General features: G+C 43.4%; 1 protein-coding gene and 1 pseudogene across 1 annotated transcript; one reads left to right on the top strand and one right to left on the bottom strand.

The window, feature by feature from the left end:
* The first annotated feature begins 89,807 nt into the window (after positions 1-89,807).
* Positions 89,808-90,757, top strand: LOC142290379 (ubiquitin-like-conjugating enzyme ATG10 pseudogene; annotated as a pseudogene).
* Positions 90,758-330,397: 239,640 nt separating this feature from the next.
* On the bottom strand, positions 330,398-1,097,821 carry NALF1 (NALCN channel auxiliary factor 1). Its single transcript, XM_075336680.1, has 3 exons — positions 1,096,880-1,097,821; positions 360,387-360,558; positions 330,398-335,647 (listed from the first exon to the last, which is right to left on the bottom strand). The coding sequence occupies exons 1-3, from the start codon at positions 1,097,612-1,097,614 to the stop codon at positions 335,349-335,351; spliced, it is 1,206 nt and encodes a 401-aa protein (XP_075192795.1). The 5' UTR covers positions 1,097,615-1,097,821; the 3' UTR covers positions 330,398-335,348.
* Positions 1,097,822-1,153,433: the final 55,612 nt, after the last annotated feature.

The following is a 1,153,433-nucleotide window of genomic DNA, read 5'->3' as shown; positions in this document are numbered from 1 at the left end:
TGTTGTCCTATGGACAGACTCTCCCACCTCACCTGTAGATCTCTGAAGTTCATCCAGAGTGATATATGAGTATAATTTATACAATGTGATTTTTTTCTGGATGTTATTTTTGACATTCTATCTCTCACTGTTAAAATTAACCTACCTTTAAAATTATAGACTGTTCATTTCTTTGTCAGTGGGCAAATTTACAAAATCAGCAAGGGATTAAATAATTATTTCCTTCACTGTATGTGCCAGGATGTGCCCAGGATGGGCAACATATATAACCAGGATGGGCCACATATATCCCAGGAAGGGTGACATATACACTCGGATGGGCGACATACATACACAGATGGGACCAAGATGGAGAACATACTGTATATACTAAGAAGGGCCACATATATACCAGGAAGGGTAACATATACACTACGATGGGTTACATATATACCAAGATTAGGGGCATATATACCAGGAAAGAGCCCAGGTTTGGGGAAATTAATACAGAATTGGAGGACATTACCCCCATAACTGTGTCAGCAGCAGATCTTATCCAGTGCATCTTATTGTTACCTATCTATCTAGAAAAGAATATGCACATTTTTTTTGGAGTGCTGCCTACTTTTTTCTCTAAAGTGGACTTTTGATTAGCCTATCTGGCATGGTGACATTTTGATTACTTTTAACCTTTGTCAGGCAGCAAACTAGTGCAGACAGGAAGCATACAAAGCAATGTGATGTCAGCATACAATTACAATATCATCAGTAAAAATACAAAAAAATTATCTTATCATAACATGTGCAAACTAAGTAATAGTGCAATGCTACAGTCCAAGCCATGACAGTAACTTTCACTTTCCGCAGCTCCCCGTCTCTTCTCCTCGTAGAGAACGGTGTAAGAAGGTTTGCCACCATGGCCAGAGTAGAGCCTTGCGCTCTCAGATGCTTGAGAATCCACATCTCTTCTCCACATATTGGAGGAGGGGACAGGTACAACCAGTAGTGCCAAAGTAGAGATTTGCACGCTCAGAGACTTGTGGAGACTCCGCCCAGACAAACCAACTTGGCTCATGTACCTGTCTGTCCTGACCTTTTAGGTTTGGAGCATTGTTGCTAAAGTCTCGTCCTCGGGACCTTCCTGTATGGGTCCACTCCATTTGAAGACCGGTCCCTAGTCTCAGTGTTGTCTCATGTTCTCTGTTTTGGCCAGTACTCTAGGATCACCCTGTCTCCGTTCCAGCCTCCTCTCTCGTTCTGCCAAAAATCACACAATGTATGCCGCCTTCCCAATCTACAGACTCTTAAGGCTGCTTTAAACACTGCGACATCGCTAGCTTACAAAGGACGCAGAACACAATTCACATAACACTGCATGACAATACAACAACGAGGTCAGTGTCTTCAGGGAAGGAATGTGACAGCAATCAGTGCACCTCCTTACAGAAGTATAAATTCTACAAACTTTCTGAAGGTGTCCAGTGATATCTCTGGCATCACAACATTATTAAGCACAAAATAATTTTAGGCCTGTAAATTGCAAGGTGGGCACTCCGTGAGTCCATCAAATCTTTCAGATTGAAATCTGGGATATTTGGAGGCAAAGTTAAAACCATAAATTCTTTGTCATGCTCAATGAATAGAGATGAGCGAGCCGCTAAAGCCTCGAGTTCGGTTCGGTTCGTCGAACGGAGGCCGCATTCACCATCACTTCTAATTCGGACAATGCGAGGGTCATTTTGTATGTAGTGCAGCAAGAAGGCGCTCATGTGTCTTGCGCATCCATTCGGACCAAGTCCTCACTGTGTTTGTGACGGCAAGGTGATAACCGTGCTTATTTCCTCTGACATCTCCCCCCAACCTCGTTCAACCGAAATTTGACCAAGGTCTCCCTCATCTGCTGAGTCTTCCATGTCCATCAAGAGTTCGTCCTCCATTTCTTCCTGGGCTCCTGCACCTTCCTCAACATTTTGGCTGCTACCATGTGCCCTTGTTAATCTCTCTCCCCCACCATCCCATGCCTGCCGCCTTGGTGATGCTGAACATCTGGACCTTGTAGATGTTGGTATCACTTGCGCATATGAATCCTCCTGTACTTCCTCCCCTTCCTCTTGTGCCACCACCTGACTCCGAATAGTGTTTAGCGTGTGCTCCAGCATGTAAATGACTGGAATTGTCATGCTGATAATGGCATTTTGAGCGCTAAACATATTCGTCACCATGTCGAAACTGTGCAGAAGGGTGCATAGGTCCTTGATCTGAGACCACTCCAGCAGCGTAATCTTCCCCACCTCTGCATCTCGTTGGCCCAGGCTATACGTCATAACGTATTGCACCAGGGCTCGGCAGTGCTGCCACAGTCGCTGCAACATGTAGAGAGTCAAATTCCAGCGTGTCGGCACAACGCATTTCAGGCGATGAACCGGCAGGCCGAAAGATTTCTGGAGTGATGCAAGTCGGTCAGCTGCGGCGGTTGAACGGCGGAAGTGAGCAGAGAGTGACCGTGCCCTGTGCAGAAACCTATCTAGGCTGGGATAGTGGGTTAAAAATTGTTGAACAACAAGGTTCAATATGTGAGCCATACAAGGCACCTGTGTCACCTTGCCCCGACGAAGGGCCACACCCAGGTTTGCAGCATTGTCGCACACCGCCTTCCCTGGCTGCAGGTTGAGTGGAGACAGCCATTTACGAAACTCGCTTGCAAGAGCTGACCACAACTCCTCAGCTGTGTGACTCTTATTTCCAAAACATTTCAAGGTAAAGACCGCCTGATGCCGTTGAGCTCTGCTGCCAGCATAGTAGTGAGGTTTGCGGGATTCTTTGTGTGCAGTTACAACGCGGGTGGCCTGACCAGGCAAACTTGGGGCGGAGGTGGGACCCAGACGAGGTTGAGGAGGCAGAAGCAGTGGAGGAACTTCTACATACAGAGGATTGACGCACAAGTCGTGGGGACGGCAAGACTTGTTCAGCAGACACTTCTCCATCTCTCACCATAGTTACCCAGTGCCCAGTCAGCGACATGTAACGCCATTTCCATGCTTACTGGTCCAAGTATCGGTGGTGAAATGCACCCTGTTACACACTGAGTTTCTCAAGGAAGCGGTGATGTTCTGTGTGACATGCTAGTGTAGCGCAGGCACACCTTTCTTGGAGAAGTAGTGGCGACTGGGCATCTGGTACTGGGGCACTGCGACTGACATAAGGTCTCGAAAATCCTCTGTTTCCACCAGGCCGAAAGGCAGCATTTCGGTAGCCAAGAGCTACCAACCTCTTAGCTTTGTCATGGCTCAGAGGAAATGGCCTTTTATTTGTCCACATCTGAAGGACCGAGATCTAGCTGGTGTTTGGAGACGGTGTGTAGTAGGGTGTCCCTGGAAAACTGCAGGTCTGTGAGGAAAGTGCAGGCGGAGACATGATGTTGCCTTCATCCAAAGTTGGTGCTCTTGATGTCTGAGAGAGCTGTATACCAGCACTTGTTTCACCTTCCAAACCAACTGACGACCTGCCAAGTAAACTGCCTGTTGCGGTTAAAGAGGTGGAAGGTCTGCGTGGAAAAACATGTGTGACAGCTGTCCCCACAGTCATAGAGGATAAAGAGCGTGCGGATGCACTTGAAGGGGCAGACGGTGGTTGGCCTGCTCCGCTAGGCCACGTTGCATCACGGTGAGCTTCCCACTGGGACTTATGCTTGTTATTCTTGTGACGATTCATGGAAGAAGTTGTCAAACGGGTGAGGTTTTGGCCTCTACTTATAGATTGGCAACAAATCTTACAGATCACATGATTTGGGAGATCCTTTGCGATGTCAAAAGAGGACCAGGCTAGGCAAGGCTTAGAGCCCATGCGACCTGCAGAGCCACCCCGACTTGTGCTCAGAGGCAGAGTTGTGGCTGAGGATGCACTTGTTGACGTGCTTCCAGTACTCAGACTCTGTCCAGCAAGGCGCAAGGTAACTTCGTCTTCAGTCGCATCCTCCTCCACCGCCTCTGCTGACCTCCTTGAGTGCCTGACTGTGGGTTGACAGTAAATGGGATCTAGAACCTCATCATGAAGCGTTGTGTTTGCACTCCCCTTGCCCTCAGACCTAATCTCTTCCTGCCCTGACTGAATAGTTAAGTTGTCATCCCAATCAGGTATCTGCGTCTTATTGTCATCAGTATGTTCCTCATTGTCTCCACCAACAGGTGTTACAGTTTGGGAATGAGGGTCTACATTATGCTCAGAAACTTGGTCATCAGGGCCTAAATCTGAGTCACAAAGCTTCTGGGCATCACTGCAGACCATTTCCTGGTCTGTACTCACTGTAGCTGGGGAGCAGACCTCTGATAGTGTGACTGAATAGCTCTGCAGACTCAGCCATCTCTGTTACACCATACTCTGCAGGGAGGCTGGAGATGAGAGCTGGGAAAAAGCAAGTGCGATTGGGGTGACAACTCAGAGGACTGTTGTTTTTTGGATGTTGAAGTTGAGGTGGGGGAGAGGCCACTTGTTGGAGCACTTGAGATTCATTCTAGCATGTTCTTTTTTGTGCATCATCTACCTTTGTTCCAGTTGTTCGTGTCCGTAAAAAAGGTAGCACATTCAATTGTCCACGGAAAGTTGTAGACCTCTTACTTTTGCTGGAAGATGGCCTTTCTTCAGCAGATGTTAATGTAGCTTTCCCACCTACCCCACGGACACAAACTTTTTTTCCTTTTCCAACACACCTGTTCCCCTTTCCACCAGCATCTGTCCTTTTACCACTCATTTTGTTAGCAACAAGCATTGGACACTTAAAATGTGGTAGCAAAAAAGGAGAGGTGGTGTACAATGCAGAGGTGGTCTAGGTTTATTGACAGCTGAAGAACCAACACTGACTATCCCAGTCAATTTTAGTATGCCCCTAACAGTGTCAGCACAGTTTGCAATTAGAAATACGTAGCAAAAATGGACAGGTGTGTACCATGCACAGGTGCTGTACCGTGATTGCCAGCAAAGGAACACTAAGGTAGTATCCCAGTCAATTGTAGTATGCCCCTAACAGTGGCAGCACAGTTTGCAATAAGAATTGCGTAGCAAAAATGGACAGGTGTGTACCATGCACAGGTGCTATACCATGATTGCCAGCAAAGGAACACTAAGGTAGTATCCCAGTCAATTTAAGTATGCCCCTAACAGTGACAGCACAGTTTGCAATTAGAATTGCGTAGCAAAAATGGACAGGTGTGTACCATGCACAGGTGCTGTACCGTGATTGCCAGCAAAGGAACACTAAGGTAGTATCCCAGTCAATTGTAGTATGCCCCTAACAGTGGCAGCACAGTTTGCAATAAGAATTGCGTAGCAAAAATGGACAGGTGTGTACCATGCACAGGTGCTATACCATGATTGCCAGCAAAGGAACACTAAGGTAGTATCCCAGTCAATTTTAGTATGCCCCTAACAGTGGCAGCACAGTTTGCAATTAGAATTGCATAGCAAAAATGGACAGGTGCGTACCATGCACAGGTACTGTACCGTGATTGCCAGCAAATGAACACTAAGGTAGTATCCCAGTCAATTTTAGTATGCCCCTAAGGTGTAGTTTGCACACTACGACATCGCAGGTGCGATGTCGGTGGGGTCATGTCGAAAGTGACGCACTTCCTATATTGCTCTCGACATTGTAGTGTGTAAATCCTAGATGAAACGATTAACGAGCGCAAAATCATTGTAATCGTATCATCGGTGTAGCGTCGGCGAATTCCATAATTACGCTGACACGACGGTCCGATGTTGTTCCTCGCTCCTGCGGCAGCACACATCGCTGTGTGTGAAGTCGCAGGAGTGAGGAACACCACCTTACCTGCGTCCCGGTTGCAATGCGGAAGAAAGGAGGTGGGCGGGATGTTTACATCCCACTCATCTCCACCCCTCCGCTCCTATTGGCCCCCTGCCGTGTGACATTGCAGTGACACCGCACGACCCGTTCCCTTAATAAGGAGGTGGTTCGCCGGCCAGAGCGACGTCGCAGGGCAGGTAAGTGCATGTGAAGCAGCCGTAGCGATAATATTCACTATGGCAGCTATCACAATGATATCGCAGCTGCAACAGGAATGGGGACTATCGCGCTCGGCATCGCAGCATCGGCCTGCGATGTTGTAGTGTGCAAAGTACCCCTAACAGTGGCAGCACAGTTTGCAATTAGAATTGCGTAGCAAAAATGGACAGGTGTGTACCATGCACAGGTGCTGTACTGTGATTGCCAGCAAAGGAACACTAAGGTAGTATCCCAGTCAATTTTAGTATGCCCCTAACAGTGGCAGCACAGGTTGCAATTAGAATTGCATAGCAAAAATGGACAGGTGTGTACCATGCACAGGTGCTGTACCGTGATTGCCAGCAAAGGAACACAAAGGTAGTATTCCAGACACTTTTAGGATGGCAGAAAAAGTGTCAGCTCTTTGGGCAAATAAAATAGCGTGGCATCAATGGGCAGGTGGGTACAATGCCCGGGTGCTGTGGGTCAGTGGACAGCAAAGGAACACTAAATTAGTATTCCTGACACTTTTAGGATGGCACAAAAAGTGTCAGCTCTTTGGGCAAATAAAATAGCGTGGCAAAAATGGGCAGGTGGATAGAATACACGGGTGCTGTGGGTCACTGGACCGTAAAGGAACACTAAGTTAGTATTCCAGACACTTTTAGGATGGCACAAAAAATGTCAGCTCTTTGGGCAAATAAAATAGCGTGGCAAAAATGGACATGTGGGTACAATGCCCAGGTGCTGTGGGTCAGTAGACAGCAAAGGAAGCCTCACTTTATATCCCTGCTAATGAAAAAATGCAGCAAGGAATTGCCTGAGCTGAGGTAGGCAGACGCTGTTATCTAAAGCCCTACACAGCGTTTGCACGGACCTGCCTAGAAATCAGCCCTGAAAAGGGCTGAAATAACCAGTAGTCCCTAATCCCTAAAGGGCTGTGTAGATTACACTGTATCTCTGTAGCTCACACAGCAGGAGCAGCAGCAGCGTGAGCGGTGACTGTCACCCACACGCAGAAGACAGATAATGGTGGTGAAGGGGAAAATGGCCGTATTTTATAAGGCAAGGACATGTGACATGCACAGCCTATGTCACATGCACTTGCTTGTCTGGCAAAAATCCACTTAGTTGTGTGTGTGTCTGTGATTAGCTGGCATCCTGGCCCGCTCCACTGTACGCGCGGTTAGGGAAAAAAAAAATGGCGATCGGCAGTATCTCAGCATTCAGCAGCAGCACAGATCTAAACTCCGTCCCCCCCGCACACTATAAGCTGAAATTTGGTAATAGCGTGATTCACAGTGACTCACACTATTACAGTGAAAAGCCAGCTAGTAACTAGCTAGGCTTTTTGTTGATCGAACCGTTCTCGAACGTAATTCGAACTGTCGAGCTTTTAGCAAAAAGCTCGAGCTCGAACACCCCCCAAAATCACTCGAACATGAAATTGGCGAACCTCGAGCCTCGAACATCGCTCAACTCTATCCATGAACATGTTCCTAAACATTTTTTATAATGTGGCAAGGCACATTATCTTAATTAAAGAGGCCAATTCTATTAGCCAGATAAGTAACCTCCAAGAACTTAAAAGAAAATGTCATGAATCACATTATGCATTCTTCTTTTGTCCACCATGAGAATGTTTCCCTGTCTCTCAATTCATGCTGCCAAAACCACATGCATCATGAATCAGATTCTGGATGCATGATTGCAGCCAGGTATGTTTCACACTGAAATGCGCTGGAATTTCAGGTGAAAAACAGAGTTTGAGGAGACAGCCAGGTAGAATAAGGACAGACTATGGCCACCCTCAGACGACTTTCTTTTACTGCCTGTGGTTTTAATCACCTGACTTGTTCTCTTAACATTATTGAAAGTATTTTACTCTTACCACAAGTTTGGTAGTTACCTTTATTTATATAGTACCTAAACTCCTAGTTGACTTGCGGGTTTTAATAACATCACACAGAAAATGGGAAAGGAAGGACTGCTATGGTCTTTTAGTAATGAAGTGTGACCTATGTAATTCTGCTGTTAACACTGATATCAAATTAATATTCTGTGAAGGGACCTGGGTTAACATGCTCAAGATTTCCTCTTTTTACAACTGTGTAGCAAATGTACCATGTCACTCAGTATAATTTGATTTATAATAACTTTTTCATTGTACAAAATTATTTTAAAGGTTATTTGATTTATTTTTTTAATTTCTATAAAGTGATGCCATGGGTAGAATAACAATTGAAAAAAAATTCTATGCAATAAAAAGAAATTGAATCAGGAATTGCTATTTCATGTTATAATATTTGCAAAATAACAATAATCAAATTGTGAAGTATTTTTATTATAATCTTATTTATCAACTTTCCTTAAATGAAGAAGGGAAATAATCCTTGCCTCAAAGTGACTAAAACTGCTCATGAACATTAAAAGTAGGCTGTGGCGTTTTTTTATTTTTGTATTAATAATAGTGATTGTGAAATCAAGTATTTTTAATACAAAATTAAACTCACTATTTAGTTTTTATTTAATTCTAGTTTTACGGAAGCATTGGTGGCTTCCATTTTGGATTTGCTGTGAGTAACGACAGTTACAACAGTCAGTTGTCGGACTGCAACCCTATTCTCTAACACTGACACTGCTTCTTCTGTGAGCTTGCCACGCCCACTGAGCTGTCCAGATCACAGCAGAGGGAGGAGATTACCACCATCTTTGTGGAGCTCACAGCATATACTGTATGCTGCACTTTCCCCCTGTCACCCATTCGGGATGTGTGAGTACCAGTGCCGAGCCGCCGTAAACCACCCTCCTCCCCCCACCTCCGTCGCCACTCCCCCCCACTTCTCCCTCCCCCCACTGCTACTAAATTTCTGCCTCCTGCCACTCACGCCACCACCACTCCTCCAAGCCGCTCCCCCCGACGCTAGTGTGCTCAACTTGGGCCTCCACTCCTTAGCTCAGCAGAGCACAGTATACTGAGGAGTGCAGTATACAGCGGAATACAGCGACGCATGTAATACAGTGGAGTGCGGATTACAGTGGAGCACGGTATACTAAGGAGCACAGAATACAGCAGAACAGGGTAAACAGTGGGGCACGAAATACAGCCGAGTACAGAATACAGCAGAGCGTGGAATACAGCAGGGCACGGTATATGACGGGGCACAGTATACAGCGGGGCATGGTGTACTGAGGAGTTCAGTATACAGTGGGGCGGTGTACACAGGCGTGCGTGCGGCAGAGCATTGTGGGCGTACAGGTGGCAGAGCATTGTGCGCGTACAGGTGGCAGAGTATTGCAAGCGTGCAGAAGAGCATTGTGGGCGTGCATGCAGTGGAGCATTGCAGGCATGTGTACGGCAGAGCCTTGTAGGCAGGCGGGCGGTAGAGCATTGCATGCGGGTATGCGGTAGAACATTATAGGCGTGCGTGCGGCATAGTATCGCGGGCGGGTGTGCATGCAGCAAAGCATTGTGGGTGTGCATACAGCAGAGAATTGTGGGTGGGACGTGCAGTGGAGCATTGCGGGCGTGCGTGCAGCAGAGCATTGAGGGCAGGCATGCATGCAGCAGAGCATTATGGGCGGGCGTGCGTATGGCAGAGCATTGCAAGTGGGCGTGCATGCTGCAGAGAATTGCAAGCAGGCGTGCGTGTGGCAGAGCATTGAGGGCATGCGTGCATGCGGCAGAGCAATGCTGGCACGGGGCGTGCAGAGCGCTATGTGGTGAGCACTATGTAGCTGTCCTTGGTGACACTTTAGACATAAGGATCACTTTGCGGTAACCAACAAAATGGCTCCACATTGTGTTCCTAAATTTCATCTTCACTTATCTTTTTGGAAACACCCAGACCAGGAGGGGGAAGTGTGACATCACACACATATGAGAACAGATTCCACCCACTTTTACTGCAGTTGTAGTGTGAGATAGTTCTACAGTAGTTTTACAGTAGGATTTCAGCAGCTGCTCCCTCTAATTTTTAAGAGTGGAAAATATCAAACTTTTTTTTTTTTGTTATATTTTGCTCAATTAAAAACAAATAATAATATTTAAACAAAACTTTAAAACATTAAGGCTATGTGTCCACGGTAGAATGTACCTGCGGATTTTTCTGCCTGAAAATCCGCGACTTTCGCGGCAAATCCGTACCCGCGGATTTGCCGCGGATTTACCGCGGATTTACAGCGGATTTGCCGCGGATTTTGATGCAGATTTTTTTTTTTCCCCATTCTATACCCAAATCCGCACCAAAATCCGCAACAAAGAATTGACATGCTGCAGATTTTTCCGCACCAAAATCCGCGGCAAATCCGCAGCGGAAAAATCCGCAGCATGGACACAGCATTTCCAAAATGCCATTGAAATGGCTTGGAAGTGCCGCTGCTGCAGATTTTTGGGAAATCCGCGGCAAATCCGTGGCAAAATCCGCGGTAAATCCGCAGCGTGGGCACATAGCCTAATACTTTACATTTTTTAAGTTATTGAATTTTTTTTTTTGGATGACACCTTCCCTTTAACTGACGTTAGCCAAACCTATCTAATGTGTATACGGGATACATGATTTTCAGGGGGATAAGGATCCAGCATGGCTAATTTCAGACTGCTGATATTTTTGATCCATAGAGATAGGCTACTAGAGATATATGGCAACGACTTTCCAAGATAACATAGGAGTATTCAGCAAAGCGAATACTCCAGTGTATGAGGCAGTCAAACAAGCTAGCTGCCAGCTGAACAATCAGCCAAACCGTTATTTGGCTGACATCTAATGTGTATAGGAAGCTTAAAATCAGAGATGAGCAATCCTGTAAGGATCAGATTGGATTGGTTCAGGATCACCGAGCCCGCCTGAGATCGCCGATTGGATTGTCGATCCTAGCCGATCCGATCATAGATCCTAACCTATTAAGTTCAATGGCAGGCAAAAGTGATATGTAATAAAATGGTTTGGGGGGGTTGGAAAAGAAAGAAAATAAAAAAAGAGTTAAAGCAGTACATGCTTATCAAGTCCCTACGACTGCACTGCTACTGCCGGGTCTGATAATTACTCCTAATGCATATTCACTGTTTTCCCTTTCCACTGGTGTCTCTGGTTGCCGTTGGACTATGCCCCCATCACCTCAGACAGCATTTGGGATTGGTTGGAATCACACATGCTGTCTGTGTCCTTATACTGGTGATAGATAAATAAATAAATAAATAAATAAATAAATATATTAAACAATTTGCATAGGATCCCCCCCATATTGATACCAGCACAGATAAAGCCACAGCTACAGGCTGCAGCCCCCAACCATGTGCTGATCTTGGCTGTGCATCAAAATAAGAGGAGCTGCATGTGACTTTTTTTAAATTATTTAAATAAATAATTAAAAAAAACAGCGTGCGGTTCCCCCTAATTTTGATACCCAGCCAAAATAAAGCCCGACAGCTGGGGGCTGATATTCTCAGGCTAGATAGACCCATGCTTATTGACCTCCCTCAGCCTAAAAATAGCAGCCTGCATACGCCCAAGATTGTCGCATCGATTACATGTAACAATTCCAGCCCTTTACCCATCTCAGCCCGATTGCCCTGGTGTGATGGCAATCTGGATAATAAGGGGTTGCTGGGTATCAAAATGGGGGGGACCACACACTGTTTTTTTTTAACTAATCAATTATTTATCTAAATAATAATAATAATAATAATAATAATTATTAAAAAAAAAGTCGCATAAGGTTCCTCTTATTTTGATACACAACCAAGATAAGTGCACGTTTGGGGGCTGCAGCCTGTAGCCGTGGCTTTATCTGTGCTGGTATCCATACAGAAGGAACCCTACACCAATTGTTTAATTATTTATTTATCACCAGTATAAGGACACAGACAGTGTGTGTGATTCCATTAAATTACAGATGCTGTCTCAGGCCCCCTTCACACGCACGTGTCTCCGGTTCGTGCTAGGTCCGTGCCCACTTGTACCGGCGACACGGGCACATGTACACCCATTAAAAATCAATGGATTTATGTGCACACACGTGTGCAGCCATTGGCCCGTGCCTCCATGTGGAGCAGACGTGAGCCCATGTGCTCCACATGGATGCATGTCCATTATTCTCCGGCAGCCCGGGTGTCACACAGCCCGTATACGGACCACACGGATGTAGTGTGGATGCGGTCCCATGTGACACGCGCCGGAGAAACGTGTCAAAGAAAAAAATAACAAATCTTTACTCACCTTCTCCAGCCCTCCTGTTTCTGCCACTGCTGTCACTTGCTGCCGACAGCCGCTCATTATACTCATTTAATATTCACTTCACTGAGGCCGGAAGCAGCAGCAGTAGGGAGTGGGCAGGGCTGGAGACCGAAGTTCAGCACCACGGACAGCAAAGCCAGGGACAGGTGAGTTGAAAGTTCTCGTTCTCCGTGTGTTATCACGGATAACACACGGAGAACACACGTAGTGCCATAAACACGGCACACGAAGAGGAAAACGCACCTTTGACACGTCCGTGAAACACGTGCGTGATTTTCACGGACGTGTGAAGGGGGCCTCAGAGAGTGAGGGCATGGTCCAATGGCAGCCAATCAGAGACGCCATTGGAAGGGAAAAGCAGTGAATATGCATTACTTACTCGGTAAGTATGTACTGCTTTAACACATTTTCTTCCATTTTTTTATACAGTAGCCAATCACAGCTATGCCAATACTTGACATGGCTGTGATGAGCTGGGAGAAAATGGCTTTTGCCTTCTGAACACTTACCGATTCTTGGCAAAATTGCCAACTTTTGCAGTAAATGATCAGATGTCTGATCCTAATCCAATCTAGCAAAAGATCGTACGATTTTAACATATTCCAATCTTTGCCGATCAGGATCGCTCGTCTCTACTTAACACTTTCTTGCAGTTTAAGGCTATGTGCCCACGTAGCGTATTTTCATGCATTTACGCTGCGTTCTGCACCGCAGTGTTACTGCATGTGTCCTGCGTCCCCAGCACAATCTATGAAGATTGTGCCTAATCCATGCCCACGTTGCGTATTAGAACGCAGCACTTCGGCTGCTGCTGAAGCGCTGCGTTCTAAAAAGCAACATGTCACTTCTTTCATGCACTTTGGATGCAGCCCCTGCTCTGTCTATGGGAGGGGCTGCACCCAGAGCGCATGAAATCGGCTTTTCATTACGGACTGTTTCTGCAACGATTTGAAGCGCACGTGTGCAGTTCAAATCGCTGCAGAAATTTCTGCAGGGACAGAACGCAACGTAGGCACATAGCTTAATGAGTTTTAAACAACTTTTGCATAATTAAAGCATAACTTTTCTGTGTCCCAATTCCAAGAGCCATTACTATTTTAATTACTCATTGACAGAGCATTATAAGGAATTGTTCATTTGGACCATTTTGGGGAGCATTGAACTTATTGATTAATTCGTTTTCCTTTTTTTTGTATCAAGATCATAAAAAATGTAATTGTAATAATTTTAAAAGCGGTCATGTTGTGGCATAAATAACATGTTTGTTTTATAATTTGAGTCATTATAGTTGCGTGGATATCTATTATGTGTATTTTTTAATGGTTATAAAATAAAGCAAGTAGGGGATGAGCGAACCGGCCGTGGTTCGGCTCGAGTTTGGTTCGTCGAACGGGGGCCCGTTCGAGTTCGGTTCGTCGAACGTTCGACGAACCAAACTCCAACCGCATAGGAAACAATGGCAGGCAATCACAAACACATAAAAACACCTAGAAAACACCCTCAAAGGTCTCCAAAAGGTGACAAACAACTCACAACTAGAGATGAGCGAACCAGCCGTGGTTCGGCTCGAGTTCAGTTCATCGAACGGAGGTCTCGTTCGAGTTCGGTTCGGCGAACGTTTGACGAACCGAACTCGAACCAATAGGAAATAATGGGAGGCAATCACAAACACATAAAAACGCATTATAAATGTACACAAACAGTTAATAAACATTGCCATAACACTTACCGGTCCCCGCGATCCCCCCTGCACTCTGTCTTCTGCCGCTATTCCATCCGATGATCGCTGAATCCTCCCGGTAACCAGCACTGCGAGCAGTGATGCAGGACCTATCGTGACGTCAAAATAGCCATGTGACCAGTCACGTGCCTGTTATCTCATTGGCTACAGACTGGTCACATGACTACGACGCGTCATGTAGGACCTGTCATTGCACTCTCCGGTACACGGTGCACATTTGTGTATCGCCGTGTACCGGCGACATGCTCTAGCACACGGTCGACTCCCCGTTCCGTTAGGGACCGGCTGACACAGCCGGTCATTAACGGAGATCCCCGTTGCCATAGCAACGCAGTTAGCGGTGATGTCACCGCTAACCGCGGCTCTGGGAATCACATGATTGAAGCACCATTGCTATGGTAACGCGTCTGTCAGCGTTACCGCTGTTACGGCTAACAGCAAGCAGCACTGATCTCTCACGGAGTGAAAGCTGCACGGGAAGCAGCGTCTTCCCCCATGCAGTGCTGCTGATGTAGTAGAGCTGCATGTGTTGAACGAGAAAGACAGAAGACTATGGATCGTGGAGGGCTGACAGGGGGTAATAAAGATGGAGTCTCTAATGTGTCTGTGTATTTATTTCTATTAAAGTATTTTTTCTCTGTGTGGTGTTTTTTTTGAACCCTTTATTGGAGATTCTTAATGGCCGGGTCAAACGTGCCTGACATTAAGAATCTCTGGCTTAATACTGGCTAGTAAAACAAAGCCAGTATTAACTCATGATTACCCAACAAGCCACCCGGCTCCAGGGCTGTTGGAAAAGTTGGATACAGCGCCAGATGATGGTGCTTCTATGAGAGCGCCATTTTCTGGGGCGGCTGCAGACTGCAATTCGCAGCAGAGGCGCCCAGAAACCTCGGGCTAACCTGTGCTGCAGATTCCAATCCCCAGCTGCCTAGTTGCACCTGGCTGGACACAAAAATGGGGCGAAGCCCACGTCATTTGTTTTTTAATTATTTCATGAAATAAGTGAAATAATTAAAAAAAAACGGGCTTCCCTATATTTTTGGTTCCCAGCCGGGTACAAATAGGCAACTGGGGGTTGGAGGCAGCCCGTGGCTGCCTGCTGTACCTGGCTAGCATACAAAAATATGGCGAAGCCCACGTCATATTTTTGGTGGGCAAAAAACTTCTGCATACAGTCCTGGATGGAGTATGCTGAGCCTTGTAGTTCTGCAGCTGCTGTCTGCTCTTCTCCATACAGACAGACAGCAGCTGCAGAACTACAAGGCTCAGCATACTCCATCCAGGACTGTATGCAGAAGTTTTTTGCCCCCTGAAAAAATTATGTGGGCTTCGCCATATTTTTGTATGCTAGCCAGGTACAGCAGGCAGGTACGGCTGCCCCCAACCCCCAGTTGCCTATTTGTACCCGGCTGGGAACCAAAAATAAAGGGAAGCCCTTGTTTTATTATTTCATGAATTTCATGAAATAATTAGAAAACAAATGACGTAGGCTTCTCCCCATTTTTGTGTCCAGCCAGGTACAACTAGGCAGCTGGGGATTGGAATCCGCAGCACAGGTTGGCCTGAGCTTTCTGGGCCCCACTGCTGCGAATTGCAGTCTGCAGCCGCCTCAGAAAATGGCACTTTCATAGAAGCACCATCTTCTGGCGCTGTATCCAACTCTTCCAGCACCTGCCTGCTATACCTGGCTAGCATACAAAAATATGGCGAAGCTCACGTCCTTTTTTTGTAGTTTTTTGGCAAAAAAAAATAAAAAATGCTTTCCTGGATTTTCCATTGCCAGTGAAAGTAACACCAAGCAGTGGGGGTTAGCAGCCAGTAGCTGCTTGGATTACCCTTAGCTAGCAATACAAAAAATGCAGCGGGAGCCCATATATATTTTTTTTAATTATTTATTTAAATAACTAAAAACAAAATGGGCTTCCCTGTATTTTGATTGCTGGACATCACAGTGCTGTAAAAATAAATCTTTAAAAAAAATGACGTAGCGCTCCGCGGTATTTTTGATTCTCAGCGCAGATAAAGCAGACAGCTATGAGTTGCCACCCCCATCTGCCTGCCGTTACCTTGGTTGGCAATCAAAATACAGGGAAACCCATTAATTTTTTCTGTTTAAAAAATAGTTAAAAAAGCCAGCTAGGGTAAAGCAGACGGCTGTAGCCTGAAAACCACAGCTGGCAGCTTTACCGTGGTTGGGGATCCAATGTTGAGGTCCCCCCAGGCTCTTTTTTTATAATTATTTTATAAATATTAATAATTACACAAAAAAAGTAAGGTCCCCCCCAAATTGGATCACCAGCCAAGGTAAAGCGGACAGCTGTGGTCTGGTATTCTCAGGGTGGGAAGGTCCATAGTTATTGGGCCTTCACAGCCTAAAAATAGCAGGCCGCAGGCACCCCAGACATGGCGCATCCACTAGATGCGCCAATCCTGGCGCTTCACCCCAGCTCATCCCGTGCCCTGGTGCAGTGGCAAACGGGATAATAAATTGGGTTGATACTAGCTGTAAAGTCACCTGAGATAAAGCCCAGCAGTTTGTGATGTCATGGCATCTATTAGATACCCAACATCATAAACTGTCAGTACTAACAAAAAAACAAATCGACAAAAGAAATTTATTTGAAAAAACAGTCCCCAAAACATTTCCTCTTTCACCAATTTATTGTAAGAAAAAAAATAAAGGGGTCCCACGACGACTCTGGACTGTCTAGAATATGGGGGGAGACACTCAGGGAACATATCCCCCATTTTCTAGGAGTGCAGACCCTTCAATGAATCTGCACTCACTCTCCCCGGGTCCACAGCAGCAGAGTCCATGTCGTAATGGTTGCTACCAAAGTTGCAGTGCCCTGCTCATGAGGTAAGGGCATGCCTAATCAGGAGAACTATTTTACATTTCCAAATATTGGTATTTGCTGATATTATTGCTATTCCACCTACTATATATTGGGGATAGGATCTTGGAGATGGAATACCCCTTTAAGTCCAGTTACCCAGCTGAATGAATACTTAACAACAGAGCTCGCTATTTAGATGTGTTTTCTTGTGGCGTATAACGGACTCTTATGTTTGGTAGTCGTTCAGCAGGGAAACTATAAAAGCAAATCCCTCCATTTGGAAATGTAGTATAGAGCTCTCCTGATCAATTATGTTCCTTACCTCAGGAGCAGGGCATTGCAGTAATAATAATAATTTATTCATTTATATAGCATTATTAATTCCATAGCACTGTATGTCTTTGGAGCGTGGGAGGAAACTGGAGTACCCGGAGGAAACCCACGCAAACACGGGGAGAACATACAAACTGCTTGCAGATGGTGCCCTTGGTGAGAATTGAACCCAGGACCTCAGCGCTGCAAGACTGCAGTGCTAACCACTGAGCCACCGTGCCGCCCATTTAGCTGACAGATGCATAACCACCACTCACTGTGTCTGAACACAGGAAGCTGAGCTGACAGCCGCTCTGTGCATGCGGCAGCGTCTATTGTGAAGGAGAGGGCCGTGGGGGGATCAACGCTGCACAGGTACCGTGGGACACCAGGGATCACCGGTGGGGTTATAGGGGGTGATCTCGCAGGGCCTGGGGAGGAGTTTTCTGTCACATGTGTCATGGCACATGTGACAGAATTCAGAGGAGTAGGGTGAATGCGGCCGGCGCGCTGCTGTGCGCGCGGCCATCTTGGATTTCTGGGAGGGCAACAGGGGGGGCACTTTGGCGATACCAGGGGACCGGAGGGGACCGGGGAGGAGATTTATCATGTTTGTTTATGCCAGATGGGAGATAAATAATTTTTTACCGGTGCTTTCATTTACTGTAACGTGATCATCGGTATACGGTGTATACCTGTGATCACGTGAGCGGGGACCGGAAAAAACATCCTGAATCATGATCTCCAGGGTCTCAGCTAGCCCTGAAACCCCGGAGATTTTCTGACTCTGGGGGGCGTTATTCACTTATTTCTGCCTGCTATTTATAAACGGCAGATCAGAATAAGGCTACATTCACACGACCGATCCATTTTTGCATCTTGGATCATTTTTAAAAACAATGTAAGCAAGGGTTACTCCAAGCGGAGTCTCCCTTTTTTCCAAAAATTGGGCCACACAGACACCCCATCAGTGGCAGCACTTGTGCCCCAGTTGTACACTTCACAGCTAGATTTGCATCAAGCACATTCAAAAATACGCCATACTTAACCGTCCCCAGCATGACACCGGGGTAGGTAGCAAAGTCTTTCCTGATCCCAGCGCTGTGCATCTTGGATCATTTTTAAAAACACAGCAAGCAAGGGTTACTCCAAGCAGAGTCTCCCTTTTTTCCAAAAATTGGGCCACACAGACACCCCATCAGTGGCAGCACTTGTGCCCAAGTTGCAAACAGGATGTTTTGATTTGCATCAAGCACATTCCAAATCCACAAGCATTTACTCTCCCCAGGATGACACAGGGGTAGTAAATTCCTTGTGGATCCATGACTTGTTCATTTTGATGAATGTTAGTCTGTCCACATTGTCACTAGACAGACGCGTGCGCTTATCTGTCAGCACACACCCAGCAGCACTGAAGACACGTTCAGAGACAACGCTGGCAGCTGGACACGACAAAATCTCCAAGGCGTAAGTTGAGAGCTCTGGCCATTTTTCAAGATTTGAAGCCCAAAATGAGCAAGGCTCCATTTGCAAAGTCATGGCATCAATGTTCATTTGGAGATACTCCTGTATCATCCTCTTGAGCCGTTGACTATGTGTCAGACTTGTTGTCTCTGGTGGCCTTGCAAACGACGGTCTAAAAAAATTATGAAAAGATTCAATAAAATTGCTGTTACCAGCACCAGATACGGTGCTACTGGTACGGGTAGACTGTTGAAGATGACGAGACCGTCCAATGTTTGTCAAGTTACAACTGGGAGATTCACTCCCTGCACTTGCACGGTTGTTTGGTGGAAAAGCCGAGCTAAGATCGAGTAACAGCTTCTGCTGATTCTCCTGCATACGTGCGTCCCTTTCTATGGCTGGAATTATGTCACAAAATTTGGACTTGTACCGGGGATCTAATAGTGTGGCAAGCCAGTAGTCATCATCACTTCTAATTTTGACAATACGAGGGTCATGTTGGAGGTAGTGCAGCAAGAAGGCGCTCATGTGTCTTGCGCAGCCATGCGGACCAAGTCCACGCTGTGTTTGTGGCATAGAGGTGCTAACCGTTGTTTCTTCCTCTGACATCTCCCCCCAACCTCTTTCAACTGAAATTTGACCAAGGTCTCCCTCATCCGCTGAGTCTTCCATGTCCATGGACAGTTCGTCCTCCATTTCTTCATGTTCTCCTGCACCTTCCTCAACATTTCGCCTGCTACCATGCGCCCTTGTTGATCCCTGTCCCCCATGGTCCCATGCCTGCCGCGTTGGTGATGATGAACGTCAGGACCTTGGTGATGTTGTTGTGTCTTGCGCATATGAATCCTCCTGTAGTTCCTCTCCTTCCTGTTGTCCCACCCTCTGACTCCGAATCGTGTTTAGCGTGTGCTCCAGCATGTAAATGACTGGAATTGTCATGCTGATAATGGCATTGTCAGCGCTAAACATATTCGTCGCCATGTCGAAACTGTGCAGAAGGGTGCATAGGTCCTTGATCTGAGACCACTCCATCAGGGTGATCTGCCCCACCTCTGCATCTCGTTGGCCCAGGCTATACGTCATGACGTATTGCACCAGGGCTCGGCGGTACTGCCACAGTCGCTGTAACATGTGGAGAGTCGAATTCCAGCGTGTCGGCACATCGCATTTCAGGCGATGAACCGGCAGGCCGAAAGACTTCTGGAGCGATGCAAGTCGCTCAGCTGCGGCGGTTGAACGGCGGAAATGAGCAGACAGTTTTCGTGCCCTGGTCAGAAGGCCATCTAGGCCGGGATAGTGTGTTAAAAATTGCTGGACAACAAGGTTCAACACGTGAGCCATACAAGGCACGTGTGTCACCTTGCCCAGGCGAAGGGCCGCACCCAGGTTTGCAGCATTGTCGCACACGGCCTTACCAGGCTGCAGGTTGAGTGGAGACAACCATTTATTAAACTCAGTCTCCAGAGCTGCCCACAACTCAGCCGCTGTGTGACTCCTATTTCCAAGACATGTCAAGCTAAAGACCGCCTGATGCCGTTGTGCTCTGCTGCCAGCATAGTAATGAGGGGTGTGTGATTCCTTCTGCGTAGTGAGAACGCTGGTGGCCTGACCAGGCAGGCTTGGGGCGGAGATGGAGGACCCAGATGAGGTGGAGGAGGCAGAAGCAGTGGCGGAACTCGGACAGACAGAGGATTGACACACAAGTCGTGGGGATGGCAAGATATGTGCAGCAGACCCTTCACCATCTATCACCATAGTTACCCAGTGCCCAGTCAGCGACATGTAGCGTCCCTGTTAATGCTTACTGGTCCAAGTATCGGTGGTGAAATGCACCCGTTGACACACAGAGTTTCTCAAGGAAGCGGTGATGTTGTGTGCGACATGCTGGTGTGGCGCGGGCACAACTTTCTTAGAGAAGTAGTGGTGACTGGGCATCTGGTACTGGGGCACTGCGACTGACATAAGGTCTCGAAAATCCTCTGTTTCCACCAGGCCGAAAGGCAGCATTTCGGTAGCCACGAGCTTAGAGAGGGTGAAAGTCAACCTCTTAGCTTTGTCATGGGTCGCAGGAAATGGCCTTTTATTTGTCCACATCTGAGGGACAGAGATCTGGCTGCTGTGTGTTGACGGTGTTGAGTAGGGTGTCCCTGGAAAAATGCAGCTTTGTGAGGAAAGTGCAGGCAGAGACATGATGTTGCCGTTATCCAACGTTGGTGCTATCGATGTCTGAGAGAGCTGTACACACGCACTTGTTTCCCCTTCCAAACCAACTGACGACCTACAAGCAAACTGCCTGTTGCGGTTACAGTGGTGGAAGTTGTGCGTGGAAAACCAGGTGTTACAGCTGTCCCCACAGTCCTAGAAGATGAAGAGCACGCGGATGCACTGGAAGGGGCAGGCGGTTGATGGTTCTCTCCGCTAGGCCACATTGCAGCACGGTGAGCTTCCCACTGGGACATATGATATTTATTCATGTGACGATTCATGGAAGAAGTTGTCAAACTGCTGAGGTTTTGCCCTCTACTAACAGAATCACGACAAATTTTACAGATCACATGATTTGGGCGATCTTTTGCTATGTCAAAAATGGACCAGGCTAGGCAAGGCTTAGAGGGCATGCAACCTGCTGAGCCCATCCGACTAGTGCTCAGAGGCAGAGTGGTGGCTGAGGATGCAGTTGTAGACGTGCTACCAGTGGTCCGACTCTGTCCAGGAAGGCGCAAGGTAACTTCGTTGTCGGTTGCATCCTCCTCCACCTCCTCTGTTGACCTCCTCGAGTGCCTGACTGTGGGTTGACAGTAGGTGGGATCTACAACTTCCTCATCAATTGTTGTGTTTGCACTCCCCTCACCCTCAGACCGAGCCTCTTCTTGCCCTGACCGAATATTTAAGTTATCATCCCAATCTGGTATCTGCGTCTCATCATCATCAGTATGTTCCTCATTGTCTATAACAACAGGTGTTACAGTTTGTGAAAAAGGGTCAACATTATGCTCAGAAACTTGGTCCTCATGGCCTGAATCAGAGTCACAAAGGTTCTGGGCATCACTGCAGACCAATTTCTGGTCTGTACTCACTGTAGCTTGAGAGCAGACTTCTGATTCCCAGGCTATAGTGTGACTGAACAGCTCTGCAGACTCAGCCATCTCAGTTCCACCATACTGTGCAGGGCGGATGGAGACTTCAGAGCTGGGAGAAAGCAAGTTTGATTGTCCAACAGCCACGTTTAGGATGCCACTAAGTTTCCTCAGTGTTTGCTAGTATAATGGCTTAGTAACAATGAGTTTGAGTGTGCAATGCAGGCAGACGTGCTGCAAATATCTTTGCACTAGTGAGACAATACAGAAGTCCAACAGCCACGTTTAGGATGCCACTAAGTTTCCTCAGTGTTTGCTATTATAATGGCTTAGTAACAATGAGTTTGAGTGTGCAATGCAGGCAGACGTGCTGCAAATATCTTTGCACTAGTGGGACAATACAGAAGTCCAACAGCCACTTTTAAGATGCCACTAAGTTTCCTCAGTGTTTGCTAGTATAATGGCTTAGTATGAGTTTGAGTGTGCAATGCAGGCAGACGTGCTGCAAATATCTTTGCACTAGTGGGACAATACAGAAGTCCAACAGCCACGTTTAGGATGCCACTAAGTTTCCTCAGTGTTTGCTAGTCCACTTAGCTGTGTGTGTGTCTGGGATCTGCTGACATGCTGGCCCGCCCCACTACACGCGCGCGCTTAGGGAAGGAAGACAAGGAAAAAAAAAAAAATGGCGATCGCCATTATACAAACAGCAGTGAACTCAATGCGCTGTTCCCGCACACTATACACTGAAGTTTCATAATAGTGTGAGTCACAGAGTGACTTACACTATTACAGCGGAAAGCCAGCTAGTAATTAGCTTGTCTTTTTGCTGCTAGAACCGTTCTCGAACGAATCTAGAACTATCGAGCTTTAGCAAAAAGCTCGAATTCTAGTTCGATCTAGAACAGCCCCCAAAATCACTCGAGCCGCGAACTGGAGAACCTCGAACCGCGAACCGCGCTCAACTCTAAAAGCAAGTTGTAAGAAAGAAAAACTTTTCGTTTTTTCCATTGCATGAATATTTTTAAATGTTTGAACATTTTATTTACATTTGTCATATTTTTAGTCCCACTAGGGGACTAGTGCATGCTATTGCTCGAGCCCTTCATTAATACACTGTGCTGTACTTCAGTATATAATGCCTAATAAGCATACATATGGCAGACCTGGAGATCTTATTTATACCCCCAAATACCATAAAAACCCATTAACTCCATACTAGAACATTGTGGGTGTTCCAATGGCTTTCAGGCTGAACACCCTTCTTCAATTTGCAAAAGTGCACTAAAAATGTTACCAAAAACTGGAAATGTCAATTCAGCTTAAACAAACTCTGTCACAATATTTTACAGTGCAAACCTCTTACATTACATAGATCACTCATGATATGGATTTTCATACCTTAAAAATCCATGTCACAATTCTGATGTTAACCCTTGTGAGGTAGTGACCGGTTATATGGTAAATGATCACTATGTATCGCAGAGGCAGAGATCCTCTGTGATGTAAACTTAGAATGTTGACTATGGGACTTGTAGCTGCACAAGTTTTGTTAATGTATTAAAGGGAACCTTTCACCACTTTTTTGGCGTATAAGCGGCGGCCGCCAGCATCGGGCTCTTATATACAGCATTCTAACGTGCTGCATATAAGAGCCCAGGTCAGGGGTATAACATAAAAAACACTTTATAATACTTACCTAACGGTCGCACTGTGGGCCTTATGGGTGCCTCCGTTCTTCGACCATCTTTGTCCTCTTTCTGAAGCCTGGGTGCATGACGCAGCTACGTCAGACACACTCGCCGGTCCTGCGCAGGCACAATACAATACTTTGATCTGCCCTGCTCAGGGCAGATCAAAGTGCGCCTGCTCAGGACCTGAATGCCGGCGAGTGTGTATGACGTCGGACCCATCATGGACCGCGGCTAGAGAAGAAGGAACACAAAGATGGCCAAAAGAGGTGGCGCCGGCACCGGACAACGGAGACACTTATAAGGCCCACAGCGCGACTGTTAGCTAAGTATTATAAAGTGTTTTTTTATGATATACCCCCAGCCTGGGTTCTTATATAAAGCATGTTAGAATGCTGTATAAAAGAGCCCGGTGGTGGTGGCCACAACTTATTGGCCAAAAACGTGGTGACAGGTTCCCTTTAAGGGCCAGGTGTACGAATTGTCAGAGTGCTTGCTGGATGGGTCTGGCTATTCACGTAACTCCACCCATGGGTGTGTTTGGTGTTTTATATGAGATTGTTTGTTTGTCACATGGTCTCTCTCTGTTTGTAAACAGTTTACTTACTGGAGGCACCCTGCGATGGGACCGTGTGTAGAGCTTAATACAGGCTATCTGGAGACACTCTGGCAAGGAGGTCCAGGTGTGTGTAAACCTGGCTCAAGCATCCTGACAGGTAACCTTACAAAAGTTGGGTTGTATACTGACCGAGGTTAGTGTGTGACGGTTGCAATACCTTCACTCTGATACTTCTGTAGGGTTGTATCCAAAACTGTGAACGGGTACCCTCGGATAAAATGGACTGTATGTCATTTATGTTTTTGTGAAGCCAAAGGAGGCTCATGTTTTGTTTCTTGAAGATGGTTTATGCGTCTGTTAATAAAACTAACTGGACTGTTAGAAATCGTTCCTGTGTGTACCTCAATCTTGCATCCAAGCTAGTATCCATTATCTCATTCAGTGAGCGCAGGCTCACACCCCTTACCGGCATTGCATGGTGCAAGTTCATAGCAGATATATGGAGGCGGGCTCACGGGGTGAGCTTGCCCCATACCTGACAGGTAATGGCTATGAGTTAGAGCCAGGACCTGCCTCTAGCAATCAATTGTTAACCTATTAAGTGCTGCTGTCAAACTCTGACAGCATCATTAACATAGCACTGGCTTGGGACACGCCATTCTATGAGCCCATGGGTGCCCCTATGACATGATGACAGGTTGCCAATGTATTGCTATGATAGCTAGTGGTCTGCTGAACACCTCCTGCTTGTCATAATGGAGCTTCCTTGAAACCTTCCTGTGGGCTGGCTTCAAAGGAGACCATGTTTTTTGCAATATATTGTAATACTGTGGTATAGCACAAGTGATCAGATGACCGCAGGTTCACGTACCGCATGGGATCTAATAAAAACAGAAAAAAGTAAACAACATGTTTAAAGAAATGTGAAAAAAAAAATAAAAAAAACCATAAAAGTTCAAATCAACACCTTTTTACCACATTAAATTAAAGATAATAAAATAAAAAATACACACGTTATATTTATCCTAAAAAAGTATAAATAAAAACATTGTCTGGTTCTGCAAAATATAAGCCCTCTCACAGCTCTAATGATTAAAAAATCAAAACATAGCGGGTTTCAGAAAATAGTGACACAGCCCCAAAAATGTTTTCAAAATGCTGATTTTTTTCAGAACTAAAATAATAGAAACACTTAACATTTTTTGTTTCTCAAAATCACTGATGAGAGAATCATATTGACAGTTAAACAAAATTCCCAAAATAACAATTTTAGAATTGCATTTTTTTCACAATTTCACCCCACTTGGAATTTGTCCCCCATTTTCCAGTACACTATGTGATAAAATAAATATTATTATTCAAAAGTATGATTCATCCCAGAAAATATAAACACTCACACAGCTAATTAACAGAAAACTAAAAATCTTATGACTCTGGGAAGAAGAGGAGGAAAAAACGAAAATACAATAACCGAAATTGGTCATTTTGGGAGTGGGTTAAGTTGAGCTTTTCATGTGAGTTAGTAATTTTCAAAAACAGTTAAACAGCCATTGTGATATAAGTTTTCAAAGTAACTACACCGCTTCAACAGGTCTAAAGGCCACGTCTCACTAAGCAACATCGCTAGCAACATCGCTGCTGAGGCACGACTTTTGTGATGCAACAGCGATGTTGCTAGCGATGTTGCTGTGTGTGACATCCAGCAACAACCTGGCCCCTGCTGTGAGGTCACCGGTTGTTGCTGAATGTCCTGGACCATTTTTTAGTTGTTGCTCTCCCGCTGTGAAGCGTACATCGCTGTGTGTGACAGCGATAGAGCAACAACTGAATGTGCAGGAAGCAGGGAGCCGGCTTCTGCGGATGCTGGTAACCAATGTAAATATCGGGTAACCAAGAAGCCCTTTCCTCAGTTACCCGATATTTACATTCGTTACCAGCGTCCGCTCTCACGCTGTCAGTGCCGGCTCCCTGCTCCCTGCACACAAAGCCAGACTACACATCAGGTAATTAACCCGATGTATACTCTGGATAGGAGTGCAGGGAGCCAGCGCTAAGCGGTGTGCGCTGGTAACCAAGGTAAATATCGGATTGGTTACCCGATATTTACCTTAGTTACCAAGCGCAGCATGCTTCCACGCGTCGCTGCTGGCTGGGGGCTGGTCACTGGTTGCTGGTGAGATCTGCCTGTGTGACAGCTCACCAGCAACCCGTGTAGCGACGCTCCAGTGATCCCTGCCAGGTCAGGTTGCTGGTGGGATCGCTGGAGCGTCGCTAAGTGTGATGGTACCTTAAGAGACTTTTTTTTTAGAGCTTCTATGATCAGGAACAGAGTTGCTCCAGTAATATCATTAATATATTATTTTTGTATCCATATTAAATATTCAAAAAGCATGCAACAATCCTGGGCAGCTGCAGGCTGCTATTTTTACGCTGGGGGGCCGAATAAGCATGGGTCTCCCTACCCTGAGAATAGCTCCAAGCTGTCGACTTTATCATGGCTAGGTATCAAAATTGGGGGGACCGAATAGCAGTTTTTTAATATTATTTATTTAAATTATAAGAAAAAAAAGCCATATATGGTTCCTCTTATTTTGATACCCAGCCAAGATAAGTGCACGGATGGGGGCTGAAGCCTGTAGTTTTATGTATTATTTGTGCTTTATACCACTATAGTGACCCACAGACAGGGTCTGTGATTGCAAGCAGTCAGACGCTGTCACACAGGCTGGGGGCATATCTGACTGCAACCAATCACAGACATCAAGATTGCCGGTGGGTGGTGGAAGCTGTGAATTTTCATGAAGGCAAATAAGTGGCCCCAGAAGAAGAGTGAGCGGCCTCCAAGCAGACAGACTCAATAAGTATAGTGTGTTTGCTCTAATCTCCCTATCCCAACTACCACCATTTTTAATCACCGGATTCTGGTCCCCATAGACTTATAAGAGGACCAGCGTCCTCTCAGATATCCGGGAGCAATTCTGAGCCAGAACTGATTTTTATCTTAAGTCCGGTTAGTCCCGCCGATCCCAGATATCTGCGAGTTTGCCCATCTCTAATCAGTTCTTGCATCTGATTCTCTCACGTGTTATACATTCATGTGAACACGGCCTTAAAAGGAATCTATCAGATCATGTTTCTGTACCATACTAACAGTATTCTGAAAGAGGGCTTGAGCAGCACATTCAGGATATGTAACTATTATTCCTGTACGTTGCCCCATTCGTTGCTGTAAGCCCTTGAAAATTTGTAGTCGCGCGCTGGTTAGTCAAGTTTTTGTAAAAGTTTAATGCATACTCACTCACTCCTTCTCTAGGCCATAATTCCACCCACCCCTCTGTGCATTGTCAGTGATTGGTTCAGTCAGACTGTTAGTATTACTCCATTGTGCTGTATGTGCTTCATCTGCAGTGTTCAGCATATCCAGGCTCCTGTTAGTGGCTGTCAGCTCAGATTTCATGTCAGTCACCTCCCGGCTCGCAGACTGGATGGCCTGGGGAGAAGGGAGACAGCATAGCATGTTGAGTAGAGCACACACACTGGGAACTGTTCACATCACTGCCTCCTCCACTAAAGGACTGCACAGCATGGCAGGAAACATGGCACTGACCCTCCACTGAAGGACCGCGTAGCACTGCAGGAGACATGGCACCGACCCTCCACAGAAGGGCCACATAGGACTGCAGGAGACATGGCACCAACCCTTCACTGAAGGCCCCCATAGCACTGCAGGAGATATAGCAGCAACCCTCCACTGAAGGGCCACACAGGACTGCAGGAGACATGGCACCAACCCTCCACTGAAGCACTGCACAGTGATGCAGGAGACATGGCACCGACCCTCCACTGAAGGACAGCACAGCAGAAGACATGGCATCTCTGTCTATCTGGAAAGTTTTTTTGTCTTGCAGTGCTGCACGTTCTTCTCACCTGTGATCCGATTCTTACATGAGAGAGAATTGGAGTACAGTAGATGACGCTCGACTCACACTAACAGCAGACTTTGAACTAAGTGTAATTAGCATATTTCATCCGATTCTCTTGCATCGAATGCTATACGCTTGTGTGACGACGATCTAAAGTTTAGTAACACCTCCATGGTTTACATTGGTATTGTAACTGACTGCTACAAAGCATTTCAAGTCTAAAGGCCGCTTTACACGCTGCGATATCGCTATCGATATCGCTAGCATGCGTACCCACTCCCGTCGGTTGTGCAAATCGCTGCCCGTGGCGCACAACATCGCTCGGACCCGTCACACTTCTTACCTGCCTAGCAACATCGTGGTTCGTTCGGCGTCACAGCGACGTCACTAAGCGGCTGCCCAATCAAAGTGTAGGGGCCGCTTAGGGGGACGAAAATCCCGCCAACCTCCTTCCTTCCTCATTGCGGGCAACCGCATGTAAGGTGAGGTTCCTCGTTCCTGCGGTGTCACACATAGCGATGTGTGCTGCCACAGGAACGATGAAAAACCTGCGTCCTGCAACAGCAACGATATTTGGGAATGGAGCACCGTGTCAACGAGCAACGATAAGTTGAGTATTTTTGGTCGTTAGCGGTCGCTCGTATGTTTCACACGCAACGACGTCTAATGAGGCCGGATGTGCGTCACGAATTCCGTGACCCCAACGGCATTGCTTTAGCGATGTCGCTGCGTGTAAAGCAGCCTTAAGGTAAAATGTTTTTTCAAGCTAAATAAAATTGTGGCCAAGAGCAGGGAATGTTATAGAGTAAAGGCTACTTTACACACTGCGATATCGGTCCCGATATCGCTAGTGTGGGTACCCGCCCCCATCTGTTGCGCGACACGGGCATATCGCTGCCCGTGCCGCACAACATCGCCCACAGCCGTCACACATACTTACCTGTCCAGCGACGTCGCTGTGACCGGCGAACCGCCTCCTTTCTAAGGGGGCGGTCCGTGCGGCGTCACAGCGACGTCACTGAAACGCCACTGAACCGCCACCCAATAGCAGCGGAGGGGCGGAGCTGAGCGGGACGTAACATCCCGCCCACCTCCTTCCTTCCGCATAGCAGCCGGGAGGCAGGTAAGGGGAGCTTCCTCATTCCTGCGGCGTCACACGCAGCGATGTGTGCTGCCGCAGGAACGAGGAACAACCTCGTTACTGCTGCAGTAACGATATTTGAGAATGGACCCCCGTGTCGCCGATTAGCGATTTTGCACGTTTTTGCAACGATGCAAAATCGCTTATCGATGTCACACGCAATGGCATCGCTAATGCGGCCGGATGTGCGTCACGAATTCCGTGACCCCAACGACTCCGCATTAGCGATGTCGTAGCGTGTAAAGCCCGCTTAACAAAATAAAAAAATTTCACTGGTTCAATTCCCTTATCACTCCACAGCTGCCACTTCAATCCCCTCAAAGGCCTCTGTTTATTTGGCTGCAGCAATGTCATGATGTATACTTTTATGTGATCACTGATACCAAACAGTAGTGACTGGCTGCATGGTAATATAGCACATCACTAAATGCGGCCAAACTAACAGAACCTGGATGGGATGAACACAGGATTGTAGTGAGAAGTGATGCGTATACTTTCCTTTGAGATTTTAGTGCATTCCTGCATTTGGTACCATTTTTGCTTAAAGATGTTGTTCACCCATTTTCATTACATTCATTGGCCACATCGATATTACGTTGAGAAACAAGGCAAGGTATCTCTCAAATACCTTGTGTTGCCAATAGTCCCTGTGAGCGGCGCCATTGCGGTCACCTAACCCCTTTCGTGTGATCTCCAGGACTCCGTGACATCTGATGTCATGTCAAGTGAGGTGGGCCATGGCCTTCTTGAGTGGATGGGCTGTGGGTGGCGTTCCACCGCTCATCACAGCCCAGCGTCACTCCTGCTTGCAGTGCTCTGCAGTGAAGGAGAGAGCACGCAAGACACTAGTGCTATGACGAGAGGTGAAACGCTGCCCACAGCCCAGTCACTGGAAGACTGTGGCCTGCCTCAGTTGACATGACATCACTGGACATCAGAGCTCACAGAGCCCGGAGGTCATGCAAAAGGGGCACTATTGGCAACACTAGGTATTAAAGAGAAACCTTGTTTTTCAATATAATATCGATGTGGCCAGTAATGAAAATGGATGAACGATCCCTTTAATTTAAATTAAAGCACCTGAATCTTCCATCTGGAGACTCTAGCACTTCACTTTTGTTTTCCCGTTTTCTTGATTGCTTAGTTACAAAGCCACCACAGTATTGTACGATAGTCTGTCCTTGCTCCCAAATAACGTATTAATAATGTAATGCAATTACAATGAAAGTTCCCCTAGCATTTAAAGACAGTTCTCTTTCTAACTTTAACCTATAGCAACTGAGAAAATACATTTAGCCAATTAAACCTTATGTGGACAGGAAGGTTAAAGAATTCACCTCAAACCAATTTACCTGAGATCTTACTTAGAGATTAATCTACTGCTTGCTATTCAGTGCACCGGTGGTCATTGCCTCAGCCATCTAAGAGCACAATTAGTAGCAATTCCATCTACTGATAAATGTATTGCTATGAATAAAAGTGACACTGAACTGCGCTGCTAATAATATTATCATTAAAATGGTCAGCAAGGATTTTTACTATGATGATAGCAGTTCTCTATTGCGACTTCATTCCATTTGCAGTATTGATTTTGGCTAAAGAATGGAGGTTTGGGCTCTGTTTGCTCCACAGCATTTTGGAGAGGAAAAGTGTATTCAAAAGAATGATAAACAGAAGTCACGCACAGCGGAGAATTAATCAATATGATCAAAAGGCACATGTTTCAGAATAAAGAAAACTTGTGCAGAAAGGTCTGTGCTAAGAAGTGATGGGCACGATAAGGAAGCAGTCAGACAATGTCCTTGATATGCTTTTCAGATATGTCCTTAAACTTGGCATGACGTCACTCTCATCGGCTTCATCCTCTCTTCTTACATTTTTATGTTTCAAAGTAAACTGTGAATAGAAGATGCTTTGATTTATAATATAATAATGTGTAGGAGTAATTAATTACCTCTTAAACTTTTCCAAACTAATTACCAGCCTTAACTCACTGTAATCTTTAAATGATTTTTTTTTGTGCACAAAGTCTAAAGCTGGGTTCACACTAAGCGACAGCGACAACGACGTCGCTGTTACGTCACCATTTTCTGTGACGTAACAGCGACCTTGTAAGTCGCTGTTATGATCGCTGCTTAGCTGTCAAACACAGCGACGCAGCAGCGATCATAACGTCGCTGTGCTACATGTGCAGAGAGCAGGGAGCCGCGCTTAGCGCTGGCTCCTTGCTCTCCTAGGTACAGTACACATCGGGTTAATTAACCCGATGTGTACTGCAGCTACATGTCACAGTGCAAAGAGCAGGGAGCCGCGCACACTGCCTAGCGCTGGCTCCTTGCTCTCCTTGCTACAGTATACATCAGGTTAATTACCCGATGTGTACTGCAGCCACATGTGCACAGAGCAGGAGCCGGCACTGGCAGCAAGGGCGGAGGCTGGTAACGAAGGTAAATATCGGGTAACCAGGGAAAGGTCGTCCCTTGGTTACCCGATGTTTACGCTGGTTACAGCTTACCGCAGCTGCCAGACTCCGGCTCCTGCTCCCTGCTCGCTTCATTTCGTCGCTCTCTCGCTGTCACACACAGCGATGTGTGTGTCACAGCGGGAGAGTGACAACCAAAAAATGAAGCTGGACATTCAGCAACGACCGGCGACCTCACAGCAGGGGCCAGGTCGTTGCTGGATGTCACATGCAGTGACAGCGACGGGACGTCGCTGCAACGTCACAGAAAATGGTGACGTAGCAGCGACGTCGTTGTCGTTGTCGCTGTGTGTGACACCAGCTTAAGGTTGGCCATTAGATTTGTATTTTAATAAATGAGTTTGGACAAGATTTCTTGCTTCTTATTAATATATATGCAAATGGCCTCTTAAGAGAGGATGAGGACTCAAACTGTCATGCCACCTATGGAAGGTAGCAATCTTAAAAGTCAATAATGACCCTTTATTGAGCCTTGTCATGTGACTTAGGAAAAAAGTCAAGCCAGAATCTCAATTTGCAGAGACACGTTTTAGGGTGTTGCACATTGTCAGTCCAAAACATGAGATCTGCCTTGGCTGTAGGAGAGGCTACCAATTCGAGTCTAAACTGTAATGTTTCTTCTTGTGGAGACCACGGGGAAGACTATTCTCTTTGTGGAGACCTGACAAACCAGTCTGGCTGTCAGTGACAGGACTTATAGCTACAATGCCCCTCTGGGAATTATTTAAACTGTCTCTCCAGGAAGGAGACAAACTCTAGCGCCACCCATTGGAAGTAGCAATCCTAAAAGTCAAAAGTTGCTTTCCTTGTGGAGAGTGACATGCCTGTGTAAGGAGGCTAATAAAAACAATACAATGAACCTTTGGGAAATTAAATATGCAAATTGTCTCTTCAGAGAGAAAGAGAGCATAAACTGTAGTGACACCAATTGGAAGTAGCAATCCTAAGGGCCCGCTCACATGCACATGTAACTCAGTCAAGTGCTCACTGATGTTTTATCTGCTAACCCTCAAACCAATGTTATACTATGGGGAAATGCCGACCAGACAAATTGCAGCGCTCTGTGATTGGCAGTGCAAATCAGATGACACACACTCATTCAACTCTATGGGTGTGTGTAAAACATCAGACTGTACTCAGATGTTATCATATCTTGGTTTCAGGATTTGATCCGGTGACCTTTTGCACCCTGGTTGGTTCCCCAGTCTGCTATGCTGTGGTCCTTTTTAACTTTGTCCTAATGCTGGTGGTTACAAGTACGTTTGTTTTTCCTTTTTGGGCTTTATCCTCTTCAGGTGTTTTTAATTGCCTTATCACAGCCTAGGAGGGGATATATATGTTCTCCCTTCACTGCCTTTCCTTGCTGGCTATATTTCTATGTGAACTTCTTCCTAGGATTTCCAGCTCTTCATATTTGGGGTTTACCATGGAAGATAACACCAGTTGAGTGTCTGTTGTTTATCTGTGTGTTTTCTTTCCTAGACCCTTATCCTCTAACCTTATTTGAATTTATTTCAGTTTACCTCACACTTGCCTTCTATTTGCTCCAGCACGCGTTCCTTCCCCCTTGTAGTTAGTGAATGTGGCTCCCCCTCTGGTTCCAAACGAGGCACGAGAAACCCCTTGAAAGCCTTTCTGGGAGTCAGGTCTGAGGTGGTGCTGTTAATTGTGCGGCTATGGTCTAGTCTTTACAGGGACCAGATGGTGCGACTGCACCTTCCTATTTTCTGTTACCCATGTGAGTGAGGAATGTGCATTACAGATGTCATCCGAGTAAAGTCTGATTCATGCAGACACAGACAATGGAGAAGATGGAGAAATTAAGTTCCCCTTCTTCTTCTCACCTGTGCTCTGATTCTTGCATGCGAGAGAGAATGAGATCACAGTAAATGACACTCGGCTCAAACTCTGATCAAAATTTGAGCTGAGTATCATTACCATAATCAATTCAACTCTTTTTGAAGAGAGAATCATTGCATCTCTGAACGAGCGCTGAGAATCAATATCAACACTTTAACGAGCCTTGCCATATGACTCTTCATGCAATTGTTACTAAAGCCTTTGACTCACCCACCCCAGGGCTATGGGACACCCGGTGCCGGGCCGGACTAGTCCGGGGGTTGTCAGTGGTGGCGGGGCCCGGCTCCGTGGCCCTGGTGGGTGTCAATTAAAGATGGCTGATGAATAAAGTTTGTGTTCGTGACGTCACCTGTGGTATGCGGCTATTAAGCCGCTGCTGCTGTAGGAGGCCTCCGGGGTGATGGAATGGCGGCAAAGATGGTACTGCTCACCACAGGTGGAGCGGTGCCCCGGGGACACTGTTGGTGCTCGTGAGAGTCTATGGTGTGGTGGAAGTCTATGCAGGCGACAATAACTGAGACAACACCAGAGGGTGCAATTCCAAGATCTTTACTCACACTTCCTGGGCTTAAGCACACTGGTGCCTCCGGACTGCTGAGACTCACTGTCAGGGACCTCCGCTGATCCTGGGTAATTTCTGGAAGGAAAGCCGGTACCCTTCTCTCTAAAGTGTCTCTGTCTTCAGCTGTCTCCTTAAGCCTAGCTCTTTTAGGATGAACCTGCTCGGCCTCCACTACAGCCTCCAGGCTGGGAGCTCGCCTGTCGGTTGATTGCCCCCTTTCTAGAGGTTCTGCTGTGGGCTTTGGCCCGGGGAGTTTGCAACTTTCCCTGGGCCTCGGTTTTTACTGTTAGAGATGATTTTTCACTCCTTCTGTTTCTAGGGACCGTCCCCTGTTGCAGCTTGATCCCTCCACCGATGTTCTTGTGGAACAGGCCACCACAGCTCAAAAGCTATCCGTGGCCCTGGAATCCCTTCGTTCCCTGCTTGGTGTCACCTGGACCCTCTGAGTCCCAGGGTCTTCACCAGGAAGCGTCACTTTCTTCTCTTAGCTCCTGTCTGACTAGAGCTTTCTTTCTGCTTCTCCTTCTCGTCTGCCTCCCACAGACCTCCTCCTCCTTCTCCCCTCTCTCTCTCTCTGACTAAACTTGACCTTCCTTTCCCTGTCTACTCTCTGGTGGCTCCTCCCACCTCCCCAGTTGCTAAGGTCTACCCTATAGGAGCAGGGATGGGTGTTACGGCCCCTCCCAGCATGCAGCATGGGAGGGTTACTGCCACTGTCCCTGGTCCCAGTGTGTACCTAACAATGGGTGTAGTGTAGATTTGTCTGGGGACCGGCGTTCACTCCTTTTCTTACCCAGAATGGGACATCACACCGCTGGATGGGGTGCAATGTTCCTGTGGCGACGGAAGCCTCAGGGGTGCCACACCTTCTTCACACACTGAATAGCTCTCCCATTCACAAAATGGCCACTGATGGTGCATAATGTGACCAATCATATCCATCAGCCTCCTGCAATATAACAACAGGTTTTTCATATACTGTATTTTACAGCTGGAGGAGGCTGAGGGACAGGTCTGGTCATTTTGAGAATATTATTATTATTATTATTGTTTATTTATAGAGCACCATTGATTCCATGGTGCTGTACATGAGGGGGTTACATACAGAATACATGTACACGTTACAATAGACAGACTAGCACAGGGGGAAGAGGGCCCTGCCCTTGCGGGCTTACATCCTAAAGGATTTTGGGGAGGAGACAGTAGGTGGGGTGTAGGTGGGGCGGCAGCTCCGCACGGTGGTGGGGCGGCAGCTCCGCACGGTGGTGGGGCGGCAGCTCCGCACGGTGGTGGGGCGGCAGCTCCGCACGGTGGTGGGGCGGCAGCTCCGCACGGTGGTGGGGCGGCAGCTCCGCACGGTGGTGGGGCGGCAGCTCCGCACGGTGGTGGGGCGGCAGCTCCGCACGGTGGTGGGGCGGCAGCTCCGCACGGTGGTGGGGCGGCAGCTCCGCACGGTGGTGGGGCGGCAGCTCCGCACGGTGGTGAAGCAGTGAGGTCATTGAAGGTTATAGGCATTTCTGAACAGATGAGTCTTTAGGTTCCGTTTGAAGCTTGCGAGTGTAGTAGATAGTCTGACGTGTTGAGGCAGTGAGTTCCAGGAGACTGGGGATGCTCGGGAGAAGTCTTGGAGTCGGTTGCATGAGGAGCGAATGAGAGAGGAGGATAGAAGGAGATCTTGGGAGGACCGGAGGTTACGTTTTGGAGTGTAGCGAGAGATTAGTTCAGAGATATATGGAGGAGACAGATTATGGATAGCTTTGTAGGTCAGTGTTAGTAATTTGAATTGGATACGGTGGAAGATTGGGAGCCAGTGGAGGGACTTGCAGAGAGGAGAAGCGGGGTGGTATTGAGGAGAGAGGTGGATCAGTCGGGCAGCAGAGTTAAGGATGGACTGGAGAGGGGCGAGTGTGTTAGCAGGGAGACCACAGAGGAGGATGTTGCAGTAGTCGATGCGGGAGATTATGAGGGCGTGCACTAGAATTTTTGTAGATTGGGGATTGAGAAAAGGGCGGATTCTGGAGATATTTTTGAGTTGAAAACGGCAGGAGGTGGTGAGGGATTGGATGTGCGGTATGAAGGACAGGGCAGAGTCAAAGGTCACTCCGAGGCACCGAACTTTGGGTGCTGGGGAGAGCGTGATGTTATTAATTGTAATGGATAGATCAGGTGGAGAGTGCAGGGGAGATGGAGGAAAGATGATCAGTTCAGTTTTGGCCATATTGAGCTTTAGGAAGCGAGAGGAAAAGAAGGAAGATATAGCAGATAGGCACTCTGGGATTCTGGACAGCAGAGATGTGACATCTGGACCAGAGAGGTAGATCTGAGTGTCATCAGCATATAGGTGGTACTGGAAGCCATGGGACTTTATGAGTTGTCCCAGGCCAAATGTATAGATAGAAAAAAGTAAGGGTCCCAGGACAGAGCCTTGAGGGACACCAACAGAGAGAGAACGGGATGAAGAGGTTGTGTGGGAATGGGAGACACTAAAAGTGCGGTTGGAGAGGTATGAAGAGATCCAAGAGAGAGCGAGGTCTCTGACACCAAGGGAAGAGAGGATCTGTAGTAGCAGGGAGTGGTCAACAGTGTCAAAGGCTGAGGATAGGTCTAGAAGTAGGAGTACAGAGAAGTGGTTGTTGGCTTTGGCGGTAAGTAAGTCATTTGTGATTTTAGTCAGGGCAGTTTCAGTGGAATGATGTGGACGGAAGCCGGACTGTAGGTTGTCAAAGAGAGAGTTAGAGGAGAGGTGGGAGGAAAGTTCAGCATGGACATGCTGTTCCAGGAGTTTTGAGGCAAGTGGGAGTAGCGATATGGGTCGATAGCTGGTAGTAGAGGTTGGGTCGAGGGAAGGTTTCTTTAGGATAGGTGTGACTGTTGCATGCTTAAAGGCAGAAGGGAAGGTACCAGTTGTTAGAGATAGGTTGAAGAGATGGGATAAGGCGGGAATAAGGATAGTGGTGAGGTTGGGGAGGAGGTGGGATGGGATGGGGTCAAGTGCGCATGTAGTGAGGTGCGCTTTTGAGAGAAGATGTGCAAGCTCTCCTTCGGTGATAGTGGGGAGGAAGTTTATGGGGGAGGGGCAGTGGTCTGTTATATAAAGGGGTTGTGGTGGTTCAGCAGAAAAGACTTGTCTGGTTTGGTCGATCTTTTCTTTGAAATATGTGGCAAATTCTTCTGCGGAGATGAGGGAGGTTGGAGGGGGCAGCGGTGGGCGAAGGAGGGAGGTAAAAGTGTTAAATAGCTGTTTGGGGTTGTGTGTTAAAGAGGATATGAGGTTTTTGAAGTAATTCTGTTTAGCCGAGGTAAGGGCCAAGCGAAATGTGTGAATTGCATTTTTGAATGTGGTGAAGTCTTCCTGGGAGTGCGTTTTCTTCCAGCGCCGCTCTGCGGCTCTAGACACTTGCCGTAGTTTTTTAGTGAGGCTGTTGTGCCAGGGTTGTCTATTGATTCGTCTTGCTCTGCCGTTCACAAGAGGAGCGACTGAATCAATAGCTGATGTGAGAGTGGCGTTGTAGAAAATGGTGGCACTGTTTGTGTCGTGGAGTGAAGATATGGAGGACAGCGGTAGGATAGAGTCAGAAAGGGTGTGTATGTTGATGTGTGCAAGGTTTCTGCGGGGGTGTGATATGTGCTGGACAGGGGGGGCAGGTGAGGAGGACAGGGCTGAAAAGGTCAGCAGATGGTGGTCAGATAAGGGGAGAGGGGAGGTAGTGAGGTTAGATAGAGAGCAGAGACGGGTGAAGATAAGGTCTAGTGTGTGGCCATCTTTGTGGGTGGCAGAGGCGGACAACTGAGTTAGACCAAAAGATGAGGCGAGGGAGAGGAGTTTGGAGGCCGCTGACTGGCGGGTGTCAGTGGGGATGTTGAAGTCACCCATGATGATAGTGGGGATGTCAGCAGAGAGAAAGTGTAGAAGCCAGGCGGAGAACTGGTCGATAAAGGCAGTGGTTGGGCCCGGGGGTCTGTATATGACGGCCACTTGGAGGTTGGAGGGAGAGTAGATGCGGACAGAGTGCACTTCAAAGGAAGGCAGGACAAGGGAGGGTAGAGGTGGCATTGGGGTGAAGCTGCAGTTGTTAGAAAGGAGGAGGCCCACTCCTCCACCCTGTCTATTGCCAGGGCGAGGGGTGTGGGTGAAGTGGAGGCCGCCGTAGCACAGCGCAGCAGGGGAGGCAGTGTTGGATGGTGTCAGCCATGTTTCGGTGAGGGCCAGAAAGGATAGATTGCTAGAGATAAAGAGGTCGTGAATGAAGTGCAGTTTATTACAGATGGAACGGGCATTCCAGAGCGCTCCAGAGAGAGGGGGCTGCGGAGTGGCAGAGAGGGGAATGGATTTTATGTTGGAGAGGTTGCGGTAGTTACTACTAGATGGGGAGCGGTAGGGGGGTGATAAAGAGGAGTGTCCCATCTGTGGGGGTCCAGGATTGGGAGATATGTCGCCAGCAGCGAGGAGAAGTAGAGAAAGGGAGAGCAGGTGGGAGAAGGAGAGTGGACGGCCTGGTCTGCGCGATACTAGAAGCGATCTGCGGTTTAGGAGCAGGTCAGCAGATGAGGACAGGTGGGGAGGTAAGAGGGAAGGGGAGATGAATATTTGTTTGGAGAGTGCTGGGGTTTGGGGATAGCGAAGGAGAGTGAGGAGGAGTGGAGCAAAGACTGTGAGGGCGTAAGTGAACATGGTGTGAATTGGGTTTTCAAGTGGGAATAAGGGGGAAGGAGCAAAATGCAAGTGAAAGACACACAGTTAAAGAAGTAGAGTTCACCTTCTGGTCACTTCTGGGACATTTCTGGTATATTTCTGAGCACTTATGAAGCACTTGTAGAAGTACACAGACCAAGGTGCACAGACCTAATGGCCTAAATTTATACCAGTCTCATTACACAAGATGAACAGCAGGTGAGCAAGAGAAAAGGAAGCAGATCAAAGAGTTACACCATGTATGGAAACAACTCACAGGAGAGAAGACAACACATAACTAATTACACAGCAGAGATAGGTCAGTTTAACATACCAATATCAGAAACAGCTTTAAGTGTGAAGACAGAGCATGAGAATAGATTAGGATCTGTGCAGGTAATTCAGAGGGTCAATTCAAATGAACAGTGTTCATACCAATATCAGAAACAGCTTTAAGTGTGAAGACAGAGCATGAGAATAGATTAGGATCTGTGCAGGAAATTCAGAGGGTCAATTCAAATGAACAGTGTTCATACCAATATCAGAAACAGCTTTAAGTGTGAAGACAGAGCATGAGAATAGATTAGGATCTGTGCAGGAAATTCAGAGGGTCAATTCAAATGAACAGTGTTCATACCTGTGAATGAGACAGATGGATTGTCAATATCATAGATGAATGATGACCATGGAGAAGTCACTCCACAGAATTACATCTCTGCTTTCTGGTATATTTCTGAGCACTTATGAAGCACTTGTAGAAGTACACAGACCAAGGATAGGAGAGCTTTGAAATCTTTGAGGATGGCTCCACTAACAAGTTAATAGCCATTCTCAAAAGAGAACCTGTAATACTATTATATTGGTAGGTGCCACAAAAATTATACTGCCAACACTTTTGCTGTATAACAAACAAATATTAAATAGGCAACTCTTTAATAGGGGTTCCCTCTTCAGGGTCCTCATTTATTTAGGATAATAACTACAAGGAATGTCCTTTATTCTGGATGACTTGGCACATCTTGCATTATATGGACATTTTGAATGTAATAGAATCACAAAATACTTACAAGGGATTTCCAAGTAATGTCAGGTCTTGATATAGCTGTAAATCTGTTTAGAGTTGGCAGATCCTCTGGCATCATTGCCGCAGTGTGGGTAAAACTTCACACATTGTCTAATCAAAAAACAGGTTTGACGTCTGAGGGCACCTTGAACAAAAGTTATATAGTACAAACATTTGTGACTTAATTTAGTAACTAATACCTGTATCTATGTCTAATTGTGTGCTTAAAAATGTTTAGTTTTGGCAAGATGTGAACTTCTCTTAGATGTAATATCAATAATGTATCACCAACCTTATTACATTTTGCTGAACATGAAGATTGTAAAAAAGCAATCATATCAAAGCTAAGTTGTCTGAAAAGGAAGAAGGGGGCATATCCTATGTAGCCAAGAAGAAGAAGATTGGAGAACAAAGGCTAATTTCTATTATTGTAATGGAATTCTGAAAAGCTGTCACTGATTGGCTGTAGCAGTCACATGACCTACAGTTAGGTCCAGAAATATTTGGACAGTGACACAATTTTCGCGAGTTGGGCTCTGCATGCCACCACATTGGATTTGAAATGAAATCTCGACAACAGAATTCAAGTGCAGATTGTAACGTTTAATTTGAAGGTTTGAACAAAAATATCTGATAGAAATTGTAGGAATTGTACACATTTCTTTACAAACACTCCACATTTTAGGAGGTCAAAAGTAATTGGACAAATAAACCAAACCCAAACAAAATATTTTTATTTTCAATATTTTGTTGCGAATCCTTTGGAGGCAATCACTGCCTTAAGTCTGGAACCCATGGACATCACCAAACGCTGGGTTTCCTCCTTCCTAATGCTTTGCCAGGCCTTTACAGCCGCAGCCTTCAGGTCTTGCTTGTTTGTGGGTCTTTCCGTCTTAAGTCTGGATTTGAGCAAGTGAAATGCATGCTCAATTGGGTTAAGATCTGGTGATTGACTTGGCCATTGCAGAAGGTTCCACTTTTTTGCACTCATGAACTCCTGGGTAGCTTTGGCTGTATGCTTGGGGTCATTGTCCATCTGTACTATGAAGCGCCGTCCGATTAACTTTGCAGCATTTGGCTGAATCTGGGCTGAAAGTATATCCCGGTACACTTCAGAATTCATCCGGCTACTCTTGTCTGCTGTTATGTCATCAATAAACACTAGTGACCCAGTGCCATTGAAAGCCATGCATGCCCATGCCATCACGTTGCCTCCACCATGTTTTACAGAGGATGTGGTGTGCCTTGGATCATGTGCCGTTCCCTTTCTTCTCCAAACTTTTTTCTTCCCATCATTCTGGTACAGGTTGATCTTTGTCTCATCTGTCCATAGAATACTTTTCCAGAACTGAGCTGGCTTCATGAGGTGTTTTTCAGCAAATTGAACTCTGGCCTGTCTATTTTTGGAATTGATGAATGGTTTGCATCTAGATGTGAACCCTTTGTATTTACTTTCATGGAGTCTTCTCTTTACTGTTGACTTAGAGACAGATACACCTACCTCACTGAGAGTGTTCTGGACTTCAGTTGATGTTGTGAACGGGTTCTTCTTCACCAAAGAAAGTATGCAGCGATCATCCACCACTGTTGTCATCCGTGGACGCCCAGGCCTTTTTGAGTTCCCAAGCTCACCAGTCAATTCCTTTTTTCTCAGAATGTACCCGACTGTTGATTTTGCTACTCCAAGCATGTCTGCTATCTCTCTGATGGTTTTTTTCTTTTTTTTCAGCCTCAGGATGTTCTGCTTCACCTCAATTGAGAGTTCCTTAGACCGCATGTTGTCTGGTCACAGCAACAGCTTCCAAATGCAAAACCACACACCTGTAATCAACCCCAGACCTTTTAACTACTTCATTGATTACAGGTTAACGAGGGAGACGCCTTCAGAGTTAATTGCAGCCCTTAGAGTCCCTTGTCCAATTACTTTTGGTCCCTTGAAAAAGAGGAGGCTATGCATTACAGAGCTATGATTCCTAAACCCCTTCTCCGATTTGGATGTGAAAACTCTCATATTGCAGCTGGGAGTGTGCACTTTCAGCCCATATTATATATATAATTGTATTTCTGAACATGTTTTTGTAAACAGCTAAAATAACAAAACTTGTGTCACTGTCCAAATATTTCTGGACCTAACTGTAACAAAATTACATGGCCAGTGCCATTCACAGTGTCAAAATTGCAGGTCTACTTGCTGAACATAGGTATATATGTTTATTGTATGTGGGACATTTAAGCAATTATGAATTTGTTGACCAGTAGTGCAAAACCGATTTAACAAATTAACAACTTACCACAATAGGGTTTACAGTTCCGTCGTATTGTGGCTCCATGATTTTGATGTGGGATCATAAGCTAAGATGGCATCTTTCAAAGCAGATGATGGCTGTAATGTTCAGCCATGATTTGCCTCTGCTGGTAACCTGTTAAATGCTGCTGTCAGTCTTTAACAGCAGTATTTACAGCACAAAGGTACAGAGAAGCACTGTTCTAACAGCCAATCGGCGTATCTGGGACACAAACACAGAGTGGTGAAAGGTTTCCATGATGGCCAGAGGTCTGCTGAGGATCATCAAGGATGTCATCACAGTTCTCCAACACCAAATCTGGATGGCAATCATAGGAGACCGTGATTTATACTATACACAACAGTACTGTTGTATTGCTGTGTATAGTACAAGAAATAAGACAATTGCAGATTCAAGTCCCTTACCAGACAAACAAATACATAGAAAAATGAAATAAAAAAATATTAAAAATATGCAGAAAATATTTATATGTAACGGTTCCAATCACCACCGTTTTATCCATTAAAAATAAAGAATAAAAATACAAAATAATACACATATGGGGTATCATTCTGTTCATAATAGTCTATTCTCTCAAAATATGAAATTAATTAACCTGATCTATAATCTCTATCTACAAAAAAATTAAAACAACAGAATTCCATTTTTTGGCCATCACAAGCCATAAAAAATACAATAAGAGGCAAACACCCAATCTATCTGAAATGGTATCAATAAAAATCTCAGTTCAGGGTGCAAGAAACAAGCCCTGACAAGGCCACATTGACTGAAAATTGGAAACCTTATGAGTCTCGGAACATGGTGACACAAGCAAATTTTGTTTTATTTTACAAATTTTCCATTTTTATTTTCACTACTTAAAAAACTAAGTATGTTTGGTATACCTGTGATAGTACTGAACTTTTACTGTGTAATGAATACTGTAGATAAATACATCCCAAAACTATTGTGGAACTGTGCTTTTTATGCAGTTTTGCTGCACTTGAATTTTTTTTCCTGCTTTCCAGTATATCACATAATAAAATGAATGAATCTATATATATAATTGCCTTATTCTGTCTGTCTGTCTGTCATGCTCCAAAATTGTGTCACGGTGACATTGTGTCACCGTGACATGTCCTTACGGTGACACAAAGCTGATTGGCCGCTGGGTTCGCCATGGCCCCGCCCCCCCACACGGATTGGCCTCTCGCCCCGGCTGCGCCCCCACACGGATTGGCCAGCCGCTCGCCCAGGCTCTGCCCCCCCCCACAGATTGGCCTCTCGCCCCGGCACCCTGCAGGCATTGGCAACTCGCCCACGCCACGCCCCGCCCCCCTCACGCAATAGACGTTAGCTCTCGAACCCCCCCCCCCCGCATTGCCCGAACTGACACGGTCACGGAGCCACGAATCCCAGGTGAGTACTGTACCCCCCCCTTTCCCCCCTCACCAACGGGAGCCCACATCAGCGTACGCCGCCGCCGTATGCTGGTGTTGGCTCCCGTGCGAGCGGGGGACGTGTTGCGCTGGTAACCATGCTTGCATAGTTACCAGTAAATCAAGGTCCTGCAGCGGCGCGACTTCCACACGCACAAACATAACAGCACACACACACGCATACACACACATCAGATCGCACTCACTCTCACAAACACCTCACACACACCTCACACACACCTCACACACACATCGCATCCACACACTCACAGCATCTGGAGATATCGCTTGCTTCTCGGCCTCGATACTGTGCTGTTGTGATCTTCCAGGACCTGACGGAGGATCACATGGCCAGAGGCATGTGGTATGTCCGGATGTTGTGAGTATCAGCGCGTATGTGCGATATCGTCAGTGTCTGTGAGTGGATGCGATCGGGTGTGTGTGAGTGGATGCGATCGGGTGTGTGTGAGTGGATGCGATCGGGTGTGTGTGAGTGGATGCGATCGGGTGTGTGTGAGTGGATGCGATCGGGTGTGTGTGAGTGGATGCGATCGGGTGTGTGTGAGTGGATGCGATCGGGTGTGTGTGAGTGGATGCGATCGGGTGTGTGTGAGTGGATGCGAGGGGCTGAGGCTGGGGACAGAGAGGGGCTGAGGCTGGGGACAGAGAGGGGCTGAGGCTGGGGACAGAGAGGGGCTGAGGCTGGGGACAGAGAGGGGCTGAGGCTGGGGACAGAGAGGGGCTGAGGCTGGGGACAGAGAGGGGCTGAGGCTGGGGACAGAGAGGGGCTGGGGACAGAGAGGGGCTGAGGCTGGGGACAGAGAGGGGCTGAGGCTGGGGACAGAGAGGGGCTGATGCTGGGGACAGAGAGGCTGATGCTGCGGGTAGAGAGGCTGATGCTGGTGCAGCATGGGGGATGGAGCACAATGGGGGGTGCGCAGCATGGGGGATGGAGCACATTTGGGAGTGCGCAGCATGGGGGATGGAGCACGTTTGGGAGTGCGCAGCATGGCGGATGGAGCACGTTTGGGAGTGCGCAGCATGGCGGATGGAGCACGTTTGGGAGTGCGCAGCATGGCGGATGGAGCACGTTTGGGAGTGCGCAGCATGGCGGATGGAGCACGTTTGGGAGTGCGCAGCATGGCGGATGGAGCACGTTTGGGAGTGCGCAGCATGGCGGATGGAGCACGTTTGGGAGTGCGCAGCATGGCGGATGGAGCACGTTTGGGAGTGCGCAGCATGGCGGATGGAGCACGTTTGGGAGTGCGCAGCATGGCGGATGGAGCACGTTTGGGAGTGCGCAGCATGGCGGATGGAGCACGTTTGGGAGTGCGCAGCATGGCGGATGGAGCACGTTTGGGAGTGCGCAGCATGGCGGATGGAGCACGTTTGGGAGTGCGCAGCATGGCGGATGGAGCACGTTTGGGAGTGCGCAGCATCGCGGATGGAGCACGTTTGGGAGTGCACAGCATGGCGGATGGTGCACGTTTAAGAGTGCGCAGCATGGCGGATGGTGCACGTTTGGGAGTGCGCAGAATGGCGGATGGTGCACGTTTGGGAGTGCGCAGCATGGCGGATGGAGCACGATGGGAAGTGCGCAGCATGGGAGATGGAGCACGATGGGGAGTGCGCTGCATGGGGGATGGAGCACAATGGGAAGTGCACACCTCCCCCCCAACACACACGCGCGCACTGCACTGCACAACACACCACACACACACACACACACACACACACTGGGAACCACAAACAACTGCCCTACACAGACACCTACACACACAGACAACGCTGCACACACACAACACCCAACACACAAACACCGCGGCACACACAAATATACGCACATACCGCACAACACACACATTGCACAAAACATACCTCCCCCCAAAACACACCACACACACACAAACCGCGCAACACACAACGCTACAGACACACAGCGCTCCACAAACAACGCAACACACATACAACACCGCTCTCACCCCCGTCACACCCAGACAACACCCAGAACATGTACAGCGCCTACACAAACACTTGGTAACTACACACAACATATATATATATATATATATATATATAACAAAAATCATACATGAACTACACAATACGTAAATTCTAGAATACCCGATGCGTAGAATCGGGCCACCTTCTAGTGTTATATAAAAGTAAAATTTATCCCATAAAAAACAATCCCTCATATGGATATGTCTGGGGGAAATAGTAACGTTTTGGCTGTTGGAAGAAGAGGAAAAACTAAAAATAGCCATGATGCTAAAGGGCATCAAAAATGTAAACTCATAGTTACTTTGTCATTGTGTCACAGATGCTAAAGGACTGATGGAACAAGCCCATAGGGAGTCCTCTGTCAAACTGTTTAGATACAGCTGGGATGACATGAGCGTTTATAAAAAATGACTGATGGAACAACCCCAGAGGAAGCCCTATGTCAAAATGCTTAGATACAGCTAGGGTCACACCAGTGTATAAAAAAGGACTGATGAAATGAGCACACAGGAAGCCCTCTGTCAAATTGGTTACATACAGCCAGGATGTCACAAGCATAATAAAGAGGACTGATGGAACAAGCCCAAAGGATGCCCTCTGTCAAACTGTTTAGATACAGCTGGGGTCTTATGAGTGTATAAAAAAGGACTGATGAAACAAGCATAGAGCAAGCCCTCTGTCAAACTGCTGAGATACAACCGGATGACATAAGCGTATAAAAAATGGCTGATGGAACAAGCCAAGTGAAAGCCCTATGTCATAATCCTATAGAATGTAAGCCCGCAAGGGTAGGGCCCTCTTCCCTCTGTACTAGTCTGTCTACTGTAACTTGTATACGTATTTTGTATGTAACCCCCTTATGTACAGCACCATGGAATTAATGGTGCTCTATAAATAAATAATAATAATAATAATAATAATATGTCAAACTGCTGAGATACAGCTGGATGACATTAGCGTATGAAAAAAGACTGATGAAACGAGCCCAGAGGAAACCCTCTGTCAAACTGCTGAGATATAGCCAGATGACACCAGGGTATAAAAAAGGACTGATGGAACAGCCTAGAGGAAGTCGTCTATCAAACTTCTGAGATACAGCCAGATGACACAAGCATATAAAAAAGGACTGATGGAACGAGCCCAGAGGAAGTCAAACTGCTGAGATACAACTGGATGACATGAGCGTATAAAAAAGGACTGATGATATGAGCCCAGAGGAAGCCCTCTGCCAAACTGCTTAGATACTGCCAGGTTCATACAATTGTACAAAAAGTGAATGATGAAACGAGCCCAAAGAAGCCCTCTGTCAAACTGCTTAGATACAGCTGGGGTCATACAAGTGTATAAAAAAGGAATGATAGAATGAGCCCAGAGGAAGCCCTCTGTCAAACTGCTGAGATACAGCCGGATGACACGAGTATATTAAAAAGGACTGATGGAACAAGCCCTGAGGAAGTCCTCTGTCAAACTGCTTAGCTACAGTCAGGGTGACACCAGGGTATAAACAAATTGGATGGATTTTCATTCAGCAGAGTAGGATAAGTGAAATCCGTTTGATATTTGATTTGTTATGTGAGTGTGCGATATTCTTCCCACCTGGTATCTGTATGACTTGTATGTCCACTGTATGCAGCACATCTTTTTCTCAGCAGCTATTATTCTACAATCATTTAAAGGACCATTTACAGTGTCCTATGCTACAAAATCGTAATTTATCAATAAAAAATGTATACCACTAGAATGGTCCCTGTGCCGTCAATTTTTTTGCTCGCAGCTATAGACATAAGCGGGCTTTACACGCAACGACATCGCTAACGAGATGTCGTTGGGGTCACGGAATTCATGACGCACATCCGGCCTCGTTAGCGACGTTGTTGCGTGTGAAGCGCAGGAACAACAGATAACGATCAAAATTACTCACCTAATCGCTGATCGTTGACACGTCGTTCCTTTCCCGATTATTGTTGCTGTTGCAGGACACAGGTTGTTCGTCGTTCCTGCAGCAGGTAAATCCGAGGTAAATCCACAGCATGCGTACAGGGCCTTAAGGGGTCTTCGGACATGAAAGAGACAAATGCATATATGGAAACAGTCTCACAGGCGTCATAGACATTTGGCTGTCCTAAAGGGCACTTTACACGCTGTGATATTGTGAAGCCCCGCTAGTATGTGTCGGTGCAGTACCTTCAGGGACTCCACGTGGATGGAATAGTCTGGTCACAGGTAGGGAACCTTCTTTTAGGATTGTCGTGACGCCACTCTCAGTATTGCGGTCAGCGGGGACCGCCACTGCAGATTAAGGGATGCCTGGGGCTGATGGTGGGTGCAGTCAGTATATTAGCCCCCTGAGAGTGAGGCAAGCCCCAGGCCCCGGTGTATGTGTGTGGGACCACAGGTCGCAGAATGACTCAAACACAGTCCAAGAAGTCTTTCAACGTGTTTACTCACTGTTTGGAGGTCACGGTGAGATGCCCGGGCGACACTGTGATAACCAGGTTGAACCAGGAATTCCAGGAGGCCGTTCTGAGGGTAGCTGTCCACTCGCCTTCCTTGCACTCTTTCTGTTTTAGGAGGATCCTTTGCTTGAAGCGTGGTAGGACCCCTCCAGGGAAGCTGTTACCACCCTGCTCCCCTCTCTCTGGCTCGTCTGCCGGCAGCGTGGCCTTGGTGGGATGGCTTCTGGCCCTGTCCCCTTATGGGCCTGGTGATTGCTGCTTGGCTCAAGCTCTGTGTAGTCGTGGTGAGGGCATGAAGTACCCCCCCCACCTGTAGGTTAAGCAGCTCTGGATGATCTGCTGCCTGTACTGGGGACCTAGTTCCCCTTGTGTGCTCGGATACCGGGATCTCCGTACTCAGCCACCCTTCTCTCTGGATGATTTTCAGGCCGACCCACGGTACTCCTTTCTCCCCCGCTTTCAGCTACTGCACTCCTCAGGACCTGTCTCACACGAGAGCCCCTCTGCTCCCTTCCACACACTTCAACTTCTTCCTCCAGACTCTCCTCTTCCTCTCTCTCTCTCTGCCCTGCTTCCTAGCAACCAGCCCCTGAACACACCCCCAGCTGGGAATTGAAAGTTAACTCCTTCTGGCTACTCAAGGGTCCCCTCTGGTGATGTGGGAAGCCTGATCACTATATGTTTGTGTGTGCACCTCATCCTGGCCTTTGGAGATTACCTGGAAGCATTGCTCCCGCATGGGTGCAATACTCTGTGGTGCCTGACCGGGTCAGGGGCGCCACAATATCGCTATTGATATCGCTAGCGAGCGTACCTGCCCCCGTCGGTTGTGCGTCATGGACAAATTGCTGCCCATGGCGCACAACATCGCTTACACCACCCTTTTCTCCTTTTCATTGTGACATCGCTTACACTCGTCACATGGACTTACCTTCCCTGTGATGTCACTGTACCCGGCGAACCGCCTCCTTTCTAAGGGAGCGGTTCGTGCGGCATCACAGCGACGTCACACGGCAATCGTCCAATAGAAGTGGAGGGGCGGAGATGAGCGGGCGGAATATCCCACCCACCTCCTTCCTTCCTCATTGCCGGTTGACTCAGGTAAGGAGATGTTCGTCGTTCCTGCGGTGTCACACATAGCGATATGAAAAGGAGCGACGTGTCAACGATCAACGATTTTTGACGTTTTTGCGATCATTGATCATCGCTCCTAGCTGTCACACGCTGCAATGTTGCTAACGACACCGGATGTGCGTCACAAATACCGACGATATATTGTTAGCGATGTCACAGCATGTAAAGCATCCTTTAGACTCTTGAACGCAAAGTGATCTGTCAGCAGAAATGAAACATATTATCTAAAGAATTAAAATAAGATATACATTTATCTAAACATTCATAATTTAATTCTCAAATATAATAATACAAGAAGTAACTCAACATTAGCTGAATAGTTAATTATAAGCCTAGAATTCTGTCAGCAGGAGCAGAAATATGGCTCGCCATTCAGAACTGCAGAAAAATATGTCAAGAATGTGCCTATTTAAGTCTTCAAAATAAAGGCTATTTATTTTTTTTATGCACGGCCAAACATTCCAGCAAGATATAGAAGGCACTGACACAGGCAGGGAAAATTGTAAAGAATTTCACAGGCTAAAAGCCTTCTGAAATAAGAGCTCTCGCATTATCATATTCCTCACATTCCTTATCACCTTGTGCTAGACATCTGCGCACAAACAGGTCACAGAGGATCGCACACACTTTTAGAAATTAAACAGAAGGGTCAATTGTGTGATTCTTTTTTTTCACATTTTGAGAACCATAAATTGAGCATCGCATTGTTAAATGTAACCTCTTCACAAATACAACTGAATTGTAGTTTTCAAGCATTGGAAAGTGGGAAATATTTTCTCCTGATTCAAACAACTTGGAAGAAAACTAATTTTAATTTTTTATATTTGTAACATAAATAAATTACTTGTATCACGTGAACTATAATTTTTTTGGGGCAGTATTAGATATGCTTGTATTTGTGATGCATTATGGGTGTATCTTAAAAAAATTATTGATTTTGCATTAAAGTAAGGCTACTTTCACACTACATTTTTTTAACATGCGTCCTGAACGTTTTTTTAACTCAAAAATTGATCCTGTACAAATGCGTTTTCATCTCAATGCATTTGCAATGGACTCGCGTCAACATGCGTTCACATGCGGTTGCGTGCGGTACAGTCAGAATCCACTGACCTCAAGTATTTAACTTTTTTCAAAAACGCTACTTGTAGCGTTTTTGACCTGCGTCCAAATACTGCATGTCACCGGATCCTGACTGTACTGCACGCAACCGCATGTGAAAGGTGGTATGCTGATAGAAAGGATCCTATTTGCTCTACTGAGCATGCCCAGAAACCAGCTTAGCGTGATCACAGAGAGTCTCTCTCTCTCTTCTCTCTCCCCTCTCTCCTCTCTCCCTCTCTTCTCTCTCCCCTCTCTCCTCCCTCTCTCCCCCCTCTCTCCCTTGGCTCTCTCTATCTCTGTCTCCTCTCTCTCTCCTCTCTCTCCTCTCTCTCTCTCTCCTCTCTCTCTCTCTCCTCTCTCCTTACTCTCTCCTCTCTCCCTCCCCCCTCTCCCTTCCACAGCAGCGTGTGCATTTGCAGGCTGTCAGGTCGAGTTCCACTGACTCCCGATCACATGACTTCAATGCCTGACCATAAAGTGCAAGTGGACGGATCCTGTAAAATAACACTTGCGTTTGCATGCATTCAATAGGATCCAGTCATATGCGGTTTGCATTTTTTTGACGTCCGTCAAAAGCATGTTAAATAAACGTAGTGTGAAAGTACCCTTAAGGGATTTGCTTAGCGACAACCGAGGAAATTAATGCTATCGTCAGTGTAATTACCATGCATTTTAGGGTTTTTTTTGCCCTTTCTACTATGCGTTACACCAAACAGAGAACCAGTATGATTGACAGATGTATCATAGACACAGACTGACCTGATGTGAGGCTCATGGCAACAAATGTTCCATTTCAAATTGGTCTTTGTGAATCTACACAGAGCTCCATTTTTGCCTGAAGCACTGGAGTAATAACAAATAAGATGGAACAATCAGTATCAGGGTCTAAACACCAATCTCTAATATAGAGTTATCTAGTGGTGGGACATGTCATGAATGTTTTATCACAAAAGCTGCTATAAAAACATATACATTACCCTGTCTGGAAATTCTGCAGTAAAAGAGGGGGTGCTCTGTTCAGAATATTGCACTAATGAAGAAAGGTTATAAAGGGTGTCTCTGGTCTAGGGGTACTAAGCTGTCCTAGAATACTGTACGGGCACATGCGCACATTGCGTACCACATGCATTTGTGCTGCATATTGCACTGCAGCGTAAATGCATGCGTCTTGCGTCCCTGCACAATCTATGTAGATTGTGCATGACACGTGCGCACAATGCTTTTATGAACGCAGCGATTTGGGTGCTAAACTTTTGACCCAAATCCGTGCGTTCATAAAAGCAGCATGTCAATTATTCCGTGCGCTATGGATGCAGCTCCCACTCTGTCTATGTTGGGGGCAGCAGCCAGAGCGCAGGAAATCGGCTTTTTTTTAACAAAAAAACTGCATTCATTATGCAGTCTTTCAGCAGCGATTTGACCTAACACTGGAGAGTGTGGACCCACTGCACCAACAAAAAAAAAAAATTATAATAAGTAAAGTTTGGAATTTTTAGTGCTGATGTAACACCCTGGCAAAACCAGGTTGTCACAGAGACTGCACAAATCTTCCAGGTGCAAGACTCCATCCTCCTTGGCATACCAACAAAAACCCACACCAGCAACCACACATAACACCAGCCAGCAAAGCCTAGTCACCCCCATGACAATAGGGACACACCAGTGGGCAGGACCAGGCAGATGGGAGTGCCCACCTAGGGGTCCTGAGGTGTTCTGGGAAGGAACACAAAAGAAGTGTACTGACAGTTGAAGAGAGAGGAGTGTGGAGTGACAGCGGAGTCAGGGTTTGGGGACTACCGGACTACTGACTAGGTGGCAGACAGGGCCACAGGCGACGGAGATCCAGTCGCGGGAGACCTTAAGTGGACCGGGGCAGAATTGTAGCCCACCGGTGCTGACAGTAGTAATCTGTTCCGGAGGCCATGCACAGTCGGGGTGCCTGGACCCTAGGGCGAGGAAGGTTTCAAGCCGCTTGTCAATTAGCCAGCCGGGGACAAGATTCCACGTCTTGTCCCACCAGCAAGCCCAGAGAGCGAAACGGAAGCCCAATGCGGGGGATAGGGTGTCCGCCAGAACCCACAGAGATCCCACGGGTCAGATTTCACGGGCCACAGATCCCAACATACAAAGTTACTGGGAGTGGACTTCCCCGTTTCAAGTGGAGTTGTCGTGTTGAAGACATAAACACTGAGTGCAGGAGGAAGGGACCCCTGTTTGCTGTACCAGGGTGAGGGACCTAATTACACCCGCCGGAGGTTACCGGTCACTGGCAATTTGGTTTACCACTGGACTCTGTGTGAAAATCTTTGGAATTCTGAGTACACCATTCTGGCCTGGTCCAGCCTTGCATGACACTCTCTGCAGCAAACCTCCCCTGCACACCTGAGCCCCGGGACAACACCTCCCCTACCCGTGAAAGGGATACCATCCTGCTGCCCCAATCCATCAGCCCCAGGTGGCCCATATCCAGGCAGCGGCGGTGCTACCAACTCTCACCGCAACCCACGGGTGGCGTCACTGACAAACTTTTCCCCCTGTAAATACACCCTTTCTACGGTTGTGAGGACGGACGGCCGCACAAGCCCGGGTCTGGCTGCCACTCGAGCCACAGTAACGAAACCGGATCCGAGTAGCCCCTGCAGTCCGCTACACTAAAGTGCACATTTAGTGCTGGCTTTTTGTTTTTTCTTCATTGAATTGGTCGGTGGCTGACCCCCAATTTGGGATGTATTCCACCAGTCTAGATTTTGGCGGTTGGTTGTGTGCCGCCCCCGTGCCAGCAGCTGGCGCTGCTCGGATCCGGGCCTTCAGGGGTGGTGGCTCAAGGGTCTACAGACCCGGGGGTCTTGCGGATACACCGAATAAATGGGGGGAATGTATATGTACAGGCTGGGCCGTATTAAGTTCGTGGCACCACCCACGGTGTGTGATGAGTAGAGATGAGCGAACCGGTCCCGGTTCGGCTCGAGTTCGGTTCGCCGAACGGAGGTCTCGTTCGAGTTCGGTTCGTCGAACGTTCGACGAACCGAACTCGAACCGCATAGAAAACAATGGCAGGCAATCACAAACACAGAAAAACACCTAGAAAACACCCTCAAAGGTGTCCAAAAGGTGACAAACAACTCACAACACAACACAAACACATGGGAAAGTGACAAGGACATATACTCATGCGAAAACAAAAGAGCTGGACAAGGAAAAAGAGGAGGAGACACAGATATATGAGTATACGCAAGGAAACATCGATGCCATTACTGTGCAACTTGAGCCCTGCTCATTTTAGGCTTCCAATCTGGATAAATTGCCTAAGCTTGCCACGTACGCCTTGGGGATCTTGTCGTGTCCTGCAGCCAGCATTCTCTCGGAACCTTTCATCAGTGCTGCTGGGGTCTGCTGGCAGATAAGCACACGCGTCTGTCCACTGACAATGTGGACATGGCTCTCAGAGGACTTTTCTTCCCCTGGGTCAGCCAGGGGATGCGAAAGGCACACGTATTTTTGAGAGTGCTTCATGCAAAGCATCTTTTTCATTTTGAAAAGGGGTATCAACTGATGCCAGTAAAGTGGGGTGTGTGTGGCCCAATTAGTGGCAACGAGGGAGACTGTGGTTGGAGTCCCCTCGCTGTGTTTCTAAAAGAACCAAGATGAACAAGTCATGGCTCTCAGAGGACTTTTCTTCCCCTGGGTCATCCAGGGGAGGTGAAAGGCATGCGTATTTTTGAGAGTGCTTCATGCAAAGCATCTTTTTCATTTTGAAAAGGGGGGTCAACTGATGCCAGTCAAGTGGGGTGTGTGTGGCCCAATTAGTGGAAACGAGGGAGACTGTGGTTGGAGTCCCCTCGCTTTTGAAAAAAGAACCAAGATGAACAAGTCATGGCTCTCTGAGGACTTTTCTTCCCCTGGGTCAGCCAGGGGATGCGAAAGGCACACGTATTTTTGAGAGTGCTTCATGCAAAGAATCTTTTTCATTTTGAAAATGGGGATCAACTGAAGCCAGGCAAGTGAGGTGTGTGTGGCCCAATTAGTGGAAACGAGGGAGACTGTGGTTGGAGTCCCCTCGCTGCGTTTCTAAAAGAACCAAGATGAACAAGTCATGGCTCTCAGAGGACTTTTCTTCCCCTGGGTCATCCAGGGGAGGTGAAAGGCATGCATATTTTTGAGAGTGCTTCATGCAAAGCATCTTTTTCATTTTAAAAAGGGGGGTCAACTGATGCCAGTCAAGTGGGGTGTGTGTGGCCCAATTAGTGGAAATGAGGGAGACTGTGGTTGGAGTCCCCTCGCTGTGTCTTACATGATTTTCGAAGGGCATGACATGCCTAAGAGGTTGAGTTTCAGCATCTGCAACTTGTTGGCTACAGAAAGGCTGCCTTTACACCCTTTTGAGATCGAGTATTTTCGAGACCTTATGCCCATTGCAGTGCCCCAAGAGCCGATGGCCAGTCGCCACTCCTTCTCCAAGACAGGCGTGCCTGCGCTACCACAGCAGGTCGCACACAACATCACCGATTCCTTGAGAAACTCTGTGTGTGACAGGGTGCATTTCACCACAGATACTTGGACCAGTAAGCATGGACAGGGGAGTTACATGTTGCTGACTGGGCACTGGGTAACTATGGTGAGAGATGGAGAAGGTTTTGCTGTACAAGTCTTGCCGTCCCCACGAGTTGTGTGTCAATCCTTCCTGTGTATGTACAAGTTCCTCCACTGCTTCTGCCTCCTCAACCTCGTATGGGTCCTCCACCTCGGCCCAAACCCTTTGTGGTCAGGCCACCCTTCCTTGTAACTGCGCCCAAGGAATCCCACACACCTCCTTACTATGCTGGCAGCAGAGCTCAACAGCATGATGCGGTCGACTCTTTACTTAGAAATGTCTGGGAAATGTGAGTCACACCGCTGATGAGTTGTGGACAGTAAGCTCTGGAGAGTGAGACCGAGTTTCATCAATGGTTGTCTCCACTCAACCAGCAGCCAGGGAAGGCCGGGTGCGACAATGATGCAAACCAGTCTGCGACCCTTTTTCAGGGCAATGTGACACACGTGCCTTGTATGGCTCACGTGTTGAACCTGGTTGTCCAGCAATTTTTAAAACACTATCCCGGCCTACATGGCCTTCTGCAGAGGGCACGGTGTAACGCCTGCCTGGATCGACACACTCAGATGGGCTGTAAAGGATAGGCTAGAGGGAAGCCACTCACCAAGCTGGACCCCCAGAACCCTGAAACCCTTTAACCCCTATACAGTGATTTGGAATTACACAGGGCCCAAGTTGATCAATACCTGTGGAAGGCTGCAGTTCCAGAGAATAGTAGTCATGCAGGGTCAAAACATTTATTGAGGAAGAGGAACAGAATGGGATGGCCAGGACTTAATCAGAAAACAAGCAGAGGTGAAATGCGGATCGGCCAACGAGGTACATAAACAGCAAGCAGGAAACGTAGTCAGGTAACAAGCACACAAAATCATAAAACTGAACTGTATGTAACAGTAACAAGAGGTTCATAGCTTTGTCTGGCAGTGGTCTGCAGAAAGGAGGGGCCTAAAAAAGGGTGTGGTGTATTCCCATTGGTTGTAGCTGAATGATGGTACTTCATCTGTGAGATACCCACCACCTACATTCAGCCTGTGGTTCTGCATCTGTCAAGGTAACGCAGCCCAGTGGGTGAGCATAACCTGCGTCCACCAGCGCCGCTGGCATCGACTCCTTTCCCATCATCAGCACTATGCACGAAAGGAACACGTTGTCACCTGGCGACCGGAGTACAAATTGATTGAGTGGACTATGTTGGTGACTTAACAGCCAAGTGCGGCAATGATGCAAACCTGTCTGCTGCCCTTCGTCAGGGCAATGTGACACACGTTAGAAAAACCACAAAGAACTAAATCAAAAAAACACCAAAAAGGAGCCAAGACAAATGATATGTGCACACACAGAATGTGGTGAGCCTTCCTCATAAAGATGGCTGCAGCCGAGGTGAAAGATGCTGATGTCACAGCCACTCAACCTCCACACTAGGGGGGAGGGGCGGCTGCTTAGCATAAGACATGCACACTAATAAGGCTTGCACTGGGAGCCCATCATATAATGAGTGAAATGCACAGTGTCTGAACTGTGACCTATAAATGACGCCAGAAACCCAGGTCAGGCGGGCAAAACAGCACTATATAGGTGCATCTCGCACGGATACACGAGACGCACAGTGTCTGAATAATGGCCTATAAATGACGCACAACACCAGGTCCAGGCGGGTCAGTTAGCACTATGAGTACATAACACATGACAGGCTCACCATTTAACCACCTGAATTCAAAAGGTCCACACACATCCTGCAAAAATGGATAAAATGTGCCATACCTCAAATAGTGAGATATTAGTTTATATTTTGGCCCAAAATATGTAAGCTCGCAATCCGTTCGTCAAGGATTCTCCCACTTGCGAGTCCCTACACTGAATTAGTTAGAAAAACCACAAAGAACTAAATCAAAAAAACACCAAAAAGGAGCCAAGACAAATGATATGTGCACACACAGAATGTGGTGAGCCTTCCTCATAAAGATGGCTGCAGCCGAGGTGAAAGATGCTGATGTCACAGCCACTCAACCTCCACACTAGGGGGGAGGGGCGGCTGCTTAGCATAAGACATGCACACTAATAAGGCTTGCACTGGGAGCCCATCATATAATGAGTGAAATGCACAGTGTCTGAACTGTGACCTATAAATGACGCCAGAAACCCAGGTCAGGCGGGCAAAACAGCACTATATAGGTGCATCTCGCACGGATACACGAGACGCACAGTGTCTGAATAATGGCCTATAAATGACGCACAACACCAGGTCCAGGCGGGTCAGTTAGCACTATGAGTACATAACACATGACAGGCTCACCATTTAACCACCTGAATTCAAAAGGTCCACACACATCCTGCAAAAATGGATAAAATGTGCCATACCTCAAATAGTGAGATATTAGTTTATATTTTGGCCCAAAATATGTAAGCTCGCAATCCGTTCGTCAAGGATTCTCCCACTTGCGAGTCCCTACACTGAATTAGTTAGAAAAACCACAAAGAACTAAATCAAAAAAACACCAAAAAGGAGCCAAGACAAATGATATGTGCACACACAGAATGTGGTGAGCCTTCCTCATAAAGATGGCTGCAGCCGAGGTGAAAGATGCTGATGTCACAGCCACTCAACCTCCACACTAGGGGGGAGGGGCGGCTGCTTAGCATAAGACATGCACACTAATAAGGCTTGCACTGGGAGCCCATCATATAATGAGTGCAAGTGCAAGCCTTATTAGTGTGCATGTCTTATGCTAAGCAGCCGCCCCTCCCCCCTAGTGTGGAGGTTGAGTGGCTGTGACATCAGCATCTTTCACCTCGGCTGCAGCCATCTTTATGAGGAAGGCTCACCACATTCTGTGTGTGCACATATCATTTGTCTTGGCTCCTTTTTGGTGTTTTTTTCAATGTGACACACGTGCCTTGTATGGCTCACGTGTTGAATCTGATTGTCCAGCAATTTTTAAAATACCATCCCGGCCTACATGGCCTTGTGCAGCGGGCATGCTGCTATGTGCTCACTTTCATCCTTCGCACCCAGCAGCTCAACAACTTTCATCACTCCAGAAGTCTTAGGGTCTGGCGGTTAAACGCCTGAAATGCGATGTTCCGACACGCAGGAATTGGAATCTGCACATGTTGCAGCGTCTGTGGCAGCACCGCAGAGCCCTGCTGAAATACGGTATGACGTATACCTTGGGCTCACTTGATCCAGAGGTGGTGCAGATCACGCTGCTGGAGTGGTGTCAGATCAAGGACCTATGCACCCTTCTACACAGTTTACAAATGTCGACGAAGATGTTTAGCACTGGCGATGCCATTCTCAGCATGACAATTCTGGTCATCTACAAGAGGGAGCACACTGTAAGCATTATTCGGAGTCAGGTGTTTGTCCAAGAGGAAGGGGAGGAAGTACAGGAGGAGTCATATGCAGAAGGGATAATAAGATCTACAAGGTCCAGACGGTGAGCGGCACCTAGGCGGAAGTCAAGGGACGGTGGGGGAGAGGGATTAACAAGGGCGCATAGTATCAGCAAAAATTGTTGAGGAAGGTGCAGGAGCCCATGAAGAAATGGAGGACGAACTGGCGATGGGCATAGAAGACTCAGCAGATGAGTGAGAGCTTGCTCACATTTCGGTTGTGCGAGGTTGGGGGGAGAGGGCAGAGGAAGGAGGCACGATTCTCACCTCTCTGCCACCAACACACCAAGGACTTGGTCCTCCTGGATGCACAAGACACATGAGCGCCTTCCTGCTGCACTACCTACAACATGACCCTCGGATTGTACGAATTCGAAGTAATGCTAACTACTGGGTTGCCACACTGTTAGATCCCCGGTACAAGACAAAATTTGGCGAAATAATTCCTGCCATAGAAAGGGACGCACGTATACAGGAGTATCTGCAGAAGGTGGTACGCAATCTTAGATCTGCTTTTCCACTAAACACCAGTGCTGCACAGAGTGAATCTCAATGCTTTGTCTTGGATAGGAGGAAATGGTCTTTTACTTGTCCACATCAGAGGGACCGAGGGCTGTCTGCTGTGCTGATATGGCATTGAGTACGGTGTCCCTGCAGAGTTGCACTTTTGGTCATATACAAAATGAGTTGAAAAAGGACAGATGCTGGTAGAAAGGGGAACAGGTGTGTTGGAAAGGGGAAAAAAGTTTTTGTCCATGGGTTTGGTGGTTAAGCAAAAGTAACATTTGCTGAAAAAACATCATCTGTTACGGTGGGACTGGCAGATTTGGATAAAGTGGTATATACTATGTTACCGCTAAATAACGAAAATTAATAAGAAAAGAAAGAGAAAGGTATATATCCCCATCAGCAGTCAGTGTCCACCGTGCTCCCAGATGGAAAAGGAGAGGTTGGCAACTGGAAGGTTAGGTGGAGGATACAGAGCTGTTTGGCTATGAAACTAATAGTAGCCTGAAGCGAGTTAGACGCCACTCGGATCTGGAGACTGGGAGCCCTGTTAGCGTCACAGGGTCCACAAGCCCACCCAGCCCAGGAACTCCCTTTTAACATCACAGGGGCCATTGATTACGCTGACCGTGTGCATTGGGGCCACACCTGTGGACAGCAGGTGCATCAGCAGCAGCAGGCCTGTTAATGCCACTGGGCTGCACAAGCAGGACTGGTAGGACAGGAGCTGGTCTTAACCGTTCTGCATTACCAACTGTGGTGGCGGCCTGCATCGACGCCCTATCCCTGCCTACCTCTGGCCTAAAGCCGCAATGGGTTCAACACATGGAGGTGTGCTCTTTCGGAGCATAATAGAAGACTGCGCACCTCCTTGTTGGCTCCAGCTCGTTTTGTAACCTGACACGTCATGAGTGGCATAACTAGCGTCCTATTTGGAACCGCAACTTCAATAATGACCTCATGGCTGCCACGACACAAACACCTCACCAGTCATCGTCTGACCATCAATAATGAGGTGACAAGTCATAGGGGCGGGCCTCTGCAAGCCATTTGGGAGTGGCCTGGCCACATCGTCAGGACACCTGATGCCCTGTGGTGTATATGGGACCCCCACATCAGGGGCAGGGAAAAAGAGTTACCGGACCTAGTCTCTGATGCAGTAAGTGTCTGAGCATGCTCAGTAGCATGAAATACAGTCTCTGAAAAAAGACTATCAGCTTTAGCATGGTGTCTAGGCACAAAACAGGACTTAGACCCGGAACGGAGTGCAAGTACCTGTGCAAAGAGGCTTTTCGCACTAAGTGTGGGAGCATGCGCTGTATCCCGAAATGAAGACTTAGCCTCAGGAATGGCACAGTCAGGCTGAGCATACTCACTAGGCGAAACACTGCAGTTAGGCTGCGGCTGGGGTAAATCGGCACACGCATGCGCACTAGCTGCCTCTCCACACTTAGACGTGGAGGAGAAATTGCTCTTCGGGTGTGGACTTGGAGATGCTGTCTATGAACAGAAGAAAAAGCTAAAGGTGTGTGTTACAGCAAGGAGCCACTATGGAAACACTTAGTTCAATTGTGAGGGGAGTCATTTTGGAGTTTGGTGAGGAGTACCGTAACGCCAGTGAGCAGCATCCTGTGCCACAGACCAACATTCTTACGGTGCTGTCTATGCTGCTTACCGTGAGAGGAGCGTAAAGTCTGTATTTCTGCCAACTGGACATCACAGTAGCCGGGTACGGTAGGCTGTGCCCAGACAATAATGCGGGCATGCAACACTTTGTTTAATTAGCAAAACACATATCTGTTCTGGGTAGGCCGACTATTTATAGACAATAAGACTTGCTGCCTCTGCAATGTCAATTTGTCAAGTACACTTTAAATCATAGAGGGACAGCGACACATGTTTGCATTGACTGTTGATTTTCAAGATTTCCATGACTGTGTTGCAGAGCTGTCTGGTTTGCATTCACACTGTTATCATCTGCCTTATCTGTGAGGCTTTAGCTAACAAGGGTATTCAGGGGGGGTAATGTGTTTTGTCTATGTTTACGTAGATAACTGGGAAGCTCTTGTGATGCGCCACTGGTAAGTCGTGTTCGCACACACACACACACACACACAAACACACAATTACTGCTACGCAGAGGGATAAGCAGGTAGTAGGCAACAGAATAGATTGTTCGATTATTTAAATTGTATGCATGGTTCTTATTGTTTGTTTTGGTAAAGTTAAACAATCATTTAAAAACCCAACTGACTAGAGTCCTTTTCCTGTTGCCTGGTTTTGCTGCATACTGGGGAGCCCACCCTGTACACGACTTAAAATGAAGCATAAGTCGCAATGTGAATTTCACTGTGCTACAATGCGGCCTAGCGTGCCTGTGCAACCACCGCCTGCCCCATCAAGTGTATCTGCGTGCTCTTCATCCTCTGTGACTAAGGACAGCAGTCTCACATGGTTTTTCACACTGAACTTCCACCCCTTTACACGCAACAGGGAGTGTGATTGGCAGGTCATCACTTGTTTTGGAAGTGGAAACAGATGGTATTGTTGAGCTGTCAGACATCGAGAAAACCAACATTGGATGCAGGCTACATTATATCCACACCTGCACCTTCGTCACAGATTGGCTGGACTACCTGCAGTTAATAATTGCATTCCAGAAATGGAAAGGAGTGGAGAATGCACATGTGTTGTACCTTGCTTGGCAGCAAAGGAACACTAACTTAGTATTACAGACAATTTTAGGAAGGCAGAAAAAGAGTCAGCTCTTTGGGCAAATTAAATAGCGTGGCAAAAGTGGACAGGTGGGTACAGTGGCTGTGTTCTGTGGATACCAGGACAGTAAAGGAAGCCTCACTTTCTATCCCTCCGAATGATCAAATGCAGCAAGGAATTCCCTAAGTTTGCTATAAAATTAGCGTAGCAAAATGTGCATGAGAGTGTCATGCATAGGTGCTGCAAATAGAATTGCACCAGTGGGACACTAATGAAATACAACAGCCAGTTCTTGTATGCCACTAAATGGCAGCATTTTTTGCTATCATTATAGCTTATTAAAAACAGAGCAGGAGGGTGTCATGCAGAGGTGCTAGAAATAGCTTGGCACCAGTGGGACAGTAATGAAATACAACAGCCAGTTCTTGTATGCCACTAAATGGCAGCATTTTTTGCTACTATTTTAGCTTATTAAAAACAGAGCAGGAGGGTGTCATGCAGAGGTGCTAGAAATAGCTTGGCACCAGTGGGACAATAATGAAATACAACAGCCAGTTCTTGTATGCCACTAAATGGCAGCATTTTTTGTTATTATTATAGCTTATTAAAAACAGAGCAGGAGGGTGTCATGCAGAGGTGCTAGAAATAGCTTGGCACCAGTGGGACAATAATGAAATACAACAGCCAGTTCTTGTATGCCACTAAATGGCAGCATTTTTTGCTATTATTATAGCTTATTAAAAACAGAGCAGGAGGGTGTCATGCAGAGGTGCTAGAAATAGCTTGGCACCAGTGGGACAATAATGAAATACAACAGCCAGTTCATGTATGCCACTAAATGGCAGCATTTTTTGCTATCATTATAGCTTATTAAAAACAGAGCAGGAGGGTGTCATGCAGAGGTGCTAGAAAAAGCTTGGCACCAGTGGGACAATAATGAAATACAACAGCCAGTTCTTGTATGCCACTAAATGGCAGCATTTTTTGCTATTATTATAGCTTATTAAAAACAGAGCAGGAGGGTGTCATGCAGAGGTGCTAGAAATAGCTTGGCACCAGTGGGACAATAATGAAATACAACAGCCAGTTCTTGTATGCCACTAAATGGCAGCATTTTTTGCTATTATTATAGCTTATTAAAAACAGAGCAGGAGGGTGTCATGCAGAGGTGCTGCAAATAGATTTGCACCAGTGGGACAATAATGAAATACAACAGCCAGTTCTTGTATGCCACTAAATGGCAGCATTTTTTGCTATTATTATAGCTTATTAAAAACAGAGCAGGAGGGTGTCATGCAGAGGTGCTAGAAATAGCTTGGCACCAGTGGGACAATAATGAAATACAACAGCCAGTTCTTGTATGCCACTAAATGGCAGCATTTTTTGTTATTATTATAGCTTATTAAAAACAGAGCAGGAGGGTGTCATGCAGAGGCGCTAGAAATAGCTTGGCACCAGTGGGACAATAATGAAATACAACAGCCAGTTCTTGTATGCCACTAAATGGCAGCATTTTTTGCTATTATTATAGCTTATTAAAAACAGAGCAGGAGGGTGCCATGCAGAGGTGCTAGAAATAGCTTGGCACCAGTGGGACAATAATGAAATACAACAGCCAGTTCTTGTATGCCACTAAATGGCAGCATTTTTTGCTATTATTATAGCTTATTAAAAACAGAGCAGGAGGGTGTCATGCAGAGGCGCTAGAAATAGCTTGGCACCAGTGGGACAATAATGAAATACAACAGCCAGATCTTGTATGCCACTAAATGGCAGCATTTTTTGCTATTATTATAGCTTATTAAAAACAGAGCAGGAGGGTGTCATGCATAGGTCCTAGAAATAGCTTGGCACCAGTGGGACAATAATGAAATACAACAGCCAGTTCTTGTATGCCACTAAATGGCAGCATTTTTTGCTATCATTATAGCTTATTAAAAACAGAGCAGGAGGGTGTCATGCAGAGGTGCTAGAAATAACTTGGCACCAGTGGGACAATAATGAAATACAACAGCCAGTTCATGTATGCCACTAAATGGCAGCATTTTTTGCTATCATTATAGCTTATTAAAAACAGAGCAGGAGGGTGTCATGCAGAGGTGCTAGAAAAAGCTTGGCACCAGTGGGACAATAATGAAATACAACAGCCAGTTCTTGTATGCCACTAAATGGCAGCATTTTTTGCTATTATTATAGCTTATTAAAAACAGAGCAGGAGGGTGTCATGCAGAGGTGCTAGAAATAGCTTGGCACCAGTGGGACAATAATGAAATACAACAGCCAGTTCTTGTATGCCACTAAATGGCAGCATTTTTTGCTATCATTATAACTTATTAAAAACAGAGCAGGAGGGTGTCATGCAGATGTGCTAGAAATAGCTTGGCACCAGTGGGACAATAATGAAATACAACAGCCAGTTCTTGTATGCCACTAAATGGCAGCATTTTTTGCTATTATTATAGCTTATTAAAAACAGAGCAGGAGGGTGTCATGCAGAGGTGCTGCAAATAGATTTGCACCAGTGGGACAATAATGAAATACAACAGCCAGTTCTTGTATGCCACTAAATGGCAGCATTTTTTGCTATTATTATAGCTTATTAAAAACAGAGCAGGAGGGTGTCATGCAGAGGTGCTAGAAATAGCTTGGCACCAGTGGGACAATAATGAAATACAACAGCCAGTTCTTGTATGCCACTAAATGGCAGCATTTTTTGTTATTATTATAGCTTATTAAAAACAGAGCAGGAGGGTGTCATGCAGAGGCGCTAGAAATAGCTTGGCACCAGTGGGACAATAATGAAATACAACAGCCAGTTCTTGTATGCCACTAAATGGCAGCATTTTTTGCTATTATTATAGCTTATTAAAAACAGAGCAGGAGGGTGCCATGCAGAGGTGCTAGAAATAGCTTGGCACCAGTGGGACAATAATGAAATACAACAGCCAGTTCATGTATGCCACTAAATGGCAGCATTTTTTGCTATCATTATAGCTTATTAAAAACAGAGCAGGAGGGTGTCATACAGAGGTGCTAGAAATAGCTTGGCACCAGTGGGACAATAATGAAATACAACAGCCAGTTCATGTATGCCACTAAATGGCAGCATTTTTTGCTATCATTATAGCTTATTAAAAACAGAGCAGGAGGGTGTCATGCAGAGGTGCTAGAAATAGCTTGGCACCAGTGGGACAATAATGAAATACAACAGCCAGTTCTTGTATGCCACTAAATGGCAGCATTTTTTGCTATTATTATAGCTTATTAAAAACAGAGCAGGAGGGTGTCATGCAGAGGTGCTAGAAATAGCTTGGCACCAGTGGGATAATAATGAAATACAACAACCAGTTCTTGTATGCCACTAAATGGCAGCAGTTTTTGCTATTATTAGTGCTTATTAAAAACAGAGCAGGAGGGTGTCATGCAGAGGTGCTAGAAATAGCTTGGCACCAGTGGGACAATAATGAAATACAACAGCCAGTTCTTGTATGCCACTAAATGGCAGCATTTTTTGCTATCATTATAGCTTATTAAAAACAGAGCAGGAGGGTGTCATGCAGAGGTGCTAGAAATAACTTGGCACCAGTGGGACAATAATGAAATACAACAGCCAGTTCATGTATGCCACTAAATGGCAGCATTTTTTGCTATCATTATAGCTTATTAAAAACAGAGCAGGAGGGTGTCATGCAGAGGTGCTAGAAAAAGCTTGGCACCAGTGGGACAATAATGAAATACAACAGCCAGTTCTTGTATGCCACTAAATGGCAGCATTTTTTGCTATTATTATAGCTTATTAAAAACAGAGCAGGAGGGTGTCATGCAGAGGTGCTAGAAATAGCTTGCCACCAGTGGGACAATAATGAAATACAACAGCCAGTTCTTGTATGCCACTAAATGGCAGCATTTTTTGCTATCATTATAACTTATTAAAAACAGAGCAGGAGGGTGTCATGCAGATGTGCTAGAAATAGCTTGGCACCAGTGGGACAATAATGAAATACAACAGCCAGTTCTTGTATGCCACTAAATGGCAGCATTTTTTGCTATTATTATAGCTTATTAAAAACAGAGCAGGAGGGTGTCATGCAGAGGTGCTGCAAATAGATTTGCACCAGTGGGACAATAATGAAATACAACAGCCAGTTCTTGTATGCCACTAAATGGCAGCATTTTTTGCTATTATTATAGCTTATTAAAAACAGAGCAGGAGGGTGTCATGCAGAGGTGCTAGAAATAGCTTGGCACCAGTGGGACAATAATGAAATACAACAGCCAGTTCTTGTATGCCACTAAATGGCAGCATTTTTTGTTATTATTATAGCTTATTAAAAACAGAGCAGGAGGGTGTCATGCAGAGGCGCTAGAAATAGCTTGGCACCAGTGGGACAATAATGAAATACAACAGCCAGTTCTTGTATGCCACTAAATGGCAGCATTTTTTGCTATTATTATAGCTTATTAAAAACAGAGCAGGAGGGTGCCATGCAGAGGTGCTAGAAATAGCTTGGCACCAGTGGGACAATAATGAAATACAACAGCCAGTTCATGTATGCCACTAAATGGCAGCATTTTTTGCTATCATTATAGCTTATTAAAAACAGAGCAGGAGGGTGTCATACAGAGGTGCTAGAAATAGCTTGGCACCAGTGGGACAATAATGAAATACAACAGCCAGTTCTTGTATGCCACTAAATGGCAGCATTTTTTGCTATTATTATAGCTTATTAAAAACAGAGCAGGAGGGTGCCATGCAGAGGTGCTAGAAATAGCTTGGCACCAGTGGGACAATAATGAAATACAACAACCAGTTCTTGTATGCCACTAAATGGCAGCATTTTTTGCTATTATTATAGCTTATTAAAAACAGAGCAGGAGGGTGTCATGCAGAGGTGCTAGAAATAGCTTGGCACCAGTGGGACAATAATGAAATACAACAGCCAGTTCTTGTATGCCACTAAATGGCAGCATTTTTTGCTATCATTATAGCTTATTAAAAACAGAGCAGGAGGGTGTCATGCAGAGGTGCTAGAAATAACTTGGCACCAGTGGGACAATAATGAAATACAACAGCCAGTTCTTGTATGCCACTAAATGGCAGCATTTTTTGCTATTATTATAGCTTATTAAAAACAGAGAAGGAGGGTGTCATGCAGAGGTGCTAGAAATAGCTTGGCACCAGTTGGACAATAATGAAATACAACAGCCAGTTCTTGTATGCCACTAAATGGCAGCATTTTTTGCTATCATTATAACTTATTAAAAACAGAGCAGGAGGGTGTCATGCAGAGGTGCTAGAAATAGCTTGGCACCAGTGGGACAATAATGAAATACAACAGCCAGTTCTTGTATGCCACTAAATGGCAGCATTTTTTGCTATTATTATAGCTTATTAAAAACAGAGCAGGAGGGTGTCATGCATAGGTGCTAGAAATAGCTTGGCACCAGTGGGACAATAATGAAATACAACAGCCAGTTCATGTATGCCACTAAATGGCAGCATTTTTTGCTATCATTATAGCTTATTAAACACAGAGCAGGAGGGTGTCATGCAGAGGTGCTAGAAATAGCTTGGCACCAGTGGGACAATAATGAAATACAACAGCCAGTTCTTGTATGCCACTAAATGGCAGCATTTTTTGCTATTATTATAGCTTATTAAAAACAGAGCAGGAGGGTGTCATGCAGAGGCGCTAGAAATAGCTTGGCACCAGTGGGACAATAATGAAATACAACAGCCAGTTCTTGTATGCCACTAAATGGCAGCATTTTTTGCTATTATTATAGCTTATTAAAAACAGAGCAGGAGGGTGTCATGCATAGGTCCTAGAAATAGCTTGGCACCAGTGGGACAATAATGAAATACAACAGCCAGTTCATGTATGCCACTAAATGGCAGCATTTTTTGCTATCATTATAGCTTATTAAAAACAGAGCAGGAGGGTGTCATGCAGAGGTGCTAGAAATAGCTTGGCACCAGTGGGACAATAATGAAATACAACAGCCAGTTCTTGTATGCCACTAAATGGCAGCATTTTTTGCTATTATTATAGCTTATTAAAAACAGAGCAGGAGGGTGTCATGCAGAGGTGCTAGAAATAGCTTGGCACCAGTGGGATAATAATGAAATACAACAACCAGTTCTTGTATGCCACTAAATGGCAGCAGTTTTTGCTATTATTATAGCTTATTAAAAACAGAGCAGGAGGGTGTCATGCAGAGGTGCTAGAAATAGCTTGGCACCAGTGGGACAATAATGAAATACAACAGCCAGTTCTTGTATGCCACTAAATGGCAGCATTTTTTGCTATCATTATAGCTTATTAAAAACAGAGCAGGAGGGTGTCATGCAGAGGTGCTAGAAATAACTTGGCACCAGTGGGACAATAATGAAATACAACAGCCAGTTCTTGTATGCCACTAAATGGCAGCATTTTTTGCTATTATTATAGCTTATTAAAAACAGAGAAGGAGGGTGTCATGCAGAGGTGCTAGAAATAGCTTGGCACCAGTGGGACAATAATGAAATACAACAGCCAGTTCTTGTATGCCACTAAACGGCAGCATTTTTTGCTATCATTATAGCTTATTAAAAGCAGAGCAGGAGGGTATCATGTAGAGGTGCTAGAAATAGCTTGGCACCAGTGGGGCACTAATGGAAGTCCAACAGCCACTTTTAGGATGCCACTAAGTTCACTTAGTGTTTGCTAGTATAATGGCTTAGTAACAATGAGTTTGAGTGTGCAATGCAGGCAGACGTGCTGCAAATATCTTTGCACTAGTGGGACAATACAGAAGTCCAACAGCCACGTTTAGGATGCCACTAAGTTCACTAAGTGTTTGCTAGTATAATGGCTTAGTAACAATGAGTTTGAGTGTGCAATGCAGGCAGACGTGCTGCAAATATCTTTGCACTAGTGGGACAATACAGAAGCCCAACAGCCACGTTTAGGATGCCACTAAGTTCACTCAGTGTTTGCTAGTATAATGGCTTAGTAACAATGAGTTTGAATGTGCAATGCAGGCAGACGTGCTGCAAATATCTTTGCACTAGTGGGACAATACAGAAGTCCAACAGCCACGTTTAGGATGCCACTAAGTTCACTCAGTGTTTGCTAGTATAATGGCTTAGTAACAATGAGTTTGAGTGTGCAATGCAGGCAGACGTGCTGCAAATATCTTTGCACTAGTGGGACAATACAGAAGTCCAACAGCCACTTTTAGGATGCCACTAAGTTCACTCAGTGTTTGCTAGTATAATGGCTTAGTAACAATGAGTTTGAGTGTGCAATGCAGGCAGACGTGCTGCAAATATCTTTGCACTAGTGGGACAATACAGAAGTCCAACAGCCACTTTTAGGATGCCACTAAGTTCACTCAATGTTTGCTAGTATAATGGCTTAGTAAGAATGAGTTTGAGTGTGCAATGCAGGCAGACGGGCTGCAAATATCTTTGCACTAGTGGGACAATACAGAAGTCCAACAGCCACGTTTAGGATGCCACTAAGTTCACTCAGTGTTTGCTAGTATAATGGCTTAGTAACAATGAGTTTGAGTGTGCAATGCAGACAGACGTGCTGCAAATATCTTTGCACTAGTGGGACAATACAGAAGTCCAACAGCCACTTTTAGGATGCCACTAAGTTCACTCAGTGTTTGCTAGTATAATGGCTTAGTAACAATGAGTTTGAGTGTGCAATGCAGGCAGACGTGCTGCAAATATCTTTGCACTAGTGGGACAATACAGAAGTCCAACAGCCACGTTTAGGATGCCACTAAGTTCACTCAGTGTTTGCTAGTATAATGGCTTAGTAACAATGAGTTTGAGTGTGCAATGCAGGCAGACGTGCTGCAAATATCTTTGCACTAGTGGGACAATACAGAAGTCCAACAGCCACGTTTAGGATGCCACTAAGTTCACTCAGTGTTTGCTAGTATAATGGCTTAGTAACAATGAGTTTGAGTGTGCAATGCAGACAGACGTGCTGCAAATATATTTGCACTAGTGGGACAATACAGAAGTCCAACAGCCACGTTTAGGATGCCACTAAGTTCACTCAATGTTTGCTAGTATAATGGCTTTGTAAGAATGAGTTTGAGTGTGCAATGCAGGCAGACGGGCTGCAAATATCTTTGCACTAGTGGGACAATACAGAAGTCCAACAGCCACGTTTAGGATGCCACTAAGTTCACTCAGTGTTTGCTAGTATAATGGCTTAGTAACAATGAGTTTGAGTGTGCAATGCAGACAGACGTGCTGCAAATATCTTTGCACTAGTGGGACAATACAGAAGTCCAACAGCCACTTTTAGGATGCCACTAAGTTCACTCAGTGTTTGCTAGTATAATGGCTTAGTAACAATGAGTTTGAGTGTGCAATGTAGGCAGACGTGCTGCAAATATCTTTGCACTAGTGGGACAATACAGAAGTCCAACAGCCACTTTTAGGATGCCACTAAGTTCACTCCGTGTTTGCTAGTATAATGGCTTAGTAACAATGAGTTTGAGTGTGCAATGCAGGCAGACGTGCTGGAAATATCTTTGCACTAGTGGGACAATACAGAAGTCCAACAGCCACTTTTAGGATGCCACTAAGTTCACTCAGTGTTTTCTAGTATAATGGCTTAGTAACAATGAGTTTGAGTGTGCAATGCAGGCAGACGTGCTGCAAATATCTTTGCACTAGTGGGACAATACAGAAGTCCAACAGCCACGTTTAGGATGCCACTAAGTTCACTCAGTGTTTGCTAGTATAATGGCTTAGTAACAATGAGTTTGAGTGTGCAATGCAGACAGACGTGCTGCAAATATATTTGCACTAGTGGGACAATACAGAAGTCCAACAGCCACGTTTAGGATGCCACTAAGTTCACTCAATGTTTGCTAGTATAATGGCTTAGTAAGAATGAGTTTGAGTGTGCAATGCAGGCAGACGTGCTGCAGATATCTTTGTACTAGTGGGACAATACAGAAGTCCAGCGGAAAACCAGCTAGTAATTAGCTGGTCTTTTTGCTGCTAGAACCGTTCTCGAACGTATCTAGAACTATCGAGCTTTAGCAAAAAGCTCAAGTTCTAGTTCGATCTAGAACAGCCCCCAAAATCACTCGAGCCGCGAACTGGAGAACCTCGAACCGCGAACCGCGCTCAACTCTAGTGATGAGGTGGGACACCACCGCTGCTGTAACAGGGCACCCGGGGGAGATGTTGTGCAGGAAGTTGTTAACCCCTCAGTGGGCAGGGATGGTGGCCCCGGGACCCGGTGTGCGTGGGCAGGTGTGTGGTGAGGTGGTACACCACCGCTGCTGTAACAGGGCACCCGGGGGAGATGTTGTGCAGGAAGTTGTTAACCCCTCAGTGGGCAGGGATGGTGGCCCCGGGACCCGGTTGGCGTGGGCAGGTGTGTGGTGAGGTGGTACACCACCGCTGCTGTTACGGGGCACCTGGGGAGATGTTGTGCAGCATGTTGTTAACCCCTCCATGGGCAGGGATGGTGGCCCCGGGACCCGGTTGGTGTGGGCAGGGGATGGCAACCACAGGGGGTTCTGGTGTACTCACTGTTAGTAAAACACATAAGTCTCTGGTAAACCAAGGTGATGGTGGTCGGTGCCGCGTCCAGTTGAGTTCTGGTCCCCCACCCGGCTGGTGGTCTCTATCCTTGCCCTGCACTGCTGTGTGTGAAAGGTGGACTTTCCTAGTGTGAAACTCAGGAGACCGCTCCCGGCTGGGTGTGGCCTAAGGAGTCGTGCCCGCAGATGGGATTTCCGAACCAAGTGCAGTACATCCCCGGGCTGTAGACTTCCAAGGGGGACGGGGGTTGCGCTACAGGGGGCACTGTTTCTTCCTGGGGCTGAGCTGTCCAGGGCCCCCCAGCCTCATTGTCAATGGGCTCTGTCCCCGAATGGATCAGCGGAACCGGGAGGGTCTGTGTTGCTTTATCCTGATGGGGTGCTGCTGACGAAGCTGGTTTCTCATGGGCCATACCACCACTATCATCCTCTGCATCTCCTCCTTCCAACCCAGCGCCTGCTGCATCGATTCGACCCGCAACTGGACACAGAACTGCGCCAACTTCTGTTTTAACCACGCAGCGGTCCCTGGCGGCAAACGGTTCCACTCTGGCTCCTCCACTCATTCGGTCGGAGCGGGAGCTGCCGCTGCCACATCCACGGGCGCCAATCCCGTCGCAGCCGGGCGGACTGCCAGAGCCAACATCCTTCTTGTGGCAGGCGGGTCACCGCCAGCTGCTACACGGGGAGTCATCACCGGAGTCTCGGGGTCCACCGCTCCTGCGACCGGAGCGGGAGCTGCAGCTTCCTCACCAACTGCTTCATTCGCGGGTGCCTCCGCTCCCGCGGCGGCCGTTGCACCGTCATCCATGTGTGACGCCGACAACTTCCTGCTTCTCCCCCTCAGTATTTTGCCGACACCTCTTTATGCAGTCTGTTAGTTTCGTTTTGCGACTTCCGTCTCGCTTTCCGGTCGCGTTGTCATGGGGCGGGGCTTCGGCTTTCGCGCCCTTTTCTCGGGGAAGAAGACGCTGGACTGTGGTTTTCACACCCAAAATGGCAGCAAGATGGCGACTTCTGAAAATTTTTGCAACGGATCACCGCTGAATGTCCAATACAAGGCGCACTTCCACAAGGTAAGTGGATGGGTAAGTATCCTGTTCGTGGCTCCAAGTTTCCGGGTGTGCCACCCCCGTGCCAGCAGCCGGCGCTGCTCGGATCCAGGCCTTCAGGGGTGGTGGCTCGAGGGTCTCCGGACCCGGGGGTCTCGTGGACACACCGAATAAATGGGGGGATGTATATGTACAGGCTGGGCCGTATTAAGTTCGTGGCGCCACCCACGGTGTGTGATGAGGTAGGACACCACCGCTGCTGTAACAGGGCAGCCAGGGGAGATGTTGTGCAGGAAGTTGTTAACCCCTCAGTGGGCAGGGATTGTGGCCCCGGGACCCGGTTGGCATGTGCAGGGGATGGCGACCGCAGGGGGTGCTGGTGTACTCATTGTTAATAAAACACACAAGTCTCTGGTAAACCAAGGTGATGGTGGCTGGTGCCGCGGCTGGTTGCGTTCTGGTCCCCCACCCGGCTGGTGGTCTCTATCCTTGTCCTGCACTGCTGTGTGAAAGGTGGACTTTCCTAGTGTGAAACTCAAGAGTCCGCTCCCGGCTGGATGTGACCTAAGGAGCCATGCCCGCAGACGCTGGCCCGTGGGATCTATGGCCCCTGGCGATGACCTCTTATCCCTAATCGGTGAGCTGTTGTCTTCTATGAGGGACTTTGGGTGGGACAGGACCTCTAGTCCTGGCCTCAATCAGTTAATTAACCAGCTCCAGTTGGTTCTGGTCCTAGCTTCAGGGTCCGAGTACCCCCTTTGTGCTACGGTTTCTGAGTCGGTTCCCCGTGTCGGTACCAGTGGGCTACAACCCCGTCCAGGTCCACCTCGGTTCCACCAAGCCATCTTCCCATCTTCTGCTGATGGAGACCACCGTCTGCCTCCTAGCCAGTGGCACCAGGGCTCCTACCCTGGCAAAGTTCAACTTGAACTTCACTGCTGGAGCTACCCCTAGTTCCAGCCCACACTCCTCTCCAAACTAAACTTTAAAGCTTAACTGCTCTTTTTTTCCCGTCCTGGGCTGTCTGGACCCCTAGGTGGGCGTGTTCCAACTGCCTGGTCACGCCCACTGGTGTGTCTATCTTTCCCTAAGAGGTGGTGACTAGGTTTTTCTGGTTGGCTGTGTGTTTCCTAATGAGGGAACGGTGTAATGCGGGGGCCTAACTGTGACTACCTGGTTTTGCCAGGCCGTCACAGTGGCTGTTCACATTCAGTCATCAGGCCCTGTCCACAGGCTATTTACATCATGCAGCATTTGCTTAGACCTGTCCCGCCCACAGCCATGACTCAGTCATGGGTACGGGATTGAAAAAGACCAAGTAATTGCTGCTAAGAGCAGTTCTACTTTTCATATGTAAGGCCGTATGACACATTTTATATAAAAATATTTTAGTGTAGGACTGCCCCAAAGAGATTTGCCGTGACGTGGTGGGGTAGCTCAAGAAATTGAAATTTTTTTGCCAAAAATCTCACATTTTTATAATAAGTACAGTGTGAAATTTTTAGTGCTGAAGTGCATATTTAATGCTAGCTTTTTGTTTTTTCTCCACTGCACCATGGGCCTCGCGTAACCTGGAGTGAGCATAACTAAGTTACCACCCGGTGTTCACAAGAGTCTGTGATGGTGAGGATAGGCTGGGCCTCGGATAGTTCCAGGTACCACTCAGAAGGCAGTCCTCTGGTCTGCAGCAGCTGACCAACGGGTCAAGACAGAGGTGCGAGGTATGGTGGATACAGAGAAGCTGTAGCCAGGCAATCCAAGATCAGGGCAGGCAGCACAGGATCATAATACTAACAGAGGTTTGGCGAGAGTAGAGGTCAGCATATACGAGTAAACTAGCTGGGTTAATAAAAGAAGAGACAACACTGAGATACTAGAAGAAAGAGTGCATCAAAAGTAAACTAACCAAGACCTAAGATCAGGCAGAGTGTGGAAGGATGAGATACCTGATAAATCCACAGCTGGCAGGGGATAGGCCAGAGCAGTAAGGGTACCATCACACTTTAGCGACGCTCCAGCGATCCCACCAGCGATCTGACCTGGTCAGGATCGCTGGTGCATCGCTACATGGTTGCTGGTGAGCTGTCAATCAGGCAGATCTCACCAGCGACTAGTGACCAGCCCCCAGCCCCCAGCGAAGCGATGCTGCGCTTGGTAACTAAGGTAAATACCGGGTAACCAAGCGCTTGGTTACCCAATATTTACCTTGGTTACCAGCGCACACCGCTTAGCGCTGGCTCCCTGCACTCGTAGCCAGAGTACACATCGGGTTAATAAGCAAACCGCTTTGCTTATTTACCCGATGTGTACTCCGGCTACGTGTGCAGGTTGCAGGGAGCCGGCACTGTCAGTCTGAGAGCGGCGGACGCTAGTAACCAAGGTAAATATCGGGTAACCAAGCAAAGCACTTCGCTTGGTTACCCGGTATTTACCTTGGTTACAGCTTACCGCAGGCTGCCAGAAGCCGGCTCCCTGCTCCCTGCACATTCAGATTGTTGCTCTCTCGCTGTCAAACACAGCGATGTGTGCTTCACAGCGGGAGAGCAACGTCCAAAAAATGAACCAGAGCAGTGTGTAATGAGCTGCGATTTCACAGCAGGGGCCAGATCGCTGCTCAGTGTCACACACAGCAAAATCGCTAATGAGGTCACTGGTGCGTCACAAAAACCGTGACTCAGCAGTGATCTCGCTAGTGATCTCGCTATGTGAGAAGTACCCCTAACACTCACAGGAGATAGGGGATTAAACTCCTGCAGAGTCTAGCTACAGCTCACTACAGGCAGGTGGAGACTCTCCAGTCACAGGAGGATGTAGCAGTGGTGGATCTATTGTAAGGGGTAGCTTATGAGTGGATTTGATGCTTGGAGGTGCAGAGCAATGCCCATAATGAGCGGGGTGGCATTTACTAGCCGTGTAACAAGTGTGACAAATGCAAAGACATCTTAGTTATAAATAAAGATTCATTTCCCCTGTTGTGGCGCTGCAGGGTTACTAAATACTTAAAATCCCAAAACACATTAGACTAAAGTTGGTCTGACTCACCAATATCAATGAGGTCAAATCACAGTTTAATGTGTATGAGATCTCCTGACTTTCCCATAAGAAATAATGTTGGGGAAGAGAAGTATCAATTCTGTACTATTTCCAAAGTCTGAGCCTTTTTTTTTTCTGGGAGATACATAACTACCAGAGTTCTGTGGCAGAGGCCCTCGTATGGATTATACTTAACCTCTGCCTTGTATGGGAGACTTAGTGTAGTGTCGCGGGCGGGGAGGACACCGTCGCTGCTGCACTCTCACTAACGCTCGGGTCCGGCGCTGCAGCAGCTGCTGCTGCTACTCGGTGGCTCGAGTGGTGGGCCGGATCCAGGGACTCGAGCGGCGCTCCTCGCCCGTGATGAAAGGGGTGGTTGGTTTGGGGGATTTAGTCCGTGACACCACCCACGGGTCGTGGTGAAGATAGACACCACCGCTGCTGATGACTGGGATCCCGGGAGCGATGGTAAGGAACAGCTGGGATGTTGTTTTCCCCCTCCGTGGGTATGGGTCAGTGGTCCCAGGGCCCGGTGATGTTGTGACAGGGAGGCAGAGTTGGTGAGGTGCAGGGTTGCAGGGATAGCTCGGCGCGGTGCCGGATGGCACGGGTGTACTCACTCAGCAAGAACGGTACAAAGTCCTCGGTATACCAAACGGCTGGATGGATGGGTCCCGCAGCCGGCTGCAGTGTCTCTCCCCGGACAGGTGATGGCGGCTGTCTTTCCCTGCACCTTGATTTTCTCCTTCTGACAACTATGGATTCCCAACGGTAGTCCGCTCCCCAGTGTATGGGTACCGGAGGAGCCCGTTTGCCCGCAGGCGCTGGCCCTTGGGTCTCTAGCCTTAGGCGGTAGCTGTATACCCTCATGGTGTGGGCTGTTGCCTTTAATTGGGACTTTTGCTGTTGTGAAACCCCTGGGGTTCCAGTCACATTCGGATCTGACTATTGTCGGCGGCTCCAAGCCTGGTCGGGGTCCGATGGCCCTGCCTGTGTGTGCTGGCTTCACTTTGCTCCCCGGTCGGTACCGGCGGGCCGTCGCCCGACCCCGGTCATATGGTTCCGCGTTGCTCCACCACTCCTGCAGACGGCCACCACCGTCTGCCAACCTTGCTGTCAGTGCCTGGGCCACAAACCCAGACACCCAAGTGCTTGCTCCCCTCACTTCAAACTCCAACTTCTGTCACTTTTCCAGCCTCCAGGCCTGTGAACTCCTCGGTGGGTGGGGCCAACCGCTTGGCTCCGCCCCACCTGGTGTGGACATCAGACACTGGAGGGAGACAACAAGGGTTTTTGTTTGGCTGGTGTCCCTGTCTAATGGGGGTGGGGGGTGTTTGTATGTTATCTGTGACGACCTGGCTAGGCCAGGGCGCCACAGTAGCAGTCGGCCATAAAAATGTTCAACTTACTGCTATCAAATGTGTATCAGGGTATAAAGGGAACCTGTCACATCATTTGTCGATATTAAACTACCTCCATTGTCTTGCAGTGTGCATCATTAACATGGTGTGCGCTGTAAGCAAACTACGTATTCCAGCACGGGTAAAAGGGGAAATAAAGTCTATCTCAAAGTAGCCGCACCTGCACTTTACTGATTCCTGCAAAAACGAGTATCCCTAGTTGCAAAGCCCATAATGGCTCCTGCACAGGCTGTAACTTCCAGAGTTAAGTCATGTTGTTCCTTGTACCTCCTGAGAGACCTGAAGATAGAAAACAAGTGCAAAGATAAGTAGGGATCCAAGGTGAGGTGAGGGATCCAAGGTCAGGAAACATAAAGCATGTGTACCAGTGGAAAAGGTGAAATAGCAAATGCAGGCTAGGGAAGCCTCCTACAAACCTAACAGCAAAGATGTAGGTAAAATAAATGAGAAAGCACAGAGCAAAAAGCACACTAGTCTATGTATAACAGGCAATAATCCCTGGCAGAGGGATAGAACTCCTTAGCAGAATCAACATTGGAATAAAGCCAGCAGAGAAGGCTAATATCAGGAGAGTATAAAAAGCCCCACCTGAGATGAGATATATCGGGAAAATGAGTAAGTGAGAATACCTAATAACTGAAAACCAAATAGACAGAAGCAAAGGTAAAAGACTATCTGCATGTGTGCTGACCAGGGTGTGCCACAGCAGGAAAGGAAACTGACCATGCAGCACAAGGTCCCCAGATGAAGTCCTGAACCCGAGGCATTAAATGGTTAAGCAAAACATCCTAGTTTTTAAGTCAAACAACACTTTTTATTATCAGGCAAGTGCAAAGCAGACCTTGTATTTCAGTCACATGGGTGTGTGGCGCCCTGGACTAGCCAGGTCGTCACAGGTACAACAACATACACCCCCACCCTGAGACAGGCACATCAGCCAGACACAAAATCCTTGTTGCCTCCCTCCAGGGGCTGATGTCCACACCAGGTGGGGTGGAGCCAGGTGTTTGGCCCCACCCACAGAGGAGTTCACAGTCCTGGAGGCGGGAAAAGGAAGTCAGTTCAGATCAGTTAGGGAAGTGGTAGGAGAGGACAAAACTGACAGTGTCCGGGTGTGTGGCCTGGGCACCAAGAGCAAGGTTGGCAGATGGTGGTGGCTGTTTTCAGGAGAGGCAGATCAACGCAGAACCGTAGGACCAGGGACGGGCGGTGGCCTGCCGGTACCAAACCGGGGAGCGAAGTGAAGCCAGCACACACAGGCAGGGCCTACGGACCCCGACCAGGCTTGGAGTCGCCATTAGAGGTCAAATCCGTCAGTGACCAGAACCCCAGGGGTTTCCTAACAGCCAAGACCTGATTGAAGGCAACCGTCCTCCGACCAGCAAAAGGAAATACAGCTACCGCCACAGCTAAAGTTCCAAGGGCCAGAGCCTGCGGGCAAAAGGGCTCCTCCGGCGCATATACACGCTGGGGAGCGGGTTACCGGTGGGAATCCATCAAGACCGAACATACACAAAGGTGCAGGGAAAGGTAGCCACCACTAACCGTCCAGGAGAAGCCACAGCAGCCGGCTGCGGGACCCGTCCATCCAGCCGTTTGGTTTACCAGAGACTTTGCGTACCTTTGTGGCTGAGTGAGTACTCCCATGCCGTCTGGCTGCGCAGTCCAAGCGACCCTGCACCCATCCAACCCTGCCTCCCCGTCATCTCACCGGGCCCCGGGACCACCAACCCCTACCCATGGAGGGGGAAAACAACATCCCAGCTGCTCCCTGCCATCGCTCCCGGGATCCCCGTCAGCAGCAGCGGTGGTGCCCAACCTCACCACAACCCGTGGGTGGCGTCACGGACCAAATCCCCAAACCAAACTACCCCCTTTCACTCAAGGGCGAGGAGCGCCGCTCGAGTCCCCGAATCCGGCCCACTGCTCGAGCCACCGAGCAGCCATCGCAGGAGCGCCGGACCCAAGCGTTAGCGAGTGCAGTGGCATCCTGCCCTGCCCGCGACAGGTGTCGCTATCAATCGTTCCAGTCACGATCTTTTTCATAATAGCCAATCCCACACTGTCTGATTCATGGCTTGACTTGCCACAACATCATGGCAATCACTAAGTAAATCCCGCGACTGCACACTGACAACTAGCTCCCCGCACATGTGCACTGATTCTAGGTGGTGATTTATACAGCGATTGCCGTGATATTGGGACAATCAAGGCCATGAATCAAATGGTGCTGAGTGAGTTTACTATGAAGAAGACCGTGACTGGAATAATCGATAGCGCCTCAAATATGACTGAAAAACAAGGTCTGCTATGCAATCACCTAACGATAAACAGTGCTATTTTTTATGTGATAACGTATTTTTTACACGATAACACCATGTCAGTGATACACATTGTATCACTAAGGCCTGCGACACACATCCGTGCCGCCGGTACGTGTTTGCCATTTTTTGCACGTACCGGCGGCACAGAGACACGTTCAGCAATGCTACCCTATTGTAGCAGGCACACACACGTAAAACCACACGGAACGTGTTTCCGTGTGCGTTTGTACGTGTGTGCGTTTTTCTACACGCTGACATGTCAGTGTTTTCTCCGGCAGCACGGGTGTCACACGGCCCGCACCCGTACCACATGGGTGTAGTGTGGATGCGGTCCCATGTGACACATGTCGGAGAAAACACACGTGTCAGAGAAAAAAAAAAAAACCTTAACTCACCTTCTCCAGCCCGTCTGTCTCTGCCGCTGCTGTCACCGCCGCTCATTATTCTCATTTAATATTCACTTCACTGCGGCCGGAAGAAGCAGCAGCGGGGAGACGGGAGGGCTGAAGACCGAAGATCAGCACCACGGACAGCAGCGCGGACAGCAGGAAGGACCAGGTGAGTATGTAAATAACCTGTTCTCCGTATATTATCACGGATAGCATGCGGAGAACACACATGGCCCGCACATACCAGAGACATGTACTAACTTGCACGCAACACGCAGGGGAAATACGTGTCTCTCGGCACGTGCGTGAGGCCTAAGACATAGGAGACAGTTTAGTATCGACAAATGACGTGACAGGTTCCCTTTAACTGATATGTTTCCCTACAGATTGCTGAGAATTACTAGGGTGCCAGCCAGGAGACATATTGGGACCTACTTTTTTTAAAGCACCCTTCTAACAAATAAAGATTGCCCAAAGCAGTCTACGACTGGACTTTAAGTGAACTACATAGAAATGTATGCTCTTTCATTTATTCTTCTAATATAATCTTTCCTGATTTACCCTTCCTCTTCCTTTCTTCTTCACTTTAATAGTTTTCCCAAATAACAAAAAATCATGAACAAATCCAAACAGGACTGAAGCTACAGAGAGTAAATAGGAAATTTAGATTATGAGCCCCAATGGGGACAGTGATGATGTCTGTAAAGCGCTGTGAAAATTAAAGGCGCAATAAAAGCAAGCTAATTAAAAAAATAATTATCCTGTACTTGATGATCTGACATAAGGTCACTCCACTTTCCACATATTTATCTTAATTTTGTAAATGAACATATTGACAAAAATTATTAAACTACCTTACTTGTATCAATAAATGTTAACATGTTTTCAGACGTTTTTTTTATTTTTTATTAAAGAAACTAGAAAAATATTGGAAAACATCTTGAGACTCCAGCGTAAAAATATCTCATGATGAGGTGTGAATACTAAATTTGACCCAAATTGATCTTTTGTGTAGTTGCATAAAGACCTTCCAAGTCTCTAATGTGAGAAGGAAGTTTACACAATGTCACTTTTTTCTCTCTTTCCTCCCACATTTCCTCTACAATGAATTTAATCCATCATATAGAAGACACAAATGAACCATTCAGTTTGCCAGATGTAATTAAATTATGGAAATGTCATTTTCACAGTCCTGCCATATAAAATTTGCTTCTTAAAGTGTCTGCGCTATGGCATAATGGCAGATCATGGAAGTGTGTGGATGCGTACTGTGTGTGAACTAAGCAAACATCTGGATACAATGCAACATTGTGCTATAATAAAATCATATGAATAAGTTCGGTAATAAGTAATAGAAAACATCCAGTCTTGGTATTAATTTGTATGTCCTATGGTTTCTTCAACATGTTACAGATGACGATTTTTATTTTAACTGAACATTCATTACAGAGTGGTAAAGGAAAGATGAGGATGATGATGACCACTTGATGAAAGAAGAAGAGTGGGTAGGGGGAGACACAGACAGGATAACAATCAGACAGTCTAAATGTCTCAGATTTCCAACAAGAGGATATTGTGTAAAACTGTATACAAATCCATTTGGTTTTCTGGATACATCATATCTAAGATGTATGCTGTCCATGTTATAGTCAAGCTTCTGATTAATATTTAAAAATTAACAAACACTTTGCACCTTCTCTACACTGGGCTTTGCACGCTGCAACATCGTTAACAATGTGTTACCGATGCTGCAGCGATAGTCCCTGCCCCTGTCGCAGGTGCGATATCTTGTGATAGCTGATGTAGCGAACATTATCGCTACGGCAGCTTCACATGCACGCGCCTGCCCTGCGACGTCGCTCTGGCCGGCGACCCGTCTCCTTATTAAGGGGGCGGGTCGTGCGGCGTCTCAACGACGTCACACGGCAGGCGGCCAATAGAAGCGGAGGGGCGGAGATGAGCGGGACGTAAACATCCCGCCCACCTCCTTCCTTCCACATAGCCGGCGTGAGGACGCATGTAGGAGATGTTCCTTGCTCCTGCGGCTTCACACACAGCGATGTGTGCTGCCGCTGGAACGAGGAACAACATCGTAACATCGGTCATTTCCAAATTATGGAAATGACCGACACTACACCGATGATACGATTACGACGATTTTGCGCTCGTTAATCATATCAAAAAGGCTTTACACACTACGATATCGCCTGCGATGCCGGATGTGCGTCACTTGCAATTTGACCCCACCGACATTGCACCTGCGATGTCGTAGTGTGCAAAGTGCCCCTAAATGTTAGTGCAGGCAATTTAGGTGTCATTTGTATCCAATAGCCAACTGGTTTACCTTTATTATTTTTTTAACCATGCTGAAGTAAAGTGAATGCTGTATTTTGATTGGTTGGTGTAAATGAAATTTTATTTTTATAGTTTTTATTGATTTTATATCTTATGCATTCTTTATGTAGAAATCATCTGTCATCTGTATATCCAATAGAAATAAACAGTGGTATAACCATTCCCTGGGACTGAATGCAAAATCTGTAACAAAGCACTCAAGTGTCATACATAATTTAAAAGTTTGTCTCCTGATATGGAACACAGAGAGGGGTTGTCAAGGTTTGGAACGAAAGTCTGCAGTCAAATAGAGTGAATTCTCACAGTTAGCACAGTACGCTCCTGCCAGGAGCAGGTAGTCATGTGACTGTAAGTATGCAATAAGCATACGCCTGACCAAATTTCTACTAGTACGCATATCACATATGTGTGATCACATGACCCCTCAGTCTCATAACAGGCACTGGAGAAACCTGACAGCATGCAATGTGTGCTGTGAGGATTCACAAGTCTGCAGTCACATTATGTTAAAGTGCTTTACTGGCCTAAAAACTGAAAATATAAGAGATGATACAAGTCTCCAATGCTACAAATGTATGGGGCCCATACACAATAGATAGAAGTTAGCTGGACGATGGTTTGGCCAATCATTTAGTCAGCAGCTAACTCATCCATCTCTTCAACACAGAGGAGAGCTCGCTCTACTGATTTCTTCTATGCCCTCTATAAGAGAGCCACTGCCAAACATCTCTGAAGGCAGGTTAAGAAGATTGGCAGTCTGAAATTGGACAAGATGGTGGATCCCTTTTCCCCCAAGACATTATCTGTGGGGGAGAGTCAGAAAACCCCCAGACACATTAGACTGTAGTTGAGTAGCTGATATCAGTGCATTCGGCCAACACTAACCTAAAGGCCAAAAAACTAATGCACTGCCAGGATGCAGCAAGACCTCAATTAAATGGAGACATCACAGGTGCAAAAGGAGCTTGATGGTAAAATTGCACACTTGTAGCTTGCATAGGGCACCTTTCACACATACAGCTTCACAGTATCTGGTAAGCAGCCAATTAGTTTTGCCTCATCCCAATAGATGCAAGCGGGCTGCGCCAGTACTATATATGTGCTCCATGCAAGGACAGTGACCATAGTATGCAAGGCCTAACATAAAGAGGCCTGGCTGCATCCTGTATAAAATGTTCTGTTCAAAAGAATAAATACCGTATTTTTCGCTTTATAAGACGCACCTGATTATAAGACGCACCCCCAAATTTGGTGAAGGAATAGAGAATTTTTTAATAAATGGGGTCCGTCTTATAATGACAGTGTCCGTCTGACAAATCATATAGGGTATATGTCCCTCATAGCCCCCCCATCCTAAAATTAGCCCTCTGAATCTGGATATGGCCCAGTGATGCCACATGTCCCCTATGCCTGGCACTCATCCTCTATGGCTGGCACACAGCCCACTGTGGCTGGCACACGGCCCACTGTGGCGGCACACGGCCCCATGTGGCGGCACACGGCCCACTATTGCTGGCACATGGCCCCATGTGGCGGCACACGGCCCCATGTGGCTGCACATGGCCCACTATTGCTGGCACATGGCCTCATGTGGCTGCACACGGCCCACTATTGCTGGAACATGGCCCCATGTGGCGGCACATGGCCCCATGTGGCGGCACACGGCCCCATGTGGCGGCACACGGCCCCATGTGGCTGCACATGGCCCACTATTGCTGCACATGGCCTCATGTGGCAGCACACGGCCAACTATTGCTGGCACATGGCCCCATGTGGCGGCACACGGCCCCATGTGGCTGCACACAGCCCACTATTGCTGGCACATGGCCCCATGTGGCGGCACACGGCCCCATGTGGCGGCACATGGCCCACTATTGCTGGCACATGGCCCCATGTGGCGGCACACGGCCCACTATTGCTGGCACACAGCTCCCTGTGTTATATATCGCCCCATGCTGCTGCTTTTAGTAAAATAAACTTTCCTTACCTTCTCCAGCATTGTCCTGTCTGTGTCCCCCTCCTCGGGGTTGAGCTCCGGCCTCCTGCATTTCCTGGTTCTCGGCCGGTCATGTGATCGGCACGGCAGAGTGAAATCTCTTGTGCCTTATCACAGCAGCAGGAGGGAGGCCGGGCAGACACGCTGGAGGAGGTGAGTAAAAAGTTTATTATTTTACTGTTTGCAGCAGCATGGGGGCCATAGCTAACACGGGGGAGGGGGCATGTGCAATCAAAGAAGGGCGCAGGCAGATATAATATACACTGCTGCCCCAGCCCATCGCCGCGGTGCACTTTCAGCACCATGGTGGTGGACAGCGGCTGTGCATATTATATGAGCGGGAGCAGGAGATCAAACGCTGCTGCTCCCAGCTTTCACAAGTCCCCCAGCAGAGCTCCAGAGCTGCCCGCACCTCCCCTGGACTCTGTAGTGTGTGTATATATATACACCCCCCCGTATATTCGGATTATAAGACGCACCCCCTACTTTCCCCCAAAATTTGGGGGAACAAAAGTGCGTCTTATAAAGCGAAAAATACGGTAAATATATGAGGTATTGGTAGGTAATATGGCCATAGTACGGAAAGCACACAATCCACGTCACGGATCCTTATTTTTGTGGGTCCCTACACTAATATATCATATATGTATATATATAAAAAACAACAACAAAAAAGAGGAATTAAATCCTCCAAAAGCTAAGTAATTATTCACAGAAAAATGGAAGAAGATGTAAACTGCCCAGGCCAAAAATCTAATGCACTGCCAGGATGCAGCAAGACCTCCATTAAATGGAGACATCACAGGTGCAGGTGCTCCTTTTGCAAAAATGACCCACAAAAATGAGGGTCCGTGACGTGGATTGTGGGCTTCCGTACTATGGCCATATTACCTACCCATACCTCCTATATTTATATATTCTTTTGCACAGAATATTTTATACAGGATGCATCTAGGCCTCTTTTTTATAGGCCTTGCATATTATACTCACTGTCCCTGCATGGTGCACATATATAGTACTGGCGCAGCCCGCTTGCATCTATTGGGATGGGCGTAACCAATAGGCTGATTACCAGATACCTTGAACCTGCATGTGTGAACAGTGACCTATGCAAGCCACAAGTGTGCAATTTTACCATCAAGCTCCTTTTGCACCTGTGATGTCTCCATTTAATGGAGATCTTGCTGCATCCTGGCAGTGCATTAGTTTTTTGGCCTGGGCAGTTTACATCTTCTGCCATTAGTCTGTGAGTATTCCCCGTCACACATAGCGAGATCGCTAGTGAGATCTCTGAAACGTCACAGGTTTTGTGACGTATCAGCGACCTCGCCAGCGAAATAGCTGTGTGTGACAAGCAGCAGCGAGTGGGCCCCTGCTGCGAGGTCGCTGATCGTGACAAAACAATCATGACCATTTTTTGCTTGTTGGTCTCCCGCTGCGCAGCACGCATCAGCGTGTTTGACGGTGGGAGACCAATGAGCGCCGGTTCTGATTGTGCAGGGAGCCGTCGTTACACATGTCGCTGGTGGCTGGTCGCTGTGGAGATCTGCCTGATTGACAGCTCAATAGCGACCATGTAGCGACATACCAGCAATCCCTGTCAGGTCGGATCGCTGGTGGGATCGCTGGTACGTCGCTATGTGTAACGGAACTCTAATGTGTATGGTGGCCTTTTATAATTTGAGGAATTTCAGACATATCTAAACTTCCAAATTTTACTAATGGTCAATGAAGTTACACTGTCACAAGGTGACTGTTAGGATAGCGGGGGACAGGGGCTCTTATGTTGTCCTTCACACTAGGGGACCCTAGGCTATCCCTAACCTCAGGGTTACTCCTAGTGGTGGAGAAGCCTGAGTCCCATTCCTGGTTATGCTCTTGACCAGTCCCACTCTGATACTCCCCTCCCACCAGGGAAGGATGAGGCAAGAGTGTGATGGAAAACAGATAAAGACAGATAGAGACAGAGAAAACCAAAACACTGACACACTGCTCGCACACAGGAATAGACAATAGAGACTCAGGAGAAAAAGAAGAGCGGGAAGGTAACAACTAAAAGGCAACAAGGGTTAACTCCACAACCACACTCAGCAACAAATATAACACCTCCATATAGTCTCGATCCCAACACCCCATGACACAAGCTAAAAAAAAACTATAGCTGGCATAGGTGGAATGATCTAGCCATCATGTATAGGAGGGGAGCAGATATGATTCACTTCCCCACAACATGTGATCAAAGGAAACTAACAAGCAGACTAGCAGAGAATAATGCTTGCTATCCTTTCTATGAATCACCACTTTGTAATTCGATGCCCGAGTTTGCCTGCATTGATCACCGACACTAGAGAAATTATCGGATAGAGTGTCACAGTCTGTAGTCTGAGCAGAACCCGAAGCCACCATGACAGTCAGCAAAGTTTGTAAAAATCTCAGTATGAAATACACTTGCTAAGTGTGTTAAGCACAGGTTTTGTTGTTGAGGTAGCAAAGACACATCAGCAGTGTGTGACTCCCTGCAGTGTAGACCACTAAACATATAGCATAGGGCACTTTTATTAGGGTAGACTTGGGACATGAAAACCTGCCATTGTCACACAGGGGTCATTGTTTGACATCATTGTATTCACATTTGTATTGTACAAAGATTATTTGTGTTAATTACATGAACCCTTAAACTGAATTGCTTGCATAAAGTCATTTCATACTGTACAACTACTGTTTGTTGGGTTTTTTTGCAATGTTTGACAAAGAGGAACTGCAATTCCATTGACTTGTATGGTTGACACGGTACTCTATAAAGTTAAACCTGATTCCCATCACCTTGCATATCTAGTAAATTTGTGGTCTTCCCTGGGAAAGTACAGGATGCTTATTAAATCCATCTGCCAGACCTTGCGCACATATAAAGTGCATGCATGTTCTGTATCAATCTCTTGGCTGCTGCTTGACATGCCTTGAACATAAATGTCAGACTTTGCTGCTAAATCAAATAACAGTTATGTCATAAGTGGGTGGCTCCTTTATAGGTATCTTCTAGCAAGGCACGTTTAAAGTTACTTCTCAGGTTCTCTGATCCATGAGAAAGGGAGTCTTAAGGAATTATAGTAAAATAATTTTCTTATGTCTTTGTATTATTAGCAATGATTTTAAACTAAAATAAAGAAACATTATGCTTTTATGGCTTTACAGTATGGAGGAGATAGAATCAGTATAAATGTGTAGAATATTTGATGTGACATCATCGTGGCCTAAATTAAGTATACTATTTTTTTATTGTAAGTTGTATCAATCTGCCAAAAGAAACTTAAAAAGCTAGCAAACATAGTCAAATGTGCCCCTGGACTATCAGGTCATCACAAGGTATTGCACAACCTGCCCTCCCGTGCAGTATCCACCTCCTTCTTGGTTTTGGGTCCCTAACTATATGGTGTTGCCTACATCAGCTAATTAAACCCTAGGTACACTCTGCACCACACCCACCAAACACACAAGTGGATGGCTTGAGTGGAATAGAGTCGCCCACCTGGGGGATTTGGAGAGAGGGGAGGTTGAGTTTGGAAGTGAAAGAGAGAGGAGGTCAGGAGCAGGGCTCCTAGGAAGCTATCTAGGTGGCAGACGGTGGTCTGGGCCTAGAGGAGCTGGACCCCCGGTCACAGGGGATCATGGAAAGGGGCACGGATATATTGAGGAGGACAGCCGGCGGCCTTGCACCATCACCAGGCTGGGACCAAGGCACGACAGGGTACATAGACCCTTGATCGGGGAGTAGCTTCAGGCAACCCGATAATTTACCCGAGGAGAACGGAGTCTTCAAGAGCCGTTCCCATCCACTCCAAAATCGGGGTACTAGCGCAATGAGGGGGATAGGACTTTTCACTCAAAACGGTCCAGAAAATCCCAAGCGTGAACCCTGAGAGAAAGCTCCCACACTTAGCCATAGTGGAGAGCGGGACCCGGCTGGCTTCATACTACCGGGATCAACAGAGAAGTGAACTTAGTGCCAGAAGGCAGGTCACGGATCAACAGGCAGCACCATTGGGAACGGAACCCGAACTAAGCTCTCCTCAGTGGCACCGGTATCCAGAACTTTGGTTTATCCAGTTGTCGGTGTCTGCTTAATGGACTGAGTGAGTACGCAAGTGACCCCTTTTGCATCCAACGGCGCTCCCCTGCCATCACCGAGCCCCGGGGAGGGTCACAACACCTGGCTGCGCCATTCCCTCATCCCCAGGTACTCCCAGCTTCAGCGGTGGTACTCCTAATTACCACATACCACAGGTGGCGTCATGAACTCTATAACCTCCCTTGTAAATACCCCCCTTCATTTGAGTGGCCACACGACCCCCGGGTCCAGAGACCCTCGAGCCACCATGGATCCGGATCCGAGCAGCTTGGCTGCTGGCATGGGGGCAGCACACCTCAAATTCCTGGCGTCACGAACAGGATACGAGCAGGACCACTTACCTGGGTGACGTGCGCCTTAGAAGTCGAAACCGCGAGTCAAAATTCCCGTTTCCTGCCTTTTCCGCCATCTTCCGCCATCTTTTGGCACCAAAATTCTGTCTTCTCCATGAAAGCGCGCAAAGCCGAAGCCCCGCCCTTCGTCCTGAGAGTCAGCCCAGAACCGGAAGTTCCTAGAGGGCCACAGCACCAAAGTGAGTGGTGGGCAAAAACCGAGGGGGTGTGACGGCATGTAACAGGGGAAGAAAAGCAGGGACGCCAGGGCTCTGCCATAACGTTCCTGGATCCTGCAGAGGAAAGATGGCGGCTGAGCAGAGCTGGTCACCGGAAAGTAGTGTTCCCGGGACCGCGACCGGGATTGAGGAAGAGACGGAGCAGCTTTGCAGAAGAATGCAGACGCAGTTCCTGTTCATATTGGACCACTGGAGGGAATAGATGAGGAGCCTGGCAGTGGCGGTGCAAGCCCGTGAGATCGAAATCCCACGTGAAGAGAGGGTAAGCGGTTACCCAGTCCCTGATGATTACCCTAATCCGGCCGATGTGGCTGTTTTATCCGGACCGCCCCCGCTCCCGGCAAGCACTCCACTGCCACTAACCCTGTCCTCAGCAGATGTCAAGTGCCTGCTCCCACCATGGCAGCAGAACCTTCAGCTCCGTTTATGAAGAAGCAGTTGCGGAATCCCCGGTTCCATCACCCGACCAGGTCACCACAGCGGTCACCCCGACACCGGCCCGACAAGACCCGGCCGCATCACCGGGCCCGTCCTTAGAGGCGGAGCACCCGGAATCTGCAACCCTGGCTGCGGAGCAGTCGATTTCTTTGCCCATGGCAGAGGTGGAGCCTGAAGAGCTGCTGACTCCGCCACCGCGCGGCATCCCAACAGCTGTTGGTGCTACAGGAGTGAAACTAAAGCCTATGCCAGTCAGGTAGCCAAGGCTGGACGCTGACGACCGTACTGGGAATGACACCAACAGAAGCTGCAGATGGAGATGACTGCACGAGACCGGCGATGACGGGAACTTGCCGCTTGCAACTGAGAAGAAAATGAGCAGGTGCTTCCCGAGTCCGAGGCCCGTGGTGCCGTGGTCTGGTGGATCATTTTGACCCTGTTCAGGGATGGTTGTTCATCCGGGAGGCAGTGTTTGTGTCCCGACGGGATGTGGCACAGTACCTCCCCAGGGGACACCCCAAGGGAAATCTGGAGCCAGAGGATATGGTCCCCTACAGCTCATGGATCACCAGGCAGCACCATTGGGGACGGGACCCGAACTAAGCTCCCCTCAGCGGTAGCGGTATCCAGAACTTTGGTTTATCCAGTTGTCGGTGTCAGCTTAATGTCCCGCAATGACCCCTTTTGCATCCAACGGAACTCCCCTACCATCACCGAGCCCTGGGTTATCCCCCCTACCCGTGGAGGGTCACAACACCTGGCTGCCCCATTCCATCATCCCCAGGTACTCCCAACTGCGGTGGTACTCCTAATTATCACATACCACGGGTGGCGTCACAAACGCTATAACTTCCCTTGTAAATACCCCCCTTCATTTGAGTGGCCGCACGACCCCTGGGTCCGGAGACCCTCGAGCCACCGCGAATCCGGATCCGAGCTGCTCTGCTTCTGGCACGGGGGCAGCACACAAATACAACAACCTACAAGTGAACGCAGATAAGTATATTGCTCAATATTGCATTGATTGTATACATTAATGATAGGACAAATTGTACAATACTGTATAATGTATAAAAAACACTAACAGTGATACAAGGCCCAAGAAAATAATCTGCTTTATAAATTCACTAGCTGTAGTACCCGGCATTGCCCGGGATTAGAGATGAGCCACCCCCCTAGAGTTCGAGTTCGGTTCGGTTCGTCGAACGGTTCCCCACAGCAGAGAGGAGCAGGCCTCGTAGCAGAAACAGCGTGGTAATGTGGACGGGCTGCACTATACAGAGCATTATGGTAGGATGAACCGAGGCATGCCGGGAGAAGCAAGGTAGAGCAGGAAGACATATTTCTGCAAAATGGCCACTGAAAGCAAAAATAACTTGATCCTGGGAGAAGACTAATTTAGATACTTCTGCTTTGAATTTTTGAAACACTCTCAAGCTATTGGGGACGGCTGGCAGTGGAGAAATGTTCAGGGAGGTGTGGAAGGATATCTGAGTAAGACTTGCTACCAAACAAGAGTTACTGAATCAAATCATGGGAATAAGCATGAGAAGGAAGAAGAGAAGTCACCCACCATTATTTTGGAGGATTGTCATGAAGAAGAAGATAACTGGGTTGTATCGCAGGGAGCTCTGCAGTCGGAAGTGATTCACTATGAATATCATGTCCTGTACTCCATAAGCTTTCAGGCACCGGTGTTGTACTTTAGAGCAAGCTTCTTGGATGGAACACCCCTAACATTAGACGCAATATGGGAAAAAGTGCATGACAGCTATAAACCTCGGCTTCTACATGGACCATGGGAAATTATCACTCAGCAAGAGCACCCTATTCTTGGACAGCCGTTTTTTCTTCTTCATCCTTGCCGAACCAATGAATTCATGTCATCTATACAAGGGAGCACAGACAGGGAAGGGAATTACATCACCTCCTGGCTCAGTACAGTAGGACCTGTTGTTGGATTGTCTTTATCATTAGGTTATGGAAAAACAGTGTAGAGGATTGCAGGCCAATTTAAAAGTCTGAAAAACCTGCTCATCCATCTACGTGTGGGTCAACTCCAGGGAAATCAGATGTTATACTCAAGAATGCTGTCATCTCCGACGCACGGATCATACTGTACCTCCAGCTTGATTAGTTCCATGTTGATGGAGCGTTGCTGACAAATCCTGAGGATCCAAATAGTGGAAGCCTCTAACTCAACGAATGCAGCTTGGCCAATCACCGAATATTGATGGACAATGGCCGAAACCCAAAAGAGGAGGAACAGATACGGCCTCATGAAGGCTGCCGGGTCCCGAAAACATATTAAATAGAGTTTTTTTCTCATGATTGGTTAATCAAACATTGAAATTAGACCCAAAGGAATGAATGTAAGAGCTGACTGTTTCTGGAAGTTTTCACATAGAAATGCATGTGAGTGCAGTTAAAGCAGACAGCTACGGGTAGAGTTGAGCGCGGTTCGCGGTTCGAGGTTCTCCAGTTCTAGGCTCGAGTGATTTTGGGGCCTGTTCTAGATCGAACTAGAACTCGAGCTTTTTGCAAAAGCTCGATAGTTCTAGAAACGTTCGAGAACGGTTCTAGCAGCAAAAAAACAGCTAATTCCTAGCTGGCTTTCCGCTGTAATAGTGTAAGCCACTCAGTGACTCACACTATTATGACATTTCAGTGTATAGTGTGCGTGAACAGCGCCTTCAGATCACTGCTGTTTGTATAATGGCGATCGCCATTTTTTTTTTTTTTCCTTGTCTTCCTTCCCTAAGCGCGCGCGTCTTGTGGGGCGGGCCAGCATGTCAGCCAATCCCAGACACACACACAGCTAAGTGGACTTTTAGCCAGAGAAGCAACGGCATGTGTGATAGGATGTCCATGTCACATGTCCCTGCATTATAAAAACGAGTATCTGCCCATCCGGACGCCATTATCTCTTCTGCGTCCTTGGTGTCAGACATCACTGGCGCAGCTCCGTCCTTTGTCCTATTGCCGATACTGGATACGCTGGACAGCATAGGGATAGCACTATCTATCAGTCCTTATAAGGGCTCGTACCGGTAGGGTCAGAGCCATAGGTGACAGGTCCTGAAAACAGAGACAGCGTCTGTGTAGCTAAGGTCAGGGATTTCGTCGCTGCATTTCCCCATTAGGAGGGAATAGAAAGGCAGGCTTCCATTCCTCTACCCAGAGCCCCACAATCCTGGCACTGTACCCTCCTGTCCTCTGCACTAGAGATGAGCGAACCGGTCCCGGTTCGGCTCGAGGCGGTTCGCCGAACGGGGGGTCTGGCTCGAGTTCGGCTCGTCGAACGTTCGACGAACCGAACTCGAGCCCATAGGAAACAATGGCAGGCAATCACAAACACAGTAAAACACCTAGAAAACACCCTCAAAGGTGTCCAAAAGGTGACAAACAACTCACAACACAACACAAACACATGGGAAAGTGACAAGGACATGTACTCATGCGAAAACAAAACAGCTGGACAAGGAAAAAGAGGAGGACACACAGATATAGGCATGGCACGCCCTTCTAAAGTCATGTAAAACACCGCAAGGTGACTCCAAGCGGAGTCTCCCTTTTTTCCAAAAATTGGGCCCCACACACCCACCCCTTCAGTGGCAGCAGTTGTGCCCCAGTTGTACACTTCACAGCTAGATTTGCATCAAGCACATTCAAAAATACGCCATTCTTATCCGTCCCCAGGATGACACCGGGGTAGGTAGCAAAGTCTTTCCTGATCCCAGCTCTGTTCATCTTGGCTTCTTTTAAAAACACAGCAAGCAAGGGTTACTCCAAGCGGAGTCTCCCTTTTTTCCAAAAATTGGGCCCCACACACACCCACCCCTTCAGTGGCAGCACTTGGGCCCCAGTTGTACACTTCACAGCTAGATTTGCATCAAGCACATTCAAAAATACGCTATTCTTAACCGTCCCCAGGATGACACCGGGGTAGGTAGCAAAGTCTTTCCTGATCCCAGCTCTGTTCATCTTGGCTTCTTTTAAAAACACAGCAAGCAAGGGTTACTCCAAGCGGAGTCTCCCTTTTTTCCAAAAATTGGGCCACACAGACACCCACCCCATCAGTGGCAGCACTTGGGCCCTAGTTGCAAACAGGATGTTTTGATTTGCATCAAGCACATTCAAAAATACGCTATTCTTAGCCGTCCACAGGATGACACCGGGGTAGGTAGCAAAGTCTTTCCTGATCCCAGCTCTGTTCATCTTGGTTTCTTTTAAAAACACAGCAAGCAAGGGTTACTCCAAGCGGAGTCTCCCTTTTTTCCAAAAATTGGGCCACACAGACACCCACCCCATCAGTGGCAGCACTTGGGCCCTAGTTGCAAACAGGATGTTTTGATTTGCATCAAGCACATTCAAAAATACGCTATTCTTAGCCGTCCCCAGGATGACACCGGGGTAGGTAGCAAAGTCTTTGCTGACCCATGACTTGTTCATCTTGGCTTCTTTTAAAAACAATGTAAGCAAGGGTTACTCCAAGCGGAGTCTCCCTTTTTTCCAAAAATTGGGCCACACAGACACCCACCCCATCAGTGGCAGCACTTGGGCCCTAGTTGCAAACAGGATGTTTTGATTTGCATCAAGCACATTCAAAAATACGCTATTCTTAGCCGTCCCCAGGATGACACCGGGGTAGGTAGCAAAGTCTTTGCTGACCCATGACTTGTTCATCTTGGCTTCTTTTAAAAACAATGTAAGCAAGGGTTACTCCAAGCGGAGTCTCCCTTTTTTCCAAAAATTGGGCCACACAGACACCCACCCCATCAGTGGCAGCACTTGGGCCCTAGTTGCAAACAGGATGTTTTGATTTGCATCAAGCACATTCAAAAATACGCTATTCTTAGCCGTCCACAGGATGACACCGGGGTAGGTAGCAAAGTCTTTCCTGATCCCAGCTCTGTTCATCTTGGCTTCTTTTAAAAACACAGCAAGCAAGGGTTACTCCAAGCGGAGTCTCCCTTTTTTCCAAAAATTGGGCCACACAGACACCCACCCCATCAGTGGCAGCACTTGGGCCCTAGTTGCAAACAGGATGTTTTGATTTGCATCAAGCACATTCAAAAATACGCTATTCTTAGCCGTCCACAGGATGACACCGGGGTAGGTAGCAAAGTCTTTCCTGATCCCAGCTCTGTTCATCTTGGCTTCTTTTAAAAACACAGCAAGCAAGGGTTACTCCAAGCGGAGTCTCCCTTTTTTCCAAAAATTGGGCCACACAGACACCCACCCCATCAGTGGCAGCACTTGGGCCCTAGTTGCAAACAGGATGTTTTGATTTGCATCAAGCACATTCAAAAATACGCTATTCTTAGCCGTCCCCAGGATGACACCGGGGTAGGTAGCAAAGTCTTTCCTGATCCCAGCTCTGTTCATCTTGGCTTCTTTTAAAAACACAGCAAGCAAGGGTTACTCCAAGCGGAGTCTCCCTTTTTTCCAAAAATTGGGCCACACAGACACCCACCCCATCAGTGGCAGCACTTGGGCCCTAGTTGCAAACAGGATGTTTTGATTTGCATCAAGCACATTCAAAAATACGCTATTCTTAGCCGTCCACAGGATGACACCGGGGTAGGTAGCAAAGTCTTTCCTGATCCCAGCTCTGTTCATCTTGGCTTCTTTTAAAAACACAGCAAGCAAGGGTTACTCCAAGCGGAGTCTCCCTTTTTTCCAAAAATTGGGCCACACAGACACCCACCCCATCAGTGGCAGCACTTGGGCCCTAGTTGCAAACAGGATGTTTTGATTTGCATCAAGCACATTCAAAAATACGCTATTCTTAGCCGTCCCCAGGATGACACTGGGGTAGGTAGCAAAGTCTTTGCTGACCCATGACTTGTTCATCTTGGCTTCTTTTAAAAACAATGTAAGCAAGGGTTACTCCAAGCGGAGTCTCCCTTTTTTCCAAAAATTGGGCCACACAGACACCCACCCCATCAGTGGCAGCACTTGGGCCCTAGTTGCAAACAGGATGTTTTGATTTGCATCAAGCACATTCAAAAATACGCTATTCTTAGCCGTCCCCAGGATGACACCGGGGTAGGTAGCAAAGTCTTTGCTGACCCATGACTTGTTCATCTTGGCTTCTTTTAAAAACAATGTAAGCAAGGGTTACTCCAAGCGGAGTCTCCCTTTTTTCCAAAAATTGGGCCACACAGACACCCACCCCATCAGTGGCAGCACTTGGGCCCTAGTTGCAAACAGGATGTTTTGATTTGCATCAAGCACATTCAAAAATACGCTATTCTTAGCCGTCCCCAGGATGACACCGGGGTAGGTAGCAAAGTCTTTGCTGACCCATGACTTGTTCATCTTGGCTTCTTTTAAAAACAATGTAAGCAAGGGTTACTCCAAGCGGAGTCTCCCTTTTTTCCAAAAATTGGGCCACACAGACACCCACCCCATCAGTGGCAGCACTTGGGCCCTAGTTGCAAACAGGATGTTTTGATTTGCATCAAGCACATTCAAAAATACGCTATTCTTAGCCGTCCCCAGGATGACACCGGGGTAGGTAGCAAAGTCTTTCCTGATCCCAGCTCTGTTCATCTTGGCTTCTTTTAAAAACACAGCAAGCAAGGGTTACTCCAAGCGGAGTCTCCCTTTTTTCCAAAAATTGGGCCACACAGACACCCACCCCATCAGTGGCAGCACTTGGGCCCTAGTTGCAAACAGGATGTTTTGATTTGCATCAAGCACATTCAAAAATACGCTATTCTTAGCCGTCCACAGGATGACACCGGGGTAGGTAGCAAAGTCTTTCCTGATCCCAGCTCTGTTCATCTTGGCTTCTTTTAAAAACACAGCAAGCAAGGGTTACTCCAAGCGGAGTCTCCCTTTTTTCCAAAAATTGGGCCACACAGACACCCACCCCATCAGTGGCAGCACTTGGGCCCTAGTTGCAAACAGGATGTTTTGATTTGCATCAAGCACATTCAAAAATACGCTATTCTTAGCCGTCCCCAGGATGACACCGGGGTAGGTAGCAAAGTCTTTCCTGATCCCAGCTCTGTTCATCTTGGCTTCTTTTAAAAACACAGCAAGCAAGGGTTACTCCAAGCGGAGTCTCCCTTTTTTCCAAAAATTGGGCCACACAGACACCCACCCCATCAGTGGCAGCACTTGGGCCCTAGTTGCAAACAGGATGTTTTGATTTGCATCAAGCACATTCAAAAATACGCTATTCTTAGCCGTCCACAGGATGACACCGGGGTAGGTAGCAAAGTCTTTCCTGATCCCAGCTCTGTTCATCTTGGCTTCTTTTAAAAACACAGCAAGCAAGGGTTACTCCAAGCGGAGTCTCCCTTTTTTCCAAAAATTGGGCCACACAGACACCCACCCCATCAGTGGCAGCACTTGGGCCCTAGTTGCAAACAGGATGTTTTGATTTGCATCAAGCACATTCAAAAATACGCTATTCTTAGCCGTCCCCAGGATGACACTGGGGTAGGTAGCAAAGTCTTTGCTGACCCATGACTTGTTCATCTTGGCTTCTTTTAAAAACAATGTAAGCAAGGGTTACTCCAAGCGGAGTCTCCCTTTTTTCCAAAAATTGGGCCACACAGACACCCACCCCATCAGTGGCAGCACTTGGGCCCTAGTTGCAAACAGGATGTTTTGATTTGCATCAAGCACATTCAAAAATACGCTATTCTTAGCCGTCCCCAGGATGACACCGGGGTAGGTAGCAAAGTCTTTGCTGACCCATGACTTGTTCATCTTGGCTTCTTTTAAAAACAATGTAAGCAAGGGTTACTCCAAGCGGAGTCTCCCTTTTTTCCAAAAATTGGGCCACACAGACACCCACCCCATCAGTGGCAGCACTTGGGCCCTAGTTGCAAACAGGATGTTTTGATTTGCATCAAGCACATTCAAAAATACGCTATTCTTAGCCGTCCCCAGGATGACACTGGGGTAGGTAGCAAAGTCTTTGCTGACCCATGACTTGTTCATCTTGGCTTCTTTTAAAAACAATGTAAGCAAGGGTTACTCCAAGCGGAGTCTCCCTTTTTTCCAAAAATTGGGCCACACAGACACCCACCCCATCAGTGGCAGCACTTGGGCCCTAGTTGCAAACAGGATGTTTTGATTTGCATCAAGCACATTCAAAAATACGCTATTCTTAGCCGTCCCCAGGATGACACCGGGGTAGGTAGCAAAGTCTTTCCTGATCCCAGCTCTGTTCATCTTGGCTTCTTTTAAAAACACAGCAAGCAAGGGTTACTCCAAGCGGAGTCTCCCTTTTTTCCAAAAATTGGGCCACACAGACACCCACCCCATCAGTGGCAGCACTTGGGCCCTAGTTGCAAACAGGATGTTTTGATTTGCATCAAGCACATTCAAAAATACGCTATTCTTAGCCGTCCACAGGATGACACCGGGGTAGGTAGCAAAGTCTTTCCTGATCCCAGCTCTGTTCATCTTGGCTTCTTTTAAAAACACAGCAAGCAAGGGTTACTCCAAGCGGAGTCTCCCTTTTTTCCAAAAATTGGGCCACACAGACACCCACCCCATCAGTGGCAGCACTTGGGCCCTAGTTGCAAACAGGATGTTTTGATTTGCATCAAGCACATTCAAAAATACGCTATTCTTAGCCGTCCCCAGGATGACACTGGGGTAGGTAGCAAAGTCTTTGCTGACCCATGACTTGTTCATCTTGGCTTCTTTTAAAAACAATGTAAGCAAGGGTTACTCCAAGCGGAGTCTCCCTTTTTTCCAAAAATTGGGCCACACAGACACCCACCCCATCAGTGGCAGCACTTGGGCCCTAGTTGCAAACAGGATGTTTTGATTTGCATCAAGCACATTCAAAAATACGCTATTCTTAGCCGTCCACAGGATGACACCGGGGTAGGTAGCAAAGTCTTTCCTGATCCCAGCTCTGTTCATCTTGGCTTCTTTTAAAAACACAGCAAGCAAGGGTTACTCCAAGCGGAGTCTCCCTTTTTTCCAAAAATTGGGCCACACAGACACCCACCCCATCAGTGGCAGCACTTGGGCCCTAGTTGCAAACAGGATGTTTTGATTTGCATCAAGCACATTCAAAAATACGCTATTCTTAGCCGTCCCCAGGATGACACTGGGGTAGGTAGCAAAGTCTTTGCTGACCCATGACTTGTTCATCTTGGCTTCTTTTAAAAACAATGTAAGCAAGGGTTACTCCAAGCGGAGTCTCCCTTTTTTCCAAAAATTGGGCCACACAGACACCCACCCCATCAGTGGCAGCACTTGGGCCCTAGTTGCAAACAGGATGTTTTGATTTGCATCAAGCACATTCAAAAATACGCTATTCTTAGCCGTCCCCAGGATGACACCGGGGTAGGTAGCAAAGTCTTTGCTGACCCATGACTTGTTCATCTTGGCTTCTTTTAAAAACAATGTAAGCAAGGGTTACTCCAAGCGGAGTCTCCCTTTTTTCCAAAAATTGGGCCACACAGACACCCACCCCATCAGTGGCAGCACTTGGGCCCTAGTTGCAAACAGGATGTTTTGATTTGCATCAAGCACATTCAAAAATACGCTATTCTTAGCCGTCCCCAGGATGACACTGGGGTAGGTAGCAAAGTCTTTGCTGACCCATGACTTGTTCATCTTGGCTTCTTTTAAAAACAATGTAAGCAAGGGTTACTCCAAGCGGAGTCTCCCTTTTTTCCAAAAATTGGGCCACACAGACACCCACCCCATCAGTGGCAGCACTTGGGCCCTAGTTGCAAACAGGATGTTTTGATTTGCATCAAGCACATTCAAAAATACGCTATTCTTAGCCGTCCCCAGGATGACACCGGGGTAGGTAGCAAAGTCTTTCCTGATCCCAGCTCTGTTCATCTTGGCTTCTTTTAAAAACACAGCAAGCAAGGGTTACTCCAAGCGGAGTCTCCCTTTTTTCCAAAAATTGGGCCACACAGACACCCACCCCATCAGTGGCAGCACTTGGGCCCTAGTTGCAAACAGGATGTTTTGATTTGCATCAAGCACATTCAAAAATACGCTATTCTTAGCCGTCCACAGGATGACACCGGGGTAGGTAGCAAAGTCTTTCCTGATCCCAGCTCTGTTCATCTTGGCTTCTTTTAAAAACACAGCAAGCAAGGGTTACTCCAAGCGGAGTCTCCCTTTTTTCCAAAAATTGGGCCACACAGACACCCACCCCATCAGTGGCAGCACTTGGGCCCTAGTTGCAAACAGGATGTTTTGATTTGCATCAAGCACATTCAAAAATACGCTATTCTTAGCCGTCCCCAGGATGACACCGGGGTAGGTAGCAAAGTCTTTCCTGATCCCAGCTCTGTTCATCTTGGCTTCTTTTAAAAACACAGCAAGCAAGGGTTACTCCAAGCGGAGTCTCCCTTTTTTCCAAAAATTGGGCCACACAGACACCCACCCCATCAGTGGCAGCACTTGGGCCCTAGTTGCAAACAGGATGTTTTGATTTGCATCAAGCACATTCAAAAATACGCTATTCTTAGCCGTTCCCAGGATGACACCGGGGTAGGTAGCAAAGTCTTTGCTGACCCATGACTTGTTCATCTTGGCTTCTTTTAAAAACAATGTAAGCAAGGGTTACTCCAAGCGGAGTCTCCCTTTTTTCCAAAAATTGGGCCACACAGACACCCACCCCATCAGTGGCAGCACTTGGGCCCTAGTTGCAAACAGGATGTTTTGATTTGCATCAAGCACATTCAAAAATACGCTATTCTTAGCCGTCCCCAGGATGACACCGGGGTAGGTAGCAAAGTCTTTCCTGATCCCAGCTCTGTTCATCTTGGCTTCTTTTAAAAAAACAGCAAGCAAGGGTTACTCCAAGCGGAGTCTCCCTTTTTTCCAAAAATTGGGCCACACAGACACCCACCCCATCAGTGGCAGCACTTGGGCCCTAGTTGCAAACAGGATGTTTTGATTTGCATCAAGCACATTCCAAATCCACAAGCATTTACTCTCCCCAGGATGACACAGGGGTAGTAAATTCCTTCTGGATCCATGACTTGTTCATTTTGATGAACGTCAGTCTGTCCACATTGTCACTGGACAGACGCGTGCGCTTATCTGTCAGCACACACCCAGCAGCACTGAATACACGTTCAGAGACAACGCTGGCAGCTGGACACGACAAAATCTCCAAGGCGTAAGTTGCGAGCTCTGGCCATTTTTGTAGGTTTGAAGCCCAAAAGGAGCAAGGCTCCAGTTGCACAGTCATGGCATCGATGTTCATTTGGAGATACTCCTGTATCATCCTCTCCAGCCGTTGACTATGTGTCAGACTTGTTGTCTCTGGTGGCCTTGCAAAAGAGGGTCTAAAAAAATTATGAAAAGATTCCATAAAATTGCTGTTACCGGCACCAGAAAAGGTCCTACTGGTACGGGTAGACTGTTGAAGATGACGAGACCGTCCCATGTTTGTCAAGTTACAACTGGGAGATTCACTCCCTGCACCTGCACGGTTGTTTGGTGGAAAAGCCGAGCTAAGATCTAGTAACAGCTTCTGCTGATACTCCTGCATACGTGCGTCCCTTTCTATGGCTGGAATTATGTCACAAAATTTGGACTTGTACCGGGGATCTAATAGTGTGGCAATCCAGTAGTCATCATCACTTCTAATTTTGACAATACGACTGTCATGTTGGAGGTAGTGCAACAAAAAGGCACTCATGTGTCTTGCGCAGCCATGCGGACCAAGTCCATGCTGTGTTTGTGGCATAGAGGTGCTACCCGTTCTTTCTTCCTCTGACATCTGACCCCAACCTCTTTCAACTGAAATTTGACCAAGGTCTCCCTCATCCGCTGAGTCTTCCATGTCCATGGACAGTTCGTCCTCCATTTCTTCATGTTCTCCTGCACCTTGCTCAACATTTCACCTGCTACTATGCGCCCTTGTCGATCCCTGTCCCCCATGGTCCCATGCCTGCTGCGTTGGTGATGATGAACGTCTGGACCTTCGTGATGTTGTTGTCCCTTGCGCATATGAATCCTCCTGTAGTTCCTCCCCTTCATGTTGTCCCACCCCCTGACTCCGAATAGTGTTTAGCGTGTGCTCCAGCATGTAAATGACTGGAATCGTCATGCTGATAATGGCATTGTCAGCGCTAAACATATTCGTCGCCATGTCGAAACTGTGCAGAAGGGTGCATAGGTCCTTGATCTGAGACCACTCCATCAGGGTGATCTGCCCCACCTCTGCATCTCGTTGGCCCAGGCTATACGTCATGACGTATTGCACCAGGGCTCTGCGGTGCTGCCACAGTCGCTGTAACATGTGGAGAGTTGAATTCCAGCGTGTCGCCACATCGCATTTCAGGCGATGAACCGGCAGGCCGAAAGACTTCTGGAGCGATGCAAGTCGCTCTGCTGCGGCGCTTGAACGGCGGAAGTGAGCTGACAGTTTTCGTGCCCTGTTCAGAAGGCCATCTAGGCCGGGATAGTGTGTTAAAAATTGCTGCACGACAAGGTTCAACACGTGAGCCATACAAGGTACGTGTGTCACCTTGCCCAGGCGAAGTGCCGCACCCAGGTTTGCAGCATTGTCGCACACGGCCTTACCAGGCTGCAGTTTGAGTGGAGACAACCATTTATTAAACTCGGACCGCAAAGCTGACCACAACTCCTCAGCTGTGTGACTCTTATTACCAAGACATGTCAAGCTAAAGACCGCCTGATGCCGTTGCGCTCTGCTGCCAGCATAGTAATGAGGGGTGCGTGATTCCTTCTGCGCAGTGAGAACGCTGGTGGCCTGACCAGGCAGGCTTGGGGCGGAGGTGGAGGACCCAGATGAGGTGGAGGATGCAGAAGCAGTGGCGGAACTTGGACAGACAGAGGATTGACACACAAGTCGTGGGGACGGCAAGACTTGTGCAGCAGACCCTTCACCATCTATCACCATAGTTACCCAGTGCCCAGTCAGCGACATGTAACGTCCCTGTCCATGCTTACTGGTCCAAGTATCGGTGGTGAAATGCACCCGTTCACACACAGAGTTTCTCAAGGAAGCGGTGATGTTGTGTGCGACATGCTGGTGTAGCGCGGGCACACCTTTCTTAGAGAAGTAGTGGCGACTAGGCATCTGGTACTGGGGCACAGCGACAGACATAAGGTCTCTAAAATCCTGTGTGTCCACTAGGCGGAAAGGCAGCATTTCGGTAGCCAACAGCTTACAGAGGGATAGAGTCAACCTCTTAGCTTTGTCATGGGTCGGAGGAAGTGGCCTTTTATTTGACCACATCTGAGGGACAGAGATCTGGCTGCTGTGTGTAGACGGTGTTGAGTAGGGTGTCCCTGGAAAAATGCAGGTTTGTGAGGAAAGTGCAGGCGGAGACATGATGTTGCCTTCATCCAACGTTGGTGCTATCGATGTCTGAGAGAGCTGTACACACTCACTTGTTTCCCCTTCCAAACCAACTGACGACCTTACAAGCAAACTGCCTGTTGCGGTTACAGTGGTGGAAGTTTTGCGTGGAAAAACAGGTGTGGCAGCTGTCCCCACAGTCCTAGAAGATGAAGAGCGCGCGGATGCAGTGGAAGGGGCGGGCGGTGGATGGTTCGCTCCGCTAGGCCGCATTGCAGCACGGTGAGCTTCCCACCGGGACTTATGATATTTATTCATGTGACGATTCATGGAAGAAGTTGTCAAACTGCTGAGCTTTTGACCTCTACTAAGAGAATCATGACAAATGTTACATATCACATGAGTTGGGCGATCTTTTTCGATGTGAAAAAAGGACCAGGCTAGGCAAGGCTTAGAGGCCATGCGACCTGTTGATCCACCCCGAATAATGCTCATAGGCAGAGTGGTGGCTGAGGATGCAGTTGTAGACGTGCTACCAGTGCTCCGACTCTGTCCAGGAAGGCGCAAGGTAACTTCGTCGTCGGTTGCATCCTCCTCCACCGCCTCTGTTGACCTCCTCGAGTGCCTGACTGGGGGTTGACAGTAGGTGGGATCTAGAACGTCATCATCAATTGTTGTGTTTGCACTCCCCTCCCCCTCAGACCGAGCCTCTTCTTGCCCTGACGGAATATTTAAGTTGTCATCCCAATCGGGTATCTGCGTCTCATCTTCATCAGTATGTTCCTCATTGTCTATAACCACAGGTGTTACAGTTTGTGACAAAGGGTCAACATTATGCTCAGAAACTTGGTCCTCACGGCCTGAATCTGAGTCACAAAGGTTCTGGGCATCACTGCAGACCATTTCCTGTTCTGTACTCACTGTAGCTTGGGAGCAGACCTCTGATTCCCAGGCTATAGTGTGACTGAACAGCTCTGCAGACTCAGCCATCTCAGTTCCACCATACTGTGCAGGGCTGATGGAGACTTCAGAGCTGGGAGAAATCAAGTGTGATTGGGATGACAACTCAGAGGACTGGTGTTTTTTGGATGCGGTACTTGAAGTGGCTGAGAGGGCACTTGTTGGACCACTTGAGATCCATTCAAGCATTTTCCTTTTTTGCCCATCATCTACCTTTCTTCCTGTTGTTCGTGTCCGTAAAAAAGGGAGCACATCGGATTGTCCACGGTAAGTAGTAGACATCTTACTTTTGCTGGTAGATGGTCTATCTTCAGCAGATGATAATGGAGCTTTGCCACCTTCCCCACGGACAAAACCCTTTTTGCCTTTTCCACCACGCCTCTTCCCCTTTCCACCAGCATCTGTCATTTTGCCACTCATGTTGATTGCGACAAGATTGTGGACTGAAAATGTGGTAGTAAAAATTGAGAGGTGGTGAAGATTGCAGTGGTGGTCTAGCTTTATTAACAGCAGAATAATAAAGAATAAATATCCCTGACAATGCAACTTAGTTATAATTAGTTGGAGTGTGCAACGCAGGCAGACGTGCTGCAAATGTCTTTGCACTAGTGGGACTATAGCAAAGTCCAATAGCCACGTATAGGATGCCACTAGGTACACTGAGTGTTTGCTAGTATAATGGCTTGGTTAGAATGAGTTGTAGTGTGCAACGCAGGCAGACGCGCTCTGCAAATGTCTTTGCACTAGTGGGACTATAGCAAAGTCCAATAGCCACGTATAGGATGCCACTAGGTACACTGAGTGTTTGCTAGTATAATGGCTTGGTTAGAATGAGTTGTAGTGTGCAACGCAGGCAGACGCGCTCTGCAAATGTCTTTGCACTAGTGGGACTATAGCAAAGTCCAATAGCCACGTATAGGATGCCACTAGGTACACTGAGTGTTTGCTAGTATAATGGCTTGGTTAGAATGAGTTGTAGTGTGCAACGCAGGCAGACGCGCTCTGCAAATGTCTTTGCACTAGTGGGACTATAGCAAAGTCCAATAGCCACGTATAGGATGCCACTAGGTACACTGAGTGTTTGCTAGTATAATGGCTTGGTTAGAATGAGTTGTAGTGTGCAACGCAGGCAGACGCGCTCTGCAAATGTCTTTGCACTAGTGGGACTATAGCAAAGTCCAATAGCCACGTATAGGATGCCACTAGGTACACTGAGTGTTTGCTAGTATAATGGCTTGGTTAGAATGAGTTGTAGTGTGCAACGCAGGCAGACGCGCTCTGCAAATGTCTTTGCACTAGTGGGACTATAGCAAAGTCCAATAGCCACGTATAGGATGCCACTAGGTACACTGAGTGTTTGCTAGTATAATGGCTTGGTTAGAATGAGTTGTAGTGTGCAACGCAGGCAGACGCGCTCTGCAAATGTCTTTGCACTAGTGGGACTATAGCAAAGTCCAATAGCCACGTATAGGATGCCACTAGGTACACTGAGTGTTTGCTAGTATAATGGCTTGGTTAGAATGAGTTGTAGTGTGCAACGCAGGCAGACGCGCTCTGCAAATGTCTTTGCACTAGTGGGACTATAGCAAAGTCCAATAGCCACGTATAGGATGCCACTAGGTACACTGAGTGTTTGCTACTATAATGGCTTGGTTAGAATGAGTTGTAGTGTGCAACGCAGGCAGACGCGCTCTGCAAATGTCTTTGCACTAGTGGGACTATAGCAAAGTCCAATAGCCACGTATAGGATGCCACTAGGTACACTGAGTGTTTGCTAGTATAATGGCTTGGTTAGAATGAGTTGTAGTGTGCAACGCAGGCAGACGCGCTCTGCAAATGTCTTTGCACTAGTGGGACTATAGCAAAGTCCAATAGCCACGTATAGGATGCCACTAGGTACACTGAGTGTTTGCTAGTATAATGGCTTGGTTAGAATGAGTTGTAGTGTGCAACGCAGGCAGACGCGCTCTGCAAATGTCTTTGCACTAGTGGGACTATAGCAAAGTCCAATAGCCACGTATAGGATGCCACTAGGTACACTGAGTGTTTGCTAGTATAATGGCTTGGTTAGAATGAGTTGTAGTGTGCAACGCAGGCAGACGCGCTCTGCAAATGTCTTTGCACTAGTGGGACTATAGCAAAGTCCAATAGCCACGTATAGGATGCCACTAGGTACACTGAGTGTTTGCTAGTATAATGGCTTGGTTAGAATGAGTTGTAGTGTGCAACGCAGGCAGACGCGCTCTGCAAATGTCTTTGCACTAGTGGGACTATAGCAAAGTCCAATAGCCACGTATAGGATGCCACTAGGTACACTGAGTGTTTGCTAGTATAATGGCTTGGTTAGAATGAGTTGTAGTGTGCAACGCAGGCAGACGCGCTCTGCAAATGTCTTTGCACTAGTGGGACTATAGCAAAGTCCAATAGCCACGTATAGGATGCCACTAGGTACACTGAGTGTTTGCTAGTATAATGGCTTGGTTAGAATGAGTTGTAGTGTGCAACGCAGGCAGACGCGCTCTGCAAATGTCTTTGCACTAGTGGGACTATAGCAAAGTCCAATAGCCACGTATAGGATGCCACTAGGTACACTGAGTGTTTGCTAGTATAATGGCTTGGTTAGAATGAGTTGTAGTGTGCAACGCAGGCAGACGCGCTCTGCAAATGTCTTTGCACTAGTGGGACTATAGCAAAGTCCAATAGCCACGTATAGGATGCCACTAGGTACACTGAGTGTTTGCTAGTATAATGGCTTGGTTAGAATGAGTTGTAGTGTGCAACGCAGGCAGACGCGCTCTGCAAATGTCTTTGCACTAGTGGGACTATAGCAAAGTCCAATAGCCACGTATAGGATGCCACTAGGTACACTGAGTGTTTGCTAGTATAATGGCTTGGTTAGAATGAGTTGTAGTGTGCAACGCAGGCAGACGCGCTCTGCAAATGTCTTTGCACTAGTGGGACTATAGCAAAGTCCAATAGCCACGTATAGGATGCCACTAGGTACACTGAGTGTTTGCTAGTATAATGGCTTGGTTAGAATGAGTTGTAGTGTGCAACGCAGGCAGACGCGCTCTGCAAATGTCTTTGCACTAGTGGGACTATAGCAAAGTCCAATAGCCACGTATAGGATGCCACTAGGTACACTGAGTGTTTGCTAGTATAATGGCTTGGTTAGAATGAGTTGTAGTGTGCAACGCAGGCAGACGCGCTCTGCAAATGTCTTTGCACTAGTGGGACTATAGCAAAGTCCAATAGCCACGTATAGGATGCCACTAGGTACACTGAGTGTTTGCTAGTATAAAGGCTTGGTTAGAATGAGTTGTAGTGTGCAACGCAGGCAGACGCGCTCTGCAAATGTCTTTGCACTAGTGGGACTATAGCAAAGTCCAATAGCCACGTATAGGATGCCACTAGGTACACTGAGTGTTTGCTAGTATAATGGCTTGGTTAGAATGAGTTGTAGTGTGCAACGCAGGCAGACGCGCTCTGCAAATGTCTTTGCACTAGTGGGACTATAGCAAAGTCCAATAGCCACGTATAGGATGCCACTAGGTACACTGAGTGTTTGCTAGTATAATGGCTTGGTTAGAATGAGTTGTAGTGTGCAACGCAGGCAGACGCGCTCTGCAAATGTCTTTGCACTAGTGGGACTATAGCAAAGTCCAATAGCCACGTATAGGATGCCACTAGGTACACTGAGTGTTTGCTAGTATAATGGCTTGGTTAGAATGAGTTGTAGTGTGCAACGCAGGCAGACGCGCTCTGCAAATGTCTTTGCACTAGTGGGACTATAGCAAAGTCCAATAGCCACGTATAGGATGCCACTAGGTACACTGAGTGTTTGCTAGTATAATGGCTTGGTTAGAATGAGTTGTAGTGTGCAACGCAGGCAGACGCGCTCTGCAAATGTCTTTGCACTAGTGGGACTATAGCAAAGTCCAATAGCCACGTATAGGATGCCACTAGGTACACTGAGTGTTTGCTAGTATAATGGCTTGGTTAGAATGAGTTGTAGTGTGCAATGCAGGCAGACGCGCTCTGCAAATGTCTTTGCACTAGTGGGACTATAGCAAAGTCCAATAGCCACGTATAGGATGCCACTAGGTACACTGAGTGTTTGCTAGTATAATGGCTTAGTTATCAGTTGGAGTGTGCAGAGGACAAGAGGGTACAGTGGCAGGATTGTGGTGCTCTGGGTAGAGGAATGGAAGACTGCCTTTCTATTCCCTCCTAATGGTGAAATGCAGGTAGGAAATCCCTGACCTGGGCTACACAGACGCTGTTGCTGTTTGCAGGACCTGTCACCTATGGCTCTCTGACCCTGCCGGTTGGAGCCCTTAAAAGGACTGCTATAAAGTGCTCTCCCTAAGCTGTCTAACGCTGTGTATGCAGCGCATACAGCTGTATCGGCTATAGGACTCAGGAAGACGGAGCTGCGACAGTGATGTCTGACACCAAAGACGCAGAAGGCAGATAATGGCGTCCGTGAAGAAAATGTCCGGTTTTATAATGCAGGGACATGTGACATGCAGATCCTATCACACATGCCGTTGCTTCTCTGGCTCAAAGTCCACTTAGCTGTGTGTGTGTCTGGGATTGGCTGACATGCTGGCCCGCCCCACAAGACGCGCGCGCTTAGGGAAGGAAGACAAGAAAAAAAAAAAAAAAAAATGGCGATCGCCATTATAGAAACAGCAGTGATCTGAAGGCGCTGTTCACGCACACTATACACTGAAATGTGATAATAGTTTGATTCACAGAGTGACTTACACTATTACAGCAGAAACCAAGCTATGATTTAGCTGTTTTTTGGCTGCTAGAACCGTTCTCGAACGTTTCTAGAACTACCGAGCTTTTGCAAAAAGCTCGAGTTCTAGTTCGATCTAGAACATGCCCCAAAATCACTCGAGCCGCGAACTGGAGAACCACGAACCACGAACCGCGCTCAACTCTACTCTGCACACTCCAACTCATTATAACTAAGCCATTATACTAGCAAACAGTCAGTGTACCTAGTGGCATCCTAAACGTGGCTATTGGACTTTTGTCTAGTCACACTAGTGCAAAGATATTTGCAGCACGTCTGCCTGCATTGCACACTCAAACTCTTTTTAACTAAGCCATTATACTAGCAAACAGTCAGTGTACCTAGTGGCATCCTAAACGTGGCTACTGTACTTTTGTCTAGTCACACTAGTGCAAAGATATTTGCACCACGTCTGCCTGCATTGCACACTCAAACTCTTTTTAACTAAGCCATTATACTAGCAAACAGTCAGTGTACCTAGTGGCATCCTAAACGTGGCTATTGTACTTTTGTCTAGTCACACTAGTGCAAAGATATTTGCAGCACGTCTGCCTGCATTGCACACTCAAACTCTTTTTAACTAAGCCATTATACTAGCAAACAGTCAGTGTACCTTGTGGCATCCTAAACGTGGCTATTGTACTTTTGTCTAGTCACACTAGTGCAAAGATATTTGCAGCACGTCTGCCTGCATTGCACACTCAAACTCTTTTTAACTAAGCCATTATACTAGCAAACTGTCAGTGTACCTAGTGGCATACTAAACGTGGCTATTGGACTTTTGTGTAGTCACACTAGTGGAAAGATATTTGCAGCACGTCTGCCTGCATTGCACACTCAAACTCTTTTTAACTAAGCCATTATACTAGCAGTCAGTGTACCTAGTGGCATCCTAAACGTGGCTATTGTACTTTTGTCTAGTCACACTAGTGCAAAGATATTTGCAGCACGTCTGCCTGCATTGCACACTCAAACTCTTTTTAACTAAGCCATTATACTAGCAAACAGTCAGTGTACCTAGTGGCATCCTAAACGTGGCTATTGTACTTTTGTCTAGTCACACTAGTGCAAAGATATTTGCAGCACGTCTGCCTGCATTGCACACTCAAACTCTTTTTAACTAAGCCATTATACTAGCAAACAGTCAGTGTACCTAGTGGCATCCTAAACGTGGCTATTGTACTTTTGTCTAGTCACACTAGTGCAAAGATATTTGCAGCACGTCTGCCTGCATTGCACACTCAAACTCTTTTTAACTAAGCCATTATACTAGCAAACAGTCAGTGTACCTAGTGGCATCCTAAACGTGGCTATTGTACTTTTGTCTAGTCACACTAGTGCAAAGATATTTGCAGCACGTCTGCCTGCATTGCACACTCAAACTCTTTTTAACTAAGCCATTATACTAGCAAACAGTCAGTGTACCTAGTGGCATCCTAAACGTGGCTATTGGACTTTTGTGTAGTCACACTAGTGGAAAGATATTTGCAGCACGTCTGCCTGCATTGCACACTCAAACTCTTTTTAACTAAGCCATTATACTAGCAAACAGTCAGTGTACCTAGTGGCATCCTAAACGTGGCTATTGGACTTTTGTCTAGTCACACTAGTGCAAAGATATTTGCAGCACGTCTGCCTGCATTGCACACTCAAACTCTTTTTAACTAAGCCATTATACTAGCAAACAGTCAGTGTACCTAGTGGCATACAAGAAGTGGCTATTGTACTTTTGTCTATTCACACTGACTGCTGATGGGGATATATACCTTTATCTTTCATTTCTTATTAATTTTCGTTATATAGCGGTAACATAGTATATACCACGTTATCCAAATCTGCCAGTCCCACCGTAACAGATGGTGTTTCTTCATCAAATGTTACTTTTGCTTAACCACCAAACCCACGGACCAAAACTTTTTTCCCCTTTCCAACACACCTGTTCCCCTTTTCACCCGCATCTGTCCTTTTTCAACTCATTTTGTATATGACCAAAAGTGCAACTCTGCAGGGACACCGTACTCAATGGCATCTCAGCACAACAGCCACCCCTCGGTCCCTCAGATGTGGACAAGTAAAAGACCATTTCCTCCTATCCATGACAAACCGTTGAGATTCACTCTGTGCAGCACTGGTGATTAGTGGAAAAGCAGATCGAAGATTGCGTAACACCTTCTGAAGATACTCCTGTACACGTGCGTCCCTTTATATGGCAGGAATTATTTCGCCAAATTTTGTCTTGTACCGGGGATCTAACAGTGTGGCAACCCAGTAGTTAGCATTGCTTCGAATTCGTACAATCCGAGGGTCATGTTGTAGGTAGTGCAGCAAGAAGACGCTCATGTGTCTTGTGCATCCAGGAGGACCAAATCCTTGGTGTGTTGGTGGCAGAGAGGTGAGAATCGTGCCTCCTTCCTCTGCCCTCTCCCCCCAACCTCGCACAACCGAAATGTGAGCAAGCTCTCACTCATCTGCTGAGTCTTCCATGCCCATCGCAAGTTCGTCCTCCATTTCTTCATGGCTCCTGCACCTTCCTCAACAATTTTTGCTGATACTATGCGCCCTTGTTAATCCCTATCCCCCACCATAACTGCTGCCTAGGTGCCGCTTACCGTATGGACCTTGTAGATCTTATTATCCCTTCTGCATATGACTCCTCCTGTACTTCCTCACCTTCCTCTTGGACCAATACCTGACTCCGAATAATGCTTACAGTGTGCTCCATCATGTAGGTGACCAGAATTGTCACGCTGAGAATGGCATTGCCAGTGCTAAACATCTTCGTCGACATTTGGAAACTGTGTAGAAGGGTGCATAGGTCCTTGATCTGACACCACTCCAGCAGCCTGATCTGCACCACCTCTGGATCAAGTTAGCCCAGGGTATACGTCATACCGTATTTCAGCAGGGCTCTTTGGTGCTGCCACACACGCTGCAACATGTGCAGATTCCAATTCCTGCGTGTCGGAACATCGCATTTCCGGCGTTTAACTGCCAGACCCTAAGACTTTCGGAGCGATGAAAGTTGTTGAGCTGCTGGGTGCGAAGGATGAAAGTGAACACATAGCAGCGTGCCCGCTGCACAAGGCCATGTAGGCCGGGATGGTATTTTAAAAATTGCTGGAGAATCAGATTCAACACGTGAGCCATACAAGGCCCGTGTGTCACATTGCCCTGACGAAGGGCCGCAGACAGGTTTGCATCATTGCCGCACACGGCTTTTAAGTCACCAACGTAGTCCACTCAATCAATTTGTACTCTGGTCCCAATGGGAAGACACCACACCCTTTTTTAGGCCCCTCCTGTCTGCAGACCACTGCCAGACAAAGCTATGAACCTCTTGTTACTGTTACCGCCAGTTCAGTTTTATGAGTTTGTGTGCTTGTTACCTGACTACGTTTCCTGCTTGCTGTTTATGTACCTCGTTGGCCGATCCGCATTTCACCTCTGCTTGTTTTCTGATTAAGTCCTGGCCATCCCATTCTGTTCCTCAATTAATGTTTTTGAACCTGCATGACTACTATTCTCTGGAACTGCAGCCTTCCACAGGTATTGATCAACGTGGGCCCTGTGTAATTCCAAATCACTGTATAGGGGTTAAAGGGTTTCAGGGTTCTGGGTGTCCAGCTTGGTGAGTGGCTTGCCTCTAGCCTATCCTTTACAGCCCATCTGAGTGTGTCGATCCAGGCAGGCGTTACACCGTGCCCTCTGCAGAAGGCCATGTAGGCCGGGATAGTGTTTTAAAAATTGCTGGACAACCAGGTTCAACACGTGAGCCATACAAGGCACGTGTGTCACATTGCCCTGAAGAAGGGTCGCAGACTGGTTTGCATCATTGTCGCACCCGACCTTCCCTGACTGCTGGTTGACTGTAGACAACCATTGATGAAACTCGGTCTCACTTTCCAGAGCTAACCATCCACAATTCCTCAGCGGTGTCTCACATTTCCCCTACATTTCAAAGTAAACATTTGACCGCATGATGGCCTTGAGCTCTGCTGCCAGCATAGTAAGGAGGTGTGTGGGATTCCTTGGGCGCAGTTACAAGGAAGGGTGGCCTGACCACACATGGTTTGGGCCGAGGTGGAGGACCCACACGAGGTTGAGGAGGCAGAAGCAGTGGAGGAACTTGTACATACAAAGGAAGGATTGACACACAAGTCGTGGGGACGGCAAGACTTGTACAGCAAACCCTTCTCCATCTCTCACCATAGTTACCCAGTGCCCAGTCAGCAACATGTAACTCCCCTGTCCATGTTTACTGGTCCAAGTATCTGTGTTGAAATGCACCCTGTCCCACACAGAGTTTCTCAAGAAATCGGTGAGGTTGTGTGGGACCTACTGTGGTAGCACGGGCACGCCTTTCTTGGAGAAGGAGTGACGACTGGCCATCGGCTCTTGGGGCACTGCAATGGGCATAAGGTCTCGAAAATCCTCGGTCTCAAAAGGGTGTAAAGGCAGCCTTTCTGTTGCCAACAAGTTGCAGATGATGAAACTCAACCTCTTAGGCATGTCATGCCCTTCGAAAATCATGTAAAACATAGCGAGGGGACTCCAACCACAGTCTCCCTCGTTTCCACTAATTGGGCCACACACACCCCACTTGACTGGCATCAGTTGACCCCCATTTTCAAGATGAAAAAGATGCTTTGCATGAAGCACTCTCAAAAATACGCGTGCCTTTGCCGTCCCCTGGCTGACCCAGGGGAAGAAAAGTCCTCTGAGAGCCATGACTTGTTCATCTTGGTTCTTTTAGAAACACAGCGAGGGGACTCCAACCACAGTCTCCCTCGTTTACACTAATTGGGCCACACACACCCCACTTGACTGGCATCAGTTGACCCCCATTTTCAAGATGAAAAAGATGCTTTGCATAAAGCACTCTCAAAAATACGCGTGCCTTTCGCCTCCCCTGGCTGACCCAAGGGAAGAAAAGTCCTCTGAGAGCCATGTCCACATTGTCAGTGGACAGACGTGTGTGCTTATCTGCCAGCAGACCCCCAGCAGCACTGAAGACAGGTTCCGAGAGAACGCTGGCTGCAGGACACGACAAGATCCCCAAGGCGTACGTGGCGAGCTCAGGCAATTTATCCAGATTGGAAGCCTAAAATGAGCAGGGCTCAAGTTGCACAATAATGGAATCGATGTTTCCTTGCATATACTCATATATCTGTGTGTCCTCCTCTTTTTCCTTGTCCAGCTGTTTTGTTTTCGCATGAGTATATGTCCTTGTCACTTTCCCATGTGTTTGTGTTGTGAGTTGTTTGTCACCTTTTGGACACCTTTGAGGGTGTTTTCTAGGTGTTTTTATGTGTTTGTGATTGCCTGCCATTGTTTCCTATGCAGTTCGAGTTCGGTTTGTCGAACGTTCGACGAGCCGAACTCGAACGGGATCTCCGTTCGGCGAACCGACCTCGAGCCGAACCGGGACCGGTTCGCTCATCTCTAGCTACGGGTTGCCACCCCCATCTGCCTGGCGTTACCTTGGCTGGCAATCAAAATACAAGGAAGCCCATTAATTTTTTTTATTTAAAAAAATAGTTAAAAAAAAAATGACGTGGGGTCCCCCCATTTTTGATAGCCAGCTAGGGTAAAGCAGACGGCTGTAGCCTGAAAACCACAGCTGGCAGCTTTACCGTGGTTGGGGATCCAATGTGGAGGTCACCCCAGGCTCTTTTTTATAATTATTTTATAAATAATAATAATTACAAAAAAAAGTAGGGTCCCCCCCAAATTGGATCACCAGCCAAGGTAAAGCGGACAGCTGTGCTCTGGTATTCTCAGGGTGGGAAGGTCCATAGTTATTGGCACTTCACAGCCTAAAAATAGCAGGCCGCAGGTGACCCAGAAGTGGCACATCCACTAGATGCGCCAATCCTGGCGCTTCACCCCAGCTCATCCCGTGCCCTGGTGTAGTGGCAAACAGGGTAATAAATGGGGTTGATACTAGCTGTAAGGTCACCTGACATCAAGCCCAGCAGTTTGTGATGTCATGGCATCTATCAGATACCCGACATCACAAACTGTCAGTACTAACAAAACAAATAGACAAAAAAAAAATGTATTTCAAAAAACACTCCCCAAAACATTCCCTCTTTCACCAATTTATTGTAAGGAAAAAAAATAAGGGGGTCCCACGACGACTTTGGACTGTCAAGAATATGGGGGGACACGCTCAGGGAATGTATCCCCCATTTTCTAGGAGTGCAGACCCTCCATGTCAGGAGTGTAGGTGCAATGAATCTGCATCCACTCTCCCTGGGTCCACAGCAGCAGAGTCCATGTCGTAACTGTTGCTACCAAAGCTGCAATGCCCTGCTCATGAGGTAAGGGCATGCCTAATCAGGAGAACTATTCTACATTTCCAAATATTGGTATTTGCTGAAATATTGCTATTCCACCTACTATATATTGGGGATAGGATCTTGGAGCTGGAATGCCCCTTTAAGTCCAGTTATCCAGCTGAATGAATACTAAACAACAGAGCTCGCTATTTAGATGTGTTTTCTTGTGGCGTATAACGGACTCTCATGTTTGGTAGTCGTTCAGCAGGGCAACTATAAAATAAAATACCTCCATTTGGAAATGTAGTGTAGCTCTCCTGATTAACTATGTTCCTTACCTCATGAGCAGGGCATTGCAGTACCTTACAGATGCATGGTTACCGCCACTCAGTGTGTCTGAACACAGGAAGCTGAGCTGACAGCCACTCTGTGCATGCGGCAGAGTCTATTGTGAAGGAGGGGGCCGCGGGGGATCAACACTGCACAGATACCGTGGGACACTGGGGAACACCGGTGGGGTTATAGGGGGTGACCTGGTAGGGCCTGGGGATGAGTTTTCTGTCGCATATGTCATGGCACATGCGACAGAAATCAGAGGAGTAGGGTGAATGCGGCCGGTGCGTTGCTGTGCGCGCGGCCATCTTGGATTTCCGGGAGGGGATCTGGGGGGGCACTTTTGCGACACCGAGGGACCGGAGGGAACCGGGGAGGAGATTTATCTCTCATCTGACATGTTTGTTCATGCCAGATGGGAGATAAATAATTTTTTACCGGCGCTGTCATTTACTGTAACGTGATCATCGGTATACGGTGTATACCGTTAATCACGGGAGCGGGGACCAGAAAAACCGGCCTGAATCATGATCTCCAGGGTCTCAGCTACCCCGTGAATCCCTAGAGATTTTCTGATGCTGGGGGGTGCTATTCACTTATTTCTGCCTGCTGTTTATAAACGGCAGATCAGAATAAGGCTACATTCACACGACCGATCTGTTTTTGCGGTCCGGCAAAAAACGGTCTGTTTTTTTTTTCACGGGTGCATCCGTGTGGCATCCACTTCCGTTCCGTATACGGTCCGTATGTCATCCGTTTGTCATCCGTATGCCTTCTGTTTTTTGCGTGCTGCAAAAAACTGAAGGAGGGAAAATAAATAAATTTACCCAGGATCCATAGCTTCAACCTACATGATGCGGTCACATGTTCACTCCGGTGCCATTTTCTACTGCTTTTCACAGCGTAGAGCGCTCTGGTGATTTTCCTGTGCTTGTACACTTCATATCAGTCTTTTCTGTCATTATAATGGCAGAAAGACACATAATTTCCCACTCTCCTACATTTTGTAATTTTGCACCCTTTGGTGCCTTTCATGTGGCACTAAGAGGTGCTTAGCCTTGTATTTAGGCTAAAAAATAAATACATTTAAAAAAAAAATGACGTAGGGTTCTCCCTATTTTTGATAGCCAGCCAGGGTAAAGCAGACGGCTGCAGACTGCAGACCACAGCTGGCAGCTTCACCTTGGCTGGTAATCCAAAACTGAGGGCACCCCACGCTGTTATTTTAAATTAAAGAAATATTTTTAAAAAAAAACACGTGGGGTCCCCCCAAAATTGGATCACCAGCCAAGGTAAAGCGGACAGCTGGGGTCTGATATTCTCAGACTAGGGAGGTCCATGGTCATTGGACTCTCCCCAGCCTAAAAATAGCAGGCCGCAGCCGCCCCAGAAGTGGCGCATCCATTAGATGCGCCAATTCTGGTGCTTCGCTCCAGCTCATCACGTGCCCTGGTGCCGTGGCAAACGGGGTAATATATGGGGTTAATAGAAGATGTGTAATGTCACCTGGCATCAAGCCCTGGGGTTCGTGAAGTCAGCCATCTATCAGATACCTGACATCACCAACCCAGTAATAAAAAAAAAAATAGACGACAAATACATTTTTATTTAAAAGAACACTCCCCAACACATTCCCTCTTTCACCAATTTATTAAGAAAGAAAAACAAATCCAAGTCTGCTGTAATCTAAGGGGTTCCCATGACGATCCATACCATAGTCACTGTTCCAGTCAATGAAGAACAGAATGTTTCCCATTGGCTGGGAGAGCAATGCAGTGACCTGAGCTAACATCAATAGGTCAGGCCAGGTCACTGCAGGGCATGACAAGTGCTACTGTCAGGAGCAAGGTACATTACCTGTGGTGACGATCTCCTGCACTGCTGATAGCAGAGCTGTCACTGACTTCAATGACCGCCGCCTTCACAGCCAAGTATCGCGGGAGCCTGTGATGTCCCCTCTAGTCACAGTCTCGGGTCGGCAACGAGAGGAGGACATGTGACAAGTGGCGGCCATGGAGGACAGTGACAGCACTGAGGTAGGGAGGGCAGGACTTCATCACCGCAGGTAAGCCGAGCAGGGTAATGTGTGCAGAGTGCGAGGTGGGTGGAGCCAAGTGAGGTAATGTGTGTGGAGTGCGAGGTGCGTGGAGCCAAGTGGGGTAATGTGTGCGGAGTGCGAGGTGGGTAGAACCTAGCGACGTAATGTGTGCGGAGTGCGAGGTGGGTGGAGTCAAGCGGGGTAATGTGTGCGGAGTGTGAGGTGGGTTGAGCCAAGCAGGGTAATGTATGCAGAGTGCGAGCTGGGGGGAGTTGAGCGGGGCCCTGTGTGTGGAGTGCGAGGTGGGTGGAGCCTAGCGGGGCCATGTGTGCAGGCAGCGGAGTGCGAAGTGGGTGGAGCCTAGTGGGGCCATGTGTGCAGGCGGCGGAGTGTGAGGTGAGTGGAGCTTATCGGGGCCATGTGGCGCTGAGGACGTCAGTGCCAGGGACTGCATGGCTGGGAACAGGTGAGTGTGAGTGTGTGTGTGTGTGTGCATGCTGAGTGTAGGAGGGGGCGAAGCCCAGCGGGAAAGTGTCGGCTCCCTGCACACGTAACTAGGGTAAATATCGGGTTACCAAGCAAAGCACTTTCCTAGGATACCCAATATTTATCTTGGTTACCAGCTTACCGCAGGCTGCCAGCGATGGCTGCCTGCACACTGTAGCTGTAAAAAGCCCTGCTTTTAGTGATCGAACTGTTCTCGAATGTAACTCGACCTGTCGAGCTTTTAGCAAAAAGCTCGAGTTCGAGTTTGATCTCGAGCACCCCCAAAATCACTCGAACACGAAATTGGCGAGCCTCGAAGATCACTCAACTCTACCCGGGATAGTAACTCAGTGTCTTTCTCAGTCTCCCTCTCTGTCTCTGTGTGTGCCTCTGTGAGTGCGTCTCTGTGTGTACGTCTTTGTGTGTGCATCCCTGTGTGTGTCTCTGTGTGTGTGTCTCTATTTCTCTGTGTGTCTTTGTATGTGCGTCTCTGTCTGTGCTTCTATGTATGCGTCTCTGTGTGTTTGTGTCTCTGTGTGTGCTCCCAGCTCCATTTGCTTTAATGTAAACAAGTTTTTTTGGCGAATAACTGTACAGCGCAGGGTTAAATTTTCCCCTCAAAACATAGTCTATGACATTCTCCGAGTCACATGTGGTGTCTGTGCAAAATTTCATGATTGTAAATGTGACGGTGCGGATTCCTTTACCGGACATACATATACACATACATACTGTACATACACACACACACATACACTCAGCTTTATATATCAGATAGGACAATAAACATACAATGCACCCAAAGGGTTATTCCAGAGAAAAGAAGTTATCCTAGATCAAGATTAAAGGGGTTTTTAATATATATATATGTAGGGGGTGGGCAGACCCCTTACAAAGGAGCCCGGAAATGTCAGTGTTGTTAATAAAAATGTTTTTATTATATTGTATGTATAGTGGGTTAGGGAACCCCCTAGTGGCCGGGTGGGACGGCTGTCACAACAGTGGAAAGGAGGAGCCGGCAGGAGAAAGGGGAGGGAAACAGTTGTTGTTGTAGAAAAAGGGGGAGAGGAGAAGGCAGTTGTCTCGGGGACGGGAGCGGAGCAGCAGAGCCGGGGCAGAGTGTGGGAGCTGAAGAACAGGGAAGCCGGAGAGAACAGGAGCGGGCGGAACCTCATAGGGTGAAGCAGTCCGGTGTGGGTCCGGGCTGTGGGTAGCCAGAAGTGGGAGCCGGGTGAAGAAGAGTAGCCAGGCACATCCCCACTGGAGGGGACGCAAGGACAGGCTTTCCCCATCTAAAGGAAGTGTAACATCACCTTTTACTGCCTCGTGTGAAGATTTGTGAAAAATAAAGAATGTCTTTTATTTGCATCGAACCATGCCTGGAAAGTGTTTGTGCGTCGGACAACATCTGCACCACCACACTCTGCCCCACCATGACATCTCCTGTCCCCAAAGTGACGGCGGAACCAGGGGTAAGCCTGATAGCAAGGGCCACGACTACCAGCCCGGAGGCGCCCCTGGCTCCCCGTTACATGTGGCGTAGTCGGCAGGATCCGAATTACATGCAAGGGACCCAAGAAGCCGGAGATCAAGTGGTGCCTAGGGCACAGGATCCGGACTATTGGAGAAGATTTCCGATCCCATGGTGGGAGGAAGAAGCAGTGCCTGCAGCGTTGGACCGGGCACAAGATGGCGGCAAGATGGCCGTCGTCTGTGAAGATGCAGAAAGAGCGCGAAAAGTTGGCGCCAAAAGAAGAGCCTGGGGCTGGCCGGTGCCGAAAAAGAAGTTCGGAGTACTCCGCCCAAAGAGGGGAGGTGCCGGTCCCAGGGCACGTACGAAAATATGCGAAGTGGGCGGTGTTGTAAGAAGAAAGAAGTACCGCCGCGGAGGGGTCGACCTGAAGTGTGAGACTGGGGGTGGAGTATGCCCAAGAGCGGGAAAAGTAAGCCCGCCTCCACTTCCTCCAGCTTCTCCACCGACCCTGACGCCTTTGCCTGAGACTCGTTCCCCAAGCGAGATGGAAAACGCCGAGGGACTACGCTCTACGCTGGCTGTGCCTGGACTGGAGAAGAGCTACCAGAAGCAGAATGCGGCTGCGTCTGCGGAGGGATTTCCCGCTCACCTGCCGGCTGTACCCGGAGGACCGGGACGGGCCACAAAAGTGACTTGGGTTACCACGTGGGACGCTGTGACCGGAGAGACCACGACAGAGGTCCGGGCGACTTACACCGCCCAACTACCGTCGGGGAGCCGGCCCCTGGGAACCCCATACCCATGCCCGGAGATACCCTCGCCAGCCGCGGTGGGACCGTCGACACCGGTTCCAGTTCAAGCTCCGGAAGATCCACACGACCGGAAGCTGGAAAGAGACAACTGGGGTTTTTTCTGGGACCCAGTCCAGCCGTCTCCCCTACCTCAAAGGAAGTCTCCGTCACCAGAACCGGACCCGGTACAGGAGCGACTGCTTGCCGAGACCGTGGCCCGGGAGATGATGGCTGGTTCCCGGAGTGAGGAGTTTGAACACCAGTACACCACTGGAGTTGTGGTGAAATTTAACCAGAAGGAGGGGTACGGCTTCATCCGGGACGGAGAGACCGGTGACGACTATTTTTACAATAGAGTAAACCTGGACATGGAAGGCCTCCCGCAGCGACTACATACCTTGTACCAAGGAGAGAAGGTACGGTTCCTGAGGGAAGTGGGATGCCGGGGCCTGTTTGCAATCGGGGTGACCCGGATGCCCACCGCACAAGAGGCTGCTCAGTGGCAGCAAGAAGTAGAATGGGAGGAGTGTCAGAACCGGCGGCGAGTACAGCGAAGACCGGTAATAGCCGAAACTTCCCACTCGCGAAGTACCTTGGCTGTAGCCCCGGCAGTCATGCCCGGGCAGAGTACTGACCCAGAGAAAGGGACCCCGCCGGTGCTGGCGATTAACCAAAGCATCACCACCCATCCGGTAATTGTTATGGGCAGCCCTCCGCCGTCCCGCGCAGCGACCCCATCACCCCCGTCGGGGACTGAGGGGCCAAAGCTGGAGGCTGAGACAGCGGAGCAACCCATCAGCTACGAGCCCTTCCGGAGGCTGCGCCGGTTGCCCGGGCAGTCTTTGTCGGAGTATGTGCAAGCTCAGAGAGCTGAATGGCAACGGGCCTACCATCCGGAATGAGCACCAAGACCGGAAGATGGCGGGCCTGTTTTTGTGTTAGACACCGGCGTTGTTCCGAGCCGGAAGAAGTTGTACCGTTTAAGTTGCTGAGCCCGGAGAGAGCCTGGTGCTGGACTGAGCCAGGGGCTCCTCCGCGTCGTCCAGAAGATTCTTTTTGCCAAGCTGTGTTCCTGCCGGCCAACATCTAAGACCGGGAGCGCTACAAAAGCCTCCAGGCAGAAACACGACTAAGACCGGGAGCTTCCAGGAGGAACTCCGGGCGCTGGACTGGTGCACCCCTTGCGGTTGCCCCAAAGGTGAACTTGTTTAGTTTTAAATGTGATTTTAGATTTATGCCTTGCCGGGAGGCTCAGGCTTTAAGAGGGGAGGTATGTAGGGGGTGGGCAGACCCTTACAAAGGAGCCCGGAAATGTCAGTGTTGTTAAAAAAAATGTTTTTATTATATTGCATGTATAGTGGGTTAGGGTACCCCCTAGTGGCCGGGTGGGACGGCTGTCACCACAGTGGAAAGGAGGAGCCGGCAGGAGAAAGGGGAGGGAAACAGTTGTTGTTGTAGAAAAAGGGGGAAAGGAGAAGGCAGTTGTCTCGGGGACAGGAGCGGAGCAGCAGAGCTGGGGCAGAGTGTGGGAGCTGAAGAACAGGGAAGCCGGAGAGAACAGGAGCGGGCGGAACCTCATAGGGTGAAGCAGTCCGGTGTGGGTCCGGGCTGTGGGTAGCCAGAAGTGGGAGCCGGGTGAAGAAGAGTAGCCAGGCACATCCCCACTGGAGGGGACGCAAGGACAGGCTTTCCCCAGCTAAAGGAAGCGTAACATCACCTTTTATTGCCTCGTGTGAAGATTTGTGAAAAATAAAGAATGTCTTTTATTTGCATCGAACCATGCCTGGAAAGTGTTTGTGCGTCGGACAACATCTGCACCACCCCACTCTGCCCCACCATGACATCTCCTGTCCCCAAAGTGACGGCGGAACCAGGGGTAAGCCTGATAGCAAGGGCCACGACTACCAGCCCGGAGGCGCCCCTGGCTCCCCGTTACATATATATATATATATATATATATAAATAAATATATATATATATATATATATATATGTATAAAAACCTGCCAGCATTGAAAAACATGTGATGGTGTCTCCGCGGCTTCCTTGTTTTGCATATTTCCCAGGGGGCATTGCTCTAGAATCACTGCGTTGCGAAGACACGTGATGGTGCTCCGCGGTGCTGGATGTTGATCTCCCTAAGTTCAACCATCCTTACCTATATAGTCTTCTACTAGGCATTGCTCCCACTAGCCAGTTTCCTACTCCACACTGATGAGGGGCAAATACCCCAAAACAGCTGTCTGTGGATGGATACCATGTTTTGGCATAGGTGGTTTCCTTGATTGGAGACTGCCCTTCCCGTGGTTTTTCCTTCCCGGTGAAAGACCTGGCTAGTTACCTGCCAGCGTTGAGAAAGATGTGATGGTGTCTCCGCAGCATCCTTACCTGTATATATATATATATATATATATATATATATATATAATATATATATATATATATATATATATACATACATAAAAGCCAGATCTATCAAATTAAAAAATGAGTTTACCTTTAAGGCAAACACCGTAAAGCAAAAAAAATCTATATCCCAGACTTGTCCTGCCCCAAAAAATACAATCCAAATGATAAAAAATGTCTTATTATAGCCAAAATGATACCAACAAAGCTATCCACTCATCAAGCAAAATATAGCTGTTGTACATTTCTTTCAATTGAAAAATGAAAATGTTATGGGTCTCAAAAATGGTGACACAAACCGCTTTCTTTTTTAATTTCTGAATTTTTTAAAAAAAACTGTTCAAATTTGATATCACTGTAATCACACAGACGTAGAAAATCATGATACCAGGTAATTTTTACAATAAAAAGACCATTGAAAACAATTCAAAGCATAAAAAACAATGGAAATGAAATTTTTCACCATTTCAAACAATGCTTTTTTTTTAGTTTTCCTGTTAATTTTATCTTAGAATGAGAGGTATCATTCATAACTACAGCTGATTGAGTAAAAAAATAAACCTTCATATGGCTATGTAAAAAGGGAAAAAAAACATAACTTTTGTAAGAGTAGGGGGAAGAGTTGAGCGCGGTTCTAGGTTCGAGGTTCTCCAGTTCTAGGCTCGAGTGATTTTGGGGCCTGTTCTAGATCGAACTAGAACTCGAGCTTTTTGCAAAAGCTCGATAGTTCTAGAAACGTTCGATAATGGTTCTAGCAGCAAAAAAACAGCTAATTCCTAGCTGGCTTTCCGCTGTAATAGTGTAAGTCTGTGACTCACACTATTATGAAATTTCAGTGTATAGTGTGCGGGAACAGCTCCTTCAGATCACTGCTGTTTGTATAATGGCCATTTTTTTTTTTTTTTTCCTTGTCTTCCTTCCCTAAGCGCGCGCGTCTTGTGGGGCGGGCCAGCATGTCAGCCAATCCCAGACACACACACAGCTAAGTGGACTTTTAGCCAGAGAAGCAACGGCATGTGTGATAGGATGTCCATGTCACATGTCCCTGCATTATAAAACCGGACATTTTCCTCCAGCACGCCATTATCTGCCTTCTGCGTCCTTGGTGTCAGAAATCACTGGCGCAGCTCCGTCCTTTGTCCTATCGCCGATACTGCTGAATGCGCTCCATACACAGCGCTGGACAGCTTAGGGATAGCACTTTCTATAAGTCCTTTTAAGGGCTCGTACCGGCAGGGTTAGAGCCATAGGTGACAGGTCCTGAAAACAGAGACAGCGTCTGTGTAGCTAAGGTCAGGGATTTCGTCGCTGCATTTCCCCATTAGGAGGGAATAGAAAGGCAGGCTTCCTTTCCTCTACCCAGAGCCCCACAATCCTGGCACTGTACCCTCCTGTCCTCTGCACACTCCAACTCATTATAACTAAGCCATTATACTAGCAAACACTCAGTGTACCTAGTGGCATCCTAAACGTGGCTATTGGACTTTGCTATAGTCCCACTAGTGCAAAGACATTTGCAGCACGTCTGCCTGCATTGCACACTCCAACTCATTACAACTAAGCCATTATACTAGCAAACACTCAGTGTACCTAGTGGCATCCTAAACATGGCTATTGGACTTTTGTCTAGTCCCACTAGTGCAAAGACATTTGCAGCATGTCTGCCTGCATTGCACACTCCAACTCATTACAACTAAGCCATTATACTAGCAAACACTTAGTGTACCTAGTGGCATCCTAAACATGGCTATTGGACTTTTGTCTAGTCCCACTAGTGCAAAGACATTTGCAGCACGTCTGCCTGCATTGCACACTCCAACTCATTATAACTAAGCCATTATACTAGCAAACACTCAGTGTACCTAGTGGCATCCTAAACGTGGCTATTGGACTTTTGTCTAGTCCCACTAGTGCAAAGACATTTGCAGCACGTCTGTCTGCATTGCACACTCCAACTCATTATAACTAAGCCATTATACTAGCAAACACTCAGTGTACTTAGTGGCATCCTAAACGTGGCTATTGGACTTTTGTCTAGTCCCACTAGTGCAAAGACATTTGCAGCACGTCTGTCTGCATTGCACACTCCAACTCATTATAACTAAGCCATTATACTAGCAAACAGTCAGTGTACCTAGTGGCATCCTAAACGTGGCTATTGGACTTTTGTCTAGTCCCACTAGTGCAAAGATATTTGCAGCACGTCTGCCTGCATTGCACACTCCAACTCATTATAACTAAGCCATTATACTAGCAAACACTCAGTGTACCTAGTGGCATCCTAAACGTGGCTATTGGACTTTTGTCTAGTCACACTAGTGCAAAGACATTTGCAGCACGTCTGCCTGCATTGCACACTCCAACTCATTATAACTAAGCCATTATACTAGCAAACGCTCAGCGTACCTAGTGGCATCCTAAACGTGGCTATTGGACTTTTGTCTAGTCCCACTAGTGCAAAGATATTTGCAGCACGTCTGCCTGCATTGCACACTCCAACTCATTATAACTAAGCCATTATACTAGCAAACACTCAGTGTACCTAGTGGCATCCTAAACGTGGCTATTGGACTTTTGTCTAGTCCCACTAGTGCAAAGACATTTGCAGCACGTCTGCCTGCATTGCACACTCCAACTCATTATAACTAAGCCATTATACTAGCAAACACTCAGTGTACCTAGTGGCATCCTAAACGTGGCTATTGGACTTTTGTCTAGTCACACTAGTGCAAAGACATTTGCAGCACGTCTGCCTGCATTGCACACTCCAACTCATTATAACTAAGCCATTATACTAGCAAACGCTCAGTGTACCTAGTGGCATCCTAAACGTGGCTATTGGACTTTTGTCTAGTCACACTAGTGCAAAAACATTTGCAGCACGTCTGCCTGCATTGCACACTCCAACTCATTATAACTAAGCCATTATACTAGCAAACACTCAGTGTACCTAGTGGCATCCTAAACGTGGCTATTGGACTTTTGTCTAGTCACACTAGTGCAAAAACATTTGCAGCACGTCTGCCTGCATTGCACACTCCAACTCATTATAACTAAGCCATTATACTAGCAAACACTCAGTGTACCTAGTGGCATCCTAAACGTGGCTATTGGACTTTTGTCTAGTCACACTAGTGCAAAGACATTTGCAGCACGTCTGCCTGCATTGCACACTCCAACTCATTATAACTAAGCCATTATACTAGCAAACACTCAGTGTACCTAGTGGCATCCTAAACGTGGCTATTGGACTTTTGTCTAGTCACACTAGTGCAAAGACATTTGCAGCACGTCTGTCTGCATTGCACACTCCAACTCATTATAACTAAGCCATTATACTAGCAAACACTCAGTGTACCTAGTGGCATCCTAAACGTGGCTATTGGACTTTTGTCTAGTCCCACTAGTGCAAAGACATTTGCAGCACGTCTGTCTGCATTGCACACTTCAACTCATTATAACTAAGCCATTATACTAGCAAACACTCAGTGTACCTAGTGGCATCCTAAACGTGGCTATTGGACTTTTGTCTAGTCCCACTAGTGCAAAGATATTTGCAGCACGTCTGCCTGCATTGCACACTCCAACTCATTATAACTAAGCCATTATACTAGCAAACACTCAGTGTACCTAGTGGCATCCTAAACGTGGCTATTGGACTTTTGTCTAGTCACACTAGTGCAAAGACATTTGCAGCACGTCTGCCTGCATTGCACACTCCAACTCATTATAACTAAGCCATTATACTAGCAAACACTCAGTGTACCTAGTGGCATCCTAAACGTGACTATTGGACTTTTGTCTAGTCCCACTAGTGCAAAGATATTTGCAGCACGTCTGCCTGCATTGCACACTCCAACTCATTATAACTAAGCCATTATACTAGCAAACACTCAGTGTACCTAGTGGCATCCTAAACGTGGCTATTGGACTTTTGTCTAGTCACACTAGTGCAAAGACATTTGCAGCATGTCTGCCTGCATTGCACACTCCAACTCATTATAACTAAGCCATTATACTAGCAAACGCTCAGTGTACCTAGTGGCATCCTAAACGTGGCTATTGGACTTTTGTCTAGTCACACTAGTGCAAAGACATTTGCAGCACGTCTGCCTGCATTGCACACTCCAACTCATTATAACTAAGCCATTATACTAGCAAACGCTCAGTGTACCTAATGGCATCCTAAACGTGGCTATTGGACTTTTGTCTAGTCCCACTAGTGCAAAGATATTTGCAGCACGTCTGCCTGCATTGCACACTCCAACTCATTATAACTAAGCCATTATACTAGCAAATACTCAGTGTACCTAGTGGCATTCTAAACGTGGCTATTGGACTTTTGTCTAGTCACACTAGTGCAAAGACATTTGCAGCACGTCTGCCTGCATTGCACACTCCAACTCATTATAACTAAGCCATTATACTAGCAAACGCTCAGTGTACCTAGTGGCATCCTAAACGTGGCTATTGGACTTTTGTCTAGTCCCACTAGTGCAAAGATATTTGCAGCACGTCTGCCTGCATTGCACACTCCAACTCATAACTAAGCCATTATACTAGCAAACACTCAGTGTACCTAGAGGCATCCTAAACATGGCTATTGGACTTTTGTCTAGTCCCACTAGTGCAAAGACATTTGCAGCACGTCTGCCTGCATTGCACACTCCAACTCATTATAACTAAGCCATTATACTAGCAAACAGTCAGTGTACCTAGTGGCATCCTAAACGTGGCTATTGGACTTTTGTCTAGTCCCACTAGTGCAAAGACATTTGCAGCACGTCTGTCTGCATTGCACACTTCAACTCATTATAACTAAGCCATTATACTAGCAAACACTCAGTGTACCTAGTGGCATCCTAAACGTGGCTATTGGACTTTTGTCTAGTCCCACTAGTGCAAAGATATTTGCAGCACGTCTGCCTGCATTGCACACTCCAACTCATTATAACTAAGCCATTATACTAGCAAACACTCAGTGTACCTAGTGGCATCCTAAACGTGGCTATTGGACTTTTGTCTAGTCACACTAGTGCAAAGACATTTGCAGCACGTCTGCCTGCATTGCACACTCCAACTCATTATAACTAAGCCATTATACTAGCAAACACTCAGTGTACCTAGTGGCATCCTAAACGTGACTATTGGACTTTTGTCTAGTCCCACTAGTGCAAAGATATTTGCAGCACGTCTGCCTGCATTGCACACTCCAACTCATTATAACTAAGCCATTATACTAGCAAACACTCAGTGTACCTAGTGGCATCCTAAACGTGGCTATTGGACTTTTGTCTAGTCACACTAGTGCAAAGACATTTGCAGCATGTCTGCCTGCATTGCACACTCCAACTCATTATAACTAAGCCATTACACTAGCAAACGCTCAGTGTACCTAGTGGCATCCTAAACGTGGCTATTGGACTTTTGTCTAGTCACACTAGTGCAAAGACATTTGCAGCACGTCTGCCTGCATTGCACACTCCAACTCATTATAACTAAGCCATTATACTAGCAAACGCTCAGTGTACCTAATGGCATCCTAAACGTGGCTATTGGACTTTTGTCTAGTCCCACTAGTGCAAAGATATTTGCAGCACGTCTGCCTGCATTGCACACTCCAACTCATTATAACTAAGCCATTATACTAGCAAATACTCAGTGTACCTAGTGGCATTCTAAACGTGGCTATTGGACTTTTGTCTAGTCACACTAGTGCAAAGACATTTGCAGCACGTCTGCCTGCATTGCACACTCCAACTCATTATAACTAAGCCATTATACTAGCAAACGCTCAGTGTACCTAGTGGCATCCTAAACGTGGCTATTGGACTTTTGTCTAGTCCCACTAGTGCAAAGATATTTGCAGCACGTCTGCCTGCATTGCACACTCCAACTCATAACTAAGCCATTATACTAGCAAACACTCAGTGTACCTAGAGGCATCCTAAACATGGCTATTGGACTTTTGTCTAGTCCCACTAGTGCAAAGACATTTGCAGCACGTCTGCCTGCATTGCACACTCCAACTCATTATAACTAAGCCATTATACTAGCAAACAGTCAGTGTACCTAGTGGCATCCTAAACGTGGCTATTGGACTTTTGTCTAGTCACACTAGTGCAAAGACATTTGCAGCACGTCTGCCTGCATTGCACACTCCAACTCATAGTTACTAATCCATTATACTAGCAATTTATGCTGCCAGTTTAAGGGCTGTAGTTGCATTGTCAGGGATATTTATTCTTTATTATTCTGCTGTTAATAAAGCTAGACCACCGCTGCAATCTACACCACCTCTCAATTTTTACTACCACATTTTCAGTGCACAATCTTGTCGCAATCAACATGAGTGGCAAAATGACAGATGCTGGTGGAAAGGGGAAGAGGCGTGGTGGAAAAGGAAAAAAAGGGTTTGTCCGTGGGGAAGGTGGCAAAGCTCCATTATCATCTGCTGAAGATAGACCATCTACCAGCAAAAGTAAGATGTCTACTACTTACCGTGGACAATCCGATGTGCTCCCTTTTTTATGGACACGAACAAAAGGAACAAAGGTAGATGATGGCCAAAAAAGGAAAATGCTTGAATCGATCTCAAGTGGTCCAACAAGTGCCCTCTCAGCCACTTCAAGTACCGCATCCAAAAAACAGCAGTCCTCTGAGTTGTCATCCCAATCAAACTTGCTTTCTCCCAGCTCTGAAGTCTCCATCAGCCCTGCACAGTATGGTGGAACTGAGATGGCTGAGTCTGCAGAGCTGTTCAGTCACACTATAAAGAAACAACAAAGAGCCAGCACCAATGTGCACTAAGGCATCAAATATTCCAAACTGCATTATAAAATTTTTTTTTTTTTTTTTTTGAGATTTTTGGCAAAAAATTGCAATTTCTTGAGCTGCTTCGCCACGTCACGGCAAATCTCATTTGAAGCAGTCCTACACTAAAATATTTTTATAAAATGTGCCATGCGGCCTCACATATAAATAGCAGAACTGCTCTCAGCAGCACTCACCTGGTCTATTGCAGTCCCGTACCCATGACTGAGTCATGGCTGTGGGCGGGACAGGTCCAAGCAAATGCTGCATGAAGTATATATATAGCCTGTGGACAAAGCCTGATGACCCAATGTGAACAGTCACCAAACGCCAAAATCTATACAGATGGAATACATCCCAAATTGGGGTGCATAGCAAGGTGGAGGTCAACCACCGACCAATTCAACAAAGAAACAACAAAGAGCCAGCACCAATGTGCACTAAGGCATCAAATATTCCAAACTGCATTATAAAATTTTTTTTTTTTTTTTTTTGAGATTTTTGGCAAAAAATTGCAATTTCTTGAGCTGCTTCGCCACGTCACGGCAAATCTCATTTGAAGCAGTCCTACACTAAAATATTTTTATAAAATGTGCCATGCGGCCTCACATATAAATAGCAGAACTGCTCTCAGCAGCACTCACCTGGTCTATTGCAGTCCCGTACCCATGACTGAGTCATGGCTGTGGGCGGGACAGGTCCAAGCAAATGCTGCATGAAGTATATATATAGCCTGTGGAAAAAGCCTGATGACCCAATGTGAACAGTCACCAAACGCCAAAATCTATACAGATGGAATACATCCCAAATTGGGGTGCATAGCAAGGTGGAGGTCAACCACCGACCAATTCAACAAAGAAACAACAAAGAGCCAGCACCAATGTGCACTAAGGCATCAAATATTCCAAACTGCATTATAAAATTTTTTTTTTTTTTTTTTTTTTTTTTTTTGAGATTTTTGGCAAAAAATTGCAATTTCTTGAGCTGCTTCGCCACGTCACGGCAAATCTCATTTGAAGCAGTCCTACACTAAAATATTTTTATAAAATGTGCCATGCGGCCTCACATATAAATAGCAGAACTGCTCTCAGCAGCACTCACCTGGTCTATTGCAGTCCCGTACCCATGACTGAGTCATGGCTGTGGGCGGGACAGGTCCAAGCAAATGCTGCATGAAGTATATATATAGCCTGTGGACAAAGCCTGATGACCCAATGTGAACAGTCACCAAACGCCAAAATCTATACAGATGGAATACATCCCAAATTGGGGTGCATAGCAAGGTGGAGGTCAACCACCGACCAATTCAACAAAGAAACAACAAAGAGCCAGCACCAATGTGCACTAAGGCATCAAATATTCCAAACTGCATTATAAAATTTTTTTTTTTTTTTTTGAGATTTTTGGCAAAAAATTGCAATTTCTTGAGCTGCTTCGCCACGTCACGGCAAATCTCATTTGAAGCAGTCCTACACTAAAATATTTTTATAAAATGTGCCATGCGGCCTCACATATAAATAGCAGAACTGCTCTCAGCAGCACTCACCTGGTCTATTGCAGTCCCGTACCCATGACTGAGTCATGGCTGTGGGTGGGACAGGTCCAAGCAAATGCTGCATGAAGTATATATATAGCCTGTGGACAAAGCCTGATGACCCAATGTGAACAGTCACCAAACGCCAAAATCTATACAGATGGAATACATCCCAAATTGGGGTGCATAGCAAGGTGGAGGTCAACCACCGACCAATTCAACAAAGAAACAACAAAGAGCCAGCACCAATGTGCACTAAGGCATCAAATATTCCAAACTGCATTATAAAATTTTTTTTTTTTTTTTTTGAGATTTTTGGCAAAAAATTGCAATTTCTTGAGCTGCTTCGCCACGTCACGGCAAATCTCATTTGAAGCAGTCCTACACTAAAATATTTTTATAAAATGTGCCATGCGGCCTCACATATAAATAGCAGAACTGCTCTCAGCAGCACTCACCTGGTCTATTGCAGTCCCGTACCCATGACTGAGTCATGGCTGTGGGCGGGACAGGTCCAAGCAAATGCTGCATGAAGTATATATATAGCCTGTGGACAAAGCCTGATGACCCAATGTGAACAGTCACCAAACGCCAAAATCTATACAGATGGAATACATCCCAAATTGGGGTGCATAGCAAGGTGGAGGTCAACCACCGACCAATTCAACAAAGAAACAACAAAGAGCCAGCACCAATGTGCACTAAGGCATCAAATATTCCAAACTGCATTATAAAATTTTTTTTTTTTTTTTTGAGATTTTTGGCAAAAAATTGCAATTTCTTGAGCTGCTTCGCCACGTCACGGCAAATCTCATTTGAAGCAGTCCTACACTAAAATATTTTTATAAAATGTGCCATGCGGCCTCACATATAAATAGCAGAACTGCTCTCAGCAGCACTCACCTGGTCTATTGCAGTCCCGTACCCATGACTGAGTCATGGCTGTGGGCGGGACAGGTCCAAGCAAATGCTGCATGAAGTATATATATAGCCTGTGGACAAAGCCTGATGACCCAATGTGAACAGTCACCAAACGCCAAAATCTATACAGATGGAATACATCCCAAATTGGGGTGCATAGCAAGGTGGAGGTCAACCACCGACCAATTCAACAAAGAAACAACAAAGAGCCAGCACCAATGTGCACTAAGGCATCAAATATTCCAAACTGCATTATAAAATTTTTTTTTTTTTTTTTTTGAGATTTTTGGCAAAAAATTGCAATTTCTTGAGCTGCTTCGCCACGTCACGGCAAATCTCATTTGAAGCAGTCCTACACTAAAATATTTTTATAAAATGTGCCATGCGGCCTCACATATAAATAGCAGAACTGCTCTCAGCAGCACTCACCTGGTCTATTGCAGTCCCGTACCCATGACTGAGTCATGGCTGTGGGCGGGACAGGTCCAAGCAAATGCTGCATGAAGTATATATATAGCCTGTGGACAAAGCCTGATGACCCAATGTGAACAGTCACCAAACGCCAAAATCTATACAGATGGAATACATCCCAAATTGGGGTGCATAGCAAGGTGGAGGTCAACCACCGACCAATTCAACAAAGAAACAACAAAGAGCCAGCACCAATGTGCACTAAGGCATCAAATATTCCAAACTGCATTATAAAATTTTTTTTTTTTTTTTTTTTGAGATTTTTGGCAAAAAATTGCAATTTCTTGAGCTGCTTCGCCACGTCACGGCAAATCTCATTTGAAGCAGTCCTACACTAAAATATTTTTATAAAATGTGCCATGCGGCCTCACATATAAATAGCAGAACTGCTCTCAGCAGCACTCACCTGGTCTATTGCAGTCCCGTACCCATGACTGAGTCATGGCTGTGGGCGGGACAGGTCCAAGCAAATGCTGCATGAAGTATATATATAGCCTGTGGACAAAGCCTGATGACCCAATGTGAACAGTCACCAAACGCCAAAATCTATACAGATGGAATACATCCCAAATTGGGGTGCATAGCAAGGTGGAGGTCAACCACCGACCAATTCAACAAAGAAACAACAAAGAGCCAGCACCAATGTGCACTAAGGCATCAAATATTCCAAACTGCATTATAAAATTTTTTTTTTTTTTTTTTTTTTTTTTTATAAAGCTAGACCACTGCTGCAATCTACACCACCTCTCAATTTTTACTACCACATTTTCAGTGGACAATCTTGTCGCAATCAACATGAGTGGCAAAATGACAGATGCTGGTGGAAAGGGGAAGAGGCGTGCTGGAAAAGGAAAAAAAAGGGTTTGTCCGTGGGGAAGGTGGCAAAGCTCCATTATCATCTGCTGAAGATAGACCATCTACCAGCAAAAGTAAGATGTCTACTACTTACCGTGGACAATCCGATGTGCTCCCTTTTTTACGGACACGAACAACTGGAACAAAGGTAGATGATGGCCAAAAAAGGAAAATGCTTGAATGGATCTCAAGTGGTCCAACAAGTGCCCTCTCAGCCACTTCACGTACCGCATCCAAAAAACACCAGTCCTCTGAGTTGTCATCCCAATCAAACTTGCTTTCTCCCAGCTCTGAAGTCTCCATCAGCCCTGCACAGTATGGTGGAACTGAGATGGCTGAGTCTGCAGAGCTGTTCAGTCACACTATAGCCTGGGAATCAGAGGTCTGCTCCCAAGCTACAGTGAGTACAGAACATGAAATGGTCTGCAGTGATGCCCAGAACCTTTGTGACTCTGATTCAGGCCGTGAGGACCAAGTTTCTGAGCATAATGTTGACCCTTTGTCACAAACTGTAACACCTGTGGTTATAGACAATGAGGAACATACTGATGAAGATGAGACGCAGATACCCGATTGGGATGACAACTTAAATATTCGGTCACGGCAAGAAGAGGCTCGGTCTGAGGGGGAGGGGAGTGCAAACACAACAATTGATGATGAAGTTCTAGATCCCACCTACTGTCAACCCACAGTCAGGCACTCGAGGAGGTCAACAGAGGTGGTGGAGGAGGATGCAACTGATGACGAAGTTACCTTGCGCCTTCCTGGACAGAGTCGGAGTACTGGTAGCACGTCTACAACTGCATCCTCAGCCACCACTTTGCCTCTGAGCACTAGTCGGGGTGGATCAACAGGTCGCATGCCCTCTAAGCCTTGCCTAGCCTGGTCCTTTTTTGACATAGCAAAAGATCGCCCAAATTATGTGATCTGTAAAATTTGTCATGGTTATATTAGTGGAGGTCAAAACCTCAGCAGTTTGAAAACTTCTTCCATGAATCGTCACATGAATAAATATCATATGTCCCAGTGGGAAGCTCACCTTGCTGCAATGCGGCCTAGCGGAGCGAACCATCCACCGCCTGCCCCTTCCACTGCATCCGCGCGCTCTTCATCTTCTAGGACTGTGGGGACAGCTGTCACACCTGTTTTTCCACGCAGAACTTCCACCACTGTAACCGCAACAGGCACTTTGCTTGGTAGGTCGTCAGTTGGTTTGGAAGGGGAAACAAGTGAGTGTGTACAGCTCTCTCAGACATCGATAGCACCAACGTTGGATGAAGGCAACATCATGTCTCCGTCTGCACTTTCCTCACAAACCTGCATTTTTCCAGGGACACCCTACTCAACACCGTCTACACACAGCAGCCAGATCTCTGTCCCTCAGATGTGGTCAAATAAAAGGCCACTTCCTGCGACCCATGACAAAGCTAAGAGGTTGACTCTATCCCTCTGTAAGCTCTTGGCTACCGAAATGCTGCCTTTCCGCCTGGTGGACACACAGGATTTTAGAGACCTTATGTCTGTCGCTGTGCCCCAGTACCAGATGCCTAGTCGCCACTACTTCTCTAAGAAAGGTGTGCCCGCGCTACACCAGCATGTCGCACACAACATCACCGCTTCCTTGAGAAACTCTGTGTGTGAACGGGTGCATTTCACCACCGATACTTGGACCAGTAAGCATGGACAGGAACGTTACATGTCGCTGACTGGGCACTGGGTAACTATGGTGATAGATGTTGAAGGGTCTGCTGCACAAGTCTTGCCGTCCCCACGACTTGTGTGTCAATCCTCTGTCTGTCCAAGTTCCGCCACTGCGTCTGCCTCCTCCACCTCATCTGGGTCCTCCACCTCCACCCCAAGCCTGCCTGGTCAGGCCACCAGCGTTCTCACTGCGCAGAAGGAATCACGCACGCCTCATTACTATGCTGGCAGCAGAGCGCAACGGCATCAGGCGGTCTTTAGCTTGACATGTCTTGGGAATAAGAGTCACACAGCTGAGGAGTTGGGGTCAGCTCTGCGGTCCGAGTTTAATAAATGGTTGTCTCCGCTCAACCTGCAGCCTGGTAAGGCCATGTGCGACAATGCTGCAAACCTGGGTGCGGCCCTTCGCCTGGGCAAGGTGACACACGTGCCTTGTATGGCTCACGTGTTGAACCTTGTTGTCCAGCAATTTTTAACACACTATCCCGGCCCAGATGGCCTTCTGAACAGGGCACGAAAACTGTCTGCTCACTTCCACCGTTCAAGCGCCGCAGCTGAGCGACTTGCATTGCTCCAGAAGTCTTTCGGCCTGCCAGTTCATCACCTGAAATGCGATGTGGCGACACGCTGGAATTCAACTCTCCACATGTTACAGCGACTGTGGCAGCACCGCCGAGCCCTGGTGCAATACGTCATGACGTATAGCCTGGGCCAACGAGATGCAGAGGTGGGGCAGATCACCCTGATGGAGTGGTCTCAGATCAAGGACCTATGCACCCTTCTGCACAGTTTCGACATGGTGACGAATATGTTTAGCGCTGACAATGCCATTATCAGCATGACAATTCCAGTCATTTACATGCTGGAGCACACGCTAAACACTATTCGGAGTCAGGGGGTGGGATAACAGGAAGGGGAGGAACTACAGGAGGATTCATATGTGCAAGGGACAACAACATTACCAAGGTCCAGACGTTCATCATCACCAACGCGGCAGGCATGGGACCATGGGGGACAGGGATCAACAAGGGCGCATGGTAGCAGGCTAAATGTTGAGGAAGGTGCAGGACAACATGAAGAAATGGAGGACGAACTGTCCATGGACATGGAAGACTCAGCGGATGAGGGAGACCTTGGTCAAATTTCTGTTGAAAGAGGTTGGGGGGAGTTGTCAGAGGAAGAAAGAACGGTTAGCACCTCTATGCCACAAACACAGCGTGGACTTGGTCCGCATAGCTGCGCAAGATACATGAGTGCCTTCTTGTTGCACTACCTCCAACGTGACCCTCGTATTGTCAAAATTAGAAGTGATGATGACTACTGGATTGCCACACTATTAGATCCCCGGTACAAGTCCAAATTTTGTGACATAATTCCAGCCATAGAAAGGGACGCACGTATGCAGGAGTATCAGCAGAAGCTGTTACTCGATCTTAGCTCGGCTTTTCCACCAAACAACCGTGCAGGTGCAGGGAGTGATTCTCCCAGTTGTAACTTGCCAAACATGGGACGGTCTCGTCATCTTCAACAGTCTACCCGTACCAGTAGGACCATATCTGGTGCTGGTAACAGCAATTTTATGGAATCTTTTCATAATTTTTTTAGACCCTCCTTTGCAAGGCCACCAGAGACAACAAGTCTGACACATAGTCAACGGCTGGAGAGGATGATATAGGAGTATCTCCAAATGAACATCGATGCCATGACTTTGCAAATGGAGCCTTGCTCATTTTGGGCTTCAAATCTAGAAAAATGGCCAGAGCTATCTAGTTACGCCTTGGAGATTTTGTCGTGTCCAGCTGCCAGCGTTGTCTCTGAACGTGTCTTCAGTGCTGCTGGGTGTGTGCTGACAGATAAGCGCACGCGTCTGTCCAGTGACAATGTTGACAGACTGACGTTCATCAAAATGAACAAGTCATGGATCCAGAAGGAATTTACTACCCCTGTGTCATTCTGGGGAGAGTAAATGCTTGTGGATTTGGAATGTGCTTGATGCAAATCAAAACATCCTGTTTGCAACTAGGGCACAAGTGCTGCCACTGAAAGGGGTGGGTGTGTGTGGGGCCCAATTTTTGGAAAAAAGGGAGACTCCGCTTGGAGTAACCCTTGCTTGCTGTGTTTTTTAAAAGGAGCCAAGATGAACAAGTCATGGTTCAGCAAAGACTTTTACCTACCCCGGTGTCATCCTGGGGACGGTTAAGAATGGCGTATTTTTGAATGTGCTCGATGCAAATCTAGCTGTGAAGTGTACAACTGGGGCACAACTGCTGCCACTGAAGGGGTGGGTGTGTGTGGGGCCCAATTTTTGGAAAAAAGGGAGACTCCGCTTGGAGTAACCCTTGCTTGCTGTGTTTTTTAAAAGGAGCCAAGATGAACAAGTCATGGTTCAGCAAAGACTTTTACCTACCCCGGTGTCATCCTGGGGACGGTTAATTATGGCGTATTTTTGAATGTGCTCGATGCAAATCTAGCTGTGAAGTGTACAACTGGGGCACAACTGCTGCCACTGAAGGGGTGGGTGTGTGTGGGGCCCAATTTTTGGAAAAAAGGGAGACTCCGCTTGGAGTAACCCTTGCTTGATGTGTTTTTTAAAAGGAGCCAAGATGAACAGAGCTGGGATCAGGAAAGACTTTGCTACCTACCCCGGTGTCATCCTGGGGACGGTTAATTATGGCGTATTTTTGAATGTGCTTGATGCAAATCTAGCTGTGAAGTGTACAACTGGGGCACAACTGCTGCCACTGAAGGGGTGGGTGTGTGTGGGGCCCAATTTTTGGAAAAAAGGGAGACTCCGCTTGGAGTAACCCTTGCTTGATGTGTTTTTTAAAAGGAGCCAAGATGAACAGAGCTGGGATCAGGAAAGACTTTGCTACCTACCCCGGTGTCATCCTGGGGACGGTTAATTATGGCGTATTTTTGAATGTGCTTGATGCAAATCTAGCTGTGAAGTGTACAACTGGGGCACAACTGCTGCCACTGAAGGGGTGGGTGTGTGTGGGGCCCAATTTTGGGAAAAAAGGGAGACTCTGCTTGGAGTAACCCTTGCTTGATGTGTTTTTTAAAAGGAGCCAAGATGAACAGAGCTGGGATCAGGAAAGACTTTGCTACCTACCCCGGTGTCATCCTGGGGATGGTTAATTATGGCATATTTTTGAATGTGCTTGATGCAAATCTAGCTGTGAAGTGTACAACTGGGGCACAACTGCTGCCACTGAAGGGGTGGGTGTGTGTGGGGCCCAATTTTTGGAAAAAAGGGAGACTCCGCTTGGAGTAACCCTTGCTTGCTGTGTTTTTTAAAAGGAGCCAAGATGAACAAGTCATGGTTCAGCAAAGACTTTTACCTACCCCGGTGTCATCCTGGGGACGGTTAAGAATGGCGTATTTTTGAATGTGCTCGATGCAAATCCAGCTGTGAAGTGTACAACTGGGGCACAACTACTGCCACTGAAGGGGTGGGTGTGTGTGGGGCCCAATTTTTGGAAAAGAGGGAGACTCCGCTTGGAGTAACCCTTGCTTGCTGTGTTTTTTAAAAGGAGCCAAGATGAACAAGTCATGGTTCAGCAAAGACTTTTACCTACCCCGGTGTCATCCTGGGGACGGTTAAGAATGGCGTATTTTTGAATGTGCTCGATGCAAATCTAGCTGTGAAGTGTACAACTGGGGCACAACTGCTGCCACTGAAGGGGTGGGTGTGTGTGGGGCCCAATTTTTGGAAAAAAGGGAGACTCCGCTTGGAGTAACCCTTGCTTGAAGTGTTTTTTAAAAGGAGCCAAGATGAACAGAGCTGGGATCAGGAAAGACTTAGCTACCTACCCTGGTGTCATCCTGGGGACGGTTAATTATGGCGTATTTTTTAATGTGCTTGATGCAAATCTAGCTGTGAAGTGTACAACTGGGGCACAACTGCTGCCACTGAAGGGGTGGGTGTGTGTTGGGCCCAATTTTTGGAAAAAAGGGAGACTCCGCTTGGAGTAACCCTTGCTTGCTGTGTTTTTTAAAAGGAGCCAAGATGAACAAGTCATGGTTCAGCAAAGACTTTTACCTACCCCGGTGTCATCCTGGGGACGGTTAATTATGGCGTATTTTTGAATGTGCTCGATGCAAATCTAGCTGTGAAGTGTACAACTGGGGCACAACTGCTGCCACTGAAGGGGTGGGTGTGTGTGGGGCCCATTTTTTGGAAAAAAGGGAGACTCCGCTTGGAGTAACCCTTGCTTGATGTGTTTTTTAAAAGGAGCCAAGATGAACAAGTCATGGTTCAGCAAAGACTTTTACCTACCCCGGTGTCATCCTGGGGACGGTTAATTATGGCGTGTTTTTGAATGTGCTTGATGCAAATCTAGCTGTGAAGTGTACAACTGGGGCACAAGTGCTGCCACTGAAGGGGTGAGTGTCTGTGTGGCCCAATTTTTGGAAAAAAGGGAGACTCCGCTTGGAGTCACCTTGCGGTGTTTTACATGATTTTAGAAGGGCGTGCCATGCCTATATCTGTGTCTCCTCTTTTTCCTTGTCCTGCTCTTTTGTTTTCGCATGAGTATATGTCCTTGTCACTTTCCCATGTGTTTGTGTTGTGTTGTGAGTTGTTTGTCACCTTTTGGACACCTTTGAGGGTGTTTTTTAGGTGTTTTTTATGTGTTTGTGAATGCCTGCCATTGTTTCCTATGCGGTTCGAGTTCGGTTCGTCGAACATTTGACGAACCGGACTCATACAGGGCCTCCGTTCGGCGAACCGACCTCGAGCCGAACCGGGACCGGTTCGCTCATCTCTAGTAGGGGGACACTTCAAATGCAAGAAGATAGAAAACTAACCAACAATTCTGTCTGTTAGAGCACAAATCTAGTGTGATTATGAAGAATCATAACTTCATTGCAAAAACTCATAGTCTTGTTACCAAAATCCCAGGAAATAAAATTTTATCTGATATGCTGATTAACATCTTTGTTCAACATACCAGAGGTGGTCGGGTGCACTTTCTTTCAATCATTCTGCCCGCTCAGCTTATCTTGCTGTCATTACAGTGAATCTGTCAGCAGGTTTTTGCTACCTCATGTAGGCAAAGAGACTCTGTATCCAATGATATATCAGTTTACTGGATGCAGCTGTTCTGACACAAAGTTTTTAGATTTAGTAATGCAGCAGAGTTGAGAGAGCTGCCCCGCCCACACCAGGCTCTGTATAGATATTGTACAATGACAGTAAGGTGCCAATCAGAGGAGGTGGTGAAGTTGGAAAATATGGCAAGAGACAGCTATGGTAGTCACAGCAATGATAAGGTCTTGCTGCTAAAACAAACATTGCAAATAAACCACACCACAAACTTCACAAGAGAGCCATTACTAAATTCTCTGTGTTTACCCTTACAACATGTTGTCCTCAGATTACATAGCAAAAACTTTTTGACAGATCCTGCTTAACCCCTTCATTTAGAGGCAATTTTCCGCTTTTCATTTTTGTTCTTTGCTCCCCCTCTTCCAAGAGCCGTAACTTTTTTAAATTTTTTTCCATCAATCTTGCCATACGAGGGCCTGTTTTTTGCAGGAAAAGTTGTACTTTCAAAATTCAAATAAAACCATGAGTTTTACCATTTAGTGTCATGAAAAACTGCCAAAAAATTAAAAGTGCGGAAAAATTGCAAAAAAAGTGCGATCACACAATGGTTTGGGGGGTATTTTATTTACTGTGTTCTTTATATGAAAAAACTGATGTGTTGGTGTGATGCCTCAGGTTGGTATGAGTTTGTAGATACCAAACATGTATAGGTTTACTTTTATCTAAGGGGTTAAAAAAATTCAGACGTTTGTCCATAAAAAGTGGCACACTTTTTGCGCCATTTTTCGTGACCCATAGCGTTCTCATTTTTTGGGGCTGAGTGACAGCTTATTTTTTGTGTCATTTATAATGCTAATATTTTTGCCCAGATGCCTGTTTTGATTGCCTATTATTGCATTTTGCGCAAAATTTGCGAAGACCAAAAAACTTAATTTTGATGTTTGGAATTTTTTTGCCGCTAGGCCGTTTACCAATCAGATTAATTGATTTTATATTTTGATAGATCTGGCATTTCTGAATGCAGCAATACCAAATATGTGTACATTTTTTAGTTTTTTTAACCCTTTAATTCTCAATGGGGCAAATAGGGGGTGATTTGAACTAGGGTACTATAAAGGGTACTTTACACGTTGCGACATTGCTACCGAAATATCGTCGGGGTCACGTCGTTAGTGACGCACATCCGGCGCCAGTAGCGACATCGCAACGTGTCAATCCTATGTGCGAAGATGAACGAGCACAGAAGAGTTGAAAATCGCTGATCTGTGTAACGTCGTTCATTTCCATAATGTCGCTCCATCAGGAGATACGATGTTGTTTGTCACTCCTGTGGCATCACACATCGCTGTGTGTGAAGCCGCAGGAGCGACAAACATCTCCTTACCTGCCTCCACCGTTAATGCGGAAGGAAGGAGGTGGGCGGGATGTTATGTCCCGCTCATCTCCGCCCCTCCGCTTCTATTGGCCGGCCGCTTAGTGACGTCGTGTTGACATTGCTGTGACGCCAAACGCACCTCTCCCTTGAAGGAGGGATTGTTCGGCAGTCACAGCGACGTCGCCAACCAGGTATGTGCGTGTGAAGCTACCGTAGCGATCATGTTCGCTGCGGCAGCAATCACAAGATATCGCATGTACGATGGGGGCGGGTGCTATCGCGCTGGACATCGCTAGCAAATGCGTGTCCCTTTGAGGGTATTGTACATTCAACAAATCAGAGGATATCCCCCACCTAGACAAGAGATCTGTGCAGCATATTATATTGGTTGTGGGAACTGGTACAGAGCTTAGGTGAAGGCCCAAGTGTGCCAATGCTGCTGTTCCAATATGTGTAAGGGCTGCCCCAATATTACCCCTGGGAGCTATGACTTCTGCATCCATAACTAGAGAGATTTACAGCTTCTTAAAAGAAGAAACATGTCCCTTGGAGGGTATTGTACAGAAAACCAATCAGAGGATATATCACCCAGTGAGCGTGCAGCGTATTATGCAGGTGATGAGAACTGGTACAAAACTCAGGTGAAGGACTAGGTAGGCTTGAATGTGCTAATGCTGCCGTTCCCCTATTTGTATGGTCAGTGTCACATCCTCACTGGAGTCCGCTACTGCAACTTCTGCTCTGGTAACCAGACCTCGCCATATTCCCGCCTTGAACGGTGCTGGTAATAGGAGAGGAGTCAATGCCAGTGGCTCTGGTGGGTGCAGACTCCGCTCATGCACTAAGATGGGTTTCCTTGGGACCTGTAGTACTACTGGCTGACTGTAGTGGTGTGTGTCTTCCAGCTGAAGTTACCACCATTCAGCTACAGCCAATGGAAAGACACTACACCCTTCTAATCCCCCTCTTGTTTCCTGTTCTGACTATTGATCCCTGTGTTTTGACCTCTGCCTGCTCATTGACTACTCTCCTGCCTGCCGTTTTTGTACCTCGCTGCCATCTCCGGTTTTGATCTCTGCCTGATTTCTTGATTATGCTCCTGCCTGCTAATTTTGTCCCTTTTTGAGCCTCCTAGTTTGGACCCTGCCTGACGACCACTCTTTCCTGGATTGCAGCTTTCCATAGGGAGCAATCTCCTGGACCTTGTGTAATTCCAAAAAATTACCCCGGTATACATACATCATTCATGAGCATCAAGACTTAGTGGAGAAAGAGGAGTAGTATCTGAGAAAAGAACAAAAATCATATTCCCTTGTTTGTATTGGAATCGATGCATGTTAATGCAACTTACAAAAGTGAACCTTTTTGGTGACTTCAGATTTGCTTGGTGTCATCTGGTGGGGTGACAACCTGTGGAAATCCAGTCCCTGTTCAATGTTATAAGAACAAGCCAGTCTGCATTTTCATGGTTACCCGATACACGTAGTTCACCGCTACAGGATTGAGTAGTGACTGACAGAGCAAGGTCCTCCCTGGTCGTGATGGTTACCCAATACACATCCTGTAGCGGTGAACTACGTGTATCGGGTAACCATCGCGATGAGGGAGGAACTTCCTCTGTCAGATGCTACTCAAAGGCAGCTCGCTGGCCAATCAGAGGCAAGCGGCTCCTGCCTTTGACGTCAGCACTCTGGCAGTGGAAGTTCCGGCATCGGTCGCGATGGTTACCTGATACACATCTTGTACCAGTGAACTGTAAGTCCCAGGAGGCCGGCGATGGAACGGAAGGTAAGGTGAGCATAATATGTGTGTGCATGTATGTTTGTATATGTTTGTGTGTGTTTGTGCATGTGTGGAATGGCACAATAGGGGACCAGGATGGGACATTTAGCAAGCTGCGGAAGGAATTGTCTGCATTGCATTGACTTCCTATGGGAAACCTTGCTTTGCTAAACGAGTAACTTGGTTAACAAGCACACTCCCAGAACGGATTGTTCTCGTTAACCAAGGTTCCACTGTATTACCATTGAATCACAGTATTGCTGTGAAAAGCCAGTTATGTTTTTGGTGATCGAACCGTTATCGAACATAACCTAGAACTGTCGAACTTGAAGCTAATTGTTCGCATTCGTCGAACGAATCGAACATCGCCTAAAACAGGTCGAATTTGAGATTGGCGAACAGTTCGATTCCAACACTGCTAATCACTAACTGTGACATCACTGTGTGTATTATCTCTGTACTGTGACATCACTTTGTGTATTATCCCTGTACTGTAACATCCCTGTTTATTACCCCTGTACTATGCCATCGCTGTGTGTATTACCCCTGTACTGTGACATCACTGTGTGTATTATCTCTGTACTGTGATATCACTGTGTACTATCCCTGTACTGTGCAGAGTTTCACTATAGATCCTAAGGCTATGACGGTGGTCATAATCGTTGCTATTATATGGAGGAGACAGTTGTGAAAATGTATATTGTGTGCGGTGAGAGGCATGAAGGAGGACATCATTACTTTAGGCCAAGTTCACACACTGCAGACTTGGGGGGGGATTTGCGGTGTGATCCCACTGGTGCAGTGGACTTTGCTCAGTAACATCACTAGGGTATTGTAAAGTGTCCCCATGCAGAAATAACAACGCAAACGCTGAGTGACGATGGAAATATACGGCCACAGCAGCCTTTTATTAATAACAATTAATACCATATTAAAACTGTTAAACCTTCCTAACTCTAATTTTTTCTTTGAGGAGATCCTGGATGGCCAAAACCACTTAGGAAACAGCACCAGACACCATCCCCAGTCGCACCACACCGACTCGGGGCTGACCAGTGTCACAGTGCTGTCCCTTCCAACTTTTAACCTGTTCCCGGGAACCGCCCCGGCCGGAACTTAACCAAAACCAAAATGAAGGGTCAACATACCTCCGATGTGAGCCCTTACCCCATTAATCAAGGCTATCCCTGACCTCCTCACCTCCACAGCGATCGGACGCGAAACCTTGCACCCGAGAGTCCCGCCACACCTTTACCACTTTTTGTACGCTTTCCTTCAAATCCAAGAGCCACAAGTCCATGCCTAAATCATTTAGGTGGACCCCATCCTCCCGTAGGAAATCCGGATAGGAACCTCCAAATCCCTATGTCGTACGACCACTCCCCCTTGTATTCTCACAAATTGTGAAACCGCTCTGTTGACTCTCCCCCTGGCCCTGTTGAGCCTATCCACCGAGAAAGCATGTCGCCAATTAAGTCGCGCCACTATTTCCGACCAAACGATGACAACCTTAGGACACAACTACCGAATCCGCAAAAGATCTAACTTGATGTCCCTCACCAAGTCCCTCGATGAACGGACACCTAAATCATTGCCCCCTCCATGTAAAATCAAAACATCCGGCGAGCGATCCAACCGCGCATAATGATGAATCTGTGGTAGGACCCCGTTCCATAACATGCCCCTGATTCTGATCCAGCAGACGCTTGCCTCTCCTCTTCCGAAACCCAGAAATCTCCCATCGAGCCGTTTGTCCGCCCCAATTTGACAAACAAGTGCCCCAAGATCCACACTAGGCATGCGCTCGTATCTGTGAAAAAAATTAAATCAGCCATCCCTACGGAACATGCAAGAAATAACATAGAACAAAACAACCAACCTACACTTAGGGGTACTTTGCACACTACGACATCGCAAGCCGATGCTGCGATGTCGAGCGCGATAGTCCCCGCCCCCGTCGCAGCAGCGATATCTTGTGATTGCTGTCGTCGCAAACATCGCTATGGCAGCTTCACATGCACTTACCTGCCCTGCGACGTCGCTCTGGCTGGCGACCCGCCTCCTTCTTAAGGGGGCGGGTCATGCGGCGTCACAGCGACGTCACACGGCAGGTGGCCAATAGAAGCGGAGAGGCGGAGATGAGCGGGACGTAAACATCTCGCCCACCTTCTTCCTTCCGCATTGCAGCCGGGACGCAGGTAAGGTGATGTTCCTTGCTCCTACGGCTTCACACACAGCGATGTGTGCTGCCTGCTGGAACGAGGAACAACATCATACCATTGCTGCTGCAAAATTATGGAGATGTCGGACCCTACACCGATCATACGATAACGATGCTTTTGCGCTCGTTAAAAAGATTCACATACTGCGATGTCGACAGCGACGCCGGATGTGCATCACTTTCGATTTGACCCCACCGACATCGCACCTGCGATGTCGCAACGTACAAAGTACCCCTTAGACACCTTACAGACGTACATATGACTTGTACCTCTTGGATTCCCAACGACCAATTTGCTTGACCACACTCTCAGTCAGTCCCCACCGGGCCGCCTCTGTAGCCACCCCAATTCTGAATGAATGGGACGCAAATTCCGTATGATTCAATTCTAAAACCTTTAACACCTTGCGAAAAACAGCCACAAACTGAAATCTGGAAAGAGCCTTCCCATCTTGATGAATCAAGAAAGATCCTTCCCTCTTATCCGGTCTTCGCGCCAAATACTTACCAACTTGGTGTACCGGACACGCCAGGGATCCCACCACTTCAAACAAGACTACTGTCTTCCCTTTTCCCACTTGATCCAATTTGGACTGTCGCAATGAACAAATCACCCGGTCCCCAAACAAGTCCAAGTCTCCAACTAACAACCCATCCTGTGACTGCACCGTTCTATTGATCAGCTCACTAATTCTAAAAGCCCCAAAAAATGCCAAGGAGAAAGCAACTGTTACGTCACCACCGGAGTCCGCTCCAGCGACTTCTGCTCCGATCGACTGGGCGACGCCGTGTTCCTGCTGTGGATGGTGCTGGTGATGGGAGAGGAGTCGATGCCAGCGGCACTTGTGGGCGCAGGCTCCGATCATCCACTGGTCTGGATTATCTTGGGATCTGCAGTACCACTGGCTGACTGTGGGTGGCGTGTGTCTTCCAGCTGAAGTTGTCTGCGTTCAGCTACAGCCAATGGGAAGACACCACACCCTTCTTAGTTCCCCTCCTGTCTGCTGACCTCTGCCAGAGATAGTTCTGATTTCCTGGCTCCTGATCCGCCCTATTCTGTTTTGTGATTCCTGTGTGCTGACTTCTGCGTGTTTTCTGACTACCCTTCTGCCTGCCGTTTTTGTACCTCGCTGCCCGATCCAGATTTGACCTCTGCTACGTTTTCTGATTATGTCCTTGCCTGCCGATTCTGTCCCTGTTCTACTATTCCTGGTTTGACCCTGCCTGACGACTACTCTCATCGGACTGCAGCCTTCAACAGGTAGTGATCTCCAGGGTCCTGTGTAATTCCAAATCCCTGTATAGGGGTTAAAGGGTTTCAGGGTTCTGGGGGTCCTGCTTGGTGAGTGGCTTCCCTCTAACCTGTCCATTACATCTCATCTGAGTCTGTTGATCCAGGCAGGCGTTACAGCAACCTGAAACAACTGCTTCTCATACTCCTCAACACAAATCTTTTTAAGGGCATCCAACATCAAACCTAACAACTTGAACGACACCGGCTTCCTACGATCCCTACTCAGAAAATGCCTTTTGTAGCCTTTCAAGGCCCGTTGTACCAAAATATTCTTCGAGACATCCTCCATCCATCCCAATCTAAACCAAAACGACAAACCCGCCATCTTTTTTACCATATTGGATCCCGATACCCCTTTACCAAAACAATGGCCAATAAAATACAACAATACCTGCAAAAGATCACCACTCACCCCGTCTCTATCTACCGACCTACAAAACTCCAGCCACTCCTTCCAGATCGCCTCGTAAGCTGCTCTCATCCCTGCTCCTATTGACTGCAACATCAAATCCACAGCTATCTGGATACCAGCTTCCATAGATGATCCGGGCAAGGGTTTGCCCATTGCTCCGCCTCCGGAGCCAACGAACAAAATCGTTCCCACTGAAAATGAGAAATGGCATCCGCTAAGCAATTACGAACACCCGGCACATATTTCGCCGACAACCATGCATTGAGCTCTAAGCCCCTCAACACAAAATGTCTCATAAGGTTCACCACAGGTGGAGACAAAGCTGTCAAACTGTTGATCACCTGCACGACCTCCATATTGTCACAAACAAACTTAACTCTCCTGTTGCGGAATGCCTCCCCCCACACCTCAATGGCGGCGACTATTGGGAACAACTCCAAAAGAGCCAAGTTCCGCACTAAACCACTTTCCTTCCATGCCTCTGGCCATACGCCGGCAAACCACTTTCCCTAAAGCATCCGTAAACAACTCCAACTCTGAACTGTCCACCCACTCCTCCACCCACTCCTCCATTAAGACTGATCAACTTCAAACTGGCCGACAAGCGAACAAAATTACTCGGGTGTCGCACTCCCGCGGTGGCCTCTGACAACCGCCGACAAAATATCCGCCCCATAGGCATAATGCGGCAGGCAAAATTCAATTTGCCTAGTAGCGACTGGATCTGACGCAAACGCAATTTCCTTCTTAACAAAGCAGTCTGAACTTCCGAACTCAAATCCTGAATTTTAGCCTCTGGCAACCGACATTCCATGGCAATTGAATCCAATTCAATTCCCAAAAAACAGATAGTTGTAGCTGGGCCCTCCGTCTTGTTAGGTGCCAACGGAATTCCAAACCTTTCCGTCACCTGTTCAATGGTGTGTAGTATCAACGAACAACACTCCGAGCCCGCCGAGCCCAACCAGAAAAAATCATCAAGGTAGTGTATCACTTCTGACCCGAATCCTCCTTAATCACCCATTCCACGAAAGTACTGAAGCACTCGAATAACGAACACGAGATTGAACACCCTATTGGCAAACAACGATCGACAAAAAATTCGCCGTTGCACTCACAACCTAACAAATGAAAACATTCAGGGTGGACCAGTAACAGCTGAAAAGCTGCCTCTATATCGGTTTTTGCCATTAAGGCACCGGGTCCGCAACTCCGCAGCAACCCCAGAGCTTTGTCAAAGGACACGTAGGAAACTGCACTCACCTCATCACTAATGCCATCCTTTACCGACTGACCCGGTGGGTATGATAAATGATGGATCAGCCTGAACTTATTTGGTTCCTTTTTGGGTACCACCCCTAAAGGAAAAACCCGCAGGTGGGGACATGGGGGCTCCTGAAATGGTCCCACCATCCTCCCCAGGGTCACCTCCTTAAGAAGTTTGTCCGACACCACCTCCGGGTGGAGCCGGGCAGACTTCAGGTTGGCCGAGCGAAAAACTTTAGCATCGGACGCATATGGAATTTTAAAACCAACAGAAAAACCCTTTTCTAACAACTCTGCTGCAGCCCTATCCAGATACTCCTTTAGGCCTGCGACACACATCTGTGCCGCCGGCACGTGTTTGTCATTTTTTGCACGTATCGGCGGCACGGAGACACGTTAAGCAATGCTACCCTATTGTAGCAGGCACACACACGTAAAACCACACGGAACGTGTATCCGTGTGTGTTTGTACGTGTGTGCGTTTTTCTAAACGCTGACATGTCAGTGTTTTCTCAGGCAGCACGGGTGTCACACGGCCCGCACCCGTACCACACGGGTGTAGTGTGGATGCAGTCCCGTGTGACACGCGCCGGAGAAAACACACGTGTCAGTGAAAAAAACCCCAAACATTTCCTCACCTTCTCCAGCCATCCTGTCTCTGCCGCTGCTGCCTTTGGCTGCCGACCGCCGCTCATTATTCTCATTTAATATTCACTTCACTGCCTAGCAACAGCAGCAGCGGGGAGTCGGGAGGGCTGGAGACCGAAGATCAGCACCACGGACAGCAGCGCGGACAGCAGGAAGGACCACGTGAGTATGTAAATTACCGGTTCTACGTGTGCTATCGCGGACACACGAACACACATGGCCCGCACGTACCAGAGACACGTACTTACCTACACGCAACACGCAGGGGAAATACGTGTCTCTTGGCACGTGCGTGATTTTCACGTGAGTGTGGCAGAGGCCTTAGATAAGGTCGCATCGCCTCAATTTTCACTGGCGTCACTCCCTTTTTGGTTAGCATCTCCGGTACGTCCTCTTGCCTTCTTAAAACACTTTGACTGCGCGTGATTTCCACCGCAGAAAGCACATTCATGTTTGAATTGACAGTTTGCACCGTATGTGCATTGACTGTCATTAAACTGCCAGCAACAACCTGGTCGCTGGTGGGCCGAGGACGTTGAACTTGATGCCGACCCCCCGGGCCCAGGCCAAAACGGCTGCAGGTTAGAACGCGGGGCCCCCATAAGGCGCATCCCTAATGCGATGTCCTTATGGTCCCATCGAAGACCTGGTCTAAACGCTTTTCTCTGCCTAAACTGCTCATAACGAATCCAAGCAGTGCCACCATATACCCTATAGGCCTCCCCTATAGAATCCATGTAGCAGAATAATGCCGAACAATTCTGTGGCGCTTTTTCCCCCATCACACTGGCCAAAATGGCAAATGCCTGCAGCCAGTTGGAAAATGTCCGGGTTTCTCTTCCTCCTCTTTTTTGCTCTCATCCGGCTTCACCTTATCTAAATTAAATTTAGCCAACGGGAGTAGTGAAAAAATTTCAACTTACTCATCCTTTCATATTTTTTCGTGCGTATCCTGCTTTAGGTGAGCCCTAAAGGGCCCATCAAAGCAAACGTACACTCCCCCCCGCGCTGCATCGTCCAACCTAATACCCGGATCTGCCGACCCTGAGGGTGAACCCGCCCCTGGCACCATGGCCTGCACCTTTATCTTACCCCCAGATTCCGCCGACCCCACTGATGACCCCATCCCTAACATTGGAGGCCTTACCGCAGAAGACAATGCAGTACTATCCCTGTTACCTGTCCATGCACTAACTGGCGACACCTGCCCAACCCCCTGTGGGGCCAAATTAGCCATAAAACCACACACACCTGCTAAGAACTGACTGACAAAGTCACCGATACCCTGCATCTGTGCTGCACTCCCAGCACCACCCACAACCAGCCTATTCTCATTCAAGCCAGACAACAGAGACGACACAGGAGACAAACGAGACGTGGACAAACATAAAGGGGAGTTCTCACCAGGCTGACTCTGGACTGGTGCCGGAACAGCCGTGACGCTGGATCGTAGCTGGGGACCGTTGTCTGGGATTTCGTCCTCCTCCCCCGTAGTGTCGCCCTCTTCTGCCGATCCTCCCTCCTCGCGACGAAAGTGAACTCTGTGTGAAGTCGATGCCTGCACAGGCTCCAGCCCCCCGGCCGTTGCGGTACCTGTCCTGCTGTTCCCACCGGTGCGAGTTGCCCTGTGCCTTGCCCTGGTGACGTGCAGCAGACCCAGGGCAAGCACTGCTGTTGGCTCCATACACTATATCCATGTTGAAAGGGGGCAGAGCTATGTTGCGGCCTCACAGCCTCTGTCTCCACTCCGCTCTGTAGCTTGTCGGCGCCCCCCAGCAGTCCCGCTGGAGGACCCGTGGGCACCGCTCCGGTCACCTCAGGGGGCCTCAGGGATCTCCTCAGCCGCTCGGGTGCTGCTGCAGCCAGCTCAGGGGGCCTGATCGCCGACCAGCACGGAGGCCCCGCAGGCTCCGCTGCGGACACCTCTGGGGGCCTCACCGCTGCAGCCGCCGGCTCCCCGTGCCCTGCAGCAGCACGCAGAGTCTCCGTCCCCCGCCTGCCATCTCTCAGCGGCCTGGTCCGGGTCCTGGAAGTCCTACCAGATGTGCGACGCTGCTGCTCCCTCGGTGCTGGAGGAGTCACAGACGGGATCCTCATCCTCCTCTGCTGCCTGGGGATCTTGGGGCTCAAGCGCTCTGGCTGCTCCATAACCACACTCCGTCCCAGCAGTGAGTTCAGCTGCTCCTGCAGCCACTCGCGGCCTCTCTCCTCCAACGTTGTCCTCAGCGCCGACTCCATTGCAGGGCTCATCTTCCTCCAGTCCTGGCTCCACACGAAAGGATATTCCAACGCTCCTCCTCTTCATATAAGGTACTCTCTTTTCCTTTCCACACCTCTTCCACAAGCTTCCCTCCAATCCTATCTCAGACCCCTTCACCACGTGACTTATTCAAATCCCTAATCCTCCTCCACTTGTTGCTCAGCCCCAACCCCCCTCCTTGCTAAAACCCTCCCCCTCCTTCTTCTCCAAAGTCCCAATTAGCCCCATACGTGCCTGGCCTCACAAACCCTGTCATGTCCGCTCTTCCGCTAAGGCTGCGCCCTCGCTACAGCCCTTTTCTGGATGATGGTTATATTCAGACTCTATGTGGTGATAATGTTTGGTCATGATGTGGCGGCATTATTTTGCAATGTATAGTAGTGTTATTGGACTTGATATGGTGGGTGCTCTTCAGTAACACTATATAGTATCTGATATTTGATAATTGTATAACTAGTTTGTTGATGCATTACTAAAAAGAAATGTAGATATTTATAGATTTGTAGAATTGAATTATTTTTATGGCGGCAGTAAATGTATCACTAATTACTGGGAGGCACTTGGTAGGACAATTTTTTTATTACTGTTTACTCTGGAGTTCTTTGGTTTGTTGTCTGCAGCTCATTCCACTGTTTTCAGGCCCTGCAGTGCGGAGCGAGCGTCAGGCAGTGCGGTGCCGAGCGAGTGTCAGGCAGAGTGGTGCCGAGCGAGAGTCAGGCAGTGCGATGCCGAGCGAGAGTCAGGCAGTGCGGTAACAAGCGAGAGTCGGACAGTGAGGTGCCGAGCGAGAGGCGGGCAGGGAGGTGCTGAGCGAGAGTCATGCAGTGCGGTGCTGAGCAAGAGTCAGGCACTGTTACTTTGGCTGCTGCTGGTTTGTACTTGAAGGTATTCCAGGGTTGTTCTATTCAAATCAATGCTGCAATGCTGTAATAACGCTATATAGTCGGCCAATAGATCGGTCTACAGATGTGATAATGGCCTGTCCAAAGGATAAGACTTGAAATTGTAAAGGTTAGAACATGCACTTGATGTTGTGCAGTGGACTACTCTGAAATGAAATTTAATTTTGCTCCTAAATCTCAGTCTATCTAAATTCACAATTTTTTTTTTCTAATATACAGTACTATAATTAGAAATTCCCTATCCTTCCTTCACTTCTCTATCTGCTTTAATTTTTATATTTCCTCTTTGCTGTCGCTTTGTTTGAAAATCCCAGTGCATGCTAGGAGGCTCAAACGTGACATCATCAGGGGCAGAGGCTGTGGTCACTGCTGCAGCCTCTGCCCCCTCCCTGAAATGAATTGTCATCAGTGACATCAATTTCAGGGGCTGGGCTCATCCATGCTCTATTGAGTATACAACAGCTGTCAATTACCACAGACGCTAAGAGAATCTTGGAACTGTGCAGAATTCTTCTTAGTGCACAATGGCGGTGCACTCCCTCGCTGGCTCTAATTACAAGTGACAAGCTGGCAGCAGACCGCACTGTCAGTGCACATGTTAAGTGAAGAACGAGAAAGCAGAGACCAGCGCCAATCCCACAAGTGACGTCAATTCTGAACAGAGCCGACAAAGGAGTGCACTATCATTGTGCACTGAGAAGAATTGTGCACAGCGACAAGATTCTACTAAGCATCTGTTGGAATTGACAGCTGGTGCATGCAAAGTAAAACACAGATTAGCCCCTGAAATGGAGGTCACTGATGATGCTCTGTTTCAGCAAGAGGGCAGAGGCTGCAGATTGACCAGAGTCTCTGCCCCTTAATGACGTTTGACTATCCCATGGTGAATTGGGAATTTTCAAACAAAGAGTCATCAGAGAGGAAGTAGTAAAACAATAAAGCAGGGTAATGAGGGAATTTTCATTAATGTATTTTAGAAAAAAAAGATTAGATGATAACAGAGATTTAGAAGTAAAGTAAAATTTAGTTTTGGACAACTGAGGCAAACCAAAGTTCTTGATGCCACTGCAGCAGGGAGGGAGCACGCCTGGATCCCATGCCCACTGGTGTTCCTTGTGACCTTGACCTGGGCACCTCTTTCTGTAGTTGGTCCCTTTTAGCTTTAAACTAAAACGGGTCCCACTCACCCGTATGGCCAACAGAGTGAGCTTGCTCTCAGGGTTCACGCTTGGGACTTTCTGGACTATGCAGTGGGAAAGTCCTATCCCCCTCGCCGCGCCAGTACCCCAATTCTGGAGCGGGTGGAGAACGGATCCTGAAGGCTCCATCCTCGTCGGGTGAATTACCAGGACGCCTGAAGCCACTTCCTGGCTTAGGGTCCACGCACCCCATTGTGCCCTGGCCCCTGCCCGGTGATGGCACAAAGCCGCCGGCTGTCCTCCTCGACAGTCCATGCCCTTTGTCACAATCCCCCGCGACCTGGGTCTAGCTCCTACCAGGCCCAGACCAACGTCTGCCACCTAGTAGTAACAAGGAGCCCAGCTCCCGACCTCTCCTCTCAAGAGTCACTGCTTAACTAACTTGTGACCTCTCCCCTTGAGAGTCACTCCTCAACTCCTGTCTCCTGACACTCCTGACCTCCCATTAACCAACTACCCAAGTGGCCGGCCCTATTCCCTTCAGGGAATCTGCATAACTATTCACATAAATAATTGCAAGTCAAATTTATGTATGAGATAGCAAAGATAATTATCTATAAAGCAAAGGTAATCTCACACTCACACAAAGATGTAGTGGATGGTGAGATGTGGAGCCTGAAATTCAAAAGTTTAAAACATCGTTACCCCTTTGCTTTTCACTGTATACCAGCCTCAATGTCTCGTATGTGATGTACTGTATATGTGCCAGCCACAGTGTCTCCTATGTGATGCCCTCTATATCCTATGTGATCTACGTGCACCAGCCCCATTTTCTCCTTTGTGATGTATATACACCAGTCACAGTAGCCTAATTGTCTTCTCTTCTCTGAGAGGGGTTTTCATTCCCTGCCTCCCATTACTGTAGCCGATAACATTCTCTTAATCCCATATATTTATATATACTGTATATATATATATCAACACACAAGGTGGACCAGCTGTCCTCCGAGCTCTGGATAAGTACCTGTTCACTCTGTGTTGCACGGACCAGGACTGGGAACAAGTCCAACAATGTGGAAAATCAACGTGGATAGGTCCAGCAGCAATGGAGACTTCAGGTAGTAGTTAAAAACCAAAATTTATTGCAAATGGATTATTTTTTTTTTCCAGAGTTCAATAACAAGGTGCAGACATCACGCTGAACAGACTACGCGTTTCAGGAGTGACAATATGCCGCCTTCTTCACGGTCTCAGCCGGGCTTACTCTGATGTGAGAAGGGTTTGACTAAGCGACTACAGCAGGGGTGGGGAACCTCCGGCCCCGGATGACTTTATATGCGGCCCCTGAACACATTCCCGGGGACCGCAGTACTCGGGCGGTAGCCGCAGTATTGTCTGCTGGCCCTTTAAATCATAATGTGTGGTGCACATACTATTACGTCCTCAGCCTGCTGGTCTGTGCCAGCAAGCTGAGGACGTACATTGTGGGCGGGGTAAGCGTGAGATACACTGTGCTCCCGTCCCACTTAAGGAGAGGAGTATCAGGTTTACCAGCCTCCCTTTTGTACATGTCTCCCAGTGCTATGAGCCTCCTGTCTCCCGATGCTGTGAGCCTCCTGGTGCTGTGAGCCTCCTGTCTCCCATGGTGCTGTGAGCCTCCTGCCTCCCATGGTGCTGTGTGCCTCCTACCTCCCGCGGTTCTCTGAGAATCCTGCCTTCCGGTGCTGTGAGCCTCCTGCCTCCCGTGGTGCTGTGAGCCTCCTGCCTCCTGCGGTACTGTGTTACTCCAGCTTCCTGTGGTGCTGTGAGCCTTCTGCCTTTCATGGTGCTGTGAGCCTCCTGCTTCCTGTGGTGCCGTTTGACTCCAGCTTCCTGCGATGCTGTGAGATTCCTGCCTCCTGCTGTGCTATTTGATTTTTGCCTCCAATGGTGCTGTGAGTCTCCTGCCTTCCGTGGTGCTGTGTGACTCCTGCCTCTCATGGTGCTGTGTGACTCCTTGGACTCCCGTGGTTCTGTGAGCCTCCTGCCTCCCGCGGTGCTGTGAGCCTCTTGCCTCCCACGGTGCTGTGAGCCTCCTACCTCCTGCTGCTGTGTAACTCCTGCCTCCCACTCCTGTGAGCCTCCTGCCTCCTGCGGTGCTGTTTGACTCCTGCCTCATGTGGTGCTGTTTGACTCCTGCCTCCTGTGGTGCTGTGAGCCTCCTGTGGTGCTGTGAGCCTTAGACTCCCATGGTGCTGTGAGCCTCCTGCCTCCCGTGGTGCTGTGAGCCTCTTGCCTTCCGCGGTGCTGTGAGCCTCCTTCCTCCCATGGTGAGACTCCTGCCTCCTGCTGTGCCATTTGATTCTTGCCTCCCATGGTGCTGTGAGTCTCCTGCCTTCCGTGGCACTGTGTGACTCCTGCCTCTCGTGGTGCTGTGTGACTCCTGCCTTCCACGGTGCTGTGAGCCTTCTGCCTCCTGCGGTGCTGTGAGCCACCTTCCTCCCACAGTGCTGTGAACCTCCTGCCTCCCGTAGTGCTGTGAGCCTCCTGCCTCCTGCGGTGCTGTTTGACTCCTGCCTCACGTGGTGCTGTTTGACTCCTGCCTCCTATGGTGCTGTGAGCCTCCTGTGGTGCTGTGAGCCTTGGACTCCCTTGGTGCTGTGAGCCTCCTGCCTCCCGTGGTGCTGTGAGCCTCCTGCCTCCCTTGGTGCTGTGAGCCTCTTGCCTCCCACGGTGCTGTGAGCCTCCTGCCTCCCATGGTGCTGTTTGACTCCTGCATCCTGCGGTACTGTTAGCCTCCTGCCTCCCGCGGTGCTGTTTGTCTCCTGCTTCCCGCAGTGCTGTGTGACTCCTGCCTACTGTGGTGCTGGGAGCCTCCTGCCTCCTGCTGCTGTGTAACTCCTGCCTCCCACTGCTGTGAGCCTCTTGCCTCCCGCGGTGCTGTGAGCCTCCTGCCTCCCTCTGTGCTGGGAACATCCTGCCTCCTGCTGCTGTAAGCCCAACACTCAGTGCTGTGTACCCCCCCAGTACTATGAATGCCCACCATTCCTATGTGCCCCCCTCTCAGTGCTGTGTGCCACCCCCACCCAGTGCAGTGTGCCACCCCCAGTGCTGTATGCCACCCCCCAGTGCTGTCTGTGCCCCCTCAATCCTGTCTGTGTCACACAGTTCTGTTCGTTTCACTCTAGTGCTGTCCGTGCCCGGCAGTACTATCTATTCCTCCCAGTGATAACTGAGCCCCGGCCCCTCCTGTGATGTGTATATGTCCCCAGCCCCTCCTGTGATGTATATATGTCCCCAGCCCCTCCTGTGATGTGTATATGTCTCCAGACCCTCCTTTGATGTATATATGTCCCCATCTCCTCCTGTAATGTGTATATGTCCCCACCCATGGGCTACAGAATAGATGCTAGGTGCAACTCCCAGGGCAGTGTTCGGGACTGTTGCAGCTGGCCCCCAAGGTAGGAACAGGCTTAGGTACTGACAAGCAGAGTCTCTAGTGCTGACAAGTGCAGATGGGATGGCTGAAGCAGACAAGATAGCTGGAGAAGGCGGGTACTGAGGGTATAGCAGGTACAGGGAGAAGGTACAGGTTAATGGGCAAGGGTGACGGTAATGGACCGTGGACAAATAAGACCTGACAACTAGCTATCTAGATGGACATTAACTCACTGGCCATGTTGCTCAGGCACCTCCCCTAATGGGAGGATGCCTTAAGTACTTAGTGTCTCTCATCCAATAGGTGCATTGGCCCCTTAAGAGAGCGAGCCTGGGTGCATACCCTAAGTGTGCTCCTGGGAGATATGTGCCGCGTGCACAGGCCCCGACAGCAGGAGGCAAGAGAGACACATGGAGACGACGGTGGGAAAGTGAGGCAGGGCTCAGTCCGTCCATGGAAGTGAGTGAGTCGGTGTCCCTGTTGGGAGAGGCAGAGCAGTGCAGGGATATCGGCGCTGCACCCATTTTGTGCTTTATAACAATTTTGTTTTACTTGTTAGTTTTTTAACAGTACTTTTATACAACTCAAGTTACAGCGGCGTATTTGATGGAGAAATTGGTGATTCAGTGTAGTTGCATACTGGCTTCATGTTTTGCATAACCCTTCAGGACATTTTATCAAGTTTTGTTGCTTGGTTGGTTTATTAAAGTGTAAATCTGTGACCGACTTCCACCTCACTTTTTTGTGTCTTGTGTCATTATTTCATATATGGTGCTGTGATAGGAGAGAAAAAGGCGCAATAGGGTCTTACCCGGTTTACAGGGTGAAACAAGAAAAAGGCAATGCACTCACCTGGCAGGGTTGTGCCAGTCACAACCCCTTTGCAGACGTGGATGAGCGCTTAGGTGGTTCAGCAGCGGCCCCGTTACAGAGCAAATTTTCAGCGTAAAAAAACTGGGGAAAACGGGTTTTATGCCGCGCTAAGAGACCACAAGCATAAATATAATAATTTGTTCTTTTATTTAGGTCATTCCAACGCGTTTCGGAGACTCATCTGCCTCCTTCCTCAGGGAAAAGAATCTTACAGACAATGAGGATTTGCCCTTATGAAGCAGCATACAGAAGAGAAAAAAAAAAAGGTGTGTGCAACCAATCATGACATCATCACTCCATGTGTTCCTGGGTGATGACTCATTGCCACATGGAATAGAACTATATCATGGTATATACATCACAGATTTCAACATACTTCACATTACAAACAACAAACAAAATAAAATAAAAAATGTTTTGTTTAACTGTGTATTTGTCTGTATTTCCCATTTAAAGTAAAAAGAAATATACATACATATATATATATATATACATATATATATATATATATATATATATATATATATATATATATATATATATATAATAGAAACAAATATGTGAAAAAATGAAAAAAGAGTAGTTCCCGTATCCAAGACAGACTTGAACCATTGGATTTGTGTTGTCTGTATTTTCATATGTTGTTTAAACTACCAATGCTCTACTCAGACAGCTTGGTATTGAAGAAACAACCAAATTTTTTTTTTTTTTTCAATTGAAAAAGATAAACAAAGAAAAAAAGAAAAAAGGAAAATGTGTGTTTATGAAAAGCATATATTGATGTGAAGTGATTCAAAATATATGATATGCTAATCAATATATGTAGAGAGAAAGAAAAATTGGTAGTGAATTGCATTACATTCCGGCAAACATATATTTAATATGAAGTGATTCAGATTAATAATGTGATATTTGATATATATAAAGAAAGAAAGGGATATATGGTAGTGTATTGTGGACATACAAAGGAGAAAGAATATAAAGGAAAGAAAATATATATATAAATGACGGAGAAAAATTATATATGGGGACGTCAAAGAAGTGATTTTGTGAAGAAAATGACATGACAGTAGCAAAAGGAAAACGTCCGTGTGTGTCAGCTAGAACATTAATTCAGAATGAAAAGAACAACGAGCAGTGAGAATAGAACGAGAAAGTGCAGTGCGCATGCGTGAGGAAACAGATTCTCTATCTGGAAAGGTGATGTGAGTTCAGACCGTGGGAAAATGTGAACCGCGCATGACTGCGATGTGTATAAGGAGCGAGTTCCTCATCAGAGAAGGCAATGAAAGGTCAGACAGTGGAAAAAAAATCGAGTGTGCAAGTGCAAGTTCATAAGGAAGGATATAAAACACGATATTAGTTACAAGAAAGAAAAGAAATGCAGGAGTATTGGCAGACAATTTAGAATCTGGGAATATGCCCTGATTGAATTACAAAAATATGTGAATGTATTAAAAATGAAAATAAAAATATGGAAATATAATATAAAGTGCGATTTGTGCATGAAAGTGTCTGGGAACAGGGAAGATATATATATATATATATATATATAAAAAAAAAAAAAAATGAATCCGAAAATTATAAAAATATATAAAAGTGTAGGAATATATAAAAAAAAATATATATAAAAATGAAAAATACAAAAATACTGAGGTTCTTAATAGGGATAGGGAAAAAAAAAAATATACATATATATATATACATATACATACATACACATACATATATACATATATATATATATATATATATATATATACATATATATACACATATATATGAATAGAAAAAAAATATATAGGATAAAAGTGGCCACGTTGGAATGTTAAAAAATATATAAATGCTTATAAAACACAATGAAGAACATACTCGATAAAAACAAGATTCAACAAACAATATATATACTCTCTAAGGAGGTAAAATTATCACCATGAATAAAATTTAGAATTAATTAAAAACATTTTTTTTTTTTACTAAAGGAATGTAAATATATATGAATTTAAAAGGAATTATAGCACTAAAACCAAGAGGAGAAGTAAGAATAAAAAAGAGAGTTAGGTATCAGTTGGGAACCTGAGTATGGCATACAGAAATTTCAACTCTCAGGAACAAATTTATGTGAAATTTTGGCGGACCACAAGAATAAAACAGGGGGGGAACAAGGGTAGCAGTTAGTAAAACAAATCAGTCACTTCATTTAAGCCAAAAGGCTTCAGTGTATTAAGCCTATGTATCCAAAACGTTTCTTTCCTACTCAGGACTTCTGCTCTGTCATTCGCACTTATGGGAATCTGTTCTATGGGTGTGATTTTAAAATCTAAACTTTTATTGTGAAAAATTGTACAATGTTTGGATAAACCATGTTGCAAGAAGCCTGTTCTTATATTATAACGATGGGAGTTCAGCCTATTGTGAAGTGCCTGACATGTCCTACCCACATATTGTTTACCGCATGAACAGTCCACCAAATATAAGACGTGGTCGGACTGACATGTTAAACGGTGTTTTATTTTAAAATTTTACGAATTTCCCAGAGAGCAAAAAGTAGTTCTCCCATGGCAGATGCTCCTGCAACATAGGCAATTTTTTGAGCCACATCTATAAGAACCCACCAATGTCATGGGTTCTGGACCCAGTATCTTGGTCCTAAGTCTGCTCGGGGCTACTATAGTTTTAATTGTAGGAGCCCGCCTGAAAGTGACCCCTGGCTTGGAGGGTAAAATTGGCTTTAGAATGGGGTCGTTGAGCAGAATGTCCCAATGTTCTCTTATAATGATATTATCCCCACTATAGGTGGTGATAAAGTTTAGGGCAAAATCCTGTTTGCCTTTTATTATATTAAAAGGTCCTTTATCATTAGATTGCCCTGGAGGGTAGGGGTCGGTACCTTTTTTGATTAAATCAGATTGTTTGAGATTAGAGGTCTCTCGATATGCCCTCCGGACTAACGACTTGGGATACTTGGATACTCTTTTTCTAAAAACCGCTCCCTTAAAATCCCTACTTGTTCCTTAAAATCAATATCATTTGTACAATTCCGCCTGATGCGTTTATATTGATTCGGGGGGATATTGGACAGCCACTTCTCATAGTGCTCACTCCCATAATGAATGTACCCATTGGCGTCAACTTTTTTGAAGAAATTTTTAGTGAGGATTTCATCGTTATTATGGAAAATAGTTAGATCCAAAAAATTAATTTCTTCCTTGTATGTGACTGATGTAAAAGCTAATCCCCAATCGTTATTATTCAAGCTATCTAGAAAAATGTTAATATCCATAAAGTCACAGTCCCAAATTACAAATAAGTCATCGATAAATCTTTTATATAGTACTAGGCTATCAACAAATCTGCCACTCTCTATGAACAAAAATTCAAATAACCCCATGAACAAATTAGCATATGAGCATGCAGCTTTAGACCCCATCGCTGTGCCGACACGCTGATGGTAAAGTTTTTCAAGAAAGGTAAAGTAATTGTTATTGAGTATAAAGCTCATACTTTCTAATAAAAAGTTTTTTTGAGGGGGAAGGATTCTGTTGTCATCCTCTAAGAAAAAAAAGAGAGAAAAAAGCCCCAGATGGTGCTGAATATTCGAATAGAGAGATGTAACATCTATGGTAACAAACATATAGGATTTTTTCCATGTGATCTTTTGCAAGTGTTCTATGAGATGGGATGAGTCTCTGAGGTGGCTGTTGAGGTCCAGTACATGAGGCTGCATCAATAGGTCAACATAATGGGCTAAATTAGCTGTGAGGGAATTGATGCCCGAAATGATAGGTCTACCAGGAGGGTTACTCAGATTTTTATGGGTTTTTGGGAGGTGGTAAAAGAAAGCCATTGCTGGATTTTTTATTTGTAAAAATTTCTTTTCAGTTGAATTGAGTATATTTAAATCAACTGCACTTTGGATCAAGTCTTTATAAGCTGCAATGGCGGCATTGTATTTATCATTGCTCCCTACCTCGTAATATAGAGGATCAGAAAGGAACAAGTTGATTTTAAGGAACAAGTAGGGATTTTAAGGGAGCGGTTTTTAGAAAAAGAGTATCCCAAGTCGTTAGTCCGGAGGGCATATCGAGAGACCTCTAATCTCAAACAATCTGATTTAATCAAAAAAGGTACCGACCCCTACCCTCCAGGGCAATCTAATGATAAAGGACCTTTTAATATAATAAAAGGCAAACAGGATTTTGCCCTAAACTTTATCACCACCTATAGTGGGGATAATGTCATTATAAGAGATACTCTTACCAAACATTGGGACATTCTGCTCAACGACCCCATTCTAAAGCCAATTTTACCCTCCAAGCCAGGGGTCACTTTCAGGCGGGCTCCTACAATTAAAACTATAGTAGCCCCGAGCAGACTTAGGACCAAGATACCGGGTCCAGAACCCATGACATTGGTGGGTTCTTATAGATGTGGCTTAAAAAATTGCCTATGTTGCAGGAGCATCTGCCATGGGAGAACTACTTTTTGCTCTCTGGGAAATTCGGAAAATTTTAAAATAAAACACCGTTTAACATGTCAGTCCGACCACGTCTTATATTTGGTGGACTGTTCATGCGGTAAACAATATGTGGGTAGGACATGTCAGGCACTTCACAATAGGCTGAACTCCCATCGTTATAATATAAGAACAGGCTTCTTGCAACATGGTTTATCCAAACATTGTACAATTTTTCACAATAAAAGTTTAGATTTTAAAATCACACCCATAGAACAGATTCCCATAAGTGCGAATGACAGAGCAGAAGTCCTGAGTAGGAAAGAAACGTTTTGGATACATAGGCTTAATACACTGAAGCCTTTTGGCTTAAATGAAGTGACTGATTTGTTTTACTAACTGCTACCCTTGTTCCCCCCTGTTTTATTCTTGTGGTCCGCCAAAATTTCACATAAATTTGTTCCTGAGAGCTGAAATTTCTGTATGCCATACTCAGGTTCCCAACTGATACCTAACTCTCTTTTTTATTCTTACTTCTCCTCTTGGTTTTAGTGCTATAATTCCTTTTAAATTCATATATATTTACATTCCTTTAGTAAAAAAAAAAAAAAAAAAAAATGTTTTTAATTAATTCTAAATTTTATTCATGGTGATAATTTTACCTCCTTAGAGAGTATATATATTGTTTATTGAATCTTGTTTTTATCGAGTATGTTCTTCATTGTGTTTTATAAGCATTTATATATTTTTTAACATTCCAACGTGGCCACTTTTATCCTATATATTTTTTTCTATTCATATATATGTGTATATATATATATGTATATATATATGTATATATGTATGTGTATGTATGTATATGTATATATATATATATATATATGTATATTTTATTTTTTTCCCTATCCCTATTAAGAACCTCAGTATTTTTGTATTTTTCATTTTTATATATATATTTTTTTATATATTCCTACACTTTTATATATTTTTAGAATTTTCGGATTCATTTTTTTATATATATATATATATATATATATATATATATATCTTCCCTGTTCCCAGACACTTTCATGCACAAATCGCACTTTATATTATATTTCCATATTTTTATTTTCATTTTTAATACATTCAAATATTTTTGTAATTCAATCAGGGCATATTCCCAGATTCTAAATTGTCTGCCAATACTCCTGCATTTCTTTTCTTTCTTGTAACTAATATCGTGTTTTATATCCTTCCTTATGAACTTGCACTTGCACACTCGATTTTTTTTCCACGGTCTGACCTTTCATTGCCTTCTCTGATGAGGAACTCGCTCCTTATACACATCGCAGTCATGCGCGGTTCACATTTTCCCACGGTCTGAACTCACATCACCTTTCCAGATAGAGAATCTGTTTCCTCACGCATGCGCACTGCACTTTCTCGTTCTATTCTCACTGCTCGTTGTTCTTTTCATTCTGAATTAATGTTCTAGCTGACACACACGGACGTTTTCCTTTTGCTACTGTCATGTCATTTTCTTCACGAAATCACTTCTTTGACGTCCCCATATATAATTTTTCTCCGTCATTTATATATATATTTTCTTTCCTTTATATTCTTTCTCCTTTGTATGTCCACAATACACTACCATATATCCCTTTCTTTCTTTATATATATCAAATATCACATTATTAATCTGAATCACTTCATATTAAATATATGTTTGCCGGAATGTAATGCAATTCACTACCAATTTTTCTTTCTCTCTACATATATTGATTAGCATATCATATATTTTGAATCACTTCACATCAATATATGCTTTTTATAAACACACATTTTCCTTTTTTCTTTTTTTCTTTGTTTATCTTTTTCAATGAAAAAAAAAAAAAATTTGGTTGTTTCTTCAATACCAAGCTGTCTGAGTAGAGCATTGGTAGTTTAAACAACATATGAAAATACAGACAACACAAATCCAATGGTTCAAGTCTGTCTTGGATACGGGAACTACTCTTTTTTCATTTTTTCACATATTTGTTTCTATTTGTATATATATATATGTATGTATGTATATATATATATATATGTATGTATATTTCTTTTTACTTTAAAAGGGAAATACAGACAAATACACAGTTAAACAAAAATTTTTTTATTTTATTTTGTTTGTTGTTTGTAATGTGAAGTATGTTGAAATTTGTGATGTATATACCATGATATAGTTCTATTCCATGTGGCAATGAGTCATCACCTAGGAACACATGGAGTGATGATGTCATGATTGGTTGCACACACCTTTTTTTTTTTTCTCTTCTCTTCTGTATGCTGCTTCATAAGGGCAAATCCTCATTGTCTGTAAGATTCTTTTCCCTGAGGAAGGAGGCAGATGAGTCTCCGAAACGCGTTGGAATGACCTAAATAAAAGAACAAATTATTATATTTATGCTTGTGGTCTCTTAGCGCGGCATAAAACCCGTTTTCCCCAGTTTTTTTACGCTGAAAATTATTTCATATATGATATAATTACTATTATATTATGTATCTACAGTCTGCTGTCAGGGCCTGGCTTTTTATACATTGCATGCTCTAAGGGGTACTTTGCACGCTGCGACATCGCAGGCCGATGCTGCGATGCCGAGCGTGATAGTCCCCGCCCCCGTCGCAGCAGCGATATTCTTGTGATAGCTGCCGTAGCGAACATTATCGCTACGGCAGCTTCACATGGACTCACCTGTCCTGCGACCGTCGCTCTGGCCGGTGACCCGCCTCCTTGTTAAGGGGGCGGGTCGTGCGGCGTCACTGCAACGTCACACGGCAGGCGGCCAATCGGAGCGGAGGGGCGGAGATGAGTGGGATGTGAACATCCCGCCCACCTCCTTCCTTCCGCATATCCTACGGAAGCCGCAGTGACGCCGGTAGGAGATGTTCCTCGCTCCTGCGGCTTCACACACAGCGATGTGTGCTGCCACAGGAGCGAGGAACAACATCGGACTGTCGCGTCAGCGTAATTATGGATTATGCCGACGCTGCACCAATGATACGATTACGACGCTTTTGCGCTCGTTAATCGTATCATCAAGCCTTTACACACTACGATGTCGCATGCGATGCCGGAAGTGCGTCATTTTCAATTTGACCCCACCGACATCGCACCTGCGATATCATAGTGTGCAAAGCCCGCCTTAGACTATAAGCTTAATTTACAAGTTTTAAGAATTGATAAATTGAAGAATTTGATGTTTCCTATATGTGCCTGTGTTAGTATCTTTACTTAAAAAGGGAAAACTCAAAATACAACCATACAGGGTGAGTGAGACTTTTTGTAATTTTTCATTTATGAGTTTGACATATTCTCAAGAGCAGTGTTGTGCTTTAAGAAGACAGGCTTTTTATTAATGTTTATACATTTTGAAACCCTCTCAACTAATGATGGGTTTACAATTCCCTCATTAATGTGGATGGACATTTGTACATTGTGATATTTTCATTTAATTTGATATAACCTCATGGCTGAGCAGTTCTAGCAATCGTAATGAGATTTTATTCACAGCATTGATCGTCTTGATGTGTATTAATAACCTTACCCTCTCTCAGCAATCAATAGAACTTTTGAAACATTCATTCAAGCTCCACTTCTTTAATTTCATAATGAACTTAATGATAATAACTTAATAATAAAATCATTTCTTAATGACATCTAGAAAGTGTTTGCATGTTCTACAAAATCTTGTGCCTTTTATTGTACAATAGTGTCTGAGCAGTTCTAAACATTGCAAACATTGGAAATATGAAATATGAACTGCATAAATTGGCAAATTCATAAGAGCCTATATCTAACAATAAAGGCTCAAAGTTTATAACTAGAGATGAACGGACACAGCCGGGCATTCGGGACCCAAACTTGACCTGAAATTGACCCCAGACCCCGAACCCCATATAAGACAATGGACACCCGAAATTCTGTGTTGTAAAATAGCTGTAAAATGGTCATAGTGATGGGCTAGGTGACTGAAAAAAGAAGAAAAATGAGGGCTATTGCCCTGCAAACAAATGTGGATAGGGAATAAATGAATAAAAAAAATGACGTGGGCTCCAGCCTATTTTTGATTACCAGATGCAACCCTCAGTTGTCTACTTTACCTTGGCTGTTTTTTTTTAAAAAAAAAGGGGACACTAAGCTGTTTTTTCTAATTATTTAAATTAATAAATTAAAAAATAGGTGTGGGCTTTGCTTTATTTTTTGCTCTCCCAGCCTGATAATACTAGCCCCCAGCTGTCTGCTTTACCTTGACTGGTTATCAAAAATTGTGGGGGGACCAAACGCAGTTTTTTAAAATGATTTAAATATTTAAAAAACTAGTGTGGGATCCCCTCTATTTTGTATAAACAGCCAAGGTAAAGCTGACAGCTGAAGGCTGAAACCTGCAGTTGTCTGCTTTACCTGCACTGGTTATCAAAAATAGGAGGGAGCCCATGTCATTTTTTATTTTTTTTCAATGTTCACAGCAGCGTACAGGCAATTTATGCATGCTATCAAGCTTATTGATTGGCTGCGCTGAAGCCTTTCAACAAACTTAATAACCATACAAACAGTACGTGAACTCATACACAGACTTTTTTAATAGTCAGTTTTCGAGTACGAGACCCAGACACTCGTTGTCCATCCACGAACCTCGAACTTTACAGTTTGTGTTTGCTTATCCGTATTTATGCCCCAAAAAGTTGTGTTGCACTTTATGGGATAATAAAAAGTCCATCTTTTTTGCACATTAACTTTTGGAGTGCAGCCCCTCTACTTTTTTGGCTAGTTATCTACGAAGTTTTTGTTAAACGTTTGAAGGTGTGCACCTGGTAATACAAGTTTCTCTCAATAAATTAGAACATCAACAAAAAGTTAATTTATTTCAGTAATTCAATACAAAAAGGGAACCACATATATTATATAGAGTCATTACTAACAGAGTGATCTATTTCAAGTGTTTATTTCTGTTAATGTTGATGATTATGGCTTACAGCCAATGAAAACCCCAAAGTCATTACCTCAGAAAATTGGAATAATTACCACAAAACACCTTCAAAGGCTTCCTAAGCATTTAAAATGGTCCCTTAGTCTGGTTCATAAGGCTACACAATCATGGGAAGACTACTGACTTGACAGAAATTGAGTGCTGTATCCAAACATATTAATGGAAGGGGAAGGAAAAAGTGTGGTAAAAAAAGGTGCACAAGTAACCTGGATAACCGCAGCCTTGATAGGATTGTGAAGAAAAAGTAATTCAAAAATTTGGGGGAGATTCACAATGAGTGGACTGTTGTTGAAGTCAGTGCTTCAAGAGCTTCCATACACAGACGTATCCAGGGCATGGGCTACAACTGTCGCATTCCTTGTGTCAAGTCACTCATGACCAATAAGACAATGCCAGAAGTATCTTACCTGGGCCAAGGAAAAAAAGAACGGGTCTGTTGCTCAGTGGTCCAAGGTGCTGTTTTCAGAAAGTTAATTTTGCATTTCATTGGGAATAAAAGATCCCAGACTCTGGAGGAAGAGTGGAGCGGCACACAATCCAAGGTGCTTGAGGTCTAGTGTGAAGTTTGAGGAACCATATCATCTGCTGGTGTAGGTCCACTGTGTGTTATCAAGACCAAAGTCAGTGCAGCCGTCTACCAGGAAATGTTAGAGCATTTATTCTTTTCTCAGCTTTTTGTAGATGGAAATTTAATTTTCCAGCAGGACGTGATATCTGTCCACACTGCCAAAAGTACAATACCTGGTTTAATAACCACAGTATCACTGTGCTTGATTGGCCAGGAAACTCGCCTGACCTAAACCCCATAGAGAATCTATGGGGTATTGTCAAGAGAAAGATGAGAGACACCAGACCCAACAATGCAGATGAGATGAAGGCTGCTATCAAAGCAACCTGGGCTTCCATAACATACCTCAGCAGTGCCACTGGCTGATCGCTTCCATGCCACACCGCATTCATGCAGTAATTCATGCAAAATGAGCCGCAATCAAGTATTGAGTGCATTTACTGTACATACTTTTTAGTAGGCCAACATTTCTGAGTTTGAAATCATTTTTTCAGTTTTTCTTATATAATATTCTAATTTTCTGAGATAATGACTTTTGGATTTTCATTGCCTGTAAGCCATAATTATCAACATTAACAGAAATAAATACTTGAAATAGATCAATCTGTTTGTAATGACTCTATATAATTGTGACACCCTGGCAAAACCAGGTAGTCACAGAGGTTGTACAAATCTCTCAGGTGCAAGACTCCATCCTCCTTGGCATACCAACACAAAACCCACACCCAGGTGCACAACACCAGCCAGCAAAGCCTAGTCACCCCCCCATGACAATAGGGACACACCAATGGGCAGGACCAGGCGGATGGGAGCACCCACCTAGGGGTCCTGAGGTGTAAGGGGAGGGAACACGTCAGTTAGAGTTGGAAAGTGGAACTTGACAGTTGAGGAGAGAGGAGTGTGAAGTGACAGCGGAGTCAGGGGTTGGGGCCCCTGGACTACCAGACTTCTGACTAGGTGGCAAACGGCAAGCAGGACCACAGGCGACGGAGATCCGGTCACGGGAGACCTTAAGTGGACCGGCCAGGGTTGTAGCCCGCCGGAGCCGACAGCGGGAATCCGGTCCAGAGGCCGTGCACAGTCGGGGTGCCTGGACCCTAGGGTGAGGAAGGTTTCAAGCCCCTTGTCAATTGACCAGCCGGGGACAAGGTTCCAAGCCTTGTTCCACAGTAAGCCCAGAGAGCGAAACGGAAGGCCAACGCGGGGGATAGGGTGTTTGCCAGAACCCACAGAGATCCCAAGGGTCAGATTTCGTGGGCCACAGCTCCTAACATACAAAGTACCGGGAGTGGACTTCCCCGTTTCAAGCAGAGTTGGCACATTGAAGACACAAACACTGAGTGCAGGAGGAAGGGACCCCTGTTTGCTACATCAGGGTGTGGGACCCAAATACACCCGCCGGAGGAGATCGGTCACTGGCAATTTGGTTTACCACTGGACTCTGTGTGCAAGTCTTTGGAACTGTGAGTACACCATCCATCCCCGGTCAAACCCTGCATTACACTCTCCGCATTCATTACTCCCGTTCACCTGGGCCCTGGGACTACACCTCCCCTACCCGTGGAGGGGATTCCATCCGGCTGCCCTGCTCCATCAGCCCCAGGCGCCCCATCACCAGGCAGCAGCGGTGCTACCAACTCTCCCTGCAACCCACGGGTGGCGTCACTGACAGACTGTTCCCCTGTAAATATCCCCTTTTATTAGTGTTGTGGGCAACGGACGGCTGCACGAGCCCCGGATCCAGTCGCCACTTGAGCCACAGCCATGATCCCGGATCCGAGCACCTTGAGTAGCCCCCCTGACGCGGTCTGTGCCCCCGCCCGCGACATAATATATGTGGTTCCCTATTTGCATTGAATTACTAAAATAAATTGACTTTTTGATGATATTTAATTTATTCAGATGCATATTGCTATATGTATATTGCTAGTGCGTCTTCATTTTTTCTAGTTTTTATATATTTATCATCATTATCTTAAATATATATAACACATTTATTCATTGATAATGTAAAAATCTTAAATTGTATATCATCAAGGTCGAAGGTCTAAATGTTAACATATGTATTAGATGTTTATTAGAAACCCTTTTTCATTAGTACTGCACTTTACATGGTTGGCTATCAAAGACATTTATGGAAAATCAATTTGATATGCCATAAATCGTGATGTGGAGACATGGAAACAGCCAAGTGTTTCTGTTTCTCCTCTATAGCTCTTGTACTTTCCTCTGCTGGAAGTATTTTCATTCTTTTGATAAAATTGATATGAGATATAAATATTTTAATCCCTAATCATTTGCTTTTTCTTAAATTACCCACTCAGTACTTTTTTAAAACAAAGATCTTTTCGAGTGGTTTTGTCTGATATTTCTGCTCAGCTCCATTCACTTTAATAAAGCTTAAATGCAATGCAAGACACAAATGGTGCTGTTCCAGGAAGAAGGAAGCCACATTTTTCTACCACTGAGACATCCTGTTTAAAAGGTATCAACTGGTTTTTACTATGTCATCAGAGAGTAACATGATATAGGCAAAGACCCTGAATCCAATGAATCCAACGATATGTCACTTAGTTTACTGGGTGCAGCAGTTATGACACAATCAGAGTTTTTAGATTTAGGATGTAGCCGGGCTGAAAAAGCTAACACCACCCATAACAGGTATGTTTGTACAATGTGGAACCATATAGCAGAAAGTCCAGTGGCACACCGAATCTCCGGTAAAAAAAGCTTTTCTTTTTTTTATTGAATTAAGCGGTGCATATTAAAAAGGCAGTGAAGGGACCGGGTGTAGGATCCCTCACGGACAACGGCCGTTTTGCGTTAAACACGCTTCCACAAGTCCAATCGTTTGTGTTGTAACCCCTACAGCATGCTGTCATCAGGTTATATAGCAAAAACCTTCTGAAAAATTCCCTTTAATGTGAATCGCCTTCTTGTATCATATCTATGTATATAAAGCCGAAAATCTGTGGGTGGTAGCCCATTGAATGCAAAACTACAGTTTCTACCCAATTTGTGGGAAATTTTGCATGATCTGTCTTTAACACCAAACTAAAAATACTGAAAACATTAAAACTCAAAATCTACCCCTCCTTCACAAGATTTGTGTAATGCCTGCCTGGATCCACAGTCTCAGACGGGCTGTAATGGACAGGCTAGAGGGAAGCCACTCACCAAGCAGGACCCTTAGAACCCTGAAACCCTTTAAGCCCTATACAGGGATTTGGAATTGCACAGGGCCCTGGAGATCACTATCTGTGGAAAGCAGCAGTCCGAGAGAGTAGTAGTCAGGCAGGGTTGAACCGGGAAAAGCAAAACAGGGACAGAATCGGCAGGCAAGGACGTAATCAGAAAACAAAGCAGAGGTCAAATCCGGATCGGGCAGCGAGGTGCATAAACAGCAGGCAGGAGGATAGTCAGGAAACAAGCAGAAGTCAGAACACCAAAATCACTAAACAGAACAGGGCGGGACAGGAACCAGGAATACAGAACTATCTCTAGCAGTGGTCAGAAGACAGGAGGGGAAATAAAAAGGGTGTGGTGTCTTCCCATTGGTTATATCTGAATGATAGTAACTTCAGCTGGAAGACACACACCACCTACAGTCAGCCACTGGTACTGCAGATCCCAAGGAAACTCAGCCCAGTGGATGAGTAGAGCCTGCGCGCACCAGTGCCACTGGCATCGACTCCGCTCTCATCACCAGCATTATCCATAGCAGGAACACAGTGTCGCCTGGTGATCGAAGTAGAAGTCGCTGGAGCGGACGCCGGTAGGGACGTAACAATTTGACCCCTCGAATTTAGGTTCTCTAGAAATAAAGGAGAAAATAGGTATCTGTGTGTTGAATGCAAAACCACAGTTTTTATGAAGATTGCCTCACAGTAAGATCATTTTGGTTACCTATAGCAACTAGAATGCAGCTTTCAACATTGCAGCTGCTGACACAGTTTTTGCCAAAAGGGTCTTAAAGAATTAAAGCCAAGGAGCTCTTCAAGGGGTAGCAACCATATAGTCGCTAAGGTGTGCCAAACTGATAAGTCGCTCTAAAGTATGTAATTATAGCAACAGCTGTCAACAACCAGTGAAAAAGTAACTGTAGCTTCATTTATAAGACTTGCCTCACAATAACACTGTTCTGGTTGCCTACAGCCACTGCAGAAGTCTGGGGCTTCATTTATGAAAATTACCACACTGTCTGTTCTCTATAAAAACCAGAGTGCAGCTTTCAGCATTGAAGCTGCTGGAGTAAAGTAAAAGCTGAGCTCTGATTGGTTGTTATGAACAACTTGAACAGTCTGATTGTAGGCAGTTTTCATAACTGAAAATGTATCCTTAGCAAGCGTAACCAACAATTTAACATCTCAGTGTCTGTAAACAAAGCCAGGGGTATTTGCTAGTTTATTATATAGATAATTACAAAAGTGGTTAGGGTGTAAAGATAGAGATTTAGGGGTACTTTGCACACTACGACATCGCAGTTGCGATGTCGGTGGGGTCAAATCGAAAGTGACGCACATTCGGCGTCGCTGTCGATATCGTAGTGTGCAAATCCTTTTACATACGATTAACGAGCGCAAAAGCGTCGTTATCGTATGATCGGTGTAGGGTCCGACATTTCCATAATTTCGCAGCAGCGACGGTACGATGCTGTTCCTCGTTCCTGCGGCAGCACACATCGCTGTGTATGAAGCCGCAGGAGCGAGGAATATCTCCTTACCTGCGTCCCGGCTGCGATGCGGAATGAAGGAGGTGGGCGGGATATTTATGTCCCGCTCATCTCTGCCCCTCCGCTCCTATTGGCCGCCTGCCGTGTGACGTCACTGTGATGCCGCACGACCCGCCCCCTTAGGAAGGAGGCGGTTCGCCGGCCAGAGCGACGTCGCAGGGCAGGTGAGTGCATGTGAAGCTGCCGTAGCGATAATGTTCGCTACAGCAGCAATCACAAGATATCGCTGCTGCGATGGGGGCGGGTACTATCACACTCGGCATCGCAATCATCGGCTTGCGATGTCGTAGTGTGCAAAGTACCGTATAAGATGCACTTTTTTTCCCCCAAAATGTTGGGGGAAAGTGGGGGGTGCGTCTAATGGTCTGAATGTAGGACATGGCTGCGGGGAATGAGGGTGCTGCAGTGGAGCGGGTCATCGGGGGCACGAGCAGGCAGCAGCAGTGCCTGCCGTGACCACGTGGGCCCGCTCATTACATATGCATGCCCATCCTCCCGCCCATCTCTCAGCGCTGAAGCCGGGGCTGATAGGTGGGCAGGATGATGGGTGGGGACGCGCGCATAATTAACAGCCGGCTGTGATCACCCCTGGCAACTACAGCCTGGAGTGATCATGCTCGGCTGTATTCACTGCCCCCCGTGCATCATCATCAGCTCGGGGTGCAGTGAATGAATGTACTCACCGTTCCCCTGCAGCATCGTGATGTCCTCCAGTCTGCCGGCAACGGCTGTATGGAAACTAGTGGGGCTCACAGCGATGACGTCATCACTGTGCGCACGTGTGTCTTCACAGCCGCGCCGGCAGACTGGAGGACATCGCAGTGCTGCAGGGAACGTGGCCGGCTCAACACAGCACTGCCGGCACAGAAAGGAGGAGGAGCGACGCTGCGTGGAGCGAGGAAAGGTGAGTGTAAACGTTTATTTTTTGTTTGTGCCGCAGGATGGGGGTATATGAACAGGATGATGGCGTATAGCAGGATGATGGGGGTATATGAACAGGATGATGGCATATAGCAGGATGATGGGGGTATATGAACAGGATGATGGCATATAGCAGGATGATGGGGGTATATGAACAGGATGATGGCATATAGCAGGATGATGGGGTATATGAACAGGATGATGGCATATAGCAGGATGATGGGGGTATATGAACAGGATGATGGCATATAGCAGGATGATGGGGGTATATGAGCAGGATGATGGTGTATATGAGCAGGATGATGACGTATATAGCAGGATGGGAGCACATACCAGGATGCAGTATATAGCAAGATGGGGCTATACCAGGATGAGGGACATAAATATATACACAAGGCAGGAGGATCATTACCAGGATGGGATACCTTAGTAGAGAATTTGGGGATATTACTCCCATAATAGTGTCAGCAGCAGATCCTCGCCCCATAACTGTGTCATGACTACATTTTTTGCTTAAAATTTTATTTTCCTATTTTCCTTCTCTAAAACCAGGGTGCGTCTTATGGTCCGCTGCGTCTTATAGTCCGAAAAATACGGTACCCATTAGAAAAGACATTTTAGATTATATTTTAAAACAGTATTTACCTGCAGATTAGCTCTATGGATGGCAGGTAAATACCATGTTTTTTTGCTAATAGGTTCACTTTAAAAGATACATACTAAGCATACATACAAAGATCTACAGCAGGGGTGGGGATGACCATTTCTGCAGCCCCTGGGCAGATTTCCAAGGATTGCAGTGCTCGGGTGGTAGCTGGGTCTTGCTGGCTACTGGCCCTTCAAACCCCACATGCAGCATTCAATGCTGAACTATGCAATGTATACACTGAAGGATTATGTCCTTATTCTGGCCAGTGGCAGTGCGAGAACGTACTTTATGGGTGGGGTACAAGCATTATGCACTCTCATTCCAAAGAAGAGGAGCAGCTGCAGCAGTGCCACCAGTACTGTTTGTATCACCAGTGTCCCCAGGTCTGTCTGTGCCTCCCAGCTTCCCCAGGGCTGTCTGTGCCCCCAGCATCCCCAGAGCTGTCAGTGCCCCCCCACCTGTGTCCCCAGGGCCATCTTTGCCCACCCTCAGCATCCCCAGGGCTGTCTGTGCCCTCCCAGCATCCCCAGGGATGTTTGTGCCGCCCAGTGATGTTTGTACCCCAAGTGATGTATGTGCTCTCCAGCAATATATATACCCCCCCAGTGATGTCTGTCCCCCCACATGATGTCTGTGCCTCAATGATATCTGTTCCCCACAGTGATGACTGTTCTCCCAGTGATGTTTATGGCCCATCTATGCCTCAGGTTCTCTAGGGATGTATATTCCTCTCAACCCTTCCTAGTGATGTATATGCCCTCAACGTCTCCTGTAATGTCTATGCCCCCAGCCTCCCCAGTCATGTCTATGCCCCCCAGCCTCTCCAGTGATGTATATTTCTCCCAGTCCTCCCCTGTGATGTATATACCCCAGCAACTCCTCTGATGTATATAAATATTTATGTTACAGGTTTATGTTGACAAAATGTAATATACACTGTACAAGCAAAATCAGTATCACAGCAGAATTTGTGGTTATGCTGCCAATTTTGGATAACTGGTTAACTTTCTATCTTTTCCTGTCTTGCGCTTGATGGTTATCTTCTGGCTTGTGTTTTACACTTTAATGTCCTTTGTCCTAGGTAACCCTTTGAGTTCATTATTGCTTGACCTGGAAAGAGATCCGAATCCTTATGAAAATTAGTTTTGAAAATGAAATGTTCATCTAAATTAAAAATTATTAGAGCATCATTTATTATAACCTGCCTCATAACCCGGGCAGAGCTGTTCAGAAAATCATTCGCTATTGAGACACATCATTTCTTTATACAGAAGTGTAAAATAACTTTAGTGGCGACAAATCATACATATCATACAGGAGTCATCATACACATTGCTAAATTACATTTTTTTCCTTAAACAATATGTTCCCTTTTTAGATTTAAAATTCTGTTAATTTCTTAATTTGTTTATAGTGGCTGGATGTTGATCCTCTGTTAAAGGGAACCTGTCACATCTCCAGTCTGATTTTCGAGACTAAGTTGATTGATTGTTCAGGCTACTGAGCATTTTCAGGCACTTAGTGGATTGGAGGCTAAGTCTGGTAAGGACTGGGCATGTCTGTTAGGTGGCAGGCCCTGATAGGTTGGATAGTGTCAGGTGTCCTGATGATGTGGCCACTCCGGACTGGCTCATGGAGGCCCGACCCTATGACTTGCCAACCCACCATTGGTCATCAGACGATGACTGATAGGGTGTTTGGGGCGATGCTGCCATTGTGTCATCAGTGACGTGGCGGTTCAGGATAGGCCACTGGTGATGTCACTGATGATGTGGCAGTCCGCTATTGGCCCCTGGAGGCACCATTGTGACTCACCCTGGGTCTGGGGTGGACCTTAGGTGATAAAAGGGTGGGGAGACTGCATGGAGGTATGCAGTCTTCACATGCTCTTTCTCATATGCACATTACAGAGCCTCATTCTGGCTACAGCCACTATTTCTCGGAGCAGTAGGTAGGGTTAGGCGTCCAGTGCCTGTTACGCCAAGATTCATGGCTCAGCACATTAGGGGCAGGCGGCGCGCTTCCCTCCTATCATTCCAGTAATGTTGTAGCAGCCCAGAGGAGTTAACTGGGCTGTGGCTACTACTGCGCCTACTGTGTGGGTGTGCCCCCTATGCACACGGACAGTGTACCCCAGGACCCCTGTGGTCTTAACAGGGGCGTTCCTATCTGGGGGGTGTGGACCATGTGGCATTCACAGGGTTCACAGTAATCCTGATCTGAGTGACGTTTAACTTGGGTCAGTTTCATATTATTTTGGAGCCACCAAGCTCTGTATTATCCGCCTGACCTACATGTTGCCAGCAGCTTCTTTACACTCTTGGTGCACGGTGGACCCCAACTGGTGATTGGGATGTACACCACCTTATGCTAATCTTCCAGTCCCCCCGAAACAGTAAGATTGCGCCAGAGTCTGGCTGGTATGGCGGAAATATAGCAGCTCCGTCAGTACATACAGCAGTTTGAGGCCAGAGTTAGGTCTCTGTAGCAGTCTGCTCTCGCTGCTGATATGGCTGATGTGGTGGCTCAAGCGGCCGCAATGGTGTCTGCCACCAAGACCCCTCCACCCCTCCCTCACCTCTCGCTGCCCAATAAGTTTTCTGGGGACAGCAAAGCATGTAGGGGATTCGTGAACCAGTTCTCGATCCATCTGGAGCTGCTGGCTGCACGGTTCCCTACAGAGAGGTCGAAGGTGGGGTTTATCACCTCCTTGCTCACAGATAGAGCACTGGAGTGGGCTACATCATTGTGGGAGAGGAACAACCCCATAGCTCAGGACTCTGCTGAGTTCTTGGAGTCCATGCGGCAAGTGTTCCTGGGGCCCGAGGTCGTTCACGACTTGGCCCTACAACTGCGGACTTTGGAGCAGGGGTGTAACCCCTCAAGTCAGTATGCTGTGAGGTTCAGGACGCTTGCTGCAGAACTAGGGTGGCCAGATGTGACCCTCATTCCGCTTTTTTGGAAGGGGTTAGCCTCACACATCAAGGATGTGTGAGCATCCCATGAGGTACCAACCTCCCTTGATGGTCTTATGGCACTGGCTACCCGGATTGACCTGCAACACTTCGAACGTCAGCTGGAGCGCAGGTCAGAGAGTTGTTCAGCCACTGAGGTGGTCTCTTCTACTGCACCTCCCTTAGAGGATGTCTCTGTCCTTATGGACATCTCTAGGGTTTATTCAGCCAGGTCATCGAGTCACAAAGGTACTTCCTGTTTCACTTGTGGGCAGTTCAATCATTATGCCAACCGTTGCCCAAAGTGTCAGGTTAAGCAACCGTGATCGGTGACCATAGCTGGTGGCAGACTGGACCAGGCGTCATCCATTAGGGTGACGTTTCCTGTGTCCGTATCCTTTAAGGGGTTGTGAGGTAGCGACCACAGATTTTGTGAATGGTCACTATGTGTCACCATGGAGAAGGTCCCCTGCGATATTAAACTGAAAGTGTTAATATGGGACCTGTAGTTCCACAGAGTCTTGATACTGCATTTAAGGGTTAGGTTCCCTTTAACAATGGCCAGTGGGTTGTACAAGTCTGGATAGTCTCATACCTTTGTGACTCCCTGGCCTAGCCAGGTAGTCACAGACACAACATCATACACCCCCCCCTTCCCTGGACAGGTCACACCAGTCAAACATTAAATCCTTGTTGCCACCCTCCAGGGTTGATGTCCACACCAGGTGGGGCGGAGCCAGGTGGTTGACCCCGCCCACCGAGGAGTTCATAGGCCTGGAGGCGGGAAAACACAGTAGTCAGTCCAGTTGTGGTTAGTAGAGGAGTGAGGAGTGAAACTGTTGGTGTCTGGGTTGGAGCCCAGGCACTTCCAGCAAGGTAGGCAGATGGTGGTGGCCATCTGCAGGAGTTGGTGATGGTCAGTGGAACTGTAGGACCGGGGTCGGGCGGTGGCCCGCCAGTACCGAACCGGGGAGCCGATTGGAGCCAAGCACCAGGCAGGGTACTCAGACCCCCAACTAGGCTTGAAGCCGACCTTTAGTCAAATTTATTGATTGCGGTCTGGACCTCAGGGGTTCATTCCCACCCAAGTCCCGATTGAAGGCAACAGCCCAACTGTTCCGGATAAGCGCCACCGCCATGGGCCAGAGATCCATAGGGCCAGCGTCTGCGGGCAAACGGGCTCCTCCGACACGTATACGCCAGGGAGCGGACTACCGGTGCCTAGGCATCGGAGTCAAGATACAGAACACAGGTGCAGGGAAACGACAGCCACCATCAACTCATCCAGGGAGAACACTGCAGCCGGCTGCGGGCCCCGTCCATCCAGCCGTTTGGTTTACCAGAGACTCTGTCCATCTGTGTCTGAGTGAGTACACCTGTGCCATCCGGCACCGCGCTGCGTTGCACCGTAACATTGCACCCTGCAAACCCATCCTATGGAACCCTCCCTCCTACCGGGCCCCGGGACCAACAGCCCCCACCCACAGAGGGGTCAACACCTAGCTGCTCCCCACCATCGCTCCCAGGAACTCCGTCACCAGCAGCGGTGGTGCCCACCATCACCACAACCCGTGGGTGGCATCACAAACTCTATATATCCCAAAAATCCAATTCCCCCCCTTTTCACTCATGGGCGAGGAGCGCTGCTCGAGCCCCGGGTCCGGCCCACTCGAGCCACCGAGGAGAAGGCACCGGATCCGAGCATGATCTCCCCGAGCAGCCCCCGCAACGGGAAAACTGGCCCCCGCCCCCGACACCTTCACCTGTGGATGTGTCTGGTGTGATTTAAGAGACTGTTTGATTGGTCGAGTCTCTCTGGGTGCTTGGAAGGACTTCACTTCCTGGAGGCACCCTGGCTTGAGAGACAGACAGGAGTCTGGAGAGTGTCTCTAGAGCAGCCTGTGTAAGGTGCTCTAGTCTGACTGGGTCTGTCTGTATGTGGAGGTATTGTGAAATCTCCAAGAATGAACCCTTGAGTTGGAGTTTGATATACTGACCAGGGGCAGAGGTTAGAAGACTTCTGGTGAAGACTCTCTGTGCTGGGACTTATTGGACAGTTACTGAAGTGTCTTTTGGTAATGTGCCTGTTTTCCTGCATTTAAATGCTGTTTATTTCCTCTACTGGCAGTATGCTTTATGCAGTCTAAATAAAGCAGCATGAAGTTCATGCAAAGCGCCTTCCGTGATTACCTCGATGCGACTGAGACGCAAGCTAAGTGAGTACCCCAGGTTGCGGTCTGCAATCGCCGCAGAGTCAACCTGGTCCACAAAGGCTAGTGTAGACACAGGGGCTAGGGATAATTTTATCTCCTCTTTTGCCCAGGGGCATGCCATCCCGCTGGTGCAAATGCCAAGGCCAGTGAGAATCCGTGTGGTGGATGGGTCCTTTTACCAAAGGTTAGTCACCACCGGACGGTGCCCATTACCTTTGCCATGTCATCTGGGCATAGGGAAAACATTTTGTTCCTGGTTCTCCCTAAGGGTAGGTCTCACAGAAAAGAAAAAATCTAAAACACACATTTTTTATTAATGAAAGTCTAAAAATCTAATAACCTCCTAAATACACACAGATACAAAAACACCTAAAACATCACTAAATCGAAAACCTAAAGATATCCTGTGTAACTTATATACCTGGATCTTCCCTGCTGGAAGAAGAAAGAGTATCCACGCGAAACGCGTGTCGGTGGTTCTTAGATCCCTCTCTGGAGGTCCTGTCATGCCATGTGAATAGGTTCTTACTGTGGTTCCCTTGCACTTTATGTAACTATGGCTTTTTTTGCCCTTCTATTTCTGATACTCTTCCATCTGTAATCTTGTTATATAAGGAGAGAGAGAGAGAGCGAGAGAGAGAGAGGGAGAAAGAGGGAGAGAGAGAGGAGAGAGAGTGAGAGAGAGAGAGAGAGAGAGAGAGAGGGAAAAAGAGAAAAAGAGAGACTGAGAAAAAGAGAGAGAGAGAAAAAGAGAGAAAAAGAGAGAGAGAGAGGAGAGAGGAGAGATAGAGCAAAAGAGAGAAAAAGAGAGAGAAAGAGAGAGAGAGAAAGAGAGAGAAAGAGAGATAGAGAGAAAAGGAGAGCGAGAGAGAGAGAGATTTTTCTCCTCCCCTTTATTTAGAAATCTGGGTATTATGCCATGTGTGGGAGAGGGTGGATACTTATTATACATTCCTAACAGGGGATTGTACCAATCTCCTTCAAATTTATGACATCCCCCATGTCTCCAAGTAGTTGCTTTAATGTATTTGATCACTGTTTTTTAATTTTTCAATAAAATTGTACCCCTTTTTGTACTAATACTCTGGTTCCTCTTGTTTTGATAAGTTATATACCAGTATTACCAAAAATTCTTGGTGATATTGTATTCACAAAACAGAGGTAAGGTGAACCTCTGTCTATGAACCAATATAAACCTAAGATAATCCTTTTTTACTTATTTTGCATATTATTGCACCACATTTGAAGTGTCATTGATCCTGGTAGTCCAATAGTTAGTGAATCCAAAGAAAAACATAACAGTCCAATAGTCAATGAGTCCAAATAAGCATATGGTAATCCAGGTTATAGTCCAGCAGTCAATGAAGGCAATGACACAATTAATAGTCAAATAGAAAAAGGTCACCATCAAAATAATTAAAATAATATTTTTTATTGAAAATTCATCAATATAATAATAAATAAAACAGGAAACAATTTCCTCTAATAGAACAAAAATTAGGGGACAGGCACATAAATCTATATACATAATGAGCAGTTGTGGATGTCCACCTATTCCGGCATGCACCGCACACTTGTCTGCTGCACCAACAGTCTGACGTCCAAAGCTGCAAACAATTTAACTATTCAGTCAGGGCAGGAAGAGGTTAGGTCTGAGGGCGAGGGGAGTGCAAACACAACGGGTGATGATGAAGTTCTAGATCCCACTTACTGTCAAACCCACAGTCAGGCACTCGAGGAGGTCAGCAGAGGCGGTGGAGGAGGATGAGACTGACGACGAGATTAGCTTGCGCCTTCCTGGACAAAGACGGAGTACTGGAAGCTTGTCAACAACTGCATCCTCAGCCACAACTCTGCGTCTGAGCACAAGTCGGGGTGGCTCTGCAGGTCGCATGGGCTCTAATAGTTGCATTGCCTGGTCCTTTTTTGACATTGCAAAGGATCACCCAACTCATGTGATCTGTAGGCTTTGTCGCCAATCTATAAGTAGAGGACAAAAACTCACTAGTTTGACCACTTCGTCCATGAACCGTCACATGACTAACAAGCATAAGTCCCAGTGGGAAGCTCACTGTGCTACAATGCGGCCTAGCGGAGCGGGCCAACCACCGTCTGCCCCTTCAACTGCATTCGCGCGCTCTTCATCCTCTATGACTGTGGGGACAGCTGTCACACATGTTTTTCTACGCAGACCTTCCACCTCTTTAAACGCAACATGCAGTTTGCTTGGCAGGTCATCATCAGTTTTTTTGGGAGGGGAAACAGGTGCTGTTGTAGAGCTCTCTCAGACATCGAGAGCACCAACTTTGGATGAAGGCAATATCATGTCTCCGCCTGCACTTTCCTCACAGACCTGCAGTTTTCCAGGGACACCCTACTCCCCACCATCTCCGCACAGGAGCCAGATCTCGGTCCCTCAGATGTGGACAATTAAAAGGCCATTTCCTCCGAGCCATGACAAAGCTAAGAGGTTGACTTTCACGCTCTGCAAGCTGTTGGCTACAGAAATGCTGCTTTTCTGCCTGGTGGACACAGAGGATTTTTGACACCTTATGTCCGTCGCAGTGCCCCAGTACCAGATGCCCAGTCGCCACTACTTCTCCAAGAAAGGTGTGCCTGCACTACACCAGCATGTCGCACACAACATCACCGCTTCCTTGAGAAACTCTGTGTGTGACAGGGTGCATTTCACCACCGATACTTGGACCAGTAAGCATGGACAGGGGCGTTACATGTTGCTGACTGGGCACTGGGTAACTATGGTGCGAGATGGAGAAGGGTCTGCTGTACAAGTCTTGGCGTCCCCACGACTTGTGCGTCAATCCTCTGTATGTGGAAGTTCCTCCACTGCTTCTACCTCCTCAACCTCGTCTGGGTCCTCCACCTCCGCCCCAAGCCTGCCTAGTCAGGCCACCCGCGTTTTAACTGCACACAAGGAATCCCGCACACTTCCTTATTATGCTGGCAGCAGAGCTCAATGGCATCAGGTGGTCTTTACGCTGAAATGTCTTGGAAATAAGAGTCACACAGCTGAGGAGTTGTGGTCAGCTCTGGAGAGCGAGTTTAGTAAATGGTTGTCTCTACTCAACCTGCAGCCAGAGAAGGCCGTGTGCAACAATGCTGCAAACCTGGGTGCGGCCATTCGCCGGGGCAAGGTGACACACGTGCCTTGTATGGCTCACGTGTTGAACCTTGTTGTCCAGCAATTTTTAACCCACTATCACGGCCTAGATGGGCTTCTGCACAGGGCACGGTCACTCTCTGCTCACTTCCGCCGTTCAACCGGCGCAGCTGACCGACTTGCATCGCTCCAGAAGTCTTTCGGCCTGCCGGTTTACCGCCTGAAATGCGATGTGGCGACACGCTGGAATTCGACTCTACACATGTTGCAGCGACTGTGGCAGCACCGCCGAGCCCTGGTGCAATACGTTATGACGTATAGCCTGGGCCAACGAGATGCAGAGGTGGGGCAGATCACGCTGCTGAAGTGGACTCATATCAAGGACCTATGCACCCTTCTGCACAGTTTCGACATGGCGACGAATATGTTTAGCGCTAACAATGCCATTATCAGCATGAAAATTCCAGTCATTTACATGCTGGAGCACACTCTAGACACTATACGGAGTCAGGGGGTGGGACAAGAGGAAGAGGAGGAAGTACAGGAGGATTCATATGCGGAAGGGATACCAACATCTACAAGGTCCAGACGTTCAGCATCATCAAGGTGGCAGGCATGGGACGGTGGGGGAGAGGGATTAACAAGGGCACATGGTAGCAGCCAAACTGTTAAGGAAGGTGCAGGAGACCAGAAAGAAATGGAGGACGAACTGTCGATTGGCATGGATGACTCAGCAGATGAGGGAGACCTTGGTCAAATTTCAGTTGAATGAGGTTGGGGGGAAATGTCAGAGGAAGGAAGCACGGTTATCACCTCACCGCCACAAACACAGCAAGGACTTGGTCCGCATGGATACGCAAGACACATGAGCGCCTTCTTACTGCACTACCTACAACATGACCCTCGAATTGTCTGAATTAGAAGTATTGATGACTACTGGGTTGCCACACTCTTAGATCCCCGGTACAAGTCCAAATTTGGCGAAATAATTCCAGCCATAGAAAGGGACGCATGTATGCAGGAGTATCAGCAGAAGCTATTACTCAATCTTAGCTCGGCTTTTCCACCAAACACCAGTGGTGCACTGAGTGAATCTCCCCGTTGTAAGTTGCCAAGCATGGGACTGTCTCGTCATTATCAGTCAAACCGTACCAGCAACACCATATCTGTTGCTGGTAACAGAAATTTTATGGAATCGTTTCATAATTTGTTTTAAACCATCCAATGCAAGGCCACAAGAGACAAGAAGTCTGACACATAGTCAACGGCTGAAGAGGATGAAACAGGAGTAGCTCCAAATGAACATCGATGCCATGATTTTGCAACTGGAGCCTTGCTCATTTTGGGCTTCCAATCTTGAAAAATGGCCTGAGCTCGCCACTTACGCCTTGGAGATCATGTCGTGTCCTGCAGCCAGCGTTGTCTCGGAACGTGTCTTCAGTGCTGCTGGGTGTGTGCTGACAGATAAGCGCACACGTCTGTCCAGTGACAGACTAACGTTCATCAAGGTAAACAAATCATGGATCCGCAAGGACTTTACTACACCTGTGTCATCCTGGGGAGCGTAAAGGCTGGTGTATTTTTGAATGTGCTTGATGCAAATCAACATGTCCAGTTTGCAACTGGGGCACAAGTGATGCCACTGAAGTGGTGTGTGTGGCCAAATTTTTGTGAAAAAGGGAGACTCTGCTTGCAGTCCCCTTGCTGTGTTTTACATGATTTTAGAAGGGCATGACATGCCTATATCTGTGTCTCCTCCTCTTTTTACTCATCCATCTCTTTTGTTTTCGCATGGGTATATGTCCTTGTCACTTTCACATGTGTTTGTGGTGTCTTGGGAGTTGTTTGTCACCTTTTGGACACCTTTGAAGGTGTTTTATATGTGTTTTTATGTGTTTGTGTTTGCCTCCCATTGTTTTCAATGGGGTTCGAGTGGTTTGTCGAACATTCGTGGAACGGGGCCTCCGTTCGACGAACCGAGCTGAACTCGAACACCAGGGGGGTGGCTCATCTCTAGTCATTATCCATGAACATATTGACATGAGGAAGCTATCTGCAAAGTGGGTCCCCAAATGTTTACAATAAGATCAGAGAAACATGCGAGTGAAAACTTCCCAATCTATTTTTCAGCGTTTCCGAACTCATAAGAACTTTCTGGAACAACTGGTCACTATGGATGAGATCTGGATTTATTTGTATGACCGTGAAAACAAGGTGCAGTTAACAGAGTGGTGGCAGAGTGGTTCTCCTCCAAAGAAGTTCAGGGTTCAAAAATCAGCCACTAAGGTGACGGCATTTGTGTTCCTGGATAAGGAGGGCATGCTGCTAGTTGACTACCTTCAAAAGGGTTTCTCCATTAATGCAAGGTATTACATTGAAGTTTTGGACCAATTGAAGGCAGCTCTGAAGGCCAAAAGGTATGGCAAGCTGTCCAAAGGAATCTTGTTCCTGCAAGACAACGCCTCCGCTCACATTGCACAAGTGACCACGGCAAAACTGGCAGAACTGGGCTTCCAGCTGGTTGACCACCCACCTTATTTACTACAGTATATCTAGCTCTCTGCAACTATCATCTTTTTCGAAACCTGAAGAAACACCTTAAGGGTACCAAATGTCACACCATTTCTGATGCCATGGCTGCTACGGATGTCTGGTTTGAGGCACAACCAAAAACCTTTTTTTTGCTATGCTTATAGAACTTGGAATACCAATGTAAGAAGTGTGTTGATATTAATGGAGAAATATGTATGGAATAAATGTAAAGTTTCCTCATCCTATCTCGTTTCTTTTTGGTAAAGCCAAAAGACTTATCAGCAGCCCCTCATACAAGATAAGAGATCCAGCGGCGATCATAGGGGTATAGCGCAGGAACCCCTGCGATCGCCATGATATACTGGGCACGTCTTTGGTCAGAATGAACTGACTTTCATGACATACCCAGTACATCCAATGTCAATTAAAGGTTAAAACACTGCTAATTTAGTCATGTTAGGATATAATCACATAGGACTACACAATAACTTAAATATTTAGGAAATTGTGCGCTTTCTGATTTTGATCTCCAGTGTATATAAACTGTATATAACTACACTTTGGGGTTTGGATTGTTTTAAATAATCATACAACTTAATAGAGGAATTACATATACACACACATATACCAAATATATATATATATATATATATATATATATATATATATACATATATATATATATATATATCTTTTAAAATGAAGTGCAGTCTGTTATGTTGTAAAATTATTTAAAAATCATTGCACTGAACTTACCATATTTTGGGCGAGTCACCACTCCACCTGAAGACTGAATAAGAAAAAGTTCACAAAAATATTAGTAATAACTGTAGCTGACCATGCAGAAATGTAAGTTCTCAACAGAAAAAAGATATGATTCTTAAGAAAGTGGAAAAAAAGGAAAAAAACTAAATTAAAATTGTCGGTAACCTTAAGCAGTTAATGGTCTATTTTCCTAGAGCTGTGTATGCCAATTTCTTGACTTTTTTATATACAGAGATCAGCACTACTTTTTTTGCCTATTTAATGATTTTTCTAACCGAGCAATTTGTTTCCCCTATGCAATTCTTCCTATATACATATAACATATACTTAAGTTTACACTAATATGCTAATTCTTGGCATTCAGTTGTATTCATGAACTAATAAAGTTGTTAAAGCTGTGACCCTATGTCACAATAAACCTAGTTTTATCTCTGTCTTAATTATTAAAGAGTTTAATCTTTTAGTAGCTTTGACCCCTTCACCTCTAGGTAATGGGTGATATCTGGTGATTATTACGTTCCGCCAGTTGTACCTCCTTTCCCTTTTAGATGTATGTATTATGGTGGCGATCAAGAATAAGTAAAAACAGACATGTTATGTCTGCAGTTTTCCCTGATCTTGGTGTTAATTTAGTAGCTTTATTTCCCTAGAGAACAGTTCAAATAGTTTGTAGCCACTTTTTGTAAGATGAGAGAAAACCACAAATAAACTGGCCTCTAAAAATACCCAACGTATTTAATTCAGTGTCTTTCCCCCAATAATAATGCCTCGATGCCTCCATTATTTTCTTCTAATAGAGTTAGTGGGTATCTTTACGGTGAGAATATTCAATAGTTGAAATTTAAAATACATTCTCATGGTATCCTGCTGAGTTATATTTTTAGAGCAATGCAGAGCACTTAAGCTTGGAATGAAAAAGCGTTAAGATTGATAGTAGACATTTCTACTAAACGTGAACAGAATATATACATTTAACATATTTCTTTTAGACCTGTGATATGGTGCAATGTATAATCTGAAACATACTAGGAAACAATCCTGTTCCAGTCCACAGCATTTGCAAAGAGATTTCTGAATAAAGTTTAAAACAAAGACATTTCAAGAGAACTTGATCAAAATGGTATTTGATGCAATCAGTGTTAACAGTTCCTTTTTCATTTGCCCAATGTATCTATATTCCTCTGGAGATCTAAGTTGTAGCCGATAATTATCATCTGCATTTCAGCTATTTCATTTGTGAGGGTTTGCAGAAATGCAAATAAGTAGCTGAATTTGGTACGTATGGGACAATACTGCCATCTACTGTTTATCTCGCGGAAATAGTTTCATGATAAGTCTTGTTTTTTACATGCCGCTATTATTCTTAGTCACGCTTGTTCTCTTTGATGCATGTGATGATGAGAACCAAAACATATAATAGATAAATTAACTTTAGGTAATATTCTGAAGGCATTTATATGTATTTCTTTAAGAAAAAAATATTACACTCACCTTTATTTGTCTATCATAAAGAAAACTGCATGTACAAGTGCATCTCAATAAATTAGAATATAATCAAAAACTTAATTTAGTTTACTCATGGAATACAAAAAGGGAAACGCATATATTATATAGTCATTACAAAGAGAGCGATCTATTTCAAGGGTTTATTTCTGTTAATGTTGATGATTATGGCTTAGAGTCAAAGAAAACCCAAAAGTCATTATCTCAGAAAATTACAATAATTACCACAAAACATCTGAAAAGGCTTCCTAAGCACTTTAAATGGTCCCTTAGTCTGGTTCAGTGAGCTACACAATCATGGGGAAGACTGCTAACTTGACAGATGTCCAGAAGGCAGTCATTGACACACTCCACAAGTAGGGTTAGCCACAAAAGGTCATTGCTAATGAAGCTGTATGTTAACAGAGTGCTGTATACAAGCTAATTATTGAGATGCACCTGTACCTGAATATACCAATTTGATAAAACTCAGCAACTTGAATTAAAATTAATTAAAAATTAAATGTGCCCTGAATGCTTATAAGACATTTAAATAATTAAAAATGTTTATTCACCGCACCCTTCAGCTGTCTGGCTGCTGTAGCTCTTCTCTCTATCCTCCAATGGTTTCTTTCCTATGACATTGACTAGGCCTCACATAATGTTATGACTCTTCAGGGTGACGTGTGTCACTAGGTATTATATATTGTCATGACATTACAATGAGTGACTAAAGACAAGGAGATTGGATCCAGTAAGCACTAGTGGTGGATAGGGTGGGGAACTGCAACAATAGGACAGGTGATGGGTCAGATTAATACAACATCTTTCTATCTTTTAATCCTATCATAGCCTTAAAAAGTATCCCACAAAATGACAACCAACTAGCTACAGGTTCCAGAAAAATCACAAGTTCAGATTGGGGCAAAAAACAATAATTTGCAGGGGGCATTTGTGCAGATTATAAACAAGTGCTGATTTTAATAAGTGCACAGCAGTTATTCATGGCATGAATCTAATATTCATTTCTCATCTCTCCATACAGGTATATATGATCATCTCTTCTCCTCTCCTCTGCTGAATTCTAACTCCGCTTTCTGCTTATAGCAATGAAACGGTATATATGATCATCTCATCTCCTCTCATCTGCAGAATTCTAACTCCGCTTTCTGCTTATAGCAATGAACTGGTATATATGATCATCTCATCTCCTCTCATCTGCTGAATTCTAACTCCACTTTCTACTTATAACAATGAAATTGTACTGTATATATGATCATCTCATCTCCTCTCATCTGCTGAATTCTAACTCCACTTTCTACTTATAACAATGAAATTATACTGTATATATGATCATCTCATCTCCTCTCATCTGCTGAATTCTAACTCCGCTTTCTGCTTATAACAATCAAATGATACTGTATATATGATCATCTCATCTCCTCTCATCTGCTGAATTCAACTCCACTTTCTGCTTATAGCAATGAAATGGTATATATGATCTCATCTCCTCTCATCTGCTGAATTCTCACTCCGCTTTCTGCTTATAGCAATGAAATGGTATATATCATTAGTTCTAACTGAGCTTGTTCTTGGATGTTGAAATCTTATCTCACTTGCTCATGAGGTTTATGATCCCACTAGCATGAAAGCATGTTTGTTATTATTGTTATTGCAACTTATTGTCTCTTTTGGTATAAAGTTAGCTGATTCATTAGTGAGCTAAATTGACCCAGGTATAAGCACAAACCTTCCTATATAAGTAAACCTAGCTAAGAGGAAGCATTTGTGCAGGGGCATTTGTGCATATTTTAAACAAGTGCTGATTTTAATAAGTGCACATCAGTTATTCATGGCAGTTGTACAGGGCAGGAGACAGGTAAGGCATGCAAACAAATCAAACAAACTGCTCCAAGTTTTTGTGTATTGCAAAATGTTTCTGTCGCGGGCGGAGGGGCCGCGCTCGCTACGCTCGGGTCCGCGGCTGCTGCTGCTGCTCGGTGGCTCGAGCGGTGTGCCGGACCCGGGGACTCGAGCAGCGCTCCTCGCCCACGAGTGAAAAGGGGGTGGTTTGTTTTGGGAGATAGTTCGTGACGCCACCACCGGTCATGGTGAGGATGGGCACCACCGCTGATGGTGACGGGGATCCCGGGAGCGATGGTAGGGAGCAGCTAGGATGTCGTCCCCTCCTTAGGTAGGGGTTGGTGGTCCCGGGGCCCGGTTGTGGAACGGGGAGGCTGGATGGCGGGAATGCAGGGTTGCAGGGGCAGCACAGCGCGGTGCCGGATGGCACTGTGGTACTCACTCAGGCACAAATTCACAGAGTCTCTGGTAAACCAAACGGCTGGATGGATGGGTCCCACAGCTGGCTGCAGTGTCTTTGCTCTCCCCGGACAGGTTGATGGTGGCTGTCTTTCCCTGCACCTGTGTAGAATGTGTTGACTCCGATGGTTTCCCAACGGTAGTCCGCTCCCCGACATATAGGTACCGAAGGAGCCCGTTTTGCCCGCAGGCGCAGTCCCTTGGATCTCTAGCCTATGGCGGTGGCTGTGTATCCTCACGGTGTGGACTGTTGCTTTCTGTCGGGTCTTGGGTATTAGGAAACCCCTGGGGTTTCGATCACTCTCGGATTTGACCGTTGTCAGCGGCTCCAAGCCTAGTCGGGGTCCGATGGCCCTGCCTTTGTGCTTAGCTTCCCTCCGCTCCCCGGTTTGGTACAGGTGGGCCACCGCCCGACCACGGTCCTACGGTTCCGCAGAGATCCACTAACTCCTGCAGACGGCCACCACCGTCTGCCGACCTTGCTGTTTGTGTCTGGGTCCCCACCCAGGCACCGACAGTTTCTGTCCTCTCACTTTGACCTCCAAACTTAATCTGTCACTTTTCCCGCCTCCAGGCCTGTGAACTCCTCGGTGGGTGGGGCCAACCACCTGGCTCCGCCCCACCTGGTGTGGACATCAGACCCTGGAGGGAGGCAACAAGGGTTTTGTTTGACTGATGTGAACTATCCAGGGGAGGGGGTGTGTGTGGTGTTATGTTTGTGGCTACCTGGCTAGTCCAGGGCGCCACATTCCCCCTTGGTGAAATGCAGACCGTCCGCGGGCTGCCTGTCCATCACCGGCTTTATTTTTCTGCAAAATATAAATTAACATGGAAAACATTTAAACATAAGCATATTTTTCATTCTTCCCTTACGGGAGGCTCGGCACTTTAACGTTACGTAACATATGAAAAAACATTTTTAATAATAACGGACGGGTTCATGTTCCTCCGCTTCCCCACCCAAGAAACCTACACCTTGATGCTGCCCCTAAGAAATGGGCAGCACCCCTCTTCCCCAGTCCGGAAGCAGGAACTCGGTTCCAGGTCACCCAAGCGGGAATGGGTACGGTGTCTCTCACCTGGCTGTCATTTCAGGGGACCCCACGTCCAGGGGGACACCTGACCCCCGGAGGATGGCCACCGGTACTGGTGGTGGCTGGGCCCCAGCCTACTCTGCTTCGGGCCCTTCCTCCAATCCGCCTCTCCGGAGGCAGTAATGGAACACAGCCCAGCAAATTATTTACAAAACCACAAGTTCGTGGTTGGCCTGCAAGTTCTCGGCCTTGTCTCTGAAGGGGCTAGTAGAAACACATAAAGTCCCTACGGGGACAACTTTTCTTCTTCTTCGGACGGTAAAATCAACTTGTTGACAATCAGGTTACAAACTCGGATGATTATTATTCATTAATTCATTCAATTGAAGCAGGGTGCTGAGGGTCCCAACGGGGAAAACTGGGTTGCAACGGTGGACCGCTGCCTTTATTTGAGGTCGCCCTCCTCATACTCTTCCTCCAACTCGACATCCGGATGGTACGGTGGGGGAGGGGACTGGGACCGCATCTGGACACTGCGGCCTTCCCTCTGCTTCACATCTAGGCAAACCAGCCCCTCTCCCCGCAATGTTGGGTGTAGGTCACCAGGTAGCCCGGTTGCAGGTCACGACCCGGGTGGCCCGTTGGTAAATGAGAGTTCACATCCCGGTGTGCCACAAATATCTCGGCCTCCAGGCCCGGTTCATAGACGAAGCCATATCCCCGCTGAGGGTCAAACTGCCTAACCTGGCCCTCGTGGATCGGGCCCCGCACGCGGAAAGTGGCATTGCGCAGGTTGTCCTTTTCTCTTATGGCGCGAGCCAGCACCTCGGACCTCTGCTGCTCTCGGGTGGCAATCTTGCGGCCCAGCGGGTTCGGCTCCCTAACCAAGTAGGGGGAGTTTGCGTGCACCTGCGCACGGGTCGGGCCCCGCTGGACTTCCCCCACACCGGCAACGACCGGTACTCTCTTTGGGGGGTCCTGCGGTGATGCGGCCTGGGTTGCTGCTTTGCAGCGGCGACCCAGCGCAGCCTCAGCCGAGGAATGGAGTTTGGGGACAACAGGCCTCACCTGCTGGGCCTTCCTGCTCACAGCTTCTACTTCTTCCGTAGTTGGACGGACTGCCGGAGCCGGGACTGTCTTGGGTGCGGCCACTTCCGGGGCCGACGGCTTCTTTTCGCAGACGGGCACCTCCCGCGGAATCATCCATGGCAGCGGGAGTGGTGCGGGTCGTTCGCGGGCAACGCCTACAGGCTGGTCCTCCAGGGCTGACGGGCTGAACTTCGCTACCGGTGTCGGGGGCAGCAGGCCCATTTGCGGGGCAGCAACAGCCGGTGCAGATAGCGGGGGAGGCAGCAGGGTGAACGGATGAAGACCGGGCCCCTCAGCCGCAGCGACCGGTCCTTCAAGGACACAGGGGTGTGGGTCGCTTACCCGCTCCTCCGGCACTGTCTCCACCTCGCGTCTCCACACGGCTGCTGCTACTTCCTCCATTTCGGCTCTCCATTAGGAATCGGACTTGGGCCTGCAGGCAGCAGCATATTTGCATGGTCCGGTCCTCCACCCACGCCGCTGTTCCTGGCGTGGGCTCCGGGATCTCAGCATTGCCGGACGGGACGGACATATTGGCACTTGTGCTTCCAGGAACCGGATGTGTAGCAGAGTCCTGGCGTCCCTGCTCTTTATACATTCGGTTACATCAGGTACACCTGCACCCGCCCCCCCTTGGTTCTTTCTAGCACTTACAACACCTAAACTTGAATCCTCTCTCAACCATAAGGGTATCAATCAGTATAAACCATAAGAGCCCCTTATAAAATGTATAAACTTTATTAATATTTTCATAAACAAAAGTGCAAGTTTAAAAATTTTTTGTGCATGGATTATTATTCAGGAGTGGGTCCCTGGGCTCATTCCCTAGTCTCCCCCTTCCTGACCGTGGAGGTCGACACCCTAATGTGGACGCCATGGTGCCCCCACTCAACGTAGACTAGCCCTGGAAGTCCCTTCACTGCAAACAAATTAGTGCTGCTATGCTCAGGTGAGGGGACTTACAAAATGTATGGTGATTCACACACATGCCACTCACAATATGATTCGTATAGACCAGGGATACTGACAGATATAATATCAAATTCCCTCTTTTTTATATATGCATCAATATATATATATATATATATATGTACATGTACACACATATACACATACACATGCATATACTCAGCATAGCAGATATAAAATACAGTTATTCAAATAGGGAGAACTAATCCAGGGCACAGTCTTAGCTCCTATGCATCCTCATCCTGGATGTATCATATGTAATAAATCAGCTCAATAGCCTGTCCTTTGCCGTACTACACGGCTCTCCGCCCAACGCGTTTCCCCTCCAGGACTTCCAATCAAACGGAGGTTCCTCAGGGGCTGTCCATAATGCGGTCATAAACACGATATAATTTCATTTACAACATCAAGAAATACTTTTAGTCCTTCAATGAGGGATTTCTTAATCATAGCCAATAAAGCCTGCAAAAAATACATTTGCTGGGCGTCTGCTAGTGGTGCAGGGGATGATTATCGCCTTCTTGCAGGTCCGGCTGCATAGATGTGTGTGCTCTGGACGTCAGGTGATAAGGTCAGCAGATGATGGACGCCACTGTGGCGTCCATCATCTGCTGACCTGCAGCCGGACCTGCAAGAAGGCGATAATCATCCCCTGCACCACTAGCAGACGCCCAGCAAATGTATTTTTTGCAGGCTTTATTGGCTATGATTAAGAAATCCCTCATTGAAGGACTAAAAGTATTTCTTGATGTTGTAAATGAAATTATATCGTGTTTATGACCCCATTATGGACAGCCCCTGAGGAACCTCCGTTTGATTGGAAGTCCTGGAGGGGAAACGCGTTGGGCGGAGAGCCATGTAGTACGGCAAAGGACAGGCTATTGAGCTGATTTATTACATATGATACATCCAGGATGAGGATGCATAGGAGCTAAGACTGTGCCCTGGATTAGTTCTCCCTATTTGAATAACTGTATTTTATATCTGCTATGCTGAGTATATGCATGTGTATGTGTATATGTGTGTACATGTATATGTATATATATATATTGATGCATATATAAAAAAGAGGGAATTTGATATTATATCTGTCAGTATCCCTGGTCTATACGAATCATATTGTGAGTGGCATGTGTGTGAATCACCATACATTTTGTAAGTCCCCTCACCTGAGCATAGCAGCACTAATTTGTTTGCAGTGAAGGGACTTCCAGGGCTAGTCTACGTTGAGTGGGGGCACCACGGCGTCCACATTAGGGTGTCGACCTCCACGGTTAGGAAGGGGGAGACTAGGGAATGACCCCAGGGACCCACTCCTGAATAATAATCCATGCACAAAAAATTTTTAAACTTGCACTTTTGTTTATGAAAATATTAATAAAGTTTATACATTTTATAAGGGGCTCTTATGGTTTATACTTCTTTCTAGCACTTCCCTCTTCAGGGGGCGGAGCTTCACTTTTGCGCCTTCCCTGCTAGGGGAAGACGCTCGAGCGGGAAATCTTCGCGCCAAAGATGGCGGAACTTCAAATTTTTCGGCGGGGACTGCAAGTCGCACTTCTACCGGTAGGTTGATCGGTTCTATCCTGGTCGTGACGCCAAGTTGTCGTGGGCGGAGGGGCCGCGCTCGCTACGCTCGGGTCCGCGGCTGCTGCTGCTGCTCGGTGGCTCGAGCAGTGGGCCGGACCCGGGGACTCGAGCAGCGCTCCTCGCCCACGAGTGAAAAGGGGGTGGTTTGTTTTGGGAGATAGTTCGTGACGCCACCCACGGGTCGTGGTGATGATGGGCACCACCGCTGGTGGTGACGGGGATCCCGGGAGCGATGGTAGGGAGCAGCTAGGATGTCGTCCCCTCCGTGGGTAGGGGTTGGTGGTCCCGGGGCCCGGTTGTGGAACGGGGAGGCTGGATGGCGGGGATGCAGGGTTGCAGGGGCAGCGCGGTGCCGTGCAGGATGGCACTGTGGTACTCACTCAACCACAAATTCACAGAGTCTCTGGTAAACCAAACGGCTCGATGGACGGATCCCACAGCCGGCTGCAATGTCTTTGCTCCCCCAGGACAGGTTGATGGTGGCTGTCTTTCCCTGCACCTGTGTAGAATGTGTTGACTCCGATGGTTTCCCAACGGTAGTCCGCTCCCCGGCGTATAGGTACCGAAGGAGCACGTTTTGCCCGCAGGTGCTGGCCCTTGGATCTCTAGCCTATGGCGGTGGCTGTGTATCCTCACGGTGTGGACTGTTGCCATCTGTCGGGTCTTGGGTGTTAGAAAACCCCTGGGGTTCCGGTCACTCTCGGATTTGACTGTTGTCGGCGGCACCAAGCCTAGTCGGGGTCCGATGGCCTTGCCTTTGTGCTTAGCTTCCCTCCGCTCCCCGGTTCGGTACCGGCGGGCCACCGCCCGACCCCGGTCCTACGGTTCCGCAGAGATCCACTAACTCCTGCAGATGGCCACCACCGTCTGCCGACCTTGCTGTTTGTGTCTGGGTCCCCACCCAGGCACCGACAGTTTCTGTCCTCTCCCTTTCACCTCCAAACTTAATCTGTCACTTTTCCTGCCTCCAGGCCTGTGAACTCCTCGGTGGGTGGGGCCAACGGCCTGGCTCCGCCCCACCTGGTGTGGACATCAGACCCTGGAGGGAGGCAACAAGGGATTTGTTTGACTGATGTGAGCTATCCAGGGTGTGTGTGGTGTTATGTTTGTGGCTACCTGGCTGTTCCTGGGCGCCACATTTCCACACTATGCATTTGTATCATTTATATGCTAGCTGCTTCAATCCCTCATTTCTACCGCCCTTTCACACACCCGGTGCACTCCATCCATATCAGTCCCTCTCTCCTCCCCTCTATGCTGTACTGTTCTCATGTTCTTTTCAAAATTATAAACCATCCAGATCCATTCACTCCCACCATGCAAAGTAATAGACACTCTCATAAATCTCTTAACTACATGCTCTCTATATTCTCCTTCTCCTTTTAGCAGGAGATATTGCACCTAATCCAGGCCCTTCTTATAATAGTAAGTTCAATTCTTTCCCTGGCATACTCAGAAGACCCCTAAATCTCATGAATATTCCTTGCATGCCTTCTGTCTCTTTTAACTGTGCCCTTTGGAACTCATGCTCAGCGTGTAACAAACTCTCCTTCATCCATGACTTCTTCCTTTCCAATTCCCATAACTGCCTGTCTCTTACTAAGACCTGGATTCAGCAGTCATACACTACCACTGCTGCTGCTCTCTGCATGTCCCTTCACTGGCTCCCAATCTTCCATCGTATCCAATTCAAACTACTAATACTGACTTATAAAGCCATCCACAAATTGTCTCCTCCATATATCTCTGAACTAATCTCTCGCTACACTCCAAAACGTAATCTCCGGTCCTCCCAAGATCTCCTTCTCTCCTCCTCTCTCATTCGCTGCTAATGCAACCGCCTCCAAGACTTCTCCCGAACATCCCCAGTCTTCTGGAACTCGCTGCCTCAACACGTCAGATTATCTACTACACTTGCAAACTTCAAATGGAACCTAAAGACTCATCTGTTCAAAAATGCCTATAACCTTCAATGACCTCACTGCTTCACTACCGTGCGGAGCTGCCGCCCCACCACCGTGCGGAGCTGCCGCCCCACCACCGTGCGGAGCTGCCGCCCGACCACCGTGCGGAGCTGCTGCCCGACCACCGTGCGGAGCTGCCGCCCGACCCCCCCACCCCACCTACTGTCTCCTCCCCAAAATTCTTTAGAATGTAAGCCTGCAAGGGCAGGGCCCTCTTCCCTCTGTACTAGTCTGTCTATTGTAACTTGTATACAGTTAGGTTCAGAAATATTTGGACAGTGACACAATTTTCGCGAGTTGGGCTCTGCATGCCACCACATTGGATTTGAAATGAAACCTCTACAACAGAATTCAAGTGCAGATTGTAACGTTTAATTTGAAGGTTTGAACAAAAATATCTGATAGAAATTGTAGGAATTGTACACATTTCTTTACAAACACTCTACATTTTAGGAGGTCAAAAGTAATTGGACAAATAAACCAAACCCAAACAAAATATTTTTATTTTCAATATTTTGTTGCGAATCCTTTGGAGGCAATCACTGCCTTAAGTCTGGAACCCATGGACATCACCAAACGCTGGGTTTCCTCCTTCTTAATGCTTTGCCAGGCCCTTACAGCCGCAGCCTTCAGGTCTTGCTTGTTTGTGGGTCTTTCCGTCTTAAGTCTGGATTTGAGCAAGTGAAATGCATGCTCAATTGGGTTAAGATCTGGTGATTGACTTGGCCATTGCAGAAGGTTCCACTTTTTTGCACTCATGAACTCCTGGGTAGCTTTGGCTGTATACTTGGGGTCATTGTCCATCTGTACTATGAAGCGCCGTCCGATCAACTTTGCGGCATTTGGCTGAATCTGGGCTGAAAGTATATCCCGGTACACTTCAGAATTCATCCGGCTACTCTTGTCTGCTGTTATGTCATCAATAAACACAAGTGACCCAGTGCCATTCAAAGCCATGCATGCCCAAGCCATCACGTTGCCTCCACCATGTTTTACAGAGGATGTGGTGTGCCTTGGATCATGTGCCGTTCCCTTTCTTCTCCAAACTTTTTTCTTCCCATCATTCTGGTACAGGTTGATCTTTGTCTCATCTGTCCATAGAATACTTTTCCAGAACTGAGCTGGCTTCATGAGGTGTTTTTCAGCAAATTTAACTCTGGCCTGTCTATTTTTGGAATTGATGAATGGTTTGCATCTAGATGTGAACCCTTTGTATTTACTTTCATGGAGTCTTCTCTTTACTGTTGACTTAGAGACAGGTACACCTACTTCACTGAGAGTATTCTGGACTTCAGTTGATGTTGTGAACGGGTTCTTCTTCACCAAAGAAAGTATGCGGCGATCATCCACCACTGTTGTCATCCGTGGACGCCCAGGCCTTTTTGAGTTCCCAAGCTCACCAGTCAATTCCTTTTTTCTCAGAATGTACCCGACTGTTGATTTTGCTACTCCAAGCATGTCTGCTATCTCTCTGATGGATTTTTTCTTTTTTTTCAGCCTCAGGATGTTCTGCTTCACCTCAATTGAGAGTTCCTTAGACCGCATGTTGTCTGGTCACAGCAACAGCTTCCAAATGCAAAACCACACACCTGTAATCAACCCCAGACCTTTTAACTACTTCATTGATTACAGGTTAACGAGGGAGACGCCTTCAGAGTTAATTGTAGCCCTTAGAGTCCCTTGTCCAATTACTTTTGGTCCCTTGAAAAAGAGGAGGCTATGCATTACAGAGCTATGATTCCTAAACCCTTTCTCCGATTTGGATGTGAAAACTCTCATATTGCAGCTGGGAGTTTGCACTTTCAGCCCATATTATATATATAATTGTATTTCTGAACATGTTTTTGTAAACAGCTAAAATAACAAAACTTGTGTCACTGTCCAAATATTTCTGGACCTAACTGTATGTGTTCTGTATGTAACCCCCTTCTCATGTACAGCACCATGGAATCAATGGTGCTCTATAAATAAATAATAATAATAATAATAAATACTATGGTGGCCTACAATTTTTTCATACCCCTAGATTTTACAACAGATCAGGTGGAGATATTTGTCTGGTGCATTCTCCAAACTGCACTTTTCAGGTCATCCCTCCTGTCCCCTCACTTATCTTTCCCTCTTTTGAGGTCCACACTGTCAGGCTTTACAAAACCTTCTCCCTGCAAGTAGCAGTTGTGTATCGCCCTCTAGGCCCAACCAGTAAGCTCTTGGATCATTTTGCCACCTGGCTGCCACAATTCCTAGCCTGTGACCTCCCCACTCTTGTCATGGGGGACTTTAACATCCCTATTGATGATCCCTTCTCCTCAGCTGCAGCATATCTTTTATCTCTAACCTCCTCTCTTGGCCTTTCACAACTAACTAACTCTCCTACACATGAAGGTGGGAATACGCTGGACCCAGTATTTTCCCGCCTCTGCTCAGTGAATGATTTTACTAACTCCCCCCTTCCACTCTCTGACCACAACCTTCTTTCATTCTTTGTCAAGAGCTGTCAACCCACTCAGGACACCACCACTTACCTCCCATATAGGAATATACACACCATTAACACAAAGACATTTCTGAAGACGTTGTAGTCATCATTGGCCCCAATATCCTCCCTCTCATGTTCTGACTGACTCTCCTGTAAAACATTATAATGAAACCATGCAAAGCACCCTGGATGAAGCTGCTCCTGCTATACCAAGAGCAACTCGGTGAAAACTGCATTAAACGGCATCAGCCCTGGCATACGTTGCAAACATGCTTTCTCCAGTGCTGCTCCAGGTGCGCTAAACGTCTGTAGAGAAAATCCAATCTAGCCAACAATCCTAAACAACTCTTTGATACTTTACATACCCTCCTTGGACCAAGTGTTCTGGCCCCAACCACCAACCTCAGAGCGGACGACCTGGCCAATTATTTTAAAGGAAAAATTGACCATATACGCCACGAAATTTCTTCACAGCCTCATAACACCACACATTGTCTGCCCTCCTACACTTCATCTAGCTCACTTTCACTCTTTGATCCAGTCACAGAACAAAAAGTCACCAGGCTCCTTGCATCCACTCGCGCTACTACTAGAGTTGAGCGCGGTTCTAGGTTCGTGGTTCTCCAGTTCGCGGCTCGAGTGATTTTGGGGGCTGTTCTAGATCGAACTAGAACTCGAGCTTTTTTGCAAAAGCTCGATAGTTCTAGATACGTTCGAGAACGGTTCTAGCAGCCAAAAAAACAGCTAATTCATAGCTGGCTTTCCGCTGTAATAGTGTAAGTCACTCTGTGACTCACACTATTATGAAATTTCAGTGTATAGTGTGCGGGAACAGCGCATTCAGATCACTGCTGTATGGATAATGGCGATCGCCATTTTTTTTTTTTTTTTCCTTGTCTTCCTTCCCTAAGCGCGCGCGTGTAGTCTGGAGGGCCAGCATGTCAGCCAATCCCAGACACACACACAGCTAAGTGGACTTTTAGCCAGAGAAGCAACGGCATGTGTGATAGGATGTCCATTTCACATGTCCCTGCAATATAAAAACGAGTATCTGCCCGTCCGGACGCCATTATCTCTTCAGCGTCCTTGGTGTCAGACATCACTGGCGCAGCTCCGTCCTGAGTCCTATCGCCGATACTGCTGTATGCACTCCATACACAGCGCTGGACAGCTTAAGGAGAGCACTTTCTATCAGTCCTTTTAAGGGCTCGTACCGGCAGGGTCAGAGCCATATGTGACAGGTCCTGAAAACAGAGTTTAACAGCTACACAAGATGACAGCGTCTGTGTAGCTAAGGTCAGGGATTTCCTCGCTGCATTTCCCCATTAGGAGGGAATAGAAAGGCAGGCTTCCATTCCTCTACCCAGAGCCCCACAACCCTGGCACTGTACCTTCCTGTCCTCTGCACACTCCAACTCATTGTTACTAAGCCATTATACTAGCAAACACTGAGTGTACCTAGTGTCATCCTAAACGTGGCTATTGGACGTCTGTATAGTCCCAGTAGTGGACAGATATTTGCAGCACGTCTGCCTGCATTGCACACTCAAACTGATAGTTACTTAGCCATTATACTAGCAAACACTGAGTGAACTTAGTGGCATCCTAAACGTGGCTGTTGGACTTCTGTATTGTCCCACTAGTGCAAAGATATTTGCAGCACGTCTGCCTGCATTGCACACTCAAACTCATTGTTACTAAGCCATTATACTAGCAAACACTGAGTGAACCTAGTGGCATCCTAAACGTGGCTGTTGGACTTCTGTATAGTCCCAGTAGTGCAAAGATATTTGCAGCACGTCTGCCTGCATTGAACACTCCAACTCATTATAACTAAGCCATTATACTAGCAAACACTGAGTGAACCTAGTGGCATCCTAAACGTGGCTATTGGACTTCTGTATAGTCCCACTAGTGCAAAGATATTTGCAGCACGTCTGCCTGCATTGCACACTCCAACTCATTATAACCAAGCCATTATACTAGCAAACACTGAGTGTACCTAGTGGCATCCTAAACGTGGCTATTGGACTTCTGTATAGTCCCACTAGTGCAAAGATATTTGCAGCACGTCTGCCTGCATTGCACACTCCAACTCATAATAACTAAGCCATTATACTAGCAAACACTGAGTGTACCTAGTGGCATCCTAAACGTGGCTGTTGGACTTCTGTATAGTCCCAGTAGTGCACAGATATTTGCAGCACGTCTGCCTGCATTGCACACTCCAACTCATTATAACTAAGCCATTATACTAGCAATTTATGCTGCCAGTTTAAGGGCCATAGTTGCATTGTCAGGGATATTTATTCTTTATTATTCTGCTGTTAATAAAGCTAGACCACTGCTGCAATCTACACCACCTCTCAATTTTTACTACCACATTTTCAGTGGACAATCTTGTCGCAATCAACATGAGTGGCAAAATGACAGATTCTGGTGGAAAGGGGAAGAGGCGTGCTGGAAAAGGAAAAAAAAGGGTTTGTCCGTGGGGAAGGTGGCAAAGCTCCATTATCATCTGCTGAAGATAGACCATCTACCAGCAAAAGTAAGATGTCTACTACTTACCGTGGACAATCCGATGTGCTCCCTTTTTTACGGACACGAACAACTGGAACAAAGGTAGATGATGGCCAAAAAAGGAAAATGCTTGAATGGATCTCAAGTGGTCCAACAAGTGCCCTCTCAGCCACTTCACGTACCGCATCCAAAAAACACCAGTCCTCTGAGTTGTCATCCCAATCAAACTTGCTTTCTCCCAGCTCTGAAGTCTCCATCAGCCCTGCACAGTATGGTGGAACTGAGATGGCTGAGTCTGCAGAGCTGTTCAGTCACACTATAGCCTGGGAATCAGAAGTCTGCTCCCAAGCTACAGTGAATACAGACCAGGAAATGGTCTGCAGTGATGCCCAGAACCTTTGTCACTCTGATTCAGGCCGTGAGGACCAAGTTTCTGAGCATAATGTTGACCCTTTGTCACAAACTGTAACACCTGTGGTTATAGACAATGAGGAACATACTGATGAAGATGAGACGCAGATACCCGATTGGGATGACAACTTAAATATTCGGTCAGGGCAAGAAGAGGCTCGGTCTGAGTGGGAGGGGAGTGCAAACACAACAATTGATGATGAAGTTCTAGATCCCACCTACTGTCAACCCCCAGTCAGGCACTCGAGGAGGTCAACAGAGGCGGTGGAGGAGGATGCAACCGACGGCGAAGTTACCTTGCGCCTTCCTGGACAGAGTCGGAGCACTGGTAGCACGTCTACAACTGCATCATCAGCCACCACTCTGCCTCTGAGCACTAGTTGGGGTGGATCAGCAGGTCGCATGCCCTCTAAGCCTTGCCTAGCCTGGTCCTTTTTTGACATAGCAAAAGATCGCCCAAATTATGTGATCTGTAAAATTTGTCGTGATTCTGTTAGTAGAGGTCAAAACCTCAGCAGTTTGACAACTTCTTCCATGAATCGTCACATGAATAAATATCATAGCTCCCGGTGGGAAGCTCACTGTGCTGCAATGCGGCCTAGCGGAGCAAAGCATCCACGGCCTGCCCCTTCCAGTGCATCCGCGCGCTCTTCATCTTCTAGGACTGTGGGGACAGCTGTCACACCTGGTTTTCTACGCACAACTTCCACCACTGTAACCGCAACAGGCACTTTGCTTGGTAGGTCGTCAGTTGGTTTGAAAGGGGAAACAAGTGAGTGTGTACAGCTCTCTCAGACATCGATAGCACCAACGTTGGATGAAGGCAACATCATGTCTCCGCCTGCACTTTCCTCACAAACCTGCATTTTTACAGGGACACCCTACTCAACACCGTCTACACACAGAAGCCAGATCTCTGTCCCTCAGATGTGGTCAAATAAAAGGCCATTTCCTGCGACCCATGACAAAGCTAAGAGGTTGACTCTATCCCTCTGTAAGCTCTTGGCTGCCGAAATGCTGCCTTTCCGCCTAGTGGACACACAGGATTTTAGAGACCTTATGTCTGTCGCTGTGCCCCAGTAACAGATGCCTAGTCGCCACTACTTCTCTAAGAAAGGTGTGCCCACGCTACACCAGCATGTCGCACACAACATCACCGCTTCCTTGAGAAACTCTGTGTGTGAACGGGTGCATTTCACCACCGATACTTGGACCAGTAAGCATGGACAGGGACGTTACATGTCGCTGATTGGGTGGGCACTGGGTAACTATGGTGATAGATGGTGAAGGGTCTGCTGCACAAGTCTTGCCGTCCCCACGACTTGTGTGTCAATCCTCTGTCTGTCCAAGTTCCGCCACTGCTTCTGCCTCCTCCACCTCATCTGGGTCCTCCACCTCCGCCCCAAGCCTGCCTGGTCAGGCCACCAGCGTTCTCACTGCGCAGAAGGAATCACGTACCCCTCATTACTATGCTGGCAGCAGAGCGCAACGGCATCAGGCGGTCTTTAGCTTGACATGTCTTGGGAATAGGAGTCACACAGCTGAGGAGTTGTGGTCAGCTCTGCGGTCAGAGTTTAATAAATGGTTGTCTCCACTCAACCTGCAGCCTGGTAAGGCCGTGTGCGACAATGCTGCAAACCTGGGTGCGGCCCTCCGCCTGGGCAAGGTGACACACGTGCCTTGTATGGCTCACGTGTTGAACCTTGTTGTCCAGCAATTCTTAACACACTATCCCGGCCTAGATGGCCTTCTGACCAGGGCACGAAAACTGTCTGCTCACTTCCGCCGTTCAACCGCCGCAGCTGAGCGACTTGCATCTCTCCAGAAGTCTTCCGGCCTGCCGGTTCATCGCCTGAAATGCGATGTGGCAACACGCTGGAATTCGACTCTCCACATGTTACAGCGACTGTGGCAGCACCGCCGAGCCCTGGTGCAATACGTCATGACGTATAGCCTGGGCCAACGAGATGCAGAGGTGGGGCAGATCACCCTGATGGAGTGGTGTCAGATCAAGGACCTATGCACCCTTCTGCACAGTTTCGACATGGCGACGAATATGTTTAGCGCTGACAATGCCATTATCAGCATGACAATTCCAGTCATTTACATGCTGGAGCACACGCTAAACACTATTCGGAGTCAGGGGGTGGGACAACAGGAAGGGGAGGAACTACAGGAGGATTCATATGCGCAAGGGACAACAACATCACCAAGGTCCAGACGTTCATCATCACCAACGCAGCAGGCATGGGACCATGGGGGACAGGGATCAACAAGGGCGCGTAGTAGCAGGCGAAATGTTGAGGAAGGTGCAGGAGAACATGAAGAAATGGAGGACGAACTGTCCATGGACATGGAAGACTCAGCAGATGAGGGAGACCTTGGTCAAATTTCAGTTGAAAGAGGTTGGGGGGAGATGTCAGAGGAAGAAAGAACGGGTAGCACCTCTATGCCACAAACACAGCGTGGACTTGGTCTGCATGGCTGCACAAGACGCATGAGTGCCTTCTTGTTGCACTACCTCCAACATGACCCTCGTATTGTCAAAATTAGAAGTGATGATGACTACTGGATTGCCACACTATTAGATCCCCGGTACAAGTCCAAATTTTGTGACATAATTCCAGCCATAGAAAGGGACGCACGTATGCAGGAGTATCAGCAGAAGCTGTTACTCGATCTTAGCTCGGCTTTTCCACCAAACAACCGTGCAGGTGCAGGGAGTGATTCTCCCAGTTGTAACTTGCCAAACATGGGACGGTCTCGTCATCTTCAACAGTCTACCCGTACCAGTAGGACTGTATCTGGTGCTGGTAACAGCAATTTTATGGAATCTTTTCATAATTTTTTTAGACCCTCCTTTGCAAGGCCACCAGAGACAACAAGTCTGACACATAGTCAACGGCTGGAGAGGATGATACAGGAGTATCTCCAAATGAACATCGATGCCATGACTTTGCAAATGGAGCCTTGCTCATTTTGGGCTTCAAATCTAGAAAAATGGCCTGAGCTCTCCAGTTACGCCTTGGAGATTTTGTCGTGTCCAGCTGCCAGCGTTGTCTCTGAACGTGTCTTCAGTGCTGCTGGGTGTGTGCTGACAGATAAGCGCACGCGTCTGTCCAGTGACAATGTGGACAGACTAACGTTCATCAAAATGAACAAGTCATGGATCCACCAGGAATTTACTACCCCTGTGTCATCCTGGGAAGAGTAAATGCTTGTGGATTTGGAATGTGCTTGATGCAAATCAAAACATCCTGTTTGCAACTAGGGCACAAGTGCTGCCACTGATGGGGTGGGTGTCTGTGTGGCCCAATTTTTTGAAAAAAGGGAGACTCCGCTTGGAGTAACCCTTGCTTGCTGTGTTTTTTAAAAATGATCCAAGATGAACAGAGCTGGGATCAGGAAAGACTTTGCTACCTACCCCGGTGTCATCCTGGGGACGGTTAAGAATAGCGTATTTTTGAATGTGCTTGATGCAAATCAAAACATCCTGTTTGCAACTAGGGCACAAGTGCTGCCACTGAATGGGTGGGTGTGTGTGGGGCACAATTTTTGGAAAAAAAGGGAGACTCCGCTTGGAGTAACCCTTGCTTGCTGTGTTTTTTAAAAATGATCCAAGATGAACAGAGCTGGGATTAGGAAAGACTTTGCTACCTACCCCGGTGTCGTCCTGGGGACGGTTAAGAATAGCGTATTTTTGAATGTGCTTGATGCAAATCAAAACATCCTGTTTGCAACTAGGGCACAAGTGCTGCCACTGATGGGGTGTCTGTGTGGCCCAATTTTTTGAAAAAAGGGAGACTCCGCTTGGAGTAACCCTTGCTTACATTGTTTTTTAAAAGGAGCCAAGATGAACAAGTCATGGTTCAGCAAAGACTTTGCTACCTACCCCGGTGTCATCCTGGGGACGGTTAAGAATGGCGTATTTTTGAATGTGCTTGATGCAAATCTAGCTGTGAAGTGTACAACTAGGGCACAAGTGCTGCCACTGAATGGGTGGGTGTGTGTGGGGCACAATTTTTGGAAAAAAAGGGAGACTCCGCTTGGAGTAACCCTTGCTTGCTGTGTTTTTTAAAAATGATCCAAGATGAACAGAGCTGGGATCAGGAAAGACTTTGCTACCTACCCAGGTGTCATCCTGGGGACGGTTAAGAATAGCGTATTTTTGAATGTGCTTGATGCAAATCAAAACATCCTGTTTGCAACTAGGGCACAAGTGCTGCCACTGAATGGGTGGGTGTGTGTGAGGCACAATTTTTGTAAAAAAAGGGAGACTCCGCTTGGAGTAACCCTTGCTTGCTGTGTTTTTTAAAAATGATCCAAGATGAACAGAGCTGGGATCAGGAAAGACTTTGCTACCTACCCCGGTGTCATCCTGGGGACGGTTAAGAATAGCGTATTTTTGAATGTGCTTGATGCAAATCAAAACATCCTGTTTGCAACTAGGGTACAAGTGCTGCCACTGATGGGGTGTCTGTGTGGCCCAATTTTTTGAAAAAAGTTAGACTCCGCTTGGAGTAACCCTTGCTTGCTGTGTTTTTTAGAATGAGCCAAGATGAACAGAGCTGGGATCAGGAAAGACTTTGCTACCTACCCCGGTGTCATCCTGGGGACGGTTAAGAATGGCGTATTTTTGAATGTGCTTGATGCAAATCTAGCTGTGAAGTGTACAACTGGGGCACAACTGCTGCCACTGAAGGGGTGGGTGTGTGTGGGGCCCAATTTTTGGAAAAAATGGAGACTCCGCTTGGAGTCACCTTGCGGTGTTTTACATGATTTTAGAAGGGCATGCCATGCCTATATCTGTGTCTCGTCCTCTTTTTCCTCGTAACGCTGTTTTGTTTTCACATGAGAATTTGTCCTTGTCACTTTCCCATGTGTTTGTGTTGTGAGTTGTTTGTCACCTTTTGGACACCTTTGAGGGTGTTTTCTAGGTGTTTTTATGTGTTTGTGATTGCCTGCCATTGTTTCCTATGCAGTTCGAGTTCGGTTCGTCGAACGTTCGTCGAACCGAACTCGAACGGGAGCTCCGTTCGGCGAACCGACCTCGAGCCGAACCGCGACTGGTTCGCTCATCTCTAGCTACTACCTGCACCAGTGACCCTATTCCCTCACATCTCTTTAAGTCTGTCACCCCAGCTGTCACCACTCACCTAACTAAAATATTCAATCTCTCTCCTCTGGTGTCTTTCTTTCCTCCTTCAAACATGCCAGCATACACCCATTACTTAAAAAACCATCCCTTTACCAAAATTGTAATGCTAACTACAGACCTGTCTCTAATCTCCCCTTCATCTCCAAACTATTGGAACGCTTGGTCCACTCCTGTTTAATCCGCTATCTGTCAGATAACTCTCTCCTTGACCCTCTACAATCCAGTTTCCGTGCCTTCCACACTACTGAAACTGCTCTTACTAAAATCTCTAATGATCTACTAACAGCTAAATCTAATGGTCACTACTCCCTGCTGATTCTCCTGGATCTCTCTGCTGCATTTGATACTGTGGATCACCAGCTCCTCCTCACTATACTCCACTCTATCGGGCTCAAGAACACTGTTTTTTCTTGGTTCTCCTCTTACGTCTATGACCGCTCATTCACTGTATCATTTGCCGGCTCCTCTTCCTCTCCTTTTCACCTTATGGTTGAGGTTCCTCAGGGTTCAGTCCTAGGCCCCCACCTTTTCTCTCTATACACTGCCCCTATTGGACAAATGATCAGCAGATTTGGTTTCCAGTACCATCTCTATGCTTTTGACACCCAACCATACACATCTTTTCCTGACATCACCCCTGCATTATTACAAAATACTACCGATTGTCCGCCATGTCCAACATCATGTCCTCCCTCTATCTAAAACTGAACCTGTCAAAAACTGAACTCCTCATGTTTCCTCCCTCCGCCAACTTTTCAAAACCTAATATTACCATTTTTATGTGTGGTTCTACCATTACGCCCCAGCAGCACGCCCGCTGTATTGGAGTTATATTTGACTCCGATCTCTCCTTCACTCCCCATATTCGTTCACTCGCTCGTTCATGTCAATTCCACCTCAAAAACATCTCTAGAATTCGTCCTTTTCTTACCATTGACTCTGCAAAAACTCTTACTTTCGCTCTCATTCATTCTCACCTGGATTATTGTAATCCTTTACTAATTGGTCTCCCTGTTACTAAACTCTCCCCTCTCCAATCTATTCTGAATGCTGCAGCCAGGATCATTTTCCTCTCCAACTGCTTCACTGATGCCTCTGCTCTTTGCCAGTCATTGCACTGGTTGCCTATCCGCTACAAAATCCAACATAAATTTATCACTCTCACTCATAAAGCTCTCCACGGTTCCGCACCACCCTACATCTACTCCCTCATCTCTGTCTATCACCCCACCCATGCGCTCTGCTCTACTAATGACCAAAGACATACATCCTCAACAATTCGAACCTCTCACTCCCGTCTTCAAGATTTCTCACGAGCTGCGCCTATGCTCTGGAACACACTACCAAGAACAATCTGATTAATTCCCAAAATCCACACCTTTAACCCTTTCACGACCGGCCGATTTTTCGCTTTCCGTTTTTTTTTTTCGCCATTCTTTTTCTGAGAGACGTAACTTTTTTATTTTTCAGTCAATATGGTCATGTGAGGGCTCATTTTTTGCGGAACGAGCTGTACTTTTAAATGAAACCATCAGTTTTACCATATTGTGTACTAGAAAATGGCAAAAAAATTCCAAATGCTGAAAAATTGCAAAAAAAGTGCGATAGCACTATGGTTTTTGAGATATTTTATTCACTGTGTTCACTATATGGTAAAACTGATGTGTGGGTGTGATGCCTCAGGTCAGTGCGAGTTCGTAGACACCAAACATGTATAGGTTTACTTTTATATAAGGGGTTAAAAAAAAATCGGAAGTTTGTCCGAAAAAAGTGGCGCACGTTTTACGCCATATTCCGTGACCCGTAGCGTTCTCATTTTTCGGGATCTTAGGCTCAATGACGGCTTATTTTTTGCGTCTCGAGCTGACGTTTTTAACGGTACCATTTTTGCGCAGATGCTACGTTTTGATCGCCTCTTATTGCATTTTGCGCAAAAGTTGTGGCGACAAAAAAACGTCGTTTTGGCGTTTGGAATTTTTTTGCCGCTACGCCGTTTACTGATCAGATTAATTGATTTTATATTTTGATAGATCGGGCGTTTCTGAACGCGGCGATACCAAATGTGTGTATATTTTTTATTTTTTTAACCCTTTAATTTTCAATGGGGCGAATGGGGGGTGATTTGAACTTTTAGGTTTTTTTGTTTTTTTTTAATTTTTTAAAACTTATTTTTTTACTTTTTTTTTTTATTTTACTAGTCCCCCTAGGGGGCTATTGCGATCAGCATTCCGATCGCTCTGCAGTATCTGCTGATCACAGCTGGAAGGCTGTAAACAGCAGATACGCTGTCTTTCTCTTTTGCTGTGCCCCGGGCACAGCGAAAGTGAAACCAATTCATGTGTAGTACAGGAGTCATCACATGACCCTGTACTACCATGACAACTATCGGGAGTCACGTGATCGCGTCACGTGACTTCCGGTTTCGGCGGTAAGTAAAACTTTACCGCGATTGCGCTTATAATGGCGCTGTCATGTATTGACAGCGCCATTATAAGGGGTTAATCGGCACGAGCAGATAACGATTCTGCTCGTGCCTAGCAGGCACACATCTCAGCTGTGAAAATCAGCTGAGATGTGTGCCGATCGCGGCATGCTGCCGCCGGAGGACCGCGGGCAGTAAGATTATGTCATTTAGGACGTAATTTTACGGCCCGCGGTCGTTAAGGGGTTAAGCGGGCCCTAAAAATGCATTTCTATAGATTAGCCTATCACCTCACCACCCTGATCTAATCTAGATTCCTTTCTGCCCTTCATAAAATTTACTTCCAATTCTTGTCCCCTATATCTTCTGATGCCATTCCTTTCCATGTACTTTTTAACACTCTGTACCTGTATAAATTCTGTCTGGCGACAGATCCGCGCAGATGGATTTGAATCCCCTATTAAATCGATGTCTGGACCATATATGACAAGCTTTTCTCTTCCCCAGCTGCCCCCTCCCTCATTCACCTTTTGTGCCTCCTCTATTTCCTCACAGACTGTAAGCATACGAGCAGGGCCCTCACTCATCTTGGTATCTTAATTTTGTTATTTTGTATTGTCTCATATTGTCTGTAGATGTCCTCTCTGAATTGTAAAGTGCTGCGGAAAATGTTGTTGCTATAGAAATAAAAATTATTATTATTATTTGCGAATTTCATAGCAAATTTAATTTCCTTTTAATAGCTTTCCTCATTTTTACTGATAAATTAAGAAATATTTTGAAGGTGCAGCAAACTGCGGAAATAAAAATTCTGTTTATTGAATATTGATGAGCAGATTTGCAACTTGTATCGTCTGAATCAGACTGACTAGAATCATTGTTATGTCATCGCCTTATAGGAGATTTCTGGCCCCACAGATGAATTATTAACCTCTTACCGACATTGGACTTCCTGGGTACATCCTAGATCAGTAATGGTGAACCTATGGCACGCGTGCCACCAGGGGCACGCAGAGGCCATTCTGCTGGCACGCGTGCTGTCGCCTGATCCTGCCGCTTTGATCTGCTGGTGAAGTCGCGCCGGCAGATCAAAGCTGTGTCGGAGCGGAGGAGACATTTCTCCTCACTCTGACACTCCTCCTCCCCCGGCTGCACTTGTGTTGCCTAAGAGACGGAGGAGTGTCAGCAAGCGGCGCCGACGTAATTACGTCTTCTGGCTGCGTGGGAACTGAGGACCCAGCGGCACGCAGCGGGGGAGCGTGTGTAGGAAGGTGAGTTGTGTGTTGCTTTTTTTTTTTTTTTTTTTTTAAAACTCGTGTGCGGCTGTGCCAAGGTGGGGATGGGGGGGGCCAGGGCCAGCGACAGCATGGGGTGGGGGAGAACACACATGCCAGTATGGGGTGGGGGAGGGGGAACACAAATGCCAGCATGGGGTGGGGCAGAGGGAACACACATGCCAGCATGGGGTGGGAGAGAGGGAACACACATGCCAGCATGGAGTGGGGGAGAGGGAACACACATGCCAGCATGGGATGGGGGAGGGGGAACACAAATGCCAGCATGGGGTGGGGGAGGGGGAACACACATGCCAGCATGGGGTTCGGGAGGGGGAACACACATGCCAGCATGGGGTGGGAGAGGGGGAACACACATGCCAGCATGGGGTGGGGGAGGGGGAACACAAATGCCAGCATGGGGTGGGGGAGAGGGAACACACATGCCAGCATGGGGTGGGGGAGAGGGAACACACATGCCAGCATGGAGTGGGGGAGAGGGAACACACATGCCAGCATGGGGTGGGGGAGGGGGAACACACATGCCAGCATGGGGTGGGGGAGGGGGAACACACATGCCAGCATGGGGTGGGGGAGGGGGAACACACATGCCAGCATTGGGTTCGGGAGGGGGAACACACATGCCAGCATGGGGTGGGGGAGAAACACAAATTCCAGTATGGGGGGAACGCACATGCCAGCATGGGGGGGAAACATGCATGCCAGCATGGGGGGGGGGACGACATGCATGCCAGGATGGGGAACAATGCATGCCAGGATGGGGAAAATATACATGCCAAGATGGAGGAAACATGCATGCCAGGATGGAGGAAACATGAATGCCAGGATGGAGGAAACATGCATGGTAGGATGGAGGAAACATGCATGGCAGGATGGAGAAACATGCATGCCAGGATGGAGGAAACATACATGCCAGGATGGAGGAAACATACATGCCAGGATGGAGGAAACATTCATGCCAGGATGGAGGAAACATGCATGCCAGGATGGGGAAAACATGCATGGCAGGATGGAGGAAGCATGCATGGCAGGATGGGGAAAAAATGCATGCCAGGATGGGGAAAACATGCATGCCAGGATGGAGGAAACATGCATGTCAGGATCGAGGAAACATGCATGCCAGGATGGAGGAAACATGCATGCCAGGATGGAGGAAACATGCATGCCAGGATGGAGGAAACATGCATGCCAGGATGGAGGAAACATGCCACGATAGGGTACATTTACCAGGAAGGGGAACTTTTACCAGGAAGGGGAACATTTACCAGGAAGGGGAACATGCCAGGAAGGTGGGCATTTACCAGGATGGGGGTATGTGACGGGGTGTACAGCAGAGCAAGGAGAGACAACAGGCCGAGGAACGATCCAACAGGTTTTTTCACAAGAACACTGGAACAGCACACGATAAGTCCACGTAAAACAGATTCGGGGGCCCTTCCCGACAATCCTCGGACCGGATTACAAAGCAATCATCCTTACAGTAGTCCAAAGAGTTCCACACAATCCCACGGGCCGCCACACAGGCCTAGCTCCGTCCGTGTCCACAGCCACACAGGCTGGAGCTCCTGCTCCCTTCAAGTTTCAGCTCACTCTGCCTGAATCTCCCAGGTAAGCAGAGTTTACACTAGTTGGACTCTAGGCCCACCTCCCCCTACTCCCAGGGATGGAAGTGCCTCAAGAGGATATAACCTTGCATTTTAGGGGGGTGATTACCTACAACAATAGAAATGTACACAGAAGTAGTTCAAATAAGACAATGAACCCAGCTTGAAATAGGAATCTGTACAGCATATACAGTGAGAGGGTAAATTACATCTTCACAATCCCTCCCCCTCCCAACTTGTGTACGTACTAGGGACCTCTACAGGTCACTGGTTAAGTACACACAGGCAGAGCGTTACTTACATGTGGCTTCATGCAGCCACGAATTGGCATCGTAGCTCTCCCACATCATTGCCCAGGAGAACAGCTGCAGGCAGACCACCCATCACCCCAACCACACATCGCCTGACCCCAAAACCAAAGCTCAGATCCACAGTGGCTGTGGGAATAGTCCTCCATTGTCCACCAGCCAGTTCAATGACAATCCCAGGTCCTCTATGGATTGCCTCAGGCCGAACCACTCGGGGATCAGCCAGTGTGAGGAAAGCACCCGAGTCACAAAATCCAACAAGTCTCTGTCCATCCAGCACAACCTCCTGCAAGTGCTTACCTCGATGAGCAGAAGTCGTCATAACTGCAGGTCGCACCCCGTAAACTCCTGGTGGTGCAACATGGGCTGAGTCACTAGGCCAGTCCTCACATAGCGGTGCCACATCTTCCTCCATGGCGCTGGGCTGTAAATAATTAACAATCCGATTGGGCGCAGGATCAGTCCTCATTTGAACAGCTGGGCAGGAGACTTGCCGATGCCCTGGCTGTCCACATTGATAGCATCTGAGCTGGGTCTCCCTCCATCCAAGGCGTCCTCGGGTAAGGGGTAGGGGAACTTGGAGGCCGGCTCCCACCTGAAGGTGCTGTAGGGGTTTGAGGATGATTCCTCCATGGCCTGGCTGGGCATGAGGCCTGCAAATGCCCGGGATGCCTACAAACATAACACCTGCGCTCTGTTACTTCCTCTCCCCAGCGTATTCCAGAAAGTGCAGTAGAAGCAACTGGAGGCACATTAACACGGGTATCAACATGTGGTGGCTTAGAGGAACGGGGAACAATGGGGACAGAATAACTGGGGGCATCCGGTGTTGTGGAGCTGTTAGGCGTCTCTCCATCCTCCAACAGAACCCTCCACTGAGGCTTGATGGTGAGCACCTCATCAGCTAGAGCAGCAGCTTCCTCCACTGTCGCTGGTTTTCTCTCACGCACCCATTCCCGGATCTCAGCGGGGCACTTGAAGTAAAACTGCTCTTTTAGGAGGACCTGGAGGACGGTCTCCAAGGTTAAGGCCTCCTCTGCCTCCAACCAACGATGCCACAGATGTTTGAGTTTGTGGGCATACATCTTGAAGGACACTTCCTCATCACATGCTAGAGTACGGAACTGAGTCCTGTAAGTGTCTGGCGTTACAGCATAATGTTCTAGAATAGTCTGTTTAATATCCGCATACTCACAGTTCCACCGATGGTCCATAGCTCTATAGGCTGCAGCAGCTCCACCCTCTAAGAGCCCAACCAGATGCCGGACGCGCTCCCTTTCTGGGACTTCCATTAATCGACACTGATGCTCAAAGTCCTGGAAGAAGCCCTCAATGTCACCAGCAGCCTCATTAAACTGCTTGAAGTCTTTGCGGGACACTCTGGGAAGTTCCCTCATGATGGGTGCTGGGGTTACAGTCTGTCTGGAACCTCTCGCGGCTTCCACAGCGAGCTGCTTATCCAGCAATGCCATCTCCTCCATCCTGCGCTCCTTCTCTTCAGCTCCACGCATGGCCTCCCTCTTATCTTCTATGGTGGCCTCATCTCCAAGCAGTGCCATCTTTTCCTTGTACCACACAACCCATTGACTTTTTTGGGTATTCACCTCCGGCTCCCGTCTTTGCTCCCCTTGCTGTGGAAATTGTTCCTCGGTGCCATCTTGCAGGCAAGCGTGTTCCAATGCCTCAATTAGTTGCTCCTTAGAGAGTCCTTTGTAGCCGACACCTAATTCACGGGCCTTTGTTTGTAGACTCGCCACAGTCCAGTTCCTGTATCCTGAGGTTCTGGTTTCAGACGTCGATTGGCTGTTGTCCTCCATTTCTTCTGCTCTGATCCCGCCGCTGCCACCAGTTTGTGACGGGGTGTACAGCAGAGCAAGGAGAGACAACAGGCCGAGGAACGATCCAACAGGTTTATTCACAAGAACACTGGAACAGCACACGATAAGTCCACGTAAAACAGATTCGGGGGCCCTTCCCGACAATCCTCGGACCGGATTACAAAGCAATCGTCCTTACAGTAGTCCAAAGAGTTCCACACAATCCCACGGGCCGCCACACAGGCCTAGCTCCGTCCGTGTCCACAGCCACACAGGCTGGAGCTCCTGCTCCCTTCAAGTTTCAGCTCACTCTGCCTGAATCTCCCAGGTAAGCAGAGTTTACACTAGTTGGACTCTAGGCCCACCTCCCCCTACTCCCAGGGATGGAAGTGCCTCAAGAGGATATAACCTTGCATTTTAGGGGGGTGATTACCTACAACAATAGAAATGTACACAGAAGTAGTTCAAATAAGACAATGAACCCAGCTTGAAATAGGAATCTGTACAGCATATACAGTGAGAGGGTAAATTACATCTTCACAGGGTACATGCTAGGAAGGGGGACATTTACCTGGATGGGGGTACATTTACCTGGATGGGGGTAAATTAACCAGGATTGGGAACATTTACCAGGATGGAGGACATTTACCCGGAATGGGGTACATGCCGGGATGGGGGAACATTTACAAGGATGGGCAATATGTCAGGATGGGGTACATTTACCAGGATCAAGGACATTTACCAGGATGAGGTATATTTACCATGATGGGGACAAATATACCAGAATGTAGGAAATATATATCAGGATGGGGGACATGTTTACCAGGAAGTGGCCAGGCAGGGGGACATAACTACACAATGAAAGGGGAGGGGAGCAACTCGTACGTCTTTATGGGATTTCAAGATGTTCAGACTTTGAAATGTAGATGTGGATTTAAGGGTGACATCTGATTGCATTCCATGCTAAAATCTCTGTCTAATATGCTGCAGTTTTTTCCAGAAAGATCAACTGCTGTGTCTGGAAAGGGCTCAGCTTCAATGTGTGGTAAGCATGCATGAGCGTGATGCCCCCTGCTGAAGAGAAGACTGCAAAGGTAAGATTAAAATCAATTATTTACATAATAAGATTGGTTGGCACTTCGGAAAAAAATTGGGTTTAGGGCTACAGTTTGGGCACTCGGCCTGTAAAAGGTTCGCCATGACTGTCCTAGATCATGTCGTTGTAATCACCACCAGCTGCTACATTTTTGGTCATCGCAAATTTTTGCAAAAATGCAATAACAGGCATTCAAAACATAGCATCTGCACAAAAATGGTACCATTTTTTTCGGTGCCTCGCCCTTCCCCTGGCATCGCATTTTTCATTTGTATTGGCTTCAAGGATGATGATACATTGAAGTCATTGATAGTAAAGGAAAGCTGTGAGCTCGAACCTCCATCCTTGTCCACATGAATCTGAGCTCTGACGTCTAGCGCAGTGGACACAATGACATCACAACATCGTGCCCGCTCTGCCAAGCAGTGCAGAGCTGTAGACCACACCTTGCAGAGACCAAAGCAGTGGGGGAAATGGGAGACTTGAGTATCTTTTTTTTTTAAGTCTATGGGGCAATTATAATTTTTTGAGGGTTTGCAGGGCTTTAGGGGGCCATTATACTATTTAGAGGGCTATGTTTCGGCCATATTACAGTTGGCATAGATATATGGAGGCCATTATACAGTTTGCAGGGCTATATGGGGGGCCTTATACTGTTTGGAGGGCTGTGAGGGGCCATTCTACTATTGGGAGGGTTATGTTGGGGGCCATTATACTTTTTCCAGGGATATGTGGGATGCCATTATACAGTCAGCAGGGCTATGTGATGGCTATTATACTATTTGGAGGGCTGTATGGGGCTATTATTCAGTTTTTAAATAAAGCGTGTGTATATTTCAGCATAAAAATATGGCTTATCTCATTTATTGAACCAAACTTCTTACATAATTACTGCTTTTCTTATGCCATTTGTAAAGGTTCAAAGTTTGTGGTGTCTTTTATCATTATATCCATTTTTCTTTTGTGATACCAAGAATTTACCAATGAAATCAAGAGTTGGGTTTAAGATTAGGCTGCACTTGCATTATTTGTAGTAGATTAATAAAACCTTAGTGGTACTGTATGTAGACAATGCAAAAGAAGTGGCAAGCTCAGCAATGAAGCAGGTGCATGGGCTCAAGACAGCATCGCTGATTGCAAACAAGGAAAAAAAACCAGCACTCTTGTGCTATCAAGTAAATTGTAGAAAGAACTTCTTTATTCAAAATTCATAAAAAAAAATCCAGCATCAAGGACAGGAGAATGTGCAATGACGCGTTTTCAGCATGTAGTGTGCTCTTAATGATAGTGCTATGATTAAGAGCACATTATGTGCTCGAAATGCGTCATTGCAAATTCTCCTGTCCTTGATGCTGGATGTTTAAATTGATTTTCAGTAACAAAGTTCTTTCTACAATTTTACTGGCTACCACAAGAGTGCTGGATTTTTTCCCTTGTTTGCAAATTAGTGGTATGTAGTTTTGTTAAAAAAAAAAAAAAGTTAAAAAAAGACAGAAGTCCATCCAATTCAACCTTTCTCCCCCACTTACAATGCCATTTGCTGTAAGAATAGCATTTAGATTTTTTAAAATGCTATTATAATACTTGCCATAGTATCTCCTGTGGTAGGGCATTTCACAGTCTGACTGCTCTAACTGTAAAGAACCTTTTCCTATTTAGCTGCCTGAATCACCTTTCTTTCATACATAGTGTTTTCTGGACCTTTTTATGTGTTGTGGTTGGATCTCCTCTGTGCTTAAGGCCCCGTCACACTAAGCAACATCGCTAGCAACATCACTGCTAACGAACAACTTTTGTGACGTTGCTAGCGATGTTGCTGTGTGTGACATTCAGCAACAACCTGGCCCCTGCTGTGAGGTCGTTGGTTGTTGCTGAATGTCCTGGGCCATTTTTTAGTTGTTGCTGTCCTGGTGTGAAGCACAGATCGCTGTGTGTGACAGCGAGACAGCAACAACTAAATGTGCAGGCAGCAGGAGCCGGTTTCTGCGGAGGCTGGTAACCAATGTAAACATCGGGTAACCAAGAAGCCCTGTCCTTGGTTACCCGATATTTACCTTTGTTACCGCTCTCACTGTCAGTGCCGGCTCCTGCTGTGTGCACATGTAGCTGCAGCACACATCGGGTAATTAACCCGATGTGTGCTGTAACTAGGAGAGCAGGGAGCCAGCGCTAAGCAGTGTGCGCTGCTCGCTGCTCTGTGCACATTTAGCTGCAGCACACATCGGGTAATTAACCCGATGTGTGCTGTAACTAGGAGAGCAGGGAGCCAGCGCTCAGTGGTGCGCTGCTCCCTGTTCTCTGCTCTGTTCTGTAGCTGCGTGCGCTGGTAACCAAGGTAAATATCGGGTTGGTTACCCGATATTTACCTTAGCTACCAAGCGCAGCATCTTCCACGCGGCGCTGGGGGCTGGTCACTGGTTGCTGGTGAGCTCACCAGCAACTCGTGTAGCGACGCTCCAGCGATCCCTGCCAGGTCAGGTTGCTGGTGGGATCGCTGGAGCGTCGCAGTGTGACATCTCACCAGCAACCTCCTAGCAACTTACCAGCGATCCCTATCGTTGTTGGGATCGCTGGTAAGTTGCTTAGTGTGACTGGACCTTTAGTTATTAAAAGAAACAACAAGTCAAGTGTAAATATGGTCAGAGGAAATTAATTGAGATCTTTCATTATGCTGGTCTTAATAAGCAGTCTATAGACAATTTATTTAGTTATGTCTCAATTGGGATCATATCTGCCACCAATATTTTAAATCCACAAATTTCTGGAGTAAAGCTGTTTCACATGTCAAACAATCAGTCTAAATACAGACCTCGATATTTGGGCTGACTGCGGCTGTCTTGACAAAAACTCAAAAGCTTCATAGCCATCTATGAGGTTTAGTTTACGAGACCTGTTTCCCATCCAGACATCCGGACTCATACTTTAAATGTCCTATATTTGTAACCGGTCTAAGGCGGGCTTTGCACGTTGCAACATCGGTAACAATGTGTTACCGATGCTGCAGCGATAGTCCCGCCCCCGTCGCACGTTCGATATATAGTGAAAGCTGCCGTAGCGATTATTATCGCTACGGCAGCTTTACACGCACATACCTGCCGTGCGACGTCCCTCTGGCCGGCGACCCGCCTCCTTCCTTAGGGGGCGGGTCGTGCGGCGTCACAGTGACGTCACACGGCAGGCGGCCAATTGAAGTGGAGGGGCGGAGATGAGCAGGATGTAAACATCCCGCCCACCTCCGTCCTTCTCATTGCAGCCGGGAGGCAGGTAAGGTGAAGTTCCTCGCTCCTGCGGCTTCACACACAGCGATGTGTGCTGCCGCAGGAGCGAGGAACTACATCGTACCTGTCGCTCCCCCGGCATTATGGAAATGTCGGAGGCTTCAGCGATGATACGATGACGACGATTTTGCGCTCATTCATCGTATCATCTAGGATTTACACACTACGACATCGCAAGTGACGCCGGATGTGCGTCACTTTCGATTTGACCCCACCGACATCGCACCTGCGATGTCGTAGTGTGCAAAGCCCGCCTTAGTCATAGTAAATTTGTTGGGCCATGGGAGGCTACACACCCTCTACTAAGCTTTGACAGTTTGTTTTTTTAAAGGGTCATGGGTGGTTGAAATAACAATAAAGTAATACATTTTTGCACAAAGGTTGAGTGCTCCATAATTTATGATTTATTTATTTTTTTCATTAGAAAACAATTGTAGGGGTATAGCCTTAAGGCACTTGCCAAGAAAAGCATTGTAGTGGTTAATATACTACTCAACAAGGCATTGGGAACAGTTTGAGCATATTGAAATTCCAGTCTATTGAACTCAGGATAACCAGCAGCAAAATTCTCTCCTATTGAGTAAGTACATGTGAAGTAAATATCCATTTTGTGGGGGAAAAATCATGGTGACTTCCAGCTATCATCGGAACTCCTCAGGGTACAGTGCCTATTATCCATTCTCAGGATATGAATACCAGTTTTACCAGTACTTTAATAGATGACTGGTTGACTGGAATAACCAATAAAAAAAATCCATAAAAATGGAGATGCCCTTTAAGTGACAACATACATTGAGTGTTTTTTTTATTTGGATAAATAATGTTACTCATATGGTTGATAATGTAAATAGCTTCAAATACAAGACACCCATAGATATACCTGTATTTACCGTATTGAGTAATTCTCATTTTGAATTTTTTTATTCTGCTGCCGTTCTGTCGTTCCCATAGAATGCTGTTAAATTTCTCATATCTCACTGGACAAGAGCAAAGAGTAATTTGTATGAGGTTGAAATGTGTCTCAGCTATGCCAGCACTTATCGATTCAGTTTAAATTGGATCTAATAATGGTTAATATGCCAGCTAATTATAGTTTTAATTTACACAGAATCTAATAAAGCTGATAAGCTTGGGAGATCTGATATCCCAATTATACTCAGTATTTAATAGGATTTCCTCCATTGCATATTGTAACTGATGGACCCACATTCCATACATAGCGGGCAGGATGAATTATTTGGCAAAGAACCAAATGAACAGTTTTAATGCTTATCCATTCTAAACTGAGCTGCTGTTGAGCAAAGGTTCTAATTATCTAAAAATAAAGGTTCAAATTGTGATAAATCTGTCAATTAAATGCTTCTGTAGTGTATATATAGCGTATATATCATATTTTAAATTTTATAAGACGCACCGGATTATAAGACTCACCTCAAATTTATAGATAAAAAAAGGTAAAAAACAAAAAATGGGGTCCGTCTTATACTCCGGTGTTGTCTTACTGGAGTGGGGCGGCAGCGGTGGTAAAGCAGGGTCACAGAAGGCAGAGGCTGTGCTCACAGCAGCGACGGGTCAGGGCTGTCAGCAGCAGCGGGTCAGTGCTGGCAGTGACGGCATCAGCAGGTCAGTGCTAGCAACGGTGGCGGTCAGTGATAACAGCAGAAGCTGCGGTGGTTGTGTGGTAGAGCAGGCTGGTGCGAAGAGTGTCCCAGATGCTCTGTCAGCAGTCCGGGCTTCAAAGAAATTGCGTCTGGATTGGTGCGTGCGCAGATGGAGCTTTCATCCAAGAGCTTTCATCCCCTCCTTGTCTCTCAATGGTAGCGTGACCCTGTGGGGTCGGAGTCTCTGGTCCCGTTCCCCGGTTCTCCCATTGCTACTGTGTCCCGAACTTCAAGGTCAGTGAGGTCCTTGATGGTCCCCTCATGTGCAGATTTTATCAGGTTTGCCTGGAGCGTTTGCCTGACCAAGGATTCTGTTCCCCATTGGTGCTATACTCACCATACTCCATACTCCACCATACTCCATTGGCAACCACACGCTTGGGCCCTCAGGTCACCGTCACACTCCCGTCAGTGCTTCCACTCGATCTCTCTTTCTGTCACCAACTCAGTCTGACTGACTGTCCACTGTCAGCCCCTCCCACCAGGTCGTCTAGTGGACTGGATTGGCTCCACTTCTAGGTGGCCATCCATTAGGTGCAACCCTAGTCTGGCACCAGTCTTTGGGGAAATTGGGGGAAAAAAAGGGATTAACTGGAATGTTTTTGTTGTTACCAGCACTAGTCTTCTGGATACCTGGGGGTAGGCCCTGCACCCTGGTTAGAATGAAGTACCTTGTAGCTCCCTGATGGCTTCAGGGGTGCTACAGAAGTGAAGTGAATAAATTGAAGTCCTAAAAATTTCTGGTGCAAGCAATTACCTTCATAAGTCACATGCTCAATGAAAGGAAGTCCACCTGTGTGCAATCTAAGTGTCACATGGTCTGTCAGTATACACAGTGTGCAGAATTATTAAGCAAGTTGTATTTTAGAGGAGTTTTTATTATCGATCAACAACTATGTTCTCAATCAACCCAAAAGACTCATAAATATGAAAGCTTAATATTTTTGGAAGTTGGAGTGGGTTTTTTTAGATTTGGCTATCTTAGGAGGATATCTGTTTGTGCAGGTAACTATTACTGTGCAGAATTATTAGGCAACTTAATAAAAACCAAATATATTCCCATCTCACATGTTTATTTTCACCAGGTAAACGAATATAATATAAAAATTTAGAAATAAACATTTCTGACATTAAAATCTCTCTTCTGACCCATTTTGCCAAAGGAAAGGAATTTGCCTAATAATTAAGCACACCTTATATAGGCTGTTGATGTCATTACACCACACCCCTCCTCATTACAGAGATGCACATCACCTGATTTACTTAATTGGTAGTTGGCTCTCAAGCCTATACAGCGTGGAGTAGGACAAGATGTATAAAAAGTATATTGTGATCAAAATACTCATTTGCCTAATAATTCTGCACACAGTGTATACTCACCTTTTCTGAAAGGCCACAGAGGCTGCAACACCATTAAGCAAAAGACACTCAGGGCCGCCATCAGGGCATTACTAGTGAGACTGGTGTAGGGGGCCCAGTGAAGATGGGGGGCCCGGCTGAGCCAGGGACAATTACTTGGTTTATTAAGCCCCCGGCAGGACCAGCCCACACCCCTCATCACTACCCCCCCCAGTCACAGCCGCAGCAGAGGACCATATGATACTATGTTGATGCACTGGTCCTGAAGAAGAGGTGTATCCTCGAAACGCGTAGACCGATGGAATAAAAGAATACGTTTATAACATCAACGTGCTACATCTTCATTTTGGCTGATGCGCGGCATTAACCCCCTCTTCACTCTGATTTGTATGCACATCCTTGTGGGGCTGCAGCAGACGCCTTCATCCTATGCTCTATCAGTGGTTGTGACTATCTCACAACCTTTTCAGGTGAGTGTATTTTTCCTGATCTACCTCACTGATCTGTTGGTATTACACTATCAGCGCTCCTTATTTTTCAGTTTAGCAGCAGAGGACCCGGCAGTGTTGCTTTTGCCACTATATACATGGCTAATTTGCATCGCATGCAAATTAGCCACGTGTGCTGGAGATACCGGGTATGCATCTGCATACCCGATATCTAGGGGGGGGCTGGCAGTGCATCTACAACAGGCGCAACTGTGAGGGGGTCACTGTCGTGCTGCCTGATGCGGCAGTGGAAAGTCTCCCCGGGGGCTGCATTTCCAGCCCCGTAGTCGGGGCTGGCTATTCTCTGAGCGCGGCTGTCATGCTGACAGCCGCACTCACAGAATCTGCTGCGCGCGGCTCCCACTGCTCAATTGTCCTTGCATCTGTCAGACGCGAGGACAATTGAAACTGTGAACGCTGGCGCTGACTTCCGGGTCAGACCAACAGCTATCATGTGATCAGGTCAGCTGATCAAACTGCTGACCCGGAAGTCAGGGCCGCAGCATGAAGGCGGGAGAGGACGCTAATAAGTGCTCCAGTGGAGCTGAGGACATGGAAGAGGAACAGCATGGGCTGAGAGGAGGGTATCTATGGAAACAGGGGTGATGCATGGGGGGACAGAGGATGAGGGGTGATGCATGGAGAGAGAGGATGAGAGGTGATGCATGGGGAGAGATGATGAGGGGTGATGCGTGAGAGGAGAGCATTAGGGGTGATGCGTGGGAGGAGAGCATGAGGGGTTATGCATGGGAGGAGAGGATGAGGGGTGATGCGTGGGAGGAGAGGATGAGGGATGATGCATGGGGGGAGGATGAGGGGTGATGCATGGGGAGAGGACGAGGGGTGATGCATGGGGAGAGAGGATGAGGGGTGATGCATGGGGAGAGAGGATGAGGGGTGATGCATGGGGAAAGAGGATGAGGGGTGATGCGTGGGAGGAGAGCATGAGGGGTGATGCATGGGGAGAGAGAGGATGAGGGGTGATGCATGGGGGAGAGAGGATGAGAGGTGCTGTATGGGGAGAAAGGATGAGGGGTGATTTATGGGGAAAGAGAGGATGAGGGGTGATGCATGGGGAGAGAGGATGAGGGGTGATGCATGAGAGGTGATGCGTGGGAGGAGAGAGGATGAGGGGTGATGTGTGGGGGAGAGAGGGGATGAGGGGTGCTGTATGGGAGAGAGGATGAGGAGTGATTTATGGGGAGAGAGGATGAGGGGTGATGCGTGGGGGGAGAGAGGATGAGGGGTGATGCATGAGAGGTGATGCGTGGGGGGAGAGAGGATGAGGGGTGATGCGTGGGGGAGAGAGAGGATGAAGGGTGCTGTATGGGGAGAGAGGATGAGGGGTGATTTATGGGGAGAGAGAGGATGAGGGGTGATGTATGGGGAGAGAGAGGATGTGGAGCGAACTGGAAAGAAATTTTGAGGACACAGAATAAAGAGTGACATGGTATGAGGAGCAAGTGGGCAGGATGGGGAGTGAGGGGAAAAGTATATGGACACGCAGGAGGTAGTGAGGAGACAGTAAGAGATGAGAAGAATGTGAGGGGGCACAGAATAGAGACTGGGTAGTGGAGGGGGCGGTATGGAGAGGGGGCAGAATGGGAGGAGAGTGTGAGGACATAGTGAGGAGGGGGAGTGTGATGAAGGCACAGTATAAAGACTGGACAGTATAAGGGGCACCGTGTAAAGGACAGTGTGAAGAGTATGCTTAGTATGGAAAGAGAGGGAGTATGGAGGGCATGTACCATGAGAGGGACAGTGTGGGGTCATATTGTGTACAGAGAATACCGTGAGGGGCCGTTATTTATTCTGGACAAACACTAACCTCTGATTGTCACACCCGGTCAGCGTAGGGGTAATTGTACAAACACTATTAGCCCAAAGGGCAACAAGAGGTACCCTAACTAAAGGCCTAATCAAATAAACTTTATTAAATTATATAAATGGACAAAGATTAAAATTGGCAGGTGGGAGGCCAATTCCATATTAGATGAGTGCGGCCGTGAACCGACACTGCTCTGGATAAATTCCTAAACGTAATATGGCTGACTATCACGTACACTGCCTGTTAAAAACTACCTAACAGCTAATAGCCTCCCCGACATGTTTCGCCATGACTGGCTTGATCAGGGGGCCTCTAGCCTCAGCCCCCAATGTTTGGGAGTTTTTTATTTCTTTTTGCGGCAAATATGCCAGGAGGGGCTCAAAAAGGTGACAAAAACCAGGTTAAGTACATATACCAGAATGTGCCAAGGATTGGGATATATATATACCTGGGGTTCCCCAGGATGAGCCATATATTCCAGGATGGGGACAAGTAAACCAGGATGGGAACATATATACCAGGAGCATCCCAGGGAGGGGACATATATACCAGGAGGAGAACATATGTGCTAGGAAGGGGACAAAAACCAGAATAGGCCCAGAAGGCAGATATATATACCGGAAGGGGGACATACATACCAGGAAGGGCCCAGAATGGGAACATACTGGTGCATCTCAGTAAATTAGAATATCATATGTAGGCCATAATCATTAACAGAAATAAACACTTGAAATAGATCACTGTGTGTAATGACTGTGTAATACAGTATATGTGTTTCACTTTTTGAATTAAATTACTGAAATAAATTCAACTTTTTGATGATATTCTAGTTTATAGAGATGTACCTGTAAAGGCCAGGATGGGCAGTGTGGGTGTGTGTGTGTGTGTGTGTGTGTGTGTGTGTGTGTGGGAGATTGTGTACAGAGGAGCAGCGTGTATGAGGGTTATTATATCAAGGGGCAGTGTGTGTAGGGGATGTTATATATAGAGGCAATGTGTGTGGGTGAGATATTCTACACAGGGGTAGAGTATGTGTGGGGATATTTGTAAAATAGTGAGTTTATGGAGATTGATTCATAGACTGGATTACATATATTCATAAATATATGTATATTATCGCCCATCCCTTTAAGGATGCCTGTGTGTTGGAAAATGCTAAACCAAGAGTTTGAGATGGTAAGAACCAAGCTCATCTGTTAGTCGTCCATCAAAGCCATCTGACATTGTTTGTCAAAGTTGTCAAAGTAGTGCTATATATTGTTTAGAATGTTGGGCTATGAGCTGAAATAGCTATGAGAAACGTTTTACTGTAAGTTACTGTTACACTGAGGTCAAAGCTCAGCGAGCCTCAAAGGGTTTCTATATATATATATATATAGATTGAAGTAGGTTTTGTTACAGGTCTCTAGTGCGCAAGTACACTTATTTCGCGGGTAAAATGTACCACGTGACATGATGTAATGCTAAACCTAAAATAAGGATAGTTAGTTTTTGTGTTACCATGTAAAGAGATAAGGACAATCCAGAGGAGGGGTTTTGGGTTATAAAAGAAGCCCACACTTCAAAGGTAGTGGAGAAGGAGGGAGGAGAAAGACGGACTCACCAACCCGACCAGACGATCTACAGACAGAGAGACGGCTTACTACATCACAGCTATGTAAGAGATATGAACTGTTATTTTTTCTATCTGTCTCCATCTATTAACTCAAGCCAAGACAGTTATTTTTCTCTAATGACTGTAACCCTCCAATTCTTATCTGAATAAATTCATAATATGTTTTTGACCTATCTTCGCTCCAATCATTATATACTGGCTATGCAGTTGTCGCCGTAAACCCATTATTTAACATTTGGCGAGCACCAGCCTGAATGATTGTGAACCACAGCTGTTTTCTGTGAAAGGTGATTTTTTTCACGCTGCCTATTATTGCAGAAGGACTTTTTTTTTTTTTTTTTTTTCTTTCTTTTTCTCTTTCTCACGTCATTCCCTGCCCTTTGTCCAAGAAGGGGGGTCTGTGAGTTTGGGAGTAATCTTTCTGTCCAAAGTGCTGCAGGCAAAGACGATACACTGTGTCCACATCACGAGCCTAAGAGAGGGTTAACGTGACAAGCTGCAAGGAGGTCGTATGTGTCAAGCCTTGACGGTTGGAGCCATCCGAGGACCATCCATCCAGTCGGTTGAAGCCATTCCAGGACAAGCATCACATATTGGTGAGAAATGGAGTTTATTCATGATTATTTTAGTAACTGTCATGTAGAGTATTTATTTGATCATACACATAGTGACGCACAGTTATGGTCAAATCTGTACCGGCAATGTGAACTTGAGAATCTTAAGCTAGATAAAAAGTTTTTTACTGTAAATCGGTTACAGAAAAAGATACAGAATGTATTGGGTATGGTATACACTTACAACTCCATGGTGGGTGGGGCACAGCCATATGCACACACTATCTGCATGGTGACTGACACACCCATAACAACAGGCACGTCCAATACAACAGACACACACGTCACAGATTCAGAGACAACAGATTGTCCAAATTGTTCGATATTAGCAGAACATATCGAACATCTGGAGGATCAGTTGGAAACAAGAGCAGATTTAATATCAAAACTACGGAAAGATATTAAATATGTATCTGTTAATACGAGACAGAACAAGACAGAAGCTTTAGGTTCAGACGTACCGGACGGGCTGAATACGGCCGAGGACGAGACTCTGAATGAGGAGGAACTTCGGAAAAAGAAGTTACATGATAAGGCTGCCCGTCTTAACATTAAAATCCATGACCAATTAATGAAAATCATTAAAGACATACCGAAATATGATGATAAAATGGACGCCTTCCATAATGCGGACATTTTTGAGTCACATTCGGATAAATATAATCTAACAAATGAACAGAGAAACAAGATTTATAGGGTATGGCTTCCCTCCCACATGGCAAAAAGGTTACAAGCAACACCTAGGACTGACGAACACAATGACCTGATCCATGACACAAAGGAAGATAGGCTGAGACAGTTAATTCTCTTTACCACAGGAGAGACTACCCCAACAGTCGAATTGTTAGAAAACCTTAAGACACACATACAGGAGGATCCATTTGTCTTTGTCGTTAAATTTGAACAGGCCTACAAAATGATAATGGAAATCGGATCTGATCAAGAACCGCCTTCCATGATCAAGGCCTTTGTTAAAAAGTTTAAATATTTGGACCCTGCTTCATTCGAAATAGCTTCTAGGATGGAAAGTCTACAAGAGGTCACGTCATTTATTGATAGAATACGTAGACGAATGAAGCAAAATCAGGTAAAATCAAAAATAGCCATGATAGAAGGGACCACTGACACATTAGTATCCCAGGAAAAACAGATCAAAAACAACAAAAGACCGGTGTTGAATTCTAAAAACAAGAATTCAGGGGGGGGTAACAGGAAAAGCACAATTCATTGCTTTTTTTGCGGCCTACCCGGACACCTGAAGTGGGAATGCAAGAAATTCCTGAGGGCGGGAGTTGAGGAAAGGCTGGGTAAGGAAAATGGACTGATGCCAAACACATCTAGTGCACCTCCCCCATCTTCAGCACCTCCACTTTCATACGCGCCCACTCATACTGACAACAGAAATAACCAATCACCATATGCACCTCTGACCAGACAGATAAGGGAAATGTCCATACAGGGATTGGATGGAAGGGGCAAGACACCTGCTGCTCTTCTCCCTTCTCCATCCTCCTGACTGGCAAAGCCGGTCCCCAGGCTCCATCCACTGGAATTCGTCACTCGAGTTTCAATGGATAGCTGTGGTCGACCATTTTTAAAGGTAAATCTTGAAGGTCAGGAAGTAACATTTCTCCTTGATACAGGTGCGCAATTGAGTGTCACAAATGTTGATTTACATTTAAAGCCAGATTCCCCTGTATGCACAATTGTTGGTTTCAGTGGTAAAAATGGAACAAAGGTGACTTTAGCGCAGGATGTTTCTTTGGAAATACCTGGTTTTTTGAAAACGAAAATGGATATTTGGTGTTGTCAGGATACTGAGAATATAATTGGCACTGATTTTATGGAAAAGCATGGCTGGATTATTGATTTGGGTAACAAAACAGTATGGAAAGATTCTAACGGTTGTAAGGCGGTAGTTATTGATCCAAATGAATATAGTCATGTCGGGACCATTTGTTTGACCGATGTAGTGTCAGCAGATCATTTGTGGCCTGAAACTGGTGGTAATGAAGTATTGACTGAGTTAGTACAGCGGTTTCCTTCTTTATGGGCTCAGTACAGGAATGAGGTTGGAACAATGAAGGATGTAATTGTCAAAATTGAAGGCCGAGACCCACCTCCTCAGCGTCAGTATAAGTTGCCTCCGGAGTCAGTTGCTCCGATGTCGAAGATTATACAGGAATTGTTGGCTCAAGGTGTCATACGTAAGGCAAATTCTGTTTGTAACAATCCATTGTGGTGTGTTCTGAAAAGCGATGGTAGCTATAGGATGTTGTTGGACTTGAGGATGTTCAATAAGTGTACTCCCAATGTAGCACCGATTGTAGCTGATACACATGACATGATGTCGAGATTGGATGCTAAGGCAAGGTATTTCTCAGTATTGGATATCAGTAATGGTTTTTTCAGTATACCGATTGAGCAAAGTTGCCAATATCGATTTGCATTCAACCACCTCGATCAGCAATATGTATGCTGTAGGCTTCCTCAGGGGGCTAGTATGTCGCCAAGCATTTTTCATCAGGCGCTGGCGAACGTTTTGTCGAAATTTTCTCGTCCGGAATGTTTATTGCAATATGTGGACGATATCTTGTTGAGTACGGAGGATGAGAATTTGCATATTTCTCTACTGGCAGAATTGTTTGAGCTGCTGCATGATGCAGGTTTAAAACTGAATACCAAAAAGGTCAAGCTGATGCAGACTGAGGTCAGGTTTTTAGGAGTTCTGCTAAGTCCAGGTACACGGCGACCCCTACAGGACAGAATAGAGGCAATTGCATCTCTTCCAATTCCAACATCACACAAGGCACTAAGACATTTTTTAGGGCTTGTAAATTACTCAAGGGATTTCATTGAAAATTTTGCTGACAAAGCCAGACCTTTGTATGATCTTTTAAAAGGTGACAATGATGATTATTTTGGTCCCTGGAGTGTCGAACAGGAAAAAGCCTTCACACAATTGAAACATGATCTACAACACGCACCTGCGTTAAGTATGGTGGAAAAGAACGCACCTTTTGCGCTTCAAGCACACACTTCAGAGACAAGTATCTCTGTGGTTTTGCTGCAGCTGCAAGGGGGGGAATGGAGAATCTTGGGGTACTTCTCTAAGCTTCTCTCACCTGTTGAGAGGGGGTTTGAGGTGTGCGCAAGACACCTGGTGGGAGTGTATTTTGCAATAAAAATCACTCAACACATCATCGGGTTCCAAAAGGTTATTCTCCAAACGCCACATTCCACACTGAAACTTCTCTTTGAGAAAAACATCCCAGGTGTGTCAAATCAGAGATTTGCCCATTGGTTGCTCTCATTGTCTCCAAATCAAATTGAGGTAGATTATAAGGCCAAGTATGTTCTTCCTCAATTGATGCAGTATGAAGGACAAACCCATGATTGCATAGAAACGTTCCATGAACCAAGTCCATCTCTCTTCAGACGACAGTCGGAAGACGCAGATGAACCTGTGTTTGTAGACGGTTCTAGATTTTTTCTGGAAGGACACTATCACACAGGATATGGAATTTTCTATTCCAAGCGAGGACAAGTGGTAAAACACAAGTTACCGAGTCATTTCTCAGCTCAAAGGGCAGAGATAGAAGCGGTGAGAATGGTCCTACAGCTGAATGAAGCTGATGATCAAACTCCAATGGTAATCTACAGTGATAGCTCCTATGTTGTCAGATCCCTAACCGATTACCTGCCTGTTTGGGAAAGGAGAGGCTATGTGGACTCGTCCAACAAAGCCTTGCTGCACCGCGAAACTCTAGAATCAATTTTTGAGATGGCATCTAGGGCCCCAAATAGATTTGCTATAGTGAAAGTCGCTGCACATCAAAGATCTGATGATGAGTTATCTGTAGGAAATGCAACCGCAGATGCTCTAGCCAAAGAAGCTGCCCTGACAGGAGAGGAAGTGTTTGACTCTGAACCTTCTGAGAATTCAGCGGTTCAGAGAGCAGACACGTACATACCTTCATTTGCAGAAGAACAGAGAAAAGATCCTTCTCTTGTTATTTTTCTGGATGATCCAAAACCTCCTTTCATCTGTGAAAATGGGGTTTTGTGTCACAATTCAAATGAAGAATTGCGTCCAGTTGTACCAAAACATCTACAGGTAGAATTCACTCGATACAACCATGAGAGTTTAGGTCACTTGGGACAACAGAAATTGTTAGTCATTCTCAAGGAGAAATTTTATTGGGAAAAAATGGACGAAACAGTTCAAAGTGTTGTACTATCATGTCTCATTTGTGCCCAAATAAATCCAAGACCTAAAGGACAGAAGCCACCACTTCTACGGATCGCACCTGCAGATGGTCCATGGTCTACACTGCAGATAGACTATATTGGTCCTTTACCCTCAGGTAAACATGGTCTCAGGTATGCATTGATTGTGGTAGATGTGTTCTCAAAATGGGTAGAAATATTACCTGTTAGGAAAGATGATGCTTTGTCCACAGCAAGGGAATTGGTACAACATGTCTTTTGTACTTGGGGGATCCCAAGGATGATTACCTCCGATCGAGGTAGCCACTTCACAGGTAAAATCATGCAAACTGCTTGTGCTATTCTAGGGGCGCGACAGCAATTTCATGTCCCCTATCATCCACAATCTGCGGGAATTGTGGAAAGAATGAATAGGACAATCAAGTCCAGAATTGCAAAGATGCTTTTGGACAAAGGTAACACTTGGGTTGACAAGGTTCCTTTCATACTGATGAGTATAAGAGGTTCAATCTCTTCTACAACTCAATTCACTCCGTTTGAGTTGATGACGGGAAGAAAAATGCCATTGTGGTTTCCACATGAGCCATTTTTATCCACTCCACAAAAAGATGCTATCTCAAGGTCCCAATGGTTGAGATCGCTACAGGAGAACCTGAAAGCGATTCTGCCATATGCGGCATCGAGAATGCAGAAAATGGAGCCACCCTATGAGTCCAAATTCAAGAAAGGTGCTCTAGTGATGATCAAAACCTTTCGCAAGAGTGGACCATGGGAGTGTAATTGGGAAGGTCCTTTTGAAGTCCTTGAGACTATGGGACAAGTCATGATTCTTGTGCACCGAGTGTCAAATGTGGTAAAAAAGACCCGGAAAACACAAAAAGTGTGGGTTCACGTTGACCAGTGCAAAATATTTGTGACAAAATAATGATACTGCATTTCTTTCCAGGAAGAAATGGTTTCCTATACGAACTGGAATAAAGAACTTAAAGACTGTGAAGGAAAGATGACATCAAGCCTTCTGGAGAAAGAACATCTTCCCAAGCTCAAGACAAGCTTCTACGTGATGGGATCTACGTTCCTGCTGCTTTGCTTTATTTTCGTCATTGTTTACATGTTACATCAAGGAACAATCGTCAATGATGTGAATGAACAGACTAGAGAGATTCAACATTCTCGAAGACCAAGAGGATCAGATACACGGAACTTACTGACAGAGGACATCACGGACAATTCTGTGGAGATAACAGGAAATATCTGCATGGGATATGGAACAAAATGTTGCATTGAATTACATTTCATACATGACACAGACATAATATTACATGCGATTGCAGGACCTAAAACTAGATTCACACAATTACAAGGAGAATATGTACACAATAATAAAACGGGTACATGGGAATGTTCTCCTACAGATGTACTATACTGGAACATAGAGATCAGAGGTGATGAACCTGCTGTATGGTCCGGTGATATTACAAATGACATGATTGCAAGGGGAAAGTTTGGAAGATCCAAAACAGAAATTTTGTTAAAAACTCAGGTTTTTGGGAAAATTCTGGATCCTTCTTTACTCTCCATCACAGAAGGAGATAAAGATTGGGTCAAAACATGGAATTTCCAGATAACACGGGAACCTGTGCAAGTTCAGGTATCTGTAGTGTTTACCGCTACTAACACTATAGTTCCGGAAATAAGGGTTTCACCACAGACAGTACATAATAAAGTAAATACATTACCCATAATGTTAAAATGTAACACAAGGTTGAAATTGCCTTCTGAGTCTTTGTTGACATGGACCAAAAATTCATCATTTTTGGGAAGTTTTTTAAACAGTCCAACTAATGTCATTCACAGAGGTCAGATTGGTAATATCAGGTGGATGGATGATACGTTCATTTTTTCCATAGAGAATCCATCTTCCAGGGACTCTGGAATTTACCAGTGTTGCGTTGAAACAAAGGCACATTACAGACATTGTAAAGACGTTAGTGTGAATATTTGGTCAGCAGCAGATAGTGCATGCACAGACATGAGGTTCATGCCGTCTTCTCCTTTCCAAATTAATCAATTTCAGTCCAAGTCCTTATTAAGGGATGGAGAATTTATGACAATGGTGTGGATTTTCAATATGTCTCATTGGAAGATCTCTACCAGGTTTCCTCAGTGTCAATCACATCTCATAAACATGGAGATGGGGATAGAACAATGGTTTGGGAAAAGAACAACTCAGACTAGGAGTAAGAGAGGAGTTTTAGAAGGAATTCTGGGAGGAATTGGGACAGTGGGAAGTCTGACTAATGCCATGAATATACAGACACTTAAGTCAGATTTGGATAATATTGGTTTTATTGGAGGAAAAGGTGTAAAGGTTCAGAAGAGTCTGAATCAACTTCTGGAAAAGATGGTAATGAATACAGCTGCTGTACTAGGCTCTTCCGTGTCACATCTACAGGATGCTACATTAGCTCTCGTGGAAAGCACACACGAAACACAAGTAGCTAAAGCGTGCCTGGAGATACAGGTAGAGTACTCTTCTAATTTAAAGTTGATTGCACAAGCTTTACAGAGTGGAATTACTCCACTGGGAATACTGCGAAATTTACCTGTAGAGTATGATTTTGCATTGAATCATACGGATTTGTGGGTAAATAAGTGGTTAGGATGTGAACGAAACATTTGTGTTGGCACATCGCTAATCCCGGTGATTGGAAGAGAGGGGACTATTGTTCCTGTTACAGTTTTGGGTATACCTGTGAGTAACACACAACAAGTGTTCTATCAACTGCAGTACACAGATTTTGCATTTGATGGAGTGAACACTGAACAAGTAGACATTTCTTCATGTTTGCATTTTGTTTCTAAGGTGATGTGTTTACCTGGACAGGATAAGGTGATTTATCATTCATGTTTTCATAATCATTCTTCTTGTCATGCGAGAATAGAGACTGTACAGACACTACATGATCTGGTGACTCCAGTAAGTCCAACTAAGATATGTTTTCAGGTCATGTCTGAGACAGAGAAGGTTTCTGTTTACTATTCTACTTGTGTACATAAGGAAAACCTACCTATGGGTTTGTATTGTATAGAAGGAGATGTGAGATCTCTTTCAAAGAAGGAAGGAAGTTTTAATATCACTTCTATAGGAAAGAGAAACTTAACGGCATTTCCGATACAATTCAATTTATCACAGATAAATGATTTTCCTTGGGATATGTGGACAAGTGAAATAAAGAAAGACAAGGGTTTGTTAGATTTATTAACGAAACAGTTAAAGGAAGCAGAAATTATATTCAGGCATGAACAAGGTGAATTAAGTGATATTGAACACGAATGGAATGAAATGTCAGGTAGAACTTGGTGGAAGAGTTTTAGTAAATCTGTACATTCCTGGTCTCAGTCATCTTTTCAGTCAGCGGTTGGTAATGTTTTATTTAATCCCATCATAATCATATTTTTATTAGTTTTGATGTGTATTATATATCAAGTTTTTGTGATGTGTAGAATTCAGAAGATATATAGGAACATAAAAATAGAAATGAAAAAGGAAGATAACATTCTTAGAGGAATGTTAAATCGCAAGATGACTTTTTGACAGAAAGTTGCAGATTGGTTTATCAAGTCAAATATTGGTCTAGAATTTCCAACAAGAATGTATGTGATACGAATGATGACACGATTGAGTTAGGGTTTCCCGGGGTTCATCAAACTTCCATATAAGGGGGGACTGTAAAATAGTGAGTTTATGGAGATTGATTCATAGACTGGATTACATATATTCATAAATATATGTATATTATCGCCCATCCCTTTAAGGATGCCTGTGTGTTGGAAAATGCTAAACCAAGAGTTTGAGATGGTAAGAACCAAGCTCATCTGTTAGTCGTCCATCAAAGCCATCTGACATTGTTTGTCAAAGTTGTCAAAGTAGTGCTATATATTGTTTAGAATGTTGGGCTATGAGCTGAAATAGCTATGAGAAACGTTTTACTGTAAGTTACTGTTACACTGAGGTCAAAGCTCAGCGAGCCTCAAAGGGTTTCTATATATATATATATATAGATTGAAGTAGGTTTTGTTACAGGTCTCTAGTGCGCAAGTACACTTATTTCGCGGGTAAAATGTACCACGTGACATGATGTAATGCTAAACCTAAAATAAGGATAGTTAGTTTTTGTGTTACCATGTAAAGAGATAAGGACAATCCAGAGGAGGGGTTTTGGGTTATAAAAGAAGCCCACACTTCAAAGGTAGTGGAGAAGGAGGGAGGAGAAAGACGGACTCACCAACCCGACCAGACGATCTACAGACAGAGAGACGGCTTACTACATCACAGCTATGTAAGAGATATGAACTGTTATTTTTTCTATCTGTCTCCATCTATTAACTCAAGCCAAGACAGTTATTTTTCTCTAATGACTGTAACCCTCCAATTCTTATCTGAATAAATTCATAATATGTTTTTGACCTATCTTCGCTCCAATCATTATATACTGGCTATGCAGTTGTCGCCGTAAACCCATTATTTAACAATATTATACATAGGAGCAGTGTGGGAGAGGAGGTGTAGAGCATGTATTATGGAGCGGAGCGGTGTACAGTTTGTATTATAGAGAGAGGTGGTGTAGAGGGTGTGTTATGGAGAAGGGCAATGTAGAGGGTGCAGAGAGACCCATGTCAGCTCTGCTTCATCGCTGAGCGAGAAGCAGGCTGACAGTGAGGGTATGATTCCACATGCGTCTCGCATTGCATCACCCCACATGGCCTGACGCTCTCAGGACAGGAAAACCTCAGCTGCATGGAAATACATGCAGCCGACCTGATCCTGTCGGGAGAGTTTGCACCGTGTCTGGTCATGCGATGCAACACTCGCACAGTGACAGTCAAAGTTCAGATAACAGGACCTTCGATGACGTCATAGCCATGTGATCAGTCTGTAAGCCAATGTCTGTACAATATTCACACCAGACTGGTCACATGGCTTTGACGTCATGGAAGGTCCTTTAGTCAGTGGTGGTTAATCGGGGGCATAGCAATGATTGGACGCGAAAGCAGAAGCGTCTGAGAGACAGAGTCTGCAGGACACGTCGAGGGACCTCTAAGTATAATGACAATGTTTATTATTAATTATATTCTTTATTTTACAGACCCCCCACGCCCTCCCATAACTGTTAAACCCGAGTTTGGTGTTCGGACGCAAGTTCACGTTATCTCAGAACCCGAACTCGATCTTTACAAAGCGTTCGGGCGAGTTTCCCGATCCCGAACATCGGGGGGTTCGCCCATCACTAAAAGTGAGCTTTAGTAAATTCACAGAACAGAATATGACAGAACATGCAAGGAGATATACAACTGTGTGGTGACAGCTTTGACAGCCCCAGTCAGATATCAATTGCCCGATTGGTCGGTATAATTGGCACAGGAAACACAGAACATAATAGAACAAAATGGACAGGCAGTTATTTGCCATACCCAAATGAATCATTGGCATCAGCTAGAGGTAAATGAAAATCAGCATTGATTCATGCCTGATATGTTTTGACAAACTTAAGATTTTCCACAATTGCAAGAAAGAATCTGTTCTGCTTGGGCCTCACCAAGCTATATGACATGCTGAATCGTCTCTCTGACTGGAGACTCAAGTCTGAACATGACAATACACCAATGGCAAGCTGGACCAGTTATTGCCACTGGTTTAGCCAGAAGTCCGTGCTCAGACTTTGGCTTTCTGCCAGAGAAAGTACACAGCTAAGGTCTACTGAACTTGAGTTTTTAGACTGTACATTACATTTTGCTCATGTGCATCAGGTTGGCACAATGGCAGATAAAACATTTAGTCCATTATGTCATATATACTGTAATCAACGCTGCCTGAGCTAATTGTTGTAGCCCTAGCACCAGCACAAGCTGGTGAACAATGGCTCTATAGAGAGCAAAAAGCATTCTACTGGTCAGACGTACAGGTACTGGCATTTGACTGGTAAAAGTTTTGCATAACATAGAACACACCTTTTCCTACTAATGCACCAATTTTAACTTTGTTTTGAAAGTTGTATAAAATTCACCCATTTTACTTTTATAGCAAAGGTTTAAAAGCATGAATACTCAGTCATCCTTGTACTTAATGTATACAATACACTGTGTGCAGAATTATTAGGCTAATGAGTATTTTTATCACATGAACATTTTTATACATGTTCTCCTATGCCAAGCTGTATAGGCTTGACAACCAACTACCAATTAGGTAAATCAGGTGATGTGCATCTCTGTAATGAGGAGGGTTGTGGTGTAATGACATCAACACCCTATATAAGGTGTGCTTAATTATAAGGCAATTTCCTTTCCTTTGGCAAAATGGATCAGAAGAAAGATTTGACGGGCTCTGAAAAGTCCAAAATTGTGAGATGTCTTGCAGAGGGATGCAGCAGTCTTGAAATTGCCAAACTTTTGAAGCATGATCACCAATCAATCAAGCGTTTCAAGGCAAATAGCCAACAGGGTCGCAAGAAGCGTGTTGGGCAAAAAAGGCCCAACATAAATGCCCATGAATTGAGGACAATTAAGCGTGAAGCCACCAAGATAGCATTTGCCACCAGTTTGACCATATTTCAGAGCTGCAACGTTACTGGAGTATCAAAAAGCACAAGGTGTGCCATACTCAGGGACATGGTCAAGGTAAGGAAGGCTGAAAAACAACCACTTTTGAACAACAAACATAAGATAAAACGTCAAGACTGGGCCAAGAAATATCTTCAGACTGATTTTTCAAAGGTTTTATGGACTGATGAAATGAGAGTGACTCTTGATGGGCCAGATGGATGAGCCAGAGGCTGGATCAGTAAAGGGCAGAGAGCTCCACTCCGACTCAGATACCAGCAAGGTGGAGATGGGGTTCTGGTATGGGCTGGTATCATCAAAGATGAACTTGTGGGACCTTTTCGGGTTGAGGATGGAGTGAAGCTCAACTCCCAGACCTACTACCAGTTTCTGGAAGACAACTTTTTCAAGCAGTGGTACAGGAAGAAGTTAGTATCGTTCAAGAAAAACATGATTTTCATGCAGGATAATGCTCCATCACATGCGTCGAACTACTCCACAGCGTAGTTGGCCAATAAAGGTCTAAAAGATGAAAAAGTAATGACATGGCCCCCTTGTTCACCTGATCTGAATCCCATAGAGAACCTGTGGTCCATCATAAAATGTGAGATGTACAGGGAGGGAAAACAGTACACCTCTCGGAACAGTGTCTGGGAGGCTGTGGTGGCTGCTGCACGCAATGTTGGTAGTAAACAGATCAAGCAACTGACAGAATCTATGGATGGTAGGCTTTTGAGTGTCATCATAAAGAAAGGTGGCTATATTGGTCACAAATTTTTGGGGGTTTTGTTTTTGCATGTCAGAAATGTTTATTTCTAAATTTTGTGTAGTTATATCGGTTTACCTGGTGAAAATGAACAAGTGAGATGGAAATATATTTGGTTTTTATTAAGTTACCTAATAATTCTGCCCAGTAATAGTTACCTGCACAAACAGATATCCTCCTAAGATAGCTAAATCTAAAAAAAACCCAGTCCAACTTCCAAAAATATTAAGCTTTGATATTTGAGTCTTTTGGGTTGATTGCAAACATAATTGTTGATCAATAATAAAAAAAATCCTCTAAAATACAACTTACCTAATAATTCTGCACACGTTGTACGTCTGTCATCCCACAAGCAATCGACAATACAGTTTCTAATTCTCTACATTAAAATTGATGGACTGGTTAGCTCCCTTTCCACAGACTCATGCGATGGTTGCTCATCATAGCCAGGATCTTCAACTTTGTAATCATCAATTTCAGGCTGATTGTCAGCCTCATCCACTGTGTTCTTATAAAATAATTAAATGTCCCCATTCATATACAACGACTGTTGCCTCTATTCAACCTCCCCCACATCTCGATGCAAGTAAAATTGAGTTGGTAAAATGTTCATTTGCCCGATGGCTTAAGGCCGCTTTACACGCAACGACATCGCTAACATGATGTCGTTGGAGTCATAACATGATGTCGTTGGAGTCACGGAATTCGTAATGCACATCCGGCCTCGTTAGCGACGTCGTTGCGTGTGACACGTACGAGCGACCGCTAACAAGCAAAAATACTCACCTTATCGTTGCTTGTTGACACGCTGTCCAGTTCCCAAATATCGTTGCTGCTACAGGTACGATGTTGTTCGCAGTTCCTGCGGCAGCACACATCGCTTTGTGTGACACCGCAGGAACCAGGAACCTCACCTTACCTGCGGCCACCGGCAATGAGGAAGAAGGAAGAAGGTGGGCGGGATGTTACGTCCCGCTCATCTCCGCCCCTCCGCTTCTATTGGGCGGCCACTTAGTGACGTCGCTGTGACGCCGAACAAACCACCCCCTTAGAAAGGAGGCGGGTTCACGGGTCACAGTGACGTCGCTAGGCAGGTAGGTAGTGTGACGGGTCCGAGCGATGTTGTGTGCCACGGGCAGCGATTTGCCCGTGACGCCCAACCGATGGGGGTGGGTACACACGCTAGAGATCTCGCTAGCGAGATTGCACGTGTAAAGCGGCCTTTAGTGTCTTAAAAAAAAAAAAAACAGAGGAGCTAGGCTCACCTCCTGTCCACTTACCAGAATTCAGAGCAGGTCGCTCCTTGGTCTGCATTAACAGCTGCATCAACACCATACAAAGTTTATTTATTCTAATAACATTTTCCTGACATTTTCTTATTGCATTTTACAGCAAAGGCCATGGACCTTAATCATCTTACAAAACAGCAAAGGGATATGATTATAGATGAGCCTTTTCATGGATGTTCGGGTTTGGCTAGTTCTGCCGGACTTTAAAATAAAGTTCAGTTCGGGAACCAGAATCCCATATAAGTCAATGAAGACCTGAACTTTTGGGCTGTAAAATAGCTGTAAAATGGTTGTATTAGGGGCTAAGGGGCTACAAAAGGAAGCACGTAATGGAAACTCCGGCACACTCACTATCACCCTTGGAGACACAGAAAGTCAGAGACATGTAGCTGATATCAAAATCCTTTTCTTTTTATTTTGTGGTGAAAAACGTGTGACAAAAAAGTGCTGTACAATAGTCCGCCAATCTCAACGTTTCGGCCTATCTGGCCTTCTTCAGGTCGGACGGGCTGATGACAATATATACAATAAAGAAAAACAAAACAAAAATACAGGACATCCATCAGTATAGAGTAATAGAACAAAATAAAAGTTGTACTATAGGCATATTGGGATAATAAGAGAACATATTTGAGAGACAAAGACATGGAATCATTAGCATAGTCAGTGAATATATGAACGTAAATGGTCATGGATGGGGGGTTTTTTAAGGGTTGATTCGTGGCCAACTATGGTGGATGTTATCAAGTATCCATCGTGGCAAGTGCGCATTCGTGTAACGTGAATATTACATGACACACATGGTAAAGAGGCTCACCTCAAGGATGAAAGGACTGGAAGTAGATAAATGTGCACAGGACACCGTTGTAAGACCTATGGTGTAATGAGAATAGTCATCCTCTTGAATAGGTGATGTAAAAGCAGCTTACTAGACTATTGAAGAATTAATTATGTGGTCATACCAATGCTAAACTGTAGTGAGGATTATGGACTACAGGGTAATCAATGTCAGGATACTCTATGCGTAGACAATGTCGGATAGTACTAGGAAAAAATAATAAGTCATTAAGTTAAAAGGAAGTCATGACTATATAAGGTTCAATGCGCAATTATTACCTGTTATCAAGGCATATGGGTCTCAACCTTGTGTTGAATAAATGGTATAATGATACCGATTCGTACGCAGAATCTCTGGTTTATCTAAGAGCCATCACCTGTGGTAGATGAAATGTATCCTGATATACGTACTTTATGTTAGAATTCTCACAATGGATGACAAGGGATCATAGATTACCTCAGTATTCCATGATATGTAGATTGGTCTATGACGTGGTCAGACGTCTAGAGTGGTTTATTTGGGTTATGGTGATCCTTATTGAGGACTAAAAAAGGGGGGTGAGAAAAGAGAAGAAAAAGAGAGGAAAAAAGGGGAGAGAGAAAACAAGAAAAAGGAAAAAGGAAGAAAAAGAAAAGAGAGAGAGAGAGAGAGAGAAAAAAAAGGGGAGAGAAAGAGAGAGAGAGAGAAAGAGAGAGAGAGAGAGAGAAAAAAAGGGAGAGAGAGAGAGAGAGAGAGAGAGAGGGCGAGAGAGAGAGAGAGAGAGAGAGAGGGCGAGAGAGAGAGAGAGAGAGAGAGAGAGAGAGAAAAAAAGGGAGAGAAAGAGAGAGAGAGAGAGAGAGAGAGAGAGAGAGAGAAAGAGAGAAAGAGAGAGAGAGAGAGAGAGAGAGAGAGAGAGAGAGAACGAGGGAGCGAGAGAGCGAGAGAGAGAAAAAGAGAGAAAGTAAGAAAGGTTAGAGAGAGAGAAAAAAGGAGAAAGAGAAAAAGAAAAAGAGAGGGGAGAAGATGGAAAAGAAAAGGAGAAAAGAACATGTTACCATCTGTTTTGGGATGATGCCCCAGTAATATATAAACATGGGAAAAGAATTGCAGACTACCTGAAATGGTGCATAAGGATCAGAGGTCGGAAGCCACGGTGCGGTCACATTCGTCAGCATTTAGTGGAAAACATTGTTAGTTTTAAATGACTTACTGGCTGTATAAGAAAACAGAGAGGGTGTTGGAAAGGTACTCCAAGTTATATAGAACAGACAACTATCATGGAGAATAGATCTATACCTGAGACTCCACTCGTATTTTGTTTGGATAGGGGTCCTAGAGATACAGTGGTGGGAGTCCAGGTAACTAGTGTGGTCGCAAATGGGGAAAAAAAGAAGGGATTCATTAAGAGGCAATGTCCCAAAGAGAAAGTATGTCCCCATCGTCAAAATGGGCCACTTACCATGTGCTGGTGTGATGCAGGGGTGAACCGCACGTCCTGTGAGCGTTGGACACTGGCCGAAAGTGATCTATTTATCGGAAGCGATGTCGTAACGTCACTTCCGGTTTCGGAGCTGTCAATTAACATTGAGGCCGGAAGTGAGCTATAGCGCATGCGCAGAGGCGAAAATACACTGGCCAGTTGTTGGTACATAATGGTTGCCTAGCGATGCGTGTCATACCAATGGGTGGAGCGTAAGTGGAAGTGATGACACGCTCATGTGCTTGTGAGGGCGTGCTTCCAGGGCACACAGTGATCCAGGTTGATGGTCTCGGATAAAAGCGGGACATAGGTGCAAGGACGACTGAGGGGTGAATGGTGGCCCAGGATTGTATATGGGATACCCCCGCCACACTGGAGATGTTAATTCTGTAAAGGGATAAAAGAAAAATAAAATTAGGGAACATAAAACACCCTAAACACTGTACATATATGGGATAACAGTATGATGAGTTCATGATTAACTTTCACTATGATTATATTGTTGTTATTGTGAATCTATGGTCTATATTGGCTGTCAATAGATATCTTAATGGTGTAACCCTTGAGTGATAATATCAGTACCATTACCAGAATGTGGACTTCGAGAGATCCTGTACATGCAAATGACTTGTAGATATACATAAAGGAAAAAACATGTTAGTACATTATGACAATGAAAGTTGGATAGACGAGATCACAGGTTTGGAAGACCTTCAACAACCTGATTCATATTTACGATTCAGGCCATGGGGCTCGAGGGTCCCCAGGGTATGAATCCAACGCGCCTCCTTTTCGCGGAGTGATTTAACCCTGTCCCCACCCCTGCGGTGTGTGCACACTTGGTCAATGACCTGGTATCTAAGCTGGGAGATCCTGTGCCCTGCTGAAATAAAATGGGATGGAATAGGCAAAAGAGAGCGTCCACACCTAATGTCGGACTTGTGTTTGTTTATTCGGTCTCGGACATGTTGGGTAGTTTCCCCAACATATCCGAGACCGCAGGGACATTTTATGTAGTACACCACATGGGAACTGTCACATGTGAAAAAATCTCTAATCTGGAAGACTTGGCCTGTTCTGGGGTGAGTGAAGGTGCTACCCTTCGTGACATTTGAACACTGTGCACACCTGAGACAAGGAAAGGTACCAAATTGTGGGTTATGTAGGAATCTCTGTTTTGGAGCCTGTGTTGAGGAGCCTACATCCGCTCGGACAAGTTTGTCCCTGATGTTGGGTGACTTTTTGTGACAGAACAATGGGGTTGTCTGGAATTCACTAATTTGCGGATAGGCAAGGCCTAAAAGTGGCCAATGTTTTAATACTATTTGTTTCACCAATGGAGAGAAAGGATGAAAAGTATTGACCAGAGGAATGCGACTAGATTTTGCTGAGGGATCATGTGGACGGGAAGTCTTGTTATTAGCTATACTGGCAGGATAGCCTCGCTGTATAAATTTGTTGCCCATCTCTCTATGTCTCACTGTACAGACCTCACTACGGCTCACTATGCGGTCAACTCGAGTGTGTTGACTAATCGGAAGGGAAGTTTTGATGTGTTGGGGATGACTACTTGTAAAATGAAGAAGGCTGTTTTTATCTGTTGGTTTTGTGTAAATGTCCGTGGAGATAGTACCATCATTATTCTTAATAATCATACAATCCAGGAAGTTGATCTCCCTGGCATTGTGATGTATGGTGAATGTTAATCCCGGTACAAGTGTGTTGATTTCACTGAAAAACGTCATCAGGGTCTCAAGAGGGCCATCCCAAATAGTAAAAATATCGTCGATAAATCGACGCCATAATAGGGCATGCTGTCTGATTAAGGGATGGGAGTGTATGTATTTGTCCTCGAATGATGCCATAAAGATATTTGCGTAGGGGGGGCGCAACATTGGAACCCATTGCGGTCCCCCTACGCTGCACATAAAATTGATCCTGGAATAGAAAAAAGTTTTTTCCAAGGATAATTTTAAGTAGGTCCATACAGAACTCTTTGTTCTCAGTTGGTAAAGTGGTAAATTGATCCAGGAACCAGTTTACAGCTAATAGGCCCATCTTCGTGATTGATGCTGGTATATAGTGAGTTGACGTCTAATGTGACGAATAGGGCTGTGACTGGGACTTGACGTAAATCGGCGAGTATCTCTAAAAAATGGGATGTATCCTTGAGATAAGATGGTGTTAAAGGAACAAATGGTGATAGGATTTTTTCAACAGTTTTGGCTAGGGGTGAGAGAAACTGAATCAGTGGAAGCCACTATGGGTCTACCGGGGGGTTGGGTTAGGTGTTTGTGGATCTTTGGAAGGGTATAAAAAACAGGGGTAATGGGGTGTGGATTATGTAGGAAGTCTCTTAGTTTCTGGTCTATTGTGCCACGCACAAAGTATTGTTGGGCTAAAGATCTAATCAAGGAGGCAATGTCTGCAGTGGGATTATGAGGAACAGGTTCATAGGTTGATCTATCGGATAATTGTCCCATAATCTCGGTGATATAATATTGTCGGTCAAGAATAACTATGGCGCCCCCCTTTGTCAGCTGGTTTTATTATGATTGACTGGTTGTCTTTGAGGCTCTTCAGGGCTCTGGACTCCTCAATAGACAGATTATTCTTAATATGGAGCTCACCCATCTGAATCCTCTTATTCAGTGTCTCAACATCCTGTGAGACTAATGTAATAAAAGCCTCGACGGGATGATAAGTCCTAGGTGGCATATAGGGACTGACTGTTTTGAGTTGTAGATTTTTGGGTGAAAAAATGAAGGAGGAAGTCAGCGGGGTCCCCACCAACTGGGTCAATGTAGTCGGTATTGCTGAAATGGGCTTTCAGCCGGACCGACCTGTAGAACCTGTCAAGCTCCTGTTGGACAGTAAAGGTGTCATATTGGGGAGTTGGGCTATATGATAGGCCCTTCTGAAGGACTGAGTGTTCAGAGGGAGATAGGTTGTATGAGGAAATGTTATAAACTAAATTGTCCTCACCTGTGATCTCGTCCACACTCTGTTCTCCCGATAGTTGGGGAGAACAGAGTGTGGACGAGATCACAGGTGAGGACAGTTGGTGGGGGACCCGCTGACTTCCTCCTTCATTTTTTCACCCAAAAATCTACAACTCAAAACAGTCAGTCCCTATATGCCACCTAGGACTTATCATCCCGTCGAGGCTTTTATTACATTAGTCTCACAGGATGTTGAGACACTGAATAAGAGGATTCAGATGGGTGAGCTCCATATTAAGAATAATCTGTCTATTGAGGAGTCCAGAGCCCTGAAGAGCCTCAAAGACAACCAGTCAATCATAATAAAACCAGCTGACAAAGGGGGCGCCATAGTTATTCTTGACCGACAATATTATATCACCGAGATTATGGGACAATTATCCGATAGATCAACCTATGAACCTGTTCCTCATAATCCCACTGCAGACATTGCCTCCTTGATTAGATCTTTAGCCCAACAATACTTTGTGCGTGGCACAATAGACCAGAAACTAAGAGACTTCCTACATAATCCACACCCCATTACCCCTGTTTTTTATACCCTTCCAAAGATCCACAAACACCTAACCCAACCCCCCGGTAGACCCATAGTGGCTTCCACTGATTCAGTTCTCTCACCCCTAGCCAAAACTGTTGAAAAAATCCTATCACCATTTGTTCCTTTAACACCATCTTATCTCAAGGATACATCCCATTTTTTAGAGATACTCGCCGATTTACGTCAAGTCCCAGTCACAGCCCTATTCGTCACATTAGACGTCAACTCACTATATACCAGCATCAATCACGAAGATGGCCTATTAGCTGTAAACTGGTTCCTGGATCAATTTACCACTTTACCAACTGAGAACAAAGAGTTCTGTATGGACCTACTTAAAATTATCCTTGGAAAAAACTTTTTTCTATTCCAGGATCAATTTTATGTGCAGCGTAGGGGGACCGCAATGGGTTCCAATGTTGCGCCCCCCTACGCAAATATCTTTATGGCATCATTCGAGGACAAATACATACACTCCCATCCCTTAATCAGACAGCATGCCCTATTATGGCGTCGATTTATCGACGATATTTTTACTATTTGGGATGGCCCTCTTGAGACCCTGATGACGTTTTTCAGTGAAATCAACACACTTGTACCGGGATTAACATTCACCATACATCACAATGCCAGGGAGATCAACTTCCTGGATTGTATGATTATTAAGAATAATGATGGTACTATCTCCACGGACATTTACACAAAACCAACAGATAAAAACAGCCTTCTTCATTTTACAAGTAGTCATCCCCAACACATCAAAACTTCCCTTCCGATTAGTCAACACACTCGAGTTGACCGCATAGTGAGCCGTAGTGAGGTCTGTACAGTGAGACATAGAGAGATGGGCAACAAATTTATACAGCGAGGCTATCCTGCCAGTATAGCTAATAACAAGACTTCCCGTCCACATGATCCCTCAGCAAAATCTAGTCGCATTCCTCTGGTCAATACTTTTCATCCTTTCTCTCCATTGGTGAAACAAATAGTATTAAAACATTGGCCACTTTTAGGCCTTGCCTATCCGCAAATTAGTGAATTCCAGACAACCCCATTGTTCTGTCACAAAAAGTCACCCAACATCAGGGACAAACTTGTCCGAGCGGATGTAGGCTCCTCAACACAGGCTCCAAAACAGAGATTCCTACATAACCCACAATTTGGTACCTTTCCTTGTCTCAGGTGTGCACAGTGTTCAAATGTCACGAAGGGTAGCACCTTCACTCACCCCAGAACAGGCCAAGTCTTCCAGATTAGAGATTTTTTCACATGTGACAGTTCCCATGTGGTGTACTACATAAAATGTCCCTGCGGTCTCGGATATGTTGGGGAAACTACCCAACATGTCCGAGACCGAATAAACAAACACAAGTCCGACATTAGGTGTGGACGCTCTCTTTTGCCTATTCCATCCCATTTTATTTCAGCAGGGCACAGGATCTCCCAGCTTAGATACCAGGTCATTGACCAAGTGTGCACACACCGCAGGGGTGGGGACAGGGTTAAATCACTCCGCGAAAAGGAGGCGCGTTGGATTCATACCCTGGGGACCCTCGAGCCCCATGGCCTGAATCGTAAATATGAATCAGGTTGTTGAAGGTCTTCCAAACCTGTGATCTCGTCTATCCAACTTTCATTGTCATAATGTACTAACATGTTTTTTCCTTTATGTATATCTACAAGTCATTTGCATGTACAGGATCTCTCGAAGTCCACATTCTGGTAATGGTACTGATATTATCACTCAAGGGTTACACCATTAAGATATCTATTGACAGCCAATATAGACCATAGATTCACAATAACAACAATATAATCATAGTGAAAGTTAATCATGAACTCATCATACTGTTATCCCATATATGTACAGTGTTTAGGGTGTTTTATGTTCCCTAATTTTATTTTTCTTTTATCCCTTTACAGAATTAACATCTCCAGTGTGGCGGGGTATCCCATATACAATCCTGGGCCACCATTCACCCCTCACTCGTCCTTGCACCTATGTCCCGCTTTTATCCGAGACCATCAACCTGGATCACTGTGTGCCCTGGAAGCACGCCCTCACAAGCACATGAGCGTGTCATCACTTCCACTTACGCTCCACCCATTGGTATGACACGCATCGCTAGGCAACCATTATGTACCAACAACTGGCCAGTGTATTTTCGCCTCTGCGCATGCGCTATAGCTCACTTCCGGCCTCAATGTTAATTGACAGCTCCGAAACCGGAAGTGACGTTACGACATCGCTTCCGATAAATAGATCACTTTCGGCCAGTGTCCAACGCTCACAGGACGTGCGGTTCACCCCTGCATCACACCAGCACATGGTAAGTGGCCCATTTTGACGATGGGGACATACTTTCTCTTTGGGACATTGCCTCTTAATGAATCCCTTCTTTTTTTCCCCAATTGCGACCACACTAGTTACCTGGACTCCCACCACTGTATCTCTAGGACCCCTATCCAAACAAAATACGAGTGGAGTCTCAGGTATAGATCTATTCTCCATGATAGTTGTCTGTTCTATATAACTTGGAGTACCTTTCCAACACCCTCTCTGTTTTCTTATACAGCCAGTAAGTCATTTAAAACTAACAATGTTTTTCCACTAAATGCTGACGAATGTGACCGCACCGTGGCTTCCGACCTCTGATCCTTATGCACCATTTCAGGTAGTCTGCAATTCTTTTCCCATGTTTATATATTACTGGGGCATCATCCCAAAACAGATGGTAACATGTTCTTTTCTCCTTTTCTTTTCCATCTTCTCCCCTCTCTTTTTCTTTTTCTCTTTCTCCTTTTTTCTCTCTCTCTAACCTTTCTTACTTTCTCTCTTTTTCTCTCTCTCGCTCTCTCGCTCCCTCGTTCTCTCTCTCTCTCTCTCTCTCTCTCTCTCTCTCATCTTTCTCTCTTTCTCTCTCTCTCTCTCTCTCTCTCTCTCTCTCTCTTCTCTCCCTTTTTTTCTCTCTCTCTCTCTCTCTCTCTCGCCCTCTCTCTCTCTCTCTCTCTCTCTCGCCCTCTCTCTCTCTCTCTCTCTCTCTCTCCCTTTTTTTCTCTCTCTCTCTCTCTTTCTCTCTCTCTCTCTTTCTCTCCCCTTTTTTTTCTCTCTCTCTCTCTCTCTCTCTCTTTTCTTTTTCTTCCTTTTTCCTTTTTCTTGTTTTCTCTCTCCCCTTTTTTCCTCTCTTTTTCTTCTCTTTTCTCACCCCCTTTTTTAGTCCTCAATAAGGATCACCATACCCAAATAAACCACTCTAGACGTCTGACCACGTCATAGACCAATCTACATATCATGGAATACTGAGGTAATCTATGATCCCTTGTCATCCATTGTGAGAATTCTAACATAAAGTACGTATATCAGGATACATTTCATCTACCACAGGTGATGGCTCTTAGATAAACCAGAGATTCTGCGTACGAATCGGTATCATTATACCATTTATTCAACACAAGGTTGAGACCCATATGCCTTGATAACAGGTAATAATTGCGCATTGAACCTTATATAGTCATGACTTCCTTTTAACTTAATGACTTATTATTTTTTCCTAGTACTATCCGACATTGTCTACGCATAGAGTATCCTGACATTGATTACCCTGTAGTCCATAATCCTCACTACAGTTTAGCATTGGTATGACCACATAATTAATTCTTCAATAGTCTAGTAAGCTGCTTTTACATCACCTATTCAAGAGGATGACTATTCTCATTACACCATAGGTCTTACAACGGTGTCCTGTGCACATTTATCTACTTCCAGTCCTTTCATCCTTGAGGTGAGCCTCTTTACCATGTGTGTCATGTAATATTCACGTTACACGAATGCGCACTTGCCACGATGGATACTTGATAACATCCACCATAGTTGGCCACGAATCAACCCTTAAAAAACCCCCCATCCATGACCATTTACGTTCATATATTCACTGACTATGCTAATGATTCCATGTCTTTGTCTCTCAAATATGTTCTCTTATTATCCCAATATGCCTATAGTACAACTTTTATTTTGTTCTATTACTCTATACTGATGGATGTCCTGTATTTTTGTTTTGTTTTTCTTTATTGTATATATTGTCATCAGCCCGTCCGACCTGAAGAAGGCCAGATAGGCCGAAACGTTGAGATTGGCGGACTATTGTACAGCACTTTTTTGTCACACGTTTTTCACCACAAAATAAAAAGAAAAGGATTTTGATATCAGCTACATGTCTCTGACTTTCTGTGTCTCCAAGGGTGATAGTGAGTGTGCCGGAGTTTCCATTACTTGACTTATTTTTCTCCAGAGCACCCACGAGAGGTGATGCAAGGTTTTCTTTATAACAAAAGGAAGCACAACGGGAATAAGGGCATGCCAATTACACATAGCGTGTCTCCAGGAAGTTAACACAGCAGTCAGACTCTTTTCTGACCCACTCATTAAACTACATGAATATTCACTGCTTCCCCCACCCAAACTCTGTTCCAGCATCTGTGATTGGTTGTAGTTATGTAGATAAACATTGCCCTTCTGTTGGGGGTGCACAGGTAGAATAATATATAATAATAATAATAATGAAGATTTAAAACTTAGCACTAAAATGGGATGATAAAGTTGATGATTTATTTGTAAAATACAAGAATAGGCCCAGACATTTCGGTCCTCACTGGACCTTCATCAGTGTGCTGATATTGTACAATAACAAAAAAAAACTAAAAATTATGAAAATATAAAACTTAAATGTTGTCATAATGGGGATGGTATTCACATTAGGACTCAAAATCATCAATAAAAAAACACAGGTATACTGTGTTTAATGAGAAAGTGAGGATTGGTTTGGTAAGAGGTGTGTCACAGTCTCCTGGTGACCAGTGTCAAGAACCTAATAAGTGTGCTCACAAGTGTAAATAACTTGCTTCCAAAAGCTTGGTAAAGTGTAACAACAAGAATTTTACTAACCTACCAGTGTATCAAATCCTAGGGAAAGCAGCAGGTGCTGTGAGAAATAGCAGTGTCCCACCGCAGTGTAATGTAGGCGCTCACAGGAATGCAATTGTGTCGAGGTATAAAGGCAGGGGGTGCAGGATAATAGCGCTGTGGTTGCCAATGAGAGAGTATCAGGAGGGAGACAGACACAAGGGCCGGGATAGGAGGAGGAATCCATGGCATAAGTCGTGGGGTGTCTGGGGATCCAGCCAACAGATTGTAATAGCGGTCATAGTGCAATGATGCTCCTGAAGGCAGTCAGGGATATAGAGAAAACAGAGGCTGGGTCGGAGGCAGTGGTAATAAAGAGTGCTGGGCTATATATTGCAGATAGCGTGGTATTCAAGATCATATGCCATTCTGGAAGCAGAGAGAAAGATATTAGTGCAGTATAGGATACAGGGAGTAAGCAAGTTAATGCAGTAGATACATAAAGATTGTAACACAACAACCACTAAGCAAAGGCACAAAAGGTACAACTGTTCTGTAAAGAAACAAAAAGTACATCCTGTAAAATATGAACATTAACCCATGGGTATACAAAAAGGAAAAGATGAAGTAACCATTAACCCCTATATAGTAGGCATTAATAGGGGAACAACATTAATCACTGATATAAATGGTCATGAATGCATGTAGACAATGTATCATATTCTGGTGGTTTACAAAAAGGCTTGGAGACTTGGACATCATATTCTCAAAGACCTTGGGGGTGCAGGAACTGTAACTCATGTATTCAATATGCCTATCTATGTTGTTTCAATAACTGGATACAATCCCCTCCTACGTAAGGGATGTACTTGTTCAAGCACTTGAAATTTCAATTGTCTCCTTATTTTTGATAACTAGCCAGATAATGCAAACAGCTGGAGGCTGCTTTTTTCAGGTTGGGAAGAGCCATCGATATTGGCCTATTTCAGCTAAAAATATTAGCCTGCAGCTGCCCCAGAAGGTAGTGCATCAATTAGATGCACCAATTCTGGTGCTTTACCTCTGCTCATCCCGATTGCCCTGGTGTGGTGGCAATCAGGTTAATATATGGGGTTGATGTTAGATGTGATTTGTCAAAAATCACAGATGCCATCAAGCCTTAGGGGTAGAGATGAGCAATGTTCGAGGTTCCAATTTCATGTTCGAGTGATTTTGGGGGGTGCTCGAGATCGAACTCGAACTCGAGCTTTTTGCTAAAAGCTCGACAGTTCGAGTTACGTTTGAGAACAGCTCGATCACCAAAAGCAGGGCTTTTTACAGCTACAGTGTGCAGGGAGCCATCGCTGGCAGCCTGCGTAAGCTGGTAACCAAGATAAATATCGGGTATGCAAGCAAAGTGCTTTGCTTGGTAAACCGATATTTACCCTGGTTATGTGTGCAGGGAGCCAACACTTCCCTGCTGGGCTCCGCCCCCTCCTGCACGCGGCATGTACATACACTCACACTCACACTCACCTGTCCCCAGCCATGCAGTCTCCGGCACTGACGTCTTCAGCGCCACAGGGCCCCGCTAGGCTCCACCCACTTTGCACTCCGCCGCCAGTACACATGGCCCCACTAGGCTCCACTCATTTTGCACTCCGCCGCCCGCACACATGGCCTCGCTAGGCTCCACCCACTTCGCACTCCGCCGCCCGCACACATGGCCCTGCTAGGCTCCACCCACTTCGCACTCCTCCGCCCGCACACATGGCCCCACTAGTCTCCACCCACCTCGCACTCCGCACACATGGCCCCGCTTGGCTCCTCCCACCTCGCACTCCACACACATTACCCCACTTAGCTCCACCCACCTCGCACTCCGCACACATTATCTTGCTTAGCTCCACCCACCTCGCACTCCGCACACATGGCCCCGCTCGGCTTATCTGCGTTCATGAAGTCCTGCCCTCCCGACCTCAGCGCTGTCACTGTCCTCCATGGCTGCCGCTTCACATTTCCTCTCGCTGCCGACCCAAGACTGTGACTAGTGGTGACATCACAGGCTCTCGCGATACTTGGCTGTGAAGGCGGCGGTCATTGAAGTCAGTGACAGCTCTGCTATCAGCAGTGCAGGAGATTGTCACCGCAGGTAATGTTCCTCGCTCCTGACAGCAGCACTTGTCATGCCTGCAGTGACCTGGGCTGACCTATTGATGTTAGCTCAGGTCACTGCATTGCTCTCCCAGCCAATGGGGAACATTGTGTTCTACATTGACTGAAACAGTGACTATGGTATGGATCATCATGGCAACCCCTTGGATTACAGCAGACCTGGATTTGTTTTTCTTTCTAATAAATTGGTAAAAGAGGGAATGTGTTGGTGAGTGTTTCTTCAAATAAAAATGTGTTTGTCGTCTATTTTTTTTTTTATTACTGACTGGGTTGGTGATGTCGGGTATCTGACAGGCGCCTGACCTCACGAACCCTAGGGCTTGATGCCAGGTGACATTACACATCTGGTACTAACCCCATATATTACTCCATTTGCCACCGCACCAGGGCAACGGGATGAGCTGGGGCGAATCACCAGGATTGGCGCATCTAATGGATGTGCCACTTCTGAGGCGGCTGCAGCCTGCTATTTTTAGGCTGAAGAGAGTCCAATAACCATCCCTAGTCTGAGAATATCAGACCCCAGCTGTCCGCTTTACCTTGGCTGGTGATTCAATTTTGGGGGGAGCCCCACGTGTTTTTTTTTTAAGTATTTATTTAATTTAAAATAAGAGCATGGGGTGCCCTCAGTTTTGGATTACCAGCCAAGGTGAAGCTGCCAGCTGTGGTCTGCAGGCTGCAGCCGTCTGCTTTACACTAGCTGGCTATCAAAAATAGGGGGAACCCTACGTCATTTTTTTTAAAAATTTATTTATTTTTTTGGTAAATGCAAGGCTAAGCACCACTTAGTGCCACATGAAAGACACCAGAGGGTGCAAAATTACAAAATGCAGGAGAGTGGGACATTATGTGTCTTTCTGCCATTATAATGACAGAAAAGACTGATATGGAGTGCACAGGAAAATCACCAGAGTGCTCTATGCTGTGAAAAGCAGTAGAAAATGGCACTGGAGTGAACATGTGACCGTCTCATGTAGGTTGAAGCTATGGATCGTGGGTAAATTTATGTATTTTCTCTTCTTCAGTTTTTTTGCAGTACGCAAAAAAAAACGGAAGGCACACGGAGGACAAACGGATGACATACGGACCGTTTATGGAACGTAAACGGATGCCACACAGATGCACCTGTGAAAAAAAACAAACCGGTTTTTGCGGACCGCAAAAAAGGATCGGTCGTGTGAATGAAGCTTTATTCTGATCTGCCGTTTATAAACAGCAGGCAGAACTAAATGAATAGCGCCCCCTAGCGTCAGAAAATCTCTGGGGTTTCAGGGGGTCGCTGAGACCCTGGAGATCATGATTCAGGCCGGTTTTTCCGGTCCCCCGCTCACGTGATCACCGGTATACACCGTATACCGATGAACACGTTACAGTAAATGACAGCGCCGGTAAAAAATTATTTATCTCCCATCTGGCATGAACAAACATGTCAGATGGGAGATAAATCTCCTCCCCGGTCCCCCGGTGTCGCCAAAGTGCCCTCCCCGACCCCCTCCCGGAAATCCAAGATGGCCACGCGCACAGCAGCGCGCCGGCCGCATTCACCCTACTCCTCTGATTTCTGTCGCTTGTGCCATGACACATGCGACAGAAAACTTCTCCCCAGGCCCTGCCAGGTCACCACCTTTAACCCCACCGGTGTTCCCCAGTGTCCCACGGTACCTGTGCAGCGTTGATCCCCCTCCTTCACAATAGACGCTGCCGCATGCACAGAACAGCTGTCAGCTCAGATTCCTGTGTTCAGACACAGTGAGTGGTGGTAACCATGCATCTGTAAGCTACTGCAATGCCCTGCTCATTAGCTAAAGAACATAGTTGATTCAGGAGAGCTATACTATATTTCCAAATGGAGGTATTTGATTTTATAGTTGCCCTGCTGAACGACTACCAAACATGAGAGTCTGTTATACGCCACAAGAAAACATGTCTAAATAGCGAGCTCTGTTTAGTATTCATTCAGCTGGATAACTGGACTTAAAGGAGTATTCCATCTCCAAGATCCTATCCCCAATATATAGTAGGTGGAATAGCAATAATATCAGCAAATACCAATATTTGGAAATGTAGACTAGTTCTCCTGATTAGGCATACCCTTACCTCATGCGCAGGGCATTGCAGCTTTGGTAGCAACACTTACGACATGGACTCTGCTGCTGTGGACCCGGGGAGAGTGAGTTCAGATTCATTGCACCCACACTCCTCACATGGAGGGTCTGCACTCCTAGAAAATGGGGGATACATTCCCTGAGCGTGTCCCCCCCTATTCTAGATGGTCCAGAGTCATCATGGGACCCCCTTATTTTTTTTCCTTACAATAAATTGGTGAAGCTGTGGGTACCGGCCTTGGTGGACCCAGTAGCTCTTTCCTAACTGCTGTTTATACAGTATCTAGACTGAAATATAGAATCCAGTCTTGTTCAGGAACCAACATAATTCTTTGTATTTTTTTACCTTGTCCTGGTCTTACCCAATGCACCTGGTTTGGTGGTGGGTTTCAGGCCAGTGAAGAACAGGGATAGCAAGGGACAGCCACCCGGAGCAGGGGGTGTTCAAAACATTATAATACCCTCCGCAGTCAGGCAGGAGAAATTGAGGATCATCTAGCTCCTCTAAGATCATCTAACTATCATCCTATTCCTGCTCTTCATTAGACCTCTCACTAATACACTGTTATGTGTTTTATATGTTATTTGACATTGGTGTCGTACATTGTTTTTACTGAATAATATTAAAGGATATTTTTTATAGAGGTTTGTTTAGGTGGTTTCTTTTGAATCTTACCTCGTGTGTTTATCACAGTTGTGGTTCTATCTTACAATAAATTGGTGAAAGAGGGAATGTTTTGGGGACTGTTTTTTCAAATACATTTTTTTTTTGCCTATTTGTTTTGTTAGTACTGACAGTTTGTGATGTCGGTTATGTGATAGACACCATGACATCACAAACTGCTGGGCTTGATGTCAGGTGACCTTACAGCTAGTATCAACCCCATTTATTACCCCGTTTGCCACTACACCAGGGCACGGGATGAGCTGGGGTGAAGCGCCAGGATTGGCGCATCTAGTGGATGCGCCACTTCTGGGGTGCCTGCGGCCTGCTATTTTTAGGCTGTGAAGGGCCAATAACTATGGACCTTTCCACCCTGAGAATACCAGACCACAGCTGTCCGCTTTACCTTGGCTGGTGATCCAATTTGGGGGAGACCCTACTTTTTTTGTAATTATTAATATTTATAAAATAATTATAAAAAAAGAGCCTGGGGTGACCTCCACATTGGATCCCCAACCACAGTAAAGCTGCCAGCTGTGGTTTTCAATTAGATAATGGTATAATGCCTCAAGCATATGGAAAAATATTGGAAAATACAATGAAAAATGCTACTTGCTAACTTGAACATGTGAATAATGAATTGCATACCTGCCATGAATATTAGAAAAAAGGAGATATTTAGCAATCACATTGATCAATGTAACTGAGTCCCAAAACCTCGTCAAGGTATATCTCTATATTGGGGTCCCTAGCTCTGTGACCCTAACTGTGTGTCATCTCATTGCAATTAAAAACTGCTGTGGGTGGAGAGGGGTAACCAAGGACTGTGTTATATAGGAGATGGAAAAAACATGGCCAAAAGGGGTGGAGCTGTGTTCACATTCAGAAAAAAAAATTACATATAACTGAATAGGATAACTGAAGTGAGCACTAATATATATATTTTCTGAGTGCAAGCCAAAAAAATACATACTATATAAGGATAAGGCTGCACATCAAACTTAGATAATGGTATAATGCCTCAAGCATATGGAAAAATATTGGAAAATACAATGAAAAATGCTACTTGCTAACTTGAACATGTGAATAATGAATTGCATACCTGCCATGAATATTAGAAAAAAGGAGATATTTAGCAATCGCATTGATCAATGTAACTGAGCCCCAAAACCTCGTCAAGGTATATCTCTATATTGGGGTCCCTAGCTCTGTGACATTAACTGTGTGTCATCTCATTGCAATTAAAAACTGCTGTGGGTGGAGAGGGGTAACCAAGGACTGTCTTATATAGGAGATGGAAAAAACATGGCCGAAAGGGGCGGAGCTGTGTTCACATTCAGAAAAAAACTTAGAAGCCTTATCCTTATATAGTATGTATTTTTTTGGCTTGCACTCAGAATATATATATTAGTGCTCACTTTAGTTATCCTATTCAGCTGTGGTTTTCAGGCTACAGCCGTCTGCTTTACCCCAGCTGGCTATCAAAAATGGGGGGACCCAACGTCATTTTTTTTTAAACTACTTTTTTAAATAAAAAAAATTAATGGGGCTCCCTGTATTTTGATTGCCAGCCAAGGTATTGCCAGGCAGAAGGGGGTGGCAACCCGTAGCTGTCTGCTTTATTTGAGAATCAAAAATACCGCGGATCGCTATGTCATTTTTTTTAAAGATTTATTTTTACAGCACTGTGATGTCAGGCAATCAAAATACTGGGAAGCCCTTTTTTTTTTAGTTATTTAAATAAATAATTAAAAAAAATATATATGGGTGACGTCACCGCTAACAGGCACGTTGCTATGGCAACAGTGATCTCCGTTATTTACCTGCTGTGTCAGCCAGTCAATAACGGAATGGGGAAGCATAACAGGGAGTCGACCATGTGCCAGAGCATGTCGCCGGTACACGGCAATACACAAACGTGCACCGTGTACCGGAGAGATGCAATGACAGGACCCAGCATGACGTCTAAGCCATGTGACCATTCTGTAGCCAATGAGATAATAGACACGTGACTGGTCACATGCTATTTTGACGTCACGATAGGTCCTGTCATCACTGCTGGTTACCGAGAGGACGCAGCGATTACGGATGGAAAAGCTGCGGGAGACAGAGTGCAGGATGCATCGCGTGGACCAGTAAGTGTTATGGCAATGTTTATTAACTGTATGTGTACATTTATAATGTGTTTATGTGTTTGTGATTGCCTCCCATTGTTTCCTATGGGGTTCGAGAGTTCGACGAACGGTTCGACGAACCGAACTCGAACCCTAGGGGGTGGCTCATCTATACTTAGGGGTACTTTGCACGCTGCGACATTGCTAGCCGATGCTTGCGATGCCGAGCGCGATAGTACCCGACCCCGTCGCACATGCGATATCTTGTGATAGCTGCCGTAGTGAACATTATCACTACGGTAGCTTCACACGCACTTACCTGCCCTGTGACATTGCTCTGGCTGGCGACCCGCCTCCTTCCTAAGGGGGTAGGTCGTGCGGCGTCACAGCGACGTCACACGGCAGGCGGACAATAAAAGCGGATGTGCGGAGATGAGCGGGATGTAAACATCCCGCCCACCTTCTCTCTTCTGCATTGCCGGTGGACGGCGGGCGCAGGTAAGGAGATGTTTTTCGGTCCTGTGGCTTCACACACAGCGATGTGTGGAGCTGCAGGATCGACAAACAACATCGTATCTGCGGACGCACCGACATTATGAAAATGAATGACGTGACACAGATCAGCAATTTTTGACTGTTTCACGCTCGTTTATCTTCTCTCCTAGGCTTTACACGTTGCGACATTGTTACCGGCACCGGATGTGCGTCACTTTCGATTTGACCCCGACGATATCGCAGTAGCGATGTCGCAATGTGCAAAGTACCCCTTAGACTAGTAGTGGAGAGATGTCTATGAGACATCCCCATTGGTAACTTGTAAGTCAAAAGAAATAAACATAAACACAGAAAAATCCTTTACTTGAAAGAAAAACATAGACACCCTTTTTTACCCATTCATTAACCCCACAACAACGTCCCATGATGATCCTCAGCTCTGCTACATCCGGAGGTTGCAGTGCGCAGTGACATTAAAAATTCTGATCAGTCTCTACAAAGTCCTGAACACACTGAGGGCTAAGAAAAAGCGAAGAATGTCAGTCAGGTCAACGGAGTTCAGAGCCAGAGGCTCCCACAGTACGGTCTGTACCGTCTGACAACAGGTGTACTTGCTGCCGAACTACCAGACGGTTGGACTGCATGACAGTATATGGCAGAATAGTATGGCAGCGAGTTCACCTGCAGTCATAGCAGGAGGCTTACACAGATAGTACCATGGGAACCACCAGCTGTGAACTCTAGTGACCTCACTGCTGGACTGCGTGACATGGCATGACAAGAAAGATGAAAATCTTTTCAAGTCTACCAGACAACGCCATTCCCCAACATCATTTGTTAAAGAAGAGTAAAGGTGCCTTTACACACTGAGACTTTCTAGCGATCCCACCAGCGATCCCAACCTGGCCGGGATCGCTACAAAGTATCTGATGAGCTGTCAAACAGGCAGACCTGGCCAACGACGCAACAGCGATCCGGACCTGCAGAACGACCGCGGTAGTCATTGGGGACGTTGTAATGCAGCTTTTTGAAAGGGAAGTCGCTAACGAAGTCACTGTAAAGTCCCCTTTACACACTGAGACTTTGCTGCACAGCGGGAAACAAAGGACCAAAGAATGGTCCTGACCGATTTGTAGTGATCAGCAACTTCACAGCAGGGGCCAGGTCGCTGATGTGTTTCACACACTGCAATGTCGCTGGGGAGGTCGCTATAACGTCACAAAACCGGTGACGTTAGAGCGATGTCGTTTGCGATGTTGCAGTGTGTAAAGCCACCTTTAGGAGACTTCAAAATACAATAGTGTCCAGCAAGTTTGCCATTATAATCATGTTTAACCTATGTTAGTATTGTATTTGATGGTCTTATTCTGACACTGTATACGATACCACTCTCATTAATCTGTCTGTAAGGAGACCAGATAAGATAATGTTTGATCCTTTAACTAAACGCTTAACTCAATAGATCCAATACACAACAGAAAATGGCAGCAATTAAAAGTACTCTGCATCTGTACTCACTTTATTTCAAAAGATTTGACAACTGTCTACTCCTACAAATAGGAAATTGCACAGGTATGAGGTCTTGACCACAAATGCTCTAATGAGCAATTATCCTTTTCTTGGCATTCTTCATAAATAGACATTGGTCCAAACATTTATCATTGCATTAAAAGAAATATGATATATTCATATACAATACTGGTATTTAGATGCAATTAACCACTTTAACTGAAGACACAGGTGAAGCAAAGAATTTGTCTCTGTAATCTTGCCCTATATATACAACAGATTATAGAGGGAATATGGCTGTAATACACAACTCTTTTTATGCTGTAATTGCAGAATCAAGGGAGAGTTGTCCCTATTTCCATTGTAGATATTTGTAGGGGCTATATAGTCAACTGCCATAGTGTGTCCTACATCGGTTTTCCATCAACCAGTTGGTGCAGAGTGTTCTCTTCTTGCCATTTGCTAGCCTCTTTTTGTAACTATTTAAAAAAATGTAAAAAAATAGACATTCTAACCTTCTCAAAATTGTGCTGCTAGAAAAATACACATTTTGCAAAATTTAAGCCTTTATTGGATGTATCCATAGAAAAATAAAATAGTAAAGCTCCTGCATTAAAGTGAAAAAAAAAATCGTCACATGTTCTGTGGTCTTTAATACCAAAATAGGCTCATTCTGCAGTTTCTTCAAACTTCAATTGCATTTCCTATTCCTGATTATTTATCTTGGAATAAATCTAGAGATATTATTAGAACTTCTGTGTTTGTGGTCCTTCTGTCATTGCTTGTTTTTTACTTCCTGTAATTCTCAATGACAAATGTCTCTCCTTCTGTTATTAAGCAATGAATTCTACATATTTTTTAAACACCACAATTTTATAACTGTAGAATGTGAATTTGCATATTTGGCCATTTATGGTTTATGATATCAAATGTAATTAGTTATTTTCTACTGTTTCCTTTGCATGTTTGTACCTAATAAATGCCTGGTACAGGGCTGCCACCAGGAATTTCAGTGCCCCATACTGGCAAAATTTTTAGGCTCCCTTAAGACTCCACCAAGGCTCCACCCTGGTCCCACCTCCACTGCTCAAACCTTTCACAGTCCCACCGACATTCTTGGAAAAACTCAGTGTCTGCACCACATCCTCACCAGTCACACATTAACAGTCCCCATCAAACACCATCCCACATACTGCCCTCTGTATAATATTCACCCCAACACACTGCCCCTCTGTATAATATCTCCACACACACACGCTGCCCCTCTGTGCAATATCCCCCTATACACTGATCCTCTTTATAATATCCACACACAGACACTGCCACTCTGTATAATATCCCCACACAACCCCTGTATAATATTCCCCCACACACTGCCCCTCTGTATAATTTCCACCACACATTGCCCCTCTGTATAATATCCCCCCACACACTGCTCCTCTGTAGAATATCCCTCCACACCCTGCCCCTCTGTATAATATTCTCCCACACATACTATCAGTCTGTCTAATTTCCACCACACATTGCCCCTCTGTATAATATACCCCTATACACACACTGCCCCTCTGTATTATATTCCACACACATACTGCTCCTCGCAACACTCTATTCAGAAGGAAGTAAAAGCAGAGGTGCTAACAAAATCTTTACAAAAATAATAATTGCAACATGAAAGGTAAAAAGCTGCATAGTAAAAAAAAAAAAGTGGACACCGAGCTATTTATATATAAACATAGTTTTTAATGATACAAAACATAAAAGCCATGTTTATATATTAATATACATGTCCCCCTTCTGGTATATATGTCCTCTTCCTGGGCCCCTCCGGGTATATATGTCCTCCTACTGGTATTATATGTATCCTTCTTATTTGTCCCCATCCTGGTATACATGTCCCTTTCCTAGTATATTTGTCCTTATCCTAGTATAAATGTCCCCATCCTGGGAACCTCCTGGTATATATGTCCTCCTCCTGGTATATATGTCCCCTTTCTGGTATATTTGTCCCCATTCTGGTATATATGTGCCATCCTGGGCCCCTCCTGGTATACAGTGCTGGCCAAAATTATTGGCACCCCTGCAATTCTGTCAGATAATACTCTGTTTCTTCTTGATAATTATTGCAATCACAAATTCTTTGGTATTATTATCTTCATTTATTTTGCTTGCAATGAAAAAACACAAAAGAGAATGAAACAAAAATCAAATCATTGATCATTTCACACAAAACTCCAAAAATGGGCCAGACAAAAGTATTCGCACCCTCAGCCTAATACTTGGTTGCACAACCTTTAGCCAAAATAACTTTCTTACAATGCTCAGCAGGAATTTTACACCATTCTTCTTTGGCAAACTGCTCCAGGTCCCTGAGATTTGAAGGGTGGCTTCTCCAAACTGCCATTTTGAGATCTCTCCACAGGTGTTCTATAGGATTCAGGTCTGAACTCATTGCTGGCCACTTTAGTAGTCTCCAGTGCTTTCTCTCAAACCATTTTCTAGTGCTTTTTGAAGTGTGTTTTGGGTCATTGTCCTGCTGGAAGACCCATGAGCTCTGAAGGAGACCCAGCTTTCTCACACTGGGCCCTACATTATGCTGCAAAATATGTTGGTAGTCTTCAGACTTCATAATGCCATGCACACGGTCAAGCAGTCCAGTGCCAGAGGTAGCAAAGCAACCCCCAAAACATCAGGGAACCTCCGCCATGGTTGACTTAAGGGACTGTGTTCTTTTCTTTGAATGTCTCTTTTTTTTTCCTGTAAACTCTATGTTGATGGCTTTTCCCAAAAAGCTCTACTTTTGTCTCATCTGACCAGAGAACATTCTTCCAAAATGTTTTAGGCTTTCTCAGGTATGTTTTGGCAAACTCCAGCCTGGCTTTTTTATGTCTCGGGGTAAGAAGTGGGGTCTTCCTGGGTATCCTACCATACAGTCCCTTTTCACTCAGACACCGACGGATAGAAGGGGTTGACACTGTTGTACCCTCGGACTGCAAGGCAGCTTGAACTTGTTTGGATGTTAGTCGAGGTTCTTTATCCACCATCCGCACAATCTTGCGTTGAAATCTCTCGTCAATTTTTCTTTTCCTTCCACATCTAGGGAGGTTAGCCACAGTGCCATGGGCTTTAAACTTCTTGATGAAACTGTGCACCGTAGACACAGGAACTTTCAGGTGTTTGGAGATGGACTTTTAGCCTTGAGATTGCTCATGCTTCCTCACAATTAGGATTCTCAAGTCCTCAGACAGTTCTTTGGTCTTCTTTCTTTTCTCCATGCTCAGTGTGGTACACACAAGGACACAGGACAGAGGTTGAGTCAACTTTAATCCATGTCAACTGGCTGCAAGTGTGATTTAGTTATTGCCAACACCTGTTAGGTGCCACAGGTAAGTTACAGGTGCTGTTAATTACACAAATTAGAGAAGCATAACATGATTTTTCAAACACTGCCAATACTTTTGTCCTCCCCCTTTTTTATGTTTGGTGTGGAATTATATCCAATTTGGCTTTTTGACATATATTTTTTTTTTTTCATTGAAGGCAAATTAAATGAAGCTAATAATACCAAAGAATTTGTGATTGCAATCATTTTCAGGAAGAAACTGAGCATTCTCTGACAGAATTCCAGGGGTGCCAATACTTTTGGCCAGCACTGTATATGTCCTCCGCCAGGTATATATGTCCCCTTTCTGGTATATTTGTCCCCATCCTGGTATATATCCCTCTCCTGGTATATATGTGCACATCCTGGTTTATTTGTCCCCATCCTGGTATATATGTCCCTATTATGGACCTCTCCTGGTTTATTTGTCCCTATCCTTGTTTATTATTTCCTGGTACATATATCCAGCTCCTAGTATATACATCCCCTGCCTGGTATATCTTTTCTCCTTCTGGGTCCCTCCTGGTGTAAATGTCCCCATCCTGGTTTATATGTGTCTGATCTCTCTCTAACGCAAAAAAACTCCCAAAAAATAATAATTTTGCTCACCCTCCCTGGCTCCTCTCTGCACCGTGATAAATTTCAGTTAGATGTGCACCCTCAGATTCACCTCCAGCTGAAGCAGGGGTTGGGGTTGGCAGGCCCCCACCGCAATCATCACGGCCTCTGCGGTTGTCTCACCAATCTTTTTCTGCAATCTGCAAATACACTACCCTGATGACTCCTCAACAATGAGGTAGAAACGTGTCGGGAATACATTTTTTGGCTGTTATTGCAACGAGGATCACCACTTGGGTATTGTCATTGAAAGATGGGAGCTACAACATGGGGCATGATAGGGATAGGTGGGAACCAAGGTTCTCTTTTTTCCTGCCATTTACATCTACAGTATGATAGACCATATCACTATGACCTCAGAAATAGGTGAGACCATAGATATATTTAATTAAAAGTTATATTTTATGATATTGTCTCCTTGCTGCAATTACACTGTAATTTTGAGAGTTTTTAATCTTGAAATTTACAGTTGGGATCTATTTGCTGCTCATTGAATATGTCTCTCCTTCCACAAGCATTGCAGCATAAACTTTGCCATGCCTGCCAACACAACCAAGAGCCCTGTTGTTTCATTATCGCAACCACGCCAAAAATGTTGGTTGTCATGAACTCATCTCCTGTTTGTGACAAGTCTATGTCCTCCACCTCTTCCATCTCCAAATCTTGCAGCATGTAATATGAACAGAGTCCCAAAAATAAAGAGAATGGCACTGAACAGGTACAAATTGGTTTTCTTCCTCTATCCCTTTGTGCATGCTTGTGAATGTTCTTTTCTAGAAAAAAAACTGTGTAAATTACATTGCTGATTCCACACATGTACATACTCAAATATTGCATGTTCTCCTCAAAGAGAGAGTCAGATTTACACATTTCTACGCCCTAGACGAAAGCTCATAATTCTGTGCCCCCACCTGATGCTGGTATTACTCCACCTCCTTACAACATCTTATGTCACAGTTAGAAGCTGCGGCAGCGATGATACAAGTGACGGACCAATTTTAACATTAAAGACCAAGTATAAACATAGCAACAAAATATCCTCCAAAAATTAAGTATTACAGCAAGATGGGCTGCAGTGTGATCAAGACCAACTTATGAGATTATAACTTTGGGACTCTTCAATGGATCCCAGTGATTCGGAGACTGTTTTTCATGACAGATTGTACTTCATGATAGTGGTAAATTAGTACAACATCCTTTTTTTATTTCTGAAAAAATTGGAAATTTGGAGACAATTTCAAAAATTTCACAATTGTCAAAGTTTGAATTTTTATGCCCTTGAGACTTATGTTTAGAGTTGAGCGATGTTCGAGTCGAACCGTTCGCCAATCTCAAATTCGAGTGATTTTGGGCACTATTCAAGTCGTTCGACAAACTCGAACGATTTGCTTCAAGTTTGACAGTAAGAGTTTCCGTTCGATAACGGTTCGATCACCAAAAGCGTGGCTTTTCACAGTAAGGCTATGTGTGCACGTTGCGTATTTGCATGCGAACTGCGTCCCCAGCTCAGTCCCTCTCTCTTTCCTATGTACCGGTAACGGGCACGGCGCTGCACGGCTATCACAAAGCTCCAGCGGCTTTTCCTCTTTTGAAAATGGCTGCCGCTCATTATTTAATCTGTTATTCCCTGCTTTCCCCGCTCACTGGCGCCCATGATTGGTTGCAATCAGACACGTCCCCAAGCTGAGTGACAGCTGTCTCACTGCAACCAATCACAGCCGCAGGTAGGCGGGTCTATATCATGCAGTAAAATAAATAAATAATAAAAAAACAAAAACTGCGGTTCCCCCCAATTTTGATACCAGCCAAGATAAAGCCACACGGCTGAAGGCTGGTATTGTCAGGATGGAGAGCGCCACGTTATGGGGAGCCCACCACCCTAACAATATCAGCCAGCAGCCACTCGGAATTGCCGCATCCATTAGATGCGACAGTCCCGAGACTCTACCCGGATCATCCCGAATTGCCCTGGTGTGGTGGCAATCGGGGTAATAAGGGGTTAATCATGGCAGGTGTCTCCCCGAGAAACCTTCCATGATTAACCTGAAAGTGAAAGTAAATAAACATACACAGCGAAAAATCCTTTATTTGGAATAAAAGACAAAAAACACCCTCTTTCACCATTTTATTAAAATCCTCAAATACCCCTTCAGGTCCGACATAATCCACAGAGGTCCCACGACGCTATCACCTCTGCTACATGAAGCTGACAGGGAGCGCTGTAGAACATGAGCGCTCTGTGTCAGATCCACACAGCAACTGAAGTGAGCCGCGCTGTCACCGGAGACTTCACTGAGGTAATGCCTGCGTGTGCGGTGATGGGTGCGGTAGTGCCAGTGTTTGCCCTCCCATCCATCCATCCCTTCATCCCTCCCTCCATCCATTCATCCCTCCCTCCCTCCATCCCTCCCTCCATCCCTCCCTCCATCTCTCCATCCATTCATCCCTCCCTTCATCCCTCACTGCATCCCTCCCTCCATCTTTCCATACATTCATCCCTCCCTCCATCCCTCCCTCCATCCATTCATCCCTCCCTTCATCCCTCCATCCATCCCTCCATCCCTCCATCCATCCATTCATCCTTCTATCCATCCATTCATCCCTCTATCCCTCCATCCATCCCTCTATCCATCCATACATCCCTCCATCCATCCCTCCATCCATCCATCCCTCCATCCATCCCTCCCTCCATCTAATCATCCCTCCATACATCCCTCCATCCATTCATCCCTGCATCCATCCATCCATCCCTCCATCCATCACTCCCTCCATCCATCCCTCCTTCCCTCCATCCATCCATCCAACCCTCTCTCCATCCATCCATTCATCCCTCCCTCCATCTCTCCATCCATCCTTCCCTCCATCCATCCCTCAATCCATCCAACCATCCATCCCTCCATCCATCGCTCCCTCCATCCATCCCTCCATCCATCGCTCCCTCCATCCATCCATTCCTCCATACATCCCTCCATCCATTTATCCCTCCATCCATGCCTCCCTCCCTCCATCCCTCCATCCCTCCCTCCATCCCTCCATCCATCCATCCCTCCCTCCATCCATCCCTCACTCAATCCATCCATCCCTCCATCCATTCCGTCATCCCTCCATCACTCCCTCCCTCCATCCATCCATCCATCCCTCCCTCCATCCATCCATCCATCCATCCATCCCTCTCTCCATCTATCCATTCATCCATCCCTCCCTCCATCTCTCCATCCATCTCTCCATCCATCCCTCTATCCATCCCTCCATCCCTCCATCCATCCATCCCTCCATCCATTTATCCCTCCATCCATCCCTCCCTCCATCCAGCCATCCCTCCATCCATCTATCCTTGTAGCTGCATAATCTACTTCTGGATTCTCTCCTGCAATACAAAGGTCAAGATTACCAATTCTTCCTATGCTTTTCATTAGAGGCAGTGGCTCAATGGGTAGAGCTACTGCCTATGGAGAATTAGTTCACGAGTTCGAGTCCTGGCCGTCCCGGTAAAGAATTTAATTTTAAATTATAATTATTATTTATTTACAATTATAATTTAATTTAATTATACACTGAGGGGAGGAGCCGGACATCATCTGTGAGCCGCGGGACACACCTCTAAAAGCGGAGCAGTTCACGGAATGAGGCTGCATTGCTCTCTCCTCTCTCTCTTCTCTCTCTCCTCTTCTCTCTCTCCTCTCGTCTCTCTCTTCTCTCTCTCTTCTCTCTCTATCTCCTCTCTCTCCTCTCTCTCTTCTCTCTCCTCTCTATCTCTCTTCTCTCTCTCTCTTCTCTCTCTCTCTCCTCTCTCTCTCTCCTTTCTCTCTTTCTTTTCTCTCTCTCGCTTTCCCTCTCTTCTCTCCTCTCTATCTCTCCTTTCTCTCTCTCTCTCTCCTCTCTTCTCTCTCTTTTCTCTCTCTCTCCTCTCTCTCCTCTCTCTATGTTCTCTCTGTTCTCTCTCTCCTCTCTCTTCTTTCTCTGTCTTCTCTCTCCTCTCTTCTCTCTCGCTCTCTCTCTCCTCTCTCTCTCGCTCTCTCTCTTCTCTCTATCTCTCTTCTCTCTCTCTTCTCTCTTTCTCTCTCCTCTCTCTCCTCAAATTCAAATTCAATTCAAATATGCTTTATTGGCAGGACCAAAATACAATTAGTGTTGCCAAAGCAAGAGAAATACAGTAAGTGTGGTGGGAGGGGATCAGGGTTATGGGGAGTTGGGGGGCACAATTTGGGCTCTGACAGTCCATTTAGGGGTCTTAGGTTCCCCTCAGCTTATGACATGTGGTGACATATTGGGCGGCGATCTCCACCATTGATTCCTCTTCCCCCAGTAGGAAGCGGAGTTTCATGTCCTCATCCATGGATGGAAAGCCCGGGCTATGGGTGGTAAATTTCTGGAAGTGGGAGCCCCTCACTGCTGAGTATTTGTCACAGTGCAGTAGGAAATGCGTCTCGTCCTCCAGAGCCCCCTGCTGGCAGTGCTGGCACAGTCTGTTCTCTCGCGGCTTGTATGTCTGTCGGTGCCGCCCTGTTTCCACCTCTAGGCTGTGGGCACTCAGTCTGTACAGGCTCAGGGTCTGCCTGTCTTTGGGGTGGCGTAGCCTTTCCAGATATGGGGCCAGAGTGTAGTCCCTCCGCAGTGACCGGTAGATGGTGAGTTTCTGGGAGTTCTCTAATTCACTCTTCCAGTCCTCTATGTATTGCATCTTGCAGCTCTCTGAGATCTCTTTTATTTGGGCTTTTGTCAGGGTGTGTTGCTGACTTTGGCTGCCGCAGTTCTTGGCTTGCTCTGGGCTCCGGCTCAGCAGGGCTTTATGATGGTAGGAGCTCGGGTTGCTGTTCTGTATGTGCGCCTGGTGTGATAGCGCCCTCTTGTGTATAGTGAACCATAAGGGGAATCGGCCCAGCTCTGCCCTACAGGCTATGTTTGAGGTGCTGCGATGGACTTGGAGGAGATATTTACAGAACTCCATGTGGAAGACTTCGGTAGGGCTGGAATCCCACTTTGTGTGGTCTGGGTAGGTCACTGGGCCCCATACCTCGCTGCCATATAGCAGTATAGGGGTGATGACGCTGTCAAATATCTTGAGCCAGACTCTCACAGGTGGTTTGAGGTGGTACAGTTGTCTTCTGATGGCATAGAAGGTTCTGCATGCTTTTCCTTTCAGGGCTTCTGCTGCTTGCTTGAGGCTCCCGTTATTGCTTAGCTCCAGACCGAGGTAGGTGTAGCTGCTGGTGTTCTCCAGCGTGGGGCCATTTAATGTGAAGGAGGGAGTGTTTATTTTGTTCTGGTTCCTCTTCTGAAACACCATGACTTTGGTCTTCTTTTGGTTGATGGGAAGCGCCCATGTGGTGCTGAATGTTTCCAGTACTGCCAGGCTATCTTGGAGGCCTCTTTCAGTTGGGGAGAGTAGCAGGAGGTCATCTGCGTACAGCAGGAACTTCACCTCTTGGTCATGCAGACTGAGGCCTGGAGTGGGGGAGGACTCTAGAGCTGTTGCTAGTCCATTTATATAGATGTTGAATAGAGTTGGACTCAGGCTGCAGCCCTGTCTGACCCCACGGCCCTGTCGGAAGAAAGCCGTCCTCTTTCCGTTCACCTTCACGCTGCACCGGTTCTCAGTGTATGAGCTCTTGATCACGTCGTAGGTCCTGCCACCTATTCCGCTCTCCAGGAGTTTCAGGAACAGGCCTGGATGCCACACTGAGTCAAAGGCCTTTTTGAAGTCCACGAAACATGCAAATATTTTCCCCTGTTTTTTGTCGTGGACGTGGGTCTTGATGAGGCTTTGCAGGGTGTAAATGTGGTCCGTGGTGCGGTGGTTTGGCATGAACTCAGCTTGGCTTCTGCTGAGGACGTCACCCTGGGTGAGGAAGGCGATAATCCTTTTATTAATGATGCTGTTAAACAGTTTTCCCAGAATGCTGTTGACACAGATCCCTCTGTAGTTTGCTGGGTCATATCGGTCTCCATCCTTGTAGATGGGCGTTATGAGACCTTGATTCCAGCTTTGAGGGAAGTAGCCGGCACTCAGGACGTGGGTGAATAGTTTAGCCAGTGCTGCATGAATATCTGGGGAACTGTATTTGATCATCTCTGGCAGGATGCCGTCACTGCCCGCGGCCTTCTTAGATTTTAGCAGTTTGATTCTGTCTTTTATTTCCAGCACACTGATTGGTATGTCCAGAGGATTTTGAAAGTCCTTGATTGTCTCCTCCATGTCCCTCAGTTTAGTCATTATATGCTCTTGTTCTGGGGTTAGGTCGTCTTCTGGGATATTCTTGTAGAGGCCCTTGAAGTAGCTGTGCCAGATGTTGCCATTTTGAATGTGGAGGGTACTTTGCTTGGGACTTGTACCGATATGGCTCCATGTCTCCCAGAATGAGTTATCCTGGAGGGAGTCTTCGAGCTGCTGCAGTTTGTGGGAGATGTGCTTTTGTTTTTTCTCCTTGAGGGTTCGCTTGTATTGCCTCTGTAGGGTGTCATGGACCACTCTTAGCTCCTTGTTGTCCGGGTCTCTGTGTTTTTGATTTGAGGCTATCCTTAGGGAGTTGCGCAGTGTCTTGCATTCTTTATCAAACCATTTTTGGCCTTGTTTATTTGTAGGTCTCTTGGAGTTGGTCCTTCTGAGGCCTGCTAGCTCTGCCATGGTATATAGGATGTTATTAAAGTCGTTTACTGCCAGGTTGACCCCTTGCTGGTTTGATGTATAGGATTTTGTGTGAAAGTTTACAAGCAGCTCTTTAATCTCTGTTCTGTTGGTCGTGTTGGTGTATTCAATGGCTAACTGTTTGGACCACTTGAAGGATGGTGGCAAATTGTGGAGACCGCTCAAGTGGGGCTTTTGTGTGGGTGACTTGTCCGTGGATCTCAGGTACAGCAGTGTCTGGTTGTGGTCTGACATGTGGGTGTCGGGGGTGACTATGAAGGCATTCATGTTTGCTGGGTCCATGTCTGTTATGGCATAATCCACTACACTACTGCCCGTGTGGGAGTTTAGTGTAAATCTCCCTAATGAGTCCCCCCTGGTGCGCCCGTTCAGTATATGCAGCCCCAAGCTCCGGCACAGGTTCAGCAGTTTTCTGCCGCTTTTATTCACCACTCTGTCATAGCTGTTTCTTGTTGTCTGTACTGAGTCTCTGTAGAAGGGCTCATCTCCCAGGACGTATGTCCTCTCTCTTTTTTCTCTCTCTCTTCTCTCTCTCTTCTCTATCTTCTCTCTCCCTCTCTCTCTTCTCTCTCTCTCTTCTCTCTCCTCTCTCTTCTCTCTCTCCTCTCTCTCTTTTCTCTCTCTCTCTCCCTCTCCTCTCTCCTCTCTCTCTCCTTTCTCTCCTCCCTTTCTCTCCTTTCTCCTCTCTCTCTCTCCTTTCTCTCCTCTCTCTCCTTTCTCTCTTCTCTCTCTCCTCTCTCTCTCTCCTTTCTCTCTTTCTTTTCTCTCTCTCTCGATTTCCCTCTCTTCTCTCCTCTCTCCTCTCTCTCTCTCTCTCTTTCTTTCTCTCTCCTCTCTTTTCTCTCTCTCTCCTCTCTCTCCTCTCTCTATGTTCTCTCTGTTCTCTCTCTCCTCTCTCTTCTTTCTCTGTCTTCTCTCTCCTCTCTTCTCTCTCGCTCTCTCTCTCTCCTCTCTCTCTCTCCTCTCTCTCTCGCTCTCTCTCTCTTCTCTCTCTCTTTTCTCTCTCTCTTCTCTCTCTCTTTTCTCTCTCTCAAACCTGGCGATGATCAGCTGATGCCGTCACCTGACGTAATCAGCTGACACTATAAGACGAGCGGTGAGGCCGGCTTTTTAGCGCCCGGTCGGCTAAACTATCAGCTGATGCTGTCGGACAGGAGTCTGCACAGAAGTGTGTAGTTTGGTTTTTTTTTGCACTGATGCATCAGCTGATTGTAAAAAAGCCATTTATACAATCAGCTGTTGTGTCATGTGATTCAGGCCCTTGAACCTGACACATCTTCTGATCGCTTTGCCTTCCAGCAAACTGATCAGATGATATTGGATCCGGATTGGACGGCGCGAGACCCTTGACCCAGGATTACTGCGGAGGGGGATTCTTTATTTCAATAAAGATGGAGTCACTAATTGTGTTGTGTTTTATTTCTAATAAAAATATTTTTCTGTATGTTGTTTTTTTTTATCTGTACTAGAAATTCATGCTGGCCATGTCTAATATTGGCGTGACACCATGAATTTCGGGCTTAAGGCCAGTTGATAATATACAGCTAGCCCTAACCCCATTATTACCGCCACCCATCACCAGGACAGCTGGTAGAGTTGGATACAGCGCCAGAAGATGGCGCTTCTATGAAAGTGCCATTTCCTGGGGCGGCTGCGGACTGCAATTTGCAGCAGAGGGGCCCAGAAAGCTTGGTGACCCTGCACTGTGGATTCCAATCCCCAGCTGCCTAGTTGTACCTGGCTGGACACAAAAATTGGGAGAAGCCCACGTCATTTTTTTTTTTTAATTATTTCATGAAGTTCGGGAAATAATTTAAAAAAAAGGGCTTCCCTATATTTTTGGTTCCCAGCTGGGTACAAATAGGCAGCTGGGGGTTGGGGGCAGCCCGAAGCTGCCTGCTGTACTTGGCTAGCACACAAAAATATGGCGAAGCCCACGTAATTTGGATGGGGTATGCTTAGCCTTGTAGTTCTGCAGCTGCTGTCTGCTCTCCTGCTTACACTAGTGAATGGAGCATGCTGAGCCTTGTAGTTCTGCTCCCCTGCCTCTCCCTCCAGCATACAGCCCTGATGCCGGGTGGCTCGCTGGGTAATAAGGGTTAATACTAGCTGTGTTTTACTAGCTAGTATTAAGCCAGAGATTCTTAATGTCAGGCAAGTTTGATTAAGAATCTCCAATAAAGGGTTAAAAAAAGACACCACACAGAGAAAAAATACTTTAATAGAAATAAATAAACAGACACACTTAGAGACTCCATGTTTATTACTCTCTCTCCTCTCTCCCCTCCACGATCCTGGTCTCCTGTCTTCCTTCTCCTTCAACCCATGCAGCTCTGTTACATCAGACAGCACTGCATGGGAGATGAACTAAAATGGGGAGACAAAAGGGCGCAATAGGGTCTTACCCGATATAACATATGATGTTAGAGAAGGTACAGTAACACTCACCTGGTGGGGTTGTACCAGTCACAACTCCTTCAAAGGCATGTGAGTGTCCGCGTGGTTCAAGCAGCGGCCCCGTAGGCACGATATAAATATAATGGTGGACAAAAGAAAAACGGGTATATGCCGCGCTTAAAAACCACTGGGTTGGAAGTGACATAATATTTCTCTTTTATTTACAGCATTCCTACGCGTTTCAGAGACAACAGACCGTCTCCTTCTTCAGGGAAAAAAAAGAGATTTCTTTTTTTCCCTGAAGAAGGAGACGGTCTGTTGTCTCTGAAACGCGTAGGAATGCTGTAAATAAAAGAGAAATATTATATCACTTCCAACCCAGTGGTTTTTAAGCGCGGCATATACCCGTTTTTCTTTTGTCCACCATTATATTTATAGCACTGCATGGGAGGAAGACGCTGCTGCTCCCCTGTGCAGTCTAATCACTCAGTGAGTGATCAGAGGCTGCGGGTTGTAAGCGGTGATGTCACCGCTGCCATCGTTGCTAAAGTAATCTGACAGGCGGGTTACTATAGCAACGGTGCTCCGATCACCTGATTCCCGGTGCCGCAATTCACCGGCTGTGGCAGCCAGTCCCTGCATGTGGGCTGACTCTGTAAAGAGCCCCGACATGCAGGAACAGGGATGCCGACCATGTGTCAGAGCATCTCGTCGGTACACGGAGATGCTCAAACAAGCACCGCGCACTGGAGAGGTGCACTGACAGGACCTAGCATGACGTCTAGCCATGTGACTAGTCTGTAGCCAATGAGATAATACACACGTGATTGGTCACATGGCTATGACGACGTCACGGAAGGTCCTATCATCAGTGCTGGTTGCCGGGAGGGTGCAGCGATGATCGGAAGGAAAAGCGGCGGGAGACAGAGTGTAGGACGCGTCGCAGGGACCTGTAAGTATAATGGCAATGTTTATTAACTGTATTTGTATATGTATGATGTGTTTCTATGTGTTTGTGTTTGCCTGCCATTGTTTTCAATGGGGTTCGAAGGTGTTCGTCGAACGTTCATCGAACGTTCGACGAACTGAGCCGCCGTTCGACGAACCGAAGCAAACTCGAACACTAGGGGGGTGGCTCAACACTACTTATGTCCCATAAAATAGTTAATAAATAAAATTTCCCACATGTCTACTTTACATCAGCACAATTTTTTAAACCTAATTTTTTTTGTTAGAGGGGTTCAAAATATATCAGCAATTACTCATTTTTCCGACTACATCCCATTTGAAGTTACTTTGACAGGCATAGGTGACAGAAAATAACCAAAAGTGACATCATTTTAAATACCACACTCCTGAAAGTGCTCAAAACCACATTTAAGAAGTTTATTTACCCTTCAGGTGCTTCATAGGAAGTAAGGCAACGTGAAATGAAGATATAAGTACATTTATATTTCACCTGAGCCGGACTGCTCAATTGTGGGGCATGGCCTCACAGCAGTCTGAAAGTTCGACAGTGAGTTCAACTGAGTTCACTGAGGGCACCTGAGAGCTCCAATGACCTAACAGCCAGATTACCAGAGTAATGTGCCACTATATCCTGCAATCGACAGTCCGGCAATTCGGCAGATGTTTTAACTGAGTACACTGAAGGCAGCAGGGAGCCCGCAGTATGAACTCCAGTGACCTGAATGCTGGATTGTAGGATTGTGGGACAGCGGCAGAGCTGTCTGGCAATCTGAGAACAGACTTAACTGAGTTTACTGAGGGCAGCAAGGAGGCCCCAGTGTGAACTCCGGTGACCTGACTGCTGGACTACTGGACTGTCGGATTGCGGGACATGGCAGCACATCAATCCGTCACTCATGTCACTGGAGTTTACCTTGGGGGCTCCATGCTGCCCTCAGTGAACTCAGTTGAACTAGCATTTTTAGACTAGGAGGGGCCAATAATCGTGGCCCTTTCCACCCTGAAAATACCAGCCCAAAGGTATCAGCTTTATCATGGCTGTTTTTTAAAAATGGGGGGTGGAACCCAAGCCTTCTTTTTTATTATTATTTATTTAAATAATTTAAAATAATGTTGTCGGATCCTGTCTATTTGTGATATTCAGTCACAGTAAAGCTGACAGCTGGGGGTTGCAACCTGTAGCCGTCTGTTTTACCCATGCTGGTTATCAAAAATATGGCGGGAGCCCATGCATTTTTTTTAAATTGTTTATTTATTTTATTTTCCATTAACATACATCAAACTGACTGCAACCAATCACAGATGCCGACACAGAGGGTGAAATACATGTATAGTACTCTACAAACAATCATAGATGCTGGCACAGAGGGTAGGTGGGGTAAGCAGTAAATATTCATGAAGCTTACTAAGCGACCCCAGAAAAGAGTCTAACTGCAGTGTTATCCTCTGGGAAACACAGTCTGTATAACTCTCTTGCTCTTACACCTATTTTGCTTCCTTTTGAAGCCCCTTAGCCCTTACTACCACCATTTTACAGTATAGAACTTCTTGTCCCCATTGACTTGTATGGGGTTTGTTGTCCAGGGTCAAGTTTGGGTCAAGTTCGGTTCCTGAACCAAACTTTTTTTCAGTCAATGTGGATTCAGCGAACACTAATATCCATAGGTCCGTTCATCTGTACTCATTTGTTCTGGGAGCAGAGTTAGTGTGTAGTAAAATAAAAAAAATGTACTCACCTTCCTGGAAGGCACCACTCCTCCAAACTCACAGCCTTTTCTGCAAAGCACAGCCAGCTTCAACACCCGATGAGTGATGGCTGCAGACAATCAGCTTTCTCTTTCTCAGTAACGTAAACTGCATTATGTAAAATAGCACATTTTAGCACTGCATTATGTAAAATAGCACATTTTAGCTCAGCATCCTCTGTATTCAGAGTATTTTCTAGTAGTCATAGAAGTGTTTTTCTATGGACTTGATAATGTAGACATACATTTTCTACTTTATACAGATCCAAAGATGTTCTACTTTGAAAATTTCCCCCCTTAAGGATAATTTATTCTCCTTTCCTTGAATGCATAAGGCCTTTGATGAATAGTCACAAGGCTTATACTCTTAACATGCCCACTTTGGCTTAATTGGCACTCCACTCCAAAGAGCAGAATATACTTGGTCAAGAGAGTATTTGGTGTATGTGCTTAAAGAGGATTGGATTGATCTGTGGAGGATCAAGTTCTAGTAGCATTTCCTGAAAGTTGCAGTTTCTTGTGAATTCCTTGTGAATTCGAATAGTATGACAATTGATTAGCACTGACTGCAGCTCTAGAAAAAGCTTGCCTGGTACCATTTCTCAAACTGCTAGAGCATCAAAGAGCAGGCAAACGTTATTTTATGTGGCCTTGTGGGCTTCTGCATATTGCCCTGCAGCTATGTGATCTTACGGATTATCATACTTTGCACAGTGCTGGTCAGTGCATGGGCCATCACAGATCAGTGGTTTCAAGGGGAGCACAGTTTGAATGGCAGTCATTTTCATCTCTTGAGTCACTGGGTAAGTCTCCCTCTTCTGTAAAGTGTAATCTCTTTTGATCAGCAGGATCCTCTCTCTCTCACTTGTTATTGGTCTCTCTCTCTTCAATATTACCACCAATAGTACCAATAGTACCAATAGCACCACCGTCTATCTTTGCATACACAGGTTTTTGGACCTGATTCAAGCTGTACCAATCCCTGCCACTGCAGGTTGATATACAGACATTCCTCTCTCCCCTGATGAACTCTCTTTATTGAGAGGGAAACGCGTTGGGAGGATTTTTCTTTTTGATGAGGTTGCGGGGCAGACAGATCACTAGGGTGCTGCCCTTGTCAGGGCGGAAGCTACACATGGGGCACGACAGGGTTTTTTTTTACATGACAACTTGAGGATATACCCCGGTGTTTCCAGCCCGCCTTTCCTTTCATATGTGATTGGTATCCTTGCCTGTGGAGAAAAATCGGGTGAGATCATTCCATTTTTGTTTCTTTGGCACCTGATATGTATTTTGCACTTGCACTTTATTATCTTTTTAATTGCGAAATAGTAAAAGTTAAGTTTTAGTCCCTGCTATTGTTATTATCTCTCTATCTTCAATATTACATAAAATATTATGGTCAGTGGGGTCTTCTTCCTATGGAGAAATAGAGAGACGCTGGCAAATTCGAAGTTTAAAACATTTGATCATCGCTAATAGGGTTCCTTCTACTGTTATTAATATCCAAATCTGTATCAATAATTGTTAAAAAAATATGAACTATAGCTTATAACTTGGAAATTGACCAGGGCCGGACTGGCCATCTGGCAATGGTTCCCGGTTGTGGGCCACTTGATCTACTGTCACCGCCGCTCTCCTCAGCAGCATGCACGCCAGGCAGCATTAGTTTGCCTTGTGTACATGGCACCATGAGGCAGCGGACTGTGCTGCCCCTTAGCCCTGATGATTTTAGCTGTGAAGTGTGATCGTTTGTGTAAGCTAACCTACTGCTGATGAGAAGAGCAGAGGTGATGCAGCTCCCTCCTTCCTAATCAAATGTACTTGCATCTTTCAGTGTGGAGCCAGAACTGGAGTTCCAACGTGCAGCAGCATGATGAGGTCAGCACCTTGCTGACTTCATCACACTGCTGCTAGTGCCACATATACACATTGGCCACCAATAAACGCTCCATGGAGGAGCTGAAGATGAAATTTTTAATTAATGTGGATGAATGTAGGAGGAAGTTAGGGCACATAATGGGGGAATAATTGGGAAAAGGAGCACTGCTTTGCCAGAGGCAGTGAGGTCGTAAATTGGGATTTAAATTGGAAGTGTGTATGAGCGGGGGCAATATTTTGCAGAGGGACAGTGTGGGGAGGACATTTTGGAGAGGGGCAGCATAAGGGAGATATTTTGCAGAGGGGCAGCATGAGGGGAATGTTATGGAGAGGGACTTTCACAAACTTATCTGACTATCATGGTGGCATCGGGCTCTGCTTACATTGCAGATTCTGACACCATGCCTGATGATTGCTCTGGTGTCTGAACTCAACACAGGCACAATCTGGCATCGACCTGCTGTGTGCTGATTCAGAGGCAGGCTAGCGAGAGTTAATCTCTGCTAGTCTGCTTGTTAGGCCTCCTTTGATCACATGTGGTCAGGAAGCCAATCACATCTGCTACCTTCCTATTTATGGTGGATGAAATCTTCTACCCATGCCAGCTATACATTACTCTGTGTTGGTCTGGGAGCTTTGGTGTCCCAGACTTTCTGGTGAAAGGGGTGCTTTTTGCTTGCTGCAGTTCTTGAGCTTACCTGCACTTATCGTGTTGCTTCCTTTCTTTTCTTTGTTTCCTTCTAATCTTTTATTGTCTGTACCTATGTGTGTGTATGTATGTGTGTGTGCGTGAGTGCATGCGTGAGTGTGTGCATGCGTGCTGAGAGACAGAGTTCTGGTTTCCCCTTGTGTGGTTTTTCCCTTCTATTTGTGTGGTTTTCATCTCACTCCTGTCCCATCCTTCCTTTGGGGAGGGAGAGGGGGTATCAGATCAGAACTCGTCAGTAACAGGTCCAGGAATTAGACTCAGGCATCTCCACCATCAAGACTATCCCTGAGGTTAGGGATATCTTAGGGCCCCCCCCCAGCTTGAGGGTCAGTGTAGGAGTCCTGGTTTCCTGCTATCTCATAGTCACCCTGACAGAGGGGATATTATGCAGTGTGTGGGGAATCATTTTGAGAGGGGCAGCTTAGGGGGAGTCATATTCAGAGGGGCAGTGTGGAGGGTAATATTTTGAAGAGGGGCAGCATGGGGGTAATATTTTAAAGAGGATCAGTGTGGGGTGACTATTATGGAAAGGGGCAGTATGAAGGCAATATTATGGAGAAGGGCAATGTGGGGGATATTATGGAGAGGGGCAGTGTGAGGGGGGATATTATGGAGAGTAGCAGTGGGAGGGGGAAAATTATGGAGTGGAGCAGTGTGAGGACGATATTGTGGAGAGGGGCAGTGAGGTTATTATGGAGAAGGGCAGTGTGGAGGGATATTATGGAGAGGAGCAGTTTGAGTTGTATATGTAACGCCTGACTGGAACCTCTCCCATCACCAGCACTGTCCACGGTGGGAACACGGCGTCGCCTGGTGATCAAAGCAGAAGTCGCAGGAGCAGGCTCTGGTGGTGATGGGACAATATATTTTGGAGAGATGCCACATGGGGGAATATTATGTAGAGTTGCAGTGTGGGAGGATATTATGGAAACAGGCAACATGTTGGGAATATTAAAGAGGAGGGGCAGTATGGGGGGAATAATATGGAGAAGGGCAGTGTGGGGGGGATATCTCATAGTCACCATGACAGGGGGCATACTATGCTGTGTGGGGGCAATAATTTGGAGAGGGGCAACGTGGAGTAATATTTTGAAGAGGGGCAGTGAGGGGGCGATATTATGGAGAGGGGCAGTGTGGGGGGATATTATAGTGAGGGGCAGTGGGGGGATACTATTGAGAGGGGCAGTTTGAGGGGCATATTATGGGGAGGTGCAATCTGGAGAAATATTTTGTAAAGTTGCAGTGTGGGGGGACATTATGGAGACAGGCAGCATGGAGAGAATATTATGGAGGAGGGGCAGTGTGGGGGGAATAATATGGAGAAGGGCAGTGTGGGGGGATATCATGGAGAGAAGCAACATGTTATGAAGAGGGGCAGCATGGGGGATATTATGTAGAGGAGGCAGTGGTGGGGGTATATTATGGAGAGGGGCAGTTTGTGGGAGATATTATGGAAAGGGGAGTGTGGTGGGATATTATGGACAGGGGCAGTGTGGGGGATATTTTGGAGAAGGGCAGTATGTGTGTGGGTGGAGATATTTTGTGAAGGAAGCACAGCAATTATTTTGTCAGGGGCGTAGCATAAGAGATATTTATATTTCTGGGGCAGTATAATGATACTTTTATTTCTCTGCTGAAGAACAGAGAAGAGGGAAGTCTTGATGGGAACGACTGTAATCAGAGAAGATGTCATCTACATGGTACCTGGATGTAAATGTTTATTTGTTATTCTTCCTGAATGATATCAGTACTATGGTTCCTAGATTGTTCACAGTCTGCTAATTATTATTGTTAAGGACAAACTAGGAGTTGTAGGTTCATGCAATATTAATGTACTTGGTGCTATGCTTGGTGATTTACTTATTTACTGATAGAGTTTCTGACTTTTCACACATTTAACAATACAAAACAAGCTTCATGGCTATGTGAAAACATAAAAATCATGAAAACTTTGTTTTGAGATTTTAAGAGTATTGATGAGCAAACACGTGGATATTTGTGTTCCTGGAACCAGAACATGGAAAAAAAAGTCAGGATTGGTGATCGAACATTATGCCGAACAACGAACTTCATACAAGTCAATGGGGATGAAAGGTTCGGGGCTGTAAAATGGCTGTAAAATGGTCGTAGTAAGCACTAGGTGACTGTGGTGGAAGTTAAATAGTAGTAAGAGCAGGATAGTTATACATATCGTGTTTCCCAGTGCTTCCAGGAGGATCACACTGCAATCAGTCTCTCCCACTAATTAAGGTTCATGAATAATTACTATTCAAGTGAGGTCACTCAGTTCAATGAGGTTACCTGAGGTCAAGTTACCTGTAATCACAGGTGGAAGACCGTGGAATCTCCACCTGTGACCGCAAATACCCTGAGTGACGTCATCGCTGTGGCTCTGTCATTCTCTGCATGAAGCTCACAGTGGACCGTCATGTTTTATGACCACACGCTGTGACTTCAGATGTATCACAGCTGGAATCGTCATGGGACTTCGTATGGATTACGTCGGACCTGTGTGTTTTGGGGGTTAATAAACTGGTGAAAGAAGGGGTTTTTTTGTATTTTATTTCAAATGTAGGATTTTATGGGTGTTTGTGTTTATTTCTTTTCATTTATAGATTAGTAATGGGAGGGTCTCATAACTGCCTCCCATTACTAATCTAGAGCTTATTGGCATCTGTGTGCTGTTATTATTACTAGTGATGAGCGAGTACTAAAAAGCTCGGGTGCTCGAAGCTCGGGCCGAGCCTCCCAAGATACTCGTGTACTCGGGCCGAGCAACGAGCCCAATGTTATCCTATGGGAGACCCGAGTATTTTTGTGAAATGACCCCCCGGCAGCATGTAGAAACCCTAAAAATGTCACAAAAGTCTCAGAAGAGTGCTCAAATGACATGGCAACAGCATGGGGAAGACCCCTTGAAGCATTTATCACTCAAAAGTCACAGCTGTGAACAATTTTGTCCGCGTTTCACGCCATTTTTACGGACTCACCAGAAAACCTTCCAAAATGACCCCAAAATGATTTTTCATGGCAGAAATGTTAAGGGCACATACCCAATAGTGAGATAGAGCTGGTGTATGTTACTTTTTGAGATTAATACATGAAAGATTTTACGTGAAAACATTGTATGGCACTCCGATGTCCCTGAGAAGAGACGTACATGAAGGCCTCTTGAGTCTAATGTGCCCATTTTGAGGAAGTGAGTCTTTGTAGTATTTTCCTTTGCCAGGGCAGTCCAAAATTGTGAGGTTCACCAATGCCCCTGCATACAGACGTGCATGAGGGCCTGTAAACCTGAAGTGCCCATTGTAAGGAAGTGGGTCTATTGTAGTATAGCCCTTAGGCAGGGCAGCCGAAAATTGGGAGGCTCCACATTGTCCCTGGATAGAGACGTGCATGATGGCCTGTAAACCTGAAGTGCCCATTGTAAGGAAGTGGGTCTATTGTAGTATAGCCCTTAGGCAGGGCAGCCAAAAATTGGGAGGCTCCACATTGTCCCTGGATAGAGACGTGCATGATGGCCTGTAAACCTGAAGTGCCCATTGTAAGGAAGTGGGTCTATTGTAGTATAGCCCTTAGGCAGGGCAGCCAAAAATTGGGAGGCTCCACGTTGTCCCTGGATAGAGACGTGCATGATGGCCTGTAAACCTGAAGTGCCCATTGTAAGGAAGTGGGTCTATTGTAGTATAGCCCTTAGGCAGGGCAGCCAAAAATTGGGAGGCTCCACGTTGTCCCTGGATAGAGACGTGCATGATGGCCTGTAAACCTGAAGTGCCCATTGTAAGGAAGTGGGTCTATTGTAGTATAGCCCTTAGGCAGGGCAGCCAAAAATTGGGAGGCTCCACGTTGTCCCTGGATAGAGACGTGCATGATGGCCTGTAAACCTGAAGTGCCCATTGTAAGGAAGTGGGTCTATTTTAGTATAGCCCTTTGCCAGGGCAGCCAAAAATTGGGAGGCTCCACGTTGTCCCTGGATAGAGACGTGCATGATGGCCTGTAAACCTGAAGTGCCCATTGTAAGGAAGTGGGTCTATTGTAGTATAGCCCTTAGGCAGGGCAGCCAAAAATTGGGAGGCTCCACATTGTCCCTGGATAGAGACGTGCATGATGGCCTGTAAACCTGAAGTGCCCATTGTAAGGAAGTGGGTCTATTGTAGTATAGCACTTAGGCAGGGCAGCCAAAAATTGGGAGGCTCCACATTGTCCCTGGATAGAGACGTGCATGATGGCCTGTAAACCTGAAGTGCCCATTGTAAGGAAGTGGGTCTATTTTAGTATAGCCCTTAGGCAGGGCAGCCAAAAATTGGGAGGCTCCACGTTGTCCCTGGATAGAGACGGGCATGATGGCCTGTAAACCTGAAGTGCCCATTGTAAGGAAGTGGGTCTATTTTAGTATAGCCCTTTGCCAGGGCAGCCAAAAATTGGGAGGCTCCACGTTGTCCCTGGGTAGAGACGTGCATGAGGGCCTCAAAACATTAAGTGTCCATTGTCAGGAAGTGGGTGTATTATAGTATAGCCCTTAGGCAGGGCAGCCAAAAATTGGGAGGCTCCACGTTGTCCCTGGGTAGAGACGTGCATGAGGGCCTCAAAACATTGTTCCCATTGCAAAGGAGCGGGTCTCCTGTCGTTGTAATGTCCATTCTGCAAAGAATGGGCGAAAAAATTTACCACTGGGGGTATACCTGAAACAAAGGCCTAAGTATTGCAATTTGTAACGGTCATCATCATGGTGGCGCATGAGGAGAAGGAGGAGCAGTCCAGCGATTATCCAAAGTCCAGAAGTGTGTACCCATGGGTGAGTGGAGGTACATGGCAAACTTTAAATTCCGCTCTCATTTGCTGGTGGTGTGGTGAAGTCTGGCCCAATCCAACCCTTGTTCATCTTGATCAGAGTCAGCCTGTCAGCATTTTCAGTTGACAGGCGGGTGCGTTTATCTGTAATGATTCCACCTGCGGCACTAAAAACACGCTCTGACAAAACGCTAGCAGCAGGGCAGGCCAGGACTTCCAAGGCGTAGAGAGCCAATTCATGCCACGTGTCCAGCTTGGATACCCAATAATTGTAAGGCACAGAGGAATGTCGGAGTACAGTTGTTCGATCTGCAAGGTACTCCTTCAGCATCTGGGCAAACTTAGGATTTCTTGTGGCACTACCCCGCACCTCAGGGGCTGTGGTACGTGAGGGGCTGAGAAAACTGTCCCACATCTTAAAGACTGTTCCCCTACCTCTGGCGGATTGGACTTGTGCCTCTCTCGGCTGTACGCCTCGGTTGTCCACTGATTCCTGACCTATGCCGCTAGCGTTTTGTGAGGGGAATGCTTTGCCTACTTCCGTGACTATGGCCTTCCGGAACTGCTGCATTTTGGTTGACCTCTCCTCCACGGGAATAAGAGACAAAAAGTTCTCCTTGTAGCGTGGGTCTAACAGTGTTACCAACCAGTAATGATTGTCGGCCAAGATGTTCTTAACGCGAGGGTCACGAGACAGGCAGCTTACCATAAAGTCAGCCATGTGCGCCAGACTCTTAACAGCCAGGACTTCAGTAGCCTGACCAACAAGATGACTGAACATGCTGTCCTCCTCCTCCTCCTCCTCCTCATCTACCCTGTCCTCTGGCCAGCCACGCTGAACCGAGGATATGACTGGTGTGCATGTCATATCCTCAATTTGGCCGGAGAGTTGCTCCATGTCTTCATCCTCCTCCTCGTCATAGTCCTCCACTGCATGTTGTGATGAGACGAGGCTGGGCTGTGTGTTATCACCCACACCCACTACTGTTTCTTGCTGCAACTCATCGCGCTCCGCCTGCAATGCATCATGTTTGTTTTTCAGCAGAGACCGTTTTAGAAGGCAGAGTAGCGGTATGGTGACGCTAATAATGGCGTCATCACCACTCACCATCTTGGTGGAGTTCTCAAAGTTTTGGAGGATGGTACATAGGTCTGACATCCATCTCCACTCCTCAGGTGTTATGTGTGGAGTTTGACCCATTTCCCGACGGCTTAGGTGATGCAGGTACTCAACAACTGCCCTCTTCTGCTCACATATCCTGACCAACATGTGCAGAGTTGAATTCCAACGCGTGGGGACATCGCACACCAGTCTGTGAGCCGGAAGATGCAAACGGCGCTGAAAGCCGGCAAGGCCGGCTGAAGCAGTAGGTGACTTTCGAAAATGTGCAGACAGGCGGCGAACTTTTACCAGCAGATCAGACAGCTCTGGGTATGACTTTAGAAACCGCTGAACCACGAGGTTGAGCACATGGGCCACGCATGGAACATGTGTCAGCTGGCCTCGCCTCAAAGCCGCCACCCGGTTCCGGCCATTGTCACACACGACCTTTCCTGGCTTTAGGTTCAGAGGTGTGAGCCAGTGATCTGCCTGCTGTTTCAGAGCTGTCCACAGCTCTTCTGCATTGTGGGGTTTGTCACCTATGCAGATTAGCTTCAGCACAGCCTGTTGCCGCTTCGCCGAGGCAGTGCTGCAGTGCTTCCAGCTTGTGACTGGTGTGGAGGGTACAGTGGATGAGGATGCGCAGGAGGAGGAGGAGGCTGAAGAGCATGACATTCCGGAGCTGTAGAGTGTGGGTGAAACACTGACTGAGGTAGGGCCTGCAAACCTTGGTGTGGGAAGGACGTGTTCCGTCCCTCGCTCAGACTGGGTCCCAGCTTACACAATATTAACCCAGTGTGCCGTCAACGAGATGTAGCGGCCTTGCCCACAAGCACTTGTCCACGTGTCTGTGGTTAGGTGGACCTTGGGTGAAACAGCGTTGTTCAGGGCACGTGTGATGTTTTGTGACACGTGGTTATGCAACGCGGGGACGGCACACCGGGAGAAATAGTGGCGGCTGGGGACCGAGTAACGTGGGACAGCTGCCGCCATCAGGTCACGGAATGCTTCTGTCTCCAACAGCCTAAAAGGCAACATTTCCAGCGCAAGCAGTCGCGAAATGTTAGCATTTAGAACTGTGGCATGTGGGGTGTTGGCAGTGTATTTGCGCCTGCGTTCAAAGGTTTGCTGAATGGATAACTGAACGCTGCGCTGGGACAAGGACGTGCTTGATGATGGTGTTCTTTCTGCGTAGGCAACTGCAGGTGCAGGAGTGGAGGAGGCTTGTTCGCAGGCAGCATGGACAGGGGATTGGCTCGCATACACAACCAGCGAAGACGTAGCAGTGACATCAGCAAGCACTGCTCCTCGACTCTGTTGTACTTCCCACAAAGTCGGGTGCTTGGCTGACATGTGCCTGATCATGCTGGTGGTGGTCAGGCTGCTAGTTTTGGTACCCCTGCTGATGCTGGCACGGCAGGTGTTGCAAATGGCCTTTTTTGAATCATCTGGATCCAACTTAAAAAACTGCCAGACTCGGGAAGACCTAATATTTGTACAGGCACCTTGTGTCGTCGTGTTGTTCCAGGGAACGGTTGCCTGACTTCTGCCTGGGGCCACCACCCTGCTTCTTACTGCCTGTTGTGATGCTACGCCTCCCTCCCCCTGTGCACTGCTGTCCTCGCTCTGCATATCCTCCTGCCAGGTTGGGTCAGTTACTGGATCATCCACCACGTCGTCTTCCTCTTCCGCACCCTGCTCCTCCTCCTGACTTCCTGACAATTGTGTCTCATCATCGTCCACCACTTGTTGAGACACGTTGCCAACTTCGTGAGAACGTGGCTGCTCAAATATTTGGCCATCTGTACAGACGATCTCCTCATGACCCACTTCAATATGAGCTGGCGAGAGGCCAGAATGTGTGAATGGAAACGTGAACAGCTCTTCCGAGTGTCCAAGTGTGGGATCATTAATGTCCGAGGAGGACGTGTACTCAGCCTGGTGGTAGGAAGGAGGATCAGGTTCAGAAATGTGCGGTGCAGTATCACGGCTACTGACACTTGACCGTGTGGAAGACAGAGTGTTTGTGGTGGTGCCAATCTGACTGGAAGCATTATCTGCTATCCAACTAACAACCTGTTGACACTGGTCTTGGTTCAAGAGCGGTGTACTGCTGCGGTCCCCAAGAATTTGGGACAGGACGTGCGAGCGACTAGATGTGGCCCTTTGTTGTGGCGAAATTAGAGCTTGCCCACGACCTCGGCCTCTGCCTGCACCACCATCACGTCCACTTCCTTGTTCCTTGCCAATGCCCTTGCGCATTTTGCAATGCTGTGCACTGCTGACGTGTATATTCACTACTTGTGCGTTATATCAAAGTTTCTGGAAATTGCACACAAGTGCACCTGTACGCTGCCACCAACAGGCACACACGTGCGGTTTTAAAAACCAAGCACGGACACAATAAGAACCTAACAGGTTTTTTTGGGGAGCGACAATTACAGACAAGTCAGACACTATCTGGACTGTTTTACACTGTGTACACCAGCCCCAGATATGATGAAGGCTGGTATATGGTCACCACTACCCTGCCTGCCTGCCTGCCTGTATACTGGTACAATAGTCCTGACAAGGACTCTTTTGGTCACTAGCCTGTATTCAGACCTGGCTATACCCTGCCTGTATATAGCAACAATAGTCCTGAGAAGGACTCTGCTACTGTACTCCGACCTGGCTATACCCTGCATGCCTGTATACAACTAGAATAGTCCTGAGAAGGACTTTTGGTCACACTGTTTGCAGCCCTGCAACTGAAAAAGCTATAAAGGGCCGCAAAGCTTTCCCTGAATCAGCGACACTCTCCCTGCACTGACTGTCTGGATAGCTGTGAGCAGAGCACAGCGCGCCGGCCGATATAAAGGCTCGGTCACGCTGTGCAGGCCGGCCAATCACTGCAATTCCACAACTAACAGGGCTGTGGCATTGCAGTGGTCTGCCAGCCAATCCCTGCATGAGGGCTGGCTCTCAAAAGAGCGCCAACATGCAGAAATGAAGACCACGAGTACAGCACGAGTATCGCGAGATTACTTGGTCCCCGCCAAGCAGCCCGAGTACAGCGATACTCGTGCGAGTACCGAGTAGTTACAAGCATGCTCGCTCATCACTAATTATTACCCCAAATGCACCACACTAAGGCAATCAATATGGTAAACTGCCGAGATTGTTGCATCTAATGAATGTGGCAATCCTGGGCGGCTGCAGGCTGCTATTTTTAGGGTGGTGGGGCAACCAATCAGAGACATGGGGGAAGCAGTAGCAGTACATATGTATGAGGGCTAATGAGTGGCCCCAGAAGTAGCGTTAGAGCCATGCTGGAGACTCAATAACTATAATGTGCTTGCTTCAATCCCCCTATCCCTTCTACTACCATTTTAAAGCGCCAGATTCTGTTCACCATAGACTTATATGGGAACCAGTGTCTGGCCAGATTTCCAGGATCAATTCCGGTTCGAACCAGGTTTTTTGTAAAACCCATTTGAACCCACCAATCCCGGGTATCTGCGAGTCCACCCATCACTAGTCACAAGCTCTCAATGTAACAATGTAAAGGCTACTTTACACACTGCGATATCGGTCCCGATATCGCTAGTGTGGGTACCCGCCCCCATCTGTTGCGCGACACGGGCAAATCGCTGCCCGTGCCGCACAACATCGCCCAGAGCCGTCAGACATACTTACCTGTCCGGCGACGTCGCTGTGACCGGCGAACCGCCTCCTTTCTAAGGGGGCGGTCCGTGCGGCATCACAGCGACGTCACTGAAGCGTCACTGAACCGCCACCCAATAGCAGCGGAGGGGCGGAGATGAGCGGGACGTAACATCCCGCCCACCTCCTTCCTTCTGCATAGCAGCTGGGAGGCAGGTAAGGGGAGCTTCCTCGTTCCTGCAGCGTCACACGCAGCGATGTGTGCTGCCGCAGGAACGAGGAACAACTTCGTTACTGCTGCAGTAACGATTTTTAAGAATGGACCCCCATGTCGCTGATTACCGATTTTGCACGTTTTTGCAACGATGCAAAATCGCTTATCGGTGTCACATGCAACGGCATCGCTAATGCGGCCGGATGTGCGTCACAAATTCCGTGACCCCAACGACTCCGCTTTAGCGATGTCGCAGCGTGTAAAGCCCCCTTAAGTCTATGACAGCCTCGTTCTCGTATTGTTTTGCTTCTCAAAGACTTATGCGGGCGTCACACGAGATGATCTATCGTGCGATGTATAGTCGGGGTCACGGTTTACGTGACGCACATCTGGCATCGTTTGCGACGTCGTTTCGTGTGACACCTCCGAGCGACGCTGAATCGGTCACAAATCGTGAGTCGTGTACACGTCGCTTATTTTTAAAAAATCGTTTATTTTTCATGACGCTGGTTGTTCATCGTACCCAGGGCAGCACACATTGCTCCGTGTGACACCCCGGGAATGATGAACACAGCTTACCTGCGTCCCGCGGCACCCGCCGGCTATGCGGAAGGAAGGAGGTGGGCGGGATGTTTATGTCCCGCTCATCTCCGCCCCTCCGCTTCTATTGGCCGGCGGCTGAGTGACATCGCTGTGACGCCGAACGTCCCTCCCCCTTCAGGAAGAGGATGTTCGCCGCCCGCAGCGAGGTCGCTCAGCAGGTAAGTACGTGTGACGGCGGTTTAACGTATTTGTGCGACACGGGCAGCGATTTGCTTGTGACGCCCAAACGATGGGGGCGGGTACGATTGCTCGTGCAATCGCACGATAGATCGTACCGTGTAAAGCCCGCATTACACTGAGTAGTAACCTCCTGCTCACCAAGAAAACATTAGAAAAATCTGGCAGGTCACAAGTGCTGCCGACCGACTGGAGCTGCACCGAGAACAGATGAAGACGGCAGCTGGTAAATATAATACTATGGTCAAGGATTTTTGTTTAATGTGACCACTCTAACAGAGAAACTAAAAAAAAAAACACTGGCAGGGTGCTCAAATTTTCATTGCACCAAACATTATAACTGTTTTTTGCACTGTTGTGCTTTTCAAGTTAACTTATTACATTGTAACGGAATAAAAAGATTTAGTTTTCTGGGGTGGTTTAGATGTAGTCAATTATTATATTTAATTAAATTACTGTGGCCTTCAAAGTGATGATCAAGGACATGAAACTGATCTCTTATCTGTGGAATAGGTCATCAATATTAGTTCAGAGGGTATCTGACGCCTTTCAATCCTGCCTATCATGTATATTTAAGCAGGCTTTACACGCAATGACATCGCTAACGAGATGTCGTTGGGGTCACGAAATTCGTGACGCACATCCGGCCTCGTTAGCGACGTTGTTGAGTGTGAAACGCACGAACGACCGTTAGCGATCAAAATTACTTACCTAATCGTTGATCGTTGACACGTCGTTCCTTTCCCGATTATCGTTGCTGCTGCAGTACGCAGGTTGTTAGTCATTCCTGCGGCAGCACACATCGCTATGTGTGACACCGCAGGAACGAGGAACATCACCGTACCTGCGGCCGCCGGCAATGAGGAAAAGGAAGGGGGCGGAATGTTCGGCCAGCTCATCTCCGCCCCTCCGCTTCTATTGGGCGGCTGCTTAGTGACGCTGCTGTGATACTGAACGAACTGCCCCATTGGAAAGGAGGCGGTTCACCAGCCACAGCGACGTCACTAGGCAGGTAAGTATGTGTGACGGGTCCTAGCAATGTTGCGCACCACGGGCAGCGATTTGCCAGTGACGCACAACCGACGGGGGCGGGTGCTATCGCTCGCGACATCGCTAGCAATGTCGCAGCGTGTAAAGCCCACTTAAGAGTCTGCAGCACTATGGAGGGCACAGCATCCTCTTTATTATCTACAAGAACCAGCACTGTATGTAGACTAGCGACTTTGTCAGGTCCTGCAACTAAGAGCAATAAATAGAACTGAGCTGCAATACTGGATGCAGTGGTGACTATATGTTATGTAGTAGTGTTACACTCACCTCACTTCTTGTAAACTACACGTGCACAAATATATTACACATTCACCAGATGACAAATGGGCCTGTGCCCCTTCAATGCCAGGGCTAAATGTTAGTTCCTGTCTGGCCACAGATTTTGACTAATCAACACTGCAAAATAGTAATCTTACCTTTTGCAAGGTCTTCAGTAATGGAATTGATCTTTGAAGAGATACTGTACATGCAAGTATCAATTTGTAGCACCTATTGTAACATTACCTAAGTATGCAGGTTAGTTTAAGTTATGCTTCTTAAATGAGCGCAGCAGACCATAGAATAGCCTGGAATTTGCTTTGCTGATATTGATCAGGTGTGAATTCCCATTGACAGCACAAATACTTTTGCAGATAACACATCAAAAAATGTTTTGTCTATTTTCACGTAATATATCTGCTCTCACTGCATATGCTTAGGTCTCGCTGTATTTATTATAAATAATGTATGTAATTTTGCTTAGAAATAGTACAGAATTACAAGGTATAGTGCCTTACAATCTGGATAGTTCACAATGTGGAAAATACTATTACTCTTTAATTTTTAATACTTCTCTAAATACAGGAATTTGTACATACGACATTGATGTCATTTTTTATGAAGTAGAATGTTTTTGAAAATTCATGAGTGAATCTGATTTTCTTTTTCTTTAGTGACAAGAGAAATATGAGATATTCAGTGTGTAGAAAATAGAACATAAATGTCATACATATTTCTAATAACCTTTGAGAACAATTTACCGTATAGTCATACATTACATGTAGTCATGAGCGAATTTATTCAACACTATTGATTTCTAGGACGAATAGTACGGTACTTGAGATATTTGTTACTCGACAAGTATTTTGGTCCTAACCTCACAAGATTCAAATCTTCTACCCTGCATGTTTGGTGCTGAGTTTCAGCCACCATACATGCGGGGAATGCTCACCAATCATGGTAATGTCATAGTCATTGTTGCTATATAAGACGCAATGACGCCATCTTAGGTGCATTTGATCTGGAGAGAGAGCATAGGGAGAGCTGCTGCTGTTATAGCATGGCAGGACCTGTTGGAAGACTAAATGGAACTTGTCACCAGATTTGGTGACTATAAACTGTGGCCACTACCACTGAGCTTTTCTATATAATATTCCAGAATGCAGTATTGACATGGTGCTGCATATGTTTCCCTTACCTCCTCCGTTCCAATGCTGTCGCCAACGACGGATACCGTGCACCGACCCAGGTGGAATCTAGACACAGAGACTGGTGAGTTGAATATTATGTATTTTAGTTATTTTTATACAAGAACTCAGTGGTGGTGGCCGCAACTAATAGTCACCAAATCTGGTGACAGGTTCCCTTTAAACAAACAGCCCTTTTCTGGGCTAAATCACAAGACCATTGCTAGCTAAGCCTAGTGCAGAGAGAGTTTCTGGAGTAGTGTGCATCATGTTTAAAAGGAAAGGCATTAATGCAAGGTTCATTGTGCTACATTACCTGCTGCAAGACCAAACTAAATGCCATTTTAAAGGGATAATTATAAAATCACTGCTATCTGTCCTTGGTGGTGCAGGGAGTGTTGTTTCTTAAATACGGTTACAATGGGTTTTTTGGTTTTTTTTTTAAAAAGCCATTTAGGCAGGGTTAATTGCATTAAACTACCTGCTGCAACCAAACAAACCACCAGTGTAGAGGGATAATTCTAATACCACTGCTATCTGTCCTTGTTGGTACTTTCAAAAATTATGGAGTAAGGCGATGTGCGCACGTTGCATTCTATTCCGAAGCATGTAAGTCACTGCCTGTGCATCACAGAACGCAGCGGATAAAACTGCGTTCTGAGACGCATTTGGCAGAACGCAATGTGCGCACATTCCTGGAGAATTCATGCTTTCTGGATGCTTGCTCTGCCATAGACAGAGTGGGAAAAGCATCAAGAACGCACATTTTTCACAGTGAGGTCCCACTCGGCTCTGCAGCATCCCCATAGACTTGCAGCAGAGCCGAGTGGGACCGCACTGTCAAAAAGACCATGGCTGGCTGCGAGACAGTGCCGCGCAATCAGAATGAACTCGGATTGTAGCAGAGCTGAAAGTGTTGTAGAACCTTGACTGGATTACGTCGGACCTGGAGTTGTTTTTGAGGGGTTAATAAAGTGGTGACAGAGTGTTTTTTGTCTTGCATTACAAATAAAGGATTTTTTGGATGTGTGTGTTTATTTTCTTTAACTTACAGGTTAATCATGGAAGGTATCTCGGGGAGACGCCTGCCATGATTAACCTAGGACTTAGTGGCAGCTGTGGGCTGCTGCCATTAACTCCTTATTACCCCATTTGCCACCGCACCAGGTCAATTCAGGATGAGTCGGGTAAAGTCCCGGGACTGTCGCATCTAAAGGATGCAGCAATTCCGGGCGGCTGCTGGCTGATATTGTTAGGCTGGGGGGCTCCCGATAATGTGGAGCTCCCCATCCTGAGAATACCAGCCTTCAGCCGTGTGACTTTAGCCTGGCTTATATCCAAATTGGGGGGACCGCACGTCAGGTTTTTTTTCAGTTATTCATTTGTTTTTTTTACTGCTCGATATAGACCCGTCCACCGGCGGCTGTGATTGGTAGCAGTGAGACAGCTGTCACTCAGCGTGGGGGCATGTCTGACTGCAACCAATCATAGGCGCCGGTGGGCAGAGGAAGCAGGGAATACGAGATGGATTAATGAGCAGCCGGCATTTTTAAAAGAGGAGAAGCCGCTACAGTGTGAACGCCGTGCAGCGCCGCGCCGGTAATCGTGGATCAGTGAGTATGAGAGAGGGGGTGGGAGGTAGAGACTGACATGGACAGAGAGAGAGATAGAGACATAAAGAGAGAGACCGACCGACAGACCGACCGACAGAGAGAGAGAAACAAAAGACCTGCCTTTGTTCTGTTAAAAAAAACCATGCTGATCGCAACAATAATGCAATGCAAACGCACTGCTTCACATTTTGGCAGTGTTTTTCTACAACTCATTGATTTCAATGGGTGTAGAACGCTGACAAAATGGCAAAAACAATTGACATGTTGCTTCTTCAAACGCAGAGATTTTGACAAATTTTAAGCAACTAAAACGCTGCATTTTTAAAAGCATTGTGCGCACAAAGCCCAAATTTCTATTGACTTTGCATGGAAATCAAAACACATGCATTTTTGCATTAAAACGCTGCAGCTCAAAACACTGCGGAAACGCAAAAAAAACGCAACATGCGCACACAGCCTAAGGGCTACAGAATGTTTAAAAAAGCCATTTAGACAGGGTTGATTGTGTTAAATTACGTACTGCAAGACTAAACAAACCGCCATTTTAAAGGGATAATTCTAATACTGCTGCTACCTGTCCTTGTTATTGCATTGAGGGTTTATGGTGTAAGGGCTACAGAGTGTTTAAATAAATCCATTTAAACAGAGTTGATTGTGTTAAATTACCTGCTGCATGATCAAATCGCCATTTTAAAGGGATAATTCTAATATCACTGCTATCTGTCCTTGTTAGTGCCTTCAGAGTTTATGGAATAAGCGCTACAGAGTGTTTAAAAAAAGCCATGTAGGCAGGGTTGAAAGATCTAAATTACATGCTGCATGTTAAAACCGCCATTTTAATATCTTCAAGTTTCTGTTTTTCATTTTAATTTTTTCCTCTCCTTCTTCCAAGAGCTATAACTTTCTTAATTTTCTGTCAATGTAGCCATATGAAGGCTTGTATTTTGCGGAACTTTTGAACACCACCATTAATGTTGCCTCATCTGGTACTGGAAAACTGAAATAAAATTCCAATTGGGGTGAAATTCCAGAAAAACTGCAATTCCACAATTGGTTGTCTTTTTTTTAATTTACCATGTTCAGTATATGGTAAAACTAAACTAACCTAGTAATATGATTCACCAGGTCAGTTCGAGTTCGTACCATATATAGTTTTACTTTTATCTAAGTGGTGAAAACAAATTCAAAAATTTGTCTAAAGGCCGCTTTTCACGCTGCGACATCGCTCAAGCGATCTCGTTGGGGTCACGGAATTTGTGACGCATATCCGGTCGCTTTAGCGATGTCTTTGCGTGTGACACCTATGAGTGATTTTGAATCGTCGCAAAAACGGTCAAAATCGCTCATCGGTGACATGCCCCCCTATTCTCGAATATCGCTGCTGCACGGTGTACGAAGTAGTTCGTCGCTCCTGTGGCAGGACACATCGCTATGTGTGACACCGCAGGAACGAGGAACCTCACCTTACCTGCGGCCGGCCACAAAGAGGAAGGAAAGAGGTGGGCGGGATGTTATATCCCGCTCAATTCCGCCCCTCCGCTTCTATTGGGCGGCGGTTCGGTGACGCTACTGTGACGTCGCTGTGACGCTGAACGAGCCGCCCCCTTAGAAAGGAGGCGGTTTAAGGAGGCGGTTCGCCGGTCACAGCGACGTCGCTAGGCAGGTAAGTAGTGTGATGGGTCCGCACGATGTTGTTCGCAACGGGCAGCGATTTGCCCATGTCGCACAACCGATGGGGGCGGGTACGCACGCTAGCGATATCGGTCACGATATCGCAGTGTGTAAAGCGGCCTTTAGGGTATGTCCAAACTTTGCGTCGTCCTAGTTGCAGTTCTAAACGCATCCTCTGACAGAAATTGCTTGTGCCAAAGTTGCTTTTGTCCACTAAATTGCGATAAATACGCATGCGTTTTTACCGCGTTTTAGACGCGTTTTGAGCTCTTTTTACATGCTTTTCCATTGCGTTTAGACAGATGCGTTTTGAACATAAAACACTACTAAATAAAGTTTAAATAGCCTAACACAATGAAAAAAGGGAAAAAAAAGGAACACATATATACTTATTGAAATAACGAAAATAGTTATATTTCATATAATTATAGCGGTTTTATACTATTTATCGCTAAAATAGCAATAAATTAATATTTTTCATGAATTTAATTGTCGGACTATGGGTGTGTGTAAAGGGACATATTTCATTATTTTGATGTCAGAAAAGCATGTGTTTATGTAGTCCAAAACGCATGTTTTCTGCACCTAAAAAGCAGGTGAAACGCTGGAATTATGATGTTGGTTGCTTTTTTCAACTTCTCATTGATTTCAATGTTATCAAATGGCTGCAGAAATGGCAAAAACAAATGAAATGTTGCTTCTTTGAACGCATGTTTTTTGCTACAAATTATGCAAATTAATCGCAGCATTTGGAAACGCAAAGTACAGAAATCGTCATTTTCCATAGACTATGATGGAAAATCAGAACGCATGCCTTTTTGCATGAAAATGCTGCTGTTCAAAACGCTGCGGAAACGCAGGTGAAAATGGAAAGTGCGGACATAGCCTAAAACAAGAATTGTGCTTTTGTCGTCATATTCCGAGAGCTATTTCTCTCTGGGGCTTAGGCTAAGAACGCACTTTGCATTTTTCCTGCGTTTCCGCAGCGTTTTGAGCTGCAGCATTTTCATGCAAAATGGCATGCGTTTTGGTTTTCCATTATAGTCAATGGTAAAAGCAGATTTCTTGACCGCACTTTGCCTTTTTAAACGCTGCGTTTAATTTGCTTATTTTGTGGCAAAAAACATGCGTTCAAAGAAGCAAGATGTCAATTGTTTTTGCCATTTTGTGTGCGTTTTGCTAACATTAAAGTCAATGAGAAATGGCAAAAACCAAGATTCCAGCAAATTCCTGCGTTCTACATGCTTTTTAGGTGCAGAAAACATGCGTTTTTGACTTCAAAAACGCATGCTTTTTGGACATCAAAATAATGATTTCATATGTCCCTTTACACACACACATAGTCCGACAATTAAAAATAAGAATTTTAATAAATTATTGATATTTTTCCATTAAATATCATATTACCGCTATAATTTCATTAAATTAATCTATTTTCATTATTTTTCACAAAAATATAAATTTGTTTCTTTTTTTCCAATTTTTTCATTGAATTTGACTATTCAAACTTTATTTAGCAGTGTCATGATGTTTAAAATGCATCTATCAAAACGCAGGTGGAAAAGCATGTAAAAAGCGCTGAAAACGCATCTAAAACGCGGTAAATACGCATGCGTTTTCAGCGCTAAATTTTTGAAAAAGGCAACTTTGGTCAAATTAATTGAGCCCAAAACGTGCGTTTAGAACTGCAAGTAGATGAACGCAAAGTGCGTTCGCAGCCTTAGTGACAGCTTATTTTTTGTGTCTTGAGCTAACAGTTTAATTATACCATTGTTAAGTAGATGTGATGTTTTGATCGCCTGTTATTGCAGTTTAATGAAATGTTGCGGCGATCAAAAAATGTAATTCTGATATTCTGAATTTTTTTTGTCGCTACACCCTTTACAATCAGATTAATTGATTTTATATTTTGATAGGGCATTTCTGAAAGCGGCAATACCAAATATGTGTTTTGGGATTTTTTTTTAATATTTTTAATTTGTATTTTTAATGGGGCAAAAGGGGGATGATTTGAATTTTTAGGTTCCTTTTCGTTATTTTTTTTTCTCCACCTACATGCAGCTAGCCATAAACAGACCACTTCTGGGGCCGGAGATTTTCATTTTTTTCTATTTGGGGTTGCACACTACATGTGATCACGCTGTTGTTACCCCACATGAGAGCCATTCAGACACTGCAAGTGGCTCACATTGGGCAGAGCACTGAGCATACCCAAGCACAGCGATGCTCACGCAAGTGGTTTGCATACATAAAGCACCCGAAATCTGAACCCAAATTCTGCATTTTTTTTATTTAAAATCTGATTTTTGGTACGAACACCAAACACCGAACCTCGAGTTCTTTCATCTATAATCCTGACTATATTGAATAAAAAATAGTATAGTAGAAGACAATTACTAAAATATACTTTTACTGTCCCTAATCTAGCCCAAATAACTAATCTATATTGTTATTTTTATTTGATTCCTTTTTACACTTGTTGAAAAAAAAAAAAAAACTGATGCTGATGTGGTGCAAAAGGAGAGAAAAGATGGACAGAAAAAAATAAGTTCAAGACAAAAGCGAGCACAGATGCTGATCAGTGGTATGCATCAGTGATCAGTGGCTCAGTATCTGCAGGAAGCACACACAGGTGTGGTGCAAAAAGGGGGAAACAAATGGACATAGAAAAGTCCTATCCAAAAGTAAGCACAGATTATGATCAGCGATGATCTAAACTTGTATTTTTATTTTATTCTTTTTTTACATTTGCTGAAAAAAATAAAAATAAAAATAAATAAAACAACGACCAGATGCTGATCATTGATGTGCGTCACTGATCAGCACTTGGCGGCTGCAGGACACTCGCACGGATTTGGTGCAAGGGAAAAAACTGCCAAAAAGTGAACGATCAAGTACTGATCAGCGCTCAATAGCAGAAAAGGTGGTAGGGAAGGGGTTAGGGAAAGGGGGCAAGGGAGGAAAGGTGGGAGAAATGGATTAGAGTTAACTGGAAAAATTAGGGGACAGAAACAGGTTAGGAACAGGAAAGGAAGATCTTCTTTCTTCTTGTCTTCAGTCAGCAGCTGAAACAACAGCAGAAGGGGAGGCATAGGCTAAAATAGTCTGTGGCACCATAAGGCCCAGCAGATCCGCAGCAGAATGACACAGTGACTGCTCCCCTCAGATCTCCAAGATAGAATGAGATGGACAAGAGCCGGCATTGTGAGGTCAGACTTTGTCTTTGCTCTCTGATTGGTGTAACCAGGCGTGACTGTGCAATTGCTACAATCAGTGCAGGGACTGGCGATACTGCCATTGCCTAGCTTCAGTCAATGATGTTCTAGCATCAATCATAGCTGGACTTCAATGTTTCAGGCAATTTCATTTGGGAAAACATTGAAATTGTTGTGATTGGCTGTTCAAAATTGAACAGCCAATCACAGCTATCGTACTTGTGGGGGTATGGCAAACTCCCCCACCCTACCGGTGGTGATGAGCATATGTGCACAGGTGCTGACAGATACAGCAAGCACCTACCTATGATCACCATGGCTGAATGGAGGCTCCCATAACGTATGTTTAAGTCATAGGTCATGATGAACCGTATGTGACTGTGACGTAAACTTACGTCAAAGGTCGTGAAGGGGATATGGATTTTCTAAAACTGAACATTCAATCAAATTTTTGTAAAACCCTTCTTCTGGGATTCATTCTGGGCCTTGGAGACTTTATTTTTTTTATTATTATTATTATTATTATTATTATTATTATTATTATTATTGCCCTATAACTGCATTTTAGCTCACAGTTATTAGGGAAATAGACTACTATTACTATCAAGGCTACACGTAGTCTGCCTGTAAAAAGGTATATCAGTAAGTGTTAAAACTAGTAGCTCAGTTTGCTAGGAGCGATGGACAAGTGTGGCGCCCTGGACAAGCCAGGACGTCACAGGTACTACACCAACACACCCCACACCCCGGTCAGGCACACCAAAGCCAAAACACAAAATCCTTGTTGCCTTCCTCCAGGGGCTGATGTCCACACCAGGGGGTGGGCCAGGCGGTTGGCCCCGCCACCGAGGAGTTCACAGTCCTGGAGGCGGGAAAAAGAGTTTAGTTGAGTTTTGGAGTTAGTGAGTGAGGAGAGTGAAGTGGTAAAAGAGCAGACAGAAAGTGGTCCGGGTGTGTGGCCCGGACAGAACAGCAGGGTTGGCGGACGGTGGTGACCGTCTGCAGGAGAGGCCTATTGGAGCTAGCCGTAAGGACCGTGGATGGGCGGTGGCCCGGCGGTACCGGACCGGTACGCAAAGAGAAGCCAGCACCAACCGGCAGGGCTTACAGACTCCGACAAGGCTAGGAGTCGCCGCTGAAATTGTCAAATCCGTTAGCAAAGGGAACCTCCGGGGTTTCCCAGCAGCCAAGTCCCGATAGAAGGCAACAGTCCAACCGTTAGAGGGAAACACAGTCACCGCCAAGGCTAAAGTTCCTAGGGCCAGAGCCTGCAGGCAAAAGGGGCTCCTTCATCACATATCCAAGCTGGGGAGCGGGTTACCGGTGGGAACCCATTGGAACCGTCTACACTACACAGGTGCAGGGAAAGGCAGTCACCATCAACCTGCCGGGAGGAGAAACACCGCAGCCATCTGTGGGACCCGTCCATCCAGCCGTTTGTTTTACCGGAGACTTTGTGTTCATGATTGGCTGAGTGAGTACCACCGTGCCGTGCGGCACAGCGCTGCCCCCGCGACCCTGCACCTCACCAGGCCCTGTAACCCGCCTGCCATCCCTAACCCCTCATCGGGCCCCGGGACAACAAACCCCCCTACCCACGGAGGGGAGGACCAACGTCCAAGCTGCTCCCTGCCATCGCTCCCGGGATCCCTGTCCAGAGCAGTGGTGGTGTCACAACCTCACCACAACCGTGGGTGGCGTCACGGACAATATCCCTAAACCAAACCACCCCCTTTCACTCACGGGCGAGGAGCGCCGCTCGAGTCCCCGGGATCCGGCCCACCGCTCGAGCCACCGACCGAGCGAGCAGCAGCAGCAGCCGGACCCGAGCAGTGGGTGAGCGCAGCGTCCCCTCCTCCGCCCGCGACACAAGCACTTAAATGCTTGGGAATTCGTTAAATGAATCGAGTAAATCGGACTTCTTAGGTTCTTGTCTCGAGTAAGGAGTATAATGGAAGTCTATGGGAAACTCAAGCATTTTTCCGGCAGACTCATTTCAGGATGTCTGGGGGCAGAGAAATTGCTGAAATGGATGGAAAATGTGCTGAAATGGAATGGAAACAGCACAGGGACACATCTCTGACTCCCAGGTCCCTGCAGGAAACAATGTTGACAGTGTATAATGCCACTTTTACGGACTGACAATAAAACATACAAAAATAACATGGATTTTACAGAAAATGTTAGGAAACATTATTTCCTGTATAATGACTTGTATGTAATGCAAATACAACTAGAGATAAAACTATCTTCTCCACCTCAGGCTACAGTATGTTCACGTGTAGCATTTGTGCTCCGTTTTTGCATTCTTATTGCTTTCAATTTTGAAAAAATACTTGAAAAATGCTGCAAAAACGCTGAAAGTATTGACATGTTCCTGTTTAAAAAATGCAGTATTTTTCCATTTCAGTTAGGGAAAAAAGAGGAATCATGTGAATGAGATTTTGCACATTTTTTTCCCATTTGCAATTAGTGGGATGCCTACTTTGGGGCAAAAGCCTATCAATAATTGAACAGAGGGATGCAATACACCCTGAAATTCAAATAGATGATGGCTTCAGAAAACATTTTTTTCCATTTGGAAGGAGTAGCACTCTTAGACTGGAAAAGTGTATGCAGACATGCAAGAGCTGCCAAAAATTATAAGGAGGCACTCCAATACATCTTGGAACACATGTAGAGTGGAGCCTCGGAAAACATTTGCATGTAGAATGAGTCTGACTTCTATGGCCAACAACAAGGAGTCCTGGATACAAGGCCACTACTCAGGGTACCAGTGAAACAGCAAGGACTTTTAGGCATCTGACTCCAATTTTGCTCCAGATAAGAAAGGTGGCAGCTCAGGCAGCCCTGAGGCATCAAATAGATTGAAGCAGTAGTTTCCAAACTTTTTTTTTTTATTTCCTTGTAGACCTTTGCCAATGTAAATTTCTGAACCATGTGGCAGGAACTTCTCCAACCCATCCCGGTTAAAGAACACCACACCTCCTTTGTTGACAAGAGATGCATTTGGGACTTTCTCCCATGTATGAATACATTTTTTTATTACACAGAGTTGATGCAAATCTGAGGCTCGCAGATGGCAGTCACTGATTCCAACAAGCTTAAATTGATTCCATAGGTTTTAAGTGCCACCAGGGGCATAATAACTAATAGGGCCATCCGCCTGTCAATGGAAAATGCTGACAGGATGACTATTATCAAAATGAATAAGACCTGGATTAGCCCCAATTTCTCAACCCCAGAGGATGACAGCAGTGGAACATAAAGCCAATTCAAATGTTTTTATTTTTTTTTCTGCTGTATTCCCATGCACCCCTTCCCACCCAAAAATGGATATACCGTATTTTTCAGACTATAAGACGCACCGGACTATAAGATGCACCCTTTTTTAGAAAAGGAAAAAATAGAAAAAAAATTAAAGTAAAAAAATGTGGTCATGACTAGAGTTGAGCGCAGTTCGCGGTTCGAGGTTCTCCAGTTCTAAGCTCGAGTGATTTTTGGGGCTGTTCGAGATCGAACTAGAACTCGAGCTTTTTGCAAAAGCTCGATAGTTCTAGATACGTTCGAGAACGCTTCTAGCAGCAAAAAGCAGGGCTTTTTACAGCTACAGTGAGCAGGAGCCATCGCTGGCAGCCTGCCAGAAGCTGGTAACCAAGATAAACATCGGGTATCCAAGCAAAGCGCTTTGGTTAGTAACCCGATGTTTATCTTAGTTACGTGCAGGAAGCCCACACTTCCCCGCTCAGCTCGCTCCGCCCCCTCCTGCCCGCGGCATGTACACATACATACACATACACACACACACACACACATACACCCCCCCCCGCTCGGCTTACCTGCGGTGATGAAGTCCCGCCATCCCGACCTCAGCGCTGTCACTGTCCTCCATGGCCGCCGCTTCTCACATCACCTCTCGCTTCCGACCCGAGACTGACTAGCGGTGACGTCACGGGCCTCTCGCGATGCTTGAGGGGAAGGCGCCGGGCGGTCATTGAGCTCAGTGACAGGGGCTGTCAGTGTGCTGGAGATCAGCGCAGGTAATGTACCTCGCTGACAGCAGCACTTGTCATGCCCTGCAGTGACCTGGGCTGACCCATTGATGTTAGCTCAGGTCACTGCACTGCTCTCCCAGCCAATGGGGAACATTCTGCTCTTCATTGACTGGGACAGTGTGGGTCGTCATGGCAACCCCTTGGATTACACCAGACCTGGATTTGTTTTTCATTCTAATAAATTGGTTAAAGAGGGAATGTTTTGGGGAGTGTTTTTTCAAATAAAAATGTGTTTGTCGTCTATTTTTTTTTATTACTGACTGGGTTGGTGATGTCGGGTATCTGATAGACGCCTGACCTCACCAACCCCAGGGCTTGATGCCAGGTGACATTACACATCTGGTATTAACCCCATATATTACCCCGTTTGCCACCGCACCAGGGCGCGGGATGAGCTGGGGCGAAGCACCAGGATTGGCGCATCTAATGGATGCGCCACTTCTGGGGCGGCTGCGGCCTGCTATTTTTAGGCTGGGGAGAGTCCAATAACCATGGACCTCCCTAGTCTGAGAATATCAGGCCCCAGCTGTCTGCTTTACCTTGGCTGGGGATCCAATTTTGGGGGACCCCTACGTGTTTTTTTTTTAAATTATTTATTTAATTTAAAATAACAGCGTGGGGTGCCCTCAGTTTTGGATTACCAGCCAAGGTGAGGTTGCCAGCTGTGGTCTGCAGGCTGCAGCCGTCTGCTTTACCCTAGCTGGCTACAAAACTAGGGGGAACCCTACGTCATTTTTTTTTCATTTTTTTGGCTAAATACAAAGCTAAGCACCCCTTAGTGCCACATGAAAGGCACCAAAGGGTGCTCCACTTTTTCTCCATTTTTTCTCCACTTTTTCTACATTTTTTCTCCACTTTTTCTACATTTTTTTCTCCACTTTTTCTCCACTTTTTCTCCACTTTTTCTCCACTTTTTTCTCCACTTTTTCTCCACTTATTCTCCACTTTTTCTCCACTTTTTCTCCACTTTTTCTCCATTTTTTTCTCCACTTTTTCTCCACTTTTGCTCCACTTTTTTCTCCACTTTTTTCTCCACTTATTCTCCACTTTTTCTCCACTTATTCTCCACTTTTTCTCCACTTATTCTCCACTTTTTCTCCACTTTTTTCTCCACCTATTCTCCACTTATTCTCCACTTTTTCTACACTTATTCTCCACTTTTTCTCCACTTTTTTCTCCACTTATTCTCCACTTTTTCTCCACTTTTTTCTCCACTTATTCTCCACTTTTTCTCCACTTTTTTCTCCACTTATTCTCCACTTTTTTCTCCACTTTTTTTCCACTTATTCTCCACTTTTTCTCCACTTTTTCTCCACTTTTTTCTCCACTTTTTCTCCACTTTTTCTCCACTTTTTCTCCACTTTTTTCTCCACTTTTTTTCCACTTTTACCCTAGCTGGCTACAAAACTAGGGGGAACCCTACGTCATTTTTTTTTCATTTTTTTGGCTAAATACAAAGCTAAGCACCCCTTAGTGCCACATGAAAGGCACCAAAGGGTGCTCCAATTTTTCTCCATTTTTTCTCCACTTTTTCTATATTTTTTCTCCACTTTTTCTACATTTTTTTTCTCCACTTTTTCTCCACTTTTTCTCCACTTTTTTTCCACTTTTTCTCCACTTTTTTCTCCACTTTTTCTCCACTTATTCTCCACTTTTTCTCCACTTTTTCTCCACTTTTTCTCCATTTTTTTCTCCACTTTTTCTCCACTTTTGCTCCACTTTTTCTCCACTTTTTCTCCACTTTTTTCTCCACTTTTTTCTCCACTTATTCTCCACTTTTTCTCCACTTTTTCTCCACTTTTTTCTCCACTTATTCTCCACTTTTTTCTCCACTTTTTTTCCACTTATTCTCCACTTTTTCTCCACTTTTTCTCCACTTTTTTCTCCACTTTTTCTCCACTTTTTCTCCACTTTTTCTCCACTTTTTTCTCCACTTTTTTTCCACTTTTTCTCCACTTTTTCTCCACTTTTTCTCCACTTATTCTCCACTTTTTCTCCACTTTTTTCTCCACTTTTTCTCCACTTTTTTCTCCACTTTTTTCTCCACTTATTCTCCACTTTTTTCTCCACTTTTTTCTCTACTTATTCTCCACTTTTTCTCCACTTATTCTCAACTTTTTCTCCACTTATTCTCCACTTTTTCTCCACTTTTTTCTCCACTTATTCTCCACTTATTCTCCACTTTTTCTCCACTTATTCTCCACTTTTTCTCCACTTTTTTCTCCACTTATTCTCCACTTTTTCTCCACTTTTTTCTCCACTTATTCTCCACTTTTTTCTCCACTTTTTTTCCACTTATTCTCCACTTTTTCTCCACTTTTTCTCCATTTTTTCTCCACTTTTTCTCCACTTTTTCTCCACTTTTTCTCCACTTTTTTCTCCACTTTTTCTCCACTTTTTTCTCCACTTTTTCTCCACTTTTTTCTCCACTTATTCTCCACTTATTCTCCACTTTTTCTCCACTTTTTTCTCCACTTTTTCTCCACTTTTTTCTCCACTTTTTTCTCCACTTATTCTCCACTTTTTTCTCCACTTATTCTCCACTTATTCTCCACTTTTTCTCCACTTTTTCTCCACTTATTCTCCACTTTTCCTCCACTTTTTCTCCACTTTTTCTCCACTTATTCTCCACTTATTCTCCACTTTTTCTCCACTTTTTTCTCCACTTATTCTCCACTTTTTCTCCACTTATTCTCCACTTTTTCTCCATTTTTTTCTCCACTTTTTCTCCACTTTTGCTCCACTTTTTCTCCACTTTTTCTCCACTTTTTTCTCCACTTTTTTCTCCACTTTTTCTCCACTTTTTCTCCACTTTTTCTCCACTTATTCTCCACTTTTTCTCCACTTTTTCTCCACTTATTCTCCACTTTTTTCTCCACTTTTTTCTCTACTTATTCTCCACTTATTCTCCACTTATTCTCCACTTTTTCTCCACTTTTTTCCTCCACTTTTTTTCCACTTATTCTCCACTTTTTCTCCACTTTTTCTCCACTTTTTTCTCCACTTTTTCTCCACTTTTTCTGCACTTTTTCTCCACTTTTTTCTCCACTTTTTCTCCACTTTTTCTCCACTTTTTTCTCCACTTATTCTCCACTTATTCTCCACTTTTTCTCCACTTTTTCTCCACTTTTTTCTCCACTTATTCTCCACTTTTTCTCCACTTGTTCTCCACTTTTTCTCCATTTTTTTCTCCACTTTTTCTCCACTTCTGCTCCACTTTTTCTCCACTTTTTCTCCACTTTTTTCTCCACTTATTCTCCACTTTTTCTCCACTTTTTCTCCACTTATTCTCCACTTATTCTCCACTTTTGCTCCACTTTTTCTCCACTTTTTCTCCACTTTTTTCTCCACTTTTTTCTCCACTTATTCTCCACTTTTTCTCCACTTATTCTCCACTTTTTCTCCACTTTTTTCTCCACTTTTTCTCCACTTTTTTTCCATTTTTTTCTTCACTTTTTCTCCACTTTTTCTCCACTTTTTCTCCACTTTTTTTCCATTTTTTTCTCCACTTTTTCTCCATTTTTTTCTCCACTTTTTCTCCACTTTTTCTCCATTTTTTTCTCCACTTTTTCTCCAATTTTTCTCCACTTTTTCTCCACTTTTTCTCCACTTTTTCTCCATTTTTTCTCCACTTTTTCTCCCTGAGGCATCAAATAGATGGAAGCAGTAGTTTCCAAACTTTTTTTTTTTATTTCCTTGTAGACCTTTGCCAATGTAAATTTCTGAACCATGTGGCAGAAACTTCTCCAACCCATCCCGGTTAAAGAACACCACACCTCCTTTGTTGACAAGAGATGCATTTGGGACTTTCTCCCATGTATGAATACATTTTTTTATTACACAGAGTTGATAAAAATCTGAGGCTCGCAGATGGCAGTCACTGATTCCAACAAGCTTAAATTGATTCCATAGGTTTTAAGTGCCACCAGGGGCATAATAACTAATAGGGCCATCCGCCTGTCAATGGAAAATGCTGACAGGATGACTATTATCAAAAGGGTGCTCCACTTTTTCTCCATTTTTTCTCCACTTTTTCTACATTTTTTCTCCACTTTTTCTACATTTTTTTTCTCCACTTTTTCTCCATTTTTTCTCCACTTTTTCTCCACTTTTTCTCCACTTTTTTCTCCACTTTTTCTCCACTTTTTCTCCACTTTTTTCTCCACTTTTTTCTCCACTTTTTTCTCCACTTTTTTCTCCACTTTTTTCTCCACTTATTCTCCACTTATTCTCCACTTTTTCTCCACTTTTTCTCCACTTTTTTCTCCACTTTTTCTCCACTTTTTCTCCACTTTTTTCTCCACTTTTTTCTCCACTTTTTTCTCCACTTTTTTCTCCACTTTTTTCTCCACTTATTCTCCACTTATTCTCCACTTATTCTCCACTTATTCTCCACTTTTTCTCCACTTATTCTCCACTTTTTCTCCACTTTTTCTCCACTTTTTCTCCACTTATTCTCCACTTTTTCTCCACTTATTCTCCACTTATTCTCCACTTTTTCTCCACTTTTTCTCCACTTATTCTCCACTTTTTCTCCACTTTTCTCCCACTTATTCTCCACTTTTTCTCCACTTTTTTCTCCACTTTTTCTCCACTTTTTTCTCCACTTATTCTCCACTTATTCTCCACTTATTCTCCACTTTTTCTCCACTTATTCTCCACTTTTTCTCCACTTTTTCTCCACTTTTTCTCCACTTATTCTCCACTTTTTCTCCACTTATTCTCCACTTATTCTCCACTTTTTCTCCACTTTTTCTCCACTTATTCTCCACTTTTTCTCCACTTTTTCTCCACTTTTTCTCCACTTTTCTCCACTTATTCTCCACTTTTCTCCACTTTTTCTCCACTTTTTCTCCACTTATTCTCCACTTTTTTCTCCACTTTTTCTCCACTTATTCTCCACTTTTTCTCCACTTATTCTCCACTTTTTCTCCACTTTTTTCCTCCACTTTTTTCCACTTATTCTCCACTTTTTCTCCACTTTTTCTCCACTTTTTTCTCCACTTTTTCTCCACTTTTCTCCACTTTTTCTCCACTTTTTCTCCACTTTTTCTCCACTTATTCTCCACTTATTCTCCACTTTTCTCCACTTTTTCTCCACTTATTCTCCACTTTTTCTCCACTTTTTCTCCACTTATTCTCCACTTTTTCTCCACACTTTTTCCTCCACTTTTTTCCACTTATTCTCCACTTTTTCTCCACTTTTTCTCCACTTTTTCTCCACTTTTTCTCCACTTTTCTCCACTTTTTCTCCACTTTTTTCTCCACTTTTTCTCCACTTATTCTCCACTTATTCTCCACTTTTTCTCCACTTTTTCTCCACTTATTCTCCACTTTTTCTCCACTTATTCTCCACTTTTTCTCCACTTTTTCTCCACTTTTTCTCCACTTTTTCTCCACTTTTTCTCCACTTTTTTCTCCACTTTTTCTCCACTTTTTCTCCACTTTTTCTCCACTTTTTTCTCCACTTTTTCTCCACTTTTTCTCCACTTTTTCTCCACTTATTCTCCACTTTTTCTCCACTTTTTTCTCCACTTATTCTCCACTTATTCTCCACTTTTTCTCCACTTTTTCTCCACTTATTCTCCACTTTTGCTCCACTTTTTCTCCACTTTTTCTCCACTTTTTCTCCACTTTTCTCCACTTTTTCTCCACTTTTTTCTCCACTTATTCTCCACTTTTTCTCCACTTATTCTCCACTTTTTCTCCATTTTTTTCTCCACTTTTTCTCCACTTTTGCTCCACTTTTTCTCCACTTTTTCTCCACTTTTTTCTCCACTTATTCTCCACTTATTCTCCACTTTTTCTCCACTTTTTCTCCACTTTTTCTCCACTTTTTCTCCACTTATTCTCCACTTTTTTCTCCACTTTTTCTCCACTTATTCTCCACTTTTTCTCCACTTATTCTCCACTTTTTCTCCACTTATTCTCCACTTTTTCTCCACTTATTCTCCACTTTTTCTCCACTTTTCTCCACTTTTTCTCCACTTTTTCTCCACTTTTTCTCCACTTTTTTCTCCACTTTTTTCTCCACTTTTTTCTCCACTTTTTTCTCCACTTTTTTCTCCACTTATTCTCCACTTATTCTCCACTTATTCTCCACTTATTCTCCACTTTTTCTCCACTTATTCTCCACTTTTTCTCCACTTTTTCTCCACTTTTTCTCCACTTATTCTCCACTTTTCTCCACTTATTCTCCACTTATTCTCCACTTTTTCTCCACTTTTTCTCCACTTATTCTCCACTTTTTCTCCACTTTTTCTCCACTTTTTCTCCACTTTTTCTCCACTTTTTTCTCCACTTTTTCTCCACTTTTTCTCCACTTTTTTCTCCACTTTTTTCTCCACTTTTTTCTCCACTTTTTTCTCCACTTTTTTCTCCACTTATTCTCCACTTATTCTCCACTTATTCTCCACTTTTCTCCACTTATTCTCCACTTTTTCTCCACTTTTTCTCCACTTTTTCTCCACTTATTCTCCACTTTTTCTCCACTTATTCTCCACTTATTCTCCACTTTTTCTCCACTTTTTCTCCACTTATTCTCCACTTTTTCTCCACTTTTTCTCCACTTTTTCTCCACTTTTTCTCCACTTATTCTCCACTTTTTCTCCACTTTTTCTCCACTTTTTCTCCACTTATTCTCCACTTTTTTCTCCACTTTTTTCTCCACTTATTCTCCACTTTTTCTCCACTTATTCTCCACTTTTTCTCCACTTTTTTCCTCCACTTTTTTTCCACTTATTCTCCACTTTTTCTCCACTTTTTCTCCACTTTTTTCTCCACTTTTTCTCCACTTTTTCTCCACTTTTTCTCCACTTTTTCTCCACTTTTTCTCCACTTATTCTCCACTTATTCTCCACTTTTTCTCCACTTTTTCTCCACTTATTCTCCACTTTTTCTCCACTTTTTCTCCACTTATTCTCCACTTTTTCTCCACTTTTTTCCTCCACTTTTTTTCCACTTATTCTCCACTTTTCTCCACTTTTTCTCCACTTTTTTCTCCACTTTTTCTCCACTTTTTCTCCACTTTTTCTCCACTTTTTTCTCCACTTTTTCTCCACTTATTCTCCACTTATTCTCCACTTTTTCTCCACTTTTTCTCCACTTATTCTCCACTTTTTCTCCACTTATTCTCCACTTTTTCTCCACTTTTTCTCCACTTTTTCTCCACTTTTTCTCCACTTTTTCTCCACTTTTTTCTCCACTTTTTCTCCACTTTTTCTCCACTTTTTCTCCACTTTTTTCTCCACTTTTTCTCCACTTTTTCTCCACTTTTTCTCCACTTATTCTCCACTTTTTCTCCACTTTTTTCTCCACTTATTCTCCACTTATTCTCCACTTTTTCTCCACTTTTTCTCCACTTATTCTCCACTTTTGCTCCACTTTTTCTCCACTTTTTCTCCACTTTTTCTCCACTTTTTCTCCACTTTTTCTCCACTTTTTTCTCCACTTATTCTCCACTTTTTCTCCACTTATTCTCCACTTTTTCTCCATTTTTTTCTCCACTTTTTCTCCACTTTTGCTCCACTTTTTCTCCACTTTTTCTCCACTTTTTTCTCCACTTATTCTCCACTTATTCTCCACTTTTTCTCCACTTTTTCTCCACTTTTTCTCCACTTTTTCTCCACTTATTCTCCACTTTTTTCTCCACTTTTTTCTCCACTTATTCTCCACTTTTTCTCCACTTATTCTCCACTTTTTCTCCACTTATTCTCCACTTTTTCTCCACTTATTCTCCACTTTTTCTCCACTTTTTTCTCCACTTATTCTCCACTTATTCCCCACTTTTTCTCCACTTTTTTCCTCCACTTTTTTTCCACTTATTCTCCACTTTTTCTCCACTTTTTCTCCACTTTTTTCTCCACTTTTTCTCCACTTTTTCTCCACTTTTTCTCCACTTTTTCTCCACTTTTTTCTCCACTTTTTCTCCACTTTTTCTCCACTTTTTCTCCACTTATTCTCCACTTTTTCTCCACTTTTTTCTCCACTTATTCTCCACTTATTCTCCACTTTTGCTCCACTTTTTCTCCACTTTTTCTCCACTTATTCTCCACTTTTTCTCCACTTTTTTCTCCACTTATTCTCCACTTTTTCTCCACTTATTCTCCACTTTTTCTCCATTTTTTTCTCTACTTTTTCTCCACTTTTGCTCCACTTTTTCTCCACTTTTTCTCCACTTTTTTCTCCACTTTTTTCTCCACTTATTCTCCACTTATTCTCCACTTTTTCTCCACTTTTTCTCCACTTTTTCTCCACTTTTTCTCCACTTATTCTCCACTTTTTCTCCATTTTTTTCTCCACTTTTTCTCCACTTTTTTTTCCACTTTTTTCTCCACTTATTCTCCACTTTTTTCTCCATTTATTCTCCACTTATTCTCCACTTTTTCTCCACTTTTTCTCCACTTATTCTCCACTTTTGCTCCACTTTTTCTCCACTTATTCTCCACTTATTCTCCACTTTTTCTCCACTTTTTTCTCCACTTATTCTCCACTTTTTCTCCACTTATTCTCCACTTTTTCTCCATTTTTTTCTCCACTTTTTCTCCACTTTTGCTCCACTTTTTCTCCACTTTTTCTCCACTTTTTTCTCCACTTTTTTCTCCACTTATTCTCCACTTATTCTTCACTTATTCTCCACTTTTTCTCCACTTTTTCTCCACTTTTTCTCCACTTTTTTCTCCACTTATTCTCCACTTATTCTCCACTTTTTCTCCACTTTTTCTCCACTTTTTCTCCACTTTTTCTCCACTTATTCTCCACTTTTTCTCCACTTATTCTCCACTTTTTTCTCCACTTTTTTCTCCACTTATTCTCCACTTATTCTCCACTTATTCTCCACTTTTTCTCCACTTTTTTTCCACTTATTCTCCACTTTTTCTCCACTTTTTCTCCACTTTTTTCTCCACTTTTTCTCCACTTTTTCTGCACTTTTTCTCCACTTTTTTCTCCACTTTTTCTCCACTTTTTCTCCACCTTTTCTCCACTTTTTCTCCACTTTTTTCTCCACTTTTTTTCCACTTTTTCTCCATTTTTTTCTCCACTTTTTCTCCACTTTTTCTCCACTTTTTTCTCCACTTATTCTCCACTTCTGCTCCACTTTTTCTCCACTTTTTCTCCACTTTTTTCTCCACTTTTTTCTCCACTTATTCTCCACTTTTTCTCCACTTTTTCTCCACTTATTCTCCACTTATTCTCCACTTTTGCTCCACTTTTTCTCCACTTTTTCTCCACTTTTTTCTCCACTTTTTTCTCCACTTATTCTCCACTTTTTCTCCACTTATTCTCCACTTTTTCTTCACTTTTTTCTTCACTTTTTCTCCACTTTTTTTCCATTTTTTTCTTCACTTTTTCTCCACTTTTTCTCCACTTTTTCTCCACTTTTTTTCCATTTTTTTCTCCACTTTTTCTCCATTTTTTTCTCCACTTTTTCTCCACTTTTTCTCCATTTTTTTCTCCACTTTTTCTCCAATTTTTCTCCACTTTTTCTCCACTTTTTCTCCACTTTTTCTCCATTTTTTCTCCACTTTTTCTCCACTTTTTTCTCCACTTTTTCTCCACTTTTTCTCCACTTTTTCTCCACTTTTTCTCTGTTCTTTTTCTTCGGTCGGTCTACCCATTAGCTCTGCCATGCATACTGTAGCTCTACACCTACTGCACATGTTACTTTATGATTGACATCTCTTTCATACCAGAGCTGTCTAAGTCTACTCTGACCCCATATTTGTCATTACTATATTGTCCTTGTACTGTATTATGACATTTGTATCATGTGTTTCATTTCTTGCTGTGTTGAAATTTTTTTGCTGCATCCCAATTGTACCTCTACATTGTTCTAGTTTATGTTATTGTTCTCTCACTCTCATGTGATACTGATTATTGTCATTTTTCATGATTACATGCAGATAAGTCCAATCTGACGAAGGCTCAGGCCGAAACGTCATTTGTAACTTGTTTTGGACAAAAACATATATGCTTATGAAAAAAAATTTTTTCTTAATACGGACCAATAAAGAGTGATTTTGCATTACTATCCGTTGTGACTTACTGACTTAGTCTGGGAGATTTAGAGTGCCAAGGTTACTCACTAATTTTATCTATTATTACCTCTGAGCACCTATATACCAGTGAGCAGAGCTTCCTCTACAGTAGTTCTCCTGATTAGGCATGCCCTTACCTCATGAGCAGGGCATTGCAGCTTTGGTAGCAACCATTACGACATGGACTCTGCTGCTGTGGACCCGGGGAGAGTGAGTGCAGATTCATTGCACCCACACTCCTCACATGAAGGGTCCGCACTCCTAGAAAATGGGGGATACGTTCCCTGAGTGTCTGCCCCCCATATTCTAGACGGTCCAGAGTCGTCGTGGGACCCCTTTATTTTTTTTTCTTACAATAAATTGGTGAAAGAGGAAATGTTTTGGGGACTGTTTTTTCAAATAAATTTCTTTTGTCGATTTTTTGTTTTTGTTAGTACTGACAGTTTATGATGTTGGGTATCTAATAGACGCCATGACATCACAAACTGCTGGGCTTGATCTCAGGTGACTTTACAGCTAGTATCAACCCGATTTATTACCCCGTTTGCCACTGCACCAGGGCACGGGATGAGCTGGGGTGAAGCGACAGGATTGGCGCATCTAGTGGATGTGCCACGTCTGGGGTGCCTGCGGCTTGCTATTTTTAGGCTGTGAAGGCCCAATAGCTATGGACCTTTCCACCCTGAGAATACCAGACCACAGCTGTCCGCTTTACCTTGGCTGGTGATCCAATTTGGGGGGGACCCTACTTTTATTGTGTAATTATTAATATTTATAAAATAATTATAAAAAAGAGCCTGAGGGGACCTCCACATTGGATCCCCAACCACGTTAAAGCTGCCAGCTGTGGTTTTCAGGCTACAGCCGTCTGCTTTACCCGAGCTGGCTATCAAAAATGGGGGGACCCAACGTCATTTTTTTTTTTAACTATTTTTTAAATAGAAAAAATTAATAGGCTTCCCTGTATTTTGATTGCCAACCAAGGTAACGGCAGGCAGATGGGGGTGGCAACCCATAGCTGTCTGCTTTATCTGCGCTGAGAATCAAAAATACCGCGGAGCGCTACGTCATTTTTTTAAAGATTTACTTTTACAGCACTGTGATGTCCAGCAATCAAAATACAGGGAAGCCCATTTTATTTTTAGTTATTTAAATAAATAATTAAAAAAAATATATATGGGCTCCCGCTGCATTTTTTGTATTGCTAGCTAAGGGTAATCCAAGCAGCTACTGGCTGCTAACCCCCACTGCTTGGTGTTACCTTCACTGGCAATGGAAAACCCAGGGAAGCATTTTTTATTTTTTTTGCCAAAAAACTACAAAAAAAAGGACGTGAGCTTCGCCATATTTTTGTATGCTAGCCAGGTACAGCAGGCAGCCACGGGCTGCCTCCAACCCCCAGTTGCCTATTTGTACCCGGCTGGGAACCAAAAATATAGGGAAGCCCATTTTTTTTAATTATTTCACTTATTTCATGAAATAATTAAAAAACAAATGACGTGGGCTTCGCCCCATTTTTGTGTCCAGCCGGGTACAACTAGGCAGCTGGGGATTGGAATCCGCAGCACAGGTTAGCCCGAGGTTTCTGGGCGCCTCTGCTGCGAATTTCAGTCCGCAGCCGTCCCAGAAAATGGCGCTCTCATAGAAGCGCCATCATCTGGCGCTGTATCCAACTCTTCCAACAGCCCTGGAGCCGGGTGGCTTGTTGGGTAATCATGAGTTAATACTGGCTTTGTTTTACTAGCCAGTATTAAGCCAGAGATTCCTAATGTCAGGCACGTTTGACCCGGCCATTAAGAATCTCCAATAAAGGGTTAAAAAAAAACACCACACAGAGAAAAAATACTTTAATAGAAATAAATACACAGACACATTAGAGACTCCATCTTTATTATCCCCTGTCAGCCCTCCACGATCCTGCTCTTCTGTCTTCTTTCTTTCTAGTGTAGTAGTAGTGACGATTGTAGTGAGGATGAGATTTACCAGCTCATCACTTGGGGCTGGGGAACCTCCATCCTCACTACAATTATCACTAGTGTAGTAGTAGTGACGATTGTAGTGAGGAAGGATGAGATTCACCAGCTCATCACTTGGGGCTGGGGAACCTCCATCCTCACTACAATCATCACTACAATCGGGAAGCAGCGTGCAGCCTTCACTCCGTGAGTGATCACTGCTGGCTGTCAGCGATAACAGCGGTAACGCTGACAGACGCGTTACCATAGCAACGGTGCTCTCGGAGCCGCGGTTAGCGGTGACATCACCGCTAACTGCGTTGCTATGGCAACGGTGATCTCCGTTAATGACCGGCTGTGTCAGCCGGTCCCTAACGGAACGGGGAGTCGACCGTGTGCTAGAGCATGTCGCCGGTACACGGCGATACACAAATGTGCACCGTGTACCGGAGAGATGCACTCGCAGGTCCTACATGACGTGTCATAGTCATGTGACCAGTCTGTAGCCAATGAGATAATAGCCACGTGACTGGTCACATGGCTATTTTGACGTCACGATAGGTCCTGCATCTCTGCTGGCAGTGCCATCACCGGGAGGATTCAGCGATCATCGGATGGAATAGCGGCAGGAGACAGAGTGGAGAAGGGATCGCGAGGACCGGTAAGTGTTATGGCAATGTTTATTAACTGTTTGTGTACATTTATCATGCATTTTTATGTGTTTGTGATTGCCTCCCATTATAGCCTATACGTTCGAGTTCAGTTCGTCGAACGTTCGACGAGCCGAACTCGAACGGGACCCCCGTTCGGCGAACCGGCCTCGAGCCGAACCGGGACCGGTTCGCTCATCTCTAGTCATGACACACTACTATGAGGGGGGGGGGGTTTGCTGCTGACGCTGTTAATAGCCCCAAATTTTGTACTCATATCCCCCATTCTGGGCCCCTCACAGGTAGATATGGCCCACATTGTGGAATTTGTATGATCCCCATCCTTATGTGTGTGATCTTCCAACCTGGTGTGTGTGTGTGTGTGTGTGTGTGTGTGTGTGTGTGTATGTATGTATATATATATATATATATATATATATATATTGATCCAACCCCGTCCAGGTGTACAGTAATGCCTTTATATACTAAATTTATTTATTGCCTTAATTTTACAAATGTGATGCTCACCTAACTTTGTTTGGTCCTTCCTTTGCACTAGAAGCAAAGTCTCCCATATCTCGAGGACCTGCAGTGATGTAATGAAGAGGCAGGGCACTGTGCTGTTCTGAGTTGCTTTGGCCCACCCCTCTTCATTACATCACTGCAGGTCCTTGTTCAGCTACTGGAGACTTTGTTTCTAGTGCAGAGGCAGGATCAAAATGAAAGCAATGTGAGCCCTCGGTACAGAGACTGCGGGCTGTGCTATGAAGGTATGCCGTGCTCTGGCCCGGACACTGCAGTGATCTGCACTTCCTCTGGGTCAGACATGACTGCAGCGCCACCCTGCTCCAGCCTCCTTCTTAAACAGTGGACACACAGTCTCCCCAGCCACTGCAGGAAGCTGGCTGGAGAACCCACGTGTCTCCGCTGTTTACATTAAACAAGTATTGATTTGATGCTCCTCACACCCGCTTCTAGTCACTGACTGAAGAGAGTGGAGAAAGGTGGGCGGGGAGCAGCTAATGAATATTCCTTTACTTTAAACAGCAGGTACACGTGGTTTCTCCACCCGCCGGCTTCCTGCAGCAGCGACCCTCCATGCCTCCTGTGATCCCAGTCCACAGCTGCTCCCTCCCCACAGCTCCCTACCCTGCAGGTACCCCGCTTTGACATTCAGACCATAAGACGCACCCCACACTTTCATCCCAAATTTGGAGGAAAAAAAGTGCGTCTTATGTTCCGGAAAATACGGTACAATTCATGGTTTATTATATTTCTTGCCCTCCTCCTTCTCCTCCTACATCTTATCAAAAGGGTTATCATATGGACCTAGCTTCAAATTTTTACAGATCGCCCTTACTCATAATTTTACTTGCCACAGACTTTAGTCACATCAGAGTCCCACAGCTTTCTCCACGCTTCAGTTGATTCCATTAGTTTTTAGTGCCACTGGGGACATATTAAGTGATAAGCAGATCTGCCTATCAACTGAAAATGCTGAAAGGCTGACTGTTCTCAAAATAAACAAGACTTGGATTGGCCCCAATTTCTCAACCCCAGCTGATGACTTTAGTAGAATGTAAAACTAATTCAAAGATTCTTTTTTTATGTTGTTTTGCTATGCATCCCTTTCAAAGAAAGGTATATGGTTTATGGTTTATTTTCCTTGTCCTCTTCCTTCTCCTTCTCTACCATATCCACAGAGTCATCGTGCAGCACTCACTCATAATTTTTAGTGGCCAGTAGATGGCCCTCCAATCAATTTTTAGATGGCAAGAAGCCGTCTCTCACTGATAATTTTTAGAGGGCAAGGAGGCAGCCCTCACTTATAATTTTTAGAAGGCTTGTGTAGTGCCCCTGAGACACTCAGGGCACTACAGGGAACTGCATCCTCTAGGGGATGCAGGACCTACCCCCCTGGGACTTGGAGTATTAGTGCCAATACCACCAATGCACAACTAAAATCCTTGTTCTCCACTCCACACCGAGCATAGAGGGTTAACTATGTAAGGGGATAGTTGCCATGGAAAGGAATGAGTCCCTGGGATTAGCCAGACTGGTAGGAAGGGTCAGCAGTCAGTCAGTCAGTAGAGAATCTAGAGAGTGCAGCACACCGGAGAGGTGTGCAGATGTGCCTAAGCTGGGTCCATGCAGCGGTGACCCGGGGGCACAGGAGAGAGGTCACCAGGTCCACTGGGACTGGAGCACACACGGGGCACATGCGCACTAGACCTCTCTGAAGCCGGAACGTGTGCACCCAGCTTCATAGTGCGCATAACAGGAAGTGCGGAGATTTGATCATGCGCAGTGCCCAGCGTCTGAGGATGTAGTAACGGACAGGTACGCACATCACCGCTGGTAATGACGCTGGTAGTGGGCATTGAATAGCATGTTAGCATGCCCTTGTGGGCATGCTACCATGCTAAGAAGGAAGGCAGAATGAGCAGAGGAACTAACGCCATTGCGACTAAAGAAGCACCAGGGATCTTTCCCATGCTGTTCCCATTCCATTTGAGCACTGTTTCCATTTATTTTAGTAATTTTTCTGACCCCTCAGACCTACTGGAAGGGTCTTCAGGAAAAATGTTCAAGGTTGCTTTCCAAAAATTTCTGCGAACTACAGATCTGTCTCAAATCTCTCCTTCAGCTCTAAAATCCTGAAATGCTTCGTATACTCTTGGTTAATTGGCTATCTCTCAGATAACTCTCTTCTAAAGGTCCAGTCACACTAAGCAACTTACCAGCGATCCCAACAACGATAGGGATCGCTGGTAAGTTGCTAGGAGGTTGCTGGTGAGATGTCACACTGCGACGCTCCAGCGATCCCACCAGCAACCTGACATGGCAGGGATCGCTGGAGCGTGGCTACACGAGTTGCTGGTGAGTTCACCAGCAACCAGTGACCAGCCCCCAGCGCCGCGTGGAAGATGCTGCGCTTGGTAACTAAGATAAATATCGGGTAACCAACCCGATATTTACCTTGGTTACCAGCGCACGGAGCTATACGTGCAGAGAGCAGGGAGCAGCGCACACTGAGCGCTGGCTCCCTGCTCTCCTAGTTACAGCACACATCGGGTTAATTACCCGATGTGTACTGCAGCTAAATGTGCACAGAGCAGGGAGCAGCGCACAATGCTTAGCGCTGGCTCCCTGCTCTCCTAGCTACAGCACACATCGGGTTAATTAACCCGATGTGTCCTGCAGCTACATGTGCACAGAGCAGGAGCCGGCACTGACAGTGAGAGCGGCGGAGGCTGGTAACAAAGGTAAATATCGGGTAACCAAGGACAGGGCTTCTTGGTTACCCGATGTTTACTGTGTTTACCAGCCTCCGCAGAAGCCGGCTCCTGCTGCCTGCACATTTAGTTGTTGCTGTCTCGCTGTCACACACAGCGATCTGTGCTTCACAGCGGGACAGCAACAACTAAAAAATGGCCCAGGACATTCAGCAACAACCAACGACCTCACAGCAGGGGCCAGGTTGTTGCTGGATGTCACACACAGCAACATTGCTAGCAACGTCACAAAAGTTGTTCGTTAGCAGCGATGTTGCTAGCGATGTTGCTTAGTGTGACGGGGCCTTTAACCCATTACAATCCATTTTTTGTTCTTTACGCCTTAATACAATAGAACCAATTACAATGGCTCACTCTAAAGTCAGTGTTCTATTTTCTTCATATCCTGCATGTTGACTTCAGGTGTATCTGCTTTTCCATGGAAACATCTTACCTGATCATTTCTTTCCTGGAAGTTGTTTTGTTGCTATTATTTAGAACAAAATTTGGTACATTCTTCAGATATCAAGATGTTTGGAACTGTGCTGCTCAGCTGTACTTGCTCACAAAGATTTCAATTAACGATAATTGCTCCTTTTGAAGGGCACCTGTGCCATGCCAAAGTCAGTATCTGCCTCAGTTTGACCTATTGCCAATCTACTTCTAATGTGTGTAGAAATTAAGTAAAATTTCTCCTGCTAAAACTTTTTATCATTATGCAAGTATCATTTTCATGATATGTTATTTCAAGATTCATTTTTGGTAAATACTAATTGTTCTTATGTCTCTGTGTAAATGTTCTTAGTGATTTCAATCACTGACTTCAGGTGACCTTATTGAATTGAGTGACCTCAGATGAGGTTACCTGCAATCACAGGTGGAGGACCGTGGGAACCTCCATCTTTGACCACAAAGAATCTAACTGACTTCACCACTCAGCATACGGCTCAGTCTATGCTTGAAGCTCAGAGCAGGCTGTCATGTTCCATGGCCACATGCTGTCACTTTAGATGTAGCAGTGCTAAAATCATCAAGGGACCTTGTGTGGATTAAGTCGGACCTGGGTGTTTTGGGGGTTGATAAAGGAGTGAATGAGGGTGGTTTTTTATTTTATTTTATTTCAAATAAAGGATTTTTCGGTGTTTGTATTTATTTCTTTTAATTTACAGATTAGTAATGGGGGGTCTCATAAATATCTCGCATTACTAATGGAAGCTGTGATCTGTTATTAACCCCTTATTGGCCTGATTGCTATCATACCAGGGCAATCGGGATGAGCTGGGTAAAGTGCCGGGATTGTCGCATCTGATGGTTGCAAAAATTCTGGGCAGCTGCTATTTTTATGCTGGGGGGCCCAATAAGCATGGTCCTCCCAGCCTCATAATACCATCTCCCAGCTGTCGGCTTTATCATGGCTGGGTATCAAAATTGAGGGGACCACACATCGATCAATTTTTTAAATTATTTGTTTAAATAATGGAAAAAAAAGATGCATGCATTTCCTATTATCTTGATACACAGCCAAGATAAGCACACGGCTGGCGGTTGCTGCCTGTAGCCATATGCTTTATCTGTGCTGGGAAGCATATCGGGGGACCCTACACCAATTTTATTTATTTATTTTTTTACATCAATAGAGAGGCACACACAGCGCCTCTGATTGTTTGCAGAAAGACACGCTGTTACGCAGGGTGGGGGAATGTCTGACTGCAACCAATCAGAGATGTGGGGACTGCCGGTAGGCGTGCAAAACAGTGAATATGTATGAAGGCCAATAAGCGGCCTTGGAAGTAATTTTAAAGCTGAAGACTTGATAAGTATAATGCATCCTGCCTATACCTGATATAGCAATTTCCATGGGTGGTTCAACCATAACTCCCAAGCAGCATGTTCGCCATCTTAAGGTCATATTTGATATAGAACTTTCCTTTATTCCCTATATCCAATCTCTCATTCACTTTCGTTACCTACATCTAAAAAACATCTCCAGAATCCAAACTTTTCTCTTTCTCATCCTTGAAACCGCAAAAATTCTTACTGTCGCTCTTATTCATTCTCATCCTGACCACTGCAACTCTCTACTGATTGGTTTCCCACTTACCAAACATTCACGTCTCCAATCCATTGTGAATGTGGCGGCCAGGATCTCATTTCTGTCCAGCTGCTACATCGATGCCTCCATCATCATTACACTGGTTGCCCATACACTTCAAAGTACAATATAATCTGATCGTTCTCGCCCACAAAGGTCTCCACTGTTTTGCACCACCATCCATCTCCTTAATTTCTTTCTATCACGCTACTCATCCTCTCCATTCCACAACTGATCTAACATTACCATCCTCCTTAATCCGAACTTCCAACTCCCATCTCCAGCTTTCACTCGTGGTGCACCAGTTTTCTGGAATGCATTATCATGGACAATCTGATTGCTACTTAACCCCAACATTTATAAGTATGATTTAAAAACACAGCTCTTTATATAGGCATTACACCTCATCTCACTTCACTAATCTTACTATCCCCTGTTTCCTGTTCTCATTTTTCCACAGAATCAATTCTTATTTATCTGTCTTCACATCCTCCACACACCTTGATAACTCTTTTTAGACAGATACGGGATGATGACAAGCTTATGCATCATTATATCATAACCCCTATTTCTTATAATGATAGCTGGACCATACATGACAAGTATGTTCAACCTATTATGTCTACCCACTCTTCCCTTATAGAATGCAAGCTTGCGATCAGGACTCTCACTCTTCCTGTAACTGTTGAACTAGGTGTTACTTTGTTATGTCATTATCGTTAGTACACATCCCCCTAAATTGCAAAGTGCTACAGAATATACTGGCACTACATAAATAAAGTGATTATACTATTATTATTATTCTGTGAATGCTCAATTCATGTCATAGGCTGAGCTTTCCATGTATCTGAGCCTTATTAAAATTTAAACCTTTACAACCACTTCCTCTATATTACTTCAGAGTTTATTTTGATTCCTTCCCTACATCTGACAGCTAAAAAAACTCCATCACCCTAATATTTCTTTAATATGGACAGTTAACATAAAGATTTTGTAATCCACTGTTCACTTTTAGAATTAAATAAATATTCCTTCTGATATATTCATAATTAGAGATGATTGAATATCACAAATATTCGACAATATTCGGCTTCGCGAATATCCAACGAATAGGTCGCCGCTATGCGAATATTCGACGCGCAATGTAAGTCTATAGGAAGCCCGAATAGTTGCTATTCGGCAACTATTCGGGTTTCCCATTGACTTACATTGCGCATCGAATATTCACAAATAGTCGAATAGCGGCGACCTATTCGGCGAATATGGGCGTTACCAAATATTTGAGGTATTCGATCAACCCTATTCATAATACAATATGTGTTTCTAGTCTTTTCTGTAAAAGAATTCCTGATTTCATTGTTTTCTTCTGTGTAAATACCTGGGTGAGCACTCTCCACATACGGTTAGAGCGAGACAGCACTGTTTGCCCCAAATCATTTTGTGAGGCATGATGGTCATTTATCTAATTTGCTGCCATGCTTTCACGTGTTTGTTGCACAATTTCTTGCTATCTTTTGAGCCCATTTACACATATATATTTGTTGAAGGAAAAAAAATAAAGTGACGAAATTGAGTACAGTGGGTTATACAGTTGAAATCAGAGGTTTACATACACTGTCTAAAAAGACACATATGTATGTTTTTTTTCTCTATCTGAAATGAAATCCGAATAAACCCTTCCTGTTTTAGGTCAATTAAGAACCAAAATTATTTATATTTGTCTAATGCCAGAATAATGAGAGAGAGAGAATATTTTAAGCAAAATAGAGTATGATCTCCAGCACTTCAAAGAAGGTTAAAAAAATTTATTGAAGTTCTATTAAAAAAGATTAATCGATCATGAAAACTGTTTTCATGATCGATGGATCTTTTTTTAATAAAACTTCAATAAATATTTTTAACCTTCTTTGAAGTGCTGGAGATCATACTCTATTTTGCTTGTCTGTGTTCTGCCTGAGGCCAGGGCAGCTCCGTGCACCAAGACCGATCCTGATCTGGACTTTAGGAAGGGTGAGCTGAACTACTTTTTCTATTTTCTGCATTAGAATATTTTAAGGCATTTATTACTTTCTGCAAAGTCAAAAGTTTACATATACAGTACAGACCAAAAGTTTGGACACACCTTTTCATTCAAAGAGTTTTCTTTATTTTCATGACTCTGAAAATTGTAGACTCATATTGAAGGCATCAAAACTATGAATTAACACATGTGGAATGAAATACTTAACAAAAAAAGTGTGAAACAACTGAAAATATGTCTTATATTCTAGGTTCTTCAAAGTAGCCACTTTTTGCTTTGATTATTGCTTTGCTCACTCTTGGCATTCTCTTGATGAGCTTCAAGAGGTAGTCACCGGAAATGGTTTTCACTTCACAGGTGTGCCCTGTCAGGTTTAATAAGTGGGATTTCTTGCATTATAAATGGGGTTGGGACCATCAGTTGTGTTGTGCAGAAGTCTGGTGGATACACAGCTGATAGTCCTACTGAACAGACTGTTAGAATTTGTATTAAGGCAAGAAAAAAGCAGCTAAGTAAAGAAAAATGAGTGGCCACCATTACTTTAAGAAATGAAGGTCAGTCAGACCGAAAAATTGGGAAAACTTTGAAAGTGTCCCCAAGTTCAGTGGCAAAAACCATCAAATGCTTCAAAGAAAGTGGCTCACATGAGGACCGCTCCATGAAAGGAAGACCAAGAGTCACTTCTGCTGCGGAGGATAAGTTTATCCGAGTCACCAGCCTCAGAAATTGCAGGTTAAGAGCAGCTCAGATTAGAGACCAGGTCAATGCCACACAGAGTTCTAGCAGCAGACACATCTCTAGAACAACTGTTAAGAGGAGACTTTGTGCAGCAGGCCTTCATGGTAAAATAGCTGCTAGGAAACCACTGCTAAGGACAGGCAACAAGCAGAAGAGACTTGTTTGGGCTAAAGAACACAAGGAATGGACATTAGACCAGTGGAAATCTGTGCTTTGGTCTGATGAGTCCAAATTTGAGATCTTTGGATCCAAACACCGTGTCTTTGTGCAACACAGAAAAGGTGAACAGATGGACTCTACATGCCTAGTTCCCAACGTGAAGCATGGAGGAGGAGGTGTGATGGTGTGGGGGTGCTTTGCTGGTGACACTGTTGGTGATTTTTTTCAAAATTGAAGGCATACTGAAGCAGCAAGGCTACCACAGCATCTTGCAGCAGCATGCTATTCCATCTGGTTTGCGTTTAGTTTGACCATCATTTATTTTAAAACAGGACAATAACCCCAAACACACCTCCAGGCTGTGTAAGGGCTATTTGACTAAGAAGGAGAGTGATGAGGTGCTATGCCAGATGACCTGGCCTCCACAGTCACCAGACCTGAACCCAATCGAGATGGTATGCAGTGAGCTGGACCGCAGAGTGAAGGCAAAAGGGGCCACAAGTGCAAAGCATTTCTGGGAACTCCTTCAAGACTGTTGGCAGACCATTTCCGGTGAGTACCTCTTGAAGCTCATCAAGAGAATGCCAAGACTGTGCAAAGCAGTAATCAAAGCAAAAGGTGGCTACTTTGAAGAACCTAGAATATAAAACATATTTTCTGTTGTTTCACACTTTTTTGTTAAGTATTTCATTCCACATGTGTTAATTCATAGTTTTGATGCCTTCAATGTGAATCTACAATTTTCAGAGTAATGAAAATAAAGAAAACTCTTTGAATGAGAAGGTGTCTCCAAACTTTTGGTCTGTACTGTATTAAGAAGAGTACTATGCCTTTAAACAATATGGGACAGCCTATATGATGATGTCATATCTTTGAAAGCTTTTGATAGGTTTATTGGCAACATCTGAGTTAATTAGAGACACATCTGTGGATGCATTTTAATGCACACCTGAAACACACTGCTTCTTTGTGTAGCATCATGGGAAAGTCAAAAGAAATCAGCCAAGATCTCTGGAAGAGAATTGTAGACTTGCACAATTAAACAAGTGCAAATAAGATGGAAATGTCCAGCCATTATACCACTCATGAAGGAGACGGGTTCTACATACCAGAGATGAACGTGCTTTGGATAGACATGTGCATTTCAACCCAAGATCAAAAGCAAAAGACCTTGTGAAAATGCTGGCTGAAGCTGGTAAGATTGTGTCATTATCCACAGTGAAATGAGTATTGTAGCAATCTGGGCTGAAAGGCTACTCTGCCAGGAAGAAGCCATTACTCCAAAAGAAACTTAAAAAAGGCAGATTAATGGTTGCATATGCACACAGGAACAAAGACCTTAATTTTTGGAGACTTGTCCTGTGGTCTGCCGAAATTGTTTGCCCATAATGACAATCATTGCATTTGGAGGAAAAAAGAAGCTTTGAAGCCTAAGAACCCCATCTCAACTGTGAAACACCGGGGTGACAGAATCATGTTGTGGGGTTGTTTTGCTGCAGGAGGGACTGGTGCACTTCACAAAATAGATGGCATTATGAGGAAAGAAGATTATGTGGTAATACTGAAGCAACATCTCAAGACATCATCCAGGAACTTAAAGGGGTATTCCCATCCCCAAGATCATATCCCAAAATATAACAGGTGTAATAATAATAATAATAATAATATTAGCAAATACCTCCAATTAGAAATGTAGTATAATTCTTCAAATTAGCTTTGTCTCTTACCTCATGGACAGAGTTTTGCACCTTCGGTATCCATGGTTACATAGTTATATAGTGACAGTTGCTTGTGGATGTAACCATGGATACCTAAGCTGCAATGCACTGTACATGAGGTATGAGATATGGCTATATCAGGAAAACTATACTACATTTTTAATTGGAGGTATTTGCTAATATTATTTTTATTACACCTACCACATATTGGGATAGGATCTTGGAGAAGGGAATATCCATTTAAAGGTTGGGTGGGAAAGGGTCTTCCAAATGGACAATGACCCAAAGTATAGTGCCAAACTGGTTACAAAGTGGCTTAAGGATAACAAAGTCAATGTTTTGGAGTGGCCATCATAAAACCCTGATCTCAATCCTATTGAAAATTAATGGACAAAGCTGAAAAGGCCGGTGTGAGCAAGGCAACCTACAAACATGGCTCAGTTACACCAGTTCTGTCAGGAGGAATGGGTCCACATTTTATCCAACTATTGTGAGAAGCTTGTGGAAGGATATCCCCAAAACATTTGACCCAAGTCATACAGTTTAAGGGCAATGGTACCAAATACTAATGAAATGGATGTCAATTTTTGACTTTGCAGAAAGTAATAAAACTGCCATAAAACAGTCTCTCTCTTATTATTCAGCATTTTGCAAATATAAATAATTCTGGTAATCTTAATTGCCCTAAAACAGGAAAGGTTTATTCTGATTTCATGTCAGATCATGAGAAAAACATGTAGATGTGTCTTTTTAGATACCGTATGTAAAGTTCTGGTTTCATGTTAAACGTTCCCCTAAATTCATTTGGTAGATATTTTTTTCACCGACCGTGCAAGTGACAATAAACATAATGTAACTAGTCTGCCCAATAAATCAAGATAGTCCTATAATAGCCTGTGAAAGTGGATGTGACATAACATTATATTATATCAGTTGCCACTTAAAGGTGTTGTCCAGGCTTATGATGTTGATGATCTATTCTGCTTACATCTTCCCAGCACAGGAGCTGGAGTCAGCTGATCAGTTGTGGTCTTGTGTTTGAACCTGCACTGATTAGCTGTTTTCAGCTCCGGTGGCAACTAGATGTAAATTGTGAATGGAGCCAGAACAGCACAGCTCCATTCATTGAGTAGAGGCAATTGCTGAAACTGCAACTTAGCTCCTATTCACTTCCATAGAAGCTAAGCTCTAGAACACAGTGAATGGAGTTATGCTATTCGGGCGACATTAACTATTGATATTTAGCTGCTGTCAGAGCTAAAAACGGTTGATCCATGGAGGTGCAAAACCCAGCACCCCTACAGATCAGCTCTGACATTGGGTAGATGTTTACAGTGAATGGAGATGGGATGGCACAAATCCATTCACTGTGTTGTTGCAATCACTGAGGATTGCAGGTTATCATCTATTTGAATGAATAGGAGCTTTGTTGTACTCAACTGCCACCACACTATGAATGGAGTTGTGCTGTTTCAGTTCCATTCACTTTCACATCCAGCTGTGAGAGCCAGAATCAGCTGATCAATGAGGGTACATGATATCAGAGCCCCAACTATCGGATATTAGTGACCTAGCCTGAGGATAGATAATCAATATCATAACCCTGGACAACCCCTTTAAGCACTATTATGTGTGATAATAGACCATGTATCTTGTTTAAAGGGAATCTGTCAGCAGGTTTTTGCTATGTAAGCTGAAGACAGCATACTGCAAGAGTAAAAAATAGAATTTAGGGCTGCCTGTCTTGTCACGGTCTGATGTATTTATTTGCTATGTTTGTTTAAGCAGCAGGACTTATCATTGCAGGACACGTCAGTCCCGCATGCCCCCTCCTGTGATTAACACCTCACTGTCAATGTACAATCTCTACTGAGAGCCTGGTGTGGACGGGGACAGCCCACTGGACTTTGCTACATTACTAAAGTTAATAATTTTGATTGAGTCAGAATGGCTGCAGCCAGTAATCTAAGTGATACATCATTGGATTAACGCTAGAAGTCCCAGAAATTTTGAGCTCCCCCTGAAGTCCCGAAAGAGGGTCAAATGACCCTAAGTCCAAACTGAATAGAACTAACTAGAAACTAAATGGCTAGACTCAATGGAAAACAACAACCTCCTGTGGTGCGACAGTAATGGCCTTAATTACAGAACAAAAGACGTTGATTATAGGATGTTAGCTAAAATCCTTCAAGTCATTCAACCCGTCTCTGGGTTCCAAAGGTAGAAATGTTAAATTACCCCTCTCTGGGACTTCTAGTGTTAAGGATCTCTTTGGCTTCATCACGCTGCTCTCAGATGAAGTAGCAAAAACCTGCTGACAGATACCCTTTAAATGTTCTGTTTTCATTACAAGAAGGACAACCTTCCGGTACCATATTTGAAAAATGAATACTGTCTCTTTAATGAACAAAAAACCCAGTATAATGTAATATCAATGTTAATGCCAGTAAGTAATAATAACATATAGCTCTGATTGTGTAGAATGACATTTGGCTTAGCAGTTTTAACATATTGCACAAAATGTGGATTTTCCCTATTGCTGAAAATAAGACAGAAGAGACATGGCAGTCATCTGTACCACGAGAATACAAAAATAAAAACCATTATTATGATTTCCAGAAATATTGTTTTGTATTTTGTATTTCTTGTTTTTTTTTTTTTTCGTTTTTTTTAACCATTTTAATCATGTATGTATAGGCTTACAGCATGAGGGGTGGTTCGGGAGAGTGGTTACAATGGTGGCAAGATGCAAATTCATTCTGGCAAAGTAAGATGCACACAACACAAGCATGCTCAAATCTGTGCCATACAAATATTACTGATGGCAAAGGGATGGAATGAAATCTGCATCATACATGATTATTATTGTTTCATTTCAAATGCAGGTACTTGTCTGCCGCAGTATTAGAGCAGCCTCCAAAAGGGAGGTGCCGGCGTCACTGCGACACTGGAAGTACTTTGTAAAGGAGAAAACATTATACAGCAGTAGCCATTCCTCAAGTTAAAAAAAAAAAGTAAAAAAAAAATAAAATTTAAACAATATTTAAAGAAAAATGTAAATACAAAAAGGTTATAGCATATCAACAACGTAAAAAGACAACAGAAAAAACACATACAATTCAGGTTTAAGACTTAGTGATACATAAGGAATCAGACATAAAGGCTTTAGGCATAACATATATATTATGACAAATTGCCACTGGTAAATAAGACTTTAGATACTGTTTGCTTCTGCAATATTGAACATGAGACATGTGAGGACCAGCAGAGAAACTATTGTATTGGTGAACGATACTGAATCTCTACTTGTATACTATATTTGGTCATTGCATATACAGTAATTCTTTAATATACCTTTGATATGTGCAAAACCAAGCATATAAAATATATAATATAATATGATATATATATATAAATAATAAATACTATGTATAGCAGGGAAGCAGCAGAAGGTACATATCATTGCCCAGTTAGACTTTTATCTGCTAATAAATGAATAAAACAGCTCGTGCCTACTGATGGACTGTAAGGGGTACTTTACACACTGCGACATCACATCCAGAATATCGTCGGAGTCACGTCGTTAGTGACGCACATCAGGCGCCGGTAACGACATTGCAACGTGTAAAGCCGATAAACGATCGCAAAAGCGTCGAAAATCGGTGATCTGTGTAGCATCGGACATTTTCATAATGTCGGGTCGACCGCAAGTACGATGTTGTTTGTCGCTCCTGCGGCAGCACACATCGCTGTGTGTAAACCCGCAGGAGCGACAAACATCTACTTACCTGCAAGGGAGAAGATGGGCCGGATGTTACGTCCCACTCATCTCCGCCCCTCCACTTCTATTGACCGGCCGATTAGTGACGTTGCGGTGACGTCGCTGTGACGCCGAACGCACCTCCCCCTTGAAGGAGGGATAGTTCGGCAGTCACAGCGACGTTGCCGAGAAGGTATGTGCATGTGACGCTGCTGTAGCGAGAATGTTCGCTACAGCAGCAATCACCACATATCGCATGTGCGACGGGGGCGGGTGCTATCGCGCTCGACATCGCTAGCTGATGCTAGCGATGTTGCAATGTGTAAAGTACCCCTAAGTCTGTGCGGGTAGGGAAGAATGCCCACTATAATTGGTAAAAAGAGAGTCCGCAAGCAGAGGATTTCGTAATCTGAATTGTATTCATTATGATCTCTTAGACCTGATGGGGCTGATGTGCTTGCTTTGAAAATCTTAGAATGATAGTGTAACAGAGATGAGCAAATTTCCCAAAATTTGATTACGGATGAGATTTGATTTGAATCTTTGCATTTGTTATTAAAGTGATCTCTTAGGGGTGCTTTACATGCTGCGACATCGCTAGCATTTGCTGGCGATGTCGAGCGCGATAGCACCCGCCCCCATCGTACAGCCGATATGTGATTGCTGCCGTAGCGAACATTATCGCTACGGCAGCGTCACACGCACATACCTGCTCTGCAACGTTGCTGTGACCAGTGAACCACCTCCTTTCTAAGGGGGCGGTTCGTTCAGCGTCACAGCGACGTCACAGCAGCGTCACTGAACTGCCGCCCAATAGAAAAGGAGGGGAGGAGATGAGCAGCCGGAACATGCCGCCCACATCCTTCCTTTCTCCTTTTACGGTGGACGCAGGTAAGGAGATGTTCGTCGCTCCTGCGGTGTCACACATAGCGATGTGTGCTGCCGCAGGAACGACAAACAACATCGTACCTGCAGCAGCAACGATATTATGGAAATGAACGACGTGTCAACGAACAACGATTTTGCATGTTTTTGCGCTCGTTGATCGTTGCTCATAGGTTTTACACGCTGCGATGTCGCTACCGGCACCGGATGTGCGTCACTAACGACGTGACCCCGATGATATATCGGCAGCGATGTCGCAGCATGTAAAGTACCCCTTAGACCTGATGAGGCTGATGTGCTTACTTTGAAAATCTTAGAATGATAGTGTAACAGAGATGAGCAAATTTCCAAAATTTGATTACGGATGAGATTTGATTTGCATCTCTGCATTTGTTATTAAAATGATCTCTTAGACCTGAAGGGGCTGATGTGCTTGCTTTGAAAATCTTCTAATAACAGTATAATACAGATGAGAACATTTTCCAAAATTTGATTACGGATGAGATTTGATTTGCATCTTTGCATTTGTTATTAAAGTGATCTCTTAGACCTGATGGGGCTGATGTGCTTACTTTGAAAATCTTAGAATGATAGTGTAACAGAGATAAGCAAATTTCCCAAAATTTGATTATGGATGAGATTTGATTTGCATCTTTGCATTTGTTATTAAAGTGATCTTTTAGACCTGATGGGGCTGATGTGCTTACTTTGAAAATATTATAATCATAATGTAACAGAGAAGAACAAATTTTCCAAAATTTGATTACGGATGAGATTTGATTTGCATCAAATAAATACTGTGCGAATTGTATCTGCCAGTAAAAGAGATAAAAAAATATGAAAAAAAGACAAGGAGTGGACATATATGGAGAGTGCATGGTTGTGATGAATATAAGAACTTACTGGCTTCTTATTACCTTTTCCCGGCCCTTAGTATCCAGTTGTGAAAATCAAATCACCCAAAATTTTGATTTCTTAGAATGTGAACCTATGAAATGATATTTTATCATCAAGATTATACATTCCTTTGATATGTATTTTCAAAGAAGGTACACCAGCTTCATCGGGACTAATAGATCTGCTTAATAATGGGATCTAGTGGCACATCGCTAGTAAACGATAATGCTGTACAGCTTATAATGAATTATATAGTTTATATCATATCTGTCACGTGCTCTCAGACAGGTATAGACGCTGAGGTCCATCAGTCAAGGCAGAATTGTGTCTGCTGCTTCATCCTCAGAATAAAGGTTCCTTTCTAGAGGCAGCATCCATTCTGAAGATGGCCGAGACACTACGAAAAGTCTCATTTGAGCAGACGATGGGTGAATATTGCACTTTTTATTATTAATTTATAAGAACTTATATTTTTACTTAACATTAAATTCACAAAAAGGAATACATTTCAATCTCTTGTTTTCTTTCATTTCCATAGTACAAAAAATGCACTTAGTGTTTTGAGAGCAGGATACAATGCCCTGAAAAAGCAATACCAACGCATTGCCAACTGCACTATTAATATATGCAAAAATTTGCACACCCATCCCGAAATATTGCCCCATTTATATATTTAACAATGTAAAGTGCAAAAAAATATATTTCTGAAACTGGAATCTAGTAGGAAACTAAATGAAAGCTAATATATATACTGTATATATATACTGTCTGACCTTACAGTATAAACATCACCTTGTGTATTCCTAAGCAAAATATTTGTAACTAAATCTGCTTCAATATTATCTTTAGTAAGTGATCTACAACTGGAATCCTCCACAAATACTATTTATATACTTTCCATCTAAAGCACCTATTAAACTAGGAAATAAATGAGGGAAAAGCATTAATTTGAATTAAAATTATGAATAAAATAATCTATTACTGCTTTACTTAAAATATAAAAATATTTATCAGGTGACCTCCAGAGAAATTACTACAAATCTATACTTTTACTATAGATCATTGTCAGAACTGCAGATGTAGATAGATATCTATCTATATATCTGTATATATCTTAATGTAGTGTATGCTGTATTGAAATTAATTTCCCATTAGTATAATTTGCACAAGACCCACTAGAAACCTGAATATCCCCTTTTTAGGAAAGGTCTAAATCTTCCCAAGGCTTACTGATGTAAGGACTATAGGAACTGAAGCTTAAAGGTGTGTTCTCTTAAATCAGCAGCACCAGTCTGAATACTCGGGGGTTTTTTCAGTAGCATGAGAATGAGATTTCATGAATTCTCTTTCCAATGCTGCTACTAAAATGTGCAATAAATTTTCCACCTAGAACGTCCACTGTGCATTCACCCTATGTGCGCATATCTCAAAGGTAGCAGCAAAAAGAAGATTGTAACAGTATCATAATGATTGAAAATCATAGTTGCCAAGTCTTGCTTATTACTGTAGTGGACCTGCAAGCAGGAGGGATCAAAGATAGATAGTTGTTAGATAGATAGATGACAGATAGACAGATAAATAGAATCATAGATAGATAGATAGAATCATAGATAGATAGATAATAGATAGATAGATAGATAGATGGATAGATAGATAGATAATAGATAGATAGATAGATAGATAGATGGATAGATAGATAGATAATAGATAGATGGATAGATAGCTAGATGGATAGATAGATAATGGATAGATAGATAGATAGATGCAAGAAAATTAACCAGGACTCCAGAGCTGCTTTATGTAATAAGGTGGAGGACTCCTTATTAGTCCATGTGGCAATGTTTCTGTTCCACATGTACTAATAAGGGGTGATCCACCTTATTACACAAGCAACTGGAGTGCTGGTTCATTTTCTTGTGTTTACTGGAATGGACCTATGGAACCTATATCTGGAAAAACTCCCAGATCCCAGAGACCGCAGGACCCTGAGCAGATATAGACTCAGTGCCCACAGTCTAGCCATCGAATCCGGCCAACACAAGCAGAGCTACAAGCCCAGGGAGGACATACTGTGCCAACACTGTGACCTGGAGGCCCTGGAGGATGAAACGCACTTCCTGCTACACTGCACCAAGTACTCAGCAGTGAGGGACACTCACTTCAGGAGACTCTCCCATCTCTTCTCGGATTTCAGCTCCATGAAGGAGGAAGAGAAAATATATATCCTGCTGGGGGAAGAAGAGAGCGCAGTGGAGATAGCAGCGCGGTATGTGAGCGAATGTCATAGATTTCGAGAAAGAGAACTATGATAAGCCATGGACTTCCATAGCCCCCAACGTCCCCACCCTAGATGTGCCCCATCCATTCTACCTATAGTCCCCACCCTGGATGTGCCCCATCCATCGTACCTACAGTCCCCACCCTGGATGTGCCCCATCCATCCTTACTATGGTCCCTACCCATTATCCCCACAGTTCCTATTGTACACTTGCTTTGGCAAAACTAATTTGTATTTGGTCCTGCCAATAAAGCTTATTTGATTTGATTTGATTTGACCTATGAGTATGTGTACATACAGTATCTTCTATAGATAGATACATAGATATAAATGATCGATAGATAGAGGGATAGACAGATAGATAGAATGGATGGATAGATAGATAGATGATAGATAGATAATAGATAGAGAGATATATAGGTAGACAGATAGATAGACATATAAATAAACAGATGGATAGATAATGATAGAAATAAATGATAGATAAATATATAATGATAGACAAATAAACTGTGAAATATATATATATATATATATATATATATATATATATATATTTGCTCAAAAAAATAAAGGGAACACTTAAACAACTGAATGGCATTTTAGAGTTCCCTTTATTTTTTTGGGCAGTATATATATATATATATATATATATATATAATCTATATAAATGATAGCTAGATAAATAAATAGATAATGACATAAAAAAAGAAAGCTAGACAAATAGATAGTGATCGATAAATATTGATAGCTGAATAGAGAATGATATATATAAATGATTGATTGATAAATAGATAGTGATATATAAATAATGATAGATAAATAGATAATGATAGATAGAGACAAAGTAGTAGATAGATTGATAGATCGATACATAATAGATTTTGTATAGAGATAGATACAATATATGAACCAGTCATATTACCTGGCAGTTGGCAACTATGATAAAATGAAAACATTTGTCCGTATTCCGATAATTAGAATTCTAGCTTTCAATTCCACAACACAATGATAATTCCACATTTTTAAGCAGAAGCCAAACCTAGAAGTCTTATTTACCAGTAATACCATAGAAGAATACAGCAGCTTCAGAGTTTTCAAAAGTATTATTGTATTATTTTGACAATCCAAAGTACCATTTATTGATATGAATTATAAGAACCTTGCTACTGTTATGGTGCAATATGTAAAAAGATGAATGGACATGGACTTGATATGACACATAATACAAACAGCACAACACATAAAGAAAAGACTGTTGATTGGCCTTTGCCCAGCAGAGGTAGATAAAGGTTAGAACAAACTGTTTACTGACCATACATAAAGGTACTTAAACAGTAGATCAGTTGAACAAGAGCTCACCTGCTAAGTGCTTTTTAACATTGCTCCGTCGTTGCTCTTTTCTACTGTACTTACGTACCACCCAGTTATTGCTCCACTATATTTAAATACACTATCTACCTAAAATCTACATTCTACCATTAATTAAGGCTTTTTTTTATATTATTCATTCTACTAGTCTTATTTTTGCAGTATGTAATTGAAGTTACAATGTGCCTGACCAACAAGAAAAGCACCATGTATTCCGGAACATAAAGATGCTACTGAAAGTGATTCCTAAAATCAAAACTATTAGACACATATTGATTTTTTTTCTGATTTTATTCTACTTCTGGTGCAATTCCTGGTAAACGCGCTATAATGTACAAATGAGTCGGGTTTCAGCGCATTTTCTTCATAATTAGAACAAAGGAGAATGTTTCCTCAAAGTGATAAATGCATAGTATTGGTTCTTCCTACGTATCTCAGGTAGTAGATGAAGCAGAGACAAGAAGTAAAAATGGAGTGTATAAAAGGGGAGGCGTCTTAATCAAGACATAGTGTTTGCTTTTAAAGTTTTTTCCTTCATATCCCTGCTACACAGCAAATATGTTTGAAGTGCACTTCCCAAGTGTAGAAAGAGAATAGGAAGGAAACTGAGTTTAATTATTTTAACAGCCCTTATAAATTTTCCTTCCTTTAATGTTACTGCAAAATGTAAAAAAAAAAAAAAAATTAAAAATATCCAAAAATGTGTTTTTAACATAGAGGTAATGCTAATGCACATATAGCACTGTGTAGTCTAGTATCCAATTAAGCACATTGAAATACAATAAAATGTCATAGGCCTATTGTAACAGATTGCAATGAGCTTCATAATCCCATTGCATATTAACATTCATAGATGTGTACAGGGGGTTTAATAACTGGCACTTGCTCACTTACAGGAGATTCAGGCATAGTCTCTACCCTGTAGGGCATCTTATTCTGCAGGATCTCCTGCATGTCTTTTTCTCTATTTTGATGCCTTACACTTGAAAACGTCTAACTGTGGTATAATTATGACTTTAATTCTCTTTAGAATTAGTTTGTCTAAAATTTCTTACCAAACCGGTTTACTCATAATTTTTCTGGTTGTCAAGAGCTTAATTTAATGAGGTTGTTTGAGAAGATGAAAAATTATCTCTTCTTTCCAAAATTGTACAATATTATCAACAGGCTGTGGCCATATTGCAACTTAGCCTCTTTGCATGGTTGACCTTCTATAGAAGACAAAACCCAATGACAAGACCAACGCTGATTTTGGGTAAAAAAATAGACGCTTTTTCTAATCTCAAACAACCACTTTAGTTATATGTACCACAGCCATAAGGCCACATGTAAATGGCTGTCTAATAATTTATTTTTGTACAGAGGTGTAAGGGTGCATGCCCACGATCAGTATTTGCAGCAGTTTGGATGCAGCCTACCTCACCTGCGTCCAAACTGCTGCGTTGTACAGTACAAGCACAGTGGATGTGATTTCTAGAAATCCTGTGCCCACTAGGTTTCTTTTTTCTGCAGCAAACACTGACCTGCGGTGTGTCTTTCCAGACTGCAGCATGTCAATTGTTTGCTGCGGAATCGCATGCGTCCTCCATAGAGAAAACACAAGCAGGAGACCGCAGTGCATGGAACCCTGATCGTGGGTACTGACAGCTGCAATCTCCTGCGTTCTGCTGTGGAGGAGATATGTGGCCCTGCTGGTCAGGACTCGCTGCGTTCTGAACGCAGCAAGTCCTGATCGTGGACACTCTATTGCACCTCCATTTCATATGATAGCATATACATCTTTTAGACCTTTCAGATTGTTTTATAAAGCTTAGCTTTTGTAGGATTAGCTCCCTACTTATGGTAATTTAAGAATAATGTATAGCAGCTTATGCAGAATGCACAGTTCCTTACTAGGGAGACAGAATGACCACTGTGCTCAGCTATATAGGGTTTATTTTCATATCTGTGTAATGGACTCTTAAATTCAAATAATCATGGCTATCAGCTTAAGCTTGCCAATATATAGTATAATATATATATATATATATATATATATATATATATGTACTGTATATAAATATATAAGACTCAACACAAGTTGATTTTCAGGACCTGCCCCATCAGCCATGTCAATGATCATGGACCTCTTGATGGGAAATTAACGAAACACCTTATACCTGACAATATCAAAGGCTTTTCTTTTAATTACCTGAGGTGACATCATTGTTTTGGTGTGATGCATATGGGACATCACACCAGAACGATTAGTGAAAAGATGAGCCTTGAATGCCATCAGATAAGACCTAGTTCTTAGGACTCCCATCCAGCAACCACTGATTGCTAAAGTAGCCAATAGACTGCGTCTTGGAAATCCATTTACACCCGCTGTAATTTATCTAGATACATATATAGGGTAACTAGCCCCCACAATTTAGATTACTGAAGATATATCAATTAGCTCAATTACATATAACTTTTTCCAAAAGAGGGCTAGTTCTCATAACTATTGCTGGTGAGACTCTAGAGAGTATTGACCTTATTCCCCTTATCTCCCTTGTGTGAGCAATGGTTTGAAATAGAGATGAGTGAATAATCAAGAGGAATTGGATTCTACTAGAATTTTACAAAAATCCGCATTCACCAAAATGTTTTATTTTTTCTAATTTTCTTCTGTGCTTATTGAGCAAGATGGCCATTGATGGCATTTTGTAAACCATAAAAAGCCATTAAAATGTTCAAAAATAAAAAAAAACTTATACTCACCTTTCTGGCCACTCCGTTACTCACCTCCACCTGTCCAATCCTCGTCGCATCTTTGGATGGGTATCAACAGCGCTGAAGTCCCCAGGGCACATGCGCAGCACCCTCCTGGGCATAGTAAGCCTGAATTTATCAGCCTAGCGACCAAGCCTCAGTGATTTCAGTGTTGTTGAAGCTAATCCTGAAGATGTGACGAGGATCGGAGGAGTGATGGTGAGGAATGGAGGGGCAGGAGAGGTAATTGGTAAGGGGAGTATAAGGATTTTTATTATTTTTTACGTATTCTGGTTATTATGCTCTTTGGTCTAGTGAGACCCCAGAGCAAAATAAGCAACATTAAATTTGTAGAGAATAATTCCACACAAATTGAAATTTCTGGAGGACTAAAAGCGCAAACAAGCGAATTTGATTGTTGCCTGATCTGCTCATCTCTAGCTATAGACTATCCTGTCTTTATCCCAATATCACCAGTAAATGTTGTTTTACCCCCAAAATGAATTTCTTGTGTTGAACAAATTATTGTGTTGAATACAAAGACTCCATTGCCTTTCTAGTTTAGGAGGAATTTAGCAATTTAAAAAAAGGCTTCCGTGTTCCTCTGGACCTTCCCGTTACAGCCCACATCTCTGCGTGTTCCTAGTATATATACACACATATATCTTTATATTTAATATGAAATACTGTAACTACAGCAGAAATTAAAACAGAATTCACAATGAATGCCAAAACTGTACCTCCAATGTGAAGGCCTTCAACTATATTACTCACTGAGCTTAACTGGATCAACATACAGAATTCTGAAAGGCTGCTCATGTTCAACTGACCAGTGAAAAGACTGGACATTTTCTTCATTGAAATGGGAACTGGAAAAACACAGTTTGCTATAGGTGCACATTAAAAAATGGAATAACTGCCCAACAATCTAAGGAGTGTTATTTTTCACTGTTTTAACCCTCTCACAGCTGTAGTCCACAAGATTGCCCACTCTATCGTCTTGCGTAACACCGACATTCACCCAGCAGCCTGGATGGAAATTTTAGCTATTATCACACAGTTACCACCAAGCAGGTTCTCTTTTTTTTCATAATGTAGTTTGGTTTTTTTTTCATTTGCTTCAAGGAGATGGGTAAAACAATGGATTAAGTGGGCAGAATGGACACTAGTGTTGTTATTGTTTGCTATGCATGTGTTCATAGCACTTCTGCTTCAATAGTAGAAATCGACAGGACATAAAAGATGAATACAGACAATGGCTAGAAATATATAGACAGTGAAAAGACTCAGTATAGCTTTGAGAAACCATCCCAAAAAATAAAATCCTGTATTAACAAGTGCAAAATCAAACAAAAATTCGTACATTAAAACACAGTGTATAAAATGGTGTGAGAAATTTAAGTCACCATACAGCCTTTTACTCAATAAAAAGCTGCTGTCCCATTTTGTCCTTGAAGATTGGAGCCTGGCCCGATTTGCCATGTTGACACAGACTGACGTGTGACTGTCGCGTTTTGCTGGAGTGGGCCAGGGGTGTGTCTTTGAAGTGAAATATTTCCCTTTTTCTATTCCTCATTTGTTGAATGGTCTTCCAAAATTCTTATGTTTTCAAAACCCAGTCCTGTTGAGTTTTGTGCTGCTGAAACTGCTAGAACGGTGTGTAATAGTATCAGTACGAGAACACACAGTTTAAGTCTGCTGTTACACAGTCTGGATGCTGATGAAGCTGTGAGTGACGTCCTGTGACACAACGTTGAGTCCTGTTGTTGTTTCTCAGTCCCTTTGGGTTGGTTATCTCTCGATAAATCCCATCTGACATCACAGCATTCTGGTTCTGCATTGGTTGGATAGTTTTCATACAGCCCTGGAAGACAAAATGAATTCATGTATTCTATCTGAATAAATCATTAGCGACTGCACAAAACAAAGACAATTTCATCAGGCTGTATGAAATATTAATGGTCCTATGCTATGTAAACACAGGGAGCCTCAAACTGTAGGTTCACCGGAAGAAGATAATAAATTAGTAGGAAAACTGAGGAACATCTCAGGAACATCTCAGAAAACATTCAATGAACTAACAACTACTAAATGGAACTTTGGTATACAGGATTAAATACACATTAGCTCAACGCAGGGATTAATTCTGACTTATATAACGTCCTAAGATAGGAAATTGATGAGTAGAATGCCTGAGAGAGGCAGTGAGCAGCAGTCCCAAGGAGAACAAATGGAGCAGTCAGAGAGGCAGTGAGCAGCAGTCCCAAGGAGAACAAATGGAGCAGTCAGAGAGGCAGTGAGCAGCAGTCCCAAGAGAACGAATGGAGCAGTGAGAGAGGCAGTGTGCAGAAGTCCCATGGAAAACGACTGGAGTAGAGAGTAGCACATGCTCACTGCTTCTCCATTGAAAAGGGGATAAAAGTGACCAGTTATGGTGATTTTTCCATGTCACTGCGGTCACACTTCCACAGATCTATAAGATCTCACCTACAAAAAAAATAAAACTAATCAGCTGCTATGGCTGGATAATATAAAAGCTAAAGAATACAGCAGCACTCTGTATAAGCTAAGATGTATGTAACCATAGATAAACAAAGTTTAGTCCCTATTACTGATGTATAAAATACATTAATAAAATGAAGGTACTTTGCAGACAAATGGCCTGCGCAGGCTTCCCCATAATGCTTTGCATCTATCACATCACATGGTCTGGCACAGCCAATCAGGAGAGACTATCTCAGAGGTTATAAAAGGTAAGAGCAAGAAAAGCACCAGTCATTTTAGGATTTTACAACCTGGGATAGGAAGTCAGAGCGCACATCTCATCTTTTCACATAGGGGATATATAGACCTAAAGGGCACTTTACACGCTGTGACATCGCTAATGATGTCGCTAGCGATCGCACCCGCCCCCCTTGTGCGTGCGTCATGGGCAAATCGCTGCCTGTGGCGAATAATATCGCTAGTACATGTCACACACACATACCTTCCTAACGACGTCACTGTGGCCGCCGAACAAACTCTTGTTTAAGGGGGCGGTTCGTGCGGCGTCACAGCGACGTTACACAGTGGGCCACCAATGGAAGAGGAGGGGAGGAGAGCAGCAGCATTAACGACACGCCCACCTCGTTGCTGGAGGACGCTGGAACGCTGTTGTTCATTGTTCCCGGGGTGTCACACGTAGCGATGTGTGCTGCCTTCAGGAACGACGAATAACCTGCGTCCTAAAAGATAAACGATTTTTTGGAAAGGAACGACATGTCAACAATGAACAATTTGTGCCGCTTTTTGGATCGTTAGCAGTCGCTCGTAGGTGTCACACGCAACGTCGCTAACGACGCCGGATGTGCGTCACGAATTCTGTGACCCCAGTGATATCTCGTTAGCGATGTCGTTGCATGTAACAGGGCCTTTAGTCTGATTGTAGTGTATTTGGATAACAGCTGTGCATGGGAGTATGGGTTCTTCGCACATGATCTTATGCATTTCAGTAGCATCTATCTGATACTTGTGCTGCATATTCTATTTTTTAATTCCTATACACTTACCTTCATACATGCACTCAACTTAGCATGTATCATTCATACACAAGTTTCAGGCACCTTTTAGGTTTGGGATATACATTATATATTCATTTACCTCCTCCAATACAATTCTCTTTATGACTAGGAATATGCACACATGATTCTCTTTTTTGGACCTTTTTGTGCATGTCCTTTTATATTTCATTTTATATATGTCACTCTTGCATTTTTATATACTTAATTTAATATGCACTTCAATTACATTCACATGCACCTTAGTTTCTCACTGACATATAATATATTGATAATCAATTTTATTGGATGTATATATTCAATTGCACCTTATATTTATTTCATTATGACTATACACTTACCCTTATTGTGCTTGTATGTATAGATATCTTCATGCACTGTATGGTTACTTATTTGTACAGTTAGGTCCAGAAATATTTGGACAGTGACACAAGTTTTGTTATTTTAGCTGTTTACAAAAACATGTTCAGAAATACAATTATATATATAATATGGGCTGAAAGTGCACACTCCCAGCTGCAATATGAGAGTTTTCACATCCAAATCGGAGAAAGGGTTTAGGAATCATAGCTCTGTAATGCATAGCCTCCTCTTTTTCAAGGGACCAAAAGTAATTGGACAAGGGACTCTAAGGGCTGCAATTAACTCTGAAGGCGTCTCCCTCGTTAACCTGTAATCAATGAAGTAGTTTAAAGGTCTGGGGTTGATTACAGGTGTGTGGTTTTGCATTTGGAAGCTGTTGCTGTGACCAGACAACATGCGGTCTAAGGAACTCTCAATTGAGGTGAAGCAGAACATCCTGAGGCTGAAAAAAAAGAAAAAATCCATCAGAGAGATAGCAGACATGCTTGGAGTAGCAAAATCAACAGTCGGGTACATTCTGAGAAAAAAGGAATTGACTGGTGAGCTTGGGAACTCAAAAAGGCCTGGGCGTCCACGGATGACAACAGTGGTGGATGATCGCCGCATACTTTCTTTGGTGAAGAAGAACCCGTTCACAACATCAACTGAAGTCCAGAACACTCTCAGTGAAGTAGGTGTATCTGTCTCTAAGTCAACAGTAAAGAGAAGACTCCATGAAAGTAAATACAAAGGGTTCACATCTAGATGCAAACCATTCATCAATTCCAAAAATAGAAAGGCCAGAGTTAAATTTGCTGAAAAACACCTCATGAAGCCAGCTCAGTTCTGGAAAAGTATTCTATGGACAGATGAGACAAAGATCAACCTGTACCAGAATGATGGGAAGAAAAAAGTTTGGAGAAGAAAGGGAACGGCACATGATCCAAGGCACACCACATCCTCTGTAAAACATGGTGGAGGCAACGTGATGGCATGGGCATGCATGGCTTTCAATGGCACTGGGTCACTTGTGTTTATTGATGACATAACAGCAGACAAGAGTAGCCGGATGAATTCTGAAGTATACAGGGATATACTTTCAGCCCAGATTCAGCCAAATGCCGCAAAGTTGATCGGACGGCGCTTCATAGTACAGATGGACAATGATCCCAAGCATACAGCCAAAGCTACCCAGGAGTTCATGAGTGCAAAAAAGTGGAACATTCTGCAATGGCCAAGTCAATCACCAGATCTTAACCCAATTGAGCATGCATTTCACTTGCTCAAATCCAGACTTAAGATGGAAAGACCCACAAACAAGCAAGACCTGAAGGCTGCGGCTGTAAAGGCCTGGCAAAGCATTAAGAAGGAGGAAACCCAGCGTTTGGTGATGTCCATAGGTTCCAGACTTAAGGCAGTGATTGCCTCCAAAGGATTCGCAACAAAAGATTGAAAATAAAATTATTTTGTTTGGGTTTGGTTTATTTATCCAATTACTTTTGACCTCCTAAAATGTAGAGTGTTTGTAAAGAAATGTGTACAATTCCTACAATTTCTATCAGATATTTTTGTTCAAACCTTCAAATTAAACGTTACAATCTGCACTTGAATTCTGTTGTAGAGGTTTAATTTCAAATCCAATGTGGTGGCATGCAGAGCCCAACTCGCGAAAATTGTGTCACTGTCCAAATATTTCTGGACCTAACTGTATATCCTAGCACTAATTGTATATTGATTATCTCCATCTATTTCTTTGCTTTTATTGTTGTATGTTTTGTTTATATGTCACCTCTTCTGTCCAAGCACCATCGTGGTACTGCATAATGTATTACTGCTTCTACGCCCATCAAATACCCTCTCAATTGAGAAAGCATGCCTGTGACTGTGCGTATGAGCTTGGTCTCGACCTCTAGGAATGTCTCACGATGCGTCAGTATGCACGCCCAGCCCGGAACATGTGACCAACTGTTGGTGATATGATTTATCTTGTGCCCAGAAGATCGTTCGCATCCTCCTGCCTGGGTTATGGGGGCCCACTCCCTGACGCTATAGTGATGAGTAATACTTGCGCCATGTAACACCGTAGGTTGAGAATTATCTCATCATTCCCATTGGCCAGAGGGAGCTTGTAGGGCACCACCAGCTGATCTGACACCACACCCCTGACGAAGGCTAGAGCCGAAACGAGCGTCAGGTCCTAGAACCATTCAAGAAGTTCAGTACAGGTATTTGCACTCTTGTACCCCCCTTTTTTCCTTATCTGGGTCTGACGGGCACCATTACAAATTGACTGTTTACTCTGTTTTGCACATTATTATTATTATTATTATTATTATACATTGTGCTTGTATACTCTCACTGGTATACCTACCTTAATTACTATTGAGTATTATATCTCTTATATATTTATCTTAAGTGGACAATGTATATATTGTATTTCATCTCCTTCTGCTATGTAATGTCGCCTTCCTCTGTATACCCATATTGTTTTTGTAATTTGATGTGAACTTCTTAATATTAAGTAAAAATATATTACTTGTGTATTATATACTATCTATTATTTGTCTACTACGTATCCCTTTGTGAACAGGCTTTTCTTAAGTTGTTTAGGATATAGTCTGGGTAGAGGAATTAAATGCTAACTATAGTACCATTACAATATAGATGAAATGAACTATAACTATTGTGATATTTAGGCACTTTATGTATGACTTAAAGTTTTCTTTGCTAATTAAGGAGGGAAGTTTAATACCCTTCTGTTCTAATTTTGAGTTTCCGTTTAAAGGCCCCGTCACACACAAAGATAAATCTTTGGCAGATCTGTGGTTGCAGTTAAATCATGGACATATTGTTCCATTTGTACACAGCCACAAACCTGGCACTGATTGTCCACAATTTCACTGCAACCACAGATCTGCCGCAGATTTATCTCTGTGTTTGACAGGGCCTTTAGAGTTCAAAGTGGTCCCAAAAATTTCATAAGAGACCTGATATTGTAATAAAAGTCATTTCTGGGCAATTAGAGCCTTTTCAGAATAGAGAAATTTTACTTTTTTTTTGAAAAAGCGGCAAACTTTCAAGCACCACTTTATATACATGCAGTCATTGTCGAAAGTGCTGACACCCCTGAAATTGTTCCACAAAACTAAGTATTTCTCTTCCCTATATTTTTAGTTCCCAGCCGGGTACAAATAGGCAGCTGGGGGTTACGGGCAGCCCGTACCTGCCTGCTGTACCTGGCTAGCATACAAAAATATGGCGAAGCTCACGTCATTTTTTTTGTAGTTTTTTGGCAAAAAAAATAAAAAATGCTGCCCTGGATTTTCCATTGCCAGTGAAGGTAACACCAAGCAGTGGGGGTTAGCAGCCAGTAGCTGCTTGGATCATCCTTAGCTAGCAATACAAAAAATGCAGCGGGTGTCGATATGTATATTTTTTTTAATTATTTATTTAAATAACTAAAAACAAAAATGGGCTTCCCTGTATTTTGATTGCTGGACATCACAGTGCTGTAAAAATAAATCTTTAAAAAAAAATGACGTAGCGCTCCGTTGTATTTTTGATTCTCAGCGCAGATAAAGCAGACAGCTACGGGTTGCCACCCCTATCTGCCTGGCGTTACCTTGACTGGCAATCAAAATACAGGGAAGCCCATTCATTTTTTTTATTTAAAATAATAGTTAAAAAAAAATGACGTTGGGTCCCCCCATTTTTGATAGCCAGCTAGGGTAAAGCAGAAGGCTGTAGCCTGAAAACTACAGCTGGCAGCTTTACCGTGGTTGGGGATCCAATGTGGAGGTCACCCCAGGCTCTTTTTTTATAATTATTTTATAAATATTAATAATTACAAAAAAAAAGTAGGGTCCCCCCCAAATTTGATCACCAGCCAAGGTAAAGCGGACAGCTGTGGTCTGGTATTCTCAGGGTGGGAAGGTCCATAGCTATTGGCCCTTCACAGCCTAAAAATAGCAGGCCACAGGCGCCCCAGAAGTGGCGCATCCTCTAGATGTGCCAATCCTGGCGTTTCACCGCAGCTCATCCTGTGCCCTGGTGCAGTGGCAAACGGGGTAATAAATGGGGTTGATACTAGCTGTAAGGTCACCTGACATCAAGCCCAGCAGTTTGTGATGTCATGGCGTGACATCACAAACTGTCAGTAATAACAAAAAAATAGACAAAAAAAAATGTATTTGAAAAAACACTCTCCAAAACATTCCCTCTTTCATCAATTTATTGTAAGGAAAAAAAATAAGGGGGTCCCACGATGACTCTGGACCGTCTAGAATATGGGTGGAAACGCTCAGGTATTGTATCCCCCATTTTCTAGGAGTGCAGACCCTCCATGTGAGGAATGTGTGTGCAATGAATCTGCACCCACTCTCCCCGGGTCCACAGCAGCAGAGTCCATGTCGTAAGTGTTGCTACCAAAGCTGCAATGCCCTGCTCATGAGGTAAGGGCATGCCTAATCAGGAGAACTATTCTACATTTCCAACTATTGGTATTTGCTGATATTATTGCTATTCCACCTACTATATATTGAGGATAGGATCTTGGAGATGGAACACCCCTTTAAGTCCAGTTATCCAGCTGAATGAATACTAAACAACAGAGCTCGCTATTTAGACATGTTTGGTAGTCGTTCAGCAGGGCAACTTTAAAATCAAATACCTCCATTTGGAAATGTAGTATAGCTCTCCTGATCAACTATGTTCTTTAGCTAATGAGCAGGGCATTGCAGTAGCTTACAGATGCATGGTTACCACCCCTCACTGTGTCTGAACACAGGAAGCTGAGCTGACAGCCGCTCTGTGCATGCGGCAGCGTCTATTGTGAAGGAGGGGGCCACGGGGGATCAACGCTGCACAGGTACCGTGGGACACCGGGGAACACCTGTGGGGATATAGGGGATGACCTGGCAGGGCCTGGGGAGGAGTTTTCTGTCGCATGTGTCATGGCACATGCGACAGAAATCAGAGGAGTAGGGTGAATGCGGCCAGCGCGCTGCTGTGCGCGTGGCCATCTTGGATTTCCGAGAGGATGTCAGGGGGGGCACTTTGGCGACACCAAGGGACCGGAGGGGACCAGGAAGGAGATTTATCTCCCATCTGACATGTTTGTTCATGCCAGATGGGAGATAAATAATTTTTTCCCGGCACTGTCATTTACTGTAACGTGATCATCAGTATACAGTGTATACCGGTGATCACGTGAGCGGGCACCGGAAAAAACGGTCTGAATCATGATCTCCAGGGTCTCAGCTACCCCTGAAACCCCGGAGATTTTCTGACGCTGGGGGGCGCTATTCACTTAGGGCGGCTTTGTACGTTGCAACATCGCACGTGCGATGTCGGTGGGGTCAAATCGAAAGTGATGCACATACGGCGTCACTTTCGACATCGTTGTGTGTAAATTCTAGATGATACAATTAACGCATAAGCATCGTTATCGTATCATCGGTGCAGCTCCGACTTTTCCATAATTATGCTTCCGTGACAGGTACGATGCTGTTCCTCGTTCCTGCGGCAGCACACATCGCTGTGTGTTACGCTGCAGGAGCGAGGAACTTCACCTTACCTGCCGCCGCCGGCTCTACGGAAGGAAGGAGGTGGGCGGGATGTTTACATCCTGCTCATCTCCGCCCCTCCGCCGCTATTGGCCGCCTGCCGTGTGACGTTGCTATGACGCCGCATGACCCGCCCCCTTAGGAAGGAGGCGGGTCGCAGGCCAGAGCGACGGTCGCAGGGCAGGTGAGTGCATGTGAAGCTGGCATAGCGATAATTTTCGCTACGCCAGCTATCACAAGATATCGTACCTTCGATGGGGCGGGGACTATCGCGTGCGACATCGCAGCATCGGCTTGCGATGTCGCAATGTGCAAAGCCCGCCTTATTTCTGCCTGCTGTTTATAAACGGCAGATCAGAATAAGGCTACATTCACACGAACGATCCGTTTTTGCGGTCCGCAAAAAACGGTCCATTTTTTTCACGGGTGCATCCATGTGGCATCCGTTTCCGTTCCGTATACGATCCGTATGTCATCCGTGTGCCTTCCGTTTCTTTTGCGTACTGTAAAAAAACTGAAGGAGGGAAAATACATAAATTTACCCAGGATCCATAGCTTCAACGTACATGAGGCGGTCACAAGTTTACTCCAGTGACATTTTCTACTGCTTTTCACAGCGTAGAGCGCTCTGGTGATTTTCCTGTGCTTGTACACTTCATATCAGTCTTTTCTGTCATTATAATGGCAGAAAGACACATTATATCCCACTCTCCTGCATTTTGTAATTTTGCACCCTTTGGTGCCTTTCATGTGGCACTAAGGGGTGCTTAGCCTTGTATTTAGCCAAAAAAAAAAATTTAAAAAAAAAAATGACATAGGATTCCCCTTATTTTTGATAGCCAGCTAGGGTAAAGCTGAAGTCTACAATCTGCAGACCAGAGCTGGCAGCTTCACCTTGGCTGGTAATCCAAAAATGAGGGCACCCTATGCTGTTATTTTAAATTAAATAAATAATTTTAAAAAAAAACAAGACATGGGGGTCCCCCCAAAATTGGATCACCAGCCAAGGTAAAGCGGACAGCTGGGGTCTGATATTCTCAGACTAGGGAGGTCAATGGTTATTGGACTCTCCCCAGCCTAAAAATAGCATTAGATGTGCCAATCCTGGTGCTTCACTCCAGCTCATCCCGTTGCCCTTGTGCGGTGGCAAATGGGGTAATATATGGGGTTAATACCAGATGTGTAATGTCACCTGGCATCAAGCCCTGGGGTTCATGATGTCAGGCGTCTATCAGATCCCCGACATCATCAACACAGTCAGTAATAAAAAAAAAATAGACGACAAACACATTTTAATTTGAAGAAACACTCCCCAAAACATTCCCTCTTTCACGAATTTATTAGAAAGAAAAACAAATCCAGGTCTGCTGTAATCCAAGGGGTTGCCATGACGATCCATACCATAGTCAATGTCCCAGTCAATGAAGAACAGAATGTTCCCCATTGGCTGGGAGAGCAATGCAGTGACCTGAGCTAACAGTAATAGGTCAGCCCAGGTCACTGCAGGGCATGACAAGTGCTGCTGTCAGGAGCGAGGTACATTACCTGCGGTGACGATCTCCTGCACTGCTGATAGCAGAGCTGTCACTGACTTCAATGACCGCCGCCTTCACAGCCAAGTATCGCGGGAGCCTGTGACGTCACCGTTAGTCACAGTCTGGGGTCGGCAGGAGGAGATGTGACAAGCGGCAGCCATGGAGAACAGTGACAGCGCTGAGGTCTGGAGGGCAGGACTTCATCACCTCAGGTAAGCCGAGCGGGGTAATGTGTGCGGAGTGCGAGGTGGGTGGAGCCTAGCGGAGTAATATGTGCGGAGTGCGAGGTGGGTGGAGCCAAGCGGGGTAATGTGTGCGGAGTTCAAGGTGGGTGGAGCCGAGCAGGGCCATGTATGCGGAGTGCGAGGTGGGTGGAGCCAAGCGGAGTAATGTGTGCGGAGTGCGAGGTGGGTGGAGCCAAGCGGGGTAATGTGTGCGGAGTGCGAGGTGGGTGGAACCGAGCAGGGCCATGTGTGCGGAGTGCAAGGTGGGTGGAGCCTAGTGGGGCCATGTGTGCAGGAGGCGGAGTGCGAAGTGGGTGGAGCCTAGCGGGGCCATGTAGCGCTGAGGACGTCAGTGGCGGGGACTGCATGGCTGGGGACAGGTGAATGTGAGTGTGTGTGTGGACTGTGTACATGCCGAGTGCAGGAGGGGATGGACCCGAGCGGGGAAGTGTCGGCTCCCTGCACACATAACCAGGGTAAATATCGGGTTACCAAGCAAAGCGCTTTGCTTGGATACCCGATATTTACATTGGTTACCAGCTTACCGCAGGCTGCCAGCGATGGCTCCCTGCACACTGTAGCTGTAAAAAGCCCTGATTTTGGTGATCGAACCGTTCTCGAACGTAACTCGAACTTTTTGCTGAAAGCTCGAGTTCGAGTTCGATCTCGAGCACCCCCCAAAATCACTCGAACATGAAATTGGCGATCCTCGAACCTCGAACATCGCTTAACTCTAGTCATAAGTATTCAAACCCTTTGCTCATACACTCATATTTAGGTCACATGCTGTCCATTTCCTTGTGATCCTCCTTGAGATGGTTCTACTCCTTCATTGTAGTCCAGCTGTGTTAAATTAAACTGATAGGACTTGATTTGGAAAGACACACCTGTCTATATAAGACCTCACAGGTCACAATGCATGTCACACTATATAAGAATCATGAGGTCAAAGGAACTGCCCAAGGAGCTCAGAGACAGAATTGTGGCAAGGCACAGATCTGGCCAAGGTTACAAAAGAATTTCTGCAGTACTCAAGGTCCCTAAGAGCACAGTGGCCTACGTAATCCTTAAATGAAATTAGTTTGGGACCACCAGAACTCTTCCTTGATCTGACCGTCCAGCTAAACTGAGCAATCGTGGGAGACGAGTCTTGGTGAGAGAGGTAAAAAAGAACCCCAAGATCACTGTGGCTGAGATCCAGAGATGCAGTAAGGAGATGGGAGAAAGTTGCACAAAGTCAACTATCACTGCAGCCTTCCACCAGTTGGGCCTTTATAGCAGAGTGGCCGAAGGAAGCCTCTCAGTGCAAGACATATAAAAGCCCGCATAGAGTTTGCAAAAAAACACGTAAAGGACTCCCAAACTATGAGAAATAAGATTCTCTGGTCTGATGAGACAAAGATAGAACTTTTTGGTGATAATTCTAAGCGATATGTTTGGAGAAAACCAGGTACCTCATCACAGTGAAACATAGTGGTGGCAGCATCATGCCAGGGGGGTATTTTTCAGCTACAGAGACAGGACAACTGGTTGCAATTCAAGGAAAGATGAATGTGGCCAAGTACAGAAAACCTCTTCCAGAGTACTCTGGACCTCAGACTTGACCGAAGGTTCACCTTCCAACAAGACAATGACCCTAAGCACAAAGCTAAAATAACAAAGGAGTGGCTTCAGAACAACTCTGTGACCATTTTTAACCGACACAGCCAGAGCCCTGGAGAGACCTGAAAATGACTGGCCACCAACGTTCACCATCCAACCTGATGTAACTGGAGAGGATCTGCAAGGAAGAATGGCAGAGGATCCCCAGATTCAGTGTGAAAAACTTGTTGCATCATTCCCAAGAAGACTCATGGCCGTACTAATTCGAAAGGATGCTTCTACTCAATACTAAGCAAAGAGTCTGAATACTTATGACCACGTGATATTTCAGTTTTCCCTTTTTTTAAATTTTGAAATAATTTCTACATTTCTGTTTTTTTTCTGTCAAGATGGGGCGCAGAGTGAGAGAAATGAGAAATGATAATGAGAAAAAAATGAACTTTTTTGATTATACCAAATGTCCGCAACAAAACAAAGAGTGAAAAATTTAAAGGGGTCTGAATACTTTCCATACCCACTGTATATCCTGTGTCATTATGATGCTAATTTGACATATTGTAATGTGTTTCTATGTAATATGCAATAATATAGTCTGTTATAATGTTTTCATGTATGATGTTGTGTAGTATCCTGCTATGGGGATCAGTTCTGTCCAGAAACAGACAATGAGCAAGATCAGAACTAGTTAGGTTTTGAGACTAGCCCAAAATGAGAGGGGTTAGTTGATAAGAAAAGAGACAGTTACTTCTGGAAGAGTTAGTTAAGACTTAAGGCCCCGTCACACACACAGATAAATCTTTGGCAGATCTGTGGTTGCAGTGAAATCATGGACATATTGTTCCATTTGTACACAGCCACAAACCTGGCACTGATTGTCCACAATTTCACTGCAACCACAGATCTGCCGCAGATATATCTCTGTGTGTGACAGGGCCTATAGTGTGCAATAAATATGGACGGATAGTCTGTAGGATGTGCAGGTCACATGTAGTGGGTAGCTTGTGAGAAAGACTGGACTGCAGTCGAGATAGCGTGATCCTTAACTTCGGATACACACATTTAATGGTAGAAAACGCTGAGGATAGAGACTTGCTTCTATTTGAAGTGGACCCAGATAGAAGGGTTCAGAGGATGGGAGTTTAGTGATTATACCCCAAGTCTAAAAGATACTAGGTCGAAACAGACTGAGAAGTGAGCAGAGTTGGCTTTCTGGGGTGGAGACTCCCCAAGCATTTGAAAGCACAAGGCCCTTCTCTGACAGTACAGGCTACTCCTTACCCCCCTCCTTTAAAAGGAAAAGAGAAGTGGATATGGAAGCATCTGGGGAGTACATGAGTCTACTCTGGCCACAGTGACGGAATCACTGACTGCATTCTCTATAAGGAGACTGGACATGAAGTCATTGGAAGGGAAGATGATGATCATGAATTCAACTTTAGCATTAGGCTGAGTTGTACTGGGACTCACAGGACCAGTAAGATTGGAAACAACCCAGTGGGAACTGCAAATGTGTCTAAATATGATTTGTACAACTGAAATGTACTGGAAATTATGTGCCCGATATCTAATGTGTAAATTTGGTGAAGAGTTGTGGTCTAAAATTAACTGTTCGTCTCCTTGTGGAAGTGAGTCATCTTTTGATCCTGATTAGTTGACGCCAATGGCAAAGTGGCCTACTTGAGCATACAGTCCACATGATGCAAGTCTACACAACTAGCCAGGATCTTATCTCTCATGCAGTGTGCTGTGGCGTCCAGAGTCAATCACTCACCCACGACTACCGCCCTGCACCATTGTACAGTAGGATGAGGGAGCCATCACCATGCGTGCAAGTAAAGCTGCCATAGTGCAGCCATGTGTTGAACAATGAAAGTAAAATAAATTTTATGAACACTTTCTACTTCTTCCTTCCTCCCAAGAAAAATCCTCATACACTGTGTTGGAAAGAGAGAAAGCTGCATGCATCTCTCCTTGCTTGATTCTGCAGTTTTTCATGTCTTTTACCCAATTTGGCCTCTGTTCCATCAGTCCTAGTTTTTTGTCCCCATTACTTACCTTTTCTTTCAGAAAATTCTCCTCCAGCCCTAATGAATCTGTAAATATACTGTAAATTTTGATCTACCAGTATCAGCCACTAGGAGGAGCCTCTAAAACATGTATTGCTATAGATTTCTCTGAGCTCAATAATAACTGTATAAATTTGTATGCAGTGAGTTCCCCCCAAAGCTTTAGCTGCATGTAACAAAAACAATAAAAAGATGGAATTAAAAAAATAACCATAACAATGTACAGTATGTGAGTGATTGTATGTGTTTTTGTGTCTGCATGTATGTATGTGTGTGTTTATGAGTGTATATGTGTGTGTATGTTTATGAGTGTATGTGTGTGTGTTTGTCTGTTTATGAGTGTGTTTGTGTCTATATGAGTGTATGTGTGTCTGTGTGTGTGTCTGTCTGTGTATGTCTGTCTGTGTATGTGTGTGTGTGTGCGTGTGTGTGTGTGCGTGTGTGTGTCTCTGTTTTTGAACATTTAGGAATAAACCTTTAATAAGATCACAAGTAACATTAAGAAACTTAACCAAAAAGCTTTTGCTTGGAGTTTTGATAAAGTCACACAATTTGCAGACTGTTTTTTCCAGGACTGTACTAGCAAAATGAATATAAAAAAACTGTATCAGGGTGGCACACATGTTGAAATGCCTGCCTTGGACAACAAGAGTGCTTGCCTAACCATATACATATTATAAAGTAATAGTAAAAAGTCTTTTTCTGCCATGAATCTTCACTGTTTCTAGTATACACAGCCCAGCACAGCTTATGAATTTTCGTGAACATTGCAACAACATCAATAGCTTTTACTAAATAGGGTTGAAGGACTGCAGGTAATTGACAGGAGTTATAAAAAATGCTATTTATGAAGGAGTGTTAAAAGAACTTTTAAAACTATATTTCCTAGCAATTCACTCATTCAATAACCAAATTAACTGCTATGAACTGCAGAATTTACCAGTAGAGATTTGAAAATGTATTTTGACTGACAGAGTACATTTCCAATATTTTGTTTTTGCACTTTTGAGTTCCATTTCCTGGCAAACATTGTATGTAGTAATGGATAATGTAAATTTAAAGGGAATCTGTCATAAGATACATGCTTACCGAACCACAGGCAGTATGAATAAGCCTGGCTGTTTCTGATTTATAGATCAAATACAATTCAAAATAAAAACTGTGGCATTTGTATATAACTTTATATGAACAATTGCGTTTTTGATTGCGCACCAGGATCTTCATCTGGAATAAGATAAATAGGAGTAGTCTACATTCTCAAGTTTAAATGTCTAATCCCAGTTAATTAAAGGTATTGGGTTTTGAATGTTGGGCACTTAATTTAAGTAGAGCTGTACAATAAAATGGAAAGGAACTATGCAAACATTGTTACTTTTCCACTTTAAATGGTATGGCTAGGGACAGCCTGGATTTAACTGATTTAGCGTGAATTTTATATCACTAGCTATAGTACCCGGGCTTTGCCTGTAATAGTAACTGTCTCTATACTAGTGTCTGTGTGTCTGTCTCTGTCTGTCTCTGTCTGTCTGTCTGTCTCTTGCTGTCTGTCTCTTTCTGTCTCTATCTGTCTCTATCTGTCTGTCTCTTTCCAGATCTGTCTCTTTCCACATCTGTCTCTTTCCATGTCAACCTTTTTCCCCATCTGTCACTTTCCCCGTCTGTCTTCTGTCTCTTTCCCCGTCTCTCTCTTTCCCCGCCTGTCTCTTTCCCCGTCTGTCTCTTTCCCTGTCTGTCTCTTTCCCCATTTGTGCCTGTCTGTGCCTGTCTGTCTGTGTCTGTCTCTTTGATTGTCTCTCTGTCTCTTTTCCTGTTTGTCTCTTTCCCTGTCTCTGTCTCTCTCTTTCCATGTCTGCCTCTTACTCTGTCTGTGCTTATGTCTGTCTGTCTCTTTCTGTCTCTCTCTATCCGTCTCCCCACTGATATCTTATTACCTTACACATAAGCTTCTTATACTAATAATGTCCTTTGTTCCTATAGCAACTAATCACAGCTGTTATTAATAACCGTTAGCTCTCAGCTCCATTGACTTTAATGGAGGCAGGTTTTGGGGTCTTTACAAGTTTTAACTGTAAAGCGCAGGGTTACATTATCCCATCAAAACATAGTATATGACGTTCCCTGAGTCACATGGGGTATCTGTGCAAAATTTCATGATTGTAAATGCGACGGTGCAGATTCCTTGAGCGGACAGTCACACATACACACATATACTCAGCTATATATAATAGACTAGATGTAATACCCAGTATTTCACGTATTCATAGTGTTGTGTCTAAATAATTTTAACTGGGTGTATACCCTTCACATGATTAACTCTAATTAGTCCAACCTCTCTTATGATGTATTTTTGCATATGGTTTAAGTAAATTTCTTCTTGAGACATTGTGCATTCCATGACTAAGACCATAAGGTTGAAACACGTAGGATAGTCCTCTCTTTGTCCTTTCTTTTTTGTGGTCCTTGGTGTGTTGCACATGGTTATATTTTTAAATGGACTTAATAAAATTTGTATTCTTATAATCTTCTCCTGTTCTCCATGAGATGCTGGATTTTCCCCTTTTCGGATGTTGCCAGTTCCCGCCCGGGTCAGGGTGTTTCTGTGCGTTGGCGGTGTATCCAGGAGTTAAGAGGGGTAAGCTGAAATTCTTTTCTTTTTACTGTAGAAAGAGAAATTACTACACCGGTGTGGTCCTCTCATGACTTCTCGAAGCCCCATTCAAGGTGATTGAAAGGTTTTGCCCAATTATATACAGATGGAGAGACGTGTCAATTAACTAAGAGCATTTTAAAGAAAAGCCATCCATGCACCATATCAAAGTAGTCACATTGCTCTCTATAGTCCCTGGTTGGATTTTCAAACTATGTAGTCTCTGGAATGCTACTGCATTAAAGAATTAAACATTCCAAGTTATAATCGGGCAGCCAGACTATGATTTATGTTGCCCGTTGTTCAGCAGCATGAATCTAATGGTAGGTCTCCTTTAAATCTATAATATCCATTACTACATAGAATGTTTACTAATAACAATCTATGTTCCAAAAAAATAAAACACTTTTTTGAATTATAATTAATCAATCTAATGCTTTGAAGTGAACCATAGGTATGAACTAAATTCAGTTTAGTGTTGCATTTCTTAAACTGGCCACTTGGAGATGCTAGAGACTTAGCTAAAGTAATTTCCTTCAAAATCATGAAGATGATTAAGGCCGTAAATGCTTTTGAATTGTGAATATTGAAATTGGTGAAGGTTTGTGACCATTTTATTTACAAATAAATCAAAACCTTGAAAAATTAATCCAAATTTCTACATTTTTGTAAACAAAAAAAAGAAACATGCTTATCGTCATTTTTGTAAAACCCTCAATATTTTTTATATGATATACTTATTGCACCTAAATATATTACATTGATAAAGTGAAATTCAGCTTTGCAAATGATGCACAAAATTAGATTTGGACAGAACAATTTTTCTATAGTAATAATAAAAGCTCAGCAGCTTCTGAAGTGGAAAATGATAAACATTCAATTTTAGTAGATGAACTGATGAGAACAGGTGATAGGGGTACTTTGCACACTACGACATCGCAAGCCGATGGTAGCGATGCCGAGCGCGATAGTCCCCGCCCCCGTCGCAGCTGCGATATTTTGTGATAGCTGCCGTAGCGAACATTATCGCTACAGCAGCTTTACATGCACTCACCTGCCCTGTGACATCGCTCTGGCCGACGAACCATCTCCTTCCTAAGGGGGCGGGTCGTGCGGCGTCACAGCGACGTCCCACGGCAGGCAACCAATAGAAGCAGAGGGGCGGAGATGAGCGGGACGTAAACATCCCGCCCACCTCCGTCCTTCCGCATAGCAGGCGTGAGCTGCGGGACGCAGGTAAGGAGATGTTCCTCGCTCCTGCAGCTTCATACACAGCGATGTGTGCTGCCACAGGAATGAGGAACAACATCGTACCTGTCGCTGCCGCCACATTATGGAAATGACCGACACTACACCGATGATACGATTTCGATGCTTTTGCGCTCGTTAATCGTATCAAAAACATTTTACACACTCCGATGTCGACAGCGACGCCGGATGGGCGTCACTTTCGATTTGATCCCACTGACATCGCAGCTGCGATGTCGTAGTGTGCAAAGTACCCCATAATGTTTCATTAATTGCTTCCAAAAATAAAGTAATAATTCCAAAAAGGTAAATTTTTTAATAATTTTTTCCTGAACTTTTTAAAAAATGTAGCTAATTTTTAATTGTTTAAAGTTTTATCAGCATATGAAAATTATATATTTGCTATTGTGCATTAAAGGAGACGTGTCTCACATGTCCACAGTATAATTGATAATAATAATAATAATAATAAAGTTTATTTATATAGCGCCAACATATTCCGCAGCACTTTACAATCTGGTGGGGGCTTGTATAGACAAAAACAAAACAAAATAGTACATAATTCAACAGCTACAGTAGGAATGAAGGCCCTGCTCGAAAGTTTACAATCTATGGGGACACAAAAGATGAAGCACACTTGTAGATCTAGCCGGCCATCGTTATGCTAGTTTATTGGTTACATATAAAGATGAATGATCTGGTCTTTAGGCAGTAACGTTTTGGGTGCCCTTACATGCTATTGGTGGTATGTAGGATGTGATGACAGAAATAGGAGAGAGAAGGTTACGAGTAGCATTTAGAAGTTGGGACAGGGGAGAGTTAAGTTAGTAAGTTATTATGATAAGCTTGTCTGAAGAGATGTGTTTTTAATGTACGCTTAAAAACTTGGGGGCTGGATATGAGTCGCATTCTTTGGGGTAATGCATTCCAGAAATCTGGTGCGGCACAAGAAAAGTCTTGGAGACAGAGGTGTGAGGTTCGTATTATGGAGGATGTTAGTCTAAGATCATTTGCGGAACAAGGGGGCGGGTGGGATGATAGACAGAGATGAGGGATGAGATATATGGTGGTGCAGAGCTTTGGAGAGATTTGTGGGTGAGGGATATGAGTTTGTATTCTTTGGACAGTTGTGAGCTCACTATGAGGTTCCCCTTCAATCACTAAAGTAGATGGTTGAGTGGATCTTATGACTTGATGGATCTTATGACTTGAACAAAAGAGCATCATAAAGATCTATGACTGTTTTTTCTGTCGAGCCAAAATTTGCAGTCATAGTACAAACACAAAAAAAGCCAAAATGAGACTTTTCATTACTTTGTATGGTAAATATTGCGTGTTCATAAAATTTTCATGAAAGATGAGGTGATAAAGAGCAGCTTCACAAAAGTTAAAATATTGTCTCATCACAGACATTTATGGTAAATTACATGATATGCCATAAACATCTAATAGGAAAAGACTCTATTTCTGAACAGCACCTATCGCCAAAACGTGCATCCCCCATACCTCAATTATGAATGGTGTCATGGCCAATGAGATCCAAGAAGGTCTCTACATTTAATTCTATGGAATATCTGAACACAGCTGGGTGCAATTGCTTGGCGGTATTCAGATGGTTATCATGAATCCGCTGGTTTTGTTCTTGCAATATAATTTACTAATGTAGAGAGGTGTACATGCTCAGATACCTGTACTATCAATATGATACCGATCAGAATGGGAATTTGTGAGCCGTCATTCTGGGGCTAGTTAAGTATCCAGAGATGAGACCCATATCTAAATAGAAGAAAAAAAAATCCAGCAAATTCGTGCAGGTTAGGAAGAATAAAATCAGCAATTTATTATAACTACATTAACATCTTCTGCAGCAGCACCAACAGAGCTGTAAATAGGGAAAAATCCGACACGTTTTGGCAAACAAAACTATACTTTATTCATTTAGAGCACTTCATACTTCCCTCTGCCGATAAGCTTTTTGGAGATGGAAATTTCATTTTCCAGCAGGACTTGGCACCTGTCTACACTGCCAAAAGTACCAATACCTGGTTTAATAACCACAGTATCACTGTGCTTGATTGGCCAGCAAACTCACCTGACCTAAATCCTATAGAGGATCTATGGGGTATTATCAAGAGGAATATGAGAGACACCAGACCCAACAATGCAGATGAGGTGAAGGCTGCTATCCAAGCAAGCTGGGCTTCCATAACACCTCAGCAGTGCCACAGGCTGATCGCCTCCATGCCACGTCACATTGATGCAGTAATTCATGCAAAAGGAGCCCCAACCAAGTACTGAGTGCATTTACTGTACATACTTTTCTGTATGCGCCAACATTTCTGAGTTTAAAATCATTTTTTCAGTTGGTCTTATATAATATTCTAATTTTCTGAGATAACAACTTTTGGATTTTCATTAGCTGTAAGCCATAATCATCAATAAACACTTGAAATATATCACTCTGTTTGTAATGACTCTCTATAATATATGCTTTTCTTTTTTTGTATTGAATTACTGAAATAAATTAACTTTTTGATGATATTCTAATTTATTGAGATGCACTTGTAAATGTAGTATTGCTGCACTTGTACTGACCTGAAAAATAAAGCTATTTTATTACTTTTACAACACGGTGAATCCTAAATTGCTGTTTCTTCTTGATTCTGCCTCACAAAAAGTTGAATAGAAAGCAATAGAAAAATGTTATGTGGCCCAAAAATTACTAATAAAAACTAATAAAAACTCCAACTCATCATGAATAAATCAAACCGTCATATGACACTCAGGAAAGAAATAAAAATAGTATAACCTTCAAAATATGGTGGCGCAAAACACCTTAATTTTGTAAAAAAGCGTTTTTCAGTGTGATAGTAGCCAAACCTCAGAAAACCTACATAAATCTGGTAGCTGTAATCGTACTGACCTCAGTAATAAAGCCACCCCAATCACTTATACAGCATGGTGAATGGCATAAAAATAGTAATAAACCCAATTCTTCAACTGATGTTGATTTGTTTATTTTGCCTCCCAAGGATCGCAGAAAGGTTTGGCTTACATTTATCCTGCACTATATGCTGAGCGCTTACATTGGGGATTGCATGTAAATTTCTGAAAAACATTATTCAGACAAAATTTCCAATGGAAAATTCACTATAGTGAAGCAGAGGGAGTCACTTTGAGCTCCCATCTGGCCTGTGGTCTTACGATGTCCATCTTTTTACATGTCTTTTAGGTGTGCACAGACAGACACCGCTGAAGAGAGGGGAAATAGAGTCTGAAATAATTTTGCTCCCTCATTATAGTGAATGGATCTGTCAGGGGTTTCACCTGAATTACGTATTTCGGAGATGTAGATGGAAATCCTGATGTAAGTGCCCAACATAGAGTACAGAGTAAATGTGAACAGATCCAAAATTGTGTAAGAAATTATGGGGCCTTTTTACCTATTCCCCTTATGAAAATTGGAAATCTGGGGTTAAAACAACATTTTAGTGGTAAAAATTGAATTAATTTATCTTCACCTGCCAATAGTCTAACATTTTGTTACACATCTATAATGCACACCTAGATGGATTTATTGAGGGTGTAGTTTGTAAAATGGGGTCACTTGTGGGGGATTTCTGTTGTTCTGGCACCTCAGGGGCTCTGCCAATGGTTGGCTCTTCAACCATTCCAACTAAATCATCTTCCAATATGGCACTTCTTCCCTTCTTCATTTTGTACTCTGTCTCAAAAGTAGATTTTGACCACATATGAGGTATTGGCGAACTCAGGAGAAATCGCACAACAAGTTTTATTGTACAGTTTCTCCTGTTACACTTGTGAAAATAAAAGAATTGGGGTTAAAGCAACATTTTTGTGGTAAAAATTTATTTTTTCATTTTTATGGCTCAATGTTATAAAATTCTGTGAAGCACCTGTAGGTTCAAGATGCTCACCACACAGCTAGATAAATTCCTTGAGGTTTCTAGTTTCCATAATGGGGTCACCTGTGGGAGGTTCTACTGTTTAGGCACATTAGGGGCTCTCCAAATGCGACATGGCGTCCGCTAGCGATTCCAGCTAATTTTGCGTTCAAATGATGCTCCTTCCCTTCTGAGCCCTGCCATGCGCACAAAAAAGTATTTTTTTGTACCACAAATGGGGTATTGGCATACTCAGGAGAAATTGCAAAACAAACTGTAAAGTGTGTTTTCTCCTGTTACCTCTGTGAAAAGGAAAGATTTGAGGTTAAAACAATATTTTGGGGTAAAAATATATTTTTTCACTTTCACGGCTAAACGGTAAAAAATTCTGTGAAGCACTTAGGGGTTTAATTTGCTCACCAAACATCTAGATAAATTCACTGAGGGCCCTAGGTTCCAAATGGGGTCACTTGTGGTGAAGCTCCAGTGTTTAGGCACATCGGGGGCTCTGCAAATTCAACATGGCATCCTCTATCTATTCCAGACAATTTTGTGCTCTGAAATTCAATTGGCGCTCCTTCCCTTTAGAGCCCTGCCAGTTGCCCAAACAGTAGTTTTCCACCAAATTCAGTATGGGGAGAAATTGCATAACAAATAGTAAGGTATATTTTCTTTTGTTATACTTGTGAAAATGTAAAATTTGCAGTTAAAGTAACATTTTTGTGGCAAAAAGTTACATTTTCATGTTTCCTTCCATATTGGTTTAATTCCTGTGAAGCACCTGAACAGTTAATACATTTTGAGGGGTGCAGTTTTTAAAATGGTGCCACTTTGGGTTATTTTCTGTCATATAGGCCTTTAACATCAAATGTGATGTGGTTCTTAAAAAAATAGTTTTGGAAATTTTGTTGGAAAAATGAGAAATTGCTGATACATTTTTAACCTTACCAACTTCCTAACAAAAAAAAGAAAGATTTTTGCAAACATTAAGCTAAAGTAAAGTAGACATGTAGTAAATGTTATTTATTAACTTTTTTTTGTGTTACACAACGTTGTGGTTTAAGGGCATAAAACGTGTTAATGTTTGAAAATCGCTACATTTTCAAAATTTTTGCCAAATTTACGATATTTTCACAAATAAACACAAAAAATATTGTCATAAATTTACCACTAACGTAAAGTGCAATATATCACGAAAGAACATTCTCAGAATCATTGCAATCCACTGAAGCATTTCAGCGTTATTACATCATAAATTGACACTGGCGAGAATTGAAAAAATTGCCCTGCTCAGGAAGGTGAAAATAGGCTGAGAGAGTGAAGGGGTTAAAAAAAAATCACAGATACACCATTTCCATCAAAGGAAAAAATATTTATTCATTATTTCCATAAATCTCTAAAATTAAAATTAAAATCAGGTGCAGCAGAATAGGCTATGACAGAGGATTACTTGGGTATGTAGCATGGTGGCCAGTGGTCAGCACTGTAGCCTTGCAGCGCTGGAGCCCTAGGCTCAAATTCCACCTTAGAACAATATCTGTAGGAGTTTCTATGTTTTTTTCTGTGTCTGTAGCGTGTAGACAAGCTGAATTGGTAAGTTATATTGTGAGTCATGGTGGGGAAGTGATGGTGATTTCTGTAAAATGCAGCATATAGAGGTGCGATAAGCAAAGCATCATAAAATAAATAGAGATACACACTGCAACCACTGCACAGGAGAGCTGCCACTGCAATAGAGCCCAAATTGTTTTTTTAATTCGGTGATTGTTAGTGTCTGCCCTTTTTTTTGCTAAAACGTAGTTGTTTAGTCACTTAAAGTACACCTCCAGTGTTGTTTTTTATTTTACTGTTGAAGTTCTGCTTTAAGGCCGGTGTCCCACTTGCGATTGCCTTGCATATAACTTGCGCGAATTTCGTAGTGCATCACCCGGCATGGACTCACACTCTGCTCACAGGAGCGGGTTGGCGGCATAGAGATGCATGCAACTGACCCACTCCTGTGAGCAGAGTGTGAGTCCGTGACAGGTGATGTACCACGAAACTCGCGCAAGATACACACGAGGCAATCGCAAGTGGGATACCGGCCTAAATCTAAGTCACCTGCCCCTAGTATTATACTCACCCTTCAGCATCTTCATCTGTTATTCGTGCTATACCTGTTGGTCTCCAGGTGTTTGTGAACTGCCGGCTGCTCCAGTGTTTCATTAAGTGAGTTTGAGGTCACAACTCAATACAGGTTTTCTTGCTTTCATAGACTTGTAATGAGAGCTTGTGATGTAACATCTGACTGGCCAGAAGTCTGAAGTTATGTCACAAGCTCTCATTATAAGTCTATGAGAGCCAGAAGACTTGTATTGAAGTGTGATCACAAGATGACACCGCGGGACCGGAGCAACATCGAAAAAAGAAGAAAATGCCAAAGGTTAAGTATAAGACTGTGAGCAGGGTTTAAAGCACCACTTCAAGCAGTGAGAAACAAAACCACACTGGAGTGGTGGAGTTCCAAACAAAACCACACTGGAGTGGAGTGATGTTCCTCTTTCCTTACAGAGAACTTCAAGCAAGGGGAGACACTGCGGAAATAATAGCGCAAATAGGATCTTATCCGATAACACAAAGTAGGTAAGTGTAACTGAATCCAGTCATCTGGCAGGGTTGTGTAAGTCACAACTCCTGTAACAGCATAGAAGAGGTAATAGCAGCAATACCGGGATTTTCAGAGTAGAGCTAAAAATGAAGGAATCGGGGTTTTGTGCCACGCTGTCACCAGGATCCAATGTTGATTAAATATTCTCTTTATTCATGCATAGGTCAAGTCAATGCGTTTCTGAGGTCGCAGCCTACTTCAACAGGACATTAGAGAAAATCAACAATCCAGAGAACAGAGAACATGTCATGTTTAAACTTCTGACATTTAGTTTATTTGACTGTCTTAATTTTACTGGGCCTCATTTTGGGACAATCTCTGATTGTATAAAGGCTGCTGATCACCCAATGAATGAACAAACTGGGTGAAATGATCTTTTGTGCATTACATAGAGTCAACAGAATTCATGCTGCTGAGAGCTATGGCAATCTATGCGCACGGAACGTTCCATTGCAGATTGTTCAGTGCGCATCACTTACCGGTTTGCCTGTGTAAACATGTAATTAAACAACATAATGTGTGTGCAGATATAGGCAGAGACCTGTCAATCCCAGGGAGCAGGGGAGACGCTACCCAGGACATGTTTGTCTGACAACACTCAAGGTCAAGTCACACATAACGAGATCGTGAACGAGATCGCTACTATGTCACAGTTCCCAGATCGTTGCCGAGTCGTCGGTGATATCGTTCACGATCTCGTTATGTGTGAAGTGGCCTCACTTGCTACTCAGTCCCTGGCAGCTTTAAAAAGATGATTTTATTTGAAATACCGTGGCGCTTCAAAGTGGAACATGTATTGCTGAGATAATACAGCCAATACATGCATAGGATAGCACAAAGGACCATAGGACAATTAAGATGCCTGCTGGCTGTGAATTGGGCAGCATATATCAGCTGTCAGGCTCACTTAAGGTAATAAGAACAATTAAAGCAACCTATCAGTTTAAAAGAGATATTACAGATTATCAAACATGAGGACATCAGTTATTCCATTGTCCGGACTATCAATTGGAGATGATTTCAATCAAATTATAACTTGATTGAACCTCACCTGTCAAAAAAGTTCTCCCCAAAATTAAAACTCAAGATACAAAATCTAAACATTGGTTTTCCTGACTTTTTCCATGTTCTTGTATGGAGATTAGTTATGTGTAACTTACCCAGTACCAAAATTTAAGAAAAACAATATTAAGAAAGTTTTAGCTAAACTTATGAATGAATGGTTACAAATCTCTATTTTCATTAAGGGAAATAATAAAGCATTACCTGTACAGATGAAACTTGATAGCCCACCATAGACTACATCATCGTTATCTGGTAATATAAACGGACACTGCGTTTGTACCTCCAAACAGTATTGCTTGCAAGGGATTTTGCTACTGCATTCAGATTGTGTAACTTCAAAAAATTGGGAACATATCCAGGACTTGTAGACAGTCTGTAAAACAAAGCATAAGGTAATGTTATATAGTCGTTTATTTTATTTCTGAGGACACAAACAAATATAGACAAGTGAGTTCTAAATAGATGATTAACCATTACACCAGGGATTTATAATAATTATTATTTTGACATCTCCACTGTGCAAAATAGGACATGAACTAATTATATTTCTCATCGGGTACATTGGTTAATTTACATGATATATCTATGGGTCTGCATATGGTGCCACTAATATTGCATATCCCAATCACTCATATGGACAAATTATTTTGCATTTTCTCCAAAATCCTGTTTCCCCCTGTTACACAGCCCAAAAGTGACAAAATCCATTTCAACATCTAGTTTAAAAATTACATTATCAACCCCACAATACATCCTGTTTGAGCTAAACAAACGTCTTAGAAATAGATGTAGTCCTAGTCCTAAACAGATCATTAGGTCAGGCTCTAACATAACACTTTAGTATTATTGCCCCAAGAGCTCATACCTACAGCTGTATCATAGGTCTCCCAATATGTTGCATATACACCTCCAAGTGCCTCTAATTTTCTAAATGCAATTTAAACGTATGGGGTGCTTTACACGCTGCTACATCGCTAATGATATATCGTCGGGGTCACGGTGTTTGTGACGCATATCCGGCGTCGTTAGCGACATCGCAGCATGTAACACCTCTGAGCGACCTAAAGCGATCGCAAAAGAGGTAAAAATCATTGGTATTGGAGGGGTCGCTCCAACACCAAAAATCATTGACAGGTGAGTAGCGAGGTTGTTTGTCGTTCCTGCGGCAGCACACATCGCTATGTGTGACACCGCAGGAACGAGGAAACTCCCCGTACCTGCGTCCCGCCGGCAATGAGGAAGGGAGGAGGTGGGCGGGATGTTTGGCCCGCTCATCTCCGCCCCTCCCCTGCTATTGGGTGGCCACTTAGTGATGTCGGTATGACGCCGAACAAACCGCCCCCTTAGAAAGGAGGTGGTTCGCCGGCCAGAGCGACGTCGCTAGGCAGGTAAGTCCGTGTGACGGGTGTTTGCGATATTGTGTGCCACGGGCAGCGATTTGCCCGTGTCGCACAACCGACATGAGCGGGTACACTCGCTAGCGATATTGGTATTGATATCGCAGCGTGTAAAGTACCTTTATGTGTCAAATTCAGTCTAGTGGAAGTTTTTTTACCAAAAAATTATCATTGCAACAAAAAGTGTGTATTGAAATATATCGGCTCTATATGCTTCTATACTTGTTCTGTGGCCTTAAAAGGATGAATTACACAGGTCTACAAAAGAAATTATTTTTTTTCAGGTGCCAAAATGGAATGGATCTAGGGTACTTTGAGGGTGCTGAATTAAAAAATCCCATTACTTTTTCCTAAATTGGTTTTAGCTTTTTGTTTTTAAATAGACATCCATAAAAATAATGTATTTGCAAAATGCGACTTGTGTCTGATAACAAATGTAATAGCTTTTGGTCTGTCTTTTGACTCTTTAACAGTGTCTTAGGTAATGAAATATCCCATATAATTATTTTGTGTTTAAATTTGTAGGCTTACAATGATATAAAAGCGATTTTTTTTTTAAGCCAGAATTCTACTGTGAATTTGGTGAGGAAAGAAGTTGGCTACAGTAAAAGTTTGTCAACCCAGTCTTGGTTTATATCCAAAAAGTTCTGTCTTAAAAAGTATATAAATACATGTAAAAATTATGACTTTATCAAAACAAGCCTGTATCAACAATCCTGATGGATTCTGCTACATATGTGGAGAGTACATGGTTTAAAAACAAAGAGGAAATATCACAGGCTTTGTGCATTGAGTATGCCTGGCTTATTTTGGAGTACAGCTTGGAGACCAGGATAATGCTTTGCAAACATATGATTTGCTAAACATTTGTGCAGCACCTATGGTAATGGACAAATGGTGGAAGAAAAAGTTTACATTTTGGTGTGAAAATGGTATGAAGAGAAGCCAAAAACCACCATTTGATGACTATTTTGGCGTTATTTTTGTGTTACAAAAATTAAAAGCTTTAAATGTTCCAAGAATTATCCTGATTTGGATTTAGCAAGACAGCCTATTCCACACAGCAACAACTTTCCTATACCAATGTTTACCAGACTACCTGACCCTCCATTCTCACAGTCAGGACTATTTGGGGCCTACACCATGAAGCCAAGAAACACTCAATAACGTGATTCAAGACTTAAATCTGTCCAAGTAAGCATCTGAACTTTTAGCATCCAGACTTAATGAACACAATCTCATAAAGGTGGAAGTTAAAATTACAGCCTATTGGATAAGAGAAGAGAAGCTTCTATCATATTTCAACCAAGAGAAAGAACTTGTATACTGCAGAGATATACCAGGAATTATACTTCAAATGGGACTAACGGAATATCAACAAAAAGATTGTCAGCTTTTTATAGACTGCTCCATTAGAAGCTTGAAATGTGTTCTCTTGCCCAATAATAACTATTATTCTCTTCCCATTGCTCACACACAAAACTTAAAGGACTAAAAGGGAAGATATTATTGTTGGCTCTGCAAATATCATGAACAAGCTATCAGTGGACAAGAACAAAATCATTCTCCAACCACTTCATATTAAGCTAGGATTAATGAAGCAATTTCTTAGCGTTTTGGACAATCGTGGTACTTGCTTTAAGTGCATGTGTAGATCATTCCCTAGACTGAGCATGGAAACACTAAAAGCTGGAATCTTTGATGGTCCTCATAGTCATAAACTCATGAATTATTCCAATTTTCCCACATGCATTAATGGCACTGAGGCTTTGGCCTGTAAGGTTTTGTTCTCTGTTGTGAAGAACTACTTGGGTAATCACTTAGCAGACAATTATGAATAATTGGTGCAAGATATGGTCACTAACTTCAGAGATTTGGGAGTTAATAGCAGCATAAAGATGCACTAACAGAATATGGTGACGTTGCAGCGACGTCGTTGTCGTTATGTGTGACACCAGCTTAACTCCATAGCCATTTTAACAGAATTCCAGATAACCTTAAGTCTTCAGCGAAGAACAAGGCGAGAGGTAACACCAAGATATGAAGGTAATGGAGGAGAGATATCAAAGCAGATGGGACATACACAAGATGGCAGACTACTGTAGGAATCCTCAACATGATTGTTCTGATAACACACATAAAAGGAAATCACATAAGCAGCGTTTTTGAAGCATTGACACTAATAACAGTGAATAATTAATATTGTATTAATTAATCAAATTATACATCTTTTTGCTGTCTGTTAGATATGTTTAATTTCTTTTTGTATGGATTTTAGACTGTTTCCTTAATAGTTGTAACAAAAATAATAATAATCTTGCAATTCTGAATGCTTTTTCAACTTAATTAATTAATTAATTCATTCATTAACAATTTAATATCTCAGAAACTATAGCCATTCAGGCAAAACCAAAGACATATTCTTAATCAACAGCATAAACCTAATATAAACCATTCCGACATCATTGGCCCCAAAAACACTGTACAGCAGTGTTATCAATAGTAATACATAAATGCCAAATCAGTTCATTTGTATTTATTTCTTAAAATTAATCTGTTGCTATCTAAAAATTGGTCCAACAAAAACAAAAAATTAAAAGGGGTTGTCCAGGCTTTTCGCGGTTGTCTGCTGTCACCCTGTGTGACTGAATATTGTAACTCCTAACAGCACATACTAGTTAGATATAGCTAGAAAAATGAAACTCATATAAGACCTACCTTCTAGCATATAAATATTCTACAACCACTTCCCATACTTATAATTACTTTATTCAATTTCTATGGAAAATTACCTCTAAATGAACAAATATGATGATTGACAAACCTTCTCCAAGTCCTATACTTAAAAAAATCTATACCAACTAAAGGGATATTACTTTAAAGAGACAATGATTAAGTTATTCATCCTGTAGTATAAACAATGTGAAGCACACCCGGTAATGTTATATAGTGGGTAGGTACAAGATACAAAAAGTTAGGTTCGAATTTGTCAAAGTGTTTACATCAGAAAACTGTCAGAAAACACTTTGGAACAGTCAAACAATTTTTGCGCGTTGTAATTTTCATACCATTTTCTTCTGCTAAAATTGGCAGGGCTTGCGAGAAGCTGGTTGGGATGGGACATGTCTACACCTGCTTATAAAATTCATCAGTAGTTGCAGTTTTTCATATTGGACTGGAGTCACATTTCTTGTCAAGGTGCACGGAGGCACAAAATACTGATAAGGTGCACCAATTTCATTAAATGGCATACAAGGCACATCCTGCATTAAACAGACCTCAAATCTTACTTCTAGTCCATGAAAAATAGGTAAAGTTATAGTTACTTGCTGGCACAATGATCAATTATCATCTAACCAAACCCCTTAATTAAACTCCCTATTGGACATTTTGCAACCCTCATCAGGAGCTACTATTTTAAGGAATCTTAGATTGTTAAATATACTGGACTATGAGAAGTGATGAATGGCACATGCGAGTGGAAATGTATGGCTGAACGCTAATTTGATGTCAAGAAGTACTATCAGCAAGGACATATGGCGCCCTACTTAATTGACTTGCACCCTTTTCCTGACATCTTCAAAAATAACCCAACCTTTCTTCTTACCACATACATGTGAAACCAGTCAAATTACCATGATTTGGTTGATTCATAGTAATCATACGATCCCTACTGTAGTCATAGTACAATTATGTCCATGGTTACAATTAATAGAAAGTACAAAATCTAAAATGGGTAACATTGAGGCTTAGTGGTTAGCACCGTCTCTTTACAGCTCTACGATACTGGGTTCAAATCCCACCAAGGACAACATCTGCAAAGACTTTGTGTGTTCACCCTGTGTTTCTGTAGATTTTTCCCACACTCCAAGGACATATTGATAGGAAATTTATATTGTTCGCCCCAATAGGGACACTTAAGGTACCGTCACACATGAGATCGCTAGCGAGATCGCAGCTAAGTCACGGTTTCCGTGACGCAGTAGTGATCCCGTTAGCGATCTTGTTATGTGTGACACCTACCAGCGATCAGGCCCCCTGCTGTTAGATTTCTAGTCGTTGCAGAATGGTCCAGGCCATTTTCTTCAAAGGCGATGTCCTGCTGGGCAGAACACATCGCTGTGTTTGACACTGTGTGACAGGGTCACAGTGACTGCTGAGATCGTTATACAGGTCGCTACTGCGACCTGTATTGTTCCTGCATCACTGGTAAGATCTGACTGTGTGACATCCCACCTGCGACCTCCCAGTGACTTAAGCTGGGTTCACACATAGCGACAGCGACGTCGCTGTTACATCACCATTTTCTGTGACGCAACAGCGACCTTGTATGTCACTGTTATGATCGCTGCTTAGCTGTCAAACACAGCGACACAGCAGCGATCATAACGTCGCTACATGTGCAGAGAGCAGGGAGCCGCGCACACTGCTTAGCGCTGGCTCCCTGCACTCGTAGCTACAGTACACATCGGGTTAATTAACCCGATGTGTACTGCAGCTACATGTGCAGAGAGCAGGGAGCCGGCACTGGCAGCGTGAGAGCGGCAGAGGCTGGTAACGAAGGTAAATATCGGGTAACCACCCAGAGAAAGTTCTGTTGCGGATTTCTGGGAGCACCTGCGGAATGTCTTGCGGATATATCCGCAGGACAATGTCCCCGTGGGCACATAGCCTAAACCCTGCAATCCATCATGCCATCTTTTGTTATACTACAATACTCACATGCATATTTGCCAAAATCAGGATCCATGATTACTAGATATCATATCATCAGTTATATATAATTACTAATTATGCTGGTCAAAAATAACACATTAAAGTAAATATAACTAATTAGCATAAGAATGTAAATGAACCACTCGCTGCAACCAACTGCCCCAAACCAGTACACACACTCTCAGGCTCAACAACGTAAACATATCCGCACAACTTTCCTAATTAACAATGACAATGGAAATCAACCCTAAAAGTTTTCTTTGCATTGGATTTTTTTGGAGTCTTCTAACATTTGCTGGACATAGGTTTTATAGGTCTTCACCAGCATTGTTTCCTAAATAGTCAATCATGTTCTATAGTAATACAAGTGAAGTTAAAAAAAAATAAAAAAAATCTTTGTAATAGATCTCTTCAGAGAATTCTGTTTTTTCACCATTTATTAGCCAATTCTTCTCCTCCCCCCACTTCCTAAATTCACTATTCATTCTGAATAATAGCTGAAATCCCAAATCCCAAATAGCTGAAATCCCAAAAGCTGAAATCTAGATCAAAGCAATTTGGACATATAACAGTGAGGTGTTAGGTTACATTTTTTGTTGTATATATTTACAGGTGATGGGGAGGAGGAGTGTGGAGCACTCAGCATAGTGAGACACACACAAACTTGTGCTGTACCTTCAACCAACTGTTTTACCTCCCTACAATGCTGGATTCACAGCCACACAGCTCAGTACTGTTGTATAATATCCTCCATGCTGCTGTATATTCATGTTTTTTTCTTGATGCTTCTGCACATGAGCTACACAAAGAAAGAAGAGCAGGAATCACTCTGTTTTTGTGTAATGTGTAAGGAAACATTACAGCACTTTCATGTACTACCAATAGCTCAGAACAGGCTGAAAATAATAGAGACATGAAAGCTGCTGCAACAAGCCAGATACAGGTGTTCCATATACAAACATATGACAGCTTACTTTGAAAAGTTACCTAAAATAAGTATGCTCAAAAACGGGATAGCTTAGTTTTTAAAAAAAATCTCAAAATGGCAAAAAAATATCTTTTTCAAGTCCCAAAATTATCTCGCTTTAAAGTTGAAACAAAATTCTCTAAAAAAAAGTTGTTTTTTTGGGGTGTCTATTTTGAAATCCTTACTCAACTATGGATAGAACCAGTCCTTACAAAATACTGTGTGAACAGAAGTATGTTTCTAATAACACCCAAACCACATAAGATAAAATATCAAAAACATTCTGCTCAATGGAAACTGGTCTCCAAGGGTCCTAGGATGACCCGTGTTAGAAGTTTGATCAATTCATAGGTCAACATTAAACCCAAAATTATAGTACATGTTGTGTGCATTGTTATTACTGTCATCAACGCTAGAGGTATCAACTCTCCTACATTTAATATCAGGCAAGTAATGAAATCAGTTATACAGTTCTATTAACCATTCTAACAAACAAAAAACAATAAAAAGTCCTTGTGATGTTCACTGTAAAACATGCAGGCAATTAATACCTGTTACATTTCCAGAAACATCAATAAAGCAATAATTTAGTCGTGGTCAATCTAAAAGCAATCCACTGCTGCTAACTTTTCTATGGAATGCATAGCCCCTCCATTTCCATACATAACATACATTTTGCATCTCATACAGTCATATGAAAAAGTTTGGGCACCCCTATTAATGTTAACCTTTTTTCTTTATAACAATTTGGGTTTTTGCAAAAGCTATTTCAGTTTCATATATCTAATAACTGATGGACTAAGTAATATTTCTGGATTGAAATGAGGTTTATTGTACTAACAGAAAATGTGCAAGCCGCATTTAAACAAAATTTGACCGATGCAAAAGTATGGGCACCCTTATCAATTTCTTGATTTCAACACTCCTAACTACTTTTAACTGACTTACTAAAGCACTAAATTGGTTTTGTAACCTCATTGATCTTTGAACTTCAGAGGCAGGTGTATCCAATCATGAGAAAAGGTATTTAAGGTGGCCACTTGCAAGTTGTTCTCCTATTTGAATCTCCTATGAAGAGTGGCATCATGGGCTCCTCAAAACAACTCTCAAATGATCTAAAACAAAGATTATTCAACATAGTTGTTCAGGGGAAGGATACAAAAAATTGTCTCAGAGATTTAAACTGTCAGTTTACACTGTGAGGAACATAGTAAGGAAATGGAAGAACACAGGTACAGTTCTTGTTAAGCCCAGAAGTGGCAGGCCAAGAAAAATATCAGAAAGGCAGAGAAGAAGAATGTTGAGAACAGTCAAGGACAATCCACAGACCACCTCCAAAGACCTGCAGCATCATCTTGCTGCAGATGGTGTCAATGTGCATCGGTCAACAATACAGCGCACGTTGCACAAGGAGAAGCTGTATGGGAGAGTGATGCGAAAAAAGCCGTTTCTGCAAGCACGCCAGAAACAGAGTCGCCTGAGGTATGCAAAAGCACATTTGGACAAGCCAGTTACATTTTGGAAGAAGGTCCTGTGGACTGATGAAACAAAGATTGAGTTGTTTGGTCATACAAAAAGGCGTTATGCATGGAGGCAAAAAAACACGGCATTCCAAGAAAAGCACTTGCTACCCACAGTAAAATTTGGTGGAGGTTCCATCATGCTTTGGCGCTGTGTGGCCAATGCGGCACCGGGAATCTTGTTAAAGTTGAGGGTCGCATGGATTCAACTCAGTATCAGCAGATTCTTGACAATAATGTGCAAGAATCAGTGACGAAGTTGAAGTTACGCAGGGGATGGATATTTCAGCAAGACAATGATCCAAAACACTGCTCCAAATCTACTCAGGCATTCATGCAGAGGAACAATTACAATGTTCTGGAATGGCCATCCCAGTCCCCAGACCTGAATATCATTGAAAATCTGTGGGATGATTTGAAGCGGGCTGTCCATGCTCGGCGACCATAAAACTTAACTAAACTGGAATTGTTTTGTAAACAGGAATGGTCAAATATACCTTCATCCAGGATCCAGGAACTCATTAAAAGCTATAGGAAGCGACTAAAGGCTGTTATTTTTGCAAAAGGAGAATCTACAAAATATTAATGTTACTTTTATGTTGAGGTGCCCATACTTTTGCACAGGTCAAATTTTGTTTAAATGCGGATTGCACATTTTCTGTTAGTACAATAAACCTCATTTCAATCCAGAAATATTACTCAGTCCATCAGTTATTAGATATATGAAACTGAAATAGCTGTTGCAAAACCCCAAATTGTTATAAAGAAAAAAGTTTAACATTAATAGGGGTGCCCAAACTTTTTCATATGACTGTATTTTCTACCCAGGTTACAATCCCAAAGTCAGAAAATTTAATATTGAGGAAAAGTCTTATTCAACAAATGTGTGATGAAGAAGCAATAAGGTCTCCTACCACTCAATAAACTCAAGTGATAAATTCCTTGTATGTTTAACTTCCCTATATGTTTAATGATCCTGATAGAGAAGATAGCAGATGTGAAAACACTGAATAACTATTGTAGGTTATTCCCTCTTCAGGAAAATATATATTTTAGCATAGTATCAGCCATTAGTTAAAAAATAAGCAAATTTGAGAGTCCTTAATAGTTGCTACCTTTAATAGTTAACTGGTTTGGAGACTACTCGGGTCCTCTTTATCAGGCATATCTATAGTAACTTCTTAGTAGTCTCGAAAGCTTATTTTTGTTACCATTTCTCAGCCATTAAAAAGAATCAACTACTGAGGACTTTCAATTTTGATTATATTTTAGGTCATTTCTAGACCACTGAGAAGAAAAAAATGTGTGACTTCTTCTGGCAACGTAAAAACATTCATGGCTTTGAAACGGTCATTTAATGCATGGTGCTTAGCATACACATACACATACATGTAACATAAAATCACTGTTTGTAACAAAAAAATCCCACATATTCATGATGCCTAAAACGTTTGGAAAATCTATTCATGTGGTACTGTGTTAAAAACTCTAATTCGTTCATAAAGGATAGACAAGCTGGTCAAGAATAATTAAAAACATTACCTATACCTAAAGAAGTTGTTGCTTTGTACACTAAAGTTTTCTTTCTTTCAGTGCAGATGAGTTGCACTGAACAGCAAAATGGTAACAACGTTTTGGACTTTTGACTTCCAATCTCCCTATCTTACCATCCACTACAGCTTTGGGCATCAGACTACGTTCATTTTATAGACAATAATCTTGGCTATCTCATATATAAATTTGACTATTTATCATATGATTATTTACGCAGATTCATGTCATATTACTGCATAAAATGAAGGTAGTCTCACTGTCAAAGCTGTAGTGCATATTGAGATATGGAGCCTGAAAATCAAAACGTCAAAACATTGTTACCCTTTTTTTTCTTCAGTGTACTTTGGAATTTGGAAAAATGTATCCTCATTTTATCACCCTGCTGTAAGAGTTAATTCTTTTCATCCTCACACAGTTCTCTCTTCTAGTATACATTTTTGATCCCGATGCAGATAATTTGGTCATTATTACAGGGTGTACCCACTGGGGATCAATTTGTTAAAATTAATAGGACTTTTCTTAGCATTAATTTACAAGTAGCAGAATAGGGATGGTTGCCTGATGTGTCTGTTAACAGCTCCGTCATGCTGGAGCATGTGTCCAATATTCTCTCTCTAATTCAAGGAACTTTGCTTAGAGCTCGAGGAGACACTAATGCTTAATACTTCCCAAAAATGAGCAGTCTTTTGGCTACCGTTATAACAATAATGAACATAGAGGTATGTATGTGTACGGAGAAGTTGATTAATAAATTAATTTACAACAGGAAACACTCCAATTTTCCACTGTCCACTTTTCATACTGTTTTGCAAACTCGAGCTGACGCATCTTATGATGAAACTGAAGACAAAAAGACAAAGCTTGATCACTGTTTTTCAGGCCGCCATTCCAGACTTGTGTAACATGTGTTGAACAGTGCTTGCATGGGTATCTGTGATCTCACAATTATAAAGCCTAGAAGCCACCTCTACTGCTGTGTTTGTCATGGCAGAACTGATAGACTTTGAGATGTGCTGAACTTGTTGACTACAATATTTTGTCTGGACGTCAGTCTTTTGGCTTTTAATTGGATGAATGGACTTCATTTTGCATTATTCCCCTGTCATGGCACTCACATAATGCAGTTTGGCAATTTCTTGGGCCAAAGGACGACTATCGATGAGCTGGATGATGCTGTTTCTTTTTTCTTGGGAAATCTTCATGGCTGCTTCGATTTGAACCAATGACTTTTCTTTGGGAATTAACCTAATAACACACTGAGCTATTAGGGAATGTCAGAACAGGTTGTAATTTGTAGTATAAAGGAAGAAAAATATTTTTTCACCACCAGGAGCAAAACAACAAATACAGTGACATGGCAAGAATCTGTATAACTAATCATAAATAGTTGCAATGTTGCAATAGTTGCAATGATAGTCAAGATGATTCTCTATAAAATGAAGATAGTCTCACATTCAAACCTGTAGTGGATGGTGAGATATGGAGCCTGAAAGTCAAATGTTCACAGCAATGTTATCCTTTTGCTCATCAGTGTATTGTGTAGGGATTCAATCACTCTAACAGCACCTTGAGATAGGCACAGGCACAAAGTTGCATGGTTCAAAAAAGGAACATTTGTTATAGTTGATAAATCTCCAATAAATGAACAGAAAAAGAATCCTTTTCTTGGGCAGAAAGGTATAGCAAACAAAATAGTCCATATAGCAGACATAGATTCATAGACAGGCTCACCCATGCAGCCTTAGGCAAAGATTGAGAGACAGACTCATGTTCTTGAGGTCTTTTTCCACCTCTACTCCCAGACAGCATTAACAGAGGTTTTTTCACTTCTGGTCCAAGACATCAAATGAGACAGGTGAATTCCCTTTTATGCCAAATTCTGGAACTGGAGACAAGGGAATGACAAGTTCCTCTAAGATCTAGTGGCTGCTCCTAAAACCCAGACCCAGAATGTGGGCCCATTAAAAAGCCCCACTCAGCATTACAGGTGCTGGAGCCTGCTTTTCTGGGTCTGAAATCACCAAGGCTTGCAACCTTGATGACACACACCTCCCGTCCAGGACCTGTCCTGCTGCTAAACAATATCTTTATGCAGTAGTTATAGAATTTTCTTTTCCAAATTCAGGCCCCCTCCATCTCGGTCAGTACATGGGGACGTGTGGGGATTATATTGAGTCTTTTCTATCTCAGAGAGATCAGGTAGGCACCAGGATATTGCTCGGTGCGCCCAGGCATAATCATTGTCCAGAAAACCTACTGGAACAATACAAATGCATTTAAAAAAACATAAAATTAACGTATACCCCTGCTACTCTATGCTATGTTTATAGACCAAGTACTCTATCTTCACCAATAAAAAATCAGATCTGAAACATTCATAAAGTCAGAGGAAACGTCCTTCTTTACACTCTGTACTTGTAATAACCCTCTTATGAATACTGTATAGGTCCACTGTACAAGTAATTTAATGCCAATGATGTCCCTATCTACCACATAATGTAAATTTGCATTTGAAATAATGCTCTGCTTATACATAGTGCCTGCACCTTTCATCCACGTATCTAGTATATACAATCAACAGGTACTGATACTAAATACTTCATATACAATTTTATTATCATAGACTTCATTGCTATTTTATATTTGTACGGCAGAAGGGGATTACAGTACATATTCATTGTCTTTAGGCTGTAATGGATTTTTTTTACACTGAAGCTGATCGTTCAAGAGCAAAGGTTGCAGCTTTCCCATCTGCTGCATATACACTATGCATATACTGTGCTACATGACCATTTGTGAAAGTCACATTCACATGTAGGAAGGAAGTTTGCTTGTATCTAATATAGGCAGGTTCACACAAGGAGTTTTTCCTAGCAGAGACATACTGTATATCTAGTTATGCAATCAGTTTCCATGTGCCTAAGGGTATGTTTCGAACTATCAAGGAAACATTTCAACTCAAAATATTGTCTGTCATTGAAACAGGCTGACAAGCTGTGGTCTAGAATACTACTCCATTATTTAACAGTCTTAGTATTCTCTGCACTTCCCAAAGACCAGCAAGAAGCTGGTGTGAGCTATCATGAGACCCTACATGGATTAGTAATTTACTTTTACACAACTCAGTTCTGCTTCATGTCTTTGTTGCAACAATTTGTAAAGAATACAATTTCCTTTCGAGATATTGTATGTCTTCTTGCAGAAGCTGAATCATCCCGAGGGACTCTTCACTTGTCAATATTCTCAAATATATTTGGATAGACCGTGTTGTGAAAGGAAAACTTACATTGGAGCCTTAAAATATCAGAAAATAACAGAAATTCAAATCCTCCAATTTAATGTTACTACTGGAATTCATTTCAAATAGTAACCTAGATGGGAGCATGGAATCTAAAAGTATCTACCGCTGTCCTATCAGTAGGATTAACCCACCTAGGCTGTCTATATGGACATGTAGGTCATAGGTTGTAAAAAAAGAAACCTTAATATCTGCAGCCTGATGTCTTGCTCCAGAGAAATCCACATTTTTCTTAAATGCAAATGGGCTGTTAAGATTTATGGCCGGACACTAATTTCACTGAGAATGTGCCTCCAGAGCTTAGTTTAATTGAAAGGGAGAGTTACCAGTGTGAGACATATAATGACTGACAGTCTGCTCTCAAAATCACACACAGCTTTGCAGAGAGATCAGAAGTAACACAGCACAGCAGAGCTGGCACAGTACAGCAGAAGTGAAGTTTGACTCGTTACAAAAACACTTGCAGCTCCATTTGCGCTCTCACAATGCTTTCCCTTCCATCTCACAGGCAACCAGTGTGGAGGAAAGACAGTACAGCGGATCTCACAACTCTGTCAGAAGACAACTTCAAATCCAAGCTTAACAACATATACAGTATATATACACACAGTCATGGCCGATAGCTTTGGCATCTTTGTAATTATTCCAGAAAATGAAATATTTGTCCCAGAAAATTATTGCAGTTACACATTTTGTTATACACATGTTTACTTCCTTTGTGTGTATTGGAACAGCACAAAAAAAACTAGAAAAAAGGCAAATTGGACATAATATCACAAAACAAAATGGACATAATTGTTGGCACACTCAAATTAATATTTGGTTGCTCACTCTTTGGAATAAATAACTGCAATCAATTGCTTCCTATAACCTTCAACAAGCTTCTTAGACTTCTCAACTGGAATTTTGTATTAAATCTGCTCCAGGTCACTCATATTTGAAAAATGCCATTTCCCAACAGCAACTTTAAGATCTCTCCACAGATAATCAATGGGATTTAGTTCCGAACCCATTACTGACCACTTCAGAACTGTCCAGCACTTTGTTTCCATCTACACACATGGTCAAAATTGTTGGTACCCCTTGTGTAATGAAAGAAAAAACCACAATTGTCACAGAAATAACTTGAATCTCACAAAAGTAATAAGAAATAAAAAAAAAAATCTATGAAAATGAACAAATGAAAGTCAGACATTGCTTTTCAACCATGCTTCCACAGAATTTTTAAAAAAATAAAACTCATGAAATAGGCCTGGACAGAAATGATGGCACGCTCCTTAACTTGAATAATATAATATATAGTATTTTGTTGCACAACCTTTTGAGGCAGTCAATTCAATCAAATGATTCCTGTTCCTGTCAAAGAGACTTCTGCGCCTCTCGACAGGTATTTTGGCCACTTCTCAAGAGCAAACTGCTCCAGTTGTCTCATGTTTGAAGGTTGCCTTTTCCAGATGGCATGTTTCAGCTCTTTGCAAAGATGCTCAATAGGGTTTACATCAGGGCTCATAGAAGGCCACTTCAGAATAGTGCAATGTTTTCCTCTAAGCCATTCTTGACTGTTTTTAGCTGTGTGTTTTGGACCATTATCCTTTTGCAAGTCCCATGAAGTGCGACAGAGACCAAGCTTTCTGGCACTTGGAAGCACATTTCTCTCTAGAATCCCTTGATAGTCTTGAGATTTCATTGTACTCTGCACAGATTCAAGACACCCTGTGCTAGATGCAGCAATGCAGTCCCAGAATATAATAGAGCCTCCTCCATGTTTCACAGTAGGGATAGTGTTATTTTCTTGATATGCTTAATTTTTTCGTCTGTGAATATAAAGCTGTTGTGCCTTGCCAAAAAGTTCCAGTTTTGTCTCATCTGTCCATAGGACATTCTCCCAGAAGCTTTGTGGCTTGTCAATATGTAGTTTAGCAAATTCCAATCTGGAACTCACAGACTAATGGCAGAAGATGTAAACTGCCCAAGGCCAAAAAGACTAATGCACTGCCAGGATGCAGCAAGACCTCCCTTAAATGGAGACATCACAGGTGCAAAGGAAGTGGTAAAATTGCACACTTGTGGCTTGCATAGGTCACTGTTCACACATGCAGGTTCACAGTATCTAGTAAGCAGCCTATTAGTTACGCCCATCCCAATAGATGCAAGCGGGCTGCGCCAGTACTATATATGTGCACCATGCAGGGACAGTGAGTATAATATGCAAGGCCTAACATAAAGAGGCCTGGCTGCATCCTGTATAAAATATTCTGTGACATTTTTATTGGTACCATATTTTTTTCCTACAACTTTAGGTCACTGTTTTTGAACACTGTTTGCGTGCATATTATACCAAACAAGCACTTTTTAGTTTTAACTATATGTTAAAAAAAACGTTTTGATGGTAAAAAAAATTCATGCTTTATTCATTTTTGTTTACATTTTATCCCTTTCTTGTAAGTAATATAGTTTTACAATTAGCACTATATAGTAATTTTGGCCAACGTCTGGTAGCAATGTGCCCATCCTGGTCCCCTTCTTGAGGTAGTGTTCCTATCCTTGTCTTCACCTGAAGTAAGGTGCTCTATCCTTGTCCCCATCCTGTATTACTAATGTGTCCATCTTGTAGTAATGTGCCTATCATTGTCCCCTTTTACAAATGTGCTCCATCCTTGTCCCCATCCTGTAGTAATGTGCCCATTCTGTAGTAATGTGCCCCCTCATTGTCCCCATTTTGAAGTAATGTGCCACCTCTTTCTCCCCTTTTACTAATGTGCCCCATCATTGTCCTCATCCTGTAGTAATGTGCCCATCCTTGTCCCCTTTTACTGGTCCTCTTTTTGTAGCAATCTCCCATCCTGGTCCCCTATTGTGCCATTCTACACACACACACACACACACACACACACACATACACACACACCAAAACACTCTTCTCACCTGTCCTCCATTCCATAGGCATCTTCTTAACTGCTTCTTGCAACCAGCAGGCACGAGCCCCCTTGACAATCTTGGTCGTTGTCAGTGCTTCATCTGAAAGTCAGAAGAACGTTTTGCTGCCGCCGCACAGTATCAAGCTTTCTCTGCACTATTCCAAAGGCAGCCGTCGGACAATCAGAGGCAAGCAGGTGATGTCAAACGCATGAGCTGCTTGCCTCTGACTGGCCAGCGGCTGCCATTGGAATAGTGCAGAAAGCGCTTCACTCTGTGCATTGTCAATAAAACGTTCATCCAAAATAAAACAGATTGTCAAGTGGGGCACATGCCTTTGGGCCGCAAAAAGCAGCCTGAGGGGCTGCATGCATCCCGTGGAACCGCATGTTTGAGACCCCTGGCCTAGATAATGTTTAGATATAGTTTAGCAACGTGCTTGTCTATCTGCATTGCATAGTATTCCAGCCCTTCAGCCACTGTGGAGCGGGTACATTTTCAAAAAGCATGTTAGCGTTAGATTGATGAGCACTGCTTGTTCAACTCAGTACATGAATTACTTTGCCTGTGTTTTGGGATTACCTTTGCAATACCACAGCATAATAAATTTAATATAGGGTTTGTTTAATTAAATCTCTTTTAAGTTTAAAAAAAGATACGTTGCCTTTATTCCCCAACCATCTCTATTTCCTACCATCGTAACATGGATCCCTACATAGATATGCATTAGATTTAAATAATTTATTTCTAGAGCACCTGCCATGATGTGAAGGCATCAAAGGCTTTTGTACTTTATTAAAACGCATGATTGTTTGCATGAACAATTCATCCACTGTGAATAGGAGGCAATCTTTTCTTGCTTAAATCAAGGTTTCTGTGAAGAAGGACAGATTGTGCATAGTAGTGAATGTGATTTCAGAGGGTTACTTTGCAATAATGTATCAAACTTGAAGGATAGAATCTCATTACACATTACCGACTCATTTTGCTTTTGAAGAATTGCTAGTGGGACCAGCGCTCTACTCTATAGTAATGATTAGCTTATTCAGAGATGGGCTCTGCCTTATAACACCTTAAAAACAAATCACAAACTGGAAAAATTGAAACTAACAAATATTATCATTCAACAGGATTTCTTTTATTTGTTTTTACTGTTTTAAAACATAAAATGGAAAAACTAAAAGAGGATGTATCCATTTCTCTTAAGACATTCCCCTTAAGCTTCTCATCAACCTGTTAATTTCAGAGGCTTAGCTTAGGTTAAACATACAAGAGTCACAGGAATGAATATATATAATGTATATATATATATATATATATACATACTAGAAGGTGGCCCGATTCTAACGCATCGGGTATTCTAGAATTTACTTATTGTGTTGTTAGTGTATGATTTTTGTTATATATATAAATATATATATATATATATATATATATATATATATATATATATAGATGTTGTTGTGTGTAGTTACCAAGTGCTTGTGTAGGGCGCTGTAAATGTTCTGGGTGTTGTCTGGGTGGGGGGTGGTGAGAGCGGTGTTGTTTGTGCGTTGCATTGTTTGTGGAGTGCTGTGTGTCTGTACCGTTGTGTGTGTGTGGTGCTGTGTGTGTTGCGCGGTTTGTGTGGGTGTGTGTGTGGAGTGTGTGTGTGTGTTTTGGGGGGAGGTATGTTTTGTGCAATGTGTGTGTTGCACGGTATGTGCATATATTTGTGTGTGCCGCGGTGTTTGTGTGTTGTGTTTGTGCAGCATTGTCTGTGTGTGTGTGTGGGTGTCTGTGTAGGGCGGTGTTTGTGGTTCCCAGTGTGTGTGTGTTGTGTTGTGCGGTGCGCGAGTGGCGGTGTGTGTGTGTGTTTTGGGGGGAGGTGTGCACCCCTCATCGTGCTCCAACTCCCATGCTGCGCACCCCTCATTGTGCTCCATCCCCCATGCTGCGCACCTCCCATCGTGTTCCATCCCCCATGCTGCGCACCCCCCATCATGCTCCATCCCCCATGCTGCGCACCCCCCATCGTGCTTCATCCCACATGCTGCGCACCCCCCATCGTGGCCCATCCCCCATGCTGCGTACCCCCTATTGTACTCCGTCCCCCATGCTGCGCACCCCCCATCGTGCTCCATCCCCCATGCTGCACACCCCCCATCGTGCTCCATCCCCCATGCTGCGCACCCCCCATCGTACTCCATCCCCCATGCTGCACACCCCCCATCGTGCTCTATCCTCCATGCTGCGCCCCCCATTGTGCTCCATCCTCCATGCTGCGCACCCCCCATCGTGCTCCATCCGACATGCTGCGCACCCCCCATCATGCTCCATCCCCCATGCTGCACACCCCCCATCAGACTCCATCCCCCATGCTGCACACCCCCCATCGTGCTCCATCCTCCATGCTGCGCACCCCCCATCGTGCTCCATTCCCCATGCTGTGCACCCCTCATCGTGCTCCATCTCCCATGCTGCGCACCCCCCATCGTGCTCCATCTCCCATGCTGCGCACCCCCTATCGTGCTCCATCCCCCATGCTGTGCACCCCCCATCGTGCTACATCTCCCATGCTGCGCACCCCCCATCGTGCTCCATCCTCCATGCTGCACACCCCCCATCGTGCTCCATCCCCCATGCTGGGGCCGCCGGGGGCGGGTCCGAGCGTGGCAACGTGTGTCGGGGGCGGGGCTGAGCGGGCGAGGCGTCAGCGTATGCCGGCTCCCTGCACATGTGTACCGGGAGCCGGTGTATGCTGGTAACCATGATACACATCGGGTAACTAAGGGAAGCGCTTCCTATAGTTACGTGATGTGTATCATGGTTACCAGCGTACACTGGCTCCGTCACGATCCCAGCATCGCAAGGTTATGTCCGCCGGGGGTAGGGCAGAGTGTGCCAATGTGTGGCGGGGGCGAGCAGGCGAGGCGTCAGCGTATGCCGGCTCCCTGCACATGTGTACCGGGAGCCGGCGTACGCTGGAGCGGCGATGCGTGCGGAGGGCCGGGGCAAGCGGCCAATCCATGCGGGGGGCGGGGCCAGGCCGAGGCGAGCGGCCAATCTGTGGGGGGGCGGGGCCAGGCCGAGCCCAGCGGCCAATCCGACAGTTGTCACTGTAACGACACTGTCACGGTGACACAATTTTGGAGCAAGACAGACAGACAGAATAAGGCAATTATATATATAGATATATACGTGTATATATATATATATATATATATATATATATATATATATACAGTGCCTACAAGTAGTATTCAACCCCCTGCAGATTTAGCAGGTTTACACATTCGGAATTAACTTGGCATTGTGACATTTGGACTGTAGATCAGCCTAGAAGTGTGAAATGCACTGCAGCAAAAAAGAATGTTATTTCTTTTTTTTTTTTTTTTTTTTTTTTTAAATTGTGAAAAGTTTATTCAGAGGGTCATTTATTATTCAACCCCTCAAACCACCAGAATTCTGTTTGGTTCCCCTAAAGTATTAAGAAGTATTTCAGGCACAAAGAACAATGAGCTTCACATGTTTGGATTAATTATCTCTTTTTCCAGCCTTTTCTGACTAATTAAGACCCTCCCCAAACTTGTGAACAGCACTCATACTTGGTCAGCATGGGAAAGACAAAGGAGCATTCCAAGGCCATCAGAGACAAGATCGTGGAGGGTCACAAGGCGGGCAAGGGGTGCAAAACCCTTTCCAAGGAGTTGGGCCTACCTGTCTCCACTGTTGGGAGCATCATCCGGAAGTGGAAGGCTTATGGAACTACTGTTAGCCTTCCACGGCCTGGACAGCCTTTGAAAGTTTACACCCGTGCCGAGGCCAGGCTTGTCCGAAGAGTCAAGGCTAACCCAAGGACAACAAGGAAGGAGCTCCGGGAAGATCTCATGGCAGTGGGGACATTGGTTTCAGTCAATACCATAAGTAACGTACTCCACCGCAATGGTCTCCGTTCCAGACAAGCCCGTAAGGTACCTTTACTTTCAAAGCGTCATGTCAAGGCTCGTCTACAGTTTGCTCATGATCACTTGGAGGACTCTGAGACAGACTGATTCAAGGTTCTCTGGTCTGATGAGACCAAGATCGAGATCTTTGGTGCCAACCACACTTGTGACGTTTGGAGACTGGATGGCACTGCATACGACCCCAAGAATACCATCCCTAAAGTCAAGCATGGTGGTGGCAGCACATGCTGTGGGGCTGTTTCTCAGCCAAGGGGCCTGGCCATCTGGTCCGCATCCATGGGAAGATGGATAGCACGGCCTACCTGGAGATTTTGGCCAAGAACCTCCGCTCCTCCATCAAGGATCTTAAGATAGGTCGTCATTTCATCTTCCATCAAGACAACGACCCAAAGCACACAGCCAAGGCCTGGTTCAAGAGGGAAAAAATCAAGGTGTTGCAGTGGCCTAGTCAGTCTCCTGACCTTAACCCAATTGAAAACTTGTGGAAGGAGCTCAAGATTAAAGTCCACATGAGACACCCAAAGAACCTAGATAACTTGGAGAAGATCTACATGGAGGAGTGGGCCAAGATAACTCCAGAGACCTGTGCCGGCCTGATCAGGTCTTATAAAAGACGATTATTAGCTGTAATTGCAAACAAGGGTTATTCCACAAAATATTAAACCTAGGGGTTGAATAATAATTGACCCACACTTTTATGTTGAAAATTTATTAAAATTTAACTGAGCAACATAACTTGTTGGTTTGTAAGATTTATGCATCTGTTAATAAATCCTGCTCTTGTTTGAAGTTTGCAGGCTCTAACTTATTTGCATCTTATCAAACCTGCTAAATCTGCAGGGGGTTGAATACTACTTGTAGGCACTGTATATATATATATATATATATATATATATATATATATATATATATATACAGATACATATATATATATACATATATATATACACAGATATACAGCTGAAGCCAGAAGTTTACATAAACTATTTAAAAATAAAAAACCAACAGAATTAGCCTTTCCCGTTTTAGAGAGGTAAGCACTCGGCCAGTCAGACTTTGGGTGTGCAGTGTGACAGCACATGGTAATGCTACACAGGTAGATCACCGTGCACACCTGGAGGTTGCAGCGACCGCCAGGGATTTGTGTGACATAGGATGTTGGGAGGAAACAGAGGGGCACTGCAGTGACCATAACTACGCTTCTATGGCCGTAATATCGACTGGCTGGGCTGGACTACTCCGAAGAAGCACATGCCTTACGACTGGTCAAACTAATTAGCATATGCTGGAAGAAAAGATTACATGCCGATCCTATTTTTATACATGCATTTTTCCCTTAATATTGCAGTTGCTCGCAATGAACATTTAAAGAAAAACGCAGCGCTGTAATGAGTTAATGGGAGGAATCCTTGCATCAGGATCCCTTTAATAATGTGCTCCCGATACATCTTAAACATATTGTCCTCTACTGGGCAGGCAGCTGACTCTTGGAGAGAGGTATTAAGTGAGGTACTTAACCACAAACCAAGCAGTCCTGTCTCCTGTCCATTGATAATGACAAAAAAAAAATCTAAAAGTGGGGGTTATTATTCTTTTAGGGATAATTCAAATTTTTGTTAAAAATTGTTACCACCTAATTATGATACAATATTGAAAGAGCTAATCAGTGTGAGAGAACAGAATCCATTATGAGTCTGTGGTATCCATCTTATACTTAACTCTGACGTCATGGTGATCAAATAACACTAAACATGGATAAGCTTCACATTTCTATAGACACCCCTACTGCTCTTATTGGTTCATTGTGCAGAGGGGATTTATCCTTTGTCTGTGACCCTATATACACTGGTCACATGTAGTAATAAAGGAGAATTCTTTGAGTGCACCATACTAGTTTGTGTGCTGTATTAATTTCCCGAGTGCTCGTAATACAAATCTTATTAATTTGGGGTTCAAGAGGAGTGTATTTCATTCAGATCAGCAATTGTAAATGATGCTATAATTTTAATACAGTTGTAGAGCTGAGAAAAATAAGGCTGCATTTTCCACACTCATGTCAAAATGACATTTTATAAGTTACTAGCATTTCATTGACATACTGGGCTAGCTGCAATAATTAAGATCTTCCATTAGGTGAACACTGACCACACCATTGCCTATTCTTCTCGTTTTCCTAACACACTAAATGGCAGTTTGTAATCATACTGTGGCATTGTCATTTTCTAACAACAAGAACCTTATATGTAACAGTTCTATTCATAATATCCACAATGGCTGTGATTGGTATGCCGGACTGCTTTGTCTGCCTGTGTGACTTGACACTTGCTAATGATCCTCTTGTGTAAGAGCTTACAACCATCATGGCAGCAACCTCTTTTTTCCTTCTACATTAAATCCGTTGGCGTCAGATTCAGCTTTCACTGACTCTGTTGTACACATTTGTTTTAGAGCTGAATTCTCGTATTAACTCATTCATTGTGCCTGTAATACAAGAGTCATTCTTGCATTTCAAACAGATGCCTTGAATCAATTTACCGCATTTACATTCCGCCGGTGTATCCGTTGTTTTGTCTCTGAAATTCTATTAGTATGCACTACATTACTTTACCACTCCTTCACAGAGATCATCGAATTCAAAATCTTACATGCCAGCACAATGTCATACCCATATTGAGTGAGTATAAAAACGGTCTGTAAACTAGAGTACAGCATTTATATAGTGTAGCTAGAACTCTGACAAGTTTGACAACGCTAAAAGCTGTAACTGGGCTGTTTAGTGTTTTACAACATTTATTACAATGGAATTATCGCCATCAATCTTTTAGATATTCCCAATTTTAATTCTACTTTTCCTCTTTTGCACTTCTTTGCTTTTGAGACATTCTGCCTTAATCTAAAGGCCTAAGAATCTAAAATACATTGGTTGCAGGGGCGTGATTCATTGAAGATTTTGGTTGTTTGTGTGCACAACACCGCTAGGCCCCGTCACGTGGACTTACCTTCCCTGCGACGTCGCTCTGGCCGGCGATCCACCTTCTTTCTAAGAGGGCGGTTCGTGCGGCGTCACAGCGACTTCACACGGCAGCCGTCCAATAGCAGAGGAGGGGCGGAAATGAGCGGCTGGAACATGATACCCACCTCCTTCCTTCCTCATTGCTGGTGAATGCATATAAGGAGATGTTCATCGTTCCTGCGGCGTCACACATAGCGATGTGAGCTACCACAGAACAACGAACAACATCGTATCTGCAGCAGCAATGATATTAAGGAAATGAACGACGTGTCAACGAGCAACAATTTATCATGTTTTTTGCGCTCGTTGATCGTCGCTCATTGGTGTCACACGCTGCGATGTCGCTAACGGCGCCGGATGTGCGTCACTAACGACGTGACCCTGACGATATATCGTTAGCGATATCGCAGCACGTAAAGCACCCTAAAGTGTCTGGTTCCCACATCTTCTCAATCACCAACGGAAGCATCTGGGAACAGAAGCAGACGTTTCAGGAGCAGGTTCTGTAAGTTGTTAAATAAGCCATAGTATACTGTGTCATTAATTAGATTTTACTGCTAATAAATATAGACTGGAAATGTCTTCAAAGAGGACCTTTCCCAAATTTTAGTATTCTAAACTGTACATTCATGAACACAGTAGCAGGAACGTAGATCACATGTTTTTACAGAGTGCCGAAATGGCTGAGGATCATCGTGGGAGCAGTTGAGGACAACAACTGCTACATATTACTCTTAGTGCAGTTAGAGAGATGCTGCCAGAGCAGTTATGTGAAACAGACACATTTAGGCTCTATGACTAAAGGCCCATTTACACACAACAATATCGCTAACGATATGGCGTCGGGTTCACGGAATTCATGACGCACATCCGGCGTCGTTAGCAACATCGTTGCATGTAACAGCTCTGAGCGAGTGTTAACGATCAAAAATACTCACCTAATCATTGATCGTTGACACGTCGTTCTTTTTCAAAATCTCGTTGGTCGTTGTGGATGTAGGTTGTTCGTCGTTCCTGAGGCAGCACACATTGCTATGTGTGACACCCCGGGAACGATGAACAACAGCTTACCTGCGTCCTCTGGCAACGAGGTGGGCGTGTCATTAATGCGGCTGGTCTCCGTCCCTCGGCCGCTGTGTGACGTCGCTGTGACGGCGCATGAACCTCCCCATTAACAAAGAGGTTGTTCGCCGCCCACAGCGACGTTGCTAGGAAGGTAAGTATGTGTGGCAGGTGTTAGCGATATTGTGCGCCATGGGCAGCGATTTGCCTGTGATGCACAAACGACAGGGGCGGGTACGCTCGCTAGTGATATCATAGCGTGTAAATGGGCCTTAAGGACCCTGTGAGGTCTGAAACATGTAAGGGTACTGCCATGTTTTTATTCCACTTTTGCACACTCTTTTTTTAAAATGAAGACATAAAGAAAAGTTTTTTTATTCTTGAGAATTTTGGTGCTGGCTGTTTTTCTCTTTTTTTCTTGCCATTGTCCGGATATGATCTCCGTTTTCAGGCCGTGCATCAGTGGAGCTGTGGACAACTAAAGAGTAGGCTGAATTCAATTTTTTTCACTCCTTGATATCTATTCCTGCCCCTATCTGTCATCCTGCGCTGGAATTAACGTCAAGGGGAGGAAATCCAGGCAGGCAGACAGGGGCAGGAATAGATAGCAAGACCTGACTGACATATTCCTGCCCCTGTTACACCTGTCAATCAAATAGCAGGGCATTGCTGGAACTTTACTTGCACATATTTCTGAAATAAAATATCCATGCTTAGATTCAGCATCCTAACACAAGTAGGATTTACTTTATATCTGAAAATTTTGCTGGTTGGTTCCCTTTAAGTAGAGTTCAGTCCAGATATGTAAATGTATGTTAGATATATAGATAGACAAACAGAGAGATACATAGACAGACAGACAGAGATAGATACATAGATAGATAGATAGATAGATTAGCTTTTATGTTCCATTATTTTGATATACACAAGTGTGAATAATTTCCCATTTTATATGAATATACTGATGTGCATTCAAAGAACTTAATTATTGAACTATGAAATCTCGCAGTACAACCTGTAATTGCTCTTGTCAACCACTGTTTACACTATTTATGCAACTTTTCAGCAGATAATCACCTGGTAATTATATGCATTTCTTATTTGATTTAATTATTGTGCATTCATAAAAGAAACGACACACTACAGGCAACAAATACAGCCAGCAAATGAAAATGGATAATAAGACAAACAGCTCAATTTATTTTTGACATAAACACTGTCAAAGGGAGTCTGGCAGCAGCTCTGACCCTGCAACACTGACTGCTGACAGCCCTATGTAGAAGTGTTGACGTCTTTACACATACTTTTTTATACTGTTTTATCAACAGCCCCAAATACTCTGTGCAGCTCCTGCAAGTGCTCCAAAGGCTGTTGTTAATGTTGACATGACTGACATTGGCTGCAGCAATCACATGAGGGCTAATACTATAATGTTTGTGAAGGTATGGCACATGACCTCTAGCGCAACTGATTGGCTGCAGCAGCCAAGTTTCGACAGCATGTAAGCAACATCAGGGGCACCATTGGAGGGTTATCACTGGATGATTGAGGGAAAGAACATGTGAGTAGTGACTTTGTTACATCGGCAGCTATTTTTAAGAAATTGTCAAATAACTAGACATGAGTGGATCAGTCAAATTCCTAAATTGCCTCTTCAAGCGTTCTTTCACTGTAAAATTGATTTGTGTAGACTTTAATGTTCTTTACTATGCTGTGGGATCTCTCTAGGACATAGCGCATAATAAAGTTGATATGGAAAAAATAAAATCAATATACTCACACTCCACTCACCTCTCCAGCCCCCCTGCTACTCACTGTCTCACACATCCATGTACTTTCTGCTTCTTCTGATTCCTCACCACTTGCATTGGAACCCTTCATCCTCTTACACTTTCGGTCATACAGGTGTAATGGCGACCAAGAGGGTTCTGTGCATCGACGCAGGAGGACAATGGAGTCATGACTTCACAATGTGTGCTGTAACTTTCCGCGTAGATGTATAAAACCCTCCTGAATTCCATGATACCCAGAAGTCCTGAATAGTGCAATGTGCCAGGAGATCCATTGTGAAACACAGAAAATCACAATATGCGGTGGTGCCGAAAAGTGAACCGTGAGGTGAGTATAAGGATTTTTCTTATTTTTCTAATCATTTCATGGCCCGTTATGGTTCACAAAATGGTGGCTAGCAGATGCCATTTTGAAGAATCTGTGTGGAAGCAAATTTCTAAAAAACCCCACATTTTGGCAAATTTGGATTTTTGTAAAATTTGAGTAGATTTCAATTCCAACTTGAATGTATTCACTCATCTGTATCTATAACAACTGTATGACTTCACAATCCTTCCCCTCTGCTCTTGAGTGTGTCCAACCAAAAGTGAAGAGGATGGATTGTGGTGCTCTTAAAGCAAAGAGCTAAGTAGACTTCAGTCTTACGGCACACCTTTCGAGCAGTTGTAGAACATTTTTGCTCTCAAGCTGTGCTAAAACACTACAACAATGTATGTTTAAACCTCTACTAGTCTCCAATCCCACACGGTGAGCAATTTAATAGATTGTGGAAAAAATCTTGCTAAGTAGCTTGTCTAGTAAATCATTTTTTTCTAATGCTAAGGAATATCATACCTTCTCCTTCCCCCAGCTGATTTCCACTTAAGGGTATATGCGCACGCTAAGTATTTGGTGCAGAAATTTTCTGCATCAAATCTGCATCTTCTGCCAGAAAAAGGCAACAAAACTGAGATATGTTTTTGCCTTGCATTTGTGCCATTTTCAGAACAAAGTCAATGGGAGGAAGGGCTGAAAAATGAAGGAAAAATGCTCCAAGGATTGACATGCTGCACATTATTTTCTGCATCAAATCTGCAAAGAAAAGTAAGCAACGTGCGCAAAGAATTCTCATTGACATTGCTGGTATAAGGATAAGCATGCCGTTTTGTGACAAAACTGAACCAAAAAAACGCATAAAAAAAATGCACTGTGTGAACATGGCCTAATTCTGAGCAGCTGATCTTGTGCCATATAACCTTGCGACCACTGCAGCTATTCAATGGCCAAAAGGTACGTGCCCATGATCAGTATTTGTTGCGTTTTGGATGTAGCGTGTTTTTGCTGCATCCAACATTCTGCGTTGTACAGTACAAGCATAGTGGACGGGATTTCTAGAAATCTCGTGTCCACTGTTTTACTGCCCTTTCCAAACTGCGGCATGTCAATTATTTGCTGTGGATTCACATGCATCCTCCATAGGGAGAACACAAGTGAGAGACCGCAGCCGCATGAACCCTGATCGTGGGAACAAGCAGCTGCAGTCTCCTGCGGAGGAATCCCACGGCCTTGCAGGGCAGGACCCGCTGCGTCCAGGATGCAGTGAGTCCTAATCATGGGCACATACCCTTACAGGTGGGGGAAAACCTAGTGGAAAACCTACCTAAAGCTATATTTTAAGATAATAACTGCAGATTTTACATGATGTTAAAGTTGTTTTTTTTTTTTATAATATGCCATTTTCTTGTAGGGGAATGGAGGCTTCATTATAGGTATTTTTTGCTGTTTAGTTTTTTTATAATAAGCAAATATTATGTATGTGTATCTGAAGAGGTAGGCATATAGTAAGAATGCCAAACAATTGTGGATACAGAATTGTAGCTGTCACAATACTGAACAGTGAACTTATTTTAGTCTGGTGAGCTGCTGTTTGTCATTGGAGAACATGTTATACGCATACAATCTGCTTCCACATTGGAACATTTATTTGCCCTCATTTGTTATTTTTCCTGGTGTTATTTCTTTTTCAGTTATTTATGTCTTGTTATAAAATGTAGGAAAAAAGAGTCATTTTGTTCCGGTGTGATAGATTTAATATATCCTACAGTCACGTGTTGAAGTCGTTCTCATAGTACACATACTATGACCTGAATGTTGATGCTGTAGAGCATTTGATTTATATTAAGTCATTGAAGGTTGAAGAGCTCATTATTCAAGAATTATTCAGGAAATTCTTCCTCACTACTCCCACCCAGCTGGGATGTGACAGATTGGATAATATAGCAACTGCTTGTTTATTCCATCATTCTACTCAAGAAGGCAATATATCCCAAGTTATAAGTCTGATTTCAGCTCGAGAAGCTGACTGCACAGACTTTCACATACAGTAAGTAATGTAAGCACAGCTGCTCATCAGTCCATGTAATATGTCAATGAGGTGAAGTAAAGAGCGCATCAAATCAATTTATGTAATTTGTTATGGTTTACTTTTATAGTATCAGCCCTAATTAAATCACACATGTTCACGTAAATATAGGAACTCCGAAACTACCTCCATGTCATAAAATATGCTGCTTATGTGAGCTCTGATTATAAAAATTAACCAGTCGTGTCCTATGGTACGTAATACAATCACAGAATATACAGTTTGAACCATGATGCCATTTCCGACTTACATTATAATGATACAAGGTATCCATAATTATATAATTACACTAGAAGGTGGCCCGATTCTACGCATCGGGTATTCTAGAATTTACGTATTGTGTAGTTCATGTATGATTTTTGTTATATATATATATATATATATATATATATATATATATATATATAGATGTTGTTGTGTGTAGTTACCAAGTGTTTGTGTAGGGCGCTGTACATGTTCTGGGTGTTGTCTGGGTGTGGCGGGGGGTGAGAGCAGTGTTGTTTGTGTGTTGCGTTGTTTGTGGAGCGCTGTGTGTCTGTAGCGTTGTGTGTGTGTTGCGCGGTTTGTGTGTGTGTGGTGTGTTTTGGGGGGAGGTATGTTTTGTGCAATGTGTGTGTTGTGCGGTATGTGCGTATATTTGTGTGTGCAGCGTTGTCTGTGTGTGGGTGTCTGTGTAGGGCAGTTGTTTGTGGTTCCCAGTGTGTGTGTGTGGTGTGTTGTGCAGTGCGCGCGTGTGTGTGTTGGGGGGAGGTGTGCACTTCCCATCGTGCTCCATCCCCCATGCAGCGCACTCCCCATCGTGCTCCATCCCCTATGCTGCGCACCCCCCATCGTGATCCATCTCCCATCCTGCGCACTCGTAAACGTGCTCCATCCGCCATGCAGCGCACTCCCCATCGTGCTCCATCCCCCATGCTGCGCACTCCCAAACGTGCTCCATCCGCCATGCTGCGCACTCCCCATCGTGCTCCATCCCCCATGCTGCGCACTCCCAAACGTGCTCCATCTGCCATGCTGCGCACTCCCAAACGTGCTCCATCCGCCATGCTGCGCACTCCGAAACGTGCTCCATCCGCCATGCTGCGCACTCCGAAACGTGCTCCTTCCGCCATGCTGCGCACTCCCAAACGTGCTCCATCCGCCATACTCCGCACTCCCCATCGTGCTCCATCCGCCATGCAGCGCACTCCCCATCGTGCTCCATCCCCCATGCTGCGCACTCCCAAACGTGCTCCATCCGCCATGCTGCGCACTCCCCATCGTGCTCCATCTCCCATGCTGCGCACTCCCAAACGTGCTCCATCCGCCATGCTGCGCACTCTCAAACATGCTCCATCCGCCATGCTGCGCACTCCCAAACGTGCTCCATCCGCCATGCTGCGCCAGCATCAGCCTCTCTACCCGCAGCATCAGCCTCTCTCCTCCCAGCATCAGCCTCTCTGTCCCCAGCATCAGCCTCTCTGTCCCCAGCATCAACCTCTCTATCCCCAGCATCAGCCTCTCTGTCCCAAGCATCAGCCTCTCTGTCCCCAGCATCAGCCTCTCTGTCCCCAGCATCAGCCTCTCTGTCCCCAGCATCAGCCTCTCTGTCCTCAGCATCAACCTCTCTGTCCCCAGCTTCAGCCTCTCTGTCCCCAACATCAGCCTCTCTGTCCCTAGCATCAGCCTCTCTGTCCCTAGCATCAGCCTCTCTGTCCCCAGTATCAGCCTCTCTGTCCCCAGCATCAGCCTCTCTGTCCCCAGCATCAGCCTCTCTGTCCCCAACATCAGCCTCTCTGTCCCCAGCATCAGCCTCTCTGTCCCCAGCATCAGCCTCTCTGTCCTCAGCATCAACCTCTCTGTCCCCAGCATCAGCCTCTCTGTCCCCAGCATCAGCCTCTCCATCCCAGCCTTCCCCAGGATCAGCCTCTCTCATCCCAGCATCAGCCTCTCTGTCCCCAGCATCAGCCTCTGTCCCCAGCATCAGCCGCTCTGTCCCCAGCATCAGCCTCTCTGTCCCCAGCATCAGCCTCTCTCATCCCAGCATCAGCCTCTCTCATCCCAGCATCAGCCTCTCTGTCCCCAGCATCAGCCTCCCCATCCCAGCATCAGCCTCCCCATCCCAGCCTTCCCCAGGATCAGCCTCTCTCCTCCCAGCCACCTCCAGCACGCCATGCTCCTCTGCCGACACTCACAGATCCGATCGCATACACTCACACACACCGACACACACCCGATCGCATACACTCACACACACACACACACACCCGATCGCATACACTCACGCACACACACACACATTGACTATATTGCACATACGCGCTCATACTCACAACATCCGGAGATACCACATGCTTCTGGCCATGTGATCCTCCGGCAGGTCCTGGAAGGTCACAACAGCACAGTATCGAGGCCGAGAAGCAAGCGATATCGCCGGATGCTGTGAGTATGTGGATGCGATGTGTGTGTGAGGTGTTTGTGAGAGTGAGTGTGATCTGATGTGTGTGTATGTGTATGTGTGTGTGTGCTGTTATGTGTGTGCGTGTGGATCTTCCGCCGCTGCAGGACCTTGATGTGCTGGTAACTATGCTAGGATGGTTACCAGCGCATCACGTCCCCCACTCGCACGGGAGCCCACACCAGCATACGGCGGCAAGGCCAGCAATGCGAGGGTAAGTGTCGGCTGGGTTGGCGGCGTACGCTGATGTGGGCTCCCGTGGGGGGGGGTGTTGTACAGTACTCACCTGGGAGCCGTGACCGTGTCAGTTCGGGGAATGCGCGGGGTGGGGGTGGGGGGGGCAGAGCTAACGTCCATTGCGTGAGGGGGGCGGGGCGGGGCGTGGCGTGGCCGAGTTGCCAATGCCTGCAGGGTGCCGGGGCGAGAGGCCAATCTGTGGGGGGGCGGAGCCTGGGCGAGCGGCTGGCCAATCCGTGTGGGGGCGCAGCCTGGGCGAGCGGCCAATCGGTGTGGGGGGGCGGGGCCATGGCGAGCCCAGCGGCCAATCAGCTTTGTGTCACCGGAAGGACACAATGTCACCGGAAGGACACAATTTTGAAGCATGACAGACAGACAGACAGACAGACAGAATAAGGCAATTATATAGATAGATTATGTGACTTGATTGCCTATGGGAATGTAGAACTATGATTCCTCTAAGGCCCGTTTCACACGTCAGTGAAAAACACAGATGTTTTTCACTGGCGTGTACAACACGCACATGTCCCTGCGTGTGCCGAAAATCACGGCACACGTGGGTTGTCTAAGTGCAATCCGGGCTCCGTTCTCCGTGGCCCGTGATTGTACTTAGAGATTCACTCACCTGCGCCCGCTCTCCATGGTCCTGATCGCTCCCGCGACGCAGCATCCGGCCGGCGGTGACCCCCGCAGGAGCTGCTTCCGGGTCGGCTGTGTCGCGAATAATGAATATGCGCGACAGTAATGAGCCGGCTTAGAAGCAGCAGGGAGGACAGGCTGCAGAGGACATCGCTGGACGCTGGGTGAGTTAAAATGTTTATTATTTTAAATGCACGTTTTTTTCTGGCACGTGTTTCACGGACCACACCACTGCGTGGTCCGTGGAACATCAGTGATGCCAGAAAAAAATGGACATGTCTCCGTGCAGCAATCACGCACACGCGGGTACGCTGCACGGAGACACGTGCAGTGAAAAATCACTGACGTGTGAGCAGACCCATTCATTATAATGGGTCTGCGTATGTCAGTGATTCTGGTACGTTTAAAAAAAAGCACAAACGTACCAGAATCACTGACATGTGAAAGGGGCCTTATAGTGGATGGTGATGATCTTTGACGCGCCTGTTAACTAGTTAAATCCCGATGTCAATTTCTGACAGCACGATTTACTGCGCACTAACGGGGAATGTGATCACGGGGCACCAATAGGTTGTCATGAGAGCCAGGGGTCAGCTAATGACTCCTGTGTATGTCATGGTGATCTTCCTGTGACCATCGGCTGAGTGCCAGTGTTCACAGAGAAACATGATTTGTGCTGTCCTGTACAGCACAAGCAATCTGATGATCGCAGCTTCAAGGCCCTAAGTGCAGTAGTAAAAACAATAAAAAGTGAAAAAAAGTTTTTAAAAATATGAAAGAAAACCCTCAAAAGTTTAAATCACCCCTCTTTTGCCCTACTAAAAATAAAACATAAATATTTTTTTATATATATATATATATATATATATATATATATATATATATATACATACAGACCAAACGTTTGGACACACCTTCTCATTCAAAGAATTTTGCTTATTTTATGGACTCTGAAAATTGTAGATTCACATTGAAGGCATCAAAACTATGAATTAAAGCTTGTGGAATGAAATACTTAAAAAAGTGTGAAACAACTGAAAATATGTCTTATATTCTAGGTTCTTCAAAGTAGCCACCTTTTGCTTTCATTACTGCTTTGCACACTCTTGGCATTCTCTTGATGAGCTTCAAGAGGTAGTCACCGGAAATGATTTTCCAACAGTCTTGAAGGAGTTCCCAGAGATGCTTAGCACTTCTTGGCCCTTTTGCCTTCACTCTGCGGTCCAGCTCACCCTAAACCATCTCGATTGGGTTCAGGTCTGGTGACTGTGGAGGTCAGGTCATCTGGCGTAGCATCCCATCACTCTCCTTCTTAGTCAAATAGCCCTTACACAGTCTGGAGGTGTGTTTGGGATCATTGTCCTGTTGAAAAATAAATGATGGTCCAACTAAACGCAAACCGGATGGAATAGCACGCCGCTGCAAGATGCTGTGGTAGGCATGCTGGTTCTGTATGCCTTCAATTTTGAATAAATCCCCAACAGTGTCAGCAGCAAAGCACCCCCACACCATCACACCTCCTCCTCCATGCTTCATGGTGGGAACCAGCCATGTAGAGTCCATCCATTCACCTTTTCTACAAAGACACGGTGGTTGGATCCAAAGATCTCAAATTTGGACTCATCAGACCAAAGCACAGATTTCCACTGGTCTAATGTCCATTCCTTGTGTTCTTAAGCCCAAACAAGTCTCTTCTGCTTGTTGCCTGTCCTTAGCAGTGGTTTCCTAGCAGCTATTTTACCATGAAGGCCTGCTGCACAACGTCTCCTCTTAACAGTTGTTCTAGAGATGAGAAGGTGTGTCCAAACATTTGGTCTGTACTGTATATATATACTTATAGACACATGCAAATTTGGTATCATCACTTTCAGAAATGGCCATTCTATCAAAATATAAATATAGTAATCCGATTGGTAAAGGGCGTAATGAGAAAAAAGTTTTTTGGGCCACCACAACATTCCAGTAAAATGCAATAAGAGGCAATCAAAACATCACATCTACCGCAAAATAGTATAATTAAAAACATCAGCTTAGGGCACGAAAAAATAAGTCATCATAAAGCCCCAGATCCACAAAAATGAGAACACTACAGATGTATGAATGGCGCCAAAAGCCCAAATTGTGTTTTGGACAAAGTTCTGAATTACCTTTCACCACTTAAATAAAAACTGAACTTGTACTGATTAGGGGAATCGTTCGTATTGCCAGTAGAGAGTAAATGAGCGAACCTGAGGTTCGGTTTTCAAATTGAAAACCGAATTTAAAATCAAGGTTTGCGGTTCGGATGCAACAAAACTCGTGCGAGCAAAGCTGTGCTCGGGTACGCTTGGTGCTCAACCCTGTGTGAGCTGACTGCAGTGTTTGAACACTAGGGGTAACAACAGCGTAATGACATGTAGTGAAAAGATTGATAAAGCCTGCCCACCCTGCCCTGGAAGTGATCTGCTTATGGTTGACTGTATGCGGTCAGAGACTCAAACTGCCAATCAGTGACTTGATCCAGGGTTTGGGTCAAGCTCGAGCCTGTGGAGCTAGACTTGTTTGCTGCTGGAGAACCGAACCTCCAAAGGTACACTCATCTTTAATTGCCAAGTCAGTTTTACCATATAGTAAACACTGTAGATAAAAAAACAAAAAAACATTGTAGAAGTTCACTTTTTTTTCTATTTCACTGCATTTGGAACCTGTTTCCCATTTCCCAGTACACTATATGGTAAAATGAATGATGTCATTCAAAAGTACAACTCTTCCCACAAAAAAAAATCCCTCATATGGCTATATGGATGCAAAAATAAAAAAGTTATATTTCTTGGAAGAAGAGGGGGAAAAATAAAACGAAAAAGGGAAAATTGCCAGGTGGTGAAGGGGTTAAAATTATAAAATGTGAATAAGATATTAACAAATTGAATTTATTTTATTATCCAGATGAAGTGAAACACAGGCTCTGAACATAACTATTGGGTGTATTAATATGCAGTGGTTTTTACTGCTATGATAATGTACTGCAGAGGCCAAAAGCTATTTCATTCTCTCAAGGAGAATATGATGTTTCCCAGAAGTAACCTCACTGGCAAACATACTGGCTATAGTAACACAGGCTAGTCGGAATTCTTTGTAGCACCATTTCAAGTATTACCATGTCTGTAATGTAAAGCAGCCTGAAATTAAGTCGGTAAATGGCAGTACCATTAGGGTATGTGCGCACGTTGCATTGTGCCTTGACAAATAATCTGCCGCATTTTGTCACTGCATGTGTCTTTCAAAATGCATCCAAAACGCTGCATTTTGGATGCATTTTGAATGCATTTTGAATGCAGATTGGATGCATTCTGGATGCTTGCTCTGCCACAGACAGACAGGGAAAAACATCCAAAACGCACAAAAGAAGTGACATGTTGCTTTTTAGAACGCAGCGCGATTTTGTAAAAAATTTGGCATCCAAAACGCTGCGTTTTAAAACGCAACATGTGCATGGAATTCGTTTAATTGTCATAGACTTTGCTGGGGAAGCAGAACGCATGAATTTACGCTGCAGTTTAAAACGCTGCGTAAACGCATGAAAAAATGCAACGTGCGCACAGAGCCTTACATGATGCTACTTACAATGTAACTCATAACTGAATTTCTCATTCGGACATGGTGGCCCTTGACTTTGCTAATATACGTAAATCCGTAGCTACCAACTGTCCCAGATGCATCTATCTAAATTTGAGGGCTCAGTCATGCTGTCTCGGCAGTCACTGATCTTGTTCCAGCTTCTCCTCTGGGTGCAATGCATAAATTAAACTAAACATTCTCCTCTGCTCTTGTTTCTCAGGACTATAACTCATGTACTCTTTGACCATAGGCCACTGCTTTCCCATTGAGCCACTGGCTGGACTGAGAGGTAAAAATAAATAAAAAAAAAGAATGTGGTAATCTTGACTGGTATTGCAGGCAGGGAATCCAGAAGCAGATTTTTCAGTAACATAGAGTAACATTGTAAATATATCTCTTTTTCCTTGGCGGTGAAGAAAAAGTATGATTTTTGTTCCTATAAAATACTGAGAAATAATTACAAAAATTTAATCTATTTGTTTTTTCTTTTTAACCCTCCATGGGACTCAAAACAACAACCTTCAATCCTTATAAAGCCTTTGAACTACAGACACTGGTGATGTACCAGGGAAAATTTAGTATACTTGAAGCTGCATTGCAGCCTCTAACTCTAAAGTCAGATTATACTGCAAATAGAAATCCATTGTAGAGAGCAGTACTTGTATTCTACAGGGAGAAGAAAGAGGGTTTTTTTCTAATAAAATTACTAGAGATAATTTTTAAAAAATTAGAATATTGTCATTTTTAATGTGCTTTTATAAAAAATAATAAACATCACAATTCAGCAAATAACATGGGCTTATCTTCTGACCCTGCAATCATAATGGCCCGCACAACATAGCAATGAGATCATAAATGGAGATTGGTAAATAGCGTACAAACATGGCGTGATTGATTATTTTTCTCTATTAAAGTCGTAAAAAATGTAATAAAAATGTAATGCTGAGGCAGTGATCACACATAGCGTAAATGGCTGTTTTTTTTTCTCTAGGTGTCCACACCACACAACGCAATAATATATTTAATACATGTTTGTTGCAGATATGAAGCCACATTTTTAATGCATTTTAATACTATAGAAAGGTTTTTATTCTGAGTTTAAAAATGCAACAGCATTTTTTTTGCTTGCGTTTTTTTTTCAGGTCCACATAGAAGCCTTTAAAGAAAAAAAGCACCAAAAGTGAACAGTTCAGGAGCATCTTTAGACGCTCAGCAGGTGTAGATTTCATGAAATCACATCATCCACTTTTCCTGGACATTTAGTCCATGTTCACATGTAGTGTAAATGCTGCGCTTTTTCTGCTTTTTGTGCAGATATTCTGCTGCATTTAACTGTCCAAGTAAAGTGGATGTGATTTTATGAAAACTACACCTAGTGTACATCTTAAGATGCCGCTGAACTCTGTGGTTTGAAGCTTTTTTTAATCTAGAGGCTTCCATGTAGAGTTTAACCCTTCATGCCCAAGGACGTAACTATATGTGCTTGGCCGTGTCTGTCCCTTTAACGTGGGCTTGCATGGTGAGCCCACATTATTCTCCGCACATGTCTGTTGATCTGATCAGCAAACATGTGTACCTCACAGTCGCCTGTGGATCTTCGATCCACCTGTGCTAGTTAGCCCTTTAGATCGTGCTGTCAAATTCTGACAGAGTGATCTAATGCGCTCCGGTTGGGATCGTGCTGTTCCCCGCTGCCATCGGTGGCCTTGTGACACGATATAAAATCAAATAATTTGATCAATAAATGGCGTAGAGAGAAAAAAAATCAAAACACTAGAATTTCATTCTTTGGGTCACCTCAACATTGCATTAAAATGAAATAACAGGTGATCCAAGAGACGCAGCTATCAAAAAATGGTATGATTAAAAAAATCAGCTCAAGATGCAAAAAATAAACTGCCATGCAGCTCCTGATTTCAGAACACTAAGAATCTTGAAAAATGGCAACAAAAGCGCAATTGTTTTTTTTTTAGAAATTTCTGATTTTTTTTTCACCACTTAGATAACAGTAAAACTATACATGTTTGGTATCTACAAAATTATATTGACTTGGGGTATCATATTGCCAGCTCAGTTTTACCAAATAGTGAACATGGTAAATAAACAAAAAAATCGTGCAATTGCACTTTTTTTTTGCAATCTCACCTCGCCTGGAATTTTTTTCCTTGCTTTCCAGTACAATATGCGGCAGAATAAATTATGTTGTTCAAAAGTACAACTCATCTTGCAATAAAAACAAGCCCTCATATGGTTATATTGATGGAAAAATAAAAAAAAATTCTGGCTCTTGGAAGAAGGGGAGGAAAAAATGAAAACGAAAAATCGTTCGAGGGTGAAAGGGTTAAAAAAGACGTGTAAAAACTGCAATTACTTTTTTAAGTGCCAAATCAAAGCTTTTCTGTACTATTAAATGATACTTAAAAAGGCGGCTTCCCATCTGCACCAAAAATTCATCAAATAAGGAGGACAAGGCATAAAAAAGGCAGCAACAATGGAATGACCAGAGAACATTGTTATTGTGTAGTTTGGTACTAACACCTGCAGAAAACAAGAAACACAGGATTTATGCTACATGTGAACACGGCTTTACGGACACAAAAAAGCAACATGTCATATAGTGAAGCTACATAAAAATGAGAAAGGTCTGTCTGTTACCACTATAAATCAAAGAACAGTCCTGGGCATCTGCTCAATGTCCCTCATTGTTAAATGGGTGTGGCTTGGGGGTGTGGCCAGGGGCGTGGTCAAAATTAGCCTCTGCGCGCCTGCGTTCTTTGTCTCTCTTTCTGTTCTTCAACAGTTGGGAAGTATGTAAACTGGCTAAAAAGATTTTTGAATTTAATCAGAAGCTTAATATAAGCTTCACCTATTATATATCAGCCCCTGATAATAACAGGGAGTAGAAGTGACTTGGGTTCTGTGGATAAAAGCAATAGAGCACACCTTTTTTCCAGTATAGTAAATATAATAGAACCAATGACACATGTCACTGTACTCTTATTTTATAAAGTAAAGCTATACTAGAACGGTGGCAATTTTTCATACAAACGCTCTGCTCTAATGTTTCTAGTGAATACTCCATAACAAAAAGTCCAAGTGCTCCCATAAAGGTGACAGCAATGGCTAATAAGGGTGACAATTATAGTTTCCAAGTTTGATGTCACTGTGCTGCCATATTGGAAACATTTTCAATAAAAACAATATTGAAACAATTCTGCCATAATGGTGACAGTGCTCCGTAACGCTGTCACACACAGTACCTCCATGACAATAGCATTCTCTAAGCAGAGTAATAACTGTGTTTTTTCAATAATAGTGACATCCACAATGCTTCAATTAGATTTGCAGTATAGTCTAATGTTAACAGTTACAGTAACTCGATAACAATGACAGCCTTATTGCCATATTAAAGTCACAGCGCCTATATGTGATTGTGCAGTCAGTTTATAAAGTCTTTGTATCAGTAACAGACATAGTGTCTCTAAAATAATAACAAGTACAGACCTTCCATGGTAGTAATGAGAACAGGTAAAAATGCTAAAATGTTTGCACCCACAAACAATGAGAAGTGATGGAATACTGTTATGCCATATATTAATTCCCCAATTAGTGAGAGTCAAACTGCCTGCACCTTCCAGATGCTAATAATAAATTAGCACTGTCTCTAGCTAAGGCTCCTTCATATATTATCCATGTACAAAGATGTTCCTGACAACTCCTGTGCAGCGAACTGAGATCTCAACTATATAGACTTTGCTGTGTTCCCTTTAGGCCTAAAACACACTTCTGCATAAAAAACATACGTGTTTCACGTTCCGTTTTTAGGGTCTGTGTTCCGTTTTTTATGGGCGTTTCTCCGGTATGTATGACATCCGTGTGATGGCGTATGCTTGCCGTGTGTGCGTGTGGAATGGCTGTGTATGCGTACGTGTAATGTCCGTGTGAAATGTTCCGTGTGTGATGCACAATGTCGTTGATACATGTCGGCTGACAGCAGACAGAGTTGCGCGATGAGAATGAACTCGGTTGAACTTCACCCGACTTCATTGTCATCCTGCGACTCTGTCTGCGTGTCGCGTACTGATTAGCGGTCACCCGTGCAGTACTCATCAGTGACCGCTAAACCCCTGAGTGACTGAAGTGAGCAGCGCGATTAGCACTGCTGTCACTCAGGTTACCCGCGGCTAGCTGGATCCTGCACCCGTGACCACAACTCACCTGTGACTTCATCGCTGTCACTCGGGCGACTTGCTGTCACAGGTGGAGGATCCAGCGGTGGCCGCGAGTAACCTCAGTGACAGCACAGCTGATCGTGCGGCTCACCTCAGTTGCTGCGTGGAGCTGTCAGGAGTGGCGGTGTTCTTCTGCAGCTCCTGTCACCTTCATGTAGCAGAGCTGGAAGTGACGTGGGACCTCCGTAGATTACGCCGGACATGGATGGGTTTTTGGGGCTTAATAAATTGGTGAACGAGGGTATTTGTTATTATTTTTTATTGCAAATAAAGGAATTTTCGTTGTGTGTGTTTATTAACTTTAAAATACAGGTTAATCATTGGCGGTGTCTCATAACCGTCTGCAATGACTAATCTAGGACTTAGTGGCAGCTATGGGTTGCTGCCATTAACTCCTTATTACCCCAATTGCCAACGCACCAGGGCAAATCGGGAAGAGCCAGGTAGAGTTCCAGAACTATCGCATCTAATGGATGCGGCAATTGTGGGAGGCTGCTGGCTGATATTTTTAGGCTGCGGGGCTCGCCATAACGTGGAGCTCCCCATCCTGAGAATACTAGCCTTCAGTCGTATGGCTTTACCCTGGCTGGTATCAAAATTTGGGGGGACCGCACGTCGTTTTTTTTTTAATTAATTAATTATTTATTTTACTGCACAGTATAGACCCGCCCACCGGTGGCTGTGATTGGTTGAAGTGAGACAGCTGTCACTCAGCGTGTGGGCGTGTCTAACTGCAACCAATCATAGGTGCCTGTGGGCGGGGGAGGCAGGGAATAGTAGATTAATTAATTAGCGGCCGGCATTTTCAAATTAATTGAAGCCGCGTATCTTTGGAACAGCTGTTCTTCGCCACGCTGATGATCGGGTATCGGTGAGTATGCGACAGGGGAAGATACAGACCGAGCGCAAAAGGGATGATGACTGAGAACAGCAGAAAAAAGGTAAGTAGACTGACATTTAACAAAAAAAAAAAAACGACATTGTTCGTTAAAAACGCACACGGACGGTACGTGCTGAACACGGACATGCTACGTGTGCCGTCCGTGCAGGCATGGACCCAATGACTTTAGCGGGTCCGTGCCTGCGTGCTGACCGCCAAAAACGGACATGTCAGCCATGTGGGAAAACGCACACACGTAATAACCACACGGACACACATTCCGTGTGATTTTACGTGTGTGTGCCATCTACCATAGGGCAACATTGGTCAACGTGTCTCTGTGTCTCCGGTACGTGCAAAAACATACCAAACACGTACCAGAGGCACGGATGTGTGTTGCAGGCCTTAAGAAGTGCCTGTATAGATGAAATCTGCATAAATAAAATGCTAAGTATGTTTTAAGTAGGGTATCCAAATTTTGGGAGAACTTTTACTTGTTTCAAAGTCAGGAGGATACACAGAAATTACGGTGCCCCATAGCATAAGTTCTAATTAGGCTCCCTCTCCCCTCAAAAAAATATTAATTAATTTTCGGCTGGGTCACAGCATACCTCACAACTTTGAAGCCCTTACAAAGAAATGTTCCTTCTACTGAAGCCCTAAAATCCCCTTTCATTGCACCAAAAAAGGATGATGCCAACAAAAGTGCCTCACAAACACTGCACAATACCCCACAGTGAATTCCTGCACATACAGCATGATGACCCTACTGCATTCTCCTAAACTACCCCAGCAAAGTATGCTAACCTCAACAAAGTATGATCCCTTAACTGTTTACCCCCAACCAGCCCGCCATGAGTATAATGGCCCCCACACTTCTTCACACTGTATAATGGCCTCTTCTAGCCCTCCAAACAGTATAATGGCCCCCACACAGCCCTCCAAACAGTATGATGGATGCCACACAAACTTTCACACTGTATAATTGCTTGTATACAGTATGATGGCCCTCAAATAGCCTTCCATAAACTAAGGCTCACTCATAGCTCTCCAAATAGTATAAGGGCCCCCACATTGCTTTCCATATAGTATGATGGGCTCTACATAAATCTTGCACCCCATAGGTCTCCATATAATATAATGCATCCCTCTATAGTCTTCCATATGAGATAGTATAATGCCAAAATCCTCCATATAGTATAATGCACCTCCATAGTCTTCCATATAATATAATGCACCCAATAGTACTCCATATAGAATAACACACACCCCATAGTCCCCCATATAGAATAATGGATACCCCATGATCCTACATAGAGTATAATGAATATATGATAGTCAGTCATATAAAATAATGCACCTCATAGTCCTCCATATAGTATAATGCAGACCCCATAATTCTCCCAATAAAATAATGCACACCTCATAATCCTCCATATTGTATAATGCACACCCTCTTAGTCCTCCATGTAATATAATGCACACCCCATAGTCCTCCATATAATATAGTACACTCCATAGTACTCCATATAAAATAATGCACACCCTATAGTCATCCATATAGTATTATGGTCACCAGTGTACCAATTGATTAAAAATAATAAATACTCACCTCTCATTCAGTCGCTCCTGTGTAGCTCCGGTCTCCGTTGTGAGAGGTCAGGAAGCTATGCTCATCTCGCAGCTCCAAAACGTAATATTTCCAGCAGGGACCGAGAACAGCTGATCTGCAGGGCTGCGGGGTGTCAGACCCCAGCACATCCGATATTGATGACCTATCCTAAGGATAGGCCATCAATGTTAAAGTAGTGGCCAATCTCTTTAACTAAAGAGTTAGAGGTAGTTTACACGTTGCGACATCGCTACCGATATATTGTCGGGGTCATGGTTGTTGTGACGCACATCCGGCGCCGTTAGCGACATCGCAATGTGTAAATCCTAGGAGCGATGATGAACGAGCGCAAAACAGTCAAAAATCGCTGATCTGTGTCACTCATTCATTTTCATAAAGTCGCTCCTGCTACAGATACGATGTTGTTTGTCGTTCCTGCATCACCACACATCGCTGTCTGTGAAGCCGCAGGAACGACAAACATCTCCTTACCTGCGTCCACCGTCAATGCGGAAGGAAGGAGATGAGCGGGATGTTACGTCCCGCTCATCTCCGCCCCTCCGCTTCTATTGGCCGGCCGCTTAGTGATATCGCGGTGACGTCGCGGTGACGCCAAACGCACCTCCCCCTTGAAGGAGGGATTGTTCGGCGGTCACCGCGACGTCGCAGACAAGGTATGTGCGTGTGAAGCTGCCGTACCAATAATGTTTGCTACTGCAGCAATCACCAGATATCGCATGTGCAACGGGGGCAGGTACTATCACACTCAACATCGCTAGCTGATGCTAGCGATGTCACAACGTGTAAAGTACCTCAAGTGATTTAATGGTTATGAATAACAAAATTATGTTTAAAGATTCTACTCAATGCAAACACTATATTCTGCAGGCTGATATAATTTTTAAAAACTTATTATTTACAAAAACACTAAACTTTCCCTTAAAAAAAATTTTGGAGCAAATTTACATAAAGAATTGGAAATTTTTTTAATGATTTATCACTGTTATCCTTTAGGGTCATTGACATACCAGTGGTAAATTGGTGAAAACCTAAATATTTGACCTGTATCTTGCATTTTTGCGGAGTGCTCTTGAACGCTACTGAAGCTCACAAAATGTTTGCCCGTTGCACATTGGGAGTTTTCAAAATTGCCTTTGGCAAATGTACACAAGCAGAGATTGTTCAGCACATTTACTCATACGGTATGATATGGGGAAGCCCTTGAATGGGTGCCTTAGGGATTAATCTGATCCGCAATTTATTTTCAGGTCTTTCCAGCAGAGAATTGTTGTCAGTTTATTTTATCCCTGTCTTTTCAAATAAGATTTCTATGTTGCCTTTGTTGATATGACAGGAACACTACGCCAATAAGATTTCTTTTCACATTGATGCCTTAAATTATCCTGATCAGGAAAATCCCCTCATACTTCGCAAATGCTGTTGTGCTGAATTCTTTCCTTTACATACACAAGTAACTTTTAGCTTTATTTCATGTTGTATAAATATAGATAATATATTTGAAGCTAAGTAATGATTTCAGCAGCTAAATATATATTTGTTCATACTCAAAAAAGTAGAAATGGTCTGGAAGCAAGCTAAACCGACTACGATCACTGAAGACACATAGTATGGAGCATACAATAAACCTCCGATTCTACAACCTTAACGAAGATGCTCAGCCAAAAAATACATGAAAATGAATTCATCAATAGTAGAAGAGAGCTGGCATTAACCCTGTATACCTTCCTAAGAGTATGTGCACATGTGTCTTCAAAAAGTAGGGTTTTGGCAGGAAAAAGGCTTTGTACAAAAAATGCAAATTTGCTACATTTCTGCTCCCATTTTATGTGCATTTTTTATGTATTTTTGTTTGTGTCTTTTTCCCCATTCATATGAATAGGTCAAAATTGCTACAAAAACAATGAAAGAACTGATACACTGCTGATTTGAAAAAATGCTTTGATGGTTCAAATGTGTGTAACATGGCGGAGGGTGTGTTCCATGAAAATGGTGTAAGCCTGGATATCTTCTCTAGCACTTGTAGTGCCACAAGGCTTGTTAGGGCATTTCTCGGCCAGGCCTTATGGTTTCCGGAGAGATAGGTGGATCTGGCTATCCACATACCTCTGCACATGGGGGTTACAGGCCACATGGTTTAAAATGGTGTCAGTCTGTTTGGCACATGGTCTGTGTGTGGAGGTGTGGTGAAACCTACAGGAATTAACCCATGAGTGGTTATTTGATATACTGACTGGGGTCAGTGTGCAGAGGTGAGAAGACCTCTTAGGCTATGTGTCCACGGTAGAATGTTGCTGCGGATTTTTCTGCATGAAAATCCGCGACTTTCGCGGCAAATCCGCACCTTATTTTTGCCGCGGATTTACCGCGAATTTACCGCGGAATTGCCGCGGATTTTGATGCGGATTTTTTTTTTTCCCCTCATTCTATACCCAAAATCCGCACCAAAATCCGCCACAATAATTGACATGCTGCAGATTTTTCCGGATCAAAATCCGCGGCAAATCCGCCGCGGAAAAATCCGCAGCATGGACACAGCATTTCCAAAATGCCATTGAAATGGCTTGGAAGTGCCGCTGCTGCAGATTTTCGGAAAATCCGCGGCAAAATCCGCGCAAAATCCGCAGCGTGGGCACATAGCCTTATGAGAAGTCTCTACTGGGACTTATATGCTGGACTGACTGTGAAGGGCCAATGTTTGGAATCTGTTTTCCATATTCCTGCACTTTAAGGGATCATTCACACGTTGCATACTTACATGCATTTACGCTGCGTATTGCACTGCAGCGTAAATGCATGCGTCCTGCGTCCCCTGCACAATCTATGAAGATTGTGCATGAGACATGCGCACGATGCTTTTTTGAACGCAGCGATTTGGGTGCTAAAATTTTGACCTAAATCCATACATTCCTAAAAGCAGCATGTTAATTAATTTGTGCGTTCTGGATGCAGCTTCCACTCTGTCTATGGTGGGGGCAGCAGCCATAGCGCATGAAATCGGCTTTTTTTTAGCAAAAATACTGCATTCATTATGCAGTGTTTCTGCAGCGATTTTAAGCGCACATGTGCTGTCAAATCACTGCAGAATATTCAGCAGATACGTGCGCATGAGCCCTAAGGGTATGTGCGCACGTTGCTTTTTACCTGCTTTTTACCTGCTTTTTTGCTGCTTTTTCTTCTGCGCTGTTTAATGCCAAAATGGATGTGTTCTTCTATTCAAGCAAAGTCTATGGGAATTTGGGTTTCTTGTTCACACTATGTTGTTCAAAATGCTGCCTTTTTGTGGCAGAACCTTGGTCAAAAACTCAGCTTTTCAAAGAAGCAACATGTCAATTGTTTTTGCCATTTGGGTTTTGCACTGCAAAGCTGAGTTTTTGACCAAAGTTCTGCCACAAAAAGGCTGCATTTTGAACAACATAGTGTGAACAAGAAACCCAAATTCCCATAGACTTTGCTTGAATAGAAGAACACATCCATTTTGGCATTAAACAGCGCAGAAGAAAAAGCAGCAAAAAAGCAGGTAAAAAGCAGGTAAAAAGCAACGTGCGCACATACCCTAAGGCTGTTTATTTTCTGTTCTGATGGCATGTTTTATGAGCTGTTAATAAAGCCGCCTGGACGTTTTATTCAAAGATCCTCCAGTGCCTACCTCGATGCAACTGAGACGCAAGCTGAGTGAGTACCAAAGTTACATGTGCAATGAAAAAATAAGCTGCATGTGCATGAGTTTTCAAAAATGCATTCACATTGCTAAAACTGTCAAATATTGTTTTTTTTTTCCACAGCAAAAAAGAGCTAAAAAAACACAACAAACACAGTGTTTAAACAAGCCCAAATACTTGCTTCATATCATAAAAGGCAGCTTTTGTGAGATAACGCTGAGAACAAAAAACAGGCTAAGGACGTTTCGCAATAACTTGTGCTTTATCTGGGGTTGTTCAAAGTATTATGAAAATATACCTGGTGCCTCTATGTATGGTACAAGTGTGTTGTAGAATTTATATACTAAATGTTGTAAGTGAACGATCCTTTAGGCTATGGGCCCACGGGAGCTCGCACCCACGGATATATCCAGGATTCCAGCGAAATAGCTGCGGTAAACCTGTGGACATTCATGCAACTTACCTGCGGAAGTCCCGGCCTCTATCTCCATAGTGGAAAGGTGGGACATCCGCAGATATTTCCGCAGGAATAATTGACATGCAGTTATGTGCGGCTGCGGAAAATCCGCAGCATATTTCGCAGCCGCACATACCGCAGCATGGACACAGACACTCCCCATGTCCCATAGGATAACATGGGGAGTGTCTGTACTTGCTAAAACCTGCAGATTTATCTAGAAAATCCAGATACATCCGCAGGTTTTCCGCAGCAAAATCTGCGGGTACAGAGTCCCGTGGGCACATAGCCTTAAGGGGGCTTTACACGCTACGATATCGTTAATGTTTTATTGTCGGGGTCACGTTGTTAGTGACGCACATACGGCGTCGTTAACGATATTGCAGCGTGTGACACTTACCAGCGACCTTAAACGACCTCAAAAATGGTGAAAATCGTTCACCATGGAGAGGTTGTCCCAAAACCAAAAATCGGTAATGGTTGATTATCGATGTTGTTCGTCGCTCATGCGGCAGCACACATCGCTGTGTGTGACACCACAGGAGCGAGGAATGTCTCCTTACCTGCCGCCGGCCGCAATGTGGAAGGAAGGAGGTGGGCGGGATGTTACGTCCCGCTCATCCCCGCCCCTCGACTTTGATTGGCCGGCCGCTTAGTGACGTCGCTGTGATGCCGAACGTCCCTCCCCTTTGAGGGAGGGATTGTTCGGCAGTTACAGCGACGCCGCCGACCAGGTAAGTGCGTGTGACGCTTCCGTAGCGATATTGTTCGCTACGGCAGCGAACACACGATATCGCACACACGACGGTGGCGGGTTCTTACATGCTCGATATCGCTAGCAATTGCTAGCGATGTCGTAGTGTGTAAAGCCCGCTTTAGAGTGATGAGATATCATCATTTACAATTTATAGTTTTATATTTGGGATTTCATGATTTTAAATAAGTATTTACCGCACATCTAGGCGCTGCTTATATGGAATTTTGTATAGAGTTAGTGATTTAAAATAACTTTAATTAATGTTTTTCATAACTTTTTTGCTTTACATTTTGTTTGCACACACATCCAAGCTCTTTTCATACAAATTTTAATAAAAACTATATTCATGAAAGAGTAATGGAATAAAATTTGTAATAAGCATGTATAAATTGCTTCCAAGCCATTTAATGTAGAAATAGCTTCAACATATTTGTAATTCAATGATGTCTTTGTAACAAAAAAAGTAAGGCAAACAAAACATGAATAATAAATAATATTGTAGATTATGATGCTTTTGCTTTTAAAAATCCATGCAGAGTATAATAAGACAGTGACCTGTTCAGCCGCATACAAGAGCTGTAAACAGCTGTGCCTTGCATTTAATGTCCAGATAACACAAGTTATATATTTGTACTATACTGAGATTAAATTATTGACCTATATAAATATGGAGACGGGTAATGGTAAACACTAATATGAATCCAAACAATAGCGCAATTGAATGGTAAAATACCACCACAATAAAACAAACACAAATTAGAACAGAAGATTATTTACAAAATTCCCATGAGCATGAAATAGAAAAATCTAGGACACTATCTATCTTGTAAAGTATTTTTAGACTGAATGATACAAAGCTATTCCATAAATTGATTTTTGGAGTTCGTATAAGCCCTTTGGTGAACTTGCCAGTTTAATCACCATATATAACATTATCAGTGATGCGTAATATAATTCCCACTTGATTTAGATTTTAGATCTTTGTTGCCAAGTAAAGTATGTTCCACTCTTTGGTGGAAAATTATTATATTGAGCTGAAATATTCATATATCTAGTAAAGCCAAAGTGGTATAAAAGGTGACTACGATGTATACAAGTAATATCAATGATCATGTATTACTTGTGCATGTCAGAAATAAAAGGTTCCCCCTACTACTCTTATGGATTACAGCCGTGGGCAAAGGAGATTAAAATTAAGCTTGAACCTCAGTTTGTGCAGAAAAAAAGCCACTACAGGGCCTGCATTTTAGACAAAATAAGTTTCAAAATTGTCTCTACTTGATTGGATAGCTTCCCACTTTTAATTAGAAATATAAAAAAAAATTTGAAAAATCACACCATCCACACACCACAAAAGAAAATATTCTCACAATTAGGGATATAGAGGCGATCCAGCTCAAGATGGAGCAAAAAGTTCCAGACTTCATTGAAGTGCACTGCAATAAAAACAATAGAAAAAATGCATCGGTCGGTATTTAGTACCTATGCACTATAGCACCTTTAATCATGGTGAACAGCTTTTTATATATATATATATATATATATATATATATATATGTATATATATATATATATATATATATATATATATATATAGCTAAAAGGAAAGCATGAGGAACGCACTTCAGTAAAGTCTGAGATTTTTTTACTCGATCTTGAGCTGGAATCACTGATGTCGCTTAGAAATGAATAATCTCAATTTATGAAATAATATTAAAACTTAACCTTTAATGAATAACAATAAAAATATATTAGACCCGATGTCAACTAAAGCTGAGTGCCTAGTGATTTCCTGAATACCAGGAACTAGTATAAACAAAAGAACAACACAAGCCTAACATCTCAGTAACCTAAATTTTGACAAAAAATGTGTCACGAAATAGAGGTCTCAACGCATTTTATTGCCGTAATTGCAACTCATCAGGAGACACAAAGAATTTATACTTCAAGACAAAAACCCCTAAAAACCACAAGAGTGGGTATCAAAATTGTCTATAACACCCACTAACGTGGCACACACTTCTAATATATGGAAACAGTCTTCTAAAACTTTTTAAGGCATGTAACAGTATTTCCTTATGTGTGACTTAAAATTTCCACTAACCCAGCGCTTGCTAATATCAATGCCGCATATATAAAAATCCTCATACATTTATTAATTCTTGCTAGGAACAGTATGCCAGTATAGGTATATTCATGAGAATTCTTACTATACCTTAACTGTTTGATATCCATGGCAGTGACTATGTTTCATGCTCTAGAGGAAGTAATTGCTGCACTGGTGAGCTGGCATTTACCCTATAGATCATTACAATGCTAGTATGAATAGGGCCTAATGCAGTGGATTTTTCTTGTTGCAACAACACCTAAAATATATACCGTACTTTTTGCTTTATAAGACGCACTTTTGTTCCCCTAAATTTGGGGGGAAAATAGGGGGGGTGTTACGGGACTGCCCACTGATAGGGGATACTAAGCTATCTAGTTGTCAAGGCCCACCGTGCAGAATAATCTGCTGCTGGCGAGAGCAAAGGAAAGGGGTACTGGACCACCTCAGCGGTACTGTCACTGTTGCTTCACAGTGGCACTAGAACCTAAAGCGGTGCTCACTGTTAAGTCACAGAGAAACCGGTTTAGGGCAACCTTAAGGAGAAATGCTAACAGAGCGATAAGGATGGACCTGTATCTCCTGCCCAATTACAGGGACTACAAAACGTAAGCGGATGGGTACCCCAACCGTGGTCCACAGACTAACACCTCTGTTACCTCACAGAAATGTGTAGAATAAGATTGTAGCTAGTGAATTAATGACAATAATATGGTAGGTGCACATGTAGTGCCTGCCCAATTACAGAAACTACAAAACATAAGCGGATGGTTGCCCCAACCACAGTCCACTAACCAACACCAGTGTTACTTCACACTGATAAGGTAGCTAATAATGTCACAGGAGTATAGATGTAAAAACCCTGTGAATGCAGATGGGAAAACTGTTACAGGTCACGGAGATCCCTTATTGCTAGCCTCTATACAGTTCTTAGAGATAGCAGCGTATAGGAAGTGTGTAGGTGCAGACAGTATTATCCGCATTGTCTAGGCTCAGTGAAGCCCCTGTCTGAACTCCTTGTGCTAACCACACCTAAGGAGTCAGTGAGCTCTCTATGCTAGCCGCACAGACGAATCAGAGACACTGAGAGCGGTGCGTGCGATGTCCCTGCCTAACCCGGCTCCACTAAGGTGGATGGAGGCGAGCACTCGGTAAACTATTAGATGCTGAGACCCTGTCTAACCCGTTCCACTGAGGTGCCAGGAAATGGGTAATGGTGTTATGCTAGTGAGTACAGAGTCCCTGCCTAACCCGATCCACTAAAGTGCAAGGATGCGGGTAATATTGGACATCACACATGAGGCGTCTACCCCATGCATGCACCAAGAACGTCTGAGCACCGAGAAGCGTGCTGCAGGGTCCTTTATAGACAAAGCACCTCCCACAAAATGGAGGCACTCCTGGTTCAATCCACCAATCACCAGCGAGTTCGTCATGAATGATGTCAGTCGCGACCAATCAGCAGCCAACATGTCATGGTCATGTGATCCCGTATCATCACTGATGTCAGCCGTGGCCAATTAACAGCCAGCATGTCACAGTCATGTGATCCCGTTTCATCGATGACGTCAGCCACGGCTAATCAGGAAGCGACACGTCATAGTCATGTGATCTCAGATCACGACCAATCGATGATTGTCCCGTGGCGAGCATGCTCAGAAAGAGCAAAAGAGGACTTAGAGCAAAACCCACTTGCAAGCTCGCACATGTGCAGAAGCCCCATTTCAGGACTTAGCCTCACTCGCAAGGGTTTTCCAGATGACCAGAATGTCGTTGCAAGGAAGCAGAGAGGGAGGAAGATGAACGCAAGGCAGCCAACCCACGACCCATAACAGGGTGTGTCGTATCATCTGAATATACGGATTATATACTGCAGGGCCCAGGGGAGGTGGGGACAGCTCTGGAGCGGTGCTGGAGGCTGAGGCAGGCTGGTGGTGGCTAGTGAAGGCTGCAGGAGGCAGTAGGAGATCTCCTGCTCCCCCTCACATAATATGCACTGTCGCTGTCCATCACAGTGGTGCTGAAACCGCACCATGGTGATGGACTGGGGGAGTGGCGCATATTATATGTGTCTGCGCTTCCCTTTGATGGCACATGCCCCTTCCCACGTGTTAGATATTGGTGATGTCAGTTGAATACAGGCCTGTTTATATAACTTATATTCAGTAAGTAAAGCCCTGTAAAGCGGCCCATAAGTACAGGCAGTAAATGAAAAAATGCAGATGATCCTACCGATCATGAATTCCTGTGCTCAGAGTTTACTTTGTCATAACATATGAAAAATCATAAATAGGAATTCGTCCAGCAATGCAAAACCACAATTTCAATTATGTTGCTATCCATTAAAATCCATGGTTTACATAAAAGATTTTAACGGCCATCAATAAAATATAATTTGTGGTCTTTCAATGCTGGATCATTTCTCATTTTTAAAAAGACCAGTCAACACATTGTAACAATTCATCTGCTTACCTAATTTACAAAATGTAAGCAAAATAAAGGGCAAATATTCATTAAAATGATGTTTTTAGGACAATAGAGACACATCTAAATTTACAACAACAGCTTACTATTTATGTGAATTACTTCTGCTTGCACTGTAAAAGGATTGTGTTGAATGATAAAAATGTGTAATTATAACATAGTCATAATGTTTAGGACCAGAATAAAGTCTAGCACTTAAAGAGATTGGCCACTACGTAGACAACCACTTCTCAATCACTATTTTTCCCATGTAAAATACCAGTGCTCATACTCATCTCCTGTCGCATCGCTGTTCCAGCAGTGTCAGCAATAGCTCTCCTGGGGCTTATGTTATCTTGCAAGCCCTGAGACCAATCAGTGTCAGCTTCACTATCCCCGCCTTCAGACTTATCAAACATCAAGAGAAAGTGAGTGGCCAGCAGGAACTCTGACTCCCACCTGATGTCCAATTTGTCCGAAGGCAGGGATAGTGATGTAACAATATCACGTGAGCCCCAGGAGAGACAGTAGTAACACTGCTGGAACAGCGCCGGCCCCAGAGGTGAGTATACGCGTTGTTATTTTAATGGGAGCAAACATGGTAATTGAGAAGGGGTTATCCATGTAATGGACAACCCCTTTAATTGTAGAGCAGGATATGATCCAGTCAAGTTCATCTAAAACAATTTTTACTTTAAAAAAAAAAAGGACCTCCACATAATATGATCAAGCCATTAATTGAACTGAGAGACCACGTGACCACCAGCAGCATTCTGTGAAGAAGTATTAAGGGTTTTTTGGGGTTTTTTCACTTTGTTCTGTGCAGTGGAGGTATTAAGAATTAGTCTATTAATGGACAACTCCTTTAATTAGTGGTCATATTAAATATTAATCTAATGAAATTTCTTGCCAGAATGATTTATTACGGTTAGGTCATAAACACTATGATCATTGGGATCAAGAATAGAACCTTTGGGAGTATCACTAAAACCACCGATTTGTCTGGATTGTGGGATTAGAGTGGTCAGATACATTAGGTTATCTAAAATTTTGGTGATTAAAACACCTAAATGAGTCTTTTTGTAAGTAAATGAAAACGTTTTCAGAAATCTGTCTCATGTTATTAATATATATATATATGTATATATATATATATATATATATATATATATATAGCAAAAAGCAAAACCTAGAGCAGCTCACCTGTTGGAGCTCTGGTAAAACTGAATCGGACTGGCAGACCATCCAATAATATTCGAGAGCTCCTGTCAAATTAAAGGTCAGTACACATGCAGAAACGGAAGACGCGTTTCGGCGGTACTAGTCGACTTCCTCATGGTCCAAGCCAAAACTCAGCTACTGGATTTTATTGCTGGATCCATTTCATTTTAAAAAAAAAAAGGACCTCCACATAATATGATCAAGCCATTAATTGAACTGAGAGACCACGTGACCACCAGCAGCATTCTGTGAAGAAGTATTAAGGGTTTTTTGGGTTTTTTTCACTTTGTTCTGTGCAGTGGAGGTATTAAGAATTAGTCTATTAATGGACAACTCCTTTAATTAGTGGTCATATTAAATATTAATCTAATGAAATTTCTTGCCAGAATGATTTATTACGGTTAGGTCATAAACACTATGATCATTGGGATCAAGAATAGAACCTTTGGGAGTATCACTAAAACCACCGATTTGTCTGGATTGTGGGATTAGAGTGGTCAGATACATTAGGTTATCTAAAATTTTGGTGATTAAAACACCTAAATGAGTCTTTTTGTAAGTAAATGAAAACGTTTTCAGAAATCTGTCTCATGTTATTAATATATATATATATGTATATATATATATATATATATATATATATATATATATATATATATAGCAAAAAGCAAAACCTAGAGCAGCTCACCTGTTGGAGCTCTGGTAAAACTGAATCGGACTGGCAGACCATCCAATAATATTCGAGAGCTCCTGTCAAATTAAAGGTCAGTACACATGCAGAAACGGAAGACGCGTTTCGGCGGTACTAGTCGACTTCCTCATGGTCCAAGCCAAAACTCAGCTACTGGATTTTATTGCTGGATCCATTTCATTTAAAAAAAAAAAAGGACCTCCACATAATATGATCAAGCCATTAATTGAACTGAGAGACCACGTGACCACCAGCAGCATTCTGTGAAGAAGTATTAAGGGTTTTTTGGGGTTTTTTCACTTTGTTCTGTGCAGTGGAGGTATTAAGAATTAGTCTATTAATGGACAACTCCTTTAATTAGTGGTCATATTAAATATTAATCAAATGAAATTTCTTGCCAGAATGATTTATTACGGTTAGGTCATAAACACTATGATCATTGGGATCAAGAATAGAACCTTTGGGAGTATCACTAAAACCACCGATTTGTCTGGATTGTGGGATTAGAGTGGTCAGATACATTAGGTTATCTAAAATTTTGGTGATTAAAACACCTAAATGAGTCTTTTTGTAAGTAAATAAATGAAAACGTTTTCAGAAATCTGTCTCATGTTATTAATATATATATATGTATATATATATATATATATATATATATATATATATAGCAAAAAGCAAAACTTAGAGCAGCTCACCTGTTGGAGCTCTGGTAAAACTGAATCGGACTGGCAGACCATCCAATAATATTCGAGAGCTCCTGTCAAATTAAAGGTCAGTACACATGCAGAAACGGAAGACGCGTTTCGGCGGTACTAGTCGACTTCCTCACGGTCCAAGCCAAAACTCAGGTACTAGTTTTATTGCTGGATCCATTTCATTGTTTGTATATATATATATATATATATATATATATATACAGTGCCTACAAGTAGTATTCAACCCCCTGCAGATTTAGCAGGTTTACACATTCGGAATTAACTTGGCATTGTGACATTTGGACTGTAGATCAGCCTGGAAGTGTGAAATGCACTGCAGCAAAAAAGAATGTTATTTCTTTTTTTTTTTTTTTTTTTTTAAATTGTGAAAAGTTTATTTAGAGGGTCATTTATTATTCAACCCCTCAAACCACCAGAATTCTGTTTGGTTCCCCTAAAGTATTAAGAAGTATTTCAGGCACAAAGAACAATGAGCTTCACATGTTTGGATTAATTATCTCTTTTTCCAGCCTTTTCTGACAAATTAAGACCCTCCCCAAACTTGTGAACAGCACTCATACTTGGTCAACATGGGAAAGACAAAGGAGCATTCCAAGGCCAACAGAGACAAGATCGTGGAGGGTCACAAGGCTGGCAAGGGGTACAAAACCCTTTCCAAGGAGTTGGGCCTACCTGTCTCCACTGTTGGGAGCATCATCCGGAAGTGGAAGGCTTATGGAACTACTGTTAGCCTTCCACGGCCTGGACAGCCTGTGAAAGTTTCCACCAGTGCCGAGGCCAGGCTTGTCCGAAGAGTCAAGGCTAACCCAAGGACAACAAGGAAGGAGCTCCGGGAAGATCTCATGGCAGTGGGAACATTGGTTTCAGTCAATACCATAAGTAACGTACTCCACCGCAATGGTCTCCAATCCAGACGAGCCCGTAAGGTACCTTTACTTTCAAAGCGTCATGTCAAGGCTCGTCTACAGTCTACGTCATGATCACTTGGAGGACTCTGAGACAGACAGGTTCAAGGTTCTCTGGTCTGATGAGACCAAGATCGAGATCTTTGGTGCCAACCACACACGTGACGTTTGGAGACTGGATGGCACTGCATACGACCCCAAGAATACCATCCCTACAGTCAAGCATGGTGGTGGCAGCATCATGCTGTGGGGCTGTTTCTCAGCCAAGGGGCCTGGCCATCTGGTCCGCATCCATGGGAAGATGGATAGCACGGCCTACCTGGAGATTTTGGCCAAGAACCTCCGCTCTTCCATCAAGGATCTTAAGATGGGTCATCATTTCATCTTCCAACAAGACAACGACCCAAAGCACACAGCCAAGAAAACCAAGGCCTGGTTCAAGAGGGAAAAAATCAAGGTGTTGCAGTGGCCTAGTCAGTCTCCTGACCTTAACCCAATTGAAAACTTGTGGAAGGAGCTCAAGATTAAAGTCCACATGAGACACCCAAAGAACCTAGATAACTTGGAGAAGATCTGCATGGAGGAGTGGGCCAAGATAACTCCAGAGACCTGTGCCGGCCTGATCAGGTCTTATAAAAGACGATTATTAGCTGTAATTGCAAACAATGGGTATACCACAAAATATTAAACCGCGGGGTTGAATAATAATTGACCCACACTTTTATGTTGAAAATTTATTAAAATTTAACTGAGCAACATAACTTGTTGGTTTGTAAGATTTATGCACCTGTTAATAAATCCTGCTCTTGTTTGAAGTTTGCAGGCTCTAACTTATTTGCATCTTATCAAACCTGCTAAATCTGCAGGGGGTTGAATACTACTTGTAGGCACTGTATATATATATATATATATATATATATATATACATATATACATATATATATATTAGTGTGTGTATATTTAATAGAATACAACCAGGAGAAAATAAGTATTCCTCGAGTAGGCCAAATTCTAAAGCTGGAATATGAGGATAGTAGACTGCGCATCGGGGTGTCATTTTCCAAAGCTGGCAAGCAGTTACAAACAAGTAAAGAACTTAAGAAGACTTAGAAGAAAATAATTTTTGCCAATGTTTGTTAATGGCACAAATTCCAAATTCCAAGAGGAAAATGCATACTTAATGACAAATTAATATTTCAGCTAATCTTTAAATATCTTTTCCTAAAAATTTCAATTGCACCAATTTGGGTTTTTAAAACTATAAATACATGCAAAACAAAATGTGATCTGTTGATCAATTACGTTTTCCCAACAAAAGTCAAGAATAGTTTGTGTCTTTTCTGTGGAGCATAGAAGGCTCTGTTCAGCCTTGTTAAAGGGGTTTCCAGGTTATTACAAAATCTGACCCCAGCCCCAAATACAGAAACAATAAGTACAAAAAATGTCTGCTCACCCATATAATCTAAGCTGTTCTAACATCACATCCTCATCTTTGCTATTGGTAGTCTGTTTATTTGCAGCATTCAAATCCCTTATACCAAAAGTGTCAGCTTCATTTAACCCCTTCACTCCCCCAGCCAGTTTTGACCTTCCTGACCAGACCAATTTTTTTCACTTTTGACCAGTGTGAATTTATAATGTAATAACTCTGAAACACTTCAAGAGATTCCTGTGATTCTGAAACAGTTTTTCACATGAAATATTGTACTTCATGCTAGTAGTAAAGATAGGACAATTGTTTGCTACTATTTGTGAAAATACTTTCAGCGTCTCCCATTCTCACACCACTTCCTCATCTCGCCCCCTATCTGTCGGTGTCCCCCAAGGCTCAGTTCTTGGACCCCTGCTGGTTTCCATCTACACCTTCGGCCTGGGACAGCGAGTCCCACGGCTTTCAGTATTATCTCTATGCCGATGACACAGATCTATCTCTATGGACCTGACATTACCTCTCTACTAACCAAAATTCCACAATGTCTGTCTGCTATTTCATCCTTCTTCTCTGCGCGATTCCTAAAGCTTAACATGGACAAAACAGAATTCATTGTCTTTCCTCCTCCTCACTCATCCCCTCCAAGAAGCCTCTCCATCAAACTTGATGGTTGCTCACTCTCCCCAGTCTCACAAGCTCGTTGCCTTGGAGTAACCCTCGACTCTGCTTTATCCTTCAAGCCACACATCCAAGCCCTCTTCACCTCATGCAGACTACAACTCAAAAATATCTCCCGGATCCGTGCTTTCCTTAATCAAGATTCAGCAAAAACATTAGTGCATGCCCTCATCATCTCCCGCCTCGACTACTGCAACCTCCTGCTCTCTGGCCTCCCTTCCAACACACTTGCACCCCTCCAATCTATGCTAAACTCTGCGGCCCGCTTAATCCACCTCTCCCCTCGCTATTCCCCAGCCTCGCCACTCTGCCAATCCCTTCACTGGCTTCCCATCGCCCAACGACTCCAGCTCAAAACATTAACCATGACATACAAAGCCATCCGCAACCTGTCTCCTCCTTACATCTGTGACCTAGTCTCCTGGTACCTACCCGCACGCAACCTCAGATCCTTACAAGATCTCCTTCTCTACTCCTCTCTTATCTCCTCTTCCCACAATCGCGTACAAGATTTCTCCCGTGTCTTCCCCATACTCTGGAACGTTCTATCACAGCATATCAGACTCTCCCCTACTGTGGAAAGCTTCAAGAGGAACCTCAAGACCCATCTCTTCCAACAATCCTACAACCTACAATAACCCTCAGTCCAGTACACCACTGCGCAACCAGCTCTGTCTTTACCTATTGTACCATCACCCATTCCCTATAGACTGTGAGCCCTCGCGGGCAGGGTCCTCTCTCCTCCTATACCAGTCTGTTATGTACTGTTAATGATTGTTGTATGTATACCCTCTTTCACGGTAAAGCGCCATGGAATGAATGGCGCTATAAAAATAAATAATAATAAAATATCAGAAAAATTGGCAAACATTTTGAAAATTCCATAATTTTCAAACTGTTAGTTTTTGTGCCCTTAAACCAGAGAGTTATGTCACAAAAAATAGTTAATAAATACCATTTACACAAGTCTACTTTACATCAGCACAATTTATAAAACTTTTTTTTGTTAGGAAGTTAGAAGGGTTAAAGGTTTATCAGTAATTTCTATTTTTAACATCAAACAATACCCTATCACATTTGAAGTAACTATCAGAGACCTATATGACAGAAAATATCCAAAAAGGACACCATTCTAAAAACTGCAACCCTCAAACTGCTCAAAAGCACATGCAAGAAGTTTATTAGCTCTTCAGGAACTAAAGCAATGTGCATTTAATCAAATGAAAATGTAACATTTTTCCACAAAAATGGTATTTTAGCCACAAATTTTGCCCTTTCACAAGGGTAACGATAAAAAGGATCATACAATGTGTTGTGTGATTTCTCCTGCATACACACTACCCCATATATGATGGAAAACTACTGTTTAGGCACACAGAAGGGCTCGGAAGGGAAGGAGCACTATTTGATTTTTGGAACGCAAAATTTAGTGGAAAAGATAGTAGACACCAGGTCACATTTACAGAGACTATGATGTGCCTAAACAGTGGAAATCCCCCACAAGTTACCTCATTTTGTTAAACTACATCCCTCAAGGAATTTATCTAGATGTGTAATGAGCACCTTGAAACCCCTGGTGCTTCACAGAATTTTATAACGTTGTGCCATGTAAATAAAAAATCATGTTTTTTGAACAAAATTGTTGTTTTAGCTCTATATTGTTTCTTTTTTTAAAAGGGGAACAGGAGAAAATGCACCATAACATTTCTCCTTAATATGCAGATAACCCATTAGTGGTGGAAAACATCTGTTTGGGGGAACGGCAAAGCTCAGAAAGGAAAGAGCACCACTTGGCTTTTGGTATGTAAAATTGTCTGGAATCATGTCGAGTTTCAAAAGCTCCTGATGTGCCTAAACAGTAGAATAACCAAACAAGTGACCCAATTTTACAAAATAGACCCCTAAAGGAATTTATTGATATGTGTGGCAAGCGCCTTGAGCCCTCAAGTGTTTTACAGTATTTTTTATAACTTTGAGCCATGAAAATAAAAAATCACGTTTCAGTTTCAAATTTTTTATTTTTACAAGGGTAACAGGAAAAAAATGCACCAAAAAATTAGATATACAATTTCTCCTGAGTATGAAGATACCCTGTCTGTGATAAAAAATTGCTGTTTGGTCATACAGCAGGGTTTGGAAAGGAAGGAGTGCTATGCGGATTGCGGATGCCATGGCACATTTCAAAATCCCATGATATGACAACACAGCAGAAACCCCTCACAAGTGAACACATTCTGTATACTACACCTCTCATGGAATTCATTTTGGGGTTAAGTAATTTTAACCCTCAGGTGATTCACAGAATTGTATAACATTGGGCATTGGAGAAAATATAAAATTACCATTCTTTCCACTAAAATGTTGCTTTGGCCTCAAAGTTTCAATTTTCAAAAAGGGTAATACGAGTAAATGGACCAATTTCTCCTAAGTTCCCCAATACTTTGTATGTGGTCAAAAACTATTTTTGATGTACAAACCAAAAGAAGACAAAAAAATGCAGCTAAAAAAAAACATGAAAAAAATGCTTGTAAAAATAAAAGCAATGTAACCTAATTTAGCTAATAGGTGCCAAAATGCTGCAATAATCTGCAACATTAAAAACTCCCCAAAACACTAATTTCATTCACTTTTCAGATGTAAGTTTCCAATTGTACAGTATACACAAGGGTTTCCTTCTGTTGAAAGATGTAGTCAACGTCACTTTTAATTACAACCAAAACAAAATCACACATTAACCTCCCAAACTTCAGAGGAACTCTCCAAAGAAAGGCATACAGTTAATTAACAATATAAAGATAAAACAGTCATAGAGTGACAAAACGTAATGCTGATTGATAAAGAATTGATCAATTATTAAATGGAGAGATTTTGTTATAAAACTAAAAAGTCTTCTCTGCACTGATATTAAGAAAACGGTTAATAAGAAGGAGGTGGGTGATAGAATCTCCGGGCTCATGAATTAGCTAGACTCCAGGACTCATAGTAACATTTCTTATTACATAATAAAGTCTCTCTTCGTATTTTTACTTGATCTTAACCTTGGAATCTGATCACAACAGAGAACCCTGAACTTCCTGTATCAGGTGAAGGAACCATAGTCATTTCAGGAGAACAGAGTGGAAATTTGTAAAGATAAAAATACTGTACAAGTCTTAAAAGTCTTTTCTTTTAATAATAATATGAATGTAGAAGTTCCACATAGCCAAGGGGTCAGCTATGCCCCACAATTATAGTCTGACGTCTATTCAGCCAGAAAATCAGTAGTAAATCTTGCAGGATGCATTGGATTTCTATATTTAAAGAGGATGATCATTTTATCTATTAACAAATCTTTTGTGACACTTACACATATGTAAGAATTATAGGACTGCACAGCTTTTCTATTTTCAACATGGCTGCTGATGGAGAATCCTGTAACCGGATCTGTCTATTAGCTTCCTCCAATGAAAAAACACTGCTCACTGGAATGCTGATTTTCTATTGGAGGAGACTGATAAACATGTGCCCCTGTCACATTCTCCTAAATAATGGCCATTTTGTGGATCGGAGAGCTGTGCAGTCTGTGAGGAAGGCTACACTAACAAGTGCAGGAGGAGGACCTGTAATTCATATGACATATATAGTCGAGTATAAGCCGACCCAAGTATAAGCCGAGGTACCTAATTTTACCACAAAAAAACTGGAAAAAGTTATTGACTCAAGTATAAGCCTATTTAAAAAATAAAAATAGATGCCAATAAAATGTAATGTGCCCATTCTTGTCCCCTGTTTGTAGTAATGTGCCCCATCCTTGTGCCCTGTAGTAATGTGCCCCGTTCTTATGCCCTGCAGTAATGTGCCCCATCCTTGTGCCCTGTAGTAATGTTACCCATCCTTGTGCCCAGTAGTAATGTGACCCATCCTTGTCCCCCTGTTGTAATGTGCCCTTCATTGTGCCCCATAGAAACGTGCCCCATCCTTATCCCCTGTAGTAATGTGCCTCATCCTTGTGCCTTGTAGTAATGTGTCCCATTATTGTGCCTTGTAGTAATGTGCCCCATTCTTGTGCCGTGTAGTAATGTGCCCCAACCTTCTGCCCTTTAGTATTGTGAACCATCCTTGTCCCCTGTAGTGATGTGCCCATCCTTGTCGCCTTCTTGTAGTAATGTGCCCCATTTATTTCTCCAGTAGTAATGTTCCCTATCCTTGTGCCCTGTAGTAATGTGCCCATCCTTGTGCCGTTGTAGTAATGTGTCCATCCTTTAGTAATGTCCTCCTACTGGTCCCCTATTATGTCGTTGTTCACATATACACACACACAAAATTATTCTCACCTGTCCATGGTTCTCGTGGTGTCCTCTTACCTGCTTCTTGCAAACCGCAGGCACATAAACCCCTCCATGATCTCAGCTGGTACACAGGGCCACCACTGCCATCAGTGCTTTACTTCAGTTTAATGCTTTGTCATCAAATCATTCAACTGAAGTAAATCCTTGATGACAGCGGTGGCCCCGTGTACTGGCTGAGATCATCAAGGGGTCTATGTGTTTGCGGTCCACAGGAAGCAGGTAAGAGGACACTGCAGGAATGGAGGACTTGTGAGAATAATTTCTTGTGGGATCTACACTTGGGTATAATCCAAAGGGGGCATTTTCAACATACGAAATGGGCTGAAAAACTCGGCTTATACTTGAGTATACACGGTATATTAGTAAATGCTGCAAAATCATGTCCCTAACAAAAATGTTATGCTAAAACAACATTTTCTCCCCTCTAACAAACACTAGTACATTATATTTCAGTTGCAGGAATCACTTTGATAAAATCATAGGAATTTAAAACTGTACATTTATAAATAGATATCAATGTTTTCAAGATCTGTATTTATATCCTTCTGCACAGTTAACATACCAGCTGAAAACCTATCCTGTTGCTTGCCCAAAAATATTCTTAGATAAATTAATGTAAAAAAATATGTGGTTTACTCACATCCCTTTCTTCATATCTTCGGCTTTCCTTTGGCTTATCTGTAGAAGCAAATGAAAGTTGCTTCAGTGAACCCTAACTACTCCTATAATATTCTTTTAAGAATTTCATATGTAGAATTAAAACTATGGTTGAAATTAGTTACAAAACCTGTTCAGAGAAGTTATTTAGAAAAAAGCAAAACATACTTGACCCTTTAGCATTTACAATGAAAGTGTATCTTTTAGTGTGCTTTTATTATACAGTATATGAAGTAATTTATTAATATATTCTTACTGTTCATCAAATTTTCTTTTGTGATAAAAAAAAGTTAAAGAAAACCTGTCAGATGTGACCATATTAGCGTTGTAATACTGATTAAAATGATACATGTGCTTCAGGAATCCGTTTTGTGTTTTTTCGTGTAATAAATGTTTGATATTTTCCTGTAATCATATTTCCATGCATCGAAGCGAAAATGTGTGCAGAGTCTTTGCTTGGCGCTCTGGCCCCTGCGTCTCCCTCCTGTGTTTGGATAACAAAGCATTTTTTTTTTACTACACCAGTGGAGTGGTGCTTTAAATGTAAGTCCACTATCTTTTGTGATATACTCACCTTCCAGCGTCTTCATCTGTCTTCACCACCGCTTCGGTCGGTCTACTGTGATTTGTAACCACCCTGCAGCTCCAATGTTCACTGGAGCATGCGGCAGGTCCCAACTCAATACTTCTCTATAAGAACCTAGTTCTTGCTCTCATAGAGTTACACTGAGACCTTATGACTTAACTTCTGACTTCTAGCCAGTCAGAAGTTACGGGCACAAGATAACTGCATGGGGCGGTGTCGATAAAAGGTGAAGCTGCCTGAAAGTGAGTATATGACACAGGGCAGGGGGCTTAGATCTAAAACACCACTCTAGCACTGAAAAATAAATGCTAGCCTGGTGGTTTAAATATCCCGTTGACACAGCTATATCTATAGTTTCAAAAAACATTAGTTCTCCAACAAAGTGACTCCAACTCAGTAGCATCTACAAGTCGTTGATTCGAATTTGTCTGTACAAAAATATTGAGAACTCAAATTAATGACTTGTAGATGGGACTGCGCATGCGCTGCTGTCTATGCTGTTTTGTTGCAGATCTAATGTTTTTTCAGAGATCACAGAAATTACTGCACCGTCATCATATTTCAAATAGGAGGTATGTCACTGATGAATCAATGACTTTGTAATTCAAGCACAGGAGGCAAACAGAATGGCCAAAGCACAAAGAAAAGACTCTACCCACAGTCCCACCCCGATGCATGAAAATTTGATTACAGGAACACTTCAGACACTGATTACACAAAAACCACAAAAACGATTTTTTCAGCACAGGTATCATTTTAATCAGTATTACATCGCCAATATGGCCATGCCTGTACTTTTGTTAGCAAAATCCTGGTGATAGGTTTTCTTTAAACAACAGATTACTGATTGTTTGCAATTGCCATTAGAAAAAGGAGACTGAAGTCTGTTGTATACAGGCTCTTGCGAAGTAAAAAAAACCATGCCTTTTATAAACTCTTCCTAATGGTGGCTCCATGCAGTATGAATTTGCTCACTTAAAGATCCAAACTATTTTGAGCCTTTAATGCTAACTTTCCAACCATTTATTTTATCACAACCTCTTTGCCTACAGACCACTCAGCACAATATGAGCAGCTGTGTCACGTAACCTCTATACTGACCACCAGTCCAGTACATGTTTTCTTTGAAGGCAAGAAATCCATCTCTAATTCATCTAGGCAGCTCTCAGACCATATCTTATCTCACCAAGCCTGCTTTGCACCCCTTGTTATTCTGTAAATTCTCACAGGCAGCGGTGTTATGATCCGGTAACCGTAGAAGATTATAAAAAACTCACATTGGTGAAAAAACACAAAGAAACAGGAGTAGTTGGAACCTAGGCTGACCGTAATCCCCTATAAGATCATTCTAGAAGTAGCCGTTGAGCGTTCCTAAAAACCTAGACGCCTCGTCACAGCCTGAGAAACTAGCTACGCCTCACAGAAAGATATGAGGAAATCTACCTTGCCTCAGAGAAGTCCCCAAAGGAGTAGATAGCCCCCAACATATAAAGATTGCGGTGATGTAGGAAAACACAGTACTCAGATAGGAAAAATTGATTCAGCAAAGGCGAGGCCCAACTAACTTGATATAAAGGAAAGGAAAGGAAACTGATTGTGGTCATTACAAAATCCCAGTAGAAAATACCAATCTCCTGATAGTAAAAATGGCCCTGGAGGTTGAACCTCACCCCCACTATATCAGGTACTCCTGTAAATAATGGGAGAACAAAATAACAAAAAAACCCATAAAAATATAAAAGTGCAAATAATAAAGTTAGACAGGGAAAAACTCCCTTATCCTGCAGGAGAGCTAACAAAGGGAGAACCCCGGTGCTCACACACAAGAGAAACCAAACACCACCTGCAAGAAAACAGATAGAAGGCAAAGAAAAACAAACACCCTAAGGTGTAAATCAGGAAGCAAGGAAAAAACTGACAACTTATCTGCAGAAGCCTTGCTCAGGGAAACAGGGAGGGACAGAACTCCAAGGCAAGAACAGAGACTGAGGAAAATACAATTATAACCGATACCAGCAAGGCAAAAAGTGCTCTCCTATATAGACCAGACTCATCTGCAATATGACTTCCCTAATTCCCAATTAACGTCAACACCTGTCTGAGTCACAGGCTCAGACTCAGCTCCAGTACCATTCCAGGCCACCAGTGGGGGACTCCAAAACAGCACCCACACAGATAACATTCACAACACAGCGGAATATATAATTTTTGACTTGCATAAAAAAGCTGACATACAGTAGGTAAGATCACATAATAATTAGCTGCAGTTAACGAAAGCACCAAACTCACACTATGGATATCTTAAGTATTGTCTTCCGAATTTCTAGAATATTTATGAGATTGAGCTTTATTTTATCTCACCTGTCTACTGCTTCTAAAATCTGACATGAAGAAACTTATCACAAGCTTGAGGCAAAAGAGAGATGAAGATGAATCGCACAGGTTACCTGAGACTCAGGTAATTTTTCCATCTTCTCCACTGCCTCTCTGCATATATTGCACTGCACTCGTAGGTCATTCGAGTGCAGTCCGAAGTTTCAAACGCATCCATAGACTATATGGGTGGGCGTGAGCCGAGATATGCTGCAAAACACAGCATGTTGCAGTTTTTTTCTGATGCTGATTCGGCATGGGAAAAAAAATCACAGAAGAACACTGCCTACTTGTTTAACATTGGTGCGAGTACAATTCTATGTTTTATTAGATTGCACTTGTTCCTATTAAATGCAAGGCCTAATTCAGTTCCTGTTATGCACCGTAAATACTAAAAAGGTTTGAGGATTTTGGAGCTCACGATTCAATAGTGTCCTGTATACAAGACATTATTCTAACTTGTAGCATAATTCAAACTGGGTTCAACTGCATTTGACATAACACAAATGAAGTTTGTAAATAGAAATAGCACACAACATCAGTAAATATGGCAGCCTTGTTGCTTTTATGAAAGCTTATTTGCCGGTAGTGGTAAACCCTTTGTTTCTATATTTTTGCTTTAGCCTTAAGATTACCTATTATTTGAAATTACAAAGCAACAACATGTGTAGTAGGTACATATGTGTTGTGAAAAGCAAATTAATTTTAGTAGCTCAGACAGATAACATTATAGATAATAAACCATTACAAGCACAAAATCTGTCCGATGGATTAATTAGGACAAAACAGTTTGGCCATTAAAATGTTTTGGAATTAAACTGTGGACTTTTAAAGTGAACCTGTCATGTGTAAAAACTCTATTAATCAGCAGATATTGGATTTACTAGCATTTGAATCCTGCCGTAGCGCCTGCACATTGAACCCTGCCACTTGAAGGAAATGATCTTTAATCCCTCCGGTAGCGCTTGGCTTTCAGTCATGGGGGCGGCATCAATGTGGGCTTAGTCACCTCTCTGTGTATGGAGAGCAGCGACTGTAACCACACCCCATGCACGGATTGACATTTAGTTCTAATTCTGAGCATTTGTCAGTGCGGGGAGCATAGTTAGAGCTACTGCTCTCCATACACAATTCAGTGATGGAACCCACTCCGGGGACACCCTTGGGACGGAAACCTGAATGCTGCCAGAAGGATTCAAATGCTATTAACCTGCAGATTAACCCCATATCTACTGGTTAATAGCGTTTTTACACATGACAGGTTCCTTTTAAATCTTAAACATTAAGCACCATTCCCCTGACATTTTCAATCTATTATTTTAAGTAAATGGTGAATAAATTATGCATTCAGTAGACCATAGCTCAAAAGGTAACAATACCGACTAAGGCTGTAATTTGAATTTTGTAAAATACTAAATACATCAATGTAATTTATAATATTCAAAATAATAAATATATAGAAATACTAGAAAATAAGCATTTCCTAATATATACTCATGGTCAAAACTTCCGAGACTGAAATTTGAGTTTTCAAAAAGTTTGTTGCTTTAGTTTTTATAGTGGTAATTTGCAAAATCTCTAGATTGTTATGAAGAATGATCAAAAAATTGCAAAGTCATTTTGTGCCATGAAAATTAACTTTAACAAAAAACTAATTTCCTTTGGTTTTCAGCCCTACCTAAAAATGACCTGTTTAAATCATTTCTGTAATCTTCTGGTTAGCTCAGAAGAAAGTGTTATTGATGACAAGTCATCTGATATCACTCTGTATTGTGATTAAATTATAAGAATAGACTGGTGGCTGACATTTGAATTATTTTTCTTTTGTTAAACAAGGTTATCTCCAAGGAAAAATGTGCAGTTATCATTGCTTTGCATGAAAAGTGCTTTACAGGCAAAGGCATTGCTTACTCCTAAATGAACCGTGTATCAGATCCTAAAGAGCTTGAAAGAGAGAGATTTAATACCTGTGAAGAAGACTTCAGGGTACCAAAGAAAGTCCAGTAAGATCCAGGACTATTTACTAAAGAGGATTTAGCTACAGGATTGGTTCCAGTGCAGAGCTTGCTCAAGAATGGCAGCAGAAAGGGGTGACTGCATCTGCACCCACAGTGAGGCAAAGGTTTTTGGAGGCTGCCCTAGTGTCAAAAAGGGAAGCAAAGAATTATTTTTTTTTTACCAGGAAAACATCAAGGAAAGGACGGACTGACATTTGGCAGAAAGTACAAGGATATTTTTTCTTATGAAGCACATTTCAGACAGTTGGGACATCTGGAAGAATGATTGTCCAGGGGAAAAAAGAGTGACTGCTACTATAAGCTCTATGTCATGCCAGCAGTAAAGCATCCCAGGCCATTCATGGGTGGGTTTGTTTTTCATCCAATGGCTCACTCACAATTATGCATATCTAAATATCCTTCCACAGCAACTTCTCCCAATGATCCAGGAGCAACTTAGCAATGAGCATTGCTTTTTCCAACATAATAGATCACTAACTCACAAGGCAAAAGTGTTATCTAAATGTCTCAGTGAACAATACATTGAAATATTGCTTCTATGGCCAGGAAATTCCCGAAATCTCAAATCCATTAGAACTTGTGGTCAAACCTCAAAAAGTGGTTAGACAAAAAAATGTAGATTGTGATAAACTCCTAGCACTAGTTAGGTAAGAATGGGTTGCCATTAGAGTTGATCAAATCTGCCAAAATCTGGGATTGGCGGATCACTGCCGGATTGAAAAAAAAATCGGGATCCGCTCCGGATTCCGGTGCCCATATAAGTCTATGAGGACCAGAATACAGAGATTAAAAATGTTTGTGGAGGGGATAGGGGGGTAAGAGCACGTGTGGTGTACACACCCAAGGCTGTATCATGGCGGTAAACTCCTTCCGGGTCACACATTTCCCTTCCGGAGCCAACAATTCAATATTCATTGTTTTGCCCGGCCACCGACGCATGTAAATGGTTGCAGTTAGATGCGCCCCCACCCTGAATGGCAGTGTGTCTGCTGACTGCAACCAATCACAGGCGGCAGGATGGCTGGTGTGCGGGGAAAGCAGTGCAAGTGTCTTGTGGGTCAGTATGGTGAACGTGCATGTCTTTCAGAAACACATGCACGTTCCTGTCAGAAGTGTGCGGCTGTGCTGGTGATGCGCTGTCAGACTCATACAAGTCTGACATGACATCAGCCAGCACAGCCTGCACTCTCTGAGCATGAGCGTGCATGTACACAGAAACACATGCACGCTCCTGTCAGAAGTGTGTGCTGCTGTGCCGGTGATGCGATGTCAGACTTGCACAAGTCTGACATGACATTAGCCGACACAGCCTGCACTCACTGAGCATGAGCGTGCATGTACCTAGAAACACATGCACGCTCCTGTCAGAGTGTGCGGCTGTGCCAGTGATGCAGCTTTTTTTTTTATTTAAATACATTTTAAAAAAACGGGCACGTCCCCTCTAATTTCCATAACCAGCCATGATAAATTTGTCTGGGAGCTGGTATTCCAGCCCGCAGCTGCCCGGTATTGCCGCATCTATTAGATATGACAATCCCGCTGCTTTACCAGCTCTTCTCGATTGCCCTGGAGGGGTGGCAATTGGGGCAATAAGGGGTTAATAGCAGCGCAGAGCTGCTACTAAACCCTAGGTTAGTGAGAGAACAGGCATCTATGAGATACCTGCATCACACTAGCCTGTAAATGACAGTATGTAAGTACAAACACAGAGAAAAATCCTTTATTTGGTATAAATGACAAAACACACCCTCCTTCACCTCTTTATTAACCCCCAACAACCCTGCAGGACCGAAGTAATCCACACGAGGTCCCATGCAGCTTCAGCTCTACTACATAACCAGCGGCCATAGAGCACGACCGCGATGACTGCACGGCAGGCAGATACTGTCATTTTCTGGGGGCATGTCCACCTACAATCCATCACAGACGAGAGGACGGCCGGTGGGTAGGGAAAACATGAAAAGCTGTGTGCATATGATGCACAGCACAGGAATTGAATGCGCAACCCGGAAGCAGTGTGCCGCCATGACACCGAGTCTCGGTAAGTATGAAACGCTGTTTTATTCCTGTTTTTCTTTATTTTTCAATTATTTTCACCAGTGCCGGATCTGGATCGTGCATCCGGAATTCCGGATCCGGGTCTGACACCCGGAATTCTTTGAAACAGCGCGGATCTGGACTTTTACAGTTCGGATCTGCTCAGCCCTAATTGCCATCAATCAGAATTTCAGAAGCTTATATCCAAGATGCCATAGCAAATTACAGATGTTTTGGAAAATAAAAGTAAACACAATAAATATGGAGTCCTTGAATAAACCTGATGCATTTGACAATTAAAGTTTATGAAATTCATATAACTATGGAAACAACGGACAAAAGATTAAAAACACTGACGAGGCAAACTTTGTGAAAACCAAAATTTATGTCAGACTCAAAACTTCTGGTTGTAGACTTTAAATTACTTTGTCAGAGTTGAATGTACAGAATATTTACATCCTTAAAAATAGAAAAATTACACCATCAACTCAAATTGAAAAAGTCATTTAAGCTTTATTTAACTATAAAGATGAAACAAATATTATAATTGAGTCAAAATAAATTGACAAACCATTAGAATTAACTAAACTTTGCTTATTTCACCTAAGTTTTCTATTACTGCTGTTCTGTATACTCAGAATACGAAATGTATATAACGCACATACAGTAATACAACACAACATGTGTATGGTCAATCAATTGAAGTGAAATTCAATAGAACATCTTGAAGAAGCCCTCCCATTCATTTTTTCCCCAAAACCTGTGTAATTGTTAAGGCTCCTTTACAAGCAGCGACATCGCTAGCGATGCCGCTAGCGATAGCACCCACCCCCGTTGTTTGTGCATCACGGGCACATCGCTGCCTGTGGCGCACAATATCACTAGTACCCGTCACACATACTTACCTTCCTAGCAACATCGCTGTGGCCGGCGAACAGCTTGTTTTCTAAGGGGGCGGTCTGTGCGGCGTCACAGTGACGTCACACAGCAGGCGTCCAATAGAAGCGGAGGGGCAGAGAGCAGCCGCATGAAAGTCACTCCCACCTCGTTGCCGGAGGACACAGGTACGGTATTGTTCGTCGTTCCTGGGGTGTCCCACATAGCGATGTGTGCTGCCTCAGGAACGACGAACAACCTGCGTCCAAAAGCAGCAACGACATTTTGGAAATGGACGACGTGTCAACAATCAACGATTTGGTAAGTATTTTGCATCATTAGCGGTCGCTTGTACGTGTCACATGCAACGACGTCGCTAACGAGGCCGGATGTGCGTTACAAATTCCGTGACCCCAACGACATCTCGTTAGCGATGTCGTTGCATGTAACGGGGCCTTAAGTGCAGTGTATTGTCAATCTGTTAATATACTTATTTAAAACCTTCCTCTGGTATCCAGCGCTTTCCAATCTTCTTATCAGTCACGTAAAGGCAATTTATAGTCTCCAGATTACATTGCATTTTATGTGTGAGCCGGAAGTCTTTTTTACAATGTGAGCCTATGGTGCTTGGTTCTAGCTCTCCACAAGCATATATGTAAAAATCCACTTCCGGGTCACACTTACAATGGAGAGGCTAAATCACCATCATTCGACTCATAAGAACACCAGACCGGCACTGAACATTACACTAACATTTACTAAGGTGGGCGGGGGGAGTTAACGCGAGTGCGCCTTAAAATGTTTACACAATACGGTTCATTGTATAAAATCAGATATGGATTGTATCAGTATACTTGTAATCACCTTTTTATGACAGTACACTAAACCACTTCAATTAAAGACAGGATTTTAGAAGCTCTTCTGTCCATGCATCACATACCTGGCTTTAATGCCATGACATATCACATACCACTTTGCACACAAGAATCATGCACTATTGGAGAGCCATGAATGAGTTTGTTCATGTACAAATTACCAATGTTGAAGACTGTGCACAAAATGCTAGAGCTTTGAATGCTTCCAGTGCTAAAACAAAACTTGCTTGGATGTGATCAATCTTCTACAAGCCACGAGGGCACACAATATGTAAATGCATAGTTGGCACCTTATAGCATTCTTATCTGTGTGCAATCATAATATTAAGCAGCTAACCCATCATGAAAAGCAGATATAGTAGAGGACATTATCAATTATTTTGCATTGTGCACCTTCTTCTATATAGCCGTCTGGCTTGCATGTATCTAGTTTAAGCTGTGGTCTGAAGGCTTAAGAAATTATAATCTACATACCTATCTATTTATTGCAATAGTAATAAAAATAAATATTTATTCCCTTTTATAGCGCTACTAATTCCACAGCACTTTACATACTGTACATCAGCAACACCGTCTGCATTGGGGCTCACAATCTAAATTCCCTATCAGTATGTCTTTGGTTTACCTTCAGGTACTCCAGTTTCCTCCCACACTCCAATCTAAACTAATTTTTAATACTGTTGCATTAAAAAGTCCCCTACCCTTCCCTGACTACACTATCTAACTTTTATTAATTTTTTTCAGGGGGTGGTAGAGTCCCTGCATGTGCGATTTGCACAGTGGCAGCTCGGTACGTCTTGCCAGCTCAGAGAAGTAGAGCTCGTAACACAGAGTAGTGTGCACTGTCAGTGGACAGTGTCAGAATATCCCGCACCATTCAGTACCCTGCCCCCACAAATGACATCACTGCGGGGGCGGTGCTGGTCTCTGCATGCCGCTGGGTACTCTGAAACCACACCTTGAAAGAGTGCACTGCACTGTGTTACTGTAACGTCCTGGCCTATCAGGTCGTCACAGGGTATTGTGCAATCTGCCCTTCTGTACAATATCCAACTCCTTGGTTACGGGTCCCTGACCTTTGGTGTTGCCAAGAACAAGCTAATCAAATCCTAGGAACACTCTGCACCACACCAACCAGACAAACCAGTGGCTGACCTGAAGGGAATAGGGTCGCCCACTTGGGGATTGGTTAAGGGGAGGTCAGGAGTGTCAGGAGCAGTGCAGTTGAGTAGTGACTCAAGAGGAGAGGTCAGGAGCTGGGCTCCTTGGTACTACTAGGTGGCAGACATTGGTCTGGGCCTGGTAGGAGCTGGACCCCGGTTAAAGGGGATCGTGACAAGGGGCATGGACTGTCGAGGAGGACAGGTGGCGGCCTTGTGCCATCACCGGGCAGGGGCCAGGGCACGACGGGGTACGTGGACCCTAGGTCAGGAAGTAGCTTCAGGCGTTCTGACAATTTACCCGACGAGGACGGAGCCTACAAGATCCATTCTCCACTCACTCCAAAATCGGGGTACTAACGCAATGAGGGGGATAGGACTTTCCCACTACATAGTCCAGAAAATCACAAGCGTGAACCCTGAGAGCAAGCTAACCCAGTTAGCCACACTGGTGAGCGGGACCCGAATAGTTTTATGCTAAAGGGACCAGTTAGAAGAAAAGGTGCCAAGGAAAAGGTCACAGGCTAACAGGCAACACCAACGAGCACAGGATCCAGGCGTGCTCCCTCCAAGCTGCAGTGGTGTCAAGAACTTTGGTTTACCACGGTTGTTGGTGTAAGCGTTATTGGACTGAGTGAGTACTTAAGTAATCCCTGATCGTCCCAACGGCACCTCCCTGTCACCTATACCGAGTCCCTACCCGTGGAGGGGTTAAACATCTGGCTGCCCACACCATCGCCACCGGGTACTCCCCAATGCAGCGGTGGTACTCCATCTTGCCACACACCATGAGTGGCATCACGAACTGTCCATACAATCCCCTGTAAATATCCCCCCTTTATTACGAGTGGCCGTGCGACCCCGACCCCCAGGTCTGGAGACCCCTCGAGCCATCCGGATCCGAGCAGCGGCGGCAGGCTGCTGACGTGGGGGCGGCACATTACCAGCTCTATTAATCTGAGCCGGCAACACAAACCATGCTGTCACTGCGCAAATAGCCTAGCCCTGAAGTGAGCATCACTGATGATCCTTCATTTCAGGGAGGGGACAGGGGTTGTGTCAGTGTCTGCAGCCTCTGCCCACTGATGACGCTTTGCTTTAGTATACTAGCATGTACTCTAAATTCTCAGATGAAACATCATCCGACAGGAAGTCGGGAAAAAAATTCAATAGTAGTTAGATAGTATAGTCAGGGAAGGGTAGGGAATTTTTAATTCAGCCATATTAGAAATTAGTTTAGATTGGGGAAAAAATAGAGATTTAGATTTAAATTTTTAAACCTTCGGAACACCCCTTTAACTTTTATCCAGTACTAAATGAATATCCTGCAAGTTCAAGCTTATAAAAAAAGTTTAACCCTATAACGACGGCTAAACGCCTTAAAACATCAGCATTGCAGGGTACTTATTCTGTTCTGACGCCTTAAGACATTCTGCTAAAAAAAAGCCTGTAGCTCCCCCCAGCGATAGAAAATCTCAGGGGTTTCAGATACTGGAGGTAGCTAAAAACCCCCAGATTATAAATCGGGGTGTTTTTTTTTACCCCGATAATGTGATCACTGGTATACACCGTATACCGCCGATCACATAAAAAAAAAGAAATGACAAGTAAAACTGATTTCTTTCTTATCTGACGTGATCAAACATGTCAGATGAGAAAGAAATATAAGCCCCTAGTGCCCCCAAGGGCCCCGATACCGGAGAAATCCCCCCATCCCCACCCCCCCCTCCGGAAAATCATTTCAGATCAGAGAGAAATGTCCTACCCCTGAGCCCTCCTCCAGTACACCAGAGCTCTCTCTGGTCCCCCGGAGCTTCCTCTGGTTCTCCAGAGCCCTCTCGATCATCCAAGATGGCGGCGCGCACATTAACGCACCGGCCGCATTCGCCCCCTTCCTCTGATTTCTGTCACATGTGCCATGACATGCGACAGAAATCCCCTCCACGGGTCCAGCTAGGTCACCCTCTATACCCCCAGATGTACCTTCCCTGGTGTTCCTGGTACCTTGTGCAGCGTTGATCCCCCGCAATCCTTCCTCCTTCACAAGATGCTGGCCGAATGCGCAGAGAGCGGCTGTCAGCTCAGCTTCCTGCTTTTACAAATGCTGAGCTCACTGCCACTCACACTGCTGCTGTGGTCCCGGGGAGAGTGGGTGCAGTGTCTTTGCACCCATACTCCTCACATGGAGGGTCTGCACTCCTAGGAAATGGGGGGTACATTCTCTGAGTGTGCCCCCCATATTCTAGAAGGTCCAGAGTCCTTGGGGGACCTCCAAAATGGATTACTGTGGATTAGATTTTTTTTTTTCTTTACAATAAATTGGTGAAAGAGGAAATGTGTTGGGGAGTGTTTTTTTCAAAAAAATTTTGTCTATTTTTTTGTTTATTACTTACAGTTATTGATGTCGGGTATCTGATAGATGCCGTGGCATCACTAACTGCTGGGCTTGATGCCAGGTGACATTACTGCTGGTATCAACCCCATTTATTACCCTGCTTGCCACCGCACCAGGGGATTCAGGCTGAGCTAATGGATGCGCCATTTCTGGGGCGGCTGCGGCCTGCTATTTTTAGGCTGGGAAGGGCCAATAACTATGGACTTTCCCATTTTTTTTTTTTTTAATTATTTATTTATAAATCATTATAAAAAAGAGCCTGGGGTGCCTTCCAAATTGGATCACCAACCAAGGTATAGCTGACAGCTGTGGTTTGCAGGCTACAGCTGTCTGCTTTACATAACTGGCTATCAAAAATGGCGGGACTCCACGCTGTTTTTTTCTTTTTTTTTAAATATTTATTTGTTTGGCTAAATACAAGGCTAGGCACCCTTTAGTGCCACATGAAAGTCACTAAAGTGTGCCAGCTTAGAATATGCAGGGGGTGGGACATTATATATGTGTGTTTGACATCTGTCTGTCTCTCTATCTATCTATCCATCCATCCTTCCTAGTTTTTTAGGCTGTGTGCCTGCGATTAGGGTTTGCAGCGATTTGGACACTGTGGTTTTGCTGCGTCCATAATGCTGCGTTCTACAGTACAAGCGCAGTGCAAGGATTTTTAGAAATCTCCTGCCCACTGTGCTTATTTTCTCCAAGTCAAGTGTCTCATGTCAAGTTATGCTGCGGAGACGAGAGTTCTCTGCTGAGAAAAAAGAGCTAAAGTCAGCAGCGGCCTGAACCTAGATCGCAGTCACGGGCAGCTGCGTTCTCCCGCGGACAACACTCACATCTCCACAGACTCAGTGTCAACAGTCACATCTCCTCAGACACACTGTCTCCGGATCGTGGGCACATGATCACAGCCCACACAGGGCACAGCCTAAAAGTGAGAAATTTGCTGCTAGAGCAAAAGTTTTGTGATGCCCCTGGGGGTTCAAAATCCTCACTATACCCCTGAATAAAATCCTTGAGGGGTCTAGTTGCCAAATTGGGGTTACTTGTGGGGGGTTTCTGCTGTATAGGTACCCTAGGGGCTCTGGAAATGCGACATGGGTGCCTGCAATTTATTTTAGCTTTTTCAAAATTCAATTGGTGCTCCTTCCATTCCAAGCCCTTCCGTTTGTCCAAACAGGTTTTTGGCCACATGTAGGGTATTCCTGCGCTCATAAGAAATTGGATAACAAACTGTAGGGTTCACTTTTTGATGTTTCAGCTTGAAAAAGTGAGATATTTAATGCTAAAGTATCATTTTTTGTGAAAAATATGAACATTTTCAATATCACGACCTAAGGTTATCAAATTCTGAGAAGTACCTGTGCTTTCAAAATGCTCACTTTACCACTGGATAAAATCCTTGAGAGGTCTAGTTTCCAAAATGGGATCTCCTGTGGGGGAGCTCCACTGTTTAGGCACTCAGGAGCTCTCCAAACGCGACATGGCATTCGCTAATGATTCCAGCCAATTTTGCAGTCAAATGGTGCTCCTTCCCTTCCGAGCCCTGCCGTGCACCCAAAACAGTTGATTTCCAGCACATATGAGGTATTGGTGAACTCAGGAGGAATTGCACAATATATTTGATGGTGCATTTTTTCCTTATACCCTTGTGGAAAATAATCTGCTTGGTTGAAGTAACAATTTTGGTGTAAAAATGTTTTTTTTTTAATTTCACGGCTCAACGTTATAAAATTCTGTGAAGCCTCCGGGGGTTGAAAGTTCTCACCAAACATCTAAATAAATTCCTTGAGGGGTCTAGTTTCCAAAATAGGGTCAGTTGTGTGGGGATTTCTTCTGTCTAGGTACCCTAGGGGCCCTGCAAATGTGTCATGGTGCCAACAATCTTTTTTAGTCAAATTTGCTGTGCAAAATTCAAGTATTGCTCCTTTCATTCCAAGCCATCCCATTTGCCCAAACAGAAGTTTCTGAACACCAATACCACAATTAGTATGGAAGGCTATATGCAAAAACAATAGCTACACCAATTAACAACAGCAAAGCCAATTTAAAAAAATCAATAATTCTTTATTAAATATTAAAAATTAATGACAGCATAAAACCCGAATGGACCACCCCAGATAACGGATGGTAATGATATGGGGAGCCAGCACCCAAAACACAGTTTAAACAGTTTATAATAGGAGTTAAATGGTTAAATCCAATAAGATTTAGCTATACATGGCAGAGGGAGACATTGTCTGTAATAAAGTTGTAGGTAGTATATATCAAATCTCCCTATATATGGAAAATAGAAAAAAGTAAGTATTCATTCAAATTACAAACAATATTACCAACAGGCAGCCAATCCAATGCCAGAAGCAGTGCGGCGACCACCTCACTAAATAAATTCCTTGAGGGGTCTAGTTTCCAAAATAGGGTCAGTTGCGGGGGGTTTCTGCTGTCTAGGTACCTTAGGGGCCCTGAAAATGTGTCATGGTGCCAACAATCTTTTTTAGTCAAATTTGCTGTCCAAAATTCAAATATTGCTCCTTTTATTCCAAGCCCTCCCATTTGTCCAAACAGAGGTTTCTGACAACATGTGGGATATCACTGTGCTCATAAGAAAGTGGGTAATAAACTTTAAGGTCCAATTTTTGGCGTTTCCTCTTGAAAAAGTGAGAAATTTGGTGCTAAGGCAACATTTTTGTGAAAAAAGTGAAAATTTTCAATATGACGGCCTAATGTTATTAAATTCTGTGAAGTATCTGTGGGTTCAAAATGCTCACTATACCCCTAGATCGAAGCCTTGAGAGGTCTAGTTTCCAGAATGCAGTTACTTGTGGGGGGTTTCTGCTTTTTAGGTACCTTTAGGGCCCTGCAAATGGAAGATGGTACCCGCAATCTATTTCAGCCAAATTTGCTTTCCAAAATTCAAATATTGCTTCTTCTGTTCTGGCCCCTCCCATTTGTCCATTCAGAGGTTTCTGACCATATGTGGGGTATCAGTGCATTCAGGAGAAACTGGGGAACAAATCTTGAGTTTCATTTTGTTGCTTTGCTTCTTCTAAAAGTGAATAAATTGGCGCTAGAGCAATATTTTTAGGTAAAATATATATACATATATTTTTTCATTGCACATTACTTTAGTTCGTGTGAAGCACCTGAAGGGTTAATAAACTTCTTGGATGTGTTTTTCAGTACCTTGAGGGGTGTAGTTTTTAGAATGGGGTCACTTTTGGGTATTTTCTGTCACCTAGGCACCCCAAAGTAACTTCAAATGTGATGTGGTGCCTAAAAAAACAGATTTTGTAAATTTTGTTGAAAAAAATGGGAAATTGCTGATGAACTTTGAATCCTTCTAACTTCCTAACCCCAAATAAAATTTGTTTTCAAAATTGCGCTGATGTAAAGTAAACATGTGGGAAATGTAATTTATTAACTATTTTGTGTGACATGTCACATGACTCTCTGGTTTAAGGGCAGAAAAATTTAAAGTTTAAAAATTGCAAAATTTTCATCAAATTTCCCATTTATTCACAAATAAATGCAAAATATATCGTCCTAAATTTATAACTATCCTGAACTACAATATGTCATGAAAAAAACAATCTTAGAATCACCAGGATCTGTTGAAGCTTTCCAGAGTTATAACCTCATGAAGTGACACTGGTCAGAATTGCAAAAAATGGCCTGGGCATTAGGGACAAAACTGGCTTCGTCATTAAGGCGTTAAATATGAAATTATTATTATTATTATTATTATTATTATATACCAATAAACTGACTAAATTGATATTAAATATAAGAGGTGATCCCTAATATCATAGTATCAATGTGAATATTATACAATTTAGAATGAGGGAACTTTTTTTACACTAGAAAGCATGTTAAGCCCTTTACGACCTAGGACGTACCTATTTGTACTAGGTTGTATCTGTTCCTTCTCCGCACATGTTTGCTGATCTGATCAGCAAACATGTGCAGCTAACAGGGGCAGGTAGGTCAGAGATCCACCTATGCCTGTTAACTAGTTCAATTGTGCTGTCAAACTCTGACAGCATGAACTAATGCCCTGTGGCAGGAAATGCATCATTCCCCGTTAACAATGACGGCCCCATGATGCAATCACGATCCGCCAATGGGTTGTCAGAACAGTGTGGAGTCAACTGATGACCCCTGTCACTGTCATGACTTGCCTCCAGTGAATGAATGTCAGCTGAAGCATCGCTATGAACAGAAGAAGCGATCGGAAAGTACAGGCTTCAAATTCCCTAAGAGAACTAGTAAAATCAATAAAAAGTTTTTAAACAGCGTGATTGGATGTAGTCTGCAGCAAAACAAAATTGAAAAACCACGCTGACCTGCCCCTGGAAGTGATCTGTTTATGTCTGGGTGAACATGGGCGGAGACCCGAACTGCCCAATTAGTGACTTCCATTGGCGTTCAGGTCAAGTCCACTCCCCAAACCAAACTTTATCTAAAGTCTGGCTGAAACCGCAGAACCGAACTTCAAAAAGACGGCTCATCACTAGAAATGAGTGGCATTATTATCCAAAATTCCTGTTAAATTCAATTACAATAACTATATTCCGTAATGTCAACCGATTAGAAAAGGTTGATTTCTGTCCCAGTATTTATCCACTTTTCATCATGTTAAGAACTTGGAGACATATTCAATACACTATTGCTATACTAATAATTAGCTTATTTAATAACAGTTTTCAGACAGGCAAATTTTTCTCAGAGGAGCATATGTAGCATAGTCACTAAATCATGGCAGACACTTCATACCTGTCATTAGCATTCATCTTATTTATATACTCCTAACTCCAAGTCAAATCATTCTTTTAGACTAAATCAGTTTAGAAAATACCATCTTTCCAGGTAAAATCTTTGGAATTATTTTACATGAGTTTGGAATCCTAGAAAACAAGTGAAAATCAGCATAACACAATTATGGGTATGAAACAAACATCAATTCCTTAAAGGGAACCTGTCACATCGCAGATGCATTCCGGTCCGTTGACAGACTGGTATAGAGAAGAAGCTGATCAGAATAAGATGCTGTTTAGCTTGTGGGATAAGATTCAGTACAACTTGTAATTTATTGATCGAAATCCATAGTGGTTGTATGCATATAAGTCCAGTTGGTGGTCCTACTCAGTGATTGACAGCTATCTCTACATGAATAATCATACAGTGCCCATTCACTGGAATCAAATGCAAGGTTTATTGATCCTTTCTTATCAAAAATGTATATCAGTGCAGACTGCTTTTCTTTCTCAATAACATCTTTCCTACATGACAAGTTTATTTTAACCCCTACATCATATGTGACATAAACTTACATCGTATATTGTGTCTTCTGATGCGACCTCAGAATCTGAGCCTCATCTGCCCCGGCAGATGATGGCCAAAATATTTCTATGTTTGCCTAATCTCACCCTCACAGACATTTATAATATATACTGCTGATATTCCATAAATATGTCTATTGCTCATAAGACTTCACTTTATTCATGCAGAGAGTTATACAGTACAATCTATGTGGCCCGTGAAGCAGAAAAGGTTTTGCACCTCTGTTTTTATGAATCCAGAAGGATTTAGTTCCCATATGAAAGTTCTTTAACCTCTTAAAGGGTTTTTCGCACCCATGAAGTTCAATTTAACCAAAAAATCTTTGAATAATAATAATTTTCGAAATTGGATGTGTTTAAAAAAAATGTTTTTATGCTTATAAATGTGTCCCTGCTATGTACTGTGTAATGGCCGTGTCTGACTATGCAAGAAGGTTGTCTGATTACCCCACAGCTCCTTGGTAGGGAAGTAAAAAAGTATTCAAACTTTACAGCATGTGATCGCAAATATTTTTTTCTTTGAGGTAAAATGTTTGAAAAAGGAGCAGGGAAATGTTTTACCTCCTAAAAAGAATCAGCTGTGATCACATGCTGTTCTGTCGTTATACTTGTTTGCATCCTCTCCGGCCCAGGAGCTGTGGTATGATTAGACCATGTACCTGTACGGTCAGACACGGCCATTGCACAGTACATAGCAGGGACACATATATAAGATTATCTCAGTACAGGAATAAAAACTTGTAAACACATCTAAGGGGTACTTTGCACGCTGCGACATCACAAGCCGATGCTGCGATGCCGAGCACGATAGTCCCCGCCCCCGTCGCAGCTGCGATATCCTTGTGATAGCTGCCATAGCGAACATTATCGCTACGGCAGCTTCACATGGACTCACCTGTCCTGGGACGTCGCTCTGGCCGGTGACCCGCCTCCTTATTAAGGGGGTGGGTCGTACGGCGTCACTGTGACATCGCACGGCAGGCGGCCAATAGGTGCGGAGGGGCGGAGATGAGCGGGATGTAAACATCCCGCCCACCCACCTCCTTCCTTCCGCATATCCTACGGAAGCCGCGATGACGCCGGTAGGAGATGTTCCTCGCTCCTGCGGCTTCACACACAGCGATGTGTGCTGCCGCAGGAACGAGGAACGACATCGGACCATCACGTCAGCGTAATTATGGATTACGCCGACGCTATACCGATGATACGATAACGACGCTTTTGCGCTCGTTAATGGTATCATCTAGGCTTTACACACTACGATGTCGCCTGTGATGCCGGATGTGCGTAACTTTCAATTTGACCCCACCGACATCGCACCTGCGATGTCGTAGTGTGCAAAGCCCGCCTTAACTCTGGAAATTATTATTATTATAAGATCTATTGATTAAAACTAACTTTAAAATTAACTTTGATGGGAAAACCCCTTTAATGACCTGTGATGTACATTTTTGTCAGAGGTTAAGTGTGGGGTGTATGACTTGGGACCAAAACAAAAGCTGAGCCCCGACTATACCATGCAGACACTGGCTTCAATACACAGCCAGTATCTACCTGTAACACCAGTGATTGCAGCTTTCGCCAATCTTACTGTTATACCAGTTCAATTACACCGTCAATCACTGTCACTGGTGTCTGCAATTAAATTACTTGTTTCCCGAAGTGCACATGCATCCTTTCCCATGAGCTCACATGCTACACAATTACAGGGAGATGAATAGTTGCAAAGGGGTTTTCGGAAGGCCTCCATGGCTGCCATCTTAGGTTCTACTACAACCTTGGATTGCACTTAATAGGAGAATGTCAGTTTTACTATACACTGCAATACAGTATTGCAGTCAGGCTCAGACTAGCTCACAAGGGGAATGGAAAATCCCCCTGTGGACCCTAAATCGAAGCAGAACAAATGCAATTGCATGGTAAAGGGGGCCCTACTGGTTCCACCACCAATTTTAGCTGGATTGGGACCTGAAGAGCACACTGTTCACATTTGCAATGGTGTTCCAGCAGTCTTTTTGATTGTAACAGGCATTTGCATATACCAAGTAATAACAGTTGGATGTATTATCGCCCTAGGTCAAAATGCAATTAGATGATAAAGATCACACCAAACAAAGCCAAGGACACCCTTTGCATTTGCATATAGCTGTATTGTGGACTCCTAAAGTCAATTCTCTCTGTAGCTCCTAGGCACCCCAGTCCAACAGTGATTGCAGTGTATAGTGTGAGTGATCACAGGTTTGCTCATGATAGATATCTTGAAGAAAAATAAAAAAAAAGTTTGGGCACTTGAAAGAAGGGGAGTTAAAAAATGAAGAAAAAAAAAAGAAAAATTGTCAGGTCTTGAAACGGTTAAGATACGTTTTTATAGAGTCTGTATTGATCATTATAAAAAGATTGGGAATAACCATGATAGAAGTAATGATCTCGTTCCTATTCTAACTTAATAACCAATTTTACAAATTTTCAGCTGCAAGCAATTTCTATTATGCTCACGTTTCCAGTGAAATGAGAAATATATGTATGTAATATATAACAAAAACAATAACCAGTGTGAAATCTTAGATTCTGGTGTACAGAAGAGCTAATTGTAGAAAGGAATATTTTCATTACTCATGGTATTTCCTAAGCACACATTAGCTCCGAAAGTAAAAATAACTCCACATAATATATCAGCTCACTCTGATTTAATTCAAAGTTTTTGACAACATTTGTGATTTAAATTGCAAAACAAGCCGCCGCTGCTTCTCTAATCCCAAAGTATTCTGAAACAGAAACAAAGCGTTTCCATGAAAATGTGTTTTTGAATATTCATCGGCACTTCTGAAGAGATCAGGAAATTCCCCTGTTATAATACTTGTACAGTGCTGTGTATGCTTACCCCGCTATCTCTCAATTACTTACTTATACATTTCAGATCTGACATTTTTTCTTTTATTTCGTAAATAAAACAAATTTGTAAATTATTAGGCAAATATTATTATACACAATATTACAGTAATCACTGTGGGACCTATTTTGAATAGGTGAGGGACACACCGAGTGATATGTAAATTATGTTAAAGAAGGGAATTTTGTTTACTTACCGTAAATTCCTTTTCTTCTAGCTCCAATTGGGAGACCCAGACAATTGGGTGTATAGGCTATGCCTCCGGAGGCCGCACAAAGTATTACACTAAAAGTGTAAAGCCCCTCCCCTTCTGCCTATACACCCCCCGTGCTCCCACGGGCTCCTCAGTTTTGGTGCAAAAGCAAGAAGGAGGAAAAAAATTATAAACTGGTTTAAAGTGAATTCAATCCAAAGGAATATCGGAGAACTGAAACCATTCAACATGAACAACATGTGTACACAAAAAAACAGGGGCGGGTGCTGGGTCTCCCAATTGGAGCTAGAAGAAAAGGAATTTATGGTAAGTAAACAAAATTCCCTTCTTCTTTGTCGCTCCATTGGGAGACCCAGACAATTGGGACGTCCAAAAGCAGTCCCTGGGTGGGTAAATAATACCTCATAATAGAGCCGTAACGGCTCCGTCCTACAGGTGGGCAACCGCCGCCTGAAGGACTCGCCTACCTAGGCTGGCATCCGCCGAAGCATAGGTATGCACCTGATAGTGTTTCGTGAAAGTGTGCAGGCTCGACCAGGTAGCCGCCTGACACACCTGCTGAGCCGTAGCCTGGTGCCTCAAAGCCCAGGACGCACCCACGGCTCTGGTAGAATGGGCCTTCAGCCCTGAGGGAACCGGAAGCCCAGCAGAACGGTAAGCTTCGAGAATTGGTTCCTTGATCCACCGAGCCAGGGTTGATTTGGAAGCCTGTGACCCTTTACGCTGGCCAGCGACAAGGACAAAGAGTGCATCCGAGCGGCGCAGGGGCGCCGTACGAGAAATGTAGAGTCTGAGTGCTCTCACCACATCTAACAAGTGCAAATCCTTTTCACATTGGTGAATTGGATGAGGGCAAAAAGAGGGTAAGGAGATATCCTGATTGAGATGAAAAGGGGATACCACCTTAGGGAGAAATTCCGGAACCGGACGCAGAACCACCTTGTCCTGATGAAACACCAGGAAGGGGGCTTTGCATGACAGAGCTGCCAGCTCAGACACCCTCCGAAGTGAAGTGACTGCTACTAGGAAAACCACTTTCTGCGAAAGGCGTGCGAGAGAAATATCCCTCATTGGCTCGAACGGAGGTTTCTGAAGAACCATCAGCACCCTGTTCAGATCCCAGGGTTCCAACGGACGTTTGTAAGGAGGAACGATGTGACAAACCCCCTGCAGGAACGTGCGTACCTGTGGAAGTCTGGCCAGGCGCTTCTGAAAAAACACAGAGAGCGCAGAGACTTGTCCCTTAAGGGAGCCGAGTGACAAACCCTTTTCCAATCCGGACTGAAGGAAGGACAGAAAAGTGGGCAAGGCAAATGGCCAGGGAGAAAAACCCCGAGCAGAGCACCACGACAGGAATATTTTCCACGTCCTGTGGTAGATCTTGGCGGACGTTGGTTTCCTAGCCTGTCTCATAGTGGCAATGACCTCCTGGGATAATCCTGAAGACGCTAAGATCCAGGACTCAATGGCCACACAGTCAGGTTGAGGGCCGCAGAATTCAGATGGAAAAACGGCCCTTGAGACAGCAAGTCTGGTCGGTCTGGCAGTGCCCACGGTTGGCCGACCGTGAGATGCCACAGATCCGGGTACCACGACCTCCTCGGCCAGTCTGGAGCAACGAGGATGGCGCGGCGGCAGTCAGCCCTGATCTTGCGTAACACTCTGGGCAATAGTGCCAGCGGAGGAAACACATAAGGGAGTTGAAACTGCGACCAATCTTGAACTAAGGCGTCTGCCGCCAGAGCTCTGTGATCGTGAGAACGTGCCATGAATGCCCTGACCTTGTTGTTGTGCCGGGACGCCATTAGGTCGACGTCCGGCATCCCCCAGCGGCAACAGATCTCCTGAAACACGTCCGGGTGAAGGGACCATTCCCCTGCGTCCATGCCCTGGCGACTGAGAAAATCTGCTTCCCAGTTTTCCACGCCTGGGATGTGAACTGCGGAGATGGTGGAGGCCGTGGCTTCCACCCACATCAAAATCCACCGGACTTCCTGAAAGGCTTGCCGACTGCGTGTCCCTCCTTGGTGGCTGATGTAAGCCACCGCGGTGGAGTTGTCCGACTGAATTCGGATCTGCTTGCCTTCCAGCCACTGCTGGAATGCTTTCAGGGCAAGATACACTGCCCTGATCTCCAGAACATTGATCTGAAGTGAGGACTCTTGCTGGGTCCACGTACCCTGAGCCCTGTGGTGGAGAAAGACTGCTCCCCACCCTGACAGACTCGCGTCCATCGTGACCACCGCCCAGGATGGGGGTAGGAAGGATTTCCCCTTCGATAATGAAGTGGGAAGAAGCCACCACCGAAGGGAAGCTTTATTTGCCTGAGAGAGGGAGACATTCCTGTCGAGGGACGTCGGCTTCCTGTCCCATTTGCGTAGGATGTCCCATTGAAGAGGACGCAGGTGAAACTGCGCGAAAGGGACTACCTCCATTGCTGCCACCATCTTCCCCAGGAAGTGCATGAGGCGCCTCAAGTGGTGTGACTGACCTTGAAGGAGAGATTGCACCCCCGTCTGTAGTGAACGCTGCTTGTTCAGCGGAAGCTTCACTATCGCTGAGAGGGTATGAAACTCCATGCCAAGATATGTCAGCGATTGGGCCAGTGTCAGATTTGACTTTGGAAAATTGATGATCCACCCGAAACTCTGGAGAGTCTCCAGAGTAGCGGTGAGGCTGTGCTGGCATGCCTCTTGAGAGGGAGCCTTGACCAGCAGATCGTCTAAGTAAGGGATCACCGAGTGACCCTGAGAGTGGAGGACCGCAACTACTGCAGCCATGACCTTGGTGAAAACCCGTGGGGCTGTCGCCATTCGTCTCCTATGGCGAAGCGCAGGAAGCGCTGATGCTCTGGAGCAATCGGTACGTTGGTAGCGGCACCTCCGGCAGTCTTTTTAGGGCGTGACTTAGACCGCCATAGATCGGAGTTCCTCTGATCCTTCTGAGGCCTTTTGGACGAGGAGAATTGGGACCTGCCCGCACCCCGAAAGGACCGAAACCTCGACTGTCCCCTCCTCTGTTGGGGTAATTTTGGTTTGGCCTGGGGTAAGGATGTTTCCTTTCCCTTGGATTGTTTGATGATTTCATCCAGCCTCTCACCAAACAAACGGTTGCCAGAAAATGGCAAACCGGTTAAGCACTTTTTGGAAGCCGAATCTGCCTTCCATTCCCATAGCCACAAGGCCCTGCGGATTGCCACCGAATTGTCGGCTGCAACCGCCGTACGGCTCGCAGAGTCCAGGACAGCATTAATAGCGTAGGACGCAAATGCCGACGTTTGAGAAATTATGGACGCCACTTGCGGCGCAGACGTACGTGTGAGTGCGTCAATTTGCGCTTGACCCGCTGAAATAGCTTGGAGTGCCCATACGGCTGCGAATGCTGGAGCAAAAGACGCGCCGATAGCTTCATAGATGGATTTCAACCAGAGCTCCATCTGTCTGTCAGTGGCATCCTTGATCGAAGCCCCATCTTCAACTGCAACTATGGATCTAGCCGCCAGTCTGGAGATTGGAGGGTCCACCTTGGGACACTGAGTCCAGCCCTTGACCACGTCAGGGGGGAAGGGATAACGTGTATCCTTAAGGCGCTTGGAAAAACGCTTATCTGGACAAACTCGGTGTTTCTGGACTGCCTCTCTGAAGTCGGAGTGATCCAGAAACATACTCGTTGTACGCTTGGGGAACCTGAAACGGAATTTCTCCTGCTGAGAGGCTGACTCCTCCACTGGAGGAGCCGAGGGAGAAATATCCAACATTTGATTTATGGACGCGATAAGATCATTCACTATGGCGTCACCATCAGGAGTATCAAGGTTGAGAGCGGCCTCAGGATCAGAATCCTGATCAGCTACCTCCGCTTCATCATACAGAGAGTCCTCCCTCTGAGACCCTGAACAATGTGATGAGGTCGAGGGGATTTCCCAGCGAGCTCGCTTAGGCGGTCTGGGGCTGCGGTCCGTGTCAGAGACCTCACCCTGGGATCTATGAGACACCCCGGGGGAACATTGTTGTTCCAACTGAGGGGAACCAGGGGGCAATGATTCCACAGTGCCCATGGTCTGAGATACCGGTCTGGACTGCAAAGCTTCTAGAATCTTAGCCATAGTCTCAGAAAGTCTTTCAGTAAAAACTGTAAACTCAGTCCCTGTCACCTGGACAGTGTTAGCAGGTGGTTCCCCCTGGGCCCCCCTTAGCAGAGGGTCCGGCTGAGTAAGTGCCACAGGGGCCGAGCAGTGCACACAATGAGGGTCAGTGGAACCTGCCGGTAGCGAGGTCGTACATGCGGCGCAGGCAGCATAGTAAGCCTGTGTTTTGGCACCCCTGCTTCTTGTGGGCGCCATGCTGTTGTCTCCCCTGAGCAACACAATAGGGTATATAGCCAGAAATCAACCGTGCACCATACAGTGTAAAGTATAGCCTATAAACATATAATGTATAATTACACTTCTGCACAAGTGGGGCCAGCACCTCAGGTGCTGCTTACCGCCCGCTTAAAGCGGTTGTGTGGCCACCAGAATCCCTGCCTGGGTCTCCCAGAGCTTGTCTCCCCTCTGCAGCGACAGAGGAGCTGACAGGAATGGCTGCCGGCGTCCTGAGGAGAGGAGGGAGCCGTGGGCGTGACCCAGAAAGTGCGGGAACTGGTGTCCCACTGTGCACAGTGAGGGGGGTGGAGTATGCAAAGCATGCTCCAGCCCTCAGTGCTGCCGTCCTGTACAGCGTCCCGCCCTTCCCCTGACTGGCAGGCCTGGGGGCGGGAAGAAAAAGAGACTAGGCCGCAAAAGCCGGGGACTCGAGTTATAAGCGCGGCCGCCGTATAAGCGCGGTCGGCGCGGAAGTCCCCGGCGCACTAAAAGTCCCAGCCGCGCCGTAGTGATAACAATGGCAGCGGCGGTCAGCGCGGTAGTCCCCATACACTAACACACTCAGCGACGCTGCAGTGTGTAATGGCACAAACGCGGTCAGCGCCGCGGTCCCCGGTGCACTAGCACACCCAGCAATGCTGGAGTGTTGCTGTGCACGGTCCCCACGGGGACACAGAGTACCTCAAAGTAGCAGGGCCATGTCCCTGAACGATGCTCGGCTCCTATCCAGCAGAGTCCTCAGGAGTTGTGGATGGAGCACGGTCTCAGTGCCTGGAGACCGATTAGGATCCCACTTCACCCAGAGCCCTAAGGGGGATGGGGAAGGAAAACAGCATGTGGGCTCCAGCCTCCGTACCCGCAATGGATACCTCAACCTTAACAACACCGCCGACAAGAGTGGGGTGAGAAGGGAGCATGCTGGGGGCCCTGTTAAGGGCCCTCTTTTCTTCCATCCGACATAGTCAGCAGCTGCTGCTGACTAAGCTGTGGAGCTATGCGTGCATGTCTGCCTCCTTCCCACAAAGCAAAAAACTGAGGAGCCCGTGGGAGCACGGGGGGTGTATAGGCAGAAGGGGAGGGGCTTTACACTTTTAGTGTAATACTTTGTGCGGCCTCCGGAGGCATAGCCTATACACCCAATTGTCTGGGTCTCCCAATGGAGCGACAAAGAAATTTATATTTCTTATGTGACTTCCCTCCTCTAATTAGGATGTCCAACAGCGTAGATCACTTTGCTATACTTTTCATTTCATTACTGTAACGCCTCTCTGGATCAACAGACTCAGATGGGATGTAATGGACAGGCTAGAGGGAAGCCACTCACCAAACAGGACCCCCAGAACCCTGAAACACTTTAACCCCTATACAGGGATTTGGAATTACACAGGGCCCTGGAGATCACTACCTGTGGAAGGCTGCAATCCGATGAGAGTAGTAGTCAGGCAAGGTCAAACCAGGAATAGCAGAACAGGGACAGAATTGGCAGGCAAGGACGTAAACAGAAAATGTAGCAGAGGTCAAATCCGGATCGGGCAGTGAGGTACAAAAACAGCAGGCAGAAGGGTAGTCAGAAAACACGCAGAAGTCAGCACACAGGAATCACAAAACAGAATAGGGCGGATCAGGAGCCAGGAAATCATAACTATCTCTGGCAGAGGTCAGCAGACAGGAGTGGAACTAAGAAGGGTGTGGTGTCTTCCCATTGGCTGTAGCTGAACGCTGGCAACTTCAGCTGGAAGACACACGCCACCCACAGTCAGCCAGTGGTACTGCAGATCACAAGATAACCCAGCCCAGTGGATGATTGGAGCCTGCGGCCACCGGTGCCACTGGCATCGACTCCTCTCCCATCACTAGCACCATCCATGGCAGGAACATGGCGTCGCCTGGCGATCGGAGCAGAAGTCGCCGGAGCGGACTTCGGTGGTGACGTAACAATTACTCCACATTTATTTATTTAATTCTATGGAAGCTAAAACCGTGTCGAGCAACTGCAAGTGACTTTTTTTAACCCAAACTTAGGTGACCAGAATCAAGAGGTAGCTATATCTATCTTGGCCATGAAAAGAGAGCGATGAGAATAACCATTTTAGGTTTCTGACCCTGAGAGGAAAATCAGTAATATGTTCCTGTCACATTCGTCTCCCTGTTTTTAGAGACCAGTGACAGTCTTTGGACTGAAGCCTCTCATCTAGCTCTCTATATGGGTTTTGTTTCTCTTACTACTGAAATGTCAGTTTTTCTCTTGCAGCTTTTCCAAGCAGTCTCTAGCTGCGTGTTTCAGCTGCACTTACTTTGTAGTCACACCTTTCAGATTTAAATAATGGTGTTACCCAGCAATCCCTGCTGAAGATAAAAAGTAATTTGGTCTCTGGCCGCCTTGGAGAAAGGTTCTGCTGGGGAAGTTTCCTTCTCTCAGGCTTTATCCTTTTGTTGCTTTTCCCCCCTGTTTGTCTTACCTTACCTTGTGTCTCCTTAGTGCAGCAGTGGGTTCTAGTGTACCTCACCTGCCCTCCACTAATCAGGTCACCTATAGGGTCTTCTTAGGGTCTCAAGTTTCTGTTCAGCAAAAGTTGTGGAGACTGTATAGCACTGGCTAGGAGAGTAGCGACAGCTACAGGTGAGGATAGGAGGTGTCCCACCATCTCCTCGCACTAGTTCCAGGGCCCCCCGCTGTTATTGTGTCCCCTTGGTTATTTGTGTTTTGTTGCACATCAGACTCAAGTAGGTCTGAATGCTCCTGTCACGCTTGTCTTACCCGGCAAGCGTGACAGGTCCTCTATGTAACATGTACCATTGATAACACCGATAAAATGTTATATGCACAGCATGCATTGGTTCCCTTTATGCACAAGGTTCAGTATGACTGCAGTGTTTGCACTTATAACTATGTCTCTTTTTGATGCCATTACTGTACTTTGGGCCATTGCATAGAAAAAATGAAGTCTGTCTCTCCCAAAATGATAATTAAATGGTAAATTCAGGTGTGTAGGGGACTTAGCGCCTATGAAAATCATTCCTATAGCATAGATGTTAGTGGTTTATTTACCAGAAGAAAATTAATTTATTTGATATGAAAATGAGGAGGCTTTGGTGGACCTGAACTTGGCCAAGAGCTCAGTTTGCAAATTGAGTCCTGTCTTATGTTGATTGACAGCGCTGAAATGTCTGTCTGAACTCAATCAGTGACTCTCCACCTCAGCGCAGACACTGAAGAAGCTCAGTCATGCTCAGAGTCAGTGGGCACTCTGATCACAAGCTCCTGTCTACAGTACTGTGCTGCAGACAGGAGCCAGCCATGAGAGCCCACAATAACTCTATGTGGACTCTCAGAGTGCTTGTGTAGAGGTGCAAAAATGCTTATGGAGTTCAGACAGCACTCACTTGAGTACTAACGATGAAGATATTACAAAGTCCTCATTTTAGACATTGAAGGGGCGTAACGGTGCACTGAGCCCTTGGGCATGCCAAAATACATTAAGCCCACTCGCTCACATACAAAATAAACTGAATAAATTTGGGCAACTAAATCAGTAAAATATACACTACAGGTATGTTTTTTACCTAAATATTATATTTCTAAATATGTATCTTTGGTTTAATTAGCATTTTGGGGTGACAAACTGCCTTTAAAGGTTGCAGTTGGTGATGTGCGTCACTCTGTATTTTTGTATTATCACTGAATCTTCTTCAGGCTCTTCCCTGCTTTTTGTAGCCAGTGCTAGGCTATTGTTAACAAATCATCTCTGATCTTTTTTTATTCCACACTTGCAGTTTGGATATTTAACCTGATGCCTGTGATATTCGTGGTGCAGTATAAGATACAGTCAGTGTCTTCTTTTTTTCTTAGCTCATGGCTTTTCTGCATCCTGATAAAAAAATGAACAGTTCTATATAACTATGGTTTCTAATATATGTGATGCGGTGACCCCTCACTATGTGATACCTTGGCAAGGCATAATGAGATAAGTAGCTACAAGATTTCAAACCAGCAGACAGTGGTTTGGTATAATATTTAACCCCTTATCGACCAATGACTGGTATATTACATCATAGGCAGATGTCAGTTCCCATTATGGTGTACTATACCCATCATAAACTTGTAGTGTCACTGTGTGTAAACACACGGTTACAGATTTGTGTCAAGAACAGTCACCAACAGCGGTCCAGTGCAAATTAAAGTGGTCTCCACTCTCAGATTGATGTGATTGGCTCATTAATTTGACTAACCAATTACAGGATGTGTTCAACGGGAGGTGCTACTTAGCTGACAGCCAAGCTCTTGAAGTAACAGCCAGGTCCAGTGACAGCACCAACCCTGGCTGACTGACCCTCCAAATGCCACGATTGATAGCATTACAATATAGTGGGACGTACAGTGGCATAATTGCAATTTTCACTCTGCAATATCCACTGTATGCTTTTATCTGGAAAAGACCTATGAAGTAAAAATCATCTTTAAACCCGTAGATGAATTCTTAGATGGGTGTAATTTCCAAAATCTGGTGAATTTAGGGGGTATCTTCTGTTCTGGCACTGGGGCTCTGCATATGGAGTCTGTAAACTATTCTAGGAAATTCTGAGCTACAAAAGTCAAATTGTTTCTGCCATTTTGGCATCTCAGCTGCTCTGCCAATGTCACATGACATCTATTCTCTCAGAAATTGTTCTCCAAAATTCAAATAACGCTCCTTTCCCTCCCCCCAATCCCTGCTGTGTGCCCATAGAAGAGCACCCACATATGGGTATCCTTGTACTCAGAAGATATTGCACAACAAAATATGTTGTCCATGTTCTCCTGTTATCCTTGTGAAAATTAGAAATGTGGGCCTTCAGCAAGATTTTCATGAAAGAAGCAATTTTTCAAACAGTAGATTCTGACCAAATATAGCATATCGTCATTACTCGGGAGAAGTTAAACAACAAATTGTGGCATAAATTTTCTCCTGCTACCCTTGACAAGATGAGAAATTTGGGGCTGAACCAACATTTTCATGGATAAAAAATGCACATATTAATTTTACGGCTCCATGTTTATAAGAGTCTGGAATTTGCTTGCTGGCTTAAGACGTTCATTACACTACTAGATAAATTCCTCAATGCGTGCAGTTCTAAAATAGGGTCACTTGTGGGGGGTTTTGCCACTGCAGGTGCACTCTAAATGAAACACGACGTCCACAATCTGTTCCAGCAAAAACTGCACTCCAAAAGTCAAAAGGTGCTCCTTCCCTTCAGAGCTCTGCTGTATGTCCAAACAGTAGTTTCCAACCCCATATGAGATATTGATGTACTTAGGAGAAAATGGACTCAGCAATCTAATGTGCAATTCCTCTTGCTGGCCTTATGAACATGTGAAATTTGGGGCTAAAGAAACATTTTTTGTGGAAAAAAATCCATATTTAATTTTCAGGACCTAATATTGAAAAATTCTGTGAAGAACCTGTAGGATTAGGATGGTCATCACACCCCTTTGTGAATTCTTTGAGGGGTTTAGTTTCCAAATTGGGGTCACATGTTGGGGGCTTCTGCTGTTTTGCACCTCCGGTTTAACAAATGCAACATGGCTTCCACAAGCTATTCCTAAAAACTGTTTACTCCAAATATTATAAAAATTAAAAAACTGCACATTTTTAAAAATCATAGTCAAATTTTAGATATTTTCATAAATAAACACAAATCCTATCAACCTAAATTGACTGCTATCATGAAGTACAATGTGTCATGAAAAAAAATTCTCAGAATCACAGGAATAGCGTTCAAGGGTTATTACCGCATAAATTGATATGTCAATTTTGAAAAATGAAGCCTGCTGTACACGTTGCAATTTCGCATACAATATCGCATGCGATTTGCAACGCCCCCATCGTATGTGGGCACGTTCAATTTGTTGAACATGCCGCACAGACGATTCACCCCCGTCACACGTACTTACCTACCATACGACCTCGATGTGGGCGGCGAACGTCCACTTCCTGGAGTGGGAGGGACGTTCGGCGTCACATCCACGTCACGCGGCAGCCGGCCAATAGAAGCGGAGGGGCGGAGCTGAGCAGGACGTAAACATCCCGCCCACCTCCTTCTTTCCGCTTTGTCGGCGGGAGCCGCGGACGGAGGTAAGCTGTTGTTCAATGTTCCCGGGGTGTCACACACTGCGATGTGTGCTGCCTCGGGAACATTGCACAACCTCACGTTCATTGTTTGAGGAATGAACGACGTGCATGCGATGAACGGATTTTCGTTCAATCGCAATTGCACGGAGGTTTTACACGCTACAATCATACTTACGATGCCGGATGTGCGTCACTTACGACGTGACCCCGCCGACACATCGTAAGATTTATTGTAGCGTGTAAAGCGGGCTTGAGACTTGGTCATTAACGGTCCTTAAGGAGTTAACGTACTAAAGTGCAGGGATATTTTATTATTGACAAATATAGCGTAATGACTTTTTTCACCTATAGTAAAATCTACACAATGTTTTGCATAGTACACATTGTGGATGTTTATTCTTGCCTTTCACTGCTTTATGTCTTTATGACCTTGGTTGCAATGATCAGCTTTCAAGCATTTTAGGAAATGAAAAAAAAACCTGAAATCCTTATAGGTAGAATTAAATTCTGACAATGCAGCAAATTGTAGAGGTGATCCTCGGAAAGAAGGAAAAGACCACTTGTCATATAAGCTATGAAGCATTGATACAAAACCTGCTGATTGCAAATGTAAGATTTCTCTTCATAAAATGAATTTATTTTAAATAATTCTAGGTTTAAAATATTTCCTTCAGTGATTTTGATTCATAACCCCTCAAACACAGAAGTCTTCATGATTTGTGCATGGTCATGTGAACACATTTCTAGAATATAATGTATACATGTATCCGTGAAAAACATGAATTGAACAAAACAAAAACCTGAGGGAACTAAAAAAGGAAACATACAAACACCAAATAATTTTTTAAACATTTTTTAAAAATTTACAAGTTTTAAAAATTCAACTTGCCTACATGTGTGGCTTCACCATATCTCTAAAAGTCAGGTCTATCAAAATCAAAAATTTAGTAAACTGATTGGTAACCCACCAGGGAGAGAGAAAAAATATTGAAATGCCAAAATTACTGATAGAGTATAAATTGAGTTGTCATGAAAAAATATCAACGGAAAAATAAAAAAATTGTGGGTTTCAGAAAATGGCTAAATAAAACAATTTTTTCCCCAATTCCATTTTTCCCCACCATTTTAGGCCTTATTCAGATGTCTGTAGGTCACATGTGTTTTATTCGTGTTTTTCACATATACCAGACCTACCCATTGTAACCTATGGAACTGCTGACATGTTGTCCATATGTCCCCCCAAAAAAATCAGAGATGTGGCTTGTTTGATCTGACATAGTAGAAAAACTTTGGCAGTGTCTACTACATTTGAACTTTATTTTTACTTCTGAGCACCACTTTTTAGTGAGCCATTCTTCTACTACTTGTTTAATCTGAGTCATGGATCAAAATTAATGAAGGGTGGATACTAAGAACAAAGGGCCACTGTGCAAGAATTGTGTATGAGTCCCTTCCCCAAGGTTAAAAGTCACCTCTGGGACATGCTGAGCGGCGTGTACCTGAGAGTCTGGAGCATGGTGACATCAGTGAGGAGAACGGTGCTGAACACCGGAGAAAGCAGCGTTAGGTGAGTATATTATCACACTCACACTACATCACATGCACAAACACACATTTAATGAAGACAAAATTCAATGGGACACTTCATTAACAATGGTAAGCTTGTTACCAGAAAACATCAGATTTATGGCTCCATATTGTCCACCAATGCTAACACTTCAACATAGTTCACCTACTTCTCCATACTATCCCACCTTTGCTCCCACTTTTCCATAAAATGCCCCTATGCTTTCACATATCCATACTGCCCCACTATGCTACCACTTATCCATACTGTCCTTCCTATACTTCCACTTTTCCATACTGTTCCCCTATGTTCCCACTTATCCATTCTGTCTACTTATGCTCCCACTTATCCATACTGTCCCTCCTATGCTCCCACTTATCCATACTGTCTCCTTATGCTCCCACTGATCCATACTGTCTCCTTATGCTCCCACTTATCCATACTGTCTCCTTATGCTCCCACTTATCTATACTGTCTCCTTATGTTCCCACTTATCCATTCTGTCTCCTTATGCTCCCACCCATCCATACTGTCTCCTTATGCTCCCACTTATCCAAACTGTTCCACTTATACTCCCACTTATCCATACTGTCCCCCTAAGTGATTGTTGATTAAAATAAAGCAGCAGTAAATAAAGTATATACATATATATATATATATTTTATTATTATAGCACCATCAATTCCATGGTGCTTTACATGTGAAAGGGGTATACATAATAGGGACAAGTACAATATTCATAAACAATACAAGACACAGACAGGTACAGGAGGATAGAGGTCCCTGCCCGCAAAGGCTCACAGTGTACAAGGGATAGGTGAGGATACAGTAGATCAGGGTAGAGTTGATTGTGCGGCGCTGTATCAGACTAAGGGTTACGGCAAGTTGTAGGCTTGTCGGAAGAGGAGGGCCTTCAGGTTCCTTTTGAAGCTTGTCAAGGTAGGCGAGAGTCTGATGTGTTGAGGCAGAGCATTCCAGAGTATGGGGGAGGCACGGGATAAATCTTGGATGCGATGGTAGGAAGAGGAGATGAGAGGGGAGTAGAGAAGGAGATCTTGTGAGGATTGAAGGTTACATGCAGGTAAGTACCGGGAGACTAGGTCAGAGATGTAGGGAGGAGACAGGTTGTGGATGGCTTTGTAGGTCATGGTTAGGGTTTTGAACTGGAGTCGTTGGGCAATGGGAAGCCAGTGAAGGGATTGGCAGAGAGGAGAGGTCGGGGAGTAGCGTGGGGACAGGTGGATTAGTCAGGCAGCATAGTTTAGAATAGATTGTAGGGGTGCGAGACTGATAGAAGGGAGGCCACAGAGCAGGAGGTTGCAATAATCCTGGCGGGAGATAATAAGGGCATGTACTAAGGTTTTTGCAGCTTCTTGGGAAAGGGATGTATGGATCCAGGAAATATTATTGAGTTGGAGGCGGCAGGAGGTGAAGAGGGCTTGGATGTGTGGCTTGAAAGAGAGATCAGAGTCTAGGATTACTCCCAGGCAGCGAGCACGTGGCACTGGGGAAAGTGAGCAGCCATTGACATTGATAGATATGTCAGGTGGGGGGTATATCTATATTCTAAATTATATATATTTTAGATATATATATATATAGATAGATATATATATATCTATCTATATATATATATATATATATATATGATATATATATATGATATATATAATATCTTTTTTTTTAGATACTGCTGTTTTACTTTAATTGCACATATCAACAATCACTGACTTTTTTCTGCCTCTTGATTATACGTATATTTTATTGTCATATGTTTATGAGTCAGAAGAGGTAGAGATTGGTCATTAAATAAAATCCAGTGGCACTTAAAATTTGTTATATTTTATGAAAAATGTTAAATTGGTTCTGTAGTGACAGATATACAGATAAAAATGACAATCCAGAAATTAATTCAGGATCTATAAACCTCTGGTATTTACAGCAATACTGCCCCAGTGCTTGACTCTTCAAACAATTTCTTTCAATAATAAGAAAAAGAGAAGGTGGCACAATACTATCATTGTGCTGAATGGGAGATTGTCACTTACTTTTTCTATTGCGAAGGGCTCAATGCATATAGCTAAGCGTGCAGGAAAAAAAATGAAGGGTGAATAGAAAATGATACAGTTTACCGTCCTATTGAAATACTTCCAGCACTTCCATAAGAGGTCTCTTACACCAGTAAATTCAAGCATGCTTCGATAGCATATAACATCACGCTCACGTGGAAATGGAAAATCAATGCTTTGGTTTTCCAAACTGAACCTTTTTCAACAATGGGAAGCAAAGATTTGCTGGTTCACTATATCATATTGTTCTCCTGAAAAATTATAATAAACAGGTTTAGCTACATTCTCATATACAAAATGACGGCATCCCTCCAAAAATATTCAATCTCCTACTGCACTTTGAGCTTGTTCACTGCACTGAATAGCAATGAGGCAGTCTCAAACAACAGTACTTGCAAACATTCTACCATTTTATGAAGCTGATAATTCTATAGTAGCAGACTACAAACCCTGCGTAGTCTGGGTTTACCCTCATACTCCCTGCCATCGTGGTCCCAGGGCCTTACTAATATATTGAATGTATGTTAAGAAGAAATAGAGGTTGTATAATACTTTTTCTTACAATTCGACCTTTTTGCCTAAAGCAACAAACAAACTGCAGTTTTAATTTTTTTAGTGCAGTTAAAGGGGTTGTCCACTGGCTCGCTACACATTTGTCCCTTTCAACTCTAACATTTTATGACTCTATGAGTATTGAAAGAGGAGCAGCTCATTATATTTTTCAATAAGTATCAAATGACGGCCATCTGCATTGGCTTAAAAAACAAAAAAAAAACAAAAAAAAAAAAAAACACTAGTATCCTGTGTCTTTTTACTCATTGAAAATATATATTTTCATTAGTTACATCAAAACTACTAGTGTAGTTTTAAAAAAGAAAATAATATTGTTAGCAAAAAAGGATACAGATACTTGCTTTTCCAAACCACATTAGGAGTATGAATTCCTACTAGGTAGAGATAAGTGAACCCAATTTTTGGGGTTGAGTGTTCGTACCGAACACAGGTTTTACAGAAAAAAACAGAGTTCGGGTGCTTTATGTATGAACTCCACTCATGCACCGCTGTGATCGGGTACGCTCGATGCTCAGCCCAGTGCAAACCGCTTGCAGTGTTTGAATGCCTCGCACTGGGAGTAACAACAGCATGATCAGATGTAGTGTACACCATAAAAAAAGGAAAAGCCCCGCCTACCATCCCTCAGAAGTATTCTGTTTATGGCTGGCTGCATGTAAGCAGAGATCCGAACAGTCCAGGAAGTGACTTCCATTGGGGTTCAAGTCCAGGTCCCAAACCAGACTTTATCTAAAATCCAGATGAACCTGCCAAACCTAACTTCAACGGGATTTGCTTATCTCTTGACCATGGACCCTGAGCCCCACAGAAGTTAATAGGGACCTGAACTTTTGTACTATAAAATGGTTATAGCAAGGGCCAGGGGCAAATGGGATGCAAAATGGGGGTAAGAGCAGAACAATTCCCTACAAAGAAACTTGAATAGGGATTAAATAAATAATTTTAAGAAATAATGTGGGGTTTCCCCTATTTTTGATAACCAGCCAAGGTAAAGCAGACAGCTGTGGGCTGCAGCCCTCACCTGCTAGCTTTACCTTGGATGGTTATCAAAAATAGAGGGGATACCACCCAGTTTATTTTAATTATTTTATTTAAATAAAATAATAAAAAATAAACTGTGCGAAGTCCCTCCTATTTTTGATAACCAGCTAAGGTAAAGCAGACAGCTGAACAGTAGTATTATGAGGCTGTAAAGGCACATGGTTATTTGGCCCTCCCCAGCTTAAAAATAGCAGCTTACAGCTGCCCCAAAAGAGGCGCATCCATTAAATGTCCCAGTTTTGGTGCTTCAGCCTAGCTCTTCTTGATTGACCTTGTGCATTGGAAATCAGGGTAACGGTTTATGGGGTTGATGTCAGCTGTGTAATATCAGCTGGCATCAAGCCTAAAGGTTAGTAATGGAGCAGTATCTTTCAGATATCCCTATCAATAACCCAGTAAGTGTAAAGTAGAAAAAAACACACACACAAAAAAAAGGTTAATTGAGTAAAGATTCCCCCACACTCTCTTGTTCACCAATTTATTAATTTAAAAAAGCCTTAAAGTTTTAATATAATCCATGGGTGTAATGTCCCACAATGTCCATTGAATCCTATGGATAGTTGTCCTTAGAACGACTTTGTAGGCCACTCGTGGTCAGAAGTAGGCATGTAATTTCTCAATTTTCCGTGTCTACCGCAGACCAGGAGTTAATCCACCCTATGGAGGTTCGTCTATAATCAAATAAACTATTTTTTTCTGTGTGTATGTGTGTTTTTCACTTTACACTTAACTGGTTAGTAATGGGGCTGTCTGATAGATGCCTCTCCATTACTAACCCCTAGCTTGATGCCAGCTGTCAATTTACAGCTCGCATCAACTTGAAAAACAATTCCAATTATTGCCACCACAACAGGGCAATCAGGAAATGTCAAGGCAAAGCTCCAGAATTGGCGCATCTAATGGATGTGTCACTCATGGGTTGGCTGTTGGCTGCTATTTTTAGGCTGGTAAGGGTCTTCTCAGCATGATAATATCAGCCCACAGCTCTCAGCTTTACCTTGGATATTTAGCAAAAATGGAGGGATATATATTGTTTTTTAAACTATATATTAGCTAAACAAGCTTAAAAAGATCCTTTAGTGCCCCATATAAAGCACTAAAGAGTGCAACTGTACAGTATGTAGGTGTGTGGCTTACTTTGCTTCTGTCAAGTTCCAGAGGACAGTGTGTGTCGAGCATCACATCACCGGATCCTATATACACCTGATGACGTGATGTGACTGGCCAATTACAGCCATGCCAGTACTCTGAATGGTTGTGATGGCTGTGGAAGTAACCATAGTCGAAAAGTTTGTTGATTGACTGTGCTGCAGCCTTTCAACAAACTTTATGCAGCATTCAAAATGTATCCAAACTCCAAACTTATCTATAGACTACTGTGAGGACTTATGTGACTTCTGTAAGGGTACATGCCCACGCCTGACCTGTGCGGCTGCGAGTCTCCTCCACAGGAGACCACAGGAGACCGCAGCTGCCCATTATCAGGGTTTGGGAAGTTGCGGTCTTTATCTTCTGTTCTCCATGCAAAGAACGCTTGCAAATCTGCAACAAACAATTGACATGCTTACGGCTAGAAGCCGCATCGCAGGTCAGTTTACGCTGCGGGCAGAACACGTACAGTGGGCATGGGATTTCTAGAAATCCCATCCACTGTGCTCATACTGTACAACTCAGTATTTTGGATGCAGCTGAAACATGCTGCGTCCAAAACGCTGTGAACACTGATCATGGGCACGCCCCTCAAGTGTCTAGTACGGACCCCTAACTTTACAGTTCGGGTTCGCTCATCCCTATATCCCACTAATTGCTTCAGAGTACATATATCAAAAAAGAAAAACCTGCCAGAGGTGCCAGACCAGATGATGCATGCACAAACAGAATGTGATAGACTTTCCTCTTGAAGGCGGCCGCAGCCCAGGTGCAAGATGCTGATGTCATAGACACTCATGCCATTCAACCTAGAGGGGAGGGGGGTGGCTGCTTAGCAAAAAACTTGCACACTAATAAGGCTTGCACTGGGAGCACTGCGGCCGCCTTCATTGAGTAAAGTCTACCGCATTCTGTTTGTGCATGCATTATCTGGTCTGGCACCTCTGGTAGGTTTTTCAGAGTACATCTGTAATTGCTTATACAATTATGTATAAATTAGCCCATAAAATATATCTTAAATGTTTCTTATTTTCCAAAAATAAATCCTAGCTGATAATCCTACAGGGCATCTATCGTTAAACTCCTCAAGATTTATAAGAGATTATAACATATACATATTGAGAATTTTTGGTTTAGCCTTTATAGTCTTTCAATTATCCATTTTTAATTTCTAGAAAACTAAATCTTTGATAAGTGAATTATACTTGGAAGAAAATAAGTATCTATTGCAATTTATATAGTTATAAAAATGAGTATACCGTGTATAAAAATGGCAAAAGATTGAAGAAGCCGCAAATTATTATCATCGAGATTAGAGTCATTCTAACATAGATTTTAAAAATATATTCATGAGGTCTAAGATCCATGTAACAATTTCTGCAACTTGCATTTTAAATTTCTACTTACAAATCCTCTATAACGACTGGCCTGAATATATTATTCTGCTATAAACTTGATTATGACTATTTATTACTCTGTGCAATGCACCTCTGTTCAGTATTTACATCCAGTCACCACTGGAGTTAATAACAGTTGATCGGTCAGACTGCGAGGTGTCTGACCTTCACCAATCTGATATTCATGAACTATTCTAAGGACAGGTCATTATTATCCAATGCCCAAAGAACACCCTTAATGAATCCTCCACTGTTATGTCAATGTGTTGAGCCCAAGTTACAATTTCAACTTATAGCTATGCAGATTTTGTATCATCATGATTGTCTCCATACTTAAAGGGGTTGTCCAGTCACAATATATTAAATTACCTATCCATATGTCATCAATATCACATCAGTGGAGGTCTGACACTTGGTACCATCACAGATAAGCTATTTGCTCCATTGGCCAAAGTACATCACATAGACACATTTTCAGGATATTCATTGACTAAAGGATAAGAGTAATCACTAGGAGCAAGAAAAGTATGGGCTAGTAGTTAGACATGAGCGGATCAGGCAAATTTTGAATTTGCCTGTCCACATGGATTTTCTCAGGAAATTTGATTCTGTTATTATATGTTTTTCTCTACGAATTTAAGACTCGAGAACATAATAAAAGTAACGTAAAAATTTTTAATACTTATAGTCACCTTACCACTCACCTATCCGGCGCCTCCACTCTTCACCATCACCTGTCTAATCACCCCTAAATGAGCTAAATTCCCAGGCCTCCTCATGCTAGGCCAGAACTTCCAGCTCTGAGGAGGCCTCAGATAGTTCCGCACAAGCTTGCACAATGTCATAGCATCATGACATCGCGACTTGAACGGTGACATTGTGAGACCATGTACAGAGCCGTCCTGGGCCTCATTAGAGATCTAGCCTAATGTGAAGAGGCCCATAAATCCAAAGCTTGTGGCAGTGACACATACAACCCCTGGCAAAAATTATGGAATCACCTGGCTCTGAGGATGTTCATTCAGTTGTTTACTTTTGTTTAAGAAAGCAGATCACAGACATGGCACAAGACTAAAGTCATTTCAAATGTCAACTTTCTGGCTTTAAGAAACACTAAAAATAATCATGAAAACATAATGTGCTAGCCAGTAACGGTTACTTTACAAGACCAAACAGGGGGAAAAAATTATGGAATCACTCAATTATGAGGAAAAAAATATGGAATTGTATGTAAAATGTGAAAATGTAAATGTAAATGTGAAATGTAAATTTTCATTCCCAAAACTAACACCTGCATTAAATAAGATCTGCTCGTTAGTCTGCATCTAAAAAGCAGTGATCACATCTTGGACAGCTGTTACACCAAGTGGACTGACATGAATCATGGCTCCAACACGAGAGATGTCAATTGAAACAAAGGAGAGGATTATCAAACTCTTAAAAGAGGGTAAATCATCACGTAATGTTGCAAAAGATGTTGGTTGTTCACAGTCAGCTGTGTCTAAAATCTGGACCAAATACAAACAACATTGGAAGGTTGTTAAAGGCAAACATACTGGTAGACCAAGGACGACATCAAAGCATCAAGACAGGAAACTTACACTAATATGTCTCCAAAACAGGAAATGCACAACAAAACAAATGAGGAACGAATGGGAGGAAACTAGAGTTAATGTCTGTTACCAAACTGTAAGAAACCACCTAAAGGAAATGGGATTTACATACAGAAAAGCTAAACAAAAGCCATCATTAAGACATAAACAGAAAAAAACAAGGTTACAATGGGCTAAGGAAAAACAATCATAGACTGTGGATGACTGGATGAAAGTCATATTCAGTGATGAAACACGAATCTGCATTGGGTAAGGTGATGATGCTGGAACTTTTGTTTGGTGTCGTTCCAATGAAATTTATAAAGATGGCTGCTGGAAGAGAACATGTGATTTTCCACAGTCATTGATGATATGGGGCAGCATGTCAGATAAAGGCACTGGGGAGATGGCTGTCATTACATCTTCAATAAATGCCCAAGTTTATATTGAAATGTTGGACACTTTTTTTTCCATCAATTGAAAGGATGTTTGGGGATGATGAAATCATTTATCAAGATGATAATGCATCCTGCCATAGAGCAATAACTGTGAAAACATTCCTTGAAAGAAGGCACATAAGGTCAATAACATGGCCTGCAAATAGTCCGGATCTTAATCCAATCGAAAATCTTTGGTGGAAGTTGAAGAAAATGGTCCATGACAAGGCTCCAACCTGCAAAGCTGATCTGGCAACAGCAATCAGAGAAAGTTGGAGCCAGATTGATGAAGAGTACTTTTTGTCACTCATTAAGTCCATGCCTCAGAGACTGCAAGCTGTTATAAAAGAAAGAGGTGGTGCAACAAAGTACTAGTGATGTACTTGGAGGTCCTTTCTTTTGTTTTTTTTTATGATTCCATAATTTTTTCCTCATAATTGAGTGATTCTATAATTTTTCTCCCTGTTTGTTTTTGAAAAGTAACTGTTACTGGCAAGCACATTATGTTTTTATGATATTTTTTAGTGTTTCTTAAAGCCAGAAAGTTGACATTTGAAATTATTTTAGCTTTGTGCCATGTCTGTGATCTGCTTTTTTTAAACAAAAGTAAACAACTGAATGAACATCCTCAGAGCCAGGTGACTCCATCATTTTTGCCAGGGATTGTAGCTGTGATGAGACCTGTACATGTAAGAAGAGCGTATTTTGCTACGTTATTTAATCTTTTCATTATGTAACCTTTTAATGACTCTTTACACTTCAATAAAATAGCAGCAAGTGCAAGCAAATTATACATTTTTGCAATATTCAAATGTAGTATTCAACCATCTCTAGTAGTGATATTATTTGCATGGGATGCTTTGTAGTGCTAGCCTGAATAGAGGGAATGAATATAGATATATTCAGGAGATGATTACAATCATGCCAAAGATACACCCATTGTTCTTATTATAGAGTCCAATTTACTATTTGAGGATTCAATACTTTGAGAAAATAAAAAATACAGCTCTTGTAAAAATCTACTGACCTAATTTTCCAAGGCTCATCATCAGTGGGCCAGGGACTATGAGATTTTCACTATCAGCGGGAAAAAAAGGGTAGCAGTGACATGAAGGGTGTAGGTTTGTAGATAGAATTAGCAGGTTCAAAATACTTATTCTAGAAAATAAGTGATAACAATAAAGTAGGACAGATGAAATGCATTGAAATAAATGTGTTTGGGCATGTCAAGATAATGTCTGATCTCAGCATGATAGCTGAAGACAGCAAGTGTAAATGAAGGGTAAAGCTGACATGTCATGGCAGGGATATCAAGGAATTATCAGGACAATCTACACATTAGTGCTATCAAATAATTAATAGTTCCAATATTCAGTATTCAAATCACTTTTCCCAAAAAGTGGCTGAAGCTCTATTAAAATGAAAGTCTTGAAGGGTTGCTTAAAGAAAGTTAGTCTTCCTAGCTCGAATTATCTATTCCATTAAAATCTTTTACAATTGTTTTGTTCTCAACTTTAAAAATTTATGTAGATTTCTGCTATAAATAGTATATTGGAAATAAAATTAAAATATCAGTTGCTGCAACACATAAGGCATCTACGGTAGATGTGTTCTTTGTTATTTTTTTCTCTTGGCTCAACAGATCCCAAGATGTGTGGCTCAAGATTACCAGCTTTCATGAAAAACATGATTTCTTAAGTCTGTTATAAGATGGCTATGCTGCTTGTGTTTGGCCACCCAGTGGTTGTAATGCCACTGTCACCCTGTCAAGGATATTGCTAGCATGAAAGCTTTATACAACACATATTTTGCTGAATGAAAAATCGATTTTGTGGTACTATGAAAAGTGTCAGAAAAACAAAATACATTGAAATAGATAATTTTTGCTGCTTGATTGCCTGGAACTTAACAATTGATGAACTATCTGTAGGAAAGGTCAGCAAAATGAGTTTGATGGTAGTAGACCCTAACAATCAGCAGAAATTTGTGGATGAATATTGCGTACTGGCCACTGCTGAGAACTGCACTTTAACAGGAGTATTTGGCCGCTGCCAATAAGCAATGTATGGGGCGGCTGTGTTTTCCCCACACACATAGCATAGATCAGTGCCAGGGCAGATTTTTGTGGATCAGTTGGTGCTCTGGGTGTTGAATCTCCATGACCTGATATTGATAATAAATCCGACAGATTAGTCATCAGTTGTGAAAGACGATGTGTCAGCAATTTTATCCCTTCTTCATCATTATTATGTAGGCAATGTAGAGAAAGTGTAATAAAATACTTTCCGAATGCCATTTTCAATATTTCCTTCATTTATCCATCCTCTTCCAGCCCACATGACTGTGCTTCAGCTTTGCTGGCACACACTGTGTTCAACAGTGCTGCTTTTCCAAGTATATGAGACTCAGAACAAATCTCCATAAAGTTTCATTGAGTAACCAACTTCCTGTCCAACTATAAACTCTTGTGTGATCCAGCTACTCTGTTTTCAGGTCTTGTGGGCCACAAAAGTACCGAAGAGACAGTCAAGAGTGACCATAGTATGGTCAAAGGAAATTAAATCCCCCTTTCATTGGTAAACCAAGTTTGGAAACTATGGAACTATGGAACCCCTGTGCAGTCAAGATTAGACATTAAAGGGACTCTGAAAACAAACTATTACTAAAATATATCCTTTATCGACAATGAAGGGATAATAATATAAAATTCATTAAAAAATAAAACATTTTAAGGCCTAATTTCTGAATATTAAAGGGACTCTGTCAGCAGGTTTCTGCAATGTAATCTGAAGACAGCATGCTGGAAAGGTTAAAACAGTGATTTCCACCCTGTGTCTCTTATCACAGTCTGTTTTTTGTTTATCTGCAATGTTAGTTTAAGCCTTATCTTTATCATTAGTGGGCTCAGCAGCTTGTGAGCTGTAGTCCGACTCCGCCCCCTTCTGTGATTAGCAGCTTCTATCTATGGAAATTTATACTGAAAGCCAGGTGTGAGCGGGGGCAGCACTGCTACATGTAAAATCTAAAATCTTTCACTGTGTCAGAATGGCTGTATCCAGTAATCTAAGTGATAAATCGTTGAGGTCAGGGCCTCTTTGCCTACATCATGCTGCTTTCAGATGAGGTAGCAAAATCTGCTGACAGATTCTCTTTCACAATCAACTGGTTAAAACGCAAAAGAATACCAAAGCCAGATAATAACTGTTCTTCTTATTAGAAAATGAAAAATTAATGATGTATTTTAGAATCAGACATTCTAGTAAGTGCAAACAAATAGCTATACCTAGATTTCTAGGACTATGGATGTCCATGCTCTTCCCCCAAACTTAAAAAATAAAATGAAATACCAATAGAGGAAGACATGAAGTCAGTAAATGTTTAAAAAGTGATTAGGCTTTCCTTCTTCGTAAAGAATTAAAATAATCCAGCAGAGACCAGGAAGGCTGCTGATTGAAAGAATATTAATTAGAATGGTAATTATTGCTAGAATATTTAACAGATTTGCCCACCTGCAAGGTAAAATCAAAAAGTTTTGAGAAAACGTTACAAATTGTTACATGTTGTTTGGGAACTAATACATCATTTTTACCTTAGGTTATAAAAGAAATTGAATGAATATTTAAAACTGGATGAAATTGAAAAATGTATCCATCATCTATCACCTATCTATCTTTATCTAGCAATAATATGTTATAGCTAGTCTAATACGGAGCTTTACGAGGATGTGTTTGTTTTATGTTGTCCAATTTATGTTTATGCTTCTTTAATCTGAGCGACTTAATAACAGTCCCAGATGTGTCTTTATTGACTCTAATGATTGCCTGCAGTTCAAGACGTGAATATTCATACCACTAGAATAGACTTTGTCAGGCATCTCCCTTCTATCTTTCTACTCCCAATTTAATCACTCAAGTGACAAGAAAGGCTAAATATAGAGGGAGAAATGTGATCTGACACATCTTCCATCTAGAACCTGTTTAAATGCAGGTGATCTAAGAAGATTTGATAGCATTTAGTGATAAATCTGTTCTTAGTTGACATTACAAATGCTATAAATACCGCATTACTAATCATGTGAGTTATCTCCTGTTTTCCCATGTTCTTTACTTAGGCAAGGGGAGGGGATCTGCATTGAAAAATTGCTCTACACATGTCAGACAATGAAGGGAAAGTTTCCTTATTTCAGTAGACTGCATTAGAGAGGCCTTCACATAGCGTTCATATGCAGTTTGGCTCCACACTAAGGGGCACTTTGCACACTACGACATGGCAGGACGATGCTGCGATGCCGAGCACGATAGTTCCCGCCCCCCTCGCAGCTGCGAAATCATTGTGATAGCTGTCATAGCGAATATTATCACTACGGCTGCTTCACATACACTCACCTGTTGTGCGACGTCACTCTGGCCGGCGAACCGCCTCCTTATTAAGGGGGCGGGTTGTGCGGCGTCACTGCGACGTCACACGGCAGGCGGCTAATAGGAGCGGAGGGGCGGAGATGAGCAGGATGTAAACATCCCGCCCACCTCCTTCCTTCTGCATTGCAGCCGGGACGCAGGTAAGGTGATGTTCCTCGCTCTTGCGACTTCACACACAGCGATGTGTGCTGCCGCAGGAGCGAGGAACAACATCGGACCGTCGCGTCAGCATAATTATGGAATTCGCCGACGCTACACCAATGATACAATTACGACACTTTTGCGCTCGTTAATCGTATCATCTAGGATTTACACACTACAACGTCAAGAGCGACGCAGGAAGTGCGTCACTTTCGACATGACCCCACCGACATCGCACCTGCGATGTCGTAGTGTGCAAAGTACTCCTAAGGCCTTAAGGCCCCGTCACACACAGAGATAAATCTGCGGCAGATCTGTGGTTGCAGTGAAATTGTGGACAATCAGTGCCAGGTTTGTGGCTGTGTACAAATGGAACAATATGTCCATGATTTCACTGCAACCACAGATCTGCCAAAGATTTATCTGTGTGCGTGGCGGGGCCTTTATTTAGATGTCCGTGTTTCTGGTACATGTTGTATCCATTTTTTTCATGAATAGAATACACACCCATTATAGTCTATAGGGCTGTTCACATGACAGTGTTTTTTCACAGATCGTGTGGCTCTGCAAAACTCATAGAGATATCTCCATTTGTTTCCGGTATCATGGAAGACAAGGGCCAATTCAGGTCTAGGGGGGGGTCTTTGAAAAAGATACAGATCACATGGATGGCTGTCATTTATTTCTTTATCCATCCATGAATAACACTAATAACACACTCATGGTAAAAACGGACACATGGATGACATACTGATGGTAAAAATGGTCTCATGGATGACATACTGATGGTAAAAAACGGACAAACGGATGACACACTGATGGTAAAAATGGTCTCCCGGATGACACACTGATGGTAAAAACGGTCTCACAGATGACACACTGATGGTAAAAATGGACACACGGATGACACCCTTATGGTAAAAATAGACTCACAGATGACACCCTGATGGTAAAAATAGACTCACAGATGACACCTTGATGGTAAAAACGAATACATGGATGATATACTGATGGTAAAAATAGGTTCGCAGATGGCACAATGATGGTAAAAATAGTGTCATGGATGACACACTGATGCAAAACACTGATAATATGGTACCATTATTTACATATGTGTTTAAACACGGACGTGTGACTAAAGCCTTATACAGAGGAACGTAAATTGATTTTAGACCATCAATATAATCTAAATCATCATGGCATGATTCAGCATATACTTCAGTGTGGAGGAATTTGTACCCTAAAAGCATTACTCAGAGGTACAACTTAAGCGCTCCCAGATTGTATGTGGGTTCATATTCCCGAGTGGTGAGAACTCTGTGCTGCGTAGAAGGTCTGTGCTATGCTCATGGGCCATTGATAATGTGTAATTGTAGCTCGCATGTACAGTAGCATTATTAGATATTCAGGTTGAAACTTTAAAACTTTAATGCATGAGCATATTTCCATTTTTATTTCTGCATTTGTTCACTTTCCAAACCCTGAGACCCTTAACTTTTTCATTTTTTTCACTTAATGGAGCTGTATGAGGGCTTGTTGAAGCTCAGCTACTGTTTTAAATGATACCATTTTTGGGCGCAGATGACGTTTTTACCACTTTGCATTTATTGGGGGAAGGGTGAAAACTGGAAAACAGTAAACTTAAAAGTTTTTTTTATGTTTTTGCCATTTAAACTATGGGGGTTTTTTTACTTGTTTTATTTCTCTATTTTTGAACTTTTTATTTACTTATTTACTGTATATTTTTTTAAAATAAACTTTTTCTTATTTTATTTCATGTTTACTAATTGACTTGAGCCTTTATCAGTTGTACTATATACTAAAATACTAGTTTTGTAGTCTAAAGTAGTCTAAATTAATTTTTCTCTGAAGTCCGCCTCAGGCTTGGCTTCACATGAGAACCAAGATGCCAGTGCCAAAGGTGTCTAAGGGTACGTGCCCACGATCAGGACCAGCTGCATCCTGGATGCGGGAGGTCCTGACCTGTGGGGCCTCAAGTCTCTTCCGCAGGAGACCGCAGCTGCTCATGCCCACAATCCGGTCTCGGACAGTTGTGGTCTCTCTCTTCTGTCCTCCCTGCGGGAGACGCTTGCGACTCTGCAGCAAACAATTGACATGCTGCGGCTCGGAAAGTCGAACCGCAGGCCAGTGTTTGCTATGGAAAATACAAGCACAGTGGGCATGGGATTTCTAGAAATCCTATCCACTGCGCTTGCACTGTACATCGCAGCGTTTTGGATGCAGCTGAAGTACGCTGTGTCCAAAATGCTGTGAAGCCCACGATTGCCATAACAATCCATCAGCACTCTGATATTGCATCATATGGAACAAGACCTATGGAAACCAGGACTTTAAATGTCTCTGTCAGTAATTGACAGCACCATTTAAATGGTTAAACACTGGCAATCAGAGCTAGCAGCCGCTGCTCTTACAAGTAGGTGCTGCCTATTTAAAGAGGTTGTCTGCTGAAGAATACTGCAGCAGTCAGAATATTAGAAGAGCACGTCATCAGAGAAATATCTGATGTCAAGCTTGTCTACTAAGCTGACCTCTGCAACCAATCACAAGTTTACTGACAAATGGTACAGACATTGCTTTTGAGGCAAGGATAACCTGCATAGTGGCCTGCAGTGGCTGTGCAGGAAGATGAGTACATCACTATTTTATGCTTTTAGCGCATCCATGCTAGAAAAAAAATTATATTGGACAACCCCTCAAACACTGTGGATGACAGTCCGACATGGAGCAGGCACAGCTTTTGAGAGTGCTAAATACATGCACACTCTGACTTAGATGGACAGTCATGTCAGGGTGTATGAAAGACTTAAACATTATTTGTAGAATGTATCTACATAAAAAGTAACTACTTGCACAAACAGATTGTAGAAGCTTTAGAATGAAAACTTTACAGCAATTTAAAGAAAGTTCACAGCCTTGAGATGTCCCAACAGCTGGAAACTCCAGGAACATTAAAGGCTGCCTTTAAGGCTCCCTTAAAGTTACCAGGTAGACAGCTGTCACAAGCCCTGGTAGCTGGGAACTCCAGTAACATTAAAGTCTACCTCAAAGGCTCCTTTAACACTCGAACTACTGGACTCGTGACACCTATATAGAAATACATGGTGCAAAGTAGTCAAAATGACTACCTCAGTAGTTCTAGTGTTAAGGTTTCACAGCTACCAGACTGACGGACTGCACTGCCATCGTGTCATGCAGTCCAACAGTCCGGTACTGAGCTTACCTGAGGTCATAGCTGGTGGCTCACACAGAGGGTTACCATGAGAACTGCTAGAAGTGACCTCATGGGAACTTAGTGTTGGACTGTCAGACTGTGCCACCACCGCGACACGCAGTCAGACAGTCCGCCACAGAGTTCACCTGAGGTCACTACTGGTAACTCCCACGCTGCTCTCAGTGTGTCCCGGAAGCTGCGGTGAGCGCTCACATATTCTAATGTCATCGCTCACTGTAGCCTCCAGATGCAGCAGAGCTGGAATCATTGTGGGACGTCCTGTGGGTTATGTTGGAGCTAAGGTGGTCTTTTGGGGTTAATAAATTGGTGAAAGAGGGTGTGTTTTTTTAATTTTTATTTAATGTCAAAGATTTTTTGTGTATTTGTGTTTTTTTTCTTTTTACTTACAGGGTAGGCAATAGGGGGATCTCATAGAAGACACCTCTCCATTATTAACCCAGGGCTTGATGGCAGCTATGACTTTTGACAAATCACAGCTGATATCACCATATATTACCCCAATTACCATCGCACCAGGGCAATTGAGATCAGCTGGCTAAAGTGCCACTATTGGTGCATCTAATGGAAGTGCCAATTGTGTGGTGGCTGAGGGCTGACATTTTTAGACTTGGCAGGGCCCAATAACAATGGACATTCCCAGGATGAGAATAACAGTACCCAGCTGTCTGGTTTATCTGTGCTGGCTTTCAAAAATCTGCAAAAGCCCACATCATTTTTTTAATGTTTATTTAAATAGTTTTTTTTAGGCTTGAGGGAGCCTCTGTTATTGATAACCATCCAAGATAAAGCACACAGCTTGAGGCTGCAGACTGCAGCTGTCTACTTTACCTTCACTGGTGATTACAAATAGGCATGCACAAATACAGGGGACAAATTACAGGGGACTGTATATCAGTTTGTTTGTTTTTTTTTCACTGAACCTGCCAATCACAGTAATACCAGTAGCAAAGATGGCTATGGCATTACTGTAATTGGCAAGCAATCCCTGCATGTTTAGTGGCTAAAATCCAGGTGCCAAACATGCGGGGCAGAGACTCAAAACTCATGAGGCGAATTCCAAAATACTTGACAAGTAACAAATATCCAGAATATCTTAATATTCGTGTAAGTAACGAATAGTGCCAAATATATTTGTTCATAACTACTGCACACTCTTTCTCAAAAGGATTTTAAAAAGTTTCTAAAATACAAAATAAATACGGTTCACAGCACACCTATGTGTTATACAAACATTTTGGTGCAGCGTAAGTTATTTTGGTAAATTAAATTTAGTAAATGCCCACTGTTTGCCCAATATGCTTAGGCCATAACATACCTCCACCTCCTTTTTTTTATTATATTTTTCCAAATGCTCTGTGAAAATTGTCCAGATTTTGTGCAGATTTCACACTTGGCTTTGCAATGGATTAAATCCACAGTCAGATCCACAGCAGACAACATGAAATATAATTTATCACACTGCTGCTGTAACATGAAGTCAATATTCTGCATGAAAATCCAAGTGGAAAATTAACTACATACACTACCCAAAGGAATGTATCCTAAAGTAGCAAATACCCTACACATACGCAGACCTTATCCTAGTCTAGGTAACAGTGCTATGCAGTAGTTCCATGTCCAGAATATTCCTGAGTTACATGGAAAAATATTGTTGAAATCAGTGGGTATATGTTACTTTCTATAATGGAAAAACCCTTATAATAACATAGCATAAGTTTACTTTCTTTACTCTTTGTTGTGATGTTCACATGATTTTTTTTATACAATTACAACATGCTTCTTTAAAAAGAGTTTTCCCAAAAATATAACCTCTTTGGACAGTTGAAGATATTCCATTCTAGACCAAATAGATTAAGTGATTTTTGTGAACTTTTGTCAGAAAAGTCTGCTTGCATGAAATGGCATATTGATTTGACCCTATAAATTATCATCCTCCTAGCAAATTAAAGCCTGCTTTACACGTTGCAAATTCACATACGATATCGTATGCGATTTGCCTCGCCCCATCGTATGTGTGGCACGTTCAATTTGTTGAACGTGCCGCACAAACGATTAACCCCCGTCACACGTACTTACCCGTCCATACAACCTCGATGTGGGCGGCGAATGTCTACTTCATGGAGTGGGAGGGACGTTTGGAGTCACATCGACGTCACGCGGCAGCCGGCCAATAGAAGCGGAGGGGCGGAGCTGAGCGGGACGTAAACATCCCGCCCACCTCGTTCCTTCCGCATTACCGGCCGGGAGCCGCAGGACGCAAGTAAGATCTGTTCATCGTTCCCGGGGTGTCACACACTGTGATGTGTGCTACCCCGGGTACGATGAACAATCTGACGTTCAATTCATGAGCAATGGACGACGTGCGTGCGATGAACGTTTTACCATTCAATCGTAATCGCACGTAGCTGTTACACACTGCAATGTACCTTACGATGCCGGATGTGCGTCACTTACGACATGACCCCGCCGACACATTATAAAATACATTGCAGCGTGTAAAGCGGGCTTTAGTTTTTCATAGTCATGATAAAACATCATAAACTAAGTATGACTTTCAATAGATGTTTCAACATAAACTACTTTGATTTTTAAGGAAAATTGTGTATAGCTTTACTTGCAGTATACAGTGGCATGTAAACGTTTGTGCACCCCTGGTCAACATTACTCTTATTGTGAACAGTTAAGCAAGTTGAAGATGATAAAATCTCTAAAAGGCATAATGTTAAAGATGACACATTTCCTTTCTACTTTAGGCAAAAAAATAGCTTCAACCTTTATTTTTTAAAATGAACAAAAAAGGAAAATGGGCTGATGCAAAACTTTGGGCTCCCTGCATGGTTAGCACCTAGTAGCACCACCTTTGGCAAATATCACAGTTTGTAAACACTTTTTGTACATAGCCAGAGTCTTTCAATTCTTGTTTGAGGAATTTGCATACATTCTTCCTTGGAAAAGTCTTCATTTAGCCATATTATATTGACAAAAGATATCCTAGCACATTTCTAGATACCAGTAAAAGTACTACAAAACAATGAAAATCAATTACAATAATCACTAAATACCATGGATAAACTAGGTATTCCTTTAATTGAAACAACCCAATCAATAAAGTGAATAGGGTAATTCTTGTGATCAGTAAATGGCATAAAAATTGGCACAATTCTAAAACAGTGAACAAAAATGTAATGCTTATAGCCTTGTTTGGCAAAATGGCACTCACAAAAAACAAGATCTTATATATTGAAACTTATGTAAAAATGAAAAACTATGAATTAATGAATGAATGAACAAAAAAAGGTAGTTGTGGTGCTAGTCACTACACAGGCAAGCTGTGTGGCAGGATAATCAAGTGTTTTGGGGTACCAGGAGATCACATCAAGATTAAGGTGATAGGCAGATGCATAGTAGGGTCAGAGTCTGGAATCAGAATACCAGGAAAGTAGCAATTCAGAGAAGAGGGAGAAGGCAGAATGAATAGTCAAACAAAGTCAATGATCAGGCAGCAAAAAATCAATTCCCAGAGCACAGACAACTCAGTTCAAGAAGCACCACCAAACAGAAATCTGTGTCACGTTACACTAAGGATCCAAATGGAGAATGGCGAGACAGAAGGGAAGGGGAATACTGTGACTACGGATAGACAGGAAGGGCTCATCCTGACACTTTCCCCAAGTCGCTCCCTGATGTCCCTAGACAAGTTTTTTCACACCATGCAGTGATCACGTTGTTACCCCTGTCTTTCCCTAAGCTTGGCTCTAACTAGTGTGCAAGGCAGCAGGAACACTAGTCCTGCTCTTTTTAAAAACACAAAGGGAATAAGGCGGAATAGGGTAAAAGAAATTTTCAGGTAGCTATCTACAGAAATGAGTCCAAAGTGACTTTTCTTTCCACGGCTCACTCCTCCACACCGATACTAAGGTATAGCAGGCTATCACTGGCAATTATCCCAGCTAAGAGATGGGTACTCTTACCAGAAGGGAGTGCATAAAACAGAACAGCTGAGATAAGCCTGGATGGGAAACCTTAGGAGACAAAAGAACAGCTTTAATCTTGTAGTACCAGCACAAGGTAAATTTGCATGGCTAGCAGGAAAGCAAAGAAGCTCCAACCAATGCAGATGTGCGTGTAGCCACATACTGCAATCTGAACCCTAGAATAGGAGAAGCCACTTTTTGTTATGACAGACTGGCAGTGCTACAAGAAAAACTGCTCAGCTAAATATCTTGTCAATTACCACGACCACGGAACACCTGCAGAAACCCAGCACCTCCTAGTATGAGACTGGACCACTGAGCTGTCACTCAAAACACTGACAGCTCAGCATACCCCAGCTCCATGTTGGATGACTGAGCTGTCACCCACCTAACTGACAGCTCAGCATGCCCTGATCACTGAGAGGAGGAATCGTGACAGTAGTCATCTAAGCAGGTGCATGACAAAAATGTAATTGTGCATATGCATGTTTTATGTGTATGTGAGTATTATATATATACGCTTGCTTACATGATTGTAGAATACTTTAGCATGTGTGAAGATACTTGCCTAATGTAAATATGCATATAATTGTGCCTAAGGGGATTCGGACACATGTGCTTCAAAGGAGCCCTTTACTATAGGTTTCTCCCACTGTTGACATAAGACATGTGAATTTCTATTTTGTTACTGATTTATACATCTTGATATACAAAGGAAAAAGTGTCATGTCCATGGTTAGATCTATCTTTAATAATAGCATGGGAAATACTCAGACTTCCTACAATGATAGTGACAAGAAATAACATGCAACTACCTCAGATTATAATTTTCTCATTTACACTTTAATGAATAAATTAGAATGCTGCATCAGTTCTGGTTAACAGTCGTGATAATACTTGCATTTATGTAAGCCGTAATCAGTTTCAGTGTAGGCACAAGGGAGAGAAATTATTTATTTTAACAACTAAAAATATTCCAGATTTTATTTTTTAGAAATTTTTAATTGTGAATGACTTGTGGCAACCTGTTTTTGATAGTACAGTATAAAATGACTGGTCATAAATGTTTGGGATATGTAACTTGATCTGTCACCAGATATCGCAATGCCAACTGCATACATTAAATAGGTTTCATAGACCGGAAAGGGTGGGTTACTTACTTTGAAAATCAATTGCAGAATTTCAATATACTTCTTAAATTAAAACATCCATTAAATGTCTAAAATTATCTATAAAGTCTAATATGATGAATCCTAAGTCCCCCTTCACACGTCAGTGATTCTGGAACGTATGTTGCAGTTTTTATACGTACCAGAATCACAGACATACACAGACCCATTACAATCAATGAGTCTGCGCACATATCAGTGATTTCTCACTAATGTGTTTCCGTGCTGCGCACATGCATGTCCATGTGCTCCGCACGGAGACAAATCCGTTTTTCTCTGGCATCACTGATATTTCAAAGACCAGCTAATTATACTCATGAATACGCACTGCACCGCGACCCGAAAGTAACAGACGTGGTGAGAGACAGCAGCATGGGACACAGCAGCACGGCAGATATCAGCTCCATGGACAGCAGGAGCATGGACAGGTGAGTAGATCTCCGTGTGCGAATAGCACACAGAGAACACATGTGTGTCCAAATCATGGCCCACGTTGGGCCATAAGCGTCTTTAACATGCCAGTGAGAAACGTGTGTTAAAGACATTGACTGATGTGTGAAGGACGCCTAACTGTGAGTAATGTACTCATTATTAGGCTGTGTGCGCACTTTGCTTTTTTTCATGCGTTTCCGCAGCGTTGTGAACTGCAGCGTTTTAATGCCAAAATGCATGCGTCTTGATTTCCAAGCAAAGTCTATGGGAAAAACAGCTTTCTTGTGTGCACAATGCTGTTAAAAATGCAGCGCTTCAGTTGCAGAAAATTTGTCAAAATCTCTGCGTTTAAAGAAGCAACATATCAATTGTTTTTCCCATTTTGGCAGCATTTTGCTAACATTAGAGTCAATGAGAACTTTCAAAACGCATCCTAAATCAAAATCCTAGCGTTTTACATGCTTTTTTGATGCAGAAATCATGCTTTTTTGACAAAATAAACACATGCGTTTTTTATTTTATATTAAGGGCATGATATGTCCCTTTACACACACACATAGTCCGACAATTAAATTAATGAAAATCCATAATTTAATTATTTTATTCATAAATATTAGATCACAGTTATCATTTTAATACAATTAGCTATTTTGTGTATGATTTTAATCATGATGTTTGTTATCATTTTTTTCTGTTTTTTTTCATAGTGTTTGAATGTTTAAACTTTATTTAGTAGTGTATTTGTATTCAAAATGCATCTGACTTTAAGCAATGAAAAAGCATGTAAAACGCGGTAAAAACGTGGTCAAAGCACGGTAAAAACGCAAGTGTATTTTTATCGTTCCTGTGGTCAAAACCAAATTTGACAAAGACAATTTCTGTCAGAGGATGCGTTTACAACTGCAAGTAACGCAATGCAAAGTGAGCACACAGCCTTAGGACTTTGCTCTGTCACCATATGGAGCATTGATATGGATTTGTACGCTTGCAGTTAACTGCAAAGACCTCTTTCTCTTCTGCTTTTGTCAGTGCAGCACTAAAAGCTGTCGGCATGGGAATGTATGTATGTATGCACAACACATATAAACAGTCACGAAAGTGGAGTCCTAACAGTGTGAACATTACACATTATTATGATACTGCATATTAGATTCCGTGCCAAATTTATTACCTTGCTTGAAATGAAACTTTTGAAGTTAGCTTTTATATATCCAGCTGGAGCTGAATGCACAAAATGCTCATTTCAATATTACAGAGGGACATTTCAAACAGGATTTTATAGGCATTTTACCATAGATTTTCAATGAACAAACCCCAGCCTCATCAGGCGTAAGAGATTTATTTACTAATTAATACAGTTAGGTTTGTGAAATCTGGGGACAGATCTGTTGCTTTAATCAAAACAATATAAAATACAAAAGTTCTGTAACAATTATATAAAGTAAAATGTAACAAATATAGGAAAAACACTTTTTTATAAACATATAATTTTTATTATTTTTTATTAATGTATTTTGACTACATTTTTCAAACTGCTGTAGTGACATGACTTAAAAACCCCTGTTGGATAATTTACAATGGCTTCATAAAGCAATGCAGCATTTCCAAACGTTTATTAGAAAATGGTGCAATTATATTAATCCAACAGTAAATGTTAAAAGAGTTATACTGAAAAATATTGTTTAAACTATTTCTTTCAGCTATTTATAGTTTGATAAATAGTTGTAAAAAATATATATAATAGTTATTACATGCACAGTAAAATAAAACAAGAATTATACTTACTAAGTATTTAAAGAAATTGTTTTAATTTATTTTATTCCGTAAAACATTGTCCATACACTTACTGTTTGCAGCACTTTTACCCTCAGTTTTTTGGTCTAAAGTTTAAAAACACCAATTTTTACAGACAGGTATATCTGTAATTGGGCTTGTTATCTTCATTAGTATGTGTTAATTCTTTCCTTTACAGATCACTCAGCTCAGGGGGAACACTTGTCTCTAGTGGATAGGAAATAATGGCAACCTTCATTGAACATTTTTTTGAAGAAGCCAAATAATGTTAAAAACAATTGACTCACGCAGTGTGACATATCTGGGTAGATTCCTTAGTAAGCTACAGTATTCTATGTTTGTACACATTAATGATATTGTCCTTATTTGTAGCACTGCTTAGAATATATAATTGATTGTAATGAAACTTAAGGTAGTTTAAAGGAACCTGTCAGGTCCAATATGCACCCAGAACCACGAGCAGTTCTGGGTGCATATTGCTAATCCCTGCCTAACCGTCCCTGTATACACTAGCGTAGATAAAGTATTTCTAAAGATCTTTTACCGTATGCTAATGAGCACGGGGACTAGCCCCCTGGGCGTTAGTTCCCCTTGCCGGTCGCCCCCATTAGCATGTTAGTACTCCCCTGTGGGTGTGCTATCATGCTAATGAATATGCAGCATCACAGTATGATCTCACTCACCTCTCCGCTACTAACGCATCCGATGGGGGATTTCGGCTCAGTGTGCATAATCTTGGACTTCCGGTCATGCGCACTACTTCAGTTTGAAGCCACGACTAGTATACCCGGCTTCATAGTGCACATTAGTCAAACTCTTGGGTCATGCGCACTGAGCCGAAATCCCCAAGCACTGTACCATTAAATTTAAAAAGACCACAATCTACTGTCACTTAAGACGTTCATCCTAGTAATTCTGACAGTCGCAGCAATGGAGCTAAGAAAAAAAAAGAAAGAAAGTAACAAAGAAAAATTGATACCTATATGAATGCTTTTATACTTCATTTTCCCTGAACTATAGGGAAATAAATTCCACATTGATAGTGTATCAGCAGCAAAAAAGTTTTTAGGAAAGAAAGACTCCTGAGCACAGTTAATAAGTAGCATGGAACTGAAACAAACACCATGCATGTTGAACATGAAAAAGAAACACTGCACACATATACAATAGACATAAACAATTAAACACCTTCGCGGAGAAGTCAATTTTGAGTTTTACGTTTTTGTTTTTTTCCCCCCCTTCTTCCCAGAGCCATAACTTTTTTATTTTCCTGTCCACAGACATATGAGGGCTCATTTTTTGCAGGATGGATGTACTTTTGAATTAAATCCTTCATTTAACCACACAATGTACTGGAAAATTTGGGAAAAGTCCAAACGAGGAGAAATTGTAAAAAAACCCGCAATTCTGACATGGTTTATTAAGAATTGTTTTAACAGTCTACATTTTGGGGTAAAAATGACCTCTCAATATGATTCTCCTCTTCATAACAATTACAGCGATACCAAACATGTCCAGATTTTTCATTATTTTATTGGTAAAATAAAATCAGTAATTTGCAAAAAAAATTGGGAGTTGTGTTGCCATTTTTTTGGAAGCAAGGCATTGTTTTTATTGATACTATTTTAGGATAAATATGAGATTCTAATAGCTGGATACAGCATTTTTTGTGGTATTGCAGCAGCCAAAAAATAATAATTTTGCCGTTCTTTAATTTTTTTTGTTTATTGTGTTTACCAATCGGGTTCATTATTTTGATATTTTAATAGATTGGACTTTTCTGAACACCCGATATGTACATTCTTTTATTGTTGTATTGTCTTTACTTCTAATGGGGCAAAAGGGAGGGTGAGTTGAACTTGTTTTTCACTTTATTATATTTTTTACAACTTTTTTATTTTTTTTAACTATCACTGTTCTTAATAGTCCCCTTAGGAGACTTGAAGCTACCGTGTTTTTCCAAAAATAAGACCTCCCCCAAAAATAAGCCCTAGCAGGGATTTTCAGCATTTTCGGAGAAAGGCTTAAATATAAGCCCTCCCCTGAAAATAAGCCCTAGTCGCGGATCAATAATGAAGTGTCCAAGCAGCTAAAAAAGTTACAGATACTACAGGACACTTCATTATACACAGCGGCACCCGGCAATTACACTCACCCGACACTGAGCAGCAGGACCTGCAGTGATCACACACCCGCACAGTTCAGCTCTCACACACACACACACACACACACACACACACACACAAAATCAGATCTCTCACACGCACACACAATCAGATCTCTCACACACACACACACACACAATCAGATCTCACACACACAAACATCAGATCGCACACACAGTCAGATCGCACACACAGTCAGATCGCACACACAAACATCGGATCACATGCAAACATCAAATCACACACACTAACATCGGATCGCACACACATCGGATCGCACACACATCGGATCGCATACACACTCACCTCATCCAGCGACACCGATCTCTTCTTGCCGGGAGAATCCTGAGAGGCAGTGCAGTGGAGCGCAACGAACAGGACCTGTGGCCGGACACGTGACTTGCTCTCATTCCCTGCTGCCGTAAGTGCTGGATGTGATGTGATGTGTGTGTGTGATCTGCTGTGTGTGTCTGCGATTGGCTGTGTTTTTCTGTGATCGGCTGTGTGTGTCTGCGTTCGGCTGTGTGTGCCTGTGATCAGATGTGTGTATCTGTGATCGTCTGTGTGTATCTGTGATCGGCTGTGTGTGCCTGCGATCGGATGTGTGTATCTGTGATCGGCTGTGTGTGCCTGTGATCGGCTGTGTATATCTGTGATCGGCTGTGTGTGCCTGCGATCGGATGTGTGTATCTGTGATCGGCTAAGTGTGCCTGTGATCGGCTGTGTGTATCTGTGATCGGCTGTGTGTGCCTGCGATCAGCTGTGTGTGCCTGCGATCGGATGTGTGTGATCTGCTGTGTATATCTGCGATCTGCTGTGTGTATGCTGCGATCGGATGTGTGTACCTGTGATCGGCTGTGTGTGCCTGCGATCTGCTGTGTGTGTCTGCGATCTGTGTGTTATCTGCTGTGTATATCTGCGATCTGCTGTGTGTGATCTCTGTGTGTGTGTGTGTGTGTGTGTGATCTGCTGTGTGTGTGATCTGCTGTGTGTGTGTGATCTGCTGTGTGCCTGTGATCTGCTGTGTGTGTCAGCGTGTCAGCCAGCAGCAGGGGAGAATGGCATGCAGCACCGATCGGAGATCACAGGAGGACCTGGGATGCACGCAGACGTCCTGGTCTGGTGAGTATGAGTCTCCTGGGAAGTGGGGGGGTCTGCTTTTTTGGGGGGTAAACTTACCCCCAACCGTGGTTCTCCAAGAATAAGACCTCCTCCAAAAATAAGCCCTAGTGCTTTTTTGGAGGGCAAAAAAAATATAAGACAGTGCCTTTATTTTTGGAAAAACATGGTATGATTGTCTGATTGCTTGTTCTTATCTCTGTTTGACCTCACAAAAAGTTGCATTAATCGCACATGATACCTATTTTAAAAAGATACAATGTAATCTTTTTAACAATTAAAAGACAGATATTTCTTATATTCCTTTGTAACATAATAATACAATTAAAGTAACAACATACGGGGTTACTCTGATAGTTCCATCTGGGACATCTCCACTGGCAGAAAGGAAGGTGTTCTCCACTTTCAGAATAATGTGCATCCTTTGATACTGTAATATACCGATAGGATGCCTTCACTACACAGAATAATATTAACAGCTATATGGATTACACTATTTAGAATAATTTATCCAGAAGGTAGTATAACTACAATGTGAGGAATTTGGAAGAACTGTTTTCCTCTTCTGAGGCTGATGGCTCTCAGGGGGTTTTGTTTTGCCTTCCTCTGTGAATGAATAACACATTTTCACTTAATAACAGGTTGAACTTGTTGGAGTCATTGGAACCTTAGTAACTATATAACTACATAGCAAAACACATTAAAATAATGAAAATGTGTTATTTTCATTAAGCCCCAAGGCTCCTCAAGCATCTACTTGGGAATTCCAAAATACAACTTGCCTCTCCTGTAAAAGATTATACCAATTCCTACCTCTTCTAAATCTGTTAACACTTTCCAAACCATAGACTGCTGTGCATTCTTAACCCAAAAGATGAAGTAAAAATGTATACCTCTACATATTTTATGATGAGAAGCAATAGGCAATGTATGCCACTGTATGCCTATAAAGCATACATCAGAGCCAGCTTGTGGTGGTATAGATGCGTGAACACTCCCAACATACTCCTCTGACAGAAGACAAAATAGATGTGAACGCATCCTTACTTGTTTATATGCCAACTAAATCTGGAGCAAGCTGTCTACTGCTTTTTCAGAAAACACATATATACGGTACACATTTTCCATGCTCCCTGCTGTGTGACATCATTTTCCTCTATATTGAGGCTTCCTGCTTTTTCCAACCCAATCTCACTATTAAAGACTCTAAAGTCTTCTTAGTCTTCCCTTTCTCCTTGCTACTGTTAAAGTTGTTCTCCTTGGTCACTGGAGCCTGCTGTGTGACATCTCAGACAATACAGATGCAGAATTGATCTCTTTAAGAGAAGTTTGAGAGCTTTTAAGCATATTGTTGAGTAATAGTGCTAAGCAGCCTAATGGTAGCTATTGATATGAACTGACTAATAGGTGAGTTTGTAGCCATTATCCAGTGGTTATGCACATAAATCAGAACACCGGAACAAATACTCCTAGCAGTTATATAAGATGCAAAACGGGGGTTGTCCACTATATAAAATATCCTGTATAAATGGCTACTTTTAAATCCTAATCAATTTTGCAATTTGTTTAATTGAAAATGCTTTACTGTTCTCACTATAATGCTAATCCCTATTTCTGTTTTCTTACTTTGCTTCCTGTGGCATTCTGTGGAGTCCCAGCATCTCTCAGGATTATCAAATGGGACGTCATTAGGAGGATAGCCCTGCAGTCACTTTCCTGCTGTTTCAATCATCCCCCATGAAACAGGACATCATCAGGGAATGGTGATGAGGTCCCTTACCACAACCACCCCCTGATGACATCTGGAATCAATCGCGATTAAAAAAAGTAGGGAGAAGGGATCACAAAGCTGTCTACCAGCTTATGTCACTGCCCTCAAACACATTGCCATTAAATAGCATCAGTGATAGACGCAGAAGAAGTGACCGAAGCTCAGCACCCTAATGCCAATCCATTTCAGGACAGTGACAGAAGCTGTAGGGTGGCACTGCTTCTTTCACTATGATTGATTTGGAACGCCATAGAGGGGTGGTGGTGAAAGAAGCTGTGGTAACTGATGGCTGCAGTACCCCGGGTGACGTCCTTTTTCAGGGAGTTGATCAAAGCTGTGGAAAAGTGACTGCAGTGCCATCATCCTGACGATGTCCCGTTTGAGAATCCCCACTGAATACTGGGATTTGAATTGAATGTCACAGTAAAAAAAGAACACAGATACAGGGATTAACAATTATTTTTCAAATATAGCTAAAAAAGGTTGGAATTTAAAAATAGATATTTATACATGGCATTTTATGTATTGCACAAACCCTATAAGTTATAGTGACTATAAACATTATGTTACTGTAAATGGTTTTGTACTTTTTGTACTTTTGTACAATTATGTAGCACATACATGTCATATGACAGATTTCGATCATTAAGAATTTAACAATTTCTACCAAATGTCCAAATGTATTTGGAAATTGTGGGGGAAATTTATTAAGGTAAATTCACCAGAAATCTGCCTTCATGTGAGCCGTAAAAACCTGCACACATACTATGGTCCAGAATTATTATGTACTTAAATCTCATAATATATTGTCTAGAAAAGGGATGTTATGTCTAGAGATGAGCCACCACCCTAGTGTTTGAGTTCAGTTCGTCGAACGGCGGGTGTGTTCGTTGAACGTTCGTCGAACACTTTCGAACACCATTGAAAACAATGGCAGGCAAACACAAACACATACAAACATGCACAAACACACACGCACACACACATATTATGCTCACCTTACCTTCCATCGCCGGCCTCCTGGGACTTGCAGTTCGCTGGTACAAGATGTGTATTGGGTAACCATCGTGACTGAACTTCCGCTGCCAGAGTGCTGACATCAAAGGCAGGAGCCGCTTGCCTCTGATTGGCCAGCACGCTGCCTTTGAGTAGCGTCTGACAGAGGAAGTTCCTCCCTTGTCGCGATGGTTACCCGATACACATCCTGTAGCGGCGAACTACGTGTATCGTGTAACCATTGCGATGAGGGAGGAACTTCCTCTGTCAGACGCTACTCAAAGGCAGCGCGCTGGCCAATCAGAGGCAAGCGGCTTCTGCCTTTGACGTCAGCGCTCTGGCAGCGGAAGTTCTGGCATCGGTCGCGATGATTAGCCGATACACATCTTGTACTGGCGAACTGCAAGTCCCAGGAGGCCAGCGATGGAACGGAAGGTAAGATGAGCATAATATGTGTGTGTGCGTGTATGTTTGAGTATAATTGTGTGTGTTTGTGTGTGTTTGTGTGTGTTTGTGCATGTGTGGAATGGCACAATAAGGGACCAGGATGGGACATTTAACAAGTTGTGGAAGGAATAGTCTGCATTGCAATGATCTCCTATGGGAAATCTTGCTTTGCTAAACGAGTAACTTGGTTAACAAGCACACTCCCAGAACGGATTGTTCTCGTTAACCAAGGTTCCACTGTATTAACATTGAATGACAGTATTACTGTGAAAAGCCAGTTATGCTTTTGGTGATCGAAATGTTTATCGAACATAACCTCCAACTGTTGAACTTGAAGCTAATTGTTCGTGTTCGTCGAACGACTCGAACATCGCCAAAAACAGGTTGAATTTGAGATTGGCGAACAGTTCGATTTGAACACCGCTCATCTCTAATTATGTCCTGGATAGGAGGGAAGATGCTTGATTTTGTGAAAGTAAGAATTACTTAAAAAGCTTACACTGCACTAACATTTTGGTGCTAAAACATTGTCATAATATAGGCAACAAAGAGATGTTATGAGAAGAACATTCTCAAATCGATTATAAAACACGAGCCACTGTGAGGTCTAGCAAAACCTAAAACAGTATGAATAAATCTGCCCCTTTGTTTTAAAGTAATCCATATAACTTTGACCAAGGATTCCTCTATCCAGAGACACCATTATGGCTATTTCGTTATTACTCAAATTGTTTGGCTAGGTAATCCAAGAAAACATTTCCATGAATTCTAAATGAGAGCTTAGTGACTTCCTAGAAAAATGATCTTACTATATCGGTAATTATTTAAAATAGAGACATAAGACTTAAGAGCCCCCACTTGAGCCTTGAACAAGAGCATTCTATGTAACGCACAACATCATACATTGGTGCTATATGAGTAATAAGTAATACATAAATAAAGCTTTGCATAGTCATTAGCAAGTTGTTTCCTTAATTTCTAGGATGCCGGACAAAAAAAATGAATTATGCAGTTTGGATTCTTCATATATAGTTTTGTTTTCCCTTAAGATGATCAGTAGCTATGTTTGGCAGCTGCTTAGATATTTTGGTGCAATGGAGATTAATGTTTATATATGAAATGAGAATGTACTGATGATGATGATTGACTTCTTTATATATTCTGTATGAAATTATGTCATGTTGAAGAATAGAGAAAACAGTTAAAAAGGCATAGCACTGCAGCATAGGATATATGGAAGTCAGACAAACTGAGCACCCACTGCTTGTAAAACAGGAATGATTATTTGCTCCGAGAAAAGTAATCATCATTATCTCCCATGTGTTTTAAAGTCACCTCGGAGCACACTTGCATTAATTGTTTTTTTGTGTTGTTTATTCTTGTAATTGGAGTCACCAAGGCGAGGGTAACTGTAACTTTTCTAGACAATTTGATGTTGCTTACAGCTATTGCCCTATCAGTGTAAGCAAAATTGTGTCAAACTTTCAGTGGAACTTCCAATCTAATTATAAAATCTCCTAAAACAATTAACCCATACCTTCTGTTTTAAAAAATTATTTTAAAATAAACATTTTGTATATTTTTTTAAAAATACAGTATAATTAGATTGTAATTTCTCTTATTTCAGCTGCAAGTCACAAACAACCAATTATTGCCATAAAGCTAGAGGTTCCTTTATGAGAAGCTTACTGTTTGATAAGTTTATAAGGGCCTTGAGGTTTCCTCTTTGAAGACTTAAGGCCTGATTCTTCAAAGTTTTAACACCAGAATTCTGGTGTAAAACATTGAAAAGTTGTAAAATTTAGATGCAATTCAGTTGTGTTTAAATTTTGTAACTTTTGGCGTCTTCACATCTGTTTCTCATAGCTTATACACAATGTGCGAAAATGGGAGGGATGGAGGCATGGCTGGATGGCCACAACATAGGTCGTCTAATTCATGATGACCTTTGGTGTTTTTTCACTCCAGTACCTGACTGGGTTGAAACTTCTGGGGCAACGCATGGAGGCACACGCCACTCATCGAACAAACCAGTTTCACGAAGAGGAATTCACCTTTTCCTAAATCAGGAGTCCTTGACTGCAGCATGCCTGCCCCATTGTGAAGAATGCATGTTCTAGCCTTCCCCAGGGTTGAACACTTCCACAACTCAATCTTCCTTGCTTCTTCTTCGGGATAATTTCTCTCACAGTATCCAGAAGATTCTTCAAAACTGACTCCTACCACTACTGACAACACACATCCCACATCAAAGACAGCCTTACCAGCTCTTCCCACACCCAGATCTCCCAAACTCACAACACCAAAGTGGAAATGACTCTCTCCCCCCTTTGTTTCCCTTTGACATACTTCAGGTTTTACAAAATGCCTTACCCTATTTGTGTGTGTATGGAGAGAACTTTCAATCTATGGGAGCAAGGCGAGAAGTAACCTAGTCACATTGTGCCTCAAACTTTTTTATAACAATGCTGCCATGTTTCAGAGAAAAACACATATGGCTTCAATGATGGAGCTTGTCTTTTCTGATTTATGTTATATCATCTGATTTAAATTAAAAAAATAAATATTTCTATTTTCACACTAACCAATAAGCCTAATGTTAGGTTTTATACTTTTTTTATTTTAGCGCAAATGTGACGCCTTGGCCTATCAGGTCATTGCAGGATATTATGCAATCTGCCCTTCTGCATGATATCCACCTCCTCCTTGGTTACGGGTCCCTGACCTTTGGTGTTGCTGAGAACAAGCTAATCAAAACCCTAGGAACACTCTGCACCACACCCACCAGACACACCAGTGGACAGCCTGAAGGGAATAGGGTTGGCCACTTGGGGGGTTGGTTAAAGGGAGGTCAGGAGTGTCAGGAAACAGTGAGTTGAGTGGTGACTCTCGAGAGGAGAGGTCAGGAGCTGGGCTCCTTGTTAATACTAGGTGGCAGATGTTGGTCTGGGCCTGTTAGGAGCTGGACCCCGGTCGTAGGTGATCGTGACAAGGGGTACGGACTGTCAAGGAGGACAGCCGGCGGCCCTGTGCCATCACCGGGCAGGGGCCACAGCACAACTGGGTACGTGGACACTAGGCCGGGAAGTAGCTTCAGGCATCCTGGTAATTTAACCAACGAGGACAGAGCCTTCAAGATCCGTTCTCCACCCACTCCAAAATCGGGGTACTAGTGCAACGAGGGGGATAGGACTTTCCCACTGCATAGTCCAGAAAATCCCAAGCGTGAACCCTGAGAGCAAGCTCACTCCGTTAGCCATACGGGTGAGTGGGACCCATTTAGTTTCATAATAAAAGGGACCAACTAGAGAAGAGAGGTGCCAAGGTTAAGGTCACAGGCTAATAAGCAACACCAATGGGCACGGGATCCAGGAGTGCTCCCTCCCTGCTGCAGTGACATCAAGAACTTTGCTTTACCACGGCTGTCAGAATCAGCATTATTGGACTGAGTACGCAATTAACCCTTATCGGCCTGATGGCACCTCCCCAGCACCATCACCGAGACCCGGGGCATTCCCGCCTACCCATGGAGGGGTTAAACACCTGGCTGCCCACACCATCGCCACCAGGTACTCCCAGCCGCAGCGGTGGTACTTCACCCTTACCACACACCATGGGTGAAGTCACAAACTTTCCATACCATCCCCTGTACATAGCCCCCCTTTATTTGAGTGGCTGCACGACCCCCGGGTCTGGCGACTCCTCGAGCCACCGCGGATCTGGATCCGAGCAGCCCGGCTGCTGACGCAGAAGCGGCACACAAACATGGACATTAGAAGTTTTGCATAATAGGGTTTTCTTAGCATGCTCTCATCTGATCAAGTGTCATTGTCAAAGAAGGGGAAAAGGGGGAGCTGTGGCCATTACCAACAGTATTTGTATGGTAGATCCTATCTTAACTACTGTCTTTTGTATTTTTGTTTCCCAAACAATGCAATGAAAACGTTGCATACCTCCAACATGGTATCTCTAAAATCTACATTTCAGCCCAGAAACAACAATCCCTCACACAGCTCTAAAAACAAATTGAAAAAGTTATTTGTTTCACAAAAAGGAGACACAAATAAAAACTTTTGCTTTTCAAAGATCAGAATTTTTTTTACTACTAAAATATACAAAAAAAACTCAAGTATGGTATTATCTCAATTTTACTGACCTAAAAAATTATATTGTCATTGTCACATCATTTTTTCAGCAGAATGAATGTTGTGAAAACTAAACCTAGGATACAATAGCAAAATATAATTTTCTTCATGATTTTGCCTAACTTGGAATTTTCTTTCAATATTTTAGCACATTATATGGTAAAATGAATGCGGCCATTCAAAACATAAGTTGTTCAGCAAAAAAACCCACAAACCTCTCATACGGCTATGTCAACGAAAAACAAAACTGTATGGCTAGTGAATGAACACATAGAAAAAAATGCAAACGGAAAAAAATGAATAATCACCATGTCTTTTTAAAAGTTGAACAATACGGTAGCCTATTTCCTTTAACTGCTATATTACGACGAATGGGGCAGTTAAACACATGCTAAATATCTAGGCACCTGTGTGTATAGTATATAGTATATCATAACTGTCTGCCATTTCTGCAACATTTCTGTTTCCTTGTGGTTTTTAGTTTGAGAGACGCAATCTAATGTAAAAAGAATAACAGTCATTTTGTGGAAGAATTGGCTTTACAAATGTGCTTCTGTATGTAATCACTATCTGCAAACCTAAAGGTGCTATACAACTGCACAGAACTAGAAACACAAGGCAGTAGTCTTTGATAAAATTTCAAGACAGCAATTAAAAATAAAAAAAGTTCAGGATTAGTATTTTTAGTTCTATTGTCTTAATTAAATATATAATCAGAGCATAAAAGCTATAAAATCCTTGGCCCACATCCTTTCCTGAGTACATAATCATTTCCTCCCAGACATACAGCTATTACCTCTTGTCATATCTAATGAGCAGTTCAGCGTTATTAGGATATTATTAATGAAGGGCTGACAAATAAATACGATGCTTCATCCATACACTTCAGTTTATTTCAGATCCTTATTAGACTTCTTCCTTCAAAGCAGTTATCATAGACTGACTTTAACTTCTAATTGCATGGGAACACCTTCCTGACAGCTCCAGGAGAGCATGCAAAATGATAGTGATATACAAAAAGGGATATTCACTAGGTGACTGTCAACTAGCAAAATAACAAATGTGTTATTCTGCCAGACATATTTTGTGAATGGGCATCAATTAAAAATGAGTGAATCAATTTGATACAAATCGAATTTGAGTTGAATTTCAGGAAGTTTGCAGGTCTCGTCAAATTCAAACAATTTGCGATTCTATTCAAACGCCTGAACTGAAAAATGGCTGTCACATTTGTGCTTGTTGCAGAAAATTGCATTAGCAACAGAAGGCTGGCATGACCTCAGGCCCAAACATGCAGGATTCCTCATAATATCTTCCAGCTTTCACATCACATGGTGCAGCGCAGCAAATCAGGAGAGATTACTATAACTTGTATAAAAGTCTAGGCAGCGAATGCAGCAGCCATTTTAGGGTGATATTACAATAGTGAAAGGACATGAGAGATCATAGTTCAGCAATAAAGATAGCAAGAGAAAGCCCTAAAACATTGGACAAATACTCCAATAGTGTTTAGTGTATGACTGCAGAAGTGAAGAAGATAACATAAGTATGAGACTAAAGGAGGTGTCACACGCTACCATATATCGGGCGATATGTCATCGGGGTCACGGATTCCGTGACGCACATCCGGCATCGTTAGACATATCATAGCGTGTGACAGCTACGAACAACTTTGAACGAGCAAAAATACTCCCCTTATCGTTGCTCGTTGACACGTCGTTCATTTTCAAAATGTTGGTCCTTCTTCTGTGCTCCAGTTGTTCATCGTTCCCAAGGCAGCACACATTGCTAAGTGTGACACCCCGGGAACGACGAACACAGCTTACCTGCATCCCGCCGGCAATGCGGAAGGAAGGAGGTGGGCGGGATGTTACGTCCCGCTCATCTCCGCCCCTCCGCTTCTATTGGGCGGCCACTGTGTGATGTCGCTGTGACGCCGAACGTGCCTCCCCCTTCAGGAAGAGGACGTTAGCTGCCCACAGCGACGTCGTCCGGGAGGTAAGTGCGTGTGACAGGGGGTTAACGACTTTGTGCGCCACGGGCAACTAATATCCCATGACGCACAAATGACGGGGGCGGATACGATCGCTCGTGCGATCGCCCGATAGATCGTCCCGTGTGACGCCGCCCTAAGGCCTTGGTACCACCTGCGCATAGCTATGCTAATGACCCTCTACTGCAAGTATCAGCCAAGGGTCATGCGACTGTGATTCAATCTTGCAATCATATCACAGCTACAGAGAAAAGGGAGGGAGCACTTTCTCCCTCTTCTCCACTGCCTGTCTCTGCCTACATTGCACTGCGGTCGCATGACATGAGAGTGCAGTGCGATGTTTCACATGCCCCCATAGACTTGTATGGGTTCATGTGAGCCAAGACTCACTGCGATATGCAGCATGCGGAGATTCTTTTCTCATGCTGATATGGCATGAGAAATCAATTGCAGATGGACATTGCCCCATAGCTTTGCACTGGAGCGAGAGCAATCCGATGTTTTATCGGAATGCACTCGTCTGTGCAAAAATAAGTGGAACTGAGGCCTAATAAGAGAGATTTAACTAATAGATGAAGAGAGATATTGGATTGGTGCCAGCAGATGTAGTGTCAAACTTTAAAAACGCACCAACACTACAGTACAAAAAAGGACCTACAATACATAGGCTGTTTGGATGTTAGCGTCAAGTAAAGTGCAGCAAAAAAATAACCAACATCGCTGGAGTCAATAGAGCATATATGATACATTCACTAGTGTGAAAGCCTATGTAGGCAACTCTAAGGTATCATTCAAAACATAAGTAGTAATATTATTACCAGCATACAATGGTCAAAGCAAATGATTGTGTGGCATCCCCATGCTCTGACGCGCATTTCGCAACAACCGTGCTTCGTCAAGGAGTTAAACGTTTAGGGACTGACCAAAATTCTTAACCCCACTCACCTATGTCAGGATTCCTGATCGTAATAGCAGTGATTTTACAGACAATGATTCCTAACATTGTTCTAGTGATTTAAAAGTACATGGTGCTTTATTAAAATTCTGAAGCATTTTCCAGTATTTCAGACAGACACAGACAACTGAAAGCCAATATGAAAATTCAGCATGTGAGAAACTTACTAAGTTTCATGTTCAAAATACTGATGGTTAAAAACAAAAATAATAAAAAAATGTGTTTTTGTTTCTGAGCAAAACAGAGCAATGTATGCAATCTCACAAAACTGGAAGACTTTTCCAAGGAAGAATGGATGAAAATCCTTCAAACAAGAACTGATAGACTCAATGGATGCCTACAAAAATTATTTACAAGCTTTGATACTTCCAAAAGGGGGGGCACTAGTGGTGCTAACCATGTAGGGTGCCAAAATGTTTTCATAAGCCCAATTTTCTTTTTTGTTAATTTAAAAATATAAAAGATGAAAATAAAATTGATTTTTTTTTTGTACTAAAATACAAAGGAAATGTGTCATTATTAACTTTATGGCTTTTAGAGAGAATTTAATCTTCAACTTGCTTAACTGCTCACAATAACTAATTTTTACAAGGGATGCCAAAACTTTTGCATGCCACTGTACATGGTCAATATTAAACAAGAGATAATAGAGGCCTTGATTAATAAATTCTTAAGATACCGTACTTAGCCAAAAAGAAACTCAATGACCATACAGGCATCATAAATGCAAAGAGTAATAACTTTATTAAACCCCCCAAAAATTACCAAGATGACAAAAATACTCTTAAAAATACACCATTAAAAACCCATTAGGGCAGTGTGGTTGTAAAAGTATGGAAAGAGAAGAAATACCCTCCTGAAGTCTTTGTTTAACCCTTTTACACTATATAAGGCCTCTGACACACATCCGTGCCTCCGGTACGTGTTTGGTACGTTTTTGCATGTACCGGCGGCACGGAGACACGTACACCAATGCTACCCTATGGTAGCAGGCACACACATGTAAAACCACACGTAACGTGTGTCCGTGTCGATTGTACGTGTGTTCGTTTTCCAACACGCTCAACATGTCCTTTTTTCGACGGCATCACGCAGGCACGGACCCGTTAAAGTCAATGGGTCCGTTCCTGAACGGAAGGCACACGTAGCATGTCCGTGTGCTACACGTAAAGTCCATGTGCGTTTTTTAGTGAGCGATGTCGGTCTATTTTTTATGTGGTTGTCAGTTAATCTCCCTTTTTTTCTATGGTTGTCAGTCAATATCCCTTTGTCGGTCGGTCTGTATCTCCCCCTGTCTCATACTTACCGATCCCCGATCACCAGCGCAGCGATGAACAGCTGTGCAAAAGCTACTGCGGCTTTAACTATTCTGAAAATGCTGGCCGCTCATTATTCAATCTACTATTCTCTGCTTCCCTCGCCCACAGGCGGCTATGATTGGTTGCAGTCAGACACGCCCCCACGCTGAGTGACAGCTGTCTCACTGCAAGCAATCACAGCAACTGGTGGGCATGTCTATATTGTGTTGTAAAATAAATAAACAAATAATTTTAAAAAATGGCGTACGTTCCCCCCAATTTTGATACCAGCCATGGTAAAGTCACACAGCTGAAGGCTGGTATTCTCAGGATGGTGAGCCCCACGTTATGGGAAGCCCACCACCCTAACAATATCAGACAGCATCCGCCCAGAAAAGCCGCATCCATTAGATGCGACAGTTCTGAGACTCTACCCGACTCTTCCCGAATTGTCCTGGTGCAGTGGCAATTGGGGTAATAAGGAGTTAATGGCAGCAGCCCATAGCTGCCACTAAGTCCTAGGTTAATCATGGCAGCCATCTCCCCAAGATAACTTCCATGATTAACCTGTTATTAAAAGTAAAAACACACACATTCAAAAAATCCTTTATTTAGAATAATTAAAACAAACAAACACCCTCATTCACCAATTTAATAAAACCAAAAAACCCATCCAGGTCCGCCGTAATCCATGGATGTCCCACGACGCTCTCAGCTCTGCTACATGCAGTTGACAGGAGCGGCCACACACAATGACCGCTCTCTATCGCCTCCAAGCAGCAACTGAAATGAGCCACGCGATCACCGATGACGTCAGTCAAGTTACTCACGGCCACCACTGGATCATCCAACTGTGACAGCGAGTCGCCCAAGTGACTGAAGTGAGCTGCGCGATCAGCGATGAAGTCACAGGTGAGTAGCGGTGTCGGGTGGGTGACTCCAGCTAGCCGCGGGTAACTTGAGTGACGACAGCGCTAATGTCGCCGCTAACTTCAGTTACTCAGGGGATTAGCGGTCACATGTGATTCCATCACGGATGTCTACTAATCAGGACGCCACACACAGACAGAGCCGTGGCATGACAATGAAGTCGGGTGAGGTTCACCCGAGTTCATTCTCTTCGCTCGTCTCTGTCTGTGTCAGCTGTCAGCGAGTATGTAGCAACGACATTTTACAACACACACAGATCAACACATACGACCACCATATGGACATTACATGTACACATACATGGAAATTCCAACACACACACATGGCAAGCATACACCATCACACAGATGTCACACGTACCGGAGAAACGGCCATAAAAAACGGAACACGGACCCGAAAAACGGAACATGAGACGTGTACGTTTTTTATGCGGAAGTGTGTCAGAGGCCTAACATACTATTACATTATGGAGTGTGTCAGTGATTTTGGAGTGTCCATTCCCCACAGACTAGATGCCAGCTATGGTATTTAGTTGACATCTACATCTAACAGCAGTGATCGGAGAGCCTACTGATCACTGCTGTCTACCTCATAAATGCCACTGTCAATTACTAAAAATGGCATTTAATCGCCACTATCCAGCCCAGACATTACTTCAGGTGTTCACTGGCCGTCATGCAGTGTGATTGTAAGGAGCCAGGAACAGTGACTGGCTGAACATCACCATGCCTGTCATGTGATATCCATTGTGATGTCTAGTCTGTGGCTGAGGGAAAGGGGGTTGGATTGGTGCGCACCACTAATCTTAAAAATAATCAAGGTGGGTGCTCCCTGATGCGGTGTGGAGGCAAGCAAGAAGGAAGGAGAAAACAGATACCGCATACAGACCAGGGGCACACCTACAACAATAATGGAGGTTGTAAATAGGCTTTATTCAAAACACACAAGGGTAAAAACATTTAAAAGAACATGTAGGACAGCACACTCTGAGCAAAGCTTAAACCAAATATACATGGCAATAGAAGATCATACATGTACAAAAATGGGATAGAATATATATATATTTAAATACAAATGCACATGTATATACAATCAGAAGTACATAATATGACACCATGTGTACCTATGAGTCTGATGCCATAAAGAAAATAGGCACAATATACCATACAAAGGAGTCAATCCGTCACCTGTGCTATTATATGAATATTGCAAGAGGAGTACCAGAAGACAGTGCTGGAAGGCCCAAAACTGGGGATGGAATATACACAAGCCCTATCAGTGGCAGCTGGTTCTATAGAACCAATATCATGAAAGAGACAGCAATAACCGTAGTAACAAAACATGGACGTATACTGCATTGTAGGAAGTACAAAAAAGTAGCCAGTATGTTGAAAAAACAGTATGACCATGCTGGTGTGCAGAAAGCTGAAAATAAAGAGCTAGGTAGCCTATCTGCTAACGCCACAGTCAGCATGAGACACTTGTAACACCTCTAAAACTAACCACATATGACACGACCAATATGTATAGTGGAGAGGAATCCCATAGTGATGTGATACTTAGTCGTACCAATGATGCAAAATAGAAGATGGAACAATAGCATCACATCCGGCAAAAAAGTTTTTTAGCAACATAATAGTACTGCCCACACATGGATAGAGAATAATCAAATGCTGAAAGGGGAACAAGTGTCCCACAGTGCAGGGCGTCTAGCTAATAGAGTTCACATGGACAGAATATCATGTTAGATCTCAAGCACTAGGGAGCCATGAGGCTGCCATTAGGCATGGGAACAAGAAGCACAGGATGGCTGATGGAAGGAACACAGGGTCCATAGAAAATAGTTACCATGTGGTAAGCGTAAATGGCTCAGAGTGGGTGACCCCACGCGTATCGCCACCTAAAGTGGCTTCATCAGGGAAAAGACAGACATTACATGTACACATACACGGACATTCCAACACACACACATGGCAAGCATACACCATCACACAGATGTCACACGTACCGGAGAAACGGCCATAAAAAATGGAACACGGACCCGAAAAACGGAACATGAGACATGTACGTTTTTTATGCGGAAGTGTGTCAGAGGCCTAACATACTATTACATTATGGAGTGTGTCAGTGAGTTTGGAGTGTCCATTCCCCACAGACTAGATGCCAGCTATGGTATTTAGTTGACATCTACATCTAACAGCAGCGATCGGAGAGCCCACTGATCACTGCTGTCTACCTCATAAATGCCACTGTCAATTACTAAAAATGGCATTTAATCGCCACTATCCAGCCCAGACATTACTTCAGGTGTTCACTGGCCGTCATGCAGCGTGATCGTAAGGAGCCAGGAACAGTGACTGGCTGAACATCACCATGCCTGTCATGTGATATCCATTGTGATGTCTAGTCTGTGGCTGGGCATCATAGGAGACTTTCATTTATCTTACATACAGCAACACGTTGGTATTGTCATTTATAGACTGAAATCAGACAACTACAGGTTTAAGTTCCCTATGGGATAACACATAAAATACAGCAAAGAGAGCAGTTTAATGCCAGCAGCATGAAAAACAATATTGCCCACAAAGTGTCCTATCTTGTCCAGGCTGTGGACCATAAAGAATAGGGTGAGAAGGCTACCAATCTACAGAGAGTTGGCAGCGAGTATGTGGTCTCCTGAACTCCTACGGCATATTGCTATGGGCACTTGCCCCATTCAAGGGCGGCTCTAGAATGCTTAGCTATGCCTAAGGCAGAGTCGTAATAAGTGCTGCTGGATCTACAGCTGAACTGGTTTGCATTCACCAACACCTGTGCAAGGAGACAGCACACAATTATTTATGCGGAATAACTCCTGAAGGAAGCCGAGTAGGAAGGAGGGGTTTACTAAGTTGGCTGGTTTGAATATTGGCCATATTAGTACACTTCCTCTTTAGGCTGGAAGCCAGGTTTGAGTTTGGCAGCAGGAGTTTTTTTAGGCCAGGTAGACCATTGTGTATACATGAGGAAATGTTTGCATGTTACTCATTAAGAGTCTGAAAAGCAGACCTAACCTGAGAAAGACGGATAGGTTAAATATCAGTTTATTTTTGTTTTGTTGCACCTGCTGTGGCCATTCTGTTAGATGAAGGAACTTATTTAGTTGGTATGTTCTATACTCTCAATTATGGACTAACCTGCATACTCTTAGGACTGTATTCCTTCCCCTGTCAAGAAGGACTATGTTTTGCCCCCATTCTGATGGACTGTATTTTTTCACCATGTGCGCATGCACTGTGTCCTTCTGTCACCATCCATAGTATACTGTGTGTGTAAACGAAAAGATGGTGATCTCTTACCATGTTGAAAGAACAGACTGTGTCCTATGGAAGAACTGTGACTTGTCATCAGGAGAAATTACCTTACTTAGATTATTTACAAAGAAATGTAATGCAATGCACAGCTACATTGCTGTTTTTGTTTTCTAGGTCCAGTTGCTGATGAACAGTTAAGTAGGGGGATATGTTAGAGTGTGAAAAGAGAAGACACACTCTCTTGTAGACCTTATAGTGCTGAATTGTGATATTGCTGCATTTCCATTTGTTGATGTTTGATGCAATTGTTTAACACTAGAAGTCCCAGGAATTTCGAGCTCCATAGGGTCCCAATGGTAGAAATGTCAAATGACCCCTCTCTGGGACTTCTAGTGTTAATGCATGACTAATGCCCCTCTAGGCACTTTTGATGGGAAACTGAAAGTTACAGTGTCAATGCAGGGAACAGAAGAGTTAAAGGCAACATGTTACCTGTAAAAATACGATTAACCTGCAGATATGGGGTTAATCTGCAATTTAATAACATCTGAATCCTGCGTGGCACCTTAACATATCCTCTGCCAAGAGGAAATTAACTTCAATTCTCCTGGTAGTGTTCGGGCATGGGTTCAGTCACCACTCTGTGTGTGGAGAGTAGCGGCTATAACCATTACCCCTGAACTGACAGCAGAGTCTAATGATGAGTGATTGTCACTCAGTACGGAGGGCGCAGATACAGCCGCCGCTCTTGATATAGAGAGTGGTGACTGAACCTGCATCAGCACCGCCCCTATGACTGAAACCAAAATGCTGCAGGGAGGATTAAAGTTCAGCGGGGTTCAATGTGCAGGAGCTATGCAGGTGTCAAATGCTATTAACCTGCAGATTAATCCCATATCTGCAAGTTAAAGCGTTTTACAGGTGACAGATTCCTTTTAACAGGAAGCTATGCAGATAGGAGGGCGTTCTTGGACAAAGATGAACATTACTTCCTGGTTAGAGGAGTCAGCAGTGACTAGTGAAGGGAAGAGAATGAAGTCTGACACAATGAATGTGACTGAGTAGACTTCAACCTTGGTGTGAGTTCAAGCAAAAGATTTTCTGAGGTAGCAAGTCCTGTAACTGTACTGGGTAAAGTGGCAGTCTGGATCCTGAAAAGTGGAACAGATAAGGAAGAAGAGATCACCTTCACTGGTTCTAGCAGGGAGCCCAAGTATATATAGCTGTGAGTTGTGAGTAACCCTGAACCAGCACAGGTAAAGTGGAGCAGAAAAGGTGATATGTAGGCCAGAACTGAAAATCTTAGGGGTACTTTGCATGTTGCGACATCGCTACTGCGATCTCGTCGGGGTCAAATCGAAAGTGAGGCACCTCCGGCGCCGGTAACGATGTCGCAACGTGTAAAGCCTAGAAGCACCGATAAACGATCACAAAAGCGTTGAAAATCGGTGATCTGTGTAGTGTCGGTCATTTCCATAATTTCGCTGCAGCGACAGGTACAATGTTGTTCCTCGTTCCTGCGGCAGCACACATCGCTGTGTATGAAACCGCAGGAGCGAGGAACATCTCCTTACCTGCGTCCCGCCTGCAATAAGGAAGGAAGGAGGTGGGCGGGATGTTTATGTCCCGCTCATCTCCGCCCCTCCGCTTCTATTGGCCGCCTGCCGTGTGACGTCGCTGTCATGCCGCATGACCCGCCCCCTTAGGAAGGAGGCGGGTCGCCGGCCAGAGCGACGTCACAGGGCAGGTAAGTGCGTGTGAAGCTGCCGTAGCGATAATGTTCGCTACGGCAGCTATCACAAGATATTGCATCTGCGACGGGGGCGGGGACTACCGCGCTCAGCATCGCTAGCATCGGCTAACGATGTCACACCATGCAAAGTACCCCTTAGTGAAGAAATACTGGATTTGTCAGGCAAGGCAAGGGGACTGTGCAGAAGTTGGCTGTAGTCAGTGAAGGATAGATAGAAAGAATGGACTGTTCCATTCAGGCATAGTGTGTTGAAAAGTTATTTACAAGTGATCTGACTCCACAAGAAACTGATATGTTAGTGCCTATGTGTAAAAAATAAGCTGTGAACCACAACCTTTATACATGCATCCTACTGTATATATGTTACACCAATTCCAACAATAAAATTTTCATTATTTTTATAAAATGGACTAATTCCTTCCTTGTTAATGCACTACATCTAGAATTCTTCATTCATCAAAGGAAGTGGCCTGAGTGGGAAACACCAGCAGCAAATATTATAAACACATCCAGAAAAACCCATGTCACTGGTGTTTAGGGGCACAACAAAACACTTGGCCTGTGCGACCCTCAGATAGGCACATTCTAGAGCAAACCAGTGGTACCATCAAGTCCAATTTGCCTAGTGTTTGGGAAACATGAAGGCTGCACAGAAAATTACAACTTATATGACTGCCTATCCAACAACAGAGTCAGCCCATAGAATAACAGAACCACTTTGCAGATTTATGTCCCAAAAATATCAAATACAATATCCATCAAGCACACATCATACTGCTAAGCCACAGTATACAAACTGTCTAGTAGTGAAGTAATTTATTGCAACATCACTGATGGTCAAGGGTACTAGAAATCTTAATGATAAAATTGCTGATTACACTGTTCTACAGCTAAACTAGTTCAGAGACGAAAACAGTTGAACTTAACTAATTCTGCAGCGTTGAAGATGAATATAATACTTAAATTTGCTGATTGGCTTTAATTTTCAAGATCTAGAGGAGGTTGTAATTACTTATGACACCTTTCATGCAGCCTTATAGAAAAGTTATTATTTTACCATCATTATTGCATTTTTAGAAGCTAGTCTATTATATCATCTGTGTAGTAGTAATGAGCGAGCACTAAAATGCTCAGAAGCTTGTTCCTTGATTCGAGCTGGTCAAACACTCGGACAATCTCGAAGTGAGTAAAGAGCATTATAGAAAGTCAATGATTGGGCAGCCAGCCAGCCATAAACAAAGCATTTCTGGTGGAAGGGAGGGCGGGTTTTTCTATTTGTCACATTACGTCCAAGAAAATTGTTTTGTACCCTGGGAGAGCCATTCAAAGACTGTGAATGGTTCTCTCTGGGGTGCCTGCACACATCATGCAGTGAAGCAAGCCTGTGCATTGTGGATGTTGTTTCATGGACTAAATATCAGAGCAACAGCAATACCCGGCCGAGCTCCACAAGTACCACGATGAGCAGTGTCGAGCATGCTCGCTCATCACTACTATTTAGTTTATTGAGCCTTCAGCGTTCTATCATCTTAAGGTGACCAATCAAAAAATACTATAAAAAAAATATTAGAAAAATGATTAGAAAAAAATCCTTAGTCCAACGTAGTAGTCCACAGGTTGAGTATTGTCAGCTCTGCTTCATCACTCTGTAAAGACAAGCGTCTCTACAGAGCAAGAAGCAGAGAGAGAGCCATGTAAGCTCTGCTTCATCACTCTGTACAGAGCGAGCAGCAGGATGACAGTGAGGGTATGATTCTACTTGAGTCTCACATCGGTATCACCCGGCATGACATGATGCTCTCCGGACAGGAGCACCTCAGCTGCATGGAAATACATGCAGCTGACCCGCTCCTGTCAGAAGATTGTGCGCTCTGCTGGGTGATACCGATGCGAAACTCGCACAGTGACAATTAAAGTTCAATCGAGTCCATGGAATCCATGGACTCGGGTGAACCCTGATGTCACCGCAAACACGGCCGAAAACAGCCGAAGACTGCCGAGTGATGCGCAGTGCAGTAAATACCCTTGGAAGTTAATGATCAGACCCGGAAGCAAAAGTGGCTGGGAGACAACGGCTGCGCAGGTCTGCAGGATGCGTTACGGGACCTGTAAGTATAATGACAATGTTTATTATTAATAGGGATGATCGAATACCTCAAATATTCGACTTCGTGAATATTTGTGGAATAGGTCGCTGGTATTTGACTATTCGTGAATATTCGATGTGCAATGTAAGTCTATGGGAAACCTGAATAACAACTATTTGGAACTATTCGGGCTTCCCATAGACTTACATTGCACATCGAATATTCGCATAGCAGCGACCTATTCGTCGGATATTTGCGAAGCCGGATATTTGATCATCCCTAATTATTAACTATAATCTTTATTTTACAGACCCCCTGCCCCATAACTGTAAAGTTCGAGTTTGGTGTTCGAACGCAAGTTCGCGTTATCTCAGAAACCGAACTTGAACTTGGGGTGGTTTGCAAATCACTACACCTTAGTGGTAACTATTTTTTGGGAAACACAAGAGCAGATAACTTTAAAGAGTTGGTGTAAAATCTACTCAAAACATTTTAGAATCTTGGCTTTAACATGTCATTAAACATAAATTTCTTACATTCACATCTAGACTTTTTGCCACTTTTCCCACCAAACTCTGGCACAGTGAGTGATGAGCAAAGTGACAGATTTCACCAAGATATTGCAGCTATGCATAGAAGATATAAAGAAAAATGGAATCCATCAATGCTTGCAGATTAGACATTGTAATAGATGATCCGAATCAAGAGTCCAAGAGATTAGCAAAAGAGAATTGTCACTAAATGAGCACCAACTTTTGTAGTGCAATTTCTGTAGCTGTCTATAATTAGCAGTACTGTTTAGACATGTTTTAGTTATTTGAATAGTTGCTAATTTTTGGCTAAATAAATGTAAAAAAAATTGAATAACAAAATATTCTGCATCTTTATATTTGCAAAAATAATAGTGTTTCGAAGTACTGAAATTTTGTAGGCATTAATTATTTGTAGCAGTAAAAGGAAAGTCTTTGACATAGAAACAAGAGCCAACTAAAACATTTTCATGGTCAGATTTTAATTCGGGAAGTTAAAATGATTACGAAATGGCTCATTTCATAACAGTAATCTCCTGATGTCTTGTAGACTGAAGGGTAAATAATAACATTTCTAATGGTCTAGTGCAGAGAAGAGGGTGAATTATTTGTGCTGACGGCTGCAGAATTCTTAATTTTGTTCTTCAATATGTGGCTATAGACTGCTCACATAGAGACATGCTGCACTATCATCATTTAGGCAATCACAGAGAGGTTTTAACAATCATGAAGTCTCTGTAATAATCTAACTACTATAAATTAGATAGTTAAAAACATCCTGGATTTCATAGGTCTCTTGTGCTGAAGGGAGGTGGGATTTATGAGAACTCTACCAAAAATGGGTGTTTGGGCGCAGGCAAAAACTGGGAATAATTAGGAGCAATGAATTTTGATGACCGGCTTTTTAAATTATTCTGATTTCCATATTAATAGACATGAAACAATTTGTTTGTCTTATTGTCATATTCCCAGTAAAGGCTTGCTAAATAGCCAAAATCAAACTGGAGAACAGAATTAACCTTTCAGAGAACAAAACTAATAAGTAATTAAAGTAATCTCAAGTCAGGTTAAGTTATTAGAACAATGCATCTGTTCATATTAAGTGGAAATGATATTTAATGAAAATGATGTCACTTATTCTATATCATCTAATGATAATACCCTTCTGTAACCACTAGAGAGCTCATGAAGCCAGATACTTGGTGTTTGAGGTAATAAATCATTTTGTCAGAAGCCATTTTCATAGAGAATTTTATTCAGGCCACATCTGTGTGCGGAAACTAGATGTCTGATTTTTACTGTACTTTATGTCCATATTACATTTAGACATACTTGTCTACACACTGAACATGCTTTTGGATTATTGAATACAAAACAATTCCATATAATGGAAACCTAAAAATCTTTTCAAAGTCATATATATATACAGAACAGACCAAAAGTTTGGACACACCTTCTCATTCAAAGAGTTTTCTTTATTTTCATGACTCTGAAAATTGTAGATTCACACTGAAAGCTTCAAAACTGTGAATTAACACATGTGGAATGAAATACTTAACACAAAATTGTGAAACAACTATATGTCTTATAGTCTAGGTTCTTCAAAGTAGCCATCTTTTGCTTTGATTACTGCTTTGCACACTCTTGGCATTCTCTTGATGAGCTTCAAAAGGTAGTCACCGGAAATGGTCTTCCCAACAGTCTTGAACTTCATAGTTTTGATGCCTTCAATGTGAGTCTACAATTTTCAGAGTCATGAAAATACAGAAAAACTTTTGGTCTGTACTGTGTATATATATATATATATATATATACATACAGAAAAGATTTTCATTTTTCACTGAAGAGGAAAAGGGAACACTACTTTTAACATTTCTCAAAGATTCCAATAAGCAAAAATTTAAGGCTTTTGATCTTAGCAGTTAATGAGTTTGCCCAATTGGGAAAATCTGAGCATGAAGACCTCACTGAGACAGTATCTGGAGTGATATTACTGTGCCACTATTCAGTTTGTAGTAGAATATATACAATCGGCACTTCTGATAGGATGATGCAAAAGTAGGTTCCAAAACCGTCTTCAAACAATTATAGAAAACTTGGCACTCATATGGTGATTGAAAATGTTTAATGGGCGAATTTTTCAAACCAGCAAGACCTTTCGGTCTGTCAGGACCTTTATCAATGTGCGAGGTGCAATACTGCTATAGTGCAGGTGCTTTGGCTGGTGTGGATGGTTAAAGAATCAGCAAACAATACTGAGAGGAGTCCTGTGGTGTCCACCGCTGTGGAGGAATTCAGTGCAGTGAATACCCCCGGAAGTTAATGATTGGACCCGGAAGCAGAAGTGGTGGAGACAGAGTCTGTAGGATGCGTTGTGTTAGTGGTAAATATAATCACAATGTTTATTACTAATTATATTCTGCACCGTGAGGAGCTGCCGCCCCACCACCGTGCGGAGCTGCTGCCCAACCTACACCCCACCTACTGTCTCCTCCCCAAAAACCTATAGAATGCAAGCCCTCTTCCCTCTGTACTAGTCTGTCTATTGTAACTTATATATGTATTCTGTATGTAACCCCCTTCTCATGTACAGCACCATGGAATCAATGGTGCTCTATAAATAAATAATAATAATAATAATAATAATTTTACAGACCCTCCCGCCCTATCCCAAAACTGTAAAGTCCAAGTTTGGCATTAGGACAAAAGTTTGTGTTATCTCAGAACCCGACCTCGAACTTTACAAAAAACTCTGGTGAGTCTCCCGAACCCGAAGATCGGGGGGTTCGGCCATCACTACTTCTAAATTATTTTAATTTATTTTTATATCCCAATAGTGGACTGCACTTTGCCAATGCTTGTTTGCATACATAATACACTTCTCTATAACTCACTGCAATACTTCAGTACTGCAGTGCATTATACCTGTCCGTTTTATCCTGTCTGGAAGTCTAGAAGTTACAGCCAAATTTGCTCTGCACCACGGCATATTTGTGGATGAGTGTTAGGCACCTGTCTGTTATAACAACAAGCAACTTGAAAGGAGAAAACTCCTTTCTCAGTATAACTGTGTAGGTTCTACAACCATTAACAGCCATACATTTGATGGGTTAAATGGACATTTCATTCCAATCCAGGCCATTAAGTCAAAGTGTCACCTGAACATTGTAGCTGACACCCACTGTGGATAATGCGGACACAGCTCCTGAAACTGTGACTTAACTACAATGTAATAGGACAATCTGGTGTGGACATTATCCACTTCCAAACATTTTAGTCTTAATCTAAAGAGGAGTTCCAGATGTACTTGAAACAACTGTCTAAAATGCTATGGTGAAACATCTCACATTGAAATAGAGCTGTACTGTACCTCTTTGTGACTAGGATACATGGTTCACTCAGTACATCATGCACTGTAGAGTCAATATTAGAGATAGGCAGATCGATTTGCAAAACTCTGGTCTATCGCCTAGGTCAGCAGCCATGATGCACAGATGATGTCCAAAACAAAAGCTGCATGGAGATCCCAGAAAGGTAAGATATTTCAAGCCTCTTCTCCACCGGCAAGCGACTGCTGGCCTAACTGATGGAATGGAGTCCTATAATTCAATCTGCCCATCAGTAGTCAATATGCTCGTATTTTGATATACTGGTTAACCTCTTATAATGTATACTACAAAAAAAACAACTTTATACTGTATAGTTTTACTAATTTTATTATTAAAGGAGTTGTCCACTACTAGGACAACCCCTTCTGATTCCATATGTTTTGCCTAGGTAAAATAAAAAAAAAGTTTATACTCACCTCCTGTGATGGTGCTTTCCCAGCAGTGCTGGGACTCATGTTCCTATGGCTCACGTAACATTGTAACGTCGTGCGAACCCCGTGTCCAATCACTGGTGGCTTTCCTATTCCCACTTTAGGACACAGGAGTAATTAACAGGAAGTGAAAGGCAGCTACAGCGCTCACTTCCTGTTGATTAACTCATTTGCCGAAATGCAGGGAGAGAGAAGCTAGCAGTGATTGGAAACGGGTCTCACATGATGTCACATTTATGCACTAGGAATGAGAGTACCGACACCGCTGGAGCGGCGCCGGCATGGGAGGTGAGTATAGGCATTTTTATTTTACAAGGAGGAAACGTGGAATCAGAAGGGGTTGTCTTAGTAGTGGACAACCTTTTTAACCTTCCATTGTTAGTGCGTTTCTAGACAACAGTCTTCATAATGTTATGTGATTTGACAGCTCTTCTTAAAAGGGTGTTTAGATAATAGAGTTATTAAGTCCTTAGTTTAGTAGTGCATTCGCATGTTTGAGAGGAGGAAATGTGGTAAATCCATGTTTGAGTCACATGAATATAAGTGCGCTGCATCTATACATTATTCTCTGGCAAATTTTAATGTAGAAAATTAAAATAATAAATGTATTACACATTTTAAATGTATTTAGGAGATAGGCTTTCATCTCCTCACTGTGGTTACCCATTTCAGGTAATTAAGTTTTACTTTTGGTTCACAAGGGGCATTGAAAAATGAACATACGCAAGAGCTTTACTTTCTCCACCTAGGGTTAGTTTTCATTACGGTAATTAAATGTGAAAATGCATTGACAATATGTCTTTTTCCATCTCATGAATGTAATTATTCGAACCATTATTACCTTTTCTCCATAAAAGATAATACATTCAATTCAAGAAGTACTTCATTTACCCACAACATTTTCACTGGTTAACCACTTGTAAAAATTGGAGTGGAACTGAAAGTGAAAGGGGAGAAAAGTTATGCATCACTAGGAGAACACCAACAACTGGAATATAAAAATCTGAATAAATTAATGGTGCCTTGTTTGTGGGTTCATTGGCTTGTGACTGGGATAATACAACACTTTATGACATTACTATGTGTTATTAATTGTAGATATTTTTCAGCAACTTACATGATATTTTTTTTTGTTTCCCTAACTATCATACTTGATAATCTACTTGTCCACATGATCTGTAAAGTCCATATCTGCTGTAGGATTATTACAGTTTTATTACATGACATTATTGGTTTAGCAGCCAGCGTGTGCAAAGAAACATGGTGTGCTGTAAAAAGCAGCTATATGGATTTATATAACAACTAGTATACATCTATCTTAGGTCCTGGCTGTTTAAACCCTAATAATAATAATAATAATATTTATTTATTTATATAGTGCCATTAATCTCATTGCGCTTTATATACATTGGTAACAGTAAACCCTTAAACATTTCAATAACATTTAGGCTGGGGCCAGACAAGCGTATGGCATCCAACGCAATATACTAATGACCCTTGGCTCCCGCTGTTCTGCGAGTGTGAGCCGAGAGTCATGCCACTGTGATCCAATCCTGCGATCGGATCACAGATGCGGAGGAGAGGGAGCATCGGAGGAGAGGGAGGGATTAATCTCCCTATCTCCTCCACTGACAGCTGATGCGATTATCGCACTGCATTCCAGTGTCATCTGAGTGCAGTGCGATGTTTTAATCGCACCCATAGACTTGTATAGGTGCGAATGAATACGGATCAGATTCCACCTGTAGCATGCTGCAACTGTTTTCTCAGTCCCATTAGGGCTGACGAAATAGTCGCAGAGGTGAACAGTAACATGGGGCCGAGTGGAATGTGATTTTTATATTCCATTCCATTCAGGCCATTTTACTCACCGTGTGTCCTAGCCCTAAATAGGATGTTAAAGAAGCTTCTGTGATTTCACCCTTTCATAGATCCTATACATGTGCCAAGGCCGGTTAGGACACATAATGATAAGAAAAAAAATAAAATAGACATGACTTTAAAAATATATAAAATATATAACTTTACTATATTATATATTATATTATATATTATATTTATATTTTACTCACATATCTAGTGCTATTAATTCCACAGCGCTTTACAGATGTGATCATCAATGCCCTCATTGGGGATCACAATCTAAATTCCCTATCAGTATGTATTTGGGCTGTGTAGAGTAAACTAGAGCACCTGGAGGAAACCCATGCAAACAAAGGGATAACATACAAACTCATTGCAGATGAGCCACCATCAAGGCCTGTTCAGCATGTTTCTAAATTAAATTGAAAGAGGAATGTAAAATACTTCCTCAAAATGTTTGATGATGGTCAATGTTGGTAAAGTTAATGTTATACTCTTTGTAACAATAAATGAATATGCTATACAGTTAGGTCCAGAAATATTTGGACAGTGACACAATTTTCGCGAGTTGGGCTCTCCATGCCACCACATTGGATTTGAAATGAAACCTCTACAACAGAATTCAAGTGCAGATTGTAACGTTTAATTTGAAGGTTTGAACAAAAATATCTGATAGAAATTGTAGGAATTGTACACATTTCTTTACAAACACTCCACATTTTAGGAGGTCAAAAGTAATTGGACAAATAAACCAAACCCAAACAAAATATTTTTATTTTCAATATTTTGTTGCGAATCCTTTGGAGGCAATCACTGCCTTAAGTCTGGAACCCATGGACATCACCAAACGCTGGGTTTCCTCCTTCTTAATGGTTTGCCAGGCCTTTACAGCCGCAGGCTTCAGGTCTTGCTTGTTTGTGGGTCTTTCCGTCTTAAGTCTGGATTTGAGCAAGTGAAATGCATGCTCAATTGGGTTAAGATCTGGTGATTGACTTGGCCATTGTAGAATGTTCCACTTTTTTGCACTCATGAACTCCTGGGTAGCTTTGGCTGTATGCTTGGGGTCATTGTCCATCTGTACTATGAAGCGCCGTTCGATCAACTTTGTGGCATTTGGCTGAATCTGGGCTGAAAGTATATCCCGGTACACTTCAGAATTCATCCGGCTACTCTTGTCTGCTGTTATGTCATCAATAAACACAAGTGACCCAGTGCCATTGAAAGCCATGCATGCTCATGCCATTACGTTGCCTCCACCATGTTTTACAGAGGATGTGGTGTGCCTTGGATCATGTGCCGTTCCCTTTCTTCTCCAAACTTTTTTCTTCCCATCATTTTGGTACAGGTTGATCTTGGTCTCATCTGTCCATAGAATACTTTTCCAGAACTGAGCTGGCTTCATGAGGTGTTTTTCAGCAAATTTAACTCTGGCCTGTCTATTTTTGAAATTGATGAATGGTTTGCATCTAGATGTGAACCCTTTGTATTTACTTTCATGGAGTCTTCTCTTTACTGTTGACTTAGAGACAGATACACCTACTTCACTGAGAGTGTTCTGGACTTCAGTTGATGTTGTGAACGGGTTCTTCTTCACCAAAGAAAGTATGCGGCGATCATCCACCACTGTTGTCATCCGTGGACGCCCAGGCCTTTTTGAGTTCCCAAGCTCACCAGTCAATTCCTTTTTTCTCAGAATGTACCCGACTGTTGATTTTGCTACTCCAAGCATGTCTGCTATCTCTCTGATGGATTTTTTCTTTTTTTTTAGCCTCAGGATGTTCTGCTTCACCTCAATTGAGAGTTCCTTAGACCGCATGTTGTCTGGTCACAGCAACAGCTTCCAAATGCAAAACCACACACCTGTAATCAACCCCAGACCTTTTAACTACTTCATTGATTACAGGTTAATGAGGGAGACGCCTTCAGAGTTAATTGCAGCCCTTAGAGTCCCTTGTCCAATTACTTTTGGTCCCTTGAAAAAGAGGAGGCTATGCATTACAGAGCTATGATTCCTAAACCCTTTCTCTGATTTGGATGTGAAAACTCTCATATTGCAGCTGGGAGTGTGCACTTTCAGCCCATATTATATATATAATTGTATTTCTGAACATGTTTTTGTAAACAGCTAAAATAACAAAACTTGTGTCACTGTCCAAATATTTCTGGACCTAACTGTATATACACTAAATGGAGCACTATCAGGTATCAGGTGAGCCTACAATAAAGAGGAATATTAAAGTAAAAGTAATTCTTGATAGTATGTAATGTTAGTCTAAGGCAGGGGTCAGGAACCTTTTTGGCTAAGAGAGCCGTAAACGCCACATATTTTGAAATATAATTCCGCGAGAGCCGTACAATATGTTTAAAGGGCCATTGACAGATCAATCGCTCCAATGTTCACTTAGTACAGCAAGGAATGCTCCTCCCTGCTGTATAAAGCCACAACTGGACTGAAACAATGGTAATTAGCAGTAAAAAAATCAAATAAATAACTTACATTGTGAACTTGCGATGCATGACATCAGTCCAGCAGTCTGGCTTCTTCTTTTTCCTGCGCATGACTGGAAGCTGGCATTCTTCCCACCTGATGTTGAGAGAATGCCAGCTTTGAGGCATTCGCAGAAGAAAGAAGCTGAAATATTGGACATGTCACACAACGCATTGTCAGTTATGTCAATTATCTATTTTATTATTTTACAGCGAATTATTGTTTAGGTCCAGCGGTGGCTTAGTGCAGCAGAGAGGAACACTCCTTTGTGTACTAAGTGACCGCTGGAGCAATTGTATCTGTCAGTGGCCCTTTTAAAAGTGTTGGTCTTACAGAAAATGAACAAAAAAGAGAGGCTCAGACCCAGGAGATACACACACAAGCCATACACAGCACTCAACATGCCGTATACACAGTACATAAGGAGAAGAAAAAAAGCTCTGCAGGTAAACATATGCACACCAGGAATTAGATATACCAATAAACCTCACAATATGAAACTTTATTAAGTGCCAAACACAACAAACACAGCACACATACACACCATATACACAGCACACACGCCGAATACACAGCACACGCACGCGCCGTATACACAGCACACGCACGCGCCGTATACACAGCACACGCACGCGCCGTATGCACAGCACACACAGATATAAGTACCTGCTGCTTAGTTGCCCTGTAAGATCAGGTGCAGCACAAGTGATGGATGCAGCAGTTCAAGGGCTGGCTTCATTCTCCTCTTTTCTCTCCAAGAAAAGACCTTATAGACCTGAGCAGCAGAGCACAGAACTGGAGGGTGAGAGGCAGAACGCACGGCACTATACAGGCCCCTGCCCCATCACTCTGCTTCTATCTGCAATTTCACAGGGGAGCATGTAGGAGCCGGAGGGAGGAAGTCCCACCCCCAGTGCTGTCTGCCGGCAATAGACAAGATCAGCGGCTGCCCGAGCACTGCAGCCTCCGGGAATCTGCCCCAGTGCCCCGGGGGCCGCAGAAAAGGTCATCGCGGGCTGGATGTTCCCCACCCCTGCCTTAAAGGGACGGCAGGCACAGTTTCCTGCCGAGGACTGCGGTCCCCGGAACTCAGCCCAGGGACAGCAGAACTGAAGGCGAGTGGCCAAAATGCCGCCCCCCTGACATGTGCCGCCCGGGGCGGACTGCCCCCTCCGCCCCCCCTTTGCTACGCCACTGCAGACCTGCGGGAGAGGCGCCCCCCCCACCCCTCCACCGGCCAGCCCACCGGGAGAAGTCCCGCCCAGGGCCGGCTCCAGGTTTTTGTGGGCCCTGGGCGAAAGAGTCTCAGTGGGCCCCATCCACACATAGACATGCACAGATACATACACATACAGGCACACGTACACATACTTAAAGAGAAATTCACAAAAACACATAAATAGACATAAATCTAGACAAAGTCATATACACTGCCATACATAGATACATATCATACATACACACACATTATTTTTATATATTTATCCTGTATATATATTTCTAATATTGGGAAGCCGGCAACAGCCTCATTCACCTCCCGGCTTGTCTAACAGACATGGCCGCACATAGGGCACACTAACACTGCTGTATATACATCCCAAGAGAGGTCTGGGGTGGGGGGGGACATACAGCACCTGGGTGGAGGGGACATACAACTCTGGGGGTATAGTAGTATGCAGCCCCCATATTGTGTTATGAAGCCCCCATTGTCCTCCATATAGTATTATGTAGCCCCCACATGCACTATGCAGCCCCCATATAGCACAATGCAGACCCAGATAGCATTAGGCACCTTCATGTAGTATACAGCACACATATAGCACAATGCAGACCAAGATAGCAATAGGCACCCTCATGTAGTACACAGCCCCTAAATACCACAGTGCAGAGCCAGATAGCATTAGGCACCCTCATGTAGTACACAGCACCTATATAACACAGTGCAGAGCCAGACAGCACAGTGCAGAGCCAGATAGCATTAGGCACCCTCATGTAGTACAAAGCACCTATATAACACAGTGCAGAGCCAGATAGCATTAGGTATCCTCATGTAGTACACAGACCTATATAGTACAGTGCAGACCCAGACAGCACAGTGGAGAGCCAGATAGCATTAGGCACCCTCATGTAGCATACAGCTTGTATATAGCATAGCCTGTATATAGCACAGTGCAGAGCCAGATAGCAGTAGGCACCCTCATGTAGAATACAGTGATTAATACTCAGTGGCGTAACTAGAGTTTGATGGGCCCTGGTGCAAAATTTGGATCGGGGCCCCCCTCCACGTACACCGACACTTAGGGTGCGGGATAATGACACTGACACTCGGGGTACAGGATAATGATGCTGACACTTGGCTCTTACCCTCAGCACCCAGGTTTCCCATGATCTGAAATCCCTCTATCAGTACCCAGCTTTCCCATGTTCTGATATCCATCTTTCCCTCAGCACCCAGCTTTCCCATAACAGAGTAAAGCTGGGTGCTGAGAGATGTATAGCAGAGCATGGGAAAGCTGGGTGCTGAGGGAAAGAGCCTTTTTCCCTCAGCAAAAAACATTCCCATCCCATACTTGTATCTTTGTCCTCCTTGTATATAGATCTCCAAATACTATAATGGCCCCCACATAGCCTTCCGTATAATATAAAGGGTCCCACATAACCCGTCATATATTATAATGCACCGCCATAGTTCTCCATGTATTATAATTCACCCCATAGTACTCCATATATTATACTGCACCACAGTCCTCCATGTTTTATAACGCACACCCATGTGTGACCATGTGTAAGGTAGCCTCCATATTCCTCCATTTATTATAATGTAGCCCCCATAGTGCTATATGTATTATAATGTAGCGCCATAAATGATCATTTTGTATTATGCAGCCCCATACTCCTCCATGTATAATGCACCCCTAGTCCATGTACAAGGTGTCCTTCATGTTTATTATGCAGTCCCATAGACCTCCATGTATCATGGAGCCAGGCCCCTCCAGGCCTCCATGTGTCATGCAGCCAGCAAAATAAAAAACAAGTACCTCTCTTCTCCTTCCAACCCTGCGACTGCAGTAGTTACGCCCCTGCCCCCATATGTCACACACCCTGCACCCCCATATCACACACACTACACCCCCATATCTCACACACCCTGCTTCCCATCCACCCTGCACCCCCATATCACACACACTACACCCCCATATCTCACACCCTGCTTCCCATACAGCCTGCACCCCCCATATCACACACACACACACACTGCTCCCCATACAGCCTGCACCCCCCATATCCCACACACACACACTGCTCCCCATACAGCCTGCACCCCCCATATCCCACACACACACACTGCTCCCCATACAGCCTGCACCCCCTATATCCCACACATACTGCTTCCCATACAGCCTGCACCCCCCATATCCCACACACACACTGCTCCCCATACAGCCTGCACCCCCTATATCCCACACACTGCTCCCCATACAGCCTGCACCCCCCAGATCTCACACACTACACCCCCATATCTCACACACCCTGCTTCCCATACAGCCTGCACCCCCCCATGTCACATACACACTACACCCCCATATCTCTCACACCCTGCTTCCCATACAGCCTGCACCCCCCAGATCTCACACACTACACCCCCATATGTCACATACCCTGCTCCCCATACAGCCTGCACCCCCCATATCACACACAATACACCCCCATATCACACATACCCTGCCCACATATCTCACCCTGCCTGTACCCCAACTTACCCCTCTCAAACACTCTGCACCCCTTCACATGCTTCTGTCACAGTCTGCAGCCCTCATATGCCACTCACCCTGCAGCCCCCCCCCCCACCCTCATGTCCCCTCTTTTCTTATTACCAGTCATCATGTGTCCAAATCGCCTTCAGTATCTTGCTTTCTGCCGGCCTCCTGTGTCTCCTCCCACACAGTCACATGGGCGTGACATCATCGCAGGTCCTGCAGAATGGAGATCCCGTCTGCTGTGCAGGTCAGGAGCACTCCTGCAGCTCAGAAACGGCTGGTGGCCTCTCCAGGTCAGGGGCCCCTCTACTGACACTGGGCTCCCCTGACTCACTGGCCGGCCACTACACAGCGGCACTACACATAGGGGCCCGGCAGCCGGCTCTGCAGAGCGGCTGCCGGGCCCCTATGTGTACTAGTGCCACTGTGTAGTGGCCGGCCTGTGAGTCAGGGGAGCCCAGTGTCAGTAGAGGGGCGGCTCACTTCTCGTTCACCCGCTGATCCGGTCTCCTCGGCGCGTCGTCCATTGCTGTCGCTCGCTCTGACCTCTCAGCAGGCGCGCAGTGATGACGTCACCGCGGTCCTCTGCAGAGCTGTCAGAAGAACGCCGACAGTCACAGCGGGGAGAATGATAAGAGAGAGAGCGCGCCGCTCACTCTCTCATCATTGCTCTCAATTGTATCGGCACCTGTGATGCCGATGCAATTGAAAGCTCGATCCTCGGCGGGGGGCGGTGACAGCGCGGCCACCGGGCCCCCCTGAGTAGCGGTGCGCCACTCCTGCCACCGCGAGTGGGCCCCCCCCGGCAGCTCAGGGCCCCGTCATTTGACCGGGTTTGCCGGGTGCTGGCGCCGGCCCTGGTCCCGCCCCTCCCGCCTGTCAGTCCGGGCCTGATCAGCGTGCACCGCGGCCTGATGGAGCGCGGTGCATGCATCCTTCCCATAGACAGGTAGGAGCCCTGTCTGCGAGCCAGATACGGCCATCAAAAGAGCCATATCTGGCTCGCGAGCCATAGGTTCCCGACCCCTGGTCTAAGGTATCAAATGGAAACTTGTCTTTTATAGTAAAGGGCATGACTTGTAGGCATAAAATTATTATTACTGTTGTTTAGGCACTGTTGTGACTTCATCCTGATTATTCAGTCCAGTTTTGACCATTAGTCTATAAAAAATATCATTCAGATGGAGACAGACTCTGGAAAAGACACTAAGCAAAAGTGTCACCATAATATGCCAATCATTTACCGTATTTTTCAGATTATAAAACTCACCAGACCATAAGACGCACCCTGGTTTTAGAGGAGAAAAATAGGAAAATAAAATTTTAAGCAAAAGGTGTGGTCATGACACACTGTTATGGCGCATGGATCTGCTGCTGATACTGCTATGGGGGAATGTCCCCAAATTCTCTAACTAAGGTACCCCATCTTGGTAATGATCCTCCTGCCTTGTATATGATCCCCGTCCTTGTATATATGTCCCTCATCCTGGTATAGCCCCCATCCTGATAAATACCCCCATCCTGTTAAATACCCCCATCCTGCTAAATACCCCCATCCTGCTAAATACCCCCATCCTGCTATATACCCCCATCCTGCTGTATACCACCATAATGCTATATACTCCTGTCCTGCTATATACCCCCATCCTGATAAATACCCCCATCCTGGTAAATACCCCCATCCTGGTAAATACCCCTATCCTGATAAATACCCTCATCCTACTATATACCCCATCCTGCTATATACTGCCATCCTAGTATACGGCCTGCATCCTGTTGCACACAAAAAAATAAATGTTTATACTCACCTTTCCTCACTCCAGCAACATCGCTCGTCCTCCTGTTTGTGCCAGCAGCAGCACCGCTGACCTGTGTGGAGCCGTCACCATTCCCTGCAGCATCACGATGTCCTCCTGTCTGCCTGCCCGCTGATGTGTGTGGAGCCATGCACACAGCAATAACGTCATCGCTGTGCACACTGTTCTCTACACAGATCAGCAGGCTGGCAGACAGGAGGACATCGCGATGCTGCAGGGAACAGTGAGTATACCGTACTTATTCACTGCCCCCTGCACTGATGATGATGCGCGGGGAGCAGTGAATACAGCCACACATGATCACTCCAGGCGGTAGTTGCCAGGGGTGATCACGCGGGCCATCTGCTAATTATGCGTTCATCCCCCACCCATCATCCCATCCACCTGTTAGCGCCGGCTTCAGCACTGAAAGATGATGGGCAGGAGGATGCATGCATATGAAATGAGTGGGCCCATGTGGTCATGGCAGGTGCTGCTACAGCCTGTGCATGCTGCTGACGACCTGCTCCATCGCAGTACCCTCATTCCCCACAGCCATGCCCTACATTCAGACTATAAGACACACCTCCCACTTTCCCCCAACATTTGGGAGGAAAAAGGGCGTCTTATAGCACGAAAAATATGGTATCTTTCAAGCTTTTGTTTTGTAGAATATACATTTTTTTAAACATAAGGTTTATTAACCAATAATAGTAATATGTATGTATTATTTGTAGCGAAGGGTGCGTTGTGGGGGGGATGCTATTTTTTTGCTTATCTTAATTCCTAATTCTTGCTGTAGTATTAGTCCAACATAACTTTCACGGCATATAATCCTATCTTGAGCAGGACACCACGTAATTGCTTGTCTCCCCTCCAGTTTTATTTAAAACTCATCATTAGTAAGTCCTACCAACACTGCAACACAGCAGATAAAGAAAACATACATAGGTTATATGTAATCCATAGGCTATACTTACTGTATATATGTATGTATATATATGTATATTAATATATATATAAACTAATCATTAAAACACACAAAACCTTACCAAATAAACATAAATTGTTCAACATATACAAAAAACAGAGAGCAGTGACGGTAAAGCAGACAGTACATGTAAAGAATAGTGATGAGCGAGCGTGGTAGGCATTGCTTGTTGCTTAGTCGTGCATCGGTGTGCTCGGGTACTTGTGGAGCTCGGCTGGGTATTGTGGGTTTTTGAATATTTCGTCTCTGAAACAAAGACCACAAGGCACAGGCTTGCTTTACTGCATGATGTGTGCAGGCACCCCAAGGAGAGCCATTCACAGTCTCCGAATAGGTCTCCCGGAAGTTAAAACAATGTTTTCAGACATAGTGTGACAAAAAAAAAACGTACTCCCATCGGAAATGTTGTTTATGGCTGGCTGTATATGGGCGGAAATGAAAACAAGCTAATCATTGACGTTTACCATAATGCTTGTTATCGTGTCGAGCTTGTCCAAGCGTTTGACCAGCTTAAATCGGGTAACGAGCATTTGAGCATTTTAGTGCTTGCACATCACTATTAAAGAACCATGAAAATAATTAATAATAATATAAATCCTTATGAGCTTCACACGTTTAGGCGCCTAACTTTTTTAAGATGTGATTAAAAATTCCCCTTTGCCCCCCCAGCCTAAAAATAGCAGCCTGCAGTTGTCCAAAATTGCCAAATCCATTAGATGCAACAATCCCAGCACTTACCCGGCTCTTCCCGATTGCCCTGGTGCAGTGGCAATGAGGGTAATGAGGGGTTAATCACAGCTCACAGCTGCCACTAAGCCCTAAATTAGTAATGGGAAGCATCTATGAGACTCACCATTACTAATCTGTAAGTGAAAGTAAATAAACACAAACACCAAAAACATCCTTTATTTGGAATAAAATTAAAAAAACACCCTTTTTCACCACTTTATTTACCCCTAAAACACCCCTGCAGGTCCAAAGTAATTCACATGAGGTCCCACAATGATTCCAGCTCTGCTACATCTGAGTCACAGCAAGCAACATAGAACATGACCACCCACTGTGAGCTTCAAGCAGAGACATAGCCGTGTCATTAGCGGTGATGTCACTCAGGTAAGGTGGAGGCACAGCTGGAAGTTCCCACAGTCCTTCACCTATGACCGCAGGTAACTAGACCTCAGGTTACCTAAGTTCACAGGTACTAGCCACCGGTCCAGGTTATCGGCAAGTCAGCCCATCACTAACACTAATATGACTAATAAAGAAATCTACAAGTTTACAGAATATTCAAAGTAGAGGGGTAGAATTTAAAGGAGTTATCCGACATACACTCGAAAAAAAATTGTAAGCTAATCTGTGCTGTATTGTCATATAAATCACCCCTACATTGTTATTTTTTGTTTTCTAACTTTTGTTCCCCTTGAATTATCCCTTTATTCTCTGCAGCACCTTGTTTACATTCAGCTCCAACAAACATGACAATTTCCTGTATTCTTGGTTGCCAAACCTCAGTCAGAGCTGGCACCACCCAGCCTCAGTGTCCAGAAACGCCCCCTGCCCTCCCTCTGCACATTCAATGGCTGTCAGTATTCTGCCCAGCACCTGACCTCTCAGCATGTGACAGAGCAGAGATCCAGCTTCTCTCATCTGTGACACAGCAATCAGCTCACATCCCATCGAAATTTCTGCAGCGATCTGAAGAGCACATGTGCGCTTTAAATCGCTGCAGAAAATGTCCGTAGAGAAAAAAAAAAAAGCAGATTCCATGCGCTCTGCCTGCAGCTCCTGCCATAGACAGAGCAGGGGCTGCCGGCAAAGCGCACGGAAGAAGTGACATGTCACTTCTTAGAACGCGCACTTCGGGCAGCAGCCGAAGCGCTGCGCTCTAAGATGCCACGTGCGCACAGCCCCTGCACAATCTCCATAGACTGTGCAGGGGACGCAGGACGCATGCAGTTACGCTGCACTACAAAGCGCAGCGTAACTGCATGTATTTACGCAACGTGCGCACATAGCCTAAGGCAGACTATATATAGCACCCAATGTGAGTCTATAGTAGATATATACGCCATGTATGTATGGTACATGTGTGTGTGTGCGTGGTTTGTGTCATATAGTTATGTGTATATATATATATATATATATATATATATATATATATATATATATGCACATAGATTCTCCAGGCTTATCCCTCTATGTGTCACTATATGAATTGACACATTGGGCTCCGAATGTGGAGTGTGCAGATTGCATACGAGTGGTCACATGACCATTCATTCTGACTGTCGACAACTGTGTCTGCTGCATGTGATGTGAGAATTCACATATCTACACTGTGTAGCAGCAAGCAAGAAATAGTGCGATAATAATAATAATAATCATCATCTACAATAAAATATAGTTACTGCAGATTTTTGTGAAAAATCTTGACCACTATTTTCTTCAGCGCTCTATTGGGAGACCCAGACGATTGGGGTATAGCTACTGCCCTCTGGAGGCCACACAAAGCACTACATCAAAAGTGCAAGGCCCCTCCCCCTCTGGCTATACCCCCCCGTGGTATCACGGGTTCTCCAGTTTTAGCTTTGTGTGCGAAGGAGGTCAGACATTCCATGCATAGCTCCACAGATTTTAGTCAGCAGTAGCTGCTGACTATTTCGGATGGAAGAAAAGAGGACACATATAGTGTCCCCAGCATGCTCCCTTCTCACCCCTGGATGGTGTTGTAAGGTTGAGGTACCTATTGCTGGTACAGGGCTGGAGCCTGACATGCTGTTTTCCTTCCACATCCCCTGGTAGGGCTCTGTGGAAGTGGGATCCTGCCGGCCTCTCAGCTCTGACGCCGGGCTCCATCCACAGACCCATTAGAACCTGTTGGAGACGGAGCAGGAGTACGATCAGGGACAGGCCCTGCATCATACAGGTACTCTGTGTCCCCGGCAGGCACAGACACACTCCGGGCTGGCTGGGTGTTGTAGTGCGCCGGGGACCGCAACGTTGGAGTTAGTGTCCCTACAGATTACTGGGGGATTTTTTGTGTATGGGAACGCAGCGCCGACCCCCTCTGGACCGGGCGGCGCTGCTGTGACTTGTGGTGCGCCGGGGATCCGCCGTCCGCGCTTTTACGGCGGCGGCGGTTATAAATTGAGTCCCCGGCTTTTTGGGCCTAGGACGCCGGCAGCTCCGATTCGTTCCCGCCCCCACCCTGTCATTCAGGGTAGGGGAGAGACGCTGTTCGCTAGCAGCGACGAGGGCTGGAGCCTGATTTACATGCTCCAGCCCTCACACTAGGCACAGAGGGAAGCAGGCTTCCCGCTCTTGGCCAGGAACGCCCAGGGCCCGCCCCCCTTCTCTCTCAGACGCCGGCAGCCATTACATGCAGTCTGGCTGGAGGAAGGACGCAAGGCTCTGGGAGACCTGGACTAGGGGCTATCTGGCGACCACACACCCGCTTTTTAAGCGGGCGGTAAGCGATTTGTCTGTGCTGGTCCCTCTAGTGCCTCACGGTGTATCGGTGTACTGTACAGATATATAAATATTGTATTTCTTGCACTGTGAGGTCGCTTCTGGCTGCATCTCCCAGATCACTCTGTGGAAGCAGCAACATGCCATCCTCAAAACGCAAGGCTGCCAAGGCCAGGGCTGTGTGTGCTGCGTGTGCTGCATGTGGGGCTAATCTACCAGCAGGCTCCCATTGTGTGCAATGCTCCGACCCGGTGCTGCTTCGCCAGCCGGAGTCAGGAGAGGTAGTGACCCAGGCTGAGACGCTTGTAAGTTCTGCCCCGGTGACAGGGATAGACTTTGCAGTTTTTGCGGATAATATGTCTGTGTCTATGGCAAAAATCCTTGAAACCTTGCAATCTATGCATGGGGCTCAGTCTTTGGACACGGCGAGGCCTCTGTCCTCAGGTCCCCCTCACTTGGATTTAATCCAGCCCACAGGGGGGGTCCCCGGCTTCACAGGCCGAGGATTATGACTCAGATGATAGCCCCAGCCACCCTAAGCGAGCTCGCTGGGAAAGACCCTCGACGTCATCACACTGCTCAGGGTCTCAGCGCAATCAGTCTCCCTGTGATGTGTCTGATGAGAGTGATCAGGAATCCATTCCTGGAATTCCTCTCAACCTGGATACCCCTGATGGGGATGCCATGGTAAACGACCTTATCTCAGCCATCAATAGGCTGTTGGATATTTCTCCCCCAGCCCCTTCAGCAGAAGAGGCGGCTGCGGAGCAGGAGAAGTTTCGTTTCCTTTATCCCAAGCGTAAATTGAGTGCTTTGTTGGATCACTCTGACTTCAGAGAATCAATCCAGAAGCACGACGCTCACCCAGAAAGGCGTTTCTCTAAACGATCTAAAGATACGCGTTTCCCTTTCCCCCCTGAGGTGGTCAAGCGCTGGACACAGTGTCCAAAGGTAGACCCCCCGATTTCCAAACTCGCAGCTAGGTCCATAGTTGCAGTGGAGGATGGCGCTTCACTTAAAGATGCCAATGACAGACAGATGGACCTTTGGTTAAAATCTGTCTATGAAGCTATCGGCGCGTCGTTTGCTCCGGCATTCGCAGCCGTATGGGCACTCCAGGCTATTTCAGCTGGCTTAGCAAAAGTGGATGCTATCATACATCCAGCAGTGCCGCAAGTGGCGCACCTTACCACGCAGATGTCGGCGTTTGCGTCTTACGCTATCAATGCGGTCCTAGAATCTACCAGTCGCACCTCAATGGCGTCCGCCAATTCGGTAGTTTTGCGCAGAGCCTTGTGGTTAAAGGACTGGAAAGCAGATGCTGGTTCCAAAAAATGTTTAACCAGTTTGCCTTTATCTAGAGATAGACTGTTTGGCGAGCCATTGGCTGATATCATTAAGCAGTCCAAGGGTAAAGACTCCTCTTTACCACAACCCAGAACAACCAAACCTCAGCAGAAAAAGTGGCAGCAGAGGTTTCAGTCCTTTCGAGGTTCGGGCAAGACACCATTTACCTCGTCCAAAGGGACTCAGAGGACGCAAAGAAACTCAGATTCGTGGCGGGCTCACACGCGCCCCAAGAAAGCAAATGGAGGTACCGCTTCCAAAGCGGCTACCTCATGACTTCCAGCCCCCTCCCTCCGCATCGCCGGTCGGGGGCAGGCTCTCCCGCTTTTCCGGCATTTGGATGTCACAGGTCAAAGACCGGTGGGTGACGGACATTTTGTCTCGCGGGTACAGAATCGAGTTCAATTCTCGTCCTCCAGCTCGGTTCTTCAGAACCTCCCCACATCCAGACCGAGCAGATGCTCTGTTGCAGGCGGTGGACTCCCTAAGAGCGGAAGGAGTGGTGATCCCAGTCCCTCCTCAGGAACAAGGGCAAGGGTTTTACTCCAATCTCTTTGTGGTTCCAAAAAAGGACGGCTCGTTCCGTCCTGTTCTGGACCTAAAACGGCTCAACAAACATGTGCACGCCAGGAAGTTCCGGATGGAAACCCTGCGTTCTGTCATTGCCTCAATGTCCAGAGGAGACTTCCTTGCCTCAATAGACATCAAAGATGCTTATCTCCACGTGCCAATTGCTACAGAACATCAACGTTTTCTACGTTTTGTGATAGGAGACGACCATTTTCAGTTCGTAGCTCTGCCATTTGGTCTGGCGACAGCCCCACGGGTCTTCACCAAGGTCATGGCGGCGGTGGTAGCAGTCTTGCACTCTCAGGGACACTCGGTGATCCCTTACCTAGACGATTTACTGGTCAAAGCTCCCTCTCAAGAGGCATGTCAGCACAGCCTGAATGCTACGCTGGAGACCCTACAGTCTTTCGGATGGATCATCAACTTTCCAAAGTCGATCCTATCACCGACTCAATCACTAACGTATCTTGGCATGGAGTTTCATACTCTAGCAGCGATAGTGAAGCTTCCGCTGGACAAGCAGCGGTCACTACAGACAGGGGTGCAATCTCTTCTGCAGGGCCAGTTGCATCCCTTGCGGCGCCTCATGCATTTCCTAGGGAAGATGGTGGCAGCCATGGAAGCAGTTCCCTTTGCGCAGTTTCATCTGCGCCCACTTCAATGGGACATTCTCCGCCAATGGGACGGGAAGTCAACGTCCCTGGACAGGAAAGTCTCGCTTTCCCAGACGGCCAAGGACTCCCTACAATGGTGGCTCCTTCCCACCTCATTGTCTCAGGGAAGATCCTTCCTGCCCCCATCCTGGGCAGTAGTCACGACAGATGCGAGTCTGTCAGGGTGGGGAGCAGTATTTCTCCACCACAGGGCTCAGGGGACGTGGACTCCGCAGGAGTCCACCCTTCAGATCAACGTTCTGGAGATCAGAGCAGTGTATCTTGCTCTACTGGCCTTCCAACAGTGGCTGGAAGGAAAGCAGATCCGAATCCAATCGGACAACTCCACAGCGGTGGCGTACATCAACCACCAAGGAGGGACGCGCAGTCGGCAAGCCTTCCAAGAAGTCCGGCGCATTCTAATGTGGGTGGAGGACAGAGCATCCACCATATCCGCGGTTCACATCCCAGGCGTAGAAAACTGGGAAGCAGACTTCCTCAGTCGCCAGGGCATGGACGCAGGGGAATGGTCCCTTCACCCGGACGTGTTTCAGGAAATCTGTCGCCGCTGGGGAGTGCCGGACGTCGACCTAATGGCATCCCGGCACAACAACAAGGTCCCGGCATTCATGGCGAGGTCGCGCGATCAAAGAGCTCTGGCGGCAGACGCCTTGGTTCAAGATTGGTCGCAGTTTCAGCTCCCATACGTGTTTCCGCCTCTGGCGCTCTTGCCCAGAGTGCTACGCAAGATCAGATCCGAGTGCAGCCGCGTCATACTCGTCGCTCCAGACTGGCCGAGGAGGTCGTGGTATCCGGATCTGTGGCATCTCACGATCGGTCGACCGTGGTCACTGCCAGACCGACCAGACTTACTGTCCCAAGGGCCGTTTTTCCATCAGAATTCTGCGGCCCTGAACCTGACTGTGTGGCCATTGAGTCCTGGATCCTAGCATCTGCTGGATTATCTCAGGGAGTCGTTGCCACAATGAGACAAGCTAGAAAGTCGAAATCGGCTAAGATCTACCACAGAACGTGGAAGATTTTCTTATCCTGGTGCTCTGCTCAGGGAGTGTCTCCCTGGCCATTTGCATTGCCCAAGTTTCTTTCCTTCCTGCAATCGGGGTTAGAAAAGGGCTTGTCGCTCAGCTCCCTTAAAGGGCAAGTTTCGGCACTATCCGTGTTTTTTCAGAAGCGTCTAGCACGTCTTCCTAAGGTGCGCACGTTCCTGCAGGGGGTCTGTCATATTGTGCCCCCGTACAAGCGGCCGTTAGATCCATGGGATCTGAACAGGGTACTAGTTGCTCTCCAGAAGCCGCCCTTCGAGCCTCTGAAGGAAGTTTCCTTTTCTCGGCTGTCACAGAAAGTGGCGTTTCTTGTGGCGATCACATCGCTTCGGCGAGTGTCTGAGCTGGCAGCTCTGTCATCCAAGGCTCCCTTCCTGGTGTTCCACCAGGACAAGGTAGTGCTGCGCCCTATTCCGGAGTTTCTCCCTAAGGTCGTATCCTCTTTTCATCTTAATCAGGATATATCCTTGCCTTCTTTTTGTCCTCATCCGGTTCACCGGTATGAAAAGGACTTACGTTTGCTAGATCTGGTGAGAGCACTCAGAATCTACATTTCCCGAACGGCGCCCATGCGCCGTGCCGATGCACTTTTTGTCCTTGTCGCTGGTCCGCGCAAGGGGTTGCAGGCTTCTAAAGCCACCCTGGCTCGATGGATCAAAGAACCAATTCTAGAGGCCTACCGTTCTGCGGGGCTTCCGGTTCCTTCAGGGCTAAAAGCCCACTCAACCAGAGCCGTGGGTGCGTCCTGGGCATTTCGTCACCAGGCTTCGGCTCAACAGGTGTGCCAGGCAGCTACCTGGTCCAGTCTGCACACTTTCACCAAGCATTATCAGGTGCATACCTATGCTTCGGCGGATGCCAGCTTAGGTAGAAGAGTCCTGCAGGCGGCAGTGACACCCCCGTAGGGGAGGGCTGTTTTGCAGCTCTAACATGAGGTATTTCTTTACCCACCCAGGGACAGCTTTTGGACGTCCCAATCGTCTGGGTCTCCCAATAGAGCGCTGAAGAAGAAGGGAATTTTGTTACTTACCGTAAATTCCTTTTCTTCTAGCTCTTATTGGGAGACCCAGCACCCGCCCTGTTGTCCTTCGGGATGTTTTTTTGTTGTTTGCGGGTACACATGTTGTTCATGTTGAACGGTTTTTTTCAGTTCTCCGATGTTATTCGGAGTTAATTTGTTTAAACCAGTTATTGGCTTCCTCCTTCTTGCTTTGGCACTAAAACTGGAGAACCCGTGATACCACGGGGGGGTATAGCCAGAGGGGGAGGGGCCTTGCACTTTTGATGTAGTGCTTTGTGTGGCCTCCAGAGGGCAGTAGCTATACCCCAATCGTCTGGGTCTCCCAATAAGAGCTAGAAGAAAAGGAATTTACGGTAAGTAACAAAATTCCCTTCTTTTCCTTGGGCTCCATGATATTTTGGTCAGGCTGTCATACATCACAGCATGGCTATGTCCCTACTAGCATGATGCAGCTCTGTGAGGTGGCTTTCATTTCCGCACTGTCTCGTTCACCGTCTGTCTCGTTCACCGTCTGTCTCTGTCTGTCTCTAGCTTTCCGTCTCTTTTCTTTCCCTGTCTGTCTCTCTCTATCCGTCTCCCCACTGACATCTTATTACCTCTTATACTAACACTGTCCTTTGTTACTATAGTAACCAATCACAACTGACATTAATAAACTGTAGTTCCAGGCTCCATTCACTTTAATGGAGTCATGTTTTTGGAGAGTAACTATAAAGCGCAGGGTTAAATTTTCCTGTGAAACCGTAGTCTACGACGTTCCCTGGGTCACATGGGTCATCTGTGCAAAAAAAAAGTATTGTAAATGAGATAGTGCGGATTCCTTTAGCGGACATACACACACACACACACACACACACTCCGCTTTATATATTAGATATATATATATATATATATATATATATATGACGCCCTGGGCAAGCCAGGGGTCACAGGTCATGACACCACCACACCCTACACCCCAGATAGGTACACTAAAGCTACACAAAAATCCTTGTTGCCTTCCTCCAGGGGCTGATGTCCACACCAGGGGGTGGGCCAGGCGGTTGGCTCCGCCCACCGAGGAGTTCACAGCCCTGGAGGCGGGAAAACCAGGCAGATTAAGATAGAGTTTGAGGAGTGAAGTCGAAGGAAGTGGTAGAGGAGCAAGTGAGAGTAGTGACAGTAAAGGTGACAGTTGAGAAAGCCTGAAGTTGGTCCGAGTGTGTGCCCCGGACTGAGACAGCAAGGTCAGCAGACGGCGGTGATTGTCTGCAGGAGAGGCTGCTCGGACGTTGCCGAAAGGACCGTGGATGGGTGGTGGCCCGGCGGTACCGGTGGCCCGGCGGTACCGGAGCGGTATACGAAGAGAATCCAGCACCATTGGCAGGGGCCTTTCGGATCCCGGCAAGGCTAGGAGTCGCCGTGAATTTGCCAAATCCATCAGTGAAGGGGACCTCTGGGTCTCCCAACAACCAAGTCCCGATTGAAGGCAACAGTCCAACCGTTAGAGAGAGACACCGCCACCGCCAAGGCACCAGTTTCTCAGGGCCAGCGCCTGCGGGCAAAGAGGGGCTCCTCCGGCACATATCCAAGCCGGGGAGCGGGTTACCGGTGGGAACCCATCGCTACCAACATTTCATTAGGTGCAGGGACAGAGACCGTCACCGTCTACTACCGGGGAAAAACAACAGCAGCCGTCCGTGGGAACCGTCTTTCCAGCCGTGTGTTTTACCAAGAACTGTGTCACCGTCTCAGGCTGAGTGAGTACCACAGTGCCGTGAGGCACAGCGCTGCCCCGGCGTCCCTGCACCCCACCAAGCCCTGCACCGGCCCTGCCATCCAGCATCCCCCACCTCATCACTGGGCCCCGGGACAACCACCCCCTACCCACGGAGGGGAGAACTAACAACTTTGCTGCTCCCTGTCACCGCTCCCGGGATCCCCATACAGAGCAGCGGTGGTGTCCATACAATCACCACAACCGTGGGTGGCGTCACGGACAATAAACTATCCCAAAAACCAAACCCCTTTCACTCACGGGCGAGGAGCGCCGCTCGAGTCCCCGGGATCCGGCCCATCGCTCGAGCCACCGAGCAGCAGCAGGCCGCAGCGGCAGCCGGACCCGAGCAGTGGGAGAGCGCAGCGTCCCCTCCTCCGCCCGCGACATATATATATATATTTATTTAAAATTGAAAGATATATACAGTTGTGTACCGCTCAGACCACGTTGCTACTAAGGGACCTGTGAGTCAGGGGGCCAGTTCCAGGGCCTGCACTGGACCCTCCTCCGTCCTGTATTGCACGTTCAACTGAATGATAAATGCCAATATAATTGAAAGCAATGATCTGACGGCTCCCTCCTCCATTATTCTCCCTGTGCTTATGAGCTTTGATGTCTCAGTGCAGAGGGCACAATGATGTCACTTCAACGCACCCTCTGCAGACCAGTGCCGAACATTCAGGACACCTGCTGCGAAGATTGGAGCAGCGGGAGAATGGGGAGAGATGAGTAATTTTTTTAATCATTAGGTGGGGCAGTCATTATACTGTTTTGATCTGTGTAGGGGCCAAAATATAGTTTGCTGGGCTGTATGAGGGGGACATTATAGTATTTGGATGTCTATGTGAAGCGTATTATACTGTGTATGAGCCATTATAAAATGTGGTGGGTTATGTCGGGGCTATCCTACTGTGTTGATGAAACTGTACTTTGTGGGTTGTTGAAAATGGAGGTTCACGAAACTTTGCGTCATCTTTTCAGAGTAGCTACTGAAAAAACTCGTTCTATCAGTCAGCGTAGGGGTAAACAGCCCTCTTTTCAGAGTATCAGAGGCTATTGTTGGGCAGAACCAGGCCCTGGATTCCGGATGTGTGATCCGGATCAGGCACTTGTGAAATTAAAAATTAATAGTAAAGTAAAAAAAAAAAAGAAGAAAGCGCTTCATACTGACCGAGGCTCCGTTGCAGCTGTACACTGCTCCCGTGGCTTCTCCTTCACTTGCTGGGCCGCTAATTACTGCTCATTCATATGCACTGCTTTCCCCGTCCTCCGGCTGTCCTGTCTCCTGTGATTGGTTGCAGTCAGACGCACCCTTAGCGTATGTGACAGCATCTGCCTACAACCAATCACGGGCGCCAAGACGGTTGATGAGTGGGAAAGCAATTCAACTCTGCGGATCATTATTGTGGTATAAAACGCATACAATTTTTCACTGTGTTTTTCTCCCATATTATGACACCAAGAACAGAAAAAGCATATGGCTACAGTATGCAGCCCCAAGCCGTGCGCTTATCTTGGCTGTGTATCCAAATAAGAGGAACTGCATGCGGCTTTTTTCTTGATTTACAAAAATAATTTAAAAATAAACGAAATTCAGTCCCCCCGAATTTTGGTACCCAGGCATGATAAACCACAAAAGCTGGGGGCTGGTATTGTCAGGCTGGGGAGACCCCTATTTATTGAGCCGCCCCGTGCCTAAAAATAGCAGCCTGCAGCCACTCAGGATTGTCACATCCATTAGATGTGACAATCCCAGCACTTTACCTGGCTCTTCCTGGTTGCTCTGGGGTGGTGGCAATCAGGCTAATATGAAGTTAATCACAGCCCACAGATGCCTCTAAGCCAGATATTAATCGTCAGGGTCTATGAGACACCCACCCCTTAGTAATCTGTAAGTGACAGTAAATAAACACATACACTAAGAAAAAACAGTTTTTTGTAATTAAATACATCACCCTCATAAGCCTCTTGATTAGGCTACATTCACAGGACTGCCCCGTTTTTGCGGTCCGCAAAAAAATGGTCATGTTTTTTCACGGATGCCACTGTGTGGCATCCGTTCCGTATATGGTTCGTGTGTCATCTGCGTACCTTCCTATTTTTTTCATACTGCAAAAAAACGGAAGCAGCTAGATAGATAGAGGGATAGATAGACAGATAGCTAGAGGGATAAATAGAGGGATGGATGAATGAATCAAGGGATAGATAAAGGGATAGATAATAGATGAGAAAGACCAATATAATGTCCTACCCCCCCGCATATTGTAAGCTGGCACCCTTTAGTGCCTTTCATGTGGCACTAAAGGGTGCTTAGCCTTGTATTTAGCCAATAAATAAATAAATAATTAAAAAAAAACGACGTGAGGTCCCCCCTATCTTTTGTAGCCAGCTAGGGTAAAGCAGACGGCTGCAGCCTGCAGACCACAGCTCGCAGCTTCACCTTGGCTGGTAATCCAAAACAGAGGGCACCCCACGCTGTTATTTAAAATTAAATAAATAATTTAAAACAAAAAACGTGGGGTCCCCCCCAAATTGCATCACCAGCCAAGGTAAAGCGGACGGCTGTGGTCTGGTATTCTCAGACTAGGGAGGTCCACCGTTATTGGACACTCCCCAGCCTAAAAATAGCAGGCTACAGCTGCCCCAGAAGTGGCGCATCCATTGGATGTGCCAATCCTGGCGCTTTGCCCCAACTCATCTCGTTGCCCTGGTGCGTTGGCAAATGGGGTAATATATGGGGTTGATGCCAGATGTGTAATGTCACCTAGCATGAAGCCCTGGGGTTGGTGAGGTCAGGCGTCTATCAGATACCCGACATCACCAACCCAGTCAGTAAGAAATAAAAAATAGACAACAAAAAAAGTTTTATTTGAAAAAACACTCCCCACATTCCCTCTTTCAACAATTTATTGACAAGAACAATCAAATCCGGGTCCGGCGTAATCCAATAAGGGGGTCGCAGGGCGATCCATACCATAGTCAATGAGACTCCCAGTCAATGAAGAACAAAATGTTCCCCATTGGCTGGGAGAGCCGTGCAGTGACCTGAGCTAACATCAATAGGTCAGCCCAGGTCACTGCAGGGGATGCCGAGCGCTGTCGTCAGGAGGATAGATGAGATCATTACCTGCTGTAACGATCTCCTGCTCTGCTGACGTCAGCGCTGTCACTGACTCCTATGCTCGCCGCGTTCTACGCAGTATCGCGAGAGCCCGTGATGTCACTGCTAGTGACAGTCTCGGGCCGCCCGCGAGACGGGCAGAGAAGGCAGTGACCGCGGGTGACGTCAGGAGGCAGGAGATCGTCACAGCAGGTAATTATCTCATCTAATCTAACCTGCAGCTACATGTGCAGAGAGCAGGGAGCCGCGCACACTGGGCGCTGGCTCCCTGCTTTCCTAGCTACAGTACACATCGGGTTAATTAACCCGATGTGTACTGCAGCTACATGTCACAGTGCAGAGAGCAGGGAGCCGCGCACACTGCTTAGCGCTGGCTCCTTGCTCTCCTAGCTACAGTACACATCGGGTTAATTAACCCGATGTGTACTGCAGCTACATGTGCAGAGAGCAGGGAGCCGCGCACACTGAGCGCTGGCTCCCTGATCTCCTAGCTACAGTACACATCGGGTTAATTACACGATGTGTACTGTAGCTACATGTGCACAGAGCAGGAGCCGGCGCTGGCAGCGTGAGAGCAGCGGAGGCTGGTAACGAAGGTAAATATCGGGTAACCACCTTGGTTACCCGATGTTTACCTTGGTTACAGCTTACCGCAGCTGCCAGATGCCGGCTCCTGCTCCCTGCTCGCTTCATTTCGTCGCTCTCTCGCTGTCACACACAGCGATCTGTGCGTCACAGCGGGAGAGCGACGACCAAAAAATGAAGCTGGACATTCAGCAACAAGCGGCGACCTCACAGCAGGGGCCAGCTCGTTGCTGGATGTCAAACACAGCAACAGCGACGGGATGTCGCTGCAACGTCACAGAAAATGGTGACGTAGCAGCGATGTCGTTGTCGCTGTGTGTGACACCACCTTTAGCAGTCAGTGTCCCGCTCCCTGCCAGCCCCGCGGCGTGAGAAGCTGCTGATTCTGCGGACAGACACTGACATTGCAGTGCGGGCAGCTGCGGGGCTGGCAGGGAGCGGGACACAGACTGTACGGGCAGTGATGACAAGCAGCGCTCGTCATCCCCGCGGCTGCACGCACTGCAGGGTGAGAAGCAGCTTATACTGCAGAGGGGGGCAAACACTGACACGCTGCAGTGCGGGGGGACGGGGGGGAAACAGTTCCCAGGGCGTCAGGCAGTAAACATGATAAAGCGCTGGGGACACAGCGCTGACAGTGTATCTGACAGCAAGTGAATCGGCTGGAATTCAGGGCGCACGTAGCTGGGCACAGGAGGCGGGAGAGGGAGACTACGGAGTGTGTGGGAGGTTGTGGTGAGAGTACGGGGTGCTGGGCAATGTGTGGGAGGGGGCAGGGAACGAGGGCGGTTACTCCACGCACTGTACAGCCCAGCAGGGCGGTAACATGCTGTTCCAGATTTGCATGTCAACATGGCCCTGCCCATGTAGACATGAAATGACCGGAAGCAGCAAAATCGCGGCAGGAGCGGTCACATGACCACTCTGAGCCGGGGGAGAGGGGCTTACAGCAGGGCAGGTAAGTGGTCTCTATCTACTTACCTGCCCCAATGTAGCCCAATAGTGTAATAATGAAAAAAAGTCAAAAGAAGGATAACCCCTTTAAATCAGGACTTACAGATGAAACCCCTTAAATCAACAAGTAAAAAAGTAACACTTCATTTAAATATATTAAACTCCTCAATTAGTTAAGAAGGGTAAACAGGTCAAAGAGGGATTTGAGCGTAACTTCTGCCCTAAATAATCATAACCCTACCTGACCGCAGAGGTCGGCACCCTAAAGGTGATATAGTGCACCCACTCACCAAAGTCTGACAATGAAACTGTCCCTTGCTCCCTACACTGAACAAAATTAAACCTAAATAATATGAAAAATTAAATAAACTGAAAAAGCCTGCTTAGTACTTAGCTTTTCCGATCACAGTGCAGGCTTAATGATGCTGCTGAATTTATCAGCTCCCATTTCTCTACGTGTTTCCCCCTTAAAAAATAAGTAGATTTGCAGGTGAAAGGTTCAATCGCTCAGCGTTGTTTTGGATATAGATCAATGCTCCAAGTGTTCAGTGTAGGGAGCAAGGGACAGTTACAAGGTCAGTCTTTGGTGAGTGAGGGCGCAATATCGACTTTTGGGGCACAGAAAGTGATGCCCAAATCCCTCTGTGACTGTTGATCCATCTTAATATAAATCTAATTAGCTTCTATTCTCTCACTATGCCCCACTGTTTTGCACTAATCACTTTTTTGAACTAAGATTCACCTTAACTGATTGAGGATTTTAATGTATTTAAATAAAATTTGCTTTTTTTAATTGTTGATTTAAGGAGTTTCATCTGTAAGTCCTAAAAAATAAATCTGTTCAGTCCCATGGTCCCCCATTAATGTCACTATCTTGTCTTCCAGCAATGCTATTTTGTCCCATATGACTTCAACAGCATGTGATGCTAAAACAATACGGACACCAGTGCGGGAGCAAAAGCCATCGGGGAGTTGAGTATCTAAGTTTCTTCTTTTAGCCAGCGTTCTGATAAATTTAGATTAATAAGTCTACCCCGTTATTTTCTTTACATTGTAAGGTACAGTGGTATGAAAAAGGGCCCTGTGTAAAAAAGTGATTTCCCCCCCTCCTTAAAACATAAATTTGGGAAGCTGAGTTAAATTTCCCTAGCCACACCTAGGCCTGATTACTGCCACATCTGTTTTCAATCAAGAAATCACTGGAATAGGACCTGCCTGACAAAGTGAAGTAGACCACAAAATCCTCAAAAGCTAGATATTAAGCTGTGATCTAAAGAAATTCAGGAACAAATAAGAAACAAAATAATTGAGATCTACGTATCAGTCTGGAAATAGTTATAAAGCATTTCTAAAGCTTTGGGACTCAAGCGAACCAGTGTTTCTGCCATAAAACACAAATGGCAGAAACATGCAACAGTAGAGAACCTTCATATCACTGTAACTCAACTTTCAGATTTTGATTACACATTAATAGAAATGTTACAGATTGAAAAGTTTGCACTTCTGGTCAATTTCCACACAATTTCTACAGCAGGTGGTTGGGATTTGATAGAATAGTCTAATCTAATGATATGGTATTCCACTGTTAATACAGTGCCTTGCGAAAGTATTCGGCCCCCTTGATTTTTTCAACCTTTTCCCACATTTCAGGCTTCAAACATAAAGATAAAAATTAAAATTTTATGGTGAAGAATCAATAACAAGTGGGACACAATTGTGAAGTTGAACAAAATGTATTTCTTATTTTAAACTTTTTAAAAAAATAAATAACTTAAAAGTGGGGAGTGCAATATTTTTTGTCCACTTTAAGTTAATACTTTGTAGCGCCACCTTTTGCTGCGATCACAGTTGCAAGTCGGTTGGGGTATGTCTCTGTCAGTTTTTCACATCGAGAGACTGAATTCTTGCCCATTCTTCCTTTGCAAATAGTTTGAGCTGAGTGAGGTTGGATGGAGAGCATTTGTGAACAGCAGTTTTAAGCTCTTTCCACAGATTCTCGATTGGATTCAGGTCTGGACTTTGACTTAGCCATTCTAACACCTGAATACGTTTGTTTGTGAACCATTCCATTGTAGATTTTGCTTTATGTTTTGGATCATTGTTTTGTTGGAAGACAAATCTCCGTCCCAGTCTCAGGTCTTTTGCAGACTCCAACAGGTTGTCTTCAAGAATGGTCCTATATTTGGCATCCATCCATCTTCCCATCAATTTTAGCCATCTTCCCTGTCCCTGCTGAAGAAAAGCAAGCCCAAACCATGATGTTGCCACCACCATGTTTGACAGTGGGGATGGTGTGTTCAGGGTGATGAGCTGTGTTGCTTTTACGCCAAACATATCGTTTGGCATTGTGCCCAAAAAGTTCGATTTCGGTTTCATCTGATCAAAGCACCTTCTTCCACATGTTTGCTGTGTCTCCCAGGTGGCTTGTGGCAAACTTTAAACAACACTTTTTATGGATATCTTTGAGAAATGGCTTTCTTCTTGCCACTGTTCCATAAAGGCCAGATTTGTGCAGTGTACGACTGATTGTTGTCCTATGGACAGACTCTTCCACCTCAGCTGTAGATCTCTGCAGTTCATACAGAGTGATCATGGGCCTCTTGGCTGCAGCTCTGATCAGTCTTCTCCTTGTTTGAGATGAAATTTTTGAGGGAAGGCTGGGTCTTGGTAGATTTGCAGTGGTATGATACTCCTTCCATTTCAATATGATCGCTTGCACAGCGCTTCTTGGGATGTATAAAGTTTTGGAAATCTTTTTGTAACCAAATCCGGCTTTAAACCTCTCCACAACAGTATCACGAACCTGCCTGTTGTGTTCCTTGGTCTTCATGATGCTCTATGTGCTTTAAACAGAACACCGGGACTATCACAGAGCAGGTGCATTTATACTTAGATTTGATTATACACAGATGGATTATATGTATCATCATCAGTCATTTAGGACAACATTGGATCATTCAGAGATCCTCAATGAACGTCTGGAGTGAGTTTGCTGCACTGAAAGTAAAGGGGACGAATAATATTGCACGCCTCAATTATCAGTTTGTTTGTTTTTTTTAAGTTTAAAATAAGCAATACATTTTGTTCAACTTCACAATTGTGTCCCACTTGTTATTGATTCTTCACCATAAAATTTTAATTTTTATCTTTATGTTTGAAGCTTGAAATGTGGGAAAAGGTTGAAAATCAAGGCACTGTATGTGTGAACATTTCTCAGGAGTTTTGGTATTGCTTACTATAGATACAGCAGGGAGGGAGCAAAGTTTCCTGAACAGTCCAGGGCCTATATACACTGTATACTATGGATAGATTTTAATATTTTTGTGAAATTTGATGTATTTTGAAGATTAGTTTCAGAAAAAGTGGTTGTCATTTTTTATACAAAGAGACTTATAAAAGGGCTTCATTTATGATCACTAATATGTACAAAGTGCTTCCAGAGAAATAATAGAAGAGTGGGTGTTGCTGCTAAATTCTTAATACTATTCGATGCTGTATCCATACAATGAAATAATGCTTGCTTTACTGTAACTAATAAGTGAGAAAAGAAGATGGTTAGCCACTCTCGCCCTCACTTAGCTTGTATTTGAGCCTCAGTTTATGTATTTGAACTCCGTCCTCATATCATCTTTCATTCATCCTGTGGTTGCTAGGCAACTGTTACAATGTTGTTGCTGAAATGGATTACATATTAGGCCGGAGCTATTGATGCATTCCCTTTTTTATTTAATTTTATAATCAATATGGGCAAATTGAGGTGAAAACTGTATAATTAATTTGTGGTATTCCAGAAATGAAATTATACGTATAGTTCTACAATGCAGAAAACAGATTTATGATTTCTGCATGCAATATATTAGGAAAAATGAATAAATATAAAAATATGTTAAAATATTTGCAACATTATTTCAATTTATTATTTTTCATTGTAAGTTGGGCCTCAATCTTACAGGCATAATGTACCTGGGTTTTATTTTCTGCACTCTGAATGTAAGACACGGACTCAGTATGGTATTTCTACTGTAAGCTCGACTCAGTAGAACCAGAAAGGTTGTAAAATTCATAATCTACTGCTATCACCATCATATGATACTAAAGGCTATGACTCTGGCTGTACAGAAAAAGCCGATTGGATCAGACAACTTAAGGGTGGTAGAGAGCTACCCTAGTGCTGCTGCCATTTCTTTCTAGCAATCATCTAGGATCACAGATTATTCAGATCTCCGTAACTGTAAACTGTATGTGCCCACGGGAGCTTGCTTCTGCGGATTTTGCCGCGGAAAACCTGCGGATTTAACTGGATTTTCCAGATAAATCCGCAGGTTTCAGCAAGTACAGACACTCCCCATGTTACCCTATGGGACATGTGGAGTGTCTCTGTCCACGCTGCGGAATGTGCGGCTGCAGAATATACTGCAGATGTCCCGCAGCCACACATAACTGCATGTCAATAATTCCTGCGGATTTACCTGCGGAAATCTGCCTTGGTCCCATACTTACCTGCCTTGATAGCAGACACCCGAGTCAGGACGGAAGGAGATAGGAGCAGGAAGGAGGAGGTGAGCGGGGCCTGCACGAGCTCCAGTCATGTGACAGCCAGAGCTAGTTCAGGCCCGCCCACCTTCTCCTGCACAGTGTAGACACAGCCGGAGACAGAGAGTGAAGTGCTGTGTGATGGAGGTAAGTATGAATGCCCTGATCACTCAGCACTTGTTCTGCATTGAGGATGCAGTGCCGAAGCCATGGTACTGTATCCTAAATGCAGAAGGCCTGCAGCATATCCGCAGGACATTCCACAGGAAAACCTCAGCAGTGAAACAGACAAAGTTGTGCTGTGGTTTTCTGGTAGCTCCTGCGGAATGTCCTGCAGATATAACCGCAGGACTCTTTCCCCGTGGGCACATAGCCTAAACATTGCTGACAAAAAAGTGATATGTCCCTAATATTTCTGGTGAGACAATACTTTAAAATGTACCCTAAGGGGTACTTTAAACGTTGCGACATCGCTAGCATTTGCTAGCGATGTCCAGCGCGATAGCACCCGCCCCTGTCATACATGCGATATTGTGTGATTGCTGCCATAGCGAACATAATCGCTATGGCAGCGTCACAAGCACAAACCTGGTCGGCGACGTCGCTGTGACTGCCGAACAATCCCTCCTTCAAGGGGATGGTGCGTTCGGCGTCACAGCGACATCACCGCGACGTCACTATTCGGCTGGCCAGTTGAAACGGAGGGGCGGAGATGAGCGGGACATAACATCCCGCCCACCTTCTCCCTTCTCCCTTCCGCATTGCCGTCGGGACACAGGTAAGGAGATGTTTGTCGCTCCTGCGGGTTTACACACAGCGATGTGTGGAGCTGCAGGAGCGACAAACAACATCGTACCTGCGGTCGATCCGACATTATGAAAATAAACGACGTTACACAGATCAGGGACATTGTATGCTTCTGTGCTCGTTCATTGTTCCACCTAGGATTTACATATTGCGACGTCACTACCGGCGCCGGATGTGCGTCACTAACGGCGTGACCCCGACGATATAGTGGTAGCGATGTCGCAACGTATAAAGTACCCCTAAAAATTATCACAATAAATTAACATCATAAGCAAATCCAATTTGCATAAATTGTATCATGACATTTCATAATATTGCTCTCAGGGGCCCACGTGCCTATAACCAATCAAACCAACGTTTCACAATAGAACCATTGAAGCGCTAGACACAACATAAAATGTCCGTTGTCTGTACGCTCTGCTTGTTCTCTTTAGCACAGCCAATTTAACGGTGTTATGCTAATAAAAGGTGTTTTAGAATGGTGAAATGCTGCTGTTTGTTACTTATTTATTTGAATGTCTGGTCATATTCTTGATGAGATGGCAGATGGTGTCATGGTGGATCTTGTCCTATACCTTGATCAGAACATCAGCGAGCTCCTATGAATTCTGTGGCAGTAATGGGTGGCATTGGATGTAATGATGCATAATGTCCCAGGGTTTTGGGTTTTTTTTAATTTTTTTAAATTTTTTTTTTACTTTTTTTATTTTACTAATCTCCTTAGAGGACTTTTAGGTTCAGCATTGTTATCGCTGATTCATTTCTCCTGATCAGAGCAGCATCACTCAGATCAGGAGAAATTCTGCATTTTTGCTCCAGCTGCTGCTTTGCCGACTGTAACAGGAAGTATGTCATGATAGTGACAGGAGTCATCATATGACCCTGTGCTACCATGGCAACCATCTGCTCCCTGTGATTGCGTCACGGGGCCTCCAATTGCAGCGGGGAAAGGCATGTTCCCAGCTGCAGCACTTCAAATCATGCTGTCACATTTTGACAACGCAATTTAAGTGGTTAATAGGTGCGGGTGGATCGCGGCTCCACCTGCACCTATGAGGCACACATGTCTGCTTTTCAAATCAGCAGACATGTGCGCAGATCACCACTGGCTCACTGCAGCAGCTGGTGGTGATCACCCCTTCCTGATTTAGGCCTTACTGTTATGTCCTAGGTCATGAATGTATATATGTATGTATATGTTAGGGCCAGGTGGACGGGCAGACCCAGGAGGTGGATCCACTGGGCCGAACTCCTTGATGATGGTAAGGGGTCCGGTAGCTGGAGCACTACAGGTAGCAGAGCAGTCCGTGCACAAGAGTATAATGGAGAAGTCCCTGGGACCACGGAGTCACTGATGGTAGTCCGGGTGACGGAGCTCAGGTTCGGAAGCCGAGATGATGTCAGGCGGAGTCCGGAACCTTTGGAGCGAGATGACGGGTCACCGCAGGGATCCGAGATGGTACGGACTGTCAGGATGGCAGATAGACAGCGTTCGGGGTACGGGATTCGGCAGGACCGGATGGCGAGGCAGGATCGGCTCTAGAAGAGAGAGAGGTGAGTATCTCACAGGAACACAAGGAGACCTGACTCCTAGCTTGAGAAACATGAAAATCAGGCCCCGCCCACTTGGACATTAAACCCCTTTATACCCTGTACCTGTGTGCTTCATTTCCTGTCAATGGACGCTGGCCCTTTAAGAAAGGGTCAATGACCGCGCGCCCTAATGCGCATGCGCGCGGCCCGGGTGCCAGAAGCCAGAGCAGGAAGCTGAGAGGAGGAAGCAGCAGAGCCGGGCTGGGGCTGAGACGCCGACGGGCGCCGGGAGCGGGGACCAGGACGCCTGGGAAGCGCCGGCAATGGATGCTGGAGAGCGGGGAGCGGCGGAGACCGGACTGAAGAACCGGGGAGCGAAGCAGGGGAGCCGTGGAGCGTGACAGGTGAGCCGGAGAGCAGCGCAGGGGACCCGGGGAGCGTGACAGTATATATAAACATGCTTTCATTAATGGACAAGAGACCAGCTTTGCCATGCTGCTTTGCAGAAAACAATTTATTATTACAAGTCACATTTCATTTGCTTTCTATGGTACTGTAGATTAAGCAGCACAGGTGGGCAAACCTTCTTGCAAACAGTTCTTGACTTTATCAAAACCCATGTTCTGTGATAATTTGCCTCTTGGCAGATTCTAATTATAGGCATATAACGTATAAAAGTACACTGAAGTATGACCAATTTCATCATGTAAACTAATAAAAATCACAATGCAAAGCAATGTGACAGCACAAAGGGAATACTGAAAAGGATGCAGCTAAATAGTAGATTAATAATTAGGTGCACTTACTATTAATACCTTTTTAACAAAAAAACTTAAAAAACCAGCAAACAAAAAAGTAATAATCCAGAGTTTTAATTGAAATTTAACATGTGAATTGTGCAGCTACAAATGCTAAAAGATTACTCCGTAATACATTTAGCAGTTAAGATGTGATACCCCATAAAACAGTTTATTGTCAGGTTAATGAAGTCCATTTAGTACTATATACAAAAATAGTTACTTTACTAAGGACCGGCAAATGGTGAAGGGACATTGTATACACAAAAGAAGGGGGTGCACAGTCCAAAATAGTGCAATCAATAATCACATTTTAACAGTGAGTAACAATTCTGTTTAATCCACCAGATAAATCAATGCATCACAAGTAAAATGCCCTCATGTGTAGTGATAAAATACCTCAAAATTATGTAAGCATTATCAGAGGAGAGGACACGATACCTGATAGATGGACAGAGGATGCTGGAATGGTGTCCATCCCGATGCGTTTCGATGCTCAGCCTTCATCAGGGGGAGACGAAGGTTACAGCTCTTCACTATGTAGTAATGTGATTATTGATTACACTATTTTGGAATGTGCACCCCCCTTCTTTTATGTAATCAATACCCCCCCATTTGTTGGTCATTAATAAAGTAACTGTTTTTGTATATAGCAGTATATGGACTATTGATTGTTTTTCCGCCTGTTCCTTTATTTCTGCTGCCAAATATATCTGACCCCTTTATTCATTCAAATGGCAGCAGATATTCAATGTTATTTCCTTTACCTATAAGTGGATTTTAAAATAGCATTACTTTTTAGTAACTTTTTATGCTTGGGTGACGCCCTGGCCGGGTCAGGTAGTCACAGATAGGGCCCCGCACTACACCAGTCCCCTAAGAAGGTGACAGCAGCCAAACATTTAAAACCTAGTCACCCCCCTCAGTGCTTGATGGACACACCAGGGGGCGGAGCCAGGCGGTTGGACACGCCCACCGAGGAGTTCGGATGGCCTGGGGCGGGAAAAGTAGTCAGATGAGTTTAGGAGGTGAAGTAAAGTGGAAGCAAGTGTGTCAGGTCTGCAACTAACTGACAGGTGCCAGTGTTGGAGCCCAGGCACCTTTGGCTAGGAGGCATACGGAGGCCTCAGTCTGCAGGAGCCGGGAAACCGGCTTGGTGGAACCGTGGTGGACCGGGACAGGGTAGTGGCCCGCTGGTAACGACCCGGGAAACAGACTCGGAAACCGGAGCACAAAGGGGAATACTCAGACCCTGAAGCTAGGTCCAGAAGCTACTGGGGGCTAGCTAATTAACTGATTGCAGCCAGGACTATAGGTTCTGTCCCACCCAAAGTCCCGACTGAAGACAACAGCCCAACGAGGGGGATAGAAAGCCACCGCCACGGCAGAGAGATCCCACGGGCCAGCGTCTGCGGGCAAAGGGCTACTTAGGCAACCACAAGCCGGGGAGTGGACTCCTGACGTTGCAGGCGCAGGTAGTCCACCATCACACAAACGGTGCAGGAGAAAGGCAGAAACCACCAACTGGGTGGGGGACCAGACTGCAGCCGGCTGCGGGCACCGAACACCATCACCTTGGTTTACCAGAGACTTGTGTGTGTTACTAATCGTGAGTACATCAGTGCCCTCCGGCCGCCCATCACCTTGTACCACCCAACTCTCCCCAATGGGTCGCGGGGCCACCATCCCTACCTACGGAGGGGTTAACAACTTGCTGCGCAATATCTCCCCCGGGAGACCCGTAACTGCAGCGGTGGTGTCCACCTTCACCACAACCCATGGGTGGCGTCACGAACTCAAACACGGCTCCAGCCGTACACCTACGTCCCCCCAAACCGCCAACCGCTTTTAAATCGGAGTGACCGTGGACCCCTGGGTCCATAGATGCTCGAGCCACCCACTGAAGGTCCGGATCCGAGCGGTTCGGCTGCCGCCAAGCACGGGGCGGCACACTTGTATTTCAAAATTCAGAACTTTTATATTTTTTCCTTCAACAGCAATGCTGGCGCTTGTTTTTTGTCCGTCTTTAGAGGCATCCATACGTTGTAGGTTTGGAGGGCATTGTTAGGTCTTTGGCTAACCAAGAATCTCGTGCTCACACTACAGAAGAGACAAGGAGTGACAAAGAGAGCCTCCGTCATTTCCTTTCTTTCAGTGGTTAGCTTCTATGTCCCAGCTCAAGTGACGTAACTGTATAGCAGCTTTTGAGCACTACATAGATCCCCCTGACTCAGGGTGGGAAGGAGCTAATATGTGACCAATCAATTTGTAATAACACATAATCATATAATGTAATGGACGGCAGAGAGAAACGATATCAGGTTAAATTTCTATTATGAGAATAGTTATGATGATCATATCATCACCAATAGATGCCCTTTTTACTGTTCAGGCAAGTTCAACTAGAATTATAGTGGCACATAAGTTTGTTATGCCCAGCTAATCAACATTTTAATATGAAGTCCAACTTTCTCTGAGGTTGCATGTTAATTAAAAATCAAATGAGATTCTTCAATCCAAGAACATGAACTTTCTCAGTAATAATTATTACATTTGATAACAATAAAAAGATCTCTCTAAATTAATTGTAATGTAAAGCAATCCCCCATTCAAACACATTACATTTTAACTAATGAAGTTGAATGCAGACTGCCACCCCAATTGTTATTAGTTCACTTAAAGCGATTGTCCAGACCTAAACAACGGATCTTGTAACTTTGGGATAGGGCATCAATTTGAGATTGCTGGGGATCTGACATATTGGTCCTCCAATGATTAGCTGATATCTGACCCAGTTGCCAGATACAAAAAGTTAGTGGTTGCAGCATCAACGAGATACCACATCTTATACATATTCTGTAATGCTATGTATACATTAGTTCCTGTCACTAATATTGAGTTACAGTCTCATGTCCCTCTCTTATGTACATTATCTCTCCTCCAGAAAAAGTAATACTGCCTCTCTACTGCCTACTTTAAATGGCTATACATTGATTTATATTGGCTTGTGGAATAGCTATCCATATGTTTCGGATTATATGAAGCACTTTTTTCTCCAAATTTGGAAGGAAAGTGGGGGGTGCGTCTGTAACAGGGTGAAAATGTACATAAGATAAACTTGCATGTTTGTTTATATATTTTATATATTTATGCTATAATTTAAATGGCCACTAGGTGTCACTAGAGTGCAGGCACACTGCTAAACAGTGAGGGGTTACATTAGGTTTCCCTGGTAACGTAGATGGAAAGAGATGGTTGTAAATTTCAGTCAGGATCTGAGGGACTGCGCAAGAGAAGAACTGCTGTCATTTTCCCGTGTTTGGATTCATAGTTACATAGTTACATAGTTCCATAGTTACTAAGGTTGAAAAAAGACCTAGGTCCATCTAGTTGAACCTTCCTCCACCAGTTCTACATTTAGTCACTAAGTCATTTATAACCAACAATGTTTTGTGTACTGAGGAAATCATCCAGCCCTTTTTTGAAAGCTGTTATAGTATCTGCCATTACTACCTCTTGTGGTAGGGCATTCCACAGTCTGACTGCTCTAACTGTAAAAAACTCTTTCCTATTTACCTGTTGGAATCGCTTTTCTTCCACTCGCAGTGTATGCCCCCTGGTCCTTAGTATTGTCTTCGGAAGAAATAAGTCATGTGCCAGTCCTTTATATTGACCACACATATATTTATACATATAAATGAGATCTCCTCTGAGACTTCATTTTTCTAAGCTAAACATATCTAACTTTTTCAACCTGTCATCATATGGGAGGCCTTCCATTCCTTGTAATAATCTAGTTGCCCGCCTTTGAACTGACTCTAACTTCTGAATGTCCTTTTTAAAATGTGGAGTCCAAAACTGGATCCCGTATTCCAGATGTGGCCTTACAAGTGATTTATAGAGGGGTAACAATACGTTGGGATCACGGGATCTAATCTCTCTTTTTATACACCCTAGAATCTTGTTTGCTTTTGCAGCTGCTGCTTGACATTGAGTGCTGCTGCTCAGCTTATTTGTAATTAGAATACCCAAGTCCTTCTCCTGTTCTGTAGTCCCGAGTTTACTTCCATTTAATGTATACGCAGTTATAGGATTACTCCGTCCTAGGTGCATTACTTTACATTTATCAACATTAAATCTCATTTGCCAAGTATCTGCCCTTTCTGACATCTTATCCAGATCTTTTTGTAATATTATACTATCAAGGTCAGTTTTTAATATCCTACATAGTTTGGTGTCATCAGCAAAGACTGACACTTTACTATCAATCCCATCCACAAGGTCATTAATAAAGAGAGTAAAAAGAATTGGTCCTAGCACAGATCCCTGCGGCACCCCACTGCTGACTATGGCCCATTTAGAGAATGTTCCATTTATGACTACTCTTTGTTTCCTATCTTTTAGCCAATTCCTTACCCAGTTGCATATAGTTTCCCCCAGTCCTTGCTTCTGGAGCTTTAGTATAAGCCTATTATGTGGTACAGTATCAAATGCCTTTGCAAAGTCCAAATAAATCACATCAGCTGCATTACCAATATCCAGGTTTGCACTTACCCCCTCATAGAACCCCAACAGGTTGGTTAGACACGACTTATCTTTCATGAATCCATGCTGTCTGTCAGTTATTATATTATTTTCTGCAACATATTTTTGCATGTCATCCCTTAAAATGCCCTCAAAAACTTTGCATACTACTGATGTCAGGCTTGCTGGACGGTAGTTGCCTGGATCTACCCTCTTACCTTTCTTAAATATCGGTACCACATCAGCAATCCTCCAATCCTGAGGCACCAACCCTGTTACAAGCGAGTCTAAAAAGATGAGATACAGCGTTCTGTCAATTACGGAGCTCAATTCCCTCAATATTCGTGGAGGAATGCCATCTGGCCCTGGGGATTTGTCAATGTTTAATTTACTCAGACGTAGGCGTACTTCTTCTTGTGTTAAATTAATTATATCGGGTGGTGAACTTTGATTTTTCACTTGTTGAAGGATGCCTGGTACAGTCAGTTCCTTGGTGAACACAGATGAGAAATGCCTATTTAATATCTCAGTCTTTTGTTTGTCCTCTATAACTAACTTGTTATTATATTTTAAGGGGCCAATACTATCCTTTGTTTTCCTTTTGGCATTAATGTATTTATAAAAGATTTTGGGATTTATTTTAATGTCATTGGCGATTTTTGTTTCAGTAGCTAGTTTTGCTTGTTTGATTTCTTTTTTGCATTGCCTATTGATATCTTTATACTCCTGAAATGCCATTTCTGTATTCTCAGCCTTCAAGATTTTAAACGCCCTTTGTTTTTGTTTTATTATACTTTGTACAGTCTTATTTATCCATAGTGGTTTCTTTTTATTCCGGGACGTTTTATTACCAAAGGGTATAAGTTTTTTACAGGACTCTAGCAATATATCCTTAAACTTTCCCCATTTATGTTCAGTATCCCCAGTTACCATGACTTTGTCCCAATCTACACATTTAAGCTCTTCCCTTAATTTGTTGAAATCAGCTTTACTAAAATTCCAGGTTTTAGCATTTCCCCTTTGAAATGTTCTATTGAATATTACGTTGAAGCTTACCATATTATGATCGCTGGTGCCCAAGTGCTCCCGGACCTGTAGATCTGAAATTGTATCTGGTCTATTTGACAGGACCAAATCTAGCAAATTATCTCCCCTCGTCGGTTCATCTACAATCTGAGAGAGGAAATGGTCTTGAATGGTAGATAAGAATTTACAGCTTTTAGCACAACCAGAAGATTCTATGTCCCACTGTATGTCTGGATAGTTGAAATCCCCCATAATAAGAACCTGATTATTATTATTAGCTGCCTTTTCAATTTGTTCCAGCATTTCACCCTCTATTTGTTCAAGTATGTTAGGAGGCTTATAGCAAACTCCAATTAGCATTTTTCCATTATTCTCCTCCCCATGTATATTTACCCATACTGACTCTACATTGTTGCAGTTCCCCCCAATGTCATCATTCAACACAGGTTTTAGGTTAGATTTGATAAATATACACACCCCACCACCTTTTTTGTCTTTGCTGTCCCTCCTAAATGTACTATAACCCTGTATGTTTGTCACCCAGTCATGGCTTTCATCCAGCCAGGTTTCCGTAATGCCCACCACATCATAATCCATGGTTGACATAAGAGTCTCCAATTCATTCATTTTGTTGGCAAGACTTCTTGCATTTGCCAGTAGACATTTAATCCTATTAACACCTTTATTACTCCTAGCCTCCCTACTTTCCTTGCATGTCCCATCCCCCCCTAATCCTTCATTAACCCCTACCATCTCACTGTCTCTATCTGCTCTATCTATCCCCTTTTCTGCTCCACTACCCTCCCTTCCCCCAAATCCTAGTTTAAAAACTCCTCCATCCGTCTGACCATTTTCTTCCCCAGCACAGTTGCACCTTCCCCATTGAGGTGCAGCCCATCCCTACCGTAGAGCCTGTAGCCGACTGAGAAGTCAGCCCAGTTCTCCATGAACCCAAACCCTTCCTTCCTGCACCAATTTCTAAGCCACGTTTTTATCTCCCTAAGCTCCCGCTGTCTTTCTAGTGACGCTCGTGGCACCGGTAGTATTTCTGAAAACACCACCTTGGAGGTCCTGGACTTCAGCTTCTCTCCTAGTTCCCTGTAATCATTTTTAAGGACCTTCCACCTGCCTCTAACTTTGTCATTAGTACCAATGTGCACCATGACCGCTGGGTTTTCCCCAGCCCCACCCAGCAATCTGTCTATCCGATCCACAATATGCCGATCCCGAGCACCCGGCAGACAACACACTGTTCGGCATTCACGGTCTCGGCGACAGATGACCCTGTCTGTCCGCCAAATTATAGAGTCCCCTACCACTAACATCTGACTGGGCTTTGCTGCACTCCTATTTCCCTCCATCCTACAGCAGTTGTTTTCCTGGTTGCTAGGAGGAATGTCCTGCTGTAGTGACCCTAGTCCTGGCCCTTCATTCCTGATATCAGCCAAACAGGCATATTTACTAGGTTGTGCCAGGTCAGGACTAGGCTCCCTGTGTTACGGGGGGACCGGCAGATTAGGACCAGGGGGTATATATCCTAATCGCCAGTCGGGGCCCACCGTGCTCCAGATGACAAAGGAGCTGCTGGCACCTGAGGGTTAGGCGGAGACTATAGAGCTGGATGGCTCTGAGATAACCCAGGAACTCTGGGAACCGGTCACGTGTGTTGGGACACGTCAGACCGGACGACAACCCGATTAGCGTTTTGGTGCACCTAGCGCTACACCAACCACGTGTGCAGGAAACAAGTCAGGCTGGGTAGTAACCAGGTAGCGTTGACCGCAAGACCGCCACGAAAGCGCCCGGTCGGCCACGTGTGTAGGACACGTCAGGCCGAGCGGTCCTTCGATTAGCGTTTCTGGCCACCTCTCGACTGGCCATGTGTGTGTAGGACACGTCAGGCCAGATGGGTACACCAGTAGCGTTGACCGGGAATCTGAGGAGGATAAGGAACACCCTGTTAACTCCACAGAGGTCCTGGGGTACGCTGTCCGTGCGCGTAGGGGGCACAACCGGGCAGGTGGCGCAGCAGGTGCGTTGTCCGTGTGCGTAGGGGGCACAATCGGACAGGTGGCGCAGCAGGTGCGTTGTCTGTGTGCGTAGGGGGCACAATCGGACAGGTGGCGCAGCAGGTGCGTTGTCCGTGTGCGTAGGGAGCACAATCGAACAGGAAGCACAGCAGCCGCAGCCCAGTTAACACCACTGGGCTGCTATAGCAAGACTGGAACGGCAGGAGGGAAGCACGGCGCCTGACCCTGATGTGCCGAGCCACGAATCTTGGCGTGACAGGCACCGTTCGCCTAACCCTACCTACCGCTTCCTACATAGGCTTATGCCGCAATGAGGCTCTAACATGGAGGTGTGCTCTGACTGAGCAAAAGTGAAGACTGCGCACCTCCATGTTGTCTCCAGCCCCTTTTATAACCTGGGTCCGCCCCAAACCCAGGGTGGAACCACCAAGGTCCAATAGCAGAGTGCCATGTCATCAGTGACGTCACATGCGACCTATCCGGAACCACCACGTCATTGATGACCTCATGGCAGCCACGCCCCAAACACTTCACCAGTCATCGTCTGACGACCAATACTGAGGTGCCAGATCATAGGGGCGGGCCTCTGCAAGCCAGTACGGAGTTGCCACGTCATCAGGACACCTGACACCCTCTGCCCTATCAGGGCCTGCCACCTCACGGACATGCTCAGTGAGGCCCTTACCGGACCTAGCCTCTGATGCACTAAGTGCCTGAGCATGCTCAGTAGCCTGAGCCACAGGCTTAGAAAGCAGACTATCAGTTTGAGCATGCTCAGTAGGCACATCCCAGAACTTCGACACAGCACGAAGTCCAAGTACCTGTGCAAAGAGGCTGTTAGGTTTAATTGTGGGAGCATGCTCAGTAGCCTTAACTGAGGACTTAGTCTCAGACATAACACAAACAGGCTGAGCATGCTCACTAGGCAAAACACCGGGCTTAAACTCTGGCTGGGGTAAATCGGCGCACGCATGCGCACTAGCCGCCTCTCCACACTTAGACGTGGTGGAAGGAACAGCCAACTGGACGACCCGAGGCACAGCCAAGAATGGCAGCCGGCGCCTGGGCGCAACAGGAACCGCAGCAGGCTGCTTGCGGCTATGGCGGCGCCGGTTCGTAACAGTACCCCCCCTCTAGCGGCTCTCCCACTCGAATGGTCTATAGTCGCCACAGATACCACTGAGCGACGGGCGGAAGATGGAGACATGCAGTGGGAACTACAAGACTCGCTCCACCGCGTAATCACCCCAGATGACCAGTCGATATGTGGGGAATGTTGCTTCAACCAAGGAATACCCAGCAGAATATCATCTGCACCCTTAGGGAGAACCAGAAATGAAATGGTCTCCCTATGCCCAGATGACATGGCAAGGGTAATGGGCACTGTCCGCTGGTGAATTACCTTGGGCAACAAGGACCCATCCAACACACTGACTCTCACTGGCCTTGGCATTTGCACCAGTGGGATGGCATGCCGCCGGGCAAAAGAGGAGGAGATGAAACTATCCCCAGCACCTGTGTCCACACTTGCCCTTGTGGACCATGTTGACCCCTTAAAGGAAATGGACGCGGGAAACGTCACCCTAATGGATGACGCAGAGTCCAGTCTACCTCCAGCTATGGTCACCAATCGTGGTCGCTTATCCTGAAGCTTTGGGCAACGGTTGGCATAATGACGATACTGCCCACAAGCGAAACAGGAAATGCCCTTGCGACTCGAAGACCTAGCAACACCAACCCTAGAGATGTCCATAGGGACAGAGATGTCCTCTAAAGGAGGTGCAGTAGGAGAGACCACTACAGTGGCTGAACGACCCTCTGACCTGCGCTCCAGCTGACGTTCGGAGGTCCGCAGGTCAATGCGGGTAGCCAGAGTCATGAGGCCCTCAAGGGTAGTTGGTACCTCATGCGACGCTAATGCGTCCTTCACGTGCGAGGCTAATCCCCTCCAGAACAGTGGAATGAGAGTCCTCTCTGACCACCCCAGTTCTGCAGCAAGTGTCTGGAAACTCACAGCATATTGACTTGAGGAGGTACGCCCCTGCTCCAAAGTCAGTAGCTGTAGGGCCGAGTCATGAGTGACCTGAGGCCCCAGGAACACTTGTCGCAAGGACTCCAAAAACTCCTTAGAGTCCTGTACTACGGGGTCATTCCTCTCCCACAATGGTGTAGCCCACTCCAGTGCTCTATCGGAGAGCAAGGAGATGATAAACCCCACCTTCGACCTCTCTGTAGGAAACTGTGCAGCCAACAGCTCTAGATGGACTGAGCACTGGTTCACGAATCCCCTACATGCCTTGCTGTTCCCCGTAAACTTGTTGGGCAGCGAGAGGTGAGGGAGGGTTGGAGTAGGCTTGGTGACGGACACCATTGCAGCCGCTTGAGTCACCACATCATCCATATCAGCAGCAAGAGCAGACTTCTCCAGAGACCTCACTCTGGCATCAAGCTGCAGCATGAACTGATGTAGCTGCTCCATCTCCGCCATGCCAGCCAGACCCTGGCGCAGTCTTACTGTTACGGGGGGACCGGCAGATTAGGACCAGGGGGTATATATCCTAATCGCCAGTCGGGGCCCACCGTGCTCCAGATGACAAAGGAGCTGCTGGCACCTGAGGGTTAGGCGGAGACTATAGAGCTGGATGGCTCTGAGATAACCCAGGAACTCTGGGAACCGGTCACGTGTGTTGGGACACGTCAGACCGGACGACAACCGGATTAGCGTTTTGGTGCACCTAGCGCTACACCAACCACGTGTGCAGGAAACACGTCAGGCCGGGTAGTAACCAGGTAGCGTTGACCGCAAGACCGCCACGAAAGCGCCCGGTCGGCCATGTGTTTAGGACACGTCAGGCCGAGCGGTCCTCCGATTAGCGTTTCTGGCCACCTCTCGACTGGCCATGTGTGTGTAGGACACGTCAGGCCAGATGGGTACACCAGTAGCGTTGACCGGGAAGCCGAGGAGGATAAGGAACACCCTGTTAACTCCACAGAGGTCCTGGGGTACGCTGTCCGTGCGCGTAGGGGGCACAACCGGACAGGTGGCGCAGCAGGTGCATTGTCCGTGTGCGTAGGGGGCACAATCGGACAGGTGGCGCAGCAGGTGCGTTGTCCGTGTGCGTAGGGGGCACAATCGGACAGGTGGCGCAGCAGGTGCGTTGTCCGTGTGCGTAGGGAGCATAATCGGACAGGAAGCACAGCAGCCGCAGCCCAGTTAACACCACTGGGCTGCTATAGCAAGACTGGAACGGCAGGAGGGAAGCACGGCGCCTGACCCTGATGTGCCGAGCCACGAATCTTGGCGTGACAGGCACCATTCGCCTAACCCTACCTACCGCTTCCCAACATAGGCTTATGCCGCAATGAGGCTCTAACATGGAGGTGTGCTCTGACTGAGCAAAAGTGAAGACTGCGCACCTCCATGTTGTCTCCAGCCCCTTTTATAACCTGGGTCCGCCCCAAACCCAGGGTGGAACCACCAAGGTCCAATAGCAGAATGCCATGTCATCAGTGACGTCACATGCGACCTATCCGGAACCGCCACGTCATTGATGACCTCATGGCAGCCATGCCCCAAACACTTCACCAGTCATCGTCTGACGACCAATACTGAGGTGCCAGATCATAGGGGCGGGCCTCTGCGAGCCAGTCCGGAGTTGCCACGTCATCAGGACACCTGACACCCTCTGCCCTATCAGGGCCTGCCACCTCACGGACATGCTCAGTGAGGTCCTTACCGGACCTAGCCTCTGATGCACTAAGTGGCTGAGCATGCTCAGTAGCCTGAGCCACAGGCTTAGAAAGCAGACTATCAGTTTGAGCATGCTCAGTAGGCACATCCCAGAACTTAGACACAGCACGAAGTCCAAGTACCTGTGCAAAGAGGCTGTTAGGGTTAATTGTGGGAGCATGCTCAGTAGCCTTAACTGAGGACTTAGTCTCAGACATAACACAAACAGGCTGAGCATGCTCACTAGGCAAAACACCGGGCTTAAACTCTGGCTGGGGTAAATCGGCGCACGCATGCGCACTAGCCGCCTCTCCACACTTAGACGTGGTGGAAGGAACAGCCAACTGGACGACCCGAGGCACAGCCAAGAATGGCAGCCGGCGCCTGGGCGCAACAGGAACCGCAGCAGGCTGCTTGCGGCTATGGCGGCGCCGGTTCGTAACACCTGACACTTTTTCCCCTACCTCTTCTTCTAACTGTTACCCAACTACCTACCTCTGGGTCCTGATCTTCTCCACCTCCACCCTCCTCCATATCACTGGCCCCAGCCAGAGAAAGCTCAGTGAGCTCCAAACTCCTCTCCAGGTTTGCAATGCCCCTGAGTGTTGCAAGCTGCTTATTTAGATCAGTTACCTTGGCTTCCAAACACGCAACATGCTTGCACCGAGTGCAGACATATTCACCCTCAAACGGCTGCTCAAGGCATGCATACATCTGACAAGATACACACTTGGTAGCATTGTCCATGGAGCACCTATCAAATGGGGATAAACAGTAAAGTAGACAAACAAAGAGAAAGGATAGGAGATCCTGTTTTTTTTTTCTTCTTTTTATGGACTGCTTACTTGTTTTTTTTCTTGGAGCTCTTGCTGCCCCTGACGAGGGGAATTCATCTGAGTGACTTTTTTTCTCCAGAAACTGTTTGGACAAAATCATTTAAAAGTGAATCAGAAGCAGTCTGAGGGGACGGACACCATCTTGAGTGAAAGACTTCAGTGAGTAATAATTGACCTGAGACCGATCGGTGTATAATAGTCAGTCAGGGACAGATAGATAGAAAGGATAAAGAAGAAGGAGGATTATTCTACAGATTATTCACTGAGAAGGAGCTGTGTTTGCTTATCCTGAGGCGTTTGCTCTGAACCGGAAGTTAGTGGAGGTTAAGCTGTGTTGTGCTGATAATAAGACTATTCTGCCTTTGCTTCATCACACTGTCTGGGGGCAGTGAGGTACACAATATTGAATAGAAGTACACAGTAGAGGTAGAGGTACAGGTATAAAGGTACATGTACATATATTTACTTGTTTCTGGCTGTATATGGGGAGGTGGCCGGGTACCCTGATTGAATTGTAAACATAAGGGGAGGTGGTTGTAAGATTATATCCTTGGAGGGATCACGTGCAATTATCTGTAGTAGTGTACCCGGTTAAGCCCCATTAATAGATAAGGGAGGGAGCGATATAGTGGGGGGAAATATAGTCCAGTTCATCCCTACAGACCGACACTTGAAGTCCTCCGAGTTGCATAAACTGTTATTGTTTATTCCGGGCTGTTGTGGCCCATAATTTGTAAGAGAACTGTTTTTTTGTAAAATAATTTTTTGAGACATAAATAAAACTGTTGTTATTCACCATCTTTGTGTCCCTGGGTTTTCCATAGTGCCATCGTATCTTAATAGTCATAACAACTGGCATTCAGTCGTTACACGTCTTATAGTTCTGGCTTGCTGTTGGGAGTGGGTCAGAGGAAGCAAGAGCAGGGTCATCACAACAGGAAGATGGCAGCTGGGGTGAATACATATAACCACTATTAAAGAAAATTAATATTCACTGCTCCCCATGCCCAGGATTATGGACGTGGGAGGAAGTGAATGTTAATTTTTTTTTAATAGCGGACACACATGACCTCCCCAGTCGTTGCAGTAAGCTGGTGGCTGCAGACAACACACTTGCACGCTATTAAATAAAATAAATATTCACTGCTCTCTTCACCCATAATCCTACCCACCTCTTGACACTGAAGCCGGTGACAAGAGGCGGACAAAATTATGGGTGTGTGGAGCAGTGAATATTAATTTTCTTTAATAGCGAACACACTTAACACCTCAGCCGTTGGCTTACTGCAGCGACTGGGGCGATCATGTGTGTCCGCTATTAAAGAAAATTAATATTCATTGCTCCCCACTCCCACAATCCTGGGCATGGGAAGCAGTAGATATTAATTTGTATTAGCTGGCTGCTGATTTTGGCATGTAACTGGAGGCACATGGCATTGATGTCATGCATTGCCCCACTTATACGCTAAAGTCAGTTGCCGACATTAGAATAGGATGCGACACACCAGGGGAGCAGATGGAAGGTGAGAATTGTTTAAATATTAATATGTTGGGCATAATGGGAGGCATATACACCAGGATAGGCCCATGATATATGTATAAATACCAGGATGGGGGACATATATGACAGAATGGGCCCAGGATGGGGATCATATTTTCCTGGATGGGGGACATATATACCAGGATGGGGGACATATAAATCAGGATAAGGAACATATATACCAGGATGGGCACAGGATGGGTGACATATATACCAGAAGGGGGGACATATATACTAGGATGGGCTCAAGATGGGGGATATATATAATAGGATGGGGGCATATATACCAGGATTGGCAACATACACATCAGCATGAGGAACATACATACCAGGATGAGCCCATGATGGGGATCATATATAACAGGATGAGGGACATATATACCAGGATGGGAGTCAAATATACCAGTATGGCAGAAATATATGTATACTAGTACAAAATTGGGGGAAATTGTTCCCATAACAGTGTCAGCAGCAGGTCTCTCCCATAACAGTGCAAGATGACCACGTTTTTTCACTATTTTTTGCCTCTAACACTTAGGTACGTCTTATGGTCCGATGTGTCTTATAATTGGAAAAATATGGTAGCTTTCTTTTTCTTAGAAGAGCTAGTTTACACATATACATATACAGAGATAATATATTATAATGCTTAAGTACTGTAGTATGTTATATGAGTGATTAGAAGATTGGATGTTCAAGTATCCTTCTTTAAAAAAAGGTAAGAAAAGTTGAGTTGGCTGTTTAGAAAAAAAAGCCTACTAAAAGATGATCTTTCACCAAATTTTCCGTATTAGACTGGATACACAGTGTAATGACTGCTTCTCTGAAGCGGATTGTGTCAGTATCACACTTATGCTTGTTGTGCTTAACATGTCATTTCTTTACAGTGAGAGCAAAGTGGGGTATCATTACATCTCACAGAGAAGTCCAGAACAGGCAGGTTATTCCTATGTGAAACATATTGTAAGACATAACAGTCCTGATTTCACTGCAGATAAATATCAAGTTGCCTGAGCACAACAGCATAAGGGGTACTTTGCATGCTGCGACATCGCAGGCCGATGCTGCGATGCCGAGCGCGATAGTCCCCGCCCCCGTCGCAGCAGCGATAGCCTTGTGATAGCTGCCGTAGCGAACATTATCGCTACGGCAGCTTCACATGGACTCACCTGTCCTGTGACCGTCGCTCTGGCCGGCGACCCGCCTCCTTGTTAAGGGGGCGGGTCGTGCGGCGTCACTGCGACGTCACACAGCAGGCGGCCAATAGGAGCGGAGGGGCGGAGATGAGCAGGATGTAAGGATGTAAACATCCCGCCCACCTCCTTCCTTCCGCATATCCTACGGAAGCCGCAGTGACGCCGGTAGGAGATGTTCCTCGCTCCTGCGGCTTCACATACAGCGATGTGTGCTGCCACAGGAGCGAGGAACAACATCGGACTGTCGCGTCAGCGTAATTATGGATTACGCCGACGCTGCACCGATGATACGATTATGACGCTTTTGCGCTCGTTAATCGCATCATCGAGCCTTTACACACTACGATGACGCATGCAATGCCGGAAGTGCGTCATTTTCAATTTGACACCACCGACATCACACCTGCGATGTCGTAGTGTGCAAAGGCCGCTTAAGTCTTATTACTGAGCAATCTCCGGACAGGCTGTGTGGTGAGAGGAACAGTACAGCAGAGGTGACAGTGCTATGAAAGGAGATCTGATAAAAGGTTTTGCAATGTGACACTGCTACACTAAGGTGTACTCTGACTCATTCAGGAGGTTAGACATGGAGATCAGGGCTGCCTGTCACACATCTTACAGACTGAGAAATCTGATCTAAGCTATGGTGTAGTGTGCTCTTCTTTCCTTTGAGTGTTGCCGTCTACTTATATTCGACAACATCATAGCGCGAGGAAAAGTACACCCCTGTGAAAACTCTCCAATAATGCCCACTTGGATTTAATTTAATTTAATTTAATTAAAATGAACTAATTAGATGTCAAATACCTTGATAATATCTCTGAAAGGGAGATGCAAAATAAAAAAAAAAGTTTTGCAGCCACTATAACATCCTGCTTCCAGTTTAACATAACAAATTTGGGAAGAGGTCCTCTTTGAAAAAATATAATCTTTTTCCTTGTATGTGTTATTACAGAATAAATTTTGAGACTAAAATAAATAAAACAACTATACATAAACAACAATGCCAATTTTTTTTCAATTTATTAGTCATTTCTTCAACCAAAAAACATATAATGATCAAAAAGAGATATGTACTATATATATACATATATATATATATATATATATATATATATATATATATATATATATATATACATACCAATAAAAAGTGCAAGTTGTCTCAAAACAACAATAAAAAAATAAGATTTTGTTAGGTAATGTTAAGATTATGTTTAGCAAGTACCCATGCACTATTGCTTTTTACTTATTTCAGTTAGTGTTATGTACATATTATTTTTATCTAGTTTTATTAATAAAAAAAAAATAGGTCTGTTACAGATCTGCTGATGGAAAGTTACGATTTATCTTTATGCAGCATAATAACAAACTACTGAGTAGAAAAATAAAAGTGTTTTTATTGTGTAAAAGTTGAAAAACATTAAAAAACCCGACATTTTTTGTCATTGATCTAGTAACTCACAATGAAATTATGTAATTTGTGCCATATGGTCAAAACCATGGAAAACAAAACTCTAGAATTATGGCAGAATTTTTATACTCAGACCCCTCCTTTGATATAAAGAATGAAAGTGAACTTGTGTGCTTAAAGGCTATCATCCTGCAGATATGTGGCTAAAGGTACCATCACACTAAGCGCCGCTCCAGCAATCCCACCAGCAACCTGACCTGGCAGGGATCGCTGGAGCGTTGCTACACGGGTTGCTGGTGAGCTGTCACACAGGCAGATCTCACCAGCAACCAGTGACCAGCCAGCAGCGTCGTGTGGAAGCGCTGCTGCGCTTGGTAACTAAGGTAAATATCGGGTAACCAACCCGATATTTACCTTGGTTACCAGCGCACACCGCTTAGTGCTGGCTCCCTGCACTCCTAGCCAGAGTACACATCGGGTTAATTACCCGATGTGTAGTCTGGCTATGTGTGCAGGGAGCAGGGAGCCGGCACTCGCCGCGTGAGAGCGGCGGATGCTGGTAACGAAGGTAAATATTGGGTAACCAAAGAAAAGGGCTTCTTGGTTACCCGATATTTACATTGGTTACTAGCATCTGCAGAAGCCGGCTCCTGCTCACTGCACATTCAGTTGTTGCTCTGTCGCTGTCACACACAGCGATGTGTGCTTCACAGCGGGAGAGCAACAACTAAAAAATGGTCCAGGACATTCAGCAACAACCAGCAACCTCACAGCAGGGGCCACGTTGTTGCTGGATGTCACACACAGCAACATCGATAGTAACATCGCTGTTGTGTCACAAAAGTCGTGCCTCAGCAGCGATGTTGCAAGCGATGTTGCTTAGTGAGACATGGCCTTTATATGCAAGGTAACAATGTCACAATGTTGCTTGGCCACCATACTGATAAGAGTGCCTACCAGGAAAATAATTTACTTTATTCCTTCCAGGAGCAGCTGGCTTTCAGTCAGGCACGATTTCAGTCTGTAGGCATGCCCCAGTACTTTGATTGACATCTTTTCTTGTAATTCAAAATGCTAGGACAGCTAAACAGTGGCCACTGAATTTGTACCTTGCTGTGATTGTAGCTGCTTCATGTTCACCTTTATGACTGAAAGCTGGCGAGATCCAGCAGGAATAAAGTTAATTTTCTTCTAGTAGCCATACTTTTAGTAAAGCAGATGGATTTTGTTACAGTTAAAGAAATTACCCACTACTCTAACTCATTTCATTTTTATTCACCAATCGTGCTATTATGTGCCTATAAATGCATGCATAATCTTATTATAGTAATATAAACCTTTTATCATGCAGATAGCATCACTTAATATCTGCCAGCAGCAGCTCTGATGTTTAGATCTATCCCTTCCTCTCCCCAGGCTTACTGTGCTCTTGTTGCTACAAGTTCTATAATGCAATGCAGTGATGCAGCACATAGCACACACTCTCTTCTCCACCTGTGCTGCTAAAGATATTAGGAGATACCAAGTGTTAAAGCAGTCATGGGTAGGTGACAGCCCATCGGTTGATTGCCAGATGGCCAGTATAACCCTGTCACTGTGTTTGTTATGCAAATTGTGGCCTTTTTCAGCTGTCCACATAAGTGTGAATAACCTAAACCCTTTGCTAGTGAAGTGCCGTGATCTGCATTTCAAAAGCAAAGGTGTTGGCCCCTGCTGTTACCACTGAATGAAACAATCAACTGAGCTTGTGTGGCAGCGGTGCAGACTAATTGTGATTCCTTCCAAAACATCTACATCCACCATAAGGAGCCCAGTGACAACTTCCTTTCATTTGGTCTGATTTCTGTACAAGAAAAAGTAATATCAGAGGAGGAAGATGTATCTGCATAGTAATCCACTACTATGTGATCCCTGCTGAGATGCACTCATAGAAGCTATACATCTGATACAAGTATACTACAAAAGGTATTGTTTTGAAGAGCTAAGATATATGCAAGGGGTTGAAAAATTAGTGAAAAACCCCTTTAAATTGTATTTTAGTATTTGGGAACATGACAAGTACCCTTTAATATTAGCTACACAATGCATTTTATTTATTCCAAAATGGTACAACTTGTTCTGCCGAAAAAAAAACTAATTTGTCTATATTGTCATAAGAGTCAAAACTTTAAAATACAGTAATTAAAAATTTCTAAGCTAATTGGCATCATTAAGGGGTTAAAAACAGTTTGTATTACACTGCTAGTAGAACATTTTATCAGCTTCAACTATTATATAAGAAGAAATTGAGGATGTTTATATAGTTACAGTATAATCTAATAAATATAAAGTATGCAAAAGCAAATATAAAAAACCTAATTTAAACCATTATGAAAAGCACATTGTGCTGATAACTGCACAATAAATAATTTAATGCTATGACATTAAACCGTAAAACATTTAGCACTTCAAATGAATGCAATGTATCTCGGAGGACAGCTCATTCTTCCCATCTGCCTGGGGTTCCTACCGATCACATATTCAGGCTTTAGGTCAAGTCAGTTATAGTTTCTCCTAATTTGCACAAGTGTCCTAACGTAACGTGATGGATCCACTGGAGAGTAAACTTTCTGTAATAATTGGTCCCTATGTTGAAGAACCCAACACATGCACACATTTTAGGTATGATGTCTTCAACATTGCTGTCCTTTACACACTAAACTAGTGAATCCTCTGATGTTTGTATATACGGGGTCACTTAGTACATTTTATACCATTACACGTTACCTACTTGATTTCTATTAAATATATCTATTTATTCCAAGTACTGCAACAGTTAAAATAATAGCTGTAGGCAGAGCTTTTTGCATGGCTAAATGAGATATTGGTAATGTTAATAGTAATTACCTAAGTAAGGGAAGCTGTGGGATGAAACGTCTTATTCACTGGATATCAATGATATAAATGGTCCTTACCCTACAGAATCTGTCTGAGATATAGTTTTATATTCACCACATCTAGGACCATCATGATACCTTTGGTTATGCCCACGTTGCTTTTTTGTGTGCTTCTTTTCTGAACACAAAAAAGCATGTTTTGGCAGGAAAAAAAGCTGCTGAAAAAAGTGCATTTTTTTTATTGCGTTTGTGCGTATTTTCCTGCCTTTTTTGGTGCTTTTTTTAGTCACGGTGATTGCGGGGGTTCAGGCACTGCACCTCCACAATCGCCGCCGGGTCTCCAGCTGATGTTACTGCAGGGACCCGGTTCTCACTGCCTGGGTGGCACAATTCTGGGTGGCAGCTGGCTGATATTATTATTAAGGAATAACGTTTGGAACTCCATTCTATGTCTGAACTGGGTGCAAAAAACCTAAAAAACATCACTATGGGGAGATAAGGTATGCACACCAGTGACTATGGAAGGGGAATACATGGAATAGCAGAAACTGCTGTGTGAATACTGACATGAAAAATTCAATAGCTATTTGTAAGAATGAAATGTGAAAAATGGAACCTGCATTACTGCCATGAATATATGAATAAAGAGAAATTTAGCTACTGAATTGATCAATGCAGAAGAGCCCCAACACTACGCCAAAGTATTTCTCTACGTTGGGGTCCCTAGCTTGTGTGTGTCCTCTCATGCAGTTAAAAAACTTACCGTGTATGGGACGCTGAGACCCAGGCTATATATACGATGTGGATTGGCAATAGGTGTGTGTGGGGAGGGTTCACAAACGAAAAACTACTAACATTAAGGAATAACGTTTGGAACTCCATTCTATGTCTGAACTGGGTGCAAAAAACCTAAAAAACATCACTATGGGGAGATAAGGTATGCACACCAGTGACTATGGAAGGGGAATACATGGAATAGCAGAAACTGCTGTGTGAATACTGACATGAAAAATTCAATAGCTATTTGTAAGAATGAAATGTGAAAAATGGAACCTGCATTACTGCCATGAATATATGAATAAAGAGAAATTTAGCTACTGAATTGATCAATGCAGAAGAGCCCCAACACTACGCCAAAGTATTTCTCTACGTTGGGGTCCCTAGCTTGTGTGTGTCCTCTCATGCAGTTAAAAAACTTACCGTGTATGGGACGCTGAGACCCAGGCTATATATACGATGTGGATTGGCAATAGGTGTGTGTGGGGAGGGTTCACAAACGAAAAACTACTAACATTAAGGAATAACGTTTGGAACTCCATTCTATGTCTGAACTGGGTGCAAAAAACCTAAAAAACATCACTATGGGGAGATAAGGTATGCACACCAGTGACTATGGAAGGGGAATACATGGAATAGCAGAAACTGCTGTGTGAATACTGACATGAAAAATTCAATAGCTATTTGTAAGAATGAAATGTGAAAAATGGAACCTGCATTACTGCTATGAATATATGAATAAAGAGAAATTTAGCTACTGAATTGATCAATGCAGAAGAGCCCCAACACTACGCCAAAGTATTTCTCTACGTTGGGGTCCCTAGCTTGTGTGTGTCCTCTCATGCAGTTAAAAAACTTACCGTGTATGGGACGCTGAGACCCAGGCTATATATACGATGTGGATTGGCAATAGGTGTGTGTGGGGAGGGTTCACAAACGAAAAACTACTAACATTAAGGAATAACGTTTGGAACTCCATTCTATGTCTGAACTGGGTGCAAAAAACCTAAAAAACATCACTATGGGGAGATAAGGTATGCACACCAGTGACTATGGAAGGGGAATACATGGAATAGCAGAAACTGCTGTGTGAATACTGACATGAAAAATTCAATAGCTATTTGTAAGAATGAAATGTGAAAAATGGAACCTGCATTACTGCCATGAATATATGAATAAAGAGAAATTTAGCTACTGAATTGATCAATGCAGAAGAGCCCCAACACTACGCCAAAGTATTTCTCTACGTTGGGGTCCTTAGCTTGTGTGTGTCCTCTCATGCAGTTAAAAAACTTACCGTGTATGGGACGCTGAGACCCAGGCTATATATACGATGTGGATTGGCAATAGGTGTGTGTGGGGAGGGTTCACAAACGAAAAACTACTAACATTAAGGAATAACGTTTGGAACTCCATTCTATGTCTGAACTGGGTGCAAAAAACCTAAAAAACATCACTATGGGGAGATAAGGTATGAACACCAGTGACTATGGAAGGGGAATACATGGAATAGCAGAAACTGCTGTGTGAATACTGACATGAAAAATTCAATAGCTATTTGTAAGAATGAAATGTGAAAAATGGAACCTGCATTACTGCCATGAATATATGAATAAAGAGAAATTTAGCTACTGAATTGATCAATGCAGAAGAGCCCCAACACTACGCCAAAGTATTTCTCTACGTTGGGGTCCCTAGCTTGTGTGTGTCCTCTCATGCAGTTAAAAAACTTACCGTGTATGGGACGCTGAGACCCAGGCTATATATACGATGTGGATTGGCAATAGGTGTGTGTGGGGAGGGTTCACAAACGAAAAACTACTAACATTAAGGAATAACGTTTGGAACTCCATTCTATGTCTGAACTGGGTGCAAAAAACCTAAAAAACATCACTATGGGGAGATAAGGTATGCACACCAGTGACTATGGAAGGGGAATACATGGAATAGCAGAAACTGCTGTGTGAATACTGACATGAAAAATTCAATAGCTATTTGTAAGAATGAAATGTGAAAAATGGAACCTGCATTACTGCCATGAATATATGAATAAAGAGAAATTTAGCTACTGAATTGATCAATGCAGAAGAGCCCCAACACTACGCCAAAGTATTTCTCTACGTTGGGGTCCCTAGCTTGTGTGTGTCCTCTCATGCAGTTAAAAAACTTACCGTGTATGGGACGCTGAGACCCAGGCTATATATACGATGTGGATTGGCAATAGGTGTGTGTGGGGAGGGTTCACAAACGAAAAACTACTAACATTAAGGAATAACGTTTGGAACTCCATTCTATGTCTGAACTGGGTGCAAAAAACCTAAAAAACATCACTATGGGGAGATAAGGTATGCACACCAGTGACTATGGAAGGGGAATACATGGAATAGCAGAAACTGCTGTGTGAATACTGACATGAAAAATTCAATAGCTATTTGTAAGAATGAAATGTGAAAAATGGAACCTGCATTACTGCCATGAATATATGAATAAAGAGAAATTTAGCTACTGAATTGATCAATGCAGAAGAGCCCCAACACTACGCCAAAGTATTTCTCTACGTTGGGGTCCCTAGCTTGTGTGTGTCCTCTCATGCAGTTAAAAAACTTACCGTGTATGGGACGCTGAGACCCAGGCTATATATACGATGTGGATTGGCAATAGGTGTGTGTGGGGAGGGTTCACAAACGAAAAACTACTAACATTAAGGAATAACGTTTGGAACTCCATTCTATGTCTGAACTGGGTGCAAAAAACCTAAAAAACATCACTATGGGGAGATAAGGTATGCACACCAGTGACTATGGAAGGGGAATACATGGAATAGCAGAAACTGCTGTGTGAATACTGACATGAAAAATTCAATAGCTATTTGTAAGAATGAAATGTGAAAAATGGAACCTGCATTACTGCTATGAATATATGAATAAAGAGAAATTTAGCTACTGAATTGATCAATGCAGAAGAGCCCCAACACTACGCCAAAGTATTTCTCTACGTTGGGGTCCCTAGCTTGTGTGTGTCCTCTCATGCAGTTAAAAAACTTACCGTGTATGGGACGCTGAGACCCAGGCTATATATACGATGTGGATTGGCAATAGGTGTGTGTGGGGAGGGTTCACAAACGAAAAACTACTAACATTAAGGAATAACGTTTGGAACTCCATTCTATGTCTGAACTGGGTGCAAAAAACCTAAAAAACATCACTATGGGGAGATAAGGTATGCACACCAGTGACTATGGAAGGGGAATACATGGAATAGCAGAAACTGCTGTGTGAATACTGACATGAAAAATTCAATAGCTATTTGTAAGAATGAAATGTGAAAAATGGAACCTGCATTACTGCCATGAATATATGAATAAAGAGAAATTTAGCTACTGAATTGATCAATGCAGAAGAGCCCCAACACTACGCCAAAGTATTTCTCTACGTTGGGGTCCTTAGCTTGTGTGTGTCCTCTCATGCAGTTAAAAAACTTACCGTGTATGGGACGCTGAGACCCAGGCTATATATACGATGTGGATTGGCAATAGGTGTGTGTGGGGAGGGTTCACAAACGAAAAACTACTAACATTAAGGAATAACGTTTGGAACTCCATTCTATGTCTGAACTGGGTGCAAAAAACCTAAAAAACATCACTATGGGGAGATAAGGTATGAACACCAGTGACTATGGAAGGGGAATACATGGAATAGCAGAAACTGCTGTGTGAATACTGACATGAAAAATTCAATAGCTATTTGTAAGAATGAAATGTGAAAAATGGAACCTGCATTACTGCCATGAATATATGAATAAAGAGAAATTTAGCTACTGAATTGATCAATGCAGAAGAGCCCCAACACTACGCCAAAGTATTTCTCTACGTTGGGGTCCCTAGCTTGTGTGTGTCCTCTCATGCAGTTAAAAAACTTACCGTGTATGGGACGCTGAGACCCAGGCTATATATACGATGTGGATTGGCAATAGGTGTGTGTGGGGAGGGTTCACAAACGAAAAACTACTAACATTAAGGAATAACGTTTGGAACTCCATTCTATGTCTGAACTGGGTGCAAAAAACCTAAAAAACATCACTATGGGGAGATAAGGTATGCACACCAGTGACTATGGAAGGGGAATACATGGAATAGCAGAAACTGCTGTGTGAATACTGACATGAAAAATTCAATAGCTATTTGTAAGAATGAAATGTGAAAAATGGAACCTGCATTACTGCCATGAATATATGAATAAAGAGAAATTTAGCTACTGAATTGATCAATGCAGAAGAGCCCCAACACTACGCCAAAGTATTTCTCTACGTTGGGGTCCCTAGCTTGTGTGTGTCCTCTCATGCAGTTAAAAAACTTACCGTGTATGGGACGCTGAGACCCAGGCTATATATACGATGTGGATTGGCAATAGGTGTGTGTGGGGAGGGTTCACAAACGAAAAACTACTAACATTAAGGAATAACGTTTGGAACTCCATTCTATGTCTGAACTGGGTTTCTCTTTATTCATATATTCATGGCAGTAATGCAGGTTCCATTTTTCACATTTCATTCTTACAAATAGCTATTGAATTTTTCATGTCAGTATTCACACAGCAGTTTCTGCTATTCCATGTATTCCCCTTCCATAGTCACTGGTGTGCATACCTTATCTCCCCATAGTGATGTTTTTTAGGTTTTTTGCACCCAGTTCAGACATAGAATGGAGTTCCAAACGTTATTCCTTAATGTTAGTAGTTTTTCGTTTGTGAACCCTCCCCACACACACCTATTGCCAATCCACATCGTATATATAGCCTGGGTCTCAGCGTCCCATACACGGTAAGTTTTTTAACTGCATGAGAGGACACACACAAGCTAGGGACCCCAACGTAGAGAAATACTTTGGCGTAGTGTTGGGGCTCTTCTGCATTGATCAATTCAGTAGCTAAATTTCTCTTTATTCATATATTCATGGCAGTAATGCAGGTTCCATTTTTCACATTTCATTCTTACAAATAGCTATTGAATTTTTCATGTCAGTATTCACACAGCAGTTTCTGCTATTCCATGTATTCCCCTTCCATAGTCACTGGTGTGCATACCTTATCTCCCCATAGTGATGTTTTTTAGGTTTTTTGCACCCAGTTCAGACATAGAATGGAGTTCCAAACGTTATTCCTTAATGTTAGTAGTTTTTCGTTTGTGAACCCTCCCCACACACACCTATTGCCAATCCACATCGTATATATAGCCTGGGTCTCAGCGTCCCATACACGGTAAGTTTTTTAACTGCATGAGAGGACACACACAAGCTAGGGACCCCAACGTAGAGAAATACTTTGGCGTAGTGTTGGGGCTCTTCTGCATTGATCAATTCAGTAGCTAAATTTCTCTTTATTCATATATTCATGGCAGTAATGCAGGTTCCATTTTTCACATTTCATTCTTACAAATAGCTATTGAATTTTTCATGTCAGTATTCACACAGCAGTTTCTGCTATTCCATGTATTCCCCTTCCATAGTCACTGGTGTGCATACCTTATCTCCCCATAGTGATGTTTTTTAGGTTTTTTGCACCCAGTTCAGACATAGAATGGAGTTCCAAACGTTATTCCTTAATGTTAGTAGTTTTTCGTTTGTGAACCCTCCCCACACACACCTATTGCCAATCCACATCGTATATATAGCCTGGGTCTCAGCGTCCCATACACGGTAAGTTTTTTAACTGCATGAGAGGACACACACAAGCTAGGGACCCCAACGTAGAGAAATACTTTGGCGTAGTGTTGGGGCTCTTCTGCATTGATCAATTCAGTAGCTAAATTTCTCTTTATTCATATATTCATGGCAGTAATGCAGGTTCCATTTTTCACATTTCATTCTTACAAATAGCTATTGAATTTTTCATGTCAGTATTCACACAGCAGTTTCTGCTATTCCATGTATTCCCCTTCCATAGTCACTGGTGTGCATACCTTATCTCCCCATAGTGATGTTTTTTAGGTTTTTTGCACCCAGTTCAGACATAGAATGGAGTTCCAAACGTTATTCCTTAATGTTAGTAGTTTTTCGTTTGTGAACCCTCCCCACACACACCTATTGCCAATCCACATCGTATATATAGCCTGGGTCTCAGCGTCCCATACACGGTAAGTTTTTTAACTGCATGAGAGGACACACACAAGCTAGGGACCCCAACGTAGAGAAATACTTTGGCGTAGTGTTGGGGCTCTTCTGCATTGATCAATTCAGTAGCTAAATTTCTCTTTATTCATATATTCATGGCAGTAATGCAGGTTCCATTTTTCACATTTCATTCTTACAAATAGCTATTGAATTTTTCATGTCAGTATTCACACAGCAGTTTCTGCTATTCCATGTATTCCCCTTCCATAGTCACTGGTGTGCATACCTTATCTCCCCATAGTGATGTTTTTTAGGTTTTTTGCACCCAGTTCAGACATAGAATGGAGTTCCAAACGTTATTCCTTAATGTTAGTAGTTTTTCGTTTGTGAACCCTCCCCACACACACCTATTGCCAATCCACATCGTATATATAGCCTGGGTCTCAGCGTCCCATACACGGTAAGTTTTTTAACTGCATGAGAGGACACACACAAGCTAGGGACCCCAACGTAGAGAAATACTTTGGCGTAGTGTTGGGGCTCTTCTGCATTGATCAATTCAGTAGCTAAATTTCTCTTTATTCATATATTCATGGCAGTAATGCAGGTTCCATTTTTCACATTTCATTCTTACAAATAGCTATTGAATTTTTCATGTCAGTATTCACACAGCAGTTTCTGCTATTCCATGTATTCCCCTTCCATAGTCACTGGTGTGCATACCTTATCTCCCCATAGTGATGTTTTTTAGGTTTTTTGCACCCAGTTCAGACATAGAATGGAGTTCCAAACGTTATTCCTTAATGTTAGTAGTTTTTCGTTTGTGAACCCTCCCCACACACACCTATTGCCAATCCACATCGTATATATAGCCTGGGTCTCAGCGTCCCATACACGGTAAGTTTTTTAACTGCATGAGAGGACACACACAAGCTAGGGACCCCAACGTAGAGAAATACTTTGGCGTAGTGTTGGGGCTCTTCTGCATTGATCAATTCAGTAGCTAAATTTCTCTTTATTCATATATTCATGGCAGTAATGCAGGTTCCATTTTTCACATTTCATTCTTACAAATAGCTATTGAATTTTTCATGTCAGTATTCACACAGCAGTTTCTGCTATTCCATGTATTCCCCTTCCATAGTCACTGGTGTGCATACCTTATCTCCCCATAGTGATGTTTTTTAGGTTTTTTGCACCCAGTTCAGACATAGAATGGAGTTCCAAACGTTATTCCTTAATGTTAGTAGTTTTTCGTTTGTGAACCCTCCCCACACACACCTATTGCCAATCCACATCGTATATATAGCCTGGGTCTCAGCGTCCCATACACGGTAAGTTTTTTAACTGCATGAGAGGACACACACAAGCTAGGGACCCCAACGTAGAGAAATACTTTGGCGTAGTGTTGGGGCTCTTCTGCATTGATCAATTCAGTAGCTAAATTTCTCTTTATTCATATATTCATGGCAGTAATGCAGGTTCCATTTTTCACATTTCATTCTTACAAATAGCTATTGAATTTTTCATGTCAGTATTCACACAGCAGTTTCTGCTATTCCATGTATTCCCCTTCCATAGTCACTGGTGTGCATACCTTATCTCCCCATATGGCTGATATTATTAGGCTGTGGGGCTCCCCATAACGTGGAGCTCCCCATCCTGAGAATACCAGCCTTCAGCCGTGTGGCTTTACCCTGGCTGGTATCAAAATTGGGGGGGATCTCACGTTGTTTTTTTTTAAATTATTTATTTATTTATTTTACTGCACGATATAGACACGCCCACCGGCGGCTGTAATTGGTTGCAGTGAGACAGCTGTCACTCAGCATGGGGGCGTGTCTGACTGCAACCAATCATATGCGCCGGTGGGCGGGGGAAGCAGGGAATACTAGATGGAATAATGAGCGGCCAGCATTTTGAAAAGAGAAGCCACCACAGTGTGAATGCCGGTGATCGGGGATCGTGAGATGAGAGAGGGGGTGGGAGGGAGAGACTGACATCGACAGAGAGAGAGAGAAACCGAAAGACCTGCGTTTGTTATGTCAAATAAAGATGCGGATCACAACAAAAATGCAGTGCAAACGCACTGCTTAGCATTTTGGTAGCGTTTTTCAACAACTCGTTGATTTCAATGGGTGTAGAACGCTGCCAAAACACTCAAAAGAATTGACATGCTGCTTTTTTAAACGCAGAGATTTTGACAAAATTTTTGACTTTCAAAACGCTGCGTTCAAAAAAGCAACATGCGCATGGATTTTGCATGATTCTCATAGACTTTGCCGGGGAAGCACAACGCATGAATTTTGACAATGTGACGCTCCAGCTTAAAACACTGCGGAAACGCAAAAAAAAAAAGCAACATGCGCACAAGCCTTAAAATATGCATGAAAAATGCATGAAAAACCGCAAAAAAACCCGCACCGTGTGCACATAGCCTTATACAGAAGGATCTGCAACTTAGGAACCATGTTAAGCTCATGTTCCCACGTAGCATAAACAGTCTTTTTTTCCATTTCATTGTTTCAAAGTTGAAATAGCTAAAATAGATGTGTTTTGCCCACTGTAAACTCAAATATGCTGTTAACCCCTTCACGACCGGCCTATTTTTCGCTTTCTGGTTTTTTTTCGCCATTCTTTTTCTGAGAGACGTAACTTTTTTATTTTTCAGTCAATATGGTCATGTGAGGGCTCATTTTTTGCGGAACGAGCTGTACTTTTAAATGAAACCATCAGTTTTACCATATAGTGTACTGGAAAACGGCAAAAAAATTCCAAATGCAGAAAAATTGCAAAAAAAGTGCGATAGCACTATGGTTTTTGAGATATTTTATTCACTGTGTTCACTATATGGTAAAACTGATGTATGGGTGTGATGCCTCAGGTCAGTGCGAGTTCGTAGACACCAAACATGTATAGGTTTACTTTTATATAAGGGGTTAAAAAAACGGAAGTTTGTCCGAAAAAAGTGGCGCACGTTTTACGCCATATTCCGTGACCCGTAGCGTTCTCATTTTTCAGGATCTATGGCTCAGTGATGGCTTATTTTTTGCGTCTCGAGCTGATGTTTTTAGTGGTACAATTTTTGTGCAGATGCTAAGTTTTGATCGCCTCTTATTGCATTTTGCGCAAAAGTTGTGGCGACAAAAAAACGTCGTTTTGGCGTTTGGAATTCTTTTGCCGCTACGCCATATACTGACCAGATTAATTGATTTTATATTTTGATAGGGGCGTTTCCGCGGCGATACCAAAAGTGTGTATATTTTTTTAACCCTTTAATTTTCAATGGGGCGAATGGGGGGTGATTTGAACTTTTAGGTTTTTTTGTTTTTTTAATTTTTTAAAACATTTTTTTTAACTTTTTTTTATTTTACTAGTCCCCCTAGGGGGCTATTGCGATCAGCAATCCGATTGCTCTGCAGTATCTGCTGATCACAGCTACACAGCTGTAAACAGCAGATACGCTCTCTTTCTCTTTTGCTGTGCCGCTACCATGACAACTATCGAAAGTCACGTGATCGCGTCACGTGACTTCCGGTATCGGGCGGTAAGTAAAAGTTTACCGCGATCGCGCTTATAATGGCGCTGTCACGTATTGACAGCGCCATTTAAGGGGTTAAATGGCACAAACAGATATCGATTCTGTTCGTGCCTAGCAGGCACACATCTCAGCTGTGAAAATCAGCTGAGATGTGCGCCGATCGCGGCATGCTGCCGCCGGAGGACCGCGGGCAGTAACATTATGACATTTAGGACGCAATTTTACTGCCCGCAGTCGTTAAGGGGTTAAACTGTGTTTTTTGCAGTTTCTTTTCTACATAGGCTTCTACAGAGAACCTGAAAAAATGAATGCAAAAAATGCAACAGGGATATTTTCAAATTTCAATGATATCTTCTATCCATTGAAAAGGGTTTAGCACTCTGATTGCTGAAAGTCCAATTTCTGTGGATCCCAATGATTATGAGAGATGGGGCTCTAAAGAGCTCTGGCTAAATTGAGCAGAGGTCGATGGCGCACACTGTCACACCATTCATTCTCATCAAACTGTGAAAGACCAGCAGAGAGTAACGCTTCCATTAACATTGAATGGTAGGCGGTGCGCATGATTGAGCCCGGCAAATGAAAAGTAATCCTCTAACTTTCAAACCTCGGAATGCCCCTTTAACGCCTTAGAGACATGACATACTAGACAACATATGTCGGCACCCTGAATTTGACGAAGGCTGATTAATTGAGCCAGCATCTTTGCCAGCAGGTTTTTTAAGAAGTTTAACCCTTTAGGTGTTTCCCAGGAATTAAATAAATGTAGAAAGAAAGAATAAAAATTTTACTTTTTCCTATCAAAATATTGCTTTAAGTTCAGATTTTGTATTTTCATAATCGTAACAGGAGAAAATGGACCACACAATTTGTTGTGCAATTTCTCCTCAGTACATTTCTAAACCCCATCTTCTGTGGTAGAAAACTACTGTTTGGAAGGGTGTTGTAAGAATTTTTCACCCTCAAACGATTCACAGAATTGTGATGAGTAAATGAACATTTGACATTTTTTCCAAAACAATGTTACTTTGGACCCAAGTTTTTATTTTTCAAAAGTGTAATAGGAGAAAATGAATGCTACAATTTGTTACACAATTTCTCTTAAGTTCACCAATACCCCATATATAGTCAAAAACGTCTTTTGAAGCACAGTACAAAGAGAAGAAGGAAATGAGCAGGTGTGTAGATGTTTCTGGAATGGTTTCAGGGTGCATGTCACATTGGCTTAATCCTTGAGGTGTTAGAAAAACAGACCCCATTTTAGAGGCTGCACCCCTCAATTAATTAATCTACTGTGTTTTCCCGAAAGTAAGCCCTACCCCGAAAATAAGCCCTAGCAGGACTTTTCAGCATTTTCGGTGTAAGGCTTAATTATAAGCCCTACCCCGAAAATAAGTCCTAGTTGCGGTTCAATAATGAAGTGTCCACGCAGGTAAAAAAGTTAAAGAATACTGCAGGACACCCACAAAGAGAGAAGAAAGATGGCAGAAGACCCTGCGATCATACTCACCAAACGCCAATTGGGAGAACCTGCAGTGGATCGCACACCCACACACATCAGATTGCACACCTACACACTTATACACACATCAGATCGTACACACACCACACACAATACTACATCAGCTCGCACTCACACACTCACCACATCCAGCAATACCGATTGCTTCTGGCCAACATAAGGACCTGGGACGCAGTGCAGTGGAGCGCAAGTACCTGCTTGGAGGACCCGGCGGTGTAACACATATATATTTAGAAACAAAAATGATTTGTCATCGCTATAGTCTGAAAGCTAAAAAAATTTTTTTTTTTACGCTGACATAGCTGTATGGCAGCTACTAGATGACATTTTTTGGGGATATCATATTTATAGCGGCTTGATGAAAAAGCCTATATTTTGCCTTTTTTTACAGTGTTTGCTAAAAGAATATATTAATGTGATAGATTTATAGATTGGGTCATTTCGTATGCGGAAATACCAAACATGTATAATTTTTGTTTATTTTTGTTGTTAAATAAATATACGTGTTTGTTGGTATTATATATTTTTTCTTTTTTCTTTGGGGATTTTTTTTAAAAATATTTTTTTTTAACTTTATTACTTAGTCCCCCATGGGACACTAACTTTTATTTGTTGGATCGCTGACGTAATGCTTATTACGCTCAAGCATTACACCGGTCAATATGATACAGACAGAATGCTTGATAGATCATGGTCTTCACAGGGTCCAACACGACACCATAGCCAGGTAACCCAGAGGTCGTCATTTGACCTCAACATGATTGGGACCCCATGATTATGCCGCAGGGGTTCCAATCGGGTCAGAGACGAAGCTCCCTCTCCCAGCCTCCTAAATGTTGCAAAAGCTATTGATTGCAGCATTTAAGGGGTTAAACAGCCGGGAACTGGGAGGATACTGGCCCTGGCTATGACACCCGGAGCCTGACTTTCACTTAAGCCCAGCTCCTGTGCCCGCAAGATCACCAGAGCGTACTAGTACTTCCATTTACAGGAATGCACTGCAAAATAGGACATAATGTTACCTAAAATGTCGAGAAAGGGTTAAAGTACTTGAAAAGTGTTCAGTTCAGTTGTAGAAAATCTATGTTTTCCACAGCACTCATACATATGAAAGTCTATGTGGCTGTTCATGTTTCCGTAACTATTTGTGAACCAACTGGTCTGAACAAAATTGTGGAGACATGTCTGATATTGATCCAAGTGTCAGATCAAACTTAGCAATGAAAGTCTCTGGGTTTGTGAAAAAATTAGAGAGTACTCTTATGCTACTTGTGTGTTGTCTATTTATCACTGAGACAGAAGGTGGAAAAACGTTTGTCTTTTTCAGCAGTGAAAAAAATTAAGAAACTTTGGCCAAACTCCAAGGAAACTCCGAGAACACTCCGATTAAGATTCTGATGAAACTCCGATGGAAATCACTGTTCAAAATCAGAGGGTTTTTTTACATATGAGAAAAATGGACTGATGTGTGACTGACGCCTTACACCACTGTTCCTAGGCAAACTGTACACACAAATTGCAAAGAATTAATCTTCTGCAGATTGATATTATACAAAAGAAAATTGAAGTATGCTGACGAAATTGGAGTTCAAAAGACTCGTTTTCTAATTTGCCATATAGTTTACACTGCCTGGATAATTTTTAAACTCTCACAACACCCCTAAAGTATTTTTTTGTTATTGTTTTTTGCTTAAATATGTAGCACCTCAGGTTGGATCACAATATTTTTTTGTTTTGCAGGTTATTAATAGTTCAGGATGTCTTAATGGCATTGGCCTGTATTTCATAGTAAATAATACTGAAGATAAATACTGCACTAGCGGAAACTCAATTTCAATATTTTTGCAGCTCTGTTAAAATCCGCTCTGGCTTTAGATGCCACACTCTCATTTTCAGAAAATCTCAATATATTTTAATGCCTTTACTAATACCTTCAATACAATGATTTCTAATTACTTTGCAAGTATCTCATTTTCTTACACTCAACTGTAATACAATATTAAAAACAGTGAATGGCTTTTAAAACTATTTGCAGAGTGTACCCATTTGGAAAATCCAGCAGCTTAGTAATAGATTTTTGCTGAAGTGAAAAGCCACAATTAAAGCCTAGAAAGTATTGTATTTCCAGAGGAGGTATATGACTAAAAGTTCACATGAAAGCAAAGTGTGAGCTCCAGAGCTAAAAAAAGTTCTTAGCAAAATGGTTTTAGTGTAACTATAGTACAGTATATAATCTGTATGCACTACAAGTTTAGCACTGCTGCCATAGTTTCACATTTTAATTCTTTAACCTTTCAGTATTCCATCAGAGAAAGTTATGCTGTAACTTAGTAGAGACAACCTTTTTTTCCGGTACTAATCATACTATATATGATCATATATATCTGCACAGAGAAATGAAGCAGAGCTGACATGGCTCTCCCTGTTGACTACGTCGGACTAAGGAGTTTTTTATAATAAAAATGGAGTCTCTAAATGTTTTTTTTTGTTTATTTCTAATAAAAAAAATGTTTCTATGTGTTGTGGGTTTTTTTACTGTTTACTAGAAATTCATGGTGGCCATGTCTAATTTGGGATGACACCATAAATTTTAGGCTTAGTGCCAGCTGAGAATACAAAGCTGGTATTAACCCCTTTATTATCCAGTGTGCCACCGCCATGAGGGCCGCTGGACAAGCTGGGTAAAGTGCCTGAAAATGGCGCTAAGAAACAATGCGCCATTGCCAAGGGCAGCTGTGGGCTGCGGAGAATCCCAGCCCCCAGCTGCTTGGTTTTACCTGACTGGCGATCAGAATACAGCTGGAGCCCACAAATTTTTTTTTATTTTTATTTTTTAAGCAGATTCTCTAAAACATTATTAAGCACAGCCCCATATCAAGAACAATTTTCTTCCATTTTAAAAGCCGTTTAAAAACATATATAGTTTTAACTCCTTCCTATTTTTAAATATTTGATAATTATTGTATGGAAATATGTATTTTCAACATATTTTCTTATTGTTAGAAAATATAATTTCTCACTTCCTTCCTTGCATTCAGAGAATGAAAAATAGTAATAAATTAGTCCATGACCAGAAATAGTTCTAGAATGCTGATCTGATTTGATCACTTACTACAATAATACATTGTAAGAAACACTCTGTTATATGCAGCAGACACAGAATAAAAAGGCCACTGTACAAGAACAGTTTTTGGGTCCAATAATTCATTAAAATGCACATTTCCATCTGCAATCTGCCTTTTTGCAGCTGACCAGGTTGCATTAGTTGTGTGAGCCTTACGAGGTCATTGCACATTATCAGACTGTAAATTAGCAATGAAAGTTTAAATTTATAAAGAGATCTCAGAAGTCATTGAAACAAACATTTTATCAGAAAATTACTTTATATATACTGTTCACACAGCTATACCTTCCCATATTGAGTCCAAAAATTCAGAACAAATGATCTTTATAATATTATATCCTTTACAACCACTTTATCGATCTTGAATTAAAACAAATTATGTTTACCAGATTTCTGGAGCTGGGATGTTGATCCAGAGATTTATTCTGATTTCCATAATGGGAGATGGAAGGGAATTTGTCCCTTAATATTGAGCAATTGGCATCACCTCAAAGATCTCTTTGCTTTCCCTTAGATCAAGCATATAGGATTAGAGTAGACTTATAGAGGACCTGTCACCAGGTGAAAAGTGACCAATTTTCAGTATTTCACTCCTGCTACTCGCCTGAGTTGTCTATTTATTGGTGTTTTTGTTTGTTTTTCTTATTTTAATCCACCATATAATTTCAGAGATATGAACCTTTTTATTTAGCACAAATTTTTATGATATTTACCAAGAGGGCATGTCAAAGTATTTTCTGGTGCCATATCTTTAGGCCGCTCTGCATTAATACTTTGTGAACCATGCTGCCTTAGTAAAGACCATAAAAATTAGCTCTTAATAAAAAGATACAGAGCTCTGCAATCATAGTGTGGATTTTAAAAATGTTTTTCATGTCTGGAATAATGACGGGAACAGCGGGAAAAAAATAAGAGCAAAGCCCCTTTTGACTTAGTGACAAAATGTAGAACTGGTGGAGGAAGGTTGAACTAGATAGACCTAGGTCTTTTTTCAATTTTTCAACCTAAGTAACTATGTAAAGGCCCTGTCACACACAGAGATAAATCTGCGGCAGATCTGTGGTTGCAGTGAAATTGTGGACAATCAGTGCCAGGTTTGTGGCTGTGTACAAATGGAACAATATGTCCATGATTTCACTGCAACCACAGATCTGCCAAAGATTTATCTCTGTGTGTGACAGAGACTTTACTATGACTTGGCGACAAGTCATCTTCAATGAACTTTTGTCTTTTAGCAACTTTAGAAACTTTGCACCCATGTATGAAACTTTACGGCAAAATGTAATTTTAATGAGGCTGATAAATTGTATTTAAAAATATAATTTATAAGCACATACTTATGACTAAATACAATTGTCATTCATTCTGCGCAGACCACTTCAACATTCTTAATAATCTTACATAATTTCAGTTATATATAAGGACATTTTGTGTGAATAGTGCAGTTTAACAGTTTATATGCCATGTGTATCATGTTAACTTCTACCATCTTTGGAAGTTATAACCTATCAATAGGATAGGGAATACCTTCACGCTCAATTGGGTATGAATGCTTGGACCCTCATTGATCCTGAGAACCATGGCTCTGAAGCGCCCCATTTGGATGGAACAGTGATTGATCATGTGGAACCTCATTACATTCATTCTCAATGTAAAAGCCAAAGACCATCCAAATGCTGAGCTTGGCTTGCTCTAGCAGTTCCATTAAAAATGAATACAGTCAAATGAAAAAGTTTGGGCACCCCTATTAATGTTAACCTTTTTTCTTTATAACAATTTGTGTTTTTGCAACAGTATTTCAGTTTCATATATCTAATAACTGATGGACTGAGTAATATTTCTGGATTGAAATGAGGTTTATTGTACTAACAGAAAATGTGCAATCCGCATTTAAACAAAATTTGACTGGTGCAAAAGTATGGGCACCTCAACATAAAAGTGACATTAATATTTTGTAGATCCTTTTTTTGCAAAAATAATAGCCTCTAGTCACTTTCTGTAGCTTTTAATGAGTTCCTGGATCCTGGATGAAGGTATATTTGACCATTCCTGTTTACAAAACAATTCCAGTTCAGTTAAGTGTGATGTCACCGAGCATGGACAGCACGCTTCAAATCACCCCACAGATGTTCAATGATATTCAGGTCTGGGACTGGGATGACCATTCCAGAACATTGTAATTGTTCCTCTGCATGAATGCCTGAATAGATTTGGAGCGTTGGTTTTGGATCATTGTCTTGCTGAAATATCCATCCCCTGCGTAACTTCAACTTTGTCACTGATTCTTGCCCATTATTGTCAAGAATCTGCTGATACTGAGTTGAATCCATGCAACCCTCAACTTTAACAAGATTCCCGATGCTGGCATTGGCCACACAGCCCCAAAGCATGATGGAACCTCCACCAAATTTTACTGTGGGCAGCAAGTGCTTTTCTTGGAATGCCGTGTTTTTTTGCCTCCATGCATAACGCCTTTTTGTATAACTAAACAACTCAATCTTTGTTTCATCAGTCCACAGGACCTTCTTCCAAAATGTAACTGGCTTGTCCAAATGTGCTTTTGCATACCTCAGGTAACTCTGTTTGTGGCGTGCTTGCAGAAATGGTTTCTTTCGCATCACTCTCCCATACAGCTTCTCCTTGTGCAACGTGCGCTATATTGTTGACCGATGCACATTGACACCATCTGCAGCAAGATGATAAGATGATGCTGCAAGTCTTTGGAGGTGGTCTGTGGATTGTCCTTGACTGTTCTCACCATTCTTCTTCTCTGCCTTTCTGATATTTTTCTTGGCCTGCCACTTCTGGACTTAACAAGAACTGTAACTGTGTTCTTCCATTTCCTTACTATGTTCCTCACATTGGAAACTGACAGTTTTAATCTCTGAGACAATTTTTTTGTAACCTTCCCCTGAACAACTATGTTGAATAATCTTTGTTTTCAGATCATTTGAGAGTTGTTTTGAGGAGCCCATGATGCCACTCTTCATAGGAGATTCAAATAGGAGAACAACTTGCAAGTGGCCTTAAATACCTTTCCTCATGATTGGATACACCTGCCTATGAAGTTCAATGCTCAATGAGGTTACAAAACCAATTTAGTGCTTTAGTAAGTCAGTAAAAAGTAGTTAGGAGTGTTCAAATCAAGAAATTGAGAAGGGTGCCCATACTTTTGCACCGGTCAAATTTTGATTAAATGCGGATTGCACATTTTCTGTTAGTACAATAAACCTCATTTCAATCCAGAAATAATACTCAGTCCATCAGTTATTAAATACATGAAACTGAAATAGCTGTTGGAAAAACCCAAATTGTTAGAAAAAAGGTTAACATTAATAGGGGTGCCCAAACTTTTTCATATGACTATAGAGGTTCAGTGTGCATTATCAACCACCACTCCATTCTACAAGAGCTCTTCAGAGCCCTGGTTCTCAGGATTGGTGGGGTCCCAGCAGTCGGACCCTCAGTGATCAGAATATTATTTCCTATCCTGTATATTGGAAGCAACTTCCAAACTTGATACAGGCTCTGTAAGGTATTTTCACACACTGTGTCTGTTCCATATATCTAAGCTTATTTCTGCAGCATGTGCCTATTTTTCTGAATACCTTAAAGGCCGCTTTACACGCTGCGATCTCGCTAGCGAGATCACTAGTGTGCGTACCCGCCCCCATCGGTTGTGCATCACGGGAAAATCGCTGCCCGTGGCGCACAACATCACTTAGAACCGTCAGACTACTTACCTGCCTAGCGATGTCGCTGTGACCGGCGAACCGCCTCCTTTCTAAGGGGGCGGTTTATTCGGCGTCACAGCGACGTCACTAAGCGGCCGCCCAATAGAAGTGGAGGGGCGGAGATGAGCAGGACGTAACATCCCGCCCACCTCCTTCCTTCCTCATTGCCGGCAGCCGCAGGTAAGGTGAGGTTCCTCTTTCCTGCGGTGTCACACAGCGATGTGTGCTGCCGTAGGAATGACGAACAACATCGTACCTGTAGCAGCAACGATATTTGGGAACTGGACAGCATGTCAACGAGCAACGATAAGGTGAGTATTTTTGCTCGTTAGCGGTCGCTCATACGTTTAATAATAATGATACTAATAATCTTTATTTCTATAGCGCCAACATATTCCGCAGCGCTTTACAATTCAGGAGGATCATATACAAACAAATAACAGTTATAGAAAATACAATATTTAGAGGGGAAAAAAAGACAACCCTGCTCGTGAGAGCTTACAATCTACTATTAGATGGGGTGGGGGGGGCAAGGTACAAGTGCTTATTTACAATGACAATCCAGCCATCTCATGCAACAACGTCGCTAACGAGGCCGGATGTGTGTCACGAATCCCGTGACCCCCAACGACATCGCGTTAGCGATGTCGTTGCGTATAAAGTGGCCTTAAGTAGATAAACAGGCCAGACAATAACATTGTGCAGTATCTTCCATAGTTGAATATACTGTAATCCTATATTACAATGAAGAGTATTACAAAAGATGTATACTATAAGGTATTACACTATCAATAAATTAAATGTGGAAAAAAATATCTGTAGTGCTACATACAAGCTGAATGTGGTGAGAAATGAAGACATATTGGTCTGGGCTCACTTATATTCTGCCAACATGATAAGTAAAAGGAATTGTTTTACCTTCTTGTTGGGCTTTTGAGTTGTGAATTTATCAGAGCTCTTAGAATGCTGCTTTCATGATTACATTAGGACATGAAGTTTGATTAGTCAGGCATGAAATGATTAATTTTGTTCTAAGTCACCACACAGCAGTTTCTGAGTGATTAGAAGAAATGCACATGGATTACTGTTTCAGAAAGCTCACAATGAAGCATCAACACAACACATTATATTCATGTACAATTTATTTAGATGGAAATTTTACTATAAATCCAAACATAGGAGAGTGATCTTAAGTCTCTGTATACTTATTGTAAGAGTGACCATGGCTTTCTCGCTAACAATTTACACTGGATTGCCGAGTCCCAACTGGATAATTTTCCCAGTAATTACTTTACAGTGCTTCCACAAAAGTGCCAGTCTTGCCCCAAGTCTCAGTATGAAATTGCATTTTAGAAAGAAAGTGGAGTCCTTAATGAGGGTCAATTGTTATTAACATTACTTTCATTTTTATTCATTCATCCATTCATTCATTCAATTTCAAAATACTAGAGATGGGAGAATCAATTCGAAGGGCTCTGGTCTGTTGGCCAGGTCAGTAATCTGGGGCCGCTGGATGCATGCAAATCTCCTTACCTCCTGGCATTCTTGGCTCTTCATTTGATTGACTATAACAGCGTGACGTGTGCATGATTTTGCCCCAGCCCGGCAAACCTAAAGAAAAGTTGGGAATGCCGGTAAAGAGATTTGAAGTCTCCCATTCATCGGTCACAGATTACTGAGTTGATCAATGGACTGGAGTCATGCAAATCAATTCTTCCACCTCTACTGAATAACTAAGTAAAATGTTTGAATTGCCACAAATAGCATTGGAAGCATGAAAGACAGTCTTAGGTTCTCTTGTTGTTATTATTTTATGTAGACTACTCAATTTGATTGTTTCAGGGTTGAAAGAAGACACAAGATTATCATGTTCAACCTATATCCTAGCAGTTTCTTTGCATTTCTGCATGATTTTGCATTTTTCAGATTTGTTGTATGTCCCTTGTGTGTACACAAGGGACATATGCTAAGGTTGTCTTGGGACAATTGAGACACTAATGGGTTGGCGGTGAACCGTTTGAGTACCTTCAGGGCCTGTTTTTTATGAAAAAAGTGCTGAGGTTTTACCTGGAGCATCTTTATTACAATGGACCACTGAATAAAAAAATTAAAAAGAGTATAATAATTAGCTCTCTAGAATTTAGTAAGCTAGTGATAGGTGAGTCTTGAAGTTCAAGGTTATGATGGATTATTTATTTTGTTCTAAATATAAGCTGAGGATTGTCCCCTTTAGAGTCTATAAGACATTACTCAACTAACATCAATTTCTACTGAACCCATCAATTTTGGCATGACAAGTCAACCATATGTGTATGGTAGCCACTTATCTCTCATTTGAGGGCACTGAATTTGAATATTCAATCCTTTTGTTTCCCTGTGAAAAAAGCCATTGCCAAAGGTATCTAGGATTGGATTACACTGCTCTGCCTTTCAAAAACACATTAATTCAAAAAAGCTGATTGTGCATGTGTCTGGAGGTGTATGGAGAGCTGTCAGCCAAAATAGAATTCCCCAACTGCTATCTGTATGGACACCTAAATTGTAGAGGCCAAAGCAATGAAATCAGACACTGAAAAGCAATTGTAAACCTTTTACATCAATGTATAGGCTGCCTGAGGACAGGTAAGATCCAAGAAAGCATTTTACAATTAGAATTTAATTTTTTACAGAGATTTTATATGTACCTGACATATGTAATATTGATTTCAGGACACACCATTAGATTTACAATACAAGGTACAATTCACTATACGGCTATTTCACAGATACCTACTATATCAAGCTATAAAAATGTTTATGGTTACATAATGTCCCTTATCTTTACTTTAAAATGAGTCTTTATGGATAATATTCACTAGGGAATATGTTTCTGCTAATATATTAGATGTAAACTGACAGTTTGTTAAACTTGTGGTCTTGTAGGCAGAAAGTATAATTATTAATTGCTGCATAACTCAACTTAAAGTTGAAACACATTCATATTTTGTCATTGCAGCATCCGCAGGACAAATGTAATGGTAAGCTAGAGAATTTTCTGGACAGCTTTCTGTTTTTAACTACCAATCAACACGCAAAAAATGTAACCTTTGGGGTCATATGATTCACAACCGACAGTATATAAAAGGTCCCCATGGGTTGTCTCCATAGCCCATGAAAAGACATTTAAAAATCACTCATGATATATCAATGCTGAGCGAGTTAATGCCTCTGGCACTTTTGTGTTTAATACTAGTGAAGTATTGAAGATGCCTATTCATTAAACAGATTAGATTAAAATGATATATGAGGAATTAAGAATATGCATGACAAGGTGGTACAGACTGGTAGAATCTGGTAATTATTAACCCATTTGCGCATCCCTATGTAACTACTTTCATGATCAGGGTGCACATGTACTAAGCGGGATCCGGAGTCTTACAACATCTTTTTCCAACAGTCTAAAACATCTACTTTTTAGCAGAAGGCAATTTAATAATCACTCCTTTTTTCTAGTGTTTTAAAAACCTGAAGTATATTTTTTTATCATTATTTGGTTATACTGACGTTTGTTTGAGTCTTTTAAATATATTAAATAACGAAGAAAATATTAGCTATTTTTAAGCAAAAAGCTCAAAATGGTGAACACGTATCAACAAGGCATCTTTTTAACCTTTTCATTGACTTCTATTGTAAAGCTTTAAGCATTTAGGCCTCGATTCATCAAGACTGGTAATTTTCGGGTCGGTCTTGAAGAAGGGGCGTGATGGAGTCAGATGATGAAGAAGCACCTCTTCATGAATCAGAAGAGTTTGACAAATAATGTATGCCTTAGTATACCTTACCACAAATATTACAACAGACCCTGAATGATATAAGATTTTTGGTATAAGATGAGTTGTGGCATCACGCCCCTGCTAGTTTGGTGGAGATGGGAGAAACTGGCATGAAAACAGTAAAAGTCGTAAAAGTCTGCGGTAAATATGAGTAGTGCAAACAATATGCTACTTTTCAAAGCAATTTACTCAGAATTCTGTAGAAATTGCTTATATTAATCTGGGCTTTGATCTTTTTGAAAGTCTGAAGTGTTTAAAAGACATGCACAAGCCTGAACACATGTACAGGAAGTCATTATCCCATACAAATTAATAGGACCTTCTACCATTTTGTTAGTACTTTGACCACCTTTTTTTTAAGCATACCCACTAAAAAGTCAGTGGAAAAAACAGCAATTTGAAAAGACCCTTATGGAACGGATATCTGCCTGTAATACCAGTGACTGAATGTGGTCTTTCATTAATTTAGATGGGGTGCTCAATTTATATCATTGGTATTTGAATGCTACTGACCTGGAAAATTATGTTGCCAGGTCATTTTTACTACACTATTATGAAAACAAAAAAGAATGGCAGAATTACATTTATTTTTACAATTTCATACCACTTGGACATTTGTTTCTGCTTTTCAGTACATTATATGTTGAAATAGTTAAAATAAACAAAACGAGCAAAAAAACTAACAAACCCGTATTTGGCTATGTTGACAGAAAAAGAAAAAAATGATGGGTCTTGAAAAAGTGGAATGCACAAAAAATGATTAGCACACTGATATCAAAGAATTAATATTTTGGAAAATTTTAGGAAGTCAACACTTATGATCCAATTTTTCTATTCATGAGCTCAAATCAGCACAAACATTAGTGGAAATATCAGTCCCTATTTCATGCAGCATGTGATGCATGAGAGCAAAAATTGCCTGATAATTGTAACTACTGATAAATATGGAAAGTGAGGAAACAATTTGTGTGGCAGCAGTGATAAAAAGAAATTTGTGCATTAAAATGATTGAGAATGACAGTGATTTAATCGCAGAATATATACATTAACATAAATCAGTGGAGTCAAGCCCCCGTCACATTTAACGACTTACCAGCGATCCCAAAAATGATGTGACCTGATAAGGATCGCTGGTAAGTCGCTGGGAGGTCGCTAGTGAGATGTCACACAATCAGATCGTACCAACGATGCAGTAATGATCAGCGACCTGTATAACGATCTCGGCGGGCGTTGGGACTGTGTTAGGAGGTCGTTGGTAGGCGTCAAACACAGCGATGTGTCCTGCCCTGCAGGACATCGACTTTGAAGAAAATGGTCCCAACCATTCAGCAACGACTAGCGATCTCACAGCAGGGCCCTGATCGCTGGTGTCACACATAACGAGATCGCTGCTGCATCACGAAAACTGTGTGTGACGGGGCTTTCAGTTGTAATCCTTTGCTTCATTTATAGGATTTTGTATAAGACATAGCAAACTTTCAAATGCAGCAGTGCTAGACAGATTTTTATATTATTTACAAGGGTGAGCAAAAATAAAAAAAGGTATATGAAAACTTTTGGTGGCCGAGCCATCTAATCGGGACTTGCTGTACCAGGTCACTATATCCCCAGTCACTTCTGTTATATCAGTTCATTTAGGACTGGACAGCAAGCAAATGTGGCTGCTCCACTTGCAATTTGCATTAAGAAAAAATGAACAGTATCCAACGTTTCTTTATTTTTGGTCTGAGAATGTCTCTGGTGCCGAGATTTATCAAAGATTTTGTTCACGGGATGGAGAAAGTATTCTGTCATGAAAGAAGTATGCAACAATGGATAGAGGAATTCAAGGAAGGTTGAGAGCCAGGAAGAAGGAACAGGACACCTGTTCATGTCCACGACTGATAACTTTAAGAGTGGACATTACTGAACTTAACACAAGAGGCAGAGGATTACGTCTCCTAAAATAAGCCCTACAAGGACAAAGGTTCATGTCTGATGAAGATGTTAAAGGATGCTTTACACACTGCGACATCGCTACCGATATATTGTCGGGGTCACGTCATTAGTGACGCACATCCGGTGCCGGGAGGTGGGCGGGATGTTACGTCCCGCTCATCTCCGCCCCTCCACTTCTTTTGGCCGGCCGATTAGTGACGCCGCAGTGACGTCGCTATGACGCCGAAAGCACCTCCCCCTTGAAGGAGGGATTGTTCGGCGGTCACAGCGACGTCGCTGACAAGATATGTGCGTGTGACGTTGCCGAAACGATAATATTCGCTACGGCAGCGATCACCACATATCGCAAGAACGACGGGAACGGGTGCTATCAAGCTCGACATCGCTAGCGATGTTACAGCGTATAATGCACCCTTAAGACTGCACTGCATTTGGGGCTCAAAGATCAGCCGAAAATATTTTTCAATGTGGGAATACGAAGTTGTGTTGATATATGGACAAACATGTATTGAAAAGCAGGGGGATTATGTGGAAAAATTATGCATTTGTGTTTTCTGAAACTTGATTAAAAAATACATTTCTACAATCAGAGTGAAAATAATTTTTTACTTACCCTCTTACATATGAACTGAACCAAGTCAATAATCTGTGGTCGATGGACAGGAGTCCTGAGAACTGTCTCCTAGCTAATGACATTTTTGGCTCTTCTTTTGATTAACCAGCCTGACTGACACCACATTTGCTTCACGTCACAATGATGACCTCATGCCAGCCCTGCTATTGAAAAAAATGGATGCAGAGAATGGATTAACACCAACTCTACTGCACATGAATAAACTATAATCCCTGATATAGTTGGGTAAATCTTGAATTAAAGCTTGAAGGTGTGCATTAACCCACAAACTAAAGGGTGCTTTACACGCTGCGACATCGCTAGAGATTGCTAGCGATATCAAGCGTGATAGCACCCGCTCCTGCGTTCTTGCGATATGTGGTGATCGCTGCCGTAGCGAACATTATCGCTACGGCAGCGTCACATGCACATACCTTGTCAGCAACGTCGCTGTGACCGCCGAACAATCCCTCCTTCAAAGGGGAGATGCGTTCGGCGTCATAGCGACGTCACTGCGGCATCACTAATCGGCCGGACAATAGAAGCGGGGGGGCGGAGATGAGCGGGACGTAACATCCCGGCCACCTCCTTCCTTCCGCATTGCCGGTGGATGCAGGTAAGGAGATGTTCGTCGTTCCTGCGGTGTCACACATAGCGATGTGTGCTGCTGCAGGAACGACGAACAACATCGCTACTCACCTGTCAATGATTTTTGGTGTTGGAGCGACCTCTCCAACACCAATGATTTTTACCTTTTTTGCGATAGTTTGAGATCGTTTAGAGGTTTTGCATGCTGCGATGTCGCTACCGGCGCCAGATGTGCGTCACTAACGACGTGACCTCGACGATATATCGGTAGCGATGTCGCAGCGTGTAAAGCACCCTTAAGTCTTTCCCCTAAGCTGCCTATTCTGGCAACAATTGGTCTCATTAGTGGAGGGAATTCATTTTTCTGGACTTTTGGGAGGGAATGTAGGATGGGTATGATCGTAAATTCAACAAACAAGTTGTCAGATAATTTCTGTGAGAGAGCATCAGTTAGAACTCCTCCTTTAAGTAATTTGGATAATTTTGCTTGAAGAAAGTTTACCAGATTATAGTTTAATATGTCATATATTTCTCTATTTGTAATATCTTAAGATTTAGGATGCTATAAAGTCCCACATTAAGGAGGACGACCTATCCCCCCTTATCCTCTTGTCTCACGATCAGGTCAGTATTGGATTTAATTGTAGAGAGAGATATTTTTTCTTTTTTTGTTATATTCTCTTGAGTTCTTTTGTCTTTAATGTTATTTTTAAGTTTTAGAAACTCTTCTTCTATTCTGTCCTGAAACATATCCAAAACTTGTGGATGTGATTGAATAGGATAAAACTACATTCTTTGTATAGTTTTCATACACTCTGGTACTATTTCAAAATCATTTGACTCTTGTTGTAAAGCATATAGGCTTTGATTTGATTGATTTTCCGAGTCGGATTAGATTGATTTTTTCTGTTAGCATTAGTGATTTTCTTCATCTAGGAAGTGACAACGTAAAGTTAAAAATCGAGCAAACTTGTTAACATCCAAGATGGTTTTATACAAGTTGAATTCATTAGTAGGAGCAAATGTTAATCCTTTTGCATGTAGTAGTAATGTAATATTTTTGCACCTTGACTGACAGTCTGTATAGAAAAAAGCTATTGGTACAGTCATCACAGCTGGGTACAGAATATTCGCCTTCTAAATGAATCAATAGTACCTTGCCACACCACTATTCTGTTGACAGGGCTGTGCTGTGCAGCTTTGCAACTGAGCTGTTCTGGCAGTTGGTGACACCAGGAACCATTGGTCGGCAGGGGTGCACCTCCACCGATCAGCAATGATGACTTATCCTGAGGATAGGTCATCAATGTTAACCCCTTCATGACGCATGATGTAGATATCCATCATGGATTGTGTAAGGTTAATCCCCGCCCCCTACCGTGGGCAGGCCGAGGCGATCCGCACACATATCAGCTGATTTCAACAGCTGACATGTGTGCCTGCTAGTCGCAAGTGGAATCGCTTCCACCCGCAACTATTAACCCCTTACATCTAGCTGCCAAAATCTGGCAGCGAAATGTAAATGTGCGTCGCAATTATGCTGACTTACTCCGCCCCCATCGGAAGTCACGGGACATGAGTCCCTTGCTCTCAATGCTGCTGACATTGAAAGTAAAGCAGCATATCTACAGATCTCAGCTCTGTAGCTGTGATCAGCAGATATGGCAGAGCGATCAGATTGCTGATCGTTTTAGTCCCCTAGTAGTAGTAGTAAAATAAAAAAAAAAGTTAAAAAAAGTTTTAAAAAATAAAAAAAATAAAAGTTCAAATCACCCACCTTTCACCCCATTGAAAATTAAAGAGTTAAAAAAATATACATATATTTAGTATCACTGCATTCAGAAATGCCCGATCTATCAAAATATAAAATCAATTAATTTGATTGGTAAGTGGTGTAGCAGCAAAAAATTCCAAATGCCAACAATACGTTTTTTGGTCGCCACTAATTTTGCGAAAAATGCAATAACACGGGATCACAATGTAGCCTCTGCGCAAAAATTGTACACTTAAAAACGTCAGATTGACATGCAAAAAATAAGCCATCATTGAGCCATAGATTCAGAAAAGTGAGAACGCTACGGGTTTCGGAAAATGGCGCAAAACGTCAGCCACTTTTTTTGGACAAGCTTGTGAATTTTTTTAACCCCTTAGATACAAGTAAACCTATACATGTTTGGTGTCTACAAACTCGCACTGACCTCAGGCATCACACCCATACATTAGTTTTACCATACAGTGAACGTGGTGAATAAAATATCCCAAATACTATTGTGCGATCACACTTTTTTTGCAGTTTTTCCACACTTGAAATTTTTTTGCTGTTTTCCAGTACACTATATAGTAAAACTTATGGTTTCATTTAAAACTACAACTCGTCCCGCAAAAATCAAGCCTTATATGGCAAGATTGACGGAAGAAAGAGAGGAAAAAACAGAAAAATGCAAAATGCCTGGGGGCTGAAGGGGTTAAAGTCTCCAACAACTCCTTATTGTAAGCCAAAGCATATACTCAAATTAGGACGACTCAGGTAGTGTCTAGTCACCTGTAATGACACATTGCATTACAGCTGTAAGGTACAAACCAGTATCAGATAAAAATATTGACATATCAAAAGTTAGATTCAAGAATTTTAGGTACAAGAAAAACTATATATTAACACAACAATTCAAAGTAAAAGATTGGGCATTATGTCTGCTAAAGTTTGAGAAAACCATCTAGCTATGAAAACTGTTCACTGGCATTTTACACATCTCTGATTTTCACACATTAGTTGTTCATTTTTTATAACATATTTTGCCTTTGCAAAAGTTTTATTATAAACCACTTACGCAATCCAATCATATTCTCTCCACGGCCTTTGAGCAAAATTGGCAGCTGTTTCTTGAGAGGTGCTATTTTATGCAAAATACTGCAAAAGTTTAGTAAAATATTTTTGAACAGGTGGCATATTCCATTTGCTAAACAGAAAACAGAGTAGGAGATAATGTTCTAAAAATGTACGATTAGCTGAGATTTGGCTCTAAATGTGAAAACAAGTGGGCTGAAAAGGATATAATTTATGCATTAGCAGAACTTTGAAATCAACCTTCTATGTTTCTGGCCTATTACGTAAGGATATGAAGGAGTTAAGGATCTGTAATACGCTTACCATGCTGTTAGTTCTTGTACATTACAGTATAATATCTCGGTTATAACAGTATTCCCCTACATTAAATGAATGAACATTTAGCTATTTCATCAGCATAAGAAGGACATTATTAACTATAGAGAATATGATAAAATATTAATATATCTGCCTGGATATATCTTTGTGACAGCGGGACGCCAGATAGATACAGAAATATCCAAAGACCACATCTTGCGAGCAGGTTGGAGCTGGTCTTTTTATGTAATTTAGGCCGCAAAGTTCATCCCACTGACAGGGATTTCAGTAATAGAAAAACTATATCACCGCTCAGTGTATTTTATACCATATGAAGAACAAAAAGATTAAAACACAATTACATAGTTACATAGTTACATAGTTACATAGTTACTTAGGTTGAAAAAAGACCTAGGTCCATCTAGTTCAACCTTCCTCCACCAGTTCTACATTTGGTCACTAAGTCATTTATAACCAACAATGTTGTGTGTACTGAGGAAATCATCCAGCCCTTTTTTAAAAGCTGTTATAGTATCTGTCATTACTACCTCTTGTGGTAGGGCATTCCACAGTCTGACTGCTCTAACTGTAAAGAACCCTTTCCTATTTAGCTGTCGGAATCGCTTTTCTTCCACTCGCAGTGAGTGCCCCCTGGTCCTTAGTACTGTCTTTGGAAGAAATAAGTCATGTGCCAGTCCTTTATATTGACCACACATGTATTTATACATATAAATGAGATCTCCTCTGAGACGTCTTTTTTCTAAGCTAAACATATCTAACTTTTTCAACCTGCCATCATATGGGAGGCCTTCCATTCCTTGTAATAGTCTAGTTGCCCGCCTTTGAACTGACTCTAACTTCTATGATCTTATATTGTACAGTAATAGCAAGAGTCAAAGTATGTTCATCCAGAAATACTTGTGAAATGAGAGGTCTTAATATTACATTACATACTATATATCTTACATCTAATATCTGATAGAGCTGGGTATATGCAAAGTAGATAAGAGATGTTGTATATGTGCTGCTCATTACCCATCTGACAGAGCAGATACACTATGTCACTGATCAATGCTGCCAGGAATTTCTTGTGCCAACTGCTGGCACTAAAAGAAGTAGTTATGTATGAAAGTGAACCGGCCACAAGTCTGTAACATTTAACAATAAGGTAGGACTGATGAAATAAGGTGACAAAAAGAAGGTATTCATTATGGCTATCGCTGACACTTCTGCCTCCACAGCATTTTTTTAAATGAAAGGGGGTTTAACCAGTGTCAGACATGTAATGACTGACAGTTTGCTCTTCTGATCTGCATGTCTCATTACTAGTATGCCTGCTATCATTAAATATAAGCTTTGAAGGCAGATTCTTAGGTAAATCTGTGTCCGGCCCATCGATTTTAACAATTGATTTACATATTAAGAAAAAAGTAGATTTCTCAGGACTAAAACATTGTACCCCAGATAGCAAGGTATCACTTAAAGTTCCTATGATCTACATACTTAGGAAGTTTTATACTACTGACATACTACATAAATATTATTTTCTTAAAAATATTCTTTTTATTATTATTATTATTATTCTTTGTCTTATTATTATTATCATTATTATTATTATTATTATTATTATTATTATTTTCTTAAGCAATTTATTCCTATGTATTAACTAATACCTGATACCTAATTGGTGGCCAAAAGAACCTGTTGTGGCCCATGGGTGTTTGCTGTGCTGGTCCCGACCATCATAAATCAGCTTTCTTAAGGGTAATAAGAGAGAATAGCTCTACAGTAGGTGTCTTTTTGATCAAAATGATCAGAGTGGCTTACATCTAACATTTCTATCTGTAACTAACTCTGGTTATGGTTAGATCAGGCCAATCTATATTCATGGTCTATGGTTACAAACACAAGAACATTCATAAAGAAATACATGAAGGTAACAAGTCTTGTATGTGTGTACACAGTGACGAGCAAAAGGGTAAAAATGGTGCTGCAAACATCCCTGCTTGCTGTATTTACCTTCATTTTATAGACAATCATCTTAAGCATAAATTGTGCATGCATATGATTAGATATGCAGATTCTTGACATGTCACAGCATTGTTATTGTTTAGCTCCTGGTGTTTGTATTTTTTTTCTTCCTGTATGTAACACTCGCCACTGCAGATGGTAACGTGGCGAGCAGGAATGGACCCACTGGACCACAGTGGGGACCCATGCTTACCGTTTAGTGGGAGGGGCTTGAATAAGCAACCACCACAAGGCACTATGACTTGCACGTTATACAAGTATGGAATGGTGGCCCGAAAAAAGGTAGAGAAGCCTTGACTTCAATAGCATCATAAGAAGCATTGGCTTGAGTTTGCATAGAAGTATGAAAACTGGAATATAGAAGATTGGAAAAGGGTGATTTGGAGCAATAAGACAAAAGTCAATAGAGTAGGCGCTAATGGGTGCAAATAAGTCTGGAATAAACAAAGAAAAAAAAGGCGATAATGAATAGAGAAATTGAAGGAACTGTCAAGTTAGGTGGAGGAGGGCTAATGATTTAGGGTTGTTTCACATCCAAAGGCATTGGATACTTGATCAGGATTGATGGGGGTCTCAATGCTGAGCTATATGTGAGTTTCATCTAAGATGAGTTACTTTGTACACTCGAATACTATGGATATGAAAAGGATGAAATATTGTTAAAGCAGTACAACAACCCAAACTATATGTCAAGATTGGCAAAGAAATGGTTCAATTACACTGAAGTAGAGATGCTGAATTGGACGTAATAGTCCCCAGACTTAAACCCAATTGACAACTTGTGGGTAGATTTGACAAAAAAGCTCTATACATACCCAAGTGAGTCAACCAGTATGCACCAACATTGGGAATGTGTAGGAAAGATTTGGGATCTGATTTCAGCCAGGGCATGCTTGAATCTGGTTAAGAGCAGGCCAGAAGGATTCAGGCAGTGTTGGAAGCCAAAGGTTGATTTACAAAATACTAACAAAATAATACAAATTTAACCCTGCTGTTCTGTTCCCATGTACTATACATGTGTATTGCTCCTGGGTCACTATTAGAGATGAGCGAACCGGCCGTGGTTTGGCTCGAGTTCGGTTCGTCGAACGGAGGTCTCGTTCGAGTTCAGTTCAGCGAACGTTCAACGAACCGAACTCGAACCAATAGGTAATAATGGGAGGCAATCACAAACACATAAAAACGCATTATAAATGTACACATACAGTTAATAAACATTGCCATAAAACTTACCGGTCCCCGCGATCCCTCCTGCACTCTGTCTCCTGCCGCTATTCCATCCGATGATCGCTGAATCCTCCCGGTGACCAGCACTGCCAGCAGTGATGCAGGACCTATCGTGACATCAAAATAGCCATGAGACCAGCCACGTGCCTGTTATCTCATTGGCTACAGACTGGTCACATGACTATGACATGTCATGTAGGACCTGTCATTGCACTCTCCGGTACAAGGTGCACATTTGTGTATCGCCGTGTACCGGCGACATGCTCTAGCACACGGTCGACTCCCCGTTCCGTTAGGGACCGGCTGACACAGCCGATCATTAATGGAGATCACCGTTGCCCTAGCAACGTAGTTAGTGGTGACGTCACCGCTAACCGCGGCTCCGGGAATTACATGATCGGAGCACCGTTGCTATGGTAACGCGTCTGTCAGCGTTACCGCTGTTACCGCTAGCAGCCAGCAGCACTGAACACTCACGGAGTGAAGGCTGCACGCTGCTTCCCATGCAGCCTTCACGGAGTGATTTCTGCACAGGAAGCAGCGTCTTCCCCCATGCTGCAGTGATGAAGCAGAGCTGCATTTGTTGAACGAGAAAGACAGAAGACCATGGATCGTGGAGGGCTGACAGGGGGTAATAAAGATGGAGTCTCTAATGTGTCTGTGTATTTATTTCTATTAAAGTATTTTTTCTCTGTGTAGTGTCTTTTTTAACCCTTTATTGGAGATTCTTAATGGCCGGGTCAAACGTGCCTGACATTAAGAATCTCTGGCTTAATACTAGCTAGTAAAACAAAGCTAGTATTAACTTATTATTACCCAACAAGCCACCCGGCTTCAGGGCTGTTGGAAGAGTTGGATACAGCGCCAGATGATGGCGCTTCTATGAAAGCGCCATTTTCTGGGGCGGCTGCGGACTGCAATTCGCAGCAGAGGCGCCCAGAAACCTCGGGCTAACCTGTGCTGCGGATTCCAATCCCAGCTGCCTAGTTGTACCTGGCTGGACACAAAAATGGGGCGAAGCCCGCGTCATTTGTTTTTTAATTTTTTCATGAAATAAGTGAAATAATTAAAAAAAACGGGCTTCCCTATATTTTTGGTTCCCAGCCGGGTACAAATTGGCAACTAGGGGTTGGAGGCAGCTCGTGGCTGCCTGCTGTACCTGGCTAGCATACAAAAATATAGCGAAGCCCATGTCATTTTTTTGGTGGGCAAAAAACTTCTGCATATAGTCCTGGATGGAGTATGCTGAGCCTTGTAGTTCTGCAGCTGCTGCCTGCTCTTCTCCATACAGACAGACAGCAGCTGCAGAACTACAAGGCTCAGCATACTCCATCCAGGACTGTATGCAGAAGTTTTTTGCCCCCTGAAAAAATGATGTGGGCTTCGCCATATTTTTGCATGCTAGCCAGGTACAACAGGCAGGTACGGCTGCCCCAACCCCCAGTTGCCTATTTGTACCCGGCTGGGAACCAAAAATAAAGGGAAGCCCTTTTTTTATTATTTCATGAATTTCATGAAATAATTAGAAAACAAATGACGTAGGCTTCGCCCCATTTTTGTGTCCAGCTAGGTACAACTAGGCAGCTGGGGATTGGAATCCGCAGCACACGTTGGCCTGACCTTTCTGGGCCCCACTGCTGCGAATTGCAGTCTGCAGCCGCCTCAGAAAATGGCATTTTCATAGAAGCGCCATCTTCTGGCGCTGTATCCAACTCTTCCAGCACCTGCCTGCTATACCTGGCTAGCATACAAAAATATGGCGAAGCTCACGTCCTTTTTTTGTAGTTTTTTGGCAAAAAAAATAAAAAATGCTTCCCTGGATTTTCCATTGCCAGTGAAGGTAACACCAAGCAGTGGGGGTTAGCAGCCAGTAGCTGCTTGGATTACCCTTAGCTAGCAATACAAGAAATGCAGCGGGAGCCCATATATATTTTTTTAATTATTTATTTAAATAACTAAAAACAAAATGGGCTTCCCTGTATTTTGATTGCTGGACATCACAGTGCTGTAAAAATAAATCTTTAAAAAAAAATGGTGAGGATTGCTGACATTTTTAAAAAAAAATGACGTAGCGCTCCGCGGTATTTTTGATTCTCAGCGCAGATAAAGCAGACAGCTATGGGTTGCCACCCCCATCTGCCTGCCGTTACCTTGGTTGGCAATCAAAATACAGGGAAGCCCATTAATTTTTTCTATTTAAAAAATAGTTAAAAAAAAATGACGTTTGGTCCCCCATTTTTGATAGCCAGCTAGGGTAAAGCAGACGGCTGTAGCCTGAAAACCACAGCTGGCAGCTTTACCGTGGTTGGGGATCCAATGTGGAGGTCCTGCCAGGCTCTTTTTTTTATAATTATTTTATAAATATTAATAATTACACAAAAAAAGTAGGGTCCCCCCCAAATTGGATCACCAGCCAAGGTAAAGTGGACAGCTGTGGTCTGGTATTCTCAGGGTGGGAAGGTCCATAGTTATTGGGCCTTCACAGCCTAAAAATAGCAGGCCACAGGCACCCCAGACGTGGCGTATCCACTAGATGCGCCAATCCTGGCGCTTCACCCCAGCTCATCCCGTGCCCTGGTTCAGTGGCAAACGGGGTAATAAATCGGGTTGATACTAGCTGTAAAGTCACCTGAGATCAAGCCCAGCAGTTTGTGATGTCATGGCGTCTATTAGATACCCAACATCATAAACTGTCAGTACTAACAAAAAAAAAATCGACAAAAGAAATTTATTTGAAAAAACAGTTCCCAAAACATTTCCTCTTTCACCAATTTATTGTAAGAAAAAAAATAAAGGGGTCCCACGACGACTCTGGACCGTCTAGAATATGGGGGGGAGACACTCAGGGAACGTATCCCCCATTTTCTAGGAGTGCAGACCCTTCATGTGAGGAGTGTGGGTGCAATGAATCTGCACTCACTCTCCCCGGGTCCACAGCAGCAGAGTCCATGTCGTAATGGTTGCTACCAAAGCTGCAATGCCCTGCTCATGAGGTAAGGGCATGTCTAATCAGGAGAACTATTCTACATTTCCAAATATTAGTATTTGCTGATATTATTGCTATTCCACCTACTATATATTGGGGATAGGATCTTGGAGATGGAATACCCCTTTAAGTCCAGTTATCCAGCTGAATGAATACTTAACAACAGAGCTCTCTATTTAGATGTGTTTTCTTGTGGCGTATAACGGACTCTCATGTTTGGTAGTCGTTCAGCAGGGAAACTATAAAAGCAAATCCCTCCATTTGGAAATGTAGTATATAGCTCTCCTGATCAATTATGCTCCTTACCTCATGAGCAGGGCATTGCAGTAATAATAATAATTTATTCATTTATATAGCATTATTAATTCCATAGCGCTGTATGTCTTTGGAGTGTGGGAGGAAACCGGAGTACCCGGAGGAAACCCACGCAAACACGGGGAGAACATACAAACTCCTTGCAGATGGTGTCCTTGGTGAAAATTGAACCTCAGCGCTGCAAGACTGCAGTGCTAACCACTAAGCCACCGTGCCACCCATTTAGCTTACAGATGCATAACCACCACTTACTGTGTCTGAACACAGGAAGCTGAGCTGACAGCCGCTCTGTGCATCCGGCAGCGTCTATTGTGAAGGAGAGGGCCGTGGGGAGATCAACGCTGCACAGGTACCGTGGGACACCGGGGAACACCGGTGGGGTTATAGGGGGTGACCTGGCAGGGCCTGGGGAGGAGTTTTCTGTCGCATGTGTCATGGCACATTTCTGCCTGCTGTTTATAAACAGCAGGTCAGAATAAGGCTACATTAACATGACTGATCCATTTTTGCGGTCTGCAAGAAACAGTCCGTTTTTTTTCACGGGTGCATCCGTGTGGCATCCGTTTCCGTTCCGTAGACAGTCCGTATGTCATCTGTTTGTCATCTGTGTGCCTTCCGTTTTTTTTTGTGTACTGCAAAAAAACTGAAGGAGGGAAAATGCATAAATTTACCCAGGATCCATAGCTTCATCCTACATGAGGCGCTCACATGTTCACTCCAGTGCCATTTTCTACTGCTTTTCACAGCGTAGAGCGCTCTGGTGATTTTCTTGTGCTTGTGCACTTCATATCAGTCTTTTCTGTCATTATAATGGCAGAAAGACACATAATGTCCCACTCTCCTGCATTTTGTAATTTTGCACCCTTTGGTGCCTTTCATGTAGCACTAAGGGGTGCTTATCTTTGTATTTAGCCAAAAAAATGAAAAAAAAAATGACGTAGGATTCCCCATATTTTTGTAGCCAGCTAGGGTAAAGCAGACGGCTGCAGCCCGCAAACCACAGCTGGCAGCCTCACCTTGGCTGGTAATCCAAAACTGAGGGCACCCCACGCTGTTATTTTAAATTAAATAAATAATTAAAAAAAAAAAAACACGTAGGGGTCCCCCCAAAATTGGATCACCAGCCAAGGTAAAGCAGACAGCTGGGGTCTGATATTCTCAGACTAGGGAGGTCCATGGTTATTGGACTCTCCCCAGCCTAAAAATAGCAGGCCGCAGCCGCCCCAGAAGTGGCGCATCCATTAGATGTGCCAATCCTCGTGCTTCGCCCCAGCTCATCCCGTGCCCTGGTGCAGTGGCAAACGGGGTAATATATTGGGTTAATACCAGATGTGTAATGTCACCTGGCATCAAGCCCTGGGGTTGGTGAGGTCAGGCGTCTATCAGATACCCGACATCACCAACCCAGTCAGTAATAAAAAAAAATAGACGACAAACACATTTTTATTTGAAAAAACACTCCCCAATACATTCCCTCTTTAACCAATTTATTAGAAAGAAAAACAAATCCAGGTCTGGTGTAATCCAAGGGGTTGCCATGACGATCCACACTGTCCCAGTCAATGAAGAGCAGGATGTTCCCCATTGGCTGGGAGAGCAATGCAGTGACTTGAGCTAACATCAATAGGTCAGCCCAGGTCACTGCAGGGGATGACAAGTGCTGCTGTCAGCGAGGTACATTACCTGCTCTGATCACCTGCACTGCTGACAGCACCTGTCACTGAGTTCAATGACCGCCGCCTTCACAGCCAAGTATCGCGAGCAGCCCGTGACGTCACCGCTAGTCAGTCTCGGGTCGGAAGCGAGAGAAGGTGATGTGACAAGCGGCGGCCATGGAGGACAGTGACAGCGCTGAGGTCGGGACTTCATCACCGCAGAGTGCAGAGTGCAGGTGGGCGGAGCCATGTGTGCTGGCGGCGGAGTGCGAAGTGGGTGGCGCTGAGGACGTCAGTGTCGTGGACTGCTTGGCTGGGGACAGGTGAGTGTGAGTGTGTGTGTGTACATGCCACGTGCAGGAGGGGGCGGAGTGTGGGCTTCCTGCACGTAACTAGGATAAGCATCGGGTTACTAACCAAAGCGCTTTGCTTGGATACCCAATGTTTATCTTGGTTACCAGCTTCTGGCAGGCTGCCAGCGATGGCTCCTGCACACTGTAGCTGTAAAAAGCCCTGCTTTTTGCTGCTAGAACCGTTCTCGAACGTATCTAGAACTATCGAGCTTTAGCAAAAAGCTCGAGTTCTAGTTCGATCTAGAACAGCCCCCAAAATCACTCGAGTCGTTAACTGGAGAACCGCGAACCGCGCTCAATCCTAGTCACTATGACCCAGTTTTTTAAATCTTGATTTTAGATACTCTAACTCAATTATGTTTATACCTTTTGCTTACTAGACTGCATGGGAACATGTTTGGAAATAAAAAAAAAGAAAAATGAAATTAAAATCTTTATTTTTTTTATTCAGAAAAAACTTAGTAATAAGCAAAACGAAAAATAGCAAACTACACATATGTGGTAAAAAAAACAAACCAAAACAAGTAAATCAAACATTTTGTGAAAAAAAAATTAAAGATAATAAACAGTTCAATTTGAACATATTTACATGGTAATATTACTTTATGTATTTTTGCATGAAGAACAATAAACATGGGCTTTGCATAAGACTTTTTGGCATCCAGAACATGTAATACTTGTTTTATTATCACAAGAATAAGGGCAATAGCTGCACCTTTTTCTTTTTATTCTTGAAGCACCGCCATGGGGGTAGAAACTGAAAGGTCAAATAGCTAAAGCCCCCATCACATTTAGCGACTTAGAAGCGATCTCGAAAACGATGCGACCTGATAAGGATCGCTGGTAAGTCGCTGGGAGGTCGCTGGTGAGATGTCACACAGTCAGACGTTACCAACGACTCAGTAACGACCTGTATAACGATCCCTTCTGTCATTGGGACCCTGTCACATAGTGTCAAACATAGCGATGTGTCCTGCCCAGCAGGACATCGCCTTTGAAGAAAATGGCCTGGACCATTCTGCAATGACTGGTGACCTCACAGCAGGGGCCAGGTCATTGCTGGATGTCACACATAACGAGATCGCTAGAGAGATTGCTGTTGCGTCACGAAAACCATGACTCGGCAGCGATGTCGCTAGCGATGTCGCTTATTGAGACGTGGCCTTAAGTGTGCTAGCATAAGTGTACTGATAAGAGCAGAGAAGATAAGAACCCTTCTGAAAACAAGGAGATAAGCCAGGAAGACAGACTTAAGGTACTGTCACACAACGAGATCGCTAGCGAGATCGCAGCTGAGTCACAGTTTCCGTGACGCAGTAGAGATCCCGTTAGCGATCTTGCTATGTGTGACACCTACCAGCGATCAGGCCCCTGCTGTAAGATCTCTAGTCGTTGCAGAATGGTCCAGGCCATTTTCTTCAAAGGTGATGTCCTGCTGGGAAGGACACATCGCTGTGTTTGACACTGTGTGACAGGGTCACAGTGACTGCTGAAATCGTTATACAGGTCGCTACTGCGACCTGTACTGTTCCTGCATCGCTGGTAAGATCTGACTGTGTGAAATCTCACCTGCGACCTCCCAGCGACTTACCTGCGATCCCTATCAGGTCACATCGTTTTTGGGCTCGCTGGTAAGTCGTTGTGTGTGACTGGGCCTTTACTTAGCAAAAAAAATCATTTGGAGGCCTTTAGAGCTCAGCTTTACAAAATAAGGTCCTCTTACACATTGCGTTCTGCGCAGTCAGTTCTGCGCAGAATATACACGTGTAGTGCACACCTAGTGATCTCTCTGTATGCGCTCTACATTTTAGTATAGACTGAGCACCAAAAATAATCAATATAAAACCATTTTTATGGTGCGCAGATCTCAATGCATACACCCGGCAGATTGTGTGTACAACCCCATTGAAATAATTTAGGAAGTAAATAAATTGATATACAATAGTAGATGCAATAAATAGACCCAACTGAGGTTATAACTCTTTTATTTCACTGAAAATATGGCCTCACAGCTGTAAAAAATGATGCCGGGTCACTATGACCCGAACACGACAAGTGTACAAATCGGCGTGTAGCTAAAAGTAAACACAAAAAAAAAAAATACTCATAGATGGGTCCCCCAAATGAGGAAAAGTCAAGTATCCTCAGGTTTTAGAAACTTATAGAAAAATATCTACAGGGCCACAAAAAATTGTCTACGGGTCACTATGACCCGAACAGAACAACAGGGTTAAATTGACATTTTTAGGAGCAAACCAGTAACAATGCAGTGACATGACAAGCATCTGTATAACTAATCATATCTTTAATAATTTCAAGTCAAATTTACATATGAGATAGCCAAGATGATTGTCTATAAAATGAAGGTAGTCTCACGTGCGAAGCTGTAGTGGATGGTGAGAAATCGAGCCTGAATGTCAGAAGATCAAAACATTGTTACCCTTTTGCTTGTCAAAGCATGTGATTTTGTGTCCTAGCCCTTTTTAAATGTAATGTGCAGCTGCCTAGTGAAGTCTAGAGCCACATACAAGATCCTCATAATTTGGGCTTTGGGATCAATTAGCCAAACTTTACATTTCCATCTTCTTGACTGGTTTAATCTTTTAAATAGTCGTTACATTCATAGAACAACACAGATATTTATAGGAATGAACTTTTTAATCTTTCCTAAATTCACATGAAAGTACATAAACAGCAAGCTATGCAGTTATCAAATAAATTGTTTAATATTAATAATAAATAATATTTAATATTTAATATTGACCCTTTTTATTAGAGCTGCTTCTTTATTTGGGAGCTCGGTACAGACCTATTTACATGGCATTTGAAAAGTACATTTATGGACACTAAAAGTGTGAAAAATGGAGGAATTGTCTATAGCAATAAGTTTGATGTTTTAAGTTTAATTTGTTGCTACAGGCAAAAAAAAAATACTGGTAAAATCTCCTAATTGCTTATGCACGTTACATTAGGGTGAGTGGGATGGGGGGATTTTTCTAAAGATAATCACAAATATTTCCCTATAATGTTTTTCTATTTAATATTGTGATTTGAATCTTTTATGGCATACTTAAAAGTGAAGATTTGCCTTTATAATAGAATGAGTTACAATTGATTTAATTACATGTGAAGGATGCAAATGCTGACTGCAAATTTCTCATATTAGTTCTCTACTTTAACAATTCCTTGTTGAGCTGCCATCTTTGAACTCATATGTCATATTAAATCACAGCCATGTATAGCTTTAGGAAAATACATTGTCTTTGGTTATTCCATTCTGTTCATTGTTATGGAGAGCATTCCTTACTACACTTCTTTTCTGACAAAAGGGTCTATCAAGGTCCTTCCTGATAGGTTTTTATGTATTGTAGTGTACATTCTTATGACACTTTGAAATATTTGGTACGCGCTACAGTGACAAAGGACAAACTGTTACATATTTTTTTGGAAATGTAAGAGGTCAGTGCGGAAAGAACTCTTCTTTAGACTATCTGAAATGTCTTCCTTCTTCAATAAATCATGTTGTTTAACTTTTGTAACTCTGTAAGGTTGTTTATGATAATGTTATTCTGCTGATACCAAACTTCCATTTTTATAGACTGCAGTTATATGTTGTCAAATTTATTTCAGTGAAATTAAATTAAATCATATTTTACAGAAATCTCTGTCTACAGAATGAAAATCTTTTGTAATTTGCTCAGGGCAAATTCAGCAAGGTGGTTAAAAACTGAGGTTGGCAAAATAAAATCTTTTTGGCCACCTCCGCTGCTCGCTCTTCCCTAAACGTTCTTTGGTGCCTTTGATTACTAATGCCATGTGCCAAAGCCCTGAGAATAATCTGGGGTTTCAGCAAATGGCGGAAGTAAGAAGATGGGACAGTGAGCAGTGAAATGATTATCAGTTGTTAGTCCGACATGGGCTAAACACACAACTTAAATGGGGAAACCACCACGACAAGACAAGGGGTACACCAGGGACACATTAACAGCAGTTGGCCGAAGCGCTAGTGAGAGGGAAGATGGACACCCCCTTCACTTACCTGCCACTGTACCCTGCACTCCTAGCCAGTACAGGTTCTACACCTGTCCCCGAGCCAGAACCTGAAGCCTTGAGATGACCCTACAATAGCCTCTGGCTAAGGAGTTAGCAGGTGAAGGATGCTAGACTCACTGCTGCACTGAAACAACACACCAGAAAAGGAAGACAGACAGGAGGAAAAATAAGAACAGAATGCTGCAGTCAGAACCAAGACTGCAGCCACTGCAGCAACTATGGCAGAGGGTAACAGCAGCTCCTCCTTTCTCCCAGACCAGAATACAAATGATCAAGAATAACCAGCACCCTCTGCTGGTAGCAGAGGGTATTTAAAGGGACTGGGAGTGCTCACAAACTGGAAACACCTGAGATGGTAATTGGCCTGCTTGCTGTCAAGGAATACTGCCATTAACCCTACAACTGCCAAAGAAAAGGAAAACACGTTTAAATAGCAGAGTCTCACAGGAGAAAGTGACACTCAGACCCAAAACCTGTCACTAAACTCCTATGGCGGAGAGAGAATTATGCCCTAGTGTCCCTCAGAACATAATAAGGGACATTACATTGTTATAGAATAAATTCACTGAAAATCATATTACTCTGTAAAATCAACACAATTTGGCTAATTTGAATCTCTAATTGTTGTTTTCTCTATTCTAGCCATAGTGCAAAAGTTTTATAGAATACTCATGTACCGAGTAGTGATTCGACATATTAATTCACCGGCATGAATATGGAAAAGCTGGAAATATCTGTCAATATTTTGAGATCAGCAAATTTACGATGCAGTTAGTTTTATTGTAATGTAAAAACCCACTCACTCTCAAACTGTTATGTTCAGCCATAATATAACACAATAGAATTAATTACATCTGCAGTAAGTTCTGTATTCAAAAAGATTTCCTAGCGCTGCGTACAATAAATACCTTACATTTGTATATGTACATCCATTTCCTATTGAAGACAGGTTTCATTTTTACTAACAGAGGTCATATTGATATATACAGTATATAGTATCTTTACAAAAGCCAAGTTCAAGCACTACATTTTGGAACAGTTTTATATAACTGTTCTGTAGACAAAATTTCTCATTGATCCTCAAGGGTTACATAACCTGCTATAGTTAGAGTTTGACTACTGCAAATCTTTCTTTTCCCCATTGTTACCAATTCATCGCTGAGCTCAAGAAATCAAACTCTACATATTACACTGCTATAAGGAAAATCCCATCTAATGACAGATATCTCAACAATCGGCTAAACTTTTATTCTGCATACTCGATTGCTAAAAGTTCTCCTGCTACCGATGTGGAAATTTAGTATTAATGCATATACTGCTGAATAAAAAAAAAATATCTATCTAATAGATGGACAGACATAGTTTACCCATAGAAGGAACCAGTATTACTATGCAACGGTTATTGAGAGAGTCCCAAGTGATGTTCATATGCCCTAAAAAAATGGTACTTTGTAGAAAGAAGAAACAAAATTAAACCTAGCAGCAATATTATAACAATATAATAACATTACAACAGAGAAATAAAAAAAAAAGTTATTCAGACTCTTAAAGGTATCTAATGATCACCCTATAAACATGCCACATGAGGGTAAAAGGACATCATAGAATAGATTTTCTATTATGGACTTCCCTCCATGAACCAAAACCGAAATACATAGGTTTTGTTCCGGCAGGCTCAAGATGTCCTTAACTTACTAGTATGACCATTCCTTTAAATGGCCATTTTACAGTCTTGATACATTTCTTTCTCATGTCCACAATAGGGTATATATTGGACTGGCTGCATATCGACACAGAAAACTCAGTTGTTTGCCTAGGGGTCTGCATTTTGACTGATGTTGTCTCTGATAGAACATTGGAGAAACCTCTCCTGAAGAGCATATTTTTGAGAAGTCCACCTCTATATCTTGACCACATCTTCTGTGATAAATACTTGGTTGTATAGCATACTATGTATACAGCCTATTTTGGTAGTTGTCTCAAGGTTTAATTGTATATGGTTGTGTCTGAAAAAATTCTAGTGTATTGAATGGATCATCAACAAACAAATAAAAGCAAACCTTTTACGATTTTCACCTACTTTCTGTGCAAACAAATATAACATGTGCTGCCTAGATCATGATGTTCTAGGCCCACATAATAACAATTATGCAGAATAATCATATTAATAATAATTTTTTAAAAAGGTCATTATATAACTATGATTGGATAGCCAACTGGTGCTTGTTTAATGCCATGATTACTCACTTTAAACCCAGCCTTTACACCACCTCTTAGCTTTATTACTTTTATGTTCTTAAATTTTGGCCACACAACACATTTTAGGACACTCCTCCTGCCAGGTCAATAAAGATGTTTGTTTTTTTACTGAGGCACAAATTATATAAATAGGTCTATCACTAAACTGTTTGCTACATTTTTCGCCAAAGCAGAGACACATTGAAAACCATAGATTTGAATCAACCTTTTTTATTCATCAAAGTATCAGATTTCCTGTACCAGAAACAATATGGATAATGATTTCATCATCAACAAATCTAAAGTATTAACACAAAAAAGCTAAGCCAAAAGATCTTGGCAAAACCTTTTACAGTGGATAAAAAGAAATTTATTATCGCCAATTTAAGGTTGTAGTCTAGACCTATGCCCTATAATTATTATTGGCAGAAATCCTAAATTGACCAAGCGTAATTTATATAATGAACTTCATAAATGGTTCAAAACTGTAACACAAATGTATTTCAAGGTTAATAAAGGGATATATTTCACTGCAAATACAAAGCTTACACTTGATCTTTATAAACACAGGGGTTTAGCATTATTGAGTACAAGAAAAAATATTCTGTTTATATAAGAAATAGGATAATTAAAAAAAACATTATGAAATTGTATAATGGCACAATCAGAGGGCAGTATAAATCGGAGCGAGATTGAAACGCAGTGCATGGACTGGTTGGCTGCTTTCCCGCAACAGCTTCATGTATTTCTATGCAGCTGTCACGCTTAGGCTTGAAACACACTTATGCGTGTAAAATCGGTCCGAGTTGCATGATAAAAAGTCGGACGATTTTAATTCACGTTAAGATCAGTGTGCTATGCAACTGCTATGCGATTTTGTGAATTTTATCATGATAGCAGTGCGTGTGTAATGTGTGTGTGATGCGTATGGGATGCATGTTTCCCTACAAACATTTAAATAAATTAAATCATTTAGACATGTGTAACGCTCATGTAAATGTCTAGCCCCCACGTGGCTCAATGGAACAGTAGATATTTTTGATCTCACAGCTACACTAAACATGCTGCTAAACATTGTTCCATACAACAGAGAACGCATGTGAACGTTGTGGAGCATGTGTGTTCCTTTATTTTACACGCTTCGATAGAGAATCATTGCAGAGACTCGCGCGAGAAACTCTCCAAATCGCAGCATGCTGCGATTTTTTTCTCAGTCCGATTTGGACTGAGGAATAAAATAGCAGATGGGAGCTGCCTCATTGATTAACATGTGTCCAAGTGCAATGCGAGAATTACTCGCATTGCACTCGTCCGAGAAAATCGCAAGTGAAAAGCCGGCCTTAGGTCGGGTGAGCTGCTGGCCAGTCTGTGCTTATCTCACTCACTTTATATAGCTGTCTGACTATGCCCTTACAATTAATTCGTAACAGATTTTTCGAGACAAGCTCTCCTTCATAAATTTAAAGGAAAATATGCATCAGATGTCAAATGCTGGCTTTGTGAAATCTGCTTCAATAAGTGACCTGTTAGGTGGATACATGGATTTTAGAGCAAAACAAGCCAAAAACAGTTTATCCCATCAAGAGAGATAGCATAAAGGCAGGGATTGTACAACCAAATATTTTGGGGAGCTTCTAGAGGAAGCTTGCACCAAATGTATCCAGATTTCATTGGGTCCTGTACTAGTTGTAAATATCAATATAATTTTAGATGGTGGATTACAACAAGGATTACATAGTTCATAAAGATCTGCAGAGTTTACCTAAACAATTTATACTTTTTAATCACATGCTGGATACTGACTTTAACAAAAGCCCACTATATTTAGCAAAGCTTTCTGTGGATAAAAGAGCCCATTCATAGCTATTCTAGAGAATCCAATAATTTTACGACATCAGAATACGGTACAAAGCCTAATCTCCTAAATCTTCAAAATCGTAAATTTAGATAGACTCAAAAATATCTGTACTGTGCACTGTAACACAAGTTTTGGTATTCTAAATTTTTACAAAAAAAAATTCAAGATACAGTTATATAATAAGTATGGGCTTTAAATGCATACTCTCAGCTTTAATTTGATTGTATTTACATCCTACTTGGAGTAAGGATTTATGATTTATAGCTCCACAATTTGCCTTTTTTTCAAGGGACCAAAAATCTTCAATAGGTTGCATGGACTATTCCCTACATCATCAATTAAGCAGGTAAAATGTCTGGAGATGATTCCAGGTGTGGCATTTGCACTGGAAGCTGTTGCCATTAACCCCAAAATATGTGGTGTAAGGAGTTCTCAATGGATGGGAAGTAGACCATCATTAGGCTGAAAAAAGACATCTATCAGAAAGATAGCAGAAATGTGAGGAATGGACAAAACAACAGTTTGGTACATTCTGAAAAAAAAAAAAAAAAACAGCTCACAGGTGAGCTTGGAAGCCCAAAAAACCTGGATGTCCACAGAAGAGAATAGTAGTAGATGATCATAGAATTCTTTCTATGGTGAAGAGAAACCCCTTCACAACATCCACCCAAGTGAAGAACACTCACCAGGAAGTCGGTGTTTCAGGATCTAAGTCGACCATGAAGAGTAGACTTCCTGAGAGCAAATACAAAGGGTTCACCACAAGGTGCAAACCATTAATCAGCATTAAAAATAGAAAGGTAAGATAAACTTTGCGAAAAAGCACCTGAAGAAGCCAACCTAACTCTGGAAAAACACTTCTTGGACAAGTGAAACTAAGATCAACCTGAACCAGAATGATGGAAGAAGAAAGTATGGAGATGGCTTGGAATGATTCATAATCACGTACTCTGTAAAACATGGTGAAGGCAGTGTAATGGCAGGGATATGCATGGCTTCCGAAAACACTGGTTCACTCTTGTTTATTGATGTTGTGACTGAAAGCACAAGCAGATTAATTAAGTCTGACGTGGAAAGGGCTATACAGTCTGCCCAGATTAAACCAAATGCAGCTAGATTAATTGGACAGTGCTTCACATTACAGATGAACTCTGACCCAAAACATACTGCAAAGGCAACTCAAGAGTTTTTTTCAAGCAAAGAAGTGAAATATTCTGCAATGGCCAAATCAACCTCCAGATTTCACCACCGTCAGGCATGGATTTTCCATGTTGAACTCCTTCACGATCTCTGATGCATATTTACATCAAAGGTCATGCCCCTGCCCATGATGCGGGTTCAGATGCTTATCCCACATCTTTCCCTGCACATAATGGCTGATCTGATCAGCCATCATATGCCTCTAGCAGTCAAAGATCTGCTCACGGGTTTGAACCAGTAAATCCCACCGTCAATCACTAACAGCGTTATTTAACATGCGGCGGAGCGGAGCATGTCATTCCCTGCTCCCATCAGCGTGCCCTTGACATGATTGCAGTCATCGATAGCTTGTCACTCATGACAGCCAGGGGTCAGATGATGATCCATTTGTCTGTGATGATGATCCTCCTATGAACGCTGGCTATGAGCCAGAATTCATTGAAGACCGTGATTTCAGCTATATAGAGCAGTGGGGTTGCACTGCTCTATATAGCAGAAAGCATTGGACGATCACAGCTTCCCCTAAGGTAACTAACTATCAAATGCAACAAAAAGTTTAGTTTTAAAAAAAAATGAAAAAAGAAGAAAAACACAAAAATTTAAATATTTAAATCACCTTCTTTTAACCCATTGAAATTAAAAGAAATTAAAAGAATTTTAAAAAAAAAAAAATTGGTATTGCTGCTTTCAAAAACGTCCAAACTATCAAAATATAAAATAAATTATTCCAATTGGTAAAAGCATAGTTTCATAGTTTCATAGTTTCATAGTTTTTAAGGTTGAAGGGAGACTCTAAGTCCATCTAGTTCAACCCGTAGCCTAGCATGTTGATCCAGAGGAAGGCAAAAAAAAAAAAAAAAAAACCCCAATGTGGCAAACAAGTTCCAATGGGGAAAAAATGTCCTTCCTGACTCCACATCCGGCAATCAGATTAGTTCCCTGGATCAATACCCTGTCATAAAATCTAATATACATAACTGGTAATATTAAATTTTTCAAGAAAGGCATCCAGGCTCTGCTTAAATGTTAGTAGTGAATCACTCATTACAACATCATGCGGCAGAGAGTTCCATAGTCTCACTGCTCGTACAGTAAAGAATCCTCGTCTGTGATTATGATTAAACCTTCTTTCCTCAAGACGTAGCGGATACCCCCGTGTTCCAGTCGCAGGCCTAGGTGTAAAAAGATCTTTGGAAAGGTCTTTGTACTGTCCCCTCATATATTTATACATTGTAATTAGATCCCCCCTAAGCCTTCGTTTTTCCAAACTAAATAACCCCAAGTTTAATAACCTGTCTTGGTATTGCAGCCCACCCATTCCTCTAATAATCTTGGTCGCTCTTCTCTGCACCCTCTCCAGTTCAGCTATGTCCTTCTTATATATCGGTGACCAGAATTGTACACAGTATTCTAAGTGCGGTCGCACTAGTGACTTGTACAGAGGTAAAACTATATTTTTTTCATGAACACTTATACCTCTTTTAATACATCCCATTATTTTATTAGCCCTGGCAGCAGCTGCCTGACACTGTCCACTAAAGTGAAGTTTACCATCCACCCATACACCCAAGTCTTTTTCTGTGTCTGTTTTACCCAGTGTTCTACAATTAAGTACATAATCATAAATGTTATTTCCTCTACCCAAGTGCATGACCTTACATTTATCTACATTAAACTTCAATTGCCACTTCTCAGCCCAATCCTCCAATTTACATAAATCTCCCTGTAATATAAAATTATCCTCCTCTGTATTGATTACCCTGCAGAGTTTAGTATCATCTGCAAATATTGAAATTCTACTCCGCATGCCCCCAACAAGGTCATTTATAAATATGTTGAAAAGAAGCGGGCCCAATACTGACCCCTGTGGTACCCCACTATGAACTGAGACCCAGTCCGAGTACGTACCATTAATAACCACCCTTTGTTTCCTATCACTTAGCCAGTTTTTAACCCAGTTACACATATTTTCCCCTATCCCCATTATTCTCATTTTATGTACCAACCTTTTGTGTGGCACCGTATCAAAAGCTTTTGAAAAGTCCATATACACAACATCCACTGCATTTCCCTGGTCCAGGCTTGAACTTACCTCTTCATAGAAGCTGATCAAATTAGTTTGACAGGATCGATCCCTCATAAACCCATGTTGATACTCTGTCATAAGGTTATTTTTCTTGAGATACTCCAGTATAGCATCTCTCAAGAAACCCTCAAGGATTTTACCAACCGTAGAGGTTAAACTTACCGGCCTATAATTTCCCGGCTCAGTTTTTGTCCCCTTTTTGAATATTGGCACCACATTTGCTATGCGCCAGTCCTGCGGTACCGACCCTGTTATTAAGGAATCTGAGAAGATTAAAAATAATGGTCTATCTATCACAGAACTCAATTCCTGTAGTATTCTGGGGTGTATGCCATCCGGGCCCGGAGATTTGTCAACTTTAGTGATTTCGAGGCGGCGGCGTACTTCCTGCTGGGTTAAGCAGGTAATATTCAAGGGTGAATTTATGGTATCACTGGTCATGTCATCTGCCATGGCATTTTCTTGTATAAAAACCGTAGAAAAAAAGTCATTCAGCAGGTTGGCTTTACCCTCATCCCCTTCCACCATGACTATTTTTAAGGGGGCCAACACTATCGCTTTTCAGTTTTTTACTGTTTATGTAGTTAAAGAATATTTTAGGATTATTTTTACTTTCTCTCGCAATGAGTCTCTCTGTCTCAAACTTAGCTAACTTAATTTGCTTTTTACATATTTTATTTAATTTTCTATAATTATATAATGCCTCATCACTACCTACCCTCTTTAATTCTTTTAAGGCTTTCTGTTTTTCTTTTATTGCTTCCCTTACAGCTCTATTTAGCCATAGGGGTTTCCTCCTATTTCTAGCATGTTTGTTCCCATAGGGTATATTTTCTGCACAAGCCCTATTCAGGATGCTCATAAAAGTCTCCCATCTCGCATAATAAAAAAAAAAAAAAAAAAAATTGCAAGAATTACATTTTATTGACCGCCACAACATTGCAATAAATTAAGAGGTGATTGCAAAGGCCCCTTTACACACTGAGACTTTCAGCGATCCCACCAGCGATCCCAACCTGATAGGGATCTCTGGTAAGTTGCTAGGAGGTTGCTGGTGAGAGGTCACACAGTCAGACGCTCCAGCGATCCCACCAGCAAACTGACCTGGCAGGGATCGCGGGAGCATCGCTACACGGGTTGCTGGTGAGCTGTCACCAGCAACCAGTGACCAGCCAGCAGTGACGCACTGAAGCGATGCTGCGCTTGGTAACTAAGGTAAATATCGGGTAACCAACCTGATATTTACCTTGGTTACCAGCGCACACAGCTACACGTGCAGAGAGCAGGGAGCAGCGCACACTGCTTAGTGCTGGCTCCCTGCTCTCCTAGCTACAGTACACATCGGGTTAATTACCTGATGTGTGCTATAGCTACACGTGCAGAGAGCAGGGAGCCGCGAACACCGCTTAGCACTGGCTACCTGCTCTCCTAGTTACAGCACACATCGGGTTAATTACCCGATGTGTACTCTGCTACACGTGCAAGGAGCAGGAGCCGGCACTGACAGTGAGAGCGGCGGAGGCTGGTAACGAAGGTAAATATCGGGTAACCAAGGACAGGGCTTCTTGGTTACCCGATGTTTACCGTGGTTACCAGTGTCCGCAGAAGCCGGCTCCTGCTGCCTGCACATTTAAGTCCCCTTTACACACTGAGACTTTCTAGCGATCATGCTGCACAGCAGGAAACAAAGGACCAAAGAATGGTCCTGAACGATTTGTAGCGATCAGCAACTTCCCAGCAGGGGCCAGGTCGCTGATGTGTTTCACACACTGCAATGTCGCTGGGGAGGTCGCTATTACGTCACAAAACCGGTGACGTTACAGCGATGTCATTTGCGATGTTGCAGTGTGTAAAGCCACCTTAATAGTGTGTCCATCCCCTGCCTGTGCTCATGGTGTAATAGTCTGTCTCTCCTTGACTGTTGTGTATGTACTACTGGTGGGGGATTGTTTGTTCTTCTCAGCATGGGACTTCTCCAATCCACAACTTGGTAAACAGAACAGAGCCAGGAATCTAAAGTCCATTCATGTATCAAATGTCCAGGCGGAGTTGGGCCCACCTTAGGGGCTGATCCCAGGAGAGAAGAACAATGAGACCCATGTTAGGTCTGTCACAGTGATCAACACATTGTATCTACCCAAAAATGATATCAGTAAAAAAAGAGCTTATGGCATAAAAAATAAGCCATCACTTAGCCCCAGTTATTTTTCTTTTCTATTTAAAACTATACATGCTTGGTATGTACGTACTTGTACTAACCTGGAGATTTAGACAGTACTTTGAATTTTTTTCCTATTTTCTAGTGCACTATATGGTAAAATGTATGGTTTTATTCAAAAGTACAACTCGTCCATCAAAAACAAGCCCCATACAGCTTTATTAACGGAAAAATAGAAAGGTAATGGCTCTTGGAAGAATGGGAGAGGAAAAAAAACGGAAATGGCAAGGTCATTAAGTGGCTAAGACAAAACTGAAGGCAAAAAGATCCACAAACAATTAACAACTGACATCAGCTGCAGTAAAGGCTGGAAAATCATCACAAAAGAGCACACCCAGCGTTTAGGGACATCCATGGCTTCCAGACTTCAGGCATTCTCTCTACGAAAAATTAAAATTAACATTTTATTTATGGTAAATTTTGTCAAATTACTTTTCACCCCCTGAAATAATAATTTTTTGTAGAAAAATGGTTGCAATTCCTAAACGTTTGACAGGAAATTTTGGTTCAACTGCTTTAATTACTTCTGAAAGTCTACACTTTAATTGTATCTCAGTTGTTTTATTTTACATAAAAAATAGAGGCATTCAGAGCCCAAATCAGGAAGATTCAGTCACTGTCAAAATATTTCTGGACCTAATTGTATAGCTCTGTGCTATAACACATGTGATGCCTACAACATAGTTTTTATTGCCTCAAAATGTATACATATCAAGTAGGTAAAAAACTATGTGAAAGGTGTTAAAGGCATGATCTTCCAGTTCTCTGACTGCTGGGACTCCCCACAAATTCCAAGAGCAAGTGTCAATGTCTCCTGTGTAAATGAAGTTGTGGTGTGACTGATTGACAACTGCCCCATTCAGTTCTATGGGACTTATACAATAGCCTGATCTATGCCAGTGCCATAGAAATTAATATTGTTGTGATAAATCATAGGCACCAAAGGTCTATTCACACAGACTTTAAGACTGCCCTTATTGTGATCGGTGGGAGATCCCACAGTCATACTCCCAGCAAGGATATATTTATTTGTTTATATACATCCTGTATATGTGTATATGAGACCTACACTGTATATATAGAATAATACTATATTGTGCTATAAATATATCAAAATAATAACACACTACAAACAGCATAGTTATGTAGCCTTTTTGTTTACTAACCTTCTGTTATGCACCTGACCCAGATCCTCACCCTGTCGAAAAAAAACTCTGTTGTGCCCCATGTCAGCCTTTGCAGTTGGCACATCATGGTTCCATGCGATCATCTACCTGGATGTATAAAAAGCTCACCAAGACACACATCTATGTATTGGCATTAAGCCTTTACTGAGTCCAGTCTGCCTGGGGCTTCCAGGACCTCTGCTATGTGTCTGTGGTCTCCAGGACCTCTTCTACCTGTCTGCAGTCTCCAGAACATTTTCTATGTATCTGTAGCTTCCAGTTCCTCTGCTATATGTGGTATCCAGGATGTCTCCTTTCTGCCTGCGACTTCCAGTACCTCTGTTACCTGTTTGTGTTCTGCTGAACCTCTGCTACCTGTTTGCAGTCTGCAGGTCATCTCCTATCTGCCTGCAGCTTCCTGGAGACTGCAGACAGGTATCAGAGGTCCTGGAGACCGCAGACAGGTAACAGAGGACTGTGGGTGCCTATACCGGACTCAGAGTGGTGAGCATGATTACTGGGGGATGAGGCTGAATATTCATTCACTTATTTAGCCGGTGTTTTCTCACTGCAGTTCTTGCAATTCATGCGCTACTCATGATCGGAGAATGACAGCGTCTATTTCTATGCAATCGCAAATGTCCGCTCAGAAGAAATATCGAGATGGTGGTGCTATCATCAGGCAGTGATACGTTACAGCAAGCATAGCAAGCATAAAGTGTCAGTACCGGTGCAGGGTTCAGAGCAGTGGGCAAGATTCTGGGTGCGGAAGAGGTTAAATATTCAATCAGTTAAAAAGTCGGGGTTCAGACCAACACAAGGGGACAATAAAAGTTATGTATTCTGAAATAAGGATGCATAAGTCCAAATTCAGGATACTGTTAGTTTAAGTACGCAACTAGGGCTTATTTTTGGAGTAGGGCTTATATTTCAAGCCTATTTCAAAAAGGCCAAAAAATCTAACTAGGGCTTATTTTCAGGGAAACACGGTACATATTTATTGTGCCAGAGAAGCATTGCATTGCCTAGAAGTTTCCTTATGCCATCTTGGCACTCTTCACAAGGAGAAACATTCCCTGTTAGATCCTCAGTCAGAGGGCTCTCACCTTGCAAAATTAGATCTCCTACTGTGCATTGATGAGGGGCAAACACATGTCTGCAAATGGAGTGACTGGCTTGGCTTCCTATCCTAAGTCAAATAGTAAGGCTTGTTAAAGCATCGATACTGACTTTTAGGATTTCTAGATTCAATAGCTGGAGCTAGAGTTTAAGTCTCATCCTCTCTGAAGGAATTTGCTTATTTAAATATAACATACCAAAAAAGAGATGAAAAATACCACTGAAATTGCAAGATAAATATGCATGTACAAAAATACACTAAAAAACTAAATTAAAAAACGCAAGTAACCTAGTTTAGCAAATTGGTGCAGAAACACTGCACAAAATAGCATCATCAAACATTATCAAATACTCATTTAGGGAACTAAAGTAAATTCAGAGTTTAGTAGCACGGATGGGTGAAAATTAATATTTTGCGTCTTTTGTGATTTTGCTGTACAAAATCAGTCTCATACACTGTAAATCAAAACTTAACCCTGGTTTATCACTTCCATCTATCTGTACAGCAACAAATAAAGCAGACCCATTCTTATGTATGGAATATTTATATATACAAATATCTGAAATAAAATAAAGAACTTAAATTGTGATATCAAATATTTTTCAAATATGGTGAAATCCTTTATTTGATGCTTTTATTTGCACTTGTCTTTATTCCTATTTATTCACTTACCTATTGTAAATTGCTGTAGGTATCATTATTTGAGTCAGAGTTATGAGATCACGGATAACTAAAGAGATCACAAATATGGAAATCCTTATCAAGATGTCTGATCATTTAAGGAAAAATCAAAACATTATTACATCATTTTAAATATACCTAGAAACCTATTTAAATTTGTGGGGTTAAAAGTTTTTAAATGAAACAGATACATTTAGGGAGGTGATAAGTTCTCATTGGAGGTCTCACAAGCAATCAGACCTCTTGTGCATAGCCAAATTATGCAGCCATTTTTTGTAGAGCTATAATTGCGACACCATGTACAGATATAACAAACTTTAACTTGACATTCAACATATTGCTAGCGATATCGCTACGTGTGACGGGGCCTTAAGTGCCCACTATGAGTTTGTGACATTGCAAATTCCACAAAAACTCAACGCATTACATTTCCAGCAACGTGAATAGGATTTATAGAAATCTCATGCCCATTGTACTGTTTTATTTAGGCAGCATAAATTGACCTACGATGTGATTTTGAAATTCTCAACATGTCAGTTTCTTTTGTGGTAAGTATGCATTATATTTGCAGATTTCCCAATAGACTTGTATGACACGAGCCAAATCTGTAGTTTAAAATGCAGTGGAAATGCACTAAAATAAATGAATTTATTAATAAAGTTTTATCAAAGCTATTTTACAGCAAGCACTAGAACAAGGCAGTTTTATTTAAACCATAACATACCATAACATACCAAAAAGGGACAAAAAACACAGCTAAAAGAAACTAAAATTGCATTAAAAAAGCGCTAAAAAAAAAACAAAAAGAAAAAAGGCAAGTATCCTAATTTATCTAATTGGCACAGAAATGTTGCAGAAAATCTGCAACATCAACATCCACCAAGGCTATGTGCCTACAATGAGTTTTTGATGATGCATATTTTCGCTGCAACAAAAACATAGTGTCTTATGCCCTGTCCACACGTTGAGTATTTGTAAGGTTTTTTTACCTTTTTTAGTATTTATAAGCTAAAACCACAAGTGGGTAAAAAATACAGAAGTCGTGCCCGCGTTTCTATTATACTCTTCCTCTGATTATACCACTTCTGGTTTTGGCTACAAATACTGAATTAATACTGAAGTAAAAAACTCTCCAAATGTGTGCATGTGGCCTTCTAGAACTCTCTTGCTCACTGCGTTTCTTTTTTACTTAGTGTAAACTATCCTGTGGAAAAGGTTTCAAATTCGCAACATGTCAATTTCCCTTCTGGGTTCACCACGTTTTCTGTGCAGATGTTCCCCATAGACTTCAATTAGATTCGGAAAATCCACAGGTAAAAAACAAATATGCATTTTTAGTGCATTACCATTGTGGAAAAGTTTCAAAAACATTTGTAATCGGCACATGACTGCATCAATAAAGTTTTGTCACATCCAGATAGCAGGAAGTATCAAAAACAGAGCCACTTTATTTAAAAAATTACATACCAAAAAGAAACAGCGTCAAAGCCCCAGGGTCAAAAACACGATAAAAATGCATGTAAAAAAAAGCAAGTAACCTCATTTACGTAATAGGTAAAAGGTCACCAAAACCTCATGGTGGGAACGTAGCAAAATCCTCATCATGAGAACTAGGCCATACTTCATATTTATGCACACCACACCCATCTCAGCTGCTACAGCAGCAGGTGGGGTATGCCATAACTTAGACTGGAGTCACACTTGCGAGAGACTCGCGTGAGTCTTGCATCCCATCACCCGGTATGGCCTGATGCTCTCCGGACAGGAGCAGGTCAGCTACATGTATGTCTATGCAGCCGAGACGCTCCTGTCAGGAAAGTGCGCAGCCGTGCCGGGTGATGGGATGCGAGACTTGCGCGAGTTTCTCGCAAGTGTGACTCCGGCCTTACAAAAGAGCTGTACGGCCTCCATGCACTCATACAGGCTTTGTGTGTAGGAATCCTTACAGCTGAGACGCTCCTGTCAGGAAAGTGCGCAGCTGTGCCGGGTGATGGGTTGCGAGACTTGCGCAAACACAGTACCAGGCACCTATAGAACATAAAATGTGGCATATCATGAAAACACACACATTTCAAGTGCCTTGTGGGAATGGGATTTCATAGTTAATAAAACTTTAAAGCACCACATTTTAGCTGCTATTAAGATATTAAAGACCCATCATGTCTTACTCAGGAAAAAACAATGTATATTCGAAGCGTACAAATAAATTCAATTTTTTAGGAGTATATAGTCTGTCTATGAACAGCTTTCAGTAATCAACAAGATTTTTGGTGCACTGTATAAGAAAAAAAATTAGCAAAGACAAAGATCTTAACGCACCACTCCAGCATTTGTTTTTTCAATGTTGGAGTGGTGCTGTAAATCTAATTTCCCTGCTCCCTGTCTTATACTTACCCTCCGTTTTAATCCATTATCAGCGCTGCTCCTGTCCCATTGCGCCATCTTGTGCCTGCAACTTCTGACTGGCCGAAAGTCAGACGTTACGACTCAAAAGCTCAATGCCAAAGACTGACCAGGGCTGGAAAAAGATGAAGACAGTGGCAGATGAGTATAAGACAGAGTACAGGGAATTTATCTTTAAGGCACCACTCCAGCGCAGAAATAAAAAAAAATTCTGCAGTGGTGCTTTAACAAAAGCCAAAACCTTGAATAGCTTAGACCTAAAAAAATTGGAACATACAATAGTTATATTTTTTTTTTAAAAAAAAATTGGAGGCGATAAACTTCATTGATTTTGTATCCATATTGGAAATGTTCTTCATAACAACATATGATGTACTGGGTTCGTCATATGCTGGCTTCCTGACTTTGATGCGGGCTCAGCATACAAGCCCCTACCAAAGCCAGTGAGCCAGGATATGATATACACAGTGCTTTGTCAGCAGAAGATGGCTGAGATGTATACAGCAATACAGTGGCATTGTTCTATCGGATGATTGCGGGTTCAAAGCCCCAAAGGGGACTAACAAACACAGTGAAAAGTAAAATAAAAAGTTTAAAAACTATAAAAAAAAAAAATATAAAACTTCAAATTACCCCCCTTTTACCCAATTAAAATTTAGAGATTAAAAAAATACACATATTTGATATGACTGCATTCGAAAAAGTCCGATCTGTCAAAATATAATATAAATTAATCTGATTGGTAACTGGAGTAACCAGAAAAGGAATCAAATTGACTGAATTGCAGTTTTTCAACAGCCGAAAGAACACAAAAATGTTATATATGGGCGGCACAGAGGCTCAGTGGTTAGCACTGCAGTCTTGCAGCACTGGAGTCCTGGGTACAATTCTCTGCGAGGAGTTTGTATGTTCTTCTTGTGTTTGTGTGGGTTTCCTCCAGTTTCCTCCCAAACGCCAAAGATATACTGATAGTGAATTTAGATTGTGAGCCCCAATGGAGACAATGTTTCTGATGCATGTGAAGTGCTATGGAATTAATGGTGCTATATAAGTGAATAAATATTACTATTTTTATTATATATTACAAAAATGTATGAATGTAATAACAAGCGTTCATAACATCGTATCTAACCTAAAATGATATCAATAAAAATATCAGCTTGAAGCACAAAAAACAGGCTCCATATCTCAAAAACTGAAAATGTTCCAGAACTTAGAAAATGGCTTCAAAAGCAAAATTTGGATTTGGGCTTCTTTTTATAATTTTTTTTTTTTACTATTTAAGACACAAACTATGCATGTTTGCTATTTCCATAATCGTACTAACTTGAAAAATTATATTGCCACGTGATTTTTACAGTAAAATAAATGCTGTGAAAAAAAATTGTTGGGAGCTGCTTTTTTTCCCTGTTTTCCAGTACATCACATGATAAAATGGATGGTGTCATTCAAATGTACGCTTTACCCCATAAAAAACAACATTCACATAGCTATGTTGATGAAAAATAAACAAGTTTTCACTCTTGAAATAAGAGGAGGAAAAAAACTAAAATGCAAAAGGAAAAATTGCTTGATCCTCAAGGAGTTAAATTTGATTAGTGTTAAAATAAAAACTAAAACAAAATGTGTATTCACCTTTTATGACTTGTCTAGGTCCTGAAGGGGCAGTACTCCCTCTTTCCTTTTCATTAAACTCCTTTGTCATGCGTAAAGTAATATAGATATTGTTCATTTTAATGTGGGCCATTGTGTAAACTAAAAAGGTTTCAGGATACGATAAATATAAGGGAATTATGATCATGCCATACGAAGCAGTTGTGAAATCACTGAAATGCACCAGAAGGAAAAATGCTATCAAAGGGGTTGTCCACTACTTGGATAACCCCTTTTCATTCCCTTTGTTCGACCCCATAAACATAAATAAGCCTATACTCACCTCCGATGCGGCTGCGGTTCCAACAATGTCTAAAGCCGCGTTCCCCGGGCCCACATGACATTTTTATGACACGCAGGTCCCGTGATTAATCAGTGCCAGCTTCCTTCTCCCCGCCTTCGGACATTTGAGCAGCGGGGAGACAGACACAAGGCACTGATTGGTCGTGGGGCCTGTGTGTCATAACAATGACATGTGGGCCCCAGGAATGTGGCTTTAGACATCACTGGAACTATGGCCGCACCGCAGGTGAGCATAGGCTTATTTATTTTTATGGGGGTGAACAAGTTGAATGAGTAGGGGTTGTCCAAGTAGTGAACAATCCCTTTAAGTTATGAATACATGGTGATATAAAAAATCTCAAGTTTCACTCTCCATGTCCTAGCATCCATAAATGTAAGGGCAGTACTCTCCCTTTGCTGTTCTTTAATCTCCTTTGTCATGAGTAATGTAATATAGATAGTGATGAGTGAGCACTAAAATGCTCAAGTGCTCCTTACTCGAATTGAGAAGACGTCCACATCTCTAACTCACACGTCACTGCTGGGAAGTAAAAATTAAACCATTTTAAAAAAAGTATGTGGTCCGCCCATTTTTTATTTAACGATCCAAGATAAATCAGACAGCTGCAGGCCAGAATCAGGCTTGGAAAGTCCATGATTATTGGGCCCTTCCCAGCCAAAAGTAGCAGCCCGCAGCTGCCACAGAACCGGTGCATCACATTAGATGCGCCAATTCTGGTGCTCTTCCCGATTGCCCTGGTGCATTGGCAATTGGAGTAAGAGGTTAATGGAGTTGATGTCAGCTGTGTATTGTCAGTTGTGAAATCACTGAAATACAGCACAGTGAAAAATGCTGTTAAGTTATGCATGTATGATTATATTAAAAAAATATCATGTGCCATTCTCCATGGCCTGGCAACCGTAAATTGTAGACCAAAACAATAATATCCTTGTCTTGATTATTTTTCACAACAGAAAAAGCAAAGCATCAAAGTGATATTAATGAGAGTATTATTTCACAGCTTACTGTTCTCTAGAGGCTATATTTCATTTTCTAGCATTTCCAGCTGAGTCAAGAATCATAGTTGCACTGGAAGCCCCGAAGCTCTGGATTATGTTGCACACACTGTGAAGTGCCTTTAGAAATCAATTCCTGTCCCTGAGGCTAGAGGAAAACTCAATGAGAGACAATTATCCAGACTATTCCACAAAGTTGAAGTACTCTTATAGGAATAAAATTTACATTCACTCTTTACTTTATTAAATACCCCCCAAATTATTTAAGCTTGATTTGTTGGTTTTCACAATATTATGATTAATGTGATATAATTATGTTCTTAACTTTAAAGTACTATCATGGGCTTGTAAGAGTGATGGACAATGGCTATCGCGTTCCTACCTTTGAAAACTCAAATGACGTAGTATCATATTGTAGTGTGAATAATGTCATGTACCTTTTGTGAATATTGTGATGTGTAATGTTGATTGTGTAATGTCTAATAATGCAATTTATAATGTTTAGTATTTCTATTAGGATATTTAGTAAAGAAGGTGCTAGACTACAGGGCCAGAAGTAGGTAAGTGTTGAGATTGGCCCACCCTGAGGGTGGTCAACTTTTCATTCTAAAAGAGTCAGTGAAGGCCTAGTGAGCGAATGCGAAATACTTGTAGTTGGTTGGTTGTGAAGGTTGCATACGGTGAGTGGTTTGTGGCAACCGAGGAAAGAAGACAGAAGGTAAGATAGAGTGAACCTGGAGTGTGGTCAAAGAAATAGGGTATGAACAGCATTGTAACTAGAAACCGATTCTCAAACAGAATGGCACCTGACGATAGGTTCTGGAGGATGGGACCCTAGTAGACAGGCCCCTTAAACCATCAAGTTACTGGGTGACTTCTTCTGGTGCCGGAATTTAGTGGCCAGGCCATCCAGTGCACGGAAACACCCTGACCCGGGTGGAAACACATGAAGAAAGGAAGGAATTCCAGCAACTTCAGGAGAAAGTAGAATTTTCTTAAAAACAGTTTCTTTATTGGTAATAAAAATATTAATATTCCATCCAAGCAAGACAAGACATGCGCATTTCATGATTAATCATGAATATCAAAAACGAAGAAACTTCAGCTCTCCCCTCTTCACTCCCAAATCTTACCTCCGGTGCACGGAAACACCCTGACCCGGGTGGAAACACATGAAGAAAGGAATGAATTCCAGCAACTTCAGGAGAAAGTAGAATTTTCTTAAAAAACAGTTTCTTTATTGGTAATAAAAATATTAATATTCCATCCAAGCAAGACAAGACATGCGCATTTCATGATTAAGACCTATTCAGGTTGAAACGCGTAGGAACAGCTCTTCTGTCTTGCCTCTTCATTTTTTGTCTTGCTTGGATGAAATATTAATATTTTTATTACCAATAAAGAAACAGTTTTTTAAGAAAATTCTACTTTCTCCTGAAGTTGCTGGAATTTCTTCCTTTCTTCAGGCCATCAAGATACCAATGCTATCCTCTACTGGTGTGTGAATGTAGTCAACCAACTGAGTGGACCCCTAAGGTGACTGGACGTGGCACTACAAGAAAGGAAAGTGATGTCAAAGTGTGTGCTGTAATACTGAACTGGGTTGCACTGGGATGCACTGCTCCAGTTAGGTCTGTTGCAACCTAGAGTAAAGTTGAACTGTGTTGAGTAAAACTGTAACATGCTGGAAGATATGTGCATGCTATCTGGAACGTAAAGTTGTGAAAGAGAATGAACTGTACAGTAAAGAGATAAAGAGATGCTTCTTAAAGTGAACTGTTGGTCTATGTGTGTGTGTGTGTGTGTGTATGTGTGTGTGTGTGTGTGTGTGCTCGTGTGTTCGTGTGTTTGTGTGTGTTTGTGTGTTTGTGTGTGTGTGTGTGTGTGTGTGTGTGTGTCTGTCATCATCCAGTCCTGACCAGTTGACAGCAATGGCAGTATGAGGCCTAAATAGGTTCCCCGGCCACACAGCAAAAATCCACACAGCCGGTGAAGCCCGTGTTTTCCATGTGGCGTGCCGATGTGTCCGGTGTCAACACCTCACATACAACTACCTTCACATTCCACTCTACAGGATCATACTAAAAAAATTATTTAAGAAAGTGGCAAAGGTTCAAAACTGAGCACCTACACTCACAAACCCAAGGAATATTCTAAAATGAGTTACAGAAGCCCTAAACACAAGTAACATAAATGTGGTCAACAAGCTAACTGTGCAACAGACCAGGGGACAACACCTCCAAATATAGAGGAAAGGTAAATATAGGAAACGTTTTTCTGAAAGTAAGAGTAGTTAACATTTGCAAGCTCTATCTCAAGATGTTGTCATGGCAAGCACAACAGCAAGAATTAAAAAAATCTTTAAACTTTTACTGTATCTCATGTTTAGTACTGAGTGTTAAGGCCCCGTCACACACAGAGATAAATCTTTGGCAGATCTGTGGTTGCAGTGAAATCACGGACATATTGTTCCATTTGTACACAGCCACAAACCTGGCACTGATTGTCCACAATTTCAATGCAACCACAGATCTGCCACAGATTTGTCTCTGTGTGTGACAGGGCCTTTCCAATCAACAAAGTAAAGAATAATGGCAAATTAATCCAATGAAATGCTTTTGTGGTACTGAAGTTAAAGTATTAGTTCTAATCACCAGAGGACTATAGTTTTGTTTCCGCTTGGATAAACATTTAAATCTACAAATGTAGAAAACTTTAACTTGATATTAAACATGTGTGAATAATTTGGAAGGACACTAATCTGGTGGACACACCAGTATTCTCTGGCAGCCGAATGAGAGCCCTGCAAACCACTTCCTTTCTGTTTACATCCCTGGCTCGTTTTATGATTTGCTGGTCAGGCGCAATGTTATCATTGAGGTGTGACGCACCAACAATGAAGTAATAGGTCAGCTAAGCAAAAGAGGAGGCGCAAAGTAGGACACGGTTCATGGTTCCACTGATGTGGCCACTGGAGAGAGTTATGTGAATCGATTCTCTCATCTTTACTTGACAGCTCCAAAAATACACCATGGTGTAAAATACTTTGATCAAACATTTTCAATGGACTGTATTTTATTACATGAAAATTAAAGTGTATAGCTCATCAGTATCAGATTGTGGGTGTTACTCCCAGCATCCCTACTGTTCATCTGTTGGCAGTTTTGGTTTAGTTGGATATATACAATGTACAAAGCTGAAAAGCACTGTGTAATAGCAATTATTTGGTACTTCAGCTACGGGTCTATTGACCACTATGCATAATGACCTATTATAGGGGTAGTTGTGTTACACTGGGTTTGGAGGTCAGTTTCCTGCAGCTGTTGTGTAACTCCATATATCTGTGTACAGTTAAATATATATTACTGGCAATCTTTCACCCTGATTCATCACTTTCATATTTCCTTCAGTCACTTTTTTTTATCTCATGGCCTTTGATGACATTTATTACACCAAATACATCACAGTTAGTACATTTTGTTAAAAGTAAAATAAATGGTCTTTTTTCTGCTATTTATGATTTTTGCAACTTTTTTGGAACACCAAGTGGCATGTTTTGCAAATGTAACAAAAATTGGTAATAAAAATATCAAGTGCACATAAAATCACTCCAGGGGGTGACTAGTATACATTTGCAACAAATTTAGCAAATTTTTGAAAAGTCGCAAATCAAGAGAAAACATTTTGCAAAATGTTGCAAAGTTTTGAAAATTTGCAAATTAGGAAAAAACATCTGAAAAAACTAAGCAATGTTCACAGTTGAGAACGAATGAAAAAAGACACATATAACATAGACTTGAAAAATAGCGCAAAAGGAAAGATGAACTTGGTACAACAAAAAAGGCCCAAAATACCAAAATCTCATCAAAAAACAAATGAAATAATGAACACGTTTTTTGATCCTTAAAAACAAGTAATAGTTTTCAGACATAAATGGATATGGACCAATTTCCAAGTTTGTAATTTTTTCATGCCAAGTTTTTATTTTTCTGCTTAAAGCTTTGATGTGTTGTGCTTTTCTGTATCAACCATTTCAGTTTATATCTAAGTAGCTTCAATAAACTCTATTTCAGGAGACACTTAATGTTGTGTATTTAGTATTCTAGGGTGCCAATAATGTTGGCCACTGCTGAACTTTGCAAAAAAGGTCAAACACTAGCTTGAGTGTTTGAGAAAAGGTAACTTCTTTTAGTTCTATCTTCCTGCAGGCCCCTTATTGTAGAGCAAAATGGTGGAGCTTTAGAATGCGTAAATATTTTGTCCACATTAACAACAGATATCACCTAAGTAGAAGTGATACTAAACTCTCTTGTTTGAATGGAGCATTAGTGAGCATGTGTGACTGGTGCTCCCTTCACTGTGCAGAGGAGTGGTGGTCGCACATGCTCAGTTATGCTTCATTTAAACTTAGGACTCTGGGTTTGTAAAGGTGGCTTTACACACTGCAACATCGCAAACGACATCGCTGTAACGTCACCGGTTTTGTGACGTTATAGCGACCTCCCCAGCGACATTGCAGTGTGTGAAACACATCAGCAACCTGGCCCCTGCTGTGAAGTTGTGATCGCTACAAATCGTTCAGGACCATTCTTTGGTCCTTTGTTTCCCGCTGTGCAGCAAAGTTTTAGTGTGTAAAGGAGACATTACAGCGACTTCGTTAGCGACTTCCCTTTCAAAAAGCTGCTTTACAACGTCCCCAATGACTAGCTAGGTCGTTCTGCAGGTCCGGATCGCTGTTGCGTCGTTGGCCAGGTTTGCCTGTTTGACAGCTCACCAGAGACTTTGTAGCGATCCCAGCCAGGTTGGGATCGCTGGTGGGATCGCTAGAAAGTTTCAGTGTGTAAAGGGGCCTTAACTCTCAAATTTTGGGAGGATCTCAGCAGCTGGACCTTTAGTGATCACATCTTTTATCCCATAAATAAGTGATAAATGTTATTTATGGAACAACACATTGTAGATTTTCTTTACATCAGTCCCTTAACTAGACAAGTCAATTAACAATGAACAATGAAAGACATTCTGCCTCAAGATCTTCAGACAATAGGTTTATTTGAAACAGCTCCTGAATTAGTAGAGTAAATCTATTCCACTGAAAGAGACTCGAGCTAGTGACTGGTGCTGAGATTACTCTCCAGACAGAACATCCTAGACAGTTTAAATGCAAAGCTATTTTAAGTTGATTATGTTTTTCCGGAGTAACTATATTGCATTCATTATTCTTTTTGAAAACAAGATTGTGTCCTTTTCTAATTATATTTTTTTCAGGTTGTGTTAAGAATCCCGCAGCACCAAATATAAAACACAAACAGATTCAAGAACAAGCATGAGGAATATAGTGTATTTCAATTATTTGAAAATAGTAATTTAACCCCTTCACGACCTTGGACGGATCTATCCGTCCAGGATCGTGTCCCGTTAAGCCCCGCCCCCTGCCGCAGGCAGGCGGCGTGGATCGGCACACATATCAGCTGTTTTCAACAGCTGACATGTGTGCCTGCTAGCCGCGGGTGGAATCGCTTCCACCCGCGGCCATTAACCCCTTAAATCTTGCTGCCAAAGTCTGGCAGCAAGATTTAAATGCGCGCGGCCATGTTTGTTACTCACCGCCGCCCCCACCGGAAGTCACGTGTGTTATCACGTGACTATCGGTGGTTGCCATCGTAGCACAGGGTCATGTGATGACGCCTGCTGCTACGATGTTTCACTTTCATTTTCCCTCGGCCGAGAGCAGAGGGAAAACCAAAGTGACTGAATCTGCTGATTACAGCGGTATAGCTGTGATCAGCAGATAGCGATCAGCAATCGGATTGCTGATCGCTATAGCCCCCTAGGGGGACTAGTAAAATAAAAAAAAAAAGTAAAAAAAAAAGTTTTAAAAAAATAAAAAAAAAACAAAAAACCTAAAAGTTCAAATCACCCCCCTTTCCCCCCATTGAAAATTAAAGGGTTAAAAAATAAATAAATATACACAGATTTGGTATCGCCGCGTTCAGAAATGCCCGATCTATCAAAATATAAAATCAATTAATCTGATTGGTAAACGGCGTAGTCGCAAAAAAATTCCAAACGCCAAAATTACGTTTTTTGGTCGCCGCAAGTTTTACGCAAAATGCAATAACAGGCGATCAAAACGTAGCATCTGCGCAAAAATGGTACCATTATAAACGTCAGCTCGAGACGCAAAAAATAAGCCATCACTGAGCCATAGATACTTAAAAATAAGAACGCTACGTGTTTCGGAAAATGGCGCAAAACGTGCGCCACTTTTATTGGACAAACTTGTGAATTTTTTTTAACCCCTTAGATACAAGTAAACCTATACATGTTTGGTGTCTACAAACTCGCACCGACCTGAGGCATCACATAGATACCTCAGTTTTACCATATAGTGAACACAGTGAATAAAATATCTCAAAAACTATTGTACGATCACACTTTTTTTGCAATTTTTCCGCACTTGGAATTTTTTTGCCGTTTTCCAGTACACTATATGGTAAAACTTATAGTTTCATTTAAAAGTACAACTCGTCCCGCAAAAAACAAGCTCTCATATGGCAAGATTGATGGAAAAATAAAAATGTTACGCCTCTCAGAAGAAGGGGAGCAAAAAACAAAAACGCAAAAACGGAAAGTGCCCGGGGGCTGAAGGGGTTAATATTTATAGCTTCTATCACTTACCTAATCCTATTTGTTTTGTTTCAAAAACTATTGGCCTCCTATTATGTGTCGGCAGAATATTCCAGTCATAGGTCCATACTGTTAGCAAAAAAAATAACTGCACAAAAAGTGTCAATTGGGCTACTAAGACCTCTGAAAGAAATCACCAGATACTGTTTATGAGTAGTGATGGGCGATCCCGAACTGTAAAGTTCGGGGTCCATGCAAGGACCCCAAATACGGACTTCTCAGGGAAGTCTGTTAGGTCTCTTTCACACATCAGTGATTCTGGTACGTATGTGCTAGTTTTTATACGTACAGAATCACTGACATACGCAGACACATTATAATCAATGGGTCTGTGCACACATCAGTGATGTTTCATTGATAATGTCTCTGTGCGGTGTACACGCGTGTCCGTATGCTCTACACGGAGACATGTCCGTTTTTTTTCTGGCATCACTGATGTCCCACGGACCACACCTTGGTGTGAGCCGTGAAACATGTACCAGAAAAACATGGACATTGAAAACAAAAAGCATTTTAAACTCACCTTTCTCCAGCGACGCTGTGTTCTGCTTCTGCTCTCTGCAGCTTCCTGCCCGACCAATTACTGTCATGCATATTCATTTTTGCATGCACAGCCAACCCAGAAGCAGCTGCAGAGGTCAGACAGCGGCGGCCGGATGCTGCATCGTGGGACTCTTCAGCACCACAGACAGCAGGAGCGGGGACAAGTGAGTTTATCTCCATGTGCAATCACAGATCACGGATTGCACATGGACAACCCACGTGTGCCGTGTATAATGGAACACGGTGGAACACGTGTTTTTAACACATCAGTGAAAAACGTTTGTGTTATTATTCAGTACGAAAATTACAAATTCGAGGCTAATGCAATGTATTAGAGGAAAAAAAAAGTAAAGTTCTATGAAGAACCTATGGACTAAAAATACTGGACACACCCCTAGATGAATTGCTTAACTGGTCTAGTTTGCGAAATGGGGTCAGTTGTGGGAGGTTTCTGCTATTTAGGCCTCTTAGGGCTCTGCAAATGCGACATGGTGCCCACAATCTAATTTAGCCAAATTTCTGTTCTTAAATTAAAAGGGTGCTCCTTCCCTTCTCATCCCTGCCATTTGTCCAAAAAGAGGGTTCTGACCACATGTGGGGTTATCCTTGTGCTCAGAAGAAACTTTTGTAACAAATTATGGGACCCATATTTTTGCTCTTACTCTTGTAAAAGTGAAAAAATTGGGATTAAAGCGACATTTTAGTACAGAAATTATTATTTTTTTATTTCATTTTGCATTAATCCCTATTTAGCACCTGAAGGGTTAAAACATTTAGGGATGCAGTTTTTAAAATGGTATCACTTTTGGAAAGTTTCCAATATATAGGCCCCTCAAAATCCATTTAAATCTAAATACAGTATTGTTCGTTTTATAAGACACACGAGATTATAAGACGCACCCCAAATATAGAGATAAAAAAGGTAAAAAAAATGGGGTCCATCTTATACTCTGGGGGTATCTTACCGTAGGGAGACGACAGCAGTCGTGGAGCGGTATCACAAGAGGCAAGGATGGTGCTGTAGTAGGGCAGTGTTCTCTGCTGTGTGGCCGGCTGTGCTAACTGCTGTGTGGCCAGCAGTGCTTGCTGCTGTGTGGCTGGCCGTGCTGGCTGCTGTGTGGCTGGCGGTCCTAGCTGCGGTGGGGGCCGTTCTGACTGTGTGGAGCAGGACAGAGCGGGGGTGAGATGCTCTGTCGGCGGTGTGATCTTCAAATAATGCCATCCGGAATCAGTGCCTGCGCAGATTCAGCTTTTGGCTCAATGACAATCCGAGAGGTCCATCTGCACATGCGCCGACTTCAGGTGGCATTATTTGAAGATCGCACTGCCAACAGAACATCTCCCCCGCCGCATCACCTTGCTCCACACATCGCCCACCACAGCCAGCACAGCTCCGCACTGCCAACAGAGCATCTCACCTGCCATACCGCTCTGCTCCACACAGCACCAACTGCAGCCAGCACAGCGCCCATTCTCCACCTCTTGGTAAGCTACATTCGGATTTTGAGACGCACCCCTTATTTTCCTCCCACATTTTTGGGAGAAAAATGCGTCTTATAATCCGAAAAAAAGGTAGGTCTCGAAAGAAACGTATATTTCTTGAAAAAAAAGAAAAATTGCTACTTAACTTTTAATCCTTCTAACATCCTAGCAAAATAAAATGAAGTTTGAAAAATTACACAAATGTCAAGTAAACATAATTTAAATGTTTTTTATTAATTATTTCAACAACATGACTAACTGGTTTAAGGATATAAAAAGTTTAAAAACGGCAACATTTTCAACACTTTCACCAAAATGCCAATATTTTCACAAATAAACTCCTAAAATATCGATCTAAATTTACCACTAACATAAAGTACAATGTGCCATGTAAAATAGTCTCAGAATCACTGGGAATCGTGGAATTATTCCAGCGTTATTACCACTTAAAGTGATTATGGTCACATTGAAAACAATTGGCTTGGTCATTAAGGTCAACAAATGGCTCAGTCACTAAGGAGGTTATTAGTGAATCCCTATGTCATGCTCCATGTTCTCAAGCCCTGAAAAAAGAATATCATTTGTGTTCAAAGTGTTAATTTAAATATATCGATTTTATACTATGTATAAAGCAATGGCATATATTTCATAATATACATGCATGATATGTACAGGAATACCTTAGGATCTTAAAGTGATTGTCGCTCTTATGATAAAAGTCTACAGTCACTCTGTGTGACTGCAGACTTCTGAGTCCTTACAGTGCACACTGTCAGGATTTTCTGGGCAAGTGACTATGTGACTGCCGGTATGCTAATTGAAAATGAATGAAAGTGAATTTGAATAAGAAATGTACCCACAGCCTGGAGGTGCCAACCAACTGATTGATAAAGTAATCACCTACGGAAGATTATGGGGATTTATCTGAGCTTGGGGTGGCATGGGGCCACCAGCTTTTTCCTGATGTGCCCCGTCATATGGAGCTAAACCATTAAAGGTAGCCCTTAACATAAAGACTTAAGATACACTGAATATGGCTGTCAAAATGCAGATTTAATAGAATAAATATATAATAAATCTCATGAAGTTTAAATGCGCTTTAGAAGTCAAAGAAGATGACACTTAATTTTAACAAGTACTTTACTTTGTGAATCTTTGATTACAGATGTGCCGGCTTTAAATTTCCCTTGATCATTTATCATCAAAGAAGCATTGTCACAACAGTAATAAAGATCAGGGTCATCTGAATCTGTTAAATGTGACCATTCAAGGGGTTTAAAGAGATATCTGTTATATTATGAATCATACCTTTATCACACTATGAATTATACCTTGTAAATGTAGAAAGGTTTGAAACAGAATTTTTTTCAGCTTTTTTTGTACAAAGGGCATAGCAAGCTTTACTGCAACAGCACTGATAAGGAAATCACCTCCACGGTCGATTGTAATGAGAATAAATGTGTCTTGTGGCTTCTTGATGGGCATTTATAGTGTGGAAACCCTCTTTTAAGTTGTAAGAAAGCAAATGACTTCTTTCTTAAACACTAGCGCTTCAATAGTTTTAAATTGTTCAGTCATCTCACAATTTCAATTTGTTATAATAAAAATAATCATAAGTTAAAATATAATTAATAACATTTCTACTTCAAGTTCCATTTTTCATACACATACAGCGAATTATAATGAAGTATATATAGATATACGACAATATATTTGTGGACATTGGAGATGTGTTGATCTTCAAATCAACTTTAGTTAAACTTCCTGAAATACTCTGGTCCAGATGAATTCCAACAATTTGCTTTTCAATTTAAAGGCTTCAGCCAGACAGTAGGCTCTTGAGGAAATACATCCCAAAACGAGTATTGGAAGGAGGGAACGGAAGAAGCTTTCACCATTCCATCCATAGTAAGTCTCTACGCATTGGGGAATGAGGATTAATACATTTCAAATGTTATAAATGGTATAGTAAGTAATAATCCTCAGCCACTGTCAGCAATTTACAATATAAACTCATTAGAGTTATGTGACTCTTCATAAACACTGCTGATAGGGTTTGACATGGGCTATACCCACTAAAGGCATATAGACATTTTGTATACTTATACTTATTTATTGCATGTGGACACTTTATTGCTATTACCCTACACTTAGCACTTGAATACTTTAACATAGATAATAGCAATCCTCCATACAGAGCGGAAACCTGTACATACAAATATTGTAATTGGAAAAATGTTATATATTTAGGTGTGAATATTCTCCGCTCACGCCCTATATATGTATCACCATTTTTATAAGCGTGTTATATTCTGTGTATGTTTTTAATATGTTAAATAAAAGCTAATTTTAGGCCTTATACTTTCTAGTGTTTTGTTGTAATAGTTCTTAATAATGCAACATCATATAACATGGCCTAGCACAATCAATTAGGAGCACTATCACAGGGAATAAAAAATATCAAGGCAGCGGAAGGAGCAGCAATTTCCATATTTTACAGCCTAGCGATAGGAGAGCACAAAGTTCAATACACATAAGGATAGAAATAGGCTAAAATCTGGTTGTAGTTTAATAATTCAGTGCTGATGTACCATATGAAATATGAGAGTAATAGTCTCAGACTGTGAATAATCCAAAGAGTTAAGTGATATATAGGGAAGTGCTGTACCTCCATAGTCACTCTCCCTATGAATTCATACTTCTGAGATTTGCTGCTGTACAGCACCTAAATAACAGCAGGTCCTGCCAGCAAGAAAAATAATTTAATGCTGCTCTGTCAAATCAAGGCTTGTGTGTAATAAAAAGTGATTTTCATGGTTTGTGAGATGGACAAACCATATTGTTTTGTATTTCATTTGCTTTTTTTTAAAAAAAGTTTTATTAATAATAATAATAATAATAATAATAACAATAATAACAAAGGCAACAGAAAAATCTCCACCTTACTGAAAATTAAAAGCAGCTGTCTAGCGCACAAAGTATACGTGTTGGTAAAAAAAAATGTATTTTTTTTCATACTTCATTTATGTAAGAGCCTAAAATTACCCCCGTACACTCCTCTTGAATACAGCAGCCAGTTGCAGGTGTTGGCTTTTGGGAAGTGAATGTGTATAGTTTTTCTTGCCCTCTCCTTTTCTCCTAGCTATATGACTAAGAATGTGCCTGTGTTAAAAAGCTCAGAAGGCATTCAATACCTTTTTAGGGGACGTCAGAGTGTTATACACATCTTTTCTGGTTAATTTAAAGTATTGAAATTGGTGGCAAAGTTAATCACCATGGGGGAAAATTTGGGGGAAAATTATTATATGGGGGAAAATTTTCTGAAAATGGCAAATTAGAATTTCAAAAGATATGCTTGTTTACATTTACACAGGGTGGTGTAGCGGGTGTTACAGATGCTCTGTCAGCGGTGCGAGCTTCAAAGAAATGGCAGATGAGATCTTGAGCTGAGAGTTCCATTTGCGCACACGCCAACTCCGTGCACAATTATTTAAAGCCCGCACTGCCGACAAAGCATCTCACCTGCCGCATCGCCCTGCTCCACAGACTACACCGCAGCCAGCATAGACCCCGACGCAGCCAGCATAGCCCCTACTGCAGCCAACACAGCACCCTGCCCAAGCCAATACAGCACCCCGTAGCCAGTACAGTCCTCAACACAGCCAGCACAGCGCCCCGCAGCCAGCACTGCACCCATTCTCCACTTCCCAGTAAGCTATATTCGCATTACAAGAGGCAACTCTCATTTTTTGGGAAGAAAAGTGTGTCTTATAATCCGAAAAATATGGTATTCATGTACATCTACAAAAAATATTAAATTTAAATTCACAACCAAAATATTGGACCTATGCGTATTCCCAAAAATATGTCTGTGCATCATCAATTCTAGGAGAACAAAATGTGTCCAGCAGCTTTTTCCATAAATTTACAATAAGGATTTTATGAGATTTGAGATTATAAATATAAAATATATGCATTTTATGTTAGAAGAAAAGAACACGGTAAGAACCTATTTTCATTGCCAGTAAAGCACAATTAAATGCAAAATTTATTGTCCTTTGTCCACCTCTTGTCAATAAAAGTCTCATTATGGTACAATTTATGTTTTATTTATACCATTTGAATTAAGTGAAGTTTGCTTTATTTAAGAAACCTTATTTTAAATGACCTATTATGAAAATAAAAATTGAGGGTGCTATTCCTTGCAATACACCTTTTTATTGCCAATAGTGTTTCCCACTTGGGGGAGCCCAGCTAATCCATGTGTTCAATGGACTGCATGTTGTTTTTAATAATAGCTGGTTAATCATTCATTTTTATTAGATTGGTGCTGTAGAAAAACTGAACACTTGTCAGATTACAGATTGTTTCTGTGGGAAAGCCTCTGATTACCTCAGTGTCAGTGGAGCATCATTTTACAAAGCATGCACCTTTAATTTTGATAGATTAGCCCAATACAGATGTAGGACTAAGGTAGGAGTTCCACTTACGTATGACTCGCGCAAGTATTGCATCGTATCACCCGGCATGGCCGCACACTCTCCTGACAGGAGCGGGTCGGCTGCATGTATTTCTATGCAGCTGACCAGCTCCTGTCAGGAGAGTGTGCAGCCATGCCGGGTGATGCGATGTGCAAGTGGAACTCTGACCTAACTGGAATGTCCTAAGTTGTCTTCCTGCCTTTAATGCAAGCTCACACTCTGAGCCCTCATCTTTCCCTGCACATGTCAGCTGATCTGATCAGCCAACATGTGCCTCTAACAGCTGCAGGTGGATCGGAGATCTGCCGTCCAGCTTTAATCAGTTAAACCATGCTGTCAGTCTCAGACAGCGGGATTTAGTTCCCACTCCCATCAGTGGCCCAGTGATGTGATAGAGGGTGTCAATGGGTTGCTATGACGGCCAGAAGTCAAGTGAGACCTCAGGGTTTGTGATGACAAACTTCCCGTGAGTGTCGGCTGCGAGGCGGCATTCATAGGAGGTCATAATTTCTGTTGTATAGAGGAGTCTTATGCACTACTCTATCCAGCACAACCAATTGGAAGATTGCAGCTTCAAATCCCCTAAGGGTTCTAGTAAAAAAGTGAAAAGAAATTTTTAAAAGATTAAAAAAATAAAAAAACACAAATCACCCCCTTTTGCCAACTGAAAATAAAACAATAAAAAAACATGTTTTTGTATCACTGCGTTCAGAAATGTCCGATCTAACAAAACATAAAATGAATTAATCTAATCAGTAAACAGCGTAATGAAAAAATAATTCAAATGCCAGAATTTCATTTTTGGCTGACCCAGCATTTCAATAACATGCAATAAGAGGCGGTATCAGTAAAAACATCAGTTTAGTGCGCAAACAATAAGCCATCTCACCGCCTCAGATCACAACAAATAAAAACGTCGCAGTTCTCGAAAAAATGGTGCCAAAAGCAAATTTTGCTTTCCAAAACGGCTGAATTTTTTTCACTACTTAAATTGAAAGAAAACTATACATGTCCGGAATCTACATACTCGTGCTGATCTGGGGAATCATAGTGCCAGGTTAGTTTTACCATATAATCAACATGGTAAATAAAAAAATCTAAAAATAATCGTGGGATTTTTTTTTTTTTTTTTTTGCAATTTTACCACACTTGGAATTTTTGTCCCATCTTCAAGTACAGTATATGGTACATCTACAAGCCCTCATATGGCTATATGGACAGAAAAAAAATGTTATATTTCTTGGAAGAATGGGAAGAATAAACAAAAATGGAAAATGACCATGTCATGAAGGGGTTGAAGAAGCCCTCAATTAATAAAAATGAGAGGGGAGGGTACATTTATTTTAGAAAATATTATTGGAGATGATGAATCAATATAATTAATTTATTAAAATGGTGCAAGCAGAATTATTAATGTGGCATTGTTTTGTAGAGATTTTCAACATTTTTCACATCCTTATGCCACCTTGCACTCTTGTCATTAAAGAGAATCTGTCACTAGTTTTTTGCGATGTATTCTGAAAAAAAGCATGATATCGAGGGCAGAGACCCTGATTCCAGCAATGTATCATTTACTGGCTACTTGCTGTAATTTTTAAAAAATCCCTGTCTTCTCTGCTGTAGATCTACCAGTTCTCTGAATGCTGAGCTCTGTATTACCCCACGCACACCACTGATTGGCAGCTTTCTGTGTACACTGTGCATAAGCAGAAAGCTAACAATCAGTAGTGTGGACATCATTGGACTACATGTCAGCTGGACAAGAAGTCTTGTACTCATAACCTTCTGCTGACAAAACAGTGATTTTATAAGAGCTACAGTAAGCAGCCTAGTAAGCCATGCCTCGGTGGTAGAGATGAGAGAAACCACAGATGTTCAAGTTTTGCAGGTCTGACTTTAAAAAATGTCTGATTCAGGACCAGACTTGAACCCGAACTTGAGTCCGGATGCTGAATCCCATATATGTCTATGGGGACCTGAACATGTATGCTTTAAAATGCTGCTAGTAAGGGCTTGGAGGATGCGAAGCAGGAGAATTATACTTACCAAGTCACCCGTATGGCTGTCACACTGCTGCCAGGTCCAATAATTAACTCTCCTGCATATTCACTGCTTCTTCTGCCCACCTGTGTTGGCATCTGTGATTGGGTGTGTTTTTTTGCTTCTTTAAAAAAAGGATTTTTGTGTCTTTGTGTTTATTTCTTTTTACTTAAATTGTTAGTAATGGGAAAGTCTTGTAGATCCCTCCCTATTACTAACCTTGAGCTTGATGAAAGCTGTGTTTTTTTGACAAATCACAGCTGCTGATAACCCCTCATATTACTCCAATTGCCACTGCTCCAGAGCAATCAGGAAGCACTGGGTAAAGTGCCAAAATTGTCGCACCTATAGGATGCGACAAATCTGGGTAGGCTGCTATTTTTAGGCTAAGGGGCCCATAAACCATGGACCTCCTCAGCCTGAGAATACCAGCCCCCACCTGTCTACTTTATCTTGGCTGGGTATCAAAATTGGGGAGCACCTCACGCCATTTTTTTTAAACCATTTATTTAAATCATTTTAAAAAAGCTGCATGGAGTCCCTCGTATTATGATACACAGCCAAAATAATGCAGACAGCTGGGGGCTTCAGCCTGTACCGGTCTGCTTTAACTGTGCTGAGTATCAATATACGGGGGATAATACATCATTTTTTTCAATTATTTATTTTTACACTCCACAACCAATCACAGACGCTGTCGCAGTCTGACTGTAACAAATCACACACGCTGGCACAGAGGGTGGGGAAAGCAGTGAAGATCCATGAGGGTTGTTAATTGGATCCAGAAGCAGTGTGACAGCCGCACGTAGACTTGGAAAGTATAATTATCCTGTTTTAATCTCTGTTTTGCTTTCTTTTAACTTTTTTTTAATTTTTATCCGGGTGGCCGAATCCAGACAGTAACACGGACTTCCCTAAGACATCCATGTTCGGGGTCCATACACGGACACAAAACTTTACAGTTTTGGGTTCGCCCATCACTAGTCAAAGGAATCAGAGTCTCTGTCTCTACATCATGCTGTTCACACATTATGAAGCAAAACTTGCTGACAGATTCACTTTCAGAAATTTGTTGCAATTATGTCGACTTCCCCTTAATAAAATGTCCTATTTTCCCTTTTAGTTTTGATTAGAAATCATCCAGTATAAGAAAAATCCTAGATATTATGAAAGCGAAAAAAATGTCTTAGGTTATGTTCACACGTTGCATTTTTGAGGGGTTTCTTTTTCATTTGTTTTATACAGATAAAAATCTGATTGGCACTCCCGGGTGTATGCACCTGACGGCTTCCTAAGGCTTGGTGCACATGTTCAGTGACGTCATTGGGAGATTATTCCCTGAGCATGCGCAGCATTCCTGGAGTGCTGTCTGAAAGCGTGCACAGTCCGGGTGCCCTTCACGGCGTGTGCGTTTCTCATCTGGGGTCAATTCTCTCTAAGGGGACACGCTACATAATATGGGCATTTGGAATACAACACACTTCTGTCCTCCTTCCCCTCCTGCTGAGGAAGCGAATGCGACACTCGCGTCCGGGATCGGGAGCCGTACACAACACTTATATGACTTTTGACAGCTGAAAGACCATTTACCTTTGGGTGAGCAATGTTTATATTTGTGCAGGAGTACTAGGTGATTGTGCCTTTGATAATGTGATGTAATTACTCTGTGCATTTCACCCCTGTATTTATTTATGTGGATAAGCTCACTATGGGAGTGCTGCATTGTTTGCAAATGAAATGAGATTGTATTATATTGTGAATCTGCATGACTATGTCAGCACCTCTGCGTTCTGGCTTGACAACTAAACTACAGCATTTTGACAAATGTAAACACTGCATTTGACACAAAAAAGCAGTAAAATGCATGCGTTTTCAATGCGTTTTTGCCGCGTTTTAAACAGTGCGTTTTGAGATTGAGAAGTCAATGGGTGGAAAATGCAACTAAAACTCAATAAAGAAGTTACATGCTGCTTTTTTTCTGCAACGATTTTGACAAATATTTGTCAAACAAAATGCTGCCTTAAAAAAAAACAACGTGCGAATGGAAAATCTGATAAACTTTGCTGGGGAAGCAAAATGAATGCATTTTGTCATTGAAAGGCTGCAGTTTAAAAAGCAACCAAAAAGCAAGAAAAAAAGCACACATGCGCACATGGCCTTAGGGCTCATGCGCACGTAACTGCTGAATAGCTTCAAGAGGAACCTCAAGACCCACCTCTTCCAACAAGCCTACAACCTACAATAGCCCTCAGTCCAGTAGACTACTGTGCAACCAGCTCTGTCCTCACCTATTGTACCATCACCCATTCCCTGTAGACTGTGAGCCCTCGCGGGAAGAGTCCTCTCTCCTCCTATACCAGTCTGTTATGTACTGTTAATGATTGTTGTACGTATACCCTTTCACTTGTAAAGTGTCATGGAATAAATGGCGCTATAATAATAAATAATAATAATAATATTCTGCAGCGATTTGACCTCACCTGTGCGCTTCAAATCACTGTAGAAACACTGCATAATGGATGCAGTTTTTTTGTAGAAAAAAGTCGATTTCATGCGCTATGGCTGCTGCCCCCACCATAGACAGAGTGGGAGCTGCATCCAGAACGCACAAATAATTGACATGCTGCTTTTATGAACGCACGGATTTGGGTAAAAAGTTTAGTACCGAAATCGCTGTGTTTATAAAAGCATCATGCGCACGTATCATGCACAATCTTCATAGATTGCGCAGGGGACGCAGGACGCATGCATTTACGCTGCAGTGCAATACACAGCGTAAATGCATGTAAGTACACAATGTGCGCACGAGCCCTTACAATGCAACAATTAACCAGCATGACTCCCTTCTTGCTCTGTCACTAGTCTGGGGATATACTGGTTTTGGAAGTCCTCTGTATATACCCATTTTTATATTTGATGATCAAAAAAACTTCTTAAGGATATTATTTTTGTTTGTTTTTTCTATCAATAAATATTATATCTTATGAATATAATACTCCATGCGTGTTTTACACACAGATTGAAAATGTATTGGTTGGAGTTTATTTAGACAGGTTGTCCGTAATTAAACAGTTTTTTTATAAGAAGGAGTGCAGACATGTACTGTAGGCAGCTTTGCTCTGTAGAGTCTAGGCTTTACCTTGCTCAAGGACAGCTTTGTGTGACAATGATGCATTCAGACCGGGAGCTGGACTACATACACATGCTCCATCACTTCCCAAGAAGTGGGTAGTCTGTACCAGTGGTCGAGCAGCTTGATTACATCGCTTTCTGACAGAAAAGGAATGCAGCTTTTATGATAACATGTGTATAAGGATTCATGCAGACCACTGTGAGAGCCATCCAGAGCATGTCAAGACAAGTCTATTCAAGGCAGCCTTAAGTGGAAAGCTGACAGTGGTGAGGGGATTATGGGACTCCGTGATATATGATTTTATTGTTTAAACAAATCAGTGTATCATACGCCATGCTGTTCTCATAAAAAATGCTGATATCAGATAGCGGTACAGAAGTGATTGTCCATTACAAAGATTTGCCTCCCTCCAGGGTTCAGAACCTAAGGGTCAGGGAATTAATTAACATGTAATATTACTATTTCTGTAATTAAATCCTCATCCATTCATGAAAGCAATTAGAAGGAAGAGCACTATTAATTAAATGGCAAACCACAAGCCCCTAGAAACTGAATTACGGATATAATATGATGTAGTAAAGGAGCACTAGTATAAATATAGCAGATACATTTATATACATTTTATGAACCAAACCAAGTGTTGACATATCACTTGTTCACTTAGTGCTTGTTAAATAAGGTGCTCTTATATTAACCTCTTCCTCACCTTTCTCCAAGAGTCCTACCTTTTACATAGTGTTGAGCGAGTAGTAAACTATTCGCACTCGCTATGTTGTTAGCAAGTACTGTCAGCAACTCGCATCTTCGTTACGAGTAGCAGATGCAATGTAAGTCAATGAGAAATACTCGCTAAGTAGCGAGTAACCCGAAAGCCGTACTATTCGCTACTCACACGAAAAGTACTCCTTTCAGGTTACTCGATACTTAGAGAGTATTTCCCATTGACTTATATTGCGCCCGCTACTTGGAACGAATATGTGAATAGCGGACAGTACTTGCTAACAACATAGCAAGTACAAATAGTTAACTACTCACTCAACACTACTTTTACATTTTCTGTCCCCATAGATGTGTGTGGGACAAGTTGTAATTTTAAATTACACAATCTATTTTACTACACAGTGTACTGGAAAACTAAAAAAAATCCAAGTATGGCTAGGTGGCGGAAAATAATTGAGACATTGTTTTTTGGGAATTGTAGCTTGACAATATGATATCCTCATCAATACGAATGTGGCAATACCAAACATGTCCAGATTTTTTTTTTATTATTTTAGTTGTGAAATAAAAATGCAAATTTTTTTTTTTTTTTTTTATTGTGTCTCTATTTTCTGTGACTTGTATAATTTTCACTTATTGGTTGATGAAGCTGTGAGAAGGTTTATTTTTTGAGGGGCAAACTGATAGTTGTATTGATTCCATTTTGGCATAACTGTGACATTTTGATCATTTCTTACAGCAGACCATCAGACTGAACTCGGATGTCATTTATGCCACCAATGACAATGGAGAAGATGGAGAAATTGTTTTATGCAAGAGAATAGAATAACATTTATATGACACTCGGCTGAATATTTGATAAGCAGTTAAGCACATGAAAGAACCAGAACATATGCTCGTGTGACTTCGGCCACAGAGTCAGATGCTGGCTGTGACACACAGCCATTATCTGCCATGTCCTTCCACTGCTGACTTGCGCTATATGCATATGTACATGCCTTTATGATAATGAAAAGATAATACTTTTCTAACAATTTAGAATTCTTACTCATCCATCACATAAAATCATTAGTGGAAAAAAAAGAAATTATACTGTAGTCTGATGATTCCAGCTTTTAACTTGAAAGGTCAAGCTATAGGACAGTATGGTTACTGCCTTTTAAAAAAAAACATAAACTAGGTTTGCAGGATGTAAAAATATACTGAAAATCACCAGGGAAGTGATAATGTCCATCAAATACGTTGGGCAAATCCGCCGTCCATTGACAACATCTGAAAAAAGTATGTATGTTCTTTATATTGTGGCTCCACAGTTTGCATAGGTTTCCATCAACAGTCAAAAAAGAGTGATATATAAAAAAGCAGTGTTTATGATAGTGCTTTATGAGTTTTAACAAAATAAGCTGACTTTGTGGAGTACCCACTGATCGGGCACACAATGGTTAGCTGCTAGAGCTAGAAAAGCAACGGATAATGAAACATTAGATGTCTATGTTGATGTGCATTTGACCAATGTCTTTATTTATCCAATATTTTCAAAGCAGAACCCTACTGCACATAAGATTATTTTATTGAGTGTAGATTTTATTTTATCTCAAGTCTTTTAGGTGGGTCAACAAGGCCCCTTTACATATAATTTAAAACTCAAACTGCAAACATTGTTAAACAGATATCCCATACCTGATGATGATGCTATGCGTACGTTCTACAGTATATTGCATAATACTTTTATTATTGTCTAATATTACAATTTGCATTTTAGAAATCCAGCTCTATTGACACATTTATAAAATGCTTATTTTAATATCATAATTACACCATCATTCTGACATTGCTTTTGAAAGTGAGTACACCACCCTCATCAAATATATAACAACCATGTAACGATGTTTGTATAATGAAAATTGGTGACAGATTCATTTTACGGGCTCAGTCACATCTCTCGTCCGCGGATCGCATCGCAATTCTCTGACTGATCGGCTGATCTGAGAGTGACACTGTGTATTTTTATCAGTCACTCTCAAGTCAGGAGAGCCACTGGCAAGTAAAGACCCCGTCACACACAACGAGATTGCTAACGAGATTGTTGCTGAGTCACAGTTTCTGTGACGTAGCACCGATCTCGCCAGCGATCTCGTTATGTGTGACACCTACCAGCGATCAGGCGCCTGCTGTGAGATCGCTAGTTGTTGCCGAATGGTTTGGACCATTTTCTTCAAAGGTGATGTCCTGCTGGGCAGGATGTATCACTGTGTTTGACGCCTACCAACGACCTCCTAACTGGGTTCCACCGCCGCCGAGATCGTTATACAGGTCTCTCATCGTTACTGCGTCGTTGGTAAGGTCTGACTGTGTGACATCTCACCAGCAACCTCCCAGCAACCTACCAGCGATCGTTATCAGGTTGTATCGTTGTCGGGATCGCTGGTAAGTTGTGTGTGATGCGGTCCTTGCACGAGTCATATGGCTGTGACTGTGCCCTAACAAATAAACCTGATTAACAAGCTTTAAAATTGTTATATTTGATCACATTGATCAGAAACATGATACATATAATTCTATGCACTTTATTATACCCCTGTGTGCTTGAAATTTTTTACATTTAGGGCATGAGCACATGTTGAGTATTTGGTGAGTTTTTTACCTCAGTGTTTGTAGCCAAAACCAGGAGTGGATAAAAAAAAATCCAGCAGAGGTGCCCGTGTTTCTATTATACTTTTCCTCTGATTGTTCCACTCCTGATTTTGGCTACAAATACTGAAGTAAAATACTGACCAAATACTGCATGTGGCTTTAAGTTCCAGGCCTGGATGAAGAATAACCATATGTGAAACAGCTGCTGCCTCATGCCATGTGTCTTTGTATTCTTCAAACCATGATTAATTTATAAAAATCTTGGATTTATCAGTGGTGAGGCTTTCTGCCTAGTTTTTAATGAAGACTATACATGAATGTTGAGCACTAAGCTTTTCTATCTGTACGCCGAGTTCCAAAAACCATAGACAATCACATGAAGTTTTAATCAGAACTATCTAACAAAATATCAAAGCTACTCTGATTATATATTCCTTTTCTGTAAATTGCACAGTATATAAGCTAATTGTTTAAATAATTAATGATATATTATATAAATGTGAAAATAGATAGATTCAAGGTAGAGAAATATATGAAATATAGCTCACTAAACAGGAAGGTAGATAGATGTAGTATGGTTGAGAAATCCTTCTACATAAATTGTACCTAAAACTTCATAAGTCCTAAATGTACATGAAGTCCTACAAGTAAACAAAGATATCCACATGAACATATAAATGAAAAATATTATACTTTGTAATTTGTATTTTTCTCAATATGATCTAATATCATAGGTAAGTGGCAAAAGTATTGGAACTTTCCTCTCAGTATCTGCTGTGACCACTAGTGATGAGCGAGCATGCTTGTAACTACTCGGTACTCGCACGAGTATCACTGTACTCGGGCTGCTCGGCGGGTACCGAGTAATTTTGCAATACTCGTGCTTTACTCGTGGTCTTCATTTCTGCATGTTGGCGCTCTTTTGAGAGCCAGCCCTCATGCAGGGATTGGCTGGCAGACCACTGCAATGCCACAGCCCTGTTAGTTGTGGAATTGCAGTGATTGGCCGGCCTGCACAGCGTGACCGAGCCTTTATACCGGCCGGCGCGCTGTGCTCTGTACACAGCCATCTCATATTCCCTGCTTTCCACGCCCACAGGCGCCTATGATTGGTTGCAGTGAGACACGCCCCCACGCTGAGTGACAGGTGTCACACTGCACCCAATCACAGCAGCCGGTGGGCGTGTCTATACTGTGCAGTAAAATAAATAAATAAATAATTAAAAAAACAGCGTGCGGTTCCCCCCAATTTTAATACCAGCCAGATAAAGCCATACAGCTGAAGGCTGGTATTCTCAGGATGGGGAGCCCCACGTTATGGGGAGCCCCCCACCCTAACAATATCAGTCAGCAGCTGGCCAGAATTGCCGCATACATTATATGCGACAATTCTGGGGCTGTACCCGGCTCTTCCCGATTTACCCTGGTGCGTTGGCAAATCGGGGTAATAAGGAGTTATTGGAAGCCCATAGCTGCCAATAAGTCCTAGATTAATCATGTCATGCGTCTATGAGACACCCTCCATGATTAATCTGTAAGTTACAGTAAATAAACACACACACACGAAAAAATCCTTTATTAGAAATAAAAAACACACACATATACCCTGGTTCACCACTTTAATCAGCCCGAAAAAGCCCTCCATGTCCGGCGTAATCCAGGATGATCCAGCGTCGCATCCAGCGCTGCTGCATGCAGGTGACAGGAGCTGCAGAAGACACCGCCGCTCCGGTCACCTCCACACAGCAAATGAACACAGCCGCGCGATCAGCTGCTGTCACTGAGGTTACCCGCTGTCACCGCTGCATCCACCGGTGGCCGCGGGTAACCTCAGTGACAGCAGCTGATCGCGCGGCTGTGTTCATTTGCTGTGTGGAGGTGACCGGAGCGGCTGTGTCTGCTGCGGCTCCGGTCACCTCCATGCAGCAGCGCTGGATGCGACGCTGGATCATCCTGGATTACGCCGGACATGGAGGGCTTTTTCGGGCTGATTAAAGTGGTGAACCAGCGTATATGTGTGTGTTTTTATTTCTAATAAAGGATTTTTTCTGGTGTGTGTGTGTTTATTTACTGTAACTTACAGATTAATCATGGAGGGTGTCTCATAGACGCCTGACATGATTAATCTAGGACTTATTGGCAGCTATGGGCTGCCATTAACTCCTTATTACCCCGATTTGCCAACGCACCAGGGCAAATCGGGAAGAGCCGGGTACAGCCCCAGAACTGTCGCTTATAATGTATGCGGCAATTCTGGGCGGCTGCTGACTGATATTGTTAGGCTGGGGGGCTCCCCATAACGTGGAGCTCCCCATCCTGAGAATACCAGCCTTCAGCCGTATGGCTTTATCTGGCTGGCATTAAAATGGGGGGGACCGCACGCCGTTTTTTTTTAATTATTTATTAATTTATTTTACTGCACAGTATAGACACGCCCACCGGCTGCTGTGATTGGGTGCAGTGTGACACCTGTCACTCAGCGTGGGGGCGTGTCTCACTGCAACCAATCATAGGCACCGGTGGGCGGGGAAAGCAGGGAATAGGAGATTGTTTAATGAGCGGCCGGCTTTTTCAAAATAGTAAAAGCCGCCGGTCACCTCCACGCAGCTAATGAAGGGAATAGCGCGATCAGCTGCTGTCAGTCAGGTAACTCCCGGCCACCGCTGGATCCAGCGGTGCCGCGATTAACCTCAGTGACAGCAGCTGATCGCTCTACTCACCTCAGTTGGTGCATGGAGCTGACTGGAGCGGCGGTGAGTAGCGCGATCAGCTGAGCTGTCACTGAGGTTACCCGCGGCCACCGCTGCATCCACCGCTGGATCCAGGTAACCTCAGTGACAGCTCAGCTGATCGCTATACTCATCTCATTAGCTGCGTGGAGGTGACCGGAGCGGCGGTGTCTTCTGCAGCTCCTGTCACTTCCATGCAGCAGAGCTGGACGCGACGCTGGAGGACTGTGGAGTACGCCGGACATGGAGGGTTTGTCGGGGTTAATAAATTGGTAATGAGGGACTTTGTTAGTGTTTTTTATTTCTAATAAAGGATTTTTCGGGTGTGTGTGTTTTTTAACTGTAATTTACAGATTAATCATGGAAGGAATCTCGGGGAGACGCCTGACATGATTAATCTAGGATTTAGTGGCAGCTACGGGCTGCCATTAACTCCTTATTACCCCGATTTGCCAACGCACCAGGGTAAATCGGGAAGAGCCGGGTACAGTCCCAGAACTGTCGCATCTAATGTATGCGGCAATTCTGGGCGGCTGTTGGCTGATATTGTTAGGGTGGGGGGCTCCCCATAACGTGGAGCTCCCCATCCTGAGAATACCAGCCTTCAGCCGTATGGCTTTATCTGGCTGGTATTAAAATTGGGGGGACCGCATGCCGTTTTTTTTAATTATTTAATTATTTATTTCACTGCACAGTATACACACACCGGCTGCTGTGATTGGTTGCAGTGAGACAGCTGTCACTCAGTGTGGGAGCGTGTCTCACTGCAACCAATCATAGGCGCCGAAAAGCAGGACAGCAGGGAATAGGAGATTGATTAATGAGCGGCCGGCTTTTTCAAAAGAGGAAAAGCCACCGGAGTTTGAACAGCTGTGCAGCGCCGCGGCAGTGATCGGGGAACGGTAAGTAAGAGAGAGGGGGGGGAACTGACCGACAGACTGTGAGAGGGGGACAGACAAGACAGAGAGAGACAGACCGACGGACTGAGGGAGATAGAATAAAAAAAAAAAAATGACCGACATCGCTAGTAAAAAGCACAAAACGTGCGTTTTGGACATCGGAGTGCCACACAAGGTTTTCATGTAAAATCTTTCATGTATTAATCTCAAAAAGTAACATACACCAGCTCTATCTCACTATTGGGTATGTGCCCTTAACATTTCCGCCATGAAAATTCATTTTGGTGTCATTTTGGAAGGTTTTCTGGTGAGTCCGTAAAAATGGCGTAAAACTCGGACAAAATTGTTCACATCTGTGACTTTTGAGTGATAAATGCTTCAAGGGGTCTTCCCCATGCTGATGCCATGTCATTTGAGCACTCTTCTGAGACTTTTGTGACATTTTTAGGGTTTCTCCATGCTGCCGGGGGGTCATTTCACAAAAATACTCGGGTCTCCCATAGGATAACATTGGGCTCGGTGCTCGGGCCGAGTACACGAGTATCTTGGGAGGCTCGGCCCGAGCTTCGAGCACCCGAGCTTTTTAGTACTCGCTCATCACTAGTGACCACCTTAAAAGGCAATAAATGGTTAATATTGATTAATTCTGCACATCAGTCTGCAAGAATTTTAGCCCTTTCCTTCCTGAAAAACATCATTAACTTACACTATATATATATCTATAATCTATATACCTATATCTCTCTATCTATCTATCTATCTATCTATCTATATCTATCTATATATATATTAGCGTTTTTTTTCTCCCACAAACTAACTGCTAACTTCAGATTCTTCCACAATAGGATATCCCTTTTGGCTTGGCCATTCCAAAATTTTAACTCTATTTTTTTTTATCATTCTTTTGTAGAACGATTTGTGTGCTTTAGGTACTTGTCTTGCTGCTTGACTTACACTCCTTGGAGATTTAACTCATGGACGGATGTCCTAATATTTTCCTTTAAGTTCTGTGCCCATAATGGGCTTTGGTGAGATTTTGGTGCTGCGTATTTTTTCTGCATCAAAATTGCAGCATTTTCCAGTTCTAGCAAAGTGGATGGTATTTATAGAAATCTCATGCCCACTGTGTGTTTTTTTACGCTGTATAAAGGGACCTGGGGTTCTTGTGTGAAATCCACAACATATCAATTTCTCTTCTGGATATGCTGTTCTTTGTGTACATTTTCCCCGTTTTTAGAATTGCATTAGATGTGGAAAATCCGCAGATAAAAAACGCACGTGTTCTTAGTACATTTCTGCTGTGGAAATGCACCATAAATGTGTGTGATCTGCACATGGCTGTAAAAATAAAGTTTTGTCAAAACCAAATACCAGGAAGTATAAAAAACAAAGAAGGTTTATTTAAATCATGAAACCAAAGTGAGACAGAAACTGCAGAGTCAGAAGGGTGATTAAAATCATGTTAAAAAATACACACAAAAGTACAATGAAAAAAGCAAGTAACCGACTTTGTCTAGTAGGTGCAAAAATACTGCAGAAATAATGCAACATCAAAAACTCACCAAAAACTCACTGTGGGAACAAAGTCTTAGAATTTACTGATAAAATTCATTCTTCCATCAATGATGGCAAGTCATCCCAGTCCATATGCAGCAAGCAAGCCCCAACCATGACACTCCCACCACTATGCTTCACAGATGTATGAGGGTTTTTGCTGTAATGCAGTGTTTTTCATTAGATGCAACAATTCCAGGGCTTTGCAGTGTCAATCAGGTAATACGAGGGGCTGCTGATAAGTCTTTGGCTTTACCCAGAAAGAAAGGAGATATGATGATGAGATTTTACATTTATTCCACATACTCCCCACTGATGTCAGCACACTTTATATATAAGTATTCCAAAATTCTGTAAGCCTAGCAAAAGGAAGGATTTCAGTTGTGCCTAAAACCAGGCATCTGTAGCAGCCATGTCATCAAAACTCGTGTGAAATTTGGTAGCCTTGAGGTGTTTCTTCAGGTTTGGAAACAAGATGATAGTCTGAGGGGGCTAGATCTGGTGAATAAGGTGGGTGGTCGACCAGCTGGAAGCCCAGCTTTGCCAGTTTTGCTGTGGTTGCTTGTGCAGTGTGAGTGGAGGTGTTGTCTTGCAGGAACAAGATTCCTTTGGACAGCTTGCCGAACCTTTTGGCCTTCAGAGCTGCCTTCAATTGGTCCAAAAGTGCAATGTAATACCTTGCATTGATGGTGGAACCCTTTTGAAGGTAGTCGAATAGCAGCACGCCCTCCTTATCTTAGAAGACAGACACTATCACCTTAGTGGCTGATTTTTGCACCCTGAACTTGGACGAGGAGAACCACTGTGCCGCCACTCTTTTGAATGCTCCTTGTTTTCAGGGTCATACAAATAAATCCAGGTCTCATCCATACTGACCATTTGATCCAGGAAGTTCTTATTACTCCAGAAACACTGATAAATGGACTGGGAAGTTTTCACTCGCATGCTTCTCTAATCTGTTGTCAAACATTTGGAGACCCACTTTGCAGATAGCTGCCTCATGTCCAAATGTTCATGGATAATGACACAAACATGTTCATGGGAAATACCCATGTCTGCTATTGCTTTAGCCGAAATTCATTGATTGTCCAGTATGAGGTTGTGCACAGCATCAACAATCTCCAGAACAACAACCACGCTCAGTCGTCCAGGATGTTCCTCATCATTGGTACTGAAGTGGCCTGTTTTAAATTTGACAACCTAGTTCTTAACTGTGGAGTATGAAGGGCATTTATCCCCCAATGTCTGCGACACATCATAGTTACATAGTTACTTAGGTTGAAAAAAAGACCTAGGTCCATCTAGTTCAACCTTCCTCCACTAGTTCTACATTTGGTCACTCAGTCATTTATAGCCAACAATGTTTTGTGTACTGAGGAAATCATCCACCCTTTTTTAAAACCTGTTATAGTATCTGCCATTACTATCTCTTGTGATAGGGCATTCCACAGTCTGACTGCTCTAACTGTAAAGAACCCTTTCCTATTTAGCTGTCGGAATCGCTTTTCTTCCACTCGCAGTGAGTGCCCCCTGGTCCTTAGTATTGTCTTTGGAAAAAATAAGTCATGTGTCAGTCCTTTATATTGACCACACATGAATTTATACATATAAATGAGATCTCCTCTGAGACGTCTTTTTTCTAAGCTAAATATATCTAACTTTTTCAACCTGTCATCATATGGAAGGCCTTCCATTCATTGTAGTAGTCTAGTTGCCCGCCTTTGAACTGACTCTAACTTCTGAATGTCCTTTTTAAAATGTGGAGCCCAAAACTGGATCCAATATTCCAGATGTGGCCTTACAAGGGATTTATGGAGGGGTAACAATACGTTGGGATCACGGGATCTAATCTCTCTTTTTATACACCCTAAAATCGTAGCCTCGTATAAAGGGTTAATGACAGCTATGATTTGTCAGCTGTCATCAAGCCATGAGTTAGTAATGGCTAGGGGTCTATGACACTCCCCCATTACTAATCCTGTAAGTCAAAAGAAATAAACATAAACACACAGAGAAAAATCGTTTAGTTAAAATAAAAAGACACCCTCTTTCACCAATTCAGTAACTCCTAAAACATCTCTGCAGCTCCGCTGTAATCCACATGAGGTCCCACAGTGATCCCGGCTTTGCTAAATCTGAGATTGCAGTGCGCGGTCACATTAGAAACCATGACTACTCATTGTGACTGTAAGGGACAGGTGTGAGCAATGATGTCACTGAGTTCACCTGAGGTCACAGTTGGAGGTTCCCATGGTACTGCAGCTGTGACATCAGGTGAACTGACTTGAGGTGAAATCATTGAACTCAATGCCAAATTACTGAATTAGGCAATGTGTGCACATTGAGTATTTGGTTGCAGACATTCCTTCATCAAATCTGCATCTCCTGGTCAAAAAAAGCATCAAAACTGCATCGCGATTAGATGCATCTTTTTGCCAGAAGATGCTGATCTTGTGCAGGAATTGAGTGTACAAATTTCAGCACCAAATTTGCATCTCCTCGCACGAAAACAGTTTAGGTGTGTTTTTCTACTATGAGATGGAGATTTGATGAAGAAAAGTCTGCACCAGATTTCTGCACCAAATTTGCATCTCCCGGCAGAAAACCGCACTGAAATGGTGTCAAAATTTGGTTTCTGACAGGAGATGCAAATTTGCTGCTGGAATTTATATGCCACATTTCTGCACCAAATCTGCATCTCTTGGCAAAAAGTGCATCACATCACATCAAAACCGCATTGCATTTAGATGTGGGTTTTTTCACAAGAAGATGCAGTGCAGGAGTTTGGTGCATAAACTCCAGAACCAAATCTGTATCTTTTAGTAAAAAAATGCACGTTTCTACCAGGAGATGCAGGTCTCGTTGAACTCAATGAGTTCACCTGAGGTTAGGTCACTGAGTTCAATGAGTTCACTTGAGGCACTGCAACTTCAGTATATAGCAAAGCCGGCATTGTCATGGGACTTTGGATGGATTAAGTCAGATCTGCAAGGATGTTTTGGGGATTATTAAAGGGTGAAAGAGAGTGTGTGTATTTTCTTTGAAATAAAAAATTTTTTTGGTGCTTGTGTTTTCCTTTCACTTACAAAACAGAGTAAAGTGTGGGGGGGGGAATATAAACAAGACACTCCTAGATTCAGTGAAAAAATATTTTTTATTTTTTATTAAATGCTCAATGTAGTTATATGTTGCGGCCAAACATGGCCTTCATCAGTAACTAGCACCTAAGTTGAGGAGGAATAGATTATGGTATGTTGTTGCAGTCAGTTGCCGTCAGCCTGACATACAGCAGTGGATACTGCTACTCACAAGCTGATATCACAGAAGCTCCCTGAATAGCACTATTTTCAACCACATTTGCGCTACAACTGCATAATTCTTTAATGTGAAAACTGCAGACCATAGCTGATTACATGCCAGTGTTTCCACAACTGCACATTTTTGCAGTGAGATATTGCAAGTTACATTTATTAGTGTTCCCTTTAGCACTGACAGCAACAACATACCATAATCTATTCCTCCTCAACTCAGGTGCTAGTTACTGATGAAGGCCATGTTTGGGCCGCAACGTCTAACTACATTGAGCATTTAATAAAAAATAAAAAATATTTTTTCACTGGATCTAGGAGTGCCTTGTTTATATTTTGCTATATATGGTTCGGAAACCTACCTGAGCACCCCAGCAATTATTTTTGGGTAGAAGTGCCTTACCCTATTGAATAGTAAAGTGGGGGGGGTCTCATAGACCACTCCCCATTACTAATCCAGGGCTTGATGGCAGCTGATAAATCACAGCTGTCATTAACCCCTTATATTACCTAGATTGCCACTGCACCAGGGCAATTGGGATGAGCTGGATAAAACGCTGGAATTGTTGCATCTAATGAATGGTACAATTCCGGGTAGTTGCAGGCTGGTATTTTTAGGCTGGGGAAATATGCATGGCTCCTCCCATCCTGATAATATCAGCCGCCACCTGTCTGCTCTATGGTGGCTAGATATGAAAAATGAAAAATGGGTGACCCAACATATTTTTTCCCCTCTATCTTGATATCCAGCCATAGTAAAGCTCACCGGTGGGGGTACAACCTGCAGCTGTTGTTTTACCAGTGATGGTTATCAAAATAGGGTGGGAGCCTAAGTCATTTTTAAAAAATTATTTATTGTTACCCTACTATACAGCAAACAGATGTGGACCCAGGGTAGTGTGTGTGTATAGCACTCTGCAACCAATCACAGACACTGGCACAGAGGGTGGGTGGAGAAACAGTGAATATTGCTGAACCTTAATAAGCGGGTCCGGAAGACTGCAGTGTAATCCTGCAGGAAACATTGGGAAACATGGTATGTATAACTATCCTGCTCCTACTACTATTTAACTTCCATTTGTAGCCCCCTAGCGACATTTTAAAGCACCAACATCTTCTCTGCATTGACTTGTATGGGGTTCATTGTTCAGGGTCATGTTCGGTGTCAAATTCGCTTGGTGAACCCAATTTTTTGTACATTTCATGTTGATTCTGTGAACCCGAATACCCACGGGTCCAATCATCACTATTTAGAGGTGATCTTGCACACTTGCTCTTGGAGTGAACTTTGTTGGTCCTCCCCTTCTGGAAATTAGAATATTGGTCTTGAATGTCCTCCATTTTTACACAAACTGTCTGATTGTGGATTGGAGGACACAGTTGCAGAGGGTTCATAACTTTTACCAGCCTGATGAGGTCTTCAAAAATCTCTTTTGTTCATGCCATGATATACTTCCACAAATGTGTTGTGTTTCATATATTATACATTTGTTTGACAGATCCATGTTTATTAACCTTTGGCAAAATATTAGTAACTAAATATCATGATCACAAATGCTTTCCTGCAATATAATGTACAATTAAGTTAAGAATGGCACAAGGTCAATTGTTGTGACCATTTGCAACAGAAGCTGGCTATTATGCATATGTCTCAGGAGAATGGCTGTGTGTATGCTGAGACAGGAGCTAGCTTTTCCATTCATCCTTCCTTTAATCACATGAAGATTTTGAGTACTGTATGCTGAAAAACAACCCAACATCATGATGTTCCCACCTCCAAACTTCACAGTTGGTATGATGTTTTATTTTTCGGGGTGATATGCAGTGCATTTTGGCCACCAAACATGGTGTATATTTTGGCTTCCAAAGAGTTCAATTTTGGTTTCAACTGACCTATATTATCTGACTACATTATCCCAGTATTTCACAGGCTTTTCCAAATGTTGTTGAGCAAACTTTCAGCATGCTGGAATATGTTTTTTTTGTTCAGCAATGAAGTATTGGCTGGTGAACGTGCATATAGGCCATAGAGGTTGAGTGCATTACTTATTGTTTTCTTTGAAACAATTATACCTGTTGATTCCAGGTCTTTCTGTAGCTCTCAACAGGTGGTCCTTGGCTCTTGGAATACTCTTCTGATAATTAGTTTCACTACACTGTCTGAAATCTTGTGAGGAGCACCTGGTCTTAACTGATTTTTGGTGAACATATGTTCTCTCCACTTCCGGAGGATTATGGCCCCAACATATATATATATATATATATATATATATATATATATATATATGTAAAATTATGTCTCATCTTTTCCTTTGCCTAGGATCTAAATCCCTTATTATGTCCAAAATTTGATATTCTAATTTTTCAATGTGATATATTCATCGATATTTTAACATTCATCACTATGATTTTTGCTAATGTTTATAATGTAGTTAAAGGATCAAATACATGAGGTATATTGCAAGAATTATTTTTACGTTTTTTTAACTGAATATATACTGACAAATGGTTTAATTGCTACAATGTGGCAAAATGAATCCCAAATGAATTTTGTTTTTTTTGTGTGATTTGTTACAAGTTAAGTCTGAGCAATTATTGCCTACAGCAAAGTCAAATATGCCTTCAAACTAATTTAATTTATACAGTCAGCAATATTTCAAATTCTAATTGTGTGTGATGACAATGCTAGGAAGCAACATATTTTACAAGCGTTTCATTTTACATGGTAGCTTAACATGGTCGAGTGAGAATGAGTGAGAATCAGCAATGCTTTGCAAGTAAAAGTTATATGTAATCAGAGACTTCTAGACTTTGTAAGAATTAGTTTGAATTACCCATTTTAAAGAAATACTGTTAATAATTTAGCAGCTGCTAAAATACCATTACAAAGCAGAAAATATGGATTTAAAGCTGCTGTTGGCTCTGGAGTCCCACAAACCTCAAGGTGAAGGATCCTCCAGAGGATGCCATTGTGATGACAATGCACCAGCTCATGAAACAAAGAATACCTTTGAGTCATTGAGTGTAATTGGCATAAAAGGAGAGAAACTGCCTGACCTCAACCCTATTGAGAACCAATGGAGTAGCTTCAAGGAGAATATGGGAGACAGTTTAAATCAAAACAACAACTCTGGGAGGCTATTATAACATCCTGCAAAACAATTCGAGCAGAAACTATCCAAAAATTCACAAGTTCAATGGATACAAAAATTCTGAAGGTGATATAAAAAAGAGATCCTATCTTAACATGTAACTTGGCCTGTTAAGGTTGTTTTGATTGGAATAGCTTTTGATTTCAGTAAATATGACCTCCTAATGCAGAACATTCAACAAATTACCAATATCAGGTCTTTACAACTTTGGAACAGTACATTTTGAATTTTTCCGTTTTGAAAAACTACTGTTATTATTAGGTTGTTTGTAGAATAAAAACTGATATATACTTTAACGATTAATGGTTTGAACATTACGCTGATTTATTTAGGAAAACCAGTGAAAAATAACATTTGCATAATGATTTAGAAAGCAAAGTAAAGGGAACCTGTCCACTGGTTTTCCCAAAATAGAATATAGCGATCACCTTTAATTGGTCTATTGTAGCAGTCCATTAACCTACATATAAGCCCCCAACTATACCTGCATATCACAAAAAATACTTTGTAAGCTAATCCTCACAATCCAGTTCAAATGGCGTTGGTGGTCTGGGGCCTCTGCTTCCACTATCACCAAATTCACCTACCTTCTGCTTTGAGTGATGTGGATAAATGTGTCCGACATCATCGACATATCCCTGTGAAGTTGCAACTAGCTCTGCTCTATTAAGGGCAGAGCCATATCTTGTAATGCACCAATGCTTTTTAACAGGAAGTGACATCACCACTTGCACAATACAGGACTTTGGTCTGTCCTTAATAGGCCAGAGAAAAGTCGCACGCACAGGCCTGGATTTCAGTGCAAGGATCAGGGCAAAATCAGGAATCTGTCAATGATGCAGTACATGTCATCTACTTCAGTCAAGGAAGAAGGCTGATGATTCTGCCGATAGAGAACACGCAGACCCCAGACAACTAAAGGTCATTAAACTGGACTGTGCTGACTAGCATATGGAATGGGAGACTTATGAAAGGTGTTTTTTGGAATATGCAGGGTAAGCTGGAAGCTTATATTCATGTTGATGGACTACAATAGCAAACCACTTAAGGGATGGATTTAGTTTATATGGGGAAATCTGGTATCTGTCAGCAGCTTTTTGCTATGTTATCTGAAGACAGCATGCTGCAAGTGTTGAAACATAAAATTCAGGGATGCCTGTCTTGTCAAGATCCAATCTGTTGTTTATTTGCTATGTTTGTTTAAGCAGCAAGACTTCTCATTTCTCAGATACTACAATCTCATGAGCACAGTAGTCTGGCATGACCCCTTTCCTTATTGACACCTCAATGTCAATGCTCAATCTCTATAGAGAGCTTGGTATGGGTGGGACTGAACTCTCTCACCTCTGCTAGATGGCTAAATCTAACAATTGGGATTGTGTCAGAATGGCTGCACCCAATGATGTAAGTGATACCTCATTGGTTTCAAGTTCTCTTTGCCGACATTATGCTGCTCCTAAATGAGGTAGCAAAAACCTGGTGACAGATTCCCTTAAAGGAGTTTACGTTATGTGACATTGTCATCCTAATCTGGTCAGTTAAGGTTTGACCCTAATTACACATGCCTAATTTCTTTGTATGGTTTAAACTGTTGACAAAAAGATTTATGAAAGAAAACTAAACATATACATATTCAACTTGATGGAACTCGATATTCCTACAACATTCAAAAGCTGACTATTTAATTTACTACAACATAAACTTATACTTCCTCAAAATACAATTTAGAAATTATACTCACAAAATCAATTACATTTCTTTCAACATTGTCAAACATAATTTAAAAATAATAGCTATAATAAATTATAGAAAATAAAATAAAACTATAGACGGAAATAGGAGAACTTTCAATACAGCAGCAAAATAACTGTAACATTTTAGCAAGGTATAACCTTCCTAAAATTAAAATATTATTCTAAAAAAAAAAAAAAAAAGCTTTGGAAGCTAGTAAACATGTATTTATGTCTTTATGTATTAGGGAACTAAATATATACCTGCTAGCTAATGGTCTTTTATTAGAATTTTTACCTTATTAAGTTGAATACAGTAGTTTTAATAAGAAAGCTATGCAACACTGACAATATATATTTATTCTTTGTGATTCTATTCCCATTCTCTACAAATAAATATACGTCAGCCATCCCGAGGTAATAACTGAAAAGCAAAAAAAGATATGGCTTCCAAGGTATACTGCGACACATTCTGCTGGACTATAGTTATTAATTGCATATTCACTGAACAAAAATATAAATGCAACGCTTTTGGTTTTCCTCCCATTTGTCATGAGCTGAGATTTAACCTCTTCATGACACATGACGTACTGGGTACGTCATGGATCGTGTCAGAGTAATCACCGCCGGCTGGTGAGCTGAGGCGGCGGTGAGTCTTGCACATGTCAGCTGATTTGAACAGCTGACATGTGTGGCTATCAGGCGAGGTTGGATCCATGATCCACTCGCGCCTATTAACCCCTTAAATCGTGCTGTCAAAATGTGATAGTGCAGTGTAAATGCCCGCCGCAGTAAACACGCACACACTTGTGGCCATCAGAAGTCACGTGACATGATCAAGTGGAGCCCATAGTTGCCATGGTAGCACAGGTTCATGTGATGACTCCTGTAGCTATCATGACTCACTTTCTTTTACTGCCAGAAGAGCGCCATCTGTAATAGGAGAGCAGCATTTCAGCAGATCAGAGCTTTGCAGCTGTGAACTACACAAATGCAGAAGCGATCAGACTGCTGATCCTTATATCCTTATATCCCCCTATGTGACTAGTAAAATAAAAAAAAAAAGTTAAAAAAGTTTTAAAAAATTTAATAAAAAGTTCAAATCACTCCCCATTCGCCCCATTGAAAATTAAGGGGTTAAAAAATAAAAAATAAACACACATTTGGTATCTCCGAGTTCCGAAATTCCCAATATATGAAAATATAAAATCAATTTATCTGACTGGTAAATGGCGTAGCAGCAAAAAATTCTAAACAACAAACTTAGATTTTTTGGTCGCTGCAAATTTTGCGCAAATGCAATAACAGGTGATCAAAACATAGCATCAGCGCAAAAATACTATCGTTAAAAACGGCAGCTCAAGATGCAAAAAATAAGCTGTCACTGATCCCCAGATCCCAAAAATAAGAACGCTACAGGTTTTGGAATTTGGTGCAAAATGTGCACCACTTTTTTTGGACATACTTGTGAATTTTTTTAACCCATTAGATAAAAGTAAACCTATACATGTTTTGTGTCTATGAACTCATACCAACCTGAGGCATCACACCAACACACCAGTTTTGCCATTTAGTGAACATGGTGAATAAAATGTTCCTAAAACAATCGCACTTTTTTTGCAATGTTTCCACACTTGAGAAATTTTTGGTCGTTTTCTAGTACACTATATGGTAAAACTCATGGTCTCATTTAAAAGTACAACTGGTCCCGCAAAAAATAAGCCCTTATATGGCAATATTGACGGAAAAATAAAAAAGTTACGGCTCTCGGAAGAAAGGGGAGCAAAAAAAAACGGAAAAACGAAAAATCGCCCCAGGTGAAGGGGTTAAGATTAGAGTTGAGCGCGGTTCGTGGTTCGTGGTTCTCCAGTTCTAGGCTCGAGTGATTTTGGGGCATGTTCTAGATCGAACTAGAACTCGAGCTTTTTGCAAAAGCTCGATAGTTCTAGAAACGTTCGAGAACGGTTCTAGCAGCCAAAAAACAGCTAAATCTTAGCTTGGTTTCTGCTGTAATAGTGTAAGTCACTCTGTGAATCAAACTATTATGACTGTTCAGTGTATAGTGTGCGTGAACAGCGCCTTCAGATCACTGCTGTTTCTATAATGGCGATCGCCATTTTTTTTTTTTTTTTTTCTTGTCTTCCTTCCCTAAGCGCGCGCGTCTTGTGGGGCTGGCCAGCATGTCAGCCAATCACAGACACACACACACCTAAGTGGACTTTGAGGCAGAGAAGCAACGGCATGTGTGATAGGATCTGCATGTCACATGTCCCTGCATTATAAAACCGGACATTTTCTTCACGATCGCCATTATCTGCCTTCTGCGTCTTTGGTGTCAGACATCACTGTCGCAGTTCCGTCCTTTGTCCTATCGCCGATACAGCTGTATGCGCTGCATACACAGCGTTAGACAGCTTAGGGAGAGCACATTCTAGCAGTCCTTTTAAGGGCTCGTACCGGCAGGGTCAGAGAGCCATAGGTGACAGGTCCTGCAAACAGCAACAGCGTCTGTGTAGCCCAGGTCAGGGATTTCCTCCCTGCATTTCACCATTAGGAGGGAATAGAAAGGCAGGCTTCCATTCCTCTACCCAGAGCACCACAATCCTGCCACTGTACCCTCTTGTCCTCTGCACACTCCAACTCATTCTAACTAAGCCATTATACTAGCAAACACTCAGTGTACCTAGTGGCATCCTATACGTGGCTATTGGACTTTGCTATAGTCCCACTAGTGCCAAGACATTTGCAGAGCGCATCTGCCTGCGTTGCACACTCCAACTAATTATAACGAAGCCATTATACTAGCACACACTCAGTGTACCTAGTGGCATCCTATACGTGGCTATTGGACTTTGCTATAGTCCCACTAGGGCCAAGACATTTGCAGAGCACATCTGCCTGCATTGCACACTCCAAGTTTTTTAAACTAAGCAATTTTACTAGCAAACACTCAGTGTACCTAGTGGCATCCTATACGTGGCTATTGGACTTTGCTATAGTCCCACTAGTGCAAAGACATTAGCAGAGCACATCTGCCTGCATTGCACACTCCAAGTTTTTTAAACTCAGCCATTATACTAGCAAACACACAGTGTACCTAGTGGCATCCTATACGTGGCTATTGGACTTTGCTATAGTCCCACTAGTGCCAAGACATTTGCAGAGCGAATCTGCCTGCGTTGCACACTACAACAAATTATAACGAAGCCATTATACTAGCAAACACTCAGTGTACCTAGTGGCATCCTATACGTGGCTATTGGACTTTGCTATAGTCCCACTAGTGCCAAGACATTTGCAGAGCGCATCTGCCTGCGTTGCACACTACAACAAATTATAACGAAGCCATTATACTAGCAAACACTCAGTGTACCTAGTGGCATCCTATACGTGGCTATTGGACTTTGCTATAGTCCCACTAGTGCCAAGACATTTGCAGAGCGCATCTGCCTGCGTTGCACACTCCAACTAATTATAACGAAGCCATTATACTAGCACACACTCAGTGTACCTAGTGGCATCCTATACGTGGCTATTGGACTTTGCTATAGTCCCACTAGGGCCAAGACATTTGCAGAGCACATCTGCCTGCATTGCACACTCCAAGTTTTTTAAACTAAGCCATTATACTAGCAAACACTCAGTGTACCTAGTGGCATCCTATACGTGGCTATTGGACTTTGCTATAGTCCCACTAGTGCCAAGACATTTGCAGAGCGCATCTGCCTGCGTTGCACACTACAACAAATTATAACGAAGCCATTATACTAGCAAACACTCAGTGTACCTAGTGGCATCCTATACGTGGCTATTGGACTTTGCTATAGTCCCACTAGTGCCAAGACATTTGCAGAGCGCATCTGCCTGCGTTGCACACTCCAACTAATTATAACGAAGCCATTATACTAGCACACACTCAGTGTACCTAGTGGCATCCTATACGTGGCTATTGGACTTTGCTATAGTCCCACTAGGGCCAAGACATTTGCAGAGCACATCTGCCTGCATTGCACACTCCAAGTTTTTTAAACTAAGCAATTTTACTAGCAAACACTCAGTGTACCTAGTGGCATCCTATACGTGGCTATTGGACTTTGCTATAGTCCCACTAGTGCCAAGACATTTGCAGAGCGCATCTGCCTGCGTTGCACACTCCAACTAATTATAACGAAGCCATTATACTAGCACACACTCAGTGTACCTAGTGGCATCCTATACGTGGCTATTGGACTTTGCTATAGTCCCACTAGTGCCAAGACATTTGCAGAGCGCATCTGCCTGCGTTGCACACTACAACAAATTATAACGAAGCCATTATACTAGCAAACACTCAGTGTACCTAGTGGCATCCTATACGTGGCTATTGGACTTTGCTATAGTCCCACTAGTGCCAAGACATTTGCAGAGCGCATCTGCCTGCGTTGCACACTCCAACTAATTATAACGAAGCCATTATACTAGCACACACTCAGTGTACCTAGTGGCATCCTATACGTGGCTATTGGACTTTGCTATAGTCCCACTAGGGCCAAGACATTTGCAGAGCACATCTGCCTGCATTGCACACTCCAAGTTTTTTAAACTAAGCAATTTTACTAGCAAACACTCAGTGTACCTAGTGGCATCCTATACGTGGCTATTGGACTTTGCTATAGTCCCACTAGTGCAAAGACATTAGCAGAGCACATCTGCCTGCATTGCACACTCCAAGTTTTTTAAACTCAGCCATTATACTAGCAAACACTCAGTGTACCTAGTGGCATCCTATACGTGGCTATTGGACTTTGCTATAGTCCCACTAGTGCCAAGACATTTGCAGAGCGCATCTGCCTGCGTTGCACACTCCAACAAATTATAACGAAGCCATTATACTAGCAAACACTCAGTGTACCTAGTGGCATCCTATACGTGGCTATTGGACTTTGCTATAGTCCCACTAGTGCCAAGACATTTGCAGAGCGCATCTGCCTGCGTTGCACACTCCAACTAATTATAACGAAGCCATTATACTAGCACACACTCAGTGTACCTAGTGGCATCCTATACGTGGCTATTGGACTTTGCTATAGTCCCACTAGTGCCAAGACATTTGCAGAGCGCATCTGCCTGCGTTGCACACTACAACAAATTATAACGAAGCCATTATACTAGCAAACACTCAGTGTACCTAGTGGCATCCTATACGTGGCTATTGGACTTTGCTATAGTCCCACTAGTGCCAAGACATTTGCAGAGCGCATCTGCCTGCGTTGCACACTCCAACTAATTATAACGAAGCCATTATACTAGCACACACTCAGTGTACCTAGTGGCATCCTATACGTGGCTATTGGACTTTGCTATAGTCCCACTAGTGCCAAGACATTTGCAGAGCGCATCTGCCTGCGTTGCACACTCCAACTAATTATAACGAAGCCATTATACTAGCAAACACTCAGTGTACCTAGTGGCATCCTATACGTGGCTATTGGACTTTGCTATAGTCCCACTAGTGCCAAGACATTTGCAGAGCGCATCTGCCTGCGTTGCACACTACAACAAATTATAACGAAGCCATTATACTAGCAAACACTCAGTGTACCTAGTGGCATCCTATACGTGGCTATTGGACTTTGCTATAGTCCCACTAGTGCCAAGACATTTGCAGAGCGCATCTGCCTGCGTTGCACACTCCAACTAATTATAACGAAGCCATTATACTAGCACACACTCAGTGTACCTAGTGGCATCCTATACGTGGCTATTGGACTTTGCTATAGTCCCACTAGGGCCAAGACATTTGCAGAGCACATCTGCCTGCATTGCACACTACAAGTTTTTTAAACTAAGCAATTTTACTAGCAAACACTCAGTGTACCTAGTGGCATCCTATACGTGGCTATTGGACTTTGCTATAGTCCCACTAGTGCCAAGACATTTGCAGAGCACATCTGCCTGCATTGCACACTCCAAGTTTTTTAAACTAAGCAATTTTACTAGCAAACACTCAGTGTACCTAGTGGCATCCTATACGTGGCTATTGGACTTTGCTATAGTCCCACTAGTGCCAAGACATTTGCAGAGCGCATCTGCCTGCGTTGCACACTCCAACTAATTATAACGAAGCCATTATACTAGCACACACTCAGTGTACCTAGTGGCATCCTATACGTGGCTATTGGACTTTGCTATAGTCCCACTAGTGCCAAGACATTTGCAGAGCGCATCTGCCTGCGTTGCACACTACAACAAATTATAACGAAGCCATTATACTAGCAAACACTCAGTGTACCTAGTGGCATCCTATACGTGGCTATTGGACTTTGCTATAGTCCCACTAGTGCCAAGACATTTGCAGAGCGCATCTGCCTGCGTTGCACACTCCAACTAATTATAACGAAGCCATTATACTAGCACACACTCAGTGTACCTAGTGGCATCCTATACGTGGCTATTGGACTTTGCTATAGTCCCACTAGGGCCAAGACATTTGCAGAGCACATCTGCCTGCATTGCACACTCCAAGTTTTTTAAACTAAGCAATTTTACTAGCAAACACTCAGTGTACCTAGTGGCATCCTATACGTGGCTATTGGACTTTGCTATAGTCCCACTAGTGCAAAGACATTAGCAGAGCACATCTGCCTGCATTGCACACTCCAAGTTTTTTAAACTCAGCCATTATACTAGCAAACACTCAGTGTACCTAGTGGCATCCTATACGTGGCTATTGGACTTTGCTATAGTCCCACTAGTGCCAAGACATTTGCAGAGCGCATCTGCCTGCGTTGCACACTCCAACAAATTATAACGAAGCCATTATACTAGCAAACACTCAGTGTACCTAGTGGCATCCTATACGTGGCTATTGGACTTTGCTATAGTCCCACTAGTGCCAAGACATTTGCAGAGCGCATCTGCCTGCGTTGCACACTCCAACTAATTATAACGAAGCCATTATACTAGCACACACTCAGTGTACCTAGTGGCATCCTATACGTGGCTATTGGACTTTGCTATAGTCCCACTAGTGCCAAGACATTTGCAGAGCGCATCTGCCTGCGTTGCACACTACAACAAATTATAACGAAGCCATTATACTAGCAAACACTCAGTGTACCTAGTGGCATCCTATACGTGGCTATTGGACTTTGCTATAGTCCCACTAGTGCCAAGACATTTGCAGAGCGCATCTGCCTGCGTTGCACACTCCAACTAATTATAACGAAGCCATTATACTAGCACACACTCAGTGTACCTAGTGGCATCCTATACGTGGCTATTGGACTTTGCTATAGTCCCACTAGTGCCAAGACATTTGCAGAGCGCATCTGCCTGCGTTGCACACTCCAACTAATTATAACGAAGCCATTATACTAGCAAACACTCAGTGAACCTAGTGGCATCCTATACGTGGCTATTGGACTTTGCTATAGTCCCACTAGTGCCAAGACATTTGCAGAGCGCATCTGCCTGCGTTGCACACTACAACAAATTATAACGAAGCCATTATACTAGCAAACACTCAGTGTACCTAGTGGCATCCTATACGTGGCTATTGGACTTTGCTATAGTCCCACTAGTGCCAAGACATTTGCAGAGCGCATCTGCCTGCGTTGCACACTCCAACTAATTATAACGAAGCCATTATACTAGCACACACTCAGTGTACCTAGTGGCATCCTATACGTGGCTATTGGACTTTGCTATAGTCCCACTAGGGCCAAGACATTTGCAGAGCACATCTGCCTGCATTGCACACTCCAAGTTTTTTAAACTAAGCAATTTTAATAGCAAACACTCAGTGTACCTAGTGGCATCCTATACGTGGCTATTGGACTTTGCTATAGTCCCACTAGTGCCAAGACATTTGCAGAGCGCATCTGCCTGCGTTGCACACTACAACAAATTATAACGAAGCCATTATACTAGCAAACACTCAGTGTACCTAGTGGCATCCTATACGTGGCTATTGGACTTTGCTATAGTCCCACTAGTGCCAAGACATTTGCAGAGCGCATCTGCCTGCGTTGCACACTCCAACTAATTATAACAAAGCCATTATACTAGCACACACTCAGTGTACCTAGTGGCATCCTATACGTGGCTATTGGACTTTGCTATAGTCCCACTAGTGCCAAGACATTTGCAGAGCGCATCTGCCTGCGTTGCACACTCCAACTAATTATAACGAAGCCATTATACTAGCAAACACTCAGTGTACCTAGTGGCATCCTATACGTGGCTATTGGACTTTGCTATAGTCCCACTAGTGCCAAGACATTTGCAGAGCGCATCTGCCTGCGTTGCACACTACAACAAATTATAACGAAGCCATTATACTAGCAAACACTCAGTGTACCTAGTGGCATCCTATACGTGGCTATTGGACTTTGCTATAGTCCCACTAGTGCCAAGACATTTGCAGAGCGCATCTGCCTGCGTTGCACACTCCAACTAATTATAACGAAGCCATTATACTAGCACACACTCAGTGTACCTAGTGGCATCCTATACGTGGCTATTGGACTTTGCTATAGTCCCACTAGTGCCAAGACATTTGCAGAGCGCATCTGCCTGCGTTGCACACTACAACAAATTATAACGAAGCCATTATACTAGCAAACACTCAGTGTACCTAGTGGCATCCTATACGTGGCTATTGGACTTTGCTATAGTCCCACTAGTGCCAAGACATTTGCAGAGCGCATCTGCCTGCGTTGCACACTCCAACTAATTATAACGAAGCCATTATACTAGCACACACTCAGTGTACCTAGTGGCATCCTATACGTGGCTATTGGACTTTGCTATAGTCCCACTAGGGCCAAGACATTTGCAGAGCACATCTGCCTGCATTGCACACTCCAAGTTTTTTAAACTAAGCAATTTTACTAGCAAACACTCAGTGTACCTAGTGGCATCCTATACGTGGCTATTGGACTTTGCTATAGTCCCACTAGTGCCAAGACATTTGCAGAGCGCATCTGCCTGCGTTGCACACTCCAACTAATTATAACGAAGCCATTATACTAGCACACACTCAGTGTACCTAGTGGCATCCTATACGTGGCTATTGGACTTTGCTATAGTCCCACTAGTGCCAAGACATTTGCAGAGCGCATCTGCCTGCGTTGCACACTACAACAAATTATAACGAAGCCATTATACTAGCAAACACTCAGTGTACCTAGTGGCATCCTATACGTGGCTATTGGACTTTGCTATAGTCCCACTAGTGCCAAGACATTTGCAGAGCGCATCTGCCTGCGTTGCACACTCCAACTAATTATAACGAAGCCATTATACTAGCACACACTCAGTGTACCTAGTGGCATCCTATACGTGGCTATTGGACTTTGCTATAGTCCCACTAGGGCCAAGACATTTGCAGAGCACATCTGCCTGCATTGCACACTCCAAGTTTTTTAAACTAAGCAATTTTACTAGCAAACACTCAGTGTACCTAGTGGCATCCTATACGTGGCTATTGGACTTTGCTATAGTCCCACTAGTGCAAAGACATTAGCAGAGCACATCTGCCTGCATTGCACACTCCAAGTTTTTTAAACTCAGCCATTATACTAGCAAACACTCAGTGTACCTAGTGGCATCCTATACGTGGCTATTGGACTTTGCTATAGTCCCACTAGTGCCAAGACATTTGCAGAGCGCATCTGCCTGCGTTGCACACTCCAACAAATTATAACGAAGCCATTATACTAGCAAACACTCAGTGTACCTAGTGGCATCCTATACGTGGCTATTGGACTTTGCTATAGTCCCACTAGTGCCAAGACATTTGCAGAGCGCATCTGCCTGCGTTGCACACTCCAACTAATTATAACGAAGCCATTATACTAGCACACACTCAGTGTACCTAGTGGCATCCTATACGTGGCTATTGGACTTTGCTATAGTCCCACTAGTGCCAAGACATTTGCAGAGCGCATCTGCCTGCGTTGCACACTACAACAAATTATAACAAAGCCATTATACTAGCAAACACTCAGTGTACCTAGTGGCATCCTATACGTGGCTATTGGACTTTGCTATAGTCCCACTAGTGCCAAGACATTTGCAGAGCGCATCTGCCTGCGTTGCACACTCCAACTAATTATAACGAAGCCATTATACTAGCACACACTCAGTGTACCTAGTGGCATCCTATACGTGGCTATTGGACTTTGCTATAGTCCCACTAGTGCCAAGACATTTGCAGAGCGCATCTGCCTGCGTTGCACACTCCAACTAATTATAACGAAGCCATTATACTAGCAAACACTCAGTGTACCTAGTGGCATCCTATACGTGGCTATTGGACTTTGCTATAGTCCCACTAGTGCCAAGACATTTGCAGAGCGCATCTGCCTGCGTTGCACACTACAACAAATTATAACGAAGCCATTATACTAGCAAACACTCAGTGTACCTAGTGGCATCCTATACGTGGCTATTGGACTTTGCTATAGTCCCACTAGTGCCAAGACATTTGCAGAGCGCATCTGCCTGCGTTGCACACTCCAACTAATTATAACGAAGCCATTATACTAGCACACACTCAGTGTACCTAGTGGCATCCTATACGTGGCTATTGGACTTTGCTATAGTCCCACTAGGGCCAAGACATTTGCAGAGCACATCTGCCTGCATTGCACACTACAAGTTTTTTAAACTAAGCAATTTTACTAGCAAACACTCAGTGTACCTAGTGGCATCCTATACGTGGCTATTGGACTTTGCTATAGTCCCACTAGTGCCAAGACATTTGCAGAGCACATCTGCCTGCATTGCACACTCCAAGTTTTTTAAACTAAGCAATTTTACTAGCAAACACTCAGTGTACCTAGTGGCATCCTATACGTGGCTATTGGACTTTGCTATAGTCCCACTAGTGCCAAGACATTTGCAGAGCGCATCTGCCTGCGTTGCACACTCCAACTAATTATAACGAAGCCATTATACTAGCACACACTCAGTGTACCTAGTGGCATCCTATACGTGGCTATTGGACTTTGCTATAGTCCCACTAGTGCCAAGACATTTGCAGAGCGCATCTGCCTGCGTTGCACACTACAACAAATTATAACGAAGCCATTATACTAGCAAACACTCAGTGTACCTAGTGGCATCCTATACGTGGCTATTGGACTTTGCTATAGTCCCACTAGTGCCAAGACATTTGCAGAGCGCATCTGCCTGCGTTGCACACTCCAACTAATTATAACGAAGCCATTATACTAGCACACACTCAGTGTACCTAGTGGCATCCTATACGTGGCTATTGGACTTTGCTATAGTCCCACTAGGGCCAAGACATTTGCAGAGCACATCTGCCTGCATTGCACACTCCAAGTTTTTTAAACTAAGCAATTTTACTAGCAAACACTCAGTGTACCTAGTGGCATCCTATACGTGGCTATTGGACTTTGCTATAGTCCCACTAGTGCAAAGACATTAGCAGAGCACATCTGCCTGCATTGCACACTCCAAGTTTTTTAAACTCAGCCATTATACTAGCAAACACTCAGTGTACCTAGTGGCATCCTATACGTGGCTATTGGACTTTGCTATAGTCCCACTAGTGCCAAGACATTTGCAGAGCGCATCTGCCTGCGTTGCACACTCCAACAAATTATAACGAAGCCATTATACTAGCAAACACTCAGTGTACCTAGTGGCATCCTATACGTGGCTATTGGACTTTGCTATAGTCCCACTAGTGCCAAGACATTTGCAGAGCGCATCTGCCTGCGTTGCACACTCCAACTAATTATAACGAAGCCATTATACTAGCACACACTCAGTGTACCTAGTGGCATCCTATACGTGGCTATTGGACTTTGCTATAGTCCCACTAGTGCCAAGACATTTGCAGAGCGCATCTGCCTGCGTTGCACACTACAACAAATTATAACGAAGCCATTATACTAGCAAACACTCAGTGTACCTAGTGGCATCCTATACGTGGCTATTGGACTTTGCTATAGTCCCACTAGTGCCAAGACATTTGCAGAGCGCATCTGCCTGCGTTGCACACTCCAACTAATTATAACGAAGCCATTATACTAGCACACACTCAGTGTACCTAGTGGCATCCTATACGTGGCTATTGGACTTTGCTATAGTCCCACTAGTGCCAAGACATTTGCAGAGCGCATCTGCCTGCGTTGCACACTCCAACTAATTATAACGAAGCCATTATACTAGCAAACACTCAGTGTACCTAGTGGCATCCTATACGTGGCTATTGGACTTTGCTATAGTCCCACTAGTGCCAAGACATTTGCAGAGCGCATCTGCCTGCGTTGCACACTACAACAAATTATAACGAAGCCATTATACTAGCAAACACTCAGTGTACCTAGTGGCATCCTATACGTGGCTATTGGACTTTGCTATAGTCCCACTAGTGCCAAGACATTTGCAGAGCGCATCTGCCTGCGTTGCACACTCCAACTAATTATAACGAAGCCATTATACTAGCACACACTCAGTGTACCTAGTGGCATCCTATACGTGGCTATTGGACTTTGCTATAGTCCCACTAGGGCCAAGACATTTGCAGAGCACATCTGCCTGCATTGCACACTCCAAGTTTTTTAAACTAAGCAATTTTAATAGCAAACACTCAGTGTACCTAGTGGCATCCTATACGTGGCTATTGGACTTTGCTATAGTCCCACTAGTGCCAAGACATTTGCAGAGCGCATCTGCCTGCGTTGCACACTACAACAAATTATAACGAAGCCATTATACTAGCAAACACTCAGTGTACCTAGTGGCATCCTATACGTGGCTATTGGACTTTGCTATAGTCCCACTAGTGCCAAGACATTTGCAGAGCGCATCTGCCTGCGTTGCACACTCCAACTAATTATAACAAAGCCATTATACTAGCACACACTCAGTGTACCTAGTGGCATCCTATACGTGGCTATTGGACTTTGCTATAGTCCCACTAGTGCCAAGACATTTGCAGAGCGCATCTGCCTGCGTTGCACACTCCAACTAATTATAACGAAGCCATTATACTAGCAAACACTCAGTGTACCTAGTGGCATCCTATACGTGGCTATTGGACTTTGCTATAGTCCCACTAGTGCCAAGACATTTGCAGAGCGCATCTGCCTGCGTTGCACACTACAACAAATTATAACGAAGCCATTATACTAGCAAACACTCAGTGTACCTAGTGGCATCCTATACGTGGCTATTGGACTTTGCTATAGTCCCACTAGTGCCAAGACATTTGCAGAGCGCATCTGCCTGCGTTGCACACTCCAACTAATTATAACGAAGCCATTATACTAGCACACACTCAGTGTACCTAGTGGCATCCTATACGTGGCTATTGGACTTTGCTATAGTCCCACTAGTGCCAAGACATTTGCAGAGCGCATCTGCCTGCGTTGCACACTACAACAAATTATAACGAAGCCATTATACTAGCAAACACTCAGTGTACCTAGTGGCATCCTATACGTGGCTATTGGACTTTGCTATAGTCCCACTAGTGCCAAGACATTTGCAGAGCGCATCTGCCTGCGTTGCACACTCCAACTAATTATAACGAAGCCATTATACTAGCAAACACTCAGTGTACCTAGTGGCATCCTATACGTGGCTATTGGACTTTGCTTTAGTCCCACTAGTGCCAAGACATTTGCAGCACGTCTGCCTGCGTTGCACACTCCAACGAATTATAACTAAGTTACATTGTCAGGGATATTTATTCTTTATTATTCTGCTGTTAATAAAGCTAGACCACCACTGCAATCTTCACCACCTCTCAATTTTTACTACCACATTTTCAGTCCACAATCTTGTCGCAATCAACATGAGTGGCAAAATGACAGATGCTGGTGGAAAGGGGAAGAGGCGTGGTGGAAAAGGCAAAAAATGTTTTGTCAGTGGGGAAGGTGGCAAAGCTCCATTATCATCTGCTGAAGATAGACCATCTACTAGCAAAAGTAAGATGTCTACTACTTATTGTGGACAATCCGATGTGCTCCCTTTTTTACGGACACGAACAAGAGGAACAAAGGTAGATGATGGGCAAAAAAGGAAAATGCTTGAATGGATCTCAAGTGGTCCAACAAGTGCCCTCTCAGCCACTTCAAGTACCGCATCCAAAAAACACCATTCCTCTGAGTTGTCATCCCAATCACACTTGATTTCTCCCAGCTCTGAAGTCTCCATCAGCCCTGCACAGTATGGTGGAACTGAGATGGCTGAGTCTGCAGAGCTGTTCAGTCACACTATAGCCTGGGAATCAGAGGTCTGCTCCCAAGCTACAGTGAGTACAGAACAGGAAATGGTCTGCAGTGATGCCCAGAACCTTTGTGACTCAGATTCAGGCCGTGAGGACCAAGTTTCTGAGCATAATGTTGACCCTTTGTCACAAACTGTAACACCTGTGGTTATAGACAATGAGGAACATACTGATGAAGATGAGACGCAGATACCCGATTGGGATGACAACTTAAATATTCGGTCAGGGCAAGAAGAGGCTCGGTCTGAGGGGGAGGGGAGTGCAAACACAACAATTGATGATGACGTTCTAGATCCCACCTACTGTCAACCCCCAGTCAGGCACTCGAGGAGGTCAACAGAGGCGGTGGAGGAGGATGCAACCGACGACGAAGTTACCTTGCGCCTTCCTGGACAGAGTCGGAGCACTGGTAGCACGTCTACAACTGCATCCTCAGCCACCACTCTGCCTATGAGCATTATTCGGGGTGGATCAACAGGTCGCATGGCCTCTAAGCCTTGCCTAGCCTGGGCCTTTTTTCACATCGAAAAAGATCGCCCAACTCATGTGATATGTAACATTTGTCATGATTCTGTTAGTAGAGGTCAAAACCTCAGCAGTTTGACAACTTCTTCCATGAATCGTCACATGAATAAATATCATAAGTCCCGGTGGGAAGCTCACCGTGCTGCAATGCCGGCTAGCGGAGCGAACCATCCACCGCCCGCCCCTTCCAGTGCATCCGCGCGCTCTTCATCTTCTAGGACTGTGGGGACAGCTGTCACACCTGTTTTTCCACGCAAAACTTCCACCACTGTAACCGCAACAGGCAGTTTGCTTGTAAGGTCGTCAGTTGGTTTGGAAGGGGAAACAAGTGAGTGTGTACAGCTCTCTCAGACATCGATAGCACCAACGTTGGATGAAGGCAACATCATGTCTCCGCCTGCACTTTCCTCACAAACCTGCATTTTTCCAGGGACACCCTACTCAACACCGTCTACACACAGCAGCCAGATCTCTGTCCCTCAGATGTGGTCAAATAAAAGGCCACTTCCTCCGACCCATGACAAAGCTAAGAGGTTGACTCTATCCCTCTGTAAGCTGTTGGCTACCGAAATGCTGCCTTTCCGCCTAGTGGACACACAGGATTTTAGAGACCTTATGTCTGTCGCTGTGCCCCAGTACCAGATGCCTAGTCGCCACTACTTCTCTAAGAAAGGTGTGCCCGCGCTACACCAGCATGTCGCACACAACATCACCGCTTCCTTGAGAAACTCTGTGTGTGAACGGGTGCATTTCACCACCGATACTTGGACCAGTAAGCATGGACAGGGACGTTACATGTCGCTGACTGGGCACTGGGTAACTATGGTGATAGATGGTGAAGGGTCTGCTGCACAAGTCTTGCCGTCCCCACGACTTGTGTGTCAATCCTCTGTCTGTCCAAGTTCCGCCACAGCTTCTGCATCCTCCACCTCATCTGGGTCCTCCACCTCCGCCCCAAGCCTGCCTGGTCAGGCCACCAGCGTTCTCACTGCGCAGAAGGAATCACGCACGCCTCATTACTATGCTGGCAGCCGAGCGCAACGGCATCAGGCGGTCTTTAGCTTGACATGTCTTGGTAATAAGAGTCACACAGCTGAGGAGTTGTGGTCAGCTCTGCGGTCCGAGTTTAATAAATGGTTGTCTCCACTCAACCTGCAGCCTGGTAAGGCCGTGTGCGACAATGCTGCAAACCTGGGTGCGGCCCTTCGCCTGGGCAAGGTGACACACGTACCTTGTATGGCTCACGTGTTGAACCTTGTCGTGCAGCAATTTTTAACACACTATCCCGGCCTAGATGGCCTTCTGAACAGGGCACGAAAACTGTCTGCTCACTTCCGGCGTTCAAGCGCCGCAGCTGAGCGACTTGCATCGCTACAGAAGTCTTTCGGCCTGCCGGTTCATCGCCTGAAATGCGATGTGGCGACACGCTGGAATTCAACTCTCCACATGTTACAGCGACTGTGGCAGCACCGCAGAGCCCTGGTGCAATACGTCATGACGTATAGCCTGGGCCAACGAGATGCAGAGGTGGGGCAGATCACCCTGATGGAGTGGTCTCAGATCAAGGACCTATGCACCCTTCTGCACAGTTTCGACATGGCGACGAATATGTTTAGCTCTGACAATGCCATTATCAGCATGACGATTCCAGTCATTTACATGCTGGAGCACACGCTAAACACTATTCGGAGTCAGGGGGTGGGACAACATGAAGGGGAGGAACTACAGGAGGATTCATATGTGCAAGGGACAACAACATCACCAAGGTCCAGACGTTCATCATCACCAACGCAGCAGGCATGGGACCATGGGGAACAGGGATCGACAAGGGCGCATAGTAGCAGGCGAAATGTTGAGCAAGGTGCAGGAGAACATGAAGAAATGGAGGACGAACTGTCCATGGACATGGAAGACTCAGCGGATGAGGGAGACCTTGGTCAAATTTCAGTTGAAAGAGGTTGGGGGGAGATGTCAGAGGAAGAAAGAACGGGTAGCACCTCTATGCCACAAACACAGCGTGGACTTGGTCCGCATGGCTGCGCAAGACACATGAGTGCCTTTTTGTTGCACTACCTCCAACATGACAGTCGTATTGTCAAAATTAGAAGTGATGATGACTACTGGATTGCCACACTATTAGATCCCCGGTACAAGTCCAAATTTTGTGACATAATTCCAGCCATAGAAAGGGACGCACGTATGCAGGAGTATCAGCAGAAGCTGTTACTCGATCTTAGCTCGGCTTTTCCACCAAACAACCGTGCAGGTGCAGGGAGGGAATCTCCCAGTTGTAACTTGACAAACATGGGACGGTCTCGTCATCTTCACCAGTCTACCCGTACCAGTAGGACCGTATCTGGTGCCGGTAACAGCAATTTTATGGAATCTTTTCATAATTTTTTTAGACCCTCTTTTGCAAGGCCACCAGAGACAACAAGTCTGACACATACTCAACGGCTGGAGAGGATGATACAGGAGTATCTCCAAATGAACATCGATGCCATGACTGTGCAACTGGAGCCTTGCTCCTTTTGGGCTTCAAACATAGAAAAATGGCCAGAGCTCTCCAGTTACGCCTTGGAGATTTTGTCGTGTCCAGCTGCCAGCGTTGTCTCTGAACGTGTATTCAGTGCTGCTGGGTGTGTGCTGACAGATAAGCGCACGCGTCTGTCCAGTGACAATGTGGACAGACTGACGTTCATCAAAATGAACAAGTCATGGATCCAGAAGGAATTTACTACCCCTGTGTCATCCTGGGGAGAGTAAATGCTTGTGGATTTGGAATGTGCTTGATGCAAATCAAAACATCCTGTTTGCAACTAGGGCCCAAGTGCTGCCACTGATGGGGTGGGTGTCTGTGTGGCCCAATTTTTGGAAAAAAGGGAGACTCCGCTTGGAGTAACCCTTGCTTGATGTGTTTTTAAAAGAAGCCAAGATGAACAGAGCTGTGATCAGCAAAGACTTTGCTACCTACCCCGGTGTCATCCTGGGGACGGATAAGAATGGCGTATTTTTGAATGTGCTTGATGCAAATCAAAACATCCTGTTTGCAACTAGGGCCCAAGTGCTGCCACTGATGGGGTGGGTGTCTGTGTGGCCCAATTTTTGGAAAAAAAGGGAGACTCCGCTTGGAGTAACCCTTGCTTGATGTGTTTTTAAAAGAAGCCAAGATGAACAGAGCTGGGATCAGCAAAGACTTTGCTACCTACCCCGGTGTCATCCTGGGGACGGATAAGAATGGCGTATTTTTGAATGTGCTTGATGCAAATCAAAACATCCTGTTTGCAACTAGGGCCCAAGTGCTGCCACTGATGGGGTGGGTGTCTGTGTGGCCCAATTTTTGGAAAAAAGGGAGACTCCGCTTGGAGTAACCCTTGCTTGATGTGTTTTTAAAAGAAGCCAAGATGAACAGAGCTGGGATCAGGAAATACTTTGCTACCTACCCCGGTGTCATCCTGGGGACGGATAAGAATGGCGTATTTTTGAATGTGCTTGATGCAAATCAAAACATCCTGTTTGCAACTAGGGCCCAAGTGCTGCCACTGATGGGGTGGGTGTCTGTGTGGCCCAATTTTTGGAAAAAAAGGGAGACTCCGCTTGGAGTAACCCTTGCTTGATGTGTTTTTAAAAGAAGCCAAGATGAACAGAGCTGGGATCAGGAAATACTTTGCTACCTACCCCGGTGTCATCCTGGGGACGGATAAGAATGGCATATTTTTGAATGTGCTTGATGCAAATCAAAACATCCTGTTTGCAACTAGGGCCCAAGTGCTGCCACTGATGGGGTGGGTGTCTGTGTGGCCCAATTTTTGGAAAAAAAGGGAGACTCCGCTTGGAGTAACCCTTGCTTGATGTGTTTTTAAAAGAAGCCAAGATGAACAGAGCTGGGATCAGGAAAGACTTTGCTACCTACCCCGGTGTCATCCTGGGGACGGATAAGAATGGCGTATTTTTGAATGTGCTTGATGCAAATCAAAACATCCTGTTTGCAACTAGGGCCCAAGTGCTGCCACTGATGGGGTGGGTGTCTGTGTGGCCCAATTTTTGGAAAAAAGGGAGACTCCGCTTGGAGTAACCCTTGCTTGATGTGTTTTTAAAAGAAGCCAAGATGAACAGAGCTGGGATCAGGAAAGACTTTGCTACCTACCCCGGTGTCATCCTGGGGACGGTTAATTATGGGGTATTTTTGAATGTGATTGATGCAAATGTAGCTGTGAAGTGTACAACTAGGGCCCAAGTGCTGCCACTGATGGGGTGGGTGTCTGTGTGGCCCAATTTTTGGAAAAAAAGGGAGACTCCGCTTGGAGTAACCCTTGCTTGATGTGTTTTTAAAAGAAGCCAAGATGAACAGAGCTGGGATCAGGAAAGACTTTGCTACCTACCCCGGTGTCATCCTGGGGACGGATAAGAATGGCGTATTTTTGAATGTGCTTGATGCAAATCAAAACATCCTGTTTGCAACTAGGGCCCAAGTGCTGCCACTGATGGGGTGGGTGTCTGTGTGGCCCAATTTTTGGAAAAAAGGGAGACTCCGCTTGGAGTAACCCTTGCTTGATGTGTTTTTAAAAGAAGCCAAGATGAACAGAGCTGGGATCAGCAAAGACTTTGCTACCTACCCCGGTGTCATCCTGGGGACGGATAAGAATGGCGTATTTTTGAATGTGCTTGATGCAAATCAAAACATCCTGTTTGCAACTAGGGCCCAAGTGCTGCCACTGATGGGGTGGGTGTCTGTGTGGCCCAATTTTTGGAAAAAAGGGAGACTCCGCTTGGAGTAACCCTTGCTTGATGTGTTTTTAAAAGAAGCCAAGATGAACAGAGCTGGGATCAGGAAAGACTTTGCTACCTACCCCGGTGTCATCCTGGGGACGGATAAGAATGGCGTATTTTTGAATGTGCTTGATGCAAATCAAAACATCCTGTTTGCAACTAGGGCCCAAGTGCTGCCACTGATGGGGTGGGTGTCTGTGTGGCCCAATTTTTGGAAAAAAGGGAGACTCCGCTTGGAGTAACCCTTGCTTGATGTGTTTTTAAAAGAAGCCAAGATGAACAGAGCTGGGATCAGCAAAGACTTTGCTACCTACCCCGGTGTCATCCTGGGGACGGATAAGAATGGCGTATTTTTGAATGTGCTTGATGCAAATCAAAACATCCTGTTTGCAACTAGGGCCCAAGTGCTGCCACTGATGGGGTGGGTGTCTGTGTGGCCCAATTTTTGGAAAAAAGGGAGACTCCGCTTGGAGTAACCCTTGCTTGATGTGTTTTTAAAAGAAGCCAAGATGAACAGAGCTGGGATCAGGAAATACTTTGCTACCTACCCCGGTGTCATCCTGGGGACGGATAAGAATGGCGTATTTTTGAATGTGCTTGATGCAAATCAAAACATCCTGTTTGCAACTAGGGCCCAAGTGCTGCCACTGATGGGGTGGGTGTCTGTGTGGCCCAATTTTTGGAAAAAAAGGGAGACTCCGCTTGGAGTAACCCTTGCTTGATGTGTTTTTAAAAGAAGCCAAGATGAACAGAGCTGGGATCAGCAAAGACTTTGCTACCTACCCCGGTGTCATCCTGGGGACGGATAAGAATGGCGTATTTTTGAATGTGCTTGATGCAAATCAAAACATCCTGTTTGCAACTAGGGCCCAAGTGCTGCCACTGATGGGGTGGGTGTCTGTGTGGCCCAATTTTTGGAAAAAAGGGAGACTCCGCTTGGAGTAACCCTTGCTTGATGTGTTTTTAAAAGAAGCCAAGATGAACAGAGCTGGGATCAGGAAATACTTTGCTACCTACCCCGGTGTCATCCTGGGGATGGATAAGAATGGCGTATTTTTGAATGTGCTTGATGCAAATCAAAACATCCTGTTTGCAACTAGGGCCCAAGTGCTGCCACTGATGGGGTGGGTGTCTGTGTGGCCCAATTTTTGGAAAAAAAGGGAGACTCCGCTTGGAGTAACCCTTGCTTGATGTGTTTTTAAAAGAAGCCAAGATGAACAGAGCTGGGATCAGGAAAGACTTTGCTACCTACCCCGGTGTCATCCTGGGGACGGATAAGAATGGCGTATTTTTGAATGTGCTTGATGCAAATCAAAACATCCTGTTTGCAACTAGGGCCCAAGTGCTGCCACTGATGGGGTGGGTGTCTGTGTGGCCCAATTTTTGGAAAAAAGGGAGACTCCGCTTGGAGTAACCCTTGCTTGATGTGTTTTTAAAAGAAGCCAAGATGAACAGAGCTGGGATCAGGAAAGACTTTGCTACCTATCCCGGTGTCATCCTGGGGACGGTTAATTATGGGGTATTTTTGAATGTGATTGATGCAAATGTAGCTGTGAAGTGTACAACTAGGGCCCAAGTGCTGCCACTGATGGGGTGGGTGTCTGTGTGGCCCAATTTTTGGAAAAAAAGGGAGACTCCGCTTGGAGTAACCCTTGCTTGATGTGTTTTTAAAAGAAGCCAAGATGAACAGAGCTGGGATCAGCAAAGACTTTGCTACCTACCCCGGTGTCATCCTGGGGACGGATAAGAATGGCGTATTTTTGAATGTGCTTGATGCAAATCAAAACATCCTGTTTGCAACTAGGGCCCAAGTGCTGCCACTGATGGGGTGGGTATCTGTGTGGCCCAATTTTTGGAAAAAAAGGGAGACTCCGCTTGGAGTAACCCTTGCTTGATGTGTTTTTAAAAGAAGCCAAGATGAACAGAGCTGGGATCAGGAAAGACTTTGCTACCTACCCCGGTGTCATCCTGGGGACGGATAAGAATGGCGTATTTTTGAATGTGCTTGATGCAAATGTAGCTGTGAAGTGTACAACTGGGGCACAACTGCTGCCACTGAAGGGGTGGGTGTGTGTGTGGCCCAATTTTTGGAAAAAATGGAGACTCCGCTTGGAGTCACCTTGCGGTGTTTTACATGATTTTAGAAGGGCGTGCCATGCCTATATCTGTGTGTCCTCCTCTTTTTCCTTGTCCAGCTGTTTTGTTTTCGCATGAGTATATGTCCTTGTCACTTTCCAATGTGTTTGAGTTGTTTGTCACCTTTAGGACACCTTTGAGGGTGTTTTCTAGGTGTTTTTCTGTGTTTGTGATTGCCTGCCATTGTTTCCTATGCAGTTCGAGTTCGGTTCGTCGAACGTTCGACGAACCGAACTCGAACGGGAGGTCCGTTCGGCGAACCAACCTCGAGCCGAACCGCGACCGGTTCGCTCATCTCTAGTTAAGATCTAAGACTTTTTCTATGTGAACAAAAGGTTTTTTCTCTTTATAGTTCACAAATTTGTGTAAATCTGTGTGAGCACTTCACCTGTGTGGAGATAATCCATCCACCTCACAAGTGTGGCATATCAAGATGCTGATTAGACAGCATGATTATTGCACAGGTGTGCCTTAGGCTAGCCCCAATAAAATGGCACTCTAAGACCCGCAACACACATCCGTTTAATTTGTACGTGTACGGTACGCATTTGCATGTACTGGAGACACGTACACACGGAGACCCATGTTATTCAATGGTAGATGGCACACACACGTAAAATCACACGGAACGTGTGTCCGTGTGATAAGTACGTGTGTGCGCTTTTCTGCACGGACGACATGTCCGTTTTTGGCCGGCAGCACGCAGGCACGAACCCGCTAAAGTCTATGGGTATGTGCCTGCACGGACCGCACACGGAGTATGTCCGTGTTCAGCACGTTTCGTGCGTGTGCGTTTTTACACTAGCAATATTATTTTTATTTTTTTTAAATTAAATTCAGTATACTTACCTTTTTTTCTGCTGTTCTCAGTCATACTTACATTGGCGCTCGGTTTTTTTCTTCCCCCGGCTCATACCGCTCCCCGATCACCAGCGCGGCGAGGAACAGCTGTGCAGAGAATACGCGGCAACAATTACTTTGAATATGCCGGCCGCTCATTAATCAATCTCGTATTCCCTGCTTTCCCCACCCACCGGCGCCTATGATTGGTTGCAGTCAGACACGCCCCCCATGCTGAGTGACAGCTGTCTCACTGCACCCAATCACAGCAGCCGGTGGGCGTGTCTATACTGTGCAGTAAAATAAATAAATAAATAATTAAAAAAACGGCGTGCGGTTCCCCCCCATTTTAATACCAGCCAGATAAAGCCATATGGCTGAAGGCTGGTATTCTCAGGATGGGGAGCCCCACGTTATGGGGAGCCCCGCAGCCTAACAATATCAGTCAGCAGCCGCCCAGAATTGCCGCATACATTATATGCGACAGTTCTGGGACTGTACCCGGCTCTTCCCGATTTGCCCTGGTGCGTTGGCAAATCGGGGTAATAAGGAGTTATTGGCAGCCCATAGCTGCCAATAAGTCCTAGATTAATCATGTCAGGCGTTTCCCCGAGATACCTTCCATGATTAATCTGTAAATTACAGTATATAAACACACACACCCGAACAATCCTTTATTAGAAAAAAAACACTAACAAATTGCCTTGTTCACCAATTTTAGAAGCCCGAAAAAGCCCTCCATGTTCGGCGTAATCCAGGATGGTCCAGCGTCGCTTCCAGCTCTGCTGCATGAAGGTGACCGGAGCTGCAGAAGACACCGCCGCTCCTCTCAGCGCCACGCAGCTAATGAAGGGAATAGCGCGATCAGCTGTATTCAGCGTTGGCCGCGAGTAACCTCTGTGACAGCTCAGCTTATCGCGCTATTCCCTTCTGTACTGAACATGACATAAAATACAAAAAAAGACAGTTTGCACTCTGATAATGCTAAAGTATGGAAACCATGAATGTGTGAACATGGACCTGCATTACTGCTAAGGAAAATCTAAGAAAAATGAGATATTTAGCATATAGAAATGGCCATTTGTATATCTGCCCAGTTGCCCCTTCACGGCATATCTCGTAACTGGGTACCTAACGCTATTCTGAAGCCTCTCTCTGGGTTAAAAACCTCCTGTGTATGGGCACGTAGGAACCTGCTATATAGAATGAGATTACCTGTGGCAACGTACCGGAGAAACGCCCCAAAAAAACGGAACACGGACCCGAAAAACGGACCGTGTCACACGGACTTTTTTTTGCGGAAGTGTGTTTTAGGCCTCAGGCTGTGTGCGCACGTGTGCATTTTTCATGCGTTTCCGCAGTGTTTTAAACTGCTGTGTAAACGCATGCGTTCTGTGTCCCCAGCAAAGACTATTAGAATTTTGCAAAATCCATGCGCACGTTGCGTTTTAGAGCGCAGCGCTTTGGATGCTGACAGTTTTTGCCAAAACGCTGCGTTCTAAAAAGCAACATGTTACTTCTTTTGTACGTTTTGGATGCTTTTCCCACTCTGTCTATGGCAGAGAAAGCATCCAGAATGCATGAATTCTGCATCCATTCTGCAATCCAAAACGCAGCTTTTCGGCTGCGTTATGGAATGCACCTACGGTGTCAAAATGCTGCGGAATATTTGTCACGGCAGAACGCAGATGTGCACACATACCCTTAAATGTGCAGTTTTCCAGTATTGGGAAGTTATGGGGTGGATCAGAAAACCAGTCAGTATCTGGTGTGACCACCATTTGCAACACAAAGTGCAGAGCATTTCTTTCACATAGAGTTGATCAGATTGTTGATTGTAGCCTATGAAATGTTTGTGTACTCCTCTTCAATGGCTGTGCAAAGTTTCTGGATATTGGCTAAAAATATGAACACATTGTCATATACGCCAATCCAGAGCATCCCAAACATGCTCCATGGGTGACATGTCCGGTGAGCATGCTGGCATGCAAGAACTGGGATGTTTTCAGCTTCCAGGAATTGTGTCCTTGCAACATGGGGTCATGCAATATCATGCTGTAACATGAGGTGATGGTCGTGGATGAATGGCACACATTGGTCCTCAGGATCTCCTCATGCCTCTGTGCGTTCAAAACGGCGTAAATAAAATGCACCTGTGTTCTTTGTCCATAACCCATGCCTGCACATACCATAACCCCAACGCCACTAAGGGACACTCGATTCACAACGTGTTGACATCAGAAAACCACTCACCCAAATGAAAGCATACTCGCAGTCTGCCATCTGCCCTGCACAGTGAAAACGGAGATTCATCTGAGAAGAGAACACCTCTCCAATGTGCCAGACACCATCAAATGTGAGCATTTGCCCAAACAAGTCGGTTACAACAACAAACTACAGTCAGGTGGAGACCCTGATGATGATGATGAGCATGAGAAATCTTCCCTAAGATGGCTTCTGACAGTTTGTGCAGAGATTCTTTTGTTATGCAAACCAACTGTTGCAGCAGCTGTCTGGATGGCTGGTCTCAGATGATCTTGTAGGTGAAGATGCTGGATGTTAAAGTCCTGGACTGGTGTGGCTACACGTGGTCTGCAGTTGTGAGGCAAGTTGGATGTACTGGCAAATTCTCTAAAAACCCTCTGGATACAGCTTATGGTAGAGAAATGTATAGTCAATTCACGGGCAACAACTCAGGTGGACATTCCTGCAGTCAATTGCCTGTTCCCTAAAAAGGTGCGACATTTGTGACATTGTGCTATCCAATAAAACAACACATTCTGGAATGGCCTTTTATTGTGGCAAACCTAAGGCTGGGTTCACACATAGCGACAGCGATAACGACGTCGCTGTTATGTCACCATTTTCTATGACGTAACAGCGACCTACTAAGTCGCTGTTATGATCGCTGCTTAGCTGTCAAACACAGCGACGCAGCAGCGATCATAACGTCGCTACATGCAGGGGTGGGATTCAAATTTTTAACAACAGGTTCTCTGTAAATCCCACCCATTTGAAAACCACATCCATTCTGTAACCACACCCACTTTGTTAGCCACACCCATTTCCACGCACTTTCCTCAACCAAAAATACAAGTAATTTAAAGTATCATCTCTTTCCCCTTCTTCCCTTCCTATACCGTCACTCTCCTGTCCAGCACCAGTTGTTCTCGTCACTGTCAGTCATATTGTATTAAATGGTTTTTCTACAGTTTTTAAACATTATTACTAAAAATTATTGCTAAATTGGAACAGACGACCTTCCCCATACAGATCCCATCCCATGTGGTCTCTCACCCCCCTGCAGATCCCATCCCATTATGGCCTCTTTCCCCCTGCAGATCCCATCCCATTATGGCCTCTTTCCCCCTGCAGATCCCATCCCATTATGGCCTCTTTCCCCCTGCAGATCCCATCCCATTATGGCCTCTTTCCCCCTGCAGATCCCATCCTATTATGGACCCTTTCCCCCTGCAGATCCCATCCTATTATGGCCCCTTTCCCCCTGCAGATCCCATCCTTTTATGGTCCCTTTCTCCCTGCAGATCCCATCCCATTATGGCCTCTTTCCCCCTGCAGATCCCATCCTATTATGGCCCCTTTCCCCCTGCAGATCCCATCCCATTATGGCCTCTTTCCCCCTGCAGATCCCATTCCATTATGTCCCCTTTCCCCCTGCAGATCTCATCCTATTATGGCCTCCTCTCCCCCTGCAGATCCCATCCCATTATGGCCTCTTTCTTCTGCAGATCCCATCCCATTATGGCCTCTTTCCCCTGCAGATCCCATCCCATTATGTCCCCTTTCTCCCTGCAGATCCCATCCCATTACGGCCTCTTTTCCCCTACAGATCCCATACCATTATGGCCTCCTCTCCCCCTGCAGATCCCATCCCATTATGGCCCCTTTCCCCCTGCAGATCTCATCCCATTATGGCCTCCTCTCCCCCTGCAGATCCCATCCTATTATGGCCTCCTCTCCCCATATAGCCACATATAGTAACAGTTCCCATCTTATGCGGCCCCTCTCTCTGCAGCTTTGGCTCACTGAGAGGCTTACCTGATCCAAGCAGCACCAGCCTCTCCTGTGTCTCCCGTCCTCCTCCGCGGCTCTCTGCAGTCACAGTGACGCTGACAGACGGCAGGAGGAGGAGCTCCCTCCTCACACTGCCGTGACCTGTGTCTGCAGTGTCAGCGCGTCACTGCACCCAGGTCAGGGAGCTGACAGGCTGCACTGAAGCAGGAAGTGTGGTACGGAGGTATGCAGATTCATTTGTACTAGAGTCTTAAAGAGACACTAACACAAATGAATACAGCAGGGAACCGGATCTCCAGAGCTGTTTCTTGCCGGTTCTGGGAACCGGCTGCTATTTTAACAACCGGTTCTCCAGAACCGGACAGAACCAGCTGAATCCCACCCCTGGCTACATGTGCAGAGAGCAGGGAGCTGCGCACACTGCTTAGCGCTGGCTCCCTGCTCTCCTAGCTACAGTAGACATCGGATTAATTAACCCGATGTGTACTGCAGCTACATGTGCAGAGAGCAGCGCACACTGCTTAGCGCTGGCTCCCTGCTCTCCTAGCTACAGTACACATCGGGTTAATTAACCCGATGAGTACTGCAGCTACATGTGCAGAGAGCAGCGCACACTGCTTAGCGCTGGCTCCCTGCACTCCTAGCTACAGTACACATTGGGTTAATTAACCCGATGTGTACTGCAGCTACATGTGCAGAGAGCAGGAGCCAGCACTGGCAGCGTGAGAGCGGCGGAGGCTGGTAACGAAGGTAAATATCGGGTAACCACTCTGCTCGCTTCCTTTCGTCGCAATAAAAAAACGAACCAGGGCTGTGTGTAATGAGCAGCGATCTCACAGCAGGGGCCAGATCGCTGCTCAGTGTCACACACAGCGAGATTGCTAATGAGGTCACTGCTGCGTCACAAAAACCGTGACTCAGCAGCAATTTCGGTAGCAATCTCGCTATGTGTGAAGCACCCCTAAGGCACACATTTGCAATAATCATGCTGTCTAATCAGCATCTTGATATGCCACAACCGTGGGTGGATGGATTAGCTTTGCAAAGGAGAAGTGCTCACTAAGGCCTGTTTCACACATCAGTGAAAAACACAGACTTTTTCACTGACATGTGAAAAATGCACATGTCCCTCCGTGCACATGTGGGTTGTCCATGTGCAATCTGTTATCCATGCTCTGTGATACGTGATTGCACATGGACTTATACTCACTTGTCCCCGCTCCTGCTGTCCGTGGTGCTGAACTCTTCGGCTCTGCTAAGATTCCAGCCGCCGCTGACCTCTGCTGCAGCTATTTCCGGGTCGGCTGCTCCTGCATACCTGAATATGCATGCAGTAATGAGCCGGCTCTGAAGCAGAGGCAGCAGAGGCTGGAGACAAGCAGCGCTGGATAAAGTGAGTTAAAAATGTTATTTATTTTCAATCTACGTGTTTTTCTGGTATGTGTTTCATGGACCACACCACTGTGTGCTCCGTGGGACATCAGTGATACCAGAAAAAAATGGAGATGTCTCCGTGCGGCAATAACGAACACGTGTCTATGCCGCACGGAAACACAATCAGTGAGAAACCACTGATGTGTGCGCAGACCCATTGATTATAATGAGTCCGCGTATGTCAGTGATTCTGATACGTATGAAAACTAGCACATACATACCAGAATCACTTACGTGTGAAGGGGGCCTACACAGATTTAGACAAATTTGTAAATAATATTTGAGAAAAAAGGACTTTGTGTACATAGAAAAAGTCTTAGATCACAGAGCTGAGCTCATGACAAATGGGAGCAAAAACAAAAGTGTATATTTTTGATCAGTGTATATTAATGGATATAACTTGCTAAATAAAAGTAGATTTATTAATCTTAATGTTGTAAGTCTGTTTTTAATTGTGTTTGATGTAGAGTAAAACATTAGGCATTAAGAAGTCGTTGATAAAATACCATGGACTTTTAAAGTTCCACTACACATGTCACTGGCTTATAAATAGTCAACTAATGGATTCAGTTCTTTCCTTCTTTTGAAGTTACAGATCAATAGCTCAAGGCCAGGTAATGTACATTTTCTCAGAAAACGTGATAGACTGCTTGTTAGATACTTTGTAGAGGTCAACTATATCACCAAACTGGCAAACATACACCAGTTCATTCAGACATCAAGCACCACATTATGTTTTAGTAGCAAAAGGCCATTTCTCCACCTTTAACTCTTTCCAATCATATAGACAGTATGGGCCATCATAAAAATAAAAGGACAGCTTTTTTTGCACTTTTTTCACCTACTCTGGGACACTGTCATTCTTTTATTTTATATGTCTATTACCAAATAGATTCCTTGGTCTTTTTGATGCTGCGTCTGTTACTGGGCTCCTTTCCCCTTTGGAATGTCTTGACTTGTGTGCTGTGAGCCCCCCTGTATTATTCCAAGTATTGACCATCATGACAGAGTCCTATTTTTAAAATCTGACATGTATCACTTTATACGGCAATAACTTTGGAATGATGAGGCAAGATTCTAATTCCCTCATTTGCACATTTTTCATGAGAAATTTGTTTAGTAGAAAGGATTTTTCTTCACAAATTTAATGTCCCTTATTCAGACCCAAGAGCATAAATAAATTTATGAGTACAAAATAAAATTGCTATACTCACCTCTTCGCTCTACTCCACTACTCCAGTGTATGCCACATCCTCTCATTCCCCTTCGTTTGTGTTGAATCTTTAGGCTTCTTGCAATGTGCTAGACTTCACGATGACATGGTGCCTGGGAATGTTCTGTGCAGGCGCATGGGAGGTCAATGGTGTCATATAGTCATGTCTGCACTGAATCCTTCTGTGCACATGCACAGAACCCTCCCAAGCGCCATGAGGCTCAGAAGTGTGGCACAGTATGAGAGGCCTGAACATTCGATAATGAGCAATGCGAGAACTGAAGATGCATCAAGGACTGGACAAATGGCAGTGAATAGTAAAGAAGCCAAAAAAGTGAGTGGTGAGGTGACTATAATTACTTTTTTTTAACTGTTGATGGTCCAGTGTGAACCAGAAAAAAGGCAGCTAGCAGCCACCATGTGGCTAAATCAGCAACAAAGCGAATTAAAAAAATCTGCAATTTGGCAAATGTGGATTTTTATAAAATTTTAATAAAATTCAGTGGAAATTCTACTCTAATTTATTAGATCCTCTCTACTTTACATACATTGCCATTATTTATGAAAATATCTAATACCTAAAAGCTCTAATAAAATAGCACAAAATAGTTAAGTAACAACATTTTCAATGTTTACATAATTTCTGTCAGACTGCCAGCAGAGGGAGCTGGAGTCCTGCAGGGAAAGACACTACACAGAGCTGAATGAGCAAGGAGGGGAACTCCCAGTGTGTGCTGATGCAGTGTCTGCCAGCATCAGCCGGACAGCTGAAGCTGTGGGGCATGCGGGGATGGTCAGACGGGTTCGGGTCATACACAGTACGGGCAGCAGGAAGACCTGAGGAACTAGCAGAGGAGGAGTCGAGATCAGGCCGAGGTCAGTACCAGAGGACACAACCGAGTGGGGAGGTAGGAGAGGGGAGAACAATCAGGGCTATTGTGGGAAGGAAGGAGGTGGGACAGAGGAATGTCAGAATGACTAGGGGACAGAACAGACAGAGGCTTAGGGCACAGAGAGGGAATGAATCAGGATCACACTCACAGGGACCAGCACCCACAGGCAAAGCAGCGCTAAGCTTATAGCCAACGCTGGTTCACCGGAGATGACAGTATTTAAAGCATCCCAGCTCCGGAAGTGAGGCCCGGGAGAAGGCTCCACCCCCTAGCCATGTGGACGGGAAGGGGAAACCGTGACAATTTCATTGTTTTTTAACCTTTTTAAACACCAAGTAATTTTTCACTTTCGCATTTTTCTCCCTTTGTTCCAAGTCATAATTTTTCCTATTTTTCCATCAAAACAGCAGTAAGAGGGCTTGGTTTTCTCAGGACAAGCTGGAGTTTTGAAGAACACCATTTATGTTTCCATAAAATGTACTAACAAACAGGGAAAAAGTTCCAAATGCGGCGAAATTGCAAAAAAAGAACCAAAACCCTCAATTCCACCATTGTTTGCTTTCATTGTGCAGTAAAAATTACCTGGCAACATGATTCTCAATATCAGTATGATTACATCGATACTAAACATTATTTTAGTGGTGAAAAAAATTGGTTATTTTTTGACCTATGGATCTGAGAAAGGACTTGTTCTTTACATCTTAAGCAAATGTTTTTACTGATATAATTTACATGTACACATAATGTTTTGATCACAATTTCACTTCATTTTCTTTAAGGGGAAGTGCTGAGCCCTTTTTTTCCCTGTTTTTCTCCTTTTGCACAGTTTAATATACAATTTCAATAATTTTCTATTTTACTATGGTGGACTATTTGGACAATAACAAAAATGTTTGTCTTTACATTTTTGGTCATATCTATTTTTATTGAGAGAAATAAAGGTGATTCAAATTTTAAAGAAAAACACTTTTTGTTTTTATTTATGTTTTTGTCACCTTAAGAGACTTGAACTTTTAATAGTTAACTCACACTATTGTTTTAGTATACAGCATTAACAAAGCACTATTTGACTTTTGAATTGCAATTTTTGCCTGTCATAGTTTGAGGGTGTATGAAGCATTTTGTACAGTAAATGAGGTGCCAAAACAGTGACCCCCCAACTTATTAAACTAATAGTAAAATAACTCTTTTATTCCACAAGTGTTTTGAAAAGTTTTATCTCATGAAAATGAAAAATAATTTTGATACCACTAAAATGTGGTTCAGACACAAATGATTTATTTTCACAAGTAATAAGCAAAATAGCAGTATAAACTATGTTACACAATTTGTCCTAAATAAAGATGGGAGGATCCATTTGTGGAGGATCGAGTTTGAGCCCAATGTACACAAATTCAAGATTTTACAAGATTTTAAAAATATCGAGATTCGATTTGTGGTTAACCAAAAAAACCTTGCCCATCCCCATTACCCACACTGCTAAAGCATCAGAGAGTAGGCAATGTGTCAGCTACGACATCCATTGGATTATCATACCTTCTCCATTGGTGTTCAATATCTGGACCACCACAGATCAGCAGTTCCCAGTGAAGCACAGAGACTGGGTAAGTCTCTCTCGTATACAGTGTAGAGTGTAAAAGCCGCTTTGCCCGCGATCGCACCCGCCCCTGTCGTTTGTGCGTCACGGGCAAATCGCTGCCCGTGGCGAACAATATCGGAGGTACGTGTCACACGTACTTACCTGCCTAATGACGTCGCTGTGGCCGGCGAACAACCTCTTTTCTAAGGGGGCGGTTCGTGCGGCGTCAAAGCGACGTCCCACAGCAGGCAAACAATAGAAGCAGAGGGGCGTAGAGCAGCCGCATGAAGGTCACTCCCACCTCGTTGCTGGAGGACGCAGGTGCGCTTTTGTTCGTCGTTGCCAGGGTGTCAAATGGAGCGATGTGTGCTGCCTCAGGAATGACGAACAACCTGCGTCCCACAAGATCAAGGACATTTTGAAAATGAATGATGTATCAATGATCAACGATATGGTGAGTATTTTGGATCATTAGCGGTCGCTTGTACATGTCACAAATAACGACGTCGCTAACGAGGCCAGATGTACGTCACGAATTCTGTGACCCCAGCGACATCTCGTTAGCCTTAAGCTCTTATAATAAGCGGGGTCCTCTCTCTTATGGTCTGTCTTTTTCCTCTCCCCCAAGTGTGTTTTCTGAGCAATTAAAAGCTTTCTAGTATTGAGAGTCATACACATTTTCCACCAAAATGGAATTTTGGGGAAAAATTTGGTAAAGCTGGCAAATTTGAATTTAAAAAATTCTGATTATCTCTAATCATAAGTTACTCAATAATCAATATGTGGTAATAGACTGGACTTTAGATAAACAGATGGGCTTAGAAGTATAGGGGAACAATTTAACTCTTGAAGCTGAGAATTTGCTAGAATAGTCTTTTGGTGCATTGTTATATTGTCAGAACTCTTGAGGTCCAAGTACAATGAAGACTCCACAGACATGACCTACATAACTTAACTCTTCATGGAACTCATTGGGGTGTATAATAAGCATTTAGACCCCATAGTTGTTTCCTAAGAGTGCAGTAAATGTTGCTGTTTGTCATTTGCAGTTTTTACACAGTATGATCAAAAAGACTTGAGACTGACAAAAATTTTAGTTTTCACAAAGTTTGTTGCAAGTGGTAATTTGCAGTCAATCTAAATTGTCCTCTGACTTGGCTACTAATGTGTCTACGAAAATGGCCATTTTAATATGCAAAACATCTCAAAAAATGTTTTAGATTTTTTTTGTTACTTTAATTTTTATTAGTTGAAAAATTTGGCAAATAAGTCTTTTTGTCTGTTTGAAATGTGTATGGATTATGTCTATTTGGCTGACCATGCTTCCAGGTCTCCCCTCCACCATTAGCCACAGGTGTTGTTATCCTTTAATATCAAAGTCTCTCTATGCCCACATATGTAGATTTTAAAACGCAGAGAGAGGCAGGAAGATAGAGTAGGACCCAGTGCAATGAGATTGCCATTATGTGGCTACTGGGCAGGTATCAAAATGGCCATTTTGATATGTAAAACATTTCAAAAAAATTTTTTAGATTTTTTTTTCCTATGCTTCTTAGCGGTTGAAAGCATTGACATGTAAGTTGGTTGTCTGTTTGTAATGTATTGTAAAAACTAGGATATTATAGTAAACTCCAGGTACTAATTAGGGAAAAATTGGTTGCTATTGTGATTAACGAGCACTACCATGCTCAGGTGCTTAGTAATCATAATAAGCAGTTATATGCTTGGATGGGAGTGACTCAAACACCTGAGTATAATGGAAGTGAATGGGAAACGACCATTTTTTTTAAGTTCCTGAAAAAATGCTCGAGTTCACCATTGACTTCCAATATATTTGGGTACAAGTCACACTAATCTGAGCATCCAACTGCTCCTTACGAGTAATGAGCACCCAAGTATCGTAGTGCTCATTCATCACTAGCTGCTATCAGTCTGAATAAGCCGCAGGAGATGATATTCAGCATGCCAGGGTGAATTGCATACATCTTAAAAATTAAGGGTTAATGCTGTAAATATTGAGTGTTTGCATAAACGTAATGTATTTTTTACTATGAAATTAAGGACATGAAATGTTTATAGTTGTACCGTATATGCCGGCGTATAAGACGACTGGGCGTATAAGACGACCCCCAACTTCTGCCCTAAAAATATAGAATTTGGGATATACTCACTGTATAAGACTACCCCCGTTCAGTATGCTTCAGTATGCTAAGAGCAGGGGGCCGCACTGTGGGAGGAGGTGTTTTTTTTACTGTCCAGTATAACCAATAGGATTAGTGCAGGGGCCAGCATGTAAGCTCTTCATTAATGTCCCTGCATGGATGCGAGGGGAATCTGGCGTTACTGCACTAATCCTATTGGTTATACTGGACAGTGAAAAAAAAACCACCTCCTCACACAGTGCGGCCCCCTGCTATATATACGCTATATATCCGCTGTATATATACCAGTATATATGCTGTATGATATACCAGTACGGGGCCGGGCTGTGTATCACGTTTCCATAACGACGAGGCAGGAACTTCCCTGCTAGAGCGCTGACGTCAAGGCAGAGCTGCTTGCCTCTGATTGGCCAGCGCTCTGCCATTCAGCAGCGGTGACAGGAAGTTCCTCCCTCGTCGCTATGGAGGTAGAATCCAAGCGTGGAACGGAGTGGAGCGGCGCACTACAGCACCCAGGTATATATCCGGCGTATAAGACGACCCCCCACTGTAGCCATTATTTTAAGGGGGTAAAAAGTCGTCTTATACGCCAGTATATACGGTACTATAATATAACATAGAATCACCTGGCTAAAAGAGCTAAACTTTGTGAAAAACAAAATTTGTGTCAGATTTTACACATTTTTTTCACACTAAACTCACCAACTTAAATATATTTTATTGGAATTTTATGTGATATACCAACACTAAGTAACAAGTATTTGTGAAGTGCAAACGAATGATACATCATGGTTTTCTAAATATTCTAAAAATATAAATTTGAAAATTGTGACATGCATTTGTATTCATCACCCAAGTCAATTCTTTGTAAAAAAAAAAAAAAACAACCTTTCACTGCACTAATGGCAGCAAGTTATTTGCACATCTAGAGGCTTATAGTTTTGTCTACTCTTTTTTGCAAAATAGCACTAACTCAGTGAGATTGTATGAAGAGCATCTGTTAACAGCAATTTGCAAGTCTTGCCACCAATTCTCAATGGGATTTAGGTTTGGACTTCATCAATATGCTATAATGTAAACCATTTCATTGTAGCTCTGGCAGTATGTTTAGGATCGTTGTACTGCTGGAAGGTAACCCTTTGCCCCAGTTTCAAGTGTTTTGCAACCTCAAACAGGTTTTACACCAGGATTGTCCTGGATTTAACTCCATCCATCTTTTTATTTACTCTGACCAGCTTCACTGTCCAAGCTGACCACCATGTTTGACAGTGGGCATGGTGTTTTCAGGGTGATGTTAAGTAATAATTTTCTGCCACAAATATCATATTGTATTCAGACCAAAAAGTTTGACTTTGGTCTCATCTAACCAGGACACCTTCTTCAACATGCTTGCTGTGTCCCCTATATGGCTTTTTGTAAACTGAAAACAGGACTTCTCATGGCTTGCTTTTAAAAATGGTTTTCTTCTAGCCACTTTTCCATAAAGGTCAGATTTGAGGAGTATGTGACTAGTAGTTGTCCCGCGGAAAGATTCTTCCACTTGAGCACTGGATCTCAACTGATCTGGCTGCCTCTTTAATTAGTGCTCTCCTTTCTTCGGATTTCAGTTCAATGGACAGTCATGTTTTGCTAGGTTTGTAGTTGTGCCAAACGCATTTTTAGATGATAGCTTGAACAGTGCAGTGATATGTTCAGAGCTTGGGCTATTTTTTTTAAAACCTAACCCTTTATTACTCTACTCCACAACTCTATTCCTAATCTGTCTCTTATGTTCTTTGGTTTTCATGATGCTGTTTGATTCCAAATGTTCTCTAGCAAACCTCTGAGGCCTTAACAGAACAGCTGTAGTTATACAAAAAAAAAAAGTATACGCAGGTGGACGCAATTTACTAATTAAGTGACTTCTGGAGGCAATTGGTCAATTAGGATTTTATTTATGGATATAAGACTACAGGGGGCTGGATACAAATGAATGTCACAATTTTCAGATTTATATATTTTATATATTTTTTAACATATTTAGAAAACCATGTATCATTTTGTTTATACTCACATATACTTGCTAGTAAGTATTGGTATGTCAGATGACATGCCGATAAAATACATTTATGTTTGTGTGTGTAAAGTGTGTAGAAGCATCATAAATAGGGATGAGCAAACCCAAACTGTAAAGTTTGGAGTTTGTACCAAACACCAGGTGTCTGGGTCTCAGACCCGAACATGAACTTAGGATTTGATTGGCTCACAAGGTCAATAATCTGGTGTTCTGAAGCAAAAAGTAGCAGTAGTAGAATAAAAATGCTTCGGCATTTAAATAAGAAAAAAGAAGAAGGAAATTCCTTTTCTATAATGCTTTTATTTCAGTGTTCAAAAGAAAAAATGTTTTGAAACATGTCGTACATCCTGTCCGACGTTTCGGCTCTGTCAGTCTTTTTCAAGGATTACATGTCAGAGGTAGAGGTCTGGGTAGGGAAAGAAAAGCTACCATAGATAGGAGCAATAATGTGATCGCCTGATATATTAGAAGCATGAATATTCCTCTAAGGGTCCAAAAATATTTAAATGAAAAAGTGGTGGTTATACACCTTAAAGTTACTGATGTGATGAGGCTCACAGCACCTGAAGTCACTTTATGTGTATAGGGCGAGGTATATCCACTTGGGTGGTGTTGGAGATCTGTCTGTGGCCTTAACGTAGCAGCATAGTAAAAAATGTATGTGAGATTGTGCTTACAGGGTAAAGCCTGCTTTACACGTTGCAATTTCGCATACGATATCGCATATTTGCAACGCCCCCATCGTATGTGCGGCACGTTCAATTTGTTAAATGTTGTCGCACACACGAGTAACCCCCCGTCACGCGTACTTACCTTCCATACGACCTCGATGTGGGCGGCGAACATCCACTTCCTGGAGTGGGAGGGACGTTCGGCGTCACATCGACGTCACGTGGCAGCCGGCCAATAGAAGTGGAGGGGCAGAGATGAGCGGGACGTAAACATCCCGCCCACCTCCTTCCTTCCGCATAGCTGGCCGGGAGCTGCAGGACGCAGGTAAGATCTGTTCATCGTTCCCGGGGTGTCACACACTGCGATGTGTGCTACCCCGGGTACGATGAACAACCAGACGTTCAATTTATGAGGAATGAACGACGTGCGTGCGATGAATGTTTTACCGTTCAATCGCAATTCAATCGCAGTTACAATGTAACTTACAATGCCGGATGTGCTTCACGTGACCCCGCCGATACATCGTAAGATATATTGTAGCATGTAAAGCATGTTTAAGACTCTGCCTTGTATATATTGTGGTGCCTAGTTTTCCTTAAATGGGTCATATAATGGAAAGTTATAACATCTTTTGAATGCAATAGGACATGTGATAATATCCTTGTAGTGCAGAGAACGTCCAGGGCATAGAGGTAAATTTATGCACAAAGGCCTGTGGAAGAGCCAGGCTCCTGGTCTGCAGTGGTGGCAGCTTTTTTCTTATTTGAGTGCTGAAGCAATCAAAAAGCTTTACTGAATGTGGATGTTGCCTGCCCGCTACAGTGAACAATAAAGATAAAAAAAAATGACGTGGGCTCCGCCTATTTTTGATAACCAGGGAAGGTAAAACAGAGAACAGACAACTGTGGGATATAACCCTCCCCTATCAACTTTACCTTGCCTAATTATCAAAAATAGTGGGGATCCCACTCCGATTTTTAAAATTATTTAAATAATCAATTTTTTACAAATGGTGTGGGTTACCCCCTATTTTTTAGAACTAGCCAAGGTAAAGCAGATAGCTGGGGACTGATGTTATTAGGGTGGGAAGAAACATGGTTAATTGGCCCTTCACAGTCTAAAAATAGTAACCCGCAGCTGCCCCAAAAGTAGAGCACTCATTAGATGCCCCAATTGAGGTGAATTACTCGGCTCTTCCCGATTGCCCTGGTGCAGTGGCAATTGGGGTAATACTTTTAGAGTTGATGTCAGCTATAAATTGACAGCTGACATCAAGCCCAAGAATAGTAGTGGATGTTCATCTATATACCACCCCCATTAATAACACGGTAAGTATTGAGTTAACAAAAACAGACACAGTGAAACAAAAGTTTATTTGAATAAACACTCCCCACATGTCCCTGTTCACCAATTTATTAATCAAAAATATCTTTGAAGTTACGACGTAATTCAATTGGGGTATAAACACTTCCCCAAATCCTGGAATTTCCAATATAATCGAAAGAGTAATGTCCCAGGACGTACATGAAATTCTATGGAATTGCTTTCTGAGAAGTTTCTCCGAAGGCAGTTCTATTGGTCACTAATGGTCAGCAGCAGCCTTAAATTTCCCTAGTGAGACATTCTGTACCTACTGCTGACGGCAAGAAACCCCTATGCATTCTTGTTTTGAGAGAGTTCATGTGGGGAAATGTTTATTCAAATTAACTTTTTTTTATCTGTTTGCATGTTTCTTTATAACTCTATACTTGCCATGTTCTAATGGGGGTGTCTAATAGACGCTTACTGATTACTAGCCCCTGGGCTTGATGTGACCTGTCAAGTCACAGCTGACATCAACCTCAAAAGTATTACCAAGATTGCCACTGCACTAGCGCAATTGGGAAGAACTGGGTAAAGCGTCAGAATTGGCACATCAATTGTATGCCAATCTATAATAAAGTCCATGTATAAATAAATAAATAAATAATACATGATGATATAACACAACATATGCTCATCCACCATGCACCTATATATATCATGTTCACCATGTGCAATACAGTCAAATGTGCAATATTACTTTAATACCTTGGTTCTTTTTTTATAAATTCAGCTTATGATTCAGTACCTTTTGTGCTAATAACTTTGGCATTGTGTATATATTTCCGTTCGTATTCTTTTGTATTTTCTATTTGTGGACTTTATTATGTTGGGGTTCCCATTAATGGTCAGCCACTACTTTTCAGTTTATGTTTGGGGGTGGCAACATTTTTTGTGTGTATATCGTTTTATCTAATAAACTTGACATTTATGTACTGTCTGATTGTTGTCCTGGTACAATTTATTTTTTTGTTTTTTTTCTTGTATAACTTAGTGCTATATGGAACATTTTTCTAATGAAAAAAGAGAGAAAGAATAATTCAGCTCACCGAGTTGCTGCAATCCGCTGTCTGTCAAGGCCTGCGCACGGAAGGCTGGGCTGCCAAATAGCGATCAGAAAAAGGAAATTCCAGCGCAGTCCAAAATGTCCAGTTAAAATTCATTTTTATTAAGTAAATCCATAAAAAATTGGGAAAATACAAGGCGGTCAGCAGGATTTCCTTTTTCTGATTTTGCTAATGAGTCTTTGAAATTGCAATTGAAATTCAGGTTGTATTTACTCTATGTACATTATGTACATAATCTATTAAAAATGAGCTGCTTATCACAGGAGGGGGTGTGGTCGAAATACTAGCAGTGGCAAGAGCTTTAGAGCTGGCAGTAATAATCAGCTAGCGATAAAACATTTATTATAAGCAAATAACAGCATGCAGTGACACATGCTGAATTCTGTGTTTTAAGTCCTACCTCATATTGTCCTCAGATTACATAGCAAAAACCTTCTGACAGATAGCGTTTAAAGCCTTGATACTAAAGAAAAAAAAATCAATATATTTTTGATCTACTGCTGCATATTAATAGTATCCCTTAAATAATAGCCATTTAGAACTTGTATTGATCTGTCAACCATAATACATATTTCTCTATCGAAAATATTATTTGTCTATATCTTATGGAAAAGCTCCTGAAGTGGCATACAAAATTAGCATAGTAGCCTAAAGAATATGTCTTCTCTAAAGCATGGGCTATCAGGGTAGAAGGCATACTAGCAATTATGAAACCAGCAGCCATATAGTTTCTACAGAGTCTATGCAACCTCGGTTGGGAGATTAATGTTTTTTACAGGAAGAAAACACTTGGCTCAAGGGTATTCACGTAGCATATTTACTTATGTATGATTGATGATTCTTTATACAGCATAATTTATCCATTTCAAAAACATTCAAGTAGCTAATACCGGTGTGTACTGATTGACTTTTGGCTTGAAAAATGTATAACGTTCAGTATGTGGCGTAAAAATATTATTTTTAAAAAGTTTGTGGAAAATTTAATTATAAACATATCAAGAGATAATATCACTATGGGGACGTTAGCTGTATTCTATACCATTGTCAAAAATGAAATATAGTCACTTTAGACCTATTTTGAAATCCCCAAAGACTTTTGAAACATGGATTTTCCAACACAGTTCCTGATTTATCGCTTACAGACCCCCTGCTAATGTCATCTTCTGATATATCACAATGTTATTTAAAATGAAATTCCTTTAAAGTTGAGTTTCTGTCAAGATGCAATCAATGCTTCAAAAAAGTTGATGTACAGACAAAAAACTACATATTTTAAAGAGAACCTGTCACTAAGTCAAAAGTAGCTAGATTTTGCTATTATTTAAGTCATGTTCCATCCTTGAGTGCTCAATTTTTTTCTTTTTCTTTTTCAAAATACGCCATAGAGTTCCAGAGATAAGATTTTTTTTATTTAATGGGTCTATGGGAGATCATTTCTTCTTGTAGAGAGTGACAAGTTGTCATAAGTAAACTTACACTATACATAAAACCACTGCACACTACAAGTTCAGTTATGATTAGTGATGGGTAGACCTGGACTGTAAAAATCAGGATCTATGTGGTTTAAAAATTTCCCGGGTGCCAGACCCGGGCCCGGGATTCCGGGTGTTTGATCCGGCACTCAAGAAATTAAAAAACAAAATAAAGAAAAAATAAAAAAAAAATAAGAATGAAGCGAGTGCTTTATACTTACCAAGGCTCCATTGCAGCTGTACGGTGCTCTTGTGGCCTCCCTGGGCCGCTCATCATTGCTCATACATATGCACATCTTTCCCTGCTCTCCCTGCCTACTGGTCAGCCTGGCCTCTGTGATTGGTTTCAGTCAGACACGCACTCAGCCTGTGTGACAGAGTCTGCCTGCAACCAGTCATCGCTCATTGCGGCTCATTCATTCTCTGCACTCACAACGGGCAGTCATGCTCTATGGCTGTGTGCTGTGACTGATATGTAGCAGAGCTGTAATTCGGACCTCGTGTGGATTATGTCGGACCTGTTTAGGGGTTAATAAAGTGGTGAAAGAGGGTTGTTTTTGTATTTTATTCCAAACAAAGTATTTTTTGGTGTCTGTGTTTATTTACTTTCACTTACAGATTAGTGATAGGGGGTGTCATAGATGCCTGCCATCAGTAACATAGGACTTAGTGACAGCTGTGAGCTGTTATTAAACCCTTATTACCACAATTGCCACCGCACCAGGGCAACAAGAAGAACTAGTTAAAGCACCAGGCTTGTCACATCTAATGGATGCAACAATCCTGCGCGGCTGCAGGTTGCTATTTTTAGTCAGGGGACGGAGGCCAGTAACCGTGGCCCTCCTCAGTCTGAGAATACTAAACCCCAGCTGTCGGGCTTTATCCTAGATGGGTATCAAAATTGGGGGGACCGTATGCTGTTTTTTTTAAATAACATTTAAATAAATAAAAAAGCTGCATGCGGTTCCTCTTATTTTGATACACAGCCAAGATAAGTTCAGGGCTGGTGCTGCAGCCTGCGGCCGTGAGCTTTATCTGTGCTAGTAACATAATATGGGGGAATCCATTTCCATTTTTTCTTATTATTTATTTTTACTGTATGGGTAGAGTTACACTGACATATAACTCGCACGAGTGCACTCGGCCCCGTGTAAAACAATGCTGCAGCTCACATCTGCGAGTTTTTCCTCAACCCTAATCGGACTGAGAAAAAAAATCACAGCATGCTGCAATTGTGGCCGGTGTTACACTAGTGTGTGGCTCGAGTGAGCATTAAGTCCCATCACCTCGAATGGCCTGTCATTCTCCAGACACGAGCGTGCAGCTGCATAGAAATACAAGCAGATGCACGCTTCTGTCCAGAGAGCAGTAGGCCGTGCCAGGTTATGTGACTCAATACTCATGCTAGTCACGCGCAAGTGTAACACCAGTCTGTCTGCGAGTCTCCTACCACTCGCACCCATACAAGTATATCGGTTTGAGAGGAACATCTGACTGCACTCAAATGTTATCCAAGTGCAGTGCAATATATGCACAGGCTAACAATAGAGGAGATGGGGGGATTAACCCCTCCTTTTCCTCCGCAGCTGTCATCTGATCGCAGGATCGGGACACAGTCACATGACACTCGGACCACGTTCACAGCAGAGCCTGAGCCGGGGGTCATTAGCATATCGCATACGATGCTCTTGCATCGGATGTCATATGACAGTGTGGCCACGGCCTACGATATACACAAGCATAGTGCCTGCGAATGAAAGCAGTCAGTTGACGTGCCGTCGGGAGCGTAGCTGACTGCAACCAATCACAGGCACCGATAGGCGTGGAAAGCAGTGCACATTCAATGAAGGCTGCTCCAGAAGTGAATACGCGGCCTGGAAGCAGCTTGCCGCCATGACATAGCATGCGTGAGTACAGTGCTCATATCTCCCTATCCCTGTTACCAACATTTTTAATCTGCGGTTTCTGATTCCTATAGATTTATACAGGGAATTAATTCCGGATTGGAACCAAGTTTTAAAAAAAGATTACAGGGACCCGCCGGTCCTGGTTTTCTGCGAGCCCGCCCATCTCTATTTATGATGCATGAAAATATAAAGGTTCTTTTAGTTGTGATGCATAAAAACAAAAGGTTCTTTCTTGAAGAACGTTATCTGTCGACATGTGTACAGGCGATTATATTCATGTTTCAACCTGGACGGTCTTGTTCACGAGTCGCCTGGTTGAAGAAATATCTGGGAGAGTTCAAATGTATTTATAGTGGTGAGCCCCAGGTGGCATCACTATGAAGGCTCCTGTCTCATGTGCTGGTGCTCCTGTGCTGAAGCTGCTGCAATATTTTAATGGATTTAGCATGTTCTAATAAAAAAAAAATCTAAACCTTCTTCTGACTTTACTTGGGAGCCGGCCCAATGTTGTTTTCCGTGCACCTGGAAGAAAACTACTGCAGGATTGGTGAGCCGATTGTGGAACTTTTTTTGTCTTACTTTATTTTTATTTAGTGATAATTTTTATATCTTATCCTGAGGGACTTAGCGAACAGGCTCTAAAGCCTCAGCCCGCATAGAATCTTGTGAAACACCCCCTTGCTACTTTTGACAGCGTGACCAGTCCACTTTAAATTTAGCCTTACCCAGGGCCTGTTCATATAGCTACATGGCTTCTGTTCATATTGTATGCTGGATTCATTTTAAAACTGATTAATAAATATTCTAATGGATCACATTGAATTATAAAAGATTCCATAGAGGTTAAAGGAATTGTCCACTATTCAGACTACTCATTCTAAAACCCTATGTTTTCCCACAATAAAATAATAACAGTTACAGTGAAGGAAATAATTATTTGATCCCTTGATGATTTTGTAAGTTTATCCACTGACAAAGACATGAACAGTCCATAATTTTAAGGTTAGGTTAATTTTAACAGTGAGATATAAAATATCAAAAATAAAAATCCAGAAAATCGCATTGTATAAGTTACATAAATTTATTTGCAGAAATAAATAAGTATTTGATTTCCTACCAACCATTAAGAGTTCTGGCTCTTACAGACCAGTTAGACTCGGACCTTCCCCGAAACGTGTAGGGCACATTAAAACACAGTTGTTGAACTTGCTCATGGGCTGTAGTGTCTAATTTATCCACCTAATTTTTATTTCCATTTACTTTATAAATTTAATATATGGATTAAGAAGGGGTTGTCTGAGTAGTGGACTACCCTTTAAAGTATTTTTAACAGGAATAATAATGCTACAGGCAGCACAACTGTTGTCATGAAAAATATCAGAACCCTTGAAAGAAAACTCAAACAGCCAAAGAAAGCAGAATTCAACTCTATAACAATAATAATGTTGTTACAGAATAAAGAAGAAAAGGAAAGAAAGCCATGGACCCCATAGGGGGGAGGGGCGACATGACCAGAGGGAAGGAAGGGAGTGAGGGGGTTAATAAAGTTGAAATAGGGCATTATGGGAGGATATAAGGGGATTGGTGGAAGAGGGTCCCTATAGGGGAGGGGGGGGAGTATATAAGTAATGGGGAGGGGTCTTACCTCCCCTTTTTGACTCCGGACGGCGACAGATTGGAGTCCCAGGACCAGGACCAAGGACCCAGCATGGCGGACCTCCAGGAGCTGAATAGGCTGATCAGAGCGGCGATGGCAGTGCACGGGGCCCAGGCAGTGCAGTCCCACGTCAGGGCTGCCTGGGTTTCCCCGTCGGCACCTGCCCCTCGCTCCCCCTCTAGCCGCGGGCAGCGTTCGAGGCCCCCCGCTCAAGTACTCTCCGGGCGCAGGGGGGGGCGAGGAGGCCCAGCGAGAGCCCCCCTCAGGACCCTCCGCGGCGGGGCGGGCGGCAGCAGCTCCCAGCGTCTGCCCCGGCCGCCGGGAAGAATCTCCGGCGAGGCTGCGGCGGCCGAGAAAGGGGCGTGGCCAGCCCGGGGCCTTCTTCTGATGTCAGGCCTCGGGCTGGAGTGCAGAGCCCAGCGGCGTCTCCCGGCCGGGAGCGAGCCCGGCGATGGAATGAGGCCAGCGGTGGCCTGGATGGAGGCGGGCCCGGCCTGGGGCCTACTTCCGGTCCCAGGTCTCGGGCTAGATTTGGCAGGCCAGCGGAAGCCCGGGATCCGGGCCGTGCCCGGCGTGGATCGGAGGCACGGAGAGGGGGCGTGTCCGGCCTGGGGCCTGCGCTGGATGCCGGGCCCCCGGCGATGGGGCACGTCCCGGCGGCTGCTCCTACACAGGTGCGGGCCCAGCGGATGATAGAGGCCAGCTGTGCCCCCCGAGGACGGTGGGGGGGCCGGGTGCAGGCAGCCAGCAGGGGGACTGGTGTGGGCAGGCGCCACCCGGATACCTGTGAGCCCTGCTGCGACTGCCAGGTCCCTCAGGTCAGCAGCACTGCGTCCGGCGGCCGCGGTCTCCCTCGGGCGGGGGAGGACCCAGCGGGAGGTCCCTGTCAGAGGCCCTGGAGGGCAGGAAACGACGGTGGGGAGCCCCCCAAGCCCGAGGAGCGGCTCCTCCAGGAAGAGGACACAGTCAGCGGCGGCCCAGGGGACAGGACTGTCTTGTGGGCTGTCGCTGCACAGAAAGCAGAGGACGCCCTCTGCCAGTGCCCACGCGGCGGCCCATGAGGGCGGCCGTAGTGGAGGGGACGCATCGGCTGCGTCCTCCGGAGCTGGGACAGTGGAGGATGACTACAGCGAGGAAGAAGACAGAGCCCTCAGGTCGGGGGACGAACCAGAGGAGCAGATGGCAGAGGATGTCACAGTACCGATTTCCATCTCTGCGTCGCGGTCGGGTGAGCTAGCCGTGGATTCGGCATTGCTTGCGGCGCGGGGTGCTGGTGTTGGGGAGGTGGCTGCGGGCACGGCAGCACCAGAGGGGTCAGCTCTGCTTAGTCAGTTGCTGGGGTTTTTGCAGGGTTTAGCGCGAGCGCCGGCGGCGGCCTGGACGGGGTCAGCGGCGGATGGCGCAGCGGCCAACAGCGAGAAGGCGCCGGTGGGAGCGGGTGCAGTTAGCGGAGTAGTGGAATCCGTGGGCGACAAACCGGGAGAAAAGGAGAAGGAAAAGGAGGATGAGGTGGTGCGGCTGGATGACAGGGCGAAGAGCGAGGTGTATGTGTGCTTTGAGGGACCGCTAGGGGCGCACCTCAAAAAAGAGGTGAGGGAAAAACTTTGGACAGGGGAGTATGTGGAGATATTTTCCCTACTACCCCTGGAGAAATTTAACCTAGACAAGGTGAAGCCGAGCGATTCCAAGAAGGAAAAGGAGGAGGAAGAAAAACGCCGTTATAGGCTCATTCCTCGTTCCTTTTCCAATTGGTTGCAGGCGTTCGCAATTTTGGCCAGTGTGATAGGGGAAAAGGAGCCGGAGCATTGCTCGGCTCTGTTTGGCTATATGGATGCAATCGGGGAGGCGTATCGCACGTATGGGGGCTTGGCATGGCTGCGGTATGATGAGCAGTTTAGGCAGCGGAAGGCGTTGCGGCCCGGCATGCGGTGGGACCATAAGGAAATTTCCTTATGGATGCGTTTAATGGCGGCCCCGAGCCAGCCCTTTCGTGGGGGCGCCGGGGGAACGGGAGCCGGGCCCTCGGGTATCCAGAAAAAGGGATTGTGCTGGCAATTTAACGAAGGCCAGTGCAAATTTGGTGCAGCGTGTAGGTTCAAGCATGAGTGCTCCGGCTGCGGGGGGGGACATAGTTTGTCCAAATGTTTTAAGAAAGGGAGAGGCAAGGCCGGGGACGGGTCTGGTAAAAGGGAGGACGCCGGTGAAAATAGAGGCGATGGCGCCGTTTTTAAGTAGGTATCCGGACGGGGCAGCGTCGTCGCTTTTGCGGTTTGGTTTTTTGTACGGTTTTCAGATTCCTTCGGCGGTTTGAGGCATTGCCTCCGGTTTGTCGTAACTTACGGTCGGCAAGGGACCACCCTATGGTTGTGGGTGAGAAGTTGGGTAAACAGGTTGAGCTGGGCAGGATGGGGGGCCCATTTGAGAGCCCTCCGTGCAGTAATTTGGTGGTGTCCCCGCTGGGGGTAGTGCCAAAGAAGGAGCCGAATAAATTTCGGCTCATTCATCATCTTTCATTTCCGGAGGGGTCGTCTGTGAATGACGGCATTGCGCCGGAATTGTCGGCAGTGTACTACGTCTCGTTCGACAAAGCGCTGGACTTGGTACGGGTGGCAGGACGCGGTGCATTGAGGGCAAAGGCGGATGTAGAATCGGCGTTTCGTTTGTTGCCGGTGCATCCGGAGAGTCAGCACCTTCTGGGTTGCTGGTGGAACGGGAAGTTTTATGTTGATCGTTGTTTGCCCATGGGCTGTTCGATTTCTTGTTCATATTTTGAGGCTTTTAGCTCCTTTGTTGAGTGGGTGGTGCGGGACGTGTCCGGCTTGTCATCCATTATTCATTATTTGGATGATTTTCTGTGTGTTGGTCCGGCGGGTTCCATGGTTTGCGCTGGTTTGTTGTTCGCCTTGCAGAGAGTGGCGGATCGTTTCGGGATCCCTTTGGCGCAGGAAAAAACGGAGGGACCGGTGCCGGTTATGCGGTTCCTGGGGATTGAAATCGACTCGCTGGCCATGGAATGTAGGTTGCCAGAGGACAAGATTGTGGATTTGCGGAGTGCGGTTGCAGCAATGCTGGCAGCAAAAAAAAGTGCGGCTTAAGGTGGTACAGTGTTTGCTTGGAAAGCTGAATTTTGCATGCAGGATTATGCCGATGGGGCGTGTTTTCGCAAGGAGGTTGGCGACAGCTACGGCAGGCGTACGGTCCTCGGCGCATTTTGTGCGGGTCACGCGGGAGATCAAGGAAGATTTGTTGGTTTGGGACGTCTTCTTGCGGCATTTTAACGGCCGCACTTTGTGGTTGAAGAAAGTGCTGCCCAATGATGCTCTAGAACTGTATACGGATGCGGCCGGGTCGGCGGGTTTCGGCGCCATTTTTCAGGGTCATTGGTGTGTGGGAAGGTGGCCCGAGGATTGGCGACTGGGTGGCCTGGTAAAAAATCTGGCCCTGCTCGAGTTGTTTCCAATCGTGGTGACGGTGGAGTTGTGGGGGTCGCAATTTTCGGGACGTAAAGTGTGCTTTCATTGCGATAATCAGGCAGTTGTACATGCAATAAACAGCTTGTCAGAGAAATCTGGACCGGTAGTGGCATATCTGCGGCATTTGGTGCTCAAGTGTTTGCTGTGGAATATTCATGTGGTTGCAAAACATGTGCCGGGGGTTGATAACGGGGTGGCTGACGCTTTATCTCGTTTTCAGTTCCACAGGTTTCGGGAGTTACTGCCGGGGGCAGACGAGATTGGAGCGGTGTGCCCAGAGGAATTGTGGAGCCTGGTGAGGCAGTGATTGCGGGTTTGATTAGGAATTCGGTGACCGAGGTGACTTGGTGCCGTTATGCTAAAGTGTGGGTTGAGTGGCAGGCAGTGCTGGGTGAGATGTTTGGTAACGGGCGAGTGGATTATTTATTGGCGCTCTTGGCATTGGTGAGTGAGGATTTTAGGGCTGAGAGGTCAGCGTCGGCTGTGGCGCTTAGGGTGGCGGCCGTGGCCTTTTGGTTAAAGGTTAGGGGTGAGCACTTCCGGGTAAGGCAGGCATTGAAAGGTTTTCGGAAAGGGGTGAAGGTGCGGGACACTAGGCGGCCCATTTCATTGGACTTGTTACGGCGTTTGGTGGATGGTTTGCAGGGAATTTGTGTCTCAGCGTATGAGACGGTGTTGTTTGAAACTGCTTTTGTGTTATCTTTTTTCGGGGATTTTCGGATAGGAGAATTGGTGAGCCCATCAAGGGTTAGTGGCGGTGGTTTGCTATTCGAGGATGTGTCGGTAGTGGGACAGAGACTGGAGTGTCGGCTTCGGCGGTCCAAGATGGACCAGATGGGTCGAGGCAGGTTAGTAGTGTTGTATGCGGTGCAAGGGGATGGCTTGTGCCCGGTGCAGGTGGTGAGTAAGTTTTGTGGCCTGCGGGGTGGTCTTCCGGGCCCGCTGCTATGTCACGAGGACGGGGCTTGGTTGTCTCATTACCAGTTTGTAGCAGTGCTGAGGAGTTGCCTGCACTGGGCGGGTGAGCGCCCAGAGGATTACGGGTCCCATTCGTTCAGGATTGGGGCGGCTACCGAGGCTTTTCGTTGGGGCCTTGGAGATGACATGGTGAGACGGATTGGTCGGTGGAAGTCCTCTCGTTTTCGTGGTTATGTGCGCCCACAGTTATTATCTCGTTGAGGGCTCGGGTTAGAGTTTTGTTTGTTCTGCCGTTGGGTTTTTGTTGTTCTTTGTTGCAATCTGGAATGCTGGTGTTGTTTGTTAAAATTCTTTCCTTTATTGTAGGAGTGTGTCTGATCTGGATCCTGGGGCACTCGTTCGTTTTCTGGGGGGCCCGTCGGGCCGACGCTCGCCCGAACGGTCGGCAGTTGGGTGTGGACAGATCGCTGCCATCGGTCAAGTGGATTGGAGTGCGTGGCATGGAATGGAGCAGGGTCGTGCCGGAATTTGAATATTGTTGCAGGATGGACAGACCTCCGAACGTGTTGGTTTTACACATGGGGGGGAATGACCTGGGTTCGCGGGCATTCCGCGATCTGATTAGGGACATTAAGATCGACCTATTGCATTTATGGGCAAGGTATCCGGGCTTGATAGTGGTGTGGTCGGATATTGTGGCCAGAATATGGTGGAGGGGGGCTCGGTCGGTTGAGAAGATTAATCGCGCCCGGGCACAAGTGAACAGGGTGGTTGCGCGTTTCGTGCGGAGAAACGGCGGTGTGGTGGTGAGGCATGTGGACCTGGAATCGCCAAAGTGGCAGTTTCGGAGGAGTGATGGGGTTCATCTTAATGCCATTGGTTCTGATTTATGGGCCCTGGGTTTGCGGGATGGTGTGGAGCAAGCCTTGGGTGTGTGGCGGGTCCAGGCCACGTAAGGTGTCACGTGTCCTGTCCTGTGGCGGGGGTAGGTCTGGTCCAGAAGCGGTTGTAAGGGATTGGTAGCTGGACCGAGAGGCACTGTCTGGGTATGGTGTCTCCGGGTTCCGGTAAATTGCAGGTACAGGGTTCTGCAAAGTTTGGGGGTATTAATCCGTGGGGTGATTAATACCTCATCTCTGGGTCGGAGTGTTGCGGCCAGGGATATTGGCGTAGGAATTGGTTTCTGGATCGGGCCTACATAAGGTTTTCATGTTTTGTTTATTATGTGTTACCTATTATTGTGTGTTTGGGGTCGCCCGTTGGATGGCGCCCCCTTGTGTTAGTATGTTAATAATAGATAATAAAGGCTGCTGTGGCCAATTTGTTTAACCAAGTCACATGCAGTCGGTGTGTTATTTTTAGGTTAAGTTGGGTATACTAACCATCACGACCGGAGAATCCTTCCTCAGTGGTCATGTATATTCAATAAAATAGGGTTACCTATTTTAAATAACTATGTAATAAGTATATTTTACGGTATTATTGCTTTTACATAATTCTCTCTATATTATATTTAAATACAAATTCATAGTAATTAATAGAAAAATGTTGACTCAACCGAAGATCTTCAGCCTAGAAATGATTTGTACATTTGTCAAAAATAATGAAGTTTGTGGCATATTTAGCCTAACCTAGTTCTGACTTAAATAGATAGAAAATGTAGGTTCCCTACAGACTTGAACAATGAAACTCAAACCGCAGTAGAAGAGATTTGTAGCTGGAAAAAAAAATCAGGGAAACATTGGAAATCCAAAGACTTCAAAGAACTTGGTTTGGTTTTTTATATTTACATTTAATATGTAAATTATTAATACTGTGTAATACAGAGCACCATTTCACATCATATGTGCAGTACATCTGAGGAATCAAAACGAGACAAATTAACATTAAAATCTCTGCATCCCTATTAAAACAATGACATTAATGTGTACTTTGCCTCTTTATTTGCTAATTTATTCATTTGTAATTATTTCAATTACCTCAAATGGCAAAGAAAAGTTTTTCAACAAAATTCAAAGCTTTTATACAGTCATGTGGTGTACATTAATGGTTACCAGAATACTCCTTACGAAGACTAAAAAATCTCTATCACCACCTAAAATAAATATTAAAATGGTTGTTTCATCTTCTGTCTAAACCCGTTCACGACCGTTGATGTACTGATACGTCAAAAGTCATGTCCCTGCCTTAGATGCAGGCTCAAGCACTGAGCTTGCAACATTCCATTCACGTGACGCCCATGATGGTTAATCAATCTCGGATAGTGAAGTCTAACATATGCCGGTAGGAGGGCGAGTCACTACTGTCCATCGGAATGATCTGTTGATGACTCCCATGTTTGTCATTACGATCCTCCTGTAAAAGCCATCCCGTGGTATCACTGCGTTCTTAAAAGTCTGAAAAACATCAGCTTAGGAAGCAAGGCCTCACATAGACCCATATCTGGCATATTGAAAACATTACGGGTCACAGAAAATTGGGACATATGCAAAAAATAAGTTCTTACAAATCTCTCAATTTATTTCATCATGTGAATAAAAAAAAACTAGACATATTTGGTAACTGCATACTTGTACTGACATGGACAATCATATTGCCAAGTCAGTTGTATCATAATGTGAGCAGGATAAGTAAAAAGAAGCCATAAAATAACTGTGAAATTGCATTTTTTTTGCAATTTCAATGCACTTGGAATTTTTTCAGTGCATCACATGGTAAAGTGAATGATGTAATTAAACAGTACAACTTGTCCAGCAAAAAACATCGGAAAATAAAACGTTATGGCTCTTGGAAGAAAGGAAGGAAAAAACAAAAACTGAAAATCCCAGGGTCATGAAGGGGAAATGGAGTGCACTGCTACCCTGGCTACAAGCCTTCTGCTTGATAACTTTGGGCTAATGAACTCCTGAAGAACCCTCAAGATTTAAGGCTACTTTACATGCTACGACATCGCTAGCAATCTCATTAGCGATGTGAAATTCTAGATCGCAAGTGCGATCTTTTGAGATCGCACATAGGTCATTTTACGCATGTGCGACCTCCACAGATCGCACTTGCGATCTAGAATTTCACATCGCTAATGAGATCGCTAGTGATGTTGCAGCATGTAAAGTAGCCTTACAGTTCAGATCAACAACATGGCTGTGCCTCTGGGCCAAACTGCATTGAGAAAACCCCTTTAACCATCTATAGAACAGTCAAGATGTTACTCATGATATACATTTTATTATGTAAAGGACTACCGTATTTTTCGGACCATAAGACGCACTTTTTTCCCCCCAAATGTTGGGGGAAAGTGGGGGGTGCGTCTTATGGTCTTACTATAAGGCTGCGGGGAATGAGGGTGCCGCGGTGCAGCGGGTCATCGGCGGCACGAGCAGGCTGTAACAGCCTGCCGTGACCACGTGGGCCCGCTCATTACATATGCACGCCCATCCTCCCGCCCATCATCTCTCAGCGAAACCGGCGCTGACAGGTGCGCGGGGTGATGGGCTGGGTGATGGGCGGGGGGGGTGCGTGCATAATTAGCAGCTGGCCGTGATCACCCCTGGCAACTACAGCCTGGAGTGATCATGTGCGGCTGTATTCACTGCCCCCCGTGCATCATTATCAGCGCGGGGTGCAGTGAATCAGTGTACTCACCCGTCACCGTGTGTGGAGCCGCCCCCTGCAGCATCGCGTCTTCCTGTCTGTGTCGGCGGTCAGCTGATCTGGACACTAGCGGCGCGCACCGCGATGACGTCATCGCTGTGCGCGCCGCTAGTGTCCACCAGAATCGATCAGCTTACCGCCGGCACAGACAGGAAGACGCGATGCTGCAGACACCGGTGACGGCTCCACACAGCGGCGCTGCAGCTGAGACAGAGATCGGTGCTTCAGGGAGTGAGGAAGGGTAAGTATAAACGTTTATTTTTTTTTCCTGTGCCACAGGATACACGCCATTTACCAGGATGGTGGCATTTCATGAGCAGGATGGATGGGGGCATTTCATGAGCAGGATGGATGGGGGCATTTCATGAGCAGGATGGATGGGGGCATTTCATGAGCAGGATGGATGGGGGCATTTCATGAGCAGGATGGATGGGGGCATTTCATGAGCAGGATGGATGGGGGCATTTCATGAGCAGGATGGATGGGGGCATATCATGAGCAGGATGGATGGGGGCATATCATGAGCAGGATGGATGGGGGCATATCATGAACAGGATGGATGGGGGCATATCATGAGCAGGATGGATGGGGGCATATCATGAGCAGGATGGATGGGGGTATATCATGAGCAGGATAGATGGGGGTATATCATGAGCAGGATGGATGGGGGGTATATTATTAGCAGGATGGGGGGTATATCAGCAGGATCATATACAAGGCAGGAGGATCCTTATCAGAATGGGGTACCTTAGTAGAGAATTTGGGGACATTACCCCCATAACAGTGTCAGCAGCAGATCCTCGCCCCATAACAGTGTGTCATGACCATATTTTTTGGTTAAAATGTTATTTTCCTATTTTCCTCCTCTAAAACCAGGGTGCGTCTTATGGTCAGGTGCGTCTTATAGTCCGAAAAATACGGTAATTTATCTCAGTTCCATTTTATTCCCACCTGCTTTATACCATGAACAAAGTGTGGTGCTTTACTTTGTAAGAATCAGGTCTACATTTTATGTGTCTGATTGAAGAAATGTAAATATTACAGTCAATACACATGCATACATATTTATATATATAGGAATTTGCTTCATTCCACAGCATATAAATTCCTGATGTGACTCCCCACACAAAAGGTCAATGTACATTAAGTGCTATAGACAGTTCAGTCAGAGATACTCTGTTCGCTAGATAAGGCTGCTTTCACACATCCGGTTTTTGCTGAGCGGCACAATACGGCGCTCTGCAGAAAAAAGCAACCACTTTTTTTTCCGCCGGGTGCGTTTTTTCCCCACATAGACTTGCATTAGCGCCGTATTGTGCCGCATGGCCTTGCGTTGCATCCGGGTTTTGACAGATGCGGCATATTTAGCCCATGCGGCGGCCGGATGGAACATTGCCTGGCACGTTTTTTTGTGCGGCAAAAAAACCGCATTGCGCCGGATCCGGCGCGATGTGGCGCGATTTACAATGCAAGCCTATGGACGCCGGATGCGTCATCCTGCGGAAAAAAACGTATCCGGCCGCCGGATGTGTTTTTTTGCACTGCGCATGCTCAGTATCAATCCGCATCCGTCAAAAAACGGATGGGCTGCATGGAAAAACTTATGCAACGGATCCGGTTTTTCCGCCGCATAGGTTTTTGAGCCGGATGTGTGAAAGCAGCCTAAAAGTCCAAAGAGTCGATGCATTATGCGTGAGTATATAATGTAAGTATAATGGAAGTTAACGACTTTTGACCTTAAATTTTAAAGCAGTATTTTACATGAATTATTGTATCAATGCCATAAATGTATAATTTAAATCTAGATCCATAAATAAATCAAAATTGGACCAAAATTCTGTGTTGATGGGTGACACGATTCTATTATAGAGTTTCAAATTTCCTACATCTGTGACAGATCATCCAATAGGAAGTCATTGTCGGGAAACCATGTCATCATGCTATGGGGAAAAGAAAAAGTGATGAAAGACCTGGAGACTTGTGGTGTAATAAGTATATTTATACATGTTTAATTTGTTCCGGAAACTCTGCTGTCTGCAGCCACTACTATAGGGAGCTTATAAGATGTGAATTCACGCACAAGTTTCCAAATATTTCTACAAAATAAAAAAATAAAATTGAAAGAAATATTAAAATAAGATAAAAAAACACTCCACTTTTCACTATATTGGCATTCCAGTATATATGTTCAAACAGTGCTCTTTGTCTTATTTCGGTGAGAAGCTGCCAGCACATGGCCTCTGCAGCCAATATAATGCCTCAATGGTCACAAACCATATCACTGGCATCACGGCTGAGCCACCAACGGCTACAATGAGCTCTCTGAAGATGGATTTTACCAGGGAATCAGTATGGGCAGAATGGAAGAGGGAAAGAGGAGAGTGGTAAGTGGTAAAAGAGGCATATTTCTGCTTTGTAATGAGATATATAAACATATAGAGATGAGATATATTACTCATGGCTTTGAGAAGAGAAGAGAAGAAAAGAATGGGATTTATAATCATGTTCATATAAAAAATTTTAAAAAGTGATTAAAAATGTGATCGCAAATTTGGGTTGAATTATGTCATTCACGGTCGTTTAAAACATCTAGCCAAGAACCAGAAATATTAAACATGATTTTTACACCTCAGCTGCTTGTGATTCCCACAATGAGGAATTGCCGTGCAACATCAGGCACAGACCTGCAGACACTACACAGTTGATGATTCGTGATTTGCCACATAGAAGAATTGAATAACATATGTAGATACATCTGTTCCTTTAGATGCAGCAAGATACCTATGACACACTGCCTCGTATAAGCAGAGAACGGGAATGTGGCACAGCTGATTTACAGTACGACAGTTCAGTCCAGAGAGCGTTCCCTCTTCCATCACTTCCCAGGACCACACTCAGTGCTGATATTCATAGCGCATTGATAAAACTCAGCATACCCACACCATTGGGAATATCTAGCAGGTACTGTAATCATTTATTTAAAAGTTTGATTGCCTGTTTTCCAAGCAGGAAAAATCCTATAGGAATTAATGTTTATGTTGTTTCTTCAGTGTAATTTGGAAGATGACAGGATTCAGCCCAACCACAAAGCCAATGCATTTTAGCCACTGGTGGACACAGACAGAAGAGGGTTCCTGTGCAAGAACAACATATTGTCCCTTTGCAGTTTAATAGCTAATGACAATGCACAATTTCACCTACTGTGGAGGTAGAAATAGCCCCCCTTACCCCTTGGGCTCCTGTGTACTGCACAGGTGCACCAAAAATATGTCTGCCCATGATTTTAGTCACCTAACGGTGTTGCGAAGACATACGATATTGGTGACCTACAACTGATTGGTGGGGGTGCTTACTGCCAAGCTCTAAGTACTGACAGTTGTCACCCTCATCAACTAGCTGTTGTTAGCTTTGGTGGCCTATTACAAGATTAGAAGCTGACCTGCGGTGCTCAGCAGAGGTGGCTACATATTGAATGCCTTGTTCTGTGTTCACATTTGACCACTGCTGAGTCAGTGGAGAAGTCAGCAGTCAGTTTGATATTGATGATCTATGCAAATGAGATGTCATAAATATAATATGCCCCAACAAACCCTTTAATGACTGAGCCCATATTGGCCTTCTTTTTGTTTATTTCTTTATCACATTATGAAAGCCATAACTTTTGGTTATTTTGCACTTATGTAGGTGTATAATGACTTGTTCATTGCCAGGTAAGTTGAACTTTTCAATGACACAATTTTGGGGTACTTATTAACTTTTATATTTTTTAGAAAAAAACAAAAAAACAAAAGTATTTCTGTCATTGTGTTTTTATATTTTAAAAAGTGTGTCATTCATTGTGCTGTATAAATAACCATTCAACTATTCTGTTACTGGTTATAAGAATAACAAATAAGTGTATTTTCTCATAGTTTTACTACTTTTTTACAATAAAAAAACATAACTTTTGTAACTTTTAGGTGTTCATATAATTTTTGGAAAGTTAGGATGAAGGAAAAACAACAATTCATTTTATTTTTGTTTTTTAAGACACTAGCACTGCAGGTTAAATAACTATAGTTTTATAGGTCGGCTAGCTTTGGATGTAGCAATAAGGTTACTTTATTTTCAAGTTTTTACATAATAAAGTATTTTTAAAGAATTTATTTTCTTTACTTTGTTTAATATTATTAAAACATTTTCATAACAATGTTTAGCCCCACTTACATCCATGTGTTATACCGAAAAACTTGCAATGTAATTAATATGTCTGCCAGCATAATGCTGTCAGGATCCTGTTAGGTGATATAGGCATCCAAGAGGTTAAATGGATGGGACCAAAGATATTTCTTCTTCCTGCTGTTACAGGGGAGCTCAGCTGTTTGTTAGGCTTCTGTGGTGATTATGCAGGTACAGCCTCTGTGACCCCTTGATCTCCATGATGTACTACTTCATCAATTCTTGGACATGTCCCACTTACTATGACATAATAGCATGTAATAGGCTATATGGGCCGCATGTATCACAATTGGTGATTAAAGGGGGGGCTGAAGTCAGAAACTTCTAATTCATTAAGATGCATAACCCTGTTTATAAATCAGAACTATCGGACAAGTGGCATACACCTCTGTGTGCAACTCACTACAAACCCTACCCTAAGATTTTTGGCATAGCAAATGCCAACATTCCTCCTTAACTTAAGGAACAGCAATCATCACACCCCATCCTGCCCCAGCTTCTCCTACTTTGACACGGCCAGGCAAATATGGCGTGAGAATGCCATAAGTGGCATAATCTTCTATTACAGCCTCACATTGTACCAAAATATGTGACTTTTCAAAGCTTTTTACTCCAAAATACTGGCATAAAAGCACTGATGTATTGGGCCCTATATTTTCAACAAACTGCCTAAATCAATAAATAGCACTGGCGATTAGAAACTTTGTAATATATCTTGACAGATAATTAAATTTCATTCTACACTTTAGAACCACTTTTACCCCCTCAGCCTCATAAACGTATCATTCACATTAATAGAAAAAGCTTGAATTAGTTATGCGCTAGACAAAACAGCACCATATCGAGTTTAGTCAGGAGGGAGAGGTAAGAGGACAAAGCAGTAGAATGGGAACACAAGCAAAGATAGACATAGATTGTGCTGCCTTTCCATTCACCTTACCAGTGCAGGATTCACAGCTACACTGATCATTACTGCCATATACAGTACTCCATGCTTCTGATTATTTTGTCTTTGTGACACCTAGGATTACCGAAGAAAATTACATCTAGTCGGACTGAGTATTAAATGTGATTAACAAAAAACCTTAAAAAAAAACCCTAATAAAATCATATTTTATGACTATATAGATATATAGATATATATATATCTCATTCATGCACAGCAATTGAGTTGATCCATTAATCAACAGGGACAGGAAAAGGGTGAGCTGATGTGGAACGTGGGCACCCAAAAACATATGGTGTCACACCCTCCGCAGTCAGGTAGGACTGAGTCCCCTAGGGTTTTCTAGGGTATCCTTAGCTCAGTCTCATTTTTTCTGGACTATTTTTTGTCCCCACCTATGCTGATTTTTATTTGTGTTTTTGGTTCTTCACTTGAGTATGCTTTATGGCATTTTAAGCATATATTAATAAAAAGTGATTTTATTAGGTTTTGTTTTAGTTTTTTTGTTAATTACTCTGTGACACCTAAGAATAGAGCAAGGTTCCTTCTCTGTCTGTGTTGTGTATGGGAGACATCATAGTAATTGATCTTTTCCCACTAGTTCAACGACTTAAATTGGATGTAGAAACTGTAAAGGGCAGATTGGTTAACCATCACCTGCCTATAAGTTGTAACCCCCAAAATTTGGAAAAGTACTGGATAACCCCTTTAATCAGCTTAGTGCTGGTGATTACAGACCCTCAAATACTTTCCATACATCATGTTTTCTATATGCGTTCACTGCCACAAAGCCATTAGAAATAGCTTATTGCTCTGCTTGTCAAGGAAAGAACAGAACCTTTGAAGTAGCATTGCCTTATAGCTGTGAAGACTCTTTATATGGGGATGTAAGATGGGACTATTTAGTCAGCTGTCAGAAGAGAAAACAGGTTGATTCTGTAAAAAAATATGCCCCCAGCAGCTCAGATCAGCCACAGCATCAATCTATTGGAACACGTGAAAAAAAATATAGATAGGTATTTATGCTAAAAAAGGTGTACACTACTTAGAAACACATATTATTAATAATAATAATTTTATTCATTTATATAGCGCTATTAATTCCACAGCCCTTTATTGAGCTCACAATCTAGAGTCCCTATCTGTATGTCTTTGGAGTGTGGGAGGAAACCGGAGTACCCGGAGGAAACCCACGCAAACACGGGGAGAATATACAAACTCCTTGCAGATAGTGTCCTTGGTGGGATTTGAACCCAAGACCCCAGCGTGGCAAGACTGCAGTGCTAACCACTGAGCCATCGTGCCGCCCAGATTAACAGCATCTTATGAGTATGGAAATGACAAATATTCATTGAAAAACCCCTATAAAGACAACCACAGGTTTGCAGATAGGACAGCACTATGGCAGGTTGGCATAGATGTCAATGGCTGGTAATGCTGCTGGTGGCACTAGTTTTGATGCTAGCTGTCTGTACCCATGATTTTAAACTGTATTAGGCTCTATGCTGCCCCTTACTGAATAGTGTAGAAACATTCAGGCATTGGGATTATTGAACCCAATACATGTAGGATATTCTCCATGGTGTGTAAATACAGCCATTCATCACTGACGTTGCATCAGTGTGCTGCTTGGCAGGCAGCCGAGGTAACCATCTGAACAAACCATAAGGCTAAGGTTCACACAGGGACACTGAGGGAGGTTAACAAGGAGCTCAAAAATGCACAGTGCATGCAATTCATAACTGGCCATGCACGCTCAGGTAACACAGGCGATGTGATGTTAGAAAAGTGAAATGCTGCACTATACATCATAAACATCGTGTCTTCAAGTGCTAAGTGTTGTATAATTCATAAGTTATTACACATTTTTATATCAGATCACCTTATACTATTAAAAGGTGACAAGTCAGCAAAACAGTTTTCAAAATTATTTATGAAAGGGGTTATGGTCGTTTATGTAAAAAGATTTGTTTTTTTGTCCAGAATCATCAGTCAATGCTCTATAGCTGCTCGTTGTGACTCAGATGTAGCAGAGCTGAATCATTGTGAGACCTCGTGTGGATTACGTCGGACTTGCAAGGGTGTTTGGGGGATTAATAAAGTGGCATAAAGGACATAGTGGCTGCTGTGGGCTGCCATTAACCCGCTCATTAACCCGATTGCCACCACACCAGGGAAATCGGGAAGAGTCGGGTAAAGTGCCGGGCTTGTCACAACTACTGGCTGCGACAATCCTGGGAGGCTGCAGGTTGCTCTTTTTAGGCTGGGGGGCAATAACCATTGGTTCTTGGCTGAGTATCAAAATTGGGGGGACCGCACGTGATATTTTAAAATTATTCATTTTAATATTTAAAAAAAAAAAAAAGAAGCTGCATGCGGTTCCTCTTATTTTGCTATACGGCCGAGATAAGAGCAGGGCTGCAGCCTGTAGCCGTATGCGTTAGCTGTGCTTGGTATCAGAATATGGAGGGACCGCATGACAATTTTTGTATTTATTTATTTTTACTGTACGATATACTGTAGACACATGCAGTGCCTGTGATTGGAATCAGTCAGCTGACATGCTGACGCTCAGGGTGGGGACGCATCTGACTGCAACCAATCACAGGCACCGTTGGGTGGGGAAAGCAGTGAATATTCAGTGATGGTTAACTATTGGCTCCGGAAGTGGATGTGCATCCTCGAAGAAGTGTACCGCAATGACGGATCCTCAGTAAGTACAGGGCACATGCTCATATCCCCCTATCCCTTCTACCAACATTTGTAATCTCCGAATTCTGGTCCCCATAGATTTATATGGGGACTTGATTCTGGTCCAGAACCAAATTTTTAAAAAGATAACAGAGACCCGCCTGTCCTGGTTATCTGCGAGTCCGCCCATCACTAGTGATAAGATGATATTTTAAATGAAACCATTTTTATTTTCATATGACTTCTTGATCTTGTTTTTTTCCACTTTTTTACAGCTATATGATGAAAATACATAGTTTTTGCTACGTTTCTAATTTATTATTTATGGTGTTTACTGAATGAGTTAACTAGCATGACAGTTATATAAATCGGGTTGTTCCGTACCAAATGTGTACTTTATTGTTCATTTTAGTTTTTACATAATATACGTATTTATTGGTATAATATTTTTTCATTTCTTTTGTGCTTTATTTTCTCATTTAAAAAAAAAATATTTTTACAATTTCTTCCTTCTTCTTTATCTTTTTTACTTAGTCCCTATTTGGGACACTAACTTTTATTACTTTGATTGCTGTTCTAATATATTGCAATGCACAAGCATTGCAATACATTTTACCTGTCAGTGTAGCACTGACAGAAGCCTTCTAAACCATCATCCTGGCATGGTCTAATAAAGTTACGGTACCTAGCTGATCCTGAGGTTATCATCACGACCTTGGGATGCAATGGCAATGATCACGCACCCATGATCACTGTGTGGAGGTCCCAATTGGGTGGGAGAGCTAGAGCACTCGCTTTCCCAGGAGCCTAAATTCTGTGATCGCTATTTATCACATCTTTAAAGGGTTAACAGCCAGGGGCAGACCGGCCCTGAATGTGACAGCTCTCGGTAGCATTTGTGTGGGCACAGCCCCTGTACCCACATGATCGCCATGACGTAGATTTACATCAATTTGAGGGAACCTCTTCCTGACCATGATGTTAGGGTACATCAAATGCCATGAAAGGGTTAATAAATAAATAAAGGACAGATACAGTTTCCTATACTTCTAATTGTAATGTATCCATGAAAAGCATATGACGTACAGATGGTAACGAATGTGTGACCCGTTTTTCATGCATCCAATGACTTATAATCTGCAAGTCTTATCCAGATTATGGATCAAAGTTGTGTATGATGCGATCTAGAATATTCCATTAACCGCTATACCAAAATATGCCAATAATGGTGAATCGCAACAAATGTCATCACACAAATACTAAAGGGATCACCTCGTTAACCTGTATCAAGAAATTCTGACAGCCATCCATGGATTTGCTGCAGAATATCAATAGTAGCAATCAGTAGACAATCATACAGTCTTTCTGATGACATCTTAAGCGTTGATCTTTTTGTTATTGAAGCTGCCTGACAAAAAATTAGGACATTCCAATCTAATGTGATGAGAATATCATAAACTCCAATATTGCACTCTACACTCTGTTTCTAATGTTCTTGTAGTGTACTTAATTGGTAAAATGCAGCGAGTAACTATTATAATCTTGGTACAAATTACATTGTACTGTCTCTATATGCCAACAGACACAACTTAACGAATAATAATTAAATAGGCAATTAAGCCACCTAAAATTCTGTTTACATGACTATTTCCTTTCTCTTTCTTATGTGTCTTTGCTTTTGATGATATGACTAAAAATATAGCGGAATGTTTAACAATGAGTCAATGGATCTGCGTCTACAGCATATCATAGTAGACTATTATGGATGCATAAAACAGATCCGTAATATCATGGATTCTGACACTAGTTGCAATAACACCAAAGTAAACAAAGATTTACTGTTGTTTTTAAAACAATAATTTAGATGGCTGACCGTGGATTATAGGGTTAAAATCCCTGTTGCCATGGAATGAAGAGTGAAAGGCAAGTCCTAAAAGGTGATTTTAACACGTTTCGGAGTGGAAGCTCCATGAGGGTAATCGCCATCAATAATGAATATCCTGATAAAGAAGTTTCCACTAAAAATGCGTGACAGAGCGAGACAACACATGAAGCCAGAAGTAGCAATGGAAGATGGCTTCCACCCTGTGCTACAGATGGAGAACATATTCATAAATTGCATAAACTAAAGGAAAGTGCACGGAAGAAATAGAAATTTGCGACCAAATACACCATTATTTTTAAGAAATAATCACCTATATTTATGAAGCAGTTTATTCAAGTTTAAAGGTAAACTAAATCACAAAATATTGCTTTTTGTGTACAAATTTGAAATACATTTCTATTTCTGTACCATACTCACAAATTGTAGAAAAAAATAGGTATGTAGTACCAGGAGGAAACATGGCCAACAACTTTTACTGATTTATTACATTTTACACTATAAAAATGTTGCAAATTAGGAAAATCTGTACTTGCACGAAGAGTATAGTTTTCATTTTGTTTATGTCAGCTCAGTTTTAAACTTTATTAGGCCCCCTTCACACCTCACTGTTTCCGATACGTGTGGTGTACGTTTCCACATGTACCGGAGACACGGACTCAAGTAGACCCATTAAATTCAATGGGTTTGGTCACATGTCCGTGTTTTGACATGGCGACATGTCAGTTTCTGGCCAGCAGCATGCATATCACATGGACTACAAACTTACGTTAAAAAAGTCATTGAAAAAAAAAGAAAATTTGTATATTTACCTGTCTCCGGCGCTGCTGTCTCCGGCGTTGCTGTTGCTTCCGAGTCACACTCATTATGCCTCATGAACATTCACTGCTCTGTGGACCTGGAAGCAAGTATGACAGCAGCACCAGAGAAAGGTAAGTTTCAAGTTCATGCTGTCCATATGCTATCTGGATATCATACAGCTAGCACACAGACAGCATAGGTGACATACCCACACTGACACATGGATGACCCACGGAACTCCAAAACAGACCGTGCATAGTGTTCGTGGTTTTCATGGACGAGTGAAAGGGGCCTTAAGTGGTCTGCAGCCTTTAATACATTTTACACAATTTATTCTAATTATATATATTTTAATCTTGCATAAAAATACCAGTATTGATAAATCTGTCCAATTATTATTGTTATTATTATTATTTATTATTATAGCGCCATTTATTCCATGGTGCTTTACAAGTGAAAGAGGGTATATGTACAACAATCATTAACAATACAAAACAGACTGGTATAGGAGGAGAGAGGAACTTGCCCGCGAGGGCTCACAGTCTACAGGGAATGGGTGATGGTACAATAGGTGAGGACAGAGCTGGTTGCGCAGTGGTGTACTGGACTGAGGGTTATTGTAGGTTGTAGGCTTTAGTCAATTTTCTGGCAGTTTTAGGGTCAAATATATAATTACTACTAAATTACACATATGTTTATGGCCCTATATAAGATATTCTACCCATACTATTGTATCTTTGCTGCTTTTCTATTGTTAAGCTCTACAGGCTATTTGGAAGCATGTGACTATTTTGGTGAAAAGTAAAATCAAATGTGGCTTTAGAACATTTAGCTATGACATTAGAAGAATCATAGTCTGACTCAACGTTCTCTTACGTTTTCTGTATCGAGATTAGGAAAAGTATAAAAAAATGTATAATGAAAAAATATCAAGGACGGTGGTTAGCTACTGTAGTCATACTTTGTTTTGATTTTGCTTTCCGTTGAATCCTTTAATCTAATGTGCCCACCAGAATTTGATTTATACGAGATTGTGAATCCAATCTGTTACAGCATATGGAAATGATTGAGTGGAATCTATAGAGTCTACAAGGCACGCTTGGAAGAAATTATTATTAATTATGCTTATTATCAGGAACATTTTCCTCACCTGATGCCGGCTGACTAAAATGTTGAAGCTGGTCAGGGTCAAAAATGAGCTGCAGGTTGCCAAAGAGGTTAATCTGTAAAATGGTTGCTATTTGCATAGTAAGCTGATGTAGCTCAAAATTTGCATAGTATTTTCATATTAATTTTAGCATAATATTTGACAAGAAAACAGAGTTTAAGAAAATGGATAACTTAGGTAAAAAATAATTTAAAGCATTTAAAATAGACTTCCACTACCATTAGGGTACACAAGCCTCATAGAGGATGTCCTCTCTTGGGAGCTTTGTCATTGAACAAAGTGAGTAGTTTCTACAAAGCAGTCTCCACAAGGAGTAAAGGGGGCTTTACACAGTACCGATATCGCTAGCAATTTGTAGCGATAGCGAGCGTGTAAGTACCCACCCCCGTCACGCATGCGATTGTTTGTGATCACTGCCGTAGCGAACATTATCACTACGGCAGCGTTATACATACTTACCTGGTCGGCGGCGTCGCTGTGACTGCCGAACAATCCCTCCTTCAAGGGGGAGGGACGTTCGGCATCACAACGACGTCACCGCATCGTCACTAAGCAGCCGGCCAATCAAAGCGGAGGGGCGGAGATGAGCAGGACGTAACATCCCGCCCACCTCCTTCTTTCCGCTTTGTGGCCGGCGGCAGGTAAGGAGATGTTCCTCGCTCCTGCGGTGTCACACAAAGCGATGTGTGCTGCCGCACGAGCGATGAACCACCTGGATAAACAACCCTTACCATTTTTGAGATTGGGACGACCTCTCCATGGCGAACGATTTTCACCATTTTTGAGGTCGCTTAAGGTCGCTGGTCAGTGTCACACGCTGCGATATCGTTAATGACGCCGGATGTGCGTCACTAACAACTTGACCCCGACGACAAAACATTAACGATATCGTAGCGTGTAAAGCCCCTTTAACACTCCCACCTTATACTCCCAATCAGTGGCCTCTCACCTAGCCAAATCATATCTCTGCTTTGTACTAAGGAAGGGCAATACACAGAAACACGTGACTACAAATGGAGTCATGTGGCAAGGCTTGTTAAAGGGTCGATATTGACTTTTAGGGCTTCTACATAGAATAGATGTCACCAGAGATTAAGTCTTCCTCCTTCTGAAGAGGCTATATGCATATACAAATTTCCAGAAAAACACTACATGGCCTGTAAGTCTCCTTAAACCATCTTGGTACTCTCTGTAAGATAACTGCTCCCCCCTTAGACCCCTAGTCAGAGACCTATTACCTAGACAAATCAGATCTCCTGCTTTGCACTGAGGAGGGGCTATACCCCAAAACCTGTGTCTGCAAATGGAGTTTTTAGTTTGGCTTCTTATCCTCACTCTTGTGGCAAGGCTCATTGAAGGTGATATTTACTTTTAGTATTGCAACATCCAATAGATGGTGGCAGAGATCAAGTCATCTTCCTTCTGAAGAGGCTGTTTGCAAGTTTCTGCAAGGAATGGTTATTGCCTAAGTTAGTGGAAAAAAAACAAAAATTTTGTCAGCTCACCGAACAACAGCATATGTGAAGTCTGGATGAGTCTAATCAACCCAGGGCAGTGCAGGGAACTTGATTCCGGATAATCACAAAGGAGATAGTATTCTTGGTTTGAAAATTCCAGCAACTTGACCCGGAAATTATAAAAACAACTTTTATTCCATATCTTTAAAATAGTTAAAAAATAAGCATGTTTTTAAAAAAACATATGGTTCACCAATGCAGGGAATACGCTTACGCATTTCGGGCTAGCATGTTATGAATAAGGGACTCTCCAGTCCAAAATGCGTAAGCATATTCCCTGCATTGGTGAACCATATGTTTTTTTAAAAAACATTCTTATTTTTGAACTATTTTAAAGATATGAAATAAAAGTTGTTTTTATAATTTCCTGGTCGAGTTGCTGGAATTTTCAAACCAAGAATACTAAGTTAATGGAAAGTATACTTGTGTTATGCAAAGCACACCATCGTAAATTGTACTTACTTAAAAAAAATCAGTAAAAGAATTAAAATATTTAAGATATTTTATGGAGAGTTCTACATTTTGAATATACTGGGACAGACTTATCAAAACTGTCTGATTGTTAGATAAACTTAGGGGTACTTTGCACGCTGCGACATCGCAAGCCAATGCTGCGATGCCGAGCGCGATAGTCCCCGCCCCGTAGCAGCTGCGATATCATTGTGATAGCTGCTGTAGCGAATATTATCGCTACGGCTGCTTCACATGCACTCACCTGCCGTGCGACTTCGCTCTGGCCGGAGAGCCGCCTCCTTATTAAGGGGGCGGGTCGTGCGGCGTCACTGCAACGTCACACGGCAGGCGGCCAATTGGAGCGGAGGGGCGGAGATGAGCGGGATGTAAACATCCCGCCCACCTCCTTCCTTCCGCATAGCCAACGAGAGCCGCGGTGACGTAGCTGGGAGATGTTCCTCGCTCCTGCGACTTCACACACAACGATGTGTGCTGCTGCAGGAGCGAGGAACAACATCGGACCGTCGCGTCAGCGTTATTATGGAATTCGCCGACGCTACACCGATGATACGATTACGACGATTTTGCGCTAGGATTTAAACACTACGATGTCGAGAGCGACGCAGGAAGTGCGTCACTTTCAATTTGACCCCACCAACATCGCACCTGCGATGTCGTAGTGTGCAAAGTGCCCCTTAGACTAGCTGTTCTAAAAATGTGCCCGATGTTACACAGTGGTTCATCCGGGATGGTAAATTTTGCATATTTTATGACTGTCTAGTCTAAAACCACACCATCTATTAATTGGCATACTCTGTGCCAGAAATGTGCGCAACTATTCTGGTGCATTTTTGACACAACTTCTCTCATGGTAAGCCTTTTCAGCAAAGTCAGAATAAGTGAAAATGATAATGCATTTAGCTTGATAAAACTTTCCAACTGTCTCTGCTCTAGAAATGCTTAATAAAAGTTTAAATCACATCTTCCAAGGTATATCTGTTCTTCTGTATATACTACCCAATTACCTAGTACTGCACCATATGCTGCTCAATTAATATCATGAAACAATCCCCACAGTGTCATAAAGCTCATATGACAATGGCAAACAGGCTTTTTTATAATTTCACATATACAGTACAGTACCTATGTGTATAGTGGCACAAAAGTACCCATATTAATGCCATTCTGTGTCCATAAAAACTAGTTACTGCAATAATGAAACTATTGTCAGACAGGTCCAATGGGAAACCAGTCATCAAAGCCACACAATGCTAAAATGAATAATGCTACCGAGCCACTATTATTTGAGCCATACAGTAATTATAAGAATAGTGCTAAACAGAACCAGTATGTATAATGCCACAGGAAGTTATAGATTTGGATAAGTTGACAGCCATATAGCAACACGAGTAGCAATTACAAAACGGTTTGTCCTCCACTGTTGTGTCCTTAAAGGCAAACCACATGCAACTCTTACATCTTGTAGATTAGACATTTTCCAGCATAAAATAACTAGGTCAATCATTGTGATAGCCAACATCTGAACAGGTACTATAGTTATAATCAGAGGCAGGGGAAAAAGCCACATTGGCAGTACCTAGGTACACCTACAGTGCCTTGGCCATACTGGGTAATGTCATGAAAGAGGGCTTATTACACAATAGCAGAAGAGAGGGTTGTGGTAAAAATAACTTTAATGCCACTAAAATGCAAAATGCTCAAAGCTAGGCTTCAGGGCTTTCTTGCCAGTGGTTTAATGGTGCCCATACACTTTTAGATGTTGGCCAAACACGCATCCAGTCAAACTATTATATATTCCCCAGAGCTGAATAGTGAAGGTAATTATGATGCCATTTCTCCTCCACTATTACCGATGATAATGTATTTTCAAATTACTAGCTTGCTGTAAACAGTAATGACAGTTTTGTTTGTACCACTGCATGTCATCTTGTATGTGCAGAAACATATGGGTTGTTGAGTGATCGTATATTACTGGTACAAAAAATAAAACATGCCTGAGCGTATACGAAGCCACTTCTGACATTATTGTTCTTAGACTTGTCTAGACACTGTGATGCTGTTCCTACAAAGAAATGAAGGAAAAAAAGCATCTAAGAGGAAGCCAATATCACTACCACTAACTTTTTAAAATAATGTAACTATGGCTTCCTAACTTGATAGAAATCCTATTAATATTTTTTAATCATTCCAAAATATATTTCATTTATTCTACCTAGAAACCTGCATAACATGTGTGACTCAAATAGTTTACAGTGAATTTAGCTTCAATTTAATGCTTATTATAATTGATTAAAAATTTTCCTGGAGGCCTACTTACCGAAAATGAGAAGTGCTCTTAATATAGTGCTTTAGGTAGAGGTGTAGCGTAATATCAGTTAACTCATTTATCCTGGTGAATTAACTGAGCTGCTGAGACATTCAGATGATCTGCAATTTGTTTTCTGACATAATAACATTGTGAATTGTAACACTGGATATAATTATGTACTAATTGTAGAAAATCTTTATATCTTAGACTTGACAAATCAACATGGAAGACAAGGTCTGAGGAAGTCTCTATACTTCAAGTGAAACAATGATACAAAATTATTTCACAAAACAAATCTAACAATAATTGTTTGGACTTTCTAAAATAAATTAAGAAGCTGTGAATTTGCATAATAATTTACAAATTTACCCATGAAACTTGTTTTGTATACAAAAAGTATGTGGATTTACTCAAAAAAGGGGCCTTACGGGAAAAAACATCAAAGATGTTACAATTAATTTACTTCTGTTCTTATACAATGTACAGTATGTACAGTATATTGTGCTCTGACAGATAAATTGTGAGGGAAGCATTCAAAAATACTTTTCCCTGACCAGTAGAGTTGGTGCAAGTTGGTTTGCAGGAATTCTGTAGGTTCATTGGTCATGTCGGTAATCTGTGGCCAGTTGACAGGAGTCATAAGAACCACCTCTAACATGATGGCATACATGGCGCTTCTGTTGATTAGCTAGTCCGGTGTAAATGTTGTGGTGTGATGCACATGTGACATCGCACCACATTATCACCTTTTTTATGGTGTGACACACTTGTGATGTCACGCCCATGCCAGCAAATAAAAAAGCCACAGATACTTACAAGTAAGAGTCAGTTCAAAGTGTTCCAGTCAGTCAACCACAGATTACTGACATGATCAACAGACTGATAGATTTCCTGCAAATCAACTTGCACCAACTCTGGGGCAGGTCCTGTGAATCAGTTGGCACCAACTCTACTGACGATGGATCATGATCATGAGCATTTTATTAATATGCTTACAAGCTCTATTCTATAGTACAATTAAGATTTTTGGAAATTAAAATTATTAGCTGGCCTGGCATCAATGTTGCGGTGTGATGCACATGTGTAATCGCACCGCAATATCACTTTTTTTTGAGATGTGACACAATTGTGATGACACGCCAGGCCAGCAAATCAAAAGAAGAGCCATGGATGCTGTCAAGTAAGAGGCAGTGCTTCAGGTTCCAGTCATTCGGCCACAGATTATTGACAGGAGCGATAGACAGATGGATTTCCTGCAAATAAACTTGCACCAACTCTGGAGCAAGTGCTGTGAATCGGTTGACAACAACTCTGTTGATGATGGATTATGATCATAAAACATTTTTTAATATGCCTACAAAATCTGTCCTATAGGAAAATAAAGATTTTTGGAAATTCTATTTTTATACTACTAAATATAGCATTAACTGACTTTATTATCAGACATTCTAGGTTATAATATATAGTAGAATTTACTAATTAAGACAGTCCAGAATTCTAAGGCATCATGGAATATACTATTATCACTTATTTCTTTTTTAATCATAGGAGTCTTGTAGTTGTTTTTTTAATTCAAAATCTTCATTTTCTGGTCTTGTAAAATTCAAGAATATGATGCAGCACTGTTTCGGAAAACAAGTGCAGGATTATCAGAATGTGTGAAGTAATGAATGTCAGTTTAAAGGAAGCACTCACTATACTTTTCTTAAATTCGCATATGTCAGTAATATATTATGTTTAAAAATATAAATTTTGCCTACATAAAACAGTTGATTACAATGGCATTATGAGCCCCACTGTGTTTAGCATAGCATTGTTCTCTAATTACTTTATCGTGCACGTTTTCCTTTAAAAAATAACAAGAAAGTAAAAACATGAATTGAAGGTTTGGAGATCATGGCCCCAACTCAGTACATTTTCAAGTTATTATAAAGCCTTTGATAATCTAGAAAGTCTATCATGTCATGATCTCTTACAGAATGCCTGACGTTTGAGTCTACTGCCTGGAAAACCTGTGTATAAGTGGTGTTTTGTAACTGAAGCATGGCTCATTAATGACTTACCGGTATTATACTAGAACAGCATACTGTGCTAATACTAATGAGTTGATAGGTAATTTGCTTAATTAAATTAGTGCTCGGTGATAAATTAAGGGCTGCACTAATTAGAGTCCCCCAGCAAACAAAACTGACATATAAATATATTTAGTGGCCCTAAAAGTATTTACATTCATCTTCAATAAAATAAATTGCATATACAGTAAGTCCTTGTGAGGTTTTATAATTTTATTTTTTATTCCAGCAAAAGTCATTTAGGATAAAATAAAGTTTATTAGCCTTTACTTGCCCATATTAGCCTTTGCTTGAGTATAGCAGAGGATTTGAAGATGGTGCGCTATGTGGAACCATCTATACGGTAGTGCTACAAAAAGGGTGTAAAATAGACAAGTAGATCTCTGAAGACTTTGAATAAAAGAGCTTTATCCTAATCCCAAGATCCCTCCCAAAAGGTTTGACTGATTAGGGATTTCAATGATAGTTCATGCACATTTACACAGATCCATAGTATGCCACCGGTACTATCTAACTATGTGCTTGTGATTTCATGAGGAGGCATATAAAGGTTTTTCTCTGACAGATTTCACATTGTATTTTAAAGGAAAGTATGGTATGTTCCATTGCATTCCAATTTATTGCTTCATGGTGAAAAAGTATAGGGTCTTCACCCATTGCCTATTTCCAGGTAAGCGAGGCATTAGTTTAAATCCATTTATTTCAATTATTAAAAGTCCACATCACACAAAACCAGTAATGAATGTTCCTCATTCTATCCAGACATTATCAAGTATTTATAATAACTTTCACCTGTTCTATGCAATAAAATAAAGTTAATTATCAACCAAATACAAGTCTATGATATATTAGATGTCATTTAACAGAAGTTACATGAATAGATCATTAGTAAATAAGTTTTTTCTTAGAAGACTTTCCAACATTGGATTTTTTGCATTTTTTTAAATGCTAGTAAAAACACTGTGAATTTCAAGCAATTTTAATATCATTTTTCAAAAGCCAGTTTGGCTGCCATTTGTACTTTGTTACAATTGTAAAAAGAATTTCGGATATTTTAAAGTTCAATGAGGAAAAAATCCAAGACAACTAAAGCATTTTGCATTTACAAAAGAAAGCACCACAATATCACAAACAAAAAAGCCACGTATGATGACTTTCCAAATACGTTATTACACTGTTATTACGTTATACACTTTCTAACACTTTACCACCACTGCTAGTTCTGGTTTTAATGGAACAGTCCCATTTTTCAAATCTGATATATGTCACAGTGAAAATTTCTCCAAATATGGCACTTTAGTGCTAAACATACTGTGCCAAGAATATGTTACTGAGAAAGGACAGCTCTTTATTATACTGTTTTCTTATTTGAGAACTTGCCTACTTGTAGCCCTAATGATGACATATAAGAAGACCCTGGCGTCATAGGGCAACATGTCCATTTCAGATCCAAATTGTGAATTTAAATTAATTCGACCAAAAACTACAAATGTTTATATATTGAAACCATAAAGTTAAGCTCCCACAAAGAGTTTTTTATTGCAAAAAAAAATTAAAAAAACCCGCGGCATCTAAGATTTCCTGCAAACTAAATGGAATTTACAGAAATTTATGCTGTGCAAAAGCACTAAAAACGCATGAAATCCACACATAACTGTATTAAATCAATCAAATAGCAGAAAATATAAAAAAAATAAAGCAGCGCTTAATTTAAAAAACTGAAAAAAAGAAGTAAGTCTTATTAAGATAAAAGCCATTCAGTCATGTATTATGAAAAGCCACAGTTTCACCAGCTCGAGGTACAATTTAAAAAACATAAGTTTAAAGAAACAAAAAATGGCAAAAAATCTCCATAGATGAATAAAAACTCACTTTATTCCTAAAAACCCAAGAACAGGGTGGTGGATACTCTGTTGATGAATTCTGACAGCTCTCGACAATCTTAGGCTAAGTTCACACTTCAGTTGTTTTGCATCAGTCACAATCAGTCGCCTTGAGGAATTACGGTATCCTGCAAAATATTTTGCAGGAATCCTGTTTTTCCCCATAGGCTTCTATTAGTGACGGATTGTGACTGATGATGCTGCGTTGCATCCGCTGCGTCGCGGTCAGTCGTTTTCTCACTGACCGCCGGGCGGGAGCAACGCAGCATGTAACATTTTTTGAGCAGCGCGATCCGTAGGATTTTGCTGCGCATGCGCTCTCTGGCTCCCCACCCCCGTAACCAGGATAAACATCGGGTAACCAAGCAATGCGCTTTGGTTAGTTACCCGATATTTACAGTGGTTACGGGTGCAGGGAGCTCGCGCTAAGCTGGTATCCAAGATAAACATCGGGTAACCAAGCAAAAAGTGCTTTGCTTATACCCGATGTTTACCCTGGATACAGTGTGCAAGGCACTTCACCACTCTGCTCCGCCCCCTCCCGCACTCCGCTTGTGTACTCACACTCACACACACTCACACTCACTTGTCCCCAGCCCTGCAGTCCCCGCGGCATTGACGTCCTCAGCTCCACGGCCCCGCTCGGCTCCGCCCCCTCGCGCTCCGCCACCTCCCGCACTCCACATGTACACACGCATCTAGACACACACACACACACACACACACTTACATACATACACACACTCACTCACTCACCTGTCCCCAGCCACGCAGACCGCGGCACTGACGTCCTCAGCTCCGCCCCCGAACTCCGCCCCCCGCACACAACGGAGTCTGACAAAGAAATTCTTTTCTTTGTCACCGTTGTCATCCGTTGTATAACGCATCAGTCACATGCGTCAAGCAACGCATGTGACTGATGCAAAACAACGGAAATGTGAACTTAGCCTTAGTCGTAACGTAAAGTCAGATTTTTTTTCCTCTATGGAAATTGTTTCACACTTTTTGCTTCTTTAAACTTACTGTATGTTCATTAAAAAATGACAAACCAAAAAGAGCCAAAGTGCAGCATCAAAAAACATAATAAAAACATATGTTAAAAAATGTCCTAAAAAATTAAAAAATGAAATAACAAAAGTTATCGATTTTAGATAATGTATACAGAAAATTTGCAACATCCAGAACTCAGCTTATACTCATTGTGGGAATTAGTGGCATAAACTAGTGTCTGATGGGTTCCGATGCAAAATTTAGACCTGATGCATTTTGGTCACATGTATGGACCCTTATAGTGTTTTAAATTCTATAAAGACATATGTGTAGCCCCCCTTCATTATGTAGTAATGTCCCCATCCTGTACTAATGTTCTCCATCCTGGGCCTCTTCCAGTAATGTGTGTTCCTCATCCTGGGCCCCTTCCAGGTATATATCCTCTATCCTGGGCCCCTTCTTGGTAAATATGTCTACCATTCTGAACACCTTCCTGGTATATATGTCTACAATTCTGCTGCTGTTCTCTAATGCAAAATAAAATTCAAAACATTCTTTTCACCTTCCCCTGTTTCCACATGCAGTGTCTTTTTCTGTAGCGGGCACAGAGATCGAAAGCTGACATCGATTTGTCTGTTATGGGCATACCATGAAGTCAAAAAATATAACCCTTAAAACATCAATTTTAATCAAACTATTTAAAAAAAAATCCAAAATCACACACAGTGAACTAAAGTGCAAACACGCTACAAATGCACCTCCCTTCTGTCCACTACCTAACAAGGAGGTCGGCACCCTAAGGATAGAAACGATATGGCACCCCCACTCTCCGAATGCTATCCCTAAACTTCCCTACCTTGCCCTGACAAAGATATGAAAGGTGCTCACATCTAGGGACAAGGTACAAATAAACTTTTGAAAATTTCCTTTTTGAACAAGTGGACAATCCAAATTATGTTTCAGGTGAACACATGCACCGGTTTCCACCCCACAGCATTATAGGAGGTTTTGGAACTTTGTGCATGAGTAAGAGAAGGGGCCACATAAATAGATATACCCTACTGATAGATTATCTCTCCTGTCCACTGCCTTTCGCGAAGGTCAGCACCCTAGTGATAAACTATATGGCGCCCCCACTCTCCAATGGCTATTCCTGAACTGCCCTAATGCACCCTAGAAGCAAAAAAAAGATAAAGTGCTTATGCCAAAATAAAGTGCAAAGCAGTGTTATTCAGCAAACAGATACACTAATTAGGGTAGTCAATATATAAAGTGCTTGTGCTGAATAAAGTGCATAATAGTAATTTCAATAAAATGCATACAGCTGCACACTGAAAAGCCAAAAAATGTACAAGGGAAAATATGGCACTGCATTACTGCAAAAGAGAGATATTTAGTTTATGTATTGGCCAATGCATGTAAGCCCGGAAACCAATGGCAAGGTATATCTCTGTAATCCTGGAACCTAACTTAAATGCCACTATCTAGGTTAAAAACATCCGTGTCTGGGCAAAATGCCACTATTTCGACTACAAACCTCCATGTATGGGCAACTAGGCTCCTGCTATAATGGTTATGAACACAGCCAGGTTTTAGTTACTTTGTTTTTTCAGTTAGCACCTGTTCACATTTGTTGGATGTGCGAGTCAGTTTTTTGGATATTTGTAGTGAGTCTTTTTGACTGAGCACTCCGCCCTAAGACCTGGCTGTGTTCATAACCATTATAGCAGCAGCTGTTACGGAACTGCCCACTGATAGAGGATAGTAATCTATCTAGCATTCAGGGGCCCCCGTGCAGAATAATCTGCTGCTGGCGAGAGCAAGGAAGGGTACCGTACCACCTCAGCAGTACTGTCACTGTTGCTTCACAGTGGCACTAGGACCTAAAGTGGTGCTCACTGTTAAGTCACAGCGAAACCTTAAGGAGAAATGCTAACTGAAATAATAGGATGGACCTGTAGCTTCTGCCCAATTACAGGAACTACAAAAACGTAATCGTATGGGTACCCCAACCGCGGTCCACAGACTAACACCTCTGTTACCTCACAGAAATGTGTAGAATGAGATTGTAGCAAGTGTGTTACTTCAAATAATATGGTAGGTGGACATGTGGTGCCTGCCCAATTATAGGAACTACAAAACAAAAGCAGATAGTTGCCCCAACCACAGTCCACTAACCAACACCAGTGTTACTTCACACTGATAAGGTAGCTAATAATGTAACAGGAGTATGGATGTAATTACCCTGTGAATGCAGATGGGAAAACCATTACAGGTCACAGAGATCCCTTATTGCTAACCTCTATACAGATCTTAGAGATAGCAGAGTATAGGGAGTGTGTAGGTGTAGACAATACTTCCCGTACGTCCCGCTATATCAGCTGAAATAGGCACTGTGGCGGCGGACCACCTTCCAGCATGGATCCAATCACAGTCAAACTCTCATTGACGGCAATCATTACGACCCTAGTTGGAGTGTAGATTAAACTGCACACATCAAAGCATTTCTCGATTTAATTTAGTTAGCATCATGACCCAACAAAATGTTTTACATAATTTTTCCACAAAAATTTAATATAATCAAATTAAGTGTATTATAATCGTGTCTAGCTCCTACTACAGGAGACCTTTCCCCCCCTAACATTTCAATCCCACTATAGGACTTCCCAATATGATCATTTAATAATATACTGTAATATGATACATTGTCTGCTATTGTCTATTAAAGGGAACCTGTTAGGTGCAATATGCACCCAGAACCATGAGCAGTTCTAGGTGCATATTGCTAATTCCTGCCTAATTGTCCCTGTATACACTAGCATACATAAAGAGATCTTTAGAAAAAGTATTTCTAAAGATCTTTTATCATATGCTAATGAGCACAGGGACAAGTCCCAAGGGCGTTACTTCCCTTGCTAGTCAGCCAGATTAGCATGTTATTACGCCTTTGTGGGTGTGCTAACATGCTAATGAATGCACAGCATCAGAGGATGATCTCACTCACCTCTCCGCCGCCATCGCGCCCGACACTGGATTTCGGCTCGGTGCGCATGATCCCGGACTTAGTTGCAAATTAAATATTTAATTTTATATCATTTATCTACAATCCAATTTTTTTTACTTTTTTGACAATTCGTAAAGCATGAGCTGTAAGAATTGTTTAACTACATATTATCGTAATTTTTATTTAAAAATAAGCTAAGAAAGAAAATATTAAATTTTAACAAGTGTTGGGATGTGTCTTTTACATCAATTCTTATAACAAAATGCCTTTTGCACGGGTTGTCATGTGTTTGAATATTATACAACAGGGGTGCCGTATAACAAGGTCAAAAGGTGTGAAGTAAGGTGTCCTACTTAGACTTATACCATTCTCATTTGTGGTAATACTATTTTTGCTTTTTACCAGAAATGTTACCTTACTATTACTGTAGTCCAAACAGTATATTTCCTATACAGATATAAACAGTACGTAACTTGGTGGCCTACTTTGCTACTCAATAGTAGACTTCACTGAACTGAATGTCAGAGTGCACTGTAGCCCAGCAGGAGATTAGAATATTAAGATAAAATACTGGCAGTCTACCTTCTTATGTGACTTTGTCACATCTCTGCATTTTGGAGATGTAATACATTTGCGAAAGGAAAATGTTAGTACATAAAATGAGAACAATGGAATTTGAGGAAAATGTGTGTAATAGAGTCAAGAACTGGCTCAGTAATGGGAAACAGAGGCTGGTTATTAATATTAATATTTATTCACTTATATAACACTATTAATTCCACAGCGCTTTACATACATTGTCAACACTGTCCCCATTGGGGTTCACAATCTAACTTCCCTATCAGTATGTTTTTTGGAGTGTGGAAGGAAACCAGAGTACCCGGAGGAAACCCACACAAACACGGGGAGAACATACAAACTCCTTGCAGATGGTGTCCTGAGTGGGACTAGAACCCAGGACCCCAGTGCTAGCAAGACTGCAGTGCTAACCACTGAGCCACCGTGCCTGAACATGGAACATACACGCTGATTGGATCACAGGGGTTAGTATTGGGCACTTTTCTTTTTAATATATTTATTAATGACTTTATAGAGAACATCTAGAGTAAAATTTAAATATTTGCAGATAATACTAAACTCTGCAGGGTAATTAATGCTAAGAAAAATTATTTAATATTACAAAGGAATTTGGGGAAGCTGGAAGAGTGGGCCAAGAAACAGCTATTGAAGTTTAAGATAGATAAATGTAAAGTCATACCCTTGGGCAGAAGAAACAACAATTATATGAGTAGTAAACTGGGTAGAACTGTGATTATAAAAGAAATGGGTTTATGGGTGGAAAGCAACTTTATTAACCAGTGCCAGGCAGCTGCTGCCAGCGCAAATAAAATCATGAGATGCGTTAAAATAAGCATAGATGCTTATGAAAACAACATAGTTTTACCCCTATACAAGTCACTAGTCCGACCACACTTAGAACAATTTTTCAGCTCCAGTGTACAAGAAGGCCATAGCTGAACTAGAGTGGGTGCAGAGAAGAGCAACCAAGATTATTAAAGGAATGGATGGACTGCAATACCAAGACGGGTTATAAACCTTTGGGTTATTTAGTTTGAAAAAAATAAATAAATAAGGCTTAGTGGCAATCTTTATACAATGTACAAATATATGAAGTGACAGGACAGAGATTCTTTATTGTAAGAGCAATGAAACAATGGAGTTAATATTTTTCCTAATATGGGGCAATCAGAACCTTCCTCAGAGGTTTTCTGCACTCTGAGAGTTAATATGATAGGTTATAGGTTGTACTCAATAGACTTGTACCTTCTTTAATCTTTACATACTTACCAATCACCATTATCTATATATATATATATATATATATATATATATGTATATATATATATATATATATATATATATATATATATATATATTATTGTTATTATTATTATTTATACACATACAGTAGGTGAAATAAGTATTGGACATGTCACCAATTTTCTAATTATATTTCTAAAGGTGCTATGGACACAAGTTTCCCTCCAGCTGTTGATGACAACCCATTCAATCCACACAGACAAAGAAATAGAAATGAAAAATTCCATAAGTTAAGTTATGTGTAATAATGAGAAATGGCACAGGAGAAAAAATATTGAACACATGAAGAAGAGGGGGTGAAAAAAGCAATGGAAAGTCATGACACCAGCTGAAATCTATCAGGAATTTGAAAGAAATCGTGGCACTAGGTGAAAAATAATATCATCTGGTTCAACCAATTGACTATAAAAAGGTGTCTCATTACCAAGGTGTCACACAAGAATAATCTCAGGATGAGTAAAACCAGTGAGGTCTCTCAGGACCTTTACAAACTTATTGTTGCAAAACATACTTATCAAATTAGTTACAAAAGAATTTCTAAACTTTCTAAACTACTGAAGGCTCCAGTAAGCACTGTTGGGGCCATAATCCAAACGTGGAAAGAACATCGGTCATAACCGGTTGCTCACCACAAGATATGAGACAGAGGAGTGAAAATAATTATCAGAAATTGTCCAAGAACCAAGAACAATTCGTGGAAAGCTACAGAAAGGCCTGGAATCAGATACAATTGTTTGTTTGTTTTTTAAAGTAATGCAATCAACCTGAATGGCCTGAATTCATGCTCACCATGGAAGACTCCATTGCTGAACAAAAATGATGCTTAAGAATGTTTAAAGTTTATATTCAACAACATTTAGACAAGCATATGAAATACTGGGAGAATAGTCTCGTCAGATGAGAACATAATTGAACTCTTTGGATGTCATAATACATGTTTGAAGGCTAAAAAGCACTGCATATCACCCCAAAAAACACCAGACAACAGTGAACATCATGGGGTGGGGCTGTTTTTCAACATACAGGACTGGAAAACTTCATGGAATTCAAGGAAGGATGAATAGACAAATGTACAGAAATATTATTGATGAAAATTTGCTGTCATTTACCAGGGTGATGAAGAGGAAAATCGAGGGTGGACATTTCAACAAGACAATGATCCCAAAGACACAGCCAAGGAAACATTCTATTGGTTTCAGAGAAAGAAAATAAAGCTGTTAGAATGGCCCAGCTAATAACCTGAACTGAATTCAGTTGAAAATTTATGGAAGGAACTAAAGGTCAGAGTTGATAGAAGGAGCCCAATGGATCCTTCAGGATTCGAAGAGTGTATGTGTAGAAAAATAGGCAAAATCACACCTGAGCAATGCATATGACCAGTTTTTCCATGCAGAAGGTGTCTGGAAGCTGACATTGCCAACAAAAAGCTTTTATACAAAGTATTAAATAACTTTCAGTAAGCGTGTTCAATACTTCTTTTCTGTATAATTTCTTATTATTACACATCACTAAATTTATGGACATCTATGATTGTTTTCCTTGCCTGCGTGGATTGGATGGGTTGTTATATCAGAAATTCATCTTAATAATACATTTAGAAATATTATTACTTAGAAAATCAATGACATGTTCAATACTTACTTTCATGCTGTATTACTGGTATGTGTTACACCATATTTTAAACTGTTTTTTTATATATATATATATATATATATATATATATATATATATATATATATGTGTGCCGCCCCCGTACCAGCAGCCGAGCTGCTCGGACCCGGGTTCTCCGTGGCTCGAGGGTCTCCGGACCCGGGGGTCGTGCGGCCACTCAAATAAACTGGGTTATTTACAAGGGATCTTATAGAGTTCGTGACGCCACCCGTGGTATGTGGTATTTAGGAGTACCACTGCTGCAGTTGGGAGTACCCGGGGATGATGGAATGGGGCAGCCAGGTGTTGTGACCCTCCATGGGTAGGGGGAATGCCCCGGGACTTGGTGATGGTAGGGGAAGTGCCGTTGGATGCAAGGAGGGTCACTGTTGTTCTCACTCAGTCCATTAAGCTGACACCGACAACTGGTCAAACAAGTCTCTGGACGCCGCTGCCGCTGAGGGGAGCTTAGTTCGGGTCCCGTCCCCAATGGTACTGCCTGGTGATCCGTCTCCTGCATCCTGGCACTAAGTTTACTTCTTTGGTGGTCCCAGTAGTGTGAAACTTGCCGGGTCCCGCTCCCCGCTTGGGATTTTCTGGACTGTTTTGAGTTGGAAAGTCCTATCCCCCTCGTTGCGCTAATGCCCCGATTTTGGAGCGGGTGGGAACGGCTCTTGAAGACTCCATTCTCCTCGGGTAAATTATCGCTTTGCCTGAAGCTACTCCCCGACCTAGGGTCCACGTACCCCGTCGTGCCTTGGTCCAAGCCCGAAGATGGTGCAAAGCCGCCGGCTGTCCTCCTCGACAGATCTGTGCCCCTTGCCACGATCCCCTGTGACCAGGGGTCCAGCTCCTCTAGGCCCAGAACACTGTCTGCCACCTAGATTGCTTCCCAGAAGCCCTGCTCCTGACCTCCTCTCACTTTCACTTCTCAGACCCAACTCTCTCCTCTTGAAACTCCTGACCTCCCCTCTCCAACCCCCCCAGGTGGGCGACTCTATTCCATTCAAGCCGTCCACTGGTGTGTTTGGTGGGTGTGGTGCAGGGTGTATCTAGGATTTGATTAGCTGATGTAGGCAACACCATGTAGTTAGGGACCCTAAACCAAAAAGGAGGTGGATACTGCACGGGAGGGCAGAATGTGCAATACCCTGTGACGACCCGATAGTCCAGGGGCATCACATATACATATACAGTTAGGTCCAGAAATATTTGGACAGTGACACAAGTTTTGTTATTTTAGCTGTTTACAAAAACATGTTTAGAAATACAATTATATATATAATATGGGCTGAAAGTGCACACTCCCAGCTGCAATATGAGAGTTTTCACATCCAAATCGGAGAAAGGGTTTAGGAATCATAGCTCTGTAATGCATAGCCTCCTCTTTTCAAGGGACCAAAAGTAATTGGACAAGGGACTCTAAGGACTGCAATTAACTCTGAAGGCGTCTCCCTCATTAACCTGTAATCAATGAAGTAGATAAAAGGTCTGGTTTGATTACAGGTGTGTGGTTTTGCATTTGGAAGCTGTTGCTGTGACCAGACAACATGCGGTCTAAGGAACTCTCAATTGAGGTGAAGCAGAACATCCTGAGGCTGAAAAAAAAAGAAAAAATCCATCAGAGAGATAGCAGACATGCTTGGAGTAGCAAAATCAACAGTTGGGTACATTCTGAGAAAAAAGGAATTGACTGGTGAGCTTGGGAACTCAAAAAGGCCTGGGCGTCCACGGATGACAAAAGTGGTGGATGATCACCGCATACTTTCTTTGGTGAAGAAGAACCCGTTCACAACATCAACTGAAGTCCAGAACACTCTCAGTGAAGTAGGTCTATCTGTCTCTAAGTCAACAGTAAAGAGAAGACTCCATGAATGTAAATACAAAGGGTTCACATCTAGATGCAAACCATTCATCAATTCCAAAAATAGACAGGCCAGAGTTAAATTTGCTGAAAAACACCTCATGAAGCCAGCTCAGTTCTGGAAAAGTATTCTATGGACAGATGAGACAAAGATCAACCTGTACCAGAATGATGGGAAGAAAAAAGTTTGGAGAAGAAAGGGAACGGCACATGATCCAAGGCACACCACATCCTCTGTAAAACATGGTGGAGGCAACGTGATGGCATGGGCATGCATGGCTTTCAATGGCACTGGGTCACTTGTGTTTATTGATGACATAACAGTAGACAAGAGTAGCAGGATGAATTCTGAAGTGTACCGGGATATACTTTCAGCCCAGATTCAGCCAAATGCCGCAAAGTTGATCGGACGGCGCTTCATAGTACAGATGGACAATGACCCCAATCATACATCCAAAGCTACCCAGGAGTTCATGAGTGCAAAAAAGTGGAACATTCTGCAATGGCCCAGTCAATCACCAGATCTTAACCCAATTGAGCATGCATTTCACTTGCTCAAATCCAGACTTAAGACGGAAAGACCCACAAACAAGCAAGACCTGAAGGCTGCGGCTGTAAAGGCCTGGCAAAGCATTAAGAAGGAGGAAACCCAGTGTTTGGTGATGTCCATGGGTTCCAGACTTAAGGCAGTGATTGCCTCCAAAGGATTCGCAACTAAATATTGAAAATAAAAATATTTTGTTTGGGTTTGGTTTATTTGTCCAATTACTTTTGACCTCCTAAAATGTGGAGTGTTTGTAAAGAAATGTGTACAATTCCTACAATTTCTATCAGATATTTTTGTTCAAACCTTCAAATTATATGTTACAATCTGCACTTGAATTCTGTTGTAGAGGTTTCATTTCAAATCCAATGTGGTGGCATGCAGAGCCCAACTCGCGAAAATTGTGTCACTGTCCAAATATTTCTGGACCTAACTGTATTATAAGATGGCGACCAGCCTTATTGTAAATAGCCAGTATGTACTACAAAAGTGGTGTAATCCTAAAGGTTAGTTCTGGCACTTGTAGTGCCACATTTTGTATGTGTTCTCTGAATCAGGTTTTCAGGTGGCTGGAGAAATGGGTGGGTCTGGTCACCTACATACCCCACCCATGTGTGTGTTTGACATTTGGCTGACAGGTTACATGTTATGTAAAATGGATTCAGTCTGTATTTGACATGTGGAGTCTGAGGAGAGACTGACAGAAGCCAGAGTGCATATGAGATGCAGCCTGTATGAGAGGCTGTTCAACTGCAAAAGAGGTATTGAAGCCTCTCTGGAGGGACCACCTGGGAGAAAGAGGGTCCACTTCAACTGTCAGGGGTCAGTAAGTGCGGCTCAGCATATCTCCACTTGGATACATGAGGAGTATATCCCAAACCTGTGTGGACAAACTGCTGGATTAACGGATTTGAAATTCATGTATGTTTAAGTTGCTGTAAAGCTGAAAGAAAACTGATTTATTCTTATGTTCTGGAGTGTGGTTTATGGAGGACTAAATAAACCCTATAAATTTTGAAATGGGAGATGGGAGAAGTGAATTACCTATCGCTACCTTGAGGACCAGCAAGTGAGAGAGTATCCCATTACAAAGTGTGTGGACGGTGTGCAATAGCACTACATGTGTATGTATATATATATATATATATATATATATATATATATATATAGTTCAATATCACTATTTATAAAAATATATATATACATAATTTCACTCAAAACTCCCAAAAATGGGCCTGACAAAATTGTTGGAAACTTTCAAAGTTGTTTTGTTTCAAGCATTTGATACTTGTTCAAACTCACCAGTGAAAAATAACAAGTGGGGGCAATATGAAAATCAGACTTGAAATAATATACAATTGGGAGAAGTTGACAACAAGCTTTGAATTGTGTGTGCCACACTAAGTATGGAGAACAGAAAAAGGAAGAAAGAATTGTCTGAGAACTTGAGTGCCAAAATTGTAGAAAAATGATTACAGTTATTTATACTTCATTTTCTGGAACTATTTCAAGGATGACAACACTTTTGGCCATGGCTGAATATATATATATATATATATATATATATATATATATATATATATATATATATATATATATATATTTATATGTAAAAACGTAGTCCACATAGTTTCCCAATTTTAAAGTAGCAGTACAGCATTTGTTTTTCATTTCTCCTATGTGATGTAAATGTGACAGTTTGTGTGAGTTCAAATGCTTTACAGCCTTGAGCTCTTAAGGGTGCTTTACACGCTGCGACATCGCTAACGATATATCGTCGGGGTCACGTCGTTAGTGACGCATATCTGGCGCCGTTAGCAACATCGCAGCGTGTGACACCAAGGAGCGACGATCAACGAGCGCAAAAACGTGAAAAATTGTTGCTCGTTGACACGTCGTTCCTTTTCCAAATATCATTGCTGCTGCAGGTACGATGTTGTTCGTCGTTCCTGCGGCAGCACACACCGCTGTGTGTAACACCGCAGGAACGACGAACATCTCCTTACCTGCGTCCACCGGCAATGAGGAAGGAAGGAGGTGGGCGGCATGTTCCGACCGCTCAACTCCGCCCCTCCTCTGCTATTGGATGGCTGCCGTGTGACGTCGCTGTGATGCCGCACGAACCGCCCCTTTAGAAAGGAGGCGGATTGCCGGCCAGAGCGACGTTGCAGGGATGTTAAGTCCGTGTGACGGGTGTTAGCGATGTGGTGCGCCACGGGCACCGATTTGCCCGTGACCCACAACTGACGGGGGCGGGTACGCTCGCTAGCGATATCGGTACTGATATCGCAGCGTGTAAAGTACCCTTTAGTTAGCCCTACAAACACCCTGGTGCCACTACACTAAGCAGTTTCTACTGTCCTCTACTTCTCTTTCCTCCTTCACTTGTAGATTGTCGGATCTCACAGGCAGGATTCTCTCGCTCTCTGATCTTTTTTGATCTATATGATGGCAAATTATTTTCTCTTTATCCCTATCAACTTATAAAGGATCCAACAGATTTCCTTTAGAATAAACAGAATAGAGCTGCATAATGCGCTATTATTGCAATGAAAAAGCAGTAAAACCTTATTAAAATAATAAACATAAATGTGAACAAAACTGAAAACATTAAATCTATTCATAATAACCAAATATTACTCAGAGTAAATAATCTTAACTTGATATTAAGCAGAGTAAAGGTAGTTCAATTCATAGAGGAGACGTGTCACTATTTCATGCTTGTAGTTTGGGTTCTCTTAAATTGTCAGTCATTTTTTAACATTACCTTTCAGTTAGAAGATAAGCTGAAGCCAAAAATACTTTAATTGTACAAAGTGCTGTCATATTATGACAAAAATAAATATACTGTAGCTTCAGTTTGTTCTTAGGTGGAAGAATAATTACTACGCATATGAGATTAATGGAGAAGTTGCTTAAATTCAATCTGGATACATGCCGTTCCCTAAGAATTAGTTTCACTCACTACACTTGTCTCCAGGCTATATAATCCTAAAATATAGTGCAGAAAGCAGAATGTGAATGGATAATAAAAATAAATCTCTCTCTCAGGACAAATCAAACAAAGATTACCGACTGCACAGTCTCTGCTCTGTACCCTTCAGGTCAGGAGAGAAATCTAGTCGTGTCACCAGAAATCAAAAGACCAGTAAAAACTTCCAGTCACATTACTGTGACAAGAGTCAGGTTTCCTATTGTTCTCTCTTTCCGATTCTTTCAGTGCTTGCTGCACAGATCATCGAATCTGAAGTCATTTTAATGAAGGTTGTTCTCCAGCTACATAAGACTGATTCTCCAGCATCAGTAAAATAAGACTTCCCAAAACAAGATGCAACTTGCCACAAACATAAACATTTTTTTTTGTGCTTTTTGCTTTTTTTTACAATAAAAGCCAAAAACAACAGCATATAGAATATGCAGTGACAAGCAAAAGGCTTTGAACTTTTGAATTTCAGGCTCCATATTTCACTATCCACTACAACTTTGAGGGGGACATTATCTACATTTTATAGACAATCATCTTGGCTATCTCATACATATATTTGACTTGCAACTATTTTGCATATGATTATTTATGCAGATTCTTGTCATGTCGCTAGATTGTTACTGTTTTGCTCTTCAAAATCTAAATTTACCTTTTTATTATTTTGTTAGTATTTTGTAAATTTGCTTTGACTTTCAACACTGACTGAACCCTTCTGGGTATGCTGGCAAATCAGATCCAAGCAAGTCTTGATCAAAATCTGATCCTAGGTCTCGTCTACATGTTCCCCATGTTGGTGCATACTGGTTGACTCACTTTGGTATGTATACAGCTTTTTCTTCATCTCTACCCATAAGTGTTCAATTGGGTTGAGGTCTGCGGACTGTGGTGGCCAATCCAGTGTATGAAGTAACTCGCCTCATAGGATACTCACCTGTAGCTCACCAATGATACCACCATCCATCCTGGTCAAGTATCCAACAAGCAAACCAAGCAATAAAGCAAATATTATCAGGCTTCCTCCACTGAACTTGACAGTTACTTAAATTTCTCGATCTATTAGCCCCTTCTTCCATTGTTTCTTCCAGGCCAATTTGCACCCATCAGAGCTTAGTCTTTTGACTTTCGTCTCATCACTCCAAATCACCTGTTTTTAATCTGTTACTGAAACTTTTTGTATTATTTATAAACTTGAGCTGACGCTTCTTGTAATAATATTAAAGTCAAAGTTTTTTCATCTTTTTTCAAGTTACCATTCCAAACTTGTATAATCTGCGTCACTCGGTACTTACATGGATGTCTGTGTTCTGACTATTATGAGAGACCTTGTGAGAAGCCAACTTTTTCACTCTGATATTTTGCCTGGATGTCCACCTCTTGGCTTTGAATGGATAGACAGAATTTATTTTGTATTCTCCAAGAGTCATGGCACTCACATGATGCATGATGCAGTTTAGCAATTTTCATGGCCGAGAGACCGCTATCAATGAGCTGGATAATGCTGTTTCTCTTTTCTTGAGAAATCTGCTTCATGTCTGCTCCTGAATTTAAACCAGTGACTTTTCTCTTGGGAATCAACCTAATAAAATAGTGAGCAATTAGGGAATGTGAGAACAGGTTGTAATTTGTAGTATACAGGAAGAAAAATATTTTTCAAACACCAGGAGCAAAACAATAACAATGACAGTGGTGACAGGACAATAATCTGCATAACAACTCATAGGTTAAATAGTTACAAGTCAAATTTATGTATGAGATAGCCAAGATAACTGTCTATCAAATGAAGTAGTCTCATACTGAAATCTTTAGGGGATGATGAGATATGAAGTCTGAAATTCAAAAGTTCAAAACATTGTTACCCTTTTGCTTGTCACTGTACATTTGGATACCAGTTATTCTTCACCGTCAATATATTTATGCACACGTGACGTTGTGTGGTCCTACTAATCAAAAAAAAGATCAAGGAATGTTGCAGATAGAAAGAGTATTGCACTGCACTGGTCCAGGTTCCTATGAACCATTTTGCTTAACTCTAGAACTCTAGTATGTTATTGTAACCTAAAAAAAAGACAGAGCCTTACTGTCAAATAAACTAATGTATTTAAAATGAAGTGAAGAATATTGCAAATATTCTAATAATGTATTCAAATTTTATTTAAAATGATATACTGCACATTAAAGTTGATCACTAGTGATGAGAGAGCACTTCCATGCTCGATTGCTCATAACAAGCAGCTGCATGCTTGATGGGCTTGACTCTTGTATGGAGTATAATAGAAGTCAATTCATAAGTCAACCATTTTTTCTTTAAGATCTTTTCCATTGACATCCATAATATGCCATACACAATTCAAACCCATCTGAGTTTCCAACCACTCCTTACGAGTACCAAGCAAATGAGCATGGTAGTGCTCGATCATCACTATTGGTCACCCATGTGACCACTGATTGGTGAAAGAGGGAGTCCCAGGTAATTTTTTTAATGAAATACTGTACCTGATCCGTAAAAAAAGGGATGGGCATGCTCTTTGAAGATACATCACCTTTTACTGTAGGACATCACATAACTCCATCAAATATATCTCTATCAAAATTAATTTATGTATACAAACAAGAAAATAAAATGCTTGAATGTTTTTGTATAGATTTATAGAGTGAAATAGAGCCTAAGAATATTAATACTAATAGAACCAAGCATCAGTCAAAACGCTTTGTTGAACACTTTTTTCCATGATTATGTATTATTATTTAGATTTGCAGTACTAATTATGAAGTCATGGAGGCCACGTTCTAAACATCACTACTCAGAAGGAAAATGACAATTCTGTTGTGTTGAAATAAAGAGTATTAGCATAATTAAGGTGTTAAATATGTTTCCTGTACACATTGCAAAATCTAATCATAAAGTCAAGAATATAATTTTCAATCGTGGCAAGTGAAAAAACACAATAAAAAATCATGATCTGGAACAGAAAAAAATATCTAGGGCATGTTTTAACACTTCATTGTTTTTTGTTTTTAAATGGTAGTAAGTAGTGATGGGCGGACTTGCAGGTAAGCGGGTCTAACTGGCTAAAAAAAGCCCGGTTCCAGCCTGAGATTGGTGCCAGTTATCTGGCTGGATGCCGATCCCCATAGAAATCTATTGGGATTAGAATCCAGTGTTAAAATTGTAGTAGAAGGGGGGTAGGGGCAAACGGGCTATACTTACCTGCGGCTGTACCTGCTCCTGTGGCTGCTCATTCACTTCCAGGACAACTCATAACCTTCATTGAATATGCACTGCTTTCCCTGCCCATCGGCATCTGTGATAGGCTGCAGTAAGACTCGGCCCCACTGTGAGAACCTCCAGCTGTGACCGCAACAAACCTAAGTGACATCACCGCTGATTGCGCGGCTCACTCAGCCTCTGCCTGAACCTCACAGCACGCGGTCATATGCTATCGCTGCTCAGTGTGAATTCAGATATAGCGGAGCTAGAATCATTGTGGGACCTCGTGTGGATTACGTCGGACTTGCAGGGGTGTTTTTGAGGTTAATAAAGTGGTGAAAGAGGGTATCAAAATTGAGGTGGACCGCCTGCTGTTTTTTTAATCAACTATTTAAATAATGTTTTTGGTTTTTTTAAAAAGCCGCATGCGGTTCCTCTTATTTTGATACACAGCCAAGATAAGTACACGGCTGGGGGCTACAGCATGTAGTTGTAGGCTGTGCTGGGTATCATAATATGGGGGGACCCTACGTCAATTGTTTTATTTATTTTTTTATTTTTACACCAAACCTGTGATTGGTTGCAGGCAGACGCTGTCACACAGGGTGGGGGTGTGTCTGACTGCAACCAGTCAAAGATGCTTGGACTGCTGGTGGGCGGAAAAAGCAGTGCATAAGGATGAGCAATAATGAGTGGCCACCTGGAAGTGAATGAGCGGCCGTGGGAGCAGTTACAGCAGCGCCAGAGCCTCTGTAAGTATGAAACACTTACTTCATTCTTATTTTCTTTATATTCCTTTAGGCTTTTATTTCCCGAGTGCCGGATCCTGATCTTTAGCTGTAATTTCCTAAGAATTCCGGGCCCAGCACTCGGGGACGTTTGCAACCATGCGGATTCGGATTTTTACAGTCCGGGTCCGCCCATCACTAATAGTAAGACAAAAGTCACAATTGTAAATGTACAAGACCAGAGATCTGAACCTAAAGGTGCGGGAGAGATGTAATTTGGAACTATACTTTCAACAAATGTTGCATAAATCAATATAAGCAAATGTAAGAAACTGTGTAATATATCTTACAGAAATATACTTCTTTCTCCACTTTTGAGCATTTCTTCTTCTTCCCCCCGCCTACTGAAATCACCATCAATTCTCATCAAATTTGTCTTACTCAAGGAAGGACTGGCAGCACAGTGAGAAGAGAGGAGGAGGAAAGAGGACAGAGTGAGAAAACAATCAAAGGCACAGAAGCATAGATCATGCTCTTTTTCCAGTGCAGACTTCACAACTACTAGGGATTCATTCAAATTCATTCAAAATCTACAAAAATTCTCTAATCATTGCATATCCAAATTTTTGGAAAATCACTTTGCACAAATCCATCAAAATAATGGCCAACTAGCTGTCATTTTATTGAATTCATATGGATCAGCTAGGGGGTAAAAAAAGCCAATAAGTTATCATACTCATCTGTCCCCTCCCTTAACCCTGCTGCCATAACTCCCTGTTGGTTCTAAGTTGACCTACTAAAGCACCCACTCAGGTATCAGTCTCCTCTTCATTCTTTGCCATCATTTCTTTTAGGAGCTTGGTCAAGAAGCAAGTTCTGACAAAACTATGGAAGAACGTGCATCACCCCAAGCAGTCACGTAGGGCACCACATATCATAATGTTATTCTTAAAAGTCATATGAAAGTATAGCTACCCATTGATTAACATCTGTTGACCCTTACTGGCTATATAGACTCAGCTGCTTTAATGTTAGTCAGCATGAATCAATAGTAAAAGATTATTCCCACAATTGCATTATTTTTCACAAAGCACAGTATCACTATAACTATAGTTAATATACAGACTAATCCCCTCTAATCACAGCATCACAGAACTGAACGGCAATCCTATTCTCATCTGCTAAAACTACATTTCATAACAACACCCCACTTCTCTTCAGTGCTTCAGTACCCCTTGCTCTACTCTCCTGTGTACTTATGAGGCGCCACACCTTTTCATCAGTAGCAAAGACGGCTAGGACTAAATAAATAGTTAGAGATCCCAGACAAAACAGATCATCAATATACACAGATTCCCATGCATATCTCAGTGGTGGTATTTCATGTCAGTAAACAAGATCCAATAAAGCCAGTGATATAATATATAGACACGGCACTCACCAACAGTTGCTTCATCCATGAAATTCATTTATTTAGAAATGGAGTGCAGACAGAAAGTATTTACAGGAGACAATTGTGCAACAGCAGCAATCGTTTTTCGTTCTCAAGCGCTTCCTCAAGGCTGTTGCATGATTGTCTCTCGTAAATATGGTATATCCTGTATGCACTTTATATCTAAACAAATGAATTTTATGGATGAAGCAACTCTTGGTGAGTGCCATATACTGTATATACTTCAATGTTAATGACTAAATAAATAATTACAGTAGCAGCAAAGATGGACTGGATTAAATACTTACATAAATACATTCATCAGCAACAGCTACAATAGAATACATCTTTACTATAAGAAGCAACCCATGTACATTAAATATATGTCTGCTAAAACAGAAGCACTGCAAAACAATGCAGTGCTGTGCACTCAGGATGACTGTGGCAATGCTAAGCAGAACCAAGTGCAGACATGGCATAGTTGAGCAGTGTTGGCAGACAGCTCATAGATCAGTTTGGAACACTATACGACCTTTAGGAATGGGATACGTAACAGTGGACCCCTGTGGGATGTAGAGCGCCAGATCAAAACATAATAGTTGAGCTGTGGTGACAGCTGGCTCCCAAGTAATTGTTGGGAATCCTGCTAGTGCTGCTTCATGACAAACAGCGGGTAAGGAAAGCTGTGTTGGCTGCACAGAAGACAATACACTGACCCTTGCATGTATGATTTACTGAAGATGGGGCAAACACCAGTACAGGCAGCCGCTCATAACACAAAGATTAGGACTGCAACATAGGGAAAGTGAGTGTGCAGACACAGGATGGCATCTGTGCTTCACAATTGTAATTTGAACTACTGTAGAATGGCTCTAATGACAATGGATGACAAATAAAAAGGAGGTAAGGGATCGTTGAAGATAATGTGTCAAACATGAATATGTTTGAAAACTATTCATATTCACACAATTTAATAAAATTGCATTAGGGTTACTATGAGCTGACATCATCATTTAGGGAAAAATTCTTTACTTTACTAAGGAGTTCTGGACGTCTCTTGCCATAGACAGTTGTGCCACAATACTTACACTATTAGTCTTGTGGGGTCGCTGTGGCACATGTAGTGGATGCCGCCTCTCGCAATGCTCTAAGGAGGGAGGGGTGCCCGAGCTAGGAAGCTACCAAAACAGACAGTTACCTACCTTCCATACTTGTGGAAATTTGTCAAAAACAAACTCACTTGAGGTCCAATGGACCCCTCATGACTAATTAAAGGTTAAAGGGGTTGTCTACTACTGAACAACCACCAACTTAGTCAATTCAAGACCTACATTAAAATAAAAACAACCTGTACTCACCTTCCATACCTGAGCTTCGCCTCCAATGTTGGGACCATTGTTCCTGGAGAGGAACTTTCAGTTTTTCAGAGGTAAAAGCAGTCTCCACTGTAAATAAAAAGCTGTAATTGCTGCAAAGGGAGCATTCTTTGGCGAAAGCAAAGTTTGAAGGAGAAAATTATTATTTCAAGTAAAAATCATGATTTCTAACCTAGTCAATGTCTGGACTATATTTTCTATTCATTATGCAAGTCATTTGATAAATAAAAGTATGATTTTACATGGAAAAAAAAAAGTTGTCTGGGTGACCCCAAACTTTTGAACTGTAGTGTAAGTATAATGGATAGTAGCTTAGATAATACTATAACATAGGGATCAAATGAAATTTCCTTTTGTCTTCAGACTACCCCTTTAAGGGATTGAAATCTCATATGGACACAACTTCTGGAATGTTTTGAATTTGAGAAGTGGTTCTTCATTGTATCTCACGTATATCATATCTCATGTTAGGAAACTAGAGATGGCATTCCAATAAATATTGAATGTGCTATAAAAAAGTGATGCGATGATAAAAAAAAGTACTTTACATTTGAAAAAGATTGCTGTTACTTGTCACATTACTCGTTTTGATGTTTATAATAAAGGGCTTTGTTAGGTTATGTGCACCTTGTGTTAGAGCCCAATTCATTGGGAAAACTACCAGATTAAACCCCAACGCACATATAGAGCTTCACTCACCCAACAAAGGCAAAAAAATTGTCATTTTATTACTGTCTAGCAAAAATATTTTTTGCGTTGTGTCAACTGTGTAGACAGAGTCATGTCACCAATAATGTATACATTTTTTTTAGCATGGGAGTCAACGTGTGAAGTATGATCTGTATGCCTACTCTTAGGCGGGCTTTGCACGTTGCGACATCGCAAGCCAATGCTGTGATGTCGCACGCGATAGTCCCCGCCCCTGTCGCAGGTACGATATCTTGTGATAGCTGGCGTAGTGATAATTATCGCTACCCCAGCTTCACATGCACTCACCTGCCCTGCGACCGTCGCTCTAGCCGGCGACCCGCCTCCTTCCTAAGGGGGCGGGTCGTGCGGCGTCACAGCGACATCACACGGCAGGCGGCCAATGGCGGCGGAGGGGCGGAGATGAGCAGGATGTAAACATCCCGCCCACCTCCTTCCTTCCGCATAGCAGCTGGCGACAGTTAAGGAGATGTTCTTTGTTCCTGCGGCTTCACACACAGCGATGTGTGCTGCCGCAGGAACGAGGAACTACATCGTACCTGTCGCGGCACCGGCACCGATGATACGATAACGACGCTTTTGCGCTCGTTCATCGTATTATCTAGGATTTACACACTACGACATCGCAAGTGATGCCGGATGTGCGTCACTTTCGATTTGACCCCACCGATATCGCACCTGTGATGTCGTAGTGTGCAAAGCCGCCCTTAGCCTACATGTCTGACAGAAGACTAAAGGCCCAGTCACACACAACGACTTACCAGCAATCCCGACAACAATACGACCTGATAATGATCCCTGGTAAGTCGCTTGGAGGTCGCTATTGAGATGTCACACAGTCAGACCTTACCAACGACACAGTAATGATACAGGTCGCAGTAGCGACCTGTATAACGATCTCGACTGTCATTGGGACCCTGTCACACAGTGTCAAACACAGCGATGTGTCCTGCCCAGCAGGACATCACCTTTGAAGAAAATGGTCCGGACCATTCTGCAACGACTAGCAATCTCACAGCAGGGGCCTGATCGCTGGTAGGTGTAACACATAACGAGATCGCTGGTGAGATCGTTGGTGCGTCACAGAAACTGTGACTCAGCAACGATCACGTTAGCTATCTCGTTGTGTGTGACGGGGCCTTAATGTGATGTTAGAGAATAGAGACATTCCAACAAAACAGCTTGACAGGAAAAATGAAGATAAAACTCTGATTGAGGCCACTTTCATACATCCGTGCAAAATACACACGTTTTGCATGGTCCATGGTGTAGGTGCGAATGAGTATGCATATGTCCATGTGTGTCATCAGCTGTGTCCGGCGCTGCTGCTTCTTCCGGTCCTTGGTGCAGTGCATATGCAAGTAGCATAATGAGTGGGGGTCAAAAGCAAGTGACAGCAGTGCTGGAGACAGGTGAGTATAGAAAATAATTTTATTTCAAGGACACGTGTTTTTTTCTGGTACGTGTCACACTGATGTCACATGGATCATACCCGTGCTTGCTGCCGGAGAAAAACGGGACATGTCTATGTGTGGAGCACATGGACACATGTATGCTCCACACAGATACATGGTCTAGGTGAAAACACGCTCATGTGTGCAGACCCATTGATTTTAATAGGTCTACATGTGTCCGTATGATGTCTTATTAGGGAGGTATACTGAACTAAATTTGCCAGAATTCTGTGTTAATATGTGCAAAAAAAAAATTTCCATGACTTGTGTCATATTCAACATGTGAGTTAGGCTATGTTCACATGTCCTGCATTTATCCATTAGAACGATCCTGCAGAGATCTGTTGGGAAAAAAGTTTTGGAGACACAACTTTTATTTGTTGTTAAATAACTGATGTCTGCCGGATCCATTTTTTAACATTGGAGTCTATGGAGAATGCATCTTTTAGTGGATTGCTATTTAGCCGTTTATTTTATTTGCATTTGTAATGAATTTGTTTTTTTCTTACAGGATGTGTTACAAATGGAAGATGAATAGTAATCCGTAAAGTATCTGCTCTATGTAGACTCCGATAATAAAAAAAGGATTCTGGAAAATCATTTTGCCACTGGATCTCTGCAGGATCCGTTCTAACGGATGGTTACAGGACGTGACCGCAGCCTTAGACACTTTTTTCAACACACTTGACAAAGTAACATGACAGAGCAAAAAGGGGGCATTTTCTTCTTGAATAAAAAATGCTCAATAAAATCAACAAATTGTGTTGCAAATTGCTAGTGCGAAAGTAAGCTAGGTGTGAACCTGGTCTAGAGAATCTCCTGCAACAGCGTTTGTGTGCCCGATGACAGTAGCCATAATTACAAGTCAATTTGAACAGACGCATATAATCTTCAGGAAGTGATGGTCCATGGAATCTAGTCAGTTTTCATAGGAAAAAAACAAGAAGTGGCATAGGAGAGGCATACACAGCCTTATCTGTGTATATAATGGTAATATCCTGTCTTGTCAATAGAGTCCTCATTAATGTCCTCTGTTGATTCTGTCCCAGTGTTCCCAGAAAACCTGACAGCTCAGTTCTTGAAAAACAAGCCAAGACATCTTTTATTTTGTGTGATTTAATTGCATTTAAATAGTCAGTGGATACACACATGAGAGAGAAATACATATAATTCAATAATATTTTGTCAGAAGCTAAATTGCCTCAAACCACAAAGCTTTGGCCGTACGCTACAAGGACACTAAAGGCCGCTTTACACGCTACGACATCGCTCAAGCGATCTCGTTGGGGTCACGGAATTTGTGACGCACATCCGGCCGCTTTAGCAATGTCGTTGCGTGTGACACCTATGAGCGATTTTGCATCGTCGCAAAACTATGCAAAATTGCTAATCGGTGACATGCCCCCTATTCTCAATTATCGTTGCTAGTGTACGATGCTGTTCGTCGTTCCTGCGGCAGCACACATCGCTATGTGTGACACCGCAGGAATGAGGAACCTCAACTTACCTGGGGCCACAGGCCGAGGAAGGAGGTGGGCGGGATGTTACGTCCCGCTCATCTCCACCCCTCCGCTTCTATTGGACGCCCGCTTAGTGACGTTGTTGTGACGCCGCACAAACTGCCCCCTTAGAAAGGAGGTGGTTCGCCGGTCACAGCGACGTCGCTAGGCAGGTAAGTAGTGTGACGGGTCTGAGTGATTTTGTGCGCCACAGGCAGCGATTTGCCCGTGTTGCACGACCGATAGGGGCGGGTACGCACGCAGGCGATATCGGTAACGATATTGCAGCGTATAAAGCGGCCTTAAGTCTTTCTGAAGAATTCTAACATGAAGCAATGAAAGATCTATAGTATATTATGACGAGGTCAGAGTTTTATTTTTAATTTTCTTTTTACGCCTTAACGATCAATAACTAAATAACACTTGGCTATTATTTTGAAGACAGATACATAGCATTGGGAGCTGACCATTGCTTCAGGTGTCTTGGAAGTAGAGCAATGAGATACCATTCTAAATGCTTCTAGTTGTTCCATTTGTCCCAGTTAAGGCATCTTAGATTTTGTGTAATGAGACTATTACCGATACGTGGGCAACGTATATATGTATACATACATGTATAGGTGCTCTATTCTCTGAGATTATGTTGGCTGTTTTACAAGGTGCCTGGGTGGCTTTCACTTCTGCTGCTTGCAATGTAAGGGCATAATGAAAAATATTGCCATTTGTGAAGTGGAGTGAAGGTCCTTGCTCCTGCAGAATACACAATCAGTCTGACTGCAGGGACAGAATATTAATGCTTCCAAGCAGTGTTGTGGAATTCATAAGCAGTAAAGTAACTAAAGTATTAAAATACTAGAAATGTCATGTATGCATTAGGAAATATTGAACATACCAAATCCATTACTGTAATCGAAAATTCTGAAAACGTAGTTACTAAATGTTATGCTGTTGACATCACGCGGATACGTTGCATACGAAATTGAATTAGCGAGGTGTTTTTTCATTTCATTTCTTTTTTTGTGTTACTCAGGAGTTTCCCTACAAATCTTACTGTCTCACTCATCCGATGTGCTGTGATTTCTGCAGTGCTATAATTATCCCTTTTGGAGGTGACAAGATAAATGAATCGATCAAGTTAGCTAATTACTTCATTATCTTATCAAACCAGCAAAAGGCGCACTCCTGGGGCTTATTCCACCATTGACAACATTAGAGTAATCTAAACATAAATGGCATGTATGTGTTTATTAACGAAATGTATAACTGGGTATTTATATATATGAGGACATTGTGTGTGCGGTTGTGTTATTGAGTGTACTTGAATTACATGTGATTTGTAATGTCATTGTATAACGTCTACTTCAGGAAGACTTCATACTATCTAAGCATTGTAGACATCATGCTGGTAATCATCAACAAGCCATTTAACACTGTCAACAGGATATTACTGTTCAGTGAATGGAAAATTTGTCCAGCAGTTTAACTAACTTTCAACACATTCATATATAGACACAGACACACATATATGAACAAACGCATACAGACACACACAAATACACATATAGACACACATACAGACATACACAGACACACATTTAGAAGCACATGCACACATAAAAACAAATGCATACAGACACGCAGACATACACACATACTGACACACACAGATACACACATTTAGACACATGCACACATACAAACACACTGACAGAAAGACATGTACAAACACATACAGATATGCACACATACAAACACACGCATACAGACACACACACACACACACACACAATTAGACACACGCACACATACAAACACACAGACAGAAAGGCATGTACAAACACATACAGATATCCACACATACACATACAAACACACGCATACAGACACACAGCTACAGACACACACACACACACACACATACAGCCACACACAGACACACATATGTACAAACATACAGACTTGCACACATACACATATAGACACACATTCAGACACACACACACACACACATTTAGATATATAGGCAAAATACAGACACACATATATAAACACATATAGACATGCACACATACACATACAGACACATATTTAGACACACGCACACATACAGACACACAAATACAGACACAAATACATTCGGACAAGCATACATGTATACATGTACAGACATACACATATCAACCCTGATCTACAACACATTGTTTGTAATAGACAAACACATTTGTGCATCTTCAACATTGAAATTTCACATGAAAATGGAAAATATGTGGTGTTATGAAAATCACAAGATTAATAAACATATTAAAAATAGGCAAAGGGAAACAATAGAAACAAAAATTTCAAAACATCTCAATTAATTCAGGGTACTAAAGCCCCATGCAGAAATAAATGTGCTTACAAAGCTTGGCATGCTATCATTTAACTTATTACTGGTTGTCTGAGGAATGTTCTGCCATGCTGATCACACTTGGGCATGAAATGTATCAAGATCCACTGCTGGCAGCTCCCTTTGTAATTGCAAACCAAAGATATCCCAGATGTACTTCATTTATTACAAGGCTGCCATACATAACACCAGGAAACATGTTGTCTGACATTGTTGTGTTGAAAAAATGATTCCTGGGACACTTTGGAGAAATGGCCATAACACTGCTTCCACCATAAAATCAATGTAATCCTGAGATGTTCGTGTACTGGGAATGAAGACAAGAGGGGCTGCCCCAAACCATTATCCTTGATTAAGGCCTGTGTGACATACCTTTGTAAAGCTCTCTTTATGGTATTGCCTCATGGTGTCGTTTTATTCAAAGAATGGCGCACAGTGATCTACTATGTACTGCAAGTGAAACTGAATTTCACAAAGCAAGCCTAAGAAATCAAACATTATCAGTCCGAAGCATCAGAAAGAATCTCCATGATATTGATCTGCGGGCCAGACATCTAGATATAGGTATTCCATTAATCTCATGCTAATGATCTCAAAGATTATCATGGTGCAAAGCAAGGTGGCAATAGCGTCTGGAAAGATTGTCTATCCTTTTCATAGATGACTTCTGCTTTGGTCATGTACATAATGATACCTGCAAGCTTTATTTCCATCCATAGAAAAATTTAGAAATGTGTGTAGACAAGGGTCTGCTTGTTTTGAGCGGAAACACCACTCTTGTCATGACTAAGCGCGGTGTTTCCACTCGAAACACGCAGATCATTGTCTCCACGGTTTTAAATTTTTCTATGGATGGAAAAAAAGCTTTTTGCTAATTGAATTATCTCCTTGCAGATGCTGGAATTTTTTCCATTTTGTTCCATCATGGTTGCCTGGTGGCCGATCCAGGGTTTCTGTGCACTAATAGACGCTAGCACCTGGAGAGCTGGTCCTCTCTACTTTGTTGGTTCACCTTTTTCAACACTGACCACATAAGGCTGCATTTTGCAATGTACCTCTGTATGCCTTAAGTTACACACAGCGAGACTGAGGTTTTTTTTTTACTTTGAACGAATTAACAGAAAATAAATTGTGGTATATTCACACAACGCATTTTACACATGTTTTTGATCCTGTGTATTTTTGCTGCATCAACAGCACAGTACAAGCAAAGTGGGTATGATTAATAGAAATCTCATGGCCATTTTACTTCTCATTTACATTGCATAAACTCATCTGCGGTGCGTTTTTCCAATCCACACCATGTCAATTTCTTTTGCGGGTACGCTGACTTTTATGTGCAGATTTTCCACATAGACTTTCAATAAATGTGGAAAATCCACATGTAAAAAACGCAAATGCATTTTTAGTGCGTTTCCATGGCGGAAACACATAAAAAAAATGTATGTAATCCACACCTTGGGATGTCAATACCAGGAAGTTTCAAAAACAAAGCAGCTTTATTTAATGCATGACACACCAAACAGAGACAAAAAAACGCAACGTCAAAAACATAATAAAAATGCAGAGTCAAAAAAACAATTAAAAAAAAAGCAAGTGAACTAAGGTGTAGAAATTGTGCAGCGTCAGAAACTCAACAAACACTGATCATCGGAATGTACCCTTAAAGAAATTGTTCACTACTTTAACATTGATGGCAAATATCAGGGGTGCCAGGTGTCAGACCCCAGCCGATCAGACATTGATGACATATCCTAAGGACAAGCTATCAGTGTAAAAGTAGTGGACAACCTCTTAAATGTCATAGCTGATAACCCTACCTCCAAACCGTCCCGGATTCAGCGGGACTGTCCCAATTTGAGGGCTCTCTCTCATTGTTCACTGCTCTTGTTCCGGCTCCTACTGTCAGTGCAGGGAATAAATTAACTCAGTTCAGTGCATAAATTAAAATCTCATCTAATAGAACTCAGGCGTTTGTGAGCTCTGTGTCTATAAGACACAGCTCGACCATTGAACCACTGTCCATACTGAGAGGCATAGTAGAATTTAGTAATCTTGACCTCTATTGCAGTCGGAGAAACCAGAAGTAAATTATTCAGTTACATAGAGATATAGATAGATATATACTGTATCTCTATGTAGCTGAAGGAAAGAGTCTGATTCTTTTCTTCCCATAAAACTACTATAGAGAAAAAAATATTATTTAAAATAAATCTTTATTTTCACATTGCTATCAATTTTTGTGCATACTACTGCAGATATCACTGCACAAAAGTTGTTGGTGAATCACATATTCCATCATTTGTACTGCAAAGAGCGGAATTCATACTGACATCCCCCACACATATTGACACGCTGCGGACCTCATACTTGTAGCTTTTGTTAGTTTACTCTGTGGCTATTTTTACGCCGTTTGCATAAGATTTTTTTTTAATTCTGCACTACGCTGGTACTGCAGAATGCAGAGGATTTTCTGCAAACAAATATTAACAGAAATGTGAATATGTTTCAACTATTTTTTATACATAGATGATGGAATATTTCAGAATTTACTATATGCCATTCTTTATATAAGAGCAGTTAAACGTTGCTTTCTTCTCTTTCACTGTGGTTTTTACGGTTTTTGGGCGCTCTACATTAAAGATATGCCCAGCATTAGATATGATACATAAGAAAACATTTCCACTAGCAAGAAACGACATTGTATAGATGATGAATGAAGAAATAGGTAAGTAATATTTGAGCTATTTCAGTTTTTAAAGAGCAGGACAACATATCATAACATGTGATCTATTATTTGCTCCCTGTGTTCTGTATTGATAGATGTATTTGTATATTATATAGGAGACAATTCAATGATTCATGCCGCCTGTCTCCATTCTATAGCTCATGTCCTTGAAGTCACTACTGTTAAATAACTCTCTGTGGAAGCAGAGACAGACGGAAAGAGAAAAAAATATATTATTGTGCTAGTCCCTAGCAATAACAGCTGTTATGTAATTTTGTTATAAAGCTATTTCCTTCTGCTAGAAGGTCTTAGAAATAGCATTTGCTCATATAATTCTAATTCTATTTATTTTATCCATCCGGACTTCAATAAATAGCACAAATGATTCCATATTGAACATGCCATAGAGATAACCTTTAAAATGAATTTAATCATGTTGATTAATTCATTGTTATCTAATTGCAGCTAAAGTGCATACATTACCTACCTACCTCAGAAGGCTCAATATGTTTCCTCCAAATATGTGCATAAAAGAGAAGGTTCCCAGGAGTGTCTGAATCTACAAAGTTAGATATTTTACACTAGATTCCTAACTTGTTTGTTGTTTTCTTTTAGAGTATGTTCCCAAAAGGCATTTCCAAATGCTGCCGAAAAATCCACCATTGTATTTTATATTTGAGGATATCATAATGAAATTAAAAGCACCACTCTAGGGGAGCAAAGGGGGTTTCAGCGCTGGGGTGGCGTTTAAAATCTAAATTCTATGCCTCCTGTCATATACTCACCCAACTGGCCAAGAGTCAGAAGTTATGTCACAATTTCTCAATGCAAGTCTATGAGGGCCAGAACAAGGCTCTCATAGACTTGTATTGAGCTGTGACCTCCGATGCACTTAATCAAACACTGGAGCTGCAGGCAGGTCAGAAAGAAGAGCTGCAGTGATTGAAAATGAAGAAGTGAGTATAATACATGGTCAGGGGACTTAGATTTAATGCACCACTGCAGCGGTGCAATTAAGAAAAAAAACTTCTGGAGTGGTGCTGCACATTTCACCCTTTATATTGAATCTGCAGCTCAGGTCAATATATGCTGTGGATGTTTTGTGCAGGGTGTGCTTCAGATTTCTAAAAAATGTATAAAACTATTTTGTTACTGTAAAATACTGTGAATTTTCCTGGCTGAAAAGTCTGCGTTGGCACCGCATGGGAACATTCCTTAAAGACATGTTCACACATAAGAGTTTTTCCAGGTGGATTTTTATGGCTGATATATCTATGTCCAAAAAGCCATGAACTGGGCCTCCAAGTCATTGAACAGTTTTGAGCTTATAGGAGCATCTGGAGAGTTTCCTCTCAATTTCCACTCAGTGCTATTTGCACACAAAGTCTTTTTACAGTTTTTGGAGCAGAAACTGAGCTCAACCTACAAGATTTTAAGGCGTTTTAGGATTTTGATGAGAATTTGGTTTCTGCTCCCTTTATGCAAAAAATGCTCTAAAAACACAGTGTGAATATACAATAAGGCGTGTTCACACTGAGTTTTTGGAGTAGAAACTAAGCACAAATTTTGTAGGCGTATATGCACATGGTATCATTTAAATGCTGCTGCAGACTTTGAGTTTTCCCAGGAGAAGCAGCTTCAGGAAAATGTTGTCTTCCTGAGGCAGCTTTGTCGGTAGATTTGCTGTCATTCTTGTGGCCGATCTCCCACCGGCGGCTTTCTTTTTATACTGCTATGTATAGAGATTTTTAGTTTTCCTATTGTTGTTAGGACGTGTCGACACGGTCAACGGAGAACCAAGAGAGTATTTCCACATTTACAGTGTATGGTATTATTCTGTCTAGAGATCAGTTGACTTCTTAGCAGAAATTACCTGAAGAATAAGCATGTCACTTCTTGTTACCTCTCCAGTCTTTCGGAACCATGAAGTAGGTATAAGAAGTGGCATAAAATGAAGCATGCACAGCAGTGACATTTTGATATTGCTGTGCATAATATTGATTTGATGGGGAGCTTTTTCAGGGAGAATTCATCTGAAAAAGCATTCAGTGTTTCATCAGTAGGAAATTATCAATAGTGCCTCAAAGTCAAATTCTCTGTGTAACCACACCCACACCACTGATTGGCAGCTTTCTGTCAATGTACAGTGTGTACAGAAAGCTGCCAACTAGTGGCGTGGGTAGCATGATACAGGGCACAGCATACTGAGCAATGCCAAATCTGCAGCAGAGAAAACAGTGAATGTAAAAAAATGACAGCATGCAGACCAGCACATGATATTGATGGAATCAGGGTCTCAAGCCTTACATTTTACTGTTCTCGGATTACATAGCAAAAACCTGCTGACAGATTCCCTTTAAAATTTCCATGGTGGCAAGGATTGCTCCAAATAACATCACATGACGTGGTGGATATGAATGTGTTATACACATTGTGCTAACTGGGCTTTAAAATATGGGTAAGCTTGTTGAAGGACATGGAGCTCTGGTTGTTCTCATCTAATAGATTCTAGCAAGTCAGAAGAGATTCCTGGACTGCACTGTTATATCTCCTTTAGTGTCACTGCTGGTATAAGAGAACTAATGCCCTGTCACATTTAATGACTGATCAGCAGTATCAGCACTGCAGGCAGGGATGAATACTGTCACAGTGAACACAATGAATGGATCAGTGCTTTACACAAGGCTGCAATAGTACGCATAATAAGTCTATTGTACTGTTCATTGGGAATGTATTGTATTCCTTCTACTATAAGAAAACGTAAGCTGCATTTACATTGAAAGGTAAAAATACTCGATTCAGGGTAATCTTTAGTGTAAACAATCTGCGGATCACCTGATGAAATAGTAGAAAGCTATTTGGGAGAAATGATCATGTTTCTTGGCAGTGCATCGTTCATTGTAATCAGGACTCGCAATGCCGAGAACCATGGCAGCCTATGGTCTCAGTGCACGTTGCTTACTTTGGTCTGCCTGTGTAAACAGGCCACTAAAAGGGAAAGGTTTACCGATCTGCAGACGCATTGTGCCGCCGGTTGGGCCATGTAACTGGACACACCCTGTGTAATTAATTTTTTTCCGTTATAGTAGAGATGAGTGAATGTTTTGAAATTCAGATTTTGCAAAAAATAAAATATTATTTGCAACAAATTAAAAACAATGTAAAGGCTTTATTTTCCCCAAAATATTGTATATTGACACTGAAATTTTGTAGAACCGTATACAACTCCATTCAAGCTTCTTATTGCAAACATAGCCATAGTAATGTCAAAATGACCGTCACAAATATGGATATGGACAGTACCGGTAGAAACCAACAGCCTGCTCCTCACACATTGATCTTCTTCACTGTTGGACTGTCACACAAACACAATCTGAACACTTTGCTCAGTGTTTCTGTGACTTTCTCTCCCTATCTGTATGGCTAAGGTGTGAACTGTGAGGTCCTTACACTATCCAGATTCACTGCAAAATGGCTACTTTATTCCTTCCATGTGAGCCTTCTCTGGCTGAAGGAATCTTCTGCAATGTGTAATATGGCAGTGGTCATTTTATCCAATTTGTTTGAACCAAAAAGCAAACTGTGCAAATTTACCAGTTTCAGAGAATTCCTAAAAATTCAACAAAAAATCGATCTGTAATCATATTGATTTGCTCATTTCTAAGATGCAGGGTCCAATTCATTCCACAGGTCTACAAAAAAATATTTTTTTGAATCATCGCAGGTGACTTTGTACCTTTCTGAATCATCTTTTTGTCCTGATTTCAAAAATGTATATAGTTTTTCTGTATCACGTTAGTTTCCAAGGAGCAGGATCATTATTATAAGGTATAGAAATATACTGGTGACATTAAGAAAACAGAAATCTACATATCAGAAAAAAATGCTTTACCTTACAAAACAGTTTTTATTGAACCAAAATAATTTCACATGCAAAATAGAAACCAAATATGAGCAGAAATTAAAAGTGCTTGACATTAGACTGTCATTGATACGATTTTTCAGAGTTGTCCCTATATAACATCTAACAGTAATCTGCCATCATTAAGTCATTCCACAAACCCTGGAAGCGGTGTTCCATTACTTTAATGTCCTGGTGAAACCGCTCGCCTTGTTCATCTCTTACATCCCCAAGATTTTGAGGGAAGAAATGTAAATGTGAATGTAAAAAGCGCATTTTCAGAGACCTGCGACATCCAAGACACTGGTATGCATTTAGCAGTTCCTCAACACCTTCAACATATTCTGGAGATTTATTTTTTCCTAAGAAGTTTTCAAAGATCCACTTGAAGCTTTTCCAAGATCTCAATTCCTTATCATCTAGAGTTCCTTCAAACACATAATTTCTCATAAGCTCTCAGCAAATACCCCTTCCTTCAGTTTTGCTAGTAAAATGCTGGAGAATTTCTGTGAAATCTACTGGAACCCTTGTAAATTTGTCTTTGCCATGGCTTTCACAAAGTCTTTAATCAATCACAACTTTATATGTAGTGGAGGAAGAAAAAATTTTTGTTGGAGCAACTAAAGGATTATGCTGAACATTGTCTCTACCTGGAGCAAAGATGTTTCTCTGTCCCCAATCACGATGAACATAATGCTCTACTGTATTTCTACTGTCTCATAAACACAAGAAGCAACAATATTTTGTGAAACCTCCTTGCATTCCCATCAGCAGACCAATCACTTTCAACTCTCCACAGATATTCCATTGATGAGGCTTATATTGTATAGAATCCAAAACAACTAACATATTTCCATAACTTTCCTTTAGATGACATGAGTGAGCAATAGGGATTGATGGTTTCATATTTCCATTGTGAAGCAACACTGATTTCAAACTTCTCTGGGATCAGTCAATAAACAATCGCCAATCTGCAACAAAATACAATTGATTCAATTCTTCAAAGAGGCCATTCATATTGTTACAGAACACCATTGGTCCATAAACTGTGAAACATTGTGTTAAAGTGTTACTTCTGTTTTGGTAATAACACACTTTGACACATTATGAAGAAGATGCTTCTGTTTCAACCTAGATGCAAGAAGTTCAGCTTTATCTTTTGACAATGAAAGGTCTCTGATGAGATTATTTAATTAATGTTGAGAAAACTGTTTTGGCAGCTCGGCTGCTCCATCAGGAACATATTCATCTTGACTTGAGGTTTCCAAGTCTTCGCCAGTAGCTTCAGCTCCATAGTCTTCATATTCTACTTAATTTTCATCCAATCCAGACAACGGTGGTACAGGAATTGGCAAGGTGCCATCATGTGGAACTGGCCTAATCGCAGATTCAAGTTCAGTCTAATTAATCTTATGCTTGTTATTTGAAGAAAAGCCCTTCAGTTTGACAAAACAAAAGTAGCAGTCATCACTATGATTTTTGTGTTTTCTCCAAATCATGGGAACAGCAAATGGCATAGCCACTTTCCTCATATTCAACCAGTCACAAAGACCATTTGAACAACTTAAGCATATCACATGAGGGGCCCAGCATACATTGAAAATGCAGAAATAACGTAGTAACAAAAATACTTCTATCTTAGAAACTTTATGTGATAGAGCAAAACTAAGCTTATTATTGGAATCAGCACATCAAACTGTATAAAACAGACATATTACCTTTGCTGATGATTTTTTTGTGTTGACCAGTGTTCTTAATAGTTAACTAAACATGCTGAAGGTCACAGAATGGATTGTGAACAAGTCCTGCCTATCATGGGTCCATGATTATTTGGAGACCGAAAATAAAGGAACTGACTGTATGTTTGTTAGATTTATCTCTTTGTACCACATCAGATTAAATCTAAGTTTCAAAGATGGTACATGTCCAAGTGACAGTGACACTGCTGCAGTGTAATGATACAGCGAAAAATTAGCCATAGGGTCCAGGATTTTCCATGGCAGCAAATTATTTGAGCGCCTGAGTCCCTAGTATTATTGCCTTCAGGGTACAGTTTATGTATGCTTTAAAACAATGATTCTTAAACTATGAGGTGCCAGCTCAAGGGCGGACATATCACTGGTGCCAGGGCCAGACTGGGACTAAAATTCAGCCCTGGCATTTGGGGGTACACAGGCCCACTTTTCATGTGGTGAATGTGTAATATCTTTCTGCACTTGTAGATGTGAGTACTGTATGGCATTATGTGAGCACTGTATGGCTCTATGTGACACTGTATGGCTCTATGTGACACCGTATGGCACTCTGTGACACTGTATCACTCTATGTCACATTGTATGGCGCTATGTGACACTGTATGGCATTATGTGAGCACTGTATGGCACTATGTGACACTGTATGTCACTATGTGACACTGTATCACTCTGTCACACTATATGGCACCATGTGACACTGTATGGGAATATGTGAACACTGTATGGCATTATATGACACTGTATGGCACTATGTGAGTACTGTATGGCATTATGTGAGTACTGTATGGCACTATGTGAGTACTGTATGGCACTATGTGAGTACTGTATGGCACAATGTGACACATTTTCGCAGTGTGTAGCAGACCTTGATGTATTATCTGCTCTTTGCTTCCCTGATTTATGGATTGTTCCACCACTTACCTGTGTCCTAATCACTCTACAAGCGCTGCAGTCACTACTGGGATTGTACCTGTGCGGACAGGTCCAGGACTAATATCACTGATATAACACTAATTAGTCCTCGATTAATGACGCCGCGCCCCTCCCCACACACACACACACACACACACAATACAATGCACACTCCATTACCCCTCCTCCCACACACACACACACACACGCACACACACAATACAATGCACCCCCATTACCCTCACATCCACAATACAATGCACGCTCCAATACCCCTCCCCCCACAGATACACAGTACAACGCACCCCAATTACCTCTCCACACACACACAATACAATGCACCCCCATCACCCACACACACACACACACACAATACATTGCACCCCCATTACCCCTACACACACACACACAATACAATGCACGCTCCATTACCCCTCCCCCACACACACACACAATACAATGCACCCCCATTACCCTCATACACACACACACACACACAATACAATGCACGCTCCATTACCCCTCCCCAAATACACACACACAATACAATGCACCCCCATTACTCTCTCACACACACACACACACATACAATACAGTACACGCTCCATTACCCCTCCCCCACACACACACACAATACAATGCACCCCCATTACCCTCATACACACACACACACACAATACAATGCACACTCCATTACCCCTCCTCCCACACACACACACACACACACACGCACACACAATACAATGCACCCCCATTACCCTCACATCCACAATACAATGCACGCTCCAATACCCCTCCCCCCACAGATACACAGTACAATACACCCCCATTACCCTCACACACACAATACAATGCACGCTCCATTACCCCTCCCCCCACACACACACAATATAACGCACCCCAATTACCTCTCCACACACACACAATACAATGCACCCCCATCACCCACACACACACACACACACACACAATACATTGCACCCCCATTACCCCTACACACACACACAATACAATGCACACTCCATTACCCCTCCCCCCCACACACACACACAATACAATGCACCCCCATTACCCTCATACACACACACACACACAATACAATGCACGCTCCATTACCCCTCCCCAAATACACACACACAATACAATGCACCCCCATTACTCTCTCACACACACACACACACACACATACAATACAGTACACGCTCCATTACCCCTCCCCCCACACACACACACAATACAATGCACCCCCATTACCACTTCACACACACAATACAATGCACCCCCATTACCCCTCCCACACACACAATACAATGCACCGCTCATTACCCCTCCCCCCACACACAATACAATGCACCCTCCATTACCCCCTCCCCAGACATAATACAATGCACTCCCTATCACCGCCTACACACACAAATTACACTGCTCCATCACTACAAACTCCTGCCTACACCCTCCCTTGGAATACAGTACTCCCCCTTTGCCTCTCACAAAGCTGTGTTCCTTCACAAATGTTCCCCGTTATGTGTCCTCAGCTCCTCCCCAGTCATCCCCATTAATTAAACCTGTCTCTTCGGCTCCTCCATGGAGCTTACCGCTGCCTGATGTATCCTGTGATGACGTCAGCAAGGTACTGATCTCATCAAGTTGCTGCACGTCGGGGGCGGGGCCCAGTCCCGGCGCACTGTTCAAATGTACGTCTGAAAGATGCAAATACATTTGAATAGGAAAGCAGAAGCTGCGGTCACCAGCACCGCCACTGCCGCGCTCCTCAGCAGTGTGTGCATGCCGGGCACACTATCACATAGCAGGGCCGGCACAGCACAGCACTGCCTCCTTGCCCTGCTGCAGCTAGTGTGCCCGATATGCACACACTGGTGAGGAGCGCGGTGGTGACTGCAGATACAGCAACCCACTACAGGCACCGGCCACTTCAGGGACGACCGGTCCATCTGGCATTTGCCAGAATTGCCCTATGATCAGTCCGGGCCTGACTGGTGCAATCTGTGCAGCTGCACAAGGGCCAAAGTGATAAGGGGGATCATTTTTACATCCGAAGCTGGTGGAATTGTGCATTATTATGAGTTATTGGACTGAAAAGGCCTCATATATTGTTCTTCTGCAAGAGCCCTTTTCTGTCTGTGTCTGCCAGTATGTCAGCTAATTATTGTGGCCCAACTGGGAAGGCATTTTTTATAAAATTGATCACACTTTTCATAGGCCTTCTACGGCTTCAGACATATTTAGTTCAGCAACATAAATGACTCATTTTGTACTTCTAATATTATATTCAGTTTAGAGGACAAAAAGGAAAATTGAAAGATATTTTTATTTTGAGCAAAGACTACAACTACAGATGGTGAGGCCCACACATTATCTTTGCCTGTATGATGATGGCCAGGCATTATCTTAGTCTGCCTGATGATGCTTGCACATTTTCAATATAAAAAAAATTCCATAGAGACAAAAAAATGTTAAAGAAGTTATCCACTGCCCTAACTCATTTTATTTTTTATTTATCAATCGTGCTATTTATTATGAGCCACTAAATGGATCCATGCTCTTATTATAGTAATATAGGAATTTTATCATGCAGATAGCATCACATGGTGTCTGCCAGCTACAGCTCTGATGTATACATCCATCACCTTCTCTCCAAGGCTTACTGTGCTCTATTACTACAAGTTCCATAATGCAATGCAGTAGCCTGTGAAACAGCAGTTAGCACACCCCCTTCATTCCTCACCCTGCACTGCTGATGATATTGGGAGAGACCAAGCGTCAGAGCAGCCTAGGGTAGGTACCAGCCCATCTGACACCTGCCAGATTAACAGTACGGCCCAGCCACTGTGTTTGTTATTCAAATTTCAGTTCTTTTACACTGTCCCGTTCAGTGATTGGATTACCTAAACCCTTTGCTTTGAAATGCAAATCACAGCACTTCACTAGCAAAGGTGTGAGCCACTGCTATTGCTGCTGAATGAAAGTGTCAGCTTAGCTTGTGTGAGGGAGTGAGGCAGACTAATTGTGTCTTGAGGAGCCATGCTCAGGCAGCTGTCATTCACTCTTTATCATCCACACCGACCATAAAGCCCAGTGACAACTTCCTTTCATTTGGTCTTATTTCTGTGCTCAAAAAGGAAGTATCAGAGAAGGAAGAAGAATCTGCTTAACAATCCAGTACTATGTGATCCCTTGTGACTTGCACTCATAGAAGCTATACATCTAACATGACTATTTAAAAAATTGTTTTGAAGAGCTATAATATATTGCAAGGGGTGAAAAAGTATTGTCAAACCCCTTTAATAAAATAAAAAGAGGGAAATATAAACAAAATGTTGAATAAATTATTTTTATTTAATATTTTTGTATAAACAGATAAAAACATACAAATATCTTGAATAAAGACTTGTACAAATTAAAAAATGCAAATTATTATAACTATCTGGGAACACTAATAAAAATTGAGAACTTGAGGCCAAAAATGGCATTTAACCAATATAAAAAATCTAATTGAAACACAATGAAATGTGTGCCACAATATGACGCCTGAAAAGTTTGAAACTTTTCTTGCAAAAAGCAGGGTATCAGATTGCTACATATCATAGTGCTAAAAAGGAGTACAGAATATTGATCACTATGAGTCTGCTGGGTTCTGCCATAGGTGTTATAAGCTAATTTTCTTATGCCATTTTGTCTAATAGTATTGGAGACCTGTCATCATGTTATGCTGGCCTTAAAGGGGACCTGTACCAAGATTTGACAATACAAACTGCATACTTTATTAAACACATTTCTAAGGGCACTTTGCACACTACGACATCGCAGCTGCGATGTTGGTGGGGTCAAATCGAAAGTGACGCACATCCGCAGTGTGTAAATTTTTTTTGTTACGATTAACGAGCGCAAAAGCGTCATAATCGTATCATCGGTGTAGCGTCGGTCATTTCCATTATTTGGGAAGGACCGATGTTACGATGTTGTTCCTCGTTCCTACGGCAGCACACATCGCTGTGTATCAAGTCGCAGGAGCGAGGAAAATCTCCTACCTGCGTCCCGACGCCAATGCGGAAAGAAAGAGGTGGGCGGGATGTTTACGTCCCGCTCATCTGCGCCCCTCCGCTTCTATTGGCCGCCTGCCGTGTGACATCGCTGTGACGCCGCACAACCCACCCCCTTAGGAAGGAGGCGGGGCGCCGGCCAGAGCGACGTCGCAGGGCAGGTAAGTGCGTGTGAAGCTACCGTAGGGATAATATTCGCTACGGCAGCTATCACAAGATATTGCAGCTGCGACGGGGGCGGGGACTATTGCGCTCGGCATCGCAAGCATCAGCTTGCGATGTCGTAGTGTGCAAAGTGCCCCTTAGACTTGGGGAATCTGGTATACTTTCTATGAAAATCCATGTCAGAATAAATTTCTTACTGAAAATGTTCCTGCCTGATATTAAAATGAAAATACTATGAGTCTCGATCTAGCAGGACTTTTAAAATGTTCAGCTTAATATCAGGATTCTGAACTTGATTTTCAAAGTAAGTTCACAAGGCACATTAGGTCTCGGATATGTCATGATTTACTCCTGGCTCAGCTGCAGCTGAGCCTTTCTTTTAGCTTCACTTCTGATACGGGTCACGTTAGGGGTTAATCCTTCCTGCCTCGTTCTGGAGGTCAGGCTACTTTATTAGGGCACAGTTTCTCTGGGACTATGCCAGTGATATTTCTGGCTCTGCTGTGTCCTGCTCGTGAGTGACCTGCTGTCTGCCCTGCCCCCCTCCTGACCTCCGTGTTCACCTGACCTGTTAACCTCCTCTGTTCTCTGTTTCCGTCTTGTCAGTGTCTCTCCCGCTGTCTCCCTTCAGCTCCCTGCTCGTCTGTCTCCCTGTTCGTTCCTTATCTGTTTACCTTGATTCTGTTCTTGTTTTCCCATTCTCCCTCGCTTCTGAGTTCTGATTTCCCGGCTACTGACTGTTTGCTTCCCTCTGACTACGTTTAGATTTTTCCCCTGTGTATTTACAAGACCTCATGTTGTGATGCGGCTTTCTGACGATTCTACTGCCATCTAGTGGGCTTGACTAGTATTACCTCTGCTAGGGAATTCTCTGCTCATACGTTTTCTCCACTCTAATGCCCCCTAGTGGTTTACCAGCTAACTACCTTCTCAGGTAGTTTCAGGAATCCTCTCTGTCCCACATTACTGCGCTGTACTGCTATTGTACATCTTAGAGTACAGCGTGACAAGATATCTATTTAATAACAAATACATTTTGTATTGGGAAATCTGGTGACTAGTGATGAGCAAATACTAAATATTTGGGTTTGGGTTATTCTTACTGAATACCTACAGTAGTACTATTCCAGTATTCGTCACAAATAATTAGCCTAATGAAAGTCAATGGGGAACTCAAGCATTTTTCTTGAAGATCTCTCAGTAGGTATTTGAAATGAATAATCCGGATATTTAGTATTTACTCATCACTACTGGTGACAGATCTATTTTAGATAAAGCTGATGATAATGACATGTTTGTAGGCCAAAATTAGTTTGGTCTGTAAAGAGTTTATTCACTGTATATACTACATTTATCACTCTGTGTGAACAGGAAATATTTAATAAAAGAGCAGGATATTAATGGAGACTGTTGCAGCTTTTAGACTGGTAATGGTCAAAAGGTGGTAATTATGACTAGTGATAAGTGAGCACTACCATGCTCGGGTGGTCGGTTATTGTAACGAGCAATTGGATGCTTGGACGGGCTGAACTCGTGTGCCGAGTATAATGGAAGTCAATGGGGAAATTCAGCATTTTTCCAGAAGATCTTCCATTGCAGTACACAAGTTGAAACCGTATGAGTGTCCAACTGCTGGTTACAAGTACCCTGCCCCAGCATGGTAGTGCTCACTCATCACTAATTATAAGAAGAGTAGGAAGCAAGGGAATTATGATATGTGCCATCTTTTGATGTCTAGTATACTGTAAGTGTAAGGTTGCCACCTTTTACAAGAAACCATTCTGCAAGAATGGACTTGTATTTATCACTTGGACATCAATGGAGTCTATTTTGATGGCTGCGCTACTTTCTTTTTAAAGGTTTTCCTTTTTTGATTCAAGGTTAAGGAAATCATATTTCTTCGCCTGTTCTGTTCTTTTTGCTCATTATTCCTTAGCACACCGATAGTGCGCCGTCTTATTCAACCATAGCAAAATATTCCAAAAAGCCAGTGGACAAGTATGATACATTTATTTACCTTAGATCTTAGAAATGAAAAATATGTAGAGGAATCTTGAAATAGTCTTTCATCTCTGAATCTATTCATTTCAGCCTCCTGGACAGTCTTTTTAAAACTGGAAATAACTAATCATTTATCATCACCTACACAGGGATTCAGGCCCCTAATAACCTCACTTACAGGCAATGCCATCTGTTTGATATACACAAGGACAATAAGCAGTTGAAAGAGGGCTATCTTTTCCGACTTTTATCTTCTTTTCTCCTCTTAAAAATGTCCCACTGATTTAATGAACATTTTCTATTTTATGATGTTTTGCTATTATTAATATACCATTCAGACATCAGTGATTTTTTTTGCACGCTAAAATACGAAACAATTTTCATTAGTGTTTGGTCATTGTGTCAGTTTATATCATCAGCGATTTTCCCTTCACTTAGCCACTAGAATGTTAAAAACGGACAGCACATGGACTGCACACAAATGGCAATATGTGCTGTCAGTGATTTTTATGGATCCATAGACTAGTATGGATAATTTTGATCCATAACCCTGATAAAAAACAGACATGTCTGCATGATTTTTTTACAGACACACAGTCTGCAAAAAAATGTGGACATGTGAACAGCTCTATAGATTATAATGGGCACATAATCTATCCCGAATATATACAGATAGATCATGTTTATGAAAAATGTATGACTGACTGAACACTTACTTTAGATCTACAAATTACAATAAATTGCATTGTGAAAACTGCATAAAAGCTTCTAGGCAATGGGGGAGATATACCAGAACAAAAACAGATTGAGTGTAATGATGGGCTTGTTTGCTCTCACACTAGCTGTCTGGCTCAAAACGTGGAGTTTAAAAATAAATAAATAATAGGAAAATATGGTGTTGGGTCCCCTGTATTTTGATATACAGCACAGATAAAGCAGACTGCTGGAGGGTGTGTGTTATCTTGGCTGTGTATCACAAGAGACCCCCACAAGGCTTTTTTTTAAATATTTAAATAAATAATCTTAAAAAACTCCTTGCACCCCACCCACCAATTTTGATATTAAGCCAAGATAAAGCAGACAGATTGGGGCTGGTATTCTCATGGACAAGAGGCCCATAGTTATTGGGCCTTCCTCAGCCTAAAAATAGCAGTCCACAGCTGCTCCAGAATTGGTGCATCCATTAGATATGCCAATCCTGACACTTACCAGATTCATCCCGATTGCCCTATAGCAGTGCATATTCATGAGCTTTAATGAGTGGACCCGGAAGCATTGTGACACCAGTGCAAAAACTCAGTAAATATAAATTGTCCTGCTTTAATCCCCATTTGCTTTCTTTTTTACCCCCCTAGCCCTTACTATTTCTATTTTACAGCACACAAGCTCAGGTCTCCATAACCTTATATACGTTTCAGGGGCCAGGCTCAAGTTTGGGTTCAAGTCCAGTCTCGAATTAGACTTTTTTTTGTATATCCAGCCAGACGCAGTGAACCTGAACTTCTGTGGATTCGCACATCTCTATTCGAGAGTAATTAGTGTTTTAAATCCAATTTTCTTCAGTATTTGCTCCATGTGTCAGTGTGTTTTACCATCAGTGAGTAAATAAATTATAAAACTTCTATACAATGCAACATTAATCATGGACAGTACATGGGCACTTATACCATCCATGCGCAATTTTTTTTATTTTAAAACACCTATAGACATGAATGGCTTTTCTTCATCTATAACACAAATACAAAACGGACACATCTCACTCTTAGTTTTGCAAAAAAAAACCCTGGATATATGAACAGCCAGTGGATACATCACAGGTAGTATGTGTTTCAAAAATGGAAATCTAAATGAGGCCATAATCTGAAATCTTTATTAGTTGATATTGGCAACTGCTCATTATTTTTCTTTTGCAGTAGTTCAGAAAAATCCTCCTCAATGGTTAGCAATATTTTTCTTGGTTACTTTTCTAATAGTAAAATATCTCAGTTATGAATGGGAGGGGGACACATTGTAATATTGCATAAAAAACACTTAATGAAAAAGTTATTAATAGATAATATTGACTTTATTTTAACTTACTTGTTTGACCTTTATTTGGCACTGAGTGTTATATCCATGAATTATCCACGCAATTTTGCTCCTCCACTAAACTACATGATCCATAAGCCTACTGTTGCTTCTGTACATACCAAAAGTAAGTTTCTATGTGCTTATTTTAAATGGAATATATCATCAGGTTTTTGCAAACCCATGTGAGAGCACCCTGATATAGGGGAAAAGACCTTGATTTCCGTGATGCATCACTTTCTAGGCTTCTTCCTTCACCACTGACCAAATCACTGTTTTATCAGGTATACCAGATCTCTGAATGCTGAGCTTTGTATAACCCCACCCACATAATGATTGGCAGCTTTCTGTGTACAATGTGCATAGGCAGAAAGCTGCCAATAAGTGGTTGGATTGTACAAACATCATGAGTATGGAGGACTACATGGTAGCAGGTTTACTAGTCCTTTAGTGATAATCTCCTGCTGATGAAGTAGTGATTTTACCAAAACTACATCAAGGATCCTAGTCAGTGACACATTGCTAGAATCAGAATTTCTAATTCTACAGTATACTGCACTCAGATTAGGTGACAAAAACCCAGTCACAGATTCCCTTAAGAGTTTTAGAGAGTTACAATGTGTGTCACAGAGTACAGTGGAGGATGAAATTAAGGTGAATAATTCACAAGAAAGGCATTTGGCAAGCAACTTAACATTAAAGTGGTTTTCCAGGTTTGGTGTACAAGTCTGGAATCACTCTGTGCCTACAGATTTTTGAATCCTCACATAGTGCATGCTGTCAGGATTTTTTTGCTGCTAGTGCTAGGAGCTGGCAGATGCGTGACCACAAGTATCCTGTAAACTTACGGCCTGACCACAAATATGCTAGTAACTGTAAACTTACAGCCTGACCACAAATATGCTAGTAACTGTAAACTTACAGCCTGACCACAAATATGCTAGTAACTGTAAACTTACAGCCTGACCACAAATATGCTAGTAACTGTAAACTTACAGCCTGACCACAAATATGCTAGTAACTGTAAACTTACAGCCTGACCACAAATATGTTAGTGACTATAGACTTACAGATTGACTACAAGTATGCAAGTGACTGTAGACTTACCACCTTACCACAAGTATGTGATTAACTGCAGACTTACCCCCTGACCATCAATATGAGAGTGACTAAAGACTTACAGCCTACCCACAAGTATGCGAGTGACTGTAGACATACAGCCTGACCACAAGTATGCTATTGACTGTGGACTTACCGCTTGACCACATTTATGTGAGTGACTGTAGACTTACAGCCTGACCACAAGTATGTGAGTAACTGTAGACTTACCACCTGACCACAATTATATGAGTGACTGTAGAGTCACAGCCTGACCATAAGTATGCAAGTGACTGTAGACTTACCGCATGGCCACAAGTATGCAAGTGACTGTAGGCTTACCGCCTGACCACAATTATACAAGTGACTGTAGGCTTTCCACCTGACCACAAGTGTGCAAGTGACTCTTTGACTTATCACCTGACCACAAGTATGCCAGTGACTCTAGAGTTAGGGGTACTTTACACGTTGCGACATCGCTAGCATCGGCTAGCGATGCCGAGCGTGATAGTACCCGCCCCCGTCGCACATGCGATATGTGGTGATTGCTGCCGTAGCGAACATTATCGCTACGGCAGCTTCACACGCACATACCTGCTCGGTGACGTCGCTGTGACCGCCGAACAATCCCTCCTTCAAGGGGGAGGTGCGTTCGGCGTCACAGCGACGTCACCGCGACGTCACTAATCGGCTGGCCAATAGAAGCGGAGGGGCGGAGATGAGCGGGACATAACATCCCGCCCACCTTCTCCCTTCCGCAGGTAAGGAGATGTTTGTCGCTCCTGCGGGTTTACACACAGTGTGTGCTGCCGCAGGAGCGACAAACAACATCGTACCTACTGTCAACCCGACATTATGAAAATGACTGACGCTACACAGATCACCGATTTTCGACACTTTTGCAATCGTTTATCGGCGCATCTAGGATTTACACGTTGCGATGTCGTTACCGGCGCCGGATGTGCGTCACTAACGACGTGACCCCGACGATATTTCGGAAGCGATGTCACAACGTGTAAAGTACCCCTTACAGCCTGACCACACGTATGCGAGTGACTGTAGATTTACAGCCTGACCACAAGTTTGCGAGTGACTGGAGACTTAGGGGTGCTTCACACACAGCGAGCTCACTGCCGAGATCGCTGCTGAGTCACGCTTTTTGTGACGCAGCAGTGACCTCATTAGCGATCTCGCTGTGTGTGACACTGAGCAGCGATCTGGCCCCTGCTGCGAGATCGCTGCTCGTTACACACAGCCCTGGTTCGTTTTCTTCAAAGCCGCTCTCCTGCTGTGACACACAGATCGCTGTGTGTGACAGCAAGAGAGCGACAAATGAAGCAAGCAGGGAGCAGGAGCCGGCGTCTGACAGCTGAGGTAAGCTGTATCCAAGATAAACATCGGGTAACCAAGGTGGTTACCCGATATTTACCTTAGTTACCAGCCTCTGCAGCTCTCACGCTGCCTGTGCTGCCGGCTCCGGCTCTCTGCACATGTAGCTGCTGTACACATCGGGTTAATTAACACGATGTGTACAGCAGCTAGGAGAGCAAGGAGCCAGCGCTAAGCAGTGTGCGCGGCTCCCTGCTCTCTGCACATGTAGCTGCATTACACATCGGGTTAATTAACCCGATGTGTACTGTAGCTAGGAGAGCAAGGAGCCAGCGCTCAGTGTGCGCTGCTCCCTGCTCACACTGGTAACTAATGTAAACATCGGGTAACCATACCCGATGTTTACCTTAGTTACCAGTCTCCGCAGCTTCCAGACGGCGGCTCCGTGCAAGCGCAGCGTCGCTTGCACGTCGCTGCTGGCTGGGGGCTGTTCACTGGTCGCTGGTGAGATCTGCCTGTTTGACAGCTCACCAGCGACCATGTAGCGATGCAGCAGCGATCCTGACCAGGTCAGATCGCTGGTCGGATCGCTGCTGCATCGCTAAGTGTGAAGGTACCCTTAGAACCTGACCACAATTATGCGAGTGACTGTAGATTCACAGACTGACCATAATAGTACGAGTAACTGTAGACTTACATCCTAGCCACAAGTGTACGAGTGACTGTAGACTTATTGCATGACCACAATTATACAAGTGACTGTAGACTTCCCCCTGACCACAAATGTGCGAGTGACTGTAGACTTACAGCCTGGCCACAATTATGCGAGTAACTGTAGATTCACAGTCTGACCATAAGTATGCGAGTTACTGTAGATTTACAGCCTGACCACAATTATGTGAGTGACTCTAGATTCACAGACTGACCACAAGTATGCTAGTGACTGTAGACTATGCTATTGAAGAGGATCTCCAGCACTCAGAGGGACAAGAAACAATGGATAATGTAAAAAGTGTTTATTGATTATCTGCAGAAAGACAAACACCACAACCTTAGCAAAGCCAACGTTTCGGCCAAAAAATGGCCTTTATCAAGGTTTTGCATGTCACAGTGTTGAGGGAGAAAAGGACGACTAAAATGTCTATCGATCGTAAAAAAGGCGAGATGTCTGTTGTCACAGTAACTTTATAAGCCAAACTGATGCAGGATCAGAAGGTGAAGTGGATGTCAATGGTGGCAGTGTACCGCCCCAAGCTTGGCTGCAGCCGAGCAGCTCAGATCCGGGCTCGTTGGTGGGTGGCTCGAGCGCCTCCGGACCCGGGGTCACTTCGCTCTAAAAGGGGATGCTGGCGCTTTTGGTGGGGGTTAGGTAGGTGCACGGTCGGAGCCATGCTTGAGGTTGTGACGCCACCCACAGGATGTGGTGAAGGTAGACACCACTGCTGCAGTTACGGGGTACCCGGGGGAGATGTTTATGCAGCAAATTGTTAACCCCTCCATGGGCAGGGATGGTGGCCTCGGGACCCGTTGGGGGTAGCTGGGCGATGCAGGGCAGTGCGCGGCCGGATGGCACTGTTGTACTCACTGTTATTGACACACAAGTCTCTGGTAAACCAAGTTGATGGTGGTCGGTGCCCACAGCCGGCTGCGTCTGATCCCCCACCCGGTTCGGTGGTCTTGGCCTTTCTCCTGCACCGTGTTGAGTAACTGTGGACTGCCTGCGCTTCAGGGACGGGAGTCCATTCCCCGGCTTTGTGTATGTTGGGAGAGCCCTTTTGCCCACAGACGCTGGCCCGTGGGATCTCTCTGTCTGTGCGGTGGCTTTCTATCCCCCTCTGTGGGCTGTTGTCTTCAGTCAGGACTTGGGTGGGAAAGGACCTATAGTCCAGACCGCAATCAGTTAATTAACTCAGTCCAGTAGATTCTGGACCTTGTTTCAGGGTCTAAGCACCCCCCTGTGTGCTCCGGTTTCCGAGTCGGTTCCCCGGGTCGGTACCGGCGGGCCACTACCCTGTCCCGGTCCACCATGGTTCCACCGAGCCGTCTTCCCGGCTCCTGCAGGCTAAGGCCGTTTGCCTCCTAGCCAAAGGTGCCCGGGCTCCAACCCCAGCACCTGTCAGACTCCTTCACTCCTCACTCACTCCTCAAACTCAACTCTCTGTTTTTCCTGCCTCAGGTCCTCTGAACTCCTTGGTGGGCGGGGCTAACCGCCTGGCTCCACCCCCTGGTGTGTTCATCAAGCACTGAGGGAGGTGACTAGGTTTTAATGGTTGGCTGATGACACCTTTTTGGCGGGCAGGTGTTGTGTGGGGGTCTATCTGTGACTACCTGGCTAGTCCAGGGCGTTACAGCAGCAGCGGGTAGCGGTCTTGTCCCTCTGAGTGCTGAAGATCCTCTTTAATATTTATTTGCCTTTACTCCTAAGCACCCTTAGTTTAGTTGAGCCTGGCCCTATTCAATTCACATGTATGCTAGTGACTGTAGACTTACAGCTTGACCACAAGTATGTGAGTGACTGTAGACTTACAGCTTGACCATAAGTATGCGAGTGACTGTAGACTTACTGCTTGACTACAAGTATGCGAGTGACTGTAGAGTTACAGCCTGACCATGAGTATGCGAGTGACTGTATGCTGGACAAACCCTTTAATAACAAACCACACAAATGATTTTCTAGGCGTGTTTCTTTAGGCAAATGTAACTTCTGCTCTGCTAATAGATAGGGTCAGTGTCCATGAAAATCCTTTAAAGGGTACGTATCATTTTAATTTATTTTACTGATTAAAACTGTTCATTTCTGAATCAAACAGTTGATATGTTGGTGTAATAAAAAGTTTGTCTTAGTCCATAAACACTAAATTCCTTTTCTACCCGACATTGCCTTGCTGCTTATATATGTATACAAACCTGTCTTTCTTGGCTGTATCGGTTTACCTAGTGCAGACAAAAAGCATCTACTCCAGCTCAGCGTGTGCACTCCTGCTGCTTTCCTGAAGTACTGCGTGGGTTATCAGACAATAATTTGGCCATTTTCTGCTGCCTTTTGTTTTTTTGCTGTTGCCATTACTAGTAGAAGGGAAAATAGCAGAAGTACACTACCGAAAAGCAGCAGAAGTGTGTAGAATGCGATAAAACACCTACAGAGTAGCAATCCAAGCTCCCATCACCTCAAAGCTCTGATATATATAAGTGGGCCAAATGAACCAGGACCCCTGGCACAGCTCTCCCAAACCCAACTGGACAAAATGACCAATCATACCAAGCTGACAAAAACCAGAATCAGGAAGATGGTAGACGAGGGCCAAGAGAGGTATGTCAATGACTGGAGGACCGACATCAGCACCTCACAGAAACTGACCACATACCAGAGACTACAGAGAGACTACAGACTGGTCCCATATCTGAAAAAACTCCCGGATCCCAGAGACCGCAGGACCGTGAGCCGATATAGACTCAGTGCCCACAGTCTAGGCATTGAATCCGGCTGACACAAGCAGAGCTACAAGCCCAGGGAGGACAACTGTGCCAACTCTGTGACCTGGAGGCCCTGGAGGATGAAACTCACTTCCTGCTACACTGCACCAAGTACTCAGCAGTGAGGGACACTCACTTCAGGAGACTCTCCCATCTTTTCCCGGATTTCAGCTTCATGAAGGAGGAAGAGAAAACATATATCCTGCTGGGGGAAGAAGAGAGCGCAGTGGAGATAGCAGCACGGTATGTGAGCGAATGTCATAGACTTCGAGAAAGAGAACTATGATAAGCCATGGACTTCCATAGCCCCCAACGTCCCCACCCTAGATGTGCCCCAACCATTCTTCCTATAGTCCCCTCCCTGGACGTGCCCCATCCATCCTTACTATGGTCCCTACCCACTATCCCCACAGTCCCAGTCCCTATTGTACACTTGTACAAAACTAATTTGTATTTGGTCCTGCCAATAAAGCTGATTTGATTTGAGAAAGCAATTTGCACTAGGTTGTTTAGCTTTGGGGGTGAAGAGACAGTTGTCAGTGACAGCTAGAATCTCCATAGAGATGGCAGACATGATTTATTATGGATCTCTCAATGACCGCTGTTTGCACAGTGCTGAATAAGTGCTATACAGTATATACAGATTAGGAAGAACAGATGGCACTTCCACCTTCGGACCAAGTGATCATGGGATTACTGGGTGTAGAGAAGAAGCTTGAGCTGCTGGGTCCAAGAAGATCCTCTGTGCTATACAGTCAGGAGGCTGAACTTTCCCTATAACTGGGGCTGACAAACAGCGCCAGTTACAGGGAAAAACACCAAGAAAATAATGTATTAGTATGTTCAAATTTCTTTTAAAGCCGCATGGGGGCAGAGTGTGTTAAATAAATGAAAAATGAGGTAAAAATAAAGCAATAAAATAAACACAAAAAACTTGAAAAAAAATAGTCCTCCCTAGTCAGAAAAAATATGTCCAATATAGAAAAATTATTTCTAAGGAAAAGGTAGACTAATTGAGAATGTTTTCTAGAAATCCTTTGTGGTCATAAACAAAAATAAGTCTAAAAACTATACGAAAATAAGACACATATTTGTGTTGTATTAAGGTCTACCCTGCTCACAATTTTAATGTCTATGTTCTCAATATTTAAATACATCTGATAAACTACATGTAAAAATACAAGATTTCATTCTTTAGGAAATCGTAAGTATCATGTTGTGCTTGCTAAAATAACTTGTACATCATTCCACAATTACATTGAATTTCCCATTAGGTTTTTTTCATTATCTTTCATTGTAGAAAATGTGTGGAAAATGGACCTCTAAAATTGATTAGCACAGTCTATCACTCCGAAAATAGATTCAATAATCAGGTAATTATTGATGTCTGAGATGAAAATGAGTCTGCGCCGACTACCACTACGCAGCAATGCTTGACAGTTTTTTTAAAAAATTATAGTTTAGGAAATATTCAACAAAACTTCAATGAGTGCAGGAAACCATAAGAAAATAAGAATTACTGTTTCCAGTTTATGAATACAGAATATATTTTTTTAATTAGAGATGTTGGCCAAAAAAAAGTACCGTATTTGTTAAAAACGTGGATTAAGATGTCTTGTCCAAGTGGCTCAAAGGAATTCTTTTGTATCAGGCCACAAAGTTTCTATTATATTTGAAAAATACTCAACGTGCGCAGATGGATAGATAGATTTACATTCTATCAAATTGTGAAATCACCACTAAGAGCAGCATTTAATTATAGTACTGTAAATATTAAATCACTATTTATCAACCTTATCCTCAGTATATGAAAACCTAGCAGGATTGGCTCAATATGCCACATTAGCACATGTGACCACTGCAGTCAATCTGTGAGTTTAATTGCTCATGCCAACTAAACCAACTTTAGTGCTTAGCTTAGTGACTGGCTACAGCAGTCTCATGCGCCACAGACATGACATCACCAGGGCCCCATTTATAACAAGGCACTAATAATTAAAGAAACTTAATTACCCCATTTTCAAAATAAATAAATAAAAAAAAATAGACATACTAGATGCTCGTGTCTGTAAAAGTCACCTCTATCAAAATATAAAATGAATTAAAGAAGACCTTTCACCAAATTTTTCAGCTTGTACTGGACATACAATGTAAGGCTGAAGTGTGGAATAAAAACAAATATTTTTTGTTACCTCTCCGCTGCTGAGATATTAGCAATTAAAACTATTGGTGCATAATGAGTTCATTTTTGTTAAGTTCAAGTGGGTGTGTTCAGATACTGAGGGCGTGTACTTCTTCTCCCTGTATGATGCTGCCCAATCAAAAGCAAGCAGCAACACAGCAGTAAAAGAACACGCCCCCCACCATTGATTAGAGCAGGATTCTCAGTTTGTGAGGTATGTAATGTCAGACAGATCTGACCTTCTGGTCTAAATGCATGCTTGATTAGAAAGTATCAAATAGGTCATAGACAAAAAGGGGAAAATAAAGTTTTTCAATTCTATCATAGTGAAAGCAATCACAATCCCCTGTATGGATAGTATTATGAAATATACTCCCAAACAATTGAATACTTCGTGCAAAACACACGTAAGGAGACTTATTCTAATATAATATCTTAATTTTATTGAAGAAGAGTCATAAAATGATAAAAATGTGCATTTTTCATATAGTCAATAAATGAGGTAGGTGGATTCAATCACACCCACCCACCAGGCAAACTAGCCACATTAAACCCATCCTTACTCCATTAGTTAAATAATAAGTAATGAATCTAGTGAACCATATGCTGGAGATACACTACAGGATCAAATAGATCACAATATAATCCCAAAGTGGGTGAGTGAGCAACCTTTCTCCCGGACGCGTGTTATCGCAAATGCTTCATCAGCAGGGTGCAGGCAAGTGGATCCACTTGCCTGCACCCCGCTGATGAAGCATTTGCGATAACGCGCGTCCGGGAGAAAGGTTGCTCACTCACCCACTTTGGGACTGCCAGCTGTAAACCCTCTATCTTTACACTATGGGTAAGTTTGAAATGCTCTTTGTTTATATTGTGATCTATTTGATCCTGTAGTGTATCTCCAGCATATGGTTCACTAGATTCATTACTTATTATTTAACTAATGGAGTAAGGATGGGTTTAATGTGGCTAGTTTCCCTGGTGGATGGGTGTGATTGAATCCACCTACCTCATTTATTGACTATATGGAAAATGCACATTTTTATCATTGTATGTCTATTCTTCAATAAAATTAAGATATTATATTAGAATAAGTCTCCTTACATGTGTTTTGCATGATTAGAAGTACTAGGAGTAAAGAACAGATGACTTTCAGATAAGGCCGGTTTCACACATCCGGCATTTCGCCGCTTTGCCGGATCCATCACACTCTAGTACAGTGCAATACAGTACAATGGCATCACGACAAGCTCCGGTCACATGCTGTCATGTGACCGGAGCATGTGACTGGGGCTTGCCATGATGCCATTGTACTGTATTGCACTGTACTAGAGTGTGACGGATCCGGCAAAGCGGCGAAATGCAGGATGTGTGAAACCGGACTAAGATCAAGCGGTCAAAGTTGGAATTTACAATTCTGTTTCCCTCCTTTGCATGGCATAAAATGTGTGTAAATGGTATCTCTATATTTTTTATCAGGGCCCCATGCTTTTCTAATTACTAGGTTACTTTCAAGCTGGCCTCAGCAAACATTGTTCATAAAATTGTAGAGATTATGCTAAGAATACATTTTGCTGTTAAGTCCAGTAAAATTTCAATATGTGACTTTTTGATAGGAATTCATAGTTTTTAGCAAGCTCATGCTAGAAATAAAACAAAAATTAAAATGTTTTACAATACTTAAATAACTAATTCACTTCTATGTTATCATGCATAAGAAATTGGCAAAGAATTTGAAACATGGCACCCAAGTTTCCAGCCACTTTATTGTGACTTGATTATAAAAATTAAAACCAAGAACTTAAAATACTAGCATTTATGTAAAATTCTGGATCCATGCAGTTTCAAAAGTATCTGGGTGCAGGACCCGGGCCCGGAGTTCTCAGGTAACTCTGGCTAATGATCAGGGTGCAGCAACTCAGGAAATAAAAAGAAAATAAAGGAAAAATAAAAGTAAAGCAAACGTGCTATACTTACCGAGTTTCCAGCACGACTGAAACTGCTTCTGGGTCACGCATTCTTCTTCCAGGGCCACTCATTATCGCTAATCCATATGCACTGCTTTGCCCGCCTACTGGCAGTCCTGACATCTTTGATTGGTTGCAGTCAGATGCAACCCCAGCCTGAAAACTGCAAGCAATCACAAACCCTGTCTGTGTGTTCCTATTGTGGTGTAAAATTAAATACATTTAAAAACAAAATTGTGTAGGGTGCCCCATATTATGATACCCAGCACAGATAAAGCACATGGCTACAGGCTGCAGACCCAAGCCGTGCATTTATCTGGGCTGTGTATCAAAATAGGAATAACTGCATGCGGCTTTTTCTATTAAATTATTTAAATAAAGAATTTAAAAAAACAGCGTTCGGTCCCCAATTTTTATACAAAGCCATTATAAAGTCCGACAGCTGGGGATGGTACTCTCAAACTGGGGAGATCCATGCTTATTGGGCCCCCTCCAGCTTAAAAATAGCAGCCTGAAGCTGCCCAGGATTGCCGCATGCATTAGATGTGACAGTTCTGGAACTTTACACAGCTCTTCTGCAGTGTAATAAGGGGTTAATGGCAGCTTGGGGTAATAAAGGGTTAATAGCAGCTCACAGTTGCCACTAAGCCCTAGATTAGTAATGGGAGGCATCTATTTATACTCCCCATTACTGATCTGTAAGTGAAAATAAATAAACAAAGACATCTAAAAAAATTGTTTTTTTTAAATAAAATGCAAAATAAAAACACCCACTGTCACCAATTTATTAACCCCAAACACCCAGGTCCGGTGCAATCAACACGAGATCCCATAAGGATTCCAGCTCTGCTACATCTGAAGTCACAGCGATTGTTAGAACATGACCGCATGCTCTATCTTCAGGCAGAGAATGAGCCACGGTGATGAGCGATGACATCACTTAGGTTATTTGCAGTCACAGCTGGAGGTTCCCACAGTTCTCCACCTGTGATCGCAAAGAACCTCACCTGACGGGACCTCAGTATACTCAGTGATCTCACCTCAGGTGAAGTCACTGTGTTTACAGGCCTGTAACTCCTGGCGGAAACCGCAGGGTTTTTTTGCCAAGAGATGCAGATTTGGTGCTGAAATTTCAACAGCATATTCCTACACACAATCTATACCTCCAGGCAAAAAAAAATAACACATCCCTATCGCATCATACCACATGCAGTTTTCATGCGCTTTCTTTCCCAGGAATTGTAGATTGGGTACAGGGACATGGTGTAAAATTTCACCACCAAATATGCATCTCTTGGCCCAAAAATGCAAAAAAAACCAAAAAACAGTTTTCAAGCTGTTTCAGTTCAGTTTTCTGCCAGAAAGTACAAATTTGGTGGTGAAATCTGCTGCAGATATTTCAGCACTAAATTTGCACCTCCTGGTAGAAAACTGCACTGAAACAGTGTTAAAACTGTTTTGTGTTTTTTTTTAATATTTGGGCCAAGAGATGCCAATTTGGGGATGACATTTTTTACACCATATTCATGCACCCAATCTACACCTCCTGGCAAAAAAACGCATCAAGACTGCATGCAGTATGATGCGGTAGTGATGTGACTTTTTTTTGCCAGGAGGTATAGATTTGTTGCAGGAATATGGTGTAACAATTTCAGCACCACATCTGCATCTCTTGGCAAAAAAAGTGTGGTTTTCTGCCAGGAAATATATGTCTGAGAAGAGGTCATTTGAGGTCATGTTACCTGCGATCACAGGTGGACAACCGTGGGAATCTCCAGCTGTTACCGCAAATAACCTGAGTGACGTTACCGCTCATCGCTGTTTGCTTTTGGGGTTAATAAATTGGTGAAAGAGGATGTTTTTTTGTATTTTATTGCAAATAAAGGATTTTTTCGATGCTTGTGTTTATTTCTTTTCACTGACAGATTAGTAATGGGAGGTTGTTGGTGCCTCCCATTGTTGATCTAGGACTTAGTGGCAGCTGTGGGCTGTTATTATCCCCTTATTACCCCAAATGCCACTGCACCAGGGCAATCGGGAACAGCCGGGTAAAGTGCCAGAATTGTCCTATCTAATAGATGTGGCAATTCTGGGTAGCTGCAGGCTGCTATTTTTAGGCTTGGGGGCCCAGTAACCATAGGTCTTTCCAGCCTGAGAATATCAGCTCCCAACTGTCGGGCTTTATCATGGCTGGGTATCAAAATTAAGGGGGACCGCATGCCAGTTTTTAAAATTATTTATTTAAAAAAAAAAAGCTACATGAGGTTCCTCTTATTTTGATACAAAGTTAAGATAAGCGCATGGCTGGGGGCTGTAGTCTGTAGCTGTTTGCTTTATCTTTTCTGGTTATCCAAATATGAGGACTCCATGCCAATTTTTTTTTATTTTTATTCTTACACCACTACAGACACGCAGACAGTGTGTGTGATTCCAAGCAGTCAGGCACGCTGTCACACATTGTAGGGGTATGGTCAGACAACAACCAAGGGTAATGAGTGGCCCCGAAAGTAGAGTTATAGCCGCACAGGAGACTGGGTAAGTATACAGGGTGACCCTACAAAATTTTTGCACCACGATATAGACCCTCAGAAAAAGTCTGTGATTAGTTGCAGCCAGACGCAGTCACACAGGCTGGGGGCACATCTGACTGCAAGCAATCACAGACTGATTGGTGGGCGGGGGAAGCACTGAATATGCATGAAGGTAAATGAGCAGCCCCAGAAGAACAGTGAGCGGCCTGGAAGCAGTGGAAAGCCGCGCCAGAAACTCTGTAGGTATGAAGCATTTCCTCCAATCCTCCTATCACTTCTACCATCATTTTTAAATGCTGGATTCTGGTCCACATAGACTTATATGAGGACCGGCATTCGGCCAGATATCCAGGATCAATTCCGGGCTAGTGTTTTTTTAAATTCTGTTAGTCCCGCCGATCCCAGATATTTGCAAGTTGACCCATCACTAATGAAGACTAATTAGGTAAATTGCCATGTACGTGGTATACTCATCCAAATTACATAAAGAAAAAGGATAACTTTTAATCTTGAAAACACCTCTTTAACTCATAAAAATGTGTCCCAGACTTGGAAAGCAAGGATCGTTGCAAGCTCCATTGTTGCATGATTAACCCCAACAGTAGTTGAAAAAACAACAGTTATTAGAGGAAGTGTATACCGCACTTCATTATCTGCATCATAAAACATTGTTTGCTCACAAAATGAATTTTCAATGCCGTTGACAACCTGGAGGACATAGCTTTATTTCATTGTATTTATCAGGAAATCAATGGTCAAATAAAGTTTACAAAGCAGTGAAATATGTAAATCTGAAGGTAGTAGCCTTGTGCAAACACAGATTGAAACATTCTGTTATAATGACATATCCAAAGTCCAAAACTGGATGAAAGGAGGTTATTTATTAAGCTTCCATAGTAACGGTCTGGCCAGAAATACTCTTGAAATCAATGGAGCAAATCACTGGAACAATTACTTCATTATGACGTTTATTCAAAGATGCCCAGACAGTCCTGTAGACTAATGAATTAAGTATAAAAATGGGACGGATACCCAAGAAAAATAATGTTTCAAGAAAAAAAAGAGAGAATTTGATAACTTTTTGTTATGTTTTCATGTTTGTGTTATTATGGGTAGCTGTTAACAAAAGAAAATTAACATTTAATTTACAGCTTTCCTCATATAATGAGCTTTTCATTTGCTCGATGTATAAAACTAGATTCCTTTTCCAATTTTGCATCTGTCTGCGTCAGGTCAGAGACTGTACTGGAATTCCAAGGCACATAGACTACAAAGAAACTATCCTTAAGTCTGTAAGTCCCCGACTTCTTGTTATCTGTCTATATTAAAGTTAGAAAACTGCCTTACAAATGTTTAGGAGGGTATGTGCACACGCTGAGTACTTGGGTGCAGAAATTCCTGCACCATTTCTGCATCTCTTGGCAGGAAACATAGCTCAAAAACGCTCTTTTTTATGCTTTTTTGCCACTTTTTTAGGCATTTTTTGCATCTGTTTTTGATTGTTTTCATTGATTAAAAATGTATGTAAAAACTCTGAAAGAATTGACATCCTGCAGATTATTTGCAAAGTCTGAAAGAAAAAAATACAACATATGCACAACACTTAGGATTTTCATTGACTTTGCTGGCTTAGGCCTGCGCCACACATCCGTGCCTCCGGTACGTGTTTGGCATTTTTTACACGTACCGGAGACACGTGCTTATGTTGACACAGTAATTTTAATCTAAATAGCCTCACGTCAGTGTTTTGGCACGGAGCGTGTGTCCGTTCCGTGCCTACGTTTGACCGTGCCGAAAAAGCGATGACATGTCCGTTTTCCACCGGCATAACGTCCTCACGGATCCATTAAATCCTATGGGTCCGTGTTTACACGTACGTGATACGGATGGCCTCCGTATGCTATCCGTGTGGTCCGTGTCCGTGTTTTAAATTTGAAGATTGTTACAATTTCAAATACTTTCAGGTGGCGTAGCTAACATATTTGTTTTGCACAAAACTTACTTGGCATTTGCAGAAGGAGTGAGCAAGCAACCAGTTGTATTTCTGTGTATTGAAAGACCTATTTTGAGCACAATTTCTGCTTCAAAATATAATAATGGTTCCACGGGTGGACACGGAGAAACTGATAACAGCTGTCAAGACTCACCCACCATTATGGGATACACGTGTTGATGGTTACCATGACAGACTGACAGTTGACCGCCATTGGCTTCAAGTTGCTGAGGAAGTGTACCCCAATAATGCATGGGATAGATGTTCGCCTTCAAAGCGTGCTAAATATGGTAAGTTTGTATATTTTTTTATCTTTGTTTTTGTGTTTGTTTTTTTTTTTAAAATGATTTCAAACTGTGAATGTTTTGTTATTGTAATGTTGTTTTTACTTAAATTTAACTTTATGAAGAATTGGTATATGTATTAATCTATTTATTCAGTTAATGTTAAATTTTATAAAAGGTTACCTAACATTTCCAAAGTTCAATAATTAAAAGTAAACTTTATTTTGTAATATGATTATTAATTCTTCATGAAGTTAATTAATTAACAGATAAAACTGTCATGTGATTTTCAATTCCATGTGTTGTGATTCAATATGTTTTTTTTTTAAAAATTATATTTTTTTTTTTTAAAAGTTTTCACAATTTTTGTAAAATAACATTTCTATATCATGTCATAAAATAATTCAATAATATTTCTCTTTTTTTAAAATTAATTATATTGCAAATAAAAATACATACCTTTTTAATATCTATATCACAATTACTTCAAAGTTTATTTCTGAGAAATATTATTTTGTTATGTGTGAATATAGCAAAATGTTTTTAAGTGAACAATATATAAAACTTTTAATTTTCCTCTAATGTATTTGGCCACTTTTATTTTTTATCATTGTATATTACATTTAACAAACATTATTGTCATTAATGTGTGCACAATAATGCTGAATGTTGCAAGTGACATTTTGTTATATTCAACAGTTGACTTGGTCAAAAGACGTTGGCGTTCAGCACGTGATCAGTACCGAAGGGAGTACAACCCTATACCATCTTCATCCAGCCAAGGCCGCAAACGCAGATATGTTTATTATGAACAAATAAGCTTCCTAGCACCCATCTTAGAAGTAACACAGTAAGTATTTTTTATTTTTAAATGTTTATTTTGTTCCAAACAATATTTTTAAATATTAATCACTTTTTTTCAGAAGTTATTTTTAAAAAGATAACTGTTAAGATTGTAATATGCTATCTATTTGATTATAGAATGGAGGATAATCTCGACGATTCTGATGACCAACCAACAGCTGGTCCCTCTGCTACAGCCACCTCAGCATCAGAACAAGAACCTGGCAGAGAAGACAGTGAAAATCAAGAGATTCAACAAGATGCAGCAGCAGCAACTGAATCACATGAGGGTGGGACAGAGAGTGCACAAACCAACACCCAAGGCTCATCCACACAACAAACAACAACACCAGCAACACAATCAACACAAACAAATGTACTTCCACGTTTTGCACCACAACCTCTCCGTGCAAGAAGAATCCGCAGACCTGAGGAAATGAGATCCTTACCGGAAATAATTGACACACGCATTATTCACATAATGAACACTTTAATTCCAGAAACAGATGCCGAGCGTTTTTGTCGGTCTTTATCTACTAGGTTAACCAAAATTCCATCAGATAGGCAGGAACATGTACGTGCTGCTATGCTTACCCTACTGTCAGCTAGTCAGGCAGAACAGGAACCAGTGAGAGTTTATGAGGCCATAGAAAATTGGCGTACCATTATGCAACAACATACAGTCCCAAACACAACAGACAATCCAAATACCATTGCAACACAAACAACAATGGCAACAGTAGTTGTCACTAATCCAGTATTACAACAATCTGGTCAACCTTCTATTTCTTCAAGTACGGTATTCCCAACACCAATTAGGCAAGGGTATGTTGCAACCAATACTGGTGCCTTAAGCACTGTACAAAGTGCTACCTCACAGCAACCCATAAACTATATGAATTTACAACCCACTCCAAGTACTAGTTACTTTACTCAACCCACAAATATTGGTGGTTTACCGAACATGTTTCCTGGTTCAACATACCCACAATCATTCATGATGCCTCATTATCCAATCTCAACTATGTTACCTACACCACACTTACAAACAACAGTCAACTATCCACAAGGTCAACAACATACACACACACAATACCCACTTACCCATGTAGACCCACAGGTGTACTCAACAACAGGCAATGTGTTGGGCCAAACCAGCATGCAACAGACTGTTCCACACACTACTGTAGTTAGTAATAGGAATGTTGTTCAGCAATCAACTGCTTCCATTCCTGAAAATACTATTTCTGAGGCCACCCAAAACAACATACTCAGCAACACTCAGGTTACTTCCCTAGAAGATCTTGTTGACTTATGATACACATTTTTGGTAATCTTTACATTCAACAAACAATGAATGTGACCAAAAAACGAAAAAGGATTGCCAAAAATGTTTAAAATCAGAGTCTTAAAAAAAAAAAAACCATGTGTGATTATATTTGGTGCCGGATGACATATATGTTTTATGCCATGGATATGTTTATTTTTTTATTAACACAATTGTACCCAACTAATTTGATGGGTAGATGAGTTCATATCTTCTCAAAAACAAGTTACAAATTATTATGTCTATGTCAATGTCCAACATGAGACAAACATAATTGGTTGACAATTTACCAACATTGCAAGCAATCTAAAAATTTTGAAAAGTTTAAGATTTGAAGTAAAGTGTCTTAAAATTTTGTTCAAAAAACAAATAATATTTTTACCTTTGTAAAAGTTAAGAGAAGATGAGCACGATTTTCATTTGTTATTGGGAAAATAACAAAAAAACATCATTACTTTATGTAATAATAGGCATATTATTAATAAAAAAATATGTTTTCTAAATAAAGATTCTGTTTCTTTTTTATATTTATATATAATATAGCATTTTTACCATAGACGATTAACATTATTATTTTTATAAGTTTCAACAAAAACCAAAACAGGATACTAACACAGAAATGAACAAACACATACATACAACATTCAGAAATCCATGTTGTTAACAGAAATGTCAGTTGGTGATTAACGCCGTTTCACTTTAATACAAGTACGATTTTAGCTCTTAGATTGTTTAAACTAATTAAACATTTTCATCTAAGTGCAAATAAGACATTTTAACCAAAAAAATACATAACAATGTTAACAAACATCAATATTATTATTAGCATCAAAAAAATCGGGTGTCACACGGGACCGCATCCACACTACATCTGTGTGGTACAGGTGTGGGCCGTGTGACACCCGTGCTGCCGGAGAACACGTGGACATGTCAGCGTGCGAAACACACGGACACACGTAAGTACGGAACGGACACACGTTCCATTCCGAAATACTTACTTGTGTCCAAACAATTATGAAATCATATGTCCACGTGTGTACGTGCCTCCTGTACGTGAAAAAACTGGCAAACACGTATCGGAGGCACGAACGTGTGACAGAGGCCTAAGACAGTAAACGCAGGTTAGGAAATCCGCTGATTGATAGGGGTGCTGTAACCCAGGAAGGTTCCATGTTTAATGAATGTGTGAATTTTACCTTAAAGCGCACCAATCACCAGGATTTTTCTATATAACCTAAAGCCAGTGCTAGACTGGTACTATCATGCTGATTGTCTACATACCTTTAGTTGTCAGCTATGATGTATAGGTTTTGAAGAAGAAGCTAGTAAAGTTTGTAAAATAAGTAACTGTTTGAGTGGCAGCAGCTGCCAATCATCTGAAAGCTGGGGTGGGTATTCATAGTGATTTCTGCCGCCCTGCTTGTCTGCTCTCCCCGTTATTTCTGTTAATTCTATTATACAATCATTTTACTAAGTGACTAGAAAGACCTGTGTTTATGTTATACCCATGTGACCAGAAAGGGTGGGGCCTCAGCCAACATAGCTGATACCAGGAAGCGACATTATCTTTCTGTTCGCTCAGGCCCCACTCATTCTGGTCGCATGGGTATGAGATCAGCACAGGTCCTTCTAATCCCTTAGTAAAACGATTCTATAATAGGATTAGCATAAATAACAGGGAGAACGGACAAGCAGGGGGGGGAATAATTATGATACCACCTCAGTTATCAGCTCATTGGCAGCCGCTGCCACTCAAAAAGCTGCTCATATTACAAACTTTACTTGTTTGTGTTTCAATACCTAAACATCCTAGCTGACAACTAAAGGTATGTATAGAATCAGCATAATAGTGTGAGTATAGCACTGGCTTTAGGTTATATAGGAAAATCCTGGTGATTGGTGGGCCTTAAAGAGAGACTTTTAAGAGTTAAAATGTTATCTTTCTAAAGGTTCGCACCCTCTAAAATTCGTCCAATTTTCATCCATAAAAGTGCCACGAGCGTCATGAGTATGTCATTCCATATGTCATGTGAGTGTTATGCGAGTGTGTGATTTTCTTTTCTGCTAGCATCAATATGCCATACATATGACGCAGGTATGCAATGGATTTTTTTACTCAGCAGCTATTATTCAACAATACAAAATGGTAATGTATCCATAAAAAATGGATGGTTTGTATGGCACCCATAGAGTTGAATAGGTGAGTTTTGCCCAATTTATACAGTCAGTCTCAGCATGCCGCAATTTTTTCCTTAGGCCACATACAGTTGAGAAAATATATGAAGATCTGACCTGATCGTTGACTAACATACGGCCGAGTGCAGCATGATTTTGTTCTCACATTGAACTCGTCCGTTTTATATGCATATGTGAGCGTACCCTAAATCTTACAAATGCCAAAATGCTTTATCATACAGTCCCCATGCAAAAATAAGGAAAATAGTTCATCTCTACGTAAGCAACAAAGGGTTATTCATTTTGATTTCTGTTTGATCCAACCCCACTAAATTCTGGTAGATTCTGTTATTTTGTCATTAAACTATGACAGTTAATCGATAGTAAAGCTACAGAACAGTTTAGAAATCTAACATTTTAAGCACTTCAGCCAATGGACAATGTTAAAGAAAGAACATTTTCCATCATTCAGCTGAAAGTTGTAATTATTTAGGATGTTCTCTGCCAGTTCCATACTTCAGGAAAAGTATATTAACATGGTCTTGTATTCCTCTTTTTTTCTTCACTCAGACTCTAATATCTTTATATCAATATTTTTTCTTTAACTTTTTTTGTTAACAAAATGCTACTGCAAGTTTTCTTTTTTTTTGGTGGGCAGGGGAAATTAAAAAAAATAAGAGAAATAGTTGGGACTCATTATTTGGGGCTTTGGTTTTACTATGTTTACGGTATGTCTGCATGCTGCAGCTTTGTTGTGACAACAAAACAGCACCTTTTAGCCAAGGAAAACGTCCCTTGGCCAAAAAAGCATAAAAAAACACATGCGTTTTTGGTGAGATTTGTCTATGCGTTTTTCAATGCAATTTTAATCACCTTATTGAATTCAATGGGTAAAAAAAGGCAGGGAAAAACACCAAAAGAATTGACATGCTGCAGTTTTTTGTCACACAAACATGCACACAGCAAATCTGATATGTCATAGACTTTGCTGGAGAAGGAAAGACAAACTGGACCAAAAAACGCAGTAAAAATGCAGAGATCAGTTTACATAGGATATTACATTTCTTCACTGTGTCAAAACTATTAAAGAAAAAAAAATGGTTTTGTGTTGCTACTTTCCAAAGGCCATAAGTTTTTAGTCTTTCTATGGGTGGCACTATGTTAGAGCTTTGTTTGTGCAGAAAGAGATGATGGAGGTGGGTTTTTTTTGTATTATTTTGACTTGCATATAACTTTGTGAATTTAAAACCATGATCATGAAAAATGGGAAGGATTCTGCTGATGGAGTCCATGGAGCCCCCTTTATTTGTCTGGGATCTTAGATGGTCATTATTGATTGTCGCATCTTAGCAACTGAATTGCCAAGACCAAAGCTAAGCACAGTGTGCGTTACTAATCGTTGCTCAATCTAAGGAAAATGTTCATCACAATGCAGGAATGTGTATCTGTCACGCTCCCCGGGTCCCCTGTCCAGCTCCCCGGCTCCCCTGCCACGCTGCCCGCCTTCCCTGGCTCGCTCCCCGGCTCCTCTGTCCGGCGTCCCCCGCTCCACAGCCTCCAGGCCTCCTCACCTAGGATCCCCAGGCGTCCCGGTCCCCGCTCCCAGCGTCCGCTGTCAGCTTCGCTCCAGCCCGGCTCCCCTGCCTCCTGTTCGCCGCTCCCTGCCCTGGCTTCTGGCACCCGGGCCGCGCGCATGCGCATTAGGGCGCGCGCGCGGTCATTGACCCTTTCTTAAAGGGCCAGCGTCCACAGACAGGATATTGAACACACAGGTACAGGGTATAAAGGGGTTTAATGTCCAAGTGGTTGGGGCCTGTTCTTCGTGTTTCCTAAGCTAGGAGTCAGGTCTCCTTGTGTCTCTGTGAAATACTTACCTATCTCTCTTCTAGAGCCGCTCCTGCCTCGCCATCTGGTCCTGCCGATTCCCGAACCCCGAACGCTGACTATCTGCCATCCCGTCAGTCCGTACCATCTCTGATCCCTGCGGTGACTCGTCCTCTCGCTCCACCGGTTCCGGACTCTGCCTGACAACATCTTGGCCTCCGAACCTGAGCTCCGTCACCCGGACTACCATCAGTGACTCCGTGGTCCCAGGGACTTCTACATTCCACTATTTTGCACGGACTATCCTGCTACCTGTAGTGCTCCGGCTACCGGACTCCTTGCCTTCAGGAAGGTGTTCGGCCCAGTGGATCCACCTCCTGGGTCTGCCCGTCCACCTGGCCCTAACAGTAAGAACAGGCCATGGATCCCGCCGAAGCACTAGCGGCCTTGCAGGAGGAACTCCAACACCAGCGTGAGACCCAGACCCGCATGCTGAACTTTATGTCTTCTGTGGACGCCCGCCTGAACACGCTACAAGCTTCGGTTACATTTTCGGCATCTCGAGCTTCCACTGGACAATCCACGGCCCCAGCTCCCGTGGCAGCCTCCTCGGATGCTTCCAGGCTTCGTTTGGCCTCACCACCCCGGTACGCCGGAGATCCCAAGACCTGCAGGGGATTCATAAACCAATGCTCCCTCCATTTCAAGCAGCTGCCGCATTTGTTTGCCTCCGACCAAGCCAAGGTCGCGTTCATGATGTCCCATCTAGAGGGTGAGGCACTGGCGTGGATGAACCCCTTGTGGGAGAAGGAGGACCCTGTGACCACTAACATCCAGGAGTTCCTGCAGGCATTTTGTGGCACCTTTGACGAGCCCGGACGCGCCTCCGCGTCTGCCTCATCTCTCCTCCGGTTACGTCAGGGGACTCTGACGGTGGGTCAATATGCCATCCGTTTTCGCACCTTGGCTTCGGAACTCGGGTGGAACAATGAGGCTCTAACCGCCGCCTTCTGGGAAGGTCTCTCGGGTCGAATTAAGGATGAGCTGGCTGGTCGTGACGTGCCGTCCACCCTGGATGCCCTGATTGCCCTAGCAACTCGAGTGGACATTCGCTTTCAGGAACGATCCAAAGAGGTTTCCCGTGAGAGACGTTCAATACGGCATTCCTCTCCTCCGCAGAAGCCCGCCGTTCTTCAGTCAACGGCATCTGGTGTCTCCGTCCACGAGCCCATGCAGATCGACCGTTTGCGGCAGTCTGAACAACGCCGAGCAGAACGGCTCGCCAAGGGCCTCTGCTTCTACTGCGGAGAGGGCACACACCTTCTACGCTCCTGTCCAGAGAGGCCGGGAAACTCCAAAGCCTAGGGTTGGTAGGAGAGGCCACCCTAGGTGCTGGGACTCTCTCAGACCCGGTTACGTGGACTGTTCAAGTGACAACGGGAGAGACGCGGTTCACGGCTGAGGCGTACCTCGATTCCGGGGCAGCAGGCAATTTCATCCAGCAGGCCACGGTGGACAAGTACCAGGTGCCTGTTACTCCACTCGACAAACCCCTCGTGATTGCCTCTGTGGATGGGAGACCCCTCTCTGACACCATCTCGTGGATCACCAAGCCGGTGGAACTGCGTATCGGTGCCCTGCACACCGAGAACATCGCTCTCTACGTCCTCCCACACATGTCCCATCAAATCCTGCTGGGACTCCCCTGGCTACGGACACACGAACCATCAGTCAGCTGGGGCACTGGTGAAATCACCCGATGGGGCTCCTCTTGCCACGAGAACTGTCTGAAGACCATACAACCCATCCGACGACCTCCGGTTCCAGAGTCCCTACCGGGACTGCCCTCGGCCTATTGGTCCTTCGCGGACGTCTTTGACAAAAAGGAATCAGAGGTACTTCCGCCACATCGTCCTTACGATTGTGCCATCGACCTGCTCCCGGGAACTACACCACCTCGAGGACGGATATATCCGCTGTCTCCTGCCGAAACAAGGGCCATGTCTACCTACATCACAGAGAACCTGGCAAGGGGATTCATTCGGAGATCCTCCTCTCCTGCTGGAGCAGGCTTCTTCTTCGTCAAGAAGAAAGAGGGCGACCTACGCCCATGCATAGACTACCGGGGATTGAACCAAATCACCGTGAAAAATAAGTACCCCCTGCCGCTCATCCCCGAATTGTTTGATCGGCTTAGAGGAGCTCGTGTGTTCACCAAGTTGGATCTTCGGGGTGCCTACAACCTGGTCCGCATCCGCTCAGGGGACGAATGGAAGACCGCGTTCAATACTCGCGATGGGCACTATGAATACTGTGTGATGCCCTTCGGCCTGTGTAACGCACCAGCAGTCTTTCAGGAATTGGTGAACGACGTGTTCCGAGACCTTCTCTACGTCTGTGTGGTGGTGTACCTTGATGACATCCTGGTCTTTTCTCCGGACCTCCAGACCCACAGAGAGAACGTGCAGCTTGTACTACAAAGACTGAGGGAGAATCGTCTGTACGCCAAGTACGAGAAGTGTGTCTTCGAGCAGTCTTCTCTTCCCTTCCTGGGTTACGTAATCTCCGATACCGGCCTGCAGATGGATCCGGAGAAGGTCTCTGCCATTCTCAACTGGCCCCCTCCTTCTGGACTGAAGGCAATCCAACGCTCTCTGGGATTCGCAAACTATTACCGTCAGTTCATCCCTCACTTCTCTGCTCTGACTGCACCTCTCTCCGCCTTGACCAAGAAGGGGGCTAATCCAAAGGACTGGTCACCTGCGGCCGACGCCACGTTTGGCTCCCTGAAGCGGGCGTTTGCTTCCTCCCCTGTGCTCCACCGTCCGGAGTTAAACCGACAGTTCACCTTGGAGGTGGATGCCTCCTCCTCGGGAGCCGGAGCAGTGCTCATGCAGAAGTCCTCCTCCGGGAAGATGGTTACTTGCGGTTTCTTCTCCAAAAGTTTCTCTGCGCCGGAATGCAACTACACCATCGGTGACCGAGAGCTATTGGCAGTCAAACTGGCTTTGGAGGAATGGTGCTACCTTCTGGAGGGAGCAGTGTACCCCGTTATCATTTACACGGACCACAAGAACCTGGAATACCTGCGGTCTGCTCAGCGACTGAACCCACGGCAAGCCAGGTGGTCCTTGTTCTTTGCCAGGTTCGATTTCCAGCTCCATTTCCGACCCGCGGACAAGAATGTACGCGCAGATGCCTTGTCCAGGTCATTCATGCCCATGGAGCAGGAGGAGGAGACATCCCAGCCCATCATCTGCCCTAGTAAAATCATTCCGGTGGCTCCTGTCACCCTGGCCCAGATACCGCCCGGGAAGACCTATGTCTCTGAGACTGACAGGCAAAAAGTGTTGCACTGGGGCCATGCCTCGAAAACAGCCGGCCATGCTGGTCAGAAGAAAACATGGAGTACAATTGTACGTCACTACTGGTGGCCATCCCTTCGCACGGACGTCGCTTCTTTTGTCTCAGCCTGCTCCTCTTGTGCCCGGAACAAGACGCCCAAACACCTGCCATATGGTCGTCTTCTGCCTCTGCCTATACCCTCCGTTCCGTGGCAACACATTGCGATGGACTTTATTACGGACTTGCCCCTGTCCTCCGGACACACAGTCATATGGGTCGTGGTGGATCGGTTCTCCAAAATGGCTCATTTCGTCCCTATGGCTGGACTGCCCTCAGCCCAGGCACTCGCTGACGCCTACATACAGCACATCTTCCGGTTGCATGGCTTTCCATCACACATTGTGTCCGATAGAGGAACTCAGTTTACCTCCCGCTTCTGGAGGGCTCTCTGCAACCATCTGGGAGTGACTCTGGACTTTACTTCAGCCTACCATCCTCAGTCGAATGGCCAAGTGGAACGAGTCAATCAGATCTTGACCTCCTTCTTACGTCACTACGTCAACGCCCATCATGACGACTGGTCCACGCTTCTTCCTTGGGCTGAATTCTCCCATAACCACCACGTCAGTGAGTCCTCCTCCAGCTCTCCCTTCCATGTCGTTTACGGACTTCAGCCTTCCGTCCCATTACCTGTATCCTCTTCCTCGGATGTCCCTGCTGCTGATGCTGTAGCACGTGACTTTGCAACAATTTGGGACTCTGTCAAGACGTCTCTTGGACGTGCTTCTCTGCGGATGAAGAGACACGCAGACAAGAGGCGGCTGGATCCTCCGTGTTTCTCTCCAGGAGATCTGGTCTGGCTTGCTTCCAAGTACGTCCGATTGAAGCTTCCATCATACAAGCTGGGTCCTCGCTACATCGGGCCGTTTAAAGTCATCAGCAAGATCAATGAGGTCTCCTACAAGCTGCAGCTCCCGGCCACGATGAGGATACCCAACTCCTTCCACGTCTCCCTGCTCAAGCCGGTTGTCCTTGGTCCCTTCTCCGCTGCTGCCAGTTCGGCTCCTCCTCCTATTGCCGATGACGACATCTATGCGGTAAGGGATATCGTGGCCATGAAAACCGTACGGGGCCGGCAGTTCTTCTTGGTGGACTGGGCGGGGTATGGTCCTGAGGATAGGTCCTGGGAACCCCGGGAGAATGTGGGCACTCCTCTGATACGTGCCTTCCTGTCCCGGTTGCGGGGAGGGGGGCGTGGGGGGGGGTACTGTCACGCTCCCCGGGTCCCCTGTCCAGCTCCCCGGCTCCCCTGCCACGCTCCCCGGCTTCCCTGGCTTGCTCCCCGGCTCCTCTGTCCGGCGTCCCCCGCTCCACAGCCTCCAGGCCTCCTCACCTAGGATCCCCAGGCGTCCCGGTCCCCGCTCCCAGCGTCCGCTGTCAGCTTCGCTCCAGCCCGGCTCCCCTGCCTCCTGTTCGCCGCTCCCTGCCCCGGCTTCTGGCACCCGGGCCGCGCGCATGCGCATTAGGGCGCGCGCGCGGTCATTGACCCTTTCTTAAAGGGCCAGCGTCCACAGACAGGATATTGAACACACAGGTACAGGGTATAAAGGGGTTTAATGTCCAAGTGGGCGGGGCCTGTTCTTCGTGTTTCCTAAGCTAGGAGTCAGGTCTCCTTGTGTCTCTGTGAAATACTTACCTATCTCTCTTCTAGAGCCGCTCCTGCCTCGCCATCCGGTCCTGCCGATTCCCGAACCCCGAACGCTGACTATCTGCCATCCTGTCAGTCCGTACCATCTCTGATCCCTGCGGTGACCCGTCCTCTCGCTCCACCGGTTCCGGACTCTGCCTGACAACATCTTGGCCTCCGAACCTGAGCTCCGTCACCCGGACTACCATCAGTGACTCCGTGGTCCCAGGGACTTCTACATTCCACTATTTTGCACGGACTATCCTGCTACCTGTAGTGCTCCAGCTACCGGACTCCTTGCCTTCAGGAAGGTGTTCGGCCCAGTGGATCCACCTCCTGGGTCTGCCCGTCCACCTGGCCCTAACAGTATCCAACCATAACCTGCATTTTCATGATATACAAGGAGGGGGTTAAATGCAATTTTCCAGGTTAAATATAAATTTATTCTACAATATTCTACATAAACTTAGAGGAAAATCTGTAGTGCCTATTTTGAGCTAGACCAGAACTATAGTCAAAAGCTGCATTCACATAGTTATATTATTCACATACTTATCAGTTCAACCAAAGAAAATGAGACAATGCGGATAAAGGGAATAGGGATGGATAAAATTTCTAACTTTGTTTCTTCAATTTTCCAGATTAAGGTATATATAAAAATATGTTTTTTGTATTTATGGCATTCTCTGAGTGGTATACATTTTTAGTTTCACAGTTTTAAGGTTGAAGGTAGACTTAAGTCCATCAAGTTCAATGTATAAACTAACATGTAGAGATGAGAGAACCCTAGGTTCGGTGTCCAGATTTTTATTGAAAAACAGAGTTCGGGTGCTTTACGTACGAACCTAATTCGTACAAGCATTGCTGTGCTCGGGTACGCTCGGTGATCAGTTCAGTGCAAGGCGCTTGCAGTGCTTGAGGGGCTTGCACTGCTTCTCCTGCTCACCGGCAGTCCTCGCGTCTCTGGTTGCAGTAAGATGCGCCGCCACCCTGTGTGACAGCGCGTCTGACTGCTTCCAATCACAGGCGCTGTGTGTGTGTCTCTTATGGTATAAAAATAATTAACTAAAAATAAAATTGACATAGGGTCCACTTATATTATGATACCCAGCATAGATAAAGCATATGGCTACAGGTTGCAGCCTCCAGTCGTGTGCTTATCTTGGCTGTGTATCAAAATAATTTTGGTATTTGTTTTTGTGTTTATTTCTTTTCACTTACAGCTTAGTAATGCGGGGGTCTCATAGACCCTCCCCATTACTAATCTAAGGCTTAGTGGCAGCTGTGAGCTTTCCTTAACCCCTTATTACCCCGATTGCCATTGCACCAGGAGAATCAGGATGAGCCAGGTAAAGTTCTGGTATTTTTGCATCTAATAGATGTGACAATTCTGGGTGGCTGCAGGCTGCTATTTTAGGTTGACGGGCCCAATAACCATGGATCTACCCAGCCTGAGAATACCAGCCTACAGCTCCTTTATTTTGGCTGGGTATCAAAATTGGGGGATCACACATCGTTTTTTCAAAGTACTTATTTAAATATTTTTTTAAAAAAGCTGCCTGTGGTCCCTCTTATTTTGATACACAGCCAAGATAAGCACACAGCTGGGGGCTGCAGCCTGTAATCGTATGTTGTATCTGTGCTGGGTATCGTAATATGCGGGTACTCTACACCAATTTTATTTATTTTTACACCAATATAGGGACACACACAGTGCCTCTGATCTATGATTGCAAGCAGTCAGACAAGTTGTCACACAGATTGGGGGTGAGTGTGCCTGCAACCAGAGACGCCAGGACTGCTGGTGGATGGGGGAAGTAATGAATATGTTTGAGGGGCCTCAGAAGTAGCGTTATAATTCCGCGGGAGACTGTTAAGTATACCATGCTTGTTCTAATCCCCCTATCCCTTCTACCACCATTTTAAAGTGACAAATTCTGGTCCAAATAGTTTTATATGGAGACCTGCATCTGGGCAGATATCCAGGATGAATTCCAGGTCAGAACAATGGGAGAACGTTTTAAACCCGATTGGACTTGGTTATGTGCGGGTTCACCCATCACTACCTGTAAGCCTTCATTTTTCGAAACTGAATAACTTCAAGTTTAATAACCTGGCTAGGTATTGTAGTTCACCCATTCATTTAATAACTTTGGTTGCTTTTCTCTGCATCCGCTCTAGTTACACTATGTCCTTCTCAGGCCAAGCCTCCAGCTTACATAAATTCTTCTGTAATATTAAATTATCCTCCTCTGTATTGATTACCCTGCAGAGTCTATTAACATCTGCAAATATTGAAATTCTACTTACATTTCTCCTACAAGGTCATTAATAAATATGTTAAAGAGAAAATGGCCCAAAACTCACTGCTGCAGTACACCACTGTTAACTGTGACCAAGTCCTTTAATAACCACCCTTTGCTTCCTATCACTAAGCCAGTTCATAACCCAGTTACATATATTTTCCACTGTTCCCATTATTCTCATTTTATGTACCAAACTTTTGTGTGGCACCGTACAAATGCCTTTGAAAAGTTCATATAGACAACATCCACTGCATTTCCCTTGTCCAGTCTAGAACTTACCTCCTCATAGAAGCTGATCAGATTATTTTGACAGGATCGATCCCTCATAAACCCATGTTGATACTGGATCATGAGGTCATTCTTCTCGAGATACTCAAGATAGCATCTTTTAGGAAACCTTCAAGGATTTTACCCACAGTAGAGATTAAACTCACTGGCCTTTAATCTCTAGGCTCAGATTTTGTACCCTTTTTGAATATTCACACCACATTTGCTATACACCGGTTCAGAAGTACAGTTCCTGTTATTATGGAATCTGTAAAGATTAAAAATAATGGTCTGTCTGTCATTGTACTTAATTCATGTGCTGCTCAGGGATGTATGCCATCTGGGCCTGGGTATTTGTCTACTTTAGTGATATTGAAGTGGAGCCATACTTCTTGATGGGTTAACCAGGTGACATTTAATGGGGAAGCTTATGGTCTCCCTGATCATGTCAGCTTTCATGAGATTTTCTTGTATAACTACTGTAGAAAAAAAAATGGTATTTAGCAGACTGGTCTTTCCCTTACCTCGTCCACCATTTTACCTAGACTATTTTTGAGGGGCCAAAACTATGATTTTTGAGTTTCTTACTTTTTATGTAGTTGAAGATTATTTTTGGATTATTTTTACTTTCTCTGGCAACGAGTCTATATCTCTCTCTCACTCTCTCTCTCTCACAATCTTTGCTACTTTGATTTCCTTTTCAAAAAATGTATTTAATTTTCTATAATTAATTAATGCCTCATCACTTTAATTCTCTAAATGCTTTGTTTTTGTCATTTATTGTGCCCCTTACAGTTCTATTTAGCCATAGTGGTTTCCTCCTATTTATAGCTTGCTTATTCCCATAAGGTATATTTTGTGAACAGGTGATATTCAGAATGCTTATAAGTGCCCCATTTGCTTTGTGTACTCCATCTCTTAGACATTTGGAAATTCACCTTCCTGAAGGTTAATGTCCTTGTAGGTCCTGCACCATACATCTTATTTAAGGATACATGAAAATGTATTATTTTATGATCACTATTACCCAAGTGACCCCCTAACCTGTATATTTGATATTCTATCCATTCTATTGTCTTGTATTAGGTTTAGCAGTGCCCCACTTCTTGTTGGGTCCTAAACTAGTTGTGAAAAGTAATTGTCTTTCATTGTTGTTAAAAACCTGTTTTCTTTGTTTGGACCTGCAGGTTTCTGCTCCCTCATTATATCAGGGTAGCTAAAGTCTGCCATAATAATGACTGCCCCCCTGATTCGCTGCCTCATCTATTTGCTTTATAAGAATGTTTTATTTAAATGTATATTTTGCATGTTTGGTGATTTTATCACTTTTCTACGTTTTCACAATTCCAAGAACCTCAGAGATGAAGCCTCTTGGCATTCCTTGCTGATATAATGAGTGCAAAGTTCTTAGTTTGTTGATTTGCATTTAAAAAGAATAGCTTTCATACTATGTTTAGTGAATTTCTATAGGAAAAACTAAATGGCTTTGAGATACAATGGAAATCAACTAAATAACCAATAACATTATTTTGGACAACAGTATTAGAAACAAAAGGGTGCTTTACATGCTGCGACATCGCTAGCGATCTTGTTAGCGATGTAACACACCAGATCGCACATACGATTTGCCGACATCGCACATGTGACCAGCGCTATAAAAAAAAATGACCTATGTGCGATCTCGGCAAATCTTATCTGCGATTTGGCGTGTTTAACATCCACGCAAAAAAAATCACAACAGGTAGACATTCAGCAGAATAGTGAAAACGGCTCTGGGCTATACTAGACACTGAAACTTAGTATCAACAGAGATAGGCAACGGAATGTTTTATAAAGAAGCTCTACTTTATATGAATTGCAAACATTCACCGCTCACTGCTGAACCTGTTTTCACCTTCCTGACAAGGCCACATTTTTACTATTCTGACCAGTGTCAGTTTATGTGATAATAAATCTATAACGTTTCAACGGATCCCAGTGATTCTGAGCTTTGGAAATTCTGCAATTTTTAAACTTTTAATTTTTATGCCCTTAAACCAGAGAGCTGTCACACAAAAGAGTTAATAAATAAGATTTCCCATTTGTCTACTTTACATCAGAATATTTTTGAAACATATATTTTTTTTTTGCTAGGAAGTTACAAGGATTATTATGATTAGAAATTTCTAATTTTTCCAACAAAATTTACAATACCAATGTTTTTAGGGACCACACCTTTATCTGTTCTGGCTATCACAATATGGGGGAACCATATGCTAATTTATTTTTTATTTTCATACCACGATAATGACATGCGGTCATCACAGGGTCTGTGATTGGTTGCAGTCAGACACTGTCACACAGGCTGGGGGCACTTTTTACTGCAACCAATCACAGATGTCAGGACTACCGGTGGATGGAGAAGGAGTGAATATGGATGAGCAATAGCGAGCGGCCCCAGAAGAAGAATGAGCAGCTTGGAAGCAGTTACAGCTACGCCGAAGACTCAGTAATTATTAAGCACTTCAATTCACCTATCCCTTCTACCACCATTTTTAAGCGATGAATTCTGTCCCCTATAGACTTATATGGGGACTACATTTGGCCAGATATACAGGATCAATTCTAGTCTGGAACCGATTTTTTTTTAGATCCGGTTAAACCCACCGATCCCAGATATCTGCAAGTCCATCCATCACTATTACAGTAGAATTTTACAAAAAGAATAAACGTTTGCAAAAGATACTTTATCTTCTAAGATCAATGGATTGTCTGTGATGTAAGTAGTTAGTTGTTCAGGCCATTGTTTACGGTCTTCAAAAGTAATGTAATTTTTAATTAAGCCTTTAGGCTTCCACTATTATTCTACAATTTAATTTAAGAGATTTTGATTTTTCATATACTTTATAATGTGTACACTTTACAGAGCTTTTTAATAAAACTTGGAAAGTTTACATATATCTACCATACAACACAAGAAATCAAAAGCAGCTGCCCGAGATTGAATGTAACTTCATACAATGTTTCCCCACTAAAATAGAGTTTTCTAGAGTTATAGAACATTGTTATCTCCATTGTTTATTACAGATGTATTATCATTTAAATTTATAAGGCAACAGTAAATATATAGAATAATTATATATGAAGACCCAATAATGCACACTTTGCAAGTATAAGTTTTAAAAAATATTTGACTTTGTATTTAGTAAGGTCTATGTAGAATAAATGTAGCTTACAATTTTTATTTATTTTCCCCAGATGGCAACATATAAAATTCATCGTGTGGCTTACAGTTTGCATTGTGCACAAACTGTCAAATTGGTATGTTGCCCAGAGTTCAAGTGTGTCATTTTTGGTAAATCCTCAATACTCATCACTGACTTATAAAGGGTTAAATAGACTACAACACTCCTACATATTTATCTATAATTAAAACCAATACCTCTAGGTAGTTTTAAGGCATTACATAACAGATTGGAAACTTCCTTCAAGCATGCATTCTTAGTTTCCAATACAATAAAATAGTATTATGCTTTCTCTTCATTCATCTATATTACCATATGGGAATAGCAAAATACAACCTTAAAACTTTAAATGACCATTAGATCATTACACACATAGTAGCAAAGTACTGTGTATAACTGTCTAATCAGAATTGGTAAATGTATCTACCTCATGATGCTGGACAAATTTATTTATCTCCTATCCATTATCAATATATCAAATGTTAAAGAAAATGTCCAGTTACCAAAACTGATTTTTTTTTTCTCCTACATCTTGCTATTATGGGCCTCTCCACACATCTATTATGTTATTTCAGCAATATTACCTTTTATCATACTGTAACAGCACTTCCTCACTGCTGGCTCCTGCTCTGATGGGGATAATCTCTCTCCTGACTTCCTTGGTTCAGTTCCTACAACTCCCATAATTCTTTGCACACACACTGCGCTCTGCTCATCCTCCCACCCCCAACCCTGTGTGATAACACACTCACTGACAGACCTGACTCTTCCTCTCCTCTCGCTCATGCTGCTGGACTGCACACAGCTGCTTCTCCTCATGCTGGGCTGTGACGTGCGGTTATCACCGCCCACAGCCCAATCATTATGAATCAGAGGGAGATGCTGCTGATGGAACGTCAACTTTCAGAGCCCGACGTTGACGTGACATTAGCGGATACCAGAGGCCACAATACCCGGGGGTCATTTGACCGGCACTGAGTGAGGAGGATAGCACCGCTCAGTGCCAGAACTGGAAATAGAAGGCAATTAAGAAGACAACTGAAATGGTAAGTTACAATGAGAGAGAGAATAAAAAATGGGTGAACCACCTCTTTAAGACAGAAATAAATAGTTAATAAACTAAGAAAATAAAAATCTGCATTTTGTTTTTTGAGTGGTTAACTGACACATTTCTACTTGCTGCAGCTATAACTACTTTAGTCACCAATGCCATATTCATTCATTCTGTTGGTGGTGATGTTGATGATGGAGACATAAGTGCAGGAACTGTCCAGCCAGAGATTCTGTGTGACTGGGACCTGTAATGCCTTAGAGTAAAGCAGAATGGGAATGTGTGCTGTCCAACAGCTCAGCAGGTGTAATCAGATCTCTGCTGTGGCCAATGGGGCAGTACCACACCATGCATACTCAGAGTTACAAGTTATATATTTATAGTTACCCTGGTTTGTTTGTCCTACTTTTCCCAGTTTTCTGACCCTGCTTGTTTGACAGGTATTGCTAACCCTGAACTGACTTAACTCTTAATGTGTCTGACGATTCTACCTTTGACTCTGTTCTCTTGGTTATCTTCTGAATTCATTTCTGACCCCTGCTTTAGCCTTACATCTGCCATCACTTGTATTGACCCAATTAGCAGATTATTCTCTGCCAGCTTGCTTTACCAGCCAAAGACTACTAGTTGTGCAACCTAGTTCACCCTGTTGTAAGTATATATATATTCCAAAAACATACTCATAGGGAACATAGATTGTGAGCCCCAATGGGGACAGTGTTGTCATTGTATGTAAAGCGCTGTGGAATTAACAGCACTATATAAATGAATAAATATTTTATTATTATATGTTATTATATCTCTGCATTGGGTTTAAAGGGTTAAGAGTAAATGGAGTAGCTCATGCAAAGTCTGTACATTGAAGCCATATTAATATTTGCTAGCTTTCAAAATACAATTCACAATGACTGCATTTATGGCCCATATGGATCATCTCCAGGCTGTGATTGATCAAATACGAGGCCTGCTCAGTTGGTTCAGTACCGTGCAGAGTGGATTCAACATCATGAAGCCAACCACACCAAAGCCACTGCTGCTGCTTCTCTGACCATTTTAGAACCTAAATTGAACTGTCTTTACCATATTTCTTGTGGCTGTAAAGACTTTATCACATTTAGTGAACGCTGTTGCTTGTACTTCAGAGCCCACCCACAATATTCTGGCTATGACAATCGGCATATTAGACTCATCATATCCCTGCTTCAGGATGATACTGGGGCTTTATCCTTTTCTCTATCGCATGATACTCCAGAACTCTCCATAGTGGATTCTGTTTGTGGACTCATATATGATGACCCTCACTATATGAAAGTATCAGAAAGTAAAATAACATCTCTACTCCAAGAGCAACATATTGTTAAAGAATAACATACTGAATTTCACCATTGCATCATGGATTGGCCATCATTTCTGTGCTGGACTTTCTTTTTAAATCAAGAAACCAAAGTTTCCTCCTCAAGTTTCCTTTCCTTAAATCGCTCATGTCCTTGACAATCCGTCTATATAGCTAACTGTGTCAATACAGACAGGAACACATGACTGTTCCACATGACTGTTCCCACACCTTCAGCTGAAAATTATGTACTTACTCAGTCTCAACAAGAAAGGGTCAAATGACAAAAGTTCGGTCTTTGTTGCTACTGTTGAGAGTCTTGAGATCAGAATATGACTGCACATGGCAACCATTACCAGCACCTAGGTGGGCCCATGAATCCACAAATAGGTACACTGGTATTTTCCTGTGATTATGAAAAGTTTTTGCTCAATGTTGGCTTGTCCTATCTTGTTTAATCTGTGTGACTTTAAGCATTTATTGATATTGGTTTAGCTGCAAATTGTATTGCCACCAAAGTGGCAAAAGATCTTGCTACACCTTTGTTAAAAATAATGTTTTCCTGCGTGTTGCTTTTATCGACAATATACCTTTTAACCACTATCTTTGCTTGTGGGTACATTACAATTTTTAAAAATCTGTTGGCTGCAGCGGCCTTGGGCATGATTAGTTCTGTAAACATATCTCTGTTACTGACTAGCACTATGGGAATATTCTTTGATCCTTATTGTTAGTACAAATGTTTATCTTTATCTGTGAACTTGTCTAATGGTTTACCCTTAGGGGCACTTTGCACACTACGACATCGCAAGTCGATGCTTGCAATGCCGAGCACGATAGTCCCCGCCCCGTCGCAGCTGCGTTATCTTGTGATAGCTGCCGTAGCGAACATTATCGCTACGGCAGCTTCACATGCACTCACCTGCCCTGCGACGTCGCTCTGGACGGCGACCCGTCTCCTTATTAAGGGGGAAGGTCGTGCGACGTCATAGCAACATCACAGCAGGCGGCCAATAGAAGCGGAGGGGAGGAGATGAGCGGGACTTAAACATCCCGCCCACCTCTGTCCTTCCGCATAGCCGGCGTGAGCCGCAGGACACAGGTAGGAGATGTTCCTCGCTCCTGCGGCTTCACACACAGCGATGTGTGCTGCCGCAGGAACGAGGAACAACATCGTAACATCGGTCCTTCCGAAATTATGGAAATGACCGACACTACACCGATGATACGATTTGGACGCTTTTGCGCTCGTTAATCGCATCAAAAAGGATTTACACACTACAATATCGACTGCGACACCGGATGTGCGTCACTTTCGATTTGACCCCACCGATATCGCACCTGCAATGTCGTAGTGTGCAAAGCCCGCCTTAAGGATACACTCATACTTGCATTTGAAACACATGAGTGCCGTACGAGAAAAACTTGAATTGCACTCGAACCAATGTTATTCAATGATCTGCAATTTTTTCCTTAGATGTATTTCGCCTGAGGAAAAAATGGCAGCATGTTGTGTATGGCTGCGTAAAACGGCAAAGACTCACCAATGTAAGTCAATGAGTGTGATAAAATAAATATGTATGGCACACAAACCATCCATTTACAGACTGCTTTTTATGTATACATTACCATTCTGTAGCATAGAATGCTGTAAATGGTCCTGTAAATGATTGTAATATAATAGCTACTGAGAAAAAAAATGCATGTCATATGGATTATAGGCAAGAAAAATAATCACACACTCATATAGTACTCACATGACATATGGAACAGCAAATGGATTTCACTTGTCCAACTTTTCTGGGTGAGACTGAGGCTGATTTTTCATGCACAAGTGTTAGCATACCCTTATACTGATGCTGGTCTTTGTCTCCTATTGTTCCCAGTTATCTGACCCAGCTTGTAGATACATTTTACTGACCCTCCATTTACCTAACATTTCTGCCTTTGACTTCATCCTCTTGTTTATAACCTCAACTATGATTTTGCTTTGTATATGCCTTCTCTGGTATTGACCTGGCTAGTCGACTATTCCCTACAAGTTCACTCCACTGGACGGCAGCTATTCTGGGGGTGCAACCCAGGGGACTGTGTTGCAAGGCCAGATCTCTGTATGAGGGATAATTTGTGAAGTTCAATAATAAAAAGAAACAGCCCATTTCTTTTCAGCTAAAGATAAATCTAAGAACACATAATAGTCCAGCACTTAATGATTAAAATTTATTCACATCGTCATAGAATCTTCAAATTGGCAATCATAACAAACATGTAATACAATGGATGTGTTACAAGCTGACCCTTGTCGACAGCATAGTGAACATTTTATGAAGATGTGACTAAAGGTTCAAAAAATTTGAATCCCTAAGTGCTGGACTACATAATAATAATAATAATAATAATAATAATAATAATATTTATTCACTTATATAGCACTATTAATTCTATAGTGCTTTACATACATCGACTATTATTTGTTCCTGGATTATCTATTTGAAGGTGAAGCCAACCAGTGGGACTTGGTAAGCGGAGTGGCTTGCACAAAATCTGTCGATATTACCCTTTTTAAGAGCTGCCAGTTGTCCACATACAGTTCAGCTTTATATTGCCAATACTATGTATATTGCTTGATAAAAAGTAATACAAAATATTAATAGCGATGAGTAAACAGATTTGATGTTAATTTAAATTGCCTTCAATTCAGCAAAAATTCAGATTCACCATAATCCAAATTTTTTGAGATTGGTTCCATGCAAATCCACTAAAATGTTGGCTGCATGGCTTTCATTTTGAGTCGGGAAGTCGTTAAAAACATGTTGTATGCACCTCTTGGCTCTTTCCATACCTATTGCTCTTACGTCTATGGGCTCTTCTAACTTCTATCTTAGTTGATATAGTATATGATCCAAATGGGAAGTTGTCCACTTCTGTATTATGGTCTTTTAAGAGGTTAGAAGATCTTTTGTATGTATCAAACACATTAATGATGCCAATATACCATTTAACTGTTCAAATTAAGGGCCTTAAGTGAACAGCACCTTTCAACGGGCAAAAATGCTAGGGGTGTTGGATGAGCTGGAACCCTGCTCTATCAGTGTCTAGATGTAATCTCTCAATTGAGACGGTGGCATCCAGGTGGTTAAAAGAGAGAAAGGGATCCCTCTTTAATCCTATCAGCACCAATAGTTTCTATCACAACCAAACATCATGTAGTAACCTCTAGGTACAGTGTCCAGGTAAGGACCTGCCATCAGCGCAGTCAAACATGTTATATCAGTGTGAAGCTGACAGGTCTCATGTACTGCAGACATATTATAGTACATGAGACCAACAATCAAAGTAAAAAAACATAAAAATCTCACAAAGGTACTAAGGAAAAAAGTTTAAAAAAAAATCAATAAATTGTAACAACATACAAAAAATGCACACAAAAAATCAAGAAAGCTATTACAATTTATGCAAAATTAAAAACATAAATTAAAAATGTAGACATCATTGGCATCAATGCTTCTGAGACAATTCAATATACAGTATAACAATTATACTGTCAAATAATTTATGCTGTAGGGGAACACTGTAAAAAAAAATCCAAGAAGTAGCTTTTTCATCATACCAAAACTCAAAAAAATGTAATAAAGAATCATCAAAACATTGCACTTAAAAGGTGGCAACAGTGAAGACTACCTCACATGTCACAGAAATCAAGACCTGATATGGCTCTGTGTGAAAAAGTAGAAAAGTTACAGCTTTCAGATATGGCTATGTAAAGACAAATCAATCTTTGCAAAATATTGCTTTTAGTGTGCAAAAGCAGCAAAGCATAAAAAACGATGTAAATAGTAATAATAATAATATAATATTAATAATATATAATATTAATATAATATTATATTAAATCTGGTATCGCTAGAATGGTACGACCACAACAAAAAAAAAGTCTTATCAATTTTACCACAGAGTGAACATATTTTTCTAAAAAAAAAAAGTAAAAACAATAACTGTTTCTGTATTTATTCATTGTGTGTCTGATAAATCTGAATGTAATGTTAGTTACTGCAAAATGTTACCAATAAAAATTTCAACTCATCCTGCTAGTACTGTTAGCCAAAAAGTAAAAAAGTTAAAGCTCTAAAAATATGGCACCAAAAAACATTCAGAATAAATTGTTAAACAATTATGGGGTCTATTTCTACGACTTATTGTGAAAATTACAAATTTAGAGCTAAAACAACCTTTCACTGGAAAAACAAAACAACATAATTTGTAATTTGACCTCCAAATATTATAAAGTTCTGTCAAGCGCCTATGGGTACAAAATGTTCAACACACCTAGAATCCTTGAGGTATCTAGTTACTAAAATTGGGTCACTTATGGGGGCAGGGTTTCGGCTGTTTTGGTACCTCAGGGGTTCTGCCAATGTGACATGATGTTCGCAATATACCGTATTTTTCGGACTATAAGACGCACCGGACTATAAGACGCACCCTGGTTTTAGAGGAGGAAAATGGGAAAATAAAACTTTAAGCAAAAAATGTGGTCATGACACACTGTTATGGGGCGAGGATCTGCTGCTGAAACTGTTATGGGGGTAATGTCTCCAAATTCTCTACTAAGGTACCCCATCCTGGTAATGATCCTCCTGCCTTGTATATGATCCTGCTATAAACCCCCATCCAGCCTGTTCACATATCCCCCCCATCCAGCCTGTTCACATACCCCCCCCCCATCCAGCCTGTTCACATACCCCCCATCCAGCCTGTTCACATACCCCCCCATCCAGCCTGCTCACATACCCCCCCATCCAGCCTGTTCACATACCCCCCCATCCAGCCTGTTCACATACCCCCCCCCCCATCCAGCCTGTTCACATACCCCCCATCCAGCCTGTTCACATACCCCCCCATCCAGCCTTTTCACATACCCCCCCATCCAGCCTGTTCACATACCCCCCCATCCAGCCTGTTCACATATCCCCCCATCCAGCCTGTTCACATACCCCCCCATCCAGCCTGTTCACATACCCCCCCCATCCAGCCTGTTCACATACCCCCCCCATCCAGCCTGTTCACATACCCCCCCATCCAGCCTGTTCACATACCCCCCATCCAGCCTGTTCACATACCCCCCCATCCAGCCTGTTCACATACCCCCCCATCCAGCCTGTTCACATACCCCCCCATCCAGCCTGTTCACATACCCCCCCATCCAGCCTGTTCACATACCCCCCCCCATCCAGCCTGTTCACATACCCCCCCATCCAGCCTGTTCACATACCCCCCATCCAGCCTGTTCACATACCCCCCCCATCCAGCCTGTTCACATACCCCCCCATCCAGCCTGTTCACATACCCCCCCATCCAGCCTGTTCACATACTCCCATCCTGCTATATGCCCCCATCGTGCTCATATACCATCCTGGTATATGGCCTGTATCCTATAGCACAGAGAAAAAAAATAAACGTTTATACTCACCTTTTCCTCACTCCCTCCAGCACCGATCATCTTCCTCTCAGCGGCACTGATCTGTGTGTGTGGAGCCGTTCCCCTGCTGCATCGCGATGTCTTCCTGTCTGTGCCGATCAGCTGACCAGCTCAGCACAGATCAGCTGACCGGCACAAACAGGAAGACATCTCGTGCAGCAGGGGGGCGGCTCCACACACGGGGACGGGTGAGTGCACTGATTCACTGCACCCCGTGCTGGTAATGATGCGCGGGGGGCAGTGAATACAGCCGCACATGATCACTCCAGGCTGTAATTGCCAGGGGTGATCATGCGGCCGGCTCTTTGCTATGCGCGCGTCCCCGCTCGTCCTCCCGTCCACCTGTCAGCGCCGGCTTCTGCGCTGAGAGATGGCCGGGAGGATGGGCGTGCATATGCAATGAGCGGGCCCACGTGGTCACGGCAGGCGCTGCTGCTGCCTGCTCGTGTCCCCGATGACCCGCTCCACCACAGCACCCTCGTTCCCGGCCGCAGCCCTATAGTCAGACCATAAGACGCACCCCCAACTTTCCCCCAACATTTGGGGGAAAAAAAGTGCGTCTTATGGTCCGAAAAATACGGTACTCCAGACAAATATGCACTTCAAAAATATTCTTATGCTTCTACCGTTCTGAGCACTTTTGTGTGCTAAACAGCAGTTTTTGTCTACATATGGGATACTGCCACATTTCAGGACAATTACGAAATTTATTGTGGGGTACATTTTTTCCTATTGCCCCTAGTGAAAGTGAAAAATATGCTGATCAAGCAATATTTTTGTCTAAAAATTTTTCATTTTACTTTGTCTTAAATGCTGTGTAGCACCTGAAGGGTTAACAAATTTTCTGACAGCAGTTTAGAATATTTGAAGGGTGCTATTTTTAAAATATTACTTTCTTTGGGGGGAGGGGGGTGTTCCAATATACAGACCCCAATTAATAATTTCTCTATTTGCACCTAACTTTCCTTTTTAGTCTTGTGGTAGAGTTCTGTTTTTTTGCACCAAATTCTTCAAAATGGCTCATATGATAAATAAATTCGGCAGAAAGTCAAAAAGTGACTTTTTTTTCTTTCTTGAACCATTTTTGTGATTCATTAATGCAAAAAGTTTCATATTTTGTAAAAATTGCACCAAAATGATGTTCTCAAAGATACATCAGGGGCAATGGAGAGAAGTTGCACAAAAGTTTGTGACTTTAAAATGTCACAATTGATGAATTAGGTTAAACTATCTGGAATCTCTAAACTCCAACCGTAAAGCGGAAAAAAAAGGCAAGCAGACATAAAATAGACTTCAAAAAAGGTGCAAACAAAATAATGAATTGGGTAGAAACAAAAAAATGCCCAAAACTAGACAAAAAACAGATACAAAGTCAATGATGCATCGGGGCCATAAGCTCTTCAATGTCACTTCGAAATAGAATGCCTCTGTTAAAATAAGGTTTTACAATTTCTATAAAAAATGAAAAATTACAAGATTGCAAATTGCAGAAATGTAGCCCTGCTAACATCATAACAAATGAAAAGGACGCAATATTACAAAAATATATAATATGTTGATGTTAACTATTTTGTGTGAAGCAATTGGTTTAATTTCAAGTTTAAAAATGGGTAATTTTCTAACTTTCATCAAATTACAGATATTTTCCATAAAAATGTAAAGTATATTGATCTAAATTTACAAGTAAATCACTGGGATATGTTGAAGAATTACAGAGTTATTACCACATAAATTGGCAAGTCAGATTTGCAAAATTGGTCCCATTACTAAGGAGTTAAAGAAAATAGGTTTTTTTTTTTATCAAAATTTCATAAACTTTCCATACATTTATGGGCTTACTCTAGACCAGAGGTACATAAGGAACTGGGTCTGTTGTGGAGGGCCGAACCAACCGGCCAAACATAATTCAGCTCAATATTAATTTTATTACTTTATAAAAATCTGTAAATCATGACTGTGAAATTAATGGCGCTATATAAGTGAGTAAAATAAATAAATATATATGGTTTTGCTTCGCTGCTACAGGTAAGAATACAGGTTGAAATAAGCCCTATAACACATTTTATTAGCAGTAACAGCCTATCACCATATGTTACCCATATTGCAAAACATACTACTGGTGAGCAAACTCAGGAGCAATGGCAGAGTTGTATCACTAAAGCATGGAAACTGATCTGGTCATATCACTGTCATGCAGCAAATCCATATGGGAAGAAAAAACAATTATGGAAAAATCCTGTTAAATGCCCCCCAAGCTGCTGTATAAGGCCGCTTTCACACATCCGGCTTTTCTTCACTTTGTCGGATCCGGCGCGCTCCTGTACAGTGTATACAGTACAATGGCTGCGCAACAAGCTCCGGTCACGTGCTGTCATGTGACCGGAGCATGTGACCAGGAAGTTGCAGCACGGCCATTGTACTGTATACACTGTACGGGAGCATGCCGGATCTGACAAAGTGAAGAAAAGCAGGATGTGTGAAAGTGGCCTTAACACCTTCACCCCCGGCCACTAAAACACCCTAATGACCAGGCCATTTTTTGCAATTCTGACCAGTGTCACTTTGACAGGTTATAACTCTGGAATGCTTCAACGGATCCTGGCGATTCTGACATTGTTTTTTCGTGACATATTGTACTTCACGTCAGTGGTAAATTTAGGCCGATATTTTTTGCGTTTATTTGTGAAAATTTAGGAAATTTTGCGAAAATTTCGAAAATTTTGCGAACATTTCGAAAATTTATGCCTATAAATCTGAGAAATATGTCACACAAAATAGTTACTAAATAACATTTCCCACTTGTCTACTTTACATCAGCGCAATTTTCGAAACAAAATGTTTTTCCGTTAGAAAGTTAGAAGGGGTGAAAGTTCATCAGCAATTTCTCATTTTTCCAACAAAATTTACAAACGAATTTTTTTAGGGACCACATCACATTTGAGGTGACTTTGAGAGGCCGAGGTGACAGAAAATACCCAAAAGTGACCCCATTCTAAAATCTCCACCCCTCACTCTGCTCAAAACCACATCCAAGAAGTCTATTAACCCTTTAGGTGCTTCACAGCAACCAAAGCAATGTGGAAGGAAAAAATGAAAATTTTACTTTTTAACACAAAAATGTTACTTTAGCCATAAAATTTTAAATTTTCACAAGGGAGAAAAGAGAAAGTGCACCCTACAATTTATTGTGCATTTTCTCCTGAGTACGCTGATACCCCATATGTGGTAAAAATCAATTGTTTGGGCGTACGGCAGAATTTGAAAGGGAAGGAGCGCCATTTGAATTTTTGAACACCAAACTAGCTGCACTCATTAGCAGACGCCATGTCGGGTTTGAAGACCCCCTGAGGTGCCTAAACAATTGAGCTACCCCACAAGTGACCCCATTTTGGAAACTAGAGCCCTCATATATAACAGCATTAAAATTAATCCTTTATTAATATATTCTAAAAAGATGAACCCAATCCCTCTGATTAAATATTCGTCAACTCACAAAGCCTTCACCATGTATAATCATATGCGTGCCCAGATAACCTAAGGCAATTCATCCCGCATTTAGAACATCATGGTGGAGGCCACTAGTTCAAAAACAAATAAACAAACCAACATAATAAACAAACACAAAGGTGATTATGCCAAATCAACGGACGTTAGTCCAATTTGATAGAAAAACTTAGGCATAAAAAAACTAAATATACCTAACAAAAATTCATGATTAGAATATATTAATAAAGGATTAATTTTAATGCTGTTATATATCTATCAATTGGGATTGCTGTATTACAAACTAGAGCCCTCAAATAATTTTTCTAGATGTTTGGTGAGCACTTTGAACCCCTGGGGGCTTCACAGAAGTTTATAACGTTGAGCCGTGAAAAGAAAAAAATTTTTTTTACCACAAAACTGTTGCTTCAACTAGGTAGCTTTTTTTTCACAAGGGTATCAGTAAAAAATGCACCATAAAATGTATTGTGCATTTTCTCCTGAGTACGCAGATACCTCATATGTGGTGGAAATCAAATGTTTGGGCACACGGGAGGACTCAGAAGGCAAAGAGCGCTATTTGAATTTTTGAGTGCAAAATAAGCTGCACTCATTAGCGGACACCATGTCGGGTTTGAAGACCCCATGAGGTACCTAAACAATGGAGCTCCCCCAAAAGTGACCGCATTTTGGAAACTAGAGCCCTCAAATCATTTTTCTAGATGTTTGGTGTGCACTTTGAACACCTGGGGGCTTCACAGAAGTTTATAACGTTGAGCCGTGAAAAGAAAAAAATAAAATTGTTATCACTAAACTGTTGCTTCAACTAGGTAGCTTTTTTTTCACAAGGGTATCAGTAAAAAATGCACCATGAAATTTATAGTGCATTTTTTCCTGAGTACGACGATACCTCATATGTGGTGGAAAGTAATTGTTTGGGCGCATGGCGGGGCTCAGAAGAGAAAGAGCACCATTTGACAGCAAAATTGGTTGGAATCATTAGCTGACGTAATGTTGCATTTGGAGACCCCCCTGAGGTGCCTAAACAATGGAGCTCCCCCACAAGTGACCCCATTTTGGAAACTAGACCCCTCAAGGAATTTATCTAGATGTTTAGCGAGCCCCAAGGGGCTCCACACAAGTTGATAATGTTGAGCCATGAATACAATTTTTTTTTTCACCACAAAACTGTTACTTGAACCACGTAGCTTTTTTTTTAACAAGGGTATCAGGAAAAAATGTACCATAAAACGTATTGTGCAATTTCTCCTGAGTACGACGATACCTCATATGTGGAGGAAAGTAATTGTTTGGGCGCATTGCAGGGCTCAGAAGAGAAAGCGCACCATTTGACAGCAAAATTGGTTGGAATCATTAGCGGACGCCATGTCATGTTTGGAGACCCCCTATGGTGCCTAAACAGTGGAGCTCCCTCACAAGTGACCCCATCCCCTCAAGGAAATTATCTAGATGTTTGGTGAGCCCCTTGCACCCCCAGGGGCTCCACAGAAGTTGATAACGTTGAACCGTGAAAATTTTTTTTTTTTACCACAAAATATTTGCATCAACCAGGTAGCTTTTTTTTTTTACAACGGTATCAGGAAAAACTGCACCATAAAACGTCTTGTGCAATTTTTCCTGAGTACGCAGATACCTCATATGTGGTGGAAATAAATTGTTTGGGCGCATGGTGGGGCTCAGAAGAGAAGGAACGCCATTTGACTTTTCAAACGCACAGACGCGGTGCACTGATCGACCGCTGCAGGACGCACATTCGGATGAGATACAAAAAGCGTCGGTGATACGGAAAAAAAGAAAAAGTCACGCCAAAAATTGAGCAGGGATGCCGATCCGTTATGTGCATCCCTGATCAGCGCTCGGCGGGACGCACGGACAGATGCGATACAAAACGCGACGGGGATACGGAAAAAAAAAAGTCACGCCAAAAATTGACCACGGATGCAGATCCGTTATCTGCATTCGTGATCAGTGCTCGGCGGGACGCACGGACAGATGAGGTGTAAAAATGGACAGGATAAAGGTAAAAAAAAAAAAAAAAAAGTTATACTCACAGTACCCAGAGGAGTAGCAGGAGGAACAGAAGGCAAGCGAGATAGACAGCTGTACAGGAGCCGCAGGTAGGACGTTGGCCAGATCAGCAGAAGACCCAGGAAGAAGGACCCAGAGATGGAGGCAGATGTGATCGGGCCAGTGAAGAAATCGGACGACCCGGTGAAGGCAGGTAAGAGGACGTCAAGGGGCGAGGGGAGAGGGGAGGGGGAGAGCAGAGGGGGGGGGCGGGAGAGCAGAGGGGGATACCGGAGAAGCAAGGAAGGAAGGAAGCAGAATAGAGATGACAGAGGAGGCAGGCAGATCGCAGGGGGAGCAGATCGGGATGTCGGGGGGCAGATCGGGGCGTGGGGGGGCAGATCGGGGGGGCACGGGCAGGGGCCATAACGAGAGCACGCAGGAGCCATAACGGGAGCGCGCAGGGGCCATAACGGGAGCGCGCACGGGCTGGAAGAGAGTGCAATACTCACGTGGAGCAGGCAAGAAGACGGTGACATTAGCGGCGGCAGCGGTGGCGTGGTACCACAAGTACCAGTCAGTCCACGCTGCAGACATGTTGGGGGAGGGCTTCCCAGACCAGCACAGGCCTGGGGAGGGCAGCCACCTGCAGATCAGACCGCCCCACTGCATACTGATTGGAGCGATTGCGCGCCATAGCACGATCGCTCCAATCAGTGCTGCAGGGGCTGGGGGCGGCATGTTTGAGATCCACCTATGATCTGCTGTAGCTGCTACAATAGATCATAGCAGGATCTCATAGTATCGCACTAATTCGGGCATTATTTTTGCCGAAATCAGTGCGAATGTTGTGGTTGGTGGTTCAGATTTGAACAGCCAATCACAACGATCGACGATGGGGGGTTGCGATGCCACCCCCCTGGGGTCAAGCAAAGGTCCCCTGCTGTAAGAAACAGCAGGGGACATCATTTGAAAGCCGTTGCTATGGCCACGGCAATCAAATGAAGTTTAGGCCAAAATTACGGCCCTGGTCGTTAAGTCACGTTAAAATAGGACGTAATTTTACTGCCCGCGGTCGTGAAGGGGTTAAAGAAACCTGTCTTGAAAAATAGCTATATAAACTGCAGTTATGAGGTTAATCTGCAGGTTACTAGTGTTCGGAACCTGCCCAGCACATATACTGACAGCCCCGCTGCCAGGAGGAAATTAATTTTATTCCTCATGGCAGCATCAGGCTTTCAGTCTATCTGTGCAGCTTCAGTCACCACTCAGTGCGTAGTGGGTGGTGTCAGTAACCACGCCCCTGCACTGTCTTATAGCCAGTTCAGCATTAGAGCTTAGCATTAGAGCTGGCTGTCAGTCAGTGCTTGGGGCCCGCACCATCCTCAGTTTATCTGAAAAGGAACAGTATTTTCAGGTTGTTTTGTGGCGCCCCGCAGAGCCCTTAAGACGTCCAGTGCTGCCCCAGGATGCCCCAAATCATCAGAGCATTTGATTATAGTCTCTTCTTCTATCTCTTTTCAAAAGTGCAACTAAAAACTACTATATTTAATTTACATTTAAACAGAAACTACAATATTATTTGTTTTGCAAGTGGTAAATTATCAGCTTTGGTCATTTTTGCTTCAATAGAATATACAAGCCACAATTACATGCTGTATTTTTCAGAATTTCACTCACTTATCTTTATTAATATTCCCAAAAGTTGCTACTTAGTGTTTTACTTTTAAACTGCATTATGTATATATTGAAATGAATGTACCAAAGTCACATTGCCCCCACATGCTGTAGTCATGTACATTGTGCAGCTTTACATTTGGAAACAAGAACATTTTATTTTCTTTAGATTTCCAAGCCATAATTATTAAATTATTGAGCAGTCTCTGAGTTACTTTAAATTGCTAAGTATACTGTCGGTTTGATTTCTTTAGCTCTGTGCTGGGAATAGTGCTTCAAGCCAGCCTACATGCTGATCATGGGCCTGGAGGAATAACATTTCAGTATTGTTGAGGCAGATTGTCTTCCTTCAACACATTTTACTAAATTATTTTTCAAATATTAACATTCTACAGCAGAAGTCTCTAACCTGTGATCCGGGAGCCACATGTGGCTCACGGGCCCATGATCTGTGGCTCGCGGCTGTCTGCCAGCTTGGTGTATTAGCACCTGGTCTAGCAACCAGCTATGAAGAGAAGGTCTCCAGTTTGTGACTTTTCTGAGTAGCCTCACACAGAAGAGCAGCTCTCAATAAGTAGAATAGAAGTGAGTATGGGGGAGAGAAATAAATATTGTAAACTGCAGATTATAATAGTCAAAAGGGTGCTTGAGGCTGGGTGCAATAGTCTGGTAAGTGTGCCTGACATGGAATACCAAGGTGGAGTAAAGTGAGAACCCGAGGATGAAAGTATACTGTCTATATGAGAGGGGCACAAGATCTCAGCCCTGCATTCTGTGAGGAAGCTTTCCCCATTATCACACCAGTTATAGTGGGTTCCGAGGGTCACTACTATTGGAGGTGGGGATGCAGGATGTGACTCACAACCATCTCTTAAAGTTGAATGTGGCTCTTAAGGTATAAAGGGTTGGGGACTGCTGTTCTACAGCTATTACAAAGGAGGATAGATTAGTTAGATTAAGATTTTCATAAAAAAAAGAACTTAAACACTGTAACTGTGATAAATACTTATTAATTATTTCATTATCTTTCAAATAGCAAATAATTATAACATATAATAATTATAAAATTCATAATCAATTACAATTATACAGTGCCTACAAGTAGTATTCAACCCCCTGCAGACTTAGCAGGTTTACACATTCGGAATTAACTTGGCATTGTGACATTTGGACTGTAGATCAGCCTGGAAGTGTGAAATGCACTGCAGCAAACAAGAATGTTATTTCTTTTTTTTTTTTTTTTTAAATTGTGAAAAGTTTACTCAGAGTGTCATTTATTATTCAACCCCTCAATCCACCAGAATTCTGTTTGGTTCCCCTAAAGTATTAAGAAGTATTTCAGGCACAAAGAACAATGAGCTTCACATGTTTGGATTAATTATCTCTTTTTCCAGCCTTTTCTGACTAATTAAGACCCTCCCCAAACTTGTGAACAGCACTCATACTTGGTCAACATGGGAAAGACAAATGAGCACTCCAAGGCCATCAGAGACAAGATCGTGGAGAGTCACAAGGCTGGCAAGGGGTACAAAACCCTTTCCAAGGAGTTGGGCCTACCTGTCTCCACTGTTGGGAGCATCATCCGGAAGTGGAAGGCTTATGGAACTACTGTTAGCCTTCCACGGCCTGGACAGCCTTTGAAAGTTTCCACCCGTGCCGAAGCCAGGCTTGTCCGAAGAGTCAAGGCTAACCCAAGGACAACAAGGAAGGAGCTCCAGGAAGATCTCATGGCAGTGGGGACATTGGTTTCAGTCAATACCATAAGTAACGTACTCCACCGCAATGGTCTCCGTTCCAGACGAGCCCGTAAGGTACCTTTACTTTCAAAGCGTCATGTCAAGGCTCGTCTACAGTTTGCTCATGATCACTTGGAGGACTCTGAGACAGACTGGTTCAAGGTTCTCTGGTCTGATGAGACCAAGATCGAGATCTTTGGTGCCAACCACACACGTGACGTTTGGAGACTGGATGGCACTGCATACGACCCCAAGAATACCATCCCTACAGTCAAGCATGGTGGTGGCAGCATCATGCTGTGGGGCTGTTTCTCAGCCAAGGGGCCTGGCCATCTGGTCCGCATCCTTGGGAAGATGGATAGCACGGCCTACCTGGATATTTTGGCCAAGAACCTCCGCTCCTCCATCAAGGATCTTAAGATGGGTCGTCATTTCATCTTCCAACAAGACAACGACCCAAAGCACACAGCCAAGAAAACCAAGGCCTGGTTCAAGAGGGAAAAAATCAAGGTGTTGCAGTGGCCTAGTCAGTCTCCTGACCTTAACCCAATTGAAAACTTGTGGAAGGAGCTCAAGATTAAAGTCCACATGAGACACCCAAAGAACCTAGATAACTTGGAGAAGATCTGCATGGAGGAGTGGGCCAAGATAACTTGTGCCGGCCTGATCAGGTCTTATAAAAGACGATTATTAGCTGTAATTGCAAACAAGGGTTATTCCACAAAATATTAAACCTAGGGGTTGAATAATAATTGACCCACACTTTTATGTTGAAAATGTATTAAAATTTAACTGAGCAACATAACTTGTTGGTTTGTAAGATTTATGCATCTGTTAATAAATCCTGCTCTTGTTTGAAGTTTGCAGGCTCTAACTTATTTGCATCTTATCAAAGCTGCTAAATCTGCAGGGGGTTGAATACTAGTTGTAGGCACTGTATTTATTTCACTGCCTGTGATTTCAAAATATCATTTAACTGCATGAGTAATTACGTATATACAGTATATGTTTCTAATATTTAAAGCTGAGTGTAGGTGTGTATGTATGTATGTATGTGTGTATGTCCGCTAAAGGAATCCGCACCGTCGAATTTACAATCACAGAGAGTAATAATGGAGAAGGGGTTTTATGCCGCGCTATTCACCAGGCACAAGGACGAGAAGATATTCAATGTTCCTTTATTGTAGCTTGAGTCTACGCGTTTCAGGAGCTCTGCTCCCTTCATCAGGACATGAGGCACAAAATTAACATATCTGCAGATATGTTAATTTTGTGCCTCATGTTCTGATGAAGGGAGCAGAGCTCCTGAAACGCGTAGACTCAAGCTACAATAAAGGAACATTGAATATCTTCTCGTCCTTGTGCCTGGTGAATAGCGCGGCATAAAACCCCTTCTCCATTATTACTCTCTGTTATCTACCACAGGGGCTGCAGCAGAATTCACCTTAATACCACATGCTTATACAGGAGTTGTGACTGGCACAACTCTTTAAGGTGAGTGTAAATCTTTCACTTCTCTTGGTATATACCGGGTAAGACCCTATTGCGCTTTCTATTTCCACAGTTTTTTGAATTTACAATCACAAAATTTTGCACAGACACCCCATGGGACTCAGAGAATGCCATAGACTATATTTTGATGGGAAAATGTAATCCTACGCTTTACAGTTACTCTCCAAAAAACCTGCCTGCATTAAAGTCAATGGAGCTGCGAGCTAGAGGTTATTAATAGAAGCTGTGATTGGTTGCTATAGGAACAAAATAAATTGTTAGTACAAGAAGCTTATGTGTGAGGTAATAAGATGTCGGTGGGGAGACGGATAGAGAGAAACAGAAAGAGAGACAGGCAGAGACAGAGTAAGAGGCACACAGAGAAAGAGAGAGAGAGACAGACAAAGACAGACAGACAGGGAAAGAGACAGGGAAAGAGACAGACAGACAGGGAAAGAGAGAGAGAAACAGACAGTCAAAGATGCAGACAGACACAGACAAACAGGGAAAGAAACAGGCAGACAGCTAAAGAGACAGGGAAAGAGACAGATAGGGAAAGAGACAAAAACAGGGAAATAGACAAAAACATGAAAAGAGACAGAGACAAGAAAAGAGAAAGGAAAAGAGACAGATGGGGAAAAAGAGAGACAGGGAAAGAGACAGACCTGGAATGAAATAGACCTAGAATGAGACAGACTGGGAAAGAGAAAGACCTGGAACGAGACAGACCTGGAACATGACAGACCTGGAACGAGACAGAAGGGGAAAGAGACAGACGGGGAAAGAGACACATGGGGAAAGAGACAGACGGGGAAAGAGACAGACCTGGAACGAGACAGGCAGGGAAAGAGACTGACAGACACAGAAATAGAGAGACAAACAGACACAGAGATAGAGAGAGACAGACAGATACAGAGATAGAGAGACAGACAGAAACAGAGATAGAGAGACAGACATACACAGAGATAGAGAGACAGACAGAGAGACTGATACAGAGACAGACAAAGAGATAGACACAGACAGAGAGAAAGATACAGACAGACATACATACATGGCTAAAGACAGAGACACACATGGAAGGAGAGAGAGACACACATGGATAGAGACAGACAGAGACAGAGATAGACAGAGACAGACAGACAGACAAAGTCACAGAGACAGACACACAGAGACACACACAGAGACACACACAGAGACACACACAGAGATAGACACGCAGACAGACACACAGACAGACAGAGACAGACACAGAGACAGACACACAGAGACAAACAGACAGAACAAACAGACAGAGACAAACAGACAGAGACAGACAGAGACAGATAGAGACAGACAGAGACAAATAGACAGAGACTGGGAGAGAGACAGAGAGAAAGTTACAATCCCTATTTGCATAGACACCCCATGTGACTCAGGGAATGTCATAGACTGTTTTGATGAGAAAATTTAACCCGCATTTTATAGTTAGTCTTCACAAAACCTGCCTCCATTAAAGTCAATGGAGCTGCGAGATATAGGTTATTAATAGCAGCTGTGAGTGGTTGCTATAGGAACAAAATAAATTGTTAGTATAAGAAGCTTATGTGTGAGGTAATAAGATGTCGGTGGGGAGATGGATAGAGAGAGACAGAAAGAGTCAGACAGACGTAGACACAGACAGAGTAAGAGGTAGACAGAGAAAGACAGACAGTTAAAGAGACAGAAAGAGGCAGACAGACACAGAGAGACAGGGAAAGAGACAGGGAAAGAGACAGACAGGCAATGACAGACAGAGACAGACAGAATGGGAAAGAGACAGAGAGAGATAGACAGTCAAAGAGACAGAGTCAGACACACACAGACAGACAGGGAAAGAGACAGGCAGACATGGAAAGAGACAGACAGAGAGAGAGACAGGGAAAGAGACAAAAACAGGGAAAGAGAGAAAAACATGAAAAGAGACAGAGACAAGGAAAAAGACACGGAAAGAAACTGAGACAAAGAAAGAGAAAGGGACAGAGACAGACGGGGAAAGAGATAGATGGAGAAAGAGACAAACCTGGAAAGAGACAGACAGGGAAAGAGACAGATGAGACAGTTACTATCCCAGGCGGTGCCTGCGTACTACAGCTAATATATATATATATATATATATATGGATTTGTAGATCTATACATATATTTATCCATAAATACAGTATATATGTATACATTATGTAACTAAATGCATGACCTCTATGACCATTTATACCATAACATTTTGAAAAGGTTACTGTCAGTCTATGCACGGTGTGCGCTGTGAGAATTCTATGTTGTCAGTGCCAGGAACCGTGGTCACATGACCACAAGTAGGCAATATGCAGACTCCTGGTCAGAATCCGACTAGACTATTTCTGGCCTCACTCATTACACTTGCATTGAGTATGCCCAAAAACAGTCTAGTCGGATTCTGGCCGGGAGTCTGCATATCACATACTTGTGGGTGTGTGATCCCCATTCTCAAAATAACTCCCCCTTTAAAGGATTTATTCTGTCTAGGCAGTCTCCTTTACCAGAAGGAGCCAAAAAATGCTGGCCAATGATTAGCAAGTTTGTCTATCAAACCTATTACAGGAAAATTAAGTATTATGCAATTGCCATTAAAATCCACGTAATGCACAGAAATGCCAGATCTTCCAGAGCTAGAGAAGCCTCTTTAGATAATGAAGGTTATGAATAAGGGACTCTATATAATCAAAATTCTCTTAGAGAGATTTTGACAATCTGTTTTATAGACCAAAAATTGAGAAGGTTCCAAAACGGAGCAACTTGAACGGAGTACTGAAAGTGTACGCAATCTAGGCACCTGCTCATATCTTCCATTTATTTTTTTAAAGAGCCCTCATTCTCAGTATTGGTGCTGGTCTCTAGAGGCTGCCATGTAAAGATTATACTTTATGGCATTTCTAATTGTTATTCCATAGGAATAACTTATGGTTATGGAAATCATACAATAACAGATAATGAAGCCGAAATTGAGGGATTTGATTGATTGTTTGCTAAAAAGATACATAGAAAGATAAATAGATAGAAAGATAATAGATATTTTAGATAAATGAAAGATAGATCTGTAGATAAATGATAGATGATGTAGATAGATAATAGATTAATAGATACAGTAGATGATAGATAAACAGATACTAGATAGATAGATATATAGATAGATAATAGGTCATAGATACGGTGCTGGCCAAAAGTATTGGCACCCCTGCAATTCTGTCAGATAATACTCAGTTTCTTCTTATAAATGATTGCAATCACAAATTCTTTGGTATTATTATCTTCATTTAATTTGTCTTCAATGAAAAAAAAAAAAAATTGTCATAAAGCCAAATTGGATATAATTCCACACCAAACATAAAAAGGGGGTGGACAAAAGTATTGGCACTGTTTGAAAAATCATGTGATGCTTCTCTAATTTGTGTAATTAACAGCACCTGTAACTTACCTGTGCCACCTAACAGGTGTTGGCAATAACTAAATCACACTTGCAGCCAGTTGACATGGATTAAACTTGACTCAACCTCTGTCCTGTGTCCTTGTGAGTACCACATTGAGCATGGAGAAAAGAAAGAAGACCAAAGAACTGTCTGAGGACTTGAGAATCCAAATTGTGAGGAAGCATGAGCAATCTCAAAGCTACAAGTCCATCTCCAAAGACCTGAAAGTTTCTGTGTCTATGGTGCAAAGTGTCATCAAGAAGTTTAAAGCCCATGGCACTGTGGCTAACCTCCCTAGATGTGGAAGGAAAAGAAAAATTGACGAGAGATTTCAACGCAAGATTGTGCGGATGGTGGATAAAGAACCTCGAGTAACATCCAAACAAGTTCAAGCTGCCCTGCAGTCCGAGGGTACAACAGTGTCAACCCGTACTATCCGTCGGCGTCTGAATGAAAAGGGACTGTATGGTAGGATACCCAGGAAGACCCCACTTCTTACCTCGAGATATAAAAAACCAGGCTGGAGTTTGCCAAAACTTACCTGAGAAAGCCTAAAACGTTTTGGAAGAATGTTCTCTGGTCAGATGAGACAAAAGTAGAGCTTTTTGGGAAAAGCCATCAACATAGAGTTTACAGGGAAAAAAAGAGGCATTAAAAAAAAAAAACACGGTCCCTACAGTCAAACATGGCGGAGGTTCCCTGATGTTTTGGGGATGCTTTGCTGCCTCTGGCACTGGACTGCTTGACCGTGTGCATGGCATTATGAAGTCTGAAGACTACCAACAAATTTTGCAGCATAATGTAGGGCCCAGTGTGAGAAAGCTGGGTCTTCCTCAGAGGTCATGGGTCTTCCAGCAGGACAATTGACCCAAAACACACTTCAAAAAGCAGTAGAAAATGGTTTGATAGAAAGCACTGGAGACTACTAAAGTGGCCAGCAATGAGTCCAGACCTGAATCCCATAGAACACCTGTGGAGAGATCTCAAAATGGCAGTTTGGAGAAGGCACCCTTCAAATCTCAGGGACCTGGAACAGTTTGCCAAAGAAGAATGGTCTAAAATTCCAGCAGACCATTGTAAGAAACTCATTGATGGTTACTGGAAGCGGTTGTTCGCAGTTATTTTGGCAAAAGTTTGTGCAACCAAGTATTAGGCTAAGGGTGCCAATACTTTTGTCTGGCCCATTTTTGGAGTTTTGTGTGAAATGATCAATGATTTGATTTTTGTTTCATTCTCTTTTGTGTTTTTTCAGTGCAAGCAAAATAAATGAAGATAATATTACCAAAGAATTTGTGATTGCAATCATTTTCAAGAAGAAACTGAGTATTAACTGACAGAATTGCAGGGGTGCCAATACTTTTGGCCAGCACAGTAGATACTGTAGATAGATACTATATAGATAGATGAGAAAAATACTGTAGATAGACAGATGAGAGATATATACAGTTAGGTCCAGAAATATTTGGACAGTGACACAAGTTTTGTTATTTTAGCTGTTTACAAAAACATGTTCAGAAATACAATTTTATATATAATATGGGCTGAAAGTGCACACTCCCAGCTGCAATATGAGAGTTTTCACATCCAAATCGGAGAAAGGGTTTAGGAATCATAGCTCTGTAATGCATAGCCTCCTCTTTTTCAAGGGACCAAAAGTAATTGGACAAGGGACTCTAAGGGCTGCAATTAACTCTGAAGGCGTCTCCCTCGTTAACCTGTAATCAATGAAGTAGTTAAAAGGTCTGGGGTTGATTACAGGTGGGTGGTTTTGCATTTGGAAGCTGTTGCTGTGACCAGACAACATGCGGTCTAAGGAACTCTCAATTGAGGTGAAGCAGAACATCCTGAGGCTGAAAAAAAAAGAAAAAATCCATCAGAGAGATAGCAGACATGCTTGGAGTAGCAAAATCAACAGTCGGGTACATTCTGAGAAAAAAGGAATTGACTGGTGAGCTTGGGAACTCAAAAAGGCCTGGGCGTCCACGGATGACAACAGTGGTGGATGATCGCCGCATACTTTCTTTGGTGAAGAAGAACTCGTTCACAACATCAACTGAAGTCCAGAACACTCTCAGTGAAGTAGGTGTATCTGTCTCTAAGTCAACAGTAAGGAGAAGACTCCATGAAAGTAAATACAAAAAGTTCACATCTAGATACAAACCATTCATCAATTCCAAAAATAGACAGGCCAGAGTTAAATTTGCTGAAAAACACCTCATGAAGCCAGCTCAGTTCTGGAAAAGTATTCTATGGACAGATGAGACCAAGATCAACCTGTACCAGAATGATGGGAAGAAAAAGGTTTGGAGAAGAAAGGGAATGGCACATGATCCAAGGCACACCACATCCTCTGTAAAACATGGTGGAGGCAACGTGATGGCATGGGCATGCATGGCTTTCAATGGCACTGGGTCACTTGTGTTTATTGATGACATAACAGCAGACAAGAGTAGCCGGATGAATTCTGAAGTGTACCGGGATATACTTTCAGCCCAGATTCAGCCAAATGCCGCAAAGTTGATCGGACGGCGCTTCATAGTACAGATGGACAATGACCCCAAGCATACAGGCAAAGCTACCCAGGAGTTCATGAGTGCAAAAAAGTGGAACATTCTGCAATGGCCAAGTCAATCACCAGATCTTAACCCAATAGAGCATGCATTTCACTTGCTCAAATCCAGACTTAAGACGGAAAGATCCACAAACAAGCAAGACCTGAAGGCTGCGGCTGTAAAGGCCTGGCAAAGCATTAAGAAGGAGGAAACCCAGCGTTTGGTGATGTCCATGGGTTCCAGACTTAAGGCAGTGATTGCCTCCAAAGGATTCGCAACAAAATATTGAAAATAAAAATTTTTTTTGGGTTTGGTTTATTTGTCCAATTACTTTTGACCTCCTAAAATGTGGAGTGTTTGTAAAGAAATGTGTACAATTCCTACAATTTCTATCAGATATTTTTGTTCAAACCTTCAAATTAAACGTTACAATCTGCACTTGAATTCTGTTGTAGAGGTTTCATTTCAAATCCAATGTGGTGGCATGCAGAGCCCAACTCGCGAAAATTGTGTCACTGTCCAAATATTTCTGGACCTAACTGTAGATACTGTCGATAGATAAATGATAGATAATATAGATAGATGATAGATAAATAGATACTAAATAGATAGAGATAGATAAACAATGACAGATAGATAAATAAATAGATAGATACTAGATAGATAGAGATAAATAGATAATAGATCGAGGTAGATAATGTAATTAGATAGATGATGGAGAGATAGATAGATAATGTAACTACATAGATAGATAGATAGATGATAGATAGATAGATATAGAAGGATAGATAAATAGATAGAGGGATAGATAGATAGATAGATAGATAGATAGATAGATAGATAATGATATATTTAGATTAAATAATATACAGTATATTAGATTACAGATATATGTTTGATTGAGTAAGAAGAATTTCTTCTACAATATTTATTATCTCTCTCGTCACAGCTTGAGATAACATCCTGCCATCTCTCATTGCTGTGGAAACCATGGGTTTCTTACTGCAATTCTTGTTTAGCTAATTATGCTTAGCTAATAGCAAATGTCAAGCAGTAAATATACATATGTTCTTCAGAATTAATTTTTGGCTCAATGTAAAGCTATCTATTTGTGTCCTGTATTTGGTGTTTCTGCCATATTGGAATGTACGGTTTAGTGTTGACAGTGGTGTTAATGGATTACTTACCATGTGGTCTGGTCATGTATGGCACTATGGAAATTATACTTTTAATGTAAAAGTTTTAAGTTTTCGAACAAAGTTAGATGGGTCCACGTAGAGCTCCTGTGGTTCCACATCCATCTGAAAACTGAAGATTTTTGGCAAATATTCATATTAACCCCTTCACGACCGGCCGATTTTTCGCTTTCCGTTTTTTTTTTCGCCATTCTTTTTCTGAGAGACGTAACTTTTTTATTTTTCAGTCAATATGGTCATGTGAGGGCTCATTTTTTGCGGAACGAGCTGTACTTTTAAATGAAACCATCAGTTTTCCCATATAGTGTACTAGAAAATGGCAAAAAAATTCCAAATGCTGAAAAATTGCAAAAAAAGTGCGATAGCACTATGGTTTTTGAGATATTTTATTCACTGTGTTCACTATATGGTAAAACTGATGTGTGGGTGTGATGCCTCAGGTCAGTGCGAGTTCGTAGACACCAAACATGTATAGGTTTACTTTTATATAAGGGGTTAAAAAAAAATCGGAAGTTTGTCCGAAAAAAGTGGCGCACGTTTTACGCCATATTCCGTGACCCGTAGCGTTCTCATTTTTCGGGATCTTAGGCTCAATGACGGCTTATTTTTTGCGTCTCGAGCTGACGTTTTTAACGGTACCATTTTTGCGCAGATGCTACGTTTTGATCGCCTCTTATTGCATTTTGCGCAAAAGTTGTGGCGACAAAAAAACGTCGTTTTGGCGTTTGGAATTTTTTTGCCGCTACGCCGTTTACTGATCAGATTAATTGATTTTATATTTTGATAGATTGGGCGTTTCTGAACGCGGCGATACCAAATGTGTGTATATTTTTTATTTTTTTAACCCTTTAATTTTCAATGGGGCGAATGGGGGGTGATTTGAACTTTTAGGTTTTTTTGTTTTTTTTTAATTTTTTAAAACTTATTTTTTAACTTTTTTTTTTATTTTACTAGTCCCCCTAGGGGGCTATTGCGATCAGCATTCCGATCGCTCTGCAGTATCTGCTGATCACAGCTGCAAGGCTGTAAACAGCAGATACGCTCTCTTTCTCTTTTGCTGTGCCCCGGGCACAGCGAAAGTGAAACTAAGTCAGGTGTAGTACAGGAGTCATCACATGACCCTGTGCTACCATGACAACTATCGGGAGTCACGTGATCGCGTCACGTGACTTCCGGTTTCGGCGGTAAGTAAAAACTTTACCGCGATCGCGCTTATAATGGCGCTGTCATGTATTGACAGCGCCATATAAGGGGTTAATCGGCACGAGCAGATAACGATTCTGCTCGTGCCTAGCAGGCACACATCTCAGCTGTGAAAATCAGCTGAGATGTGTGCCGATCGCGGCATGCTGCCGCCGGAGGACCGCGGGCAGTAAGATTATGTCATTTAGGACGTAATTTTACGGCCCGCGGTCGTTAAGGGGTTAAAGAAAATATACTTACTGTAATTGTGACATTCATTTTTGGGAAAAATTACAGTAGTTTCTATAGGTTCCTGTGAGCATCGTCACTTTACAGTTCACAGCATATTTTATTAATATGTGTATGTACTTGATGTGTAGATATATATTATTTTTAATCTTTTTTACTCACTATTATATATTTTTTTTCCCAGAAAACATTTGTGAAAATTTTCCAGATAAAATGTTTGGCAACTCTAATAGCAACAATATCATACACCTTTGTCTGCATTTTTATAAATTCTCTTTGCTATAGACTTTAAAGTGCACATTTGTAAAAAAACAAAACAAAAATACAAAAAATGCATCTTGGGACAGAATTTAGTGTTTGTCCACAGTAGTCTACAATTTTTGGGTGAACCATTGTTAGAGTACGCCCTTATAGCATTGTACTATTTGACACAAGTGGTTTTCCAGCTGATTATATCATCTCATAAATCATGTCAGGGTTCATATGATTTATGACTATAGAGTTATCATCACAGAAAGAAACCCCTTATTGTTACATGCGAATGTACGTTTTCTCATGAGCAGATTGAAAATAAGTAACATTCAATGTTATGATATAAATATTTTAAAGGGAATCTGTTAGCATTATATAGATTAAGAAGAGAAATAGTGAATGCCTACAAATAGGTTAAAAATATAACCTTTATTAAAAATGCTAAAAAAAAACCTCCACTTTCCTACAGAGAGCACTGTGCATCAGCCAACAGAACACCAAAGGGGCAGGTATGTGACAGTTTCGCCCTACTCAAACAGCGGTGTTACATCTACACCCCTAGCTTGACCAGTCAGATCAATAGGATCAAATCAAACAATATTTATTAGTCCACTTTCTTTGGGTGTCAGTCACAAATATTTAAAGCAGAACAGTATATACTATATCCTGTTATTAATGGAAAATAAGTGACATACACCCAATTAAAGGAGTTGTCCGACATAAACTCCAAACATTTTTTTAAGCTAATCTGTGCTGTATTGTCATATAAAAGACCCCTACATTATTTTTTCGTTTTTTAACTTTTGTTCCTCTTGAATTATCCCTTTATTCTCTACAGACACTTTATTTACCTGCAGCTCTACTTAACATGACATCTTCCTTTGCCAAACCTCACAGTCAGAGCTGGCACCGCCCGGCCTCACTGTCCAGCCCCGCCCTCTGCCCGGCCTCAGTGTCCAGCCCCGCCCTCTGCCCGGCCTCACTGTCCAGTCCCGCCCTCTGCCCGGCCTCACTGTCCAGCCCCGCCCTCTGCACACTCATTGACTGTCAGTATTCTGCCCCAGCACTGACCTCTCATCACTCCAGCAAAGATGGGCACATTATTATATTATATGTGCGGTGGATGTGAGGTGATTGTTCTGCCACAGATGAGATATCACTGTTCTGTATTTCCAATCATTGGTAGTACAGAGCAGTGATCCTGTTTCTCTCATCTGTCATAGCACAATCACCTCACATCCACCGCACATATAATGTAGTAATGTGCCCATCCCTGTCTCCATACTATAGTAATGTGCCCATTCCTGTACCCATACTATAGCAATGTGCCCTTTCCTTGTGCCTATCCTGTAGTAATGTCCCCTTTGGCTCCCCTTCTTGTAGCAGTGCTCTGTCTTGTAGAATTGCCCCCTAGTCTGCCATTCTTCACACACACAAAAAAGCAACACAAATCTTTCTCACCTGTCCTCGTTCCCTCGGTGCCCAGTGTCCGGTGTCTTGCAGACGCAGCCCCCTCCTTGCTGTTCGCTGCTGGTGCAGGGGCCGTGCAGTCAGCGCTTTATATCAGAGGACAGACTCCCAGGTGCTGTGCAGGGACCTGCTCTCTATGCAGCTTTTCCAGTGATCTGCAGCTGGCTTCTGATGGCCGGCGGCTGATCAGAGCTGTATACAGAGCTCAGCTCTGCAGAGTACCTGGGAATCTGTCATCTGATATAGAGCGCTGACTGCACAGTCCCCTGCAGAGGCCACGATAAGCAAGGGGCATGCACGCCACAAGCAGCATCAGGGGCCGCAGCTGACAATGCTTTATATCAGAAGACAGATTCCCGGGCGCTCTGCAGAGCCAAGCTCTGTATACAGCTACTTTAATGATCCGCTGCTGGCCTCTGATTGGCCGGCGGCTGATCAAAGCTGTATATAGCGCTCCCATCTGCGCAGTGCCCGGGAATCAGTCATCTGATATGCACAGCCCCAGCACAGGCAGCGTTCAGCAAGGGGGTCATTAGTCGGCACGCCGCCAGCAGCAAGGGTGCTGCATGCTGTGTTCAGGCAGCGAGACCCCTGCACTATGGAATGTGCGGGAGGGTGCAGGAAAGGGGAACGGGGACTCCAGCGCATTGTACCTGCCCAGCAAGGCGGCTACATGACGTCAGCTGTGATGCCCGTCGACAAGTCGAGCATAAGCTCCTGCTCTGTCATCGTGACATCACAGGAAGCAGCAAAATCATGGCAGGAGTGGTCACATGACCGCTCTGAGCCGGGGGAGAGGGGCTGACAGCAGGGCAGGTAGGTTGTTACTATTGACTTACCTGCACCAATGCAGCCCAATAGTGTAATGACAAGAAAAAGCAAAATAAGCCGGATAACCCCTTTAACCATAACATAGAAGCATATAGTGCTGTCCGGCCATACTTAGTAGGTATAGTGAGTGCCTAGAAATCACAGACCTCAGAACTAAGTATGCCCATAGCCGTATATTAAACACCAATGACCAACAAACAACCAATAGTTAGTACCCCACAGTTCAACCTTTAAAGTGCATTAGTGACCAAAAGAAAAAAATGTGACATAAAAAACACACAGCAAAAACAAAATTCATGCTTAGAAAGTAACAGATCAATCTCACCTATTTCGGATGACCCGCGTACCATGCGCCCCTTTCCATTATACAGAACACCGGGTCTTCTCGTCATACCACCAGGAACTGCAATGCTGAGACTCCTTCACTTTGCTATCTTATCTCCTGATGCGTTTCCTTTATTCAATTCATCAGAGGACTTAAAATGTTTCCTGTCTGTGCCACTCGGGATCGCATTGATCGCTGTCAATTTAAATGGCCCAGTCAAACCCCCGCTGTTTGAGTAGGTGGAAACTGTCACATACAGTACTTGCCCCTTTGGTTTTCTGTTGGCTCATGCACAGAGGTCTCTGTAGGAGAGTGTTTTGCAATTTTTTTGCATTTTTAATAAAGGTTATATTTTAAACCTACTATTAGGTATTTCTCATTTATCCTTTATATTGTCTAACCCAGCTATAGCACCATCATGTAGCTTAAGGCCTTGTCCACACGTATGTAAATGCTACGCTTTTTTCTGCTGCTCTTTATCCACGTGTTTTGGGCAGGTATCTGCACCATTATACTCAATAACAATCTTACCTGATTATTATGATTTTGCTGAACTGTTTTATGAATTTTAGATATAAATAATTAATGCATTCTAAGTGCAGATTTAATGTGTTTTTTTTTTAGCACAAAAAAAATCTTTGATTTTATGTTTTTTACATTAGTTTTTTTTTTTTCAAGCGCTACATGTAAAAGAATAGAAAGAAAGAAAAAGGCACTGCATCTTTAGAGGCACAGTGGGTAAGAGTGTTCATGAAACTCATGCACTCTGCTTGGACAGTAAAATGCAGACTTTTTCACACATATAATAAACGAAATGGACAAAATAAAGAATTTACGCTACATGGGAACATGGCTTATAGAGAAGCTGTCAGCAGGATTTAACACTATAAAATAAATACATGGCCAAAATGGCGCTGTGAGGCTCATTAAATGGATAACTATAGTGAAGGAAACTGATCTATGGTTGTTGAATAACCTTTCTGTAAAGTTTTCATGATGATGTCATCTGTGCATTGGGGCGAAACTTGGTGGTAAGGTCTCTGCTTCTTCTCAGCCCCTCTGCCTGCCTCCTCTGTTTCTTCTACCGGTCACTGATTACAGTATTCAGTGACCTGCCTCCTTTTTTCAATTCCGCACCACTGCCGCCATGATTGCGGTGCGCAATGTGATACTGCAGCTGGTCTCAGGACTTCAGACCAAGACCAAGATTTCAACTCAATGACCTCTTCATTAACCCCTTCACGCCTGGGGGATTTTCTGATTTAAGTTTTTGGTTTTTTTGCTCCTCTTCTTCCGAGAGATATAACTTTTTTATTTTTCCATCCAGCTTTCCATATAAGGGCTTTTTTTTAAGTGTACTGTAAAATTGCAAAAAAATTCCAAGTGTGGAAAAATTGCAAAAGAAAGTGTGATTGCACAATTGCTTTTGGGGTATTTTATTCACCGTATTCACTATATGGGAAAACTGATGTGCCAATGTAAGTCGGTACGAGTTTGTAGATACCACACATGCATATGTTTACTTTTATCTAAGGGTTTAAAAAAAAAAACAGAAATTTGTTCAAAAAAAGTGGTGTTTCATCATGACTCCTAGCATTCTCATTTTTTGGGATATGGGGCTCAGTAACAGCGTATTTTTGCGTCTCTAACTGACGTTTTTAATGGTACAATTTTTGTGCAGATCCTACGTTTGATGGCCTGTTATTGCATTTTGCGCAAAATTTGCGACTACCAAAAAACGGAATCTTTGTGTTTGGAATTTTTTTGCCGCTACACAGTTTACTGGTCACATTAATTGATTTTATATTTTGATAGATCAGGCATTTCTGAACCCGGCAATACCTTATTTGAGTATTTTTTTAAAAAAAAAAATTGACCCTTTAATTTTCAATGGGGCAAATGGGGGGGGGGATTTTAACTTTTAGTTTTTTGTTTTTTTAATTTTTTAAAACTTTTTTTTTTTTTTTACTAATCCCCCTAGGGAACTATAAAGATCAGCAGTCTGATCGCTGATTCATTTCTGTTGATCAGAGCTGCACAACATCAGATCAGCAGAAATGCTTCGTTCCTGTTACAGATGCTGCTCTGCTGGCTATAACAGGAACTACGTCATGATAGCGACAGGAGTCATCACATGACCCGTCGCTACCATGGCAACCATCGGCTCCCCGTAATTGCATCACGGAGTCTCTGATGGCAGACGATTTTGACAGCATGATCTAAGGGGTTAGCAGGCCTGATAGCCGCACATTTCTGCTGTTCAAATCAGCTGACATGTGCAGGAATCACCGCCAGCTCACCGCTGCAGCTGGTGGGGATCACCCCTTTATGATTTAGGGCATATCGGTGCATCCTTTGTCATGCCATTTTGTTGAAGACATTCTGTAGAATCACACTTCTCATGGTCTGCATTAAAATGGTGCCATGGCAGCACATGCACATATCAAGATTTCGGCTTAATAAAGAGGTCATTGAGACAAAATCTCGGTGTGCGCATGCGCCGCAGAATCCCAGTGCGTACGCGCTGCCCACCATAATCACGGTGGTGGTGCGTAATTTTAAAAAGGAGTCAGGTCAGTAAAATAATTATGACCTTTAGAAGGAACAGAGGCGGTAGACCAAGAGGTGGAGAAGAAGACCCTTCCCCCCATATCCCACCCCCATGCACAGATGACATCCTCATGAAACTTTAGAGAAAGATTATTCAGCAACCACAGATCGGATTCCTTCACTGCAGATCAATGATCCATGTTGATCCATTTAATGAGCATCACAGCACCATTATATTCATAGCTTTACTTTATAGTGCTAAATCCTGATGAAAGGTTCTCTTTAATGCATATGCGTCCATGGCTGAATTTTGAGTGTGTAGGATCATGAGCCTCTTTCCTGTCTCTTTCTAGTCTCAATATAGCTGTGATATGATTTGATGCAGACTTCTTTATCACACCGAGCTTGACAATCACTTCTTTTTGCAATGATTTTGCCTTTACAGTACAGGGTATATCTTTTATTATTCATATACGATGATACACTCTTCCTGCCAGCAATCGTTCTAATTCTCTCTCTTCCTATCCCGACACAGCATGAATGAGCTAGCGCAGAAAACGTGAATGGTGGCAGCAGCATATATTGAGTGATATGATAAAATGTAAAATAATAATGTGCACACAGCTGTTACTATTGAGCCTAATGAAGGATTAATCATGCACTATATCTTTGAAAGCATCTGATAAGAAAAAAACTGTTTTATCTCGAACTAAAGAACTCAAATACTGACAATAGGTGCAAGCATGAGTGTGCTTTGCTGCTTATCTCTGGATATTTGTTATGCTTCATTTCAAATACAGAACAAGCTGTTCACTGGCAAAGCATGCTGAGAGTTATAATTCAACTACAGTCAAACGCTGCATGTTCCCTGTCCGTGTCTGAAGATGTTCAGTTTATTGTTGATACATTTATTGCGCTGCTATACTTTGTGAATCCACTCTTCATTCAGCTTTTTAAATGCACTCTCGTAAACTCGGACCAATAATAGTGCAACCGAATAATCACTCACCGACGTGCAAATACAAGAGATTATTCCAGTGGTTGCTGTCATTTCAACAAACTTTGCAAAAATTAACAGTACAAGAGAAAGTAATAAATCTAATAGTAGAAAAATGCCTTGCTCTCGTCTTATAAATATTTTCTTCCAAAAACTGATAATACATTCGGACAAAGTTGGTTTTAAGACTCCGGATCGACCTTCTGCTCACTGAGAGTTCAGGTTACATGATTCACATACAAGACTATAGAGAAAACAGGAGTGAGGGAATTGCTGGAAGAAAGCATAAGCAGAGAGATACACACATGCTCCTGCTTTCTAGTAAGCGTGGTATGCCCACCTTGTGCTAGATGAACATTTATATAGCTTAATGTCTTCCATGCTGATGCTGCTTCTGAACATGTGCTATATAGAGATAGACCAGGAATTCCTCAATTTCTTTGTGCTGTGTATGGGAGACAACAAAGCTAGAGATGAGTGGACTGCTCCGCAGAGGATTGATGTCACATCAAATTTATTGAGATTCTTGGTTTCAATTGTCTGGCACAATTTCCCACAATACTGAAGCAATCATTTTGTGTGGCCGTGCGGGTTTCCCCATAATACCCAACACCAATGACATCTAGTGGATTACCATACCTTGCACAGTGGTGGTCAGTAACTTACCCACCACAGATCAGTGGTTGCCAGCAGAGCCCAGCTTGTACAGACATAGTCGTTTTCCACCTTTAGAGTCACTGGTAAAGTCTTTCTCTTCTGTAGAGTGTAAACCCTTATGACCACTGGGCCAATCTCTCTCTTCTATAGAGTGTAAGCTCTTATGGTCAGCTGGGTCCTCATTTTCTTCTGTAGAGTGTAAGCTCTTATGGTCAGTGGGGTCCTCTCTCTTTCCTATAGAGGGTAAGCTCTTATCGTCAGTGTGGTACCCTTTCTCTTTCCTATATAGTGTAAACTCATGGTCAGTGGGTTCCTCTCTCCTATAGAGTGTAAACTCTTACTGTCAGCTGGGTGTTCTCTCTCTCTCTTATAGAGTGTAAACTCCTATGGTAAGCTGGGTGTTCTCTCTCCTGCAGAGTTTAAGCTCTTATGGTCAGTGGGGTCCTCTCTCTCCTATAGAGTGTAAGCTATTATGATCAGTAAGGTCTTCTCTCTCCTATAGAGTTTAAGCTCTTATAATCAGTAGTTAATCCTCTCTTTATCTCTCTCTTGCCTGCAGAGTGTAAGCTCTTATGGTCAGTGGGGTCTTTTCTCTCTCCTATAGAGTGTAAGCTCTTATGATTATCGGAGTCCTCTCTCTCTGCATCATAGTATAAGCTCTTATGGTCAATAGTGTCCCCTCTCTCTCCCCTATGGAGTGTAAACTCTTATGGTTAGTGGGGTTCTCTCTCTCTCTCTCTTGCCTGCAGTGTGTAAGCTCTTATGGCCTGCGGGGTAATTTATCACTCTCTCTCTCTCTCTCTCCTCTCCCCCAAGTGTATTTTCCAAACAATTAGACTCCTTTCAGATTGCGTTTTTCCCTACATCCACAGGTCCCGTCGGAGCATCCGTCCGAACCGCCCCTCCCCCACTCTGCAAAGCGTGTTCAGGACGCATGCGCCCGGCAGGGCCATTCACTGTAATGGAGCACACTGCGTTAGCGTGTGCTCTGTTTTGTGCCATTTTTGAACATATACATTTTCTGCAGACGGACACCCAAACGTAGTCCATGCATGCGTCCGGAAAACGCTTTGCAGAGTGGGGGAGGGGCGGTTCGGACGGATGCTCCGACGGGACCTGTGGAGGTAGGGTAAACGCAATCTGAAAGGAGCCTTACAAGCTGTCAAGAATTGAGATTCGCACAAGTTTATTGGCTGCATATCAATTTTTTGGTGCAAATTTGGCAAAGTTAAGTTTCAAAAGATCCACTTATCTCTAATCATAACAGCTAGTCCCTTCTACCCATTAAGCTGATACAAATGAAGATTAGTCAAAGCCTGCATAATATCAAACTGGTAAAAATGAAGGACACTAATGATATAATAGCCAGAAATAATGTTATTCGTCGTGTGTACACGACAGCCCTAGAAAATAGAATTATGTAAGAGTTATATTCTGAATGATGTAGAAGAGTTTTGCATTCTTATACACATACTCCCCAATTTATTAAGACTGGCACCACATTCATTGAGAGGTGATGGTTCTGATGACATGAAAATGCCAATAGTAGCAAATCTTTTTAACAACTCTATATTGCAGAAAAAATCCTCATGCATAGATCAGAAAGCCAACAGATCAAAATGCACTACTAGTGAATAAAAGTACATCAGCGTACTATTGATACACTAACCCCGGATGATGTATGACTATAAGTAAGTGGACACTTCTCTGATAAAGGTGTGGCGTGTAGTTAATCCGAGGTGGCAGATCAATTTAGAATTTCTAGCTCTAGGATTTCAGGATTGATAAAGGATTGCACTGCTAGGAAGGGTGCAATTTCTAGGACTTACAAATTTTTACATCTATTAGTTAAAGTGAACCTGTTAGCAGATTTGGGGCCTATAAGCTGCGGCCACCAACAGTGGAGTTGGGTCATATGGGCGTCTCCGTTCTCCGATGCCGGCGCCTCCTCTTTCGGCCATCTTCGTCCTCCTTCTGAAGCTTGTGTGCATGACGCGTCCTACATCATACACACTTGCCGATCCTGCGCAGGCGCAGAACCTCAATGCCGGCGAGTGTGGATGACGTAGGACGCGTCATGCACCCTGGCTTCAGAAGAAGGATGACAAAGATGGCCGAAAGAGGAGGCGCTGGCACGGGAGAACGAAGACGCCCATATGACCCAACTCCACCACAGCGGCCGTTGAGGTAAGAATTATAAAGTGATTTTTACGTTCTACACAGCAACCTGGGCTCTTATATACAGCATGTTAGAATGCTGTATATAAGAGCCCACTGGTGGTGGCTGTAGCTTATAGGCCCCAAAACTGGTAACAGGTTGCCTTTAAGAAAAACTACACACACAAAAAAAATAAAGGCTAGGTGAGGAGATGATACAGGGGAAGTAAATATGTGACAATATACAAGGAGTAACACAAATTTTGATAAATTATGCTCACAGAATTGAGTTAATAATAAGTCATAGACTTTATTCTACTTCAAAATTCTTATCTGGATAGCTAAATGTCCAAAATGTAAGACTTGTAAGGCAGATACAATTCATGGAGAGGTCCAAAACTATTTAGATTTAGGCAAACAATATTGCAGCTAATAATGGGCAAAGTTATCAATAAATCCTATTTTGACTGGGGAAAAACAGCAAATTGATTGTACATTATGAAAACAAGAGATTACTTCTACAATTATTATTACAGAATAGTTATTGTTTATACCTGGATAGCGGACTCTGTGCCTTATGTGGCTCAGAGAATTCACGTGAATCATGTCAGACTTTGTGAAAAGTGTAATTACATTTCGAAAAATCAATTGTCCAATTTTTTTGCTAAATGGAATGCTTGGATTAAAAACTTAAGAAGCCCTGGAAAATGTTTGGGTCTGTTTTCCTATTTTATTCCTCTCCACACTTTTTTCTCCTCTCCAGTGATAGGTGGTGGGAGGCTGTTTTTGGGGGACAATAAATCAATAATATATTAATTGCCCATGCTTTTTATAAATATTTGATATGTTGTATCTTGATCAATTACTGATAAAGATGGATTTATTTAAAAGTTATAGATAGGGGGGGCGTGGCTTGCTGATGGCCGAGTGAGCTGCACTTGCTGGGAGCTCTGTCCTGAACTTCCCCCATTAGCCTCTATTAGAGCACATTAACATCTCCCTGCTTATGGGCAGATCCAGGAAAGTCACCAGACACCGAGGTGAGATAAAGGAGACAGTGAGCAGCATGGATCGTTTCCTCAGCCAGAGTACCTCAGCAGCCGTCAGGAACACTAGATCAATGATGGCGTCTGCCTCCCTCATGGAAAACTCACAGCCCTGGGAAAGTCAAACACAGACACAGCAGGAGCCGGGGAAATCACAGCAGGACTTCTCCAGCGAGGAGGACAATGAGGGAGATCTGCCTAATCTACATGAGATAAGTAAATCTATCAAGGCTTTGCCTACAAAAAAAGATTTGGACAGATTTGCTAGCAGGCTTGAGAATACTTATAAGAAAGAGCTGCAGGCACTGAAATCTGAATTCACATACAGGGTAGAGGAGGTGGAGAAGTCCCAGGAAGCCATCACTGCTGAGTTGTCCCTACAAAGGAAAATATTACTTAGCCACTCAGCAAAGATTGATGAGCTCACTTCAGGGCAAGAGGACTTAGAGATCCGCAATCGGCGAAATAATGTCCGTATCCGTGGCATCCCTGAAAGTATTGGCACGCCTGAACTGGAGGCCATGGCACAGAAGCTCTTTGCTCAAATTCTGGGAGAACAAAGCTCTGGGCCGATTGAGTTAGACCGCATACATAGGGCCCTGGGTCCCAAATCCCCTCCAGATTCACATCCAAGGGACATAATATGTAGAGTCCACTTTTATAAGGTAAAGGACTCCATCATGTCCGCGGTGCGGCAGGCAGGATCCATCAACTACCAGGGGTCCCAGGTCCAGATATTACCGGATCTGGCTAGACGCACTCTGCAGCTGCGAAGAGCATTAAAACCCCTGCTTCAACACCTCCAGGACAGAAACATTCCATATAGATGGGGTTTCCCCTTCCAGCTGACAGCGCATAAGGATGGGAAATCAGCAATCTTTCGCAAACTCGGAGATCTGGCTAAGTTCTTAGGGACTTTCGAGCTTCCTATGGTAGCACTGCCGGATTGGCCCTCAGGCCCCCAACTCCCTGTGGAACCCCCAGTATGGCAGCCAGTCCGTCGCCATGGGAGACAAAGAGGTCCTGACAAGAGCAATCCGACAGGGTAGCGGTCCTGTGTAGCACCCCTGTTTCCTACTGGGGATAACCTTCATGGGCCCTTCCGGCATGATAGCCAATTATCCCTGCAGCCGCAGTGGAGGGCCTTTCCATGAAACTGCATCAAAGGCATCGTTGCAAGTTACTGTGATTTGTTGAAAGTCTTTCTCCTGTCACCTAATATTGCTTCTTTCCAGACTAGCATTGTGTTATTTCACAGGTGTTATCAGAGGTTCTGACATTGGGTCAAGTACCACTTAAACCTCATAGGAGGAAGCAGTAAACTGTTTGTGTTATAGATCCACTTGGATCCTCCACCTGGTGGACCTGGTTGGGAGTGTCTTCCCCTAGCCTTTACTGACTGGACCCTGTGGGGCTGGACCATCTAGAGGCGAAGATCTGGGCCTTATGAGAAATAAGCCCGGGAGACTCATGTGATTTTCTTGTTTTTTACAATTACTAGAATCTTGTCCCTGATCTGAACACTTTGCTTACCTACCGGGAATGCTGATTGGGGTCAATGCCTAGAATAATAGCCTGTTATGATGTTTACTTTTCTTTAGATGATAAAGTTTTAGCGGGAGCATATAGTTAGTGCGCTTTATAATGATATATCATATTGTATTAGAGGCGGGGGGTAAGGAACGGACTCGCTGCCGTTCTTGGCTTCCTCTAACCCCCCTTAGTGCAAATGGCAATCCATTGCCATGGAAATTTTGCACCACTTAATACTAGGGTTCCTTACCCACCTTTTAGGTCCCTTGACCTAAACCTTGCTCTTTCTTTTCTCTGTCTTTCTTTCTTCTCTATCCTTCCCTCTCACCTGACTGGACCAGCCCCCAGATACCACACCATGCTTCCAGCTGACCTGCATTATGGATAGTGTCAAGTTTTGCTCCTTCAACGTTAAAGGTTTGAATGTCCCTGAAAAAAGAAAACAGATAGCATATTCCTGTCATAAGCAACGGGTGGCCATCTTGATGCTTCAGGAAACTCACTTAGGTCCTAAGTGTTCCTCGGCTTACTACCCGATTTGGCACCATAGCTCGAATCCTGATGCTAAGTCTAAGGGGGTTTCCGTGGCATTTCATAGGTCCTTCATACCAGAGGTGTTAGACTCCTGTATCGACCCCAAGGGAAGATATATTTTCTTAAAGCTTTCTTGGAAAACCAATATCTTTGTTATTGCTAACATGTACTTTCCTAACCAGGGGCAGGACAGATTCTGTGCAGACGGGAGGAAAATTCTGGAAGATTTTGCGGACTCCTCTCCGGTGATATTAGGAGGCGATTTTAATCTACCAATGAACCCGGCCCTCGATGTGTCCTCGGGTAAGTCGTCCTATCCGGCCTCAGTCATACAAAGGGTCAAAAAGCACATGCATGGTCTGAGATTGGTGGACATATGGAGGATTCTTCATCCGGACACCAAAGATTACAGCTTCTATTCCTCGGTCCATTCTGTCTATAGCAGAATTGACTCCTTCCACATTTCTCATGTCCTCCTAGACATGACAGTAGAAGCGACCATAGGTAATATAATATGGTCAGACCACGCTCCCATTTACTTATCGATTCAGTTAGGGCCTCGTGTCAAATCAAATTTCACCTGGCGACTGAATGAAAACCTATTACAGGATCAGTTTGCAAATCGGACCTTACCCAGTCAATTCATAACTTTATTAGAGATCATGAATGTGATACCACTTCTCCTGCAATCCAGTGGGAATCACTGAAATGTGTATTAAGGGGCATTTTGATCTCACATGGTACCCGCCTGAAAAAAGAAAGAGCCATTGAAATAACGCAGTTATCTAACCAGATTGCCTCACTAGAAAGCAAACACAAACGGGACTCATCTCCTACAACCTACGCACAACTATCTACAACCAGACATAAATTACTAGAGGTATTAGACCAGAAATCCAGGGGCTTAAGAGAACATCTCAAAAGCCGCTTTTATCAACTGGGCAATAGAAGTGGGAAGCTTCTTGCAAGGGCCCTCCATCCCCGCTACATGAATACTTACATCCCTTTCATAAAAGACCCAGGAAGTGATGGTCATTTGCATAGCAACCAGGACATTTTAGCAGGCTTCCGCACATACTACAAGGCGCTTTATGATATTAGGGGACAATCGGGACACATAGCGCCATATGGGACTCAAGATGATGTTAAAGCTTACCTGAAATCCCATAATCTCCCTTCCATCTCAAATGATACCTTACTGGAGCTGGAAGAGGACTTCTCCCTGGAGGAGGTCAATGCGGTAGTCTCAGATTTGAAGTCAGGGAAAATCCCAGGTCCAGACGGGTTCTCAGCGGGTTTCTATAAACAATTTTCAGAACTTCTAAATCCTCTGTTCCTATCGGTCTGTAGATATATATCTGCAGGGGGTGCGTTCCCTCCCCAGGCGTTGATGGCCCACATCACAGTTATACCAAAACCAGGGAAGGACGCATCTCTTTGCTGCAACTATAGACCGATCTCGCTCATAAATCTAGATATCAAGCTTTATTCTAAAATGATATCAAATAGGTTACGAGACCTTCTTCCCAGACTGGTAAATCCAGACCAGGTGGGTTTCGTGCCCAGAAGAGAAGCCAGGGACAACACCCTGAGGACCATCTCCCTGATTGACGGCGCAAGACGTCACGGGATCCCCATGTGCATCCTGTCGGTAAATGCAGAGAAGGCGTTTGACAGGGTGCACTGGGGTTTCATGTTTCAGGTCCTTAAAAACATAGGGTTGGGAGAGCACATGATGAACAGTTACAGCACTCTACTCTTCGCCCACAGCACAAATCAAAATAAATGGCTCCCTCTCAGATTCCTTTACAATATGTAATGGAACAAGACAAGGGTGCCCCCTTTCCCCATTATTATATATTCTGACCATGGAACATCTGGCGGTGGCATTGAGGAGCAATATATCAATTAAAGGGGTTACATTTCACAAACAGGACCATAAATTAGCTTTATTCGCAGATGATCTGCTCCTGTACGTTACCTCTCCACTCATTAGTCTACCCAACATAATGGCTGAATTGCGGAGGTTCGGATCTCTGAGTAATTTTAAAATAAATACTCATAAATCCGAAATACTGAATATATCTCTTCCTCCAATGCTGGTGACTCAGCTCAAAGCCTCTCTCCCCTTCAAATGGCAGGTGGATTCATTGACATACCTAGGAATTAAACTGACGGCAGATCCCCTTGACCTCTTTAAATCAAATCACCGCCACATTTCCAGGAAGTTAGAATTAGACCTCAATAACTGGAACAAACTCCAGCTTTCATGGTTTGGGAGGATAAATGCGATCAAAATGGACCTGTTACCGAAGCTGCTTTATTACTTCCAAACCATCCCCTTAGTATTGCCGGCCTCTTTTTTCTCACGTCTGAAATCTAGCATAACCAAATTTGTCTGGGCACATAAACGCCCACGTATTTCCCACAAAATATTGAGTAGATCAAGGGATATGGGAGGAACTGGACTCCCTAATCTCCTTTTGTATAGCTACGCCTCTTTAGGGACGTGCGTTCTGGATCTATTTAACTCAGGTGAAACGAAAAGATGGGTGGAAGCCGAAAGCGCGCAATCTGATGTTGATCCGAAGGTAGTTATTTGGACCAGAGCACCACCCAGCTCCAGCTCTATCACAGTACCCTTTATCACAAAGCAATTGCGGAATTTTATGTCCCGAGGTAATAAATATCTTGACTTGTCCTCCATTCCAGGCCCATTGACACCGGTCCATAGTAATTCAGATTTTCAGGCGGGTTTCCATAGATCAACATTCCTCCATAAAAGGAAGAGTGACCATCCTATTATTCGTGACTTTATCTCAGACACAGGTATTAAACCCCTAGATAATTACTCTTCAGATATCAACAAATCTCAAGATATGTGGTTCTTCTTCGAACAGCTGAAAAGTTTTATAGTGTCTATGGCTAGGAGGGTAGACATCTATAGGGCACTCACACCCTTTGAGGCCCTTTGCCTAGCGAAGGATCCTCCAGGCCATACCATTTCGACCTTGTATGACTTGTTTCTCAGATGCAGAGGTGCGAGGGACGGCTTGCCTGGGTACTTTGGGAAATGGGAGAGAGAGTGGGGGAGGTCATTCTCGGCTGAGGAGCGGACCAAAATCCTTCTCTTTATTGGTAAAACTTCGCTGAATGTGATATCACAGGAAAGGTGCTACAAGATCTTATCTAGGTGGTATAGGTGTCCTGTGAGTATCCATGCTGCCTTTCCATCAGCCTCTGATGTGTGCTGGAGATGCCAAAAGGAGAGGGGAACCCTCACTCATATCTGGTGGTCATGTCCCCCGGTGAGATCATTCTGGGAGAGCATTTTCCAGTTACTCAATAAACTTTCCTTGAGGCAGATCCGGCCCACAAAAGAGTTAGCTCTCCTGTCCCTCGGGAATGAGGGACTCACCAGATATGGGTCTATGGATTCACGGGGAGGCAGGTATGTAGGTAATTTTCCATTCTCTTATTTCTGTACCTAGAAGGTTAGCCTTGAAAATGTGGTTTTGATGTAGGAGGGCGCGTCCACTCGGGTGGGAACTCTTTGTACCCTTCCCCTTTCATCTTACTTTCCCACGTTTCTGTTGTCTTTACTGTCTCTAAATTCTTCTTCCACCTCCTCTTCTTTATCTCTTTTTTTTCAACTTGTTCTTCCTATTTCAAACACATACGAATTGTACTTGTTATTTTTGGTCGCCAGTGGCGCAGGTGTAGTCAAAGAACTGTTGTGTTTTTAGCAGCTAGCTTGGATATATACCCTCTGCCTGCGCGCTGTGCAATTGTTTGATTATCTTCTTCTATTCTAATAAACTTTGATTTGAACAAAAGTTATAGATAGTAAATGTGGGAAAACTCTTTATTTTAAACGGTGATGTTTAAAAAATTTTATATTTGCAACATCTCTCTATGAAAATGATGTGTTCAACATGATGAGTTTTATTCTGGTGTTATTTTACTTTTAGACATACTAGGCCCTTAAAAATGTTTTGCCCAAAGCATTAAACATACAGTATATTTCCATGAAGTTAATAAAAAAAACATAAGAGCTATTGAACACAATCTCCTTTAACATCTGTCTCCTTGCTTAAATATCCATTTTACCTCTATAAAGTCAACAAAAATGTAGTCATTTACAGTACTTTATAGCATAAATGGCTTCAGTAAACATGTCGCCTAAAGCTACATTTAGACGAGCAGATTTCTGTCAAAACCTATATAGCTACTGTATATACAAGTCTGTCAGCACTCTTTATATAGAGGACTTATCATAAGACTTTTCATGTTAAACAGTCCATACAATGTAATAGTGGTTGCAAAGCTGAATAAAATGTTATGGTTTTGTGTTTTTTTTTATTTCACCTCTCTGTTGCAAAAGATACTAGTAATCAAAATCCAACTCAGTGTTATCAAAAGGTTTTCAATGGAAGTGTACTTCTTCCCCATGTACTACGTTGTCCAATCATGAGCAGGCAGCAACACACAAGAGTAAAAGAACATGTCACACAATAGCTTAGAGCATGTTTCTAAGGCTATGTGCGCACGTTGCGTCGGAGTACCTGCAGTTTATTCTGCACGTTTTCCTTCCCTTGGTTTTTGACCAAATGGCTTTTGACCATTTTTTAGCGCTAAAAACGCATGCGTTTTTACCGCGTTTTTAGTGCGTTTTTAGCGCTTTTTACCTGCGTTTGCACCTGCGTTTCTGCAGATGCGTTTTTGAGATCAAGACACTGAGAAATAAAGTTGAACTAGTCAAAAAGAATGAAAAAAGAGAAAAAAAAGTATAAAATTAACTTTTAATAAAATTATATGGGAAATTAACAATTTTAATGTAATAATAGTGGTTATGCACATTTTAACAGAAAAATAGCTAAAGTTTATTATTTATTTACATTTAAATTTTCGGTTATTGTGTGTGTGTAAAGGAACATTAGAACCCATTAATTTTTGGCCAGAAAAGCATGCGTTTTTGGAGCCAAAAACGCAGTTGAAAAGCAGGTAAAAAGCATGAAAAACGCAGGAATTGTGATTTTGGTTGCTTTTTGCCATTTCTCATTGACTCCAATGTTAAGGAAACGCTGCAGAAATGGCAAAAACAACTGACATGCTGCTTCTTTTTCAGCATGGTTTTTGACCACAAATATGCAAATTAAACGCTGCAGAAAAAAAAGCAATGTGCAGACAGGATTTCTGCTTTTCCCATAGACTTTGCTGGAAATCAAAAACGCATGCGTTTTTGCCCAAAAACGCTGCTGCCAAAAACGCTGCAGAAACGCGGTAAAAAACGCAACGTGCGAACATAGCCTAAAGGTTGCTTTACATGAGACGAGCTATCGTGCGATGCATCATCGGGGTCACGGTTTTCGTGACGCACATCCGGCATCGTTCACGACGTCGTCTTGTGTGACACCTCCGAGCGACGCAGTATCGCTCACAAATCGTGAGTCGTGTACTCGACGCTCAGTTTAAAAAAATTGTTTAATTCAAATGGTGCCGGTTGTTCATCGTACCTGGGGTAGCACACTTCGCTCCGTGTGACACCCCGGGAATGATGAACACAGCTTACCTTAGTCCCTCGGCTCCCGGCAGCTATGCGGAAGGAAGGAGGTGGGCGGGATGTTTACGTACCGCTCATCTCCGCCCCTCCGCTTCTATTGGCCGGCGGCTGTTTGACGTCGCTGTGACACCGAACGTCCCCCCCCTTCAGGAAGAGGATGTTCGCTGCCCACAGCAAGGTCACTCAGCAGGTAAGTACATGTGACGGGAGTTTCATGACTTTGTGCGACACAGGCAGCGATTTGCCCGTGACGCACAAACGACGGGGGCGAGTACGATTGATCGTGAAATCGTACAATCGGTCATCTTGTGCAAAGCAGGCATTAGTCTGTGAGATGTAATGACAGACAGCTTTTAGCTTGTGATCTAACCTCCTGCATGACTAGAGAGTGCTGGGAGTAGGGCACAGATGGCTAGCACCCTTCAGATTTCGTCATTATAGTCACAGTGTGGGAGGAGCTGAGATTAGGTATGTAACATTACAAATCCTTGTATCAGATCTCCTCCTATACATTACTGCCCATCCCCCCACACTTCCTGTACTGAGATAAGATCTCAAAAGTGTCAATAATCACAATTATGTTTGTTGTGCTCAGGGAAACTTGGAACCTCACTGCAGTGAGAGCAGAGTAGGTTGTCATATATCACACAGGAGTAGCCTGTTCTGAGTTACTGAGGGGCATGTTCTTTTTCTCCTATGAGGACAAATCAATTGTGAATGATCATTCCGTATGATGTTGTCAGCTTCATATGCCCTATTTACACAGGGTGCTAATGAAAATTATTTTTATGCCAGCAAAAGTGATTCAATTAAGTCAACAAATGAGTGTTTTGCTCATTCACCAGCTGATCAGCGACATGCTTACAGGGATTGATAATTGTCCAGTGAAATGGGTCTTTAAATTCTTCCTGCAAAATAATGTAATTCAACATCAATATTGCAGGTGATTTATTGCAATCTGACATACAGTTATGTCAGATAGATGGCACGGGTTCAGGAGATGTGCCTGTTCCATCTGCAGCAGGAGATGGCTGTTAAACACAGCTAAACACCTGTTGTATGTGCTGAGCCAGACAAATATCAGATCCTAGCTTTAAAGAGCACCATCCACCAAGATTTTCATATATAAACTGAAGCCAGTGCTATACTGGCACTATCATGCTGATTTTAAACATACCTTTAGTTGTGAGATTGGATATATACTTTCTGAAATACAGGCAAGTAAAGTTTGTAAAAGGCACTGTTATTTGAGGATACTGTAAGAGAATATTTAATAAGTGTGTCAGGTTTTGCTTGTTATTCCCGCCCCTGTCTGCTGCCTGGCCTTCCTCCCCCTGTCCTTCCTCCCTCTCTCCTCCTCCTGTAATAACAGAGACAGGGGAAGGAAGGCTAGGCAGTAGACAGGGAAAGGAATAAACAATAAAACCCAACCCACCTATCAGATATTCTGTTGCACCTATCATCAAATAACAGTGCATTTCACAAACTTGACTTGCTTATATTTCAGAAACTATACATCCGATCTCACAACTAAAGAAATGTTTAGAATCAGCATGATAGCGCCAGTATAGCACTGGGTTTAGTTTATATATGAAGATCCTGATGGTTGGTCCTCTTTAAAATTGAACCACTCTCATGCTGCTGCAATAAGAGACAATGGCAAGTGAGAAGTTTGACAAAGGGAGATTGGGCCCCATGTTTGCCCATCAACACCCTCCAGGGTGGGAGGGAGGTGAAAGTTGCTATAGCATCAGTAATGGCTAACAATTGTTTAAATACGTGCCATATATCATGCCTATTAGAGCTTGCTGGGGCAGGGACCTGATAGACTCTTAATCAAATAATGGCAGGTTAGAAAATGCATTGTAGTGCATAAGCACTACATGTATTACCAATGCAACTGAGACTGATAAGTATTGTAAAAAATAAGTTTTAATATATAAAATGATTTAATTGTAAAAAAAACCCCCGCAAACAACACATTGTTATTGCCCCATTTGTAACAACCAGTTTTATAAAAAATCTTATAATTTGTTGCATGCAATAAATTTCGGAAAAAAAAAGAAAACAATGAATAGATTTGCTGTTTACATTCATCTTGCCTTAGAAAAAAATAAATAAAAAGTATTAAAAAAAATGTATTTCTGCAAAGCTCATACTCGACTTCAGCTTATTACACAAAAATAAGCCCTCATACTGCTCTGTATTCAGAAAAATGAAACACTCTTACAATATGACCTCCTCAACCAAAAAATGAATTAAATATAGTCATTAAGTCTGATTTACCCAAAAATGATACCAGTAAAAAATAGAAAAAGCCTCATACAACTTTGTCTACCCCCACAAATTAAAGAGAACATGACAATTAGACCTATTGGTTTTTTAAAAAAAATATATAAAATAAATTCAGAAATACATTTTAAATGTAGTAAGTAGTGATAAATACGTTGCATGTACCAAAGAATGGTAGCAATAAAAACTGCAGTTTATCACCCAAAAAATAAGCCCTCATAAAGCTTATCTGATGGAAAATTATAACTCTCAGAATATGGTGACAATTAAATAGTGATCTTTCACATGGTCATAGTTTGGTTGAAAATACATTTTGTGGTTTATAAGTGTGTAAGGGACAGTTCCACTTGTGTTTTGCACAGACGAGTGCAATCCAATAAAACATCGGACTTCACTCGCACAAGTACACAACTATGGGGCAGTGTCCATCTGTGACTGATGTCTCATGCCACAGTGGCATGCAGAATGAATCGCAGCATGCTCCGTTTGGCAGCGAGTCTCGGCTCACGCACCCCCATACAACTCTATGGGAGTGCGTGAAACATCGCACTGCACTCGCATGTCATCCGAGGGCAGTGCGATATATGCAGAGACAGGCAGTGGAGGAGATGGGGAGAAAGTGCTCCCTCCCTCTTCTCCGCAGCTGTGATGTGATCGCAAGATCGCATCACAGTCGCATAACCCTCGGCTGATGCTCGCAGAAGAGGGTCATTAGCATGTTGCTTCTGATGCTCTCACATCGGAAGCTATGTGCAAGTGGAACCAAGGCCTTAGTTGGATTATCTGTTCTTAATTAGGGCAAATTGGGGCTACATAGGAAAAGTCCACATTGGCACCATTTGCACAGGTATAGGGTGCTAACCTCCGCGGACAGGAAGGATCAGTATAGGGCCTAATAGAGTCTGGTTAATTTAATTCATTGTATGTGCAAGTTTTTTGCCTCACAGGAGGTTGGTATTCACATGGTCAATTTGATTTGTCTTTCTCATAAATAGTATTTCAAATAATAATAATGATATAAAGTGTTTTTAGCAGATATTTTCTGTGAGAATATGTATGCACATCGAATACTTAGGGTCACATGGGCACTCAATCTAACCAGTGACACGGGAGAATCCTGGCAGTGTGCGGAGTGTGCTGTAAGGATTCTGATGTCTGCTGCACATCCTTCTGGTTTTTACCATAAAACTAGACAACCCCTTTACTAAAAACATAGTTTCAAGATTATTAGATTATATATTTTTGGTTAAACAGCAATTAATGAAATAAATAAAACATATGCGATGGCTGACAAAAAAAAAGTAGCAACTGAGTGTCCAACATAAAAAAGTGACAAGAAAGCAGACCAGGTGCCATAAGAGTGGCCTCACTAAGAGAGCCCTCAGTAAGCAATAGTGCTGTTTCTACCAGAAATAGTATCAGTAGAGTCACCTCATTACAAAGTGCTAACAGTGTCTCACTTGAACGATGCCAGCATATTGCTCCTATAAATAAGAGTGCCAACAAAGTGCTTCCTAATAACAATAGTGTTACCAGTGTCCCAAATAAACAGTATTCTGAAGTATTACAATAAAAACTTTTATCAGCAGTGTCCAAAAATAACCACAAAGTGCCCCATGATAAAAAGTGCCCTCAATAAACAAAAGTGCGTTACATAAACATTGAAGGGCCTCAAATAACATTGTCAACAGGCTAAAGTGATACCTTTGCAGTCTCTTTGTGTGACTTCAAACCTATGAATCTGTGGCGTCCCTGAGGCTCTGGTCCACTTAGGGTGTAGTACTGATCATGGATCCAAAGGAGGTCAGTACTGGTTTCACCTTCCACAACCACAAACACACATGGGTTGCCCTTTTCCCCACTGGGGACTGGGCTAGGGTCGGGTACTAAAGGGCCTACAGTGTGACATTTACAGGATGTCATCACAACTGGGGCCCCAATCCACTAGCTTAGGACCTAGGTGAGGGGAGGAGCGGCCACCAGGGAGAGTTAGAAGCACAGCAGAGGTCCTTCTAGTCACTTAGTAAAATGATTCTATAATAGAATTAGCATGAATAAAAGGGGGAGGATGGACAAGCAGGGCGGCAGGAATCACTATGAATACGCACCCCAGCTATCAACTGATCGGCAGCTGCTGCCACTCAAAAAGTTGCTCATTTTACAAACTTTACTTCCTTATGTTTAAAAACCTATACATCCTAGCTGACAATTAAATGTATGTATAGAATCAGCCTGATAGTGCCAGTATAGCAGTCTTTAGGTTATATAGGGAGATCCTGGTGATTGGTGCGCTTTAAAAACTGCTTTTTAGGGGTACTTTGCACACTACGACATTGCAAGCCGATGGTAGCGATGCCGAGCGCGATAGTCCCCGCCCCCGTCACAGCTGCGATATCTTGTGATAGCTGCCGTAGCGAATATTATCGCTACGGCAGCTTCACATGCACTTACCTGCCCTGCGACGTCGCTCTGGCCGGCGACCCGCCTCCTTCCTAGGGGGGCGGATCGTGTGGCGTCACAGCGACGTCATACGGCAGGTGGCCAATAGAAGCGGAGGGGCGGAGATGATCGGGACGTAAACATCCCGCCCACCTCTTTCCTTCCGCATTGCAGACAGGACGTAGGTAGGAGATGTTCCTCGCTCCTGCGACTTCATACACAGAGATGTGTGCTGCCGCAGGAACAAGGAACAACACCGTACCGTCGCTGCAGCCAAAATAATGAAAATGACCGGCACTACACCGATCATACGATACCGACGCTTTTGCGCTTGGTAATCGTAGTTAAAACGATTTACACACTACGATGTCGAGAGTGACGCCGGAAGTGCGTCACCTTCGATTTGACCCCCACCGACATCGCACCTGCGATGTCGTAGTGTGCAAAGGGCCCCTTAGTGTAAAAAAACCTCTACAGAACAATATGTAATGCCATCTACAGCCATTAAAGACATTTCATCTCAATGTTAAAGAGCTATTACTAAGCTTGTAAGAAAAGACTACTATTTACAGCTAAGTGAACTTCTTATAATTAATCTAGAAATGTTGTGGGAAACTTGGCAATGTTAGTACAGTATATTTCTTGCTCTGACATTTGACAGCCAACTCTAGAGGCAATATTCAGAACTGAATTAATAAGACTGGATGCTACTAGAGAAACCTAACCTAAAAATATCCTTTGGTTCTGTTAGCAGCATTGCTTCGTAGACAAACTGTTTAAGACCTGATGGCAGGAATAGGGAAAATATTGATGGAAAAGTGAGTTTAGTAAGAAAATTATATTCTCTCATTCAATTACACAAACAGAAAACTGAGTTTCAGAGCTCAGTGTGAGCGTCTGTGCAGTCTTAATATGAAATATTTGGATGGATGCTGTGCCCTTGAGCAGATACTATTTTATTTAAATGGCCATCCATTAAAATAATTATTTCAGTAAAGGTGCACTTTAAGTTTTAAATTCCTGCAATTCCCATAAGTGTTAGTATCTGCCAATAATGGAAAACGGTTGATGTAATTGTGCCCTTTCCAGCCATTTGTTTGATTTATGAAATCTCATCCTATAAAGGAAAATCTCCCTTCTGTTTATTGGTTTTATTCAGAATAAAACATCTTTATCTTTCCTGTAATTTTAATCTGAGATTTAGCAATACAAACATCTCCACTTTTACATACACTGCCCAGCACCAACTCTTGCATCACTCTACCATACATACACAGGCACATACACACAGATACATACACACACATGCACGCATGCACATACACACATACAAACACATGTACATGCACATATAGACTGTGAGCCCTCGTGAGCAGGTTCCTCTCTCCTCCTATACCAGTCTGTCTTGTACTGTTAATGATTGTTGTACGTATACCCTCTTTCACTTGTAATCTCCATGGAATAAATGGCGCTATAATAATAAATAATAATAATAATACACACATACATACCCACACATGCACATATACAAATACACACATGTACATACACACATGAACATACACACATGCACATACACACATGCACACAAACTTGCACATACACACACGTACATACACACATGCACACATACACACATGCACATACAAACGTACATAAAAATAGGGCACTTTTTGTTATCCATTAAAAAAAAATTGAAGGTATGTGTAATTTTTTTTTTATTTACAAATTATTTAAACTTTATTACAGTGTTTCTCAAGACATAGGACAGGCTCCAAAAGACGAGTTAGGGTTTATTTTCAAGGGATGGGTTATTTTTTTTTTTCATAAACAGCAATCTACATTTATTCTTCAACAAAAAAAAATAACATTTATTCAAATAAAGTGACATCACATTCTGAAACATCAACATAACTCTCCAAACCCTGTGTGTAACTCATGCGTATCTATCTATCTATCTATCTATCTATCTATCTACCTGTCTGTCTGTCTGTCTGTCTATCTATCTATCTATCTATCCCTCTATCTATTTATCTATCTATCTATCTATCTATCCATCTATGTATCTCTTATATATGTATATACAGTCAGGGCCAGAAATATTTGGACAGTGACACAAGTTTTGTTATTTTAGCTGTTTACAAAAACATGTTCAGAAATACAATTATATATATAATATGGGCTGAAAGTGCACACTCCCAGCTGCAATATGAGAGTTTTCACATCCAAATCGGAGAAAGGGTTTAGGAATCATAGCTCTGTAATGCATAGCCTCCTCTTTTTCAAGGGACCAAAAGTAATTGGACAAGGGACTCTAAGGGCTGCAATTAACTCTGAAGGCATCTCCCTCGTTAACCTGTAATCAATGAAGTAGTTAACAGGTCTGGGGTTGATTACAGGTGTGTGGTTTTGCATTTGGAAGCTGTTGTTGTGACCAGACAACATGCGGTCTAAGGAACTCTCAATTGAGGTGAAGCAGAACATCCTGAGGCTGAAAAAAAAGAAAAAATCCATCAGAGAGATGGCAGACATGCTTGGAGTGGCAAAATCAACAGTCGGGTACATTCTGAGAAAAAAGGAATTGACTGGTGAGCTTGGGAACTCAAAAAGGCCTGGGCGTCCACGGATGACAACAGTGGTGGATGATCGCCGCATACTTTCTTTGGTGAAGAAGAACCCGTTCACAACATCAACTGAAGTCCAGAACACTCTCAGTGAAGTAGGTGTATCTGTCTCTAAGTCAACAGTAAAGAGAAGACTCCATGAAAGTAAATACAAAGGGTTCCCATCTAGATGCAAACCATTCATCAATTCCAAAAATAGACAGGCCAGAGTTAAATTTGCTGAAAAACACCTCATGAAGCCAGATCAGTTCTGGAAAAGTATTCTATGGACAGATGAGACAAAGATCAACCTGTACCAGAATGATGGGAAGAAAAAAGTTTGGAGAAGAAAGGGAACGGCACATGATCCAAGGCACACCACATCCTCTGTAAAACATGGTGGAGGCAACGTGATGGCATGGGCATGCATGGCTTTCAATGGCACTGGGTCACTTGTGTTTATTGATGACATAACAGCAGACAAGAGTAGCCGGATGAATTCTGAAGTGTACTGGGATATACTTTCAGCCCAGATTCAGCCAAATGCTGCAAAGTTGATCGGACGGCGCTTCATAGTACAGATGGACAATGACCCCAAGCATACAGCCAAAGCTACCCAGGAGTTCATGGGTGCAAAAAAGTGGAACATTCTGCAATGGCCAAGTCAATCACCAGATCTTAACCCAATTGAGCATGCATTTCACTTGCTCAAATCCAGACTTAAGACGGAAAGACCCACAAACAAGCAAGACCTGAAGGCTGCGGCTGTAAAGGCCTGGCAAAGCATTAAGAAGGAGGAAACCCAGCGTTTGGTGATGTCCATGGGTTCCAGACTTAAGGCAGTGATTGCCTCCAAAGGATTCGCAACAAAATATTGAAAATAAAAATATTTTGTTTGGGTTTGGTTTATTTGTCCAATTTCTTTTGACCTCCTAAAATGTGGAGTGTTTGTAAAGAAATGTGTACAATTCCTACAGTTTCTATCAGATATTTTTGTTCAAACCTTCAAATTAAACGTTACAATCTGCACTTGAATTCTGTTGTAGAGGTTTCACTTCAAATCCAATGTGGTGGCATGCAGAGCCCAACTCGCGAAAATTGTGTCACTGTCCAAATATTTCTGGACCTAACTGTATGTATCTATCTATTACCAAAGGTCCTTAAAAAAGCTTAACCTTGGAATACAAATACTAGGGTCTCTAAAGCCTGCTTTACACGTTGCAATTAGTTGTACAATCTCGTATGCGATGTGACACGCCCAGGTTGCATACGGGATCTTATGAGATTGCACGTAGGTCGTTCATTTGCTGTCACACGTGCGTTAGTAGTCTATGTTAAATTGATCAATTCTATGTGCGATCCTTTAGATCATGTGTTCTGTGACGTATGCATTGGGCACCTTTTTTTTTTTTTTTATTTATTGACTTGCCAAGCGTGTGTAATGTGTAGGGATGCGTTTTTACTATGTCATCTGCCATTCAGCTCTGCTACATGGCCGCTAACAGCAGACACAGACAGCCATGTAGCAGAGGTGAATGGCAGATGACAGCAGACACAGACAGAGCCGCACTGTCAGAATGAACTCGGGTGAACTTCACCCGACTTCATTGTGATGCTGCGGCTCTGTCTGTGCCGTGGACTGATTAGCGGTCACCTGTGAAGGACTCACCGGTGACCGCTAATCCCCTGAGTAACTGAATTGAGCAGCCCTCTCTCATATACTCACCAATCCCCGATCACCGGCGCTGCAGTGCATTCACACTGCTCCGGCGGCTTTTACTATTTTGAAAAAGCCGGCCGCCCATTAAACAATCCCGTATTCCCTGCTTTCCCCGCCCACCGGCGCCTATGATTGGTTACAGTGAGACACACCCCCACGCTGAGTGACAGGTGTCACACTGCACCCAATCACAGCAGCCGGTGGGCGTGTCTATAGTGTGTAGTGAAATAAATAATTAAATAATTAAAAAAAACGGCGTGCGGTCCCCCCCAATTTTAAAACCAGCCAGATAAAGTCATACGGCTGAAGGCTGGTATTCTCAGGATGGGGAGCTCCACGTTATGGGGAGCCCCCCAGCCTAACAATATCAGTCAGCAGCCGCCCAGAATTGCCGCATACATTAGATGCGACAGTTCTGGGACTGTACCCGGCTCTTCCCGATTTGCCCTGGTGCGTTGGCAAATCGGGGTAATAAGGAGTTATTGGCAGCCCATAGCTGCCAATAAGTCCTAGATTAATCATGTCAGGCATCTATGAGACACCCTCCATGATTAATCTGTAAATTACAGTAAATAAACACACACACCCGAAAAAATCCTTTATTAGAAATAAAAAACACAAACATATACCCTGGTTCACCACTTTAATAAGCCCCAAAAAGCCCTCCGTGTCCGGCGTAATCCACGGACCTCCAGCGTCGCTTCCAGCGCTGCTGCATGGAGGTGACCGGAGCTGCAGAATACACCGCCGCTGCTCCGGTCAGCTTCACACAGCAACTGAAGATAGCCGTGCGATCAGCTGAGCTGTCACTGAGGTTACCCGCTGTCACTGGATCCAGCGGTGGCCGCGGGTAATCTCAGTGACAGCTCAGCTGATCGCGCTACTCACTGCCGCTCCGGTCACCTCCACTCAGCAACTGAGGTGAGTAGCGCGATCAGCTGAGCTGTCACTGAGGTTACCCGCGGCCACCGCTGGATCCAGTGACAGCTCAGCTGATCGCACGGCTGTCTTCAGTTGCTGTGTGAAGCTGACCGGAGCAGCGGCGGTGTATTCTGCAGCTCCGGTCACCTCCATGCAGCAGCGCTGGAAGCGACGCTGGAGGTCCGTGGATTACGCCGGACATGGAGGGCTTTTTGGGGCTGATTAAAGTGGTTAACCAGGGTATATGTTTGTGTTTTTTATTTCTAATAAAGGATTTTTTCGGGGGTGTGTGTTTATTTACTGTAATTTACAGATTAATCATGGAGGGTGTCTCATAGACGCCTGACATGATTAATCTAGGACTTATTGGCAGCTATGGGCTGCCAATAACTCCTTATTACCCCGATTTGCCAACGCACCAGGGCAAATCGGGAAGAGCCGGGTACAGTCCCAGAACTGTCGCATATAATGTATGCGGCAATTCTGGGCGGCTGCTGGCTGGTATTGTTAGGCTGGGGGGCTCCCCATAACGTGGAGCTCCCCATCCTGAGAATACCAGCCTTCAGCCGTATGGCTTTATCTGGCTGGTTTTAAAATTGGGGGGGACCGCATGCCGTTTTTTAAAATTATTTAATTATTTATTTCACTACACAGTATAGACACGCCCACTGGCTGCTGTGATTGGGTGCAGTGTAACACCTGTCACTCAGCGTGGGGGTGTGTCTCACTGTAACCAATCATAGGCGCCGGTGGGCGGGGATAGCAGGGAATACGAGATTGTTTAATGGGCGGCTGGCTTTTTCAAAACAGTAAAAGCCGCCGGAGCAGTGTGAATGCCATGCAGCGCCGGGGATCGGGGATCGGTGAGTATATGAGAGAGGGGGATAGACTGACATGGACACAGAGTGAGGGACAGAGATAGTGACCGACTGACAGAGATTAGTGAATGACAGACATTGTGAGGCGCTTCAGAACGCAACTTTTCAGCTGCGCTCTGAAGCGGACCTTTTTTAAGCTGCGGTGCAGAGCGCACACCTGCGCACATAGCCACAGACACCAAAATCGTATGAGGGATGTCACACGTTACAATTGACTAGGTTCGTGCAACAAAACGCTCAATTCTAGACAAAGATACGATGTGTTTGCGATCAACGGTTTTGCGTTCAATCCTGATCGCACGTAGATGTCACACGCAGATACCTCACAAACGATGCCGGATGTGCGTCACTTACAACTTGACCCCAACGACGGATTGTGAGATATATTGAAGCGTGTGTAGCGTGCTTAAGACAGTGTGGATAATGAGAAATTGTGAAGTTTGACTCCCCCTAACACTGGCCCTGAATGTATCTAGGGCTTATTTTTGGAGTAAGGCTTATACTTCAAGAATACTCAAAAAATACTGTAAAATTATGCTAGGGCTAATTTTCGCTAAAATAGGTATTATTTTACAGTTTACAGTGAATGCTGCTAATGTGTTCATTTAACTATTATGTACTATAAACATGTATTACTTATATTCATAATGATTTCTTGTGATTTTCCAATGTGTCCATAAAAAAATGTCTGTTCCTTATTTTTTTGATTAGCTGTTCAGAAAAATAAAAGTCAAGTTTGCAGCCCTCATAGGGGGTTTCCCTTCATATCTGTACACACTGCATTGAACACTGATTGACCATGCTTCCTCCTCAGGACCCAGTGGACATTTCATCACTGGTTGTAGGGAGGGATAATAAAGATAAGGCACATCATAAAAAATGAGCAGACAATAAAGATCTGAAGAGATCTAGGCAGAAGAGAATAGGAGCTCCAGGATTTTTCATGATGTGCCTTATCTTTATTATTATGTAGTCACTTTTGAACATTGTCATTTGTACAGGTTTTTTGTGCAATTGATCTTTTTTCTATACAGATATATTAACTTACCAGGGCAGAGGGGATTCCTCTGTCCCATACTCTATATTCTGTATATTTATTCATTATATTTATATATTTGTCATTTTATGGTATACTGTAATTCTAAAGGTTGTACTTTTATTTGGGTCCCTCTGCTTGTAATTTTGTTTGGATATTAAAATTCTACAGAAGTCAGTAGTTTTCGGGTTCTTTTGCTCCCCTTGTCCGAGATATGTAATTTTTTTTATTTTTCTGTCAATCTTGTTATATGAGCGCTTGTTTTTTGTGGGACAAGTTGTATTTTTAACTGAAACCACACGTTTTGCCATATAGTGTACCGAAAATCTGCAAAAAAATTACAAGTGTGGAAAAATTGCAAAAAAAGTGCAATTGCATAATAGTTTTTGGGATATTTTATGCATGGCTGCCCACTAACAGAGATAGAGCCACGCGATAAGAATGAACTCGGATGAACTTCACCCAACTTTATTGTATTTGCGCTGCCCTGTCTCTGTGTGCTGTCATGAACTCAGATGAACCTCTGAGGTCAGTGCCAGGACAGCCAGTAGTGTGGGGTCCGCAGCAGTGACGTAAGAGCTTCACCCGCGTTAACTGTCATCACGCGGCTCTGTCTCTGTGTCGCGGCCTGATTTGCGGTCACAGGTGAAAGACTCACCTGTGCTGTGACCACAAATCCCCTGAGCGACTGAAGTGAGCCACGCGATCAGTGGTGCTGTCACTCAGGTTACCCACAGCCACAGATGGAGTCCTCCACCTGAGACCACAAATCACCTGAGTGAGGGCTCCATTGATCCTGCGGCTCACTTCAGTCACTCGAGGGATTTGCTGTTACAGTTGGAGGACTCCAGCTGTGGCTGCAGGTAACCTGAGTGACGTCACCGCTGATCGCGTGACTCACTTCAGTTGCTCCATGGAGCTCACAGCTAGTGGTTATGGCCACTCGATGTCAGCTTCCGGTGTAGCAGACCTGGAAGCGTCGTGGGACCTCGTGTGGATTATGTCGGAGCTGAATGGGTGTTTGGGGATTAATAAAGTGGTGAAATAGGGTGCGTTTTTTTTGTCTTTTATTCCAAATAAAGGATTTTTTGGGTGTATGTGTTTATTTACTTTTACTTACAGGTTAATAATGGGGGGTATCTCATAGACGCCTGCCATGATTAACCTAAGACTTAGTGGCAACAAGAAGAAGCGCACATGCGTTTTTAATGCGCTTCTGCTTTGAAAACGGATAAAAACAGATAGAATCTGCAGATAAGTATTTCAATAAAGTTTTGTCAAAGCCAAATACCAGGCAGTATAAAAAAAAAGTCATTTTATTTAAAACATGACACCAAAAAGAGACAAAAAACTCAGTGTCAAAAATGTGATAAAAATGCATGAAAAAAGACACGAAAATACAAGTAAAACAAACAAGTATCCCAGTCCACATAATAGGTGCAGAAATGGTTCCGAAATTCTGCAACATCAAAAATTCACCAAAAGCTCAATGTGGGAATGTAGCCTTAAGGCCAAGTTTAGAGTATTTGGTCAGTATTTTACCACAGTATTTGTAAACCAAAACCAGAAGAGAATGAAAAACGCAGAAGTGGTGCACATGTTCTATTATCGTTCCCCTTCTGGTTTTGGCTTGGAAATAGTCAGGTTAGAAACTCACCAAATACTCAACATCTGCCCGTGATTTTAATCCCATCCACTTTGCTGGAACTTTAAGGCTACAAGGCAAACATAAATGATGAAAGGGCACCACCCGTTGGGATCTCCTGATACATGGAAGTAATCATGCAAAAAAGAGAAAAGATATACCAAAAAATGGGATCACCAAAACAATACTAGAATCGTGGAAAAATATTTTTATTATTACTGAAATAATGTGGACAGATCACGGCCCCAGGGAAACAAGGGCACACATACAAACAGTTAAAAACATTTAAAAAGCCAAAAATGGCATGGTTCCCCAACACGCCAACCTCCAATGTATAAATACAAAAATATATATAGAGTACCTCTTATATAAAATATGAACAATCAACCTCTATATAATAAATAGAAAAACCTGGTACAGATAAAGCCACTGGTATGTGAGAAGCTTGCTTCACAGAACGGGAAGAGGGGGGGGGGGTTGTGGTGAATATAGGTCACATATGACGCCATGCAGGACATATCATCATATGTTAGTGGACCTAAAAACCCTTGCCGGGTACCCGAAATGTTATATCAAGGTAGAATACACAGTGTGGACGTCCACAAAATGGCTAGTATATATCATGAAGCAATCTCCTTGCTTCATGATATATACTACCCATTTTGTGGACGTCCACACTGTTTATTCTACCTTGATATAACATTTCGGGTACCCGGCAAGGGTTTTTAGGTCCACTAACATATGATGATATGTCCTGCATGGCGTCATATGTGACCTATATTCACCACAACCCCCCCTCTTCCCGTTCTGTGAACGAAGCTTCTCACATAACAGTGGCTTTATCTGTACCAGGTTTTTCTATTTATTATATAGAGATTGATTGTTTATATTTTATATAAGAGGTACTCTATATATATTTTTGTATTTATACATTGGAGGTTGGCGTGTTGGGGAACCATGCCATTTTTGGCTTTTTAAATGTTTTTAACTGTTTGTACGTGTGCCCTTGTTTCCCTGGGGCCGTGATCTCTCCACATTATTTCAGTAATAATAAAATATTTTTCCACGATTCTAGTATTTTTTGGTGATCCCATTTTTTGGTATATCTTTTCTCTTTTTTGCAACTTTAAGGCTACATGCGTATGTTGAGTAGTGGGTGAGTATTTTACCTCAGTATTGTAAGCCAAAACCAGGAGTGGAACAATGAGAGGAAAAGTATAGTAGAGACGTGCACCACTTCTGCATTTCCCCCCCACTCCTGGGTTTGTCTTACAAATACTGAGGTAAAAACTCACCAAATACTGAACTCGTGCACGTGGCCTTACAGTTCCAGCAAAGTAGATGGGATTAATAACACGGGCACAAGTTGAGCATTTGGTGAGTTTTTTACCTCAGTATTTGTAAGTCAAAAGCAGGAGTGAGGGAGAGATACAGAAGTGGTGCTCTTGTTTCTATTATACTTTTCCTCTGATTGTTAAACTCCTGGTTTTGGCAACAAATACTGAGGTAAAAATAACTCACCAAATATTCAACATGTGCACGTGGCTTATAGTTCCAGGAAAGAGGATGGGTTTAAAAACACAGGCACATGTTGAGTGAGTGAGTTGGTGAGTTTTTTACCTCAGTATTTGTAGCCATCCTGGGAACGGGTAAGAATTACAGAAGTGGTGCCATGCTTCTATTACATTTTTCCTCTCATTGTGCCACTCCTGGTTTTGTCTTACAAATACTTAGGTAAAATACTGACCAAATACTGAATATGTGTATTTAATCTGGGACACAGCTGACCACTTGCCACCATTCATATTGGAGTTTGACATGACACAAGTCAGGTATTGATAATGTTTTTAACTTCAGTAGGTTAGGGACTGTCTCAGATGGGTACACCTTGACGAGGTGAGACAGCTTTTTACCTTTTTGCAAAAATGTATACACTAAGTACCCTGTTATTAAGCACTTGCAATTTATTTATTTATAGTCAGGGTATTTTTCATGCAATTTTCTCTTTGTTTTTTTTCCAAATACTGAATATGTGCACGTGGCCTTACAGTTCCAGCAAAGTGAATGGGATTAAGACCATGGGCACATGTTCAGTATTTTGTGGGGTTTTTACCTCAGTATTTGCAAGCCCAAACCACGAATGGATAAGAAATACAGAAGTGGTGATGTTTTTCTATTGGGGTATGTGCCCACGATCAGGACTTGCTGCATTCAGAATGCAGCGAGTCCTGACCTGCGAGACCGCGTGTCTCCTGCACAGTAGAATGCAGGAGATCACAGCTGACTGTGCCCATGATTAGGGTTCAGTGCGCTGCGGTCTCCTGCTTGTGTTCTCACTATGGAGAACGCAGGCAATTCCGCAGCAAACAATTGACATGCTGCGGTCTGGAAAGACACACCGCAGGTCAGTATTTTCTGTAGAAAAAAGAAGCATAGTGGGCACGGGATGTCTAGAAATCCATCCACTGTGCTTGTACTGTACAATGCAGCGTTTTAAACTCATCTGACGTATGCTGCATCCAAAACACAGAAAACACTGATCGTAGGCATGCACCCTTTTACTTTTACTCTGATTGTCCCACTCCTGGTTTTGACTACAAATACTGAGGTAAAATACTGACCAAATACTCAACGTGTGAACACGGCCTTACCTTTCCCAAAAAGCAAGAAAAATGAAGTTGTTCCATTTATTCAACATATCTAAAAATAAAAGTAAAGGCCCATGCAATATGCGCATTGTTGCAAGGAGGTATGATATCCAAAACTGACATTAACTTTTAATAGCTGTGATGAATATGGAAAGAGCATCATTTTCTAAACTGCGCCTGTAATGTTTTCATTCCTATATCACCATACAAATGACAAAAAGGACTTTTCCATGTGGTTAACTGCCTGCAGCTTTTTTCCTTCCTGCAGTATATTTATGACTGGCTTCTTTAATATTTCAGTGCAGAAGTTGAGGCAGTGAACTGGAAATCAAGTATGGTGCAGCTACAGAGATCATCACTCAGACAGGAAAATGGATAATAATCTAAATGAATAATTTATTCTTATTCTCAAGGATCTCAGAATAGGAAATACATTGCCTTATTAAAAATTGCCATACTAATTCACAACTTGTGTTTCACTATAAGGCACAATATATTATCTGCAGATATTTAAGAATATTATTGAAAATACAGTCTGTGCCTGTGAATGATGTGATATGGTCGTATTGATTTTTAGATTTTTTTTTTTATCTTGATATTATTGTAATAAAATAAAATTCCATTTAACATACGTACAAGCCGGTATTGTGCAAGTGAATCCCAGGATACTGCTGATTTCAAATTGCTTTCAATTGTTTTCGGCTAATAAATATTAAAAGAGTCTTTGTCTAAATTATATTAATCTCTGCAGAACTCGGTATGTTTGGTGAAAACTTTTATTTATTACATGCTGCAAACCTAAATTGTATTAGTCCAAATTATATTATGCTGCTGTGCAATGTGGAAGCTCTGTACGAAACCTACAAGGAGAGATACATTTTCAACATGTAATGTCAGACTCATTTCTGCAAAAATAATACACTAAATATATGCAGGAGATTATGCACTGGCATACATTTGTCAGATTTTTGCCAATTTCACATCTTTATCCTAATATTCTCCAGCTAATTTTCATACAGAATAGGTCACCTATCTTTTGACTCTTAAAAAGTTGTCCAGAATGTAAAAAAAATGAGGTTTTCGTCAAGAAACAAAGCTAAACTTGTCTTTGTATTGTGTTTGGCAATGTACTTAAACTCCATTAGGCCATGTGCATATGTTGGGTATTTTGTAAGATTATATAATCCCTCAGTTTTTGTTAGGAAAAACCAAGAGTGGAACAATCAGAGGAAAGGTATAAGGCTGGAGTCACACTTGTGAATGACTTGTGCGAGTCTCGCATCGCATCACCCTGCACGGCCACAACCTCTCCTGACAACAGCAGGTCAGCCGCAAGTATTTCTATGCAGCTGAGACGCTCCTGTCTGGAAAGTGTGCGTCCGTGCCGGGTGATGCGATGCGAGACTCACAAGTGTGACAACGGCCTAACACAAACACGTTCAGAACTTCTGCATGGTTTTGTCTTACAAATACTGGCTCAAAAAGTCACCGAATACTCTATGTGTGCACGTGGCCTTAGATGGAAGTAGGCATGTTTTTATAACTAGTGTGGTGTGGCTTTTTAAATAGTGGATGTAGATGCACTGGCCCTATATGGACAGAGTAATTTCCAAATTCAGGGATGGAGAAAGAAATACTAACAGCCACCAGCAACAGTTCAAACATTTAAATTAGATTTTACTCACTAAGAGATAACAATCTATGGTTACAATGTCTGTTTAGGAGGTAAAGCGTTGAGAGTTATTATAAAAAAAACAAACTGATACAGGTAACACTTTCTTTGAACTTGCAATAATCTGCTGGCAGTCGCTGCAGCAGCACTTCCTTCAATTAGACACAAACTTTCAGATAAGAGACATCCATCGTGCTGGTCTCGGTTCCTTCATTTGGTTAAATGTCTTGGCCGCAGTGCTCTGCAGCTGCTCTTTTAAGACGATTTATACAATCTAGTGGCCTACTCACTTAGTTACCAAGTCATAGTACCTTACATGCAGGCACTTGTCTCTGATGTGATACATTTCTTCACATCTAAGCCTTAGCAGTAAGAAGGCTAATCTCTTTCTCAATTGGAAGACTACAACAACTGCAGAAAAGGATTGATCTTTTTACATGCTCCTTCTTGGCCCTATCGCGAGTCTCTTGGGGTAGCACACCAATTAGTAAGTGTTACCATTTACTTTATAGCTTTCTTTCCTAGCCTTTACCCACGTGGCCATGAGTATATGAGATATACATACTCCCAGCCAGGATCCTGAGCCCATAGGCTTTCATTCTACCAAACGACAGATGGTGACAGATCCTGCGCCCATAGGCTTCCATTCTACCAAATGACGGATGACGACGGATCCGTCGCTGTCCGATTTTTCAACATAGATAAAAAACGTTACTTTGTTTGTTGTCTCCGTCCGCCGGACTAACAATTTTCGACGGATCCATCAAGCGACGGATGAAACGTAAGGCCATCCGTCGCAATCCATTGCTCATACAAGTCGATGAGAAAAAAACGGATCCAGCGGCATCAGTTGCCGGATCCGATTTTTTCAAAATTTGATGGATTGTGACTGATGGCAAAAAACTGATGTGTGATAGGGGCTTTAGGCTATGTGCACATATTGCATTTTTGCAGTGGGTTTTGCAGATTTCTTTTATCTAAATTAAAAGCTGCTTTTTCAGTAGCAGAAAATGCTATTAGATTTCAGAAAAACGTCTTTTTGTTCCTGACTAGATTGGAGCACCACTGCGTTTTTGAAAACTGCAGCATGACAACTCTTTCCACACTTTCACAGTTTTTTTCACTATAGAAAGCAAGGAGGAACTGCAAAAACGCTGCAAAAAAATGCACCCATGCGTTTTGCTGCTCTTTTGCTTAATAAAACTATCTGTATCAAACATGTACTGTAAACAAATGACGCATATAATCTGCAACAAAAAAAAAACAAAACAGCTCAAATTCATGAAAAAAGCATGTGTATATCTATTTAGGGTTGGCGAGACCAAAACGTGAATTTGCTTATTCACAGCTTTCTGATTTCATAAATAGCATGTCTTTTTGAGAGCCAAATTCCGATTTGTTTCTAGAGTGTGCTACATTATGGCATGATGTAAACATGCCTACCTCTATGTTCCACATTGTTAGGTAGATTGCATGTCCTGTGTCTCCTATTGCTTTCAAGAATGTTCGCCAAAGATCAAGTAAGGCTATGTCCGCACTTTGCTTTTTACCTGCTTTTTTGCTGCTTTTTCAACTGCAGCGTTTAATGCCAAAATGGTTGTGTTCTGCTTTTCAAGCAAAGTCTATGGGAATTTGGGTTTCTTGTGCCCACTATGCAGTTCAAACTGCAGCCTTTTTCTGGCAGAACTTTGGTCAAAAACTCAGCTTTGCAGTGCAAAACCCAAATGGCAAAAACAATTGACATGTGAATTGTTTTTGCCATTTGGGTTTTGCACTGCAAAGCTGAGTTTTTGACCAAATTTCTGCCACAAAAAGGCTGCAGTTTGAACTGCATAGTGGGCACAAGAAACCCAAATTCCCATAGACTTTGCTTGAAAAGCAGAACACAACCATTTTGGCATTAAACGCTGCAGTTGAAAAAGCAGCAAAAAAGCAGGTAACAAGCAGGTAAAAAGCAACGTGCGGACATAGCCTAAGACGACTTTAATTATGTTGCTAGAATAGATGAACCCATATAGTAAATTTCCCAAATCAAGCACAATGAATCCACGGAGAGATGAACCACATTGAAAGATAATGCTGGAGACAACATAAATAACACATTCATTGCAATAATAAATCAATACACATTGCCATGACTAAATATAAAATGTATAAAAGTGAGTTGCTATTTTGCATGTGCCTTTCATAAAATTATAGCAACAGTATAGTAATGTTTGTGGAATACTTATTTTGAAGGTTGTCACTTTGTTGCATTGAAGAAGCAGTCTGATCTGCCAGCTTCATGTTAGGCCTCCTTCACACCTCAGTGATTCTGGTACGTATGCTGTTTAAACACATACTGGAATCAACGGACATGCGCAGACCCAATAAAATCAAAGGGTCTGCGCACACATCAGTGATTTCTCACTGACCATTTTTTCCATGCGGCACACACGTGTGTCCGTGTATTCTGCACTGAGACAAGTCCATTTTTCTCTGGCATCACTGAGGTCACACGGACCACACAGTAGTGTCATCCATGAAACATATACCAAGAAAAACATGTATCTTTGAAATAAAATTATTTTTATACTCACCTATCTCCATTGCTGCTGTCTTCAGCCACTCTTGTCTCCTGCTCCCAGGCCGGCTAATTATGCTCATGAATGTTCACTACACCGCAATCCAGAAGCAGTAGCAGAGGAGAGACAGTGGCAGCTGGAGACAGCAGAGCTGGACACATCAGCAACACAAACAGTAGTGCCGGGGACAGGTGAGTATAGGAGTGCCTGAACTCTGGGTGTTATAACGGATTACACACGGAGAATACATGTGTGTCCAAATCATGGCAAACAGAGGGACATATGCATCTTTAACACGTCAGTGAAAAACATGTGTGATTTTGACTGACACGTGAAAGAGGCCCTTATAAAGAGGAGTTGAGCAGAACAATGTATATGTTTGTAAGAAAAGATTTAGCGTAACTTGTATATTTAGTGAAATCCCTGCTCATTTATGGCCAGAGGTCCAGTGAGCGGTCTTATTAGTGACTTATAGCCTTTCCTGTATGAGCATGCTGGTAGCGATAGCTGTCAGTCACTGATTAGGACCACCCATGGCACATATGCGCCAAGAATACGCTCCTCCTGCTCCATAACATATTACCAGGATATTGGACAAGCTGGATGTCTGATGCCACAATTCTCAATAGTGATGTATGGTAGCTGTTTTTTTTTCCTTGAATTATAAGTACACAAGTTGTTGCTCATCGGCATCGTTGTTTCGTAAATGGTCGTTTTACTTCGGTGTTTGTATCAAGTTGAACATTAAAATTTTTGTTGAACCCTAAGCAATAATTTCCCTACAAATTACTGACTTCTTCATTTATTCATTCCTGTGGTTATTTCAGATATTAAAAACCTAATCAAAGAAGTAAAATTCAAGATACATTCCTGACAAACAAGTGACAAAGCAACTGATATGTTTTATTTGATTTGTTCCAACCTGCTGACTCCTTGAAGCCAAAACATGTCCTTGGTATATTTGTCACCACAGAAAAAGGCAACTACATTTTCACTCTGTAATTGGTGTTACAGTGTACATTAGGGACAAAGCAAAATCAAATGATCAGCGGATTCCCAGGTTAATTGTTTCGCTTATGAACTATTGTCATCAAATGTCATTAATTCTATTATTTGTATACAATGTGTCCAAGATGGAGAAGAAAAAGATTTTTTTACAACATGATCATTTACAACAATTTAAATATAACATCCAGCAAAACGTATTATTATTATTATTATTATTATTATTAATACTGTGTCCCGTGTTGATAATTTAATGTGTACAATACTAATGAATACCTATGATTTTGCACATTAAATAGTGACAATGCTGTGGATTTGAGAATATACGTTGATATGTATTTTTTAATTTCCTTACTATACATACTTTATTACGTTTCCCATACATTGACCCCAATTCATTAAGGACGTTGTCTAGTACAGTCTTAATGAGGGGTGGACAAGAATAAGAGCATCCAATTCATTATTATCAGGTGATCACCACTTAATTTGGTGCATTTTATTAGTGGCGTGCGCCTTCATGTACTGGAGTAAAATTTCAGGAACATAGTAACATGTATCGCCACTTTTAATTAATTTGATGGGCTGGTATACCCACGGCCCATCCAGGTTCCTCTCCGACTCTCCCTACTTTGGCGGAGCTGCTTAACACTAGAGGTCCCAGAAATTTCCAGCTCCCCCCTGAAGTCCCGAAAGAGGGTCAAATGACCTGAAATGAAACTGAATAGAACTAACTAGAAACTAAATGGCTAAGCTCAATGGAAAACAACAAGCTCCTGTGGTGCGACAGTGATGGCTTTAATTACAGAACAAAAGACGGTGATTATAGGATGTTAGCTAAAATCCTTCAGGTCATTCGACCCATCTCTGGGTTCCAAAGGTAGAAATGTTAAATGACCCCTCTCTGGGACTTCTAGTGTTAAAACTGGTGTGACAATGTCAAAGGTTACACATTTTTTGAGTAACTCCGTGTTGCACAAATATGTTGCTGCTTTTCAAGTTTTTGCACAAAATTACTTTCATAAATTCCAGCTGCCCCATTATTATCAAAATGGAATATTTAGAGCTTTTCTAACATGCGGTAAAGGGTATACATGCTACACTGATGCTTATATGCAGCCATAGCTTGTTAAGGGTGCATATTATGTCCATTCAATTTTCATGTGGAGGCACAAAGTGTTTTTTTCTCTTGGATTCCAGAAAGTTGTGGCCCCAGCTATGTCTTGTCATATTACCATACTTGCTTAACTTCTTGTGCACAATACAGACATTAAAATCACCAGTTAGCTGAGGACCATTCAGTGTCTATGTCCTTTGTATTACAGACCTAAAGTTCTGTGTTCTCCATATAATGTTCATGACTATCACTAAAGACTCCAAGAAGTAAAAAAAAATCCTCAAAAATATCTTTCTAGATATACTTTTCATTACTTTCCAATCTCTCCTAGAATTTATCTTGGTCATTCTCACCAACAAATTCAATATATAGCCCATGAAAAAACTGAAGAACAGTCAATATTTTTATGGACACACTAGAAAGTCATAGGGAATTACAAAGATAATAAGTAATACATGTCTGCAGCACAGATTACTAGTATGAAGACCCTACTAGTCATTTACTGTGAATTGTAAAATACTAATATCTGCAGCATAGGTGTATAAGCTCTTCTTGCTTCAGGGATGAAACCATTCATTATTTTCATGAACACTGGATAAAACTGTGATTAATGGGCTGTAAAAGTGTCCTGACAGAGCTCAATCAACTAAATGTGATCATTAATGCTGTATATGGTGAAACGTTTTGGTAAATTATTGTTATATAATAATGAAAACATTTAATTTTTTTCTTGGGTTCTCTTCAGTAGCGTAGGTATCGGGGGCAGAAGGGGCGGTTGCCCCGGGTCCAGTAATCACAGGGGATCACCCGAAGCTGCCTCTCCTGTAAACTATATCGGCGTGCACAGTGTGCTAGTACAACAGTTAAATTCCATGGTAGAGCAGGAAGACATGATCTCCTTGCACAACCACTCTCCATGCTGTAGATGACAGGTCAATTTAAGCCTGTGATCCACAGAACCGCACGGAGACTCAGGGACGAGGTGCGGATGTCAAGAGGATTGATGATGTTATAATACTGAGACTTGCATTGGTCCTCCCACATCTTGGTCCCAACTGCAGGCGGCCTCCTCAGGATTCATGAGTATGTGAGAATGCTTTTTTTTTTGCCTATGGGGGGAATACTAGGGGCTATGAACAAAAGTGAACAACTCCATCAGAAAGAATTGCAACTGTAAGTCACTATCTATAACTGTTCTGTAATCTCTTTTATGTTCTGCAGGACTGGTATCCACCACTATATGGTCACCGTATAGCAATAATATCGGTGTTAATCTATGTATAATGATTTTTGGTCAACTGCTCAAGTTCTCTATCCTTATGATTAGGCTGCGAACTATAGTTGTAATCAGGTTTAACTGCTTATGGGCCCACTCAGATGTTTGGACAACTCCAGATGACCTCTTAGATATGCCTCTGGTTCTCCTCCCTTTCAGGTCAGTAACTAAGTATTGGAAATATCCAATAACGCAGGTTAATTTTTATATAATTGTTTTGTATTAAACAAATGAATGAAAGTACAAGACTTCATGGATACAAGCATAATTTAGAACTTCCGAATATGATGCTATGATACTATTCCAAGATAAATTTCTGAACTACTTTGTGCCTCTGATTTTCCTATAAAGTCACAGTGTAATAAAATGATGACATATAACAGACAAATGACTTTCTAAAAGCTTGACTGGGTTCATACCTGTGTTTTAAAGTTTGTTTTTTCGTTCCATTATGGGATAAAAAAAAATTAAGTTTTACAATTAAAAGACACATAATGGACACAAACAGTGCTCAACCAATGGCAATGGGGTACTGTTAGGATGTCTATCATTTTACGGAAATAAATAAATTTCACAGCATGATGGAGAATATTATGCAACACTCAGTATCTTGACAATCACACATGTGAACAAAGCCTTATTCATACAGACAGAATATTGCAGTCCACGTTTACTAGTTACTTTATTCTTCATGTGTACAAAGACTAAATATCAACTTGAGAAATAATTTATTAATGTTTTAGTAATTAATAAGGCATCTCATTTATATATAATTTGTATTCTGTAAAAAAAAAATCACATTATTTTGTATTATTTTATTTAAATATTTTCTTTGTAATTCAAGAAATAATACAAAATAGAAGGTGCTAGAGGATACATTTAATATTCAATGTGGTTTATACAATTTGGACCAAAATTGTTCCAAAAGTTGAGATTAGTGGAAACAGGAATCTTATACATTATTAAGAATGTTCACATCTTACCTCTAAATACACTGCTAAAGATTTCAGGGGAAAAAAAAACCTTTGTACAACTAATTTAAATAATTTGCTGGAGATCAAAAATATTTGTAATTCCCATTTTCTGCTTTAAGCTTTTTGTCGCACTCCATTTTATTTTGATGTTCCTTTGGCAATATGCTGTATTCTTGTGAAAGCAAGTTCCAGGATGAAATAAAATCATTATGAAAGATTGAATGGGGTGGCAGACCTTAATTCACTCTCTAAGGATCACATTGTGAAGGTCTCATTAGAGGACGTGGTTTTCTTGCAACTCTTAACTTAAAATGATGAAGTAATTAGCTTTTTTTCGAGCAGGTATGAACAGTGATGTTTCTATCTAATGGAAACATAAAAACAGTGAGGTACAGAAGCCACATAGTATAACTTGTATAGTAGAATATAATAGAATACATGGATTAGTTTCTTCCACTTGTATCGGAGCGATTATTATTTTGAGTAGTGACCTCTGTAGTGAATCACCCAAATATTTAGATCTACTCTTCTTGTTTAAACATTTCTAGCTCATTGATATTAACCATAAGGATGTTAATTCACATACCATCACAACTATTCTCACATAGTGGTTTCTAACCCCAAATCACAATGAAAGTCATAAACTGTTTTTGTTCATAACTTGCTTCTATTCTTTTTCACACATTTGTAACACCTTTCAGACCAACTAAGTTTTCCCTCTTTTATTACCGCTATCTGTCTCTTTATCCACCCTTCAAGCCCAGAAACTCCCCTAGAATACTCATTATTTTTTAGAACATGGGCTTAAATAGAACTTATGATCATTCAGCATGTTAAGGCCTCTGCCACACTCACTTGAAATTCACGCACGTGCCGAGAGACACGTATTTCCCCTGCGTGTAGGTAAGTACGTGTCTCTGGTACGTGCGGGCCACGTGTGTTCTACGTGTGCTAACCGCGATAGCACACGTAGAACCGGTAATTTACATACTCACCTGGTCCTTCCTGCTGTCCGCGCTGCTGTCCGTGGTGCTGATCTTCGGTCTCCAGCCCTCCCGTCTCCCCGCTGCTGCTGCCAGGCAGTGAAGTGAATATTCAATGAGAATAATGAGCGGCGGTCGGCAGCAAGAGACAGTAGCGGCAGAGACAGAAGGGCTGGAGAAGGTGAGTTAATGTTTTGGGTTTTTTTCACTGACACGTGTGTTTTCTCCGGCGCGTGTCACACGGGACCGCATCCACACTACACCCGTGTAGTACGGATGCGGGCCGTGTGACACCCATGCTGCGGGAGAAAACACTGACATGTCAGCGCTTTGAAAAACGCACACGTACAAACGCACACGGACACACGTTCCGTGTGGTTTTACGTGTGTGTGCCTGCTACAATAGGGTAGCATTGCTTAACGTGTCTCCGTGCCGCCGGTACGTGTAAAAAATGACAAACACGTGCCGGCGGCACGGATGTGTGTCGCAGGCCTAAAGTAGTGACATGGCAATAATGGAACTATAATATAGATTGAATAGATACTTTTAGCGAAGAAATCTGCATCCTGGTTTTTTAATCCACATTTCAAGTTTTGCTGTGATAAGCTTTCAGTGCATTGGGGCAAGACTGTGGGTAGAGTCTTTGGCTAAGCCCTAACCACTCTGCCTGCCTCTGGTGTTCTGTATGTCACTCCTGTTTTAAAGTTTGCATTGGTGGCAAAAGGTGTACATAAAAATAATGTGGCCCCATAACAGAATTTGAAATTGAGCTCTCTCCCCTGCCCCCCCCCCCAAAAAAAAATTTCTATAGGCAAAGTGTGATTGCCCTACTCCCCCTTCAATTACTCTGGCAAATTATGGTGACCTCAACACAGTGTGATCCCCAACAGTGACTCCCCACACAATTCTCCTGGCAATATATTACACCTACATACATTTTAATGGCCCACACACTTCTTCACACTGTATACAATCCCCACTAGTACATAAAGTATAATGGCCCCCACACAGCCATCCACACAGTATAATAGTCCTCAGAAAAACCATCACACTGTATAATTGTTTATATATGGTATAATGACCCTCAAATACCCCACTTTATACTTCTATGCAAACAGTCTGACACCTTCTATTCCAAATGGAGGGAGAAATGGGATAAAGCCACACTGCCGCAGATGAAAAGTTGAACCAAGATGTAGAACTGATTATTTTCATTCGTCAATGCATTTCTGAAAACAATTTTTCCTTCATTGGTGGCAGTGACGTGCACCACTGCAATCAAATCAAAACAATAAAAAATGTAAAAAAAAAAAAAGTTTTTAAAAATATGAGAAAATTAAACAAACCTAAAATTTCACACCCTTTTCGCCCCACTGAAAATAAACAAAAAATTAAAAATACACATATTTGATGTTTCCCCATTCAGAAATGCTCGATCTATCAAAATTTGAAATCAATTAATCTGATCGTTACATACTGTGGCGAGAAAAAAATTCCAAATGCCAAAATTACGTTTCTTGTTTGCCACAACATTTCATTAAAATGCAATAACAGGCGATCAAAACATTGCATCTACATAAAAAATAGTATAATTAAAAAAGTACCAACGTGAGGCATCATATGTCAGTTTTACCATATAGTGAACATGGTGAATAAAAAAAGAAAACAAAACTATTGTGCAATTTCACTTTTTTCACTATTGCTCCAAATTTAGATTTTTTTTTGCATTTTGCAGTACATTACATGGTTAAATGAATGGTGTCAGTCAAAAGTAAAACTCATCCAGCAAAAATAAACCCTATATGGCAATATTAATGGAAAAATAAAAAAAAGTTATGGCTCTCGGAAGAAGGGGAGGAAGAAACGAAAATGAAAAATGGAAAATTGCCCAGGGGTGAAGGGGTTAAGCAATTGTGAATTTTACAAAAGTATCAACCAAGGACTTACTGTTTCCATGATTCCATCAGAGTAGTGACATTGCGCTCTGTAGGAACCCTGCACATATGGTTTATATAACTGACATATTGCCTCTACTCAGTGTTCATTTTGGGTATGTGTAAATTGATGGATTACCATTAGGGATAATCGAATACTTTGATTATTCGGCTTTGCGAATATTTTCTGAATACCTCGCCGCTTTTCGACTATTCGTGAATATTCGATGCGCAATGTAAGTCTATGGGAAACCCGAATAACAACTATTTGGAGCTATTCGGGCTTCCCATAGACTTATATTGCACATCGAATAGTTGAATCGCGGCGACCTATTCGGAAAATATTCACGAAGCCGAATAATCGAAGTATTCGATAATCCCTAATTACCATACTTTTATAAATAATAGACAACCACCTACAAGTCATACAATATCATTTAAATGACTGGAAATAAATAAATTCAGTACATAAAAGTATGTGTGAGTTACAGAAGCAACCATCCAATTTCAAGCTAAAAAATTATCTGCATTGTTTTTCCACTTTGTAGTTTGGGCCCAAAGATTAAAACATTCCAGTTTGTATGTGGTTACATAGACATTTTTTTCTGATGGCATGCTAAGGCTTCATTAAAGAATTATAAATTTAATACCTAAATTAAAATGCAATATACTTGCAAGAAACATTTTGTTTTTAAGAGTACAAGATGTTCCCATAATCTGCAGATGTGAAATCATCAAATATCTCATCAGTCTTTATAATGAAGCATTGAGACAGCATAGAGTATCGGTTAATAAATGATGCCTATGTTCCTGTACTTTTTGATTACTATCTTGAAGACTAAAATACGACTCCGGTCTTAAATACATTAAGTATTAATTTAAGACGGGCTTAAGATTCTGGAGAATACATAGTCTATATTTCTTCTTACTTGTTGTTTCCTGAGTAGTAGCATCCTTACAGTGTATTATAGATCAAAAGTGTATTTTAATAGCCGAAAAACTATTATACAGCCACTTCTACATATCTAGCTAAAAATACTAATATAGTGGTCAGGCATGCAGGGAGACACGTGGCTCCTCAGCAACCTAAAATACTGATGTAATACAACATATTAATTACACAATGCTTACGCTCGAAAAACGTCAGCAGATAAGCATAGTGCTGATACTATGTACACTGTGTACGATGGAATAAAGTTTGATAAAATTTTAATTTAACCCACGTGGAGTCCTTTGGAATCTGGATTTCCTTATGCAGTCAAGCCTGCTACTGGAACTGACAGATCAAATATAGGCAACATGAAAAAATAAATTAAAATAAGCAAGAAAAGAAACAAACAAAATGTACCAGAAAAAAAAACACCATCGGTTTCAATCACTGTTTATAGTTCCACCCTCATTGGAAAATACTTTATATGTCTGATATATAAAAATGTTTTCTGCGAAAATGGAAACACAATTTAATATGACTTAGATGCACTTTCGGGTAGTAAAAAAACTAAACAACCTGAACAATAGACATGTATTTCCTATTTAATATATTTTTGGAACTAACAATGGCATAAAAATCAAGCCCCATGTATCATAAAAAAAGATGCAAAACTTATTTGAATATCCAAACAAGAAAATTTTTAGGGCTGTTAAAAGCACATGTGTGATAAAACCCAAACTGGACAGAAATAGGGGAAACCGGCATGGTTCTAAATAATTAATATCGCACTCCAGTGTTTTTTTTTATTTATTTCACTATTTGATAGATATGAGAAAAAGATGTGCAGTGTGTGCATTAAAATATTTACCAGTTGATGTTTTCTGCCATTTCCAGCACTGCACCGGTCCTCTCCTGAATCATATGACTTCAGGTGTAACTAGCTCACAACAACGTTTCTTTGTGGACCAGAAGTCACTTTATCAATGTAAAGGCCACTTTACACACAGCGATGAATCTTTGGTAGATCTGTGGTTGCAGTGAAATCATGAACATATTGTTCCATTTGTACACAGCCATAAACCTGGCACTTATTGTCCACAATTTCACTACAACCACAGATCTGCCGCAGATTTATCTCTGTGTGTAAAGTGGCCGTAAGTCTATCAGACTCAGAATGATACTTCCATAGGCTCTGATTAAGAAAGGAAAAGTGATGAGCGAGCACTACCATGCCGGGGTGCTCAGTACTCGTAACCAGCAGTCAGACGTTTGGATGAGCTCGACTTGAGTATCGAGTATAATGGAAGTCAATAGGGAACTCCAGAGCATTTCTTGAAAGATCTTCCAAGGAAAATGCTTGCATTCCCCATTGACTTCCATAACACAAGTCGTGTCTATATGAGCGTCCAACTGCTCGATACCAGTACCGAGCACCCGAGCAAGGTAGTGCTCGCTCATCAGTAGAATGGAAGTAACACTCCACAGTGAGATCCAGAATGCAACCTGACCAGCTCTGGAAATGCCAAAAACAGCAACTGTTTGAGTATTAATGCCCAAACTGAATACACTTTACTCATAGCCCACTGAAGGTGACATAAAAACATGCTGAAATGGAACATTAATAGTATCTGTGGGGAAGACAATAAACACAATGGGGGACATTTACTAATCCTTTTTTGCAGATGCTAAACATAAATTGTACCAGAATTTTTTAAACTTAATAGAACCTTTTACTTCATTCAGGCGGCCAAAATCAAGGTCAGCATGAATTCGAGCCTGGCTGCACAAATGCTGCCAGGGATGTTTCTCTCTGAACACTCTGACTTTTCAGAGAAAACATAACTTGTAGAGTCAGCTGTGGACTATAAGGAGAGACAAGATTAGTCCAACACAGACCTTGGCCAGTTTCTCCCCGTAATACTGAAGCTGACACCTCTCTCAAATGTGCGAACATGGGAAGCGACCTATGAATCACGTAGAACAATGTGGTGAAAAGCCGGCCATGAGCTGCATTGGACTAGTCAGGTTTTTCCCTGTAGTCACTGTCTAACTTATCCATTCTCTAAAGTGTCAGAGCATTTCAAAGAAAAACGTACTTGACTGCAATTGTACACTCATAGTCTGATTCAAGCTGCTCGTGGTTTTATTAAACTTATTAATAGAATAAAGTCACTGTGATAAATGTGGGGCATTTTAGGACTGTCTAGTCAAAGTTTGTAGGAAAAATTTTGTAAATCTGCATCAAAGTCTACAAAAGTGTTTAATTCTGTGGATTCCATTACATGTAACTGAAATGGGATGTCAGAAATATCAAAGTGACTAAAGTAATTGAGGAAAATTAATATTTTTTGCACCAATGATAGAAATGTTGAAGAAAACTTGACTTGGCCAGCCACCAGACACATGCTGTAGTTTCCTGAAGGCTTTTTTTTTAATAAACCAGAGTGATATTTGCTATGTTTCTCAATTACGTTACCTTTGAATGTTTTCCCTGTAATGAAATATATGTCACAATAACTTGTAGACATCCTCAGGGTGTAGGTGCTTTGTCTAAATTTACATTAAACTGTGTTTTCTTAATAAAGAAAATAAAGGACTGGATGTAAATGAGTTTTCTGTTATGCATATACTGAAGATTACAAGAGAAAACTAAAAGTAAATGAAAACTTGACTGTTTGATTTTATCCAAGTCGAGTTGTGTTTCGAATATTTTAAAAATGGCTTGGGGATAGCTTGATAAAATCGTTCTGAATTGGCAACTAATGGATAGCTTGACTGCTAGCCCTTTGATAGCTCTGTGCATCTGGAAGGAACATCACCAAACAGATCGCGAATGTGTAAATCATTGCTTTGACTTTTTTAGCAGATGTTTTTGGTACCATAGTAGCCTGTTTAATGTATTCCAATGTAATGGGGGATTCGCCTAATATACTCATTACCCATGTAATATACTAAATTGACTCTCATATCACAGCAATAAGTATGGTTCAGCCATAAAGCAGCTACACTTTATTTGATGGATCAGTAAAATAAAAATAATATAGTGAGTTCATATCTATATTCTGTGGGCATGAACATGGGCAATAGAAGTAATTTTGACAGATTTTTACAGCTGAACACATTTATTAAACTGCTTTTACCTGAGACCATTCAAGAGTTTTCCCACCAAGTATAGTAATGGCATACCAATGAGCACCTTGGATTATCAGGTCCTTCTTTTATCCCAAAGATATAGTGTCCACTTCGATCAATCTGGTTGTCCACCTATTTACCTAAATGTACGATATATATTTGGGGCAAACATATTGTTTAGGCATCTTTACAAATTTTGATCCATTTTGCTTTTACAGACTGTTTCCTGGCACATTAAACTAAGATGTGATCAGTGGTCATAAATCAACTGAGAGGGGTTCAGAAAGACACAGATAAAACTCTCCATCAGACCACCATAGTGAACTCAATAACATTCTCAGCTAACTCATTTTGTGGACAGCAATAAACGGTATAACACTGAAACTATAGAAAGCAAATAGTCCAAAACTTTGAATGCAACCCAAATGCAATTTTTTTTTGCCCCATTTTGCCCCAACAAATGCCTCCAAAGGTAGTCAAGCCTTTTAAGTGGAAAATATATAAACATTTTCTACAATACAGGAACATTTAACAGTGAAAAGCACCTTAACAAATACACTAGACCTCCAAAGACCACTACCTCTTTCAGATAACCCTCCTCCATAGGACCAAATTTTTATGTGACCCATTTCCCACCACCTCTTTAAATAGGTCACCTCCAATTTTAAATGCTGGCCACCCTTTTTGAGAAAGTTTTTTTTATTCCTAAGATCCTCTTTTTAAAGAAAATCTTGTCATTGACAAGCTTTGGATCTCATCTACTGCTTCCTGGCATTGATACAGCACATAAGAGTGGGGTACTGCTTAATTTGGGTAGGGTAGTCGAAGGAGAGGAGCTGCAGTGCTATCCTCAGCTGACATCTTGCACAGTCTGCTGCTATCTGTTTAGGATGGACCATGATATGGATAAAAAATAGCAATGCTGGTTAGAATGAAAATAAGAGTAGAAGCTACGCTAACGAGTGAGTAAAGTGAAGCCATGATTTGGAATAAGAAGAGGGGCCTGAGAAGAATACAGAACAAAACACTATGCTTCACTGAGTTTTCCAACCTGTGGCTCTGAAGTTATGTGACTTGCATGTTTATTAGTGTACTGTGCATTTTCTTACTGCTTTTTGACAATTCAATCCACATTATTTTTTTTCTTTAAAAGGACTACAGAAATTAAAGCAAACAAACATTTTAATTCCTTTTGGGTGATCGCCTCAATGAAATCAGGGCAAAAATTAAAAAAAACAATAGTTACTACATAGTGGGACATTTATACAACATGTCCCAGGCTGCGTCTTTGTGTAGATATAGAGTGATAAATATATAGCATCTGATTGATTTTTTTATTTTTATTTTTTTTTTGGAGGGGGGAGGTTTGTAGGTTTGTAAACTGTAATAATTTGTCGCTTTTTAATAAAATAATACATTTTTTTCCACACCAGAAAAAGTATCAACCTTACAGCAGTTACCTTTCCTTATACAAATGTCACAGAATTAGGTTCACAGAATTATTTTTATCTAAAATTGTAAAATGTTAACAAGGAGAGGTTGTACCTAGACCATATACACCCCTGCCAGATGTGTTATACAGCCAGCATATGACTTTATCAGCAATTTAAATAACAGCTTCATCATTTAAACAGCAAGATCCACCGTGAGCTTGAGTTATGGTGCCCATTGCCTTCCTCCGAGCAACACACCCATACATCCAAACAGCCGGGCATGTGAGATGTGTGGGGATTGCTGCCAGCTAATCGCAGCAGCCGGTGGTGATTACCCCTTCATGATTTTGGACGTACCGGTACATCCTAGCTTGTGAAGAGGATTAACAATTTTTTGGCCATTAAAATCATAGTTCTCGGCAGCATGTCATCATGTGTAAGCAGGACATGCAACTGAGAACAATTATATTCTATCTGTATAGAATAATCATGTTAATGTTCATTCTCTGCTCAAGGAAGTGCAGTTGGTCTGTCTACCCGAGCTATGAAACAACAGCCAATGGGCCTCAATGTAGCAGGTGTAAATGCAGACTAAGATAAAATACAAATGAGTAAATATATTGCGAAGATTCTATCATTTAATTAATTTAAGGAATAAAATTATCCACCCATATAACTCATTAAAAAAGTTATGGCATCACAGCTAATTGTCTAAATAGAAAATGATGACTAAATTTAAGAACTGGAACACAACACTATCCAGGAGTTAAATGCAATCTTCACAGCCCTACAATTTTTTTTTCAGATTTTACTGGTGGACCTCATTGTTTCATTGTACAAAAAAAGCAAAACCTAAAAACAAAAAAAACACAAAAAAAATCATTGGGGATGCAAGCCGAGAGCAATAGACCTCTTATTTTGGATGAATTGGGCTTTCCCCAAAAATTCTCGCAATGGTTCCCACTAAACAAAATACACCTAAAGGTACTCTCAGCTCACTATTATACAAAGGTAATTGTTCCTCCCTGTCAGCTTGTCATGTGTTTGTCCAGGACTATTTCCCTGTCTAGCTATTCAGTACCAATCTTCTTTCTACAAGACAGTACATTAATCAATAAGGAGAGTCTCCTCATGCACCTTGTAAATCACTCCAGCCCGCCTACTTAAACCATGAGGTAGGACTAATGCCTGCTTTACACGAGTCGATCTATCGTGCGATAGCACGATCGATCGTACCCGTCCCCGTCGTTTTTGCGTCACGGGCAAATCACTGCCCGTGACGCACAAACTCGTTTAACCCCCGTCACACGTACTTACCTTCCGGACGACCTCGCTGTGGGCGACGAACGTCCACTTCCTGGAGTGGGAGGGACGTTCGGCGTCACAGCGACGTCACACGGTAGCCGGCCAATAGAAGCGGAGGGGCGGAGATGAGCGGGATGTAAACACCCCGCCCACCCCCTTCCTTCCACATAGCCGGCGGGAGCCGCAGGAGGCAGGTAAGCTACAGTTCATCGTTCCCGTGGTGTCACATGGAGCAATGTGTGATGCCACGGAAACAATGAACAACAGCCGCCATTTTAATTAAACAATTTTATGAAACCTAGCGACGAGTACACGACTCACGATTTGTGAGCGATACTGCGTCGCTAGGAGGTGTTACACGAGATGACATCGTGTACGATGCCGGATGTGCGTCACGAAAACCGTGACCCCGACGATGCATCGCACGATCAGTCGTCTCGTGTAAAGCCTGCATAAGAAATGTACAAGTGAAGGTGGGGATGTTTGTTATGTTTGTGAGGAGCAGCTGGGGAGACAGTATTCATAAGCGTGATTATAAGCTGAACAGTCCTCTATCTGTTGAAGCAACATTGTTGACTTATTTTGTACTTATCTTTCTGCTATGTAGAGATCAGGAGACAAATAAATAAAATGAGCAGTTATTTTCATTATGCCACAGACTTCCATCATACAACTTAAGACCCAGACATTACTTTGGTTTATCTGGAGAGGTCAAAGCATCTCCTTTGGTATGTCTTGTAAGAATCCATAAAAAAGTTTGTCAAGTCTTGAATTAGAGAATATCTTCACTTTTAAGAAAAAAGAAGCTTTCCACAGCTAGGAGATCTAATGGTTGGGGTAACATTGTTGTTGAACCTTAAAGCCTACCATACATTATAGATAGCTGTCGACCAAATTTCATTTGACTGACAGCTATTTCTTCAGATCCTTCCATGCACAGCAATGCTCAACTCTGCTCGGCTCATGTTGGATCCATCTCATTCCCGACATCACCTGCTGAAGAAGACTTTGGAGGCTCCCATACACATCAAACTTGCGAGCTCATTCCACCGATATCAATTAGTTCAGCCGACTTGAGTGTAATGTATATGGGGAAACCAATCTCAATATCCTAATAAAAAAATCAATAAAAACATATTCAATCAGATAACGAGTTTTTATTGTTGACAATATCCTGGTAGGATAAGAAATTTGGTAAGTTCTTCTAATTTTGGGTCAATAATGTATATGGGGTCCTTTAAGTTGAGATTCCACATAGACTTTTTGTAATGAGGTTTTAAGTATCACTATAGTGAGGGTATTTTTAGAGAAAAAAAAATTATTTTTAGCTACATAAAGAAACTGAAAAACTAAAGCAACACTACTCCAAATATAATGCGGGTGCAAGCCTCCAGGTTCACAGACTATCAGACCAGAAAAGACAGAAAAAAGGAAGACAAGACTCCTATGCAACCATTCCTAATCTGCGCCTGAGCTCTGACATCTCAGCACAGTAGGTGTGTTGATGTCACTACATTGCGCCAGCTATGCAGAGCTGCAGACCTCATGCTGTGGAGACCAAAGCAGTGGAGGATCAAGGGGAGGTGAGTATTATTTTTTTTTATCAATGATTATATTGTGGTGAACATTATACTATTTGGAGAGCTATGTAGGGCCCATTATACTATTTGAAGGGCTATGTGGGGCCCATTGAACCATTTGGGGGGCTATGTGGCAGCGATTATAATATATGGAGAACTTTGTTGGAGGCCATTATACTGTTTGGAGGGCTATGTGGGGCATTATAATATTTGACGGGCTATGTTGGGGCCAGTGTACTGATTGGAGAGCTATGTATGGATCAATATAATGTTTGGAGGGCTATGTGAAGGTCATTATAATGTTTGGAGGGCTATATGTGGGCCATTATACTGCCTTCAGGGCTACGTCGAGGCCATTTTACTGTTTGGAGAGTCATGTGGGGGCCATTATACTGTTTGAAGGGCTATGTGGGTCTCCATTAAACTGTCTGCAGGGCTATGTGGGGGGCCATTATACTGTTTGAAGGGCCATCGTGGGTCAATATATTGTATATGGGCAATTATACAGCGTAAAGGATTGTGCGGGGAAATATACAATGTGGATGGTTGTGTGGGGTCCATCATACTGCGTGGAGGGGTATGCGGGACATCATATTGTGTGTACGGCTGTGTTGTATACACTCTAGAGGTATTATACTGTATTGGGGTCACTGTGGGAGGAAATCATATAGTTTTGGGGTCACTGTAGGGATATCATACTTTGCGGGGAGGTTATCTAGGACATCATACTGGGTATGTGGAGAGTACTGTGGAAGAATTCACTGTGGGGGGTATCATACTGTGTTTAGGGGGGACGTGAAAGAGGAGTCTTAATGTGTAATTGGAGAAAAAAATAGGAGAAAAAATACATTATAAGTATGGCAAAGTTGTGGGATATGTTCATTGTGACCCCACTGAACAGCTTTTAAAAAAAATGTTGAGAAGGGGGCTAATTAGTACTTTTGCTACGGGGCCCTATGATTTCTATGGACACCCCTGTCTTGTTAATAATGTTTATTTGTATATAAACCTTGGTATTAAGACATATGTCATCAATTCTACCCAGCTGAACGAGATTTGAGTATATCCGTTAAATAATACTTTACTTCATTACTAGACCATAAATGATTGTTTTCCATTATTAAATATTTCCGCACTAATCACTGTTTAGATCATATAGCAATAAATCAAGTAAAAACTGGATGTTGCAAAAATATGAACTATTTTTATACATGCATTTCTTAGGTACCGCCAACAGGAAAGTTTAAATGTCTAACCAATTTTCCTTGCAGCTTATGTTTCTTTTAATGCATGTGATATAATATGACATTTGTGTGTGACATGACTTGACATTACTCATCTCAGAGAAAACCATGCAAAAATTCCCACACTAATTCTTTAAGTACAGATCAGTAAATTAAACAATCAGCAGCAAACATAATGAGGCCAATAATTGCCAACAGGGGATGAAAAAGAGAGATAGTAAAATAAACATTTAAATAGGAATAATATTTTTCCTATAAATGATATATCCTAAATTTATGTACACTATATATATATATATATATATATATATTTTTTTTTTTTTTTTTTACTAGAATATGTTTGTGCTCATTTATACCTATATAATAATAACCTTATCACGATTTTGACACCAGAGATTCAATAGACAACAGCAGGGTTTCAATAGAGCAGTACTTTCTGATATGCGGTGAACTAACGCCTTTTCCTTATCCTCTTATAGAAAGTGTTAAAGGGGCTGAATATTTGCTGTCACTTACCAATATATAAGTATTACAGGGTCTCCTCCTGTACTTATCTATACAATATTCGTCATAGTCTATACTCCTATCCTGCCCAAAAATGGCAACTGGTGGAGGAACATGTCACCGGATCTGTCCACCAGATTTATCCAATCGATAATCAGTAGTGATGAGCACACACTACCACAATCGGATGCTCGGTACTCGTAATGAGTATCACAAAATGCCTGCTGGCTGATAAAGGATTATATGGCCAGACTTGTCCATCAATCGTTTCCAAAAAGCACTTGGTATAGAGCTGATTAGTATTCATCGAGCACTACCCTGCTTGGGTGCTCGGTACTCGTAATGAGCAGTTGGAAGCTCAGATGGGCACGACTCATGTACCAAATGTAATGGAAGTTATTGAGGAACTCGAGCAATTTCTGGAAGATGTTCTGGAAAAATGACCCATTGATTTCCACTATACTTGGTAAATGACTTGCACCCATCCAAGCATCCATCTGCTCTACTGAGCACCCGAGCATGGTAGTACTCAACAATAATCAGCTCTATACAAAGTGCTTTTTTTTTTTTTGCAAAAAACTGATGGACAAGTTCGGTCACATATTCCTTCATCTGCAGCTTTTTTGTGGACATGAGAGATTTCACTTGGCATTTTATATAGTCTATATTGCCTATATAGCGCTATCATATTTCACAGCACTTTACAAACATTATCATATCTGTCCCGACTGGATCTCACAATCTAAATTTCCTATCAGTGTGTCTTTGGAGTGTGGGAGGAAACCAGATATGCATATGTGTGTTTCATTGATAGCCTATGGGGTCATTCATTCACATATGCATGCTTTTCCACTGATCATGTTACCATGTTAACCTCTTCACGACACATGACGTACTGGGTACGTCATGTATCGTGTCAGGTTAATCCTTGCCAGCTACCGCCGGTAGTCAGCAACGATCGCTGCACATGTAAGCTAATTTGAACAGCTGACATGTGCGGCTATCAAACATGAGTGGATTCACTACCCACTCATGCCTGTTAACCCCTTACAGCGCGCTGTGAAAATGTCACAGCTAGCTCAATGTAACAGCGGGCTGCGGGAAGCATTCCCTTACCCGGCTCCATCGGAAGCCATGTGATTTGATCATGTGGATTCAATGACTGCAATGGTAGCACAGGGTCATGTGATGACTCCGGTAGTTATCACGAGTCAGTTCCTCTTACAGCCGGCAGAGGAGAGCTGCATTGGTGCAGATCAGAGCAATACTGCTCTGATTTAAAGAAAGAACGAGCGATCAGACTGCTGATCATTATAGTTCCCTAGGGACACTAGTAAAACAAAAAAAATTAAAAAAAAATAAAAGTTCAAATCACCCACTATTTGCCCCATTGAAAATTAAAGGGTTAAAAAAATAAAAAAAATATACATATATTTGGTATTGCTGGATTCAGAAATGCTTGATTTATCAAAATAAAAAAACAATTAATCTGATCGGTAAACAGCATAGTGGTAAAAAAAATCCAAATGCCAAAATGACGTTTTTTTGCACAAAATGCGATAGCAGGCAATCAAGACGGCGCTTCTGCGCAAAAATTGTACCGTTAAAAATGTCAGCTCAAGACGCAAAAAATAAACAGTCACTGAGCAATAGATCCCAAAAAATGAGAACACTATGGATCACGGAAAATGGCGCAAAAAGTGTGCCTTTTTTGGGACAAACTTCTGATTTATTTTTAACTCCTTAGATAAAAGTAAACCTATACATGTTTGTACATGTACATGTATGTACGAACTTGTACTGACCTGAGGCATCATATCAGCTTTACCATATAATGAACACGATGAATAAACTATCCCAAAAACAATCATGCAATCGCACTTTTGCAATTTTTTTGCACTTGGAAATTTTTTTTGCCATTTCCAGTACACTATATGGTAAAACTTATGGTTTCATTTAACAGTAGAACTCGTCCCACAAAAATAAGCCTTCATATGGCAAGATTGACGGAAAAATAAAAAAGTTACGGCTCTCGGAAGAAGGGGAGCGAAAAAACACAACGGAAAATCGCCCGGGGGTGAAGGGGTTAAAAGCAAGGGAAGAAGTTTGTTATTTACCACCATCACAGATGAAAATTACACATATAATCTATGGGTCTGTGAAAATCACGAACAGCACAACGATGGCATCCGTGTGCAGACTATTGGCTGTCCATGTAACATTTCAAAGGATAGATTAGTCATTTATTTAATTACGTATATGTGAAAAATACTGATGACCAAACACTTTGCACGTTGCGACATCGCTACTGCGATATCGTCGGGGTCAAATCAAAAGTGACGCACATCCGGTGCCGGTAACAACGTCGCAACTTGTAAAGCCTAGATGCGCCGATAAACAATCGCAAAAGCGTCGAAAATTGGTGATCTGTGTAGCGTCGGTCATTTTCATAATGTCGCACCAATAGGAGATATGATGTTGTTCCTCGTTCCTGTGGCAGCACACATCGCTGTGTGTGAAGCCGCAGGAGCGAGGAACATCTCCTTACCTGCCTCCACCGGCTATGCGGACGGAAGGAGGTGGGCGGGATGTTTACGTCCCGCTCATCTCCGCCCCTCCGCTTCTATTGGCTGCCTGCCGTGTGACGTCACTGTGACGCCGCACAACCCGCCCCCTTGGACGGAGGCAGGTCGCCGGCCAGAGCGACATTGCAGGGCAGGTAAGTGTGTGTGAAGCTGCCGTAGCGATAATGTTCGCTACAGCAGCTATCACAAGATATCGCATGTGCGACGGGGGCGGGTACTATCGTACTCGGCATTGCTAGCCGATGCTAGCGATGTCGCAGCATGCAAAGTACCCCTTAGGCCAAGTGCACACTGGAAATTGACTTTTTCTTAAGGAAAATCCGAACCCTCTAAAAGAATCCCGCACCCGCGGTAAAAAAACGCACCAAAACCGCAACGAAATCCGCATGCGGTTTTGCTGCGGTTTGGGGCGGTTTTGGTGCGGATTTGCCGCGGTTTTTCCACAGGTTGGTCCCTGTGGATTTTTACCATTATCTATGGCAAAAAACGCAGGTACCTGCGGAAAAGAAGTGACATGCTGTTAGGGCCAGGTGGATGGGCAGACCCGGGAGGTGGATCCACTGGGCCGAACTCCCCGATGAGGGAAAGGAGTCCGGTAGCCGGAGCACTATAGGTAGCAGGACAGTCCGCGCACAAGAGCACAATGGAGAAGTCCCTGGGACCACGGGGTCACTGATGGTGGTCCGGGTGACGGAGCTCAGGTTCGGAAGCCGGGATGATGTCAGGCGGGGTCCGGAACCGTTGGAGCGAGATGACGGGTCACCGCAGGGAACAGAGATGGTACGGACTGTCAGGATGGCAGATAGGCAGCGTTCGGGGTTCGGGATTCGGCAGGACCGGATGGCAATGCAGGATCGGCTCTAGAAGAGAGAGAGGTAAGTATCTCACAGGAACACAAGGAGACCTGACTCCTAGCTTGGGAAACACGAAGAACAGGCCCCGCCCCCTTGGACATTAAACCCCTTTATACCCTGTACCTGTGTGCTTCATTTCCTGTCAGTGGACACTGGCCCTTTAAGAAAGGGTCAGTGACCGCGCGCGCGCCCTAATGCGCATGCGCGCGGCCCGGGTGCCAGAAGCCAGGGCAGGAAGCTGAGAGGAGGAAGCAACAGAGCCGGGCTGGGGCTGGGAAGCCGACGGGCGCCGGGAGCGGGGACCAGGAGGCCTGGGAAGCGCGGGCAATGGAGGCTGGAGAGCGGGGAGCGTGGCAGGTGAGCCGGGGAGCGGAGCAGAGGACCCGGGGAGCGTGACACATGCACATTAATTCCGCAGCGGAAAATCCGGGGGTAAATCCGCAGGGACAAAAAAACGCAGCGTGGGCACAGCATTTTTTTATACCCATAGGTTTTGCTGGGGAATGACTGCAGAAATGTTGGACACATTTTCTGCAGCAAATCCGCGGTAAAATCTGCGGTAAATCTGCAGCGCGCGTACAGGGCCTAAGACTGTGTACACACAGTTTGTGTAACATGTTTTTTGATTAAAAAATGATTTTTGTCACTGTTGTAGCACTAAAAAACTCCACGACCACAGAATGTGAATACAGCCTTAAGGCTATGTGTCCACGTTGCTTTTCCCTACTTGCAGTTCTAAATGCACGTTTTGTCCTTAATTGAATTAGCCAAAGTTGCCTTTTGCAGAACTTTAGCGCTGAAAACGCATGCGTATTTGCCACGTATTTGATGCGTTTTTAGCGCTTTTTGAATGCTTTTTCAAATACTTTTTGACACATGCGTTTTGAACATCAAGACACATAAATAAAGTTACAACAGTCAAACCAAATGAAAAAAGAGAAAAAAAAGGGGCACATAACTATTTGTATGAAAAAAAAGAAAATAGCAAGATTTAATAGAATTATAGCGGTTATTTAATAAAAAACGGAAATATAGCAATAAAATGATAATTTTCTTTAAATAAATTGTCGGACTACGTGTGTGTGTAAAGGGACATATGAAAGCATTATTTTGATGTGCAAAAAGCATGTGTTTTAGTAGTCCAAAACGCATGTTTTCTGCACCTAAAAAGCAGGTAAAACGCTGGAATTTTGATGTTTCTTGGTTACTCCCTGCTTCTCATTGACTTCTATGTTATCTAAACGCACCTCAAATGGCAAAAACAATTGACATGCTGCTTTTATAAACGCATGGTTTTTGGCAAAAAATATGCAAATTTGACGCAGCGTTTTCAAATGCATGGTGGGCACAGGAAAACCCTATTTCCCATAGACTTTGCTGGGAAATCAAAACGCAGCCATTTGGGCACTAAAAAGGTGCAGTTGAAAACGCTGCAGAAAAGCATGAAAAAACACACCGTGGACACAGGGCCTAAAGATGGCTCACATCTGCGTGTAAGAAATGGGTCTGCTTTTCATCGAGAGTGAAATCCTTTTAGTATTCACTATGTCATGTGAGTGCTGTGCGAATGTGCGATTATTTTCTCGCCTAGTATCTGTATAAAATTCATATGACATGTGATTTTTTTTTCTCAGTAGCTATTATTCTATAATCATTTACAGGACCTTTTACAGTGTTCTGTACACTACAGAACAGTAATGTATCCATGTATCCAAAAAAGGACAGCATGTGGATGGTCTGTGTGACATCCATTTTTTTTCTTGCACCCATTGACTTGCATTGGTATTGCATTGCTTTTTTCCACAGGTGGAATACAGCTAAGGTAAAGCTTGCAGATCAGCACCGACTCACTGATTAACATTGGTGCGAGTAGTGAATTTTTATTGGATTGCACTCGGCGTATTTATATGCAGATATGAGCGAACACTTAAAGGAGTTATTCCCATCTTCAAGATCCTATCCCAATATGTAGTAGGTGTAATACTAATAATAATAATAATATTAGCAAATTCCTCCAGTTAGAAATGTAGTATAGTTCTTCTGATTTCACTACTGTCGCTTATGTTGTGTTCAGGGCATTGCAGGATCTTAGGTATCCATGGTTATGACCACAAGCAACTCACTAAATGTGACTATATGTGTGGTCGTAACCATGGATACCTCAGGTCCTGCAACTACACATTCGGATAGGATCTTGGAGATGGAAATACTCCTTTAGGCCTCTTTCACACTCCCGTGAAAATCACGCACGTGTTTCACAGACGTGTCAAAGATGTGTATTGCCCTCGGTGAGCCGTGTGTATGGCACACGTGTGTTCTCCATGTATTATCCGTGATAACACACGGAGAACGGAAATTTTCTACTCACCTGTCCCTGGCGTCGGTGTCTGTGGTGCTGATCTTCGGCCTCCGGTCCTGCCGACTCCCCGCTGCTGCTGCTTCCGGCCGCAGTGAAGTGAATATTAAATGAGCATAATGAGCGGCGGTCGGAAGCAAGTGCCAGCAGCTGCAGAGAAAGGAGGGCTGGAGAAGGTGAGTAAAGTTTGTTTGTTTTTTTTTCTTATTAGACACATGTCTTTTCTCTGGTGCGTGTCACACGGAACACATCCGTGTGGTCCGTGTGTGCTACGTGTGACCCGTTTGCGTTCCGTGTGACACCCGTGATGCCGGAGAAAAACGGACATGTCGGCGTGTAGAGCACACGGGCACACGTAGGTACGGAACGAACACATGTTCCGTGCAAAAATACTTACGTGTGCCCGAAACCATAGGAAAACATATGTCAACGTGTGCCCGTGTCTCCGGTACGTGAGAAAACTGTCAAACACGTACCGGAGGCACGTACGTGTGAAAGAGGCCTCAAAGAGTAATTAAGGTTTTGATATTTTTTTCATTAATCAATAGGACACATCTAAATAAGGCCATGTGCGCACGTTGCGTTTTTCATGCGTTTCCGCAGCGTTTTGAACTGCAGCGTTTCAATGCCAAAATGCATGTGTTTTGATTTCAAAGCAAAGTCTATGGGATTTTAGCAAAATTCGTCCACACAATGCTTTTTTAAATGCAGCGTTTTGAGTGACAAAATTTTGTCAAATTCTCTGCATTTATAAAAGCAGCATGTCAATTCTTTTTTGCATTTTGGCAGCGTTTTGATGACATTGAAGTCATTGACAGTTTTGAAAACGCATCCAAAATCAAAATCCTAGCATTTTACATGCATTTTTAATGCTAAACGCATGATTTTTTGTCAAAATCAAAGCATGCGTTTTTGGCATTATAGTGAGGTCAAGAGGTTTCCTTTTGCCCTCACATCCAGCCCGACTTAAAAAATGAGTCAAACAATAAGTTACATTTATTTTTAACATAATTATTGAATCTCAATAATCATTTTTGGAAAATTATCATTATAGTGTATGCTATAAAGCATGAATTTTTTTTTTTTTCACTTTTTTCCTAGTGTTTGAATGTTCAAACTTTATTTAGTAGTGTCTTTGTATTATTATTATTATTTATTATTATAGCGCCATTTATTCCATGGCGCTTTACAAGTGAGAGAGGGTATATGTACAACAATCATTAACAGTACAAGACAGACTGGTATAGGAGGAGAGAGGACCCTGCCCGTGAGTGCTCACAGTCTACAGGGAATGGGTGATGGTACAATAGGTGAGGACAGAGCTGGTTGCACAGTGGTCTACTGGACTGAGGGCTATTGTAGGTTGTAGGCTTGTTGGAAGAGGTGGGTCTTGAGGTTCCTCTTGAAGCTTTCCACGGTAGTGGAGAGTCTGATGTGCTGAGGTAGAGCGTTCCAGAGTATGGGGGATGCACGGGAGAAATCTTGTACGCGATTGTGGGAAGAGGAGATAAGAGAGGAGCAGAGAAGGAGATCTTGTGAGGATCTGAGGTTGCGTGTAGGTACCGGGAGACTAGGTCACAGATGTAGGGAGGAGACAGGTTGTGCATGGCTTTCTATGTCATGGTTAATGTTTTGAACTGGAGTCATTGGGCGATGGGAAGCCAGTGAAGGGATTGGCAGAGTGGCGAGGCTGGGGAGTAGCGAGGGGAGAGGTGGATTAAGCGGGCCGCAGAGTTTAGGATAAATTGGAGGGGTGCAAGAGTGTTGGAAGGGAGGCCAGAGAGCAGGAGGTTGCAGTAGTCGAGGCAGGAGATGATGAGGGCATGCACTAATGTTTTTGCTGATTCTTGGTTAAGGAAAGCACGGATCTGGGAGATGTTTTTGAGTTGTAATCGGCATGAGGTGAAGAGGGCTTGGATGTGTGGCTTGAAGGATAGAGTAGAGTCGAGGGTTACTCCAAGGCAACGAGCTTGTGAGACTGGGGAGAGTGAGCAACCATCAAGTTTGATGGAAAGGCTTGTTGGAGGAGATGAGTGAGGAGGAGGAAAGACAATGAACTCTGTTTTGTCCATGTTAAGCTTTAGGAATCGCGCAGAGAAGGATGAAATAGCAGACAGACATTGTGGAATTTTGGTTAGTAGAGAGGTAACGTCAGGTCCAGAGAGGTAGATCTGTGTGTCATCGGCATAGAGATGATACTGGAAGCCGTGGGACTCTATGAGCTGTCTCAGGCCGAAGGTGTAGATGGAGAACAGCAGGGGTCCAAAAACTGAGCCTTGGGGGACACCGACAGATAGGGGGTGAGATGAGGAAGTGGTGTGAGAATGAGAGACGCTGAAAGTTCGGTCGGTTAGGTATGAGGAAATTCAAGATAGGCCCAAGTCTGTGATGCCCAGAGATGAGAGAATCTGTAGCAGGAGGGAATGGTCTACTGTGTCGAAGGCAGAGGACAGGTCCAGGAGGAGGAGGATAGAGTAGTGTCGCTTGGCTTTGGCGGTTAGTAGATCATTAGTGACTTTAGTTAGGGCAGTTTCAGTGGAATGATGCGGTTGGAAGCCAGATTGTCGCTGGTCAAAGAGGGAGCAGGAGGAGAGGTGTGAGGACAATTCAAGATGGACATGCTGTTCCAGTAGTTTTGAGGCGTAGGGGAGAAGGGATATGGGGTGATAGTTTGACACAGAGGATGGGTCAAGGGAGGGCTTTTTGAGGATGGGTGTAATAGAGGCATGTTTAAAGCATGAAGGGAATATACCAGTTGTTAGTGATAGGTTGAAGAGATGGGTTAAGGCAGGGATGAGGACTACGGTGATGTTGGGGATGAGGTGCGATGGGAGCGGGTCCAGTGCACAGGTGGTTAGATGTGATCTTGAGAGTAGAGTGGAGAGATTGTTTTCTGTCATGGTGGAGAAGCTGGATTTGGAGGAAGAGGGATGAGTAGCTATGATGAGGGGCTGTGGTGATTGTGGGCCAAAGCTTGCTCTGATGTTGTCAATCTTCTGCTTGAAGAAAGAGGCAAAGCCTTCAGCTGAGAGGAGAGGAGAGGGAGGTGGTGCCGGAGGACGGAGGAGAGAATTGAAAGTGTTGAATAGCTGTTTAGGGTTGTGAGAGAGAGAAGATATGAGGGATGAGAAGTAGGTTTGTTTTGCAGCAGTGAGTGTGGGCTTGAAAGTGGTGAGGGCCTCTTTATATGCAATGAAGTGCTCAGTGGAATGAGACCTCTTCCATCTGCGCTCAGAAATTCTGGAAGCCCGTCTTAGTCCTTTAGTCTGCCTCATGTGCCAGGGCTGCCTGTTGATTGTGCGGGTTTTGGTGTGTGTGAGGGGGGCGGCTGATTCGAGAGCTGCAGAGATTGTAGTGTTGTATAAAGTTGCAGCGGCATCTGCATCATGTAGAAATGTAATGTCTGTGAGGGGGAGAAGGGACTGAGAAAGGGCGTGTAAATCAATGTGTTTGATATTTCTGCGAGGGTGTGGAAGTTTGTGGAGGGGGGTTGCATACTTGGAGAAGAGAGGGAAGAGAATGTGAGTAGGTTGTGGTCAGACAGGGGGAGAGGTGAGTTAGAGAGGTTAGATAGGGAACAGAGGCGAGTGAAGATGAGGTCCAGCGTGTGGCCATCTTTGTGAGTAGCTGCAGAAGACCATTGGGTGAGGCCGAAGGAGGAAGTGAGTGTTAGAAGTTTGGAGACAGGGAAGTGTCAATGGGGATGTTGAAATCACCCATGATGATGGTGGGGATGTAGGTGGAAAGGAAGTGTAGTAGCCAGGTGGTGAAATGGTCAAAAAAGGCAGTGGCTGGCCCTGGAGGGCGGTAAATGACAGCCAGTTGAAGGTTGGAGGGGGCGTAGATGCGTACGGAGTGCACCTCAAAAGAGGGAAGAGTAACACATCCCATTTTAACCACTGAAACTGCATGTAAAACGCGGACAAAACATGGCAAAAACGCAAGAAAAATGCATGCGTATTTCCTGCGTTTATGTGGTCAAAACCAAATTTGACAATGACAAATTCTGCCAGAGGATGCGTCTATTTCTGCAAGGTACAGGACGCAACGTGCGCACATAGCCTAAGAAACCTTGCAATATATCATTAGGTTCTTTCTCCTCTTGAACTAATCATTCATTCTGAAAATTCTCGATTCAATTGAAAAAGCTGTCTTCAGTGATTACAGATTTCATTACTGATTACCGATGACAGTTGGTGCTCATCAAGTTCTATGAAGAACTGTAATTGCCACTTCAGAGCTCAAAGTATGCCTGTGTTTGCCATTAGCTCTTCCTTTCTCTTCATAGAATTTCAAAACAACAACTGTGATGGGAAAATCTGTGTTCATTGACTAAAGATTTTACAGGTTTTACTCATGAGATGAGAGTACAAGATTAGTCCAGGAGGAGAAAGAAGCAGATTTCTCTGATAATGTATATTACACAGTTGGTTATTTTCATGGGTACTATTGATTTCATGAAATAAAAATTAAAAAGATGGTTACTCTCTAAGAGCTTTCTGTTAAATAATACACTGTTTGCAGATCAGGTAATCCATAGAGACCTCCAGACAAATACTGTGAAACATCTAAAGCATCTAATACATATTTGACGTGCCCTTGGGTGCAATCCACATTGTTAACCTATTCCTATTAGCTAAACTACAATCAATTTTTTTTTATGCTCCGCTTTTTTATTGTCTTTCAGGAGCATAGAACGTGGTTTGAGGTATGATAACTTTTGAACATGGCATCTCCCAGAAAAGAGACTTCACATAATTTATTCAACAGGAAAGTACTATAAAATGCATATTTCATTAGTGTGCGTTTCCATCAGAGGGTATCTGTTCAGCAGTGAGCTAAAAATATGTGGTTGTGCATACACAAGATAAAAGGAATAATAAACCTCACCACATGGGAACAGGGGTGGAATATTTGGATTCCTTACTATCATAAGAAACATTACAATTGGAAACGATTGTTTCTGCTCACTAAATCCTTCCCTTCTATCCTAACAGTGTATTTAAATCAAAGCGAGATCTAGGATGTTTGTTGCTGATAACTATAGACTAACGTTATTATCTCCTCCTTTCACCATGAGTCTTGGGGAGGAAGGAAAACTTTGTTGCATTTGTCACATAGAAATGCCTAGACATTAGGGATGATCGAATACTTCGATTATTCAGCTTCGCGAATATTTTCCGAATACCTCGCCGCTATTCGACTATTCAATGCGCAATGTAAGTCTATGGGAAGCCCGAATAATTTCGAATAGTTGTTATTCGGGTTTCCCATAGACTTACATTGTGCATCGAATATTCGCAAATAGTCGAATAGCGGCGAGGTGTTCGGAAAATATTCGCGAAGCCGAAAAATTGAAGTATTCCATCATCCCTACTAGAGATATTTAAAGGGAATCTGTAAGCAGGTTTTTGCTATGTAAGCTGAAGACAGTATGCTGCAAAGGTTAAAACATAGAATCCAGGGAAGTCTGTCTTGTCAAGGTCCGATCTGTTGTTTATTTGCTATGTCTGTTTAAGCAGCAGGACTTCTCATTGCTCATACTACAATGTCCGACACTCCCCCTCCTCTGATTGACATCTCACTGTCAATGTACAATCTCTACTGAGATCCTGGTGTGGGCAGGGATAGCTGTCTCAGCCCTGCTACACAGCTAAATCTAAAAAACTCTGATTATGTCAGAATGCCTGCACCAAGTAATCTAAGTGATACATCGTTGGACTCAGGATCTCATTGCCTCCATTATGCTGCTCTCAGATGAGGTAGCAAAAACCTACTGACGATTCCCTTTAAAGTCCCACAGCTGTCCTTACTACTAGTTGCATATCTCATGAGATAAATTACAGAGAGATTTTCCACCATGCTTTTTATGTTACTTAGCATTTAAAAATGTCTGTTGACTGTAATTATTACTGTTGAGAATACCTTCACTTCAAAAGTGACAAACTATTTAGCAATATGAAAAAATCTCTGTCAGAAATGCCATTTCAGATCCAAACTGTACTAAGAACTACTTAAAGGGGTTGTCCCACGATCAAAGTACATTTTAATCAATAGATCTTGGAATAATATCACTGCTCTACTATTGGTTTTGCTGGCTACAAGATAACATGTGATCTTTAGCAAGAATTTTGATGTGATAAATCCAAAAATCAAATCTGTTTCCTCCAGTCATGTCAGTTTTTTTCCGCAAGTCTCCATTTACTAAGAAACACTTACATACAGTAAAAATGTAACATTATAATTGATATACAATTGTATTATTTAGATATGCTGAATACGCAAAAATAAATACTGAATATGCAATTGATACAACTAATAGGAAGACTGCTTAATAGGCAGTTAAAAAGGGCTGAAGATGGAATATCATGGTTATATAAGCAGAGTGAAAAGCCGAGACAGCATTCAGTTTTCCAAGAGGCTTACAAGTCGCAGTAAATGTAACTGTGTTAAAAAGGTTTTTGTTGAATATATCACCCAACACTCAAAGAGTTTGTGAGCGGTGCAGGAATAATCCTGCTATATTCACGTTGTTGGCTATTTTACAACACATATTTAGTCAGCCACCAACTGTGCAAGTTTTCCCACTTAAAAAGATGAGAGACCTGTAATTTACATCATAGGTAGACCACACCTATGAGAGACAAAATGAGAAAACAAATCCAGAAAATTACCTTGTCTGATCTTGCAAGATTTTATTTGCAAATTATGGTTGAAAATAAGTATTTCGTCACCTAAAAACATGCAAGATTTCTGGCTCTCGCAGACCTGTAATTTCTTCTTTAAGAAGCTCCTCTGTCCTCAATCATTACCTGTAGTAATGGCACCTGTTTGAACTTATTATCAGTATAAAAAACACCGGTCCACAACCTTAAACAGTCACACTTATAACTCCACTATGGTGAAGACCAAAGAGCTGTCAAAGAACACCAGAAACAAAATTGTAGCTCTGCACCAGGCTGGGAAGACTGAATCTGCAATAGGCAAGCATCTTGATGTGATGAAATCAACTGTGGGAGCAGCAATAAGAAAATGCAAGACATACAAGACCACTGACAATCTTCCTCAACCTGGGCCTCCACGGAAGATCTCGCCCCTTGGGGTCAAAATGATCACAAGAATGGCGAGCAAAAATCCCAGAACCACACAGGGGGGACCTAATGACCTGGATAGAGCTGGGACCATCGTAACAAAGGCTACCATCAGTAACACACTATGCCGCCAGGAACTTAGATCCTGCAGTACCAGACTTGTCCCCCTGCTTAAGCCAGTACATGTCCGGTCCCATCTTAAGTTTGCTAGAGAGCATTTGGATTATCCAGAAGAGTATTGGGAGTATGTCATATGGTCTGATGAAACCAAAGTAGAACTGTTTGGGAGAAACACAGCTCGTCTTGTTTGGAGAAGACAGAAGGCTGAGTTGCATCCAAAGAACACTATACCTACTCTGAAGCATGGGGGTGGCAATATCGTGCTTTGGGGCTCTGCAAAGGGACCAGGACGACTGATCCGTGTATATGAAAAAATGACTGGGGCCATGTATCATGAGATTTTGAGTGCAAACCTCCTTCAATCAGAAAGGGCATTGAAGATGAAACGTGGCTGGGTCTTTCAGCATGATAATGATCCCATGCACACCACCAGGGCAATGAAGGAGTGGCTTCGTAAAAAGCATATGAAGGTCCTGGAGTGGCCTAGCCAGTCTCCAAATCTCAACCCCATAGAAAACCTTTGGAGGGAGTTGAATATCCGTGTTGCCCAGTGACAGACCCAAAACATCATTGCTTTAGAGGAGACCTGCATGGAGGAATGGGCCAACATACCACCAACAGAGTGTGCCAACTTTATGAAGACTTACAGAAAACGTTTGACCTCTGTCATTGCTAACAAAGGATATTTAACAAAATATTGAGATAAACTTTTGTTATTGACCAAATACTTATTTTCCACCATAATTTGCTAAAGAAAAAAAAAAATCTTGCAAAATCAGACAAAATGATTTTTTGGATTTGTTTTCTCATTTTGTCTCTCATAGTTGTGGTCTACCTATGGTGTCAATTACAGGCCTCGCTCATCTTTTTTAAGTGGGAGAACTTGCACAATTGGTGGCTGACTAAATACTTTTTTTTCTCTACTATAAGTAGTAGGAAATGTTATCATGGTTCTCAATAGTATCTGGGAAATTCCTTTTATATAGATAAATAAAATTATTTGTTATATATGCATTAAAAAAAGACAGACAGCACACAAATGCAAGTGCAAAAAAGTGCAAGTGCATAAAATATAAATGTACACTGCATAATTGGACAAGATGTATACTTCAAAAAATGACAAAGGTGTAGACTACAAGCAAAAAAGGGTAAAGGCCGCTTTACACGGTACGATTTATCTGACGATATGTCGTCGGGGGTCAGGGTTTTCGTGACGCACTTCCGTCATCATTAGAGACGTCGTTGCGTGTGACACCTACATGCGACTCCAAACGATCGCAAATAGGGTGAAAATCGTTGACACGTCGTTCAGTTTCAAAATATTGTTCATCGTTTGGAACGCAACAGACATATTGGTACGTTTGACACCCTGCCAACGACGAACAACATCCACACGACCGCCTTGGTCAAACAATATATCATTGAACGATGTAGCGTCGTTTGTGAGATATGTACGTGTGACCGCTACAAAACGACCTATGAGCGATCTCGGGAAATTGTAACAACGATCTGGGCGTGTCACATCGCTAACGAGGTCGCTAGTCAGGGACATCAGTCCTACAGTTGAAATCAGAAGTTTACAAACACTATCTAAAAAGACACATATGCATGTTTTTCTCACTATCTGACATGAAACCAGAGCCCACTTAGCAATACACTAAATGACCACACAACATTAACTCCTTCACCCCCCAGCCTGTTTTCACCTTCATGACCAGGCCAATTGTGTGAATCACGTTCACAATATCGATCGCAGCATTTAGAGGATTAAACAGCCAGGGACAGTCTCCCGAGGATTAGCAACAACCAGGACAGTTAAAGCAGACTTATATAAGGTAAAAGGCAACAACTTCAGGGACATATTGAAACAGCAGAAAAAAAGTCTTTAAATTTGCCTTATATTACATCATATCCCATGGCCCAAGAACCACCAACACCAAAGTAAGTTGCACATAGAAAAACTTTAATTGGTTGGGTCAAGCATATAAATATTACATGGGATATAAAAATTGTGACAAGTAAGAAGGTTAAATGACACATAAGAGCGAATAAAGAACCCCATGTGGGGCTGCATGGATCAAATTAGGTGCACACAAAAGGGTGTACTCCCAGCAGGGCCAGTGTAAGTGCCATTTACAAAACGCAGGTTCACCTAATCAAGAACTCTAGGCACATTACAAATAAATGAACAGGAATATATTCCCAGCAGAGCCAGTGTAAGTGCCTATACAAAAGATAAATTCACAGTCAGTGACAGAATAACACTTTAATAGATGACAATAGGCATGTTACTCACACACATCATCCGGTGAACAGGGATATGTTCCCAGCAAGGCCAGTGTAAATGCCATTGCAATAAACAGGTTCACAGTGAGTGATAGAGTAACACTTAAGTATATGAACATAGGCACACTGCCCAGGCATCTAGTCCAATGGACAGGGATATATTCCCAGCAGGGCCAGTGTACGTGCCTATATCATAAACAGGTTCACAGCAAATGACAGAGTAACACTTTAGTGCATGACAATAGGCACATTACACAAACACATGGTCCAGCGAACAGGGAAGTATTCCCAGCAAAACCAATGTAAGTGCCTTTCCAAGTTCACAGTAATGACAGGATAACACTTAGTACATAATCATAGGCACATTACCCAAACACATAGCCCGGTGGATATTCCACCAATTATAGCACTCACATGCAGTCACACAAGGGGAAAAAAAGTCCCAATACGTATTTCGTGATGACTTCCTCAGGGGACCATGGACAAAAGGAGGGAAATGGTTGCATTTATACACTAGTGTATATTAGATCATTTGCAGCACCTGTCGCGGCTACAGAGCACTAAGGCACACTGAGCAGGCGTGGGTGGCTACTCCAGCATCACCTGGGCCAGGGAAAACCCCTTTGATGACGTCAATATTACCCAGGGGACACTTCAAGGAGAGCCACACACACTGCACATGTGCAGAGCCGCAAACAGGAAGTAAAGCTGCAAATGCCATGTCTACTCCTGGCAAAAGAAAGGGCAAATCGCATTGGGAATCATACAAAGTGCATAGCACTATAGAGGGATAAGAATACATATAATTACATCATAATTACATCCAGTACTGTATACATAGAGCGTAAGGACATTATTCATGCATATAACAACATATTAAACAGTAAGACGCAGTCCAATGAACAATCTCATATAGACGATCAGGATATACTGTATTCCTTCCCAACTCATTCTCCAATGCAGGCAGACCACCAGGTTAGTGACACAGAGAAATATTGCACCAAGAGCACAAACGTAGACAACTGTAGAAAAAAGAGGACACAAAGAATCCAGTTAAAAAAATATTTATAAAAACCATTATGTACAAAGCAGATTCAATCACAGGGGATCCGCAACCAAACAAATATTGCCCGTAATGGGGTATATGTCAAACGCAGACGAGACCTACTGGATTATAAATAGGAACTAAAGGTCTGCCTCTCATTCAAACCTCGAGGGGCCACTGTGTCGAGGAGAAATATCCAACGACATTCAACCCGTGCCAACACCTTATGAATATTACCACCCCTCAATCCAAGGTGTACACGGTCAATCCCCCTCACCTTAAAGCTTGAGGGGTCAGACCCGTGATGCACCCTAAAATGGCGGGGGATGGTCTTCAGGGAATCAACATCCTCAGGTTTCGCTTTTTTAGCCGCGATGATGTCCCTAGTATGCTCCCTCGTCCGGACCCGCAATTCACGACTAGTGAGTCCGACATATATTAAGTCGCAAGCGCACGTAGCGTAATAAATTACGCCCGTGCTACTGCAAGAGATATATTGCCGGATCTCGAATGTTTTGGAGCCGTCCGAGGAGGCAAAGGATGTTGCCCTGATGATGTTACCGTGACGGCACGCAATGCATGAGCCACATGGAAATGATCCACAGATAGAACGTCCCATCATAAATGGTGGTTTCGTTTGTGCCACATAGTGGCTGTGGACCAACATATCACGTAGGCTCCGGCCCCGACGTGCCGTCATGAGGGGTCGGTCTGGAAGCATATCTTTCAGCACAGGTTCCGTTTGTAAGACAGACCAGTGCTTAGTTAATATGCCACGAATATGATCCCATTGACGGTTGAATGAGGAGATAAAACGCACCTTCGGTTCAGCAGGCTTCGTCTTATCAGGATTGAAACGTAAAAGAAGTCGGTCTCTCGGAGCTACTTTAGCCCGACTATAGGCCTTTTTAATGGATCTGGAGCTGTACCCTCTCTCCCTGAATCTATCACGCATCTCACTGGCCCTACCCTCAAATGTATCCGTCTCTGAGCAAATCCGTTTCAAACGGATAAATTGCCCAGTAGGGATAGCATTGATGGTCGAATGCGGATGGCCAGAAGATGCGTGTAACAAAGCATTCACAGAGGAGGGTTTCCGATAGATGTCAGTGGTCAGAAGACCCTGATCATTAATGGAAATGCCAATGTCCAAAAAATCGACCCTAGTCGGATCAGCCTGATAAGTGCGGTAGATGTTATAAGAATTGGAGTTCAAGTGGCGCACAAAGCCCTCAAGCTCCGGGGCGGTCCCCCCCCAGATGACAAAGATGTCATCGATGAAGCGGAGCCAGCACTGCACATGGGAGCTGGCCGGCACGCCGTCGCCGAAAACCTCCCTCTCCCAGTATCCCAGGAAGAGGTTTGCGTACGACGGCGCGCAAGCCGCCCCCATCGCAGTGCCGCGCCGCTGGAGGAAGAACCGCTCACCGAAGGTGAAGGCATTGTGCGTCAGTACGAACTCCAATAATTCCAGAATCAGGTGTTGTAATGGTGGTGCCCAGTTGCTCATACCCAGGAAATACTCAACTGCCTGCAGGCCGTGCTCGTGACAGATATTCGTGTATAAGGTCTCGACATCCAGAGTCGCCAGCAAAATCCCACGCTCAACCGTCAAGCCATCAATCCTCCTAAGGACGTCCGAAGTGTCTCTGACATGGGAGGGCAGCGTCTCAACCAAAGGTTGGAGATAGAAATCGATAAATTTGCATACTGCATCGCATAGCCCTCCGATGCCAGAGACAATCGGACGTCCAGGGGGAACCCGAGGGTTTTTATGTATTTTAGGCAAGAGGTAGAACGTGGGTGTTACCGGCATATCTGGAAGGAGACCATCATACATCTTTTTAGTAATGGTACCTGAGGCAAGAGCATTCTCGAGTATGAGCATCAGCTGGGTGAGGAAAACACTAGTTGGATTAGAGGGCAGCATCTGGTAAAAGTCTGCATTTCTTAGTTGTTTATATACCTGGCCATCTGCCATGTACGAGCGGGAGGTATATAAACAACTAAGAAATGCAGACTTTTACCAGATGCTGCCCTCTAATCCAACTAGTGTTTTCCTCACCCAGCTGATGCTCATACTCGAGAATGCTCTTGCCTCAGGTACCATTACTAAAAAGATGTATGATGGTCTCCTTCCAGATATGCCGGTAACACCCACGTTCTACCTCTTGCCTAAAATACATAAAAACCCTCGGGTTCCCCCTGGACGTCCGATTGTCTCTGGCATCGGAGGGCTATGCGATGCAGTATGCAAATTTATCGATTTCTATCTCCAACCTTTGGTTGAGACGCTGCCCTCCCATGTCAGAGACACTTCGGACGTCCTTAGGAGGATTGATGGCTTGACGGTTGAGCGTGGGATTTTGCTGGCGACTCTGGATGTCGAGACCTTATACACGAATATCTGTCACGAGCACGGCCTGCAGGCAGTTGAGTATTTCCTGGGTATGAGCAACTGGGCACCACCATTACAACACCTGATTCTGGAATTATTGGAGTTCGTACTGACGCACAACGCCTTCACCTTCGGTGAGCGGTTCTTCCTCCAGCGGCGCGGCACTGCGATGGGGGCGGCTTGCGCGCCGTCGTACGCAAACCTCTTCCTGGGATACTGGGAGAGGGAGGTTTTCGGCGACGGCGTGCCGGCCAGCTCCCATGTGCAGTGCTGGCTCCGCTTCATCGATGACATCTTTGTCATCTGGGGGGGGACCGCCCCGGAGCTTGAGGGCTTTGTGCACCACTTGAACTCCAATTCTTATAACATCTACCTCACTTATCAGGCTGATCCGACTAGGGTCGATTTTTTGGACATTGGCATTTCCATTAATGATCAGGGTCTTCTGACCACTGACATCTATCGGAAACCCTCCTCTGTGAATGCTTTGTTACACGCATCTTCTGGCCATCCACATTCGACCATCAATGCTATCCCTACTGGGCAATTTATCCGTTTGAAACGGATTTGCTCAGAGACGGATACATTTGAGGGTAGGGCCAGTGAGATGCGTGATAGATTCAGGGAGAGAGGGTACAGCTCCAGATCCATTAAAAAGGCCTATAGTCGGGCTAAAGTAGCTCCGAGAGACCGACTTCTTTTACGTTTCAATCCTGATAAGACGAAGCCTGCTGAACCGAAGGTGCGTTTTATCTCCTCATTCAACCGTCAATGGGATCATATTCGTGGCATATTAACTAAGCACTGGTCTGTCTTACAAACGGAACCTGTGCTGAAAGATATGCTTCCAGACCGACCCCTCATGACGGCACGTCGGGGCCGGAGCCTACGTGATATGTTGGTCCACAGCCACTATGTGGCACAAACGAAACCACCATTTATGATGGGACGTTCTATCTGTGGATCATTTCCATGTGGCTCATGCATTGCGTGCCGTCACGGTAACATCATCAGGGCAACATCCTTTGCCTCCTCGGACGGCTCCAAAACATTCGAGATCCGGCAATATATCTCTTGCAGTAGCACGGGCGTAATTTATTACGCTACGTGCGCTTGCGACTTAATATATGTCGGACTCACTAGTCGTGAATTGCGGGTCCGGACGAGGGAGCATACTAGGGACATCATCGCGGCTAAAAAAGCGAAACCTGAGGATGTTGATTCCCTGAAGACCATCCCCCGCCATTTTAGGGTGCATCACGGGTCTGACCCCTCAAGCTTTAAGGTGAGGGGGATTGACCGTGTACACCTTGGATTGAGGGGTGGTAATATTCATAAGGTGTTGGCACGGGTTGAATGTCGTTGGATATTTCTCCTCGACACAGTGGCCCCTCGAGGTTTGAATGAGAGGCAGACCTTTAGTTCCTATTTATAATCCAGTAGGTCTCGTCTGCGTTTGACATATACCCCATTACGGGCAATATTTGTTTGGTTGCGGATCCCCTGTGATTGAATCTGCTTTGTACATAATGGTTTTTATAAATATTTTTTTAACTGGATTCTTTGTGTCCTCTTTTTTCTACAGTCGTCTACGTTTGTGCTCTTGGTGCAATATTTCTCTGTGTCACTAACCTGGTGGTCTGCCTGCATTGGAGAATGAGTTGGGAAGGAATACAGTATATCCTGATCGTCTATATGAGATTGTTCATTGGACTGCGTCTTACTGTTTAATATGTTGTTATATGCATGAATAATGTCCTTACGCTCTATGTATACAGTACTGGATGTAATTATGATGTAATTATATGTATTCTTATCCCTCTATAGTGCTATGCACTTTGTATGATTCCCAATGCGATTTGCCCTTTCTTTTGCCAGGAGTAGACATGGCATTTGCAGCTTTACTTCCTGTTTGCGGCTCTGCACATGTGCAGTGTGTGTGGCTCTCCTTGAAGTGTCCCCTGGGTAATATTGACGTCATCAAAGGGGTTTTCCCTGGCCCAGGTGATGCTGGAGTAGCCACCCACGCCTGCTCAGTGTGCCTTAGTGCTCTGTAGCCGCGACAGGTGCTGCAAATGATCTAATATACACTAGTGTATAAATGCAACCATTTCCCTCCTTTTGTCCATGGTCCCCTGAGGAAGTCATCACGAAATACGTATTGGGACTTTTTTCCCCTTGTGTGACTGCATGTGAGTGCTATAATTGGTGGAATATCCACCGGGCTATGTGTTTGGGTAATGTGCCTATGATTATGTACTAAGTGTTATCCTGTCATTACTGTGAACTTGGAAAGGCACTTACATTGGTTTTGCTGGGAATACTTCCCTGTTCGCTGGACCATGTGTTTGTGTAATGTGCCTATTGTCATGCACTAAAGTGTTACTCTGTCATTTGCTGTGAACCTGTTTATGATATAGGCACGTACACTGGCCCTGCTGGGAATATATCCCTGTCCATTGGACTAGATGCCTGGGCAGTGTGCCTATGTTCATATACTTAAGTGTTACTCTATCACTCACTGTGAACCTGTTTATTGCAATGGCATTTACACTGACCTTGCTGGGAACATATCCCTGTTCACCGGATGATGTGTGTGAGTAACATGCCTATTGTCATCTATTAAAGTGTTATTCTGTCACTGACTGTGAATTTATCTTTTGTATAGGCACTTACACTGGCTCTGCTGGGAATATATTCCTGTTCATTTATTTGTAATGTGCCTAGAGTTCTTGATTAGGTGAACCTGCATTTTGTAAATGGCACTTACACTGGCCCTGCTGGGAGTACACCCTTTTGTGTGCACCTAATTTGATCCATGCAGCCCCACATGGGGTTCTTTATTCGCTCTTATGTGTCATTTAACCTTCTTACTTGTCACAATTTTTATATCCCATGTAATATTTATATGCTTGACCCAACCAATTAAAGTTTTTCTATGTGCAACTTACTTTGGTGTTGGTGGTTCTTGGGCCATGGGATATGATGTAATATAAGGCAAATTTAAAGACTTTTTTTCTGCTGTTTCAACAGTCTCCCGAGGACTGGAGCTCAGCTATTGGGTAAGCCGTGTCCCCGGCGGCGCTCACGGGGACACAGCGCCTTGTGCCCCCACAATTGCTAGGATATACTAGAACGTCCAAGATCGGGAAGCACCCAAAAAATAGGATGTACCAGTATGTCCAAGGTGATGCAGGGGTTAACCATAATTGGTTACATGTCAGACATCCTGCTGTAGACTGTCATGGCATCTCACTTTAGCGCAAAATGCTCTCTACTTGTATAGAGTCACAAATTTAGACAGAGCTTTGCTGCAACATTTGGTAGTTGTTGGAGAAGGTTTGTAAATACTTGCTAATTCCAGGTTCACTTATTTATAGAGGTGTACTCTGTCACAGGTTGTGCAGGTATTAGTAAGAAAAGTTACAGACACACATAAATAATACAGGGCAGTTTGCATGTCTCTTAGCTGGGCATGTCACACGATGTATCAATCTATTGTCTTAAAGTGTTATTATTCATAATTACATTTCCAAAAAAACAAGAAACATAAAACATAACATGTCACTCAATAATCTAGTTATTCCCCACGCTTTAAGTAAATCAAAGATATATCTTTTGTTTTTGGTGATTCCCATCTTTAGTCATTATCAACTTTACATAGGATAGGATATAACTTTCTGTGGGAGTCCGACCACTGTTTTCCCCACTGACGTCATAATACTGTGGCTGTGTATGCACGTCTCTGCTTCACTCATTCTCTATGAAAATATAAAAAAAACCCAAAGGACTGTACAGGGTTATTTCTGTGAATGGAGTGGTGCAGTGCATATCCAGTCAGTACTCCAATCAGACTGGGCTTTGCAGAAAACTGTTTTTGGGATCAGTGGAGCACCCGCTATTGGACTGATCAGTACATTTTCATTTATCCTATGAACAGATGATAACTCCTAAATATGGAAATAATCATTTAACGAGGTGTTCCCAAGTTTGGAAAAAATTGGTCATCCATTGGATAGGAGATAATTTTCTAAATGCGGGGTGCCCAACTGCTGGTCACCCTCTGATCCAAAGAACCAGTATTCTGAAGAATTCCCTGTGAATGGAGCAATTCTTAATTATAAGCAATGCTGCTCCACTCATTCTTATGGGAGTGGTGAAGACCAGCTGAGCGCAATACTTGGTTATATCAGGCAGTCGAAAATAAAATGAATGTAGAGGCAGTGTGCATGATCGACCAGCAATTGGTTCACATGAGGCTCTTCAGAGTCGTAGATCTTGAGATCAGTGGGGGAACGGTTGGACGCCGAGTGATCAACATGTTATTCACTAGCCCACAGATAAGGGACAAGATCCAAACTTGGGAATGCCCCTTTATGGGTAGTCGTACAATTAAAACTGACCATGCACAGCTGCATTAGCAATAGAACACTTTTCAGCTATTTTTCACTGCATATTACATTCAATGTAAGGCAATAAGCAGAGCGTCACATTAAGGCTTCTAGTTACGATAAAGTGTACACCATTTCTCAGGTTACCTCCGATACTGATCTATCTTTAGATACATTTTTTAATTATCACTTTTTACAGCACCTCATAATGTTCATCTTTGCATAATGAAACTGATTGCTAAAGCTAATATACATAAGTATAATTTAAGAAAAACTCTACTTCACAAAACATCATTTCAATAAATTGATTTATTACATACAGCGTTGCGGTATTTATAGACGCTGATGGAAATGGAGAAACGCCCATGGTGTTTATTTGACTTCAGTTTTGTGCACGTAAACGACACAAACTGTAGATTGATAAAATGAATGACATGAATTAAAGTAGGGCAAACAGCCTAACATATATTATAGAGATCTGTTTGGTTGAAGAGGTCTTCATGCTTCATAAGCCAATGCATAAAGACTTTGTACTGGCCATCTTGTTCAAACGAAAATGAAATGACCCGCTGGGTAAAAATAAATCACTCAGTCATCCAGCAAGGCTCTTACACAAGCAGTGCTTAACATGTTTCAGTAGTTTAATATTCTGAACACTTTAGATGGAAAATGAGGGGAGAAACCTATTTAACATATGATCGCATGCTATCAACTGCCTCAGTTTGTACCATGTATTGATTTAGCCTATTTTAGCAGAATACATTGTATGATTCAGAGTGACCACAAGAATACATATTTAAGTAAGCAGAAATTGTATCCAGGTGATGTCTTCCGCTGCATTTACACTAGACGATAATTGTAAATGAGCCTTCCTAGTAATGCTCGTTTTTAGGGCTGAGTGAATCCGAACTGTAAAAGTCCGGATCCGCGCAGTTTCAAAGATGACCAGGTGCCGGACCCAGATTCGGGATTCTGGATGCACGATCCGGATGTGGCACTGGGGAAAATAATTAAAAAATAAAGAAAAACAGAAATAAAACAGAGCTTCACACTTACCGAGACTTGGTGTCATGGTGGCATATTCACCTCCAGGTCACACATTCACTTCCTGTGCTGTGCATCATATACACACAGCTTTCCGTGTTTTCCCCGCCCACCGGCTGTCCTCTTGTCTGATTGGTTGCAGGCAGATACGCCCCCAGCCTATGACAGTATCTGCCTGCCATGCAGTTATCGCGGCTCAGTCAATGTCTGCACAGCCAGCGGTTGTGCTCTATGGCCGCTGGCTGTGTTATCTAGCAGAGCTGCTGTGGCGTGGGACCTCGTGTGGATTACACCGGAGCTGCAGGGTGTTGGGGGTTAATAATGTGGTGAAGGAGGGTGCATTTTGTACTTTATTCTAAATAAAGAATTTTTCTCTGTGTGCTGTGTTAATTTTCTTTCATTTACAAGTTAGTGTGATGCAAGTATCTCCTAGACGCCTGTGTATTCACTAATCTAGGGTTTAGTAGCAGCTGTGTGCTGCTATTAACCCCTTATTACCCCGATTGCCACCGCACCAGGGCAATCAAGAAGAGCTAGTAAAGCACTGGGATTGTCACATCTAATGGAAGCGGCAATACCGGGCAGCTGCGGACTGAGAATACCAGCCACCAGCTGGCTTCATCTTGGCTGGGTATCAAAATTAGGGGGGACCGCATTTCGTTTTTTTTTTTTCTTTTAATTATTTATTTAAATAATAAAAAAAAGGCCGCATCACCGCCACAGCCGTGAACACATCTGAGAGGAGTGTGCATGTGTTTCTGTGTACATGCACGCTCATGTTCAGAGAGCGCAGGCTGTGCCGGCTGATGTCATGCCAGACTTGCACGTTCACCATACTGACCCACAGACACTTGCACTGCTTTCCCCGCCCACCGGCCGTCCTGCTGCCTGTGAGTGGTTGCAGTCAGCTGACACGTTGCGTCTAACTGCAACCAATTACATGCACTGGAAGGCGGGCAAAACAATGAATATTGAATTGACGGCTCCGGAAGGGAAAAGCGTGACCCGGAAGGAGTTTGCTGCCATGACACAGCCTCGGGTGAGTACACTGCGCATGCTCCTACCCACCTATTCCCTCCTCAAATGTTTTTAATCTCCGGAGTCTGGTCCCCATAGACTTATATGGGTACCGGAATCCGGAGCGGATCTGGACTTTTTTTTCAATCCGGCAGTGATCCGCCGCTACTGGATTTTGGCGGGTTCAATCAACTCTACTCGTTTTCCATTTATTGGCCAGTGTAAACAGGCTGCTGATCACCCAAAAAATGAACAAAATTATTTTTAAGCTTCCTTCAAAATTAATATTCTAGGCAGCACATTATCCTGTGTAAACAGGGTACATGCTGCCGATAACGCAATGTTCTATGAACATAGAATAATCATTTTAACAATTGTTCTGTCATGCAAACTGTACTATCAAGACCTTACCACTTCCAACACCTCCAACTCACAAACATATCTTAAATAAGTTTTTCAATCAACTTTGACTCTTATGTTTTCCCATTTAGACTATCACAACTTCCTACTCTATGGCTTCCCACACATCCACCTCTTAAATCTTCCCTCAATATCCAAAGGTATCACAACTACAAAATTATAATTTTGTTTCTCTCACTGAGAACAATCAATCCCTTATCCAACTTGCACTGTATAACTCCTCTGTCATTCTGTTCCAACAATTCTTTTAGCGGCTACCCATTGCAAAATACTTAAATGTAGAGTATTAACAATGACATATAGAGTGTAAATAGGCGAGTACAAGTTTTATTTATTTTTTTACACTTTTGTAAATCAAATTTTCAAAAATCTGTATTCTCAAAAATGTGGAATTTTTGCATATTCAAGTACAATTAAATTCTACTTGAATATTCAAATAATTGACATTTTTGAGAATACAGATATTTGTAAATTTGCTTTTTTGTAAATTTGCTCATCTTCATTAGTCACCTCTTCTCAGCTGCACTCAACTATGTTCTACTCTGAAACACTCTAGTTTTCTACTTTTCAAAGTAAAACATATATGCTTGTAAGTGTTCGCTCACGTTGGCATATAACTTGGACAAGTGCTATCGAATATTTTATGGGAAAGCGCTCAGTCCAATATTACCCTATGGGGCAGTGCTGATCAGCGCTGCTTTTTTACTCATGCTGATATTGGCATGAGTGAAAAATCACTGTATGCTGACATTGGCAGCGTATGTCGGACGGCGAGCACCCACACAAGTCTATTGATGCATGTAAATCATCGGACTACACTTGGATGTCATCTGTCCAATATGCGCAGAGACAGACAATGGAGAAGATAGAGCAATTAATCTCTCCATCTTCTCCACCCCGTACTCCGATTCTCACACATGACAGGATTGGAGCACAATGTGAATCAAACAACAGGTGGGCACTCCAGATTGTGGTGCACGGATCCATGGGTGGTGTCACACACAGCGACGACGACAACGACGTCGCTGCTACGTCACCATTTTCTGTGACGTTGCAGCGACGTCCCGTCGCTGTCGCTGTGTGTGACATCCAGCAACGACCTGGCCCCTGCTGTGAGGTCGCCGGTCGTTGCTGAATGTCCAGCTTCAATTTTTGGTCGTCGCTCTCCCGCTGTGACGCACACATCGCTGTGTGTAACAGCGAGAGAGCGACAAAATGAAGCGAGCAGGGAGCAGGAGCCAGCGTCTGGCAGCTGCGGTAAGCTGTAACCAGGGTAAACATCGGGTAACCAAGGGAAGACCTTTCCCTGGTTACCCGATATTTACCTTCGTTACCAGCATCCGCCGCTCTCACGCTGCCTGTGCTGCCGGCTCCCTGCTCTCTGCACATGTAGCTGCAGTACACATTGGGTAATTAACCCGATGTGTACTGTAGCTAGGAGTGCAGGGAGCTAGCGCTAAGCAGTGTGTGCGGCTCCCTGCTCTCTGCACATGTAGCACAGCGACGCGTGTCGTTATGATCGCTGCTGCTTACAAGGTCGCTGTTGCGTCACAGTAAATGGTGACGTAACAGCGACGTCGTTGTCGCTGTTGCTATGTGTGAACCCAGCTCAAGGATGGACTCCCCAATGAATAAAAGCATAAAGATCGTGATTCACACCGAATTAGCTTATTTCTTTGCCTTATTTATTACATTTTCCAAAATACAATGTGACACTCAGCTCACGCTCACAGCAGAGTCTGAGCCGATGTCATTAGTATATTGCATCCAATGTTCTCATTAAGGCCCCCTTCACACGTCAGTGATTCTGGTACGTATGATGTCCATTTTCACACATACTGGAGACAGGGACATATGCAGATCCATTAAAATGAATGGGTCTGAGCAGACATCAGTGTTTCCACAAGGACTGTGTGTCTGTATGGAGCACACGCATGTCCATGTAAAAGACAAGTCTGTTTTTCTCCAGCAGCACTGATGTCACACAGACCACACATTGATGTGCTCCATGTGACATCAGTGTGACAAGTACCAGAGAAAATGCGTATCTTTAAAATAAAATGATTTTCTATACTCATCGTTCTCCAGTGCTGATGCCTTTGGCGCTGCTGCCACTTGCTTCCGGGTCCCACTCATTATGCTCATTGCATATTCACTGCACCGTGGACCCAGAAGCAGCAGCAGCGCCGGAGACAGCAACACCATGGACAAGTGAGAATACAAGTTCATGATGTACGCGTGCTATCTAAATATCACATGGATAGCACAGGAACAGCACACGTGTGCCAAAATCACAGCACACAGATGGGTCATACCAGCATCGGACGGGCTACCGGAGGAATCTCCAGTAATGCCAGGCCTAGATTCGGGTACCTGCACTAAACTCCAGAGCTCTCACTTGAGCTTCGGAGTGCAGCCGAGACTGTACAGTGAGCGCCGAGTGATTGATTCCCCGGCGATTGCGGTTCAGTTCATGACAGCTGCAGACAGGCCGGGCTGATCTCCGGAGTTCAGGTGAGAGCTCCGGAGTTCAGTGCAGGTACCTGAATCTAGGCCTGAGATTACTGGTGATTCCTCCGGTAGCCAGTCTGACGCTTGGTCATATGCATCTTCAACACGGCCATGCAAAACACGAACATTTTTCACAGACGTGTAAAGGGGGCCTTAGAGAAAACACGCAAGTGTGACCCCAGACTAATGCAGGCACTGGTATCTGATTGAAGTTGCTCGTGGACCAGGAAGCATGAACCATGTGACAATTATTCAATTAAATTTGATCCCACTTTTCCTAATAATAAGAATGGGTGAGAAGTAACATAAGAGGTGTAGTGTAGGAGGGCAGAGACTTCTTTATTCGTTGTTGTATTCATTTCTTTCCAGATTCATAAGCATTCTAGTGATACTGTGTCAGAGAAGAGCAAATATTTTCTTTCTGCAATTTCATGCAACAGAACATATGTTAAATGTGACATCAGCATTCCCATTAGCAGGAGCTAATGAATTCTTGTTTCCAGTCATGTCACACATTAGTACTGTGTAGTAAAATCCCCCTTACACACTGGCTCATAGCGAGGAATATCGCTTCAATGGATGCTGCACGTCGTCTATTTGCTTTATGTAATCTCTCAGAAAAAAAAATATATTGAAAGGGAATCAGTTTCTATTCAAATGCAGATTTCTATAGCAACTACAGAATCCACCTGAATCTAATTATCTGCTCCGACTAAGCAACCTAAGAGGAATGAATAAGCATTTCATCGGTGTATGTGCGGGGCAACATTAACTTTACAATGCGAGCCAACTAACATGAAATGGGAGAACGCAAAATCTTACAATCCCAAACTTAGAAAAAAAAATGTATTACTGTTAAATTAAAAGCAAAAAAAGTACTAGAGAAAAAAAAATATCCTCATTTTAAAAATGATTCATTATAAACACAGCCTATATAGGCCCCCTTCACACATTCGTGTCTCCGGTACGTGCTAGGTCCGTGCCCTCATGTACCGGAGACACGGGCACACGTAAACCCATTAAAATCAATGGGTTTATGTGCAAGCACGTGTGCAGCCATTGGCCCGTGCCTCCGTGTGGAGCACACGTGAGCCCGTGTGCTCCACACGGATGCATGTCCGTGTTTCTCCGGCAGCACGGGCCCGCACACGTACCACACGGATGTAGTGTGGATGCGGGTCCACGTGACACGCGCCAGAGAAACACACGTGTCATTTAAAAAATTAAAAAAACACATACTCACCTCCACGAGTCCTGCAGTCTCTGCCGCGGCTGTCACCTGCATCTAACCCCCAGTGAATTTGAACAACGCATCTTCTTCACTGGGGGCCGGAAGCAGCGTCAGTGGGGCGTGGCCTGTGCCGGACACTGTCAGTCAGCACCACAGACAGCTCCGGAAGAATCAGGTAAGGCGGGACTTTCCGTTCTCCGTGTGTTATTACGTATAACACACGGAGAACACATGTAGTGCCATAAACACGGCTCACGGAGGGGAAAATGCACCTTTGACACGTCTGTGAAACACGTGCGTGATTTTCACGGACGTGTGAAGGGGGCCTATAACAAAGCTCATTATATACGCGGAGAAAGAGATTTGTTACCCACCAATATGTAATAATCAGCTCCTCAACATGGATCACCTTGAGTGAAATTATTATATTAATGACTTTAAAATAAATAAATAAATTAATAAATATTATTTTTATTCAAAATTTTTAAACATTACAGGGCAAAGTAATGGCATGGCCAGAAAAAAAGTAAACAACATCTTACATGAAACTGACCTGTTCATTATTTCAGTAGAAAACCTTGCATATTGCTGTAGTTACAATCTCTTTATTTCAAAATGTTAAGTAGGGGAAAGAGAGATATAAACAGTAAACAAACAAGAAAGGAAAAGGAACAGAGAAAAGGAAATAACACAAAGAAAAAAGATATGAAAGATATGAAAGTGAACCCTTCCTCACTTATGCTCCTGCAATAGTATGAGCTACCGATTCCACGTGGCACAGATTAAGTGTCTAATGATGTCCCCAAAACCCTCAACGTCCCCCCCAGGTCTTCCAAACAGTACCATTCTGTTTGGCGCGAAATGGACTATTTTCAGGATTTCCTGAGGGCTATAATGAAACCCAATGAACTTTTTCTTTGATCCTTACTACTTATATCAATTTTATTCCCACTAAATGATTAACTTGAGATATTTTCAATTCCATTGATGGAATGTTTGGTTTAAGCCATTCGCTAAATAGATTTCGTAGAGCCACAGCTAAAAACGTGTAAATATATCTAGGAATCTTCACTTTGCCTATCTCAAGTTGAGAATCAGGGGGTGTAGCTGGTGAAAGAGCAGAACCTGTAGTGTTTGTGAAAGTTTGTGAAAGTCTCGCTCCCCAGCATGCTTGGATCTGGGTCCTTACTCGTTTCCAGTGCGTTACTACTTCTGTGCATTCCCACACCCTTTGGCAAACATTCATAAAGGGCACCCCACATTTAGGACACAATGTAATCCTACCAGGGCAGCTATGAGAAGTCGGGATGTTAAAGCCGTACAATGTGTGTGCATGAGTTTAAAATAAGTCTCTCTCCACCTTACACACAAAATGGATTTTCTCACCCGTTCTCACCTTTGTAGTATTGTCTTGGCTATCCCCGTATCTCCAGTCCATCTCTTCCACTTTCTGAACACCTTGCTTTGTTTTAATTTAAAAAATGTGCCTTATGGTGCTATACAGTGAGGAGATGCATACCATCTGCGTGCGTGGGCCTATACTTTCATCTAAGGTATGAGAGATGGCATCCTTTTCTAACTGTCTGAGTCTGGACTGACAAAAAGATCAAAGCTACAGAACCTGCATGAAATGATTACTATTTATCTTGAATTTGGCCATAATTTCTTGTGGATACATCCATTGTTTATCCTCCATGTCCAGGTTTTTACCCCTCGCGTTCCACAAATGATCCATTGTCTGACCAAATATTCCAGATGAGTGTTCGAATAGCAACTAGTGTTGTGTATCCAGTCCACCACATGGCTAAACAGAGAGGTGATGTTATAAGCTTGTATGTTTGGGAAGTTAACTCCCCCTTCTCTTCTCAATAGCATCAACTTTTCTAGGGCAATTCTGTGTCTTTTACCCATCCAAATAAAATGTGTAAAGGCCTTCTTTAGTTTGTTTATGTCTAAGTGTTTTATAATCAGGAGAAGGGTTTGCAAGGCATTCAGGAGTCTGGCAAAACTAATCATTTTGACATTTAGCATCTACTCAGAAGAGATATTGGCAAGTGATGTCACCTTAGCAGTTCCCCCAGTATTTTACCTAACAGGGGGAGTGTAGTTAAGTGATTAGAGTTAGTCCGATCGCTTCCCTATCTTTATCCCCAAATATGTTATATATGACTTTGAGATACGCAGCTCCAGACCCAGCCTCCTCCACTGCTCCAGGGGTGTCTTTTCTCCTAATTCTAGAAATTCGCTTTTGCTATTGTTACTCTTGTAGCCTGAACACTCCCCAAATTTCTGAACAAAGTCAAAGATATTTTTCAGCTGTTCTAGTGGTCTTGACAAAAACAATATGACGTCATCTGCAAAAAGAGTAATTTTGACATTGACTCTGCCCACTTTGATTCCGTCAAATAAATCCGGCTCCTCCATATATCATAGCAAAGGGTTGCATGGCCAGGTTAAATTGTAGTGGTGACATTGGGCACCCTTGTCTGGTCCCTTTGTGCAAATAAAAAGAATCCGTGAGGAATCCTGGTATGTGAATTCTAGCTGTCAGACTATTATTAGGGACAGCATCAAAGACTCATTTTCTTCATACAGATGAATAATCCTTACTTTGCTTAAAGAATCAATAATAATAACAATATTGCAACCTGTTAGCAAACTCTTAACAGTCTGCAATTCACTTCACAACTGCTGGGAGATCAGAAACACTATTTCATTTTGCGATAGTGTATCACAAAATCTTGTTTTTCAAAAAGCTGGTAATAAACCGACTAAACAACATTGAAATTACAAGACCATGATGGAAGGTTGTGGGATTATGGAAAATCACAGTATGGATAAGACATGATGATGATATGCAAGTGTTGGATAAAAATGGAAATAACATTTTCAAAGCATCTCAGTATCGATCATGAATGCCATCCACAGATGTCCAAGCTCTTACACATTTTGGCATTCTTTCAATGAGGTTATTATTGGTTGTTTGAGTAATGTTCTGCCAAGCTGAATGCACTTGGGTATGCCAATCATATATACACCAGATATACTAGATTTCTGCACCAAATTTGCATCACCTTGCAGAAAATTGCATTGAAATGGCATTAAAACAGTTTTAGTGTGTTTTTTTGAAAAGAGATGCAGAGTTGGTGCTGAAATTTATACCACAAATTCCTGCACCAAATCTGCATCTCCTGGCAAAAATACCGCATCAATATTACATAAAAATCGCATCACATTTAGATGTAATTCTTTGCCAGAAGATGTAGTTTTGGTGCACAAATTTAGTGTATAAATTTCAGCACCAAATCTGCATCTGCTGGCTAAATATCGCATAATACCTGCACTGTGTTTTGATGCGATTTTGTTTGCCAGGAGATGCAGCATTGATGCAGGAGTTTGGTAAATAAATTTTAGCACCATATCTGCATCTTTTGGCAAAAACAAAGTGGTTTTCTGCCAGAAGATGCAGATCTCATTGAACTAAATGAGTTCACCTAAGGTGAGGACACTGAGTTAAATGAGGTCACCTAAGGTCAGTTTACCTTTGGTCACAGGGGTACCATGTCTTTACCTAAAGCCACAGTGGGCGGTCACGTTTTCTAATGTGCCCACACGCAGAGACTTCAGAATGTAGCAAAGCTGGGATCGCCGTGGGACCTTGTGTGGATTACGTAGGAACTAGGTGTTTGGGGTTAATATATTTTAGCAAGGGTGGATTTTTTTATATTTTATTTCAAATAAAGGCTTTTTTTGGTGTTTGTGTTTATTTCTTTTCACGTACAGTATTAGTAATGGGCGGTGTCTCATAGACACCTTCCATTACTGATCTAGGGCTTAGTGGCTGCTGGGAGCTGTCATTAACCACTTAAAATTACCTGGATTGCTACCAACACCAGGGCAATCGGAATGAGCCAAGTAAAGTGCCGGGATTTTAACATCTAATGGATGCAACAATTCTGGTCAGCTGCAGGTTAGTATTTTTAGGCTGGGGGGGGCAATTACCATCATGAGATCTGAAGATTACCAAAGTTTATTGCAATGTAGTGTCATGGTTCTTCCAATGGGACAATGACCCCAAACATACTAAAGAAGCACCCAGAAATGGATGGAAACAAAGTGCTAGAGAGTTCTGAAGTGGCAGCAATGAGTCCAGATCTAAATCCCATCGAACATCTGTGGAGAAATCTTAAACTTCCTGTTTGGAGAAGGCACCCTTTAAATATGAGAGACCAGTTTGTAAATGAAAGGTGGTCCAAAATTCCATTTGAGAGGTGTAAGAAGCTTGTTGACAGTTATTGGTAGCGGTTGATTGCAGGTATTTATTACAAAGGGTGTGCAACCAAATATTTGAGGGTGCCAATTATTTTGTGAGGTCCATTTTTGTTTTGTTTTTTTGTGAAATTATGTCCAATTTTGCAATTTTTTTCCTCAGTTTTTTTTTTTGTGTTGTTCTAATATACACAAAGGCAATAAACAAGTATGACAGAACGTGTAACTGGAATAATTTTCTGGGAGAAATAATTCATTTTCTGGTACAATTTCAAGGATGCTAACACTTTAAGCCATGACTGTATATATATATATATATATATACATATAGTCATATGAAAAAGTTTGGGCACCCGTCTTAATGTTAAACTTTTTTCTTTATAACAATTTAGGTTTTAGCAACAGCTATTTCTTCAGCGCTCTATTGGGAGACCCAGACGATTGGGGTATAGCTACTGCCTCCGGAGGCCACACAAAGCACTACACTAAAAAGTGCAAGGCCCCTCCCCTTCTGGCTATACCCCCCCGTGGTATCACGGGTTCTCCAGTTTTCAAGCTTTGTGCGAAGGAGGTCAGACATCCATGCATAGCTCCACAGATTTTAGTCAGCAGTAGCTGCTGACTATTTCGGATGGAAGAAAAGAGGGCCCATATAGGGCCCCCAGCATGCTCCCTTCTCACCCGTTGATGGTGTTGTAAGGTTGAGGTACCTATTGCTGGTACGGAGGCTGGAGCCCACATGCTGCTTTCCTTCCACATCCCCCTGAGGGGCTCTGAGGAAGTGGGATCCTGCCGGCCTCAAAGCTCTGACGCCGGGCTCCATCCACAGACCCATTTGAACCTGCTGGATACGGAGCTGGAGTACCGTTCAGGGACATGGCCCTGCACCATTACAGGTACTCTGTGTCCCCGTACACACAGGCACAGCACACTCCAGACTTGCTGGGTGTGCTAGTGCGCCGGGGACAGTAAAGGGTTACAGTCACTGCAGCTTTGCTGAGTGACTTTGTGTATTGGGAACTACCACGCCGGACGCTCCGGGAGCGGCGGCGCGGCTGGGACTTGTAGTTCGCCGGGGACTGGGCGCCGACCGCGCTTTTACGGCGGCGGCGCTTATAAATCCAGTCCCCGGCTTCTGCGGCCTAGTGCCGCTTCGTTCCCGCCCCCTCCCTGTCACTCAGGGAAGGGGACAGGCGCTGAGCAATCAGCAGCGCCGAGGGCTGGAGCCTTTTTACATGCTCCAGCCCTCTCACTGCACACTGTCGGACGCCGGATTCCCGCTCTGACTTGGGGCACGCCCACGGCCCGCCCCTCCTCACACGAGCTGGGGAAGACGCCGGCAGCCATTACTGCAGTCCGAGCTCGGACTTTCGGCAACCAGGCAGGACGGTGGCGACCATACACCCGCTTATAGGCGGGCGGTAAGCGGCACACATAGTGCTGACCCCAAGATATACTGCAGTGTGTACATGTGTATTTTAACTGCATAGGTCGCTATATGCCCGCTTGGAGAGCGACACATCAGCAGCAGGAAAGCAGGTGTGCTAAGGCACAGGCTTTCTAGGCTGCTTGTATTGCACGTACTGAAGTGTTCATTTGTGTTTATGCTTGTATGCTATACACTGCACTGTACAGTCGCTAGTCTTAGCTATATTCTCCTGGAATGGCTAGACTACAGCAGCAGAAAACCAAGGGTGCTGGGGCACAGGTTTTTTTCTATGCTGCTTGTATTGCATGGGCTGCAGTGTGCATTTGTACTTGTGCTTGTATGCTATACATTGCACTGTATGGTCACTCTTCTGGGCTATATTCCCCTAGATGACTAGTCTACAGCAGCAGAAGAGCAGAGGTGCCAGGGCACAGGCTTCTATGCTGCTTGTATTGCTTGTGCTGCAGTGTTCATTTGTACTTTATGCTTGTATGCTATACATTGCACTGTACGGTCACCAATCTTGGCTATATACTTCTAGATGGCTAGTCGGCAGCGGCAAAAAAGCAACACAGATTTTCAGTGCTGTTTTTACTACATGGGATGCTGTTCATGACACCGTCCCATTGTGTGCATGCTCCCCTGTAGCACTTCGTCTGCCGGGGTCTCTAGCACTTCGTCTGCCGGGGTCTCTACTAGTCGTGGCCAAAGAAACCACCTGTCATCCCTGTCCAAGGACAGGGACGGAGTTGCAGTTTCGACAGATATATTGTCATAAGATAGAGACTTGCAGTCCAGACAGGCCATGGGCAATCTTCCTGACCAACCTCATTTGGAACGGGGGGGTCCCAGGAGGACTCTCTGTATGATAAGGCGGCTCTCCAGGACTTTGATCCTGACATCGCTATCAATCCGGATACACCGGATGGTAACGCCATACGGAATGATCCTATAGCGTCCATCAATGGAAGGTTGGATCTTTCTCCCTCAGCTCCCCCAGTGGAGGAGTCAGCTTCACAGCAGGAGAAGTCCCTTTTCAGTATCTCAAACGGATATTGAGTATTTTTCTGGCCACGCTGACTTCAGAGAAGCAGTCCAGAAACACCACGCTTACCAGATAAGCGTCTTCTCCAAACGTTTTTTAAGATACACGTTATCCCTTTTCCCCTAACGTAGTCAAGCGCTGGACCCAGGGTCCAAAGGTGGATTCTCCAATCTCCAGGCTTGCGTCTAGAGCCATAGTTGCACTGGAGATGGGGCTTCACTTAAAGATGCCATTCACAGACAGATGGACTCTGGTTGAAATCTGTCTAGGAGGCTATCGGCGTGTCGGTTGCTCCGGCATTCACAGCCGTATAGGCAACCTAACCTTTTCAGCTGTTCTTGCGCAGCTGGCCTTGAGCACATGTACATCTGTACCGCAGAGGCGTCCGTAACTCCGCAATGTCTGCACTGCGACTTACCCTATTAATGCTGTCCTAAAAGTACAGTCGAGGTTTCGGTCCTTCCCAAGCTCGGGCAGGTCCCAATTGTCCTCGTGCAAAAGGGCTACAAAACCTCAGACGGGCTCAGATTCCGGCCGGGCTCAATCACGCCCAAGGAAGGCAGCCGGAGGAACCGCTACCAAGGCGGTCTCCTCATGACTCTCAGCTCTCTCTCTCTCTCCGCATCCGCGGTTGATGGCAGACTCCCCCGCCTTTGGCGACATTTAGCTGCCACAGGTCACAGACCGGTGGGTGACGGACATTGTGCTCACGTGCACAGGACAGTGTTCTGTTCTCGTCCTCCGACTCCATTCTTCAGAACGGCCCCACCTCCCCACCGAGCAGATGCCCTGCTGCAGGCGGTGGACGCTCTAAGAGCAGAAGGAGTGGTGATCCCTGTCCCCCCTCAGGAACGAGGGCGAGGGTTTGTACTCCAATCTCTTTGTGGCTCCAAAAAAGGACGGCTCCTTCCGTCCTGTTCTGGACCTAAAACTGCTCAATAAGCATGCGAACGCCAGGCGGTTCCGGATGGAATCCCTCCGATCCGTCATTACCTCAATGTCTCGAGGAGACTTCCTTGCCTCAACAGACATCAAAGATGCCTATCTCCACGTGCCAATTGCTACGGAGCACCAACGTTTTCTACGTTTTGTGATAGGAGACGACCATCTTCAGTTCGTAGCTCTGCCATTAGGTCTGGCGACAGCCCCACGGGTGTTCACCAAGGTCATGGCAGCAGTGGTAGCAGTCTTGCACTCTCAGGGACACCCGGTGATCCCTTACTTGGACGATCTACTCGTCAAAGCACCCTCCCTCGAGGCATGACAACGCAGCCTGAATGTTACGCTGGAGACTCTCCAGACTTTCGGGTGGATCATCAATTTGGCAAGGTCAAATCGGTCACCGACTCAATCACTAACGTATCTCGGCATGGAGTTCACACTCTATCAGCGATAGTGAAGCTTCCGCTGAACAAGCAGCGTTCACTGCAAACAGAGGTGCAGTCTCTCCTTCAAGGCCAGTCGCACCCCTTAAGGCGCCTCATGCACTTCCTAGGGAAGATGGTGGCAGCCATGGAGGCAGTTCCCTTTGCGCAGTTTCATCTGCGCCAACTGCAAGGGGACATTCTCCGCCAATGGGACGGGCAGTCAACCTCCCTGGACAGGAAAGTCTCCCTTTCCCAGACGGCCAAGGACTCTCTGCAATGGTGGCTTATTCCCACCTCATTGTCACAGTGAAGATCCTTCCTACCCCCATCCTGGGCAGTGGTCACGACAGATACGAGTCTGTCAGGGTGGGGAGCAGTTTGTCTCCGCCACAGGGCTCAGGGGACGTGGACTCAGCAGGAGTCCACCCTTCAGATCAATGTTCTGGAAATCGGGGCAGGGTATCTTACCCTACTAGCTTTCCAGCAGTGGCTAGAAAGAGAGCAGATCCGAATCCAGTCGGACAACTCCACAGCGGTGGCATACATCAACCACCAAGGAGGGACGCGCAGTCGGCAAGCCTTCCAGGAAGTCCGGCGAATCCTCATGTGGGTGGAGGACACAGCATCCACCATATCCGCAGTTCACATCCCGGGCGTAGAAAACTGGGAAGCAGACTTCCTCAGTCGCCAGGGTATGGACGCAGGGGAATGGTCCCTTCACCCGGACGTGTTTCAGGAAATCTGTCGCCGCTGGGGGGTGCCGGACGTCGACCTAATGGCGTCTCGGCACAACAACAAGGTCCCGGCATTTATGGCACGATCGCGCGATCACAGAGCTCTGGCGGCAGACGCCTTAGTGCAAGATTGGTCGCAGTTCCGGCTCACATATGTGTTTCCACCTCTGGAACTCTTGCCCAGAGTACTGCGCAAAAAAATCAGATCCGATTGCAGCCGCGTCATACTCGTCGCCCCAGACTGGCCGAGGAGATCGTGGTACCCGGATCTGTGGCATCTCACGGTCGGCCAACCGTGGTCACTACCAGGCTGGCCAGACTTACTGTCCCAAGGGCCGTTTTTCCATCGGAATTCTGCGGCCCTGAACCTGACTGTGTGGCCATTGAGTCCTGGATCCTAGCGTCTTCAGGATTATCCCAAGGGGTCGTTGCCACCATGAAACAGGCTAGGAAGTCCACCTCTGCTAAGATCTACCACAGAACGTGGAAGATTTTCTTAACTTGGTGCTCGGCTCAGGGAGTGTCTCCATGGCCATTTGCATTGCCTACTTTTCTTTCCTTCCTGCAATCGGGGTTAGAAAAGGGCTTGTCGCTCGGCTTCCTTGAGGGGGAAGTCTCGGCACTATCCGTGTTTTTTCAGAAGCGTCTAGCACGTCTTTCTAAGGTGCGCACGTTCCTACAGGGGGTCTGTCATATCGTACCCCCGTACAAGCGGCCGTTAGATCCATGGGATCTCAACAGGGTATTAGTTGCTCTCCAGAAGCCGCCTTTCGAGCCTCTGAAGGAAGTTTCCTTTCTCGCCTGTCACAGAAGGTGGCGTTTCTCGTTGCGATCACATCGCTTCGGCGAGTGTCTGAGCTGGCAGCTCTGTCATCCAAGGCTCCCTTCCTGGTGTTCCACCAGGACAAGGTAGTGCTGCGCCCCATTCCGGAGTTTCTCCCTAAGGTCGTATCCTCATTTCATCTTAATCAGGATATATCCTTGCCTTCCTTTTGTCCTCATCCGGTTCACCGGTATGAAAAGGACTTACGTTTGTTAGATCTGGTGAGAGCACTCAGACTCTACATTTCCCGCACGGCGCCCATGCGCCGTTCCGATGCACTTTTTGTCCTTGTCGCTGGTCCGCGCAAGGGGTTGCAGGCTTCTAAAGCCACCCTGGCTCGATGGATCAAAGAACCAATTCTAGAGGCCTACCGTTCTGCGGGGCTTCCGGTTCCTTCAGGGCTAAAAGCCCACTCAACCAGAGCCGTGGGTGCGTCCTGGGCATTACGACACCAGGCTTCGGCTCAACAAGTGTACCAGGCAGCTACCTGGTCCAGTCTGCACACTTTCACCAAGCATTATCAGGTGCATACCTATGCTTCGGCGGATGCCAGCTTAGGTAGAAGAGTCCTGCAGGCGGCAGTGACACCCCCGTAGGGGAGGGCTGTTTTGCAGCCCTAACATGAGGTATTTCTTTCCCCACCCAGGGACAGCTTTTGGACGTCCCAATCGTCTGGGTCTCCCAATAGAGCGCTGAAGAAGAAGGGAATTTTGTTACTTACCGTAAATTCCTTTTCTTCTAGCTCTTATTGGGAGACCCAGCACCCGCCCTGTTGTCCTTCGGGATGTTTTTTGTTGTTTGCGGGTACACATGTTGTTCATGTTGAACGGTTTTTCAGTTCTCCGATGTTACTCGGAGTTAATTTGTTTAAACCAGTTATTGGCTTTCCTCCTTCTTGCTTTGGCACTAAAACTGGAGAACCCGTGATACCACGGGGGGGTATAGCCAGAAGGGGAGGGGCCTTGCACTTTTTAGTGTAGTGCTTTGTGTGGCCTCCGGAGGCAGTAGCTATACCCCAATCGTCTGGGTCTCCCAATAAGAGCTAGAAGAAAAGGAATTTACGGTAAGTAACAAAATTCCCTTCTTCAGTTTCATATATCTAATAACTGATGGACTGAGTAATATTTCTGGATTGAAATGAGGTTTATTGTACTAACAGAAAATGTGCAATCCGCATTTAAACAAAATTTGACCGGTGCAAAAGTATAGGCACCCTTATCAATTTCTTGATTTGAACACTCCTAACTACTTTTTACTGACTTACTAAAGCACTAAATTTGTTTTTTAACTTCATTGAGCTTTGAACTTCATAGGCAGGTGTATCCAATCTCTAAGAAAAGGTATTTAAGGTGGCCACTTGCAAGTTGTTCTCCTATTTGAATCTCCTATGAAGAGTGGCATCATGGGCTCCTCAAAACAACTCTCAAATGAGCTGAAAACAAAGATTATTCACCATAGTTGTTCAGGGGAAGGATACAAAAAGCTGTCTCAGAGATTTAAACTGTCAGTTTCCACTGTGAGGAACATAGTAAGGAAATGGAAGAACACAGGTACAGTTCTTGTTAAGCCCAGAAGTTGCAGGCCAAGAAAAATATCAGAAAGGCAGAGAAGAAGAATGGTGAGAACAGTCAAGGACAGTCCACAGACCACCTCCAAAGACCTGCTGCATCATCTTGCTGCAGATGGTGTCAATGTGCATCGGTCAACAATACAGTGCACGTTGCACAAGGAAAAGCTGTATGGGAGAGTGATGTGAAAGAAGCCGTTTCTGCAAGCACGCCACAAACTGAGTCGCCTGAGGTATGCAAAAGCACATTTGGACAAACCAGTTACATTTTGGAAGAAGGTCCTGTGGACTGATGAAACAAAGATTGAGTTGTTTGGTCATACAAAAAGGCGTTATGCATGGAGGCAAAAAAACACGGCATTCCAAGAAAAGCACTTCCTACCCACAGTAAAATGTGGTGGAGGTTCCATCATGCTTTGGGGCTGCGTGACCAATGCCAGCACCAGGAATCTTGTTAAAGTTGAGGGTCACATGGATTCAACTCAGTTTCAGCAGATTCTTGACAATAATGTGCAAGAATCAGTGACGAAGTTGAAGTTACGCAGGGGATGGATATTTCAGCAAGACAATGATCCAAAACACCGCTCCAAATCTACTCAAGCATTCATGCAGAGGAACAATTACAATGTTCTGGAATGGCCAACCCAGTCCCCAGACCTGAATATAAATGAAAATCTGTGGGATGATTTGAAGCGTGCTGTCCATGCTCAGCGACCATCAAACTTAACTGAACTGGAATTGTTTTGTAAACAGGAATGGTCAAATATACCTTCATCCAGGCTCCAGGAACTCATTAAAAGCTACAGGAAGCGACTAGAGGCTTTTATTTTTGCAAAAGGAGGATCTACAAAATATTAATGTCATTTTTATGTTGAGGTGCCCATACTTTTGCACCGGTCAAATTTTGTTTAAATGCGGATTGCACATTTTCTGTTAGTACAATAAACCTCATTTCAATCCAGAAAAATTACTCAGTCCATCAGTTATTAGATATATGAAACTGAAATAGCTGTTGCAAAAACCCAAATTGTTATAAAGAAAAAAGGTTAACATTAATAGGGGTGCCCAAACTTTTTCATATGACTGTATATATATATTTTTATTTATAGTGAAAGAGCACACTCTATAAAATATCTTAGTTTTCTCTAAAGAGCATATTTTCTTTCCTGTCTTACATTTAAAATGTTTCTAGGAAAATTTCACTTCCCTTGTTAAAAGTAATTGCCATTCCATAATAATGCCTACTGGGAAATAATGTGTCTACTAAATTACATTTAATAGTAATAAGTGTATTTTTTCCTTGGGCTATTGCATTTCTCAGCCTCCATTGCATTGATGATTGCAATTGGATGCTTCTATAGTAGTCCACTTCTATATAGTGAATTTATAAGGGAACTGTTAATCTCTGGGCTAGCTGTATTCAGCACCTAGCTGTTCCAAGAGTGGTTACTATGACAGAGTCTATTGATGGTGAAGAACGTCGCAGGCGGTTTGCTGAAGCAGAGTGAGTAAGTAAATTATTTTGCTGGAAAGCAGTAGTAGATTCATTGTGATGAAGGTAATGAGTAGCATGCTGCATGTGATAGAGTATAGTACATAGTGGAGTTAAATGTATGAATGAAAAGATACTATGAGAAATTGGTTCATTACTTATCTGTCAGAGAAATCTCTGGCTTGCTAAAAGTGGATGATAGGGTTGTTAATCGATTTACTGAACAATTATACAGCAATGATTAACTTGTTTCTATGTTTGTTTGAGCCTAAAAGGGTTATTGCAGTCTCCTCTGTCATTGAGACCATATCCACAATACCCACCATAAAAGTCTCATAGATGAGGGTTCTTCCTCTAGAACCTATCTTAGAAAAGCGGCTCCATCTTGCACTGCTGTGAGTGGAAAGGACCAAGCTTGAGTGCAAAGCCAAGCTTTTAAATGGCCGCGGTGGGGATCACAGCCTTCCAAGCCGCCATCGGCGGGTCCATGATGTGATCATGGGAGGCTGATGGTTGACAAGGTTGCTCGGGGCCATGTGATGACCCCTAACATGACCATGACGTACTTCCTGTAAGATCTATCGGCGGTATAGATGTATCGGCGGATCTTAAAGTAACAGTGCATTTTTGCTGATAAGAGCAGTATAGCTCTAATCAACAGAAATGCAAAAGCTGCTGATCCATAAAGTCCCCTAGTGGGACTAGCAAAATAAATACAAAAAGTTTTAAAAAATTAAACAAAACCCCTAAAAGTTCAAATCACCCCTCATTCGCCCCATTGAATATTAAACGGTCAAAAAAATAAAAAGTGTACACACAATTGGTATTGCCGAGATCAGAAATACCCGATCTATGAAAATATAAACTCAATTAACCTGATTGTTAAGCGGCGTAGTGGCAAAAAAGTTCCAAACGACAAAATTATGTTTTGTCGTAAATTTATGGAAAATGCAATTACATAGCATCCCCACAAAAATGGTACCATTAAAAACAACAGCTCAAGACGCAAAAAATAAGCCATCACTGAGCCCCATATCCCAAAAAATGAGTACACTATGGGTTGCGGAAAGTGGCGCAAAAAATGCGCCACTTTTTTGGACCAATTTCAGATTTTTTTTAACCCCTTAGATAAAAGTAAACCTATACATGTTTGGTATCTATGAACTCATACCAAACTGAGGCATCACACCAATACATCAGTTTTACCATATAGTGAATGCAGTTAATAAAATACCCCAGAAACAAACCTGCAGTCGCAGATTTTTTGCAAATTTTCTGCACCTGGAATTTTTTTTCCATTTTCCAGTACACTATATGGTAAAGCTCAGGATTTCTTTGAAAAGTTCTACTTGTTCGGCAAAAAACAAGCTCTCATAAAACAGGATTGACTGAAAAATAAAAAAGTTCCGACTCTCGAAAGAAGGGGAGCAAAAAAGAAAAACGAAAACCGGAAAATTAGACGAGGGTGAAGGGATTGATACATACAGTTAGGTCCAGAAATATTTGGACAGTGACACAATTTTCGCGAGTTGGGCTCTGCATGCCACCACATTGGATTTGAAATGAAACCTCTACAACAGAATTCAAGTGCAGATTGTAACGTTTAATTTGAAGGTTTGAACAAAAATATCTGATAGAAATTGTAGGAATTGTACACATTTCTTTACAAACACTCAACATTTTAGGAGGTCAAAAGTAATTGGACAAATAAACCAAACCCAAAAAAAATATTTTTAGTTTCAATATTTTGTTGCGAATTCTTTGGAGGCAATCACTGCCTTAAGTCTGGAACCCATGGACATCACCAAACGCTGGGTTTCCTCCTTCTTAATGCTTTGCCAGGCCTTTACAGCCGCAGCCTTCAGGTCTTGCTTGTTTGTGGGTCTTTCCGTCTTAAGTCTGGATTTGAGCAAGTGAAATGCATGCTCAATTGGGTTAAGATCTGGTGATTGACTTGGCCATTGCAGAATGTTCCACTTTTTTGCACTCATGAACTCCTGGGTAGCTTTGGCTGTATGCTTGGGGTCATTGTCCATCTGTACTATGAAGCGCCGTCCGATCAACTTTGCGGCATTTGGCTGAATCTGGGCTGAAAGTATATCCCGGTACACTTCAGAATTCATCCGGCTACTCTTGTCTGCTGTTATGTCATCAATAAACACAAGTGACCCAGTGCCATTGAAAGCCATGCATGCCCATGCCATCACATTGCCTCCACCATGTTTTACAGAGGATGGGGTGTGCCTTGGATCATGTGCCGTTCCCTTTCTTCTCCAAACTTTTTTCTTCCCATCATTCTGGTACAGGTTGATCTTTGTCTCATCTGTCCATAGAATACTTTTCCAGAACTGAGCTGGCTTCATGAGGTGTTTTTCAGCAAATTTAACTCTGGCCTGTCTATTTTTGGAATTGATGAATGGTTTGCATCTAGATGTGAACCCTTTGTATTTACTTTCATGGAGTCTTCTCTTTACTGTTGATTTAGAGACAGATACACCTACTTCACTGAGAGTGTTCTGGACTTCAGTTGATGTTGTGAATGGATTCTTCTTCACCAAAGAAAGTATGCGGCGATCATCCACCACTGTTGTCATCCCTGGACGCCCAGGCCTTTTTGAGTTCCCAAGCTCACCAGTCAATTCCTTTTTTCTCAGAATGTACCCGACTGTTGATTTTGCTACTCCAAGCATGTCTGATATCTCTCTGATGGATTTTTTCTTTTTTTTCAGCCTCAGGATGTTCTGCTTCACCTCAATTGAGAGTTCCTTAGACCGCATGTTGTCTGGTCACAGCAACAGCTTCCAAATGCAAAACCACACACCTGTAATCAACCCCAGACCTTTTAACTACTTCATTGATTACAGGTTAACCAGGGAGACGCCTTCAGAGTTAATTGCAGCCCTTAGAGTCCCTTGTCCAATTACTTTTGGTCCCTTGAAAAAGAGGAGGCTATGCATTACAGAGCTATGATTCCTAAACCCTTTCTCCGATTTGGATGTGAAAACTCTCATATTGCAGCTGGGAGTGTGCACTTTCAGCCCATATTATATATATAATTGTATTTCTGAACATGTTTTTGTAAACAGCTAAAATAACAAAACTTGTGTCACTGTCCAAATATTTCTGGACCTAACTGTAGATGTAGTAAAAGAACCCCTCTGGGAGAGACGCCCTAGCTTACGAGGCTAACATTGATGGGCTAGCCTGCCCCATGCATAAAAAAAAAAAAAAGTGCAGAAAAATATGCATATGATATCTTGATCGATATTTTTGCCCTGCCACAATTATTTTATATTCTGTCCCCAAAAATAACAACATTATTTTCCTGCCTAAGTCAAAGAAACTAAACCCATAACAGACAGCAGCAGCTCCCCTTATTTTTGTGACCTTGTAAATACTTATCTGCTATGTTATTTTTTTGAAATTTTGGGTGAGTTTTAATTTTGTGAGGCTTTTGCTTTTTCATTTTAGCATAGGGACTCACAAGATAATGAGGACACTTACCGTTGTTTGTGAGTTCCAGTATTTTGGCAAAAATATCAACAATACCTCATGTATTTATTACATATTTATTAGTACTTTTGTCGTACATCGGTCTCAAACTCAATCTAGTGACCTTTTCCTGCGTGGTCTGTTTCCTTTCATGCTCAGCTAAAGCCTGGTCAGTTTCTATTCCACTGCTGATGATTTTTTTATCTTTGCTTTTTCTTTGGTTTGTGGTTAGTCAGGTGTTCTCACTTTTCTATTTTGTCTCTGTCCTATCAAATTCCGGGTGGGGCTATTTATAATTACATTTCACCATCCTTCTCTGCTGGCTATATTCATAGATGGATGTTTGTCTAGATTCCCAGCTCCTCAGTTAAGGATTCTTACTCAGTTATTGCTATTGCTTTTCCCTGAGGTTTATTTGTGTGATTCCCTTCCCAGTTTTCTCCCATATATTTAGGTTCTTTTAGGATCTGAAGAGTTCCAGGTATTCTATTATTGTTATGGGGTTCTTCCCTGTACGAATGTGTGAACACGTTTTTAGCCATGTGCCTAGCCATCTGCTTGTGTGTACTTTATGGTTATTGTTGTTTTGTGTTACACGTTTGTTATATTAGAGGGTGCAGTTATGGACACTCAGGGTAAGCTAACGTTAATTGGGGCGCCATTCGGTAATCTTAAGATGCCAACCTCTGTGGACAAGTTACGACAAATCTGGGTCAGATTTGGGGCTTTTCCTAATTTGAATAGGGACCTGTGAATTGCAAGGTTCACATCTTTCCTGGTTTGTCCATCCCCTTATGACTGATAGAACTCAGTTATAACAAATTTGTGTTTATTTTTATTAAGGGTGCAACCAAGACCATCAATGTTGGTTTTGTAAACAAACTTTGGTGTCTATTACGAAGGGTGCACTTATATAGTGCTGGGCAGCCCGCCAAATTTAATTCTATGGGCATCACTCATAGGCTTTGACCCTGGCACTATGCATTACATGTGCATGACCAGTGCCCTATACAAGTCTTATTTCTGTGCAATTTCAATGTTAACCCCTTCTCCCCCGGGCGATTTTCCATTTTTGTTGTTTTTTTTTTGCTCCCCTTCTTCCGAGAGCCGTAACTTTTTTATTTTTCTATCAATCTTGCCATCTAAGGGCTTGTTTTTCACATAACAAGCTTTACTTTTAAATTAAAGTGCGTAGTGCAAAACAGCAAAAAAATTTCAAGTGCGGAAAAACTGCAAAAAAAGTGTGATTGCACAATAGTTTTTGGGATATTTTATTCACCATGCTCAATATATGATAAAAACCGATGTGTTGGTGTGATGTCTCAGGTCGGTACGAGTTTGTTGACTTCAAACATGTATAGGTTTACTTTTATCTAAGGGGTTAAAAAAATTCAGAAGTTTGTCCAAAAAAAGTGGCGCTCTTTAAGCGCCATTTTTCGAAACCCGTAGCATTCTCATTTTTTGAGATTTATGGCTCAGTGACAGCTTATTTTTTGAGTCTCGAGCTGACATGTTTAATGGTACCATTTTTGTGCAGATGCTACGTTTTGATCGCATGTTATTGCATTTCGCGCAAAATTTGCGGCGATCAAAAAACATACTTTTGGCATTTGGAATTTTTTTGCCACTACTCCGTTTACTGATCAGATTAATTGATTTTATATTTTTATAGACTGGGCATTTCTGAACGCAGCAATACCAAATACAGTATGTGTACATTTTTTATTTTTTTTAACCCTTTAATTTTCAATACGCCGAATGGGGCGTGATTTGAACTTTTATTTTTTTTTTTATTTTTTAAAACTTTTTTTAACTTTTTTTTTATTTTACTAGGTCCCCTAGGGGACTATAACGATCAGCAGTCGGATCGCTCTTCTATTTCTCCAGATCACAGCTACACAGTTGAGATCTGGAGAAAAGTGGCTATACTCTCACACACTGCCCTCTGCTAGCAGTGAGAGAAAGTGACTCATGATAGCTACAGGAGTCATCACATAACCTTGTGCTACCATGGCAACCACCAGAAGTCACGTGATCACGTCACGTGACTTCCGATGGAGGTAGGTAAGTTATACTTATGGTGCGCGCTGATACATCTCGCTGTCAGATTTTGGCAGCGAGATGTAAGGGGTTAATAGGCGTGGGTGGAACGTGATTCCACTAGTGCCTGGCAGGCACACATATCAGCTGTTGAAATTAGCTGATATGTGCGCAGATCGCCGCGGACTGCTCATGGCAGGCGGCGGGGATTAACCTCACACGATCAATGATGTACCCAGTACGTCATGTGTCGTGAAGAGGTTAAGCAATCACTCCTTCCATGAATTGGTAGGTTGTAAGTGTGGTCTTATCAGGTTTTTGCACTTATGTTGCCGCTGCCTATATCAAGGCATCTGCTGCATCCTGTTAGTGGATTTGTTTTTGTTACCTTGGTAGGTAAATACTGTTGCCATTTTTAAACTGTAAAGGGTTAACAAAAGGTTAAAAAAAATCTTTATACTCACCTTACTACTCAGCTTTCTAGCTCCTCTGCTCCTCATCACATTTTCTGATTCTCGCAACAAACACTAAAAGCCCCTGACCTCTCACACTGAGCAGGAGCATTTGACTTGATGATGCCTGGGATGATTTTGCCTATACATTCACAAGGTTATGGCACAAATCATGATGTCATGACCTTTCACACTCTTATACAGAACCCTCCAGGCCTCATCAGAGCCACAAGTCTTGGGTCAGTGTGAGAAGTCCAAGGGTTTCAGAACATGTTTCACGGATTAGAGGATGCAACAAGGACAGGAGAAGTGACACAAAGTGAGGAAGGAATGTAGAAGTAAGTAGTAAGGTATTATAATGATTTTTTTTTTAATTCTTACACATAAAAACTATTAGGGTCTGGAGAGACCACAGAGTATAGTAAGGCACATTAAATTTGTGAATGATAAGTTGCCTGCAAATCGAATTCCCTGACAAAATCCACATGAACAGGGGAATTTGAATTTTGCCCAATCTGCTTATCTCTAGTTACAATAGTTCTCCACCACACATGCGGTACAGTTATACTCAGAAGAAATTGCACAACAAAGTCTACTGTCCAGTTTCTCCTGTTGACTTTGTGAAAATGAAAAAATCGTGGTTAAAGCAACATGTTTGTGTTAATAATATATTTTTTTCATTTTCACAGCTTAATTATATAAAATTCTGTGGCTCAAGGTGCTCACCACACTTCTAGATACATTCCTTGATTGGTGTAGTTTCCAAAATGTGGAGACTTGTGTGGGGTTTCCATTGTTTAGCACTTCATAGGCTCTACAAATGCAACATAGTGTGTACTATCTACTCCAGCCAATTTGTGCTCCAAAATTCAAATAGCGCACTTTCCCTTCTAAGCCCTCACATGCGCTCAAACAGTAGTTTTCCATCACATTTCGGGTATCCCTGTAGTTAGGAGTAATTGCAGAACAAATTGTATGGTCCATTTTCTAATGTTACCCCTGTGAAAATGAAAAAAAAAAAATTGTAGGTTCAAGGTGCTCACCCACATCTAGTTAAATTTCTTGAGTTGTCTAGTTTCCAAAATGGGGTGACATTTGGACAGTTTCCACTGTGTAGGCACATCAGGGGCTATCTGTTCTAGCCTCTTTTTTGCTCCAAAATTTAAATAGCGCACCTTTCCTTCTGAGCCCTACAGTGAACCCAAACAGTAGTTTTTCACCACATATGGAGTATCAGTGTACTAAGGAGAAATTGCACAACAAATGTTATGGTCCACTTTCTCCTGTCACTCTTGTAAAAATAAAACGTTTTGGGCTAAAGCAATTTATTTGTATTAAAAAGTAAGATTTGCATTGTTTCCACATTGGTTTAGTTCCTGTGAAGCACCTAAAGGATTAGGGTAGTAAACTTCTTGGATGTGGTTTTAGGCACTTTCAGAGTTGCAGTTTTTAAAGTGTGGTCATGTTTGGGTATTTTCTGTCACATAGGACCCTTAAATTCACTTGAAATGTGAAGTGGTCCGTAAAAAAATTGGTTTTGTAAATTTGGTTAGAAAAATAAGAAATTGCTGATAAACGTTTAAGGTCATGTGCACACACTGCATAGTTTATGGATTTTTTTGGTGCAAATTTGTCACAAATCTGCATGCCTATCCCTATGCCAGCAAAGTCAATGAGAATTCTGAAGTGTTGTACACACGTTGCTTATTTTTTCTTTGCAGATTTGGTGCAGAAAATAACTTGCAACATGTCAATTCATGGTGCCTTTTTTTGACCATGAAAAAAAAGTTTCAGAATCAAAGGGAAATACTGAAGTTTTCCAGAGTTATTACCACATAAAGAGATACTGGTCAGGATAGGAAAATTTGGTCTGGTCAGGAAGATGAAAACAGGCTCAGGGATAAGGTGTTAATGTTCCTTTGTCTTCAACCTATCTGGCTAGGGATAAACAAATAACAGTGGTAACTAGGGATGATCGAATACTTAGATTATTCGGCTTTGCGAATATTTTCCAAATAGGTTGCCGCTATTCGATGAGCAATGTAAGTCTATGGGAAGCCCGAATAGTTCCGAATAGCTGTTATTCGGGTTTCCCGAAGACTTACATTGTGAATCGAAAATTCGCGAATAGTGGAATAGCGGCAACCTATTCAGAAAATATTCGCGAAGCCGAATAATCGAAGTATTCGATCCTCCCTAGTGGTAACCAAAAACTTATTTTTAAAACACACTGTATTAACAGACCTTTTAGGATGCCTAAAAAAATGCTGACTTTGACCAAATGAGGCACTGAGTGACACAAGTCATGCTTCAAGTCTGTGGTGTAACTGGAAGCTCATAGGCCCCCAATTATTGCAAGTCTTTAATAGCAATGGTCTTTCTATATAGGCCAAAAGTGCCCTTTTGGCCCGCTAGGCTCCGTGGCACGGGTGTGATTGCAACCCCTGCATCTATTGTAGTTATGCCTATGCTGCAAGCTTGTACTAGTCATTACATATTAGAATCCATTTATCTAAACAGCAGACCTTCTATTTCCATTCATTTTATATATTAGTTGATTAAGTCTCACACATTCTTCCTGAGCCCAAGTCCGACGCTAACACGCAGAATGACTCTATCCATTGATGTTTGTTTGTTTTCTTTATCCTCTAGATCAGTCAAGTAGTTAATTTTCATTCATGATTGCCTTCCAGGCCTGAACATTTCATACTTACAAACGGCTGAATATGCCTCATCCTTGGTTAGTCAGTTTACTTGGTTTCTGTAGCCCACAGAATCAAATTCATTCAACGCTTTTGATCTGTCATTTAGCCTTCCTTTTAAAATTGCATGGTTTTTGTGTAAATCAATATCTCTAGAGACTGTATTTTCACTAATATATTCCATGTGGCCTCTAATCTGTGAATAATAATTCTGAAATGTACGTCACTGGCCACTGGCAGACCTTTAAAAGCAGTCAAATTGTGTTTGTAACAAAATATTTTAACCCTGTGTAGCCCTTTGTAAGGAACCTGAGCTCTGCACAGAACTTCTGACAGTGACGATACTTTATCGAGAGGCTGTATGTAAAATACAGAAATGTACTGCGGATGCACACTAGATCTGCTATGTTAAAATACGTATTGCTGCAATAAAATAATGTGGCTGGGTATGTATAGGTACACCGAATATATTCCCCTACTTAACCTGTCAATAGAGTTTTAGCCATGTACTTACTTTATGACCTCTTTACAAACGACCAAAAAGTTAAAGGGGTTGTCACATCAACTCAAAATTGCACAATGTTTGTTAAAAACATTACTGTAAATTAAAAATTTTCTCTGTTCTCAAGAACACAGGGATTTGCCATTTTATTGTGTACTGCTCATTGCCTAAGTTACTAGCCAACACAACTGGCTGGACTCTTCAGCTGTCCGGAGTCATAGGAAAAAGAGAGCAGATCTTACAAGCTCCTTCAAATAGAACTTTTAAAGGGGTTGTCCACTGCTTGGAAAACACCTTCTCAATCCCTGTGTTTGTCATCTGTAAAATAACAACACTTTTACTCACCTCCAGGGCAGTTGTCATTCCAGCGGTGTTGGCAATAGCTCTCCCAGGGATTGTGTGACATAACAAATCACATACATCTGAAGGAAACAAGAGCCAGTGCTCTCTCACTTCCTCTGGATGTATGTGATTTGTCCATGGTGGGGAGAGTGAAGCAGCCGCTGACTGGCCGCAAGAACCATATGACATAGCAATGTCATGCCATCCTTGGGAAAGACAATACTGACACCACTGGAACAGCATTGGCTCCCGAGGTAAGTATGAGTGTTGTTATTTTACTGGGGGTACATATAGGGATTGAGAAGGAATTGTCCGAGTAGTAAACAGCCCTTTTAAGTGCTCCTCAACTACTGGTTGGTTAGTTGGGCTGGTCATCATCAGCAGTACTGAGTTTCTCAAATGCTGCAGAGGCAATGTCGTCTCTGTTTGCAGAATTGGAAAGCATGTAGTGGCTCTGCTATGATGCGGGTCTAAACTTTCAATCAATCAGGAGAGACCACTTCCTTGGAAGCACAAAGAAAACAACTGAGGAATAAAGGTCCTCCTACTAAACTGAGTGAAACTGCGTCAGTGCAATCTTATGACTGACAGCCTAAGGCTGCTGGGAGGAATAAAGCAGTGAGCTCTATGTGCAGGCACTAGGCAACTCAACACGCTATTAACCTGCAGATTAACTCCATATCTGCAGGTTAAATGCCTTTTTTACATGAAAGGTTCTCTTTAATCCATATGCTCCACTGTATGTTAAGTAAAAAATGCTCTTCACTTTTCCTTTGTGCAACCACTGTTTTCTAGTGCAATTTATACGGTAATCAAAATTAAGGTAGAAAAAAATATATATATACGGAAAGTGAAATGTTACTGTATAGCCTACTCAAACCCCTATTCTGCTCTTCCTGTTTTTGACATTTTTGTATTTCAATATTTAGATCTTGCTTTAAAACTCCTATTAAACTAGATCTAAATAGTTTCTATACATATATAAATATGTTCACATAAGCTGCCCACAGCGGGAGGCAGAGGACATATGTCATCTAGGGGGAACCTCAGTGAAGAAAATGATAGCAATAGCCATATGTCACCTATAGGTGTCACATAGGGGCTTGTAGTGACGATGGGAGGCCAGACATGCAGATCTGAACTGTCACACATTGCATTCATGGACTATCGCTATGTTTCACCTCGGGCTAATTTTGGCAGATAACACTGATGCTGATGTTCGGAGATGCAGCGTGATGAAACTATTTTGCGCAGGAAGTTCCCTTAAATAAGTGAAAAGTAGAATCCCAGTCACCGCTGTATGTCAGGTCACGGAGCAGTCAGCATGATGGGTTTATAAGGGTTTGTGAAATGCAAAAAAAAATGCTTTTCATTTGTAACGCTCTGCAACATGAGAAAAAAAATCCATATTTAGTGTATACACCCCGGCTGTTATGTCCTAATGCTATTTAATTAATAAAGTAATTTAATGCAGAGCACACCACAACAATAGACTAATTAAATGTCATTTGTTAGGAGGTAATCCAGAGGAAATCCCCTGATAGGTTACTGATATTTGCATGTATGAGGCTGCTGCTATTACCAACAGAACCGGCTCTTGATTTCCTAATGATTGTTACAATGTTTACATGGGATAATAAAACCAAATTAATAACTACTTTACAACATTCAATATGTAAAAGAAAACAGGCATTTTGAGCCAAATGAACTGTTCAATAAAAGTCATATTTGCTCAGTCAGATATGGTATTAAACAGAAATATTGGATAAATTTAATTTATTGCATCCATGGTGCGAAACCTTCATGATAAGGGACCAAGGAGAATTGAAATGTTGATATGCAAGGCATGGATAAAGCAAATTACTTTTATCTCATTTACTTTTCTTGAGTGCCCAGAACCTTTTCTTCTTGCTCGTAGGTAGGGCCAGCCGGGTGGATTCTGAAAGTATGGGACAAATGGCCTTCTGTTGTCTATAAAACCTCAGCAGTGAAATTCTAAGGGTCTAAAGTGGAATTCTTAAAAGGTATAAACTGAAAAAAATTACATTGAAATAGTAAAAACAATATAGTGCTTTAGAAAAAGAAATATGAAGATTAATGATGAGTAAGCACCACCATGCTCGGGTGCTCGGTACTTTGAACAAGCAGTTGGATGCTTGGATGGGCTCAACTCGTGTTTGAGTATAATGGAAGACAATGAGGAACTCAAACATTTTTTGCAGGCGATATTTCCGTTATACTCGACTTCCATTATACTCAAACACAAGTCAATACGAGTATGCAGGTACCAAACATGTATAGTTTTTCTTTTAATTAATTAGTAGGGATGATCGAATACCTCAAATATTCGGCTTCACGAATATTTGCAGAATAGGTCGCCGCTATTCGACTATTCGCGAATATTCGATGCGCAATGTAAGTCTATGGGAAACCCAAATATCAACTATTTGGAAGTATTCAGGCTTCCCATAGAATTACATTGCGCATCGAATATTCGCATAGCGGCAACCTATTTGTCGGATATTTGCGAAGTCGAATATTTGAGGTATTCAATCATCACTATTAATTAGTTAAAAAAAGTTTTTTAAAAAAAATGTTGCTTTTGGTGCCAATGAGACCCGTAATGTTTTCATTTTTCGTGATCTGGGGCTAAATGACAGCTTGTTTTTTGCACCCTGAGCTGATATTTTTACTGATAACCCTTTTGGGTAGATGCATTTTCATCGCCTCTTACTGCATTTTATTGTAATGTTTAAATGGACAAAAAAACATAATTCTGGAGTTTTGAATTATTTTCCATTACGCTGTTTTCCAATCAAAATAATTTATTTTATAGTTTGATAGATCAGACATTTCTGAACACAGCGATACCAAATATGTGTATTTTTTCTTATTTCCAATGAGGCAATGGGGTTTTTTGAACTTTTGTGTTTTATTTAATTTTTTTCATATATTTAAAAAATAATTTTCTTACTTTTTATTGTTCTTACTAGTACCCTAATTGAAGCTGTGATCATCTATTTGCCTGTGGTGTACAGAGCACTGCATTAGCATTGCTCTGTACAGCAGAAATGACGGCGTTCACAAGAGGTTCATCATAACCGGTGATATCAGCTGACCCTTGGCTGTCATGACAACTCGTTGGCTTCCCACGATCACATCACGGTGGGCCGATGGGTACGGGGAATGACATACCCCCCACCGCCGTGTGTTAAACCCACTGTCAGTGATTAACAGCAGGATTTAACTAGTTAACAGAGGTGGGCGGGAGTCCGAAACACCTGCAGCTGTTGGAGGCATATGTCCGCTGATCAGATCCCCCAACATGTGCAGGGAAGGATACGGGCTCAGCAGGTGAACCCATATCAATGGCAAGGGCACAACCTCACAAGATCTCCTTCTCTACTCCCCTCTCATCTCCTCTTTCCACCATTGCATCCAAGATTTCTCCCATGCCTCCCCCATACTCTGTAATGCTCTGCCTCAACACATCAGACTCTCACCTACCTTGTCAAGCTTCAAAAGGAACCTGAATATCCACCTCTTCCAACAACCCTACAACTTGCCATACCCCTCAGTCTGATACAGCGCCGCACAATCAGCTCTACCCTAACCTACTGTATCCTCACCTATCCCTTGTAGACTGGGAGCCCTCGCAGGCAGGGACCTCTGTCCTCCTGTACCTGTCTGTGTCTTGTATTGTTTATGTATGATTATTGTACCTTGTCCCTATTATGTACACCCCTTTCACATGTAAAGCGCCATGAAATTGATGGCGCTATAATAATAATAAATAATAATAATAACCATGGACACACCAGTACGTCCAAGGTTGTGAAGGGGTTAAAATACAGTAATTAAACATTTATCTTCTGAAAGTTATCATGTAATTAAAGGGGGAATTTTCCCAAACAATAAACACATTGCTTCTTTTGTACTAGAAACTGTGCGACTCCTGTCCATGGTTTGCATCTGCCATTTCAGCTCAGCAATTGAAAAGTACAGGCGAGAAACAGTTTTGTAAGGAAGCAGCCATGTTTTATAACTCTGTACAATCCCTTTGGAAAGTGGGGCGCATCTCTACATTGAGTGAGCAGAATACACTTGCATTGAGGACACGTGAAACAGTACAGTCGGATTCTGGCCTGGGATATGCATATCACATACATGTGGTCACGTCGCTGACACCAGAGAATCCTCACAGTGCGCAGTGCATGCGATATGAGGATTTACAAGTCTGTAATCACATAAGAGTGACACAAAAAGGAACTGCAGACTTATGTCTTTAGACCGGACAACCCCTTTAATGGAAAAAAAATCCAATAGGGGTAAAGTGCAATGTAATGATGCTGCCTTTAAGGGAAGGGAGCACAAGGTCTCGGTGTGCTTCTATCATTATTCCAGTAATGTGAGGACTATGGGTGTCTCTATGGGATGTTGGGGGAAATCTTGATGTGGCTCGTGACCATCTGAACTGAATGTGGCTTGCAGGAGAACAAAGGTTGGGGACCATTGACCTGGAGCAAAGAAGGAATCTGTACTTTTTTTTACCCCTTTTTTATACAACATTTAGTTTTGTATAGCAAGTGTAAAAATGTTTTATTAAGTTCTTTCCTTTATTTTGTATCTGAGTTTTGCAGGACAACATTATGCTAATGACGTTTTCCTTAATTCTCTAGTTTGTATTTTAGTTGGGTAAAAGGGTCCTCTAAAAAAGCAATACACCAGTAATGTATAATAAGCGCAGGTTTCCTGTCTCATGATTGACATATATTGTGCGACTCTCTCTTTAAAAAAAATCTAGCCCAGAATATTTCGATAATTAGATTGATATGATATACAAAGTAAAAATGAGCCTTTACAGCTTAAAGCTTATTCCATTTTCTTATCACTTTTATGAGTTTTATTTTGATAATCTCATGAAAGTAAATGATTCATTGCGATGGGCTAAGCAAGATATCATGCAGACATGCCTCATTACTCTCCTCTATCTGGCCTGACCTGCAAGTACCACAACGTGTATCAGCATCCAGCAACTGACAATGGCAGCCAATTGCTGGAGTGAGAAAGCTGCTAGAGGACATGTATCCATTTTAAACTTTATACCATTATAAACCAAAAAAGGTCTCTGGCTCCTGCAGTGATGACAGTTAAATTACCCACTCAGTGGTCTGTCAGCAATTACCTTGCGCTTTGGAAGTGGAGATTTCTAGAGCAAACTACTATGGTGCCAGCACTTAGCCATAGTTAATATTGCAGATTCATTAAGTTGGTCGAGGAAGGGTTAACAATGTATTTTAATATTAGACTTTTTTTCAGTATATTGGATTCTTTTTCTGTCTACGGCAGATTTTACATCCCGTGTAACATCTGATTTTCTCATATGAAGAAAACATTCTTAGTTTCTCCTACGTATTAAATGGTAAAATATTGGCAGCACATGGATGACGTCTTTGTAGTACCCATTTCTGTATTTTCCACTGGACACTTGACGAGTTTAATCACCAACATCAATCAAATTAAATGTCATTTTTTTTAGTTTGAGGACAATCGATCTTTAACCCCTTTACAACTTGTCATAAATGTAATCAAAAGTCGTGTCTCTGCCTTTGATGCATGATTTAATCAACCATCATCTGCCTTTAACAGCAGTGGGTGGATCGAAGATCTGCATGCGGCTGTTAACCAGTTATGGCCCGCTATCAATCTCTCATTTAACATGCACTGGCAAGGGGCTCATCATTACCCACTCCCATGGACACGCCCGTGATGTAATCATGGTGCACCAACGGGTTGTCATCACAGCCGAGGTTCAGCTGAAAACCCCTGTGTCTTTCATCACAATCCTCCTTATAAAGCTGAGGACAAAAGAGCGCAAATAGGGTCTTACAAGATATTAAAATGCAGTGTGTACGATATTACACTCACCTATTGGGGTTGTGGAAGTCACAACCCCTATGAAGGCTTGTAATTTAATGGCGGCTGCCACAGCCCCAGGTGGGTTAATATTTGGTGCTGGAGAAGAAAAGCGGTGTTATTGCCACGCTGTCACCAAATGAAGAAATTGTTGATTATTAATAAAATACTTTTATTTCATAGGTCTATGCGCTTGATGAATCCATTCCCCTTCTTCAGAACAAAAAGAAGGATCAACAATGTATGATAAATATATATATATATATATATATATATATATATATATATATATATATATATATATACATATATGTATATATAATGATATATTGTTGATTCTTACTTGTCCTGAAGAATGGGACTGGATCCCTGAAATGCGTAGACCTATGAAATAAAAGAATTTTATTAATAATCAACAATTTCTTCATTTGGCGGCAGCGCAGCATTAACCCTGCTTCTCTTTTCCAGCACCAAACATCACAATCCTCCTGTGATCGCGGGCTGTGTACCGGCATTCATAGGAGATGTTGATTTCTGCTGCACAGAGCGGTTTTGATGCCCTGCTCTGTATAGCACAAGCGATCAGATGATCGCAGCTTCAAGTCACTTAAGGGGATTAGTAAATAGTGTAAAAAGTAAAAAGAAAGTTATGATTTTTTTTAAAAAAAAACCCATAAGTTCAAATAACCCTTCCGCTCCATTAAAAATAAAACAAAACAAAAAATAAACATATTTGATATCGCCGTGTTCAGAAGTGTCCAATCAATAAAAATATAAAAATAAATTAATCCGTATGATAAAAGGTGTAATGAGAAAAAAACAAAACTCCAAAATTAAGGTTTTTTTGGTAGCCACAACATTGCAATAAAATGGAATAAGGGGTGGTTTACAAGCTGCGACATCGTTTGTGATTGCTAGCGATGTCGAGCGTGATAGCACCCGCCCCCGTCGCTCGTGTGACATTTGGTCACACGCACATACCTGGTCAGCGACGTCGCTGTGACCGCCGAACAATCCTTCCCTCAAGGGGGAGGTGCGTTTTGCATCATAGCGACGTCACTGCGGCGTCACTAAGCGGAAATGAGCGGGACGTAACATCCCGCCCACCTCCTTTCTTCCGCATTGCCGGGGGACGCAGGTAAGGAGATGTTCGTCGTTCCTGCGGTGTCACACATAGCGATGTGTGATGCCGCAGGAACGACGAACAACATCGTACCGGTGGCAGCAGCGATATTAAGGAAATGAACGACGTGTCAACAATCACCGTTTTGGAACAATTTTGCGATCGTTGATCGTCGCTCATTAGTGTTACACGCTGCGATGTCGCTACCGGCGCCGGATGTGGGTCACTAACGACGTGACCCCCAACAATATATCGGCAGCGATGTCGCAGCGTGTAAAGTATCCCTAAGAGAAGATCAAATTATCATATCTACCCAAAAATAATATCAGTAAAGAAATCAGCTCGAAGCACAAAACAAGCCGTTATGCTACAACAGATCCCGAAAAAAGAAAACATTACATCATGGAAAATGTTGACAAAAAAAAATAAACTTATTTACAAATTTCAGAATTTTTTTCACCACTGAAATAAAAAAGAACTACGGTATACATGTTTGGTAGCTATGTGCACGTACTGACCTGGGAAATCATATTGTCAGTTTTACCAAAAAACAATTGTGGAATTGCACTAGTTTTGCAATTTGAAAGCACTTGGAATTTTTTTCCTTATTTTCAGTACACTATATGGTACAATGAATAAAGTCATTCAAAAGTGCAACTCAACCCGCAAAACAGAAGCCCTGAAGAAGGGGATTGGATCCCTAAAACGTGTAGATCTATGAAATAAAAGAATTTATAGAACGGCTATAGCGCTTATACTGACAGAAAAAAACATTATGCCTCTTGAAAAAAGGGGAGGAAAAAACAACACAAAAAAAAGAAAATTGCCTGAGGTGAAGGGGTTAAATAAGACATTTAACCCTAGAACGCATACCTGGGGCCTCGCAGGCCTGCTAGTTTATTTGTTTTCTATGGTAGATTTCTATGGTTGCGCGTTCTAGGGTTAAAGGCACGTGATGTATCTGCAAAAATAGCATATAGCATATGTACCAAAAAAGTGTGACACAGCCATCAGTTTAAGGTTTCACTCACACTCGCATATAACTCGGACAAGTGCAATGTAAGAAAAATATATATTGCACTCAGAAAGTAATGTCTATGTGTTTAAAGGCCAGCATCACACTGGTGTATGACTTGCATGAGTGCAGTGTGAGAAAATCTTGCATTGCACTCGGCCCCATTTAACCTTCGTCAGGCTGCATAATTTTACGTTAACAGCGACCCCTTATTTCGGAAGGGGGTGGAGATGTTTTATTGAAATTTGGCTAATATATTCTGGACCAAAACTGCAGAGATGTCACGAAATTTCAGCCCTCTACGGCTTTTGGGAAAAAAAATGTATTGCAATTTTAAAACGGAATAGTTACAATTGCACCTACTACGAAGGTTAAGATAATGCTGCACCTCACAGCTGACATCCAAGTACAGTGCAATATACGCATTAGCTGACAATGGAGGAGATGAAGAGAGTAATCCCTCCCTCTCTCCCGCAGCTGTGATCCGATTGCAAGATCGGATCACAGTCGCATGACATTCTGCTGATGCTCACCTGAGCTGAGGGTATTTAGCATATCGCAACCAATGCTCTTGCATAGGATGCCATATGCTAATGTGACTCCAGCCTAATGCAGACAATTTGTCAGCAAGGCAAAAAATAGCATGTGAATACACATATAGTATATAAGGTGTCCATATGCTGTCCATCACTGGCAACAAACCCTAAATAAGGTCTTCTAACTTAGAATTAATAGTCTAAAAACAAAAGCAAAGTGATTTGTTTGAATGTGACAAACGTACCCCAAGCAGAAATCCAAGCTGGCACCAATCTTGGCAAATAAATAGGGAAATACGAAATCTGTAAAATGCCATTAAGGATTTCTCTAATGTTAGTTTGTTTCTAATTACAATGACTAGCCTGAAGGCTTGATATGCTAATAGTGCTGTGTTATACACTGACATATACAATGAACAGAAATGTAACAATTAATCATAAAAGACTTAAGTTCAGTCTGTTTGACTCTTTATAATACTTTCCATCAATTGCCCTTTTATGATATGCATATGCAACACAAGCAGATATAACAGAGATGGATTTAGTTTTCCTACCTAATTGATTGACAATTGACAATGATTTTGTCTTACAAATACTAATGCAAAATACTAATCAAATACTGAAGTGTCAACAGTGCCTTAAAAATACATGTATATGAAAAAGGAGCCTGTGGGTCCAAAAAGTTGGATGACTACAGATTTACAGAACAAAGTTCCTTGCTTCTCAAATCAGCTATGGGTTTGTAAAGGACTCATTGCCATTCTTGCACCATGGCCTTTTGACGTCCATGTCTGCTTTCTGGGGTGGTACACAGAGCATGCATAGAATTTTTTGAAGTTTTTAAACTTAGAATGACTGTCCTTTTAATAGGTTTTGATCAGGTGGTTAAAGGTGCTGAGATGCCCACACACAGACATTGCTGAAACAGAAGAAGAAGAAGAGCTTAGCCAAGCGCTGATTTCCTTGAGGGGTATTCTTAAGTTTAATAGAGATAGGAAATTATTTTAGAATTGCTAGGTGTCCGACCGCAGTGACTCTCATCGATCCTGAAAACCTGAGCTCTGAATGGTTGATCATTTATTGTTAATGGGAATGCCACAGATTGTTGAGTGCTGGGCTTGGATGATCTTCAGCACTCCTATTGGAATCTATATTCATTCAGCTGGGACTCCTCAGAGCACAGGTTTTCAGGAATGAATGGAGATACAGTGAACATGATCGACCTCTGCTCCATTCAGCTACGATTCTTCAGAGCTCCAGTTCTCAGGATCGGTGGGGTGACGACTGTCTGACTCCCAACGATCAGAAAGTTATTCCTTATCCTTTGGATAGGAGATCATTTTCAAACTTGAGAACATAGTTTTAAAGAAGGCTCAAAGGCTTTCTAATGGACTCTTCTACTCTTTCACTTCTATTGGAATTTCTAAAATAGCAATAGCAACACAAAAACATCATGATTTTTTTGGAAGGAAAATGGATACCACTTATGGGGCCCCATTCAAGAGACAAAGGTGAACCCACAATTAACAGACATTTATAGAATATCACGTGGATATATTACAAATGGCTGAGATGGTAATATCCCTTTAAACAAGTTCTAATTAAATATGTTTCTATTTAAAATGATACATGTAAATCTACAATAAGGTTTCTATTACTATTTTATGGTGATTTTATTGATCTGTGCTGTGCTATGTGAGAATATTATAATTCCAATCATTGATTCAATTTTACAGAAAGCTTTCTGCCGGGAGAAGGTGAAAGTGAAAAATAATAGAAGTGTTTTTCTCAAACCCTCTAGCTGTTTTTTATTTTTTTTCTACAGGGCTGTTATTGCGACTTTAGTTTAGGCTCCTAAAATAGGCAATGTCTGCCGGAACGCTGTCTAAATTTGTAGCTTTTATTTTTGATACATTTAATGAGATGCAGAGGTATTTAGAAGCAAATTAGCATTTGATAATTTAATGACTATTTCACAATGTTTTCCAGTCGGCAGGGTTACATTAGGCTGTAAAGAAAAGAATAACTCTCAGTGGGCTAATAAGTATTGCTGAAGGTCAAATGCAGATATATATATATGGCACAGCATATTCCAAGGGCAATATATGATGAAGCAGCACAATATAATTGAGTGAATAGCATACTTTTTAATTGCTTTTTTTGCTCTCTTTTGTGAGGTCATCATTGATACAGATTTGCTGTGAACAACAAACACTTGATGTCTAAAGCATAAGAATGTATTCCAACTTAAAGTCACTTTACACGCTGCAACATCGCTAGCTATTGCTAGCGATGTCGAGCGCGATAGCATCCGCCCCTGTCGTTGTAACGATATGTGGTGATCGCTGCCGTAGTGAACATTATCACTACGGCAGTGTCACACACACATACCTGCTCTGCGACGTCGCTGTGACCAGCAAACCGCTTTCTTTCTAAGGGGGCGGTTAGTTTGGCGTCACAATGACGTCACTAAGCGGCCGCCCAATCAAAGCGGAGGGGCAGAGATGAGCGGGATGAACATCCCGCCCACCTCCTTCCTTCCTCATTGCTGGCGGGATGCAGGTAAGGAGAGGTTCCTCGCTCCTGCGGTGTCACACGGAGCGATGTGTGCTGCCGCAGAAATGAGGAACAACATCGTTACTGCAGCAGCCATATTTGGGATGAGGGGGGGCATGTCACCAATTAGCGATTTTGAACGTTTTTGCAATGATTCAAAATCAAAATCGCTAATAGGTGTCACACGCAACGACATCGCTAAAGCGGCCGGATGTGCGTCACAAATTCCATGACCCCAACGAGATTACCTTTAGACTTAATGGTCAACAATTCCTATAAGGCTGAGGCCATACTGGGATTACTGCGATCCCCTCGCATGACACTCGGCTCACGCTGGCAGTACAGCAGAGCCGAGTGTCATGCGAGTGTTCCTGTGACTGAGGTCCAATTGTGCGAGTGGACCTCAGCTGAGGAGGGGCGGGCCGGCACTGAGGAGGAGCGGGCGGAATTTATCTCCTCTCCTCTGTAGCCGGCTATTGCGATTATCGCTCTGCACTCGCGGTACACCGGTGCACGCGAGTGCAGGGCGATTTTTATCTCGCCCCATAGACTTGAATGGGTGCGAAAACAGGATCGCATTACTGCTGCTGTTTTCTCGGTCCGATTAGGGCTGAGAAAATAATCGCTCATGTGTGCTGACACATAGGCTAATATTAGTCCGAGTGGAATGCGATTTTTTTTATCTCAGTCCACTCACACCAATTTTCATGCCGTGTGGCTTGGGCCTTAATGAGATAAACACAACACAAGCAGAAATCCAAGCTGGTTGCAATCTTGGCTTACAAAAATGCCTACACCTACAGAAACAACCCGACTCAGTACAGTACAGGTATACATGCCAATCCGTCCATGGCAGCCCTATTGCTTCTCCATAAAAGAGCCTTGATGCAACCTTGAATGAACTCATAGGAAAACATATTGTTCACCTCTGTTCATGTCACTTGCTGGTTGCAGTAACCAGAAATTTCAGTGGAAAATGGGATTGCAATACACATATCAAATCTGTTCAAGCAGAAAGCTGAATGACATTATAAATGCATTACACGATTACAGTCCCTATACTGAATCAGTACAAGATCAGAAAATCATTAGCTTTACAAAGCTACTTCAAATTTAATGTAAATTATTTCTACATACAATATAATCATTATTAATATCACATTAAGTGATTATGATCAAGAAACTTTTAAACTATTAGGCTAGTTTGAGAAACAGCGTTTTGGAGAACAATAAAAAAATTGCAGTTGCAATTTTGGAATTAGCTACAATTTGTGGATTTGGTTTAAATACCACTTCAAAAACAGTAGTGTTATGTTAGGCTATTTCTGCAGGTCTGTGTTCTGGCTTGATAACTAAACTGCAGCGTTTTGACAAATGTAAACACAGCATTGGACAAAAAAGAGGCATAAACGCATGTATTTTCGATGCATTTCTGCCACGTTTTTGCCGCATTTTAAACTGCATTTTGAGAATGAAATGTCAATGGGTGGAAAATGCAACCAAAATACAATGAAGAAGTGACATGCTGCTTTTTTTTTAGGCAACAATTTTGAAAAATATTTGTCAAACAAAACGCTGCCTAAATGCAACGTGCGGATGGAAAATCTGACTTTTCATAGACTTTGCTGGGGAAGCAAAAACGCATGCATTTTGTCATTGACACGGTGCAGTTTAAAAAGCAAGAAAAAAGCAAGAAAAAAAATCACACGTGCACACAGACCCTTAGGCTATGTGCGCACGTTGCGTAATTTCATGCGTTTACGCTGCATATTGCACTGCAACGTAAACACATGCGTTCTGTATCCCCAGATAATATAAGAAGATTGTGCATACTCCATCCGCACATTGCGTTTGAGAGCGCAGCGATTTGCATGCTGAAATTTTGATCCAAATCGCTGCGCTCAAAAAAGCAACATGTCACTTATTTGGTTCGCTTTGGATGCTGCTCCCACTCTGTCTATGGGAGAGGCAGCATCCCGAGCGCATGAAATCGGCATCTATTCTGCAGAAACACTGCATCCATTACTCAGTGTTTCTGCAGCGATTTAAAGCGCACATGCAATCGCTGTGCAACAATCGCTGTAGATTTTTCAGCATGGACGTGCGCACATAGCCTTACGCTGTGTGTGTGTGAATCCAACCTAAGGCTATGTGCGCACATTGCATAGTGTCCATGCTGAAAAATCTGCAGTGATTTGGCAGTGCATGTGCGCTTCAAATTGCTGCAGAAATACTGAGTAAAGGATGCAGTGTGTCTGCAGAACAGATGCTGATTTCATGCGATCGGGATGCTGCCTCTCCCATAGACAGAGTGGGAGCAGCATCCAAAGCGCACAAAAGAAGTGACATATTACTTTTTTGAGTGCAGCGATTTGGCTCAAATTTCAGCATTCAAATCGCTGCACTCTAAAACGCAACGTGCGCATGGATTATGCACAATCTTCATAGATTGTGCTGGGGACACAGGACGCATGCATTTACGTTGCATTGCAATATGCAGCGTAAAGGCATGAAATTACGCAATGTGCGCACATAGCCTTAGACTTATGCGGGAGTCACACAGGATGATAAATCATAAGCGATCGCACCTGCCCCCGTTGTTTGTGCGTCACGGGCAATTAGTAGCCTGTGGCGCACAAAGTCGTTAACCCCGTCACACGTACTTACCTCCCAGGCGACGTCGCTATGGGTGGTGAATATCCTCTTCCTGAAGGGGGAGGGACATCGGCGTCACAGCGACGTCACACGGCAGCCAGCTAATAGAAGCGGAGGGTCGGAGATGAGCGGGACGTAAATATCCTGCCCACCTTCTTCCTTCCGCATTGCCGGCGGGACGCAGGTAAGCTGTGTTCGTCGCTCCCGGGGTGTCACACGGAGCGATGTGTACTGCCACGGGAGCGACAAACAACCGGAGCACAGAAGGAGGGATGATATTATTAAAATGAATGACGTGTCAATGATGAACGAGAAGGTTAGTATTTCTGCTCGTTCATAGGTGTCACACGGTACAATATCTCTGACGATGCCGGATGTGCGTCACTAACGACGTGACCCCAACGACATATCGCCAGATATATCATACCATGTGACGCCCGCATTAGTCTTAGTCTTGCAGTGCTGGGGTCCTGGGTTCAAATCCCACCAAGGATAACATCTGCAAGGAGTTTGCATGTTCTCCATGTGTTTCGTTGGGTTTCCTCCGGCTACTTCAGTTTCCTCCCACACTCTAAAGACATACAGATAAGGAATATAGATTGTGAGCCCCAATGGAGACAGTGTTGCCAATGTATATAAAGTGCTGTAGAATTAATAGTGCTATAAGTTAATCAATATATAGTAACAGAAATAAACACTTGAAATAGATCCCTCTGTGTGTAATGACTCTATATAATATGTGCATTTCCCATTTTGTATTGAATTACTGAAACATATTCACTTTTTGATGCTATTCTAATTTATTGAGATGCACCTGTAAAGGTAACCTGTCTTTAGATTCATGCTACTCAAACTACGAGCAATGTGAATCAGACACTGTAATCACAGCCAGTTATATTTTACTTTGGGACACTGCGACATTTCGGAAATAGCATACTAGTCGGCTGGTGACTGTGTGTGTCTGCTGACTAATCCAATGCAATATCAGGTTGGCTCTTTTTTGCACATCTGCAGTTGGCTGACAGGTCTTTCCCTATGTCTGTAAAGAAAAAAAACACTGCCAGTCAAAGGGATCGTGGAGGGGAGAAGCCAGAGGGGAACGGCATTATTAGACTTATCAGCAGTACAGTAATCTTAAGGGGGCTTTACACGCTGCGATATCGCTAACGATTTATTGTCGGGGTCACGGTGTTTGTGACGCACATCCGGCGTCATTAGCGACATTGCAGCGTGTGACACGTACGAGCGACCTTAAACGATCGCAAAAGAGACAAAAATCGTTGGTTTTGGAGAGGTCATCCAAAAATCGTTGTCTGCTTAGTAGCGATGTTGTTCCTCATTCCTGCGGCATCACACATCGCTATGTGTGACACCGCAGGTACGACAAACATCCCCTTACCTGCCTCCACCGGCAATGTGGAAGGAAGGAGGTTTCTGACTGCACAGGGACAAGGTCTAATCATACCACATCTCCTGGGCTGGGGAGGAAGTAAAAGAGTATACTGACATTACTGCCCACATCACATTTGGGACTTTGAGGGACCTATATGACAGAAAATACCCAAAAGTGACACCATTTTTAAAACTATAAAATCACATTCAAGAAGCTTATTAAACCATTAGGTGCTTCTCAGGAATTAAAGCAATGTGAAAGGAAAAATAAAAAATTTACTTTTTCCCCCAAAATTTTGCATTTTTATAAGGGTAACGGGAGAAGATGGAGTACACAAGAAGTCGTCATTTGGTCTTGCATTGACATGAAAACTAACGGGATCTCATGATTATATCGCAGGGGTCACGAAGCGCTCTCCCTCTCCATGCCTCCTAAATGCTACAATTGCTATTTATCACAGCATTTAGAGGGCTAATCAGCCAGAGGCAGTGAGGGCACTGACCATGGCTGTGACAGCTGGAGCTTGGCTATCACTAAGGCCCCCTTCACATGTCAGTGAAAATCACGCACGTTTTTCACATACGTGTCAAAGGTGCGTATTGCCCTTCATGTGCCGTGTTTATGGCACACGTGTGTGCTCCGTGTGCTATCCGTGATAACACACAGAGAATGGGAACTTTCTCCTCACCTGTCCCTGTTGTTGCTCTCCGTGGTGCTGATCTATGGTCTCCGGCCCTGCCAACTCCCAGCTGCTGCTGCTTACGGCCCGCAGTGGAGTGAATATTCATGAGCATAATGAGCGGGGGTCGGAAGCAAGTGCCAGCAGCGGCAGAGACAGCAGGGCTAAAGAAGGTGAGTATAGAAATTCTTTTTATTTCACAGGCACGTGTGTTATCTCCGATGCGTGCCACACGGATCACATCCGTGCGATCTGTGTGCGGTTCGTGTGACACCCGTGATGCCGGAGAAAAACGGACATGTCTACGTGTGGAGCACATGGGCACACATATGCTCCACACGGACACACGGTCCATGGCAAAACACGGACGTGAGGGCAGACCCATTGATTTTAATGGGTCTATGTGTGCCCGTGTCTCCGGCACGTGAGGAAATGGACCAAACACGTACCGGAGACACGGACGTGTGAAGGGGCCTTAAACTGAGCTTGCGGCAGTGGTCGCACCAGCATAGCTCCTGTGCCTGCTGGATCGCCAGGACGTACTGGAACATCAATTTGCGGAAACGCACTGCAAAATAGGCACACATGCTGTTTTGTTTCTTAAAGAAATTAAATGAACCTATAAATTCACCAAGGTGAAGAAAACTCCCAAACATAAAAAAGGAAATGTTCTGACAATATGCATATAACACAAACAAACAGAAAAAAAACACATTACTTTCTTTGGAAAACACCTAGTGATCCAGCATTTTCCTAGAATTCTCTGTATACTACAACCGGGCACTACTGTAGAGACACAGGGTGAATAGAACTGAGGCAATAAACAATTAATATTGTCTAATAATTAGTAAACCTTCATCTACAATGGGACCCCTTTATTTTGGATTAAAGAATGTCAGTGTTTGTAGTCTTGGAAAATTAGACTTTGATTTAGATGTAATTTTTCTGATCCCTATAGATCCATAACAAATGACTACTGAAGTAAAATCATGTTGGTTACACATTTACTACATTAGAGCACTAATGGTGTTTCTTCATCCACTTGATTTGAAAGAGACAGCTGTACGTAAAAAAGCACAACAGATTACAGGAGCGGGCATTTCATTTCTATAATCTCCTCAAGCATATGCTTCTCTGCTTTTCTCCTATGGCCGGCAAACTGACAACACTTTAGAAGAAATCCAGCCTCCCTAAGCAATTTAGTTGAAAATCGTCTTTGTCACAGAGCAGTAGAAACCATACAAGCTGGGGGCTGAATGATTGCTGGATATTGGTGAAGATACTGCACGAAAGGGAGCCGGATTAGAATTTCAGGAATAACAGTATTCCCTGTTTATATAACACCAGGAACTTCAAAAGTAGAAGGAACTTTAGTGAATGAGTTTTCTGGAGCAACATTAATTTCTATAATATATGTGAAAATAATAGATAGGTAGATAGATAGAGGGATAGATAGATAGATGATAGATAGATAGATACAGTGGAACCTCGGTTTACGAGTAACCCGATTTGCGAGCATTTCACTATACGAACAAAGCTTTCTGTAAATTTGTAACTCAGTTTACGAGCAAGCTTTGCTGCACGAGCAATACTCACCACACACACTTCCGGTTCCGTACTTTAACCGAGCTCTGACCCGCTCTTGCAGTCCACACAAACACACACGCACAGACGCATATTGTGCTCACCTTACCTTCCGTTCCATTGCCAACCTCATGGTTCTTGTAGTTCGCTGGTACAGGATGTGTATCGGTTAACAATCGCGATGATGGAGGAAGTTCCGCTGTCAGCCGCTACTCAAAGGCAGTGCGCTGGCCAATCAGAGGCAAGCGTCTCCTGCCTTTGACGTTAGCGCTCTGGTAGCGGAAGCTTCAGGGCATCGTCGTGATGGTTACCCGATACACATCATGTACCAGCGAACTACAAGAACCATGAGGCTGGCGATGGAACGGAAGGTAAGGTGAGCATAATATGTGTGCGTGCGTGCATGCGTGCGTGTTTGTGTGTGTTTGTGCATGTGTGGAATGGCACAATAGGGGACGAGGATGGGACATTGAACAAGTTGTGGAACAAATTGTCTGGGATTACATTATTTCCTATGAGAAATTTTGCTTTGCTAGATGAGTAACTTGGTTTACTAGCAAACTCCTTGAACAGATTGTTCTCGTAAACCAAGGTTCCACTGTAGATAGATAGATACTGTAGATAGGTAGATGGATAATAGATAGATAATGAATAGATAGATCCATATCTAGATAGGTAGACAGATCAGCGGTTTTCACTGACACATTATATTCTATTGATCTATCAGATTTTTTATTGACCCCCCAAAAACGGAGATATATTGCATTTTGGTCTCATTTGTGAACCAAACTCACCAGAATGGGCAAGTTAAAGATATAGAAAAACCAACCAAGTTTCATCCATGCTGCCACCATCAATGTTTGGGTTTTTTTCTTTTATATGAAAACTGAGTAAAGCACACTGATGAAGATCAGTCCATTTTATTATTACAAGAATAGAAACTGATGAATAAATTCGGCCTAGCTCATGAGTTGTTTCGCCAAGTACGGTAAGTTAAAAACAGGAGAAAAAATGCTCACCATGCTTAATCATTATGTGTTCGACTGGGAAAGCCTGAAATCGGTGGGTGGTACATCCATCTGGTGGAGTGCAGCAATTTGTAGAACGAGGAAAAAGGACATCCAGCACTTCCATCCAACAAAATGTAAAAAGTTGCTTCTTTATTAAAGTCTTATTAAAAAAACATGAATATTGCCATGGAAAGAGATTAAAAATCTAGGGTGACGTTTTTGTGACAACAGAGCAAACAGAATCCAGTGAGGGGAGAGAACTGGCAGAGGCTTCTGACCACACATGAGGCATATTGGATTCTGAGCTGGATCACCAAATATCTGCATTAAATCAACTAAAAATGTATTTTTAATTTATTAGTAGAATTGAGCGACCATGGAACTTTGGCTGGACTTTAAATAAAAGTTTGATTTGTGAGCTGAACTTGACCCAAAATTGACCCCAAACCTTGAACCCCATATAAGTCAATGGAGACCCGAACGTGTGTGCAGTGAAATGACTTTAAAATGGTCATACTAAGGACTAGGGGGAAGCAAAAGGATGCAAAATGTGGGCAATTGCCCTGCAAACAAATGTGGATATGGAATAAATAAAAAAAAAAGATGTTGGTTTCCGCATATTTTTTAGAATCAGTGCTGATAAAGCAGACAGCTGGGGGCTGCAACCCTCAGCTATATATTGGCTGGTTATCAAACATAGAGGTGATTCCATGCCATTTTTTTAAATTGTTGACGTATTATCCAGAGGTTACTGACAGTCAGTGGCAGCCAGGAATTTCTAACGAGCGGTGATGTCAGTAACTCAGTGAAATAATTTTACAAAATGGCATGGGATCCCATCTGGTTTTCATAACTATAAGGTAAAGCTGACAGCTGAGGGTTGCACCCCACAGTTGTCTGTTTTTTGCTGCCCCAGTTAGCAAAAAAAGCGGAGCCCATGTTATTTTTTACTTTATCTTTATTGTTCACAGCAGCAGACAGGCCACTTTCACATGTAATAAAGCTTATTGATTGGCTCTTCCAACAAACTTTCTTAGTAACTGAACACTGAACTCATAAAGGGACTTTTAAAAAAAACAAAAAAAAAAACGCGTTTGAGTCTGAGACCACGACACCTGGTGTATGGTACGAACGCCGAACTTTACTCTCTATTTTTTAATCTTTTTTTTTTCATTTTTCTTTTTTCTCTATACAAATGCCCATATTTTTTATATGTATATTGATCACTATTGGGTATCTTGTTTTTCTGTGACTTTTTTTTGTAACAAACTCACTGAAATTGAACACCACAAAAATGCTGTGTGTGAAGGTAGCCTTAAGAATAAAAAATAAATGCGCAGATGACAATCTATCTAAGGGTACGGACACACGGCAAGTAAAACGGAGCGAATGGAATGCGATAAAATATTTGTTAATTTATAAATATATGTTACTCTATGGGGCCGCTCCCATGATGATTTTTTTTTTCTCATCCCTATTCGAATTGAGTAAACAATTGCAGCATGCTGTGGTGGAATCCGATTTCTTTTTTCTCTCACCTATACAAGTCTATGGCTGTGAGAAAAACATCACACTACACTCGCATTACACCGAAGTGCAGTGTGATAATCGCATCAGCTGATAATGGAGGAGATAGGGACATTAGTCCCTCCCTCTCCTCCGCAGTTGTGATCCGATTGCAGGATCGCAACACACTGGCATGACACTTGGCTTACACTCGCAGTAGAGCGAAAGACGGGGGTCATTAGCATATTTCATCCGATGCTCTCGGATAGGATGCTAAATGCCCTTGTGTCCTTTGCCTAAAATTTCTACTTTGATATAGATGTGTGTCCCAGGATAAAACTTAAAAGGGGTATTCACATGATTGAAATCTACCCCCTAACCACAGCATAAAGGGTAACTTTCCAATCACTGGTGAATGGAGTGGTGTGCGCTTCAGAGCGCAGATGAAAAGCTGCGTTCTGAAGCGCATGGTGCCGGCAAAGAACGTGCGCTCTGTATGCAGCTCCTGCCATAGACAGAGCAGGGGCTGCCGGCAAAGCGCACGGAAGAAGTGACATGTCACTTCTTAGAACGCGCGCTTCGGGCAGCAGCCGAAGCGCTGCGCTCTAAGACGCCACATGCGCACGGCCCCTGCACAATCTCCATAGATTATGCAGGGGACGCAGGACGCATGCAGTTAGGCTGCGCTACAAAGCGCAGCGTAACTGCATGTAATTACGCAACGTGCGCACATAGCCTTAGGCCTGATAACACAATGATGGTAAACACAGACACCTGGATGACACAATGATTGATGAAAAACACTGATAACACCGGTACCATTTTTTCACATACGTATTTAAATGATGTCGTGTGAATAAAGCCTAAAGCGGGCTGTACACGCTACGATATATCTAACGAGATGTCGTTGGAATCACGTCGTAAGTGACGCACAACCGGCATCGTTAGTGATATCGTAGCGTGTGACAGCTATGAACGAGCAGAAATACTCACCTTCTTGTTCATCGTTGACACGTCGCTCATTTTCTAAAAATCGAACGTCCAGTTGTTCAATGTTCCCGAGGCAGCATACATCGCCCCGTGTGACACCCCGGGAACGATGAACTGCAGCTTACCTGCAATGCGGAAGGAAGGAGGTCGGTGGGATATTTACGTCCCGCTCATCTCCGTCCCTCCACTTCTATTGGGCGGCCGCTGTGTGACGTTGCTGTGATGCCGAACGTCCCTCCCCCTTCAGGAAGTGGATGTTCGCCGCCCACAGCAACGTCGTTTGGAAGGTAAGTGCGTGTGACGGGGGGATACAGCATTGTGCAACACGGGAAAGAAATTGCCTGTGCCGCAGAAACGATGGGGGCGGGTGTGATCGCAAATGCGATCGCACAATAAATTGTAACGTGTAAAGCAGCCTTTAGTGGGAGTGCTGGAGATTGCCGAGTGATGTGCATTGCTGGTCTTCAGAAGTCCTTTTAGGATGAATGGAGCAGGAATATGAATTATTGACCTCTATTTCATTCAGCCGGGGCTCTTCAGAGTTTTGGTTCTCAGAATGGCAGGGAGCTATAACAGCTGAACCCCAGCGATTGGATAGTTCTCTATCTTGAGGTCAGGATAGGGAATAACTCTGAAACTTGAGAATACCCCTCAAAGGCTCCACACATGAAGGAGATGTACTTGAAATAGTAAGACAAATTTTCTTTAAAATGTGTGCCTTGTGCACCTAGATGAATGGAGACTCATAGGGAATAAAAAGACTATTTTAGGGACTTTTTTTTGCACTTTTTGATGTACTGAATTGTACACAGAATCCAATATAATGAATTTTCCATTTTCCATAGATACTATACTTTGTTGCCACATTGACTATCCTACAGCTTTCCTATTGCTCCATGGTACAATGCAATGTAAGGGCTTTGAGTGCTTCTGTACTGTATAAGGTTCCATACAAGTTATATTAGACCTCAATTACTGTATATAGGATATATATTATAACTGTTACGCCATTTTATTCTTTTATTATTGTGACATCTCTTAATATTTTATAAAATGGCCATTTTCAATAGAGAAACTAAGGGCGGCTTTGCACACTACGACATCGCAGGTGCGATGTCGGTGGGGTCAAATTGAAAGTGACGCACATCCGGCATCGCATGTGACATCGTAGTGTGTAAAGCCAAGATGATACGATTTACGAGCGCAAAATCGTCGTAATCGTATCATTGCTGCAGCGTCGGCGTAATCCATAATTACGCTGACGCGACGGTCCGATGTGGTTCCTCGTTCCTGCGGCAGCACACATCGCTGTGTGTGAAGTCGCAGGAGCGAGGAACATCTCCTACCGGCGTCACCGCGGCTTCCGTAGGATATGCGGAAGGAAGGAGGTGGGCAAGATGTTTACATTCTGCTCATCTCCGCCCCTCCGCCGCTATTGGTCGCCTGCCGTGTGACGTCGCTATGACGCCGCACGACCCGCCCCCTTAGGAAGGAGGCGGGGCGACGGCCAGAGCGACGGTCGCAGGGCGGGTGAGTGCGTGTGAAGCTGGCGTAGCGATAATTTTCGCTACGCCAGCTATCACACGATATCGTACCTGCGACGGGGGCGGGGACTATCGCATGCGACATCGCAGCATCGGCTTGCGATGTCGCAACGTGCAAAGCCCGCCTATGTAAGCAACCTTTACTGATTGTCTAAATATCTTTGATTTCTTCGCAAAAATTTTGGCAAGCTTTTTTTCATGACTTTATGCATGGAGCATTACATCTAGCTCTACGCATTCCACTCGATGGAGCATTAACCCTTGGCACCTGAAGACCCATATTGCTTCATGTGCCACAATACCAGGGTTTTCACTTATTCCTTTTTGGAATTTTTAATGTTCATTTGTTGAAAGAACAAAACAATAAACTAATGAGCAATGCTTAACCTGTAGTATATGGATGCTACAGATACTTATTACACTTTAATTAATGAGATTTAATTAGAAATGAAGACACTTGAAGTAAAAAGGAAGAGATTATACCCAAGGAAATTAATCACATTCTAGACACAAATTAACCACAATGAAGCAGTTACTGGCATAAAATCATAAAATTAGAAGTATGAATAAACACACATGCATGCATTAGTAGAATATGTACTAATAAGTTATCAATTTATTTGCATGTTTTCAACTATACATATATGTCACACATTGTTTTTGTACAAAAAACTTTGACTTTTTGACCTTTTTTCCTCCTTTGGAAACATGGGTTAGAAGCTGGGCATGGATAGATATGCAAATAGGTCCGAGACAGATTCAATAATTACAATACTTCAAAAGTTGCAATTTTCACACCAATAAGGGGTGGAGTAAAAACTAGAGAAACAGCTTAGACACAGATACAGAAGTTTTATTTTTAAAGTTGCCGTAAATTTATTAAGGATTATAAGATACTTTGACACTTTTATCAATTTAGTGCAAAGTAAAGGGAACCTGTAAGGTACAATATGCACCACGAGCAGTTCTGGGTGCATATTGCTAATCCCTGCCTAACTATCCCTGTATCTAGTAACATAAATAAAGAGATCTTTATAGAAAATATTTCTAAAGATCTTTTATCATATACTAATAAGTGCATGGACTAGTCGCAAGGGCGCTAGTTCCTGGGCTCATTCCGCCCTCTTAGCATGTTAGCATGTCCACAAGGCACTGCTAACATGCTATTCAATGCCCATGGCCCAGGGTCAACATTGGCAGTGACATGCGTACCTGTGTCCAGACGCTGGGTTTATGGTCAGTGCGCATGGACCAGAAATCACCACACTTTCGGTCATGCACACTTGACCTGTCTGAAGCCAGGACACGTACATCTGGCTTTATAGTGTGCATGACCAGAAGTGCGGGGCTTGCTGATCTATGTGCTCTGACCCTAAGCCCGGCGTTCTGAGGCCGCGCAAGGGACACAGGTATGTGCTTCACTGCCGACGATGATGCTGGGCTATGGTCATTGAATAGCATGTTAGCCCGCCCCTGTGCTAAGAGGGCAGAATGAGCGCAGGAACTAATGCCCTAGCTATGTGTCCATGTGTGCAGTAGCATATCATAGAAGATCTTTAGAAATACTTTTTTTAAAAGATCTCTTTATCCATGCTACTAGAGGCAGGTACAGGCAGGGATTAGAAATAAGCACCCAGAACTGCTTGTGTTTCTGCGTGCATATTGCACCTGACAGGTTCTCTTTAAACCAATGCATCCTTCAGACAAAACGACTTAAAGTGTACGCTATCACTGGCCTATAACTCCGACAATCCAATAATTTATTGGATAGCACTCGCTCCAATGTTATACTAAGGGGCCATGCCAACCAATTTGGCATGGGGAAAAAAATTGCTGCATGCTGTGATTTGACAGGGCATATTGGAAGGCGGGCACCCATTCAAGTCAATGGGTGTGTGCAAAACATCAGACAGCACACGGATGTCATCAACACCAGGAAGTATGCTTTGTTTAAGGCCTCATTCACATGTCCGTGTCTCCGGTACGTGTTTGGTCCGTTTCCTCACGTGCCAGAGATACGGGCACACGCAGACCCATTAAAATCAATGGGTCTGCGCACACGTGCGTGTTTTGCTATGAACCGTGTGTACATGTGGAGCATACGTGTGCCAATGTGCTCCTCATGTAGACATGTCCATTTTTCTCCGGCATTTTGTCACACGGCCTGCACAAGGACCACACGGATGTGTTCCGTGTGACACACACTTCACACCTTCTCCAGCACTGCTGTCTCTGCCGCTGCTGTCACTTGCTTTCCACTGCGGGCCGGAAGCAGCAGCAGTGGGGAGTCGGCAGGACCGGAGACCAAAGATCAGCACCACGGAGAGCAACGTCAGGGACAGGTGAGCAGAAAGTTCCAGTTCTCTGTGTGTTATCCATGATAACACACAGAGAACACACTTGTGCCATAAAAACAGCACACGGAGGTCAATACGCACCTTTGACACGTCCGTGATAAACGTGCGTGATTTTCACGAATGTGTGAAGGGGGCCTAAAACATGTCAAACCAACAAGAGACAAAAACCACAGCATTGAAAAACACAATGAAAACATGTAAAAAAACACAAGTATCCTAATTTATATAATAGGTGCAGAAATTCTGCAACATCAAAAGCTAAAAGTTCATTGTGGAAACTTGCTTAGGCCTCATGCACACTTTGAGTATTTGGTGAGGTTTTTACCTCAGTGTTGGCAAGCCAAACCAGGAGTGGGTACAAATTCCAGGAGTGGTGATGTGTTTCTATTATACTTTTCCTCTGATTGTTCCATTCCTGGTTTTGGCTACAAATACTGAGGTAAAAACTCACAAAATGCTCAGTGTCCACGTGGCCTTACTCAGTGTAAGGCTTCTGCCACACTCACGTGAAATTCACGCACGTGCCGAGAGACACGTATTTTCCCTGCATGTTGCGTGCAGGTAAGTACGTGTCTCTGGTACGTGCGTGACACGTGTGTTCTACGTGTGCTATCCGCGATAGCACACGTAGAACCGGTAATTATCATACTCACCTGGTCCTTCCTGATGTCCGCGCTGCTGTCCGTGGTGCTGATCCTCGGTCTCCAGCCCTCCCGTCTCCCCGCTGCTGCTGCCAGGCAGTGAAGTGAATATTCAATGAGAATAATGAGCGGCGGTCGGCAGCAAGAGGCAGCAGCGGCAGAGACAGGAGGGCTGGAGAAGGTGAGTTACTGTTTTGTTTTTTTTTCACTGACATGTGTGTTTTCTCCGGCGCGTGTCACACGGGACCGCATCCACACTACACCCGTGTGGTACGGGTGCGGGCCGTGTGACACCCGTGCTGCGGGAGAAATCACTGACATGTCAGCGCTTTGAAAAACGCACACACGTACAAACGCACACGGACACACGTTCCGTGTGGTTTTACGTGTGTGTGCCTGCTACAATAGGGTAGCATTGGTTAACGTGTCTCCTTGCCGCCGGTACGTGTAAAAAATGACAAACACGTGCCGGCAGCACGGATGTGTGGCGCTAGCCTAAAAAAGACCTGTGGATTTGTCTTTTAAATCTGCAAGATGTCAATTTCTGTTGAGGATATACTGAGCTACCAAAAAGACACAAAAACTGAAGTGTCCAAATGCAAGTAAAAATCAAAACATAGAAGCGCAATAAAAACCTAAGGACCCTAATAAGGCTACTTTCCCACGACCACCTTTTGGTGAGTTTTTAACACTACATATTTTTGCTGTGTCAAAAACGCAGATTCTTATAGATCCAGCAAAGATGGATTTGATTTCTAGATATCTCCTGCCCACTGCGTGCCTTTCTTATTTGGTGTAATCTGACCTTCGGTGCGTGTTTCAGACACCCTGCATGTCAATTTCTCTGGCGGGTACGCTGAGTTTTAAGTGCAAGTTTTTCTCATAGACTTGCATACCTAAGCCTGTTTAAAAACACATTCAAAAACATAATAAAAAACACAGGCAACCTATTTTAAGTAATAGGTGCAGAAATAGTTCAGAAAATTTGAAATATCAAAAACTCACCAAATACTCATAGTGGGAATATGTGCCCACCATGAGCCAATGAGTGAGTTTTTGATGATGTGTATTTTTGCTGTGTCATAAACGCAGTGATTGACAGCGTCATGGGTATTTCATGCTTAAACGACAACCCTTTGGTGTACGGCTGCAGAAGGATGCTGAGATTGGCTGTTCAAACTGCTCCATGATATTCCATTCTCTCTTCCTTAGTGTGAATAGAGTTCTATGTATTTCTGCCTTTTGGATATTACAGATATTGTGGCAGTTCAGCTGCAAGCCCTTTATCTCCTCTCCCTGTGTTGATATATTTCTGCATTCCCCCTTGGTACCTCTTAAGGCCGCTTCACACGCAACGACGTATCTAATGATATGTCGTCGGGGTCTCGGGAATTCCTGATGCACATCCGGCATCGTTATCGACGTCGTTGCGTGTGACACCTACGAGCGACTGCTAACGATCCGAAATACTCACCAAATCATTGATCATTGACACGTCGTTCATTTTCCAAATGTCATTGCTCGTGCTGGACGCAAGTTGTTCGTCGTTCCTGAGGCAGCACACATCGCTACGTGTGACACCCCGGGAACGACGAACAACAGCGTTCCTGCATCCTTCGGCAATGAGGTGGGCGTGTCGTTAATGCGGCTGCTCTCCGCCCCTCCGCTTCTATTGGTGGCTTGATGATTGACGTCGCTGTGACCGCCCCCTTAAAAAAGAGGTTGTTCGCCGGCCACAGTGACGTCGTTAGGATGGTAAGTCCATTTAACGCGTCCTAATGATATTGTTCGCCACGGGCAGTGATTTGCCCGCGACGCACAAACGACGGGGGTGGGTGCGATCGCTAACGACATCGCTAGCGATGTCGCAGTGTGTAAAGCAGCCTTAAACTTTCCAGATTGAAAGCAGTCAGCTTGTAATCGCCCATGGAAATATGTTGTTCTGTGTTCCTGTCTTCCTCCTGAAGTCATCGTAGCAATAAGTGTCCAATTTGCATTATCTTGGTTGCCTCCCTTATGTGTTCTTTAGGACTTAGCGGAGTTGACTAGTGCTCATCCCACCTGTTAACTACTTAGGGCTTATTTTAGGGCCAGCTAGTGCCTAGGTATCCTGATTGGCGCATAGGTATGGATCCTTTCTAGGGACATCATGGGAGCCAGAGGCCAGTGGTATGCTTTCAACAAGAGTCTCTATCTTCCTATACCCTAGTGACAGAGTTTCCCTTTTGCCCCTTGCTTTAACTGTTTGTTTGGGGTTTCCCCATACTAAGCATGACACAGGACAAGAAAAGTGGAAATCTCCTGCCCCCTGTGCTTCTTATTTATACAGCATAAACTGACCTGCGGTGTGTTTCAAATCTGCAAGGTCAATTTCTCTTGCGGGTACACTGTCTTTTATGCGCAGATTTTCCCCACAGAATTGCATTAAATGTAAAAAATCCACAGGTAAAAAATGGATTTTTAGTTAATTTCAATGGCAGAAACTAATCAAAAATAAATGTAATCCACACATAGGTGTATCAATAAAATAAAAAAAATCCATGTAATCCACACATACTGTAGGGATATCAATAAAATAAATAATCCATGTAATCCACACATAGGTGTATCAATAAAATAAAAAATCCATGTAATCCACACTTAAGGGTGCTTTACACGCTGCGACATCGCTAGCGATCTCATTAGCGATGTGACACGCCAGATCGCAACTGCGATCTGGCGTGTCACATCGCTAATGAGATCGCTAGCGATGTCGCAGCGTGTAAAGCACCCTTTAGGTGTATCAATAAAGTTTTCTCAAAGGCAAATTCCAGGAAGTATCAAACACAAAGCAACTTTATTTAAAATATGACACGTGAGGAAAAGACAAAAACTGCAGAGATAAAAATGCATGCAAAAAAACACAAGTAACATAATATAAATAATAAGTGCAGAAATTCTGCAACATCAAAAGCTCCCCCGAAGCTCATCGTGGGAATGGAGCCTAAATGAATTCTTTTCTACTGTCTCACGTTAATGAATGTATTTTACAAGGCAGAGATCTCTATATAACCTGCCATGAATAGACAGTGCAAACACATTAACAATGGCGTCCATTACAACTCAACGATAAAGCACGAGAGATGCAGTAAAAATCTCATAATTTTTCTACAGCTTTCACATAATTCTCATTCTGCAACAAAGAATCTGATCCAGTGTAAATTGTAGCAGAGCTGAATTTGTGATGTAACGGCTTATCTTTCACACGGTGACAAGTGTGCTGGAAAACTATAAATACACATTGCAGTCTCACTAGGAGCTATGCGCAATGAAGTCAGCTCAGCTACTTCTGTATTTCAGCCATTTTTAGATTTCTCATATCAGGCGGCAGTTCTCATATACAGATAACTGTGTTATCCAATCAATCTATTATTAATGATGACCTTTAATTCCTAATTAGCAACTTTGTCACAACTAATGGGGAGTAGAATCCAGGTAAGAAATAATTGATGTGAAAGTTACTATTACTGCTGCTGATGATCTGCACTTTCTCAGTGGGAAAGAACAAATATTCTTGTTATGAAATTGAATCATTACATTACTTGATTACTGGCTTATTAGAAAACTGTGAGCTCTGAAGTATGAGTCATAAATAGTGATGAGCGAGCACTACCACGCTCGGGCGCTCGGTACTCGTAATGAGCAGTTGGGCGCTTGGACGGGCTTGACTCGAGTACCGAGTATAATGGAAGTCAATGAGGAAATCTTCAGGGAAAAGTGCTTGAGTCCCCATTGATTTCCATTATACTCAGGTACTCGAGCCGAGCCCGTCCAAGCACTCAACTGCTCATTACGAGTGCAGAGCACCTGAGCATGGTAGTGCTCGCTCATCACTAGTCATATGGTGTGTATGTGTTTTTATCATTGATTTTTTTCCAGAGATGCAGGAAATCTGCATGCATTTTTAGTCCTTTTCCATCGTAGAAACGCATCAGAAATGTAATGCTCACATAAGTATGTGAACAAAGGTTTGTCAAAGCCAAATACCTGGAAGTATCAAAAACAAGATACAGTGGAACCTTGGTTTACGAGAACAATCCGTTCTGGGAGTGTGCTTGTAAACCAAGTTACTCGTCTAGCAAAGCAAAATTTCCCATAGGAAATAATGCAAGCTCAGACAATTAATTCCACAACTTGTTCGATGTCGCATCCTAGTCCCCTGTTGTGCCATTCCACACATGCACAAACACACACAAACACGCACAAACACACACACACACATGCACACACACGTACACACACACACACACACACAAGCATGCACACACATGCACACACACATGCACGCACACACACACGCACACACAGGCACACACACAAACACGCACGCACACACACACGCACACGTACACACACAGGCACACACACACATGCACACACACACGCACACACACACGCACACACACACGCACACACACATATTACGCTCACCTTACCTTCCATTCCCTCGCCGGCCTCCTGGTTAAAAAAACTAGATAAAAATGCATATAAAAATGGACTTAAAACAACACAAAAATTCAACTAACAATATACACAATAGGTGCAGAAATGGTGCAAAAAAATGTCAACATCAAAAACTCACCAAAAGCTTAACTTAAGAACGTAGCCTTATACAAATAATAATAAAAAAATAAGTCTACCCTATGTTTCCTTTAATTAGCAAAATGGTCCCCTAAAATGTTATTAAATGAGAAACAAAACACTGGGGGAAGATGGGGTTGACAATGAAGTCCCTACAAGGGACCTATCTGTTTGTATGGCAGGGTCACCGATCTGTCAGAAAAGTCACAAGTAATAAAAGCAGTACTTAATTAGAAATGTCTAAATTATTTTTTTGAGTGACTCACATACAGTTCTGTAGAAAGAAGGACAATAACTAAAAAAGGGTTACAAACGCGCCATACCATGTGTATTCATGCTGACATGTTTCCCCGCCATGATGCCATGTCAAACTGAACCTTATTACATTAACACCTGATTAAACAAGCGACATGTTGTTTTTCTTGCATATTTTCTTTCCCAGCTCTAGTTATAATCAGCGTCCAGATAACTAGTCTTCTGAATACCTATTATTAGAGTACTGACAAACAATCTTGAGTACACAGTAATTATGGTGATTTTCTTTACGTTTGTTTCTTTAGCACAGTTGTACAACTTCTAAGGGAATTGTTAACCTCTGGGAAAGTACTAATTTACCATCAATCAACTCCACAATGTGATCCGATAGGGTTATAAAAAGATTCATATTTAACTATAACAATCTTAGGATGGCTTTTATAAAATCCCACTGAGTCACTTGGGAGCAGTCAGCCAAGATCACACAATATAGGTTATGCTCATTTATCATGAAAGACAATTCATAAGACCCATTTACGCTACCAACGACAAACATACGTAGATTAGGAATGCATTCAATAGGCACAGGGCCAGACTGGGATACAAAATACAGTGGCCCGGACACTCAAACCTAGAAGCCCACCTATTTTATCACTTTTCCCCATTGAATTGCTGTAAATCTTGTAGCATTTAGTACTCCCTTAACACTAGAAGTCCCAGAAATTTCGAGCTCCCCCCTGAAGTCCCGAAAGAGGGTCAAATGACAATACAATAAACTGAATAGAACTAACTAGAAACTAAATGGCTAAACTCAATGGAAAACAACAACCTGCTGTGGTGCGACAGTAATGGCCTTAATTACAGAACAAAAGACGGTGATTATAGGATGTTACTAAAATCCTTCAGGTGATTCGACCTGTCTCTGGGTTCCAAAGGTAGAAATGTTAAATTACCCCTCTCTGGGACTTCTAGTGTTAAAGCACTACTCAGCATTTTTCATTATTTCAGCACTGGAGTAAAACTTTAAATGTAAGCCCCCTGTCTTATACCATGTCTTCATCTTTTCCAACATCATCCCCGTTGATCTCCGCTGATTTGTGACTTGCCGGCATCTCCAGTGTTTCATGGAGATCACAACTCATTACAAGTCTATGAGAGCCTCGTTCTGACTCTCATAGACTTGCATTGAGAGCTTGTGATGTAACTTTTGACTTCCGGCCAAGAGGTTATAGGCACAAGATGGTGCCATGGGACAGGAGCGGCACCTGAAAAGGATGAAGTCACTGGAAGGTGAGCATAGGAATTGGGCTAGGAGACTTACCTATAAAGCATCACTCCACTGATGGAACAAAAAAAAATTCTGGAGTTACGCTTTAAAATAATTAAGCCACATCATCAACAAACTGCTAATTGTATGGTGTACGGACAGACTTACCGTCCCTTTGCTTTTTAATCCATGGATAATGCTACATTAAGACTATACTAATAGTATCAATAATAGTGACTATATAGTGGTCAGACACAAGGATTACACAGGCGGTCTGCAGAGTATTATCACACTGCAGACTATAAAAGACACTACGCACTGATTAGACACAGTCACATGCAGAAAACAGGAGAATTATAGAGCATCTGTCAGCTCTGCTGATATGCCGGTTTTAGTAAATACTTGTATTCCCCACGAGATAACAATTGTGGAGCATTTTCTTAACAAAGGCTGTTTCCGTCTGACAGCATCCAGTCATCGTTGACAGTATCAGGCTGTATACGGCCACATCCTACTGACTGATACAACTCGATTGACAGCTGCAGTCTATAAGATCGCATGCAACCTAATGTATGTGTGTGCAGCTGGAATTCCATAACTAAGATTATTAGGGCTCGGTCACACATTGCATTTTTTCTGCGTTTTTCCTTGTGTTTATCTAGAGCATTTATGCAGTGAAAAAAACACATAGTTTTCCTGTTCCAGCAAAGCGAATGAGATTTCTGAAATCTTGTGCACATGCAAATTTGAAGCCGTTTCACAACTACAGCATTTCAATTCCTTCAGTGTTTTTGCAGCATTATTCATCTATTTAAGGTTAAAAAAAAAATGTACGCAAAAAGACACGGTAAAGATGCATGTATTGTATGCAGCCGTTTTCCTGCCTTGGGACACATTTTTGGTACTGCAAATACTAAATGTGTGCATATACCCTTTATTTCACTATTAAAACTCTCAATAAGGCCTCCTTCACACATCTGTGTCTCCAGTACGTGTGACGTCCATTTTCACATGTACCGGACGGACACATGTAGACCCATTAAAATCAATGGGCTTGTTTGTGTTTTGACATAGACCGTGTATCCATGTGGAGCACACGTGTGTCCGTTTTCTGTCGGCAGCACGGGTGTCACACGGACTGCACATTGATGTGATCTGTGTGACACCAGTGTGACACGTACCAGACAAAACACAGGTGACATAAAAATAAAGAATTTTTCTACTTACCTGTCTCCGGCGGTGCTGTCTCTGCTGTTGCTCCTGGGCCCACTCATTATGCTTATGAACATGCACTGCACTCACCAGAGACCCGGAAGTAACAGCAGCGCCAGACAGCAGTGCTGGAGACAGGTAAGAAAAACAAAATATATCAGATCATCGAACCACAGCACATGTAACGTTTGGAGGAATCCAATCAATCCAGGGCGGTGCAGGGAACTTGATTCCGGATAATCATGGAGACACAACTCTTGGTTAGTATTCAGCAACTCGACCAGGGACTTGTAAAAATCAAAAACTTTTGATTTTTACAAGTCCCTGGTCGTGTTGCTGGAATACTAACCAAGACTAGAGACAGGTAAGTATACAAGTTCATGCTGTCCATGTAATTTCCGGATGGCACGCAGATAGTACATGGAGAACATACACATGGACAAACATACTGGACTGCCCCACAGACCGTCACACACGTGCATGAACTGCACAGATGTGTGAAAGAGGCTTAACACAGGAGGAATAAGAAAGGTACATAATATAGTTCTTACTAAAAATTATTCAGAATCCTCAGCTTGTGGATAATACAATGATTGAACATTAGACATGTTTGGAAAGATGGCATGTCCATTAATCCAGTGAATTTACAGTTGAAATCTTGAGATTTTAGATTTACTCATTCCTTGACGCCTGTGTCTGGCCCAGACAGCAATGACAACTTTTCCTGATTACTGAAGAAACTGTTCCCATTTTCCTCTACAGCTCCCGGCTCTACCACTGGAGTCCAAACTCCACATTGTCACCATCACTTGGCGATGAAATGGACCCTGGGAATCAAGTAGGAATGCATAGGTAGAGGCTAAATGGGAATATTGGATCTAAAGGCCCCGTTACACGCAACGACGTATCTAACGATATATCACCGGGGTCACGGATTTCGTGATGCACATCCGGCGTCGCTAGCGACGTCGTTGTGTGTAACAGCTCCAAGCGAGTGTTAGCGATCAAAAATACTCATCTTATCGTTGATCGTTGACACGTCGTTCATTTTCATAAAATTGTTGCTGTTGCAGAACGCAGGTTGTTCGTCGTTCCTGCGGAAGTACACATCGCTGTGTGTGACACTGCAGGAATGACGAACAACACCTTACCTGTGGCCGCCCACAATGAGCAAGGAAGGAGGTGGGCGGGATGTTACGCCTGCTCATCTCCGCCCCTCCGCTTCTATTGGGCGGCCGCTTAGTGACGCCGCATGAACCGCCCCCTTAGAAAGGAGGTGGTTCGCCAGCAACAGCGATGTCGCTAAGCAGGTAAGTCCGTGTGACAGCTCCAAACGATTTTGTGCACCACGGGTAACGATTTGCCCATGACGCACAAACGACGGGGGCGGGTACGCTCGCAAGTGATATCGTTAACGATATCGCTGCATGAGACGGGCCTTAAGAACAACTATTCACCCTTGAGCCAAAACATACAGGCTCTATCTTCCTCACTTCTGATAATGTATTTTATGCCATTCTAGTGATAGGTCCTCAATATGTCAGTCCAACACAACCCCTTTGTCTAAAGCCTGCTTTACACACTTCAATAGATCTTTCAATCCGTCGTCGGGGTCAAGTTGTAAGTGACGCACATCCGGCATCGTTCATGACGTGTTTGCGTGTGAAACCTACATGCGATCGATATTGAACGAAAATACGGTGATCGCAAACACGTCGTTTATTCCTCATACATTGGACGTTTGGTAGTACGAAACTAGTGAATTGAAACGTGTGACATCCCTCATACGATTTCGGTGTCTGATGCTATGAGCGCAGGTGTGCGCTCTGCACCGCAGCTTAAAAAAGGTCTGCTTCAGAGCGCAGCTGAAAAGCTGCGTTCTGAAGCGCCTCACAATGTCTGTCATGCACTAATCTCTGTCAGTCCGTCACTATCTCTGTCCCTCTCTCTCTGTCCATGTCAGTCTATCCCTCTTACCCCCTCTCTCATATACTCACCGATCCCCGATCCCCGGCGCTGCACGGCGTTCACACTGCTCCGGCGGCTTTTACTGTTTTGAAAAAGCCGGCCGCCCATTAAACAATCTCGTATTCCCTGCTTACCCCGCCCACCGGCGCCTGTGATTGGTTACAGTGAGACACGCCCCCACGCTGAGTGACAGGTGTCACACTGCACCCAATCACAGCAGCCGGTGGGCGTGTCTATACTGTGTATTGAAATAAATAATTAAATAATTAAAACAAACGGCGTGCGGTCCCCCCCAATTTTAAAACCAGCCAGATAAAGCCATACGGCTGAAGGCTGGTATTCTCAGGATGGGGAGCTCCACGTTATGGGGAGCCCCCCAGCCTAAAAATATCAGCCAACAGCCGCCCAGAATTGCCGCATACATTAGATGCGACAGTTCTGGGACTGTACCCGGCTCTTCCCGATTTGCCCTGGTGCGTTGGCAAATCGGGGTAATAAGGAGTTATTGGCAGCCCATAGCTGCCAATAAGTCCTAGATTAATCATGTCAGGCTCTATGAGACACCTTCCATGATTAATCTGTAAGTGACAGTAAAAAAACACACACACATGAAAAATTCCTTTATTAGAAATAAAAAACACAAACACATTCCCTCATTACCAATTTATTAACCCCCGACAAACCCTCCATGTCCGGCGTACTCCACAGTCCTCCAGCGTCGCGTCCAGCTCTGCTGCATGGAGGTGACAGGAGCAGCAGAAGACACCGCCGCTCCGGTCACCTCCACGCAGGTAATGAAGACAGCCGCGCGATCAGCTGCTGTCACTGAGGTCACCCGCTGTCACTGGATCCAGCGGTGGATGCAGCGGTGGCCGCGGGTAACCTCAGTGACAGCTCAGCTGATCGCGCTACTCACCTCAGTTGCTGACTGGAGCTGACCGGAGCGGAGGTGAGTAGCGCGATCAGCTGAGCTGTCACTGAGGTTACCCGCGGCCACCGCTGGATCCAGTGACAGCGGGTAACCTCAGTGACAGATCAGCTGATCGCACGGCTGTCTTCATTACCTGCGTGGAGGTGACCGGAGCGGCGGTGTCTTCTGCTGCTCCTGTCACCTCCATGCAGCAGAGCTGGACGCGACGCTGGAGAACTGTGGAGTACGCCGGACATGGAGGGTTTGTCGGGGGTTAATAAATTGGTAATGAGGGAATGTGTTTGTGTTTTTTATTTCTAATAAAGGATTTTTTCGGGTGTGTGTGTTTATTTACTGTAATTTACAGATTAATCATGGAAGGTGTCTCATAGACGCCTGACATGATTAATCTAGGACTTATTGGCAGCTATGGGCTGCCAATAACCCCTTATTACCCCGATTTGCCAACGCACCAGGGCAAATCGGGAAGAGCCGGGTACAGTCCCAGAACTGTCGCATCTAATGTATGCGGCAATTCTGGGCAGCTGTTGGCTGATATTGTTAGGCTGGGGGGCTCCCCATAACGTGGAGCTCCCCATCCTGAGAATACCAGCCTTCAGCCGTATGGCTTTATCTGGCTGGTTTTAAAATTGGGGGGGACCGCACGCCGTTTTTTTTAATTATTTAATTATTTATTTCACTGCACAGTATAGACACGCCCACCGGCTGCTGTGATTGAGTGCAGTGTGACACCTGTCACTCAGCGTGGGGGCGTGTCTCACTCTGTAACCAATCATAGGCGCCGGTGGGCGGGGTAAGCAGGGAATACCAGATTGTTTAATGGGCGGCCGGCTTTTTCAAAACAGTAAAAGCCGCCGGAGCAGTGTGAACGCCGTGCAGCGCCGGGGATCGGTGAGTATATGAGAGAGGGCTGCTCAATTCAGTCACTCAGGAGTTTAGCGGTCACCTGTGGGTCCTTCACTGGTGACCGCTAATCAGGACGCGACACAGATAGAGCCGCAGCATGACCGTGAAGTCGGGTGAGGTTCACCCGAGTTCATTCTGACAGTGCGGCTCTGTCTGTGTCTGCTGTCATCTGCCATTCAGCTCTGCTACATGGCTGTCTGTGGCTGCTGTCATCTGCCATTCAGCTCTGCTACATGGCTGTCTGTGGCTGCTGTTAGCGGCCATGTAGCAGAGCTGAATGGCAGATGACATAGTAAAAACGCATCCCTACACATTACACACGCTTGTCAAGTCAATAAATAAAAAAAAAAAAGGTGCCCAATGCATACGTCACAGAACACATGATCTAAAGGATCGCACACAAAATTGATCAATTTAACATAGGCTACTAACGCACGTGTGACAGCAAATGAACGACCTACGTGCAATCTCATTCAATCGCATATGCGACCTGGGCGTGTCACATCGCATACGAGATCGCATACCTAATTGTAAGGTGTAAAGCTGGCTTTAGGTATGTACTAAACACACTCGACAGATCCTATATGACCCAGAAATGTTCTTCATAAAAATTAGTAAATCTTGACCAAAAAAGAAATACATAATATGCTTATAGAGAATTGCACTGTACACATTGTACAATTAGCATAAAAAAGTCAACATTTAAAAATACAAGGGCAAAACGAGCCTTTAATGTGAAAGTTGTTACTTTATTAAAATTCGGATAACACAAACATGTACCTTATATAATGATTGTATATAGAGGACTTTACGACAGTCCATGCTCCAAAATGCTATATAGTATCATATAAAATGATATGAGTAAATAAATGGAAGGATTCTTTTTAGAAAAATGTACAGCAAAGGTTAAATGATTTGTACATAACGCGCGTCCTGTAAGGCACATGTCTGCAATAACCCCAGGCATGTTGTTAATGCAGGAAGATATCCCCTTGCTATGTTTTCCTGAATAGTCGATTAACTGCAGTACTAGAATGATGTCAATTTGTTTCAAAATATTGCAGCAAAGCTTGTGAATGAATGAGCAATTACCCGGAACGGAGGGTGCAATTATAACCAAGTCACTGGGAATGCTTTGATATTTTTTTCTCTTAAATAGAAGGAATATCAAGGAAATGCGTTGAAAAATAGCGGGAATAATCTGACAGCTGTGCTTGGAAACACCTAGGCAGCTGTCCGTGCTATGCAAACAGCATTGCTGTACTCCTTTTCTGAGGTTTTCCTCTAAATTTAAATAGTGGCAGGAAGAGCTGAATCAAAGTGTCAGAGTTTATGTATAATGAGGTGACAAAAGGCTTAAAAACAATACTTTTATTTGCTACATTGTAAATTAGCAAAGAAGACTTCAAAAATATAACTAGCTTAGAAAGGTATGCAAAATGAAAAAAGGCATACTCTCCTCCCTGATCCCCCGCCACTCCCACTCTGATCCTGCCTGCTCACTGGCCATCTGGATATCCTGCTTTACTGATGACGACCTGACCCAAGAGCATGTGACCACTGCAGCCAATCACTGGGTCACTGCTTCTATTCTGATCCTGCCTAGTCACCTGCCCATCTGGATTTTCTGCTTTAGTTATGACTCACTAATACATGGACATGTTACCACTGCAGACAATCACTGGGTCACTGCTTCTATTCTGATCCTGCCTGGTCACCTGCCCATCTGTATTTCCTGATTTAGTGATGACTCACTAATACATGAACATGTGACCACTGCAGCCAATCACTGGGTCACTGCTTCCATCCTGATCCTGCGTGGTCACCTGCCCATCTGGATTTTCTGCTTTAGTTATGACTCACTAATACATGGACATGTTACCACTGCAGACAATCACTGGGTCACTGCTTCTATTCTGATCCTGCCTGGTCACCTGCCCATCTGTATTTCCTGCTTTAGTGATGACTCACTAATACATGAACATGTGACCACTGCAGACAATCACTGGGTCACTGCTTACATTCTGATCCTGCGTGGTCACCTGCCCATCTGTATTTCCTGCTTTCGTATGACTCACTAATACATGAACATGTTACCACTGCAGACAATCACTGGGTCACTGCTTCTATTCTGATCCTGCCTGGTCACTTGCCCATCTGTATTTCCTGCTTTAGTGATGACGTCCCGACACTGAAACGTGAGCACTGAAGCCAATCACTGGGTCAATGCTTCCTTTCTGGTCCTGCCTGGTCAGCTACCCATTGGTACTTCCTACTTTAGTGATGATGTCCTGACACTGGATCATGTGAGTACTGCAGCCAATCACTAGGTCACTGCCTCCATTCTGATCCTGCCTGGTCACCTGCCCGTCTTTACCTCCAGCTTCAGCAATAATGTCCTGATACTGGAACATATGACCACTGCAGCCAATCACTGGGTCACTGCTTCTAATATGATCCTGACTGGTCACCTGCCCATCTGTATTTCCTGCTTTAGTGGTGACATCCTGACACAAGAACATGTTACCACTGCAGCCAATCACTGGGTCACAGCTTCCATTCTGATACTGTCTGGTCTCCTGCTTTCTTCGTTGACCTGTAACTATATAATAGCTGAAATAAATTACTGGCCAAAGTGAAGACCAGCAAAAAATCACTGTAGCAAGAAGTTAAGAAAAAAATAGGGCATTGGGCAACAAATGGGAACAGCAGGTGAGTAATCTTTTTATATACACTTCTCTGACCTGAAAAGGTGCTAACCATTATTACAACCGCCTTCAATGCTAATAAGAGACCCCTATCTGCAGCGAAAAATTCATACAGGGAACAAGAGTGGTTCCCAAAAAGAGTAGCTTATTACATCTGTTATTTCTAGGGAACATTTACATATGTTTAGATTTATGTCATATCCCAATCAGTTTTTCTTCTCATAAAAACGTATCTAAAAATGCATAGGGTTTTTTTGGTGCATCTTTGGTGTTTTTTTGTTTTTTTTTTAGCATTTTTGCGCCATGCATTTTTTGTATGAAATCAATTGCTGAAGAGGAGCTAAAAAAAAAGTTGCAGGAAAGAAACGAAACAAGAATTGACATGCTGCTGTTTTTCTGCAGCCAAAACTGCAAGGAAAACGTAAGCAACATGCACACAGCACTTCAGAATAGTCATTGACTTTCCTGGCATAAAGATAGACATGCAGATTTGGGCCACAAACTGCTCCAAAAAATGCATCAAAAGCTGCAGCTTGCGCACAACGCCTAACTAGAAGAGAGAGTTTTTTCTTCAGATGGAGTTTTCACACCTGTAGTATGCATTACACTGACCCAGATACTTATTCCAGTGGTAGTCTTGAGTAGAGATGAGCGCACCCATTGGAGTTCAGGTTCTGCGGGTTCATCTGGGCTTCAGATAAAGTTCAGTTCTGTCTGAACCTGACCTGACCTGAACCTCATTGGAAGTCACTGATTGGGTAGTTTGGATCTTTGCCCACATACAGCCACTCATAGACAGATCCCTTTTTTTTGTTTGGTGCACACTACATCCGGTCATGCTGAGCTTACCCCCAGTGCAAGCCATTCACACACTGCAAACGGCTCACAATGGGCCGAGCACTGAGCGTACCCGGGCACACCGATGCTCACTCGAGTGGTTAGCATACATAAAGCACCCAAACTCCGAAATCTAACACTGATGTTTATATAAAGTCTATAGCGGGCTTTACACGCTATGACATCGCTAGCAATTGCTAGCGATATCGAGCATGTAAGCACCCTCCCCCGTCGTGTGTGCGATATCGTGTGTTCACTGCCGTAGCGAACATTATTGCTACGGCAGCGTCACACGCACTTACCTTGTCGGCGGCGGCGCTGTGACTGACGAACAATCCCTCCCTCAAGGGGGAGGGACGTTCGGCATCACAGCGACGTCACCGCGACGTCACTAAGCGGTCGGCCAATCAATCACGTAACATCCCGCCCACCTTCTTCCTTCCGCATTGCGGCCGGCGGCAGGTAAGGAGACGGTCCTCGCTCCTGCGGTGTCACACACAGCGATGTGTGCTGCTGCAGGAGCGATGAACCACATCGATAATCAATCATTACCGATTTTTGGTTTTGGGACGACCTCTCCATGGTGAACGATTTTCACCATTTTTGAGGTCGCTTAAGGTCGCTGGTAAGTATCACACGCTGCGATACCGTTAATGACGCCGGATGTGCGTCACTAACAACGTGACCCCGACGATAAAACATTAACGATATCATAGCGTGTAAAGCCCCCTTATGTTCAGTACGAATACCCAACTTTAAAGTCTGGGTCCATCCATCGCTAGTCCTGAGACTTCTACTGATTACAAGGACAGGGGTCCTGTGTTCTTCATTTGAGTGGAGTGGTGGATGAGCATGTGCACGGTCGCTATGGGGTAGACTGAGAGCTGAATTTGGCTAAATCTGTCAGCCCCACGGACTTGGATCCATCACAGCTCTATTCAGAAGGGGGGCATGATATCCCGATTCTTGTGATCATGTGGTTGGTTTTGTCAACAACTCTGTAACATTCTACTTACTTTAAAATTAAAATGTATAAGCTAAATTGCCAAGACTTAGTACACGGTAAAGAATAAGAATTGAGGGCTCAGACTCAAATGGGAAATCTGGGACACACAGTAACCCTGCCCTGTAGATACTTTGTCATTCTGGAAAAGAATTAATAGCATCTCTAACACATTACTCCCCAGTAACCTACAACACGCCTGAGAACAGATGAGGTTTTCATCAGCTAAAAGAAATGTTATATCACTATTCTATTCTGAAGGTCATGGCTTAGCACTAAGGGGGACAGACAGACACACAGAAAATATTGCAAGTCCATTTCTATAGAGCCTTTGCTTATATATTAGGGAATTTCATGTAGGTTATTCCCTAATAAACTTCTATATTCAAATTGTTCCCTTTAGGAGAAAGAGTGATTCGGATAATAAGCGTATTCCCCGCAGCTTCTCTCAGTGGAACTATCAGCCAAATACAGGCGCTATTAACTTTAAAAATAGATTGCCAATTTGCTATAATATCTGGTACTTGCAGCTCAAATTTTTAGATATAAAAATCCTGCATTAATATATGGGACACTAAGATAGAATATTAAACTTTATGTTTTAGGCTTGTTTAGACAAGCTTATATAATTCACTAGGGCTCTTCAGATGACAGGTTTTTCATATTGGGTAGTGTCCATGTGAACAAAAAAATCGCAATATGCACTACTGTCTTCCTTATATCAGACGAGATTCACCTATAGAAGTCTATAGGGGCACAAAACAATAAGTTCTCACAGAACATTGACAATGCATATGATTTACATGGATGATTTGCCATCATTAACCTAAAAAACTGTTTCATCATGTCCATTTTAAAACATTGATGCATAAATATTGATATCATCCATATGTGATGCGTTTTTCATGGTTATATTACAATTTATGGAGATAGAACATTGTATTTGACCATATTATTTATTAAATTGTTCATGAAAAAAAACATGCCGCATAGATACACAAAACAGACATACGGACATAACAGACAGACACATGGATGGCATGCGGGTCTACAAAACGAACATATAGATTGCATATGGATGTGATAAACGGACACAAGAATTCCATACGGTTTACAATAAAGGTTAAAAATCGTCATTTGCTTTTTATTTTTCAGGAAGAAAAATGAACAATTGTGCATACGCTTGTGTGAACCCAGTCTTTAATTCGGTATGCAGAATTACTGTGCAAGTTTTCAGTTACTGTATGTGACTGAAGACTTGTGATTTCTGTCAGCGTGTAGTGTGCACACTGTAAGGATTCTCCATTGCTGGGAGCAGGTGGACACATGACTACAAATATGCAATTTGCATACATACAGTCACCTGCCGACTAGACATGCATGACCTTACAAGTGAAATGAGCAAGGCCAGACATGGAATAGGGCCAGATGAATGCAAATTGCATAATTGCGGTCACAAGACCTCCTGCTCTTAGTACTGAAAAATCCTGGCAGCGTGCACAATACACACTGTGGGGATTCACAAGTTGCATTAACACATAATATCCTATCTATCTTCTAACTATCAGTAGAAATAATCAAGAAAATTCACCGGACCTTGGTCTAGTGTTTTTTTTGGTCATCCATGCTACTGGACCAGAGCTCTGCTAAGCTCCTCCTACCTGCCATCATCATCAACGACTCTTCTGACTAGAAGGCCTGGTTCAACATTATCATTGCTATGCAATTCATGCATAATATTACAAATCATAAGAGGAGCTGGTGATGATGGCAGGTAGGAGGATTTTTGCAGGCCTCTGGTCCAGTTCGATATTAGGTAGGTATCTATCTACTAAGCAGTCCCCCACTGCGATACGCAAAGTGACTTCACTTTACCGTAAATTCCATATTTAACTGTTTTGATTTTTTAACTTCAATTAATTTCAAATCAATCCTTCATCCTATTGACAAATGTTCCTTTTGACAGTCTTGTTTCTTTTGCCAGTCATTCTTATTCTCTGGCGATGCTTTCAATGCAGTGTTGTGAATAGTCTGTGGCTGTGATTGCTTCAATAGCGGTATAATACATTATTACATATTAAAAGAATTTTCTGACTTTGGGAAAACCCTTAATTAATGAAAAAAAAGAGAAACAAAAAAAGTCGTATATTAAAAAATGTTGAATTCTTGACTACATAATAATAGGAGATGAGGGATTTACTTTATAAGGCCCCTACACATGTCTGTGATTCCAGTATATATGACGCCATTTTGATATGTCCAAGAATCACGGACATACACAAACCCATTAAAATCAGTGGGTGTCCATGTTCGCGTGTTCTGCAGGGAGACAAATCTGTTTTTTTCCGGCAGCAATGATGTCACACGGACGACACGTGTCTTTGAAATAAAATACATTTCTATACTCACCTGTCTCCAGCCCTGCTGTCTTCAGCGCTGCTGTCTCTTGCTTCAGGGCCCTTTCATTATGCTCATTGCATATTCACTGCACTGCAGAACCAGAAGCAAGTGTGACCAGAGCGCCGGAGACACCAGCACCATGGACAGCAGTGCCGGGGACAGGTGAGTAAAAAGTTCTTGCTCTCTGTGTGCTATTCGGCACACGGAGGGCCATACGCACCATCAACACATCGGTGAAAAATGTATGTGTTTTTCACTAACGTGTGAAAGAGTCCTAATACACGGCTAGAATACACTGATGAACATGATGAAATTGTAATAAATTATTTTATTACTATGATTCTATTACAAAGAAAAAACAAAAAGCCATCTTACCTTCCCTTCATGGTGATTATAATGAATCCAGGGAGTTCCACAAAAAAAGGGTGGAAGAGTCACCCTGTAAATTCAATGGAAAAGCAGCAATATCCAGTGGTAATCTAAATTCCGGATGAAATTTAACTTTTATTTAGTCAATATTAAAAAACTACAGTTTTTTAATATGGAATAAATAAAAGTTAAATTTTATCCGGAATTTGGATTACTGCTTGATATTGCTTTTTTTACATATAATATATATTTTCATGTTGTATACAAGTTGTCCACTACGTATAGCTAGTGCTACTCCCTTTGTATGATTGACATAGCCACTTGGTAAATATATTACATATTTCCTTCAAGTACTTTAAATAAGGCTTTCCCTTCCCCCTCCAAGACATCAGCGGCCGGATATTCTTTCACCCTCTGGAAAATATAGCCTGATGTAGTTTATGAAAAATTAGAACAAATGGCTGCTGAGGTGAAAATTACACTTTTCCCCAAAAGCACAAAATCATCTCAGCACAGGGAGTCAACACAGCTTCAGTAATTTTCCATTTTGCAGCTAGCAACAAGCTTTGACAACATCACGCAGAGCTGAAAAACAGAGATCTGAAGGTATTTTCCAAAAGGCAATTTCAAATACATTTCACAAGGAAACAAATCTGGGAGGCTTTGTTATCAGTGTCCGGTGCTTTTGTATCCGGCACAAAGATATAGTACGCACTCCATAGTGGTCAACCTATCTCCAATGGTTGTCTCCGCTTCTAACAATGCCTTTAATTTTCTTCTAGGTGTGGGAATCCCTTTTTTTTTAATTGGTTGCAGTTAACAAAATATTCCCATTGAGTGCTGAGTAAACGTGTCATCGTACACAAGAGACCCAGGTTCATGTTATTGACTTTGGAAAGCACATACAGTGGAACCTTGGTTTACGAGTACCCCGGTGTGCGAGTATTTCGCTATTCGAGCAAAGCTTGCTATAAGATTGTAACTCGGTTTACGAGCAATCTTTGCTGTACGAGCAAAATATCGCACACACTTCCGGTTCTGTATGCACAAACACACACATATTTTGCTCACATATCCTCGGTTCCCTCGCCGGCCTCATACCTGGTTCTTATAGTCCACCGGTATGTGGATCCGGTAACCATCGTGACCGATGCAGGAGCTGCTGCTGTCAGTGGTTCCCAAAGGCAGCGCGATGACCAATCAGAGGCAAGTGGCTTGTGCCTCTGATGCCAGCACGCTGGCCAATCAGAAGCAAGCGGCTCATGCCAATGATGACAGCCGCTGAAGGCTTGACAAAGGCAGCCCTTGCATCAGCCGCCATGGTTACCGGAGGATATGTGAGCATAATGTACGTGTGTGTGTGTGTTTGCGTGTTTGTGTGTGTTTGTGTGTGTGTGTGTGTGTGTGTGTGTGTGTGCATGTGTGGAATGGCACAATAGGGGACCAGGATGGGACATTGCACAAGTTGTGGAATGAATTGTCTGCTTTCCAATGATTTCCTATGGGAAATTTTGCTTTGCTAGACGAGTAAATTGGTTCACGAGCACACTCCCAGAACGGATTGTTCTCGTTAACCAGGGTTCCACTGTACTTTCATAGAACAGCAATGTCCAAGTTTCATTTGTATTAGTTTTGAATATGCAACTAAATGGAGGGTAGGGAAAAAAACATTCCTTATGACCAAATAAATGGTTTCCATATACATTCATTTACCAGCCTATATGCAGTACACATGGTAGAACTGTATGGGCAATTATAAAGGTAAACAAAAAAAAATATTCAAAATAAATAAGTAAAAAACATTTAAAAGATACAAAAAAACTTTAGAAAAGAGAGTCACTAACAAAATTGAAATTCAGCTACACATGGTGGCCCATGGACTGCATACAGTGGAGGAACCCAACCTTTCTGACCATGGGAGCCACATTCAGCTCTAAAAAAAAAGGGTCACGAGCCACATTCTGCTCTGAGAAAGGGTCGCAAACCATATCCAGCTGCCGCCCACTCACAGTAGTGACTCCCACAGACCACATTATGAGCACAATGACAGCCAAAATTTTCCACAGAAATCCCACGGAGGCAGTGTATCAAGATTCAGGGGTTCACACCTTACCCCCATTCAGATATACTCTTCTGTGCTGGGCTACTCACACAAGTCACTATCTGGAGACCTTCTCTTCATAGGTGTTTGCTAGACCTGGTGCTTATGCACCAAGTTGGAAGACAGCCACACATTACAGGCCCGTGAGCCACATATGGCTCCCAAGTCACAGGTTGGGGAACCCTGCCATACAGCATGACTCTGTATCGCAGAGGTATTATCCTCCCAAATCAGAATATCTCCACTACACAGCATCCAATGTTTGCGCTGTATAATATCCGAGAGATGTGGAGGTTCTGTATGACCTCATCAATACTATGGGTGCTATATGGCTCGGAGTTTGTACATGTAATTATAATATTAAGACATATTATGAAGATGTGTATGATGTCTGAGTCTATATATGCAGTGTATATACCAGGAAAATGCCTGATGCGAATGGCAAACATAGTTAGGCTGGGTTCACATGTCCTGTAATCATCTGTTAGAACGGATCCTGCAGAGACCCGTTGGGAAAAAAGTTCTGCAAACACAAGTTTTTGTCCGTTGTTAAACAATTGTTGTCTGCAGCAAAATAGTGTCCGTTTTCATTGTTGGGGTGCTATACAATACAATGACATACATTTTTAAAAACTTTACTGAATAGTGTAACCACATAATAGATTTATTTAGATGAAAGTTGATTAACTGAATTATTAGTGGCATATGTAGTTTCTGTATATAGGGTGAAAAAGATATAGGTCCATTAAATGGATTGTCCACTATTAGGACAACCCTTTCTCATTCCTCTTGTTTTCCTGAGAAAAGTAAGAAAGCCTGTAGTCACTTCCGATGCAGCCGCGGTTCCAACAATGTCTGCAGTCACGTTCCCGGAGCCCACGTGACATTGTTATGACATGTGAGCCCTGCGACTAATTAACGCCAGCTTTCTCCTCCCCGCCATCGGACATTTGAGCAGGGAGTCAACACAGCACTCAAGTCCTGCCCAAGTTTCAGAAGGCGGGGACAGATGCCGAGCAGTGATTGTACACAGGAAAAGAAGCAGTCTGCATCACTCCTCCCAGGGACCCAATCCAAGCAACAAGCCCAAAAATGGATGCACGTCCATTATCCATGGAGTCAACTTGGGAATCACCAAACATAAATGAAAGATGACATCGTCCAAGGAGGTGAAATGTCTAAAATTGTAGATTTCTCCTCCTTGGGTGCTGTCCTCTTTAATTTACGCAGGGCAGCAATTGGTCGCTGGGTCCACGTGTCAGAACAATGTCATGTGGGCCCCGGGAATGCAACTTTAGACATCACTGGGTCCGCGGTTGCATCATAGGTGAGTAAAGGTTTATCTATTTTTATGTGGCCGAACAGGGGAATGAATAGGGGTTGTCCAAGTAGTGAACATCCCCTTTAAGTTCAACTCTTCTCCACCAGTTATACATTCTCTATCACCAGCTTACTTATTTTCCAAGAAGTCCATGGCACCGAAAATTCAGCTTCACAGAAAAAGTTTTATTAAACCCGGTGCACACAACAGAAAATTAGAGGTTGCACATCAGAATTTTTTTTGAATGAGTGACATTTGATAGATAGCCCATGAATGTTTACTGATATCTTATATATTTGTGTTTAATCTGTACTTTCATTGTATTTCGTATCGCAATGGTTATGCAGGCTGAAATGCAGGAGGGACTGAGTGGGTATCCTGTAACCAACCTGCTGTAAAGAATTTTGTCTGTGTATTCTGTTCATGTACTTTTTTTTCAATTACTTGATTAAAGGGGGCTTTACACGCAGCAACATCGCTAATGATGTCTCTCGTGAAAGCACCCGCTCCCGTCGTTTGTGAGTCACAGGCAAATCGCTGCATGTGGCGCACAATATCGCTAGTACCTACTCTAGTATAAAAGTCACGCCCACCTCGTTGCCGGAGGACGCAGGTACGGTGTTCATCGTTCCTGGGGTGTCACACGCAGCGATGTGTGCTGTCTCAGGAACGATGAACAACCTGCGTCCTGCACAAGCAATGACATTTGGGAAATGGACGACGTGTCAACAATCAACGATTTGGTGAGTATTTTACATCGTTAGCGGTCGCTCGTACGTGTCACACGCAACGACGTCGCTAACGAGGCCGGAATGTGCATCATGAATTCCGTGACCAAAACGACATCTCGTTAGCGATGTAGTTGAGTGTAACGGGGCCTTAAGGCCCATCGTGGCTGAAACATTGCACTTTTGTTTGCAATTTTCTGATATGTGCACTGAGTTCAATAAAACTTTCAAGAACCCTTTCCTATTTAGCTGCCAGAATCACCTTCCTTCCACACTAAATGGATGTCCCGTGGTTTGTTATAAGGTTTTTTGGAAGAAATAAGTCATGTACCAGTCCTTTATATTGACCACATGTGTATTTATACATATAAATGAGATCTCAGCTATGACGCCATTTTTCTAAGCTAAGCAAGCCCAATTTTTCCAACCTCTCATCATATGGGAGGCCTACAACTTCTTTAAATAATCTAGTTGCCCGCCATCACACTGACTTCATCTTCCAAATATCCTTTTTAAAATGTGGAGTCCAAAACTGGATCCCATATTCCAGATGTGGCTTTACAAGTGATTTATAGAGGGGTAATATAATATATTGGTGTCGCGGGCGGGGAGGAGGCCGCCGCTGCTGCGCTCTCGCTAACGCTCGGGTCCGGCGCTGCTGCTGCTGCTCGGTGGCTCGAGCGGTGGGCCGGATCCGGGGACTCGAGTGGCGCTCCTCGCCCATGAGTGAAAAGGGGATAGTTTTTGGGGTTTGGAGAGTCGGTCCGTGACGCCACCCACGGTTTGTGGTGAGGTTGGGACACCACCGCTGCTCTGGACGGGGATCCCGGGAGCGATGACAGGGAGCAGCCGAGATGTTTCTCTCGCCTCCGTGGGTAGGGGCTTTTTGGTGGTCCCGGGGCCCGGTGACGGTAACTGGAGGGTGGATGGCAGGGTTTGGTGAGGTGCAGGGTCGCGGGGGCAGCGCGGTGCCAGACAGCACGGTGGTACTCACTCAGCCAATAACGTATACGGAGTCTCTGGTACAACAAACGGCTGGATGGACTGGTCCCGCAGCCGGCTGCGGTGGTCACTCCCGGTAGGTTGGCGGTGACTGCCTTTCCCTGCACCTGTAGTGTGTTTTCGGCTCCGATGGCTTCCCACCGGTAACCCGCTCCCCAGCGTGGATAGATGCCGAGGGAGCCCCTTTTGCCCGCAGGGTCTGGCCCTGGGAATTGTAGCCTTGGCGGTGACTGTATTTCCCTTCACAGTTGAGCAGTTGCCTTTAATCGGGTCTTTGCTGCTGGGAAACCCCGGAGGTTCCCGTCACTAACAGATTTGACCGGTTTTACGGCGACTCCAAGCCTGGTCGGGGTCCGTAGGCCCTGCCGGATGGTGCTGGCTTCTCTTCGCTCCCCGGTTCTGTACCGGTGGGCCACCGCCCGACCCCGGTCCAACGGTTCTGCGTCGATCGGCCCCTCCTGCAGACGGTCACCACCGTCTGCCAACCTTGCTGTATGTGCCCGGGCCACGTACCCGGACACAGTCAGACTGCTCCTCTCTTGCCACTTCACTCTCCCTAACTCTTCTCGAGTTCTGCCCGAGCTTAACTGACTTCCTTTCCCGCCTCCAGGACTGTGAACTCCTCAGTGGGTGGGGCCAACCGTCTGGCTCCACCCCACCTGGTGTGGACATCAGCCCCTTAAGGGAGGCAACAAGGATTTGTGTGTGACTGATGTGCCTAACCGGGGTGTAGGGTGTGTTGTTGCAGTACCTGTGACGTCCTGGCTTGTCCAGGGCGCCACATTGGCATTAGAGATTTTCATTGCAGGTACATGTCAGCAGCATTTTCTAACCTATAATGCTAACATATGCTTCCATGTTAGCACGGCTTAGTTGAATACAACACAATAACATTAGTTTGCTATATTACATTATTGAGCCATTTCCTATTATCATTATTATTTATTATTATAGCACCATTTATTCCATGGCGCTTTACAAGTGAAAGAGGGTATACGTACAACAATCATTAACAGTACAAAACAGACTGGTATAGGAGGAGAGAGGACTCTGCCCGCGAGGGCTCACAGTCTACAGGGAATGGGTGATGGTACAATAGGTGAGGACAGAGCAGGTTGCGCAGTGCTCTACTGGACTGAGGGCTATTGTAGGTTGTAGGCTTCCTATGTATTGTTTAGTAGCTCTACTACGCATAAATGAACAAGGCTGAGCTGCACTATGAAATATAACCTGTTATCGGGCATGTGCTGTTTCTAAAAAAAAAACAACTTGCTCTTATAATTCTGGAAGATTCCTTTAACAAAATGAATAAATTATACTCAGTCTTTTAATATACTATTTAAACCATATTATGTTCCATTTTATGTTAATATAGGGATGCGAGGCAGCCATTATGGCCACTATTTCAATTTACACAGAAATACCTAGATACAATAATGAGCCCAGGTATGAATTTGTGTTGAGTGAAAGTGAAAAAGATTTGCTGTTGAGAAAAGATAGGTATAAGAAATGGAATATTGGGGAGGCAGTTAAAGTGTGATGGCTGATGGAATCATGTCCATGGACAAGTTGTTATGCTCGCTGCTGGCGATGAGGCAGAGAGCCCGAGTGGACCCACTGGACCACAGGGAGGACCTGGGCTTACCCAGACATGGGAGGAGCTTGACTAAGTACGAACCAAAGCCTACACCAGGTGACACTTCCAGGGCAGTGACCAGGCCTGTTGAAGCTGACCCCCAGGACAGGAACGGGCTCAGATACGGACAGGCTAAGGTACAGGCTGACAGAGTCTGTAGTGCTGACAGGTGCAGCCAGGACAGCTGAAGCAGAAAGGACCGCTAGGCGGACAGGGGGATACACGGGTGCATGACCGGGACAACTAGAAAGATAGACAGACATGTTCTAACTAACTGACACTGTTACTCAGGCACTTCCCCTAGTGGGAGGATGCCTTAAGGACCTGGTGCCTCTCAGCGATAAGCTGAGAGGCACTTCTGGGAAATAGCGTGCCGGCCTTTTAAGAGAAGGGTAGGCACGCACCATAATTGCATTCCCAGAGGACCTGTGTAGTGGTACAGGCCCTGGGGGCATGAGGCAGTAGACTCACACGTGAAGGACCACGGTTAAGCAAGAAAGGGCGGTGCAGTCCGACCACGGCGGTGAGTGAGTCCCTGCTGGGGATAGGACAGGCAGAGCAGTGCAGGAATGCCAGCGCTACACAAGTGATCTGAATGGAGACTTTGTATTCACACTTTCCCATGTACCTTACATTTTACCATTCAAGGTGAAGTAGGGTTTAGTATTAAATAAAAAACTTCATAGAAAATATCCAAAAATAGATCATTTACATTATACGACAGTGTCCATAGCATTCAAAACCTATAGTTTATACCATTTACTATCATATTTCATATTCTAAAGGCCTAAACGGGGCTGAAAAAAAAAGCAAAAAATACGCTCCTGTGAATAATCCCTCAGAGCTATTCATCTGTACCAAGAATCCCTATTAGAAATATAGACTGCATTGTAAATTGCATGGTTTATTGTTTGCAATTTGTAGCACAACATGGAAAAGCTACGGCAGAGGTTAAGGGATTTTCAATCTCCTTATACTGTATAAAAGCCTCTGCTCTACCTTAGCCCCTTATACTTATCACGTAGCTGTAACAGCTTCATCTCTGGCAGCAGCTTACCTTATTATAATAAGAGGAGTAAAAACCACATTATAATACCACTTTCCCTTTCTATTAACATTTTAACACTGAAATCAGTATCAGAGACTGTCGAACACTGGACTTGGCTATCTCCTTCAGAAAATGCCGCTCTATTCAAGCGGGACAGATGGGGTTCTTATGATCAATGGGGGGCTTAGCGATCAATCTAGAAGTTGTCACCTATAATGTGGATAAGGTACTGCTACACTTTTTTAATATGATGCTCGTCATTGTTGTTACAATGCTTTATCATAAGCCTTTACATAGAAATGTGCCCCAGACACTTGGATTTACCATGTGACCTGTATTATTCATATGAGAGCGACTCGGATTATTCTATGATACATGTTGCATGTCATGAAATAATAAAATGTTTTATATGTGAAGTGTAATGTAAGGAAAGAAGCTTCTTTTTATTTTTATTCATTTTATACTCCTTGGCCATGCTTCATTAAGACAGGCATTCCGTACGATTGTCTTATTGAGGAACATTCAACTCTAAAACGGGCTTTACGAGCAGCGATATCGCAAGCCATATTGCTAGCGAGCATACCCGCCCCCGTCAGTTGTGCGTCACGGGCAAATCGCTGCTTGTGGCGCACAAAATCGCTAACACCCGTCACACATACTTACCTGCCTAGCGACGTCGCTGTGGCAGGCGAACTGCCTCCTTTCTAAGGGGGCGGTTCGTGCGACGTCACAGCGGCGTCACTAAGCGGCCACCCAATAGAAGCGGAGGGGCGGAGATGAGCGGGACGAACATCCCGCCCAACTCTTTCCTTCCCCATTGCGTGTGGCCGCAGGTACGATGATGTTCCTCGTTCCTGCGGTGTCACACATAGCGATGTGTGCTGCTGCAGGAACGACAAACAACCTGCGTCCTGCAACAGCAACGATAATCGGGATAGGAACGACTGGACAACGATCAACGATATGGTGAGTATTTTCGATTGTTAACGGTCGTTCCTGTGGTGTCACATGCAACAACGTCGTTAACGAGGCCGGATGTGCGTCACGAATTCCGTGACCCCAACGATATCTCGTTAGTGATGTCGTTGCGTGTAAACCCCGCTTAAGATGCACAGAATTAATTGAGGTGCACGTCACTTAATGAATTTTGCACATCTCATTGGCGTTCACTTCACCAGAAATGGTACTCCAGTCGATGACTGGGCTAACATTTCTGGAGAAAGAAATGCTGCCAGTTCTGAAAAACTTGAGGGTTGGGCTTAGCCATGCCAGATTTTACAACAGCTCCATTTCGGCAGAGCTGCACAAAACTGACGTGGAAATCAAATTTTATTCATTTGAAAAAGGCATCTCCAAATCATGAAACATTTATGGACATCTATGAACAATTAACAAGGAGAGAAACAATACTCCCCTTATTATATAAAAAATTTAACAGATGTCTCTATTACTTCTATTACTTGCAATGAATATCCATATCCAAATATTAGACGACTTCCACCAAAAGTTGCAACATTTTTGAACTTTGTGCTGAGCAATAATTTAGCAATTTTTCAAAGAGCTTATGACAGTTTTCTAGAGTAAATGCTTTGATAAACTGGAACCTTTATATTTTCCCCAGCCCCTGTTTCTTACTGCACTATTTCTTACCTCCTATTTTTTCAAGGGAATCTGTCAGCAGGTTCTCACTACCTCATCTGAGAGCAGCATGATGTAAACAAAGAAATTCTGAATCTAACGATGTATCAGTTAGATAAGTGGCTGCGGCCGTTCTGAAACAGTGAAAGATATTTTTAATATGTAGAGAGCTCTGAGAGCTGCCTCTACCCATACCAGGCTTTCAGTGTACATTTCCATAAACAGAAGATGCTAATCAGAGAAGAGATGGAGTCATACTATAGCTGCTTAGACCCACTAATGATAAAGATAAGAGGCTTAAACTAACATTGTAGGTAAACAAAACACACTTTGAGATAAGAGAATAAGCTGCATATTGACTCTTAGGGTGGTGTCACACACAGCGACGACGACAACGACGTCGCTGCTACGTCACCATTTTCTGTGACATTGCAGTGACGTCCCGTCACTGTCGCTGTGTGTGACATCCAGCAACGACCTGGCCCCTGCTGTGAGGTCGCCGGTCGTTGCTTAATGTCCAGCTTCATTTTTTGGTCGTCGCTCTCCCGCTGTGACGCACACATCGCTGTGTGTGACAGCGAGAGAGCAACGAAATGAAGCGAGCAGGGAGCAGGAGCCGGCGTCTGGCAGCTGCGGTAAGCTGTAACCAGGGTAAACATCGGGTAACCAAGGGAAGACCTTTCCCTGGTTACCCGATATTTACCTTCGTTACCAGTGTCCGCCGCTCTCGCTGCCAGTGCCGGCTCCCTGCTCTCTGTACATGTAGCTGCAGTACACATTGGGTAATTAACCCGATGTGTACTGTAGCTAGAAGTGCAGGGAGCCAGCGCTAAGCAGTGTGCACGGCTCCCTGCTCTCTGCAAATTGTAGCTGCAGTACACATCGAGTAATTAACCCGATGTGTACTGTAGCTAGGAGTTCAGAGAGCCAGCGCTAAGCAGTGTGCGCGGCTCCCTGATCTCTGCAAATTGTAGCACAGCGACGCGTGTCGTTATGATCGCTGCTGCGTCTGCTGTGACAGCTAAGCAGCGATCATAACAGCGACTTACAAGGTCGCTGTTGAGTCACATAAAATAGTGACGTAACAGCGACGTCGTTGTCGCTGTCGCTATGTGTGAACCCAGCTTTACAGCATGCTGGCTTCAGATTACATAGCAAAAACATCCCGGACAGAGTCCCTTTAATTGTTTATCTATTGCTTTCCTTCTCTCCAAATTGAAGGTAAGGTGGATAAAAGAAAATATAAAAATTGCGAAATCAAAAATTATTTAGCGTTTTCCATGAAGAACATGTTCTGGACAAAATCCATACTTATTAAGACAATATAAGAAAAGCAGGGTTCACATTAATACAATATGAGTACCATGATGGTGTTTCCCCAACATTTCCTTCAGAACCCTGAGGGAGTCAATCATTTGAATGAAGCCGATGGAGTCACTGTGGACACTGACCTCCACCGTGACAGTATTTGTGTTTTTCTGACATGCACAAAAACATGTTTAATTATGTTCTGTGCATGGTTAACCTAATTTTTGTGCAGGACTGAAAAAAACAAATACTGCAGGACGGAGGCCAGACAGTGTCCACAGTGACTCTATTGGCTTCATTCTAGTAAATCCCTCTGTTGGGCTTTATCGGGGTTCCCATCACACTACAGTTTTGGGGGATTATAACACAAATCCAGATGCAGTATTCACCGTAGAGCACCGTGTTAATGTGATCCTAGCCTATAAGTCTTATATAGTATTAAATATGATGGAAGAGGACCCGTTAGCTTTCTTGATATTCCTTTCTAGTAAATACTTATATTTCATGTACAATAACAAGTCTGTATCATAATTTCTTAGAACTCTACATTGTGCTTCTGATATTCCTCCTACCGATTTATGAATAGATTGACAACTGGGCGTTACCAGATAGGGGCGTTTCCGTGCACTATATGATACTGTCCACAGTGGGAATAGTAACAGAGGAACAAAACAAGGGAAATACCGGTAGTAACTTCCAGTTGCTAAATTTGTTAAATTATTCATTAATTTCTGAGCTGAACAAGAGAGAATGGATAAAATTATAGAGAAAGGGGCTGTAAACCTGCTTTTACTACTGAATATTTCCTTTTAAATATATTTAGTAGATAATGAAATGTGTCAATGAAGAAGCTTCCTGAATCCTATTTAATAATTTTTTGATGTTTTTTTCTAAATGCGTCTATGCTTATAAATTACTCTTATGCTTTGGACACAGAAATGATAAATTATTTTCATGTCACATAAACTTGACAGTAATTGTCACTTGATTGTCACACTCAATAACAACATTTTTTGTTTCTGAAATGTCTCCACTGAAATATGAAATCTGGCAATGAACTGCTGTTTTTAGAAAATGTAATGAGCAGCTCTGAAATCAGTAAATGTACATGTGATTGACAAGGTCATACAGTGCTTTGAAAAAATATTCATACTCCATGAACTTTTTCACATTTCTACACCCACAAACTTAAATGTGTTTTATTGGGATTTTATGTGATATACCAACACTAAGTAGCAAGTATTTGTGAAGGTTTAATCCCTTCAGGACATTAGATATATCTATACGTCATGGTCAAATATGGGGTTAATGACCAATGACGTATAGGTATGTCATGGCGATAGCGTGAGCCACAAGAGCTGTGCCCATGCAATTGCGCCAGGAGCTCTGTTTATGTGACAGCTAAACATCGGCTCTCACAGCCAGGATTGGTGCCTGCACCTCCTCGGGCTACTTAACCCCCTAAATGTCACCATTGATAACGATCGCAACATTTAGGACCCTGGGAGAAAAAGGGATCTCCCTCTACTCTCCGATTGGCACCCTCGTGACATCATCTTGAGGGCACAATCATTGCCATGCCTAACTGAATTCGTCATGATGACCTCCAGGTCAGTCAGCTAAGTCAAGACTGTTAGGCTATGTGCCAACGCTGCGGAAAATTGCGGAATTTTCCGCGGTTTTTTTTGCAGAAATTCCGCGGATTTCTCAAAAATCCGTAGTACAGTGAGTCCCCAGCCATTTCTATGGCATTTTGGAAGTGATGTGCCCATGCTACATGAAATCCACATGAAATAATGTGGATTTCCCTGCAGAAAAATCTGCAGCATGTCAATTATTCTTGCGGATTTTTCCGCACGATCCTATACTTACCTGTCTTGATAGAAGACACCGGAGTCACTTCCTCCGGTGTAGAGGAGCGCGGTGGAGCCAGGAGCATGCAGCAGGAGGTGGGCGGGGCCTGCACGAGCTCCGGTCATGTGACAGCCGGAGCTAGTTCAGGCTCGCCCACCTTCTCCTGCAAAGTACAGACAGACACGGCCAGAAAGTGAAGTACTGCATGATGGAGGTATGAACCCCCGATCACTCCAGCACTTGTTCTGCATTGAGGATGCAGTGCCGAAGCCATGGTACTGTATCCTCAATGCAGAATAACCGCAGCATATCCGCAGGACATTCCGCAATACAACCACAGTTGTACACAAAGTTGTGCTGCGGTTTTCTGGGAGCTCCTCCGGAATGTCCTGTGGATATATCCACAGGACACTTTCCCCGTGGGCACATAGCCTTATACCATTCCAGAAGCATGATTTAAGAGGTTATGTCATTGCAGTACTGACAGGTATAACGTAGCGAGGGTTCCCCCCTATTTTTTTATAACCAGTCAAGATAAAGCAGACAGCTGGGTGCTAGTATTACCAGGCTGGAAAGGCTCATGGTTATTTGGCCCTTCCCAGCCTAAATATAGGCGCTTTGACCTGGCTCTTCCTGATTGCTCTGATGTGGTAGTAATCGGGGTAATACTTTTTGGGTTGAAGTCAGTTGCAAATTGACAGCTGGCATCAAGTTCAGGGTTAAGTAATAGAGAGGTGTCTATCAGACACCCTCATTACTAACTCAGTAAGCATACAGCTAAAAAACACACACAGAGGAAAAAAAAATACTTTATTTGAATAAAGACTCCCCCCACACACTCACTCACCAATTTATTATTTCAACTAAATCATGGAATTTCTGGAGCAATCCACAGAGTATTGTCCCACAACACTCATCGAATCCTATGGAGTCTCTTCTGAGAACGTTCTCCAAATGAAGCTTGATAGGATTTGATGAGTGTTGTGGGACATTACACCATTGGATTACATCGATACTTCCAGGATTTCTTTTTAACTAATAAATTGGTGAACGAAAGAGTTTGGAGGAGTCTTTATTCCCCAACCGGATTTCATTGGAACTTTGAGGATTTTTAAAAATTAATAAATTGGTGAATGAGGGAGTGTGGGGGAGTCTTTATTCACATAAGCTATTTTTTTCCTGCAAGTGTATTTTTTAACTTTATACTTGCTGGGTTAGTAATGTGGGTGTGTGATAGAGGCCTCTCCATTACTAATCCCTGGGCTTGACACCAGATGTCAATTCACAGCTGACATCATCCTCACAAGTATTACTCTCATTGCCACTATACCAGTGCAATCGGGATGAGCCAGGTAAAGAGCCAGAATTGGTGCACCTAATGGATGAGCCACTTCTGGTGCAGCTACAGGCTGCTATTTTTATGCTGGATAGTGCCAAATAACCATGGGCCTTCGCAGCCTGATAATACCAGCCCCCAGCTGCCTTCTTTACCCTAGCTGGTTATCAAAAATACAGCAGATCCCACACCATTTATTTAAAATTATAATTTAAGTAAATAATTTAAAAAGGCGTGGGGTCCCCTCTACTTTTGATAACCACTCAAGGTAAAGTAGACAGCTGAGGGCTGAGCCCGCAGCTGTCTGCTTTACCCACGCTGGTTATCAAAAATATGAGGGACCCCCACGTAATTTTTTTATCATTTATTCTGTATCCACATTTGATTACAGGGCAATTGTCTTGCTGTTATCTCCATTTTGCTTCCTTTTGCAGCCTCATAGCCTTTACTATGATCCTTTTGCAGCTATTTTATAGTACTAAAGTTTGGATCTGAATTCACTTTTTTGGAGCTTGGGGTCAAGTTTGGGACATATTAAAGTCAAGTGTGGGTCCCAAACCAATCGTTTAACTAAAGTTCCACCAAACCTGGCAAACCCAAAGTTCCACAGGTCTGCTCATCCCTAGTGAAAATTAAAAACCACAAAATTTCAAATCACCCCTTTTTGCCCCGTTGAAAATTAAACAATTAAAATTAATAAAACACATATTTGTCATCGTTGAGTTCAGAAATACTGTAGTCGATCTATCAAAATATAAAATAAATTAATCCGATATGTAAACAGGCTAAAGGAAAAAAAATTCATAACGCCAGAATTACGTGTTTTTGCACACAGCAACATTACAATAAAATGCAATTAGAGGCAATCAAATCATTGCATCTTCCCAACTATTGTATCAGTAAAATGTCAGCTTAGGGCCATTTCACACATCCGCCATTTCGCTGGATTGCCAGATCCGGCACACTCCAGTGCAGTCTTAATACTGTACAATGGCATTGCGGCAAGCTCCGGTCACATGCTGTCATGTGACCAGAGGTTGCCGCGATGCCATTGTACTGTATACACTGTACTGGAATGTGTCGGATACGGCAATCCAGCGAAATGCCGGATGTCTGAAACGGCCCTTAGGTGCAAAAAAGGACATTTTTTGTGTACTCACCGTAAAATGTCTTTCTTGGAGCCTTTCATTGGGGGACACAGACAGTGGGTTATATGTTGTCTCCAGGGGAGGCTTGACACTAGGTTTAAAAAAGAGTTAGCTCCTCCTCCCACAGCATATAACCCCAGCTAGGCGGGAACTAGCTCAGTTTGGTGTAAAAGCAGTAGGAAAATGACAACCAAAACCACAAGGGCGGGAGCTGTGTCCCCCAATGAAAGGCTCCAAGAAAGACATTTTACGGTGAGTACACAAAAATGTCCTTTCCTTTCTCACCTTTTCATTGGGGGACACAGACAGTGGTCCCAAAGCAGTCCCTGGGTGGGAACTAAACTATTAACAGTGTATAACATCAGACTAAGAGCTGACTAACAACTGCAACTGCAGTGAACACATCAAAACACTGTCAAGAACCGAGCAGTGGCCACTTATAAATGGGCCACTGCCGCCTGAAGGACTTGTCTTCCAAGAGCAGCATCCGCGGATGCATGCGTATGCACTCTGTAGAATTTTGTGAACGTGTGCACACTAGACCAGGTAGCGGCCTTGCAAAGTTGGGCCGCCGAAGCCTGATGGCGGAAAGCCGAGGAGGCACCCACTGCTCGTGTAGAGTGGGTCCGCACAGATTGAGGGGGAACGGTACCTCGAGCTTTGTATGCCTCACAGATGGCAGTCCTGATCCATCAAGAAATCGTGGATTTAGACGCCGGGTTTCCCTTTCTGTGTCCTACTGGGAGGACGGAGGAGGGCATCGGACTTGCGCAACGGCCCTGTTCTGGAGATGTAGATCCGCAGAGCCCTGACAAGATCGAGAGTGTGAAGGGCTTTCTCAAAGGAGTGGACCGGGGTCAGGCAGAATGACGGCAATACAATGTCCTCGTTCAGGTGGAAAGAGGATACGACCTTCGGAAGGAAGGCGGGGGAAGGCCGAAGGACCACCTTATCATGATGGAATATCAAGTAAGGTGAGCGACAGGAAAGAGCTGCCGGTTCGGACACTCGCCTGATAGAGGTAATAGCGACTGAAAAGGCAACTTTCCAAAACAGTCGTTGAAGAGAGATTTCTCTCAGAGGTTCGAAAGGAGGAAGTTGAAGGACTCCCAGAACCAGATTCAGATCCCAGGGATCTAAGGGGTGGCGATAAGGAGGGACCAAATGCGCTACCCCTTGAAGAAAGGTACGGACTTGAAGGCGAGAAGCCAGCTGCTTCTGGAAAAAAATCGACAAAGCAGAAACTTGTCCTTTAAGGGTACTGAGAGCAGACCGTCTTGCAGAAAAGCAAGAACATTAGGGATCGAAAAGGTCAGGGGCGACCGATTATGACGGTCACACCAGGAAAGGTAAGTCTTCCAGCTCCTGTGGTAAATGCTGGAGGAGGAAGACTTCCGAGCATTAAGCATGGTATGAACTACCCTGGAAGAAAGACCCGATTTGGCTAGAACCAGGGATTCAAGGGCCACGCCGTCAAATGCAGCTGTGCTGTATTCTGGTGGTATATTGGACCTTGCGACAGACGATCCGGGCGGTCGGGAAGACACCAGGGAGAGTCACTGAGAAGTTGGAGGAGCTCTGGATACCAGGCTCTCCTGGACCAGTCCGGGGCCACGATAAGTTTTCACTCTCTGTACTTCTATATTATCAGGTCTACATATATATATGGCCACGAGGATCACCGGGATTCCCTCCGCTTTGATTTTCTTGATTACTCTTGGAATGAGAGGAAATGGAGGGAAGATGTAAGGCAGGCGAAACTGCGACGATGGAAAGACTAGGGCGTCGGAGCCGAGCGCTAGCGGGTCTCTCGACCGAGATATGAAGGGACGTATTTTGGCATTCATTCGAGACGCCATGATGTCCACATCCGGGAGTCCCCAACGAAGAGTGATTTGATGGAACACTTCGTCGTGGAGGGACCATTCCCCTGCCGCTAGATCTTGCCTGCTGAGAAAGTCTGCGGCCCAGTTGTCTACCCCTGGGATATGGACAGCTAAAATAATGGGGATGTGCTTCTCTGCCCAAAGAAGAATCCTGGATACTTCCTTCATCGCTGCCTTGCTGCGAGCTCCTCCCTGACGGTTGATGTAAGCCACGGCCGTGGCATTGTCTGACTGGATCCGAACAGGGAGGCCCAATAGTAAGGGTTGAAAATTCTGAAGGGCCAAAAATATGGCTCTGATCTCCAGAACATTAATGTGCAGAGAGCGCTCGGAAGGAGACCAGCGTCCCTGAACAGTGTGGTGGAGAAACACCGCCCCCCAGCCTATCAGGCTGGCATCCGTCGTGACTACCTGCTAGTGGACCGGGCGGAAGGACTTCCCTTGAGATAGGGATGAGGCTTGAGTCCACCAGACGAGGGAGCTGAGCGCAGACCAAGATAGGCGGACTCACCGGTCCAGGGAAGCTGGATTCTTGTCCCAGGAGGATAGAAGATCCAGTTGTAAAGGGCGCAGATGGAACTGGGCAAAGGACACGGCTTCTATGACTGCCACCATCTTGCCTAACACTCTCATTCCATTCCGAAAGGATGTGTGATGGCGAGAGCGGAGGGATTGGGCGGCCCGGATCAGGGAAGACTTCTTGTCCTCTGGAAGAAAAACCCGGGACTGAGCCGTGTCAATCAGCATACCTAGAAAGGTGATGCGCTGATGAGGAATGAGGGATGACTTGTTGAAGTTGATAAGCCATCCTAGCCTTGACAGCGTGTCTAGGTAAATCTGCACGCTTTCTGAGCAAACGTGAAGAGAGCTCCCTTTGACAAGAAGGTCGTCCAAATAGGGAACGACCAGGATGCCTCTGGGGTGTAAAATGGACATGACGGCCGCCATGACCTTTGTGAAGACCCGAGGCGCAGTGGCCAGCCCAAAGGGGAGGGCCCTGAATTGGAAATGACGATGTCCTACAGCAAAGCGAAGGAACCGTTGATGAGAGACACATATGGGAATGTGTAAATAAGCATCTTGAACGTCTATGGAAGCTAGGAATTCTCCAGGTTCCATGGCTGCTAGTACTGCTCTCAATGATTCCATTCGGAAAGTTCGAATCCATACGAATTTGTTCAGCCGTTTGAGGTCCAAGATAGGGCGGACAGAGCCATCTTTTTTGGGAACGACAAAAAGGTTTGAATAGAAACCTTTGCCGCGCTGTTCCAGGGGCACTGGAATGATAACGTTTGCTTTCTGTAAAGAGGCTATGGCCTGAAATAAGGCCTGGCTTTGCGTTTTGGACTTTGGAAGACGAGAACACAGAAACCTGTTGGCCGGCAGGGAATGGAAATCGATCTTGTAACCTGAGGTGACGATTTCTCGAACCCAAGCATCGTGAGTGTGGTCTTGCCAGATATCCCGAAAAAGCAGAAGCCGCCCTCCCACAGGAGTCGGATCTGCGGGATACTTGGCGTCATGCTGAGGGGGCCTGTACAGAGCGAGGTCCTTTGGGTTTAGGTTGCTTGGAGTAGGAACTCCAAGAAGAGCCCCTTGAGGGACCGGATCCTCGATCTGAGCGTTGGGACGGTCCTTGGGCCGATGGTTTTTAGGGGGCAGGCCGAAAGGACTGCCTGCGCCAAGAAGATTTTTTGAAATTTCTGGCTACAGGCCGCTTTTGTGGTAGAATGGTACTTTTACCACCCGTCGCCTCAGATATGAGTTTGTCCAGTGATTCACCAAACAGACGAAGACCCTGGAAGGGAAGTGTGGACAGGGACTTCTTGGAGGCACTGTCCGCATTCCATATTTTTAGCCACAGAACCCTGCGGGCGAAGACAGCATTGGCTGCCGTTAGGGCTGACCAGCTAGCTGCATCTAGGGAGCCGTGAAGAAAATAATTAGAGGCGAGAGAGAACAAATCAAGAATCTCAAGAGCCTCTGGAGGAATATTGCAAGGGCGAAGCAACTTGCGCAGGTTCCTACTCCACACGCTCATAGCTCTTGCCACCCATGTCATGGCAAACAGGGGGCGCAGAGAAGAGCCCGAAGCCTGGAAAATAGATTTGACCGCAGCCTCAACTGCGCGGTCGGACGAGTCCTTGAGAGACACGTTGTCTGAAATAGACATAACCGTGTGTTTAGCCAGTCTGGATACTGGCGGATCCACAACGGGGGGTACCAACCAGGGCTTAACCATTTTCGGAGGAAAGGGATAAGCGAATGAAGACGAGGATTTTTTTATTAAAACTCCTATCAGGGTGATCCCACCATTTAGATATGATTTGATGAAAAATCGGATCCTGGGCAAAGGACTTAGGAGGCTTCTTGGCTCGCTTGATTGCCAACTGAGAAGTCGGGTCCGAGGGCTGATCAGAAATCGACAGAGAGTGATTGACAGCCGCTATTAAAGTGTCTTCCATATGCCTAGACTCAGAAGGGACATCTGAATCAGAGTCAGAGTCTCGGGAATCGTGACTACTAAAGGTCACGGAGCCTGAGTCAGACTGACCATCGTGTGAGTCAGACGAGGCGGAGCGGTCGCAATGGCGCCTTTTGGAGACAGCCTTTTTACGTACTGGGGATGATACACCAGACGAAGGCGGGCTCCTCTGAGGGAGCTGAGCCGGGGGGAGGCTGCGGGAGCCTGTGGAAGGCTGGGATATCTGAGCGGCCAGGTCATCTAACCTTTTAGACATCAGAAGAGCCCATGCAGGGATAGCCTCATCAGATGGGGGTGCTGCCTGAATGGTGGCCGGGGCCGAACCCACAGATTGCACGACCCCTTGGTCTGGCAACGCCTGTTGTGACACTGTAGTAGGGGCATCGCAGCCCTGGCAGAGTGGATAGCTTCGCCCATTGGGAAACGAGCTTCCACAGGTGGTACAAGCATAGTACAGGTCCATAGAGGTCCACAAAGAAAAAGAAATAAATAAACAAAAAACATGAGCTGGCCTGGGGCTCAGGCCAGACGTGTCAGCCTTCCTGCTGACACTAAAAAGAACTGAGCTAGTTCCCGCCTAGATGGGGTTATATGCTGTGGGAGGAGGAGCTCTTTTTTAAACCTAGTGTCAAGCCTCCCCTGGAGACAACATATAACCCACTGTCTGTGTCCCCCCAATGAAAAGGCGTGAAAGGAAAATAAGCCATCGCACAGGCCCAGATCCCGAAAAATAAAAACGTTATGGGTCTTGGAAAATGGCCACAAAAACTAACATTTTTATTTTACAAAGTTGTACATTTTTGTTCACTAAGTAAAAGAAAAACTACCGTATTTTTCGCTTTATAAGACGCACTTTTGTTCCCCCAAATTTTGGGGGAAATTAGGGAGTGCATCTTATAAGCTGAATATACGGGGGGGGTGTATATATATATATATATATATATATATATATATACACTGCAGGGTCCAGGGGAGGTGGGGGCGCTGCTGGGGGCAGATGAACGCTGCGGCGGCAGCGTTTGATCTCCTGCTCCCGCTCATATAATATGCACAGCCGCTGTCCATCTCCGGTGGTGCTGAAATCGCACCGCAGTGACGGGCTGGGGGAGCGGTGCATATTATTTGTCCCTGTGCCCCCCTGTGATGGCACATGCCCCCCCTGTGTTAGATATGGCCCCCATGCTGCTACTCATTCTAAAATAAAAAAGCTTTACTTACCCCCTCCAGCGTTTCTCCCCGGTGTCCCTGCTTCCACTGTGATCAGGCAGGCAGAGATCTCACTCTGCTGTGCCAATCACATGACCGGCACGAAGAACCAGGAAGTGGAGGAACAGAAGCACGGAGGGAGACAGGAGGGAGATCAGCGCTGGAGGAGGTAAGGAAAGAGTGTTTTATTTTACTATGGGCAGCAGCCTGGGGGCGATATCTAACACAGGGGGACTTGTGCGATCTATATAGGGGCCATGGGTAGCACTATGGGGGCGATATCTAACACAGGGGGACTTGTGCGATCTATAGGGGCCATGGGCAGCACAGGGGAACGTGTGCCATCACAAGGGGGCTATATTCAATATAAGGGGGCCATATCCAGATTAAGGGGGGCTAATTTTAGGATGGGGGGGCTATGAGGGACATATACCCTATATGATTTGTTAGAGGGACACTGGCATAAGATGGACCCCATTTAACATTAAAAAAAAAATTCTCCTTTCCTTCACCAAATTTGGGGGTGTGTCTTATAATCAGGTGCGTCTTATAAAGCGAAAAATACGGTAGATATGTTTGCTATCTATGTACTCATACTGACCTGGAGAATCATACTGCCAGGCTAGTTTTACCATACAGTAAAAATGGTAAATAAAAAAAAAAAATTGTGGAATTACACTTTTTTGCAATTTCACAACACTTGGAATTTTTCCTTATTTTCTAGTACACTGGTTTTATTCAAAAGTACAACTCGTCCTGCAAAAAAAAGCCCTCATATGGTTATGTTCAAGAAAAATGAAAAAGTTATGAATCTTGGAAGAAGAAGAGCAAAAAAACTAAAATGTATAAAGGAAAATCGCCCGGTGGTAAAGGCGTTAAATCAAGAGAAATATCCATAAAGTGATTTTGAAAGTGGATGTGACTTCTATAGTGTCTACAGATTAATGGCCACATGTCTACACATGAGATCCTAACATCAACACATTATAAGCAATTACTCTGAACTGTAAAATAATTTTAATTAAAATCAGACAATTCTGGAACTTAACCCTTTAAGGAATGGTTGATTTTCATGTTTGCGCTTTTGTTTTTTCCTTCCCTTATTACCAGAGCCATAAGCTTTTTACTTTTCTATCAACATGGCCATGTCAGGGCTTGTTTTTGGTGGGATGAGTTGTCGTTTTGAATTACCCCATCCAATTTGTCATGTGACGTTCTGGAAAGTGGGGAAAAAATAAAGTTTGGCTAAATAGCAAACAAAGTACAGTTCAGCAATAGTTTGTTGGATTTATTTTTTTACAGCATTCATACAGTAAAGATGACCTGGCAGTATAATTCTCCAGATCAGTACAATTATGTTGATACCAAACATGCATAGTTTTTGTATCACTGAAGTGTTGAAATAAATTTCAGATACGTGTATAAAAAAAATATATATATAAATAAATAAATAAATAAATAAATAAATAAAATAAATAGTTGCCATTTTCAGAGCGCCATAACGCTTCTAATTTTCTGGATATGGAGGGCTTGCTTTTGTGCTCCAAGGCTATGATTTTATTGATATAATTTTGAGGCGGATGCAATGAAGATCGCCTCTTATTACATTTTTTTTGTCTTGTTCTGGTGGCCAAAAAACGCAATTCTAGCATTTTCATTTTTTTTCTAGTTACACCGCTTAGCTATTGGATTAATTCATTTTATTCGTTGATAGATCTGACTTTTATGAAAGCAGCAGTATTAAATATGGATATTTTTTTTCTTAATTTTAAATGGGGAAAAGTTGGGTGATTTGAACCTTTGTTCATTTTTTTCATATTTTTTTAAAACATTTTGTTTTACTTTTCACGATTTATTAATCTCTTTAGGGGACTTGAATCTGTGATTATCTGATTACTTGTGCTCTATTCAGCAATGCCAGTTTTGCTGTATATAGCAAAAATCACAATATCCTACGAAAACCGAACATGGGTTAGTTTTCACAGGAGTAAAGTCATTAAAGGCACATTGGTCTTCAGCAGACCCTTGACTGTCATGCCAACTTTTTGATGCTAAATGATCGATCAGTTAGAACAGCACTCCTCCATGCTGGCATGCTGTACGTAAATGCCACTGTCACAGAGCTCCTTTCCTCCAGCAGCTTTTCAAAGCAGATGATGGATGAATATCACAGCTATCATCTCCCGGGAAAGATGTGGGCTCGGCTTGGATTCGGCATAAGACGGGCCCTGTTTGTTAAATGTCATTACAAAGCTAAAGGGGTTTTCAACATTTGGATAAGTGGTTTCCTGCAGCTTTTATACTTACACTTATAAAATAGCTAACAGAACTGGTGCTTACCCTCCCTGGATCCAGCACCGGCAATACCAGCTGCTCCAGACTCTGTGTTATGGCTGCAGCATTGACTTCTAGTCAACAGCACACATCAACGCTGCATCTAATCAAAGAGCTCAGTAACATTGCTGATGTGGATGGCACAAGTCATTGAGCTTAGTGATTGACTGCAGCAATGAAGTGCGCTGTTTACATGATGTCACTGTTACAGCAAAAACAAAGAAACCAGAGCTTCGGTGGAGATCCCTGCGAGAGTAAGGACCAGTTTTTTTTCATTTTACAAGTACAAAACCGTTTTCAAAATTGAAAACACCAAAAACTATTCTCATATGCATTAATGGATCTAATGCATAAAATGTATCTGTCCTCAGTTGCAATATACTGTATAATCAACAGTAAATTCTGCAATACATTTGTTGTGACATTATTGTGCCAAACAGAATTTGCAATCTTACAAGTTGCTATTGTTGTCAGACACAGTTCTAACTGAACTAAAACCCACGATGAAATGCTGTGCTCACATGAGAAGTATGTGTAGACACTGAACAATAAGGAAAAAGTAAGAGATATAGGATTGTAAATACAGGTGTAAAAGAGCAGCCATAATACAGACAGCAACTGATGTTCAAGACAATCAATAAACTTAGACATTTACTCGATGCAAGATTATATCTGAGTTTAAACTGTAAAATTTATTCAAGAGTGAATATGTACTGAAAATCAATCAATAGGCCCTAGATCAAGCCGACAATAGGTTCTGTTTGAATTGTGCAAGGGGCTGGAAAGACAGAAAAGCTCAATAGGGTCTTAACTGTGTACAAATGGGAGAATGAGAGAGGGGATGAGCTCATGTGATGGAGTTGTGAGAGGCACAAAATAAGCGGCTGCTGTGGCTCCACAGTATAAGAGATCAAAGGATATAATCTGCACTGTCGGCGATTCAGTGGAGTTCAGACCAGGGAGTTTATTGAAGTCTACGCGTTTCAAAACCCATTGATTTCTTCATCAGGACAAACCATGTTTTGATGAAGAAACCAATGAGTTTCGAAATATGTAGACTATAAACTGCATGTTCTTCAGTCCCTGTTCTGAACTCCATTGAATCGCCAGCAGTACAGGTTATATCTATGGTCTCCTATCCTTTGATCCACATTTTGTTTGAAGCATGTTAAGGTGCATACAGTACAGAAGATATAATTTCACTGTAAATCTTTTCTCCTACCGCCATTAGTCATCATCCATACAAAAATATTATAAACCTACCTCAATAACATTTGATTTCAGAACTCAGAAGAACCTTTAATTTCTTACACTTGGAGTTAGTTATATTGTTAAATTAAAAACTGGTAAAAAGAAAGACCTATGTAGCATATACTCACTTCAAAACTGCTGCACCTCATCAACAGGAGGGCACCTCAGCTTATGTGGACTGGTGTTTGCCTTTACTCTCTACAGAACATGTTTCCTACTATGTACCCTAACCAAACCTACATCCTCTTCTTTATACATTCCAAAGACTGAGAAAAACACAACTCAAAAATAAAAACATGAAGATTTAAAAATATGTGTGTGTATATATACCGTATTTTTCGCTTTATAAGACGCATCTGATTATAAGACGCACCCCCAAATTTGGTGAAGGAAAAGAGAATTTTTTATTTTTAATGTTAAATGGTGTCCATCTTATAATGCCAGTGTCCGTCTAACAAATCATATAGGGTATATGTCCCTCATAGCCCCCCATCCTAAAATTAGCCCCCCTTAATCTGGATATGGCCCCCTTATATTGAATATAGCCCCCTTGTGCTGGGACACGTCCCCCTGTGCTGCCCATGGCCCCTATAGATGGCACACCTCCCCTGTGTTTGATATGGCCACCATGTGTGCTGCCCATGGCCCCTATAGATGGCACACCTCCCCTGTGTTAGATATGGCTCCCATGTGTGCTGCCCATGGCCACTATAGATGGCACACCTCCCCTGTGTTAGATATGGCCCCCATGTGTGCTGCCCATGGCCACTATAGATGGCACACCCCCCCTGTGTTAGATATGGCCCCCATGTGTGCTGCCCATTGCCACTATAGATGGCACATCTCCCCTGTGTTAGATATGGCCCGCATGTGTGCTGCCCATGGCCACTATAGATGGCACATCTCCCCTGTGTTAGATATGCCCCCCATGTGTGCTGCCCATGGCCACTATAGATGGCACATCTCCCCTGTGTTAGATATGGCCCCCATGTGTGCTGCCCATGGCCACTATAGATGGCACATCTCCCCTGTGTTAGATATGCCCCCCATGTGTGCTGCCCATGGCCACTATAGATGGCACACCTCCCCTGTGTTAGATATGCCCCCCATGCTGCTGCCCATAATAAAATAAAACACTTTCCTTACCTTCTCAGCGCTGTAATCCCTGTGTCGTCTCCCTCCTCGCAGTTGAGCTCCGAGTCCTCCCTCCTACACTTCCTGGTTCTTGCTGCCGGTCATGTGATCGGCACAGCAGAGTGATATCATCTCTGCGTGCCTTATCACAGACAACAGCAGCTGGAGAACGGAGATCAGCGCTGGAGGTAAGTAAAGCTTTTTTTATTTTACTATGGGCAGCAGCACAGGGGCCATATCTAACACAGGGGGGATCATGTGTGATCAAAGGAGGGCACAGGCAGATATAATATGCCCCGATGCCCCAGCCCCTCAGCGTGATGCAGTTTCAGCACCACACTGCTGGACAGCAGCTGTGCATATTATATGAGTGGGAGCAGGAGATCAAATGCTGCCGCCCGCAGCTGTTACCTGCCCCCAGCACCGCTCAAGAACGGACACTGTAGTATATATATATATATATATATATATATATATATATGTATGTACACCCCCCCCCCCCGTATATTCGTTTTATAAGATGCACCCCCTACTTTCCCCCAAAATTTGGGGGAACAAAAGTGCGTCTTATAAAGCGAAAAATACGGTGTGTATATATGTATATATATATATGTATATATTTATATATATATATATTTACGGTGCCTTGGGAAAGTATTTGGCCCCCTTGAATTTTTCTTCCTTTTCCCACATTTCAGGCTTCAATCATAAAGATGAAAATGGTAATGTTATGATGAAGAATCAACAAGTGGGACACAATTGTGAACTTGAACAAAATTTATTGCTTATTTTAAACTTTTTTAAGAAATAAATAACTGAAAATTGGGGAGTGCAATATTATTCAGCCCCATTACTTTCAGTGCAGCAAACTCACTCCAGAAGTTCATTGAGGATCTCTGAATGATCCAATGTTGTCCTAAATGACTGATGATGATAAATATAATCCACCTGTGTGTAATCAAGTCTCCGTATAAATGCACCTGCTCTGTGATAGTCTCAGTGTTCTGTTTAAAGCACAAATAGCACCATGAAGACCAAGGAACACAACAGGCAGGTCCGTGATACTGATGTGGAGAAGTTTAAAGCCGGATTTGGTTACAAAAAGATTTACAAAACTTTAAACATCCCAAAGAGCACTGTGCAAGTGATCATATTGAAATGGAAGGCCTATCATACCACTGCAAACCTACCAAGACCTGACCGCCCATCAAAACTTTCATCTCAACCAAGGAGAAGACAGATCAGAGATGCAGCCAAGAGGCCCATGATCACTCTGGATGAACTGCAGAGATCTACAGCTGAGGTGGGAGAGTCTGTCCATAGGTCAACAATCAGTCATACACTGCACAAATCTGGCCTTTATGGAAGAGTGGCAAGAAGAAAGCCATTTCTCAAAGATATCCATAAAAAGTGTTGTTTAAAGTTTGCCACAAGCCACCTGGGAGACACACCAACATGTAGAAGAAGGTGCTCTGGTCAGATGAAACCAAAATCAAACTTTTTGGGCACAATGCCAAACGATATGTTTGGCGTAAAAGGAACACAGCTCATCACCCTGAACACACCATCCCCACTGTCAAACATGGTGGTCAAAGCATCATGGTTTGGGCCTGCTTTGTTTCACCAGGGACAGGAAAGATGGTTAAAATTGATGGGAAGATGGATGGAGCCAAATACAGGACCATTCTTGAAGAAAACCTGTTGGGAGTCTGCAAAAGACCTGAGACTCAGACAGAGATTTGTCTTTAAACCAGACAATGATCCAAAGCATAAAGCAATATCTACAGTGGAATGGTTCACAAATAAATGTATCCAGGTGTTAGAATGGCCAAGTCAAAGTCCAGACCTGAATCCAATCAAGAACCTGTGGAAAGAGCTGAAAACTGCTGTTCACAAATGCTCTCCATCGTGAAGAGAAAGCACTACCATGCACAGGCTCTCGGTACTTGTAACAAGCAGTTGCATGCTCGGATGGGCGCAAATTGAGCAGCCGCATACAATGGAAGCCAGTGGGGAACTCAAGCAATTTTTCTGTAAGATTCACCATTGACGACTCCCATTATAATTGGTACATGAGTCACGCCCATCCGAGCATCCAACTGCTCTTAGTGAGTACCAAGCACCTGAGCATGGTAGTCCTCACTTATCCCTTATATATATTTGTATAGTAATAACTCAAATATAGATATTGGGAAATTCGTTCTTCGGTAGTTCTCTTTTATGAAAATTTTACTGTCCAACTCAAGAGAGACATCCAACATCACAAATGATGCCACCAGACACAAAACAGTTCTCATAGGAAACTATCAGATCAGTCTTGTCATCAGTTTCCCTCAGGTGTTTTTACTCTAGATGTAAAAATGACTCATAGGCTAGATACATGTACGGAAGGCCTTAGAGGGGAAATATTATCATTGTTCTTAGGAATTGCACACATATTATCATTAACATTATTATTCATAAAATAATCTTAGCACTACTGTATACTTTTTCAGTATCCTCTATGTATATATGTATTTAGGTGACGTACATTTCCCTGTGTTTTCTTGCATAGTCATTTCAGTCCAGAAAGCGTGCGTCTGCTGCATAACATACAATTCCCTTTTATAAATAGCCATCATGTACCTTATGTTTTGGTTCAATAGTGCTTATACTCTGACATTAAGTCCTGGCTATTCTAGACTGTGAGGAAAATCTCTGCACTCAGAATATTATCTAAAGGCTATAAATTATTTATCTAGCAGTGACATTGTACAAACCGGCCATATTACTGTTTAAAAAAATATGTTTCTGATGAAGACAGATTTAAAAAAATAATAAAATTTGAAAGATCTTGATTTGGGGATTTTTCCTATAAAATTAAATGCCAAAATAGAAATAGTCAATAAAACGCATTTTTATAGTTAGTCCCTAGTATATCATTACTAATTAAAGGTGCTGCAGAAATTGAAACTCTCTTATATTAGAATTTTCAAATATTTCAACTAATTTCATTAGTCGGCTTGACATTGTCACACAATAACGTTAGGATGGACCTGCTAGTCAGAAGAGGAGATGGAGGTTCCGGCAGGAAGTTAGCAGTGCTCCGGTCAGCTGGTCATTGACTACCGTCGTGGCCATGGGACCAGGGTTCTGTGTATCTTTTTGCTCAACTCTACTTATAAGTCATATTTTGAGGCTTTCGCCATTAATGTAACACTTGCTATTGATTGTTTTAGTATGTTTGGCCTAAAATAATAGATCTTGGTGGCTGTAATTGCTTATACATATCAATGTGATTGTTTATACAGTGAGGAAAATAAGTATTTGACACACTGCTAATTTTGCAAGTTTTCCCACCTACAAGCAATGGAGCGGTGTATAATTTTTATCATAGGTATTGTCATGATTTACTCCTGGCTCAGCTGCAGCTGAGCCTTTTTTTTAGTTTCACTTCTGATGCAGGTCACGTTAGGGGTTAATCCTTCCTGCCTTGTTCTGGAGGTCAGGCTGCTTTATTAGGACACTGTTTCTCTGGAACTACGCCAGTGATATTTCTGGCTCTGCTGTGTTCTACTCGTGAGTGACCTGTTGTCTGCCCTGCCCCCCGCCTGACCTCTGTGTTCACCTGACCTGTTGTTAACCGTCTCTGTTCTCTGTTTCCGTCTTGTCAGTGTCTCTCCCGCTGTCTCCCTTCAGCTCCCTGCTCGTCTGTCTCCCTGTTTGTTCCTTATCTGTTTACCTTGATTCTGTTCTTGTCTTCCCATTCTCCCTTGCTTCTGAGTTCTGATTTCCCGGCTACTGACTGTTTGCTTCCCTCTGACTACGTTTAGACTTTGCCCCTGTGTATTTACAAGACCTCATGTTGTGACACGGCTTTCTGATGATTCTACTGCCATCTGGTGGGCTTGAGTAGTATTACCTCTGCTAGGGAATTCTCTGCTCATACGTTTTCTCCACTCTAACGCCCCCTAGTGGTTTACCAGCTAACTACCTTCTCAGGTAGCTTCAGGAATCCTCTCTGTCCCACATTACTGCGCTGTACTGCTATTGTACATAGAGTACAGCGTGACAGGTATACGTCAACTGTGACAGACAAAATCCCCCCCAAAAATCCAGAAAATCACATTGAATGAGTTTTAAATAATAAATTTGCATTTTATTGCATGAAATAAGTACTTGATACAATAAGAAAACAGAAGCCTTTGTTTGCAATGAATTATTTAATCACAAAACGCTTAAAAACAACAGCATATGTGGCTTCAGGTACAAAAAGCTGATGTCTTTTTCAGGTTGGATTAGGCTTAATGTGGCCATTGACTTTTTTACTTCTCTGTCAAAAAAGTAGCGTGATTGCTTTTCTTTGTAGGACGAGTATCAATCAGAGCTCAACTCAATTTTTTAAGTTTTTACATTTTGTAAACAATATTAGCTTTACTACTTCAGTCATTATTTTACCAAAATAGCTTTAGCTTGTTATGGCTTAATCCTTGTCTTAAATAAATACATGATTTACGTAAAGGAAAAGTCATTAGTAGCGATGAGTGAACACTACCACGCTCAGGTGCTCCACACTTGTATCGAGCAGTTGGATGGGTGCAAGTCGTGTACTGAGCAAAATGGAAGTCAATGGGGAACATCAGCATTTTTCCTGGAAATCTTCCTGAAACATGCTTGAGTTCACCATTGTCTTCCATTATACTCGGGTTACTGAAGTTGCAACCATTTGAGCATCCAACTGCTCTTAACGAGTACCGAGCATCTGAGCATGGTATTGCTCGCTCATCATTAGTCGTTAGGTTTCACACATTCGGAAACCCATACTTTTTTTCCATCACTATATGAAAATGGGGGAAACAATTCTAATGCATTTTTTTCTATATGTTGTTACATTTGTAATGCCACCATACATGTATTTTTTCACAATTTTTAATATTTAATTATTTTGGGGAAGCTTTATTATTATTACATGAAATTCATGGTGTTCACTCTGCACACAAGCATCAACCAGCATGGGGAGGGCTCCCGATAAAATGCTGATGGAACTTATTTTTCATGTATTTTGAATACTCTCGATGTTTCTCGTCGTGAACACATCTTATTAGTTTCCCCCCTGCTTTTTCATTTCTTAATGAGGAACTACTATTCACTATTCATTTGGCGTGTATTAGTGTTCACGTGGCTGCCTAATGTGTACTATAAACTCTATCTGCAGTATAGACATGATAGAGTACATGTAGGTATGCAACCAAATCCACAAGTGCTGCATTCATATTTTGCCAAGTATTTGCACAACATTTGAGGATTTTCATTGCAGGAAAATTTACAATATAAGGCCTTCTTCACACATACTGGTCTTGATGCTTTTTTTCCCTTGCATTTTAAGTGCGGAAAAACTTACAGTAATAGCAAAATGAGTTAAAGGGGTATTCCCATCTCCAAGATCCTATCCCAATATGTAGTAAGTGTAATAATAAGAATATTAGCAAATACCTCTATTTAGAAATGTAGTATAGGTCTCCTGATAAATCCATTTCTCTTAGGCTAGTTTCACACTTGCGCTATTTTGACGCAAACGGAATCCGTCACTAATGTAGTACAGTTCATTTATTTACAGTGGAAGCGTGACATCATGTGGACACAAGCGAGTACTGCATGACACACACGCGCCATAGTAACGCGCTTCCACTGTAAATAAATGAACTGTACTACATTAGTGACGGATTCCGTTTGCGTCAAAATAGCGCAAGTGTGAAACTAGCCTTACCTCATGTGCAGGGCATTACAACTTAGGTATCCATGGTTATGGCCACAAGTAACTTACTAACTCACTATATGAGTGGATGTAGCCATGGATACCTAAGGTACAATGCCCTACACAAAAGGTCTAATCAGAACTATACTCCATTTCTAATTGGAGGTATTTGCTAATATTATTAATTATTATTATTATTATTATTATTATTATTATTATACCTACTACAGATTAGTATATGATATTAGAGATGGGACTATCCCTTTAAATTTGGAAAGTCTTAATCACACAATGTATTTTTTTTACTTCAGTTCTTAGACCTGGGCTGTGTTTTGTTGTTTCTTTTAAACTGCAGCATGTCCATTCTTTTGCTGTTTTTACAGCAGTTGTTTCCATTAAGATCAAGATTGAAAACAAAAAATGCAAGAAACGAATATGTCAAAAACACTTAAAAAGTGGCAAAATGTTACCGTCATAGATGATCAATTTGAGAAAAGCAGCATTTTGTAAATCTGCAGCATTGTCAATTCTTTCAACATTTTTGCAGCAGTTTTTTACCCATGAAAAGCAATGGAGTAAGTGAAAAAAACTGCAAAAAATGCAACACCATTTTTTGCAGCGTTTTCGCAGTATTCTTGGTGAATAAAATTAACTTTATTAAACATGTTCTGTAGACAAAGCACACAAAAAACAATGCAAAAAGACGCAACAAAAGCGCAGTAAAAACAGTACTTTTGAGTGCACTGTTTACCTGTCAAGAGAGGAGGTTTTGACTCCAGAAAAACTCTATGTGTGAATATAACCTACATTCCCATGATGAGTAATTGGTGTGTTTTGATATTGTAGATTTTCTGCAGCATTTCTGCACCTATTCTCTAAATTAGATTACTTGCATTTTTTTTTTTGTTTTACTTTTTTGACCCTGCATTTATCTCTTTTGGTGTGTCACACTTTAAGGAGATGGTTCACTACTTAGTTTTCCAAGGCACATCGATATAACGTTGTGCTGGCAATAGTGCCTGTGAGCGGCATTATTGTGCTCCGCTAATCCCCATCATGTGACCCCCCTGGCTCCATGACCTCAGGGATCCGGTGATGTCAAGTCAGCTTCCTGCTCACCTGACATCACCGCGGCCGGCCCCAGTCTCTGTGACTGATTGGCTGTGGGCGAAGTTTCACCACTCGTTACAGCACAGGATCGCTCCTGCTTGCGCCGCTCTGCAGTGAAGGAGAGAGCAGGGAAATGCTGGGCTATGACAATGGGCTGTGACGAGTGGTGAAACGCCACCCACAGCTCAGTCACTCAGGGAGACTGGGTCACGCCTCAGTGGTGTAAGGCAAACTGGAAGTTGACGTGCTACACTGGACATCAGAGGTCACGGAGCCCGGGGTCACGCGATGGGGCAGAGATTACCTCAATAGCACTGCTCAGAGGCACTATTGCCAACACAAGGCATTGGAGAGAAGCCTTGTTTCTCAACGTTATATCGATGTGGCTAGCAATGGTAAGTAGTGAACCACAAAGCAGCTTTGACTTTGATACTTTCTGATTTTGGCTTTGATAAAACTTTATTGATACAGTCATACGTTACATGCATTTTAGCGCGTTCCACAGTAAAAAAAGCACTAGTGAGCTTACTGCAGTGAAGGGAAAGTGAGGTCAGAGATAAGAATTACATCGCAGGAATTTGTCCCTTCAGCTCTCCACACGTCTGTCTTCATGATGACCGATTCTCTTTAGGTATTTCAGCTTTGCATGTCTTTTATGTAGCATCTATTGCCTTTATGTGTATGTTCTTATAGCAGCCTTGGACATCACCGCATGGATGTAATAGTCATAGGGTTAGGGCAGAGAACAAAATATCATATCATAATCTAGGATGTTAATTAAAATAGGAATAAATGTGATTAATACATTTATTCTGGTTGAATTAGTTATTAAAAGGACAAAAGATGAATGCCTTGTTCTGCATGATATATAGACAGAAAAATATGAGAAAACGTAAGATATAACTGGTCAATAGATGAAAGCTTTCACTGACATCTTCTTCTGAAGTGTGAAGGCCTGTTTACAGTTTAGGCAAATTAGTGCAGGATGGATTGACAAGATCTTTAATGGAATTCATTTGTATGAATGTAAAACACTAGGCTGCTCTGGCCTCTGAAATGACGTATGCGCTTCTGCTAAAAGGAAAGCAGATATTTAGGGAATACATAATAAGCATGAAAGTGAATGTCGAAGACTGACTGGAGGTCGAGAGATTTTTATTAGCATTTATGTTTGGTGTTGCACCACTGCATTTTGTATAAGGCTTTGTTTGCACTTGGACTATGAGCCTTTTTGGAGGTTCCATCACAATTTACATCATTCCTAAAAGCTGCAATAGCACCGCATGTAGCATTATTCTTGACACCAAAATTACATCCATTGGTAACAGTTTATATGTTAAATTGGAAGCAATGACGTCACAATGAACAGAGACTAATGCCTTCATTTTTAAAGGGAACCTGTCACGACTTTTTTGCCCTATAGGATGCGGCCACCACCACCGGGCTCTTATATACAGCATTCTAACATGCTGTACATAAGAGCCCAGGCCACTGTGAGAACATAAAAAACACTTTATAATACTTACCTGACGGTCACTCGGTAGGCCTAATGGGTGTCTCCGTTCTCCGGTGCCGGTGCCTCCTCTTTCGGCCATCTTCATCCTTCTTCTGAAGCCTGGGTGCATGACGCGTCTACGTCATACACACCCACCGATCCTGCGCAGGCGCACTACAATACTTTGATCTGCCCTCCTCAGGGCGGATCAAAGTGCGCCTGCTCAGGACCTGAATTCCGGCGAGTGTGGATGACGTCGGACCCGTCATGCACCGCAGCTAGAGAAGAAGAAGCACAAAGATGGCCAAAAGAGGCGGCGCCAGACAACAGAGACGCCCATTAGGCCCATCACGCGACCATTAGGTATGTATTCTAAAGTGTTTTTTATGTTCTCACAGAGGCCTGGGCTCTTATATACAGCATGTTAGAATGCTGCATATAAGAGCCCGGTGGTGGTGGCTGCAGCTTATGCAACAAAAAAGTGGTGACCGGTTCCCTTTAACAGGAATGTAAAATCTAAACAGCCTAAAGTAGCTTGGGTTTGAAACTAAATATAGCCATTAATTTATTACACTGTGTTCATTTTTTACACATACATGCATACACAGAGCACTTACATACAAATGCATGTACTGTATACACAAAGCACCTACATACAGATGCATCACATGCACAGAACGCATATATCCAGACAGATGCATACACAAAGCACATAGATATAGACACATGTATACACAGAGAACATACATACCAATACATGCATACAGAGAGCAAACACATACAGAGAGCAAAAACACTTATACATGCATACAGAGAGCAAATACATACAGATACATGCATACACAGAGCATATACATAAATATAAATACAAACAAAGAGCACATACAATAAGACAAATTAGTACACAGTGCATAAACATATAGAGTCAGGTATACACAGAGAATATACAAGTGTGACAGGGTGAAAATGTACATAAGATAAATTTGCATGTTTGTTAATGTATTGTATATATATATTTATGCTATAACTTAAATGGCCACTAGGTGTCACTAGAGGGCAGGCACACTGCTAGACAGTAAGGGGTTATATTAGGTTTCCCTTGTAACGTAGACTGAGAGAGATGGTTGAAATGTTCAGTCAAGATCTGAGGGACTGTGCAAGAAAAAGACGGCTGTCGCTTTCCTGTGTTTGGATTCATAGGATTGCCTGTTTTTTTTCCTTTTGTGGACTGCTTACTCGTTTTTTTTTCTTTGAAGTTCCTACTGCCCCTGACGAGGGGAATTCATCTGAGAGAATTTTTCTCCAGAAACTGTTTGGATAAAATCATCTAAGAATGAATCAGAAGCAGTCTGAGGGGACGGACGCCATCTTGGGTAAAGACTTCAGTGAGTAACAATTGACCTGAGACCGATCGGTGTATAATAGTCAGTCAGGGACAGATAGATAGATAGGATAAAGAAGAAGGAAGATTATTCTACAGACTATTTACTAAGAAGGAGCTGTAATACTACTGTATGTTCTGAGGATTTCGATAGCGTAGGGCAATGACAACAGAGACGAGTTCTTGGTACAAGATGTTATATAATATGTACACACGGTAGATACACAACGGGAATAAACACAGTAAAACAAACACACAAAACACTTTTACGCAACGGAGCGAAGGGGATTCCCGGGGCCACGCACCGGACTCCCCCAGGGAGACCACCAGAGCGAACCCCTGGACAGGGACTGTCCGGCAATCAACCCCGGAAGGCCTAAATGCGCAGCAGCCGGTACACAAGGGGCAAGTGGTATAGTCCAGGAGTGTCCGTACGGGAGGATTGTCCAGAGTGGTTACGAACCGGGCAGAGTGCTGATCAAGACGGCAGACGGAGTCCGGGCACAGCTTGACGCAAACCGGGTATGGTCCAGAGTCGGTCGGTAGATTTTCAGGAGAATCCAAGGCAATCAGGAAGTAGAAACAGCAAAGCAGGAGCACACAGCAAGCAGTATACTCAGGCACTGGACTGGGCTGAGAGGCGGCCTTTTAAGCAGCTGGACAGGAAGTAGGGCAACAGAACCTTAAACTCCATGTTAACTGAGGGCAAGCTCATTCAAAAGAGAACTGGAAAACCTGGAAACCTGACATTACTCCCCCCCCCCCAGAAACGGCCTCAGGACGGGTCAGGGCCCGGCTTGTCCGGGTACCGTCGATGAAACTGAGCGATCTTCCGTGGTGCTCGAATGTTACCCACCGGTTCCCAGGAATCGTCCTCGGGGGCGTACCCCTGCCAACGTACCAGATACTGAAGCCGACGACGATGAAGCCGGGAGTCAATAATGTCCTCAACCACGAACTGCTCCTCGCCGTCGACCATCACAGGCGGAGGAGGAGGCACGACACGACCATGAAACGTATTGGGAGAGACGGATTTGAGGAGAGAAACATGAAAGACTGGGTGTACCTTTAGATGGTGCGGTAACCGCAGCCGACAGGCCACAGGGCTCACGATCCCGGTGATCTTGAACGGACCGATGAATTTTTGTCCCAGTTTCTGCGAAGGAACACCCAATCTCAGGTTCTTGGTGGACAACCATACAGAGTCCCCTACCTTATACATGGGTGCCGGTCTCCGGTGAGCGTCTGCCGACCTCTTGTAACGCTCCTGAGCTGTAGCCACAGTGTCCTTCAGAACCTCCAGATTTTGTTGTAGCTCTGTTAATCTGTCCTCCACCGCAGGCACTGAGACCGCAACCGGTGACCTAGGCAAAATAGTCGGATGGTAACCCAAGTTAGCAAAGAAGGGCGTTACCTTAGTGGAGCTGCTCTGAGTGTTGTTATACGAGAACTCCGCCAACGGAAGCATCTTCAACCAATCGTCCTGCAGATGGCTGACATAACAGCGAAGGTATTGTTCCAGTGTTTGATTGGTCCGTTCGGTTTGCCCATTTGTCTGAGGATGGTATGCAGAAGACAAACAGACATCAATCTGGAGTGCCGTACAAAACCCCTTCCAGAACCTAGACGTGAACTGCACGCCCCGGTCAGAGATGATCTCGTCTGGTACCCCATGCAATCGGAATACGTTCTGGATAACCAGATCCACTGTCTCTGCGGCTGAGGGAAGACCGGCACACGGAATAAAGTGAGCAGCTTTAGTCAACCGATCCACCACCACTAAAATGGTATTGTGACCGTCTGAGACGGGCAACTCCACAATAAAATCCATTGAGATAGACCCCCAAGGGCGAGATGGCACGGGTAACGGTTGGAGGAGTCCTGTGGGAGCCACACGAGGGACCTTGCACCGGGCACAAACCACACATGAGTGGACATAGTCCTTTACGTCCTTTAAACAGGTAGGCCACCAGAAAAAACGGTTCAGAAATTCCTGCGTCTTCTGTACCCCCCTATGACCAGCCAACACGGAGTCATGGACCAACTTGAGAACCCGAAGTCTTACGGCCTCCGGGACATAAATGCGTCGCTCTCTCAACCACACACCATTCCGAAGAACAAGAGTTACATCATTCGGGGGGGCAGCAAGAAATACGTCACCATCATAGGCCAGCTTGATGTCCTTCCACAAGTCCTGGTCCTGGATTACTCCAACGAAATTGGCATCCGATAACACGGTCTGAGACGGGGTTCCAGGCACGGAGTCCACGGCGTGGATTCGGGACAAGGCATCGGCTTTCCCATTACGTGAACCTGGACGGTATGTAACGACAAAATTGAACTGGTTAAGGAATAGGCTCCAACGGGCTTGCCGTGGAGACAGGCACCTGGCAGACTTAAGAAATTCCAGATTACGATGATCTGTGAGTACTATCACTTGCTGCGCGGCTCCCTGTAAGTGGTGTCTCCATTCCTTGAAAGCGGAAATAATCGCTAACAATTCCTTGTCCGCAATGTCATAGTTCCTTTCTGCAGGGGACAACCGGCGGGAAAAGAAAGCACATGGATGTAAGAGACTCTTGTCCCCAGTCCTTTGTGAAAGGATGGCCCCTAATGCGTAGTCGGAAGCGTCGACTTCCACGATAAAGGGAAGTGCGGGATTCGGATGTACCAATATAGGCGCTGAGGTAAAACAAACCTTGAGACGATGGAAAGCCTCCTGGGCCTGGGCGGACCACACAAACTTCTGTCCTTTCTTGGTTAACAGAGTGATGGGACGAACGATCTCTGAAAAATTACGGATAAAACGTCGGTAAAAGTTGGCAAAACCGACAAAGCGTTGTACCTCCTTGATGTTCCCCGGTTCCGGCCAGTCTAGAATTGCTTGTATCTTGCCAGACTCCATGTTCAGTCCCTGAGGAGAGATGACATAACCTAAGAATTGTATTTGTGAGCAGTGGAACTTGCATTTCTCCAGTTTGATGTACAGGTGGTTTTCCCTCAGCCGGGTAAGTACGGTCTTGACGTGTTCCTGGTGTTCCTGTAGGGAATCAGAAAAGATTAGGATATCGTCCAGATAAATCACCATGAATTGGTCCATGATATCCCTAAAAATATCGTTAACTAGATGTTGGAAAGTCGCGGGAGCGTTACAAAGTCCAAAAGGCATCACTAGGTACTCAAAATGTCCATACCGACATCGGAACGCGGTCTTCCACTCGTCTCCGGGACGTATGCGAAGTAGATTATATGCCCCACGGAGATCCAATTTAGTGAATATTTTTGCCTGTTGGACCCTCTCCAATAGCTCAGGAATCAACGGTAACGGATACCGGTTCCGGATGGTTATTTTATTCAGTTCCCGGTAGTCAATACAGGGTCTCAGAGTCCCCTCTTTCTTTTTCACGAAAAAGATGGGTGCCCCTGCTGGTGAGGTAGACGGGCGAATAAATCCCTTGGCTAGGCTCTCATCAATGTATTCTTTTAGTGCTTCTAGCTCAGGTGCCGCCAACGGGTAGACATGGCCGAACGGAATCTCCGCCCCTGGGAGTAAGTCTATGGGGCAATCATACGGTCTATGCGGGGGAAGCCGATCGGCTTTTCTTTTGTCGCATATGTCAGCAAAGTCATCATAAACCGGGGGTAGAACAGGTACCTGTACAGTGCCCTCCGCATTCGGTGTTACTGGAACCGGAATAGTTGGACTAATGGTCGGACCACTCTGCGGTGGGAATGAGATTTCCTTAGTTTCCCAATCGATGACCGGATTCGTAGACCGTAGCCACGGAATACCTAAAATAATCGGAAAATGAGGAGAGGAAATTATCATGAAAACAAGGGTCTCCTGCTGACCTGGCTTCATCACGCATTCTAGTGGTACTGTTTCCCGATCCACTGGTCCAGAGCTTAACGGAGATCCGTCTACCGTCTCCATGGTAACCGGTGAGGATCTTTGCTGAGTCCGGATACCGTGTTTCCTGGCAAAAGAGGAGTCCATGAAATTTCCCCCTGCCCCAGAATCTATCATTGCAGAGGTAGGTATTAGATGCCCCTCCCACTGGATCTGAATGGGGAGCGAGCAATGGGTATATTTCCCTTCTGAGTCCTTCGGTGAGGTTGACATTACAGTCAAGGGAAATACCGCATCCAAGTGCCCACTTGCCTCAGAGATATCGGACTCTGCGTCCGTGTTGTCACACTCTGCCATGGCTGCCAATACCTTATTTGGGCGATTTGGACGTTTCGGGCAGTCGATCAAGAAATGATCCGATTGACCGCAATAGAAACACAAACGCTCACGGAGCCGGTGTTCGCGACGTTCGTTGGTCTCTCGCTTTTGCAGAGAGTCCACTTGCATAGGAACGTCCTCGGCCTCCCGTGGTGTCCTGAGAGCGGGTTCTCTAGAAGGAAACGCAAAGTTGTTTACACGGTTTACAGCTGCCCATTTTTCCTGTCTACGCTCCGTCAAGCGGGTATCAATACGCACACAGTGCTGGAGAAACAGTTCAAAATCCCCTGGAGATTCGGAACGAGCTAACTCGTCCTTGATGGTACCGGACAAACCTTTTCTGAAAACAGACAATAATGCATTGTTTCCCCAATCGGTGTCTACCACTAACCTCTGGAACTCAGTGGCGTATTCAACGACAGAACGCTTTCCCTGACGTAAGGAAAGGAGAGCCGATTCAGCGGTAGCACGGCGATTCGGATCATCAAACATTTGCGCCATTGCGTTCAGAAAGTCATCCAGGTGATTTAAACGGATGTCCCGATTCTCTATCATAGGATTAGCCCAAGCCAGTGCTCGTGAGGTTAATAACATGATTATACATAACACTTTGGACCGGTCAGAACGGTAATAATCAGCATGTACATCAAAAAACAGTATACATTGGTTCACAAATCCACGAAACTGGCTACGATCACCATTGAAACGGAATGGGGGTAACCTAGGCATACCGGCAGCTGATACGGACGTAGTGGGGACGGCTTCCTGAGCCTCCACTCTGACTTGCAAATCCTGAATAGCCGGACCCAGTACCTGGTGATCATGGCCCAGCTGTGCCTCCACATCTCTGAGTTTAGTTTGCACCGCCTCCATCTCCTGCTGCAAGGAGTTGATCATGGAAAAGAGCTGATCTACTCGTGTCTCAGTCATTGCCCCAGCGAAATCCTCTTAGGGCCTGAGTATAATGTAATACTACTGTATGTTCTGAGGATTTCGATAGCGTAGGGCAATGACAACAGAGACGAGTTCTTGGTACAAGATGTTATATAATATGTACACACGGTAGATACACAACGGGAATAAACACAGTAAAACAAACACACAAAACACTTTTACGCAACGGAGCGAAGGGGATTCCCGGGGCCACGCACCGGACTCCCCCAGGGAGACCACCAGAGCGAACCCCTGGACAGGGACTGTCCGGCAATCAACCCCGGAAGGCCTAAATGCGCAGCAGCCGGTACACAAGGGGCAAGTGGTATAGTCCAGGAGTGTCCGTACGGGAGGATTGTCCAGAGTGGTTACGAACCGGGCAGAGTGCTGATCAAGACGGCAGACGGAGTCCGGGCACAGCTTGACGCAAACCGGGTATGGTCCAGAGTCGGTCGGTAGATTTTCAGGAGAATCCAAGGCAATCAGGAAGTAGAAACAGCAAAGCAGGAGCACACAGCAAGCAGTATACTCAGGCACTGGACTGGGCTGAGAGGCGGCCTTTTAAGCAGCTGGACAGGAAGTAGGGCAACAGAACCTTAAACTCCATGTTAACTGAGGGCAAGCTCATTCAAAAGAGAACTGGAAAACCTGGAAACCTGACAGGAGCGGTGTTTGCTTATCCTGAGGCGTTTGCTCTGAACCGGAAGTTATTGGAGGTTAAGCCGTGTTGTGCTTATAATAACAGACTATTCTGCTTTTGCTTCATCACACTGTCTGGGGACAGTGAGGTACAGAATATTGAATAGAGGTACACAGTAGAGGTAGAGGTACAGGTATAAAGGTACATGTACATATATTTTCTTGTTTGTGAATGTATATGGGAAGGTGGCCGGGTACCCTGATTGAATTGTAAACATAAGTGGAGGTGGTTGTAAGATTATATCCTTGGAGGGATCACGTGCCATTATCTGTAGTAGTGCACCCGGGTAAGCCCCATTAATAGATAAGGGAGGGAGCGGTATAGTGGGGGGAAATATAGTCCAGTTCATCCCTACAGACCGATATTTGAAGTCCTCCAAGTTACATAAACTGTTATTGTTTATTCCGGGCTGTTGTGGCCCATTAGTTGTAAGAGAACTGTTGTTTTTTGTTTGTAAAAAAATTTTTTGAGACTTATAAAGAAAACTGTTATTCACCATCTTTGTGTCCCTGGGTTTTCCATAGTGCCATCGTATCTTAATAATCATAACGACCGGCATTCAGTCGTTGCACATACATACAGTTAGGTCCAGAAATATTTGGACAGTGACACAATTTTCGCGAGTTGGGCTCTGCATGCCACCACATTGGATTTGAAATGAAACCTCTACAACAGAATTCAAGTGCAGATTGTAACGTTTAATTTGAAGGTTTGAACAAAAATATCTGATAGAAATTGTAGGAATTGTACACATTTCTTTACAAACACTCCACATTTTAGGAGGTCAAAAGTAATTGGACAAATAAACCAAACCCAAACAAAATATTTTTATTTTCAATATTTTGTTGCGAATCCTTTGGAGGCAATCACTGCCTTAAGTCTGGAACCCATGGACATCACCAAATGCTGGGTTTCCTCCTTCTTAATGCTTTGCCAGGCCTTTACAGCCGCAGCCTTCAGGTCTTGCTTGTTTGTGGGTCTTTCCGTCTTAAGTCTGGATTTGAGCAAGTGAAATGCATGCTCAATTGGGTTAAGATCTGGTGATTGACTTGGCCATTGCAGAATGTTCCACTTTTTTGCACTCATGAACTCCTGGGTAGCTTTGGCTGTATGCTTGGGGTCACTGTCCATCTGTACTATGAAGCGCCGTCCGATCAACTTTGCGGCATTTGGCTGAATCTGGGCTGAAAGTATATCCCGGTACACTTCAGAATTCATCCGGCTACACTTGTCTGCTGTTGTCATCAATAAACACAAGTGACCCAGTGCCATTGAAAGTCATGCATGCCCATGCCATCACGTTGCCTCCACCATGTTTTACAGAGGATGTGGTGTGCCTTGGATCATGTGCCGTTCCCTTTCTTCTCCAAACTTTTTTCTTCCCATCATTCTGGTACAGGTTGATCTTTGTCTGATCTGTCCATAGAATACTTTTCCAGAACTGAGCTGGCTTCATGAGGTGTTTTTCAGCAAATTTAACTCTGGCCTGTCTATTTTTGGAATTGATGAATGGTTTGCATCTAGATGTGAACCCTTTATTTTTACTTTCATGGAGTCTTCTCTTTACTGTTGACTTAGAGACAGATACACCTACTTCACTGAGAGTGTTCTGGACTTCAGTTGATGTTGTGAACGGGTTCTTCTTCACCAAAGAAAGTATGCGGCGATCATCCACCACTGTTGTCATCCGTGGACGCCCAGGCCTTTTTGAGTTCCCAAGCTCACCAGTCAATTCCTTTTTTCTCAGAATGTACTCGACTGTTGATTTTGCTACTCCAAGCATGTCTGCTATCTCTCTGATGGATTTTTTCTTTTTTTTCAGCCTCAGGATGTTCTGCTTCACCTCAATTGAGAGTTCCTTAGACCGCATGTTGTCTGGTCACAGCAACAGCTTCCAAATGCAAAACCACACACATGTAATCAACCCCAGACCTTTTAACTACTTCATTGATTACATGTTAACGAGGGAGATGCCTTCAGAGTTAATTGCAGCCCTTAGAGTCCCTTGTCCAATTACTTTTGGTCCCTTGAAAAAGAGGAGGCTATGCATTACAGAGCTATGATTCCTAAACCCTTTCTCTGATTTGAATGTGAAAACTCTCATATTACAGCTGGGAGTGTGCACTTTCAGCCCATATTATATATATAATTGTATTTCTGAACATGTTTTTGTAAACAGCTAAAATAACAAAACTTGTGTCACTGTCCAAATATTTCTGGACCTAACTGTACATACAGATACATGCATACATAAAGAACATACCTAAAGGCACATGCATACACAGAGTGCATACATAAAGAGATACAGTATATTGAATAAATCACCAATTTTAGTAAATATATTTCTGATAACAGAGAATGGTGAAGTAGGGCTTGCACGGCCGCGCCAGTGACCACTCTGACCATAGAGAGTTAATGTTCCTTTATTTCATCTTTAGGTCGACGCGTTTCTGGAGTCTCTGCTCCCTTCTTCAGGACACACAGGAAAAAAGGAGATTTGATTTGATGTACTTTTTTCCTGTGTGTCCTGAAGAAGGGAGCAGAGACTCCAGAAACGCGTCGACCTAAAGATGAAATAAAGGAACATTAACTCTCTATGGTCAGAGTGGTCACTGGCGCGGCCGTGCAAGCCCTACTTCACCATTCTCTGTTATCAGCCAATTTGGGTGCTGCTGCCTTTGGCCGTGATTTGTTGCCTGCATAGTAGTTGTGACTCTCACAACTCCCTGGGTGAGTGATATTCATTATTTCACCCCATATTTTACTCGGATAAGACCCTATTGCGCTTCTTTTTTCCACAGCTTCTCTTTATACCCTGTTTGGTAGTAAATATATTTCTAACATTGCTATTGACATGAATTTCTCACCAGATGTTGGTAACAACCCATCCAATCCAACAGTCAAAGAAGTCAAACCATAGATATCCATAAATTAAGTTATGTGTAAAATGAAAAATGACACAGAGAAAAAGTATTGAGTATAATACATGAAGAAAGAGAGGTGCAACAGCCACGGAAAGTCATGATACCAGCTGAAATCTATATAAAACGATTCTGTCACTTAGTGAAAAAAAATATCAGCTGGTTCAACTGATGGCCTATAAAAAGGTATCTCATTACCAAGGTGCCACACAAGAAACATCTCATGATGGGTAAAACCAGTAAACTGTCTCAAGACCTTCACAACCTTATTGTTGCAAAACATTCTGATGGCATTGGTTACAGAAGCACAGAAGAATTTCTAAACTACTGATGGTTCTACGCAGCACTGTTTGTTGAGGCCATAATAAGGAAGTGGAAAGAACATCATTTCATCATAAACCAGCCATGAAGAGGTGCTCCCAACAAGATTTTAGACAGAGGACAAGTGCCAAGAACCCACTGAGAGGTAAAGAAAGACAAGAAATCAGCAGGTACAATTGTTTCAAATAAAACAATAAGTAATGCACTCAACCTCCCTGGCTTGTATACATGCTCAGCACGCAAGACGCCATTGATGAACAAAAAGCATGTTCATGCATGTTTAAAGTTCACTCAACAACGTTTAGCCAAGCCTGTGAAATACTGCAAGAATATAGTCTAGTCAGATGAGACCAAAATTGAACTCTTTGGATACCATAATACACCATGTGTGGAGGCCAAAAGGCACTGCATATCACCCTCATAACACCATACCAACAATGATGTTTGGAGATAGGAACATGTTGTGAGGCTATTTTTCAGCATATAGCACTGGCAAACTTCATATAATTAAAGGAAGAATGAATTGACAAATGTACCAAAGCATTCTTGATAAAAATCTACCATTTACCAGGATGATGAGGATGAAACTAGAGTGGACATCTCAGCAAGACAATGATCCAAAACACACAGCCAAGAAAAATCTCAACTGATTTCAGAGAAAGAAAATAAAGCTGCTAGAAAAGGCTCATCCAATCACCGGACCTGAATCCAATATAAAATGGAAGGAACTACAGCTCAAAGTTCACAGAAGGAGCCCATGAGACCTTCAGGATTTGAAGAATGCCTGTGTGGAAGAATAGGCCAAAATCACACCTAAACAATGCATGCCACTAATTTCTCCATACAGGAGACGTCTTGAAGTTGTCATGAAATGCTTTTGTACAAAGTATTACATTTCAGTAAGCCTGTTCAATACTTTTTCCCCTGTGTGATTTCTCATGAATTACTAAATTTAAGGACATCTGTGCTTTGATTTCTTTGCCTGTATGGATTGCATGTTGTTTTTACCAACATCCAGTGAGAAATTCTTGTCAATAGTACCTTTACAAATATATTTACCTCCGTATTTGACCTGTTGTATGCATACACAGAGCACAGACATACACTGACAAGCAAAAAAATAACAATGTTTTGAACTCTTAACTTTCAGGCTCCATATCTCACCTTCCACTACAGCTTAGAAAGTGAGACTACCTTCATGTTATAGACAACCATCATCTTGGTAATCTCATACATAAATTTGACTTGCACTTATTTTGCATATGATTAATTATGGAGATCCTTGTCATATCACTGTATTGTTACTGTTTTGCTCCTGATGGTTTAAAAATCTTTTTCTTCCTGTATGCTACAAATTACCTGTCCTCACATTCCCTAATAGCTCAGTGTGTTATTAGGTTGATTCCCAAGCAAAAGGTCACTGGATCAAATCGAGGAGCAGCCATGAAGAAGATTTTCCTAAAAAGGAGAAACAGCATAATCCAGCTCATAAATAGCCAAACTGCATGACGTGAGCACCATGACAATTGGAAGAATACGAAATTAAGTCTGTATATCAATTCAAAAGCCAAGTGGTGGACGTCCAGGAAAAATATTGGAGTCATCAATTCAGTCCATCACAAGATTTATCAGTTTTTGTGTGACAAACACTGCAGTGGAGGTGGCTCGTATGAGATCACAGACATCCTTGCAAGCACCGGGTGGTGCATGTTACACAAGCCTGGAATAGTGACCAAAAAAGATGAAGAAAGAATTAAGTCAATAGACTAAGCTCTGATGGGTATGAATGGGTCTGGAAGAAACTAGGGAAAAAGGGGCTAATAGATCGGAAAACTGTAGCAACTTTCAAGTTCATTGGAGGAAGCTTGATGATATAGGGCTGTTTCACAGCCAAAGGCACACGTGACCAGGATTGATGGTGGTCTATATGTGAGTATTATACCAGATGAGTTACTTCGTGCACTCAAGTACTATGGGTATGGAAAGGATAACAGTGTTGCAGCAGAACAATGACCTGAAGCATATGTCGAGATTGGAGAAGAAATGGTTCAATGACAATGAAGTAGAGGAGCTGGACTGGTCCCCACAGTCCCCAGACCAATCGAACACTTGTGGGTAGAGTTGAAGAAAAATCTGTATAGATAACAGAGTTGACCAGCATACACCAATATTGGGAACAAGTAGAAGAGACCTAGGATCAGATTTTGGTCGGGAACTGCTTAAATGTGATCGGGAGCATACCCAGAAAGACTCAGGAAGTGTTGAAAGCCAAAGGTGTATTTACAAAATACAAACAAAATTATAAAAATTAAAATTGAGATTTTTAGGAGCAAAACAGTAACAATGCAGTGACCTAACAAGAGTCTGCATTATACATTATATATTAGAGTCTAATCGTATACACAGATAACATACAGTACATACAGATGCATGCATTCACAGACCACATAGGTACAGATATATGCATATATAGTGCACATACATACAGATACATTTATAGCACCCCTGAACACATCAGGGCACTACTAGGTACTGCATCCTGTCAAAGCTGCAGGGCCTACCCTCAGGGACCTGGAAGACTAGTGATGGTAACATCAAAACACATAAATATCCCCAGTTTCCTTCTCCCAACCAGGGTGACTGACTAGTCCGGGACTCAATGGATGGCCACCCAGGGGTGGAGCCATTCTAGTCCACTAGACGACAACCAGGTGGGAGGGGAAGACAGACAGAAAGACACAGGAGTCCGGTAGTGACAGTTGAAGGGGACGGACGTGTCTCCAGACGGGGTCGTGTGTCAGTGACCTAGGTGGTGAAGGAGAGTGGTTGCCAGGGAGGGTACTGTCAGGTACCCCTGGAACCAGAGCACCGACAGGGCACAGGGCCCTAGGTCGGGCGAACGCTTCAAGCTACCTGACAAATACCTCGCTACCCAAGAATCCGGGGCACCAGCAGTAAAGATAGAGCCAGGGAGCGGAACAGAACACCGACCCTACAGGGTTCACACTGCCTGCCGTATGGATCAGAAACTGCTGATAGACAGTAAGGGACCCCCAGACGCTCCAAGCTACGGGGTTCCACCAAACAGTGAGAGGTGCCGGGGACAGAAGCCACTACCATCCAGGCTGCTATCACCATCAGCCCCAGTGGTAAAAGACTGTACATCACCATAACCGCAACCTGCAAGTGGCATCACGATATAAACTCTTTAATCTCCCCTGTATATATACCTCTTTTAAAAAGCGTCCCCAGTGTCACGGAACCGGGCATCGGCCGTTACACAACCGTGACACAGCATCCCCGTACATACACGGCCCGGGACCGAGTACCCCATAGCCCTGGGCAACACACATGCATACATCAAGCGCTTACATACAGATACATGTACTGTATACACAAAGCACCTCTTCTTCTGTTCTAGACGCCAGCACCATGCACATCCTGAAGTGACAACAAGGCCAAATGACTTTGATGTCACCAAAAGTTCTTCTGCAGACTCAACATTTGAAACTATACTTTTAATGCAGAACTGCTATCAATGTAGTTTCTGCTGTAAATGCTGGGAACCACTGGGCAATTGCACATTTTGCCAGCCCTGATCATTGGGTAGTGGCTTAGGAACACTATCGGCATTGCAAGATGTAATTAAACTTTATTCTTAAATTCCGCCAGCAGGTGCAAAAAAACATGAACATTTTGTTTGGAAATGCTGCTGATCTGTCAGCACTTTATGCAATGCTAAAACCAAAAACGCAGCTAAAAACCTCAACAAAAAATAGCAAAACCTGCGTTTGGGACGCAGCTTTTTTTTTTTTTAATGCCTAGAGAGCAGGTTTTGCTGCAGAAAAAAAGCAGCAAAAAAGCAAAGTGTGAATATACCCTAAATGTGGAATCTGCAAGCTACAGATCTTCAATTCTGACCAAAGATTTTGATACTTAATTCTGAATTTACAAATCAATGGGCAAAATACATGGCAAAATCAGCATCAAAAATAAAAATCTGCATCAAACTGAAAAAGGTATTGATTAAATTGTTTCATGAAAACTACAGAAAATATACAATGTAGATTATGTTGTGAACGCAACACTAATGACTTCGAGATGGGGGAATAAATTCACAGGACTGTAGTCTATTGGCCGGATCAGTAATCTGTGACCACTGGATGGGAGGCCTGCAAATCTTCTTACCTCCCAGAATTCTCAGGTTTTTTTTTTACTTGGGCTGGTAAAACAAAAGAAGAGCCAGGAATGGCGGGAGGCAAGGAGATTCACCGGCCTAATGTGCAACAGTCATAGATGATGGAGTGGAGACAAGCAAGTCGATTCTCCTATAATTAGAAATGATCCATTTACACCAGCCGATGTCACGCCAGTAATGAATGCTGAACAACTTGTCTCCCGGCCTGTTTGCACAGGTCAACAAGTAGGTATGAGGACAGAACAATAGCTGATGCGATCGTTGTGTTCTCATACATAGTACATGTTATTTTCAGGATAATACCTGTTTACATAGGGCAATATGTTAATTAAGATGATTTTTTTGCATGCATAAAAATAATCAATTTGCTGACAAAAGAGTATGTTTACACTGGCCAATGATTGGCTCATATAAAGGGGTGTCAATAGGGAGAAGGCTGTCAATCAGAAACAGGGAGAATTGTAAGTAGAAAACCGTGTGTCTTGCCGTGCTATTCACCATCCAGACGAAGAGATGTACATTATTCCATGTCTTTATTAAATTTATCCAGGTACAGGTCAACGCGTTTCAGAGGACTCAGCCCCCTTCCTCAGGACATACAGCAGTGACAAGATAATCAGAAACAGGGTTGAGCCAGTATATAATTAATGCAGCTATCTTATCCTTTAAAGAGCTCCCCACACACTGAAAGGATTAGACTGTGAAAATGACCCCATAACCATAAGCAACAGGCGCATTGTTCAATAAACGTTCATGTTACTACGCCATTGTATACATCAGCTTATTACCATTGATGTGGCGTGAATGCAGCCTAACACCAATTTTACAACATATTTAAAGTGGATTTGTTCAACACGTTTAAAAGTGACCATTTTTTTCTCTTACTTTAATCTTAGTTCCAAAGATATAAATATTTTCATTTAGTGTAAATTTTTATGGTCTTCGTCAAGAGGGTGTGGCTCACAAGGTAATAATACAAAGCAGCCTAAAGACACGCCTCCAGAGAATTCTGTGAGACACGCCACCAGAGAATCCTATGAGACACGCCGTCCGAGAATCCTGTGAGACACATCACCAGAGAATTCTGTGAGACATGCCCCTAGAGAATCCTGTGTGACACGCCCCCAGAGAATCCTGTGAGAGACAGCAACAGAGAATTCTATGAGACATGCCCCAAGATATTCCTGTAAGATATGCCCCCAGAGAATCCTGTGAGACACCCCCCAGAGAATCCTGTGAGAGACAGCAACAGAGAATTCTATGAGACATGCCCCAAAATATTCCTGTGAGATATGCCCCCAGAGAATCCTGTGAGACACCCCCCAGAGAATCCTGTGAGACACGCCCCCAGAGAACCCTGTGAGACACGTCCCCAGAGAACCCTGTGAGACACGCCCCCAGAGAATCCTGTGAGACACGTCCCCAGAGAACCCTGTGAGACACGTCCCCAGAGAACCCTGTGAGATACGCCCCCAGAGAATCCTGTGAGACACGTCCCCAGAGAACCCTGTGTGACATGCCCCCAGAAAATCCTGTGAGACACGTCCCCAGAGAATTATGTGAGACATGCCCCCAGAGAATTATGTGAAACATGCCCCTAGAGAATCCTGTGAAACATGCCCCCAGAGAATCCTGTGAGGCACACCACCAGAGAATCCTGTGAGGCACACCACCAGAGAATTCTGTGAGACATGCTCCAGGATAATCCTGTTAGACACCCCCAGAGAATCTTGTAATACACGCCCCCAGAGAATCCTGTGAGACACCTCAAGAGAATCATGTGAGACACGCCCCCAAAGAATCCTGTGTGACACACCCCAAGAGAATCCTGTGAGACTCCCCCAGAGAATCTTGTGCAACACGTCCCCAGAGAATCCTGTGAGATACCTCTAGAGCATTCTGTGAGACACATCCACAGAGAATCCTGTGTGACACACCCCCAGAGGATCCTGTGTGACACACCTCCAGAGGATCCTGTGTGACACACCCCCAGAGAATCCTGTGAGACACGCCCAATAGAATCTTGTGAGACACCCCCCCAGAGAATCCTGTGAGGCACCTCCAGAGAATCGTGTAACACGCCTCCAGAGAATCCTGTGTGACACCTCCAGCGAATCTTATGAAACACACCCCCAGAGAATCCTGTGAGACACCTCCAGAGAATCCTGTGAGACACCTCCAGAGAATCCTGTGTGACACCTCCAGAGAATCCTGTGAGACACCTCCAGAGAATCCTGTGAGACACCTCCAGAGAATCCTGTGAGACACCTCCAGAGAATCCTGTGAGACACCTCCAGAGAATCCTGTGAGACACCTCCAGAGAATCCTGTGAGACACCTCCAGAGAATCCTGTGAGACACCTCCAGAGAATCCTGTGAGACACCTCCAGAGAATCCTGTGAGACACCTCCAGAGAATCCTGTGAGACACCTCCAGAGAATCCTGTGAGACACCTCCAGAGAATCCTGTGAGACACCTCCAGAGAATCCTGTGAGACACCTCCAGAGAATCCTGTGAGACACCTCAAGAGAATCTTATGAAACATACCTCCAGAGAATCCTGTGAGACACCTCCAGAGAATCCTGTGAGACACCTCCAGAGAATCCTGTGAGACACCTCCAGAGAATCCTGTGAGACACCTCCAGAGAATCCTGTGAGACACACCCCCTTTTAAAAATGATAAAAAAATAACACCAGATAAAATGGGCCATATCTGTGGAAACATGGTGGATTTAAAAAAAAAATGTCTCAAGGGAGCAATAGGAATAAAATATAAGCAAAATCTGGCTATGTTTGAGTCGGTGACATGACCACTGTAACATATACCTGTATTTAAAAGTGTTTAAAAGAAGAAATATCTTCCTAATACACAATTGGCATACCTTTCTGCAAGTATGTCTACTCAACAAACTTATTTACTACTATTGGACGTTCGACAATTCTTAAAATCCGGTATTTGTATTTCATTGTCATCAGATCAAAAGGTCATGTTTATAACATGACATTTTCCTTGTAGCTTTGGTTTATTACATGAGGTTTTTGAACCTTGTGTCCAAAAAGAGATTTGACTTGGAAAAAAAAAATCAATTCACGGATTAAAAATAAAAAACTGCTTTACTTTATTCTTTCAACAGTCTACTACAAAAGCTATATCTTAGAGGCTGATGATTTGTCTTCACATGATGAGATGGAGGAGATGAGTTCCCACCATTGATCATTTCCTGGTAAGTGGAAGAAAACAGGTAAGGAATCAGATGTGTTAATGTGCTAGTGTTGTGAATGTGTTAGCACGTGTCCATCACGTACAGCACTAGAGAACATGCTCCACTGGATTTACTGGAAAGGGTGGACGGTATTCCCTGCCCATTCACAAAGCAAAGCTTTCTTAGAAACTGGTCGTGCTGATGTATGTTAAGTTATGGTGAAATATCTGATGGTTGCACATTTTCTGACAATACAAAATCAATACCATTTCAGAATGGGGAAAATCTATAAGTTTGTTACTCAGACGATCATTGGCAGAAAATAAAGAAACCATATATTTTTTATTTTCTGACAATATGCATGAAGATAATGAGCAGCCTCTGTAGTAGAGTGAGCGGCTTCGGAAGCAGTGCACAGCCGCACAGAGACTGGTAAGTATGAAGCACTTTCTTTTTTCTTATTTTCTTTCTTTGATTTTCTCTTTATTACCCAGGTGGTCGGATCCAGATCATTACCCAGAGTTCCCTGAGAACTCCGTGTCCAGGGTCGGTGCTTGGGTTCTTTTAAACCCACGCGTATCCAGACTTTTACAGTGCGGGTCCGCCCATCACAAGTCATTTTCCCTCGGTGGTGCCATGTAACTCATTAGTGTTACAAGGTTTCAGGTGTGAATGGAAAGCAGGTGTGTTAAATTTGGTGTTATCTCTCACACACACTCTCACACTGGTCACTGGAAGTTCAATATGGTACGTTATGGCCAACAAATCTCTGAAGAACTGAAAAAAAGAATTGTTACTGTATATAAAGATGGCCTAGTCTATAAGAAGATTGCCAACACCCCGAAACTGAGCTACAGCACAGTGGCCAAGACGATACAGTAGTTTAGTAAGGCAAGTTCCACTCAGAACAGGCCTCGCCATGGTCGACCAAAGAGGTTGAGTGCAAGTGCTCAGCATTATAACCAAAGGTTGTCTTTTCAAAATAGATGAGTGCTGCCAGCATTGCTGTAGAGGTATAAGGGGTAGGGGGTCAGCCTGTCAGTTCAGACTATACGCCGTACACGGCATTAAATTAGTGTGCATGGCTGTCATCCCAAAAGGAAGCCTGTGTTAAAGATGATGCTCAAGAAGGCTTGCGAACAGTTTGCTGAAGACAGGCAGACTAAGGACATAGATTACTGGGACCATGTCCTTTGGCTGATGAGACAAAGATACATTTATTTGGTTCAGATGCTGTCAGCGTGTGTGACAGAAACCAGGTGAGGAGCACAATATATATATATATATATATATATATACATATATATATATATATATACATATATATATGTACAAACACAGAGAGTGATTTAAAAAAATAACTTTTTTCTTTTTTGACACATTCCCTTTAGAAACATTATAGGAAAATGCAACATATTGAACATATGCATTACCCAATGAAAATTAACTTAACAGGCCTAGTTAACACATTTAAATGTTGGCAATAACTAACAGTCGCTATTCCAACAATGAAATAAAAAAAATGATCAATTAATCAATAATTCAATCAATTTCCTACATTTATTAAGTAGAAAAAAAGAACCACTTAATTGCCTGAACTTATATGTGACAGGTTTAGCACAAAAACACAAGAATTAGAAATGTCATGGTTAAGGGAACCTGACAGCTGATACTGCTGTCCAAACTATGGGCATCATGTCACTGTCACAGCCTCTGTCGCCTCCTTAGAAAGTAAGCATCATCAGTGATGCTCATTTCAAGGGATGGGCTAGTGCAATGTGCACTATGACAGCACACTCTCTGTGGTCAAATCATCACTGATGATGCTTGTTTTCAAATGAGGGGGCAGAGACTGCAATAGTGCCCAGTCTCTGCTCCTGATGATGCTTCATTTGATGATCCTAGCATGAGTCTCAAGGGAAGTGTCAGAGAGGAAGTAAAGGAAAAAATAAAATAGAAGTTAGATAATGTAATTAGGAAAGGAGAAGAAATTTTTAATGCAAGTATATTAAATAATAGGGATTTAGAATGAATATTACTTTGCTTTGGACCACCCCTTTAAGCTTTTCCATATTTTTTCTTTTTTGGTCCATCTCTCTGTGTGTTGTCTACTTGTCTGTGATAATGATATATTATTGTGAAAACATATGCAATGTCATGGAACTTATAATTTAAGGGAATATATTGCCATTGTGTTTAAAGGGAACCTGTCACCACTTTTTTTGGCCTATAAGCTGCGGCCACCTCCACCGGGCTCTTATATACAGCTGTATATAAGAGCCCAGGCCATAAAAAACACTTTATGATACTTACTTAACGGTCACACAGTTGGCTATATGGGTGTCTCCGTTGTCCGGTGCTGGCACTGCCTCTTTTGGCCATCTTTGTTCTTCTTCTCTAGCCGCGGTGCAAGACAGATCTGACGTCATACACACTCGCCGGCATTCAGGTCCTGAGCAGGCGCACTTTGACCTGGGTAGGGCAGATCAAAGTATTGTAGTGCGCCTGCACAGGACCGGCGAGTGTGTATGACGTAGACGCATCATGCACACAGGTTTCAGAAAGAGGAGGAAGATGGCCGAAAGAAGAGGCACCGGCACCGTTGAATGGAGACGCCCATCTGGCCAACCGTGCGACCTTTAGGTAAGTATTTTAAAGTGTTTTTATGTTCTCACAGCGGCCTGGGCTCTTATATACAGCATGTTAGAATGCTGTATTTAAGAGCCCGGTGGTGGTGGCCGCAGCTTATACGCCAAAAAAGTGGTGACAGGTTCCCTTTAACACAATGCTTGCAAAGCTGGCTGTAAAAATGTGTCATTTTTGTAAACGCAACTTCAATATTGGCAAGGTAATGATAAAAAGTGACCAATATACTTTATATAACCATTACCTAACTGTATATAGATTTTAACAATAATTATTAAAAAAATATGTTCATAAGCGTATAGCGATTTAAAAAGATTATTCAGATAAATGATTGAATTGGCTCATTATTAATGTCTTTGTTTTGCATCCATTTAAAGTACATTTCCAATTATGATTTAATTTTACAAGATCCCGTTGAATCGGACTCTTATTTTTCTTATTGTACTATCTTGTTGTTGTGGAAATCCAGGACGTCAGTGAGCATCTTGTTCTGCAGAATGCTTGAATTTTTGTAGAGAAATAATCAAGCATGCTCGAAGCATCACGAATTGTAGTGGGTGGTCAGCGTGACTCATAGCTTGAGTGGTCTTCTCTTCACTCCCTCTTTTGTTATAAAACAGAACTAGTTTCAAATCAATTTGCTTAAAAAGTGGGTCATACTGCTGCAGCCAGAGGTAAAATCACACATTTGGCAATGGTTTAATGTCTTCAAGAGAGAGGGGAAGACTCGCATTAGAAGGCTTTAGCATTAAACAGAAAATGTTAATTACTGCTCATTACTGCTGCAATAACTTCCATTTCTTTTAATATAATCTTTGTTATCTTTCCGTGTGCTTTATATGGTGGCAAATATACAAACTACTATTATACTTCTACCTTTTGTAGCAAAACAAGTTGTCCTTAAAGGGGTTGTTCTGATTAGGAAAACACAATGGCTTCCTCCCAGAAACAGTATCTCTTTGCCATTGGTTGTGATGACGCTTCATCTAATGGCCGCTTTACACGCAACGACATCGCTAATGAGATACAGTGGAACCTTGGATTACGAGCATAATTGGTTCCGGGAGTGCGCTCTTAAACCAAGTTACTCTTATATCAAAGCGAATTTTCTCATAGGAAATAATTGAAACGCAGACAATTCGTTCCTCAACCCAAAAATATTTAGTGTATTTATACAAACTTATTATAGTAATACATAATAATGTACTGTATTCATATAAAATTATTACAGTACACTAATACAAAATACTGTACATTACAGTAAAAGCATATAAAACAAATTAAACTGCACGTTAGCTTACAATAGAATTGTTGGTGTGCGAGAGATACAATACAAGCAATGTGTTGTACTGGTTAGCAGAAAGGCTATGTGCGCACGTGTGCACTCTGCACTGCACCTAAAAGGTGCGCTTCAGAGCGCAGCTGAAAAGCTCCGTTCTGAAGCGCATGGTGCCGGCGAGAACGTGCGCTCTGCCTGCAGCTCCTGCCATAGACAGAGCATGAATTACGCACACGTGCGCACATAGCCAAAGAGTACAGTACTGATAGAATGCTATATAGTATATACCGTACTATGCAATGGTATACTGTGTACAGTAAACAGTACATATGGAGAGAAAGTTACCTCCAAAGTGGGTCAGAGCGTTATGAAAGGATGGAACCAGAAGTGTAAATGGTGGGAATTTGCTCTTATTGCAAAGCATTGCTCTTAAACCAAGTTACAAATTTTTAAAAATCTTTGCTTGTCTTGCAAAACGCTCTCAAACCAAGTTACTCTTAAACCAAGGTTCCACTGTATTGTTGGGATCAGCGTGTAAAGCGTCCTTAAGTATCCCAGCATGGGAAAAAAATACAATAGTAGGTAAATAGTGTAATTAGGGAGTTTTTAATGCAACCAGATTAGAAATTACTTTTAGATTATGGCAGTAAATAGATAGGAATTTAGATGAAAATTACTTTGGCCTTCGGACCACCCCTTTAATTGTTTTCTTATCTACAGCAACCAGTTTAGTAGAAATATAGAAATAAATAAATAAGCCGTGAGTGCTACCAATTTCAGTATATATCTTACTTCTCATAAACATCAGATATCGGCTATTGACTGTAGAAATAAGAGTATACTACACTGACCTTAAAGGAAATCTGTCACCAGCGGCATGCACAGGTTAAAAAATATATATTTACGGCATGTGACAACTTGTTTTTAATATGTTGTATATATTTCCAAGGATGTGTCATTTATTGGATTGATTGCTGTACTTTTAATAAAATTATTGTTTTATCAATAGATTATCACTAGAGAACTGATAAACCTGCTACCAGGTAGTCCTCCACATTCATGAGCTATGTATAACCCCGCCCCTACTACTGATTGGTAGCTTTCTGCCTATGCACAGTATACACAGAAAACTGCCAATCAGGGATGTCGGCGGGGTAATACAGAGCTCAGCATCTAGAGAACTAGAAGATCTGCAACAGATAAAACAGTAATTTTCTAATGAAAAAAAATGCAGTAAGCAGCCCAGTAAGTGATACATCGCTGGAATGAGGGTTTCTGCCTATATACCATGCTTGGCTACAGACATACTTTAAAGGGGTTGTCCACTACTAGGACATTCCCTTCTTATTCCACATGTTTCCCTGAGGTAAAATAAAAAAGTCTATAGTTACCACTGCGGCTGGCACGGTTCCAGCGGTGATGGGGCTCACATGACGTTGTGACAACATGCGAGGCGGGCATCCAATCAGTGTCGGCTTCTGCCTCTCCAACTTTGGACACAAGAGCAATCAACAGGAAGTGAGCGGCAGCCACAGTGCTCACTTCCTGTTGATTAACTCGTTTGTGATAAAAGCGAGGAGACAAAAGCTGGCGATGATTGCATGCGGGGCTTGTGTGACACCACATCATGTGAAGCCCGGCAAGCCTTGCCACCGCTGGAACCGCATTGCATGTGGAGGTGAGTATAGGCTTTTTTATTTTACCTGGGGGAAACGTTGAATCAGAAGGGATTGTCCTAGTAGTGGTCAACCCTTTAAGGAGACAGGTCAATTAGATCATACAGAAGCACTACCATTCCCATAAAACCCATAAAAGTGAATGGAGTTTTGGCCTAGAATGCACCTTCTTTGTATTTCAGAAGACAGAACGTTACCTATCTTACATTTATCACCTAACCTGTGAATATGGATTAAATTATGCTTTATGGGATAATCCTTAAATGCATACTATATATATATATACAAAATGGTCATACTTTCCATGCAGATCACTTACTTTTACACTGTCTACAGTCCAAACATAGATATATATTTTCTGTTTAACAATATCTACATTTAGTGCACAGTCCATCAAAATGACGTCTTACAAAGTCACCTGTATCCTATACGGGCTGTGTCAAGTCCTGTTAGGGTTCTTTGAAGGCTGCTTTGAGAAGCATTGATTTAGACAGCTTTCCCCTACAGACATCAACCCAGGTTAACAGTGTAACATATCAAATCTGCTTCCCTTTCCGAGAGAACAGAGAAAACAAGTCATAAAGGCCTTATTTATCTGCTGTAACAAAATGTACTTATTTCATTACAGCTAACATATGAAGATAATAGAATTGTTGTAATTCATTTTAATAAACACAAGCTAATATTTGTTTATAGTTTATTAAACCAAGAATAGACCGGACCGTCGTCCCTACATGAACTGTAAGTAACCGGTACCGGCAATTTTTTCCAAATGGAGTGCTGCTGTGCAGTGTGCAATTTAATTTTGATAATTCAGTCAAAACAGTATTCAGTTGTAACTGTACTTTACTAAATGTGGGCTGGTAATTTCCTTTACAGGAAATCACTCGGAAAAAGGTTTCTAAGGAGACAAGGGAAGCACACCAAGCTAATACCAGGTTTTACATGACAGCAAATGCCATGCAGTGAACGAGGGAAAGGGATTTTCAAGAGACAGGTGCAGAAAACATGAATGTCTAAAGGCTGGATTGGAAAACCACCGGCTTCGATCTTTTAGCATCACATGTAATTCACTCATTGCGCTAAAAAGATGTTTGAATTAGAATGAAGATTAGAACTCAAGTGCGTATTTAACAGCTCGCTCCCTTGAAATCACTAAGGTAACATAAGGAGATAATTTGTAGAACATTTAACAGTGATTTATAGAATATACTTATATTAGTTTTTTCACCTTTGTGACTTGATTTGTTTGAAAGTAGTTGGTACTTCCCTTAGGAATTACTGCTCATATTCCATTAAAGGGACAATTTTGGCCAAATACAGCAAGACACAAAAAGCTCTCACTCTCTCTGAAACTCTATCAAGGAACAACATTTATGGTTGGAAATAGATTTGAGCGAACCTGAGGTTTGGATTTCGAACCACACACCAAATTTCAAATTCAAGGTTCGGGGTTCGGGTGCATTACGTTCGAACTTCACTAGTGTGAGCAAAGCTGTGCTCGGGTACACTTGATGCTCAGCCCTGTGTAAGCCGCTTTCAGTGTTTGAATAGCGCACACTGGGGGTAACAACACCACGATTATGTGTAGTGTGCAATTCAAAAATTGTTAGAAAAAGCCCGCCCACCCTCCACCGGAAGTGGTCTGCTTACGGCTGGCTGTTTGGGGGCGAAGACTCAAACTGCCAATCAGTTACTTGCTCCGGCGTTCGGGTGAAGCTCGAGCCTGTGGAGACTTGGCTCGTTTGCTGCCAGCAAACCAAACCTTCATGGAACCATTCATCTCTAGTTGGAAAGAAGAAACTTGGCAGTTTTTAGGTAGACCTATAGAAAGGTATTAAGGACTTGCTTCGAGGGGTTGTCCAACAAAAAAAAAAAAAAATCTGCCTTCTAAAAACAGCAGCACACCTGTCTACTACGATGTAGACAAGCTGCGATAAGATTCATAACTCATACACAGGTTTGGCAGTGTTTCTGGCAGAAAGTAGCCTTGTTTTTCTAATACTGGACAAGCAATGCTTTATTGTGTTTGCAAAGTTATATAATAAAACTCAATTATATATTATATTTGTCCAAAGTACACCGATGACCCACATTCAGCATCCCTATTGTCATCTCTGTAGCTCTTGTAAGATATAAAACAGGAGAAACATATGACCAGTGATGTCTATGAAGGAATCTGATTGACTAACTTATTTTAATATCTACGGTAGCCCCTATACTGTCTAAGCATTGGCCCTGAAAAAGAAATGGATGGGCTTAGCTATTGAAATACTTAGACACTCAGCCAGCCCACCTACTTATAGATTATTGATCATCTGATGACCCCCTATGGTCTCTGCGTAAAAACATATATAAATCTGGATGTAAGTGAAGCTCCTGTTTTCACAATTTTCCAGCATGCATTAGGACTTGTCAGAAGATAGAATGGGTTATAGGTTTACTAACCCTCCTGACTAAATGGTCCTTAAATGGAGCACCTACTTATCCTTTTATTTTTGTTAAGAGCTTCAATTTTTTAAAATGGTCTTTCTGCTGTATTTCAGAGATCCAGACTTGTCATAATAAAGCCTGGGATTCTAAGGGCTGGTTCACACTAAGCGACAGCGACAACGAGGTCGCTGTTACGTCACCATTTTCTGTGACGTAACAGCGACCTTGTAAGTCGCTGTTATGATCGCTGCTTAGCTGTCAAACACAGCAGCCGAAGCAGCGATCATAACCGCGAGAGCAGGGAGCCGCGCACACTGCTTAGCGCTGGCTCCTTGCTCTCCTAGCTACAGTACACATCGGGTTAATTAACCCGATGTGTACAGCAGCTACATGTGCAGAGAGCCGGAGCCGGCAGCACAGGCAGCGTGAGAGCTGCGGAGGCTGGTAACTAAGGTAAATATCGGGTAACCACCTTGGTTACCCGATGTTTACCCTGGTTACATCTTACCACAGCTGCCAGATGCCGGCTCCTGCTCCCTGCTCGCTTCATTTCGTCGCTCTCTCGCTGTCACACACAGCGATCTGTGTGTCACAGCGGGAGAGCGCCTTTGAAGAAAACGAACCAGGGCTGTGTGTAACGAGCAGCGATCTCGCAGCAGGGGCCAGATCGCTGCTCAGTGTCACACACAGCGAGATCGCTAATGAGGTCACTGTTGCGTCACCAAAACCGTGCCGTAGCAGCGATCTCAGCAGCGATCTCGCTATGTGTGAAGCACCCCTTACTGTGGGCTGCAGGCCCCTTTGTTCTGGAGATCAGTGGGGGTTCCTATCTTCTGACAGGTCTTAATGACATGTCAGAAGATACTTTCAACCAGAGTTTCATGTTAACTGGATTAGCTTCCAGGAGAAGGCAAGACTATTAAATTCCTTCACGTCAACCTAAAATCAGGTAGTTACGATGACTGAAAAAATCTATACAAGTGTCTGGATGTTTGTTTCATAAGATAGCAGTCTATGCCACCATTTTATTTGAAAATTTGACTGTTTTCTTGATTTTATGTGCCACAATGGCAATTTATGTGCAAAGGTTTTAGCCAAGTGTGGAAATAATATGCAGCAAAGAAAGAATGCTATAAAAAAATAGAAGAGTTAATAGTATATTTTATCAATCAATAACATGCAAAGTGAATGAACAAAAAATAAATCTAAGTCAAATCAATATTTGTAACTACCTATTTTCTTCAAAACACCATCATTTCTTTTAGGTACTCGAGCAAAAAGTGAGGGATTTTTATGATATCAGTTAGGTATGTGAGCAACCAATTATACCAAACAGGTAATAATGATCATTATTTCCGTATGTAGAGTGAAACACAGTCAGTAACTGCAATAGAAATAGCTGTGTAGAAGGCGTAAAACTGGGTGAACAAAAGGCAAATACAGATTATTATTATTTATTATAGCGCCATTTATTCCATGGAGCTTTACGTGTGAAAAGGGTATACATAATAGGGACAAGTACAATAATCATGAACAATACTAAGCACACACAGGTACGGGAGGAGGCAGGATCCTGCCCGCAGGTTCTCACAGTCTACAAGGGGTGGGTGAGGATACAGTAGGTGAGGGTAGAGCTGTATAGAGGACTGAGGGGGATGGGTGAGGATACAATAGTGAGAGTGGAGGTGGTCGTTCAGCGCTATAGAGAACTGAGGGGGATGGGTGAGGATACAGTAGGTGAGAGTAGAGCTGTATAAAAGACTGAGGGGGATGGGTGAGGAACCAGTAGGTGAGGGTTGAGCTGTATAAAGAACTGAGGGGGATGGGTGAGGACGCAGTAGGTGAGGGTAGAGGTGGTCATGCAGCGGTATAGTGGACTGAGGGGGATGGGTGAGGATACACTATGTGAGTGTATAGCTGGTCATGTAGCAGTATAGAGGACTGAGGGGGATGGGTGAGTTTCCAGTAGATGAGGGTTGAGCTGCATAAAAGACTGAGGGGGATGGGTGAGGATCCAGTAGATGAGGGTTGAGCTGCATAAAGGACTGAGGGGGATGGGTGAGGATACACTAGGTGAGTGTATAGCTGGTCATGTAGCAGTATAGAGGACTGATGGGAATGGATACAGTAGGTGAGGGTAGAGCTCTATTTAGAGGACTGAGGGGGATGGGTGAGCATACAGTAGGTGATGGTAGAGATGGTTGTGCAGAGGTACAGTGGTCTGAGGGGGATAGGTGAGGATACAATAGTTGAAGGTAGAGCTAGTCGTGCAACAGTATAGAGGATTGAGGGGAATGGTTGAGGATACAGTAGGTGAGGGTACAGCTGGTCATGTAGCAGTCTAGAGGACTGAGGGTTACTGCAGGTTGTAGGCTTGTCGGAAGAGTTAGGTCTTCATGTTCCTTTTGAAGCTTTCCACGGTAGTTGACAGTCTGGGGCAGAGAATTCCAGAGTATATGGGGATGCTCGGGTGAAATCTTGTATGCTATTGTGAAAAAAGGAGATAAGAGAGCAGAAGAGAAGAAGATCTTGTGAGGATCGGAGGTTACATGCAAGTAAGTACCAGGAGACTAGATCACAGATGTATGGATGAAACAGGTTGTGGATGGCTTTGTACATTAGATTGTCAGCCAATTCCACCAATTTCAGGGTGTTCAACTGACTTTAATCTAATGTGTATAGGATTCTTTAGTAAATGTTCTGCATTGGAAAGTTCTCATTTTTGGAGATTATAAACAAATGTACAAATAGTAGTTATATATATATGACTTGCCTACAATTATAATTATAGTCCTGTGTTCATCATGGTGAAGGCAATAACAGTAATGAAATAGAAGGCACTATTTGAGCATACCTGATCAGAAGATATCAGGCTTATGTCCAGAGTAAGGCGGGCTTTGCACGCTGCGACATCGGTAACAATGTGTTACCGATGCTGCAGCGATAGTCCCGCCCCCGTCGCACGTGCAATATCTAGTGAAAGCTGCCGTAGCGATTATTATCGCTACGGCAGCTTCACATGCACTCACCTGCCCTGCGACGTCCCTCTGGCCGGCGACCCGCCTCCTTCCTAAGGGGGCGGGTCGTGCGGCGTCACAGCGACGTCACACGGCAGGCGGCCAATAGAAGTGGAGGGGCGGAGATGAGCAGGATGTAAACATCCCGCCCACCTCCGTCCTTCTCATTGCAGCCGGCGGCAGGTAAGGTGAAGTTCCTCGCTCCTGCGGCTTTACACACAGCGATGTGTGCTGCCGCAGGAGCGAGGAACAACATCGTACCTGTCGCTGCACCGGCATTATGGAAAAGCGATGATACGATAACGACGCTTTTGCGCTCGTTCATCATATCAAAAAGGATTTGCACGTTGCGATATCGACTGCGACGCCGGATGTGCGTCACTTTCGATTTGACCCCATCGACATCGCACGTGCAATGTCGCAACGTGCAAAGCCGCCCTAAATGAGTGAGATAAAGTGGTAGGTTAAGTAAAAGGTGGAAGGATGAGTGTAGTTTGTATGCAGGTGAGATGGAGAGACCATGATGTCGGGGTACAGTTTAAAGTTGGCACTGAGATGATGTTGCCATGAATCCATATATTTTCCTTAATCATGGGAAGCAATGTAGTTATAGAAGTTGATAGAACATAGGAAGAGTCATGAAATCAAGTTCGGAAGGAAGGGAGCAAGTTCTTTGTACATTTGTAGGTCAGGGATGGATAGTCATTTGGCAAAGTTGTGCATGTATGCTTTGCAGGAGACTCAAGGGATCCAAATGTGACAAGTCTTCAAGTTTGGAGTCTGACCTACTGTGCTAATTCGGTGGTGCATGGAAGAAACTTTTGAAGATTTCCAGTATAATTGGATTAGCCAGCATGTGACTGCAAGAGTGGTTTTAGGATTGTGAGGACCTGGTTTGGGGTAATAGAAGGCAATAATAAGATAATGTCTATTTTGGGAAGACATGGAAGTGTCATGAGGCATATTAAGTTAAATATTGTGTATATCTGCTGCTATGAAACATGTATTGGGTCACACACATGCAGGAGGGTCCCCTTGGCTAGAATAGACTACCAACATGTTACTAGGGAAGGGGTACATTTGTTAACATTTTAGTCAATCAGATATCATCTGGAATATATTTTGTAAGAATTATTATTACATACATTACAGCCTAAATAATGGCATTATGTGAGCCTTATAATGTTATTATGGAGATCTGTTATTAGGTTCCCATAATTCTGATACTTTCTATGTAAGGTTTGCACAGGACATTCATATATATTTTTGATTGTATATTATTACATAGATATGTATTGCATTCACAGATGTGCATCATTTGTATGATTTTCTCATTACGCTGTATTGTATATACAGTACAGACCAAAAGTTTGGACACACCCTCTCATTCAAAGAGTTTTCTTTATTTTCAGGACTCTGAAAATTGTAGATTCACATTGAAGGCATCAAAACTTTGAATTAAAACGTGGAATGAAATACTTAAAAACGTGTGAAACAACTGAAAATATGTCTTATATTCTAGGTTCTTCAAGTAGCCACCTTTTGCTTTCATTACTACTTTGCACTCTCTTGGCATTCTCTTGATGAGCTTCAAGAGGTAGTCACCGGAAATGGTTTTCCAACAGTCTTGAAGGAGTTCCCAGAGATGCTTAGCACTTGTTGGCCCTTTTGCCTTCACTCTGCGGTCCAGCTCCCCCCAAACCATCTCGATTGGGTTCAGGTCTGGTGACTGTGGAGACCAAGTCATCTGACATAGCATCCTATCACTCTCCTTCTTAGTCAAATAGCCCTTACACAGCCTGGAGGTGTGTTTGGGGTCATTGTCCTGTTGAAAAATAAATGAAGGCCCAACTAAACGCAAACCAGATGGAATAGCACGCCGCTGCAAGATGCTGTGGTAGCCATGCTGGTTCAGTATGCCTTCAATTTTGAATAAATCCCCAGCAGTGTCACCAGCAAGGCACCCCCACACCATCACACCTCCTCCTCCGTGTTTCACGGTGGGAACCAGGCATGTAGAGTCCATCCGTTCACCTTTTCTACAAATACACGGTGGTTGGATCCAAAGATCTCAAATTTGAACTCATCAGACAAAAGCACAGATTTCTACTGGTCTAATGTCCATTCCTTGTGTTCTTTAGCCCAAACCAGTCTCCTCTGCTTGTTGCCTGTCCTTAGCAGTGGTTTCTTAGCAGCTATTTTACCATGAAGGCCTGCTGCACAAAGTCTCCTCTTAACAGTTGTTCTAGAGATGAAAAGGTGTGTCCAAACTTTTGGTCGGTACTGTATACCTGTAGCGAATGAATGTATATATTTATGCATATAAATGCTAATGGGATATTTTCCCCAGAGCAGCCATTGTAACTATGAGTATTCATTCTCTCCAATGATATAGTAGTAGCTGGAGGTGACGTCTGTAAATACCAGAAAGCAGAAAATGAATATGTGCTTCTGGAGCTCAGCGTGCTATGGATCAATATATAGAACAATGTACAGTTATCTGACTCTGAAATCAATGCGGTGATAGCTGCTAATATACTTTACATATATGAACTACTCCAACTATTATACAAGTGAATAGACAAATATTTTTCAGTATGACTTGAGATAACTGCAATGCAGATGGCATTAAGTAAATCGCTTCTGCAAAACTATTTTTCTCTACTTAACAAGCTGCGACACGCTTTCTTTTTTTTTTAACAGAATTTTTTCCACCAATGCTGCCATTTGTTCAATGAGGCATATGGAAAACATCCAGCATTAAGAAAAATAAATGGTAATTATCTGACATTCTATGATAACATATCTCCTTCATTTTAATGTAAAAGATGTATTTTTTTTCCAGGATTGGCGTTTTCTTGTTTGCCTTGCTGCCATAGAAGCCTTTGATTTACACATATCCCCTCCGCACAGAGGGCCGTCGGGTTGTGGGTCAATAATCCAATATTCATGAGGATGCAGGTTGTGTGGTGGTGGAGAAATGATGTCACTAGTTCCAAGTAAATAATTAGCCACAAATTCAGTGACGAGGGAATCACAACAACATTTCCGGTTGTCCTTAATAAGTAGATCATACAAAATGGGCTTTCATGGTAACATGGCAGCTCCAGTCATAGCCCCTATAGAAGCGCTGGTCACCATGTTTGTGGTGTATGTATAGGTAGTGCTGTCAGTACATTGTCCATGCGTATGAAGCAGTATGTAATACAGATCCATTCATTACTCACAGACTAAAGGCCGCTTTACACGCTACGATATATCTAACGATATGTCGTCGGGGTCACGTCGTTAGTGACGCACATACGGCCTCGTTTGACATATCGTAGCGTGTAACACAAATAAGCGACTGTGAACGAGCAAAAATACTCACCTTATCGTTGCTTGTTGACACGTCGCTCATTTTCAAAAAATCAAACGTCCTTCTGTGCTCCGGTTGTTCATCGTTCCCAAGGAAGCACATGTCGCTCCGTGTGACACCCCGGGAACGATGAACTGCAGCTTACCTGCGGCCGCCGGCAATGCAGAAGGAAGGAGGTGGGCGGCATGTTTACGTCCCGCTCATCTACGCCCCTCTGCTTCTATTGGACGCCTGCCGTGTGATGTCGCTGTGACGCCGCACGAACCGCCCCCTTAGAAAGGAGGCTGTTCACCGGCCAGAGCGACGTCGCAGGAGAGGTAAGTCCGTGTGACGGGGTTAAGCGAGGTTGTGAGGCATGGGCAGCGATTTGCCCGTGTCGCACAACCGACAGGGGCGGGTATGATCGCTTGCGATCTCGCTAGCGAGATCGCAGCGTGTAAAGCCCACTTTACACTAATCATACAGTATGCAGTACATATTTTTCCTGGATCGTTTTTTGTTGTAAAACAATGTACGCAGTTATACTATACATACCTCCCTAAAATATACCAAAGCAACACTATTTGACCTACGACAAATCTATTAAAGGGAACTGGACAGCTGTTATGTGCTGCCCGATCTATAGGCAGCATGAATCCACCACTGGCTGCATGATTACAGCAATCCATGATTGACTCTCAAATGCTGCAGCGCTACAGAGAAAAACATGCTTTCAAATCTGACAGGGACTCTTTTAAATGGAAGGCAAGTCGGAAAGGCGGCTTCCTGGCAAAATTTCAGTACCAGCTCATCTTGAGTGACAGATCTCCCCTGCATGTTAGTATAGGGAGAGACCTGTTGGCAATGGGTGGGGAAAAGCCACCAGGGACTTTTAATGCATTGTTTTCTCTGAAAAAACGGTGTCTCAGAATCAAACATGTATAGCTGAAACTATACAGTGAGTGGCAGATCATATATGGCTGAAAGTATTCAGAGAGTAATTGATCATACATGACTGAAAGCATAGAGAGAGTGCCTGATCATACATGGCTGAAAGCATACAGAGAGTGCCTGATCATACATGGCTGAAAGCATAGAGAGAGTGCCTGACATACATGGCTCAAAGCATACAGAGAGTGCCTGATCATACATGGCTGAAAGCATACAGAGAGTGCCTGATCATACATGGCTGAAAGCATAGAGAGAGTGCCTGATCATACATGGCTGAAAGCATAGAGAGTGCCTGATCATACATGGCTGAAAGCATAGAGAGTGCCTGATCATACATGGCTGAAAGCATAGAGAGAGTGCCTGACATACATGGCTGAAAGCATACAGAGAGTGCTTGATCATACATGACTGAAAGCATACAGAGAGTGCCTGATCATACATGGCTGAAAGCATAGAGAGTGCCTGATCATACATGGCTGAAAGCATACAGAGAGTAATTGATCATACATGACTGAAAGCATAGAGAGAGTGCCTGATCATACATGGCTGAAAGCATAGAGAGAGTGCCTAATCATACATGGCTGAAAGCATAGAGAGAGTGCCTGATCATACATGGCTGAAAGCATACAGTGAGTGCCTGATCATACATGGCTGAAAGCATACGGTGAGTGCCAAATCATACATGGCTGAACGCATACAGTGACTGACTGATCATACATGGCTGAAAGCATACAGAGAGTGTCTGATCATATGTGGCACCCCTGATCTGGTCAGGCACCACTGAGTACTGCACCCATGCTGGGTGAGTACAAACAGGTAATCCCAAAGGCTGAGTAGGGTGTGTACGCACAGACACATTGTAACCAGGTCTCACACACACATTAGAAGAGACCCCTGGGCAGACCCAGGAGGGGGCGTGGCCTCCACATCTCAGCTAGTGGTGGGTGGAGAGGTTGGAAACTAGTGAGGCAGTGGCAGTGAGTCAGAGAGAAGCAGTGGAGGAGGACACATGTCAGTCTGAAGCGGAGAGCGGGCACCCAGACACGCTAGTCAGACCCTGCCCGTGTAGTGGTTGTTGGCGGGGGAGAACAGTCACCAGAAGTTGGACAGAAAGATGCTGAGGAAATCAGTTAGTCTGGAGGACACTGAGGGAACCAGCTGGTCATGTACGGAGACTTCTGGAGGGCTAGGCACGCAGGGAAAACAGGTTCCCGAAGTAGGCTCAAGTTTAACTACCCACTAAACCTGACGGTGGGGTGGACAACAAGTCCCACACCAACCAACACAGAGTCCAAGCATCAGCAGCAACGAGGAGGCCCATAAGGAGGATCGAGCATGTGGCGATCCACCTTGGTCCACGCTGCCAGCAAACGGGCCAGAAAGGGGAGAAAAAGCAGGTGCGACTTCCCTGGATGAATCCCACGGTACTTTAAGTCACAGGTTGTCGGAAACAAGAAGTGCTAGGAAGGCGAGTCAGCAGTCACCCCTACACCAGCCTGAAGGATACCTGGTTCTTTCTGGTCTATCTCAGTATCGCCTGGGTTACCTCACAAAACCAGCAGAATGTGAGTAAACAAGTTGAAAGACATTTCTGGACTGAGACTGAGTTATTCTGCGACCTGTTGTTCCACACACATACACCCGAGCCCCTGGGGCCAGGACCACTCTCGGGAGGCCACACCATCTAACTGCAAATACCATCAGCCCCAGACGCTCGTTAAACTGCAGTGGCGGTCACCCCTCACCCTGACCGCAAACCGAGAGTGGTGTCACGACTCCTATGAAAGTGAACCTGACATACCTGCTGCCAGAAGGGTCCCTACAGAGAAGTCCCCGCAGTGTCCCAGATGTGACCGCTGCAGCGCTGTGGTGGGCGACTCACATACATAGCTGAAAGCATACAGAGAGTGACTGATCATACATAGCTGAAAGCATACAGTGAGTGTCTGATCATACATGGCTGAAAGCATAGAGAGAGTGGCTGATCATACATGGCTGAAAGCATACAGAGAGTGCCTGATCATACATGGCTGAACGCATACAGAGAGTGTCTGATCATACATGGCTGAAAGCATACAGAGAGTGCCTGATCATACATGGCTGAAAGCATACAGTGAGTGCCTGATCATACATGGCTGAAAGCATAGAGAGAGTGCCTAATCATACATGGCTGAAAGCATACAGAGAGTGCCTGATCATACATGGCTGAAAGCATAGAGAGAGTGCCTGATCATACATGGCTGAAAGCATACAGAGAGTGCCTGATCATACATGGCTGAACGCATACAGTGAGTGCCTGATCATACATGGCTGAAAGCATACAGAGAGTGCCTGATCATACATGGCTGAAAGCATAGAGAGAGTGCCTGATCATACATGGCTGAAAGCATAGAGAGAGTGCCTAATCATACATGGCTGAAAGCATACAGAGAGTGCCTGATCATACATGGCTGAAAGCATAGAGAGAGTGCCTGATCATACATGGCTGAAAGCATACAGAGAGTGCCTGATCATACATGGCTGAAAGCATAGAGAGAGTGCCTAATCATACATGGCTGAAAGCATACAGAGAGTGCTTGATCATACATGGCTGAAAGCATAGAGAGAGTGCCTGATCATACATGGCTGAAAGCATACAGAGAGTGCCTGATCATACATGGCTGAACGCATACAGAGAGTGCCTGATCATACATGGCTGAACGCATACAGAGAGTGTCTGATCATACATGGCTGAATACATACATTGAATCAGTCCAGGCACAGGGCAGATCAAAGTGCGCCTGCTCAGGACCTGAATGCCGGCAAGTGTGGATGACGTTGGAAGTGTCATGCACTGCGGCTAGAGAAGGAGAACAAAGATGACCAAAAGAGACGGCACCGGACAACGGAGACGCCAATCTAGCCAACCGCACGACCGTTAGGTAAGTAGTATAAAGTGTTTATGTTCTCACAGCGGCCTGGGCTCTTATATACAGCATGTTAGAATGCTGTATATAAGAGCCCGGTGGTGGTGGCCGCAGCTTATAGGCCAAAAAAGTGGTGACAGGTTCCCTTTAATCATAGCCTGTGAATCCAGTGCATCCATATACCACTTCTGCATTACTGAACTAGAGTGACTTGCTGCTCTGGACTCTTGAAAAGCTGGGAACTTTATGGTAGTCATATTGACTGTCACCTAACTAAAAAAATTGCTGAAAGGAATCTCAAGGCAATAAAATGGCGAAGCCTAATATAAGGATCCCTATGTGCAGAGGGGTGTTTGGCAATTGTCTTGAATAATATTATGGTCATGAGTCTATAAAAAAACCAAAAGGTACAATGCAATTAACATGCAATGCAGCTTAGATGGTTAATAAATATTTTCAGGGTCACATCATTTCAGCTCAGGTTATAGTAATATTTTTATGGAGTCATGGTGTAACCAGTAATGCATTTCTTAAAAACATTCATTATCTGTCACACAGAAATCTATAGCAATTAGATTTGTTTTCCTACAGTAATTGTTTGCTGCCACGGCTCACTCAGGGTTCCCAAACCAATTTCAGTTTCTAAATCATAATACTGTGTCAAAGCTGCACATTCTGCCTAGGCATGCAAATAAGAGGAGCATCTGTGTCGCCCTCCTCTTGCCTTCCTCCCCGAGATCTCCCTACAGCTTTAGCCGGCCTCATTATGCAGACTGGAGCGGCGAGGCACTCATGGACAGCTAAGGTCATCCTCCCGCTCCTCGGCATCTGTAAGCTCACAGCCCTCATATCCCAACACTGACCAGAACCTGTTGAAAAGCTGCTAATGAAATAGCTAATTTTCACTAAAAACTAAGAAGATACAGATAAAAGCTATTATTTATTTTCATTATTTTGGTAATAAGCTACTACAAGTATGTTATTATAATATGCATACTTTATTATTGTCGCTCAAAGGATAAATTGAGGGCAACCAAGTGGCACAAACCTAGGCCTTATCCTTTCTACAAAGTTTTCTAAGCATTTATATGAGTCATGTGCTGCTTAAAAGTGAAAATTATAAGTAGTGATAAGAAAATTGATTTATAAAGAATTAAATGGGTTACGAGAGAGAGAGAGAGATTGCCGAATTCGGATCGTGCACCCGGAATCCCGCGTCCGAGTCGGACTCGGATGTGCCGCTCAAACAGCGTGGATCCGGATTTTGCCGGTCCGGGTCCGCTCAACACTAGTTACAAATTTACTCAAGATCTTGGATTCTGATGAATCTGAATTTTTCAGGATTCCATTAGCATGAATTAAGCAGAATGGTGGCCAACTGGACACCATTTTACTGCTTTCATGAGGGCCAAGGAAAGGCTAAATAATAAATAGTGATGAATGAGTACTGCCATGCTCGGATGCTTGGTACTCATAACCAGCAGTTGGATGCTCGGATGGGCATGACTCATGTAATAGAGTATAATGGAAGACAATGGGGGACTCAAGCATCTTTCTGGAAGATCTTCCAGAAAATAGCTCAAGTTCCCTAATGACTTCCATTATACTTGGTACACGAATCGAGCCCATTCGAGCATCCAACTGCTCATTACGACTACCAGGCACCCAAGCATGATAGTGCTCAGTCATCATTAATAATAAACCACACTATGCTTACTTCTGCTAGGTCCTACGTCTGGGTGTCCGCCTGCAGAAAGCATATACACCCGAAAATGGTGCTTGACAGAGCACACGCTGACTCTGTCTGCTCCATTATAGTCAATAGCCCCGTTGGCGCATGTATCCGAAACCAGTTTTACTTGGTTGTTCGGACATAAGCTCGGACCACCGAACGTAGGTAAAAACGAAATGTGAAAGCAGCCTTAGGGCCTAAAACAGTTAAATATCATTATTTATTTTTTTAACCCCTTCATTCTCCCTGTTTACTACATTTTGGGATCTGGTGAGACCTCTTAACATAATAAACAGCAATCGAAAGAACTTTATATTCAGACCAAGTTTAATTCAGATGAAATAAAAAATGCAGGCCGAATCAAGTGAATCTGCCCAAAACAAATATCGGACGATTTGCTCATTTCTATTTGTACTATTTACATTTTTAAAATTCACATGAATACAGATGTAGCCAAGTTTACCTTAGCACAGATGACGCAGCACTGGGAAATAATGACGCAAAAGAGTGTAACTTGACACCTAAGCTGGCATCGATCAATGACATGTGCAATTTTAGAGTATTTTATTTCTCCTAAGTGAGATACCTTTTGTGACGAATTTTCAAGATTATTGGCCTAGTTAACTCTGGCTACATGTGCAATTAATATACATAAAAAGGTCAAAATTTAGTAAACACTTTGGGCCTTACTGCTCAAATCTGAAAGAAACACTGTCTTTGTTGCCCATGGCAAGCAGTCAGAGGTCAGCGGTAAAATAAAACCTGCGTTGTGGATAGCTTTTGTTTTAGACTTTAATATACATCGGTTCCACTGTGTAATTTATTACCGCGCACTGCACGAGTTACAGTCTGTATAGTCTAGACCTCACAAATAAAAGCTGCAGAGTGGAAATCTGAAAGCATTGCATTCATGTTCGGTGGTAATGCAAATCTTGTTTTGTAGACATGTCAGTAAATGAATTTCTTGAAAAGCAACCTGCGGATTTGTAAGTATACTGTAGATGTGGGCTCTAAACATGTTCTGAAATTGTTTTTGCCATTCCGGCAAGTATTGAAAGGACTTCCAAGGGTAATATTGGTGCTAGCCACTCTGTAGATCCCAGGGAACACTGTGGTTTGCAGTTGACCGGTGGTGCGAGTTGGCAGGAACAGACATTTAGTCAGATCGATACCAGAAGGCCGGAACCAAAAATGAAATCAAAAGGCAGGGATTTAGTTAGGAATCAGTGTAAATGCACCATTGTCAATATATCCAACTAGAAATGGCAGGGCCATGGTCAGAATATACCCGTATAACTGACAGAATCTTTGTACACTAATGGGATTTAAAGGGGTTGTCCCAGGAATAAAGTACATTTTAATTAATAGATCTTAGAAAAGAAATAAGGTCCACAATTGGATGTGTTAAAAAAATGTTCATGTAATTTTATAAATGTGCCCCTGTGTAATGGATGTGTCCGACCATGCAGGAACATGGTAGTATATAGCACAGCCCCTGGGCACAAAAGAAGTAATAGTAGATAGACAAGACAGCATGGCATCTTAGTTGATTATGTCTGTGAGGTAAAACAAGACAGGGAAATGTTTTACCTCATAAAAAGAGTCAGCCCTGATCCCATGCTGTAATGTCTTTATACTTTGTTGCTTTCTCCTGTGCCATGGAGATGTGGTATGATCAGACCATGTCCCTGTATGGTCAGACACATCCATTACAGAGTACATAGCAGGGACACATTTATAAGATTATCTCAGCAGAGGAACATTTTTTTTTAACACATCCAATTGTTAACCATATTTTTATTACTAGATCTATTAAGTGTACTTTGGTCATGGGGCAACAATTTAAATACCCTGGTTGGTCCACAACTCTGCCCTGATTGGTCTGCTGACCAGCGCCTGCTACTTACTGGTCAGAAAACCTAATTTCCGTCTACATAATTTATTACAACACGTGGGTAATAATCACACTGTCGAATAGGTGAAAGAGGGACTAAGGCTGTGCGACACGTACACTGCCTGACCACATACAGCCTAACTAGCAAGGTCATCAAGACTTTTACCTCACTGTCCTGTGTTTGGCTGAAGGACAAATGGGTGCAGCAGGAGCAACCCTCTTTCGCCTCGTTTGCACAAATAGGTTGTTAACAATTAAAAATCACCAAATTACATCATTTTTTTGTTCGAATTGCTGTCGGTGTCTTTAATGGTTGGTCCCTGCAATTGAATGGAAAAGCAGAGCAAAGAAGAGAGGAGAACAAAGAAGAGAGGAGAGCAACATTCCTCGTGCAGCAGCCACTGTGTTCTATCATTTGATGCAATTGAACCCTCACCGTCAGACATCGTTGGCATACTCTAGCACTATGCCATGAATGTCTCTCCTGAAATTACCTAATTAAATAAAAAATTAAAAGGGTCATCTCTTTCTCTTTACCACCAGTTATTCTCACTGATTATTGGAAGCAATTTTGGAAAACAAAGCATTACAAGAAATTAGATTGAGGCTTTGTTTCCATTCATCCAGTCATCCATTTTTCCCTCCAATGTGAGTCAAAAATACCGGAGAAACGCTAATGTGGTAACTGATCCCATCGATTCCTTTGGGATCATTACCCGTCATCCAATGCATCAGTTGCTGCACCGGATTGGTATCAGGAAATGCGGCATGCAAGCTATGTAAGCGAGATCGGAACAAACTACACAAGAGCACATGTGTGAGGCTACGTGGCCACGATCCGCACACGCTGCGTTCTAGACACAGTGTCTTCTTTAGCGGAGTGTTCTCTGCAGAAGAACAAGCTGTCCGTGACCATGATCAGGGTTCTGAGCCATGTGAGACTTTCACTGTATCCTCCCTGCAGAGAACACTCGCGACTTTGCAGCATAAATTGACATGCTGCGACTCGTAAAGCCGTGCCTCATTTCAGTTTACTCTGTGGAAAAAAGCAGCACAGTGTGCATGGGATTTCTATTAATCCCATCAACTGTTCTTCTGCTGTACAACTAAGCGTTTTGGATGCAAGAAAAACATGATGTGTCCAAAACGCTGCTATTCCTCAAGAGCACGTAGCCTTAGGTTCAGGTTTATAAAACTGATTGGACATGGAAAACGAGGTGACGGGGTCCTTCTCCCATATCACACAATCAACAGAGCGAGAGATGGCTGTACAATCCAAAGAGCATTTATTCTAAGCAAATCAAATGGTCCATAACATAATCCACCATACAGAGGGTAAAAAACACGAATATAGTCCAGTAAGCGATAAATGTCCAGGTCTCTTTGAGGAGCCGCACCTTCAGCTCTGAGGATCAATCTTCATCCTTCCTTCTTCAAGTTCTCCAACAGACTGACAAATCCCCCCAGGTAAGCAGAGAGTTTACAGTACGTGGAACCCAGGCCCCCTCCCCCAGACTTAAGGTCCAGTCACACTAAGCAACTTACCAGCGATCCCAACAACGATAGGGATCGCTGGTAAGTTGCTAGGAGGTTGCTGGTGAGCTGTCACACTGCGACGCTCCAGCGATCCCACCAGCAACCTGACCTGGCAGGGATCGCTGGAGCGTGGCTACACGAGTTGCTGGTGAGCTCACCAGCAACCAGTGACCAGACCCCAGTCTCCTAGTTACAGCACACATCAGGTTAATTAACCCGATGTGTGCTGCAGCTAAATGTGCACAGAGCAGGGAGCAGCGCACAATGCTTAGCGCTGGCTCCTTGCTCTCCTAGTTACAGCACACATCGGGTTAATTACCTGATGTGTGCTGCAGCTAAATGTGCACAGAGCAGGGAGCAGCGCACACTGAGCGCTGGCTCCTTGCTCTCCTAGTTACAGCACACATCGGGTTAATTACCTGATGTGTGCTGCAGCTACATGTGCACAGAGCAGGAGCCGGCACTGACAGTGAGAGCGGAGGAGGCTGGTATCAAAGGTAAATATCGGGTAACCAAGGACAGGGCTTCTTGGTTACCCGATGTTTACATTGGTTACCAGCCTCAGCAGAAGCCGGCTCCCTGCTCACTGCACATTAGTTGTTGCTGTCTCGCTGTCACACACAGCGATCTGTGCTTCACAGCATGACAGCAACAACTAAAAAATGGCCCAGGACATTCAGCAACAACCAACGACCTCACAGCAGGGGCCAGGTTGTTGCTGGATGTCACACACAGCAACATCGCTAGCAACGTCACAAAAGTTGTTCGTTACCAGCGATGTTGCTAGCGATGTTGCTTAGTGTGACGGGGCCTTTAGGGACAGGAACACTACAGGGGGTAATTACCTACAGACAATACAATGTACACACAAGCAATACAAATAATGGACAGTGAACCAAGCTTAAAATATGAACCTACACAACATGATACACAGTACACCATATCCCACCATCACACCAGCCATGCAAGGAGTCCACCAGTCATACCAAATACCCTGTTAAAACCTAACACGATACTGTGAAGTCCCCCGCTATGCAGCATATATCTATGTTGAAAAAAAAAGACTAGCTAGAGCGCAATGGTATAATTGCATATTTACATAATTAGTTAACATTATGTTCTTATAATCACGGAAACTGATGGATTTCAATTCTTACACTTATCCCTTTAAATATAAGGTTATAATTATCAGTGCAGCTATAACAGTATAGGCCTTATAACTGCAGCATTACTTCACAATGCAATCACAGGTTGAAATATAATTCAGAAATTATTACTGCAATTATTTACTATTCTGTAATTTTCAGAATGCAAAGAGCATAGGGGAAGGAGTAATCATAGAGTTCCTCTGTCACAGGCTTCTGCTGTGCCTTTCAGAAAATTCGTACTGGATAATATAAGCTTTATAACTACAAATTCTTCCTTTTATGCTCTAGTAAAATACCACTGAACATGTAGATGGAGATATATGTTTTAACACATTTTTTCTTTCTTCAGAATAATGTGCAGGAAAGTCATTACAAAATAATTCTTACAATCTGATATCCCGTGGCAAGCACCATTGCTCTTGTGATTTATTCAGATTCTTGCAAAGCATATGTGCTGAAATTCATAATGGCCGATGACATCCCACAAACCATTTAAAGTATCTAATGACAGCCACAGTGAAGTTATCAGCATCTGAAAGAACGGAAATAGCCATTTATAAATTCAACCATGATACAATGTAAATCTTGTAATATCATTATGTTCTGTACAGTGTTGCCGGAAAACCAGTAACTTTAGGCTTACTCTTGATATTTTATATTTTTACATTTGCTCATTATATAAGAAATTTATCGTTTCCCTGAAACATTTCTAAGAAAATGACTATAATTTATTTTTCTAAGAAATCATCTGAAGAAATAATTTCTAGTGTTCTCTTAAAGGGAACCTGTCAGCAGATTTGGGGCCTATAAGCTGCCGCCATCACCAGTGGGCTCTTATATACAGCATTCTAACATACTGTATATAAGAGCCCAGGCCACTGATTAGAACAAAAAAATCACTTTATAATTCTTACCTAAACGGTCACTGCAGTGGAGGTGGACTAAATGGGTGTCTCCGTTCTCCGGTGCCGGCGCCTCCTCTTCGGCCATCTTTGTAGTCCTTCTTCTGAAGCTGGGGTGCATGACGTGTCCTATGTCACGCACACTCGCCGGCATTGAGGTCCTGCGCACTTTGATCAAAGGGCAGATATAAGTATACTACTGTGCCTGCGCGGGACCGGAGAGTGTGTATGACGTAGGAGGCGTCATGCACACAGGCTTCAGAAGGAGCACAAAGATGGCCGAAAGAGAAGGCACCGGAGAACGAAGAAGCCCATATGACCCAACTCCACCTCAGCGACCATTTAGGTTAGTATTACAAAGTGATTTTTACGTTTCACACAGCAGCCTGGGTTCTTATATACATCATGTTAGAATGCTGTATACAAGAGCCCACTGGTGGTGGCTGCAGCTTATAGGCCCCAAATCTGGTGACAGGTTCCATTTAATATACCTTTTTTTAGGTTGTTTTATTCCTTACTAGAGTTCCCATATATGTGTACATTTAGAGGAATAATTCTTTGCTTTCTTAGCAGCCGATATGAAATAGAGAAATAGATTAAGAAAACAACCAAAGTCATTTATTTATCAAATAAATTAAGAAAACATCTAAAGACATTTATCTTGCTGGTTTCTTAGGAAAAAAATATGTACTTTCAAGCCACTATTGCCAAAGCATATTTTCACACCCTTGGTATGACTGAAAATTCCTCCACATTTAGATCTAATCCCCCAAATTAGAAGCAAATTGGCCATATGCACATGTTAGTTACATATTATTTCTATAAAACGGGCCTTAAAAATTAGAGCTGCTAAACTAACCTACAGTAACTAAGTCAAACTTTCTTTACCTTCCATTCCCAACCAAGACCTGAAGAATTTACAATAATACTACGATACCAAACATGTCCAGTTTTTGTTTATTATTTTAGTAGTGAAAAAAAATCAGAAGTTTTAAAAATAAATTCGGGGGTTTGTGTCGCCATTTTCCAAGACCTATAACGTTTTCACTTTTCTGTCGATGAGCTGTGTGATGGCTTGTTTTTTGCAGGGCAAGATAGTAGAGATGAGAGAATGTTTGGCGGTTCAATTTGTAGGGCACAGTCAAACCTTAGATAAGGTTCAGTTTGTGACCCCGACTTGATCCGAATCTCAATGAAAGTCTGTAATTAGGAAGTTTGTGGCTCCACCTATATGCTGCCAGCAATAAGCAAAACACTTCCGGGGGAAGGTGGGCAGGGTATGTCAAATGTGTGTGTGTGTGTGTGTGTGTGTGCACATTACATCAGATCATGCTATTGTTACCCCCCAGTGTGAGCCATTCAAACGCTGCACGTGGCTTGCACAGTGCTGAGCATCACTCATACCCAGAGTGCTGCTCACTTGAGTGGTTTGCACTCGTAACGCACTCGAACTTCGAACCCGAACTTTGTTTTTTTGTAGTCTGTTTCGGAACCCGAACCCGAACCTCGAACCCCAGGTTTGCTCATCTCTACTGGTTACATCATTTTTTGTAGTATTTCAAAACAACATAATTTTGTCATTCTTGAATTTTTTTCTTTACTGTGTTTACCGATCGTCCTAATTATTTTTACATTTTGATAGATTGGACTTTTCTGAACATGGTGATACTACATATGTACATTTTTTATTTTATTTTTCATGGGGCAAAAGGGTGGTGATTTGAACTTTTGTGTTTTTTACTATTTTTAAAACTTTTTTTTACTTTTCACTTAAAAATCTCCTTAGGGACTATAACCTGTGATGGCCTGATCGCTTGTGCTATATGCTATAGCATTACTGTATATAGTAAAAATCACACTCTCCTCTGAAGCCCGGCCACATGCAGGGTTTCAAAGGAGCCCTGCTAAGACAAGCACAGAGGTCTTCATAAGACACTGTAGACTGCTGTAATGGCAACTGATCGGCAACCTGCGATCACATCACAGGTGTGCCAATGGATGTTTACAATGCTGCACCCCCATGCCGGGACATGTTAAATGCCGCTGTCAGAGTTTGACAGCGGGATTTAACAGGTTAATCATGGTCGGGGCTCCACTTGCCCTGTATTTCACAGCCATTACCTGCCGAGCATGGGCAGGTTCACTCCATGAGCCCTCCTCATACACCCGTTTCCGACTTGCACCGTCCATGTATGGTGCATGTAGTGAAGGGGTTAAAAGATTTTTTTAAACAAAACATATATATACAGTATTAGTATATATTAAATTATTCTTAAATTCCATTTCCATATAGTATAATTGTAGTTTATTTACATATATTGAGTTCCCGCATTTATTCTCCTCCAGCAGTTTCCGTTTATAGCTCCTGTACCTTTGGCAATGGAGCAAGAAGGGGGCCTGTCAAGGTAATTGTTTGCTTCCTCCATTGACAAATTACAGACATCATAAGCAGCGCCTGCATTGCGCTGACAGAATGGTACGTCTCTGCAGCAGCTCTCTCTAAATTTGGATAATATGGGAAATTGTTTAGGCAACTGTTGATGATACAGTTGTCTTATAATCATTCAATGTTAGAAATCTAGAAGATGCCGGCTTCATTTTGTCTTGCAATTTCAAATTCAAAATTGAAATATAAAGAGATGTGTCACAGATTTATTTTCATACATTTTAATTTTTGAGAACCTTATGAAATGGCACTGTGTAACAACAAAATCAATGATATGTGCAAATAAGCTACAGACCAGACCACAAAGATGTAATGGAAAAGCTGTGCAAGTCTAATGGCCGCAAATGAAAGTCATCAGTCAGGAATACAAGACCTTTTCAACACATTTTTAATCTTACAGTGAATTCATAAATAGGAAAAACTATACTAATAGATTGAAAAATAGAGTGAAGTGTTCACTAACCAAAATACATATAAATGTATTAATGTCATGACAAGCGGGTAGACACAATTCTGGGTTCATGATTGGAATGTAAATTGGACTGAGTGAGGTGGATAGACGAGATATCACAGTTACTTCACACGCACAAAAAAGCAGCAAAAACAATAACGATAGGAAGAGAGAAGAAGCCTGATAATCCAACACTTCTCCAGTACAGGAGGCTACATTTACATTTCAGTCTGATTGCCTCTGGAAACAACCAGAGCCCTTCCAAAAAAAGGTGGTTATTGCTTATGTTGGGAACTTAGCGATTAATTCATCAGCTTATGGCAGAATTTTGGCATAAAGCTGTTTCAGATAGTGCAGTATATTTGAGCAACTTAAGAAAAACAAAAATAAGCAACTTTTGATGTTTTACGCATAGCCCAGCTAGCTAAAGGAACTTTTGTTGAAGTGAGTGGAGCTTAGCGGGGAGGCGGCATGGCCGCATAGTGAATCTGGCAAATGCTTTCGAATTTACTCCACTGCATGACTTAGGCTGGGGTCACACAAGCATATAAGAAATCAGCCCCATTCCTATCCTGAAAAGTGGAAACATTTCTTTCTCACTTGTCATCCGTGTTCTGTCCATATGTGATCCCTTTTTTTACTCCAGAACTATTGCTCTTTTACAGGACCATTTCCAGTTTCCCATCTTACAGAACTGTAATGTATCCATAAAAATCGGATGCCATACTGAAGGTCTGTATGGCGTGAAATGTTTTTATCGGATTGTACCGGTCCGATGACTGCTTGTGTGAGTGAGCCCTTATGCTGGCATACAGCAGATGAAAGGTGTGCCAAATTTGGGACATCCAACTCCAGCACACCCTTCATCAAGGCTGGCATACAATTAGTCTTGATGAAATTGGGGGCATAAGGCTGATGCCACACGGGGTTATGTCGTCGCATGACACTTGGCTCATGCTCACAGCCCAGTGGGAGCCGAGTGTCATGCGACTGTGGTCTGATTGTGCGATCAGACCACAGCTGCAGAGGGGGGAGGCAGCGCTGCGTAGGGATTTATCTCCCTCTCTCCTCCGTTGTTGACTATTGCAATTCTCAACTGCACTCGCATTACACTAGTGTAATGCGAGTGCAGTGCAATGTTTCTCTCGCCCCATAGACTTGAATGAGTGCGAGTGAAACAGGATCGCATTACACTCACAGCATTTTCTCAGTCCGATTAGGACTGAGAAAATAAATCACTCATGGGAGCTGCCCAATAAAGTAATATTGGTCTGAGTGGAATGCAATTATATTTATCGTATTCCACTTGCTCTGTTTTTCTCGTGGTGTGTTCTAAGCCTAATCTCTTCAATCTTATCTATTTATGTTGTACAGGTGTGACATGGGTATCCTTTATGATTAGATCTCTGACGCATTGCAGCTGCTCCCATTGGACATCACTGACTTTAATGAGGTTCATTGTGGTGTCTGTTGTTCTGAGAGCAACTTTGACAAAATCAGCAGCTGAGGAATCCTCATTACAGGTGTTAACACAGCATAAGGTCTCATTCAACCCTCCATCATATTTCATGGATAGGAAAAAAATGGTGTGAGTTTGTTTTGGATCCACCTTTCATCAGTATTTTGAATCTACTTTTCATCACTGATTTGGATCCACTTTTTATCAGTGTTTGATCAGTGTCAGTTTTACCTATCACAGAGTTTTATCAGTGATTTTCACATATGAAAAAGAAAAAATAATTTACATTGTAATGTTAAAAGGAATCTGTCAGTGGGTTTTTCCAATGTAATCTTGGGAGATTATTATGTAGGGGATAAAACACTGAATTCAGAGGTGTTTTACTTAAGGCCACGTCTCACTAAGCGGCATCGCTAGCGACATCGCTGCTGAGTCACGGTTTTTGTGACGCAACAGCGATCTTGCTAGCGATGTCGCTGTGTGTGACATCCAGCAATGAACTGGCCCCTGCTGTAAGGTTGCCGGTCGTTGCTGAATGTCCTGGACCATTTTTTCGCTGTTGCTCTCCAGCTGTGAAGCACACATTGCTGTGTTTGACAGCGAGAGAGCAACGATCTGAATGTGCAGGGAGCAGAGAGCCGGCTTCTGCGGACGCTGGTAACCAAGGTACACATCGGGTAACCAAGCAAAGCGCTTTGCTTGGTTATCCGATATTTACCTTGGTCACCAGCATCCACAGCTTCTAGAAGCCGGCTCCCTGCTCCCTGCACACGTAGCCAAGGTACACATCGGGTAACTATAAGCAAAGCGCTTTGATTAGTAACCCGATGTGTACCATGGTTACAAAGCACAGCGTCGTTACACGGGTCGCTGGTGGCTGGTGTCTGATCTCTGTGGAGATCTGCGTTATTGACAGCTCACCAGTGACCATGTAGCGACACTCCAGCGATCCCTGCCAGGTCAGATCACTGGTGGGATCGCTGGAGCGGTGCCAAGTTTGACGGTACCTTTAGGATGTGTGCCGTTGTTTCCACACAATGAAGGCTTTATCACTAGGAGATAATCACTGTCAGGACTACATGGCATGTGAGCCCTCATCCAACCACACCCCCTCTTCTTATAAGCAGCTCATTGTCAATATACAATGTACACAAATCAGTGGTGTGGGCGATTTTAGCTTTCTGAGTTCTGTTATATGCTACATCTAAGAACTCTGAATAATATCAGAATACACTGAACATACATACTCATAAGGGATTTATTAATCATGATCACTTCTAAAAAGGAATAGATCACTCCAGAAAATATATATAAGTTTCAAATAGCACTTGGAGACAAAGGTCCATAAAAAAGTAACTTTTATTAAAAAATTATAATGGCATAAAATACAACTAATTATATAAATAGGTGAACTCAGGTAAGTATAAACAGCTGAACAAACAAACCAGCAATTATATGCATGGAGTGGTATACCAGCATAGGATGGAGGGTGTATTTAAACAAGTGCTATATTAACACAAAGGGGAGTAAGTACCATGTGACAATACAGCTAACTAAATTTAAATGTAGCCTGCTACCACCATGAGGTAAATATAAATAAATATCCCTCTTTCACCTACCCATTACTCCTAGTGCAACTCGTCAGATCAGAGATCCCTGACGCACGTTTCGTGTAGGCTTCCTTGCGGGGCTGTGGAGCCTGTATACCACAACATACATATAAATGCTGGTTCTTTTGTTTAGCTATATATACCTACCTGAGTTCACCTATTTATGTAATTAGTTGTGTTTTATGCTATTTTAATTATTTAATAAAAGTTACTTTTTTATGGATCTATGTCTTCAAATGCTATATCTAAGAACTCTGATTGTGTCACAATCTGCACCCAATAAACTAAGAGATCCTGGACTCAGGGTCTCTGTTCCTACATTATGCTGCTCTCAGATGGCATAGCATAAACTTGGTGAAAGATTCCCTTTAATCATAGACAGCACTCGGACTGCATGCTGATGCTACGCATTTGCTGTCTGTGATTTTCATACAACTTGTATTGGGTAATTTTTATACTTGACTTCAACCAATAACGCACATGTCAAGGTGATATTTTTACAGACATGTTGTCCGCAAAAGGCACGGAAATATAAGTAGCACCAAAAACTTTAATGGGAATGTGTACTTTAAAAATCAGATAGAGCATGCACCTGATTCATGGACGTTTGTATAAGACATTTTACTGTTGTGAATACATGTGGCCTAGGTTCCAGTTTGGGGTTCCCTTTTGTTGTCGGTGCTGGTAGTGAAGTTTGCTTGCTGAATAGAAACCAGACAGCTGGGGGTGACTGGTAATCAGGTTTTCTGACTGGGCCAATATAGTAGTTAGTATGTATAGTAGTGTTCTCTTGTTCCTGGCCAGTGCTCAATGTTGTTTCCTGTGTCCTAAGGACATTCTGAAGCCAGCCCTTCCTTTTGTGTCTACCAGAACTCCTTTCAGATAAGTTTGGTATTTGTACCTCTGCTGGTGGTTTCCACCTTCTTGTTGTTTTTCTGTTTAGGTCCTAAGGCTTATTTCCTATTTTGTCTGTGTGGAGTTCTGGGTGGAGTTGGATCATTCCCTGCTGGGAATGTCTGTGTAACTTGCTCCATATTCTGCTATGTATTTTGTTTTGTCATGCTTGGTACTAATTTCAGTCTCTCCACTATATTAGTGTTTTATTTTGATCCCAGTAACACCAGAGTACTGATATAGTGAGGAAGAGTCCGTGTGGGCTCAGTATTTTTCCATATCAGGCTTGTTGGTTTTTTTTCTAGGGTATTGCACGGATGCAGACAGTGTGCTTTTCTGCCCTTTCCTATTTAGATAGTTTGGGCCTCATCTTTGCTGAATCTGTTTGCTACCTGTGTATTGTGTTTTCCTACATCACCGTTATCTTTATATGTGGGGGCTATCTATATCTTTGGGGACTGCTCCGAGGCAGATTAGCCTTTCATGTATTTCTTTCTATAGGAATAATTAGTTCTTCGGCTGTGTCGAGGCGACAAGGTCATCGTGGACACGTCCCACAGCTACTTTTAGTTGTGTGTTAGTGTTAGGTCTGCAGTTCGCTGAGATTCCAACCACTGTGGTAACATTCTGGGTTTCCTAGTTTTTTGTCCTTTTTCGGATCCTCGTCGGTCCCTGAATCATAACATTTTACTGTATTTGGCATGTCCAGTGTTGACGTTCTTAGTGGTTATCTAGATCTTATTTTCTTTTCACACCATATAACTACTAGATCTTGTCATCATACGCTATACCACATTACTTTGTGTGTATTTGCTTATCAATAAATCATATTTTACTTCTCTCCCATGTGTAAATATTTCCAAGATCTTCACTACAGTTGTTGCAACATTTTAGCTACGGTATTTTAATTGAAGATTAGAACATACCGATATGAATGTAGTTACCCCAATACCACACACTGATACACAACAATAAATAATTGAGAGCGAAGGCTGCTTAGGGGAGCATCACACTGGAAACCTATTCGTCACTAGTAGTCATGAGGGATTTTTTTGTGGAGCTTTTAGGGTGGATTTAGAGGTAGACATATCACTGGTGCAACCTGAAGTAAGGGGTGTCCATTTAAGCAGCAAAAACATGTGGGATTGTGCATTATGATGAGCTATCGGACTACGAATACAAGGGGCCCATATACTGTTCTTGCAGGCGGCTCCTTTCTTTCTGTGTCCGCCAGTTGCTGGATCAATATATTAGAAAGCTATTAGTTACTAATGGGCACCAGGTATAAAATTATGACACTCTATATATAGGAATCTAAATTTATTTTATTTTATCTTATGGAGCCATTAATTTGTTTCATCATTATCTGACTGGCAATAATAACAAAGAATCTAAAGGTATAAAAAAAAAAAAGTAAGAGAGGTTTCCACACTTATAAGCAGATTCTAGAATTTTATTCACACCTGTCTTATTCCCTGCAAAAACTCAAAAAACGTAAGAATATAAAGATAATAAAAACATAACTCAAAACAGCATAACTCAAAGAACATAAATGGTAGAAGGTGGACAGAAAGTGGCACCAATGTTTTTGACAGGATCAACCTAAGAAAACTACATATTGCACATAAGGTCATGCATTGAGGTATTGTTATTGAATATCAAATAAAACTATTTTAATACTAATCTTAAAGAGGTTATCCACTATTAATATGATCCCTTTTCTTTTATCCTAACTTTTCCTAACTAACACTTTCCTAATATACTTCTGCTATCTACTCTGCTCCTGTAAGATTATATCTAACAGGCTTGTAAATACCTTTATTGTTGTTGTAGCTTTGTTCCTTATGGCTGCAGACCGGAACCGGGCCAACTGAGCAGGACATATCCCTAGTGGGGTCAGGGCTGCCTCTCTATCAGTGACACTAGTCTGGGCATGCATGCCCAGATCACACTTCCCTTTCCTCTCATCCCTGACCAGTGACATGCTCTGCTCAGTTGGTCTGATTCCGGTCTGCAGCCAGAAGGATCAAAGCTACAATAACAATAAAGGTATTTACGAGTCTCTTAGAGATAAGCTTACAGATGCACACTAAATAGCAGAAGTACATTAGGAAGGTTTTAGTTAGGAATAGTTAGGATAAAAGAAAGATCACATTAGTAGTGGAAAACTTCTTTAATAACATACCAATACATGTGATTGAATTTTGAAATAAGCAGATCCTAGCTATAAGCACTGTAGAGTAACACCATTATGTTATTTTCTTTTCTGTGCTGAACTGATTATATTGCTTTGTCTGAGAAAAATGAGTGCTCTGAGCAGAAACAAAAAGTAGGTTAAAGGCATTTATATACCGTGTATATATATATATATATATATATATATATATGGTTCTTATGAAGATATAAAAGTGAAAAGCATTGCTGTTTGTTTATAGGATCACTTTTGAACTGTACATTCCTTTTCCTCAATACATTTGTCATTTTTACCACTTCTGCAGCCACCACCATTACTTTAAAGTTGTTTTTCTCATTATGGGGATAAACCTATGATGAACTGATAATAAAACCTATGAAAGGCGCAGATAAATGTGTTTATTTTAATGTGACAGATGCCATATTTACTAATGTCAAACGCTGATAAAATATTTTTGAAGAAAGATAGTGTAACCGCTAGAACAGAACTGCTTCTCTAAAGCTGAATCAGACAGGTGTTTGATGTCCTAGGACGTTCTCTATCAGTCCATAACTCCACTCATCTAAATGTTTGGCTGAAAATGTTTGCGCTTAGCCTGACTAACTATTATGGGAATTGCATATTATCTAAATGTCTCTAGTATTTGGCCAGTATGCATTTTACAAAAGTGCCATATTGTATAATACCATAACTCAATCCTACCTTTCAAATATTACTTTTATAGATTTTAAGGCAACAAACAAATTGTTAGCCACCTGTAATTCTCAGAAATCATTGGTATTTCATATAACATACATTTTTATGCCATTTTTACAGTGATTTACAATTACAAACTACACATATACCTAATAACCCACTAATACCCTATGAACTTGGCTTGATAACCAAGCCAGAACAAACAGTAATCTTTTTTCTAAAAAAAATACTATATAATTATTGACCTTGCTTGTCACTCCCAGAATGCAACAGATTAACGGGAACCTATCACCAGATTTGTCCCCTATAAGCTGCGGCCACCACCAGTATGCCGTTATATACAGCATTCAGCAATACTGTATATAAGTGCCCAAGCCAATCTGTATAACATAAAAAGCACCTTTTTTTACTCATCTATGGAGCGGGGCGGTCGATGGGTGTTGCTGATCTTGATCCGGAGCCTCCTCTCTGATTGCGATCACTGTCCTCTTTCCCTGCTCTGTGTGGCTGTGATGGAGCGCAATGGAGGTCTCTGTGTGAATGACGTAGGACGCATGATCCACATGGGGCTGGGAAGGAGGATGGCGATGGAAGGAAGATAGGAGGCGCCAGACCGACAACAGCGACACCCATCGGACTGAACCGCCCAGCAAGTGAGTATACTAAAAGCTGTTTTTTAAGTTATACACAGCGGCCTGGGCTCTTATATGCAGTATTCTAGAATTCTGTATATAAGAGCTCACTGGTGGTGGCCGCAGCTGATAAGGGAAAAACCTAGTAACAGGTTCCCTTTAAGCAGGGATGTACTGGTCACAAATGGTCCTCTCTGCCATGTAAAGTACACTAACACTATACAGAAAATGACCCTGTTACAGATAGTACTTTGAAGCACAGAAGCTTTACTTCTTCTACTTCACATAAACAGCAAAAAAAAAGCAGGAGGAACCCTAGACTGAATAGATAAGAATGAGGGAGTACAGAAAAAGGACTATAGATTTCTATAAGGTTTGGGTGACTGTGACTAAACAATAGCTGATAAAAATGGCGGCTGTAACTCATCAGCGTCTTCAAACCAATTAAAAGATGCATAACTGGCTGACATATGGAAAGCCATCGCAGAGAGAGTGTACAGGAAGAAATTGAAAAACACATGACAAAGCATTACATTTAGGGGCACTTTGCACACCACGACATCGCAGCTGTGATGTCGGTGGGGTCAAATCAAAAGTGACGCACATCCGGCGTCGCAGTCGATATCGTAGTGTGTAAATCCTTTTTGATACGATTAACGAACGCAAAAGCGTCATTATCGTATCATCAGTGTAGGGTCCGGCATTTCCATGAATTTGGAAATACCGATGTTACGATGTTGTTCCTCGTTCCTGCGGCAGCACACATCGCTGTGTGTGAAGCCGCAGGAGCGAGGAACATCTCCTACATGCGTCCTGCGGCTCACGCCGGCTATGCGGAAGGAAGGAGGTGGGTGGGATGTTTACGTCCCGCTCATCTCCGCCCCTCCGCTTCTATTGGCCGCCTGCCGTGTGACGTCGCTGTGACGCCGCACGACCCGCCCCCTTAATAAGGAGGCGGGTCGCCGGCCAGAGCGACGTCGCAGGGCAGGTGAGTGCATGTGAAGCTGCCGAAGCGATAATGTTCGCTACGGCAGATATCACCATGATATCGCAGCTGCGACGGGGGCGGGGACTATCGCGCTCGGCATCGCAGCATGGCTTGCGATGTCGTAGTGTGCAAAGTACCCCTTAGAGTAACTCTCCAGGTCTTCTAAAATCCTGTGAAACATAATGCTTCCATGCAGATACATCCCATGGTGATGCATGTTGTATAGTAAAGAATGCTGATGACAGTAGGAGTCATTATCTAAAATTACTGTGAAATGCATTGGAAACAAGACCCAATTACTTGTATCTTCCTATCTTCGTACAATGCTGGAAATGGCTAATTAATGAATTCCAGTTTGTATGAGAAAGAAATGATGGACTATCCACAATCTATATATCGTTTACTTACAGGAAATATATGGTTCATGGTTATTAGCTACAACTACCAATTGTATAATTGGAAAACAATTGTTTTAAAACTGGAAGTCTTGAACGTTGTGGTTACTATACAATAAAAGTCTGTAAGATCTACTTTGTTACGATATCTCATATTAGTCCAATCCATGCTTAAAAGCTTGGTTAAAAATTAGTAAATATTTGTTTCCTAGTTAAAGAGAATCTGTGAGCATGTTTTTGCTATTTAATCAGAGAGCAGCATAATATAGGGCATGAGAGTCTGATTCCAGCGATGTGTCACTTATTAGGCTGCGTGCTGCAGTTTCAATACAATCAGCATTTTCAGATCAGGGGATTAATAATACAGGACTACAGCTCACAAGACAGGCAGTCAGGCTAATCTGTATAACCCCGCCCCCACCACTGATTAGTAGCTTGCTCATAATTCACAGTGTGCACCTGTGGCGCCCTGGACAAGCCAGGTCGTCACAGGTACTACACCAACACACCCCGGTTAGGCACACCGAAACCAAACACAAATCCTTGTTGCCTTCCTCCAGGGGCTGATGTCCACACCAGGGGGTGGGCCAGGCGGTTGGTCCCGCTCACCGAGAAGTTCACAGTCCTGGAGGCGGGAAAAGGAAGCAGTTGAGAGTTTTTAAGTGAAAGTGAGAGGACGTAAGTGGTAGTGGAGCAGTCTGAAGGTGGTCCGGGTGTGTGGCCCGGACGGTACAGCAAGGTTGGCAGATGGTGGTGACCGTCTGCAGGAGAGGCCGATTGGAGCGAACCGAAAGGACCGTGGATGGGCGGTGGCCTGGCGGTACCGGACCGGCGAGCAAAGAAAAGCCAGCACCATCCGGCAGGGCTTACGGACCCTGACAAGGCTAGGAATCGCCGTTGAAATTGTCAAATCCGTTAGCGAAGGGAACCTCCGGGGTTTCCCAGCAGCCAAGTCCCGATAGAAGGTGACAGCTCAAACCGTGAAGGGAAACACAGTCACCGCCAAGGCTAAAGTTCCCAGGGCCAGAGCCTGCGGGCAAAAGGGGCTCCTTCAGCACCCATTCAAGCTGGGGAGCGGGTTACCGGTGGGAACCTATTGGAACTGTACAGACTACATAGGTGGAGGGAAAGGCAGTCACCATCAACCTGCCGGGAGGAGAAACACCGCCGTCTGTGGGACCCGTCCATCCAGCCGTTTGTTTTACCGGAGACTGTGTATTCGTTACTGGCTGAGTGAGTACCACCGTGCCGTGCGGCACAGCGCTGCCCCCGCAACCCTGCACCTCACCAGGCCCCGTAGCCCACTTGCCAAACATCCCTACCCCTCACCGGGCCCCGGGACAACCAATCCCCCTACCCACGGAGGGGAGAACTAACATCCAAGCTGCTCCCCGTCATCGCTCCCGGGATCCCCGTCCAGAGCAGCGGTGGTGTCACCAATCTCACCACAACCGTGGGAGGTACACGGACAATATCCCTAAACCCAACCACCCCCTTTCACTCACGGGCGAGGAACGCCGCTCGAGTCCCCGGGATCCGGCCCACCGCTCGAGCCACCACCGAGCAGCAGCAGCAGCCGGACCCGAGCAATGGGAGAGTGCAGCGTCCCCTCCTCTGCCCGCGACACACCAGTTACAGCCAATCAGGGGTGTGGGCGGCAATACACACATACACAGTGCAGAGGATTTAGCTCTGCTACATTTACATCAGATAAAACAGGTATTCTATGAAAACTAAGCCAAACAGTGCAGTAGTTAACCCCTTCACGACCTTGGACGGATCTATCCGTCCAGGATCATGTCCCGTTAAGCCCCACTCCCTGCCGCGAGCAGGCGGCGTGGATCGGCATACATATCAGCTGTTTTCAACAGCTGACATGTGTGCCTGCTAGCCGCAGGTGGAATCGCTTCCACCCGTGGCCATTAACCCCTTAAATCTTGCTGCCAAAGTCTGGCAGCAAGATCTAAATGCGCGCGGCCATGTTTTTTACTTACCGCCGCCCCCACCGGAAGTCACGTGTGTTATCACGTGACTATCGGTGGTTGCCATCGTAGCACAGGGTCATGTGATGACGCCTGCAGCTACGAAGTTTCACTTTCGTTTTCCCTCGGCCGAGAGCAGAGGGAAAAATAAAGTGACTGAATCTGTTGTTTACAGCTGTATTGCTGTGATCAGCAGATAGATAATAGCGATCGGATTGCTGATCGTTATAGGCCCCTAGGGGGACTAGTAAAATAAAAAAAAAAGTAAAAAAAAAAGTTTTAAACAATAAAAAAATAAAAAAAAACCTAAAAGTTCAAATCACCCCCCTTTCCCCCCATTGAAAATTAAAGGGTTAAAAAATAAATACATATACACATATTTGGTATCGCCGCGTTCAGAAATGCCCGATCTATCAAAATATAAAATCAATTAATCTGATTGGTAAACGGCGTAGTGGCAAAAAAATTCCAAACGCCAAAATTACGTTTTTTTGGTCGCCGCAAGTTTTACGCAAAATGCAATAACAGGCGATCAAAACGTAGCATCTGCACACAAATGGTACCATTATAAACGTCAGCTCGAGACGCAAAAAATAAGCCATCACTGAGCCATAGATCCCAAAAAATAAGAATGCTACGTGTTTCGGAAAATGGCGCAAAACGTGCGCCACTTTTATTGGACAAACTTGTGATTTTTTTTTAACCCCTTAGATACATGTAAACCTATGCATGTTTGGTGTCTACAAACTCGCACCGACCTGAGGCATCACATAGATACATCAGTTTTATCATATAGTGAACACGGTGAATAAAACATCCCAAAAACTATTGTGCGATTACACAAATTCCGTTTAAAAAAAAAAAGGAACAAAAACAATTATATTAAATCAAAGAGTTATGTGGTAATAAAGTCGCATTCTCTAGTGTACAGTGAGGGAACAGAAATGACTCAGTAAGCTTTTATTATCAAAATCAAACAAATTGATTTCACAGCAAAAAAGGAATCAAAAGTTCCAGAACAGTCCAAACAGCTTTACAAAGTCACTGTTTTGTGCATGAAAAAGAAAGTACAGTACTTTGCAAAAGTATTCACTCCCCTTGGCTTTTTACCTATTTCAATACATTAACACCTGCGTTTTAATATTGTTTGTAATCCGGTCTCTGTGTGATGCATCAGCACTAAATAGTCTAAGTTGGGGAAGTGACGTGGGAAAAATATAGGCAAAAATTACATTTATTGAATAAAATAAATACATTATGCCATGTGCATATGTATTTGTGGCGCCCCTGAGGCTTCAGTCGCCACAGGGTACTGCACCTCACTTACGGTGCGGTACTCATCTCAGGTCCGGAGGAGATCGGTGCTGGTTCCACATCCATTCATTCCATGCATACAGTAAGTTGCCCTGCACACTGGGGACCGGGCTAGGGTCAAGTCTTAAGATTGCCATCCAAACAATGGGGCTTCCACCCACTAGTGACAGTGACTCAGGGGAGGAGTGACCACCAGGGGGAGGAAGGAGATACACACACTTGACAGGATTCGGCTTAGAGAGGCTGACAGGAGAGGAGCTGGTTGACCGGTAGCTACTGCGGGACATAGGAGAAAATACGGTTGCTGAGGGGACAGCTCAATTGCTCCCTCAGAACCGGTGCAGTTTAGGGTGCAGAGCCCTAAGGTGGCGTACACCTCAGGTTGTGCCACCAGAGTCTGCTGGACAAGGGGATTTCACATCCCTCTGGCCACCACAGGATCCTGGAGCACAGTGGCAAATAGAGCCTGGAGGCTTGATCACGGTCAGGCCCCAAAAAGGACTTGCGCTGCCTGCAACAAGATGGGAACTAAATTACAGCTACAGAGGACCCTGTGTAGCTTCACACCGCGGGAACCCACACACAGAGCAAGGAGGAAGGGCTCGCAGGCTACCGCAACTGTTCTGACCTCCGAAGGATCCGGCATCGGCTGGGGCCTATCAAGGCAGAAAGCGGCTGTGGGCAGCTATCAGCCAGTGAGTAAAGACCTTGAACCGTTCCCTATTTAGGGCCCAGAACTAGGGATACCTAAAGTCAGGTATCTGGCTCAGCGCATAGGTGCGAAACCTATCTAGGGTGCTGAGGGACCCCAGGGACCAGCAGTAGGTTCAGTCGGGGGGGGGTCACCATCTTCCCTCTCCTTAGACACAGGGTTTCCCTTTCCTTCACTTTTGCTAAGCGCTTGGTACCTAGCGTGACATTGGCATAGCTTACTGATATATCATCATTAACTGTGGAAGAAAACCCCCTTTAGAAGTCATCTAAAAAATTTTGAAAACCCCTTTAAAGTAATTTGATAAAATTCCGCATCTGCTAGAACACAGATATAAGATGTAATTCAATTAATACAGTACATGATATTGAAATTTAAAACCCCAATAAATCCAATCATTTGATAAGTGTCCAGTTGAAGAAGATTCAGTTGTCCTGCCCTATCTGTGCTCCACATGTGAGACCACTCAGTATACTTGCAGTGATTCTGTAAATGAAGCCAATTCTCCTACGAAATGATATTAAATGTATTTGCACACATTATGTAACATTACTCCTGCCAAGATGGCATTCTTGCTAAACTGTGCCAACAGTAAGCACTCTGCAGTGTGTCCCTATGCTTAATGATTTCGGTACCTTTACAATAGCTATTCCCTTATTCCCATTCTCATAGATGTTCTCCTAATTATGAAATCAGGCATTTAGATTCTTATTAGATAAGACAGTTTTTCATTATTAAGTGGCAAACTGATTTGGCACACTTCACGTAAATATATTACAAGTGCTAACTAAAAAAATCATACAACCCATGTGTTCCACAATAAAACATACTTGGTTTTGTACATTTGAACATAGGTACTAAATATCTGTGGAATGCTCCTAGGCAAGTCTGTTCAATGAGGACCTGTCACTACGTCAAGTGTCCAGTTTTTTTTCTTCTTTGTATTCCCACTGCTCCCTTCAGTTTTTCCACATTGTTTTTTAATTTGCCATACGATTCCAGAGACATGGGCCGTTACATTTAGTATTCATTGTTACAGTCTGTACAGGACAGCGTTGCTCACAGTGCAATAAATTCAGAGCAGACTAAAGACGTATCCCTAGAGAATCCTGAGAGTCACGCCCCGTTAGTGAAGACCATAAAAAATTGCAGTAAATAAAAAGCCCATGTCTCTGGAGCTGTTTGGTGGATAAAAAAATACAATAAAATAAAAATGGAATACTCAGAATAGAAAAAGGGCGTAAACTGGCAATTCTTGACCTAGTGATATGTCTTCTATAATTTACGATAACTCCAACAACAGAAAGGTAATACTAGAAGCTGTACTCTGTAAAAAGTGAAAGTAACGGAAAATGTATGGAAGAATCCCAAGTGATAAATGCTGGATAGAAGCGCCTCAGGGGAACAAGTATTTCCCATCCAGATAACTTTTTTAGTGATTGTCTGTGTGCACATGTAAGGCCTAAGCCACACGGCATGAAAATGCGAGCGAGTGGAGTGCCATAAAAAAATCGCATTCCACTCGGACCAATATTAGCCTATGTGTCATCACACATGAGCGATTATTTTCTCAGCCCTAATTGGACCAAGAAAACAATTGCAGCATGCTGCGATTGTAATGCGAGACTTTCTCTCACACCCATTCAAGTGTATGGGGCGAGAGAAAGATCACACTGCTCTCGCGGTACACCGGTGTACCGCGAGTGCAGTGCAAGAATGGCAATAGCCGGGTACGGAGGAGAGAGGGAGATAAATCCCTCCCTCCCCTCCTCAGCGCTGGCCCGCCCCTCCTCAGTGCTGGCCCGCTCCCTACAGCTGAGGTCTGCTTGCACCGTCGGACCTCAGTCACAGGGACACTCGCATGACACTCGGCTCTAATGTACTGCCAGTGTGAGCCGAGTGTCATGTGAGGGGATCGCAGTAATCCCCATGTGGCCCCAGCCTTAGTAATGTAGTCTGCTCCTCACTGACGTCACTACAATTCTGACTTGCCGGCTCGTTCTATGTGTAATGTACGAGTTGAAAATCAATTTTACAATTGGAGCTACATAGGTTTCATTGTAAAAGAGACTTCCGGCCATTCTGTAGAGTGGTATGGTTAAAGAGAAGCAGAGAAGGCCGGCGCTGAACACCAGAGAAGGCGGCGGTTGGTGAGTATACGAGCACTACCTTACATACATGTACTCACATTTAATGAATAAAAAAAAATCACTGCTACTGCTTCTTTAAGGTCTTTTGCACAGTGTCATATTTTGGTCATAGTATGCTATAGTACTATATTGTATCACCATAACACTAAGGAAATCATATTACATCTATAAGAATTGTGGGCTGCTCCATCACATGTTATCTATCCACCACTAGCATTTCTTTAGGGGAGAACATGGTGTGGTTTACAGTTTAGATTTTCATTAAAAATAGTTTTAGAGTTTTATTTCTTTTGTACTCTTTATATAGCTATTTATCACCTTTTGGCCAAAGACGAGCAATGTGATAACAAAAGAAACTACCTATATTCATTACTTAAATCCACCACGACGGACTAAAGGGTGCTTTACACGCTGCAACATCGCTAATGATATATCGTCGGGGTCACGGTGTTTGTGACGCACATCCGGCGTCGTTAGTGACGTTGTTGCATGTAACACCTATGAGCAAAAGAGTTAAAAATCGTTGATCTGTGACTCGTCATTCATTTACCAAAAATCATTGTCTGGTCAGTAGCGAGGTTGTTTGTCATTCCTGCAGCATCACACACCGCAGGAACGACGAACATCTCCTTACCTGCCATCCACCGGCAATGAGGAAGGAAGGAGGTGGACGGCATGTTCCGGCCACTCATCTCCTCCCTTCCTCTGCTATCGGGCAGCCACTTAGTGACGCCGCTTTGACGTCGCTGTGACGCCCAACGCACTTCCCCCTTGAAGGAGGGATTGTTCGGTGTCTCCAGCGACGTCTCTCAGCAGGTATGTGCGTGTGACGCTGCCGTAGCGATATTGTTCGCTACGGCAGCGATCACCACATATCGCACGAACGACGGGGGCAGGTGCTATCACTCGCGATATCGCTAGCAATCGCTAGAGATGTCGCAGCGTGTAAAGCACCCTTAAGGCTATGTGCGCACGTTGCGTAAATTCATGCAGTTACGCTGCGCTTTGCAGCGCAGCGTAACTGCATGCGTCCTGCGTCCCCTGCACAGTCTATGGAGATTGTGCAGGGGCCGTGCGCACGTGGCGTCTCAGAGCGCAGCGCTTCGGCTACTGCCGAAGCGCTGCGCAAAAAGAAGTGACATGTCACTTCTTTCCTGCGCTTTGCCGGCAGCTCCTGCTCTGTCTATGGGAGGAGCTGCAGGCAGAGCGCATGGAATCGGCGCTCACTACGGACATTTCTGCAGCGATCTAAAGCGCACATGTGCTCTTCAGATCGCTGCAGAAATTTCTGCAGGGCTAGTACGCAACGTGCGCACATAGCCTAAGAGTTATCTACTTATATCACATTGCCTGCTTCTTGCAAACATTTTTATGATCTATGAAAACCCATTTAATCACTGTCGTTGCCACATCACTTAGGCCCCCTTCACACGTCAGTGATTCTGGTACGTATGTTACTGTTTTTTCACATACCAGAATCACGGACATACACAGACCCATTAAAATCAATGGGTCTGTGCACATATCAGTCATTTTTTTACTGACCGTCTTTCCGTGTGGTGTACACGTGTGTCCATGTGCTCCGCACGGTGACAAGTCCGTTTTTTTCTGGCATCATTGATGCCCCACGGACCACACTATGGTGTGATCCATGTAACACGTACCTGAAAAACATGTACATTTAAAACAAAAAGCTTATTAAACTCACCTTCTCCAGTGATGTTGTCTCCGGCCCCTGCTGTCTGCTGCTTCCAGGCCGGCTAATTATTCTCATGCATATGCAGTTATGCACTGCACAGGCGACCCGGAAGTAGCTGCAGCGGGGAGAGACAGAGCGGCCGGACACTGGAGAGCTAGAGATTCAGCACCATGGATAGCAGGAGCGTGGACAGGTGAAATCTCCGTGTATTATCATGGATAACACAGGGAGAACATACATGCCAAAATCACGGCACACGGAGGGACATATGCACCTTTAACACACCAGTGAAAAACGTCTTTGTTGTTCACTGATGTGTGAAAGATGCCTTAGTAGAACATCAGAGCTGAAGTGTGCATTTTTTTGATCATGTTCTGATTAGCTTATGGTACTCTATAACTGATTTAACTAAATTTAACCCCTTGATTTCCTTGGACGTACTAGCATGTCATAGGTCGTGGAACTGCCTTTGATGCGAACTCATGCGCCAAGCCTACGTCTTTCCCTGCACATAACTGATCTGATCAGCTGACATGTGCCTCTAACAGTCGTGGATAGTTCGGAGATCCAAACACAGCTGTTAACCAGATAAATCCTGCTGTTAATCTATGACAGCAGGATTTAACACGCACTAGCGGGGAGTGCATCATTCCCCACACTCATTGGCAGCCCCCGTGATGTGATTGCGGTGCATTGATGTGTTGTTATGACAGCCAGGGGTCAGCTGATGAATCCTGTGTCTGTCATGATGAACTTCCTGTGAACATTGGCTTCAAGCCGGCATGCATAGGAGATCATAATTTTTGCTGTACAGGGCAGTGCTGATGCTGATTAGCTGCTCTGCACAGCACAAGTGATTGAATGACCACAGCTTCAAGTACCCTAAGGGGACTAATAAAAACAATAAAAAGTGTGAGAAAATAGTTTTAATAAACATGAAAAAATAAAAATGTTCAACACCCCCCTTTTGTCTCTTGAAAATAAACTAAAAAAAAAACCACATTATTTGTATTGTTGCATTTAGAAATGTCCGATACACAAAAAATAAAATAAATGAATTACAGAATTACATTTTTTTTTGCCAGTGCAAAATTACAATAAAATGCAATAAGGGGAGACAAAAAAATAATCCACCACACAGCCCCAGATTCCGAAAAATGAAAACAAAAAAAGGCACCAAAAGCTAATTTTTTTTTTTTTTACAAACTTGAGACTTTTTCACCTATTAAATAAAAGAAAAAAATATACGTTTGGTATCTACTTACTTGCACTGACCTGGGGAGTCAGTAATACCATATAACGAACATGGTAAATAAAAAACCCAAAGAGCGATTGTGGAATTTCACTTTTTTTTGCAATTTCACCGCACTTGGACTTTTTGTCCCATTTTCCAATACAATATATAGTCAAATTAATGGTTTTATTCAAAAGTACAACTCAACTCTCAAAAAAACAAGTCCCCATATGGCTATACTGATGAAAAAATATAAAAAGATATGGCTCATGAAAGAAGGGAATGAAAAAACGGAAATGAAAAATGGAAAATCGTCGAATGGTGAAGAGGTTAAGTAAAATAACATCAAGTCCTCCTGATTTGGGAAGCTTCTTCAGAAGTACTTGGAAACGTGATACAAAAGAAAAGAACAGGTACACAATACCAGTAGGCGTTGCCTCCTAGTTCGGATAAGAGTGGACAACCCCTTTAAGTGTTTGGAAAGATGCATTCTTGGATCTTTGTAACAATATTTTGAGGTCTCTTACTTTTTAGAAACAGTTAAATGAAATGTTAATTAAGGGGCTATTTAATACTTCTCAAGTTATCACTTGCTGATCACTGTAAGTCTGACTACAGGGTCCCCCACTAATCCCAAGGATGGTTTCTGAAATGCTCCATTAGAATGGATTTCTATCTATCTATCCATCCCCCTATTATCTATCTATTATCTATCCATCTATCTATCCATCCCCCTATTATCTATCTATTATCTATCCATCTATCTATCTATCTATCTATCTACTGTATCTATCTATCCCCCTATTATCTATCCCCCTATTATCTATCTATCTATCCCTCTATTATCTATCCATCTATCCCTCTATTATCTATCCATCTATCTATCTATCTATCTAATATCTATTATCTATCTATCTATCCCCCTATTATCTATCTATCTATTATCTATCTATCATCTATCTATCTATCTATCCGTCTATCTATCTATCTATCTATCTATCCCCCTATTATCTATCTATCTATCTATTATCTATCTATCATCTATCTATCTATCTATCCGTCTATCTATCTATCTATCATCTATCTATCTATCTATCTATCTATCCGTCTATCTATCTATCTATTTATCCCCCTATTATCTATCTATCTATCTATCTATTATCTATCTATCTATCTATCTATCCATCCATCCATCTATCTATCTATCTATCCGTCTATCTATCTATCCCCCATTATCTATCTATCTATCTATCTATTATCTATCTATCTATCTATCTATCCCTCTATTATCTATCTATCTATCCCTCTATTATCTATCTATCTATCTATTATCTATCCCTCCCTCTTCCCTCTATTATCTATCTATCTATCTATCAGAAGGAAATTACACTTTTTTTTAATGTGCTTTATTGCATTGAATACATTAAAACACATGTACCAACCCGCGTCGAAACTGCGGCAAAACCGAGGTAAAACTGTGCCAAACCGCGGCAAACCCGCCTGCGGTTTTCGGGTGCGGTTTGCCGCGTTTTTTTTACCACGGGTGCGGTAATCTTTCAGACCCTGCGGAATTTTCTTAAGAAAATTCCATTTTCTAGTGCGCACAGGAACTTATAGATCTGCTCATTGTCTGTGGGACAGTATGAGATAGCCGTAGTTAGGTAGTAACCTGCAGTGTTAGGAACAAACATCTGATAATCAGGCCTGGATTCACATTATAATTAGTGATGAGCGAGCACTACCATGTTCGGGTGCTCGGTACTCATAACGAGCAGTTGGATGCTCGGATGGGTGCAACTCAAGAATACAATGGATGTCTATGGGACTTTTTTCAGAAAGTTTCCCGGAAAAATGCTTGAATTTCCCATTGACTTCCATTATACTTGGGTATGAGCATCCAACTTCTCTTAACCAGTACCGAGCACCCGTGCATGGTAATGCCCGCTCATCGCAAATTATACTCAAAGTTGGGACGAGTACTAATACTACCAAGGCAGTGCTGGGGGTTCAGACTGCTCGTCAGGTACATTTAATACCTTGAGGGATCTTTTTTTGCATTTTAATAGCAATTTCTGCAACCAATTAGATGATGCTAGTTTTATGTATATACACTTTATGATTATACAATGATAAACAATCACTTAAACCTGTTTCTTTATTTGGGCAAAATCACACTGTAAAATATGACAATATGTAGAATGTTTTATATTCACAGTTTAAGGAATCCAAAACAAAGAATTGTTTATCCACTAGGTAACCAACATCCAATAAGCGCATAAACCGCGGAGACCCCCTCCCCCAGCGAATTATTCACAGTAATAAAACTGTTTAAAATCCCAATGACATTTTGAGCATTCTAAATATCTGCCATTTGGCACTTGGGAATTAGCAGCAGTGTTCTCGGGATAAATGACAGAACACTAGAGGTAGTTCCAGCATCTTTAGTTTTAACAGGTGTCCCCTGACAACTGAGGTGAAACATTTCAGGAATAGCAACAGCTGGATACTTTCTTTGTAAGACTGTCTTGAAAACCAAATGAGCCAGGTAAACATGCTAAGGAAAAATGAAGCTGGGAAAGAAATAAAAATATACACAAAATAATACGAATGAAAGTCTTTATATAAATCCTAACTCCCGTTAAAACCTGAAAATTCACGAGAATGCAGCTAAATCCAATACCTCGTCCTATTACATTTTCACTTGACACTACAAAGGTCCAGAAAATAGACATATGAGGAAAGTCTTCACACCGGACAGTCATTTTCTTATTTTCCAACCAAAGTACATTTCTGACTGATTTATATTAAAAAGTCTTCTTTACTATTCCCAATACGGTTATCCAGGATTAGACGATACATTACCTATAAGTAAAAAGGTCATTAACGAGAGATCGGTGAGAGTCAACATACCGAGCGAGATTCTGAAATCTGCTTCTATGTCTGCGGATATATGCAATGTGCAAAGCGAAACAGCACCGCTCCGTACATTGGTCACCATCTACTCCCATTCAAGGGAGGAAACAATAATGATCAAGTTTATTTCTACAGCGCCAACATATTCTGCAGCACTTTACAATTAAGCAGCGGCATGTACAGACAAAAACAAAACAAAAGTAGCACTTACTTCAACAGGAGTGAGGGCCCTGCTTGCAAGCTTACAATCTACAGAGAAAGCTTACAATCTACAGAGAAAGCTTACAATCTACAGCGCAAGCTTACAATCTACAGAGAAAGCTTACAATCTACAGCACAACCTTACAATCTACAGCGTAAGCTTACAATCTACAGTGCAAGCTTACAATCTACAGCGCAAGCTTACAATCTACAGAGAAAGCTTACAATCTACAGCACAAGCTTACAATCTACAGAGAAAGCTTACAATCTACAGAGCAAGCTTACAATCTACAGAGAAAGCTTAAAATCTACAGAGAAAGCTTACAATCTACAGAGAAAGCTTACAATCTACAGAGCAAGCTTACAATCTACAGAGCAAGCTTACAATCTACAGAGAAAGCTTACAATCTACAGAGAAAGCTTACAATCTACAGCGCAAGCTTACAATCTACAGAGCAAGCTTACAATCTACAGAGAAAGCTTACAATCTACAGAGAAAGCTTACAATCTACAGCACAAGCTTACAATCTACAGAGAAAGCTTACAATCTACAGCACAAGCTTACAATCTACAGAGCAAGCTTACAATCTACAGCACAAGCTTACAATCTACAGAGAAAGCTTACAATCTACAGCGAAAGCTTACAATCTACAGAGCAAGCTTACAATCTACAGAGAAAGCTTACAATCTACAGCACAAGCTTACAATCTACAGAGCAAGCTTACAATCTACAGCACAAGCTTACAATCTACAGAGAAAGCTTACAATCTACAGCGAAAGCTTACAATCTACAGAGCAAGCTTACAATCTACAGAGAAAGCTTACAATCTACAGCACAAGCTTACAATCTACAGAGCAAGCTTACAATCTACAGCACAAGCTTACAATCTACAGAGAAAGCTTACAATCTACAGCGAAAGCTTACAATCTACAGAGCAAGCTTACAATCTACAGAGAAAGCTTACAATCTACAGAGAAAGCGTACAATCTACAGCACAAGCTTACAATCTACAGAGCAAGCTTACAATCTACAGAGAAAGCTTACAATCTACAGAGAAAGCTTACAATCTACAGCACAAGCTTACAGTCTACAGAGAAAGCTTACAATCTACAGCACAAGCTTACAATCTACAGAGAAAGCTTACAATCTACAGCGAAAGCTTACAATCTACGGAGCAAGCTTACAATCTACAGAGAAAGCTTACAATCTACAGAGAAAGCTTACAATCTACAGCACAAGCTTACAATCTACAGAGAAAGCTTACAATCTACAGCACAAGCTTACAATCTACAGAGAAAGCTTACAATCTACAGCGCAAGCTTACAATCTACAGAGCAAGCTTACAATCTACAGAGAAAGTTTACAATCTACAGAGAAAGCTTACAATCTACAGCACAAGCTTACAATCTACAGAGAAAGCTTACAATCTACAGCACAAGCTTACAATCTACAGAGCAAGCTTACAATCTACAGCACAAGCTTACAATCTACAGAGAAAGCTTACAATCTACAGCGAAAGCTTACAATCTACAGAGCAAGCTTACAATCTACAGAGAAAGCTTACAATTTACAGAGAAAGCTTACAATCTACAGAGAAAGCTTACAATCTACAGAGAAAGCTTACAATCTACAGCACAAGCTTACAATCTACAGAGAAAGCTTAGAATCTACAGCACAAGCTTACAATCTACAGAGAAAGCTTACAATCTACAGCGCAAGCTTACAATCTACAGAGCAAGCTTACAATCTACAGAGAAAGCTTACAATCTACAGCACAAGCTTACAATCTACAGCTCAAGCTTACAATCTACAGCGTAAGCTTACAATCTATAGTGCAAGCTTACAATCTACAGCGCAAGCTTACAATCTACAGCACAAGCTTACAATCTACAGCGCAAGCTTACAATCTACAGCGCAAGCTTACAATCTACAGCGCAAGCTTACAATCTACAGTGCAAGCTTACAATCTATAGCACAAGTTTACAATCTACAGCACAAGTTTACAATCTACAGCACAAGCTTACAATCTACAGTGAAAGCTTACAATCTACAGCAAAAGCTTACAATCTACAGCATAAGCTTACAATCTACAGCAGAAGTTTACAATCTATAGCACAAGTTTACAATCTACAGCACAAGCTTACAATCTACAGCGAAAGTTTACAATCTACAGCAAAAGCTTACAATCTACAGTGCAAGCTTACAATCTATAGCGCAACCTTACGATCTACAGCACAAGCTTACAATCTACAGTGCAAGCTTACAATCTACAGTGCAAGCTTACAATCTACAGTGCAAGCTTACATTCTACAGCGTAAGCTTACAATCTACAGCGCAAGCTTACAATCTACAGCGCAAGCTTACAATCTACAGCGCAAGCTTACAATCTACAGTGCAACCTTACAATCTACAGCAAAAGCTTACAATCTACAGCGCAAGCTTACAATCTACAGCACAAGCTATAATCTACAGCTTACTTACAAAAGTATTGTCTCTATTTAGACAAGGAGACAAAATAACCACAAAGCTCTCTACTCAAATAATCCCACATTCCAAAGACACCCTGATAGGAAATGAAGCTTGTGAGCCCCAATGGGGACAGTGTTGCTGATGTATGTAAAGCGCTGTGGAATATGTTGGGTTCTGGGGTTCTTTTAGGATACCATGGGTTATAGAGAAGAGGGAATATCGGCATTGATTGGATTCGCACACACAAATCCTTAAAAGAACCAGTCATGTTCTCCAACCCAGAAGCATTAATACCGGTATTCCCAAATTCTCTCCCTAACCAGCCCTGTATAACACTATTCACTAATATGAATATTTAAAAAACTATTTATAAACCTCGCATTCCCTATGCTAATTAGATCTTTGACCAGTTGAAGGGGCGCTAGTTTCCCTGACTATTCGGTCCTATTTCCATGTTATCACACCCCTGTGGGCCTGATAACATGATCTCCTCGAGCCAGCGTCACTGCCAGCTCCTGGAAATCTCACACATGTACATGGCTCTTTTCGGCCATTTTCAGTGTGCCTTTGCAGTTGGGTGTAAGCTTCCCGGCTTCATTAGGCAAACTGCGCATAACCGCAAGTCCAGAAGACATGTATGTGAGCCGTCTTCTGTACTTCCGGTAATGTGTGCCTAATGAAGCCTAACTTCAAAGGCACACTGACGTGTCCTACACAAGCTGCGTGCATGCGCGAGATTTCCATGAGCTGGTGGTGATGTTGGTTCGCGGAAATCATGTTATCACACCCACAAGTGCGTGATAACATGGAAAGAGGGCCAACTAGTTTGGGGAACTAATGACCCTGCGCCCTAATTAGCATAGGGAATCTGAAGTTTATACCGTATTTTTCACTTTATAAGACAAACCCCAAATTCAGAGGAAAAAAAAGGTAAAAAAAAAATATATGGGGTCTGTTTTATAATCCAGTGGTGTCTTACCACTGTGCTGGGGCTGCAGGCTCTGCTCCACGCTGGCTCTGCTCTGTGCTGCGCTGTTCTGTCCTGGCTTTGCTCCATGCTGGCTCTACTGTGCTCCATGCTGGCTCTGCTCTGCCCCATGCTGGCTCTGCCTTGCCCTGTGCTGGCTCTGCGCTGCCCCATGGTGGCTCTGCTTTCTGCAGGGTCTGCCTCGTGCTGGTTCTGTTCTGTGAGGGGGCGGTGAGGCACGGGTTATTCTGAAGATGTCGGCGGTGAGGGCTTCAAAGAAATGGCGCCCAGAGGCAGCGGGTGCGCAGATGGAGCTCTTGGGCCAAGAGCTCCATCTGCGCATGCGCGGACTCTGGGCACCATTATTTGAAGTCCTTACCACTGACATTGTCAGAATGGTTTGTACCTTGCCGGCCGCCGCCGACTATAGTAGATGCGCCAGCCGCCCACAGCAGATGCACTGGCTGCTGCCACCGACCACAACATCTGCGCCTGCCACCGACCACAGCAGGTTCCCCGGCCGCCATCGACCACAGCAGGTGCCCCAGCCACCGCCGACCACAGCAGGTGCGCCGGCCGACGCAGACCACAGTAGCTTCGACGACCACCGCACAGAGCCCCTGCCTCCTGTGACCCCTCTCAATCACGACCTGGTAAGCTACATTCGGATTTTAAGACGCACCCCTCATTTTCCTCCCAAATTTTTGGGAGGAAAAGTGCGTCTTATAATCCAAAAAATACGGTAAGTAGTTTTAGGCTTTTAGGTTTGGTTACACAGGGCTTGACGGTTGGGCTGGAGGGCATAGGGGACCTGACAGGCTGCCTTTAAGTTTTAAGCAGGTGGAATTTAAGGTAAAAATAAATATGTCCAGGGCATATAAAATAATGGCTGAACCAGAAAGGCACAATGAATAATGAGAATGTAATAATAATCTAATATTTTATATATATTGTACCCCAATATGTGAATCATTACAAAAAGACAAAAACTCCTTTTATATTGCAATTAGTTGGCTAATTGGTCGGATGAATAAATGCCTGCGTCCCATTAGAGATTTGACCTAATAAACATCATTTGTAATAAAACGACTTTAAATATTGGTGTTTGTGATTTCATTTTTTAAAACTCGTTTGCTTTAGTGTGTTATTCTAATACATCGTAATTAACCGGTATAATTTGTTTTCAGGAATAAATTAAATTAACCTCAGCTACTTAATATGAAGCTTTTACGGAGTATTTTTACAGGGATATAAAACAATGCTACATTTTATAACAAGAAATAAAGTGGATCAGTCATTATGAATCAATCTAATTATATCAATCTGACTAAAACTGAAGACAATTTTTATTATTTAATTATGTAACATGTGAAATATCAGCACTCTATTTTTTTTTTTTAATCAACATTCATTTTATTATAATGGTGCTACCCATTATACAATTTGCTAATTATAATTTTTTCCAGACAAAAAACAAATTCTGCTATAGAAAAGTGTTATGAAAAGTGTTGGTTGTACACGTGGACATGGGTAGCTGTCACGTCTCGTGGAATCCTACCGGTATATATATGTGGTGGTGTAGGATAATCGGAATTTTCACTGTATATCCTTCCAATTCCAGTTCCTGCACATGATAAACGCCCCTGAGTTTTTTAAGCAGAATCCGCTTCAGGAAACTATTCTGTTTTTGAGAGTTTTTGTTTCCTGAAGTGTGTTGAAGAGTTTATTCATTCATTTATTTATTTTGTAGCCTTTTCATTGGACCATGCCTAGTTCGGAGACGCTTCCTCTTGAACAGAAAAGTGTCTTTCCTACAAAATTGACCCCTTCATGATCTATGACGTACGACATAGGTTGTGTGTGTTTCTTTAATGCGGGCTTGCACGGCGACCCCGCATGCTTTACCGCATGTGTCGGCTGATATGTGCAGCTATCAGATCCGATCCACCCGCGCCTGAGAACTTGTTATATCCCTCTGTCAATTTCTGACAGCGGGATTTAACCCCATCACCCCCGGGCGATTTTCATTTTTTTGCTCCTCTTCTTCCTAGAGCCGTAACTTTTTATTTTTCCATCAATCTCGTCATATGATTCCTGATTTTTTGTGGTACGAGTTGTACTTTTGAAAGAAACCATTAGTTTTACCATAAAGTGTCCTGGAAAAAATTCCAAGTATGTTGAAATTGCAAAAAAAGTATAATTGCACAATTGGTTTTGGGGTGTTTTATTCACAGTGTTCACGATATGGTAAAACTGATGACTTGGTGTGATGCCTCAGGTCGGTACGAGTTCATAGACACCATATATATATATAGGTTTATTTTTATCTAAGCGGTGAAATAGATTTCAGACGTTTGTCCAAAAAAAAAAAATAGCACTTTTGTCCCCATTTTCCGTGACCCGTAGCGATTTCAATTTTCAGGTTCTGGGGCTCAGTGACGGCTTATTTTTTGCGTCCTGAGATGACGTTTTTAATTATTTCATTTTTATGCAGATGCTACATTTTGATCACGTGTTATTGCATTTTAAAAAAAATATTGCGGCGAGCAAAAAGCGCAATTTTCGGCATTTGGAATTTTTTTTCTCATCACATGGTTTACCAATCAGATTAATAGATTTTAGATTTTGATAGATCAGGCAGTTTTTGAACGCTGCAATACCAAATATGTGTATATTATTTAACTGTGTTATTTTCAATGGGGCGTATGGTGGGTGATTTGAACTTTTAGGTTTTTTATATTGTCATATTTTTAAAAACATTTCTTCTACATTTTTTATTTATTTTACTAAGTCCCCCTAGGGGACTCAATGTATTAGCAGTCAGATTGCTTGTGCATTTCTTCTGATCAGAGCACTATTCCTTTAAGAGCTGTTGCTGTGTCAGCTCTTAGAGGAAGTATGTCATGATAGCAACAGGGGTCATCACATAATCCATCACTACCATCGGCTCCCCATGATTGCATCACTGGGCCACCGATGGCGACAGAGAAGTGCGCGGTCCCAGTTGCAGCCATTTTAATTGCGCTGTCTGATTTTTACAGCACAATCTAAGTGGCTAGCAGGCGAGGGTGGATCACGGATCCACCCGTACCTGTTAGCCCCACATGTCTGATGTTCCAATAATGTGATTACCACAGAATGACAGATGATGTACCAGTACATCATTGGTCGTGAAGGGGTTAATGCACTCTGGCGTGGAACATGTCATACGCTGCCCTCATCAGCGGCCTGGTATTGTGATCATGGAGTGCCGATGAGTTTTCATGACAGCTATGGGTAATCTTGTGACCACTGTTACTGTCATAACAAACTTCCTGTGAATGCCAGTTGAGAGACGGCATTCACAGGAAATATGCATTTCTCCAGTCCAGAGTGATGCTGATGCCCTGCTCTGAACAGCACAAGCGATCGGAGTACATCAGTTTCAAAGCCCCCTAGGGGAACTAGTGAAATCAATAGAAAGCGTAGAAAAAAAGTTTTTAAAAATATGAAACAAAAAAATAAACATTCAAATCACCCCCCCTTTTTGCGCATTGAAAATAAAACAAATAAAAAAAAAGAATACGCATATTTGGTATCGCAACAGAAATGCCCGATCTATAATAATAAATAAAAAATTAATCTGACTGGTCAAGGGAGTAACGAGAAAAATAATCAAAATGACAGAATTATGTCTTTTAGGTCTCAAAAACAGTGCAGAACAATGCAATAATAGGCGATGAAAACATCCCATCTACCAAAAAATGGCATAATTAAAAACGCTCCAGATCCTGAAAAAAAATGTTCACCTCTTAAATAAAAGTAAAGGCTACTTTACACACTGCGATATCGGTCCTGATATCGCTAGTGTGGGTACCCGCCCCCATCTGTTGCGCGACACGGGCAAATCGCTGCCCGTGCCGCACAACATCGCCCAGACCCACATACTTACCTGCCCGGCGACGTCGCTGTGACCGGCGAACCGCCTCCTTTCTAAGGGGGCGGTCCGTGCGGCGTCACAGCGACGTCACTGAGCGGCCGCCCAATAGCAGCGGAGGGGCGGAGCTGAGCGGGACGTAACATCCCGCCCACCTCCTTCCTTCCGCATAGCGGCCGGGAGGCAGGTAAGGAGAGCTTCCTCGTTCCTGCGGCGTCACACATAGCGATGTGTGCTGCCGCAGGAGCGACGAGCTACATCGTTACTGCTGCAGTAACGATAATCGAGAATAAACATGTCACCGATGAGCGATTTTGCACGTTTTTGCAACGATGCAAAATCGCTCATCGGTGTCACACGCAGCAACATCGCTAATGCGGCCGGATGTGCGTCACAAATTCCGTGACCCCAACGACTCCGCATTAGCGATGTCGCAGCGTGTAAAGCCCCTTTAAATCTATACATGTTTGGTATCTACGAACTTGTACGGAGAATCATATGCCAGGTCATTCTTACCATATAATGAATATGTTAATTAAAAAAACACTTGGAATGTTTTTCCTGACTTCCAGTGCAGTATGTAGAAGAATTAATGGTCTCATTCGAAAGTACAACTCATCCCGCCAAAAACAGGCCCTTGTATGGCTATATTGAAGGAAAATTTAAAAAGTTATGGCTCTTGGTAGAAGGGGAGATAAGACAAAAAACAGAAAATTGCCAGGTGGTGAAGAGGTTACCGTAATATGGAGAGTTTTCAAAAGTTTTGAAGCAGTTTGGAGGATTTTGCAACATTTATTTTAGCAAAACCTGCTCTCCTGGCAGTTTTCAAAAAGCAGCTTTTAATGCATTTGTACTGTTTTGTGCAGCGTTTTACAGCGATTTTTAGTTGCCCACATTTTTGCACTTACTCATTAGTTTCTAAGGGTGAAAAAAGCTAAAATAACTATGATGCAGCTATAAAAGAATGTCGCTATTGTTCAATTTGAAAGGGAAAAAAAGTGTGCCTACGTGAGATTTCTGAAATCCCATAGCGTTTGCTGGTACTGTAAAATACAGTTTCTTATTCGCATAAAAAAATTGAAACTTTTTTTGTAAAAATGCTGAGTGTGAACGTGATTGACTTTAATGTGCCTAAACACCTTAATATGCCTAAAAGGCTAGTCAATGTGCTTTCTATTACCCCAAATAAACTATAAGGCTATGTGCCCACGCTAGAATGTCCATGCGGATTTTTTTGCCTGAAAATCCGCAACTTTCGCGGCAAATCCGCACCCGCGGATTTGCCACGGATTTACCGCGGATTTACCGCGGATTTGCCGCGGATTTTGATGCGGATTTCATTTTTTTTTTTTCCCCCATTCAAAACAGAAAATCCGCACCAAAACTGCACCAAACAATTGACATGCTGCAGTTTGTTCCGCATCAAAATCCGCGGCAAAATCCGCAGCGGAAAAATCCGCAGCATGGGCACAGCATTTCCAAAATGCCATTGAAATGGCTGGGGAGTAGCTGTGCTGCAGATTTTCGGCAAATCCGCGCTAAATCCGCGTCAAAATCCGCGTCAAATCCTGTAGCGTGGGCACATAGCCTAAGGCTATGTGAGCACGCTGCGTTTTTCATGGCGTTTTTCGAGTGCGTTTTTGGTCTAAAAACTACATGACTTTGCTTCCCCAGCAAAGTCTATGAGTTTTCATTTTTGCTGCCGCACAGTGCAGTTTTGTTTTAGGTCCGTTTTTGTGGTGACCATAAAGATGAAACATGTCAATCCTTTCTGCGTTTTTGCCAGCGTTTTTCACCCATGCAATGCATTGGAGAAAACGCAGCAACAAAAAGGCAGCAAAACACAGCAAAAAACGCACAAAAACGCATGCGTTTTGTGGATGCGTTTTTACTGCGGGTGTGCTTTAGTGCGTTTTTTTGCGGCCAAAAATGCTCAAAAACGCTGCATCTTTGTGGTCACAAAACAAAGGCAATGCGCGCACATAGCCTAACAAGCTTAAAACTGAGTGTATCTATTCCAGCCAAAATAGCGATTGGAAAAAAGTGAATAGTGCTCCTTCCCTTCCAAGCCCTAGCATGTGCCAAACAGTAATTTCTGGCTGCATATCACTGTAGGCGTACTCAGGAGAAATTGCACAACGAATGGTGCTGCACATTTTTTTCTCCTTGTACCCTTGTGAAGATTAAAAGTTTGGGGGCCAAAGCAACAGTTTAGAAAAAAAAAAAATTAATTTTTCATTTTTTCTTTCAGTCTGCATTAAGACCTGTAAAGCACCTAAAGGTCCTGTGCGCATGCTGCGTATTTACAGCGGATTTTTCGCGGATTTGCCGCGGATTTTCTGCAGAAAATGTGTCTAACATTTCTGCAGTCAATTCCCCAGCAAAACCTATAGGTTTTAAAAAATGCTGTGCGCACACTGCGTTTTTTTTATACCCGTGGAGGTAGTGAGGGGTGCGCCTAATAATATGAGTGTACCTTACCGGGTTGTGGTGGAGAGGGGTCGCAGAAGGAAGGGGCAATGCTGGGACCTGCAAGGCGCTGTGATGGGCCCTGCGGGGCGCTGTGCTAAGGCCTGCGGGGCGCTGTGCTAGGGCCTGCGGGGCGCTGTTCTGTGGTGCTTTGAGCTGCTGTGCTGCGAGCGGTGAGGCAAGGCCATCCTTAAAATATCAGAGGCGCGGAGGCGGCGTATGCGCAGATGGACCTTTCGGCTCAAGATCTCATCTGCGCAGGCGCCGCCTCCAGCCCGTTGATCTCCCAGCAGCGGACTTAAGGAAAATGGTGCCCGTAGGTGGTGCATGTGTAAATGAGATCTTGGCTTGTCATCGAGCCAATAGCGCAATCTGTGCATCTGCCGACTCCAGGCGCCATTTCTTTGAAGCCCGCACCACCGACAGTTTCTAGAAGTTGCCTATCTCACAGCATCTGGGACAGACACCAGCTGCACAGCCTGCATCACCCGCAGCATCGACCTGCTCCGCCACTGCCCCCACCTCCAGCGACCCCGTTCCACCACCGTTGCCATCCCACCCAGTAAGATACCACCAGATTGTAAGACGGACACCCCCTTTTTTTCTACCTTTTTTTTCTAAATTTGGGGTGCATCTTATAATCCGGTGCGTCTTATAAACTGAAAAATACGGTACACATAATTATGAATGAGTTTGTACATTTTTCTATCGTTCACTCTTTTTTGCTTCCACTGTTATCTGCAATTCATCCTCCGTTTACAAGATGAGATGTGCTATATACTGCTACTTAACATTAATTTCTTCTTCTCCATTGTTTTTATTAGGTTTTTTCCACCAACAATCACGTCTGTGCTCAAACATGCAATAATCAGAATAATCGGCAAATGGGAATTTCCTCAATCAGGTTTGATTGCAGGGCTATGCCCGTAACAATGATCCTGCAAACATTTATGTGGACATTCATTGCTCCATTTACAATGTTCCTAAAGTTATTTTTAATCAGATCTTAAAATAAGCTCTTAAAGAATAACCGTTGTTTTATACATTCAGTAAATAGTAGCCATGAAAATAAGAAGCTTTGTTATATATCGTATCAGAGCAATCTGCTTCTTGTTCCGCCAGGATTGATCGAATGTTCTCACAATTCTCAGTTCAGGGGTAAAATGTGTATACAGTAAAGACAGATTTATACATAAGAAAGATAGGAGATGACAGTTGGTACTGATGAGACTCTATGTAGATGGGAGGGGGAGGATGGGCTCTGCCGTCTCCCACTTCCCGCACATATGAGCAGGCAGTTACTGATAAGATTCTATCTCAGTAATGTAACAATCTGTCTTCAGTAAATACATATTTTACCCGTGAATTGAAATTTTTGAAAATGAAAGATCAGTCCTGGAGGAGAAAGAAGCAGATTTCTTTGTAAAGATTACAACCTACAACTTACAAAGTCTCTTATTTTCAGTGGTGCAATTGATTTATAAAATAAAAATTTTAACAATGGCTACATTTTAAAGGAAATATGTGCCCACAAAAATATCCCCCCCAAAATGTGTAATGATTTAATAAACGGAAAGCATTCCTATGTTATTTAAAAAATATATATATATATATATATATATTTTTTTTTTTTTTTTTATTTTTTTTTTAAATACTATAGGAATGCTTTCCATTTATGAAATCATTACACATTTTGGGAGGGATATTATATATATATATATATATATATATATATATATATATATATATATACAGATATATATATATATATAGATATATATACATATATATTATAATATTATATATATATATATATATATATATATATATATATATACACATATATATATATACATATACACACACTGTATATTAGTATAAAGATATGAGGAATAATTAAAAAAGTTTTTTATGTTACACTAATAAACACTAGGGGGAGCAGCTGCTGAAATTTGCCATGAAGTCCTAGTGTAATGCTAGCTCACATTACGACTGCAGTAAAAGTGGGCGGAATCTGCTCTCCTGTGTCTGATGTCACTCCTTCCCTCCCTTTCTGGCTGTTTGCAAAGGAATAAGGGAGGATGACGTTTAGGATCACAGTGCAGAAATATGTTGTTGGTGACCACAAAGATATGTGGACAGAGTCAACCAAGCATGGCTGGTGGCATTGATTCTGCTGGTTTGTGCTGCTGCTCACTATGTGACGCTCTGAGGTTAGATCAGAATTGGAGACTGTATCATGTGCTGCAGTTGGATATGCAGCGTGTTTCTTGCACTGGGATTAGATACACTTCGAGAGCATCAAAAGAGCGGGAGACGAGTGTCATGCAACTGTGATCCAATCCTGCGATTGGATCACAGCTGCGGAGGAGAGGTGGAGAGCAATCTCTCCTTCTCCTCCACTGTCAGCCTGTGCATATATCGCACTGGACTTAGATGACAACCGAGTGCAGTCCGATGTTTCACGCAAGGCTATGGGTGCGCATGATCCGAGACTCGCAGATAATCTCAGCATGGTACGAATTTCTCCTTAGTCCAATTAGGGCTGAGGAAAAACTCGCAGATGTGAGCTGCAGCATTGTCCTACATGGGACCAGTGCAATGCGATCTTTTCTCACTGCACTCGTGCGAGTCATACACTAGTGTGACTCTGCCCTAAAGTGGCGCCTGGTTTCCCTCACAGCTGTGACTGGATAAAAAGTGTTAAAACAGGGTATCAAATTTTGTATTAAAATTAGTTGATTATATAAAATCTATACCTATTAATACAGAAATAAAAACAACATATTCCCTTAAAGTTGAAGTGCCCCCTGGTGCCTGTACAGTAAGGAAAAGCAGCAAAACTGCTATGGTTTGGTTGGATATTTCTGCAAATTTGAATTTTCAATACAGTTCTTTATGGAAATCAGCATCTATTTCAGAGACACCTTTAAACATATTTTTTTTTGAGAATGTTCTGGAGATGTCAAGTACAAACTTTCATCAACAGCAGTAATGGCAAACACCAATGGCATCATCTTTTAGGCTATGTGTCCACGTTGCTTTTTACCTGCTTTTTTGCTGCTTTTTCAACTGCAGCGTTTAATGCCAAAATGGTTGTGTTCTGCTTTTCAAGCAAAGTCTATGGGAATTTGGGTTTCTTGTGCCCACTATGCAGTTCAAACTGCAGCCTTTTTCTGGCAGAAATTTGGGCAAAAACTCTGCTTTGCAGTTCAAAACGCAAATGGCAAAAACAATTGACATGTCAATTGTTTTTGCCATTTGGGTCTTGCACTGCAAAGCTGAGTTTTTGTCCAAAGTTCTGCAACAAAAAGGCTTCAGTTTGAACTGCATAGTGGGCACAAGAAACCCAAATTCCCATAGACTTTGCTTGAAAAGCAGAACACAACCATTTTGGCATTAAACGCTGCAGTTGAAAAAGCAGCAAAAAAGCAGGTAAAAAGCAACGTGGACACATAGCCTTATGCAGCTTTGACATTTAAAGGGAATCTCAACCATTTATGGCATATCCACATCATGTACGTTCTACTAGTGATGAGCGAGCACTAAAATGCTCAAGTGCTTGGTACTTGAATTGAGCAGGTTGGATGCTGGGACGGACTCAACGAGGGAGAGAGAGCGCAAGAGAGAGAGAACGCTCGCTCATCACTTCGTCCTACCTCTGGGAACCATACAAGAACAGGGCTTCCACCAACCCCATTTTTCTGTATCTCCAACCGCAGAGATGTCTGGCTGGCTGTTGCAAGGTGGCAATGCATGCTTGTTTTGTTGGTCCTGAAATTTCCATAGTAGTTGATAGAGATATAGACATTAGTGATGAGCACTACCATGCTCGGGTGCTCGGTACTTGTAATGAGCAGTGGGATGCTTAGTTGGGCTTGACTCTTGTGTCAAGTAAAATGGAAGTCAATAGAGTATTCGAGAATTTTTCCAGAAGATCTTCCGTAAAAATGCTCTTGTTCCCCATTGACTTCCATCATATTCGGTATACGAGTTGAGCCCATCCAAGTGTCTGACTGCTCTATACAAGTACCAAGCACTCGAGCATGGTAGTGCTCATCACAAATGTGCATAAAATGTGTGTCCATTTCATTCATCCTCTATCTGGATGCAATGACCAGCAGCTCCGTCACCGGGAGGTATGGAGGTCAGGGAATCCCATGCTGAATAGAACCAGGTCTCATACATGTTCCTGCATCTATCAGGCAGTTATGAAATTTCTTGTATACAGGATATGCCATAATTGTCCTAGGTATAAATACCCTTTTAACACTAGAACTACTGAGGTAGTCATTTTGACTACTTTGCACCATGTATTTCTATATAGGTGTCACGAGTCCAGTAGTTCTAGTGTTAAGGTGAAAAATGTCAAACACTAGCCACTTCTTGAAACAAAGTATAATGAAATAATTTAGCAAGAATATTATTTTCCAGTAACCAAAGAGTGATCCAATCCGAAATACGTTGGTTGAATACTCCGGCGATCCCATATCATATACAGTACACTAATATTTCACCATCCATAACCTGTTTGGTTTCCAAAGTTTATAAATTGGCAGAGAATAGCAGCTGATGTATACACCGGATATCAAAGCTTCATAAGCTACAGTGAATCTTGCATTTTGGAACAAATATTAACATATACAACTGCTCACGTCTCAAATTATTACATTGTGCACATAGAGAATATGTGTTTAGAGAAGAAAAGTCTATAATTTGAACAAATCTGTATTGTTATAATGTGGTTATGAGCGGAAACAAGCAATTTACAACTGTGCTTTTACTGCAAGCTTCTAACAGGATTAGTACCCATAATTTAGTCACTGAGCCTTTCGTAACGTCATAGGAACAGGCATTACGTCATTACGGATGTGGACACATAAGCCAGCCCTCGTACAGATGAGATTACTACCTAATGCTTGCTGTTCTGTCAGCCCTGCTAACATGAAGAGGTCACATTATACAATCCAACCACCGTTAAGCCACCAATGATCATCAGAAGGTGAAGCAGCACTTTCCCTTTCACAGACTCAACCACGTGAATCCTTCTGAAATGACGTCCAATGAGTAGACTTTGGAAAGAGCGGAGCGTTCTCGTGAAACCCATTAATCTTACATTTTCACAGGTTCTCTATTAATGTGCAAAATGCCTTATCCAAAATAATAAATGGGATTTTCATGTGTCCCTTATATATAAAAATATCCGAGTATATTAATGAATACAGTAAATATCCTCAAGGTGATAAAACAAGGTAAACCTTAAAGGAGCTTCAATAGTGCTGCTCAAATAAACCTTGCATTTTACCCTCTACAGGTTTTTGTTTTTTTAATATCCATTAGAGCATTGATGTTTTACATTTCTACCATCCTGCTTTTTCCCCACTTTTTATAGTATCAAATGTAAGTAATAAATTGACATAAAGTACATTTCCACAAAGATATAGATTAGTCACCAGTCGCTGGCGTTTATGGAGCAGCCCTCTCGGCAATCATGAAGAGCTTGTTTACAAAACTTTACACGAGACCTATAATTCTGCACTGTCATAACGAGTAATAAGAACCTGTTGACATTAAGTATCATTTCCATAGAGATATGCCATAGACTTGATTATCCAAACATTAGGTAACGTCTTGTCTAAGTATACAACCAATTCCACAAAACTAAGCACAGCCCCTGAGTCATAGTCACTGAGACTGAGCTTCAGCACCATGGACAGCAACTGAATTTCAAAGGCAGTAGACTAGATAAATGTCCCATAAAATGTTAATGACTAGCCATGAGCGAGCACTACCGAGCTCAGCTGCTCGCAACAGGCAGTTGGATGCTCAGATGGGCGCAATTTGAGTACCCGAGTATAATGGAAGTCAATGGGGAAATCTTCCAGTAAAATGCAAGAGTCTGTACATGTCCCCTCTGAATTGTAAAGCGTTGCGGAATATGTTGGCGCCATAGAAATAAAAATTATTATTATTATTATTATTATTAATAAGAGTCCCGTATTGACTTCCATTATATCTGGTACAGGAGTCGCGCTCATCCGAGTGTCCAACTGCTCGATACGAGTACCGAGCACCCGAGCATGGTAGTGCTCGCTCATTACTAGTTACGAGTACCGAGCACCCAAGCATTGTAGTGCTCGCTCATTACTAGTTACGAGTACCGAGCACCCGAGCATTGTAGTGCTCGCTCATTACTAGTTACGAGTACCGAGCACCCGAGCATGGTAGTGCTCGCTCATTACTAGTTACGAGTACCGAGCACCCGAGCATGGTAGTGCTCGCTCATTACTAGTTACGAGTACCGAGCACCCGAGCATGGTAATGCCTGCTCATCACTAGTTACGAGTACCGAGCACCCGAGCATGGTAGTGCTCGCTCATTACTAGTTACGAGTACTGTGCACCCGAGCATGGTAGTGCTCGCTCGTCACTAGTTACAAATACCGAGCACCCGAGCATGGTAGTGCTCACTCATCACTAGTTATGAGTACCGAGCACCCAAGCATGGTAGTGCTCACTCATCACTAGTTACGAGTACCGAGCACCCGAGCATGGTAGTGCCCGCTTATCACTAGTTACGAATCCCGAGCACCCGAGCATGGTAGTGCCCGCTCATCACTAGTTACGAGTATCGAGCACCCGAGCATGGTAGTGCCCGCTCATCACTAGTTACGAGTATCGAGCACCTGAGCATGGTATTGCCCACTCATCACTAGTTACGAATCCCGAGCACCCAAGCATGGTAGTGCTCACTCGTCACTATTAATGACCCACAACATCTCAAGAATAAATACCACTGGCAGTCTGATCAGCAAATGCAAAGTTAGGCAACACCACCAGATCAATACTTGATTTTACATATAAAAAATATAACCCCCAAATATTCCACCCCTCACTAATAACATATCAATCCACCAACATTTCTCTTTGTAATGTGCCATTGCTATGTGCCTATGTTCACAAGAATGCCTGATGGCACATCTTCCCTTGCAGGCCTTCCGCCTGCACTTGGAGAGTCCAATCCAGCACATCCTTGGATCACATGCATCTGATGAGACATACTGTACGTTCCATATTCTTGTATGATTATATATTCTTCATATGTCACATTATTCACAATCATACCCCAATATTTCAGAACTTGTCCATACACTGTATATCAATAAACATTGTGCTAAAAACATTTGATGAAAATAAAATGATCATCACACGGTTATTCAACAACAGTATCAATCCATACGTGCCAAGAGCAATACCCCAGCCACACATTGGTGGTCACTTTGAAAGCCTTGTGTCCCGAAGCCTTTATTTCCAATGATAAGAGGCCAGAGCCACACTGCAGTGTGATCACAAGGAGCCTGCAAGCCATAACTAGTGATATTTACACACAATTCTTTTGTAAACACATAGAACACTAGAGAAACAATGTGCACCGCTGCAACACTCCCCACTGTCCACACAACCAATCTGGGGTACTATATACAAGCTGGGAAATGTAGGCAGCAGTGATCAGGCCACAGTCCATCCACAGTGTCCTACAGGCTCTAGGAGCAGCAGACCCCTATGGCACAGGGCACTGCAATGCACAGGGAGACATCAATACTTTCTCAAGTATACACCATCAGCTGTCAGTCCTCAGGTGTCCCCCACAGCAGCTGTCCAGGGGGCATGGCTGCCACACACAGGGGGGAGAAGAAGCCAATGTCCTACCTTGCAGTCTTCAGAGCAGGATTTGACCGAATACTCATCCGATTGTAAATATTTCTGTAGCAAAACTTCGAATTCTTGGTATTTGTCCTGAGCATGCCGGTCATAGCCCCGGTACGCCTGGACACACCGCCTACAGCCGGCCACGTCCCCGGCCTCCACCACGGCCCCGCTACAGTTTAACGTGTCCGGATGTGAGAACCCAGAAAACAAATCTGAAAGTGTATAGGAATTACAAAAGGGAAGGTAAAAATGACTCAAGTTGAAGTGAGTAGGCGTACTCCATGAGCCCTCACTCAAGTTCCTACAGACAGACTCAGCATCTTCAACAATGTAACATTGACCAAATGGACTATGTGGGGAACAGGTCTGTTGCAGAGGTTTGGTAGAATTTCCTAGAAAAATAGCTTCTTTGCCTCGGCTAAGGCTGTGTGGAGATGACTGAAGGGTGGGTGAGAGTGGCCGTCCTTGCCCTGATGAGAGGGGCTGATCAGCCATGCTAGGCGCTGCTGACAGGAGGCTGCCCTGCTCTTTGTCTCTGGTCCTTGTCAATTTCGCCTCAGCGCAGAACCACAAATGATCAGAAAGCAGAACTGTGAAAAACAAGAGAGATGCTAAAGACAGTCGCCATTTCTGAGCCCTCTCTGAATCGGTGAAAGGCTTCTCGTTCTCCCGGGGTGCAAACCAGATCCTGGAGCTGTCCTCAAACTGCCGACACATCCAAGCACCCCTGGTCATATTTTAGGAACGCGCTGCTCTGGCTGACTCCACCGTGAGGGCTCCTCGGCCAGGGTGACCACAATAGTCATTGGACTGGAGGATTGATGGCTTGTGCGCTGCCTCCGTCTCCTCTTCTGCAGAGCAGCGAGCAGCTACATCCATCCGCTTCCAGGGAATGAAGACGGCAGCCCAGGCATTGTCACATCACGCTCTCCTGGAACCACAGCAGCTGGCTTAAGCTGCATGTGGCTCGACTTGGTTGCGTCTGTTCAACCCCCCCTCCTGGGTAGTAAATGGGTTGTCCCGATAGGAGGGGTCACATAGGTCCTTAAAAGTAAGTGCACGTGATGCACTCACTATCTTCCCCTCGTGAGCTGCAAAGACACAGCACGTCAGGAAGAACCGAGACGTCCCTTTCCCCGTGTAACCGGCATCATGGCCGGCACTGCAGCACGAGCCGGCTTCACCCCTGCTGCGCACTGAGGCAGGTGAGTGTGCGGCTTCACCTCTGCTGGGCACTGAGGCAGGTGAGTGTGCGGCTTCACCCCTGCTGCGCACTGAGGCAGGTGAGTGTGCGGCTTCCACCTCTGCTGTGCACTGAGGCAGGTGAGTGTGCGGCTTCCACCTCTGCTGGGCACTGATGCAGGTGAGTGTGCGGCTTCCACCTCTGCTGTGCACTGAGGCAGGTGAGTGTGCGGCTTCCACCTCTGCTGCGCACTGAGGCAGGTGAGTGTGCGGCTTCCACCCTCTGCTGGGCACTGAGGCAGGTGAGTGTGCGGCTTCACCCCTGCTGTGCACTGAGGCAGGTGAGTGTGCGGCTTCACCTCTGCTGGGCACTGAGGCAGGTGAGTGTGCGGCTTCCACCCCTGCTGCGCACTGAGGCAGGTGAGTGTGCGGCTTCCACCTCTGCTGTGCACTGAGGCAGGTGAGTGTGCGGCTTCCACCTCTGCTGTGCACTGAGGCAGGTGAGTGTGCGGCTTCCACCCCTGCTGCGCACTGATGCAGGTGAGTGTGCGGCTTCCACCTCTGCTGTGCACTGAGGCAGGTGAGTGTGCGGCTTCCACCTCTGCTGCGCACTGAGGCAGGTGAGTGTGCGGCTTCACCCTCTGCTGGGCACTGAGGCAGGTGAGTGTGCGGCTTCCACCCCTGCTGCGCACTGAGGCAGGTGAGTGTGCGGCTTCCACCTCTGCTGTGCACTGAGGCAGGTGAGTGTGCGGCTTCCACCTCTGCTGCGCACTGAGGCAGGTGAGTGTGCGGCTTCACCTCTGCTGGGCACTGAGGCAGGTGAGTGTGCGGCTTCCACCCCTGCTGCGCACTGAGGCAGGTGAGTGTGCGGCTTCACCCCTGCTGCGCACTGATGCAGGTGAGTGTGCGGCTTCCACCTCTGCTGTGCACTGAGGCAGGTGAGTGTGCGGCTTCCACCCCTGCTGTGCACTGAGGCAGGTGAGTGTGCGGCTTCCACCTCTGCTGCGCACTGAGGCAGGTGAGGGTGCGGCTTCACCTCTGCTGTGCACTGAGGCAGGTGAGTGTGCGGCTTCACCCCTGCTGGGCACTGAGGCAGGTGAGTGTGCGGCTTCACCCCTGCTGGGCACTGAGGCAGGTGAGTGTGCGGCTTCACCCCTGCTGGGCACTGAGGCAGGTGAGTGTGCGGCTTCCACCTCTGCTGGGCACTGAGGCAGGTGAGTGTGCGGCTTCCACCTCTGCTGCGCACTGAGGCAGGTGAGTGTGCGGCTTCCACCTCTGCTGGGCACTGAGGCAGGTGAGTGTGCGGCTTCCACCTCTGCTGGGCACTGAGGCAGGTGAGTGTGCGGCTTCCACCTCTGCTGGGCACTGAGGCAGGTGAGTGTGCGGCTTCACCCCTGCTGTGCACTGAGGCAGGTGAGTGTGCGGCTTCCACCTCTGCTGGGCACTGAGGCAGGTGAGTGTGCGGCTTCCACCTCTGCTGGGCACTGAGGCAGGTGAGTGTGCGGCTTCACCCCTGCTGCGCACTGAGGCAGGTGAGTGTGCGGCTTCACCCCTGCTGTGCACTGAGGCAGGTGAGTGTGCGGCTTCCACCTCTGCTGCGCACTGAGGCAGGTGAGTGTGCGGCTTCCACCTCTGCTGTGCACTGAGGCAGGTGAGTGTGCGGCTTCCACCTCTGCTGCGCACTGAGGCAGGTGAGTGTGCGGCTTCCACCTCTGCTGCGCACTGAGGCAGGTGAGTGTGCGGCTTCCACCTCTGCTGCGCACTGAGGCAGGTGAGTGTGCGGCTTCCACCTCTGCTGCGCACTGAGGCAGGTGAGTGTGCGGCTTCCACCTCTGCTGTGCACTGAGGCAGGTGAGTGTGCGGCTTCACCCCTGCTGTGCACTGAGGCAGGTGAGTGTGCGGCTTCACCCCTGCTGTGCACTGAGGCAGGTGAGTGTGCGGCTTCCACCTCTGCTGGGCACTGAGGCAGGTGAGTGTGCGGCTTCCACCTCTGCTGCGCACTGAGGCAGGTGAGTGTGCGGCTTCCACCTCTGCTGTGCACTGAGGCAGGTGAGTGTGCGGCTTCACCCCTGCTGGGCACTGAGGCAGGTGAGTGTGCGGCTTCCACCTCTGCTGGGCACTGAGGCAGGTGAGTGTGCGGCTTCCACCTCTGCTGCGCACTGAGGCAGGTGAGTGTGCGGCTTCCACCTCTGCTGGGCACTGAGGCAGGTGAGTGTGCGGCTTCCACCTCTGCTGGGCACTGAGGCAGGTGAGTGTGCGGCTTCCACCCCTGCTGCGCACTGAGGCAGGTGAGTGTGCGGCTTCCACCTCTGCTGTGCACTGAGGCAGGTGAGTGTGCGGCTTCCACCTCTGCTGCGCACTGAGGCAGGTGAGTGTGCGGCTTCACCCCTGCTGCGCACTGAGGCAGGTGAGTGTGCGGCTTCACCCCTGCTGTGCACTGAGGCAGGTGAGTGTGCGGCTTCCACCTCTGCTGCGCACTGAGGCAGGTGAGTGTGCGGCTTCACCCCTGCTGTGCACTGAGGCAGGTGAGTGTGCGGCTTCACCCCTGCTGTGCACTGAGGCAGGTGAGTGTGCGGCTTCACCCCTGCTGTGCACTGAGGCAGGTGAGTGTGCGGCTTCACCCCTGCTGTGCACTGAGGCAGGTGAGTGTGCGGCTTCCACCTCTGCTGTGCACTGAGGCAGGTGAGTGTGCGGCTTCCACCTCTGCTGTGCACTGAGGCAGGTGAGTGTGCGGCTTCCACCCCTGCTGCGCACTGAGGCAGGTGAGTGTGCGGCTTCCACCTCTGCTGTGCACTGATGCAGGTGAGTGTGCGGCTTCCACCTCTGCTGCGCACTGAGGCAGGTGAGTGTGCGGCTTCACCCCTGCTGCGCACTGAGGCAGGTGAGTGTGCGGCTTCACCCCTGCTGCGCACTGAGGCAGGTGAGTGTGCGGCTTCCACCTCTGCTGTGCACTGAGGCAGGTGAGTGTGCGGCTTCCACCTCTGCTGCGCACTGATGCAGGTGAGTGTGCGGCTTCCACCTCTGCTGCGCACTGAGGCAGGTGAGTGTGCGGCTTCACCCCTGCTGTGCACTGAGGCAGGTGAGTGTGCGGCTTCACCCCTGCTGTGCACTGAGGCAGGTGAGTGTGCGGCTTCCACCCCTGCTGCGCACAGAGGCAGGTGAGTGTGCGGCTTCCACCCCTGCTGCGCACAGAGGCAGGTGAGTGTGCGGCTTCCACCTCTGCTGTGCACTGAGGCAGGTGAGTGTGCGGCTTCCACCTCTGCTGCGCACAGAGGCAGGTGAGTGTGCGGCTTCCACCCTCTGCTGGGCACTGAGGCAGGTGAGTGTGCGGCTTCCACCCTCTGCTGGGCACTGAGGCAGGTGAGTGTGCGGCTTCCACCCTCTGCTGGGCACTGAGGCAGGTGAGTGCGCTCTCAGCATCCAGCCGGCTTCCACCCTAGCTGAGCGCTGATGCAGGTGAGTGCGCTCTCAGCATCCAGCCGGCTTCTACACTCCCACAGCGGACTTGTAGGGTGCCCTTCTCCTCCTGCTCAAGGCAGTGGGGGAAAGAAATAATGTGGCCAGATGCATAGCTGAGCACACTGTTCACCCTGGAGCAGGGACATCCAATGCTTGTGTGCCCCAGCCTGAGCCAGTGATGTCAATGGATTTACAGCAGAGTTCTAGCAGAGATGAGTCAGTCGGAGCCGGCACTGCAGGACTGCACGCAACTTAGCGTTAACCCTCTCCTTCCTCCCCCTATGCGCAGACATAGCAGCCCTCCTATCTAAGGTTTCACTTGCAGTTCATCAGACAGCACCATCGCCACCTGCTGGTAAAACTCTGTTAGCACACCCTGTGAGAGATTGTAATTCTCCCGCACAGCAGACACTTAATGGAAGTTCTGGGAGTGATTTATTAGATGCTTAAAGGCAGAGCACATACCATGAGGTAGACCAAGGCTGAAGCACAGTCTGTAGTGTGCATCTGAGGGATACAGCTTTATAGATCCCGGAGGCTGTCGCCCAGATCTGTGTGTAGTTCTGCATCTTCTGACAGTCATGAGACGCAGGTGGACAAATAGTCACATCCAGTGTCACACAGAATTAAGTGACTGTGGTAGTCAGAAATATTCACGATGAGTGGCCAGACCCCAAACGCATTCATCATCTTCTTTGCCATCAGTATCAACTAATAGTAGGAGATAACACATAAATGATAAGAGCCACAGCGGAGGACCACAGAGTATGTCATCGCAGAAGGACAACAATGCCATCGAGACGTCTGCTTTGGCTCCAAACCTTCCCTCACAGGTGATGACTTCTATCAGAGGGTGAGTTGTGCCTTAAAGCATGGACCAATTCTAAACCAAATTGTTGATGGGGAGATATTATCGGTTTTCAAAAACGTGATGATGTGTGTAAGTTCATTGTTTTGGGGGGGGGGGGGGGTTCCCAGAGGTTTCGATAATGTTGTCATCCCCAGATGTGGCTACCACCTGGCCTGAGATGGCTATACCATCTTCATGGTCTGTGTTAGGATTAGTGATGAATAAACTGTACGGTGCTCGGTACTCACGTACCGAGAATAATGGAATTCAGTGTGGAACGCGAGCATTTTTCCCGAAAATATTCCTGAAAACTGATTGAGTTCCCCATTGACTTCCATTATACTCGGTAAACGAGCATCAAAACGCTGGTTGTGTACCGAGCACCGATCAGTCCACTCAGCACTCATCAGGATGTCTGCTTTTGTATTGTTGCTCCATTGGGCACACAGTTAAGGGTTGAGATTAAAAAACAGGAATATGCGAATATATGGTAATTCGTGTTTTTGGATTATATTACTATTGATAAAGAGAGAAAATGGGAGAAGGGTGAAAAAAGAAAAATATTGCTAAAAGATTTGGAAATTGAGTCCAGGCATTTACAATTCTTGCATATGTGCTATGGCAGAAGTCTGGGTATTCTTGGATACTATTCTTTCTCCTTGTACATTATATGGAGATATGGCCCAGTGGAAATATGATGAGGAGATTAGGAGACGTCTAGCTATGCAACCTGTGGTTGGTTGTGTCGCGGGCGGAGGAGGGGACGCTGCGCTCACCCACTGCTCGGCTGCTGCTGCTGCTGCTCGGTGGCTCGAGCGATGGGCTGGATCCCAGGGACTCGAGCGGCGTTCCTCGCCCGTGAGTGAAAGGGGGTGGTTTGGTTTAGGGATATTGTCCGTGACGCCACCCACGGTTGTGGTGAGGTTGTGACACCACCGCTGCTCTGGACGGGGATCCCGGGAGCGATGACAGGGAGCAGCTTGGATGTTGCTTCTCCCCTCCGTGTGTAGGGGGTTGCTCGTCCCGGGGCCCGGTGAGGGATAGGGATGGCAGGCGGGTTACGGGGCCTGGTGAGGTGCGGGGGCAGCGCTGTGCCGCACAGCACGGTGGTACGCACTCACTCAGCCAGTAATTTACACGGAGTCTCTGGTCAAACAAACGGCTGGATGGACGGGTCCCACAGGCGGCTGTGGTGTTTTTCCCCTGACCCCAGGTTGGTAGTGTAAGTCCTTTCCTTCACCTTCATGTACGCTTCTCCTGTGCTCCGGTTTCCAGCTGGCTCCCCGATTCGGTACCGGACGGGCCACTACCCTGTCCCGGCTACCTACGGTTCCACCAACACTGTCTTCCCGGCTCCTGCAGACGGCCACTACCATCTGCCCCACTGGCTACACGAGGGACCTAGGCTCCAACCTAGGCCCCAGTCTGCGTCTGCCTCCCTGCACCTCCTCTCTCTTCCTCTGCCTGGACTAGTCTGAGCTGGTTTTTGCCTCAGGCCAGCTAGACTCCTCGGTGAGCGTGCCTATCTGCTTGACTCCGCCCACCTGGTGTCTGTCTGAACCCGAGGGAAGAAATCAGGTCTCACTGGGGATGACTGCTGTGAACTGCTGAGGGTGGGTGAATGGGTGTGTGTGTTATCTGTGGCCCCTGGCTTGTCCAGGGCGCCACAGTTGGGCTTCACAAGCCACAGATACATGGATACAATGAATGTTATCACTCCAGAAGTCACCCTTTCTATCCGGTGTCACTTTAAGTGAAAGTGAACTTAGGCCCGTTTCACACATCCAGCATTTCGCCGGATCCGGCACACTCCAGTACAGTGTAATACAGTACAATGGCATGCTGTCATGTGACCAGAGCATGTGACCGGAGCATGCCGCGATGCCATTGTACAGTATTACACTGTATTGGAGTGTCCCGGATCCGGCGAAATGCCAAATGTGTGAAACGAGCCTTACAGGAGACCTGGTGCCTGTTGGCTATTTAATGAAGGCTGCGTCAAGCACGAATACCCAACCTGTGCAGGAGCGCCTTCTACTCTCAGATGCATTAAAGGGAACCTGTCAGGTCCAATATGCACCCAAAACCACGAGCAGTTCTAGCTGCATATTGCTGATCCCTGCCTAACCGTCCCTGTATACACTAGCATAGATAAAGAGATCTTTCGAAAAAGTATTTCTAAAGATCTTTTATCGTATGCTAATGAATGAGGGGACTAGTCCCTTGGCCGTTAGTTCCCCTGGCAAGTCTGCTCCATTAGCATGTTAGTACACCCCTGTGCGCGTACTAACATGCTAATGAATGCGCAGCGTCAGAGGCATGGGCACGCTCACCTCTCCATTGCCATCGCGTCCGACACTGGATTTCGGCTCAGTGTGCATGATCCCGGAGTTTTGGTCCTGTGCACTACTTCAGTTTGAACCAAGGACACGTACACTCAGCTTCATAGTGCGCATGACCGTAATCCCCCGTTGGACGCGATGGCGGCGGAAAGGTGAGTGAGATCATCCTCTGACGCTGTGCATTCATTAGCATGTTAGCACACCCACAGGAGCATACTCACATACTAATGAGGGACGACTGGCCGGGGAACTAACGCCCAGGGGACTAGTCCCATCACTCATTAGCATACGATAAAAGATCTTTAGAAATACTTTTTCTAAAGATCTCTTTATCTATGCTATTGTATACAGGGACGGTTAGACAGGGATTACCAATATGCATCCAGAACTGCTCATGGTTCTATGTGCATATTGCTCCTGACAGGTTTCCTTTAAAGAAGGGATAAGGATCAGGAAGTGCATCTGCTGTGGGAAAGCCAAGGACAGCAGTGAGCATGTAAAGGATGCCCTCATGGCTAGGACTATACCCCGGCAGGAGGCAGAGCCTCTCACTAGTAGTTTCACTGAAGGCTTTATTGTCCCACATAATAAGAATTTAGTGACAGGAGAAGGAGGTTGAGTTTGGCCGCATGGCATGTCCCATTCATGGAAGCCCCTCTGCCTGACTTAAAGAGGCCGTCCACTCCTCTGACTCAGTTACTGGTTTTATATAACTGCTTAAGGCTACATTCACACGACCATTCTGTTTTTGCGGTCCGCAAAAAAAAACTGTCCTGTTTTTCCACGGATGTATCCGTGTGACAACCGCATCCGTCCCGTTCAGTATACAGTCCGTGTGACTGCCTTTTTTTTTTTTTTTTTTTATTTTTTTTTTTTGTGGACAGCAAAAAAAAAAAAAACGAAAGAGTGTTACATACTGTCCAGGGTATCTGGCCAGATGCCGGTCCTCATATAAAGTCTATGGGGAACAGAAGCCGGCACAAAGTGGTAGGAGCAAGCGCTTCATACTCACTGATCACCAGCGCGGCTGTCACACTTCTCCCATGGCAGCTTTTTGTTCTTCCCGAGCCGTCTGCTCATTAGGCTCATTTCATATTCACTTCTTCCCTACTCACCGGCGTCTGTGATTGGTTGCAGTCAGACGCGCCCCCACGCTCGCTAAGTGACAGCTGTCTGACTGTAACCAATCACAGCCTCCAGTGGGCAGGTCTATATCGTACAGTACAATAAATAATAAAAAAAAAAAACTGTGTGTGCAGTCCCCCCAATTTTGATACCAGCCAAGATAAAACCTCACAGCTGGGGGCTGGTATTCTCAGGCTGGGAAGACCCACATTATTGGGAGCCCCACAACCTAAAAATATCAGCCAGCAGCCAGCTGGAATTGCCGCATCCATTAGATGTGACAGTCCCGGGACTTTACCCGGCTCATCCCGAATGCAATGGAGCGGTGGCAAACAGGGCAATATATGGGGTTGATGATACCAGTTGTGTGATGACACGGCATCTTTCAGATACCTGACATCACTAACACCGTTTTTTAAAAACAAAAAAAAACAACAAATTTTTATTTGAAAAAACATTCCCTCTTTTTTCACCAATTTATTGAAAAGAAAAAACAAATCCGGGTGCGGCGTAATCCAATAAGGGGGTCCCACGACGATCCATAATCACTGTCCCAGTCAATGAAGAACAGAATGTTCCCCATTGAATGGGAGAGCAGTGCAGTGACCTGAGCTAACATCATAAGGTCAGCCCAAGTCATGCAGGGCATGACCAGCGCTGACTTCAGGAGGTTAGCTAGGTACATTACCTGGGTGATGAACGCTGCTGCCCTCTTAACGTCAGCGCTCGTCACTGATTTCCATTGTCCTCCGTGTTCACAAGTGAAGTATCGCGAGCGGCCTGTGACATCGCCGCTAGTCACAGTCTCGGGCCGCTCGCGACACTTGATGTGAGAACGCGGTGGGCATGGAAGTCGGTGACAAGCGTTGACGTCAGGAGTGCAGGACTTCACAGCAGGTAATGAACTTTGCTAACCTCCTGATGTTGGAACTCGTCATCCCTGCAGCTGTTGACACTGCAGTGTGGGCATATGCTGACACACTGCAGTGCGGGCAGCCGCGGCGCGTGAGCGGGACACAGACTGCACAGGCACTCGACGGAAATTACACAGAAGTGCTTCCGTGCAGCTTCTGGGGATTTTGCGGGCCCATTGACTTGTATTGAGTCACGGTCCGTTATTATGGAACGGACATACGGCATCCGATGTGCGCTTTTTTTTTTTTTTTTACACCAAAGGCGACTGCTTAACAGGCACTGCCCTACACCAAAGGCGACTGCTTTAAAGGCAATGCCAAACAGTTGATTAAAATACTACCAATAACTGAAAATTTTAAGAGCTCCTCCTGTATCACAAACTAACGAAAATAAGACTGCTAAATAGAAAAAAATGTAAATAACAAACCAAGATGAAAGATGGAAAGTAACCATCACATGTGTTATAAAAGTTCACGGTGTGTCCATATAATGAAAGATCTATAGAACTGTACGTAATTATCCCTTGAAAATAGCAAGTAGATTCATTCAGTTTTTGGGGTATTGATTTACCTATTAAGCAGTTGTCTTCAGTATACTAAATATGTGGAGATTTTTTGCATGCTTTATATTGGTCTGTATTATATCATGGTTTTGCACATCCCATAATAGTTTTTCTCCAGCAGCGTATGTACATTATACAGGATACCCAGCCATGTGTGTTCATATGTATACACCCTGCTGTTAGTCAGTTTGTGCCCTCTAAAGTTGGCACATTTTTCATCCTCTGTTGATGGTTTTCTTTCTATTCACCTACACCAGCTTCAGTGGTTTTTGGTTTGTTACTGTTTGGTTGACACGTCATGCATAAGGGATTTTTTTTTTTCGAGTAAATGACATATTGTGACAGCTGGTGGTACTTTTTTTTTTTTTTTTTTTTTTTTTTTTAACATTTCATAAGGCTAATATCAATTCTAAAAGAGGATTTGAAAGTTTGGTGTCTTTCTTACAAGACTATGAAGGCATCTTGGGTATTAGTGATCCGGAACTAGACAATTATGATCTGCGGTTGTTCACAGGTGCGGCGGGTTATGGTGCAGTACGTGGCACCTATGAGTCAGCACAGCCCCGGTTGGAGACATGGAAATTACAGATCACATACTTTTTATTATTTGAAATTGTAGTTTTTTGGAACTTTGTTCTCACCAGATGTGCAACAAACGGATCAGATTTTGATCTGACAGTCAAAGTGCTTTTATGCAATGAATAGTTTATTGTCTTCATTGACGGTCTTAGCCAACCTAGTACGGTATGTAGTTACTTGCAATTGAATATAACATTTATAGTAAAACATGCACGTGGCAAGTTAAATTGTGCAGCTGATGCTTTATCCCAGTTTCAGTGGCATCATTACAGGGATTTGCATCTGTGGCGCCCTGTGCCTGAGTCACCACAAAGAATGTGTATTTTAATATGTATAATGTATTGCCAGCTTTAATGAGAAGGTTTTCTCTGATGTTCACCACACACAAACATTTTCCTACACTCCCTTACTGGGGCTGTTCACCTGAGCTGATAAAGCTTGTGTGTGCGCCCTAGAAAGAGAGAGGGAGGAGCTTGTTTGAGGTTAATTCAGAGAGCGGCAGTTGAAGTCAGTATGGGGTGTGTTACATGGAGATGGTCCTGTCCTGAGGTGACTGTTGAAGCCTCTGGAGGAGCCAGCTACAAATTGGCAGGGTATCAGTCCCTAGGTCACCTGAACTTTCACATTCAGTGGCAAACTCAAAGACTGCTATTAGCCTTTTTTTAAGGAGCAGTGAAATTGCCCGGGAGCTTACTGACGTGATTGAGTCTGGAAACTTCTAGAAGAAATTGAGTTTTCCCTCAGGATTTAAGTCGCCTGCTCGCTGTAAGGGATCAAAGATCCAAAGTTTTTTTTTTTTTTGTTTTTTTTTTGTCTGGAAAATCCCAGGATTTCAAGACACCTGTTCCCAGGTTGGGAAATAGCGGCAGGAGGAATACACTACCACCACACAGCAGAGAAACCAAACTCTCCTTGGGGCAGGTCAGACCACCATCATTGTGAATGCTGTAAGGAATGTTCTGGACTGTTCTGCAGAGCTTCAGTAAAAGATAAAAGCTCCCTTTCTCTAGTCCCTTCCACGACAGCGTAGGAGGTTGTCTCTCCACGCCCTAATTGGGACAGGAAGCACAAGAGAGGTTAAAAGGACCCTCCCATAGCCAGTGTCTTTCCTGTCCCCATGGGGCATGGAGAGGTTTTATTTTTCTCCTATGCTGTGGTGGCCGGCGAACTGCAGTATATGGTTTTTTTTTTTTTGTTGTTTTTTGTTTTTTCCCCCTACCTTAGCCGCGCAGTATCGGTCGGGCCTTCGCCGCTCCTCCCATACTGTTCCCTCACCCTGTGGGGGACCGCTGCTCCAGCCTTCCGGAGCTCCTCTGGGGTGATGCGGGCTGTGTAGCTCCCCGGCCGGCGTCCTCCCTGAGCCGCCGGCCGCCTCCTGTATGCACGCTGCAGTGCGACCCGGAAGTGCTGCCGCGGGCGGGACTTCCGGTCTCGCGACCTTCCGGTATGGGCACTTCCGGTCGCGGAGGCAGCGTGACGGACACGCCGTCGCTTCCACGGCCTGTCAGGGACCTGATGCGGGAGGCGGGGAACGTCACCAGTCGCTGGGGTACAGGCCTTTTCCACAGGAAGGCTGCCCTGAAGGCATCAGAACCACGGTAAGGATTCTTCTGTGTGCACTGCCATGTCTTGCTCTGCTTCGGCAGAGCCCAGTGTTCCCCCTGCCACAGTAAGTGGCTGAGGGGCGGTCCCTTATGCCTGTTTCAGGCTGATATTGTTGGCTCCTTCTGGTCTGTGGTTTCCAGGAGGATGAGCCTGCTGGAATATGTGTCAAGTCTGACAAGTGTGATGACAAGACTGAGAGAAACTTTGCCAGCAGTGTACGTATGTCCCTTCCATGGTCTAGTGGTACGCTATGACCTTGGGTGTGTGAGCTTGGGAGTTTGAATCCCAGTGGATGCTCCTGGATTTTTGCTGTGTCATGGTCCCATGGGCTGGCTGCCTGGTCTCTGATGACGCCTCTCTGTTTCCATTGAATGGACAGGGCAGGCATCGTGTGTATAGATTGTTAGGGCTGAACAACCGTCCCTTGTAGCGAGCTGCGGTCCATGTTGATACAGGAGATTCAGGCCTCACTAGCCTCTCTCCCTGCTGCTGACCCTTCTGCCAGATGCCCTGATTCCGCCTCGGATGGTCCCGATTAAAGGTTTTTCCTCCGGGAGGCCTGACCGGTCTTTTCTTTTCCCTCCAGACGCTTGGGGGATCTTAATGGAGCAGTTAGGAGCACTATGGGGTTGGAGGATGAGTAGGTCCTCTCCTCCGTTCAGGGTGAAATGTTCGCGGGCCTGAAAGCCACTAGGCAATGGGGTTTCCTGTCCATGCTAATGTTCTGGATCTTCTCTCAGGAATGGGATTCCCTGAGAAGCAATTCCGGAGTGTCCCCTGACACAGATTCCCCTGGAGAGTTCTGGGTTGCATTGGGAGATTCCCTAGGTGGATGTGCAGGTGGCCAAGGTCGCTAAGCAAACAGCACTCCCCTTTGCGGCCGATTCCCAGCTTAGGGATCTGATAGATAGGAAGGTCGAGAGCCTCATGAAGATGGGAGGCTTCGTCTTCTCCCATCTTGCCTCCGCTTATGTCTCCCTGTCCCTCCTTCGGAGGCTCGACCAGTTGAGGCTCATATTCCTGGGGTACTCCTAGGGCTGAGTTACTGGACTCCCTTACTTAGGAAGGCTACTACTTTTGGCGGATACCTCTGTGTAGTCGGTCCGCATGGCTGCCAGGACCTCAGTCTTGTCTAACTCAGACAGACTAGCTCTAGGCTTAAGGCTTGGAGTGGGGACTCTACTTCCACACTGAGGCTTGCTCCCTTCCGTTAAGGGGGACTTAGTGTTGGGCCTGCCCTGGATGACATTCTGGACAAGGCGACTGATCGTCAGGCCTGCCGGATCCGACGCCCTCCAGGCAACGGTCCTTTCGTCCCTCGATGCCTCGGGCCTCCCAGCCCAAGGGGAAAGGGGAGTCTGGCCGTTGGAGCTACCCTTAGGGTAGGGGGAGTAATATTCTCATCCCTTCCCATCCACAACGTCTCGGGTGGGGGGGATGGCTCTCTGCCTTTCTTCCCCAGTGGCGGTCCTTCACCGCCTGCCCATGGGTCCTACAAGCTCGTCTCAGAGGGTCTATTGGTAGAATTCATCCCCCCCTCCCCTCCACCAGGCCTCCGAGTCACAGGGTTCTCAGGATCTCCTGTGCTCGATGATTCGGGAGTTAATACATTCGGGGGTCGTTTCCTCAGTCCCGAGTCAGGAAGTGGGGGTAGGTCACTACTCCGTCTCTTCCTTGTCAAAACACCATCTGGAGACGTCCGGATTATCATCAATCTGAAGCGTCTCAAACCAGCGGGTCAGATACCGACGTTTCGAGAATGGAGTCTGTGAAATCTGTTGTTCCACTAATCGGTCTGCACTGCCAGATGGCCTCAATAGACCTGAGGGACGCCTAGTTCCATGTGCCCTTCCATCCTTGTCTCAGGCAGTACCTCAAATTTGCGGTTCTGCACGGAGGGAACATGCTTCATTTCCAATTACACGTACTTCCCTTCGGGTTCTCCTCGGCTCCAAGAATCTTTTCAAAGTTCATGGCTGAGGTGGTCGCCTTCCTACGATTGCAAGGTTGGACTCCGACAGACAAGCATCCTTCCCCCAGAGGATCACAGGTTGACGCTACTGGCCAAAATCTCGACGCTTCGCAGACAAGCGCGCCCGACCCTTCGAGGCGCTATGTCGGCCCTGGGTTCTATGACGTCCTGCATTCCCTCAGTCTTGTGGGCTCCGGCCCACTCTCGTTGTCTACAGGATCGTATCCTGGTTCATTGGGTCAGACTCCCTTCCTCCCTGAACACCCGGTTTCGCCTCTCGGCAACCGTCTCCTCGTCCCTTCTCTGGTGGCTGTGTCCCAACAACCTGATGGTAGGGGTTGCCTGGACCCGGTCACCCCTGGTTACACTGACATCAGATGCCAGCCAGAGGGGCTGGGGGGCTATGGTGGCAAACGCTCTGTTTCAGGGGGTCTGGAGCCCTTATGTCAGCACCCAGTCCTCCAACTACCGGGAACTCAGGGCAGTCAGAGAAGCCCTCCTCGCTGCTCAGGATCTCGTCCGGGACACTCACGTCCTAGTCGACTCGGACAATGTCACCACAGTGGCACATCTCCGCCATCAGGGCAGTACAAGCTCAGGCGCCCTGAAGTCCGTGTCCTCCCGGATCTTCCACTGGGCAGAACAGCACCTGCTATCCCTTTCTGCAGTCCATCTAAAGGGATCCCTAAACCTTCAAGCAGATTTCCTGAGTCGTCAGGATGTTCACCCAGGGGAGTGGAGCCTGGACCAAGCGGTGTTCTGCTCTCTGGTGGCAAGGTGGGGTACTCCAGAAGTAGACCTCTTTGCTTCAGCAGGAAATCGCAATGTCGCAACATTTTTCTCCCTGAACCCTCGGGACAATGCGTTGGGGGGTGGACGCCTTCTGCCACAATTGGTCCTTTTGCCTCGCCAACGCCTTACCCCCCCCCCCCCAATTCCCCTTCTCGCACGAACCCTGAGGAAGATCCGAGACGACGGAGCCGCAATTATCCTGGTAGCTCCTCTGTGGCCGCGGCGGAGTTGGTACAGCCTGATCCTGACTCTCGGGATCGACGGACCGGTCCTCCTGGGTTCAGACACCAGTTTACTGTCTCAGGGTCCGATATTCCATCCGGACCCCCAGAAACTCAAGTTGGCTGCCTGGCCTCTGAGGCCCGGGCTTTGAAGGCCCAAGGACTTTCTGACAAGGTCGTGGCTACTCTACAGAACAATCGTAAACCGGTGACTAATAGTATTTACAATAAAATCTGGATGAGATTTTCCTCCTGGTGTGGTTCTCGGCCTCCTGACCCGCTCCGGCCTAACAGTGCGCAGATACTAGACTTCCTCCAGAGTGGAGTGGATTGGCCTTAGGCCTTCGGCCCAACACCCTGAAGGTGCAGGTCTCAGCACTCAGTGCAGTCTTTGACACGGCTCTGGCAGATCATCGCTGGATCCGCCGTTTCTTGGTGTCCGCTAGTAGGCTCTGTCCGCGGCAGAGGGTCCTGACACCTTGCTGGGATCTCAATGTGGTCCTTACCGGACTATCTCAGTCGCCCTTTGAGCCTCTGTCCTCCTGTAGCATCCGTTCTCTCACAAGACTGCCTTTCTCGTGGCTATTACGTCCGCTCGGAGAGTCGGGGAACTTCAAGCATTGTCTATTCGGGAACCTTACCTGACCGTCAGAGATGACAGCATTGTCTTTCAGCTGGACCCTTCCTTCCTTCCCAAAGTGGTTTCGGATTTTCACTGTTCTCAATCCATCGTCCTGCCTTCCTTCTGTCAGCATCCTAGGACTCCGGGGGAGGAAGTGTTCCATTCTTTGGACGTTCGTCGGACAGTGTTGCGCTACCTAGATATTATTGCACCTTGGCGTATTGATCATAACCTATTTATCTAGCCCTTTGGTCGCAATAAGGGCAGGAAGGTGGCTAAGAGTACCGTCGCCAACTGGATTGTGCGGGCCATTAGAGGCCTACCTCGCTCAGCATTTGTCTCCGACTACCGGATTTACGGCGCACTCCACCAGGGCTACCTCTGTCTCCTGGGCTGAACGGGCAGGGGCTTCTCCTGAGCAGATCTGCAAGGCGGCTACGTGGTCTTCCCTCCATACTTTCACGAAGCATTATCGTTTGGATCTGGATTCCAACAGGGATTTGGCTTTTGGCAGGAAGGTCCTGCAGGCTGTGGTCCCCCCCTAGGTATCAATTCGTTGGTATTCCTCCTACGCTGTCGTGGAAGGGACTAGAGAAATAAGAATTATTCTTACCGTTAATTCGGTTTCTAGGACCTTCCACGACAGCACGTAATTCCCTCCCTTATCCTCGATATTCCTGGATGTGTTTGTACTTCTCATATGCTATGGGTTCTTTGTAAGACACTGGCTATGGGAGGTGGGAGGGTCCTTTTAACCTCTCTTGTGCTTCCTGTCCCAATTAGGGCGTGGAGAGACAACCTCCTACGCTGTCGTGGAAGGTCCTAGAAACCGAATTAACGGTAAGAATAATTCTTATTTCCTGTATCTGGCTGAATTATTCCCTACTGCAACATCCTCAGGAACCAGCCCTAGTTGGGAAGGTGGGGTGGTGAGGGGACAACCCTCTGGCACTGTATATCGCCACCTAAACCCTGGGGACCTCCAGCAGTGCCCAGCCATATCACGGCCGAACATCCCAACTGGTGTCAAGAGCTCTTTATTTTATTTTTGTCTCCTCTTTTTTAATATTATTTGTAACCCCCATTGCAAAAGCCTGTCGCACGCACCCAGTACGGCCACATCGCCACTCAGACTCACCACTGTGACATCAGAGGTCTACGGGGGGTGGCACACATCCTAAAGCAGAGATAGAAGACTTAAAGCGCACCAATCTCCAGGATTTTCCTATATATCCTAAAGGCAGTGCTATACTGGCACGATCAGGCTGATTCTATACATACCTTTTAGTTGTCAGCTAGGATGTATGGGTTTTAAAATACAAGCAAGTAAAGCTTGTAAAATGAAGTTGTTTTTTTTTTTTTGTTTTTTTTTTTGATTGGCAGCAGCTGCCGAGCACCTAATAGCTGGAATGGGGTTTGATAGTTATTTCTGCCCCCCTACCTCCCTGCTCTTCCTCCCTCCCTGCTCTCCCTCCCTGCTCATCCTCCCCCTATTATTTATGCTAATTCCATTATAGAGGCATTTTACTAATGGTTGGGGTTATAGCTAATGGTGGCTAGAAGGACCTTGCTGACATCATACCCATGTGACCAAAAGGGGTGGGGCCTCAGCCAACAGAAAAATAATGTTGCTTCCTGGTATCAGTTATGTTGGCTGAGGCCCCGCTCCTTTTTGTCACATGGGTATGATGTCAGCAAAGTCCTTCTAGCCACCATTAATTATAGCCACAACTATTTAGTAAAATGCCTCTATAATGGAATTACCATAAATAATAGAGGGAGCAACAACAGACAGGGGGGCGGGAATCACTATCAAAACCCACCCTAGCTATTAGCAGCTGCTGTCACTCAAAAAGCTGTTCATGTTGCAAACTTTACTCGCTTGTGTTTCAAAAACCTATACATCCTAGCTGACAACTAAAGGTATGTATAGAATCAGCATCATAGTGCCTGTATAGCGCTGGCTTTAGGTTATATGGGAAAATCCTTGTGATTGGTGCGCTTTAACAAGCCCGGATTTCCAGTGGGAATTGGTAGTCCATTTGCTGCCTCTAGTTATGAACTCTATTTCAACAGCTACTTGGTCAAGCTACGGTAAGACCTGGGATGAATGGTTAAAGGGATGTCTGGTCTAAATCCATAAATCTGCAGTCACTCTGTGGTAAACACTTGTGAATGCTCACATCGCAGTGTCAGAGCTGAGAACGGTGGTGACGTGATCACAGGTATGTGATATGCAGACTCCCAGCCACATTCTGAGCCTTGCTCAATGGAAGTGTATTGTACAAGACCGCACCTTTCTAGTCGAAACGTGGCCAAGATTAAGCATATCGCAAACTTGCAGCTTTGTGACCGCCATTCATGGCTATGACACTGGTGATGCCACATACTGACTGCAGACTAGTGGATTTAGACCGGACAACCCCTTTAAGCTGTGTGATTGGATGAGGTATCATTAAAATAAGCATATTAGTCCACCACATTTCTTAAGTGGTCGAACAAAATAAGAGTCTCTCAATCCAGCGTGGTCAACCGCCTTTCCAGGGTCTCCTTCATATTACAGTTGTGTTGTATTTTCTTATAAAATTTGTAATTAGAATTAAAAAAAAATACAAAAAACTTACAACTATAGACCAGTCTCTTTCTAATTGTTACTTTGGTTAGTCCTGCCCATGAAACAAGAATGTGAATCTCCTAACGAGCGGTCTTTATTTATATTTGCCTCCTACCTAGGTTTTTTGTTTTTGTTTTCTGTGCCTTTGCGAAATGGAGAGTTGGTCGGAAGGTCTCGTTCCCAACCCACCAATCTCTTCACTGATGACAAAGTGATTTTATAAGAGTCGATGGAGGTGCAAATTTAGATTCAGAAATCTAACACTGACCTATACAGCAGGGGATCATGGCTGACTGTTTATAGGTCGGAGTCAAGCAGTTGTCTGACCAAAGAGGTTGAGGATTTTATGGAAGTTCAAACTCCATGTCATTCCTTTTTTCAACCGGAAAACCATCCAGATGAGGCAAAAATACCAGTTCAATGCAATTTTTAAGTGCTGCTTATCAGTCATGGGTGTTGACTACAAATCATTTGGCGCACACGCTTTCTGCATTGGTACAGTAGTCAATGCATTTGATTTTATATGAAAAAAGTGAAGCACATCAGGTGTTGGATGTCAGATTATTACAAATATGAATTTGCTAACTCATTGCATTTTCTGTTACAGGTCACACAGATGGCTGTCCATATGGCTACTAGCCCATTCATATATATATTTTGAGCTGCTCAACATGCATCAATCATGTGTTTTTTGTTTTTTTTCACAGGGGCATATTTTGTGGCGGGGCTTAAAGCCTGCTTTACACACTTCAATAAATCCTTCAATCCGTCGTCGGGGTCAAGTTGTAAGTGACGCACATCCGGCATCGTTCGTGACATGTTTGCGTGTGAAACCTACATGCGATCGATATTGAACGAAAATACGGTGATCGCATACACGTCGTTTATTCCTCATACATTGGACGTTTGGTAGTACGAAACTAGTCAATTGTAACGTGTGACATCCCTCATACGATTTTGGTGTCTGATGCTATGTGCGCAGGTGTGCGCTCTGCACCGCAGCTTAAAAAAGGTCTGCTTCAGAGCGCAGCTGAAAAGCTGCGTTCTGAAGCGCCTCACAATGTCTGTCATTCACTAATCTCTGTCAGTCCGTCACTATCTCTGTCCCTCTCTCTCTGTCCATGTCAGTCTATCCCTCTTACCCCGTCTCTCATATACTCACCGATCCCCGATCCCCGGCGCGGCTCTGCACGGCATTCACACTGCTCCGGCGGCTTTTACTGTTTTGAAAAAGCCGGCCGCCCATTAAACAATCTCGTATTCCTTGCTTACCCCGCCCACCGGCGCCTATGATTGGTTACAGTGAGACACGCCCCCACGCTGAGTTACAGGTGTCACACTGCACCCAATCACAGCAGCCGGTGGGCGTGTCTATACTGTGTAGTGAAATAAATAAATAAATAATTAAAAAAACCGGCGTGCGGTCCCCCCCAATTTTAAAACCAGCCAGATAAAGCCATACGGCTGAAGGCTGGTATTCTCAGGATGGGGAGCTCCACGTTATGGGGAGCCCCCCAGCCTAACAATATCAGCCAACAGCCGCCCAGAATTTCCGCATACATTATATGCGACAGTTCTGGGACAGTACCCGGCTCTTCCCGATTTGCCCTGGTGCGTTGGCAAATCGGGGTAATAAGGAGTTATTGGCAGCCCATAGCTGCCAATAAGTCCTAGATTAATCATGTCAGGCGTCTATGAGACACCTTCCATGATTAATCTGTAAGTGACAGTAAAAAAACACACACCCGAAAAAAATCCTTTATTAGAAATAAAAAACACAAACAAATTCCCTCATTACCAATTTATTAACCCCGACAAACCCTCCATGTCCGGCGTACTCCACAGTCCTCCAGCGTCGCGTCCAGCTCTGCTGCATGCAGGTGACAGGAGCAGCAGAAGACACCGCCGCTCCGGTCACCTCCACGCAGGCAATGAAGACAGCCGTGCGATCAGCTGATCTGTCACTGAGGTTACCCGCTGTCACTGGATCCAGCGGTGGATGCAGCGGTGGCCGCGGGTAACCTCAGTGACCGCTCAGCTGATCGCGCTACTCACCTCCGCTCCGGTCAGCTCCAGTCAGCAACTGAGGTGAGTAGCGCGATCAGCTGAGCTGTCACTGAGGTTACCCGCGGCCACCGCTGCATCCACCGCTGGATCCAGTGACAGCGGGTAACCTCAGTGACAGATCAGCTGATCGCACGGCTGTCTTCATTGCCTGCGTGGAGGTGACCGGAGCGGCGGTGTCTTCTGCTGCTCCTGTCACCTGCATGCAGCAGAGCTGGACGCGACGCTGGAGGACTGTGGAGTACGCCGGACATGGAGGGTTTGTCGGGGTTAATAAATTGGTAATGAGGGAATTTGTTTGTGTTTTTTATTTCTAATAAAGGATTTTTTTCGGGTGTGTGTTTTTTTTACTGTCACTTACAGATTAATCATGGAAGGTGTCTCATAGACGCCTGACATGATTAATCTAGGACTTATTGGCAGCTATGGGCTGCCAATAACTCCTTATTACCCCGATTTGCCAACGCACCAGGGCAAATCGGGAAGAGCCGGGTACTGTCCCAGAACTGTCGCATATAATGTATGCGGAAATTCTGGGCGGCTGTTGGCTGATATTGTTAGGCTGGGGGGCTCCCCATAACGTGGAGCTCCCCATCCTGAGAATACCAGCCTTCAGCCGTATGGCTTTATCTGGCTGGTTTTAAAATTGGGGGGGACCGCACGCCGGTTTTTTTAATTATTTATTTATTTCACTACACAGTATAGACACGCCCACCGGCTGCTGTGATTGGGTGCAGTGTGACACCTGTAACTCAGCGTGGGGGCGTGTCTCACTGTAACCAATCATAGGCGCCGGTGGGCGGGGTAAGCAGGGAATACCAGATTGTTTAATGGGCGGCCGGCTTTTTCAAAACAGTAAAAGCCGCCGGAACAGTGTGAATGCCGTGCAGCGCCGGGGATCGGTGAGTATATGAGAGAGGGCTGCTCAATTCAGTTACTCAGGGGATTAGTGGTCACCGTTGAGTCCTTCACAGGTGACCGCTAATCAGGGCGCGACACAGACAGAGCCGCAGCATGACCATGAAGTCGGGTGAAGTTCACCCGAGTTCATTCTGACAGTGCGGCTCTGTCTGTGTCTGCTGTCATGTGCCATTCACCGCTGCTACATGGCTGTCTGTGTCTGCTGTCAGCGGCCATGTAGCAGAGCTGAATGGCAGATGACATAGTAAAAACGCATCCCTACACATTACACACGCTTGGCAAGTCAATAAATAAAAAAAAAAAGGGTGCCCAATGCATACGTCACAGAGCACATGATCTAAAGGATCGCACACAAAATTGATCAATTTAACATAGACTACTAACACTCATGTGACAGCAAATGAACGACCTACATGCAATCTCATAAGATCCCGTATGCAACCTGGGCGTGTCACATCGCATACGAGATTGCATACCTAATTGTAAGGTGTAAAGCTGGCTTAAGAGGTCTTAATTGGTTACAAGTTGTCTCCAAACTGGTGCCGTGTATGACCGTTTTAGTTATACATGCTGGCGGCAACAATTGGCTAAATTCTTTACAAGCATAGAGTCAAACATACTTCATTTTCCTGCATTCTGTAATGACTTGGTCAGTGTTCAGTCAGAATTGGTACCAAGAGTAGTATGGAAAGGGACAAGGAACCCTGCAGCAATAGAAAGTGTGTTAATTTTTCTTAGGCAGCTCAAGATTGAAGGGGATAGTAGACAACTAATGTTGCAAGATGGTGTCCATTTATATGACATAGGGATAGACATTTTTTTTTTCTTGAGATGCAATTAAGGGGACCCTCTTTCTTTTGCTTGTGGAGTAGAACACAGTGTAGGTAGATACAACTTTGCACTTAAGGTGGGTGAAAGAAACTTGCAAGAGGAACTTCGACGTCATCAAGTGATGCACCAACTATGACATGCCCACTGCAGGAGCAGTGGTGACGGCATTCTGATGACCGCTTATTACCAGGCAAGGGTCTCCCGCTTTTTTGGTCTTGCTTACTATTTGAGTTAATTATTAATAAAGCTGCGACCCATGAATTAAAGATAACAATGGTGTTCATTGTAATTTTTTTAGAAGGACAACGCTCCTCATTATGTAGGCCAACAAATCTGTAACCATAGTAGTTGTCTTAAGTTGCATGTGGCTTGACTTGGTGGTGTATGTTTCCTCCCTCATACCCCACCATCCATTTGGTTGTCCTGATAGGGTGGGGGAAATCACATGGGTCCTTAAACTAAGGGGTACTTTGCACACTACGACATCGCAGGTGCGATGTCGGTGGGGTCAAATTGAAAATGACGCACTTCCGGAATCGCATGCGACAGCGTAGTGTGTAAAGGCTCGATGATACGATTTAACGAGCGCAAAAGCGTCGTAATCGTATCATCGGTGCAGCGTCGGCGTAATCCATGATTACGCTGACGCGACAGTCCGATGTTGTTCCTCGCTCCTGCGGCAGCACACATCGCTGTGTGTGAAGCCGCAGGAGCGAGGAACATCTCCTCCTACCGGCGTCACTGCGGCTTCCGTAGGATATGCGGAAGGAAGGAGGTGGGTGGGATGTTTACATCCCGCTCATCTCCGCCCCTCTGCTCCTATTGGCCGCCTGCCGTTTGACGCCGCACGACCCGCCCCCTTAATAAGGAGGCGGGTCGCCGGCCAGAGCGACGGTCGCAGGACAGGTGAGTCCATGTGAAGCTGCCGTAGCGAACATTATCACAAGGATATCGCAGTTGCGACGGGGGCGGGCACTATCGTGCTCGGCATCGCAGCATCGGCCTGCGATGTCGCAGCGTGCAAAGTGCCCCTTAGTGTGCTTGATGCACTCAATATCTTACCCTCTTGAACCGTTAAGACATAGCATGACCCACCCACCTTCCCCCTGTTTTATATTTACGGAAGTTTTGTAGGTTAATCACTTTATTTGGCAAATTTTCTGTTCTTTATTGTAAACTTCCTATAAGATTGCAAATGTTATGTTAGTAGAAGAATCTTGCAGAAGGAACTTCGAAATCATCAAGTGAGGAATCAAGACGTACCAAATATGACATTCCCACTGTAGAAGCAATGGTGATTTCTCTGGTGACCTCTTCTTATCAGGCAAGGTTCTTTCCTCTTTTGGTCTTGTTTACTGTTTGGGTCATTTATAAATAAAGCTGTGACCTATTCCATTCACTAGAAGGTGGCCCGATTCTACGCATCGGGTATTCTAGAATTGTGTAGTTAATGTATGATTTTTGTTATATATATAGATGTTGTTGTGTGTAGTTACCAAGTGTTTGTGTAGGGGCTGTACATGTTCTGGGTGTAGCGGGGGGTGAGAGCGGTGTTGTTTGTGTGTTGCGTTGTGTGTCGTTATTTGTGGAGCGCTGTGTGTCTGTAGCGTTGTGTGTGTGTTGCGCGGTTTGTGTATGTGTGTGTGTGTTTTGGGGGGAGGTATGTTTTGTGCAATGTGTGTGTTGTGCGGTATGTGCATATATTTGTGTGTGCCGCGGTGTTTGTGTGTTGGGTGTTGTGTGTCTGCGGCGTTGTCTGTGTGTGTGGGTGTCTGTTTAGGGCGGTGTTTGTGGTTCCCAGTGTGTGTGTGGTGTGTTGTGCAATGCGTGTGTGGCAGTGTGTGTGTGTGTGTTTTGGGGGAAGGTGTGCACCCCCCATCGTGGTCCACCCCCCATCGTGCTCCATCCCCCATGCTGCGCACCCCCCATCGTGCTCCATCCCCACTCCCCATTGTGCTTCATCCTCCATGCTGTGCATTCCCCATCGTGCTCCATCCCCCATGCTGTGCATTCCCCATCGTGCTCCATCCCCCATGCTGCGCATTCCCCATCGTGCTCCATCCCCCATGCTGCGCACTCCCCATCGTGCTCCATCGTGTGAGTCTGAGTGTGAGTCTGAGTGTGAGTATGAGTGTGAGTATGAGTGTGCCTGTGAGTGTGAGTGTGAGTGTGAGTGTGAGTGTGTGAGTCGCGGCCAATCCGTGCGGGGGGAGGAGCCGAGGCGAGGCGAGCGGCCAATCCGTGCGGGGGGGCGGGGCCAGGGCGAGCCCAGCGGCCAATCAGCTTTGTGTCACCGTAAGGACATGTCACCGTAAGGACACAATTTTGGAGCATGACAGACAGACAGACAGACAGACAGAATAAGGCAATTATATATATAGATTAACGATAAAAATAGTGTTTTATTTAGAGGAGCAATACTCATTATGTGGTCCAATAATTCTTAGCAGTAATGCCATCAGCCTCCTTCCCTTTGCCTGCATGCGTCTTCCCTGACTTTTGCTCAATTATTTAAATTGATCAAGCCGAGCATCTTCTCCATGTGGAACTTGAAGTACTAGAACCAGATTAAAACCGCGCTGCTACAGACAAATTGTAGCTCCAATACACCAAATGATGTGTGAGAGGTGGTTTATTTCTACATGTTTCAAAGTGAACCATCACTCCTTCAGGAAATCCACCGATTACCTTAATAAATGGGGTTTCACTTCAAAACTCATAGAAATAAACCACCTCTCACACATCATCCGATGGACTGGATCTACAATTTGTCTGCAGCAGCGCGGGTCTTCCACAGTTTTATTCTGGTTCCAGTACTTCCCGTTTGGCCTTGGGGCACGAGGATTATGCGGCAGCTGCACTACGCCTGTATTATTGGTTGTGTGCCACACAACAACACAAGGCGAGCGACAAGCCCGCTTGATCTCTCTGTTTTTTGGGTAAGACCCTATTACGCTTGTCTATCCACGGTAATCTCCTTGTGGAATTAAGCAGATTACTATGGGTTTTTCCTTCTTATGGATACAGTCATGTTAATCCTGTGCCATGTTGCTGCTATCTTCAACCTGAAACCCTTTTTTGGAGGGAGCCTGCTCTTCTGCAGCACCGAAATCACGCTATCCTGGTGCGTTGGCAGCGCTATTCTGGAAGAGGAGAGGAAGCTCTGGAGGTGGAGGCACAGGAGGAGAGAAATCATTGCTTCAACCTCTGCAGCAGAAGCAGCAACATGTGTGCCAGATGCTACATTGCTGAGGATCATAGATATGAATGCTGCAGGCAGAGATGCTTCTTATCATCACAAGGGAGTGTGTATCATACACAACAGGGTTGTGCTGCTGACTGACCCCCTGCACGGAGGTGTGCTGCTGACTGACCCCCCTGCACGGAGGTGTGCTGCTGACTGACCCCCCTGCACGGAGGTGTGCTGCTGACTGACCCCCCTGCACGGAGGTGTGCTGCTGACTGACCCCCCTGCACGGAGGTGTGCTGCTGACTGACCCCCCCCCCTGCACGGAGGTGTGCTGCTGACTGACCCCCCCCCCTGCACGGAGGTGTGCTGCTGACTGACCCCCCCTGCACGGAGGTGTGCTGCTGACTGACCCCCCCTGCACGGAGGTGTGCTGCTGACTGACCCCCCCCCCTGCACGGAGGTGTGCTGCTGACTGACCCCCCCCTTCCTGCACGGAGGTGTGCTGCTGACTGACCCCCCTGCACGGAGGTGTGCTGCTGACTGACCCCCCTGCACGGAGGTGTGCTGCTGACTGACCCCCCTGCACGGAGGTGTGCTGCTGACTGACCCCCCTGCACGGAGGTGTGCTGCTGACTGACCCCCCCCCCTGCACGGAGGTGTGCTGCTGACTGACCCCCCCCCCTGCACGGAGGTGTGCTGCTGACTGACCCCCCCCCTGCACGGAGGTGTGCTGCTGACTGACCCCCCCTGCACGGAGGTGTGCTGCTGACTGACCCCCCCTGCACGGAGGTGTGCTGCTGACTGACCCCCCCCCCCTGCACGGAGGTGTGCTGCTGACTGACCCCCCCCTTCCTGCACGGAGGTGTGCTGCTGACTGACCCCCCTGCACGGAGGTGTGCTGCTGACTGACCCCCCTGCACGGAGGTGTGCTGCTGACTGACCCCCCTGCACGGAGGTGTGCTGCTGACTGACCCCCCTGCACGGAGGTGTGCTGCTGACTGACCCCCCCCCCTGCACGGAGGTGTGCTGCTGACTGACCCCCCCCCTGCACGGAGGTGTGCTGCTGACTGACCCCCCCTGCACGGAGGTGTGCTGCTGACTGACCCCCCCTGCACGGAGGTGTGCTGCTGACTGACCCCCCCCCCTGCACGGAGGTGTGCTGCTGACTGACCCCCCCCTTCCTGCACGGAGGTGTGCTGCTGACTGACCCCCCTGCATGGAGGTGTGCTGCTGACTGACCCCCCTGCACGGAGGTGTGCTGCTGACTGACCCCCCTGCACGGAGGTGTGCTGCTGACTGACCCCCCTGCACGGAGGTGTGCTGCTGACTGACCCCCCCCTGCACGGAGGTGTGCTGCTGACTGACCCCCCCCCCTGCACGGAGGTGTGCTGCTGACTGACCCCCCCCCCCTGCACGGAGGTGTGCTGCTGACTGACCCCCCCCCCTGCACGGAGGTGTGCTGCTGACTGACCCCCCCCCTGCACGGAGGTGTGCTGCTGACTGACCCCCCCCCCCCTGCACGGAGGTGTGCTGCTGACTAGTCGATTCTCGTATCACTTTTCCTATATCCCGTTCTCACGCACTGTACACTGTATACATTATCCACTGTAAATATTTCACCTATAACGTGTCTTGATGTCTACATTGTAAAATGATTACTATGTGTGACTATTGTGATACACAACATAGAAACAATCACTATCTCTGCTTCATGATAACAGTATTTAACATAACGGGTTTTATCTTGTATTCACACAAATCGGCATGCAGCATTGCATCCATCCATCCATCCATCCATCCATTCATCCATCCATTTCTCTTTCATTAAATATATATGTCCAACAATCTCCCTTCTCCTCCTATATGTATTTCTATCACTACTTGATGATTTTAATCTATGTTTATACATTTTCATTATAGATTATATTTACCTTTAACTAATTATACTGCATCACTATACATATACTGTAACTATGGATGAATATGCTGTAGTATATTTTCTGCATTCTCTACTGCAACCATATACGGTACGATCTATCTCCATATATCATGTATATATCATTCTCCTTCACTTTTGGTGACTTGACAGTATGGTGTACCCGTGTGCTGTAATTAATCTCCCGTCCCCTGCAGTGATTCAGTATTTTTTATCAGCTAATATTTTCCTTGGTGCAAGTTGTGTGAGCACAGACTTCCGCAGCATCTGCTGTTTGCTTGTTGCTTCTGCTGCAGTCCTATTCTCTGCTGCCCCATAGTGTTCCACTCTCTCATACCGAGAAATCCATGACACATACAACAGTTCTCCTATGGTCAAGCCTCATGCAGAATCCTGTATCTTCCTACTGAGAATTTACCATTGTGGGCTTGAAGCATTGGTGCTGGTAACACTGCATTTCATATCCGTGGTCTGTAGAGCTGCGGCACCAGCATACTGTACTGACTGCTGTGATGTTATTAAGCATATCTATGGCTGACAAATCCTGGGAAATTAGCAGAGCACCAAAAGAGGGAAGCCCCCCACCGATCTGACAGCTTGTGGCATTCCAGCCCTGTGTAAGATCAGAGCGGTGCCTGTGCTCATGGTAAATGGAGGATTTGTGAATGAATAGTGACACATACTAATCACCAGCGATCTGCAGAGCAGTGCTCAACAATCCTCTAGTCCATTGATTCTTCAGGTAAATCAGCCTGGCTTATTGCAAATCCTAAACCTTAAGAATCCATTTTACTATCTGAAATTGATAAGGGGGAATTTACAAACGGCAGATTTTTTTGCAGAAATTTCTGCGACCATATTATTCATTTAAATGAGGCTTGCAGAAATCCATGTGCATGCTGCAGAAACACAAAGTACATAAACAACTGATTTCACTGTTCTACATCCAAATTGGTCTAGAGATGAAAACAGTTGAACTGTAGGAGGAAGCCGAGTCCTCCCCCCCCCCACCTCCCCCCTCCTCTACAATGTAAGGCTATGTGCCCACCGGACTCTGTACTCGTGGATTTTGCCGCAGGAAAACCTGCAGATTTATCTGGATTTTCTAGATAAATCCGCAGGTTTTAGCAAGTACAGACACTCCCCATGTTATCCTATGGGACATAGGGAGTGTCTGTGTCCATGCTGGTATGTGCGGCTGCGGAATATGCTGCGGATGTCCCTGCATGTCAATTATTCCTGCGGTATTCCCGGCCCTCCACTATGTAGATAGATGCCGGGACTTCTGCAGGTAAGTCGCATGAATGTCCGCAGGTTTATCGCAGCTATTTCGCTGGAATCCCACAGCTATGTATAGCTGCAGATTCCGGGGGTCACCTACAGGAAACCTACGGACGTACCTGTGTTTATATCCGCGGGTACAGAGTCCCATGGGCACATAGCCTTAACACATTACGCTTATATACTGCAAATGTGTTAGCAATATGTGGTGAAGTGTATTAGTCAAATAAGCTTTAGAGTTGGACATGGGTTATAACAGAGTGGGAATTGTTAAAGGGAACCAATCACCAGGATTTTCCAATCTAATACATAAAGGTGTGTGTGTGTGTGTATGTGTATGTGTGTGTAATATATATATGTATATGTGTATGTCCGGGATTGGCATCTGCACCGTCGCAGCTACAGCCACAAAATTTTGCACACTGACACGTCTGGACCCCGAGAGTGTCATAGGCTATGTTTTGAGGGGAAATTTTAACCCTGCTCTTTACAGTTATTCGCCAAAAAACCTGCCTCCATTAAAGCAAATGGAGCTGGGAGGCACAGTGCAGCCAGAATTTCAGAAGAATGCGCAGCCACACCCTTATATGGAATGTTGGCGTGTCACAATGCAGCCAGGGAAAGACAGACAGACAGGGAAAGAGGCAGACACAGACAGGGTAAGAAACAAACATAGACAGGGTAAGAGACAGACACAAAGAGACAGACACAAAGAGACAGACACAGACAAAGAAACAGACAGACAGGGAAAGAGACAGACAGGGAAAGAGATGGATAGACAGACGGAGAAAGAGACAGAGACAGTCAGGGAAAGAAACAGACAGACAGAGAGAGAGAGAGAGATATATACAGAGGGGGAGACAGACAGAGAATGCGAGAGAAACAAAGAGACAGTTACTATCCCGGGCAGCGCCGGGTGCTATGTTGTGAGGCGAAATTTTAACCCCGCGCGTTCCACTTTACCAATCAATTTTGCCCCTATCTACATAATGGGGAAAAAGTGAAACAAAAAGTGTTGGGGGCAAATTGACAGCTGCCAGATGTGCACAAGGGGGACTTAAAGAATGAGGCGATGGCGCCAAAGAGTATATACCGTACAGTTGCTAAGGTGGGGCCCCGACATGGGATACTCACCACACTCGGGGATATGAACACACACAAAATGCGCCACACACTACCACGTACTTGAACACATATACCACCCTTAGCACACATCTCACCACACATACACCAACCCCGCCACATAATCGCCCTAAAACACACACAAGTCTGGTATTATCCTTCAAAAATAAATATCTGATTAATAAGCAGCCAAACTACAAGAACAACAAATGTACCATATAGGAAATACGGCAGCTGTCAGTCACATGACCTGTCTATATGTGTATGTGTGAGCTAATATATACTGTCAGGGGGGAGGGCTTTCTGTTGCCTGGAGATTTATCAGGCTGCCAATAGCAACCAATCACAGCTTAGCTTCTATTTTGCTACAATTAATTAATCTGAGCTCTGATTGGTTAATATAGGCAACAATTTAATAATTACATTTCTATCTATTTGTTTTGTGGTTTTTGTGCAGAATACATTTTTGATAATACATTCTATTTTGTTAATAGCAGTTATTAACCCGGGCGAAGCCGGGGTAGTACAGCTAGTCCCTAATAAAGTTAAAGGTTTTCTATAAGCCTGCATGAAAGTTGTCATAAGTAATTACAACCTCCTGTGGATCTTGAACATTAGAGCACGTTTGGATGTCTTCATTGTAAAATGATTACTATGTGTGACTATTGTGATACACAACATAGAAACAATCACTATTCTCTGCTTGATGATAACTGTATTTAACATAACGGGTTTTAACTTGTATTCACACAAATCGGCATGCAGCATTGCATCCATCCATCCATTTTTCTTTCATTACATATATGTCAAACAATCTCTCCCTTCTCCTATATATATTTCAATTACTACTTGATGATTTCATTGTATGCTTATACATCATGGATCTACAGTGGAACCTTGGTTTACGAGAACAATCTGTTCTGGGAGTGTGCTTGTAAACAAAGTTACTCGTCTAGCAAAGCAAAATTTCCCATAGGAAATAATGGAAGCTCAGACAATTTGTTCCACAACTTGTTCAATGTCCCATCCTGGTCCCCTATTGTGCCATTACAAACACGCACGAACACATATTATGCTCACCTTTCCTTCCGTTCCCTCGCTGGCCTCCTGGTTCTTGTAGTCCGCTGGTACAGGATGCGTATCTGGTAACCTTCACGACCGATGCCGGAGCTTCCACTGCCAGTGTGCTGACATCAGCATGAGCTGCTTGCCTCTAATTGGTCAGTGCGCTGCCTTTGAGAAGCGGCTAACAGCGGAAGTTCCTCTGTCGTCGGGATGGTTACCCGATACACATCCTGTACCGACAGACTACAAGAACCAGGAGGCCGGCGATGGAACAGAAGGTAAGGTGAGCATAATATGTGTGTGCTTGTGTAAACTGGAAGAGCGGGTCAGAGCGCGGTGAAAGTACGGAACCGGAAGTGTGTGCGGTGAGTATTTGCTCATACTGCAAAGATTGCTCGTAAACAGAGTTACAGAAAGCTTTGCTCGAATAGCGAAATACTCGCACATCAGGTCACTCGTAAACTGAGGTTCCACTGTATTTAACTTGATGGCTTTTATGGTTTTGGATGCCTGTATATGTTGGTGTGTGTTTCTTGCAGTGTGTTTTCTTACCCAGCAATTGATTATACTGCATCATCATACATATACTATCTATCTGTCTATCTCCTCTCCATATATCATGTATATATCATTCTCCTTCACTTTTGGTGACTTGACAGTATGGTGTACCCGTGTGCTGTAATTAATCTCCCGTCCCCTGCAGTGATTCAGTATTTTTTATCAGCTAATATTTTCCTTGGTGCAAGTTGTGTGAGCACAGACTTCCGCAGCATCTGCTGTTTGCTTGTTGCTTCTGCTGCAGTCCTATTCTCTGCTGCCCCATAGTGTTCCACTCTCTCATACCGAGAAATCCATGACACATACAACAGTTCTCCTATGGTCAAGCCTCATGCAGAATCCTGTATCTTCCTACTGAGAATTTACCATTGTGGGCTTGAAGCATTGGTGCTGGTAACACTGCATTTCATATCCGTGGTCTGTAGAGCTGCGGCACCAGCATACTGTACTGACTGCTGTGATGTTATTAAGCATATCTATGGCTGACAAATCCTGGGAAATTAGCAGAGCACCAAAAGAGGGAAGCCCCCCACCGATCTGACAGCTTGTGGCATTCCAGCCCTGTGTAAGATCAGAGCGGTGCCTGTGCTCATGGTAAATGGAGGATTTGTGAATGAATAGTGACACATACTAATCACCAGCGATCTGCAGAGCAGTGCTCAACAATCCTCTAGTCCATTGATTCTTCAGGTAAATCAGCCTGGCTTATTGCAAATCCTAAACCTTATGAATCCATTTTACTATCTGAAATTGATAAGGGGGTAGGTTTTTTTTGCAGAAATTTCATATTATTCATTTGATTGAGGCTTGCAGAAATCCATGATCATGCTGCAGAAACACAAAGTACATAAACAGAACGGATATACAGCCACAGAAATGTCTCCAATATACCCAAGGCTTTCTTTTTATATATTTTTTTTTTTTTTTTTTATAAGTTGCTGAATGAAGGCTAGATTCAGGAGAATCTAGGAGGAGGGTTTAAATATAATTTTTTTTTGTGTTTCTAATCACATCTACTGGGTTAGGAATGGGTGGGTGTCTACCAGATACTCCCATTACTAACGCCCGAGCATGATGCCAGCTGTCAATTTACAGCTGACATCAACCCCATACACCATTACCAAAAGTGCCACATTACCTCGGCAATCACGAATGACCAGGGTTCAGAGCCAGAATTGGATGCACCACTTAAGGGGTGGCTGTGGATTGCTATTTTTAGGCAGGGAAGGCCCAAATAACCATGGGCCCACTCGCCCTATTAATACCAGGCCCCAGCTGTCTGCTGTACCTTGGCTTGTTATGAAAAATTTAAAAAGCAGCATGGGATCTCCTCTATTTTTCAAAACCAGCCAGGTTACAGCAGACAGCTAAGGGTTGCAGCCCCCAGCTGCTGCTGTACCTGTGCTGGTTATAAAAAAAAAAAAAACAGGTGGGAGACCACTTAATTTTTTTCCTTTTTAATCTTTTATTTATTCAGTTAAACAGTTGTACAAGCTATAGTATCTATAGTATTGATCTATGTAGCTATCTGCATTTATGTATCTACCATTTATCTTTTTTTACACATCTTTACACATAAAAAAGCCTTTCATTTCAGTATCATCCATTTATTCCTGTATGTGTCACACAGATGTCACACGGATGCTTGGTCTGTGTGATTTCATAAGTGGGATTTTCTAAGTGGGCAATCAGAAATATTCCAGAAATGTCCCAGAAGTGACCAGAAGGTGACCGTTACCTCTATAACTGTGTGTCTGTCGCTTGCATTTTTCCCCTACACTTTTTCATATTCCCATATGTAAACCCTAAACTCACCATGTTCACCTATGCCCTCACAGTCTTTGCTCCACTCCTCCTCACTCTCCTTCGCTATCCCCAAACGCCAGCACTCGCTAAACAAATATTCATCTCCCCTTCCCTTTTACCTCCCCACCTGTCCTCATCTGCTGACCTGCTCCTAAATCTCAGGTCTCTCTTAATAACACGCAGACCATGCCGTCCACTCTCCTTCTCCCAACTGCTCTCCCTTTCTCTACTTCTCCTCACTGCTGGTGACATATCTCCCAATCCAGGACCCCCCCAGATGGGACACTCCTCTCTACCACCCCCCTATCGCTCCACACTTACTAGTAACTACCGCAACCTCTTCAATATAAAACCCATTCCCCTCTCACCCACTCCGCCGCCCACTCTCTCTGGAACGCTGTGGAATGCCCGTTCGGTCTGTAACAAACTGCACATCATTCACGACCTCTTTACCTCTAGCAACCTATCCTTTCTGGGCATCACTGAAACATGGCTGACACCATCCAACACTGCCTCCCCTGCTGCACTATGCTACGGTGGCCTTCACTTCACCCACACTCCTCGCCCTGGCAATAGACAAGGTGGAGTGGGCCTCCTTCTTTCTAACAACTGGAGCTTTAATCCAATCCCACCTCTACCCTCCCTTGTCCTGCCTTCCTTTTGAAGTGCACTCTGTCCGCATCTATTCTCCTTCCAACCTCCAAGTGGCCGTCATATACAGACCCCCAGGCCCTACCACTTCCTTTATCGACCAGTTCTCTGCCTGGCTTCTACACTTTCTCTCTGCTGACATTCACACTATCATCATGGGTGACTTCAACATCCCCACTGACACCCGCCAGTCAGCAGCCTCCAAACTACTCTCCCTTGCTTCATCTTTTGGTCTATCTCAGTGGTCCACCTCTGCCACCCATAAAGATGGACACACATTAGACCTTATCTTCACCCGTCTCTGCTCTCTATCTAACCTCACTACCTCCCCTCTCCCCATTTCTGACCACCATCTACTGACCTTCTCTGCTCTGTCCTCCTCACCTGCCCCTCCTGTCCAGCACGTATCACACCCTCGCAGAAACCTCGCACACGTCAACATACACACCCTTTCTGACTCTATCCTACCACTGTCCTCCATATCTTCAGTCCACAACACAAACAGTGCCACCACTTTCTACAACGCCACTCTCACATCAGCTATTGATTCAGTGGCTCCTCTTGTGCATGGCAGAGTGAGACAAATCAATAGACAACCCTGGCACAACAGCCTCACTAAAAAAACTGCGGCAAGTGTCTAGGGCTGCAGAGCGGCGCTGGAAGAAAACACACTCCCAGGAAGACTTCACCACATTCAAAAGTGCAATTCACACATTTCGCTTGGCCCTTACCTCGGCTAAACAGGAATACTTCAGAAACCTCATATCCTCTTTAACACACAACCCCAAACAGTTATTCAATACTTTCAACTCCCTCCTTCGCCCACCACTGCCCCCTCCAACCTTCCTCATTTCCGCAGAAGAATTTGCCACATATTTCAAAGAAAAGATCGACCAAACCAGACAAGTCTTTTCTGCTCAACCACCACAACCCCTTCATATAACAAACCACTGCTCCTCCCCCATAAACTTCCTCTCCACTATCACCGAAGAAGAGCTTGCACATCTCTTAAAAGCGCACCTCACCACCTGTGCACTTGATCCCATCCCAACCCACCTCCTCCCCAACCTCACCACTATCCTAATTCCAGCCTTAACCCATCTCTTCAACCTATCTTTAACAACTGATACCTTCCCTTCTGCCTTTAAACATGCAACAGTCACACCCATCCTAAAGAAACCTTCCCTCGACCCAACCTCTGCTGCCAGCTATCGCCCCATATCGCTACTCCCATTCGCCTCAAAACTCCTGGAACAGCACGTCCATGCTGAAATTTCCTCCCACCTCTCCTCTAACTCTCACTTTGACAACCTACAGTCCGGCTTCCGTCCACATCATTCCACTGAAACTGCCCTGACTAAAATCACAAATGACTTACTTACTGCCAAAGCTAACAACCACTTCTAGACCTATCCTCAGCTTTTCACACTGTTTACCACTCCCTCCTACTACAGATCCTCTCTTCCCTTGGTGTCAGAGACCTCGCCCTCTCTTGGATCTCTTCATACCTCTCCAACCGCACTTTTAGTGTCTCCCACACAACCTCTTCATCCCGTCCTCTCTCTGTTGGTGTCCCTCAAGGCTCTGTCCTGGGACCCTTACTCTTTTCCATCTATACATTTGGCCTGGGACAACTCAAAGTCCCATGGCTTCCATTACCACCTATATGCCGATAACACTCAGATCTACCTCTCTGGCCCAGATGTCACATCTCTGCTGTCCAGAATCCCAGAGTGCCTATCTGCTATATCTTCCTTCTTCTCCTCTTGCTTCCTTAAGCTCAATGTGGCCAAAACTGAACTGATCATCTTTCCTCCATCTCACCTACACTCTTTACCTGATCTATCTATTACAATAAATAACATCACGCTCTCCCCAGCACCCAAAGTTTGGTGCCTCGGAGTGACCTTTGACTCTGCCTTGTCCTTCATACCACACATTCAATCCCTCACCACCTCCTGTCGTCTTCAACTCAAAAATATTTCCAGAATCCGTCCCTTCATCAATTCTCAATCTACAAAAATGCTAGTGCATGCTCTCATAATCTCCCGCCTCGACTACTGCAACATCCTCCTCTGTGGTCTCTCTGCTAACACGCTCGCCCCTCTCCAGTCCATCATTAATGCTGCTGCCCGACTGATCCACCTCTCACCTCACTACCACCCTGCTTCTCCTCTCTGCATGTCCCTCCACTGGCTCCCAATCTTCCATCGTATCCAATTCAAACTACTAATACTGACTTACAAAGCCATCCACAAATTGTCTCCTCCATATATCTCTGAACTAATCTCTCGCTACACTCCAAAACGTAATTTCCGGTCCTCCCAAGATCTCCTTCTCTCATTCGCTCCTCATGCAACCGCCTCCAAGACTTTTCCCGAACATCCCCAGTCTTCTGGAACTCACTGCCTCAACACGTCAGATTATCTACTACACTTGCAAACTTCAAACGGAACCTAAAGACTCATCTGTTCAGAAATGCCTATAACCTTCAATGACCTCACTGCTTCACCACCGTGCGGAGCTGCCGCCCCACCACCGTGCGGAGCTGCCGCCCCACCACCGTGCGGAGCTGCCGCCCCACCACCGTGTGGAGCTGCCGCCCCATCTACTGTCTCCTCCCCATAATCCTATAGAATGTAAGCCCGCAAGGGTAGGGCCCTCTTCCCTCTGTACTAGTCTGTCTACTGTAACTTGTATATGTATTCAGTATGTAACCCCCTTCTCATGTACAGCACCATGGAATCAATGGTACTCTATAAATAAATAATAATAATAATAATGTCATATTTGACCCATGCTGCTGGAAAAAATGAACATGTCTGTAGGTAATTTATACGCATATGCAGGTGGTTCACATGGTCCATGTAAAAACACAGAAGTGTGAAGATACCCATTAATTTTAATTATTATGCGTGAGAACGTGTAACCGGTTAGTGTGAAGACGGACAGCTACATGAGAAAGGAAGGTGTGAAGATCCTCAGTTATTTTAATTAGTATGTATGTGAACGTAACTTTGGTACGTGTGAAAATGGACACCACACCTACAGGAGACCTGGAGGGGTGAAGGAGGCCTTAAGCAGGATAACTTTTGAGGAAGAAACTATTATACTGTTACGCTATGTTCACACGCGGCATCTTTTTTGTCAGTGCATCTTCAGTGCATCTTAAAATGCACCAAAAACGCACCGTGGCAAAAATGCAATGTGTTTTTACTGCGTTTTTTCCATTGCGGTTTTTTTTTAAGTCAAATCTATTGACTGATGCGCAGTGACCTCAAAATCTTTGTGACCTCAAAAATGCAGCAAAAGATGCTCTGTGTGAATTTAGCCTTAGGCTACGTTCACACAGGGCATGTTTTGCTTCGTTTTTGGTGCATTTTGAGGTCATAAAGATGCACCAAAATGCATGCATTTCCTTCTCCCAGCAAAGTCTATGAGATTTCTATTTTGCTGTCCACACTGGGCATCTTTTGTTGGCTGCGTTTTTCAAGATGCAACATGTCCAATTCTTTTTGCGTTTTTACTGCGTTTTTGAGCCCTTCCAGTCAATAGATTTTACTTACAAAAGGCATTGGGCAAAACGCGGTAAAAACACGTAAAAAATAGATGCGTTTTGGACGCGGGTGCGTTTTCAGAAAATGAGATGCACTCAAAATGCACATAACAAAAGATGCCCTGTGTGAACATAGCCTAAGAAGAAATTGCATAAACATTGATAGCATCAAACCATCTCCCTTACAGTCTAGAACCCTCCAGTGATATAGCAGAGGAGCTACAGACACAGGTGTCATTTATTTAGATACAAGGAGAGACTTGTCAATCATGCTTAGCTGGCCAGGGGAAAGACGCCCATTGGACAGTGCTCCTGGTGCCTATCACTTTTATATCTATATTTTCTATTATATGTCGAAGCGCATCGGCGTGAGATAATTGTAGTCACTAAGGCTGTCGCTATTTTATGGTAGCCCATAGTTAGAGCAACCTCTTAGCAGGCTCTCCTAAAAGAGCTAAATATGTAGCACAAATCCAAACCTACCGTGTATCATTTGTTCTACTGATGACTTCCTTTTTGTCAGGTTTGCTGGGTTCCCTGGCAATGGCACTGGTGCAAATGCTACTTTTGCACCCCCTAGTTCAGAAGAATAAATGACAGGGTATGGGCATACATTACGTTTTTGCCACATTTTTCCACTTTTGGCTGTGAAAAATGCACTATTTTACTGTCTCAGCAAATAAGAATGAGGTTTTTTAAAAACTCATGCATTTTTATTTTTTTCTTGCAGATTTGAAGCAGGTTCAGATCTTCAGCATGTAGATTCTTTCACCTTTTATTGCAGTGTTTTTCATTCATTCTAATGATAAGGAACTGAGGCTTAAAAAGTGCCAAACAATGCACATTTTTTGAGCGCCATTCTTCCTGCCAAGAGACACGTTCTTGATGCAGAAGTGTCTGTAATAAGGACTTAAAGGGAATCTGTCACCAGTTTTTGCCACTTAATCTGAGAGCAGCATAATGTAGGGATAGAGATCCTGATTCCAGCGATGTGTCACTTAGTATACTTTTGATAAAATCTCAGTTTAATCAGCAGTGGATTATCATTAGAGGACTACTTGGCCTGCTAGATCTGCAGCAGAGAAAACATTTTTATCAAAATGACAGCACATAGCTCAGTAAGTGACACCTCACAAGAATCAGGGGCTCTTTCTCTACATTATGCTTTTCTCAGATGGGATTGCAAAAACCTGGTGACAGATGCCCTTTAAAGAGAGTTTGTCATGCACAAAAGGCATTTTAAATGGGCTATTTAGTTTTGTAGGTGACTTTGCCCCAATAATAACTATACTAACGTACCAATGACTGGTACAGTGTCTGAAAAATAATTTTTATTTCATATGCAATTGAGATAGCTTTGCTGCTTGCTTGGTGTGTTCAATAGTTTGGTGCACCATTCTGCAGCCTCATTTGCATATTGTAGGCCTTCTATCACTTCTGATTGACATTGCTTGCTTCCCAGAATGAGCATGGTCTGAATATTGCTGGCATGTGAGGGTGAAATCTCAGACAATGGCCACAGGCTTTCGTCCTCCATCTCCTTTCTTCTGACACCACTTGCTACTAGTGATAAGCGAGCACTAAAATGTTTGAGCTCTCATTAGTCAAATCGACCAGGTTGGATGCTCAGATGGGCTTGAATTGAGTAACGAGTATAATGGAAGTCAGTGGGGAACTCCAGCATTTTTCCAGAAGACCCTACCAGGAGGGCTGGTATTAAGCCCAGGGGTTAGTAATGGAGAGGTATCTATCAGACACCCTCATTATTAACCCAGTAATAAAAAGAGCAAAGAATACACACTAAAAAATATTTTATTTTTAAAAACACTACCCGACTCTTGCCCAGGTTCACAGCTATAAAAAAAAAAGCCATGAACATCCGAAGTAGTCCAAGGAATCCAACTTATGCGGGCGTCACACGGTACAATATATCGGGTGATATGTCGTTGGGGTCACGTCATTAGTGACGCACATCCAGCATCGTTAGAGATATCATACCGTGTGACACCTCGGAACTACTGTGAACGAGCAAACATACTCACCTTATCGTTGCTCGTTGACACGTCGCTCATTTTCAAAAAGTCGCTCCTCCTTCTGTGCTCTGGTTGTTTGTCATTCCCGTGGCAGCACACGTCGCTCCATGTGACACCACGGGAATGATGAACTGCAGTTTACCTGCATCCCGCCGGCAGTGCGGAAGGAAGGAGGTGGGCGGGATGTTTATGCTTCTATTGGCCGGCGGCTGTGTGACACCGAACGTCCCTCCCCCTTCAGGAAGTGGATGTTCGCCGCCCACAGCGATGTCGTCCGGCAGGTAAGTACGTGTGACGGGGGTAAACGACTTTGTGCGCCACGGGCAACATATTGCCCGTGACGCACAAACGACGGGGGCGGGTGCAATTGCACAATTTATCGTCCCGTGTGACGCCCGCATTAGTCCACAATTGGGAACCTGAAGGACATAAAAAGAAAGAGGTAAAGAGTACAGCGTCATTAAGGGAAGTGAAGCCTATGGGCCAGCATATAATATATATATATATAATGAGCAATTAGTCATACCTCAGTAGATGCTGGTGTTTACGGTGTCTGTGGTCCAGAAAATTACGATAGGTGAAGAAATTGCCAAATATATGTGCAGAATGAAATAAAAATTTGAAATGGCAAACTCCTTACCAGTAACACATGCAGTGAACCTGTGAAGAATGGAATCATCAGAGGTAAAGCTCTAGTGGAAAGATAGCTGGAAAGTGTGACTATGTGCATGCAATAGTGGAAAGATGTGCATGCATGCGTGCAAGTTGCTCCCAGTGAGATAGTTGGCAATCAGAGTGCTTGTGCACCCTGATCCTAAAGTGTTCAGGGTATCAAAGGGGCAGCAGACTAATTAATGTACCTACTTAAGGATATATACAATGTGGCATAAAAAGCCTAAAGAGGTCAATAACTGTACACCAATAAGGAGCCCGCTTAAGTGTCTAGCGATGGTATTATAGACACAGTAATTCAAGTACAACAGTAGAAGATGATATTGGTCCTCATGTTAGGTGCAATGGAATGGCAAAATTAGAAACTAGGCAATGTAAAAGGCCATCACCCTGATTGAGATGATTACAGATGATTACATGATTAAGCCCTATAGAGACCTCAGAACATAGAGAGTTTGATAATATGGTGGCTCTACCACTCCCCTCCTAGGCCGCAGGCCTTTTGCCTAGGAGACATTGGGAATGTCAGTAAGCAGCGTCAACGTAATGACGTCTTGTGGCTGCACGGGACCTGAGGATCCAGCGGCGCGCAGCGGTAGAGTGGGTGTTGGAAGGTGAGTATGCTTCTTTTTTTTAAAAAAAAAAAAAAAAAACTGTGTGCGGCTGTACCAGGATGGGGTACATGCCAGGATGGGGGGGGAACATGCCAGGATGGGGAGGGGGACATTCCAGGATGAGGAAGCTGCCAGGATGGGGAAACATGCCAGGTTGGGGGAACATGCCAGAATGGGCAAACTGCCAGGATGGGGGAACATGCCAGGATAGGGGAGACATGCCAGAAATGGGAAACTGTCAAGATGGGGAGACATGCCAGGATCAGAGTACATGCCAGGATGAGGAAACTGCCAGGATGGGGGTACATGCCAGAATGGAGAAACTGCTAGGATGGGGGTACATGCTTGGATGGTGGAACATGCCAGGATGGAGTACATTTTCCAGGATGGGGTACATTTACCAGCATAGGGTACATATACCAGGATGGGGCCATGATGGGGATAAATATACCAGAATGTAGGAAATATATATATATATCAGGATGGGTGGATATGTTTACAAGTAAGTGGCCCAGGAAGGGGGACATAACTACATAATGAAGAAGGAGGAGAGCAACTCGTATGTCTTTATGGGATTTCAAGATGTTCAGACTTTGAAATGTAGATGTGGATTTCGGGGTGAATTCAAATTGCATTCCATGCTAAAATCTGTCTGTCTAATATTCTGCATTTTTTTCCATAAAGATTAATCCAACTGCTGTGTCTGGAAAGGGCAGTGGAAGAGGCTGAGCTTCAATGTGTGGTAAACATGCGTGAGCGTGATGCCCCCCTGCTGAGGAGAAGAGAAGACTGCAAAGGTAAGGTTAAAATCAATTATTTGTGGCACTGTTAGCACTTCGGAAAAAAAAATTGGATTTAGGGCTACAGTTTGGGCACTTGGCCTGTGAAAGGTTCGCCATGGCTGAGCTAGGAGATTCCACTGCTGTAGCCTGGAAACTATGAGCTGAGCTTAAGGCTACATTCACATGACATTTTCGTAGGCCGCAAAACACTGTCCATTTTTTTTTTTTCACGGATGCATCCGTGTGGCATCCATTCCGTATACAGGCTATGTGTCATCCGCATGCCTTCCGAGGTTTTTTTGCGGACCGCAAACACAGAAGTAGCTAGCTAGATAAATAGATGGATAGCTAGATATAGATAGAGGGATAGATAGAGAAACAATAGAGAAACAGAGAGATAGAGGGATGAATGAATGGAGGGATAGCTAGAGGGATAGATAGATAATAGATGAGAAAGACATATAATGTCCCACTCCCCAGCATTTTGTAATCTTGCACCCTTTAGTGCCTTTCATGTGTCACTAAAGGGTGCTTAGCCTTGTATTTAGCAAAAAAATAAATAAATAAAAAAAACAACGTGGGGTCCCCGTATTTTTGTAGCTAGCTTGGGTAAAGCAGACGTCTGCAGCCTGCAGACCACAGCTGGCAGCTTCACCCTGGCTGGTAATCTAAAACAGAGGGCACCCCACGCTATTATTTTAAATTAAATAATTTTAAACAAACGTGGGGTCCTCCCTAAATTGGATCACCAGCCAAGGTAAAGCAGACAGCTGTGGTCTGGTATTCTCAGACTAGGGAGGTCTACGGTTATTGGACCCTCCCCAGCCTAAGAATAGCAGGCCGCAGCCGCCCCAGAAGTGGCATATCCATTAGATGTGCCAATCCTGGTGCTTTGTCCCAGCTCATCCGATGCCCTGGTGCAGTGTTAAACAGGGTAATATATGGGGTTGATACCAGATGTGTAATGTTAACTGGCATCAAGCCCTGGGGTTACTGCTGTCACGGCGTCTATCAGATACCTGACATCATAACCCAATCAGTAATTAAAGATAAATAGACGACAAACAAATTTTTATTTGAAAAAAAACCTCGCTAATACATTCCCTCTTTCACCAATTTATTGAAAAGAAAAACAAATCCGGGTGCGGCGTAATCCAATAAGGGAGTCTCACGACGATCCATACCATAGTCACTGTCCCAGTCAATGAAGAATAGAATGCTGGGAGAGCAGTGCAGTGATCTGAGTTAACATCAATAGGTCAGCCCAGGTCACTGCAGGGCATGACAAGCGCTGACTTGAGGAGGTTAGCTAGGTACATTACCTGCAGTGATGGAAGCTGCTGCAATCCTGACACCAGTGCTTATCACTGAGTTCTATGCCCGCCGCGTTCTCAGATCACCTATAGCGAGCGGCCCGTGACGCCACCGCCAGTCACAGTCTCAGGCCGCCCATGAGAGGTGATGTGAGAACGCTGACGTCAGGAGTGCAGGACTTCATCACCGCAGGTAATGAACTTTACTAACCTCCTGACGGCAACGCTCATCATCCTCGTGGCTGATTGCATTGCAGTGCGGGCAAATGCTGACACACTGCAGTGCAAGCAGCCGCGGGATGGGAGCGGGACACAGACTGCATGGGCACCCGACGGAGGTCACACGGAAGTGCTTTCGTGTGGCTTCCGGGAATTTTGCGGGCCTATTGACTTGTATTGAGTCACGGTCCATTATTGCGAAATAGAATAGGACATGTTCCATAATAATGGAACGGACATATGGCATCCGATGTGTTTTTTTTGTAGGATCAGATGCTCACGGAAGTGCTTCCACGTGCCATCCGATGCTACACAAAAGACATTGAAAAGATGGTCCTGTCCATGTGTCCGCAAAAAAACAGGAACTGACCAGCACAGACGGAACGGTCATGTGAATGAGCCCTTAAGGCCACATCTCACTAAGCGACATTGCTAGCGACATCGCTGCTGAGTCACGGGTTTGGTGACGCAACAGTGATCTTGCTAGCGATGTCGCTGTGTGTGACATCCAGCAACGACCTGGCCCCTGCTGTGAGGTCGCCGGTCATTGCTGAATGTCCTGGACCAGTTTCTTCAAAGGCAATGTCCTGCAGGGCAGGACGCATCGCTATGTGTAACACTGTGGGACAGGGTCCCAATGACAGCAGAGATCGTTATACAGGTTGCTACTGCGACCTGTATCGTTACTGAGTCGTTGGTAAGGTCTGACTGTGTGACATCTCACCAGCGACCTCCCAGCGACTTACCAGCGATCCTTATCAGGTCGCATCGTTTTCGGTTATCGCTGGTAAGTCGCTAAATGTGACGGGGACTTTAGTCTTGAGCAGATCCAAATCTCTAACCAGATCATTCCGTTCACTTTGTGTTATAAGGTGTGGTTGAGGTTGCTGACAAAATGTCTGGGTCATGAGAGGAAGATACTTTATGACATCAAGCGCCCTCTTCTTTCCTCATTTGACTCAACTGAAAATGTTTCTGGTGCTTTTGGAACCAAAAAATTCTTCTGTATGTGATACTGGGCGTATGGTAGTTGGAAAGTTTGAATACTGTAAAGTCTGAAACTCCTTTCCTAATGGGGGGCACCATGCAGAAATAGCGATCAGTTGGCTCTCTTCAAATCATTGAAACTAAAATAGGCATAGATTGCCTCTTCCCATGCAACCACTGGATAAGATGTGATGCACATCTATTGCATCATATGTGAGGAGCTCAACTCTTATCCTGATCTTCTATTCTGTAGCCAAAATGCAGGTTATAGGCTTTCCTTATCAAGGTAGTCAAGTTTCACCTTTGTGACACAAAAGTGACTTCTCATATGTTGTAAAAACTATCTTCTTCGTTAATGAAATAATGAGGCATATCTGAAAAAAACATATAGAAACATGTCAATATGCTAAGAAACTAAGATAAGAAATCCTAAAACTGTATACCTTGCACAGGGAGCATTTATAAAAGTAAGTGATGCAACTGTAATTAGTATTATGTCATCAGAGCTGAGTTGGTATTTTCTAATTGGTCAGTCTAAGATACAGAATACTGAAGGCTCAATAGACTAAATATATGATTTAATAGACTAGCTACTAACAATGCGATGATGATGATGATGATGATGAAATAATAAGGATGCAATTCAGTTTTTCTATAAGCCTGCATGAAAGGTGTCGTAAGTAACTACAACTTCCTCGAGATCTTAAAAACTAGAGCCAGTCAGCAAATTTAAGCATCATATTCATTGTCAGCACCAATAAATAATTGAATAATTGGGTTCAACTGTTTTAGTATCTAAACCAATTGTATTGCAGAACAGTTTTATCAGAATTTCAGTTTCTTGATTTTTTTCTTAGATGAAATAAACTTTCAACTTCGAGAAGCACTTGAGGACTTGCATTATCCACTTCAGCAGTAAATTCATCAGTTACTAAACTGACATCAGTAGGAAGTGTCCCTACAACAGCAAAATGTGTCTCCTTGTTGCCCATAAAATGTCACTATTGATTTTAATGTCCTATAGTGAAGTGATTACTTTTCCACTAACCTTCAACTTATATCTTATCTCTTATCTTTAAATGTCTGTGGTTTGGCTTTCTGGATGATCATGAGGATGCCTGCCTTCTGCTTCACTTTTACATTCTTCTTGAATGGAATTTGGCACATAAGTCATATTTAAGTGATGACTGAAAACACATACTTATTCTTTAATTATTATTGAGCTCGTATAAAACATTATAAACTGCACAAAATCCACAAGTTTCTTTTTTTTAAGGTCAATATAAAAAAAAATCCAGGCTCCCTCTATTGTTAAAATGATTTCTCTTCTATAGCTAGACCATTATATTGACTTTACGATTATGGCAAAACCAAGACGGTCTGTGGTGAGTGGAGTCAATTAATGCATTTCTTTATACAGTCATATGAAAAAGTTTGGGCACCCCTATTAATGTTAGCCTTTTTTCTTTATAACAATGTGGGTTTTTGTAACAGCTATTTTAGTTTCATATATCTAATAACTGATGGACTGAGTAATATTTCTGCATTGAAATGAGGTTTACTGTACTAACAGAAAATGAGCAATCCGCATTTAAACAAAATTTGACCGGTGCAAAAGTATGGGCACCTCAACATAAAAGTGACATTCATATGTTGTAGATCCTCCTTTTGCAAAAATCACAGCCTCTAGTCGCTTCCTGTAGCTTTTAATGAGTTCCTGGATGAAGGTATATTTTACCATTCCTGTTTACAAAACAATTCCAGTTCAGTTAAGTTTGATGGTCGCCGAGCATGGACAGCACGCTTCAAATCATCCCACAGATTTTCAATGATATTCAAGTCTGGGGACTGGGATGGCCATTCCAGAACATTGTAATTGTTCCTCTGCATGAATGCCTGAGTAGATTTGGAGCGGTGTTTTGGATCATTGTCTTGCTGAAATATCCATCCCCTGCGTAGCTTCAACTTCGTCACAGATTCTTGCACATTATTGTCAAGAATCTGCTGATACTGAGTTGAATCCATGCGACCCTCAACTTTAACAAGATTCCCGGTGCCGGCATTGGCCACACAGCCCCAAAGCATGAAGGAACCTACACCAAATTTTACTGTGGGTAGCAAGTGATTTTCTTGGAATGCCGTGTTTTTTTGCCTCCATGCATAACGCCTTTTTGTATGACCAAACAACTCAATCTTTGTTTCATCAGTCCACAGGATCTTCTTCCAAAATGTAACTGGCTTGTCCAAATGTGCTTTTGCATACCTCAGGCAACTCTGTTTTTGGCGTGCTTGCAGAAACGGCTTCTTTCGCATCACTCTCCCATACAGCCTCTCCTTGTGCAAAGTGCGCTGTATTGTTGACCGATGCACATTTACACCATCTGCAGCAAAATGATGCTGCAGGTCTTTGGAGGTGGTCTGTGGATTGTCCTTGACTGTTCTCACCATTCTTCTTCTCTGCCTTTCTGATATTTTTCTTGGCCTGCCACTTCTGGGCTTAACAAGAACTGTACCTGTGTTCTTCCATTTCCTTACTATGTTCCTCACAGTGGAAACTGACAGTTTAAATCTCTGAAACAACTTTTTGTATCCTTCCCCTGAACAATTATGTTGAATAATCTTTGTTTTCAGATCATTTGAGAGTTGTTTTGAGGAGCCCATGATGCCACTCTTCATAGGAGATTCAAATAGGAGAACAACTTGCAAGTGGCCACCTTAAATACCTTTTCTCATGATTGGATACACCTGCCTATGAAGTTCAAAGCTCCATGAGGTTACAAAACCAATTTAGTGCTTCAGTAAGTCAGTAAAAAGTAGTTAGGAGTGTTCAAATCAAGAAATTGATAAGGGTGCCCATACTTTTGCACCTGTCAAATTTTGTTTACATGCGGATTGCACATTTTCTGTTAGTACAATAAACCTCATTTCAATCCAGAAATATTACTGAGTCCATCAGTTATTAGATATATGAAACTGAAATAGCTGTTGCAAAAACCCAAATTGTTATAAAGAAAAAAGGTTAACATTAATAGGGGTGCCCAAACTTTTTCATATGACTGTATAAATGGCTTCAATACTTTCAGTCAACTTAATTTCATTGGATAATATTCCCAGTGAAGAAACGAATCAGAAGCCATAATCGGTACATCATTACACTGCCGGGAGACGAGAAGAGCTGCAGCATTGGGGCAATGAAGATGATGGTGGGAGCAGCTCTTGCAACATACAATGGTCTGGATCTACAGCAGGTATTGGGGAACAATGCCCAGATACCTGTGGTAGATCCAGAGCGTTGTATATAACAAATGCTACTTACATGATGAAGTAATGATCAGCATGATCAAGTAATACACATCATTAATAACTAGCTGTAGAACCCGTTGTTGCCCAGGATAGTAACTAAGTCTCTCTCGCTCTCACTCACTTTCCCTCTCTCCCACTTACCCTCTCACCTCTGAAATCATATTAAATGACACATAAGCCATCTTATACTAAGAATGGCCTTCATTGCCTATAGCAACCAGTCAGAGCTCCTTGACCTGTAACGAAATAGAAAAATACCTGTGATTGGTTGCTATAGGCCACCTGATAAACATCCAGGGTAACTGTCAAAACAGCCAACATATTGCCTCATAAAACCCCACACAATTAGTATAAAGTTAAGGTCATGTGACTTACATCAACCTCTACAACAGCGTTGGCTAAGCATCACCACCAACATCATATTGACTCACACATAAGCTGTCTTATACTAAGAATGTCCTTCATTGCCTATAACAACCAATCAGAGCTCATTGACCTTTATCAAAATAGAAGAATACCTGTGATTGGTTTCTTATATGCAACCTGATAAGTGTGACCCATAGAAGCTGTATTGTGATATAGAGTCAGCTAGCATCTAGCGGGATTAATAAAGTGAAGTGAAAAGGAGACAGGAAGTAGTTGTGGAGCTCCAGGGAATGCTAGTAAAAGGGGGTGGTGTCCATGACCACCAGGTGAAAAACATCAGTGAGAGAGATTTGAGGGAACAGACCTTGGGTTAGATCAGTGTTTTTCTTGAGAAACAGTCGATATAAATAAGGAGGCTCAGGACAGACAAGATTCTGTATTATCTGAAGATAGGAGTAGAGGGACAGCACGGACTATTTTCTTCCTACCACACCTCCATTGTATGAGGCGAGTACAGACTGCACAGTTCTAGACACACTTTGTAGAGGACTGATCTGTGAGGAGCAACGCTTTGTATTGAATTGTTGATGAGTTATTGTATGAAGAGAAGTAATGTCATGTATTGGAAAGAAGTTGAATAAAATCCCAATAATTACCTTCACATTTGAATTGTGTGATAACTGTGCCTGAAGATCCTGCCCTCCCTGTACTGTAGAGAAGAATAATGGTCGCCCTGTGTAAGATTTCCCTGGGATTCCAGAAGAACTCATGTAAAGTATAAGTCTTCACATACTGAGGGTCGTACTTGCAACATAAATATACAGGGTAACTGTCAAAACAGCCAATACATTACCTCAAACATCCAGTTTCTGTGTGTGTGTGTGTGTGTCTCTTTCTGTGTGTGTCTTTCGGTGCGTGTCTTTTTCTGTGTATGTAAAATAGTAGAATTGTCGATACACATCCTAAACTTATGGTGCAAACTGAACATAGCATAAATTATCCAAAATAACAGTTGCACTCAAGTTTTTTCCCTCCCCTTACTGTGCAACTGTTATATTGGATAATTTATGCTATGTTCAGTTTACACCATAGGTTTAGGAAGTGTCAGCAATTCTACTATTTTGTATTATAGAATCATGTCCTTTGACTGTGCACTCCTCCTCCCAGTAATTTCAGGTGTTTTTAATTTTTATTTTCTAGCCCATATAAGAGGTTAGGATGGACACGAATAGAGGTGTAAATTAGATTAGGAACCACTTGAGAGTTGCACCTTGGCATGGTAACTGGGCTCAAGTAAATTTGGCCATCATTATTTGCAAAGTAACTCATTTTTTTCCAAACGTTTTTTCATGTTTTCTGGGCAGTAATGCATATTCACATTCCAATGTTCACTATTTACATCCTTCAGTCCCCCCCCCTCCTTACTTGATTGCAACTCTTATTTTGGATGATCTTTTTGTGTATATGTTTTCTGTCTGCGTGCCTCAGTGTGTTTGTGTCTTTCTTCCTGTTTGTGTGTCTCTTTCTGTGTGTGTCTCTCTTTTTGTTTGTGTCTCTGTTTAAGTTTGTGTCTCCTTTTCTGGGTGTATCTCTTTCTGTGTGTCTGGGTCTCTCTGTGTGTCTCTTTCTCTGTCCATAATAGGAGTCTATAATAACAGTTCCATTTCCCAGCTCAATTGATTTTAATGTAAGCAGGTTTTTTGGTAAAAAACTGTGAAGCGGGGGGTTAAATTTTCCCCTCAAAACATAGTCTATGACATTCCCTGAGTGAAATGAGGTGAGTGTGCAAAATTTCATGATTGTAAATGTGACGGTGAAGATTCCTTTAGCGGACACACACACACACACACACACACACACATACATACATACATACATACATACATACATACATACACTCAGCTTTATACATTAGATAACTTATATACTGCCAAAGTATTCTGAAGCACTTACAACTGGGAAGGTGGAAGGATGGTCCTGCTCAGAAGCTTACAATCTATAAGATCACACAGAGACTGCATACTTTGACATTTTCCATGGGCATTTTCTTTTTTTTTCTGTATAAAGCCCTGTGAGCACTAGAAAATGGAATTTTCTTAAGAAAATTCCACATGCTCTGAAAGATTTCCGCACCCGGGGAAAAAAAACGCACCAAAACCGTTTTGTTGCGGTTTTGGTATGTTTTTTCCACGTGTTGGTACATGTGTTTTAATGCATTCAATGCAATAAAGCACATTAAAAAAAAAAAAAGGTAATTTCCTTCTGATATAGATGGATAGAGAGATAGATACATAATAGATAGATAGAGGGATAGATAGATAGATGGATAGATAGTTAGATGTATAGACAGATAGATAGATAATGGATAGATAGGATAGATAGATAGATAGACAATGGATAGATAGAGGGATAGATAGATAATGGCTAGATAGATGGATGGATAGATAGATAAAAGGATAGATGGATAGATAATCAATAGATAGAGGACAGATCAATCAATCAATAGATAGAGTCCCTGTGAGGACACACTGCAGTTCTCGCGAGCGGTAGTGTGTTCACATTACCGACCGTGAGAAATGACCTGTAATTACCTCTGCAGTCTCGTTACGAGGCTGCATTAAGTACAGTGTGTCAGACACGGCTGTAGCAGTCTGCAAGCATTGTGGGACCTCGGTGGATTACGCCGGAGCTGTGTGTTGGGAGGGGTTAATAAAGTAGTGAAAGAGGGGGCTTTTTTGTGTTTTATTTAACATAAAGGATTTTTCGGTGTGTGTGTTTATTCACTTTACTTACGGGGTAATCATGTAAGCTGTCTCATAGACACTGCCATGATTTATTTCATCAACAAGGAAGAAATAAATATTTTTCCATGTATACCATCTCATACTCCGGCTCACTTTTTTGTTTTTATGTAGTTTTTTTGTATTCAGTACAAACAGGGAGTGGCCCCCTTCTCAGCGAGCTGGACACTTCATTCTGTGAATCCCCCTGACTGTGTGTGTCCTGTTGGGACCCGGTCGCTCTCAGCCCTTAGCCACATTGAGGCCTATTTTAGACCCATGGTAAGGTTTTAATATTAGAGAGTGTAGGTACTATCCCAACTGGGTACACCTTGACGTTTGGTGGGATAGCTTTATGCTTTTTTTTATCAAAAATAGTGTTTACTAAGTACCCTATGTTTATATGCACTATGCTTTTATTTAGTTACAGCAGGGTATGTTTTCTCATTTTTTTTTTCCTTGGTTTCTCTTTGTCTCATGGCCAGTGTGAACATGGTCTCACAAGTTCCATGTATACCATCTCATACTCCGGCTCACTTTTTTGTTTTTATGTAGTTTTTTGTATTCAGTACAAACAGGGAGTGGCCCCCTTCTCAGCGAGCTGGACACTTCATTCTGTGAATCCCCCTGACTGTGTGTGTCCTGTTGGGACCCGGTCGCTCTCAGCCCTTAGCCACATTGAGGCCTATTTTAGACCCATGGTAAGGTTTTAATATTAGAGAGTGTAGGTACTATCCCAACTGGGTACACCTTGACGTTTGGTGGGATAGCTTTATGCTTTTTTTGATCAAAAACAGTGTTTACTAAGTACCCTATGTTTATATGCACTATGCTTTTATTTAGTTACGGCAGGGTATGTTTTCTCATTTTTTTTTCCTTGGTTTCTCTTTGTCTCATGGCCAGTGTGAACATGGTCTCACAAGTTCCATGTATACCATCTCATACTCCGGCTCACTTTTTTGTTTTTATGTAGTTTTTTTGTATTCAGTACAAACAGGGAGTGGCCCCCTTCTCAGCGAGCTGGACACTTCATTCTGTGAATCCCCCTGACTGTGTGTGTCCTGTTGGGACCCGGTCGCTCTCAGCCCTTAGCCACATTGAGGCCTATTTTAGACCCATGGTAAGGTTTTAATATTAGAGAGTGTAGGTACTATCCCAACTGGGTACACCTTGACGTTTGGTGGGATAGCTTTATGCTTTTTTTGATCAAAAACAGTGTTTACTAAGTACCCTATGTTTATATGCACTATGCTTTTATTTAGTTACAGCAGGGTATGTTTTCTCATTTTTTTTTTCCTTGGTTTCTCTTTGTCTCATGGCCAGTGTGAACATGGTCTCACAAGTTCCATGTATACCATCTCATACTCCGGCTCACTTTTTTGTTTTTATGTAGTTTTTTTGTATTCAGTACAAACAGGGAGTGGCCCCCTTCTCAGCGAGCTGGACACTTCATTCTGTGAATCCCCCTGACTGTGTGTGTCCTGTTGGGACCCGGTCGCTCTCAGCCCTTAGCCACATTGAGGCCTATTTTAGACACATGGTAAGGTTTTAATATTAGAGAGTGTAGGTACTATCCCAACTGGGTACACCTTGACGTTTGGTGGGATAGCTTTATGCTTTTTTTGATCAAAAACAGTGTTTACTAAGTACCCTATGTTTATATGCACTATGCTTTTATTTAGTTACAGCAGGGTATGTTTTCTCATTTTTTTTTTTCCTTGGTTTCTCTTTGTCTCATGGCCAGTGTGAACATGGTCTCACAAGTTCCATGTATACCATCTCATACTCCGGCTCACTTTTTTGTTTTTATGTAGTTTTTTTGTATTCAGTACAAACAGGGAGTGGCCCCCTTCTCAGCGAGCTGGACACTTCATTCTGTGAATCCCCCTGACTGTGTGTGTCCTGTTGGGACCCGGTCGCTCTCAGCCCTTAGCCACATTGAGGCCTATTTTAGACCCATGGTAAGGTTTTAATATTAGAGAGTGTAGGTACTATCCCAACTGGGTACACCTTGACGTTTGGTGGGATAGCTTTATGCTTTTTTTGATCAAAAACAGTGTTTACTAAGTACCCTATGTTTATATGCACTATGCTTTTATTTAGTTACAGCAGGGTATGTTTTCTCATTTTTTTTCCTTGGTTTCTCTTTGTCTCATGGCCAGTGTGAACATGGTCTCACAAGTTCCATGTATACCATCTCATACTCCGGCTCACTTTTTTGTTTTTATGTAGTTTTTTTGTATTCAGTACAAACAGGGAGTGGCCCCCTTCTCAGCGAGCTGGACACTTCATTCTGTGAATCCCCCTGACTGTGTGTGTCCTGTTGGGACCCGGTCGCTCTCAGCCCTTAGCCACATTGAGGCCTATTTTAGACCCATGGTAAGGTTTTAATATTAGAGAGTGTAGGTACTATCCCAACTGGGTACACCTTGACGTTTGGTGGGATAGCTTTATGCTTTTTTTGATCAAAAACAGTGTTTACTAAGTACCCTATGTTTATATGCACTATTCTTTTATTTAGTTACAGCAGGGTATGTTTTCTCATTTTTTTTTCCTTGGTTTCTCTTTGTCTCATGGCCAGTGTGAACATGGTCTCACAAGTTCCATGTATACCATCTCATACTGCGGCTCACTTTTTTGTTTTTATTAAGTACAGTGTGTCAGACACGGCTGTAGCAGTCTGCAAGCATTGTGGGACCTCGGTGGATTACGCCGGAGCTGTGTGTTGGGAGGGGTTAATAAAGTAGTGAAAGAGGGGGCTTTTTTGTGTTTTATTTAACATAAAGGATTTTTCGGTGTGTGTGTTTATTCACTTTACTTATGGGGTAATCATGTAAGCTGTCTCATAGACACTGCCATGATTTATTTCATCAACAAGGAAGAAATAAATATTTTTTCCCCCCAAAAAGGAGTACAACAGTCCAAAATAAAAAAATATATTGTAAATTTTTATTAATGACAAAAAATCAAAAAACAAACACAAACCACTCACAATGCATAAAAGAGAATTGCAGCAATAACAAGGACTAAAGCCTGCTTTACACGCTGCAATGTATCTTACAATGTGTCGGCGGGGTCACGTTGTAAGTGACGCACATCCGGCATCGTAAGGTACATTGCAGTGTGTAACAGCTACGTTCGATTGCGATTGAAGGGTAAAACGTTCATCGCATGCATGTCGTTCATTTCTTTAGAATTGAACGTCAGATTGTTCATCGTACCCGGGGTAGCACACATCGCAGTGTGAGACACCCCGGGAACGATGAACAGATCTTACCTGTGTGCTGTGGCTCCCAGCCAGCAATGCGGAAGGAAGGAGGTGGGCGGGATGTTTACGTCCCGCTCATCTCCGCCCCTCCGCTTCTATTGGCCGGCTGCTGCGTGACATCGCTGTGACACCGAACGTCCCTCCCACTCCAGGAAGTGGATTCAAAAAATTGAACGTGCCACACATACGATGGGGCGGTTATGATCGCATACGATATCGTATGCTGGAGCGTAAGGTGTAAAGCAGGCTTAAGCGTATTATATTGCACACTTCAAAAATAATTAAAGTGACCTGTGCTACAACTTTGTAAAAATCCAATAAGTTCATGTTAAATGATCATTGTAAACCATAGGGATTGTAAAAGTGTCTAGGTGCATCAAATTGCACATATCCCTTATATGTCACAGAAATTAATCATATAACCACTAATAGACAAAATGCAATCTAAATATGCACCATCGGTCACAATTAATAAATTGTGTGCCACTACCCAGTTGCTGAGAGATGTGATTGCGGTACTAATTCACTACTAATTGAGCTGCAATGTAAGCATGCTCCGTACCAATCCACCACCTGCCCGCAGACACACGGCACCCATCGTGATACCAAGCTCCCTATGTCCGCAGACACGCGGTGTCCAGCACAGTACAACCACAATAAACCAGCCGTATAAATAAGATAACCGCTAGAACACAATTCTCTGCATGTTGTTACCTGGGTATAGAGAAGTTAAAGTGCCACTGCCGTCCTATTCCCCAACGTATGTTTCGCTACCCGGCTTCTACAGGGGGCGTGCCGGGCAGGAGAAAGCAAGGGGATTAAATATACCCATCTCGCCAATCAAGAAATGTATGTGCGCTTGCGTCAGTCAGTTTCCTCCCGCGATGTAAAATAAACTTCCTGTCGGGCGACCATGGAACGGAACCTGCGTGGCAAACACCGGATGTGTGCAGCGACGCAGGTTCGTCCCATATAATGCGCCCAAGCACATTATCCCATCGGCTGTGTATTATACGGGCGTATCCAATTCATAAGTAACTATTTCCCAAAACCTGTGCTGGAAAATATCCTTACAGAAATATCCCTCAATTATCCAATACCATATACCTCACTACTTTACTAAAATATTATTATATGTGTATCCCCGCTAATCCCACAGTATGCACAATACAGCATGCCATTACATAACAAAACACTATATTATTCTTCAAAATTAGTCATCACTCCATTAATCCAATATTTAAATGTATATGTACAACTTGATAGTAGTTCCTCAAGACGCTGAAATAAGAAATTTGTAAATTTAATCTAGAAAAAAGAGGATAAACATAAATTACTAAAAACATCATTAAAACCAATATACTTCAAAGTACATCAAAATTAATCATCCCCCACCCCCTCCCACCTACACTAAAATATTAAAAGAGTTAAAAGAAGGAGTTGACAAAAAAACACCCAAACCTGCCTACAAAAATGCACCAAACCCCAGGGTTTCATTAAGACCCTGTGAGTTCAGTGTGCCTAATCTGAAAATCGAACGACTCTCAATTCTTGCTAAGATCTTACCCAAGTCACCTCCTCTAATGGCAAGTGCCACCTAATCAATGGCTTTGATTTTAAGGACATGTGGATTACAATTGTGGAACTCCTTGAAATGTCGCAGAAGAGTTTTAAGTTGTGTCATATCTTCAACAGTCCTTGCCTTAAAGATGTCCCTGCAATGTTCCCGTACCCTAACTTTGAGTTCCTGGGTTGTGAGACCAACGTACAACTTCTTGCATGGACGTTCACCTAGATAAATGACTCCTTTAGAGGAGCCCGTTATTTGTTTTCTTATGGTGAACTTTGTAGATCCATCAAAATTCATAAAACGTTTGGATTTAACAAAGTTAGCACAGGCCTTACAGAGACCACACGGAAAAAAGCCCTGGTCACACAGGGGTACCACCCTCTTATCTTTTAATTCGGGATCAAATGACTATGTACTAATGTGTCTTTTAAATTTTTCGATCTCCCTGCTGCGATAAGGGGCTTTGAGGGGAGAAAATTTTTCATGATCGTATCAGAACGAAGGATTCCCCAATACTTATTCATAATATCCTTCATTTCCGCCTATCTATTATGATACATGGTAATAAACCGTACCTGCTCAATTTTTGCTTTTTTATCGCTGGCAGCTTTCTTAGATCTCAAATCACCGGAAAAAAGCAGCGTACTTCTTGAAGCGTGTGTAGCTCGATAGTAGCCCTTTCGAATAATTTTCTTGCTATAGCCCCTCTCCAAGAATTTTTGTGCCTGTTCTCCAGATTGTTTCTCAAAGGTTTTTTGATCTGAACAGATTCTTCTTGTTCTCAAAAATTGTCCCGTTGGTATACCTGAAATCACCGCTTTGGGGT

This window comes from Anomaloglossus baeobatrachus, chromosome 2 (assembly GCF_048569485.1).
Source record: "Anomaloglossus baeobatrachus isolate aAnoBae1 chromosome 2, aAnoBae1.hap1, whole genome shotgun sequence".
Taxonomy (NCBI): Eukaryota; Metazoa; Chordata; class Amphibia; order Anura; family Aromobatidae; genus Anomaloglossus; species Anomaloglossus baeobatrachus.
The sequence above is the reverse complement of the archived record's forward strand: the minus strand, read 5'-3'. Positions and strand labels throughout refer to the sequence as shown.

Bases quoted from the DNA above. Each gene is read 5' to 3' on its own strand.
- NALF1 (XM_075336680.1), bottom strand. From the start codon at position 1,097,614: ATGACCAGGGGTGCTTGGATGTGTCGGCAGTTTGAGGACAGCTCCAGG. The intron at 360,559-1,096,879 runs GTAGGACATTGG...TTTGTTTTACAG, and splicing joins CCTGCTCTGAAGACTGCAAG to ACTGTCTACAAGTCCTGGAT. The intron at 335,648-360,386 runs GTAATGCTTTAT...TTTGTCTTCCAG, and splicing joins ATCAAGTTTCATCTGTACAG to GGCTGTATGAAAACTATCCA.